At 37.8% G+C, this 1,050,546-nt stretch overlaps 11 protein-coding genes, 2 long non-coding RNA genes and 4 pseudogenes across 68 annotated transcripts; 9 read left to right on the top strand and 8 right to left on the bottom strand.

Annotated features, from left to right (window-relative positions):
• Positions 1 to 23,193: 23,193 nt before the first annotated feature.
• LOC122225989 lies at positions 23,194 to 23,454 on the bottom strand (annotated as a pseudogene).
• A 5,156-nt stretch (positions 23,455 to 28,610) lies between these two features.
• On the bottom strand, positions 28,611 to 93,675 carry LOC122225838. 5 transcript variants are annotated; one of them, XR_006205417.1, is made up of 4 exons: positions 93,541 to 93,675; positions 84,868 to 84,960; positions 60,541 to 60,689; positions 28,611 to 28,855 (listed from the first exon to the last, which is right to left on the bottom strand). It is a non-coding gene; the product is annotated as an uncharacterized LOC122225838 (long non-coding RNA). The 5 variants fall into 5 exon arrangements; XR_006205415.1 differs by lacking the exon at positions 93,541 to 93,675 and adding an exon at positions 92,980 to 93,503; XR_006205416.1 differs by lacking the exons at positions 28,611 to 28,855; positions 93,541 to 93,675 and adding exons at positions 56,482 to 58,571; positions 92,980 to 93,504.
• ACMSD (aminocarboxymuconate semialdehyde decarboxylase) lies at positions 28,864 to 84,120 on the top strand. Of its 2 annotated transcripts, XM_042948531.1 has the most exons (10): positions 28,864 to 28,920; positions 36,567 to 36,611; positions 45,279 to 45,375; positions 50,596 to 50,645; positions 52,075 to 52,311; positions 56,624 to 56,717; positions 59,322 to 59,417; positions 60,443 to 60,615; positions 79,344 to 79,442; positions 83,893 to 84,120. In XM_042948531.1, exons 1-10 carry the CDS (start codon positions 28,864 to 28,866, stop codon positions 83,953 to 83,955), a joined length of 1,011 nt encoding a protein of 336 aa, XP_042804465.1. In that variant the 3' UTR covers positions 83,956 to 84,120. The 2 variants fall into 2 exon arrangements, with proteins under 2 accessions (XP_042804465.1, XP_042804466.1); XM_042948532.1 differs by lacking the exons at positions 28,864 to 28,920; positions 36,567 to 36,611; positions 50,596 to 50,645 and having other exon boundaries at positions 44,762 to 45,375.
• Positions 93,676 to 93,809: 134 nt separating the features above from the next.
• Positions 93,810 to 135,273, top strand: CCNT2 (cyclin T2). 12 transcript variants are annotated; one of them, XM_042948521.1, is made up of 11 exons: positions 93,810 to 93,990; positions 94,795 to 94,876; positions 96,810 to 96,836; positions 114,866 to 114,994; positions 116,385 to 116,445; positions 118,769 to 118,831; positions 122,007 to 122,052; positions 123,666 to 123,829; positions 127,820 to 127,890; positions 128,411 to 129,569; positions 129,671 to 129,838. In XM_042948521.1, exons 1-11 carry the CDS (start codon positions 93,833 to 93,835, stop codon positions 129,736 to 129,738), a joined length of 2,028 nt encoding a protein of 675 aa, XP_042804455.1. In that variant the 5' UTR covers positions 93,810 to 93,832; the 3' UTR covers positions 129,739 to 129,838. The 12 variants fall into 12 exon arrangements, 11 of the variants coding, with proteins under 11 accessions (XP_042804455.1, XP_042804453.1, XP_042804456.1 ...); XM_042948519.1 differs by having other exon boundaries at positions 128,411 to 135,273; XM_042948522.1 differs by lacking the exon at positions 96,810 to 96,836.
• Positions 135,274 to 135,980: 707 nt separating this feature from the next.
• MAP3K19 (mitogen-activated protein kinase kinase kinase 19) lies at positions 135,981 to 199,785 on the bottom strand. 8 transcript variants are annotated; one of them, XR_006205421.1, is made up of 17 exons: positions 198,517 to 199,785; positions 192,737 to 192,959; positions 180,589 to 180,777; positions 177,751 to 177,905; positions 175,472 to 175,587; positions 173,317 to 173,432; positions 171,440 to 171,601; positions 164,740 to 164,836; positions 156,657 to 156,735; positions 155,403 to 155,653; positions 151,538 to 151,581; positions 147,087 to 149,534; positions 144,801 to 144,950; positions 143,023 to 143,720; positions 138,182 to 138,400; positions 137,478 to 137,538; positions 135,981 to 136,091 (listed from the first exon to the last, which is right to left on the bottom strand). XR_006205421.1 is itself a non-coding variant. In XM_042948535.1 (15 exons), exons 2-15 carry the CDS (start codon positions 192,935 to 192,937, stop codon positions 138,334 to 138,336), a joined length of 4,746 nt encoding a protein of 1,581 aa, XP_042804469.1. In that variant the 5' UTR covers positions 192,938 to 192,959; positions 198,517 to 199,785; the 3' UTR covers positions 137,592 to 138,333. The 8 variants fall into 8 exon arrangements, 6 of the variants coding, with proteins under 6 accessions (XP_042804472.1, XP_042804469.1, XP_042804468.1 ...); XR_006205420.1 differs by having other exon boundaries at positions 135,981 to 137,538; XM_042948535.1 differs by lacking the exons at positions 135,981 to 136,091; positions 137,478 to 137,538 and having other exon boundaries at positions 137,592 to 138,400; positions 192,764 to 192,959.
• Positions 199,786 to 209,586: 9,801 nt separating this feature from the next.
• Positions 209,587 to 321,058, top strand: RAB3GAP1 (RAB3 GTPase activating protein catalytic subunit 1). 4 transcript variants are annotated; one of them, XM_042948540.1, is made up of 24 exons: positions 209,587 to 209,623; positions 209,724 to 209,779; positions 214,351 to 214,426; positions 231,883 to 232,015; positions 235,953 to 236,031; positions 260,107 to 260,226; positions 261,686 to 261,851; positions 266,415 to 266,514; positions 269,584 to 269,665; positions 276,020 to 276,088; positions 277,613 to 277,686; positions 280,339 to 280,431; positions 280,905 to 281,074; positions 282,862 to 282,951; positions 284,112 to 284,284; positions 285,471 to 285,525; positions 285,770 to 286,129; positions 295,418 to 295,555; positions 299,207 to 299,434; positions 313,394 to 313,490; positions 313,584 to 313,687; positions 313,820 to 313,935; positions 315,373 to 315,475; positions 319,264 to 321,058. In XM_042948540.1, the coding sequence occupies exons 1-24, from the start codon at positions 209,606 to 209,608 to the stop codon at positions 319,498 to 319,500; spliced, it is 2,937 nt and encodes a 978-aa protein (XP_042804474.1). In that variant the 5' UTR covers positions 209,587 to 209,605; the 3' UTR covers positions 319,501 to 321,058. The 4 variants fall into 4 exon arrangements, with proteins under 4 accessions (XP_042804474.1, XP_042804477.1, XP_042804475.1 ...); XM_042948541.1 differs by lacking the exon at positions 214,351 to 214,426 and having other exon boundaries at positions 209,606 to 209,623; XM_042948542.1 differs by lacking the exons at positions 209,587 to 209,623; positions 209,724 to 209,779 and adding an exon at positions 224,368 to 224,423 and having other exon boundaries at positions 214,362 to 214,426.
• On the bottom strand, positions 270,073 to 271,188 carry LOC122225842 (40S ribosomal protein S27-like). The gene has a single exon (XM_042948544.1). It carries the CDS (start codon positions 270,830 to 270,832, stop codon positions 270,542 to 270,544), a length of 291 nt encoding a protein of 96 aa, XP_042804478.1. The 5' UTR covers positions 270,833 to 271,188; the 3' UTR covers positions 270,073 to 270,541.
• Positions 321,059 to 356,674: 35,616 nt separating the features above from the next.
• On the bottom strand, positions 356,675 to 661,527 carry ZRANB3 (zinc finger RANBP2-type containing 3). Of its 8 annotated transcripts, none has more exons than XM_042948578.1 (21): positions 661,268 to 661,527; positions 639,411 to 639,578; positions 530,748 to 530,766; positions 481,532 to 481,710; positions 473,258 to 473,489; positions 469,303 to 469,388; positions 442,833 to 443,004; positions 440,421 to 440,537; positions 418,833 to 418,952; positions 415,808 to 415,927; positions 413,038 to 413,217; positions 412,101 to 412,253; positions 383,407 to 383,794; positions 380,482 to 380,679; positions 376,730 to 376,821; positions 373,562 to 373,663; positions 372,238 to 372,380; positions 363,944 to 364,054; positions 362,224 to 362,626; positions 358,765 to 358,896; positions 356,675 to 356,990 (listed from the first exon to the last, which is right to left on the bottom strand). In XM_042948578.1, the coding sequence occupies exons 2-21, from the start codon at positions 639,572 to 639,574 to the stop codon at positions 356,892 to 356,894; spliced, it is 3,210 nt and encodes a 1,069-aa protein (XP_042804512.1). In that variant the 5' UTR covers positions 639,575 to 639,578; positions 661,268 to 661,527; the 3' UTR covers positions 356,675 to 356,891. The 8 variants fall into 8 exon arrangements, with proteins under 8 accessions (XP_042804512.1, XP_042804511.1, XP_042804513.1 ...); XM_042948577.1 differs by lacking the exon at positions 661,268 to 661,527 and adding an exon at positions 660,523 to 660,759; XM_042948579.1 differs by lacking the exon at positions 661,268 to 661,527 and adding an exon at positions 659,395 to 659,434.
• LOC122225858 lies at positions 357,606 to 364,035 on the top strand. Its single transcript, XR_006205425.1, has 4 exons — positions 357,606 to 358,744; positions 362,012 to 362,070; positions 363,365 to 363,504; positions 363,951 to 364,035. It is a non-coding gene; the product is annotated as an uncharacterized LOC122225858 (long non-coding RNA).
• Positions 478,722 to 479,207, bottom strand: LOC122225856 (annotated as a pseudogene).
• LOC122225857 (small ubiquitin-related modifier 2-like) lies at positions 577,771 to 578,040 on the top strand. Of its 2 annotated transcripts, XM_042948584.1 has the most exons (2): positions 577,771 to 577,924; positions 577,997 to 578,040. In XM_042948584.1, the coding sequence occupies exons 1-2, from the start codon at positions 577,771 to 577,773 to the stop codon at positions 578,038 to 578,040; spliced, it is 198 nt and encodes a 65-aa protein (XP_042804518.1). The 2 variants fall into 2 exon arrangements, with proteins under 2 accessions (XP_042804518.1, XP_042804517.1); XM_042948583.1 differs by having other exon boundaries at positions 577,771 to 578,040.
• LOC122228945 lies at positions 654,423 to 654,535 on the top strand (annotated as a pseudogene).
• On the top strand, positions 660,783 to 863,905 carry R3HDM1 (R3H domain containing 1). 21 transcript variants are annotated; one of them, XM_042948558.1, is made up of 31 exons: positions 661,459 to 661,643; positions 693,958 to 694,068; positions 697,698 to 697,770; positions 711,069 to 711,166; positions 736,493 to 736,701; positions 737,691 to 737,724; positions 738,297 to 738,507; positions 750,008 to 750,049; positions 750,513 to 750,602; positions 754,742 to 754,856; positions 755,917 to 755,995; positions 763,266 to 763,325; positions 763,409 to 763,549; positions 769,098 to 769,206; positions 769,297 to 769,392; positions 771,551 to 771,588; positions 771,671 to 771,721; positions 771,829 to 772,055; positions 774,118 to 774,372; positions 777,326 to 777,477; positions 781,302 to 781,403; positions 783,654 to 783,944; positions 791,341 to 791,464; positions 811,959 to 812,113; positions 816,677 to 816,828; positions 845,978 to 846,081; positions 848,610 to 848,782; positions 857,201 to 857,345; positions 861,223 to 861,305; positions 861,762 to 861,846; positions 862,561 to 863,905. In XM_042948558.1, exons 7-31 carry the CDS (start codon positions 738,337 to 738,339, stop codon positions 862,920 to 862,922), a joined length of 3,402 nt encoding a protein of 1,133 aa, XP_042804492.1. In that variant the 5' UTR covers positions 661,459 to 661,643; positions 693,958 to 694,068; positions 697,698 to 697,770; positions 711,069 to 711,166; positions 736,493 to 736,701; positions 737,691 to 737,724; positions 738,297 to 738,336; the 3' UTR covers positions 862,923 to 863,905. The 21 variants fall into 21 exon arrangements, with proteins under 21 accessions (XP_042804490.1, XP_042804497.1, XP_042804492.1 ...); XM_042948560.1 differs by lacking the exon at positions 711,069 to 711,166; XM_042948559.1 differs by lacking the exon at positions 697,698 to 697,770.
• LOC122225855 lies at positions 676,760 to 678,191 on the top strand (annotated as a pseudogene).
• An 18,395-nt stretch (positions 863,906 to 882,300) lies between the features above and the next one.
• UBXN4 (UBX domain protein 4) lies at positions 882,301 to 926,591 on the top strand. The gene is made up of 13 exons (XM_042948586.1): positions 882,301 to 882,550; positions 891,397 to 891,499; positions 894,756 to 894,784; positions 895,286 to 895,404; positions 896,002 to 896,176; positions 904,367 to 904,460; positions 910,984 to 911,038; positions 911,810 to 911,974; positions 914,034 to 914,161; positions 918,806 to 918,908; positions 922,084 to 922,215; positions 923,557 to 923,756; positions 925,937 to 926,591. Exons 1-13 carry the CDS (start codon positions 882,469 to 882,471, stop codon positions 926,073 to 926,075), a joined length of 1,524 nt encoding a protein of 507 aa, XP_042804520.1. The 5' UTR covers positions 882,301 to 882,468; the 3' UTR covers positions 926,076 to 926,591.
• A 4,931-nt stretch (positions 926,592 to 931,522) lies between these two features.
• On the bottom strand, positions 931,523 to 982,032 carry LCT (lactase). Its single transcript, XM_042948589.1, has 17 exons — positions 981,393 to 982,032; positions 973,850 to 973,929; positions 970,507 to 970,590; positions 965,935 to 966,037; positions 964,585 to 964,660; positions 959,793 to 960,522; positions 955,520 to 956,165; positions 950,035 to 951,585; positions 949,094 to 949,362; positions 944,622 to 944,912; positions 941,802 to 942,000; positions 940,297 to 940,499; positions 938,099 to 938,208; positions 935,356 to 935,490; positions 933,522 to 933,745; positions 932,486 to 932,716; positions 931,523 to 931,866 (listed from the first exon to the last, which is right to left on the bottom strand). The coding sequence occupies exons 1-17, from the start codon at positions 982,030 to 982,032 to the stop codon at positions 931,646 to 931,648; spliced, it is 5,793 nt and encodes a 1,930-aa protein (XP_042804523.1). The 3' UTR covers positions 931,523 to 931,645.
• Positions 982,033 to 988,374: 6,342 nt separating this feature from the next.
• Positions 988,375 to 1,027,274, bottom strand: MCM6 (minichromosome maintenance complex component 6). 2 transcript variants are annotated; one of them, XM_042948593.1, is made up of 17 exons: positions 1,027,081 to 1,027,274; positions 1,023,407 to 1,023,553; positions 1,018,749 to 1,018,859; positions 1,017,322 to 1,017,571; positions 1,014,048 to 1,014,213; positions 1,013,619 to 1,013,764; positions 1,012,558 to 1,012,708; positions 1,009,285 to 1,009,426; positions 1,004,940 to 1,005,081; positions 1,003,466 to 1,003,573; positions 1,002,271 to 1,002,426; positions 1,000,202 to 1,000,330; positions 998,364 to 998,525; positions 996,558 to 996,693; positions 995,279 to 995,434; positions 993,309 to 993,448; positions 988,375 to 988,872 (listed from the first exon to the last, which is right to left on the bottom strand). In XM_042948593.1, the coding sequence occupies exons 1-17, from the start codon at positions 1,027,185 to 1,027,187 to the stop codon at positions 988,756 to 988,758; spliced, it is 2,466 nt and encodes an 821-aa protein (XP_042804527.1). In that variant the 5' UTR covers positions 1,027,188 to 1,027,274; the 3' UTR covers positions 988,375 to 988,755. The 2 variants fall into 2 exon arrangements, with proteins under 2 accessions (XP_042804527.1, XP_042804528.1); XM_042948594.1 differs by lacking the exon at positions 1,027,081 to 1,027,274 and adding an exon at positions 1,026,575 to 1,026,933.
• Between the last annotated feature and the right edge of the window lie 23,272 nt (positions 1,027,275 to 1,050,546).

A 1,050,546-nucleotide genomic window follows, 5' to 3' on the forward strand; every position in this document is an offset into this window, starting at 1 on the left:
TGACCTTTACTACAAGCACTCTTCACTGCTTTAAGTCTGCTCTGACTTTCTGGATAAGGGTTATATCATCTGCAGTGGTTCTCAAAAATTTTGGTCTTAGCACCTCTTTTCTTTTTTTTTTTTCTTTCCTTTTTTTTTTTTTTTTAATATATGAAATTTATTGTCAAATTGGTTTCCATACAATACCCAGTGCTTATCCCAAAAGGTGCCCTCCTCAATACCCATCACCCACCCTCCCCTCCCTCCCACCCCCCATCAACCCTGTTTGTTCTCAGTTTTTAACAGTCTCTTATGCTTTGGCTCTCTCCCACTCTAACCTCTTTTTTTTTTTTTTCCTTCCCCTCCCCCATGGGTTTCTGTTAAGTTTCTCAGGATCCACATAAGAGTGAAACCATATGGTATCTGTCTTTCTCTGTATGGCTTATTTCACTTAGAATCACACTCTCCAGTTCCATCCACGTTGCTACAAAAGGCCATATTTCATTCTTTCTCATTGCCACGTAGTACCCCATTGTGTATATAAACCACAATTTCTTTATCCATTCATCAGTTGATGGACATTTAGGCTCTTTCCATAATTTGGCTATTGTTGAGAGTGCTGCTATAAACATTGGGGTACAAGTGCCCCTATGCATCAGTACTCCTGTATCCCTTGGATAAATTCCTAGCAGTTAGCACCTCTTTTCATACTTAAAAATTGTTAAGGGCCCCAAAGTACTTTTGTTTATGTGCATTATATCTATGAATATTTACTATATTAGAAACTGAAACTAAGATTTTTAAATTTTAATCCCAGGATAATTAACATACAGTGTTATATTATTCAGGTATAGAAACTAAGATGTTTTAAAAATATTTAATATTTTATTAATTTAAATCTTATATATATGCTATTAATTTAAATACTTAAGTCACATTTTATTTCTATGTTATGTTAACATAACATTTTATGAAAAATGGCCATTATAAAGTGGTAGGGAAAGAAGTATGGCAGTGTCTTTTCATTTTTCAAATCTCCTTAATATGTGGCATAGTGAAACACTCCTGGATTCTTATATCTGTTTACACACTCAGTTTGTTATGATATGTAGTTTTGGTTGAAGGATATGAAGATTATCAGGGCACATATAGTGGGAAAAGAGAAGACTATTGCAATAGCTTTTTCAGATAATTTTGGATATTCTTCAATAGTAGACTGAAACTTGACAAGTGGTAGTTTCTTTTTTTGTTGCTTATTTATTTATTTGTTTGTTTGTTTATTTATTTATTTTGAGAGAGAGAGAGAGAGAGAGGAGGGGAGGGGCAGAGAGAAAGGGAGAGAGAAAATTCCAAGCAGGCTCCATGCTACCAGTGCAGAGCACAACACAGGGCTCAATGCCACAAACCGTGAGATCATGACCTGAGCCGAAACCAAGTCTGATGCTTAACTGACTGAGCCACAACAATTACCCCAACAAGTGGTAGTTTCGTAAAAGTTAGTTGCAATGTGGAACCTGAAACCACGTCAATTAATTTTTTGTGATTAAAATTCATTGATCTATCTTACATTTGGAATGATTTTATAATGCATGTGTTCCAACACTGGGAAAATATTGTTTCTTTGAATTATGCAGATCTCCCAAACACTGACATATTTCATTATATAGCATTTTTAAAGTCACATGCATTTAGGGACGCCTTAGTGGCTCAGTTGGTTCAGCATCTGACTTCAGCTCAGGTCATGATCTCACAGATTGTGAGTTTGAGACCCCTGTGGGGCTCTGCACTGACAGCTCAGAGCCTGGAGCCTGCTTTGGATTCTGTGTCTCCCTCTCTCTCTGCCCTTCCCCAGCTCATGCTCTGTCTCACTCTGTCTCTCAAAAATAAATAAACATTAAAAAATTTTTTTTAAGTCACATTCATTTATATTACTATCGATCGCATCAGAAAATTCTTTTAAGTATTGGGAAACTATTAACTGCATGGATGTAGATGGAAGTTTTCCAAAATTAGAATTTTGGAAAGCTTGCCAGAATTTTATCATTGGTAAAAAAAAAAAAAAAAAAAAAAAAAAAGACGTTGCTAGTTGTTTTCCTTAAAACAACAGATTCATTTTGTCAATTTTCAAGAAATGTCAGCCATCCAAGTCTCAATGGCTACAGTTTATCTGCTACTCATTCTTTTAAGTAAAAATGGTATTTCATGAAAAAGGTGGCTAATTCAGCTCATAACTCAAATAATCACTGAAGTACTTTCCTCAAGATATGAATTCTTCAGTATACAGCATAAGTTCTTTATGCAAACATCCTATTTTGCCACACAGGGTATTAAAAAGACACAGAATCACGACTTGAGATTTCATGAAATGAATAATTTCTACTGCCTCATCAAGGACATTCTTAAGTTAAACTGGCTTTTTCTTTAGAATGCTAGTGTGTAGTGGTAATAATACAATCACTGCTAGCACAGTTCCATGCCATTGCCTTGATTCCAGCTAAGGCATCAGCCAGTCCTATCCATCATTGCTTCGGCACTTCAATGCAAATGCCAACACAGTGAAAAAGGCAAATAACATTTTGGTAAGATTAACAAAATAGTTTTGATGTGCACTTCTGTGTGACCTTTGTCCGGTTCTTGTCAGCTGCTGGGTATAAGTGAGGCTAGGATTCTAGCAGGCAGGTACAAGAGAGACAGAGAAGACCAGGTAAGCTAAGAGTCTTTTATTTGTTTGTTTGTTTATTATTCATTTATTATTAAAATTTTTTTTAATAAATTTACTTTTTTTCATTGAGAGAGAGAGAGAGAAAGAGGGAGAGAACCGTAAACAGCCTCCACACTCAGGACAGTGCCCATGATCCCACGACCCTGGGATCATGACTTGAACTAAAATCAAGAGATGGATGCTCAACTGACTGAGTCACCCAGGTGCCCCAAGTTAAGGGTCTTTTAAAGGGAAGGTGTATAGTATGTATTTGGAATCTGAATTGAGAAAAAAAGTAGCTGAAAACTAAGAGGGTGATGGGCAGTAAGAAAGTGGTATGATCAATGGAAGGACAGAGGTGATGTTCCAAATGGGATGGTGGCCATTGAGATGTACAAGTGCTATAGTTACTGATGGCTTCAAGCCTCAGGTTTTACTCTTGACAGAAAATAAAAATGATTGATAATAACAACAGTAGTTGGTATGTGGTGCCTGGGTGGCTCAGTTGGTTAAGCATCCGACTCTTGATATCAGCTCAGTTTGTGGGATTGAGCCCCACGTTGGGTTCTGCGTTGACAGTGCAGAGCCTGCTTGAGATTCTCTCTCTCCCTCTGTCTCTCTGCCCGCCCTGCCCCTCCCACTGGCTCTCTCTCTCTGTCTCTCTCTCAAAATAAATAAAGAAACATTTAAAAATAACAATAGCTGGCATTTACTGAGGAACTATGCAAAGTACTTTATAAAGGTTGTATCATTTAATCTTTATGTCAGTTCTATAAGAGAGGTACTATCATTACCCACATTTTGCTGGACAAAAAAGAAATGGTGGGATTAGGGAAGTCATATTCTCTACTCAAGATCATTTTGTATTGGAATTGGGTTTCAAGCCCAGGTCTGCTGACCCAGAGCCCATCTTTTTCATCAAAATGCAATAGTTTCCTATCCCCAAGAAAGCTCAGACATTTGGAAGTCAGGCTTGGTCAACTTTTGCCATTATAATGAAAGAATATTTGTATGTGTGAGGTGATGAGAATTGATAAAACACCATGGTGAAGACCTAAACAGACAAATAAGAACACATGGTGTTTTTCTTAGAGGTGACATTACCTCTATTTTCTCCTGCAATAGTTGCTTCCATTCAATGCACAGAAACTGAGTTCTTCCCTGCTTGTATATTTGAACCTTTATTACAGTCTGTTCCTTAGTCTGTGGACATGTGACTCAGTGCCATGAGTCTAGAAAAAGTGGGACACACTATTTGCATGTTAATTTGAAATTGAAAATCTTTTTTTATATACGGGCAGATGCATTTTGTTCATTGAGATATACAACATATGTTTTGAATAAGAACAGATTGTATTACTGATTTGCAGAAGTTGACAAAATAATGGCTCAAGAGTTCACAGTTGTCTTTACCACGATTCTCTACCTAATGAGACAAGTTTTTTTCCAACTGGGATAACAGATCCACTTTTGAGAAAAAAATAATAATGGCTTTTTTGCATAATGCTTTATATTTTTTCCAAAAATTTCATTCTTTCATATGTTAAAACTTAAATATAAATATATAAAAGAGAAAACAATTATATAGAAGGTCTATTCTGTGACCAAATGGTACCAGGCTTAAACACAGAGTAAAGAGCTAAACCAAATACACACTTCTATTATTATAGTCTAGTTGGGGATATGTTAAAGGAAACAGCAAACTATATAATTTTCTACAGGTAATTTCTCTATCTCAACCCTCCCAACATCCTGCCCAGTAGGTAGTTGCAGTAGGCAGAATAATGGCTCTCCACAGAAGTCCACATCCTCATCCCCAACAGCTGTGAATATGTTACTTTACATGGCACAAGCAACTTTACAGATGTGATTAAGTTCATCATCTGGAAATAGGGAAACCATCCTGGATTATCTGGGTGTAACCCAAAGTAATCACAAAGGTCCTCTAAGAGGGAGACAGGAGAGTCAGAAGATGTGACATTGGAAGAAGATGTGACAATGGAAGCAGAGGTTGGAGTGATGCAGGGCCACAGATCAAGAAATTTGGGAACCTCGAAATGTTGAAAAGGGCAGGGAAGCAAGTTATCTTCCATACCTCCAGAAGGAATGTAACCCTGAAAATACCTCCATTTTAGCCAACTGAGACCCATCTTGGACTTCTGGCCTCTGGATAATAAATTTGTGGTGTTTTAGTTGCCAGAAGGCAGAGGGTGGGAGGGTTGGGCAAAATGGGTAAAAGGAAGTAGGAAGTGTAAGTTTCCAGTTATGGAATGAGTCACGGGAATGAAAGTTACAGCATAGGGAATACAGTCAATGGTATTGTAAAAGTGTTGTATGGGGACAGATGGCAGCTACGCTTGTGGTAAACATAGCAAAATGTACAGACTTGTCAAATCACTATGTTGTACACCTGAAACTAATGTGTAACATTGTGTGTCAACTATACTTCAATTTTAAAAATGTGATGATTTATTATACCAGCAACAGGAAATTAATACAGTTGGATACCATTATTGGCCCTATTTAAAAAGAAAAAAATGATTGAAAAGTTCACATGACTTAAAACTTATATATTCTGGAGGGAGTACAAAATGGCATAACAACCATGGAGGACACTTTGGCATTATGTGTTGAAATTACCAATGCATTTACTCCACTTATCCCAAAGCTACAGATATACATGCTCAAGTTCATTCACAGCAGCATTGTTCATTACAGCAAAATATTGTAAACAATCCAACTGTTTATCTCCAGGTAAGTAAGGAAATAAACTTCACAGTGGGATACTATGCAGCTGTGAAAAATAATGAGGAAGCTCTCTATATACTGATATGGAAAGATCTCCAAGATTTATTCTTAAGTGAAAAAAACAGGTAGTATGCTCTTTTTTGCGTATGAAGAGGAAAAAAATCAGAACATGTATACATACTTACTTACACTTGAATAAAGAAATATTGAAAGGATACACCAAAAGCTAACAAAAGTGGTTCCTACTTATAGAAGACATAACTGTGTGGGATGAGGTGGATTGAAATAGGAGTGGTGGAAAGATTTTTCAATGTACATCTTTCCATGTCTGATTTTTTAACTATGTGAATGCACCAACTATTTTTTTTCTAATTAATTTTAAAATGAGTTTAGGTAACTTACTGGCCTAAGGCTGCACAATCAATGATAACAGTTGTAAGAAGAGCAGTACTGGCAGCAGCTACCTCTTGTTGAGCATGCTGTGTACCAGGCTCTTTCAGGTCTTTCGCATTAAATCCTTACAATACCTCAGCAAGGCAGGGATCACTCTTATTTACTACAGATGAAGAAACTGAGGCTCAGAGAAGGTGAGACTTTCCTGAGGTCACTCAGGTTATGGGCAGAGGAGTTGACCTCCTAGCTTAGGTCTCTCTGACTCCAAAGCTCATGCTCCTGGTCACCAGGTTATAGTGCCTAGAAACCATGTCATTGATTTCCATTGTTAGTGTTTTCAATATCACAACTCAGCTTCTTACATACAAGTTGTTGATGGGCTAAGGTGAGAACCAAGTTGGCTAAGTGAAGCATGAGGGCTTTTTTTGAGGGAGTGGGGACCAGGGGATGGCCAGGCTTTTCTGTGAGGTTTTGGAGAGCTTGATTTGGGAACAATCCATTGTAAATCTGTAAAATCAGATGGTCAAATTGGTATCTTTAGTGGTTACTTTATGGAATTAAATTGACAGGTTCTTCCTTACTCTTCCAGGCCAATATCTGGGTGCTAACTGCCCTGCCCCACAGACCAGACTCTAAAATTTATGGGGTCTGGGGCCAGGATATAAATGGAGATCTGTGTACCATATTTATGACATTATTATAAGTTATAAGCCAAGCTAAGAAACTGTCAAAAAGAATATATTCTATCCACCCACCTTAACAAACACACTTGCAGAACCATGTGAAAAGCCATGTTTGAAGTTAAAATTCTTGGGCTCCTAAAAGTTCTGAGACCAAAAATGCTATTGCAGAGAGCTCCAGTCTCTGGCCCATGAATTGTGCTCCCTCTCTTCCCATCCCTATATCCCTCTCCATGCCAGAATCAGCCTCAAAATCCCAGCCTACTTGTCCAAACTCCATTTACACACCCACAAACAGCCACCCTTAGGCCATCCTTTGGACCTAGGGGTATGTATTCACCTTCTGTCTTTGGGAAAATGGACCCAGAGACAAAGCCCACATAGACCCTGGAAGCAGGCTCAGGGCCACTGGGAATTCCAATTCCAAGACAATGGTCTAAATGGTTAGAGGAAGGGCTACATGAGTCCATGGCCTCTAAGACTTCTCACCCAATGGGGAGAGGGAAGCCAGAGGACAGGCAGGGCCAAAGTCCACTACGTTATGGGGCCCAGAAAAAGTGGCCTTCTTTCTCAAGCCCGATAGAAATACTGCCTGCCCCTATAAGTGTTTACAAAAGCAATCTTACGAGGTGGACAAAATACAGGCTCAAGCTCAATCAATCACTTAGTGAATAGGAGAAAATAGTGAGGAGGAAAAAAATCACATGGTTCATGGTAAATTAATGTGTTACACAAGCAAATATTGGGGAAAAGCAACTAGAGTAGACTCAAAACTCTGGCGCAGTGATGTTTTGGAAATGTCTAAGCTTTATTTTAAAAGAGGAGCAGTTTCTAAAAAAAAAAAAAACTATACAAAAGACCAATGAAGACAATGAAACCTGGTTTTTGAAGAGATAAACAAAATTGATAAAACTTCAGCTAGATTGATTCATCAAGAAAAAGAGAATGAGAGCTCAAATAAATAAAATTGGAAACAAAAAAGGAAAAGTAATAGCCAAGACCAGAGAAACACAAAGGGTTATAAGAGATTACTATGAAAAATTACATGCCAAAAAATTGGACAGCCTAGGAGAAATGGATAAATTCCTAGAAACACACAATCTTCCAAAACTAAATCAGGAAGAAATAGAAAACCTGAACAGTACAAATACTAGTAACAAAATCAAATCAGTAATAAAAAAACAAAAACAAAAATGTCCCAACAAATAAAAGTCCAGGACCAGATGGATTCACAGGTGAATTGTACCAAACATTTAAAGAATTAGCACCTCTTTTTAGACTATTTCAAAAGCCAGAAAGGAGAAGAAAGCTTCCAAATACATTCTATGAGGCTGAATACCTTGATACCAAAACCAGACAAAGACATTACAAAAAAAAAAAAAAAAAAATACAACAGGCCACTATCCATGGTAAACATACCTGCAAACCACATTCAAAATATTAGCAAACCACATTCAAAAATACACCAAAAGGATAATTGACCACGATCAAATAGGACTTATTCCAGGGATGTAAGGATAGTTCAATATTTGCAAATCAATCACATGATAAACCACACTTACAAAGCAAATAATAAAAATCATATGATCATCTGAATAGATGAAGAAAAGGCATTTGACAAAGTATAACATCCATTCATGATAAAAAAAAAAACTTTCAACAAAGTGAGTTTAGAGGGAACATATCTCAACATAATAAAGGCCATATATGAAAACCCCAGAACTAACATTGTACTCAATAGTGAGAAACATTGAGCATTTCCTCTAAGACCAGGTACAAGACAAGATGTCCACTCTTGCCACTTTTATTCACACAGTACTGGAAGTCCTAGTCACAGCAATCATACAAGAAAAAGAAATAACAGGCACCCAAATTGGTAAAGAAGTTACCTGTCACTATGTGCAGATGACATGATACTATACATAGAAAACTCTAGGGGCGCCTGGGTGGCTCAGTCGGTTAAGTGGCCAACTTCGGCTCAGGTCATGATCTCGCGGTCCATGAGTTCGAGCCCTGCGTCGGGCTCTGTGCTGACAGCTCAGAGCCTGGAGCCTGTTTCAGATTCTGTGTCTCCCTCTCTCTGACCCTCCCCTGTTCATGTTCTGTCTCTCTCTGTCTCAAAAAAATAAATAAACGTTAAAAAAAATTTTTTTTAAAGAAAACTCTAAAGACTCTACCAAAAAAAAAAACTGTTAGATGTAATGAATTCAGCAAAGTTGCAAAATACAAAATTAATACACAGAAATCAGCTGTGTTTCATATACTAATAACAAAGCAACAGAAAGAGAAATTAAGAAAACAGTTCCATTTACAAATGCACCAAAAAGAATAAAATACCTAGGAATAAATTTAACCAAGGAGGTGAAATCTGTTTTCTAAAAACGAAACAATTTTGATAAAATGAATTACAGATGACACAAAAAAATGGAAAAATATTCCATGCTGATGAACTGGAAGAATCTATATTGTTAAAATGTCTCTACTACTGAAAGCAATCTACAGATTCAATGTGATCCCCACCAAACCATCAACAGCACTTTTCACTGAACTGGAACAAATAATACTAAAATTTCTGTGAAACCACAAAAGACTCCCACATAGCTAAAGCAATCTTGAGAAAGAAGAACAAAGCTGGACGTATTGCAATCCCAGGTTTCAAGATATACTACAAATATGTAGTGATGAAAACAGTATGGTACTGGCACAAAAATAGACACATAGATCAATAGAAGAAAATAGAGTCCACAAATAAGTGCATGCTTATATGGTCAATTAATCTTCGACAAAGGAGGCAAGAACATACAATGAGGAAAAGATAGTCTCTTCAATAAAGAGTACTGAGAAAACCGACAGCAACATGCAAAAGAATGAAACTGGACCACTTTCTTACACCATACACAAAAATAAACTTAAAATGGATTAAAGAATAAATGCGAGACCTGAAACCATGAAAATGCTAGGAGAGCACAGTCAGAAAATTCTCTGATATCAGCTATAGCAACATTTTTCTAGATATGTCTCCTGAGGCAAAGGAAACAAAGGCAAAAACAAACTATTGGAACTACATCAAAATAAAATGCTTTTGCACAGTAAAAGACGCTATCAACAAAATGAAAAGACAACCGATTGAATGGGAGAAGAAATTTGCAAATGATATATCTGATAAGGAGTTAGTATCCAAAATATACAAAGAATTTATGCAACTCATCACTGGGAAAACAATAATCCAATTAAAAAGCAGGCAGAGGACCTTAATACACATGTTTCCAAAGAAGACATACAGATGGCCAACAGACACATGAAAATATGTTCAACATCACTCATCATCAGGAAACGCAAGTCAAAACCACAATGAGATACCTGTCATAATGACAGTGAGATTATCTGTCGTAATGACTAAAATAAAAAAGACAAGAAATAACAAGTGTTGGAGAGGATATGGATAAAAAGGAACCCTCATGCACTGTTGGTAGGAATGTAAACTGGTGCAGCTACTGAGGAAAGGTTCCTCAAAAAATTAAAAATAGAATTACCATATGATCTAGTAATCCCACTGTTGGGTATTTATCCAGAGAAGACAAAAACACTAATTCAAAAAGATATGTGCACCCCTATGTTTATTGCAGCATTATTTACAACATCCAAGATATGGAAGCCACGTAAGTGTCCATCAATAGATGAATGGATAAGGGAGAGGTGATATATACATATAATGGAATACTATTCAGCCATAAAAAATAATGAGATCTTGCCATTTGCAACAACATGGGTGGACCTGGATGTTGCGACCGGCGCAACACCGAGATCAGGGTCCTGAGGGTAGAGGAATGTAAGAAAAAAAAGAGAAGAGAAGCCAGTTTGGGAACAGGAGGGTCCCCTGGGCTGATGGTCCAAGTGACGGCTTTATTGTTGCTGTACACAATCTTTTATATCAAGACTTTTATGGGTCAGGCCATTCTAAGAATAAACAGGTTTCACATGATCACTGCCAATCAAAACATTTAGTTCTGTGTACCTTGTGAACTTTCTAAACGGGTCACAACAAGGCCTTGTTGATAGATTGCTAGCAAAACACAGTTCCCATGTTTGTTTCTCTTTGACCGGGGTAGAAAGGGGGGTTACATTACTGCCAACACCCACAGACCACAGGCTTCAGGAATTAGATTTCTCAGCCTTGACAAGGCTTTCGTATGCCTTTGCAAGTGGTGGAATGGGAGGGGGAACCACCGGGTTGGCTGAGTCAACAGGGAGCCGTTGCTTGACCCGGTCTCTGCCTGGCACCGGGGTCCGGCCTCCCACACCTGGAGGGTATTATGCTAAGTGAAATAAATCAGAGAAAGACAGATATCATATAATTTCACTTATATATGGAATCTAAAAACAAAACAAACAACAAAAAGCAGAAACAGATCCATAAACACTGAGAACACACTGATGGTTGCCAGAGGGGAGGGATGGGGAGAGGGGCATAACAGATGAAGGGGAGAGAGATGCAGGCTTCCAGTTATGGAATGAGTAAGTTACAGGGCTAATATATGGAATATAGTCAATAGTATTTTAACAGTGTTGTATGGTGACAGAAGGAAGCCACACTTGTGGTGAGCACAGCATAATGTACAGACTTATCAAGTCACCATGTTGTACACCTGAAAGTAATGTAACATTGTCAACTATACTTCACTAAAAAAAATTTTAAGTAAATTACCCCCCAAAAATACCCAAATAACTTACTTTAAAGAAATTATCTTATCAATTTTATTTTATTTTAAATTTTATTTAAATTTACATCCAAATTAGTTAGCATATAGTGCAACAATGATTTCAGGAGTAGATTCCTTAATGCCCCTTACCCATTTAGCCCATCCCTCCTCCCTCACCCCCTCCAGTAACCCTCTGTTTGTTCTCCATATTTATGAGTCTCTTCTGTTTTGTCCCCCTCCCTGTTTTTATATTATTTTTGTTTCCCTTCCCTTATGTTCATCTGTTTTGTCTCTTAAAGTCCTCATATGAGTGAAGTCATATGATTTTTGTCTTTCTCTAATTTCACTTAGCATAATACCCTCCAGTTCCATCCACGTAGTTGCAAATGGTAAGATTTCATTATTTTTGACTGCCGAGTAATACTCCATTGTGTGTGTGTGTGTGTGTATACACATACATATATATATATATATACACACACATATATATACATATATATGTGTGTGTATATATATATGTGTGTGTATATATATATATATATATATATATATATATATACCACATCTTCTTTAGCCATTGATCCATCAATGGCCATTTGGGCTGTTTCCATACTTTGGCTATTGTTGATAGTGCTGCTATAAACATAAGGGTGCATGTGTCCCTTCGAAACAGCATACCCCTCGATCCCTTGGATAAATACCTAGTAGTGCAATTGCTGGGTCGTAGGGTAGTTCTATTTTTAATTTTTTGAGGAATCTCCATACTGTTTTCCAGAGTGGCTGCACCAGCTTGCATTCCCATATCTTATCAATTTTAAACCTGTACTCCCTACTTAGCAAACAATAAGCATCAGTACTTAGGGAAAATAAATAAATAAAAGATAAGCAGTTGAGCGATGACGAAAATTTACCATTTTCCTTGCTAATGTTGTCAGAATATTTAAGCTCCACACACACAGTTTTTACCTTAGAAATCATCCACTCTTGGTATGAAAGTCCCTATCTAAGTTTGGACTCTGTTGATTACAAAGAACTGAATGTCCCTCAGGACCCTCAGGAAGTTATGGGGGTTAGTCATTAGCATACAGTGGGTCAGATTATTAACCTACTCATATCTTTAGACTTTCCTCCTCCCACCACCACAGAGAAGTCTGCTGGGGCTGCTCAGGCTGGTCCTACCCTTTTTGCTAAATCAGACCTTTGGGATTTGTAATGCACAACTCAGAGTAAAGGGAAAGGAGAAGAAAAACTAAAAATCCAAAGGCCAGGACTAGATAAGAATTGGGGGCATGGAGCTTTCTGTGGAAAATAACACATATAAAGAAACTTTAAGATGTCTTATTTTGGTCTATGTGTCCCTTTCATAATGTTTGGGCAATATAAGTTGCAAATTACTTTGCAATTACATTTAATTGCCAGGATACCCTCTGTTGGTGGTGACTTGGTAATGTGACTAGATCCCATAGGGGAAGGCTTTAGGAGCTTACAGGTGGATGTGGGAACAAGGATCTTGGGAATCTCATAGAGATGGGGGAACAGCCCTGTTAACACATTTCATGGTGACCAGAACATAATCCAACAACTAAATGTGGGTCAGGACCAAAAGCAGCTTTGGCCATTGTCAACCATTACATCACTCTATCTCCAATTACTCCTGCCACTACCAACCAAACAGCCAGGGGTTTCCTCAGTTCATGGCTCTGATGGTATCACACCCTGTGCATGCTATTCTCTTTCTGTGTGTCGTTTTTAGTGGCAGTCTCATGTGGTCATTAGAAAGCAGTCTGCGAATCTTTTGGCTCCCTCTCCTTCTAAGCAAATGCTCAGATTTTATTCATCTGTTCCACTAGAAGTTATGTGCGGCCATATGATTGTCTTTAGCCAGTAAAACTGAATAGAAGTGACATGTGTCACTTTTGGGAGAAAACCTAAGAGCCAGGGAATGCTTCACCATGGCCAGAATGGTCCAGATAGAGGCTGCTCCATCAGTCTGGGTCTCTATGAGAAGGCTGACATTGCAGAGCAGGGCACCCAGAAAACTTATTACAAACATGTGGCCCAAACAAGAAATAAACCTTTGTTTCCTTCATCCCCTAAGATTTGGAATTTGTTTGTTACTACCACATAAACTAACCCATTAATTCTCAAAATGTGGTCCCTGAATCTAAAGTAGCCACATCACCTGGAAACTTGTTAGAAATGCAAATTTGGGGGCGCCTGGGTGGCTCAGTCGGTTAAGCGTCCGACTTCAGCTCAGGTCACGATCTCGCGGTCCGTGAGTTCGAGCCCCGCGTCGGGCTCTGGGCTGATGGCTCAGAGCCTGGAGCCTGCTTCCGATTCTGTGTCTCCCTCTCTCTCTGACCCTCCCCCGTTCATGCTCTGTCTCTCTCTCTGTCTCAAAAATAAATAAACGTTAAAAAAAAAAAAAAAGAAATGCAAATTTGGGGGCGGCAGCCCAGACCTACTGAATCAGAAACTCTGGGGAAGGGGCCAAGAATTCTGTTTTTTTTAAATGTTTATTTATTTATTTTTGAGAAAGAGAGAGACCAAGCAGGGGAGGGGCAGAGAGAGAGGGAGACAGAATCCCAAGCAGTCTCCATGCTGTCAGCACAGAGCCCGATGTAGGGCTCAAACCCACAAACCATGAGATCATAACCTGAGCCAAAACCAAGAGTCAGACACTTAACTGACTGAGCCATCCAGGCACCCCTGGAATTCTGTCTTTTAATAAGCCCTGCAGAATATTCTAAGCCCATTAAAGTTTGAGAGCCACTGACCTACCTATCCTGAATGATTCTGCTTCCATTACCTATAAACTGACATTCTGTACCCAAAAATAAAATTCCCAAAGGAAGAATCTGGTCTAATTTAATTATCATCAACCCATTGGGTGGAACTCTTGTACCACAGCACCTCATAGGCCATAACAAACACCTCATAGTTATAACAAACACAGAATAATATACAGAATATAGGACAACAAAATAGAACACTCTAAAGGAGTTGCAATAGGTTCTACTGATCTGTCAAGAATCATTTCCCATCCTTCTTTTTTCCTGTTTCTGTCAATGTTAGTCTACAGAGGAGACCTCTGAAGCTTTAGCCACTGTTTCTGAATCTTGGTGCACATTGGAAACACCTGAGGAACTTTCAAAAATACCTGAACTGTTCATTCTGAATCTGGGTGGAATGCAGTGGCAGGAAGCTGCCAGATTTAGCAACTAAAAATACAGGATGGGGGCGTCTGGGTGGCTCAGTCAGTTAAACATCAGACTTCCACTCAGGTCATGATCTCGCAGTTCATGGGTTTGAGCCCCGCGTCAGGCTCTGTGCTGATGGCTTGGAGCCTGGAGCCTGCTTCAGATTCTGTGTCTCCCTCTCTCTCTCTCTCTGTCCCTCCCCTGCTCATGCTCTCTCTCTCTCAAAAATGAATAAACATTAAAAAAAAAATTTAATATAGGATACATGGTGAAATTTGAATTTTGGATAAATAATGATTTTTTTTTAGTATAAGGGTGTCCCATGCAATAGTTGAGATATACTTATAGTAAAAAATATTATTCATTGCTTATGAGTTTAAATTTAATCAGGCCACTCTGGACAGGGGGAACAGGAACAGGGACACAAGGAGGGGGCAGGCAGATCAGTATTTTTAAAGTTCCTCAAGTGATTACCATTTGCAGTTTAAGATTATGAATCTCTAATTTTGTTCAGACCATACTTAACCCCACGGGATAAATGATTATTATTATTCTCTATCATCAGAGTTTTGAGTAAGTATAGAGTGGAATTCATTCTTTTCTAAACACACTTCAGGTGACGGATTTCATATTCATTTATTTTTGCTTCTCCCTCCATAGCACTGTAAGAATGTGCAATGATTGACAACCCTACCATTGCTATTATGAGTGAACAGCACATAATCCCCTGTTATGCAAATACCTACCACCTCATTTCTGAATTAAGTATCAATTATTGCAATAGCAAGTGAAGGGATTTAGAGAGAGAGAGAGAGAGCAAGAGCTGATCTCTGACTCAAAGTCGCAGGGAAAAAAAGATGAATAAAATTCAAGTGTACAACTAGCTTTTAGGTTGCCACCCATAAAGCTCATTTAGTGTGAGCAATTCATTTTCCTGAGTTCCAGTAGCCATAGCTCTTTCCAGGAATATAGAATGGTATCAGGTTATTCTGATCTGGCAAAAGCTAATGTAATCAGAGGAGATCCTGGATTGGATTATAATTCATGGCTCCTGCAGTTGATTGAAAAAAATAGTTCAGGGGGAAATCAGAATAGAATGTATATTGCTGTGGGATTACTGACTCAATCATTGGAACGAACAAGTAGGCTGTATCATATCTAGGTTATCATAGTGAAACAAGAATATCAGATTAACCTATGATAAAATAGGTAAAGGGAATTAAGAGATACAAACTTCCAGTTATAAGATAAATAAGTCGATGAAAGGCACAGTACAGTCAATAATATCATACATTGACTTGTATATTATATATTAGATATTACTGAATGTCGTCAATAGCATTGTAATAACTTTGTATGGTGACAAATGGTAACTACACTTATTGTGGTGAGCACTATGTAACATATAGAATTGTCAAAGCACTATGCTGTATGTCTGAAAACAATATAATATCTGTCAACTGTATACTTCATTAGAAAAGAAAATTGCTTGGAGAAGACAAACCATTATGATTCATAGCCAAAGATGACACCAGATATAGTGACTTTTGAGAACACTGACAATGTGACACTTCATACATTCTTTTTAAATAAATATATATATATATATATATATATATATATATATATATATATATAAATATATATATGTATGTATGTGTGTGTGTGTGTGTGTGTATATATGTTTATTTGTGGGGAATAAGCTTAGGAATTCCCTGAGCTTGCACTGATGGGTTAACAAGGCGTAAAGAAATAGAAAGTCACAGGATGTACTCATCCAAAATAGGGTAAAACATATTAGGTAAACAGGACAAAGGTCTAGAAATAGGAAATCTCAGGATGGAAGCATCCAAAATTAGGTAAACAAGATTAGGTATTCAGGGCAGGAAAGCCACCCAACTTAGTACAATCATAGAAAGCTGCTTTCACAGGAAGGAAGGACCAAAATTGGTAAACAGGTAAACAGGGCTATAGACCTCAGCAGGGCGAAGTTGCCCAGAGAGGAGCTAATTAGCAAAAGAAAGGTGACTTGTTGACCTTGAGGTAGCATGCTCTGTCTTGTCCCCTAGGCTAGCTAAGATAAACAGATGTGGTGCCTCACGCCTGCAGTAAACAACCATCTGCCTAGCACCAGGACTTGGTTTTGTATTGACCCAAACGCTTAACACCTTATATCTTCAAAACCCCCTTTCTTTCATGCCCAAGACTTAATGTTCCTGATTTTATTGTCTCTTTGTGCAAGTCCATCATGCTTGTAAGCCTTCTGATCCTAATAAAAACGGAGCAAGAACCCTTAATCGGGGTTCTTATCTCCTCCTGGACATTAGCCTCTCTCGCATTTCAATCCTGTATCTGCTCTCTTGCTGGACAAGAGAGAACTCCAGACCCAGAGTTTATGACATTTATTTATTTATTTAGTTAGTTAGTTAGTTAGTTAGTTATTTAAAAGAGCAAGAGCTGGAGCAGGGAAGGGGCAGAGAAAGAGGGAGACAGAGAATCTGAAGCAGGCTCCAGGCTCTGAGCTGTCAGTGCCAAGTCTGATGTGGGGCTTGAACCCATGAACTGTTTAAATCATGACCTGAGCAGAAGTCGGATGCTCAATGGACTGAGACACCAAGGTGCCCCTAAATATGTTTTTATACACATTTCCAATAACCAGAATATTATAACTTCACTATAAAATGTTTGAAAATGTAGACATAAGTTATTCAGAATATCACTATTCTAACAGAATCATAATGTGAACTTGGCTGTCTTTTCTTCTGTTTTTTAAGTTTATTTTTATTTATTTTGAGAGAGAGAGAGCAAGCAGAGGAGGGGCAGAGAGTGAGAGAGACAGAATCCCAAGCAGGCTCTGTGCTGTCAGCGCAGAGGCTGATGCAAGGCTCAAACTCACAAACCATGAGATCATGACCTGAGCTGAAGTCAAGACTCCGACACTTAGCTTAACTGCCTGAGCCACCCAGCAGCCCCAGCTGCATTTTTGTCTAGACTAGAAATTCCTTTGTGTGTTTTCAAGTGGTTGTTCGTCAAACATTCTTAAAATCCAACTACAGTGTAGCCCCAATGCTGCTCTTCACTACCTAGCAAGCAACTCAAATGCCATTTTAAAACTATTCCTTTCTTTCCTTTCTTTTTAAGTCTCTAACCCTATCTCGGTGGATGACCTTACTTCCTACCTCAAAAAGACCATAGATACCAATAACTCTTGAGAGTTGATTACCTTCAGTGCAACACATCATGGTCCCCTCACATCTTCCCCTTCACCCTCTAAAGAGAGACAATCCCTCCTCTCCTAAGCTAACATTCCTCCTAGTCTCCATCACTTCCTGTCCCCTGAGTTAACCCTCCACCTGTTCCCTGGTCCTCAACACTCCATGCTCCCTCCCCTGCAGTAAATGAACCCTCCACCTATACTCTGATCTCCATTGCTCCATGTTTCCTCAAGTGGCTCACATTCATTGATATGACTTATACATGGTGGGATTATCAATCCTAACATCCCCCCAAAAAATCTCCCTACCATATAATAATACCTGGAATTCCTAGTTGAGCTTGCAAGAATTTCAGATGTCTCATTGTACAAATGTATATAAAATGTAATTGTCTCTAATTTTCTGTAATACCTCTCAACTGTTAATACAGGTCTTTATGCCATCAGATGGCAGAAACAATCTCAATTACGTCAGTATTTCTCTTGCTCACACACTTTCTTTGAGGTTTTGTCTAAATTCTGGCAGGCCTGTATGATAACAATACTACGAAAAACAATGACTAACCCTACGTGCCACTTACTCTGTGCTAAGCATTGTTTTATATGCCTTCCATGTCTTAACTCATTTGATTCTTACAACAGCCCAAGGTAGGATCTGTTAATCTCCTATTTTATGTATGGGAAGATGAGTACATAGGAAATTAGTTATTTGCTCAAGGAAACAAACCTTTTTTAAAATTTTTAAAAAATGTTCATTTATTTTTGAGAGAGAAAGACAGAGAGAGAGAGAACATGAGTGAGGGAAGAGCAGAGAGAGAGGGAGACACAGAATCTAAAGCAGGCTCCAGGCTTTGAGCTGTCAGCACAGAGCCCGATGCAGGTCTTGAACTCACGAACCATGAGATCGTGACCTGAGTTGAAGTCAGATGCTTAACCAACTGAGCCACCCAGACACCCCTTAAGGAAACAAAGTTTTATAAGTCATGCTATAGTCCATGCTCTAAACCATTACCCAAGGCCCCCCTTAGTCTGTAAGGGCTCTGAAGCTGAATCTGTCTGGGTACATTTCAACCATGTATCTTTGCCATCCTCCTAGGCAATGCTTGGGAATGAAGTCACAGATCCCTTCTACTACAGATGAAGATCTCATGACCTATCTAGAGTTTCTTCTACCACTCAACCCCCAGGCTTGGCCATGGAAGGCAGGACATAAGTATGTCCTCCTCAGGGACCCACAGTAACACTTGTCTCTCCTTCCTGACTCCCCTCTTTCTTGTCTGGGAGGTCTTTACTTAGTCAGAAGGAAATTTGACCTCAACCCTGGATCCTCTAAATTTCCAAAGTTTATGGCTCAATCTTTCTATCAATCACTGGAGGTAACCAAGGCTTTTAAAACTCAATATCCAAGAGTTGGCTTCTGTTTTCACTCTTGAATACCCAGTCTTCCAAATACAAAAAGGGCCACAGCACTCACAGAAATACTAAGAAAGGCACCTGTTGCTGCATGATATTGAGTAAAGGTTAATTTTTTCACATAAAAGTTTCATATGAGGTTTAGATAGAAATGTTCCTGAAAAAGATATTTTATCCACATATTCATGTTTATTTACTTATTTATTATTTAGTTTGTTGTTGGGTATTTATGAAACATTTATAAAACACTATATTAGTCAAAGTTTCCAGATAAATAGAACCAATAAAATATGTATAGATAGAAAGACTTATTTTAAGGAATTACTTCATGCAATTGTGGAGGATGACAAGCTGCAAATCTGTAAGGCAGGCTGACAGGTTGGAGACCCAGGGAAGAGTTGACACTGCAATTAGAAACTGAAGGCTGGCAGAATTCCCTCTTCATGTGGAGAGGTCAGCATTTTTAGATTAAGATCTTCAAATGAGTGGAGGAGGCCTATCCATATTGCAGATCTGCTTTTCTCAAAGTCTATTCATTCAAATGTTAATCCTATACCCCCTCCCCCCCAAAAAACCTTCACAGAAACATCTAGAATAGTGTTCAACCAAATATCTAGAGACCGTGGCCTAGCCAAGGTGACAGATAAAATTAAGCATCACAAGCACCTCCTCAGCTGTTTTTCACTAGGGATGTAACAGACAAGACAAACATGGTCCCTGGCCCCATGATGTTTATTCAGAAATTCATTAATTCAACAGTGTTTGGATGTAAACAAATTCAAACTCAAGTGCAAAAGATTGAAACTAGCTCTTTTCCAAGTAGCAAGATTGATAAGGAAGAGAAAGAGATAAAGAGGTCTCTCGGTGCCAAAAGCTAGAAGCCAGGGAAAAGGTAGTAGAAGGGGATTCTGGTATCCTTGAAGATGAGCTTAAAATCATTCACAGCTTTGTCAGGGTCATTCCTACTCATTCCCCCAGCTAACTCTTCCAGGAGGAGGTAGTCCCTTTTTGCCATTTGGAGATGGGTATTGTCAGGAAAGGCTTCATAGAGGAGGTGATGTTTCAGCTAAATGTTCAGTGATGGATAGATGTACATTTGGCAGGAAGGACAGGGAAAGGTTATTCCAAGCATTAGAGGTCAAAGAAGCCGTAAAAAAAAAAGAGTAAAAGGGAAATATATCATATTTAGGGAGGCACGGATATTCTCTGTGGCTGGAACACAGGGCACAGTGGCCAAGCACAGAGACAGAAGAGGTGGAGAATTACCCAGGGCTTTGTTTCCCATGCATGCTTGGACTTAGCAGTGATAAACCATGACAAGTGTTACACTGAAGGAGAAGTGATTGTTTTGTGTTTTAGAAAGATCATGCTGGTCAAGAGTGCTGGGGATGGATAACAGTGGGCCAAGACTGGAGCCAGAACCATTAGTGGGCAATTAAACAATCCTGAGAGAAATTGTGAGGGCCTCAAAGTGAGACTGGAGAGAAGAGAACAAGGTTGGAAGATGCAATGGGATTAGAATAAAAAGACTTGTTGGTTTATTGATGGCGGGGGGGGGGGGAGTGGGGGAGAGGAGTGGTCCTTTCAACCAGTGGAGCTGTCCACCTTCAAGTGGAACACACAGGCCTGCCCAAGGAGAAACATAATCATGGTGACCACAGTAGAGGGCACACCCCTATCCCATAGTAATGGATCACATAAACCCAAGGTTCTTATATAATCTAGAAAAGGGGGAGTAAGCTCCCTCAAATTGACTAATATCAGACTTACTGCCAGTCTTTGCATATGGCAAACTAAAAAATAATTGGATTAGGTGTCATGGTGTAATTCATAGCTGGTAGTTTTATATTACTCAAGTTAACACTTACAATAACTCTATGAGATCAATTCTGTTATCACCCTTATTTGACAGAGACCTTGTAACTTCCCCAAGACCATCCAACTGATAAGCAGTAGTCAGGAGTCAAACCTTGGTATTTAAGCTGATTCATAGCCATCAGATTAGGGCCAGGAGAAAGGAGCTACCTAGACTTAGTCTAAGCCATTTTTTTTTATTTGTATATAATCCAGTAGTGAATAATTTAAGGATCTCTTGCCTCTTTCCACGAAGGAATGCCAATATAAATGAGTATAAAGCTCATCTGATTTATAATTCATTTTCTTAAATGTGAAGATGAGATCTTATACAATTTTCCTTTTTGTTGTTACTTTCCTCAGTACCGTAGTGGGAAATGAGAGGGTATAATGTGTTTGCTTGAGGACCCTACAACCTCTTGCCCATTTATCCAAAACCTTGCCTGTCTTTATAAGCAAAAATAAAAGCATTGCCCTCTTCTTCTGTTATAGGTACACCAAACACACAGAACTCAATGGATGTCGTTACATATGCATCATTTTTACATTTCCACTTTCCCTTTAATACTGCTTGGTGAAAGCAGTCTTCCTCCTCCCTCTGGATGAAAACCTATGCAACTTACTCACTTTTAGGTAATAAACATTCTTAAGATCATTTTATTTTTTTTTTTATTTTTTATTTAAAAAAAAAATTTTTTTTAACGTTTATTTATTTTTGAGACAGAAAGAGACAGAGCATGAACAGGGGAGGGGCAGAGGGAGAGGGAGACACAGAATCCGAAACAGGCTCCAGGCTCTGAGCTGTCAGCCCAGAGCCTGACGCGGGGCTCGAACTCACAGACCGTGAGATCATGACCTGAGCCGAAGTCGGCCGCCCAACCGACCAAGCCACCCAGGCGCCCCTAAGATCATTTTAAATTGCAAACCCAGTCTTAGCTGGAAAGGTTAAAATACTCACTGAAATATATTGATAATCTCTTCAACCCTCATTGAAAGGTTAGGCTTCTCCCCCTGAAGACAGGCACATGAGTCTTTCTTCGCCTTTCCCAACTGGCATTTCTCCTCCTCCCTGAGCTTGATCTCCTTCCCCAGTAGGACCAAAGCAGAGAGGGAGAAGAAATGTTAGGACTACAGGACAAATGCTAATTAAATGACCCTGTGGTAAAATGGCTTCAAGTTCTATGGGCAGGCGGGAGTTTAACATGTTCTCTTTCTCTTTCTCTTGTGAAAAGCTTTTGAGTTTCTTTAGTGGCTTCCCAGCATTGGGCTCTTTCTCTGCAGCTCCCTGTAGATAATTTTTATTTGACTTACCAATAATTGAGAGACATGTGTTGGAAGATTTTTCAAATAAATATACATTTGCAATACATGTTGTGGGCATTGCATATTTTGAGGCAATCTGGTATGCCAAATTTAGAATTATTATGGCTTTGTATTAGCTGAGCCTTTTATTATAGTGATCCTCCTTTGCCTTAACAATGCTTTTTGTATTGTATTGTACTCTCTTTGATTTGGACTAATGCGAAGTATTTACGACAGACATGGCTGTCATGATTTTCTTTTGGTTAGAATTTGCTTATTTTCTCTTTCCTTTTTACTTTCAAACTGTCTCTATCCTTGTAATTTAAATATGTTTCTGATAAACAACACTTAGCTGGATTTGGTTATTTCTGAAATTTATTTTGTGCTATTTGCCTACTTTTTGTTTCTTTTTTCCTCTCTATTGCCTTCTTTTAAATTGATTTGGGGTGGTGGGGAGGTACCTGGATGACTCAGTCAGTTAAGCGCCTGACTTTGGCTCAGGTCATGATCTTGCGGTTCATGGGTTTGAGCCCCACATCAGGCTCTGTGCTGACAGCCTGGAGCCTTCAGATTCTGTGTCTCCCTCTTTTTCTGCCCCTCCCCTACTTGTGCTCTGTCTCCTTCTCTCTCAAAAATAAACATTAAAAAAAATGTTTAAAGAAATAAAGTATCTTTAAATTGATTTTTTTTCTTATTCCGGTTTCCACTTAATGGGGTTGAAAGTTGTATACTCTGTGTATATTCTTTTAGCAGTTACTTTTGAAATTTTAGCATGCCTGATTGTGGTAGGCTGAATAATGCTCCCCACTCAAAAGTTTCCATGTCCTATTCCCAGAACCTGTGAAAATGCTACTTTATATGGCTAAAAGGACTTTGAAAATGTGATGGTGTTAAGGATTTTAAGATGGGGAAATCATCCTAGGTTATCTGGGTGAGTCCAATGTAATTATGTGATTTTTTTTTTAAGAATTTTTAAAATTTTAATACAGTTCAAATCAGTGTGCAGGGTTCATTTCAGCTTCTTTACTGCCAAACCTGGGGGCAGGGACTGTTTCAGTTTCTCTGCCTACTCTTTGTCTGTGATGACCAAAGCGTAAAGCTGTCCTCTGCATCGGACTTTAAACTTCACATTATCCTTATTTCTCTTGATCTTGACGGACTTGGCATCCTTTTGTCTGGCTGTGAGCAGAAACTCCTTGATTTCTTCAATTTTGCAAGGCGTGGTCACAAAGGGGTGCAGGTGAGCGCACAGCAGGCAGCCCGTAGTGGATTACCCCGGATTACCCATCAGAGCCCACATGAATCTTTATACGAGGGAGATAAAAGGGTTAGAGTCAAAAACTGTGATGACAGAAACTGAGAGAAGGACTGCAAGATGCTACCTGGCTGGCTTTGAAGATGGAGGATGGGATCTGAACCAAGGATACAGACAATGTCTAGAAGGCAGATAAAGCAAGGAAAGATTCTTTTCTAGAACCCTCAGCAGGAACACAGCCCTTTTAGACATCTGATTTCCAAAACTATAAGAGAATAAATTTGTGTTGGTTTAAACCACAAAGGATGTAATCTTTGTTACAGCAGCAATTGAAAACTGATATAGTTTTCAAAAAGAGGGTAACAAATACAACAAAATGTGAAAGTGGCTTTGGAACTGAGTAAGGGGTAGACACTGGAAGAGATTTGAGGTATGCAATAGAAAAAAATCCTAAATTGTCTTGAATGCACTGTTAATAGAAATGTGAATGTAAATGATTCTGCCAGTGAATCCCAGAAAGAAATGAGGACTATGGTAGAGAAAGCCTATATTATGTAAGATAATATGTAAACCATCATAAATAGATCATTGACAGAAATATGGTGAGGGCTCAGAGGAAATGAGGAGCATCGTAGAAAGTGAAGAAAAGGTGATCCTTGTTATACAGTGGCAGAAAACGTAAGTCAATTGTGTGTTCTACAGTTGTGTAGAAATAAGAATTTATAAGTTATGATTTATAAAGGAGATATTCGGCTGAGGAAATTTCCAAGCATGTTAAAGGTTCTACCTGGTTCCTTCTTGGTACTTATGGTAAAATGCAAGAAGAAAAAGACAGATTGAAAAACTAGTAAGAGGGGCACCTGGATGGCTTTCAGTTGAGAATCTGACTCTTGACTTTGGCTCAGATCATGATTCCAGGGTTGTGGGATCCAGGGTTGTGGGATCAAACCCTATGTTGGGTTCCATGCTGAGCATGGAGGCTGCTTAAGATTTTCTCATGCTCTGCCACTCACGTTCTCTCTTTCTCTAAAAAAACAAACAAACAAACAAACAAACTAGTAAGAAAAAAGGAATCAGGACTGGGTGATTTAGGAAATTTTCAGCCTATCCATATTGCAAAAGATGTTAAAATTAGGAGATTTGCTGGCAGGAAAGCATACCTTGGAGAGAAAGCCAAAAGTATGATTGGACAAACTTTTGCAAGTAATAGAACTCTGAAATGAAGACATTATCATTGTTACTACTGGCATTATTTTAAATATTTAATATTATTTAGATTTACTTATATGATTACAAGTTTCTCACCTTCCCACTTATTCTTATATTGCCAGAGTCTTTTTCCCTCCTTTCCAAAGTACATCATTCGGAATTCCTTAAGAGAAGGTCTGTTGGTAGCAAACTCAGTTTTAACCTGAAGATATGTTTATTTCTCCCTCATCGTTAAAATTAAATTTTACAAAGTAGATGATTCCAGGTTGACAGTTCACGTATATCAGCCTTTTGACTATATTTTCTATTGTCTTATGGCTCCCATCATTGCGAGAAGTTGGCTGTCAGTCTAATTGCTGAGTTTTTAAGGCGTTAATTCTCTCTATAGCAGTTCATAGGATCTAACCTTTATTATTAGTGTTTTGTAGTTTCACTACAAGGTTTCTAGAAATGAAATTCTTTCTATTAATCTTTCTTGATTAGTTTTTGATAATTTTTGGTTCTTGGATCTGTTGGCTCATCAGTTCTGGAAAATTCTCAGCTATTATCTCTTGTGTTATCTCTCCTCCTGTGGGAAATCAAGTAGACATGTCCTGGGTTAGGAGATTATAGGGAATGCATTGCAAAAACAGCAGAAAACAGCCTCTGGTCTTGCTGAAAACAGAGGCCATGCTTTGCTTATCTAGTTAATGTATTTCCAGGTGGCACTCACTTTGCTTAACTAGTAATATATATCTACGTGTTAGGTCCTGCTTATACTCATAAATTCCTTAGGCCATGTTATCACATGGAATATTTTATCCTGTCTTAACTCGTTTTTCTGCACATTTTCTATACGTTCTTACTGGCACGTAGCCCACCAATGTATTGCTCATTGTTTCCCTAAAGGTATGCTCAATAAATACGGGAGCTTGTGACTAGCTTGGGAAGACTTCCCTTAGCTCCTCTTTCACCTCTGTTGATTTGCATGGAGTCCGTTCTGCCATTCTCAGCCTTGTTGGACAAATACAAAAGCCAAACCCACATCCTCCAACGTCTCTCTCCTCTCTTTTAGCACTTTTGTCAGACTCCTTTTAGACTTTCTTACTCTATCCTTTGTACTCTGTGATATTCTTTTTTTAATTTTTTTTTAACGTTTATTTTTTATTTTTGAGACAGAGAGAGACAGAGCATGGACAGGGGAGGGGCAGAGAGAGAGGGAGACACAGAATCTGAAACAGGCTCCAGGCTCCGAGCTGCCAGCACAGAGCCCGACGCGGGGCTCGAACTCACGGACTGTGAGATCATGACCTGAGCCAAAGTCGGACGCTCAACCGACCAAGCCACCCAGGCGCCCCTGTACTCTGTGATATTCTTAAATATGCTCAGTCCCCTCATGTCTCTGCACAAGTCTCTCTTCCCATTCATTAATTCTCCATTCAATTATGTCTATTTTACTGTTTAATCCACCCACTGAGTTTTTTACTGAAATTATTATGTTTCAATTTACAGAAGTTTTATTTTGTCCCTTTTTTTAATGCTTATTTATGTATTTATTTTGAGAGAGAGAAAGAGAAAGAGCAGGAGCAGGGGAGGGGCAGAGAGAGGGAGAGAGGGAGAGAGAGAATCCCAAGTAGGCTCTGCACTGGCAGCACAGAGCCTGATGTGGGGCTTGAACCCACAAACCATGAGACCATGACCTGAGCCGAAATCAAGAGTCAGAGTAACTGACTGAACCACAAGGTGTCCCTATTTTGTCCGTTTTCAAATTTGGTCAATCATTTGATAGTCTCTCATTTTTTAAAAAACATTTCATATATAATAAACATATCCTATGCTTAACAATTCCAATATATATGTCCTTGGAGGCTTAAATCTATTATTTATTATTTCTGTGGACATTCCCTTATGGTGGCTTTTTTCCTCACATGTGTATAATTTTATACTATGAGCCAGTATATTCTTGGCCTTATTCTGTGGCAATACTGAAGGGACTAAGCTGATATGCTCTCCTTCAGGAAAGATCTCCATTTTCTCTTTCTGGGCATGAGTAGAAATAGAGTAGTCAAAGATTACCAACCTGGTACCACTTTAATTAAAACCTTCAGGGGTGCCTTGGTTGAGCACCCAACTCTTGATTTTGGCTCAGGTCATGATCTCATAGTTTGTGAGCTTAAGCCCTGCATCAGGCTCTGCACTGACAGCCCAGAGCCTGCTCAGGATTCTCCCTCTCCCTCTCTCTCTGCCTCTCCCTGGTTTATGCTTTTTCTCTCTCACTCTCTCTCAAGATGAATAAACATAAAAAATAAAAATAAAAATAAACCTTCAGTACCTGTGTTTGGATAATACTTCTCAAAGAAATTATCAAAGAAAACTGTTATTCTCTTCTTTTTCTTCCTTTTTTTCTCATCATGGAAATAGATGTCCTTACAGACTCCCTTTGTTGACCAGTGGATTTTTTACTTCTAGTATATTTATTTGCTAGGGGTCTATCCCCTTCAAGAATTCTAGTTTAATGAAGGGGTCTCAGTTTTGTACAACTCATGGTATAATATCCTATTAATCTGTGGTATATTTATCCTCAAAGTTCTAGAACTCTGACTCTACACTTCCAGGGTTCAAGTTCTGTCTCTATCACTTATGGTGTGACCATGGACAAGTTACCTAACTTCTCTGTGCTTCAGTTTCCTCTTCTATAAAATGGATATTGATAATAGTTCCTCTTTCATAGGACTGTTACAAGGAATAAATGAACTGATATGAGTAAAATGCTTGGAACAGTGCCTGAGCCATAGTGCTCAAAAAGTGCTTCCTTTGGGTATTAGCATGTGCCTCCAGGTTGATTTAAGGCTCACTTACTCAGTTTCAGCTCATTGAACTTTTTAAAAATGATCTTGAGGATTCCTGTATTTTTTTTTCAAACTGAGCAGCACTGAAAAGAATGTTTGTTATAATTTATCCAGAATCTAGTTTAACTTGTTATAATTTACCCAGATTCTAGTTGAAAAGAGTATTTGTTACAGTTTATCTGGAATCTAGTTGAATAGCCTAGTAGGAAGGCCATGACTTAGTCCCTGTGCTGTGGAGACTGAAATGAAGGAAGCATCCCAAAGGAGTTTCAAGGCTGTGTCAGGGACCCCAGGTCCTTGAATATTTCGAGCTTTCCAGGAATAGGAAAGGTTAACATAGAATAACAAAGGGCTGCTTTGTTCTAGGTTCTCTTTAGAGGCATGACCATGAGCCCCACTTTCTGCTCCAGTGGAAACCCTCTCCCAACTGCTTTGACAACTCCCAGCGGAATGGCTACTTCGTTCTTTCCCCTGTACTTAGGCAGCATACAATCATCTATTACAACATGTGCGTTATTTTACCTCATTCAACCTTATATCCTTAGCACATAGCAGTTCTCAATAAATGTTAAATGCATGAGTGAACATATGAAAGAAAAAGACAATGGAAGAAATAACATGTTTGAAGGATGGGCTCTTTCTCTGATTTAACAGTAAAGGTAGAGACATCTGGCTGGCTCAGTCAGAACAGCATGAGACTCTTGCAATCTTGAGTTCAAGCCCCACATTAGGTGTAGAGATTACTTAAACAAATAAAACTTTTAAAAATAATAATAAAAAGGTAAAAGTAAAGGTGAAACTTCACCCACAACTTTTCAACATGCTAAATCTTCATGAACAAGCCAATTGATCAATATTGTTTAAAGACATAAAGGTAAATAGCTGAACAAAAAGCAAAAGCATTAAAATTGGTTGCTTCTGAGAAATGAAACCAATGAAAAGTGAGTCAGTGATCTATTGTTTTTTAAAAACCCTCTGTACTATTTGATTTTTAACCGTGTCCTATTTTATTTTTTACTATGTATATCTTGAAAACAATTGAAATATTTAAAAACAAGTATTAGCCAATTTTGGACCTGTTGGAAAAAAAAGCACCCAGCAGTACATTTGACCTTATGAGGTTTAGTACAGTCCTTTATTTTATTTTTAAATTTAGTACCCAGAGTCCCGATTACCAAAGAGTTGATGACTCAAAGACAAGTTGACAAATAAACAGAATTCTGAACTTTAATAGGGCAGCTCCAGTGGACCTAGACGGAGCCGAGTAGGCCTACTGACTGGTGCCAGAAGGGGCAACGTAAATCAATTAACTCCATGGTTTTTATGGAGATCTCTTGATACCAAAACTTCTTTCTTCTTTACGTGCTTCTCCTCTGATCCTGTGGAGATGAAAATTGACATCCATAGTCATATTCTACCAAAAGAATGGCCAGATCTAAAAAAGGTAATGGTGGTTAATTTACTGAATTATTTCTGGAACTTTTCCAGGGTTTCTTACTGCTTCTACTACAGATCTATCTCTTCTTTGGGGAATTAGATGTTAAGTTTCTCTGCTCTAGGAGTGATGTAAACTTATTTGCTATCTCTGATTTCTTAGTCTTTAAAAATGACTTTTACATTTGTTTTGAAAGAACACTGATCAAAGAAATAAGTGCCTTCTCAAAATCCCCTTTTCCCCTCAAATGAAGCATTCTTTAAAATTTCTGGCCAATTTAAGTCAGGCAGTTTTACTTCCATTTAAATCACATATTCAGCTGCTTGGAAGATACGTGCCAACTACAGAATTTAAAGTTACAGTTTCAAGTAAAAGACTATTAAAAAATGGAATGTGATAGGCTTCCAGGACTTCTAAAACACATCTCCTTTCCAAAATGTTTAAAATAAGTTTTAGAAGCACCAAGACATAGCTTTGTGGGATTTTTTTTTTAAAGTCTATTTTAGGACACTGTCTGAAACCTTTCCTTTTGATGTTCTTTAAGCTGTAAATCCTTGTTATGAACTAGAGAGTAGGAACATCAAAAAAACCCTAGAGAAAATGACATGAAGCCTTTGTACAATGAGTGTCTCTTTCTCTGTATTTCTCAAAAGAGGGAAATTTCCTTTTGTCATTAAGAACTTTTGAATCAATACTAAAAGAAGGAGGTGGAAACATGAAAGAAATTTACAATTGGCTTGAGTTTTATTCAGGCTAAGTATCAGGTTTTATTCAATCTTCAGCCTTCTCTAGTATTTTCATGCCACTGATAATGTTTCATCTTTTTTGTCCCAAGTGGAGGAAAATGAATTAACCCAAACTCTAATTAAAATATGGTTTATTGTGCAAGTAGGTGAAACTATTTTTTTCTCATAGTTGTCTCCTGGGAGAATGTTAATCTTATTTCTTCGTCCTTTGGCATTTTAAGTAAGATAGATGGTAGACATTTTAGACTGAAAAATACAAATGATGCTGAACCATCTTTGAAAGGGTTTTCTGCTACAGCAGGTAGTGAAAACTAACTGCACCAACTGACCCTCCAGAAGGGGTCTAAGTGCCTACTTGGGAACTTGCTACTCTGAATGCTACTGTCCTCATCATGTTTTATTAAAGTGTAAACACCACTTCACAAGATTAGTGATGAAGACCCATAGCAGCCTTAAAAGGTACCTCTTCTTTGCTGAAGGGGGAAAACTTCCTACCTAGTATCCTGTGCCACAATTCCACCTCCTGTTATCTGCCTCCCACCTGGAAGCCTGCCTCCAGTTTGAGCAAAGAAGTTCTCGTCAAAAGCTGATAATTTCTAGGTGCCCTCACCTAATGCAGGGCCCTAAAGGCAATGTTAAATCTGCTTAGGAAGCTGAAAGATACAGAGCTCAGGGAGGCTATAACCATAAATGTGTGCCCTGGAGACTTCCCAAGCACACTTGCTGCTCGCTCTTTTTCCCCCTTCTCCTTCTTAACATCTACCTGTCCCCTCAAAAGATGGGAGGGGCATTTGTCCCAATAAACCAGGCTAGTAGTCTCACATGCTGTAAGCAGATAACTGATACACTGAATAACATTGATGACATAATGATAGTAATAATAACCATTATACTCTTATACTTCCAGGAAGCAATATATATATTTGATTCACATAAAATCATGTGAATTGCAGATAAAATTTATACTATTAACCTCACTGGACCAATCAGGTAACTGAGACTCAGAAATGAGCCTAGAATCCCAGAGCTATATGGAACCATGGTGGTCCCTCTTTCCCCCAGTGCCTTTCTCGACACCAGACTGTTCCCCAATTCCCCACACTCAATAAACCCATGGAGGGCCTTGTCAAAGGGTCATTGGAACCTGACTTCAACCCACAGGTCAAGCAAGTGGATCTGACATGTGATAGAAGTTTTCATTTGATTGCAGGTAGGCCAGTGATGAAATAACCAGCAGAAAACAGTTCTATGTTTTCAAACTGGGAGGAGTGAGATAAATAAATAGACATGTAAGTAGTGCTAGTATCCTTCTCCCTCTCTCCCAGTCTACATTGTCACAGTAAAGTGAGTATTAAAGTGATGTTAGGCAAGAGCACAATTTCCTTGGTAAGAGCAGTTCAATAATCACAGTAGATTTTCCTTTGTCTTCAAATTGTTTCTTAATGGGTAAAATATTATTTCAATACATCAGTCTCTGATCTTTTCTCATCACGTTTTCAAACTTCCCAATAAAAGAATGAAAAGAAGCCGGTACTAGTTTTATTTTAGAAGATGAAGCCTCTTTGGAAGAGCTAGTATCTGTTTTCCAACTTGCCTTTCCTCATTAAACATTAATGGACACACCTCAATAACCTTGGCCTCTTACTCCAGTGAAGAAACAGGAAAGCAGAATCAACATTCCTGGATTGATAATTAACTAATGATTACAAAGGATTAGGATTTGAGAAATGTTTCCATTTTCACTTGCTAATGATGACTTTACTCAGACTTACAGTTAAGATCCTTAGGGGGCAAAATCTATCTGAGGTGGAAAGAGCATATTCAGGAGGTTCTTGATTAAATTGTTTCTGATGAATCAAGAGACCCACTCTCTGCTGTCATAAACAGGAGCATGGTGGACCAAGGAACCATGGTGAATGTTGTTTCAGGTTGATCCACAATGAGATTATTCACAGCAACAATGATGATGATAAGGTCATGGCTTTCTCCTTCAGCAAGACTTTATGGACCACCTACTATGTGCCCAATAGTAGGATTTGCAAAGATTCTCCTAGTTTTATTTTATTTTATTTTTTTTTATTTTTTAATATATGAAATTTACTGTCAAATTGGTTTCCATACAACACCCAGTGCTCATCCCAAAAGGTGCCCTCCTCAATACCCATCACCCACCCTGCCCTCCCTCCCACCCCCCATCAACCCTCAGTTTGTTCTCAGTTTTTAACAGTCTCTTATGCTTTGGCTCTCTCCCACTCTAACCTCTTTTTTTTTTTTTTTTTTTCCTTCCCCTCCCCCATGGGTTTCTGTTATGTTTCTCAGGATCCACATAAGAGTGAAACCATATGGTATCTGTCTTTCTCTGTATGGCTTATTTCACTTAGCATCACACTCTCCAGTTCCATCCATGTTGCTACAAAAGGCCATATTTCATTTTTTCTCATTGCCACGTAGTATTCCATTGTGTATATAAACCACAATTTCTTTATCCATTCATCAGTTGATGGACATTTAGGCTCTTTCCATAATTTGGCTATTGTTGAGAGTGCCGCTATAAACATTGGGGTACAGGTGACCCTATGCATCAGTACTCCTGTATCCCTTGGATAAATTCCTAGCAGTGCTATTGCTGGGTCATAGGGTAGGTCTATTTTTAATTTTCTGAGGAACCTCCACACTGCTTTCCAGAGCGGCTGCACCAATTTGCATTCCCACCAACAGTGCAAGAGGGTTCCTGTTTCTCCACATCCTCTCCAGCATCTATAGTCTCCTGATTTCTTCATTTTGGCCACTCTGACTGGCGTGAGGTGGTATCTGAGTGTGGTTTTGATTTGTATTTCCCTGATAAGGAGCGACGTTGAACATCTTCTCATGTGCCTGTTGGCCATCCGGATGTCTTGTTTAGAGAAGTGTCTATTCATGTTTTCTGCCCATTTCTTCACTGGGTTATTTGTTTTTCGGGTGTGGAGTTTGATGAGCTCTTTATAGATTTTGGATACTAGCCCTTTGTCCGATGTGTCATTTGCAAATATCTTTTCCCATTCCGTTGGTTGCCTTTTAGTTTTGTTGGTTGTTTCCTTTGCTGTGCAGAAGCTTTTTATCTTCATAAGGTCCCAGTAATTCACTTTTGCTTTTAATTCCCTTGCCTTTGGGGATGTGCCGAGTAAGAGATTGCTACGGCTGAGGTCAGAGAGGTCTTTTCCTGCTTTCTCCTCTAAGGTTTTGATGGTTTCCTGTCTCACATTCAGGTCCTTTATCCATTTTGAGTTTATTTTTGTGAATGGTGTGAGAAAGTGGTCTAGTTTCAACCTTCTGCATGTTGCTGTCCAGTTCTCCCAGCACCATTTGTTAAAGAGACTGTCTTTTTTCCATTGGATGTTCTTTCCTGCTTTGTCAAAGATGAGTTGGCCATACGTTTGTGGGTCTAGTTCTGGGGTTTCTATTCTATTCCATTGGTCTATGTGTCTGTTTTTATGCCAATACCATGCTGTCTTGATGATGACAGCTTTGTAGTAGAGGCTAAAGTCTGGGATTGTGATGCCTCCTGCTTTGGTCTTCTTCTTCAAAATTACTTTGGCTATTCGGGGCCTTTTGTGGTGATTCTCCTAGTTTTAAATGGGGTCAAAAGTTCTGGCCTTTACTTAAAAAAAAATTATATATTTACATTTTTTTTTCATTAGCAATGATTTAATTACACTTGATCATTGTAAGGTTATAGGAGTCAAAATCCCAGACATAGTCTGACTTTCAAACAACCCCTCTGAGGAAATAGATACCTGTTTTTATCACACAGGAGGTTCCTTACTCACCTCATGGAAGTATGAGGTCCCCAAGACAGTAAAAATGCCATTCAGTTCATCCACCTCTGATTCATACAAACCAATTTCAGAAACACATCTTTTGTATATAGAACTGAATTCCCTTGAATTTTTTAGTTTGGTTTTTTATTGTCATGCCCTTAAATGCCTATGGGATACTGGTCATTGTCAGTCAAACATTTTCAGACAGTAAATGCTTCTAGGCATATGCTCTCATCACAATTCTCAAGGTCATAAATTTCAGACCCCAAGCTTGGTTCAACCTAGGATGACAGCTGTGGAACTATGTAGAGCCTGGACTTGGAGCAGCTGCCCTAAATAGGTTAGGCCTTTGCAGGGGGCTTAGGAGAAGCACAGAGTATTCAAATTTTGTGCTTCCCAAGAAAGGGGAAGGAGGAACACAGGGTGACACACCTAAGGATAAAATAGACTGTCACCACTATGCTACCCCCAGTGCTGTCCATCTGCCACCCCCACCACCGCCAAGCTCACCAGCACAACCATCACCACTACCACCTCACAACCTCTCCCATTGCCAATACCGCCACTGCCATCCCTACAAACGCCACAACCATTGCCATCACCACCTTTGTCACCACCTCTCCCACCTCCAGCACCACCAATGCCACTGTCACCACCATCATGATCACTGTTTGCATTGATGAGGCCCTTTCTATAAGCAGGGTCTGGAGTCAATAGCTTTCTATGAATTTTATCTTAATGAATTCCCATAAAACCCTATGTCACAGCTACAGCTATCAGCCTCATTTTACACATAAGGAAACAGAGACTTTGAGATGATAAGTTACCCCAACAAAGCCAATGATAATAGAAGTGGCTTGTCACGTGTGACAAGATCCCTTTGTTCTGCCTCCCTCTGCTTTTCTGTTCTTCCTCCAATCGAATACTTTAGGCTGATAGCTTACGGGTTAAAGTTCCTTAGCAAATTAACAAAATGTAAGAAAAAGACTGAGGAAAGAGGGAACAGAGAAGGAAAGAAGAAAAGGAAAGAAGGAAATAAGAAAACAAAACTTTTCTTCTACAGTAAAGTAAAATTTCAATGGCAAATTTTAATTTGAGAGAAAGTTTGTTTACTCTAAAATGTAACTGGTTGAGGCTTTATTCCACCCCCTCCTCCAATATACATCTCTCAGCAGCTTTAGCCAGGAGAAGACAATGGGGGAAGCACTATGGTATCAAATGCATGAAAGGAGGAGAGTGGGGTGGAGGGGTGCAGGCAAAGGAGAAACTGGGTACGGAGGAGAAGCTAAGGCCCCTGGTGAATAGTTTCTTCTGCATGCCCACCCTACTACTCCAGGTCCCCTATTGTCACTTAGGAAGGAGACAGGTAGACTTTCAGAGCTAATATGATTATTTGGAGTTAGAACTCAAGAACAGACCTTATGCCAAGGTAGAATAAAGCTGGTACAGAATTGACCAAATCTTAAATCTGACTGGCAGTCCCTGGTCACAGACACAGAGACATACAAACACCCTTGTGCTGTAGGCGCAGACCTCCCCTCTCAGTCTGGAGGTGAGAGGGCTGCTAGGAAGAGAACCTGCCAAGACCTGACTCCCTGAAGACAACTTCCCTGTAGCATGGCATAAGAACCAACCACTGTTATCTGGTCTCATCCAACTACAACAAGCAAGAAGTTGAGCTAATGTTCAAGTTCCCTACCCATAACTACTGACCAGAGTGTTGATGAGCTTCTCACACCATTGTTTCTGGCCCAATACCTTCCCTTCCTCCATCAAGAGGCACTCATCTGAAGCATGGAAATACAGAACATTGGAAGTTACTCTCCAATATGATCCCAGACTATCTTTTCAACCTCCCTCCTTAGACACCACCTAACCCAAGTTGTGCTTTTCCCGACTCCCAAAGACTTTGTGTGTTACTCAACCACAGCAGGTCTCACACCCCATAACCCTTTAATACTTGCCAGCCCAGCCCCACATGTTCAAGCCTGTGTTCCACACAGGCTGGAAGTGTCCTTTTATTTTCTCTGCCCTAGTAAGGCTGGTTAAGTGTGGGGGTTCCTTGAGGGTTTGAAGAATGAATGAACAAAATGAGATTTTATTTATTTGTTTGTTTTAGAATAGGGGATTTTTAAAAGTTTATTCATTTATTTTGAGACAGAGAGAGAGAGCACAAGTGGGAGGGGGCAGAGAGAAAGGGAGAGAGAGAATCCCAAGCAGACTCCACACCAGCAGCACAGAGCCCGATGCAGGGTTCAAACCCATCAACTGCCAAGATCATGACCTGAGCTGAAATCAAGAGTTCAACCAACTGAGCCACCCAGGCATTCCATGAACAAGTATCTTTTAATGTTAATCCTCATGTATTTATTTTTAATTTTTTTTAAATGTTTATATTTGAGAGACAGAGAGAGAGAGAGAGAGACAGTGCGTAAGCAGGGGAGGGGCAGAGAGAGAAGGAGTCTGAAGCAGGCTCCAGGCTCTGAGATGTCAGCACAGAGCCTGACGCAGGGCTCAAACCCAGGAACCGCGAGATCATGACTGGAGCCTAAGTTGGACACTCAACTGACTGAGGCACCCAGGTGCCCTGATGTTAATCCTCATTTAAAAACTGCAACCTAGGGGCGCCTGGGTGGCTCAGTCAGTTGAGCATCCGACTTCAGCTCAGGTCATGATTTCACGGTCTGTGAGTTTCAGCCCCTCGTCGGGCTCTGTGCTGATGGCTCAGGGCCTGGAGCCTGTTTTAGATTCTGTGTCTCCCTCTCTCTCTGACCCTCCCCTGTTCATGCTCTGTCTCTCTCTGTCTCAAAAATAAATAACCGTTAAAAAAATTTTTTTTTAATAAAAAATTAAAAAAAATAAAAACTGCAACCTAGATAAAACTAGCATTTCTATGATACACAATTTTCTTCCTGAATAAATATATTTGAGGGAAAAAAGTAAATTGACTTAAATATCAATATCGAAAAAGTGATACATGGGTGTCAGGGCAGAAAATGGGAAGGTCATAATCTGAAAGATTGGAGCTCAGGACCCTCTGCCACAAGGATACCCCTTTATTGCAGTCATCCCTATTTTGTTCCTCCAGACTGACTGTGCTTCTCCTCCACAGAGATTCGGCTATGGAGGCTGGGTGCAGCTCCAACATCACAGCAAGGTGAGTTTCTCCAAAGTGTGTATGTACCTTGGACGAGGGACATCCTGAGCCTGAGACGTTCTTGCAGGCAGGCCTCCATGGAGCTCAACTCAGGTCCTCTTACTGACTTTGTAGTAGGCAAGGGAGCAGCACTGAGTTTCTCAAAATGACTAGGAAAAATGAGGGTGACTTCAAAGAGCAGGATTTAGGAAACTAAAACTGCAATTTGAGAAGCCATTAAGAAATCTCTTTTTTTCCCTTTCTTTTTTTTCCCCTCTGCCCTAGAATCAATTTTAGCATTTATTGCTCTGCCTCAAGGAAGAGAGGTGGGCTCCTTCCATAGGTTATTACATTATATTAAGGCCAACCAAATAAATGGCACAGTTTAAGTTTGAGCACAAGCTGGAGAAATTAAACACCGGAGACAAGGAGGAGAAAAAGCCATCGCTATTAAGGGTTGAGTTTGGTAAGAGGAAAAGCAAGAGGAGGAAGGGCTGGGGCAAAGCATTCTGCAAATAACAAGGCCCACCTAAAAGTGAGCTGAAGTCTAGCCCTGCACACAGGTCAGGATTGACTTCACTTTCAGAGGCATTTTCTGCTCGGGTGGAGCTCAGAGGGAACATTCCTGAGCTTCCCGCTAGACATAGACAGGCCCTGGGAGCACACCCTGGAGGAATTGTGGTCTGAGAGGACGCAGTTACCATGTGCAGAGGTAACTTGGGAGGAATGTAAATTTGGGGGTCTCACCCCAGATCTACCAACTCAGGGACTCTGAGGGTCAGGATGGCAATCCGTTGTTTTGACAAGCCTCTGGGGATTCTGAGAACCACTGGCTTAGACATTCATTCACTTACTCACTGATTTATATTGACTCCTATTTTGTGTTAGGCCCACCAGTCTAGACACCAGGAATATGCTGGTGAACCAGTCTGAGACACTTGCTGCCCTCATGGTGCTCAAATTCTAGGGGATGACAAATGTGATCACTACAGAGAATGGAATGAAAAACAGTGCTGTGGTTGCAAGTGACTGGGGAAGATTCACTGGGCTGGCTGCTCAGGGAGCCAGCTAAGACTTAGAAGACAGGAAGGAAAAGCCTGGGCAAGTGTCCCTGGATGAGGAATAGCAGTTGCAAAGCCCACCAAATGAGAAAGAGCTGTGTTCAAGGAACAGAAAGGAATATGCCTAAATGTAGTGAAAGAGGGAGACGATAGAAAATGAGATTGGTGAGGTAGGCAGGGGCCAGGTCATGGAGGGATGCTGGGGACATGCTGCAGAGTCTGGATTTATTCTCAATGCACAGATGCTCTGGAGGGTCTTAATGGCTTAAAAAGACCACCTTGATGGCTCTGTGGAAAATGAACAGAGACAGGCAGAGTTTAGGGAGCCAAGGGGTGTGAAGAAGCCAGAAAGGTGGGCAGAAGCCTCATCAGACGGGGTCTTGAAGAACAGGTGTAGGCCTTTGTACTTGATCCTGAAGGCAGTGGAGAATAAAGAGTTTTGAACATCAGAATCTCTGGGTGGCTCGTTTTCACCTTCATTAAAGAATGCCCACTAAGTGCTGGTTTAGACACTGTGCTACACTCCTCCCATTAAAAGTGCTAGTTCTACCCCAGGAGCTGATGATCTCAGCTGGCCTCAAATCTGCCTAAGGAAGAGAACAGTCTGGGTGGAGCTGATTTCAAGGCTACTGAGAAGCCCCAAATGCAGGACTGGGAAGTCTGTGATTGGTTTTGAAGTCCAGTTTGTAACCTTGGTACTGCATTTGAATGACTTTCATTTCATTTTGTTTTTATGTCAAGAGATTCATAAACAGGGGCGCCTGGGTGGCTCAGTCGGTTGTGTCTGACTTCGGCTCAGGTCATTATCTTGCGGTCTGTGAGTTCGAGCCCCACATCAGGCTCTGTGCTGACAGCTCAGAGCCTGGAGCCTGTTTCGGATTCTATGCCTCCCTGTTTCTCTGCCCCTCCCCCACTCATGCTCTGTCTCTCTCTCTCAGTCAAAACTAAATAAAACATTAAAAAATTTTAAAAAAGAGAGAGAGAGATTCATAAACAGTAAATCTCCTAAAGAAAACAGGAACGAAAACATTTCATATCTACCACCTACATATTTCCAGCAAAATTGGATACAATTAAATAGAACAAACAGTAACACTCTTCTTCCCTCTCAAAAACAAATCAAAACACAACAGAACCGGATCTGTATTTTTCATAATTATAGTGGTCAGGGATTACAGTCACTGGAAAAACAACTTGCAAATGTAAATAAATATGGAAATTAGGCTAAGCAATGAGAAAATCCAGTATTTGGTAGTTGAAATTTCTTTCTGTTCTCCCACATTCTTTTGAACAAATATTTTGTAGCCCCCATGACTGATTTACCTCGGAGACTCTTGTCCTCTGAAAAATCTTTCCAAAACATTTCTCTGGTCTTCCCCATGTGTTTGTCTTCTTAACCTTTGGTTTTTCATTGCTCTTGGAATGAATCGAGCTTTGTTCACAACTAAAACACACCATTTGTCATTTGGTTGAGTATTTATAAAAGTATAGGTAGCAAGTCAGTTTGCATGGCCTCCTTTCAGAGCCGGTGGGGGGAGAACACTTGGGAACATTTCAGAGGGTAGGCATGGGGTCCTTTACAAATCCTTGGGTCAGAAGCATCAAGAACATCCACTGAGTGCTTTTCAGGCCCTTGGGAATACAATACAGACATGCGTGCACATGCACATACACACATACACATTATTTCTATCTGTTTAGCATTTTCACACATACTATTCTGCGTGATCTCATTAGGTTCCTGCTCTCAAGATTATTTCCCCCATAAAGAAAAACCTGGAGCACCTGGGTGGCTCAGTCAGTTGAGTGTCTGACTTTGGCTCAGATTGTGATCTTGTGGTTCTTGATTTTGAGCCCCACCTTGGGCTCTGCTGTCAGTACAGAGCCCACTTCAGATCCTGTCTCTCACTATCTCTGCCCCTCCCCTGCCCATGCTCCATCTCAAAATAAATAAACATTAGAAAGAAAAAGAAAGAAAGAAAGAAAGAAAGAGAGAGAGAGAGAGAGAGAGAGAGAGAAAGAAAGAAAGAAAGAAAGAAAGAAAGAAAGAAAGAAAGAAAGAAAGAAAAAAGAAAGGCTTACCCAGTTTTTCACCTGGGTCCCAAGCTCAGGACCTTCCATCCCTATAGAGTTGAGATGCATTCATCCTCCTGCTGTGGATGTGTTCTCCATTCTGGAAGCTCCCAGAACCCCATGCTATTGGGATTCTTTGGAGGCTTTCTCATGTAGACATGTTCAATTATTAACTCCATTTCTAGAAGTGGTGGGAGGACTGGAAATTCTAAGCTTCTCATCATGGCTTGGTCTTTCTGATGACCAGCTGCCATCCAGGAGCCATCCAGGAGTCTACTCAGAGTCACATCAATAGAACAAAAGATGCTCCTGGTGCTCTACCACTTAGGAATTTATGAGGGTTTTAGCAGCCCTAAGTCAGGGGTTCAAAGACCAAATGTTAAAGTAAGAGATGCTCCTAGGGTTCTTATTACTTAAGAAATTACAAGGGTTTCAGAAGCTTTGTGCCAGGAACCAGGGGCAGAGACCAATACATATTTTTTCTATTATCTCTCATTCCGTCACTGGGGAGCCAGGAAGCCACTCAAGTGGATAAAGAACACACAGCTCACACAGAATGCTTCAGATTCTGTCTCCCTCTCTCTGTCTCTGTCCCTCCCCAGCTCATGCTCTCTCTCTCTCTCTCTCTGTCTCAAGAATAAAAAAATAAACTTAAACACACACACACACACACACACACACACACACACACACACACACACTTTAAATGACACATGCAGTACCGGTCATTTGAATACCAGCCATATTGGAACTTATTTGTGGATAGTATTAGAATTAGAATGTGAAGAACACCTGAGTGGCTCAATCAGTCAAGCGCCTAACTTTGGCTCAGGTCACAAGGTTCTTGAGTTCGAGCCCCACGTTGAGCTCTGTGCTGACAGCCTGGTGTCTCTCTCTCTCTCTCTTTTTCAAAAATAAATAAGCATTTTTTTAATTAAAAAAAAAAAGAATTAGAATGTGAAAACCAGAAGTGTCACAGATTAGGGTCCCTGGAAATCAGACTCTGAGACAGAAATTAGCATGCAGGAGGTTTATCAGGAAGTGTCGGACAATGGACACCAGTGGGAAGTGAAGAGAACGAAGCAGGATAGAACAGAAGGCAATGTTGAGCTGTGATGTTTCAATGGAGCCTCAGCCAACCCTACCTGGAGCTCTAAAGCTAACCTTCAGAACTGTCCCAAGTTGGGGGTGCGGGAGGACAAAGAGAGGGGCCTTTATAACTCTGTCAACCAGTCATTGGAAGTGGGCTGCCCTGGAAATGAAGCAGGACCTGGAGGGAGGGAGGTGACTCTTCTCAACTGAGGCAGTCTTCCTATCTCCCCATAGGGGCTGATAGCCCAGAGCTGTTGGCAACACTCCCAGAAGCTAGGAGAAAAGGTCTTTTATTCCTGCAGGAGGATTGGAGCAGCATATTACACCATCCTGGGAAGAGACCTTACACATCACTTACTCTAAACTCTTATTTTATAGTTAGTATCTGAGGTTCTGGGAGGTTAAGTGTTTACACATAGGATCCTGGTCTCCTGACTTCTTCAATACCATGATTTCTATTATGTCATGGTGTTCTGGCTTTAAAAATATTAGAGGTATATTTGAAATGGTTTTTCTGGGTGGCAATCGTTGGTTGGGAAGCTTTTAAAAAAAGAACTTGGTTTTCTTTAGAGAGTTTAGAAAAATGAAATTTTTTTGTGGGTTGAATAAATTAGAGCAGCTTACTCCAATTATTTGGTTATTAGTTTAGTTTAAGATCTTGGTTGACACTGATGTTAACGTTAAAAACATAACCCAAGAGACTCCTCTGTCCTACCCCCAGCACCAAGTGCTGCCCTCTGAGGCACATTTGCAGCCCTGAAAAGACACTGGGTCCCCAAATGTAAAGTGAGAGGGATCAAGAATTGATTCTTAACAATGGCTGTCAGGTCCCAAAATTCTGGCTGAAGAAACAATGAGAATTGGGAGCCTATTATGGGATACAGCCGCTTCTCTGTGGTACTTGACAGTCAGAAAGACTTCTACTGACAGTTACTGTCATTCATCAGCCTTACCATGGATCCAACAGGAAGGATGTGGAGAGAGAGGTTTAGTGAGTCTGATTTTCCTGCCATGCAATGAGTACAATCCCCTCAAAAGATCAGAACGTTTAGGAAATGATAGTAACTAACCTTTGCCTACTAGATAGCCCCCAATTACCAATATCAGTGTGGTGGTGTGGAAAATGGCTCCATAAACTTGGGTCTTATCCCCGCCCTAAACCAACTTAGTGTACGACTTTGGACAAGTCAATGCATCCATAAGATGCAAGAGTTGAACTAAATGACTCATTTCTGCTTTAATGTGCTCTTCTTTGTCTGAAACCAAAACTTACTCATCTATCTCCCAGAAAAACCCAAACTCCTCCCCTGCCATTGATAATATATGGTAAAATTTGGTCCAAAATGATTGAGCATATTCTCTGAGGTGCTAAATTCTTTACTAACATTCTACTATTGGGACACCTGGGTGGCTCAGTCAATTAAGGCTCAGGTTGTGATCTCACAGTTCATGAGTTTGAGCCCTGCATTGGGTTCTCTGCTGTCAGCACAGAGACTGCTTCAGATCCTCTGTCTTCCTCTGTCTTTGCCCCTCACCCGCACACGCACTCTCTCTCTTTCTCTCAAAACTAAATAAACATTAAAAAAAATTTTTTAAACATTCTATTACTGAATCTCCTGTTTCACTCAGTGTTCTAAGATGCAAACAAAAGAACCCACTCTAGCTTGCTTAAGTGGAAAGGCAGCTCACAGACCTCCTGGGAGGACAAAAGATCAATCCATGAGGCTGTGCTAACATGCACAATGCCCAATCATACCTGGGGGGGGGGGGGGGGGGGGCTGTGTCAGCAAAGATGCAAGTGCTGCCTCTTCTAGCCAGAGACAGGAACCTCACACTCAGGCTGAGACTGGAGACCAAAGTGCTACCATTTCTGCTCTAGCCACGTCTGATACCTCAGACAGCACCCATACCAGAAGGTAGCTTTTACACGCATGTTAGTACCCTCACTACAAGGGAGGCTGGGAAAGTGAAGTCGGGAATCTCCCTCATAAACTTCCCTTACACACAGAAGTGTTCCAAGGATGCTGGGTGGCCACAAGCATGACAAATATAATCATCTACATTTTGCAAATAGAAAAAGTGAGTCTTCAGCCCAGAAATCCCCTAACTTGGCCAATTCTACTGTAGTAAGTATTTTCATGAGATTTAAACCCAGGTTTGTCAGAATACATGCTCTTCAGCACTCTGCTATTCTGATTATTTTATGGTGTTTAAGCTTCCCTATTTAGGAGTAAAAGAAACATAAAGCCTCTAATTTGGCAAATAAAAGTTTATTTCTTGATTTTTTTCTTTTACCGTCATTCCTCTCCCCTCCCTTCTTCACCAAATGGAAAGACATGTGTTCCTATATTCTCTTTGTGCAATCAGTATCATTCAAGATTCTTGGTGGCAAATAACAAAAACCAACAATGGTTAGTTTAAGCAGAAAAGGAATTAGTTGCAAGTATTTTAAGCCCCTCAAGAATTACACATGCCTAGGGAACCACAATCATAAGATGTGCAGGTGATTGAAGCCACAGCCAATGCCACACCACAGGACTAGCCTGGCTAGGGCATTGCTGCCTCCTAGCTGGACACTGGACACTGCCACTGGTACCACTGCCAATGGACACAGCATGTAGCCACTGCTGGCATCGCTGGGAGAATAAATTCACTGATCCTGTCTTTTTGCATCCCTTGATCTTGATTAAAACCCAAGCATTGACTGGTCAAGCTTGGGGCAAGGAGAGCAAGTATTGGAGCTTTGGGGCTTTATCAAAGGGAGTCTGGGACCTGCCTCCACCAAGACTCTCACAGGAGATTCCCCAATCTGGGAAGGTTGTTCAGATGCTGCCAAGGTCAGAAAAGGATGGGAACTGAAATCAATCCTGATGTCCAGAGACTCAAGTCTGCCGAGTTGTAGACATCTCAGTTACACAAGTCACTTGCTTGCTGACCTTTTCCACAGCCATCAGAAATGAAAACATAGGGTCACCTCGGTGCCTCAGTTGCTTAAGTGTCTGTCTTTGGCTCAGATCATGATCTCACGGCTCATGAGTTCAAGCCCTACATCAGGTTCTGTGCTGACAGCTCAGAGCCTGGAACCTATTTCAGATTCTGTGTCTCCCTCTCTCTCTCGGTCCCTCCTCTGTTCACTCTCTGTCTCTCTCTCTGTCTCAAAAATAAATATACATTAAAAAAAAATTTTACAAAGAAATGAAACATGAATGTGAGGTCTTACTTATGCATGCCAAATATGAACGGTCTGCCACACGTGAAGGTAAAAAGTAGCTGGCTTCCTCCATGTAGGAGGCAGGGAAGGTCTTATCCATGGAATAGAAGGATGGAGAAGGAAGCTGTGGCAAGGCCTGTGTGCAACTCATGATCAAGCCAAGAGGACGAGCAGAAGGGCAGAGGACTCCACCAAGCAGAGCACAAGGCCTCTGATCACCACATACCCACTAGGCCAAATCATATAGGGCCCAAAGGCAAGTCTGAGCCCCTGAAGCACCACAGAGGTAGTGTGCCCTCAAAGCAGGGGAATATCAGGGGATAGTCTAGTCCCTAATTAGCCATACATCATGAATAGCAAGTACTTACAATAACCAACACTTAACATGTGTCAGATACTTCACTCAGTACCTTATATGGATTACCCATTCCATGCTTACAACATCCCTTTAAGGTAAGTAACATTATTCCTATTTTAGAGATGAGAAAACTGAGTCTCAGAGATGTTTTTTTAACTTGCTCAAGGCTACACAGTAAGTGGTAGAATGGTGATTTGTACCTGATGACTCTGATATCAAAGACCTGGATAAGACTTTTCCCTTTTCTCTAGGGATCACCAAATGGAAGTCCAATTTAGAGGATCCCTGCACTGAGTATTAAACATGGTGTACACAGGCAGACATGGTGCCTGGTGGAAGCCAGCAGCTCAGCACCAAATTTCATACATGCTACTAAAGTGATTCACTTCATTGCCTGCCTCCTACTGCAGGTGTTGACATCAGTGAGACTTGCTCTGCTAGATAAATCATTTACTGTCACTACCCATCTGTTGCTCCTCTATAAAACAAAAAGGTTGGACTAGATGTCTATCTTAGAAGCCCTTTCCAAATCTAAAATGTTATGGATCTGGATTTTTCCAGACACTGGGCCATCCTCTCAGGTCTTGCAGCCAGCAGTTCAGATCAGCAAGGTGACCAGCCATCCTCAGTATGCAGCCCCAAAGGGCTATGGCCATGACCTTTTTCTCTCTATGTCCAGCCACAGACACTCACAGAGCACACCCCTTTGATTCAAAGTCAACATTAAGGCATGAGGATAAAAAGCTGAGGCCTGTTAAATGAACAGACTTCTACTTCTTTGAGGACTAAGTAAAAACCCCTAAAAACATTAGGGGAGAACCATGTTCCAAAGCATACAATGAAGAATAAGTAAGCTTAGGCCACCTTTTGCTGATGTGAGTTTTGTCTCCTAGGGGGAAGCAAAGATGCTGAAAGATGGGAGGGTCTTCAGAGTGGTCCAAGAGAACTGCTGGGATCCAGAAGTTCGTATTAGAGAAATGGACCAAGCAGGTACTTACGACAAGAAATACTACCAATGTTTGCATCTAATGTAAAAGGAATGTCTGTGTCTAAAATGTGTTGACCACCACTTGATGTGATTTGTGTGATAAACAGCTTCTGATTGCCTTTTTACCATGGGCCAGCCTATTACAGCTTTGCTGGGGGAGGGATGGGACCTTCCACTTACAATGTTTTTAGAGTGTGGATTTAAATTTTTTTTTTTATTAGGTATAACCTATTTTAAAGTAGAATGCTATGTCATCAAAAAAGATAAAAGTGGTATTTTATTACTTTAAACTTTTTAACTTCAAATGTCTTTACTTACTATAAAGTCAAGTAAAACAGTAAAAATTAGAATTCACAGATTAAGGATGCCAATTGCTTGTTTAGTCAGATTTGGGAATCCATTTTCTTTCTATGGTTTGTCTCAGTGCACAGTACACAGAACATCCCCATTGACATATAAGGGGTGGGAAGGGTAATAGTTAAAAAGAAAGTTAATCATATAATCTCAGAATACTCTACAATGAAACTAATCCAGAACTCTGAAAGAGGAGAATTAGGAAATTCTTGTTTCAAAGCTGAATCACTAACAATTTCTAAGAACTGCTTGGTTTTCCTTATCTTATATTTAAGATATAAAGGATTTATAATTTAAAATTAGAATTAGAATTTAAAAGAATTTCAGGGCCACCTGGGTGGCTCAGTCAGTTAAGTGTCCAACTCTTGATTTTGGATCAGCTCATGGTCTCACAGTTAGTGAGATCAGGCTGCATGTCAGGCTCTATGCTGACAGCGTGGAGCCTGCTTAGGACTCTCTGTCTCTCCCTCTGTCTCTGCCCCTCCCCCACTCTCTCTCTGTCTCTCTCTCTCTCTCTCAAAATAAATAAACTTTAAAGAAAAAATAATTTCAAAGACTATCTAAAATAAGGTATGATGGCCATGTTGTGCTTTCACTTATTACTACCTGGTTGACTGTGCCACCTGAGGAACATATGCTCCAAGAAGCTACACTGAGCCTTCTGGACATGCAAGAGCTGTGCCCATGTGCTATGACGGGGAACTCACCACTGCAACACCATCAGGCCTAAAATTTGACATTAGTGGTCTAGATTTAAAATGGAAAACAAAGAATGCATATACATAAATGAAAGAGCAGTTTAGAATTAGCAGCTTCTTTATCAAAGACCAATTTATAAGATCTTCAAATATATACAGAGACAGCAGAAGATGTTTTATTCCAAAGTCTGCACAAAATGAGTAACCTGCCAGCCCCAAATGAGGAGGTAGTCTCTAGCATGTTAGAATTTGTTCTAGGATTGGGGCACCTGGATGGGGTACCTGGATGGAAGTTAAGCATCCAACTTCAGCTCAGGTCATGATCTCATGGCTTGTGAGTTCGAGCCCTGCACTGGGCTCTGTGCTGACAGCTCAGAGCTCAGAGCCTAGAGCCTGCCTCCAATTCTGTGTCCCTCTTTCATTCTGCCCCTCCCCTGCTCATGCATTCAGGCACTCTCTCTCTCTTTCTCTCTCAGGAATAGATAAACATTAAAAAAAATTTTTTTTTTTTAAGAATTTGGTCTAGGGGCACCTGGGTGGCTCAGTCAGTTGGGCGTCTGACTTCGGCTCAGGTCATGATCTCACGGTCCGTGTGTTCAAGCCCCGCGTCAGGCTCTGTGCTATCAGTTCGGAGCCTGGAGCCTGCTTCGGATTGTGTCTCCCTCTCTCTCTGCCCCACCCCCACTCACGCTCTGTCTCTCTTTTTCAAAAAATGAATAAAAATTAAAAAAATTTAAAAAAAAAGAATTTGGTCTAGGATACTTTTGGTCAGGTACTGCTTTACATATATTTTTTAAACAATTAAAAATATATTTAAATGGCATTCAGGGGCGCTTGGGTGACTCAGTTGGGTAAGCATCCAACTGTTGGTTTTGGCTTAGGTCATGATCTCACAGGTTCATGAGTTAGAGCCCCATACTGGGCTCCAAGCTGACAGTGCAGAGCCTGCTTGGAATTCCTTCTCTCTCTCTCTCTCTGCCCCACCCCACACACATATGCGCTCGCTCTCTCTCTCTCAAAATAAATAAATAAAGTTTAAAAAATAAAAAAAAACTGGCATTCAAATTGAACATTGCAGAAAGTCTGAAGCATTTCTGTAGACTATTCCACAGAACACAAAAGTATATGCCCCAGTTCTAGAAGTATATGGGGTGGGAGGGGAGCAAGACAGAACAAGCTTCCCAGACCTAGAGCAAAGAGCAAGGTTTTGCTCTAAATGTGAAGCTTGAGGGGCCCCTGCGTGGATCGGTTGGTTAAGTGTCTGACTTGGGCTCAGGTCATGATCTCGCGGTCCATGGGTTCGAGCCCCGCATTGGGCTCTGTGCTGACAGCTCAGAACCTGGAGCCTGCTTCAGATTCTGTGTCTTCCTCTCTCTCTCTCTCTGCCCCTCCTGGCTTGTGCTCTACCTCCAAAAATAAATTTAAAATGTTAAAAAATAATTTAAATGTGAAGCTTGAGCAAGGACCCACCCTTTCAAAGAAAACTTAGTGGAAATGACACTCAGATAACTGGTGTCAGAACCACTGCCTATGACTGCAGTTTAGATGAAGTGTGCTTCCTTCAGTTTTTGTTTTGTGTTTAATTCCATGGCTATCCTTGAGAGAACCATTGTGACTAACCTTTGCTGAGCATTTACTTTGTGCTAGGCACAGCTCTCAGCACCTACCATGTATTAACTCAATTAACTCACTATAAATTAACTCACTATAACAACACTAGGAGATAGTATCTATTATTATGCCAATTTTATAGATGAAGAAACTGAGGGACGGAGGTTAAGCAATTTGTCCAATATCACACAGCTTGTAGGGAGCAGAAACAGGATTTGAACCCAGGCAGTCTGACCCAAAGGCTTAACAACTATATCCTACCACCTCCATGGAGGTAAGAAAATAAAATGATGAAGGCCCAGCATAGAAGATTCCAGAAATCCATGCCATCTTCACCGGGAGGGAAATGTAACTGGCAGCCACTGGGTCTCTTCACTACAAGATCCAACACAGAGCTGAGAAAGACCAAAATAAGATATCAATGAGATGACATTTTTGTGTCTCCAAAGCCCTCAACTAGGTTGAATTCTTCTTGAAGCTGGTTCTGGAACCAACCCAGGAAGGTTAGAATTGGTGAGGGATGGAGTGGGAGCTCAGTCCTCTCTACATGAAGGAAGCTAAAAGTCCCAGAGAAGTCAGAGGGATGTGAGCACATACCTGCTCACATTTAATCCTCCCTCAACAGTACCAATTATTACCTAAGGAATGCAAGGAGGTTAAGTAATTTGCTCAGGATCACACAGCTAGTAAATGGCAGAGCTAGGATTGTACCTACGGCCGCTTCTCTCATTCCACCACAAAAGCTTTCCCCAAACCTCTCTCAGGATAAGGATTACCTGTGGTGCTTGCTAAAATTCTTTTTGGGGCCCCATCCACTGAATCAGAATGTCCAAAGGAGGGCCTAGGCACTTTTTTTTATAACAACATCCCTTACCATTTTAATCAACAGGTAAATTTGGGGAATATCGTGCTATGTCATAGGGTCCAAGACCCCTGTTTTAAAACATATAAGCTCCAATTAGATTAGATTTGGTTTTTTTCCCTTTCAGCTCCCAGAGACCAAAGAATATGTATCCAAACCAACCAACTCACAAATTGTGCAATTTACCATGCTAACATGAGATCTATGACATGCAATGGCCACTGGGGTGTAGGGAAAGAGCAACGCTGGACAGGAGCCTCATTCCACCACTTTTAAGCCATGTGACTTCACACCTAATATACAAACTGTAGAAATGAAATAGAGCAATGTAAGCAAAAATATTCAGGTAAAACGTAAAGATTTTACAATTGAAAGGAGCTTATCTCTTTTCTACTAATCAATGAACGTAAATATTATCTTGTAACAATGTTTTGACAGTGCTCTCTAATCAAACACTGTCATCTCTAGTCCTCACTAAATAATAGTTTATTCTTTCATTCATTGGGTCTGGTCTACATGCCAGATACCTCTCTGGACACTAGAGATATAGACAGGCTCACGTGGTTTTTACCTTGAAGGAGGGGAAACCACAGAGTGAGCCACTAAACACAGTAGTGACAGACTGCATAGAAAAGGAAAGGAATGGAACAATGGGTGAGAGAGTGGCTGGAGTTGGGGAAGACCTCTCTGAGGAGCTGACATTTCAACCAAGAACTAAAGGTGAAAAGGAGCCTATCCTATGATGAGCCAAAACAAGAGCATTCCATGCAGGTGGAACAGCAGGACAGTAAAGTGCTCCAAAGAACAGGCAGGAGGCCAACAAAGAGCAATGGGAGCCCTGGGAGAGACTGTGTGGGGCCTCCTACACCATGTTCAAGTCTAGATTTTACTCTAAGTGTGATGAAAAGTCCTTGGAAGCTTTAAGCAAGGAAGTGACTTGATCTGAGTTTTACCTCTTACTCTGATTTCCGAATAGAGAACAAACTGTACGAGAACAAGAATGAGGGTAGGAGACCAGTTTGGAGCTTCTGCATTGGTCCACATACGCCTGTGGCTTGGACCAGGTAGTAGCAGGAAATGGGAAAGATGGGCAATGAAAGGAACTGGAGTAGAGCTAACAGGACTTGCTAGTGGGTTGGATGTGGGTAAGGCAGAAGGAGGAACCAGCTCGGTTGGGCAGCATCTCTCCTAATACCCCAGCTCCAGGAGCTTGAAGACAAGAGATTTTAGGCATCCTGGTTGCTGGATTCTGGGACCAAACCCAGAGACCCATTCTGGGCATTCCATTCCAGACAGTGGGACTCCACCCAGAGTCCCTTAGGAGATGAATTAAAAGGGAAGGTGGCTAAGAAACTGTCACCCATGAACTAAAATGAAAAGCTCTGAAAGAATTAATGGAAAAATGACTTGCTTAAATAAAACTTCACAGGAAGGAGGGTAGAAATAGCTCTTGACAAATGGGGCAAATTAATTTTTTCTTGAATGATGTCATTTTTGTCCAGTCTTCATCCCTCCCCCTAGACTTGGGGCTGAGGGATAAGGGAGGCCTGCGGCAGAGAGCCTGAAAGAAGGGAGACAGGGAGGAACAGCAGGGAAGGGGAGATTGAGATGGAGACTTCCTGGGCCTGGGGAAATGCCAGAAGAGTGACTGGACTATTCATGTCATTGTCTTTGTCTTTCTTTGTGTCTGTGTCTAGGGGTGACCGTGCAAGCTCTTTCCACAGTTCCTGTCATGTTTAGTTACTGGGTAAGTGTGAACCTGAAATCATCTCCTTGGTGGATGGAGGCCCATGTCAGGCTCACAAGAGAGTAGACAGATACCTCAAGTCTTGACATCACCCCCCCACACACACCAATTCTCCTTCTCTTTAGAGACCAGCAGTCACCCCCAGCTTCTCACACTGCAGTGTCACTTCCCCAGCCTTTTTCCTAGTCATGTTCTTGCTCTAGACCCGCACGGTCCAGAATGGTAGCCAGGAGCCACGTGTCAGTAAGTGACTTATATTACATTTCCACTGAATGGGTCAGTTCTAGACTCAACCTTAATCCCATCAGAACTTGCCTGTCTCATGATTCATTCCAGCACTGCCTTGCTGAGTAAATGACAAGCAAGTTTATTCTGAGACGACAATGATTACAGAGTGAGAGCGATAATAATGGCCTCATATGTTGCCTCTCCCAGGGAAACACACAGTTCAAAATGGGATTCCTGCAGTTGGATGCCTTTCCCCAAGTGATCAAGTCTCACATGCTGAGTTTCAGGCATGATCGCAAGCCTGTGGAAGGTCATTTTTGTACATAGCTGGGGGTGCACTAAGTATCCATTCAACCACGTAAATATTCATTTGTGTTGTGATTTAAGGAGCAATGGAAATAGCACCTGCTCCCACATAGTTCCCCCCACCTGTGCTCATAGTCCAGCATTAGTATTTTAGTCTTTATCCGTTCCTGTGATTAGACTCATTCTTTAAAATAAAAATGCCCTAAGATTTCAATATGGTCAAACTTATAAGATTGCATACCATTTTGACTGGACCACTGGAATTTCAAGAGAGTACCAAACTCCTGGCAGTGGGGTGGGATGAAGTTAAAAGGAAAGAGAACAACAAAGAAGGGAAAGTTAGGGGAACAGAGAGCCAACCATCTACATTCAACATTTTGCTAAGGTAACTCTTGAGTGTCACCGCCAATGGGAAGGATGGAGAGGAACACAGACAGGGACAGGAGGGGGTCCCATGATGAGGCATGACAAGGAGGTGTGCTGCTGGTGGTGTGGGGCACTCACCAGGCCTTGCCTCCTGCCTGGAGGAGCTGTGGTGCTCTGTGTTCAGCCTTTCAGGCCCTTGTCTGAGCTGGGATGGGCGGGGGAGTGTGGCCCATCCTCATTCCATCTCTTCTACAGAATGACAGCAGGTCCAGTAACTGTGTCTATCCCTTCCAATGATAGCTTCAATTTTCTAATCAATCAGCAATATACTAGCAGTTTTCTTTGCATTTAGTGATCTGCTTCAGGGTCCCCTGCAGCCAGTGCCTATTTGAATGTACCCCAGCTTGTTGAGGGGTAAAGCCATAGAGAATGACAAATGGTTCAGCCCAAGGGAGGTGTTGTTCAGAGCAAATATCTAAAGAAGTATAGGTTTTGAACATTATGGTTCTCCCTTACCTGTTTCTATCAGGCCAAACCTCAGGACACTTTAGACCTGTGCCAGCTTTTAAACAACGACCTAGCTGCCACCGTTGCAAAGCACCCCAGGAGGTTTGTGGGTCTGGGGACATTGCCCATGCAGGCCCCTGAGCTGGCCGTCAAGGAAATGGAGCGCTGTGTGAAGGAGCTGGGTTTTCCAGGGGTCCAGATTGGCTCCCACATCAATGAATGGGACCTGAACGCGCAGGAACTCTTCCCCATCTATGCAGTGAGTATGCAGCGCTCGCTCAGCCAACGTGCAACTGGGCCAGGCACTGTGCTCGGTGCTGGAGGACAGAATATCAGTGTGCCACTCCCCTGGCAGGGGGAGAGAAAGATGCCTGATGACATGCTACACACAGCAGGAAACGTGGACAGAGTCCCCCAAAAGGAATGGGCCATTCCACTAGAAGAAGGACAGGCAGAAATGCTTCCCTGATCAGCCCAGAGTTGGCTCAGGAAAATCTCTTACTTTCCATCCCTCATGCTATCTTCCTACTCTTTCATTTGGAAGCTGAAATATTACCCTCATCGCAGCCATGGTGTAAAAGACCATGCTAGTGACATGCAAAAAAAAAAAAAAAAAAAAAAAAAATTATTTTGCTTTAGAAAAAAAATACTTTTTCAAATTATGAAGTGATTTTGAAGAAATTCTGGAAAATACAGAAAATCCCAAAGAGAAAAACAAAAATAAACCATAATCCCACTACCCAAAGGTAAATAACCACTGTTATTATATATTTCATTTGACTTTTTGCTTGTGTGTTTCTGCATATATCTATATTTTAAATCTGAATTCTACTACATATGTGATTTCATATCATAATCAAGAATTTCCAATATATATCAAAATTCTTTTAATGTGTGATTTTTAAATAACTGCATAATATTCCAACATATGGATATATTTTCATTCATTTAACCAGTCCTCAATTAAGATACTTTCTAAGCCATATATCTTGAAAATGTATAATTAAAATATGTAACACAAAACAAAGCCACAAAATGCTAACATTTGAAACTAAACTGGTGAGTATATATGGAAGTTCATGGTACTATTGTTTACAACTTTCTATATTTGAAATATTGCATTACAAAGTATATTTTTAGGAACTCAGTGCCATTTTCATCTCTTAAGTATCCCCCTAAAGTGTCCACAGTCCCATGATCCTCTCTACCAGTCTTCCTCCACCCTGCTGTTCTTTCTGCAACTAAATCTGCTTTTCTTAGTATCAGGAATCAAGATGCATAATTCTACTTTCATTTGCACTTTTTTATTTCTTCCCTCCTAGAATTATAACAGTATTGTTTTCTATTCTTTCATTGCAAATGGAAAATTTTCAATAATGCATTAAATAGATGTAGGTGGACTCATTAGGCACTGTAATCACTGATCATTTATGTATTCCTTTAATATTTATTGAGCTCTGACTACATGCAAAAATTTTTCCATGTCTGTTATCTGTGGACGCTGCCCACCAGTTGAGGGTGGGGGTTACCTATTAAATTGCCTCCTAAATAACCTGAAAGATTTAATGTTCCTCTAAATATTGAACTCCCTGGAGATTACTGGCTGCAGTGGCTGACTGATGCAATGAATGTTTTCTAGAAACTTTAATGGGCTCTGAAAGAGGATTTATTTACTTGTGCATCCAAGTTGTTTTCAACACAATGTAAGAAGCCTTCGACTGCAAGTCATTTTATTATTCACTGGGATTGGGTTTATGAATTACTAAGGAGCTCAAAAAGCAAGAGCTACCAGTTGCCATCCCAAATGGATATTTTCCATATAACTAGCTCAACCCATCACTCATTCTAAATAAGCTGTTTTGGGGGCTGGTCTCTTGGGGGATTCAGGAGAGCATCCAGGCCCTGGCTGACTTGTGGTATCTTGGGGATGGCAGCACAATTGTTTGGTTAGCAAGACTTGGCAGCTTCACTAGTCTCTAACTTGTGTCAATAACATGGCTGAAGCAAATGAGAGGAGTTACCATGAGCCAAGCTGACTTTGTCATTTCAAGGGGATCCTGGAGTTCCAAAGTGTCTAACCATCCCCTTTATCTCCGAGACTACCATTCTTAGTGGGTGAACCCAACCATACATGCTCAGGTCAGTTTTCAGGCACAAAAATGATCTTGTTACAAGTATGAGGCAGACAGACTGATAGTGGCAGATTGCCTGCCTCTCCCATTTACCAGCCGTAAGACCTGAGTGAGTTACCTAGCCTCTATTTGCCTTAGTTTCTTTCTCTGTAAAATGAGAGTAATAACAGTGCTCATCCCAGAAGGTGTTATGCTAAGTGAAATAAGTCAGAGGAAGACAAATACCATATAATTTCACTTTTATGTGGAATCTAAAAGACAAACGAACAAATAAGAACAGTAACAGAGGGGAAGAAGCTGTGGGATGGGCAAACTGGGTGAAGGGGGATGGGGGGTACAGGTTTCCAGTTATGGAATGAATAAGTCACGAGGATGAAAGGTACAGCACAGGGAATATTGTCAACGATATTATAATAGAGTTGTATGGTGACAGAAGGTAGCTAAGTTGTGTGAGCACAGCATAACATACAGAGTTGTCACACTGCCATATTGTACACCTGAAAATAATGTAACATGTGTGTCAACTGTATTTCAATTTTTAAAAGTACTCATCTTATAAAGGATTAAACTAGTTAACAACTGTAAAATTCTTATAACATCTTTGGCACATGGCAAGTTCTCAATTAATATGAGATATGATTTTGAGAGTTTAAGTGCCTTTTTGTGTTCTCTACAATGCCTCACATACAGAAGGGATCAAAAGTATTTACTAATTTGAATTGAATAGAAATGTACTATAACAGTCACATAGAATAAAGTTACATCCTAATGAGGAGTCAAATCTCACTGAGATACCATGATTTTGTAACTTTGTCAAGTCAATCCATCCGAAAAAGATGACCCAGACTAATTATCAGAAACTAATTAGCTTCTCTTCCTTCTGCCCCCAGAACCTGATGAATTAGAAGCCCTTTCTCTCCAACCTACTCTTTACCTACCACTTCCAGAATCCCTTACTGTCCAAGAATTGCTTTTCCATTTTATTTTTTTTATTTGTTTCATGTTTATTTATTTATTGTGAAGGAGAGAAAACACATGCATGAGCAGAGGAGGGACAGAGAGAGAGAGAGAGAGAAAAGAGAGAGAATCCCAAGCAGGCTCTGCGCTCTCAGCACAGAACCCAACACAGGGCTCGATCTCATGACTGTGAGATCATGACCTGAGCGGAAATCAAGAGTCAGACACTTAACAACCGAGCCATCCAGGCACCCTGCTTCTTCATTTTAAAAATGTTTAAGCCCAGAACTTGCATTGCATCAGCCCGTTTAGCCCACATATTTATATGTAAAGGTAGGATGAATCACTCCAGCACCTCAATATTATTTGGGAAAGATACGCTAAGGAAAATCTGTTTTGAACCTTGTTAAGCACTCATACTCAATGCCTATTGAGGGAACTTTTTTAAACTAAACATTTTGTTGCACAAAAGTCATTCCATCCAGATAGGATTTCCATTTCCCAGAAGGCCCTGAAAGGTTTGCCCATGACATTCATCTCAGTACCTGCCCAGCTGAGGCACTGATGGCTCTTGATGTTCTAAAGTCATCTCATTCTCAACAGACTGTTCAGGGACTCAGCTAGGCTCCTAAGACTTCATGAGTACCCAGAGATCCCCGGAAATTTCCATCTGGTGTCACACTCTGAATGGCTGACGGCTTGGGTCAGGCCAGCCTGCTCCAGGCCAGTCATGAGCCCCTGGCCACCAATGCATCACTTCTTCACTTTCTACATCCTCAGGTTTCTAAGTGGGGGGAAATATGGGAACACGCTAGCCCTGACTGTATGGATACAATCTGAACAATCCTTTTCAAAGAATGGATCAAGTCAGAACCAGCAGGGAGAATTTCACCTGCATCTGATGTGTGGGATCAGTCCTTAAGCATTTTGCTCTCAGCCAAAACAGTTGAATGATGGATACTTCCTGTGACTTTTTTTGCCAAACAACATATTAAATTAATCAACCTCAATGATAAATCCACCAACCCCCTTATTAATTCTAAGTGACATTTTTATTTTCTAAGCAGGAGCAGAATTTCTCAATGACTCTTTTACATAGATCAAGAAACAACTTCAAAAATATTTTAACTTATTGGGGCACCTGGGTGGCTCCATCAGTTGAGCTTCTGACTTCAGCTCAGGTCCTGATCTCACAATTCGTGGTTTTGAGCACTGTGTTGGGCTCTGTGCTGACAGCTCAGAGCCTGGAGCCTGCTTCAGATTCTGTGTCTCCTGTCTCTCTGCCTCTTCCCTGCTCGTGCTCTGTCTCTCTCTCGCTCTCTCAAAACTAAATGAATATTTAAAAATTTTTTAAGTATTTTAGCCTATTTACTCAGATAAATATAGACCCAGAGAAAAATAGTTTTCCTAAAATAGTCCACTATATTTGCTGGCTCATCCAAATAACTCTCACTTTCTCTCTCTCTCACTGCTTCTTTAAAGGTGGCTGAAAAGTTGAACTGTTCCCTATTTGTCCACCCCTGGGACATGCAGATGGATGGACGAATGGCCAAATACTGGCTCCCTTGGCTTGTAGGTTTGTGTCAGCTCAGAGTCTGGAAAAGAGGATCAAGCCTTTGAGTTTTTTTTTCCAATTATCTCTGGAATACTACTATGTCAAAAAGAGAAAGTATGAATAATGAACAGAATTGTGAGTTCCTGAGCTTTTAGATAAGTGCTGTATATATTATTTAATTTTAGTCATATCCACACAAAACTCTTTGAGGTTAACATCATAATAACCATTTTATAGGTAGAGAAACTGAGTCTTGCAGTGGTTAAATAAGTTGTCCAAGTCATGCCGTTAATAAGTGAAAATGGAATTTACACAAATCTGTCTGACTCCAAAGCTACCTCATTAAACAGACTCCCAAAAAGGTCCCCAAAATAACTAACCATGCCTATCTAATAGATTTTTTTTAAGGAGCCAATAATAGCATCAGGTCTTGCAAATGAGAACACTGGAGTTACAAGTAGAATTTCCAACACCGAAGGATCTGAGGCCCTATATTGTAGATAACCCAGGCTTTTAATTTTCCTATTATCTGCTTCTCTCTTCTGCTCTTTGTTCCTGCACTATTCATTCACAGTTCCACATGAGAGTAAGGGAGAGGAAAAAAGGAGAGACCTCTGCTTGGCCTATCCAATTTCTCCTTATTACCCCTGATAACAAGAAATGGAGACAGTAACTGTGGCCACAAGTAAAAAGTGCAGCTCATCTATAAACCCAATGAATAGTGGGGTTCCCAGATGAACAGCCCAGGATTTTCTTTAGGGAAGCCATTATCCATTCTCTCCCCTCAGCTCAATTAGTACAAGTAATTATAAAGGAACCACAATGAAGAATTAAATGGAGCCATATATTGAAATTAAGAAAACTGAATTTCAGTTCCAGCCAGTCTCTATTTCTATAACATGTGGCAAATCACTTTACCTTCTTAGGCTCATTTCTCATGTTAAAATGGGAGAGCTGGTCTGGATTATCTTTCTGCTCTGACATTTTATGCCTCTGTGATTTCTTTTTTAGACCAATGTATTTAGTAAGGCAGCTTCCTACCCATCCCCCACCAAATTCTCGAGCAACAATTAGCAAGAAGAGATAACTTAAGGGCGACCAATGCTGTCCAGCTCCAAAGAAAATCTCATCCTAACTTACATAACACTTTGACAAGTCCCACAAACTTATTTACATTACAGCCTCCCACATGAAAAATAGAGGAGAACATATGCATAAAGAGTCATTTCATCATTCATTTATGCAACAAATATATGTTGATCCTCTCCAGCATGCTGGGCCCTGTACCTAGCACTTTGGATATTGACATGGACAAAAACCTCTGCCTTTCTGAAGCCTATGTTCTGGTTAGAAGAAACAGGTGACAAGCAAATATACAGACCATAAACAAACAAACAGGCTAATTTCAGAATTCTATTGTGAATGGAAAAGTGGTCATTAGCAGATTAGAGAATTCCCAGCAGGGGAGGGCCATGATGCAACAGACACTGAAAATATTCCACTTTGGCTCCTGTTTGGAGAATGGATTATGCAATCATGGTCCAAGTAATTGATGGAGAGCAGAATCACAGGACCAAAAAGAAGTGAGCTGTCCACCTCCATCTCTCTGCCTTCAGGAAGTTCTGCCCACAAACTTCTCCCAGGTGGATATGAATCATTGTGCTCCCAGAATTCCCAGAAGGTCAGGGAGCCAGAGGTATCTCTGTCCATAGAGCAATGAGAGATTCGGAGCAGGATGAGCATCTAGTAAATCCCCACTTGGCAGCCAGAGAGTCAGTCTTCCCCAGAAGGTACAGGCTTGCATATGGATTCCCCCAGAGATTTTTTAGTCATAGTCTGAAAAGCAGTAGCCTGGAAATGTAACCCAGACTAACTCTGTGGAGGTAAAGGGGTCAGCATGGAACAGTTACTTCTAGGAGCACAAAGCACTTGAAATAATTCATTTTAATCCAGTTATTTTCAACCTCATCTCTAAGATGCAGCAAAGATTTGGCAGGAATTATAATTTTAGTTGATATTTATTGAGGACTAGTGGCAAGAACAAACCCATTGTACAGATGAAGAAACTGAAACACAGAAGCAACTAATATTGTTGCTTCTCTAATGAGAAGCATTAGAGGCTCTAATGTAGCCTCTAATGTGAAGCTCTGGCCAGTGGCCAGGAACTTTCTCAACATCATCATTTGCAAGGTTCCATAATAGTCTTGCAAGATGGGCAACAGTGTCCCCATTTTACAGGTGAAGAAGCACAGTCCTGGGGGTGTTAAATAATTTGTCAAAGGCCAGGAAGCAGAAGATTGGAAGAATTAGGGTTCAACCCAGACTCATTGTACTCTGCTTGCCCTACAACATCCTAAAGTGAAGCTGGAGGAATCAGGACAAAAGCTAGGTCCTCTGGCTCCTTGACTATGTTGGCCATTAAATGACTCCACCTGCAAGTGGCACATAGGAAACTTCAGATGGTCTGCTTGCCAAAGTAAAGGTTGTCTACAACCAAGCCATGCTGAGGCAGCAACCTCATGTTTGTCACAATCACAGCAAGCAGACGTTCCCCAACCACTAGCATCACTGAGCTTCTTGCTGGAGATGACCAGCTCTGTGCCCTGTGACTGCTTCCTCTTTCAGGAATGCCAGCAGAGACCACCACAGCCATTTGCTCCATGATCATGGGAGGAGTGTTCGAGAAATTTCCTAAACTGAAAGTGTGTTTTGCACATGGAGGTAAGACCGTATCTGCATTACTCAGCTTGATCTACCATAACAAAATACCACAGACTCGGTGGCTTAAACAACAGAACCTTATTTTCTCATAGTCCTGGAGGACAGAAGTCCAAGATCAAAGTGCCAGCGGGGTTGGTTTCTGGTGAGACCTGTCTGCCGGGATTACACGAGGCCACTTACTCACTGTGTCCTCACATGGCCTTTAATCTGTGCATGCACAGAGAGACAAAGATCTCTGGAGTCTCTTCTTATAAGAACACCAATCCTATCAGATTAAAGTCCCACCTTATGACTTCATTTAACCTTAATTACCTCCTTAAAAGCCCTGTGTCCAAATAGAGTTATATTGGGGGTTAGGGCTTCAACATATTAATTTTGGAGGGACATAATTCAGCCCATAACATGCTTGCAGCCATCATTCTAGTCATAAAGTATATGATGGTTTGGGAGCCAAATTCCATTTTTGAAGTCAAGGTTAGTTTGGTTGGCATAGCTTTTGTTTTATTTTGTTTAAATTCCTCTAGTCAGACTACAAGCTCTCCAGTTTGCAAGAGTCCCTACCATTCACCATTATTTACAAATAGGCCTATTTCAGTAATTTACATTTCCTGCTTGATCCTTACGGGAACTGGAGTTTGTGACTCTTGGGCACACACACAAACACCCCCACAACCACCACTTTTGATGGTTGCATGCATGGCAGTACATTTATGGATAGGCCATCATTATTTGGATATTTCCCAGCTGATAGGTTGCCTCTGTATTCTGCTATTTTAAGCATGCTACATTTGAAAACCTTGACCACATAACTTCACACACTTGTCTTCTTTCTTTAGAATAAATTCCTTGAACATGAATTCATAGATGAGTTCATATCATTTGTTTTGGGTCATCTCCCAGCATTTAGGTTCCAGTACATTCTTTGTAAATAATAGACTACAGTAACTCCTCTTTGCATACAATATGAGGATTGAAAAATATCTTTTCCAATGACACTAACCTCTCACTAATGGGTTTACTTGCAGGTGGTGCCTTCCCTTTCACAGTAGGAAGAATTTCCCATGGATTCAACATGCGCCCAGATCTGTGTGCCCAGGACAATCCGACCAACCCAAAGAAATACCTTGGTTCCTTTTACACAGACTCCTTGGTTCATGATCCTCTGGCACTTAAACTGTTAACAGATGTCATAGGAAAGGTAAGTCAGGTCTGCCATGTGGATGGCTTATGGGAGCAGAGTGTAGGATCAGCAACCAGTTACTCGGCCTCTCTCTAAAAAAGGGATGGAAGAAAAGGCATTAGGAGAAAGGGGAGGGACAGTGAGATTTAGAATTAAATTTACTTGCACAGAAGATCTTCTCCAGAGTCTCCTTCAACATAGAGTGTGGATCACCAGGGAACCATTATATATGCCAGAGAAATCCCACATAATCCACACAGCTGGGTAGTTCCCTTAGAACAACTCCTGCGCCTTAGAGACATCTTTGTACCCATCCAAAATGACATGTCACAATATGGTAGGCAGGAAATAGCTACCAGTTTTGAATTCAAATTGACCTGGGTTAAAATCCAGGCTCTGCCTCTTACTGATTTGGTAAATTGAGTGTCTTCTTCCACTAAATGAAAATTGGAACATTAAAGAAGGAGGAAATGACACTTCACAGGGAGGCAGGGGAAGATGATAAAGGGTCTCTGTACTATCTTAAATTTCTTTCTGGAATAATATGGCCTTCATTTTGAAAACAATTCTCTCATTTGGCCCCAAAGACCAACATGGTATTACTTTAAACTTCACAAGAAAAAGTCTTTCCTTTGTTGTTATCTGCAGATCTCTCTGTTGGTGACATTTCCACTTTTAAGTATTTTTTGAAAATGCTAATTCAGCAAATTACATCATTTTTAAGACAAAGTCCAGTTTGAACTAGTGAAGTCTGAAATATTTACTATTTCAATTCAATATTATTTCTAAATATCTATAGACAGTTTCCAAATTCTCCTAAGGAAAAAATTTTTGAGGGTTTCTTTAAAAATATGGACATATTTTGGGGCACCTGGGTGGCTCAGTCGGTTAAGCATCCGACTTCAGCCCAGATCATGATTTCATAGTTCATGGGTTCGAGCTCCACATCAGGCTCAGTGCTGACAGCTTGGAGCCTGGAGCTTGCTTCAGATTCTGTGTCTCCCTCTTTCTCTGCCCTTCCCCTGCTCACGCTCTGTGTCTGTCTCTCTCTCTCTCTCTCAAAATAAACATTAAAAATTTTTTTTAAATATGGGCATATTTAAAGGTTTTCAATATAGTACTTGGATTGAAAGTAGACTCTAAGGTTTTTAAAATCTTTCCTAGCAGAAAAAGAGGTCCATCATTTCAAAGTTGCAAGAAGTTCTCTATCTCCAGAATGGGGACTTATCTTACTTTAAAGTTGTTTCTCTGGCTTAAGAAACTCACTAGAATATAAATGTTAAACATTCTGGTTTGGTAATAAATTACATAGTTGAGCTGTGCTTCTGAACCTTCTAGCTTTTATGTTGTTCCTGACAAAATGGGTACTGAATGGGTTGTGAATGCTGATGATTATTGGTTTGGAGAGAGGAAAAACTGAAAGAGACTGTGAGTTCCACAGTACAGCAGTGGAGGAGGAGGTGTAGGGAAGTGTGTGGACTTGGGGAAAGAGTCATTGATGACCTCCCATCAAACCTAGTACCCCTGGCATTCTTGGAAATAGTAACATCAGGAGAAAATGCCCCTGGCAAATATAAAATCCATTTTATGAGGGATACTATCAGGACCTTCAAACAATATTCAGGGCAAAACATATTGCCGGGGAGTCACAGCAAAAGAGGAAGAACATGGCAAATGCCTTGTGGTGACCAGCAGATGGACTAGCTAGTGAGCACACATGAGCATAGTCCTATTAGGGATCCCCAGAAAAACTCAGCGGGAACTTTGCAGTTAGTGGTGTGCAGATCTTGCATTCAAACTGTGAAGGCTTGAGCCATTATAACTTGGGCATCAAAAGCAAATGTGACCTCATTTTATGTGACCTCACTGGCTGGTGAATCCAGGACATAGAAGCAGTATATATTAATAATCTGAATCCCTCTAAAATATTAATGCTTCCTCATTCTAGTTATATTCACATTAGCAAACTCTCTCAAAAACAAGCCCCAAACTAAAATGCTAAGGAAAGTCCTAGCATGACATTTAGACAAGAGAGCAACCTGTCCACATTAGAGCACAAGGACAGAATCCTGTGAAGGGAGGTCTCCACGACAGAAAAAAATGGAACTGATAGATTATTTCATGGGCTTTTGAGTTTGAAACAATGATTACCAGGCATTCAACAGATCTGTAGATGTATTAAGAACAAACAAGCCAGGGGCACCTGGGTGGCTTGGTCGGTTAGTCGTCTGACTTCGGCTCAGGTCATGATCTCAGGGTCCGTGAGTTCGAGCCCCGCGTCGGGCTCTGTGCTGACAGCTCGGAGCCTGGAGCCTGTTTTGGATTCTGTGTCTCCCTCTCTCTCTGCTCCTCCCCTGTTCATGCTCTGTCTCTCTCTGTCTCAAAAATAAATAAACGTTAAAAAAAAAAAATTAAAAAAAAAAAAAGAACAAGCTGTATGTACATAGAAAATTAAGGAAATGAAAGAAAAGGAAATAATTTACTCCAAGAAAACAAACACCTATATGAGGGCAGATAATCATTGTGAGTTACTTGACTCAGCAGTGAACAATATTTATGGTTGTAATAGTATAAATACGATGTACTAGTTTAAGTGAAAATTCTAATTCTACTGGGAAAATGGAGGGGAGAAATTGGGATAACAAAGCAATTCTCAAAGGTCATAATGAGAAGTCAGTAAATACTCTCTAAAGCTAATAAATAGAGAATAGAATAAGCTAATTAGAGAACAATGAAGGTGATTATCAGAAGATGCAAGCTACATAGTAAATGTGGCTGCTTTGGAGGTAAGAGTTAGGAAAGTAGGCACAAGACTGCTTTTAATGAGAAAGATACTTCAATGATATTTGATTATTTACGTATAGGAATTACTTTGATAAAACAAAATTTTACATAATACCCTAAGAGCAAATAAATAGAAATAGAGAAGAATAAATAGAATAATAAATATTTATATATATATATATATATATATATATATATATATATATATACACATATACATATACCAACACTACTTATTGAGTCCCTACTATTCCTAAAACACTGTGCTAAATGGAGGACTTAAATTACATAATCTCTGACAGGTGTGAGGTGATGTCTCACTGTGGTTTTGATTTGTATTTCCCTGATGGTGAGTGATGTTGAGCATATTTTCATGTGTCTGTTTAGCCATCTTAATGTCTTCTTTGGAAAAATATCTATTCATATCTTCTGCCTATTTTTTAATTGGGTTATTCATTTTTGAGGTGTTGAGTTTTATAAGTTCATTAAATATTTTAGATAACAGAGATACAGATAATTATGTATAATTCAGATATATCATCTGCAAATATCTTCTCCCATTCCGTAGGTTGCCTTTGAGTTTTGTCAATTGTTTACTTCACTGTGCAGCTTTTCGTTTTGATGTAGTACCAATAGTTTATTTTTGCTTCTGTTTCCCTTGCCTCAGGAGATATATCTAGAAAAATCTTGTTATAGTCAATGTCAAAGAAGTTACTGCCTGTGCTCTCTTCTAGGATTTTTGTGGTTTCAGGTCTCACATTTATGTCTTTCATCCATTTTTAACTTATTTTTGTGTTTGATTTTAAGAAAGTGGTCCAGTTTCATTCTTTTGCATGTTGCTGTCCAGTTTTCCCAACACCATTTGTTGAAGAGACTATCTTTTTCCCACTGGATATTCTTTCCTGCTTTTTAATAGACCATATAGTTGTGGGTTCATTTCTGGTTTTTCTATCCTGTTCAATTGATCTATGTGTCTATTTTTGTGGTACTGGCACAAAACTGTTCTGATCACTCTAGCTTTGTAATATAACTTGAAGTCTGGTATTATGATGCCTCCAGCTTTGCTTTTCTTTTTCAAGGTTGATTTGGCTATTTAAGGTCTTTTGTGGTTCCATACAAATTTTAGGATAGTTCATTCTAGTTCTGTGAAAAATGTTGGTATTTTGATAGAAATTGCATTAAATGTGTAGATTGCTTTGGGTAGTATAGACATTTTAACAATATTTGTTCTTCCAATCCATGAGCATGGAACGTCTTCCCATTTCTTTGTGTCATCTTCAATTTCTTTCATCATTTTTTTTTTATAGTTTTCAGAATACAGGTCTTTCACCTCTTTGGTTAGGTTTATTCCTAGGTATCTTATTGTTTTTGGTGTAATTGTAAAGGAGATTGATTCCTTAATTTCTCTTCCTGCTACTTCATTATTGGTGTATAGAAATGCAACAGATTTCTGTACATTGATTTTGTATCCTGTGACTTTACTGAATTCATGTGGTTTTTTGGCAGAGTCTTTTGGATTCTCTATATAGAGTATCATGTCATCTGAAAATAGAGAAAGTTTTATTTCTTTCTTGCCAATCTGGATTCCTTTTATTTCTTTGTGTTGTTTAATTGCTGAGGCTAGGGCTTCCAGTACTATGTTGAATGAAAGTGGTCAGAGTGAACATTCCTGTCCTGTTCCTGACAAAAGAGGAAAAGCTCTGTTTTTCATCCTGAGGATGATGCTTGTGTGGGTTTTTCATATATGGCTTTTACTGTGTTGAGGTGTGTCCCCTCTAAATCTACTTTGTTGAGTGAGGGTTTTTATCATAAATGGATGTTGTACTTTGTCGAATGCTTTTTTCTGCATCTATTGAAATAATCATATAGTTCTTTTCCTTCCTCTTATTCATGTGACGAATCACATTGATTGATTTGTGAATATTGAACCACTCTTGCAACCAGGAATAAATCCCACTTGATTGGGGTGCATAAATTTTTTAATGTATTATTTGATTCGGTTTGCTATATATTTTATTGAGAATTTTTGCATCCATGTTCATCAGGAATATTGACTTATATTCTCTTTTTTAGCAGAGTCTTTATCTGGTTTTGGTATCAGGGTAATGCTGGTCTTATAAGATGAATTTGGAAGTTTTTCTTCCTTTTCTATTTTTTGGAATAGTTTGAGAAGAATAGGCATTAATTCTTTAAATGTTTGGTAGAATTCACCTTTGAAGCCATCTAGCCATGGGCTTTTGTTCTTTGAGAGTCTTTTGATTACTGATTCCATTTCTTTGCTGGTTATCAGTCTGTTCAGGTTTTCTATTTCTTCCTGTTTAACTTTTGGTAAGTTATATGTTTTTAAGAATTTATCCATTTCTTCTAGGTTGTCCAGTTTGTTGGCATATAGTTTTTCATAATATTCTCTTATAATTGTTTGTATTTCTGTGGTGTTGGTTATTTCTCCTCTTATTTGTGATTTTATTTATTTGGTCCTTTCTCTTGTTCTCTCACTCACTCTTTTTTTTTTTTTTTTTTTTTTTTGATAAGTCTGGTTAGAAGTTTATTGATTTTACTGATTTTTTTTTTTTTTTCAAAGAACCAGCTCCTGGTTTCATTGACCTGTTCTATAGCTTTTTTAGGTTTCTATTTCATTTATTTCTGCTCTAATCTTTATTATTTCTTTCCTTCTGCTGGCTTTAGGATTCATTTCTTGTTCTTTTTCTAGCCCCTCTAGGTGTAAGATTAGGTTGAGATTTTTCTTGCTTCTTGAGGTAGGCCTGTGTTACTCTATACTTCCACCTTAGGACAGCTTTTGCTGCATCCCAAAGCTTTTGATGTTTTCATTTTCCTTGCTTTCATGTATTTCTTAATTTCTTGATTTCCTACCTGATCCATCCATTTTTTATTACCATGATGTTTTACCTCCATGTATTTGTGTTTTTTCCAGATTTCTTCTTGGGGTTGACTTCTAGTTTCATAGCATTGTACTTAGAAAAGATGCATGGTATGACTTCAGTCTTTTTGTATTTGTTGAGTCCTGTTTTGTGACCTAATATGTGATCTATTCTAGAGAATGTTCCACATGCACTTGAAAAGAATGTGTATTCTGGGTCACCTGGGTGGCTCAGTCAGTTAAGTGTCTGACTCTTTATTTTGGTGCAGGTCATGATCTCATAGTTCATAAGTTCGAGCCCTGCATCAGGCTCTACACTGACAGTGTGGAGCTGCTTGGGATTTTCTCTCTCTTCCTCTCTCTCAAAATAAATAAACTTTAAAAAAAAAAGAGAACCATTTTTTAAAAGAATGTGTATTCTGCTGTTCAAAGATGGAATATTCTGAATATATCTGATAAGTCCATCTCGTCCAATGTGTCATCCAAAGCCATTGTTTATGTGTTGACTTTCTGTTTAGATGAACTGTCCATTGGCTTAAGTGGTGTGTTAAAATCCACTACTATTTATCATCAATTAGCTCCTTTATGTTTGTTATTGTTTTATATAATTGGTGGCCCCATTAGCATGTCCCATATTTGGGTGCATAAGTATTTACAATTGTTCTATCTTCTTGTTGGATTGTCTCTTTCATTATTTTATAATGCCCTTCTTTGTCTCTTGTTACAGTCTTTGTTTTGAAGTCTAGTTTCTCCAATATAAATATGGGTACTATGGCTTTCTTTTGACATCCATTTGCATGATGAATGTTTCTCCATCCTCTCACTTTCAATCTGCAGTTGTCATTAGGTCCAAAATGAGTCTCAAGGCAGCATATAGATGGGTCTTGTTTTTTTATCCATTCTGACACCCTATGCATTTAGTCCATTTACATTCAAAGTAATTATTGATAGATATTATTTTCTGCCATTTTATTATTTATTTTGTGGTTGTTTCTGGAGATTTTCTCTGATCCTTTCATGTCTTCCTCTCTTTCATGATTTGCTGATTTTCTTTACTGATATATCTGAATTTCTTTCTCCTTATTCTTTGCATGATTATTAGTGGTTTTAATATATGGTTACCATTAGGGTGTAAATAACCTCTTCTGAAATAGCAGTCTATATTAAGTTGATGGTTGCTTAAGTTTGAACCCATTCTCTTCTCCTCTCCTCCTATTTCAGATATGTGTTATTAAATATTATATCCTTTTTGTGCATTTGAGTTCCTTGACTGATTTTTACAGAAATACTCATTTTTTCTGCCTTGTGTTTCCTGCCTTTATCACTTTTGGTTTCTCCTTCCCACTCAAAGAATCCCCTTTAATATTTCTTGCAAGGCTGGTTTAGGGTCATGAAGTCCTTTAGTTTTTATTCATCTAGGAAACTATCTCTTCTATTCTGAATTATAACCTTGTTGGATAGAGTATTCCTGGTGTCAGATTTTTCTCATTCAGCACTTTGAATATATTATGCCACTCCCTTCTGGCTTGCCAAGGTTCTGTTGAGAAATCTCCAGCTAGCCTTATGGATCTTCCTTTGTAAGTTAATGACTTCTTTTGTCTTTCAGATTTTTTTTCTTTATCACTATATTGTGCAAATTTAATTATATGTCTCGGTGTTGGCCTGGTTTTGTTGTTTTTTTTTTAATGTTTATTTTTTGAGAGAGAGAGAGAGAGAGAGAGAGAGCGAGCACATGAGCAGGGGAGGGACAGAGAGAGGGGACAGAGGATCTGAAGCAGGCTCTGCACTGACAGCAGAAAGCCTAATGCAGGGCTTGAACTCATGAATCAGGAGATCATGACCTGAGCCGAAGTCAGATGCTGACTGAGCCACCCAGGTGCTCCTGGTTTTGTTGATTTTATTGGGAGTTCTCTCTGCTTTCTGGATCTGAAGGTCTGCTTCCTTCCGCAGATTAGGGAAATTTTCAGCTATTATTTCTTCAGATAAATTTTCTGCCCCCTTTTCTCTCTTCTTCTGGGACTCCTACAATATGAATGTTATTACATTTGAAGGAGTCACTGAGTTCCCTAAGTCTATTTTCATTTTTGCATAGTTCTTTCTTTTGTTCAGCTCCATTGCTTCCCAACACTTTGTCTTTTAGGTCATTAATTTTTTCCTCTGTTTCTTCCAGTCTGCTGTTCACTGTGTTAAGTGTGTTTCTAATCTCGTTTACTGCTCTCTTGATCTCTGATTCTTTTTTAACTCTTATCTCTGTGGCAAGGGTCTCACTAATGTCTTCTTTTCTCAAACCCAGTAAGTATCCTTATGATCATTGCTTCAAATTGTCCTTCAGGCATGTTACTTATATATGTTTCACTTAGATCTCTGGCTGTGGCCTTATCTTGTTCTTCATTTGTGATACATTCTTCCATCTTCGCATTTTGTCTAAGTCTCTGCCTCCTCTCTGTTAGAAAAGCCAGTTACATCTACTGCTCCTAAAAGTAATAGCTTATGAAAAAGAGGTCATGTAGTGCCCAGAGCCTGGCACTTCAGGGAGTGTCTCTGGTGTGTGCTACATGCACTCTGCTATTGTGTTATGGCTGCTCTATCCTTCATGCCAGCCATCTGCAGAGGTTCTACTTGCCAGCTGTGGGCAGTGTTTGGTCCCTGACCGGAATGTGGCGAGTTTTAGCTACGTGGTCTCTGGCCTGCTTGTAAAATGAAATCTGTTAACCACCTCCACTAAAACTGAAGCCATGCAAAACTCCCTGGTTGGGAGATGTGGTATAGGCTGGAGTTTGTGCTGGTCTTATGAAGGAGGGGCCACTATGCTGTGACTGAGGCAAGCATTGACTAAGAAGGGTGGTTCTTCCAGAGTGTGTGGGAGTAGGGCTTGGTGTAAGCAAGTTAGGCAGCCAGTGTCTGCACTGTGCTGCTTCCCACAGATGGCTCTGTGCTTATGCTGAGGGGCAAGGGAGGAAAATGGCATGGGCTTGCTCCTTTGTTCCCAGAGAGGTGTCTCCATGAACACTGCCTCTCACGGATGTGCTCCAAGAAGAGCAAATAACCTCCCCTCTGTGTGTCCCTGGAGCTCTTCAGATCACTGTTTCCATGCTGTCTGCCCCTGGGTTGTTTGCCTGACTTCTCTCCAGGAGCAGTACAGTGCTCTCCCAGCTCTATCCCAGCCAAGGCTTCTGACCTTTAAAACTCCAGGCTTTAAGCCTTGATTGTTGTTGAACTCATAAAATTCAGTCCCTCTCATTTTCCAAGCCAATGGTTTTGGGGTAACATTCTCTTTGTGTGTTCCCCTGTGTGCTGCTCTCTCTCTCCCGTCTCCATGACAGCAGCTCCCTCCCCTCCACAGCAGCCATGAACTGCTTCTCCCCTAACCCACGTCTCCTCACTTCTTATCTTCTTCAGGGTGGCTCTTCTCTCCCTTTAATTGCGGGGTTTGTTCTGTCAGTTTTCAGGTCAATTTCTGGGGTATTTAGTATGATCTAACAGTTATCTAGCTGTGTTCATGGGATAAGGCAAACCTAGTATCCTCCTATTCCACCACCCTCTTCCTCTCCTCTGATGCTCAGGTGACATTTCATATTAAGTCATTTATCCCTCTCACCCTCAGGTTCCTCAAATGTAAAATGGAAATGATAAAACCATGCAGAGTTGATGCGAGGAGCTGATATAATACTATGCCAAAAGACTATACAAATGTCAGCAATTTGTATCACCTACTCTAGTGCTTTACAAATAGGAGGTATTAAGTTAATGTCTGTTTAATTGAGTTTGTATAATGGTTTTGCAGATATAAGGCTAATCTTACTTTGCATTGATTAAATTAACCAGGCTCCTCCTCTAGGAAATTATGTCTCAGGGAAACTGAATCCTTGGTAAGGTAGAATTTTTGTAATAAGCTACATTATAATAGAGTTATGTTGTATTTACTGCATATGCTACTAATGGAATAGGCTAATGAGATGATAGCTAATTGTTCCTTATCTAGAAGACAAATGAACTCTCTTCTACTGTTTGAATTTATTTAGCAAGCCACATCTTTCAGTGTTTGCAGCATTCCCTGAAAATGTGAGAAGTTAGTACATCCCAGCAGGTGAGCAGTTTATTTCTTTTCCCTGGCAGGAATATTAATCATTACTACTATCCTCTCAGTAAGTTTTTGACCTCATAGGGAATGTGTGTTACCAGCTTTCAGGAGGGAAACGCATGTTGGGGTAGTGTTGGTGCTGAGAAATCAATCAGGATTATCCATTGCCTAATAAAGAAAGCCACTGTCTACGTAGACAGTATAATTTCAGGATCCCAGAAGAAGCAGCCGTGGTAACTAAAAGGCCCACCATTAGAATTATTCCTTTGGAAAAAAAAAAAAAAAAAAAAAAGAATTATTCCTTTGGGTTTACAGACTCTTTAGAAAAGTCCTCTAAAATGTAGATGTTGTCAAATGTTACATTAGCACAGATATCCTTAAAAATTGGTTCATGAGCATGGTGGATCCCAGGGGAATAGAATCCTAGACCAAAGAAGACAGAAGAAAGTTCTAGCTTTGGGGAAGTCAGAATCTGGTATGTTACTTAGGAACCTGAGATGTCATGAGAGCTTGGGTTTCCCCAAGAGCTTGGAAATGGGGCAACAGTCATCCAAGTCCATACTTTATGCCTCCTTAACCAGGATTCTCCAAGTAATCCCTCTAAAACACAATTTGTAGTTATGAGATAACAGGTGGTAAAAATAGCAATATAAAAAGTATTTTTAACTCAAGAAGTATTTATTAAGCATCTATCAAGTGGAGGTTGCTATTAAGCAATAGAGTATGTGACCTTCATCATTCAGGACTACACTTTGAGGAATTTCTTCTCCCCACCTCTTCCCTGCTACTCTCTCTTCTTCCTCTGAACAAGAAATTCCATTAATTAGAACTTCATTTCCAGTTCTTCTATGCCCACTTCATTCTCTCTTATGAAATTCCTACCAAGTTAGAAATGGTTGAAAATTTACCAGACAGTATCAATAAAAGTTGTACAGATAAAGGGTATGAAAAATTAACAAACCAGATTATCATAAGTGGGTAATTAAACTCCTATAGAGAAGAACTGTGAACAATAGCTACTAAATAATAATTGAATACTGCCAAACCATGAGTTTGGAGTTTGGCAAAAGGCATACATAATCAAGTTAGCTAGGAGAGCAGGGAAGTATCCTAACCAAGAAGGATTAAAATGCAGAGAAGTGGTTTTTATTTCTGCTTTAAAATTCTTTGCTCTCTCCATATTAAAATGGGACAACCCCCCCCCCCCCCCCCCCCCCGCCCACCACCAAATGTATTTGTATCCAGGAAGGCCATAATACTGGGAATGGAAGAATTCTTGACTAGAAAGCAAAATAAATTTCTAAATTTCAATTTCATGTAATGTAGTTAACAAATGTAATATAGCATGGGACTTTTTAAAATTATGTTGTGTTTTAGAATTGTAAACAGCTTTAGCAAGAGGAGCAGAAATAAGGACAAATGAAGCTCCAGTGAATATAAAACAGGCAGTGCAGAAGGAGATCAGCTGTTGGCACAGATGTGAGTAGACATAACTTCGGGTCTTTAGGGCTTCCATCAGCAGGTGTATTTGCTTGGTTTTTTACAGTAATGAATACAAGAATCTAGAAATAGAGTTGTTAGTCCATCATGGCCTTCCTCTAACTTTCTTATACACTTTCCCATATTATTTCATGTAAATGTATTCATAAAACCTAGGAAAATCTTTTTTTTTTTTTTCTGGTAAAGTGTCGTTTATTCTTATAAGAGGTCAAATTTAGCATATTCAAAATATATTTAAGGGGCACCTGGGTGGCTCAGTCAGTTAAACATCTGATTCTTGATTTCAGCACAGGTCATGATCTCATGGGTTGTGAGTCTGAGGCCCACATCAGGCTCTGCACTGGCAGTGAGGAGACTGCTTGGAATTCTCTCTCTCTGCCCCTACCACACTCATGCTTGCGCTCTCTCTCTCTCTCTCTCTCAAAATAAGTAAACAAAGAAATAAACAAACTTAAAATATATTTAATATTTCAGGCCTAGTAACAATCAAACTTCCCTCTTTCATACATTCAAGTATTCATTCCTTCAACATGCAAAGCCACTCTCAGATTGATTATATGCATGTCAGAGTTTTATTTCAAACATGTTTCAAAAACAGGCTTTCTGAAAAGTCCAATTCAAAGAATCCTGGCAGAGATATTTTATAGGGGAAAAGATGGTTAGTTATTTTTAGACTGGATTTTAAGAAAGAAGATAACTATCTAGTCAAGGACAATTAGCCTCTTTACATTATTGGTTACAATTCTTAGTCTAGTTTGAAGACTAATAGTCTTCCTATGGTATGTCCTAGGAGCTCTTAAACTCATTAAAGTCTACCAAAAAAAATTACCCAAGTATTTTATCAAGAATGCTAATCTATGTTTGGTGACAAATGTTAACTAAACTTATTGCGGTGATCGTTTTCATAATATATGCAAGTATCGAACCATTATGCAAGACAGCTGAAACTAACATAATGTTATACATCAATTATGCCTCAATTTTTAAAAAAAGAATGCTCATTATTCACCAGGCAGAATAGATAGCCATATCAGGCCACAAAGCTCTGCCCCAGTTTAGATTTGGGACAACTTTTTTTCTCACATTCACTGGGGGCATTTTGTTCCTTGCTAAGAAATTTGGGTTGCACCTTCTGGACAAGAGGAAATTATTGAAAGAGCTTGAGCAGGGATGTGGCATGATCAGATTTATATTCAAATCAGCACTCTCTCCAGTGTTAGATATTGATTAAAATGGATGAGACCGGAATCAGTTATAAAATTATAGTAGTGGTCCAATTTAATTCAATAAACATCTACTCTGTACCAGGCCTTTGGCTCAGAGCTAGAGATAATTTCTATCCCACTTCTTAGCTGAGTGGAAAAAATGGAGACACAAGCCTTGCTTTACCACATACTAGCTGTGCAACTCTAAGCAAGTTAGTTTTCATCTCTGTTTCCTCGTCTGTTGAATGGGGACAATGATGGGATCCTTCTCCTAGAAAGGCTGTAACGAGGGTGTTTGCGTAGCTCAGTCAGTTGAGCATCTGACTCTTGATTTTGGCTCAGGTCATGATCTCATAGTTCATGAGTTCGAGCCCCACATCAAGTTCTGCACTGACAGTGAAGCCTGCATGGATTCTCTCTCTTCCACTCTCTCTCTGACACTCCCCTGTTCTCTCTCTCAAAAATGAATAAACTGAAAAAAAAAAAAAAAGACTTAAAAAAAACCTTAAAATTGGACATGAAAGAGAGGCCATTACTACAGATCTTACAGAAATAAAAAGAATTATAGGAAAAAACTATGAGCAAATATATGCTAACAAATCAGATAACCTAAATGAAATGGAGAAATTCCTAGAAAGATGACAGAAACTGACTCAAGAAGAAAAAGAACATCTGAATAGACCTATAACAAGTAAAGAGGTTAAACTCATAATTTTAAAATGTCTCACAAAAAAAAAGCCCAGGACCAGATGGCTTCACTGGTGAATTTTACCAAAAAATTTAAAAAGAATTACAACCACTTCAATCCATCACAAATCGTTTGAAAAAATACAAATGAAGGAAACACTTCCTAACTTATTCTATGAAGCCAGCATCACGCTGATACCAAAACCAGACCAAGTAATCACAAGAAAACTACAGGCTAATATCCTTTATGAATACAGATGCAAATTTCCCCAATGATATTTATTAAACTCAATCTAGCAACAGATAAAAAGAATTATACACTATGACCTACTGGGATTTATCCCAGGAACACAAGGTTTTTCAACAGACAGACAGACACACACACACACCAATCAATAGCATATTAATAGAATAAAGAACAAAAACTACAAAATCATCTCAATAGACGCAGGAAAAGTACTAAACAAGATCCAACAGCCTTGAATGATAAAAACACTCAACAACTAGAAGAAGAGAGCTTCCTCAACCTGATAAAGAGCATCTATTAAATATCCGCAACTAACATTAACACACTTAATGGTGAACTGAAAGGTTCTGCTCTCACCATTTCTATTTAACGATGCACTGGAGACTCTGGCCAGGGAAATTAGGGAAGGAAAATAAATAAAAGGCATCCAGATTGGGAGGGAAGAAGCATAAATATTTCAGATGACATGACCTTATACATAGAAAATCCTATGCTCTCTCTCTGCCCTTCCCCTGCTCACACACTGTCTCTCTCTCTCTCCCCCAAAATAAATAAATTATTACAAAATTAAAAAAAGAAATGGGGGCACCTGGGTGGCTCAGTCAGTTGAGCATTTGACTTTGGTTCAGGCCATGATCATGAGATCATGGTGATCTCATGGCTGGTGAGTTTGAGTCCCGGGTCAGGCTCTGTGCTGACAGCGTGGAGCCTGGAGCCTGCTTCTGGTTCTTTGTCTCCATCTCTCTCTCTCTCTCTCTCTCTCTGCCCCTTCCCGACTCACACTCTGTCTCTCTCTCTCCAAAATAAATAAACATTAAAAAATTTAAAAAAAAAAAGAAAATTCTAAAGAATCTACAAATAAACCATGAGGGCTAATAAACAGATTCAGCAAGACTGTAGGTAACAAAATAAATATATAAAACTTAATCATATTTCTATATACTAGCAATGAAAAATCCATAAAAATAATCCATATTATAAATCTCATCTATAATAGCATTCAAAAGAATGAAATACGTAGGAATAAATCCAACTAAAGAAGTGCAAGACTTGGGCACTAAACTATAAAACACTGCTAAAGAAAATCAAAGACCTACATAAATGAAAAGACATTCCAGGGTGCCTGGGTGGCTCAGTCAGTTAAGCGACTGACTTTGGCTCATGTCATGATCTCGCAGTTCGTGAGTTTGAACCCCACATCTGGTTCTGTGCTGACAGCTCAGAGCCTGGAGCCTGCTTCAGATTCTGTGTCTCCCTCTCTCTTTGCCTCTCCTCTGCTCACTCACTCTCTCTCTCTCTTCTCTCTCTCTCTCAAAAATAAATAAACATTAAAAAAATATGAAAAGCCATCCTATGTTCATTAAAGAGTGAACTTGTGATGAGCAGTGGGTGATGCATAGAAATGTTAAATCACTATACTGGACACCTGAAACTAATATTACACTGTATGTTAACTAACTGGAATTTAAATAAAAACTTAAAAGAAAGACATCTCATGTTCACTGATTGGAAAACTCCATACTGTGAAATGGCAATAGTCCCCATATTGACCTACAGATTCAATGCAATCCCTATCAAAAATCCAGGTGCCTTTTTTTTCTGTTGCAGAATTGACAAGCTGATCCTAAAATTCATATATAAAAGCAACAGACCCAAAATAGACAAAACCAATGTAAAAAGAACAAAGTTGAAGGACTCACACTTCTAATTTCACAACTTTTTACACAGCTACAGTAGTCAAAACTGTGTAGTACTAGCATAGGGCAGACATAAAGATCAACTGATTTAGAACAGAGGTGCCAATGGAATTAAATGAGGAAAGAATAGTCTTTTCAACTTATAGCAGGAAAATAACTGGGTATCCACATGCAAAAAAATAAAAATTAAGTTGTACCGCTTATTTATACCCCACATAAAAATGAACCCCAATAGATCAGAGACCTAAATGGACAAAGGAAAACTACAAACACTTAGAAGAAAATATAGTTGTAAATCTTTGTGACCTTGGATTAGGCAATAGTTTCTTAAATATGACACCAAAAGCATAAGGAACCAAAGTTTTTAGATAAATTAGACTTCATCAAAATGAAAAACTTTTGTACTTCATATATACTTCTAGTAAAATGAAAAGATAACCCACAGAATGAACAAAATATCTGTAGATATATATCTGATAAACCTCTAACATTCAGAAAGTATTTTATTTATTTTTTTTTAAACAAATTTTTTTTTAACGTTTATTTATTTTTGGGACAGAGAGAGACAGAGCATGAACGGGGGAGGGGCAGAGAGAGAGGGAGACACAGAATCGGAAGCAGGCTCCAGGCTCTGAGCCATCAGCCCAGAGCCCGACGCCGGGCTCGAACTCACGGACCGCGAGATCGTGACCTGAGCCGAAGTCGGACGCTCAACCGACTGAGCCACCCAGGCGCCCCCAGAAAGTATTTTAAAACTCTTACAACTCAACTATAAAAAATAAATGGGCTTGAATAGACACAATGTTCTGAATAGATATCTCTCCAATGACATAAAATGGCCAATTAACACATGAAAAGATGTTCAAGATAATTATTCATTAGAGAAATGTAAATTAAAACCACAGTGAGATATTATTTTATATCTATGATGGCTATAATTAAAAAGACAGACAATAGCAAGTGTTGATGAGGACTTGGAGAAATTAGAATCCTCAGACATTCCTGGTTAGAATGCAGAATGCTGCATCCACTGTGAAAAGTAGCTCCTCAAAATGTTAAACATGGACTTACCACATGACCCAGCAACCCCACTGATAAGTGTATATCTAGGAGAAATGAAAGCATGTTGATGTAAAAACTTGCACAAAAATGTTCAGAGGAGGGGTGCCTGGGTGGTTCAGCCAGTTAAGCATCTGGCTCTTGATTTCTATTCAGGTCATGATCTCACAGTCATGAAATCTGCAGACAGCACAGAGCCTGCTTGGAATTCTCTCTCACCTGCTCGCTTTCTGCCCCTCCTCCACTCATGCTTTCTCCCACTTTCAAAATAAATAAAAATTTTTTAAAAAAGTATTCAGAGCAGCATTATCATAATAGCCAAAAAGTAGAAACAACCCAATGTCCATTATCTGGTAAGCAGATAAATAAAACATGGTACATCTATACAATGGAATATTATTCCACATAAAAAGGAAAGAAGTATTGATTTAGGCTACAACATGGATGACCTTGAAAACAGTACACTAAACAAAAGATGGCAACATAATACATTGTTCTGTTTACATAAAATGTCCAGAGCAGGCAATTCCTAGGGTAAATTAGTTTACCCTAGGAAGGGAAGAAAGAGGGAATGGGAAGTGCCTGTTAACAGGTATGGGATTAACTTTGGTATGATAAAAATGTTCTGGAATTAGATGATGGAAATGATTACACAAATACAAAAATATATTAAAACCCACTGAATTATATATTTTTAAAAGGTATATTTGTATTAAGCTAATTACATTCCAAAAGGGGGAGAAGGGATCTCCTCCATCCCCAAATCCTAATGTTCTTTTCCAGAGGCAACTAATGTTACTTGTTTCTTGGGTACAATTCCTTAAATAGACTGCATACATACAAACATTCATTTGCGTATCTATATATTCCTTATTAAAAACAGAAATATGAGCATAGCAGATACATTGTCCTAGACTTTTTTCTCTTTACAATTTAACTTCAACATCATTCTACCTTACAATATAACTCAGTGATTATTCCATTTCAACATAGGTAAGTATTCCTCATTCCTCTTTATTTCTTAGATATGCTATAATTTAGTTTGCTAGTCTTTTGATGCTACAAATAATGTTGCAATTAATTTTCTCATATATATTTCCATTACAAGTGTATTAGTGGAACACATGTCTTTTTTTTTTTTATTTTTAAAAAAAAAAATTTTTTAACGTTTTTATTTATTTTTGAGACAGAGAGAAACAGAGCATGTACGGGGGAGGGGCAGAGAGAGAGGGAGACACAGAATCAGAAGCAGGCTCCAGGCTCTGAGCCGTCAGTCCAGAGCCCGACGCGGGGCTCGAACTCACGGACCGTGAGATCGTGACCTGAGCCGAAGTCGGACGCTTAACCGACTGAGCCACCCAGGCGCCCTACACATTTCTAGAAGTAAAATTTCTGGTTGAAAATGTGTTTTTCTTATTTTATTTTAATAGATTTCCATTATTGATTTAATGTCACTCTTTTTTACCGAATTACAAGTTCTCTGAAGACAGAGAACGTTTCTGTTTGTTGGCCAGGATAATCTAGATTCTAACACATTGCTTGACATACCACTTTATATATTTGTAGATGGACAAGCCTTTGTACTTTGTTGTACAAAGTATCAAATAGAGATTCAAGCTACATCATTAAAAAAAAAAAAACAAAAAAAAACAGACTGGTTCAGTTTATAGAGATAGGAATTATTTGGGGATTGGTTTTTGTTTGTCTTTACTTTTTATCCAGTTGTTTTTTATTTTCTCCCTTCCAACTCTAGCATGTTTTCAAAAATCATGGGACCAGGAGTGCCTGGCTAGTTCTGTCCATGGAGCATGCAACTCTTGGTCTCAGGGTTGTGAGTTCAAGCCCCACAATGAGTGTACAGATTACTTAAAAATAAAGTCTTTAAAATATATACATATGGGATATATATATATATATATATGTGTGTGTATATATATATATATATACATATATATATATATATATATATATATATATATATATGTATATATATATATATATATATATAGGATCAATTGCAACATGTCATTCTAAGGAATACAGAACCCTTATTTTGTCTAAAGATATCAGCATGCTTTATTGAATAAATACTTGCTTCTTATATTTGAGAATTATATATTCAGTTATTTTAAGAAGGGAGGATGGGGGGGGCGCCTGGGTGGCTCAGTCAGTTAAGCGTCCGACTTCAGCTCAGGTCACGATCTCGCGGTCCGTGAGTTCGAGCCCCGCGTCAGGCTCTGGGCTGATGGCTCAGAGCCTGGAGCCTGCTTCCGATTCTGTGTCTCCCTCTCTCTCTGCCCCTCCCCCGTTCATGCTCTCTCTCTGTCTCAAAAATAAATAAAACGTTAAAAAAAAAATTTAAAAAAAAAAAAAAAAAAAAGAAGGGAGGATGGGGGTTGATTTGCAACTTTAAGAAACCCAATAGCGACACCTGCTGGAGAAAATGTCAGAATACATTTTGAATTCATTAAATCTTTAACATTTTAGATCAGTTTGTTTCTATTAACTGGAAGGAATTTGTTATTTTATCATAGGAGTGCTTGTAATATGTTAATATAATTGTATTTAGAGGAGGTTCTTTGATGCTCTATATAAAATTTTTTTTCAGGATAAAGTCATTTTGGGAACTGATTACCCCTTTCCACTAGGGGAGCTGGAACCTGGAAAATTAATAGAGTCCATAGAAGAATTTGATGCAGAAACAAAGGTATATGCCGTTTACTTCATGGTCTTTTCCCTGAGTTTTTCTGCTCTAATTCTTTGGTTTCAGAGTATGTACTTTGATACGTGACAACAAAGAACAAGGGAAATATTACACCTAATATTCCTAGAACTGTTATTGGAAATAGCAAAACTGTTAAAGAGCAAAGGAAGATGTGGTTTATATATGTGTGTGTGTGTACACACACACACACACATATATATTACTCAGCCATAAAAAAAGAATGAAATCTTGCCTTTTGCAATAACATGGATGGAGTTAGAGTATAACGCTAAATGAAATGAGTCAAAGACAAACACCATTTAGTCATATATGGAATTTAAGAAACAAAACAAATGAACAAAGCAGAAAAAAAAGAAACCAAAAAACAGACTCTTAACTATAGAGAACAAACAGATGGTTACCACAGTGAGGTAGGTTGGGGGATGAGTAAAACACGTAAAAGGGATTAACAGTACAACATCTTGATGAGGACCAAGTAAAAACTACTGAACCGCTATATTATACACCTGAAACTAATACAACAGTGTACGTTAACTAACTGGAATTCAAATTTTTTTAACTACTTTTTTAAAAAGCTGAAAGCCAACCTAGTACAACTAAATTCATAAAGCAGAGAAAGAAAACTGTCAAGAAGCGTATCACAATAACACATTTATGTTTACATGTTAGATGAATAAGAAAAATGCCTAAGTTTTTCCTTTAATATTTCTGTAACAAATCTACCAATCTCAAAAATTGTAATGATTCCCATTATTTGGATCTTAAGACTAAAGTCTTGATTAACAGAACTCAAAGAACCAGAACTCTCAAGTAACAATTTTCTTCTTTCGGCATTTGACTTTTAGGGTGGGTAAATGATACTAAAATGTGCTATAATGCTGCCACTGCCTATTCTGCCCTTTAGGCTTATGAAGTCAGATGAGTTTATAATGAGACGCTGTGTCCCCAGATCCCCTCTCCTTTGTCATCCTCTTCCCTTCCTCACCCCTACCCCTCAACAGAACAAGTTCTTCCTAAGGGCCTCACCATTAATCACAACTGGGGTCAAGGGTGGCCAAAGATGAAGACATAGGGACAATTATTAACTAGGAAACTTCAGACTGCTTTCTACAGAAAGTCTCCCCTTTGCCACTTACCCGTCGTAAAGCACTGAAAGTCTTGGATTGTTAAATATTCACTTATTTAAAGTAGGAAGCACGGTGCCTAGGTGGCTCAGTTGGCTAAGTGTCTAACTCTTGATTTTAGCTTAGCTCATGATCTCGCGCTTGGTGGGTCTGAGCCCCACATTGGGCTCTATGCTGACAGCGTGGAGCCTGCTTGGGATTCTCGCTCTCCCTCTCTCTCTGCCCCTCCCCGACTCAGGCACATCCACTCTCTCTCTCAGAATAAACATTTAAGTTAGCTTAAAAATAAATAAACAGGGGCGCCTGGGTGGCTTGGTCGGTTAGGCATCCGACTTCGGCTCAGGTCATGATCTCACGGTCAGTGAGTTCGAGCTCCGCGTCGGGCTCTGTGCTGACAGCTCAGAGCCTGAAGCCTGTTTCAGATTCTGTGTCTCCCTCTCTCTCTGCTCCTCCCCTGTTCATGCTCTGTCTCTGTCTCAAAAATAAATAAACGTTAAAAAAAAAAAAAAATTAAAAAAATAAAAAAATAAATAAATAAATAAATAAATAAACAAAGTAGGAAGCTGTATGTAGTAAGGGTTTTTTTTTTTATTTTTCTTTTTGCAACAAACATTGAAAATGAAAAACTTTCTATAAAGGTAACCAAAATTAAACTGAAATCAAATTATCCTAAGTATCCCGATTAAAACTTTAATGGAGGGGCGCCTGGGTGGCTCAATCGGTTAAGCATCTGACTCTTGATTTTGGCTCAGGTCAAGATCTCACAGTTCGTGGGTTCAAGCCCCACACCTGGCTCTGCACTGACAGTGTGGAGACTGTGTGGGATTCTGTCTCCTTCTCTCTCTGCCTCTCCCCTGCTTGTGCTCTCTCTCTCTCTCAAAAAAAGTTAAAAAAAAAAAAAAAAAAAAAAAAAAAGAACTTACAAAACTTTAATGGAATAATAACTACTATTATTTTATACCTCTAGTTTTTTAATTTTATGTGCTATGATGTTTTTTAATATTTCTTTATTTATTTTGAGAGAGAAAGTATGAGCAGGGGTAGGGGCAGACAGAGTGGAGAGAATCTCAAGCAGGCTCTGCACTGTTAGCATGGAACCCACCATGGGTTCAAGATCATGACCTAAGCCAAAATCAAGAGTCAGTCACTTAACCAACTGAGCCACCCAGGCGCCCCCATGCTTATGACTTTTAAGGTCAAAGTTTTTAAAAACTCTTGCATGAAAATTTTACACTGTCACAAATTCATGACATTCCTTAAAAGACTGCTCACTGTAACACTGTTTATAATAAAAGACTGAAAAGAATCTATAGGGGAATAAACAATAATATATCCATACAATGGAATGTATAAAAAAAATTAAAAATCAATTTCCAAGATATATTAAGTTTAAAAAGCAAGGTACAAAACAACACATATAGTGTACTTCCATTTGTGTATAATATACTAACCATTTATGAAAAAACCTATATACCTAAATACAAGTATTTGCTTATATATGCATAAATACCTTTGGGAAAAACAGACAAGAAACTAATAACTCTGGGAAGAAAAAGTACTGGTTGGGTGGCAGTAGTGAAAGGAAGCGTCCATTTTGTATCTTTCTAATTTTGAGCCATATGAAGGTAAATCTCACTAAAACATTTTTTAAATGAAATAAATAAACCCATTTGATGACCATAACAACACTGGGAGGTAGACAGGTAGTTGCATTCCAGTATGCAGATGCAGAGGAGGAAAACAAGATTTGGATGCTGGGTGATTTACCAAAGGCAATATTAACCATTGGATTATAGCACATGGACCCAATCCCAAATCCAACACGCCAAAATGTATCTTCTTCAAACGGTAGTTGGTCCCAACCTATTTGTAAAGGTAAAGCACATAGTTTCTCAGAGCAGCAAGAGTCACTTCTAAAAGCTTTCTTTAGAGGGAATGGTCCAAGTGTGGATCAAGGAAGAACCCTGAATAAGAGGTCCCTGCTCAAATCACCCACTCTCCAAGGCTGTTTGAGAACCCTGAAGCCGTTAAGATACACTGAAATGCATTAATATCCACAAATGTTACACAACTCCATACATTTCCTTCCATTCTTGCCTGCCCTTTGCAAGCTGGACGTATATCAATTAGGGTATCACAAAAGTTACCCCTTAAGTCACAGGAGTTTCTTTGTGGAGCTGACCTAGTCTATAACTGGGAAGAAAGTGAAGAAAAATTTCAGAGTCCTTTTCTCATCTGAAATCTATAAATATACATACTTGTACCATATTCTGAGGTGCTTCATCTGTCACTTTTCTTGTACCAAAAGAGCTTACCTTTTATTCAGGGCCATGTGAAGGGATAACACATATGCCTAGAAACTGGAGGATGGCTACAAGATTTCTGGGCACTGTTTCCAGCTCTCCTGTCCCACAGACCTACAGTGTACCTTTTCTCTATGCAGTTGACCTTTGAACAACACTGAGTTAGGGATGCTAACTCCTACATCAAAATTCATGTATAACATTTGACCCCCCAAAAGCTTAACTACAAATAGCCTGCTGTTGACCACAAGCCTTACCAATAACACAGTCAATTAACACATATTTTGTATATTACATGTATTATACACCGTAATGTTACAATAACACCTAACTTTTTAAAAAACTTTTCAGTACTTTTAGGTTACACAGTTTGCGAGTTTTTCCAAATTGTCACAAATCTCAAAAAATTTTTCCAATATATTTATTCAAAAAAAATCCAAATGTAAGTGAACTTACACAGTTCAAACTCCTGTTGTTCAAGGGTCAACTGTATTTGCCTCTAAATAGTCCTTGAAACCCACTAGAGGGTCCTGCAGAGGTTTCCAAAGAAAGGCGTTTTTTCCTAAGAGAGCTCTCCCCCCTTATAATTCTCCTTTGTTCCCATGACCAAGTTTGAAACAGATTTCAAATAGTGGGGCAAAACAGGGGTCAAGAGATTCATTGTTTAACTTGCTAATATTTTTCTCTCACATTGGGAAATTCATCTTTTAAAAACCTGATAAAGACACTCAATAAGTATTTTAAAACAACCATTAAATAATGCTTAAAAAAAAAACCTTGGGGCACCTGGGTGGCTCAGTTGGTTGAGCATCCCACTCTTGACTTCAGCACAGGTCATGATCCCAGGGTCATGGGATTGAGGCCCACACTGGGCTTCTGGCTGAGTGTGGAGACTGCTTAAGATTCTCTCTCTCTCTCTCTCTCTCTCTCTCTCTCTCTCTGTCCCCCCCCCCCCCAAAAAACAAAACAAAATAAAATAAAATAAAACTTTTTTTTCTTTTGCAGGATAGACTCAAAGCTGGCAATGCCCTAGCATTTTTGGGTCTTGAGAGAAAACAATTTGAATGACTTGCATTTACTACAAAGACAAACATTCAAGAAGATATTTTTGTTTTTAAATATGTATCACACATGCATTACTAAAATCTTATTTTGAACTATTTTATCCAGAAATAGGATATACACAAATGTTCTAAATTATTCATAACAAAAATGAGTCACAGAATTTGTTTTCATTCTGAAAAGCAATATATTATTTCATGTGCAAATCAAAAATGATTTTCCCAGCGCTTTTTAAATTAATGGCAGAAATAAAAACCAAATGTCATTCATGATTTATATGGAGAAAGACCAAAACCAGACTCATCCTGGAGGGCTGAGGTAGGTTCTCCACTTTGAGCAAGTATATGTGAATGGGGCCCAAATAACCTGTTTTCATTCACTTTTAACACCTTCCATTGGTCCACGACTGGACTGGGAATGCTTTAGAGTCCAAAAAAATAAGTGATATGTACACACACACACACATATACATACATACATATATACACATATATACATACATACATACATATATATATAATATATCCCATAATCCGTAGAGAGTTTATAGTCCAATTAAAGAGGCAAGACACATGTTCATGGAATAATTACTAAGCAATATATTAGGAGTTATAGAAGTTTCATTAAGAAAAATTCATTTGGATTCAAACTGGAGCAGATCTGCACAGAAGTTGGGCTGAGTCTCTAAGGATAGAAAGGCTTGTTCAGAGTTGGAGGATGGGAAATAGACAAAGGGGCAAAACTATAAGAACAGGGGTTTCAAACTGAATGAGAACTTACCTATTCTGGAAAACAGTTCCAGTCTATAATTTACCTTTACCAGAAGCTCTTTTAATTTAAAATACTGAGCAAAATGTGTAAAGCTAGTTATGGAGATTGAGCAGAGTGATGATACCAGGGTAGCCTTATTCTACTTACTTCATTTATGGTGGTCTCATCTGGGCTGCTGAAAATGAACTTGGTCTTGGAGGGGTGATAAACATCTGTGGTTCATGTACCTCTGGCTGAATTCTAAAAACCAAATATAATTTTTTCAAAATTACCCTCTTGCCTTGTATTCATTCATAGTTCTTTTCCCTTCCATTAGTTCAGAAAGCCAAGAGTTCAGTATTGGCATGTAATTTTTAAGTTTTTTTGAAAAGTCAATACATGAATATATTAGAAGAGTTCAAAAAGATCAAATTCAACCTATCCTAAAAGGAACCCATTTTAACTGTTTTTTTGGATATTCTTGCAGAGATCATCTAGGACAATACAAGTACTTACATGTGCAGATTCCTTTGTTCATTTTACCCAGACAGTGGCATCTTGCTTGTTTTTTCTACTAAATACCTTGGTGACCATTCCACATTTAAGCTGCCTTCTTTTTATAACAGTCTATCTTCGTTGATGAGTTTGGATGCATTCTAAAGCTCTACAATTAAACTCAGCCCCCACGTTTTATGTCTTTCATACCACAGTTTACATCTTTTCATCTTATGTATCCATTAACAAATTATTATAGTTACAGTTAATAATGCTTTTCTTTTAACCTTCACACAAGATTTAGAAGTGATTAACCCAACACCTTTGCAACATTAGATTATTATGATTTTTACTACATACTTACCTTTATCAGTGAGATTTATATTTTCATATGTTTTCTTGTTACTAATTAGTACCCTTTAATTTCAGCTTAAAGAAGTCCCTTTAACATTTCGCGTAAGGCCAGTCTAGTGGTGAGGAGCTCCTTGAGATTGTCTTTGTCCAGAAAATTCTTTATCTTTCAATTCTGAAGGACAACTTTGCCAGGCATTCTTAGTTGACAGTTTTGTTTTGTTTCCCTTTCAACACTTGGATGCCTTCTTCCTTTTACTAGCTGAACAGTATTACATTGCAATTCAATTCAAGGACAGTCATGCTTCCACTCTTTTGCAGTGATAAACTACTACTAAGAACACCCTTATGACATAAAAATGTTGAAAATCTTTTCATATGCTTATTTGCCATCTGTATATCTTCTTTGTGAGATGTGGGTTCAGATCTTTTACCCAGTTTAAAAGTGGGATGTTTTCGTCTCAACAAAGTGGGTTTAGAGGAAACATACCTCAACCTAGTAAGAGCCATATATGAAAAACCCACAACCAACATCATACTCAATGGTGAAAAACTGAAAGCATTTCCTCTAAGGTCAGTATCAAGAGGATACCCACTCTCACTACTTTTATTCAACATAGTCCTCAAAGTCCTAGCCACAGCTCAGACAACAAAAAGAAGTAAAAGCCATGCAAATTGGTAAGGAAGAAGTAAAACTCACTATCTGCAGATCTTATATATAGAAAACCCTAAAGACTCCACCAAAAAACTATTAGAAACTGATAAAAAATAAAATATCCAAGAATAAACTTAACCAAGAGGTAAAAGACCTGCACTGTGAAAACTATAAAACACTGACACAAACAAAAGGAAAGCTATTACATACTGATAGAGTCCAAGAATCAACATTGTTAAAATGTGCATACTACCCAAAGCAATCTATAGATTTAATGCAATCCCTATCAAAGGTAACAGCACTCCAGATGATCTTATGTGTTAACTTGCCTCAAGATAAAACATTCCTTACTTGCTGACCTGAGTCCCTTGATCTGTAACAGAACTAATTTACTTTCTTTGAGATTTGCAGACCACTGATCTTGAGGAATAAGGACCAGAACTTTCCCAGGTCACAGAAGCCAGCAATTCTGTTTGAAGCCACCTTGGCTTTCTCATTAGACTAAAATTTTTTTAGCAAAATGTTTTTCTTTTTTTAGGCCACACAAATGATTTTACTGACCTTTCATTGTTATCTATAAACCCAGCCCTTCTCTGCAGAAAGAACAGAGTACTACTGCATATCATGAAACAAGAACCAGACTCTGTTGCACAACCCACAAACACTGAGATAACTTTTGTAGCAGGCATCAAGTCTTCATATAATCAAGAAAGGTTGCAGGCCACTGCACTCTGTTTGCTGATTAACCACCCTAAACCTCTTTAAAAACTCCTGCTCCAGGCAGAAACCTCAGAGTTGGCTTTTGTTTTGTTTTTTTTTAATTTAAAGTTTTATTTAGTGGGGTGCTTGGGTGGCTCAGTTGGTTAAGTCACGATCTCATGGTTTGTGGTCCTTGTGTCAGGCTCTGTGCTGACAGCTCAGAGCAGGGAGCCTGCTTCAGATTTTCTCTCTGCCCCTCCCCCACTCACTCTATCTATCTCTATCTCTTGCATGTGCACGCTCTCAAAAAATAAACATTTAAAAAATAAAATAAAGATTTATTCATTAATTTTGAGAGGGAGAGATAGAGTGTGAGTGGGGGAGGGGCAGAGAGAGGAAGACAGAGAATCCCAAGCAGGCTCCACACTGTCAACACAGAGCCCAACTCAGGGCTCGATCTCACTGACCACGAGATGATGACCTGAGCCAAAGTTGGACACTTAACCAACTGAGCCACCCAGAGGCCCCTCGGAGTCAGCTTTTGGACAAGAGTTCACCTTCTCCTCAGGTTGCCAGCCTTCAGATTAAAGCTCAAATTCCTTTCTAATCAAAATTTGTCTCTTGAGTGGCACCTGAGTGGCTCAATCAGTTGAGTGTCCAACTCTTGATTTCAGCTCAGGTAATGATCTCACAGTTCATGGGATCCATCCCTATGACCAGAGCTGCATTGACAGTGGGGAGCGTGCTTGAGATTCTCTCTCCCTCTCTCTCTCTCTGCTCCTCCCCTGGTCATGCACATGCGCTCTCTCTCTCTCAAAATAAATCAATAAACTTTTAAAAAACAAACGAAAAAATTTGCTCTTGAGTAATGGCTTTTCAAGCAATGGGCAGCCGAACTTGCTGGAGGTATCACAATCCCAAATTTCAAGATACACTACAAAGCTGTAGTAATCAAAACAGTATAAAAAATGGACACATAGATCAATGGAACAGAATAGAACCCAGAAATAAACTCATGCTTACAAGGCATGAGGCAAAAATATACAATGAGGAAAAGACAATCTCTTCAATAAACAGTTCTGGGGAAACTGGACAGCTACATGCCAAAGAATGAAAGTGGACAACTTTCTCACACCAGACACAAAAGTGAACTCAAACTGGATTCAAGATCTGAGATCATAAAACTCCTAGAAGAAAATATAGGCACTAATCTCTTGGACATCAATCTCAGCAACATCTTTGTATGTATGTCTTCTCAGGTAGAGGAAACAAAAGCAAAAATAAACTACTGGGACCACATCAAAATAAAAAGCTTTTGCATTGTGAAGGAAACCACCAAAAAAACAAAATGAAGATATTTGCAAATGATATATCCAATAAGGGGTTAATATCCAAAATAAATGAAAAACTTATACAAGTTTACACCAATAATAATAATAATATAATAATAATAATAAAATTCCAATTAAAAATAGGCAAAGGAAAAAACATTAAAAAAATTTTTTTAAATGCTAAGGGGCTCCTGGATGGCTCAGTCAGTTAAGTGTCCGACTTCAGCTCAAGTCATGATCTCACAGTCCGTGAGTTCAAGCCCCGCATTGGGCTCTGTGTTGACAGCTGAGAGCTTGGAGCCTGCTTCAGATTCTGTGTCTCCCTCTCTCTCTGCCCCTCCCCTGCTCATGCTCTGTCTCTGTCTCGAGAATAAATAAAAACATTAAAAAAAAATTAAAAATGGGCAAAGGACCTAAATAGTCATTTTTCCAAAAAAGACAGATGGCCAACAGACACATGAAAAGATGCTCAACATCACTAATCATCAAGAAAATGCAAACCAAAGCCACAATGAGACATCAACTCATACCTGTCATAATGGCTAATATTAAAACCACAAGAAATAGGGGTGTCTGGATGGCTCTGTTGCATCCAACTTTTTATTTCATCTCAGGTCATGATCTCACGGTTCATGAGATCAAGCTCCGCATTAGGTTCTGCACTATCAGCAAAGAGCCTGCTTAGGATTCTCTCTCCCTTTCTCTGCCTCTCCCCTCCTTGCACATGTGCTCTCTCTAAAAATAAAAAATAATTTAAAAAAAAAAAAAGAACAAGTGTTGGTGAGGATGTGGAGAAAAAGGTACCCTTATGTAGTATTGGTGGGCATGTAAACTGGTACAGCCACTGTGGAAAATGGTACGGAGGTTCCTCAAAAAGCTAAAAATACGGGAATGCAAGCTGGTGCAGCCACTCTGGAAAACAGTATGGCAGTTCCCCAAAAAACTAAAAACAGAACTACCCTACGACCCAGAAATTGCACCACTAGGCATTTATCCAAGGGATACAGGTGTGCTGTTTCAAAGGGACACATGCACCCCCATGTTTATAGCCGCACTATCAACAATAGCCAAAGTATGGAAAGAGCCCAAATGTCCATCGATAGATGAATGGATAAAGAAGATGTGGTATATACATAAAATGGAGTGTTACTCGGCAATCAAAAAGAATGAAATCTTGCCATTTGTAACTATGTGGATGGAACTGGAGGGTATTATGCTAAGTGAAATTAGAGAAAGACAAAAATCATATGACTTCACTCATATGAGGACTTTAAGACACAAGAAAGATGAAAATAAGGGAAACAAAAATAATATAAAAACAGGGAGGGGGACAAAACAGAAGAGACTCATAAATATGGAGAACAAACTGAGGGTTACTGGAGGGGTTGTGGGGGGGGGATGGGCTAAATGGGTAAGGGGCACTAAGGAATCTACTGCTGAAATCATTGTTGCACTGTATGCTAATTTGGACATAAATTTAAAAAAATTAAAAATAAAATTTTTTAAAAAAGCTAAAAATATAGGGTGCCTGGGTGGCTCAGTCATTTGAGCATCCGACTCTTGATTTTGGCTCAGGTCATGATCTCATAGTTTGTGAGTTCGAGACCTTCAGGGCTCCATGCTGACAGTGAGGAGCCTGCTTGGTAGACTCTCTCTCTCGCTCTCTCTCTGCCCCTCCCCTGCTCTCTGGCATGCACCCTCTCTCTCAAGCTAAACTTAAAAAAAAAAAAAAGGGGCGCCTGGGTGGTGCAGTCGGTTAAGCGTCCGACTTCAGCCAGGTCACGATCTCGCGGTCGTGAGTTCGAGCCCCGCGTCAGGCTCTGGGCTGATGGCTTGGAGACTGGAGCCTGTTTCCGATTCTGTGTCTCCCTCTCTCTCTGCCCCATCCCCGTTCATGCTATGTCTCTCTCTGTCCCAAAAATAAATAAAAAAACGTTGAAAAAAAAAATTAAAAAAAAAAAAAAAAAAGTTAGATGGGGCACCTGGGTGGCTGAGTTGGTAAGCATGCGACTTCAGCTCAGGTTATGACCTCACAGTTTGTGAGTTAGAGCCTCGCGTCGGGCTCCTTGCTGACACTCAGAACCTGGAGCCTGTTTCAGAGTCTGTGTCTCCCTCTCTCTCTGCTCCCTCCCCTGTCCATGCTCTCTCTCTCTCTCAAAAATAAATAAAACATTTTTAAAAAGTTAAAAATAAAAGTACCCCATGATCTAGTAGTTCCACTACTAGGTATTTACCCAAAGAAAATGAAAACACTAATTTGAAAAGATACATGCACCCCTATGTTAATTGCAGCATTATTTACAATAGCCAAGATATGGAAGCAATCCAATCACACGTCTATGGATGAATAAAGACATCAAGTGTGTGTGTGTGCACACACACACAATGATATATTACTCAGCCATGAAAAAGAGTGAGACCTTGCCATTTGCAACAACAGAGATGGACATAAAGGGTGTTTTGCTAAGTGAAATAGACTAAGACAAATACAATTTCACTCATATTTGGAATCTAAAAAAACAAACAAAACTCTTAAATACAGAGAACAAACTGGTGGTTTCCAGAGGGGAGGTTGGTAGGGGGATGGGTGAAATATATAAAGGGGATTAAGAGATACAATTTTCCAGTTATAAAATAAGTCAGTGAGATAGAGTACAGCATAGGAAATACAGTGAATAATATTGCAATAACATACAGTAACAGATAAAAAAACTTATTGCAGTGAGCATTGAGTAATGTATAGAATTGTTGAATCTACATGTTCTATGGCTAAAACTGATATATGTTAATTATGTTTCAATTTTTTAAAAATTGGGATGTCTTACTGTTGAATTCTAAGAGTTCTTTTATATTTTGGATATAAGTATTTTATCAGACACGTGTTTGCAGATTTTTTCATATTTTTATTTCCTTTGCAGGGTCATTTGCAGAGCAAAGGTCTTTAATTCTAGTGAAATCCAACTTAATCTTTTCTTTCATGGATCATGCTTTTGGTGTTTTATGTGAAAACAACTGCCAAACAAAAAAAAAAAAAGGTCACCTAGTCTTCTCTTGTGCCATCTTCTAGAAGCTTTATAGTTTTGCATTTTACATTTAGGGATATGATCTATTTAGAATTAATTATTGTGAACAGTGTGAGGTCTGTGTGTAGCTTTTTTTTGCATATGAATATCCAGTTTTTCTAGCATCATTTGTTGAAAAGACTATCCTTTCTCAATTATATTGCTTTTGCTCCTTTTTCAAAAATCAGTTGACCATTTTTGTGGGTCTATTTCTGGGTTCCCTATCCTGTTTCATTGATCTATTCTTTTGCCAATATATGCTGTCTTACTGTAGCTTTGAGATCAGGTAGCGTCCGTCCAACTTCTTCAGATTGTGCTGGTTTTGGACAGTCTTTTGCCTTTCTGTATAAACTGCAGAATCAATGTGTTGATATCTACAAAATAACTTGCTAAAATTTTTATTGAGATTGCGCTGAATCTATAGATCAAGTTGGGAAGAATTGACATCAAATGATAGTGTCTTCCAATCCATAAACCCAAAATATTCTTCTTTTTATATCTTCTTTGATTGCCTTAGAGTTTTGCAGTTCTACACATAGATCCTGTAACATATTTTAGATTCATACCTATTAATTTTTATAAATGGTATTGTGCTTTAAATTTCAAATACCAATTGGACATTGCTGGTATATAGGAAAGCAAATGACTCCTGGGTAATAACTGTGTATCTTAAAATCTTGCAATAATCACTTGTTCCATTTTTTTTCAATACTTTGAAATTTCCTACAAAAAAGTATGCTATCCCTCAACATATTTTTTTTCCTTCTCAATCTGTTCAGTTTTTACTTACCTTTCTTACTGTATTAGCAAGGATTTCCAGTACAATTTTGAAAGGTGTGATGAGAGGGGACATCTTTGCCTCAGTAGGAAAGCTTCTAGTTTCTCACCATTAATTATGATACTAACAGGAGGGTTTTTACAAATTTTCTTCAACAAGTTGAGAAGTTCTCTTATATTCTTAGTTTGAGTTTGTATCATAACGAGTGTTGGGGGTAAGCACCTTATAAATGGTGCTTTAAATCAATCTATCCCAGAACTTCTCTAAGCAGGGACAGATGTGAAGCAAGCAATGTAGGTAAGAGATAAAGTTACGCAGACAACTGTTACAAACTGCCTACTGCAACCAAATCAATAGCTCTATATTGAATATGTAACCGATACAGCCAAAGCCAAAATACGGCAATACACTGCACATAGGCTAAGCCCCCAAACGAGGACAAAGGCTGGGAGCATTAATAAGAAACTCACTTAAAAGCATTATCGCTTGCTTTTTAGAAATACTTCTGCCTGTTCTATGTAGTCTTTGCCAAATAAAGTTATTTATTTATTTATGGGAGCAAGAGAGCACACGCGAGTGGGGAGGAGGCAGAGGGAGTGAGAAAATCCCAAGCAGGCTCTACACTGTCAGCACAGAGCCCAAGGTGAGGCTCCATCACAAGTACCTCAGGATCATGACCTGAGCTGAAATCAAGAGCCCAATGCTCAAAGACTGGGCCACCCAGGTGCCCCCAAATAGTTACAATTTAGAAGATACATTTTATTCACAGGCCAATATACAATGGCTCAGAGTCTGAGACCTATCTACTCGCGGAAAGAAACTCTACTGCAGTAGTCGCTTACAAAGGCGGAAGAGATTAATCAATTGATACATGTGGTGTTAGTCTTAACCACTAAGCAAAAATTTTACCTTGTACTGTTTCTCCTTTTACTTTGTTTTCAATCACAGCGTGGTTTAAAAACACGCTACCGAAATCTCGTTTAAAAAAGCTCTTACACTTTCTAACTGGATACCTTTTGGCCCAGAAATCACAAAAATAAACCCCACGGCCTAAGTGGCTGTGGACAACAAAGAGGGGAAAAAAAAGCACTCAAGCACAACACACAGGTGGAGCGCTGTTACTCATGCACTCTTCCCAGGTGCGTCCTCCGCAGAGCCGCCCGAAAGCAGAGGCTTTCCGTCGTGGACACTTTTCCAACTCGGGGAAATGCCTACGAGACTGCGCAGACCAAAACGAGGAAAGTGGAAGTTGCGGCGTGCGGCTGGAGAAGGGTACGGCTTTTCTCCCTTTCAAACGCCACCAGACTCCCAGCCCGAGACGCCACCGGGACTTCAAAGTCCACGCCCAGGCCTCACGGCACAACCGCCCGCCCGCTTCCCTCTCTACGCGACCTCTAGCCAGCCCCTTCCCTCCTCTCCTCCCCGCCCCTTCACCCAGCCAATCCTAGACCCAGCGTCCCTCGCGCCGACCTTTTCCTTCCGAGCAGACCCCCACCTCCAGGCGCCTCCAAATGACAAGCGGCGCGGGGCATTGTGGTCCCGTGCGTAAGAGCGAGGCCCGGGGCAGGAAAAAGAAAGCAAAAGACTAGGGCGAGGCGGCAGGGCGGCCCCGCGCACGCGCACGGGCAGCGACAAGAGTAAAAAGGGGCGGTGCGTGTTCTACGGCGAGCGGACTGGGGCGGGGTCGCGCGGCCTTGGCGGGGAGTCCGCGAGCCGGGAGGGGAGGGGGGTGGGTGAGGGAGCGGGCGGAGGAGGAAGTGTCATGGCGTCGGGCCGTGGAGCTTCTTCTCGCTGGTTCTTTACTCGGGAACAGCTGGAGAACACGCCGAGCCGCCGCTGCGGAATGGAGGCGGATAAAGAGCTCTCATACCGCCAGCAGGCGGCCAACCTCATCCAGGACATGGGACAACGTCTCAATGTGTATCCTTTCCTGTTCTTGGCCCTCCGCCGCTCACGCCCTGTCCCCCCTCACTATTCTCCCGGTCGCCTGTTCTCCGGGCCTGGTGCCCCGCAAACATGGCGCCGCCGCCTCGGCCTTCGCTGAGACTCGCCCGCGCCGTAAGGGAAGGCGGGCTTGGGCTCGGGAGGCCGAAACCGGCCAGTGAAGGAGGGGAGGAGAGGAGTCCTGGAATGCGGGCTAGGAGACTGCGTTGTGTAATCTGTTTGGGGCCGCGCGTGGTGGCGGCGGGGGATGGGAAGGCCGCCGAGGCCAGGGGGGAATTTTAGGGATTATCGCAGAAAAGAGGCAGCTATTTCCACTTCTCGTCGGAGAAGGGGCCGAGAAGTAGAAGGGTTACCGATGCTGAAAGGCGTGAAGTCTTCTCCGCAGCTTCTCCCCGCGTTCCTCGCTGGTTTGATGGCGGGTCTCATACCTTGGGAGCTCACTGGAGGTCTTTATGTTCTTGGCGTGGTTTTGTATGGATGTGCGCGCGCGCATTTCAACTGTCTGATGCTGAGTTTAGTGAGTCGTAGCCATTGATAAATCCTTCCCGGGCTGGCTTAATAGCAATATTGGAGTGAAATGCTCAGCACTTATTATAGTTGGCGTCGAGCCTACCATCACCACCACCCTGCGGGGTTTTGTTTTATGTGTATAGTTTTGGGGTTCGTTTTGAGTGAACTGTAAGCATTGGAAAAATACCGTAGGTGGGGAATTTTCCATCAAAATTGTTTTGGAAATTAGGTCCTGTTTTTCTCGGCTATTTCCTAAATGTTACGTTCCAGCTCTCAGCTTACAATAAACACTGCGATTGTTTATATGCACAGGTTTTATATGCACCATTCTTTCACCAAATTCAGTAGAAATGTAAGTACTATCTTATAGCTTGTTTCTACCATAACCAAATTTTGAAGTAAATCGATACGCATAAAAAAGTTGGTCGTGGATTTCACTTTTGATTTAGTGTTCTAAGGTAACAGCGAATGTAAACCGTGTGATAAACGTTTTGGTTGAAATGCAAAATGTTTCTAGTTTTTTAATTTGTGATGACAAGCTGCTGGGCACTTTGTTAGGCTTTGCCAGGTTTTTGAGATAAAAGGTAAATAAGAAACATTTACTCTAACAGTTATGACATCGGTATTCATTTAAATTTTATAGTTAACATTTGAATAATTTTAAATAGTAATGTACAGTGTAATTTGGCCTAGTCATTCTGTTGTACATCTTAATTGTATTGGATTCATTGTTTCAAATATTGTGAATTGGGCTTAATTTAATTCAAACATTCTTTTGAAATGATCCTTTGAAAATTAAATGTTTAGCAGAAACATTTGATTTGCTAACAGTAATTTCTTATGGTGTCAGCATTCCTATTTATCGCAGTATTTGTTGTCTCCTTAAGTTTTTGGTGACCTAAACGTCAAATTTTCCTTCAAACAAAATGGCAGAGGTGTGTATAATTAGTTTTGAAGTAAAACTTATTCTCCAGTACTAAAGAATGTAACCTGCAACCTGTAAATCTTGAAAAGTCGAGTAATGCTGTTTAGTTGAAAATTTTATTTTAATTTGTGAAAGGTGTGAGTTTGGTCTTTTTTTCAGAGTAACTTGCATACTGTGTTGCATCTGTTAACAGAAAGTTGCATATTGTTTAAACATACTTAACCTTGTCGTAATTCTCACTATATTTTTTGCTCTTTTTATCACAGCTATTTTTAGAATGTTATTCTGAAAGGCGTGTGTAGAAAAAATAGACTGTGGAAGACTATGCTATTGGTAGATTGTTATTAGGACCTTTTTGCTAAGAAAACAGTCTTTGAAAAGGTCCATAAAATATTTTCTTTTTTCTATTTGGAAGGAACAGCTTCATAGCTTAGATTGATTCCTGTTGTAATCTCTTCTGATCATAAGTGATTTGGTTTATCTGATTGTCACAGAGGTTTATCTTGTTTGAACAGTATATGTGTTTGTATACATTTTGGTCTCCCGCAGGCTCCTTTGCTTCTCTTTCTCTTTTAAATCTACATGAGTCTTATTCTATTTCCATTTTCCTAGTTATTTCTTGTGCACAGAACTTAGGTCAGTGATAGTGTTATGGAAGAGAGAGGAAGCCTCTTTGGCAATAACAATTTAGATCGAGAGAATTACATTTTTATTAAATTGGCTCCAAAGGCAGTCGTAAACTAATGAATACTAATACAAATGTGGCTTTCCTTAAGTAGCCTTGGAAAATGCTGGTAGAAATCACAAGTCAAAATAGTTCTGGAAATTCTTTATGTGGCTACAGAGGTCTCATTTGCTGAATCAGGCTTACTTTTCTACTTCTAGTAATTATCTCACCACAAGACTATACTTCTCTTTTTGAACCCTCCCTCTTTCATAATTTGTCTCTATGGCCTGGTTGGTGTGCTTTAAAACAGGTATCTTGCTTACAGCCAAAATTCACAGCTTGACCTTTAAATTAAATGGTGAAGCCTGGGTCACTTGCATTCTTTCCCTAATTTACTTAAATGCCATCATTCATTAAAAAGCCAAAGTATTATTTTTATTACCCCACTTAATGCCATATATGTATGAAGGTAAACTTCAGCATTTTACATTAAATTGTTATTAGCAGGATAATTGAAATCTGAAATCTGATGTTAATTTCTATTTTAAAAAGTAACATTGCACCCTTCATATCTAACTGTTGTCTTTTTTACCTTTGCTATTTTATCAAAAGTGGTTTTAATATTTGTATTGGTGCTCTTGCATCAATTGCACAGCCTCACTCTTTTATCTTTTTTTTTCCCTATTCTTTTAGGGTGAAGGGGGTGGTCTCAAATTGAATGTGAGTCACTTTTAAATTCATACTCCCCCACATCATTGGGAAAATTTTTCTTATAGGGTTATAATGGAATGTCATAGTAAACTTAGAAAAAGCATGAGTTTCACCACAAACGGAACACCAGTCAGTAAATTAAACCCTAACAAGCTTAAATTTTGAGATGATAGTTACAAACTTTACCTAGTTTCATAATATATGCATTAATTATATCAAAATATGTTTAATGTTTATGTGGATTTATTGTATTTTCCCACAGCGGCTAATTTAAAAGTAATATCTCCCCTAAAATTTAAGCGCTGTTGTGTTTGAGAATAAAGTCAGTGTGGACATGTGTTGGTGACCCAGAAACTATCTTTGAGTTTTATTGTCAATTTCTCTTGGAGGGTTGGATCACTGTCCACACTAAGTGACTTCTATATGTAACCTAATTAGATAAGTCTACCCTTTGCCCACTGGATGCAGTAAGGTTTATGTAATTGGGGTTAGAAATTAAAGAATGGCCTTACAACGTGAAGCTCAAGATAAATCTGGTGAAGTAGAAAAGCCCTGGCGCCAACAGTATCTCCAAGTTCTATACTGTGGGAGAACATCCTCTCCAGTATCAACCTTAGAATAAATATTGATTCAGTTTCTCTTAGAAACTCTGTTCATTAATTTTGTTAGTCAAGTTTATGATGCATTTGTTTCTTATATTCTAATGAATTGTCTTAAGATGAGATTGTGGAGAATACACTGTTCTCTCTGTATTTTTGATGGTCATGGTCTGTTTTCATACGTCTGTTCTCCAAATCCATGGTCATTTAAATCTCTTTACTTAGTTTTATTGCCTCTGTTTTTGAGCTGCAGCAGTCGGAGCTGTATCCAATATGCCAGATTTAAATGTATTGTAGTTTTTATTTAATGTATTATATTTCTGCTAAGGTCCCAAGAGTATACAGTTAAGGATGGTATTTAGGACTGATGATTTTAAGGCATGACTATAATGATTTCTTTTTTCTTTTTAAATTTTTGTTGTTGTTGTTTTTTAGAGAGAGACAGAGAGCAAGCTGGGGAGGGGCAGAGAGAGGAGGGAGACACAGAATCTGAAGCAGGCTCCAGGCTCCAAGCTGTTAGCACAGAGCCTGATGCAGGGCTGGAACTCACGAACTGTGAGATCATGACCTGAGCTGAAGTCGGACGCTTGACCGACTGAGCCACCCAGGTGCCCCATGACTGTAATGATTTCTAAGATTGCATCATCTATGTCATATCTACATTTCATTTTATACATCTAAGTTAGCTGTACACCTTAAGTGAACTTGTATTTTTGCTTGTGATAAAATTTGATTACCACTTTTTGTTCACAATGTTTATAATCTTAGTTGACTTTTGATTAGTAGATGTCATTTGGAAATTTGCAGATGTTCTTTTTGCATTCCTTTCATCCCCTGTAAAGACTTAAATGAGGAAAGCTATTCTTGTATACATCTAGAGAAGTGCCCACAGTCTCTGTTCTTTAATAATATAGCATTCTGCCATTATAATTATTAATTACAGTCTTTGCAATAGAAATTTATTTAAGACTTTTTTAAAAGTAGGTTTTATCCAGTTTACACTAACTGCTTTTTTATATTCAAATTACTGATGACATTGTCATACACTTGCATTTTGTGAAAGAAAACATTTTGGGGGAATTGGTTAGTTCAAGGCTTTTGTTTATATTTTTACCGTGAAAGCCCTAAATTTCTCTCAAACATAGTAACGTAGATGCAGTTAAATGTAAAAATATCCCCCAACACATCCATTCAGGCTAGAAGGTAAACAATGTAAGGACAGAGTTTTATTTGTTTCCTTCCTTTCTTGGCTTTAGTCACTGTTGTGTCTCCAGTATGTCACATAGAGTAGATAAATGTAGCAGCTATTTGTCAATAAAATGGATCAAATCTTGTTGCTCACAGGTCTGTTGAATGACTCCTTATACATTTTTCTCTGTGTATGTCCTCTCCCCAGTGACAACATTTTAAATGCTTTCTTTTATTTTTAAAAACTAATACAGGTATATGGTAAATGAAAAAGGTAGAAAGGGAATATGATAAACCTCTCTTCAGCTTGAGTAAGCCCACTGCCCTGAAACATTTTCTGTTAACAGTTCTTGTGTGCCCTTTCAGAAATACTTTTTGCTTGTGAAAGCCTATATATATGTATCTTTTTCAGCACAAAAAAAGGGGTTTGTTTTGGTTTCCCAGTTCTTAGATGTGACACAGCTGCTGTGTGAGAGCATATAGAATTGGACTGGTCCTAGTTGGGTTTAGGTGTGGCTACTCCTGGGGAAGTAATTTTTAAGATGGCACCAACTGCTTTTTAATTTAATAAAGCTGTTAATCCAAGAATAATTCTATGTTCAGAATCCATTAATACTACTGGGAAATACTGCAGTGCTGTCCAGTAGAACTTTCTGGGTAATGGAAGTATTTTGTATCTTTTCTGTTCAGAGTGATACTAACCAAGCACATGTTTCCTGGGTTGTAAATTTGAGATTATTAGACTAGATGATTTCTAAGTTTACTTTTCAGCTATCAGTTGCACAGATGCTAAAGTATTATCTTCCTGAAGAAACAGATACAGTTACTGACTTGTCCAAAATCAAAGCAGCCATTATATGATAGGCATTTGAACCTAAATTCCTTGCCTAATCCCATACTGTTCTCACTTTTGTCTGACCCTAGTGTATTTAAGAAATTGGGCAGAGTATTGAAGCTAGTGTTTTCTTTTATTTAAAAAAAAATTTTTTTTTCTTAATGTTTATTTATTTTTGATAGAGGGAGACACAGAGCGCGAGCAGGGGAGGGGCAGGGAGAGAGGGAGACACAGAATCTGAAGTAGGCTCCAGGCTCTGAGGTGTTAGCACAGAGCCAGACACAGGGCTCGAACCCACAAAATGTGAGATCATGACCTTAGCCAAAGTCGGATGCCCAGCCGACTGAGCCACCCAGGCACCCCTGAAACTGGTATTTTTTAAAGAGATGATCAGTAGACAAGTAAATAGTGAAAATATTTTCTCAGATTTTGATCTGCTTACATCAATTGGACAAAATCCAATAAAGTCTTCTTTTGAATTAGGCCCCAAATTCCCCTTTTAGCCCTTTTAGACTTAGCATTTATGCATTGCGCATCCTTCTTTTTCCAGATGGTGCAGTCTCTTCACTTTTCATGTGAATGTGATCTGTCAGGTTTTAAAACAGGTGAAGTTTCAACTCTTCATGAAGCATTCCCAAGATAACTCCACTCTTGTACTTCTTAATTTCTGTCTCTATCTTACTCTTTGGGTCCTATTCACATCCTTTTGTACTCCATCTATTTGGTGTCCTTTATTGCTATAGCATAACTATATTATGCGTTGAAGTTGAAGTAGGTTTTTCTTTTTATTAGAAAATAAAACACAAACATAAAACCACCAAACAAATGAATAGCTGAAAGGCAAACAACCTTGTAACCCAAGAAAGAGAACTTTGCCACCTATCCCAGAAGTGTTTCCATATGCCCCACCCTTATGTCAGACTCTTTCCTCCCTCTACAAAATAACCAGTATCCTTGATGTAGTAATCACTTTCTTCGATTTTGATACAGTTTTACCACCTAATTCTGCACTCTTAAATGCCACAGTTTAATCCTGTGCATTAAATATTTGATTTTTTAAGTCTCAATATATAGGTCTCCCCTCCAGCCTTTTCACTTAAATTTTATCTGTTGAAGAACCTAGGGCATTAGACCGTAGAATTTCCAACTGTCTGCATTTTGTTGATTGTATACTCCTGCTGCAGTTTGTCATGCTCCTTTGTTCTTTAATTCCCTGCAAATTGCCAATTGGATCTAGAAATTTCATCAAACTGACTTTAGATCCCTTTGGCAAGACTGCAGGTGGTTTTATGTTCTTTCATCAGATCCCTAATGTCTTATCGTGTATGATGTTAGTAGCTGTTGATATTCAGTCCCTAGATCCTTTCGTTCATTGTGATACTCTATCATTTCTGGGTTTATTAATTGGAATATTTTTATAATGAAATGCTGTGATTCATCTATTTAGATACCCAGTGGTACGGTTCATAAAGGAAAATACATGATTCTTGCCCTACATTTACCACCTTTGTTGAAATGTGATTCATATACTGTACATTTCACCCATTGAAAAGTGTACAGTTCCATGCAGTTTTTTAGGTGTATTCACAGAGTTGTGTGTGAATTTAAAAATTTTTCATTACCCCAAGAAGAAACCCTACGTTCTTTGGCTGTCTATTCCCATTCTTCCCTCCACCCCCAACCTATTCCAGACGTTTCCTATGAGTGGAATCATACAATATTTGGTCCTTTGTGACTGGCCTCTTTCTCTGACCACATAATGTTTTTAAGGTTTATCTGTGTTGTAGCACATATTAGTACTTCATTTATTTTTCTTGCGGACTACCATTATACCACATTTTATATATCCATTCATCAGTTGATAGACATTTGAGTGATTTGCACATTCTGGCTATTATTTTGCTCCTGTGAACATTTATATATAAGTTTTCAGGGGGATGTATGGTTTTGGATTCTCTTGGTTGCAGGAATAGCATTGCTAGACCATATGGTAATTCTATACCCCAATAATCTTGGATAGCTTCCTCACTGTGTTATAGCACGATGTTCCACGCTCATCTTGTACATTTCCTTCTCCACAGTTGTAATAGCCATTTCTTTCAGAAACCCTCCTTTCTTTTAGTAGGAAGTGGTATTTCAAAAACCAGGAGCTGGATATTAGGGATACTCATTGTTATTGTGTTGGTCTTGTTTGTAGGCATCTTCAGTGAACAGAATGAGGAAATATTTAGTATGGTAAATATATATTCATTATGTACATTGATATGTTAAATGTTTATGATTTACTTACACATTAAATATATAAAGTATACATTAACCAGGCTTGTTTTATCTATTTATTTTAAATGTATTCTTTACCTCAGGAATTTGCTAATTCAAAATAACAGCATTTTTTATTTAACCTGTCTTTTGTACATTTCTGTGACCTTTCACACCAAAATCTTAGTTGTTAAGAATGTGGGATTAGAGACCTTATCCCATAATCACTCATTAACTTAACCCCACATTACACAAATAAGTCTCAGACTAACAGTACTTTTGTCATCAGCAGTATAATTATGGAGAACAATAAAATGTTTTTGTTTTGCTCTCCCATCTCATCCATGTTTTTTAAGGTCATATTATAGCTACGTTATCTTAAATAGCTATTACACAACTTTTCTTTTCAATCTTTATTTAATCTTAGTTCTGCAAGTAACCATTTTTGTTCACTACCAGTGCTTCTGTTTAAGTCTCTGTAGTCATTTTGATTGTTACAAGTTCTTTTGAAGATGATGGAAACCATATTCTCTGAATCCTTGTGTGTTGATAATAATTTATCTTTGCCCTTTAGACCCAAGGTCCGTTTTGCTGTGTATAAAATTCTCGGCTCCTGCTTTCTTTTCTTAGATATCTTAAATATGTAACACATTTTTTTTCCTGGCATAAAGCACTAGTATTGGTGGTAATCTAGTCTTCTCCAATTTATTTTTGCCTAAGTGGCCAGTTTTTTTCCTTTATAATCCAGTAATTTTACTACAGTGTGTCTTGGTGTTGGTTGTTCTGGGTTAATATACTCAAGTGTGTAATGTGATCTTTCGATATGTGATTTCATATCTTTTTTACTTACGTTTTGTGTTTTGAATCATTTTTAGTGTCTAGTAGTTTGGAAGTGTGTTACTGTTTTACTTTGTGATTTTTTATTGTAAAATAGACAACAAAATTTATCATTTTAACCATTTTTAAGTGTACAGTTAAGTGACATTAAGTACAGTATTCACATTGTTGTGCAAACATCACCACCATCCATTTCTAGTACTTTTTTATTTTTTCTAACTGAAATTCTGCTCATTGAGCGAATGCCACATTCTCCCACTCCTCCAGACCCTTGGAACCACCATTCTATTTTGTCTTTGGATTTCACTATTCTTGTATCTCTTAGAAGTGGAATCATGCGATATTTGTCCTTCTTTGTGTGTGTCTTATTTTACTTAACCATAATGTCTTCAAGATTCACCCACGTTGTAACGTGTCAGAATTTCCTTCCTTTTTAAGGCTGAACGTTACTCCATTGTATGTATGAACCACAGTTGGATTCCTTTTATGTTTTGGTTATTGTGAATAATGCTGCTGGATTGTGAATAAATGTGGGTTAAGTTCTTGCTTTCAACTCTTTTGAGTATATACCCAGAAATGGAGGATCACATTGTGATTTCATTAATTTTTTGAGGAACTGCTATATTTTCCACAGCAATAAGCACTATCTTACATTCCCACTAGCAGTGCACAAGTGTTCCAAGTTCTCCACATCCTCACAACACGTGCTCTTTTCTGGTTTTCTGATAGTAACCATCCTAATGAATGTGAAATGGTATCTCATTGTAGTTTTAATTTGCATTTCTCTGATGACTTAATGATGTTTTAGCATCTTTTTGTATGCTTATTGGCCATTTATATGTTTCCTTTGGAGAAAGTTTAACCAGTCTTTTATCTATTTTTTTTTTTTTTAAGTTGTAGGATTTCCTTGTATATTCTGGATGTTAATCTCTTATCAGGTACATGATTTGCAAATATTTTCTTTGATTCTGTGGGCTGTCTTTTCACTTTCTTGATGCACAAAAATTTTTTGCTTTTAGGTTTAATTTTTTATTTTGAGAGAGAGAGGGAGAGACTGAGAATCCCCAGGCTCCACACTGTCAGCACAGAGCCCGATTCAGGGCTCAAACCCATGAACCGTGAGATCATGACCTGAGCCGAAATCAAGAGTTGGATGCTTACCTGTCTTAGCCACCCAGGTGCCCCTGCACAAAAGTTTTTAATTTTGATGAAGCCCAGTTTACCTGTGATTTCTTGTGTTTTATGTGCTTTTGGTTCCTATCCAAGAAATCATTGCCAAACCCAAAGTCCTGGAGTTCTTGTTTTCTTCTAAGGGTTTTATAGGTTTAGTTCTTACATATAGGTCACCAATCCTTTGTGAGTTAATTTTTGTATATGGTGTAAAGTGAGGGTTGGATTTCATTCTTTTGCACTTGGATATCTGGTTTCCCCGGTACCATTTGTTTTTGTTTTTGTTTTTGTTTTTGTTTTTGTTTTTGTTTTGAGCAGTTCTTTCTAGTGTGATTTTTATTGCTTAGGGTTAACTCTTCTGATTCGTTTCTTACAGTATTTTTGTATGACCTAAATACCTTTCAGTTACATATGCAGATATATAGCTTGCTTTCTAAGGTTCCCTGGCTGTGTTCCCCCTCCCTCATTTTTATCTTTTCTTTGCCTTGTCCCTGTCCTGCCATTTCTGCATTGGAAGTTTCAATATTGAGTCCTGGAAAAGAGCCTTGGGAGATCGATTTGAAAAGTACATGGAAGTTGGCTTGAACCCTTTAAGCCCTACTCTAGGCATCTGGCATCCACCCACTTACTGAAATTGACAAAATTCCTCCCTGGTTTAGCTGCTGTTACCAGATTGGCCCACCATGATTTCCTAAATGCTTGGGGGCTACTTTGAAGTTCTTACCAAGTCCAGCAAATGCCCCATTCCGTTCCTTTGCTTCTTTTTGCATAGATGCTGATAGTGGGACGCTCTTGTGGCTACACAGTAGTCAGTTTTGTCCTTAACTCGTTCAGTATTTTGGAATTTCCTAGGAATGCCTTGCCAAATAGTTTAGTTATAAATATCCATGGGGTTTTGCTTTTGCTCTAGTTACTCTGGTTTTCTATGGGAATTTGGTTACCACCTCTGCCAATATCTATCTTCTCAGAATTCTTCAGATAAAACATTAAAAGGTAATCCACAGTCCCTTTAAGAGATACAGTAATTTCCAAACACTGCAGTAGACTATCATTTAAATGTACAGTTGACCCTTAACATGGATTTGAACTCCATGAGTGCACTTATACACAGTTGTTTTTTTTTTTTTTTTTCAGTAAATATATTGGGAAATTTTTTGGCAAGTTGCAACAATTAAAAAAATTCAATGACAAACCACATAGCCTAGAATTACTGAAAAAGTGAGAAAAATGAGGTATTATGAGAATTACAGTAATACGTGTAACATAAAATATGCGTTAATTGACTATTTATATTATCAGTAATGTTTCCAGTCAGTAGTAGGAGTTTGGAGAAAGTCAAAAGTTATACATGTGTTTTTAATTCAGGGTGGGAGTGGGTTGGCATCACTAATTCAGTGGGTTGGCCCACATTGTTCAGGGGACAACTGTACTTTAATAGGTATAAGTTCTTCTAAGAAGATAAGGATATCATTTTTTTAAGAATCATTAAGTCACTTGAGTTTCATTCTGTTAAACAAGGAACATAATCCATTTGGGAAAGTTTATTAATAGACATAAAAGCGTATGTGATATTCTTGATTGATTTTGCATATTAATTTTGAAAAGAACTCTAGAAAGTTCTCCCACAAAGCTTTAATGTTATTTTGAAACATGGCAGTTTGTCTGCCTAATTACAGGGATGTAGACTGATAAATATTGGGCTATATATTATAGGTCTCTATAAAGTCTTAATGAATCACCTTGTTTTCCCTCCTCAAAATTAGATGATTGTAACAGGTCCAAATCACATCTTTTGTACACACACACACACACACACACACACACACACACACATTTATGTTCATATGCTTCTATCATAGCTTTAGCTCATCTGTCCCAGAAATAAGAAAGCATTTTATTTTTATTCTAAGAAAGCATTTTATATAATTTGGTAATGTAGTGCTTCTACACTAACTCTGGTCTATAGAATAGAGCAGAATTTTACATTAACAAATGTGCATTGAGTATTTGCATTAGCCAAGCCACACAAAGGCCTCTGCATAAACATTGACTATGTAATTTATAAATTGATTTTGAAGGCAGTTAGAACAAGAATTCTGAAGATGTTTTTATTGCATAAAATCGATAAGGTAATGTTTTTAAGGGAAAATCAAATTAGATTGCTGTGTACTTGTTAACGGTTCTAGTTGCAAAGCTGCTGTATTAAGTACTCCTATGATCATATTTAAGGAAAAACAGGTAATACGAAGTTTCTCTTTAAATCATTTGAGTCTGGAGGTGCCTGGGTGGCTCAGTCGGTTAAACATCCGACTTTGGCTCAGGTCATGATCTCATGGCTGGTGGGTTTCAAGGCCCGCTTCTGACTCTGTCCTGACAGCCCAGAGCCTGGAGCCTCCTTCAGATTCTGTGCACCCCTCCCCCTCTCATGGTTTCTCCCTCAAAAATAAATAAATATTAAAAAATAAAATAAATTATTTGAATCTGATATAGAAAAAGAAGCAAATGAGGACTTGTTCGGTGTAAAATTTTAAATGTTATAGTTTCAGTGGCTTGTACTTAGTTACCCCATGCTATGTGTTTATATGACAACGTAACAATGTTATTCCACAAACATTAAGTATGTATTATGTAACAAGCAGTATGCAAAGAAGGTATGTATTTTCTTGTAAATAAATAAGAAATAGTGCGGGAAAGGAAAAAAAAAACATTTGTCTACTGTGGGAATGACTAGGAACAGTAACCAATTTGAGCTATTCTATGGTGCCTATAACATGTAATACATTTCCATCTGCTTCATATCATTTTAATGAACTTTCTCTTCAGAATGCCAATTGTGGGGGTTAAGCCTGTGTGCTAAATATATATAGCCACTAACTAGAAGTGGTTAATTTCACATTTCTTTACTATTTTAACATGGCTACTAGGAAATTTTTAATTACATTTGTGGCTTACATTGCATTGCTCTTTGATAGTGCTGGTTTGGGCTATAAACTTATTTTAATTTTTTTTAATGCTTATTTATTTTTTGAGAGCAAGCAGGGGAGGGACTTTGGGGGGGTGGGCGGAGAAACAGAGGATACGAAGCAGTTCTGTGCTAACAGCAGAGAGCCCGATGCACGGCTCAAACTCATGACCCTTGAGATCATAACCTGAGCCCAGGTGGGACACTCAACCAACTGAGCCACCCAGGTGCCCCGGGCTAAAAGCTCTTAAAAAGTAATACCAATCAACTAATGAAAAGTATAGACATTTGTATCTGTGAACAAAATTATTTTGGAATTCACACTGTAGTAATTTGTTCCATAGAAAAGTTTGCACATTCAAACTAAGCTTAAATACTGGCCTTATTTACAAGTTGAAAAAAAAAAATGATTCTTTTCGGGTCAAGAATTAAGAGCATGAAAACTGTCGTAGTTTCATGCTTGGGGAAAGAAAAAAATAGCTTTGAGCAGGGAAAGGAAGTTCTGAGGATTTGAGGGCAGTCTTTAAATGGTATTTTGATTCAGAGAAGATACCAGATTTTTACAAGCTCCCACATCCTTGGATAGTTGGTATTGCTCTAGCTTAGTGATTGCTATTTAGATCACTAATAGAAGTAGCCATTTGAATCAGTGGTTTCCTTTATGTAGACTTAAACATCTGTTCAAATTATTTTTGTTAACTAAACAAAGTTTCCTGAAATAATTACATAATTTAAATATCAAAATTAGGTACGGCTGGGTGGCTCAGTCGCTTGTCTGGCCTTGGCTCAGGTCATGGTCTCAGTTTGTGAGTTCGAGCCCCGCATTGGGCTCTCAGCTTTGGGTTCTCCACCTTCTTTCTCTCCCCCTCCCCTGCTGGCACACTCATTCATTCATTCATTCATTCATTCTCTCTCTCTCTCTCTCTCAGTAAATAAACTTTTTTTTAAAAAGTCACAATTAAATGTTGTTTAAGAAATGGATATGTAGTATACCTTCTTAAAAAGAAACCTAATTTTCCTTTTAAATTAACAAATGTGCTATGAAGTTATACAGGGTTAAGATAAATGTTGTTTACCAGTGTTTATTGTGCTGTATTAGGTTTCTGGTTTCCTAGAAATTCCCTTTATTGGCAGTAACTTAAAAAGGGAAGTCTTTGACATTAGCTCCTTTAAAAAAAAATCTTTATTGAAATCATTCACAGACCGTAAAATTCACCCATTTAGAATGTATAATTTAATGGGTGTGTTTACAGAGTTGTACACTATCATTGCAGTCTAAGTTTGTAATACTCTCACCACCCCAAAGGAAACCCTATACCCATTAGCAGTTGTTCACTGATTTCTCTCCCCCTTTCAGCCCTGGACAACCATTTTCTGTCTCTCAGTAGATTTGCCTATGCTGTGCATTGCATATAAAATGAAATTATATAATATATGGTCTTTTCACTTACAACGTTTGCAAGATCCATCCATGGTGTAGCATGTATCAGTACTTCATTCCTTTTTACTGTCATCATTCCTTTTTACATTCCATCATGTGGATATACATCATTTTATTTATCCATTTATCAGTTGATGAACATGTGGTTTGTTTCTGCTTTTTGCCTATTGTGAGTAATGCTGCTGTGAACATTCCTGTACAAGTTTTTGTGTGGACATTTTCATTTTTCTTCAGTATATACCTAGGAGTGGAATTGCTGGGTTGTATAGTAACTCTATAGACCTCAGTAATCTTGGAAAGCTTTTTGAAAACATTTTGAGAAGCTGCCACACTTTTCCAAAGTAGTTATACCATTTTACCTTCCCACAAGCATTGCATTAAGGGTTCCTTCCAGTTCCTCCACATCTTTGTCACAATTTGCTATCTTCTATCTTTTTCTTTCTTTTTTTTTTTTTTTTTTTTTAATTTATTTTGAGGGGTGGGAAGAGCAGAGAGAGAAAATGAGAATCCCATGGAACTCTAACTCAGAAACTGTGAGATCATGACCTGGGCCAAAATCAAGTCAGACACTTAACCCACTGAGCTGCTCAGGCACCCCTATCTTTTTTTTTATTATTATCATTATTATTATTATTGCCATCTTATGGGCACGCTAGTGAGTATAAAATAGTAGCTTATGGTTTCATTTTGCGTTTCCATAGTGACTGGTGGTGTTGAGCATCTTTTCATGCGTTTATTGGCCATTTGTAGTATCTTTGGGGAAATGTCTACTTAACCCTTTCCCATTTTTTAAATTGTATTGTCTCTTTATTAAGTTGTGAGAGTTCTTTGTATATTCTAGATAACAGTTCCTTATCAGATACAGGATTTGCAAATATTTCCTCCCATCCTATGGGTTAGCTTTTTCACTTTGTTGATGGTTTCATCTGTAACACATGCATTTAATTTATTAGGATTTTTCTTTTGTCATTTGTGCTTTGATGTCATATCTAAGAAAACATTGCTTGATCCATTGTCATGAAGGTGTATTCCTGTTTTCCTTTACAAGTTTTTATCTCTTAAATTTAGGTCTATGATCCATTTTTAGTTAGTTTTTGTATATGGCGTAAAGAAAGGGATGGATTTCATTTTTTTGCATGTGGATATGCAGTTGCCCCAGCACCATTTGTTGAAAAGACTGTTTTTCCTCTATCCAATTAAATGTTTATTTCTGGAATCTATCCTATTCCATGATCCTTATGTCTTTCCTTATACTATTACCACATGGTCTTGATGACTGTAGCTTTGTAGTTTTGAATTCAGAAAGTATGAGTCTTCTAACTTTGTTCTTTTTCAAAACTGTTTTTGCTTTTCTGGATCCCTTGTGTTTCCATATGAATTTTAGAATCAGCTGGTCAGTTTCTGCAGAAAAGAAGCTGAGATTCTGACAGGGATTGTGTGAATCTGTAGATCAATTTGGGGAATACTGTCCACAATATTAAGTCTTCTGTAGTATTAGTTATTTGTTTAGCCATCCGAAGGAAAGGGGACTTTGAAAGATTGATGTGGAATATTTGAATATCTATGCAAGTTGCTTCCCAATATTCTATGACTATTTACCATTGGCTGGTAGGAGCTGAGTGTATAAGGGAAAATAGAGACTTAACTGAGTTTTTTTTCATTTTTGTAAGTTTCATAATGGTATCTTATCCTCTGTAAATAAATACTTAAATGTCAGGTTACAGTAAGCATTTAAATACTTTTAAATATAATGTAGTTATTCTATGGAAATCAGGCCTTATTCTCTTAATTATTACTGCTTTTCAGCAGTACTGAATAATAGTATTTTTCAGTCTTATATAGCCAGCTCTCTTCAGATATAATTAGAAATCTAAAATAACATCCAACCTGAAGACTTCTGTATTTCTCAGCATAAATTTTCTTATGTTGACAGTATTACACTCACACATAATTATATGGGTAGGAAAACTAAAATACCAGGCTGAATTAATGACATTTTTTGTAATACTGGAATGTCAGTCTTTTCAGTACAACAAAATTAAGGATGTAAACCAGTTTGTACTGAAATTTTGGCTTAATTGGTCAAGCTTGGTGAGATCTTTACTTTTTTTTTTTTTTTTTTTAATATATTTTTATTTGAGAGAACACGTGAGCAGGGGAGGGGGCAGAGAGAGAGAGAAACTTAAGCAGGCTTCCGGCACAGTGCGGGTTCGATCCTGCAACCCTGGGATCAGGACCTGAGCCAAAATCAAGAGTTAGACACCCAACCAACTTAGCCACCCAGGCACTCCAGTGATCTTTGTTATTAACAAATGGACATTTTAACCTATTTTCCTCTTTGTTGAGGAGCCATTACCCCCCTTTATTTTTCCATATATCTAAGCTTATACTTCTCTTTTCATATTCTGAGACCTTTCTGGGAATCTTCTAAAGTTATGCCGTTACCACTTTTCTTTAACTGTAGCCTTAGGCATGTGATTTCCCAGTTTTTAGCTGTGATACCTAGAACTAACTGGATATTAATGAAGTCTTTTGAAGGCACAGGGAATAGTTCTCCTAGTCTTGGGAGAGGGGGAGTTTGGAGGCAGTTAACGAACAGGGAAGAAATGGCTTCACTGGCTTATAGGACCTAAAGATGAAAAATAACAATAGATTAGAATAAGCTTCTTGATGATGTATTAGCAAATAGAAGGCAGATGTGGAAGTCTTTTCTTTGTTTCTCTTAGGACTCTTTTGGACTAGGAAATTTAAATTTGAAGAGTAATAAAACAGCTGTGGCTTCTTCTTAAATACAAATGTATACATAAGGTGTATGCAGAAATATATTACTAAAAGGATGAAGACCGGAATGATTTCATTTGAAACTGACTGGTATGGCCATCATCAGTGGCTTTTGTTAATTCAAACTGACCTTGCCTCCAAATATCAAGGTTGAAGCCAACATTGGAGAGTGAAGAATGTCAGCAGTGAGGGCATCATGAGCAGAAGGGGGAGACAGCGGCCAGGAATGGGCAGGAAGAGAAAGGATGGAGAAGGAAGGGAGTCAGATCAAGAGGTAGGAATGGAAACATATAAAGGAATAGAAAAAGAGAAGGGGGTAAAAGGAGGGGAAAGGGACGAAAGGAATACTGGTGTAATCATTGAAGTAATGTCGTGTATCATCATTTTGGTGTGTTTGAATTCGCTTAGTTAGGGCTCCAATGGAACCTTTAAAGAATTGAGTTTAACTGTGGAAGGAAGAAGGTGCGCAAGAAAGAAGGGAATTTTTAAAAGCATGTTAAATCACCTTTAAATTTTAAGATCAGCATTAGCAATACACAATTGTTGTTTACAGCATAATAATAATAATGTACTTTACAGCATAATAATAATAATTTCAGTCATATGACTCTGGGCACCATTCTAAGTGCTTTATGTATATTAATTGATTTAATTCTCACCACAACTTTATAAGCAGATACTATTTCTCCCATTTTACAGATGCAGAAACTGAGCCACAAAGAGAATAAGTAATTTGCCTAGGCTAGTCAGATAACAGAGCCAGGATTCCACTGAGGCACCCTGACTACTATGCTACAGCTGGCTTCATCACCTCTACCTCCCCCTCTCCATGATTTGTATGGTATATTTCTGTAGAAATTTGTCTTGTTTTGAGAATGTGATAGCCCTTGGAAACAGTTGTACATTTGCTAGGCTGACAAACTTGACACTATTTAAAAATCAGTTTTTATTTCCTTCATTTATAGTAATTCAAGCAAGTTTATTAAAACAGATAACAGAACACAAAGATGGATCATGCATGGTCCTTGTCACCAGTGAGCTAAATCTCAGGTTGTAGTTGCTCACTTGAACCAAGTATCTACTCCAGTATTGGTGTGAATTCTTTGACTTTGAACCAAGTTTACGTGCACTAATGAATGTCTGTTGCCTTCAAAAGGATGCTCCCTTTAAAAGCCACAGGCCAACTAATAACATAGCCATTACTTAAAACTTTTTGGAGTTCTTTTCCTTTCAGTAAGCCACACAGCAAAATCCGCTTTCTATATAAAAAAGCAGAGGCACCTAGCTTGATTACCTTCTTTAGTCATTCTTAATTAAAATTAAAGCCTCACATGGATACTCACAAAGTATTTATCTAAAAAGGTGTTTTGTTTTGTTTTGTTTTGTTTTTACAGCCCTGATGGAGTAAAATGTTTGCAGGCTGTAGAGGAGGAAATGTGAATGGAGTTAGTGGATTTCACCAGGAACTTTGGAAGAGTGTTGGGTATTAGTGTTGCACTGGAGGAGGATGAGAATTGAGCCCTATTTAGAGGGAACAGAAAGACTTCTGTGAGGAGTGTGGGTAAATAAACCAGGAATCTACCCTGAAGATCATTGCTTAGTTCCCCGAATATTTAATTTTCTTAATTATTTGTAGAATTTTAGAGTCATTCATTAGTAAACATACTTTGTTTCCATTGAGACTATATTGTAAGGAGAAAAAAGTCTGTGGTTTGAAAGTACTTGATATTGAGGCTTATAAAAAGTCTGAAGAGAATGGAGCAATCACTGGGAATCCTAAGAGGCTGTGCCAGGAAAAGCTCATTGGAGACTTTTAGAAGGTACCTTTTAGGCAAGTAAGAGAAATCTTGGATCATCTGGCACTTAGGAAAAAAGTTTATTAAGTTCAGTCTAATTTGACATGTGGCTTGAGCCTGTATTGCTTCACTCTTTGGTAAATAGTGCTAGCATTTGATGGCCGGCTTAGCCATTCCCCTCTTAGACATGAATTAGGTAAAAAGTGAGAGATTGTGGGACACTGAGAGTATCTTTATTGTTTCTTGCATTTCTTACCTTTGTATTGGCTGTTAGATTTTTACTGTGGGATTTGGAATACCTAGAATTTAACATTGGTGCCTTTATATTTTATATGTGGATTATCCACCTATCATTCGCTTGGCAAATATACTGAACAGCAGCTGCACAATGCAAGACAATGGGAATGTGAATGAATAATTCAGTGTCTATATTTAAGCTGCTTCTGGACTAGTAGGGCAGACAAAATTAGTAAGCCAGAAGTTAGAATACAGCGAAAGTACAATGACAGAGGTGTACACAGTTTCCTATTGAATAAAGAAGGGCACTTCATTTTGACTGAGGAATTTTCCTTAGGATGAGGTAAACATTTAAGTAGAAAAGGAATTAAAGTAGGTAGCATAGGAAATTCTCAGTATGTGGAAAAAATAACTGGGATAGGAAATGATTGTCCACTGTCTTGTACTTTGTACATTTCAGAAAAATCCCTGCCCTGTATGGCTGCTGTTTTACTGGTATTTCAAGAATATTAACTAATTTTCATGTTACTTAATTAAATCTTTGGTAAAGAATAATAGTAGTTTATTCTAAATCTAAGAAAACTACGAGTAAGTTGCCTTTTTGAGTATTCTTAATTTTTAAGTCTTTTCCTTGTTTTAATTTTGAAAGATGGAAATAAGTTGGAAAGTCCAAGTTGAAATTATTCAGTCCTTTTAAGATAACATTACTTGTTCTTTGGAGCCAAACTGATGTAATTTTACGTCTGTTTTGAAGTCATTTTCACTCCATTTACTCATCTGCAAATGAAATTGGACTATCTAGAGAAGGTCCCTTTCAGATCCAAAATCCAGTGATTAAATTTCATGGCTCAGCATTATTTATAAGTTGTTTTAAAAGCTCAGAGGAAAGAATCTACCTTCTTGTATCAGAAATTTTGTCCTTAACTACCCAAATCATGTAGCATGCTTAATGCCTCTTTCTGTCCTCCCCTCCCTCTTCTGGCATTGTTTCTGTATAGTGATTGGTGATCCCTAAGATACAGTAAGATTCAGATGTTCATCTCTTGAAAAATAACCTGAATCTTGACTTCTAGAAATCATCTTCCCATGAAAAATTTCTTCTGTGTAATCTTAGAATATTATTTGAATTTAGAGTATGCTTGTTTTCTGAGTCAGCAGTAAATTTGGTTTATTACTTTTTGGGTAAATATTGCTCAGAATTGATGTTTCTCTAAGTCAATGTCTTTATAGTGCTGTGTTCTTATACTTCAATCCCAAGAACATATAACTTAACTAAAGCTTAAAAAAAAATTGCTTATTTCTTGATCTCCATTTGGCAATGTCTCTACTCTGTTGATTTATCTTACATGTTCATTATCTGGTTCTTTAGCTATTGTTAATATTGCTATAGTGAAGTAATAGAGTTACTCAGTAGCAGTTTCATGTTCAGAATCTTCTCATTTTGCCTTGTAGATCCTTTTTCTGTCCTAAAGCAATATTGCATAGCTCTTAGCCACACAAGTGAATTGTTGGTTAATTTAAAAGAAACCTAGAAAGTAGTGGCTGTATCTAAAAAGAAGGAAAATCTAGGTATATTTTACCTATTTTTCATTTTTTTAAGCTACGACTTTATTATTTTGCTTGAGTTTTTATTTTACCTCCACAATATGCATTAATAATAAGTTAAACTTTATTTTAGTTTGCCCAAGTGTAAGTCTTTTTCCTTTTTCCCATTGCTGTTTGCAAAACAGTAAAGCAAGTTTTAGAGACTAGGGTAACTAGTTCTATTTAATGAATCACTTTATTAAAACTCTTACATCCGTCTTGTTATAGCCCAAGTCACAATTCATATTTTTAATACTACATTCCTTCCTTGCACGCCCCACCTTAGAAAGTAGAAGGTTTTTCCAAAATTTTTTATTTTTAAATCACCAAATTTTTATCTTTTCTGCAGATAATATCACCTACTGCATTATTTTTGGCTGCAAAAGTGGAAGAACAGGCTCGAAAACTTGAACATGTTATCAAAGTAGCACATGCTTGTCTTCATCCCCTAGAGCCACTGCTGGATACTAAATGTGATGTATGTAAAAATAATTCAATTGGCGTTGCCTTCCAACTGCTGCTTGTTTCTTTTACCACTTAGGAATGCAATACCAGGGAGTGATCTAACAGAAACATATTTCATGCATATACATGAATTTCAGTATCATTCTGAATCATGTTAAGGCTGTGATTCAAAGGTGGTTTTAAGTGTTTCACATTTTATTGCTTATCTTCACAGCAAAGCTATGATATATGTAGTGGTGATCTTATATCACTTCCATTGTTTGGGTGCATTTGAGACCAAAGATGAATAACTCTTAAAATTTGTCAGCAATGGAAAAAAAAAGAAAGAAAGACCTCTGGTTTTGCCTGTAGACCAGTAAATAGTAATTTTACAGAATTGTTCCTTTATTAATGCATATATACTAATAGTTATCCCTGTCATATGTAAAAATGCACTGAGATAATGGCATTTAAAGGAGTAAGATAATGATGTTAGCCATTTAATAATAGAGAATGTATGATGATGCAAAGATTGTTCTTGTAACTTCTATTAACATGATAAATTCGGAATTATTTTTGGTGAATACTTAGGGTATTGTTCAAATGATAGAAATCTATGTTTAAAAAATTATTTTAGTGACCTTTTCAAAATGGGGCATAAATAAAGGTGTTTTTCACTCTTGAGTTTAGCAACATGTCCTTACATGAATATTGATGATGTATTTTTTTTTATCACCTTAGTTGTTACAATTTAAGAAATTTGACAGTGATAGAAATTTTTTTCATACATCTATTCCCAGAGCAGTTGCAGTAGGAGAATAATTTATTGAAGTTGAAAGAGAAGGCCTTCTGTTTCCCCATGGTGTATGATACATCATTTTGGTATTTTATATCTAAAATGTTTTAATCTAGAGATTTGAGGGTTTGCTTTGATTGCATTTGTCTTCTCTAAAGAGAGGAAATTCTACACAATAACTCTGACTGTTAAGGAATTTCCACTTGAGATATCTTAGGTTGAATTGATAAGCCTTTTCTTTAACAGGCAGGTTTGAATTTGATTTTCTTACTTGAGTTGGTGCTGCCTTTGGTAAAGTGTCTTGAAGCACCACTGCCTATGTCAAGTTTTACGTTACAGGCTGGAGCGTTTGTTGTTTTCAATGAAGCTCTACCTCCTTTCATGTTATCATTGTCTTGAGGGGTTTTGTTGCTATTTACCTTTTTTGCATATCCTGTATTAGAAGTAATTCAATTTAGATTGGTTGCAAAATATAGGATTTCCCTGTCACCCTCAGTGTATTTCCTTCATGCTCCTAAACTAATCTGGCTCTTCTGTAATCAGTCTGTGATTTACATGAGACTTAGTGGTCCCATAGTCTCATAGTGTTGATCTTAAGCATTTTAATAGTATTATTTTTACCTGGCAGGCTTACCTTCAACAGACTCAAGAACTGGTTTTACTTGAAACCATAATGCTACAAACCCTAGGTATGTACTCATGGCTGATGCTATTTTTGTGGTGTTCTAAAGAAAGAAAAAAATTTCTGGAATAACTTTATCATTGAAGATGTTTCATTTTAAAACAAGGTTTGGGGCCAGAATAGTATAGCCTGGTTATAAGAAAAACTTTTTTTTTTTTTTTTTTAATTTCATTTGGCATAATTTAATTGAATGGTAAACATAGTTTTCATTGTGAAAGGCTGTTGCATATGATTGTAATGTGCACAAGTATTCATGGCAGTCTTTGCTCTCATAGCACTTGTAGTCAGTTTTTAATGAATTTATCACATCATTTTTAATATGACATAGTGTAGTTATTTAACCATTCATCATCCCCTTCTAAAAGTTATATTGTCTTCAAGTTTCATGCAGTTTAAGTGATCTCTAAAGATTATTTATTCTGATCTTTAACTTATGAGGAAATTGAGGCCTGAGAAGGTTTATCTTGTATAAAGTCATATATTACTTCTGGAAGAGCCTAGCGAAGTGTGATGGAATCACATGGGCTTTATGGAGATCTTGGTTTAAATCTGTAGGCCTTTGACTTGCTTTGTAAACTTAGGCAAAGTTCTTTGATCTTGTGTACCTCCATTCTGTATATGCAGGATAGAGTAATAATGTCTTAAGTCTTAACATTGTGAACTTAAGAATGAGAGATAATGTATAAAAAATGAGTACATGGTGTATATGTCATAAATAGCCACTATTCGTTATGGTAGTTATTTCATATGTTACTCCGTACCCAATCATTGAAGAGAAGTGCAGTAATAGTCTCCCATCATGACAGATTCTTTTTATTAGAAAAGTAGTTTGTTTGAAATAGATACAACTTATTTGATGTTGTAATAGTATAAAAAGATATAAAAATAAAAGTGAAAATCTTATTCTCACCAAATCCACTGACTTAGCATGTTATTTTTTATATAAAATTATATAAATATGAAATTTATAAAGACTTGTGTAATAAAGTTTGAAAGGAAAATTATATTATTTTAAGGGGAACATTAGAATTGACAGTATACACCTCTGGCTTTGATTAAAGTATGGTTTTGCAGGTTTAATTACAGTAGAAATATAAATAGATCACACAACAACTTTATAAATCTAGATTACCTGTGTATTAGGATGTCACTCGTTTACTGCTTCTGAAGATGCTAGATGTGACCTCCACTTTAAAAAAATTTTTTTTTTAATCTTTAGTTTTGAGAGAGAGACAGAGTGTGCGCAGGGGAGGAGCAGAGAGGGAGATACAGAATCTGAAGCAGGCTCTGAGCTGTCAGCACAGAGCAGGATGCGGGGCTCGAACTCAAGAACCGCACGTGACCTGAGCCGAAGTCAGGACACTCAACTGACTGAGCCACTCAGGCACCCCAACGACCTCCACTGTTTAAAAAAAAAGAAAAAAGCCTGCCTTACCTAAGGGTTGAATAGACATTAAAAGCTCTTTCAGCATTTTATCTTTGGTTTTAGAAGAAGTGATTTAAAGAATCTTGAGGCTACAAGGTTTACTTGTCTTAATCACTTTATTATTAATGAAACGTAGTTATAAACTAACTGGTTGAAACCCTTTGATTTAAGGCATACTAAGAAAATAAGAGGACCATAAATCATTGAAATGGTCTTTCTTCCCACTATGGGGCAGATTATATTTATGAAAAATACCCTTTTTACATCTTATAAAAAGGAGAGTTGGAATACATTTTAAAAATATATCACATGGACACCTGGGTGGCTCAGTCAGTTGATCATCTGCCTCTTGATTTTGGCTCAGGTCATGATCCTAGAGTCTTGGGATTGAACCCTGCGTCAAGCTCTGTGCTGAGCATGGAACCTGCTTAAGATTCTCTCCCTCCCCCACTCACACGCATGTGCTCTCTCTCTCAAAACCTATATGTGTGTGTGTGTGTGTGTGTGTGTGTGTGTGTGTGTGTGTGTGTATATATATATATATATATATATATTCTGTAATTGAATTATTTTATTAATGGTTGTATTTTTCATATATTTCAGTTTGTTTTTAACCTGAGGGTAATCATAATTAATTGTAAATCAGAATTTTTAATAACTATTACCGTAATCTATAAATAACTTTGCTATCAGTTTTCCTAAGTGGACATTGTTTTTGAAAAGAAATTATTTCTCATCGTTGATGGTATAATGAGCATGTCAGTGACAGAAAATAACTTTGCCTTTGGATCTTTTTAATAATGAACAATATATTATACATTTATGGTTGTGCTGATGAATGGCATTTCTCAGTCAAGTATTGTAGTGTGATAAGTGATTGGGAAAAAAGTGCTTTTCATTTCAGGTTTTGAGATCACCATTGAACATCCACACACAGATGTGGTGAAATGTACCCAATTAGTAAGAGGTAAGTGATCTTTGAAATTTCTGAATTAAGTGTTAATACTTTTTATTGTCTATAATTGACTTGAATGAGTTTTATTAAAATGGGGGAAATACCATTTTGAAGCAACATCTTTTGTTGTTCTACATCTACCTATTCATCCGCTTCTGTATGTGGTGAATTAGCTTCCTTTAAACTTAGGTGAGAATCTTTCAGTAAAAAAACTAGAGGGCTTCCAATTAATAGGACTCTCTCCACCTACTTATTAGGCTAATAAGCCAGTTCCCATTTTAGTTAATGTTTAAGAAGTTGGCCATTAACACATACACACAGAAAATTTCTGGTTTCTGTCAAACTTCCATTGACCTCTAGGAAAATGATGACAGTTTAAGAATTTGGAGGCCATCCTCATGTCTTTCAGATAAAAATTGTCTTAGCAGATTTGCCACTTTGGAAATGTTTTCCCCATATTCATTTGAAAACAACAGATTTAATACATTCAAAGTTCTGTAGCATTTCTAAAAATAATTTCCTTTTTGTGTGTAATGGGGAAGTATATAGTATGATACAGGCAGCATGTGATGTGCCTTTTAAGCCTTTTAAAACAGGAGTAGGAACTTTTTTTTATTTGCTTTACTGCTTATAAAGCATGTGGTACACACTTTTCTACTCTTGTTAATGAATTCTATGTATCTGTTCATGTATCCCTAGAAATATTTTTTACATAGTTGCATGTTGTTACACTACTTCTTACTTCTTCTTTCCTGTTTGCCATTTGAAGTGTTACTGTACTAAGAGCAACCACTTGGAACCTTCAGTGTGCCTTTTTCTGTTACTTTCTTTTTTGAAAATTAAATTTTGCAGTTTCATTCTTTTACCACCAGACTTCTTTTCTTTAGGTTTATTCTAAACAGAATGGGTAAGACTTTTGAAGGCCTTTTTTGATTTTTAGTGTTTACCTGAATAGTCTCACATTTTATTCATTTTAAATTGAACTCATATACCTACGTAGGATTTTATTATGTTAATGGCTATATTTAAAACAAACAAACCTGTTGTCACAGTGTCATTGTTCAGAACTGGACTTCTGAAAGAAAGTACCTTGTTTGTTTGTTTATTTTTGGTTTTTTATAGCTAGCACCTGTTATGACTTGCAAAGTAGAACATATTTAATTATGGTTCCTGTTCCTCAGGGTTATCTGAATATGATTGATAGCACATTTTTATCCACAGAATTACAGTGTAGTATAGAATTCATATAGATAACTAGTGTACATGTTGAATTAAAAAAAAAAAAAGCCTTAGAGTAAGCTATTTCTGTTAGAATAATGGAGAGCCATATAACTTTGCTCTAAACTAAGCCTGGTGAAGAAAGACGTTTTTATAGCTTAAAATACATATACACAGATACTTTTATAGCTTAAAATACACACACACACTTAGTAGGAAATGAAACTGGATTTTCAGCTTGGTATTATAGTGACATTTGAGCCATCGTTAAGATCCTTAAAGTTTAATAGCTGTTGTACGTGTTCCCATATATCTAAAGCTAGAGACATGAAGTCCATTCATTTGCAAAGTTGAATAGTAAGTTTTAAAAACATTCACAAAAACTGCAAATTTGATATTTTATCCAAAACAGAATATTTAAATCTAATTTTTTGTTGTTAATGTTTAAAATGTGATCAATTCTTAAATTGTGCAAATTTTATATATGTTTAACTTCATTTTGTCTGACTAACATTTCAGGTAACTATGGTTTACATCTCACTCCATTTAAAAACATTGTTTCATGTTTGGTGTCTGTTTTCTTTGCTCTGTTATAACTTTCTGCTAACAAAACATTTTTCCTGCATTCTTCCTGTGTTGCACACTGATTATTAATAGGTTATTTTGAATTTAGATATATTCTGAGGTGAAAACTGCTATGGCAATTTAAAATTATTTTTACTTCCTTCTCTACATATTTTGATTCTTTGTGGGGATGGGGGGTAGTAGTGGTTTGGTTTCTTTAAGGTTCTCCCCACCACCCCCACCCCAAGATGAGAAAGTTGATATTATGCTACTTTGCTGAAGAATTGGCTAATGTCATTTTACAGGGACCTTTCATTTCTGTGATTTCTCCTTCCCTCCCCACCAGGAAAGAATGCCATACATAAGTCACACTGCCTCCAAGACATCTGATGCTTTGACACTCTTCCTTAGCACAACTCTGCTAAGCCCAAATCCCTTTTGTATACCTTATGTTGGTGATCCACATGGGGCAGCAGGGATTACAGGTGCCACGAATAAAAATAGAGGGCAAAGAATTTGAGGCCTGTTAGAGAGGGGTGAGTTGAGGTGAACTGATCCTAGGTGAGCAGCGGGGAAAGGTACATCAATGATTATGAATGTAATTGGGGGAAAAGGGAAATTATAGCAAAAGAATCCCCATTGGGAAGAATAAGAAAGCAGAAAAAAAGTGAGCGGGGTACTACTATTTTCAGTTTCCATGACTTAAACTAGTTAAAAATTACTTTTCTTTTGGGGACCAGTGCTGAAGCATCCTGATTGCCTAGAGTATGTGTATCTTTTCTAAAGTTGACAATTGGATACTGTAAGAAATATATATGCAGTGGAGTTTTCTATATCTACGCCCTTGGGATGTTTCTAGGTTGTTAATTCTCTGTTGATGCTTAGTAGCATGAAAAACAGCAGTTTGTGCTGTCTTGAGTTTGGGGGGTGGGGGTTTGTTTTGTTTTCTTTTCTTTGGATGGAAGTACTTAAGCCAACTTAAATATGATGACTGAGGATTAAGTCTGGCAGGCAACTCTTTGTATTTTGTACTAGACTTCAAAATCTTTTCTTCTTCTTCTTCTTCTTTTTTTTTTTTTAAATCCAGGAGAATGCTTTATTGCAACTTTTAGCTGACTAGATGCTTAACTTAGTAACAAGTTTAGCCCTTGTAACTGGCTAGCTAAAAGCAAATCGGCTTGTTTCTCAGATCTTTGGGGGATAGCAAGAAACATTTGAGTGAATGTTGTTGAAGATTTTCAGTAGTATAGAAAATGATGGCGCTCTTGTGATATTTGTAAGTAGTAAGTAAAATTTACTTTTTGTGTACAAAACTTTGAAGTTTTTGTTGTGTTGAGAACTTTTTGATGATAGCACATTAGAGCTGACAGTATTGTCTTCGTTTTTTTTTTTTCTTTTCTTACAGCAAGCAAGGATTTGGCACAGACATCCTATTTCATGGCTACCAACAGGTTGTTATCCTGACCCTCTTTGTTGCACTGTTGTAGCACACTATAGCTTCCTTTAATGCAGGGCCCCCTCAATGTGTCTCTTACCCTTGTTGCAACAGGAGACTGGACCATCTACTGTGGTGGTACCTTCCTGTCTGCTTTGCGGTGTATTGTACAAGGGACTTTTGGCACAGAGGGGTTAAATGCACATTGTGAAGTGTAGTGGTGCTTTCTGATGACATATTCTCGATTTGTGAGTGCATAAGTCTAAAATTGGTAGCCTGAATAGCAGCTAAAGATTACAAAGAGCTAAACTTAACGTAGAAATTCGAGCAACTTGGTAAGTATAAAGCTATTTCTAGTTTACAATTATAGTTAAATGACAATTTTTTAAAATTTCACATTGATCCAATTTTAACTTTAAAATAATCATTAAAGTTTTTTTAATAAATAAAATTTATATAACTTGGGTTTTTTTCCAGATAATACCCACTAGTAGTAAATCAGAACTAGCCAAGTCCTGTCAGTGCCTAGATTTGCAGAAATACAATTTTTACTTTAAGAAAACTTAACTTCCTTTTCATTTTACATAAAAATTTTGGTGTGGGTTTGCAATTGATGAACATTTTTCATCTCCATCACTTCTGAACTGAACTGAAAGAATAATTTTTTAAAGCCTTTAATATCTAATACATAATTCTGTTCTGGATTGATTATATGAATGCCTTAAATTTGTTTTTTAAATGGGTCATTGGGGAGGAGGGCACCAAAGTAGCATTGTATGGTCCTTAATTTCTTGTGACGCTGTTTTAACTTTTATTTAAAACTTTGGATTGGCAAATACCAATATATTTTCTTAGGTATATGTTGTTGGGATTTAACTCCTATCCCTAGGAGTTTTGAACGACAAAAAGAAAGTACTAAATTTAAAACTTTGGTTAGAAAAGGCATGCTGTAACGTGTTATCACATGCCCAAATTTGGGACATAAAGTGGAAGGAGAAAAGTAGCATTTTTATAGTATTTAGCAACATTGGGCCTTGAAGCTGTTCAGCAAAAGGTAAGTTTTCTCTGTGGCTTTGCTGAAAAGACAGAGGTTTACATAGATAAGTATTAGATTCTCTTTAACTTACTTGAGAATTCTGTTAACCCACATCAAATGGTGGAATCCCTGATTCTGACTTCATTCTGTAATGTGATGTTGAAATTACTTGGCAGTTTTATGGAGAATCTTCTGCTTTTTCTTTACTTTTTTGCCATGACATTACAAAAGAAGCAAAAATACCACAAAAAATTAAAATGTTACACATGTTTATGCTGATTATTGGAAATATGTCTTCCCCTCCTTTTATAAAGAAGTAAAAGTACTTCAAAATTTAGAAATATTAATATATTACTATTGATAAAATATTAATATAATGCTCTGGGAATCACAGTGTGGAGAATGTTCATAATCTAGTATTAGAATTTTATAACTATAGTGTTAGCTTTTAATTTAAAAATAAGGTTTTATACTCGACTTGAAGAAAACCTTTATAATTATGTTTGTGCTCTAATCTTACTGGTAAATGTTTTTCTTTGTTTTACATACTTGAATTACTATGGTTCTTCGTTTTCAAACCTGCTCCACAACAGTCTACACCTTACCACCTTCTGTCTTCAGTACAAACCAACAGTGATAGCATGTGTATGTATTCATTTGGCTTGCAAATGGTCCAATTGGGAGATTCCTGTGTCAACTGATGGAAAACATTGGTGGGAATATGTCGATCCTACAGTTACTCTAGAATTACTAGATGGTAAGTAGAGAAAAAGAAATTTTTTTTTTTTACATTGAAAATATTTTTTTATTATGAAAAATTCTACCTACTTTTGTATAGGTTTGAAAATAGCGAGTCTCCGTAGACTCATACTTAAGTGAACAGTTACCGATTCTGGCCAATCCAGCATCTCCCTCTCCCCCTGTAGTTATTTTGATATTAATCCCAGATCTCTTTATTAATATTTGTTTGTGTTTCAAAAGATTCCTCAAAAACATAACTATAATTTCATTTTAACAATTTGGTAATAGAATTTAAAAGTATAATTTACACGATCAAATGAACAGGATGAAAATAAGGATTCATTAGCCTAAAGAAAAACAACTAAAAAATAAAAACCTGAACATATTTTAACTACCAATGAATATCTATAGCCCTGTCAGGACTTCTCAAAAAACATTATGATTTATAATGCTATAGGTTGACAATGCAAGAATCTCAAAGTCGGGTATAATTTATTGTAGAAGATGTGAAGCTATGAACTAAAGGTATTTTCAGGGTAACATTCCTTGTTCTGTAGTTCCACTGATAGTGAAGTGTGTCATTGTTGCCTTGTATTATTAAATATGAATTGAAAAAATCAGGGGTGCAGATTCTGTAAATTGTGAACCTGGAATTGAGTCTTCTGATAAGAAATTTCTTTGGTAAGAAATAAGCTGACCAGAGGCAGGAGAGATTCTTGGGGATTAAGACATTTTAGCCAAATACTGTAGATTTCAGAAAGGAATTAGATTATACTTCTTGCCTAAAAGATACACTGTTAGGTTTTTGGCTGCTTCTTTTTGTGAGCTTTCCCCAACTTCTGTTGAAAGATTGAAGCTCATGGGAAAACAATTTATATCTATTCCTATTGAGGACATCTGTTACATAGAGACCCCTTTGGGTTTCACATGTGATCTTCCAATAAAATTTCAACATGTTTCTGTAAGCTAGATGTTTCTTTTCTCTGATGATCCAAATAGTAATAACTCTTTCAGAATTTATAGACTTTTTGGTCTATGCCAACTACACAACTCCTGCCCCTGTAGCTGGAAAGCAACCATAACCAATCCGTAAATGAATGGATATGGCTGTTCCAGTAAAACTTTGTTTACAAACATGGGGGTATAGGTCATAATTGTGATAGTTTGCCTTCCTTTTTTCTAAAATATGCCTCCTTTTTAGATCTCTTGATTTTCAATTTTTGTTTCCTCCGTGAAAAATTTCATCCAGTGTATATATCTCATACTATATTACTGCCACATGATTATGCTCTTTTCCTTACATTGCCAGAGGTTTTTTAAAGTTTAACAAGAGAAGAAGGCATCTTCAGTGAGTTAAAATGGCATCTTTTAAAAACCAGTGGGGGGCGCTTTTTTTTGTCATCTGTGACTTGAAAATTAGGTTATCTGTGCTTCCGTCTTACTTTGGCAGTTAACAGATGAGAAGAAGTAGGCATCGTCTGAATAAAAATAGTTTATATACATGATCCTAAAGTAAAGGTCACAAAAAGCAAGTGATCTGCCTTTTATACTGCTCCTAAATTGTACTTAAAGGTTTTTTTTGACATGACAGAAGCCACCCAAATAACCATCTGCTTCTGTGCTGAAAAGGCTCAAGTTTATTAAATTGGAGAGCCACTGAACATGAATCTGGGGACATGTAAGACATTGACAGTTTCAACATGCTATATAGCAGCCTTTTTCGGTGTTTTGATCACAAAAAAAGAAAAAAGTAACAAAGGTTAAGATATATCTGAATTTTAATCTGGTGTTGAAGCATCAGTGTTCACTGAAATAATTCATGTAATGACTCTTCCAAAAACAGCTTTGGCTTGGACTTGGCCTGCCTGTAATATTTTTTGTTGTTGTTTTGCAAGGTTTGTTTTTGTTTTATAATTAATAACAAACCCTCATCTGTTTTTTGTATTTAATTTTTTTCTGTATACTTAGCCTTGAGAGAAAAAGGCTCTCATTTAAGGACCATACTGTGATTTTTGTGTATATAACTAATATATTGGCAGTGATTATTTGACAGATTCTTTTGATTGTCCATTGTAAAATTTAATAAGAAAGTAAAAACAAGCCTTATGTTTTATACCTGCTATGTAGGCAGGTTTGGGACCAGAAACTTTTTTAATTTATTTATTTTGAGAGGGAGCAGCACAAGCAGGGGAGGGGCCGAGAGAACGGGAGAGAGTGAATCCCAAGCAGGCTTCGCACTATCAGCACAGAGCCCTATGCAGGGCTCTATCCCATGAACCATGAGATCATGACATGAGCCAAAACCAAGAGTGGGACGCTTAACCGACTGAGCCACCCTGGCACCCCTGGACCAGAAACTTGATGTGCATTTAATCTTTGACAACCAAGCTGTTAAAGAAATTGAATCAAAACAATTTCTTGTTAATTTTGAACCCAAAATTATTGTGTATCTGCTAGATTTATTAGTGTCCAAGTGGAAAGGTGTTTGTTTGCTTATTTGTTTGAAATTAAAGAGTAGTGGTCCAGTCATTAGATAGCTTTCATTCAAACTGAATCAGAAAGTTCATGAATCTTGAGCAGGTTATAGTTATCACAGCTTATAGACATATAATAAATGCTAAGTTTTTGCATATTTTTTACTTTAAGATAAATTCTGTATGGTCTTAATTTTCGTTATCAGTTTAGCATGTTTGCCTAGAATAGTTTACAGAGAAGCTTACTATGTATACTAAAAAATAATAAATGAATCTGTGTAGTCTCTACTGAATTGGCATTATTAATATTATGTGATACTATAATTCATTTGACTGGTATTAATATTTGTCTTGAGTGGTCAATAGCCTAGTGGTCAATGTCACTATTTGGGGGTAGAAAAGTATAATTCACCATAACCACACCATTTTGGAAATGAGTCATTTCACTGTGATCCTAAATTTAAGGGGAAAATGAGGTAAAAATATATGACCCAGGGTAGTTTTAATAATATGTTAATAGTAATGATTGCTAGGAGAATATGAGTGTAGGTCGAGGAATTCTTTTCATTTAACTTTGAAATAATTTTAAACTTAAACTACAAAATAGTAGTTTCTATACACCCTTTACCTGGTTTCTCTAACGTTAACATCTTATAAAATAATACATGATTATCAAAACCAAGTAATTAACATTGGTACAGTAGTAACTAAATGACAAGTTTTATTTGATTTCCTCAATTTTTCTGTTCTAGGATCCTATGTTCCATTTGGTTGATGTGCCCCTTAAATCCCTTCCAAACTATGACAGTTTTTCTATCTTTCCATTTTTTTATGACCTTGACATTTTGAAAAATAATGGCCAGTTATTTTATAGAATGTTCCTCAATTGGACTTTGATGTTTTCTCATTATTAAATTGAAACTTTGTATTTTTGGCAAGAATACCACATAACTGGGAAATGGGTTTTGCCTTACTCAGTGCACCTTATCAAGGAGTCCTTCATATATCAAGGGGTATATCTTACTGGTGATAATGATAACCATGGTCATCACTTGGTGGTATCTGCTGGGTTCCTCCATTGTAAAGTTACCGTTCTTCTCTTTGTAATTAAATATCTTGAGGAAGGTATGTTAGGATTATACAAATACCTCCTTTTCCTTTAAACTTCTGCCCATTAGTTTTAAAGAATCTATCGATGGATCTTGCCTGCAATAATTATTACTATGATGTTTGCCTAATGAAGATTTTCTATTTGGGGGGAATTTTTTTAATGCTACTAAATTTTCCAGAGATTCTGAGTAAGCATGGGGGCAGGGGGAATGATATTTATTTATTCATTCATTCGTTCATCTGTGATTCATCTTTGAAAATAGTTCAGATCTGTGTCTAGTTCTTTATTTGCTGAAGGTTGAATAGGAGGGTAATAGTGAAGTAGATGAACTCTTGAGGCCCGCTTTTTAATATTGCCCACTTGAGAGAAATATAAATCCTAAAGACACCTTCTAAGTTTTAAATTTAAATTTTATTTTTAGAGCTAACACATGAGTTTCTACAAATATTGGAGAAAACACCTAGTAGGTTGAAGAGGATTCGAAACTGGAGGGTAAGAGAATGGCAGGGTTTAATAGAATATCAGTTTGTCACTTATCTAACAAGTACATAGCTAACCAGTTTGAATTTTTTGGTTAAATATTCTTATTTCCGGTATTCCTAACTAATTACAGTGTATCATAAACTGCATACACTCATAGTTTATTCAACTGCTGTGTCCAGTGGACTTTGCTAATAAGTACTTTATAAATTTCTTGTTTAATTCTCACAGTGATTATAATGGAAATATTCTCCTTATTTGACAAATGGGCAAATTAAAGCCTAGACACGTTAAATTACTTTCTCAAATGCTGGGCTAGGATTTAACCTGTATCTAACTCTGAAACCAGCGGTTACCACTTTATCTAGCCCCCTTTTGTGCCTCTAAATAAGGTAGTTACTTACCGGCAACATAAAGCCTTGAACCCCAGGTGGTTTTGTTTGCATATATTTAATAGAGATTTTTATAAGGCAGAGAAAATTGTATTAAATCCCTTTGCTGTCATCACTTCTTTTGTGTTTTATTTAAATAGGCCAATCAGGCGGCTAAGAAACCAAAAGTAGATGGACAAGTTTCAGAAACGCCACTTCTTGGTTCATCTTTGGTCCAGAATTCCATTTTAGTAGATAGTGTTACTGGTGTGCCTACAAACCCAAGTTTTCAGAAACCATCTACATCAGCATTCCCTGCACCAGTCCCTCTAAATTCAGGAAACATTTCTGTTCAAGACAGCCACACATCTGATAATCTGTCCATGCTAGCAGCAGGAATGCCAAGTACCTCATACAGTTTGTCATCACACCAAGAATGGCCTCAGCATCCAGAATCAGCAAGGACAGAACAGATGTATTCACAGAAACAAGAGACCTCTTTGTCTGGTGGCCAGTACAACATCAACTTCCAGCAGGGACCTTCTGTATCACTGCATTCGGGATCACATCACAGACCTGACAGAATTTCCGATCACTCATCCATTAAGCAAGAATATACTCAGAAAGCAGGGAGCAGTAAACACCATGGACCAATTTCTGCTACTCCTGGAGTCATTCCTCAGAAAATGTCTTTAGATAAATACAGAGAAAAGCGTAAGCTAGAAACCCTTGATCTGGATGTAAGAGATCATTATCTAGCCACCCAGGTAGAACAGCAGCACAAACACGTGCAGTCACAGTCAGCCAGCAGCAGTTCTGTCACTTCTCCCATTAAGATGAAAATTCCCATCACAAACCCCGAAAAACCTGAAAAATACACAGTGGATAAGAAGGAAAAGAGTGGATCGCTGAAATTACGGATTCCGATACCACCCGCTGATAAGAGTGCCAGTAAGGAAGAACTGAAAATGAAAATAAAAGTTGCTTCCTCAGAAAGACATAGCTCTTCTGACGAGGGCAGCGGGAAGAGCAAGCATTCCAGCCCACATGTTAGCAGAGACCATAAGGAGAAGCACAAGGACCATGCCGTGAACCGCCACCACCCCAGCGGGCACAAGCATTCCCACTCCCACAGTGGCAGCAGCAGCGGTGGCAGTAAACACAGTGCCGATGGAATCCCACCCACTGTTCTGAGGAGTCCTGTTGGCCTGAGCAGTGATGGCATTTCCTCTAGTTCCAGCTCTTCGAGGAAGAAGCTGCATGTCAATGATGCATCTCACAACCATCACTCCAAAATGAGCAAAAGTTCGAAAAGTTCAGGTAGTTCATCTAGTTCTTCCTCCTCTGTTAAGCAGTATATATCCTCTCACAACTCTGTTTTTAACCATCCCTTACCCCCTCCTCCCCCTGTCACATACCAGGTGGGCTACGGACATCTCAGCACCCTCGTGAAACTGGACAAGAAGCCAGTGGAGACCAACGGTCCTGATGGCAATCACGAGTACAGTACAAACAGCCAGCATATGGACTACAAAGACACATTCGACATGCTGGACTCGCTGTTAAGTGCCCAAGGAATGAACATGTAATCATTTGTTTAGGTCCATTTTTCCTTTACTTTTTTAATTTAAAAATGGTTAGAATGGAAAACTTCCTCCTGATCTAGCAGTGGTGACACCTGCTATTGCTGCCACTGTTTCAATATTTGTAAGTGCTGCTTTATTCTTCATTCTGAAAAGAAGAGATTATAGTAAACAAGTCTTTATCTCCACATATGATAGTGTTATAAATACTGTAAAAGCATGGAAGGTGCAAAACTCAGTATTTCTACAATTGCAGCTAAGAACATTAGGATGAATGGCTGGCTGCTTCTAGGAATATAAGATGCCTCAAGCATTCATTATTTATAATTTGAATACTGTAGCTATTTTATGTTGTTGTTGCTTGGCTTTCGAATGAGTGTAAATTGTTTTCTTTTTGTGTATTTATACTTGTATGTATGATTTGCATGTTTCGATGATAAAGGGATAAAACAGTATACTGACAACTGTTTACAAGAAAGTGGAGAAAAATGTACATACATTTTTGTATGTTTAGATATTACCATAAATACTCAGGATTGGAGCTGCTTGTAAGTATAACAATATAACTTTATTTTATCTTGTCCGAGTCCATCACTAATCTAAAACAAAGGTGGCACTTTTTCATGTTAACCTTAAACTCTAGGCCTTACTGGAAGCCACTGAAGGGGGACACTTCACTACAGATGGGTATGCAGTGCCACAGATGGTCATTTATTTACACTGTGAGGCACTGAACTTTTGCCTTCAGAGCTTCTGACCAGGTTGGCTGCTGAAATAGCCCCTACTTTTCTGAAGGCTTGAAGAGGAAAAAATAAAGTTTACATACTCTTGATGTGAAGTGCATTTTAAATGTGTGTTGGCTTGTTGCAGTACTATAAACACAGAGCTGTTAATAATGGTTATGTAGATTACTGTGATTTGAAAACTAAACTCACAAAAACTTATATAGTGAAGAATTAGTAAGTTTTTTTCTTAAATAAAGAACTTTAACACTACATATTTTACCAGTAAACAGGGATTGCTTTTCCTTTAGTGTTCAGAATGACACCATATTCTTAAACATACTCCTCCCCTGAAGTGTGTTCGTGTGTGATGCCATATTTCTTTTTCAGGTAAATGCAGTCTTCCTTATAGAAATGAAATTAAACCTGTTGCTCTCTCGGTTCTTTTATATTCTAACAATAAATACAAAGAAAAGATCATTGACTGTGCATTGTACCTATATATACAGCTTATGGTTGTTACCAAGAAGCTCTGTGAGAAAAAAGGTTAGCCTCCAGGTGAACAGCTAGTGGAGGTTTTCCGTTTGTTGCACATCCCAGTATATTCCTGTTGAGGTCAGGTTTGCACAGTCATCTAACTTCTGAACAAACAATAGACTTTAACTTGTTTAAAATTTGTCTGAAACACCAATAATGTGGCTCCAGTTTCTCAGCTAATCTTGAATTTATTCTGTGGTAAATCTTTGAGCTGTTGAGTATCTTTAGATGGGGTGAATTCAACTTTTGTTGAACTAAAAACTGTCTTAATTTTTTCCTTTATGTATATGAATTATTTTTGTTAAAAAGCCACTGATACGTGCACAATTGTAATTTTACTCAAGTATGTTGCAGTTGTAAATATTAGAGTTTAATCTCGTGCTCTACTTTATTTAGCAATTACTTAATTTGCCAGTAGCTCTATAATTTTTTTTAAGATAATTGTTCATTATTTTGTCAATGCTATTTGAACTTAGGATACTAGGAGCCTCTTTCCAGGGACTTTGCCTAGGGAGCATGTCCTAACATTTGTTCTTTGTCTTGCATAACTTTAGTAATCTTTGTCATTACGTGTAACTTTGTTGCTCTGTATGGCATATTATTGTATCCATAAACACAGTAATTTTGATACAGTTCTACTTTTACAGTGGTACATAATTCGAGGACTAGTATAGAATTAAGCTGAGTGCAAGATGAGGGAGGGAAGGGTTTTGTTCTTGGTAATTTAGATGTGAAACCTCTAAGGAGCTATCATGTGAAACGACATAGGGTGGTTGTGCTACTGTATAATTGGGGATGATAATACCAGGAATTTTAATAAGATTTTGTAAAGAGTATCCAAAAAGTAGTGAACTTATTTTCAGTATGACATAGAAACAATGTGAATATTTAAGGTCTGTGACTATACTTAAACTTCACTAAGAATTTGAAGAACTGTTTCGAGATGTGGGAATAAAGGTAATTTTGTTGAATCTTTATTGGTGCTAATGATGGACAGTTTAAAAGGTAGCTAGTATATATTGTTATGGGTCAGTACTTATTAGTACTTCCAGAATTGAATTTGAAATGCTATGTATTCACTTTTCACTCTGTAAATGTAATTCTTTACGATGACTTTATTTATTAAAGGGCAGCCAGTTGTAATTTGTACAGGATTGTGTGAGCTATTCAAACTCTTTAACCTCTGAACAGGATTATAGCTTCCAAATGCACCGTGGGGATGAATATGAAAATCCTTTTAAGTTTCATTTCCATTAAATGAAAACCCCTATTACTCATATTACTGTTAATTTGCTTTACCCATCTCATTTGCATAAAATAGTTCATCAGCCTAGTCCCAATAGGCTCAACCAAAGAAAAAGACTCCAATGAATGGACGTTATTACCGAGTCTTTTTGTAAGTAGCCATAAGTAAACCAAAATAGTATCATCAAATTTAGCTATGAAATTCCACATGTGCAAAGTACTGTTAAGGTGATTTACATTTTTGATGAGATTTTTTTAAAATATTTGAAATATTAAAAAGCATTATCTTTAAACATCCTTTAAAAGAGTGATTCATTTTTTTAGTTGTCTTTTCCCTAGGTCATAGTTTTCTTACCTTTATGCAGAAGCACATTGCATAGAAAGGCTTTACTTCTACCTCTCTAAGTAGTTTTCCAGTATTGAGCTGTGCCCCCCTATATATTTGCCTTAGCTACTTTAAAATATGCTTTCGGAACCAAAAAGCAAAGGAGAGTTTGTTTTTCACTGAGACATTCTTGGAGGCCTGCTTAACCAAACTAGTGGTGATATCCTTTAGTGGTACAACCTTGCAAAATGCCCCAATTCCTTCTTGTTTTACCTGAGGTTCGTTTCTTAGGTTTGTCTTTGGAAGCAGTTAAAGGTGCGTCTTGGTCTTTCTCTGCATGTGCAGATGCATTCTGGTTAGAATCGTTGAGTCCACATTTCTTCCATGCCATGTGAGAGGTGCTTGCATCACTTTGTTACCAACAGGTTATAATTAGGGTAGGAGACCTTATATTTTTGGCCTACCCTCCTCCAACTTAACGAGATGACTAGTCTCCTTCAGAGAACCAAATTTTAAATGTTTTTGTTAGTTACCAGTTGCCTTGCCTTAAAGCATTTTGAGCACATTTTTTGGTTAGATTTGAGAATTTAAATTGCTGATTTTTATTCTTTAACCAACCTTAGAGATAAACCACTGCTTGCCTATGCATCACTGTTGTGTACTGTAGAATTATCTTTGGTTGATCAGATGTTTTAGGGTATTTTGCATTTACTACGGAAATAAGGAGGGTTGTTTTGGGGTTTGTTTGTTTACATGGTAGTAGTATCTCTAAAGGAAGACAGTTATGTTCTCAAGACACCTCATCATTCCCAATTTTTATCTAATCAGTGAGCAGTTGTTTCTTGCCTAGTACTGTGCACTTTTAAGATCTCTTTGCTGAGAAACATTAGCTCTTGTCGAAGAACTCTTGATTCAGCAGTCTCTTGCTCGAGAGGCTTTCTTGGAAGGCAATAGGGTTTGCTAACTGTATTTACAGATGAAGGATCAGTTAATCCCATGCCCAGGTAACTTGCATTAACTGAGCTAACAGAATGATACTTAATTTTGTGTACCCATGTATTTATGATAGGCGATTTAGAAAACAGCACATTCTGTCTCTGGCGTCCTAGGGTGTGAAGTTATGATACCATCGTATTGAGAATTCACAGTTATGTTAAGATCTGAAATTTGATTGCTGTAAGCTGACGTATGTAAGTCAAATAGAAGTTTGCTTGTTTTGTAAGGGAAGTTTGCCTTGGAAACGTCTGTCTTTATAGTAGAGATGATCTTGGCCAGTGGGACTGGAATGCTCAGTGTTTGAGGTCTGATGCCGTGCATCTATTTTTTATTCCACAATGTTGATGTGTGCGCTGCCAGCTTTTGTTTCTGTGACTCCTCTTAACTCTGTTCTATGTAGTTTACTAGTATCTATTTTCACCTGACGGATTCTTTAGAATAGGTTGATAAGCAAGACACATTGAAGGTTGTGTGGCTCCAGCTACGAGTAATTGTGTTTTCATCAAGGTGAGGTAACCCGTTCCCTGTGATCCTTTAACCCCAAAGGAAATTCTGAGGGCTAATTTCCTTTATTTCAAGCTTTTGGGAGGAAGCCTTCCTTAAAATTTGTTTAGTAGTTGGTTTAATTTGATTGCCTGTTGTTTGTTAAGTAATGAGTACGTTCTTTCTTTCAAGGTGTGTTTTTCAAGTGGATTTACTTGGTTTGTAAAACCTCACATGTACTCATTTGTTGTCAGCAACGATTGGGATTTTGTTTTCTGAATGTACTCAAAACCCCCAAGGACTACTGAATAGGGTGTTTGCTAATAGAAAATCCAAAACAGGAATGTGTATATGTGGCATGAATTTGATTAGTCATTGAATTTCAGCTCCGTATCTATTACGAGGAATTATTAATAAAATGTGTTTATTGAAAATGTCAATCCAAGGCTCTAACATGTCTTGTTAATGTGAATCAGAGATAATTTTCAGTCCCTGGGAAATGTGGGAAATCAGATCTTAATGTAAGTTTCTCTTTATCTGAGTAACTTCATATAATCAAGGAGTGTGTTCTCTCATTCAGATTGTCCATATTCTCGTCCCAGACCCACCACTTAGCTGATATCCTTGGGTGAATTAGTTGACTTTGTGCCTTGATTTCCTTACCTACAAAATGTACCTATTCTTAGGGTTGTGAAGCTAAGGAGGGAAGGCTAAAGAGAATAGATGACATTGAAGAGAATCTTGCCAGAGGTATATTTTAGATATCGGAGGGAATGAGGAAGCCCAGTCCAGGTGCATTAAACTTAGGTGTGTATTAAACTACATGCCTACTGTTTCTAGAATTTCAGTTCGTTCTGATTCATACTTTGTGGTTTTCTTGGTTAAACTGTTGCATCAACTCCCCAAAAAGCAAAGAGGAATTGCAGTTATCTGGAAGGGGAATTATCCATGAAAAAAAATGTTTAATCATAAACTGCTTTATTATTACTGCCCTGTCCAACCCCTTGATTTCCCCACGATTTGCCCATACCTTCCACTTGAAAGAAAATTGAAGCCATGCAGGATAGATAGAAAAGTTACTTTCTCTAAAATGCATCTAAAGCCTGAATGTAAAATAAATGTTTTGAAATCAATTAAAGGAGAGTTGTCTTCATCTTCTGTTGATAACACCAGTAAGGGCCTATTGTATTAGCATATAAAAAGTTACATGAGTTTGATTTAGGAACATTACAAAATCAGTTAATTCCACTTAAAGTTAATAATTCCATTTTGTAATTCATCCTACTCCATTGTGTTGTGTTTTTTTTTGCCCTGTTTTCAATATAATGAAAAAATTGTACATTTTTGTTTTAGCTCTGGTATATGACCTGCCTGTTTGTTCTCCCCAATACTAACCTCCTGTGGCAGTGAAGAGCCTCACTAATGAAAGGGTTTTTATTTTACTGGCATGAAATTAAGAGCTTTCCCACCTTACAAGTGTCCAGTCATACACCCAAGATCAGTTTGGGCGTACTGTTTTTAGTCTTTCAAGGCATAAATCTGCCGGAGTGGTTGCTCTAGAGATGAATTCAGTCATAGTTTTTCACAAGTTTGAGAAGTCATGCAATAGGATGAAGTACTTTAGCTTTTCTCAGGCTTGTTTGCTGTTCCTGGTTTTTCACTCTTGTTAATTTTGTTTACCACCAGTGAAGATACAGACTGACTACATTGGGTACTTTTTTTTTTTTTTTTAAGTTTATTTATTCAGAGAGAACGCAAGCAGGGAAAGGATAGCGAGGGAGAGAGAATCCCAAGCAGGCTCCATGCTCAGCACAGAGCCCAACTCAAGGCTCAGACTCATTAGGGTGAGATCATGACCTTACCCAAAATCAAGAGTTGGGTGTTGAAGCGACTGAGCCATCCAGGCGCCTCTCCATTGGGTACTTTGAAGTTGACAGAATCCCCTGGAAAGCTGTTTTAGATGCAAGGTTCTAAGTTACATAGCCGCTTTAAGCTGAATTAATACTTACAAATGCAAGAAGTAATATGACTAAAGATGGCCCGGTAGGTAGGTGATGGAGGCTTTTGACTGCTTATTGAACAGATTAGGTGGTTTTTATTTTGGAGCTACTCATTACCATATAAAAGGCCCAGGACTGCTGTAGTGTGGTCATGCAGGAGGAAGTGGATAATGGAATACTGTACGCTCCCCAACCCCATATTCCAGAGCTTGCTCTTTTCCACTATGGCAGTTCTCTTCACTCAGCCACCGAGGAATGTTTGTTTACCCTGTGAGGGCTAAAATAGGTTAAATGTAGGGAAGTGCTGTAGAGTTGGAACTACTCTGACAGTTTTACCTGAGGACTTAAATTTCTTTTGGTCGAGCTTGGGGCCCAGGGCATACGAGAAGATTTAGTACATAGTGAAGTGCACTTTTGGATATAATTAAAAACTTGAATTGTGTGTGGTGAAAAGGGAGGTGGTCATAGAGAGGAAGGCGATACTGTTGCTAAGTGAAAAATGAAAAGCTTTTCATATCATTAACCAAGTTCACTAACCAGACTGGTGGAATTTGTTTATCAGCCTCCTCGTGAGGTTTTGTCTGAGTAAAATTTGATGTAATTTTACTTATAAATCACACATCTGAGAGGCAGCAGGGAAAGGGCTGTAAAGTCACACAAATCTGGGTGGCTGTCTCATCTTCCACCTACAAGTAGGATGGCCTTGAGAAAGTCACATTACTAAGAAAATGAGAATAATACAAACCCAAATCAACCAGAATTAAATGAGGTGCTTTTTTATATCAGGAGCTCAGTAAATGCCCTTCCAGCCACCACCTATCTGCACTCCCAATCTCCTTTCAGACCTTCCTTCTCCCAAAGGAACATAATAAAGGGAGCAAACATCTAGGCAATACTAAGAGCATAATTCCAACCTGTTAGGTCTTAGGCACAAAAGACCAACAAAATGATATTTTAGGTTATGCTAATATACAAGTAAATAAGGGACATAGCTCTTAAATTCTTACCAAATACGAGAAAAGAACTGTACAAATTGGAAAGAAGGAAGGCATAACCACAAAGACCCATCTAAACGTGTTGACTAAAATCTTTTACCTCCAGTTGACTGCATTTCAGTTACTTCTCAAAAACTTCTAAAAAACCAGCTTGCTTTTTAACAAAATCCGACAACTGGTGTCGGAATACACCTAAAGTTAGTTTGTAATTGTGCCGCTTTGAAATGATAGCAGCCAGTACAAAAATTCTGTAGAGAGAGCTTCAACCAACAGGAAATGTAGCAGATGAGTGGAGTCACGGCAATAGAAACCTTATCAAAAACGTTTAATCCACCAACTTACAACAAGGCCTTGTAATAATTCAGACAACTTGTCCACTTTTTCTGGTGAGGTTTCCATTGGTCTGAAAATGGAAATGAAGCGTGTGACCTCAGTGGAGATGTCCATTCAAGTGAAGTGAGCAAAGTGCCCTGAAAAAGTTGATACGCTGCCCCCCCCCCGCCCGCCCCTCTTTAAGATCCAGCTTTTATTCTACTAGCTGGCTTAGGTTTAGCTAGTTCTAGATGTGGCCATGACCTAATTGACTCTGCAAATAAGTGAAGTCTTCAAGTCATACTACAAATTTCAGGGGAAGCAACCTGAGGCTTATGGGGCCACCTTGAATAGTACAGCTTATTATAGGCAGAAACTTGGGAGGAAATAGGGGACCCTCTGATAATGAAATGCCAAGGCCCTTAGCTCTTACTGTTAATTTTGAGGCTCCTGCAATCTGCAAAGTATACTGCTAAACAGAATCTAGCATCCTCCAGTTTTTAATTTATCACCTTCCTCTGGTTTCCTTTCCAAGAATTAAGTGTCTTTACCAGCCAAGCAAAAAATAAACAATTTTCTTCTTGGCTTTACAATTTATTTTAAAGACATTAAAACTGACAGGCCAAAAATGAAGGATAGTCAAAACTGTAAACAGCAATACATTTTGTTATTGTTTAAGAAAATTTTCTCATATACATGGGTAACCACGCCTGAAGCTTGAGGCTAATATTTACCTAAAAACATTTTAGTTAGGGACACTGCAGGATCTGGTTGAGTTGAGCTGACTTAACAATAGGAAAACAAAAGTCCCTTAACCATCATTCCCACAATGAAGCAGTCACGGAGAGTATCTATAATGGAACTGGAAAGGAAAGTTGATGTATGTTCAATGACTTCTTATCAAGAAGGAGTGCTTCAGGAGCTGGGCAGCAGAAGGTCGCTCATGCTGGTCCCTAAGAAGGGAAAAACACTTTAGAAACAGCACCCAATAAGTGCCTCCCAACTGGATCCACCTGCCAACTTAAAAATGGAAGTACAGGGGTGCCTGGGTGACTCGGTTAAGTGTCCAACTCTTGATTTCAGCTCCGGTCATGATTTCACAGTTTGTGGAATCAAGCCTTGCATGGGGCTCTGCACCTGTTAGCCCTTGGGATTCTCTCCCTCTCTGCCCCTCCCCTGCTCGCCCACACTGTTTCTCTTTCAAAATGAATAAATAAATAAAAAAAAAAAATGGATCTGCTTACAGGTGCTCAGGAAAATAAAAATAGAAGCACAGTCTTGGCCAAACAGACTTGAGGTGAGTCTACACTTCAGTTTTGATCAGTATGATTTTAGGTAAGCAACACAAAGTCTTCTCATTAGTAAGATGGAGATAACAATAACAATTCTTTGGAGAATTAAATAATGTACATACAGGTTTTGAACAGTGTCTGGCACACAGTAATAGCTCAAAAAGTAGTTGTTATGATTAAAAACTAGTCCCTACTTTACATTTTACTTTTGTTCGATTTGGGGTATAACTTACACAGTAAAATTCTCACTTTTGGATGTACAGTTTAATGTGCCTTTAATTAGCATTAAATTTACTTTTAAAATGTAGAGGCACTGGAATCCAGAATTGAAAAGCCTTTAAAAAGCAGGGATGCCTGGGTGACTCAGTTGGTTAAGCATCTTGACTTCGGCTCAGGTAATGCCCCCACAATTTGTGAGTTTGAGCCCCACGTGCATTAGTCTTCTGTCAGCACAGAGCCCACTTTGGATCCTCTGTCCCCTTCTTTCTCTGCCCCTCCCCAACCCTCTCTCTCTCAAAAGTAAACATTAAAAAAAAATAGCCTTTAAGAAGTAGACATTTAAATGCATTTTGGTGATTAATTGAAATAATCCCATTTGGGGCCCTCTTGGATGAGCATAAAATAATGGAAGACAGTACTATTTTGGTTTAGGTTATTTTTCCTCAAGAAATTAAACTTTTGCCAATGAACTAGTCAATGAACCAGTGAACCAGTCAATAGTTACCTGCAATGACCTACTTGAAAGGCATTATTTTGGCTAAATTGGCTATCTTTTGATAATTTGTGCGAGGAGGATTAATACCAGGAATAGCCCAGGTGAAAATGGACATAAAAATAAAGTGACTATAAGTCATTTTGAAATAAAAGCTCCCCTTGTGGAGGCCCTTTCTTTCGTCTTAAAAATACACAGAAATCTCTCTCTCTCCTCTCTCCAAAAATCTTTTCCTTTATGTAGCCAAACCCAGTGGCTTTTTTTCAACCTTCATTATCCTAAATCCTTACTTACTCTCTGTCCCACTGCACTCTAGAAATTGCCCCTTAAAATTTACCATGATATTCTCATTAAATGAGTTCATCCTCCTTGTCATCTCTGTAGTAGCATTTGAAGCATTCACTAACCTCTCCTTTCAAAACAGTCTCTGCATAGACTTCGGGAAAACTTCTCTTGTTCTCCTGCCTTGGGACAACTCCCTTCCCTCCTTTCTTTCCTTCAGCCATGTGCTAGACTTAATGCCATGAAGGTTGTTACTTCTCCTCTGAGCATTTTCAAAAACATTTTCCTATGCCCTCTTAAATGGTTCACAACTATAGCTACAAACCTCAGGATTTCTAAATGTGTACCTCCAATCTTACTTGCTTTCCTGGACTCCAATTCCATAGCTTCGAATGTTTCCTTAAATGGTGGATCCTCTGGGGCACCTGGGTGGCTCAGTCAGTTAAGCGCCTGACTCTTGATCTTGGTTCAGGTCATAATCTCACAGTTCCTGAGATCAAGCCCCATGTGGGGGTCAGCACTGAGCATGGAGCCTGCTTGGGATACTCTCTCCCAATCCCTCTCCCTTTGCCACACACCCGCATGCCTGTTCTCTCTCTCTCTCTGTCTCTCACAAAACAAACATTTCTTTAAGTGGTGGATTGTCTTCAATTCCCTCCCCTGCTCCCCTTTCACAACTTTCGATTATTTTTTCCATTATCCATACTCAAAACTATGCAGCCTCATCGTGCCTCATCACCAAGTCCTGATTCCCCTTCCCCTGGAATGTTTTGGAACTCTTCTCTTTACAGTTCCCACTGCTTCAACCACAAAGCTCTTGATTCCTGCATGGCCTTCTAGTCTCAAGCAGCCTCCATTTGAGGTCCTTAATACACTGCCTTCTGACCTGCTTTCCCAAAGGCCATTTTCTTTATGGCATGATCTTTCCCAAACTCGTTACAGTCCCCTGCTCTTTGCTGCCTACTGCAACAAAGCCAAACTACTTGGACTGACTTCCCAGAACTTTCAACCTGCCCATAGGAATACCCCCACTCACAGTTCTTACTGCTCCCCAAAGTTCATTTCTGTTCTATTCATTTGTTCTATTCAGTCCTTGTTCCTTCTCAGTACCTACTCATCTATACTTCTGAATCTTTAAGAATGCCTTGCCCCCACTTTATTTCTGACTATCCAGACATCCAAGGAATACCGCCATAGGGCAAGATTCTAGAGTCCTTAGGGTCTTTTCCATAGAATTTCAAAAGATAATTTTACGCTTGTATGTGACACTAATTAGGTAAGATGTATTAGTATTCTCCCAAGTAGTATTAACTGCCGAGCCCTAATTATGTGCCCCATACTCTAAGTAATTTACATATACCAGTTCACTTAACCCTCACAACAACCCTATTAATTGATCCTTAGTGGTGTGAGTTGTGTATTAGTTAATGAAGCAGTGGTTCAAAAGGAAAGTCATACACATACACACACACACACCATTCACATGAATGTGAAAAACATTTGGGTTTGTTCTGATCTTCCTGAGTGTTAGAATGCCCAATGTTTACAAGAGCTTGCCTTGAAACACATTAAATGGAGCTCGTTTACAAACTGGTGTTCGCAATAGCATCCTGAGGTAGAGAAAACATCTCACACGGATAACACCTATGGACATAGATACACAAACAAGATGCAAACCAGCGTTAGCCTTTGTTTCACTCCTATCTGTGGAGAGGACATGAAAGACCCAATGGTCAAATCTCCCCTATAAAATAAAATTAAAAAAAAAAATTTAAAAAGGAAAGTCATAAAAAAGATTTCACCCTTTCTCTTTAAAGCTGTGTGTGTGTCTGTGTGTGTGAGAGAGAGAGAGAGAGAGAGAGGTGACAACTGGAAAGAAAATGAAAATAGCATGTATTTTCTATGGCTCAATAATAGAGAACTGTTCAATTCAGAACATAGCAACTATAGTAGTCTTAAGAGCTAAGACCAATTCTAAAACTAGTACTGGTTCATATGACATTTCTAACACCTTTATGTCTCTTGTGAGGTTTCTTTGGGTGAACAGGGGGCAGCTCTGTGCCTGGGGCTCTGTCCACACAATCCATGCTGGAACATATCTACATCTAGGAATAGCGAGAACTGGAGTATGAAGTATGTATTCCTGCCTTGGCCTATATGATCCCCTGAAATCAACCAGGACACTCTGACACACGTCTGGGAGAGAGAAACAGAATCTGAAAGAGAGAAGCACATTTGTCAACAGACAGGGAGAACTGCAGGTTCTGAGATTCATTAAGAAAGAGAAAAACCCATTTTGGGAGTTGAGAGGCACTAGAATTTTTCATCCAGGAATAAGAAAGCACATGTCTCAGAAAGCAAGAATTGTGTTTAGGTCTCAGGCTGTCCTCACCTTGTATGTATGACTAAATGTTGAGCCTCACTAGGTGCATAGAGGCCAGGTGGGTGGGCTCCACGCCCCCCCTCCACCCTACTGTTTAGCTCTCTCCCTCATCATACACATACAGTCATACTTTAACCAGCGTCATCTCTCTGCTTTGAATTAAAATCTCATGTGAGTAAAGACTACCTGTCTAAGAAAAGTTTGAAAACCACATGAGTGGATAATCTCTAAGGTCCCTTCTAACATTTTACCCAAAATTTTATCCCATAGATACTAGGGAGCATCCGAACAGGAAAAAACAAGCAACTTTCTGGGCCTTTTCTGCCTCCCCAAATACTCTCCACACTTAATGCATGAAAAGCTTCAATTAGAGATTTGTTCCTTTGGGTCAAAATGTTTCCCTTCATTTTAAATGCAAGTATTTTGGGGGCGGGAAGACCAATACATTAAATTTTCCAGTCATCGATCAATTGATTCATATCAATCCCTCAATATGAATGAATTTCTCGCATACTTTCCTGAGAGCTGGTTTTAGGAAGGAAATGAGACACTGGTTCTCTGAGAGGGAAGGTAGCTCAGGAAAGGGAAACTTAAGGACAGGCAATGTCATTTCACCATGACCAGTCCCTGGGAAGATGTCCCTCTCATAGCCATGTTCATGCTCCCATTGATTTGGGGAAGTATTGTCTGTCCCTGATAAGTACTGTCAAACATTTAATTGAGGCACCTCCTACCTGAAGCATTGCCCCCATACCCTGATGCAACGAGGAGCACAATCACCCAATATAGCTAATCATCAAAATCACTCCCTACTTGCCTTTTTTGTGGGCCATAAATTTCAGGGGGAAATGTCAGCAATCTTGGAATCTCTGGGGATTTCTCTTCCTCCTGTTTTCAGTTTCTTACCTGGTCAGGCACACACGCACAAAGTCCACTGCATTTTCTGAGAAGTGTTCTGGTAAAGGAGGCATCAGCCCTCGGTGTGCTCCAATGTAAAACATGGCTGCCATCCTGTCCATGGAAGCCAGTGGAGGCTTCCCTGTGGCCATCTCAAACACGGTGCAGCCAATGCTCCAGATATCTGACTTCCTTCCGTATCCAGACTCATTGATGACTTCCGGGGCCATCCAATATGGAGTCCCATGCATGGACTTAAGCATGTCACTGTGGGTGCCATTTATGCCAGCCCAAGCCAAACGCTTGGCACAGCCAAAGTCAATTAGCTTTATTATTCCAGTTGGCATGAGCATAACATTGTTTCCTTTGATATCTCGATGCACCACACAGTTCTCATGGAGATAAGCAACACCTTGCAGAATTTGTCTTGTATATTTACAGAAAACCATCTCAGGCAATGGCCCAAAACGGCTTATAATACTAGAAATTGAGCCACCAGGAACAAATTCCATGAAAATGCTTACGATGTTCGCTTCCAAGCATGTCCCCAGATAGGCCACAATGTTGACATGTTTCAGTGCTTTGAGCAAATCTACTTCTTCCTGTAGCTTCTGGTATTCTTTCTCAGTAGCTAATTTATCAGAGGTATCCAAAGCCACCTGTTTTACAGCTATTAGCTGTCCTTGGCTAGTAAGACCACAATATACCTAGAAGCAAACCTTATTATTAAATATAAATGATAGAACTTGTTCACAAAATGCCTCAGGTGACACTTGTCTTTCCCTTCTCCTCCCAAACCCTGTCTTTCTCTAAGTTGATTCATCACTACATAAATGCAAAGTACTTAAGCAAAGTCAGTGTTTCAGTGAGGCCAAAACGGGGATGAGCAGCATGGTGAATGGATATCATAATGGCTTGGAGTTCAGTGGCCTGGACTGGTTAGAATCCTGGCTTTACCATTCCCCAGCTGTGTAAATTTGGGTAAGCTGTATAATCGTTTTGACTTCAGTTTTTCTCATCTATAAAACTGGGGTGATTATCCCTCACAGATATCTACATGACTACAATGGCAAAATTGCTCACCAAATAAATGAAATAGGGCTGTTTCAGTGCCAAAGCTCTAAGGAGAGAGAGGAAGGCAGAACTGGGGCAACTTGTCAGTGACCCCATCATGCGTTTTCAGTGGTTTCATGTCTTCCCACCTTCTTGCTGATATGTCCCCAGCTAGAAACATAACCTATCTTCTTTGGGGATCAGTCTTCTTGTAACTGATGCATGTAAATACTATCTAATGTGCTAGGACTTTAGATGATCTTTCAGACAATTCAAAAAATGTAAGGAACAGCTTTTGTTTTGGCCACTCAGCAATGATTCTCAGCAATGGTAACATCCTGAGCTGTTGAACAATGAGACATCTTTCCCACTGGACTTGGATCCAGGAGAATGAGAGGCTAGAAATACATTGGTTATTGTACCACCACATGTACCCTGAGAATAAGACCTATTAGAAGAGATACAAAGAGGCCAGACCCTGGTGATATTTTTTTGACCCCTGAAATCACCTCCGCCTAGAGCCAGACCTACTCCAGACCCTTCAGTTACATAAAACAGTGAACATCCTTTTCCCTGGGCCAGTTTGGATTGAGTTTCCTGTTATTTCCAACTGATAGAGTTTCAGGTAGAAGAGCATAGAGGGTGTGAAGGGTGCACAAGAGGATTAGGGAGGAAAAGGTAGGTCAAGAAGAAGTGGGGATTTGGGATTTCATCATGTTTCCCATTTAACTTACTGTGCCATAGGCTCCCTTCCCAAGGACCTCTCCCTTAGTCCACAGGATAGATTCTTCATACTTTAAACTATTTTCAGGAAATTTCTTCTTTTCATTTGAGTTGAGAAATTTCTTGTCCTTGTCATATATGCTGAACCCATTACTATATCTCTGGGACAATGAGAAAAAAAGAAAAGTCACCATTAAACTCTGAGTCATTGGGATGGGGAAAAAGGGCTAAAGAGTAGAGTCTTACTTTCTTCTAACTTGGGACCAACTAGAGAAAGCCATATATGCATAAGTAATCATATAGGATGCCATATCCTTGTTAGCCTGCCTACAGCTTCCCCATGCCAACAGCTTCCAATCAGGGCGTAGTAAAGGCTTCCCTTTTTCCTGCCAAGAATCTTGCCCACTCCTCTGCCTGCCTTTGAGTCTCTGCCAAACACAAGTGATGGTGGCTGACTTTTTTGCTATAGTTAAGTTCTGAATAACCTTGTTCTTCAATTATTTCCACAACACATAGAATCAAACACACACACACACACGCCTATATACATACATATATATACACTTATACACAAACATACATATATATACTCTTTCACCCTCTCTCACACACACACAAACACACAGCCACAATGAGCAGGTCTAGTGATCAAGACTAGCTGTAATACACAGAAGATCTATGGTCTTCTAGACCCTTGCTATTCAAAGGAAAATCTGCAGACAGATGTACCAACATCACATAGGAGCTTGTTAGACATGCAGAATCTCAGGCCCCAGACATACTGAATCAGTGTCTACATTTCAATATGATCCCCAAGCGATTTGCCTTCACAGGAAACTTTGAGAAGCCCTGCTTCTCAACAAATATCTCTCTGAAGAACTTAGACCATGTTTTCCAATTGGTTGATTGGATCAAACTGCTTTGCTTTGATCTCTTCTACAAGTTCTTAAAAATAAATGATGGTGACACAGAGACATGGTGAAGGCCATTGGAAGCAAGACTTCCTGCAGGGTCTCTCCTTCATCATGAAAGAAAGGGCCATTTGGGTTCCTCTTCCCCATCCTTTCATTGTTTCTATCCCAACTAAATTTTAAGGACTTCTTAGGGAGGAAAAGGCTGTAAAAAGTCAGTTTTGACTCCATCATTGTAGGATGAGGTTACAGGCTGATGATATTTACTAGCTTGTTAGCTTTTCTTAAATTTAAAATGACAGAGTGGTAGATTCATCTCCGACACACAGGTGTGCACACACATATCCCCATTTCCTACCCAAGCCTGGAGGCCTCCAGGGATCACTCTCTACCCCCAGGAGAGACCAAATTCGCCATAAGGACAGGGCTGATATTTCAGGACAAAGAACCATCTCACTGTGTCGTGATTAAGGGTGTGGTCCCATCACTCACTGACTGTAACTTTCTAAGCCTCAAATTTCTCATCTGCAAAATTGGGACTTGTTATTACCTTTAGTTATCTCATAGAGCTGTTCTGAAGCATATAAAGAAGACAGTATAAAATCCCTCGCTCCTACATGGTAAGTTCTCAATAAACCTGGCTATGATATAACTATATACTTCATGTATCCTTAGATAAACTATCTAAAATAACTGTTCCTGATCGTGATACAGTGTGATACAGCCTGAATCAGTGTTCAATAGATGATATTTCAGCTAAGCCTACTGTTTCTGTCTTTAAAATTTGAATAGGACAGGAGGCTCAAGTATTTCAGTGAGAAGTGAAACCAACAAAACAATGATCCCAATGATCTGTTGCTATTCTTCTTCCCCATGCCCACTTCCATGCCAAAAAAATTTTTTAAACATTTTTCAGGATTGTCGCCTATCTTCCTTGAGAACAATGGCTAAGTCTTGTTCTAGTTCTTAGCCCAGCGCCAGCAACACAGTAGGCACCAATGATATTTCTGTGTTAAAGTTTTCATATTTCATGTCTTCATATGTTTTTTGGAATTAGGTGGTGATCTACTCCAGGGGCTACATTCAGTTCTTTCTATCTCACATACCACCTAGAGCAATACTTTCCCCATAATTACCTCTCTGCTATTTATTAATTGAAAACATCTTCACCGAATAAAATATGAACCTACTTTAAATAAATAGTTTTGCTATATTAATGTACCCAATGTGATTCCATTGCAGTGTTAGGCTAGCTGAACTCCAGAATCAAGGTGGCATAATGAAAACATCTTAGCCTGCAAGTCAAATAAACTGGATTCCAAACTTGCAACCGTCTCTGAGGTCCCTTCCTGCCTCTAATGAATCACTGATTCTAATTATACCAACCTGTATTTTAACATTGGTTTTCTCTCCGCCCAATTCTTGTGTGGTTTGTCCTCTCCTACTGAAGACAAGATTTAGATTTTCAGGATCTGTTTCATTTGCCATTATTTGGCAAGAGGTGTTACCTCTCTCGTCAAGAGCTAATAGTTCTGCAGCTAGACATCCTAATAGTTCATCCGTCAATTCTTCATTCTTTACAGAATCTAGAATTCCTTGCGAAATTGAATTTGCATAATTTAAAGTTTGTCCAAATGTTTGATATGTAATTGATTCATTAACTAAACTATCATGATCCAAAGAATGTGCCCAATGTTGATATGCTTGGGAAGATGCACTCTGTTGTTTCTCTTGGAAAGAGAAACTCAAAAGTCTCTCAGACTTACCTAAAACACTTTCAAACCCTATATCATTAGTTAAAATTTGGTTGGCATCTATTTTAACAAGCGATGCTGTATTCTGCTTTTCTTGCAGTACATGCTTATTGGAATTCTTCTCACTGGGCATTGCCCAACTGTTTTCTGAAAGGACAAATGGGGTCTGGTGATGTAGTTCTTCAAGTTTCTGTAGATCTCTGAGGCTCGTGGCAAGTATTTGATTGTTAGAAAGGTCTTCTTCATCAGCAGACTCTTCCATAGAGACTTCTTCAACAGTGGACAAATCTGAAACAGGAATGACTTCATTCTGTTCAGTGGACTTCTCATGAGGCAGAGCCAAGTTCAAGGGCTGAACTTCATTATTAGAAGAAAGTAAGTCATCTCCTGAAGACTTTATCTGCCACTGTGAACCTGAAATATCATCACCATTTTCCATGTCTTGTATGTTGCTACCTACAGCCTTGTAACCCTTTTCTTTAGAAATTAAAATTTTGTTCTTTTGTTTAATGCCAAGTGAAACCTTTACAGGTTTAACATGTGGTCTTTTCTGAGAAAATCTTGTTCTGCTGTTGCTGCTCCTCTCACTGTGTGAAGATCGACATTTATTGGTAATACATCTGCCAGATGGAGCTGAGCATATCTCTCGATAATATTTGTTCTCATGACGTTCAGCCTCTCTCATGTGACAATAAACAGGGGTCCCAAACATTTCATAGATTCCAGGACCATTAGCAGTTGAATTGATTTCTTTGAACATGTCACTATACTTAAGATCTAAGTAATTTAGTCTTGGCTCTGTTGGTTGAGCAGAGAGAGCAACAGAAGACTTTTTTATTCCTGAATTCTTACCGATGCAAGGAAAAGATTGCTTTTTAGGTTTCAGAGCCCGGTAAGTTGATTGCTTCTTTTCTATCTGTGGCATTCTCCTTTGAAACTTGGGTGGTTGCCAAGGTCTGGGGTCAACAAGCCCCAAAGCAGGGAAAACTGGAGTTTTTATACTGGTTTTATGTATGGTAGGCTTAATGGAACCTTCAATGGAAATCATGAAATTCTGGGGTGTCCTATTACTGGTCTTGGTCTTTGAATCCAACTTATTTCTGGGGGTTTTCATCTTATGTCTGTCATTTTCTTGATGTACAAGAATATTGAAGCTATTGTTGCTATGAAGAGTGCCCTTTCTTTTTTGGAGGCTTGGTTTGGCTACTGCTGGTTCCTTGGGAGTTTCATCTCCAGGGAAAGTGATGTGGATAAGAGGCACCATCCCATTCATTTCCGGTTTGGTTGCCTCCGCCGTTGACATTTTTATGTTTGTCTCTGTGCGTCTAGGACCTTGCGGAATCTTTTCAGTGGGGCCATCAGGGACTACATTGGACAAACTTTTAAGTACAGTATACTCTTCTAAAATATGATTTGGCTCAACGGCTTCACCTTTATGTACTGAAGTACTTTTTAAATCAGCTTTATCATTTCTAGTCTCTTCATCCTGGCTTAGAATTACTTCTGAATGCTGGGCTTCTTGGAACTTGACTGGCATGTTACATCCAACTTCAAAATCTGTAAACAAGTTTCTGGCTGCTGAACCCTCTTTCTTTCCTGATAAAAGATGTTGAGAATTCTCTTCTGCTTTTCTCATTTCACAACCAAGGTAGTCAATATCCACTTCCCTATCTGTAGGAAAACTGCGTTCCTTACAATTCTCAAAGGACAACAAAGATTGTCCTTTTTCAAAGTGAGAGATTGAAATTTTGTCACTTTCTTCTGTTTCCTTGGATTTCCTGTTCTCCATCTCCATATGTTGTCTGTGATGGTTAGCCTTCCAAAAAGAGCACATGTTTCTGGACCAAATAGAGCTATCAGAGCACCTGAGAGTCTGATCCACAAACACCTTAAACGGAGCTTCCTGCTGCTTGTTCAATGGTCTAACCTCATCAGATTGACTTCTGGGCTCTGAGAGCTTAGGTTTGAAAGATACAAAGTTCAGAATATTTTTTTCTCTCTCCTTTTGATCCATGTGATCTTGGGGGGCAGTATGAAGACCAGGTTTCATGGGCAAAAGTGACAATGCTGGCAGAGGGAACTAAAAGGAAAGAGAAAAAGCTAATGAATGCAGAAACATATATGCATGTCATGTTAATTGGTTTAAAGTAATTCAAAGGGATTCTAAGATTCTCTTTTTTTTTTTAATTTTTTAACTTTTTTTTTTTTTTTTTTTTGAGAGAGACAGAGCACAAGCAGGGGATGGGCAGAGAGAGAGGCACAGAATCTGAAGCAGGCTCCAGGCTCTGAGCTGTCAGCACAGAGCCCGACATGGGGCTTGAACTCACAAACCGTGAGATCATGACCTGAGCCAAAGTCAGTCACTTAACCAACTGAGCCACCCAGGCGCCCCTCTAAGATTCTTTTCAGGGAGGCCTTTAACAAAGTACAAGGCTATCCTAGAGATCCCAATTAAAAAAAATAAAACCTCATTCCCAGTATTTTTGGTAAAATTGTACTTCTAAAAACCAAGATTTGGGGGGGCACCTGGCTGACTCAGTCAGTGGAGCATGTGACTCTTGATTTTGGGGTCATGAGTTCAAACCCTACGTTGGGTGTAGAGATTACCTAAAAATAAAATCTTTTAAAATTGAATAAATAAAAAATAAAACCCAAGATTATTATAGACATAGATTCATGTTTATGTATTTAAAATAAAGGCTCTACAATGTAAACATTAAAATTTTAAGATGAGGATTTTATTTCTCTTTTCCTTTCCATAGAAGTGATCTAAGATTTTTTAAAATTCCCACTTAGAACAGCTTAAAATTTGTTACATTTACCTTAACAATGATCATTAGCTTACAGACTAACTCAGATTTTGTATCTGGAACACAACTACTCCATATTGTTTTACTGAACTGTTTTGTTGAGGTGCGGTCATAAACATGCCACACCATACACTTGAAAGTTAGCAACCCTGAATGGTTTTTACTTCGTCCTCCAACTACTTTCAAATTAAGTTGGTTTTTGTTACCATTAACCTCTAGAGGTCAGTGTAATGCAATATATAAAATACAGCTTTATGATCATTAAGCTATAAACTCTAACTTTAAGCTTTTTTTCCATTGTGGCTTTTTCCATGTATACAGATTTGATACCTAATTATATTAGAATATTTATGAGCATGGATCATGAGTGGTAATTGAGAGCTGTCTGTTCAATTTTCATTGTACTGCCACCTGTGTATAAGAGAATAGGAAACTGACACTAGAGATCTAGGCATTAGAAGTAGGTGAGGGGCGCCTTGGTGGCTCAGTCAGTTAAGTATCTGGCTTCGGCTCAGGTCATGATCTCATGGCTTGTGAGTTCGAGCCCTGCATTGGGCTCTGTGCTGACAGCTCAGAGCCTGGAGCCTCTTCAGATTCTGTGTCTTTCTCTCTCTGCCCCTTCCCCGCTCACACTCTCTCTCTCAAAAATAAATAAACATTAAAAAAAAAAATTTAGAAGTAGGTGAAATGCAGTGTAATCCCCCAGTTTTATTGCCTTGATGATTTTCTTCCATCACTGAAAAATAACTTTGGAAATAAAGACAGATTCTGCCAGTGCTAAAACATCTCCCTAGTAGCAGCCATTATTATTTTTTTAAGACTAATAAACTCTAATAAACTGCTTTTTACAACACTAAGCAGGACCCATGCACTTTCTCAAAGGCTCATAGGATACAGAAGACACAGATAGTCGAGAGGTTCACAGGAATATTTCCAAAAGCTGTACTAATGAGACAATTAGGAAAACCTTTCTACCACTAGGGAAAAAATTTACCTAATTTCTAGACATGCTAAGAGAAGACAAATTAAAATACGTCTAAGAGAGTTACTCACCTCATTATGTAGAGAACAGAAAACACCCCAGGAAAAAAACATAAATGGCAAACTAGCACTCTCCCAGAAGTTATTTGCGACTCTACAAACTATATATAGTTTTCCAAGCTAAGCTGCTGAGGATTTTGGTTCTGAGTTCTTTGATAGAGTTTGTCTCTATCAAAGACAACAAAGTTCTTGGTTTTAATTCTTAAGTCAGAAATGCTAAAACTAATCTTACCTCAATTCTTCGGCTACTATACTTCATATCAAGAGTAGAAAACTCTATAACAAGAAAAATAAAATAATTAGATATTCTTAGTAGTAGAGTGAACACAGCCAGCCTTAAGCCAGAGTTTGGAGATGGAGTGATCGTGATGTTGGTGCTAAGGTCTGAGGAAAAGTCAAAATTAATTTTTTTCTGTTGTAATCCATATGGAGTTGGGCATGGAATGATTACACAAAACTTTAGGCTACTGCCACTGAAGGGGGTTGTTGTTTTATATATAATGTCTTTTTTTTTTTAAGTTTAGTTATTTATTTGGGAGAAAGACAGACAGACAGACATGGAGGGGCAGAAAGGGAGGGAGAAAGAATCCCCAGCAGGGGTTCGAATTCACGAACTGTGAGATAGTGACCTGAGCTGACATCAAGAGCCAGAAGCTTAACCGAATGAACCACCTAGGCACCACTATAATGTTTTTATATACAGTTGACCCTTGAACAACACAGATTTGAACTGCATGCATCCACTTACATGTGGATTTTTTTTGATAAATACATTTGTAAGTATTTTATAAGTACTTACTATACTGATAAATAAGTACTGTAAATGTATTTTCATTTTCTTAATAACATTTTCTTTCCTCTAGCTTACTTTATTGTAAGAATACAGTATATGAAACATGTAACATACAAAATATGTGTTACTTGACTGTTTATATTATGGATTAGACTTCTAGTTAACAGTAGTAGTTAAGTTATACATGGATTTTCTACTGCACGGGGTCAGTGTCCCCAATTCCCACATTGGTCAAAGGTCGACTGCAAATGTATATTATATATATAACATTTATGTACATATGTTTATGTTTGTACTTACATTCATATTCATAATTATATTTATGTTTATATTTATTTTTTAAATTTTTTTAGTATTTATTTATTTTGGAGCAAGACAGAGTGCAAGCTGGGGGCAGGGGAGCAGAAAGAGGGAGACACAGAATCTGAAGCACACCGTAAATCCCCACAGGGCAACACAATGGGCACCAGATGTTTACCTGTGGGGAACCACCACAGGAGTGAACCCTGAAATTATGAGGCTCAGAAATTATACCAAATGATTGGCACTCCAACCTATCCCTCTTTCCCAAGAAAGAGACCTTTACTATGAAATGTAAGCAAATATTTCCTGGAGAGAGGGGAAATGTGTCTCTGGGTTTTATAACTCTAGAATGTAAGCAAACAGCTCCTGAGGAAATAAATGTCTGAATCTCTCTGGAACAATAAACAAACTCTAATTTCTAAGACATATTTATCACTCAATCATCTTTTAACCTAGTTTCCTAGCGCTTTTTGGTCATAAAGCTTGGACTATGCAGACATGTTAAAAATTCATGTATAATTGTCTCCCAACAGTTGTTTGAGCTCAAACATGGAGTAGATCATAGATGGGATATACTAGGTAGTGTAAAACCTAGTTGTCCTCTTACCAAAAACCCCACCCACCATCACAGCTTGAAGTTGAAGCCAAAAGCTCCCATGTGTCCAGCATCAAAGCAGATCACATAAATGGATGAAATGGGGCAGATAGTAGTGAGCTGAAGTTGTGCGCCCCAACAAAAGAGACATCCATTATTACCCAGTCCCAGGTGATGTTGTCCATTCCAGATGGATAATCTAATACTGCTAGATTCTCTAATTGTCAAGAGAAACCAGAGAGCTGCAGACTTTATGTGAAATTTCCCTCCCACCCCTTTTTTAAGTGCTGTGAAAGCCAAACAAAATATATCACAGGTCCATTCTAGCCATAGGCTGCCATTTTGAAATTTGACTTTGAAACAGACCTCTCTAAGATGTAGCACAGGTAAAGAAGATATTCACAGATGAAAAATGGTAACTAAGAAGAGGATACCAATAGGAGGGGTTCAAGCGTTCCCCTTAGCCACAGCTACCAAAGGCACCTCCCCCCAATTCTTTATGCATTTAATCAACAAATAGTAATTGAGTGCCTAATGAGTGACTGATACTGTCCAGAAGATGGCAATATGGTTGTGAACAACAAAGACAAAATCTTTGCACTCTAGGAGGTCATATTCTAGAGGCTGAGGTTTCCCTGTTGAAAAGATGCCACAAGTTAATACCAGAAATTCAAATGAATGGGTGCCTGGGTGGCTCAGTCAGTTAAGCATCCAGCTTCAGCTCAGGTTGCGATCTCACGGTTGGTCAGTTCAAGCCCACACTGACAACGCAGAGCCTGCTTGGGATTCTCTCTCCCTCTCTCTCTGCCCCTCCCCACTCGTGCTTTTTCTCTCTCTCTCAAACTAAATAAACTTGATAAAAGAAGAAATACAACTGAGTATAATGTATAATTGTGTGCATATGTATAAACTGATTTAAAAAAGAAAAAAAAACCTTTCAAGTATTATAAATATTTGGATAAATATTATCCAGTGTTGGTAAGAAATGACATGAGGTAGAAAGTAACGCAAACATTTCTGGTGAGAATGTAGAAGTGAGGTCTGGCTTACAGGTAATTTGGCAATATATGTTGAAGGCCTTTTACAATGTGTATGAAATTCCAGTTAAAAGATCAAATGTACCAGTTTTTCTCCATTTCATAAACCTCACTAAAATGATAGTAAAGGAAAGTAAAAAGGAGTAAATTAAAAAGGAAATTAAAAGCTCAGAGGATAAGACAAGAGATGAGCAACGTCAAAATATTTTGGACAGTGAAAATTTTATGGATGAATAATAATTGATTAGTTGTCAGCTTTCTCTGTTCTGCTCAGTGCCTGCAGGGGGAGAACTTAACAAGAAGTAAGAACTCCAGAAAGGAGCAGGAATTGACGATACCAGGTACCTCTGAAGGTAAGGATGAAGGTAAGACTGGAACAAGGGGTTGCTTGTGAATCTGTGGAAGAAGTAGTTTCGCCATTCCCTGTCCTGCCTCATGAATCAGGAGTTGCTCTTCTCCATTCCTGGCAACTGGCTGGAAGTTTACTTTCCAGAGAGTTTGGAACAAAGATGCTAAGTAGTTAGGTATAGCTGAGAGTAGCAACAGGGTGCTGGAGTGACAATAAAAGGATGAAGGGGAAGTCTGCACATTGATAGGTGAGTCCCAGCCTTTCAACCCACAGTCAGGGGCTTGGGTTATCCCTGTCTAGGGAAAACTGGCCAAGAGAAAAATCTGTCTATGCACACTGACACTTGGGGACTCCCTCACTCCACCATCTAGGTCTCTCTATGCAATTTACCTGGAGCCCACAGCACTTTTCAGTACTGCCAAGAAACACAAACAGATAGCCATGGAACAGTGGATATGTGAGAAAAGTCTCTAATGTGAAAATACAGAGAACAAAAAAAATGGAAAGAAAAGAGTTCAGAAAAAAAAAGAGACGACGAAAAACTATCATTAATATACTTCATGTGCCTTTTCTCAGGAAGCTACTGGAACTGCACCAAACTAAATACCCTACCCATACAGTTTCTCTGCTGTGCGATCTCTCTTATTGCAATAAGCCAAAAAATGCAACTTGTTGGATTACAGGTTTGTCCCCAGAGGCTTAGACCAATTGGTTTAGGACAGTAGTAAGCAAATATCAAAGACAGCATTGCCCTAAGAGGAATGTGCTAGCTAGTAAACAAGTCTTGGGCTAGAGAGAGTGGCCAACTCAAATCCTGGAGGAAAGCATCCTCCGTGTAAGGCCCCAAGATTCCCAGAGGTAAACATCAACCAAATGGGAGTTTGTGGTAAAGATTTTTCAAACACTGAAGAAAAAGAAAGATGATAGATAGATAGATAGATAGATAGATAGATAGATAGATATAGATAGATAATTTATCGACAAAAGGATAGAGAAATCACTCTAATTAAATGAACTCACCTTCAGATTTTCTTTGCTGCTCCTTCAGAAAGTGAGGAACATCTTCTCTGGCTACAGATGTGGAGATGTTTGGTTCTAAGCAAGGTCTTGGCAACAAAAAGCCCACATTTGCATCACAGAGCTCCTTGGAACTTTCCTCCTTCTTCTGACCCATGGTCAGAGTCTTTGTCCGGAAGTCCACCATGTGAATTTCATTTGGAAGAGAAACAGAATGTGCTTGTGCCCTTTCTTGAATCACTGGGGTTATCTGACTAGAAGGGAGGAGAACATGGTTTCATTCAAAATTCATTCCCTGTATCTTCTGGATCTCCACTTCTCAGTCTAGACTGAGATCACCAGAAAGCTCAGAGAACTATTTCCAAATGATGCTGCTGAGTGGAAGAGCTGTATTCTTCAAAGGACAAGACCTCTCCACCCTCCTATTCACTCCCCACCTCGTCTGCCTTCTGCACTCTACACTTTAGTTTCCCCAGCCCCTATTTCCTTAGAGAAATCAGGTGGGCAAAGTGCAGGCATAGATGATGCACTCTTTTACTTCTCCAAATGCTTTAACCAGCTCAGTACTTCTCAAACTATCTTTGGTAAAGGACCAGTTTTAAAATTTTCCAGTCCATTGTGGAATGAAACTGTTATAAAACTTCTGTAATAAAAGTGAATTACTATAAGAATAAATCAAAAATAAAAAACATAAAAATAAGCCACAAGTTTTTCATTATCAGATCAGTAAATCTAAGATTACTTTGTCAAACTGTAATACAACTCTTTAAATGTTTACATTTTCAAGTTCTATCCTGACTTCATCATGGACTGGTAACAGAAGGACCGCAGAATCACATTTTAAGTGGCACTGCCTCAGGGTCAGCAAACTATGACCCCTGGGCAAAATCTTTTTTTTTTTTTTAATGAAATTTATTGTCAAATTGGTTTCCATATAACCCCCAGTGTTCATCCCAACAGGTGCCCAAAATCTAGTCTTCAGTCTGTCTTTGTAGTTTTATTGTACCATACTCCTTTGTTTTCATATTGTCCATGATGACATTCAAGCTACAATCAGAGGGTTGCCTCATTGCAACAGAAACAATATGGTCCACAAAACCTAAAACTGGTATTATCTGGCTCCTGCCACAATAATATTTATTACAACCTCTGCCTGAGAGTGTTTTTTGGGAGGTGAATTACTAAAAATGTAGGTTATCACACAAGTATCACTTCATACTTAAATTTCAATCTAACCTTTCAAAGTATATTCCTTACTTGTTTTCTTGTAAATCTTCTCGGCTTATTTCTTGGGGATAACTGACATCTCTTGGAAAAGTAACAATAATCTCAAAACCTATAGAAACACATGACAATAATAAAAAAGAAGAAAGTAATGAATTCCAGTGGCAACTCGGAACTGAGTATTTTATTCCTGGTTAGTTAGCTAATCTATTTTTAATAATTACAGAATGTGGAATAGAATAGAGAGCCCATAAATAACCCACAATTATACAGTCAACTAATCTATGACAAAGGAGGCAAGAATATGCAATGGGAAAAAGACAGTCTCTTCAACTGGGATGTGTTGGGAAAACTGGACAGCTACATGCAAAAGAATGAAACTGGATCACTTTCTTACACCATACACAAAAATGAGCTCAACATGGATTAAGGACCTAAATGTGAAACCTGAAAACATAAAAATCCTAGAAGAGAGCACAGGCAGTAATTTCTCTGACATCAGCTGTAGCAACATTTTTCTACATGTCTCCTGAGGCAAAGGAAACAAAAACAAACTATTGAGACTGCACCAAAACAAAAAGCTTCTGACAAGCAAAGAAAACAACAAAACTAAAAGACAAGCTAGAGAATAGGCGAAGATATTTGCAAATGACATATCTGATAAAAGGTTAGTATCCAAAATATATAAAGAACTTATAAAACTCAACATCTAAAAGCAAATAATCCAATTAAAAAATGACAGAAGAGTTGGGGCGCCTGGGTGGCTCAGTCAGTTAAGCATCCGACTTTGGCTCAGGTCATGATCTCGCGGTTCGTCAGTTCAAGCCCCGCGTCAGGCTCTGTGCTGATGGCTCAGAGACTGGAGCCTGTTTCAGATTCTGTGTCTCCCTCTCTCTCTGACCCTCCCCCGTTCATGCTCTGTCTCTCTCTGTCTCAAAAATAAATAAACGTTTAAAAAAATTAAAAAAAAAAAAGAATTGACATTAAAAAAAAAATGACAGAAGACATGAGTAGACATTTCTCCAAAGAAGAAATACAAATGGCTAACAGACACATGAAGAGATGCTCAACCTCACTGATCATGAGGCAAAGGCAAATCAAAACCACAATGAGATATCACCTCACACCCGTCACAATGGTTACAAGCCAAAAACCCACGGAACAACAAGTGTTAGGGAGGATGTGAAGGGAATGAACCCTCCTGCACTGTTGGTGGGAATGCAAAGTGGTTCAGCCTCTGTGAAAAACAGTACAGAGGTTCCTCAAAAAATTAAAAATAGAACTACCCTACAATCCAATAATCACACTACTGCATATTTACCCAAAGACTACAAAAACACTAATTCAAAAAAACATATGCACCCCTATGTTTATTGCAGCATTATTTATCATAGCCAAATTATGGAAGCAACCTATGTGTCCATTGATAGATGAATGGATAAAGAAGATGTGGTATATATACACAATGAAACTCGGCCATAAAAAAGAATGACATCTTCCCATTTGCAACAACATGGATGAATCTAGAGAGAATAATGCAAAGTGAGTCTGAGAAAGACAAATACCATATGATTTCACTCACATGTGGAATTTAAGGGAAAAAAATGAACAAAGGGAAAAAGACACAAACCAAAAAAACAGACTTTTAACTATAGTTATTCAAACTGACGGTTACCAGAGGGGGTGGGGTGGGGAGGGTGAGTGAAATAGATGATCAGGATTAAGAGTACACTCATCATGATAAACACTGAGTAATATATAGAATTGTTGAATCACTATATTGTATACCTGAAACTAAAAAATAATAATAACAATAAAAATAATTACAGATTGGTATCAGGGTAATGCTGGCCTCACAGAATGAATTTAAAAGTTTTCCTTCCTTTTCCATTTTTTAGAATAGTTTGAGAAGAACAGGTATTAACTCTTCTTTAAATGTTTGACAGAATTCAAACCTATGAAGCCATCTGGTCCTACTCTGATTTGTTGGGAGTTTTTGATTACTGATTCAATTTTGTTGCTGGTTACAAGTCTGTTCAAGTTTTCTATTTCTTCCTGCTTCAGTTTTTGGAGGTTATATGTTTCTAGGAATGTATCCATTTCTTCCCTGTCCAATTTGTTGGCATATAGTTTTTCATAATATTCTCTTGTAACTGTTTGTATTTCTGTGGTGTTTGTTTTATTTCTCCTCTCTCATTTGTGCTTCTTTTTGGGGGTCCTTTCCCTTTTCTGTTTGATAAGTCTGGATAGAGGTTTATCAATTTTATTTATATCCTCAAAGAACCAGCTCCTGGCTTCACTGAAAATACTAATTCAAGGGTATACATGCACCCCGATGTTTATAGCAACATTATCTACAATAGCTGAATTATGGAAACAGATCGAGTGTCCATCAACTGATGAATGGATAAAGAAGATGTGGGGTATAAATTACTAAAATGTATTGTAACTTTACAAATTAAGAATAATTTTTAGGCCATTAACTAGTCTTAGGGGAATGTTATTGGAATTGAATCAATGTGCTATAAAATGCAAGTAGCAATGTCAGAGACTTAAGACTGATGACTCAAAAAAAGTACAATATATGTTCTGTCAATGCCTTTTTGTTTAACCATTTTGTCTAACTATTTTATTTTAAATACTATATTCTGTGGATACAAGGCAGACACACTAATCAGGTGACATTGCTTTATTCGGCTCTGTAGATGTTGTTGATCAGTAATTAATTTCTGTTGTGAAGAATTTGTTAACAAATCCTGAATTTATGTCTGATGGAGAAAAATAAACACTGACCATATTTTTATACTTAAAAAAAAGATGTGGTATTTATATATATACAATGGAATATTAGCCATAAAAAATGAAATCTAGGGGCACCTGGATGGCTTGGTTGGGTGTCTGACTTCGGCTCAGGTCATGATACCATGGTCTGTGGGTTTGAGCCCCACATCAAGCTCTGTGCTGACAGCTTGGAGCCTGGAGCCTACTTCAGATTCTGTGTCTCCCTCTCTCTCTGCCCCTCCCCTGCTTTTGTGCATGCTCTCTCTCTCAAAAATAAATAAACATTAAAAAATTTTTAATTAAAAAAAATGAAATCGTGCCATTTGCGATGACATGGATGGGTCTAGAGAGAATAATGTTAAATGAATCAGAGAAAGACAAATACTATATGATTTCACTCATATGTGGAACTTAATAAACAAAACAAATGAACAAAGGGAAAAAAAGAGAGAGAGAGGAAAACCAAGAAACAGACTCTTAAGTATAGAGAACAAACTGATGGTTACCAGAGGGAAGGTGGGTGGAAGGATGGGTGAAATAGGTGAAAGGGATTAAGAGCACACTTATCATGATGAGCATTGAGTAATGTATAGAATTTGAATCACTATATTGCACACCTGGAACTAATATTATTTGTATGTTAACTAACTGGACTTTAAGTAAAAACTTTAAAAAATCACAGGGACATTAACCAGGGACTGAGTTTCAGCCATCTTTATATTTTTCCTATCTAGCATATGACGGGTCCTGAATCAATGCTTGCTTAAAGAGCAAAAAAAAAATATGTAACAAAACTTTCCAGATATAAAATAAAGTTTTATGGTGAGCAATGTTTTCTCCTTGGATGGAGAAAACAGGCCCTCCTGTAAAGTGTAACTAATGACACCTACTTCACAGGACCATTGTGAGATTTAAATGAAATCATTTATGTTGCCCCATGGGAACTTGCTTGTTATATGAATTTTGGTCAACTCCTTTCTGATTCCATGGAATGATTCCCACTATAACCCTTAAGCCAGACGGTTCCAGCTTGTAGCATCAATGCTTGCTTATAATATAACATGTTAAATTTACATTTAAAAAAACTAGTGGGAACCATGCCACTTTTAAGATTTGTTCATCTATTCATGTTTTTCCATTCAACAAACTTTTATTAAGTATATGCCAAACCCAACTCTTTGTGCTGAAGATACAGAAATAAACAAGGTGCTACTGTGACCTTAGTAAAGACAATAAATAAGAAAGCAAAGAGCATTTCAATGTAAACATTGTGATAGAAGTGTACAAATGGTGTTATGGGAACACAGAGGTGTATGCTTTCCAAACAACCCAGTGCTTGTCCCAGTGTTCAGTCCTGTCTATGTATTTCTGAAGGCCATTTAGGGCATCTCCCTATGTCTAGGGGGGCTATGGTTTTAAATAGCCCCACTGATGGTATGCTAGGGAAGAAGTAGAGCAGAGAAGATGAAAGGGTATGAATCAGACAGAGCTGGATCTACATCTCTCCTCTGCTTTTTATGGGTGATCTTGGGAAAGTTACTAAATAATCTAGCTTTGGTTTTCTTGATGTTTTTCAAATATGACAACATGATCGGATGTTCTCTGCTATTATAAAATAGCAGGGATCACATCTCCAAAAATGAGGTTTCCTTGGAATGGCCAATATATTTTTAAAATTTTTTCAAAGATGCTACCACCACACTATTCAGCAACACAAAATAAGATGTTTGGAATTACAGAGCTGGAAAGAACTTAGAGATCATCTGATCCAAGCCCTTCATTTTATAGACAAAGAAACTGATAACCATGAAGTTGTGTGACACCATCAAGGCTGCTCTCATACTTGAAAGGAAGATGGATGTCTTTTATAATATTTTTGTAGCCATCTTCAAGTGCAAAATCCTAGCTGACATGTTAAAGTAAGAAAAACATACAGCATACATTCCTAATCACTAAACTGTCAGTGAAAAGAATAGTCTATACAAAGGCTAGCTGCAGTTAGTACTTTGCTGTGAAAGTTGGAAAACTGTGTGCAGCATATTCATGTGAACACATTCTTAAAAATGACTGTACTTTTACAATTATTGAGAACTAATAAACCTAGAATGTTTTTAAGCAAATTTAATGTGTTCAATAGTTTGTTAATTGGTTGATTTCTTTTTCAAACCAAGGAACAAAAGATACAGTAAGTAAGTATAAGAAATACCTGCCCTTGCGGAAATTGTTCAAAGTTAATGGCCCCATCCTAGGGGTGCCTGGGTGTCTCAGTCAGTTGAGCATCCAACTCTTGATTTTGGCTCAGGTCATGATCTCACGGTCGTGGGATCAAGCCCTGTGTTAGGCTCTGAAGTGAGCATGGAGCCTTCTTAAGACTCTTTCTCTCTCTCTGTCCCTCTTCCCTGGTCATGCTCTCTCCTTCTAAAATTAAAAAAAAAATTAAAAAAAAAAAGCTAATGGCCTCATCCTAATCGTTGGGTCATAAATGGAGGGCAAAAAGGTTATAGAATGTATGGACTCTGAAATCGACTGGGAACATACAAATGTTCTCCATTTTGTCTCTTCATTGAGCATGAATGGTCATGGGAGCCTCTGAACCTACCAGCTTCCAGAACCACCAGGAAAGATGATGCATTGTCACATGTAAAAATAAAACACTTGTTCTTGAGTGCATCTTTCCACATAAGAAGAGGTAAAGTAACCCCATCAGAAAATGTTACAGTAGAAAGAAACTAAGAGGCAGCATTTAAATATAGCCAGAAACAATTTCACAGAAGAGGTGAAAATGATATTCAAAGTGGGAAAATGACCATTAATTTGTTAATGTTAAGCCATTATTAAAATGAAAACTGAAAATTGTCCCAGTCTAATTCATTCAATGAAGAAAAATTATTGCCTCCAGAAGAGTCTTACTCTCCTGTGTTTTCTGCTTGTTGTGTTTAAAATATTTTTAAATACCCTCTCCACATTTTTATAATTTCCTAAATAGTGACTCTCGACACAGGTTTTTTAAACATTTATTTATTTTTGAGAGCGAGACAGAGACAGAGCATGAGTAGGGGAGGGGCAGAAAGAGAGGGAGACACAGATTCCGAAGCAGGCTCCAGGCTCTAAGCTGTCAGCACAAAGCTCAATGTCAGGCTCAACCCCATGAACTGCGAGATCATGACGTGAGCCGAAGTTGGCGCTTAACTGACTAAACCACCCAGGCCCTCCTCTATTATCTTTTAAAACCTTCTTCATTGCTAACTCAACCAGAGTAAATTCTGTTATCTGCAGTTAAGAATCCTGATGGATATGCACTGCGTTAAAAAATTCTTTTAAGCCCAGTAATTTTAGTATATAGGTTCTTATCCATTTATGAAAAGAGTAACTTTACATGCTCAATGCAGTCTACAACGTTTGCATCTGATCATCGTTCTAGGAAAACACTGAGTGAGGAGTGCTAGAAGATTTTTATACTAAGGAAAAGGATGAAGGATTTTTAGGGGGCCATAAATTGTATTTTACAAATTATCATCTATAAAAGCCTATAATTAAGCCAATGCGTACAGCAGGAATACTTAGTTGTTAAAGTCCGTGGGTGTGATCCAAACATTATATATATCTTATTGATGCTCCCTTTTGAATAGAATACAGTGAACAGAGATAAATTAAACAAATGTGTATGTCTGCAACAGAATAGATACTCATATGGCATATACATAAAGTTTTTATAAAGTGTGCAAGCATTTAAACATTAACAACTTCAAGTACGTTAGAAACGTGTAAATGGGGTTTAAAGAGATTTATTGATACTTAAGATGAATACAGTGCACAATAATGCCCCAGATGTTTTTATTTCACACTTGTGACTTAAGAATAACTAATAAAGACTACGAACTATGAGAAGAAAATTAAACAGACACATAATTGTTTCTTTCCAGTTTGTATCCCAAGTTATTAAAGCTCAAATTTTAGGCAAGAGCTTAGTGGAGATGCTACATAAATGCTACGGCTCCTATACGAAAACCTTCAATTATAAAACATTATAAATCATGTGAAAAGAATTAACAGCAAGTCATCTCCAAACTGAGTAGAATAAAGAAATTATTTAACCTCTTGGAAGGTGCTTCGGACACAACTGTTCCTAGAACTCTGCTCTGAAATGTTTGAAAGTCAAAGTCAGACCAGGAGGAGTGTTTGGAAGGAGGCCAGGATTTTTAAATTTTAATTAGATGTTTCAGGTTTCGTGGTGTTAATTATTTCAAATGTTACTAAATTATTCTCTGCTCTCGGCCTGGAGAAAGGAGATTCCAAGTGAGTTTGAGAGAGGCAGGAACTCCCCAGGAGAGGGCAGCATCACATAAGGCGACAAAGGAGACAGTGGCTCGGACAGCAAAGCAGTGTTCGGGGAGGTTGACGGGGTTGCGGAAGAAAAGACATCCGAGAGGACAACCTCCCGGGGTTTAGAAATGGAAGTCAGAAAACTGCCAGAGAGAAATTGGAACAGTGCTAATAAACATTTAATTTATGAAGTTTAGGGACGCCTGGGTGGCTCAGTCGGTTAAGCATCCAACTTTGGCTCAGGTCATGATCTCGCAGTTTGTAGCAGCTCAGAGCCTGGAGCCTGCTTCAGATTCTGTGTCTCCCTCTCTTTCTGACACTCCCCACTCACGGTCTCTCTATCTCTCTCTCAAAAACAAATATTTTAAACAATTTTTTTAAATGAATAAAAAGTTTATAGGTGAGTAGATGACAGATCATTGTGATTGCTGTCGAGACTATTTTCTGAGGGGAGAATCTGCAAATACCTTGTGGTCTGTTAAATGCAAAGGCTCTTAAGGATATGAGAGGATAACATATTTGGAATGGGTGTTGTTCTGGAAAAATTCCAGGCTTATATACTCATAGAATAAAGGACTGAGACTTGGGGCTTTAGTGCCTTGTTCAGTCTCCCATCGTTCCCCGAAGAGAGGAGCTTTGGGATAACAGCTGATGGAGAAATGCTTGATTCTGGAAGAGAACAGATCCCTGGAGCTGATAGAAGATTCTGAGAGGCAATAAACGGAGGGAAAGATGTTGTCAGAGAAAAAGGAAAGAGGCAGAGAATGGCTGGCTGAGCTGGAGCAGGGTGGAATCAAGAGAGACACATAAGAGAGATAGCCATTTGGGCCAGCAAGTTGCCAAGACGTGCTGATTGAGATAAGAAACCAAAGGATAGGATGATGAGTGGGTCCTCTTTCCCTTGTGCTGTTTTCAAGGTTCTGCACCAAGCACTACTGAAATTGGGGTGGTGGCAGGAATCCAAATAATCAATGTTAACTTTGTGAACGCATCAAGGACAGAAGCCAGATACCTTCTGTCCTGGGTTGCCAATCTTGTCCATCACCACTTGGATCCTCTCCTTCACTAAGCAATATGGAATGACTGCAATCCTCGTCTTGGTCAAACTCCTGCAGTATCAGGAAAGAGTAACTCAGTTATTCAACTTACTACTTTGTTGACAAAGTGAATATCGATTTTTCTAAGCTAAAGTTTCATACCATGGATTCCTTTTAAATTAGAGGAAGTATTTAGAACTAAAATAATGGGAAAAGTATCTGCTCCTGGAGCACCAGGCTCAGAGAGATGTGGACATGATTAATTGTATAACTGAAAATGAAGATCAAAGCTAAAACCACATAGACACATAGAAATTCAGTATTTTACACTTTTTTATCATGTCAGTGTCCAGGCTGCTAAGCTGCCACAAATTCCATCTGGGTGGGTAACTGGAGAGAATCCTTTGGCCACAGCAGTGAAAAACCCCAAATGAACGTGGTCTTTTCCATAATGCCTCCCTGGGGCATCATTCACAATTGGTGAGGATGGAAATCCCTGCCCCATATGGAAGCTACAGATGTAACTCTGGACTGAAGGGAGGCAGTAAGGCTTATCAAAGTTTTCACTATGACATCTTTCTGATCTAATTATGGCACATAACCTCTCAAGGAAGGAAAAACTTCCTTTTTATCCTCTAGAAAATAATCATTATGCTTAAAAAACATGGTAGAAAACCAACCTGATTTATGAAAAGTACTGCTCTCTAAATAAGTGTTTTCTTATTAGAATTTATTGTTGTTGACAGGTTCCTTCATTAGAAGTTGTTGCCGCTGGTGATTTTGCCCTATTTAATGTATCAAACAGCGACAGATGCAAATAGTAGTTAAAATACCCCATCATAACCCAGAAGTTACAGTTAGCTCTCTGGTTTCTATGATCTGTTATCTATTACCACTATTTAAGAGAACTGTTGGATAAAGTCTTTGCCCTAGGCTCAGATGCCTGTCACACAGGTGGGAAGTCTATCATTCTGATATTTCGTTCATTCATTCCCAATCAAGCTTGGGAAGTTTTCCACTTTGTTCATTTTAATTATCACAGAAAACAATCAAAATAAAATCCTTTATTTACGCTGCCATTAAAATATTTTAGGTATTCAGGGGCACCTGGGTGGCTCAATATGTTAAGCGTCTGACTTCGGCTCAGGTCATGATCTCACAGTTCATGAGTGTGAGCCCCGCGTCAGGCTCTGTGCTGACGGCTCAGAGCCTGGAGCCTGTTTCTGATTCTGTGTATCCCTCTCTCTCAGCCCCTCCCTTGCTCATGCTCTGTCTCTCTCTCTCTCTCTCTCTCTCTCTCAAAAATAAATAAACATTAAAAAATTTAAAAAAAAATTTAGGTATTCAACTGTAATAACTTTATAGTCCTACCTTTTACATAGCAGCAGTACCTGCTTTTTAAAACTTTTTTTTTTCTAAGTAGGCTCCATGCCTAGTGCGGAGCCCAAAGTGAGATGTGAACCCATGACTGAGATGAAGATCAAGAGTCTGATGCCACTTTTTAAGCCACCCAGGTGCCCCTTTTAAAAGCATTTTATTAGGTTCCTGGGTGGCTCAGTCAGTTGAATGTCTGACTCTTGATTTTGGCTTAGGTCATGATCCCAGGGTTGTGGGATAAAGCCTAGCGTTGGGCTCTGCACTGAACATGGAGCCTGCTTAAGATTCTCTCTCCCAATCTCTCTCTCTCTCTCTCTCTCTCTCTCTCTCTCTCTCTCTCTCTCCCCCTCTGCCCCTCTTCCCCACTTGCACTCTCTCTCTCTTAAAAAAAATTTTTTTTTGTAATAAAGCATTTTCTATCTCCTGGCAAAGGAGGTACCCTGTCTCAGACCATCCTGGTTGTCAGTGGCAAAAAAGAGATGGGGGCTGGTTCACCCTAATACTAATACTAGACTGTTGTGAATTTCACTGCTTGCTCTTTTCTGCATTTCAAAAATTCTGTCACTGTGTGGCAAATTTCTTCTCCTTTCCATGCAATTACAATGGTTGGGGGAGGTGTTCTCTTTTTAGACTATATAGAAATACAAAAGAGCATTTTTAAAATGCACTAGAGTGGTGCCTGGGTGGCTCAGTCGGTTGGGCGTCCAAGATCAAGCCCTGTGTCTGGCTCTGTGCTGACAGCATGGAGCCTGCTTGGGATTCTCTCTCTCCCTCTGTCTCTGTCTCTCTCCCAATAGTGCTCGCTCTCTCTCTCTCAAAATAAATAAATAAAAATTTTTAAATGCAGTAGGAAAAATCTGTCATCTTACAAATAAAAAAGCAAACACGATTAACATAGAAATAATATTTCATCTTTTTCCTAAGTATTTAAAAATACAGTTGCATCACATCTTATTTTGTCCAGCCTTTTCACTTAAGGCAAGTACAAATTACATAGCAATTTACTAAGTAAACATCATTTTAATGTAATTATAAATTCTTTCTCTCAACAAGTATCTATCAGAGGGTCACAACAATGTTTAGTAAACCCCATGAGTCTTACAATATAAGCCTCATAATGCTTATTAGTCAGTTTTTAATTCTTCATTATTACACATAGTGCTGTGGACACCCATGCAATTAATACCCAAATTTTTATTATTTCTTTAGAGTAGGTTTCTAGATATTGAATTATTGATCCAGAGAGTATGAACATTTTTAAGTTGTTTTACACATACTACTTTAAAAGTAAAGTTTCCACTTAATGCTTACACTCTACCAGCAGTTCATGAAGGTGTTTCACTACATCTTCTCCCCGATTTATCAATTATCATCACTTTTTATTTTTAGTACTGTAATTTATGGACGTGGTCATCTTGTTGTTTGAATGTGCACATTGTGATCAGTAGAAAAGTTTGGAGACAGTTTCACATGTTTATTGACCACTGAATTTTTCCTTTTAATAGATATAGTCTTGTTCAGATCCTTAGTCTGGGAACACTCTTACGAGACCTCAAAATATATTCCTACCATTTCATATAATTACAGTGATTCAATTAAATTTTTATGATAAACTTTGGCAAATAGCAGCCTTCATGTGGCAGTGTTAATATATAACTGGGGGTTGTCTGGGTGGCTCAGTCAGTTAAGTGTCGGATTTTGGCTCAGGTTGTGATTTCACGGCTCATGAGTTCGAGCCCCGCATTGGGCTCTGTGCTGACAGCTGACAGTCTGGAGCCTCCCTCAGATTCTGCATCTCCCACTTTCTCTGCCCCTCACCCACTTGTGCTCTGTCTCTCTCAAAAATAAATAAACATTAAAAAATACACACACACACACACACACACACACACACACACACAACTGGCTCTCATGTCAGGTGTCTATGTTGATTAATGAGCTGTGATCAGTCTCAACTGCTCAGTTCATTTATTAGTTGGTCCTTTAGGAAAGTTGAAAGACGCAGAGTGTGGGCCCACCTACCAACAAAAATCCATTTTGATGACTAGCATCTACACATGTAGGGTCAGACACTCCTCTATGCAACTTATATATATTAAATAATTTAATCCTCACACCAACTGAAGGTAGGAATTATTGTTTTCTTTTTACACATGAGGCCCAGAGAGGTTAGCCAGTGGCAAAGTCAGGATATACACCCAAACTCTGAAGTCTGGTTCCAGAACTCTTAACCCCTCTGCTTTCTTGCAACCATGGAAAGTTCAAAACAAAGAATCTCAAAAAGAATCAGAAAGAAAAGAATCAATAACGGTAAGCAAAATTTAGAGAAAGGATACTGAAACCTAATTTATAAGTTTTGCATGGGAAAAAATAAAAGGTATGTGATACCTGCTAGTATCTGACAAAAATTTCTTCCATAGAATAAACTGAAAAACCGTAAACATCACACAAACCCAAAAGGATGTAGGGAATAATATATGTTTTGAAGGCTTATCACGGAAACGAAGACTCTAAAACAGAAACAGCTCTGGATTCTCTAATTTATTTTAGAATGCTAAATAGGAAAGACTTTAAGATGTACTTGGGTGCCACAAGGACAACTGAAATAATGACACTCAGTCATGAGTGAAGAAGAGAAAATATTAGAATAGCACATCCCCAGTATAAATGGATTTCATAAGCCACTGACAATGATGCAGGAGGTGACAATAGACTAGAAAAAGTATAGCATTCTAATCAGCAAACAACAGAATCTCAAACATACAGAAAAGAGGCATAGAAATCATACATAATTAAATTTGGAAGGAAGAGTCTCTTTACATGAAAGGAGACTCAATTCCAAGTACTGTGATTGGGAGAGGCTGTAAAGTCTCTCAGAGGCACTCCTACAATCAAGGCAGCTGCTTATATTTGTAAACTATGAAAACCTATTGCAGACCACCAAAAAGAAAAGCAAGCTTTCATTTAAAGAAAAGAAGTGAAGGATGACCTTGGGTTTTACAATTTAAGCCTTAGAGAAAGCACTAGAGATGAAAAGACAAGTTCAATAGTCAGAGTCTATTTCTCCCTCAGAAATGAGTTCAAAGTTATTTCAACCATAATAACAAAAATATAGAGTGAGGTTCAACAAAAGTTTTTAAACTTTTTTTGCATGAAAAAAATGTACTAATATAAAGGGATGTTTAGTCCTTTTACAAAAGAGAATTACTTAAATATGCCACAAAAAATGAAAAGCAAATGTGTTTTTGTTTAGCAATTTCTAATGCATAACAGTCACTTAAAAATTTTTTTTTAACATTTATTCACCTTTGAGAGACAGAGAGAGACAGAGTGTGAGCAGGGGAGGGACAGAGAAGGAGACACAAATCGGAAGCAGGCTCCAGGTTCTGAGCTGTCAGCACAGAGCCCAACGTGGGGTTCGAACCCATGAACTGTGAGATCATGACCTAAGCTGAAGTCGGACGCTTAACCAACTGAGCCACCCAGGCACCCCAGTCACTTTTTTTTTTAGTTTATTTGTTTATTTTGAGAGAGAGAGAGAGAGAGACAGAGGGAGAGAAAGAGAGAGAGAGAAAGAATATGAGTGGGGGAGAGGCAGAGAGAGAGGAAGAGAGAAAGAATTCCAAGCAGGCTCTGTGTGTCCCCAAAGAGCCAGACTTGGGGCTCGATTTCAAGTACTGTGAGATCATGACCTGAGCCAAAACCAAGAGTCAGACACTTAATGGACTGAGCCACCCAGGAGTCACATGATGGTCACTTTAAAGACTGATCTCTAGGTATTTTATTTCAATTACTATGTAATATTAGTAACCAAAAACAACACAGCCTTTACGGTTGTGACAAAACCTGCTGCGTAGCAGGGTTTCTCAGCCTCACCACCTATGACATTTGGGGATGGATAATTCGTCATTGTGGGGCTGTCCTGTGCCCTCTAGGATGTTTAGCAGCATCCCTGACCTCTACCCACTAGATGCCAGTAGCACCTCCACCCAGCTGTAACACCAAAAATGTCTCCAAATGTTGCCAAATGTCCCCTGGGGACTCTCTGTTGAGAACCAGTGTAATAAAGCAACTGTGGTTTGGTTTTTGGTTTTAGCCTGTTTAAAAAAGTTGTAAAAGAAAAATATTCAAACAGTATGAAATATGCTATTGTTTAATATTAAAAAATAGTAATAGTAGTATTAAAAATAAACATTTCCATTCTACCCCATCCCATCTCATGCCCAAGAGGAGTCTTTTTTTTTTAATTTTTTAAATGTTTATTTATTTTTGAGAGAAAGAGAGAGACAGAGAATGAGCAGGGGAAGGGCAGGGAGAGGGAGACATAGATTCCGAAGCAGGCTCCAGGCTCTGAATCCTCAGCACAGGGTTCAACACAGGGCTTGAACTCATGAACTGTGAGATCACGACCTGAGCAGAAACCAAGAGTTGGACGCCCAACCAACTGAGCCACCCAGGCGCCCCAGAAAGAGAATCTTGAGCAGGCTCCATGCCCAGCACAGAGCTCAGATGTGGGGCTCAATCTCACAACCCTGAGATCATGACCTAAGCCAAAATCAAGAGCACGATGCTTGACGCTTAATCAATTGAGCCTCCCAGATGCCCCACCATTACTTTCAATTTAAGTGTAGCATACTTTCAGAAAGTGCATAGATTCACGAATGTTTATAAACTGAACATAATTGTGAAACCAGGACCCAGACCAAGTAAAAGAATTCTTACACATGATGTAAGAATTAAGACCCATAAAAAATAGATAAATTGGTTTTCATCAAAATGAAAAGCTTTGGGGGGTGCCTAGGTGGCTCAGTCAGTTGAGCATTCTGCTCTTGATTTCAGCTCAGGTCATGATCTCACAGTTCGTGAGATCAAGGCCAGTGCTGGGCACTGTGCTATCAGCATGGAGCCTGCGTGGGATTCTCTCTCTCCTCTCTCTGCCTCTCTCTTGCATGTGCTCTATCTAACTAACTAACAAACCAACTAACTAAATAAGAAAAACTTCTATTCAATGAAAGACCTGTTACAACGGTGAAAATAACAAGCCAGTTCTTCTATTGACTAGTAGAAAATATTTGCAAATGACATATCCAGAATATATAAGGGATTCTTTAAACCCAACAGTAAGAAAACAAACAATCCAATCAGAAAATAGGTTAAAAATTTGAACAATTCATGCTGATGGGGAATAAACCCATAGAAAAATGATGTTCAACATCAGTCATTAGGGAAATGGAAATTAAAACCACAATGAGATACCACCATACTTCTACTAAAATGGTTAAAATAAAAAATACTGACACTGCCAAATGATGGCCAGGATACAGAGATACTGGATCTCTCTTCATTGCTTATGGGAATATAAAATGATAGAGCCACTCTGGAAAACTGTTTGGCAGTTTTTAAAAGGGTTAAACATACATTTGCCATATGATCCAGTATTTGGATTCCTGGACATGTATCCTAGAGAAACGAAAACGTATGTTTATATAGAAATCTGTACACAATTGCTCATAGTAGCTTTGTATATACTAGCCCAGAACTGGAAACAACCCTAAATGTCTCTCAACAGGTGAATAGTTAAGTAAACTGTAAACACCTGTGCCATAGAATACTCCTTAGCAATGCAAAGAAACTTGATACAACTTGGATCTATCTCAAAAGCATTATGCTGAGTAGAAAAACCAGTCTCAAAAGTTTATACATATGAGAATTCCTTTTATATGACAGTCTCAAAATGACAAAATTATGGAGATGGGTAACAGATCAGTGGTTGCCAGGCGTTAAGGATGGAGGAGGGTGTGGCTATTAAGAGGGCAGTAGGAAGGGATTCCCTTGGGGTGACAGAACAACTTTGTATCTTGACTGTGGTGATTGAAGGGATAAATATCAAAGAACAGTACACTCAGACACATGCGCAAACAGAAAAAACAATGCATGCAAATACTAGTGAAATCCCAGCAAGGTCTGTAGCTTAGTTAATTATAATGTGTCAGTGTCAATTTCCCAGTTTTGACAACCTGCTAGAGTTACGATAATAGTTCCCTTTTGGGGAAGCTGGTGAAGGTTACACAGGACTTCTATGTACTATTTTTATAGGTTCCTGTGAATCTGTAATTATTTCAAAATAAAAAAGGTTTTTTTAATTAAATTTTTGGTTTTTTTTTTTTTCTTTGTTGTTTTGGGATGATTTTTGGAAGGAGAAAAGGACTCAAAAATATTTACCATCTCCAAAAGTCCTCATTATTTATTATATTATAGTCCACACCTCATTAACTTTGTAAAATAAATAATTTGTGGCCATATTATTTTCTTACCAAAATATAGAGCAGCAATACTTTTACCTGTCTGGGCTGTGTTAATTTTTGTAAAAATTCAAAAGGTACAAATGAATACACAGCACAAAGTCATCTCCAATTCTCTCCCTATAGGCAACAATTGTTACCATGTTACCAGTTTGTTGTATATCTTGGGTATTGGTCCACAGTTTTCTATGGATTACACTGTTACTAGTACTGTTACTGTACTGTGAGGGACTTCATGTGGAGTCATTCATCATGGTGGGGAGCCGGGGGTGACCAGGGCCAAGAGGAGGCACCTTCTTTGTGGTACCCTGTGATGGATTTGACATGATCAGATGAGTGATCTTCTCCTTTTCCACATGAACACACATAAACACAAGCTTCATTTTATTATTTAGTATCGGTTCAACTGCAACAATATCCTGTGGTATTAGATACATACACACAAAACGCAGGAGACTCTGAGCTGACTAGCTAATTACAGCTCTGAGATTAAACTTGTGGAGCACTGCCTTATTAATTTTGCTTTTAATTACCTTATGATTACATTTAGAAATAAATTATGATATATGATTGCTGTAAAATATTCAAGCAACACACATGAGGTAGTAGATGGAGTAGGTTATCCATTTTTTGTTAGTTTCTTTTTTTATATAAGTTTATATATTTATTTTGAGAGAGAAAGTGAGCAGGGAAAGGGCAGAGAGAGAGAGGAAGAGAGAGAGGGAATCCCAAGCAGGCTCCTCACTGTCAGTGCAGAGCCCAACACAGGGCTCAAACCCGCATGACCTGAGCCGAAACCAAAAGTCCAACACTTAAGAGATTGAGCCACCCAGGTGCCCTTTGTTGTTAGTTTCTTTAAAGAGAACATCTTACCTCACTGCTGCTGATACTTTGCAAGATTATATTTTGGTTTGTAGTAACTGTCATCCTATCAGTTGGAGAAGAGTTAGTATCATGACAAATATCAAGCAATGATTCAGCATGTCTTTCTGCCAAAAGAAATAGAATAATGTGTTTTGATAAGACTTATCTCCATCAATTTCATCAGAAGATCTAGCTCTGTGTTCTAAGGCTGGTTCCATTCTGTCAAAGATTTTCCTAAAATAGTGGTCTGGGATCCTGATGAAGCTTTAGGCAATACTTTTCACAGGGAAGGATGTGAGTGAGGATAACAAGAGTCCACAGAATGGATGTGTTTTTGTTTTTGTTTTTAAGTTGGGCAAAGCTGCCAAGTGAAACCCCTAACAATGGGCTGGAAATTACATTTGCTCTATAGTTACCAAAGACATGGCACATTTTCTGTGTAGCAGAAGTCACATTAAATTGGCAGAGTTCTGAGCACCCATGAACTCCCAGTTAGTTCCCAAGGGACAGTGCTCTCTTATATCATCCCCCTCCTGCTATCGTGACTTCTTCAAAATAAGCATGGGCTCTTCGATGAAAACGTCTTTCTCTTCCAATGGCTTTTCCATTTATTTTGTAACTGATACAAAATTGCACAAGATTATCTCTACTCAGATCGTCCATTTCTTCACCATATTTCCTCTCTGCAATCTATTTCCTGCCTCTATCTCATCACTGAAACTTCTCACTTCCTTGCCACATCTGCTTTGTAATCTCTTTTCCAATTTGACATTGTTTCCCTCTCCTTGCTTCTTGTAATTTTCTCCCAATCCCCTCCTCTCTCTCTCAGCGCCCTGAGTCCCTGTGTACATACCACCCTCTAACTGTGGGTACACCTCCTTGGCTTGACCCCTTGCAGTTCTCCCACCATCCTCAATCCGCCAGGGATCTTACCTACTTCCAGGTCCTCACAGTCTCCTTTTTGTAGTGAACTCCCAAACTAACATACCAACCCACCCCTTCCCACAGGCCTGTCCAACAGAAAATCGCTACTTGCAAGTCCCAAGGTTCCGTCCAAATGCAATGCTTTAGAACCCATTGCCTTCTATATCCTCACCAAACCAGAGTGGTCTTCTATTTTATTGATTGCATTTCCATCTCCCCACTTCCCAGGGCTGAAACTTGGGAATCATATTTAACTCAACTCTCTCAACTTTTGTCTCTCTCAGCTTTACATCACTAAGTTATGTGAATTCTTCTTTCACAATAGCTCTTAGGCTCACCACACTCAGCACCTGTCAGGCACACTCCCACACCAAGCCCAGGACTCTTCCTGGTTCCTGTCACCACACACAGGCACTTCTATAATTTCTTAATAGAGCTCCCTGCCATGAGTCTCTTCCTTTGAGTCCATTCTTCACAATAACAACAGCTTAAATTTCCTAAAACATGGTTTTCATCATTCCCTGGCTTAAAGTTCTTTAGTGACTCTGTTTTATTGGGGGAAAAAAACCCTTCATTTAATGAGTATTCAATGGACCCAGTTTCTTTATGTATTTAATTTCTAGTCTCTTATTTGCCCCTATGATAAGTGAGGCTCATTTACAGCATGATGCCTCTGCTCCACAAAATTAAATCCCACTGTTTTTCAAGGACCAGATTGAATCTTACCGCTTTCATGAAACCTTCCTGGGAACAGCCTTGTTCCCTGCCTAGAAGTTTTGAATAAAAACCAATCATACCATAAAGTCAAGCAGCTTTCACAAGGTCACATATTGCTCAGTAGTACTTTCTTTCTTTCACTTTTCTCTGTGGCTGTTTCTGTCTTTGTTTTCCACCTATATCAAACCTTCTCTCTTGTTCTCTTCCTTCCAAATCTTACCCAGCATTTAAGGAACATAGTAAGTCCCTTCTCCTCTTTCAAGCTCACAACAAGCACTTTCTCTACTGACTTATGTGATGTGTCCCTTACCCTATTGAACACTTTCAGGAGTTTGGACGATGTTTTAGATTTCTTTACAACCCTTAAGAGTACCTAGCCTTGGACCTTCTATATAGTCACCGATTAATAAATAGTTGTTGGCTTGATTTCTTTAAATGAATCCATCAAACACATGTAGAAGAAAGAGTTCTAATAAGGCTTTTATAGATGGGGAGCTTTTGAAAGTGGAATAGAAGTATTTACCTGGTTTTGGCATAGAGTTCATTAGAATGTCCAATAATTGCTGTTTCCTAAAACTATGTATTTGCGACACATAATGTATTGCTGATTTTCCACTAAAATCACAGAGTTTAGGATCTCTAGGAAGAATAGAATTAACATAAAAATTATTTAGTTAAATCTATTGAAAAAATATGAGAAGAAAAACATTGACATCAAATAAACAAAAGTAATCATGTGCTTTGGGGCTAACAAGAATGATTTTAAAGTGTATGAGATAGAAAGTGATAATTTTTCAAGATTTTAAATTAAAGGAATATTCTGTATATCTTATTCCCACTCCATCCTAGAAGTATTCCAATATTTGCAGAAAATGTCAAACTTTGGACAAAACTTTTCATAATTCTTTAATGATGAGTAAATCAAGTAAGGATCAAAACATCTTGATAAGCTGTTGTCTTATTACAAATAGCTGACTTGCTTAGTTTTTTCTTTCCAATGAGTTAAGCTTGCTTTCTTGATATTTTTTTTTTTCTAATGCTAGCAGCTAGCCTTTTTGCCAGTCAAAACTGTAGAATAGAATAGAATCTCTCTTGACAAGTAAGCTGGGGGCACCTGGGTGGCTTAGTCGTTAAGAGTCCAACTTCGGCTCAGGTCATGATCTCGCAGTTCACGGGTTTGAGCCCCGCATTGGGCTCTGTGCTGACAGCTCAGGGCCTGGAGCCTGCTTCAGATTCTGTGTCTCCCTCTCTCTCTGCCCCTCCCCTACTCATGCTCTCTCTCTCTTTCTCTCTCTCTCAAAAATAAATTAAAACATTTTTAAAAATGTAAAAAAAAGAAAGAAAGAAAGAAAACTAAGCTTATATGCTTATTTCACAGGCTCTTGGTTGAGTGGAGCGAACTTGTCATAAAGTCCCTCTGCATGACCTCTTCATCTTTCTTCGCCTTGCCCTGTGATTGTTAAGCCTGACCAGCTAATCTCAGGGCTCCTTGCAATAGCACAAATATCCTCTCCATGTTGCACTGAATCTGAGGATTAGATAGATAACAGCTCAGAGAGATTCAAAGGGCCAATAGTAAGAGCCCTATTGGCAGATTATGGTGTGGGAAATAATGATTACACTTTCTGCACTGGTCACGTTCTGGGACACAGAACATGTTGAGCATGGTCTCCAACCTAACAGCTTTGAATTTGAATCTTTTTATTGCTATAGGACTGGGAAATGTTTTATCCTCTGAAAAAATAACCCCTTATGAGCTTTTCTCCATCAAAGGTCATGATTCAAAAGAAGTAGGATAGGACCAAGAATCAGGGGACTGCCTCTGCCTTGATAAGTGGCCTTAAGCAAGTCACTTAACTCCTTGGGACCTCAGTTTGCTCATTTGCCTTGATTAGTGTTTCTCAATGCGGCACTTTTTGATTTCCTATATTCTGGACCCCACTCCAGGCCTACTGAACACCATCTCTGGGGTGCTGTCCGGTACTCTCCATGTTAAACAATCTCTTTAGTTGTTTCTTAACACTAAAGTCTAAAGTAGCTTCAAACTTCCATCTTTATCCTATTATAGTAACTGGTCCTTTTACAATAGCTCGTGTTCTTGACTATGCTTTTGTTCTTGAAGCTCCCTTCTACTTTTTTTTTTCTTTCCAAAACAAAATTCATATGAAATTCTGAGAAAGAGCTGCCCATCTGTTCTTATTGGATGATATCTAGGTGACAGCATTAGGACACTGGAATTCTAACATGAAAAACTGCTTATTAACCTACTGATTTTTTTTAAAAGTCAATTGTTTACTTCCCCTTCCCCTAAAAGAACATGCTGGCATACAGTAATTTTTAGATAATTAGAAATCAGTATTATAAATTGCTTTTGATAATTGACAATGCTTTCTGAAATAATTAGTAACATGTTGGGGGTAAGAAGCTACATACTCAAGGATTATCTGACATTCTAAAAAAAAAAAAAAAAAGAAGAATTATTTGACATTCTTCATAAGTACCAAAAGAGTATTTACACAAATAAAACAAATAGTCAATATCATAAAAATAATAGATAGCAACATCTAACATTTGCACATTACTTTGCAACTGCTGAAGTCCCTTTTATGAACATGAATTTGCATTCGATATATAAAATTTTTTTAAGATTTTACTATGAAGCAATTTCTATACCCAATGTGGGGCTTGAACTTAACAACCCTGAGGTCCAGAATTGCGTGTCTCTAAGTTTACAAGTGACTTCTGACAATAACAATGACATAGACTCTCTTCCACTGGTGCCAACTGACCACTCATACTCACGCATGATGCCTGAGGAGCTCAGACAGAACCTCCACAGGTCTGTAGACTGTTAACATATCAAGACTCTCAAACAGATCCACATCCCTCACAGCCAGCATCAGAGGGGTCAAGCCATGTTGGTTTGGGAAATTTATATCCAGGAACTCTTCAGATGCCTTTGAAAACATGAAGCTTTATTTTTATTATGTTTTTACTATTTATACTAATCTTTGCATTTTCCTTGCTTAGCCAAATTCTCATTTTAACTTCAATACATTCTTTTTCTGTTGTTGTTTTAAGTTTATTTATTTTTGAGGTGGGGGAAGGGGAGAGAGAGCAAAAGACAGAATCCCAAGCAGGCTCCATGCTGTCATCACAGAGCCTGATATGGGGCTCTGGCTCACAAAGCATGAGATCATGACCTGAGCCAAGATCCAGAGTCAGATGCTTAACTGACTGAGCCATCCAGGCACCCCAGCTTCAACACATTCTTTCTCAATACCTATATTGATGAGGAGCTGATGAATTGAAAGAACACAGGCCTGAGAGACAGACCCGGGTTTGAATTTTACCTCCTTAAGCTGATTATTTAACCTCCCTGATAGGACTATATCAAGGGCACTTGATAAGATCACCCTGTTAAAATAAAGGAGGGGCGCCTGGGTGGCGCAGTCGGTTAAGCGTCCAACTTCAGCCAGGTCACGATCTCGCAGTCCATGAGTTCGAGCCCCGCGTCAGGCTCTGGGCTGATGGCTCGGAGCCTGGAGCCTGTTTCCGATTCTGTGTCTCCCTCTCTCTCTGCCCCTCCCCCCTTCATGCTCTGTCTCTCTCTGTCCCAAAAATAAATAAAAAACGTTGAAAAAAAAAATTAAAAAAAAAAATAAAGGATATCCAGCTAAACAATAATTTTCACTGGCGACACAGTAATACTAAAAAAATTATTTGGTATTTATCTGAAGTTCAAATTTAACCACGTGTCCTGTATGTTTGTTTGTAAAATCCAGCAGTCCTACTCACTGACCTTCAGAGTCCTCAGCTCTAGAGTAGGAATAACAATGTCTTCTTTGTGGGGTTGTTTTGATGATTGGTGATAGAATATGAAAAGCACTGAGCAGAGTGTTTGACACATGCTCAGTAAACATTTCTGGAATGAATGAATGAGTTACAAAAATAAGGCAGGTATGTGTGTGTGTGTGTGTGTGTGTGTGTGTATGTATGTATACACACACACACACATATATATACACATATAGTCAAACGCAGGTGGATATACAGATGATATTTGTTGTTTTAATGAAAGCAAAATTTAATTTGGATAATTCAGAACTGAAAACCCACTGTAAGGCCAAATTATCCAAACTGTTTATTTTATTTACCAAAATAATTTGCTACTTTCCATCTCTATTTCACTTTATGCCATGTCAGTATAGTCTTGTGTTTCTACCTCAGTTTCTCTAGGGACAAACTAGAGATAATGATATTACCTCAGAGGGGTGCTATGGGAATTAATTAATTTTTTTTCAGTCTCTGAAAAGAAGTCACCTCTTATATCACTGTTTATTATTAGTTAGCACCAACACGAAAGGTTTGAACTGAGAGTAGTCTTGCAATAGCACATTAATTCAGCACCTGCTTATTAAACTTTGGATTCAGGTACAGACACCAGTTTCTTAAAATGTGGCTGCTAATCTTTATGGGTGAAAATGTGGTTATGAAAACAGATACTGGATTATAACAACCGTTATGAATACCATTAAAATAAAATTTATTGCCTTTCAAAAAATTTCTTAAAAATTTTTTTTTCAATGTTCATTTATTTTTGAGAGACAGAGACAGAGTGTGAGGGGCAGAGACAGAAGGAGATATAGAATCTGAAGCAGGCTCCAGGCTCTGAGCTGTCAGCACAGAGCCCAATGCGGGGCTCAAACTCATGAGCCATGAGATCATGACCTGAGTTGAAGTCAGACGCTTAACTGAGCCACCCAGGCACTCCTAAAAAATTTCTAAGCTTTAGTCATGGTTTACGACAATTTTAGACTATTGTTTAGTACAACAAAAGTATTTAAGGAGTTCTTTGGATTTTGTTGCAGATCCCCTTGAACTCTAGGTGACCAGAATATTGTTCACTTTTTCTTTATCTGTTTGTGTCTTGCCCATAAGGGAATGGAAGAAACTGTTTCCTAGCAGCAATTGATTTTCTTTCAGTTGGAAGGTCATGTGATCTGACAGTATCTCTGAAGGTAAATACCAAGAATAGACAGTTGCTGGTCACCAACAATTAGAGTCCTTGGTTATGCATATGGTTTTGTAAGTTACTTCAGGAAAGAGTATCTATGGGTAGAAAATCTAAATAAGAAAATCAATAACGTGGGAAGAAAGTATTTTAAAAACATATCCTTTTAACTCCTTTAGTTACAACTAAATATTATGCAAAGCATAAGCTCTCTGATTCCCTTTTCAGGCTAAAGATAATAAGTGCAGCTGGTCCAAAGGGATCTAAACAGCAATTGTACAATAGGCAATGATGTCAAGGGAACTCCTCTGAGCAAGTTGACAGCAGTTCTCTGGGGGGCATCCTGGGAGCATATTATTTCCCATGGGTGCTATGTGACTTCTTCTAGCATCCAGCTGGAGGAAGGTAGAAATAGCCTGCTGCTGTGTTCTTTTATTATCCTGTTTTCCACCCCAATGTCCTATTTGATCCTGTTTCTTTCTATTTTCTGCCTGAAACTTTCTAGGACTGCATTTGAAAAGAACTCATTTTTATTTAAAATGAGTCATGTGTAGTCTATGCCTTTCATATCACTCACCCACCCACCTACCTACACAAAGGCAGAAGCAAACATCAATATAACTGACCAGCAAGTGTTGAAGTTGTTCAAGATCACCTTGCCATGAAGTTTGTAGAAGTTGCATTTGGGGAGCCTGGATTCCATTGATAGCCAAGAGTTGTCTTTGGACGTGGCAATTAGCCACATGAACTGCAGTTTGATTGCTGTAATTACAAAGGGTGATATCTGCTCCCTTTTCCAGAAGAAATTCAACAACCTGCAACAGCACAACATTCTTATGTAGCATCTTTGAGTGCAAAGAGTATCTTCAGGGCTATGCAGAAAACTTAGACATGACTTTGATTCATGATACAGAAAAATAGAATAAGAGGAGCATAAAAATGAAGAATTGATTTTGATGCAGCTAACTGCTATTTGCCTTTTTTTTAAAAGATTTTATTTTTAAATAACCTGTATAACCAACGTGGGGCTCAATCTTTACAACCTTGAGATCAGGAGTCACATTCTTTACCAGCTAAGACAGCCAGGTAACCTTTGGGGATACTATCTTTGTCTTAAAACTAGACATCTGTGAGTATTTTATGTTAAACCCACATAAAGCATCAAAGTCCTACTAGTATCACCTACAATTTGGAATATAAAACCCCTAAGTTTAGACATAGATCCTTGAATGTTGCAAGTATTTCCACAAGTATTTCTAGGGAGCAAATAAATGCTATTCAAAATATTGAATGCATAATTTATTCAACAAATAGGATTGAGTGATTAGCATTGGTCAAGAACTGTCCTTGGTGCTGAGACTTCAACAATGAAGAAGGCAGGGACCAGCCTTGAAGGCATTTACGAACTAGTGAGGAAAAAAGACAGATAAAAAGACAATTGCAACAGTGTGTTAATGCATTGATAGGGTAAATATAGAAGGCTGAGGGTGGGGGCGCCTGGGTGGCTCGGGTCGGTTAAGCATCCAACTTCGACTCAGGTCATGATCTCACGGTCCGTGAGTTCAAGCCCTGCGTCAGGCTCTGTGCTGACCGCTCAGAGCCTGGAGCCTGTTTCAGATTCTGTGTCTCCCTCTCTCTCTGCCCCTCCCCTGTTCATGCTCTGTCTCTCTCTGTCTCAAAAATAAATAAACGTTAAAATTAAAAAAAAATAAAGAAGGCTGAGGGTGTACTTAGAAGAAGTGTATTAAGCTGTCTTGGGACAGTTTAAGTCCAAGAAGACTTCTTGGAGAAAATTATGTCTAAGCTGAGAACCAAGGGATCAGAGATGCAGTTAACCAGGCAAAGACTGGGGGAAAGATTGCTTCAAGCAAAGGATATAGGATAAACAAAGTACTGTGGATGCTATGGACTGAATTATTTCTCCTCAACATTCATATGTTGAAGCCTTAACCTCCAATGTGACTGTATTTGGAGAGGGGGCCTCTGGGAAGTAATTAAGGTTAAATGAGATTGTAAAGATGGGGCCCTGATCTGATAGGATTAGTGTCACACAAGAGAACTTGTTCTCTCTGTCTCTCTGCCAAGTGAGGACACAGAGAGAAGGTAGCCTTCTATAAGTCAGCAAAAAAGTTCTCACTAGAAACCAAATTGTCCAGAATCTTGATATTGGACTTCCCAGTTACCAGAACTATGAAAAAAATAATTTCTATTGTGGAACCTTAGTGGCTCAGTCAGTTAAGCATCCAACTCTTGATCTCCCTCCAGGTTGTGAGTTCAAGCCCCATGTTGGGCTCCATGCCAGGTATGAAGCCTACTTAAAAAAAAAAAAAAAAACACCACCTAATTTCCATTGTTTAAGCTACTCAGCTATGGTATGTTTGCTATGGAAAGCCCAAGATGACTAATACAGAGGGCAAAAGAACAAATAACATTTAAAGCTCTGGAAGGAATTAGGCATAGCTGGAGCTCAGGATGGGGGAAGGAGGGTAAGGAAATGTGATGGAGAGGTCAAGAGTAGCTAAATCCTAAAAGGCTTTACCAACTCCATTTAGGAATATAGTTGTATCTCCAGTGAAAGATTTTAAACAGAGGGATGACATGATGAGATCAGCATTTCAAAAAAATTACTGTGGAGGGGCGCCTGGGTGGCACAGTCGGTTGAGCAACAGACTCCAGCTCAGATCATGATCTTGCGGTTTGTGAGTTTGAGCCCCGCGTCGGGCTCTCTGCTGACAGCTCGGAGCCTGGAGCCTGCCTCGGATTCTGTGTCTCCCTCTCTCTCTGTCCCTCCCCTGCTCATGCTCTGTCTCAGAAATAAATAAACATTAAAAAAAATTACTGTGGAGAAGGGTAGAAGTTGGGAGACCAATGAGATTGCTACAGTAGCTTCATGGAGAAAAAATGGCTACTGAATCAGGGAAATAGATTGATTCTACTGAATCAGTCAGTAGAAATGGAGTGACTGAGGGTATAATCCATGAACACTTAGGAGGTAGGGCTAATTAGATGTTGGTGTTGATGGTGAGTCAGAAATCAAGATAACTCTCAGGTGTTTTACTTCAGTCCATTTTTGTCTATCTTTCCTACTGTCACTGCAGACAGGGCTACCATGATCTGTTGCCTGAAACAATGCAATGACCTTCTAATAAGTCTCTCCATTTCCAAATACCTTTGTCTGAAACTCATTACAACGGACAGAATAAAAAAGTTAGATAACTGTAAGTGTTACGAGGATGTGAAGAAATCAGAACACATATACACTGCTGTAAATGGTACAGCCACTTTAAAAAGCATTCTGGGGGTACCTGGGTGGCTCAGTTGGTTAAGTGTCTAACTTTGGTTCAGGTCACGATCTTGCAGTTTGGGGGTTTGAGCCCTGCGTTGGGCTCTGTGCTGAAAGCATGGAGCCTGGAGCCTGCTTCAGATTCTTGTCTCCCTCTCTTTCTCTGCCCCTCACGCTCCCTCTTTCTCTCTCTCGCCCTCTCCCTCTCTCTCTCAAAAATAAGCACTTAAAAAAAATTTTAAAAAGCATTCTGGGATTTCCTCAAATGATTAAACATACAGTTTCCATATGATTCAGTTAAGTCCACTTCTAGGAATTCTAGGAGTGGAATGAAAGAGAAATTAAAATATATGATAACTTTAAAATCTGTATGCAAATGTTTATGGCAGCATTGTTCATAGTAACCAAAACATGGAGACAACCCAAATTTCCATCAATGGACAAATGAATAAATAAAATATAGTATACCCATATAATAGAATATTATTCAGCTATAAAAAGGAATGAATTACTGATGCATGCTGCAACATGAACCTTGAAAACAGTATGCTAAGTAAAAGAAGCAATCACAAAAGATCACATATTATATGATTCTGTTTATATGAAAGTCCAGAATAGGAAAATCTACAGAGACAGAAAGTAGATTAGTAGTTGCTTAAGGGCTATAGCAGGGAAAGGGAGGAAAGATAGAAAGTGATAGCTGAAGGGACAGGGCTTCTTTTTGGGGGGGCAGGGAGGTGTAGAGTTCTTTTTGGGATGATGAAAATGTTTTAAAATTGACTGTGGAGATGATTGCACATTAATGTGATTATATTAAAAACCAATGGATTCCACACTTTAAATGGGTGAATTGTATGATATGTGAATTATATCTCAATAAAGCAGTTTTTAAAAATCCCTCTGCATGCCTTTGTGGCCCTGCAGGATCTGTGCCTGGCCTTCCTTTCCAGCCTCATCTTATGCCACTCTTCCTCCTTCCTCTGCAAGTTCTAGTCACATTTTTGCCTTAATATGCAAGCTTCTTCCTAACCAAAAGGGTTATCTCTGTTATTCTCTCTCCCCCAACTGCTCTTCAAATGTCATCATTCATCATTATTTTACTTAGCATAAATGTAACCACCTCAGTGGGGATTTTTCCAGCCACCTTATCAAAAGATGATTCACTCTACTGGTTACTTTAAAGAACTAAGAGTAATTTGTAATTTAACTAAGTGCTTTTTGTTTCCTTATTTGTTGTGTTTCACCTTCAATAGCATGTAAGTCCAACATTGCAGGAGATCTTATCACATGAATAAATGTTTAAGGAATGAGTGAATGAACAATTTAAGATAAATAGATGGTGATGCTATTTAATAAAATGGAAAGCACTGATGCTGGCACTCCTCAGAAGAATTAGATTTGGGGATAAAGACAAAGAAGACAATGAGGACATACTGTGTTTGAGGTCTTTGACATGACATGTAAATGGAGATATATGGTTGGAAGCTCAATATACCATATATATACTCACACAGATCTAGATCTAGATCTAGAACATATATGTATATGTCTGTGTATACAGTGTATATATACTATACACACACACAGAGGAATTCAGGTGAGAGATGTGGGCTGAAGTACAGAACTAAGAGCTATCCCCACAATATTAGGCAACACCAATATTTAATGGATGAAAAAAAAAAAGAATCCATAATGAGACTAGAGAGATACTGCCTGGGAGGTGAGGTGAAAATACAGGAAGAAGCTAATGGAAGAAAGCATTTCATGAAAAATTGGTGTTTAAAGTCGCTAAGATCTGATAGGTAACAAAGGACATTATAGGGCATGTTGGCAAGAGCAGTTTCAGTGGAGTAGTAGGGAACAATGCCAGACTGCAGTAGTCTTAAGAGGTGAGAAAGTGGAGGCAGTGAGAATCAACCAAAGGAGCACTCTTTATAGGGGCTGTTGAAAGAGAATTCTCCAGGGGCACCTCTGTGGCTCAGTAGATTAAGTGTCTGATTCTAGACTTCAGCTCAGGTCATGATCTCTCAGTTTGTGAGATACAGCCCCATGTCTGCCTCTGTGCTGACAGTGCGGAGCCTGCTTGGGATTCATTCTCTCTCCCCCTCTCTCTCTCAAAATAAATAAATAAACATTAAAAAAAGAAATGGGGTGCCTGGGTGGCTCAGTCGGTTAAGCGTCCGACTTGGGCTCAGGTCATGATCTCACAGTTTGTGGGTTTAAGCCCCACATGGGGCTCTGTGCTGACAGCTCAGAGCCTGGAGCCTGCTTCGAATTCTGTGTCTCCCTCGCTCTCTGCCCCTCCCCTTCTCCCGCTCTCTCTCTCTCTCTCTCAAAAATAAATAAACATTAAAAAAAGAGAGAGAAAAAGAAAAACAATTCTCCAGAAACTCTGGGAACTTGTGTTTTTGTAGGTCTTGTGAAGAGAGGCACTGACTGCCTTTGCTCTAGACCATATTTAAAAAAATTTTTTTAATTTTTTATTTATTTCTGAGAGAGTGAGCGGGGGAGGGTTAGAGAAAGAGGGAGACAGAGGATCTGAAGCAGGCTCTGTGCTAAGAGTGGAGAGCCTGATGCAGGGCTTGAACTCACGAACCATGAGATCATGACCTGAGCCAAAGTCGGACATCCAACTGACTGAACCACCCAGGTGCCCCTAGACTATGTTTTCAAAGATGTTTGTATAGTGAGTGACTTTGCAAGGTAGAGATAATGTCTCTTCCTGGAGCATTGGGAAAACATGCTTACTTTCCTAGGTTTCCTAAGCTCAGGTTTCCTCTCTTATAATTCAACCCATTGTATGTGCAGGTATCACCTCTTCATACTGCCCTGTAGAAACTGGGGCTCAGAGAACTGAAGCAAATGCTGATACTACTATCATTACTATTGTGAATAGTAAACTGTCATTTTTCTGACTCAGGAGTCTCATGTCTTCTGCCAGACTCTGGAACTGTGGTAGGCTAACTTATTAGGTAGCAAGTAAGGAAAAATCTCAGATACTTCACAGTTCCTAATTTTTGCAAAAAAATGAGGTGATTCTGAAAGAGATAGGAATGACAGAAGAAGAACGAGGGCTTCGTGGGGGGTAATTAATGAGATTTAAAGAAAGTTCATGGGAAGTGGTAGCAAATACATTGACCAAATTGTATGGTTGATTAGGTAATAAATGATCCTCCATTTTATTGACTATTAATGCCTGTTTAAGGAATTGGGAGGCAGTTAAAGGCTAAGTGCCAAGAAATAAGTTCAAAAACAACTGCTTCCTGGTTTTTGATGATTTTTCTACAGGTGTTATCTTCCTCACCCATCTGGCAGTCAGCCTCACGACCATGCCACTATAACATATAATACTAAGATTTGTCCTGGGTAGGCAGAAGGTTCTACTTCCTTTTAGACAACAGTTACAGAGATACATATCTTTTCTGGGCTGGAAAGAAGGAAAATTCATGACTGATACAGGCAAAAACCAGGCAAACTTGGAACTTTGGCTCATTCATTTGGGATATGGGTAGTGAGATGCATTATGCTTGTTAAGGAAGAGTGACATTCATTATCTTAACAGCTCAGTCCTTCCTGCTGACAACCTTAGATCTATTTAATGATGATAGTGAGGTCTCAGAATTTTTTGCAGTGGGTTGCAGCCACTGTAAGGGAGCTTTAGACCTCCTGGGGAGATTTCCTTGAGCGGACAAATTCCCATGATAAATCACAGAACTAGTGTTCAGGTTCTTATGCCCTGGATGGGATTATAATACTGTTGAAGATGACCCAATGGTAAGAGAGAAAATGACACAAAGAAATCTAACAAATTTTTTTAAGCAAAGTTCTTTTTCTTTTCTTTTTTTATTTCCTTTTTTTAAAAAAAATTAAGCCTTATTTATTCTTGAAAGAGAGAGAAAGAGAACGAGTGGGGGAGAGGCAGAGAGAGAGGGAGACAGAAAATCTAAAGTGGACTCTGAGCTGACAGCAGCGAGACAGATACAGGGCTCAAACTCATGAAATGAGAGATCATGACCTGAGCCAAAGTCTGATGCTCAATCAACTGAGCCACCCAGGTGCCTCATTAGCAAATTTTTGTAATTAACCCCACTACCCTGGAAAACTCTCCTATTCCTTATGTTAAAACCAGGTAAAAATTTAAAGATGTTATCATGACAAAGGATTATCAAATGATTCAGATTAAGGTAGAATACTTAAAAAAAAAAAAAAAAAGGCCCTACTATGAAAACCCAGCCTGAGTCAACCAAAAGGTGCAAACCCTGAAGCTCCAGTAAGAAAGTAATGTGCCTATGGCCACTGAGTCAAGGGATCCCTGAGGCTGAAATCGATGGTGTCAGTAACAACGACCTTGCCACCTGATAGAGTGCTTTGTATGGACCAAAAACATTATAAGTTCATTTTGTTGAACAAGAAGAAGCCTCAATGCTTCTGGAAACCAAAAATAAATATGCATTGCTTATTGGTCTGGAGCCATTCTCTTTCACCATGTTCCTAATCCCTCCCTCCCCCTGTACCTCAACCTCAACTGCTTTAAAGATAAAGATCATTATAAGTGGGGCCAAGGATACACAGTCTTCAAAGGGGCCTGAAGGCTATAGCCACTGACATGACTAGGTTGATGAACAGTGGGAAAGGAGAGACTCAAACTTTTATGGGTCTCTTAGATACAGATTCCCAAGTCACCATCCTGCCTAGTCCCTTGGGAAAAGTGGGTGCCTGAACTCAGTTAATGGGGTTTGAGCAAAGTTTGCAGTAGGTAAGGAAAGCTAAAATGATTCTGTGGGCGGGGCCCCTTGGGCCAATTCAGTGGATTATAGCTGTGGCTTCCATCTGAATGTGTAATGGGAATTAATGTGTTATACATGTATACTCCCTAATTCCATTAAGTGTCAAGAGGATTCTTCTGATTGTGATGAGCTATTATGTAGAGAAGTGCTAGTATCTTCAGAGTTCCTGACCCTTTTCAGTCTATGACAATAATTTTGCCAATTGGGGAGCTTCTGGCAAAGGGAGGCAGCCTCTATCTGGAGGTATTTCTTGGGGATTTGGACTTGTTGCCTCTTTGGCATGTCTACTAGATACATCACTTTTAAAAAGCAGACATTAGGGGTGCCTGACTGGCTCAGCTGGTTAAGCATGCAATGCTTGATCTCAGGTCTATGAGTTTGAGCCCCACACTGGGTGAGGGATTACTTAAAAAAATAAATACATTTTAAAAGGCAGATATTAGCTTGCTAGTGGGTTCTTGTCAAAACTGAATGCCTAATCCAAGGAGATCTTATGGCTCTCAAGTGCAATATTTCCATTTTGGGGGTGAGTCAACTAGAACTCAATGAATAACAAGGTAGGAAAAGCCCAACAAGCCTTGTTTGTCAAGTGGAAATGGTGTATTTAAGAATGCAACCAGTCTGGGCACATTGGCATCTCTGATTTACATGAAAAAAAAAATGGTATCTTTCCCTTTGCTGGAAATTTTAACCCCCACACCACCACCTGAAGCAAAACTGCTGGCTTAGGGGTACTTTCCTTCACAAGGATTTCCCTTGGTGCCTGGGTGTATGTCACTAATGGTTTAGCCAAGATGAAATCTGATGGTGTGCACTGGACTATTGCAGCTGTTTGGCTTCAGTGCCAGCTATGCAGAATTGACAATGGACATGTTGTTCCACTCAATGGGTAGAACTCAAGGCTATTCTCAAGCTCTGACCAATACTCCCCTTGATGAACCTTGTTATATTTTTATGGATTCTTGGGCTGCTGCTAATGGTCTAGCTCTTGGGTCTACCACTAAGAAAATTCCAGACTGGCAGATTAAAAACACTTCTCTTGGAGCACCTGGGTGGCTCAGTCAGTTAAGTGTCTGATTCTTGATATTGGCTCAGGTCATGATCTTAGGTTGTGGGATCCAACCCTGTAATGGGCTCCACACTGAGCATGGATTCTCCCTCTTCATCTCTGTCTGCCCTTCCCCCAATCTTTCTCACTCTCTCTCAAAACAAATAAATAAACATTTAAACAAAACAAAACAAAACAAGATACTTCTCTTTAGGGACATGACCTATGGAAATAAATTGTCTGGGTCAACTCATGTAGAACTCCAATGCAAGGATCCATTCTCTGATGAGACAGACCGGAATAAAACTAGTGAACGATCCTGCACAACCCAGATTGCCTCCATTGCTGCCTGAACCCATCATCTTATTAGACATGGCAACACAGCCATCAATACAGACTGGGCACAAAGTAGAGAACTCTGTTTCAGACACAGGGGTGAAGTTGCAGCCATTGAAATGGGATACACAGTCTTTGTGGTGGTTGAGGGAAAGCAATGACCCTGGTACCTAAAAAGAGAACATCTTCAGTCCCATGAAGTATAGGGAAGGGAGGGACATTGATGACCTTTGCTCTTCAGAACCACCCTGGGAATTTCCCTCATGAAAGAAAATGTCCTGGTGTGTCTCTCCCAAACCATTCAAAGCAACTTAAAAGTAACTGACTACTAGGTCTTCTATCCCTTGCCAAACATCCCTGTTCATGACATGATTGCCAATTTCCTTAGCCTTACCAGGAAGTCTATTACTAACTGCAGCCAACAGCTTTGCCTCTTGCACTTTCCATCTAAAAAACACTTGTCTACACCTCCAGATTTCTTCCCACTACCATCCCTGCAGCCACCACTCCTCATTCTGTAGGGTGCATGAATGCTGCCTGGCTGTTGGCAGGGACAAATAGGACTGATAATTCTCCTAAATCAAGAGCCAGACTCCATTATTCAGATTGAATTGGGAATCCTAAGATCTACCAGCCAGTTGAGAGATCACAGGGAGACATTGTCAACCTGTGCCCCTTGACTAATGTAGGTCCCACTCAGAGGGGCCCAACAATTATAAGCACACCTTTTTGTCCCCAAGGGATACCCCAGGATTATATTTTTTGTAGAGAAACCTGGCATTAACTTACATGCCTCCTGAAAACATGATGACTTACGCTTTAGGGGTGGTCATAAGAGACCTTCAAATCTTTAAGTAAATACCATCAGTAGATGATGTAGCCTCAGATGACTTCAGAGCTCTCCCCAAAATGATGCTGCCAGGTTACTTGAGGGAGCTTCCCAGAGGGGTGGCTGACTTGTCATTTATGTGCCACTGTGGACAATTATCGCTAAGACAGATGTCCAATTAGAAAAAGTAGAACAAAATTTGTTCCTGCCTTTACCTAAACTTATCAATGATACCACCTCACCTCTGCAGGACATTCAGGTCATCAGTCAAGACAATGGTCAGGGTTGTTATGAATGATAAAATTGCCCTAGTCTTCCTCCTTGTGGGCCAAGATGAAGTCTGTGCAATGGCTAATACAGACTTTTATACTTGGGTTGATGACTTGGACCAAGTGAGAAGATCAACAGAGAAACTTAAGGAGAAAACCATCTGGTTTATGGGATTTGTTCAGCTGGTGGTGTTCAGGACCATGGATTGCATGGTTGATGCTAATCTACAGTATGGCCTCATTCTGCTCCTTGGAGTTCTATTGACAGCAGTTTTAACTGAATGTTGTATGAGACAAATTAATGGATTTGGTTCCAGCCTCTGTTGATCAGATTAGTCAGAGTGGTATGCTCATGGGAAAATTCACCAGAAGCCAAGACAATGTATAAATGAAGGGTAGATATTTTCAGGAGACAAGTCTCCCTTGGTCTCTCACATTTCTACAAGTCTTATGAGCAGAGGCATTGACTGCCTTTGTCCCAGGGTCTCTTTTCAAGCTGTATAGTGAACAGCCTTGGAAGATATCTCCCTCTCAAGCAAGGAGTAGCTTACTACTCCTTACTATAGGAGATTTGTGTTCCCTAAATTTAGAGTTCCTCCCCTGCAATCCAACCTACTGTTTGAGCAGAGGTCATCTGGTCCTCTTCCTACCATCCTGTGGGAATCAGGACCAAGGTAAATGATACAAAACTGATAATACTCTGCCTAATGTTATTGTTATGAGTAATAAACTGCCCTTTGTCTCTGAACCAGTTTTGTTCCTTATGCCAAGGGTCTAAGAAATTGGAGCAGGCTAACCTGTTAGCTTGTAAGTATGGTAAAATCTTACATCTTTCATAGTTCTTGACATAGGTCTGCAGATGAAGAGGTCTGAGAGAGGAAAGGATGTGATTAGAGGACGATGTGGGATCAGTGTTTGTTTATATGTCATCAAAAAGGAGATATCTAAGCACGTTAAGTTCTAATGGAAAGTAGCATCATTGTCAGTAATAACATAAATATGGACAGCACACATGTGTCCATCAAAGTAGGAGAGACAGATAAGTTGTGGCATAAATAGAATACTAGATATCAGTAAAAGTGAAAACCCATAACTACATGTCTCAAAATGGGTGAATCTCAAAAACCAATAATGATCCACATATGAGTGAAAACATATGGTATCTGTCTTTCTCTGCTTGGTTTATTTCACTTAGCATAATACCCTCCAGTTCCATCCACGTTGCTGCAAATGGCAAGATTTTATTCTTTCTCATTGCCAAGTAGTATTTCAGTGTATATACAAACCACATCTTAACAGAAGACCATGGGGGAATGGAAGGGGAAAAAAAAAGTTACAGACAGGGAGGGAGGCAAACCATAAGAGACTCTTAAAGACCGAGAACAAACTAAGAGTAGATGGGGGGGGGGTCGGGGAGAGGGGAAAGTAGGTGATGCGCAGGGAGAAGGGTACTTGTTGGGATGAGCACTGGGTGTTGTATGGAAACCAATTTGACAATAAATTACATTTTAAGAAAAGAACAAATAATGAAGAGAAGGAGCAAGTTACAGAGGAACACATGTAGTATAAGTTTGTTTTTATAAAGTTCAAAAACAGGAAAAAGTACATTATGCATTATTTAGGAATATAAGCAGAGATGGCAAAACCAAGGAAATGATTACCCTAAAATTCAGGATAACGATTATGAAGGGTGGGGGACACAATTCAAGAGGAGCACATAAAGGGCTTTTGAGGCAAGGCAACGTTCTAATTTTTGGCTTGGATGGTAGGTACCTGGGTGCTACTGTCATTTGTGTTTAAGTTGTATATATGTATATATATTAGCATATATGCTACGTTGTATATATATATAAGTTGTGTACATATATATATTTGCATACATATATATATATATTAGCATATACGCTACATTTTATTATTTGTTTAAAAAGTGTTAATAGGAAGGAGCCAGAAGAGAAAAAAAGCTAAGAATACAGTGAAGAGAGAGGCTAATTGAGATGGCCAGGCAGGGCTGAGGGTTCACACGCATTTAGACTCTCAAGACATTACAGAGGCATCAGCCTGCTGTGTTGAGTGAAATGTGTCTTATTCATCCTAGTGTCCTCATTCTAAGCCCTTTCCTATCCCCCTTGAAGCCTGTCTTCAGGCATTCTTTCATGGAGGTAAGTGATTATGCTATTCACAAACATCTCATTCTTGGAATCTTTAGCTTAGAAGATTACCCATGGGCCCAGGACATCACATGGTACCTCTGTTAGATTTTCTTCTGCTGCAGTAATGAGAGGTGTATTTCCAGTCGTTGGATGCTGAAAGTTAAGGTTTCCAAGGATGGAATGGACTTTACTAATATAGTCACAGATGAGTTCCACATCACCCCTTGAAACTACTTCCAGGAAATCATGAATCAGTTTATTTTTATTCATCTTGCTAAGTCCATAAATTTGCCTGGCAAAGAAGAGAAACAATTAAATGAGAGTCAACAAAGCATGGGTGGTTCAAATGTAACATAGTCTATCTTTAGTGTCACCTCTTTCCCTCTTTTATGTATAAAATATTGTAACAGTTTTAAAGACAATTTTGAAAAAGAGGAAAACTCAATAATCCCACCAGCCTTGGTTTTTTGCATACGTTTTAAATTAGAAATAACAATTTTCACCATCACTTTGTGAGATCTGCTGTGGTATAGGAGAAGAAAGGATGGATCTACACCAGAATGGAAAGAGCATAGGCTCTGGAGCCTGAAAGAATTTGGGTTTCAATCCCTCATCCATAGATTCCCAACTGTGTAACCTTGAGCATGTCATTCAACTTCCCCAAATTTAATTTCCTCATCACTAAAATGGAAATGACAATTTCCTCTTCAAATGGTTGGTGAGGATCTGAAATACTATATACAAAGAGTTGGCACATTCTTTGGTGAAAATTCTTGCAGGATTTTATTTTCTCTAGCATTGATTAGTAAAATCCCTGTAACTATTTTCTTTATGAAAGTCCTATTTTCCTAACAATATTATAAACTCCTCAGCAGCAGGGACATTCCATGCCTTACACTTTTGTATACGCAATGACTCTAATACAGTGTGAGTCATTGAAGAGCATGGTGGCCACTGTTCTAGATTTTCCAGGAAAGTCCTTATTTTAAACATCCCATTTTGGTTTTCCAAATCATTGAATATCTTAGACTGCAATTTTTGAAATCACCAGATTACCTTCTCCATGGAGCCTCTTGCTGCTGGAAACAGCAAAAAATCATGTATCAGACCCTATATTCCAACTTCAGCTTCCAATACCATAGTCACTGCATGTAGACACACGCTATTTCATTGAATGGGCAATTTACTTGCAATGAACTGGCATTTTGTTGAAAGCAAGAGAACAAAAAGCCCATTTCGTAGTACAACTTTGTAGATAAAAGTTAACAAAAATAAGCAAGAAAATGTCTAGAATTGGCCTTTAATGTTCTAAATACACAAATGGCTTCAGAATTCATAGACCAGACTACATAGAGCTTTTTTTTCCAAAGAGAACATGTACTTGACTCCAGACATAGTACTATTTGATAAATTCATCCATTCGTTTAAGAGGATACTATATGTCCTTCAGTTGCTTTTATTGACCTATTCACAATCAAAAATAACATAAAATAGTTAAAGCAATGGGGTGCCTGGGTGGCTCAGTTGGTTAAGCCTCCGACTTTGGCTCAGGTCATGACCTCACGATTCATGAATATGAGCCCTGCATCAGGCTCTGTGCTGACAGCTCAGGGCCTGGAGCCTGCTTTGGATTCTGTGTGTCTCTCTCTCTCTCTGCCCCACCCCTGCTTGCACTCTGTCTCTCTCTCTCTCAAAAATAAACATTAAAAAAAATTTTTTTTAATGTAGTTAAGACAAACTGTGAGAAAAAATGCATGGTTAAGAGTCAAAGCAAGCAACAAATAATGAATCTTATGATGTCAGAGAAATGGAATGGCCACACGGCTGAAGCACTCCATGGGAAAAAAGGTATCGATAATATTTGGAGAGCTGGAGAGAAGAGGAAAAGACAGTTTTGATGAGGGAAAGGGCAGGAACAAGGCCAGTACCCAGGGTCAATGAGGAGAAAGTGGACCAGATGGGAATTTATACTACTTCTAACCAGGATGGGAAGCCCATAGAGAGTTTTAAGTAGTGTGTTGTATGGGGTGCCTGGGTGGCTCAGTCAGTTGAGCAACTGACTTCAGCTCAGGTCATGATCTCATGGTTTGTGGGTTCAAGCCCTGCATCAGGCTCTGTGCTGACAGCTCAGAGCCTGGAGCCTGCTTCACATTCTGTGTCTCCCTCTCTCTCTGCCCCTCCCCACTCATGCTCTGTCTCAGAAATAAACATTTTTTAAAAAAGGAGTGTGTTTTAGGAACAGTGGGACTTTGGGAAGGTTATTATGATATAGAAAGGCAAAAATAAAAATTGAAAGTAAAGCTTAAAGGGTTTGTGACTGATCGACCATGAAAAATGAAAATGAGTCCAAGAGGCAGTGTTTGAGCAACTGGGGAAGACCTGATGCTGGGGGAGGGGGGCATTTGTTTTTACAGAATGATAATCGATGAGGTCAGCAACAGAGCCAGAAGGTAAATAGGATATCTTGTTTCCTTGAATCAAAGAAATGTGGCCTTAATTTAGTGCAGTTTCCTAAACTAGCTTGAGCATAAGAATTATGCTGTCCCTTTGTTATGAATAAAGATCCCCAGGTTCTTTTTGATTTAGTATGTATGGTTTGAGGCTGGAGACTCTCCGCATTCTTTGTTTTAATTTAAAAAATAATAATATGCTGGTTTTATTTATTTTTTAATAGACTCAGGTTTTTTAAAAAAATGTTTATTACTTTTGAGAGAGAGAGACAGAGAGAGGGAACGAGCAGGGGAGGGGCAGACATAGAGGGGGACAGAGGATCCAAAGCAGGCTCTATGCTGATAGCAGAGAGCCAGATGTGGGGCTCCAGCTCACAAACGGCGAGATCATGACCTGTGCAGAAGTTGGACTGAGCCACCTAGGCGCTCCTATTGATTCATTTTAAATAGACTTTATTTTTTGGAGCAGTTTTAGGTTCACTACACAACTGAGTCGAAAGGGTAGAGAGTTCCCATATACTCTTTGACACCACACATACATAGCCTCCCCATTATCAACATCCAGCACCACAATGGTCCATTTGTGACAACTGATGAACCTACATTGACACATCATTATTATGTAAAGTTCAGAATTTACTCTTAGGGCTCACTCTTGGTGCTGTACACTCTAGGACTTTGGACAAATGTATAACGATATATATCCACCTATATATTATTTAGAGTAGTTTCCCCTAGAAATCTTTTGTGCTCTATCTATTCAACCCGCTGTCCCTGTCCCTCAACCCCTGGCAACCACTTGTTATTATTATTATTTTATTTTATTTTATTTTTTTTACCATTTCCAGGGTATACCTTTCTTTGTGCGAGCATTCAGGTGATTTCTATCATTAGACAACTTCTGGAAACATTGACCCAGTGATGAGAATCCAATCCACAATCTTTCTTGCAATTCATTTTATTTTATTATTGGTATTTAACATTACCATGTAATCCTTTTGACATAAACTTCCTAGGATAAATACCCATTCTTTCCCCCTAAATTTCTAATAGAGAATAAGCTGAAATAGAGAATCAATTCCTCAAGTCTCTCCTTACTTTTGTTCAAAGTACCATTACATGGGGGTGGGAGGGTGGGGAGGGTGGGTGATGGGTATTGAAGAGGGCATCTTTTGGGATGAGCACTGGGTGTTGTATGGAAACCAATTTGACAATAAATCTCATACATTAAAAAAAAACAAAGTACCATTACATAATGATAACGTAATAATTACAGCAGTAATATCCAACATTTATTGAATGCTGAGTACATGCCATATGTTATTCTAAATAATTTATATATAGTTTATCTATTTTATTCCAAACAACACCATCAGGAGAGGAAGATTATTATCCATATTTTACAGATGAGGAAAACGAAGCACAGACGTTGGCAAAATGAGATATCACACGGGAGATGTGTGGGCGCTAGTGCCCAAAAAGACTTAACGCAACTGGCATTTAAAGGAACATTTGTAAAATACGCCTATTTTCATCTCCTTGTTTGGATCCTAGCTAGAAAGGTTGGGGTTAATCATACCCATTAGCAGTACTGGGCTGGGTCTAGCTTTCCTCTTGTTTTATTTTATTTTTTCTTTCTTCACTTTTGATCTTCTTTCCCGCTCCCCTGTGCCTCACAAGACCCAATCGAATGTGCACAAGAAGCCTCAGACATGCAGATATCTTTAAAGGCATATGGTGCTGTTATGTATGTGTGCATGTATTGTAATATATAGATCTTGTTGCTTACTTTTTAACTTAACGCTTTGTTTTTAAGCTTTAACCTTATACTTACATGCACCTCTGGTTGTTTGCTTCTAATGGCTGTATAGTATGCTTCTACCATACTTTATTATCCCGTCCCTTGGTTATGGACATGGAAGTTGCCTCCAACTTCCCACTCCATAAACAGCACTGCAGAAATACACTTGTTCAGGCCATGTTATACACTGTGCAGAAGTTTCCCTCAGGTGAATGAGCCGAATATACCTAATTTCACTAAATACTGCCAGATTATTCCCCAGAATAGCTGTATCAATTTATACTCTCACTGGTAGGGCCTGCCTATTTTCTTTAAGTTCTTCTAAGGGAAGCAGACATTCGGTTGATTGCTGTCACTTAATCATCATTAACATTAGCATTGAATAAGCAGTGTACTTGGAACTTTCCTAAGGGATGAAGGATCAAATGATACACTTGAAATTAGGCCATAGATAAATTTAAAATCAGTATACATATCTGTCCCAGCAAACAGCTTCAAGCATGAATTTATGTACTTATTTTGGAAAGTGCAACGGTACTTGCAATATCACAGGTAAAAGAAACACCTTCAGAAATAAAGAATAATTAAAACCTGTCTTTCAGTAAAGCTAAAAATCAGATACTCAAATAATGACTAGGCAATAAATATATATTTATATCACCAGTTTACTCATAAAGTGAAAATAAACCCCCAAAGGAATTTCTTTCCAAAGTTATTACCCTTAGCAATGAAATGACAATAAGTGTTTAGAGTTGTGGTTTAATTCTTTAATGTAACCTTCGAGTGAGAGCATTTCACAAGTAGTATCTACTATTTCAATAAAAAACAAACATTAAGATTTAAACCAAACTAATATAAGGCTGTAATTTTAACTACACTGGAATTAAATTTTTTAAAAGTAGGCTCCATGACCAATGTGAGGCTTGAACCCCTGACCCTGAGTTTAAGAGTTGTATGTTCTACCGACTGAGCCAGCCAGGTGCCCCTGGAATTTAAAAAATGTTTTAAAAAGAAATAAACTAGGGGCATCTAGGTGGCTCAGTTGGTTAAGTGTCTGACTTCAGCTCAGGTCATGACATCCTAGTTCATGAGTTCGAGCCCCACATCGAACCTACTTGTAAAACAAAGTATCTTATTACCCTGCTTACATTTCATTTGACATCTTATGTAATTAAGACTTAGAGCAACGGGAATCTCCTTTCACGTTGAGAAAATACGGCTAGGACTCATATATATCATACTGAATATTTACAAGAAGATTTATATCATGTAAAGTTATCACGTATTTAAGTGACTAAACTAAAATAAAAGATTGTCCCTAGGTATATTTAAATCGAACCAAGTATTGTATACTTTTCTTCCCCTTACCAGTTTAGCTTGTGATCTAGATCGCCTAAATATTAGAAAGGATTGTCTCAATATTTGAAAAATCAAAGATAGTTTATTACGGCAACTCTAAGGATATAATTATTTGAGATTAGGACAGTTTCCTCTATCAGTTTACCTGATGTTCCTCCTCTGGGACAACCTTTGGGGAGAAAAAAATGTTGCAACATATGGCATTACCTAAAGTGGGCTGAAAAGGAGATTTGGCTTACCTATGTCGTGTTTTGCTGTGGGAGCTGATACACAGTTGAAGAAAGATGGAGAAAAACAGCAGTCCACGTCATCCTAATTTTTGGTGGCAGATTTCTGGGGCAGCTGTCAACCAACACTTCAGTGAGGGATCCATTTAAAAGCAGCATAGATATAGATTTTTTTTCTTTGATTATTTTCCAATGTTGCACAGCTCAAAGTACTTAAAAAAATAATTAAAGCTGGTTCTGTGTGCACAAACCCTTCAGTTAGCTGCAAAGAGACTGCTTAGTTTACAGGCTGTCACCCAGGCAACCATCCACTGTGCATTTAGCTTTGAGAATTGAAGGCAGGACAATCTTGTCCAGGAAGGAAAACAAGCACTGTACACTCTTCAAAGCTGCCATTTAAGTGCTTAAAAGAGTTGGATGTTAGTGTCCTTCCATGGTTGGCACAACTGCCGTTATCATCTTATCCAATGAAATTTTCTCCAGGAAAACCATACCTTTGTAATTGCCATAATGTGCTAGAAGGATGCCTTTCTGAATCTGAATATAAATTGCAGCATGAGAGAAACCAACAGGTTAACCCCAAACCCTGGTTGCATTCTTAGAGTCATATTTGAAAAAGCACCAGTGAATGGAAATTCTTACATGAGAACATATTTCTTGTCTAGAGTTGTGATATTCCCAAACAAGGTCTTCAGTTAGCAGATTGCATGTTTGTCCCAGTCATAAACGCTAATAAACCCAGCTGAAAGAGACTTTAAATTCTGGACAACAAAAACACTCTCATGAGGAAGTAGACTCAGGCACTCTAAAACATAGGGTCATCTGCCATTTGTATGCTGCTAGATTTTTTAATGCAACTTACTGGAGGATGCAGGGGGTTTTATTCTACAGATGTACTTGTTTTATATGTTCAACTGAAGAAGGTGAAAAAAATACTTTACCATAGTAACAGCTAACATTTATTAAATGCTTACTAGGTTAGTCCTTTACATGAATGACGTCATTTAACCCTTACAACAGCGCCAAGGAGTTGATTCTATAATCATCATTATTCACCCATTTTACAGATGAGAACATTGAGGCTTAGAAGAAATTTAAGCTAATAAATGGCGGCACTAGGGCCTGAATCAAAGCAACCTGACTGCAATGTTGAAATATTCACCACTTACTATGTTAACACGCAACACCCACACCCACACTCACTCACTCACATACTCCTCAAATGAATGAACACTTCAGGGTAAAAGACCACTCAGAGATTGCTAGGTTTATGTATACTCTTCCATCACCCATTCAGCCTGGAGCACTTTAACGCTAATCCAAGCACATGCAGGTTGTTACTCTGTTTTACTTTCTGTTTTTTACTTTTATTTTAGCAAGAGAAAGACAGCAGGGGGAGAGGGACAGAGGGAGAGAGAAAGAGAAAGAATCCCAAGCAAGTTCCATGCTCAGCGCAGAGCCCAATGTAGGGCTCAACCCCATGACTTTGGGATCATGACCTGAGCTGAAATCAAGAGTCGAAAGCTCAACCGACAGAGCCACCCCAGTATCCCTCTCTATTTTACTTTCTACAAACTTCCTTGTTTCTGCTGCCAGCAGGAATGGTATTTTTTCTTAGCTTTTATGCCAAGAGGAAGTTATAAGTACTGTACTTTCTCATGTTTAGGATTTCTGCAGTGTTATCTTTGGGCTTAGGCTGGTCCGCAATCCATGAATCTTTGTGTCGGTTCCTAAAAACAGTAATCCTTCTCTTGTCTCTCATTTTGAGAAACAGTCATTCATTCAAATCATGTTTTTTTCAAGAAACATGAGTTTTCAGAAACAGTGGCAAGATAAGCATGCAAACAAGGACAATCCAGTAGTCCCCCCTTATTGTCAGGGGATATGCTTCATGACTCTCAGTGGATGCCTGAAACCTCAGATTGTACCTATAATAAAGTTTAACTGTAAATTAGGCACAGTAAGAGATCAGCAACAATAATTACTAAGAAAATAAGAAAATAGAACAATTATGACATGATACTGTAATAAAACTTATATCAACATTGTCTTTCTGTCTCTCAGAACAATTTATTGTCCTGTGCTCACCATTCTTAGGATGCTGTGAGATGATCAAATGCCTATGTGATGAGATGAAGTATGTTAACAACGCAGGCATTGTGCTGTAGTGTTAGGCTACTACTGACCTGCTGACAATCCATCAGAAGGAGGATATTATGCTTCCTGAGGGTGGTTGACCTTGGGGAACTGAAACTGGGGAAAGCAAGACTGAGGACAAGGGGAGACTCCTGTATTGTATTAGGAGATAAGGCTGCCACAGAGCTATGTAGTAGGCTCTAGGGAAGCATGGAAGGGGAATGTCTAGCTTTCTGAGTTGGAAGGGCTGGGGTATATTAATTAGTTTGCTAGGCCTTCCATAACAAAATACCACAGACTTGGTGGCTTAAGCAACAGTTCTCACAGTCCTACAGGCTAAGAAATCCAAGATCAAGGTGTTGGCAGATTTGTTATCTCCTGAGGCTCCTCTCCTTGGCTTGCTGGTGGCTGATTCTTACTGTTCTCATACGGTCTTTTCTCTGTGCACAGGCACCCCTGATGTCTCTCCACATGGCCTAATCTCTTTTTTTTTCTTTTTAATAAAAACACCCACATGATTAGATCAGGGGCCACCCTAATGGTCCCATTAACTTAATCACATCTTTGCAAGTCAACTCCAAATATAGTCACATGCTGGGGTTCTAGGGATTAGGGTTTCAGCATATAAATTTTGGGGGAACACAGTTCAGCCCATAACAGAAAGGCATAGGGAGCCTTCAGAGAATTATCTGAGCTGAATTTGAAGGACAAATAGTTCACCAGGAAAATCACAGATGGAACGATACTGCAGGATAAACTAAACAACAGCATGTCCAGGGGAAAGATAAAAGCATGAAACGCTGAAAATACTGTTTCACGTGTGTGTGTTTGAAAAGCAGAACACACATGGCAGGGCTCGGGGGGATGGTAGGGGTGGGGTGGAGGGGAAGTGGGACTATTTCCAGCTGAACTGGGAGACAATTAAAAGATTTTATTCATGGAGAGATGTGATCATATCTGTATTTTAGGAAGATCCTCCTGACTGCAAGAATGAAAATTAATTGAAGAAGAGGTGCAGATAGAAATGATTAAAGATTATTAAAATGGGTCAGGAAAAATATGATGGTGACATAACCTAAATCAATGGCCGAAAAGATAAATGACCAAAGAAAAACAAGTGAAAGATGTGAAATTACTCTTTATAGGAGATGAATACAAATGGCCAAGAAACACTTGTAAAACTGGCTAAGCTCACCAGGGATCAGGAAAACATAAATCAAACCATGTTTTGTTTAGCATACTGACAAAAATTTAAGAGAGTTATTATAATATTAAATGTGTGAAAAAATGGCTACAATTATACACTATTAGAGGGTATGTAAATTTGTAACATTCACTTTGGACATTGCAATCTGGTGCTATCTATTACCTTAAAAAATTTGCTCGTTTTTTGAGAGACAGAATGAGTAGGGGATGGACAGAGAGAGAGGTAGACACAGAATCCAAAGCAGGCTCCATGCTCCGAGCTGCCAGCATAGAACCCGATGCGGGGCAAACTCACAAACTGTGAGATCATGACCTGAGTGGAAGTCAGAGGCTTAACCGACTGAGCCACCCAGGCGCCCCTTTATTACCTTTTAAAATGCACACATTCTTCAGCTTGGTATCCCCATTTCTCAGTATTCACCCTAGAGCATTGCTACAGGGTGCATTCTGACATGTGATCATAAAGATTCAGGTATAATGAAATTTTACCCTAGTTTTTTTTCAGAAAACTTTTTTTAGAAAATTTATTTTGGAAAATTTCAAACATGCAAAGTAAACAGTATAGTATAATGAGCCCCCACGTACTTGTCATCCATCTAAGGATGTTATTTTTTTAATTATTATGTTTTTGCAGGGGAGGGATGGCCAGAGGGAGGGAGGGGGAGAGAGAGAGAGAGAGAGAATATGAATCTCAAGCAGGCTCCATGCTCAGCACAGAGCCCAATGTGGGGTTCGATCCCACAACCCTGGGATCATGACCTGAGCCAGAATCAAGAGTCAGATGCTCAACCGACTGAGCCACCCAGGCATCCTGAAGGATGTTATTAATAGCTTTAAACAGTAGATCACTTACATGTCAAGTCACAGAAGACAAATAAAAAGTAGTACATCTATGCTTTGAATCTGGAATGCTGTGCAGCAGATTAAAAAAGGAGGAAAGAGCTTTATATCATGTCTTAAATGGGATCCAAGTCATATAGTTTAGTAAAAAAAAAAGCGGGTTGCCGAATAATGCATATACAGTAACATGATACTTGCATGATGTGGTTGGGAGCACACGCTCAGGAGCCAGCCTGATCACTTAGCAGACATACAGCTTGGGCAAGTTACCAATGCTCTTTCAGCCTGTTTCGTCATCTGTAAAGTAAGGGTGTATAATAAGAACATTATCTACGTCACAGGGCAATTATAAGAATGAAACGAATTAAATATGAGTAAAACACTTAGAAGAACGCCTTAGAATAAGAAAAACACTTAGAATAAGACATTCTTATTTGTGCAAAAAATTGATTAAAAAGAAGGTAAGAATATATTTTTCAAATACACAAATATGTATGTAAAACATAGGAAGAGGTCTGAAAAAACTCATGCTTAACTCGTATGAGCAATTTTATCTTGAGGATATGAGAATTGAAAAGACAGTCAAGGAGGCCATTTGTTTTAAACATATGATTTGAACTTTTTTATGAGAAGACATTCTCATTACTTGTATAACACTTGAACAATTTAAATTAAAATATGATTCTTAGGTCTACCTCTGGTGACAAATAGTGATTTAAGGATCTCTTACCAGGCAGTATATTGCAGTACATAAGTGGGCCAATGCAAAGAACAGAGATAAATGGAAAATAGGAGATTATCTGCAGCAAAATGGCAGATGCAGATGAGATGGAAATTAGCCCATGTAGTTTAGTTAGAAACTAAACTGAAGTGAATGTTAAAAGGGATCCGAGCAGGGGTGCCTGGGTGGCTCAGTTGGTTAAGCGTCCAGCTCTTGATTTCAGCTCAGGTCATGATCTCACAGTTTGTGAGTTCGAGCCCCAGGTTGGGCTCTGTGCTGACTGTGGGGAGCCTGTTTGGGATTCTTTTTCTCTGTGCCCACCCCCACCATGCTCGCTCTCTCTCTCTCTCTTTCTCTCTCTCTCATTACCTCTCAAAATAAATAACTTAAAAGGGATCTGAGAAGATCAGCAAGCAATTGAAGATACTATTAATGTAGAAGTAGTTAATGAACCTTAGAACAAACAGCACAATGCAAAAGAAGGTTGGGATTAGACCCAAAATCTTGCCTTTATTAATCATCTGTGGCTAAAAGAGTTCACTCTCTCTAACAAGAATGGAGTTTAATCATTTCTCTTAAAATTCTCCAGAGATTCCTTGCCTTGGTGACTGTACCTCTTTCTAGTTCAAGAAATAGTGGAGCACTTGTTTAGAATGTAAAATATTGTGTGGGGCACCTGGGTGGCTTAGTTGGTAAAGAGTCTGACTTTGGCTGAGGTCATGATCTCACAGTTCATGAGTTCAAACCCCCCATCGGGCTCTCAGCACAGAGCCCCTTTTGGATCCTCCATCTCCCTCTCTCTCTGCCCTCCTCTGCTTGCACTGTTTCAAAAATAAATAAACATTAAAAGAAAAAGAGAGAATGAAAATATTGTGTGTTCTGAAAGGTCACTTGGATATTTTTCAATCACTTGATTTAAAAAAGAGTTTTAAGAAGTTGGATTAGCCATCACGCATCTCTTTCTAAACCATATTATATTTATGTCTTATCTCAGACTATGAGCACCTCGAGGGCAGGGATTAGTCTTTGAATACCTCCGTAGGATTGACCATTGCTATGACTTGATTAATATTACTGAATGAGTGAAAACAAATGCTGTCTGAAAATTGTGCTTTAGAGATTTCTCTCTTAAGGGTTTCTTATTTTCATAGCAGGTGTTTGTCTTCCAGGTGTACCTTCTATTGTAGTTGCTGTCGCGGTACAGAGGCATCCAGGTAGATGGGGATGGTGTAGTCCCACTGCTCTTTCTCCTCTCACAATATTTGCTATCTCACTAAGACCTAATTAAACTGTTATGCCCCCACATTTCTCTGAGGACTAAACCAACGGTGATTTTTTTCCAGGCATCTAATCCCTTAAATTGCCTATGCGTCAAAATTCTCCCCCTGGCTATTACTGGTTAACACCTTGAAATAACTGAAAATTATGCCAGGGAGGAAATGTGCTTGCAACAGAAAAACCCTTGCCTTTGGATGTATAGCAAAAGAGCTCTTAATACTGAAGAAACAAAATCTTTTCTGCCTTGTGAACCAGTGAAAATCTAATAAAAGTGTGTCTCCCCTGGGTACTTTACATCATTAGCATCCTGGTTTCACACTTTGCTTTAGCAAATAACTTATTTTAAAAGTTTCTCCAGGGAGAAGACAAGAAGCCAAAAATATCTCAGAAGAAAACTTTACCTAGCAACTCAAGAAAGCGATTTCATACAGTTTCTAAGATTTAACTTCATGTAGCAAAGTCTTTGTGATTTTTTAGTTTCTGATTTTGGTATGTACTGAAACTTCTTCATGGATAAGCAGGGAGGAAAAACAAAGTAATGCTCAAAACCACACTGAGATACCACCTCACGCCGGTCGGAGTGGCTAAAATTAACAAATCAGGAGACTATAGATGCTGGAGAGGATGTGGAGAAACAGGAACTCTCTTGCACTGTTGGTGGGAACGCAAACTGGTGCAGCCACTCTGGAAGACAGGGTTGATGTTCCTCAAAAAATTAAAAATAGATCTACCCTATGACCCAGCAATAGCACTGCTAGGAATTTACTCAAGGGATACAGGAGTGCTGATGCATAGGGGCACTTGTACCCCAATGTTTATAGCAGCACTTTTAACAATAGCCAAATTATGGAAAGAGCCTAAATGTCCATCAACTGATGAACGGATAAAGAAGATGTGGTTTATATATACAGTGGAATACTACTTGGCAATGAGAAAGAATGAAATATGGCCATTTGTGGCAACATGGATGGAACTGGAGAGTATTATGCTAAGCGAAGTAAGTCAGGCAGAGAAAGACAGATACCATATGTTTTCACTCATATGTGGATCCTGAGAAACTTAACAGAGGACCATGGAGGAGGGGCAAGGGGAAAAGAAGTTACAGGGAGGGAGGCAAACCATAAGAGACTCTTAAATACTGAGAACAAACTGAGGGTTGATGGGGGGTGGGAGGGAGGGGAAAGTGGGTGATGGGCATTGAGGAGGACACGTGCTGGGATGAGCACTGGTGTTGTATGGAAATAAATTTGACAATAAATTATATTTAATATAAAAAAAAACAAAGTACTGCTTTACATGTGAGTAGCATTTTCTGGTTTTCATGGTGCATTCATTATAAATGCTACCACCACAGTCGATCATCTACTACATGCCAGGACACTGTGCTAACCATTTTACATAGAGACATAGAAAATCTTTGCCATAATCCTTTGCAATAAGAGGTCTTAGAAGTCCTATTTTACTAATGAAGGCACTGGGGTTTATAGGAGTTAAGTAATTTTCCCCAAGTCATCTACTGTAGTTAGTATATGGCTGAACCTGGATTTGTCTGACCTTAAAACCTACAGACTTATTTCAGTTGGTGGGAATCTTAAAAAGTGAAGTGAACAAGTAACTCTCCTCCTTTGGTATGTACAAATCTTCCAGTGTCTATGTCTCTACCCATTTTTTCTTCCCTTCTTTCTCTTCTCAAAAAAAGCCAACCTAACCACATATCCTTCCTTCACTGGTATACATGCTCTGAATTCCACCTTGCTGCACATAACTCCAGGGAGTGCTACTCATGGGGTAGGGGTGGGGAGTCCCTTCTGAAGCAGGACTTCCCAAGGGAATGTAAATGGTGCCACCAGCTCTGGATTTCCTCCTCTCTCACCTTCACAGGAACTTCAACTCTCCCACCTCCCTTTCATCATCAGTTTCTTAGATTATCATCAGTACACAAACATATCTGCTCTCCTCTGCCTCAAAGACAAAGGAAAACCCCAAGAAACAATAACAATTGATCACCCTTGACCCTATCTTTCTCTTACTTGCTTTTCAGGACTCAATATTTACTGTCTTGAAACATACTCTTCTCTTGGGTTCTGTGCCATCCTCTTTCCTTGCTTTCCTATTTCTCTAGCCATTACTTTCCTCCCTCTTTCATGGCATACATTTCCTTTATCCATCCTCTAAATATAAAATGTTTTCAGGTCTTCAGATGAGGCTTCTTTTCTTCTCTTTCTATATTCTTCTTTAAAAAATTTTTTTAACGTTTTATTTATTTTTGAGACAGAGAGAGACAGCATGAACGGGGGAGGGGCAGAGAGAGAGGGAGACACAGAATCGGAAGCAGGCTCCAGGCTCTGAGCCATCAGCCCAGAGGCCGATGCGGGGATCGAACTCATGGACCACGAGATCGTGACCTGAGCTGAAGTCAGACGCTTAACCGACTGAGCCACCCAGGCGCCCCTATATTCTTTTCTTAAATCACTTCATCTGTTCTTGTGTCTTAAAATCTACCAAATTATTATCTTCACCCTCAGGTCTTGCCTCTGAGTCCTAGTCTTACACTCAGTTTTCTCCTTAACAACTCTCCTTGAGTATCTTACAAACCTGTTGCACTTCACACTTCCCAAAGCAAACACTGGTTGCCTTGCTCCATCCAGTCTTGTTCATCTCAGGAAATGGCATCATCCCGACACATTTCCTTGGGCCAGAAACCTGAAAATTATCTTTGATTCCCTCCTTTCCCTTATCTCTACTTTTATTATTTTTAAATGTTTATTTATTTTTGAGAGAGGGAGAGAGAGATAGACAGAGCACAAGCATGGGAGGGGCAGAGAGGGAGACACAGAATCTGAAGCAGGCTCCAGGCTCTGAGCTGTAAGCACAGAGCCTGACGCTTGGCTTGAACTCACAGACCATGAGATCATGACCTGAGCTGAAGTCGGATGCTCAACCGACTGAGCCACCCAGGCACCCCTCCCTTATCTCTACTTTTAATCCATCATCAAGTCCTGTCTATCATATCTCCAAAATGCATATCAAATAAGTCACCATGTGTGCTAACCACCCTAGTCCAAGCCTTCACACCATCATCTTTCACTGGATGCTTTAATAGTCACCAGCTGTCCCTACTTCTTTTTGCAACCCTCCCCTGGTTCTGTTCATAAAGCATCTAGACTTTTGCAAAATGTAAATTGGATCACGTTGGTCTCTTGCTTAAAACATTTCAGTGACTTTCACTGTGCTTCAAATAAAGTCCAATCTTGGCCTAGAGTGCCCTATATGGTCTGGCCCATTCCTATGTCTCCAACTGCATCACCAATACTGTGCTCTAAGTGCTCACTTTTGGTTCATTGGTCAGATCAGACTTTCCTACCTTCGAGCCTCTGGACATACTTAGAAGCCTTCCCCACTCCCAACCTGGTTATGATATCTTATCCTTCTGCTCTCCTCCAAGATTCTTCTTGTCAAGATTACCATTGACCTTGTGTTGCTAATACTAATGCTGATATATGCAGCACCTCTTCTGTTGTGCAGCAAACTTCTGGTTTCCTTATTAGACCCTGAGTTCCTTGAGGTCAGGGACCACATCTACAATACAACTTACTATTCTAGCACAGTGACTGGCTTATAGTTAGGTGTTTAATAAGTGCTTGTAAAATGAATGGAGGATGCAAGTTGAGACCTCTTGGGAAAGACTGCTGCAGTAGTAACTCACAATCCCTCATTGATATGGTAGGCAGAAACTAGAAGGAACATTAGAAGACAAGGGTTCAAGGTTTGGCACTAGCAATACCTATTGTTGTTAAAATTCTTCTGACCTTAGATTCCTCATCTGCCCTATCTATATCATCAAATTTCTGATATATCTAATGCTTATTTTAAGATTAAATTTTTTTATTGCTGAAGCTGAATTTCTTAGTCTTCTATCACCAATTTCCTTTTTGTAGGTTGCAAAACTTAAATGAGATTTAATCTTCTTAAATTTGTAATCATGAAAATTATCAGACCTAAAAGAAGTAGGGAGAATAGTATAAACACCCATGTACACATCATTAGCTTAAACTATTATCCACTAATATCTAATCTGGTTTTATTCCTAGCCCTACTCATTTCCCCCTCCCGTTATTTTCAAGCAAATCCTAGACATGGTGTCATTTCATGACATATACTTCAGTATGTATGAATTATAATTGTCAACTGCTAGCTGCCACCCCTTCTGTTCCTCAATGGCTTAAAAAATGAAGTATTCATTGAACAGTATGTTGCTTTTCCCAGAAACCAGAAAACTAGCACGACTTTATCTCATGACTGAACCAACTGTGTAAATTCTTTGAGGGAGGTAGAGGAGGGTGGACATTACAACACCTAGCTCTGAGCCTTGCAATCAATAAACAGATGTTTAATGAAAAATTCAATTCAACGTGGTTGAGGTTAAAAAAAATTTTTTTTTTAATGTTTATTTATTTTTGAGAGAGAGAGCACTAGCAGGGGAGGGACAGAAAGAGAGGGGAAGACAGAATTCCAAGCAGGCTCCAGGCTCTGGGCTGTCAGCAGAGAGCCCGACGCAGGGCTCAAAACTCACTAACAGGAAATCATGACCTGAGCTGAAGTTCGACGCTTCACTGAGCCACCCAAGCGCCCCTGGAGTTTTTAATATAATTTTATCCACAGGAATCTAGGACCTTGTCTTACCTCTTTGCTTGTGTTCTTTTCCTGAATTCATTACTTTACAGGAATATTTCAAATTCAAAGCTTTTTTGTTTGTTTGTTCTAAATCAAATGATTGCAGCCTTTGACGACTTCCAAACAGGACTCACTACCAGGGGGCGGTGCTGCGCCGAGGCCCGGCCCCGCCCTCCTTTCCCCCCTTCCCCAAACGCCCTGCTCTTCTTCCCAGCATACCTAGCGCCCTTCGCGGCGCTCCTCAAGATGGCGGCCGACAGTGAGGTGAGGCGTTTGCTCTCTTTCTATCCCTGCCTGTAAGTTCTCTCTTCCGTGTCAGCGCCCCGGGGCTGAATCTGTTTTTCTTTCCTTCCTTTTCCCGTAGCCCGAGTCCGAGGTATTTGAGATCACGGACTTCACCACTGCCTCGGAATGGGAAAGGTGAGTGAGTCGTATCCTTGGTTATCAGTACCTTGGGCCCCGGAGTCTTCGTGCCACTTCCCCAACATAGACCACACGTGACACTAATTCTGCGGTAAAAGTAAGACCCGCGAGCCCCCAGCTCTGCGTCTCCTCCGGTCTCTAGGCAGCTGTAAGTAAGCCTCTTGCGTCTGAACAGCCCGGGCCCGCCCCCATCAGCCAAACACCTGAGATGCGGCTTTCAGAAAAAGTTTTGTTTACTCTGAGAGCACTTTCCTTAGAACGGTTGTTGCCCACCCGCAGAAACAATGTTCGTGGCTACCACGTCCGTTCCTGTTTTCATTTCCGTTTAACACATTTTGTGATCATAAGCAGTGAACTTCGCAGCTGCCTTTTCCTTCTGTGTACGTCGCATATCCATTTCTGGAGGAGGCCTTCATAGTGCTGGTGGTTGTCCATCTGCTACTTTCCCACCATCTCCATCCGGTCTTTTAGAATAACCTTTTAAGACAGGCTGCAGATGGCTTTGGAACCCTTCGGTTCAAGTTGTTGCATTTCAGTGGGTCATGTGCCCAGGCTTCCTCTGCTCAGCAAACCTCTCTGAACAGCTGAGAGAAATCGTTGTATCATTGAAATTAGTTGAAACCCAGCTTTGTGGAGGAGTGATAGCTTAGATGGAGAAACTTTCTGGTCGGTATCACAGAGACCCTTCTGGGTGTCCGATCAATATTTAGTTTGTTGGAACATTTTGTAATCTTTCTGGTTGGAGAGGAAATTTGTACATGTTATGTCATTAGATGACATAGTAAAATATAAAAGATCCCTGCTGGTGTAATAGTTTGATTTGTGGTGCCCCCCAAAAAAGAAAAGTCAATTAGACATAATCATTCTGGCAAGGCTGTATTGGGTAGATATTCTGTGTCCAGAATGTTTAATATTAATGGAAAAGAACAAAATAAAACCTTTGATCTGTGTGGGGTTGTTTTTTTTTTTTTTTTTTTTTGAGTTTTTTAATGTTTATTTTATTTTTGAGAGAGAGGCAGGGGGAGGGGAAGAGAGAGAGGGAGACACAGAATCCCAAGCAGGTCACAGGTTCAGAACTGTCTGCACAGAGCTGGACAGAGCCTCGAACTCCTGAACCATGAGATCATGACCTGAGCTGAAGTTGGACCCTTAAGCGACTGAACTACCTAGGTTACCCCTGGGATTCTTTTTTTTAGGTTTATTTGTTTATTTTGACGGGGGGGGGGGGGTGGGTGGGAGGGAGGGAGGGAGATACAGAATCTGAAGCGGGACCTAGGCTCTGAGCTGTCAGCACAGAGCCTGATTCCAGGCTTGAACCCAGGAACCACGAGATCATAGCCTGAGCCAAAGTCAGATTCTTAATCAACTGAGCCACCTAGACACCCTGATCCATGTGTAGGCACCCTGATCAGAGCTTGCAGTCTGCTTCGGATTCTGTGTCTCCCGCTCTCTTTGCCCTCACCCGCTCGCATTATGTCTCTCTCTCTCTCTCTCTCTCTCTCTCAAAGATAAACAAACATTAAAAAAAAAATTAAAAAAAAAAAACCACCTAACTTTTTAATCACTTATCCTTTGCAGAAATATTTATTGAGTGCCAGTTTGTCAAATACAGTGCAGGGCATAGGGATGTGATCAATAAAAATAGACAATTCCTGCTCTTAACATACAGTCTAATGAAGGAGACAGACATGAGTCAAATAATGATACACATAAGTCTGTAATTAAAATTGAAATAAGAACTGAGAAGGGAAAGAAACCTGGTTTTACAAGAGCATGTGACAAAGGAACCTAACAGAATGAGGAGTCAGAGGAAAAGACCCTTCAGCTGAGGTCTTGAGAGCTTTCAGGGGTAAAGTTATTCAATTTTTTGGTCAAATCTCCATACTTCAGTAGAACCCAATTTTTCTCTTTTAGCTAGTAACTGATAGAATTCATAAAATAAGTACTTTAGTATGTTCCTTTTACTGTGAAAGCAATATTATCTTAAACAATTTTTATTAAAATAATACTTCATAGTAGAATAAAAAAGAAAAATATAAGAAACCTGTAACTGTACCACCAGGAGATTGTTACTATTAATATTTTGAGAAAATTTCTTCTAATCTATGAGTGTTTTATAAGCATTCTGTGTCAAAGCATATTAATACTTGTTTCTATAGCTTCAATTTTTTCACTTAATGTATGAAATGAACATTTTCTTATATCCTCAAATGGTCTTCAAACTTGATTTTTTATGGATGCATACTATTTCATTCAGTGGATATACCATTAATTTACAACTTTTGTGCACTTAGACAGTTAGGTAGCTTCCAGTTTTTTTTCCTTTATAAATACAATGTACATTTTACTTGCAAATTTTTGCTCACATGTGGATACAATAAAAATTTTTATTTCCTTTTTTTGTAAACATGTTAACTTCTTTCTAGAGCATTTTCAAACTGATAATTAACCTTTTGATTGAACTGCCCAGAAGTGAGTCAGTATATTAATACTGCCTTTCATCTTAAAGAGGACTTGATTACAAGGTTCATTTAAATTGTAATAACTCTGGTTTATCATTACTATCATTACTGTCTTAAAACAAATGTAAATATTAACTGATAATGTCACTGAGGGAAAAAACCTGATGGCTTTGAATATATTTTGACTGGAATTAACTCTAGTACTCTAGTAATATGACGTAGGGTTATAGGGGAGCAATTTTGCTATTAGATTACATCATACTTAAGTTAGCTTTTTGGAGTAATAAAAGCCTTCTGAAAGTGTCTTTTAACAGTACTACTGAGATTTGACAGTTTTTAATTTGCTGATTGAGCATATTACTAGTCAGAATTCATTCTCTTTTTAATAGATCTGGTTCATCAGTAGATTTAAAGATTATATAATGATTAGTATTAAAATCTGTCATTTATTCCTTAAAGCTGACAAATCTACTTGTTGTTTCTTTCCAGCTGTCCCTTAAAACATGTTTTATTTATTTTTCATTTTAAAGTTTTACTTTTTAAAAATTTATTTATTTTGAGAGAGAGAGAGAGAGTATGCAAGTGGGGAACGGGATGAGAGATGGAGAGAGAATCCCAGGTTGGCTCAGTGCTGTCAGCACAGAGCCTGATGCTGAGTTGGATTCCCTGAACAGTGAGATTGTGACATGAATCAAAATCAAGAGTCAGACACTTAACAGACTGAGCCACCCTGGTGCCCCAAAACATGTTTTATTTTATTTTATTTATTTATTTATTTATTTATTATTATTTTTTTTTCCATGGGAGAAATTCTTTATTTAGATGCTTCAGTGACCAAGAGACAGAGCATAAGCAACATGTTTTATTTTAATGAGCAAAGTTCCTAAATGTTTTCTTTTGAGGGGAGAGGTAGGCAAATCAATTCCTAAATATCTTCAAAGGAAAAGTTAATTTAAATAGATTAGTTACTTTGAGGGTAGGGAAAAGATCATTGGTTTCATAGTTATTTTTAGTAGTATCCTTTTAGTTTTTCATTTTTTTTTTTTAAATGTATGTTTATTTTGAGAGAGACAGAGAGTGCATGCACCTGAGAGGGGGCGGGGCAGAGAAAGGGGGAGAGAGATAATCCTAAACAGGCTCTGCCAGTGTCAGTGCAGAGCGCAACATGGGGCTCCAACTCCTGAATTGTGAGATTGTGACCTGAGCGGAAATCGAGTCAGGCGCTTAACTGACTGAGCTGCCCAGGCACTCCTGTCAGTTTTTACTTCTGTTCCAAATTTATTATATACATTCTAATATAGAGACTTACTCTTTTTTATTTTTTATTTATTTTTTTATTTTAGAGAGAAAGCATGAGAAGGAGGGAGGGACAGAGGGGGAGAGAGAGAGAATCCCAAGCAGACTTCATGCTTAGTACAGGGCTGGACACAGGGCTCAATCCCCCAACCCTGGGATCATGACCTGAGCTGAAATCAGGAATTGGATGCTCCATCGATTGAGCCACCCAGGTGCCCTGAGATTTATTAATTCTTAATTTAAATTTTATGGAAGCAGATTGCCTTTGTTGGGTAAGCATTGGACTTTAAAATTTGGGATGCCTGGCTGGCTTGGTCAGTAGAGCTTGGGATTCTTGATCTTGGGGTTGTGAGGTTGAGTCCCACACTGGGGGGTAGAGTTTACTTAAATAAATAAATAAAATTTATTAAAAAACCAGAATTTAAAAATTCTTGGATTGCAGAGGATTATTTCCACATTTATTCCATATCCATAAATTAGACTAATAATACTAAACTTATTGAGCCTTCTCTGATAAAAATGTTGAAATTTAAAAAATACTTTTTTGACATACCTGGTTGCTCAGTTGGTTGGGTGTCTGACTTTTGATTTTGGCTCAGGTCGTGATCTCATGGTTTGTGAGATTGAGCTCCACATTGGGCTCTGTGCTGAGCCCATAAATGGGCCCATTAATACTCATTGTCATTCTGTCTCTCTCTCTCTCTTAAATAAATTAATTTAAAAAATACTTTTTTTAAAGAAATTGTATAACAGTAGTAAAAAAGAAAAAAGCGCTGTTACATATTTAGAAAGTTTTTTTCTCATTACTAGGTTTATTTCCAAAATTGAAGAAGTCTTAAATGACTGGAAACTGATTGGAAACTCTTTGGGAAAGCCACTTGAAAAGGTCAGATTTATTTGCTGGTGTCTCTAAATGAGTATTTACTTTGAAATTTCTATTTTTAAGCCCTTTGCTGCATTTGGTACATTTGAATTAAATGTTTTTTTAAAGTTATATGTGAGCTATAAGCATAAAGTGGCATCTGGAAGAACTTGGATTTGAATCTGTGGCAAAAAACAATGTAAGACATTTGTGAGCTCTTTTTAAATAAAATTTTATATGTACAATGTCATTCTTTATGAGTGATTTCTATTTCCTCTAATGTTTACTGCTCTTTTGCTTTCTCCCTTAGAGTATTAGAAAATCTTTTTTAAAGGTTTTTTGTTTTTTTTGTTTTTTTTTTGTTTTTTTTTTGTTTTTGGCTAGTCAGAGAAACATTGCAATTACCAATTACCAGCTTCTTGGGTAGAGTATTTTGCTTAACTAATGAGGAAAAATCTTGGTCTTAACTGACTTGCTGTTGTTAGCAGCTATTTCACTCAATTTTTGTATTTTACAGTACCATTAATAGTATTTGCTCTCTCCCTCCCCCTTTTTAACCCTGTGGATGTTTTGAGGATATTTAAGAATGAAGAAGTTATTCAAAATTGAGGTAGAACTTTAAGATGTTGCTGGATATTAAGATATTCTTACTGAGATAAACCATGCCCCAAATATTTACTGAAGAATGTATTCTGAGGACAAACCTAGATTTTCTCTTTTTCACTAACAGGAACTAACAATTTGATTCTAGGCTTATGTAGATGCTTTGTTTTGTTAGATAAATTTTTTTTGAAGTAAAAATGATTATTTTTATTATAAGTCTATTATTAACTGCAATTTATCCCTCTGTAAGGAACTCTCAATTCTCAATATTCATGAGTATTTTTAAGCCTTATGGTGATGTTAACAGAATTTGAGACTATCAGAGCATCAGCATTTTCTTCTTTTTTCATATAAATAAGAGCAGAAAAAATAACACTGCATATAGAAATTACACATCATTAAAAAAATTACATAGCATTGAAAGATATGCTGAATATAAATACATTAAAATATTTTTAGGATTACATTTTTTGAATAAAGGGAAAATGAAGTTTTCAAACAGATTATCCTATTCCACTTGAAACAAATATATAACAACAATTGTTATAGATGACAAAATTAAGGGCAAAACAAGGTAGATATAACTGGAGTGGGCAATGATTTGCACCACCAAAAAGAGAGCTAAATTGAGTATTTGTGAGCTCTGATGTTATATTCCTTAATTCTTTGATCTGCACCTATTTACTGAGTAGCTCCTGTGTGCCAGATCTGAAGAAATAACGAACAAGGCAAGATCCATGTTGCCATTGAACATAAATTCTGATGAGGGAGAGAAGTAATAAATACGTAAAGAAATAAGATTAAAATTTTAGATGCTGAATTCAGTTTTGGGATAGAAACTGGGTAATATATTCAAAGTGGGTAGCATACTGCCAGGCATGTAGTGGGGGTTAAAGGAATGTTAACTCTCTTCAACCCTTTTCTCCCTATAGATAGTAGTAAATAAATGAGATAGAGAAGACATGAATAGATTGCAAGGTGAGCTATTAACTATGATGAATAAGATTAAAGAAAATGTAAAGGACGGGTTGTTCAGTATATAAAAGAAAGTTTAAACTGTGCTTGAAGAGATTTTAATTCACGGGTGGGATAGTGATTATTAATTGTCTTCCTCCACTGATGGGTAATTAAGATACTTTTAAAAAAAAAACTTGAATTATGAAAAATTTCAAACACTTGTAAAGTAGACAAAAATAGTATGATTAACCTCCATGTGCCCATCACTCAGTTTCAACAATGTTCTGCCATTTTCTTCTTTCAGTCGTATCTCTATCAACTCCTACTCCCCACTAGATTTTTTAACTTGTTTTAAAAATAAAAATCGACATATTGCACAAAACTGCTTAATTTTGACAAACGTTTACTTCCTTGTAACAACACTGCTCACTCAAGATACTGAACGTTGCTGTCACACCAGAAAGGTCCCTAGTGACCCTTTCCAGTTAATTCCCATGCTTCTCACTCATGTCCCCCAGGCATCTGCTGTTCTCTTTTTTCTTTTAAATTGTAGACTACTTTTGCCTCTGTCTTGAATTTTGTATATATATGGCATCGTATGGTATATATTTGTTGTGCCTAACCTTTTTACATATTTTTGACATTATTCTAGAATATTGCGTGAATCACCATTTTTTCTTTTTATTGCTGAGTAATACTCTGTTGTATGAATATACTACAGTTTGTTTCACTTGTTGACAGACATACTGGCTATTATGAATAAAGCAGAACATTCTTGCATGAGGCCTTTGGAGATGTATGTTTTTATTTCTCTTGGGTAAATACCCAGGAGTGAAATTACTGGGTCATAATATAGGTATATGCTTGACTTTAAAAGAAACTGCTGAAGCTTTTTGTACCATTTTATCCCCCTACCAGCAATACATAACATCAGTTTGGGTAACTGCATTCTCACTAGTTGCTTGTTTTCCACTCTTAAAAATTTTAGTTGTTCTAGTGGGTATGTAGTTTGTAGAATTAATTTTTATTTCTTATTCTGGTTTTCATTTGTATTTCTTTGATGAATATTAGTATTGACTATCTTTCATGTGCTTATTAGTCATTTGTCTTTATGAAATGTCTGTTCAAAATTTTGTCCATGTTTATTTTTATTTTTGAGAGAGAGAGACACACAGATCGTGATTGGGGCAGGGGCAGAGAGAGCTGGAGACATAGAATCCAAAGCAGGCTCCAGGCTCTGAGCTGTCAGCACAGAGCCTGATGTGCGGCTCAAACTCAAGTATTGTGAGATCATGACCCGAGCCAAAGTCAGATGCTTAACTGAATGAGCCACCCAGGCACCCCGTCCATGTTTTAAATTCATACGAGTTTTTATTGAGTTGCAGGAGTCTTTTAGTTCTTTTATGTATTCTGCTTGTTAAGTGTTTTCTCAGATAGTTTTGCTAGGTCATGAAGATACTTTTTTAATGTTTCCTTCTACAGGCTTTATCATTTTAGACTTTAGGCCTATGATCCATCTTGAACTAATATTTGTATATGGTTTGAAGTGAGGAATCATGGTTCAGTGTTTATGTATGGATATCCTCTTCTAGAACTCTCTGTTGAAAACACTTTTCTCCATTAAATTGCTTTGTCACCTTTGTTAGACTGTTGACATAGGGAGTCATCTTCTGCAATCTGTATTCTGTTTCATTAATCTATTTGACTGTCCTGATGTCAGTACCACATTGTCTTGAATACTGTAGTTTAGGGTTTCCCCAACCTTGGCATTATTAAAATTTTGGGCCAGATTGTTACGAGGCTGACTCATGTAGTACAGGATATTTAGTAGTATCCCTGGCCTCTAACTACTAGATGTCTAGCACTCTCCCAAGGATGGCAACTAAAAATGCATCTAGACATTGCCACATGTTCCCACGAAAGGCAACATTGCCCTCAGTTGAGAACTACTGAATAGCTTTGCAGTAAGTCCTGAAGTTAATGTAAATTCTTTAGCTTTTATTGTTTTCCCAATATTGTTTTCTCTGTTCTAGGTCTGTTATGTTTCCATTATGAATTTTAGAGTAAGCTTGACAGTTTCTGTAAAAGGGATTATGATTACGCTGGAACTGATTGGATTTGTGTTCAATTTCTAGACTACTTTGGGGAGCAGTGGCATTTTGACAATCTTGAACATGGCCCATCCTTCCATTTATTTAAGTCTTTAATTTTTCTCAGCACTGTTTTAAGGTTTTTGGTGGAGGTCTTATGTACCTTTTTTTATTTTTAATGTTTATTTTTGAGGGGTGGGGAGGGGCAGAGAGAGAGGATCCCAAGCAGGTTCTGTGCTGTCAGCACAGAGCCCGAGGCAGGGCTTGATCCCATGAACCATGAGATCATGACTTGAGCTGAAATCAAGAGTTGGACACTCAATGGACTGAGCCACCCAGGCGCCCTGCATATCTTTTTAAAAATACATTATTAAGTATTTTATGTTGTATGTAGTTGTAAATGGAATTGTTTTTTAGTTTTATTTTTCATTTGTTTGTTGCTAGGATGTAGACATACAAAACATTTTGTGTGTTGACTTAAAATTTTTTTTATTTGGGTATAGCCAACACATAATGTTATGTTAGTTTTAGGTGTAAAACATAGTGATTTGACAGCTTTTTACATTATGATGCTCACAAGTGTAGCTATCATTTGTCACCATATAGCACTATTACAGTATCATCAACTATTTTCCTTATGCTGTGCTTTTTTTTCCCATGACTTATTCATTCCATAACTGGAAGCCGGTGTCTCTCACTCCTCTTCACCCATTTTGCCCAGCCCCCAACCCACCTCCCCTCTGGCAACCATTCAGTTTGTTCTCTATGTTTATAGGTTGTGTGTTGACTTTGTATCTTGAGACCTGGCTAAAGATTCATAATCTTATTGTTAATTCTTTTGCATTTTCTACATTCATAATCACCTTGCCTGCAATTAGGGATATTTTTCTTTTTTTACAGGTTTCGTACCTTTTTGTTTTTTTTATTTTAAATTTTATTTTGTTAATGTAGAATGCAATATTGGTGTGTGTGTGTGTGTGTGTGTGTGTGTTTTTTGCATCACTAAGCATTTAATTTTTTAAATTTTTTTAATTTTATTTTTTTAATTTACATCCAAATTAGTATATAGTGCAACAATGATTTCAGGAGTAGATTCCTTAATGTCCCTTAACCATTTAGCCTATCCTCTGTCCCTCAACCCCTCCAGTAACACTCTGTTCTCCATATTTAAGAGTCTCTTATGTTTTGTCACCCTCCCTGTTTTTATATTATTTTTGCTTCCCTTCCCTTCCCTTGTGTTCATCTGTTCTGTGTCTTAATGTCGTCATATAAGTGAAGTCATATGATATTTGTCTTTCTCTGACTGACTAATTTCGCTTAGCATAATACCCTCTAGTTCCATCCACATAGTTGGGAATGTCAAAATTTCATTCTTTTTGATTGTCGAGTAAACTCCATTGTATATATATATACCACATCATCTTTATCCATTCATCCATCGATGGACATTTGGGCTCTTTCCATACTTAGGCTGTTGTTGATAATGCTGCTATAAACATTGGGGTGCATGTGCCCCTTGGAAACAGCATACCTGTATCCCTTGGATAAATACCTAGTAGTGCAATTGCTGGGTCATAGGGTAGTTCTATTTTTAATTTTTTGAGGAACCTCCATACTGTTTTCCAGAGTGGCTGCACCAGTTTGCATTCCCACCAGCAGTGCGAAAGAGATCCTCTTTCTCCGCATCCTCGCCAACATCTGTTGTTGCCTGAGTTGTTAATGTAAGCCATTCTGACAGGTGTGAGGTGGTATCTCATTATGGTTTTGATTTGTATTTCCCTGATGATGAGTGATGTTGAACATTTTTTTCGTGTGTCGGTTGGCCATCTGGATATCTTCTTTGGAGAAGTGTCTATTCATGTCTTTTGCCCATTATTTGTTTTTTGGGTGTTGAGTTTGATAACCTCTTTATAGATTTTGGATTCTGACCCTTTATCTGATATGTCATTTGCAAATATCTTCTCCCATTCCGTCAGTTGCCTTTTAGTTTTGCTGATTGTTTCCTTTGCTGTGCAGAAGCTTTTTATTTTGATGAGGTCCCAGTAGTTCAGTTTTGCTTTTGTTTCCCTTGCCTCCGGAGATGTGCTGAGTAAGAAGTTGCTGTGGCCAAGATCAAAGAGGTTTTTGCTTGCTTTCTCCTCGAGGATTTTGATGGCTTCCTGTCTTACATTTAGGTCTTTTATCTATTTGAGTTTATTTTTGTGTATGGTGTAAGAAAGTAGTCCAGGTTCATTTTTCAGTAGTCAGGTTTCATTTTATGCATGTCGCTGTCCAGTTTTCCCAGCACCACTTGCTTAAGAGACTCTTTATTCCATTAGATATTCTTTCCTGCTTTGTCAAAGATTAGTTAGCCATATGTTTGTGGGTCCATTTCTGGGTTCTCTGTTCTGTTCCATTGATCTGAGTGTCTGTTTTTGTGCTATGTACCTTTTAGTTTTTATTGTTATTGCACGAGCCAGGTCTTTCTTTTTTTTTTTTTTAATTTATTTACTAAAATAGCCAGTAATCTCTGTCAGTTATGCAGTTATGCACAGTATCATTAGGGCAATCTTTTTTATTTGTTTTTTTAAGTAAACTCTGTGCCCAGTTTGGGCCTTGAATTCATGACCCCGAGATCAAGAGTCACATGTTTCTATTGACTGAGCCAGCCAGGTGCCCCTAATGAGGAATTTTAGTAACATGTTGAATAGAGCTGTTGAGAGTGGACATTCTTGCCTTCTTCCCATTGTAGAGGGGAAGTGTTCAGTGCTTCAGCATTAAGAACATCATAGGTTCTCCATAGGCATCCTTTATAAGTTTGAGGAAATTCTTAGTTTGCTGAAAGGTTTTTTTTTAAATCACGAATGAGTGTTTAATATATTGAAATCTTATTTTGTATCTATTGAAATAATCATGTGGTTTTTCCTTTTTGTTTTCTGAATGTGGTAAATTGTGTTAATTTTTTTTTATTATGGTAAAATATATATAGGATTTATCATTAGGTGTAAAACTCAGTGGCATTAAGTACTTTGACATTGTTGAAGTTTTCATCACCAACAATCTGTGAACTTCATTCTCCTTAAACAGTAACTTCCTCTCGCCTCTAAGCCCCTGATAATCACTATTCTGTTTCTGTTTCTTTTTTTTAAAGTCTTTTTTTTTAATTTTTTTATTTTTTTTTAATTTTTTTTTTCAACGTTTTTTATTTATTTTTGGGACAGAGAGAGACAGAGCATGAACGGGGGAGGGGCAGAGAATCGGAAACAGGCTCCAGGCTCCGAGCCATCAGCCCAGAGCCTGACGCAGGGCTCGAACTCACGGACCGCGAGATCGTGACCTGGCTGAAGTCGGACGCTTAACCGACTGTGCCACCCAGGCGCCCCATCTGTTTCTGTTTCTATGAATTGAGTACTGTAGGTATTGCATATAAGCAGGATCATACAGTATTTGTCCTTTTCTGTCTGGCTTGTTTCACTTAGTATAATGTCTTCAAGGTTTATCCATGTTGTATAATGTGTCACAGTTTTCTTTTTAAGACTGAATCATATTCCATCGTATGTATATACCACATTTTGTTAATCTACTCATTCATCTGTTGATGGACACTGGGTTGTTTCTACTTTTTGGTTATTATGAATACTGTTATGAATAATGTATCCATGTGTTGGGTATTATGAATTAAATAATAATACTGCTGTGAATGTGGCTGTACAAATATCTTTTCAAGTCTCTGCTTTCAGTTCTTTTGGGTAGGTACCCAGAGGTGGAATTGAATGATCATATGATAATTCTTTTTGAAATTCTTTGAAGAATTGCCATACTCTTGGTTCTACAAATTCTGTTTTATTTGAAGATATTTTTATTTTACATTGTTTCTGAAGGATAGTTTTGCTGAAGAATTCTGGTTTGTCATTTATTTATTTATTTATTTTTCATTCATTCATTCATTCATTTCAGTTCTTTAAACATGTAGTTCTGGGGTGCCTGGGTGGCTCAATTGGTTGAGCACCTGACTTCGGCTCAGGTCATGATCTCCTGATTTCACGAGTTCAAGCCCTGTGTTGGACTCTGTGCTGACAGCTCAAGAGTCTGGAGCCTTCTTCAGATTCTGTCTCCCTCTCGCTCTGCCCCTCTCCTGTTTGTGCTCTATCTATCTCTCCCTTAAAAAGAAATAAAAGATTAAAAAAAATTTTTTTAGAAGATGTAGTTCTATTTTCTTGTCTCAATAGTTCTGGTTAGAAGTTCGGTGTCATTCATATTTATTATATTTTGGCATTTTTCTCACTGACTGGTTTCAAGCTTTTTTCTTTAGTTTTCCAGTTTAGGCCATTTAATTATTATGTGCTTAGGTGTATTTTCTTTGCATTTTTCTTGCTTAGGTTTGTTAATATTGGATATGTAACTTTTTTTTTCACCAAACTAGGGAAGTTTTAGCCATTATTTCTTCAAATACTTTTCTGCCGCATTCTCTACTCTTTTTCAGTGACTTAAGTTATGCTTATATTTGAACTCTTAATATTGTTCCACAGGTCTCTGGGGTTCTGCTGTTCTCATTTTTTTTGTTTCCTCTCTCTCCTAGATAATTTCTCTTGGTTTATCTTTCAGTTCATTTACTCTTTCTTCTGCTGTCTCTGTTGTTAAGCCCATTTGATGTATTTTTCACTTTATTGTACTTTTTAGGTCTAGGGTTTCTGTTTGGTTTTTTTCATAATTTTCAATTCTTTGGGGTTCCTTACCTCTAAATTTGTTTTGAAAATATTTTCCTTTAGTCCTGGAGCATATTTATTATAGGTAGTATAAAGCCAATTGCAACATCTAGGCCTTCTTGGGGTTGGTTTCTGTTGACTTTATTCTCTTGAATATAGGTCACATTTTTTTTTTAATTTGTCTTGTGTGTGTACATATCCAGCAATTTCTTAATTTTATGCTTATTATTTTGAATGAAATGTAGAGACTAGATTTTGTTGTATTCCTCTAAAGAGTATTTTGTTTGTTTCAGCAAGCAATTCATTTGACAACACTAAAATTCCACTGTCTTCTCAGTGGTAACAGCAGCTGAAATCTTTTCTTTTAGTTTTCTTCTTTGTCACTCTACTGTGGAGTCTCCACTCTTCATATCTGGTTTAGCAGATAGCCAAAATTTGGGGTAGAGTTTATATACAAATTTCAGTGCTTACCTCCTTTTGGCTTCTTCCCTTCCAGGCTTTATGTCTTAACTTTAGAACTTCTCTGTCTTCTTTGAAGTTTGTCCTCTGTTGCCTAAATCCAGTAAAGCTCCATCATTCTGCAACCGTGAGTTGTGCACAGGATAGAGTGCATGAAATCATGCACTGAGATCATGACCTGAACAGACTCTAAAACCAAGAGTCGGTGCTTAACCGACTGAGCCCCTCAGGCACCTCTGGAAATCTAGTTCTGTTGCTTACCATAACCTTTTGTGGCATTGTGCTATCTCAGTCTACTGCTGCACCAGAGGCTTTAAAATGCTATTTGCTTAAGCAGAATAGAATATGAACACATGGAATTACTTAACATTTTTTGCTATAAAATTAATTCATTGTTTCCTTAGAACTCCTAGAAGTTAAAAATTTAGCATCCAGCTGGGGAGAAATAAAGTATAAAACCTGGCTGAAAAAGCTCAGCTTTAATCTGAGATAGATTAGAGGTGTCTTCAGACATTTTCAGTTCTATTATTTCCTAGATCGTCTTTTCTTTTATATATTTTAAAAAGATTTTTTGCTTGCCATTGAGTTATAGCACATAGTTCTTTCAGTGCGTTAAGTAAAATTTTCAGTGTACATCATGAATTTCATTTTGAACTTTAATTTGGTATAGGACCTATGCCACTATTTAAACAAATACTGTGTGAACAAATGAGAAGGTTATCTCTACAGATGAAGTCAGATCAAGAGGTAAAATGCTTGGGCTGTGGTGGTAGGCCCAAACTCCTGTTACAGCTGAATGCCTGAGGTGGCCCTCAAGAGTACTTATTGCCTCTAATGGAGACTCATTTGTGTCCACCAGTGTATCTTATGTCTACTTAAACCTACTGGTTTTTTACCTTGAGGATGAGTATTTGTTACGATTAACTTGTAGTTGACTGTATCCCCTTTCCCTAGGATCTCTTACTGTTGGAGTTTTTAGCTAGTTGAATGTTCTCTGGATGAATTGTGGCTCTTTATTGATTTAAGAGGGACTGGTCTCAAGTTCCCCTTTGTTTCCGAATTTCCTTTATTAGGGTTTTTAATAACCCTCTGGAACTAAAGTCAAAGTTCCATGGAGAAGAGCTTCTGGACTGAGCCTTAATATCATTCCCCTCTCCTTCTGTGCTTTTAGTGGGATGATCCTGATCCAGTCTGAGGGCCACCCAGGCTACCTGTGAAGAGTGGAAGGTATATAGATGACTGTTTTTTGGGTTTCTGTGTTTGTGTGTGATTAGATGTAGTTTTTTATTAATCTCGTGTTGTCATGGCCAGTATCCATGAACGTATAATAAATACACTGGAAACTTTGCCATGAAACGTTCATTACTATTACAAACCATATCACATACAAAATACGTGGAAAGTGCAGTGTCAGCTTTCTAGATTAAATATGTTCTTTTACATTTTTGCTATCTTTTAGAGGTTTTGTTTGGAATCATCAGGTATCTGTTGGAATTGAGTTGTACAGTAGTTACCCCTTATCTGTAGGGGATATGTTCCAAAAACCCCTATGGATGCCTGACATCATGGATAGTACTGAACCCTATATATTTTTTTCCTGCATGTATATACATGTGATAGTTCAATTAATGAATTAGGCACAGTAGGAGATTAACAACTGATAATAAAATAATAATTAAAACAATATACTGTAATAAAAGTTATGTAAATATCTCTCTCAAAATATCTTTTTGTACTGTGCTTACCCTTTTTCTTCTTGTGATGATGTAAGATGATAAAATGCATACATGATATGAAGTGAGGTGAATGATAGGCGTTGTGATGTAGTGTTAGTCTACTATTGATTTTCTGATGATATGTCAGAAAGAGGATCATCTGCTTCTGGACCGAAGTTGACTGTGGTTATCTGAAACTGTTCGAAGTGAAACCGTGGTGAGGGGCAACTGCTGTAGTAGGTGTTTATTTGTGTGCTACTTTGCCAGCATACTAGCATATTTGTTTTGTTTTAGGAAAACTTCTTGAAAAGCATGTGGTTTTAGAGTTGCTTGTGGCTAGAGAAGTATTTGGTTTGTCTTATTCCAGAAATGGATGAAATGTTCATTGAGTCTTTTTTAAACTTCTTTTTATGTATGTGTGTATTTTAATGTTTATTTATTTTTGATAGAGAGAAAGAGACAGCAGGCGAGGGGCAGAGAGAGAGGGAGACACAGAATCCAAAGCAGGCTCCAGGCTCTGAGCTGTCAGCACAGAGCCTGAAGCAGGGCTTGAATTTACGAACCACAAGATCATGACCTGAGCCAAAGTCAGATACTTAACCAACTTGAGACATCCAGGTGCCCCAATCTTCTTTACTTAAAAAAAATTTTTTAACGTTTATTCATTTTTGAGAGAGCAAGAGCAAAGGAGGGGCATATAATCTTCTTTATCTTTTAAAGAAGATTGTTGTGAATTCACATTTGAAACTGCCTGGAATGTTTTTTAGACAGAGTAGATAGTTGTAAAATATTGTGACTCAAAAACAGTCTTCTCAGTCTAAATTTTTTATTGAGTTGCAATTTCTATACTGTATAGTTCACCAATTTAAGATATATAATTCAGTGGTTTTTAGTATGTTGACTGAGCTGTACAACCGTTAACTACAACCAATTAAAAAAATTTTTTTTGATGTTTATTTTTGAGAGAGAGATAGCATGAGCGGGGGAAGGGCAGGGAGAGAGGGAGACACAGAATCCGAAGCAGGCTCCTCGCTCTGAGCTGTTAGCACAAAGCCCGACGTGGGTCTTGAACTCACGGACCACAAGATCATGACCTGAGCTAAAGTCAGATGTTTAACTGACTAAGCCACGCAGGCACCCTACCACAATCAATTCAAGAACAGTTTCATCACTCCCAAAAGAAACCCTGTACCATTTAGCAGTCACTTACTGTTTTTTCCTATCCTTAGGCAATAACTTTCTATCTCTTTAGATTTGCCTGTTCTGAACATTTTGTATAAATGGAATCATGCAATATGTAGGCTTTGGCATGTTGGATTTTTTTCACTTAGCATAAAGCTTTCAAGTTTGGTCCATATTGTAGCATTTATTAGTTCTTTTCTTTTTATTGCTATATACTATTTTGTTGTCAGGATTCATCACATTTTATTTATCCATTTATCAGTTGACATTTGCATTATTTCTACTTCTTGGCTATTATGAGTAATGCTTCTATGAACCTTCATGTATAAGTTTTTGTGTGGATGTGTGTTATCATTTCTTCTGGGTATATATCTAGGAATATAATTGTTGGTTCATATAGTAACTTCATTTTTAATCTTTTGAGGAACTGCCTGATTGTGCTGCATCATTTTACATTTGTATTTGTCCTGATCTCTCTACATCCTCACCAACACTTGTTATCTTTTTGATTATAGACATCCTAGTGTATGTGAAATTATATCTCATTGTTATTTTGATTTGCATTTGCCTAATGGCTGTTGATATTAAACATCTTCTCATGTTCTTATTGGCTATTTGTATATCTTCTTCGGGGAAATGTCTATTCAGATCCTTTGCCCATTTTTAAATTGGATTATTTGTCTTTTTATTATTTAGTGTAAATGTTGCTTATACATTTTGGCTACAAATCCCTTATGAGATACATAATTTGCCAGTATTTTCTCCTGTTCTACTGTATTGTTGTGGGCTTTCTTTTCACTTTCTTGATGGTGTCTTTAGTTTTTGCTCTTATATTTAGATATGCAGTCCATTTTGACTGTTCATGTCTAGTCTAAGGAAAGGATCCAATTTCATTTTTTTTTTGTTTTTGCATGTAGATATCCAGTTGTGCCAGCACAGATGATTTTTTAATGCTTGTATTTTAATATTGTGTATCGTCAAAAGGATTTCTTATACCAGTGGATGAAAGCTTTAATTTCTAGCTCTATATCAAGTGTTTTCCTATGTTGACTACATATTGGAACATTTGAAAAATTCTAGTGTCTAGGCTACAACCTCAGAGATTCCAATTTAATTGGTCTATTGTGGAACCTAGTTATTAGTATATTTTTTAAGCCTCGTCAGTGGTTATAAAATGTAATTAGCTTGAGAACCATTGCTTTATCCTCCTCAAAAAAAGAAATGGAAAAAAATTCACTGTTTTTTAATGCTTCACTGTATTTTTGTCCTTTTCAATAATGTGTTGCATTTGGCAGTAGAAGAAACAGTTTTTAGTTTGTTAAATAAAAAAAATTTATTTTAGGATGTTTATTTATTTTTGAGAGAGACAGAGCACAAGTAGGGGAGGGGCAGAAAGAGAGGGAGACACAGAATCCAAAGCAGGCTCCAGGCTCTGAGCTGTCAGTACAGTGCCTGATGTGGGGCTCAAACTCCACAGACTGTGACATACTGACCTGAGCCAAAGTCACATGCTTAACCCATTGAGCCATCCAGGCAGGGGCCCCTGGTTACTACCCTTTCTCTTATTGATATGATGTGTCATATTGATTGATTTGCTAATATTGAACCACCTTGGCGTTCTGGGAATAAATCCTACTGGGTTGTGTTGAATGATTTTTTTTTAATGTATTGTTGGATTCAGTTTAGTAGTATTTTTTTATTGAGGATTTTGCATCTGTGTTCTTCAGGGATATTGCCATGTAGTCCTCTTCTTTTGTGGTGTCTTTATCTGGGTTTGGTATCAGGATAATGCTGGCCTGATAGAATGAAATTTTCCTTTCTTTTCTATATTTAAAAATATAGAACGTTTTTAACGTTTATTTTTTGAGAGAGAGACAGAGGGTGAGCGGGGGGAGGGGCAGAAAGAGAGGGAGACACAGAATCTGAAGCAGGCTCCAGGCTCTGAGCTGTCAGCACAGAGCCCCATGCAGGGCTTGAACCCACAAACAGTGAAGTCATGACCTGAGCTGAAGTTGGACACTTAACCAACTGAGCCACCCAGGCACCCTTCCTTTGCTATGTTTTGAAGTAGTTTGAGAAGAATAGGCATTAACTCTTCATTAAATGTTTGGTAGAATTTGTCTATGAAGCTATCTGGTCCTGGACTTGTGTTTGTTGGGAGTTTTTTGATTACTGATTCAGGTTCTTTGCTGGTTTTCTGTCTGTGCAAATTTTTCAGTTTTGGTAGTTTATATGTTTCTAGGAATTTACCCATTTCCTCTGGATTGTCCAGTTTGTTGGCATATAGCTTTTCAAAATATTCACTTACAATTGTTTGTATTTCTGTGATTTTTTTTTTTATTTCCCCTCTCTCATTTGTGACTTTATTTATTTGAATCCTTTCTCTTTTTTAATGATTGGTTTCACAGAATGAGCTCCTGGTTTCACTGATCTGTTCCAGTGTGTGTGTGTGTGTGTGTGTGTGTGTGTGTGTGTGTGTTTAGGTTTCTATATCATTTATTTCTGCTCTAATCTTTATTATTTCCTTCCCTCTACTGGTTTTAGGTTTTGTTTATTCTTTTTATAAAAGCTCCTTTTTGTGTAAAGTCATGTTATTTATTTGAGATTTTTCTTCTTGAGGTAAGCCTGTTAGATTAAATTTCCCTCTTAGAACAGCTTTTGGTATGTCCCAAAGGTTTTGAACATTGTGTTTTCCTTTTTCCTTGTAGTTTTTTATTTCTTCTTTCATTTCCTAGTTGACTCATTCATTGTTTAGTAGCATGTATTTATCCTCCATGTATTTGTGCTCTTTCTAGTTTTTTTTCTTGTGGTTGACTCCTAGTTTCATAGTGTTGTTAGAAAAGATGCATGGTATGACTTCAGTCTTTTTGAATTTGTTGAGGCTTGTTTTGTGGCCTAATATGTGATCCGTTCTGGAGAATGTTCCATGTGCATTTAAAAAGAAGGTGTATTCTGTTGTTTTAGGATGGAATGTCCTGAATATATCTGTTAAATCCATCTGGTCCATTGTCATTCAATGCTCTTGTTTTCTTGTTGATTTTATGTTTAGATGATATTTCCATTAATGTCACTGGGGTGTTAAAGTCCCCTACTACTACTATATTATTATTGATTAGTTCCTTTATGTTTGTTATTAACTATTTTATATATTTGGGTGCTCCTCATTTTCTTAATTTTTAATTTTATTGTTAAATGCCTTTTGTGTATTGTACTGTCAAAGGAATCTTTGCCTATCTCAATGTTGTAAAGACAGCTCTGCTTTTCTCCATGAGAATATCTTTTTATTCCAGGGCCATTTGTTGAAAAGATCATTCTTTCCCTACTAAATTGCAGTAGCTCCTCTGTTGTAAAATGAAGTATAAATGGGAATCTATTTTTGGACTCTTAAGTTTTATTGAACTATTTGTCTTTATGGTAGTACTATACCATCTTAATTACTATAGCAAAGTAAATCTTAAAATCAGCTGGTATATTTTCCATCAAAATTATTTTAGGTATTTTAGGTCCTTTGGATTTCATATTACTTTTAGAATCAGCTTGTCAATTTCTACAAAATACCTGCTGGGATTTTAATTAGGATTATATTGAATATATAGATTTGAGGAGAATGACATCTTACTGCTGTTGCATCTTCCAATCCATGTACATTTAGCTCTATTTAGGTCTTTAATCCCTCTTATCAATGTTTTGAAGCGTTCTTAGGTAGAGTTCTTGCTATTTTTCATTAAGTGTATTCCTAGAGAATTGATTTGTTTTTGATGTTGTAAGAGTGGTATTTAAAAAAAATTCATCCCCCAGGTGTTTACTGCATGTATATAAAAATACAGATGCAGTCTGTTAAGTGTCTGACTTTTGATTTGGGCTCAGGTTGTGGATCTCATGGTTCGTGGGATCAAGCCCCATGTTAGGATCTGCACTGACAGCACAGAGCCTGCTTGGGATTCTCTTCCCCACCTCTTCTCTGCCTCTTCCCTGCTCTCTCTCAAAATAAATAAATATACTTCAAAAAAATACAGATGGTTTTTGGGGTGCGTGGGTGGCTCAGTTGGTTAAGTGTCCAACTCTTGATGTCAGCTCAAGTCTTGATCTCAGGGTCATGAGTTCAGGCTCTGTGTTGGGCTCCATGCCCAGCGTGGAGCCTACCTAAAAAAATACAGATGGTTTTTGTATATTGATTTTGAATTCCACAACATTATAAACTCACCAGTTAGTTTTAGTAGTTTGTAGGTTGCTTTGACTATTCTAGGTACATGTCAGATCATTGTGAATGCAGACAGTTTTATTTCCTTCTAGTCTACATGCTTATTTATTTTTATTGTCTGATTGGGGCCCTCAGAGGTTGTTTTTGATGAATCACTAGATTAATATTGGACTAAAGTTGTCATTTCTGAGTGTAATCATAAATATACACCATACTTAAATTTGTTATTAAAGGACTGTATCATAATGGAAATGAAGGAGGCAGGTTACAATGTTGTTTTTCAATTGAACTAATTATCTTAAAAAGTTTATTTGGGAGACAGAACCTAGATACCTCCTCTTTAATGAATACAACCAAATCCTTCTTGAACTGGCTATTCATAAGGTTTCCAGTGGTACCCAGAATCCAGAGTAGGGTCAGATAATGTTTCTTTATATCATTTAAAAAGAATGTTTCACCTTTTTTGCAAGCTTAACAAATAGGCTTACCTCTCGTTTCCTGGGCTTCTTCCTTGTCTGTACGTTTAGACTTAACTGCGTTATAGTGGGCGTTCCTCATAGTACACCATATTCTTACGTATATCATTATAATGCTTATTACAGTTTGAGAATTTTGGTATCAGCCATAGATGTCTTAATTTAATACAGGTTAACCACACTTTAGAGAAACTTAACATATAAAAAGTATAGTTTCTGATATGTACCATACAAGTGATTTTTCTCTTAATATAAAAAGATTGCTATTTAATATATTTACATAATAAGATACCTTTGAGACATTTAAAATACGATTTAACTCAATTCAGAATTATGAATACTTTGCCAGCAACAAATATAAAACACTTGAGTATTATACATAAGGTATGGTTGTAAAACACTTTTTATAAAAACTCAGTAATGAACAAAATCATTCCTTACATATTTTATATCTAATTTGGGACTGTGGTTGGCAAATTGCTGGGTTGGTATTTTCTGCCTCATAGTGGTGCTATGTTGTAATGACTATATACCTCTCCAGTGGAAAGAATAACTATGGGAGATTCAGGGCCCATGGGGAAAATTCTTTATTATGATTATGTTGCATAAGTGAGGGGACTCTTTGGGACTTTTAATTAAAATGTTTTCCAGTCAAGGAGTTGCAGTTGAAATGAAAATATTTGAATACCAAAGCTTGATAAAGATGCTTGCAAAAACATGTTAAGTAAGTGCTACAAATGTCATGTCACTTAAATTGAGTCTACAAACTGCTTTTTTTATTAAGCTGTTTCTGATGTCTAATAATGTGGTGCACTATATAGTGATGTTATTGGATTTGAGATTTTTAGAATAAAAGTATATTTTATTGCCTTGTATTTTTTCTAAATTTTAAAATTGATAAAATTTAATCATTTTTAGCTAAATGTAACCAGATTCTGCTAATGGTAGGAATTTTTTTTTTGTATGTTAGAGGCATGGAATTTACTGTATATTATTTTATATATTTATCTCAAAAATTATTTCAAAATTTTAATTTTGCATGTCACTTGATAGTTGATATTCTAAGGGAATTTTCTTTTTAAAAATGGGTATTTTTCCATTGTTAAATATAGGGTGTATTTACTTCTGGCACATGGGAAGAGAAATCAGATGAAATTTCCTTCGCTGATTTCAAGTTCTCAGTCACTCATCATTATCTTGTACAAGACTCCACTGACAAAGAAGGAAAGGATGAAGTATTGGAAGGTAAGTTGTTACTAATTATCTTTATTTTATTTTATTTTAGTTTTATTAATGTTTGTTTAAGACAGAGAGAGTGTGAGCGTGTAGGGGTGGGGCAGAGAGAGGGGGAGAGAGAGAATCCCAAGCAAGCTCTGTGCTGTCATTGCAGAGCCCAATATAGTGCTCGATCCCATGAACCATGAGATTATGACCTGCCCCAAAATCAGGAGTCAGGCATTTAACCCAACTGAGCCACCCAGGTGCCCTGTGTTACTAGTTATTTTAAACTAATGACTGTAAGAGTGATTATAATTTTGAATTATGAATTTAGTTCTCTTCATTAAGTACTGTCCTCTGTGGGCGCCTGGGTGGCTCATTTGGTTAAGCATATGACTCTGGATTTCAGCTCAGGTTATGATCTCACGGTTCGTGGGTTCAAGCCCTGCGTGGGGCTCTGCACTGGCAGTGCAGAGCCTGCTTGTGATTCTCTCTCCCTCTCTCTCTGCCCCTCCCCTTCTCTCTCTCTCATTCAAGATAAATATATAAACTTAAAAATATATATATATAAAGTAGTATCTCTGGAGATGTTTTACCTATGCAGAGTTGTTTCACCACATCTGAAACAGAGTATGATCTTTTTTGTTTTATTTTCAGAGTATGATCTTTTTAGAGGAATTTTTATAGCATCATTCATTTCAAAGTTAATTAGATTAGCAAATATTTATTGAGTGCCTAACATGTTCTAGGTACTTTGCTAAGCTCAGTTGAATCCACAGTTATAAGAAATTTATGTTCCAATAGGGGAGATGAGGTCACAGCAGTAGGAGGTAGAAAGTGGTAAGTTCAGTCCCAGAGCACAGGTAAAGTTCTTTAAACTTCTGCTGAAGTTTAGAGGAGATGTGGTCAGGTCTAATTGAGAGAGATCAGAGAAGGTGTAATGGAGAATTAAACCTGGATTTGAAGGATTTAAGAATAAAATTACTCTGGGGCACCTGGGTGGCTCGGTTGAGCGCCCGACTTAGGCTCAGGTCATGTTCTCACAGGTCATGAGTTCGAGCCCCATGTCAGGCTCTGTGCTTACAGCTTGCAGCCTGGAGCCTGCTTTGGATTCTGTGCCTCCCTCTCTGTCTGCCCCAACCCACTCGCATTCTGTCTCTGTCTCTCTCAAAAATAAATAAATATTAAAAAAATAAAATAAAATTACTCATTTGTCAGGATAGTGTTTTGGATATACCCCATAATTTGTCAGATCAAGTGGATTAAAATTCTGGCTTTTCTTCTTACTAGTTACTTGACCTTTCTAAGTCTGAATTATCTCACTTGAAAAGCAAAGTAATACCACCCAGCAGATTAATGGGAAGGTTTAATGAGATAGTATATATGAGCACCATATCAGGACCTCACCCATGCTAGGTACTCAGTAAACTTAGTGCTTATGGTTGGTAATAGGTCACATTGCTCAAATCTCCGTAAATGGTGCTTATAGTTCATAGGTCAAATCATCCAAAATCTCTGTCCTGAGATAGAGTGGTATATAATAGTGAGTGAGCAAGGTGTTAAAACAGTATTAATTTTGCAGCTTTCAGTCAGATGCCCTTCTTAACTCACTCAAAAAATAAATACACAGAATGTGTGTTTAAATTTTTCAGGGCAATTGAAGGCATCATGCTAAGTGAAATAAGTCAGACAGAGAAAGACATTTATTACATGTTCTCTCTTATATGTAGAATCTAAAAAAACAAAAACAAGAACAAAAACAAAACTCACCAACCTCATAGTTAAAGGGAACAGATTGGTGGTTCCCAGAGATGGAGGTTGGGGGGGGGTGGGGTGGGCAACATGGATGAAGAGAGTCAAAAGGTACACTCGTGGTTATAAGTAAGTCCTAGGAATGTAATTAATGTATAGCATGGCAACTATAGTTAATAGTACTGTATTGCATATTTGAAAGTTACTCAGAGAGTAAATCTTAAAAATTCTATGACAAGAAAATGTTTTTTAACTGGTGACAGATGTTGACTAGATTTATGTTGATCGTTTTGCAGTGTATACAGTTATCAAGTTGTTATGTCATACACATGAAACTAAGATAATGTTATATGTCAATTATACTTCAACTGAAAAAAATAAATTAAGAACAAAGTTTTTCTGGTCAATACAGATACTATTTGTAAGTATAGGCCTGAAATATTTGTGCCTTTTCTTGTATAGGAATAAAATTATATTACCTTTATTATTGGCATTCTTAGAAACAAAACAAGTAGATAGCATCCGCATTCAGATTTGTAAACTAGGGCAGATCACACTGACTATATATACACATAATTAAGACAATTTATACAGTAAAATAATTAAACCAGAATATGAATAAGTGTACTTGAGGAGGAAGGGGAAGAGGGAAATATATGCAGCTGGTGGGAAGTCTGATAATAGCCCAGAAAGTTCCAGTTCCAACATTTTGCTCATTAATGAAGCAAACTGTTAAAGGGAGAGAAATCTTAAGTGCTATTAATTTGAGGAACATCAAGAAGAAGCTGTTAAAATAAGGAGGCTTAGAATCAGTGTTTTTTGGTTTTTTTTTTTTAATGTTTATTTGTTTTGAGAGAGAGGGACAGAGAGAGAGTGTGGGATGGGGAAGGGTAGAGAGAAAGGGAGAGAGAAAATCTCAAGTAGGCTCCATGCTGTCAGTGCAGAGCCCAACATGGGACTCGGTCTCACAACCCATGAGATCATGACCTGAGCCGAAATCAAGAGTTAGACTCTCAACCGATTGAGATACCCAGGAGCCTCAGAATCCGTGTTTCTGAGATGAACTGTGGTCTGAGAGAAGATGAATGGATTTTAGTTAAGTCATTATTGTTGTATGTATGTATATGTACATATGTATATATGTATGATGCAGTTTGAATTTGGTTGTGATTGAAGCTGTACCTAGTGGTAGAAGTTACAAGTAAACCATCAATTCATTTAATTTGGAGATACACATTTAAAACTATATTTTCGGAGGTCAGAAGATTTGAGCACTGATAGTTTATTTTGTTGGAGTTGTTTGTTGGCTTTAGTTAAAGCATCAAGTCATTAGTGTTCTCCTATATACTCTTTTTTAAAAGGTAATTAAACATAAATTTGCTAAGGAATTATGACTATACAACAAAGGAAATGTTATAAATATTTTTTATGCTTTGAGTTTATTATGCATTTATAAATAAATAAGGATGATATACGTCAGTATCTTATTATAAATTAAAAGTGCTTAAAGATACATGGGTTATAAGTGGGAACCTGGTTAATGGTTTTATAAGAACACTTAAGATGGCCAGAGGCCAGCAAAGGCTGGCCATAGGAGGTGGTAAGGAAGTGACAGGACTGTAAGTAGTTTTGAAGAAAAGTAGAGACAAGGGCAGACCAAGAAGAAGAGATAAAACATGGCTTTCTAGTAAGGCTGAGGAACTGTTTGAGTCATGACATAGAAGAAAGGAAAATATTATAAACATGGGAACAATACTTAGAAGCTGGCTTTTTAGAAATAAAAGACATTGAGAGAGAGACATCTTTATTATATTTTATTTTATTTTTTTAATGTTTATTCATTTTTTAGAGGAAAAACAGAGCGCGAGTCAGGGAAGGTCAGAGAGAGAGAGAGGGAGACACAGAAACCAAAGCAGGCTCCAGGCTCTGAGCTATCAGCAGAATCCAATGCAGGGCTCAAACTCATAAACCATGAGATCATGACCTGAGCTGAAGTCGGATGCTTAACCAACTGAGCCACCCAGGCCCCCATGAGAAGGACACCTTTTTCACCCCAAATCTTAGAGATAGCCCTAGATATAAATCTTTAAGCAATTGCATAACTATATGGACTAGCAAGACGTGTTATGTAATACGATTTTTTTAAATCATGTTACAAAATTTTGCCTTAGAATGAACATACTAATTTTTTCATTATGAAATGTTTTTGTAGATGTTATTCCACAGTCTATGCAAGATTTGTTGTGTATGAATAATGACTTTCCTCCGAGAGCACATTGCCTGGTAAGATGGTAAGTATACATTTTACTCAGGTAACTTTTAGTATGTGTGTTGGGAGACCCCAAGACCTCCCCCAGGTTCAGTGATTTGTCAGGAGGATGAATAGAACTCAGCCCGAGGTTACACTTACTATGATTTATTATGCTAACAATATCAATCTAGAGAAAAGGTGCCCGAGGCAAAGTTGGAGGAAGTGTTTGAATCCTTTCCTAATGGAGTTACTCAGGATATACTTAAATTCCCTTAACAATAAGTTGTAACAACACATATGAAACATCTACCAATGAAGGTTGTTAGCGGCTCAGCTTTCAGGGTTTGTATTTGGGGGCTGGCACCTTCTGACCGGTACATAACAAAATTTCAGATTCCCAGAAGAAAAGCTGGTGTTCAACATAAACCACATTGTGTAGTTTAAGCACAGTAACTCTTATTGAAGAGTTTTTTGAGAACCTTCTCCAAATCCAAATTCCTAGGTGCCTGCCAAAGGTCAGCCTTGCAAGCAGGCCATTCTAAGGATAGTAGTCACAGGCCTGCTGTTTATTCTTTTCTGCAGTTTGTTTCATTATCTAGGGTAGAGCCTAACTATAATTCTGATGACTAGCATGAAACATTTACTTACTGTAGAAAACTTAATGTGTATTGTTGGAAATTAAATTGAAATAAAATGTTGATCTCAGTTACATGATAACATCATAACTCATCATATCTAAATTATAAATGTGATGGATTAATATAAGAGGTACATCACACTTAAAAGGTCTTTATCTCATTTTGGTAGGGGTGGTATTGAAGCATACCACTACCAAAATGTCTCAAGTATGAGTGTATGGTCAAGAAAGGACACCTAGGTAAAATACATTTATATACTGGTTTTATGTTTGTCTGTTGGTATGAGTTGGTCTCTTGATTTTTTATTGAAGAATTTCAATAAAGGGGAAAATGATAATTTCTTTGCTTCTTTTTTTCTTCATTTCAGTGTGATTACTATAGCAAGTAGACTATGTAGCTTGCTTAAAAAAAAAAAGAAAACTAATTGCAAATGCAAATAAACTGTATATTGTTTCATAAATATGCCTGTCATTTTAGTGTGAACTTTTAAAAACTGAATTTAAACAAGTATAAGAGGAATTTAATAAATTGCCATTTAATGTAATCAATCCAGATTCTCTTCGGATCTTTTAAAATGTGAATATATACATTTAAAATGGCAAAAGACCGGAAGGCAGCATGGTGTCATAGAACATGATTTTGCATGTACTCACTCATTCACCTCATTTACCATTAATTGAACACCTACTGTTTGGGCAGACAGTGAATGAGACATACTTATGTTGAATTTCTAGCTCAAGTACTTATTTTCAGTTTTGGGCAATTTTTCTGAGTTGGTTTCTATGTTCATAAAGACAGAGTAATAAATAATATGTACCTTTAAGAATAATTGTGATGATTTAGCAAGATAGTGGTACATAATGTGTTTATCAAAATTTGAATGCTGTTATAAAATCTCTGTTCAACCTTTTTTTTTTTTTTTTTTTGCTTCTAGATAGACATGTATTTTGAGGGAGCAGTGTATAACCCATACACTTTGACAACTGGTCCCCCCCAATTCATGTCCATTCCATAGGCAAAATATATTCATTCTGATCAACTGTTTAATATTTATTTCCCAAAATTGTGTTTGACACATATTTTTTAGTTTAAAAATAATTATTGAATGAGTGAGTGAAACCTTTCTATGTATTAATGCAGTACATGTTAGTGATCTATTTCTTTTTATATATTAATGAAAATCTCTTGTTAGCTTTTTTAACCTTTACATTTACTTTAAAAAATTTTTAGTTAAAATTAGTATATAGTTAAATTAACCTTTTTTTGATGAATAGTTCATTGAACTTCAACACATATGTATAGGGTTTTGTTTGTTTTAAATGTGTATTTATTTATTTTGAGAGAGATAGGGACAGCACAAGCAGGGAAGGGGCAGAGAGACAGAGAGACAGGGCAGTGTCAGCACAGAGCCTGACATGGGGCTTGATCTCGTGAACTATGAGATCATGACCTGAGCCCAAACTAAGTTAGATGCTTACCCAACCCAGTCACACACATGTTCCTATGTATAGGTTTCTTAAAACTACCACCACAATCAGAATGTAGAACAGTTCTGTAACTTCCCAAAAAGCTCTTCTTGTCCATTATAATTTCCTGCAATCACTGATATATTTTTAGTTTTGATAGTTTTTTCCTTTTAAGAATGTCATAGAGATGGAATTATGTAGTAACTATTTGAGACTAGTTTCTTTTACTCAACATAATGCTTTTGAGATCCTTTGAAGTAATTCTGTATCAATAGTTTGTTCCTTTTTATTGCTGAGCAGTATTCTGTTGTCTGGATATATACTGGTTTGTTTATTCATTCACTCCTTGAATGACATTAGGGTTGTTTTTAGGTTTGGGCATTTATATTTATTATTTTTAAAGTTTATTTTTGAGAGAGAGAGAGAGAGAGAGAGAGAGAAAGAGTTTGTGAGCAGGGGAGGGGCAGAGAGAGAGGGAGAGAGAGAATCCCAAGCAAGCTTCCTGCTGTCAGCACAGATCCCAGTGTGGGGCCCGATCTCACGAACTGTGAGATCATGACCTGAGCTGAAATCAAGAGTCAGATGTTTGACTGAGCCACCCAGGCACCTCTAGGTTTAGGCATTTATGAATAGAGCTGTTATAAATATTTGTGAACAGATTTTTGTATAAAAGTACATTTTTAGTTCACTGGGATAAATGCCTAGGATGAGATTGCTAGTCATATGGTAGGTGCATATTTTTAACTTTATAAGAAGTGGCCAAAATATACTATTGGGACTGCATCAAAATAAAAAGCTTCTGCACTGTGAAGGAAACAGCCAACAAAACTAAAAGGAAACACTCAGAATGGGAGATGATATTTGCAAATGACATATTTGATAAAGATTAGTATAAAAAATATATAAAAAGCTGGTACAACTCAACACCCAAAAAATAAATATCCTAATTAAAAAATGTGCAGACATGAACAGACATTTCTCCAAAGACACCCAGGTAACCAACAGACACATGAAAAGATACTCATCATCAAGGAAATGTAAATCAAAACTACAATGAGAATATCATCTCATGCCTGTCCGAATGTCTAAAGTCAAAATCACGAGAAACAGTAAGTGTTGGTGAGGATATGGAGAAATAAGGAATCCTCTTGCACTTTTGGTGGGGACGTAAACTGGTTCAGCCACTGTGGAGTACAGTAGGGGGTTCCTCAAAAGGTTAAAAATAGAACTACCCTACAATCCAGTAATCACACTATTGGGTATTTACCCCCTAAAAATAGAAACACTAATTCAAAGGGATGGATACATGCACCCTTATGTTTGTAACGGCATTATTTACAATAGCTAAGATATGAAAGCAGCCCAAGTGTCCATTGATAGAAGAACAGATAAAGAAGATATGGTGTGTGTGGTGCACACACACAGACACTGGTATTATTCAACCATAAAAAAGAATGAAACCTTGCCATTTGCAACAACATAGATGGAGAGAGAGAGGATATAATGCTAAATGAAATAAGACAAATACCATATGATTTCACTCATGGAATTTAAGAAACAAAACAAATGAGCAAAGGGGAAAAAAAACGAAAACAGATGCTTGATTATAGAGAACAAACCAATGGTTACCAGAGGTGGGTGGGAGGATGGATGAAATAGGTGATGGAGATTCAGGAGTGCTTTTGTCATGATGAGCACTGGGTGACGTATGGAATTGTTGAATCACTATACACTTGAAACTAGTATAACATTGTATGTTAACTATACTATAATTAAAATAAAAACTTAATTAAAAAAAAGGAAAAACAGAAATGGCCAAACTGATTTCCCGAGGGACTGAACAATTCTGCATTCCCACCAGCAATGTATGAGAGTTTTAGTTGCTCTACATCTTCATCAACACTCAATGTCAGTATTTTTTATTTTAGATGTATTCTAATAGATGTATTGTCCTATCAGTTTATCAGTATTTTACTTTATGGGTCATGTTTCATGCTGTGTTTAAGAACTCTTTGCCCCAGGGTACAGAGGTTTCTGCTACTTAAAAAACAAAACAAAAACAAAAACAAAGAAAACTTCAAAACAATTTTGATTTTTTTTCAATTTACAGAAAGTTGCAAAGATAGTACAGACTGATCTGCTATACCTTCAACCAGTTTCCCTTACTGTTAATAGCTTATATCACCATGATACGTGTGTCAGAACTGAGAAACTAACATTGCTCCCTTGTTATTTAACTAGTTTTTCCACTGAAGTTGTTTTAGGATCCAGGCATTTAGTCATCATGTCTCTGTAGTTTGTTTAGTCTCCGGTCTTTGAAAACATCTGTATTTCCTTAATTTTTATCTTCTTTACAGATTTAAGGAGTTTGGGTCAGGTATTTTGTTAAATGTCCTTCAGTTTGGGTGTGTCTCTTTTTGTTATGGTTATACTTGGGTTGTGGGATTTTGGAAAGAATACCACAGAGGTGAATTGCCATTTTCATCACATCGTATCAGAAGGACATGTTATCAATATGACTTAATCGCTAGTGATGTTAACTTTACCATGTGGCTAATCCTGTGTTTTATTCTAAAACTTTTACAGTTTGTATGTATATCTGTTATCGATTTCAAGTTAATTTTTGTGTAAGGTATGAGGTTTAGGTCAGGGTTCCTTTTTTGCAAATGAATGTTCATTTGTTCCAGTATCATTTGTTGAAAAGAGCTTCCTTTCTCTATTGACTGACTTTTGCACCTTTGTCAAATACCATTTGGCCGTATTTATGTGGGTATATGTCTGGATGCTCTTGGTTTCTCTAGTTTTATTGTTATAAGTCTTGAAATTAGTGTGACTTTACAACTTTATTCCTCCTTTGCAAAGTTGTTTTGGCTTTTCTAGCTCCTTTGCTTTTCCATTTACGTTTTAGAATTGGTTTATCTATATCTACAAAAAGTTCTGCTGGAATTTTTATTGTAATTGCCTTAAATCTTTAGACAGTTTAGGGAAAGCTGATATCTCTGCTATGCTGACTCTTTCATTTGATGAACATAGTCTCTCCAGTTATTTAGGTCTTCTTTGATTTCTTTCATCGGTGTCTTACTGTTTTCAGCATATAGATCCTGTATGTTTTGTTAGATTTTTTCCCCCAAGTTTTTATTTAAATTCCATTTAATTAACATATGTTGTAACAGTAGTTTCAGGAGTAGAATTTAATGATTAATCAGTAACATACAACATCCAGTACTCATCACAGGTGCTCTCCTTAATACCCATCATCCATCTAGCCCACCTCCCCTCCAGCAGTTATCTATGGTTAAGAGTCTAGTTTATGGTTTGCCTCTTTTTTTCCCCTTATGTTCATCTGTTTTGTTTCTTAAATTCTACATATGAGTAAAATCACATGGTATTTGTCTTTCCCTGACTTACTTCGCTTAGCATTATACACTCTAGCTCCATCCAAGTCTTTGCAAGTGGTAAGATTTCATTCTTAATGATGGCTGAGTAATATTCGTGTGTGTGTGTGTATGTGTGTGTGTGTGTGTGTATCTATATATATCTATATCTCCCACATCTTCTTTATCCATTCATCAGTTGATGGAAATTTGGGTTCTTTCCATAATTTAGCTTTTGTTGATAATGCTGCTATAAACATTGAGGTGCATGTGTCTCTTCAAATCAGTATTTTTGTATCCTTTGGGTAAACACCTGGTAGTTCAATTGATGGATTGTAGGGTAGGTTCTATTTTTAACTTTTTGAGGAGCCGCCATATTGTTTTTCAGAGTGGCTGTACTAGTTCACATTCCCACCAGCGGTGTGAGAAGGTCCTCCTTTTTCCACATCCTCACCAACATCTGTTGTTTTCTTTGTTGTTAATTTTAGTCATTTAGACATGTGTGAGGTGATGCCTCATTGTAATTTTTCATTAGTATTTCCCTGATATGAGTGATGTTGAGAATATTTTCACATGTCTATTAGCCGTCTGTATGTCTTCTTTGGCAAATTGTCTACTCATGTCTTCTGCCCATTTCTTTCTTTTTTTTAAATTTTATTTAAATCCAAGTTAGTTAACATATAATAATGATTTCAGGAATAGAATTTACTGATTTATCACTTACATATAATACCCAGTGCACATCCCAACACCCAGTGCTCATTAATGTGGAAGTGCCCTCCTTAATGTCCATCACCCATTTAGCCCATCCCCCCACCCAACACCCCACCAGCAACCTTCAGTTCTCTGTATTTAAGAGTCTCTTATGGTTTGTGTCTCTCTCTGTTTTTATCGTATTTTTGCTTCCCTTCCCCTATGTTTATGTTTTGTTTCTTAAATTCCACATATGAGTGAAATCATGATGTTTGTCTTTCTCTGACTGGCTTACTTTGCTTAGCATAATACATTCTAGTTCCATCCATGTTGCAAATGGTAAGATTTCATTCTTTAAAAAATTTTTTTTTTAACTTTTATTCATTTTTGAGAGAGGGAAGGGAGACAGAGCATGACTGGGGGAGGGTCAGAGAGCGAGAGGGAGACATAAAATCTGAAGCAGGCTCCAGGCTCTGAGCTGTCAGCACATAGCCTGATGTGGGGCTTGAACCTATGCACTGTGAGATCATGACCTGAGCTGAAGTCGTACAATTAACCGAATAAGCCATCCAGGCACCCCTAATTCTTTTAGACCACCGAGTAATATTCCATTGTGTATGTGTGTATGTATGTGTACATACATACATACATAACCACATCATCTTTATCCATTCATCAGTTGATGGACATTTGGGCTCCTTTCATAATTTGGCTATTGTCAGTGGTGCTACTGTAAACATTGGACTGCATGTACCCCTTCGAATCAGCACTCCTGTATCCTTTGGATAAATACCTGGTAGTACAATTGCTGGGTCAGAGGGTAGTTCTATTTTTTATTTTTTGAGGAGCCTCCATACTGTTCTCCAGAGTGGCTGCACCAGTTTGCATTCCTACCAGCAGTGCCAAAGGGGTTCCTCTTTCTCTGCATCCTTGCCAACCTCTGTTGTCTGAGTTGTTCGTTTTAGCCATTCTGACAGGTATGAGGTGGTATCTCATTGTGGTTTTGATTTGTATTTCTCTGATGATGAGTGATGTTGAGCATTTTGTCATATGTCTGTTAGCTATCTGGATGTCCTCTTTGGAAAAGTGTCTTTTCATGTCTTTTGCCCATTTATTCACTGGGTTATTTGTTTTTTGGGTGTTGGGTTTGATAAGTTCTTTATAGATTTTGGATACTAACCCTTTATTGGGTATGTCATTGGCAAATACCTTCTTCCAGTTCAAAGGTTGCCTTTTAGTTTTGTTGATTGTTTCCTTTGCTATGAAGAAGCTTTTATCTTGATGAAGTCCCAGTAGTTCATTTTTGCTTTTGTTTCCCTTTCTTCAGGAGACGTATCTAAGTAAAGTTGCCACGGCTGATGTCAGAGAGGTTGCTGCCTGTGTTCTCTAGGATTTTGATGTTCTTCTATCTCACATTTAGGTCTTTCATCCCTTTTGGAATAATTTTTGGGTATAGTATAAGTAAGTGGTCCAGTTTCATTCTTTTGCATGTTGTTGTCCAGTTTTCCCAACACCGTTTGTTGAAGAGACTTTTTTCCGCTGAATATTCTTTCCTGCTTTGTCGAAGATTTGTTGACATATAGTTTTGGGAAATCCAAATCCATTTCTGGATTTTCTATTCCATTCTTTGATCTATGTATCTGTTTTTTTGCCAGTACCATACTGTCTTGATCACTACAGCTTGGTCATGTAACTTGAAGTTTGGAATTGTGAAGCTTCCAGCTTTGCTTTTCTTTCTCAAGATTGCTTTGGCCATTTAGGGTCTTTTGTGGTTCTGGACAAATTTTAGGATTGTTTTAGTGCTGTGAAAAATGTTGGTGTTTTGGTAGGGATTGCATTAAATGTGTAGATTGCTTTGGATAGCAAAGACATTTCAAGAGTATTTGTTCTTCTAATCCATTAGCATGGAATGTTTTACCATTTCTTTGTGTCATTTTCAGTTTCTTCCATAAGTGTTGTATGGCTTTCAGAGTACACATCTTTACCTCTTTGGTTAGGTTTATTCCTAGGTATCTTCCGGTTTTTGGTGCAGTTGTATATGGGATCAATTCTGTGATGTCTCTTACTGCTGCTTCATTATTAGTGTTTAGAAATGCAACAGATTTCTGTACGTTGATTTTGTATCCTGCAACTTTACTAAATTCGTGTATCAGTTCTAGCAATTTTTGGTGGGAGTCTTTGGGGTTTTCTACAGAGTATCATGTCACCTGCAAATAATGAAAGATTGACTTCTTCCTTGCCAATTTGGATGCTTTTGATTTCTTTGTGTTACCTGACTGTTGAGACTAGGACTTCCAGTAATTTATTAACTAACAATGGTGAGAATAGGCATCCCTGTCTTGTACTTGACCGTAGAGGAAAAAATTCTCCAGTTTTCCCCATTGAGGATTATATTAGCTGTGGGTTTTTTGTATATGGCCCTTATGATGTTGAAGTGTGTTCCCTTTATCCTTAACTTTGTTGACGGTTTTTATTAAGAATGAATGCTGTACTTTAACAAATGGCTTTTTCTGCATCTGTTGAGAGGATTTATGGTTCTTATCCTTTTTTTTTTATTAATGTGGTATAGCATGTTGATTGATTTGTGAATATCGAACTACCTTTGCAGCCCAGGAAGAAATCCCACTTGATCATGGTGAATGATTTTTTAATGTACTGTTGGACTCAATTTGCTAATATTTTGTTTAGAATTTTTGCATCCATGTTCATCAGGGATATTGGCCTGTAATTCTCTTTTTTAGTGGGGTCTTTGTCTGGTTTTGGAATCAAGGTAATGTTGGCCTCAGAATGAGATGGAAAGTTTTTCTTCCATTTCTATTGTTGGAACAGTTTGAGAATAGGTACTAACTCTTCTTTAAATGTTTGGTAGAATTCCTTCGGAAGCCATCTGGCCCTGGAGTTTTCTTTGTTGGGAGATTTTTGATTACTAATTCAATTTCTCTGCTGGTTATGAGTCTGTTCAGGTTTTCTATTTCTTCCTATTTCAGTTTTGGGAGGTTATATATTTCTAGGAATTTATCCGTTTCTTGAAAATTGCCCTGTTCATTGACATATAATTTTTCATAATATTTTCTAATAATTGTTTATATTTCTGTAGTGTTGGTTGTGATCTCTTCTTTCTTATTTGTGATTTTATTTATTGGGGTCCTTTCTCTTTGTTTTTGATAAATATGACTCGGGGTTTTTATCAATTTTATTAATTCAGAGAACCAGCTCCTGGTTTCTTTGATCTGTTGTACGGTTTTTGATTTCTTTTGTTTGATTTGTTTTGTTTCTATGACATTTATTTCTGCTCTATTCTTTATTATTTTCTTTATTCTGCTGGCTTTAGGCTTTATTTGTTTTTCTTTTTCTAGCTCCTTTAGGAGTAAGGTTAGGTTGCATATTTGAGATCTTGCTTGTTTCTTGAAGTAGACCTGTATTGCTGTATACTTTCCTCTTATTACTGCTTTTGCTGTGTCTCAAAGGTTTTGGATCATTGTGTTTTCATTATTGTATGTTTCCATGTTTGTTTGTTTTTTATTCTTTGATTTCCTGGTTAACCCATTCTTTCTTTAGTAGGACATTCTTTAACCTCCATGTATTTGTGGTCTTTCCAAATATTTTCTTGTGGTTGATTTCAAGTTTCACAGTGCTGTAGTTGGAAAACATGCATGGCATAATCTCAGTCTTTTTGTACTGGTTGAGGCCTGATTTGTGACCTGGTGTGTGATCTGTTCTGGAGAATGTCCCTTGTGCACTCAAAAAGAATGTGTAGTCTGTTGCTTTAGGATGAAATTTTTGAATATGTCTGTTAAGTCCATCTGGCCCCGTGTGTCATTCAAAGCCATTGTTTCCTTGTTGATCTTCTGCTTAGATGATCTGTCCACTGATGTAAGTGAGGTGTTAAAGTTCCCTACTCTTATTTTATTATTATCAATGAGTTCCTTTATGTTTGTTATTTATTGTTTTATATATTTGGGTGCTATCAGGTTGGGGACATAAACATTTTCAATTGTTAGATCCTGTTGGGTAGACCCCTTTATTATGATATTGTGCCTTTCTTCATCCCTTGCTGTAGTCTTTGGTTTAAAATCTAGTTTGTCTGGGGCGCCTGGGTGACTCAGTCGGTTAAGCATCTGACTTCAGCTGAGGTCATGATCTCACAGTTTGTGGGTTCGAGCCCCGTGTTGGGCTCTGTGCTGACAGCTCAGAGCCTGGAACCTGCTTCGGATTCTGTGTCTCCCTTTCTCTCTGCCCCTCCCCTATTCATGCTCTGTCTCACTTGGTCTCTCCAAAATAAACATTAAAAAAACTTAAAATTTTTAAAAATAAATCTAGTTTGTCTGATATAAGTATGGCTACTCCAGCTTTCTTTTGATGTCCATTAACATGATAAATGGTTCTCCATCCCCTCACTTTCAATCTGCAGGTGTCTTTAGGTCTATAATGAGTATCTTGTAAGCAGCACAAAGATGGGTCTTGTTTTTTAATCCATTCTGACACCTTATGTCTTTTGATTGGAGCATTTAGTCCATTTATATTGAGTGATTGTTGATAGATAGGAATTTAGTGCCATTTTATTGTTTTTTGTTTTATTGTTGTTTCTGGAGATTTTATGTGTTCTTTTCTAATCTTTGGTGCTTTTGGTCTGTCTTTCCCACTCAAAGAGTTCCCTTTATGTAAAAAAAATTTTTTTTAATGTTCACTTTTGAGAGAGAGAGAGAGAGAGAGAGAGAGCGAGCGCAGCACATGAGTGCATGTGTGAGCAGGAGAGAGGCAGAGAGAGAGAGAAGGAGGCACAGAATCCGAAGCAGGCTCCAGGCTCTGAGCTCTCAGCACAGAGCCCAAAGTGTAGCTCGAACTCACTAACAGCGAGATCATCACCAGAGCCAAAGTTGGACGCTTAACTCCCTGAGCCACCCAGGCACCCCCAAAGAGTTCCCTTGCGGGGCTGATTTAGTGGTCATGAACTCCTTTAGTTTATGTTTATCTCGGAAACTCTCTATCTCTCTTTCTGTTCTGAATGGCTGCCTTGCTGGATAGTTTTCTTGGCTGCATATTTTTCTCATTCAGCACATGGGTAACTCGCCTGCCAAGTTTCTGTGGAGAGATCTGTTGCTAACCTTATTTTTAAAAACTTTCCTTGTAAGTTAGGAACTTCTTTTGTCTTGCTGCTTTTAGGACTTTTTTCTTTATCTCTGGTTTTGCAGATTTATGCTATGTCTTGATGTTGGCCTGCTTTTATTGATGTTGATGGGAGTTCTCAGTGCCTCCTGGATTTGTATGCTGGTATTTTTCTTTTCTTCTTTTCAGCTTCATTATTTTCCATAATTTTATCTTCTTTTCTTCTTTTCAGCTTCATCATTTTCCATAATTTTATCTTCTATATCACTTATGCCTTCCTCTGCTTCTTCCATCGTGTGGTCCTTATATCTAGTTGGTTTTGAATCTCAATTATTGCACTTTTCATTTCAGCCTGACTAGTTTTTAGGTCTTTTATCTCTGAGGTAAGGGACTCTGGTGTCTTCTATGTTTTGTCAAGCCCCGCTAGTATCTTTACGTTGTTTTAAATCCTGGATCAGGCATATTACTTGTATCTGTTTTGATTAGATCCCTGGCCATGATCCCTGTGTCCATATTCTGTGTGTTAGGTCTCTGTCTTCTTCTGTGTGTTAGGAAAGCTTGTTATGTTTCTTGCTCCAGAGTGTAATGGCTCTATGAAGAGGTCTTATACTGTCCAGGGCCTGGTATTTCAGGGAAGTGTCTCTGGTGTATGCTGTGTGCACTGTGCTGCAGTGTTTTGGCTGCTCTTTCCCTAGGTCAGTCCTCTGCAGAGTTTCTCCTTGCATGCAGTAGGGAGTGCTTGGACTTTGGCTAGAGTATGGCAAGGTTTAACTAGGCATGTTCTGTTGTGCTTGTTAAAAGAGACCTGATGCTTTTCCCACTAGAGCTGAAGTTTTACAGAACTCTGTAGTCAGTAGACATACAGGAGGTTTGTGCTGGTCTTCTGGGGGCAGGGGTCACTGCTCTGGTTCTCAGGAACACTTGCCCAAGAAAAGCAGCACCTGTAGAGTGCAGGGGAGTGGGTCTTGATGTAAATAGTTTAGGTGCTGCCACTGTTGGTACTGTCTGCTTACTGAGGTTAGTTTATGCTGAGGTCCAGGAATGAGAAATGGCGCCAGCCCTCTCCCTTATCCCTGAGAGCGGAGTTCGTGCTCACTGCTATTCAGGAAGCCCTCCCAGATGGCAAGCAATCTCCCCTTGTGTGTCCCAAGCTTCCCTCAACGTCGCTACCTTCGCCCTGTGTCTGAGCCATCTTCTTGCTTGGCAGGGTGGTGCATACATGTTTTTCCTAGCCATGCCAGCTGAGTTTTAAAACTCCAGATTTTAGGGAATTGCTGTGGCAAGGACCTGTGCTGGTTCTCTGGAGAGGGTTTTGCCATGCTGGGACTGATGCAAGTTTGTCCCAGAGGGGCAGTTCAACAAAAGCACAAGGCTGTGGAGTTTGGAGTAAAGTTCAGCAAAGAGCTGCTGTCCAGATTAGCCACCCTCAGCCAGTGTCTCTGTACCTATGCTGAGGGGTAGGGGAGCATAATGGCACCTGCTGGCTCTTCTGTCTCTGGAGGGGCAATGCCACCTCTCCCAGATGTACTCTATAAAGAGGGAAACATCTCTCCCAGTGCTTCCCAAGGGAACCTTAGATCGTGCCATCTGCTCCCGGGCTCTCTGCCCTCCTTCTCCATAGGAGCAGAGGGGTAGGGGAGTGTAATGGTATCTGCTGGCTCTTTTGTCTCTGGAGAGGCAATGCTACCTCTTCCAGATGTGCTCCAAGAAAGGGGAGCCATCTCTCCCACTGCTTCCCAGGGGATCCTCAGATTGCGCCATCTGTTCCTGGGCTCTCTGCCCTCCTTCTCCACAGGAGCACTGCAGCACCCTCAGGGCTCAGTACCAGCCATGGCATAGACTTCTAAAACTCTAGTCTTTGAGCTCCACTGGTTATAAAAACTCATGGTAATCAGCCCCTCTCCTTTTCCCAGTCAGTGGCTTTGAGGAAGTGTTTTCCTTGTGTGATCCCCTGTGTGTACCCCTCCCTCCCTCCCTCCCTCCCTCCCTCCCTCCCTCTCTCTCTCTCTCTCCCTCCCTCCGTCCCTCCCTCCCTCCCTCCCTCTCTCTCTGTCTCTCACCTGTCCTGCCTCTCTCTGTGACCAGGGCTCCCTCCCCCTCCATAGTGCTGTTCTCCCCCAAAACATGTCTCTGCTCCTCCTAACTTTGATGATGTTGCCTCTTGTCTCTCTCTGGTTGTGCATTTTGTTCTGTCCTCAGATTGATTGTACAGAATGATTTGATATTTATCTGTGTTCAAGGGAAGAGGCAAGCATAGGGTCCTCCTACTACTCTGCCATCTTAGCTCCTTCTCTTTGTTTTATCAGATTTATACATAATTATTGCTTTCTTTTTTCTTAGGCGCTATCGTTACGGTATTTTAAAATTTTTTCTTTCCAGCTCTTTGTTGCTAGTATATAGGAATATGATTTTTGTGCATTCATTTTGTATTCCATGACTATGAAATCCAATTATTAGTTGTAGGAGGAGTTTTGTAGTGTCTTTTTGGTTTTCCAGGTAAATAGTCACATCTGTGAAACAGGTATAGTTCTATTTCTTTCTTTACAATCCCTTTTGTTTCTTGCCTTTTTATTTATGATTCACCTTTTTATTTTTTTAGTGCAAAAGGTGATTTTATTAAAGCATGGGGACAGGACCCATGGGCAGAAAGAGCTGCCTGTGTCTTGCTTTTTTAAACTGGCTAAGACTTCCACTAAAATACTGAATAGGAGTGGTGAGAGTGGACATTTTTGCCTTGTTCCTGATCTCAGAGGGAAAACATTTAGTCCTTGACCATTAAGTGTACTGCTAGCTGTAGATTTTTCATGGATGCTCTTTATCAGGTTGAGAAAATTCTGTTTCTAGTTTGCTGAGTTTTTGTCATGAATGGATGTTGAATTTTGTCAAATGCTTTTTCTGCTTAAATTGATACGATCATTTGTTTCTTTAGATTTTTAATATGGTGTTTCTTTACATTGATTTTTGGATATCTAACTATATGTTCCCAAGATAAACCACACTTTTTTGTGGTATAATTTGTATTTGTGCTTATATGTATTGCCGGATTTGATATGCTGTTATTTTGTTGAGGACTTTAATGACTGTATTAATGAGGAATATTGGTTTGTAGTTATCATATACAGTAGTACCCCCACTATCCTCCTGCAGTTTTGCTTTTCATGGTTTCGGCTCCCTCAGGTCACCTGCAGTCCAGAAACAAATGATCTTCTGATGTATCAGAAGGTCATTAGCAGCCTAGTACTATGTCAGAGTGCCTGTATCATTCATCTCAGTTGATCTCATCATGTAGGCGTTTTATCATCTCCCATCACAAGAAGAGAGAGTATAGTACAATAAGATATTTAGAGAGAGAGAGAACATTCACAAAACTTTTATTACAGTATAATTGTTCTGTTATATTATTAGTTATTGTTACTGATCTCTTACTGTGCTTCATTTATAAATTTGTCATATGTGTGTATAGGAAAAAAGTCTGTGTACAGTTTGGTACTATCCGTGGTCTCAGGCATCTACTGGAAATCTTGGCATGTATTGCCCATTGATAAGGGACTACTGTACTTTATCTTGATATCAGGGAAACGCTGACCTTATAACATGAGTTGGGAAGTATTTTGTTCTGTTTTCTGGAAGAGATTGTGTAAAATTGATGTTATCTTTGAATGTCTGGTAGAATTTTCCATGCAAACGTTCTGGGCGTGAAGTTTTCATTTCATTGAAGTAGTGGTCCCTTTTGGGGTTTGGGCTTTAAGCAGAAGTCTCAGTTCCAGTTTCTTGCCTGATATATACACCCATATCCCTGAGGGGCCATTCAGAACATTACCACCTCTGTGTTGCTTGGGTTGATGGAAAGTCATGTACATACAGTGCTTGAATCAATCTGTAGGTTATAGAAGGAAGATGGTTTGTGGAGAGATTGATGACATCATTGGAAAGATAGGCAGCTTCCTACTCCCAGTGCTTTATAAACAAGGATATAGTGGAGGGTAATACCTGAGTAATGTGCTTCTGAAATTATAGTTTCCAGACTTTATTTATATTTGTTATGAGGCTGGGTATTCTTAGACATAGCCTAGCCTGGATGCATGCCCGAGACTACCTCCCCTGGACTGGGTATACCTTATCAGTCTCAGAGTTACATAATTCACATTGTCACTACTAGGATAAAATACATGGTATTCGCAGATGTTTTTTTTAATGTTTATTTATTTTTGAGAGAAGGAGAGCGCAAGGGGGGAAGGGGCAGAGAGAGAGAGAGGCAGACACAGAATCTGAAGCAGGCTTCAGGCTCTGAGCTTTCAGCACAGAGCCCCCCAACTCAGGGCTCACAGGGCTCACAGGCTCAAACTTGGGAAAGGCGAGATCATGACCTGAGATGAAGTCAGATGCTTAACCGACTGAGCCACCCAGGCAACCTTGCAGTTCAGCCCTGTATTTTTAAACATTGTCATATTTTATAAGGTATTTAGGTGTGTTTGGGGGGAAGGGGAGGGTCTGTGTCTTGCCAGTGTGCCACACTGCTTCCATTTTTAAAAATTTGATCTTTCGTAAAGGTTAGAAGGCCAGCAATCAAACTTTTGAGAATTATTTGAAAATTAACTGTATTAAAGGGATATGTATTTTTTCTAATCCAGCAAACATTATTTTTAAACATTTACTGTGAGCCAGATACTGAGATACCAAGGATACAATATGATCCCTAGCTTAGTACACTTTGGGATTAGTAGGAGGCTAGATAAGGGAACAGTGGCAGCATTATTGATAAATGGTGTCATGGAAGGCAGCGCTGGGCTTGATTCAAACTCATAGGAGGTGCCTCCTTTTAATCCAGGTCATGTTGGGAAATTGTTTTCAGAAGAGGTACTACCTCACTTGAATCCTGATAGACAGTGAGAATAAACCAGGTCAAGTTGTTTAAAAAGACATTCAAGTCAGAACAAGAGCATTTGTAGAGATGGTAGTGCTTAAATCAAGAATTTAAAACCTGCAAGTATAGCAGCAGAGCGTTGATAATGACAACTTAAGATTTTATAATATACTTGTTTTTTTAAATAGAATTTTAAAATTATAATTGTTTAAAATTCTGCAGTTTTCAAGACTATTATTTACTTGTCATGCTTCTCTTACCACTTGAAGAATAACATACACAGAAGTATTCACCTATAAGCATTTTCCTTTTTAAAAAACTAAAGGTAGTACTAAAACAATGACATTGAAAATTTGAAAACTTATGGAAAATAATTTATACATTGTGTACATATACAGTTAGCATAGGTGGACCCTGTCAGAATGAGATAAAACTAATATAAGATTAACTTACATTTTCAAATCAAAGTTTAGAAAGTAGAATTTTGGCATTTATGGCAAGTGCTTAGTTCTGATAGTTTATTTGTCCAGTACTTTGAAATCTTGCAGTTTCAATTTTTATATCAGGCACCTGCCAGATTTGCTCTAAGCCTGTTTAACTTTTTAAAGGGTATTTTATAAAACTGGTTTTTAAAAGATATGTGGCCATGATCAATTTTTGTGGTCTAGTCAAGGTAATTGATCTTAATGATGTGGTCTCTTGGATACTTCTGTCTACCTCCTTATATACTTGTCCTTTATCTTCTAATGGCTGATTTCTGAAACCATCAATAGAGGTTTATTCCCTTTATTGTTACTCCTTATAAAATAAGTAGCCCTGAAAATGATAAAGATGTTAACCTAGGGGACATTTATGCCTAAATGTAAATTTATGAGGTCTTTACTGAGCAGAGGTTTTAATAAGAAGGAATGGTAGGCAGGATAATGAACCTCCCTACATCCTAAAGATGTCTACTTTCATAGGTTACATGGCAAGAAGGGATCAAGGGAGCAGATGGAATTAGGATTGCTAATCATCTGACTTCAAGGTTGGGAGATATGTCCTCGATTATCAGGGTGGGCCCAGTGAAATCACGGGAGTTCTTAAAAGTGGAAAAAAAGCAGAAGAGAGTCAGTGTCTGAGTAGTGTAATATGAGAACTTGGCCTGTATTGCTGGATTTGGAGAAGGCAGCCAGGAGCTAAGGAATGAGGGGAGCCTCTAGAAACTGGGAGGGATAAGGAATGAATTCTCTTTTAGAGCTTCCAAATGGAACACAGTCTTGCTGACAAGTTGATTTTAGTGTGGCGAGACTTTTGTCAGACTTCTGACCTATATAACTGTAAGATAATAAATTTGTTTTAAGCCACTGATTTTGTGTAATTTGTTACAGCAGCAATATGAGAACAATACAAAAAGTGAGAGCATAAATGCTATATGCCTGGGAGGCTCTACTGAGCTTGAAAAATACACTGAAAGTACAGCTGGGTTTAATTCATGATAAATTTTGTCTTTGTGGTTTTGCCTTTGTCTAGTCCAGTGTTTGGACGAACTTCAGCTTCGACCACACTTTAAGGGAATAGCAGCAACAGCACAAAGAAATAGCCCACAATCTTGTAAGTTGTGTAGTTGAGTATTATGATGGCTTTTAAAATATATTTATTGTTGTGATTTTAATGCATTTTTTTAATTGGCTACAGAGAGAGTTATGTGTAAAAGGACCTGATAGTTTTGAGAGAACGGTATTTTAGAATAGCTATAAGGACCCATAAAATATTCTTATTCTTTCAAAAGCTAAAATGTTCTGAAGACTTCTGGTAACAGTGACATGACATAAGTTGGCAGTTCCTCCTCTGCAGAAAAAAAAAGAAAAGAAAAGAAATTGGGAACCATTTTAGAGTACTGGATTGCACAAAGTCAGACAACAAATTGAGAAGCATTTATTTTTGAAAAACTTCTAGAGTTTCAGTTAAGATGGGTGTATCTTCTGGCCCTTTTGCCTGTGACTATTCCTATTACTGCCCTGTTCTCAGTCTGTGTCGGTGAGAACTGGCTTTCCAGTCTAGGCTGGTCGTGGAACCATCAGTTCTGTTAGTTGATTCTAGGTGGAGGGCAAAAACCCTGTGGCTCTGCCATCTTAAAAGTAGCAGACTTGAGTGAGTGGATGAGGAAAACCTGTATGTGAACTAGGCCAGGATTGCAGTCCTGGTTCAAAGCAAGTGATGGATTAGTCAGAAATTTAATAGGGAGCTACTGTATGTATGAGAGCTATAGAAGAGTTTGGATACATTCCGCACACATCCCTATATGATAGGGAAACTACAAACATGCAGGGGAGATGCAAGAGAGCCCAAACTTGAGAACTGGGTGCAACTTCAAATACAGCCCCTTTTCCCCCAACAGATCAGTTAGCAGAAAGTGAAAGTCTAATGGTCTCAGGTGTTTGAGCATATTCTGTGCCCAATTACTAGCTTACTACTAAGCTATATTGACAGTCCGTAGCTCCTAGGGAGCCAGGAGAAGAATAAAATGAGTGAATAGAGACATCAGTAGCTAAACATCTTGGGAAAGACAGATTGCACAATTTAAATTTGGACACGTTACTAAATACAAAAAAGAACCTTCAAAAAAGTTAAACAGGACTTGGTTTTATTACAATATATTATCTAATTGTAGTTTTTAACCACAAATTACTAGATATACAAGGCCATACAAGAAAGTGTGACCCGTATGGAAGTAGGAAAAAAGTTAGTAGAAACTATTCTTAGTGGGCCCGGATGTTGGATTGAGCAATAACTTCAAAGCAGTTGTAAACACATTCAAAGAATGAAAAATATGCTACCAATGAGTAAAATAGGAAATCTCAATAAGTAAAAACTAATGAAGAACCAAATAGAAACCCTAGAGTTGAAAAGTATAACTGAAATAAACTTTCATCAGATGAGCTCAAAAGCAGGTCTGAGATGGCAGAAGAAAGAGTTGGTGGATTTGAAAGATTAGTGGAAATTATCTAATCTGAAGAACAGAAAGAAAAAAGATTAGAGAAAAGTGAACAGAACTTCAGAGATCTGTGGGTCGTTGTCAGGTGTTCCAAAGCATACTTGTAATAATAGAGGAGTCCCAGATGAAGAGAAGGGACAGGGAAAAAAAATACTCAAAGAAATAATGGCCAAAAACTTCCCTAGATTCAATGAAAACAAAACAGAACATTTACTTATAGACCCAGGAATTCAATGAATTGCAAGTGGGATAAACACAGGGAACCACATCTAGACACATTATTGTCAACTTGCTGAAGCCCAAAGCAAAGAGAATCTTGAAAGCAAGACAAAAATGACTCATTATGTACAAAGGAACAATACTGTTTGCAGAGAAAACATTGGAGACCAGAGGGCAGCACAGTGATACATTCAGTTTTGAAAGAAAAAAACACCAGCCAAGAATTCTATATCTAGGAAAACCATCATTAAAAAAAAAAAAAAGATGAAATAACAACACTGTCATAAAGACAGAATTCATTGCAAGAGACCTACCTAATAGGCAGTATTAAAGGAAAGAGGTGATAGATAACTTGGATCCCCAGGAAGGAATGAAGAGCATTGGAAATACTCCAGTAAATGAAAAGAGATATTCTTTTTTTTTAAATAAAGTTTATTCATTTATTATTTCTGAGAAAGAGAGTACAAGTAAGAGAGGGACAGAGAGAGAAACACACAGAATCCAAAGCAGGCTCCAGGCTCTGAGTTGTCAGCACAGGGCCCGACATGGGGCTCAAACTCATGAACTGTGAGATCATGACCTGAGCTGAGGTCAAATGCTTAAATGACTGAGCCACCCAGGCTCCCCCTAAAGGGATATTCTTTTAATAATAATTTTAAAAACCCTATAAGATTGTTTAAGCCATAATTGTAACACTGCATTGTTGGGTTTATAACATATATGTAACATGTAACGTATATGACAATATTGCACAGAGGAAGAGGGGAGGAAGTGGAGCTATACTGTGTAAAATTGCTAGATTTTACCAGAATTAATCTGAGTAGAATATAAATTAGAAATGAAGATTGCAGTATCCAAGCATCTCTGGGAAGATAAAAGTGAAAAAAGAAACTGTTTATTCATCACCTCCTTTTTCTCAAGTATTTTGTATATGCTAGGTATTTTAATATGCCCAAGAAATTTTTTTATTATTTATCATTAGTGTTTTTGGTGATCCAGTATTTTATGAATATATTCTTTATACTATTTGAAGAGGCTCTGAATATATTTCTTTCTAAAGTAAGAAAGAAATTCTACATGTCAGAGATGTAAAATGGTAGCATTCAAAGTTGACGGTATGTTTTTATGATTTTCCTCTGTAAGATAAGCAATAGGTATATCAGGTACTAGTTAATTATTTGTCATTATTTTCAGTATTTATTGGAGCAAGAATGAAAAATGTATGTTAAAATAGATAAAAATGAGTGATTGTCCTACCTTTTTCTGTTGGAAAATGTGATGCTAAGGCACATTTATATTTAAATTTAGTATTTAGTATATGCATATGTAATCTGTCCGATAAAACAGTTCTATTATTAAAACTTGTCATAGTAGGATTTTTATTTGTGTTTATACATTTGAGCTCCTAATACATTTAAATTACTAGACTAGAAATTGTAGGATATATAAAGATTTATTAATGATTCTTATAATTTTATTCACCCTTCACTTTTCCCATTCTGTCCTTCCCATCCCTCCTATGTCTACACACACAAAACAAGGGGGCTAAAGCATCTCATACTTACTAATACAAGAAATACAGGATATGTCCATCTGGGTATTTTATGAGTATGTCTGTTATATGTATATGCATTTTTGTGCTTTCAGTTTGGGAATTTTTTTCATAAATTGGATTTTGCCATACATATGCTGATCTACATTCTTCTCAGCATTTCATGATCACCTTTGTGTCAGTAAATACATACCTAATTTTTTTTAAGCTTATTTGTCTTGAGAGTGAGAGAGTGTGAGAGCCTGAGAGTGGGGGAGGGGCAGAGAGAGAGGGAGAGAGAATCCCAAGCAGGCTACGTGCTGTCATTTCATAGCCTGACACGGGGCTCCATTTCACTAACCATGAGATCATGACCTGAGCCGAAATCAAGAGTCAGATGCTCAGAAGCAACTGAGCCACCCAGGCATCTCCCACCCTTTTTCTTAATTTTTATTTTTTTAAATGTTTATTTATTTTTGAGAGAGAGAGAGAGAGAGACTGAGAGTGCCAACAGTGGAGGGACAGAGAGAGAGGGAAACACAGAATCTGAAGCAGGCCCAGGCTCTGAGCTGTCAGCACAGATTGAAATTCTGTAACCATTAAATGACAATTCCACTGGGCCCTGGGCCCTGGTAACCACTATCCTATGTTCTATGTAAGTTGGACTGCTCTTTGTACCTCATATAAGTATAGTCTTACTGTATTCATCCTTTTGTAACTGGCTTATTTCAGTTAGCATCAAGTCTTCAGGGTTCATCTGTGTTGTACCATGTATCAGAATTTGTTTTCCTTTTAATGCCGAGTAATATTTCAGTGTGTGCATACATCACATTTTGTGTATCTGTACGTCTACTGACAGGCCTTCAGGTTATTTCTACCTTTTGGCTAATGCATAAGCTGCTGTGGCACGTTTAAGTATCTCTTTGGGTCTGTGCTTTTAATTTTTCTAGGTGTATACCCATATGAGGAATTGCTGGTCACTCTATGTTTAAATTTTTGATGAATCACTGTACTGTTTTCCATAGTGGGTGTACTATTTCACATTCTCATCCATCATGCTCAGTGGTTCTCAATTCCCCATATCCTTGCTAATAACACTTGTTATCTGTTTTGTTTTTTTTTTGCTTGTTGTAAGAGCCATCCTAGTGGGTGTGAAGCCGTATCTCATTGTGGTTTTGATTTACATTCCCCTGATAATTAGTCACGTTGCCCACAGCTTTTCATGTGCTTATATTCCATTTGTATATCTTTTTTGGAGAAATGTTTGTTCAGGTTCTTAGTTCACTTTTTAATCTGGTTGCTTGTTTTTTGTTGTTGGTTTTGCTCACTTTTTAAAACCCCCATTTAAATGTTTGCATACTTGAAGACATCATCTCAGGCTTCAAGTAGGTCTAGTATGGAAAGTAAATCAGTGGTATATATTCATCTTTCAAAGATAATGCTAGTAAATTTTAAAACATATTAGAATTCGGAGAAGAGAACATATTTAATGGAATGACAGGATGGTATTTGAGGTAAATCTTCAAAAAAGTATCAGTCAGATACTGATAAAATGAGGGGAAACATTCCAGTTAGAGTAAACAAAGTCATAGAGGACACAAGTGAGTTTATTGCAGATATACAGGAAGCGGTTCAGTTTGGCTTATTTATTGTTATTGGGAGTGTACAATGGAACAGTTTGTATGTGGAGAGGGAGAAGATAGTTAGGCAGCAGCTATCAGTGTTAAAGATACAGATGTTCTTTTACCCAGCAACTTACGGGAGGTTAGCCCACAGTTACAATTGTAGACATAGACAGTGAGTGGTAGTATTGTTGCAACCACATAAAACTGGAGACAGAGTACTTGATCAGTAGGGGATTAGCATTTGAAAAGGAGGTACAGAAACTGTATTTAGTATAATCTCATTTGAGGGTAGGGTGAGTACATGGACATAATATTTCTGAAAGAGTAAGTAAGAACTGTTGACTGGGTGCACAGTATGGGTGATGGCATGTGGGGAAATGCTCACCTGTTTTGTTTTCTTTCTTACAAGGACATTAAAAAAAAGAGAAAAGTATATTTTTAAAGACCTTTAGAGCTTAGACGTCACAGCTCTGGGTTCTTTCCAGTATTGAATGCTGCTTCTGCATATCTACTTTTGATTTCAGGAGTAGGAGAGTGGAGGGAAGGTGAAAAGATGAAATGAATTTTTGTCATCCAAACAAGAAACAGATTATGGGTTGGACTATTTTTATTTTGTAATCTTTATCACTGGGGGACTTCTTGAGAATGTTCATAAAAATAAGCATTCACAACTCTACATATCCAGAGTTAAAATAAATTAGGCAAATGAGTAATCCCTTTCATAAATTACTTTATTTAAAAAAAAGTCATTAAACGGGTGCCTGGGTGGCTCAGTTGGTTAAGCGTCTGACTTGGGCTCAGGTAATGATTGCATAGTTTGTGGGTTCTAGCTTGTGGTTCTCGCTCTCCCTCTCTCTGTCTGCCTCTCCCCTGCTCGCTCTGTCTTTCAAATAAATAAACTTAAAAAAATTAACATAAAAAAGCCATTAAATAAAAATACATTGAGGAGTGAATAGAACAGAAGTTTTCAGTGGGCAAAATCACTAACTTGACCTTATATTTTTATAAAGTTTGACCACAAATTTGTATAAAGGACTTGACAACTAAGTGAGAAGTTTTCATTTTTCATAGCAAGATATTGTAGCAAGAGTAAGTGATTCTCTGATATTTCGTGATGCCTATCTAATATGTGTTACTGAGTAAAAGAATACAAGAAATCGTTAATTAGGATACTTGAATAAACCATGTCCTCACACTTAGCACAACTACATGATGGCTGATTCCCTACCATTTAGGGAATTTATCAAACTTTATCTTTTCACACCAGTGGACTTAATGTTATCAGCTAATTAAAACAAGCTTTAAGTCTTGGAAAATTTTAAGGCAAAACTGTTAATGTTCTTTTTGTGTGTGTGTATGAATTCTGCAAACTGCTTTTAATTTGTCAAGAATAAAGAGGAAATAGGTGAATAATGGAAGTGTTTTGCTAAATGAAGGAAATTCATGTTATTGTCAGTTGCCATTAAAAAAAGAGAGAGAGAAACACCTGTAGTTCAGATGTGACTTGCTAAACTTCCTTCAGGGAAATTTTTTCAAGTTTTTAAATAACAAATGTTTGTACTCTGAAGTTTTCCTTGTTTAATAGCAGTGATTCTTTTTTTTTTTTTTTTTTTTTTTTTAAGGTATGGATTGCGGGAGTTTGTGGTGATTGCCCCTGCTGCAAACCATGATGCAGTTCTCAGTGAATCTAAGTGCAATCTTCTTCTGAGTTCTGTGTCTATTGCTTTGGGAAACACTGGCTGGTAGGTGGACATTTTGAAATATATAGACAATGAGTTAAAGACTATTTTTAATTATAATTTATGAAGGAAAAAGTTTACTAAGTATTAGATTTTTTAAAAAAATGATCATTAGGGTTCCTACTTGTTCGTTATTGTGTTGGAATATCTTATGGAAGAACAAACTCAAAACCGTTAGTGAGTGCATTTCTAAAGGGAAATTTACTGAAATATTCAATGAATATTTGAAATGAAAAGTAAATTGTATTATTTTTGTGTTTTACTTCCAAATGTTTAGTTTATTTAAACTTTTTTGTTACAAAATCTAATTTTAAAACTTGAAAACAGAGCATTGCCTCGTTTAGCCTCAGCTGAGAATGTCCATGTCAAGTGACTCAAATTTTTTGCTGCTCTGTGCATGTCTACAAATGACTGAAAGTGCCAAGAGTATTGATTTTGAGGTACAAATAAATTTTAGGGAATAGGCTTATTTGCAAAGATGCAAATCTGAATAATGAGTACTGGCTCTATTTTCAAATGATAAAGTAAAAAATATTTCAGCTACTAATGTTGGTTTAATTTATATTTTCATACCTGTGAATCATATTTTATTTTGCCTTTGAAAGGCTAATATGATAGTGATACCAACAGGCCTGACCCCACGGCGGGTCCCTCAGGACCAACCAAGAGGATCCTTGGCTGTGTGTGGAATTAAAGGCATAGAGAGAGTGAAAGTACAGACAGAATGTCTGGGAGACTCAAGATAGGAGGGAGTTTGTCTTTGCTTGGGGTCTGGGGATTTTTATCGAGGATTGTGATCTGGTATACATGTCCTCTCTGGCATCCAGGAACTGGTTAGAACAAAGAGGAGGGCCCAGGTGTTAGTCCTTGGAGCCAGGGGTCGTTGGCATGGAGATATCTAGTGGTGGTGGTCTGGAATATGCATATGATAGCTTTGTCTGGTCATTTTCACCTAGTCCTTCCTTAGATGATATCTGTTCTAACGAAATCGAAATCGTTAACTCCTTGTCTCTTACAAGGAGGACAAACTGTTTGCATTCTGAAGCACATGTAAAGTGGAGGCGCAGGTCCTAGCAAGAATGGAAACAGGAAAAGGAGCAAAAAGCAGATTTTTATGGAGTCCTTCAATATCCATATCTCAATTGATCGCTTTTATTCAAGAAAATTTTCATTCTGCCTGTTTTGACTTTCAGCTATTTTAAAACAATTTTCTGACTCAAAAGTGCCACTAGATGATAGTTTCTTTAGCTTATTAGTTTAAGGAGAAAAGGAACTAATAGTTTTTAGTATGAGGAGAAAAGGAACTAATAGTGTCTCTGTTAATGTAAGTATGATGAGTGATTCTTGCTTAGTGTTTTTAAATATTTGAGATTAAAATAATATAATGGGGAAATTTTTAGATTTAGGATTACTCAGTGTTTAATGAACTTAAAGTCTATTCCTATTGAATTTTGTCCTACAGCCAGGTGCCACTCTTTGTGCAAATTCATCACAAATGGCGAAGAATGTATGTGGGCGAATGTCAGGGTCATGGTGTCCGAACTGATTTTGAAATGGTTCATCTTCGGAAAGTGCCAAATCAGTACACTCATTTATCAGGCCTGCTAGATATCTTCAAATCAAAGATTGTGAGTTTGCATTGATATTATCATTCTTATCTGGGATCCAGATAAAAGTAGCAGTTTGGTAATTTTATTGAGTATGTAGAAACATTTTTCTATAATACTAACAATGTAATTACTTGGAAGAAAGATATAATGATTACATAAATTATTACGTATGTTTAAAGAAATAGTATCCAATTAGATTTTTAGTGTACTAATGCTAAAGAACAGTTAATCAAAGTAATTTTGTTGTCGTTAATATTTATTTACTGTGTTATTGCTTTCTGCTCCTTCTCCTTTAATAGTACTACAGTTGTTGACCCTTGAACATTGCGGGAGTTGGGGCCTAACACCCCACCTCCCACGTGCACAAAAATCCACTTACAACTTTTGACTCTCCCAAACTTAATTACTAACAGCCTGCTGTTGACTAGAAGCTTCACCAGTAACATAACACACTTGATTGACACATATTTTATGTATGATATGTATTGTATATCATATTCTTACAATAAAGTAAGCTGGAGAAAAAAAATGTTATTATTAAGAAAATTGTAAGGAAGAGAAAATACATTTATAGTACTAAACTGTAAAAACCTCATCTTTAAGTGGACCTACACAGTTCAAACCTATGTTCATGGGTCAACTGTTGCCAACCTCCTCAGATGAGTGTGTTTGGAACTTTGAGGTCCTTGAGGTCTCAACACTTTGGATTCTAAATTGCCTTCCCCCCCCACCCCCTGAATGTTCATTTTATTTGATTTTTAAAATTAATCTGGCTTATGTTTTATGACAGAGAAATAAGGCTAAATGGGAGTACTTAGTACATCCTTGGTGTTGTATAAAAACACTATCACAGAGATATGGAAGACTTGCTTGTGTTACTCTGGGGAAAGAAAATTGGGGCTTAAGTTGAGGAGCTGTTAAAGAGCAAAACCAGATGAGGAAATGGTGGATCGGGTCATCTACTTAGAGAAATATTCCCTTTAAGTGCTTAAGTTACATCCATCTCACTGAAGTGATCATACTTTACTAACAAATTGATATCAGGCATCTCTTGGTATGATACCTTGAATAGGATATATTATCACCTCTGTTGCATTCCTGCCTAAAATGTCTAACATAAGTCATAACATCTGGGAGCAATCTCATGTTTCCAAAATTAGCCATATTTTGCAAAATTACTGGCCTAGACTCTTAAAAAAAAGTCAGTATCATGACTGCCAAAACAAAGATTGGGAGCTGTTTAAAAAAAATTTTTTTTTAATATTTATTTTTGACAGCAAGAGAGAGTGCGAGCAAGGGAGGGGGTAGAGAGAGGGAGACACAGAATCTGAAGCAGGCTCTATGCTCTGAGCTGTCAGCTTGGAGCCCAACACAGGGCTCGAACCCACGAACTGCAAGATTATGACCGTAGCCAGTCAAATGCTTAACCAACTGGGCCACCCAGGTACCACGTGGCAGCTGTTTAAATTAAGGGAGACTAAAACGACCTAAGAGCTAAATGCAATGCATAATCCTTGACTGGATCCTTGTCCAAAACAAAATAGCCAAAAAGAATATTATTGGGACAGTTTTAATATGGACTATATATTAGAAAATACATAGTCCATATTAAAATTGCCAGTTTTCTTAATCAGCTCATCACATCATCTGACAACTTCCACAAAACTCACTCGTCTACATATGAAACGTCTCTCAAAATTAATTTTTTTAAAAGTAGGCTCCATGCATAATGTGGGGCTTCAACTCATGAACCTGAGATCATGAGTTGCATTCTCTACCAACTGAACCAGCCAGGGGCCCATCAAAATTGATTTGATAGGAGTAGAACTTAAAATAGTTGAGAACTGTTTTGGGTAGTTTAGATGTTTTACATAGTTAAAGCTACCCAATATGTGATTCTTCTGTAGTAACTCTAAAGCTGTTTTTATAAAAATTACTCTTTAACATCTGCTTCGAATGCTTCAGGGCACTCACCCTACCCTGAAAATTTATTTCATTTTAACATAGTTCTGATTTATTAGAAAAGACTTCCTTCAGGTAAGCAGAGCCGGAGGGGCAGTTTTGCCTTTTGGAGTACCTAAAATTTAAATTTGAATTCTGCCATAATCCTCTAAATATTTGAAAACTTACACTATGGTCTTTTTTTCATTTAGACATTCTTCCTTCTTTCAGATGTTCTCTTTTTTTTAAATTAATTTTTAATTTTTATTTTTGAGAGAGGGAGAGAGAGACAGAGTGTCAGTGGGGGAGGGCAGAGAAAGAGGGAGACACAGGATCTGAAGTAAGCTCCAGGCTCTGAGCTGTCAGCATAGAGCCCGATGCAGGGCTCAAACTCACACATCGCAAGATCATGACCTGGGCCGAATTCGGATGCTTAGCCAACTGAGCCACCCAGGCACCCTCTGATGTTCTTTATATTTCATGGTTTTATACTCTTGATGGTTCATTTGGATATTTGTCTCTTTTAGAACTACATTTCTTCATTTTTAAAAAAAAAAATTTTAACGTGTATTTATTTTTGAGAGCACGAGAGAGAGACAGAGAATGAGCAGGGGAGGGGCAGAGAGAGAGGGAGACACAGAATCCAAAGCAGGCACCAGGCTCTGGGCTGTCAGCTCAGAGCCTGACGCAGGACTCAAACTCGCGGACCACGAGATCATGACCTGAGCCGAAGTCAGACACTCAACATACTGAGCCACCCAGGCACCCCCATTTCTTCATGTTTTATGGAAATTTTCTTTGCAGGTGCATTTAGAATGAATGTTATATCTAAAATTTTTAACTTTTTCTCCCATCCTCTCTTGTGGTTCTATAATTTTGTGGTTGCTCCCTACATGTAGAAAATTTCAGAATTGGGTCTTGAAATGGTGTTTGGAGCCTCTTGCTCTGAGGTGTTATTAGGGGTATTGCATACCTGGTCCTGGAATCACTGGATTGCTTGCTCAGGTTATGAGAGCGGTCACTGACCACCCCACCCCCCAACCCCCCATAGTAACTCTCCCCAGCCCATAACTTTCAGCAAAACTACCGTACCAAGCAGGTATGCTCTGCCACAGTGTCTGCCTTAAGCACAGTCTTGCAGTGCACTCACTCTGGACTGAGTTGAACTTGTGGTTCCACTTAATGCAGTCTGTAATCCTAGGCTGTCACTGCCTACTTCCACACCTGGAACTCAGCAGGCATATGCCTTGAAACTTTGGATTTTCTGCAGCTTTCTAGGACCCACAAAGATATTTATGTCATATTTGATCCTAGCTATTTCTTTCTGGTTATCACTTTCTGTATTTATCTATGTTGCTATGTAACTGGAGCAGAGGTTATGTGTCAAGGCAACTTTGTTATGGTTTCTAGACCATTTGTACCTTATTACAGGTGAACACTCAGTTAATATCTGGACTTGACTAAAAAGTTTATTATTCCTAAACAACCAGAATCTTACCTTGCTTGGCAAGGACACAGCAGCCCAAAACTAAATTATCTTTTTTGGGCAGCCACTTTACATTGTGACTTTAGATTGAGTTTGTATTCCATTAAAGCTACTAGTGACATTTATAGATGTTGCTGAGCTAAATGTCTCTTATTCTTCCTGATCAGCAGTATCAGGAACACCTGGTACCTGGTTAAATATGTAGAATAGCCTTGAATCTATATTTTCACATGTTCCCTAGGTGATTCCTATGTATATTTGAATCCTATTCCACATTAATGTAGGTTAACCATTATTAAGGGAAGCAGAGCTTATAGGATGTTTGGATGATATTAATTTTCATGATTAAAAAAAATTTTTTTTAATGTTTATTTGTTTTTGAGAGAGACAGTATGAGCCGGGGAATAGAGAGAGATGGGACATAAAGTTCAAAGCACGTTCGAGGCTCTAAGCTGTCAGCACAGAGTCCGGTGCAAGGCTCAAACCCATGAGCTGTGACGTCATGACCTGAGCCAAAGTCAGATGCTTAACCAACTGAGCCACCCAGGCGCCCCTAATTTTCATGATTTTTAGTGAATGTAAAGATGAATCTAAACTTTCTATTAACTGATTGATTAATACAATCTATTTTGCATGAGTGACCATTTGTCTTAGTCTAAAATTATGGTTAAATATTCCAAGACTGGCTTTAATTTGGGTTTATTTTCATTTAAAAGAAAGAGAAGGCATCATCTCCTCAATCCTGGTCTTATACTTGTAATAGTTTCACCTTAATTTAAAAAAAATTGGTAACATTTTTTTCACATTCATTATTGCTGAACAGAATAAGAAATTATATTTGTATAATTAAAATTGTTAATATTTTGAAGGAGCATTTATTTTGTTTCCAGGTAGTTATTTATTTATTTAAGTTCATTTACTTTTGAGAGAGATCTGCACACAAGCTGGAAAGGGGCAGAGAGAGAAGGGGAGAGAGAATCCCAAGCAGGCCCAGCTAGGGTTAGATCTCAGGAACTGTGAGTTCATGACCTGAGCCTGACCTGAGCTGGACTCTACTGACTGAGCCACCCAAGCACCCCAAACAACTCTCTGGCATTGTTTTTAAAACACTTTGTTTAAAGTTACACAATGTTGTCTTTGCATTTATTTTCTAGGGATGTCCTTTAACTCCTTTGCCTCCTGTTAGTATTGCTATTCGCTTTACCTATGTACTTCAGGATTGGCAGCAGTATTTTTGGCCTCAGCAACCTCCAGGTGAGATAATTTAGAGCTATATTTAACTTACTGAATATAAATGGAAAGAAAATATATTCAGAAATTAAACTTATTTAATAGTATGTTTCAAGTGTTTTAAATTGGAAATATTTGTAATTCATTCTAAATGTAGTATTGCTGATTTAATTACCTTTATAATTTTGTTTCTCTTAAAAAAAGCTCTGAAGTTTGCTCTAGAGACAGCATTACTCTATATGTGACGATCTGTCTTTGAAAGCTAATATTATTTATAAAGCATCCCCCCTGCTGTGGAACATCATGTGCTGCAAATTAGTATGTAGTGAATGATTAAACTGTCTGTTTTTAGAATATAATAACGGAAGCCACCCTCATAAGCTGAGAGCCTTATGGAAAATAGAGTTTGAAGAAGAGTGCTAAATAAGAAAAGCAGGAAAGAGAAAAAAAATGGGTATATACACATATACTTACAAAGAGCTCTAGAATATTTAACTTGCATTTGATGTAATTAAAATCAGTTTACCTCTTATTCATAAGTGGTATATACCAATAGACTGATTCATTTAGTAATCATTAATTATTAGCTGGTTGTGTCTGGGTTGCAGGTATAAACAAGACATTACCTAAGTTCTAGAAAAGTTCACCCTGGTGGACATATAGCCTTAATAATTAAGTGAGGATTTGGCTCCTGGGTGTTTCTCTCATATATAAGTGTAATTATATTCAAGTATTTCTCATAAGAAATTTAACACAAACTTATAAATAATTATAAGTATTTTAGCAGCCTGAAAACATTTTCTAGTCTACTCCCCCCTGCTGAGAAAAATAAATTAGAATAAAACAGTATTTCTTTATTATTTTTGTTCCAAGTAGTTGGTTATTTATAGGATGGAAAGTTGGTAGTCTTGGGATGTTAGAATTAATGTAGTATATCCTCAGACTTTGGTAGTTATATATGCTGCTAGTACCTTATTTATGTACTGCATAATAATTTGAAACTCTGATGTGACAATGAAAGAACTGCATCTAAACTGCAGCAAAGGGAAATAAAAGCTAAGCTGAGAGTAAATTATAAGAAAGACGCAAATGTTTGTTTTGGTAATTTTCGTTCCCAGACAGCAATACCCTCTAGGCAATTTGTAGCCACTTTCTAGGTGAAAGTTTCAATTCCTGCCTTCCTTTTCCTTTTTTCAAAGTCTGCTCTATTATTAGTCAATTTTAAATATTTCCCAAGATAGTATAGTCTGTTGATGATCTAAGAGGAAGCCCAAGATCCAGAATGTTAGCATTATAATTTTGGTTGCCAAAAAGGACTTTGTTAATGTTTACTTGCCAGTTTAAAAAAAATTTTTTTTAATGTTTATTTATTTGAGTGAGAGAGAGAGAGAGAGAGAGAGAGAGACAGAGAGTGAGCAGGGGAAGGGCAGAGAGAGGGAGACACAGAATCCAAAGCAAACTCTAGGCTCTGAGCTGTCAAAACTTAGCCTGACGCAGGGCTCAAACTCGTGAGCCTTCAAGCCGTGAGATCATAACCTGAGATGAAGTCAGACACTTAACCCACTGAGCCACCCAGGCGCCTCTCTTGCCAGTTTTTTTTAATGGGGAGGACCAATATATTTATCTTACTCCTCAGTGAATTGAAGGCCATATAAATTTTTAACATTTTCTCATATTAAGGGAAGGAAAGGATTTGAACATGTAATACGGACCAGACATTGTGCTTGGCATTGTATATGTTATTTCATGTAATTATCGTTTATCTATGAGACAGGTATTATCTTTCTTGGAGAACATATGTAACTTAGAGAACATAGGCAACTGGCCCAAGGTCACAAGTGATAAAGTTTGCTTTCAAACATTGGTCAAACTCCACATCCCATGATCCTTTCATTCCATAGTGTTGCTTCTGAGTTTAATTGAATTAAGACTATTGTACAGTTATGGTACAAAATTTTTAGCTTATTTATAAAATATGCTTATTATACATTGTGAAGCTCTTAAAAATTCACATCTTATAATAAAGCTAGTCATTGTAATCTTTATTATAAGTATTTGTTAGTTGGAAAAATGGAATGAAACTGACTTGAGAAAATTTACTGAATCAAGTAATTGAGCCATATTTAATGATTAATTTAGTTAGGTGACAGGTAATCGACAAACATGATTTTAGCAAAACTGGGGAATATTCATAACAATAGAATTTAATTTGAGGAATTTCCAGTGTAGTACGAATAATGAAAAGCAGCCATCTGAATTATTTCAAAGAGAAATAAAGCCTTTTGATGTCTTTTAGAAGTGTTTATTACCTCTTTAAAAGGGGTGGAGCTAAGGGGAGTGATTTACCCTCTAAATTCTCCTCTCATCTCAGATACTGTTTATAACAGAAAGGAAATTCTTTGCTAAACTTCAAGTATTTCCATGTACTATCAACTGAAATAAAAATTTATTAATGATAACTAATTTGCTCTACAGAAATTATTGACAGCAAAACTGATGAATGTAGGTTGGTAATTAAATTTTTAAATACTTGGATAATCTTTTTTATAGATAATATTAATCACATTTTTAGAAAATGCAAAAAAAATTACAGATTAATGTTCTCTCAAGCAATATTTAAGGAATATTTCAAAAGGATAAAATGTAGAATGCATGGCTTGAATTAAACACTGTATAAATAGGAATTAAAGGTGTTCTTTTTTTTTAATTTTTTTTTTTTTAACATTTATTTATTTTTGAGACAGAGAGAGACAGAGCATGAGCAGGGGAGGGTCAGAGAGAGAGGGAGACACAGATTCCGAAACGGGCTCCAGGCTCTGAGCTGTCAGCCCAGAGCCTGATGCGGGGCTTGAACTCATAGACCGCGAGATCATGACCTGAGCCGAAGTCGGACGCCCAACCGACTGAGCCACCCAGGCGCCCCAAGGTGTTCTTTTATTGTAACATTCTAGGGGGAAGTCTTTAACTAGGCTGCTCTCTACATATATGCTATTGACATAGGCACATTTAAGTCTATGATCTCCCAAAGAGCTAACTTAAATACTTATTTCTTCATTTCTTGCTGAATAATGGAATATTATTTCTTTTGTTTAGATATAGATGCCCTTGTAGGAGGAGAAGTTGGAGGCCTGGAGTTTGGCAAGTTACCATTTGGTGCCTGTGAAGATCCTATAAGGTGGGAGTTTCAATATATCATTTGAATTAAGGAATGTACTGTTTATATTAATACTGATTTTACTGTGCTTTGTAATACCATAGCCTTTTGGAATGAGTATAGTACCGGAAACAGATCTACATCTAACAATCTGCCCATCTGCTTTTTTTCTCTGTCACTGAAGAAATAAAAGAGGCTTGGGGCGCCTGAGTGGCTCAATTGGTTAAGCGTCCAATTCTTGATTTCAGCTCAGGTCATGATCTCATGGTTTGTGAGTTGGAGCCCTGTGTCAGGCCCTATGCTGACAGCGCAGAGCCTGCTTGGGATTCTCTGTCTCTTTCTCTGCCCCTCCCCTGCTTGCTTGCTCTCTCTAAAAATAAATAAATAAAAAAATTTCTTAAAAGAGGCTTTAAAATATTACATAAAATGTGTATGATACCATTTATTGATTATTCCTTATAGAAGTGATTCTTGGCCTACTTTTTGGTAAACATTTTATATATTGAAAAGCACAGAGAAGATCATATATAACAAACTTTCACCTATTCATCACTGAGAATTAACAAGTGTTTACATTTTCCCTGACCACATTTTCCAGATGTACAAGTTGAGCCCTAACTAAGAGCTACAAAGTGACCTCTAGGTTACCCAACTGCTTTTCTAGAAGAGCCACTGAAATTTAAGAAAATTTTATATAAGAAAATGTAAGACTTGGAAAATTTAATCACTGAGAGTAAAATATTTGGAGAATATAAACAGTGCTGATTTAGAAACTGTTTTATTTAGTTAAACTATATGCTTAGTTAAAAAATCTATATGCACACATACATACTTTTTTTTTGTATCCAAAATGTGTTTATTGGGATGGTTTTCCCCTCATGATGATTTAGCGTGGTTTTAGTGCTGCTTCAGTCTGAAGGAGCATGCTTCTCTAAGCCTTGCTTTTCCTCCTGTAGGCTGGCAAAGGACAGTGGAGCGGCCAACACACAAAACTGTTTGTGCGTGGCTACAGATGGTGGTGATTTTATAGCATTGTGGGTGCTTCTTGTTCATGAAGTAGGAATTGGAGCTTTGCACCAGGCGCTTCTTCTTGTGCTTCCTCTTTTCCTCTTGCAGGGAGGGATTGAGGAGATTCTTTGTGAGGGGCATGTTGTTGCGGGGGAGATTGTCACATCCGCACAGGCACATACATACATTGTTAGTACTCTTGCATAGAGGTAGAAATGATAATACTTTTAATTTAAAATCACTCAAGAGAGAAGATAAAATAAGTATCTTTTGTAATTGATACTTACATGTGTCAGACACTATGCTGAATTAGGAAGATATAGTAGATAAAACAGTTTTTGGTTTCTTGGCATTTATAGTCTGATTGGAGGAAATAGACAAAATAATCACATAAATGTACAACTATAAACAGTGAAGGAAAGGGACAAGATGTAAGAATAGTGAAATGAGCTAGTTCGGATTGGGATGCCATCAGGAAAGTGTTCTCAAAGGAAGCATCTCAGGGAGGATTTAGCTGGCACAGAGAGAGAATGACCATTCCTGGTAGAATGAAGAGCTTGTGTAAAGGGCCTTGATGCAGGAGAGTTCAGTCAGTTTACTGGAGGAAACTCCAGTTTCTTAGGAAACTATGCCATCATGGCATAGTGAGCAAGGGAGAAATGGTATATTTGTGGCCCTCCAACAGGTTCATTCATTTAGATTTTGCTAGAGAAAATTATAGGGAGAGAGAATAAAATTGACTTGATCATGAAAATGTGAAGGAATTGTTTATTAAATATTTCTTCTTAATTTTAAATCACGAGGAACCATCAGAGAAACAGGTGATTGAAGAAGAATACAAAAATAATTCGGGGGTAAGGTGGTATATATGGTAGGCCATTTAAATCACACGGTGATTAGCAAATACTGTGGGCACTATGCTTTTGCAAAGAATGGTGGAAGAGGTGGAAGAGGAAATGAGGCTTTTTTTTTAGTGTCCTCTCCCTGTCAGAGAAACTGTTTTATAGTTAGAAGGAAAGGAGAGGACTTAGTCATAAAAGCTTAGGAACTGAATCTGAGGTGAATACCTAAAATTATTTCAGGGCTTAGAGTTTTAAACTTACCATTCATATCCTCTAATATCATACACTGTCTAGTCATTTTTTTTAACCTTAGAATTTTATTCTATTATGAAAGTAATAAATTTATGCTCAGTAAGGAAAATTTAGAAAACATGTAAAAACAAAAAAAAAAGGCAAAAATCATGTGTTTACCAGTCAAGTTTCTTGGTTGTAAACTGTAGTAGTCAACTCTGACTAACTCAAGCAAAAAATCAACTTACTGAGGAAGTATTTGATAACACAGAGGTTTAATTAGGACCCTTATAGGACCCAGCTCAAAATAGTCTCGAGCCAAGGGTGGCTTGTTGTCCAGTTATTAACTGAGATTATATTACATAGTTGTGGAATTCTGGCCCTGTTATCACATTGAATTCTAAAATATAGGGTACAGACTGGAGTTGCCAGTCGGTTGAGCACCACTAAAGATCAGAGAAATAAAAGTAATTGACTCTTTTGGCTTCTTTATTCTCCAAATTTGACTCTCCAAGAAGTGGGTTCAGAATCTAGACAGGAATTAAAATACTCACTAAATTCATAATCCCACTACTTATAGGTGGTCATTGATGACAGCTTGGTCTCTGCAAGACCACTCTCAGGTTCACTGATTTGCTTGGAGGACTCACACCATTTAGTTGTGCTCATGGCTATGGTGTATTACATTGAAAAGATACAATACAAAAAGCAGCAGAGGAAAAAGGCACATAGGGTGAGGTCCAGAGCAAGCCAGGGACAAGCTTCCTTTCCCAGTGTAGTCACACAAGACACTTAATTCTCCTAGCAGTGAATTGTGACAATGTGTGTGAAAGGCTGTCTACCAGAGAAGCGGATTGGACCCTCTGTGTATGGTGTGTTTATTTGGGGATGGTCACGCAGGCACCTTCTCCATGTACCAGAAGGAAAGCAGGTGTTCAGCATAAACCATAGTTTTGCACCAGTAGTTTAGACACAGTGAGCCACTCCTGTCAAGGAATGGTAGGAACCCTCCCAAAATCCAAGTTCCCAATGTCAAGCCAAGGGAGAACTTTGCAGGTTCTCCTTTTCTAAGTATTAGGCCTGCTACGATAACTCTCTTTTTGCATAGTATGTTTGTATATTTTATAAATATATGTCATCCTTTATATTTTTTGTGGCTTGTATTCTTTATAATTTTATGTGAAAACTTTTTGAAACTTAATATTTATATATATGAAGAGGTCAGCAAACTGTGACCTGTGGATCAAATCTGACCATTAGCCTGTTTTTGTATAGCCAATGAACTAAGAATAGTTTTTAAATTTTTTAGTGTTTTTAAAGAAAAAACAAGAATATAACAGAGACTGCATGGTTCCAAAAGCCTACAATATTTGCCCTTTGGTCCTTTGTAGAAAAAGTTTGTTAACCTTTGATCTATAAAATGATTTTTTCAAAATTGAGTTACAATTCGTGTATCATAAAATTCACCATATAAAGTGTACAGTTGTGTGGTTTGTAGTGTTTACAGATTTGTGTAATCATCTCTTTCTAATTCCACAATACTTTTATCACCCCCAAAAAGAGACCCTTCACCTCTTAACTTTGATCCTCTCAATCTCCCAGACCCTCCAGCTCTAGGCAGATACAGTCTACCTTGCCTCTTCTGGACATTGCATATAAATTGTGTTATGCAGATGTGGCCTTAAGTGTCTGACTTCTTTCACTGAGCAATATGTTTTTGAGGTTCATCCATATTATAACATGAGTCAGTATTTCATTGCTTTTTATTGGTGTATAATATGTCATTGTATGGGTGATAATGCATTTTTTATCCATTGATCAGCTGATAGATATTTGGGTTATTTATATTTTTGGCTACTATATATAGCATGTGGTTTTACTTATTTATGTATGTATTTATTTATTTATAGTTTACATCTAAGTTAGCATATAGTGCAACAATGATTTCAGGGGTAGATTCCTTAATGCCCCTTACCCATTTAGCCCATCCCCCCTCCAACAACCCTTCCAGTAACCGTCTGTTCTCCATATTTAAGAGTCTCTTATGTTTTGTCCCCCTCCCTGTTTTTATATTATTTTTGCTTCCCTTTACTTGCGTTCATCTGTTATATGTCTTCAAGTCCTCATATGAGTGAAGTCATATGATATTTGTCTTTCTCTGACTAATTTTGCTTAGCATAAATACCCTCTAGTTCCATCCACGTAGTTGCAAATGGCAGTATTTCATTCTTTTTGATTGCCGAGAAATACTCCATTGTGTGTGTGTGTGTGTGTGTGTGTGTGTGTGTGTGTGTGTGTGTGTGTGTGTGTATATATATACACACACACACCACATCTTCTTTATCCATTCATCCATCAGTGGACATTTGGGCTCTTTCCATACTTTGTCTATTGTTGATAGAGCTGCTATAAACATTGAGGTGCATGTGCCCCTTGGAAACACTATACCTGTATCCCTTGGATAAATACCTAGTAGTGCAATTGCTGGGTCATGGAGTAGTTCTATTTTTAATTTTTTGAGGAACCTCCATACTGTTTTCCAGAGTGGCTGCACCAGTTTGCATTCCCACCAACAATGCAAAAGAGATCCTCTGTCTCCACATCCTCGCCAACATCTGTTGTTGCCTGAGTTGTTAATGTAAGCCATTCTGACAGGTGTGAGGTGGTATCTCATTATGGTTTTGATTTGTATTTCCCTGATGATGAGTGATGTTGAGCATTTTTTCATGTGTCAGTTGGCCATCTGGATGTCTTTGGAGAAATGTCTATTCGTGTCTTTTGCCCATTTCTTCACTGGATTATTTGTTTTTTGGGTGTTGAGTGTGATGAGTTCTTTATAGCTTTTGGATACTGACCCTTTATCTGATATGTCATTTGCAAATATTTTCTCCCATTCCATCGGTTGCCTTTTAGTTTTGCTGATTGTTTGCTTTGCTGTGCAGAAGCTTTTTATTTTGATGAGGTCTCATAGTTCAGTTTTGCTTTTGTTTCCCTTGCCTCCAGAGGCGTGTTGAGTAAGAAATTGCTGTGGCCAAGATCAAAGAGGTTTTTGCCTGCTTTCTCCTCGAGGATTTTGATGGCTTCCTGTCTTACATTTAGGTCTTTCATCCATTTTGAGTTTATTTTTGTGTATGGTTTAAGAGAGTGGTCCAGGTTCATTCTTCTGCATGTCACTGTCCAGTTTTCCAACACCGCTTGCTGAAGAGACTGTCTTTATTCCATTGGATATTTTTTCCTGCTTTGTCAAAGATTAGTTGGCCATACATTTGTGGGTCCATTTCCGGTTTCTCTATTCTGTTCCATTGATGTGAGTGTTTGTTTTTGTGCCAGTACCATACTTGGCACAATCTTGATGATTACAGCTTTGTATTACAGCTTGAAGTCTGGGATTGTGATGCCTCCTGTTTTGGTTTTCTTTTTCAAGATTGTTTGGCTATTTGGGGTCTTTTCTGGTTCCATAAAATTTTAGGATTGTTTGTTCTAGCTCTGTGAAGAATGCTGGTATTTTGATAGGTATTGCATTGAATATGTAGGTTGCTTTGGGTAGGATTGACATTTTAACAACATTTGTTCTTCCTATCCAGGAGTGTGGAATATTTTTCCATTTTTTTGTGTCTTTGATTTCTTTCATAAGCTTTCTATAGTTTCTGAAAACTATAGTTTTCTGTATTTTTTTTTTTTTAATTTGTTTTGAGAGAGAGAGAGAGAGAGAGTCCCAACTGACTCCACACCGTTAGCGCAGAGCCCATAGTGGTACTGTACTTGAACCCACCAACTGTGAGATCACAACCTGAGCCAAGATCAAGAGTTGGATGCTTAACTGACTGAACCACCTAGGCACCCCTAGCATGTTCTTTTTTAAAAAAGTTATTTTAATGTTTATTTATTTTTGAGAGAGACACAGCATGAGTGGGGGGAAGAGTAGATAGAGGAAGACACAGATCGCAAGCAGGCTTCAGGCTCTGAGCTGTCAGCACAGAGCCCAACGCAGGGCTGGAATTCACAAACTGTGAGATCATGACCAGAGCTGAAGTTGGACACTTAACCAACTGAACCCACCCAGGTGCCCCTAGCATGTGTTTTTAATATCTGTAAGATAGTAACTTCATATGGGTGTGCTAACTAAACTAGTTGTCTCCTGTTTTACGGTAGTGTAAGTAGCACCACTTTTAACCTAATTATATGTACATTTCTGTTTATTTACTTAGAATACATTTCTAGAAATAGAATTGCTGAGTCAGAGAATATACATACAATATCAAAGCTTTTGGTTATATTTTATGTTTTATTTTAGTGAACTCCATTTAGCAACTACATGGCCTCACCTGACTGAAGGTATCATTGTGGATAATGATGTTTATTCGTAAGTATTTAAGAGTTATTATATTGAGTATTATATTTATTCAGTAGAATAAATTAACTGCCAGGTGGTTAGCAACTTTCCTTTTTCTTTATATCAGCTTCTGATAAGGTTAGTTGATTTTTCTACTTTAAAGATTGCTTTTTAGACTGATTAAATATGTATTAGAGATGCGTCTTAAGCTGCTGACTTTGGGGATGTGATCTTTAGCTTAGGGATAATGAAGAATCTTTTTTTTTAAAGTTTTTATTTTAATTCCAGTTAACATATATATTAGTTTCAAGTTTAAATATAGTAATTCAACACTTCCATACATGACCTATGCTCATCACAAGTATACTTCTTAATTCCCACTGCCTATTTAACTCCCCCTCCGCCCAAACAGTCTTAGTCTTACTTTGTTTTAGCAAGGATGTCTCTAAGCAGATTCTCTAAGCAGGGATTCAGTGCATAATTCTTTTGAATTTTTTTAGCTGGTTAGAAGCTTTTCCTGAAATACTTTAAGAAATAATGGTCATCAGAATGTGCAGGAGTAATACTTGATCATTAAATGTCATAGGTAACAAAACATGTCAGTCATGTACTCTTGTGTGATGGAAACAACTAAAAAATTATAGCAGGTATTATCTAGGAAGAATGTGGAGAAAGAGGAACACCATTTTAGTACTTTCTCATGCATGATGCAAACAGTGAGAAGTAGGACACTTTTTTTGTTGTAATTGAAATAAATGTATTGTGTTTGTTAATATTAAAAAAATTACATGAGCTTTCTTAATTAGATAAGTTAGATGGGTATAGAGAAGAAAATAAGGACTACATAGAAACCTATTACTTAAAAAATAGTTAGCATTTTGGGGTGCATCCTTTTTTTAAAAATTGAGTTATAATTGATATGTAACATTCTATTTCACATGTACAGCAGAATGATTCTGTAGTTGTGTGGGAGTATATCTTTTTAAAGTTTAAGTTTACATATTTGCTTTATTTAGTGTATTACTTTACATTCTTATGCCTGTAAATATAGGTCTGTGTTGTTATTTTTAAAATTGCTGCATAGTATTCCATTAAGTGTACGCACAGTAATCTATTTAGTTGAGAAAATAGGGCACTTTTGATCTTGTGCAAATTTTTGTGGTCTTTGTTTTTAATATTGTTATAAAGTGATGAAGGTGATTGTGCATACTTGCTTGTTTCTTGTTTCTTTTTTAGTATTCCTAAAATTAATTGTTTTATTAGAATATCAGTGTATATTGCCTGTTCAGAATAATTTTCATATGTGTGCTTTGATTATTCTGTTTTGATTGTGGTTTTTCCTTTTGTACTTTTTTGTCTATAAACTTTGACTTCTTAAGATTATATATTTTTTAAAACTTATCCAAATGACTTTATGCATCCGAGTAACAGAAGTTTAAGGGAGGCAAAATGGATTGCTTGTCGTTTTATATAATTAATTAGACTGCATTTTGATAAATTGATGAGTTGCAGATTGTCATAATTAGGATCTTCCGTTTATTGTTTTGCATTTAGTGATTTGGATCCTATTCAGGCTCCCCATTGGTCTGTTAGAGTTCGAAAAGCTGATAATCCTCAGTGTTTGCTAGGTAAGACATACTTCTGTTACTTTCTTGAAATTATGTTCTTTCCCCACCATTCTGCCTGTCTTCTGGATTAGGAAGACTGAATGTATTCTTTATACTTTATTTCACCTATCAAAAGGGTATATTGGGGTTTTTTTGTGTGTGATCTCGGGTAACATCACTGTAAAAGAAATCTTTGCCAACAGTAACACACCCTAGTTACTCTTAAATAGCACTAGCAGGATTTCTTTCTCATCTTTTAGCTTTAACCAGTTTATACCTCAGAATGCGTGGATGTTTTCTCGTGATCTTTTATTCTTCTAATGCTTTTATGGCAGTCCCTTTTTTTCCTCTTGTGGCAGTTTGCATCTTCCATTCTTGTTAGTGCAGCACTTTCTGTGTTTTGTCATCCTCTGGACCTGTGGTATATGATGGAAGGAATACTGATTTGACAGTCTAATTAGAGCCCCTCCATAGAGTTGGACCACATCTGCAAACTTGTTTTCTGATAGAGGAAAAGAGGTGTAAATAATACTGTACGTCTCATAGGCTTATTTGAAAATCAAGTGAAATACTAGAAATACTTTGAAAAATGTTGATTTGCCATTGAAATAATATTATTGTATCCCATATCTGGCATTATCATTCTCTTATTATTTTGGTAGGTGTATCTCTTTGATGAAGTCTTTTGAACCCATCTCTCCTCAGTGTGTCTTTGCATTTTTTTCTCATATTTAGTACACATGAAAATATTTTCTCCATTCCCATGTTCATCCAAGCCAGTTCACTCTGTATAACCTGATATATTACCATTCAACAAATGGAGTTACTAAATATTTACTGATGACAGTAATGATGCATTTCTCTAAAGCATCATTTTTTTGGGTTCTTTAAAATTAATCATATGCTAGAGGTGACTGGGTGGCTCAGTTGGTTAAGCTTCCAGCTTTGGCTCAGGTCATGATCTCATGGTTCGTGAGTTCGAGCCCTGCATTGGGCTCTATGCTGACAGCTTGGAGCCTGGAGCCTACTTTAGATTCTGGGTCTGCCTCTTTCTCTGTTCCTCCACCACTCACTCTTTCTCTCTCAAACATAAAGATCACAGTGTCTTTCTCTCTCTCTCAAAAATAAAGATTTTTAAAAAATTAATCATATGCTCTTCATTAAATGCTAAGTAGCATTTGACATGTTTTGCTAATTATAGAATGGTGAATACAAAGATGTATAAGGTAAAATTCCTTCCATTGGTGAATCTGTCTTGGGGTATTAGGAAGATGGTAGAGGGTTGATATTAAGAGTTTTAGAATTGGATAGACCTTATTTTAAGTCTTAGGTCTGTCAGTTTGAGCAAGTTTCATTAATTTCTTCTCAGTAAAATAGAGATAACCACAGTATATACATAGAGGTCTTGAGAGGATCAAATATGATTGGGCACAAGTGTGTTTGTGTATCACATTTAATACAGTGCTTATCATATAGTAAATGCTCAATAGTTTCTCTTGCTTATTCATTGAATTATTAAATTGTTAAATTTATTTACTAAATTGTTTCCTAGTTTCTTATTGTTCCTCGTCCACTGACTTCTGATAATTGCAAGAGGACCTTAGAATTTAAGTATTCTCATTTTAAGGGGTGCCTGGTTGGCTTAATCGGTTAAGCATCTGACTTACGCTCAGGTCATGATCTCACAGTTCCTGGGTTCCAGCCCTGTCTCTGTGCTGACAGCTCAGAGCCTGGAGCCTGCTTTGGATTCTGTGTCTTTCTCTCTCTGCCCCTCCCCTGCTCATGCTCTCTCTTTTTCTCAAAAATGAATAAAAAACATTAAAAGATTTTAAAAAATGTATTCTCATTTTAAGTTATTGTTCCATGATCCCACCCAACCTCTTTGATTTTATACATTTATATGACTAGATTATAGGACTCTATAGTCATATATAATTGACTAGAATCTTGTAGTTTATATAATTGAATTATAGGATTATCTTACTTTTCTGAAGAAGTCCAGAAAGTGTTCTAGATTTACTTAGAACTAGTTGGCGAATTCTAAAACATAGATGTCCTTGTTATCTTTTATTGTGTAGGAGTTTTAGTACTGATGGTTCTGGTTAAACACTAATTTTTTGTACAAACATCTTACTGCAGCTCTTTAGAAAATATCAAATCTTTTCCCCTTTATAATAATGACATAAAGTCTACCATTGATATACAGCTGAAGGTAAAATAATTTTACACTATCTAATTTCTTAATCTTCTAGAAACATATCTTTAGAATTTCTTTTTATTTTAATTTTTTAATGGACTCAGAAGTCTAGAAGGGTGGCAGTTAGGGTGACATTATGTGCATATAGTAATATTCTTGTTACTTCTACAACTCAGAACAGATATTATTTATCTTATTCAGGTACATAGTAAGTACGTAATATTTTTAGGTGCAGTTACTTTTCCTTTCATTCTAGAAAGAATTCTGAGGAAAAACATTTTTTATATCCTAGGACATGGAGAGAAAGGAAGAACAAGGCTACCTTTGACATAGGATTAATTTTTGTCTTGGGTGGAAAAACTGGTTTATTTTTCTACCACATATTAGTTCTAGCTTTTGTGAAAAGACATACTTTAATTTGTAGAACTGATTTCTTTTAGTTAAGTCAAAGATGAGTAACATTTTTTTCTGCGTAGGTGATTTTGTCACTGAATTTTTTAAAATTTGCCGTCGAAAGGAGTCAACTGATGAGATTCTTGGACGATCCACATTTGAGGAAGAAGGGAGAGGTGACCTACTTTCTTTTCTTTTCTTTTTTTTTTAAGTTACTTTCAAATGTCTAACCCTTTTTCCTTGGCACATTTTTCCGGCAACTTTTCATCTATTTTCACATTTGAATGAAGTTGGAAAAGGAAGTTTTGATGGACTAGACTGCTACCGTTTCTCTCCAGGTTATACCCTGAGCTTAAAACATTAAGCACTTTTAATAAGTTCTTTCTACCAAAAATGTAAGATATTTTGTAAAGCAGGGTTTTTAAAGGTTTATTTTTGAACTTCTGGGGAGAAATGATTTGTGTTATACCATTGTCAATCATGGATGCATATAAAGCTGAATATGTGTATTAAAATTTTAGAATTCTGAGATGATATAACACCAGTGAAAAGAGTGACTAAAATATTTTATACAATCAACTGTTTGCTCATCGCTTTTACTTGCTAAGGTTGGTGATATAATGTGTATTTGTTTCCATTCTTTTTATAGAAATTGCTGATATAACTCATGCTTTGTCAAAGTTGACAGAGCCAGCACCGGTTCCAATTCATAAATTATCAGTTTCAAATATGGTACATACTGCAAAGAAGAAAATACGAAAACATAGAGGTGTAGAAGAGTCACCACTGAATAATGATGTCCTCAATACTATTCTCTTGGTAACTAAATGTAGTATCTTTGTATGTCTGTGTGCATATTCATTTCTTCATTATCTGTTCAGTTCCTTCTATGTGGCAAGCACAGGATTGGGAATATAAAATGAGTAAAACAAAGTCTCCAAATACAGTGAATTCCCACTGTTGCACGGGAGAAGCCTGGCATAATGGCTGTGAGAACACAGTAGAGGATGTATATTTCTCTACCTGGGCAGTTGGAATCAGGGAAGGCATCATAAAGAGGGGCATTTGAGTTGCATCCTGAAGAGAAGGCTGTAGAAAGAGAGAAACAGCAGAGATGTGAGAAAGCATATTGAACAGTTTGATGTATTGTAGGGTTCTTTTCAGGGACAAGGGCTGGAGAGATAGCAGGTAACCCGCCATACTGAAACACTGGGCTTTATATTGCAGTTTCATACTATTTTAAGCAGAAGGTCAACATCAGAGTTGTATTTTTGAAAACTTCCTTTAACAAAAGTCTAGAGAAACTTTTTAGTAAGTACTAGAAGGAGCTTAGGTGTCTGTTAGGTATAGAGTGGTGGAACAGGCCCAGCCTGGGCCCACCAGGGTTTAATCCTGACTTACTATATAATTTTGAAGAAGTTATTTAATTTCAGTTTCGTCATCTATAAATGAGGGTAATAAAACCCTGTGAGTTTGCTGGGAGGATTAAAGGACCTTCTGTTACGCGCCTGGCATATAATAGGCCTCTGATAAATGATAGCTGTTCTTACTATAATTGTAGTTATAATAATATTTCTGGCTATTTTTGCATTAAGACCATCTTGGAAACAACCTTTGAGTAGTGGAAAGAAGAGAATACAGGACTTGCAAACTTGATGTTGATCTCATCTTTGCCATTAATCTGAATGAGCCTCTTAACCACATTTTCAGTTTGTATATCTGTAGGAAGTGGGCGGTAACACACAATGGTATTAGTAGGATATTGTTTGCAAATGTACTGGGTAGTGAGAGTTGGTACATAGTAGTTCCTCTAAATTAAAAAAAAAAAATGTCTTGGCATGTTCTGTAATGTGTGGCAACATGTGCATAGTAAAAGGAATCATAAGTCAGCAGTACCACAAAACACTTGGGAGGAACAGTGTAAAAAAGACTGAAAAGTAAAAGTAAAAGGACTGAAAATAAATTTTTGCACAGAAGGCCCTTCTTAAGAATATATCCTTAGAGATTTTATTCTAGTTATTTAGCTTGGCTGTCATATGCACTGTTTTTTTGTTTTGTTTTGTTTTTTGTTTTTTGCTTTTTTTACTATTCCTACACACACATAAACCACATTGAAAAGATAAACTGGTCATTACAGGTTTAGGCAGCTTCCCACTTTCAAGGGGTATTTTGTAAAGTTATGGTGTTAAATATCATACTCTTAATATTTCATGTATGAAAACTCGTGGATGATACAACTTCATGGAACCTCATGAATATATGGATGTTTAAAATTTTTCTCTTATGTTTTGTCTTTAATACTTTTAAGGAGATTTAATGATCTTGGATCATAATGAAGAAATTTTGGTTTTGCATTGTTTAGTTTACAAATCCAGGTGGTTACGTTGGAGGAAAATCTCTGATTTCCAAAATTGGCTAATTGCTGAAACTGTATTTTCAAAGAAAACAAAAAATATTTGATACAGTGTAGAACCACTGGCCAGTACAGTGAGAACATTTCCATTTTTAACAGCAAAACCATTAAAAAATAAAATAGTGTTTATATGAGTTATGAATATAAACAAAGTAGTAAATTTGGTTGAAATGTGTTTTTTTTTCCTTCTAAGTTCTTATTCCCTGATGCTGCTTCTGAGAAACCATTAGATGGAAGTTCTGCAGTAGATAATAATAATCCTCTATCAGAGAGTGAAGAATATGTAAGTTGGTTGGAGTTTAATATTAAAATATTTAAAATGTATTGAATTTCTAGAGGTTGCTTTATTGCCAGTTTGGTGGCATAAGGATCATTTTATTTTATTATTTATTTTATTTTATTTTATTTTATTTTATTTTATTTTATTTTATTTTATTTTATTTTATTTTTTTAACCTTTTTTAAAAAAAGTTTATTTACTTAAGAGACAGAGTGAGCAAGCAGGAAGGCTCAGAGAGAGAGAGAGAGGGAGAGAGAGAGAGAGACTATCCCAAGTAGGCTCCATGTTGTTAGCACAGAGCCTGATGTGGGTCTGTATCTCACAAACCATGAGATCATGACCTGAGCTGAAATCAAGAGTTGGATGCTTAACAGACTGAGCCATTCAGGTGCCCTGGATCTTTGTATTTTAAAAATCACGTTAGGAAAATTTGAGTAGACATCATGGCCTCCACTCAGATTATGACCTATTACATTGGCCATTGATACGTATTTTGGGTAGTAAGAGCTTTTCTGGAAACAGTGAAAAAAATAAATATATTGTGCATGATTGTAGGATTTCTTTCATTGTAGACTTTTTGTAAACTTAACAATTTGATGTTTTGCAACAGTTTCTTCTCTTTCAAAACTAGACAGTGAGTGGAGAACTAATGAAATAAACTGTATAAAATGAAGTAAAATTTTCATGTGTTTCTTATCCAAGTCTTAGATAAATTGAGTAATGAGATGTTTAAGGGACAGGTGTAGAGATAAACTATTTTCAGTAGTTACTCTTGGGAACTAGATTTCATGAAATGAGGAAAAACCGGCTTTTTATTTTTAGTTCTGATTTTGTGTGTTTGGTTTTATTAATAAGTTTATATTCATTTATAATTAAAAGATTTTTAAAGCAACATGTTTGGATTACATCTTGAAGATGCCACAGAAGAAATGGAAAGTTCTGACTTTAGCTTCACTGAACTACAGCCTCATTTTTTTGGTCCTTGAAGAAATCTTAAAAACATGGGACTACGTAAAAACAATTTAGGCAGTAATGTATTAAACATTTGATAAAAGCTAGTTTGGTAGCATAGGTTGATTTAGTATTAAAAACTCCCAGTTTTTGATTACGCCTGCACATATGTTGTTAACAAGTTTTTCTTTGTTTCTACTTTGTTAAATTCAGAATCTCTACAATCAGTTCAAATCTGCACCATCTGACAGTTTAACATACAAATTGGCTTTGTGTCTTTGTATGATCAATTTCTACCATGGAGGATTGAAGGGAGTGGCACACCTCTGGCAGGAATTTGTTCTTGAAATGCGTTTCAGATGGGAAAACAACTTTCTGATTCCAGGGTAATAATTTCAATTTCTGTTTGTATACGTAGGCTTTTTGTTTGTTAGAAGAATTATACTTTTGACACATTAATTCTCCTCTTCTAGGAAATCTGCCCTAAGAAAGTGGTAAGAAACTTTGAACATGATTTATATTCACAGGTGTTCATTGTGTCAGATTTATAATAGGGAAAAAAAGGGAAGCAACCTAAGTACCAAACATAAAAGAGTAGTGTAAATCATAATGTATGTCTACAATGGAAAGTTATGGACCTATTACAAGTTTTTTCCAAGAATCTGCTAACATAGAAAATGATCATAATATTTGCAAGAAAGTAGATTATAGTGTTGTGTACACTAAGTGCTTTCAGTTTTGCTTATCTATATTTATAGAAAAATAATTGGGAAGAAATAAAGCCAAATGTTAACAAATTTCCCTGAGTGTGAAATTATATTTTTATTTTTGTTTTTTTATAGATTTGTGTATTTTCTAAGTCTTCTATAGTAAACATATATTTTTATAGGTGGAGAGAAAACATCTTTAGAGTTCATAAGTTCAGATATTGAACATTGCCTGTAATTTTTTTTGTGGATTTATGTTGACATTTCACTTAATAAAATAGCTACCAAATATTTCGATATTGCATAGGTTACTGCTCATCTACCCATACTAAGGCAGAATTATAATATGAGTAATATGAAATGGTGATTGAGCCAAAAATATTTATACTTGTATCAGTTTGCTAGTCTCTCTTAGCTGGCTTATCTCTTGGCTGATTATTGGAAACCTAGTGGTGTAGAAGAGGTGGTTTAAGCTCCCCTTGGCAAAGACAGGTGGAGATCAGTGGTTTTTTATATTGAGAATAATAATTGAGAACTGAATATATAATCTAATCTGTTTTGTATAGTGTGAAACACTGTATCCTAGCTACTTCCTGAGGTGGATTTAGAGACATTTTAAGTTTCTCTTAGCTTGAGAGCTATTACTAGTTTGCTATTAAGCTTTGAAAAATATATTCGCTGTTGGTGGACTAGAAGGATAAAACAAATTTTGATCTTTTAGTCTTGCTTGCTCCATTTCAATTATCTTACCTGTTGAAATCTTTTGATTTCTTACCATTATGGTTAAAATTTATAGTAGCAAAGAAATTTGCATACCTGAAGCCACTTTACTAAAACTAACTTTTCCCACTACTTTATTTGATAGATTAGCAAGTGGACCCCCAGATCTAAGATGTTGTTTACTGCATCAGAAACTACAGGTAAAGATTTCTCAATGACAGTATCTAAATATGGTCTTAATTTAATTGGAGCTTATTCTAATACTAAATGTAATAATGAGTTATATATACTATTCTCATCATGCTACTGTAGATTACTTACAGTTACTGTCATTCACAAGAAGGTCCAGGGAAGGAATGGGAAGGCAAATGAAATACTGAAGTGGATAGGTTTTTATTTAACTGTAACTAATTTAAAAACAAGTGTTATTTTTGTTTTCTTAAGATGTTAAATTGTTGTATTGAAAGAAAGAAGGCCCGTGATGAGGGGAGAAAGACAAATACTTCAGATATGTTTCCAGGGGATGCTGGAAAAGCTGGAGACCAGCTGGGGCCAGATAATCTAAAAGATACTGATAAGGAAAAGGGAGAGGTTGGAAAATCTTGGGATTCTTGGAGTGACAGTGAAGAAGAATTTTTTGAATGCCTAAGCGATACTGAAGAACTTAAAGGAAATGGACAAGAGAGTGGCAAGAAAGGAGGACCTAAGGAGACAGCAAGTTTAAAACCAGAAGGACGACTACATCAGCATGGAAAACTCACTCTGCTACATAATGGAGAACCACTCTATATTCCAGTGACCCAGGTAGGATATGGACTGGTTCTGTAAGTTTTGATTATTTTTATTTTGTTGTTCGTATCTTCATCCTAGTAGGAAATGGTTGCTTTGGGTAGGAGCAATTCTTTAAGCAGTCTTTGTTCAAAGATCTAAGATTTGAAATCTAAATTAACTATTGGGGGCTTTCAGATATTTCCATTTCTGAAATTGAGAAATGCTTTGAAGTTTAGGTAAATAGTAGTTCCTTATGGTAAGATGATCGGTTATTTCTTAAACTAAGTGGTGAGTACACAGGTCTTTAAAAAATAAAATCCAAAAAGAGGAGAGGAGGAACAAAAGTAAAAATCCTTTTATTTATATGACTATTTTTTTTTAATTTTTTTTAACGTTTATTTATTATTTAGAGACAGAGAGACACAGAGTGTGAGCAGGGGAGGGGTAGAGAGAGGGGAAGACACAGAATCTGAAGTAGGCTCCACCCTCTGAGCTGTCAGCACAAAGCCGGACACGGGGCTCGAACTCACGAACTGTGAGATCATGACCTGAGCCGAAGTCAGCTGCCCAACCAACTGAGCCACCCAGGTGTCCCTATATGATTAGTTTTATCTGCTCAAAAATAAAGTTTGAAGCCATTTTAAAACATTAGGAAGTAGAACAGAAACAACACAACACCTGAGGTAGAGCAATAGTTTTTTGGGGGTTGTTTTTGCATAAACAACATGTGGGTATGTTTTATTGTGAAAAACCCAGTTTAGAAGTAAAAGCCACTACCCACTAATTCAACTCTCATCTCTAGAAGTAGCCACTATTACTGGTTTGCGTTATAGTTTCTTATACCTGATACTATGCATTGATGTACATACATGAGTATACATATGATACATAGTTTTGTGGATTTTTTTGGTTTGTTTTTAAATGTGTGCATTAAACAACTTTTTGTTTAACCTAATATGTCTTGGGATCTTTCCAAGTCAGTACATTTAGATCCACTTTATTTCTTTTTAATTGCTGTCTACTATTCCATGGCGTAGAAGAGCCATAGTTTGTTTAACCATTTCCTTCTTGATGCACAATAGATGTTATTGCTAGATTTTGCTATTACAGTGCTACAGTACAGATTCTTGTAGTTTCTCACATTGTGTGTTCACATTTGAGTGTTTCTTAAGAAAATAAGAAATGGAATTGCTAGATAAGCAGATATACAAGCTATGAAATTGCTCTTCAAAAGGCTGTACCTATTTTATACTCTAGTCAATGGTGAATGTATAGGAATAAGGAAATATTGTTCTCTACTCAGCTTTCCTTTCTTGTTTTCTTCCTTGCACAAATATTTATTGAGTGCCTGATGTATGCCAACTACTGTTCTATAACTTGGGAATTTAGCAGTAAACTTGACAGTAAGGTTCTTGCACTCATGGTACTTACATTCATACTTAATTTTGTTATAAACAATTGATATTACCAGTCATATAAATTTTAGACAATATGGTGGACAAAAGTATTATCTCAATGTTTTAAATTGTTTTCTCTGATTTTTCATGAACTGAAGCATCATTTAGTATGTTTCTTGGCCATCTTTTCCTTTGACTTGCCTATCATTTTTCATTTAGGTTTCTGACCTCTTCTTACTGATTTGTATTAGTCCTTCATATTTTAGATAGATACAAACCCTTTGTTATATATACTGTACATGTTTTTTCCTAGTCATTTAAAAAACATTTATTTGCTTGTTTATTGATTTATAAATTATATATAAAGTGCACAAATTTTAAATGTACAGCTTGGTGAGTTTTTTCATGTTTAAAAACTCATGTAGCTACCATCCAGATCAAAGTATGGAAAATTCCCATCATCCTAGAACAGTAGTGATCATTAGAACTTTCGGTGGAGGTAAAACTGTACATTTCTAGCTCTCTTGTCCAATACTATGTCCATTGAGTGCTTGAAATGTGTATGCAACTGAGGAACTGAATTTTTAATTTTGATAAATTTATTTACATTTAAATAGCCAGATGTATTGGATAGCATAGCTCACTGCTCCCTTCCAGGTAACTCTTTTTGTAACTTTTGTCACTATAGCTTAGTTTTGTCAGTTTTTGAATCTCATAAATGAAATTATGTTCCACTTTTTTGTGTTTAACATTTAAAAAAAATTTTTAATGTTTATTTATTTTGAGAGAGAGAGAGAGAGACAGAGCATGAGCAGGGGAGGGGCAGAGAGAGAGGGAGACACAGAATTTGAAGCAGGCTCCAGGCTCTGAGCCGTCAGCACAGAGCTCAAAGCGGGACTCAAAACCATGGACTGAGAGATCATGACCTGAGCCAAAGTTGGACACTTAACTGACAGCCATCCAGGCGCCCCTACTCTTTTGCGTTTATAATTTTTTTTACATTTATTTATTTTTGAGAGAGAGAGATAGAGCACAAGTGGGGGAGGAGCAGAGAGAAAAGGAGACACAGAATCTGAAGCAGGCTCCAGGCTCTGAGCTGTCAGCACAGACCCCGACGCAGGGCTCGAACCCACAAACCGTGAGATCATGACCTGAGCTGAAGTCAGTTTCTCAACCGACTGAGCCATCCAGGCGCCCCCTGTGTTTAAATGGAATCATTCCCACTCTATGTTAAACTTTTTTTAACTACCACGTGTGAGTTCATCCATATTGTTACCTGAATCAGTATTTGTGTGTGTTTTATTACTTTGTAATATTCTATTATGTGAACATGCCACAATTTGCTTGTCCTTTCACCTGCTGATGGAATTTGAGTTGTTGATAGTTTGAGCTATTACAAATAAGTGAACATTCTTATGAGTCTTTCGGTGAACATAGGTTCTTAATTTCTTTTGGATAAATTTCTAAGAGTAGAGTTGTTGTGCCACATGGTAGAAATATATTTTTGCTTTAGTAGATGTTGCCAAATTGTCTCCCAGAGTGGTTGAACTAGTTTATATTCCCTCCAACAGTGTATAATACCTGTGGTTTATTCTGCATAATCCCTAACATTTGGTGTGTCACCACTCCCAGGTTTGATGATACACTAGGAGGACACAGGACTCAGCACATATATATATAGCCATGTTCATAGCTATAATCTATTATAGTAAAAGGGTACAAAGCAAAATCAGGAACAAGAGGTGGCCCATGGGACAGAGTTTGAAAAATATCAAATACAGGCTTCCAAGAGCCCTCTCCTAGTGTGGTCACAGTCTCCAGTCTATGGCTTATCTGTTCACTTTCTTAATGATGCCTTTTGTTGAATAGGCATTCTTAATTTTAATAAAGTCTGGTCTGTTAATGTTTATCTTATGGGGACAGTGCTTTGTCTCCCTTTTCAGAAATTTTTAACTACCCCATTGTCCTAGAAATAGTCTCTTATGTTTTCTTCTGGAAGCTTTATTGTTTTACCTATTGCATTTATGTTTGTGATCCACCTCAAATTGACTGTGTTTGGTATGAGGAAGTGGTTGATTCTCTTTTCCCTATAAAGAGATGGAGCTATGTTCGTTCCAACACCATTATTCAAAAGACTTGCTTTTTCCCCACAGAATGGCAGTGGTATCTTTGTTCTAAATCACATGATCATATGTGTGTTGGTCTGTTTCTGGCTATGTATTCTGTCCATTAGTCTCTTTGTCTATCCTTGTGCTAATAATAGACTATTCTACTGTAACTTACGGTCTTTCTGTCATGTAGCATAAATCTTCTAACTTTGTTCTCCAAGATTATCTTGGCTGCCCATTGCATTCTTATGTAAATTTGAGAATCAGCTTTTCATTTTCCACATACAAAATAATCTTGGTGGGATTTCAGTTCATATTGCATTGAATTTATAAATCAACTTAGGGAGAATTGACATCTTAACAATTTTGAGTCCCATACCATGAAATACTTCTCATTTTATTTAAGGTTTCTTTTGCTTTCCCTTATCAGTGTTTTATAGTTTTTAATGTAGAGGTTTTGCATATCTTTTATTATTAGATTTAATTCAAAAGCTTTGTAATTTCTTAAATGTTACAAATGGCATTTTTAAAAATTCCATTTAAGGGGGCCTGGGTGGCTCAGTCGGTTGAGTGACTCACTCTTCATTTCAGCTCAGGTTACCATCCCAGGGTCTTGAGATTGAACCCTGCATCTGGTTCCATGGTGAGTCATGAAGCCTGCTTAAGATTCTCTCTCTCTCACTCTGCCACTTTCCCTGTCTTGCCCTCTCTCTCTCAAAAAAAAAAATTTTTTTCCATTAAAAATATTTGCCCTGATATGTGGAAACAGTTGATTTTTGTATATGGATTTTGGATCTAGCAATCTAAGTACATTCACTTACTACTTTTAGTAGTTTGTAGATTACTTGGAGTTTTGTTGTTCTTGTTGTTTAGAGAGAGAGGGCATGTAAGTAGGAGAGAGAAGCAGTGGGAGAGAGAGAATCTTAAGCAGGCTCCATGCTCAGCCCAAAACTCAGTGGAGGACTAGAGATCCCACGGCCCTGGGGTCATGACCTGAGCTGAAATCAAGAGTTGGATGCTTAACCAACTGAGCCACCCAGGCGCGCCTGGAGTTTTCTATAGACCCACTCACGTTATCTGCTAATATAGAGAGTTTGAACTTGATTTTCCAGCCTTTACACTTTTTAATTCATTTTCATGCCTTATTGTACTGTACCACCAGTGCAGTGTGATTAGTATATGGATACTTTCTCTTGTTCTCAGTATCAGGAAGAAAGCATATAATAATCATTGAGGGTATCTAATAGAGGTATCATTTATCATATCAAGGAAGTTGTCTTCTGTTCCTGGTTTTGAGTTTTTGTGTTTTTTTTTTTTTTTTTTATGAAGAGGTATTATATTTTATCAAATGCTTTTCCTTCATATTGAGGTTATCATTAAGATAATTGTAAAATTTATTTATTTTTATTTTTTTAAAAGTTTACCTATTTCTGAGAGAGAGAGAGAGAGAGAGAGGCAGAGAGGGAGACACAGAATCCGAAGCAGGCTCCAGGCTCCGAGCTGTCAGCACAGAGCCCGATGCAGGGCTTGAACCCACCAACCGTGAGATCATTCCCTGAGCCGAAGTTGGATGCTTAACCAACTGAGCCACCCAGGCGCCCCAAGATAATTGTGAATTTTAAATGAAATAGCACATGATAAGTGAATACAGTTCTAGTTCACAATAAGCACTCAGTTTTTAGTTGTTATTCTTCAGAGGACTTTCTCTTTATATAAGTGGCTAGTATTGCTTCTCAAGAGGCAAGGATTTACTTGAAAGTTTTGTAACCAGTTTTTATATTTTGAAGTGGATTGATTAATAATCATAGAGTTAGGTGTTGGGATGTTTGCTTGATAATTTTAAACATGGATTCTGTTAACTCTGTTGTCCATGCTTATACTATTTCTTTGCCAGGTGGCTGTCATTTACAAGATTAATGTTTTTGTTTGATAGGCCTTAGCCTTTTTGCTTTATTCTTTTAAAACTGAATTCTATTTTTTAAGTATTCCATTCTTCATTTTTAGTATTAGGACAGAACATTCTAATGCTAGAAACCAAGAGTGTATTTTTTCTAATTTTGTTTTGGTGCATGCAGTTGGCATTGAGATCTTGTGGTATAAACCTTGGTTTTGGAATCCACTGAAACTAGATTTATATTCTAACACTACCACCTACTAACAGTATTGCTAGTACAAGCTGTTTTCTTTCTGAGCCTTGTTTTAATCTCTAAAAGCAAATAATAATAGATTGGTTTGCATTTTTTAAAATTTTGAGTAAATTTTATTTTTACTTTTTTGTAAGAAGGAATTCTCTCAGCCTCATTATTTTGAGATTCATACATTTTGTTGTGTATATAAGTACTTCATTCATTTTTATTGCTTAGTAGTGTTCCATTGCATGGATATACCACAGTTTATCTGTTCATTTTTTAATGGATATTCTAAAAATGGCCATAAGGAAACTTTGAGAGGTGATGGATAAATTCATTATTTTGATTTTGGTGATTGTTTTATGGGTATGTACTTATCAAATGTACCCTTTAAATGTCGATTTATACTTCACAAAAGTGGTTAAAAAGTTAAGTGGTTCTAATATCACTGATTGACAAGAAGAAAAGGAAAGTATTTCTATCTTGTTCTAAGATATCTCCAGTTTTAAAACACTACCTATTTATTTGTTTAATAAACAAATATTAAATGGTGTGCCTGGGTGGCTCTGTCGTTTGAGCATCCGACTCTGGCTCAGGTCATGATCTCATGGTCTCACTGTCTGTGAGTTCGAGCTCTGCGTCGGGCTATGTGCTGATAGCTCAGAGCCTGGAGCCTGTTTCAGATTCTGTGTCTCCCTCTCTCTCTGCTCCTCCCCCACTCATGCTCTGTCTCTGTCTCTCTCTCTCTCTGCAAAAATAAATACTAAAAAAAAAATTTTTTAAATAAACAAATATTAAATACCTTAAAAACCAGTAACAGTTTGTATCACTCCGGGTTGTTAAGTATTAAACCACATACCGTGTTTAAAAACATTTGTCATGTAAGTGTCCAGCAAAAGTTAATTTTTTTTGTCTTTTTTCTTTCCAAGTTTTAATTAACAATATTCTTATTTTTAACGGGCCAGTTGCATATGTATTATCTTGGTTTGATTGGGTTAATGAAGAGTCCAAGAAAGTTATTCTGGAAGCTCAATCTTTATTTTTTTTTTTTCAAATGGCTATATACTTCCTTTGTTTATTTTAGATGCTTCATTTTTCATATTCGAATTTATTATCTAAATCTAGAATAATTTAAACTTATTTTTTTTCCTCAGCATGCATCATTTTTTTTTTAGAAATTCATTTTTATATCTTACATTTAGGCAAATCAGGGCAGATTTTTAGTCTATTTTACTTTCTTTAAAGTTAATCTCACTTAAATTATAATCATTGTATATGTACTTACATAAAATGATTGGAATTCAAAATGATTCCAGTTGAAACACACTTTCACACTTAAGAAATTAGCTTAAAATGTGCCATTAATCAATTGCCTATATCACACACAAAAATAATTTATATAGATCCTTGCTTCATAAGAATTTAAGCACTCTTTGGTATTCCTTTCATGTAGATTTAGTTCAACCTAAAATTTATGGTTAGAAAAAGCTTAAAGACTGCCCAATATTCTAATGCCAGGGCTAGAAGAGAAAACTATGGAGGATCTGTTAGAGCAAGAGTCGTAAACTAGTGGATTGAACCTACCTAGTAGTTCTCAAGGTTGGCATCAGATAGATGTCTGAGATTCTCTCTTCAGTTTGACGCTTCGTCGTTTTGCCCCTTGATCTTGGGTAGGGCACTTGTCTCTGCGCCTCTGTTTCATCAGTTGTAAAATGCCCTGACCTCTTCTCAGTGCTCACGTGAGATCGTGTATATGAGAAAGCTTTGGGCATATTTAGAAGGGGTAAATATTTAAGTGTATAGTCCACAGGCTACTTCCTGCTTATATTCCTCTTGATCATGTTCTTTTTCACTTAGAGTTGGCCTGAGATTTCCAGGTAGGAAGGGTTGTCAGTGTCTTTTCAACATGTCATTTCTTTCCTATCATCCTGAGATTGCAGGGCTGTAGGACAATGAAAAGTAGCTCCTTCCTAATGGAAAGACTGAAGGCCTGCTTCACTGGGGTTCATTTTTTAATTTGAGGTATTTTGATATCAATGTGAAGCTCATAATGAAAACCTAAGTATTTTGTCTCTAATTGCTAGCATTTACTGAGTATATGCCATGCTTTATTCTTCCTGTGCCTTCCCCTCTCTCTGCCCCTCCCCTGCTCATGCTCGCTCGCGCTCTCTCTCTCTCTCTAAAATAAATAAAACATTAAAAAAAGAAAAAACTTCCAAAAATGAGGAAGATAGAAGAAAACAGTTATTTTGTTTGTTGCTATGTGTTTTGAATGCTATAGCTTTACCATGCTTCTATTTTATTATTGACAGATATTTGTGAAAATTATTTATTTTTATGTCATTGGTTCTTAAATGAGGAGTGATTTTTTTGACCCCCCAGGGATATCTGGTGATGCCTGGAAACTTTTTTCTGTTTGTTTGTTTGTTTGTTTTTGTTGTTGTTTTTGAGAGAGAGTGTGTGTGCACATGAGCAAGCAGGGGGTGGGACAGTGGGAGAGAGAGAATCTGAGGTGGACTCCATATTCAGTGCAGAGCCCGATGCAGGGCTTGATCTCACAACACTGAGATCATGACCTGAGCTGAAATCAGAAGTCACATGTTTATCTGAACCACATAGGCACCCCTGGAAACATTTTTTCTTGTCATTAGGCAGAGTGGTGCTGTAAGCATCTGATAGGTAGAGGCTATAGATACTGCTAAACATCCTACAATGCGAAGGACACACCCACCACAAAAAAATTATCCAGTCTAAAATGTCATTACTGCCGAGGCTATGAAACCCTGCTTTACAGTAAGCTCTTGAAATCTAGAAGGAATGTATTTATTGTCAAGGTGCTCTAAACACTTACTTCCACTGGGCTTTATCTTACTATGTAGGAATAGAAAAGTCCATGTTTTTCTGGCTTTAACAACGAAGCAGGCAAGCTTTGTTTGGTTAGTCTCTGGATTGTTGAGTGCTTTCATATTTCAGATATAAAATCTAATGGAATCAATTCTCAGAACTTTCCTTAAGTCCCTTTCAGCAGTTTTGAAATGTTTTCTGTCACTCTTATAATGATTCTACAGTTGTATCTTCCTTTAGATTTGCCTTAGCTTCTTTTTTATTTGGGGTTACCATTAAAATATATAATGTCTCTGATTCCTAAAACAAAAATCCAAATACTTCTTGTGGGAATTAGTATTTAGAATGTCTTTGGAACCTAAACTCAAAGCAGCTTTGCCAACATAAGACTTAGTTATTTGGGGTCTTTTAGTTGAGATTCAAATTATTTGCCTTTATTTTAATTTTCATATTTATCAATTTTCTTCTCTTACTAGTTGTAATAAAAACCTGGTTGTAACTAATGATGACACACATAAACATATCATTAGGACTTCATTTCTTATCATTAATAGGCAGGAAAATGTTCAGTGCACCCAAATTCCTGTCTTTTGGCTGTTAATCCTGTCAAGAAAAACATGATAATCTTATTTGTTGGGGGGGAGGTATGCTGAAAGTCATATTTGTTATTAATTTGTTAATTTTTTATGTAGGTTCTAAAAATCTTGTGAATTTCTCTGAATTCTTTTAAATACAGATTTTGTGACTGCTAGAGATGAAATAATTGTTGTCTTTATCTATTTTTATAGTTCTGCTTTTTCTAAAAAAAGCTGTTCATGAGCTTTGTCCTTTTGTGCTTCACAGGAACCAGCACCTATGACAGAAGATCTGCTGGAGGAGCAGTCGGAGGTTCTAGCTAAATTAGGAACATCAGCAGAAGGGGCTCACCTCCGAGCACGCATGCAGAGTGCCTGTCTGCTCTCAGATATGGAGTCTTTTAAGGTGGGTCACACTGTCAGAGCTTCAGAGTCTGTTTGGAGCTATTCTGGGATGAAGCTGTGAAAGTCACTCTCTAAAGTGGTGTGAAGGCCTGAATGTCTTTTTTATTAAATGTTTTGAGATCATTAGTAGTTACAGCATCCTACGTTTATCTCCTAAAGGTCATAGCCAGACTTGGTTCTTAAATTTAAAACAAGAAAAGAACAATCTTTGAATAGTAGTTGGAAGTTGAGAATTGAATCATTTCTGTATGTGCATTGGAATGTTTTTCTCCTTTATGTGTTTATCCAATTTAATGCACAGCTTTTAGGAAACCCTTAAGATTTAACGTAGGCTGCTTGATTATACTCAGTTACAGTGTACTGAAGTTTTGGAGATGTGATGAGTTCACTTATGAAGGCAGTGTCAGAAAGGTGACTGACTCTACTGAGTGGATCATGGAGGGTTTCTCAGAAGAGTCACTATTTTAGGGTAAGTAGACATTTGCTACCTGAAGAAGAATATTTTAGGGTTAGATATAGGCCTGTGTTGGAACATAGAGGATTCAGAGAATGGTGACATTGGCTTATTAGCTTAAAAACCCAGGGATGAAAAAGGTCTTTTTTTTTTTTTTTTTTCAATGTGTATTTATTTATTTTTTATAGAGAGCGCACAAGCAGGGGAGGAGCAAGGCGGCGGGGGGAGGAGGGGACAGAGGATTCAAAGCAGGCTCTGTGCTGACAGCAGCAAGCCTGATGCAGGGCTCGAACTCATGAACCATGAGATCATGACTTGAGCTGAAGTCAGCACTCAATCAACTGAGCCATCCAGATGCCCTTGTTTTTGAATTACTTATTCTTGAAAGTAGAGGCAAGGCCATGTATATTAAAACAAACAGAACAAAAACCCCAAGTGGGTAGCCTGGTGGGCCATAGGCCTTCCCTGTGCCTCCTGTTGATACTCTGAACTGTTTCCCATGCCCAGATTTTCCTCCTTGACCTGCTGCTATCTGTGATGGTCTCCATCTCCCTGTTCCATAGCCTCCAATCAGTCCTGCTGTTGTGCTGTATGCCAACTTGAGTTTCATTTTTTTCAACAGAAGCAACTTATGAAAACCTATGTCACTTTTATCGTCCCTGTTAGCAGATTGTAGGACAGTAAAAGGGAATGCTTTTATTCCCTGCTTATTTCCCCCATCTTTACCAAAAGAAAAAAAAGTCTTTAGTAAACTTCTTGATAGGTACATGTCTTTCTTAGAGACTAAGAAGATAGGGAATATCTGTGTGTTTTGTTCTGCCATGAGACAAAAGAAATGTATTGTTTTAAAACAAAATAGTAACAGTGGAAAAAGAGAGGACAGTTGGCTCTCAGGGCATGTGTTAAATCAAAAAGGTAGAAAAAGGGAATTGGCTTATGATGTATGTGCACAACAGGAAGTACCAGCCTCTGTAGCAGTTGTTTTCCTACCTGACCTCTAGCTGCCTTCATATTTATCTGCCCCTGTGCTGCTACCGCATCCTTGCAGAGGCACTTCTAGGAGGAAATTCATAATCGAAACTGTAAAAGCTTTCCTCTAGAAACATATTAGCCCCTTATGGGAAGGTTCTGTGTAATTCCAACACTGTACCTCAGCAAAACTAAGCTCATTCGACTCTTTTAGACTCATTTGGGTACCTGCAAATCTCTTAAAATATTCTTTTAATAAAAAGATTATATTTCAAATAGCCAACTTAACACATCTGCCCCTGCCTATGTGGGAATCAGTTAATAGGTTTAAGGAAATACATAGTCACTCTAAAGTAGATATGGTTGCCTCTCCTTTTTTATATGGGGGGTGACTAGTATTAGGGGCCCTTAGGAGAGTCTGCAGAGCTTTGGGTGGATGCTGATAGGTTCCTTAGGTACCTGCCCCTCTCAGTTCCAGAAGGGCAGGACCTATTCTCAAGCATTTCCTTGGAGTACATACCTGTAACAGTAGAAAGAAAACACAGCTGAAGTGAGCCCTGACCCTTTTTTGGTAGCTATAGGTTAAGCCTGGTACATGGTACAGTAAGGCAAGCCAGAAGGAAGAATTTTGGTGTGAAAGGTCTTTTTTAACTTGTGTACTACGGGATGTTTTTATGTGGGTGTGGTGTTGCCTGGTTAATAACCAGATCTTTGTACATGAATCCTGAGTCATGCAGTAATCTTGACCCATTGCAGTTTGCAGCATTTTTTTATTGCCATGATGCATAGTCGTTGGAAGTTTATGTTGCTGACTCTCAGTTAAGAACCTTCCTCTGAGTCCTCATCCCTCAGGAGAATTTCTTGAATTGATGGGGATGGTGAAGCTGGTTGTCAGGGGACTCAGTGAGGACAGATGGGCAGTTTTGCTCTTCACATTTAAGGCTACTATTCTTATCATGTCTGTTTTCATTTTGGTCTGGAGTTATTTTAATTTAAAAAGGAAGAAAATGACCTTTCTGCTTTTTTTTTTTTAATTTTTTTTTTTTGTTAACGTTTTATTTATTTTTGAGACAGGGAGAGACAGAGCATGAATGGGGGAGCGTCAGAGAGAGAGGGAGACACAGAATCTGAAACAGGCTCCAGGCTCTGAGCAGTCAGCACAGAGCCCAACGCGGGGCTCGAACTCACGGACAGTGAGATCGTGACCTGAGCCAAAGTCGGATGCTTAACCGACTGAGCCACCCAGGCGCCCCGACCTTTCTGCTTATTAGCACATTCTTGTTAATGTTTATATCACTTAAGTATTATAGGCAAATAAAATAGTACATATAGCAGGAAGTATATGTTGTGGTAGAGAATATAACTAAAAAGGTATGTGTTTAATGTGTGTACACATATTCTTTGAGTTTGTGTATATATACATACATACATGCCCATCCTTAGTACTCTACTAATACATCACTGGACACTTGCAAGAAGACTTCCATGCCTTACCACTAACACTGTGAAGCCTCTACTTTTTTTCCAGGCTTGAATGTAGAATTACTTAAGAACTTTGGCGTGCATCATCATTAATTCCATAGACTTATCCAGTAAATGAAAGTTTAATTAGTTGGTTTCAGAAGCTGAAAAGCAATAGTTAGAATTCCAGTTCCTTAACAACACAAAAGCAATGCATGTGATGGTAATTTGTTGTATAAAGTACAAGAATTTGATGACTGAATAGAACATTTCTGAGGTTGGCTGATACTTACTGCAGTACCAGTATTGATTTTTGAGAGAAAAAGAAAGAGTAGAACTTTTCCATTATTGTGTTATTATTCTAATTGTGTTGTGTATTATTTAATTACTTGAGTCAAGCTTATTTGATATTCTTCCAACTATTGAGTACTTTTCCAACTATTGAGTAGTTACTATGCTATAATTTTAAACTAACTCATATAACTTATAATCCACTTAAGAGAGTTATTTTCATTTTACAACAGATTTTTATGTCTAAATTCATCGAAGGAAAATGGGTTCTTTTTCTGCAAAGTGGAGACAACAAAAGAAAATGATTTTGGTACTTGAACATCTGGCCTGTTTTAAAGGCTACCCCCACACTCAGGTCACATATTAGATTTTGTAAAGATTAGGTAATTTTTGGTGAAAGTATGATTTTGCAAACAAGCTTATCACTAACTGTTGATTGTTACTGGATTCTGCTGAACTTTTTTTGCCTTATTTTAGGCAGCGAATCCAGGTTGTTTTCTGGAAGATTTTGTGAGGTGGTACTCACCCCGGGATTATATTGAAGAGGAAGTCATTGATGAAAAGGGCAACATGGTTCTGAAAGGAGAACTGAGTGCCCGAATGAAGATTCCAAGCAATATGTGGGTAGAAGCCTGGGAAACAGCTAAACCAATTCCTGCCAGAAGGCAGAGGAGACTTTTTGATGATACGCGGGAAGCAGAAAAGGTAACTGAGGTTTGGGTATCTAACACTAGAAAGCTAACTATTGTTCTAACATTTTTAAAACTTACTATAATAGATGTTTAAGCCTTAGACACACTTGAGAAGCAAAGCATTAAAATTTAATGAGACTTTTATGTATCTGCTATTCGTATTTAAGATTTTAAAACTACTTCCAAATAGGCCAAAGAATAAGACATGCATATTTTATATAGAGTGCTTACCATCGGACTACCTCATAGCATATGACAAAAGATGGTCACATCCTTTGACCTAGCAGTTTTATTACCAAAACAGTTTGTTAAAGAAATAATGAGAAGTACATAAAGATTAATGTATAAGAATGGTGTTCAACAAAGTTTTCTAGTGTCAAAGTAGACACAATAAAAGTTTCCGAAAATAAGCTTGGTTTAATAAATTATGGTATAATCCATTTAGTGGATTGCTTTGTAATTGTCAAAAAACATTTGGAGTTCTGGAGAATAGTGACAGCTACCTGATAACAAATTATCCTACGCTTTCTCCCTCCCAGCTATCCCCCAAACCCCATGAAATTAATAAGTAAATAAATCTATGCCTTTGGCATTACTAAGAGATAGAGACCTTAGTGACCTTCAAATTAACTCTAAGTTGGGAAATAAGCCAAATTTCAAAGGAGTTCCTAGTACTGTAAGCCTGTGGGTGTAGAGAGCGGGCAGGGAGTCTTCAGAAGAGCTGAGGGATGCAGAAGACTTAGATGGAGCACGGAGCCACCCCAGAAGGAGAGAGCCTAACATTAATACTCAGTGCAGGTACGGCTTGATAATTCACAGCACTGGCTGCAGAGAAGGGACTTTAAGTAGGATTAGAAGTAGAAGTAGATACTCAGACGTTGCCTTGGGAAGAACTAGATATATGGAGAAGGAATTGCCCCTTTGAGATAAAATGGTGATGGGAAAAAAGGAATAAGGGGGAAGTTAGGAATCCTGCAGAAATGCAAGAGAAATAAAACCTATCAATCTCTGTCACCTCCCCTTCTCCCAATCCATTAAAGAAATGGTGCAGAAGAGAGCACTTTTATTTTTTTTTTTTTTTTATTTTTTTTTTTATTTTTGGGACAGAGAGAGACAGAGCATGAACGGGGGAGGGGCAGAGAGAGAGAGGGAGACACAGAATCGGAAACAGGCTCCAGGCTCCGAGCCATCAGCCCAGAGCCCGACGTGGGGCTCAAACTCACGGACCGCGAGATCGTGACCTGGCGGAAGTCGGACGCTTAACCGACTGCGCCACCCAGGCGCCCCAGAAGAGAGAGCACTTTTAAACTGTGACATGACTAGGATTAGTAAAGAGCAGACCATATCCATACAAAACTACTATAAAAACAAAACAAAACAGAAAATGCAGATTGGGTCATTTCAGCTAATGAAAACATTTCCCACAAAATTGACCACGAAACAGGAAAAAAATTGTAACACTCCAAAGAAGTAAGTTGTCTTCAAACCAGCTTGGGGAATATGAAGAATCATGTTTAATCAGAAATACTAAGAGCCAAGAGCAGAAATGGACCAAAAAACTCCATGAAGAAATGAAGCCACAGCTGGTTTAGCTCTCAGGATAGGAGTAGAAGAAAAAGACAACCATATCAAAAATAAAGACTAAATTACAAAGGGCCTATAGGAGAATAGATTTACATTTAAATTTGATAAAAGTAAACAAGGAAAAACAAAAACAGCCAAGAGAATGAAAATGGATGAATAGTTAAAGGAGTTGAAGAGAAACTAGTAAAAATGGAAGATAGGAAAAGTAGAAGTAATATTCATTTTATCAGAGTCTTTGAAGAGGAAAAACCAAAACACTGGATCAGAACTAATATTTGAAACTGCAATCCAAGAAACCTTTCTGGAAATAAAAGAAAACCTGAATTTATATATTGAAAGAGCTCCCTGGGTATAGAGGAAGATGCACCAGAAGTAATGAACTCCAAAATACATCACTATAAAACTGCTAGAACTTAAATAATTAAAGAAAAAAAATTCTCAGGACTTCTAGGCAAAGAAATGAAAATAATTTACAAGGAAAGAGAATTAGATGTCAGATTTCTCAAAAGCAAGGCAATGTGGAGCAGCATTTTCAAGAACTGTAAGTAAAAAGTATAAACCAAAGATATTATATGCCACCAAAGTGTCCACATAGTCAAGACTATAAAAATATTTTCTCTGAGTTTTTGTACGCACACATTTCTGTACATATTCACCCTTCCTGAGGAATCTACTAGAGCTGCCCTAATAGAACGTTCTGCAGTGTTAGAAACATTCTGTTGCTGTGATGTCCAAAATTATAGCTACTGGCCGTATGTGGCTATGATGAAAACTTGAAATGTGGCTAGTATAACTGAAATTTTAAATGGCTACATGTGGCTAGTTGCTTCCTTATTTAACAACATACAGGAGGATAAACTTCATCCAACCAAATGTGACTGGGGAAACTTTGACAGAGGGCCTGTGGTGAGCATTTTATTTCTTTAATTTTAGAGCTAAGACTAAAACTGAGGATATAGGTAGAAGAAGATGTAAAACTTGTAGTAGAATGAGAAGTTGGGACAAAAAGAGGACGAGGGGGTGGGGAGGGAAGTAGAATGAGATGATTGATTTAAATATAAATAGATAATAAGTGGTAATCAGAAAATACCCATTTAAAAATTGGGTTCCACGCTGATTATGGAGCCTGCTTAAAATTCTCTCTCTCTCCCTCCCTTTGCCCCTCTCCCCAGCTCATGTTCTTTCTCTGTCTCTTTCAAAATATCAAGTAGAATAGATTAAATTAAATTAAGTTAAATTAAAATGTCAGACCAATTGCAAATACTTAGAGTTAAAGGGAATTAAGGGCACAAAAAATGTATTACTGCAAAGATAGCTACTAAAATAAAAATATAGAACTTCCTAAGGACCAGCAAAAATTGTTTTAAAAAGAAAGAACACACAACAGATAAACACACGTAACAATGATCACATCACACACAGAATAAGTCCTGTAAAATCCAAGTGTCTGCTACAAACAAGAGATTCATTGATGCAAAAAGGCTACAAAGTCAGAATGGCTAAAATAAAAAAGGTAAGAAATAACAAGTGTCGACAAAGATTTGGAGAAAAAGGAACCCTCATGCATGGTGGGAATGCAAATTGGTGCATCCATTATAGAAAGTAGTATGGAGGTTCCTCAAAAAACTAAAAACAGAATTAGCATGATCCAATAATTTTACTATTGGGTATTTACCCAAAGAAAATGAAATCACAAATACGAAAAGATAGATGTTCCCCTGTGTTTATTGCAGCATTATTCACAAGATCCAAGATTTAGGAGCAACTGGAGTGTCTTTTGATAGATGAATGGCTAAAGAAGATGTGGTATATGTCTATAATGGAATATTACTCATCCATAAAAAAGAATAAGATCTGGCCATTTGCAGCAACATGGATAGATCTGGAAGATATCAAGCTAAGTGAAATAAGATAGGGAAAGACAAATACCATATGATTTCACGAATATGTGAAACTTAAGAAACAAAACAGGGGTGCCTGGGTGGCTCAGTTGGTTAAGTATCGATTTTTGATTTCTGCTCAAGTCATGATCTCACAGTTCGTGAGTTCCGAGACCCACATTGGGCTCTGTGCTGAACAGTGTGAAGCCTGCTTGGAATTCTCTCTCTCCCCCCCCCTCACTCTGCCCCTTCCCCCGTCTCAAAAATAAATAAACTTTTAAAAAACCTTAAAAAAAAAAAAAAGCACTGAAACACAAGAAACAAGACAACTGAATAAAGAGAAAAAAAATGGACCCTTAAGAATAGAGAACAAACTGATGCCTGCCAGAGGGAAGATGTGTAGGGTTGTGAGTGAAATAGAAAAAGAGGATTATGAGTACACGTTTACTGTGATGACCACGGAGAAGTGATAAAATTGTTGAAGCATTATTATTGCCTTAAACTAATATAACACTGTACTGTTATACTTCAAAAATTAATCAAAAGTAAAAAAAAATACATAGAATAGAGATATGATTAGAGTAAGGGTATAGCCAAATTATTCCTTTAGTTTTCTGCCTATGGTTAATTATATAATTAAATTTATTTTACCATATACACAAAAAGAAGGTTACAGAGTAAATAATGGACAGATTCATCAGGTACCTGAAAGCAATAAAAGGGTTATGATCCTGATATGAAATAAGGTAGAATTAAAGCTGAAGAGCATTAAAAGATGCTTTATAAGCTAAAAGTGTATTTCACAATGAGGGTATAATATTTGTTAATGTTTATACACTAAATAACAGCCATCTGTATAAAATAGGAAACCATAGGAAGTAAGGGAAGAAACAGATTGAAACATACTCATAACAGAGGACTTTGACCACATTACTCTTTGTACAAGACAATCAAGTAGTCAAAACTAAGGAAATATCTAAATAAGATAGTAAGGCTGATCTTTTAGATATATCCCAAACACTGTACCTTAGCAATAGAAGCTGTACCTTCTTTTTACATGCACATGGAGCATTCACAAAAACTGATAGTATATTAGGGCACAAAAAAAACACAGCAGGATTCATCATGAAAATATTATCAGTACTCTGATCTCTGCAATAAAACTAGAGATTAAAAATGAAACAGCAATAACAAGGGATGCCTGGGTGGCTTAGTTGGTTAAGCATCTGACTTTTGATATCAGCTCAGGTCTTAATCTCAGGGTCGTGAGTTCAAGCCCCACACTAGGCTCCACACAGCCTACTTAAAGATAGAAAGAAACAACAAAAAAAATCTAGGGCTTCTCCCTGGAAATTTAAAAGCCTTATATTAACTTTTAGGTAAAGGAGAAATACTAAAACAAACTTCTGAAAAATAACAAAACACTGTATATCCGAATCTATAAGACATATTTAAGGAGTCATGAAAGCAAAATCCATAGCCCTAAATACCTACGTCACAAAAATACAAGGCGTGCATGGCTGGCTCAGTCAGTGGAGTATGAGACTCTTGATCTCAGGGTTGTGGGTTCAAGTCCTATGTTAGATATAGAGATTATTCAAAAATAAATGAAAATTACTGAATTAATAAATTTCTAACTCAAAAAGCTAGAGAAAGAACAACAAAAGTAAAACTATAAGAAAACCAGAAGAAGGCAATGCTAAAGATAAAAGAGAGTGATGAAGTAGAGAACAGAAAAACATATCAAATTAATAAATATGATTTTATTTTAAAAAATCAAAATTGACAAATTGTTGCTTTAATCACAAAAGGAAAGGAAAAGCATGCATTACAAAATAAGAAATGATAAAAAGTGCCAATAATTATTGATACAGAGGAAATATTTTTTAAAAAACAATACTTTATATGATTGTGTATATAAATTTGAAAACCAAGATGAAATGGAGGATTTCTTGGGACAATACAGTATATAAAAAAATGATCCCAGTGAAGATAGAATATGTAAACAGACCAGTTTCCATAGAAGAAACAGACAATTATCAAGAAATGACCCCATAAAAAAACACCAGGCTTAAGCTGGTTTCACAGGGGACTTCATCTAAATGTTGAGAGATCAAATAGTTCAAATCCTGCTTAAATTGTTTCAGTACATAGCAAATGAAGGAAATCTTCCAAAATTTTTTATCGTAAACTGTGACTATGACATTGGTCCCTAAGACTGATAAAGGAGGCATATCTAAAAAAAGTACAGACCAGTAATACTTAAGAAATTTAATGTAAATCCTTTTAAGTTTGTTTAGAGAGAGATGAAGCTGAGGGGCAGAGAGAGCCGAAGAGAGGGAATCCCAAGCAGGCTCCTTGCTGTCAACGTGGAGCCTGATGTGGGGCTCTATCTCATGATACCATGAGATCATGACCTGAACCGAAGTCAAGAGTTGGACACTCAACCGCCTGAGCCACCCAGGCACCCCGAATGCAAAATCCTAAATGAACAGGCTCTTACCACTTTGAGATAATAATACATGTCAACTGAGTGCAACAGTGATTTTTTTTTGAAGTTTATTTATATAATTAACTTCATTAATAGGTCTAAGAAGAAAGTATATCATTATCTTATATGTACTGAAAAAATCTTTGATAAAATTTAATACTCCTTTCTAATAAAAGATTCAGAATTGAGAATGGATGGATACTTCCTTAAAATAAAAAAATGTATATAGACCTCAATCCTAAACGAAGCATCTTAATTGGGGAACCCTAGAACTATTCTCACTAAGGTCGGGAATGAGGCAAGGGTGCCTACTGTCTCATTTAACGTTATTTAACGTTATTTTGGAGACATTAGTCAATATAATTAGAAAAGAGAAAACAGAGACATAGAAGTTGAAAGAACTTTTGTTTGCAGCTGCTATGACAGTATACCTGGAAAAATCTAAAGAATCGGTGATAAAAGTAATTGAAAATAATTCAGCAAGGTAGCAGAATATAAAGTTAATATGTGTCTAGTAGCCTTCATATACACAAATAATAATCATTCTGAAGATGTGAATGACATTTTCTCTTCATTATAAGTGAAAAAAAAAAAAAAAGGTGAAATGCCTAGAAATAACCAGAAATGATAGAAATATGAATAAAGAAACACTCCTGAAAAACACACATGAATAGATATCACTTGTTCTTGGTTAGGAAGTCTCAACATCATTAAGTTCAATTCTACTTAAATTAATTTATAAATTTAATGCAGTCCCATAAAGTACGAAAAAGTCTTTAGTATGGAGCCAGACAAGTTGATACTCAAATTTATCTGGAAAAATAAACATGCAGGCTTAGGACTCAGAGGTTTGGAGAGTGACTTTTAATGGGTTTTTTTTGGTTCATGGATGTGTTTAAAATTGTGGTTTTGGTTGTACAACTCTGTAAATATACCTAAAACTATTGGATTGTACACTTTAAATGGGTGAATTGTTATTTTAAAAAAGCATACAAGAGTAGCTAAGAATGGATTGTAAAGAGTTATGAAAAGAAAGCTATGAGGCAGGTGAATGGTGGGGGGGTGGGGAACTAACCCTACCAGATATTAAAGCATAATACATAGTCTCACTATTTAAATAATATGATAATGATGCATAACTAGACAGCCCAGTGAAGGAGAATGGAAAAAACATAAATACATACAGAAATCTAGTATATGATAAAAATGTCATCTCAAATCACTGGTATGGATAGACCTTTTAATAAATCTATTTGGGATAACTGAGTAACCATTTGGCAGAAGATAAAATTAGATCTGTTTCTCATACCATACATAAGAATGGACTGAAAAAGAAAAGGGGTGCCTGGGTGGCTCAGTCGGTGAAGCATCTGACTTTGGCTCAGGTCATGATCTCACTGTTCATGATTTGGAGCCCCTTATTGGATGAGCACAAGCCCCACTTTGGGTGAGCTCGATCCCCGCTTCGGGTGAGCCCTGCTTCTCTCCCTCCTCCTCCCCCTCCCTCTCCCCCTTTCTGTCCCTTGTGGGATCCTCTCTCTCTCTGCCCCTTGCTCATTTGTGCCCTCTCGCTCTCAAAAAAAAAAAAAAAAAGTCAAAAGACAAGTGATAAACTGGGAGAAATATTTGTAAAGTGGAAGAAATGTATGTATTACAGACAGAGTGCAAAAATACTGTAGAAACATGGGCAAGAGATACGAGGAGATAACTCATCTACCCAAAAGATAATTACCCTTAAACCTTTCAAAAGATGTTCAGCTTCATTCATAGTAAGAGAAATGCAAATTTATAAACTTCACTGAGATAACCATTTCTCACACATCAGATTGGTAAAAATTTAAAAGCTTAATAAATACCGAATGAGGCCCTGAGGCAACAGGCTCTTTCGAACATTACTGGTGAGAGGCATGATGGTACAACCCCCTATGGAGGGGAATTTGGCAGTATTTAATAAAACTTACATGTGCATTTACCCTTTTACCCAAAAAGCAATCCCATTTCTAGTAATTCACCCTAGTATTTTCAAAACAAAAATAAAGATGCACTAAGTTGTTCATTCCTGTATTGCTTGTAATTAGAAAATACTGGAAACTATCTGTATGCTCAAATTTAGGAGCTTTATTGAATAAACTGTGGTTGATCTACGTAATAGAGGACTTTGCAGTTGTTTAAAAATGAGGAAAATGTCTATTAACTGATAGCGATTTTTAGGATGTTTTTAAGAGAGAAGTAAAGTACAAATGAATATATGTAATATGCTTCATTTTGTGTAAAAAGAGGGGGAGGTTAAGAAAACACTTACCTCTTTATCTTCACAAAAACAAATATATCTTCACAAAACTGAAAGCATTGAAATTAGTTACCTGGAATGGTTGAAAGGGGGAAGAAAATATAGAGTAAAAGTGTGGAAGGGAGTGACATGTAGAGAAGAGTATACTTCCTGTACACTTTGACTTCTGGAAAAATGTTAATTGCCTGCATAATCAAAAATTAAATTAACAAGAATAGACAGGGGGGACATGACCAAAACTGAAAGCAAGCTGGATAAATGAACTCGGGTGTGATTCAAATAATAACATAACCACACTGAAACGAGGTCAAGGTTGGGAGGATAATTTAACTCAAGTAATTTATGATCAATCACATAAGATATGTTTGACTGTATACCCTCTGGTTTGGCGGGAGGTGGGAGAGCACTGCAGACAAATCCTAAACTTTGTTTTCTAAATTTGTTTGTTTTAGTTATGTGGGTAAGCAGTTCTGAAACTTTTTGGTGGATTATTGTTTGAGCAAATGAGTAATTAAATGTGTTGGTGGTGTTAGAAGCCAGAATTCTTACTGTGGAAGTGCGATGCAAACATGGAATTGAAGAAAGTGAGGGAGACCCAATGGCAGTGGATTGGAATTGGAAGTGTTGGTGTGGAACTATAGGTTTCTAAAGTATCGATAGGTATGTGGGTATATGCATATGCATATATACAAGCATATATTTCATAGCTTTCTTCTGAAGGTATCTAGAAGCAGTGACATCTCAGTAGCAGTAAACACATATATATTGATTTCTAGAACATTTCTTACTAAAAGGAACTGTGTCTTCCTCAGAGAAATGGCTGGTTTGGGAATTGGGATAAAGAAGGTATTAATATGAATGTGGAACATCGTGTGTTGCCAGAAAATAAGGAACTGCTTAAAAAGAGAAGTATTTCCTAAGGAGGTAGCTTAAAGGAACTCTTATTGTCAAAACCTGGACAAGCTGAATGGCAAATAATTAAGGATGGTAACAAATTATAAACCATTGGAAAAAAGTCGGCACCCATGAGTCTCCATTGATAATTTACAGATAAACAAATGAGAGAGAAGGGAGATATTGCAGCTCAAAGATGACAGGTGAATATGGAGGGTATGCTGGAGTTGAAAACCCTTCATTTTACAGCAGTATTCATAGTAAAGATTAATTGGTTCAAGTAGGAATTAACCAAGAGATGTCCAGGTGGGAATTTGGGTGAAGAGCTTCATACTTGCATGGTTTTAAAGTGTTTCTCCACAGATTACTTCTGAATTGCAAGGAAATAATAACTATGTAGTAGAGAAATGGGGTAATACCTTGAGTGGATGGTCAAAATTAATATCACTAATAAGGGGCAGATGCAGATTGTCTACACCGAGATGTGTTGTAAGGATCCACCAGCACTTAGCACTTGATCCGAGATTGTATATTTTGCATCAAGTCATGAGAAAACATTAGGTAAACCCAAGATGAGAGACATTGTATTCTAAAAAGAGCCAAAAAAAAACAAAAAAAAAACAAAAAAAAAACCAAAAAACAAAACACCAAAAAACCCCCCAACGTACCATTGTAGGAGTATATTAAAGGGACACAGGAACCAACTAAAACATTTCCCAATGGCCAGTACTGGAACAATTTGAACAATAAAATAAAATACTATTGGACTGTAACTCAAAGTATAAAATAAACATCCTTGAGTCTATAGTGATACAAATAAGTAAATAAATTGGTGAGAAGAGACCAGTCTAATGCAGAAGAACTCCAAATCTATTCTGCCTACAAGGAGGTAGAGCATAAATCCCACTCCATAAACATGGGCTGTACAGAGTGACTTCCTTTAAAGAGTACAGTATTTAAATTAGAGAACATGAGTAACTTTACAGTGCAGACATCTGACAATACTGTCTTAGCCAGGTGAGCGAGGTTAACAACAGGGATAAGTCATATTGGTAGTTTCATGTGCTGTTGATATGAGGTGATGAAGTAGCACTTTACGTCTCTTCACTTGATCTTAGCCAAAAGGCCGAGAAGCGATACACTTTACATCTCTTGTCTTCCCAGAAATACCTAGCCCCAGTTTGATCATAAGAAAAACATCAAATAAGTTCGAGTAGAGGCTCTTGTTACAAAATACCTGACTAGAATTCCTTAAAACTGTCAAGGGCAGTGAACACAGAGAAAGTCTAAGAAAGTGTTACATGTAAGGGGAGCCTAGAAACATGACTACCAAATATAATGTATCCTGGATGGGCTTCTGAAATAGGAAATGGACATAAATAAAAACTAAGGAAATTGAAGGACGCCTGGGTGGCTCAGTCGGTTAAGCATCCGACTTAGCTTAGGTCATGATTTCACGGTTTGTGGGTTTGAGCCCCGTGTCAGGCTCTGTGCTGACAGCTCAGAGCCCGGAGCCTGCTGCAGATACTCTGTCTCCCTCTCTGTTTCTGTCTGTCTGTCTGTCTGTCTGTCTCTCTCTCTCTCTCTCTGTCTCTCTCAAAAATATTAAAAAAAAAAAAAAAAACTAAGGAAATTGAATATACAGATATTGACAGTATGATTCATAATAGCAAAAAAGAGGAACAAACCTTCATCTGTCAACTAATGAAGGAATAAATGTGGCATATTCATACAATGGCATACTATTGAGCCATAAAAATGAATGAAGTTCTGATACATGGTATAACACGAACGAACCTTAACATTGTGCTAAGAACCTTAACACTGTGCTAACTGTGCTAAGTGCTAAGTGAAAGAAACCAGAAATAGAAGGCCACATGTTACATGCTTCCATTTATAGGAAATACCAGAGTAGGCAAATTCATGAAGACAAAGTTAGTTTAGTAGTTACTAGGGGCTAGGAGGTGGGAGAAATGAGGGAATGACTGCTGTTGGGTAATGGGCTTCTTTTTGGGGTGATTAAGATGTTTTGGAATTAGATAATGGTGATGGTTGTATAACTTGTAAGTATGCTAAAAACCACTGAAGTGTATGTTTAAAGTGGCGAATTTTATGGTATGTAAATCATATCTAAAATTTTTAAAACTAAGGAAATATGAATAAAGTGTGGGATTCCACTTATTCAGAAAGGTGAGGGGAGGGTACTGTATTCAAAATGTCAATGTTATAGGGGCGCTTGGGTGGCTCAGTCGGTTGGGTCTCCAGATTCGGCTCAGGTCATGATCTCACAGTCTGTGAGGTCGAGCCCTGCGTCGAGCTCTATTCTGTCAATTCAGAGCCTGGAGCCTGCTTCAGATTCTGTGTCTCCCTCTTTCTCTGTCCCTCCCCCATTCAAGCTCTGTCTCTATCAAAAAATGAATAAACGTTAAAAAAAATTTTTTTTAAATGTCAGTGTTATAAAAGACTGGAAAACTTCGAGATTTGTTGAGATTAATGAGGTATGACAACTTAAGGCAGTGTATGGTCTTTAATTGGATCCTGTATGGTGGTGGGTAATATAAGTCATTATGTGGTCTGTTGACAAAAATGAAATAAGGATAGTAGACTAGATTAAAAGTATTTGATCAGTGTTAAAGGTAGTTTATATAGTTTATATAATCATAATAGTTTATATTTTGATTATAGAAGAAAACATTCTTAATTTGGGGAAATAGATATTTGGGGATAAAGGGACATGATGTATGTAACTGGCTTTCAGATTATTCAGGAAAAAAATGTATGTATGTATATATTATGTGCACAGAGGAGAGAGATGCACGCAATTAAATGAGGTAAAGGTGAGTCTAGGTAAGTAATCACTTGGCATTGTCTTGTACATATCCTAACTCTGTTTTTAGGTATATACCTTTAAGAAATTCTTCTACATGTGTACCAGGAAACATACCCAATAACATAACAGGAACCTTATTTGTAATAGTCAAAAATTTGGCAGGGGGTGGAGTGGGGAAGTCTATCAATGGAGGAACATTTTATTTTATTATTTTATTTTATTTTATTTTATTTTATTTTATTTTATTTTATTTTATTTTATTTTATTTTATTTTATTTCATTTCATTTCATTTCATTTCATTTCTTAAAGTTTATTTATTTGAGAGACACACACACCACGAGTTGGGCAGAGGCAGAGAGAGGAGAGAGAGAATCTCAAGCAGGCTCTACCAGCACAGAGCCTGATGCGGGGCTGAACCCATGAAGCCGCAAGATCATAACCTGAGCCAAAGCCAAAAGTTGGACGCTTAACTGACTGAGCCACACAGGCGTCCATCAGTGGAGGAACATTTTAATATTAGCATGTATCAACATATGCAATCTCAAAAAGAATGCCAAGTGAAGAACAAGTCACTGAGGGAATGTAACTAGAAACATTGCATTTATATAAAGATTAAAACCAGACTAAACTAAGCGATACATTATTTAGGGCTACACAGCTATGTGAGAAAACTATATTATTTGTTGAGGGTGAGGTGCATGAGGGAGGGAGACTTGATCATGGAGGCAACAGGGACTTGGAAAGTGCTGGTGATACTCTGTTTCTTAAGTTGGTTGATGTGTAAATGAGTGTTCATTCTAAACAGTTCTTCTAAAATTAGTGTCTTCTAAACTATTTATAAATACTCTGGTATGTGTATTTCTTAATTAAAAAAATTTTCAAACCACAGAAAACTCTCCAAGCCAAAAAATAAAGGTTATAAGTCATTAAAGGAACAAAGCAAATTCTGAAATAGTATGTGCATTACGATTTTTTGTTAAGAAATTGCATATGTATCTGTATCTTTGTGTTTAAATGGGAATAGAAATAAGTCTAAGAAGATAAACAGAAAAATAGGTTGCTCCTTTAGGAAGTAGGATTTCTAGACAACTTTTACATTATACTTCTCTGTATTTGTTTCTGATATCTGTGAACATTTATCATCCATGCTTACCTATGAGATTATATTTCTTTTATCTTTATTGCTCTTGAATAAGGAGCATTAAGGTAAGGTCCATGTGTTATACATAACTTCTCTGAATTTATTTATTTTTTCATTTTTATTGTTAGTATTATTTTAGAGAGAGCACACATGAGCAGGGGAGAGGGGCAGAGGGAGGGAGAGAGACAGACAGAATCTTAAGCAGGCTCCACACTCAGTGCTGAAACTGATGTGAGGCTTGATCCTACAACCCTGGGATCATGACCTGAGCCGAAATCAAGAGTTGGATGCTCAACTGACTGAGCCACCCAGGAGCCCCATCTCTGTATTTTTTTTAATCTGAAAAATAATAAAACAATTTCCATTTTGGAAAAAAAACAATAAATCAAAACAACTAAAGCAAACAAAAAAATTAGAGGAAGGTCTCTATCAGTGTTTGGAAATGTTAAGCGAGAAGCAGTTTATAGAACAGTATTTTACATACTTAGTTCACCTAATATGTATATTCAGTGTTTTAAAACATCCCGGAATAAAAATGCTCCACCATTAACGGTTGTTATCTCTAGGCGGTATAATTTACAGACAGTTTTTATTTTCTTTGTATTTCCCTTACTTGCATGTATTACGTATGGAAGCAAGAAAAGTAAAATGTGGGAATATTCACCACTATTAAAGACTGAAGTCCTGAATTGTTTTCAGTGATATTATTCTTAACATTGTTGTTGGTAGCTCCTTACCTGGATGAGTACGGCAAGGTACTAAGAGAGCTCCCTAATGCAGAGGATTTTTTTCTTTCATAGATGGCGACTTTATTCTTTGACAGCTGCATTGGTCATTTATGTAACTTTATGCCTCCTTCAGGTGCTGCACTATCTGGCAGTCCAGAAACCTGCAGACCTTGCTCGGCACCTGTTACCTTGTGTAATTCATGCAGCTGTACTCAAGGTAAAGGAAGAAGGTAAATGTCTTACTTCATTAGTCATTAGTTTATTTCCAAAATGAAAGTATATTTTGCCTGACTTAATTATGGCTTTGATCTTTTTCAAAAAAGAAAATCTGGAAAACATTTCTTCAGTTAAGAAGATTATAAAGCAGATAATAACTCATTCCAGTAAAGTTCTGCACTTCCCCAATCCAGAAGACAAGAAATTGGAAGTAAGTTTGCTGTATGTCGGGGTCTTGCCAAGTGTTCTCCCCAGTTGGCAATGATTATTTTAAAGTTACATTTTTTAAAGGCTGCTTTTTTTGCTGCTTTCCAATGTATGTTTCTCCCTTTTCCACTGTTAGGAAATCATCCATCAAATTACTAATGTAGAAGCTATAATTGCCAGAGCCCGCTCACTGAAAGCCAAGTTTGGAACTGAGAAATGTGAACAAGAGGAGGAAAAGGAAGACCTTGAAAAGTAATTGATATTTGAGTAACTTTTATCTGCAGTAGGAAAAACCACCATTCTCTTCAGAAAACTTTAATAGAATGTTGAGATTCTTTTGTTGTACCCCTATGTTATTTGTAACAAGCATCAGCTAGAGACAGAAAAATATTTAATTATCATAGAATTTGACTTCTCCTGTATTTCTGGGTGTTTGCAAGGTGGATCCATTCCTTCTACATTTAAAAACAAGTCTACCAGGTCCTTTTTTCTAGGAATGTGCCTGCAGTTGCCTGTGGAAGAGCTAGTGATTCTTTGTTACTTGCAGTGCCCCAGAGCTTTGCTTTCAGCTCTCACTGTTCTTTAACCAGTCTGAGGTGTTGTGAAATTGTATTTCTCCCCAATATTCCTAGTTATTTATTTAACTCTAAGTAAGGTTTTTGATAGCAAAGGTGCATATCTTGTGTACCTTGTGAACGTGTTTTGAAAGAGTGACCAGATGGCCTCTCCAGGATGATACAGATGACCGGGTCAATCATTTCCTCTTCCTGAGAAAGTCTTGGCACCATTACCTGTTAGTATGAGTCCCTTTCCATTGTTGCTTATGGTACTTGAAAGAAAAATGTTTTTATATGTGATAAAGTGTTTCCAAATTAGCTGCTTCAGCAACTTGAATTTATCATAATTTTAAAGTCTTCATCAGCCTTTTCAGAAATGAAATGGCATTATTGATGCTAAATAATATCATATGACAAGACATGCTATAGCTCTTAACAAGTTCTTGTTAGAATTTTGTCTTGTGTTCGGGGAAATTTTGTCTTAGCCTTCTTTGCTCTTGAAAATTCCTTCCTTTTAAATGAGAAGAATGAACGCTAATCAAGGGAATCATTTCTAAAATAGCAGTATGAATTAGTGGTGCAGGCATTCTCATAGCTTCAGAACTCTAACATAGGTTATCTGTAATATACATGGAGGTGCAGTGTTTCCAGCACCTAATGGCACAGTTGAGACTTTGCCCAGTAAAATGTATCTTTTACACACACACACACACACACACACACACATACACACACACACCCCTTAAAAGAACAAAAATGAGAAATGTGGATCATTGCTTTGCTGTATACATATAACTTGGGTTTTTTTGTCCAAATTTACTGTTCGAATCTTTTATTTATTGTAGTATTTTGGAAGCTTCTAGTCTGAAAGACAGACCGAATATTTCTTTTTGCCCTTTTACAAAGATGGGTTTTTAAAAATTCTGTGAAAACAGATGAAAGGCAATAAGATTGTCATTTGAGTCTATTTTAATTCCAAATGTGACTCTTTTCTCTTGTAAAAGTTCCACTCTAGCCTTGGTAGGTTTAGCCAGTATCAATTTGAGAGTTTTCCACAACATTGATCTGGGAGACTGACACGGTGTGAACTGAGCAGCTCACTTTCTGTCCTTTCATTACCTCTCTCCCCTAGGTTTGTGAGTTGCCTTTTGGAGCAACCTGAAGTGTTAGTTGTGGGTGCAGGAAGAGGACATGCTGGCAAAATCATTCACAAGCTGTTTGTGAATGCTCAGAGGGTATGTGAATATGCTTATTGACTGTGTCATGATGTCTCCAGACCTCTACTCAGTAAGTTGCCGGTTTGATTCCCACACATGGCTGATAATACAGCTGCTGAGTGTAAGTCTCGGCATTGGGTTCGAACAATATAAAAACAGTGACTCTCAACGGTGACTTCTGAGTCTCTGAAATCCATTTTCTTTCTTACATATTTAAACAAAATTATAAGTATATTTTAGGATATAAATTTCAGAAGTCAGAAGAGTCTGAAATCCATTGTTGTAGAATCTAATAGGGACTCAGCAATGGCCACTGCAGTGCGGTAGGAAAAAACGTTGCATGCTTTCAAATTAGAATAGAGTTCAGTTTTACCAATTTAAACTCCATGTACTCCAAATGGATTCACAGTTTTGCTTGTGAAGTTGTATATCTGTTTCTGTTACAGTGAATTGATCTAAGGAAGAGCAAGATTTCAGATATGTAGAACTGGGGAAACAGGCTTCAGGACAGAAAGCCCAGTTGCAAAAATTATCTTTGGCATTACCTCTACTACTGAGAGTCCAGGTTCAAAAGTTATGTAGTACTTTCTGACATTCATTAAAATTTGAATTTTTATGAAGGTGATGCTAGTTACACTTTGTGTGGATACTCTCTGTACTGATGATGTCAGGGCTCATTAATATTAAAGATTGTGATAAAAGTATTCTAGAGTGTGCTGTGGACAGTCCCTGACTTACGATGATTTGACTTATGATATTTGACTTTGTGATGGTGAGAAAAATATATATTCAGTAGAAGCCGCATTTTGAATTTTGGTCTTTTTTCAGGCCAGCAGTATATGCTGCACATTCCTCTCTTGTGATGCTGGGCAGGTGCAACGGCCAGTCCCCGGCAGCCACATGGTCATGAGGGCAAACAGTTGATATACTTACTTACAACTACTCTACCCAGACAACTGTTCTGGCGCTCACTTTCAGTACAGTATTTTAATAAATTACATGAGGTAGTCAACATTTTATTATAAAACAGACTTTGTGTGAGATGATTTTTGCCCAACTGTAGGCTTACGTGAGTGTTCTGAGCTTGAGTAAGGTAGACCAGGCTGAGTTACAATGTTTGGTAGGATAGGTATAGTAAATGTATTCTCAACATAGGGTATTTTCTTTTTTTCTTTCTTTCTTTCTTTCTTTCTTTCTTTCTTTCTTTCTTTCTTTCTTTCTTTTTTTTTTTTTACTGTTTATTTACTTTTGAGAGAGACAGAGAGGGAGGGAGAGTGCAAGCAGAGGCGTGACAGACAGAGGGAGATAGAGAATCCCAATAAGGGTCCATGCCATCAGTGCAGAGCCTGATATGGGGCTTAAACCCACAAACCGTGAGATCATGACCTGAGGCGAAATCAAGAGTTGGACCCATAACCGACTGAGCCACTCAGGTGCTCCCAATTTAGGATATTTTCAACTTAGGATGCGTTTCTTGGGACGTAACTTGATTGTAAGTCAAGGAAAGATATGTAAGTACAGGGTGTCCTTTACCTGGAACTATGATGACTCTAGAATGACCCACTTGTGAAAGTATAATTCTCAGAATCAAAAAGAATTTTCATGGGTTTACATATGATATAAAAGCTGTATAATCTCCTTTGAGTCTGTCTGGAGTATATCTAGTTAATGTAGTCAATTTGATAGCCAAATGTACTGATCTGAATTTTTAGCAAGAAATGAAACCTGTGATTATGTGCGAGATTGCTCCCTAACTTTAAGATTTCAAGTTAAAAACCAAGTACTTAATTTCCTTATAGAGTTCTAGAAAACAGTAGATGCTTACTTTGATTTGTTTTTTTCTCTGCCATGAAACCAGGAATCAAGTTTGTTTTTGCATCCTATATCCTTTACCAGCTCACTAGCCAGCAGCTAACAACCACATTTCCTTGTCACCACCAATATGAATTTTTCTCCTGTTGCAGAAATTCTTTTCTCTGTCCTCACTTTTAAAAACTTGTGTATTAAGAGGACTTAAAATCTAATGTATTTTTATTTTTAATGCTGAGAGTATTCCTTGTTTTAGATAGTTAAACAAAATTATTTTCCACAAAATGGAAATAGCTTTTCCTCCCTAGAAAGTTAGTAAAGGCTCACTGTAAAAATACAGAAAATTAATACAGAAAATTTACATCAGTAAATATAGGAGTGTCTCATCCTTTCATTGGCCTTGTATAGCTAATCCCCTTTAAGGGATACTGAAATTACACATTTTTCCCAGTTGTACAATTGCACTTGTAAAACATTTCAAACTTTCAGACCTTGTAGGGAATGCTTTTGGGAGTTGGCAGACTGTAATCCGTATAACAAGCACCTGATTGGTACATTTTTGAACTCAGATCTTAAATGTCTGGCCGTAAACCACTAAAGTTTATTCATGTAACTTTTCATTATCAACTGACACTTTATATCAATTCTAATAAATCAAGATTTTAACTTTTTAAAAAAGTTAAATTTCACTGAGAATGTTGTGTAGCATACAGCAGCTTTACATATTTATAACTTTGTGCTTAAAATTATACACTTTATTAATAAGGTTTTATAAACTTCATTATAATTACATGTGTCAGTGGTGGATTCCACTGGAATTCAACAAATAAACCACAGATTGGATTGTGTTTCAGTTTTATCAATTTTTCCCATTAAATGACACATTTGCCTGTTGAACCATCAGATGCATGAGAAGTGGGATATGTCTGCTCAATTTAACAGCTAGGTGTGTTCTATGTGGTGTGTGTTTGTCTTGATATTCTTTTGATAGGATCATGTTCCTTAATGTAGTGCATGCTGTCTCTGAAATGATCTTGAAATCTCTTGTCTAGCTCTTTTTAAACCATCTTGCTTGTTTCCTTTTCATCACTGTTTCTTTTCTCACCCTTTCTCAAGCTGACTGAATCTTCTGATGAGGTAACAAAATAGCCTTTGTCCCTCATAGTCCCTTGTTCCTTCCCATCCCTCTAACTTCATAAGGTCATTAAGACTAACCACATCTTTAACGGTCTGGATTTGGCATACCTTTCATGCTGATGTTTAGTATAACATGATTTCATATTTCCATTGCCCAAACAATATTTTTTTCTAAATCGATGGTATTTTGAAAGAAATTTAATAATCTGAGAAATGGAAGAAGTATAGTGACCAATATTAAAATGAAGGCTCTAACTGAATGTTTTTTATGTAATTTTAATGGAAAACTAGATGCCTTTAATATTGAGAACTTCTCTTTTGTGGCCATTGCTACGTTACATGGACCTCTGTCATTTCTTTATCACTTTAGCCACTCAGCAAACAAAACAAGTGTCCCCAGTTTTAATTTGGCAAATGAATCTTAAAAAGAAAGAAATGAAAGAATGGAGATAAAAACCATCTTTCCAGACTTTGGGGAGAAGCAGCTCCTTCCTGGACTGAGGACATCAGACTTGAACTTGGGTTGTTGCTAGAAGAAACGTGTAGAGACCAGTACTACATTTTCCCTCTTCATCAGATGTTGGAATATGGTCCTCACTTTTCAGAGCAGATTGCCTGGCATTCGTGATCTCTTTTGTCTCTGTTACCAGTTTATTTGTAATATCTGGCTGTTCGTGCATTGTTTCAAGCTTCTTGCTTTTTCTCTGTTGGTTTTTGAATAATCATAACATGGCTGACTGCATTACTGAGTAATGTAGAACATCTTTTATGTATTTATCATGTTTGTTCATCTGTCCTTCAAAATGATCTAAGTTTAGCATTGGACTTGCTCTTGAATTTAGCATTTGATTCTGTTCAAGGCTGCAGCCATGGCTCCACCGGAGGAGGAACTGAAGAGAGTGAGCTATCCAGAAGAGAGAAGGCAGAACTCGGTGTCAGACTTCCCACCTCCTGCTGGCCGGGAACTCATATTGCGCACCACTGTGCCACGCCCAGCCCCGTACTCCCGAGCTCTGCCTCAGCGCATGTATAGTGTTCTCACCAAAGAGGATTTCAGACTTGCAGGTGCCTTTTCATCAGATACCTCCTTCTTCTAATTCTTCTAGAGCCACCTCATTTATGGCTTCAGAGACTGCTCTGACCCCTTCTGTGGGAGGGAGTTTGTGTCAGTCAGAACTTGAGAGACCATGAAGAGGACCTGTCCAGTCCAGTGATCAGGAATCATACCAGCATCTGAAAGACTTTTCCAGCTTCATGCTTGGGCTTTGTTGTATCTCGGTTTGGGCAGAGAGAATGGGCTTGAGCTTTTGAAAGATTTGCTCCCTGAAGAGATGGCCCTTGTTTGACCAGGGGTAGGGGTAGTGGGTAGGGGGATGTACAGGGACCAGAAAAACAGCAGGAGCTCTCTGTACTCCAGTGGGATTGTGCTCATTTATTCTTTCCTGTGACTGTTCCTTAGGTTATCACCTTGCATTTTTAGTCTGTGTAAACACACTTGTTGTATTTGTTAGTATCAGGTATGCAAAACAGAATATCTGTTAATTCAGATTTCTGGATATTTTGGTGGTAGCTTTTCCCAGAATCTGTGTTTTTGAAATACTAAATGACATTCTGTTTATTCAATCATCTAGTGGCCATCCTTATTGTATTAATTAACTTTTGATGAGCATTTTGAATATTCTAGGAGAAAGCCTAGAATTTCACATAGTTTCTGTTTTTCCACATAACTGTGACTTAAATGTATTCCTTCTGAGAAAACTATATATTGAATGTTACTGCAAATTAGTTTTATATCTTGTAAGGTTTGTTTATTTTACGTGTTGGTTGCCAGTGAGATATCAACCTGCAAACTGTTCTCTTCTTGCTGTACAGCATGCATTCCTTTTTTTTTTTTTTTTTTTTTTTTTTTTGTAATTGTTGACTGGACACTATGTTTAATGGAGTAGAGATGAGCACATTGCTACAAATACAGCTTTGGAACATAGAGATTATCATGCAGTTAGTATAATTTGGTGTATATGCTAATGTAATGATTAGAAGATTATTTCAGTGAACTATTTTGCTTTTGCATTCTAGATAAAGTGAAAATAATTGATGGGGATGTATATAGCACCCAGCATAAGAATAACAGCAACATAATTTCTAGTTATGTGGTGATCAAGATTTATTAAGTCTGTGTTGCTGTATGGCCTCTGTTCAGTAATCTCAAATCTATTTTTAAGCCTAAAATTCCCATTTTAATCCAAAGCAAAAAATGGTTATACTGAAGCATAGACCTTGCGTATATAATTTAAAGAATTAATAGAGCTGTGTAAACCCTGTTATATTATTTTTGTAAAAAAAAAAAGTGTGTACATATATATGTATATATGCACATATATACGTATATATGTACATATGAAGTAGGGGAGGCCCTGGTTGGTTACCTCCCAGCCTTCACAGTGCTTTTCTCTGAGATGCTTTACTTGATTGCTGTTGGTAAACCATACCAATGCAGGCCTGAGGACTGAGCGCTGTACCAGGTAGAAAATGTATCTTTCAAGGACAGGGTTTGTCTGCTTCCCATTGAGGAAGTTAATAGTAAAGAAACATTTTTCAAAGAGGTTGGACTTCAAAATGGCATTGTGAGTCTAATAAAAAGGAAAGTCTTGCTTTCTTTGGCTACTTTTCTTTTCTCTCCTCTGGTGAGCACTTTATTCTTATTTCAGTTAGTTTTATCCTGTCTCATGTCTCCCTAAATATTTGCAGCCTGTGGAGTCTTGTAGGGGTCTTAAGAACATGCTTTGTACCTTCTTTTTTATTGGCAGTTACCCCAGTTTACTTTCATTATAGTTATGAGTAGGGGAGGGGCAGAGAGAGGGTGACACAGAATCCAAAGCAGGCTGCAGGTTCCGAGCTGTCAGCACAGAGCCCAACGCGGGGCTCAAACTCACGAACCGCGAGATCATGACCTGAACCAAAGTCAGATGCTTAACCGAATGAGCCACCCAGGTGCCCCTTGGGTTTGTTTCTTGATTGAGAGGGAAGCCATTGGAGAATATTGAACAAGGGAGTGTCATGATCTTACGTTTACAGAATTTGAGTTGTGGCTGCAGTGTGGACAATACACTGATGAGGCAGGGGTACAAGTATGGTGTATATTTTGAAAACAATGCACAGAATTTGCTGATGGAATCCATGAAGGTATGAGTAAGTCAAGGATGACTCAAGGTTTGGGACCTGAGTAACAGTAAGTGATGCTGTTATTTGTTGAAATGAAGAAGACAGAGGGAAGAGCATTTTGGGGGGTGATATAAGATCCTGAGTAACATTGTATTAATTTTGAGGTAGCATTTAGATACCTGTGGTGTAGCAAGCCTTTAAGGTGGCCCCCACTGATCCCTGTCTCCTGGTATTCACACCCCTGTGGTAGTCCCAGCCTCCATATTTTGACCAATGAACATGGAGAAAGCATTGGTATGGCACTTCCAAGATTAGGTTATAAAGGATGTTGTAGCTTCCGTTTTGGCTGCATGTTCTCGTGTGTCTCTCTGTCCCTCTTGTCACTTGCTGTGGGTGAAGTCAACTTCCATGCCACAAACAACCCTAAGGAGAGGCCCACATGGTGAGGAAGTGAGGACACCTGCTGATGGCCACGTGAGTGAGCTTGCAAGTGGATTCTCCTCGGTCTCAGAAGTCCGTGGCCTCTTGAGGAACCAAGAGCCAGACGTACCCAGCTCACTGTGCGTGGATTGCAGACCCTCAGAAACAGTGTGCAATAATGTTTTTATTTTAAACTCAGTTTCAGGGACAGTTTGTTTCACAGAAAAAAATTACAGAATACCCAAGTGATTATGTAAATTTGGGGTTTAAGGATGAGGTTAGAGCTTGTGCAGTAAATCGAGGTCAGACAGGATGAGAGCCCTGAGGGGTGCTGAGTACAGTGCAAAGAGACTGAACCCGAGATCTGGAAGAGGAAGAGAACTGCCAGAGGAGACTAAGAAGGAACAGCCCCTGAGGTCGAAAGAAAACCATGAGTGTAATGTTCCAGAAGCTAGGAAATAAAATATTTGAAGAAAGTGGGAATTGATCAACTGTGTCAAGTGCCACTGAGATGTGGAATAAGACGCAAGCTGAGAACTGCTCGTTGCAAACCTGTGGATGCACAGGAGCACCTGCATGCAGAAAGGTAACACTGTTTTTACTGGGAAAGAGCAGGGAAGTTCCTGGCTGGAGGGTAGGTGGGTGCACTCACCACTTCTACCCTAGCCAGTTGGGGCTGTGGTTGCTGTGCACTGTTTCTTGCCAGGAATTGGAGGCCGGAGGCTATAAGTAGGGTACAATACAGGGTGAGAGCATGAAGCCACTGTTTCAAGCCAGCTGTGACCCAATTCCCTGCCCCACCCTTGCTGCCAGCTCCTTCTGAGCTCGCTGGGGAAAGGATAGATCTTGGCGCTCAACAAATGCTGAATGAATGAGTGCCTCTTGATAGCAAGTGGAGGGGGGACACTGATTTTTCTGGGTTCTAATTTTGAGCTCTTGGGCACCTTGAAGCCAGAATATTTCAGAATATGAGCTCCTGGAAGCCGGACAACTGCTGTTGTCCTTTCTCTAGCTCTGAGAAGTGGAGCATCGCATCAACCTAGATAAATGGGTTTGGCTAATTCTTTATCTAGAATAAAGCTAGTTCCTAGTAGTGTGGCTTCTTTGCCAGCAGTTTTCCCCCTGGCAGCTTGTGATGTCTGACAGGTGGTCATGGATAAATCTCCCTCAAATGAGCAGTCTCATCTGTTGCAGGGAGTGTTCCTGGGGTGGGCTTATTCAGCCGAGGAAGGTGGCTGAACAGAAGGCCCCCACTCGGCCCCTGGTCAGAGAAGACAGGGTGGCCCAATCTCTGATTGGTCTCTGGGGAGCTCTCCCCTTGTCCCCTCTGTGTGGCCCTCCTCGGGAGCAGGGGTCTCTGGAAGGTTTTGGCAGAGGCCTCAGTGTCTTCTCAGAGGCACACATCCCCCTGCTGCTTTCCAACCGAATGAGCCTCTCTAAGGAAGCCACATTCCTTCCCTCTCTGGTTGATAAGAAGCTCGTGGTTTTTTTCCCCCCCAGGCAAAACCATGATAGAATATTCTTTGTTTAAGTTTGCAGATTTGTCTTCATCTTGTCCCAGAATAAGGTGGATGAATGGCCTGTGAGGAGATGTGTGCAGGCTGGGCTGGCTCATGCCATAGGAGCTGCTAGTTGGGTTTAAAGCTGGTGAGTTGACTATTTGCAGTACGTAAGCCTGTGATAGAAAGTATTCTCCAGGAAAGAACAGAACAAAGTTCTGTAACAAAGTACCACAGACCACGTGGCTTAAAAACGGCAAAAATGTATTGTCTCACAGTTCTGGAGGCTTTGAGTTTGAAATCAAGGTGTTGGCAGGGCCACGCTTCCACTGAAACCTGTAGGGGAGGATCTTTCCCTCCCTTTCCCTTGCTTCTGGTGGTTGCCAGCAGGCCCTGCTACTCCTTAGCTTGTAGCTACAGCACTTCTGTCTGGGCCCCTGTTGTCACATGGCTTCTCTCCCAGGTGTCTGTGTCTGTTCTCTTCCTGTGACACCAGTATGACCTCATCTGAACTGACTACATCTGCAGTGACTGTTTCCAGACATCACATTCTGAGGTACAAGGGGTTTAGGAGTTCAACACGCCTTTCTTTTTGGAAGGGAGCAGGGGGGTCACAGTTCAACACATAAAAGCACCATTCACACAGAACCCATCCGGATGGACAGATGCCCATCCAGTCAGTGGTAGGCCATGGAGACTGATGTGTAAAAGCATCGACCTACCTCCAGACAGAGGTAGGTCTCAATCTCTGCCTTCTTTATCAGCCGCAAGACACTGGGCAGGTGCCTAACATCTTCCTTTGCCAAATGGAGACAAAAGTAAGCATCCAACACATTGTAAAAAAATTAAGATACCATCTAAAAAATGCCCAGCATGGTACAGGCCATTGTTTAATAAAGACAAGTTTTTTAAAGGAACCGTACTATAAAGTGGTATGGCTGTAGGTGAATGAATGGTTAGCCGTTGTTTAACTTGAGGACACACCTGCCCAGCCAGTGTGCATAGAGATGACTGTCCAAACAGCCCCATAATAGCAAGAGTGACCTCAAATCTCCTACTATCTCATCAAATCAACCGATTTCTTTTGATTCCTTTTTCCTTCCTTGGGTCACAGTGTTTAACAAGCTAAGTAGACTCTGTCTAGGCAGAGGGCTGGGTGGGAAGTTGGGAATAGTTGAAGTGTGTTCCAGCCGGTGGGGCTTATCCGCAGAGGCCTGCAGACACAGTGTTGGGTGTGGCCAGAGCAAAGAGTGAGAAGAGAGAGTCAAGGTAGTAGAGGAAGGGATGGTCCGTTCTAGGACCTTGGTTCTAGGAACTTGGACCTTGTCCAGTGACAGTGGAGGAGCTAGAAAGGTTTGCAGTACAGGAAGATGAGCAAGACTAGACTCACACCCTCAGGAGCCACAGTGATCCCCGCAAGGGATGGTCTTGGCTTGGGTTGCGGCGGTGGTGAGGGTGTGAGAGATTCAGCAAGTGACACAGCCAGGATTTGGTGAAGTGTGGGAGGTGGTTAGTGAAGGCGGATGTGTCCTGAATGCCTGATCTCTGACTCGAGCCCGAGGGGCCAGCTGCTCTGACGTGAGAGCCAGTGCCCGGCTCGGATTCACGGTGTGTCATCAGCCCAGCACACCCACCTGCAAACATAGCCCCTCCCGGAAGAGTCCTGCTCTGTCCACACTCCAGTGAAATCCACACCATTTCTGTTACGTGACCCACGGTGGGGCGATGTCTATAAAGACATCACATACAGCGTCCAGGAGTCCTCAGTCTTGCCAGTTTGCTGACGACAGGGAAGGAGAATGAGTACTTCTGCTACTTACCCTTCCTTAAGCACCCTCCTCTGCATACACATTTGTCAGGAGAGTGATATCGGCTCCCTCCAGGGGCTCGTCAGTCCTGATTAACAAGTGATGGGACACAGTTCAAAACTTTTCTTAAGTTCTTCAGCCATTTGACAGTTTGAGTAAATAATGACTTCTTGGTGCTATTTATTCTCATTCTTCTTTCTCAGCCCTATTTTTGGCCTAGAACACTTTTTATTTTTGTCCGTGTTACATAATGAAGGAACCACATTCTTAGTAACCCACTGTCACTCCTGTGTTATCTTGCCTACATGAAAAAAGGAAATATTTTTGGAGTGTGAATTTACCAAACGTTCTCCGCTATTCTGGGACTGAAGGCAGCATCAGGGAAGGAACACTGACATGGAGAGAAGGCCCAGTCTCCCTTGGCTGAGGCTGAAACCTGGTCCTTGGAAGCTGGCTGGAGACTTCCTGTGTGCCCTGCCCACCCTGGACGCATGGCAGGAGATCCTCTCTGCACAGGACTGTACATTTGCAACAGCTCTTTCAGGGGCCCTAGAATATCCTTAATCCCTGCTCTCCATTCCTACTGTTTCTGGATAGGCACAGGATTGGGGAAACAACAGCTGTAGGCAATGAGACACTCTTCTTAAGCAGTCTAGTGACAGGCTGCACCCCTGTAGGGGTCAAACCAGGACAGCAAAAGCACTTGGAGTAACTTTGAGAAGTATGTCCTGGCCGGCCAGCAGGAGGTTTGTGTAGCTTAATTGGATGTGGTGTAAGAACGCAGCTTCCCTAGAATGGGTCTGTGTGGAGGCTGCCCAGTCCCGACTGGATGCGCCTCTGCTGAGCCATAGACAGTCCATAAAAGTGAATCTGTCCAAAGAGCCCAGGAGTTTCAGATCTTATGCCATCTGGCTGGAGAGCAGACATGTTTCCTTCATGTGTTTAGGGGATTCCCCAGAAGAATCCTGGTTGGAACCTGCTTCTGGAAGCTGATGTATGACCAACCTGTAGGAAAAGCTGACCTACCTACCTTCAGGCACAGGGGTACTGCTGGGGGCAGCTCAAGAAGGACTGCTCAGGTCCTAATGGGAACATCGTAGCTCAGCAAGTCTTGTGAGGTCGGGATATAGGTGACCCTCATTACTGAAGATTTCAGCTGAAACTTCTGCAAATAGTCAAATTATTATAAATGATCTTAGAGCAGGTAATTTTCTCACAGTTAAATAAGCTAATCTAGAGTTTCTCAAGCACAAATAGTATATATCTTTTTAAAAAAAATTTTTTAAATGTTTATTTTTGAGAGAGAGAGAGAGAGAGAGACAGAGCCTGAGTGGGGGAGGGGCAGAGAGAGAGAGAGAGAGAGAGAGAGAGAGAGAAAATCCAAAACAGGCTCCAGAGAGAGAGAGAGAGAGAGAGAGAGAGAGAGAGAGAATCCGAAACAGGCTCCAGGCTCTGAGCTGTCGAGACACGGGGCTCGAACTCATGGACCATGAATGGCAAGATCATGACCTAGGCTAAAGTCGGACACTCAACCAACTAAGCCACCCAGGCACCCCAGTTTGTATCTTTTTTTTTTTTTAAGTTTATTTATTTTGAGAGATGGGGGGGTGGTTCAGGGAGGGGAGGAGCAGAGAGAGAGGGAGAGAGAGAATCCCAAGGAGGTTCTGTGCTGTCAGCGCAGAGCCTGAGGCAGGGACTCAATCCCATGAACTGTGAGATCGTGACCCGAGGTAAAATCCAGAGTCGGGCACTTAACCAGCTGAGCCACCCAGATGCCACTAATGCATGGTATATCTTAAAGGAACAGCTTCATACAGACCTGGTATTTCTCTTTGAATCACTTTGCAGCACTGTGATAGGAATTTCAACTGGGCCCCCAGCCTTCATGTGAGTCAGAATAGCTGATAGTCATTGTTCAGCTTATCACTGAAATGGAAAACAACAATGACAAGACAACACTTTAAAGAAGGGGTCACAGAACTCAAAAGACCCTGGGGACTGTATCCTTAGACCCTGTGGTGGGAGAAAGGTCTACGGAACCTGTCAGATGTAGAGACCTATTTCCAGGTAGAAACACAGTATGTGAGCTTGTTTAACAATCATAGGCCTGAGTTAAATGAACAACACCCAGCTCAAAGAGTTTCCTGCATGTAAGATGCTCCTTGCCTATGAAGAAATGCACATGGGTCCATGGGTGCAGGTGCTCTGCTAGCCCTCCTCCCACCTCTGTGGAGAGAACAACTCTGGGTTTGTCTGTGACCATCCATGTGCTCTCCAGGGTTAGTGATGGGAGGAGCCGAGGAGGGGGAAGCCTGACCAGGCTGTGAAAGCAGCACACATAAGGGCCTGGCCAGATACATGGGAAGGTCACAGGTTCAGTTGACTTCATTTGTCTTGGAGGTAGCATGTGGTAGCCATGGTACGTGGTTACTTGTCATTTGGCTGGTGCAGGGTTTTTTTTTTTTTTTTAATGTTTATTTACATATTTTGAGAGGGAGATAGTGTGAGTGGGGGAGGCATAGAGAGAGAGGGCGACAGAATCCCAAGCCAGCTCTGTGCTGTCAGCACAGACCTGATGTGGGGTTTGAACCCACGAACTGTGAGATGACCCGAGCCGAAATCAAGAGCTGGACACTTAACCGACTGAGCCACCCAGGTGTCCCTAGTTGGGTTTTGTTTATTTGTTTTTTTGTTTTGTTTTGTTACAAAGACCCAAAGTAAGGAATCATGGGAGCAGTGAGGGCCATGAAATGAAACTGAGCCATCAAAGAACTTGATCTCATGGAGTCTAGAGTCTGGAGGGGGTTAGCTCTAGAGAACCTTAGCTACGGGAATTCACTCCTCCCTGCTATTGTATGACCATGAATGTGACTTGGCTCCAAGTGACTGTCTTTCTGTCCCAGTACCAGCCAGCCTACTCATCTTGTTCATACTTTGGTTCCTGTGGACTGTGAGCTTGCTCAGGGCCCAAGACAGCATCTCTTCCCTTCCACATCCGCACCTTTCAGTACCAGCTTCTGTTACTTCTAGCTTGGTCTTTCACTTTTCCAATTCTGTAAAGCACATGATCAGCCCAGTTCATCTTTTCATCCAGCCCATTAGGCGTATTATGTGGGCCACTGGCCAGCCAACAGACTAACTTCCTTGGGTTCTCCCTTCAACCGTACCTGAAAAATGTTCATGGATGTTCATGGTTGCCCTCCTAGGAAAGGGTCTTGAACAGGAAAGAATCCTTTGACAGAAGGTGTGGCAGTAACTCTAGAATGGTCATGTTCATGATTTTTGTTATTCCTGAAAGTTTCTTTTTAAGTTTATTTGGAAATTATTTCAAACTTAGAAAGTTGCAAAGATAGTACAAAGAAATCCTGTAAATCCATTACACAGACTCACCCATTGTCAGTATTTTCCCATTTTAGTTTTCTAGGCCTAGTTTTTAATAAATCTGTGTTTAATAGAAATGATGAATGTCTTCATCTCCCCTCTGCCCGCTTTTCTCCCACTGTGTTCTGCTGGAGAAAAATGACAAAAGCGATGTTGGGTCAATTCTCAGGAAAGAAGTTGTCGGAACATTTGGAGCTGATTTAGGAGATATATTTTCAAATTTGAATCCTATCAGACATAGCAGAGATCTATTATTCTTTTTATTGCATATGGTAAAGTCATGCAGTTAAAATTTAAGAGTAAAGAAAGTGGCATCCTAGATTCTCTGAAAAACCATAGCCAAAGCAACTGAAATATAGATAAATATTAAAGTGTATATTTTATAAATTTTAATTATTTAAACATATAATTTCCAATAACAACAAAAATTGCCTAGCGGTGAATTTGGCAAAAGATATGCAAGCCTTTGTTTTTAAGCATGTTAAGTACTTTTTAAAAAGTTTTTATTTTAATTCCAGTTAACATACAGTGTTATATTAGGTGTGCAATATATCAGGTGTGCAATATAGTGATTAACACTTCCATACATCACCCGGTGCTCATCACAAGTGCACTCCTTAATCCGCTTCACCTTTGTAACCCCCACTCCCACCTCCCTTCTGGTGACCATCAGTGTGTTCTCTATAGTTAAGAGTCTGTTTTTTAATTTGTCTTTTCCCCTTTGCTCATTTGTTTCTTAAATTGCACATATGAGTGAAATCATATGGTATTTGTATTTCTCTGACTGACTTATTTTGCTTAACAATTATGCTCTCTAGCTCCATCCATGTTGTTTCAAATGGCAAGTTTTCATTCTTTTCCATGGCTGAGTGATATTCCATTGTGTGTGTGTGTGTGTGTGTGTGTGTGTGTGTGTGTGTGTGTGTGTACATGCACCACATCTTCTTTGTCCACTTATTAATTGATGGACACTGGGCTGCTTCCATAATTTGGCTATTGTAAATAATGTTGCTATAAATATGGGGTGCATGTACCCCTTTGAATTAGTGTTTTTGTATTCTTTGGGTAAATGCCCAGTAGTGAGGGGCGCCTGGGTGGCTCAGTCGGTTAAGCGGCCGACTTCGGCCCAGGTCATGATCTCGCGGTCCGTGAGTTCGAGCCCCGCGTTGTTGGGCTCTGTGCTGACAGCTCAGAGCCTGGAGCCTGTTTCAGATTCTGTGTCTCCCTCTCTCTGACCCTCCCCCGTTCATGCTCTGTCTCTCTCTGTCTCAAAAATAAATAAACATTAAAAAAAAAAAATTAAAAAAAAAAAATGCCCAGTAGTGATATTGCTGGACCTGGGGTAGATTTATTTTTAACTTTTTGAGGAACCTCCTACTGTTTTCCAGAGCAGCTGCACCAGTTTGCATTCCCACCAGTAGTGCATGAGTGTTCCTTTTTCTCCACATCCTCACCAACACCTATTGTTTCTTGTGTTTTTGATTCTGACAGGTGTGAGGTGATTATCTCATTGTAGTTTTAATTTGCATTTCCCTGATGATGAGTGATACTGAGCATCTTTTTATGTGCCTGTTGGCTGTCAGGATGCCTTCCTTGGACAATTGTTTGTTCATGTAAGATATGCAAGTTTTTTAAATGAGAAAATCTTAAAACTTTATTGAAACAAATTAAAAGGCTAAATTGAGAGATATACCATTGTTCTTGCATACAAGGAATTGGTATCACAAAGATGTCAGTTCTCCCCACAGTGACCTACTTATACTATTCCTAATAAAATCTCAAATGGGTTGTTTTTTTGTTGTTTTTTTTTTTTAGTTTTGGTGGAATTAGGATAGTTGAGTCTAAAATGTATATGGAAGAACAAAAGGCCATAAATAGCCAAACTATTCTTTTTAATAAAAGTTTTTTAATGTTTATTTATTTTTGAGAGACAAAGTGTGAGCAGGGGAGGGACAGAGAGAGAGAGAGAGAGAGAAAGACACAGAATCTGAAGAGGCTTCAGGCCCTGAGCTGTCAGCACAGAGCCTGACTCAGGGCTTGAACGCAGAAAGCCATAAGATCATGACCTGAGCCGAAGTCAGATGCTTAACCAACTGAGCCACCCAGGCGCCCCAATAGCCAAACTATTCTTGAAAAAGAACAATAAATTAGGAAGTCTTGCTTTATAAGATATTAAGACTTATTATAATGCTGTAATAACTAAGAGTGTGGTATTGACTCAAAGTAGTTTAATAAAACAGAGAGCCCCAGCTATATAAGGAAACTTAAGTTCTGGTAGAGACGGTAAGGCAGATCAGTGGGGAAATGATGGCATATTCAATAAACAGTACTCGGACAAGAGGTTATCCTTGTACCTCAAGAGGGAAATGAAATGAAATTGGATGCTTAGATCACTCCCTACTCAAAAATCAATTCTTGGCAGATGAAAGACTCTTATATAAAAACAAAGAACAAAAAACAAAAATAATCCACATAAAATGTTTAGAATACTATGTGGGAAAGTAGCTTTAAAAAAAAAACTTTTTGAGGGGGTACCTGGGTGACTCAGTTGGTTAAGCATCTGACTTCAGCTCAGGTCATGATTTCATGATACATGGGTTTGAGCCCTGCATTGGGTTCTGTGCTGACAGCTAAGGGCCTGGAGCCTGCTTTGGATTCTGTGTCTCCCTGTCTCTCTGCCCCTTTACCACTTGTGGTCTGTCTTTTAAAAATAAACATTAAAAAAATAAGTTTATTTATTTGGGGCAGAGAGAAAGAGAGAGAATCCTAGGCAGGCTCCTCATTGTCAGTGCAGAGCAGGCAGAGGGCTCAAACTCACAAAACGTGAAATCATGAACTGATCTGAAATCAAGAGTTGGATGCTTATAAGACACAAAGAATATAACCATAAAGAAAAATACCAATTAATTTAGCTACATTAATATTAAGAACTTTTTCTCAACAAACGCCATAAAGAATATGAAAAGAGAAACCACAGAATGGAAAATGGCATTTGCACACAGACAATTGACATGAATTAGTGTCCAGAATAGATTTAACATATTTAAAAATCATTAATCATGAATCAGTTAAAAAGGGCTGAAAACCTATTAGCAAAATAGGTTTAAAAAAAGACATAAACTGGCCATAGAAGAATAAAAAAGAATGAGCAAAACGTTTATGAGAGATTTTTCCTCTTTAGTAATTTGAGAAATGCAAAGTAAATCCATAGCGAGGTACCATTTCACACATAACAAATGGACACAAATCTGAAAGACAATATTCAAATGTTGACAAGGATTTTGAGCAACAAGGGCTTATCCATGGTTGGCAACAGTGTAAATTGGTACAACTTTGAAATATAATTTGTGTTTCCTAATAAAATTTGAACATGTACATAGCCTATAATACAGTAACTTGTCCCTGAGTATGTCCTTTAGGGAGTGGTTCTCACACTGCAATCCCCAGACCAGCAGCACCAGCATCTTCTGGGAACTTGTTAAAGGTGTACATTCTCCAGCCACCCAGACCGGCTGAACCAGAGACTCTGGGTCTGGGGCCACCAGTATGTTCTTGAGCAAACCTTCCAGGTGATTCTGATGCACATTCAAACTTGGAACCACTGCTTTCGAGAAATGTTTGTGCATTTGTGTACCAGGAGACATGAGCAGGAATGTTCACAACAGCACTTCATGAAGTCTGCAGACCAGAAACCCTGATACCCTTCAGCAGTAGGAAGGATAATCACATAACAGTATGTCCATAGAGCAGTGAAAATAAATGATCCATTGTGACACTAGCATGGGTGACACAGAATTGAGTATGAAAAGCATGTCACAGAGGCATATATGCAGTAAGATTGCATTTATTTAAAGGCCGAAAACAGGCAACTCTAACGATAGAACAATAAACTGCTTACAAATATGTACATATGTAGTATTCCTATAAAGAAAAGCAGGGGCATGATTTACACACATTTCAGAACAGTGGTTCTGTTTGTGGGGATGGCAAGTGGATGTAGTTGGGGAGCACAATAAAAGCATTAAAGGTACTGGAGATAGCCTATTTTTTTTAACTAGGTAGTGGGTATATTGTTGTTTATTTCACTATTTTAAAAAATAGTATATTGTGTGGGAACTGAACATTTCACTCACGTAAGATGTAGGATTGCAAAATTGAGAGGTGGTATTTTCCTGATAATCAGAAAAGACTTTCATATGGAAATGAACATGGATGTAACAAGGAGCAGGGTGCAAGAGTCCCCCTTGAGGGCTACTCCCTCAGACTTCCTGACAGTAAATGTCACTTTGCTCTCCATTATAGGTACCGTTCTTGGGTAGAAAAGTTGACAAGATGCTCCATGAGCAAGGCAGGGAGTTAGAGCTCATGAAAACTTCCCCTAATGATTAGGGTGTTTAGGCCAGTGGTCTGTGAGCTAAGTGAGGAGGCAGTCAAGGGCCCCAGGCCCCCTCCATCCCTTTCCCTGCATGACGGTCCAGGAGGATCCCATGCTACCTGGTGTAGGTATAAGTGGAAGAGGGTTGCCTGGCCCGCTTCAGGCTTTCCACAAGTTAAAGAATAAACTTTATTTTGTTAAGCTACTGAGAATTGGATTTTTTTCTGATGTGGCAGCTAGCATTGGGTATCCTGAGATAATTACTAATAGAGAACAGAGAACAGGTCACACTGGTGTTTTATAATAACCGCTCAGGTAGCCATGTACAAGGCTGGTGGTGTGGTTCCTGGGAGTGTCTTTCTGGGGGCCGTCGCTGTCCAAGTAAATGGATGCTCCCTGTCTCTGAGAATGACAGGTAAGCAAGTGTTGCAAAACACGTGCTGTGGTCTTGACCTGCTTCTTATGGAGAACATTAGATTGCTTGTAGCTCAGGTGAAAGCTGTGGTTGTAAAAGAGCTTGAAGTCTTTTGGAGCTCAGGAAGGGTTGCCCTCCTTTCGGAATAAGTCCATCCTTCCTCAACATCCAAGGAAAGTATTTATGTGAAGACTGGGGTGGACCACGGAGAGAAGGTCTCTAGACCTAGAGAAGGACTCTAGCATCCCCTTCCAACGTCCAGAGATTAGTCAAAGATCCTGTCACTGGGCTGTTAGCAGATCTCAGTGTCTGACAAACATGTCAGGCATGCCACCAGCCGAAGGCTTCCCTGGGGGAAGGAGCAGGCTTCTCGGGGGAATATTACCAGCCAGGTATTCTTTCACAGATGGGTCATGATGGACAGTAGACAAAAGGCAAGTAAATTCTGTGAGTACAGACCTGGGTGTGGAGTCAGGATGGAAGCAGGGCATCCATAAGAGTGAAAGGGAGCACATACTGTAGCCTGTTTCCTCTGACTCTGCCACAGCTCCCAGCTCCTACCAGAATGTTCTTAGCTTGCCAAGGAATGAGGATTTGTTTGTTCAGATCATGCTAAAATCTAGTTTTGTTGACTTTTACTGATTTGGAGGGAGAATGGTATAGACCCTTATGTTGCCGGCCTTGAGTCTAAAGGTTACATCATGCTTCACGGTTCATCCTGCCTGTTGTGCTTGATGGCTTTAGGGATGCTGCTGAAAAAAAATGCCACATTCCAACCTGAAATTGTAGGCTGGCTTGTCATAGTGGTACAAAAAGCTAAGAACTCTCGAGCCATTTCAGCAGGAAGGTAATTCCTTTGTTATCCTCCTCTGAAAGAATGGGAAATGTCATTGTGTTCTCATGTAGAAAGAGCATTCTTTGGAAGAGTGTCCAAAAAATTACACCAAAACAGATCTTTTGCCAGGACACCATTTAATCAGCCAAAAGATATTTATACCTATACTGATAGTTCTTGTGGCTTAGCATGGAAAGGAAGAGGAGGGGGCTAGCAATCAAATGCTCCCTCATTTTTCAAAGCAGCAATTAGAAGACACTTTGAGAAAACATCCTGAGTTGTTGAGTTGGTATTCACCATCCATTAGTTTTACTAAGAACAGTAGGCTGCTTTCTAAGTAAAACATTTAGAAAAATAACAAAAGAAGACAGAAATCATGCCAATTAACTGTGATGATTCATTTGGTTGTTGTTAATTCAGATTGATGGAACAGTCCATATAGCAGATGCCTTATTAGGAATTTTATAAATTACATTTGTGAAGTGCTAGAATTGGTATTTTGTTCCTCAGCAATCCTGACTGCTTCCTTTTAAGATCCATGTACTCAAGAGCCTTTTCAGCAATAAACCTATTGAGATGTAAATATTAGGTGCAAGGGCCTGGTGCACAGAAATAGGGACAATAGGGACGGTTGGAGGGAAGTAGGAAGTAGGGTGCTAAATGATAAAGTTACCAATAAAGTAATGGGATCAGCTCCAAAATGATGTCCCCAGCAATCGGGGAAGCCAGCGCTACCCAGGGAGACCTGCATTTCCCACAAATTAGCTTTCAGCTTTTCACCATTGAGTATGATGCTAGGTGGGGGTTTGTCATATATGGCAAAAGAGGTATGTTTCCTTTGTACCTACTTTGTTGAGAGTTTTAATCATGAATAGTTTTTGAATTTTGTCAAATGCTTTTTCTGCATCTATTGAGATGCTGGTGTGGTTTTTATTCTTCATTTTGTTAATGTAGTGTATCATATTGAATAATTTATGTATATTTTTTTAATTTTTAAAAATGTCCACCTTTATTTTTTATTTTATTTATTTTATTTTTATTTTAGAGAGAGAACAGCGGGAAGGAGTAGAGGAAGAGGGAGAATCTCAAGCAGGCTCCACACTCAGCACGGAGCCTGACATGGGGCTGGATCCCACGCCCCTGGGATCATGATCTGAGCCAAAATCAAGAGCTGGATGCTCAATGGGCTGAGCCACCCAGGTGCCCCAGTTTGTGTATATTGAACCATCCTTTCCCTGGAATAGGTCCCACTTGATCATGGTGAATGATCATTTTAATATATTTTTGAATTCTGTTTGCTAAAATTTTTTTGAGGATTTTTGCATTTATGTTCCTCGGGGATATCAGTTTCTAATTTTCTTTTTTGTAGTGTCTCTCTGGTTTTCATATAAAGGTAATGGCTGGCCTCATAGAATGATACTGGAAGCATTCTTTGCTTTTTGGAATAGTTTGAGTAGGATAGGTATTAACTATTTTTTTAAAATTTTTATTATTATTTTTAAGTGTTTTATTTATTTTTTGAGAGTGAGCATAAGCGGGGGAGGAACAAAAAGAGAAGGGGGCAGAGGATCCAAAGCAAGCTCTGCACTGATAGGCTGATAGCAATGAGCCCAACGTGGGACTTGAAGTCATGAACTGCAAGATGATGACCTGAGCTGAAGTTGGACACTCACCCGACTGAGCCACACAGGTGCCCTGGTATTAACTATTTAAATGTTTGGTAGATTTAACTGTGAAACCATCTGATCATAGACTTTGCTATATTGGGAGTTTTTGATTACAGATTCAATTTCATTACTAGTAATCAGTCTGTTTAGGTTTCTATTTCATCTTGATTCAGTCTGAGAAGACTGCATGTTTCTAGGAATTTATCCATTTCTTCTAGGTTGTCCACTTTGGTAGCATATAATTGTGCATGGTAGTCTTTTATGGTCTTTTGTATTTCTGTGTTAACTTCTCTTTCTTATCTGACTTCATTTATTTGAGTACTCTTTTTTCTTGATTAGTTTGGCTAAATACCACCATTTATTTCTCAATAGGGTAAGCAAGAATATGTCAGTTCTTCCAGTGGCAAAGTGAGAAGATGATATCTGCCTTTTATTTGACATGTAATTCCTAAGATTTAGGGCAGATTTTCAACAAAACTATATAAATGGGTGAAGCATATATTTGAAATCCTGCTATTTGGGAATCCTATCCTCCTCTCTAAAACTAGTCATCCAATTTGCCACTTGGCTGGTCCCGCTCTTTATTTACCCCTCTCTCGTAACAAGCCACCCCTCACTACATTTATCCAACCCTTCAAAGATTTTTGCCAGCTAATGTAAAGCATAAAGGATGCCAGCTGTGATTGTCAGGATACATTAGCAACAGACACAAACGTTGTTTGAATCTCCTAGATCACACAGTATTGAAGGGGGGACACCATTACATCATTCTCTAATCCATCAAGTTCCTGCCACTACATATGACTATTAAGTGAACAAGTAATAGAATTGATACAAAACTGCATTTATTACTACATTGTCTCCCCTTATCCATGGGTCCACTTTCCACGGTTTCAGTTACCCATAGTCAACGGTGGTCCAGAAGTAGATGATCCTCCGGTGTATCTCCAGAAGGTCAATAGTAGCCAAACACTATTTCACAGTGTCTGTATCATTCACCTCTCTTCATCACATCATGTAGGCATGTTATCATGTCACAGTATCACAAGAAGAAGAAGCGTGAGTACAGTATAATAAAATATTCTGAGAGAGACCACATTCATGTAACTTTAATTGTAGTGTATTGTTATAAACGTTCTATTTTATTATTAGTTATTGTTAATCTCTTAGCAATCTGCCTAGTTTATAAAGTTTATCATAGATATATCTGTATAGGAAAAAAATAGTATGTGAGAGAAAGACCACATTCCCATCTTCTATTACAGTATATCATTATAATTGTTCTATTTTATTATTAATATTGCTAATCTCCTATTGTGCCTAATTTATAAATTAAATTTTATTATAGGTATGTGTGTGTAGGAAAAAACATGGTATATATCAGGTTTAGTATTGTCTGCAGTTTCAGGCTTCCACTGGGGGTCTTGGAAAGTATCCCCCATGGATAAGTGGGGACTACAGTACTGGTGAGGGACCTGTGACTTCAACTTGATTGGATAATGCCAATTTTTTTTTCCAAAGTGGCTGAAATTATTTATGTTACCACTAGTTTTGGATGAGAGTTCCTTTTCATATTCTTACCAGCTTTTGATGTTGACAAAGATAAATTCTTTTTACCAATTTGATGTGTGTGAAATGGTAATGGTAGCTTCTTAGGGTTTTAACCTGTATTTGCTGACGTTTACCATCTTGTGTTAGTTAACTGAAATTAAAAAAAAAAAAACACGAAAAAGTGAAAAATGCTGAAGTTCCCGTTGTCACACTCATTCAGCAATATTAGAAACAGTTTTCCCTGAAGCAGCTGGTATCCACCACATGGATGGTCGCAGCATGATCCCCACAAACAGAGCGGAACTTCCTCAGGGTTGTAAAATGAAACTGAAGCCACAGCCAGCACTGTTACTCTCTTCAGAACTGGTGGGGGGTTTGCTGGATTGAGTGTGAATGCATTGCTGCTTCTAGAATGCAAGACAAGTACTAAATGATTTGTGCGTACTCCCACACCTTCTGGAAACTTTTGCCTAGAAGATCCAGCCACTCGTTCATATGCGGTGAGGTGGTCCTTAAGAGGGCTACAGCAGCCTGCCAGCCTTCAGCAGATTACTTGATTGCGTTATAAGGTAAGTGTCTAACCTAATCCAGTGGACGTTTTGAAAAAGGAAGGGACGGAAAGCCCTTCGGTAAAGCATAGAAGGTAAACCAAACCAAACTTCACCTCACAAATCTCATTTTCAAGATAGGAATCTAGAGCTTTCCTATTCAATACAGTGGCCAGTGCCACATGTGGCTACTGAGCAAGTGAAATGTGGCTACTGCAACTGGGGAACTGAATTGTACATTTTGTTTAATTGTCATTAAAGATAAATTGTAAAACTGAGGCAGTATAAAATATTTTTATCTTAAACATGTTATTATTTTGGTAGTATGATATTTTAACCACTAAAAATTACCATCTGAGTCGATATATTCTCTAAGTACAAAATATATACTTTTGAACATAGTAAAAACTTTTTTATATTGATTATATGGAAAAATCATGTTTTTGATACCCTGGGTTAAATATATTGTTTTATTTCCTTTTGCTTTTAAAAGTGGTTATTATGCAATTTAAAAGTAAATATGGCATGACATCAGGGAAGGTGAGGGAGGAAGAACCAGGGATCCATCTCCCTACCTAGATAATTGTATTGGCACAAATCTGTCTGATATAACTACTTTAGAGCTCTACAGTCTATTCAAAGACTTAAAACTTCCAGGGCAAGTCTTGGACAGTAAATTGTGGTTAATTTTGGTCAATTTCAGCTCTTAGCACATTAGTGGCTACCTGTTCCCCATTCTCACTCTCAAGGTAGGCAGCCATACACATGTAATGGGAGCAGCTTTGCACAGCTTGTGGGAGCCAGGGTGAGCAATAAGGACTTTGTCCTCCAAAGAGATCTGTGTTCTGATTGTTGCTTATGGTTGCAGAGGTATAGACACAGAGGTGAGCAGTCATTGTCTCAATCCTACCATCTAAAGTGGTTTCCAAGGGATTTGAAGACCCAGAACTTATTTTTCTTAATCCATTCATTTCCCCCTTTCTCCCTTGTTGGAAGCTAGGCATTTAAGGACTACATCATTCAAGAGCAATTGAATAGACTGGGAATTTAGAAAATCACTATGTATACCCAGGGAAAGGTGAAGGCTTAGAGAAGATGTGAGAAGATCTTTTTTTTTTTTTTTTTTTTTTTTTTTAAGATTATTTATTTTGAGAGAAAGAGACAGTGTGAGTAGAGGAGGGGCAGAGAGAGAGAGAGAGAGAGAGAGAGAGAGTGACAGAGAGAGAGAGAGAGAGAGAGAGAGAATCCCAAGCAGGCTCTATATCATCAGCACAGAGCCCTGTGCAGGGCTTGAACTCATGAACTGCAAAATCATGACCTGAGCTGAAATCAAGAGTTGGACACTCAACTGAGCCACCCAGGTGCCCCTAGACCTGGGAAGATCTTAAGTTTACATCTCTCTGATTCTAGGCATAGAGATACTGCACAATAACAACAAAATTAGCAAGCCCTTGGGCAGGTGGAGAAGCTAATTTCCAGGGTTAACGCAGTATAAGATTTAAATGTCCAGTTTTGGGGGAGCCAGGCTAGTTCAGTCAGCAGAGCATGCAGCTCTTGATCTTTGGGCTGTGAATTCAAGCCCAATGTAGAGAATACTTAAAAGTAAAATCTTACCAAAAAATGTCCAGTTTTCAACAAAAAATCCTAAGACATACAAAGAAGAAAAGAACTATGACAAATTCAAAGTAAATTAAATCAACAGAAACCATCCCTGAGAAAGTCCAGATGTGGATGTACTACACAGAGACTACAACTGTCTTACAGAAACTCAAAGAACTATAGGAAGATGAGCAAAGTCAAGAAAATTATGTATTAATAATATGGGTATATCAATAAAGAGGTAAAGAAAAAGAAATTCTGGAGCTGAAAAGTACAATAAGTGAAAGGGAGTGGTTAACTAGAGTGATTCAAAAGCAGATTTAAGCTGGAAAAAGAATCAGCAAACTTGAGAAAATATGAGTGAAATATTAAGTTGAGGAACAGGAAGAAAACAGATTGAAGAAAAGTAAATAGAGCTGTAAAGCAGACCAATATATGTATTGTGGTCTCATGAGAACAAAGAAAAGAGCAAGGAGATTATCTGAAGAAATTATGGTCCCAAACCCCAAATTTGATGAAAGACATCAATATTAATACCCAAGAAGTTCAATGAGCTCCAAATAGAATAACTCAAAGAGACCCACATTCAGACACATTCATTCCAACTGTCAAAAGTGAAAGATGAGAGAATATTGAAAGCTTCAAGAGAGAAGTGACTCATCACATACAAGGGATCTCAAGATTATAAGCAGATTTTTCTTTAGAAACAGTGGAGGACAGGAGGCAGTAGGTTGATATATTCAAAGTGCTGCATGAAAAAAAAAAACCCAAGAAACCTATATTGGGTGAAGCTGTCCTTCAAATGTGAGGGAGGAATTAGATAATTTGATAATCAGATAAATAAAAGCTGATGGAGTTCATTACCACTAGAACTGCCCTGTAAGAAATGCTAAAAGGAATTCTTCAGGATGAAATGAAGTATACTAGAGAGTAACTCAAAGCTATATGAAGAAATAAATAGTTCCAGTAAAGATACACACGTAGAAAATTATAAAACCTGGTAAATTGTAACTTTGGTTTGTAACACTGCTCTTTTTTTTCTACATGATTTAAAAGACTAATATATAGAGGGGTGCCTGGGTGGCTCAGGCACCTGGAACCTGCCTGGGATTCTCTCTCTCCCTCTCTCTCTGCCTCTCCCCCACTTACACATGTTCTCTCTCTCTCTCTCTCTCTCTCTCTCTCTCTCTCCCTCCCTCCCTCCCTCCCTCTCCCTCTCTCTCTCTCTCTCTCTCAAAATAAATAAGCTTAAAAAATTTTAAAAAGACCAACACATAGAAAAATTATTAGTCTATGTTCTTGGACACACAATGCATAAAGATGTAATTTTGTGTAACATCAGTAATGAAAGGGGTTAGGGATGGAGATGTTTAAAAGTATTTTTTGCCTGTTATTGAAGTTAAGCTGTTATAAATTCAAATTCGGGTGTTATAAACCTTAGGATATAAAATGTAATCCCTAGGGTAACCACAAGGAAAACAGTTATAGAGTATACTGAAAAGGAAAAGAGGAAGGAATTAAAATGTGTCACTAAGATAAATTAACCAAACAGAAAACAGTAATGCAAGAATGAGGGACAAAAAGCTGTAAGGCATATAGAAAAGACATAACAAAATGTCAGAAGTCCTTCCCCATCATTAATTACTATAAATATAAGTGGATCAAACTCTTCAGTCACAAGAATTTTGTGGAAAGGATAAAAAACAAAGATCAATTTTATACTGCTTTCAGGAGACTTAGTTTAGATCCAAAGACAAATAGGTTGAAGGTGAAAGAACAAAAAAGGATATTTATTGTACCTAGTAACCAAAGAGAGAAGGGGTGATCATACTAATACCTAATACTAATAATATCACACAAGATAGTATTAAGTAAAAAATGGTTACAGGAGACAAAGAATGATATTATATATTAATAAAAGGTTCAATAAATCAGTAAGATTTATCAATTATAAACATAAAGCAAAAATGAAGGGAAAAATAAGACAGTTTTTATATAATGGCTGGAGACTTCAATATCCCATTCTCCACAGTAGATGGAACAAGCAGATAGAAGATGAGTATGCAAAGAGAAGACTTATTTATTTTGTTAGGAGAAAGAAACAATCCATAAAGCAACTAGATCTAACAGAAATATATGGAACATTCCACTAAACATTAATAGAATACACATTCTTTTCAAGTGCACACGGAACATTCTTCAGGATAGATCATAAATTAGGCTACAAATCAAGTCTTAATATATTTAAAAGATAGATGTGTCACAAAGTATCTTCTCTGACCACAATGGGTTGAAATTAGAAATTATGAATGGAAGGAAAACTGGATAACTCAAAAAAAAAGGAAATTAAATATCACACACTTAACCACAGGGTCCAAGAAGAAATCACAAGGAAAATTAGGAAATACTTAAAGAAGAATGAAAATAACATAGCCTTCCAGAACTTATGGGATGCAGCAAAAGTAGTGCTAAGAGGTTAATTTATAGCTGAAAATGCTTATATTTAAAAAAAGAAATTTCTCGTCAACAACCTAACTTAATACCTTTAAGGAGCTACAAAAGAAAGAACAGACTAGAACTAAAGCTAGCAGAAAAAAAGGCATTAATAAACATTAGAGCAGAGATAAAATAGAGAATAGAGAAAAATGAATAAAACCTAGAGTTGGTTATTCAAGAAATCAATGCCATCGATAAACTTTTAGCTAGATGGACTAAGGAAAAAAAGAGAAGACTCAAATTACTAATTGAAAATGAAAATTGAAAATGAAAGTGTGTTAATTACTACTGATTCTACAGTAATAAAAAGAGTATAAAAGAGCATAATGAACAACTGTACACCAACAAACTGGATAACCTAGATGAAATGGACAAATTTTTAGAGACCAAAAATCTACCAAGACTAGAGCATGTGACTCTTGATCTCTGGGTTGTAGGTTTGAACCCCACATTGGGTATAGAGATTACTTAAAAATAAAATCTAAAAAAAAAAAAATCTACCAAGACTGAATGAAGAAAGAAAGAAAATCCGAATAGACCTATGTAACTAGGAAAGAGATGGAATCAGTAATTAAAAACCTCCTGACCAAGAAAAGCCTTGAAGCTGCTGGTCTCATTGATAAATTCTACCAAACATTTAAAGAACTGGCACCAGTCCTTCTCAGTTCCAAAAAATTGAACAGGAAGGAACACCTACTAACTCATTCTATGAAGCCACCTCTGTCGTGATAGCAAAGCCAGACAATGACCCTACAAGAAAACTACAGACCAATATTCCTAGGAACACTGATTAAAAATTCTCAACAAAATGCTAGCAAACCAAATTCAGCTGCATATTAGAAGGATTATAGGCCATGACCAAGTGGGATTTATTCCTGAGATGTAAGGATGGATCAACGTACAAAAACCAGTGTAATTCACCATATTAATAGAATGAAGGACAAAAACTACATGATCATCTCAATTGATGCAGAAAAAGCATTTGACAAACTTTAGCACCGTTCACAGTAAGAACACTTAAACACACTCAGGATAAAAGGAAACCACCTCAACATCATAAAGGCCATGTACTAACATCATTCTTCATGGTGAAAGACTGAAGGCTTTCCCTCTAATTCAGGAACAACACATGCCCAACTTAAGCACATTATTCAACACAGTCTTGGAAGCTCTGGACAGAGCAAGTAGGCAAAGAAAAGAAAAAAGATATCCATATTGGAAAGGAAAAAAGTAAAATCTGTTTGCAGATGACATGATGTTTTATGTAAAAAAACATCCTTAAAGATTCTACACACACAAAAGATAAAGAACTTATTTTGCTTAGCATAATACTCTCTAGATCCATCCATGTCATTGCACATGGCAAGATTTCATTCTGTTTTATGGCTAGAGCAAAATAAGTCAGTCACAGAAAGACAAATGCCATATGATTTCACTCATTTGTGGAATTTAAGAAACCAAACAAGCAAAGGAAAGAGAGAGAGAGAGGAGGGGGCAGGCAAACCAAAAAACAGACTTTTAACTATAGAGAACTGATGGTTACCAGAGGGTAGGGGTGGGGGGATGGGTTAAAGGGTGATGGGGATTCAGGAGTGCACTTGTGATGAGCAAAGGGTAATATATACAATTGTTGAGCCACTATATTGTTCACCTGAAACTAATACAACACTGTATGTTAACCAGCTGGAATTTAAATAAAAACTCCAAAAAATGAAATAATCAGCAAAAATTAAGGGCAAAAAAATCAACATGCAAAAATCAGGTTTCTGTCCACTACTAATGAACAATCTGAAAAAGAAATTCAGAAAATTCCATGTATAATATCATCGAAAATAATACATAAGAACCAAGGGAAAAGAAGACGTGTAAACTGAAAAATACAAACAAAAGCTGAGAGAAATTAAAGAAGACATAAACAAATGGAAAGACATTTTGTTGTGTTCATAAGCTGAAACTTAATGTTGTTAATGATGTCAGTACTACCTCAAGTGAGTCACACTTACCTACAAGCTGCTCCAGGCATGGGGGAACAAAATGGTTCTCAGAGATGCACATTAGGCTGGAGAAAGGGCAAAAATCAATTTCAGAGTGGCAGTTGCCTTCCAGTGACCAAGGGGAATTTAGGAACTAGTGAATACATTGCCAGGGGTCAGGGACACGACGACATTCATTAGGAACTAATTCTGTCACTGTGCTACATAAGACAGCACACAGTGAGGAGACATGTAAACACCTATGCCTCATAACTCAAGTTTTGCTAAAAGGGGAGATGTTTGGCCTCTCTGCTCCCTTTGTCCTTCCTTCCTGATAGAGACAGAGTGACTTATGGCATTGGAGAATTTAGGAGAAGGTATAGAGCATAAAAGTGCCTGTCCCTCTTCTTCTCTCTGGTCAGCCTGTCTATAAGACGGGGGCTTTCTGCTCCACCACTTATATGTGCTGAGGACATAGGCCCTGAAGATAGGCCGAGAGATGCTTCTCTTGTCCCCAAGATGAGGCCAAGTGGCTGTGGGGTGGGGTTTTAGGGAAGGTGTGCTTGCCCTCCAAGGTAGATTAGGCTCCTACTTTCCTGCAAGGGGGCTGCCCCAGGGTCCCAACTCAACAGGAGGCCATAAGTATCAGCTTGACTAGGGAACAGGTTCATGCATGATTTCCAATCTACTTCGTTAGCGTCAAAACTAATGTTTTTAATTCCATCAGTCTGACTCCTGTGCCTCATTTCTTAACCAGTTCCCCATTTGATGTGGGGAAAGAGGCATTAATAATTATCCTCCCCAAACCTAACAGCAGCTTTTAAAACAACAGAATAACAGCAATAGTAACATTTCATGCCTTTCTATTTCATTTATTTTCATTAAAAAAATTTCAATTAAAGTGTAATTAACCTACAGTGTTATATTAGTTTTAGGTATACAATATAGTGATTCAACAATTCCATATATTACTCAGCGCTCATCAAGGAAAATGTGCTCTTAACCCCCTTTACCTATTTCACCACCACCACCACCACCACCCCCCCCCCACCTCCCCTGTGCTAGCCATCTGTTCTCTACAGTTAAGAGTTCGTTTTTTGGTTTGTCTCTTTCTCCCCCCTTTGTTTGTTTCTTAAATTCCACATATGAATGAAATCATATGGTATTTGTCTTTCTCTATTTTATTTTGATTAGCATATACTCTCTAGATCCATCAATGTTGTTGCAAATTACAAGATTTAATTCTTTTTGTGGTTGAATAATTTTCTGTTGTATATATATACTTCATCTTTTTTTTAGATGTTTATTTTGAGAGAGAGAGATAGAAAGCAAGCAGGGAAGGGGCAGAGAGAGAGGAGACAGAATTCTAAGCAGGCTCCACACTGTCAGTGCAAAGCCTCACACAGGACTCAAACTCATGAACCATGAGATTATGACCTGAGCTGAAACCAAGAATTGGACACTTAACTGACGGAGCCACCCAGGCACCCCAATATACCACATCTTCTTTATCCATTTGTTGATGGATACTTAGGTTGCTTCCATAAGTTGACTATTGTAAATAATGCTGCAGTGAACAAGGGTGCATGTATCTCTTTGAGTTAGTGTCTTTATATTCTTTGGATAAATACAGAGTAGTGTGATTACTACATTTTAGTGTCGTTCTATTTTTAATTTCTTAAGGAAACTCCATACTGTTTTCCACAGTGGCTACACTAGTTTACATTTCCATCAACAGTGCAAGAGGCTCCTTTTTCTTTACATCCTTGTCAAAACTTGTTTCTTGCGTTTTTGATTTTAGCCCTTCTGGCAGGTGTGAGGTGATATTGTAGTTTTGATTTGCATTTCCCTGATGATAAGTGATGTTGAACATCTTTTCATGTGTCAGCCATCTGGATGTCTTCTTTGGAGAAATGACTGTTCATGTCATCTGCCGATTTTTTAATTAGGTTGTTTCTTTGGTGTCGAATTGTAGAAGTTACTTATATATTTTGTATGCTACCCTTTATGTGATATTCATTTGCAATACCTTCTCCCATTCAGTAGGTCGTCTTTCAGTGTTGTTGGCTGTTTTCCTTCGCTGTGCAGAAGTCTTTGATTTGGTTGTAGTGTCCCAGGCCTTTCATGCCTTTGAAAACATCCATGTGATGAAGACTGAGAGTAAAGTGAAGACATAGGCAAAGGAGTATTCTGAGGAAAGTGGGGAAAACATTTTGCAGGATTGAACAGGTGGCTCTACAGGTGAACTGTAGCAATCTGGCTTTACAAACAAGACTGGTCTTTGTGTGTGGCATCTGTGAGTAAACTCCTTTTGCTGAGAACTTGCCAGGGTCAGGTAGTGTGATAGTGGTTTCTTAAAGCTCATTTTGTAGAGTAAGTCAAAAGCTTCTTGGGATCGATCTTTCCTTAACAGACCTTACCTGTTACAGAGATACAGATGTTTGGAGTTTCTGTAATATGATGAAGAACTCAGATTATAGGGAAGTCAGGTGTATGTATACAAGCAGGGAGTCTGTAAATATAAACACTTCAGGACATGCAGAACAATTAGCTATTTTTAAGGTGTTTCATATACCAGTTTCTATTTTTAAAAGGTAGTATCCACTAACAAGAAAGTCAGTAATTTCAAAGAGCTAGGAGAGAAGCTGTTGAAGCATAGAGGCAGTAATCAGAGCCCAGAGTTCATTTCAGTACCAGTGATGTTTCTCAGTAGTAAATATAAACACAACCATGGAGGCAAAACACCCTCACCTCTATAAAGGAATTGACAAACTGGGGAGGAGATGGGGCATTTTTCTGGTGGTTGGATCATTCAAATAGATTTGTGCAGTGACTAGGAGCTTGCATTTTTCCAGTTTCAAAGAATAAAAGGTAGAATGAGAGACAGGTTGATAACATGCAACATAAAATGAGATATTATTTTTACAACCTATTTTTGATGTTCATTATCCATGATTCTGTATCCCTTAAGTAAACACAATTTTTCCATTTGACTCTGAAAACCTCAAGAATGTTGACTTCTTAGATATATAATTTGAAGTGCTTCATACTTTTATTTCCAAAGAAACTGTATTTTAAATATTTCACTTAAGGATCTGAAGATTAGTAAGACATGTGGACAGAAAATCCTTTTCCCATCAATAGTTAAGGAAATATAGAAAGGTATTCATTTGTCACAGGAAAATCTCCCCAAGAAATGTACATTAGGCTGTGATTAATGTCCAGAGTGGATTTCTTTAGAAATTCCAAATGAAATCTTCTCCATGGCTCTGGGACTACTAAGAGCAACTTTGCCAGTCATCAGAGAGTGTCTGGAGATTGATGTCACTCAGCTTGACACCAGGCATATGTATTTGGGTGCGTGAGCCACCCTGCTCAGGAGGTCCTCGCCCCCCGCGGCCAGCAGCACGCTCCATTCAGCTGTACTTCCCAAGCCAGGGTGAGGGCACAGCCTCACTGGCACAACCACATCTCTCACCTCCCATATTGTAAACTGGTTCACTCATCAGCCATTAGTTCCCATTTTTGTTCTGCAGATCCAGATCCTTCTCTGTTAAGCCTAAACCTTTGTCCTGTAACTTCTGAGACTTTTGAAAACTGGGCCCCCCCTTCTTCATACCCACCCTGGCCCCACTGATTTTCACTGAATCACCACCTCCTTTGTGACAACAGCTGTCCTTGGAGGCCACTCTGTACGTCTTTCCACACACAGGGGTCACTGCTTGCCCTGACACTTTCCTTCCTTTGGAGCATTCCATTTGCACCACAGAAGGCAGCTTCTCTTGCAGATTGTGAGGAGGGAAGAACCATCTCCCTAAAATGCCCCCGCAGGACTTACCTTCTCAGGTTCTTACTATTTCTACCTTTGTATTCAGTTCAAAAAAAATCAAGGAAGGCAGGGTACAAAGACCTAGGGACAGGCCAGTCGACATCCTGTGTGGCAAATGCTTTTTGTTCCTTATAGTGTTTTATTCATCTTTTTCCTGTATTAATATATAATTGACAAAATTGTGAGACATTTAAAGTGTACAACATGGTGATTTGATGGACATATACATTGTGAAAAGATGACCACCATCTAGTTAATTAACACATCCATCACCTCATGTATTTATCTTCTTTTTTTGTGTGTGTGGTAACGTTGAAGTTCAACTGTCAGCAAAATTCAATTACATAGTACAGTGCTATCAATTATAGTCACCATGTTATATATTACATTCTCAGATTTTATTCATCTTACAACTGAAAGTTTGTACTCTTTTAGGAAGCTTTCCCTATTTCCCCCGCCTCCCTGTCCATGGTAATTACTTTTTGACCCTCTGCTTATAAAAGTTCACCTTCTAATTTTATTTTTTTAGACTCCACATATAAGCGATGCCATGCAGTATTTGTCTTTCTTTGACTTATTGCACTTAGCACATGGTCCTCCAGGTTCATGTTGTTGCAGGATTTCTTTTTTCTTCATTGAGGTAAAACTGGAATATAACATTATATATGTTTCAGGTATACATTACATGCTCATACTTAACATCCATACTCATAATGAAGTCTAGTTACCATCCATCATGATTCATCTAACCCCTTTGCCCATTTCTCCTACCCTCTAACTCCCTTACCTCTGGTAACCAACAGTATATTTTCTCTATGTATTTCCTTTTGTTGTGTTTTATTCATTCATTTTTCTCCTGAGTTTATGAGCAACTTTATGCCTAATCTTTGAAGTCTTTATCAGGTAGAATGCTTATCTCCATTTCACTAATGTATTTTTCTGAGGTTTTGTCTAGTATCTTTAACTTGGATCATCTTCCCCAGCCTCCTAATTGTGTCTGGGTCTCTGTGTTTATTTCTGTGTAATCAGTTTCAAACAGAGAGGGAGGCAACCCATAAGAGACTCTTAAATTTAGAGAACAAACTGAGGGTTGAGGGAGGGTGGGAGGGGAAAATGAGTGATGGGCATTGAGGAGGGCACTTGTTGGGATGAGCACTGGGTGTTGTATGTAAGCAATGAATCATGGAAATTTACTCCCGAAACCAAGAGCACACTATATACACTGTATGTTAACTAACTTGACAATAAATTATACTTAGGGAAAAAATATTTCTATGTAATCAGGGAAGCAGTTCGTTCTCCCAGACTTGAAGAGTTACTCAGTGGAAGTCTGGCAATGTGTTGCATTCTATTGTTTGTGCAGTGCCCAGGGTGGAAGCCTGCCAAGCTCTTTCTCTCTTATTTGTTTCAGTCCTGTGGAGCCCAGAAATACATCTCAAGTCCCCACCCTGAGCCAGCTCTAGATGTTCAAGGAGCATTGTCTGTGCAGAGTTCACTTTTTGGGTCTGGCTGGCTATAGGCCATGGTGGATAAACATCAGACTGGGGAAAGCTTATCCACTGGATGTGGCAAGGCAGAGGCCACTATGGAGTTGTGTGGGGGTTGGAGGGCTGGGGTCTGGTGGGCTGGGGTCCCTAGTGGATGAACACTGTTGGGGTTGAGTCCACATGTCAGATCTCACAGGGTACAGGCACGGTGGATAAGCACTGGGCTGCATGTGATAGGGCAGGGCTGCAGGACATTGGGGGGGGGGCATGCAAGTGGCACTCATAAGGAAGATTGGGAGCACCAAAAATGGCACTGGCCAGCACAGGGCTAGCAAGGAAGGAGAGGAAATTAAAAAGGCACCTGCCAGCACCTCTCTCTGCAGAGATCTATACTTGACCCCTGCTCCTCTGGTATGCTCCCTAAGACTAGTAAATGACCTTCCCTCACACATAGCCCAGCTGCTTCTCAAACTACTACCTCTGCATTAGGACTTGTAGCAAGTGAGTCTGTGTGTTAACCCTTCAAGAGCAGGATCTCAGTTTCCTACAGTCCTCTGGCTTACCTGGACATTAGCTCTGCTGGTTTTCTAAGGCATTTGTTTTGGGGGGTATTCTTTTCAGTGCAGGTCCCATGGGTTAGGTGCCTGATTTGGATGTCAAACCTCTTGCTCCTCAAAGAGAAGCTATGAATTTGTGATATCCCTCCCTCTTGTGGGTTGATGCACTGGCAGTGGGAGTCCTGGCAAGAGTACTTCTCTGCTTTTCTTACCAATTCCTATGTGGGTTTCTCTCTTTTTCCTGTCCTGTGTTGTAGAAGAGTTGTTCTGTGTCTTTAGGTCTTTTTCAGAGAGAATTATTTTATATGTATTTGTAACTTGGGTGGTCTGTGGGAGGAAGTGAGCCCAGGATTTTCCTATGATGCCATCTTGGAACCCCACCAAGATTTATGTCTTTTTAAAAACTGAATAATATTGATTGTAGATTGTAGGTATCTACAATCTTTCTTTATCCACTTTCTTTATCTTACTTTCTTTATCCATTTGTCTGTCAACAGACACTTAGGTTGTTTCCATACCTTAACTATTGTGAATAAAGCTGCAATGAATAGGTACAGATATCTCTTTGAGATAGTGGTTTTATTTACTTTGGATATATACAGAGTAGTGTGGTTTTGGTCTCATATGGTAATTCCATTATAGATTTCTTGAGGAACCAACCCATTTTCCATAGGTGCTGTACCAATTTACATTCCCAGTAGCAGTGCACAAGGGTTCCTTTTGCTCCACATCTTCTCCAACATTCTCTCTTGTCTTGATAATAGCCAGTCTGACCAGTGTGAGGTGATATGTCATTGTGGTTTTGATTTGCATTTCCTTGATGATTGGTAATATTGGTCATTTTAAACATTCTTTGGAAAAATGTGCAGGACCTTTGCCCATTTTTAAATTGGGTTTTTTTTTTTTTAATTTATTTTTTTGCTCTTGAGTTGTAGGAGTTTCTTATATATTTTGGATATTAACCTTTTATTGGGTATGCTATTTGCACAATTTTTCTCTTCCTATAGGTTGTCTTTCCTCTCCTTTCTTTCTCCCCTCTTCTTTCTTTCTTTCTTTCTTTCTTTCTTTCTTTCTTTCTTTCTTTTTCTTTTCTTTTCTTTTCATTTCTTTTCCCTTTCACTTTCTTTCTTTCTCCCTCCCTCTCTCTTTCATGTTTATTTTTGAAAGAGAGAGAGAGACAGAGTGTGAGCAGGGGAGGGGCAGAGAGAGAAGGAGACAGAATCCAAAGTAGGCTCCAGGCTCTTAGCTGTCAGCATAGAGCCCAACATGGGGCTTGAACTCATAAGTGGTGAAATCATGACCTGAGCCAAAGTCACTTAACTGACTGAGCCAACCAGGCACCCCAAGTAGGTTGTCTTTTCATTTTGCCAGTGGTTTCCTTACTGTATAGAAACTTTAAAGTTTTTATGGTCACACTTGGTTATTTTTGCTTTTGTTGCTATTGATGTCAAATGCAAAAGATATCAAGAAGCTCACCCACTATTTTTCTGGAAGTATAGTTGATATGTTATATTAGTTTGAACTGTATAACAGTGATTCATCAGTTTAATACATTATATACTGTTCACCACAATAAGTGTAGTTCCCATCTTTCACCATACACAATTATTAATTATTGACAATATTCCCTGTGCTATATTTTCCATCTCCATAACTTATTATTTTATAACTAGGAGTTTTTACCTCTTAATCCCTTTACCTATTTTGCCTATCCTTCTTCCTTAGGCAGCCATTAGTTCTCTGTTAAGAGTCTGTTTCTGGGTGTTTTTTTGTTTTGCTTTTTTAAGATTTCACATGTAAGTGAAAATATATGGTATTTATTTTCTCTGATTTATTTCACTTAGCATAATGCCCTCTAGGTCCATCCATATTGTTGGGAATGGCAAAATTTCATTCTTTTTAATGACTGAGTAATATTCCATTGTATATATACCACATCTTCTTTATCCTTTCATCCATTGATTGCTACCTGGGTTGCTTCCATATCTTAGCTATTGTAAATAATGCTGCAGTAAACATAGGGGTACATATATCTTTTCAAATTTGTGTTTTCATTTTCTTTGGGTAAATACCCAACACTAGAATCACTGAATCATGTTATTTCTATCTTTAATTTTCACAAAAACCTCCATACTGTTTTCCATAGTGCATGTTCAATTTGCCTTCCCACCAACAGTACATGAGAGTTCCTTTTTCTCCATATCCTGTGAACAGTTATTTTGTGTCTTTTTGATACTAGTCATTCTGACTGATATGAATTTTCTCATTGTGGTTTTGATTTGCATTTCCCTGATAATTAGTGATGAGCATCTTGTCATATGTATATCTTGCCATCTGTATATCGTCTTTGGGAAAATGTCTTTTCAAGCAATCTCATTGTTTAATTGGATTTTTATTAATTTTTTTGGTGTTGGGTTATAGTTGTTTATATATTTTGGATATTAACCTCTATATATTTGCAGATATCTCCTATTCCATAGGTTGCCTTTCAGCTTTGTTGATGGTTTACTTTGCTGTGCAGAACTTTTATTTGCATGTATTCCCAGTATTTTTTCTGCTTTTGTTTCTCTTGCCTTATGAGACAAATCTAGAAAAATGTTGCTATGGCTGATGTCAGAGAAATAACTGCTTGTGTTTTCTTAAAGGATTTTAGTGGTTTTAGATCTTTCATTTAGGTCTTTAATCCATTTTGAGTTTATTTTTGTGTATGGTGTAAGAAAGTGGTCCAGTTTCCCCAGCATCATTTATTAGAGAGACTGTCTTTTCCCCATTGTATATTCTTGCCTCCTTTGTTATAGATTAATTGACCATATATGTGTAGGTTTATTTCTAGGCTATTTTGTTCCATTGATCCGTGTGTCTATTTTTGTGCCAGTACCATATTGTTTTGATTACTAGAGTTCTGTAGTGTACTTTGAAATGTGGAATCACGATACTTGCAGCATTCATCCACTCTTTTATCAAGTCTGATGAGCATCTTTTGACCATTACTTTGAACTTCTTATCAGATAGATTGCCATTTCATTTAATTTTTTTCCTCAACTTTGGTCTTATTCTGTTGTTCAGAAGATATTCCTCTGTCTCATTTTGTTTGACTTTCTGTGTTTGTTTCTATGAATTAGGCAAAACAGTTATGTCTCCCATTCTTGATGAATGGCCTTGTGTAAGAACATCCCTGGTGTAGACTGTGTATGCCTGGTGATTTTGGCTGGCTGGCTGGAGCTGTAGGGGGTGTGGTCTGGGAATTCCCTGGGCAATCTACACTGAGGCTACTCTGGTAAGATGATTGGAGTTGAAGCAGGCACAGAGCAGGGGTCCCTGGGTGCTCCAAAAAGGGGTGCCTTGGTGGGACAGCTGGAACTGAAGTGGGCACGCACTAGGTGGTCCCAGGGCATTCTCTGCATGGCGTACCTTGGACAGATGGTTCCAGCCATACTGGGTGTGGCCTAGGGCCCCAGGGCCCTAGGGTGTTCCCTGGTGAGTTGGCTGGAGCTAAAGCAGATGGAGACCTGGGGTGTCCTGGAGTGCTTTGTGCCTGTATTGCCTTGGAAAGTTGGCTGGAGCTGCAATGGGCACACCAAGGGAGTAACCTGGTGTACACTGCACTGGGCTCACCTTGGCGGGACAGCTGAAGTCTGGGGTCTGGAGAAAGTTCTAGCAGTTTCTTCAGTTAGTTGGATCGTCTGGGGTGGGTTCACTTATAGTCTAGTTGCCTTTTGAACTGCTGCTCTTTTTCCATGCCCCAGCATGGATGAATCTGTGCATGGGTCCTTCCGTGTTGTCCCTACCCAATGAAGTTTACATCAGGGTTGGGGTTCCTGTTGCTAACGTGTCTCTGTTTCTCCTGCTATTCTCTATGTGGTCTCTCTATCCTTTGTTGTACAAAAACCGTTTAATCAGTCCTCAGTTCTTCAGGAGGAAATATTCTATATGTAGGTACAGATTCAGTGTGTCTGTGGGAGGAGGTCTTCCTAGCCACCATCTTGGACCTAAATCATTCCTGTTTCCTTAGAGAGGTTTTATTGTCTTAGGTCTTACTTTCAAGTCTTTAATTGATTTTGAGTTGACTTGTGTGTATGGTATAAGGTGGGGGGTCCAGTTTTCCCATCACCATTTATTGAAGAGACCCTCTTTTTTCCACCATATTTTCTTGGCTTGTTTGTTGAAAGTCAGTTGAATATCTCTGGATGAATTTATTTCTGGACTGTGCTCTTCCATTGATCTAGGGTTTGTTTTTATGGCAATACCATAATGTTTTGATTGTACAGCCTTGTTTGCAATCAGGAAGCCTGATGCCTCTGGCTTTTTTGTTCTTTCTCAAGGTTGCTTTGCCTATTTAGGGGTCTTTTGTGGTTCCATACACATTTTAGAAAAAATTTTTTCTATTTCTATGAAAGATGCCACTGGAATTTTGATAGGGACTGCACCACATCTATAGATTTCTTCTGGTAGTATGGACCTTTTTAGAATATAAATTCTTCTGGTCCCCGAATATGGAATATTTTTCCATTTGTATCTTTTCCAGTTTTTTCATCAGAGTCTGGTAGTTTTAGTGGACAGATCTTTCACCTCCTTAGTTAAATGTGTTCCTAAGTATTTTATTCTTTTTGATGCTCTTATAAGCATTTTTATTTGGTTGGGATTTTGAAATCTGCAAAAAAGAGACCATCTTCATGGGTCATTTCATTTCAAACCGTCATACATTTCCTACATCTGAGAACTTTGTTCCTAGAACTGCCACCTCAGTTTAATCTAAAGAGCAAGCTCCACTGACATCTGACCTACTTAGACCTAAGTCTCACTTGCAAACACCCCATGCTGGAGGAAAAGCAGCCTGCCGGTTTCTCAGCTCTCAACCGTGAGGAATCCTAGGTTACCCTGGCAATGAGGCAGAAAACTGCAAAGAGCCTGACCAGCAAAGCAGAAAGGAGGCGAAAGAAAGCCCGACCCAATTTATAAAATAAACGCTATCTGATCTCATACAATGAAATAGTTATAAACTTAATAACAACTCTGGAAGGATAATTCATGATTGTATAGTCTTTCTAAAAACAAGTCCTCTACATTCGTAAAACACCAGCTACTAATTAAAGTGGTAAAGTGCTCAAATAAATGAAGTTTAAAAATATAAATAAATGAAGTTTACATCCAAATAGTATGTACTAATGGGCCTTTCAAGAATATATTCTTCTTTGGACCTGGATTTTGTATAGTTCTCTTTCATGGTTTTGACATTTTGCAGGATTGTAGCCTGGCTTTATTTTTGTTATCACGCTTTTATTTTTGAATATCAATTACATGTTAATATTACCATTGTATTTTTTTATTAAAAAATATTTTTAATGTTTATTTTTGAGAGAGAGCGCATGAGCGGGGAAGGGGCAGAGAGAGAGGGAGACAGAATCTGAAGCAGACTCCAGGCTCTGAGCTGTCAGTACAGAGGCTGATGCGGGCTCGAACCTGAGAACTGTGAGATCGTGACCATGAGCTGGTCAGACATTTAACTGAGTCACCTAGGTGCCCCACCATAGTATTTTTTTAAGTTCATTTATTTGAGAGAGAGAGAGAGAGAGAGAGATGAAGCATGTGCGCATGAGTGGGGGAGGGGCAGACAGGGAGAGAGAAAGAATCCCAAGCAGGCTCTGCACTGCCAGTGAGGAGCCTGACATGGAGCTTGAACCCACGAAACCTGAGATCATGCCCTGAGCCACAGTCAAGAGCCCGATGCTTTAGCGACTGAGCCACCCACTGTATTTTTGAAACTTATATCCCCATCTGATCATGCTTTCAAATGAAGTGTTTTATCCTCATTCCTTTTAAAAGAGGTACCATGAATATACTTTTAATAAGATAGGATTTTATTTTTTTTCAACGTTTTTTGTTTTTTTTTTTTTTTTTTTTTTGTATTTTTGGGACAGAGAGAGACATAGCATGAACGGGGAAGGGGCAGAGAGAGAGGGAGACACAGAATCGGAAACAGGCTCCAGGCTCCGAGCCATCAGCCCAGAGCCTGACGCGGGGCTCGAACTCACGGACCACGAGATCGTGACCTGGCTGAAGTCGGACGCTTAACCGACTGCGCCACCCAGGCGCCCCAATAAGATAGGATTTTAAAAACAAAATGATAACCAGGAGACAAAGGGTGCTTTGATAGTAAGCCTAGTTTTATGCATTAATTTAAACTTCATTTTTCAGTTAGTTTAAGTGGAATTTTACATTTTATGTTTTCAAGTTTTTAAATGTTTTTAAAAATTACCTGATTTGTCTACCAACACCATAGGTCCAATTAACTTTTTCTCAAAAGCATCTTTTCAATAAAGACAATTAGCTAAGAAATACAACAAACAGGGCAACACTCCAAATGTGTACCCCAAGCCCATTTTGGAGGCAGTTAGTGAACAAGGGTCTCTCTTGCATACTAACCACGATGCTCATGCTTGACCCAGAATTCCTGAATGATCTGCCTCCGAAATTTCCCTTACAGTTTCCCAATGTTCCATTTATACACACAGCAGTTCGGAGCCAACACTAATCCAGCAGCATTTTTCAAGGAATTGAGAGTATATTTTTCAAATACGATCTAGACATAATACCATGATTAAAGTACTGTAGGGGGAAATGAAAGCTTAACAAAACCTTCCTGAAACATAATTGAGAGTCTGCATGAAATCAAGGCCACAGAAATATTTATTATTGTATCTCAGTTTGTGTTAAGTACTTTCAGAAAATAGCGAACACTAAAAGCATATAATATGAAAAGGAAAGTTGAATTCTTGAGTTTTGCTCTGAAAATTTTCACTCTTTAAATGAGAAACATGACAAAACTTTTCGTGTTAAATTCCTCCACATGCAAACCATTTGTCATCCACTGAAAAATTTTTCTACTTCATTTCTTTACCAAAAATCTTGTGATATCTGATCCATGCTTTGATGCTAGAGATTGTCTTCTCCCCTGGCTTCTTTCCTTAGCTTGTCTGGCAGTTCTCTAAAAGTTAAAAAATATACAAGTGTACACTTGTTAGGAAAAAAGTACTGGCCTCAGAAACTCAAAAATTCTTTGCATTTCGTTATTCTGGAAGAATCTACATTATCAACACACGCACTAGCAGAGGACCGCAGTAGCTCTGGTACGTGCCCCGAGGTCCTGGATTCACTTAGGATCAGATGCTTTACTCCCCATTGAGACTGTGAATACCTCATTTGGGGACTACAGGAGGCCCTGGTTCTCCTCACCCAAGGGAGACCATCTAGAAGGCATCCTATAGTGTCTCACGGTGCTGTCATTCAAGGCCTGTTTCCTATTCTATGGGCTCAGAAGCCACTCCCAACCCCAAGCCAGTGCAGAAAAACAAAATGACATAGATCAGAACTAGATTCTCCTGCTATTCCCACAAATAAAATTTTTCACGAGAATCTAAAAAAAGTGATCGCATAACTCTTGAATGAGCTAATAATTTTCACAGCTGAGAAGTAAATCCAATGACTTTTCCCCCAGTTGAAGCTCATGTATGTGTGAAGTTATCCAGGTGGAAGGGGTGGGGAGAGAAGAAAGGGTTAAGAGATGAAAATAAAACAACCCTGCTTACAAGATCCTATTTATGTAAAAATTATATTTGTGAAGGAATGGAGGAATCTAAAATATTAAAAGAAAGCTAAGAAAGTGCTTATACACTATGAACACTTGCAAAGGATCTGAACAGTTTTCAGGAGTGTAAATACAATTGATCAGCATTTTTAAAAACATCAGTGTCTTTGGTCCACAAGATGGTGGCTGGCCATTCTTTTCCCACCACGTACGCCCGGAGGAGTGGTTACGTGAGCACTGCCTCCACCAACAGGGCGGGAGGAGCATAACGGAGCACTGTCCTTTGGAAAACAGCTTGGAAATAAATTCCTACTGTCTCAGAAATATCCAAACACTGGACTCAGTGATTTTACATCTGAGAATCTATCTGAAGGAACAAGCTCAAAATGTAAAGAACAGTGTGTAAACAGAAGAATGAACTTCCAAGTTCACCAGTATGGGCACAGCTGAATCAAGTACAGTGGACATGGACCCAACAGAGTGATGTTAGCCTTTTTGGAGGACAGACATTATGAATGCTCATCACGGATGTGGGCAAATGCTTAAATCTTGCCATAACTAGAAAAAAAGTTGGATACAAAGTTGCATGTGGAATGTATGCTTCCAAGAAAATTTTAATCAGATCCTTTTGCTAGACTGCCTGTTAAAAATTCATCCTAGTTATTAAATACAACTGTTATATTTTTCCCTCCTGTTTTAAGCAACAGGTAATTGCTCAGAGAGGTGCCAAGGTGAACAGGTTTTACACTTGGGCCAGGAGTATAATGTTTGCATGTTGAGCTGGGTTGGCCCTAGAGATAATTTATTAATGTTCTCTGACATTTTGGGACATCCTTAGCTGCGAATGCAAATATATGTTGCTGCCCCAATTCACCAAACTTTTGGTTGATGGTCTGGGTCTCTTCGAGACTGTGTTAAGTTATATTTATTTTCTTCTAGGCAGTGGTGACAATTTTCTGTCCTAGAATGAATTACAAGGGAAGAAGCTTCTATCTGTGACAGAGAACCTACATAGGTCTCAAGAGGAAACTCAGGTGATGAAAGGGATAAGTGCATCTTGGGTCCCAGACAAGGGATACAGATTCCTCCATATGACCTTCCACAGGACTGTATACCCGATTCTCCATTTGATGTTCCAGGATGAAGTCAAACAGGTGTGCAGAGCTTCACCTACCTCTTTGTGACAGACTGTGCAGAGGGTCTGCAGGTTGTCCAGGGAGCACTGTCCTCCGCCACCGGACACGGGCTTGATGTGGTCCACCTGCCAGAAATGCCCTTCTCCTGGGTTTCTTATCATTTCATTAAGCTACAAGGAGAACAGAAGATCAGCACTTTCAACATACACTGTGGGAACAGTTGGTTTTGCCTTGTGCAATCATGTTTACACAGCAAAATCACAGCGAAAAATACATTAGGATGGCTTTTTATAGCTTTTATTGTGAATAGGAAAAAGCCTCTAGGTTAGCAATTTGAAAGCAATAAAATACATTTCTGAAAAAGTTCTTTTTCCCTTACCTAACCCATTTTGAAAAAATTACAAACAAGTATAAAATACCACAACTCCTGACAGATTGGGAAAAATTACTTGCTTCTGCACCTTTGAGCTAGTTTATATAGTTAATAAAACAAAACTGTGAAAAGAATAAGGACACATTGGAAATCAAAAACTTCTGAATATTATTGAGTCACATAATCTTTAATCACTGACCCAAGTTCATTTGTTCCTGTCATAGTGAGAGTTTAATATTAATGGCTATCACCCGGAACCTTTTTGCCATTCATCTGGGAACCTCTAAAAATTAACATGGACTGGGACAAAGTTTCTACAACAGACCTCTATCACTTGCATATCTGGAATAAACTAAGATGTCCACTTAAAGCAGCAGTATTTAGGCCAACTCACACATATACACTTTATATATTATTGGTGATGACCTACATTAAGATGTATTTTAACTTTCTACCTGAGGTAGGAAAACCAGCTCACAGAATTGTAGTTTTTTAAATATGATAAAGATGAATGCAAAGATTGTTTTTATTTCCATGGTTTTGGACAAGGACAACATTAAAATCAGCTTCATGCTGCCGGCCCTGGAAACCTATGTCTCAAGTACTTTTAAAGGAAGCTTGTCTGACATGTGGAGGCAGAGGAACCCTGACCCCCAGTGCCCAGCCCAAAAGGAGCCCCAAGAGGCAGCAAGCAGGAGCAGTAACCTCCGTCTAGCAGAGGCTGGCACTGTTAGAAGCAGTTAGACATGGCCATCTTGTGCATCAAGCAAATGACTCATTCTTAGGAAGAAAAATCCATTTTGTCTGCTCTTTGTAACCAATTCTTTTACTCTGAATCGTCTCTCTTCTGACAGACTCTTTAATCCAGATGTGGTTCTGTATTCCTCCTAGTAATGCCCTGGCAAATAAATCACTTGGAGTCAGTCTTCAACATCCTAGACTGAACTCTTAAAACAATCACTCCCTCTCTGACTGGCCCTCCCCAGTATGAACCCTATGGTGCTGCTGGGCCTGGGAGCACTTTTGTTTTAGAAGTAGACTATGTTACTTCCACAGTCCCGGACAGGCTGTTTTCAAGATGTCCTGAGTCTTCTCATTGTGTGTCTTCTGGAAGCCTCCACTCTGAGGCAGCAGATAGTGACTGCAGTCTGGCTGACACCCCTGGGGTGGGTGCAGTGTGTGCCTCACCAATTAGACAAAAGGATATTTCAGGAACTCTGGGTATCATGAAGGAAGTAATTCCCTAGCTCTCAAAGTCATGGTAATTCATTTTTGCAGAAATGCTTAATTAATTAATTCTGTCATAATTTGGTGATACTAAATAAATAAAAATGTGTGATTTGACCAACTGGCAAAAATTTATCCAATATTTTAGTGGGCACAGAATGGCTCAGGAGTGATTTTTTAAAATGAAGCACACTACAAAATTACACATTTTGCTCTAGTTTGAAACTTAGGGCTGATTAGATCACATTAGAAACCAGCTGAGATTTGGAAATAAAAGTGAATATTGATGATTGTTTTCTAAGAATATTTTTTCATAAACTGTTCTGCTAAAATTACATTTTACAGTGGGATGAACATAAATGTTTTCTTCTCATTGTAATGAACTATATTTTGGGGGCTGTTTGCCCCTGGTCATTCAATACTAACATCATGAAAAGTGACAACCAGACCATAGGTGCTTCTCCATGGAATGTATCCTCTGTTAATATCTCTCCCCAGTATAATTTAATCAGAATCTAATTAAGCTGCTGTATCTTATAATTCTGGAATCAGGGGGATAGAGAAACATGTCAAATAATACCATGAGGATACAGGAAGACAAACCCATAATGTAGGAAATCCTACAGGCAAATGATCCAGTTTCTTGAACAATCAATGGTGTAAAAATGGGATGGGGTGATATGGATTAAATGGAGCATAAGAGGCATAATGAACAAATACAATGTGTGGGTCATATTTTGATCCTAATTTGAACAAAGCAACTGCAAAAAGACATTTTTGAGACAATCTGGGAAACCAAGCCTGGACTTAAAAATGAAGGAATCATAACTGTTGGTGTAATAATGGGTACTGGGGTATGGGACTTTTTAAAATTTATGTATGAATTTATTGAGAGTATGAGCAGGGAAGAGGCAGGAGGGGGCAGCAGTGGGGGGGGGGTGGAGAGAGGCAGAGAGAGAGAGAGAGAGAGAGAGAGAGAGAGAGAGAGAGAGAAAATGAATGAATGAATCCCAAGCAGGCTCCATGCTCAGCACAAAGCCCGATGTGGGGCTTGGTCCCACGACCCTGGGACCATAACCTGAGCTGAAATCAAGAGTCAGACACTCAACCGACTGAGCAACCAGGTACCCAGGTATGAGATTATATTTAAGACAGAAAGAAAGAAGGAGGGAGGGAGAAAGTCTTTGTGGGAGATACATAATGAAAGGATTTAAAGAGGAAATGAGGGGCACCTGGCTAGCTCAGTTAGTAGAGCATGTGACTTGATCTCAGGGTCATGAGTTCAAGCCTCACGATGGACACAGAGATCACTTAAAAAAAAAATAAAAGAGGAAATGAAATGTTGTCTGGAATTTGCTTTAAAATAATTCCAGGAGACTCTCTCTGCCCCTCCCCTGCTCATGCTGTCTCTCTCTGTCTCAAAAATAAATATAAACATGAAAAAAAAATTTAAAAGTTGGGGAGCGCCTGGGTGGCTCAGTTGGTTGAGCATCGGACTTCGGCTCAGGTCATGATCTCGCAGTCTGTGGGTTCGAACCCCACGTCAGGCTCTGTGCTGACAGCTCAAAGCCTGGAGCCTGCTTCAGATTCTGTGTCTCTCTCTCTGCCCCTCCCCTGCTCATGCTCTGTCTCTGTCTCAAAAATAAATACAAACATTAAAAAAAATTTTTTTTTAATAATTCCAGGAGAAAAAAAGAACTGAGGTGAGGGACAGATGAAGGCAAAATGTTGATAACTGTTTAAGGTGGGTAATGGGTATATGGGTTGATTATTCTCTCTACTTTTGCGTGCGTATTTTCAAAAGCTGCTGTATTATAAAGTTGAAAAAAAGAAAATGAATCAATATTCATCACTCAATACAATGCTGCCTTCTCTCTGCCAAAGGATTATAATTTACCTGTTCTAATGGGAGCTTTGAGATCCAGGTAATATCCAGTAGAGTCTTCCTCTGACTTTTGGGAGCATCTCTCAGACGTAGAAAGAGTTCTTGTGCATTTAGGTTACATAGCTGACACACACCGTGTTCAATTTCAAATACTTTGGCTCGCAGGTAATTGTTATTAGATCGAATCCAAAACTCTTCCTGACATTTCAGAGAGCAAAACCGTGACTCCCAAGCGTTCACTTTGCACTCTTGCTTAGTTTGGCAGGTGGGCTGCTGACAGCGAAGGCAAAGTGGATTTCCTGCATTATCCACAGCTTGCAGATAGCCTTTGGATATAGAAGGCTTCACAGCGAGATCAGCTTGGGCTATGCAGGGATTTAGATATGGGACACAGACTCCATCATCAAGGAACTTTCTGGAAGTGAACAAAACATTGACTAAGTAATGAACACGGACACTAGTCTAAATAGTCACTACTTCATGTAACAGCCTTTAAAATTTCAATACTGATAACCAGTAAATGTAGGACTCATGGATTCTGTGACTGAGTGTGGAAATAAAACAGCCATAGTCAGCACTCGATGCTCCATGCCAAATGAAGGAAAGAATGATGTGTTAAAAAAAATTCATTTGAATATAAATATGCTGCCTCTCTTGGGAGTTTATATATCTTCAAGTTAAACAACCAGACTTTGAAACATCTGGAGAAGTTTGAAAATGAGAAGTTAAAAAATGCTTCTTCAATCTGGGAAAGGACGGGCTAATGTAAAACCCCACTTGGAGTTGGGGCTACTGTACTCTACATGTGTTGGGCCACACACCTCACTAGGACACAGAGACCATTATGAAGGCTTCCACGACACTCTCGGGGAGCCTCTGCTGGCCTACCGGAAACAGTCACATCCGTAAAGTGACAGAGCTAAGAAGCTAATGGTGTTGACAGGAACTATCAACATTAGACTTGCTAAATATGTGCCTCCTCCAGGTAAACTCTTACTTGATTTGATTCAAAGTTAGAAATGACACAGGACATGCACTCAATTTATTAATTATAATTTTTAAAAATTTGTTAAGATAAAAGGAAAAGGTACATTACTCAATTATGCTGGAAAGTCCTACATGGAATTACAACAGCTGCTTGCCTTTTTTTCAGGACTGTTAGAAGTGTTAAAAGAAAAACTCTTTGTGATAGAAAAAGCTCATGACTGGGAAGCAGAGCCCAGATTAGACCTCGGGTCTCTTAGCATCTAATGGCTTGGTCCACCTGGTCTCAGGATCCTTCTAATTTCTAAGGTGAGGACATCCTATTCCTCATAGGGTTGTTATGAGGGTGGAGGAGCTACCTGTTGTGAAATATTGGGAAGGCTCTTTCTAACTGGTAAGGTGGCCACATCGGGGTAAAGTATTATTACAAATATGCATACACAGGGGCGCCTGGGTGGCTCAGTCGGTTAAGCGGCCGACTTCGGCTCAGGTCACGATCTCGCGGTCCGTGAGTTCGAGCCCCACATCGGGCTCTGTGCTGACAGCTCAGACCCTGGAGCCTGTTTCGGATTCTGTGTCTCCCTGTCTCTGTGACCCTCCCCCGTTCATGCTCTGTCTCTCTCTGTCTCAAAAATAAATAAACGTTAAAAAAAAAAATTAAAAAAAAAAACAACAAATATGCATACACAAATTTAAAGGAGTACACACGGTAGGTACTATTATGTCCTATTAGTCAATGAAACCTTACTTTGTAGAAGGGTCCTGTGGCCTGGACTCCTTTGTGATCAGACGAACATGGCCCCCATCATTCTTCACCTTGTCCAGTGAGGCTACAGCAACATCTTCTTTGGTGATGTATCTAAAACAATTACATGGTGAGTAGATTTCCTCTCTCTTCTGAGATTCTCTATTTCATGATCACATTACTCTTTGTAAAAGCAATAGGAGAAAAAGCAAGATAGGGGTCTTTATTGTGCTAATACTAAAATTAGGGCATAGAATTTTCTATCCTAACATTGGTCTCCACGTGTGGGAAAGACACCTCTGTTCCAAATTAATTTCTTAAGATTTATTTTTCTGAGACATTCAGAGTCACTCAATATACTTTGGACCAATTTTCACTTAGGGGGTAAGAGGAGTGGGTGTAGGAATAAGAAGTGATCAAATACATGCACAACTGACATCCTTGAGTAAATACCTTGTTGAGCTGTGCGGATAATCTCTCACTGCATTTTTACCTCCCTTTTGGCCTTTTCTTCAAGGTCCCTCAAATCACCTCAATCAGTTATAATGGTGTATCAGCATACTCGGGTAAAGAGATTCTCTTTTTAGTTAACCAGGTTCAATAACAAACAACTTCTATAATCCCAAGGTTGTTTCCATTATTGTCAGCCATACAGAGTTTATGGAATCTTCCACTGAAATAAAGCCACTCTTGATGTGGGATTCAGAACCTTATTACACAACACTATCAATACCACACAATGGTTTAGGGACTAGAAGTAAAGAGGAAAGTTATTCCAATTAAAGGTGACGGGGGAATTTAAGTAGGTAAAATGCAATTACCCAATTAATTCCTTCTAATTAGCATGGCCCACTTTCTCTGGTAGTTTACACTTTTGTAGCTTTTTTTTCCTTTTTAATTAGTTTGAACATGAATTTCTTCATATTTCCAAGTACTTCCTAGTTTGCTAACTTGACAATAAAAGTTAAATCACAATGGAATGGCGCAATATTAGGTAAAATCTTAGAAATTTGCTTTTATGTTAAAGTAGATTTAAAAATCAACAGATTTTCTTGTTTTTATAAGCTATTAATGTTTTGACTAGATGATACCTGCACATATATCAAAACTCAAAAGGCATGCAATGGTGCTTATGGTGAAGAGTAAGTTTACCTTCCAGTCCCATCTCCTCCCCCAAAGCTATCTCCGTGACCAATTTCTTTTGGAGAGATTGTTTTTTTCTGCGCATAGGTTATACCTTTTATGATCTCTGTATTTTTATTGACATATAACTCACATACCATAAAAGTTACCATTTTAAAGTGTACAATTCAGTTCATTTTAGTATACTTACAAGGTTGTCCAACCAGCACCACTAATTCCAGAACATTTCATCACCCCCAGAAGAAACCTGTACTCATTAGCAGTCCTCATTATGCTTCTTACTTTTAAAAACAAATGGTAGCGGGGCGCCTGGGTGGCTCAGTCGGTTAAGCGTCCGACTTTGGCTCAGGTCATGATCTCGCGGTCCGTGAGTTCGAGCCCCGCGTCGGGCTCTGTGCTGACTGCTCAGAGCCTGGAGCCTGTTTCAGATTCTGTGTCTCCCTCTCTCTCTGACCCTCTCCCGTTCATGCTCTGTCTCTCTCTGTCTCAAAAATAAATAAACGTTAAAAAAAAAAAAAAAAACAACAACAAATGGTAGCACACTAACCTTTACCTTGCTTTTTTTGCCTACACATATATCTCTAAGCTCTTTCCATATCAGTACACAAGGGTTGCCCTATTTCTTTGATGACTGCATGTTACTGCATTATTTGAATAAACAATATAATATGTCTAACCAATTTCTGATTAATGGCATTTAGGTTGTTCTAGTCTCTGTTATCACAATGTTATAATATCCCTACACATTACATACATGTAGAATAAGTTCTCAGAAGCAGAATTGCTGGGTCAAAGGTCTTGGGTGCTTTAAATGTGGACAGATTTTGACACATTGCTCTCTCCTTTGGGTTTGTACCAATCAATATACAAGTCCACTGTCAATGCAGGGAAGTGCCTGTTTGCTCACACTTACACTAGCACAATGATGAGGGAGTGTGGGGCAAGCTGAGGGCAAAGTACAGACTAACAGCAACGCCCCACCCCCCGCCTGGTGGGATATGTGTGATGTTCCTCGGACACTGCTGGCTGCCCAAGAATAGGGGAAAGGAAAGAGCAAATGGTTGACAGACAGAGGTCACAGTCATGCAGGACAGGAGTCTCCTTCAGTTTACGGATAACTTAGTAAACTGCAAGAAAAGCTCTAATATCACCCTCCTTAAGATATTAGGGGTGATATTAGATCAAGGGGTTTATGTGAGAAACAAAGCCAAATGAAAAATTAAATTCCCTTACTGCCTACAAGTCCTTGAAATAGGCAGAGTCCCTCTAGGGGCTCAGCTGCCTCAGTGATGACACTTTGCTAGGGGCAAAAGGGAGTCTAGGCTTAACAGTATCCTGCCCCCAGGATCCTGTAAGTCTACTTTAACATATAAAAATTCCTTTGGAAACTTCCTTTATCTCAACTCCCCTAAGATATACACTGGCAATCATACTTCAAGCTTATGGCCCCTGATATACATCTGAAGGGTCTCATGACTGAGGTTTTACTAAACAGTAATAAATGGCATTTTCATAATTGCAGTTCACCCCTAAAGGTCCTGGAAACCTTGCCTCCAAAATTCCTTGGAGTCTTACATTGTCCATAACCCCCTCCCAACCTGGGGGTATATAATGAGTTGCCCATCACAACCCCAGGGCAGCCCTTTGTGCCCACAGGCCCTGTCACCTTTTTGCACCAAAAGTCTTTTTTTTTTTTTTTTAATTTTTGTTTATGTTTATTCATTTTTGAAAGACAGAGAGAGACAGAGCATAAGCAGGGGTGGGATGGAGAGAGAGGGGGACAAAGATTCTGAAACAGGCTCCAGGCTCTGAGCTGTCAGCACAGGGTCCGAAGCAGGGCTCGAACCCACAAACCGCGAGATCATGACCTGAGCCTAAGTCGGACGCTCAACCGACTGAGCCACCCAGGCGCCCCACCAAAAGTCTTTTTTTACATCAAAGACGTCTTCAAGAATTCTTTCTTGGCCATCAGCTCCAAACCCCACCATCACCCCAAAACCCCACCAACAAATATGTCCATTAAAAACATCTCTGCTAATGGTGATACATATCTCATTTTGGCTTTAAATTTACATTTCTCCTATTAAAAGTAAAAGTGACTCTCTTTTCATATATTTCCATTTCTACTGGTGTGTTGTTCTTAAAGCAAAAGAAAAAAGAACCAAAGTGAATTCTTTTAGAATTCTCTAACTTGCCCTTTTGGTTTTGAAACTTCCCAGGTTCCTCCATCCCCCAATTCCTCAACCATTTTATCTCCTTGACAAAAGCACTTTCACTAAAGTATTTCAGTGGATTCTAATGAACTCAAACACTTCCTAGCTTTGAGGGGCAAGGGGATATTAAGCCTTGCCTCAGGTATTATTCAATGTTTAAAAGCTTAGAATCTTAATTCAGTAAATTTAAAAGATGCTGAGAAATCTATTCAGAGATTTAAGAACTAAAAATAACCTTTCCTACAAGAGATTTAAGCACAAAATTCTGGAAACCACAAGAAATAGATCAATCAACCCCAAAGCAGGAAGTTGGCAGCTTTTCAAACATGGTTGTGAGTTACCAACATTTAATTTTCCACTGAGGTTTGCTAGGAAGTTGATGTAAGTATACCACCTCTCAAAAGAATTATGGTAAATCTCAGTTTTGAAAAACAGGGAAAGGAGAACGTTGTCTACTAATTAGTAATTCCCAGATGGGGATGGCGGTGGCGGCTGGCAAGTTTTGCAATAGAAGTATGTTGGGAAGTGGCCCTCAACAGTGAAAACGGTGCTGGGTTCTAGGTTGCTGACCTGCTTTGGGGGTCAAAATAAATAGGTGGCATCCTAAACCTAACAGGGCTCCCAGAAAGGCAGGCCTACCTCTGACAAATGGGAACTCAGAAGCAGTGGCTGGTGGTCTTGGCTTCATTCACAATTAAGACTGAGCTATTCAAAAGCTAAGTGTAAACTCTGAGCTTGGATGGGTCCTGTGCACTGGTGGAAGTCAATGCAGGATAATCTGGCTGGAGATATGGCCACTGCTTAAAATCAGTATCTATTTGTCTTTATTCTAAGGCCATTCCATTTTTTCATAGAAGAATCATCTAATTTTCTGCTAGGAAGTAAAATATGCCTCCTAGAATTCTAGAAGTGAAGAAAGGGGTCTGGGGAGTGCCGGTTTTCAATATAATGCCTCTCCCTTTATCTCCACTAAGCTTGGTGTTTCCAAGGCTGGTGTGTTTCTGGTTCAGTTTCTCTAGAAAGTAAACTGGTAGGACAGGGGGAGGTCAAGGCATCCAGTGTCTACCTGTTCCTCATACAGATTTCCGATCAGTGCTGCTGTGCAGCCCCATCTTTGACACTTGCTTTCAGAGAGAGACAGTTCCTCCAAGTCACTGAGACTTGCCGGGGTTCTCCACAAGAACCGGCAAGCTTGCCCAAAGTGCATTCCTCTGTAGGTGCACAGGCTTCATTTTCATGGCTCTGCAAAGTCCATTTTCCTGAAGTCTTCCCTCTCTTCCTCTCTCTGATCAGTGACCAAAGTGTCTAGATCTACCTCCTAACACCTCTCTTCATCCTCCTTCCTCCATTCCCATTGTTCCTGCCTTACTTAATAAAAGTGTTCAGGGGCGCCAGGCTGGCTCAGTCAGTAGAGAATGCAACTTTGGGACTGTAAGTTTGAGCCCCATGTTGGGTGTAGAGATTACTTAAAAATAAAATCTTAAAAAAAAAGCCTTCATCTTTCCCCCTAGCTCTACCATAGTAGTCTTTTAACTTGTGTGGAAGGCAGTATCTTTAAAAACCTTTCTCTAGGATTCTTGTCTCTGGTATTCAGTCCATCACTCATCTAGGTAATGTTGTAAAGGGACTTTGCAGATATAATTAAGGTTACTCATCAGCTGACCTCAAGAAAGGAAGCAATTACAAGCATGAGAAGGATTTGACATACCACTGCTGGCCTTGAGATGTAGAACCCATGTGTTACAACTAGAAAGAAGCCTCTAGAAGCTAAGGATGGCCCCCCCACCCTTCCAGCTAGCAACAAAATCCAAGTCCTATAATCACAAGGAACTAAATTCTGTCAACAACCCAAATGAACATGGAAATGGAGTCTTCCCAGACTATCAGTTAAGAGTCCATTCAGCTGACACGTTGAATTCAGTCTTAGAAATTCCAGAGCAGAGAAACCAGTAGAGCCATGTCAGATTTCTGACTTACAGGACTGTGAGACAATACATGTCTGTTGCTTTCAGCTGCTAAGTTTGTGGTAATTTGTTAAGGCAACAATAGAAAAATAATGCACCTTGTCTCCCCACTTCAACCCTGCTCTTTAAAAGAAAAAAAAGTTTATTTTTGAGAGACAGAGAGAGAGAGAGAGAGAGGGAGAGAGAGAAGGATCTGAACCAGGCTCTGTGCTGACATTAGAGAGCCCAATGCAGGGCTCAAACTCACGAATCATGGGATCAAGACCTGAGCTGAAGTCAGATGCTTAACCGACTGAGCCACCTAGGTGCTCCTCAGGTCTGCTCTTTTTTTTTTTTTTTAAACGTTTATTCATTTTTGAGAGGCAGAGAGAGGCAGAGTGCAAGTGGGGGAGGGGCAGACAGAGAGGGAGACACAGAATCTGAAGAGGCTCCAGGCTCTGAGCTGTCAGCACAGAGCCCAGTGTGGGGCTCAAACCACCAACCATGAGATCATGACCTAAGCCGAAGTCGGACGCTCAACTGACTGAGCCACTCAGGAGCTTGCAAGTCTGCTCTTCTGATCTCATCTCTCAAATGCTGCCAGAGCAAGCTCTTAAAAACACAAATCCGATTACTGACCATGCTGCTTAACACAAGTTTTAACTTTACTGTATCATCTACATAAAATGTTATAGATAATACCATGTGTCTGACTTTGGTTTGTATTGATTTCATGACTTTTGCTTTTATACCTGATTGGCTTTCTCAGGTAGTTCTTTAAGTGGCCATCCATGTCTGATGGGGAGGAAACAATGTGACATGTCTAGAAATGGCTGGAGTGGGTTGTAAATTCAGTTAAGAAGGAAACTATGGTAATGTAAAGAGAAGACCAATACTTCAACTAAGATGGTGGCTATGACAATGAGAAAATGGAGAGGACCACAAGAAGTTCTGAGAAAAGTAACAGGCATCATGCTTTTTGTTACATACTGAGTGGGTATCTGTATGAGGGGTGTGTGCATGTGTGTGTATATATATATTATCAATGCACACATGTACTTTAAATGTATTTTTTATATAAAGTAATACACATTTGTGGGAACAATTTAAGCAGTACAGAAGAGTTTAGGTGAGTCTGAAACTGGCAGCTCATGGACAAATCGAACCAGTCAAAGGACCTTAATCGACTAATACAGCATTTTATTTTATTTTATTTTATTTTATTTTATTTTATTTTATTTTATTTTATTTTAATTTCATTTCCTTTCTTTTCTTTTTTTTGTTTTCTTTTCTTATATTATTTTTTTAACGTTTATTTATTTTTGAGACAGAGAGAGACAGAGCATGAACGGGGGGAGGGCCAGAGAGAGAGAGGGAGACACAGAATCTGAAGCAGGCTCCAGGCTCTGAGCTGTCAGCACAGAGCCCGACAACGCGGGGCTCGAACTCACCCAACGTGAGATCATGACCCGAGCCAAAGTCGGACACTTAACCGACTAAGCCCCCCAGGTGCCCCTGCAGCATTTTATTTTTTAATCTGAATTTGAATGACTTTAAATGGGTTATGCACTTTCTGATTTGCTATACTTCTACATCCTACCTCAACCTTTTCTGGTTTTACGCTTGATCTCATTTGTTCATATATGGTTCCTGCTTAGCTTTTAGCCATAGTAGTTTGTGATCCAGGCATAAAGTATAAAGTCCCTATCATCTCCACAAATCCCCTATCATACGGTCTAGAGCAAGATCCCTCAACAAGGGCACTAATGACATTTTGAAACAGATAATTGTTTAAGTGCAGTTCTGTTCACTGTAGATTACTTAGCAGTGTCCCAGGCCTCCAGCCTCTAGATTCTCCCCATTTGTATCCCCTAATCCTAACAAACTAAAATGCTTCCTAACACTGCCACTCTGGGGGGTAAAACTGCCCCCAGCTAAGAACTACTGTCTTAGAGAAAACTCTGGTAAGGGTTTCTATGATACCCTTGCAGACACTTTCTATGTCCTAACTGCAATTACATATAGCTGTGTCTCCATCCTTTGTTATACTTATTTTTCCCCTTCATAATTTATCACAAGTGCCACTCCTTATTCTCACCTATGAATATACCATAGGCCACATTTGGAAACAGCTGAAGAGAGTTTTCACTGTATAGAGTTACAAGTTGTTTGACTAACTGCACCCTCTCACATATCATGGATGGATGTTTTTCACCTGTGTGCATGGAAAAGGCTATAGACGGTAACTGACGGGATGTGAGGATGAAGGCAGATTATAGGTGTATGGAGATGGCAAGAGCTACAGGGGCTTCTGCCATGTGGCTGCTTGGTGAGGGGCTCTGAGATCTCTTACCACGCGGGAGCTGGGCAACAGAACCCTTGACCGAGAATCATTCCTCCACACAGAGGGAAGAGTCTACAGGTGGTGGGGACTGAGCTCACACAAGGGGATACCTGAGTGGGGCAGAGAGGATTCTGATGCCAAGAAAGTAAGTGTACAGAGATTAGAAAGAAACCTGTAATGATAAAGGGCAAAATAATTACACAGACATGAGACACTAAACCTTTCCTTTTACTTTGCCCCCCACTGTAATCATCACCTCCCAGCCTTTGGGTGGGGGTGCATCAACCAGAAGCAGCTTCCCTGCCGCACGGCACCCAGACCGGTGCCCTCTTCTCCCAGGGGATGTCTTTCTGTTGTTCAATAGTGTCCCAGGCTTAACGGGCCACAGGACACACTGGCCTGTGACTCTGGCCTCTCTCCTAATGAGTGGGACTCATGGTGACCAATATCCTACAAACCTGATCTTTTTGAGCAGATTTGATCAGATTCACAAAACATCTAATTCTATTCCTATAAAATAAGCTACTGTTTTATGTATAATTTTCTCTTAACTCATCAGGATTTCACGAGTGGTTACATAAAATGTGTCAGACCCCCCTGTAGAAGTAACCATGACAAAATAATATAATACAAAATAAAAAAGACAACGCATACCTTTTAGTACTGTTTTGTTTGGTTTGTTGCTTTGTGATCTCCTCCAAAGCAAGAATTGGGCTACAGAACAGCTGCCCACTTTTCCTGATTATCTTTTGCTTCATGGCAGTCAGACTACTCCATTCTCGAACAAACCTCAAAATCTGGCAGAAAATGAGATAATGAAAAGCTCTAATGGCTCACCAGGCATCTTCCTTTGAAAGTAAAGCCACTTATAACATTAGAAAACTGAGGTTTTATTATATCCTCCAAATAGGCTTCTGAATGTCACAGTTTAAGGCTTTCTTCAGATTGATGCCGTCTTCCTATCTTTATTGTAAAATACTGATGGCCAGTTCTCTTTCAACCCAAAGGCTCCCTAAAGACACATTTCAGGATGCCCCAGTGTATGTCCTTAATGCACATAGGGACCAACGGCAATAATGTGCCCAGTGCGACCGAAAGGGGCCCGGCTGTCAGAAGCACAAACCCAGCAGTGGCCGAGGCAGAGCTGGTCGTGGGAGCGGGGGTCTTACAGCGGTGGCAGGTTTCAGTGCAACATCTGAGAACTGCCTTGTTACCCAACTACCTAAGTTATTACAGGAAAACAGCCACCAATAAATCTGGAACATTTTTTACCAGGGTCACTATTAATCTTACTTATTAGTCATTTATATGTAACTGGCCACTTTTTGTGAATCTGAGAACCAGGATGAAATGATACCAAAGAAAATAACTCACTGCTACCTTTTCCTTTAAGTCAAGTGCAGTGGACCCACAGGGAATGTTTGATTTCCACTCAAAGGGCAAACACAGAATCACTATTTTCTCCTAAAAAGTGGCACACTGCATGCTGTTAGCTCCTGCACGTGCTGATCCTTCCAAGCACTGAAGATAAATCGGCCACAGATCAGAATTAAGGCCTCCTGAGCAGGTGCTTGACTTACAGCCGTATGCTGGTGCTTCTGACGAAGCAGGAGTCACCCACCACGGCACCATCCCTGCTCTCAGAATTTGTCATTGTTAGAGCTGTCAGAGATAAATGGAGACTCTGTCAGATATAGATATATAACGGTTGCTAATCCTGTGAAGGAGAAATCCAACAATGTGAGGATGACTCTATCCACAGAAACAGCAAGCCTAGGTGTGATCACTCACTCAGGAAACCGATTTCACATTTCTTCTTAGCACCAAGGTAATTCAGAGGCAGTGCCTGGACCGATGACAACGTGCCCAGTGTGATCTGGCTCTGCGACAGGCCACAAGGTGCTTTCATGAAACTCAGAATGGTCTTACAGTACTCAATACATTTTAACTGAAAACAAATGCAGAGGACTATTCTTACCAGGGAGCGATTGTGTTTCAGCTGAAAGCTTGCTGGTAAATCTTCCCAAAGGTCTAATTTTATATCCAAAGGAATGAAGTTACAGTTCATCTGGTTTCCATCCTGATTATAGATTAGGAAGGCATGATTAGTCCATTTTGTCTGTAGGCACTGCTGATTATTTTAAAAGTAAAGAATTATATGATGGCACAATATTCCCTGTCTCCTAAAAGATAAACTGGGGGGGGGGGGTGGCGTTCTGACAAGATTCCACCCACACACAGCTCCCCGCAAGCATGCTGAGTGGAGAGAAGGGCCGGGCTCTCCAGTGCCCTCTGTGAATGCCTCCACTGATTTCTCTCTCTAAGGGTAAAAAATACCATGGAGAGGGCTTAGTCAGTTAAACATGAGGTTTAAACATGAGTATTTCTTTTAAAAAGGAGAAGAAAAACACACAAAAAGTACTTAACACACTGATTCAAAGTTTAGACATGTAATGGTTACTCTGAACTCTGAATTAGACTTGGGGTTCTGGCCAAAACCCACAGCTCTGTAGAGGGATGCTGTTACTACAACATAGGATGCTAAACATCCGTTACTGATCTTCCTTTTAAGAGGTGTGCTTTTAGGCAGTGCGCTAGGGTTTTAATCTAGATTCCTACCTCCAGATTCACCTCAGCTCACCTTATAGCTGTGAAAAGACCTGTTAATGTTCCCTCTGCTTAGTGTCTCATGTTTAGAAGATTACTTGAGTAATATTTTATGGTAAAGGGACATATAGGCATGTAGCACAGTCATAAACATGCACTTGAGACTATTAAGAGAGATGTCAAAAGGTGAGGTGGCCCATGTGACACAGGGTGGGTGCTGGAGACAGAAGAAGGTCAGCGAGGCTGTCACTGCAGGACTTTGCAGTTTCTCTCCTGTCTCCACCCAAAGAGGGGAAAAACACTGATAAGGTGATCCACGATGCAGAGTTTCCACTGTACAGAACAGAAAGTTTAAGGAGTTTAAGGGCTTCTGAATTCCAGTGTTTTATTCTGCCTGGTGTCTGCCTTTTGGTTTCTTGACCTTCCATCCCTTCTGGGGACCAGTTCTGTGTTATCCTCGTGTGATGGTCTGAGAAGCATGGCCGGGAGCTCTCCCCACACTGGGGCGAAGGGTGCCTCAGTCACTGGGACTTGCCTCCAGAGGAGCAGGGGGTGCTTAGGTTCTCCCTCCACGCTCAGAGGTTCCACATGGTGGGCAGGGGTGCAAGCCTTAAAGAGGAGCCCTATTCACTCCCTGGCTTCATTCCTGGTGTCTCTCTCTTGGCTGTGGTCCCACGACAGAGGTTGCGTGAGGCTTCTGGCATTCACGATCCTACTCATCTCCTAATATTCTAGCAATCCCTTCTAATTATTACTTAGCACTGGAGATTGTTACACGGCCTGCCATCTCTGTATATCTATTGGGTTTAGTATAAAACCTGTAACCTAAGTAATCTTGAAAAAGGCATTCTTTTGATAGGCTGGCCCATGAATTGAGAAAGGTACAACTATTATTTTCTTATACTTAAATGGTTAGAAATTTGATACTGTAGACCAAACGGAAGTATTCATAATCTCAGCAAGTATTTCCTCAAATACACTAGTTTACCTAAGCCAAAGATTTTCACAGGGACCCTGAGATCACTTCAGGGTATCCACAAAGGCAAAGTGTCTTCATAAGAACAGTAAAACAGTATTTGCCATTTTCGCCCCCATTCTGTCACAAATGTATGGTGAAGTTTCCCCGGGATAGGCAGAGATGAGAATCCCAATGTCTTCTATTTAGAGAAACTGCTAAAAATGTAAAACAATGCCAGCTCTCCTCAGTAAATATTATCTTTGTTTCAGAAAATATAATGATGTTTCATAAAAATAAGCTATTGACATGAATATCAATAATGGGTTTATTATTACTACCCTTAATTAATAAATATTTTAAGTGTTTCCACTCTAATTTCAAGTGTAGTAAATGTCAACGGATATAACCTACATAAACAAAAGCTCCTTGGGGTTCTCGACAACTTTTAAAAGTACAAAGAGGTCCTGAGACTGAAAAGCTTGAGTACCACTAACCTAGGGCATGGCATGAATCAGAGCAATCATATTTTTAAAGCTTCCTAGAATCTACTCAACATAGATGGGCAGAGCCCGGCTTCTGCAAAGATGCTGCTGCTGCTACAAATGATTTGTGAAGGACAGAACTTTGTCTCTTTTGAAGTATGGTTGACACACGATGTTACATCAATTTCAGGTGTGCAACATGGTGATTTGACAAGTCTATACATCATGCTGTGCTCACCAATCACTTCCTGCCCTTTTGGCTAAGATCTAGTATGCCGTGTTCACCACAAGTGCAGCTAGCGTCTGTCACCACACAGCACTATCACTACAGTCATAGTGACTATATTCCCTGTGCTGTACCTTCCATCCCTGTGACTTATTCATTCCATAGCTGGAAGCCTGTACCTCCCAGTTCCCTTCACCCGCTTTGCCCATGCCCCATCCCTCTCCCCTCAGGCAACCACCAGTTTGTTCTCTGATTTATGGGTCTGTTTTTGCTTTGTTTTGTCCTTTGTTTTGTTTTTTAAGATTCCACATGTAAGTGAAATCATGCGGTATCTGTATTTCTCTGACTTATTTCACTCAGCATTACATGCTCTAGGTCCATCCATGTTGTTGCAAAAGGCAAGATCTCACTCTTTTTTATGGCTGCATAGTATGCCCTTGTGTAGATGTGGTGTGCGTGCATGCGTGTGTGACCAAACCTAGCAGCTAACTCTTACTGAGAGTTCCTTATGGCTAGGCACAGCACTAAGTGATTTATAGGAATTAGCTTATGTTACCCTTGTAACAACTCCTTTCCATGTTTTCCAGTTGAAAAAACTGAGGCACAGAGTAGTTAAGTAATGTGTTCAAGATCCCATACTCAGTAACAGATGTGATTTGAGGCAATTCAACCCTGAAGTCTGTGCTTTTAACTACTATGCTGTTTTGCCTTTCACTGTCTTTAGATTTAACAAAGAAATTTTTGAATTAGCTTTAAGGAGGAAAAGAACTCGATGCCTATCTCATTGTTAATAACAGTAAATATATCCACTGAAAAATGAAAAAAAGGAAGGCTTCTGTACGTTTTAAGCTGTAGAATCCCCATGATGCTTACCTTAGTATAGAGGTGAATCCGGTCAGTATTCTTACTGGCACAGAACATTAAGGTATCGTACACTGGCAAACTGTCTGGGGTCTTCAACTGTTCTAATAAAGAAGATAAAAAAGAACCTGAAGGCTTACCTCCTCTCTATCCAAAATAGCTTATTTTAATCTTCTGTGGGTTAGAATGGAAGAGCTATATAAAATATATCATCATATTTCACAAAGGACACATGTCTGGGCTTGAAATAAAAATACCATGATAGGCCATCTAAGACCATACTGGCCTATATGGGAACCAGTTGCTTTGCACTTTTGCTAATGACCCCACAAGAGAGAAACAAATCCACAATTAGCTGAGAAGACAGGAGTTAGGTATGAGGGAGAATTTCCTGCCACCAAGAGTTGTTATTAGTCTTAAGAAGTCTAGAATCTAGACATTTTGCTAGAGCAGTTTTGAGACAGAAGGAGCACCATTTTGGTTTGACAGCAATTCAGCTTTGTGAGAGGCCACCTGCATGCCAGATTCTCTACGGCCTGGTGCTTCACATTCACAAAAGAAGATGAATGTGCATGAGCTCTTTTTCTGATAATCTCCTTTTATTTATCACTCCTGGGTCTCACTGACCAATATATTCTGTAGAACAGGGTTATCAAAATGGATCTAAATAGTTATAGTTAACACTTATCAAGTCCTTACAATGTGCCAGGCATTGTTCTAACTATATATCTTAACACCTCTCAGAAATAAGTAGTGCATTTTACAGAGGAGAAAACTGAGGCACATTAACTTGCCCAAGGTCATACCGCCAGTAAGAGGACTTACGGCCAGTCATGTGGCTATGGAGCCTGTGCCCTTAACCTCTGCCACAGTTCCTAAATGACTTTTATTATTATTATTATTATTAATTTTATTTTATTTTTCCCTCAGTGAGCTTTTAAAGTGTTTCCCCAGATCTGGAAGTCTATGCTTTGTCATTCTGCTTGGCAATGTCATCATATTTTAAGTTTTCTACTCAAGGCACTGGTTACTTTACAAACTTGGAGTATTCCTGTATTTCATGAATTCAAAAATGTCCACTCTTCCCACACATTAACATCTCTGAAACTGGCACATCTTACAGGCCAATAAGTGTGGCATTTTACAATCACTGCTGGCCAGGTGGCAGATGTGAAGTAGCTGGCAAGGCCCAAGCACGCACGGGCTTAGTCGTGACTACTGTGGTGTTGTTACTTCAACACCACGCTCGAGTCAAGTGCCTTGTTGTTACTACATGAGTTGAGTTTCATTACTTCTAAAAGGTTTTCAAAATGCTTCTCTCTGATTTGGTATTGAAATGAGAAGCTATCATGTATATGAAAAAAATTTTGGATATAAAGCAGGAGAGCATAAATTTGATATTTAAGGAAGTAAATATGTATCACTGGAGGAACAGCCAACATTTTTTATATTCTTGCAAATGAGTAAGCCAGTGCTTTATGGGACTTCAGAAAAGGAGATCCCTGCAGATAGCAGGCACTCTCTCACATCTGGATACTGCGATGTGCAAAAGGGCTGCCTATCACCTGCCAAGCACAGCAAATGAAGGCAGGAGAAACCGCCACATCCCTCAGGGCAAATGAAAGAAGTAGCAAAGCAACAGAGGGAGCTATGACCTGGTCTGGGTTATCATTAAGATATTAAGTCATAGTTAATTAGATTTTCTTTCTTAATGTACATAAAACAAGTGCAATGTATAATCACTGCCTTGAGATCTTTTGAAGAACCATGGCTAATGCATTCATGTTTAAAGATCAGAAGTCATTCTGTGATAAAAAGCATTAGAGGATTGATTCTGAATCAGCTGATATTCTTGGTAACCAGAGGCTACATGGGGGAAACGTCTTTCTCTTTTCATTGTTTCCCTGAAATGTAATTTAATGGCTTGGGACTACAGAGGACACATCTTGTGAAGACCCAGCCATCCTTCCAGATCCCTGGAGTTCCAGTTAGAACAAAACCTCAGTCCCCGCAAAGCACATACCACTCCAGTTCTAAGAGCTTATGTGGATTGAATAAACACTTCAACATAGCGTGCCTCCTTTTTCTTCTGTTTGTTTTTCATGGAAATCCATGTTAGCAGGGAGATGTGAAGCATATTGCTTGTATGAAATTCTCAGCCCAGTGATCTGATAAGTCAAAAACAAAACAAAACAAAACAAAAGGAAGGGGGCAGGTATGGGGAAAAAGCTGGCATTGTCTGGAGTAGATGAGGCCAGTGGAATTTTCACTGGCAGACTTTCAAAAGGTCTAGCTAGTGATTTCTGAAAGGTATGTGTAAGTAGAGCTAACATACGCCTTCATCAAGGGACCAATTTACAACTAACAAGCCAGAATATCCCTGCCACAGATGAAGAGACTCATGGCCCAGGAGGTGATAACAATTGCCAGTTGTTTGTTCTGGGTCTGATGTTTAGTCCAGTGAGCCACATGCTGTCCTACAACAAGAACATCATCAGCACTTAAGGCAAGACATGCTGGAAGCAAAGAAGGAAACCAGAGTTATGAAGGAAATGCCCTGCCTCAGACCACACCTAAAGACTGTTAAAATTAACACACCTAAACCAGGGGCCATCCCAAGATATTCTCTGAGAAGACCCTGAGGAATCAGAGGGAAGGAAGGCTGAGGGAAGAAGACAGGAGGATGCCCTGAGCTCAGAAATTCTTAAATGAACTTTTCATTTTAAAGCTATGAATCTGATTCTGAATTGTATCTGTGTTTTATAGGAACTGATTTAGAAGAAAAAGTTCAACTGTCCATTCCCAGTCCCTTTGGGGTTGTTATAATGAGAACCTCAATCTGTGGGTTACTATGGTCACTAACCGATTAGCAACCCCAGGGGCACCTGGGTGTCTTGGTTGGTTACGCATCTGACTCTTGATTTGGGCTCAGGTCCTGATCTCACATTTCATGAGACTGAGCCCTGTGTCAGGCTTGCACTGGGTATGGGGCCTGCTTGGGATTCTCTCTCTCTCCCTCCCTCTCTGCTCCTCCCCCGCTTAGGTTTTCTCTTTCTCTCTCAAAGTAAATAAATAAGCAAGCAAACAAACAAAAACAACAAAATGTTCCTACTAAAAAAAAGAAAAGAACCCCAAAGTACCCACAAACTCTGGCCAGCCGGCCCATAAAGACAGTGATGTCTGACATACTGGCTGGTAGGTGCCAACCATCATAGCTCTATGTAATGAGTAGAAGCAACCAAAAAGTAAATAAATCCAAACACTACATGGCTGGCTCCAAGTGTAGTCATGAGTCACACTGTCTTGACATTATGTGCCTTAAAAACATTTTCTTAAAAAAAAAAACAACCAAAACCCTACATTTAAAATATACCAATGAATTGTAGACATTTAAAAGAAATTTCATGTGCAAACGATCATTATCTGTCAAGTGGCTGTTAATAATCTGTCAATCTTTACTATTTTGTCCAAAGAGCCTCCTAAATACCAGAACCACTGCCTCCTGCGTGGACGGGCCTGGCTCGGATGAGGCTGGGCCACGGGCTGGGGGCAGCATGTGAAGTGACAGGTCGGCTCTGCTCTCTGTGTCGTATCTGAGTGCCCATAGCTCTGTTCCTCCAGCCATCTGCTGTTTAAGGATTGGTTCCAAATGGCTGTATTTTTAATATAAATGGGAATACAAAGACTCTGCGACATGGTAGTAGTCACAAATCTACTCACAGTATTCTCTACGTGAGAACACTAGAAATGGAAATGAGACTTACCATCACCTGGCTGCGGTGTGAGTCCATCCTCTCTCTCAATTTTCGCTATTTCTTCCTTGCTCTCAGCCAACGGTTTAGGTTCTGAGGGTGTAAGGCCTTGTTTTTCACAGTCAGAACTAGTCCCAGCTTTGTTGTATGTGTCTTTCTGAGGATCACCTTTCCCATTTTCATTTGTATCCTGGGTATCGCCAAGGCTATCTATTTGTAGAATTATGAAAATCAAACAACTTACACATAAATTTAGATACAATCGTTATTTACTCTAAGACCAGTTTTTAAAAAGTCATAGCTAGGTCTTTTAAAAAGAAAGAAAGTGAACAATGTTTGTTCATTCTCTGGAGACATTTATTGGGACTCACTAAATGCCAAGTACGACTCTACGTGCTGGACAGACAGTGAGGAATGAGATAGACAGGTTGTTGCTTCCTAGAGATTCCATTTGAAGTGTCAGAAATGAAGCCAGTAAGGGTTTTAGGCAAAGGAATATAACCATCTGGGTTTTTAAAGGATCACTCTGGCTGCTGTGTACTGAAGGGCCATGGGGAATCTAGCAGGGATGCCACTGAGGCCTGGGAGAGAAAATGGTGGCTTCCAGTAGGACGGTAGCAATAAAGAAAAAGTGGCCAGAATCAAGATACGCTTTAGAAGTTATGCCAGGAAAACTTGACAAATCGAGTGTGGGAGGAGAGAGAGGAATCAAGGATGCTGCATCATGTAAGGATGATGAGGGAAGAGAAGATTTAGGTGTTAGGTGTGGTGGCGGTGAATCAAGAATTCCACCTTGGAAATATTAACCTTGAAGAACCTGTAAGACACCCAGGGTGGAGATGTTACATAGGCATGTGTACAAGCTACAGTTCAAGTGAGAGAAAGAAGTATGGGCCTGTGAGCTGTAAAATGTCAAGTATAAGCTATGGAAGTTAAGAACAAAGCACAAGAGGGGCACCTGGCTGGCTTGTGAGTTCTTAGGGTTGTGAGTTCAAGCCCCACGTTGGGCATAGGGATTACTTTAAAAAAAAAAAGCAGAAGAAAAGTGTTACTTATTGACAAATATTAGTGTTCAATATATACTATTGCCAAAATTTACCAAATGTAATGGAGACTGAATTAGCAACCTTTATAGGACTGTAATTTCCTAATATTGCTCCTTTAGTTTTTTGGATTCCACCATTTCCTCAAAGTGTTATATAGCAAACGCTGATTAAAAAATGTAGATGAATTTGGGGCACCTGAGTGGTGCAGTTGGTTAAGCATCCAACTTAGCTCAGGTCATGATCTCACATTTCATGAGCTCAAGCCCCACTTCAGACTCCACACTCTTTCCCTTTCTCTCTCTCTCCCTCTTTCTGTGCCCCTTGGAGGATTCTCTCTCCCTCCCTTTCTCTCTGCCCCTCGTTCACTCGTGCTCATTCTCTCAAAAAAAAAAAAAAAAATTTACATCAATTAGAATTCTGCCTTTCAGTACTTTTGGGGGTCCTTCCACATCAAGGTTAGAAATCATTATGCCAAGTATAGTAATACTAATCTAATAATTACAACTTTTATATACAGTAGTATCACTGTTACTTAGAATATGTACTTCTGTACTTCAGACTTTAACAGTCACAAAAGGAGTTTCTTTAGGTTCCTTGAGAGTTATCTTATTAAATCATGGGTCTTGAAACTTTCACTGTTGATCTTGGTATCACAAAGAAAAATCAGAATATAAAACCCTATTAAACTGTGATTTTCGTTGCTAAATCACTCAACTTATACTTAATGTGAACTGACATTATTCTGTAGTCATGAGATACTTTATTTTTATGGCCTAGAGTAGTTGGAAATTGAATGAGATAATGCAGATTGTGAGAGAGATTATATGGAATAAGCTTGTGGTTCCAATTTAGTTCATAGACAACAGGTGTTGACGTTACAAATATAACCACCCAGATGGCAGACTTGTCATTTTTGTAGGAACACCCAGAATTGAAAGAGGAAAGACTCAGCTACTGATTACATTTTCTTTCAGATTAAAACTAAGATGCAGAAAAAGCAAGAAAGGCAGGCGGGATCTGCAGTACTGCCTGTGTCTCAGCTAACTCTTGGTTCATGTCACTTCTCTAAAGAATTCACCTATGTTGGAAAAGGAGATGTGTACAGTGATCACTGCTGATAAAACAACTCCTTGCAGTTTCCAAAACTGTCAACTTGGCATTTTGAGTTACCATGAACATGGTCTCTAACACTGGAAACCAAAGAAATACTAATGATCTTTTTTCTTAAGACAGCCTCAGTATTAATAATCATTTCAAAAACAAAACATCAGAAAAACGCATATCATGCTATAAAAACATATTCTGAGGTATGTTTATAATTTCTACTTTTAAAATAGCAGGACTTGGAAAAGAATAAACTCATAAAACCTACAAATTGGTTCTTAAAAGAAGATCTGTAAAGGAATTTTTATGATTTGTCATGCATGAAACAGGACACCATATATATCATAGTAGGCAAAGAAGCTACACCGGATTATTTTGCTATTTAAACAAAAACAATCTGTAATTTCTTTTAAAACAAGTATTATCTACAGGAGAAAGAAAACAGCAGGTCTATGACTATAAGGCATATTTGCTGCCATAGCAACCGAGCTTCTATTCCTGCCCATTGAATTCACATCCTGCTGGCATTAATGAGAAATGTCCATTTGTGCCAAATTAATGCCATGTCACAGACGCTCTGGGATATACATTCTTGACAGACCTGGAAGTTGTGCACATTCCACAAGGGGATAAATTCAGTCTTCACTGTATAAAGTTCTTACTCCAGCTTAAAAGCTGAAGTCAGTGCCGAGTCACACTAACCCGATACAGCAGTTGCCTCTAAAAACACTGGCTAGGTGAAGACAACACCACCAGCCCCCTCCAGGGCCACACTCCATCTACTCACCGGCACCGCCTCGAGGATTCTCACATATTTCACAATACGGTAACGTGGAGTTATTGATATAGGTGCAGAGGCCACACTGCCAGCCCTTTCCAGGAAGAGGTGGGGTGGTTTCCTGGGCAGGAGCCGTGGTTTGCCTGGGCCAGGATGGCTTCTCCTCTGGGGCACTGTGGTGGTCATTGGCGGTAACCAACTTTAATCTTTTACCTTCAGGTTCAAAATTGCTTTCATAATCCATGATATGCCTCGTGGCTATTTTTCCAGGGTTTGCCGAAACGACAGTATTTTTCTCCTGGAATATCCCCGATTCATCGCAGGAGGTCACCAACTGCCTTTTCTTAGGTTTTGGTGAAAAGAATGATCGAATATCATGCTGTTTTTCTTTTTCAAACTGGGAAAAACAAACAGCAAATTAAGAAGCAATCTAACATGTTTTTCCTAAAGAAAACAGTTGAACCAACTATTTTCAGTAACCATATTCCTTTATCTTTTGAACACCTTGTTGGAAATGAATTCAATTACGCTGACTCTTCATATATACATATATGTAGAATAACATGAACAAATATATAGACTTTCTGTGTCTAACTTTTTTTTAGCACTTACAATGTGCCTAGCACTTAACATATATTAACTCATTTGATCCTCATGCCAGCTCTGTGAGACAGGTACTAATATTCTTCCTACATTTTAGATGAGGACACTAAAGGTTTAGAGATGTTAGGTAACGTGGCTATGGAATTTATGTAATAAAATTATACTTCATAAACTATCTGCTCTAGAGGTATGTCAGGGACCAGAGAACTATGTATTAAAATACTTCAAGCTGGGAAAGGAGAATTGTATATTTAAGTATTTCAAGTCAATCAAGAACCTACAAAAATGTTTTCTTAACCAAACTATAAATACAGTGTTCATAAACAATGTTTTTCATATTAAAGTGGTTTTTTTTTTTGATTAGGGAGCATTTTTTTTCAAATAGAATTAAAGCTACTAATTAGAACTGCTTCTTTAATAGACACATCTTAATAATTATCTTGTTTTCAAGAAATATATTTCTCTTTTCTGAGAAAATCTCCATCATTATCTTGTTTTTCATCTTCTTTTCTATGTGTAAATCTCAACCTCCTCATTAGAGAAAGTAGAATGCATATCACCACGACTGATTAGCTAGCAGTAAAGGAAAATTAAAGGAGTCCGTTTTAGAGAATTCCAGCTGGAGGTACTATAGTAGACACACATTGCATTTCCAAAGACAGCCACACCCATTCTTATTTTATTTGACATGTTCTTCTCACAATGTGACAATGACACACCTACATTTAGAGGTGGGGTCTGTGTTTTTCTCCCTTGAACCTGGGTGGGACTTTGTAACTGTCTTGATCAACAGAATACAGTGAAAGTGACAGCATGTGTGACTTCTATGGCTTCCACTTGGTTGCTGAATCCCTTTTATGTCTTGGGTTGCTTGTGTTTGGAGTCTAGCCACCATGTTGTGGGGAAGCCCAGGCCACATGGAGAAACCATGTGTGGATGTTCAAGTTGACAACTCCAAGCAGGCCCCTAGGTTACAGACATCATCAATTGCCAGACATGTGAGTGCATGAGCCTCGAGATGTTTCCAGATCTCAGACTTGGGGTCCTCCATTAAAGGCCCTAGTCATCATGGAGCAGAGGCACATACATCATCTCCATAAGCCTAGGTTGAATTCCTCACCCACAGAAACCATAATAAATAATATATGACTATTTGAAGAATAGTTTGAAGACAAACTGTTGTTTGAAGACACTGGGTTTTGAGGTAATTCGTTATGCAGCAATAGATTAACATTGACAGACACTACAGATAATGATAGCAAAATACCATATATTGTAAAGATATTTTACAGAATAAAACTTACCTGCACTTCTTAGCAGTGCTGTATAAGAAAGCAAGATATAGTAAATACATAGAAAGAAGGATTAGTGGTTAAGAGGGAAAAGGACATGGGGAGTTATGGTAAATGGTTAGAGTCTCTGAGGTGATGAAAACTTTTGAAAATAGTGATGACAACTGCACAGCATTGCCAATGTAATATTACGTAGCATTACCATTCAACTGTACACTTAGAAGTGGTTAAAATGACAAGATTTGGGATTATATAGCTACAAATATAATCACAATCACACATTTTTGTCATTTTTCTGGTTCTCCAGGAGGGAGTCCTCTAATCACCTTCCTGAAGGATACAATGCTGGCTACCAGTAATCTGGGGGCAGATTAGGAGAACGGTGCTAAGGATTCCATCATTATTTAAGGAGTCTTTCACTTAATATGCTTGTTTTCAATTTATTGTCTTACCCCACCCCCCACCTCAACTGGCTCTCTTCCTAGATACATTTAGAGTTACATCTTTTTAAAGATTTTATTTTTAAGTAATCTCTACACCCAACGTGGGGCTCGAACTCACAACCCGGAGATCCAGAGCTCCATGCTCCACATACTGAACCAGCTAGGCACCCTTGAAATATATTTGTTAAGAAGAGCAAATAAATAAACAAACAAATAAATAAAATATACAGTAACAGGCCACTGTCACTTACATGGAATAATGTGTAGATAATATTAGAATCTCTTGTCCCATTCTACCTTGTAAGGAATTTGTTTAAAACCTTTTTAATCTCTTCATCTTCCCACAAAGAACCAAACCAAAATTGTTTTAGATTTGCTTATTAAAAAAAGCAACCCTCCCCATAATACAAAACAAAAACCTAAGAAATCTTTAAAAAAAAAAAAAAAGAATTCTCAGGGCCTTAAAATAATCAGCTTTTATAGTTGATCTCTTTAATTAAGATAGTTAATTAAGCTGTTTTTTAAAGAACCTCTTTTTCTATTTAAGTAATGACTAATTTTAGAATTAACATTTGAGAAATTCTCATTATGTGCCAGAGGCAAGTCACAGTAAAGATTAGCGGTGACTGACAGTAATCAGAAACTGATGCCTGCATCTGCCACTTACAAGGGCCGGTACACAGGAGTAATCAGTATTGGTGTTATTTGGAAAGTTCAGGTGCTCGGGTAATCATAAATTGAGACTTGAGTGCATAAAACCCAGAAAAGGGTATAAAGGGAATCATTTGACAGTTTTGGGAACTGAAGGATCCACTAAGAGCATAATTTTAGAAAAAGGAGAGGGCAAGATTAATTAGTGGCAATGACTTTAGTTAATGTTATGACGGCTACATTGGACAATGGTGAGCATGGTTATAGGCAGTGAACTTGCAAATTAGTGCCATGGCCATGGGGCTGCCAGAAGCTGTAAGGCCTAACAGAAATAAAGGCTTCCTCTGAGATAATCAATTACAAGCCTGATCTATATCATCAGTTATGTTTTCTGAGAGCAACCTCTGAGCAATCGGCAGGAGGGAGGTTGATGAGGTTTCTTTGACACTTAGCAGCTGGGAGTGACAGAAACACAGGCGAGAAAATCTCTCTGACACATCCCTAACGATAATCATACATGTTGGATGGAAACAGAGAAGGGCTGCAGGTTTACTGAACAGGTGTTCTTGGGACCCATGGGCCTTTCACAAGACCTTGGATGGCCTCATGTGAGCCTAAGAAACCCTTGAAATTGTCTATAAAATGTTTTCTGTATTGTATGTACATTTTTTAAAAATGTTTATTTATTTTTGAGACAGACAGAGCATGAACGGGGGAGGGTCAGAGAGGGAGGGAGACACAGAATCCGAAGCAGGCTCCAGGCTCTGAGCTGTCAGCACAGGGCCCGACACGGGGCTCAAAATCGAACAGACCACAAGATCATGACCTGAGCTGAAGTCGGATGCTTAACCGACTGAGCCACCCAGGCGCCCCGTATGTACATTTTTGGAGCGTACTTCTTTACTTTCTCCATGGTTTCAGAGGGATGGATTCAGGACCCAACAAAGATTAAGAGCCACTGGACTAGAATCAAATATCTGAACATGCACCTGTGGTTTGAGCAGCTCCATTTCTTTCCTTAATTGTCCAGAAGTAAAGACAGATTGAAAGTTCATATGTGAGTGTACAAATGGGTGGTGAATTAACTCTTTTCAAGGAGAAACAAAGAAATACATTCTCCTAAATACTGAGAATCCCTCTAGCTTCTCTCAAATAATAATTTTTCCATACTGAGTAGTACCAACACAGAGTAACTTGGGTGCAGGCATGAAACATTCTCCTTTGGTTCATCTGTCATGGTAACTGGATTCTGAGCAGCTACTTACAGGAGAGCAAATGACACGGGAGCGCCCACATGGCCAGAGAGCGGGAAACGCTGATGAGGTGAGCAGAGGACAGGGCAGGAACCGTGACAGCTGGAGTTGTAGGAGACACTGCTGTGTGGGCAGGACTCACAAGTCTAAGGTCAGCTAGGTCAGCTCAAAGCAAAATACACTTTCCTTAATGTTTTGAGACAGGGACATATCACCATTAGCTCTGCAAGGAGACTCTAGCAGGTTCTTGGGACATGTCAAGATTAATCAAAGAAGTGAACATTAGTGCTTTTTAAATTAATTTTTTATAAAGTGAATGTGGATCCACCAATGAAAGCATCTGAGAAAAAGGCAGTAAGAAAAAATTATAAACAAAATGTTTCCCAAATGAACATGTTTACTAAAAATATTAGATTTATTAATAACAAGACTCCCTGCAGGAGCAAGCTTTACTGGTCTTACCAGAACAGACCAGAATCTTTAAATTATAAGAGCCACACTGATAGTTAAATACTCAGTAGCCATACTGTTCTGGCAAGTCTGTATTTGAAAAATGACTGATCTTATTAATGTTATCAGCATTTCTCAGTGGTAATGGTAAGCAAAAATATAGGAAGACAAAACATTTTTTATGGCTTAGGAAAGCTTTTTTACTTAAAAGCACAATTAAGCTAAAACTTTTTTTTTTTTTTTTGAGAGAGAGAAAAAGCATGTGCATGAGTGGGGGAGGTGCAGACAGAGAGAGGGAGAGAGAGAGAGAGAGAGAGAGAGAGAGAGAGAGAGAGAGAGCATCCCAACCAGGCTCCATATTCAGCTCAGAGCCCAATGTGGGGCTCAATCGCATGACTGTGAGATCATGACCTGAGCCAAAATCAAGAGCCAGATACTTAACTGACTGAGCCACCCAGGTGCCCCAAGCTGAAAAATTTTGTCTTTTCTGACTACATTCTTGCATTTAGAAAAGACATTATACTAGCAAATTATTGACAAATATCCTAACTCATCATGACGGTTTGTCCTTGTAAAGAAATAACTATGTTAAGTGACCCTTTTAGTATATGATAAATAAAGAACTGAAATGTAGGTGTTTGTAAGTAGGAGGAGTGATCTAAACTTATAGTAATTTTTATCACAAGGCTTTGGGAAAAAATAGAGTTAAGCCAACATGCCCCTGTCATAAGATGTGGAAAACAGAAGAACACATTGCTCTCTTCGGTTATATAGCAGACACTCGTTACTGTGTTCCTGTCTTTTGTTCAATCTTGCCTTTGAAAAACATAAAAAAAAAAAAAATACTGCTTTTGGTGAGAAGTCCTGGGGAAAAAAACTACAAAATGCTTAAGGTGGCAAAATGTGTGTTTTTATCTGAAAGGTTCAGGGACTTAATATATTTGCTCTGTTTTGCTCCATGGTAAACTAATGCTCTTTAGAGACAAATTTCTTGGCCATGATGATAGGATTAAAAGCCAGTTATTAGAAATGAAGCAGAGGAAAAGGAAATCTCATAAAAGTCATAAAAAAACAATAAAGCACTTCAAAGTCTGGTGCTATCCCAGAGCAGCACACACCAACAAAAAGCACCAGTGTCGGGTCTCAAAGACTTTGATCAAAGGGCAGCTCTTGTAGGAATCATTACTGTCTCATGTCATTCGTCTCCTGTTCTTCAAAGAATTAATAAAACCGCTGTGACACAAATGGGTGATGGCCCCGAACGGCCCACGACTGGTGAGCAGAGCTGGAACTAAGGCGTCTGCCCTAACATTTGCAAACAAGCCAGAGGATACACAATGACAAGAGTGAGGGTTTAATCATCTAACTAAAAAAAATAAATTTCAGTTCTCCTAAAAGTAGACGTTTTCAGGTTTTGTAAAATGTCCACTCTCATGTAGTTAAATAAAATGTTGACAGGGATCCACTCTTAGGCACAATGTTTTTCTCTGTGGGCATAAAGAAAACAAATCAAACAAAATAAAATAACACTGGTTTTAAAGGAACATGGTAAAAAAGAAAACATTATTTTTATCAAAAGCAGTGCAGGGGTGACTGGGTGGCTCAGTTGGTTAAGTGTCCAACTTCGGCTCAGGTCATGATCTCATGGTTAGTGACTTTGAACCCTGCACTGGGCTCTGTGCTGACAGCTCAGAGCTTGCTTCAGATCTTCTGTCTCCCCCATCCCTGCTCCTCCCCTGCTGGTTCTCTCTCTCTAAATAGATAAATAAACTTAAAAAACAATTATATAGCAAAACACTGTATAATGCACAGATCTCTAGAATGGGAGTTAAATGTCACCTACTCGCATGCCTCTGGTGATGGCATCTCCCCCTCCTCCTGCACAAGCTGCTATTAGGCAGAATTCCTCCCAGGCCCTACTAGGTTGACCCTACCTCTGAAATGTCAGGAATTTTTCTCTTCCTATTACCACTACTACTGTTAAGAGTTCAGTGTGGTGTTTAGTGCTCCAAATTCCATCTGGGAATCTCTGACAAAGCAGCCTTTAAAAAAAAAAGTTCATTATTACTATTATTATTATTAGTATTATTATTATTTTAACTGAGAGACTGAGAGAGACAGAGAGAGTGTAAGCAGAGTAGGGGTAGAGAGAGAGAGAGAGAGAGAGAGAGAGAGAGAGAGGGAATCCCAACTAGGCTCCACACTGTCAGCACAGAGCCCACAACCTGGGCCTTGAACTCACCAACTGTGAGATCATGACCTGAGCTGAAATCAAGAGCCAGCCACTTAACCAAATGAGCCACTCAAGCACCCCCAAAGCAGCCTTTTATATAGTAATAGCCCTAAGAATAAAAAGGAACTGGCTTTATTAATAGACCTAAACATATCTATTAATAAAAGTAAAGTTTTGGTAAAAGGTATATTAAAGAACCCAGCTAAAACTCAAGGCTATCATGGGACTTCGTACCTCTCAGCCCAAATCTAGACTGTAGGGCCTGCCAGGGCAAGGTGCTTTCTTTCACTCTGCTTATGGTGGAGACACAAGTGCAGGAGAGGCAGGCCTCTGGGGAGAAAAGCAACTCGTGGCCCAGCCAACATCTTAGGCTCTGAAAAATTCTCTCAGGGATAGGGGGAGAAAGCCCTGAGACAGAGTAGAGACAGAAAAATCTCTTTACCACAGGTTCAAATGGGATGGCAGACATAATCTCTTCTCCAGCTACCACCGTCTCCAAGAACTTCTGACCCTTCCCCCTCCCATTCATTTCCCACATTGCTACTAGGGTCATCTTCAGAAAACAGAAATCTCATCAGGTCATTCATGTGCTTAAAAGCCTCGGATGACATTACACTCTTTCCAGGATAAATCCAACTTCTTGGCATTACATGTGTGGGCTCCTCTCCATCTGTTTTAGGCCAGAGTTTTGGGGTTCTTCGCATTTGAATCACGTCTCGTGTGCCCTATGCTCATACATTCACATGGAGTACCCATTCCCAGAACATGTGGAGACTGTTCCTTCTTCTCACTGTGCTTTGTGGCATGCTTTGGGTGTTCCCTAGGGCTGGCTGAACTAGGATCCACCCCCTGTGAACTCATCCTTCACAATCCAGCTCAGATGCTTCCAAAGGTAAACTTTCCCACATGCCCACAGTAGTTATTTATTCTGTCCTGTGATCCCAGAGCCTGGTTTACATATCTCTATTTTGACATATATTATATCTCATTAAAATGATTTGATTACAGTCATCTCTCCCAATTAAAGAGTAAGCTCCAAAGGAATGCTAGCTGTTTTCCTTATCTTTGCACCTAGCATGTAGTATTTTAAAACTAACTGTTTTATTGAGCTATAATCTATTTGTATACCATAAAATTCACTCTTTTCAAGTGTCCAATTAAGTGATTTTTGGAGTATTTCAGAATTCTACAACCATCACCACTGCTTAATTGTAAAACATTTTCCTCACCTTCAAAAAGAAATCCTTTACCAATTAAGCAGTCACTTCCTATCTCTCCCCCCTCCAAAGCCCTGGCAACCACTAATCTATTTTTCTATGGATTTGCCTATTTTGGCCAATTCATACAAATGGAACCAGACAATATGTGGCCTCTTGTGTCTGGCTTCTTTCATTTAGCATTAGGTTTTCAGGATTCCTCTATGTTGTACATGTATCGGCACTTCACTCCTGTTTATGAGTAAATACTATTCTGTTGTATGAATTATTCATCAATTGATCGATATTTGGACTATGACATTCATGCACAAGTTTTTGTGTGGACATATGTTTTGAATTTCTTTGAAAGTGAACCTGCTGGACCATATGGTGATTCTATGTTTAACACTGTAAGGAACCGCAAGAACTATTTCGCAAAATGGCTGTACCATTTTACATTCCTACCAGCAATGTATGAGTGTTCCAGTTTCTCTACATCTTTGGCCATACATGTTGTCTGTCTTTTTAATTTTAGACATCCTAGTGGGTGTGAAGTGGTATCTAATTGTGGTTTTAATATAACCTTAATAAATATTTATATAATGGTCTTTAAATGCCCTGTACATAGTACATATCACATAAACACTGACTAAACCAAATTGAAGTGTTTCAATGCTCTATTCACTCCATAAATAACTGAGTGTCCACAGTGTGCTAACTCTAATGCATCTGGTATAGTCTGGCAAGGTCATGAAGGTAGACTGTGGAAAAGAAAGGTCTGGGTTCAAATCCCTGCTCTGTCACTCATTGGCTGTATACACTTAGGCGGATTATTTAACCTTTCTGAGCTTTAGTGGGGCATGGTAGTAGTATCTGCCTTGTGATATAGCTATGAAGGTTAAATAAAATTATGTGTTTAAGGGCTTTGCACAGGGGCTGCATGGAATAGCGACTCAATACATGTTAATTATTACTACTGAGTGAATTGTTATCACTGAATAGATTGAAGTAATAAAGACAAAGGCTGATGCCTAATAATAGCACTATGTGATGTAGGCCATGATGAAGATATTTATATGTCTCTGTCCATAACAACGAGGTCGCCCTCTTGTCTTTATTATTAGGCTATTACACAGACTAATTATATAATGTTTATAGAGTTTACAGAGTGGTTTGAGTGGTTTACAGAGTGGTTTGAGTTCTAAAATATATATAAATGAATAGTCTAATTTAAGATGTGTTAAATTCAAGAAACCAGTACATTTGCATATTCAGAAACAAGACATTTTGGATAAGAAAAACTTAGACTTCACGAATGTGATGGCTCCTACGGTCAATGTTATTTTGCTGTTACCCTTTTCTCAACAGACAATATGTGGGAAACAAGGTTATTTTTCATTTGTATGAGACAATTCCTTATTGCACTGCTTAGCCCACAACAAAAAACGATTTCATACAATGTTAGCATTTAATAAAAAATGCAAGGTTTGTTTTTGAATTTTGAGGGCATATTTTTAAATTTCATAGTTGTGCTAAAGAGCTTTTCTTCCCAACTACACACTTCTTCTTCTTCTTTTTTTTTTTTTTTTTTTTTTTTTTTTGCAGACCAGCAACCATCCTACATATTTTTAATGCAAGTGCAGGTGTTTGAAATAGAAATCTGCTTTGGGTTAAGGGTGTTCGAGAAGGACTTGAGGACAGCAGACCAGGGGGCTTGAGGATGGTTTTGATAGAAAAAAGGCAGTGGTGGAGCCAGGTGAAAGATTTAAGTACTAAAGAGGGGTAAGAAAGGTAGGCAACCAGGAAGAGTCTAATGAGGAGAAAGTTAAACTGTGAGCTGTTGAACTATGAACTCATAAAATGAAAACAACTGGTAAGGTTAAACACAGACCTCAAAATCAGAGACTGAATTTGGGATGTGGAGATCTGTTCCAAAATGGAAAGAGATCTACTGTGTGAAATTAGAAAATGGAAGCAACTCTGGCTTACTGAGGCTTGAAGAAGAGAAACCAAGCAGAAAAAACACCTGCCCTAGGCAGAAGTTGCACTTGTTACCCATACTAAATTAGAATCCTTTCTTTTGCTCACGAATGAATCACTTATTGAATATTTTAACAACCAGTACTCATATATCCATATATACTGGTAAAGTACCAGCCCTGGTGCCATATATTTTTTTTATCCTAAGTTTCTCTTTGGATACTTTACAGTATATATAATATGGATGAAGGGGACCTCAGTCATCTAGTGATCTAGGGACTCAAATGGCTGGGTAATGATGTTACTGTTTATCTATTAAGAGCCAAAAGAGAGAAAGGGCTCTGTAGGCATTAAGGGAAGGGCCCAATTCCTACAGCTAATGCTAAAGAAAGGGATACCCCTCAGATGATAGAGCATAAGTGAAAATCAGAGAGAGGGGGAGGCTTCCTATTGAAATACTCCACTGAGTGTATTTTATTCAGAAACAGCCTTTAATCACTAGGAAATGACATTATAGAATAATTAACTCCATACCATTCTCTCTTTCCATCAGTAAGTGACCAACTTCATCACTCAGTGTAAGCCATTGTAGGAAAATCAAAACACCTCAAAACCAAAACAGCAGTTAGATGTCATATACTTTCAGAGGCAGAAAAAAAGGAAGAAGGCTGAGAAATAGGATTGCATCTGAGGCAGTGACCTTGGTGACGGACTCCTGGACAACACTTGTTACTTAAGGGACAGTCAACTGGGCTGTGCAGAACTATCTTTCCTCATGGTGGTAGGATGTTTTCACTGAGTTGGACTTCCATTTGAGTTACATTTGGATTAATGTTTTCCTTTAAAAAATGTAAATATATTTAGGAGGGGTAAAGAACTGTGACTCATTCACTTGTGTGGATTAATTCCATGCAGGGTATTATGCACATACTTAGTAACAGCTACAGCAGCAGCATTAACCAGTATTGTGCTGAAGCAAAGTCCTAGAATCCCATGCTATGCCAGATCACAGGAATGTCCAGAAGGCCCTATTGGTGGGGTGAGGGAGTACAATGAGGAGACTGAAGAAGAGGCTATTTACCAAACATTACCCAAAGAAATTGACTATTTTAACAACCAGTACTCTTATATCCATATATACTGGTAAAGTACCCACCCTGGTACCATATATTTTTTTATCCCAATAATTAGCTGAATTATGTGACAGAAGAAAATTCTGATTAAGAGAGGAAGGAGATAAAGATAATGCCAATGCCATGCCCTCATTTTATCCTCTCTTTGCCCTTTGCGCTCACTCTCTGCTCCTTGGTCTCCTCCTCTCTGAGCCTCTCAGTTCCCTGTTCACTACGGCTGATGGGCTGCACTGAGACATGTGATAACATATACAATCTGTTCTTCCTGCAAGGGAAGGTCCCTCTTCTTGGCCTTAGCTCAAAGTTCCAGCTGCAGCCACAGGGCACGGGGACAGATAGAAAATGAACATCTCTTAAAATGCTGACACTACAGAAATGTTCACAAGCTGTTAAAAACCATCCAATTAGAACCGTTATAAACTTTTTAGTTAAACAAGTTTTTGATGACAATGGGCAAATCTGGTTAATTTGGCAAAGATTAATTGACAAAACTGGAAATATCTGAAAAATGTTAAATGTAGGAAATTTTAAAAAAGACTTTAAAAAAGGATCAGAAAGAAATTAGTATAAATAGAAAGATTTCCATAGGAAATGCTCAAAGTTTGGCAACATTCAGAAGAAAAATATGTTTATCAGTAGATTAAATTTGCTTAGGACTTGTCAACAAATTGAGTATTTCTTAAAATGCATGAAACTGGAGGGTATAAACTTAGGTGAGTAGCATGTGCACCTAAAGTGCACATTTCACATCCTGGCCCCAAACCACCAAATACAAACAAAGCAAAAACACATCAAAACAAATGGTCTCCACATTACAGAACTCCAACTTATAGAAAACCATGTGTGTATAACAACACGTAGTCAGGCCAGGATGGTTCAAGATGGTGGAAAAGAAAGATCCTTAACTTATCTCTTCCCATGTATACAAAAATATACAGCTATATATAGATTAATACCCTCTTAAGAAGACTGGAAAACTAGCTGAAGAGTTTATCCACAATAGTCGATATAAAGGCCACAGTGAGATGGGAGAAGCAGAGACATGGTTTTGCCAAAAATCTGTCCTTGGCATGGGGAGGGATCTTAGCAGTTCAGTGCTTCTCCTAAAGAAGCAAGGCGCTGGTGACCCACATGAGACACTCCAGTCCTTGCTATTTACACTGGAAAGATAAATCCCCCAAAAGTCTGGCTCTAAAAACCAACGGGCTTATGTCTAGGAGACCCAAGAGGCTACAGGTAATTAAAAGTCTGTTCTTAAAAGGCTCCTGCACAGATTCACTCATCTTGGGATGGAGGGCAAAAGCAGAAATTTGAAAAGTGCCTAGGCCGTATGTAAAGGAGATTCATTAGTTATTCTTTCAGCATCTGCTGGAGATAAGCATGCACTGGCAGGACTTTCTCTGGGGAAGGAGGTATTGGTGCCTCTTAATTTTTTTTGAGTTCTTTACTCTACCATGTCATGCTGGCAGTCACCACTTTTGTATTCCCCCAGCCTTGGTAGCACCAATAGGCTCCCCCTCCTCCAATGTTCTCTCATGGTCATGCTGAAGCTGGCAGGCCTGCCCTGGACGCAGGCTCCCATGCAGGTTTCTGAAGCCAGTGGGCTTCCCCTGGTCCCAAAAGCTCCTACAACGCTACTGTACCCAGTGGTATAGTCCAGCCTATATACCTGCCTGTGGCCCTGCTATAGCCAACGAGATTCCTGCAGCTCTGCTAAAGCTGGCAGGCATGTGCAGTCAACATAGAAGACATTCCCCGAACAGCTGGCTTTGGTGCCCAGGGTGGCCTGTGTTGCTGGGCCCCATGAGACTAAAACATCAGAAAGAGTTCCTGGCAGGTGATAAACACCAGGGCACAGCACAAAAAGCATATTGAAACAAATCCTAGTCTTCCTACCTAGTCTTCCTACAAAAAAGGCCTTGTTATGTGTCCTGTGGGACAGACTACAGGTTTACTATACAACCAGAGGCAACCAAGGAACTCTCAGGGAATGTAGGGTAGGGGACACTAGCTTTACTCTCCCTTGGCCTCACTAAAACTTGCTGGCATCTCCTAGCAAGGAGCTTACCCACTTGTCTGGAGCCCTAGGGGGTAAATGGCACCAGGGCACACCTCCAAATCACCTGGCTAGGAGGCCAGCAGGGGTTATTAGTGCAGTCCCAAAAGACCATATATATTTGTATACTTTAGAAGCAGCTGCCTGAGGGCCTGGCTTCCACTCAGCTTGAAATTAGGTGCTGACTGAGTTCTCTCCCTTTCACACACTGACAGGACTTGGCAAACCCTCAACATCCTCAAGTGGGACCCATCAAGAATAACTCAGGCTGCTTAGACAATCACAAAGGTGCAAGAGAAAAGCAAAATTTAGTGTAAGACTGAACAATAAGGTTCGTCAGTCTATACAAGGCCACTCCTTTAAGACTGGGAGAGGAGGCTGTTATACCTAATATACACAGAAACAAAGAAATAAAATCAAAATGAGGAAATGGAGGAATATGTGCTAAATCAAAGAACAAGATAAAGCTCCAGAAAAAAATCTTAATGAAACAAATAGTAGTGATTTATCAGATAAAGAGTTCAATGATGGTCATAAAGATGCTCACCAAACTCAGGAGAAGAATGGATGAGCAAAATGAGATTTTTAACAAAGAGAAAATACAAGAAAGGATCAAACAGAAGTCACAGAAAGAAGAATACAGTAACTGAACTGAAAATACAAGAAGGGGTTCAATAGCTGACTAGATGATGCAGAAGAACAGAACAGCAACCTAAACCAAGGAAGTGGAGCTCAACCAAAGAAAGGAGCAAAAATAAAAAAGTATTTTAAAAAAGTGAAGATAGCCTAAGGGATTCATGGTACAACACCAGGGGAATAATGTTTTTATTACAGGAGTCAAGAAGAAAGAAAGGGGGAGAAAACTTTTTTGAAGAAATAATAGCTGGAAACTTCCCTAATGTAAGAGAGGGGACAGACATCAAGGTACAGAGAGTTCTAAGTAAGGTGAACCCAAAGAGACACACTCCAAGACACATTATAATTAAAATGTCAAAAGTTAAAGATGAAGAGAGAATCTTAAAAAGCAGCAAGAGATCACTTGTTACATACAAGGGAACCCCCATCAGACTATCAGCTGATTTTTCAGCTGAAGCTTTGCAGTCCAGAAGGGAGTGGCACAACATATTCAAAGTGCAGAAAGGAAAAAACTTCCGACCAAAAATACTCTACCCAACAAGGCTATTATTTAGATATGAAGGAGAAAGAAAGAGTTTTTCAGAATAGCTAAAGGGGTTCATCACCACTAAATGAGTTACAAGAAATGTTAATGGGACTTCTTTAAGCTGAAAAGAAAAGGCATGACTTAGTAACAAAAAAAAAAAAAAAAATGAACTAGAAATCTCAACAGTAAGGCAAATATATAGTAAAGCTGGTGAATTAACCCCTTATAAAGCTAGTATGAAGGTTAAAAGACAACAATAGTAAAATCAACTGTAACTATGATAATTAGAGGATACACAAAAGAAAAAGATGTAAACGTGACATCAAAAACATAAAACACTGGGTGAGGGTGATGTGGAGAGGACACCAAGAATGCAGAATTTTTAGAATGCATTCAAGTTTAAATTGCTATCAACTTAAATTATATATACATACATATATATATATATATATATATATATATATATGTTGTATATAACATATACAACTGTTGTATATAAACTACATGCTAACCACAAAGCAAAAACCTATAGTAGATACACCAAAGATAATGAGAAAGGAACCTAAACATAAATTAAAGAAAGTTATTAAACCACCAGGAAAAAGTAAGAGAACAAAGGAAGAGAGGAACTATGATACAAGTCAGAAAAGAATTAACAGAATGGAAAGAAGTACATACATGTCAATAATTACTATAAATAAATGGACTAAATTCTCCAAAAGACTCATACATACGCGCGCACACACACACACACACACACACACACACACACACACACACACAAGATATAGAGTGGCTGAATGGATGAAAAACCAAGACCCATCTATATGTTGTCTACAGGAGACTCATTAAAGATCTAGGGACACGCACGACTGGAAGTAAAAGAATAGAAAAATATATTCCACAAACACGGAAACTAAAAGAATGCTGGTTTAGCTACCCTCATATCAGACAAAATAGACTTAGTTTTTAAAAGTTTACTTATTCATTTTGAGACAGAAAGACAGATACAGAGAGAGCCAAGTGGGGGAGTGGCAGAGAGAGAGAATCCCAAGCAGGCTCCGTGCTGTCAGCATAGAGCCTGACATGGGGCTCAATCTCACAAACTGTGAAATTATGACCTGAGCTGAAATCAAGAGTCAGGTGCTCGATCAATTGAGCCACCCAGGTGCCCTGTAAAATAGGCTTTAAAAACAAAGACTATAATAAAAGGAAAAGAAGGCATTACACAATGATAAATTAGTCAATTCTACAAGAAGATATTAACATTTCTGGGTATTTATGCATCCAACAGAGGAGGACCAATATATACAAAGCTGATATTAACAAACCAAAAGGAAGAAACTGACAGCAATACAATAATAGTAGGAGACTTTATACCACACTTATACCAATGGATAGATCATCCAGACAGGAAATCAATAAGGGAACATTGGTCTTCAGTGACACACTAGATCAGCTGGTCTTTAAAGATGTATACAGAACATTTCATCCAAAAGCAGCAAAACACATTCTTCTCAAATAGACATGGAACATTCTCTGAGAAAGATCACATGTTAGGACACAAAACAAGTCTCAATAAATTTAAGAAGACTGAAATTATACCAAATATCTTTTCCAACCAAAATGGTATGAAACTAGCCATCAATTACAAAAAGAAAACTTGAAAAAATCACAAATGGGTGGAGATTAAACACATGCTACTAAACAACCAAAGGCCAATGAAGAAATCCAAGAGTAAAAAGAAAAAAAAAAGCAAACACATAAGACAAATTAAAACAGAAATACGATATATCTATATGTCAATACATCTATATATACAACAAAATCTATTGAATGAAGCATAGGAGGTGCTAAGAGGGAAGAGTATAGCAATAGAGGCCTACCTCAGGAAACAAGAAAAATCTCAAACAATCTAAAGAAGCACTTAAAGGAACTAGAAAAACAATCAAAGCCCAAAAGAAGGAAGAAAATAATATCAGAAGGAAGGAAATAACAGATCAGAATGAAATAATAAATGAAATACAGATTTTAAAAAAACCAATAGAAAAGATCAGTGAAACAAAGAGCGGCTTTCTTAAAAAGGTATACAAAACTGACAAACTTCTAGCTAGACTCAAGAAAAAAAGAGAGAGGATTCAAATAAAATCAGAAATGAAAGAGGAGAAGTTACAATTATTACCAGAGAAAGACAAATGATCATAAGAGACTCGTATGAACAATTACAGGCCAACATATTGTACAACCTAAAAAAAGTGGATAAATTCCTAGAAATATACAATTTTGCAAGACTGAATTATGAAGAAATAGAAAATCTGAAAACATCAATTACTAATAATGAGGAGATTGAATCAGAAATCACAAAATTTCCAACACACAAAAGTCTACAAGAGATGGCTTCACTAGTTAATTATACCAAACATTCAAGAAGATTTAATAACACACTTCACAAAATCTTTAAAAAAACAGAAGAGAAAGAAATGCTCCCAAACTGATTTTATGAGGCCTGCATCACCTTGATACTAAAATCAGACAAGTACACCACAGAAAAAGAAAATTACACACCAATATCCCTGAGAAACACAGATGCAAAATCCTCATTAAAATATTAGCAAACAGAATTCAACAATACATTAGAAGGATCATACACGATGATCAAGTGGGATTTATTCCAGGGAAGCAGGAATGATTCAACATGTACAAATCAATCAATGTGTTACACTACATTAAGAAAAAGGAATGATAAAGATAATCTCAAAAGATGTAGAAAAAAGCATTTGACACTATCCAGTATTCATTTATGTAAAATCTCTCAACAAAGAAGATAAGGAGGGAAAGTTCCTCAACATAATCAAGGCCATGTATGACAAACCCACAGCTAACATCATACTCAATGGGGAAGAGCTGAAAGTTCTTCTTCAGAATAGGAACAAGACAAGAATGCTGACTTTCACTTTTATTTAACATAGTATTATAATGCCTAGCTGCAGCCATCAGACAAGAAAAAGAAGTCATCTAAACGACAAAGGAAGAAATAAAACTCTCACTATTTGTAGATGACATACTATACACAAAAAACCCTAGACTCCATCAAAAGGGGTTAAAACTAATAAATGAATTCAGTAAAGTAGAAGAATACAAAACTAATATACATAAACTTATTGCAATTCTTTCCATTACTAATGAACTATCAGAAAGAAAAAATAAGAAAAAAATCCCATTACAATTACAATAAAATAGAATAAAATACTAAAGAATAAATTTATCCATGGAGAGGAAAGACCTACACACTGAAAACTATAAGAAAGAAACTAAGAAGACACAAATAAATTAAAAGATATTCTGTGCTCATGGGTTGAAAGATTAATATTGTTAAAAAGTCCATACTATGAAAAACAATTTAGAGGTCTAATGCATCTGTATCAGATCCCAATGGGATTTTTCACAGAACTAGAATAATCCTAAAATTTGTATAGAATCACAAAAGACTTTAAATAGCTAAAGCAATCTTGAGACAGAAGAACTAAGAACTAAGAACTAAGTTGGAGGTATCAGGCACCTTGATTTCAAACTATACTGTGAAACTACTGTAATCAAGACAGTATGGTATTGGCATAAAAGAAGACACATAGATCAATAGAATAGAACAGAGCACAGAAATAAATCCACAAATCTATGGCCAACTGATTTGACAATGAAGCTAAGAAGGTACTATGGGGAGAGTACAGTATCCCCAATAAATGGTGTTAGGAAAACTGCAAAACCAAATGTAAAAGAATGCAAGTGGACTACTATCTTAAGCCATACATTAAAATTAACTCAAAATTGATTAAGACTTGGATGTAAGAACTGAAACTATAAAACTAAAGAAAATATAAGGAGTAAGCTCTTTGACACTAGTCTTGGAGTTGAATTTTTAGATCTGACTCCAAAGCAAAGGTAACAAAAGCAAAAATAAGTAAGTGAGGCTACGTCAAACTGAAAAGCTTATGCACAGTGAAGCAAATTGTCAACAAAATGAAAAGGCAACCTACGGAATAGGAGACTATATTTGTAAACCATATACCTGAGAAGGGGTTAATATCCAAAATATACAAAGAACTCAAACATTAATAGCAGAAAAACAAACAATACAATTAAAAAATGGGCAGAAAATTTAGAAGCATTTTTCCAAAGAAGACATACAGACAGCCAAGAGGCATATAACAAGATGTTCAATACCACTATCAGAGAAATACAAATCAAAATCACAATGAGGTATCACCTCACACTAGTTAGAAAGGCTATAATCATTCTGGGAAGATGGTGGCATAGGAAGACGCTGAGCTCACTGCGTCCTGCGGATCACTTAGATTCCACCCACACCAGCCTAAATAACCCAGAAAATCACCAGAAGACTAGCAGAACAAATTCTCCGGAGCCAAGCGTAGACTAGAGGTCCACGGAAGAGGGTAGGAAGGGCAGAGAGGCAGTGTGTGCTACACGGACGGGCAGGAGGGAGCCGGGGTGGAGGGGTAGCCCACCAGCAAAGCAGAGCCCCCGAGTCTGGCTTGCAAAAGCGGAGGGGCCGGGCGGAGTGTGTTCGGACAGGGAGCGGGACTTAACATCTGGAAGGTTATAAGTTAACAGTTCTGCTCAGAGAGCCGGAGGGCTGGAGGACAACGGGAGGGAGAGTTGTTGAGTCCCTGACGACGAGTGCAGGTTGGCAGGGAACAAAGGCGCTCACCATCGCCATCTCCCTCGCCCATCCCCCAGCCAAAATCCCAAAGGGAACCAGTTCCTGTCAGGGAACTTGCTTGCACCACGCAAAAACCCAACGCTGTGCTTCTGCGGATCCATCCTTCCAGCGGGTCTGACTCCCTCCTGGTGCTGCAGGGCCCCTCCCGAAGCAGACCTCTGAAGGAAGAGGGAGCTGAGCCTGCCCCTCCCGCCCTTGTGCACCTTGCCTATCCACCCCAGCCAATATGCCAGATCCCCAGCACCACAAGCATGGCAATGTGCAAGTAGCCCAGACGGGCCACGCCACCCCACAGTGAATCCCGCCCCTAGGAGAGGGGAAGAGAAGGCACACACCAGTCTGACTGTGGCCGCAGAGGTGGGCTGGGGGCAGACATCAGGTGTCACTGCGGCCCCGCCCACCAACACAAGTTATTCAAGACAGCACAGGGGAAGTGCCCTGCAGTTCCGCACCACTGCACGGACTATCCAAAATGACGAAACGAAACGGAAGAATTCCCCTCAAAATAACCTCCAGGAAATAACGACAGCTAACGAACTGATCAAAAACGATTTAAACAATATAACAGAGAGGGAATTTAGAATGATAGTCATAAAATTAATCGCTGGGCTTGAAAACATATAAAGGACAGCAGAGAATCTATTGCTACAGAGATCAAGGGACTAAGGAACAGCCAGGACGAGCTAAAAAATGCTATTAATGAGCTGCAAAATAAAATGGAGATGACCACAGCTCGGAATGCAGAGGCAGAGGAGAGAATAGGTGAACTAGAAGATAAAATTATGGAAAAAGAAGCTGAGAAAAAGATAAAAAAACCCAGGAGTATGAGGGGAAAATTAGAGAACTAAGTGATGCACTAAAGAGAAATAATCTACGCATAATTGGTATTCCAGAGGAGGAAGAGAGAGGGAAGGGTGCTGAAGGGGTACTTGAAGAAATAATAGCTGAGAACTTCCCTGATCTGGGGAAGGAAAAAGGCATTGAAATCCAAGAGGCACAGAGAACTCCCTTCAGACGTAACTTGAATCGATCTTCTGCACGACATATCATAGTGAAACTGGCAAAATACAAGGATAAAGAGAAAATTCTGAAAGCAGCTAGGGATAAACGTGCTCTAACATATAAAGGGAGACCTATAAGACTCGTGACTGATCTCTCTACTGAAATTTGGCAGGCCAGAAAGGAATGGCAGGAAATCTTCAATGTGATAAACAGAAAAAAATATGCAGCCGAGAATCCTTTATCCAGCAAGTCTGCCATTTAGAATAGAAGGAGAGATAAAGGTCTTCCCAAACAAAAACTGAAGGAATTCGTCACCACTAAACCAGCCCTACAAGAGATCCTAAGGGGGATCCTGTGAGACAAAGTATCAGAGACATTGCTACAGACATCACAATGACTCTAAACCCATATCGTTCTATAACACTGAATGTAAATGGACTACATGTGCCAACCAAAAGACATAGGGTATCAGAATGGATAAAAAATCAAGACCCATCTATTTGCTGTCTACAAGAGACTCATTTTAGACCTGAGGACACCTTCAGATTGAAAGTGAGGGGATGGAGAACTATTTATCATGCTACTGGAAGTCAAAAGAAAGCTGGAGTAGCCATACTTATATCAGACAAACTAGACTTTAAATTAAAGGCTGTAACAAGAGATGAAGAAGGGCATTATATAATAATTACAGGGTCTATCCATCAAGAAGAACTAACAATTATAAATGTCTATGCGCCAAATATATAAAACAATTACTCATAAACCTAAGCAACCTTATTGATAAGGATGTGGTAATTGTAGGGGATGTTAATACCCCACTTACAACAATGGATAGATCATCTAGACACACGGTCAGTAAAGAAACAAGGGCCCTGAATGATACATTGGATCAGATGGACTTGACAGATATATTTAGAACTCTGCATCCCAAAGCAACAGAATATACTTTCTTCTCGAGTGCACATGGAACATTCTCCAAGATAGATCACATACTTGGTCACAAAACAGTCCTTCATAACTATACAAGAATTGAGATCATACCATGCATACTTTCGGACCACAATGCTATGAAGCTTGAAATCAACCACAGGAAAAAGTCTGGAAAACCTCCAAAAGCATGGAGGTTAAAGAACACCCTACTAAAGAATGAATGGGTCAAGCAGGCAATTAGAGAAGACATTAAAAAATATATGGAAACAAACGAAAATGAAAATACAATACTCCAAATGCTTTGGGATGCAGCGAAGGCAGTCCTGAGAGGAAAATACATTGCAATCCAGGCCTATCTCACGAAACAAGAAAATCCCAAATACAGAATCTAACAGCACACCTAAAGGAAATAGAAGCAGAGCAGCAAAGACACCCCAAACCCAGCAGAATAAGAGAAATAATAAAGATCAGAGCAGAAATAAACAATATAGAATCTAAAAAAACTGTAGAGCATATCCATGAAACCCAGAGTTGGTTTTTTGAAAAGATAAACAAAATTGATAAACCTCTAGCCAGGCTTCTCAAAAAGCAAAGGGAGAGGACCCAAATAGATAAAATCATGAATGAAAATGGAATTATTACAACCAATCCCTCAGAAATACAAGCAATTATCAGGGAATACTACGAAAATTATATGCCAACAAACTGGACAACCTGGAAGAAATGGACAAATTCCTAAACACCCACACACTTCCAAAACTCAAACAGGAGGAAATAGAAAGCTTGAACAGACCCATAACCAGCGAAGAAATTGAATCAGTTATCAAAAATCTTCAACAAATAAGAATCCAGGACCAGATGGCTTCCCTGGGGAATTCTACCAGACATTTAAAGCAGAGATAATACCTATCCTTCTCAAGCTGTTCCAAAAAATAGAAAGGGAAGGAAAACTTCCAGACTCCTTCTATGAAGCCAGCATTACTTTGATTCCTAAACCAGACAGAGACCCAGTTAAAAAAGAGAACTACACACCAATATCCCTGATGAATATGGATGCAAAAATTCTCAATAAGATACTAGCAAATCGAATTCAACAGCATATAAAAAGAATGATTCACCATGATCAAGTGGGATTCATTCCTGGGATGCAGGGCTGGTTCAACATTCACAAATCAATCAACGTGATACATCACATTAATAAAAGAAAAGATAAGAACCATATGATCCTGTCAATCGAGGCAGAAAAGGCCTTTGACAAAATTCAGCACCATTTCTTAATAAAAACCCTCGAGAAAGTCGGGGTAGAAGGAACATACTTAAACATCATAAAAGCCATTTATGAAAAGCCCACAGCGAATATCATCCTCAATGGGGAAAAACTGAGAGCTTTCCCCCTGAGATCAGGAACACGACAGGGATGTCCACTCTCATGGCTGTTGTTTAACATAGTGTTGGAAGTGCTAGCATCGGCAATCAGACAACAAAAGGAAATCAAAGGCATCAAAATTGGCAAAGATGAAGTTTTCACTTTTTGCAGATGACATTATACATGGAAAATCCGATAGACTCCACCAAAAGTCTGCTACAACTGATACATTAATTCAGCAAAGTCGCAGGATACAAAATCAATGTACAGAAATCAGTTGCATTCTTATACACTAATAATGAAGCAACAGAAAGACAAATAAAGAAACTGATCCCATTCACAATTGCACCAAGAAGCATAAAATACCTAAGAATAAATCTAACCAAAGATGTAAAAGATCTGTATGCTGTAAACTATAGGAAGCTTATGAAGGAAATTGAAGAAGATATAAAGAAATGGAAAAACATTCCATGCTCATGGGTTGGGAGAATAAATATTGTTAAAATGTCAATACTACCCAAATCAATCTACACATTCAATGCAATCCCAATCAAAATTGCACCAGCATTCTTCTCGAAGCTAGAACAAGCAATCCTAAAATTCATATGGAACCACAAAAGGCCCCAAATAGCCAAAGTAATTTTGAAGAAGAAGACCAAAGCAGGAGGCATCACAATCCCAGACTTTAGCCTCTACTACAAAGCTGTCATCATCAAGACAGCATGGTATTGGCACAAAAACAGACACAGAGACCAATGGAATAGAATAGAAACCCCAGAACTAGACCCACAAAAGTATGGCCAACGAATCTTTGACAAAGCAGGAAAGAATAACCAATGGAAAAAAGACAGTCTCTTTAACAAATGGTGCTGGCAGAACTGGACAGCAACATGCAGAAGATTGAAACTAGACCACTTTCTCACACCATTCACAAAAATTAACTCAAAATGGATAAAGGACTTGAATGTGAGACAGGAAACCATGAAAACCCTAGAGGAGAAAGCAGGAAAAGACCTCTCTGACCTCACCCACAGCAATTTCTTACTTGACACATCCCCAAAGACAAGGGAATTAAAAGCAAAAATGAACTATTGGGACCTCATGAAGATAAAAAGCTTCTGCACTGCAAAGGAAACAATCAACAAAACTAAACGGCAACCAACGGAATGGGAAAAGATATTTGCAAATGACATATCGGACAAAGGGCTAGTATCCAAAATCTGTAAGGAGCTCACCAAACTCCACACCCGAAAAACAAATAATCCAGTGAAGAAATGGGCAGAAAACATGAATAGACACTTCTCTAAAGAAGACATCCAGATGGCCAACAGGCACATGAAAAGATGCTCAACGTCGCTCATCAGAGAAATACAAATCAAAACCACACTCAGATACCACCTCACACCAGAGTGGCCAAAATGAACAAATTGGGAGACTATAGATGCTGGAGAGGATGTGGAGAAACGGGAACCCTCTTGCACTGTTGGTGGGAATGCAAACTGGTGCAGCTGCTCTGGAAAACAGTGTGGAGGTTCCTCAAAAAATTAAAAATAGACCTACCCTATGACCTAGCAGTAGCACTGCTAGGAATTTACCCAAGGGATACAGAAGTACTGATGCATAGGGGCACTTGTACCCCAATGTTTATAGTAGCACTCTCAACAATAGCCAAATTGTGGAAAGAGCCTCAATGTCCATCAACTGATGAATGGATAAACTGTGGTTTATATACACAATGGAGTACTACATGGCAATGAGAAAGAATGAAATATGGCCCTTTGTAGCAACGTGGATGGAAGTGGAGAGTGTGATGCTAAGTGAAATAAGCCATACAGAGAAAGACAGATACCATATGTTTTCACTCTTACATGGATCCTGAGAAACTTAACAGAAACCCATGGGGGAGGGGAAGGAGATAAAAGAAAAAAAAGAGGTTAGAGTGGGAGAGAGAGCCAAATCTAAGAGACTCTTAAAAACTGAGAACAAACTGAGGGTTGATGGGGGGTGGGAGGGAGAGGAGGGTAGTTGATGGGCATTGAAGAGGGCATCTTTTGGGATGAGCACTGTGTGTTGTATGGAAACCAATTTGACAATAAATTTCATATAATAAAAAGGAAAAGAAAGGCTATTATCAAAAGCATAAGAAACAGTAAGTGTTGGTAAGGATGTGGAAAAAAAGGGAACAATGTGTGGGAATGTAAATTGGTGGAGCCACTATGATAGACAGTATGGAGGGTCCTCAAAAAATTAAAAATAGAACTACCACATGATCCAAATATTCCATCTCTGGGCATTTATCCAAAGAAACAAAAACAGTCATTTGAGAAGATATATGCACCTCTTAATTCATTGCAGCATTATTTACAATAGCCAAGATATGGAAGCAACCTAATGAATGAATGTATAAAGAAAATGTGGTGTGTGTGTGTGTGTGTGTGTGTGTGTATACTACTCAGCTATAAGAAAGGAACTCTTCCCGTTTTCAACATGAATGGACCTTGAGGGTATTATGCTAGGTGAAATAATTCAGACAGAGAAAGACATATACCATATGATTTCACTTATGTATGGAGTCTAAAAAGACCAAACCAACCAAACTAAGCCAAACTCGTAAATACAGAGAACACATTGGTGGTTATCAGGCGGAGAAGGGAGTTGGGGCATGAGTGAAATGGATGAAGGAGGCTAAGAGTTTACAAAAATTGAATTATGATGCTGTACACCTGAAACTAAAATGTTATATACCATTTTTACCTCAGTAAAAAATAAAAAAATAAATATATGCTATTAAAAAAAATGACATACACTGAAAAATCTGTGTGAAGTAACACTAAACTGTAAAAGAAAAACACCTGGCTCAGGGGAGTAAGCTTTGGTAAAGGTGGCTGGGTGATTTTTTAAAAACTTAATACATAGATATATATTTTTCTTCAAATACAGTTAAAAACAATAAACATGTATATACATGGGAAAATGCATTTTAAATTCTTAATTCTTATCTTAAAAATGAACACTTAAACATAATTCAATAGTTAGGAAATCTTAGAGAGCAAACAGCTACAAATCATAATTTTACTTACATATTTTTAAAATACCTAGGATTTTTAGTATTTATTGATTTTTTATAAACCCAAATATATAAACACTACCAAAAGGAAAGTAGTTTTTTAAACAAAAGAAAAATGTCTTAGAAGTGATCCTTTGATTTTTTTAAGCTATATTTGATAGAATGGCATTCTAGTATCCTAAAAAAAAAAAAAAATGTACCAGCCCTATAAATAAAATGCATACAAAATTTAATAAGATTCCACATAAAAAACATTGTTTCTTCTTATGGAACTAAACTTTACAGACTTTAATTTTATTCCTATAATATCTTTCAAAAATTAAAATTCATTCTTTCAAAACACTATTTTGCACACCTGAAACTAATGTAACATTGTGTGTCAACTGTACTCAAATAAAAAATGTTAAGCTCCCAAATTTCACACCACATGGCACCAAAGGGGCTAGGAAGAAGCAGACAGTTCGAACGATTATAAGCTTCTCTAATGTTCTCTGATAGTATTTATTATTATACAGAAACGTACCCGCCATTCAAAATTTACAAATAGTAATACTGTACTGTTTAATTCCTATTCTTTTTTTTTTTTTAAGTTTTTTTTATTTTGAGAGAGAGAGAGAAAGTGCACGTGAGCAGAGGAAGGGCAGAGAGAGAGAGGGAGAGAGAGAGAATCCCAAGCAAGGCTTGAACCCAGGAACCATGAGATCATGACCTGAGCTGAAACCAAGAGGTGGACGCTGAACTGACTGAGCCACCCAGGTCTCCAAATTCCTATTCTTCTTTAAAATTAAATATTTCTGTTGAAGTTGCTATTACGTTTTTTACTCTTTCCCAGACTCATTCTCCTCCTTCCAGATAAAATCAATATTACAAGTTTAATATGGGTTATTCCAATGTCTGTTTGTATATTTCATTATGTATAGATATGTATTCATAAATACACAATATTATTTGTGTGTATGGGCTAGGCAGTTTAAAAATAACATGTTTTCAAAATCTGGTCACGTTAAGACATAAATGTAATTCATTCATGTTAATTTCTAAATACCCATCAGGGCATTTTGGTTATTTCTAATCTTTAACAATCCAAAAACTGATTCAATAAACATTCTTCTACATGTATCCTTCTACCCACGGGTGAGAAGACATTCCTAGAAATGGAATGGTTTGGTTTAAGGGCATTTCCAACTTTACCAGATATTACCTAAATGCTCTCCCAAGGGGTTACAACAATTTGTACTCCTACTCAGCAGTATATGAAGCGTTTGGTATATAAAATGTTCCTGACATTTTTGGTATGTTAAGTATTTCCATTGTTGCCAATCTAATAGGTGTAAAGTATGGTATTAGTGTAGTAGTTATTTTAAAAGTGTGTTGCATGTATGGAAGGACAGAGCCACAGAGCACATACACTGATGATATCAAGAAACAGAGTTCTTCCTGCTGGATAAGGGAAAAGCATAAATGCTTATGTCTGCACAGATGGGAGGAGAAAAAGAACCCGGTGGTGCTGGATTTGAACTGGAGTCTCAGAGTGAACTTATGAACTAAATATGCACATATACATACATACATACATACATACATACATATTAACCTATCTCTGACAAAATGTATGTATGTGCATGTAAATCGCTGTATACACTGAAAAGAGCCTAGAAATAATGACATCCCAGAGCAATAAAAACAAAACAAAACAAAACAAAAAACAACACCCTGATTTCTAAATATCACTTCCCAGCAAAGGGAATCAAGGCTCCTTAAAGAAATGTCCAGTTCCAGGTCTGGGGCAAAAATAATAAAAGGTCAATCTTAAACTGTTTGTCAAAAAGCAAGGAAGCAATCAAAGAAATGTAGGGACTTGTTTAAAAAATGAAGGGGTGCATGGGTGGCTCAGTCGGTTGAGCGTCCGACTTCGGCTCAGGTCATGATCTCACGGTTCGTGATTCGAGCCCCATGTCGGGCTCTGTGCTGACAGCTCGGAGCCTGGAGCCTGTTTCCGATTCTGTGTCTCCCTCTCTCTCTCTGACCCTCCCTCGTTCATGCTCTGTCTCTCTCTGTCTCAAAAATAAATAAACGTTTAAAAAAAAAATTAAAGAAAAAAAGTAAAGGATTATAACACATTAATAGTAACAGAATTCCCAAGCTCACAGTGATATTTTTTAAATGAGGAAAAATAAAGTTTGTCTTTACAGAAAAATGCCAGCTAATAAATACAGAAGCAAAGACAGAATTAGAAAAACCACTATTTAGGGGCACCTGGGTGGCTCAGTCAGTTAAGCGTCTGACTTCGGCTCGGGTCATGATCTCACAGCTTGTGAGTTCGAGCCCCGCATTGGGCTCTGTGCTGACAGCTCGGAGCCTGGAGCCTGCTTCAGATTCTGTGTCTCCCTCTCTCTCTCTCTGCCCCTCCCCCCCCTCAAAAAATAAACATTAAAAAAATAATAAAAAAAAAGAAAAAAAAAAGAAAACCACTATTTAAAAACTGATTCAGACAAAGATCATAGTGAATGCTAAGACTACCAGATGAAAGGTTCTGGGAACAGGACAGTCACATAATCTCAAAGAGCCACACCACAGATTACTTATTAACTATAAAGGGAAAACGCGCCTGTACAATTTGCCTTATCTTGGTGAGGCAGAGTTTCTTTCCATGTTTACTGGCTACTCAAGGGCCCTCGTAATGCTCACATTCTTCACCTGTTTTTCTGTTGGCTCATTTGTGTTTTACTAATTAAGTTGTATAAATTGTTAGATACTTTGGACGCTGTAATGCAAATATCTCTACTGAGTCTGTGACCTGTTTGTGTTACACTCTGTGGCAAAATTAATACATCTTTCCATATCCTCAGGATCATAAATACAGCCACCGGTATTTTCTTCTGAACGCTGGATTCTACTGAGCATGCATTTCTAAGAGGCTAAACAGAGAGCACTGGTATGTAACTGCTGGAAGATACGAGCCACTGGTGCAGCTTCCTTGCAATGTCGTCTTGTGGTTCTAAGAGGTTTTCCAGCTTTTATGGGGAAGCTCCTTTCAACAGCATGAACAATGAATTGTGGCTACTTAAGAAATATATGACAAAGTTATAGTTTCAGTATATTAAAAAATAAAAAAAAATAGAGAAAAGAATTTGTTATATGCTCTTACATGAGTGAACAAAATTTCATTCCTGAGCTCTTCACAACTTTCATTTGGAGTCCAAGCTTCAGCAAACTGTAGGAAATCCCATTTTTCCTTATCACCTTCCTCAGCCTGAAGCTGTTCCTTCCGACCATTCAGTGTGCTCCCTGTAACTTGTGTCTGTAAGAGGAAAAGGCATGTGAATTTTACAAAAGTTCTCTCATAGCAGATCCTTGCTAAGCGGTAATGTGATTCTGCATTTAAACCACGAGTAATCCATAAGAATAAACTCTTATCGTTTCAACCTATCATTGGATTTTAGTAACATAATATTTCAAAATTACAACAGTCAATGATTCCTATGCTTAATGAGGAAAATGTCCAACTACAGACGTTTTTCTTATAAAAAAATTTATTATGATATTTATAAACTTTGAAATTGAACCTACATATGATTGGCCATTTTGAATATCTAGTCAGTGCTTGAAAACCATCCTCTAATAACTAGTCAAATCCTTTCTGTAAATACCCCTGCAGGCTGGGGAGGAAAAACACAGGTGAGTGGAAAGAGCAAGCACCATCCCACCTACCTTTCCTGGAGTCCAGGTACAGGCTGTCTTCTGTCCAAAATTAGCTGGGAACTCAATCCTTGAGTAACGGTTTATTCTTAGCTTACAAAAAGGACTTGAGGTTTGAAAACGTTATGTTTCCTTGCTAGCTCTTCCTCCTCTGGCCTCCAAAATGGTAGATGAAGGCCTTGGAAGGCAGTAGGAAAACTTCATGTCTCTTCCTTATCACAGAGGAGAGGTAAGGTACCACCAATTGAAGCCTTTCTAAACTTGGTCCTTATCACTACCTTAGTGTACCTGGATATCCTTTGCCTGAACACTACAACTTAGCCTCTTAACTTACGTAGGCTCTGCATAATAATGAGTACAGTGATAACCCTGAATTCAAGCTTTACCTTTCGATTCAACATTCCCCACATAAGGGTGTCTAGGGTCCCATTTGCAACAAGGTAGTGAATATTCACAGAACTGCACTGTCCAATTCGGTGAGCACGGTCTTCTGCTTGTTTTATATGACCAGGGTCCCAATACAACTCAGCAAATACAACATGAGTTGCAGCAGTAAATGTCAAACCCTAAGCAAAATAAAGAAATTGAGATGCAAATAAACTGAGAATGTAACATAGAGCCGTATATAATAAAGTCTTTCTGAACATGTTAAATGAACAAGAGAAAGCTGAAGGACTTAAAAATAAATCAGTCTTTCATTTTAAGCCAAATTAAGAAAATTTAATTCATGAAAGGCAAATGAAGACTGCTTATTGCAAATGGCCAGGTAAACTACAAAAAACACACTTAAAAGGTATTTCAGTAATTTCAAAAGTCAGTTTGATGGATATATATATAAACAAAATCATTTTATCCTCTGATGAGGACTGGATTCACATTACCACTGGAAAATCTAATAAAATGAATTATAAACGAGAATATAATTTCTAACACATGGTATCCATAGCAACTAGGCAGACAGCAATGACTTCCTCTATTCATTTAGTTCAGTGTTGTTCTATAAAGCAAGAAAATCATGTCTCCAGTCACAATGTTCTCTTCCTATGAAATTTCTCCCACATCTCAAAACCCTCGTTTACTGGTTTGTATCTCAGTATGTAACACAACTGAATTTTTTGTGCAATTGCATGTTACATCAGTCTGAAACAGTGTGACATGAATAAGTATTAAGTCTTGTTTTATAATCAATATATGAGAAATAATACAAATCTCCTCAAAGAATGTGTCCAAAAATACATGATCTTAAAGTTGAAAGGCTGAGTGAAATGTGAACGGTGCTTAAGTTGTTGCCACACAGTAGTAAAGGATGTTATGAGGTTGACAGAAATACCTACCATCCATTGACAGAATCATCTAATCCACACTGTTGTTTACATGCACTGGAACTTCCATTGGAGAATGACTTTGGCAACTGCTGTGCTGCTATTTTTTGTTACCTTCAAATATTTTTATATCACATAACAATGTCAAACTAGCATTCATTAGATGGGGGCAGGAGTTCTCACTAAAGATGTATCACTTTGGAACAGAAGTTAGAAGTGATAAAAACATGGCAAACCAAATAGCCATCAAGCTAAGCTGTGCTGCTATTTAGGAAAGGAAACACCACAAAATGTTAGAGATGATGCTGAAGAATAAGAAGGAGTATTTAAAGAGGGATGGACACTTTTAAGCATCATATGACCATACAAGAATAAAGGGGAAATATGCTGGCAAGACCCACGTCCCTCTGAGATACTACTAAACTATAATGGAAGATTCACATGCCCTAAGAACACAGCCCTTTCTACTTTCCTTTATGCCTATGGACATACAAGGATTCAGGTATACAAATTTTGAATTACAGCAGGTCTTCAGGAATAAAGCCTTGAATAAAATACTGGTGCCCTATACAATCTTAATTTCAAAAAGTCTTTTTATCAAGCAGATCCTTCTGTGTGGCTTCCTCCAACCTTTCTTCTACCATGCTATCAGCACTCCATTTTTAAGGATCTTTGTGAGGATACTCTCTCTGGCTAGAATATTTTAACAGACATAAAACTCAGATGACCACAAGTTTCATCCAACATGGGGGAAATGCTGAGACACTTCTCCTTTTGGTTAGAACTCCTAGTGAGTTCTGGAACTTCTTCATCGTCATGGAGTTTCTCTGTACAATTTTACAGATGTCAATTAGCTTGCTAAAAGCAGGTCTCTGGCCCTGGTTTAGATTCCACAGTCTAGAGAAGATGACAGATATGCTCTTTACCAGGTTGGACGCACCTCAATATGCTCAACTCCTTTTCCCTATGTTACGTTTCCTGGCTTAGACATTTACATCAAAATATTGTGGGATGTTAGTAGAAAAAAAGTCCAGAAGGATCTCCCTTACATGGCATGGTGTTGTCTTCCACAAGAGCCATTTGGTTTTTATTTCTTTGTAACAGAACACCTGATTTTTAGTGTGACTAGACAAAACAAAGGCTACTTTCTCCTGCTTTCCTTGACGTTAGTTGTAACCATGGGGCTAACTGCAGGTGAATGGGCTGCAGCGTGCCTTTCTCCAGTCAGCTGCCTGGATGACAGGTATGTGGAAGAACTCCAGCAGCTCTCTTAAGTAAGAGATAACCTGCTAGGAGTGGTAGAGCAGAAAGACAGGAGAAGCTTAAGACCTAAGGACTTTGTGGAACCACCATGCAAACCTTGGACTGTCTACGTAAGAGAATAAACTTTGTGTATTTGAGTCATTCTTAATTTGGGTTCTCATTTACTTCTAGCCAAACCCAATCTTAAGGGTCAAACCAGGGACACTCCATAAAAAGTTCTCAGACAGAAGAGTTCTTTTCCCTCAGGCCACCTTGCCTCAGAAGCTCTGGTAAAACCAACTAAGATGTGTGCTATAGGAAATGAAAGGAAATTCTATGCAAATTAAAAGTAAGAAAAAAAAAAAGGTCATGGAAAAGTATTACAATCAAATTAGCTATACTCATCTAGGCAATTCTTTCCTTGAAAATTTAGGAAGCTTTGAGTCAAAAGTGTTGAGGTCTCTCTCAAATATTCTCCAAAGTAGAATATTTATTACACTTTTATCTTGATATAAAGCTATAATTATGGTTAATGACCTTTTTATTATCTTAATGACATTTCATTATCAAATTAACACCTGAAATTTCTTACCTGGCCAGCAGCCTGAATGCTTAGGATAGCCACACGAGTATCAGGATCTTTTTGAAACTGATTAACTAGATGTATTCTTTCTGAAGACGGAACACTTCCATCTATCCTAATGTAGCGTGTCTAGTATCAACAAGGGAGATGGCAACATTAGCACAAACCCCGATGCACCTATCTCATTTTATATAGTTTATACCTGATTTTTATGCTCACATAACAAAACAGAAATGGGTTAAGATGAAAGGTTAGTAAATGTTATATAAGAAGAATCTTAACCAAATTTCTTAATGCTTCTTATAACAATTCCATATTTTTAAATCTTTTAATCTACTTGAGGGTAGGATCTGTGTCTAATTCATCTTCATACCATCAATGCCAAGTGAATGCCGTGTATAAAACAGGGCTCCATAAATCATCACTGAACTAATGTCTTCAGTAAAATTCTATGAAAATTCACATGCTAACTTTAAATGACAGATCAGGCTAACTTCAAAGTTACAGGTTCACTAATTCTAAAATAAAAATAAAGCCAGACAGGGGAGAAGGGAGAAAGAGGATTTACCCCCATTATTAAGGATTCATGAAGAATAGTGCATTTATTTCTGAAGTATTTCAATATTAATTGGGAAAATAGCTTTTTTAGAGTACGATTTGAATTCATTTTTTTTCACATTTCTAAATTTAAAAGAAATATGTGATAAGGTCATCTCCATTGAGTTGGGGAACCAAGACACTCACACACATTTTTTAAAAGTAGGGAAACATTAAGTGCTAAATTGAACAGTGCTGTCTTTTAGGGATGATTTGGGCTGGGTAAAGGGGAGCACAATCAGTGTGTGTGAGAGTAGTTAAAAATGACTCATTACTCAATTTTCTAAAATTCAGTAGAAGTCCTGAATTTCAAATAGTAGTCTCATTTTATAAGCACTTTTATGGAAAACACAGCCTTCAATAGTCAAGACATATAAATATTCACTTTCACAAGGAAATATTTAAGTTAATCATTAAATAGAATGTATCATATTAACTTTGTGTGTCTTCACAAACATATAAATTCATCAGTGATCGATTTAAAATCCAATGAGAGAGATTATAAGATCTTCTGACAGTCTTTCTAAAGAAAATACACACAGTCAGGTTAGACAGAGTTTGGGAGAAATTCGCCTCCAACCCATGACTACCTATCATTTTTAAATGTTAGTGATGTTAAATGGGATTCTAAACACATCAGTAAAGCAGAAGTGGGGAGAAGAGACAGACTGCCATACTTAGAATAGATCCCAGTAATTTTAAGGATTTAAGTTTAATGGAATCAGAATAAGAAAATATTATGAATTTGATTTTATTCCCCAATCATTTAAAAATATTAAAAAAAAATTTTTTTTTAACGTTTATTTATTTTTGAGACAGAGAGAGACAGAGCATGAACGGGAGAGGGGCAGAGAGAGAGGGAGACATAGAATCGGAAGCAGGCTCCAGGCTCTGAGTCATCAGCCCAGAGCCCGACGCGGGGCTCGAACTCACGGACCGCGCAATCGTGACCTGAGCTAAAGTCGGACGCCCAACCGACTGAGCCACCCAGGCGCCCCTTTTCTTTTATTTTTTTTTTTTATTTTTATTTTTTAAATATTTCTGAGATTAACTTTCTCAAAAGGTGTTTTAAAAATACTGTACAATAATTAGGGGCACCTGGGTGGCTCAGTCAGTTAAGTGTCTGACTTAAGCTCAGGCCATGATCTCATGGTTACTGAGTTTGAGCCCCATATCAGGCTCTCTGATGTCAGGGTGAGCCCACTTCAGATCCTCTCTCTCTCTGCCCCTTCCCCACTTGCACTCTCTCTCAAAAATAAATAAACATTTAAAAAAATACTATATGAGGGGCGCCTGAGTGGCTCAGTTGGTTAAGCGTCTGACTTTGGCTCAGGTCATGATCTTGAGATTTGGGAGTTTGACCCCCATGTGGGGCTCAGTGCTGACAGCTCAGAGCTTGGAGGCTGCTTCAGATTCTGCGTCTCCCTCCCTCCCTCCCTCCCTCTCTCTCTCTCTCAAAAATAATTATTAAAAAAATTTTTTTTAAAAAGGAATCAATATTTAAATCAATACTACAATAATCAATGTGAGAACACCTTTTCACAGATAGCACTTTATTATGTTATCATAAATCTGTCTGTGAAGGAAAAATGAGAATTACTTCTTTGGTAATGTTAATAAACAGAATGCCAAATGCTCATAATATGTATACAAAGTTTTTAAAAACATGGCTTAATTCCTCCATGTAAAAAATCTACCTACACAGGCAAGTGGTTCTGCCACTCCATGTATATTAAGCTCACACAATTTGTCAGAAAATTTCTTTGCAGTTTCTGAGCATCTCCAAAAGCCCTCAGCACATAAAGAGAGATGACAGATTTAAACTCTGAAAGAAAAAATGGCAGATGCTGTCTCTGATAAGACTGTTGGGGAATTAGGTGAACCTAAGAAAATGCAGTTAAGGCCAGCAGGTTTGGAGAGCTTACCTGATACTGTACCTGGGCCATATGTTTCACATTCCCCTGTACTAAATCTTCCAGGCAACATACTCTGTTTAAAGTTTAAAAGGTATGACTGCAGTTGGGCACTAAAATTGGCTGAATTCATTCTCTGTTTCCCCTCAACATCACCCATGTTCTAAGGTTGCCTTGAGGGTAAATAAGAATTTTAATTTTTAACTGTCTACATCAGTCTCAAATGGTGTATCCAGTAACAATGCTGAAATTCACAATATAGGCTATCAAGTCAGCATATTTTAGTCAACCCAGATAATTAGATTAGTGGAAAATTATAAGCCTGGAAAAAAAGAAAAAATTTAATAGTGTATCATCAACACAATAGTAATATATAATATTAGTGTAATTTGCAAGAAGAAAATCTAATAATAATATACCATCATTTAAAGAAGGCCAAAAAAACCTCAATTACAAGACTACAATTGATGTTTATTATATTAAAAATCTGCATCTTAAAAGTATTTCATAGAAAAATAACATACCTTGTTTTCTATGACTGCTTCTGTGCAAGCTTGGAGCATGCTTAAATGATGAGCAAACACCAGAAATTTAAGTGAATCGTTCTGAAGCATCATCTTAATATAGTCCTTTACAGCACCTGCCTAGATATTAAAAGTTAAACCTCCATTAATGTCATACAAATCTTTATTTGAAAAATGTCACTTACGTCACTTTCTTTTCATAAAGCATGAAAAACTTTTCAGAAGTCAGTAAGTTTCTATGAACTAAGTGCTTTGCTCTCGAGGTAGACTAAGGAAATAGAGGCCCACATTTAAGGGGAAAAGGGAAAAAGAGACACAAGGGAGGGAATAAAAACAAACAAACAAATAAAAACACCTTGAGAAGTAAAACAAGAACAAGTCAAGAATGAGAAGAAAAAGTTCCAATGGAAAAGAGGTAGTCAATTAGGCTATGGCCAAAAAGGGGTTGGTGGTTTTGTTTAGAAGCTCATTTTCAAAAAAGCTCATATAAAAGACTACGTGGAATAGGGTTAAGGAGGAAATGAATGAACAGCACTTTTTTTTTTTTTTTTTTTTTTTTTTTTTTTTTTTAAGAGAAGACTACAAATTAAGAAAGCTGGGACTAGAGCGTAAGGGTTAAGGAAAGTTGATTCATTTGTTTTTTTAACTAAGAAGCTTAGGTAGGTTTAGAAATAGGGCATTTAAAGTGTAGATAGGCTAATGGAAATGGACAATGAGGGGATCTAAGCTTGTCTCCAAGAAGCAGAAGGTTGTAGAAGAGGCTGAAGTGATAGGATAAAGGGAACAGGAGGGAGGTCAAGAGCACAGAAGGACATATGGAGAAACTGTGAAGGAGAAAGGAGAAAATCAAGATAGCTCAGATTAAAAAGACTTTTCTCTCTCTCTCTTTTTAAAAGTTTATTTATTTATTTTAAGAGAGAGAAGACAGTGAGTGAAAGCATGCCAGCAGGAGGGAAGGGGAAGTGTGCAGAGAGCAGATGAGAGAAAATCCCAAGTAGGCTCCATACTATCAGCAAGGAGCCCGATGTTGGGGCTCAAACATATGAACAGTGAGATCATGACCTGAGCCAAGATCAAGAGATGAGTAACAGACTGAGCCACCCAGGTGCCCCTAAAAAGGCTTTTCTTAGTTAACTTGAGGACAAGTTATCTATTAAGAATGAGTAATCAATGTGAGATGAATTAAATAGGAATCAAATTTAAAGCATCAATTTAATCTAAAACACAAATGTAGTCTCTTAACTATTAAAAGCTAGTTAGATCGCTCAGTCAGTTGGGTGAACAACTCTTGACTTTGGCCCAGGGCATGATCTCACAATTTGTGAGTTCAATCAAGCCTTTCGTCTGGCTCTGTGCTGACAAGGTAGAGTCTGCTTGGGATTCTCTCTCTCTCTTTGCCCCTCCCCTGCTCAAGCATGTTTTCTCTCTCTCTCTCTCTCTCTCTCTCTCTCTCTCTCTCTCTCTCTCAAAATAAATAAACTTAAAAAAAACTAGTTAGAAATTTTGGGAAAAGAGAGCAGGCTGAACACATTTAACCTAGACTCCCTCTAAATGCTGTATGTATGTATGTATGTCTGTATGTATGTATGTATTATATATTTACTGTTCATTTACTTAGAGAGAGACAGAGTGTGAGCAGGAGAGGGGCAGAGAGAGAAGGAGTGAGAGAATCCCAAACAGGCCCTGAGCTATCAGTGCAGAGCCTGGACATGGGGCTCGATCTCACGAAGTACAATATCATAACCTGAGGTGAAATCAAGAGTCTGACGCTCAATCAACTAAGCCACCCAGGCACCCCTCAATGTTGTATTTAAAAGACAGCAAAGCATACAGAGAACTCAAGAGGAATTAATAGTGACAAAACTTTGGAAACTAGAAAGTAGACAGATGCTTAGTAACTAATTAGCCAACCTGACAGCTCCTAAGGTGGAAGTATGGAAAGTTGACAAGCAAGAGGTTTAGAATAGAGGTAATGTAAAAAAGGCTTAGGAAATGGTGCTAAGGGAAGTGAGGTTGGGGGTGTGGCTACAACAGGAGGATTGGTCAAAATAATATTTGAGGAGTTGATCATGTACCAACACTGATCTAGATATTCTCCTATTCCTATTCCACACAATAGAGTACTTCTCCAACCTACTCTGGCAGAAAGCAAGAGATTTATTTTCTAGAGAGCATAAAACAGAAGGTATATGGATAAAGGAATCCTACAATGATGGTAGGCTATTCTACAAAAATCATAGGGATTAAATAAAAGTTACATAATAAATGTGGAGATCTGCCCTTCTCTCTCAGCCTTCTTATCCTCCCATGTCTCCAAAAAGACAAAGAGGCTCATGCCTTCTACACAGGAGAGGAGAATCATATAAATTGATTATATTCTAGGGAATGTGACAAGCCAAAAAGAAAAGACTAAAGAGTCTAATATTGAGGGTTCCTCAACAAGACATCCAGTCAGATCATCCGTTATTGAAGGCCATAGTCTGTAAGTCATATCCATGTACAGTTTCCAGTCAGTGTAACTAGAAGAGATTACATTTGTAAGACAACAGGATGCTCTAAAAATGGAGTGGCTAAGAGGGAAAGGGGCGGAAATACTTTTGGAAATTAAAAATCTAACAGTAGGAATTAAAAATTCACTGGTTATGAAGCCAAGAAAATCTTCCAGGAAGTAGATGAAAAATTATAATAGAGTAAATATAAAAGTGTAAGAAAATTAGAGAACCAAACCAAGACGGCAATACATGAATAAAATTTCTAGATACAACAGAGAAAACAGAGGAAAGAAAATAATCAGAGAAATAAAAAAAAAAAGTTTTATAAAACTTAAGGGCAGGAGTTTTCAAAATGGAAAATGGAATAGGTCCTCTGAGGATCCATGGATGAAAATGGACCTAGAGTGTGGTCCATCATCATGAAACTTTAGAACACTGGGAACAAAGAAATAATTCTTTAAGCATCCAGGGAAGGGAGAAAAATAATTAAAACAAAAGACTTGAAGTGCATTGGATTTCTCAATATCTGTAGTAATTCTGAGAAAATGATTCCTTTCTTCCTATCTTTCATTTCTTCCTTCCTTTCTTTTTCTCTTTCTTTCTTTCTTTCTTTCTTTCTTTCTTTCTTTCTTTCTTTCTTTCTTTCTTTCTTTCTTTCTTTCTAGAGGGCATGAGTGGGAGAGGGGCATAGGAAGAGGGAAAGAGAGAATCCAAAGTTTCTCTCAAGATGTGGGGCTTGATCTCATGACCATGAGGTTATGATCTGAACCAAAACCAAGCGGCTCAGTCAGTTAAGCGTCCGACTTCGGATCAGGTCATGATCTCACAGTTTGTGGGTTTGAGCCCTGTGTCGGGCTCTGTGCTGACAGAGCCTGGAGCCTGCTTCAGATTCTGTGTTTCCCTCTCTGCCCCCCCCCCCTGCTCACACTCTGTCTCTCTTTCTCAAGAATAAATAAAACATTAAAAAAAAAAAAGTTAGATGCTTAACTGACTGAACCACCCAGGCACCCTGAGAAAATGATTTCTAATTAAGAATTATACACACCCAAAAAAATCAGGAATAAAAGTAGAATAAAGCTATTTTCAAATACACAGAAACTCAAATAATTGATGACAGCTAAAGACACAAAGCAAGCAGTAATACAAACCAAGAAGCAATATAAACATGTTGCTGAGGGATTTGAAGTAAATATTAAAAGAAAACCAAAAAACAGCTAAAAGAACAGAAAGTGGTTGCCTCTGGGGAATAAGTTCAGAAGACATATTTTTTGAAATAGCTGTTTTTCTTCATTAAACTAGGATTGTATGTAGCTTTGGCAATAATAAAAAAATTTTTTAACAGGGACATTTCCAAATTGAAAAGTACCTATTTAAAATTAATGCACACAACTATAAACTCATAGGACTGATTTTGCACGCTACATTTTGTATGTATACATTTTCCAAACAATAGAAATTCATCATACAATGAGACTTAATGGAGGCCATTAAGAACTTTAGCCTTGGATTTCAGTGCCTCAGAGAGTGAAATGAAGTACTCTCAAACTAAAGAGCTATAAATTCCAGATATGTTGCCATGGTAACTGAACCACTTTAATAAACCGCTTGTTTGGCTAAAGAGCTGTATTTACTGTGATAAGTCTTTCAAAAAAACACATGTCAAGTTGGAGTATTTTTTAGGTACATTCATTTACCATCCATTGCAGACTTAGAAATTATACAACCACTGTATCCCCAGTTTCAGATGCATTCCCTGCCTGAGCAAGCTATTTCTGCCAGAGTCCCTCCACTGATATCACCCCTTACTCATTACAATCAGAAACTGCTGATGCCAAAGCCCAAGCGTCCTGTTTCCCACTCCTTCTAATCACTGGTTTAGAAAGGCTTATGGTTAATATTAATATTGCAAGTTCAATTATATAATGGGCTAAACAGTCTATTGGGACTAGCCTAGTAACTTAAAAATCATTGTGACCTTGCTTCCTAGAGAAAGAGAACCAAAATATCTATGTAACAACCTTTAGGATTTCCATTAGGTTCTTACAAGGGGACTGCAAATCACTGCATTTTAAAATGTACCATACAAGCATGTTAACTGTTCTGATTTTATTCTAATTAAAACTGTCACTGCATTGTCATATTTTACATTATCTGGGCAGGAAGTTGCTTTCAAACTATCTTAAGTGTGAATTATGTGGAATGGCAGGTCCCAATCAGTATTTTGGTTATGCAAGTTCAGGTTTTGCAGAAGTTGCAAAAAATTTATGTATTCACAATCTTACTTTGCTGAAACTGTCTGTTAGTCCAAGCTCTAGTTTAAATAATGAAGACCATACATCTCATTTAAAGAAATTCAGAAATGAAGAGAATATAATATATGCTAATATTTGTTTCTTAAATTGGTTTTAGTGAATAGGTAGGTGTACATCATAATTTTTGAAGTAAAAGTAAAGAAAAGCCTCAAGCACATTAAAGACCTGATGAAATTTACTTGATTTTAAATTGTCAGCTTTTAATCAAATGATAGAAGGGAGAAACAAAGAATGAAAAAAACCATCAAATCTGCATTATGACAAGAGACTCTGTCCATGACCAAATATTAGTTTTGCCTCCCTCGTCCCTCTTCTTGACTAGGCCTCAGCCTGTCCTGGCTAGGTCTACATAGCCAAGGCTCAGCAAGAATCCTGCTGAGTCAGTTTATCAAGAAAGCCCCTACCCTTGCTACCTGATCAACCCTTGATATCTGATTAAGTTCCTCATCCCCCACTTATGATGTTTAAGCCCTTGGCCTTCTTGAGCAAGAATCTCCCTAGCCTTAATGTCTCTTCTTAGTAATTTTGCATCCATTGACCCCCTTCATGTTGCAGGGTGGCTAAATCCCCAGTGGTTCTTGTTGAATTCAGAGTTGAGCAGTCTCTCTCCACAACTGTAAGAGGGTTGACTCCTTTGCAATGATCTTGAATGAAGTCTTCCTTACCATTTTAATAAGTATCAGAATGATTTTTTTATTTAGCTGCTACAAATTTCAGCTAAAGGAGTGTGAGCATAAAAGAAGCTCCTCCTTAAATTCTTAAGTCCTTAGGCCCCAGAGCAAATGCAGTTTTATTTAGATATAGGGTGGCCATGTGCTTTAAGGAAAGTTCTTCGAGCTCTTTTAAATCAACACAGGGTGAATTGTGATTGGTCTACGCAAGCCTAGCACTTCCATTCTCCCTGCAAGTGACTCTAATAAGAAATGGGAGAAGTCTGCAGGGGCCTTCCAAAAAAATCCTCACTGACAAAGGGACCCTTAGGAAGGCTTTTTCTTGCTTTGGACATTATGGTCTGTACATGGTATAAGGAAGTGCAGCAGCCATCTTGGGGCCTAAGGAAGCCATTAAGAACAAGCAGCAACCTAGCATAGACAAAGCAGAAAGACAGAAGAAGCTGGGTTCTTTCAACAAACAAATAAACAAAAACACAAAAAACCCACAATACCTTTATTGGGATATAATTCACATACCATTAACTTCACCCATTTGAAGTGTGTAGTTCAATGGCTTTTAGTTTTATCCACAGAGATGTGCATCCATCACCATAGTCAGTTTTAGAATATTTTCATTATCCTACAAAGAAACCCTTCATCTCTTAGCCGTGATATCCCCACCATGGTCTCTGCCTCACCCCCTAGCTCTAGACAAACACTAATCTACTTTCTCTCTCTATGAATTGGACTATTTTGGACATTTCACATAAAATGAATAATACAATGCAATCTTTTATGACTGGCATCTTTATTAGCATAAGGTTTTCAATCCATGTTGCACCATATGTTGGTATTTAATTTCATTTCATTGCCATATAACATTCCATTGTATGGATATATCACATTTTATTTGCCCATTCACCAGTTGATATCCTCTCTGCCTCTTTTGTTTTTATACATTTGTCTTGTTCACTTCATAGTATTTATTAATTTATCTGTGATAGTTGATTTAACCTTTACTCTTTAAAATTATAACAGGAAAGTATGAAAGTAAAAGGGAATATGCATTGCTTATTCACCCCCAACCCACCCTGTCCCGCCCCACAGACCACCACAAAAGAAAGGCTAGAAATGTGTCTTCTGCTATCCCTTCCATTGGCCCATTGCTCTTAATTTAGAAACCACTTTATCAGCCTGAAAAGATATTTTCAAATCTGTAGTAAATATTTTCAAATCCAGTAGAAGACAGACTTCAGGAGAAGAATGGTAGTTCCATATTATGATATCAGTATTTTGGACATTTCACTGAGCCCCATGTCAAAAAAAATAATAGTTTCACTTCCAAAGAAGGTTTGAGTGAACTACTGTTAAGTGTTTTCTTATTTCTAGCCATGTTTCTTTCTTTTTTATCATTTCATTTAATTTTTTTCATCATAAGTGTACTCTTTAATCCCTATTCCAAATGTCTCCCATCCCTCCACCCACCTCCCCTCTACTAACCATCAGTTTTGTTCACTATAGTTAAGAGTCTGTTTCTTGGTTTGTCTTTTTTTCTTCTTCTATTTATTTTATAAAAATTATTTATTTATCTATTTATTTATTTAATGTTTTTATTTCTTTTTGAAGGAGAGAGAGACAGAGCATGAGTGGGTGAGGAGCAGAGAGAGAGGTAGACATAGAATCTGAAGTAGGCTCCAGGCTCTAAGCTGTCACCACAAAGCCTGATGCAGGGCTCAAACTCATGAACTGTGAGATCATGACCTGAGCCAAAGTCTGATGCTTAACTGACTGAGCCACCCAGGCACCCCTAAATTTATTTTTTTAATTTACCTCCAAGTTAGCATATAGTGCAACAATGATTTTGAGTAGACTCCTTACCACCCCTTACCCATTTAGCCCATCCCCCCTCCTACAATTCCTCCAGTAACCCTCTGTTTGTTCTCCATATTTAAGAGTCTCTTATGTTTTGTCCCTCTCCCTGCTTTTATATTATTTTTGCCTCCCAGCCCTTATGTTCAACTGTTTTGTCTTAAATTCCTCATATGAGTGAGGTCATCTGATTTTGTCTTTCTCTAATTTCACTTAGGATAATACCTTCTAGTTCCATTCACGTCATTGCAAATGGCAAGATTTCATTCTTTTTGATTGCAGAGTAATAATCCATTGTATATATATACACCACATCTTCTTTATCTATTCATCCATCGATGGACATTTGGGCTCTTTCCATACTTGGGCTATTGTTGACAGTGCTGCTATAAACATTGGGGTGCATGTGTCCTTTCAAAACAGAATACCTGTATCCCTTGGATAAATACCTAGTAGTGCAACTGCTGGGTCATAGGTAGTTCTATTTTTAATTTTCTGAGGATCCTCAATACTATTTTCCAGAGTGGCTCCACCAGTTTGCATTCCCATCAGCAGTGCAAAAGAGATTCTCTTTCTCTGCATCTTTGCCAACATTTTTTGTTGCCTGAGTTGTTAATGTTAGCCATTCTGACAGGTTTAAGGTGGTATCTCATTGTGGTTTTGATTTGTATTTCCCTGATGATGAATGAAGTTGAGCATTTTTTCATATGTCAGTTGGCCATTGGGATGTCTTCTTTGGAGAAGTGTCTATTCATGTCTTTTGCCCATTTCTTCATAGGATTATTTGTTTTTTGGGTGTTGAGTTCGATAAACTCTTGGTTTGTCTCTCCTTTTATTCCTTTGCTTGTTTGTTTTGTTTCTTCAATTCCACATATGAATGAGATCATATGGTAATTTTCTTTCTCTGAATGACTTATATCATTTAGCATTATATTCTCTAACTCTATCCATGTCATTGCAAATGGCAAGGTTTCATTTTTTTATGGTTGAATCATATTCTGTGTGTGTGCGTGTGTGTGTATGTGTGTGTGTGTGTATGTGCACCATATCTTCTTTATCCATTCATGTATTGATGGACACTTGGACTGCTTCCATAATTTCGCTATTGTAAATAATGTTGCAAGAAACAGGGGTGTTTGAGTTAGTGTTTTTGTATTTTTGGGGTAAATACCCAGTAATGTGATTATTGGATCACAGGATAATTCTATTTTTAACTTTTTAAGAGAAACCTCCTTACTGTTTTCCAGAGAGGCTGTACCAGTTTGTATTCCTGCCGACAGTGCAAGAGGTTTCCTTTTACTCTACATCCTCACCGACACTTGTTTCTTGTGTTTTTTATTTCAGCCATTTTAATAGGTACATTTCCCTGATGATGAGTGATGTCGAGCATGTTTTCATGTGTCTTTTGGCCATCTGTAGGTCTTCTTTGCAGAAATGTCTATTTATGTCTTCTGCCCATTTTTAATTGGATTAGTTTTTTGGGTATTGAGTTGTATCCGTTCCTTATATATTTTGGATAGTAACCCTTTATTGGATATGTCATTTACAAATATCTTCTCCCATTCAGTAGATTGCCTTTGAGTTTTGTTTATGGTCCCTTTTCTTTCCCTTGCCTCAGGAGACATCTAGAAAAATGCTGCTAAGACTAATGTCAGAGAAATTACTGCTTGTGCTCTCTTCAAGGATTTTTATGGTTACAGGTCTCACATTTAGGTCCATTTTGAGTTTATTTTTGTGTATGGTGTAAGCAACTAGTCCAGTTTCATTCTTTTACATGTAGCTGTTCAGTTTTCCCAACACCATTTGTTGAAGACATTGTCTTTTCCTGTTGTATATTCATCCCTCCTTTGCAGAAGATTAACTGACCATATAATTGTGGGTTTATTTCTGGGTTTTCTGTTCCATTCCATTGATCTATGTGTCTATTTTTATCAAGTACCATATTATTTTGATTACTACTGCTTCGTAATATAACTTGAAGTCTGAAACTGTGATACCTCCACTTTTGTTTTTCTTTCTCAAGCTTGCTTTGGCTATTTGAGGTCTTTTGTGGTTCCATACAAATTTTAGGAGTTTGTTACAGTTCTATGAAAAATGTTGTTGGTATTTTGAAAGGAATTGCATTAAATATGTAGTGGCTTTGGGCAGTATAGACATTTTAACAATATTTGTTCTTCTAACCCATGAGCATGTAATGTTTGTTTCTTGGAGTGGTCTTAAATCTCTTTCATTAGTGTTTTACAGTTTTCAGAATACAAGTCTTTCACCTCTTTGGTTAAGTTTATTCTCAGATATTTTATTGTTTTTGGTGTAACTGTAAATGAGATTGTTTTCTTAATTTCACTTTCTGCTGCTTCATTATTAGTGTATAGGAATGCAACAGATTTCTGTACATTGATTTTATATCCTGCAACTTTTATCCTTTATGAATATACCTGTAGATAGAAATCTAGTACTTCTAATACATCTAATCTTTTAACACTGAGTTCTTTTTTTTTTTTTTTTTTTTTAATTTTTTTTTTCAACGTTTTTTATTTATTTTTGGGACAGAGAGAGACAGAGCATGAACGGGGGAGGGGCAGAGAGAGAGGGAGACACAGAATCGGAAACAGGCTCCAGGCTCCGAGCCATCAGCCCAGAGCCTGACGCGGGGCTCGAACTCACGGACCGCGAGATCGTGACCTGGCTGAAGTCGGTCGCTTAACCGACTGCGCCACCCAGGCGCCCCTTAACACTGAGTTCTATAAGCAGTCCATTTCACAGTGAAGCAGATGGGCTATAATACCAGGAAAAGAGGGCAACTTCAATTTAATACTTTAACCAATACAATTTTACAAAAGAACCTGGGATCCTAAGCCTTTCCATACAACTTTTTAGAACAAGATATAATAAAGCAATCATTTTATCCAACCATTCTTTTTCTTCCTTTCTTTCCTTTCCTTCCTCCCTTCTCTCTCCTCTCCTCTCCTCTCCTCTCCTCTCCTCTCCTCCCCTCCCCTCCCTTCCCCTCTCCTCCCCTCCTCCCTCCCTCCCTATGATTGGTGAGGGCTGACATTCCCTTAAATGACATATTCTGTAACTGAACTAACATTACTTCACTTGTTAGTGAGTCACAGATAGAAACTACACCAGGTGGAGCTGACGCACAAAGGTAACTTTATTTGTAGCAAATAAGGAGATCACAGGGAATAACTTCCAAAGCCATGAGTTCCTGAGCAAGGGTGAGTGGGTTCCTTTTATTTAGGGTTAGGATGAATATTTAGAAAGGGGAGACTTGTTATTGTATGGAGAGGCAAGCATAAAGTCATGCATGTGCCTTAAGGAAACATACCTATACATACATTGTACATTATGTAAATGAGGTTTGTGCTCCTCCTAGGACAGAGATTTTAGAATGATAATGACGTAAAGGTAGTAACTGTCCACCACTCCATGAGTCACTCCATGGTCCATCTGTGCAAGTTTCAGTTGGAGGTTAAGCTCATACTGGTCTAAGTGGTCTGGACCAGTGGGAGCTCTCTGTCTGGGCAGGCATTATTGCTTGAGGGGAGTTTTAGTTCCCACCACCAGATACCCATTGGGTTTTTTGTCTAAGTTAAGAGATAGCTGGAAAAAGTTCAATTAAAAACTTGTTCTCATGAAAGTTGATCTCGGGGCGTCTGGGTGGCTCAGTCGGTTAAGCGTCCGACTTCGGCTCAGGTCATGATCTCACAGTCCGTGAGTTCGAGCCCCGCGTTGGGCTCTGTGCTGACAGCTCAGAGCCTGGAGCCTGCTTCCGATTCTGTGTCTCCCTCTCTCTCTGCCCCTCCCCCGTTCATGCTCTGTCTCTCTCTGTCTCAAAAATAAATAAACTTAAAAAAAAAAAAAAAAAAAGTACAAACCAAGGGACAAAATTCTTAAAAAAAAAAAAAAAAGAAAGTTGATCTCAGGGAAGTTTGATCATAAAAATATTGATCAAAACAGCTCATCTAATTCTTTTAAAATTAAACTCAATTTTCAAAAACACTTCTAAACTCTAAACTCTACTGTTTCTAAACTCTATCTACTAGTCATGTCAGTAAAGTCATCAAATTTGTACTACTATAGCATAAGCATGAATAAACCTTATTTGTGTGGTAAAAATTTTTATACATAGAATGTACAGAAATTTCAATTCTGAATTTTCTCCATGTTTGCACAGGGATGCTTAAAAATCATGAATAGGAAAACAGACACCATTTTAAACCCATGGTCACTAACAAATATTAAATTTTTCAGCTATCCTACTGCACTGATGGCCAAGTACATGTACTCTGGAGCCAGACTGTCTGGGTTCAAATCCTGTCTCTATCATTTACAATCTGAGTCCTTGAGCAAGTCACTTAAACTCTGTGCTTTAGTTTCTCCATCTACAGAAGGGATAAAAGTACCTACTCCTCATGGAGCGGTGGTGGAAGTTAAAGACTTAGTGCATAAAATATGTAGGGAGTAGTGCTTGGCCCATGATGCCCATGGTCCCAAGGTAGAAGTGCTAGCTCTTATTGCTGTATTTCCCCAGCAAACTGTAAAAACCACTTCAACCTTTACTATTTTCTTCGAAATCACAACCCATGCCTTTTGGCTTTCAAATACCCCACCACAAAGGGAAAAAAGAATTCATCATCTGAACATTTTTACCTTTTGTTGCTTTCATTCATCCTCATTTCCTTTCTTTTTGTCATGAGAGGCATTTCTTCTTTTCTCTAAGGCAAATCTCTCCATCTGTGATTCCAAACTTAACCATTCCTGCCACCTCAAAATTCCTGCATGACTCCTCCCTCTCAAATGGAAATGTCTCCACCTTTATTAAAGCCTTCCTCCAGACCACATGGCCATAGAGCTAATATACTATCTCTTTCTTCCTCTACAAGGATAACATTATTGTTTTATTTGCACTTTATTATTACCAACCATATCCTTACTAAAGAACAAGAGGCCAAATGTGCCTGGTTTAGAGCCAGAGTCCCTTTCTTACACAAAAGAACTGACACAGGACAAGGTTCTCTTCAGTCTCACAACGCCCTGATCCCTGTGCAGCAGGGAATACTGCAGTGGCCTCATTATACATCACTGCATATTATAAATAGGATCCTACCTGTGTGAAGCTGCTGAGGCAAGACAGCAAAGAGGAAATGCACTCTGTGCATAATGGAAAAGTGTTTAGAGCAGTTTCCCTTCTAAAAAGTTTTTAAGGCACTAAGGAATGCTCTCATCCCCAAAGTGACAAGAAATTTTAAATTATGGGTTGGTTTAATCATTTTTATAGAAATGGTACTGGCATTTCTTTTAAAAGGTTTTCGGTAAAATGAGGTGTTGCAATATACCAGAAAAACACTGAGAGTTGGCCAAACCATACCACTTACATCTGTCCTTTTTTCCTAGGAAAGTACTATGCTGATCCTAAATCTAAAGAATTTGTTCATTTTAACCCATTGTATTCTCAACAAATATTACAAAGCAATAAAAATAATGATATAGAAGAAGAAAAGTAATTGTCATGATTTGGGATCATTCACCAATTGACTTTTTACCAGTAACATTATTTTACCTTCATTTCCTTTGTTTAGTGTCACTGCTGTTAGCCTGGACTACCAGTGTGGCATCCCAACTGAATTCCCTGCTTACAGGCTTGTTCCTTCCAGTGCATTCTCCACATAGCTATAGTTCTTTTCCCAAGGCACAAATCCAATCATTTTACTCTATTTTACTCTCTACCTCATTGCTCAGAACCCTTAGGACAAACTATAAACTATTATCTTTATAATAGGGTTACTGCTCTCTCTGATCTTCAACTAGTCTCAGAATTCCTCCCTGACACTTCATGTTTTGGCTATGATGACCTACTTTTGATTCCCTAAATATGCCTTTTCTGGCCAATCTTTGTGAGTTTGCACAAACTATTCATCTGTCTTGACATACACTCTATCAACCCCAACCGATTCCCATTTCACTTCCCCTCTACTCTAGTTGGCTAAATCACACTTGATTCCTTGGGATATCTTTTCTGAACTCTCAAGACTGGGATACATGTCTTATCCAAAGTGCTTCCAACATATCTTGTTTTTAATTTAAACATTAAATATACTGGGCTGTAGTTGAACATTTATTTTACTGTCTTCTCCAACAGACTGCAAGTTCCTTCAAAGATAGACAATGTATCTTGTTCAACATTCCTTCCTTCCTATCACCAAGCATGATCCTTGCTAGATAGCAAGCACTCAATAAATATTTGTTGAATAAGTCATGAAAACACATAACCAAAAAAAGGAAGTCTCAACACTAGTATGCATATAACATAGTAGCCAATTTATAATCTGTGGTATTCCAAAAGTCCATTTATAAATTGGTTTGGTAGCCCTCTGAAACACATTTTTTCATAGAAACATTATTACATGTAGTCTAAAACTAGCTACTTCTTCCAAAGTCTATTTCATCTATAATGTAGACAAACTGTATTATTTACAGTTACTACAGACCCTGACTGTTGGATATCACTAATGCTGGGGAAAATGTATTAAGAATTCCAACTCAGCAATGCCATGAATTATTTCTGGCTGCTGTCCAGAAATAGAAATACAGAGTTCCAGTTTACATAGGTAGTTGAGGACAAAGGTTCTAACAGGAAGGAATGAAAAAGGACTAAACACTGGGAATTAGGGTAACAAGGACTGATCTTCTGCTGCCATTAATCTTTGGGAACATTTCCAGTCTGGGGAAAACTGACTTTTCCTCGCCTTTCTCTCCTTTCAAGGATCCTAGGAATCAGGTGCCAATTTTCTACTGATTGCTGATACTTGTCTGACATCCAACTAGGATTTTTCACCACAGATTTGAAATTATCTAAAAGGTTCTCATATATACTCTTTCTACAGAAGCAAGCATTCTGTACTCAGGTACTTAGAAAGCTAAGCAAGCAAGCAAACAAGAAAAAAACAGCTATTAAATCTTGGAAAAACAACAGTTGTCAAACAAAAGAAATGTAATTATAGCTCAACTGTGAAATGTTTAACAAAGTCATTATATTGTAAACAATGAACACTGATCAAACCAAAAATTTTAACATGGCAAAATGGAGCAGGGGAAATGTATTGCAAATATTTTCTTCCCATCTGTATTTTACATTTTCTTTTTCCTAACAAAACAGGTAGAGGAAGAATCCCAAGCAGGCTCTCGCTGTCAGAGCAAAGCCCGACGCAGAGCTCAATCTCACAAACCCCAAGATCATGACCTGAGCTGAAATCAGAGTCCGGTGCTTAACGGACTGAGCCATTCAAGCGCCCCTCAGGTAACTTTTTATCTATGGTGCAAAACAATGGTCCAAGGCTCATTTTTCCCCCTATGGATATTCAATTGTCTCAACATTATTCTTTGAAAAGACTATCATTTCCCTATTGAGTTATCTTATCTCATTCCCTAACATCAATTGACAATCTATATGAAGGTCTATTTCTGGACTCTCTTTTTTGGTTCACTAATCTAAATGGCTATCCTTATGCCAATTATCACAAAGTCTTAATTACTGTAACTTAGAATATTCTAAGTATTTATATCATGCAGTATGCGTCTTTCAACTTTGTTCAGGATTAATTTGGCTAAAGTTAAGTCCTTTGTGCTGCCTCATAAATTTTACATGCAGCTTGTTAGTTAATTTCTACAAAAGACTACAGGGATTTTGATTAGCATTGCAGTGAAAATATAAGTTAATTTACAGAGAAACGGGATCTTAACAATATTGAATCCTCTAATTCATGAACATGATCTACCTTGCCATTTATTTAAGCTTGCTTTGTATTCTCTAGACCATGTTTTGTAGTTTTCCGTTATATTTTGTTGAATTTATCTCAAAGTAGGTCATGTTTACTGATGTTATTGCAAATTGTATTTTTTAAATTTGAACTTGCAATTTTTTATTGCCAGTATATAAAACTACAAATGATTTTTGTATTTGAACTTGAATCCTGCAACCTTGATAAATTCACTCAGTTCTAGTGGCTTCAGTGTTCTTGGATTTTCCATGCAGACAATCATGTTGTCTGTATACTTCTTCCTTTTCAATCTGTGTACCTTTTATTTGTTTTTCTAGCCTTATTACATAGTTATAAGAACAATGTTAAACCAAACAATGTTGGACAGAAGTGGTGAGAACAGATTCTCTTGTAATGTTCTAGATTTTAAGGGAATAGCATTCTGTCTTTGAGCATGAAGTATGATGTTAATTGTTAAGTTTTTCACAAATGCCTTTTATTCAGATGATAAAGTCCTTTTCTATTCCTTGTTTGCTGAGAGATTTTATTATAAATGAATGTGGCAAGGCAACTATTTCAGCTCTGAGGCTGAGGATAAGGAGATATGCTACTGGCTGAGAAGGGTTGGATAGGACTGCTGGCTTGGTTCTGTACCCAAGTGAGGCTGGAGAATGGGCTCCACATTTGCCTGGATTTTCTGGTCAGGCTTACTAGATGATCAGGTCTGGGTGCTATGTTTGGTTATAGATGGAGTAACGAATTCGTTTCCCTGCCCTGGCAGGGCAGCAAGACAGGACCCAGGGACTGTAAGGTTCATGGTTTGGGGACCCAAATCAGGCAAGACTATATACTGGCCAGGTGAAGCCACCAGTTTTGCTGTGCAGATGAGGGAAGCCATAGGCTATATTCTCTGTTCAAAAGTCACTATGCATGGGCTGTTAGATGGGCTATGCAGATACCATATGCTCCGGTAAGGTTTTCTGATCGGGTAGACTGGAGGCTGTATTCACTAATAAGTGGGGCCATAAATTGTTTCCCTGTCCGAGTGCAGTGGGAGAAGCAGCTACAATGCTAGTAAAGCTCTTTGTTGTCTTAAACTCAAGCTGACCTGTACCCCAAATTCCCTAGCTGAACAGGTGTCTGGCTTTGCTCTGCAAACTATCAACTCTGCCTGCCCTTCTACTGGCTCAGGTGCTTCTGGGCTACATAGCTTTCAGGTATTCTCACTAGCCCCTCTGGTCAGATGAGGCCAGGAATCAGAGTGGGTAGGTACAGTTATGTCTCACCCTTGCCTCAGCTGGAAAGAGGGACTGCTCTAGGTTACTCTCAAGTTCCCGAATAGGCTCTCTGTTTGGGAGCTACTGTCAGCCTTGGATATGAATTAAGGCCTGTGCTTAGCACAGGAATCCTCATGCCTGGAACTGGCTTTGCTCTGGGGGCAATCAGCTTGGCCCACTTGCCCCTTGGCTTGAGTGTTACTATGCTGCACAACTTCCAGATGTTTTCACTAGCCCCTCTGGTCAAATGTAGCCAGGAGACATTCTCTGTAGCAGGTGGGGATATGACTAACCTCGCTGCCTGGGCATGGACAAACTGGCCTCTATGGTGGGTGAAAATCCTCATATGATATGAATTAAGCAGATATGCACCCTGCTGTGCTTGTTGGTCAGAGTGTGTCACTGATGTCGTTCTGCACATGAGCAAAGTCACCCACTGGGATAATAACAATGATGTTGCAGGTACAAACTCAGTGTGCCAAGGTTTAGGTGCTGGTTATTGCAAGCTCCTCCCTGCTTCTCTGTCACTGTCAAATTCCCACTGATTGAGCCTCACAAGCTTCCCTGCAATCCCCATGGATAAAGATCAAAGTAGTGGCTCTGGCAGGGCAACCCAGAATACTGGGGTGGGGGGTAGGGTGGTGCTGCTGGTGCTGGTTTTTGCCATGGATTTTCTTTTTCTGCTGGAGGAGCCAAAGGCTCAGGGGGAATATCCTCAAATGGTGCTACATTGACTAAGGGGTACAGCTATGCAGTCAACATGTAGCCACTTCTCTTACCCTTATAATGTGGTCTGTCTTGGTCTTTAGGGTATGGGGGAGAGGGGGGAAGGAAGGGATGTTTCAGCCTTACCCCTGTGTGCTAAGATTCTCTTAGGGGTATCTTCTTCCTGAATACTTGTGAGTTATTGTTCTTGTGAGGAGTAACAAATTCAGGAACAACCTATGTTGTCATCTTAGTGACCTATCAATTTCCTCTTTAATCCTGGAAATAATCTTTGTTCTGAAGTCTCTATTATCTGATATTACAGTATTTACACATCAGCTTTCCTTTGATTATGTTTGCATGATATAACTTTTTTCATCCATTTATTTTTAATGTTTAGCCTTCATACATAAAAATAACTTTTTTGCAGATATCATGATTTATGCGATGTGACACTTCCTACCATTTAACTTGGTGGGTTTAGATCATTTACATTCTATGTAATTATTGATAAAACTAGATTAAAACCCAACATCTTATTAGTTGTGTTCTGATTGAGCCAGTTCTTTTTCCTTTCTTTTCTGCCTTTTTTGGATTAATTTAGATTTCTTTTTTGTCATTAGATTATTGTGTCCATTATATGTACATTTTAAAACGTTTTATCTTGAAATAATTTTAGACACACCAGAGGTTGCAAAAAAATAAGTTTCTGTGTAACCTTAATCTAGCTTCCCTAATGATAATTTCTTATATAACCATAGTACCAGGAAAATGGCATTGGTATAATAACACTTTCTACCATCATAATTCCATTGTTTTGAAAATGTTATAAAAAATGGTATCGCATATGTAAACATTTGAGACTGGCTTCTTTCCATCAGTATGAGACCTCTGGATTCATCCAGTTTGTTGTGTTTATCAATAGTTCATTCCTTTTTTTTTTTTTTAAGTTTATTTATTTTTGAGAGAGAGAGAATGAAAGATAGCAGGGGAGGGGCAGAGAGAGAAGGAGAGAGAGAGAATCCCAAGCAGGCTCCACACCATCAGTGCAGAGGCTGATGCAGGGCTCGAACTCACAAACCTTGAGATCATGACCTGAGCCAAAATCAAGAGTCGGACACTTAACCGACTGAGTCACCCAGGAGCCCCAATAGTTCAATTCCTCTTAACTGAGTATTCCATTGTATGGATATACTACAATTTGTTTGAAGGACATTTGGACTCATGAAGGGGTCTGTGTAAACCAAAGTTTTCATTGCTCTAGGATAAACATCCAGGACATTTAAGATTTTTTTATGATTATATTTTATCTCCTGTATTGGTTTATAAACTGATTGAAAAACTTTTCTCTTTCTTCAATTCTGTTTTTTATTTCTAGCACTTCCATTTTACTGTCATTAAATTGTTCATATTGCTGCGGCACCTGGGGATTCAGTTGGTTGAGGGTCCAACTCTTGATCTTGGCTCAGGTCATAATCTTATGGTCATGAGATTGAGCCCTACATTGGGCTCCATGCTAAGCATGGAGATGGCTTAAGATTTTCTCTTGCCTCCCCTGCTCACACATGCATGCTGTCTCTTTCTCAAAAAAACTAAAAATAAACAAAATATTCATATTTATTCTGAAATTCTCCACCTTTTCATGTATACTGTTTACCTTTGCCACTAGATTATTTAACATATTATTCATAGCTTTCTATAAGACCTTGTCTAATAGTTCTACAGTCTAAGTCATTTATCAATTTGACTTTATTATTTGCTTTATCTCTTGAGAATGGATTATTTTTTTAAAAAATTACTTTTGTTTATTTCATAATTTCTATTATGTGTGAGAAATTATATGTAGAAGAATAGAACAGTCTGAGATAATTGATACTTATACCCAGAAATGGGCATGCTTTTTTTTTTTTTTTTTTGAGGGGGGGTGATCAGGATGATAGTGTGGGAAGGAGTGAGACAATCTCATCAGTAATGAGTTTTATTTAGGTTCCCTTATATTTAGGTTCTTTTTTTGTTACATTTGCCTCCAATACACAACAAACTTTGAACTCCCCCAGCAATAGGATGCTTCTACCTTGTGCTAGTATGTGCCAAGGTTTTTTGTTTTGTTTTTTTTTAGGTATTCCAGCTGCATACTCCAGTTGTCCCTACATGCCTGCACTGAAGACTCATGTCTCTCTCCCTTGACAGACTGATCTTCATGGTTTCTCAGTGTTAAGTTCCTGGTAGGGGGCAGGGGACCTCTTAAGTCTCCTAGTACCAACTCAATGTAAGGCAGGCCCCTTGATCCAGCTGAGCCTTACAGGTGGGACTTCCCTGGAGTTTCTGCCTCTCCCCCGGCTATAATGGATCTCTGTCTCATAACAGTGCAAGTTCCTGATTTCGATAGGGTTTTCTGCTAGCCTGCACGGGTAGATAGCTTTTGTTACGAACCAGCACCTGGAAGCAATTTTGCTTAATATAAGGTTCTGGAAGAAGGTACTGGACTTAGTAGTCCACTAATGGGAGTGCTCTATGATCTTCTAGTCAGCACCTGGTAGAGGCCAATGGAAATAAAGCTTCTGAGTGAGTGTGGACTTGCTGTGTCAAGACCCCCTTATTCTGAATAGTCAGGATAGCCCATGCCAAGTCTTTATAATTTTCTTAAAATTTTAGCCATTTTCTTTTTATCCACTTTTATGGTAACTACCCTCATGCTAACCTTGCTCTGTCAGGTAATAAATTTTCATGTTTCATCTTTCCTCTCAACAAACTCAATAAAAGAAGAAAGTTTTCTGAACCTAAGAAAGCATATCTATGAAAAACTTAAAGATAACATCATAATTAATGGTGAAAGGCTGAATGCTTTCCCCCTATGGATGACAGCAAGGCAAAGTTGTCCAATCGTATTGCTTCTACTCAAAACTGTATTTGCATTCCTTCAATGTGATAGTCAAGAAAAATAAATAAAAGATTACACCCATGTCTTTACGTGCAGACAAAATGATGTTCTATACAGAAAATCCCACACAATTTACCAAAAATCCATAAGCATTAATAAGTGAGCTCAGCAAAATCAAAGGACAAAAGTTCAATAAATAAAAAGAGACAATAATTCTGCATTTAGCAATAAAAAGTAGAAATTTAAATTTAAAAATACTATTTACAAGTACCTAAAAAGACGTGAAATCACTAGAATAAATCTAGCAAAATGTATTCACTGAGACTAGAAAACAAGGCTAGGAGAAATTAAAGAAGACACTCTTTCCATAGATCAGGAAATTCAATAGTATTAAGAAGTCAGTTCTTCCAAGTGAATTTATAATTCAAAATAATTCCAATCAAAATTGTATATACTTAACAAACTAATTGTAAAACTCATCAGGCTTTTTATAAAATTTAACCTGTGTCTTCCATATGACCCAACCGTTCTATTCCTGGTTATTTACTCAAGGGAAATGAAAATCTGTCCATATAAAGATCTGTACATGAATGATCACAGCAATTTTACTCACAGTGGCCCAAACTCATAAGGCACACCAAATGGTCATTAGCTGGTGAAGGAATAAATCCATACACTAGAATATTATTCAGAAATAAAAATGGAAAAAATGAAATGACATAGGCAAAAACATGGATCAGTATTCAGAAGCTTTATGCTAAGTGAAAGAAGCCAGACACAAGACTATATACTATATGATTCTATTTTTGTAACATTCAGGAAAACACAAACCTACAGTGATAGAAAGCAGATGTGTGAATGCTGAGGTGTAGAGGGCGGGTGTGAGGCAAAGGACTACAAAGGTGCATGAAAGAACTTTTTGTGGTAATGGAAATATTCTTTATCTTGATGGTGCTGGTGATTGACTCTATGTATTGGACAAGTCTCATCAGGCTATACATTTTAAAAGGATGAATTTCACTGAATGTAAATTATACCTTAATATACCTTACTTAAAAAATTATCTTATAAAAAAATCTCAGAATTGGAAAGGAATGACACTCATTAGCATGTCTAAGTTCTACCATGCTAGTAAAAACAACAATGTGTGATGAATCTACTTTATATTCAAACTGAGATTTAAAACTCTAACACCTCTAATTTGCACTTTTAGACAAATAGAATATGAGCACATCTATCTCTGTAGGGAACAAGAAACACAATACCAATTAAAAATGATTGACTTAAATAAAAAAAAAACATTATTTGTAGCAGTTATGTAGCAAAAGCCACAGAAAAATCTGATGACAAAGATGAATATATTTATGTTCTTTAAATGAAAAAGTGTAAAGCGTATTATACTCCCTCATCAAAGTGTACCCATATATTGGAAAGGATCAGTATATGGACCAATATAACGGTGTTTATTATACCATTGTTTATGTTGAATATGTCTGAATTTTTCCATAAAAGAGAGTTAAAAAATTAAATGGCAAAGACATGCTGTAGTATGCAAATAAGCTGTTGAAATATAAGCATTAAAATACATTAAATAATTTGTATCAAGACAAATACATGATGTCCCAGCAATGAGTACCTTGGCAATAGCAGTTTGTTTAAACATGCGAGTAATCAACCCCATGACAGTCTCGGTGGCACCTGAATTTGGAGCTCTCATTAATTTTTCCCACTCCTCAAAACTGGTATTCAATTCCTGTGTGGGAGAAAATAATAATGTTTAGAAATACAACATAAAGAACAGAAAAGCAACTAATGCAATAATGAATTATGTCCTACTCTTTTTTCTTTTTTCTTTGGAAAGATATAAAAAGAAATTCTCAAAGACACCAATGTGTTCATTTAAAAACATCAATATGGGGCGCCTGGGTGGCTCAGTCGGTTGAGTGTCCAACTTCGGCTCAGATCATGATCTCGTGGTTTGTGGGTTGGAGCCCACCGTGTTGGGCTCTGTGTTGACAGCTCACAGCCTGGAGCCTACTTTGGATTCTGTGTCTCCCTCTCTCTGCCCCTCCCCTGCTTGTGCTCTGTCTCTCAAAAATAAATAAATGTTAAAAAAAAACACCTTTTTTTAAAACATCAATATGGAGACAGGTCAGTCACATGTTCACACCAATGACAAAAACCAATGAAAAGCTGTGGGTGAAAGCCAAGCCCTTTGCTAATACCATAAATCAAACAATGGGAGCGTCCCCATATGGAAAAACATTTTGTAAAGTAAAAATAAAAGTCTGTATACATAAGAAAGGAAAATAGTGAAAATATATACAGCAGAAGGTATTTTTTTTTCAATATATGAAATTTATTGTCAAATTGGTTTCCATACAACACCCAGTGCTCATCCCAACAGGTGCCCTCCTCAATACCCATCATCCACCCTTCCCTCCCTCCCAACCCCCATCAACCCTCAGTTTGTTCTCAGTTTTTAACAGTCTCTTATGCTTTGGCTCTCTCCCACTCTAACCTCTTTTTTTTTTTCCTTCCCCTCCCCCATGGGTTTCTGTTAAGTTTCTCAGGATCCACATAAGAGTGAAAACATATGGTATCTGTCTTTCTCTGTATGGCTTATTTCACTTAGCATCACACTCTCCAGTTCCATCCATGTTGCTACAAAGGGCCATATTTCGTTCTTTCTCATTGCCATGTAGTACTCCATTGTGTATATAAACCACAATTTCTTTATCCATTCATCAGTTGATGGACATTTAGGCTCTTTCCACAATTTGGCTATTGTTGAGAGTGCCAGCAGCAGGTATTTTGATAAAGAAATCGGATTTCATTTAAGTAAGCATAAAGACTTGAGGAATATTAGCAAAATAAAAATGTAACATAGTCACATATTGACTCTTATTTTTATTTCTTTTTTTTAATGTCTATTTATTTATTTTGAGAGAGAGAGAGTGTGTGTGTGTGTGAGGAGGGGAGGGGCAGAGAGAGGGAGAGAGACAGAATCCCTAGCAGGCTCCATGCTGACAGCATACAGCCCAATACATGACTCTATCCCATGAACTGTGAGATCATTACCTGAGCTAAAATCAAGAGTGTGATGCCTAACTGACTGAGTCAAGCAGGTACCCCTGTTTTTCTTTCTAATGCTAACATAATGGATAAAGAAAATCAGATCATTTTATTTTACCAATAACATATTGCTCAATGTTTACAAAATGTCTACCTTAAGCTTTCAAGATAAAACAACATAATGAATAGTCTTTGTCGACAAAGTCTTGTCCAGATTTAAAGCAATTTCAGAGAATATATAAGCATTGCACTCCCTAAAAGTAAATGTAGGTCAGGATTTCTAAGGACCTTCACATCTTCCATCATGATCACAGTTTTAAGATCTCAAGAAGCCTACCTCCAATTTACTCTAGAAGATAGCTCAAACTTGAAAAAAATCCTAGAGCAAGAAACACAACTCCCTTCCTAATTATTAGGCTTCACACCCTACAGATCCTTAGAATTCTTAATACTAAATTTTTGTTGCAGTTGAAGTGCTTTTTTTCTATAGTGAGCAGAAATTTTTTTCAATCAGTAGGATACGGAATCTTTTCACATTATTTGATGACTGAAGTTAATTACTTCCTGTTCTTGTCTTAAAATGATACAAAGCCAGTTCATATGTTCTATTAATTAAACCTATTTTAAGAAAGCAGACTTTTCCTTCTATGAAATATCAATATGTACAATCTTTCATAGTATAATTTAAAATGACTTAAAGTAAGACTTCCAATTGGGGCACTTGAGTTGGTCAGTTGGTTAAGTGTCCGACTCTTAGGTTTCAGCTCAGGTCATGATCTCATGGATCGTGAGTTCAAGACCTGCATCAGCCTCTGCACTGACAGTGCAGAACCTGCTTGGGATTCTCTCTCTTTCCCTCTCTCTCTGCCCCTCCCCTGCTCACACACACACACACTCTCTCTCTCTCAAAATAAATAAACTTTAAAAAAAATCAAAAAAGAAAAAAGACTTCCAATCAAACACATGTTCTTACCTTGGCAGCTGCTGATGGAAGATCAAAGGGAATCCGCTGCCTGACTTTAGGGGGCAGCTGGGTTAAAACATCAGTCTTCAATCTTCTAATCATTATGTCACTTAGTAGATGATGAAGTTCATTCAGATTTGATGCCCCTCTATAATCCCACTGAGGCCTTTTACCAAAAAATCTGTTAACATGCAGAAAAATTATGTTGCAAAGCTGACTGTTAGAGCAGGAAAACAATTTTTCCAGGTTTTTTTTTCCGTTTAATGATAAGGAGCCCAGACACTGTTTTTACTGTTGTTTCTGAATGCAAATTAGTTTCTAAAAGCTCAGCTTGAGAAATAGTAATAAGATTACATATTACTCTCAGGCACAGAAAATGTTAATTGTCTAACATACTGCTTATGCTGAGTTAATGCAAGACTCGAATGAACTGATAACTTTAACTACCACTGGCATTTTGGGTGGGCTCACAAATGGCAGTGTGCTAAACAGATCTAGCCCCATGTAGGCACTACTTGCCAGTGTACCAGCTAGTCTACATAACAATCAAACCACCTAGAACACTGCCATAATCTCTAAGAGAAGGTATCTCCCACTCTGCTGTTAAGCATAACAGATTCATCACTTGGTGATCTCTTCTTCCTTTGAAACCACTGGACAGACAGTAAAGGAAATTAAAAAAAAAAAAAAAAAAAAGACACAAACCCACTATGAAGAGAGGAGGGGAGAGAAAAAATCATAGGATAAAAAAAACTCAACATATATTTGTAAATCAATGCTGACAGACTAATGGTAGCTAATTTGGCAAAAGCAAAGAAACCACAACTTAAAGTGCTTGCAAAAGTGAACACATCCTCTAGACCTTTGAGAAGATCAGAAGTTAGAAGAACCAAGCCTTGAGGGTGTAAAGAAAAGAGTTGGAATCTACTGGATCTACTGAACCTACGGATCAAGAGAGCTGGCCTAATAATATCCCCCTATCATGACAACCTAAAAACTACCCACAAAATTCCCAATCATCTTCTAGGGCCCATACTATTGAAGATAGCTGGTAGAGAATAATTAACAACAGGAAAACTCCTGTTAGGTTGTATCATGATTACTGACATTAATATTTAAATGATTATTCATTTTAATGGCATTGTGGTGGTATTTTAGGACAATAGTGTCAATTTGAGAAACTTGAAACTCGTTAACTTTATTTTTTTAATTAAATGTATTTTGATAACAAACATACAAGATTAGTATAGACAACATTAAAAACATGCATTTGCATGTAGAATCAACTAGAAAAGTAGAGTGAATGGATGCAACTACTGTATGAGAAAATGAGAGATATTATTTGGTTGTGATCAATAAGAAATTCACTTCTTGTTTATTATTTTTTAATTTTTATTTTGAGGCAGCGGAAGGGCAGAGGGAGAGGGAGATGGAAAATCTTAAGCAGGCTCCCTTGATCTAATGACCTGTGAAATCATGACCTGAATCAAAATCAAGAGTTGGAGGCTTAATCAACTAAGCAACCCAGAAACCCCTCAAATTCACTTGTTATTTAAAAGAAAAACTAAGCGCTGGCATTGTAAAAGAAGAAAAAAAAAAGCCTTACTAGATTTATTTATAATTGTTATAAATTATATTATTGAAGTTGACTTCCTTTAATGTCTTATGTCCCCCAAATTTATATTAATAATTTATATACTAATGAAATTGGAAGAATAACTTGCCAATACCCAATTATGTCACCATTTTTTCCATTCACAATCATATAATTAGGTACATTTTGACCTCCTGGTAAAAAAATATATATATACACATATATATATTTAATTACTAAAATATTTTTAAATTTTTAAAAATAATTTAAATTAATAATTTAATTATTAAAATAATAATTAAAATATCAAAATATACCTATATATCTATATCCAATGTTCAGATATATATATATATCCAATGTTCAGAACTACCAATGATAGGAAAAACAGGTTGAATCTTTTGTTTTTTGAGAATGAAATGTTTACAATTAAAATGAATTCTGCACACTCTCCATCTATGCAATACAGTGTGCAGGTATACAACATGCTAGGTGGAGGTCTTCTGGCACAAGTGTTCCATAATGGCAGGGACAGCACACAGATGTCTTCACACAGGCCAACCACATGGGCCTCACTTGCCTCATCCAGAGCACCAATATTTGTGCTCTGAAAGGGCAAGTCTGTTTAGAAGTCAGAGCAATCTAATTTCAGATGGAACTGTATCATAACAGGCAAACGTTTCCTCACTCCTCCAGGAAAGGATGCACTATGGAGAGAAGCTTTTATAGCCAGTTGCCTCTGGGGTGCTTTATCACTGATTGATTGCAAGCCCTGTGCCTGGTATGAGCTATGGTTTAGAGAAATCCTTTCTCCCAACACCCTTTCTCTTTAGGCTAGAGTCAGACTGCTAGAGGTGGCCCTCTTTAGAGTGTTGGCAGGCCACATGCTGCAGAACACCCTGCCTCAAGTTTGGGGTATAAAGGGGAAATGAGATGGGGAGGGGAGGCTAAAAGATATGTCACTTATAAATGTCTGGTCTCTTCCTGCTAAATTTGATGGTAAATACATATACTTTTAGAATAGCCTGTTCTTTTGTTTAAGCAGCTTTACTGAGATGTAATTCATAATGCCATATAATTCACCCACTTAAAGTACACAATTCAATGATTTCTCATGTCCTCTCAGTTATGACCAACCATCACCACAGTAAATGTTAGAACGTTTTCAACATCTCAAGAAGGAACCCCATAATCTTTAGCTATCAATCCCTTAACCACTGTCCTGCCCCCAAAACCTAAGCAACCATTAATCCATTTTCTATCTCAAAGGATTTCCCTAAACTTTCATAGACAGAGAATTAATAGTGTATAGTCTCTTGTGACTGTACCCCTCACTTTACTAATTTTGTAATGTTTTCAAGGTTCACCCATGCTGTAGCATATATTCATTTTTTAGGGCTAAATAATATTCCATTATATGGATATACCATCCCATTTATCTGTTGACAGACATTTCGGTTGTTTCCAACTTTTGGCTTTTATAAATAATGTTCCTGAAAGCATTCACGTACAAGTATTTGTTTGGACATATATTTTTCATTACTCTTGGGTATATACCTTGTGTTGAAAAGCTGAGTCATATGGTACAACTACATTTAACCATTTGAGAAAGTGCCAGGTAGTTTTCCAAAGCAGCTATATCAGATCACATTACCACTAACAGTGTTCAAGGGATCCAATTTTTCCAAAACCTTACCAATACTTGTAATCTGACTTTTTTTTTAATGTTTATTTTTTTTTATTTTTTTTTTTTAAACATGCTTTTTTATTTTTTTTTAATTTTTTTTTTAACGTTTATTTATTTTTGAGACAGAGAGAGACAGAGCATGAACGGGGGAGGGGCAGAGAGAGAGGGAGACACAGAATCTGAAGCAGGCTCCAGGCTCTGAGCCATCAGCCCAGAGCCCGACGCGGGGCTCGAACTCACAGACCGTGAGATCATGACCTGAGCCGAAGTCAGCCGCTTAACCGACTGAGCCACCCAGGCGCCCCTTTAATGTTTATTTTTGAGAGAGAGGGAGAGAGAGAGAGAGACAGAGAGAGAGAGAGCACAAGTGAGGGAGCAGCAGAGAGAGAAGGAGACACAGAATCTGAAGCAGGCTCCAGGCTCTGAGCTGTCAGCACAGAGCCTGACACAGGGTTTGAACTCATGAACCATGAGATCATGACCTGAGCCAAAGTTGGACCCTCAATCAACTGAAACACCCAGGCAACCCTAACAAAATGGTCATTTGACTTTTTGATTCCAGCCATCCTAGTGGGAATGAAATGGTAGCTCACTGAGGTTTTGATTTGCATTTTTCTGACGATTAATGATGCCATTTTTTTTTTTTCATGTGCTTTTGGCCATTTGCAGGTCTTCTTTGGAGAAACGTCTATGCAAACCCTTTGCCATTAAAAAATTTTTTTTTAAATGTTTATTTTTGAGTGAGAGAGAGAGAGAGAGAGAGAGAGAGAGAAAGCGAGCGGAGAGGGGCAGAGAGAGATGGAGAGAATACCAAGCAGACTCTGCCCTAACAGTACAAAGCCACATGTGGGGCTCGAACGCATGAACTGTGAGATCATAACCTAAGCCAAAATTGGGTGCTCAACCAATGAAGCCTGTATTCAAGAAACAGTATTTTACCAGAGAATAATCTGTTAGGATTTTATTAGAGCCTGACTGCTCTAGAAGAGAAATAGCCACCTCCATTCCCCTGTAGCCATACTTTCTTGGCTAAGTGGGGAAAAGCGACTGAGAAGCACTGGTTTATTTCACAGTCTAGGCATATGAGTTCAACAAAAGATTGAGACCTATGGACTATAAAAACCTTCCCCTCCCTCCACAACTTATACCACTACATTACCAGAAGTCACTTACTAAAGTTCTTTTCACTTGGTTAATCATGTCCACCTTTCAATAAAAAAAACTATTATAAGGCATACTTAAAGGTAAAAAAACAGTCTGAAGAGACGGAGCAAGCATCAGAATCAGAGTTATATATGTCAGGAATGCTGTAATTTTTTTAAAAATATGATAAATATGATAAGGCTATTAATGGGAAAGGTAAACAAGCAAGAATAAATGGATAATATATGCAGAGATAAGGAAATGCTAAGAAAGAATAAAAATGAAATGCAGGGGCACCTGGGTGGCTCAGTCAGTTGAGCTTTTGACTTCAGCTCAGGTCATGATCTCACGGTCTGTGAGTTTGAGCCCCGCATTGGGCTCTGTGCTGACAGCTCGGAGCCTGGAGCCTGCTTCGGATTCTGTGTCTCCCTCTCTCTCTGCCCCTCTCCTGTTCATGTGCAGTATGAAAAATGCCTTTAATGGTCCCATTAATAGACTGGACATGGCTGAGAAGAGACTCTCTAAGCTTCAGGATATAATAGAAAATCCCCAAACTGAAAAGCTTAAGGAAAAAAGACTTGGAGCACTGGGGTGGTTCAGTTGGTCAAGTGACTGAGTCCTGATTTCAGCTCAGGTCATAATCTCACAGTTCATGAGATTGAGCCCCGTGTCAGGCTCCATGCTGACAGCACAGTGCCTGCTTGATACTCCCTATCTATCTCTCTCTCTCTACTCCTCCCCTGCTCTCTCTCTCTCAAAATAAATAAATTTTAAAAAGACTGAAAGCAACGTAATAGAGCATCCAAAAACTATGGGAAAAACTATAAAAAGTGTAACATACAAATAATGGGAATACCAGAAGAAGAAGAAAGAGAGAATGTAAGAGAAGAAATATTTGAAATAATAATGACAGAACTATTCTATTTAATGTCAAGACACCAAAACACTGAACCAGAAAGTTCAAGGAACATCTAGCAGGATATACCCCAAACACTGTACCTACACACATCATATTCAAACTTCAGAAAATCAAAGATAAAATCTTGAGAGAAAGTCAAAATTTTAGGAAAAAACATAGTGCCTATACAGGAGCAAAAGTAAGAATTACATACAACTTCACCTCTTTAACCCAACAAGAGAGCGAAGAGAAATATTTCAAGTGGTGAAAGAAATAATTCACCAACCTAGAATTCTGTATTCTATGAAATTATTTTTGAAAAGTCAAGGAGAAATGAAGACTTTACCAAACAAAAATTAATAAAATTTGTTGCTAGAAGACTGGCTTTGCAAGAAATACTAAAAGAAGTTCTTCAGAGAGAAGGAAAATGATAAAGGTCAGAAAATCAGATCTATATAAAGAAGGGAAGAGTGTTAGGGAATGAATAAGTGAAGATAAAATAAAAACTTTTATTTTTCTTATTCTTAATTCTCTAACAACAGTATGATCAAAATAATAATAGCAAAAATGTATTCCATTACATTCTTTTTATCTGTTGAACTATGCTTTACACATTAAGTGACATGATTGACAGCAATCTATCTATCTATGCTTATTCATAAGTGAAATGAAGGGCAGTGAGGATACAAGGGACTACAGGGAGGAATCAGGATTATTTTAATATTATAAGGTACTTGCAAGGACCATGGTATGGCAATGACATTTTAGATACAATACCAAAGGCACAATCTAATCAAGAAATAATTGATGAGTGGGACTTCATTAACATAAAAACATTCTGCTCTATGAAGGACAATGTCAAGAGAATGAAACAATAGTCAGATTGGGGGAAATAGTTGCAAAAGATAGATCTATGAAAGACTGTTTTCCAAAATATAAAAAGAACTCTTAATAAGAAAAATGAACAACTTGATTAAAAAATGGCAAAAGATGTAAACAGGCATCTCACCAAAGACACACAGATTCCAAGAAAGCATAGGAAATGATGTACAACATTGTAAGTCATTAGGAAATTGCAATGTAAAAAAACAAGAAACTCATATATGCTTATTAGAATGGCTAAAGTCTCAAATACTAACAATACCAAATGCTGACAAGGATGTGGAACAACAAGAAATCTCAGTCACTGCTCTGGGAATGCAAAATGGTAAACACACTTTGGAAGAGTATTTGACAGTCTTACCATACGATACAGAAATCATGCTTCTTGATATTTATCCAGAGGATTTGAGAACTAATGTCTAAACAAAAATCTGCACATGAATGCTTACAGCCAAACTGCCACAACTTGGAAGCAATCAAGATATTTTTGAACAGGTGAATGGATAAGCAGTGGTACATGCCAGCAGTGGAATACCACTAGGCACTAAACAAGAATGAGCTATCAAGCCATGAAAAGACATAGAGGCACCTTAAATGTATATTAATAAATCAAAGAAGCTTATCTTAAAAAGTTACCTACTATGTGATTCCAACTATTAAATAGTCTCAAAAAGGCAAAACTATGGAAACAGTAAGATGGTTCCCAGAAGTTACAGAGAAAGGAGCGATGAAGAAGCAAAGCACAGAGAAAATTTAAGGCAATAAAACTATTCCACATGATACTACAATGGTAATGAACCAAAATGTAAACTATGGACATAAGGTAATAGTGATGTGTCAATGTAGGTTCATTGATTATAACAAACGTGCCATTATGGTGCAGAATTTCAGAGTCAGGGAGGTTTTACTTTTGTTAAGTGCAGGGGGTATATGGAAGCTCCCTGTACTTTCCACTCAATTTTGCTGTGACATGTGCTCTTAGAAAATCGCTTATTAATTAGTTAAGCACCTGACCCTTGATTTTGGCTCAGGTCCTGAACTCATGGTTTGTGAGACTGAGCCCCACATCTGACAGCACAGAGCCTTCCTCGGATTCTCTCTCTGCCTCTCCCCTGCTTGCATGTCTCAAAATAAATGAACTAAACTCAAAAAAAGTTGTTTATTTATTAAAAAAGAAGTGGTGAGGGAAGGTTGCTGATACCAATCTCTGCCCTCCATATTCCCCAAATTCCCCTAATAAAGCCCACCAAGTCTATAAATCTTTTTTTTTTAAGTTTATTTATTTTTTTGAGGGGGGGTGTGGAGGCAAAGAGAGAGAGAAAATCCCAAGTGGGCTCCACACTGTCAGTGCAGAGCCTAACGCAGGGCTCAAATTGGCAAACCCTGAGATCATGATGTGAGCCAAACCAAAAGTTGAACACTTAACTGACTGAGCCACCTAGGCGCCCGAAGTCTAGGGATCTTCTTAGCTAAGAGTACCTGTGCTGATGTCATATTGCTTAGGATCTTGAGCTGGAGGCCTTTTAAGTGCCCAGGGCCTAAGAATTTTCAAAGTTCTATGAGGATTTTTAAAAACAGGAGAAATAAAGTAAAACACAAAACAAAACGACCCCCCAAAACAAATTACTAGCTCCAAATGTCAATAACATCAATTGCAATGATGATAGTATAATCAAGTATTCTCTATGAAGTAATTCATTAAACCCTCACAACTCTCTGTGATAGGTAAAGTACCAGTATCATCCTGTCTTGTGAACAAGGAAACAAAAGCATAGAAAGGTTGATGAATTTGTCCAAGGTCTCAAAGGTGGTTAACAGTAGTACTAGGATTCAAACTTGGCAGTTAGACTCCAAAGTCCTGCTTGACTAAAACCCATATTTGACATAATGTAAAAATTATATTTAATGTGGAACTTGGGATTCTTTTGCTATGTCTGAGTTCATGTGTGTGTGTATGTGTGTGTGTGTCTGTGTGTTGGAGGCAAAGGTGTACAAAACGAGATTCTGAGACCTAAGAAGCATTCTTAACTTCAGGTCTTGCCCCTTTCTTTCCTGACTCTCAGTTTCCACAGTGTGAAACAGGAAGGGCCACTATTTCAGACAAATGATTGAATAAAATGTAGGTTGTACCAAATACGGACTATTAAGCAACTACTCATAAGAACCAAGCAACCAACTGAGGGAGATTTTTGCAAATCCTATCTCTGATAAGGAATTAATATCCAAAGAATTCATACAACTTAGTAACAACAAAACAACCTGATTTAAAAAAAAAGGGCAAAGGCTCTAAGTAGACATTTTTCCAAAGAAGACATACAAATGGCCAATAGGCACATGAAATGATGTTCAACATAACTAATTATTAGGGAAATGCAAATCAAAACCATAATGAGATAGCATCTCATACCTGTTGGAATGGCTATTATCATAAAGACAAGAAGTAGTAAATGTTAAAGAAGATGTGGGGAAAAAAGAACCCTTGTACTCTGCTGGTGGCAACGTACACTGAGTGTAGCTGCTATGGGATACACTATGGAGATTCCTCAAAAGATTAAGAAAAGAACCACCATACGATCCAGCTATTCTATTTCTGGGTATTTATGCAAACCAAAAATGCTGATTTGAAAATATATATACATTTCTGTGTTCACTGCAGCATTATTTACAACAGTCAAGAAATGGGTATGTCCATTGACGGAAGAATGGATAAAAATGTGGTATGCATGCGCACGCGCACACAAACACACACACACACACACACACACACACACACACACACACACACACACAGTGGAATACTACTCAGCCACAAAAAAATAATGAAATCTTGCCATTTGCAACAACATGGATTGATCTCCAAGGTATTATGCTAAGTGAAATAAGTCATTCAAGGAAGGGCCATGGCGAGGTGGGGAAAATAGTTGACGGGGATCAACTATAAGGTGATGGATGGTAACTAGACTTTTAGTGGCGATCCCTGCATAAAGATGTCTAATTATAAGGTACACTTGAAACTGTATAATGTTATATACCAATTTTATCTCCATTTAAAAAAATTTGTAAATAATTCCATATGTCTCCAAAACCAGGAAAATAATACATTTTCATTAATTAACCACTGGATACACATCTATAATGCCTTTTCTACATTTTCTACTGCTTATACTTTGTCTCTTCACATGACCCCTTTGTATTATTTTCTACAAAGAAATAGGATGATTCAGATTTGAACCAAGCATGGATGAGCAAACTTTGTTTTTTATAATTGTTACTTTTTCAAAGTTTCTTTCAGGCTTGCAACTTATCAGCACGTTGGGCAAAATTATTTCCGAATTATCCAATTTGAAAAATTTTTTATCAAGTTTCTACCACATATGAGCTCTAAGAATTCAAACAACTATTCACAGATTAATCCTTTGGCTGCATACGTTTCAACCTTGCTTCTCCTCCACTATTCATATCCTTCCAGCACCAGGTACCAAGGACAAGTTCACAAAGCAATGCATCTGCCATTCCTGCCCTAGGAGTGTTCCTGGAAGTCATTCCCACAGTGAGTTGACTATAACTTAACTATACATGGAAATTACTGAGAACTATATAAATAGAGATCACTAAACTCATGCTCAAATATAATGTGGTAACCTTATAAGTCAGACTCTCCCCCTCCTCCATGTTTTACTCGTTTTTGTTGTTGTTGTTATTCTTTTTGATCATTTATTCATTTATTTTTTAACTTTTGTAAGCTGTCTCTGTGCTAAGGGTAAGCCTGAGGTATAAACCTGAGGTCTTCTCAGTTCTCTTCTGAGCCTGTGTCTTTTCCTGGGCATGCACAGTCACTTTAAAATTTATGCAGTTGTGTCTGGATGTCTTAGTCCTAAATGTCTGGTTCCCAAATGGGGAAAAAAAATGAAATATTAGGGGTATGGCATCAGCCCCTTAAATCCTATAGAAGTTGCTTCAGTCAAAAGGTGGGGGAGGAGAATGCAACGGGGAATAGGTGCAACAACAATGGATGACCCCACTTCATCTGTACCTCTATGATGAAAAGTACCAATCAGTTATCAGAGATTTTTTTTTTTTAAGTTTATTTTGAGAGAGCAAGAAGGGGAGGTGCCAAGAGAGAGGAAGAGAGAGAATCCCAAGCAGGCTCTATACTGTCAGCACAGAACCAGATGCAGGGCCTAAATCTGTGAACTGTGAGATCATGACCTGAGACGAAATCAAGAGTTGGATGCATAACCGACTCAGACATCCAGGTGCCCCCAGAGAAGAGGTCTTTGATATGTGGAGAAAAGGGTTCTTTTTGCTTAGCCACAAGTCATGTACAACTTGTTCCAGGAGCACGTATGAAGCTGTCTGCCATGGGGCTGGAGGCAGAAGATGGTAGCTGTTACTTTGGTAACAGTTGCAACTGACTGAAATTAACCAAAATTTACTGTCCAGTAAATTTTCACCAAAATTTTTACCACAATTTACTGTCCAACTTCCTGTGGAAGTTGCAAGTCTTCAATATAATTCAGTTACAAAATTATGACATTGGACAGATTCTGTGAGTGCCAATTAATGTCTCGGTGGGAAGACAGATTCCTGATGATTCCTACTCAGCCATTTTCCCAGAATCCTCTACAATCCATTTTTAGTTAAGTTTTACACACAGTGAGAGATATGAATTGAGCTGCTGTTTTTGCTTCCCCCCCCCCCCCCCGCCCCGTCTGTTTTTGCATAAGGATATCTAATTGTTCCAGGAACATTTGGTGAAAAGACACCTTTGTACACAGAAGTGCTTTGCATCTTTCTAAAAAATCAGTTGACTACACAGATCCCTGACTGGTGAACATATGGGACATTTGGGGGAGAGTGGAGTGATTAGAGAGGGCATGGAAACTCCCTTTCCCCATACCTTGCCCTACACAATTCTTTGATGTGGCTATTCCTGAGCACTGAGGACAAAACTGGAATTTCTGGCAAGGCTAAGAAGCACCAGGAAAGAAAATTAATGACAAAGGGTTAAGGGCCCAGAGAGGAGTCTGATCCTTGAGTCTCCATGCATCCTGACCAGACCCTGACATCTGCCCTGAAGTAGATGTTAAGGTTAACCTCACAATATAAATCCTAACATGGATGACCAATTCTAGAAAAAATTTTAAAAGGCCTAGAAGGAAACAATTAGAGGAAAGAAACAAATTTAACAAAATCTGGCAGTAGAACTTAAGGAATACCAGAAAGTAAGATTTAATGTGCAACCTTCAGTTCACCATCTCTTTTTTCACAAGTTCCAAAAAGATGCTACATAAAGAAAACATTGTGTATCTCGCAAGAAAAAGCTTATGAGGTATTGAAGAGAAAATCTCCTCTCCTTAGAGCTTACTCTTAAGACAACTTAATTCCAATAAATCGGACCATAAATGCAAACTGGGACCCAGGTAACCACACAAAGGACAATCTGAGACAATGTGGATGACTCTCATGAGGCAGTTGGTGGTTTTCAATATCTAGAAAAAATGTTCTGTCTTTGCAAACAGGGCTCAACAGACATAGTATAGAAGAGTTCAAATTATCAGTCAACTAAGGGAAAGGTTAAGGCTGTAAAAAGGAGTGACAGTGGGGAAAAAAAGGAGAAAATGAAAAACAGCAGGAAAAAGGAGATGAAGTAGAGGCACCAACACTGGAATCACAGTCCTGGTTGGAGGTAGGATGCATCGCATAGTAAAAAGATCCTGGGATAGAAGTCAGATGACCAACGTTTGAATTCTGAGTTATGCACCTTTTAGTTACATAATGTCGGACCCATTGCTTAATATTTTAATCCTTACTATTCCCGTCTGTAAAATGGGAAAATTACACCTTTTACAAAGGATTATGTAAAGAATGAAATACGAACATATGTGAATCAAACAAAGAAATTATTCAAATCAATTTGCCATATATGTGAGGCTCTACTTCTAGATTTTCTGTCCTATTCCACTGACCTACATGCCTCCACTTTGTTGATGACTATACACAAAACTAGTGTGAATTTCCCAACTTCTTTCGTTTTCAAAGATGTGTTAGCTATCCTTTGCCTTTGCATATGGATTTTACATTTAAAATGCAAATTTCTAGAAAAATCCTTCTGGAAATTGTATTATTTGCATTGAATCAATACAACAGTTTGAGAAGAATGGTCATTTCAAAAATGTGGCTCTTCTAGTCCATGAACATGGTATTCTACTTCACTTATTTGGATCTTTCTTTTATTCCTTCTTTAATATTTTGTAGTTTTTATATGTTTAACTTTATTTAAAAAATAGCCAAACTGTTTTTATAAAGATGGTTCTAGCATTTTGCTTTTCCACTACAATATATGAGCACTTAACAACAAACAACTTTGACAAATGATAGAAATGGGAGAAATTTAGAAAACTCCATTCTTATATTAAATAATGATACACAATAAGCATAATCCAATGTGTAGTTCTGGCTGTGTCAACTAACAAGAATATACAGGTTACAAAGGGGAACCAATCTAATGTAAACACACCAGAAAAAGAAAGTACAGTGGGGAAGATCTATTATAGGAATACAGACTGAAAAAACTGGAAATATTCAGAGTATAAAGAGATAATGACTATGAGAGATTACAGAAATGGTAAAGAATAACAGACCAGGTAAACAGAACATAAACTTGTTCCACAAATCCTGCAATATTATGTTGCTCTGAGACTCAAGTAAGGTATCATCACAAAAAGAGCAGAATGTATATTACAAAGTAAGTAATCAAGCTGCAGATAAAAGGAATCATCAAACTAATTTTTTCCCACCCTAACCATAGTCAGTTGATGGGATGAAAGATATGGAAAATCCTTCAGGAAGATATGGAGAATTTATTTCTTCAATCCAGTCAGACAGTTGGGTATGGGGATGTTTCCCATTCAATGAACTGACTTTTGATATAAAAAAACTTTGGGAACCCAGCGTTCTGAGACATAATATCCTGCTCGGAAGACCATACATGCTCATCAGTGTAACTGGATACCTGAGTTCTCTAAACTTCAAACTGTAGGAAAAAGTAAGAAGTTGCTGTTTCATTTAAGGGAATATAAGAATTCAGATGCAGTGAGCCATGTGCATGAGACAGATGGCTTCTCAGGAGTATACTCATCTCCTGTTAGTAGAGTTCTTTGAGCTCTGTAAAATAGCAGATTCTGAAGCACTAGGAACCAGTTCAGTGAAAAGAAGCTCAAATGTGCATAAGAAAATCACAGAGTTGGAAATAATGTCTTATGTTTCTATAGCAGAGCAAATATTAAGACGTATTTGAATTATCAAATAGTGGTCAGGACCAAAAGAAGCCGAATTAACTGAGGCAAACTATTCACCTAAACCAGGTACACCTATAACTCAGTTATAGAGATAAGCCAACATATGAATCCAAGAACTATTTTTCTTGCTATTTAGATACATTTGGGAGCAAATTAAAAATCTATCCAGATCTATGAAAATGTATTACTTCATGAAATATCTCAAAGTTGTAATATGACTTCACAGCTCTTATGTAACCCTGAGTTAGAATTGTGAATATCCTAAGTGTAAGTTTCTTTTTTTTAATTTTAATTTTATTTTTAAGAGAGAGAGAGAGAGAGAGAGAGACAGAGTGTGAGCAGGGGAAGGGCAGAGAGAGGGGGAGATACAGAATCCAAAGCAGGCTCCAGGCTCCAAATTGTCAGCACACAGCCCGATGCAGGGCTTGAACTCACAAACCGCGAGATCATGACCTGAGCTGAAGTCAGACGCTTAACCGACTGAGCCACCCAGGAGCACCATCCTAAGTGTAAGCTTGATGGCAAGGACTATGTGTTTGTATTCCTGGCACCTAGTATAATGCCTGACATACAACAAGTAGTTTATAAATTAATGAAGAAGTGAATAATGAATATCCCACAGTTTTTTTTTTTCCATACCTTTTTAAAAAAATTCAAAGTTGATTTATCTATTTTTGAGGGGAAGGAGGGGCAGAGAGGGAGAGAGAGAGAAAATCCCAAGCAGGGTCCACACTGTCAGCACTGAGCCTAATGTGGGGACTCAAACTCACAAAACCTGAGGCCATTACCTGAGCTGAAATCAACAGTTGGTTGCTTCACCGACTTAGCCACACAGGCGCCCCCACTCCCCAAGTCTTGAGAATAAATTTACATGAGCAAGCAAAAACTAAAGCAATAACTGGAGCTTGTGGAGGGACATATAATTAAGCTTGGCAAATTAATTATATTTATCAATTCTTTCTACAGAAAACCTTCTAACATGAGAAGAAAGGAATTTAAGCTATTACACAACACGACCAAAGAGAATGAGAGAAAAGTAACGGGTAAGGAATTTCAAACAATTTTTGGAAAAGAGAAAGTATGTAGAGGGTACGTTCTCTTTAAAACATGGTGAGTGAACATCTACATTTATCCTCAATCAAAATGAGTACAAAACAATATGAATACGCTAACTCATCAGGGCAAAGATAATGCCAACAAAACAAAATAAAACAAAAAACAAAAAACGAAAAAACCCAAACCACAACAGTCAAAATGTGAACATATTCTAGAAGTAGAAAAAGAGATGAAGATGCTAATAAGACTGAGAACACAAAATACCAACAACTTAAAAAAGGCTGTCCACAATTAAAAGCATCAGATACCTTAGGAGTGGAAGTATGAGATGGTAGCTAAAACCAGAACAATGGTTGAAAGTCTGTATAAGGAATGCTTAAATGTCCAGATTCTCTAGTCATTCTCATCCCAACCCACAAGACCATAGTTTTATTATATAAAGAAACTGAATCAGGGTTCAAACCTTTAAAAAAACAAAACAAAACAATAATAGAAGGTGGGGAGAGGTGCCATATGAAAACAAGACAGGCTGAGATCAAGTCTACATACTGAGGATTAAGAATATTATTCTGCTTCCCTTGTTTATGACACAAAGATGGTAGCTAAGTTTAAACCTCCACAAACAGCAGAAGAGTGGAGGATACCTTTTTCCCTTAAAAAGTTTAAAAGGTCATGGGGTGCCTGGGTGGCTCAGTTGGTTAAGCATCTGACTTCAGCTCAGGTCATGATCTCGCGGTCTATGGGTTTGAGCCCCACATCAGCCTCTGTGCTGACAGCTCAGAGCCTGGAGCCTGCTTCAGATTCTGTGTCTTCTTCTCTCTCTGCCCCTCCCACACTCACGCCCTGTTTCGCTCTGTCTTTCAAAAATAAATAAACGTTAAAAAAAATTAAAAAAAAAAAGTTTAAAAGGTCACAGAAAGACACATATCAACATATTAATGTCCACATATTAACATTTGGGGATTTCCCAGTGAAAAGCTCATACTTTTCTAGTCAAAAAGCTCTTCTAATCAACCAGTCAACTTTTTACATTTTCTTTTTTTTTTTAATTTATTTTGAGAGAGGGAGCATGTGTGTGCACATGTATATGAGTGGGGGAGGGGCAGAAAGACGGAAAGAGAAAATTCCAAGCAGCCTCTGTGCTGTCAGTGCAGATCCCAACGTGGGGCTCAAACTCACAAACCCTGAGATCATGACCTGACTTGAAATCAAGAGTCGACTGAATCTTAATTGACTGAGCCCCCAGGGTGCCCTAACTTTTTACATTTTCAATCTTAAATATGAATGGACTTTCAAATATCGACAGACACTGAAGAAAGCATCCAATATGAACAACAGAGAGGAAAACAAAATGAAAAAGAAATTCAGAGTAAACATACAATGCAGCAAACAGAAGAAAAGTTAAAAACAAAAAATAAAATAAAACCAAAAAAACCTCAGCAGCAACAAGCACCCTAAAACAGTAAATTCCTTTCACATGAACATTTAGAGGCCATGGTAGGGTTGATATTTTCCTTGTTTCAATGTTGTTGTGTTTCAGGAAATAGAGGCCCAAGGAGATAGAGAAAGGTGGGGGAGAGAGCGGGTTGGTGGAATAGTCAGAACACACAGAGTATTTATCAATTAAGTTTGTCATCTTCTATGGTGTGGTTTGTGGCCCCCCAAAACAATGACAATATAACATCAAGATCACCATAATCAAATATGATTATAATGAAACATTTTGAAATATTGTAGGAATTACCAAAATGTGACACAGAGACATGAAGTGAGCAAATGCTGGTAAAAAATGGCACTGATACATTTACATGACATAGGTTGCCCAAAATCTTCAATTTGTAAAAAATATACTGTGAAGCACAAAAAAGCAAAGCACAATAAAATGAGGCATGCTTGTATAGCTAGAACAATAGTGGCTATGAGTTGGTAAATACTGAAGCTGATAAAGAGTACATGGGGATTCATTATACTATTGTCTACTTTTGTACATATTGAATTTTTTCCATAATAAAATATTAAAAAGAAGACCAGAAAATAAGGAAAAAACAAAAGCTGGGGAATCAGGAACTTGAGAATGCAACAGAGCAGAATGGATGACAGGTGTGCACCATGTCCAAAGAAAAAGCAGTTGAAATTAAAGTAAAACAGAGGTCTGTGGAAAGGGGACCTCCAGGAATATGAAAAAAATACATACATATATATTTTATGTGCTTGTATGACATTTTGGAAGTTGACAGATCTGTTGGAATCTTTGAATACAAATTATGATGGTTTTATTGAAAAACAAAAGATTGAAAAAAGGAAATAATTATAATATAAAAAGTTGACCAAGAAAGAAGCAGTCTACTACTTAATCTTTTAGAGAACAATATTTAATTTATTTAGTCCATGGTGAATCCTAGAGACACAGATAGTGAATTACCAGATAATTCAAACACTGGAAAGAGAGTGGAAGAAAAATGGTGACAAGAGGTGTTTAAATTCCTGCTCTTTTACTTTTCCTGCTCTTTTACTTTTTAGTTTTGTGATTAGGACAAGGGACTTCTTCCAAACCTGTTTACTCATCTACAAAATGGAATCATTTTAGTATCATCATTCTTAAGAGAACTGTTGAAAGAATTAAAGCTAATATATCTAAAATATATGCCTTATATATAAAACGTAATATGCACCTAATAAAAATGACATATTTTAGTTACTGATTGGAGAGATATTCTAACAATAATGTTCAATAAAAAATCATAGTACAGAAGACTATATATAATATGGCTCTAATTAAACTGCCTACCTATTCATCTCCATTTCTCACTCTTTCTCCTTCTGTCTCTACCTCTGACCTCTTATTGACCTAAGTAAAGAAGCTATCTAAAGAGAAAGTTATCAAAACACACTTAGTAATGGTTATTTCTACATAGTGAGAATTTAGTTAATTTTTACTTATTTAAAATTTTTTTCTTGGGGCGCCTGGGTGGCTCAGTCGGTTAAGCGGCCGAGTTCAGCTCAGGTCATGATCTCGCGGTCCGTGAGTTCGAGCCCCGCGTCAGGCTCTGTGCTGACAGCTCGGAGCCTGGAGCCTGTTTCGGATTCTGTATCTCCCTCTCTCTGACCCTCCCCCATTCATGCTCTGTCTCTCTCTGTCTCAAAAATAAATAAACGTTAAAAAAAAAATTAAAAAAAATAAAATAAAATAAAATTTTTTTCTTGTTTGATTTGTTACAATGATCATTTTTCCAAAGCAATACAAGATCTTTAAATTAGTAAAAACAAAGGAAAATAAAACAACTTAAAAAGACAAGATTAAAGCATGGGGTAAAGTGATGCTGATTGAAATTAGCAGATGACAGTATTACATGTAGGCTATAGAGAAAAATGAAAACAATTTACTTGTTAGTATACTTGGATTATAGCATTTTTCTTTCTGGTTTTATTATATAGTATTATACTTTTTTTTCATATATATGTATGTATATTTTATAAGTTCTTACTCATATTAAGCCAAAATCCACGTCCCTATTAAGTTTCATTTCTTGATAATAGTTTTGCCCCCTGAGGCCACAAAGACAAAAGTCTAATTCCTTTCAAACATGACAGATCTTTAAATATTTAAAGACTTGTTCCCCCTAAGCCTTCTCTTTTTCAAATTCCTATAGGCTTCATAAGATCAAGCACTATGTCTTATTCATCTTTGTATTGCCGGCAGGTCTGAAATAATGTCTTAAATATAGTAGGCAATCAATAACACAGGCATTTGTAGAGATGAATATGAAATACTCTCACTATTCTGGTCACCCTTTCCCAGCTATGTTTTCATTTGTTAACATACTTCCTATAATATAACTTTTAGTCCCCTCTCAGTTCCTCATGCTCCTTATCTCCAATGACCTTTCTAAAACTCTACTCCAACCATTCCAGTTCTACCTGGTAAATTCAGACATTCCACTCTGTAATGCCCCACTTTCTGGTCCAGTTATTCACTTATACTCACTGTATCTTCACTATCACATCAGGACCTTTCCGTCAATTGATCACACTACTTTCACTATATCCACAACATCCTTCCTGTCTTCATGCCTTTCCTTACCTTGCATGGATTTCCCAGTCCATACATCAACTTTGCTCTTATTAACATCACATAATTTCCTTGTCCCACAGTCCACCTGTCACAAGCTGGTTAAAAAAAAAAAAATCTTGGATAGATCCAACCAAAAGACTTTTCTAAGACTGTACCCACACTACTAGGTGTTGCTGGGGAAATTGTACCTTTGCCAGAATACCAGTTCCACAACAAATCTAAAATTGCTGTTCTCAAATGGATACTCAGTGTGCTGCAGTCAATTATGCCACACTAATCTCATTATCTCACTCCCCTTTCAGCAATATCTCACACTGTGTAGACATCCATCAAACATTCGCCCCTCTATTTTTCCATTTCTCTAAGCACATAACTGTCTTTCCCATTTCCAAAAAAATTAAACTCATCATCTTCTTGCCACCCTAAAAAACATAGATATTCTCAATAATACCATGTAGCCATAAAAAAGGATGAAGTTATTTATACATACAAAAAAAAAAAAAAGAACAAATAAGTGAACCTCTGCTCAGGTCCATAAGGACAAAATAAAAAACAATGCAGATGTTTACACTGTGTAGCATCTGTGTAAAAAATATGTATCTGTTGGATGCCTGGGTGGTTCAGTCGGTTGAGCATTTGACTTCAGCTCAGGTTATAATCTTGAGGTTTGTGGGTTCAAGCCCCACATCAGGCTCTGTGCTGACAGTGCAGAGCCTGCTTAGAGTTCTCTCTCTCTCTGCTCCTCCCCCCCTCAAAATAAATAAACTTAAAAAATATGAATTTGCTTGAAAATGCACACAATTTCTGTGAAAAAATTAAAAACAACGTATAGTTTCCAGAAAAAAGTGAGTGAAAATATTTTTCAAAATACACACTCTTATATAGATTTAGAAGTTTGAACAATGTGAAAGTGTGGTCTTAAAGTGATGTACAAACCAGACTTGTACATCTAGTCATGCATGTGCCTTTCATGCTTTAAAACCCCACACTGAGGAGGCTAGCAGGCAGAGGGAATGGGGAGTTATTGTTTAATGTTTGGGATGATGAGTGAGTTCTGGAGATAGATGGTGGTGATGTTCACACAACATGAATGTACTTAATATAACCGAACTATAAACTTAAAAATGGTTAAAATGGTAAATTTTCTCATGTATATTTCACTGTAATAAAAAAACTCTTGCAATACTAACAAATAAAAAACATAAAACACCTTGCAGTGCCTTCTTACTACTATTCTGATGAAGAAGACCCCATATAATACACCCATAACTAACTCCATTCTGTCTTGAGACTCTGTTTTATTAGCTTAAAAATATTCATATGACCTGGCCTACTTTTAGTTCCTCAAAGGCTTAGTAGTCTCTTTTGCTCTCAGACTTAGCACATAAAATTTCTCTTCCTGGAATGCAAATAATATCACTTACTCACAGGATGCCCTTTCTGTCCTTTGTGACGTGAATGTTCCCTCTGTTAAATTCTGCCATAATATCCTTTACTTCCCTTTTATGACACTCACCACAACTGTTATTATCTGGTTAGTGTTTGTTTGACTTGAGACCTCAGTGAAGGTTGGAACCATGTAGGTGTTGTTCTGTAATGCATATCTGATGCCTAACACATAGCATTGCAAATAACAGATACCCTATAAATATTTTTTGAATGAATAGGTTAATTCAAAATTAAACCCACTCCAGATATAGTCTAATCAATGAGTGGAGTAGAACCATCCCTTACCCGGAATGTTAATCTGAATAGTATGTCTCAGTATTACCTTATTTTTACCAGTTATGACAGACCGGTGGCTTCAGCTTAGCCTATGTTTACTCAAAACCAGAAGTCTTTTTGAACTAAACTAGTGATAATAGGTGAGGATTTCTCAAATCCCTTCCACACAAAGCAGGCTTTCTAAGCAAAAGTGCAAAATTTGTCCTATTAATTTTTATCTAATTATTTTTCAAACTTATCTCTGCCATCCAGTATATTAACCATTTTTCTCATATTTTAGCCATTTGCAAATGGAATAGACCTGACCTCTATTTAGCTCATAGATAAGAACATTAAATGTGACAGTGCTGAGGACAAAATACAGTGCAATTCCATAAGAGACATTTCTTGAAGCTGGCAAGACCTATTAATTAACACTTGTGGAAAATGGCTACAAATACCTTTAATATGTATTGACATCCAGCATTTTCTCTCTCATAAAAATTTAGACAACTATTTCTCCTAAGAGGTAGAAATGGCAGAAAATATCAGCAGTAATGAAAGTTTAGAAAATTTGATAGATTTTCATAAAAATATGCTGAGATATTCTTAACCTTTAAGCATGATATCAGGGAGGACAAATTTGTCTTCCCATAGTGTGCCTTTTGAAGGTGGCTGCCGATAACAGAATGCTTCGCTGGATTATATATGTGTCCCCTTTTTCTGTGTAAAAGAACATTTATTAAAGTTGCCATTTCTGAGGTCTTTCTTACTGCCAGGAAAAGTGAAAAAAAAAAAAAAAAAAGCAAGATGAAGTCAGATACAGCGCAAGCCATTTAATGTTGCCAGGTGCCTAGAAAGTGACAGAGCGTGACTGGGTGATCTGTTAAAGTCTTTCCTAGCTCTAATGTGCTAATGGTTGATGACTGAATGTGCTGCCTATCCAAGTCATATTTGTATTTATAGCTTCCCCTAACTATAATGCAGTACAGTGAATGATGTAAGAGATTGTGCATATGGGATGTTCTGGTTGAGTAATACTTTCTCTGTGCCTCTCAAGTCAAACCAGGTAGCTAGACTTCTCATCTCCAAACCACATTTGCATTAGTATACTTCTGTTTGTGATCTCATATGTATCTAATAAACTTTATCAAGATTAAGTTGTATTTTTGCTCAAGCTTCATTTAACTTAATTTGAATACAGCCATGATATTTCAAATATAAAATATGGGTCTAGAACTGAATATCTAACCATAATGTGCTTTCTGCACAATTATAGTGTGAAAATGACATCTTTATGAAATCGAAACATTATGGACAAAATTTAACATTCCAAACTAACTTAAAATGCCAGGAAATGCCTTGATCTGAATCATAGTTTATGATACCATACTGGTTTCAAGGTAAAGAAGTAAAGGAATAACATAAAATTTTTGAAATGGAATCTGGAAGAAAATGTCTTTTGAAAAGCATAGTAATAATCTTGAAGTGGCTTTCTCTAGTAAATAGGAAATAGAACAAAATCTCCCCAATCATAAAGCATTTCCAAAATGTCATTTTTTCTTTGCAACAGCATATATATTGATAATCAAGAAAGGGACAGTTATACACTTCGGTTCTCATATGACAAATCCTAATCAGAAAAGATGAAATTCTCTGACTCTAGGATTTCTTAGTCCCCTAAAGATAAATCCAATTAATATGTTTGTTTTATGTAAGCAAACTTTTGGCATTTATAGTCTGCAATAATTGTGACTAAGAGCTTCCTAACAATATGTAGCATCATGTCTATTTGGCATTATATCTTAAAATTATTTATTATTATTTATGTATAGAAAGACATGATGACATGTTCTAGTCACAGGACTAGAATAATCTTGAAATTCATATGGAACCACAAAGGACCTCAAATAGCCAAAGGAGTCTGGAGAAAAAAGAACCAAATTTCAAATTTGGTTCAAATACCAAATTTCAAGATACAGTACAAAGATATAGTATTCAAAGAGTATGGCAGTGGCACAAAAATAGACACTTAGATTAACGGAACAGAGTAGAGAGCTCAGAAATAAACCCACACTTATACAGTGAATTAGTTTACAACAAAGGGGGCAAGAATATATGATAAGGCTAAAGACAGTCTTTTCAATAAATGGTATTGTGAAAACTGGACAGCTACAAGCAAAAAAAGAGAAAGAAACTGGACCACTTCCTTATACAATATACAAAAATAAAATCAAAATGGATTAAAGACCTAAATGTGAGACCTGAAACCATACAACTCCTAGAAGAAACATAAACAGTAATCTCTGAGACGTCACCCTTAGCAACGTATTCATGGATGTGACTCCTAAGGGCAAGGGGAAAAAAAGCAAAAATGAACCATTCAGACTACACCAAAATAAAAACCTTTTGGAAAGCAAAGGAAACCATTAACAAAACAAAAAAGCAACCTATGAACAGAGAAAGATATTTGCAAATGATATATCTGATAAGGAGTTAATATACAAGACATAGAAAGGACTTAAAAAACTCAACACTGGAAAAGCAAACAATCTGATTAAAAAATGGGTGGAGGATCTGAATAGACATTTTCCCAAAGAAGACATACAGATGGCCAATAGACAGATGAAAAGATGCTCAATTAACACTGCTAATCATCAGGGAAATGCAATTCTCCAAATCCTATTTGTATGATTCTCCAAATGATATGATTCTCCAAATCCTATTTGTATTTACAGCTTCCTCTAAATATAACCCAATCAGAATGGCTAGTAGCAAAAGATAAGTGTTGGCGAGGATGTGGAAAAAAGGAATCCCTTGTGCACTGTGACTGGGAATGTAAAATAGTGCAATCACTATGGAAAACAATATGGAGGTTCCTAAAAAAATTAACAAGAGAAATACTATATGATCCAGTAATTCCACTACTGGGTATTTACCCAAAGAAAACAAAAACACTAATTCAGAAGATATATGTATCCCTATGTTTATAGTAGCATTATTTACAATAGCCAAATTGGAAGCAACCCAAGTGTCCACTGATAGATGAAAGGATAAAGAAGATGTGGTATATAAACACAAAAAAAATCATCATCAGTCATAAAAAGGAATGCTATTTTGGCATTTATGGCAACATGGATGAACCTAAAGGGTATTATGCTTAGTGAAATAAGTCAGACAGACAAAGACAAATGCCATATGGTTTAACTTATATGTGGAACCTAAAAAACAAAACAAATGAACAAACAGACAAAGCAAGTTCTTAAATACAGGGAATAGACCAGTAGTTGCCAGAGGGGGAGTGGGTGGGGATCTGGGTGAAATAAGTGAAGGGGATTAAGAAGTACAATATTCCAGGGGCGCCTGGGTGGCTCAGTCGGTTGGGCGGCCGTTGGGCGGCCAACTTCGGCTCAGGTCATGATCTCGCGGTCTGTGAGTTCGAGCCCTGCGTCGGGCTCTGTGCTGACAGCTCAAAGCCTGGAGCCTGTTTCAGATTCTGTGTCTCCCTCTCTCTGACCCTCCCCCGTTTGCTCTGTCTCTCTCTGTCTCAAAAATAAATAAACGTTAAAAAAAAAATTTTAATAAAAAAAAAAGAAGTACAATATTCCAGTTACAGAATAAAATATGGAGATGAAAAGTACAGTACAGGGAATATAGTCAATGACATAATAATATTGTATGGTGACAGATGGTGACTACACCTCTTGTGGTGAACACTGTACAGAATTGTTAAATTACTATGCTGTACAACTAAAATTAATATATCATTGTATGTCAACTATACTTCAATAATTAAAAATTAATTATTATAATCAATGATGTATGCTGAATTTTATCAAGTTACATCTCAGCATAAATGGAGATGATATAATGAAGTTTTTCCTTTTCATTATTAACATGACTATATTAATACATTTTCTAATATTAAACTATACTTGCTGATATGAATCCCATTTGCATATGGCTAACATACTAGGTATTTTAAGAAGTTTCTGGTTTATACTAATATTGAAGATTCCTACATTTACAATCTTAAGTAAAAATAGGTCTGTGTGTGTGTGTGTGTATGTATGTGTGTGTGTGTGTGTGTGTATGATACTGTGTGACGGTATCAGTGTTCATCTGACTTCATACAGTTTGGAAGGGCTCTTTCTATCTCTGTTCTCTACAGTCCTTTAAAAAGCACCAGAACACCATGACTACATAGGGTTATTTAAAAAACTTGTAGAAGGATAAAGGAAAACACACACACACACACACACACACACACACACACACAGAAAAAATGTACGGGACTAAGGGACTCATATCACAAAGAGCCAATTTCTATAATATATAAGATTTCCAGTATATCAGTAAGAAAAAAAACAGCCAGTAAGTTTAGTAGAATAAAAGGTAAAGAACATAAACACAACAAAAAGGAAAAAAGTACAAATGACTCTTACATGTATGAAAAAATGCTCAATTGCATTTAGTAACATGAGAAGACAAATGTGTGTAACAACTACCGTCACATTTCATCAGCAAAATGAAATAATTTCTATTTGAACATGGTGGCAAGGTGTGGGGAAATAGACAATCTTACTGCTGGTGGTAATATAAATTGGTATACTATGGTGGAGCATAGTTTGAAAAAATCTAAAAAATATACAAATACATTGTACCAGGAACTCCTCCTCTATAAATTTATCTTGCAGACTTACTGCTATGTGTGTGACATGAAATATTAAAATAGCTTATAATTATTGAGTACTCACTACATGCCACTCACTGTTCAAGCCTTATAAATATTAGCTAATGTAAGTCTCCTAATAACTCTTTGAGCCAGGAATAATTATTTTCTCTTTTTAGAGCTAAAGATGCTAAGGTACGGGGAGGTAAAGTTACTTTTGTAAAATGAAACATGGTAAGTACTGGATAGGAATATAAAAGACAGGTGGCCCAGTTCTAGTTTTGCATCCTCTTTGCCAATACAAAGAGAGGCTCTTTGCCTCTCAAAATGTGCAAGGGTATTCACTGCTGTATTGGACCCAACATCTATTTACCACAAAGGACTATTAATGGTAGACTAAATAAATTATAGTGCATTTAACAAAAAGAGGGGCACCTGGGTGGCTCAGTTGCTTAAGCGTCAGACTTCAGCTCAGGTCATGATCTCATGTCACGTGGCTTCAAGCTCTGCATCGGCCTCTGTGCTGACACCTCAGAGCCTGGAGCCTGCTTTGGATTTTGTGTCCCCTCTCTGCCCCTCCCCAACTCGTGTTCTGTCTCTCTCTCTCAAAAATAAATAAACTAAAAAAATAAACTAAAAACAAAAGAGAGCAAAAAGAATGTCAAAGCCCTTTTAAGAACTCATATAGAAAGCTCTCTAACACATACTAGGTGAAAACAGCAAACAGCACACAATGTGTACATTATACAACTATATATTTATATACATACTCATATATTTATATATATACTTATATATTTATATATATGTATATAAATGACATGAAACGATATTATACATACAGAATCATATGTACTTTTTTTTTTTTTAACGTTTATTTATTTTTGAGACAGAGAGAGACAGAGCATGAGTGGGGGGAAGGTCAGAGTGAGAGGGAGACACAGAATCGGGAGCAGGCTCCAGGCTCCGAGCTGTCAGCACAGAGCCCGATGCGGGGCTTGAATTTGCGAACCACGAGATCATGACCTGAGCCGAAGTCGGACACTTAACCGACTGAGCCACCCAGGCGCCCCAATCATATGTACTTTTTAATGCATGGAGTATCTCCAGAAGGATACACAATAAATCGCCAACAGTGGTTACCTGGGAACGGAAATGGTTGGCTGGGGCATGAGTGGAATAGGAACTTACTTTTCACTTTTGTAGACTGTATACACTTATCCAGTCAATACAAATAAATAATTTCAAAAATAAAATAAATGGGAGGTAAATTAGAATAAAGAAAAACTGTCATTACCTACTTCTTTTATTTATTTTATATATAGGTCTTCCACACAAGATTTTACTTGAAGAAATTATTCCATAACCACAAAAGTTCGAAAAACACTGGAATAAAGAATGACTAATGAAACCTTAATGTTCACAGTAAGTATATGAGGATTAAAATTAATAGGAAGTAGTTTTTCATACCTCACATGGGCATTACAGTATCTTTTGGCATACTCGGTCCATGTTCCAAATTTTTGTGGAAAGAGAGCTTCAATCTGCATGAAAAGCTGTAACAACACAAGTGCTCTCAATATGTTGCAACATTTTGAAGTAAATATTATTACTATGATAAATCCAGTTAACAAAATAATAAAAAAAAGAAAAGAGAAAATCTACCTCTTCTTTCTCAAGCCTCCTCCTCCCCCTTCATCCACCCATCTCTGCCATCCTATTCTTCAGGGATAACTGCTATCCTTTTCTCTAACGTACATTTATATATTTTGTATGCCTACATAAGGATATGTATACAATAAAACCTTGATTGTGAGTAACTTGTTCTGCGAGTGTTCTGCAAGATGAGCAAATATTTCTAATAAATTTTAACTTGATAAATGAGCAATTTCTTGCAATACCAATAGTATATGATGCTGAACATCACATGATCACAACTGAGCCAATGGTTCTTCTCACTCTCTCTCCCTGAGAGATTGTGGGTGATCGTCTCCCATGCTAGGATGCTTGGTCTCAGGCCATGGTGTTTGGCAGAAATCAACGATTTTTCAGAACACTGGAAGGCGCTAGTATATTTTTTGTCACTTCAAAGCACCTATGGACAGTCCTTTGCTTTTCCATACAAGAGTAAGCTTAGGAATCCTTTGCTTCATTCTAGGTCATACTGCCTGCAGATACAGACCCTTTTCTCTGCTGCCTTCTTGCCAGTTATATTAAATACAGTATATGACAAGAGTTTACTAACACTGTACTGTAGTCAACATCCATCAGTAATAGTGAAAGTCATCCTACACAATAACCCTCGTCTCTTGTCTCCCTCACACCAGCCACGAAGGTTTTCAAAGGTAAATGCAAGTTCATTTGTTTATTTTTCTTTATATTTTGTATTTTAAAATTATTTTGTTATATTACATTATTGTAATCATATTTATATGAATATTCTTGTGTCTTGGAATGTATCATCTGAATTTCCATTATTTCTTATGGGGAAACTCACTTTGAAATACAAGTGCTTTGGATTACAAACATGTTTCTGGAATGAATTATGCTGGCAAACCAAGGTTTTACTGTATATTCTCTTTTCTTCACATGAAGATCATCATATTATACATATACAACTAGAATTTTGTTCCCTAAAACATGTCTTAGACTTTATCAAAGTACATATACATCTATTTGTACTTAGTTTTAAAAATTAACTAAGCAAAGTATTACCATAATAAAGCATTGTTTAAAGGCCCATGGCACTCATTCCTACGTGGAAGTACTGTAAAATATTTAAACAGTCTCCTGATCATGGACATATAGGCTGTTTCTAGCTTTTATACAGTTATAAAAGTTAATAACATACATGTAAGTCTATGTATGTGTATGTGTGCATATATAAACATATGCAGGTATAGGTATATGTATCTACAACATCTATCAATAATTTATCTATTTACTTACCTATCTATCCAATCCATCTACCCAACCATCCACCTACCCACCAATCTGCATCTCCATTAGATGAGGCTGTAGAATATATTTTTAGAAATGAAATAGGTGGGTTTAAGGTACGTGTTTTTTAAAGTTTGATGGATGTTACTGTGTTACACTGTAAAATGCAGGTCCCAATTTATATTCTCATCAGTAATATGACATCTTTCATTTTTATAACTGATAGGCTACACATAGTAATGTCTGTTATTTTAGTATGTTTTTTAAAATTGGCAGCTTCATTGAGAAATAATTTATATATCACTTTTATTGTTCATACTTTTACAGTGTATAATTCACTGGCTCTTCATATATTCACAAAATGCCTCAATGACCACTATCTAATTCTGTAATATTTTTATCACTATAGAAAGGAAGCCCATACCCATTACTAGTCATTTCCTATTCTCCCTCTCCCTAATCCTGGCAATCACCAATCTGATTCCTATTTCCATTAATTTGTCTTTCTTGATATTTCACATAAATAGAATCATACAGTATGTAGCCTCTGTGTCTGACTTCGTTCACTTAGCATAGTGCTTTCAAGGCTCACCCATGTTGTAGAATGTATCAGTACTTCATCCTTTTTATGGCTGCATTTTCATTATCCATTCATCAGTTATGGACACTGGCTTCTTACTACTTTCTGGATATTACAAATAATGCTACTATGAACATCTGTATCTATATAATTTTTTATGAATATATGTTTTCAGTTTTCTTGTGTATATACTTAAAAATGGAATTGCTAGGTCTCATGGTAACTCTGGTTTTAACTTTCTAAGTAATTGACAACAAGTTTTCCAAGGAGTAAAATTTATAGCAGTATATGTCTACGTTAAAAAAGAAGAACAATCTCAAATCAATAACCTAATTTTCTACCTTAAGACATTGGGAAAGAAAGAGTAAACTAAACAGAAAACAGCAGGAATATATAATAAAGACTAGAATGGAAATAAACAAGATAGAGAATGGAAAAACAACAGAAAAAAAATTAATGAAACCAAATACTGGTTTTTGGAAAGATTGAGATATTGATAAAATTTTAGCTAGACTACCCAAATTAAAAAAAGAGAGAGAAGACTCAAGTTACTAAAATCCAAAATAAAAGAGGGGACATTACTACCAACCTCATAAGGAAGAAAGGGAATACCATGAACAAATGTATACTAATAAGTTAGATTACTTAGATAAAATACAAAAATGCCTAGAAAGACAAAAAGTATCAAACTGACTCAAGAAGAAATACACAATCTAAACAGACATATATTCAGTGAATAGAATGAATCATTAATTTAAAAAATACCCACAAAGGAAAACTCAAGCTCAGATGGCTTCACCGCTAAACTCTACCAAATATTTACAAACAAATACCAACGTTTCATAAACTCCTCTAAAAAACAGAAAAGGAGAGAAAACTTCCCAACTCATTCAATGAAACCAGTATTGCTTTGATAACAAAACTAAAGATATAACAGGAAAACTATAGATCAGTATCTCTTCTGAATAAACACACAAAAATCATTAACAAAATAAAGCAAACTGAATCCAGCAACAAATAAAAGGATGATAACACAGTCAAGTGAGATTTATCATGGAATGCAAGGTTGGTTTAACATCTGAAATCAATTAACATAATACACCTTACCAATAGCTATCTCCCAGTCTTGGCTCACTAATCAGATAACAATTGCTACTTATGTTAAGTGCTTACCATGTGCCAGGACACACAGCAAGATACTTTCAAACTAGTATTGCCTTTAATTCTTACAACTACAAGACAAAAAGCACATTGTTTTCTATGACTCAGTGTTCATTAATAGAAAGGACTTCTCTAGGTTACAGTGACCCTTACAGACTAATAAGAATTTCATCCATCATTTCTTTTTTAATTACTCCATGCTCTACTTGGCTCTAAGAATAGTAAGGCTAAATGGGGTATCAAACAAATACCTTATTCCTCCATTCTAAGTAATTACCCTATCTGATCTGAACATAAGTACTAGTTTCTCTCTATCTTTCCAACCATGGATTTTGAAGTAAAAGAGAAATAGAAAGAAGTTCTGTAATGCAATACAAAAGATATAAAATAGATTAAAATCCAATCCCAAGGAGCTTAAAATGTAAAACAACAAACTGGATAAGTGAAGATTAAAACCATATCAGAACCACAATAAATGTGGTGACTATTACAACTTTACACTAAATATGAAAACCTTATGCCAAAAGTAAAAACTATTTTTTTTATATACATGTGCAAGCACAGGAAAGGTTCACATATAAATAGAGAAGACAGTCATAGTAAAAGATGTATTTAATCATTAATAGCCATCTAGAAGTTCCCAAAGTATTCTTCTAGCATTTGAAGCAACTAATTTAAAATTAAACACTGCAAAATAGGTGAATGATATATATTTTTAAAGCCAAAGTATAAGGATTCTAATACCTCTTCAGGCCTTCCCAAGGCTGGAGTTCCTGTAAGAAGAATGGCTCGTTTGGCTGTCTGTACTATTGGCAGTAAAATCTTGCTGCGGGTTGCATTCCTGGACTTCATGTAGTGTGATTCATCCACTATAACAACTTTGAAATTCTGATTATTCAATGCACATATCAAAGTCTCTGCATCTGTGGTTAAAAGACCATAACCTAGAATTGTCACTTTGCTTGTAGATATTCTCCTAGGGAAGAAAAAATCCATATATTTAAAAATATTTCAGTAACCAATTTATCATAAACAATACAACTCTTTGGGAAGAAATTCAGAGGAAATAAAGAAAAATACTGCTGAAACTCAATTTCTCTTAAGATTTTAGAGTTTTCAGATATGACAAGCAAGAATGCAAAATTTAAAATTTTGGTTAACCAAAACCAAATTTTTGGGTAAATTGTCTTTGGAAGATTTTCACATCTACCAAGCCACATGTTACTAGGATTAGGATATTACTTCTGAGAATATTTGCTTCCAGACATCTAGAATTGTGGATAAAGTGGATACTCAAATATTAGTTGAATCTTTATTGAAGCCTTCCCACAGAGAAGAGGGCAAGCAGCATTTTTCAGCCCAGGTGGTAGTGGGATTTTGAAGACACTACTTAGTATTGAAGGGCTGTCCAGGGCACAGCAGGGCATCTCATATTCCTAGACTGTCCCACTAAGACCAGCAGAGTCCTTGAAACCATGACAACAAAAATTCCCAGCCACGGGGTGATGAAGTATGGGAAAGGAGAGAGGGTACCACTTTATACAGAGTAACACGGGGCTCAAGAGATCTCTAACTTTTGGACTATGTAATTATTCATACATCTATATTATTATTTACCACGCTATAACGAAATTTTTCATTTACGTATTTATCTCCTTTGCTAATTAATGAGGACAAAAAAATATGTCTTATTATTCATCTTTGTATATGCAGTGTTATGCTCCTAGTGAGTTTGGAGAATTAAATAGTTAGACAAATAAATGAAAAAACAATAAAATACATTACTTTAGCATTTTCTATAACATCAGTGAAAAAATACAGGAGAGTCAGTCTTCTGCAGTTTTCTACCCCCTAAGAGAAAAGGCAGAGCTCCTAAATATTACAATACAACAATACAACAATTGCATTTAAAAAATGTTTTAATTTATTTTTAAAATTTTAATTCCAGTGTAGTTAACATATAGTGTTATATTAGTTGTATTCAGTTGTGTACAATATAGTGATTCAACAATTCCTAGTGAGTACTCACCTAGTGAGTATCAAGATAAGTTCTACTCTTCTTTTTAATTTTTTTTTTTTTTACATTTATTTATTTTTGAGAGACAGAGAGAGACAGCGCGAGCGGGGGGGGGGGGGGGTGGGCAAAGAGAGAGGGAGGCACAGAATCAGAAGCAGGCTCCAGGCTCTGAGCTGTGAGCACAGAGCCTGACGTGGGGCTCGAACCCACGAACTGTAAGATCGTGACCTGAGCCGAAGTCGGATGCTCAACCGACTGAGCCACCCAGGCGCCCCGATAAGTTCTACTCTTAATCCCCTTCACCTATTTTACCCACCCACCCTACCTACCTCCCCTCTGGTAACTATCTGTTCATTGTCTATAGTTAAGAGTCAGTTTCTTGGTTTGTCTCTTTTTTTTTTTTTTTATTCCTTTGTTCATCTGTTTCCACATATGAGTGAGATGGTATGTTATTTGTGTTCTGACTGGCTTATTTCACTTGATATTATACTAACTATATACAGGTTGGTGCAAATGCCAAGATTTCATTCTTTTTTAAGTTTTTTTTTAAATTTATTTTGAGAGAGAGACACAGAGAGAGAGAGAGAGAGAGAGAAAGTACAAGTAGGGGAGTAACAGAGAGAGGGAGAGAGAATCCGAAGAAGACGGATGCATAGTTCAATCTCACAACCATGAGATCATAATCTGAGCCCACATAAAGAGTCAGATGCTTAACTGAGCCACTCAAGCACCCCTTCATTCCTTTGTTATGGCTGAATAGTATCCCATTCATCGATGGGATATCCCTCCATCAATGGACAATAGGCTGATTCCATAATTTGGCTATTGTAAAAAAAAAATGCTGCAATAAACATAGATACATATATCCTTTTGAATTAGTGTTTTCATATTCTTACAGTAAATACCCAGTAGTGTGATTACCAGATCATATGGTAGTTTTATTTTTAATTTTGGTGGAACATCCATACCGGTTTCCTCAGTGGCTACACCAGCTTCCATTCCCTCCAACAGGGCATGAGTGTTCCTTTCTCCCCACATCCTCGCCAACACTTGTTTCTTGAGTTTTTGATTTTAGCCATTCTGACAGGTGTGAAGTGACATTGTGATTTTGATTTGTATTTCTCTGATGATGGATGATGCTGAGAATCTTCTTATGTGTCTGGTGGATATCTGTCTTATTTGGAGAAATGTCTGTTTATGTTTTATTCCCCTTTTGTAGTTGGGTTGTTTGCTTTTTTGGATGTTGTGTTAAGTTCTTCTTCTATTTTGGATTCTAACCCTTGATCACATATGTTGTTTGCAAATATCTTCTCCCATTCAGTAGGTTGCCTTTTAGTTTTGTTGATGGTTTCCTTCACTGTGCAGAAGCTTTTTTTTTTGCAATATAGTCCCAAAGTTGATTTTTGCTTTCATCGCCCTTGCCTTAGGAGACATATGTAGAAAAAAGTTGCTACAACCAATGTTAGAGAAATTACTGCCTGTGCGCTCTTCTAGAATTTTTATGGTTTCAGGTCTCACATTTAGGTCCTTAATCCATTTTGAGTAAATTTTTTTGTATGATGTAAGAAAGTAGTCCATTAACATGCTGCTGTCCAGTTTTCCCAATTTGTCGATGATTTGTTGAACAGATTTTCTTTTTCCGATTGTATGTTCTTGCATCCTTTGTCAAAGATTAATTGACCATATAATTGTGGGTTTATTTCTGGATTTTCTATTCTGTTACATTGATCTATGTTTTCTATTTTTGTGCCAGTACCACACTGTTTTTATTACTGCAGCTTTGTATTGTAACTTGAAGTATGAAATTTTGATCCCTCCAGTTTTGTTTTTCCTTTTCAAGACTGTTTGGGCTATTCAGGATCTTTTGTGGTTCCACAGAAATTTTAGGATTGTTTGTTCCTGTTCTGTGAAAAATACTGTTGGTATTTTGATAGGGACAGCATTAAATGTGTAGACTGCTTTGGGTAGTACAGACATTTTAACAATATTTGTTCTTCCAATCCATGAGCATGGAATGTCTATTTCTTTGTGTTATCCTTGATTTCTTTCATCATTGTTTTATAATTTTCAGAGTACAGGTCTTTCACCTCTTTGGTTAAGTTTATTCCTAAGTATCATACTATTTTTGGTGCAATTGTAAATGGGATTATTTTCTATTTTTTTAAAATTTTTTTAACATTTATTTATTTTTGAGACAGAGAGAGACAGAGCATGAACAAGGGAGGGGCAGAGAGAGAGGGAGACACAGAATCTGAAACGGGCTCCAGGCTCTGAGCTGTCAGCACAGAGCCCGACGCGGGGCTCGAACCCACGGACCGTGAGATCATGACCTGAGCCGAAGTCGGAGGCTTAACCGACTGAGCCACCCAGGCGCCCCTGGGATTATTTTCTTAATTTCTCTTTCTGCTGCTTCATTATTAGTGTATAGAAGTGCATTTTCTATCTTGTGATGTTACTGAATTCATTTATCAGATTGGTGGAATCTTTAATGGTTTTCTATATAGCATATCATGTCATCTACAAACAGTGAAAGTTTTACCTCTTATCAATTTGGATGCCTTTTCTTTCTTTTTCTTGTCTGACTGCTGTGGCTAAGATTTCCAGTACTATGTTGAACAAAAATGGTGAGAGTAGACATCCCTGTCTTGTTCCTGACCTTTAGGGAAAACCTCTCAGTTTTTTACTCATTAAGGATGATGTTAGCTGTGAATTTTTCATATAAGGTCTTTATTATGGTGAGATATGTTCCCTCTAAACCTTCTTTGTTGAGGATTTTTATCATGAATGTATCTTGTAGTTTGTCAAATGCTTTTATTTTCATCTATTGAAATGATAATATGGTTCTTATCCTTTTATTTATTTATTTTTAAAGATTATTTGAGAGAGAGAACATGAGTGGAGGGAGGGAGGGAGGGAGACAGAGAAAGAGAGGGAGGGAGAGAGAATCCCAAGCAGGGTTCGTGCTATCAGCACAGAGCCCCATGTGGGGCTTGAACTCACAAACCGTGAGATCATGACCTGAGCCAAAGTCAGATGCTCAACCAACTGAACCACCCAGGTGCCCCAATCCTTTATTGATGTAATGTAACAAGTTGATTGATTTGTGAATACTGAACTACCCTTGGCTCCTGGAAATGAATTCTGATGGATCCTGGTGAATGATTTTTTAACATACATTGTTGGATTTGGTTTGCTAGTATTTTGTTGAGGATTTTTGCAACTATGCACATAAGGAATCTTGGCCTGTACTCTTTTTTGGTGGTGTCTTTGTCTGGCTTGGTATCAAGGTAATGGTGGCCTCATAGAACGATCTGGAAATTTTCCTTCCTTTTTTATTCTTTGGAATAGTTTGAGAGGAATAAGTATTAACTCTTTAAATGTTTGGTAGAATTCTCCTGTGAAGCTATGTGGTCCTGGACTTTTGTTTCACTTTTTTGAATATTGATTTGATTACACTGCTGGTAATCAGCCAGTTCAAATTTTCTATTTCTTCCTGACTCAGTGTTGGGAGATTATATGTTTCTAGGAATTAGTCCATTTCTTCTAGGTTGTTCAATTTGTGGGCATACAATTTTTCATAATAATCTCTCATAATCTTTTGTATTTCTGTGGTGTTGGTTATTATTTCTCCTTTTCCATTTCTGATTTTTTTTTAAGTCTGGCTAGAGCGTTATCATCAATATTGTTCATTCTTTAAAGAACCAGCTGCTGGTTTCACAGACTTGTTCTACTGTGTTGCTGTTATTATTTAGTTTCTATTTCTTTTATTTTTGTTCCAATATTTATTATTATCTTTCTACTGGTTATGGATTTTGTTCTTTTTAGCTCATTTAGGTGTAAAGTTAGATTGTTTATTTGAGTTTTTTTTTTTTTTTTCCTTCTTGAGGTAGAATTGTATTGCTGTACGCTTCCCTCTTAGGACTGGTTTTGTCACATCCCAAAGGTTTTGGATGATTGTGTTTTCTTTTCTTTTTAAATATAATCTCCATTTTATTTTTTCCAGAAAACAGTTTTCATAAATTTTTAACATTTATTTATTATCAAGAGACAGAGAGACACAGAGCGTGAGCAGAAGAGGGGTGGACACAGAATCTGAAGCAGGCTCCAGGCTCTGAGCTGTCAGCACAGCGTCCGACACGGGGCTCAAATGCACAAACCACAAGATCATGACCTGAGCCAAAGTCATATGCTTAACTGACTGAGCCACCCAGGTGCCCCTCTAGAAAACAGTTTTTCTTCAGTCCTTAAGGACCTGGCCCCTCACATGGGCTTTGGTAGTGGTTGCGAGGTAGCACCTGCAGGTCTAAATCAGGGTGAGGGTGTTCATTCCATCTATGCATCACCAGAGCAATTCCTGACCACCTTGCTGTGTATGGCACAGCTCACACAGTAATGTAGTTTCATGTATAGTTTGGGAAGCACACAGTCATTGAAGATACTCACTTTGGAAACGTCCTCAACAGTGGTGGCCTCTACTATGTGCTGAATAATGAACTTCTTGATGGCCTTGTCCTTGGGAACGCAACAGGCACAGGTGATGCAACAAACAGGCTGCATATGGCTGTGGCCCCTTTTGGCCTATTATTCTTTCTTTCCTTGGTCATCTTGGAAGTGAGGACCTGAGACAGGATGGACCACTGTGTTTTCATTTTTTCTCTCCAAGTAAATTTTGATTTCTTCTTTGATTTGGTTAACGCATTCATTATTTAGTAGCATGTTATTTAACCACCATGTATTTGTGTTGTTTCCAGACTGTGGTGGTGGATTTCTAGTTTTGTAACATGGTGGTCAGAAAAGATACATGATATAATTTGGGTCTTTTTCAATTTGTTGAGATTTGTTTTGTGGCCTAATATGTGATCTATTTTGAGAATGTTCCAAATACACTTGAAAACAAATGTGTATTAAGCTGTTTTAGGATGGAATGTTCTGAATGTATCTGTTAAATCCATCTAGTCCAGTGTGTCATTCAAAGGCACTGTTTTCTTGTTGATTTTCTGTTTGGATGATCTATTCACTGATGTAAGTGAGGTGCTAAACTCCTCTACTATAATCATATTACTATCGAGTACTTCCTTTAAATTTGTTAATAATTGCTTTATGTATTTGGGTATTCTCATGTTGGATGCATAAATATTTACAACACTTACATTTTTTTCTTAATGTCAACTATGTTTTAAGCCCTGGGTAAATCTAGTTAATATAGAGACTTAGGATTTTCTTGTTATAATCAAAAACCAGAAAAGCTGACAGAAGAAAAGCATAGGGTTAATATTACTAACTAACTTAGGTATACTGAGAACCATATACAAAAAACAAGAGCTTGAAAGTCCACTGCAGAACATTTCAGGCATAATTGGCATATGCCAAAAGGAGTTACATGTATTTGTGGTAAATGCATGTTGCCAGATGTTAGTATACGTTTAAAGCTATTTCTTTAAGTACTTGGAAGACAATGGTAAGTTTTTCTTTTCCTAAACTGAGATCCTCCAGAAAAGTTATACTCTGGGTTGTAATACATTCTAACAGATACCAAATGTTATCCAAATAAAAATATTGGCCTCTATTTAATTGCTAAACAGTATTTCCTAAAGAATAAGGAAAACTAGATGACCTAAATATTATAAAAGATGGGAGAAGATATATATTTTAAGAAAATTAAATGTAAACTTTTAAATAAACTATAGCTAACAAAATGTGCATACAAAGGCCTACATTCTCTAAATCCTTAAGTTGTAAATTTTATGCAGTTTTATTGGACAAGAGGAAATTTAAAATTATTACCAAAATTTTACTTTGACCATGAAAATACTGTCCAAATTTCCTTAGGTCCATAAAGACATATTTTATAGACTTAATAGTTCAAAGGTCAAAAGAGAAAAAGCCTCCAACTATTTTGTTAGGACATTCACAAAGGCCAACTTCATTGTTACAAATAGTCTTTATGTTAACAATCCTAGAGAAAACAACACAGTACAATAATACCATAATTTTAAAAAATCTAAGTATTAACAGACATTTCTTTCTTTCTTTTTTTTTTTTTAACATTTATTTATTTTTGAGACAGAGAGAGACAGAGCATGAACGGGGGAGGGTCAGAGACAGAGGGAGACACAGAATCTGAAACAGGCTCCAGGCTCTGAGCAGTCAGCACAGAGCCCGACGCAGGCTCGAACTCACAGACCGTGAGATCGTGACCTGAGCCAAAGTCGGACGCTTAACCGACTGAGCCACCCAGGCGCCCCAACAGACATTTATTTCAAATATATATACTACCTGTTATTTGAGGGTCAGAAATTGGTTATTTTGAACTTTTAGAGACGTGATAATTTGTGTAATTCACTTATAAATACAATGTAATAAATCATCAATATACAAATAGATTGGTTTATCCCCATGGCTAGAAAACAAATGAAAAAAAAAAAAAAAAACAAAAAACCTAAGTAGTTACATTATGATTTATTTTCGAGGAGAAACTTGAAATAATCTCAAAACAAATATTTTCAATTAGAAAGTATTAAAATTATAAATTAATGTAATAAAGAAAATAAAACTGGTAAATACTCATTTTGAGTGACATATAAAACTTGCATATCAACCAAGAATTTGGAAAGCAAAATCTACCATCGCTGCAGACAATAAAAGCTCATAAACTTCAAATTAATCATTGAAAAGTTGTGAAATGTATTTTTGAACCCCAAAATAGTGAGTTTTAAGTATATTTAAAGTATATATAAAGTAGATATATTACATAAATCTTTCAAAGTACACCTATTTACATTTACTTTAAAAATACACCAAAAAGGAATTTAAAGCATTAAGTATACTGCTGGGTTTTAGATAAATAATACAGATTTTAAAATGTAAAGTAAAATTCTTCACTCTACTCTCTTAGTTCTAAATTATGGCTTATAGGTTATACATCATTCTAAACATTAGCATTTACTAATTACATGTGAGAAGGCTTTTTTCCCCCTTAAAGATTAAAAAGTTGTTCTTACCCAATATCAGTTTTATTCTGAATAACACTGATATCCTCTGGACTTAGCTCTGGGATCCATTTCTCCATTTCTTCTGTCCAAGGGTATCTCAGAGATGAAGGGACCACTATTAAAAGCGGCCATTCCTCCTTATAGAAGTAAGCAATTGCAATTGCCTGGATTGTCTTTCCTAGACCCATCTACATTAAAAATAAATAAAAAATACATAAATACATAAGTACATAAATAAATGCTGACATATTTTAAATGAAAATACTTATCAAATATTTACTTAAGAGTCATCAAAATAATTTTCTGATGTAAAATCAATTGGATTACATGGTTAAAAGCTTATGATTATGATGACCTTTAAAATTCATTAAGCAAACTATTATTTTCCAATCATTTGTGACTGGACTTAGAGACAAAATAACCTGTAATTTGAAATATTAGTTATACTTAATTCATATAACTTAATTTTAGAAATATTTATGTGAGCATTTATAAGTTCTCTTGGCACAAGAGTAAATGCCTTACTATACATCACAATACCATGCTATTTTAAAGCTAGAAGAAGGCATAAAATATGCACATTTTACAAAAAAGGTAAGAACAGAGAGGTTAAATTATCTGTTCAACTTAACAGGTAGTTAACTGGATGCAAAATAGTATGAGAACCCAGGTCTCTGGTGTCTTTGCACTTGTGTTTTCACACTTACATTATAATGCCCCATTTTTAAGCAGTACTCATTTAAAAAGAAGTTACTAAATGAATGTTTTTAGTGGTTTTGTTCATAATACCCAGAATATGAAGACAACCCAAATGTACTTAAATGGGTGCATGGATGAAAATCATAATAGAATACCATTTATCAATAAAAAAGGAGCAAACTATTGCTATTCACAACAACATGAGTGAAACCCAAACACATGTTGCTAAATGAAAGAAGCCAAGCCCAAAAGCCACGTGATTCCATGTTTAGGTCATCCAGAGAAACACAAAACAATAGAGACAGAAAACACATCAGAGTCTAGGGATGGAAGGAGGAGGGCAGCATAAAGGAATCTTGGGGGATGATGTTCTGTGTTTTTTTTTAATCTTTATTTTTGAGAGAGAGACAGAGCAGGGGAGGAACAAAGAGAGAGGGAGACGCAGAATCCGAAGCAGGCTCCAGGCTCTGAGCTGTCAGCACACAGCCCGATGCGGGGCTCGAACCCATGAACCGTGAGATCAAGACCTGAGCCGAAGTCGGACGCTTAACCCACTGAGCCACCCAGGCGCCCCAATGTTCTGTATTGGCTGTGGGAGCACTTATATGTCTGTATGCATTTGTCAACTTAAAGAATTATATGTGTAAAAAGGATGAATTTACCTAACAGTGTGAATTATACCATAACAACACTGCCTTTTTAGAAAAAGTAGTTATTATTGTGAACCATAAGAGAAGGACAAAAAGACCTAAGTCCTTCTGACGTGACTATTCAAAGAGAAAAAAGACACAAATACCTAAAACAGTTAACTTATACTACTAAGTTTTAAATGCTGAGCAAAATTAAAGAGGAAAAGATAAAAAGGAAGTTTGGACTTTTAGCAAGTCTCCACTAAGAAAATCTTGTTTTGTTTATGAATTTTTCGCTTAACTACTGGTATTAACAACAACAAAAAAGAAATCCTAGAATATTCAAGCAAGTTTATATTTATATCAATCACACTCGAAAAGAAAACTAGTGTGAATTACTTAGGAAAATGTTCTTGTGACTGGAATAAAGACTGTCAAAGGGAGACAAGGTAAATGAAACATAGGAAGTGACTTTGTTTCTGTCCTGGTGTTCAGATATTTGAATGTAAAAGCAAATTAATGAGTAAATAAAGATCAAGATTGTTCAATTCTGTGGGACAAGCAAAACCCAGGTAGAGAAAAATTAGGAAAGAAGGTTAATGAAAAGATTTTAGTGCAAGAGCAATAATATTAGCTAACATTTCAAAGTTCTGAGGCAAATAACATTCAAGAATAGATCCAAAGCTAAGTCTAAAAGCTTTTAATGTACACAAATAACTAAGTGTCCATCAGTGGCTGAACTGAAAAGTTGTGGTATTTATATACAATGGAATATTATTCAGTCTTGAGAAAGAAGAAAACTCTGCCATTTGACACAACCTGGGTGGAATGCAAGGACATTATGCTAACTGAAATAATCCAGACAGAGAACGATAAATAAAGCATTGTAACACTTATACATAGAATCTTTGGGGGGAAAAAAAGAAAAGAAAAAAAAAGAAAGCACCAAACTCATAGTAACAGTAAAAAAAGTGGTTGCCAGGGCTAAGGGACAGGGAAGATAGGGAGAGGCTGGCAAAAGGGTACAAACTTTCAGCTACAAGATGAATAAGGTCTGAGAACCTGAGGTAAAGCATTGTGACAACGGTTGATAATACAGTGTTTATGACTGAGGGTTGGTGGGATGGTGGAACTCAGATCTTGTCACAAAACAGAACAAAACAAAACAAAACAAAACAAAACAAAACAAAACAAAACACCAGAAAAGTGTAGATATGTGAGATGCTGATGTGTTAAATATATGCGGGGAATCCTTTTACAATGTATACATCTGTCAGGTTACCATAATGTATAATTTACATGTCTTGAAACTTGTTTTTCTGTTATACCTCAATAAATCTAAAATTTTTTAAAAATACTGGATATATAAGCTTTTAATATTGAAACAAAATCCAGTTGCAGATAAAAATTCTTTCTTATCTACTGTTTGAAGAATAAAATTCATGTTAAGGTAGGCAGGGTTTGGTAACAGGTTAAAATAATGTAGGAATGTAGACACACTCACAAAGATACATATTTTATTACAAAATTAGGGGTGACTGGGTGGCTCAGTTCGTTAAGCGTTTGACTTCAGCTCAGGTCATGATCTTGTGGTTGGTGAGTTCAAGCCCTGCATAGGGCTCTGTGCTGCTAGCTCAGAGTCTGCAGCCTGCTTTGGATTCTGTGTCTTCCTTTCTCTCTACCCCTCCCCTGTTTGTTCTGTCTCTCAAAAAATGAATAAACATCAAGAAAAAATTTTTTTAACCAAATTAAAGCATTTTACAAGCTAATATTCTATATCTCTTTCTAAAGAATAGCATACAATCCTAACCTTTAGGCCTACATAGCCAAATTTAAGATTTATCCGACGGTAGCAGACCTAATCCTAAGAGAAATAAATAACTTTTATATTACTTAGTTTTATAAACCCAAACCAAAGAGCAATTATGCACCAACATCTGGTATAATGACTGGTATGTTTTCTTGTTCTCAAAGGCCCTCCAATACTCATAGCTGAACCAACTTAAACATCCCTGGATTCTGAGATCAGTATGGCTTCAAGGCAGCAGTAATTTACAAATTACTGATGTTTCCTGGCTTGGGGTCATTGGTATTGCTGCTTATACCTAACGATGACAAAGGCGTACATTTCCAGGAAATGAGCCATGGCCAATTCTGTGTGTATGGGCCATACCACTAAGTAACTCTATGCTACAGCTATGGTTACCTGGTTTTGCTTTCTACAGTGGGTTCACAGACCATTTTCTTAATTTAAACTTCTTTGGAAGTAAGGGTGTGTTTGCTACAGTAACTTTCCGGGAAGTAGGATTCTTTGGGACTCCAGATTTTATACTGGATCTTTACCTTCTACTTGCTGATTAATTTCCTTGGTGCCTTTCTACGTGGACCTTTTCACACTTCATGTAGTGTGACTTTGCCTATGTTAGCCTTCCAGGCACCTATTAATGAGTCACTTAACTAAATTTCCTAATATTGTCTGCTACTAACATAGGGACACAGATCTTCAATAGGGATATGTGGGGAAAAAATTGAAACAATAGATAGAAAAAAACACAGGTGGGGAGAGAGAAGTTATGACCTGAGAAAGGGGAAGAGAGAGGAAACTAGCATAAATACAGGAAAGGATAAGAATACTTCTGATGTATGGAAAAGCTAATCTAATTAGAAGTATGAATTTTTTTAATCTCCTCGTTCCCTAATCTTGCTTTCTTGTATATTTGCTATCATATTACAGCAACTGAATAAATTCTTAATTCCAGATATGTCATTTTTCAGCTCTAAAGTGGTCAGCAGACTCTTTTAAAATTTAGTATTTTTAGATTCTTTTTAACATATTAAATTCTCCATTGAAAATTTTCATCTTTTCATTTCTGTTGTCCACCACTTCCTTGATTTTCTTGAATAAAATAGTCAATGCTATTTTAAAATCTCCTTCTAATAACATCAACATATGATCACCTGTGGATTGTATTCCTAATTTTTTTTTTTGGTACTGTTTTCTCAGCACTCCTTTTATTTTTCATTGGATTCCAGAAATTAATTGTGAAGAAGCTATAGAAGCTTTAGATGATAAATTCACCCAGGTGGAAATTAGGTTAAGTTTTCTTTAGCCAAGGCACATTGAGTACCAGCAGATACCTCATTCCCTTTAAGTCTTGGTTTTAGGTTTTGTAAGAACAAGTTTATTTCAGTTTTGGTTCTTATTACTAGGGTATGGTCTTTACTACCATAAGCCCAGGCAGTGTATTTACCAAGATTCTTCCACCTTGACAATGCACAACTCTGATCTGTCTCCTGAGTACCACAATAATGCTGAAATCTCTGCCTTATTCTTTCTCCTCCAACTACAGATTTCTGCTGGGTATTCTGGAGTGGGATCCTGTGGAAGTACACTTTAGGGGATGGCTAGTGTGTGCGGGTAACATGTATGCAGATTTCTCAGGTCTTTCTCTCAAGTTACCTCCTCTCTGGGATTTTTCTCTTCATGTCCCAATGGTTCAATGCATACTGAGACCTAGAAAGAGCTAGACCGAGTAGTCTCTGATAGAAAACAGGTGTAAGCAGCCTGTTTCAACTATGTGGCATCTGGCTTTAAGAAGAGAAAGGACTGAACATACCTCTAGTGATAGATCTAGGCAGCTGAAGAATAGAAAACCAGTTTGGGGAGCTATGAGTGTACTATTTCATCAAGTTTAGGAAATTCTAAATATTTTCTTACTGTTCCCAGCTATCTTATCACATGATTTCTTAATAAAGAATTATGACTGCCTTTTAAGAACTATTAAATTTTAAGAAAGTATCAATTAAGAAATAAGGAGCCATTTTAAAAAGAAAGTTCCCAAACCAACGAGTCTTAAGTATAAGAAATGATGGGGCACATGGGTGTCTCAGTCAGTTAAGCATCCCACTCTTGATTTCACTCAGGTCATGATCTCATAGTTCGTGGAATCGAGCCCTGCATCAGACTCTGCACTGACATGGAACATGCTTGGGGTTCTCTATCCCTCCCCATTCATGATCTCTCTCTCTCTCTCTCTCAAAATAAACAAATAAACATTAAAAAAAATGGAAGGATTAATTTAGCTAAGGAGATAATGTGCTGAATACAAAAATAAACAATGGAAGCAAAGTAAAGTGTATAATAAAGAGTCTGATTCCATTTTTAATGTTTGAATGCTGGCATCATCATTCTTAATATCCAAAACAAATTTTGAATAGAAGAGTCCATCCTGCCTCCTTAGGGTGACCACAAGAACAGGAAAGCGATTTCTCAATACATGTTAATAAACTGACATTTTAATTTACAGGAAAAATTTTCCTTGAGCTTTATTGCCTTGAGTAAAATATCTTAGGTTCTGATCAACTTGGAATCAGTGAAAAGAATGTATTTCTGAATCTGCATAGAGATGGCATACCTATGCCATTAGATGATTTACCTAAAAAATGAGGCTCTAAACAATTTTTATCTGGTTACTTTTCTAGGTTAAAATCTCAAATCTTCTACTGAGCATCTCTTTACTTTAAAGAGAGTGTAGTTGGGGTGCCTGGATGGCTCAGTTGGTTGAGTGTCCGACTTCATCTCAGGTCATGATCTCACAGTTTGTGAGTTCAAGCCCTGCATTGGGTTCTGTGCTGACAGCTTGGAGCCAGGAGTCTTCTTTGGATTCTGTGTTTCTCTCCCTCTCTTTGTCCCTCTTCTGCTCACATTCTGTCTTTCTCTCAAAATAAATAAACATAAAAACAAAGATCATATAGTTAAATAACTAAAGGTGATTTCTGGAAATTGGGATATTTATCAACATGGATGAAATTAGACAGTTGCTAATGTTATTCCATAGGTTTTTGCTATTGGTTGTTCCTCTTATACACACAATCCAGTAGAAAATAAAATTTGATGGGACATCCTCAAATAAAACACAATTCAAACTAAAAAGTATAAGTATATTACCATAATCTCATGCTCCCATTAAGGAAAGAGTGGATCTCATACTCTAGGAAAACTGAGCTCTAGATAAAATTTGTACATAGGAAAATAATTGTTGGAACAATTTTTTGCTATATATATATATATATATATATATATATATATATATATATATATATAAATTTTTTTAATGTACTTACATTTCAAGCATTTTCCAAAGAATTTATAGTAGTGTAACATTCCATTATAAAACCAATAACACACTCAAAGAATTTGGATACACACAAGTAACTATACTCAGTAACTGGTTCAAACCCTTTGGCTCTCACTACAAAAGAATCTGTTAGGGTGAATGGTCCAATGTTTCAAGAAAATTAAGTCTAAATCATCTATTAAGAATTAAAGCCATAACTCAATAATGGTACAACTGTCTAGGTACTACCTAAGAAGAATTAAATTGAATATTTTAACTTCAAAAGTACATTTTATCATTGTATTCAAAATAATAAAACACTATTTTATTTAGGAGAATAATTCTAGATTTTCTAAATGTCATATGCCACAAAATTATTAAGATCAATTAAATAATTATGATCCTGACACAAAGAATTTCATTTTCAATTTTTTGTGATTGCATTTATATAGCAATTGCATACAGAAGATGTCTCTTGATTGAGAATTTGTGTGACTAAAAGTTTTCAGTTAAAAAAAATTTTTTTTGGAAGTTTCCAGTTTTAAAGTTAAAAGCAGTTTGTATATTTAGAGTAAGGATGTAGGTTTATCTTTAGAGTAGGTAACCAATTTGTTCTAGAACAGACTCCTTTAAAGAACACTTTTAGATACATAGACTTTAAATCTTAATGCGAAACTAAATTCAGTAAAGAAACCCACATATACAAATGTCAGACTGAAATCCTACGTTCAATTATTTATTTCTTTTAAACAGATGTGTGTTTTAGCAGAACTATTTCCTTATCCTTGTAGATTAAGTTATACAGGCATACCTCATTGTATTGCTCTTCATTTATGTGGTTTGCTAAGTGTTTTTTTTTTTTTTTAATTAAAGGTTTGTGGAAACTCTGTAACAAGCAAGTCTATTGATGCCATTTTTCTAATAGCATTTGCTCACTTTATGTCTCTGTGCCACATTTTGATAATTCCTGCAATATTTCAAACTTTTTCATTATAATTATATTTGATTATGGTGATCAATGATGAGGCATCTTTTGATGTTACTATCATTAACTGTGTTGGGGTACCACAAACCACGCCCATAGAAGATGTAAAACTTAATTGACAAATATTGTGTGTTCTGACTATTCCACCAACCAGTTGTCCCCCATCCTTCTCCCTCTCCCGCCTTGGGCCTATTCCCTGAGTCACAACAATATTGAAATTACGTCAATTAACAATCCTACCATGGCCTCTAATGGTTCCTGTGAAAGGAAGAGTCTCACATCTCTCACTTCAAATCAAAAGCTAGCTAGAAATGATTAAGCTTAGTGAGGAAGGAATGTTGAAAGCCGAGAAAGGTTGAAAGCTGGGCCTCTTGCACAAAACAGTTAGCCAAGTTGTGAATGCAAAGGAAACGTTCTTGAAAGAAATTAAAAGTGCTACTCCAGGAAACACATGAATGATAAAGAAAGCAAAACAGCCTTATTACTGATATGGAGAAAGTTTTAGTCATCTGGTTATGAGATCTGCTTCAGATTCTGTGTCTCCCTGTCTCTCTCTGCCCCTTTGCAGTTCATGCTCTTTCTCAAAAATAAACAAACATTTAAAAAATTAAAAAAAAAAAGCTTCAAAGGATAAGCTCTGGTAGGGGCTAACCCAATTGTTGACTTGAAGTTGAAGTCAATGCTCACTTACATTCCAAAAATCCTAGGGCCTTTAAGAATTATACTCAATCTACTCTGCCTATATTCTACAAATGGAACAACAAAGGCTGGATGACAGCACATCTGATCACCACATGGTTTAGACTATTTTAAGTCCACTGCTGAGACCTACTGCTTGGAGAAAAAGATGCCTCTCAAACTATTACTGCTAATTGACAATGAACCTGGTCCCTCAAGAGCTCTGGTGGAAAGAAATGTAAAATGAGATGTAAGGCATGTTGTTTTCTTGCCTAATATAACATGTTGTTTTCTTGCCTAATATAACATCCATTCTGCAGCCCTTGGATCATGGAGTAATTCTGACGTTCAAATCTTATTATTTAAGAAATACATTTCATGAGGTTACAGCTGTCACGATGATTCCTTTGATGAATCTGAGCAGTCAACTGAAAACATTCTGGAGAGGATTCACCATTCTAGATGCCATTAAGAACATTCATTGTGATTCCTGGGAAGTGGTAAAAGTATCAACATGAACAGGAGTTTGGAAAAAGTTGATACAACCCTCCTTGATACTTTGAAAGATTCAAGATGTTACTGGAGGCAGTAACTGCAGATGTGGTGAAAATAGCAACAGAACTAGAAGTACAGTCTGAAGATGTGATGAATTGCTATAATCTCATAACACTTCAACAGATGAGGACTTTCTTCTTATGGATATGGAAAGAAAGTGGTTTTTTGAGATGGAATCTACTTCTAGTGAAGATGCTGTGAAGGTTGTTGAAATGAGAGAAAGAGAAAGAGAGAGAAAGACAGAGACAGAGAGAGACTGTGTGTGTTGGGGGGGGGCGCGGGGGGGCAGAGAGAGAGCGGGAGATGGAGAATCCCAAGCAGGCTCCGAAATGTCAGCACAGACACAGAGCTTGATTCCATAACTGCAAGAACATGACCCAAGCCAAAATCAAGAGTCGGATGCCTAAATGACCAAGCCACCCAGGTGCCTCTGAGGTGATTATTTTTGACAATCAGCAGACACAGAAAAGGTTGTGAAAATGGAGTACAAGTTATAATTTTTTTGGGAAAATTTACATGTATAAAGGAAATTTCTTTGTGTGTCTCCCGCTCTGTACCTACAAGGGAGGGATGACTGAAAAACACAACTTGTATGAATAGAGAAGACAATGACCTAAATTTGCATTAACCACCTATTCTTGTTTACAATGCTTTTCCTGATAACTTCCTATTACTGTTCGAACCTCTCTTTCTTTCGTTTAGCTGAAGATAGTATTTAAGATGGTGGATTAGGCCATTTCAGGGAGTTTAATCATTTTTCTTGGGTATCTCCACTCTGTACATGAAGTATTCATTTTAATAAGCTTCTATTTATATTTCTCTTCTCTTTTATACAGAAAGTCTCAGCCAAGAACTCAGAAGTATAGAGAGAAAATTTTATCTCCTCCCTTACATTCACAATTAGGTTTAAAGAGTCATAAGGCATGGTAAAAAATGAGATACTTAACTGTAATGTGAAATGATATGTATTATTCATTCAAACAGTACCACTCCTAAGGTAAAATAAATATCAGGTTAGAATAACATAGATTAGGAGTTGCTTTTCCATATATTTTTCATATCTTTTTAAAAATCTGTTTTGTAAAGTTAAAATCAGATGAACAAGCTGTAGTAAGATTCTATTCTCCATATGTATTATGGGATTAGTGCCTAGAGGATTTCTTGAAAATGAACACCCAACACAAAAAGAACATAATTATACATGCTGAGTAAATAAAGAAAGAAAAGGAAAGAAAAAAAGTAGTCCAAACTTTGGTTTTGACCTCGGTTCTTAAAATCTAACATACTTATGAGTGTTTGCTAGATGAAAATTCAGGCTTCCAGGCACCAACTTGACAAATTGTAATTTAAAGAAACTGGGCTTTCAAAAGAATGTCTACACATTTTCTTTCTTTCTCTTTCTTTCTTTCTTTCTTTCTTTCTTTCTTTCTTTCTTTCTTTCTTTCCTCTCTGGAGCAAGAAAGAGACGGGGAGAACATGAGTAGGGGAGAGGGGCAGAGAGACAGCAAGAGAGAATCTTAAGCAGAGTCCCACACAGGGCTCTATCCCACAACCCTTGGGATCATGACCTGAGCTGAAATCAAGAGTCAGATGCTCAACAGACTAAGCCACCGAGGTGCCCTATTTTTTTTAAACATTTATGTATTTTTTTTGAAACTAGACTTTTAAAATAATGGCTCCTAAAGTGATTCTCAGGTGAATGTCTCTCAGGCTGCATTTTGGGAATAACTACTTTAAAGACTACATTTTATGGGGAAAAAAATCTTAAGAGTATTTTGCCCCAAATTTGGACATTTATTATCAAGATTTTTTTTTAAAGGTGAAACCAGAATTGATACTTTCAGCGTTTTGCTTTTGAACTATTAAATTCTATGTAACTTTGTTACTTAAATGATCTTCAATTAAAATTCCAAGGCAATACCCTAAACAGTGCTTCCTACTATTAGAAAGACAACAATAGGCCCAAAATGATGTCACTTAGAATAAGACACCAAGCCAGTGAAACAAAGCTTAATACCTAATCTAATAGCAGTTTCAACTTCCCCCCAAAAGTCTTAACAGGTCAGGAAGGAATCTTCTGATGGATACACTGATGAGTCTCCACAAAGGCACTCTCCATTCCGCAAAGGAAGATGAGGTAATCTGCAAGATAAAATCCACAGTTCTTCCCCCTAAGGGAAAGAGACTCTACTTGGAACAATCTATTCTTTCCTTTTGTTTATAATTTTTGAACACCCACCTTTTCTATAAAAACTTTCCATTTTATACAACTCTTGGCATTCCCCTCTACTTGCTAAATGGCATATTGTCCGATTCATGAATTGTTAAATAAAGCCAATTAGATCTTCAAATTAACTCTGTTGAATTATGTTTTCCTAACACTACTTTGCTATATAGTATATAGAATAACTTCAACAAAAACAGAATTTTGCTTCTAACTTCACAATCTGTTTAGATGAACTAACAATTTAATATAAAAAGACATTTCAGAAATTTAATAAAGACTCTAAAAGGGAATCTAATTTGTACAATGCTTTATCTGTTATTTCATACTGTCAATTAAAGAGCTTGATTAAAGGGGCTATGATAAAAAATTAAGTAAATCCCTTCTTTTTATTTTTTATTTTTATTTTTTTAAATTTTTTAATGTTTATTTATTACTGAGAGACAGAGGCAGAGCATGAGCAGGGGAGGGACAGAGAGAGGGGGAGACACAGAATCTGAAGCAGGCTCCAGGCTCCGAGCTGTCAGCACAGAGCCTGACGTGGGGCTCGAACTCACAAACTGTGAGATCATGACCTGAGCCCAAGTTGGACGCTCAACCGACTGAGCCACCCAGGCGCCCCTATTTTTTATTTTTTAAGTAGGGATCATGCTCAGTGTGGAGCCCAGTGCAGGGCTTGCACTCACGATCCTGAGATCAAGAACTGAACTGAGATTAAGAGTTGGATGCCTACCTGATTGAGCCACTCTGGTGGATCAAGTTTTTAAAAATTGGAAGAATAAATAACTCACATCACTAAAATATCTAGTTGTGATACAAAGAAACAAAACATAATACATTCATAAATGGAAGCAAAATGTGTGGAAAAATACAAAATTACCCATGTTGTATAGTAGCATTGTAAATATGCTGTTCACAAATGTAAATAAAAGAGTCTCTCAAAAGCAAATGAAAACAAGGACTAAGAAACAAAGGGCAGGAGCTTGGGACAATAGTGGAGTAGGAGGATCCTAAGATCACCTCTTCCCATGTTTACAACTAGATTATCATCCACTTTCAAGTCAATAAATCCAACAGTAATTCAAAGACTGGCAGAACAAACTCCACAACTAAATATAGAGAAGAAGCTACATCTGAAAGGTTTGGAAGGTCGCAACGGTGGAGGGAGGCTGCCCACGGGAGGGAAGGAATTATGTGTGGAGAGAGGGCAGAAAAAAGATCCCTCTCACTAGGGAGCTCACACGGGGAAGACTAATCCCCATAACATTTGGCTTCAAAAACTAGAGGGGTTGAAATCCATGACTCTGTAAAACCAATGTGACTTGGAGCCTGGTACTAAAAAAGTTACCTGACTCACTATTGGACAAGCTGGGAGGGTGACATATCTGTCACCTGGTCAGTGCCCTTAAAGAGACAACAGCCTACACTGAGAGGCAACATAAAAACAGTTTACACAACACCAGGGGGCCAAAGGGAGATAGACCTGTTCATAGTGACCTCAGAGCATGTGGGAGACTTCTCTGAAAACAAGGGAGCTGGCAGGAGCTATTTTTCATCTCCCACCAACCTCCCAGCATAAACAGAGAGCCACCTGCAAAAAGTGGCGTTGCACAGACCCTTGCTACCTAACCTGATATCATATCCTGAACTCATATCCATGAGTTCTCCATGAGGATTCACCTGCCTCAAGCTTGCTAGCCTCAGCCCTGGGATGAGGGAAATTTTTGTTAATGTCATGTATTTGACCCACTCACCCATCAGGTACACAGCACCTCCCTTGCTCCACACTCATCTGCTGCACTGTGTGCCCCAGCCACCATAACACAGGACCCAGCCATACCCAAATTCATACCTTGGCCATCCTGGTGCACATTCCCCAGCATCCCCATTGTTTAGGGGATTCAGCACAGGACTATTGACCGAACGCAATTTTGCTAACACTGCCACTCCACTATCAAGTTATCAGGTGGGCATACCCCCATAAGCTGAGTCCCACTAACACCACAGAGACCAAACACAGCTCCAAACAGGCAGAGAGTCAGTGCAGTTATCTGCACTGCAAGGAAAAATAACTCAGACACAGTAATAGGGTGTAAGCAACACAGATAGGCTACTCTTCTGACCTGCCATGTTACGCTCAACAGGGAACACTGCATTGAAGGACAATCCAGGAGCTTTTCTTCATAAAGTCACTAGTCTCAAGAGCAGAAGACGCAGAAACAGACACAGATAGACAGACAAAACAAGGAGACAGAGACGTTTATCCCAAATGAAAGAACAGGAAAAGGCCACAGCTAGAGATCGAAACAAAACAGATATAAATAACATGGCTGATAGAAAATTTAAAGCAATGGTCGTAAGGATACCCATTAGACTTGAGAAAAGAGTGGAAGACATGAGTCAGACTTGTAACACAGATAAGAAATAATATAGCAGAGATAAAGGACACAATAAACTAAATGAGAAACATGCCTGATGGAATGAACAGCAGCATGGAAGAAGCAGAGAAATGAATTAGCAACCTAGAAGACAGAGTAATGGAAAGTAACCAAGTAGAGGGGCATTGGGTGGTTCAGTTGGGTAAATACCTGACTCTTGATTTTGGCTTAGGTCATGATCTCACTGTTCATGGGATCCAGCACTGTGTCGGGCTCTGGTGATGACAGTGTGGAGCCTGCTTAGGATTTTCTCCCTCTCTTTGCCCTGACCCTGCTTGAGCTCATTCCCTTTCTCAAAAATAAATTAAAAAACTTAAAAAAAAAAAGTAAGCAAGCTGAACAAAACAGAGAAAAGAATTATGCAAAACAAGAATAAACGTAGAGAACTCAGTGACTCGATCAAATGTTATAACATTTGTATTCCAGGAGAGCTACAAAAAGAAGAGAGAAAAGGGGATAGAGAATTTATTTGAAGAAAAATAATAGCTGAAAAATTTCCTAATATGGGAAGGAAACATATATTTAGGTCCAGAAGGCACAAAACTCTCATCAAAATCAACAAATGCAGGATGGCTCAGTTGGTTAAGCGTCCAACTTCAGCTCAGGTCATGATCTCAGACATTCCATGCTCATTGACTGGAGGAACAAAGATTCTTAAAATGTTTATACTACCCAAAGCAATCTATATATTTAATGCAATGTCTATCAAAATATCAATAGCATTCTTCATACAAGTAGAATAAACAATCCTAAAATTTGTATGGAATTACAGAAGACCATGAATAGCCAAAGCAATCTTGAAAAAGAAAAGCAAAACTGGAGTCATCACAATTATGGATCTCAAGTTATATTACAAAACTGTAGTAATCAAGAATGTGGTACTGGCACAAAAATAGACACATAGATCAACAGAATAATAGAAAATCCAGAAATAAATTCACCATCATAAGGTCAATTAATCTTTGACAAAGCAGGGAAGAATATCCAATGGGAAAAAGACAGCCTCCTCAAAAATGGCGCTGGGAAAACTGGACAGCAACATGCAAAAGAATGAAAGTAAACCACTCTCTTACACCATATACAAAAATAAATTCAAAATGGATTAAATACCTAAATGTGAGACCTGAAACCATAAAAATCCTAGAAAAGAACACAGGCAGTTAACTTTCTTTGACAACAGCATAGTAATTTCTTTCATGCTATTTCTCCTGAGGTAAAGGAAACAAAAGCAAAAACACACTACTGGGACCACATCAAAATAAAAAGCTTTTGCACAGCAAAGGAAACAGTCAACAAAACTAAAATGCAACCTTGTGGAATGGGAGAAGTTATTTACAAATGATACATCAGATAATGGGTTAGTATCCAAAGTATATAAAAAACTTACACAATTCAACACCGATAAAACAAATAATCCAATTAAAAATTGGGCAGAAGTCATGAATAGACAGTTTTCTAAAGAAGACATCCAGATGGCCAAGAGACACATGAATAGATACTCAATATCACTCATCATCAGGGAAATGTAAATCAAAATTACAGGGAGATATCACTTCACACCTGTCAGAAGGGCTAAAATCATAAAGACAAAAGGGGCACCTGGTGGCTCAGTTGGTTGACCGTCTGACTTTGGCTCAGGTCATGATCTCACGATTCATGAGTTCAAGCCCCACATCGGGCTCCGTGCTGACGGCTCAGAGCCTGGAGCCTGCTTGGGATTCTGTGTCTCACTCTCTCTCTGCCCCTCCCCTGCTCACACTCTTTCTCTCTCTCTCTCTCTCTACAATAAATAAACATTAAAAAAAAATTTTAAAAAGACAAAAAACAAGTGTTGGCAAGGATGGAGAGAAAAAGGCACCTTCTTACACTGTTCTTGGGAATGAAAACTGGTGCAGTCACTGTGGAAAACGGTACGGAGGTTCCTCAAAAAGTTCAAAATAGAATTACTTCATTATCTAGCAATCGCACACTATGTTTTTACCCCCAAAATACAAGAACACTAATTCAGTGGGATGCATGTACCCCTATGTATATTGCAGCTTTATAGTAGCCAAACTATGAAAGCAGTCCAAGTGTTCATACACACACACATACACAACGGAATATTATTCAGCCAAAAAAAGAATGAAATCTTCCCATTTGCAACAATATGGATGGAGCTAGACAGTATAATGTTAAGCAAAATAAGTCAATCAGAGAAAGACAAATACCTTATGATTTCACTCATATGTGGAATTTAAGAAACAGAACAAACAAGCAAAGGGAAAAAATAAGAGACAAAGAGACCAAGAAGAAACAGACTCTTTTTTTATGACTTTTTTAAGTTTATTTTTTTATTATTTCAGAGAGAGAGAGACAGAGAGAGAGCGCACAAGCAAGGGAAAGGCAGAGAGAAAGAGGGAGACACAGAATCCAAAGCAGGCTCCAGGCTCTGAGCTATGAGCACAGAGCCCAATGTGGGACTCGAACTCATAAACAGTGAGATCATGACCTGAGCCAAAGTCCGAGGACCAACCCATTCAGCCACCCAGGAGCCCAGTCTCTTAATTATAGAGAGCAAACTGATGGTTAACAGAGAGGAGGGGATGGAGGGATAGGTTAAATAGGTGATGGGGATTCAGGAGTGCACTTGTGATGAGCACTGGATATGGAAGTGCTTAATTACTACATTGTATACCTGTAACCAATATAACACTGTATGTTATCTAACTGGAATTAAAATAAAAACTTTAAAAAAAAAGAAATGAAGGACAGTAAACATTTGCACTTGGCAAGTCTGATTATTGACATTGATGATCATAGATCAAATCACATAAGATTTTATAAGAGATAAGATGAATAAATCCCTTGCTTAGCACTGTGAATAATTACAGTGGGGTGCTCTATATCCTTTTTTATGTGGCAACACTATAATTAATCTTAAGACAACATCAGAATTAAGAATGAATAATCTCATCTTGAAACTTAGATCAGAATATTAAAATAATATTTTCTTCAGTTATATGATGACACATAAAAATTGTGGTAGAAGTAAACAGTGACTCCATTTATTTGTGACATGAAGAAAACTCTTTCAAAATAAGGAATCAAGTGTAAGTCAATAAAAAGCAAATCAATCATAGCTTCAGAAAGAAATTTTTCACAAGGTTATTACAACACTGTTTAAAAAGTACTTGCATGAATCTGTCAATTCATGTGTCGACATGTAGCAATCACTTTAGAATCATGAGAAAGAACTTGAAATCTCAATCCAGTAATTTTTGAAGATGTTAATTAAGCAATGTCAGAGATTCAGTACTCAGATTCTGAACTAAGAACCTTTCAAGATAAGTTTTATATATATAACAAAGGAAGTAAAAAGGAAGCCTTCCTAAGAAAAGTTTTTTTTAAAAGAAAAGTAAGAACTCACTAAAATGGCCATATAAAATGAAAAGGAAACAAGCAAAAAGAAACAAAATGCTAATCACATCTTCTACCAGTTGCCAAAATGCCACTATTGACTAAAAATGGAACCTTAATGAGTTGGGTAGATAGCTTTCAACAGTTACAAAGTAAAAGATGGCCAACAAAGACTCAGATTACCCTGGAGAATTGTAGCTGAGATGGAACCAAGAATGTGAATAAAATGAGGCTGCAAAATGAATTTGACATCTTACCAAAAATTAAAATTGCTGTTTAAATTTGCTTAAGTTGTGAAGAAAAATTCAGGGCTACTAAGGAACAAAAAAGAGAAAATCATCAATACTTTATTACTTAAAAATAAATATTTATATGTTTAGAGAATATTTAGAGAGGGTTGTGGTGTGTGTGTGTGTGTGTGTGTGTGTGTGTGTATGTCCCCAACCACCCCATATCACAGTAGAGTTCCCTGAGTCCACACTATATAATTTTCTTGCTTAAAGCATAATATGTACAGACTGCTTCTGTATTAGACAAAGTTACAGACCATTTCTCCTATAGTGCAATGTCACGTGAACCCCAGGGAAGTATTATAGCAAGGTGAAATATATTTAGTTTCTGACATGTTTATTGCATAGGGATGCCCTTTGCTTTCCCAATATAAGTAAATATGTTATTGAATATCTTCTTTTCTTTCTCTTTCTTTGTCCTCTACTAGAACTAATAATGGCTCCAAATTTCTTAAAGGAATCTATGTACAAAAAAGGCTCAAAAGTGCACAGTCCGTCAATTATTACTTAAGGAATTCAATTTTAATCCATGAAAAGAAATGAGATATGTCAAAATTATGATAATGGCATCATATGCTAGTCAAAAGTCCTCATTTATTAAATATTATCCATGTCAAAATAAAAAATTGACTCTTCTTTTGTAGGACCAGTGAGTAGAGAAAATGTAATATATCTTCCTAAAAAATAAATTCAAATTGGGTTTAGAATCGAAATAAATGTTACCTGCAAAATATTAATGACTAAAACAATAAACACAAATAATAAAAGTCAATTTATATGAGGAAGAAGCATATGTTAAGACCTAACTGAAGTTGATTTTAAATTACTGATATTAAAAATAAAGTAGTTCATTGAATTCATCATTAACATGCAATAAATTTTTAAGTTAAAGAAAATAACAAAATATGAAAATGTTGGGATAAAAAAGTAGTAAGTTTTAGGAATTAACATTGGAATTAAAATAAGATAACCAACCCTGTAAGTAAATTAATGATATATTTTGAAATAAAGTATAGATTTTACGTAAAAATGTATTGAAAGGTGACAAAATATTAAGCTAATGGTATTCATTTATTTATGCTTTTTAGTATAATTTACCATTAATAACCTCAGTACTAATATTAATGAAAAAAGGAAAGTCATTTCGTTTTATGTGGGTAACTACAAACCCCACATAGCTTCATTTAGGTTAAGGTCCCAAGTCAATAAACTAAGATTTACTACCTAAACAAAGATTTAAAACCTAACAGTTTCATCTCACCATTAAAAGTCACTTTTAACCAGTCAACATGGGAATTTCCTGGTCAGCACTAGGAAATTTATTGAAAGACCCCTCTGATTCCACGTAGGAGGGTGACTACTACTAAAATAATAGATTCTTCTTCTCTTTTTAATGTTTATTTATTTTTGAGAGAGAGAGAGCATGAGAGGGAGACACAAAATCCAAAGCAGGCTCCCAACTCTGAGCTGTGAGCACAGAGTCCGATGCAGAGCTCGAACTCACGAACCATGAGATCATGACCTGAGTGAAGTTGGTCACCTAACTCACTAAGCCAACCAGGCACCCCAATAATAGATTCTTTACTAACAATTTTCTTCTTTCCACTCCCTTTTTACCTTTAAACACTGTTTCTTTTCTGTAGTCCTTTGGAGCTCCCCTCTACTTGCTAGATGGGATGCTGCTGGATTCATCAATCAATTAATAAAGCCAAAATTTACTCAGTTGAATTTTCATTATTTAACAGATTTGGGGGCAGCAGTGGGATCTGAAGTGAAGTACAGGGCATTTGGAGACAATGAGAAACACAGACATTGTAACCTGCAAACCCTCTGAGTATACTGTCTTTGAGAGCATGGTCTTTGCTGCCATTTGCTAGGGCTGTGGGTAAGCTCTCTTGGCTGGGAGCTCTGCTTTTTATTTTTGTTTATTTTGCATTCAGTCAAGTCACCTGATCTAATTGGATTTCCTTGGAGGGACAGGTCTGCTTGAGCTGGCAGATCAGGTTGCCTGGAGCCCAAATAAACTGGCATATTTGCCGACAGCCCAGCTGAGCTGGCATATTTGCCCAGATCCAAGCCTCTACCTTTTTAGACCACAGCCCTCGAGATAGAAAACCCTGGGGCGCCTGGGTGGCTTCGTCGGTTAAGCGTCCGACTTCAGCTCAGGTCATGATCTCACGGTCCGTGAGTTCGAGCCCCGCATCGGGCTCTGTTCTGACAGCTCAGAGCCTGGAGCCTGCTTCCGATTCTGTGTCTCCCTCTCTCTCTGACCCTCCCCCGCTCATGCTCTGTCTCTCTCTGTCTCAAAAAAAATAAATAAACGTTAAAAAAAAAAAATTAAAAAAAAAAATTAAAAAAAAAAAGAAAACCCTTGCAAAGTTTCACATGATTTTTTTCATGTGCATAAGGGGTTCTTGTGGCCAGGATAGAGTAACTTCTCTTGGTTACTACCAATACACTAAGGTGTGCAAGTTTGTTGGTCTTGCTTTGTGTAGATAAAGGTTATTGCTAACAGGGATCTCAAAGGCCAACAAGCTGAAAAAATTGGTGAGCACAGGTCAAGCATTTAAAGGCTGTTAGACTGCATGAGACCTCAAGATTCCCATGATTAAATAAGTTGGTTATAGAAAAGATTAAATTAACACTAATTCACCCACCAACCCCAAGAAAACTGTGCAACGAGGTACACTGTAAAACACGCACAATTCCCAACCCAGCAGCACATCCCTTTTAGGTTTTAGTTAGACTGTGAGAAACCCAAAGTCTTAGGGAATGGGATCCTTACATTCTAAATAGTCAAGCATGCCACCTTCCAGCACATGTACTTATTCTATGTCTAAGAACTTTCATCCTGGAAGTCGCAGATATCTAACAGAAACAGCAAACTTTTACTAAGCTGGTCTTCTGCCCTGAGGAACTTGGGTTGGTAACTGTCAGGTTGGGGGCCCCAATTAAAGCCAGACAGAAATGTGAGCTGTGCCCCATTTGCAACTAGATATGGCTGGACAGAAATGTGGGTTAACTCCATTTGCAGCCAGGGTCCTACCAAATTGATGCCAGCCTATGGGAGAATTACAAGTTAGAAAATCAATGACCATAATGGAGAAGTGTATTTGAAACTGAGGGTCCCCAAATTAAGCAGAATGGGATACCTGTTTTAATTGGCAAGGAGAAGCCTCCAAAAGATTCCAAAATTCCAAAGTAGTTTCATTTATAGATTCATTGCAAAAGGCTAAAGGTAAGAGGTACCTAAAAGATTGACATAAACTCCTACTGCTCTCCTCTTTCCTCCTTTGAGTATTCATTCTACTAATCCTGTCTCAATTGTTTTTCCACTCTGCAAAGACCATACAACTATAAACAAAACGTGGAAAGTTAATGCAATTACAGACAACCTTACAACCACCTTAAAATTGGGGACCCTATATGGCCCCTCCCAGAGTTGATGAAACTGAGGAATTTTCTGGTTAACTGCTGTATTTTTACCTTAAACAACCAATGGGAAACTCTGGTAGGTACCTGAGCCTGCAGAAGGGATCCTGGAAAAACTGGCAAAACCAGCAAATGGTGGAAATTCTTAACAGTATCACCTCTTTCCCAATCTCTGTAGTTTCCAGTTGAGAAAGGAAAAGAAAATTTCAAATTGCCCCATCCTTTCCAAGTCCAAACCCACTGGTCACTGATCCTTTCTCTTCCAAAGACAGAAAGCTACTGCCTCCTCCTTGTTTCGATTTGTGTCACTGGGTTTGACTTTCTGTCTTCCTGGCACATTTAGGTTGTTTGTTCGTTCTTTGACTATCACTGGGAGTAACTCTGGATCAAGTGAAGCTAATAACATCCTTTCAATCTCTTTGAGGACCCCTCTGACACTAAAGGAGCAGTTACTAAATACTGCCAGAAATATTTAAAATTAGAACTATGCATCCAGAAGGAAAGAAGTAAATTTGAGGATAAAGTGGTCAGAAAGGTGGATCAACCCATGGTGTCACTTAAGTTACCACCCAATTCTTTGAGAGATTGAAAGTAACTGTTCTTATCTTACAAAGCTTTACACAACTAGACATGTAGCTTTAGAGGCAATTCAAAGTTCACTTATTCCTTTACCAATCCTAAAACTTCTCCTATTTATCTTAAAGTGCTAATAAATTATTGCTTTTAGGAAAACAAAGTCTTTCTTGGAGGAACTTGCATTCTTTCCTTGTCACTTAAAGTTATACATCTTATCATATTTTTAAAATGTAAACATAGCCCACAAACACCTAAGAAGGAGGAAACAAAAAAAAAAGAGGCCTTTTAAAAATACAAACTGCTGGGGCGCCTGGGTGGCGCAGTCGGTTAAGCGTCCGACTTCAGCCAGGTCACGATCTCGCGGTCTGTGAGTTCGAGCCCCGCGTCAGGCTCTGAGCTGATGGCTCGGAGCCTGGAGCCTGTTTCCAATTCTGTGTCTCCATCTCTCTCTGCCCCTCCCCCGTTCATGCTCTGTCTCTCTCTGTCCCAAAAAAAAAAAAAATAAAAAATGTTGAAAAAAAAAAAATTAAAAAAAAAAAAAAAAAAAAAAATACAAACTGCTAAAAGGCCTTTGTGACCAAACTCTAGCACAGCCTCCTTAATTCCAGGGACAAATTTAAATTTTAAAAATCTTCTCCACAAATATCAGTAACTGTAGGGTCCTTACATCGGTCTGTGTGTGTGACCAAATATATAGGTTGCAAATGTGAGATATTATCTCCATCTGCAGATAATATTGCCAAATAATCTGCAAAAGAGCTGTAGTTTGTTGGTGTGAAGACAAGCACTTGTAGGAATGGGCATTCTAAAACTCTCAGAAACTAACTAAAATGTTTTTCTTTTTTTTTTTTTTAATGTTTATTTATTTTTAAAAGACAGAGAATGAGAAGGGGAGGGGCAGAGAGAGAGGGAAACAGAGAATCTGAAGCAGTCTCCAAGCTCTGAGCTGTCAGCACAGAGCTTGACATGGGGTTCAAATCCATGAACTGTTGAGATCATGACCTGAGCCGAAGTTGGACGCTTAACTGACTGAGCCACCCAGGCACCCCTCAAATGTTTTTCAAGTTCATGTGATCTTGGAAAATACTCAGTTGTTGGTTTAATTTTAGAATAGACATATCTTTATAATAATCAGCATTAAAAGTAAAATTTTTATTCTGCCTGTGTTTACTTGAAGTTCATTAAGTTGATGTGATCTCTGTTACAAACTTAAAAAGAAAAAAATATTCAGAGAATGACTTTGTTGTCTCATAAGGTTTTTATGGGTAATCCGAACATAATTAAGTACAGGTAAACTGAATACGCGTAAATAAAATTTAAAATTTCGGGTAAACTTTTAAGTAGTCTCACAAATCTTTTGTTTTAATTGAATTAAATTAAATTAACTAAAACCTTGAAACTTTGTTGAGTTAGGCTAAGTGATGAGTAAAGTTAAAATTAAATATTTAGATTATTTTCAAATAAAATACTAAAACATTAATTACTGAACATAGGTTTATCTAATTTTGGCTTCCTTATTGCAGAGACATTAAAGATAGATTTGGGTCTGTTAGTAAATATGCTTTTTTTTTTTTAATGTTTATTTATTTTTGAGAGAGAGAGAGAGAGAGAGAGAGAGAGACAGAGTGTGAGTGAGGAAGGGACAGAGAGACAGAGAAACACAGAATCCGAAGCAGGTTCCAGGTTCTGAGCTGTCAGCACAGAGCCTGATGTGGGGCTTGAACACACCAGCCGTGAGATCATGACCTGAGCAGAAGTCGGAAGCTTAACCAACTGAGCCACCCAGGCAACCTAATGTGTTTATGCTTTATTCAAAGACTGTATTTACTGAAGAAGCACATGTTTATACAAATTATGAAATGTATTCATAAATTTGCAAATCCAAACAATGTTAGTTTAATAGTTGACAATTGCTTACTTATTAGTGTTAACTAGAAATTAAAATTTCTAAGAGTTCAGAAATCCAATAAATGTAAATAAGTACTGGAAATAATAAAGGAAACAACTCTGTACACAATGAAAGTAGGATGTGTGTTTTTGATAAAAAAAAAAAAAAAAGTATGAGGAGTACAGATGAATTTTTTTGTTATAGTTGTTGAGGGAAAGGAAAGTAATTTTGTCCTAAAGTGGTCCTGGTTGTTTAAAGAAGCAAAATATAGGGCAAAATCTAAATGTAAAAAAGAAAGTTGCAGGTTTGTGGAAAAGGAATCTTTGAAAAGGAATTTTAATGTGTGGTCAGGCTAGCTAAGACTGGAATAAATTTAATTAAAAATAAGTTTTAAAGTAAGTTGCTCCAAAATTAGAATTTGGTTTTCTCTTTGTTATAAAGACAAAGTTTTCTTGGATTACTGGTCTGCTCTTTATAAGAAATTGTAAAAGGGCTTTTTTTTTTTCCTTAACCTTTTAACTAATCTGTCTAGAAAACAAGATTTTGGGTTTTGTCAAAATAATTTTCTATATCTTCTCAGGCCTTTGATTGCTTAAGAAAGCTAAACTCTCTACTAAGAAAGGCTAATTTTTGTTTGTTTTATTTTACATCTGTTTAACTTTCTGTACTTGCCTATGGTCTTTCACTGTCACCATGGGTAAGTGGATAATTAAGTATTGTTTTATAGTGACCTGGTCTTATTTGACCAAGTTTTGTGTTGGGTTTTTTTTTGTTTGTTTGTTTAGTTTTGTTTTTTTGTTTTTTGTTTTTTTTTTTGAGAGAGAGAGAGAGAGAGACAGCGTGAGTGAGCATGAGTGGGCGAGAGGGGCAGAGGGACTGAGAGAGACGATCTTAAGCAGGCTCCACACTCAGCACGGAGCCTGACACGGGGCTCAATCCCAGAACCCTGGGATCATGACCTGAGCTGAAATGAAGAGTCGTAAGCTCAACTTACTGAGCCACCCAGGTGCCCTTAAAACCCTTTCATTTTTTGATAAACTACCCAAATCAAATTCTAAGTGATGTCTTTCTGACCTGAAAGAAACTTTGGGATTTTTTTCCAGAGGGCCCCTGGGGCATTCTAAAGGATCTATTAAATTGATTAGGCTTATTTGCTAGGTTAAATTACATGGGAAGCACTGTCAAATCAGAAGTAATACTAAGTTTATGTTGTATTTGTAAAACTGTGGCACACATGGAAAAAGCCCATTCTGCATCTGCAAAAAACCTGCCCCTCATTGCCAGACTTGTGACATGGCAGCAGCCTGTTCTCAAATCAGAGAAATTAAAGGGGGGTAAACAATGGCTGTAAAATAATAAACAGGGCTATAGGAAAACCAATACAACTACTTGGTTCTTCTTGGCTCCCTGGCAAGCCCCACTTTTTGGTTTTTGTATTCCTTCACCCACCACAGTGCATTTAAGAGGACTCAAATTATTGGGGCACCTGGGTGGCTCGCTCAGTCGGTTGAAAGTCCGACTTCGGCTCAGGTCATGATCTCACAGTTTGTGCGTTTGAGCCCTGCATCAGGCTCTGTGCTGAGAGCTCAGAGCCTGGAGTCTGCTTTGGATTCTGTGTCTCATTCTCTCCCTGCCCCTCCCCCACTTGTGTTCTGTCTCTCCCTGTCTCTCAAAAATAAAAATGTAAAAAAAAAAAATTTGTAAGAGGACTCAAATTATAAACAGACATTGATGGGAAAACTTCTACAATAATGCAAAAACAGTCTATTAGCAATATCTGGCTTATGAGGGCCACAATTATAGAAAAACTATTTTTGTTTCCAAAGGCCTCAGATCTATTCCTCTGTAGCCTTTAAGCACCTGTAGCTGGACTTCATTCAGCTGCCACTTAGTATGGTTATCAATATGTTCTTGTTATTATATATATATATGTTTTCTAGGCGGGTTGAAGCCTTTCCCTACAGCAAGGCTAATGCCCTCACATTGGCAAAGAAACGACTAGAAAATGTGTTTTCCACTGGGGTATAACTTTATATAATCTCCAGTGACTGAGGCACCTACTTCACGAAGGGCAAATCATAAGAGCTTTAATGAAAACCTTACAAACTTCATGGAATTTATCAGTACACAACCTTCTGGTGATCCCTTGTTATCTCATGATAGTAGTATGACAACCTACTGTTAAGTCTCTAATGTCTTATATTTAAGCCTGTCAGCAACAGCTTTAAAAAAGCCCTCCTGGGGGTGACTGGGTGGCTCAGTTGGTTAAGTGTCTAACTTTGGCTCATATCATGATTTCATGTTTTTGAGTTTGGATCCACATCGGGCTCTGTGCTGACAGCTAAGAGCCTGAAGCCTGCTTCAGATTCTGAGTCTCCCCCTCTCTCTGCCCCTCCCCGCTCACTCTCTCTTTCTCTCAAAAATAAACATTAAAAAATAAATAAATAAAAAATCTCTCCTGGATCCCAATTCAAAGCAATGTGTTAGCCACAGTCTAGATACTGGTGACTGGGTATTCTAGAAACATCGTAAGAGGAAGACAGTGCTCACGCCCTATTGGAAGCAACCTTACCAAGTGCTTCTGACCATTAATAATGTTCTAAAACTAAAAGGTATTAAGCCTAGGATACACAGCTAAAGAAGGCTCCACCTGACACCTGCTCCTATACAGATGTTGAAAATCTCTGAATAAAACTGATGTAGAAGAGAAGTAGCTGACATCAAGGTAGACTGCTTTTGCCCAAGATGACAGATCAAGACTTCACACTTTAACTAAACATGAAATTATTTCTCCTTCTTTTCCTTTCCTTTACTCTGGCATTGGCCTAGAAAGATAACATCCTCAACTGTATCTCCCAGGCCACTGCTAAGGGGGCAACCTCTGGAATTTACAGCAAACTTTTATTTCAGGGTGGGAAAAAGGAAAAATGATTAATGTCATTGGCTGACTCCCCTAAATTTTCATCATGAGTCAAACAGGACCTGCCAGGAGGGTTTCATGATTCAAGATTCACTCCTTTTGGCAGGTCCCGGCTTCCCTGGTGGGTGATAAATGTAAATGAGACTTTGATCAGGAATTTTCCGTTAATTCTTGAAATCATTGCACAATCTACTGCTAAAATAGTAGCTGCCAATAAAGAACCCTAGACCCACAGCCAAAAGAGTTCTTGATTAATAGGATAGCTCTTAATTATTTTTTAGCTGAGTGAGGAGATGTGTGCTGTAGCCAACACCACATGCTATACCTGGATTAACACTTCCATGGAAGTTCAAACTTGATTACATAAAATCACTAAGCATGTCACTTTAAAGAATGACTCCTTCAGGAGGGTCTTATATGCTTATATGACTTGTGTGATTTTGATTTGGGTCTTAGGGACCATGGCTTCGAAGTATACGCTGAACATTGGGAATCTTCCTGTTTATAGTAATCATAATAATGTCCCTGCTTTACATGCTTTCAAAAGCTTTACATGCATGTGCACAGCCACTAACCACCAATTAGATGATCTCCCTAAAACTGAAATGGCAAAAGAACTAAGAAACGACCAACTTACAAATTGTGAATCCGTGAATATCAGAGGTTAAGAAAAAGTCATGACCTATCAATACCACACAAAGGAACAATGGTGAGAGCTTCAGAGCAGTAGCTGAAAGTGGCACTAATGACTTAAATTTTGGTCACATCTTAGTTAAGTTCAGAGTCTGATCAAAAGGGGATAATTGTTCAAAGAAACCCCACAGGCCCCCAAATGTCATCATGTAACATAAGGCCTGAACTCAGTAAACCAAGACTCAATACCTAACAGAACTACAGTTTCAACCCGCCATTAAATGTAACCTTTAACAAGTCAACAAGGGAATTTCCCAGACAGCATTAGGAAATTTACTGATAGACCCTTTTTGATCCTCTTACGGGGGTGACCTTGCCTGAAATAATAAGTTCTTTACCAATAATTTCCTTCTTTCTCACCTTTCTTTTTCTGTAGCTCTTTGGAACTCTCCTCTACTTGCTGGATGGAATGCTGGGTGATTCATGAACCAATTAATAAAGTCAATTAGATTTTTAACATTTACTCAGTTAAATTTTTCTTAACAGTTGAAACTTAAGACAGGGAAGAAAAAGGCCTTGGAGTAGCAAAAATGAGGACTTTGAAGTAGACACATAACTTAAAATAGTCTAAGATTTAAGTAAAGGGCCTAACTCATCTCAGTAGTTGATAACCTTGAGTAAATGATAAAAGGTTAAATTATCCCTAGTATACAATGTTTGAAGACACAGAAATATATAGCAAGCATTTGAAACAAAAATCTTCCTTTCAAAATTGCTATGACAAAAAATATTGGATGCTTGGCTGTCCTACAAACTTTGACTCTTAAGAAACATCTCCTTTCCTACAGACTTAAACACATAAAATTTTAAAATTCATTAACATGAAAATATTATCATTAAAAAGTATATTCTACTTTAACTTTATAAATTAGCATTAGCACTTGAGAGAAAGAGAATGAGAATGAGATTAGAACTTGGGGGAAAAAAATGCCAAAGACTGAATCATTCTGAAAACTTTTTGGATCACTTATGAGTAAAATTAGGTTAAGGTTAAGAAAGATAGATACTTCACATGACTATAATATACAAGAAGAGGACACTAAGAATCTACAAAACATTTTTTAAACTTTTTAAAAGCAATATAAGCCTTTTTGAATAAATATCATACAGAAACTCTACATTTGCAAAGCACAAAAGTGAGACAGCCATGGCGGAGGTAAAGGAAGGAACTTAGAGCCCCACACTATGGATCTCAACCTCAACCACTAAACATGTATCAGTGAAATAAACTAAATTTTCCTTTTTCAATGCTGTTTTTCTACTTACTTCTACAAGGCTTACTTCAAATCTGTTTCCTCCAGAAAGCCTTTGAACTTAAGCTAAAATGGTTCCATCCACAAAAGTGCTGTAGAATTTATATTTGTAGAGGCACCTGGGTGGCTCAGTTGGTTAAGTGTCTGACTCTTGATTTCAGCTCAGGTCATGATCTCACGATTCATGGGTTCGAGCCCTGCATCGGGCTCTGTGCTGACAGCTCAGAGCCTTGAGCTTGCTTCAGATTCTGTGTCTCCTGATCTCTCTCTGTCCCCCACTCCCCCGGCCCCAGGCCCTTGCTCTGTTTCTGCCTCAAAAATAAATAAACATAAAAAATGTTTTAAAAATAAATGAATAAAAATGTTTTTTGGTCCAGCAGCCAGGAACACAGCAGTCAGTGTGCACCACACCCAGCCACAGCACTTGGCCACACACACTGTGGCCAACTGCATCCCACCAGTCACACGTGTGTACCTGGAGCCCTTGCAGTGCTTCAGAGAATCCAGCACAGGACTAGTGGCTCAGCGCAAATTGTGCTAACACTGCAGCCCTGCTTCCAAGTCCCCAGCAGGCATGCACCCTCAGAGCTGGCCTGCCTGGGTCCCACCCGCACCGCAGAGACCAAGCACAGCCCACGACAGACAGAGTCAAAGCAGATTATTAAAGGAAAAGTGACACACACAAAACAGCAGGGCATAAGAAATACACATAGGACGCTCTCCTGAGGTGCCAGGTTCTGGTGAAAAGGGGAACCATTGCACTGCGGGGCACTCAAAGACTTTTCTTCAGTCACTACTAATCAACAGCAGAAGACAGAAACAGATACAATGAGGCAGGCAGACAAAATGAGGAGACAGAGAAATTTATCCCAAATGAAAGAACAGGACAAAGCCACAGCCAGAGATCCAAGCAAAACAGATCTAAGTAATAGTGACTAACAGAGAACTTAAAGCAAATGATCAGAAGCATATTCACTGGATCAACTGGGAATTATTCCCTGGGTTGCAAAGGTGGTCCAAAATTTATAAATCAATTAACATGATTCATCATATCAATGCAGAAAAAGCATTTGACAAAGTACAGCATCCGTTCATGATAAAAGAAAAAAACAAAAAACCCTTCACAGGGTGTCTGGGTGGCTCAGTTGCTGATGAGCCCGACTTTGGTTAAGGTTATGATCTTGCGGTTCATGGGTTCGAGCCCCCATCAGGCTCTGTGCTGACAGCTTGAAGCCTGGAGCTTGCTTCAGATTCTGTGTCTCCCTCTCTCTCTGTCCCATCCCACCCCCTTCCTCTAGCTCTCAAAAATAAAACATTAAAAAAATTTTTTTAAAAACCTTCACAAATAAAGTTTAGAGGGAACATACCTCAACATAATAAAAGCCACGTATGAAAAACCCACAGCTAACATCATCCTCAATGGGGAAGAACTAAGAGGTTTTGCCTAAGGTCAGTAACAAGACTGATGTCCACTCTCTCTACTATTCAACATACTAGCGGAAGTCTTACTCACAGCAATTGGATAACAGAAAGAAACACAAGGCATCCAAATTGGTAAGAAAGAAGTAAAACCTTCACTATTTCACAGATGACATGATTTGCAGATGGCATGACATGATGAAGAAAACCCAAAACACTCCACTAAAAAATGCTAAAATTAATAAACAAATTCAGTAAAGTCACAGGATACAAAGTTACCACACAGAAATCTGTTGCATTTCTGTATACTAATGATGAAGCAGCAGAATGATAAACTGAGAAAAAAAAATTCCATTTACAACTGCACCAAAAATAATAAGATACTTAGGAATAAACCTAACTAAACAGATTAAAGACCTGTACTCTGAAAACTATAAATCCCTGATGAAAAAAATTAAAGACTATGCAAAGAAATGGAAAGAAATTCCATGCTCACGGAATGGATGAACAAAGATTCTTAAAATGTGTACACTACCCAAAGCAATGCATACATTTATTTAATGGAATGTCTATCAAAATACCAATAGCATTATTCACATAACTAAAATAAAGAATTCTAAAATTTTTATGGAACCACAAAAGATCCCAAATAGCCAAAGCAATCTTGAAAATGAAAAGCAAAGCTGAAAGCATCATAATTCTGAACTTCAACTTATGTTAATAAAGCTATAGTAATCACGAGTATGATACTGGCACAAAAATAGGCACACAGATCAACAGAATAGCAAATCCAGAAATAAACCCACAATCATATGGTCAATTAATCTTCAACAAAGCAGGAAAGAATATCCACTGGATAAAGAAAGTTACTTCAACAAATGGTGTCGGGAAAACTAAATAGCAAAATAACATAACATGTTATTTTGCATGCATAACATGCAAAATAATGAAAGTAAACTACTTTCTTACACCATACACAAAAATAAACTCAAGGGCACCTGGGTGGCTCAGTTGGTTAAGCGCCCGATTTTGGCTCAGGTATGATCTCAGAGCTCGTGAGTTCGAGCCCTGCATCAGGCTCTGTGCTGACAGCTCAGAGCCTGGAACCTGCTTCAAATTCTGTGTCTCCCTCTCTCTGTCCCTCCCCTGCTTGCACTCTGTCCCTGTCTCTCTCTCTCAAAAATAAACATTAAAAAAAAAAAAAAAAACCTCAAAATGGATTAAAGATCTGAATGTGAGACCTGAAACCATAAAAATCATAGAGGAGAGCACAGGCAGTAATTTTTTTGACCCTGACCATAGCAACTTTTTTCTAGGTATGTCTCTTGAGGCAAGGGAAACAAAAGCAAAAATACGTTATTGGGACAACATGAAAATAAAAAGCTTTTGCACAGGGAAGGAAACAATCAACAAAACTAAAATGCAACCTACAGAATGGGAGAAGATATGTGCAAATGATATACTGGATAAGGAGTTAGTATCCAAAGTATATAAGCTTAATACCCCAAAAACAATCCAATTAAAAACTGGGCAGAAGACATGAAAAGACATTTCTCCAAAGAAGACACAGAGATGGACAACAGACACATGAAAAGATGCTCACCATCTCTTATCATCAGGGAAACCCAAATCGAAACTACAATGAGGTATCATCTCACTCACATGTGTCAGAATGGCCAAAATCAACAACACAAGCAACAGGAGGTGTTGGCAAGAATGTGGAGAAAAAGCACCCTCTTGTACTGCTGTTGGGAATGAAAACTGGTGCAGTCACTGTGGAAAACAGTATGGAGGTTCCTCAAAAAGTTAAAAATAGAACTACCTTATGATCCAGCAATTGCACTAAGTATTTACTCAAAGAATACAAGAACACTAATTCAAAGGTTTGCATGTACCCCTATGTACATGCATTATTTACAACAGCCAAATTATGGAAGCAGCTTGAGCATCTATTAATTGATGAATGGATAAAGAAGATGTAGTATATGTGTATGCGTATATGTATGTAAAAATAATTATATATAAATGTAACAGAGTATTACTCAGCCATAAATATGAATGAAATCTTCCCATTTCCAACAACATGGATAGAGCTATAGAACATAATGCTAAGTGAAAGCAGTCAGAGAAAGGCAAATACCATATGATTTCACTCATAAGTGGAATTTAAGAAATCAAGCAAACAAGTAAAGGGATAAAAATAAGAGAAAGAGAAATCAAGAAACAGACTCTTAAGTATAGAGAACAAACTGATAGTTATAAGAGGGGAGGGGTTATTAGGTGATGGGGATTTAGGAGTGCACTTGTGATGAGCATAGGGTAACATCTGAAAGTGTTGAAGTATTACATCATATACCTGAAACAATATAATACTCCATATTAACCAACAAGAATTAAACTAAAAACTTAAAAACATTTTTTAAATAAAAAATAAATAACTTTGGAGCTTTTATGTATATTCAGAATTATTGTTCAATTCCCCATGCAGCTGTAGCCCCTTTGGGCTCTAAAAATCTGTGGAACTTAACCCATTATTAGAAAAGGAAAAGCAGATTATGGTGTGATAATTTTAACCACTTGTCCTGATTTTAAATATTTTCTATTCATTAAGAACATTCCATTTAGTAAAAAATGGTGAGGCAGAAATGTTTGCAACGTGTTCTTTGCAATGAATATACTTGGAAGTGTTGATGTACAATAATGATGCCTTAAGGTTAGATAATGGAAGCAGTGCCTTTCAAATGCTTATGTTAATTGTAAACATTAAATTCCGAAAGTGAATTTGTGTATGATTCTATTTCACCATTGCTGTCACCTCTGCTTTTCAACTTGAATTTTTACAAGATGATTGAGAGAACATTGTAATAACCCAGCTGTATGAAACAGCAAGAGGCCTGAACAAAATTACATCAGGTTCCAAAGAAATCAGGGTAAACTTCTTTAAAACTAAAAATGTAACCAATTGCATTCGTACTTTGCTAGTGTTCTAGACAAAAAATTTCAGACTAAAGGATGACCTAAAGGAAAGCAAAAAGACTGTATGCTAGATATTTTAATAAAGTGTTTTAAAAGATCTCCAAACCCAAAACCCACTCTAAGTTACTAAGTTACCTCCATGCCTAGAATAAGGAAAAGTGGATAGCAGTAGGCTGTGGACCTGATTTCAAGTAGTGGTGACTGGTAGACAAGATATCTCTCTTGTCCAAATAAAAAGCTATTTCTTGATGAGTTCTAATGGTTTTAAGTCAATGACAACAAAAACATTAATAAGACAAAAGAAGTTATCTTTCTCATTCATTCATTCATTCATTCAGCATTAATAAGAAATATATTCCTCAGATACTATTAGGTAAACATGGCTTGAATACTAGGAGTTCCCATCTACGGGCAAGAAATAGAAGAGTACAGAACATAATTCAAACCACAGTAGAAGTGGGGCACCTGAGTGGCTCAGTTAAGTGTAGGACTTCAGCTCATGTCATGATCTCAGGTTCGTGGGTTTGAGCCCCATGTGAGGCTTTGTGCTAACAGGTCAGAGCCTGGGTCCTGCTTTAGATTCTGTGTTTCCTTCTCTCTCTATCTCTCTCTATCTATCCTCTACTTGGCCTCTGTCTCTCAAAAATAAAAAAATGATAAAAATTTCAAACCACAAAAGTAAAAGCAAAGATGAAACAAGAGGCAACAAGGATGGATACAAAAGAAAAGATATCTGAATAGTGCTTTGAATGGTGATTTTATTAGATGATGTTGGGGAGAGAGTGGAATACAGAAGGAAAGGCATTCATCCGAAAAATAACAACGTAGGGGCACCTAGGTGGCTCAGTCAGTTGAGCATCTGATTTCAAATGAGGTCATGATCTTCCAGTTCATGAGACCAAGCCCTGCATGAGGTTTGCTGCTGTCAGTGCAGAGCCCAAATCAGATCTTCTGTCCCCCTCTCTGTCTGCCCCTCCCCCATTCTCTCTCTCTCAAAAATAAACAAACATTGAAAAACTAAATAAAAAGAACAACATATATAGAGATATCACAGCATAAAAAGTTATGGTGTTTAGGAATAGGAGAAAACGATAAAGGAATATCTGAGAGATATTCTTCTGTTTCTTACATAAGTAAGATTACATAAATAATCTCATGGGAAAAGTATTATTCCCTACTTTATATAAGAAAACTGAGACTCAGAGAGATCATCCTGTCCAATATGATATATATATATATATATATATATATATATATATATGAATATATATATTCATCAAATGAATATATTCATTTGATCTGAACATTTTCCCAGAGAAGACATATAGATGGGCAAGAGGTACATGAAAAGGCACACATCACTAATCATCAGGAAAATGCAAATCAAACCTACAATGAGATATCACCTCACACCTGTAATAATGGCTATTATCAAAAAGATAAGAAATAGTACTGGTGAAGACATAGAAAAAAGAGAACGCTGTGCCCTGCTGGTGGGAATGTATACTGATGCAGCCTTCATGGAAAACAGCATGAAGCTTCTTCCTCAAAAGACTAAAAACAGAACTACTACATGATCTAGCAATTCAACTTCTGTTTATTTATGCAAAGGGAATATAAACACTAACTCTAAAAGATATATGCACTTCCTTGTTCATTGGAGCATTAATTACAATAGTCAAGACATGAAAGCAAAGTATACATCAATGAATAAAGAAAATATGGTATACACACACACGCACACATGTGCACGCACGCGCGCGCACACACACACACACACACACACACACACAGTGGAACATTATTCAGCCATAAAAAAGAAGGAAATCTTGCATTACCAATATGGACAGATCTGGAGGGAATTATGCAGAGTGAAATAAGTTAGGCAGAGGAAAGCAAAAACCATATGATCTCACTTAATATGTGGATTCTAAATAAAACAAAACAAAACAAAAAAAACAACTAAGGTCATACATACAAAGAAGAGATTAGTGGGTGCCAGAGGTGAGGGTGTTGGGGGTTGACAAATGGGTAAAGGGAATCAAAAGTACAAAATTCGAGTTATCAAATACATAAGTAATGGGGATATAATTTATAGCATGGTGACTATAGTTAATAATACTATACTGCATTTTAGAAAGTTGCCAAGAGAGTAGATCTTAAAAGTTCTCATCACAAGAAAAAAAAATTTAATTATGTATGGTGATAGATGTTAACTTATTGTGGTGATGTTTTTCAACATAGGCAAATATCGAATATTATGTTATATACCTGGAACTAATATAATGTTATATGTCAATTATATATCAATTAAAAAAACAGTGACAAAATCAAAAACATTCTAAATTAATGGAGAGATATTCTGTGTTCAGAGACTGAAGACTCAACATTGTTAAGGTTTTTTCCAAATTTGATCTATAGATCTATAGTTTCTTGAAACTGGATCTATAAATTTATGCCATTCTAATCAAAATCCTAATAAGCTATTTCGTAGAGAATGACAAACTGATTCAAAAGTTTATTGGAAAGGCAAAGGACCCAGAAGAGCCAACAGAGTACTCAAAAAGATAGATAAAATTTGGGGATTCATATTACCTGATTTCAAGAATTATTATAAGGTTACAGTAATCAAGACGCTGTGGTGTGGTTTAAGAACAGACACTTATCAGTGGAACAAGAGAGAGCCCAGAAATAGACCCATACAAATAAAGTCAACTGATCTTTGGCAAAGAAGCAAAGGCAATCCAATGGAGAAAGGATAGTCCTCTTTTCAAGAAATGGTGCTGGAACACTGGACACCCATAGTCAAATGAACAACAACAAAAAAGAATCTAAGACTCAGACCTTAAACCCTTCACAAATATTAACTCAAAATGAATCACAGACCTAAGTGTGATTCCAAAGTATTAAACCCCTAGAAGGTAAAATAGGAGAACATCTAGGGGATGTTGGATTTGGCAATGAGATAAAAAACCAACAGGACAATCAATGAGAAAAAATTGACAAGTTAGACTTAAAGTTACAAGCTTATGCTCAGTGAAAGACATTTTTAAGAGAATGAAAAGACAAGTCACAAATTGGGAGAAAATATTTCAAAACACAAATCTGATAAGGGATTTGGACTTAAAATAGACAAAGAAATTTTAAAACTCAGTAACAGAAAAGAAACAATCCAGTTTTTAAAAAAATGAGGAGGGGCGCCCGGGGGGCTCAGTCGGTTAGGCATCCGACTTCAGCTCAGGTCATAATCTCACAGTTGTGAGTTTGAGCCCCACGTTGGGCTGTGTGCTGACAGCTCAGAGAATGGAGCCTGCTTCAGATGCTGTGCCTCTCTCTGCCCCTCCCCTGCTTGTGCTCTGTCTCTCTCTCAAAAATAAAATAAACATTAAAAACAGTTTTTTAATTGGGAAAAGAACTGAACGGAGATTGCACAAAAAATATAGAGATGGCATGTAGATATATGAAAGGATGCTTAACATCATGTCATTAGAGAATCACAAGTTAAAACAAAAAGGAGACACTACTACACCCAATAGAATGACTAAAATTAAAAAAAAAATTTTAACTTGACAATACTTTTAGAATGCTCTTGTTAGGCATTCTACTGCTAGCATTCTACTAGCATTCATTCCTAGTAGAAATACAAAATGGGGTGCACTTGGGTGGCTCACCTGATTAAGTGTTTGACTCTTGATATTGACTCAGGATGTGATCTTGTGATCATGAGACTGAGCCCCATGTCAGGCTCTGCCGTGAGAATGAAGCATGCTTGGGATATATTCTCTCTCTCTCTCTCTCTCTCTCTCTCTCTCTCTCTCTCTCTCTCCTTTTCTGTGTTTCCCACAAAAGATACATTGAAGTCCTAACACTCCAGTATATCTGGATGTGACGTTTGGATATAGGGTCATTGGACATGCAATTAGATAAGATGATGTCATATTGGAGTACGGTGAGCCTTTAATCCAATCCAATCTGACCAGTATCCTTATAAAAGGAAAAGAGACACAAACAGGAAGAACAGCATAGGTAGGGATTGAAGTGATGGATCTATAGGCCCAAAAACACCAAAGATTGTGGACCATCATCTGAAGCTAGAAAAGAGGCACCACACATATTCTCCTTCACAGCCCTCAGAAAGAACCAAGCCTCCTGACATATTGATTTCAGAACTGTGAGAAGAATAAATTTCTGTTGTATTAAGCCAATGAGCTTGTGATACTTCCTTATGGCAGCTCTAGGAAACTAACATACTGTATAATCCAACAAGTGCACCCCTAGATAACTACCCAACTGATTTAAAAACTTATCTAAACAAAAACCTGTGTGTTAACAGTAACAGCAGCTTTATTCATCATTGTCAAAGACTGGAGGCAGCTAAGATATCTCTTTATCTTGGTGATAAAACTGTATACATCCATATAATGAAATATTACTATCATAAAAAGAAAAACCTATCAAGCCACAAAAAGACATGGATGAATCTTAAATGCATATGGCTAAGTGAGAAAAGCCAGTCTGAAAAAGCAGAACTGTGTCCTTCCAATTATATGACATTCTAAAAAAGGCAAAACAATAGTTGTTAAACATATGCGTGGTTGTCTGAGCTATTGGCTTGGGGGGATTAAGTAAATGAAGTGCAGGGTACTGTCTAAGGCAGTAACTATTCTGTATGGTACTGTAATGGTGAATACAAGCCATCAAACATTTGTGAAGTCCACAGAACTTTATATTACAAAGGGTAAACTTCAGTGTCCACAAATAATTAAAATATAAGATAGGTGGTCACGAGATACCATGATGGAATGTAGAATGTGATCAAAGAATTAAAATGTATTACAAATATATGAAACAATCCTCCCTGAAGAAAGAGGAATAAGATGCTAAGTAATATTAGAAGTGAGTGGAATCTGTAAGAATAAATGCAAAAGGAACTGTACATAAGCATTGTACTCTAGTTGACAATTTTCTTTCTCACAGTGTACAGGTTAACGATACTGAAATCACCATACCTATGTACTGGAATTGAACGATTAAGTAAACGGATGACAGATGGGAGGAGCCAAGATACTCACTGATGGAGTTAGGCGTGACACAAGGTCAAGGGGCAGAGGTTAGAATGATCCATGTGGTCATCAGTTAGAGGTGGAGACGTAAGTATGACCTGGTGTTTAGCTTAATTACAGGTATGGATGGTTACATATACATATATTTATAAGTATGTGTATGTATGTGTGTATACACACATACACACACACTTCTCCTTGCTCTATCAGCTAAGAGGATCCAGAAGAAATGACACCCCAGTAGATATGAATACACCAGTCCCTAGATCCTAGATATAACATCAATAACAAGAAACCAGGATTTCTTGGAGAAATGGCTGATATGGGGACTAGGGCAAGAAATATATGAGATGAGCCTGGAGTATCTTGTAGTACTAGAAAGTAAGAAAGTATTCAAAATATAAAAGAAAACCCTCCAAGAAAACGCAACCCCAAACAAAACATCCCACAATGAAGGAGGTTTGTCAAAGGACATAGGAGTGAATTAAAGAGCTCCCTCTGACCAAAAATCAATTTGAGCAACAAGAAAAACATAAAATAGTATTAGGTAATAACCCAAAACATAAAAATGAATGTCTAGGAGTCCATATTGATGTAAACAATGATAAAATGAATGCATGAATGAATGAATTCCAAATTTACTCTGCCTTTAAGGAAATGAAGCATAACTCCCTATTCCTTAATTATGGGCCGCATATCGTTACTTTCTTTCAAAAAATATAGTATGGAAAGGGAGGAAAAAAATCATAACTTTACAGCAGAGAAATATAACAAACTGTATCAAGACAGGTGATCTATAGTGAAAATTCATATTGACAGTACGTACCCTTGAGCTAACATGATGACAATAGCCCTATCTCTGTGGTCGTCCTCCCCAAAACACATTACCCTAGTGTGATGGTGAGGAAAATAGCAGACAAATGCCAATTACGGGTCATTCCATAAAATACTGCACCATTAATTCTAAAACTGTAAAGGACTTCAAAAACAAGAAAAGTCTGAGAAACTGACACAAACAACAGATGCCTAAAGAGACATGACTACTAAATGCAATGTGTATCTGGATGAAATCCGGGAACAGAAAAAGAACATTAGAGAAAAACTGAAGAAACCTAAGTATGGTCTTTTTTTTTTTTATATATATATACAAAATTTACTGTCAAATTGGTTTCCATACAACACCCAGTGCTCATCCCAACAGGTGCCCTCCTCAATACCCATCACCCACCCTCACCTCCCTGCCACCCCCCATCAACCCTCAGTTTGTTCTCAGTTTTTAAGAGTCCCTTATGTTTTGGCTCCCTCCCTCTCTAACCTCTTTTTTTTTTCCCTTCCCCTCCCTCATGGTCTTCTGGTAAGTTTCTCAGGATCCACCTAACAGTGAAAACATATGCTATCTCTCTTTGTACGACTTATTTCACTTAGCATAACACTCTCCAGTTCCATCCACATTGCTTCAAAAGGCCAGATTTCGTTCGTTCTCATTGCTACATAGTATTCCATTGTGTATATAAACACAATTTCTTTATCCATCCATCAGTTGATGGACATTTAGGCTCTTTCCATAATTTGGCTATTGTTGAAAGTGCTGCTATAAACATTGGGATACAAGTGCCCCTATGCATCAGTACTCCTGTATCCCTTGGGTAAATTCCTAGCAGTGCTATTGCTGGGTCTTGGGTAGATCTATTTTTAATTTTGCGAGGAACCTCCACACTGTTTTCCAGGGCGGCTGCACCAGTTTGCATTCCCACCAACCGTGCAAGAGGGTTCCCATTTCTCCACATCCTTGCCAACATCTATAGTCTCCTGATTGATCATTTTGGCCACTCTGACTGGCGTGAGGTGGTATCTGAGCGTGGTTTTGATTTGTATTTCCCTGATGAGGAGTGACGTTGAGCATCTTTTCATGTGCCTGATGGCCATCTGGATGTCTTCTTTAGAGAAGTGTCTACTCATGTTTTCTGCCCATTTCTTCATTGGATTATTTGTTTTTCGGGTGTGGAGTTTGGTGAGCTCTTTATAGATTTTGGATACTAGCCCTTTGTCTGATAATGTCATTTGCAAATATCTTTTCCCATTCCGTTGGTTGCTTCTAGTTTTGTTGATTGTTTCCTTTGCAGTGCAGAAGCTTTTTATCTTCATGAGGTCCCAATAGTTCATTTTTGCTTTTAATTCCCTTGTCTTTGGGGATGTGTCAAGTAAGAAATTGCTGCGGCTGAGGTCAGAGAGGTCTTTTCCTGCTTTCTCCTCCAGGGTTTTGATGGTTTCCTGTATCACATTCAGGTCCTTTATCCATTTTCAGTTTATTTTTGTGAATGGTGTGAGAAAATGACCTAGTTTTATCCTTCTGCACGTTGCTGTCCAGCTCTGCCAGCACCATTTGTTAAAGAGACTGTCTTTTTTCCACTGGATATTCTTTCCTGCTTTGTCAAAGATTAGTTGGCCATACTTTTGTGGGTCTAGTTCTGGGGTTTCTATTCTATTCCATTGGTCTCTGTGTCTGTTTTTGTGCCAATACCATGCTGTCTTGATGATGACAGCTTTGTAGTAGAGGCTAAAGTCTGGGATTGTGATGCCTCCTGCTTTGGTCTTCTTCAAAATTACTTTGGCTATTCGGGGCCTTTTGTGGTTCCATATGAATTTTAGGATTGCTTGTTCTAGCTTCGAGAAGAATGCTAGTGCAATTTTGATTGGGATTGCATTGAATGTGTAGATTGATTTGGGTAGTATTCACATTTTATCAATATTACTCTTCCAATCCATGAGCACGGAATGTTTTTCCATTTCTTTATATCTTCTTCAATTTCCTTCATAAGCTTTCTATAGTTTTCAGCATACAGATCTCTTACATCTTTGGTTAGGTTTATTCCTTGGTATTTCATGCTTCTTGGTGCAATTGTGAATGGGATCAGTTTCTTTGTTTGTCTTTCTGTTGCTTCATTATTAGTGTATAAGAATGCAACTGATGTCTGTACATTGATTTTGTATCCTGTGACTTTGCTGAATTCATGTATCAGTTGTAACAGACTTTTAAGGTGGAGTCTATCGGGTTTTCCAGGTATAATATCGTGTCATCTGCAAAAAGTGAAAACTTGACTTCATCATTACCAATTTTGATGCCTTTGATTTCCTTTTGTTGTCTGATTGCTGATGCTAGCACTTCCAACACTATGTTAAACAACAGCTGTGAGAGTGAACATCCCTGTCATGTTCCTGATCTCAGGGGGAAAGCTCTCAGTTTTTCCCCATTGAGGATGATATTCGCTGTGGGCTTTTCATAAATGGCTTTTATGATGTTTAAGTATGTTCCTTCTATCTCGACTTTCCTGAGGGCTTTGATTAAGAAAGTATGCTGAATTTTGTCAAATGCTGTTTCTGCCTCGATTGACAGGATCATATCGTTCTTATCTTTTCTTTTATTAATGTGATGTATCACATTGATTGATTTGTGAATGTTGAACCAGCCCTGCAGCCCAGGAATGAATCCCACTTGATCATGGTGAATCATTCTTTTTATATGCTGTTGAATTCTATTTGGTAGTATCTTATTGAGAATTTTTGCATCCATATTCATCAGGGATATTGGTCTGTAGATCTCTTGTTTTTACTGGGTCTCTGTCTGGTTTAGGAATCAAAGTAATGCTGGCTTCATAGAAGGAGTCTGGAAGTTTTCCTTCCCTTTCTATTTTTTGGAACAGCTTGAGAAGGATAGGTATTATCTCTGCTTTAAATGTCTGCTAGAATTCCCCTGGGAAGCCATCTGGTCCTGGACTCTTATTTGTTGGGAGATTTTTGATAACTGATTCAATTTCTTCACTGGTTATGGGTCTGTTCAAGTTTTCTATTACTTCCTGTTTGAATTTTGGAAGGGTGTGGGTGCTTAGGAATTCGTCCATTTCTTCCAGGTTGTCCAGTTTGTTGGCATATAATTTTTCATATATTCCCTGATAATTGCTTGTATTTCTGAGGGACTGGTTGTAATAATTCCATTTTCATTCATGATTTTATCCATTTGGGTCCTCTCCCTTTTCTTTTCGAGAAGCCTGGCTAGAGGTTTATCAATTTTGTTTATTTTTTCAAAAAACCAACTCTTGGTTTCATGGATCTGTTCTACAGTTTTTTTAGATTCTATATTGTTTATTTCTGCTCTCATCTTTATTATTTGTGTTCATCTCCTGTTTGGAGTGTCTTTGCTGTTCTGCTTCTATTTCCTTTAGGTGTGCTGTTAGATTCTGTATTTTGGATTTTTCTTGTTTCTTGAGATAGGCCTGGATTGCAAAGTATTTTCCTCTCAGGACTGCCTTCACTGCATCCCAAAGCATTTGGATTGTTGTATTTTCATTTTCGTTTGTTTCCATATATTTTTAATGTCTTCTCTAATTGCCTGGTTGACCCACTCATTCTTTAGTAGAGTGTTCTTTAACCTCCATGCTTTTGGAGGTTTTCCAGACTTTTTCCTGTGGTTGATTTCAAGTTTCATAGCATTGTGGTCTCAAAGTGTGCATGGTATGATCTCAATTCTTTTATACCTATGAAGGGCTGTTTTGTGACCCAGTATGTGATCTATCTTGGAAAATGTTCCATGTGCACTCGAGAAGAAAGTATATTGTTGCTTTGGGATGCAGAGTTCTAAATATATCTGTCAAGTCCATCTGATCCAATGTATCATTCAGGACCCTTGTTTCTTTCTTGATCATGTGTCTAGATGATCTATCCATTGTTGTAAGTGGGTATTAACGTCCCCTGCAATTACCACATCTTATCAATAAGGTTGCTTACGTTTGTGATTAATTGTTTTATATATTTGGGGGCTCCTGTATTTGGCACATAGACATTTATAATTGTTAGCTCTTCCTGATGGGCAGTCCCTGTAATTATTATATAATGCCCTTCTTCATCTCTGGTTACAGCCACTCATTTAAAGTCTAGTTTGTCTGATATAAGTATGGCTACTCCAGCTTTCTTTTGACTTCCAGTAGCATGATAGATAGTTCTCCATCCCCTCACTCTCAATCTGAAGGTGTTCTCAGGTCTAAAATGAGTCTCTTGTAGACAGCAAATAGATGGGTCTTGTTTTGTTTTGTTTTGTTTTGTTTCCATTCTGATTCCCTATGTCTTTTGGTTGGAGCATTTAGTCCATTTACATTCAGTGTTATCATAGAAAGATATGGGTTTAGAGTCACTGTGATGTCTGTAGGTTTCAGGCTTGTAGTGATGTCTCTTGTACTTTGTGGTCCTTGCAACATTTCACTCACAGAATCCCCTTTAAGATCTCTTGTAGGGCTGGTTTAGCGGTGATGAATTCTTTCAGTTTTTGTTTGTTTCGGAAGACCTTTATCTTTCCTTCTCTTCTGAATGACAGACTTGTTGGATAAAGGATTCTCGGCTGCATATTTTTTCTGCTCATCACACTGAACATTTCCTGCCATTCCGTTCTGGCCTGCCAAGTTTCAGTAGATAGATCTGCCACTAGTCTTATTGGTCTCCCTCTATATGTTAGAGCGTGTTTATCCCTAGCTGCCTTCAGAATTTTCTCTTTATCATTGTATTTTGCCAGTTTCACTATATGTCGTGCAGAAGGTCGATTCAAGTTACGTATGAAGGGAATTCTCTGTGCCTCTTGGATTTCAATGCATTTTTCCTTCCCCAGATCAGGGAAGGTCTCAGCTATCATTTCTTCAAGTACACCTTCAGCCCCTTTCTCTCTTCCTCTTCTGGAATTCCTATGATACGGATATTGTTACGTTTCATTGCATCACTTAGTTCTCTAATTCTCCCCTCATACTTCTGGTTTTTTATCTCTTTTTCTCAGGTTCCTCTTTTTCCATAATTTTAGCTTCTAATTCACCTATTCTCTCCTCTGCCTCTTGAATCCAAGCTGTGGTCGCCTCCATTTGACTTTGCACCTCATTTATAGCATTTTTTAGCTCCTCATGACTGTTTCTTAGTCCCCTCATCTCTGTAGCAATAGATTCTCTGCTGCTGTCCTCTATACTTTTTTCAAGCCCAGCGATTAATTTTATGACTATTATTCTAAATTCTTGTTCCGTTTTATTGCTTAAATCGTTTTTGATCAATTCGTTAGCTGTTGCTACTTCCTGGAGTTTCTTTTGAGGAGAATTCTTCCGTTTCGTCATTTTGGGTAGTCCCTGGAGTGGCGCAGAACTGCAGGGCACTTCCCCTGTGCTGTCTGGAATAACTTGTGTTGGTGGGTGGGGCCGCACTCAGACCTGATGTCTGCCCCCAGCCCACCGCTGGGGCCACAGTCAGACTGGTGCGTACCTTACCTTCCCCTCTCCCAGGGGCAGGACTCACTGTGGAGTGGTGTGGACCCTGTCTGGGCTACTTGCACACTGTCAGGCTTGTGGTGCTGCTTTGATGGGATCTGGCGTATTAGTGAGGGTGCAGGTGTGGATCCACAAGGTGCACAGGGGCGGGAATGGAAGGCTTACCTCACTTTGCCGTGGGTGGTCCCCTGAGGGAAGGGCCCTGCAGCACCGGGAGGGACGCAGGCAGACCCTTTGGAGGGATGGATCCACAGAAGCACAGCGTTGGGTGTTTGTGTGGTGCAAGCAAGTTTGGTGACAGGAACTGGTTCCTTTTGGGATTTTGGCTGAGGGATAGGAGAGGGTTATGGTGCTTGCCAGCATCTTTGTTCCCCTGCTGAGCTCTGTCTTCCTGGTCTCAGCAATTCTCCCTCCTGGTTTCCTCTTGCCCTCTCTGCTCTCCGAGAGCAGAGCTGTTGACTTGTAACATTCCAGATGTTAAGTCCCACTGACTGCCAGAACTCACACAGTCCGGCCCCTCCGCTTTTGCAAGCCCGACTCGGGGGCTCTGCATTGCCGGGCAGGTTACCCCTCCACCGCCTGGCTCCCTCCCTCCAGTCCATGTAGCACAGCCTCTCCGCCCTTCCTACCCTCTTCAGCGGGCCTCTCGTCTACGCTTGGCTCTAGAGAGTATGTTCTGCTAGTCTTTGGTGGTTTTCTGGGTTATTTAGGCAGATGTGGGTGGAATCTAAGTGATCAGCAGGACGAGGTGAGCCCAGGGTCCTCCGACGCCGCCATCTTCTCTCCAAACTTACTTTTTAAAGAGAAGTATGGTCTTTAGTTAATCATAACACATGAATATCGGTTCATTAACTAAGACACATATACCACACTAATCTAAGACAATAATAGGGGATTGGATATGGGGTATACAAGAACTCTCTGTACTATCTTTATAATAATTCTGTATTTAAAACCTAAACAATTCTAAAAATCTAAAATAAAAAATTATTTTCAAAAAAGGACATAAAAAATAATAAGGTAGCATTAGAAATAAGGAAGGAAACAGGCAAATAATACCTTTTTAAAGGAATACATACAGTCTCACCAGCACAAAATTTTTAGGCTATCACCATCATTCTAATATTCAGCTTCATTCACTTGAGCCCTTGTATTCTGAAGATTCTTCTGACCTCAAGAATCCTGTTTCTAAATATACAAAGTCTGGCACCTAGACATTCTGTATAGAATAGTAATTGATAGACTTGGTGGCTGGACTACTTAAGGTCAAATATTTCAGGTCCTAGCACATACTGGCTGCAAATTCTTGGGCAATTTGCTTAACTTCTCTGTGCCTCAGCTATCTCATCTATATAAGGAGAATAATAATAGTAATAGCAATAATACTAATACCATTACCCCACCCCATAGGGTTGTTGTGAGGATGAACTAAATTAATATACATAAAGCACTAGAACACAACCTGGCACATAGAGTTAGTTAAGTGCTAACTCTTTAACCAGTTCATTCATTCAACAAAAATGCATCAACAATACAGGAAGAGCTCAAGGAGACAGTGTAATTCAGCTTGGAACTGGTAAATGAAAACTAAGATTTATAGATACCAATGGAATCAAAACTGCCATCTCAGCTTACTTCATCAAATGTAGGTAGGCTTATGGAAAAGGAAAACTAAAATTCTTCATGTCTATTTTGATTTCTTAGTCCTCGAACCTATAAAGTTAATATTGGCAGAGTGCATATAATAACACCAATTTTAAGGTCTTCTGAGCTAAAATAACCTTCCAAAGGGGTCCTTCACTGTTTCTACACACCAACACATTTCTGCCTGAAGAGAAACAGACAAGGGTTTTCGAACTTCACTCTCCCCACTCCTCTTGCAGAGAAGCACCTTGGCCAAAAGAAAAGCATTGATAATGATGACTACAGGGCCCTTGTTCCATGTATTTATTTATTAATATGCTCCAAAATAGCCACAAAGTAAGGTAAAACAAGTAGTTCAGCCTTAACAAATGGTTTCCTTTTCTTTTGAAAAGGAAGGAAATGATACTTTATTTGGTATACATCCTCCCAAATGTTTTCTGAAGTAACAGGAAGAAGGAAATTTTTAAAAAGTGTGTGTGTGTGTGTGTGTGTGTATGTGCATGCTGGGGATGCAGGACTGAAATAGAGTTCCAACAACAACAAAAAAATATTACCAAAATAAGTAGGAATTTTCTGGCTTTGATAATAGATACTGTAGACAAGTAAAGACAGAATCTAGGTACTGAAACTTTTGCCCATTATGAAACACTTTTAGGCTATTCTATAAACCCAGGATATTAATCCCATCTTAGGTAAAAATGAACATTGTAAAAATTTCTAATTACTAAATTTCTATAGAGAACAGTCTTTAAATACTTGACAAATAGGGCAGGAAATATGTAGGTTTAATATTTTTCTGCATGTATATCCTATTTTTTAAAAATTATTATTATTATTTTTTAATGTTTTATTTATTCCTGAGAGAGAGAGAGAGAGAGAGAGAGAGAGAGAGAGAGAGATGGCATGGGTGAGGGAGGGACAGAGTGAGAGAGGGACACAGAATCTAAAGCAGACTCCAGGCTCTCAGCTGTCAGCACAGAGTCCAACACGGGGCTCAAACTCACAAGCCATGAGATCATGACCTGAGCCGAAGTCAGACGCTCAACTGACTGAGCCACCCAGGCGCCCTGCATGTACATCCTATTAAATTACCTGCTTTGTTGGGGCACCTAGGTGGCTCAGTCGGTTGAGCGGCCGACTTCGGCTCAGGTCATGATCTCGCGGTCCGTGAGTTCGAGTCCTGCTTCGGGCTCTGTGCTGACAGCTCAGAGCGTGGAGCCTGTTTCAGATTCTGTGTCTCCCTCTCTCTGATCCTCCCCCGTTCATGCTCTGTCTCTCTCTGTCTCAAAAATAAATAAACGTTAAAAAAAAAAATTAAAAAAAATTACCTGCTTTGTGTTAATGTGAAACTATTTTTCACATTTACAATTTTTTCATGAATGAAGGCTTTCAATAATTTTTAACTTAAGAATAAGGACAAAGTGGTTCACAAGAAATTATTTAAAAAAAAGAGAGATAACAGTGCACCAGCCTGATTGTAGACTATGGCCTGAGTTCCATTATTTATGGAATACAAATTCACAAGAGTTTCTGTATATTCACTACATAGTTCTTGAAATAATATTTAATTGCATTAAACTAAGAGGTGGGGAAATAGGAAGTAATTAAAATACCTTAAGCTAGATTTGTAAAGTTAATTTTAATAAATAGTGCAGCTGTGTTATCTAAAATATATTCTTATAATTGAAATACACAATGATCACTTAGTATTAAACAGAACTTATCATTCCAATTTAAAGTTAATAATTACCTTATATACAGTAGATAGATTACACAAGTCCACAAGAAATGAATACATTAGAAAAAAGATAATAGTGGAAAAATACTAGAAGGGGGAGTAATGCCAGTTGAAGAAAGTCATTTGTTTCTAAAGCTAGGAAGGACAGATCACAGTAGACAGCTAAATTACACAATACTCCAAGTGGGTATTCAAGTATCTAAACAAAAGTAGGTTCGATAACAGAGATGTAAAATTGCCTTCCTAAAGCTTTTAGCTATTTGATGAGTCAAATATTCATCATTTCAAAACATACTTTTTAATTTAAAAGTCAGAAAAGGTGGTTGACCTCCAAATTATAAACTATATTTCCTTCTGTGACTTCACTACCATTTTGTGATAAGAGCAAGAAAAGGAGAACAGCATTAGGAAATAGAATGAAGGTCAAAGCAGAGTTCATGTAATTTACATATATACAAGTTCTTTCTACTTCAACACTTTTAATTTACTAAGTTTCATCCACACTAGCTTAGTAAGATCCCATAAAAATGGCATTTCAACTGTACTGCTAACACAGGATATTAGAGGTTGTGAGCTGTGATCTTACACATGCACATCACACTGAGAATTCTTTTTTTATAATCAACTTCATTGATAGGATTTAACATAGTAACCTTGTAAAGTCAAATAGGTGTAAAAGAAGAGAAGTAATTATGACGGACACAAAAGTGGAGTCCTTTTTTAAGCATTGAGGAAATATTAAATACTTCTTTTGAATGCATTGAATTAAGAAATAAGAATGCTGCTGCAAAAGTGTCGAAGTCACTCAACATGTGACAAGAACTATGGAACTACAAATAGTAAGAGATGAGGAAAAGCAGATGGCGTAATGAAAAATTCTTGCTGGCTGAAGGTTCACCAAGAACTCGATGAAGTGTTTATTTCAATCCATGAACAATTTCATACATTTAAGGCCTATTCAAACATCTCTATGATGTCTCTATGACATCGAACTGAAGAAGGTAGCAATGACAACATAAATGCTGAGATTTTCCCTCTGAATCACTGGTGGAGATCATCAAGATGGTGTTACCTGATATAATATAATCTCTACGGACATAAAACTGGTTTATTTAAAAAGTGAGCGACACACATACACATACATACATATATCGCACATATATTTTATACATATTGTGCAAAATGGTTATGCCTAGTTTTCAGGTTTTCAAGTTTATATTCCTGTTTGATGAAAACATACTCAGGGACTAAAAACATGAGCCTCTGTCAGTCATTTTGGATGCTCAAATTTATTAATTTATGAAGACGCTTTTGGAATTCATCTTATTCCAAAATAGAAATTTCTGTTGTTTCCCAAATGTCTACGTACTGTCCCTTCATTTACATTGTTGAAATTCTTCACAGGCAATGACTATGCTCCTAACTATAACATCTAATCTAAACAAATGCCCAAAGAATAAAGAGTTCAAACTAAAAACTTAGGTAATTATAAATCGGCATATACCATGAAACCTGTATCATGGTATTCATGTTCTGCATAGTATTCATGTTCACGTTACACTGTAATTCATTTTTTACCTAAAGAAGAGAATGTGGAGATAAGCCATTGGTGAGTCTATGTGTAACTAAAGCTAAGACAGTTAATTGGCAGAATCTTTTATATTTCCACTTATATTTTTTAAAAATTCAGTATGTTTTCTTCATTATTATCTTTAAAATGTTTACGTTTTGCTATTACTCTTAAGGGCATCATGAAAACAGCAACACATTTTTCAAATTGAATAAAAATTAGAACTTTAATGATAATAAAATACTACTTTAATATTTTTTAGGTTTTTGCTTACTTATTTTGAGAGAGAGAGAAAGAGAAAGCAAGCAGGGAATGGGCAGAGAGAGAGAGTGAGAATCCCAAGCAGGCTCCATGCTGTGAGCCCAGAATCTGATGAGGAACCTGAACTCACAAACGGTGAGACCATGACATAAGCTGAAATCAAGAGTTGGATGCTTGACTAAGCCACCCAGGTGCTCCTTGGGGCTGAATTTTATAGCACACTCATGGTTTCTCTGCCAACAACATAAAATTTTGGATCACTGATTTTAATACTAATGTTTCAAGCATGCACCTAACATGTTTCAAGTGTGTGCACACACACACATACACAACACATTCATTCTCATTATTTCTGTATCTGTCCCCTCTCCTCTCTAGAAATAAGACATAGAATCATAAGGAAAGACAGAGAGCACATGGTAAATAGTAGACACTAAAAATAGGTTGTGGAATTTTATAAAAGACATAAAAATCATGAAAACACTTACTTCATCAGCCACCATACACCTGGAAAAAAATCAAAATAAAACCAAGTTAATATCTTCATTAACAAAGCCAACCATTTTAAAAGTTTTGATTAAGTAGCTTGCCACAGAACAGTTTTAAAGAGTTACAAATTTTAAAGTACTAAGCCAGAGAGAGGTGTTTATAAGACTCTCCAGCTGCCAATGGCATATGGTTATGTGGGAGGATCAGAGATTCAGAAATGTTGTTCCCCACTGCCCACCCAGGGAGACAGCTATAATGACCCTTCAAAAATGAGAACAAAATGGCAAGTGATTGTACCAACGACTTCCCTTCTTACCAATAAATCTCTAGAGATTAGAAGAATGCTGTATTAAAGTACAAGAAAATAAATTTCAACCACATATTAGCATGTCATACCTATGATTCTATATGCTATATTATATAGGCTCAGCCTATTTTCAAGCTGAATTTTGGGTTCTACTATCATTTGGTTAAAGTTTTTCTATTCTTTTTTATTCATCTATAGAAGTAAATTCTATACACTGAAAATTAAGGATAGGGGGCATAAGCTGAGATCTTAAGCAGAAGAAAAAGCAGAGCAAAAAAGCAGACATGGTCAGGATCATGAAGGGCCCTTAGAAACAGAGAGTATACCATATGGGGAAAAGCCAATCTCTTAACTGAGAGGATTTATAGGCAACCTAAAAACACTGGAGTATTCTAATTAGAAAGGAATAAAGTCCCTATTTCTATTCTTTCCTTTCTTTATTCCCAGTGGTCTTAACATTATACAATTTTATAAGATTTCTTTTAACTTAAAAAACAAATTAGGAATTTGTTAATGAATATACTATCAAAAAATAAGTCACAGGCAAAATAGAATTTTGATCATAGAAAAAAAGTCAGGTTACATAATAAGTATTTTTAGAGAAAGATTAAATACAAATACTTGAACTGAAATTTAAAACATATTTAAAAGTAAAGTTTATTACATGTTTTGCAAATAAGTCTAAAAAGTAAAAAACTAAAAAACAATAACTTGAAAAACATGATTTATTTCCAGAAGGATTCACATGTATACCTACTTTTTCATTTTAAAATGAAACTGGGGGTACCTGGGTAGCTCAATCAGTAAGGTGTCTGACTTCGGCTCAGGTCATGATCTTGCCTTTCCTGAGTTTGAGCCCTGTGTCAGGGTGTATGCTGACAGCTCAGAGCCTGGAGACTGCTTCGGATTCTGTGTCTCCCTCTCTCTTTGCCCCTACCCCCATTCACACTCTGTCTCTCTCTCTCTCTCAAAAATAAACATTAAAAAAATTTAGAAAAAATTAAATGAAACTCAAATTTGGTAAAGATGTCACTTGAAGTACGTATTATTTATGAAGTATCTACTACCTACCTAGTAAGTGCTAGGGATAGGTAGTGAATTATAAAGTCATTTCTTCATAGAGGGTGACTGGAAGAAGACAATAAAATACACATATGGCTCAAGTGGTGAGAGGTGCTAGGAAAAAAAAAACAAACTGAAACAGGGTAAGAAGAAACAGGCATGTAGGAAAGGATCTATTCTATAGAATGGTAGGGAACAGTATAATAAGACAGTATGAAGACAGATTTAAGTAAGACAAATTTAACAAGTAAGGGAATCATGAGAAAATTTGTTTGAGAAACAATGTGATCAGCAAGTACAAAGTGAGCAGCAAGTACAAGGGCCTTGAGATAAGATGGTTATGATGTAATTAAGGAACATGGAAGGTAATCTGCCTAATGTGCGTTAAATTAGGAAAATGGTAAAAATAAGGTTGGTAGGCAGTTGGGAGAGCCTTCTGGCATGGAGAGCCACCTAAGCAATTACATGGCATTTGGATTTTCTTAGAATCCTTTAGAAGGAAGCACTGTTTTACCTTTTTAAAAGATTACTCTGGCTTATAGAGAATAAACTGTAGAGGGCAAGAGCAGAAGAATGGAGAGCAGTCAGGAGGCAACAGCAATAGACCAGGAGAGACACAACAATGTATAGATGAGTGGTAGAGGTGGAAGTGGTGAGAAGTTTGGTTCATTTTGAAAGTACAGCCAATAGGATTTGTGGATTAATGGGATGGGGATGTAAAAATAAGAGAGAAAAGTCAAGAATGAATCTTAAGATACTGACTTGAGAATTAACTGTAAAAAATGGTGGCAATGCCATTCACTGAGGTAAGAAAGACTTGGAAAAATTAGGTTTCACGACAGTCATGTGATCAATTTAGACATGCAACCTTTGTGATATACATTAGACTGCGAAGTCAAACAGCTGAGTAGGCAACTGGACATGTGCATCAGGAGAACAGTAGGGGACTGGAAATACAATAAATTTGAGAATCATCAGAATGTAAATGGCATTGGAATGAGTGAGGATACAAAGTATTCTGAAACATGACAACTTGACTGTGGCCTGTTCTTCCCTATGTCCAACACCAAGTTCCTGAACTTTCTAAAGTTAAGCATCTTGCTGAGACGTCTTAAGGCCCTAGTGGAGTAACATCAGCTTAAACTGGTTTGCAGTTACATTGTCCCGTTGGGGGCTAACTGAAAAGGAACATCACTGAAATAACTTTGCATGTAGGTATCTGAAGACTCCAATGCTAAGATTACTTCCAATCTCTTGGAATATGCTATATTTTCCTATCATGAGACAGAAGAGTATTCCCTACTTCGGAACTAGGGCAGTTGAGTACATTAGAGAACATCAGGCTTCCTTTAGGTATCTCTAGAAGGCTAACCATCCTTAAACTTTAGGCACTATATCTACTCTGACTGCTGGGATTCCTGCTGTTAAGAACAGTTCAGCAAGCAAACGTGATTTCCAGACATGATTTCTATGATTTTCCATCATATAAAAACAACTGATAACATGAGAGGCCCAAACATTTGAAAAAGCAGAGTAAGGCTGAATAATTAGAACATGTATCTACTGAAAGAAGAAGTGCCAGAAAAGATAAACACCTGTACAACAACTGTTAAAGCACTTAAGTAAATTCTAATGTATCACACACACACACCATAAAACTTAAGGTCACAATTTTCAAACTAAAATGAGCACATGCATAAAAAAAGAAAAATCATTACTGACACCTATTTAAGTAGACTGGGAGATGAAGTGCAAGGATTATCTCAAAACACAGAGCAAAGAATTAAGTAAATGTACAGGCACAGAAAAGAGAAAATACTTGAAGGATAAATCCAGAAAAATGTGAAAATATGTGAAAAATAGGTGTTCAAAAGTAAAAAAGACACCATGCGAAGTAGAGGCAACTATCAAGTAAATAATAAAAGAAACTTTATTCAGGTTGGCAAAACACCTCTGGTGGATAACTGGAAAGGGAAACTAAGTTTCACATTGGATAGAAAAGACAAATATCTACTGATCATATCCTTATAAAATGCAGTAATCTAAAAAATAAGAAAAAAAAAAACCCTTGTAAGTGTTCAGACAGGAAGAACAATTATTCATAAATGGAAAAGCCAGGACCGGCAATGGACTTATCATCACCAACACCAGAAGCTAAAAAACCATGGAGGAGAATCCAGGCTATTTGAACAGAAAGGAGAATCAATGCATCTTATATCTAGTCAAGATACCCATTATTTGTAAGAGATGGCAAAGAGATATTTGAAGCCAGCCAATCTCTCCAAGATAACAAAACACAAGTAAACGCTAGGAGGAAAAATACTTAAGAAAATAATCAAACAATAAACACACCTCAACATAGATTGAAGACACGAGAAGATGAAAAGATGAAAAGACAGAAAAGACAGAAAAGATCTGGTAAGCAATGATGCCTGATATGCATGAATTTAATGGGTGATGTGTATTCTATATGGCGACTCCAGTGAAACATTAGAGAGGTAACAAGGGAGAAGGGGCACTAGAAAGTATTCTAAAGCAGAATACCAAACAGATGACGTTTAAAAATCAGGAGACTAAATGAAATCACCTAGGGAGTAAAAATATACGGAGGAGAGAACTAATGGTGACCCCTGGAGCACTCCAACATATAGGGGTACAAAGAGGAGAAGGATCCAGAAAAAGGACTGAGAAGGAGTGTCTAGTAATGTAAAAAGATACAAGAGGAATATGGTACCCTAGAAGGCAGATAAAGAAATTGTCTCACGAAGGAAGGAATGAACAACTATAGTAAATGCTACTAAAAAGGTCTAATAAAACGAAATCTGAGAACTGACCATTTGATTTGGCAAGAGATCACTGATTTCACAAGAGCAACTCTGATAAAATGGTAGGAGACCAAAGCCTCCCTTAAGTGGGTTCAAGAGAGAACAGGAGAGGAAGCAAAGAGAGTAAATAGAGACTACTATCTCAAGTAATTACCCTGTAGAGGGGAACAGAGAAACAGTAGTTGGCAAGAAAACTAAGGTCCACAAAAGTTGTTTTGTTTTGTTTTAAGATAAAATAATACAAATTACTCATTAAATATCTTACTGATCCTATGAGTAATATCTAGCAGGCAGGTAGAAGTATGGATGAGGAACTTGAGAATCAAGTCAAGAGAATAAATAAAAATGAGTAAGGGGGCACCTGGGTGGCTCAGTCAGTTAAACATATGACTCTTGATTTCAGCTACGGTCATGATGTCACGGTTCATGAGATGGAGCCGCACGCGGGGCTCTGTTCTCACAGTGTGGAGCCTGTTTGGGATTCTCTCTCTCCTTCTCCTTCTGTTCCTCCCCTCCTTGTGTGCACCCTCCCCTTTCAAAATAAATAAATAAACATTTAAAAAATGAGAAAGTAGTTGTACATGAAGATGATCATAAAGCAAAAAGAAGCGAATTGGGTTCTCATGTGTAAATTGTAAAAATATGGAGATGAGTTTTTCATGGCTAGAACCTTGGGAAACATTCTCATTTAGAAAAAAATAAATAAATAAAGTGAAGTAAGAGAAGTACTCAAAGAGTTGGAGAATAAGGATCAGGGTCTAAGAAGCCCAGGGAAACATTCAGAAGAGTAAATGGTTAACAGCGTCCAAATGTCACAAAGATGTTGCAAAGGATGAGGGCTAAAAGGCCATCGTTAAAAGTTACCAGGAGCTCACTTGTAAGCATTATGTAAAAGTGGTAAAGAAGATGGTGGGCAGTAAACAATGGAGGCAACAGATACAGAGTAATAAAAAACTCTGGTATCAAAAATAACAATAAAAATAAAAATAGGGTAGTACCTACAGAACATGTTGGAAACCTGAAAAGTGGGCAAAAAGTCAATAGTGCAAAAGAAAACAAGAAAGTTGACTGATGGAGACTTCAATGTGCTACCATAATTTAAAAAGGGAAAATATGGCTAATAAAATTTCTCACTTCGTTGAAATTTTACACATTTGACTGAAACGAAAGTCTACTTTGTAATCGAAAGGCTATCCATTGAAATAAAAATAGCTCTTTCTCCCATTGGGAAATGTCAAACACAATCCAAGTAACAGGGACTTTAACCTACAACTAAAAAAAAATTTCCTTCTTTAAAGAATATCTATTGTATTCGCCAAAGCTGGTTTGATGTGCCAACAGCTATATAATTCTAACTGAATTTTATAAACAGTTCAGTTTTCCAATGTTACAAAAAAATAAATAATATTTTGTTCCAAATTCATGTTAATTGCTTGAATTATAATTTATTAAGCTTGGCTACAGACATCAAAAAGCAACTTTTCATTTCACTGAGTTGTTTCCAAAACCTTCAGGCTCCTTACATTAATCATCCACTTACAGTATCAAGACATATATATTCCAGTGTTTGCAGCAACTATATCTTTGGATGCACATGCTCAGTGTTTGCTATTTTTAACCCAAATTTTTATACAGCTAGAAAAGAGAAAGCTGAACAGCATTATACTTTTCTGAGGATCATTTTACGCACCAGCTAAATTTCTAATCTAAGGCTCACAGAACTGAACAATTTGTGTTTAAGCGTTTCTCCAACTTCTTTATATTAAAAAAATCCACCTTTTTTTTTTATAACACCCATATTTCTTGAATATATCATGTCTGTAAAAAGAAAACAGCAAAAGAATATTTTGGTAACACTGCAGCAAGAGAACAGTAAGAGAATATTTTGATAACACTGACAATTCAGTGAGGTGAACATATGTAAGATGAACATATGTAAGATGTTTGGAATTATAAGTACAGAATTCAAGACTTCGTACCTGAACACAAGAGCTGCTTAGTCAACTACCATGCATACTTCAACCTCAGAAGTGGGCTATTTCCTCTGGGAAAATATTGACCTTCCGGATATTTATATGCAATCTGTCCTTTAACAGGTATCAACCATTTATATACTAAACCATATTATATATACCATATAATGCTTTAGTATGTATACTTGACCAGTGTTAATTTAATGTAACTTGAACCCAAACTCCACTCACTCTCCCCAGAGACAAAGCTACAGGGACAACGGATTCAGATCAAGTCATAATACTTTATCCAGCCACAGCAATGTCTTAAAATACTTTTCCCGTAACTGTAAAAGTTCAACATAATAAAATGGCCTTTATTTTGTTTAGCTTTAATATTATTTATTTTTTGAACAGGGGATACATTCATATGTACATGATTCAAGAGGTATAGAAGTGGAAAGTCTCCAATCCCTATTCCTCAAGGATGTCCCAGGTATTAGCTGCTCTGAAGGAAACAAAGTTATCAATTTATTGTGAGCCTTTTAGAAATATTCTGTTTACGTATGTGTATATATGTATGTATGTGTGTGTGTGTGTGTGTCACAAATAATAACATAAGATTTAACCTATCTTAACCTCATGTAAAATCCCAAAAGTGTATAATATACCACTATAACATGATGAAAAAGAAAAGTAAACATTTAGGTTGAATTTTTTTTTTTAATCCTGGTTTTCCATTGCTTTGGCAAATGACAAGTGTGTATAGTCAGAAAATCTTCCAGTTCAGCTCTCACCTAGCTTGGCCTCTTTATACATGTCTGGAATAAACAACCACTGACTGAAAAAACTCTCCTGGGCTTCCCAGCTGCTCCTGACTCTCCTCCTAGCTCTCATGTCACTTTTCTCTGTGCCTCCACCTCTCTCACCCTGTTCAGTGTTCAACCTTTATAGTCATTTTCTCTTTATGCTCTACTTCTATTCCAAAGCTATCATCCATTCTCCTAGTTTTAGGTGCCACCCATATGAGTCCTAAATCTGTACCTATGGCTTTTAGCATACATTCCAGATTCACATTTAAAATCTCTATTTGGACATTTTTTTCCCATGGATATCCTGAAGTTTTTATGACATACTATGCATGTTGATATCTGAAACTAAAGCTAAGTAAGCTCTAATATAATAAAATAAAGTAAACTAAGATAAAATAAAATAAAATAAAATTTCTAAAGGAGTTATTTAAACAATTGATCTGAGTCTGTGATTCTTATCCTTGGGTCAGATTTTTCTGTTTAAAATTATAACTATAAAACAACAGAATTTATTTTGGTTGCATGTCACATCAGTCTGCCTAATTTCTGTAAAAGCTTAAAGCAGTGCTTTTATTTGCAAGTAAATGATTAAATATATCCTAGATCTCTATATCCAGCTTCTTAGTCTCATCTGTTTTAGGAAATGACTAAGGCATGTAAACTGAGCTGTGATCAAATGAGGTAAGAGAGTACAAAAATTGTATTACTGTTTTGCTGGTGATAAGTTCAACAAATAACTACATTCAACAAATAACTATGTTTATTGTCAGTAACTAAATACTGACAATGGATATAGGGTGTGGGGAATAAGCTGAGAAATTCCTGGGCTTATACCAATGCATTAGTTACCAAGGCATAAAGAATTACAAAGCCATAGAGCTGACATTGCAGAGCCTACCTACTTGGGGTTCTGTCTCCCAAGCTTGGGTAAACAGGATAAGACCCCCAAAATAAAGTAGGGAGGGGCAAAATCCCCTAGGATAGAGAAGGAGGGGAAAAGGCCCTCAATACAATACAATATATGAGGTAAGCAAGATTAGGTATTCAAGGCAAAAACACCCCCCAATTTAGTACTAGAGCAGAAAGCTGCTGCTTTCACAGGAAGAAGGTCCAAATTAGGTGAACAAGTATTTGGGGCTATAGACTGCACTGCAGGTGAAGCTGTCCAGAACTGATTAGCAAAAAAGGTGCCTTGTTAACCCTGAGGTTATTTGCACTATCTGTTTTATCCCCTAGGCTAGCTAAGATAAACAGACACAGCGCCTCCTGTCTGCCATTAACAACCATCTGCCCATCTACCCAGCTCCAGGATTTTGTTTTATACTGACCCAAACCCCAAACACTGTGTATCTTCAAAACCCCCTTTCCCTCATGTCATGAATTAATGTTCACAGATTCATTGTCTCTTTGTGCACACCTGTCATGTTTGTAAGTCTTCTGACCTTAATAAATATGGGGCAAGAACCCTTATTCAAGGCTCTTGTCTTTTCCCAGACATTAGCCATCTCTCCCATTTTAATCCTGCGTCCCACTTTCTTGCTGGCCAAGAAAGAACTTTAGACTTAGAGTCTATGACAATAGGGGAGTTACAGAGGACAGTAGCTTCAAATTTCGCCATTAAAAATGGAAGAAAATGTGATTGACTTTAAAAACTGGTTTCATAAACAGTTTCCTTTAGGATGCAATGCAAGAACAGAAACTCAACTCAAAATGGCTTAATCACTAAAAATAATTAAAAGATCACATAATACATAACACGAAATCCAGGAGTGGGATGGTTCCAGGGTGCTTAATTCCATAGCCCACTCATATCATCTTTCTATTCTGTTATCCTATATAAATAGCTCCAGACAATTTGTCCTTACCCACTGATGTTCAGAAGCACGTGGAAAGTTGGCACTCTGGGTGGCTCAGTCAGTTAAGCCTCCAACTCCTGATTTCAGCTCAGTTCATGACCTCATGGTTTAGGAGTTCAAGCCCAGCATTGGGCTCTGAGCTGACAGTGTAGAGCCTACCTACTTGGGTTCTCTCTCCCCATCCCCCTCTTCTGTTTGTGCCCTTTACTTCTCACAAAATAAAAACCTAAAAAAAAAAAAGAGAATATGGAAACTATACTTAAAGAATTCTACAGTCTTGGGGTGCCTGCATGGCTCACTCGGTTAGGCCCCTGACTTTGGCTCAGGACATGATCTCACAGTTCATGAGTTCAAGCCCTGGGTCAGGCTCTGTGCTGACAGCTTGGAGCCTGCTTCAGATTCTGTGTCTCCCTCTCTCTCTACCCCTCAGCTGCTGGCTCTCTGTCTCTTTTTCTCTCAAAACTAAATAAACATTAAAAAAAAATTTAAAAAGAAAAAGAATTCTAGAGTCTGCTGGTAGGGAAGGAAGAGGAGAAAAAGTTCAGGTGAAGCAACCCACATCTGCTGCATATGTTATGACTTTGAAAACAAAGTTAAAATGACATTCAGTGTCTTGTTTTCTTATAGTTCTTTTTACCCATTATGAAATACCAGTCATACAGAAAGGGTATAAAAGATACCTAAAAGATGTGGGGTAATATGAACAAATCCTTTGTGTATACCAAAAGCCAAGTGTGTTTTTAAAAAGAAATGCTTTTTCTGTTCATGAACATTAAAAAGAAAAATTAAACTAGTCCCTAATGCTTGATAATATCTTGAAAATATTATGCTTCATTAGTCTGACTTCATTAGCATAAAATAGTCCCATAACTTTTACTAATAAGAGCAAAACTGGAAAAATTTTCTGCATCCTCTTAGGTGGTTTAAAAAAGAAAAGGTGTGTATCAGCTGTTTTGAGAGAATTATTTTTGTTTCAGGATGTATAATAAGTCCCACTGGGCCATTATGTCACATATTAGCTTTTACAAATTATTTTATTTTTGTTCATAAAATTTCAGGTCAAAAAAGTTCATTATTCCTATAGCAATTAGTGAAAAAATTTTAGGGCTTAATTAGACATTCATTAGAATATATTAGAGTTATAAAGAAAAATATACAAAGGAGCTAAGGAGTAAGTCAGTTCTGCTTGATCTAGTCTGAAGTGATTTTATAAGTAGTAAAAATGATTCATAGTACCAAAATTGCTTCATTAGTAAAGACATGTGCATCAGTGATATTTACATGTTGACAGGTAGATAGAGAAATAAGTTAAACACTTTATTACAAATTGAGAGCCTCTCTCACAGTATAATAGAACATTAACCTTTATTTATGAATTCATTTTTTTTGCCAGGTTTTGGATTTATTGAATTTTATGCTAATAAAACCTGAAAATATTTCATAGACAAGAACATATTTACCAAAACTAAGAATATATCACAAAATAGAAAGAACCCATTATCTATTATATTGTTTCAATTTACTTTTTTAAGGATAGAGAATTGAGTCCACATATGTGAATCTTGAGAAACTTAACAGAAGACCATGGGGGAAGGGAAGGGGGGAAATACAGTTACAAACAGAGAGGGAGGGATGCAAACCGCGAGACTCTTAAATACAGAGAACAAACTGGGGTTGATGGGGGGAGGGGGAGAGGGGAAAATGGGTGATGAGCATTGAGGAGGGCACCTATTGGGATGAGCACCGGGGGTTGTATGTAAGCCAATTTGACAATAAATTATATTAAAAAAGAAAGAAAGAAAGAAAGAAAGAAAGAAAGAAAGAAAGAAAGAAAGAAAAGAAAGAGACAGAATTGAGTCCAGCTGAACATAGTAAAAAGCCAAATACTAATAGCTAAAATAGGACTATTTTCCTTCTCACCCACCACCACACCCCTTCCTGAACAGGAAGGTTAGAGTTAGGTGAGTCCACACTGGAGCAACAGCCAAGACTAAAGTGTCCCACCTCTACAATCTTCTTATTCTTTTCCTTTAGGGTAGGTCAAAAGATAGCTGGTACAGTTCCATATTGGGGAGCAATGTTTGAGGCAGAAAGAAAGGAAGAGGACAAAAGGGCACTTGCCAAATGAATTGACAGTATTTTAACAAGCTTTCCCAAAATCACCACCCAGTGACTTCTAAATGGAGTTTGGAAAAGAGTGCTTTAGCTGGTCACATAGACCACCCCCCACACCCTCCCTCTTATATGAGGGAAAAGGGAAAAAGAGACTGGGGAAAGCAACATCAGGCTTTGTCACAAAATCGAAGCTCAATTTTAAGTAAGAGTGATTTCGAAACACTGTAGGCTCTATTGCATAAAGATCAAGTCAGCTCTGAGGTTTTATTGACATCTGTATTAAATAGCTATATGACTGTGGCTATGATTAAGAAGAAAAGAAATTCTTTACTTCATAGTGACTATCATAATTACTAATTACACTTTTCTCTATTCCAACTATTGTAAAAAGCCTCTACTCATTCACCATTTCACAATAACAAGTATTTGTCGTGTGTGCAGGAGGAAAGATGCCCATTCAATCCTAAATGCAAAACACAACACCAAATATACACATAACTGATGTAAAGTAGTTATTCAGATAATCCAGAAATTCTTTGAGTACTATTTTCTGGATTATAATCCACATGAAAACTCAGTTCTTCACCATTAAAATGAGAATTTTCCTTTTTTAATGCTTATTTATTTTTGAGAGAAACAGAGACAGAGCGTGAGTAGAGGAGGGGCAGAGAGAGAGGGAGACAAAGTATCTGAAACAGGCTCCAGGCTCTGAGCTGTCAGCATAGAGTCGGACGCAGGGCTCGAAATCACCGACCCTGAGATCAAGACCTGAGCCGAAGACGCACGCTTAAGCAACTGAGCCACTCAGACATCCCTTGAATTTTTTTTAAACTTTATTTTTGAGAGAGAGGCAGAGTTCTAGGGGGGAAGGGGCAGAAAGAGAGGGAGACACAGAAGCTGAAGAAGGCTCCAGGCTCCAAGCTGTCAGCAGAGAGTCCAATGCGGAACTTGAACTCACGAATCCCAAGATCATAACCTGGGTCAAAGTCAGACGCTTAACTGACTGAGCCACCCAGGCATCCCTAAAATGAGAATTGTGACTTCTTTAAAACTAGAGTTTGTCCATTGGCCATATTTGGCTTATCAATGATTTCCATAAAAGAAGTTTTACTGGAATACAGTCCAGCTCATTCATTTGCATATTAATAATGGCTACTTTTGTGTGACGAAGACCGAATTAAGTAGTAGAAAAAGAGACTGTATGGCATGGAAAGTCTGGCCATTAAGAGAAAAAGTTGGCTAACTCTTTTTTCTTTTAAATATGAAATTTATTTTCAAATTGGTTTCCATACAACACCCAGTGCTCATCCCAACAGGTGCCCTCCTCAATACCCATCACCCACCCTCCCCTCCCTCCCAACCCCCATCAACCCTCAGTTTGTTCAGTTTTTAAGAGTCTCGTCTTGGCTCCCTCCCTCTCCAACCTCTTTTTTTTTTCCTCCTTCCCCTCCCCCATGGTCTTCTGGTAAGTTTCTCAGGATCCACCTAACAGTGAAAACATATGCTATCTCTCTTTCTCTGTATGACTTACTTCACTAAGCATAACACTCTCCAGTTCCATCCACGTTGCTACAAAAGGCCAGATTTCGTTCGTTCTCATTGCCACATACTATTCCATTGTGTATATAAACCACAATTTCTTTTTTTTTTTTTTTTTTAATTTTTAACGTTTATTTATTTTTGAGACAGAGACAGAGCATGAATGGGGGAGGGTCAGAGAGAGAGGGAGACACAGAATCTGAAACAGGCTCCAGGCTCCGAGCTGTCGGCACAGAGCCCGACGCGGGGCTCGAACTCACAAACCGTGAGATCATGACCTGAGCCAAAGTCGGACACTTAACCGACTGAGCCACCCAGGCGCCCCTAAACCACAATTTCTTTATCCATTCAACAGTTGATGGACATTTAGGCTCTTTCCATAATTTGGCTATTGTTGAAAGTGCTGCTATAAACAAACATTGGGATACAAGTGCCACTATGCATCAGCACTCCTGTATTCCTTGGGTAAATTCCTAGCAGTACTGTTGCTGGGTCATAGGGTAGATCTATTTTTAATTTTGTGAGGAACCTCCACACTGTTTTCCAGGGCGGCTGCACCAGTTTGCATTCCCACCAACAGTGCAAGAGGGTTCCCGTTTATCCACATCCTCGCCAGCATCTATAGTCTCCTGATTTATTCATTTTAGCCACTCTGACTGGCATGAGGTGGTATCTGAGTGTGGTTTTGATTTGTATTTCCCTGATGAGGAGTGACATTGAGCATCTTTTCGTGTGCCTGTTGGTCATCTGGATGTCTTCTTTAGGGAAGTGTATACGCATGTTTTCTGCCCATTTCTTCACTAGGTTATTTGTTTTTTGGGTGTGGAGTTTGGTGAGCTCTTTATAGATTTTGGATACGAGCTCTTTGTCTGATATGTCATTTGCAAATATCTTTTCCCATTCCGTTGGTTGCCTTTTAGTTTTCTTGGTTGTTTCCTTTGGTGTGCAGAAGCTTTTTATCTTCATGAGGTCCCAATAGTTCATTTTTGCTTTTAATTCCCTTGCCTTTGGGGATGTGTCAAGTAAGAAATTGCTGCGGCTGAGGTCAGAGAGGTCTTTTCCTGCTTTCTCCTCTAGGGTTTTGATGGTTTCCAGTCTCACATTCAGGTCCTTTACCATTTTGAGTTTATTTTTGTGAATGGTGTGAGAAAATGGTCTAGTTTTATCCTTCTGCATGTTGCTATACAGTTCTGCCAGCACCATTTGTTAAAGAGACTGTCTTTTTTCCACTGGATATTCTTTCCTGCTTTGTCAAAGATTCGTTGGCCATACTTTTGTGGGTCTAATTCTGGGGTTTCTATTCTATTCCATTGGTCTAGTGTCTGTTTTTGTGCCAATACCATGCTGTCTTGATGATGACAGCTTTGTAGTAGAGGCTAAAGTCTGGGATTGTGATGCCTCCCGCTTTGGTCTTCTCTTCAATATTACTTTGGCTATGTGGGGTCTTTTGTGGTTCTATACAAATTTTAGGATTGCTTGCTCTAGCTTTGAGAAGAATACTGGTGCAATTTTGATTGGGATTGCATTGAATGTGTAGGTAGCTTTGGGTAGTATTGACATTTAAACAATATTTATTCTTCCAATCCATGAGCACGGAATGTTTTTCCATTTCTTTATATCTTCTTCAATTTCCTTCATAAGCTTTCTATAGTTTTCAGCATACAGATCTCTTACATCTTTGGTTAGGTTTATTCCTTGGTATTTCATGCTTCTTGGTGCAATTGTGAATGGCATCAGTTTCTTTATTTGTCTTTCTGTTGCTTCATTATTAGTGTATAAGAATGCAACTGATTTCTGTACATTGATTTTGTATCCTGCGACTTTGCTGAATTCATGTATCAGTTGTAGCAGACTTTTGGTGGAGTCTATCGGGTTTTCCAGGTATAATATCGTGTCATCTGCAAAAAGTGAAAACTTGACTTCATCATTGCCAATTTTGATGCCTTTGATTTCCTTTTGTTGTCTGATTGCTGATGCTAGCACTTCCAGCACTATGTTAAACAACAGCCGTGAGAGTGGATATCCCTGTCATGTTCCTGATCTCAGGGGGAAAGCTCTCAGTTTTTCCCCATTGAGGATGATATTCGCTGTGGGCTTTTCATAAATGGCTTTTATGATGTTTAAGTATGTTCCTTCTATCTCGACTTTCCTGAGGGCTTTGATTAAGAAAGTATGCTGAATTTTGTCAAATGCTGTTTCTGCCTCGATTGACAGGATCATATCGTTCTTATCTTTTCTTTTATTAATGTGATGTATCACATTGATTGACTTGTGAATGTTGAACCAGCCCTGCAGCCCAGGAATGAATCCCACTTGATCATGGTGAATCATTCTTTTTATATGCTGTTGAATTCCATTTGGTAGTATCTTATTGAGAATTTCTACATCCATATTCATCAGAGATATTGGCCTGTACTTCTCTTGTTTTTACTGGGTCTCTGTCTGGTTTAGGAATCAAAGTAATGCTGGCTTCATAGAAGGAGTCTGGAATTTTTCTTTCCCTTTCTATTTTTTGGAGTAGCTTGAGAAGCATAGGTATTATCTCTGCTTTAAATGTCTGCTAGAATTCCCCTGGGAAGCCATCTGGTCCTGGACTCTTATTTGTTGGGAGATTTTTGATAACTAATTCAATTTCTTCACTGGTTATGGGTCTGTTCAAGTTTTCTATTTCTTCCTGTTTGAATTTTGGAAGGGTGTGGGTGCTTAGGAATTCGTCCATTTCTTCCAGGTTGTCCAGTTTGTTGGCATATAATTTTTCATATATTCCCTAATAATTTCTTGTATTTCTGAGGGACTGGTTGTAATAATTCCATTTCATTCATGATTTTATCTATTTGGGTCCTCTCCCTTTTCTTTTCGAGAAGCCTGGCTAGAGGTTTATCAATTTTGTTTATTTTTTCAAAAAACCAACTCTTGGTTTCATGGATCTGTTCTACAGTTTTTTTAGATTCTATATTGTTTTTTTCTGCTCTCATCTTTATTATTTCTCTTCTTCTGCTGGGTTTGGAGTGTCTTTGCTGTTCTGCTTCTATTTCCTTTAGGTGTGCTGTTAGATTCTGTATTTGGGATTTTTCTTGTTTCTTGAGATAGGCCTGGATTGCAATGTATTTTCCTCTCAGGACTGCCTTCACTGCATCCCAAACCGTTTGGATTGTTATATTTTCATTTTCATTTGTTTCCATATATTTTTTAATGTCTTCTCTAATTGCCTGGTTGACCCATTCATTCTTAAGTAGGGTGTTGTTTAACCTCCATGCTTTTGGAGGTTTTCCAGACTTTTTCCTGTGGTTGATTTCAAGTTTCGTAGCATTGTGGTCTCAAAGTGAGCATGGTATGATCTCAATTCTTTTATACCTATGAAGGGCTGTTTTGTGACCCAGTATGTGATCTATCTTGGAAAATATTCCATGTGCACTTGAGAAGAAAGTATATTCTGTTGCTTTGGGATGCAGAGTTCTAAATATATCTGTCAAGTCCATCTGATCCAATGTATCATTCAGGACCCTTGTTTCTTTCTTGATCATGTGTCTAGATGATCTATCCATGCTTTAGTGGGGTATTAAAGTCCCCTGCAATTACCACATTCTTATCAATAAGGTTGCTTACATTTGTGATTAATTGTTTTATATGTTTGGGGGCTCCCGTATTTGGTACATAAACATTTATAATTGTTAGCTCTTCCTGATGGATAGTCCCTGTAATTATTATATAATGCCCTTCTTCATCTCTGGTTACAGCCACTCATTTAAAGTCTAGTTTGTCTGATATAAGTATGGCTACTCCAGCTTTCTTTTGACTTCCAGTAGCATGATAGATAGTTCTCCATCCCCTCACTCTCAATCTGAAGGTGTCCTCAGGTCTAAAATGAGTCTCTTGTAGACAGCAAATAGATGGGTCTTGTTTTGTTTTGTGTTTTTTCCATTCTGATACCCTATGTCTTTTGGTTGGAGCATTTAGTCCATTTACATTCAGTGTTATCATAGAAAGCTATGGGTTTAGAGTCACTGTGATGTCTGTAGGTTTCAGGCTTGTAGTGATGTCTCTTGTACTTTGTGGTCCTTGCAACATTTCACTCACAGAATCCCCCTTAAGATCTCTTGTAGGGCTGGTTTAGCGGTGATGAATTCTTTCAGTTTTTGTTTGTTTCAGAAGACCTTTATCTCTCCTTCTCTTCTGAATGACAGACTTGCTGGATAAAGGATTCTCGGCTGCATATTTTTTCTGTTTATCACACTGAACATTTCCTGCCATTCCGTTCTGGCCTGCCAAGTTTCAGTAGATAGATCTGCCACTAGTCTTATTGGTCTCCCTCTATATGTTAGAGCGTGTTTATCTCTAGCTGCCTTCAGAATTTTCTCTTTATCCTTGTATTTTGCCAGTTTCACTATGATATGTCGTGCAGAAGGTCGATTCAAGTTACGTCTGAAGGGAGTTTTTTGTGCCTCTTGGATTTCAATGCATTTTTCCTTCCCCAGATCAGGGAAGGTCTCAGCTATCATTTCTTCAAGTACACCTTCAGCCCCTTTCTCTCTTCCTCTTCTGGAATTCCTATGATATGGATATTGTTACGTTTCATTGCATCACTTAGTTCTCTAATTCTCCCCTCACACTTCTGGTTTTTTTATCTTTTTCTCAGCTTCCTCTTTTTCCATAATTTTATCTTCTAATTCACCTCTTCTCTCCTCTGCCTCTTGAATCCAAGCTGTGGTCGCCTCCATTTGATTTTGCACCTCATTTATAGCATTTTTTAGCTCCTCATGACTGTTTCTTAGCCCCTTCATCTCTGTAGCAATAGATCTCTGCTGCTGTCCTCTTTCCTTTTTTCAAGCCCAGCGATTAATTTTATGACTATTATTCTAAATTCTTGTTCCGTTATATTGCTTAAGTCGTTTTTGATCAATTCGTTAGCTGTCGCTACTTCCTGGAGTTTCTTTTGAGGAGAATTCTTCCGTTTCGTCATTTTGGGTAGTCCCTGGAGTGGCGCAGAACTGCAGGGCACTTCCCCTGTGCTGTCTGGAATAACTTGTGTTGGTGGGCGGGGCCGCACTCAGACCTGATGTCTGCCCCCAGCCCACCGCTGGGGCCACAGTCAGATTGGTGTGTACCTTACCTTCCCCTCTCCCAGGGGCAGGACTCACTGTGGAGTGGTGTGGCCCTTGTCTGGGCTACTTGCACACTGTCAGGCTTGTGGTGCTGCTTTGATGGGATCTGGTGTATTAGCAAGGGTGCAGGGGTGGATCCGCAAGGTACACAGGGGCAGGAGGGGCCCTGCAGCACCGGGAGGGACGCAGGCAGACCCTTTGGAGGGATGGATCCACAGAAGCACAGCATTGGGCATTTTCGTGGTGCAAGCAAGTTTGGTGACAGGAACTGGTTCCTCTTGGGATTTTGCCTGGGAGGATGGGCTAGGGAGATGGCGCTGGCGAGCGCCTTTTTTCCCCTGCTGAGCTGAGCTCTGTCTTCCGGGGCTCAACAACTCTCCCTCCCAGTTTCCTCTTGCCCTCCCTGCTCTCTGAGAGCAAAGCTGTTGACTTATTACATCCCAGATGTTAAGTCCCGCTGACTGCCAGAACTCACACTGTCCGGCCCCTCTGCTTTTGCTAGCCAGACTCTGGGGGTTCTGCCTTGCTGGGCGGGCAGCCCCTCCACCGCCCCGGCTCCCTCCCACCAGTCCATGTAGCGTGCACTGCCTCTCCACCTTTCCTACCCTCTTCCCTGGGCCTCTTGTTTACACTTGGCAATTCTCTGGGTTATTTAGGCAGATGTGAGTGGAATCTAAGTGATCAGCAGGACGAGGTGAGCCCAGCGTCCTCCTACACCGCCATCTTCTCTCAAGGTCCGGCCAATCACACTCTTAGAATATATTCATGAACTAGATAGACATCCACATGCAAAAGAAGGAAATTAGATCCTTGTCTTACTTCACACATAGAAATCAACCTAAAATGGATTAAAGACTCAAATATAAGATCTGAAACTACAAAACCCCTAGAAGAAAATACAGGATGTAGGCTCCTGGACATTCGTCATGGTGATGATTTTTTTTTTGTATTTGGCAACAAAAATAAATGAATGGGACTATATCAAACTAAAATATTTCTGCACAGCAAAGGAAATAAAATGAAAAGATAGCCTATGGAATGGGAGAAAATATTTGCAAACTGTATACCTATTAAAGGAAAGAAGATATGAAGAATTTTAAGGATTTATGACCTAGGAGTGCCTACGTGGCTCGGCTTACTCGGTTAAGCATCTGACTCTTAATTTTGGCTCAGGTCATGACATCAGGGTTGTAAGATTGAGCCCTACGAGTGTTGGGTATGGTGCCTGCTTACGATTCTCTCTCTCCCTCTGCCCCTCCCTCCTTCTCTCTCTCTCTGATAAATAAATGAATGAATGAATAAATAAATAATAAAAAGAATTAATTACCTAAAGGAAGCTTCTGCTACAGTGCCAAAGGGTTATGAATTTAGCTTGATAAATAAAACCTTTCTGTTAACATTGGATGAAGAATCAAAATGTGGATTTATGAGAAGACTGAATAAAGCCTGTACCAATAGATGTAATTTTATAGGCCTAAGTTCAAAGAACTCTGCTTGAGTATAAAAACAGAACTGTTATAAATTCAGAAATGAGAAAACACAAAATAATAGGTGAAGAAGAATTCATATCCCATAGATATAAGAGCTATAATGTCACAGAGGCAGCCAATTAAAGAAAAAATAGGCTCAAAGTGAAAAAAATTTGTGCTTCTATTCCTCTGGCCAAATACTGAGATCTTTCTCTTTCAAAAGCCTATTATCAGCATTCTTTACAAATAGCACTCAAAGCACAACTCAATTATAAGTGAACAACATAGAATATTAAGCAATATAACATTTCTTACAACATTTTGACATCATTATCTTGTGACTTCATGTGCCTAGAAAAAGATTTGCTGCCTTGTCTTGTATGCTTTTCTTCTAAGAATATAAATTGAATGTCTATAAAATACCAATTTAGAAATTGAGGTGAGCTATAGTTTATATGTCCTTATCCCTATTACTCTTCCTGGATGCCAACTGAGTAAGTGCTACTCTAACCCTTGAGTCTATGGTCTTATTTGCCCCAACATGGTACTTATTTTTAAAATTTGTGAATCTTAGTTGATGGCTTATATGTAATATGTTACCTGTTGAATGCACCCTTAAAAATCTAATATTATCTGAGGTTGTAGTTTAAAAATGCTATATTTCTTGCTCAACTGGTTAAGCGTCTGACTTCGGCTCAGGTCATGATCTCACGGTCCTGAGTTCGAGCCTTGCATCAGGCTCTGGGCTGACAGCTCAGAGTGTGGAGACTGCTTTGTATTCTGTATCTCACCTTCTCTCTCACTCTCCCCCACTTGTGCCCTTTCTCTCTCTCAAAAATGAATAAACATTAAAAAAAAAACACTATATTTTTTCTAGCCTTACTAAGGTATGATTTACAAAAATTACTCATATTTAAGGTATATAATGGGATATTTTGATATATATACACTGGGAATGATTACCACAAATGAAGTTAATTAACATATCCATCATTTTGTACAATTATCATTTTTGTGTATGTGGTGAGAACACTTGAAATCCACTCTCTTAACATTTCAAACATACAAGATCTTATTAACTATAGTCACAATGCTGCATTTTAGGTATTCAGAATTCACTCATTCATTTTATAACTGAAAGTTTGTACCCTGACAAACATCTCATCTTTTCTGCCACCATTCTACTGTTACTCTGAGTTTGACATTTTCTTAGATTTCACACAAATTTGAGATAAAGCAGTATTTCTCTTTTCATGTCTAGCTTATTTCACTTGGCATAATATCCTCCTTCCATCTGTGTTGTCACAAATGGCAGGACTAACTTCTTTTTTAAGGTTGAATAATACTCCAGTGTGTGTGTGTGTGTGTGTGTGTGTGTGTGCGCGTGTATAAACTACCAACGTTCTCTCTATTCAGTCATCCATTGACAATGGCTATCTCATCTTTGTTACTATAAATAATGTTGCAACGAAGATGGGAGTGCAAATATCTCTTCCAAATAGTAATTTCATTTCCCTTGGATATATAATCAGAACTGTGATTCCTGAGTTACATTTTTGGTAGTTCTCTTTTTAATATTTTAATAATTTCCATAATGGCTACACCAGTTTACAATGCTATCAACAGTACACAAAGGTTCCCTTTTCTCACACTGTCACAAATACTTATTAAATCTTTTAATTTTTTAATAATAACTTTCCCAGCAGGTATGAGGCGATATCTCATTATGATTTTGATTTGTATTTCCCTGAAGATTAATGATGTTGAGAATGTGTTCATGTACCTATTGGCTATTTGTATATCTTTTTTAAAAATGTCTATTCAAGTTCTTAGCTCATTTTTTCCCAGTTAAAGCATTTTTTAATTTAAATTTTGATTAGTTAATATACAGTGCAATACTGCTTTCATAAATAGAATTCAGTGATTCATCACTTACATACAACACTCAGTGCTCATCACAAGTGCCCTCCTTATTACTCATCACCCATCTAACCCATCTCCCACCTACCTCCCTCTATCAACCCTCAGTGTATTCTCTATCATTAAGAATTTCTTGTGGTTACTTTCCCCTTTCTTCTCTTCCCCCCTCTTCCCATAAGTTCATCTGTTTTGTTTCTTAAATTTCACCTATCAGTGAAATCATAGGATATTTGTCTTTGTCTGACTACTTATTTCATGTAGTGTAATACATTCTAGCTGCATCCAAGTCATTGCAAATGGCAACATTTCATTCTTTTTGATGGCTGATTAATATTCCATTGTGTATATATATACCACATCTTCTGATCAGGCTATATGTTTGTTTGTTTGCTTGCTATTCAGTTGTAGGTCTTGATTATATATTGTGGCTATAACCCCTTTATATCTTCTTTTCTTTAATAGATATACAGTTTGCAAATATTTTCTTCCATTCCATAGGCTGTCTTTTCATTTTGTTTCCTTTGCCTTGCAGAAATGGTTTAGTTTAATATAGTCCCATTCATTTATTTTTGTTGCAAAATACAAAAAACAAACAAAAAATCATCACCATGACCAATGTCTAGGAGCTTACCTCCTATATTTTCTTCTAGGAGTTTTATAGTTTTAGATCTTATATTTGAGTGTTTAATCTATTTTCGGTTGATTTCTATGTATGAGGTAAGACAAGGATCCAATTTCATTCTTTTGCATGTGGATTTCCAGTTTTCCCAATGCCATTTATTAAAGACATTATTTTTCCTCTATTGTGTATTTTTGGTGATCTTGAGGAGTATTAGTTGACTGTATATGCAGGATATTTCTGGGCTCTCTATTCTGTTACTCTATTACATTGGTCTATTCTGTTTTTATGTCTGTTTTGATAAAAATAGCTTTAAGGTTTTAATTTTTATTTTTGAGAGAGTGAGAGTACACATGCAGGGGAAGGGGAAACGGACAGAGAAAATTCTAAGCATTTTGGGCAAGGAGCCCAACAAGAGGCTCAAACTCACAACCATGAGATCATGACCTGAGTTGAAATCAAGAGTCAGGCACTTAACCAACTGAGCCTCCCAGGCTCCCCAAAAACAATAGCTTTGTATTATAATTTAAAATAAAGAAGTGTGAATTAGTTCCCCCAGCTTTGTTCTACTTTCTCAAGGCTGCTTTGGCTTCTCAAAGGCTTCTGAATTTTAGGATTTTTTTTTTCTATTTCTGTGAAAAATGTCATTGGAATTTTGAGAGGTTGCACTGAATCTGTAGATTGCTTTGGATAGTATGGGCATTTTAACAATGTTAATTCTTCCAATCCATGAACAGAGGATATATTCTCATTTATTTGTGTCTTCTTCAATTTCTTTCATCAATGTATCTTATAGTTCTGTGTACAGATCTTTCATGTCCTTAAATTTATTCCTAAGTATCTTACCCTTTTTGATACTATTATATAAATGGGATTATTTCCTTACTTTCTCTTTCTAATTGTTCATTGTTAGTTGTATAGAAATGCAACTAATTTTTTTTTAATTTTTTTTTTAACGTTTATTTATTTTTGAGACAGAGAGAGACAGAGCATGAACGGGGGAGAGTCAGAGAGAGAGGGAGACACAGAATCTGAAACAGGCTCCAGGCTCTGAGCAGTCAGCACAGAGCCTGACGCGGGGCTTGAACTCACGGACCGCAAGATCATGACCTGAGCCAAAGTCGGATGCTTAACCGACTGAGCCACCCAGGCGCTCCTGCAACTGATTTTTGTATACTGATTTTGTATGCTACATCTTTACTGATTTTGTTTTTCAGTTCTAATAGTTTTACTGTGGAGTCTTTCAGGGCTTTTTAAAAAAAAATTTTTAATGGTTTTTATTTAGAGACAGAGAAAGACAGAGCAGGAGCAGGGGAGGGGCAGAGAGAGAGGGAGACACAGAATCCGAAGCAGGCCCCAGGCTCTGAGCTGTCAGCACAGAGCCTGACGCGGGGCTCGAACTCATAGACTGTGAGATCATGACCTGAGCCGAAGCCAGGCGCTCAACCGACTGAGCCACCCAGGCACCCCTTTCCAGGCTTTTTATACATATGATCATATCACCTACAAAGAGACCATTTTACTTTTTCATTTTTGGATTTTGATGTCTTTTATTTATCTTCTTCCTTCCTGATTGCTCTGGCTGGGAATTCCAATACCATGCTGAGGAGAAGTGGCAAGAGTGAAAACACTACATTTCTGACCTATATCCATATATGTTTATACATTCAGAGATCTCTAAAAGGCTATTGAAAAAAAGGTGGTTCCAGTGGTTACTTCGAGGAAGACTGGTGGGCTTGGAGAGTAGGTGAAAGGGGAAAGGAAATGTCTCACTGTAAAGTCTTTGATGCCTTTTTAGTATTGTTCCATATACATATATTATCACTAAAGTACAAAAATGGAATTTTTTAAAAGTTATTTTAGAGGAAAGGGGCAGAAAGAGAGTGAATCTTAAGCAGGCTCTATGCTTAGTGTGAAGTCCGACTTGGGGCTCAATCCCACAATCCTGGGATCATGACCTGAGTCAAAATCAAGAGTCTGACACTCAACCAAGTGAGCCACCCAGGCATCCCATAAATGGAAATATTTTTTAAAACTCTTATCAATCCTAGACACAGACCCCTCGCTACTCATTCTATTAACAAAGAGGTCGCCTTTCGAAATGAAATAACCAACCAATGCAACAATGACAACTACAGATTCAATAAGTACACCCAAAGCATTAAACTGTTTCTCACCACTGTAGGGGAAATACTTTAATTGGTTGGTTAGATCCATGACAATCAGCCATTATACATTAAAAAAGAAATCCAAGGAAAAATGATCAATAAAGGAAGCAACAAATTAAGAGAGAATTTCTTTTTAAAAGGAAGAGAGAAGAATACAGGTAAAAGAAAGCAGTAAGATGTGTACCACAGAACTTGATACCCTTAGCAGCAGAAAACAAGAATCCGAAACCAAGAGATGAAAATTAAGAATAAGCATGGCCATGATGCTTAATAGTGCAGTTCTCAAAGGAAACCAAAGGTATGTATGTGCAAGATACAAGCAAAAAGCCACTTCTGCTCAGATGAAAACAATGACTGTAAGTGTGCATGTATGTCTTCTCTATACAATATTTGGGTGGGGGTGGCAGGAGGAGGTAGGGAAAAAGGTTAAATAGTAACTTCAGCCTCACTCTTTTTCTAGATCTTTATGGCAGCAGAATATCATATTGAAAGTATAGCCACCAGCACATTACAAGAATGCAGCGGCAGACAGGCAAGAGAAGCCCATTGTATTCCACATATATAATCAAAGTTACTAATGAAAACAAAGATTTACAGCATAAAAAAAAACAACAAAAAACACCCATCTCATATCAGAGTTAGGTTTTTGGCTGAAGACATCAAGAAAGATTTCTGATTATAGAGAAATTTTAAGAAGGAGCAAAGCTACATAAGTATGTTCAAATGCTGTATTTAACTAGAAATTTTTCTTATTTGTTCATCACAACGAATCCATCTTAACATGACAATAAATGGATTTTCTTTAAAAAACATAAACTGATAGGAGAGAAGGAGAAAACAGCAAGCAAATTCATATATAAGCTCAGGGCACCATGTCATCTGGTGAAACCAGATGAACAATTGAAAAGTACCTTAGCAGACCTAAGAGTTGAAATCCTACTTCAGCAGAAAATAAAGCTAAGAAGCAATTTGAATGGCTTTGAAGAACTCCCAAAGAGCTCAGAAAGTGGCATAATCAGGTCCTTTTACAAGTAGGGTAAAAATAGGAAAGAATACAGGATGATTAGTTAAATGTTTATGGAACAGTTAAACTCCCAGATCCCCTACTTGATACAATATCCACCCACACCCTATCAAAAGTCTAAGTTTATCCTCTGGAGAGAGTGAACCAGAGTGTATCACTAGACAGAGAACGATCACCGGACATTTAAGAACAACCAATAATATCATAGGCAGATAATATTTAAAACTTTACTGAAAGAAAGCAAGTTGAAGGAAGTAGTAACTATTTAAAGAAAAAATAATACAGGAAAAGTCACCATTAACATCTTCAGAGAGGAGATATCACATATGAAGCAAGAATGGAAGGCTAGTAAGAAGAAAAACTCAGAGAACAAAAAATAGCTCTTGAAAATTAAAAAAATAATACCAGAGGCCAAAAGATTAACAGAACAGGAAGACAGAGTTGAGGAAAATCCTCACAAAGAAGGGCAAAAAGATGATGAGTCCAAAACAGAAAGAAAAAAAAAAGAAAAAATATTAGAGGAGCAACTCAAGACATCCAATTCCTAAATAATGTATAAAGAATGAAAAGAGAAAACAGGGAGGAAATACATAATATAAATGTTAACAATCCTTTTTAAGTCCCCTAACTAAAGGAAGTTGAGCTTTCATACTGAATTGGTCCAACCAATGTCAAGCACAAAATATAAAAATGACCTAATAGACAATGTCTAAAACTGGAAAATAAAAATGTTGCAAAACCAGTTACAATGCAATTGTCCAGAAAGATTTATTTCTTGATTAAGAGAACCAGTTTCCTAATGAAATTAATGTCACAATAACTATGCTTTTTTGACTATGTTGAATTCAAGTAACCTGCTTTAAAGACACTAATGAACAATTATTTAAGAGAGAGTTCAATGCAATTCAACAATTATTTACTGAGCTCCTCATTTGTGGTAAGCTCTTTTGATAAAAAGACCAAGTGTCCTAATTTTAAAAGATCTCGAGCCCATGGAGGCTTAGTCCAAATTAAAATGTGTGAACATTTATTTATTCAAATAGATAAAGGACTGTCATATAAAATAGGAGGTAATCTTATTCTAGAGGACATCTAGAATAAAAGGACCAACAGGCTCACAGGACCAACGGGAAGAAACTATAGATGGAAAAGTTTTCCCATGGTAAGAATAAACCAACTTCAAGACTTATATAGAGCTACAATAATCAAAACAGTGTGATATTTGTCTAAAGATAGATATATGACTCAATAGAACAGAAGAGAGTCGAGAAATACACCCACATATACATGGTCAATTGTTTTTCAACAGAGGTACCAGAGTAATTCGGTGGAAAAAGAGTCTTCTCAACAAATGGTGCTAAAATAACTGGACATGGAAAACACAACAAAACAAAACCCTCAACCTCTATCTCATGCTATATACAGAGATATACAAAATTTAAGTTGAAATGTATTATAGAACTATATGTAAGAGATAAAACTATAAATCTGTGGAAGAAAACAAAAAAATCTTTGTGATGTTCAATTAGTCTTTTTCTTAGATAAGACACAGAAAGCACAAACTATTGAAAAATGGATAAATTGGACTTCATCAAAATTAACATCTGTTCTTCAAAAGACACTGCTAAGGTAAGTCACAGGCTAGAAGAATATGTACTAGCTAGCAAAAGATTTGTATCCAGAACACATAAATAACACAATTTAATAAGAAGATAATACAATTATTAAAATGGGCAAAAGACCTGAATAGATACTTCACCAAAAAGATGTACAGATGGCCAATAGGCACACAAAAATGTGCTCAACCTCATTAGTCATCTGAGAACTATAAATTAAAACCACTATAAGATACCATTATACAACTATAGAATGGCTAAAATTAAAAAGATTCAAAAGGCCAAATCTTGGCAAGGATGCAGAGTGATTGGAGCCCTCGTATATTTGTTGGTGAAAATAAAAAATATACACCCACGTTAAAAAACAGCACAGTCTCTTATGAAGTTAAAGATAAATCTGCCATATGTTGTACCAATTCCACCTACTCCTAAGTATTTACAGAAGACAAATAAAAATATACCCACACAAAAATCTGTATGTGAACATTTATAGTAGCTTTACTCAAAGCCATGAAAAAGTGTAAACAATCCAAAGTATCCATCAACAGGCAAATGGCTAGATAAATTTTGGTACACCCATATAATGGAATACTACTCACTAATAAAAGGGAAAGACATATTCAACAAATGGATCAATCTCAAAAGTACTGTTAGTGAAAGAAGCCAGCTACAAAATTCTACATACTGTATGCTTCCATCTATATGGCAATCTATAATAAACAAAATTATAGGGATATAAATCAGTTGTTGTGAAAGTTTAGATTTGCAGGAAATCAATGTTCACAAAGCGACACAAGGGAACTTCCTGGGATAATGGATGTCTTCTCTATCTTGACTTTGGTGGTGGCCACAGAATTGTATAAATTTATCTAAACACACTGAACTGCATACTTTACAAGGTGAATTTCACTATATGTAAATTATAGTTCAGTAAACTTGTCCTTAAAATTTTTTTAATAAATAAACCATTTCTGTACTAGAAATAAAGATGTCAACATGATTCAAATTACTGAGATTAGTTATAAAGCTATAAAAAGACAACAGTCAAGTAATTTTGAAGATCAGAGAGTTTTCTTCCTTGAAATTAAAAAAGTAACAGGAGAATATTAGAATAAGAATATGAAGGTAGCAGGAAATTGAAGATACAAAAATACTACCTATAAACATCTCTCAGTTACACCATTGGGATCTTAACTGTCAAAATAATCCCCAATAGACCATAAATAAAAAATAAGAATTCAAGCATTTCTAAAGGAATTTAAAAAATAAACATTAATTCAAATATATGAAATAATATACAAAATGGGGACTTTTAATGTTCTTAAAAGGTTGTAAAAATTAAAATGCTTTTTTGTACTCTAAAATTTCAAGTCAAATGGTCAGGAACCAAACCCCCTTCACAGTGACCCAGAAGCAGGAAAGATATCATAAGCACAGAGGTCCTCCCTGAGGAGCAAGGGCTTCAAGCACCCTCTCAGGCACTGTCCCTTCTGGGCCTGGAAATCTGCACCAGGAAGAGGAGCCCCCACAACATCTGGCCATGAAAATCAGCAGGGCTTACAGGAGAGCCAGAAGGCTACTTGAAATTAACATCACTTTTTTTTTTTAATTTATTTTTTTTAATTTTTTAATATATGAAATTTACTGTCAAATTGGTTTCCATACAACACCCAGTGCTCATCCCAAAAGGTGCCCTCCTCAATACCCATCACTTTTAAAGGACCACGACACAATACTACTCATTCTGAGACACAGCATAGAAGGAGTTATTTGAAAAGTGCCTGGGCTACAACTGAGAGAGATTTATTAACTAATTTTAGGGAGTATTCCAGAGGGGCAGGGATTTGTAGGGATGGCTAGCAAGTGCCACTTTTCTTCCCTCATTCAGCCTACCTAGCCCAATGCAGAAGCTACCTATCTTGCTAATACCACTGGCCCCATGCTGGACTTCCCCTGTGAACCCACCCAGCTTATGAACCTGCCCTTGCAGGCGCCCTCCTGAAGAACTCCTGCCTCATCAAACCTGGTGGGGGCAGCCTCAGTGGGGATCACGAAACCCCCAAAACCACAATGCTCAAAATGGCTACCACCCTGCCCCTGGCAAAGCAACTCCTGGGGAGGTGGGGGGGGGAGGGCACATCCACTAACACATCAATAATAGCTGCAGCAAGGCCTCTCAGCCAGCTGTATGGGGGGGACCAACCCCACACAATACCCAGCCTTTGGCAGCTACAGCAAGCCACTGCAGCTAGCCCCAACCATCAGTGCAACTGCAGCAGTCAGCAGCCCACACAGGGGACAACCCTGGAGTGCTTGGTTCTGGTGACCAGGGGAGATTGAGCTTCTGGGCCCTGTGGGATGCCTCCTACATAACGCCACTAACTTCAAGATAAGGAGATGAAGCTGACCTATGTCACAAACACAGAGAGTCAGACAAAAAAGAAAAGACAGAGGATCATGTTGCAGTGAAAGAATAATACTAAACCTCAGAAACCAACTAAATAAAATGGAGATAAGCAATCTATTTGATAAAGAATTCAAATGATCATGAAGATGCTCCCTGGACTTGAGAGAAGAGGGGCTGAACTCACCAAGGACATCAACAAAGAGAGTGAAAATATGGGAAAGATCCACTTAGAGCTGAAGAACTCCATAACTGAAATGAAAAATACGCTAGAGAGCTCAAAAAGAGATTAAATGATGTAGAACGGATCAGCAAATGGAAGATACATTAGTGGAGATCATCCAAGCTAAACAACAAAAGGAAAAAAAAACACATTGAAAATGCTAATAAGGATAGGTTAAAGGACCACTGAAACAACAGCAAGCATACTAACATTTACGTTAAAGGGTTCCCAGAAGAGGAAGAAAGAGAAAGAGGCAGAAAAGTTGTTTGAAAAAATAATGGCTGAGTATTTCCCTAATCTGAAGAAGGAACCAGGCAGCCAGGTCCAATAAGCATGGATAGCAGCAAACAAGATGAACCCAAAGAGATCCACACCAAGATACATAATAATTAAAATGTGAAAAAGTTCTGGGGCATCTGGGTGGCCCAGTTGGTTAAGCCTCTGACTCTTCATTTCGGTTCAGGTCATGATCTCACAGGCATGAAATCAAGCCCTGTTTGGGGCTCTGCACTGGGCGTGGAGCCTGCTTAAGATTCTTCCTCTCCTCTCCCCAGCTCATGCTTGTGCCCTTTTTCTATTAAAAAAATAAGTAAAATTTAAAAATGTGAAAAAACTAAAATAAAGAGAGGATCTTTAAGAGCAGCAAGAGAAAAGCAACTAATTTTGTACAGAAGACTCCCTGTCCCATTAGGCTATTACTTGATTTTTCACAGAAATTTTGCAGGCTACAAGGGAATGGTATGACATATTCAAAGTGCTGATGGACAAAAACATATAACCAAGAATCATCTATCCAGTAAGGCTATCATTGAGAAGTAACGGAAAGATAAAAAGTCTTCCAGAGAAAGGAAGGTTAAAGGGATTCATCACACTAATCCAACCTTAAAATAAATGTTAAAGGGACTTCTTTAAGCAGAAAAGAAAAAAAACAACAACACATGAGTAGAAGTATATGAAACTTATGCAAGAAACATACACTAAAGATAATAGATTGATTATTTAAAAAGATAGTACGAAGGTAAAAAGACAAAAGTAGTAAGTTCAATTATATCTATATTACTAGCTTTACCTACAATAATTAAAGAGACAGGCAAATAAAAAAGCCATAAATTATAACATTAAATACATATACCAAGGAAGGGGGAGGTAAAAATGTAGTACTTTCAGAATGTGGTCAAACTTAAGCATACATAAACTGATAACAGATAGCTATATATATGTATAAGGTGGTTACATTGAACATTAAGCTAATCACAAATCAAAATTCTACAACAGATACACTTGCAAAAAAGAAAAAGTATTCCAAATAAAACACTAAAGAAAGTCATCAAATCGCAAAAGAAGTGTATAAGAAGAAAGTTACAGAGAACTACAAAAAAGAGTCAGGAAGCAATTAACAAAATAGCAGTAAGTATATACCTATTAATTGAAATGTAAATGAACTGAATGATTCAATCAAAAGACACACAATGAACGAATGGACAAAAAGAAAGAAAAAAAAAAACCCAAAAAACCCAAGACCCATGTACATGCTCCTACAAGAGACTCACTGCAGACCTAAACATGCATAAAGACTGAAAGTGAAAGGATGGAAAATGATATTCTAAGTAAAGGACAATAAAAGAAAACCTGGATAGCAATACTTGTATCAGACAAAATAGACTTTAAAACAAAGACTGTAGTAAGAGACAAAGAAGGGCATTACATAATGATAAAGGGATAAATCCAACAAGGGGATATAACAATTGTAAATATCCCTGCACCCAACGTAACAGCATCTAAATATATAACGCACAAATTAACAGAAAGGGAGAAACTGACAGTAATACAACAGTACTAGCAAAGTTATATCCTTACATCAATGGATAGATTATCCAGACAGAAAATATGAAAACAGTGGCTTTGAATGTCATGTGACATCAGATGAACTTAACAGATTTATACAGAACATCCTATCAAAAACAGCAGAATACACATTTTTTTCAAGTGAGCATGTAACATTCTCCAGGACAGATCACAGGTTAGGCAACAAAACAAGTCTCAATAAACTTAAGAAGATTGGAATCATATGAAGCATCTTTTCTGACCACAATGGTATGAAAGTAATAATCAGTTAACTATATCAGAATTTAACTAAAAAGAAAACAAACAAAAACCAGAAACACATAGAAGCTGAACAACATGCTACTTAACAATGAGTCAACAAAGAAATCAAAGAGTAAATAATAGGATAATTGGAGACAAATGAACATGGAAACAAAATTTTCTGAAATTGTTGGGATACATAAAAAGCAGTTCTCAGAGGTAAGTTTATACTGATGCAGGCTTACCTTAAGAAACAACTAAAATCTCAAATAAACAATCTAATCTACACCTCAAGGAAGGAAAAACAAACAAACAAATAAAAAAGCCCACAGTTAGTAAAAGGAATGAAATCATCAAGATCAGAGTGAAAACAAACGAAACAGACTCTGGAAAAAAAAAAAAAAAGAACTATAAAGAAAAGATGAATACAACAAAGAGCTTGTTATTTGAAAACATAAAACTGATAAACTTTTAGCCAGATCTTAAGGGAAAAGCTTTTAGCTTTTCATCACTGAGTATGATATTAGCTCTGGCTAAGACTTCCAATATTATGTTGAATAAAAGTGGCAAGAGTGGGAAATCTTGTTTCCTTCCTAATCTTAGAGGAAAGGCTTTCAGCTTGTCACCACTGAGTGTAAGGTTTGCTGTGGGCCTGTCATATATGGCCTTTATGTTGTGGTATGTTCCTCTATACCCACTTTTTTGAGTTTCTGTTATGACTCAATATTGAATTTTGTTAAGTGCTTTTTCTCCATATATTGAGACAATCACTTAACTTTCAGTTTCATTTTACTAATGTAGTTTATCTTGTTGATTGATTGATGGATATTGAACTGTCTTACATGCTTGAATACATCCCACTTAATTGTGATGCATGATCTTTTTAAGGTATTGTTGAATTCAGTTTGATAGTATTTTGTTTTGGAATTTCCTGTCCATGCTCATTAGGGATATTGACCTGTAATTTACTTTTCTTTCTTTGTTCTTTTTTTTTTTGTATTATCTTTTCTGATTTTTGCAACAGAGTAATGCTGGCCTTGTAGAATTAGTTTGGAAGAATTCCTTCCACTTCTTAAAGGTTTTTTTAAACTTTAATTTATTTATTTTGAGAGAGAGAGAGAGAGAGAGAGAGAGGGGGGTGGGGGGCAGGGCAGAGAGAGGGAGAGAGAATCCCAAACAGGCTCTGCAGTGACAAAGCATGGTATATATTTTCATTTATATGTCATCTTCAATTTCTTTTATCAGTGTTTTACAATTTTCAGAGTAAAAGGCTTTGACCTTCTTGATTAAATTCATTTTTAGGGTTTTTTGTTTTTTTGTTTTTAGTGTAGTTGTAACTGGGATTAACTTCTTTCTGCTGGTTTGTTATCAGTTATAGAAATGCAACATATTTCTGTATATTAATTTTGTATCCTGGAACTTTACTGAATGTATTTATTAAGTCTAATAGTTTTTTGGTGATTCTTTAGGGTTTCTTATATGTAGTATCATGTCACCTGCCAAGAAGGACAGTTTTACTTCTTCCTTATCAATTTGGATGTCTTTTATTTCTTTTTGTTGTGTGATTTCTGTGCCTAGGACCTCCAGTACTATATTGCATGTAAGTGGTAAGATTCAGGGCGCCTGGGTGGCTCAGTTGGTTGAGCATCTGACTCTTGATATTGGCTCAGATCATGATCCCAGGGTCTTGGGATTGAGCCCCATGCTGGGCTCCACTGCATGTGGAGCCTGCTTAAGATTCTATCTCTTTCTCCCCCTCCCCTCCCTATTCTCCCTCTTCAAAAAAAAAAAAAAAAAAAAAAATTAAAAAAAACATATATACAATGGGGAAAAAGAGATACCCTTCAATAAATGATGTTGGGAAAAGTGGACAGTTATATTAAAAAAAAAAAAATGAAACTGGATCACTTTCTTATACCATATACAAAAATAAACTTAAAACGGATTTAAAATTTAAATGTAAGAGCTGAAACCATAAAACTCCTAAAAGTAAACATAGGCAGTAAAATCTTAGACATGGGTCTTAACATTTTTTGGATCTGTCTCCTTAGGTAAGGACAAAAAACCCAAAAATGAACAAGCAGGGCTACATTAAAAAGTTTCTGCACAGCAAAGGAAATCATCAACAAAATGAAAATCTGACAAGGAGAAAATATTTGCAAATCATATATCTGATACAAGGTTAATATCCAAAATATATTTTTAAAAAAACACATACAACTCCACACCTAAAATAAAAGAATCCAATTAAAAATTTGGCAGACGTTTTTCCATATAAATAGACATTTTTCCAAAAAGACATACAGATAGTCAACAGACATACAGAAAGATGCTCAACATCACTACTCATCAGGGAAATACAAATCAAAACTGCAATGAAATGTTACCTCAGAGCAGTCAGAATTGGTAGTCTCAATAGGACAAGAAAAAACAAGATGTGGAGAAAAGGGAACCTTCATGTATTGCTGGTGAGTATATAAATTGGCACAGTCATTAGGGAAAACTGTATGGAAGATAACTTAAAAAATTAAAAACAAAAATACCATATGAACTAGTAATTCCACCACAGGGTATTTACCTAATGTAAACAAAAACACTAATTTGTAAACATATATGCACCCCTATTTTTATGACAGCATTATGTACCATGGCCAAGGTATGGAAGCACCTTGTGTCCATCAATAGATGAATGGATAAAGAAGTTATGGCACAGCAGAATATTACTCAGCCATAAAAAAGAATGAGATCTTACCATTTGCAACAATATATATAGGCCTAGAGACCATTATGCTAAGTGAAATAAGTTAATAAGGAAAGAAAAGTACAGCATTGGGAATATAATCAATAATACCATAATGTTACATGATGACAAATGATAACCACACTTATGGTGAGCACAGTGTGCAGAATTATTGAATCACTATGTTGTATACCTGAAACTACTATAACATTGTATGTCAATGATACTTTGAGCAAAATAAAAACTAAGTAAATAAATAAAGATAATAAAGTATTCTGTGATATAATCAGTAAAAAAAAAGAAAAAAGAATGAAATCTTGCCACTTGCAACAAAATGGGTGTACCTAGAGGGTATCATGCTAAATGAAATAAGTCAGAAAAATACAAATACCATATAATTTCACAAATATGTGGAATGTAAAAAACAAAATAAATGTAACAAAGAAAACAGAAACCAGAATCATAAATACAAGGAACAAACTGGTGGCTGCCAAAAGGGAGTGGTTGGGGGAATGTGCAAAATAAGTAAAGGAAATTAAGAGTTATACATTATACATGTTATACATTACATTATATAGTTATACATTAAATAAATCATGGGGATACAAAGCACAGCATAGGGAATAAACTCAATAATATAGTTATAATTTTGTATGGTGACAGATGGTAACTAAGCACAGTATTTTGAAATGTGTACAATTGTGGAATCACTGTTGTATACCTGAAACTAATATAATATTGCATGTCAACTATACTTCAGTTAATAGTTTTTTTAAAAAAAACAGATTAAAAAATTTTTAAAAATAAAATTTTAAGTCAGGATAAGCAATCAAGATAAAACCTAAATGTATAAACTACAGTAAAAGGAGATTATGTAAGAACGATTTTCTGACACAACTAGGAAAGCACGAATCTAATGTTTGGTAAAGTTTGTAGATTTAACAGGTAATGGTACCTGACAAAGAGGATTGACAACATTTATGAATTCCAGGTATTTTCACAGGTGCTCAAACTGGGACCTGAGGTACATCTTAACCTTTAAATCTACTATTACTCCATACCTTCTTCTGTCCCAGGCCTCAGTGAGCCCAAGAGGAACATGTGAAAAGTAGGAAAGTCTTACCTGAAATGCTTTAACCAAGAGCACACAGGAGCAAATGAAAAAGTGAGGAGTGGGGAGTCCTAGGGTTATGTCTTCAATAGGAAGCCAAGTTCGTTCCCACAGGCTAGCAAGAATGTTTTGTCATTGTTTCAATGGACCAGGAAAAATGCTCTCTGACTCCAAATAGTCATAGTTATTTGGCATTAGGAGTCTGTGCCTCTGGAAAAGTAAGGCCAACCTAGATTGAAGTGCTTATTTCTCTCCTCTTCAAGGAAAAATTCTTGGGTGACACAACAGACCTTGCATATTTTACAGTGGGGGAGATCATATCAAGTGTCAGGGTTCGTGATCTAATCTGTGTACCATGGGCTGGGACTCTGGCAGGTCTAGGTAAACTGAGACAAATCACTGGGTATTCTATGTGGCTAAGGAGGAATGAATCCTCTGAGATAAAGGACCTTGACATAAATCAGAGTTAAATGAGCAGATGATCAAAAATGGGACACAAAGTCTTTCTCCTATTAGCACACAAGACAGGCTCACACTGCGGTGGAAGTTTGAAATTGTTAAGTTTAAATTTTAATTTTTTTAACGTTTATTTTCGAGACAGAGAGAGACAAAGCATGAACGGGGGAGGGTCAGGGAGAGGGAGACACAGAATCTGAAACAGGCTCCAGGCTCTGAGCTGTCAGCACAGAGCCCAACACAGGGCTCGAACTCACGGACCGCGAGATCATGACCTGAGCCAAAGTCGGCCGCTTAACCGGCTGAGCCACCCAGGCGCCCCAAGTTTAAATTTTAAAAACGATATGAATTTGTCAAGCACAGACAATTTGGGATGGAAACTGATCCAGGGCAACTTCAGTCAAAGGTGACCATAAAAAATCCTATATTGGATGCCTCAAACATTGACAGGCAGATGGGAGTCCTTTGCCTGTTTATTTATCTGTGTGGATAGTTTGGCAAGGGGAACAGCATCGAATAGCTACCTATAAGATGAAATAGGAAAGTTATGAATAAACAAAGATAAGATTAAATGATGCAAAGGCTGAAGAGATGAATTAGAACTAGGAATAAAGGGTAAAGCCAGACAAAGATGGCATGTCCGGAGATACTGGCTTGTGGACAAGTGGACAGATAGGGAGTGGAGAAGCTAACCGGGGCGATACAGTCAGTCCATCAGCAAAAATGGGGGCAGGACACATCTCAGAAGACAGGGTTAGATGTCAATATTTAAAGGAATAGAGTATGCCTTACAGCTCAGGTATCAGAATCAAAACCTGTTACTCTTTACCCTTTGATTATTAGGTCCCAGGCTATTCACAAATCGGAGGAGACACAGGTCAATGTATGCATCCCCAGAACTATACTATCTCCAATCCTGCTTTACCATTTCACATCAAGTGTACTTCACAGACCAAACTATGTATTTGTTGAAAAGGTAAAATACGAACTAGTCCAAGCCTCACTACCGATAAAGAAATTGAACAGAGGATGAATATGCATTCTTAAAACCACACACAAGTCTAGGGGTGCCTGGCTGGCTCAGACAGTGGAGTGTGCGACTCTTGATTCTGGGGCTTTGAGTTCAAGCCATATGCTGCGTTTAGAGATTACTTAAAAAACTAATGTCTTAGGGGTGCCTGGGTGGCTCAGTTGGTTAAGGCTCTGACTCTTGATTTTGGCTCAGGTCATGATCTTTCAGTTTGTGAGGAGGAGCCCCGAGTATGGCTCTGCACTGGCAGAACGGAGCCTGCCTTGAATTCTGTCTCAAAATAAATAAATAAACTTAAAAAAAAATAATAACATCCTAAAAAGAAGCTACACATTAAGTCTTTTGTGAAGAAAAGCTAATTTTATGCTTATTTTCAAAATCATTTATTATCTCATTGCAATTTCCTTGGCAATAGCTCCTAAAATTAAGTTTGATGAAAATCTACTAAGAGAAAAACTATACAGAAGAATATTCACAGTAGTACTCTTCATATACTAAAACTGGAAACATATATATTGAGCAACAGTACAATGGATAAATAAATTGTAGCATATCCTTAAGACAAAATTCTATACAGCAATGAGAAGGAACAAACTACAACTACCCAATATGACAAAATAAATTTCACAAATATACTGTTAAATGAATTAAGACAGAGACAAATGAGTGCATAGTATACTATTCCACTTATATAATGCAGAAAGAAAAAACTATCCAGTGGTGTTCAAAGATAGAATTTCAGTTGGAGGGAACAGTGGAGGAAGGAACAGTGACTGGAACATAGCACACTCTGGAGTTCTTGGGTTCAGGAAATATACAATTCTCTCTCTCTCTCTCTCTGTCTCTCTCTTTTTTTTTTTTTTTAACATTTATTTATTTTTGAGAGAGAGAGACAGAGCACAAGCAGGGGAGGGACAGAGAGAGAGGGAGACACAGAATCCGAAGCAGGCTCCAGGCCCAGGGCTGTCAGCACAGCCTGATGCAGGGCTCAAACTCACAGACCATGAGATCATAAACTGGATCCAAGTCGGACATTCATCCAACTGAGCCACCCAGGCATCCAGGGAATATATAATTCTTGACCTGAATGCTGGTTATATAGGAGTGTTCTCTGTGAAAAACAGCTGTTCACTTATGGTGAGGGCACTTATCAAACATACCATATAGTTGAGTAAAAAGTTTACTTTAAAAAATAAATTCAGGGCACCTGGCTGGTTCAGTCAGTAGAGCATCCGACTCTTGATCTCAGGGTCATGAGTTCAAGCCCCACATTGGGCATGGAGACTACTTAAAAAAAAAAAAAAAAAAAAATTAGAAACTTCTTAAAAGCTATTTTTAAATTTCGAATTATTTTTAATACAAACTAATGGCATCTTAACTTACTGATTTTATATATTTTGGTTCACATAAAGAACACTTTATTATTTTAAATTATGAAGGAATAATACTTTTACAACCATTAATTTCTTAAATTAATGTAGGTTATATGCATAGTTTTTATTTTTAAAAAGCATAGTACAAAAGAGCTTATACTGAAAAGCAACTGTCCCCACTTTTATCTATCCTCACCCCCAGCCCTAATTCTACTACTGAAAGGCAACCTTGATAATATTAATATGATTATTTGCAGTTTCATCATTCATCAGCTTCAGATATTAATCTGTTGACTTCTGCAAAACCTGAAAATCATAAACTCAAAATCTTTAATTCTAGTCTAGACTAGAAAAATATCTCTGAAGTCCAAGCACTAGGTTCCAGTTGACAATTTTAATGAATAACTTTTAAAAACAGGAGACTTTTTTTTTTCTTTAACTCCTCAGGGGATTCCAGTGCATGGCCAAGGTTGATGCAATGCTGAGGCAATTAGAGAAGAAAAAGCCTGTACTATATTTACATTCCTATTACTAGAAAAGTTAAAAGCCATAATCATTTGGTGCCTTCCATTAAAAGAGTTGAGTTTCTGCCCATGGTGTTTGCTAAGAAAGATAAATGACTTCAATAATTTGAGGTATTAACATGTAAATTTGTTTCTACAATGTTTGTCAGAGGAAACTACGTTTGTTAAAGTGTCTTTTATACAAAATTGTATCTATTCACTAAAAATGTATCTGAAGTTGATTTAAACATCCAGGTAATAATTTCTTCATAATGACTTCACTGATCTAGCTCTAATTCACAGAAAAAGATGGTACAGATACTCATAAAATTAGGAACATGACTAAAGGGGCATTTCCTTTTTGAAAGTAAAATAAAATGCCTAACAGATGAACTTAAAGATTAACAAAATATAGACTCTTGGTTGGTCACCATATCTCACTATGAAAGAAGATGTGGCCTCCCACTAAGGAAAATTTGGCTCACTTCTAACTTCCTACCTCACCAACTCCTTTTACCAATGATGGCAATTATTAGAATGATTCTACTAATAGTCACATTTGTAACTTTTGAGCATATCTTTCAGATTCTAGTTCTTCCAGTTCATGAACTAAGACCATAGCTCTCAATTTGACTAAGGCAACAACTGGCAAATATAAAACAAAAAAACAAACAAATTGATGCCTATGTTCTACACTCAAAAATTTTAATTGTTAAGATGTGGTTTGATACAGTTTGAGCATCAAGATTTTGAAAGCTCCCAGGTGATTTTAAAATGTAACAAAATTTGAGAGCTGCTATACAGAATACACATTTTAGTAGTAGCATTCACACCTGTCCTTCCCAACTTATCACATCTACTTTTTAAAAATATTTTTTAGACTAGTAAAATTTAGGCTATTTTCTATAATCATAACTAAGACTTACATACTTTAGGTATAAAGCTAATTCTTTTTTTAAAAAGTTAAACACACAATATCCAATATCGGAGTTTATATGAATAACATTCAGAACAGAACCAAGAAGTGTACTCAGGTTGTATTTCCTTCTCTATATGCTACTTCGAGGTCAGGAGTCTCTTTTCTTATATCCTATTAATTTATCAAAATCATATTATTTAAGGACACTAATTTTCCTATCTACTTTGTATTTCCTAAACTTTTCTGACCATCTTTGTTGTCTTAATAAGAAAAATATATATTTAATATATGTACATATATATTAAATATATATTTAACCACAGTCTGCCTGTTATTATTTCTCATTTATCAATTTCTATTCCAATTTTCTTGGACATAACTGAATTCTTACTGTAATATGATATCATTGTTTCTATTGCCTGATGTACAAATGTCATCTGGAGTTTGTACTCATTGGACTTTTGGGTAAGTTGCACTAGTTGTATCCTCTCTTGGCTTTCATGCTTTTTTTTGACAAAAAACATCCTTAATATCTGAGAGATAAATGTCATTGATCTCTTCATTTCCCTTCACACATGAAAATGACTTTATTTTGACCTCACATTTTTTAGTTTGCTGGGGTATAGAATTTTAAGTTAAAATTCATTTTTCTTCAAACCTTTGATCAAATTGTCCCCATGTCTTATAGTATCCATGTTCTACTGCCTTATGCCATCCATATTTCCTAATTTGTAGACTTTTGTTTCTTTCTTCTAGAAGTTTTTTGCCACTTTATTTATAATCTTGATATTCTGAAATTTCACAAGATTGTAATTCCTTCATTTTACTTGCTACTTAGGGAGACTACCTAATCTGAAAATAGATGCCTTTTTTTTTTTCTTTTTACCTTTCACTATAAACATCCTACATTTATGGTAAACGTCTAAGTGCCAGTCACTGTTCTAGATTCTAGGGTAGTGGTATAATACAAAAAGAACAAAAATTCTGTCTTATGGGGTGAAACTTTTGGTGAAGGAAACCGTAAACAGAATAAGTTAAATGTATATTAAATGCCAGGCTTAGTTTAAAAATAAAGCAAGAAAGTGGAATTGAAATATTGGGGAAGAAGGCATGGAAATTTGGATGGGATGGCCGAAGAAGACCTCACACAGAAAGTGAATTCTAGATAAAGATCTGAAGCAAGTAAGGAAGTCAAAACATGAAGATGAATGTGGCTGGGGCAAGAGACATTCCAGGCAAAGGGAAAATAATTGAAAAGGTTCTGAGACAAATCCATGTTTAGAGTTCTGGAGAAGCAAAGTGAGCTGAGTGAGGGAGAATAGGAGGTTAGGAGGTTAGGGAAGTAATGGGAAGCAAGATTCTGTAGGATCTAGGGAGTCTTGGTAAGGATGTCAACTTTTATTAGGAGTGCAGGGAGAAGTTGTCCATTGGGAGAATCTGAGCAAAGGAGTGACAGGATCCCACTAATGTTAAACAGGATCATTCTGACTGCTTTACCGAGAATATATTGAATGAGAAAAGGACAGTAAGAACAAAAAAGTTGGAAGCCTACTTAATCAGGTACAGATGGTGGTGGCTTGAAGGTGGTGGCAGTAGTGAGGATACTGAAAACAGGATAGAATTCCATGTATATTTTGAAGGTAAAATTGACAGGATATTCTGATGTGATGGAATTAAGATATGAATGAAAAGAGTCAAGAATTACTGGCCTGCAAAAGTGGAAGAATGAAGACATCATTAACTGGGATGAAATAGGCTGAGAAAAAAATCCATTTTCTGGCAGCATATATCAGGAGTTTGACTTTAGCCTTATTAAATTTGATATCTATTAAACATCTAAGTATGAGGTCAAACAGGCAGACAGATGCAAGGATTTTGAGGGTAGGGAAGAAGTCTGGCCTACACTTGTAAGTTGGGGGGCATCAGCATACACATAATATTTTAAATGTTGAGATTTGATGAAATCTCCTAGGGAAGACATAGAAGGAAAAGAAATAGTTCAAGGACTACACTCTAGGACATTCTATAATTTACAAGAAGGAATCATGAGTAAGAACCTGCAGAAAACACTAAGAGGGAGTAGCCACGAAAGCGACAGACAATAATGAATGATAGTATGAAGAAGTCAGTGATTCGCCTCCATAAAAACCAAACATTAAACTATACAGAATTTTTAAAAACACCATATTAGGGCATTAGATTGATGCAGAAAATGAACTGATAACATTTATTCTTAAAATCACACTAAAGTTTCAGGTAAGAACAGCAGAAATCTGCAGACTATTTGTCTGTGGTTACTGTCATCCACACTACCTTCCACTCCCCGAGTTCTGCTGTCAAGAAACTGTAGTTTCTTTCTCTTTAATTTTTTAAAAATTTTTCCTAAAAAAAATTTTTTTTAACATTTATTCATTTTTGAGATACAGAGAGAGACAAAGCATGAGTGGGGAGGAGCAGAGAGGGAGGGAGACACAGAATCCAAAGGCTCTAGGCTCTGAGCTGTCAGTATAGAGCCTGATGTAGGATCGAACTCACTGACTTCAATATTGTGACCTGAGCTGAAGTCAGACGCTTAACTGACTGAGCCACCAAGGCACCCTTCTCTTTAATATTTTAATGTGGTAAAATACATGTAAGATTTGTCAACAAAAGTATACATACCACTTTGTTTACAGCTCAGTAGTGTAAAGTATATTCTTACTGCAGTGCAAACAACTTCTAGAACTCTTCATCTTGCAAAACTGAAACTCTACACCCATTAAACAATAATTCTCCATTACCCCTTTCTCCCCTACAGTCCCTGGCAATCACCATTTTCTGTTGCTATGAATTTGACTACTCTGAGAACATTAGTTTTACCATCACAGAGCTGGCAGTGAAAACCAGCAGCAATGCTGCCAGGAGACTGGACTCAAAAGAGAGGTGGAGGACAAAAAATTAGGGCTTAAAGAAATTTTAAAGTTTGACAAGTAAGAACCATAACATACCAGAATAACATTTTAAAACTTATCACTGTATAACAAATATATTGGAATTACCATTAAATGGAAGCCTTGGTAATACTTATATAAGAACATGCTGGCATTCTGCCTTAAAAATGTATTAATCCGGTAATAAAATAAAAGTTAAAGAAAATGGTAAGCTTAGATAAAAATGAGCAGAGGAACTCCATAGCCCTACTTATCCCAGGTTGTGGTCCCAAATTAAACAAGCAGTGGACAAATCAGAAATTTAATGGGGAATCCTAAAAATGAGACAGTCATAAAAGCACTGAGAGAAGCTCTCCAGCTAGTTTTTGCTAACTAGGAAAATAAAGACATGCACTGGGGAGACTTGAGAGAGCCGGGTAAGAAGTGAAAGCTAAGGAAGTCTTGAGAAATGACTGCAATTTTTAATGAGTACCTCAAACCACATACAAATTCATAGGTAGAAGGTGGAAGCCTTATGGGCTCAAGATATTTAAACAAAATTTCTATCCTAATCATTGGCTGACAACTATGTTATTTAGAGACAATGCTTAGGAATCTAGACTAAAAACAAAAATAGTAAAAATAAAAATATTGAACAGAGACATTACTGGCAGCACACTATGGAAAACAAAGAACAAAAACAAAATCCATATCTTCTATATTACCTAAAATGTACAGTTTTCAACCAGAAATTACTAGACATACAAATAAACAGGGAGAAAAAATCAGTTCATAAAAACTAAGTGAGCCCAGATACTGAATTTAGCAGACTAAGAAACTGATGTAGCTTTTATAAGTATGTTCAAAGAACTGAAGGAAAACACGAGTATTATTCCATGAGGAAGTCTTCATAAACATATACACAATAACCAAAAGAAAATTCTAGAATTGAAAAGTACCATAACTTAAGTGGATAAAATGAAGGAACTTGTGGCAGGCACAATTCTAAGATGGTCCCACAAGACCCACTCCCTCTCATGTATACACCCTTGCAAACACAGAGGAATAAACAAAGGGTTCATAAAGAGTAGCAGTGAAAAGGAATTAATGGCAAAAACCACAAAAGATGGAGTTTGCATTCCAAAAAAAGGGCTAATGATGTATATATCTCAACTGGAAACGAGAATGCTAACAACACCTTTTGGCCATAAGCTACTTTATATACGGACAAAAAAGCATTCAGGTTGGAGGGGAAGATGGTGGCAAAGCAGAAAGTCCCTAAGCTCATCTAGTTCTACTAGTACAAATAGGTAACTATCAAATCATTGTAAATACCACAGAAATCAACCTGAAGACAGGCAGAACAAACTCCATAACTATAGGTGTGGAGACAAAGTTTGAGAGGGAAACAGATCACAGTCACTGAGGTGGTGAGGAAGCGATGGTCGCAGAAAAGGGTGAGAGACACTCTAGCACACAGAGGAGCACACAGGGAATATGAATCCCAATAGGAAATGGCTTGGAAAGCAAGACGGGTGACCAGCGGGACTTAAAGCCTGGAGTTTTAAAGGTCAGCAGGCTTGGCTCAAAGGCCATGGGGCTGCTCTTGAAGAAAAGGCAGGACAAACAGTCCACAGACATGGAGTAGAAACAGCAATCTGAAGAGCACCTGGGCACACAGGAGGGAGGTTATTTACTCATCTTGGAGTATGTCCCAGAGAGAGGCATTATTCACGGAGAGACTACTCCAGCAACAGAGGAACTGGCAGGTGCCATTTCCCTCCCCTTGCCCTCAACATACGCACAATTCCACAGCTGCAGGAAACAGTGCAATGCCCACACTCACTACCTAATTTGCTTACACCAGGCCCACAACCCACACTTCAGTGAAACTGTCCTTCCCAGTCACGCTTGCCTCAGTCACAGAGTGGCAGGCCCCATTTCCAAAAGATGAGCCCAAACACCTGCCAACACTATGTCTCACCACCTAGGAGTTGTGCAGGGCCTCGGTTCTGGCGGCAGTGGTGAAAGGTCTCATTTCACAAGCAGACTAGAAGCACACCTAGTTAAAACTCACCACATTCAGGCCAGGGACCAAACGCTGCTGACAACAGGCAAAGAGAATGTCTGCAGATGACTGACCTACACTACAAAGGAGCCAGGACACAACAGAAGAGTGTAAACAGCACACACTGGAGACACTCCCATAAGTGCCAGGCTTTGCAGATCAGGTAACACTACACTACAGGGCACTGTAAGACCTCTTCTTCTTCATGAGGCCATTGCCCTCAACAACAGGAGAAGTAACTGGTGTTCCTAACCCACAGAAGCAGACAAAGAGACTTAGACAAAATGAGAAAACAGAGGAAATTTTTCCAAATGAAAGAAAAGGACATGGCCATGGCCAGATATTTAAGTGAGACAAATATAAGTAACATGCCTAAAAGAGAATTTAAAGTATCATGAAGATACTCACTAGACTTGAGAAAAGAGTGGCAGGGAATAACATAGCAAAGATAAAGGGTTCAATAAACAAAATAAGGCACACAATTGATGGAATGAACAACAGGCTGGAAGAAGAAAAGGAATAAATTAATGACCTAGAAAAGAAAGGAAAGGAAAGTAATCAAACTGAACAAAAGACAGAAAAAATAATTATGCAAAATAAGAATAAACGTAGGGAACTCAGTGATTCCATCAACCGTAAAAACTTTTGTATTATAAGAATCTCAGAAGAGAAAGAGAAAAAGGGGCAGTAAATTTATTTGAAGTAATAATAGCTGAAAACTTCCCTACTCTGGGGAAGGAAACATATATCTGGATTCAGGGGGCACAGAGAACTCCAAAAAAAATCAACAAAAGCAAACCCACAACAAGACACATTGTAATTAAATTGGCAACATTTAGTTACAGTCAAAAAATTTTAGAAGCAGCAAGACAAAAGAAGTCAGTAACATACAAGAGAAACCCCATAAGATTATTAGAGGCATTTTAAGCACAAACTTTCCAAGCTAGAAGGGAGTGGCATGATGTATTCAAAGTGCTTAGTGGGAAAAATCTGCAGCAAGAATGTTATATTCAGCATTCTATCATTCAGCATAGAAAAAGAGAGAAAGAGTTTCCCAGGCAAACAAAAGTAAAAGAGTTCATGACCACTAAACCAACTCCGCAGGGAAATTAAAGGGGACTCTGAGTGGGAAGGAAAGACCAAAAGTGACAACATTAAGAAAACAGGAAACACAAAAGCAATAACAATTACTATTTCAATAAAAAAAAATCAGTCAAAAAACTCACAAAATAAAAGGCTGTAAATTATGACACTATATACCTAAAATGCAGGTAGGAATGGAGAAAAGAATGGGTTCAAAATTAAATGACCATCAACTTAATATAGATTACTATTTACAGAAGGGTTTATATACAAACCTAATGGTAACCACAAATCAAAAACCTGTAAGACATATGCAAAGAATAAAGAGAAACAAATCTAAATATATCATTAAAGAAAACAAGCAAAGCATGAAAGAAGGAAAGCAAACAAAGGATGAGAAAATCTTCAAAAATGACCACAAAATTAGTAATAAAATGGTAATAAATACATATCTATCAATAATTACTTTGAATGTAAATGGACTAAACACTCCAGTCAAAAGACATTGGATCATAAGGGGCATGTGGGTGGCTTAGTCAGGTGAGTGTCCGACTCTTGATTTCAGCTCAGGTCATTATCCCTGGATTAGGGGATTGAGCCCTGCGTCAGACTCCACACTAAGAGTCTAGCCTGCCTAAGATTCTCTCTCTCTTCCTCTACCCCTCTCCACTGCTCATGCACTCTCTAAAATAAAATATATATATTTGTGTGTATATATATATATATATATACGTATAAGTGTGTATATATATATATATATATATACACACATATACGTATTCCTACAAGGGATTCATTTTAGACCTAAAGCCACCTGCAGGTTGAAAGTAGAGATAGATGGAGAAACATCTATCATATAAATGGATGTCAAAAGAAAGCTGGAATAGCAATTCTTATCTCGAACAAAACAGACTTTAAAAGAAAATGGAACTGAGAGACAAAGAAAGATGCTATAATAATAAAAAGTCCAACAAGAAGTTGTGACAACTGTAAATATGTATGCACCCAACAAGTGAAAATCCGAATACATAAAATAGTTCATAACAAACATAAAGGAACTAATCAATAATAATACGAAAATAGTAGGGGACTTTAAAACCCCAGTTTCATCAACAGACACATCATCTAAACAGAAATCAATAAGGAAACAATTGTTTTGAATGATACACTAGACCTGATGGATTTAACAAATATATTCAGAACATTCTATCCTAAAATAGCATAATATACATTCTTCTCAAGTGCCCATGGAACATTCTCCAGAAAAGATCACTTTTTAGACTACAAAACAAGACTCAATAAATTCAAGAAGACTGAAGTCATAACATATATCTTTTCCAACCACAATGCTATGAAACTGGAAGTCAACCACAGGAAAAACTTTGGAAAGAACGAAAATACATGGAAGTTAAATAACATGCTGCTAAACAATAAATAGGTCAACCAGGAAATCAAAGAAGAAATTAAAAAGTACATGGAAACAAATGAAAATAAAAACACAATGGACAAAAAATCTTTGGGATTCAGCAAAAGTGGTTCTAAGAGGGAAGTTTGTAGCAATAAAGGCCTGCCTTAAACAGCCAGAAAAATCTCAAATAACTACCTAACCTAACACCTAAAGGAGGTAGAAAAAGAAGTCTTCTGCCACTCTTGGTGGTGCTTGTATGCTCATTCAGTGTGGAACTGGTACCTCTTTTGTGAAACAGCAGCTGAGGAGACTCCAGGGCTCACCATGGGGGACGAAAAGCCCATGGAAGGAGTCAAGACTGAGAGCAATGATTATAGTAATTTGAAGATGGTAGGGCAGAATGCTTCTGTGGGGCAGTTTAGTATTAAGACGCATATATCACTTAGTAAGATAATGGAAGCTTATTGTGAACAACAAGATTTGTCAATGAGGCAGATCAGATTCCAATCTGATGGACAGCCAATCAATGAAACAGATATACCTGCACAACTGGACATGGAGGATGAAGATACAATAATGGGTTCCAGAATCTGATAGGAGGTGTCTACTAAAAAGGGAACCTGCTACTTTACTCCAGAACTCTGTTCCTCCAGACCAAGAGACATTCTCAGAAAACCACAGTTTGGTTCCACCATATCCTGACTACTATAGTATAATTTTCTCTATTTCTTCATTTTTCCTTTCCCCATTCCTTTATTGTATATAAAGTAACTGTGTATATGCATAAGCATTTTGCATTGTTTTAAACTAAATGGCCAATGGTATGTTGTGACCAGCATCAAATGGAGATGGGATGGGCAAAAATACTGGTTCCATAAAAATACCCCCATCCTCCATTACTGGCATGCTCATTCATCTCTATATTCCAGTAAGTTATTTTGCTCTCACTGTTTAACAAACAACAACAAAAAAAAAACCATAAAAATCCTTGCATACTTGTTTGATTGAAGAATTTTAATGTTTTTCATTTATCATTGTGAAACCAAGAACAGTTTTATAACTTTCTTGTATATAGCTGTTACATGTAGGGCAATCTGTCTTTAAATAGAGATAAATTACTCTAAAAGAAATGAATTGTAGCTAGTTTTCCTTTCAAATCAAGTGTCTTTTTGTTTAAGTAAACTTCTTGTAAAAAAAAAACTTAAAACCAGCAAAAGGAGGGAAATAATAAAGATTACAGCAGAAATAAATGAGATAGAAACAAAACAATACAACAGATCAATGAAACCAAGAGCTGGTTCTCTGAATAGATCAACAAAACTGATAAACCATTACCCAGACTGATCTACAAAAGAGAGAGACAGAAAGGACTTAAATAAGTAAAATCAGAAATTATGGAGAAGAAATAACCAACACCACAAAAATACAAATAATCATAAAAGAATATTAGGAAAAACTATATGCCCAAAAATTGGACAACCTAGATAAAATGGATAAATTCTTAGCAACATATAAAATAGTAAAACTGAAACACATACAAAAAAGAGAAAATTTGAACAAACCAATAACTAGCAAAGATATTGAATCAGTAATCAAAAAACTCCCAACAAACAAAAGCCCTGGACCTGATAGCTTGGCAGGAAATTCTACCAAATGTTTATAGAAGACATAATACTTATTCTTCTCAAACTATTTCAAAAAATATAAGAGGAAGGAAAACTTCCATTCTATGAGGTCAGCATTACCCTGATACCAAAACCACACAGAGACATCACTAAAAAAGAGAACTATAGACCAATATCCCTGAGGCATATAGATGGAAAAATCCTCAACAAAATACAGAATTCAACAATACTTTAAAAAAATCATTCATGAGTGCTGGCTTGAAGATGGCGGCATAGGAGGACGCTGGGTTCACCGCGTCCTGCGGATGACTTAAGTCCACCCACACCTGCCTAAATAACCCAGAAAACCACCAGAAGACTAGCAGAACGGATTCTCTGGAGACAAGCGTAGACAAAAGGCCCACAGAAGAGGGTAGGAAGAGTGGAGAGGCGGTGCGGGGTACATGGACTGGCAGGAGGGAGCCGGGGTGGAGGGGCAGCCCGCCGGCCAAGCAGAGCCCCCGAGTCTGGTTTGCAAAAGTGGAGGGGCCAGATAGAGTGTGTTCTGACAGCAAGCAGGACTTAACATCTGGAAGGTTATAAGTTAACAGCTCTGCTCAGAGAGCGGGAGGGCTGGAGGACAACGGGAGGGAGAGTTGTTGAGCCCTGGACAACAGAGCGCAGCTTGGCAAGGACAAAGGTGCTCGCCAGCGCCATCTCCCTCTCCCATCCCCCAGTTGAAATCCCAAAGGGAACCAGTTCCTGTCAGGGAACTTGCTTGCACCTTGCAAACACCCAACGTTGTGCTTCTGTGGATCCAGCCCTCCAGTGGCAGGTCTGAATCCCTCCGGGTGCCACAGGGCCCCTCCTGAAGCAGATCACTGAAGGAAAAGCGAGTTGAGCGTGCCCTCCCAACCCCGTGCACCTTGCCAATCCACCCCAGCCAATACGCCAGATCTCCAGCACCACAAGCTTGGCAATGTGCAAGTAGCCCAGAAGGGCCACGCCACCCATAGTGAATCCTGCCCCTAGGAGAGGGGAAGAGAAGGCACACACCAGTCTGACTGTGGCCACAGCGGTGGGCTGGGGGCAGACATCAGGTCTGACTGCGGCCCCGCCCACCAACGCAAGTTACTCGAGACAGCACAGGGGAAGTGCCCTGCAGTTCCACACTATTCCAGGGACTATCCAGAATGACGAAACGGAAGAATTCCCCTCAAAAAAACCTCCAGGAAATAACAACAGCTAATGAACTGATCAAAAACGATTTAAACAATATAACAGAAAGTGAATTTAGAATAATAGTCATAAAATTAATCGCTGGGGTTGAAAACAGTATAAAGGACAGCAGAGAATCTATTGCTACAGAGATCAACGTACTACGGAACAGCCAGGACGAGCTAAAAAACGCTATTAATGAGCTGCAAAATAAAATGGAGACAACCACAGCTCGGATTGAAGAGGCAGAGGAGAGAATTGGTGACCTAGAAGATAAAATTATGTAAAAAGAAGAAGCTGAGAAAAAGAGAGATAAAAAAATCCAGTAGTATGAGGGGAAAATTAGAGAACTAAGTGATGCACTAAAGAGAAATAATCTACGCATAATTGGTATTCCAGAGGAGGAAGAGAGAGGGAAAGGTGCTGAAGGTGTACTTGAAGCAATAATAGCTGAGAACTTCCCTGATCTGGGGAAGGAAAAAGGCATTGAAATCCAAGAGGCACAGAGAACTCCCTTCAGACGTAACTTGAATCAATCTTCTGCACGACATATCATAGTGAAACTGGCAAAATACAAGGATAAAGAGAAAATTCTGAAAGCAGCTAGGGATAAACGTGCTCTAACATATAAAGGGAGACCAGTAAGACTCGTGACAGATCTCTCTACTGAAACTTGGCAGGCCAGAAAGGAATGGCAGGAAATCTTCAGTGTGATGAACAGAAAAATATGCAGCCGAGAATCCTTTATCCAGCAAGTCTGTCATTTAGAATAGAAGGAGAGATAAAGGTCTTCTCCCCAAAAAAACTGAAGGAATTCATCACCACTAAACCAGCCCTACAAGAGATCCTAAGAGGGATCCTGTGAGACAAAGTACCAGAGACATTGCTACAAGCATGAAACCTGCAGACATCACAATGACTCTAAACCCATATCTATGATAACACTGAATGTAAATGGACTAAATGCGCCAACCAAAAGACAAAGGGTATCAGAATGGATAAAAAACCAAGACCCATCTATTTGCTGTCTACAAGAGACTCATTTTAGACCTGAGGACACCTTCAGATTGAAAGTGAGGGGATGGAGAGCTATTTATCATGCTACTGGAAGTCAAAAGAAAGCTGGAGTAGCCATACTTAAATCAGACAAACTAGACTTTTAAATTAAAGGCTGTAACAAGAGATGAAGAAGGGCATTATATAATAATTACAGGGACTATCCATCAAGAAGAACTAACAATTTTAAATGTCTATGCACGGAATACGGGAGCCCCCAAATATATAAAACAATTACTCACAAACATAAGCAACCTTATTGACAAGAATGTGGTAATTGCAGGGGACTTTAATATCCCACTTACAGCAATGGATAGATCATCTAGACACATGGTCAGTAAAGAAACAAGGGCCCTGAATGATACATTGGATCAGATGGACTTGACAGATATATTTAGAACTCTGCATCTCAAAGCAACAGAATATACTGAATTTCGAGTGCACATGGAACATTTTCCAAGATAGATCACATACTGGGTCACAAAACAGCCCTTCATAAGTATACAAGAATTGAGATCATACCATGCACACTTTGAGACCACAATGCTATCAAACTTGAAATCAACCACAGGAAAAAGTTTGGAAAACCTCCAAAAGCATGGAGGTTAAAGAACACCCTACTAAAGAATGAAAGGGTCAACCAGGCAATTAGAGAAGACATTAAAAAATATATGGAAACAAACGAAAATGAAAATACAACAATCCAAACGGTTTGGGATGCAGTGAAGGCAATCCTGAGAGGAAAATACATTGCAATCCAGGCCTATCTCAAAAAACAAGAAAAATCCCAAATACAGAATCTAACAGCACACCTAAAGGAAATAGAAGCAGAGCAGCAAAGACACTCCAAACCCAGCAGAAGAAGAGAAATAATAAACAACAGAGCAGAAAAAAAACAATATAGAATCTAAAAAAACTGTAGAGCAGATCCATGAAACCATGGATGAAATCATGAATGAAAATGGAATTATTACAACCAATCCCTCAGAAATACAAGCAATTATCAGGGAATACTATGAAAAATTATATGCCAACAAACTGGACAACCTGGAAGAAATGGACAAATTCCTAAACACCCACACACCTCCAAAACTCAACCAGGAGGAAATAGAAAGCTTGAACAGACCCATAACCAGAGAAGAAATTGAATCGGTTATCAAAAATCTCCCAACAAATAAGAGTCCAGGACCAGATGGCTTCCCAGGGGAATTCTAGCAGACATTTAAAGCAGAGATAATACCTATCCTTCTCAAGCTGTTCCAAAAAATAGAAAGGGAAAGAAAACTTCCAGACTCACTCTATGAAGCCAGCATTACTTTGATTCCTAAACCAGACAGAGACCCAGTAAAAAAAAGAGAACTACAGGCCAATATCTCTGATGAATATGGATGTAAAAATTCTCAATAAGATACTACCAAATGGAATTCAACAGCATATAAAAAGAATGATTCACCATGATCAAGTGGGATTCATTCCTGGGCTGCAGGGCTGGTTCAACATTCACAAATCAATCAATGTGATACATCACATTAATAAAAGAAAAGATAAGAACGATATGATCCTGTCAATCGAGGCAGAAACAGCATTTGACAAAATTCAGCATACTTTCTTAATCAAAGCCCTCAGGAAAGTCGAGATAGAAGGAACATACTTAAACATCATAAAAGCCATTTATGAAAAGCCCACAGCGAATATCATCCTCAATGGGGAAAAACTGAGAGCTTTCCCCCTGAGATCAGGAACATGACAGGGATGTTCACTCTCACGGCTGTTGTTTAACATAGTGTTGGAAGTGCTAGCATCAGCAATCAGACAACAAAAGGAAATCAAAGGCATCAAAATTGGCAATGATGAAGTCAAGTTTTCACTTTTTGCAGATGACACGATATTATACCTGGAAAACCCGATAGACTCCACCAAAAGTCTGCTACAACTGATACATGAATTCAGCAAAGTCGCAGGATACAAAATCAATGTACAGAAATCAGTTGCATTCTTATACACTAATAATGAAGCAACAGAAAGACAAATAAAGAAACTGATGCCATTCACAATTGCACCAAGAAGCATGAAATACCAAGGAATAAACCTAACCAAAGATGTAAGAGATCTGTATGCTGAAAACTATAGAAAGCTTATGAAGGAAATTGAAGAAGATATAAAGAAATGGAAAAACATTCCGTGCTCATGGGTTGGAAGGATAAATATTGTTTAAATGTCAATACTACCCAAAGCTACCTACACATTCAATGCAATCCCAATCAAAATTGCACCAGTATTCTTCTCAAAGCTAGAGCAAGCAATCCTAAAATTTGTATGGAACCACAAAAGACCCCACATAGCCAAAGTAATATTGAAGAGAAGACCAAAGCGGGAGGCATCACAATCCCAGACTTTAGCCTCTACTACAAAGCTGTCATCATCAAGACAGCATGGTATTGGCACAAAAACAGACACATAGACCAATGGAATAGAATAGAAACCCCAGAATTAGACCCACAAAAGTATGGCCAACGAATCTTTGACAAAGCAGGAACGAATATCCAATGGAAAAAAGACAGTCTCTTTAACAAATGGTGCTGGCAGAACTGGACAGCAACAGGCAGAAGAATGAAACTAGACCACTTTCTTACACCATTCACAAAAATACACTCAAAATGGATAAAGGACCTGAATGTGAGACTGGAAACCATCAAAACCCTAGAGGAGAAAGCAGGAAAAGACCTCTCTGACCTCACCCACAGCAATTTCTTACTTGACACATCCCCAAAGACAAGGGAATTAAAAGCAAAAATGAACTACTGGGACCTCATGAAGATAAAAAGCTTTTGCACTGCAAAGGAAACAATCAACAAAACTAAAAGGCAACCAACGGAATGGGAAAAGATATTTGCAAATGACATATCAGACAAAGGGCTAGTGTCCAAAATCCATATAAAGAGCTCAGCAAACTCCACACCCGAAAAACAAATAATCCAGTGAAGAAATGGGCAGAAAACATGAATAGACACTTCTCTAAACAAGACATCTGGGTGGCCAACAGGCACATGAAAAGATGCTCAACATCACTCCTCATCAGGGAAATACAAATCAAAACCACACTCAGATATCACCTCACGCCAGTCAGTGGCCAAAATGAATAAATCAGGAGACTATAGATGCTGGAGAGGATGTAGAGAATTGGGAACCCTCTTACACTGTTGGTGGGAATGCAAACTGGTGCAGCTGCTCTGGAAAACAGTGTGGAGGTTCCTCAAAAAATTAAAAATAGACCTACCCTATGACCCAGCAGTAGCACTGCTAGGAATTTACCCAAGGGATACAGGAGTACTGATGCATAGGAGCACTTGTACCCCAATGTTTATAGCAGCATTCTCAACAATAGCCAAATTATGGAAAGAGCCTAAATGTCCATCAACTGATGAATGGATAAAGAAACTGTGGTTTATATACACAATGGAATACTACGTGGCAATGAGAAAGAATGAAATATGGCCCTTTGTAGCAACGTGGATGGAAGTAGAGTGTGATGCTAAGTGAAATAAGCCATACAGAGAAAGACAGATACCATATGTTTTCACTCTTATGTGGATCCTGAGAAACTTAATAGAAACCCATGGGGGAGGGGAAGGAAAAAAGAAAAAAAGAGGTGAGAGTGGGAGAGAGCCAAAGTATAAGAGACTCTTAAAAATGGAGAACAAACTGAGGGTTAATGGGGGGTGGGTAGGAGGGGAGGATGGGTGATGGGCATTGAGGAGGGCACCTGTTGGGATGAGCACTGAGTGTTGTATGGAAACCAATTTGACAATAAATTTCATATTAATAAAAAAAAAGATCAAGGCAAGAATGCCCAATCTCACCACTTTTATTCAATCTAGTACTAGAAGTCCTAGCCACAGCAATGAGACAACAAAAAGAAATCAAATGCATCCAAAGCAGTAAAGTAAACCCAAGAGACTCCACCAAAAAACTGCTAGAATAAATGAATTCTATAAAGTCATAGGATACAAAACCAATGTACAGAAATCTATTGCATTTCTACATACCAATAATTAAGCAGCAGAAAAGAAATTAAAATACAATCCAATTTACAATTGCACCAAAGATAATAAGATACCTGGATATAAACTTACCCAAAGAAATGAAAGACTAGTACTCTGAAACTATACAACACTGATTAAAGAAATTGAAGATAACACAAATAAATGTAAAGACATGCCATGCCCATGGACTGGAAGAACAAATCATTAAAATATCTATACTACCCAAAGGAATCTTCACATTTAATGCAACCCCTATCAAAATACCAACAGCATTTTTTACAGACCTAGAACAAACAATCCCAAAATTTGTTAAGAACCACAAAAAATCTAAAATACACAAAGCAATCTTCGAAAAGAAAGCAAAGATGGAGGCATCACAATTCTGGACTTCAAGTTATATTACAAATCTGTACTAACCAAAACAATATGGTACTGGCACAAAACAGACATATAGATCAATGTAACAGAATAATCCAGAAATAAACCTCCCACAATTTTATGGTCACTTAATCTTTGACAAAGAAGGCAAGAATATCCAATGAGACAAAGACAGTTTCTTCAACAAATGGTGTTGGGAAAACCGGACAGCAACATGAAAAGAATGAAAGTAAACCACTTTCTTACACTATATACAAATTTAGGTCTTTTGGATTAAATATCTAAATGTGAGACCTGACACTATAAAAATCTCAGAGGAGAACACAGGCAGTAACTTTTCTGACATTGGCCATAGCAACTTTGTCTAGATATGTCTCCTGAGACAAGGGAAAACAAAAGCAAAAGTAAACTTTAGGACTACATCAAAATAAAAAGCTTCCCCACAGCAAAGGAAAACAAAACAATCAATAAAACTTAAAGGCAATATATGGAATGAGTGAAGATATTTGCAAAAGCGCATCTGATGAAGTTAGTATCCAAAATATATAAAGAACTTTTAAAACTCAAAACCCAAAAAACAAATAATCCAATTAAAAAATGGTAAGAAGACATGAATGGATATTTCTCCAAAGAAGACATACAGATGGCCAACAGACACATGAAAAGATGCTCAACATCAATGATCATCAGGGAAATGTAAGTCAAAACTACAATGAGATACCACCTCACACTTGTCTGAATGGCTAAAATCAACAATACAAGAAACAACAGGTGCTGGTGAGGATATGGAGAAAAAGGTACACCTATCATCTATCTTGTCTTGTTGGTAGGAATGTAAACTGGTACAGCCACTGTGGAAAACAGTATGGAGGTTCCTCAAAATTTTCAAAATAGAATTAAACCTATAATCCAGCAATTGCACTACAGGGTGTTTACCAAAAGAACACTAATTCAAACCCTGATGTTTATAGCAGCGTAATTTACAATATCCAAGATATGGAAGTAGCCCATGTGTCCATCGACTGTTAAATGGATAAAGAAGATGTGATATTTATCTACAATAGAATATTAGTCATAAGAAAGAATAAAATCTTGTCATATGCAACAACATGGATTGATCTAGACAGTAAACAAAATAAGTCTGTGACATAAAGACAAATACCGTATGATTTCACTCATATGTGGGATTTAAGAAACAAAACAAATGAGCAAAGGGGACAAAAAGACAAACCAAGAAACAGACAGACTTTTAACTATAGAGAACAGACTGAGAGTTACCAGAGGGGAGGTGGGGGAGATGGAGGATGGGTTAAACTGGTGATGGGGATTAAGGAGTACACTTGTTGTGATGAGTACCTGGTGTTGTATGGAATTGTTGAAATACTATATTGTACACCTGAAATTAACATAACACTGTATGTTAAATACTGGAACTACAATAAAAACGTTTTAAAAAAGCTTTAAAAAGTACATGAAAAATTTTATAAAGTGTGGTGTGGGGGGGCAAACTAAAATTTTACGTAAAATGTTTTCATATTTGTAAACATGGACATGAAAACCATAGCTAACCGTGGCAGATTGTATTATCTAAAAATGACTGCACCAATATTTCCCATTACACATATGGTCTTCTTGCAAGGTGATGTTGACTCTCCTCCTGAAGTTAGGTAGGCTTATAACTACAGCCAAAATAACACTAGGTTACTTTTGAGGCTATTATAAAAGGGGATACAGCTTCTGCCTAATCCTGTAGGCGTGCTTATTCTTACAATTCAGTCACCATGCTGTGACGGTTTGAAGAAATCCTAGCCAAGAGCCTGAATCAAGTGCAAGATATGTGACTAAGATGTCCTCAAGATGACAACAGGCCAGTCCAGGCACTGTCTGACTGCAACTATAGGAGAGACCTTGAATGGGAACTGCTTAGCTGAGCCTAGCCATACCTCTGAACCATTAGAGATAATAAAACAATAACTGCTGTTGTAAACCACTAAGTTTTGTGGCAATTTATCATGTAGCAATAGATAACCCAAATAATAAACAATCAGTTAGTACCTAATCTGTGCCCGGCAACTGTGCCAAGTGCTGTACTATTATCATTTTATTTCACCCACACAACTATTTAATGAGTAGGTGTTATCATTATTCACTTTTTGTAATGAGCAAAATGAGATTAAAAGAGGCTAAATAAGGCCACAGTAAATAGCAGAGCTGATACTGAAACAAAGGACTCCCTCACTCCAAAGTTTTTTTGCATTAGAAATTTTCTATGATTATAATAGTAAGAGCAACTTGTTTACTGAGAGCTTATATGCCCTTCACTTTTTGTAGCACTTCACATGCACTATTTTCATTCTCACAAACATCCTATAGAATGTATTATTACTATTTTCCTTTTATAGATTAGCAAGTTGAAACAGAGAACTTAAGTAACTTGCCCAAAATTAAACAGCTGCTGAGTCTAAGGGCCACCATTTAAAATGAAGCAATAAAGCTTCAGAGCCTCTTCCTATTGCTTTTTATATTACTCTTACAATTATACAAAGAGTTGCAGCTAAAATGGAATAACAGAGACTAGATTTATCCCCCTCCTAAAACAACTAAAAACACACACAAAATAAATTAAAACAATGGTTTTTAAGGCTCAGTCTGTTAAACAACCAGCTCTTGATTTCGGCTCAGGTGGTGATCTCACAGCTCATGAGTTCAAGCCCTGCATCCAGCTTGGGATTCTCTGTCTCCCTCTCTCTCTGACCTTCGCACATGCGCTCTCTCCCTCTCTCTCTCAAAAATAAACAAATAAAGTTAAAAAAAAAAAATTCATACAGGTGAGTAAAGACAAAAGAGCTGCCCTGAGACTTCCAGGAATCTACAGAGGTCCCCTCTTTGTCCAACTCCTGATCAGGCAATGCCTAAATCCAAGGAAACACTCACTTCAAATATCTGAGAGAAAAATCTCCAGACCAGGAATTCATGGAATACTGGGCACTCGGAAGGGTCTTGCTTTATAGTAAGGCAAAATTAGCCCTAGATTCATCACTCCATTGGTCCTACTTGACTAAACTTTTTTAAAAGACCTAAAAAGATCAAACGATTTCTAAATAAACTTGCTATGTCCTAGAACAAGTTTCAAAAATATTCATAAGAATACAAAAATATCTAGTACCAATATGCTTCTATCTGTCAAAATACTTACTCTGGAGATTTTTCTTCTGTTTTGCCATTATTTTTTGTTAGAACTGCAGTCACCCATGTTAATTATGGTGAGCTTGGCTGTAGCAGCAAATAGACCCCAAAGTGTGTAAGTATTCAACCAAAAAGGAATTTATTTTCTAATCATACAGTAATACAGCAGGGGTGTTTCTAGTTGGTAAGCACCTCTTTTCCATGTGGTAACTCAGGGACACAGGCCCTTGGAGAATTTGCCATTACCTAGCCTTTCCATTTGACTGCCAGAAAGGGAAAGTGAAGGAGCACATTCGCAAAGTCTGTTTTGCTAGTATTTCATTGCCTAGAATTTAGTAACATGGTCTTACTTTTACCTATAACAAAGGTGAGGAAATGTATCCAGGTGTATACCCAAGAAGAAAAGGAAATGGATTTGGAGTGAAGAGCTATCGGTCTTGTCACAGCCATTGTGTTCAAACACTTTTTATAACAATCAATTTTTAGAGGAAAGATGGGAGGTGCTTTGTGGCAGATTTTGTCAATCTACTTAATTTTGTGGGTGAGGGAGTTCTCATTCATCCTGAACTGTTCCAGCCACCCAAAACTTTGTGACTTTTCCAAGGAATCTAGAAAGCCACACTTACTGATCTGAAATTAGACCACTTCATTATATGAGTCCTGGCAAAGATTTTTGGGTAGGTTGGAAGTACAAAAGGGAGGTAAACAGTCAATTCCTGGAGAACTTCACACTTCTATTGTCTCTGAGTCTCTCCCTCCCTTTTTTAAAGGCGTAGGTTTTTTAGTTTTTTATGGTCATTTATTTATTTTTGAAAGAGACAGAGTGCAAGCAGGGGAGGGCAGACAGAGGAAACATAGAATTCCAACCAGGCTCCACACTGTTAACAGAGAGCCTGACAAGGGGCTGGATCCCACCAAATATGAGGTCACAACCTGAGCTGATATCAAAAGTCAGACGCTCAACCAGTTGAGCCACCCAGGCGCACCTCTCCCTGAGTCTCTTTCCAATTCAATAATTTGCCACCTCTAATATTAGAACACCTTTCAAATGGTCCATAGCTTTTGAAACAGAAGACCAGAAGGGGCAGGTTTAGTGGGAAAAATCACTAAATCCAGTATTTTTAAATTGAGATACAATTCACATACCACAAAATTCAATATTTTAAACTGTAAAATTCAGTGATTTTAGTATATGTGCTGCCGAAGCGAGCACTCAGTGATTTTTAGTATATTCACAGAGTAGTGCAACTATCACCACTATGCAATTCCAGGAAATTTTATATAAATGCAATCATTTAATATGTTGCCTTTCGTCTAGGTTCATTAACTCAGTTATGTTTCCAAGATTCATCCATGTTGTATCCGTACTTCATTCCATTCTGCAGATGGATGATATTCCATTGTATGGATACATAACTTTCATTCATGAATTCATCAGTTGATGGGTATTTGGCTTGTTGCAATAAACAGGGCAGCACATGTATCTTTTCAAATTCGTGTTTTCATTTCCTTTGAATAAATACTCACAAGTGGAATTGCTTGAATATATGGTAGTTCTATTTTTAATTTTTTGAGGAACCTCCATACTGTTTTCCATACTGGTGGTACCAATTTACATTCCCACCAACAGTGTACATGGTTCCCTTTTCTCCACATCCTCATCAATACTAGTTATTTCTTGCCATTTTGATTACAGATTCCAAATGTGAGGTAGTATCTCATTGTAGTTTTGATTTGCATTACTCTGATGATCAGTGATTTTCATGTGTCTGTTGGCCATGTGTCTGTCTTCTTTGAAAAAAAAATGTCTATTTAGCTATTCCACCCATTTTTTAATCAGACTGTTTATTTTTGATATTGAGTTTTATGAATTCCTTATATGTTTTGGATATTAACCCCTTATCAGGTACATAATGTGAAAATATTTTCTCCCATTTGGTAGGTTACCTTTTCATTTAGTTGATGGTTTCCTTTGTTGTGCAGGGTTTTTTTTTGTTTTTTTTTGTTTTTTTTTTTAATGTTTGTTATTTTGTGTGAGAGAGAGACAGAGCGTAAGTGGGGAAGGGGCAGAGAGAGAGACACAGAATCTGAAGCAGACTCCAGGCTTCAAGCTGTCAGCACAGAGCCCAACATGGGGCTTGAACCCACAAACTGTGAGATCGTGACCTGAGCTGAAGTTGGACACTTAACCAATTGAGCCACCCAGGCACACCTTAAGAGTTTAAATTTTATATAGTCCCAATTATTTACTTTTGCTTTTGTCGCCTATGTTTTTGGTGTCAGATCGAAAAAATCAATGTCAAGACCAAGGTCATGGAGTTTACTGCCTGTGTTTTCTTCTAGGAGTTTTATGTCGTGTTCGAATATTTTATTTTTTACATTTCTTTATTTTTGACAGAGAGACAGAACACAAGTGGGGGAGGGGCAGAGAGAGAAGGAGACACAGAATCCGAAGCAGGCTCCAGGCTCCAAGCTTTCAGCACAGAGCCTGACGTGGGGCTCGAACTCACAAACCATGAGATCATGAACTGAGCTGAAGTCGGATGCTTAACCAACTGAGCCACCCAGGTGCCCCTTATGTTCAAATATTTAATCCATTTTAAGATAATTTTTTCATGTGGTATAATATATTGGTCCAGTTTTCCCAATACCAGTAAAGACTCTCATTTTCCCAATGTATATACTTGGTTCTTTTATAGTAGATTAATTGACCATATATGTTTGTAGGTTTATTTCTGGTCTCTGTTCTGTTCCATCGGTCTATGTGGCTGTTTCTTATGCAAGTATTATACTGTTTTGATTACTATAGCTTTGAAATACAGTTTGAAATCAAGGAGTGTGATGCCTCTAGCTTTGTTCTTCTTTCTCAAGATTGCTTTGGCTATTCAGAATCTTTTGTAGTTTCATATGAATTTTAGGATTGTTTTATTTCTGTGAAAAATTCCATTGGAATTTTGATAGGAACTGCACTGAATCTATAGATTGCTTTGGGGAGTATGGACATTTTAACAATATTGATTCTTCTAATACATGAGCATGAAATATCTTTCTATTGGTTTGCATCTTCAATTTCTTTCATTAATGTCTTAAAAGTTTTCAGCATAAAGGTCCTTCACCTCCTTGGTTAAAGTTATTCCTAGGTATTTCATTCTTTTTGATGCAATTGTAAATAGGATTGTTTTTGTAATTTATCTCAGATTTCACTTTTAATATATAGAAAGGCAACAGATTTTTGTATACTGATTTTGTATCCTGTTACTTTACTGAATTCATTGATTGGTTCTAACATTGTCTTGTAGGCTTTAGAGTTTTCTATACACAATATCATGTCACCTGTAAATAGCAACAATTTTATTTCTTCCTCATTAATTTGCAGGCCTTTTATTTCTTCTTATCTAATTATTGTAGCTAGGACTTCCAATACTATGTTGAATAAAATGGCAAGAATAGGCATCCTTCTAATGTTCCTGATATTAGAGAGAAAGGTTTCACCTTTTCACCAATGAGAAAGATATTAGCTCTTGGCTTGTCATATATGGCCTTTATTATGTTCATGTATGTTCCCTTTATACGCACTTTATTGGCTTTTTTTTTCTTTTCAAATTTTTATTTAAATTCTAATTAGTTAATATAAAGTACAATATTGGTTTCAGGAGTAGAATTCAGTGATTCATCACTTACATAAAACACCCAGTGCTCATCATAACAAGTGCCCTCCTTAATACCCATCACTTATCTGGCCCATACCCCACCCACCTGCCTCCATCAACCCTCTGTTTTGTTCTCTTTTATTTTTATTTTTTTAATGTTGATTTATTTTTTAGAGAGACAGAGACAGAGCATGAGTAGGGGAGGAGCAGAGAGAGAGGGAGTCACAGCATCTAAAGCAGGCTCCAGGCCCTGAGCTGTCAGCACAGAGCCCAACCGGGGCTTGAACTCACAAACCATGATATCATGACCTGAGCCAAAACCAAGAGTTGGATGTTCAACCAACTGAGCAACCCAGGCACCCCTGAATTAGTTTTGAAATAGGGAAATGTGAGCTTTTCTTTTTCAAAATTGCTTCGGCTCTTCTGGGTACTTTGCATTTCCACACAAATTTTATGAATTTTATGATCAGCTTGTCAATTCTACAAAAATAAAAAGGTTGCTAGAATCTTGATCAGGATTGCACTGAATCTGTTAATATAGACTGGTTTTAGATGTATTGTTTTGACATATCTATTAGACATGCAAATGGAGATGTTAAGTCTAGAGTTCAAAGAATAATCACTTTTATTATATACTAAATTAATCGCTCAATAACTTATGAGATTGATACTACAGGGATACTGAGCTCTATTGGTGATAAAAAAAAGTGATGCAAATTTCAATAAACATTACTTAAATCAGAAAAGTCTATGACAAAAAATAGAAATCTATCGTAATACTTTAATATTTCAAAAATTAGAAAACACCCTGAATTAAATTCAGTAGTATCACTTGATGTGATGTTGGAGTCCAGGAGTGAATGGTCAAGAAAGAATTCTTAAAGACGTTTTCAGTGCAAACATGTGGGTTTATTAAAGCACAGGGACAGGACCTGTGTGCAGACAGGGCTGCACTGGGATAGTGAGGAATGATATACTTTTTAGTCAGTCTGGGTTAAGGGTAGCTTAAGTCTCTAAGGAATTTGGAAGCAAGACTTCTAGGACCTTAAGGGGCTAGCTGCTGTTAAGATAAAGTTATTTACTGGGGTGGCTGGGTGGCTCAATCGGTTGAACATCTGACTTCAGCTCAGGTCATGATCTCGCGGTCCGTGAGTTTGAGCCCCGCGTCGGGCTCTGTGCTGACATCTCAGAGCCTGGAGCCTGTTTCAGATTCTGTGTGTCCTTCTGTCTCTGACCCTCCCCCGTTCATGCTCTGTCTCTGTCTCAAAAATAAATGTTAAAAAAAATATTTTTAAAAGATAAAGTTATTTACTACTATCTAGTAAAACATGAGTCATGAGACCCTTCAGATGTATATCAGTGGGCCATAAGTTTGAAGGATGATTCCTAACATATATTTTGGGGACGGCAGAGATAAAGGAAGCTTCCAAAGTAATTTTCATATGTTAAAAAAGACTTACAGGATCCTGGAGGTCTGGCTATTGTCAAGCTAAGGTTGCTTTTTGCCTGTAGCAAAGTATTAACATTAAAACAGCTGTTAAGTTCCTTGAGGAAGGTCACTCTTGCCTCAAGTACTTGTCAAATGGATGCAAGTTGTAAGGAGATTTAATTTTATCTACATTTCTTTTGCCTTTGTTCTCCACATTATCACTAATGTTCTATTTTTTAAGTTGGGCTGTAGGTTGACAATACTAATTTTATTACTTTGCTTTATTAGAAACAATACCTCATATGTAATATTTTGAATATACTAAAGTATTTCCTAGCCTTCAAAGAGCAGGGAGGGGGAGGGCAACATTATGATGGTTAACTTATGGCTCAACTTAACTGAGTCTTTGGTTACCTAGACATTTGGGCAAACATTCAGGATATGTCTGTGAGGGTGTTTCTGAATGAGATTAACATTTGAATCAGAAGACAAAGTAAAGCATATTGTCCTCCCTAACCAGAGTAAATCCTATTCACTCAGTTAAAAACTGAATAAAGCAAAAAGGCTAACCCTTCTATAAGTAAAGGGGAACTTCTACTGCCCTGCTATCTTCAAGCAGAGACAACAGTTTTTTCCTGTCTTGGACTGAAACATCAGCTCTTCTTAAGTCTCAAGCCTATATCTTCTGGACTAGAACTTATGTCTGGCTCTCCTGGTTCTATGGTCTTCACATGTGGACTGGAACTACATGAACGACTCTCCTGCATCTCTAGCTTCCCAACTGCAGATCTTAGAACTTTTCAGCCCCCACAATCATGTGAGCCAATTCCTCATAATAAATCTTGAAACACACACACACACGCATAGACATGTGTGTGTTATACATGTATATATGTATGTACATATGTATATGTATGTATATGTGTGTATATATGTGTGTATATATGTATGTATGTATATATGTACATATATGTATGTGGTTGGTTTTGTTTCTCTGGAAAACCCTAATAAAGATTTGAAGGGAAAAATAAAACACTAACCAAGGGAAGTTAAGTATGTTGATCAAGGTCAGAAACATAATTAACATTAGGATAAAACTAGAACTCAGGACTCTTAGCAGCTAGTCCAGCAGACAAACATTGTGGGTGCGAAATTCTAATCTAGGTTTATTGAACCTCTTTTACCCAAACATGTTACTCCTGAATAACTGAATATGGGAAAAAAAGAGTGATTATGACATTTCTCACATGTATGACAGATTGCCAGATTCTCATAATTCACAGCATCAAATAATCTAATGATCAAATTGATAATTATGCATAAATATAATCATTCCACTCTGTTAACCCCTGCCCCATTCTTCTCTCAATTAAAACATAAGATTATTCTCATACACATGAGAAGCTTAATTTCTCATACACATGAGATATTTTGGGATGCAGTGCCATCAATATGCTAATAGAACTCATCTCATCTCAATACATTTTCAGCTTATTCTGACAGTGTTAGTGCCCCAATCTGTCCATTGTAATGTCTGAAGTTCAAATCAAAGGAAAAAGAAAGAAGGATGCCCTGCCCAGAGAGGAATGGATATTACTACAAATTCCTATTATAAATGTCCTATTACTATTCTGTTGAAGAAAGGCCCTGAGAGAAGAAACCAGAGTCCTTTGCTCCACTGAAAACTTATAATGCTTTGATTTAAAAAAAAAAAAAAAAAGTTATTTAAATTTCTACCTATCTTTGAAAATCAGAAAAAAAAATTAAGATTTGAAAAAGAAGTGAATAAAGAAAAGAAGTTTCATCCATTTATTTAGAAATTTTCCTTATGAAGAAAACTTTTTAACAATGTAGTCATCTTTAGCGGAATCTATTCAAAATTACAACAAAATCTTCTGGAATACTAACAATGAAAAGAAAGGAGAAAAAGAATTTGGCTACCTGATTTATTTACACTAATTTGACAGTGGTAATAATAAAACTTTTTAAATTAAAAACAGGAAGAATTTAAAGTAACAAATCTTTAGTTGATTTATCCCAAACAATAAAGTTTAAAACTTGGGCTGTGAAGTCTTCCCCCCCCTCCGCCCCCCATTGTCTTCATCATGTTCATAGGCATGTATACCACCACGACTGACATTTCTCACTACACAAAATCAGTTGAAACAGAAAGGGAAAAATATCAGAATATTCACAGGGTGGGAAGGTGCTCACTATGGGGTGGGAGAGGCAGTGTATTTTAAAACATCTCTTCCTGATCTGGCTGAGATTTGCTATTTCAAAGTTTTGTTTGTTTGTTTTTGTTTGTGTTATTTAAATAAATGCAGCCACAAGAATTCCCTGCTGCAACTATAATTTTTATTTTCCTGTCTACTGCTTAAATAGAAAATTGACCAAATGGCTCTCAACTTTTGATCTTAAAATCTTCCACCGATCCAAAAACGTTATCAATTAGCTAATATTTTCAACTTCCTATTTAATAATTTTTGCATAAAATAAACTGAAGTAAATTTAGTTCATAAGTTCTCCGCTGAGTAAAGCAATTTCTTATTTCCTGTATAAGTATTAAGTGTTCAATTTAATAAATTATACTCCTTGCTCCAATAAGATTTCTCAAGGCAAAATTCAATTAAGTACTTTATTTTTGCCTTAAAATAAACATATAACATGTATAATTCATACCTAACATCAAGTCTAATCCTATGGAATTATTACAGTGCTGTGCTATCCATTATGGTAGCCACTAGACAAATTAAATCTAAATTAATTAAAATAAAATAAGCCCCTCACCAGTGTGATATCAATACTTGTTACCTAAATTGCTAACAGCACACTGACATGCGCCCTCCAGCCAAGCCTTAGTTCCACATCTCCTCCTACAGAAGACCTGGGCAAACCTTGCTAACACTACACTCTCCCATATGTGTTTCTGTGAATCCACCACCTCCAACTGCCTGCAAGGTCATGGCAGCTGCAGGTCCCCTAATGTAGCAAACTGGTGCAAACCCTGCCGGCACTGGGTGCTTCAACCCTGCATTCTCCTGAAGATCTGCCCCTTCCACAGGCCTTGGCCAGAGCCCATTCTAAGTGGTGTTACAAACCTGGAAGAATGCAAGCAGTCCTGACAAGGGCTAGCACCACTCCAAACCTACTCCTGCCCCAGGTAGAGGGGAATATAACCACAGTAGGCCAGAGGCCCCAACAGTAGATTAGGGGGGGAAACATGTGGCCTGATTGCAGGCCTGCCCACCAATGAAAGCTTTTCAGGGGTCAACACAGGGAAAGTGCCCTGTGGTTCAGTGCTACCGCATCTCTGGCAAACGCCTGTTCTGACCCAACATAAGCCCAAGAAGGACCCAGACTGGCCCACTAACAACACAGAGACCAAACCCTATCCACAACAGGCAAAGAGAGCCATAGCAGACAACTGCTCTGAAGGCAAAAGCAACTCAGCCACAACAGCAGGGTGTACAAATAGAGATATCCTTGAAATGTCCCTTGGTGAACAAGGGACCCTGGCACAGCAGGGGACTACAGGACTCCATCTTCATAAGGCCACTGCTTTCAAGATCAGGAAACATAGATGACTTTCCTAATACATAGAAAAGGACACAGAGGCTAAAATTAACAACTCAGGAAACAAAAGATGCTGGCGAGGATGTGGACAAACGGGAACCCTCTTGCACTGTTGGTGGGAATGTAAACTGGTGCAGCCACTCTGAAAAAACAGTGTAAAGGTTCCTCAAAAAATTAAAAATAGAACTACCCTACGAGCCAGCAATAGCACTACTAAGAATTTAGCCAAAGGATACAGGAGCTCTGATTCACAGGGGCACATGTACCCCAATGTTTATAGCAGCGCTTTCAACAATAGCCAAATTATGGAAAGAGACTAAATGTCCATCAACTGATGAATGGATAAATGAGATGTGGTTTATATATACAATGGAATACTACTTGGCAATGAGAAAGAATGAAATCATGCCATTTGCAGCAATGTGGATGGAACTGGAAGGTATTATGCTGAGTGAAATGAGTCGGTCAGAGAAAGACAGATATATGTTTTCATTCATATGTGAATCTTGAAAAACTTAACAGAAGACCATGGGGGAAGGAAGGGGAAAAAAATAGTTACAGAAAAGAAGGGAGGCAAACCATAAGAGACTCTTAAATACAGAGAACAAACTGAGGGTGGATGGGGAGGTGGGGGAGAGGGGAAAATGGGTGATGGACTTGTTGGGATGAGCACTGGGTGTTATATGGAAGCGATGAACCATGGGAACCTACCCCAAAAACCAAGATCACACTTTACACACTGTATGTTAGCCAATTTGACAATAAATTATATTAAAGAGAAAAAAAAAAAAAAAGGACACAGAAAGGTAGATAAAATTGAGGAGACAGAGAAATATGTCCCAAAAGAAAGAACAAGACAAAAATCACAGAAGAGACCTAAACAAAATAGAGATAGTAATATGATTGATAGAGAAGTTAAAGTAATGGATATAAAAATACTCACTGGACTTGAGAAAAGAGTGGAAAACCTCAATGAGACCCTTAACAAAGAGATAGGAAATATAAAAAAGAACGAATCAGAGATGAAGAACTCAATAAATAAAATTAAAAATAAACTAAATGGAAGACATAATAGAGTAGAGGAAGCAGAAGAATGGATTAGTGACCTGGAGGATAGAATAATGGAAAGCAATCAAGATGAACAGGATAAAAAAAAAATAATAATAATAAATGAAAATAAGGAAGGTGGTGACAGCATCAACCATAATGATATTCACATTATAAGGATCTCAGAAGGAGAACAGAGAGAAAAGGGGTCCGAAAATTAATTTGAAAAATAGCTGAAAACTTTGGAATCTGGAGAAGGAAACAGAAATCAAGATCTAGACAGAGAACTCCAATAAAATCAACCCAAGACGTTCTACACAAATACACATAGTAATTAAAATGTTAAAAAGTAGTGATAATGAGTTAATTATAAAACAGCAAAGAAAGAAAACAGTTACATACAAGGAAAACCCCATAAGACTATCAGCTGACTTTTCAGCAGAAGCTTTGTAGACCAGAAGGGAGTGGCATGATACATTCAGGGTGCTGAAAGAGACAAACCTGCAGCCAAGAATACCCTATTCAGCAAGGCTATTATTCAGAATAGAAGAGATAAAGAGTTTCCCAGACAAATAAGTTAAAAGAATTCATGACCACTAAACCAGCCTTACAAGAAATATTCAAGGGGCTCTTTGAGTGGAAAGGAAAGACCATAAGTAGGAGTAAAAACTGTAAAAATAAGTGTATTTATGAAATCAAGGGATTTGTCAAGGGATGCACAAAATACAAAAATGTAAAGTATGATACCATATACCTAAAATGTTGGAAGAAAAGGGTAAAGAATGGCTTGAAACTAAATCAACCATCAACTTAATATAGACTACTATATGCAAAAGATGTTATATACAAACCAAATAGTAACCACATACCAAAAAAACACTACAAGGTATGTAAAAAGAGAAAAAAAGAGAAGAATCCAAGTATATCACTAAATAAAGTCTACAAATCATGAGACAATAGAGTAAGAGAAGAAAGGAACAGAAAAAAGTACAAAAACAACAATCCAAAAAGTAATAAAACATCAACAAGTACATACTATTAATGACTGTAAATGTAATTGAACTAAATGCTACAATCAAAAGACAAAGGGTGAATAAATGGATAAAAAAGCAAGACACATCTACATGCTGTCTAGAGGACACTCATTTCAGACCTAAAGACACATGCAAATTGAAGGTAAAGGGATGGGAAAGCATTTTTCATACAAATGGAAGTGAAAAGCCAGAGAAGCAATACTTACATGAGACAAAGTAGACTTTAAAACAAAGACTGTACAAAAGACAAAAAAGTATACTATATAATCATAAAGGGAACAATCCAAGAAGAAAATATAACAATTGTAAATATTTATGCACCCAACATGGAAACACTCAAATATATAAAACAGTTAATAACAAACATAAAGGAGCTAATCAACAGTAATACAATAATAGTGGAGTACTTTAACACCACACTTTAAAGGACAGATCATTCACAGACTTCAAGCTGTATTACAAAGCTGTAATCATCAAGACAGTATGGTACTGGCACAAAAACAGACACTCAGATCGATGAAACAGAATAGAGAACCCAGAAATGGACCTATAAGCATATGGCCAACTAATCTTTGACAAAGCAGAAAAGAACTACGTGGATGGAATTAGAGGGTATTATGCTAAGCGAAATTAGTCAGAGAAGGTTAAATATCATATGACTTCACTCATATGAGAAATTTAAGACACAAAACAGATGAACATAAGGGAAGAGAAGCAAAAATAATAGAAAACAGGGAGGGGTACAAAACCTGAGAGACTCTTAAATATGGAGAACAAACAGAGGGTTACTAGAGGGGTTGTGGAAAGGGGGATGGGCTAAATGGGTAAAGGGCATTAAGGAACCTACTCCTGAAATCATTGTTGCACTATATGCTAACTAACTTGGATGTAAATTTAAAAAAATAATTAAAAAAAAAATAGAAATAAAGGACAGATCATTCAAACAGAAAGTCAACAAGGAAATAGAGGCTTTGAATGACACACTGGACTTAAGGGATTTAGCAAATATATCCAGGACATTCCATCCATGAACAGAAGAATATACATTCCTTTCAAGTGCACATGGAACATTCTCCAGATCACATATTATGCCACAGAACAAGTCTCAACAAACTCAAAAAGATTGAAATCATAAGACATACCTTTTCTGACTACACGCTATAAAACTAGAAATCAACCAAAAGAAAAAATCTGGAAAGAGCACAAATACATGGAGGTTAAATAGCATGCTACTAAATAATTAATGGGTCAACCAAGAAAACAAAGAAATAAAAAAAAAACACAGGGAGACAAATGAAAATAAAAACACAATGTTCCAAAATCTGTGGGATGCCACAAAAACTGTTCTAAGAGGGAAGTTTATTACAATACAGGCCTACCTCAAGAAGCCAGAAAGATCTGAAAAAAAACAACCTAATCTCATGCCTAAAGGAGCTAAAATAAGAAGTACAAACAAAACCCAAACTCAGTAGAAGGAAGGAATAATAAAGATTAGAGCAGGGCGCCTGGGTGGCGCAGTCTGTTGAGCGTCCAACTTTGGCTCAGGTCATTATCTCCCACTCCATGAGTTCGAGCCCGGCATCAGGCTCTGTGCTGACAGCTCAGAGCCTGGAGCCTGTTTCAGATTCTGTGTCTCCTTCTCTCTCTGACCCTCCCCCATTCATGCTCTGTCTCTCTCTGTCTCAAAAATAAAAACAAACAAACAAACAAAAAAAGATTAGAGCAAAAATAAAAGGAATAGAAACTAAAAACCACTAGAAAAGATCAAGAAAACCAGGAGCTGGTTTTTGAAAAGATCAACAGCATTGAAAAACCTTTAACCAGGGGCGCCTGGGTGGCGCAGTCGGTTGAGCGGCCGACTTCAGCCAGGTCACGATCTCACGGTACGTGAGTTCGAGCCCCGCGTCGGGCTCTGGGCTGATGGCTCGGAGCCTGGAGCCTGTTTCCGATTCTGTGTCTCCCTCTCTCTCTGCCCCTCCCCCGTTCATGCTCTGTCTCTCTCTGTCCCAAAAATAAATAAAAAAATTAAAAAAAAAAAAAAAAAAAAAAAAAAAAAAAAAAGAAAAACCTTTAACCAAATACAAAAAAAAAAAAAAAAAAAAAAAGAAAGGAAAAAAAGAAAGAGGACTCAAGTAAACAAAATCAAAGCAAAAATAAGAAACAAAATAAAAGAAATAACAACCAATACCACAGAAATACAAATTTTAAGAGACTACTATAAAAAAAAGTATATGCTAATAGACAACCAAAAATAAATGGATAAATTCCTAGAAACATATGACCTCCTAAAACTGAATCAAGAAGAAACAGAAAATTTGAATATACAGATTACCAGAAATGAAATTGAATCAGTATTCAAAAAACTCACAACAAACAAAAGTCTAGGACCAGATGGCTTCACAGGTGAATTCAACCAAACATTTAAAGAGTTAATACATATTCTTATCAAACCATTCCAAAACATAGAAGATGAAGGAAAGCTTCATAGAAGGAATTTGGTATCAGCATTACTGATACCAAAACCAGGTAAGATACTACAAAAAAAACAGAGAACTATAGGCCAATACCTCCCATAAACATAGATGCAATAAACTGCAACAAAATGCTGGCAATCTGTATCCAACAATACATTTAAAAAAATCATTCACCATGATCAAGTGGCATTTATTCCTGAAACACAAGTGTGGTTCAATATTTGCCAAGCAATTGACGTGATATACCATATCAAGAAAGAGAAAAGATAAAAACCATATGATCATTTCAGTAGATGCAGAAAAAACATTTGACAAAGTACAACATCCATTCATGATAAAAAAAAAAAAACCTTCAACAAAGCCGATCTGAAGGAAACATACCACAACGTAATAAGGTCATATATGAAAATCCCATAGTTAACATCATGCTCAATGGGGGAAAACTGAGAGCTTTTCCACTAAGATCAGGAACAAGAAAAGGATGTTTATTCTACTTTTATTCAAGATACTACTGGAAGTCCTAACCACAGCAATCAAACAAGAAAAAGGAATAAAAGACATTCAAATTGATAAGGAAGAAGTGAAACTTTAATTATTTGTGTATGACATAATATTACGAATAGAAAACACTAAAGACTGCACCAAAAAACTACTGGAATTGGTAAATAAATTGAGTAAGGTCACAGGGTACAAAACCAACATATAGAAATCTGTTACACTTCTATACACTAATAATAAAGCAGTAGAAAGTGAAATTAAGAAAACAATCCCATTTATAATTGCACCAAGAATAATAAGACAAGGAGGAATTAACTTAAACAAGGAGGTGAAAGAGCTGCCCTCTGAAAACTATAAAATACTGATTAAAGAACTTAAGATTACACAAATGGAAAGACATCCCATGCTCATGGACTGGAAGAACAAATACTGTTAAAATGCTATATATCCCAAAGCAATCTACACATTTAATGCAGTCCCTATCAAAATACCAACAGCATTTTTCACAGACCTGGAATAAACAATCCTAAAATCTGTATGGAATGACAAAAGACCCAAACAGCCAAAGCAATCTTGAAAAAGAAAAACAAAATAGGAAGTATCATGATCCCAGATTTCAAGATATACTACAAAGCTATAGTGATTAAAACAGTATGGTACTGGCACAAAAAAGACACAAAGATCAAAGGAACAGAAGAGAGTCCAGAAATAAATCCACAACTAATTAATTAATCTTTGACAAAGAAGGAAAGACAACAGAAAAAAAGATAGTCTCTTCAACAAATGAACCTGGGAAAACTAGACAGCTACATGGAAAAGAATGAAACTGGGCCACTTTCTCACACCATACACAAAAATAAATTCAAAATGGTTGGAGGACCTTGGGGCACCTGGGTGGCTATGTTGGTTGAGTGTCCAACTTCAGCTCAGGTCATGATCTCACAGTTTGTGAGTTCAAGCCCTGCATCCTGATCCTTTGTCTCTCTCTGCCCCTCCCTGGCTCATGCATACATGTGTGTTCTCTCTCTCTCTCTCTCTCTCTCTCTCTCTGAGAAATTTAAAAAAAAAATGGTTTAAGGACCTAAATGTGAGACCTAAAACCATAAAAATCCTGGAAGATAGCATAGGCAATAATTTCTCTGACACTGGCAGTAGCAACATTTTCCTAGATGTGTCTCCACAGACAAAGGAAACAGAAGCAAAAATAAACTACTGGGACTACATCAAAACAAAAACTTCTACATAGTGAAAGAAACAATCAACAAAAGTAAAAGACAACCTACTGAATGGGGGAAGATATTTGCAAAGGACATACCCGATAAAGAATAAGTATCCAAAATATATTAAGAAGTTACAGAATGCAACACACACAAAAAAACAAATAATCCAATTGAAAAATGGGCAGAAGACATGAATAGACAATTTCCCACACAAAACATATGGATGGCCAACAGACACATGAAAAGATGGTCAACATCACTATCATAGGGAAATGCGAATCGAAATCACAATGAGGTATCCCCTCACACCATGAGAAGGGCTAAAATCAACAATACAAGAAACAAATGTTGGAGAGGATGTGGAGAAAAAGGAACCTTTGTGCACTGCTGCTGCGAATGAAAACTGGTGCAGCCACTGTGGAAAACAGTATGGACATTCCTCAAGAAATTAAAAACAGAATTACCATATGATCCAGTAATTCCACTACTGGGTAGGTACCCAAAGAATGTGAAAACACTAATTCAAAAAGATATATGGACCCCTATATTTACTGCAGCATAATGTATAATAGCCAGTTATGGAAGCAGCCCAAGTGTCCATCAACAGATAAATGGATAAAGAAGATACACACACACACACACACACACACACACACACAATGAAATATTACTCAGCCATTAAAAAGAATGAAATCTTGCCATTTGCAGCCACATGGATGGATCTAGAGAATATAATGCTAAGTGAAATAAGTCAATCAGAGGAAGAGAAATACCTTATGATTTCACTCATATGTGGAATTTAAGAAACAACACAAATGAACAATGAAAAAGAGACAAACCAAGAAACAAACACATAGCTGTAGAGAATTAACAGATAGTTTCCAGAGGGGAAGTGAGCAGGGGGATGGGTGAAACAGATAAAGGGGTTTAAGAGTATACTTATCATGGTAAGCACTGAGTAATGTATAGAACTGTTGCATCACTATATTATATATCTGAAACTGACACTTATGTTAACTATACTGGAATTAAAATTAAAACAAAAATAAAACAAAAAAGAACAAAAAAACCTTTTAACTTCCCAATTCATGATAAGTCATATACATTTCTAGGAATGTTGCCTAATTTAGGAAAACTTCAATGAAGTTTCTTTCATATAAAATTAATACATCACTGTGTTGTACACCTGAAACTAACGTAACACTGTGTGTCAACTATACTTCAATAAAAATGTAATGAAACAAAAGAAACAAAATTCAGCCCCTCAATCACACTAGCTAGCCACATTTAAGTTCTCAATAGCCATAGGAGCTGGTAGGTGTTAGAGTGAACAGCCACAGATACAGAACATTTCCTTCTCTATAGAAAGTTGTACTATATAGTAATAGAAAAATGGCCTGAAAATTATCATTTAGGCTGAGATTTCCACTGAGGATAAGTGTAAAAAATTTATATGCTCACCTTCAACACTCCTGGATAGTTGATGCATACATTATTCATAAATTACACTATGAATAAGAATGGCAGGTTTGACCTTCACAGCCAAGTAAGTGGTAAACAAAATGCCTGCAAATTAGGTCTAGTGACAGGTTCATGAAGCAGGTTTTTGCTATAGATAAATATAATCAACATTAATATTATAGTAGATTATGGTATTATAGTTTATTACTATAGGTAGGAGAGTAAATCTGTGAGCTTATAAACTGAACATACTGCACTTATACTGACCAGACGGCTCTGAATAGGCTCTTTAGCATTAAGGTCTGATGTTAAAACAGTAGTTCAATAATCAAACTATTCAAATAAGGATTCTGCCATTTTCTCCCCAAGAAACATTAAATGCATTGAGCCTGGTTCATTCATTAGCAAAACCTAGACAATAGTATATGCCTCAAAAGACTGCTACAAGGATTAAATGATTTAAAACATATAAATCATTTAGCAGAGTCTCTAGACAAGTTAAGAATTCAATAAACATTCTTAGCCTGAAAAAGACTAAATTGGATGTGAATTCAAATTAAAAGACAAATGTAACTTAAACTAGGATAAAAACATTAATTACCTTAGTTTATTCAATCTTCAGATAGACAACACTTACACATACATATGAATAAACTGCTGCCCCACTAATAAACACTTTATGGACTAGATAATGACATAATGGCACCAACAGACACTTCCCCTGACAAATCTACCAGCATTGGAGTCTTCTTTACTTTGGTTGATCACAAGTACTACAAAGCTCCTACTTCCTTACAACTAAGACCCCAAGAGTCACCTTAAAACTTATTCCCAATGGCTGCATCCAGTTATAGAAAAAAACCTATGGTGACAATTCCATATAACCAAGAGGAGTACACACAAAGAAGCATAATATTTACAAGTCTGCGAACTGCTTTAACAAAAAAATCCAGCAGGGGTACGAAGCTTGGAGGATCTATGTGGGCTGGTAACTTGTTGAAGCTGCTGGGTACACGAAAGTTCATTATATTATTATTATTCTGTTACATATACATCTGAAATGATCTACATTAAACATTTAAAAAATGTTATGGGAGGATGACATAAGTAAGTAGAAATTTTTATTGGGTCACTTGTAATATTCCCTTTCCAGTAAATGTAGTTGGTCTTGCTTACAAATGCCAATTGCGCCTGCTTTTCCACAAAAGTGTATCAGAAACTTTCTCCTGACTGACATAAACATTGGCCACAGAAGTTGGTTTCAGAGTTCAAGTTTGGGAACTGTTTAATTCAGAGAAAGATCAAGTACTTTGACCAAGTGCCAAAACCAAATTCATTCATCTCTAAAACCATAAGCTTGTATCTGTTCATGTTTGCTGCAAATATCCACAATCCTCATAATTTTAGGAAGCAAAAAGGACAAGAAAAGGCTGAATTATAAAATCTCAAAGATGTACTGTAGTCAATTTCAACAGCTAGGGAAGGTCAATTCTTGAGGTGAAATTCAATGGCTGTCATTTTGACATAAACTTACCCAAAGGAAGTTTGGGTAACTTTTCCTTTTAAATGCTTTTCCTCTTCAAAAATTTTAAGAGATTAAGTAAGGCAACTAGGCCAAATAAGTTCTCACTTGCTTTTGTTATTCTTCTACCTCTTCACCAGCCTCAGAGCCAGGATAAAAACGGCAGTGGTAGCAAGTGGGGGTAATGGAGAGAGGTCCATGGTTCTGTGTCACCCTGCTCTCCTTGGAGTAGAGGCTGCAAACTGACAATCAGACTCACAGGAGGCTTTGTTTTGGCCCCAGGTAGCTTTTTGGAAATTTGTATTTGTTGCTATCATTTAAAAATCAGAATATTTCATTTAAAAATCCCTGAAAAACTGAGAAATCTGGCAATGTTGGAATGGTCCTCTGGCATGAAAATAATTGGCTCAACCCAAGCAGCAGTTATCCCCTGAGACAGGAAGTATGTGCTACTTTGCAATCAGCCTGCCACACTGGTATGCATTACCTACCTGACCCCTGCAAGTTAGTTTCAAGAAGAGTTGAGCGGTGGTTCTGAAGAGGATCTACCATAAAAACGTTAACTAGTACATATGCTTATTTCACAGCATGTACAAGCTAGTTATCTAACTCGTAAGGCATAAGGATCTATCACTTACTGTTGTAATAGGTGCCAAATGGGAGTCTATTTAGAGGTGTTAGGACACTGACTCTGCCTCAAAAGTACACTATATTGACTACTCCAGTACCGTTTAGTTAAAAGGTTTTGTAATTTGGGCAGGCAGAATGAATTCAGAAACAGTCTCAGCTTGACTGCACACTAACATGAAAAGGAACTAAAAACTGGGTGGAAGAAGGCATTTCGGTCCACAGGAAAGCTGAAGGAGAAGAGGAGGTTAGAATTAGAATGATATTCCTCAGTTCCTGGTGCATAGTAGGTATGATGTAAATTATTCCTGCATGCATGGAGAAAGCCTCTTCATTCTACTGATGAAGAATATAAATCCTGAGCAGACATATCAAAGGACACTCATGCAAAATATCATAGATTCAGAAATTCTTAGCTCTTGCTGTATTTTAAAGTTCAGGGAAACAATTCCCCCTTAACTGGTAGTTACCTAATTCTGTCATCACCCTACCCAATGGTCCCTATATAAACTTAATGAAATATATATCCATGAGTCCAAGTCTGAGTTATTAAACATTTATTTTCAACTTCGCATACATATTCAGTTTCATGTTCTGCAAATTAATTTAATCCACCAAAAGAAAAAAAAAGTAATTCAGAAAAATATGAAATGTCATTGCTGTGTTTGTTCACCAAATTCCCTCTGGAATAGCCAGTCTGATTACATCCTGAGAATGATAATGAACTGTAACTTGACCTGAATTTTTAAACTTTCAAAGATTGACCTGAAAATATTAGGTAACTGCCAATTAAGGAGAAGAAAAAATTAAAGACAATATTCAAATTTAAAAAGGATGCTCTGGTATAATTTTTAAATAAAATAATTAAAATGTAAGTTAATAAGAAAATAGCATATTCACTGAGAGTATTTATTCTACCACACCACAAATATTTAATGAGTAGCAAAATAAAGTTGATGGTTTCATCTAACATATTATGCAGACCAAGTAGCTGACAATCTAAATTAGATACCTGAAAAGAAAAATCAATTAAATGCTAACAACTCAGAGGAGAGTCACCAGGAGAGTGAAGAATCTAAAAAACACAACATACAAAGAATGAATGAATAAATTATTATAAGAGGAAAAAAGTCTGGAGAGGTGAGGATGAGGCATTATGGAATCTTCAAATACATATAAGGGCCTTGCTAAAACAATTTTAGTTAAGTTGCTGAAATGGGAGGCAGCACTGTGTGATGGCAAGAACAGTAAACCACGAGTTAAAAACCTGCAGTTTGAGTTTGGACCTTGCTACCACAGCTGTATTTCAGATCTTTGATGAATCACTTCACCTCTACAGGTCTCAGTTCTCTCTTCCATTATATGGACAGTAATAGTACATAAGTATCCTTCAGTTTTAGAATTCTATGATTCATTGATCTGAAAAGTTATTGCATGTTTTCATTTCCTTTAAGGTAGAGTTGTAGGAGGTATTTCTCTCAGTCCAGCACCTCTTCCTATGAATTAGTTGTATTTCTTGCTACACCTTCTCCTATACCCAAGCTGTGCTAAGTGTCTTCCATTCAAACTGAGCAGAGTATTACCTCATTTCCCCCCTTGTGCTATGCAGTCACTCCTTTCTCTCTCAAGACCCCCAAATACCAAGACTCCTGTTCTATCCTTTTCAGTTACTACACACCCAAATGAATTCCACAAGCATTTCTAAACTGGCTGTGGTTATTCTTGCAGGCATATCACAGAGATCAGTTACAGATCATGTACACAAACGAAGCAGCCCAATAGGCTGGTACACGTGATATATTAACAACCCCTAACTTCCCAACACCAACGCTAACCCACCTGCCTCAGTACCATACTCCCCTCCTTCCTCTTGGGAGGTGTCCCACCCCATCTCACATTCTCAGACGTTTCAGGAGTGATTATCACTTCTGTCACCTGTATCTTCTGATTGTCCATCCTTGCTGGGTCATTTTTTTAGCATTTACATAGGCTGAGCATTAATTACTGTAAAAACAAACTAGAATGCCTCCCTTGTCCTTACTTTGCCTCTCTAGCTTCTTTCTCTCTCCCACCTCAGCCCAGCCAAGCTTCCAGCCTCATTTTGTGTGCCCTGTCTGAACCACACCACTCCAGACATACTGACCTTTTTACAATTTCCTTAAGCACTGTCTCTGGAATCAAATTGTATGTTGGCTCCCATATTTATACCAGTACACATAGGAAAACTTCTTACCGCTGTACCTTAGTTTTCTGGCTTGTAAAGTGGGGATACAAGCTTAATATATGTATGTTGAATAAATAAATCCAGCATAGAATTTATACTTTAAACAACATATAAAATTTTCACTCTACTATAATACAGTTGTATATAAAAAGTTAGCAGATAATCCAGGCATCTTATCCATTTCCCTCTATTACCTGCTGTTTAAGGCCACCATTAATATCTAGCAATGATCAGAGATGGCTGAAAACTTAGATCAATGCAAGTGTTCTTGATAAATGCTCTAGTTACTGCAATATTTTACCTAAAAAGCAAGTAGAAACTTGTTTAAAATAATCTTTTGGAATGAAGATGAATGCTTTATATGATATTTCCCTAAACTCTGTATTCATTTTATCTGAAAAGACCCCATGAAAACTCCCTAACTATATTCCAGCCTATTAGTAAGTGCATATTTACCCTTCAAAACCAGCTTAGATTTAGTCCCCTGAGAAGCATTCTCATACTACCTTTGTTCTATGTTTCTATCTTCAATCAGTATGCATTCTTCTGTACCTTGAACATCCTTCCAACAGTAACATCCATCACACCATAATAAAATTTCTTTATATATGTTCTGCTATTAGGCAGTGTATTTCTTGAAGACAAGACATTGTCTTAGTCACTTCTGCACTCCAAGGGCCTCTGTGTCTTATAGCCATTCCGTGGATATTTATTTGAAATGACTTCAGAAAACAAACAAGGTATTTGGACCCCGATGTGAGGAACACTGGTTTAAAAACAAAGCTCAGGGGTCCCAGGGTGGCTCAGTTGGTTAAGTGTCCTGCTCTTGATTTCAGCTCAGGTCATGGTATTCCGGTTCATGGGATCGAGCCCTGTGTCAGGCTCTGCACTGACAGTGGGGAGCCTGCTTGGGATTTTCTGTCTCCCTCACTCTGTGCCCCTCCCCAAGCACATGTGCTCTCTGGCTCGCTCTCTCTCTCTCACTCTCTCAAAATAAACCAATAAAAATTTTTTTTTTTTTAAGTCCAACTCGAGGTGCTTGGGTGGCTCAGTCAGTTAAGCATCTGACTTCATCTCAGGTCATGATCTCACGGGTCTGTGAGTTCGAGCCCCGTGTCGGGTTCTGTGCTGACAGCTCAGAGCCTAGAGCCTGCTTCAGATTCTGTGTCTCCCTCTCTCTCTGCCCCTCCCCTGCTCATGCTCTGTCTTTCTCTGTCTCAAAAGTAAATAAACATTAAAAAAAAATCCAACTCTATGAAAATGTTATTACAAGTTATCACAAGTTATGTTATTACAAGTGGGAGTTATTTTTGGAAACTAGTTTTTAACCTATAGAACTTTTATCACTAAGATAAAGAGACAAAATTAAAAATTCCCATAGATCTAACAGACATATTTGAAAACAATGATTTAGTGACTAGAACTAAGAATCAATTGCCATAAACAGCTTAAATTCTCCTTCTACCTGACACTGTACAACACTGAGAAAATCGTCAAGAATTATTTACTCAACACATCTATCGGTATACAGTAGGAGGAACATCTAAGATGAATCATAGAAATTAGAGTGTAAATGATAAAAAATTAACTTTTCATTAACTAAGAAAAGGCTCAAGGAAAATGGCAAATCAATAGTTTTCTACATGGGCAACACACCTTATTTAAAATTTTATGATACACACATATGCAAATACTCAAAGATAAAAACACACATACATACATATGTTTGTGTGTGTGTGTATATACACACACAAATATCACAGAAATTAGGATTTACTTAATATGCTTTCATTCTTCCACTTCACTAAAGCAAATAAGCAATTCATAAAAATAATACTGGTAATTTGATCACAGCTCTAGTTACATGATGAGGTATGGAAATTATAACAAAAATAACTATTGGGTCACAGTGGAGTTATTTTAATGATCATATTGAACTAATTTTTAAAAATATAACCATAATAATAATAGAAATTAGTATGAATAGAATCTCATTTGATGAAGGGGACAAATTGCTCATTAGATTTTTTTTTTTTTAACGTTTATTTATTTTTGAGACAGAGAGAGGCAGAGCATGAACGGGGGAGGGTCAGAGAGAGAGGGAGACACAGAATCTGAAGCAGGCTCCAGGCTCTGAGCTGTCAGTACAGAGCCTGATGCAGGGCTCGAACCCACGGACCGCAAGATCATGACCTGAGCCAAAATCAGACACTTAACCGACTGAGCTACCCAGGCGCCCCAGATTCTTTTTTAAACAAGAGTTCAACACAGGGGCACCTGGGTGGCTCAGTCAGTTGAGCATCCAACTTTGGTTCAGGTCATGATCTCGCATTCCATGGGACACAGCCCTCATCAGGCTCTGTGCTGACAGCTCAGAGCTTAGAGCCTACTTAGGATTCTGTGTCTCCCTCTTTGTCTGCCCCTCCCCAACTTGTGCTCTATCTCTCTCTCTCTCTCAAAAATAAAAATAAACATAAAAAAATATTAAAAAAAAACACAAGAGTTCAAGACAGGCATGCAATGCAACAGAAAATATATATATGCTGTGTCTGTAAACAGCAGCAAAATCCTCAAAAGAAGATTTATGTACAAATGCAGATATACTTTGGTTATACCACAATAAAAATAAAAGATTAGAGATTTTGTCTAGGTTCAAATCTCAACTATGTTATTACATAAGCAAGTTATTTTACCTCTCAAAGCTACAGCTTTCTCATCAAAAAAGTTGCGATAACACCACTACTGTCAGAGAGATCTTATAATAATTAAATAACATAAATGAAAGGGTTTATTGGAGGGCCTGTTTCACAGCAAGAGCTGTCCTTTTTACTATTTTCAAATAAAGTTTACATTCTTCTCAATCACTAGGAACTTTTCTTTTTTGGTACAATTGAGATTCTTAGTTTGCACAAAGAACATTGGTAAAAAGAGGAACGAGAATTCCAATAAAACAATACAGCTTAGATACTGGAACAATGTAGTGAAAGAACCAAGGAAGCATTCTTTAAACATCAAACAAGGGATGCCTGGGTGGCTCAGTTGATTAGGCATCTGACCAGCTCAGGTTACTACCTCATGGTCTGTGAGTTTGAGCCCTGTGTTGGGCTCCGTGCTGACAGCTCAGAGCCTGGAGCCTGCCTCGTATTCTGTGTCTCCCTCTCTCTCTGTTCCTCCCCACTCACGCTCTGTCTCTCTCTGTCTCTGGAAAATGAGTAAACCTTAAAAAAAAAAAAAATTAAAAAAAGCAAACTAAAAAATCTCCATAGAAAATCTAATTTGTGAAATCCAACCGAAACATTTTAGATAACATAACAAATATAACAAATACATAACGCATAATGTTACTATGCAAAGGAATACCTTGATTAAAGTTTAATCAGACTGAATATGAGATAACATTCCCATACAATATACTATTTTCATTCAGTTAAACAGTATGAGGTGTTTATCAAGACCTGGAATACAACTTGCTAAAAGAGAATTTAATTGTATTTATAGGACTTAAAAATATTCTACAATACTCCAAAATTAGGCATGTCTGATTCTCTTGATTTAACTAATATAAAAAAAAAAAAAACTGCAGCATAGAAATGTGAATTACTTCAAATGCTGAATCAAACTTTTTGTCCTATGAACAATGATTTTTTTAAATAACAAAAAATGTTACTTCACTTTTTTTAACAGGAGGATATTCATGAAGGCAATGAAAGAAATTATAAAGCCTTCTTTAATGAATGCAGCTCCATTGGGGCGCCTGGGTGGCGCAGTCGGTTAAGCGTCCGACTTCAACCAGGTCACGATCTCGCGGTCCGTGAGTTCGAGCCCCGCGTCAGGCTCTGGGCTGATGGCTCGGAGCCTGGAGCCTGTTTCCGATTCTGTGTCTCCCTCTCTCTCTGCCCCTCCCCCGTTCATGCTCTGTCTCTCTCTGTCCCAAAAATAAATAAAAAACGTTGAAAAAAAAAAAAAAAAATCATGAATGCAGCTCCATTAATAAGCCTGCTGGAACATGGTGTAAAGAGAAATGACACATATTGGCTTTTTCAAGTGTGGGTGTCTGGTATTCTTGGGATTTTTCACCCACTCATATGAGTCAGTTTTATATAACACTGTAACATATAATTTGCCTCCCACTCACAAGCCAACACTTCAGAGATAACATCTCACCCCAAGTTATTTAAAGACTATGAAAACTCAGAACATTTTAATATTTTAAAGAAATGTGCAAACAACCAAATTATTACTATGTCAGCAACAAACTCCTTGGCTCCAAAGAGGCATTCTAGTATGTTCCAGTACTATAAGAGTTTGGGGAACATGTTAACAAAATATATGAATTGTTTTACTGTAATCAAATATCATAACTTTATTTAAAAACCTAGGTGTTTTACAAATATTATTTTTGTACATAGAGAAAATCAAGTAATTAGGCAGTGATTTAGCAACTACATTCTTACTGAGGAATTATTCCCAGGAATACTAACGATGGTCAAACCAATTCCAAGGCTAATTGAACGGCTATATATGTAAGATTAGATGACCACAAATATAAAGGGAATATCCAGATCTTTTTTGTTGTTTATGCCTAAATTCCTTTGCTTGGAGCATCACTGGAAGACAGTGGTTTCATGACTAGAGTTTAAAAATCATTACACTGAGACTTCTTTATTAAATTATTTATCATGAGATAACTTTAGTTTTCTCACACTGGAAGGAAGGAGTCTCCCAAAGGAGGCAAGAGAAGCATATAGGAATGAAGAATGCAATTTAAAATAGCACATCCAAGAATGAACCTCTTCCCTTAGAGACTCGTACTATTATGAAAAGAAGCACCAACCTTATGTCTGATGGAAAACTAATTTAAATTAAAAAAAAAATACTATATTAGATGACCTCTTGGTGCATGAGTCATATCCACCTTATATAGTCTACTCAAATTACACATGACCTGTTTAAAGCTCACAGATGTTACACACAGCTTGGGGTTATTTCAGGATGCTCACTTTGCTCTTACAGACTGTTTTCTAGTCTTGAACCATGACATGTCAGAATCTACAGTATAACAGAATGCCATGTCAGCATTTCCCTGTAAGGCAAACCTGCAATATTTCCACGGAGGGTAGAAAGAATAGAATATAAAGAGCACATGATGTAGAGTCGAGCAGAAATAGGTCCAAATCTCAGCTACATTTCTTCTCTGCCTACAAATCAGACACTCCTGACAAATTAACCTGAGAGCTGGGCAAACAGTTAAGCTGTTGGTAAATCTGTTATAAAAGACCCTCTTTGACCTTTAGCTTCTTAAGGGGTTGAAGAAAGCTAATAAGTATATTCCACATAGGGTTATAGCCTTATTTATACATATGAAGCTTCTAGCACCTAGTATGTGCTTTTTAAAATTAAATTCAGCTGCCTACTCATTCCTAGACCTTAAGAAAGTATACCACTCAGTAATACTAGTAAAGTAATACATTTTTTAATGTGGTAAAATATATTTAACAGAAAACTTACCATTTTACCATGTTTAAGTGTACACTTCAGAGGTATTAAGTACATTCACATTGCTGTGTAACTATCACCACTGCCCATCTCCTGAACTTTATCATTCCAAACTGAAACTCCACACCCATTAAACAATAAATCCCCATTACCTCCCTCCTATCTCCAGCCTTTGGCCATTACTATTCTACTTTCTGTGAATTTGACTGTTGTAGGTACCTCATATAAGTGGAAACACAATTTTTGTCCTTCAGTTATACATTTTAAAGTGTCAAATAATACATAGTAACAAAAATCATCTTTCATTAAAAATTTTTTTTAATGTTTATTTATTTTTGAGAGAGAAGAGACAGAGTATGAGCCGGGGAGGAGCAGAGAGAGGGAGACACAGATCCGAAGGAGGCTCCAGGCTCTGAGCTGTCAGCACAGAGCCCGATGCGGGGCTCAAACTCACGAACTGTGAGATCATGACCTGAGTTGAAGTCGGAAACTTAACCGACTGAGCACCCAGGCGCCCCTAAAAAAAGTAAAGAGATACATATCAATAGTACAAAAATGTTTATATACGTTCAAAATATTTCTCCTAGGAGAAAGACATTCATTAATTAATTTTATGGTATAAATAAGAAACTATTAGCAGTACTCACATAATACTCTATGTAAGTACTAAGCTGCAGGATATACAAAAAAGGACTTAGAAAACATACATTAGCTTTGTCTCAAGAGAGCTGGTAACACCCTATAGTATAGGGGAAAAGTGAAAGACAGAAAAAGAATATGGGAGTATGACATTAACTTTTTTTTTAAGTTTATGTATTTATTTTGAGAGAAACAGTGAGAATCCGAAGCAGGCTCTACATGCTGTCAGTAGTCCCTGACACAGGGCTCAAACCCATGAAACCATGAGATTCTGACCTGAGCCGAAACCAAGAGCCACTCAACCAACTAACTGAGCCACCTAGGCACCCCCACATTAAATTTTTAAATATGTTTTTATAATATTGTATCAGACCACACCACTAGGTAAACCAACTGCATTATTTTGGTACCTACTAATACATAATGGTGTCTTGGTATCTGTCTTAATAAAATCAAGGTCAATGTCAAAGATTTCTGGTACTGGCTAGGACAATACCATGAGATCTTTCCTCTTGGCCCCCAGGTGGCAGTGTGGCCCAGAGGAGTAGAAATGATTCTCAGGTCCAGAATTCCCTGCCAAAATTTTTTTATAAAAAATCCCCCTCTTATAAGAAAAACGTACCTTGCCTGATAGACAAATGTACTTACTGAAATCTATGACACTAAAATCAAGAATTAGTTATGTGCCAGTTGGAATAACGAATATGAATTCACTGGAATCTGCCACGTTTGACCCCAATTCTTGCCCTGAATCTCCTTGTACAAAAGAATGGATGTTGAAATATTTTTAACAATACCTGTGGTTTGATTTATACACAGTTCAGTGATCATGACAGGATGAAGGTTAAATATTCTTAAAGGGGGAAAGTGTATATAAATACCAGAGAGGCATCACAGACCCAGAACTAAGAGGAAACTCAAAAGGTTGTGACCCCAACACAGACCACCCACACCATTCACATACAGAACTTACTGCAAGGTATTGGCCATCTGCCTCTGCCTTCTGGAGCAGGCAGGAATGGTGGCATTTTTCTTCTGCAGACCAAAAGGCTGTTTCACTTTGTGCTTCATTTGGTTCCTCTCTTTCTAATGACAGAAACAACCATTCACTCTCCCAGTGACTACTTTTAACTGATGTCAGAAACAGTAACTACTGATCAGTAACATGCTCCTTATTTTTGTCACTATTCCCATAAGTCTAGTTTCTGAATAAAAAAGCAGACTTGTTACTGATGAAAGTCTGACCTTCCATATGCAATAGTCTAATCAGGTCTAGTCACTAAGTCTACACTTACACATGAATTAATCACTTAACATTGGGGTCTCAGTTACTGTGTCTTTACTGCTAAAGAGTATGTTCTTCCTGTCCTCCATCTACTTCTCTGACTGAAGTCATTCTGAAACCCTGGATGTTCCTAGATATATTTCATCTACTGATAAATACTTAAATTACTAATCCACAATAATTAAATCTGATATTTTGGGGGTATCGCTCTTGAACTGAGCATCATGTTATCATTCCCCACTTCACAAAGTTCTGAGAATATGCCCATAATTGCAATGGTAGAATAAACTGAACAGACAGACATAAGGCCAGCTATAGCCAAAACACAACCTCCTTTTTTGTTTCACGTCAGTGTTATCAAGTGCAGGGCACCAGAGTAGGCACTATGCAGATACTTTCTGGAAAGACCAGTCATTAAAGTATTAATTTATTCCTTTAGATTATTTTGAGGATTCATGAAAAAGGCAAAGCGCTACTGGATATTTAAATTCATCACAGAGGGGCGCCTGGGTGGCTTAGTCGGTTAAGCGTCCGACTTTGGCTCAGGTCATGATCTCACGGTCCGTGATTTCGAGCCCCGCATCGGGCTCTGTGCTGACAGCTCGGAGCCTGGAGCCTGTTTTAGATTCTGTGTCTCCCTCTCTCTCTGCCCCTCCCCTGTTCATGCTCTGTCTCTCTCTGTCTCAAAAATAAATAAACATTAAAAAAAATTTAAAAAATAAATAAATTCATCACAGAATGTTCCCTTATATTAAAAACAATGCAGTTGAAACAAGGAAAAATTTTAAAATAAGGCCAATTTGTTCTGTTTTATTCTGAGAGAAAGAGAGAGAGCGAGCATGTGAGCAATGAAGAGTGGCAGAGGGAGAGAGAATCTTAAGCAGGTTTCATGCTCAGAGAGAAGTCTGATGCAGAGCTTGATCTCACAACTGTGAGATCCTGACCTGAGCCAAAACCAAGAGTCAGACACTTAATAGAATGAGCCACCCAGGTAAACCAAAATAAGGCAAATATGTAAGCAAAAATATAATATTCCTAAAAAATTGCTGATATGTAAGTTAAAGAGCTAACCAAATGCAATGTGTGGACTTTGTTTTGATCTGATATGAAAAAAAAACAACAGTACAAAGACACTTTGAGATAAGTGGGGAAATTTTAATATGGACCACATAATATATGTAATGAATTAATTACCTTGAATTTATTAGCTGTGATAATTACATTGTAATTATTTTTTAAATCCCTGTTTTTTGAGATTAATGCTAAAGTGCTCATGGTTAAGATATAATTTCTTTAATTTACTTTAAAACATGCCAGCTAAAGAAAAGTATGTTTGTATGGAGGAAATACAGAATAGAACAAAAAATGACTCGAAATACTCACAATTATTAAAGTTGGGTAATAACTACATGACTGCTCCATATACTCTTCTAGTTTTGAATACACTTAAAAATTTCCATGATATAAATTCTTTTAGATAAAACAAAGGTCAGTACTGCACTTAAAAAAAAAATTTCTTTCTAGTATAAAACTTTGGGTAATTGTATTGCAAAACTCTGTTGAGGGATAACCTGTAAATCCAACAAGTATTCAGCTCTCCACGTTTCTAATGACTTAAATTTCCTTTATTATTTTAAACTCTTATACCATCATATTTGTTTATAACCCATCAGTGTTTGCAGTGATTTTAAATATAGTCTTAATTTTAATTTTACTTGTGAAGTGTGTGTGTGTACACACATACATATACATAACATACATACATGTGTCTACATATAAAGAGAACTCCTACTTTTACTGCAACATTATTTATAATAACCAAGATATGGAAGCAACCTAAAAGCGTCCACTGAAAGATGAATGGATAAAGAAGATGTGGCATATATATACAATGGAACATTACTCAGCCATGAAAGAAAATGAGACCTTGCCATTTGTGAAACATGGATGGACCTAGAGCATATTATGCCAAATAAATTAAGTCAGAAAAAGACAAGTATCATATGACTTCATTTATATGTGGAATCTAAAAGACAAAAGAACAAGCAGACAAGAAGAAACATATACACAAATACAGAGAACAAACCAATAGTTGGCAAAGGGGAAGGGGGTGGGGGCAAAATGGGTGAAGTGGAATGGGAGATGTAGGCTGCCAGTAATGGACTGAATAACTGAGGGGGATGAAAGGTACAGCATAGTGAATATAGTCAGTGGTACTGTAATAGGGTTGTATGGTGACAGATGATAGCTACACCTCTGGTGAGCACAGCATAACAGCTGTCAAATCACTATGCTGTACACCTGAAATGAATGTAACAAGTGTCAACTACTTCAATACAAATGAGAGAGAAATGGGTGGATAGCTAGGTACATGTAACATGAAAATCACCCAAAATGGACGATGATGACTACTATTTACTGCTGGTTTCTTAGTGCTCAAACTAAATGCTGGCTCTTCTCACCCACCCATACCTCCTAATAGTCTCTCATTAAAAACATCGTAAATTGAACCATCTGAATATAATTCTATTCCTTATCAAAACTGACTGATAAGGTAGTATAAGAAAACAGGATTTTTCTTAAGTTTATTTATTTATTTTGAGAGAGAGAGCAGGAGAGGGGCAGAGAAAGAGGGAAAGAAAGAGAGAGAATCCCAAGCAGGCCTGGCCCTGCTAGTGAGAAGCTCAACACAGTGCTCAAACTCACAAACCATGAGATCATGATCTGAACCAAAATCAAGAGTTGGACACTCACCTAACTTAGCCATCCGGGGACTTGCAGAGAGAGAAGGGGACAGAGGATCCAAAGCGGGCTCTGTGCTGACAGGCCAACAGCAGCAAGCCCAATGTGGGGCTTGAACTCACAAACTCTGAGATCAGGACCTGAGCTAGAGTTGGATATTCAACTGACTGAGCCACTCAGGTGCCTCCAGAAAACAGAGTATTAACAAGTTTAGGTTACATATATAAAAACCATATGTGTGTGTATTATTAAGAATTTGTTAAGAAATATTAACAAATATTATTAAGAATCCTTACAACTTAGGAATATAAAGAAGTTGAAAGTAAAAGAAAAGATATGGCTGGAAATTACTAACAGAAAGAATGCTGGTGTTACTATATCAATATTAAAACAGACTTTCAGTCAGAAAACATTACTAGGTATCATAACGAAAAAGTAACAGAGGAAATATTCTCTAAGAAGATGCAGCAATTATAAAGTTGCTTACAATGAATAACATAACCTCAGAATATGGAAAACAAAAAGCAACAGAAGTACAAGAGTTAAACTGGCAAACACAGAAGAGCATTTTAACAAATGCCTCTCTTCAAGTGGTGGATTAAGAGAGCATAAAATTCAAAAGAGTATAAAATAACAAAATTAACAAATTTTATATAATATAAATAAATAATATATATCCAACAATTAGAGGCTACATTTGTCTTAGTGCTCAGAGCACTTACAAAAAGTTTTGAACTAGACTACAAATCATTAACCTATCTGATTGTCTCTAGAGATTAATTTGCATTTTCCAGAGTTTTATACAAATGGAATCATATAGTACATACTCTTCATGGGAGGGGAGAGCTGGCTTCCTTCACTCAAGTTTAATTATTTTTGAATTTTCCCATGTTGATGCATGTTTTAATAGTTGATATCTTTTACTGAACAGTAGTGTGTCATAACTTATCAATTCAACAGTTAGTGGACATTGAATTTTTCCAGTTTTTGCCTATTATCAATCAAGCTACTATGAATGTCCATGTCCAAAAAAAATTTTTTTCGCATACGTTTTGATAAAGTAGAGAAACACAAATATTTCTGTAGTGCTCTAGGCTTAAAATACATATGTACCTATGTGTGTGTATATATATATGTATATATGTATTTAAAAGCAAAGTTCATTTAATATTTTTGGTAAATTTGTTATTAAAGTGTAAAAAATATAGGCGTCCTAGGTGGCTCAGTCAATTAAGCATCCGACTTCGGGTCAGGTCATGATCTCATAGCTTGTGACTTCGAGCCCCGTGTCAGGCTCTGCGCTGACAGCTCAGAGCCTGGAGCCTGCTTCAGATTGTGTCTCCCCCTCTCTCTGTCCCTCCCTTGCTCGCACTCGGTCTCTCTCTCTCCCAAAAATGCATAAACATTAAAAAAAAATTAAAAAATAATATAGAAAATTACATAAATCTTAAGAGCTTGATGAATTTTCATAAAATGAAGATACCCATATAACAGCACCAAGAGGAAGGAACAGAATACTATCAACACCCCCAGAAGGCCCACCCCCCTTGTGACTGACCCTCTTCCTTTCACAATGCTCTCCCATTTAAGGGCGACCATTGCCTGAGTTCTAATACCATAAATTAGTACGTTATATTTATTTTATATAAATTATAATAAAAAAATTAGTATCTTACATATATAATTTATATAAATGGACATATACAGTTAATGTATGTACTCTTTTATGTGTAGCTTCTTTCACTCAACACCATGTCTGTAAGACTCATCTAGTTGTTATAGTAGCCATAATTTGTTCATTCTCATTGTTTTAAGTTTTCCATTGTATGAATATACTACAATTACTTCCCATTCTGCTGTTGAGGGACAATTGAGTGTTAGCTATTACGGATAATGCTGTCAAGAGCATTCCTATAGTGAACATATATATATGAACATATATCCCTATCCTAGGGATGGGATTACTGGGTCTCAGAATATGCATATGCTCATCTAGAGAAGGTAATGCCAAATAGTTTTCCAAAGTAGCTATGCCAATTTTCTTTTCTAACAATAGTATAAGATAATTACAGATGTTTCACATCTCTGATTTTTTTTTTTTTTAATCACGCCATTCTGGTGGGTGAGTAGTGGTACTGCAGTTTTGCTTTTAAATATATCTCCATCAGGAATTAGTATATATGCTGACCAAAGCACACAACTTTATTCCTCAAATGAAAGGATACTTTCAAATAAAGAAGTTTGATTTTAAGTGGGTTTACCTAAAATGAGAGCAGCAGTTAAGCTCATCTATTAAAATGTATACCTATTTTTTCCAGCTTTGAGATACAATCAGCTTATAATGTTGCTTAAGTTTAATGTGTACAATGTGATGATTTGATATATGTGTATGTTTTGAAATGACTCCACAATAAAGTTAGCTAACATATCCATCAGCATATATAGTTAGTTATCAATTTTTGTTGCAGTGAGAACAATTAAGATCTACTCTCTTAGTAACCTTCAGGTAAAAAGTATATAGTCAAGTATACTATAGTCATCACACTATCCATTAGATTTTCATAACTTATTTATTTTACAAATGAAAATTTGTACCCTTTAACCACCATGTCCCAAATTCCCCCATACCCCAGTCCCTGGCAACCACTAATCTACTCTTCGTTTCTATGAATTCAGTGGTTTTACACTCCATGTAGGAGTGAGATCATACAGCATTAGTCTTTCTCTGACACATCATTTAGCATAATGCTGACAAGGTTCATCCATGTTGTCACAAAGGATAGAATTTCCTTCTTTTTATGGCTGAATAATATTCCACTGTTAAAAAAAAACATATATTTATATAGACAAACATACACACATATATGCACATACCACATTTTCTTTACTCATTCACCCATAAATGAACACTTAGGTTGTTTCTATGTCTTGGCTACTGTGACTAACACTAAAATGAACATGGTGTTATGGATCTCTCTTCAAGATACTGATTTTATTTCCTTCAGATATATACCCAGAAATAGGGTTGTTGGACCACATGGTACGTCTACTTTTTATTTGCTGAGAAAACTCTATACTGTTTTCCGTAACGGCTTTACCAATTTACATTCCCACCAACAGTGCACAAGGGTTCCCATTTCTACACATCCTCACCAGAATTTGTTATCTCTTGTCTTTTTGATAATAGCCTTTCTAAAAGGTATGAGCTAGTATCTCATTATGATTTTAATTTGCAACTCCCTGATGATTAGTAATGTTGGACACCTTTTCATGTACCTGTAGACTATTTATATGTCTTCTTTGGAAAAATGTCTATTCAGGTCCTTTGCTCATTTTTAAATTGCATTACTTGAGGTATTTTGCTATGGAGTTACACATTTTGGATATTAAACCCTTAATTGATATAATGGATATATGGTTTGCAAATATTTTCTCCCATTCAATAGGCTGCTTTTTTATTTTGTTGACAGTATCTTTGGCTGTGCAGAAGCTTTTTATTTTAATGTACTCCCACTTATTATTTTTGCTTTTCTTCTAGCTTGTGCAAAATGTATATGTGTTGATGTATGTATGCATCAACAACTCTTTTCGACACAGCCAAGTCTCTCTCTAGACACCATAGGCTCCTAGCTGCCTGGGGAGGGTACAAAACAATGACGTTATTCTAAAACTTAAATTAATACTACTTACGGGCGCCTGGGTGGCTCAGCCTGTTGAGCATCCAACTTTGGCTCAGGTCATAATCTCTCATTCATGGGTTTGAGCCCTGCATCAGGCTCTGTGCTGACAGCTCAGAGCTTGGTACCTGCTTTGGAATTTGTGTCTCCCTGTCTCTCTGCCCCTTCCTGGCTCACGCTCTCTCAAAAAATAAAATAAAACATGTAAAAAAATGTTTTTTCATTAATACTACTTAGAATAGCAAGATTTTGTGTTTCATAAATCAGATTACTCAGACTGTATAAAATTATTAAGTAATATTGTGTAACTTGTTTCTTCTGGTTTTTTTACACCCATACTTCAAGGTTCATTCATACTTTCACCTAATTAACCTCATATTAAGTTGGGATGATAAGCATGGTGATTTACACCCTAATATTAAAATAGTTTAACAAAGAAATTTCTCATGGCAAAACCATCAGGTGTTTCAATATATTTGTTCACTGATGCAAAAATTCAATCTACATTCAGCCAAACAAGAAGGACTGTAATACTACAAAAGCAGTATATCTAAATGGGTAATAGAACAGAAAACTATTCAATTTTAGGAGAGAAAAGAAAACAATGGAAGCAATTAGGCTGTCATCAAGTGATACCTTTAAAGAATACAAACTACTACAAAATCATCTCTTATACTTTTTTCCAAAAGCTTTAAATACCACAAAGTCTTCTCTTCCTCCATGCAGTCAGATAATTAAAACAAATTGTTCTGCCAGGATTTTTCAGAAGAAATGAAATACAGTTTATTTCAGAATACCCATACAAAGAGTATTATCTAATGATAAAGGTAACAGTGACAAGCCTAATAATTCATTCAATAACAGGCTTCTTCCACCTTATCAGATGTGAATAAGCAAATGCCATACAGCAAACCTTCTTCTAGTTCAACTATATACTGAAAATTTCATATATTATTATGTATGTCCATTATTTCTAACTATGTAAATCCACAGGTACACATAACAAGACATAAATACATGTATTTAAATAATCATTTAATAAACCTAAGTAAAGGATCCAATACTCCACTTCGTGGAGCATAGATTCAAAAATTTAATGCATGGTTACTTATCATGTTTGAAAACTAGACAAAAAAGAGAATGGGTTACCAAAAATATGAAATATTAAAAACAACAACAATAACAGTTGAAGTGGTCTATCTATCTAGAAAGAACACGTGGCCACACATCTCAGGGAAACAAAACAAAACAGCAAGGCATACTTCCAAAGTGAGGGGGATACTTGTATTACAATCAAGAATCCTTTCTTTGTATCAGCACGAGAGGATAAATAGACTGGTGACCAGAGTATCCCTGGGTGCAGCCTGGCTATAAGGAGAAGCAGACAAGGCAAGGCCTTCAGTGAAAAATCCCAGATAGGGGAAAGCAGTGTAAGGGCAGGAGTGACAGACTTTGCACCATTAGCTACTCTGCTGTGTTGATTTCTTTTAGCTCAGGAAATATAATAAAATAAATAAATACATATAAAAATAGTGTCGTAAAGAGAATAGTTGTGTTAGTCTAAAACATTGTTCTAGCCCTCTCTCAAGTAATCTTTTGCAAATAAGGTCAGGAAAAAAATGTTCCTCAATGAATAAAGAGCAATAACTAAAAAAGAAAAGAAACAAAAAGAAAGAAAAAAAATCAATTCTACGAATATAAAATGGGGAAAAAAGGAAAACCAAATGGAAAAACACATAAGAAAAAAGTACCCATGAAGCAGAAGAAAATCATAGTCAAACATTTTGCCACAAATTTAAACTTAAAGAAGCAAGCACGTTAAAACACAAGAAACACAGGGTCACCTGGGTGGCTCAGTCGGTTAAGCGTCCGACTTCAGCTCAGGTCATGATCTCAGGGTTCGTGAATTTGAGCCCCACATCAGGCTCTGTGCTGACAGCTCAGAGCCTGGAGCCTGCTTCGGATTCTGTGTCTCCCTGTCTCTCTGCCCCTCCCCAGCTTGCACTCTGTCTCTCTCTCTCTCTCTCTCTCAAAAATAAATAAACATTACAAAATTAAAAATAAAAATATAAAACACAAGAAACACAAAGCAGAGGTACAGGATTTGGGGAAGCTGTGGCAAGAAATATGAAGAACTTAAATGTGACCTGAAAGAGAAGTAAAATAAAAATAAACACCACTGAAATGGAAACGGGAGAGAATAGTTACTGCTAAATAAATAAATAAATAAATATGTATATAAATACATATGAGAGTACACATAAGACAAGAATGAAAGGACATTTTCAAAGGGAATAAAGAAAGCAAAGGGGTTTTAGAGAAAAAATAAATTAAAAAAGAAAAGGACAAAAATACAAATGACAGAGATGACAGGTAAAGACAAATCAACATGGGCATACCTGGTGTCTTCAAAGAAGAAAATCTTCTTCAAAGAAGAAAAATAAAAGAACTGAAAAACAGTTTTCAAAATAATTCAAGAAAAGTTTCCAAAAATTAAAAAATATATATAAAATATGGATAAAATAATATAGCACAAATATAAGTGTCAACACCTAGATACACCCTAGTACTAGACTGCCAAAATAAGTAGTAAGAAAAACAAAAAAAATCAACCATCTGTAAGAAGAAAAAAACCAGGCAGCTCTCAGGCTTGACTACAACAAATAGTACAGCAATAACTACATAAGCCAGCAATGAAACTGAGACTGAGAAATTTCTTACTCAATTTGTCATTTGGTAGAAACGCGGTGAAAAGACATTTTTTAAATGCAAGAACCTGAGTAATTGACTTCGTATTAGCCCTGCTACAAGAACTTTGAGAAGATTATCCCAACCAAAGAACACTGCAGAAACAAAAAGGACTGGAGGGAAGCAATTGAACCACTTAGCTGTTTAAATAATCTGGGTACAAAAAAAGAATTTAACAGTTACAGACAATGACAACACAGAAATTACATACCTAACAAGAACTAAACAGAAGAAAAAGGCAAAGATCATTTAAAGTTGACAAAAATATGTAAGTATTTATAGGAACAAATTTAAGTACTTTTAAAAATACAAAGGTGAATAACAAGAAACATGATTTAACCAATTAATATGATGTGCTAGGAAAGAGGGACATAAAGGTTTAAAAGAAGGGTAAACACCAAAATGTCACTATACACAATTGGAAATAAGAAAATACCAGCTAATAAAATAGAGAATCAACTATATTATGCAAAGCTGTAGTTATAAAGATTATCAACGAATTCACACTCCAAACTTTCAAATTACTAAAAGTGCATACTAAACATGAAGAAAACTTTGATGCTACTATAGTAATATATTTAGTGGATCATATAGTGATTATATAGTAAAATTTTTAGGAACAGAAATAATAACAAATGCTATGATGACAGAATTAAGACCAAATACAACTCTAATGTCAAAGAACAAAAGTGAACTTAATACTATTTAAAAGAAAAGACAAACTGAATCACTAAGTGAAATCCTGGAACATAAAAACTCATCTGAAAGAAGTGTCTCAAAAATGTTGAAAAATAGAAAGATGGTTAAAGGTATGCAAGGAAAATAAGGTCAGAAAGAAATCGTGGGAAATTAATTACACAAAATTAAATTCAGAATACAATAGAAAAGAACTAAGTAATTTTATAATAAGGGTACTTTTCCAATGATAATGAGTATAATCTCTAATGAATGAAGACTTAACAGTAAGATTTCTGTTCCCAGTGCTATGGTGGTTTAGAAAGTCTCAGATCCTTCCCTTTGCAAACACCTAGAAATGCTAAATTAGATAAATTACTGTCTTTCAAAATGCAGAGCTTACCTGAAGAAAAGTTAAAAAAATCTATAATGGTCAGAAATAAAAAAGAAAATCAAAACCAGAGTGATAGGTTAGTGGTAAAGCTATAGGGAACAAGGCAGGTGTCTGAAAATACCAACAGGGAATCTTTTTTTTTTTTTATATGAAATTTATTCTCAAATTAGTTTCCATACAGCACCGAGTGCTCATCCCAAAAGATGCCCTCTTCAATGCCCATCACCTACCCTACCCTCCCTCCCACCCCCCATCAACCTTCAGTTTGTTCTCAGTTTTTAAGAGTCTCTTATGCTTTGGCTCTCTCTCCCACTCTCACCTCTTTTTTTCTTTTTTTTCCTTCCCCTCCCCCATGGGTTTCTGTTAAGTTTCTCAGGATCCACATAAGAGTGAAAACATATGGTATCTGTCTTTCTCTGTATGGCTTATTTCACTTAGCATCACACTCTCCACTTCCATCCACGTTGCTACAAAGGGCCATATTTCATTCTTTCTCATTGCCACGTAGTACTCCATTGTGTATATAAACAACAATTTCTTTATCCATTCATCAGTTGATGGACATTTAGGCTCTTTCCACAATTTGGCTATTGTTGAGAGTGCTGCTATAAATATTGGGGTACAAGTGCCCCTATGCATCAGTACTCCCGTATCCCTTGGGTAAATTCCTAGCAGTGCTACTGCTGGGTCATAGGGTAGGTCTATTTTTAATTTTTTGAGGAACCTCCACACTGGTTTCCATAGTGGCTGCACCAGTTCACCAACAGGGAATCTTAAAACTTAACAGCTAAGCACAGCAATGATAATAGTGCCTTAGATCTATACAAAGTACACAGTGGAAATGAGTCTCCTAAACAAAACCTGAGCCAAAGAAAGCTACAGCTGAAGTAAAAATGGAAAAGAAGTGACAATTTAAAAAAACACCACACACACACACGGCAAAAAACAACAACAACAAAAAACCCCTGAGAATAGATTTATACATATATATGGTAAAGTGCCTTTTCACAAGGGCATCAAGGAAATGTATGGGAGAAAAGGGTCTTTTCTAAAAATGGTGCCAAAATAACTGAATATAAATATGAAAGAAAACTGAACCTAGAACTATTATTTCACTCCAGAGACAAAAATTAAGCAAGAGGAGTCATATCAAAACATAAAAGCTAAAACTAGAAAGCTTCCAATTCAAAACATAAGAACCATATTTGTGATCCTAGGGTAGGAAAAGACTTATTTGTGACAATATAAAAAGCACTAACTGTATAAGAAAAACTTGATAAATTAGATACTATGAAAATTAAAAATTTCTGTTCATAAAGAATACTATAAAGAAAATTAAAAAGCAAACCATAGATTGGGAGCAAATATTACAATACATGTATCTGGTAAAGGTCCACTATGCAGAATAAAAGAACTCCTTCAAATCAGTAATAAAAAGACAAACAGTAACTAAAATATATGCAAAACATTAATATATGTTGAACTATGCCAACATTCTTAGTCATTTGGAAAATACAAATTAAAAAACAATGAGCTACCACCTGAAGATTATTCACTCATTTTGAATGGCTAAACTGAAAAAGACTGACAACACCAAATGCAGACAAAGACATAGAGCACCTAGAATTCTTATATTGCTAATGAAATGGATAAAAGGTGAGTTTTTTTGACAAAGTAAAACAGACACCTACCCTAAAAAATAGAAAGAAAATTAAAAATATGTCCACAAAGGGACTTGTCCATGAATGTTAATACCATCTTCTTCGTAAAGACTCCCAAACTGGAACCAACCCAAATGTCCATCAGTAAGTGAACAAACAAAATAGCTGTCTAATATTCAGAGATCAAAACAATATATATGAATCTAAAAAACATGTTGAGCAAGAGAAGTCAGACAGAGGCCCATATAACCTGCATGATTCTATGTGTGACAAGTTCCAAAACAGACAAAAGTAAGCTAAAGTACATTAAGGGATTATAACCCACTGAATACTACAGGAATCCATGAGTCCATCCTGAGAATGGATGAATGAGTAGATGGATGGATAGGCAGAGATAGAAAGAGAAGGAGAGAGAGATTGTTGAAACAGAAAGGAGGGCTCTTCCTTACCGTAGAATCCTAATTAATACATCACCATTTCACAACTATCAGGGCAAAAATTATTTGGAGCAAGAATATGTAATGAAGCTAAATCCAAGAGAGAAAATTGGGTAAGAGAAGCATATTTACATGGTCTGAACATCTGATGTTAGTTGTTTGTTAAATAGACAACAATTTTGGGAAGGAAAAATAGTAACTAGATGGTAGAGAGTGATAGACTATTGTAGTTACAACACTGAGAAGCAGTCAAAATTAATACTGCCAGGGAGATGCTGACAGATAGTGCATGCCTTCAAAAGCAATAACCTGAGAAGGACAGGACTTGTATCTCCCTTATGTACTAATCCAGAATGGGCTACACAGTCCAAATCCTATCATGAGAAAATGTTTTAAAAATTGAGATATACTCTATAAAATAAGCTGGCCTATATTCTTAAAAAAAAAAAGCGAGTTTCATGAAAATGTGGGAAACTGTTCTACATTAGAGGAAAGAAAGAGATATCACAAAATGCAATAAGTGATCCTAGACTAGATCTTGTACCAAAAGAAAAAAAATTGTTATAAAGGATTGATAATTGACAACATATATGGAGATTAAAGATTACATACCTTGAATTCGATGACTATACAGTGGCTATGTTAGAGAATATTTTTGTTCTTAAAATACAAATTATTCTTTTTTAAAAAATTTTATTATTTTTTTTTAATGTTTATTTATTCTTGAGAGAGAGCACGAGCAGAGGAGGGGCACAGAAGAGGGAGACACAGAATTTGAGGCAGGCTGAAGGCTGCAAGCTGTCAGCACAGGGCCCAATGTGGGGCTTGAACTCATGAACTGTGAGATCATGACCTGAGCCAAAATCAGACACTTAACAAATGAGCCACCCTATTCTTTTTTTTTTTTTTAAGTTTATTTATTTATTTTGAGATAGAGAGTGTGAGTAGGGGTGGGGCAGAGAGAGAGGCAGAGAAGGAGAATCCCAAGCAGGCTCTGCACTGTCAGCACAGAGCCCAACACAGGGCTTGAACTCACAATCCATGAGATGATGACCTGAGCTGAAATCAAGTCAGATGCTTAACCGACTAAGCCACCTGGGAACACCAAAATATTTATTTATTCTCAAATACCATAGGTTAAAGGAGCAAGACATATGCAACCTAATCTCAAATGGCTTTGAAAAAAATAAATACGAATGTGTGCGCACATGCTGTGCATGTGTATGTGTGTGTGGGCTTGTGTGTATGTGCGTATGTGTAGAAAGAAGAGAAAGAATGAAATAGTAAAGGAAAATTGGTAAAATGTTAGAAATTAGTGAGTCTAGGTAAAAGGTATATAAAAGTTATTTCTATATTTTCTTCTCCAAATTGAAATTATTTCAAAATAAAAAGTTAAAAAAACAGAGCATCAAGTAACCATAAAAAATATTCTGGTAACAAAAGTCAGATAACTGATTGCCTAATTCATGAGGATGAGGTTGATAAAGAAAATAAAGAGGCCTCTTCTGGGTGATAGAAGTGTTCTATATCTTGACAGAGGTATTCAAAAACAGGGGTAGGCATCTATCAGAATCCACTCAAATGTACACCTAAAACCTGTGCATTTTATTAAATTTAATTACATCTCAATTTTCTAAAGCCAATAAAGAAACTTAATGTTTGGCATGAGACAATAATTAACCACAAATTCATAATCACAAGCCTACCTGAAGATGACATTGAGGTTTTGAATTTATACTGCCTCTGAAATGTGGGAAACCCTAAACCAAGAACTTAATTGTGTAAATCCTCCCTAAAAATCTTTATCCGTTATTTAGGTCTCTCAAGATTCACAGAGATTAAGATTATCTAATTATAAAAACAAAAAATTTAAAAATTCAATACACTGGGAAATAGACAGTCATGAATAACAAGAACAAAAGCAAAATTAGCCTCCAAAGGATATCAGATATGTAAAATAAGTATGTTCTCAATATCTACAGAAAGAAGCGATGGAATTAAAACATGGGAAGAAACAAAATACTATCAACATAACCAGCAGATAGGAATTGGATATTCTAGAGCTTAAAAATACACTATCTGACCTCAAGAACAGAAAACAAAATGTTCCTATTCTCCAATTTCAAGATAGGAAAGGACTGAATGTTCTTTGACATTTGTCAGCTAAAGCTTAAAGTATATTCTGCTATTGAACAAACACTTAAACACTCCTGCTTTTTAAAGACTCCAAACTTCCTCAAAGTCTGATTCAATATCAACTCTTTGCTTTGTTTGCCGTCTTTAAGGAGCACAGTTCTCCCTTGCTTTACCAAGTAGTAAATTCAACTTTTTTGTTTCAGCCATATTGAATGAGTTTTGGTTTCAAGTATTTTGAGCGATGGTCTTTTCTTTTAGAAAATCCAATAAATTAATTTAATAGCAAGAGATGGGATTAGTAAACAACAGTATGGGTAAACAACAAATATCCAAGTAAAGCACAGAAATTTTTAAAAAATAAGTAAATACAAAAGATAAGCACTATATAGGACACAGAGAAAAGGTCTAATATAAGTATAACTGGAGACCAAGAAGGGAAAAGAATGGGGCAAAAATAAAATTTGAAGAGATTTGAAGAGACTGAGAATATTCCTAGTGCAAATAAATGACATCAACCCAAAAATGAAGAAGTTTAAATGGAAACTTAGACATATCACACATAGCAAAACTTTTGAGTGACCAAAGAGAAAATCTTCAAAACAACCAGAGGGGGGAAATAACATTTGATAGCAACATCAAAAATACTACATATCTAGGAATAAGTGTAATGATACATGAGAAAGAATTATATATTAAAAATATAAAATCTTATTGAAAAAAATTAAATAAGGGAAATAATAATTGAGATGAAAATAAATGAAGGGCAATTAAATAAACAGAAGAATAATGCATAATAATGGATTAAAATACCCCATCCTATAAAGATATCTACTCTCCCCCAAACTGATATACAGATGCAAAATATTCCATTTACAACCCCAACATTTTTTGGTGAAAAGTGATAAATGATTTTTTTAAAGTTTATTTATTTATTTTGAGAGAGAGCATGTGAGCATGGGAGGGTAGGGGCAAAGAGAGAAAGAGAGGGAGAGCGAGAAAATCCCAAGCAGGCTCTGTGCTGAGAGCCCTGATGTAGGGCTTGATTTCATAAACCATGAGATCATAACCTGAGCCAGAAACCAAGAGTCTGACACTTAACCAACTGAGACACCCAGATGTCCCTGATTTCTACAACTTAAAGGCAATACAAAGAATCAACAACAGCTGTGGCAACTTGGAAAAAATAATAAAGCTGTAAGACTTATACTATCTTAGATCAGATGTCTATTATTAAGTTACAATAATTAAGATTGGCAATCAGATAAATAAAGAATCTATACCTGTACTGTCCTATCCAGTAGCCACCAGATATATGGCTGTTTAAATTTAAATTAATTAAAATTAGTTAAAATATGAAATTCTGTCCTTAGTTACACTAGCCATATTTCAAGAGCTCAGTAATCACATGTGGCTAATAACTACTGAATTAAATAGCACACATATGAACACTTGCATAATGGGAGAAAGTCCAATTAGACAGCACTTATCTAGAAAGATCCACATAAAGTTATGTAATTTATGACAAAAGTCTAATATAGCAGGAGAAAGTTAAGTCTTTCCAATAAATTGTAATGGATCAATCAGACATTTAAATACAAAATTAAATAATAAATAAATAATCAACTCAGATCCCTACCTGATACCACATACAAAAATCAACTCTAAGTGTAATGGAGAACTGAATGTAAAAAATAAAACAATGAACTTTTTAGAAGACAGAAAATTAACTTCACAACCTTGTAGCAGACAAAGGTTTGCAAAACAAGATGCAAAAAGTGTCAGGTGTAAAATACAAGACTGATAATGAGTATTTAAGATGACATTAAAATTGAGAACTTGTGGTTATTAAAAGATATCAGTAAGAGAGGGTTGATGGGGGGGTGGGAGGGAGAGGAGGGTGGGTGATGGGTATTGAGGAGGGCACCTTTTGGGATGAGCACTGGGTGTTGTATGGAAACCAATTTGACAATAAATTTCATATTTAACAACAACAAAAAAAGATATCAGTAAGAAAGAGAAAAGGCAAAACATAGCCTGAGAACATTTATTTGCAACATATATATCTGACAAAAGACTCCTAGAAAATGCTAAGAAGTAGGCAAACAGCCCAGAAGAAAAATAGGTAACACATGAACAGGCACTTAATAAAAGGACAACCAAATGGCTAATAAGCATATGAAAAAGTGTTAAATTTCATTTGTTATCAGAAAAGTATAAATGAAAACCTAAATGGATATCACTATGCACTTGCCAGGATACCTAAGGTGCAATTAAAGACACGCAGTAAGAACCGTTGGTGAGGATGTAATACAACTGGGACTCTTACACACTAATAAGTAAACGTTGGTACACTTTGAAAAATGTTTGGCTGAGATATGGATTGAATTATGCCCCCCACAAAATTCGCATGTTAAAGTTCTAACATCCAGTGCCTCAATATGTGACCTGATTTGGAAATAGAGTCAGTGCAGATGTAATTAATTAAAATTAGATCATTAGCATGGGCCTTAATCCAATATGACTTGTGTCCTTAAAGAAAGGGAAGACGGGCACCTGGGTGGCTGTAGGTTGAGCGTTCGACTTCAGCTCAGGTCATGATCTCGTGGTTTGTGAGTTCGAGCCCCGCGTTGGGCTCTGTGCTGATAGCTCAGAGCCTGGAGCCTGCTTCGGATTCTGTGTCTCCTCCTCTCTCTGCCCCTCCCCTGCTCATGCACTCTCTGTCTCTCAATAATAAATAAACATTAAAAAAAAAAAAGTTTAAAAAAAAAAAAAGGGAATAGATACAAATAGGGAGAGGATGACATGAAAAGACAGCCATCTTTCCCTCAGAACCCTAAAATGGAATCAACTCTTTTAACACCTTGATTTTGGACTCTAGATTCCAGAAATGTGAGACAATAAATTTCTGTTGTTTAAGTCGCCCAGTTGTGGTATTTCATTATGACAGCCCTGGCAAACTGATATGGACAGTTTTTTACTTGTAATATACACAAATGTTATAACCCAACAATTATACTTCTTGGTATACACATGACAGAAATGTTTGTGTATGTATGTATTTACCAAGAGATTTCTATACGAATGTTCATAGCATAGTTACTAGCCTCAAACTAGTAACAACTCAAATATTCATCAACAGTGAATGAATAAAAGAATTATGGTTTATTTACATATGGCAATGAGAATGAACCAACTACAACCATATGCAACAATAAGGAACATTATCACAATGATGTTGAGTGAAAGAAGTCAGATACAAAAGAGTATATACAGATGATTACAATGATATAGTCGAACATATTAATGTAATCTGTGGTTTGAGTCGTCAGGATAAATGGTTGGTTACCTTTGGAGAGGAGGGAGGCAATAGTGATTGGGAAGGGGCAAGAGAAAGGTTTCTGGGATACAGGTAATGTACTATTTTTTTATCTTTCTGATGGCAATACTGTGAAAATTCTTCAAGTTGTATACTTATAATCTGTATACTTTGCCCCATGTATTTTCTACATCATGTCAAAAAATTCATTAAAAACTGAAAAGGTGATGGGTGGCTCCATCGGTTAAGCATCTGACTTCAGCTCAGGTCATAATCTCATGTCTCATGAGTTCGAGCTCCACGTTGGGCTCTGTGCTGACAGCTCAGAGCCTGGAGCCTGCTTTGGATCCTGTGTCTCCCTCTCTATCTAATATTCTCTCTCTCTCTCTCTCTCTCTCTCTCTCTCTAAAATAGATAAACATTAAAAAAAGTTAAAAACTGAATAGGAGATAGAGGAGAACACAGACAACAACCTCTTTGACCTCAGACGGAGCAACTTCTTGCTAGACACATCACCAAAGGCAAGGGAAACAGAAGCAAACATGAACTATTGGGACTTCATCAAGATAAAAAGCTTCTGCACAGTGAAGGAAACAATGAACAAAACTAACAGGCAGGCTACAGAATGGGAGAAGATATTTGCAAATGACGTCTGATAAAGGGTTAGTATCCAAAATATAGACTTTGAAACTTATCAACCTCAACACCCAAAAAACAAATAACCCAAGTTAGAAATGGGCAGAAGACATGAATAGACACTTTTCCAAAGACATCCAGATGGCTAACAGACACATGAAAAAATGCTCAACATATCACTCATCATCAGGGAAATACAAATCAAACCACGATGAGACACAACCTCACACCTGTCAGAATGGCTAAAATTAACAACACAAGAAACAACAGGCATTGGCAAGGATGTGGAGAAAAGGGAACCCTCTGGTACTGTTGATGGGAATGCAAACTGGCACAGTCGCTCTGGAGAACAGTTTGGAGGTTCCTCAGAAAACTAAAAATAGAACTATGCTATGATCCAGCAATTACATTATTAGGTATTTACACAAAGAATACAAAACTACAGTCTCATAGGGGTACATGCACCCCAATGTTTATAGCAGCATTATCAACAATATACAAACTATGGAGAGAGCCCAAATGTCCATCAACTAATCAATGGACAAAAAAAATGTGGCGTGTATATATATATATATATATATATATATATATATATATATATATATATGTGTGTGTGTGTGTACACACACACACACAGGAATATTACTTAGTCATCAAAAAGAATGAAATCTTGCCATTTGCAATGACATGGATGGAGCTAGGACATATCAAGCTAAGCGAAATGAGTCAGTCAGAGAAAGACAAATACGATATGATTTCACTCATATGTGGAATTTAAGAAACAGATGGATAAATGGGAAAGGGGAAAGAGGAGACAGGGGAACAAACCATAAGAGATTCTTAAAAAAATTGTTTTTTAATATTTATTTATTTTTGAGAGAGACAGACAGAGCATGAGGGGGGGAGGGGCAGAGAGAGAGGGAGACACAGAATCCGAAACAGGCTCCAGGCTCTGAGCTGTCAGCACAGAGCCCAACGAGAGGCTCGAACTCACGAACCGTGAGATCATGACCTGAGCTGAAGTTGGATGCTTAACTGACTAAGCCACCCAGATGCCCCAAGAGATTCTTAACAATAGAGAATAAACAGAAGGTTGATGGAGGGAGGGGGGTGGGAGATGGGCTACATGAGTGATGGGTATTAAACAAGACATTTGTGAGGAGTACTGGATGTTATATGTAAGTGATGAATCACTGAATTCTATCCTGAAACTAATATTGCACTGTATGTTAAATAACTAAAATTTAAATGAAAAATAAGATAAAAATAAAAAATTAAAATTAAAAATAACAACTGAGTAGGTAAGTTAAACAGACTAGAAAAACTGAATCATGATCTCTTATTAAAAAAAAGATCTTTAAAAGTAGCCATCATGTCGCACAGATAGACACAAAAAATATGAGACATTAATGGAAGAGGAAAAGGTTAAGTCTAATAGACATTGCAGAAAAAGAAAATAAACAGAATGGGTGAGAATCAATATTTAAAGAAGTAACAGCTGAGAATTTTCCAGAATCAACATGACACAAATCCCAGATTAAAAATGCACAATAATCTCAGGGAGAATATATAAAAAGAAAACCAGAATGAATAAATTATAATGAAACTGCAGAACTCTGAAGACCAAGAGAGAATCCTAATAACAGATACAGATAGATTGGATCTAATCAGAAAAGATAGTTGACCTACAAAGGAATGAAAATTAGACTGATTCTTTTTTTTCCTTTTCTTTTTTTTTTAATTTTCAAACTGACAGAAAAGCCAAAAAGAATACTACAGTGAACACTCTTGTACCACTCACCAGATTCAGTGTTAACATTTTGGCTGACTCAAAGTCTCTCTAAACATACATATGTCCTTTCCTTTTGGGAAAATGTAGAAAGTAGGCTGTTCTCAGGATTCTACATCTCAAATTCTTTATCATGCATTTTCCAAGAACAAGAACATTCTTTCAACTACAACATCATTACCTCATCCATGATAACTGACATTATTCATCACTCTTAATACAGTACAGATGAAATTTTCCTATTTATCTTAAATATGTGCTCTAAAACTTTTCTTTTTACTTATCCAGGATCTAATCAAGATTTATATATTGCTGGGGCACCTGGGTGGCTCGGTCAGTTAAGCGTCTGACCTCAGCTCAGGTCATGATCTCACAGTTCATAGGTTCGAACCCCGCATCGGGCTCTGTGCTGACAGCTCAGAGTGTGGAGTCTGCTTCAGATTCTGTGTCTCCCTCGTTCTCTGCCTCTTCCCTGCTCATGCTCTCTCTCTCAAAAACGAATAAATGTTAAAAAAAAAATTTTTTTTTAAAGATTTATGTATTACTTTCAGATATTTTAACTATTAGGTCTCTCTCAACTTAGGACACTCTCATCACTTCCCTTGGTTGTTTCATGCCATTGTATCACTTGAAGAGTTCAGGTCAATTTTCCAACAAAAATCCCACATTCTGAACAGGTTACACTGTTTCCTCATGATTAAAGGACAGGTAATTTGCAGGAAGAACACCAGTTAGGAATGTTGTATAATTCCTGTGCAGCACATTATGTCTGTAGCTACACCACTATAGGCTATATTAAAGGACCTTTTTGTAGTTTTTCTCCTTGTAATCAATAAGTCACCTGTAAAGTAAATTTTTCAGACTCAAGAGCACACTTTTTAATGGTAACTATGAAAGACATAAGTCAATAGAATACAACCTTCAAAGTGCTAAGAAAAAAAATGGCTATTAAAGTAGAGCTGTAGGGGAGCCTGGTGGCTTAGTCAGTCAAGCGTCCGACTTTTGATTTTAGCTCAGATCATGATCTCAGGGTTGGTGAGATCAAGCCCCACAGTGGGCTCTGCACTGACAGTGCAGTACCTGCTTGGGATTCTCTCTCTCCCTCTTTCTGCTCCTCATCCGTGCATGCACACATGCTCTCTCTCTCTCTCTCTCTCTCAAAATAAATAAATAAACTTTAAAAAATAGTAGAGCTGGAAGAAAAAAAAATAGTAGAGCTATATTGTCAATCGAAGTATCACTCAAGAATGAAGGCATGGGAATGCAAGCTGGTGCAGCCACTCTGGAAAACAGTATGGAGGTTCCTCAAAAAACTAAAAATAGAATTACCTTACAACCCAGCAATTGCTCTACTAGGCATTTATCCAAGGGATACAGGTGTGCTATTTCGAAGGGACACATGCACCCCCATGTTTATAGCAGCACTATCAACAGTAGCCAAAGTATGGAAAGAACCCAAATGTCCATCGATGGGATGAATGGATAAAGAAGATGTGGTATATATATACAATGGGGTATTACAATGGGGTAGGCAATCAAAAAGAACGAAATCTTGCCATTCACAACTACGTGGATGGAACTGGAGGGTATTATGCTAAGTGAAATTAGTCAGTCAGAGAAAAGACAAAAATCATATAACTTCATTCACATGAGTACTTTAAGAGACCAAACAGATGAACATAAGGGAAGGGAAACAAAAATAATATAAAAACAGGGAGGGGGACAAAACATAAGAGACTCATAAATATGGAGAACAAATTGAGGGTTACTGGAGGGTTGTGGGAGGGGGGATGGGCTAAATGGGTAAGGGGCACTAAGGAATCTACTCCTGAAATCATTGTTGCACGATATGCTAACTAATTTGGATGTAAATTTGAAAAAATAAAAAATAAAACAAGTTAAAAAAAAAAAAGAATGAAGGCAAAATACGATATATCCTAAAATTATTATTTTAAGATATAATAAAAAAAATAAATGGGAATACTAGGTATATAGAAAAAGAATGGTTTGCACAGACCTTTGCTTTTATATATATATACTTGCCAGAACTTAACATTTTTAGTATGTCTTGAAAAAAGTACTTTACCTGCCATCTCTTCTGAGGGCAAAAGCAATGCCATCTTTCTGGAAAGGAAGCAGCTTTGCTCTTAGTTTGTCAGGCAAAAAATCCAACTGTTTATAAGATTCATTTGTCAAACAAGAATTCTGAGGTGGAAGAGACTTTTTTATCTTATGAACTCTAGGCATCATGCTCCTAAAAAAAAAAAAAAAAGAAAGAAAAGAAAAAGAAATCACCAAAGAGGAGGGATGGGGAAAATGGTTATTACTACGTGTATTAGAGAATTAAACATAAATAATAATACTAAAGTACTTACATCAGTAGACTTGATATACTATCTACATAAATTGGTTAAATAACTTTCACAAAATGAGCTCTTAAGACAATTCAAAGCACTGAGCCCAAAAGCAATTACTCAATGCACAATCTAGGAACCAGCATCCTTTATTTCATTTGTATTTCAAACTGAACCATAATATAACCATAACCCTGTGTTAAGCAATAAATGTTTTACTGAAAAGTTAAAAATCAACCGGATTTTTTAAAACTAAATTTTTTTTTTTTTTTTGAGAGAGAGAGGGCACAAGTGAGCAAAGGCCAGAGAGAGAGAGAGAGAGCGAGAAAGAGAGAGAGAGAAGCGGGGTTCACCTGAAGCGGGCTCGTGTTTTACCCAAAGCAGGGCTCGAGTTCACCCCAAGCAGAGCCCAGAGCTCATCCCAAGTGGGGCTCGAGCTCACCCTATAAGGGACTGGAACTCATAAACTGTGCTTAATGATGACCCCTCCGGCACCTAAAAACTAAATAATTTTTAAAATAAGAAATGATTTCCTATAGAAAGTGGAAGTCTTTTAAAATTAATCCTTTTAAGATATACATTTTCTTTTTTTTCAACTTTTTTTTTTTATTTATTTTTGGGACGGAGAGAGACAGAGCATGAACGGGGGAGGGGCAGAGAGAGGGAGACACAGAATCGGAAACAGGCTCCAGGCTCCGAGCCATCAGCCCAGAGCCTGACGCGGGGCTCGAACTCACGGACCGCGAGATCGTGACCTGGCTGAAGTCGGACACTTAACCGACTGCGCCACCCAGGCGCCCCATAAGATATACATTTTCATATCACACCAGATTTTCTAAGAATGGGGTAAAACTGCATTTTAAAAATTATAAAATACAAAGACATCAACTCCAAATTTATAATTATATTAACTCAACATTATTAAATGAGATTCGTTTTTAAATATTAAAATGAATTCTTTTAAATCAAACGAATCCACAGAATGAATCACTGCCTGACTGGCACTTTCCTCACCACTGGGTTTCCACAAATGTCATTTTAATTTTTTTATACAAAAATTTCATATATCTGTAAATTCTCAGATCTATGCAAGAAAAAGTCTTACTAAGTCACTAAACTAGAAAACTTCTCTAATAATATTTTGTATTTAGATTGCTTACATGGTTATATATTTTGTATTTTTAAAATAAGGTTTTTAACATTTTTTATTTATTTTTGGGAGACAGAGAGAGAACGTGAGCGGAGGAGGGGCAGAGAGAGAAGGAGACGAAGAATCCAAAGCAGGCTCCAGGCTCCGAGCTGTCAACACACAGCTCAACACAGGGCTCGAACTCACAGACCGTGAGATCATGACCTGAGCCACAGTCAGACGCCTAACTGACTGAGCCACCCAGGCATCCCAATTGCTATGTTTATACAGAATGTCACTCCATCTTCAAAGTAAATTTGCTTTTCTCTTAATTACTTGCAGATTTATAAAACTTTACACCCCACCCAAAAGAAGTCATCAACCTCTGTATCCAATGTTTAAGAATCTCAAGAATTCAACAAATATTTACTAATAACAAATAGTTATAATCTGCCAGAATCCAGAGAAGCAAAGACCACTCTCACAAAGCTTACATTTTTGAGGGGGAGACTAAAAATAAATAAATAATTACAAATAAATAAGTACAAATAATATGAAGGAACTTAAGAGAGTAATGACCGCTTTAGGTAGGCTGACCAGGTAAGGACTCTCCTAGGATGAGCTTAGTCTATAGTGTAAAGGGGGTAAAAGAGCCAACCAAGTTCAAAATTGAGAGAAGAGCACTTCACACAGACAGGATCAATGGAAAGCCTCCACGCTGAGAAAGGGCTGAGTGATTTTAGAAACAGAAAGGAGGCCGATGTGGCTGAACCAAAGTAGAGAATGGTGGAAGATAAAGCTATTGAGATAATCAACAGTAAAATCATCACCTCAAAATATCCATAAGCCTTAAATGACCAATGGGCTACTTACACCCAGGCACAGTTACCAAAAGAAGGGAAAATTCCATATGTTCCCATACCTCTTCACCTTCTACCATTAAAAACTGCCTCACTGCAGACAATCTCTCTTCTGCCATCCTGCCCACTGCTCCCTTGCAGTGTATTCAATAAACTTCTATCTACTTTGTTCAGCCTCAGGTGAATTCTTTCACTGCCCACACCACCAGCCTCTCCCCTACTGTCACCTCACATATAAGAAGAGCCCCTATTCAATCGGGAGAGACACCACGTTGATCTGACAAACACAATACAAAAAAATATGTATATAAGCCATTTTCCCTTATTCATGGGTAAACAACATATTAGTAAACCAAGACAGCAATAAATTAAAAGCCTAAAATATTAAGACATTTAAAATGGGCTTATTTTAGGCACCTGGGTGGCTCAGTCAGTTGAACATCAGACTGGATTTTGGCTCAGGTCATGATCTTACTGTTCATGAGATTGAGTCCTGGGTCTGGTTCCATGCTGACTGAGCTTGGAGCCTGCCAGTATTCTCTCTCTCCCTATCCCTCTGTCCCCTGACTCAAAATAAACAAACTTTTAAAAAATAAACAAAATGGGCTTATTTTAGGAATGCAATGCTAGTTAAACTTTTAAAACTCAATCAAACCCCAAATAATCTTGAAAAAGAATGAAGTTAGAGAGCTTATACTTCCTGCTTGTAAAACATACCACAAAGCTACCAAAGACAGTGTAGTACTAGATTGATGACAGACAGATCAGTGGAACAGATTTGAGATTCCAGAAATAAACTCTTACATTCAGGGTTAGTTGATTTTTCATGTAGTAGCCAGAATGGTAAAACTCTTAAAAAAAAAAAAAAAAAAAAGCAGAAGAGTAAATCTTCATGCCCTTGGGTTATGTGATGATTTCTTAAATACAAAGCCAAAAATAAAAGCAACAACAGCAAAAAATAAACTGGACTTCACCAAAATTAAAACCTTTACAGCTGCAAATAACACCATCAAGGAAGTGAAGACAACCCAAAGAAGGGTAGAAAATATTTTCAAATTATATCTGACAAAAATGGATACCCAGAATATATAAGGAAGATAACCCTATCTAAAAATGGGCAAATATCTGAATAGACATTTCTCCAAATAATGTATATAAATGGCCAATAAGCACACACAAAAAAATGTTCAACATCATTAGTAGTAAGGAAACTGCAAATCAAAACCAAAATGAGATGCTTCACACTCATTAGGATGGCAAAAAAAAAAAGATAAGACCTGGAAATTCTACTTCTAGGTATACACCCAAAACAAATGTAAAACATACAAGCACACAAAAACTTGCATAAAAATGTTCATAGTAGAATTATTCATAGTAGTTAAAAAGAGAAACAAACAAAATGTCCATAAACTGATGACATGATAAAGAAAATGTAGTATATCCATACAACGGAGTATAAAATCAATGAAATCATTGACAATAAAATCAATGAAATCCTGATACATGCTATAACATGAATGAACCCTGAAAATATTAAACTCAGGGACAGAAGTCAAGGTCCAGAGTAGGCAAATACCTTCAGATAGAAAGTAAATGAGTAGCTGCCTAAGTCTAGAGTCTGGACAGTGGGTGGGAAGAGTATGGTGGCAGAGAACAGAGAGCAACCGCTAATAAGCACTGGGTTTCTTTTTAGAGTGATGAAACTGTTCTAAAATTAGATTGTGATGATGGTTCCCAAACTCTATGAATATATCAAAACTCACAGAATTGCAAAACGAGTGAATTTTACAGTATGAGAATTATATCTCAATTAAGCTGTTAAAAAATGCACTGTGAAAAAAGCTCAATCACTGTAATTCTCAAAAATTACAAAGAAGTTGCACAGTCATCTCAACAGTAGGGAAAAAAGCATCTGATAAAATTCAAAATTCATTTAGAACAAAAGCTACCTAACATAGGAAAAATAGGAGAACTTAACTTCATATGATACAAGTTTTTACCAAAAACCTTCAGCAAACATCAGACTTAAGGTAAAATGTTGAAACCTTTCCCTGCAAGATCAGAAAAGACATAAATATATCTATTATTGCCAATTTTATTTAACAGTGTAAATCACCTCACTTGAATTAAAAAAAAAAAAAAGGGAAAGGAGAAATAAAAAAAATCAAAATTTCGTTCCAGTCCAAGACAGCAACATGGGAAAACCCTAAACTCACCTTCTCCATGAACACACCAATTCTATGCCTATGTACAGAATAATTCCTCCTGAAGAAGAACTGAGGGCTGTCTGAACAACTTCTACAAAACAAAAGATAAGCCAATGAAGACATGCTAACAAAGGAAACCCCACCTCTGATGCTGCCAACTGCATAAGGGATGGACTGACCTCGAGCAGATTCATCTACCCTAGGGCACGGAGGAAAAAAAAAAAAAAAAAAAAAAAAAGCCATGGTTTAAAAGGGCAACTAGAATATACAGGAACCAGCCCAACAGAATCCTGCTGAATGGCGGTGAGCTACTGCAACTACCTTCAAGTGGGAGATTCTGGCAAGCCCAACATTTATGCACATCCTCCGCCTTGAGAGTGCAATAGGAGCAGGGTTCAGGTGGCAGAGCCGGCCTACCACATCAGCAAGCACCGCGTCCCTGGCCCATACCAGCCTGGGATGCCCTGGATCACAGAAGAAAATATCAGGGTTTGAAAGAGAAGCTAGTATGTAAAATATCCAGCCATAGAACTCCATCAAACAGCAAGGGAGCTGCTGGAACTCTCCAGGTTGGAGAGGTTGGACAGCATCAGTTTACATTCAGTTTCCACCCTGATGGTGCGGATGGGAGTAGGGTGTGGGCACCTTAGGTGGCCTATTCCTTCAGTGAGCTATGGGCCCCTAGCCCACACCAGCCCCAGCCATCCCACCAAAACAGCCTCAGAGCAGCATACACAAGGACAATCCATGTCACCACTTGTTTACAACTCCAGCCATACTGCCAAGGTGATACACGCATAAAGCACCCCAGTGCATTCCGGGCCTGCACCACTTTGGCTCCAGGAAGCTTGCTAGGGCACCCCAGGGCACAGTGCTCTAAGACCTCCTGGCTCACACCTACTTAAGGCTCCAGCCACCCATCCAAGGTGCCCCCCCTCCATAGAGTGTCCCAGGAATCCCCAGCCCATGCCCATATCAGTTTTAAACACCTGCCAAAGGCACTAGTGGAACACCTCAGGAAACCACTGTCCCCACCCTGCCAAGGTTCCAGCCACCTTGCCAGGGCAGCCCCTGCATGAGCACACCAGGACACTCTAGCCTCTACAAGCCTCAGCTCCTGTCAACCCTACCTGGGAATCCTCGGTGCTGAGCATCCCAAGACATCCTGATTTGCATCCACTCCAGCTTCAACCACCTCCCTCCTATGTGGAGACCCCTGGGAAATGCCCCAGCCTGTGTGCACTTCAGCTACAGCTATCATGCCAGGGTACCCCTGCATGCAGCACAATGGGACACTGTGGCCTGGACCCTGCCTTAGCAGGGTACACTCTATGCAGCAAGTCCTGGGACACTGTGGTGGTTTCCACCCACTTCAGCTTCAGCTATCCTGCCAGAGTGCCCTCTGTGTAGAGAACCCAGGGACTGTACCGATCCACATCCACTTCAGCTTTAGCTCTCCTACCAAGGCATCCTCTACACAGTCCCAGGACACTCTGGCTAACATACACTTCACCTTTAGCTGTCCTGCCAGGGTGCCTTGAGACAAAGAGTCCTGAGACCACCCCGACATATGCCCACTTCAGCTGAGGTCATCATATCATGTCGGCCCCAATACAGAGTGCCCCAGACATCCCAGCCATCCAACCAAAGTCACTAGGCACACATAGTCTACACAGGGGATGATTATATACAAGACCATTGCTTAAAATTTAGGAGAATTAGCTGTTCCACCTAATTCATAGAAACAAGTGAAGAAAATGAGGAGACAGAGGAACATCCTTCAAATGAAAGAACAAAACAAAACCTCAGAAAAAGAACTAAATGAAACAGATAAGCAATATGCTTGATAAAGGATTCAAGTAACGATCATAAAAATGCTTGTTGGACAGAAAAGAAGAATGGATAAACTTAGTGAGAATTTTGACAAACAGAAAATATAAAAGAATAATCAGAGTTGAGAAATACAGTAAGTGAAATGGAAATTACACTAGAGGGAATCAACAATACATTAGAAGATGTAGAAGAACAGATTTGTGATCTGTGTAATGAAAGAACCTGTGCTAAACAAAAAATATAATTATAATAATATTAATAAATAAGGATAGGTTAGGGGATATCTTATACAAGACCAAACGAACATTCACATTATACAGGTACTAGAAGGAAAAGAGAGAAAAAGGCATAGAACTTATTTAAAAAAGAATAGATGAAAAATTCCCTAGCCTATGGAAGAACAGACATCCAGGTTCATGAAGCATAGAGAATTCCAAAAAAGATGGCCCAAGAAGGTGCACACCGTAATACATAATAATTAATATGCCAAAGGTTAAAGATAAAGAAAACATTTTTAAATCAGTAAGAAAGAAGTAAAAAGTTACATATAGGGGAAACACCATAAGGCCATCAGCCGATTTCTCAGCAGAACCTTTGTGGGTCAGAAATGAGTGGTATGATACATTCAAAGTGCTGAAAGAAAAAAAAACAAAAACAAAAATAGGCTACCTGTCATAATTTTCATTCAGAATTGATGGAAAGATAGATTTCCCAGAATAACAAATGTTAAAGAAGGGTATTACCACTAAAGCAGCCTTACAAGAAATCTTAAAGGGAATTCTTTAAGTGGAAAAGAGAGGCTCGTAATTAGAAGTACGAAAATTACAAATAAAAATAGGTAATAAATGACATCATATAAATAAAGTATGGAAGGCATGAGTAAAAAAAGTTCTTTCAGAACTTCCAATGTGTTCAAACTTAAGTGACCATCAACTTAATACAGCCTGATATATAATTAGGACACCATATATGAACCTCATGGTAACCAGAAACACAACACCTATAATAGACAAACAATAAAAAGAAAGCCAAGCATAATACTACAGAAAGTAATTAATAACTAGGAAAGAAAGCAAAAGAAAAAAAAATACTAACAAAAACAACTAAACACAGTTAACAAAATGGCAAGACACACATCTATCAATAATTAACTTTAAATGTGAATGGACTAAATGATCCAATCAAAAAGATATGGGGAACAGAAAAAGTTCACACACACACACACACACACACACACACACACACATCTACATATTGCCTACAAGAGACTCCCTTCAGACTTAAAAAGACACAAAAACTGAAAACTAAAGGAAGGAAAAAGATATTCCATGAAAATGGAAGGGAGAAAAAAGCCAAGGTAGCAATACTGTATCAGACAAAACAGAGTTTAAAACTAACAATGTAATGAAAGACAAAGACACTATATAACGATAAAGAAGATAATTCAACAAGGGGATATAAGAATTGTAAATATCTATGTACCCAATGGTGAATCACCAAAACACGTAACACAAATGTTAATAGAGACAAAGGGAGAAATTGCAGTAATACAATAATAGTAGGAGACTTTAACACCTCAGTTATATCAAAGGATATTCATCCAGGCAGAACCAATAAAGAAAACACCACCTTTTTTCTAAATTTTTTTTAAGGTTTATTTATTTTTGAGAGAGAGAAAGAAACACAGAGCACAAGCAGGATAGGGGCAGAGAGAGACACAAAATCTGAAGCAGGCTCCAGGCTCCGAGCTATCAGCAAAGAGCCCAATGCAGGGCTCGAACCCACGAATTGTGAGATCATGAACTGAACCAAAGTTGGACACTTAACCGACTGAGCCACCCAGGCACCCAGGAAACACCACCTTTGAATGACACATTAGACAAGAAGGACCTAACATATATATAGAACATCTGGTCACAAGACAGCAAAATACACATTCTTTTCAAGTGCACAAGGAGCATTCTCCAGGATAGATCACATCTTAGGCCACAAAGTAAGCCTCAATAAATTTCAGAAGACTGAAATCATATCATGCATCTTTTATGACCACAATATTATGAAACTAGAAATCAATCACAAGAAAAAAACTGGAAAAAACACAAATATGTGGAAGCGAAGACATGCCAATGGGTCAACAAAGAAATCAAAGAGGAAACTGAAAAACACATGAAGGGGCGCCTGGGTGGCTCAGTCAGTTGAGCATCCAACTATTGATTTCATCTCAGGTCATGACCCCAGGGTCATGAGATGGAGCCCTGCGTTGGGCACTGTGTGGAGCCTGCTTAAGATTCTCTCTCTCTGCCCCCTCCCCAGTTCACTCTATATCAAAAATAATAAAAATAAAATAAACTTTAGAAAAACACATGGAAACAAATGAAAATGAAAAAGAGGAAAAGTTTTAGTGATACAGACCTATCTCAAGAATCAAGATAAATCTTAACTAAGCAATCTAACTTTACAACTAAAGGAACTAGAAAAAGAAGAACAAAGCCCACAGCAGAAGAAATAATAAAGATCAGGACAGAAATAAATGAAATAGAGACTAAAAGCAAAGCAAAACAAAAAGAATAGGAAAGATCAATGAAACAAGGAGCTGGCTTGTAGGAAAGATTAACAAAATTGATAAAACTTTTAGCCAGACTCCTCAAAAAACAAAAACAAAACTCAAACAGGAGAAAATAAAATTAGAAATGAAAGAGAAGTAACATTCAACACCACAGAACAATAAAGAATTGTAAGACAATACGACAAAAAATTATATGCCAAAAAAGGGGACAGCCTACAAGAAATGGATAAACTCCTAGAAACACAATCTTCCAAAACTGAATCAGGAAGAAATAGAAAAATCTGAACAGACTAATTACTAATAAGAAAATTAAATTGGTGAGGCACCTGGGTGGCTCAGTCAGTTAAGCATCTGACTTCAGTCATGATCTCATGGTTTGTGGGTTTGAGCCCCACATCAGGCTTTGTGCTGACAGCTCAGAGCCTGGATTCTGCCACAGATTCTGTGTCTCCCTCTCTCTGTCTCTCCCCTGCTTGCATTCTGTCTCTCAATAAATAAAATACATAAGTGCTAAAAATAAATTAGTTAAAATTAAAAAAAAAAAAAAAGAAAATTAAATCGGTAATCCAAAAACTCCTGACAAACCAAAGTCCAGCACCAAATGGCTTCACAGGCAAATTCTACCAAACATTTAAAGAAAAATTAATACCTATTGTTGGGGTACCTTGGTGACTCAATTGGCTGAGCGTCCAACTCTTGGTTTCAGCTCAGGTCATGATCTCACAGTTTGTGAGTTTGAGCCCTATGTCAGACATTGAGCTGACAGTGAGGAGCCTACTTGGGATTCTCTCTCCCTGTCTCGCTGCCCCCTCTTGTGTGCTGTCTTTCTCAAAATAAATAAACTTTTAAAAAACAATAAAAAAAAATGTAAATACCTATTATCCTCAAACTAGTCCAAAAAATAGAAGAGGGAAAAAAAACTTACATTCTATTAGGCCAGGATTACTCTGATACCAAAGAAACTACCAAAACAAGAAACCTACAGGCCAACATCTCTGAACATAGGATCTTCAAGAAAATATCAGCAAACTACATTCAACAATACACTAAAAATCTTCAAGAAAATATCATCAAACTATATTCAACAATACATTAAAAAGATCATTCACCATGATCAAGTAGGATTTATTCCAAGGACACAATGGCTCAATATTAGAAAATCAATCAACATGATATGCCACAAGCAACAAAATTAAGGATAAAAATCATATGATCATCTCAATAGATGCAAAAAAAGGATTTGGCAAAATTCAACATCTGTTCATGATATATTTTGAGAAAACCTCTCAAACTAGGTTTATAGGGAACATATCTAAACATAATAAATGCTATTTATGAAAAACCCAGAGCTGATATCATACTCAATGGTGAAACACTAAGAGCTTTTCCTCTAAGACCAGGAACAAGACAAGAATGTCCACTCTTGCCACTTTTAATCAACCCAGTATTGGAAATCCTAGCCACAGCAATCAGACAAGAAAAAGAAATAAAAGGTATCCAAATTGCTAAGATAGTAGTTTTGACTTTTTGCAGATGGTGTGATACTATACACAGAAAACTCTAAAGATTTGACATAAAACTACTAAAAGTAATACATGAAATCAGTAAAGTTGAAGGATACAAAATTAGTAAACATACACCAGCTGCATTTCTATATACTAATAACAAAGTAGCAAAAAGAGAAAATGAATTCATTTATAGCTGCAGCAAAAAGAATACCTAGAAATAAACTTAACACAGAGGTGAAAGACTTACTCTGAAAACTATAAAATATTGATGAAGAAACTGAAGATGACAGAAACAAACGGGAAGATATTCCACGATTATGCAGAATACTGTTAAAATGTCCCCCCTGCCCAAAGCAGTCTACAGATGCAATGCAATCCCTATGAAAATACCAATAGCATTTTTCACAGAATTCCAATAAATAATCCTAAAAATTGTATGGACCCACAAAAGACCCTGAACAACCAAAGCAATCTTAAGAAAGAACAAAGCTGGAGGTATCATGGTCATATATTTCAAGATATACTACAAAGCTATAGAAATCAAAACAGTGTGGCACTGGCAGAAAGATAGACCCAGAGATCAACACAACATAATAGAGAGCCCAGAAATAAACCCATGCTTACCTCGTCAACTAATCTATGACAAAGGAGGGAAGAATATACAATAAGGAAAAAACAGTCTCTTCAAGGAATGGTGCTGGGAATTCTGGACCGCTACATGCAAAAAAATGAAATCCTTTCTCACATCATCCAAAAAAACAATCAAAAACCTCAAAATGGATTAAAGACCTGAATGTGAGACACGAAACCATAAAACCCCCAGAGGAGTTTATGCCTCCTAGAGGCAGTAATTTGACTTTGGCCTTTGTAACATTTTTCTAGATACGTCTCCTCAGGCAAGGGGAAAAAAAGCAAAAATAAACTATTGGGACTACACCAAAATCAAAAGCTTTTGCACAGGGAAGGAAATCATCCACAAAACAAAAAAGCAACCTAGTGGGGAGCCTGGGTGGCTCAGTTGGTTAAGCGTCTGACTTTGGAGGTCATGATCTCGCAGTTAGTTCATGAGTTCAAGCCCTGCATGGGGCTCTGTGCTGACAGCTTAGAGCCTGAAGCCTACTTTGTATTCTGTGCCTTCCTCTCTCTCTCTGCCCCTCCCCCACTTGCACTCTGTCTCTCTCTCTCTCTCAAAAATAAAAACATTAAAAATATATATTAAATAAAAAATAAAAATCTAACAGATGACAGAGCAGGATTATGTGCATAGAATTAAAATAATTTATACATAATTGGTAGAGTTGTAAGCAAATTTAGTAAGGTTGATGAATACATAATCAATATACACAGTCATTTTCCTCTACACAGGCAAAAAGAAAATAAAATTTTAAACTGATACCATTCTCAAGAGTATCAAAAACTACACATTTTAGAAACGAATCTAATAAAAATAAGTGTAAGACCTGTGAGCAGAAAAACTGTAAGAGATTTTTTAGTAAAATGAAACAACACATAAAACAAAGAAGCGATAACCCTGTTAATAGATTGGAACTGATTATAATATAAACTCTTTTGAGATGATATGACAGTTCACTGAAACAACACGAACATCAGCAAAAACAGGCCCAGTTATTAGTTCCAAAGGTGGGGGACGAACTGATGTTTTTTGGGGATGCCTATCATATAATAGTGTCTTCTTTGTGTCAAGAACTTGAACATATACTGGCTAATTTAATCCTGAGAACTATATGACAAGTACTATATTCTTCTTCGCTAATGAGGAAACTATGACATTGGATAAGAAAGCCAGGATTCAAATGCAAGCTTGTATGGCTACAAAGCCTAAACAGAAGTAAATCTTCATCCAAAGAATTTACACACATTAAAAAATCATGGGGATTTTGGGTGGCTCAGTCGGTTAAGTGTCCAATTCCTGATTTTGGCCCAGGTCATGTTCTTATGGTTCATGAGATCGAGCCACGTGTTGGGCTCTACAATGATGGTCCAGAGTCTGCTTAGGATTGTCTTTCTCTCTCTCTCTCTCAAAATAAATAAACATTAAAAATAAATAAATAAAACACAACCAGAAACCAAACAAATAAACCAAAAAGAACTCCAAATCCTATCTTGATGTATGCTTTTAGGAAGATGGGGTATACAATCACTGGGAAAAACATTTTGACAATTTCTTAAATAACTAAATATCCAACTGCCATCTGACTCAGCAATGGTACTCCCGGGCATTTATCCTAGAGAAATCAAAACTTCTGTCTAAAAAAAATAAAAAAATTAAAAAAAAAACACTATTCATGAATATTTACAGTTTTATTCACAACAGCCAAAAACTAATAAGAACTCAGACATACTTCAGTGGGTGAATGGTCAAACTGTGGTACATCCAAATCACGGAACACTACTCAGCAATAAAGAGGCGCAACTGATATACACAACAATCTGGATGAATCTCCAGAGAATTATGCTGAGGTAAAAAAAAAAAAAAAAAAAAAAAAAAAAAAAAGCCAAACTTCAAAGGTTACACAGTTGTTGATTCCATTTCTATAACATTACTGCAACGTCAAAATTATAAAAATAGAGAACAGATTAGTAGTTGCCAGGGGTGAAGGTGGAAAGTGATGGATGCTATAAGGCAACATGAGGTATCCCTGTGGGATGCAATTGTTCTTTTTCTTGATATGGCAATAGCCTGGTTGTGATACATACTGTCGTTTTGTAAGCTGTTACCATTGAGGAAAACTGAGTAAGCATATGCAGGATCTTTTTGCATTATTTCTCACAACAGTAAACAAATTTACAATAATTTCAAAATACAAAGTTTAACTTTAAAAAATGGGGGAAACACTCTGGCTTAACACATACCAATGGATCTCAAAGTTTTGGATAATGAGGTCCATAAAGATAAAACTCCAAGATCATGTAGCTTGTGACAGAGGTAAAATGTATCTGGGTCGTTGCTTTCTTTTCAACACAGGAATGTACCTCCTCAGCTTCAGAACTAAACCACAGTGAAAATATATATTTTAAACTGTCAAAACAATTACAGTTAAAAAATAAGTAATCATCTAATAAATTTTATTCCTGAATTTCATTCCTTCATGCATTCAACAAAAATATATTTGGATGTTTACATGGAGCAGACACTGCACAAGGTTCTGGATACACAGTAATAAATAGCTGTAGTTTTGAAGTACTATAGGGAAAGTACGAGGTGTTAAGGGAGCATATAACAAAAACTCAGGAGGTTTGGAAGGCTTTCTAAAAGATACATACATCAAAGCTGAAACATAAAGAATACACAATAACCACACAAGAAACACACCCAAAGGCCCTGATTTGGAAACAAAAGGAAGAGAGCAGGTAGGAATTCTCAGACTTCATCTTACTGGACCTATCCATAAATCATTCCCTCCTCATTAAATCATGTTTTTCACTTAGACTCTAGAATACCACACCTCATGGTTTATATCTTATCTCAGTTTTCACTCTTGCTCAGCCTAAATCATACTGGTTCTTTCTCATTTCCCTGCCCATATAAGGTTTGAAAGTACCAGGGCTCATTTCTTAGTAATGCTTGCTCTATCGTTTAGAGATACCATTAGTATATCAGTTTTAAATATTACCTCTATTCCAATGACTCCCACATTTATACATATATTTTTTAATGTTTATTTATTTTGGAGAGAGAGACAGAGAGAGACAGAGTGCAAGCAGGGGAGGGGCAGAGAGAGAGAGAGGGAAACAAAATCTGAAGCAGGCTCAAGGCTCTGAGCTGTCAGCAGAGCAGGATCCGGGGCTGTAACTCCCAAACTTCAAGATCATGATCTGAGTTGAAGTCAGAAGTTGAACGAACTGAGCCACCCGGGTGTCCCTGACTCCCACATTTATACACGGAGATCAGACCTCTCCTGAACTTCAGACTCCTGTTACCTAACCAAACATCTCTACATAGCAAGTCTAATGGGTATCTCAAACTTAACACAACTAAAGCTGAACTCTAGATCTTTTTCTCAAACCCTATTCCATCCTCCATCTTCCCCATCCAATCTTTCCATTTGTTCATACCAATTACTTGACTCCTCTCAGTGTCTCATCCTGCATATCCAATCAATCCATCAACAACCCCTGTTAGATTCAAAATATACCCAGAATCCCACCATTCATTTCCTACCACCTCCAAATCTGCTCACGTGATCTGAGCCACTTTATTTCTAGCCTGAATTCCTGCAAGAATCTGATATCCCAACTTCCACCTCCTCCCCTACATTCTCCTCACAATGTAGCAGTCAGTAAGATACTTTGAAAAATTAAGTCTGATCATAACATTCCTCAGAATTGCTCAGTGGTTCCCAGTTTTACTCAGATAAAAGTTCTATTAATGCAGAAATAGCCCTTCTACGATATGCTCCTACTCCTATTACAATTCCACCTTACTTTCTCTTCTCTGTCACAGTGATATCTTTACATGTTTCTGCTTTGGACTCTGCACTAGCTGGTCCATCTGCTTATACCACTCTCCATCAATTACATACATGGCTACTTTTCTTGATTCCTTCAAGGGTCTTTTCTGAAATGTCAATTTTTCAATGTAAACTTGACTTGCCTACCTTATGTAAAATTTCAACTTTCATGCTAGCTTCAGCAGCACATATACTAAAATTGGAATGATACAGAGAAGATTAGCATGGCCTCTGCATCTGCACAAGGATGACATGCAAATTCAAGAAGTGTTACATATTTTTGAAAGAAGGAATTTTAGGGGTGCCTGGGTGGCTCAGTCAGTAGTTCCTAGAGATGAGAAAGTATAAAGTGGGTCTGTAGGAGTGCATGGCTGAACTAGTGTGGAAATAAAATTCACAGAAGACACAGCATTCCAGGAACTAGAAACTAGCATGTTGTATCAGTTGGGCTATAGATTTAAACATAGAAGTCACCCTGTGGTACATGGGTGGCTCAGTCAGTTAAGCCTCCGACTTCAGCTCAGGTAATGATCTCGTGGTTCGTGGGTTCGAGCCCTGCATCAGGTTCTGAGCTGACAGCTGAGCCTGGAGCCTACTTCAGATTCTGTGTCTCCCTCTATCTGCCCCTTCCCCTGCTCAAGACCTGTCTCTCTCTCTCAAAAATAAATAAACATTAAAAAATTTTAAACCATAAATAAATAAATAAATAAATAAATAAAGATAGAAGTCACTCAAAGAAGAAAGACAGTAAGCCAAATTCAAGTCACAGTAGGGAAACTGGGGACATAGTTTGCAGAGTGATTAAGATTAGAGGGGAGTTGTTTAATGAATACAGATTAGGGCTCCCTGTTAGGATATTAGGGTATTAGAACACCTGAGAAAGTTCTAAGATAGAAAGGATGCCTACATAGGGAAAATTCTGCCTCATACAGAGAATCAATCAAACCTTCTGTTCAATTTAATATCAAATTCAGTTAAAGTAGGTAACTAAATTTCAAAAATTCATCCTAGACAAAAATTATCAGTGGAAATGGTTCCAAGAACTACAGCAATTTAGCTACATACAGTGTAGCTAAAAAATAAGATGATTGGGGGGCGCCTGGGTGGCTCAGTTGGTTAAGCGGCCGACTTCGGCTCAGGTCATGATCTCACGGTCCGTGAGTTCGAGCCCCGCGTCGGCTCTGTGCTGACAGCTCAGAGCCTGGAGCCTGTTTCAGATTCTGTGTCTCCCTCTCTCTGACCCTCCCCCGTTCATGCTCTGTCTCTCTCTGTCTCAAAAATAAATAAACGTTAAAAAAAAAAAAAAAAATAATAAGATGATTGGGAAAAGTGGCAAAGAAATAATAACAGGCCAGATCAGGGAGGTTCTCAAATGCCATGCTAAAAAAAGTCTGGATTTTATTCTGTAAGAAACTGAGGGCCTTTCCTAGAGTTTAATCAGGCAATTAGTTTACAAAGATTACCTTGTCAAATTTGGAAGACTAGATGTGGGGGAAGGGAAAACCTTTAGAAGCCTATCACAAATAGCCCAGGTAATAAAATTTATAATTTCTTGGCTTCAGACTCCTGTATTTAATTACTTACCTGACATTCTGGACATCTGATAGACATTTCTAACCTAACTGTCCAAAACCAAAGTCTTATTTCTCCACCAAACTTGTGTGTTCCCTACCTAATCTCTCAGTAGTAGTACAACCGTGCAAGTTAAATCAGCAACTTGGGTTCACTCTTGATTTCTCCCTCTCCTTTAGCCACCAAATTAAATCCATTTATAATTAATTATTCCTAAGGCATATCTCAAATGCATCCAATTCTTTCCAGTTGCAATGCCATCCCAAACTATCACTGCTCCCCTGGAATACTGCACTAGTTCCCAAATGGACTCTCCCAAATTTTCCTTAATATCAGTTGGTTTCCTTAAAGCACTTGCTATAATTAGCAACTCTTTTTATCTCTTTACTTGAATTTTGTCTTTCCCTCTTACTGAAATGCCTTCATAAAGTCAAGAACTATAAACTGTCTTATTTATCATTTTACTTCAGCACTCTAGTATCAGCCAGGTCAATAAACAACAATATTTATAAAACTAACACATATTTACTATAAGCCAGGCACTATTTTATATACTTTACATTTATTAAGTCATTTAAACCTCACAATAATCTGTGGTGTAGGTATTGTATTATCTCAATTGTATAGATTAAAAAAAAAAAAATTAAGGCACAGATTGTCAACTAATCTGCACAAGGTCATCCAACAAGTACCTGGCCAAACCCAGAATCAAACCAAGGGAGCCTGGAGCCCATCCTCTGGACTATTAACCAGCACTTCTCTTATCAGATGTTCAATAGATATTTCTTGACCAAATAAACAAATGAGAGGACAATGAGAAGAACAGGTTTAGGGCACATGTTGAATTCGAAGGACTTGGAAAAGGCTATGAGGTACAGTGGGATGTTGTAATTACCATACAGAAGTCATCAGATTCTACTGGAAACCACCTATAAAGTGCAAGCCTCTTAAAAAAAAAAAAGTGATTATAGGGGCACCTGGGTGGCACAGTCAGTAAAACATTTGACTTCAGCTCAGGTCATGATCTCATAGTTCATGAGTTCCAGCCCCACACCAGGCTCTCTGCTGTCAGTGCAGAGTCTGCTTCAGATACTGTCTCCCTCTCTCTCTGCCCCTCCCCCACTTGTCTCTCTCAAAATAAATAAGCTTAATTATATATTTTTTAAAAATTGGACATGCTTTTAAACTGTAAGCTTTTATACCCAAATCCGTAATAAAAACATGTTCTGACAAAGCACCGAGAGCCCCATTAAGCCTTAACTGTATCTATAAAAATTTCTGTATTAATATAAAATGAAATATTTGTGTTTAAGTAGCAGTCAGTATCTATATGAATGTCACACATGTATTTTACTCAAACATAAAATTGCAGAGATGGACTTTAAATTTGACAAAATGATACCAAAATCTATCTTAAAAAAAAAATAAACAGGGGGCGCCTGGGTGGTTCAGTCAGTTAAGCAACTGACTCTTGATTTCGTCTCAGGTCATGCTCTCACAGGTTTTAAGTTCAAGCCCCACGTCAGGCTCTATGCTGACAGCACAGAGCCTGCTTGGGTTCTCTCTCTCTCTCTCTCTCTCTCTCTCTCTCAAAATAAATAAACATTAAAAAAAACAGAAAATGTGAGAATAGCAAGAAAATATCTAAAGAAGAAGAATGGAAGCACACTTTACCTACTTGATAACAAAACATATTATAAAGTTACAGAAATTAAGATAATGGGTATGGTACAGGTCAAAGACAGAACAATGAAAAAGAACAGGGTCCAAACAAAATCAAGTATATATAAATTGTAAAATTAAATGTAAGAACAAATTTAAAATTATGTATACATATTATTTTTTTATTATCTAATTTCTAAGCATCACAAATGCTTTCCTATGCATCACAAACTAGAAAGTATAATGGAAAAAAGATATTTTTCAAGAGTAAAATAATTAAAACTATGTCATGGAAAAACAGCATTAGAAGTTAAAAAGACAAATCTAAAAATGGGAGTCAAGGGTTTGCAAAATAGATGACAAAGAGTTAAAAACCTAAGTAGTAATTTCTTTAAAATTAAGAGACTAAGGGTGCCTGGGTGGCTCAATTGGTTAAATGTCCAACTCTTGGTTTCAGTTCAGGTCACAATCTCAGGGTTCGTAGGTTCAAGCCCCACGTCGGGCTCTGCACTGACAGCATGGAGCCTGCTTGGAATATTCTCTCTCTCAGGTAGAGCATTTGACTGGAATATTCTCTCTCTCTCTGCCCTCTCCCCTGCTCACGGGTACTCTCTCTCTCTCTCTCTCAAAACAAACAAACAAAAAAACTTTTTTTTTTAATTTAAAAAAAATTTTTTTTAACGTTTATTTATTTTTGAGACAGGGAGAGACAGCATGAACAGGGGAGGGTCAGAGAGAGAGGGAGACACAGAATCTGAAACAGGTTCCAGGCTCTGAGCTGTCAGCACAGAGCCTGACTCAGGGCTCGAACTCACGGACCGCGAGATCATGACCTGAGCTGAAGTCGGATGCTTAACCGACTGAGCCACCCAGGCGCCCCCAAACAAGAAAACTATTAAGAGACTATGATAACAACAGGCTATTCATGAGATTAAACAATGGACAATAAAAGATGCTCAATATCAACTGAATTCAATTACAAACAAAGCAATGAAGAACCACTTTTTGAAATCAGATGGGATAGACTACAAGATGGCAACTGGGTGTTTTCAAACACAGTAAGAAAGAGAATGGGCACATTTCTGAAGAGCAATTTAGGAATTACCGAGTATTTGTGGTTAAATAACCTACTTCTAAAAAGTTAGATTTACAGGATAATCAGGCAAGCATATAAAGATGTTGCTCACAACAGGATTCCTTTTAAAAGTTAATAATTGACCCAGCAATCCCACTTCTGGGCATATATCCAAAAGAAATGAAAACAGTATCTTGAAGAGATATGTGTACACCCATGTCAAAAGGCAGAAGCAACCTAAATGTTTATTGGCAGATGAATGGATAAACAAAATGCAGTATATACATACATATGGGAATATTATTCGACCACGAAAAAGGAAATCCTGTCCTATGCTACAACATGGATGAACCTTGAGGACGCGATGTATAAGTCAAATAAGGCAAAGGACAAATACTGTGTGATTTCACTTTTAAGAGGTATCTAAAGTAGCCAAATGCTTAGAAACAAAGTAGAATGGTGAGTGCCAAGGGCTGTGGGAGGAGGAAAAGGGAGTTGTTGGTACAAAAAGTACAGTTTCAGTTTTGCAAGATGAAAAAGTTCCAGGTATCTATTAAATAACAAGGTGCATATACTTAACACTACTTAAAAAACAGTTCAGGTGGTAAGTTTTAGGTTTTTTACCACAATCAAAGTTAATAAAAAATAATGTAAATATCCATCAGGTAGGACTTGGTTATGTTAGAGACACACAATTTAATACTAGATAGCAATAAAAAATGATAATATTAATATATATCTAGTCATCCACAGCCTATTGTTGAACTAAAAAAAAAAAGTTTACAAGAAAGCAAGGTAGTATGAGAACATGCAAGCAAATGTCTGTACTTACAATAGAGAGATATGTAAAGATAGTCACCAAAATTTTACGGTGGTATCTCTGGATAATAGTATCACAGATGACCTTCTTTTCAATATTTGCCTGTCTTTTTAAATACAATGAGCACATATTACGTACTTAACAAAGGATACTTGAAAAAAAATAAGTGATTGCCACCAATGGTTTCAAAATTCTAGAATGGAATTCTACATTTCTCACCCCCTATGTGTCTATAGCACATCTTGGGGAATCAATAAATACTTGAGAAACAGGATTAGTGATTAAGAGATCAGGAATGAGACAGACTTGGATACAAATCTCAGCTCCAAAGTTAACTGATCAAGGCCTTACAGTCTTAAAGAATGTCATTCAACACCAATTTCTTCAAATATAAACGTCATATAACAATACCTGCAGGAAAAACTTAAAGCACTTAATATCATTCCTGGCTGAGGAAACACCCAATAAAATGGCCATAATTACTAGTTCTTAACTTGATTTATACTGGAAAAACTCATCACAAAACGAAAAAACGAAACTAAGCATCTATAGAAGCCTATACTGAAAATCTCAACTGCATTAAAAAACAAGAGCTCCATATTATGCACCTGAAAGTAATACTGCGTGTTAACTCAAATTAAGATTAAAAACTCAACCAAAAAAACAAGAGATCATGCTGTTGGACCCACAACACTGATGCTTAACTCAAAAAAAAAAAAAAAAAAAGAATGTAATGGACCATTTTTGAGTATCAATCCTGTGCCCTTCTGTAGTTTATTTCCTTCCAACCAGCGTTTAGAAGTGTGTTTGTAAAAGTGGGAGTTAGCTCAGAACTTCTGAGCCCGTCTTCAGTCAAAAGGAAGACCTGAAGCCATGCTTCATGCATGCAAAGCGGCTAAAAACCTTAGAGGCACCCTCCACAAACACATGTGTTCAATCTAATAGTAAGTAATCAAAAGATAAGCAAATTGGGACTCTGGGATTGAAGATTAGGGGAGCATTATGGCATTATGAACCTCGGAACTACCGCCATCCCATATTACCCACCCTTTCTTAAAATACAATTACATGTCGTTCAACTTCCTATCTCCCTAGCAAAAAACTACCGACTTGCCCGCCACGCCACTCCGAAAGCCACACCTGGTGTATTCGCTGCAGAATCTCCAACTCCCGCCACAGGTTTGGCTCGCGTCCGCCCCAAAGCGGAAGTGACTTCAAAGGGCCAAACTGAAAGTAAGAAAGTTCAAATACTAGGAATCTAAAAGCCCTACGGCATTCTGAGAAAACTCTTCTCCGACTACCGTTTTCTGCCTTCCCTCTTCTGTTAGGGTGGCGAAAAGGATTCGCCACAGACTTGAAACTGGTTCCCCGCCCCAAACTCCAAATCTTTTTACATTTTATTCCCTCTCATTGGCCAACAAGATGCCATTCGTACCTCCCAGGAACTACAATTCCCGTCAGGCCCCAGGAGAAGTAAAAGTAGGAGAGGACAGAGGTGGGGGCAAAGCGCATTGGGAAGTGTAGTCGCCTGCAGACCGAACACAGCAGTAACCCCGCCTTCTCCCACTGAAGCTGGAGAAACCAGGTGTTCAACTTAAAACCCGTTACCGCTAAAGGGAAGAGCCAAGCCCTTAAACAGCTTTCCTCACTTCCCCCCACATGGAGGATGATAATGTTTATTTATTCCTACAAAGCTCTATAAATATTCCTTGAAGAAATACGGTTGTCCTTCCAATATCTTCAGGTCAGTAAAACTCCCAGAACTCCTCCACCTCAGGCTCCCAACTCGTGGGAAAAGGTGGCTTTTTTTACAAGTGGGCAAAATGGCTGTCCTCTTAGTTTTACCATTGGTTGTCCTTTGCGTCCTTCAAGGGCGGTTACTTACCACTGATTGGTTCTTTTTCCCTTGAGGGTGGAGGAAGACTTGGCACGGCTCTCCCGCGGCCCGGGAGGAGATAAAGGGGTGGAGAGAAGGCAGTTTTTTTCAGGCCTGATTGGATGATCCTCATGTCACTCGGAGGATGTATAACCTATGATTTGTCGGCTGCTCCTCAAAGAGAACGAAGAGGCGGGGCTAGTGCGTGGTGGGAAGGGGCGGGATTCTGCCAGCCGCGGCTGCCGCTGGAGCCGGTGTCCGGGCTGGTGATGGGGTTAATTCCCTTTCGTAAGACTCTTACTTGCACCCACCCAGCCCCGCCGTCGCCCCGCCGCGCCGCGCTCCAACCGCCTCCTCCTCCTCCTCCTCCTCCTCAGTAACGCGGGTAAGAGATGCCCTCCCCTCCCCCCTCCAGCTCCCCGGGAATAACGCGCCTCGCTCCCCTCCCCCGCCCGCCAACCGGTAGCGCTAACGGAGAAGGAGGCAGGCAGGGGAGAGATGTGTGTGAGAAGGTGGCCTTCCCCGCCGAGCCATCGCTTTTCCAGCCAGGGCCCCGCCGAGGTGCTGCTGCTGCCAGCCCGCCGGGAGGTCGGGTTCCGAGGGAGCTCGGCTCGCCTGGCCCGCCGCTGCGGCTGCAGCTGCATCCACTACCTTGTGCCCACCGCCCCCACCCGGGGGCCATGTGAAAAGCAAACCCCTCGAGGCCTAGCGGAGGAGGCAGGGGAAAGGTTCCTGAGTCCCTGCCATGGCTGCTGCTTGCTGCCCTTGCAGCCCCAGGGACTCAGGAACCAGCCACAACAGGCCTGCCAGGAGCGGGTGCCGTGCGTGGTTCTGCTCTCTCGGGTGACTGGCGCCGGTGCCTCCGGCTCCCCGGCCCACACCACGCCTCGGCCCCCGGCCTCGCACTGGGAGAATTTTTAGAAAGAAAATCAGGCGTTCCGACCAGTTGGTGAAAATGTAGGCACATCTTGCCTGTGGTACCAGAAAAAGCACAATGGGAATATTGAAAAGAAAGTTGAATGACTGTCAGTGCCACGGACCCCGGGGGTCGGATTTACACACATTATGGTTGAGCCTAAGGCTCAAACCTGTGTTTTTGAAGTTTTTTGTTCTCTTTTTTTGTTACTAGGTGCAGAGGAGAGTGCCTCTGCTTTTTGAGCTTGCTTTTATGTGGGAACAAATTGTTGAGGCTGTCTTGTCCTGTGTGTAAATTGTCCTGGGATAGCAAGAAAGTTAAGTAAAAGGTGAAGAGGTGCTTGCTCAAGTAGTCTTAGTAAACAGCAGATGATTTTTCTGGTAAGATTTTCCAGGAAATATGTGCATGTAGATTTAAACCTCCATGGTTTTAGTTTACCTAGTTGTAATTCTGAAGAAACCATTTGCTTTTGGCTTAGATGTCATTGATAACAAAAACTTTTGAGTAATGAAAAGGTGGTTAAAGTCTAACTGGAAGCTAACCTGTTTGTGATATTGGAAAGAGTAAGATCTATGTAATATTTAATATGGTTGAATACCAGTGTAACTGGAGTAATTGAACACATTGTAATAAAATTTGGTATATTGGGCTATTTTTGAGAGCAAATGTTTCTTCCTCACATACTGATTAGGTGCTCATCTTTTCACACCTTTTTTGTTGTTGGGTGGGTTTTTTGTTGTTGTTGTTGTTGTTTTTTGCTTGGGTGAATATGTCCTTAAATAATGGATTCTATAATTTGTAGCAGACCTGCCTGTGTCAAGGATAACATTTTAGGCACACTTCTGAGGCTCACCTTGTTACCAGAGTAAACTTGGTTCTGAAGAATAATCAGAGTTTTGACAGACCATTTCTTTGGGGTCTAGGGACACCCTACTGGCTTAATGATCTTACCTGTTCCATAACTAAATCGCTTGCATACAGAATTACATAGATCCATAGATTCAGGATATGCTAAAAAAAAAAAAAAAAAAAAAAAATATATATATATATACACATATATATATATATATATATGTATATATATATGAGAACACGTAACCCTGAAAGGTAAGTTCCCTCCGTTCCCCCACAAAGTACCCATTGCTTAACTTAGTCTTTTCTAAAACTTGTTGGTTAATTGATAAATGATAGAATTGGTGCTTTCGGGTTTCATATACTTCATGTACAGAAAGAACTGATGAAAATATAGGAGGCTTGTGCATTCTCTGATTAGCTGTGGGATCCTTTTGTGAGTTTCAGTTCAATCTCCTTGTCTATATAATTGGGATGATAGCACTTAACTCTTGGAGTTGCCAGGATTAGAGATGAGTATATAAAGGCCCTACCATTGATTGTGTTTAACACATAGTATGTATTATTAAATATTAACATATTTTCATGCTTAAAAGAATGAGTTTGTTATTTACACGCACAAGATGTTGCAGCCTGAAAACTTGCTCTGTGAGGCAGAGGAGCACTATGGGAGTTTTCATTTATGTAGGGGCTTAAATTGGTAAAGTTTGCAGCTAGCCATTTTTAAATTAAAAGGTATGTGGGAAATTGGTTACCAGATACCGAAGAGTTGTTTATTTTATAGAAGGTTTTTACTTATGCATTAAAATCCACATGTTTGTGGAATATATTTCAAGTGAATTATTTTGGGGAGAAAGTATGTGGTAAATTGTTGTAGTGATAAATTCTCCTAGTATCTTTTAAATTTTAGTTAGTTGATACATGTTTCAAGGTCTGGTTTATATACCTGATATCCATATTCAGTGTGCTGTCAGGCTGCTGACAAGCAACTCTTGCAGAGTTAAGATTAAGTCATTTGAATTCATTCAGCCACAGGCGTACTACAGTTTTGTTGTTGTTTTTAATTCTCAATATTTATCCATACTTGGGTTTTTCTTTTCTGTGAAATAATATACCAGACACATTGTTCTTTAGCTTTTTAGGCACTTTTGAAAATGTGTTGGTCTTCATACATACTAGTGTCTTTGCAGTTTGTACCTGTAGACAGATTTGAGTTTAGCATGAAAAGTTGTATTATGAAGTCTTCGGACAGTAATGCCTGGCCAGGGTTCAAGGCAGCCAGCCATACCTTATGCTGAATAGTGAACGAACACAGTATGATTGGATGCTCCTTTGGGGAGTCTTATATGGCAGCAGCAGAATATTTTACAAAATTGAAAAAACTTTTTCTTAAATTGTGGAGAAGAAATGCACTTCCATGCCTTGCCAAGTAATAAAAGATTTTCTGGTACTGGCACTTTAGAATACCCAATTATACCCATTTGAGTTAATGTTAAGTTTTAATTCTTCAGAAATAGAGAAGCGCTGAGAGTTGATAATACTTTTATTTTCTCCATTCTTGAAAATGTTACAATAATGAGTTGATGAGTTTGTAATGTATCATTGCTATTTGAATCAGAAAATTTCACTGTTAACACTTGATGATCTATTGCAAATACTCTTTGACAGTTCCTGTGTCTAAAAGGTGTGGTTACAAAAGGCAATGAACTTTTCAAATGACTATTGTAGTTCCAAACCACAGAATCAGTACTCTGTCTTTGTATTCACACACGTATACAATGATGATAAGTTATTATTTGTAACTGAACTAAACTGGGATAGATAAAGGAGCATGTCAGTTTTTCCCAGTATAATAGTCATTTTTTCAAAGTAAAATAATCTTGCATTTAATCCTTGTGAAATCTCATGTTTACTAGTAATACAGACGTGCAAAGAATCAAATCATAAAATCAAACAAAATTTTATTAAGTTAACTTTGCTTCCCAAATTAGTATATGTTATATAATTAAGCAAATTTGTTTATACCTGATAAGATGTAAGAATGGAAGCATAATTCAATTCAATTAGTTGTTGGGTGATGGTTGAAATAAGAGATGAGTTATTCAATCCTAACTGAAAGCTAGTTCTTTACCTTATTTTCCAACAGTTTGTTTTTTTTCCCAGATTTTATCCTTGAATATTTTGCCTATACTTACCATCTTAGTCTCTACACATGCCTATTAATTTTTTATTCCAATGAGTTTTGAAAGCCTGTACTTTATGAACTTTTCTGTTTGTTTGCCTTCTTAAAGATTTCTTTTGTAAGCTCACTTCTCTAAGCAAATCATGAAGTTTTTGTGCCTTATTTCATAAGTATTAAAGCTTATGTTTAAATGATTGTTTTTATACCTTACTTGACTAGTGTTTTCATCTACAGCTCCCTGAAAGTACTTTCTCTACAAAAGAAATTAAGTATGCAAAATAAATTACATTACATTTGTTTTTATTCTTTTTTTTTTTTTTTTAAGTTTATTTTGAGAGAGAGAGAGCATGCACACTCATACAAGGGAGCATGAGTGGGGGAGGGGCAGGGAGAGGGGGAGAGAAACCCAAGCAGGCTCCTCCCTGTCGGCCTGGAGCCCTCGAGGGGCTTCATCTCACAAACCGTGAAATCATGACCTGAACCGAAACCAAGAGTTGAACACTTGACTGACTGAGCCACTCAGGCGCTGCTATTTGTTTTTATTCTTGACCTTTCTTCTTGAAAGGCGATAATTTGATATTGCCTTGCCTTAGAGTTTAAAGTACTATAAATTGACTTCTCCCAGCTTTAGTTTGATCAATGACAGATAAAAATTAATTTTGTGGGCTAGTTGTATAATTAGCTTCACTAACAGGTCTTCTGCATGAAAGAAATTCCATAACTGGTATAAGATACCACCTTATAGTCTGAGTTAGAGGTTTAACTGTAGATTTACCTTGATGCTTTGTTTCTTAATAGAGAAGCTATGGAATTTAATTAAAAAAAAAAAAAAAAAGGTTTGGGGCGCCTGGGTGGCTCAGTCGGTTGGGCGTCCAACTTCAACTCAGGTCATGATCTCGCAGTTTGTGAGTTCAAGCCCCACATCGGGCTCTGTGCTGACAGCTCATTGCCTGGACCGAGCTTCGGATTCTGTGTCTCCTCCTCTCTCTGCCCCTCCCCTGCTCATGCTCTGTCTCAATAATAAATAAACGTTTAAAAAAAAAAAAGGTTTAATATGGGGAAAAAACTGTAAATGTTTGCAAAGCAATGACTTAAATGAACAAAAAGCCCTCATTTTTAAGGTGCTTTTGGGGAAATTGCTTATTACAGAATTGCTGTGTTTAAAAATACGTTAGTATCTTTTTACTGGAACCAACCCAAATGCTCTTCATTGAGTGAATGGTTAAACAAACTGCTACGTGCATACCATAGAATACTACGCAGCAGTAAAAAGAAAGAAACATTGATAAAGCAACCTAGGTGGATCTTAAAGTAATTACACCAAGTGAAAAAAAAAATGTTTTTAATAATTAATTTTATTTATTTTGGAGAGAGAGCACAGACAGGGGAGGAGCAGAGAGAGACAGGGACAGAGAGGATCAGAAGCGGGCTCTGCATTGACATCGGTGAACCCAACGTGGGTCTCAAACTCACCAAATATGAGATCATGACCTAAGCCAAAGTCCGATGTTCAAATGACAAAGCCACCCAGGCACCCCATGAATAAAAGTTTTAAAATAGAGCAACCATGTGGTCCCATTTACATACTCAAAATGGCAGATTATAGAGATGGAGCACAGATTAGTGGTTGCCAGGCATTAAGAGATGGGGTTTGAGGGAGCAGAATGGTTGTGATTATAAAGGGGTAGCATGAAGAATCTTTGAAGTAATGGAACAGTTCTGTATGTTGATTGTATGGTGGTTACCTAAATCTACATGTGATAAAATTGCATAGAAACACAGAACAAATGAGTGCATGCAAAACTGGCAAAATCTGAGTAAGGTTGTATATCAATATCTATCTCTGGTTTTGATGTTGAACTGTACTTATATAACATTATCATCGAGGGAAACTGAAGAGTACATGGGAGCTTTCTGTACTATTTTTTGCAACTCCCTGTGAATGTACTATTATTTAATTTTTTTTTTTTTTTTTTTGGGACAGAGAGAGACAGAGCATGAACGGGGGAGGGGCAGAGAGAGAGGGAGACACAGAATCGGAAACAGGCTCCAGGCTCCGAGCCATCAGCCCAGAGCCTGACGCGGGGCTCGAACTCACGGACCGCGAGATCGTGACCTGGCTGAAGTCGGACGCTTAACCGACTGCGCCACCCAGGCGCCCCTGTACTATTATTTAAAAAATACAAAGTCAGGGACAAAAAAAAACCCATTCTTTATGTATATGTTCCTGTATAATATTGAAAAAAGTATATTTTTAAGCAAATACCCTCTGCAAAATGCCATTCATACATTCATACATGTGTTAGTTTTACTAAGTCATGTTCACATGCATTAGAGCACAATAGAAATACTGATAGTCAAATATCTCCAAGATGCAGTTTCCGTTTTCATTATATTTGCCTTGTTTTCCCTAAATGCCAATTCTTTCTTCATCATCCTTTTATAAAGTCTTGCTGCCCTTTCACTTTCCAAGTCTTCATAGAAATTAAAGAATCTGACAGTTATCTATATTGTTCATTTCCAGTTGCTAAAAGGATTTTGTCAAGAGGCTATATATTCATTATTTAACCAGATACTTACATTTTAAGCATATTGAATATCTGTAAGACAAAATAAAAGAATTTATCTTGTAAAGATATATAGAACCAGCAAATGAGGAATCACTTGGGGGAAGAAAGTGATGTAAGTGCTTGTTAAGTAATACTAGTTACTGTATGACCCTCCACTTTTTAATGCAAAAGTACTAAATGTTTTAATGCAAAAGTACTAAATGTTTTAAAGCAGTGTGAGGAGGTCAGAAGTAAAAGTGTAGACCACCAACTTGGGGAGGATACACTTTTTGTGATATGGATGATGACCTCGATCCATTTGGAGTTATTTTTTGGTTATGGTGTGAGATAGGGGGTTCAAATTCATTTTATCTGTGGATATCATTTTTATCTCCACACCATTTGTTGAAAACACTGTTCTTTCCCAGTTAAATTGTCTTGGCTCCTTTCTTGACTATAAATGTGCAAGGTTATTTCTCAATTCTAAATTCTACCACATTGATTTTGTGTCTATCACTAGGCCAGTGGTACCACTGGCTACACTGTTTGATTATGAAACTTTGTAACAAGTTTTGAAATTAGGACTTTTTTTTTTTTTTGAAATTAGGGTTTGCCTCCAACTTTGCTGTTTTTCAATATTATTTTAGCTATTTATCTGTTTTCATATGTAGTTTAAGATCAGCTTGCCAATTTCTGCAGAGAAGTCAGCTTGGATTTTTGATATGAATTATGTCAAACAGGTCAATTGGGCAATTTGGAGAATATTACCATTTTAACAGTACTAAATGAAAATATCTTTAACGTGTAGTGATTCACTTAAAAAGAATAATAAACTCATTGCATGTTAATATAAATAATCATTTTTATGAAAAATAAAATTTCAAAATAAAAAAATAGCAAGAAGAATGGGATTGTTTTACAGTTTTACAAATCTTCTTAATGTTTGGCTTATCAGGAGAAGTTGGGTTGTTATATCTACTTTAGTATTCACTCTCATTGGACATGTGATTTTGGCTGAAATCTAAGAAGATAATTTGGCCACACACAGATAGAAGAAAAGTGAGGGACCTCATGGACCCTTTGACAGGATCTTGATCCACAGTGGTCCTTGGACCACATTGTGAAAACAGCTTGTCCAGTGGGAAGAAATAAATCTTTGGAAACTCAAAGACTTGGTTAAAAATCACAAGTCACCACTGAACAGTTGATGTGATTTTGAGCAAGTAATTTAGCCTCTCAGTAGGTTTCTTCATCTGTAAAATGGAGGTAATGACACTATACTTTGAAAGGAGGAAACAAGATCGTGCCTGTGAAGTTTGGGGTATATAGAAACCACCAAAGAACTGATTCTTGTCTTTAATTTAGACTTGTCAACCCTTCTCTATTGTATGGGATTAGCTAATTTCCACCCCCCCCCCCAAAAGTTTACATATCACAGCATGGTAACCTTCATGTAAACTTGGTTTATTGTGGTGGTGTTTACTTAAGAGTTGAGTTTTATTCATTTAGTCTTTTATTATCAGCCCTTATAGCTACAAATCATGATAGTGAAGAAGGGAATGGAAGAAGGGTCAACAAAGAAGGTAAAAGAATTTATCAGAAATGAGGGAGTAAGAGGGGGCCTGCGTGGCTCAGTTGGTGGAGTGTGGGACTCTTGATCTCGGGGTTGTGAGTTCAAGCCCCACGTTGGGTTTAAAGGTTACTGAGAAATGAAATCTTTTAAAAAAAAAGGGGGGGGGTGGAAGAAATGAAGTAAAATTGATGCCTCCTTTAGATCATTTGTCATCTTACTCATCCTGCTATTAATGTTGAAGAATGAAGGAAACCAAAAAAAAAACTCTGCCTTAAATTAGAGAATGGTTCCTTTAGCATTTTCCCCCCTGTTAAAATTAATAAAATTAAATCATAAATGACTCCAATTTTTTAATGATTCTATAAATACTGGACCAAGTCATGTATAAAGTTCTAAAAAAAATAATTCTTGCCACTAGAACTCTATGTCATTACAGTAGTAACTTTAACTTGGCATTTGTATGCAAAGCTAAAGTGATACAATTATTACTATACAAAATAATGAAAAGTGTGAATTCACTCATTCAGCAAGTATTTATTGAAAACTTACTTTGTATTGGTTTTGTAAAACAGAGAATGCCTTTGCCCTCCTGGATCTCATTTTCTTATGGGTGAGACAAAGAAATGGAATATATATAAAATATAATGTCAGATAGAAATACAGAAATTATTGTAATGAATACAAAAGGTTGAGAGCTTAAAGACTGACAGAATGAGGTATACAGTCTATTTGAGACAGGGTGATCAGGGAAGACCTCTTGACATTTGAAAATGCAAACACGTAAATGAAGTAAGAGAACAAGCCATGAGATATATGAGTGAAGAACATTCTGGGTAGAAGGAACAAAGTACAAAGGCCATGAAATGGAGGAGATGGAAATGGAAATTATACTTGTTTACTGATGTTCAGTGTCCTCCCGAAGACAGCATTTAAAGGAGTAAGTACATTAGGAACACTTTGAGGTGTGGCTCTGGGACTGTCGGCTATGCATATTTTTAGCCAAATGAATCATTTCCACTGTAGAGCCTGTTAATTCCAAATGTACTGGATTTTAAAGGACATTAGCAAAGTCTAAACCTAAATCTTTAATCTTCACTGTCTTTTTAATGCTAAACCAAAAGGATTTCTTGTTTTTTCAATACTAAACCAAAAGATGCATTTATATAGAGTGGTAGGTAAATCTTTGTGTTGGAATGTGAGAATTTCTGGTCCAACCGCAGTAGTTCTCAAGGATCAGTCCAGTGGCAGCTTGTCCTAAAGTTATCTACTTTTCATTTCTTCTTCCAGTGAGTTGAAATGAGGACAAGGGGAGATACCTGGCTTGGGCCTTTCCAGCCAGCTATTATAAGGATCTGACAGGACAGCAATCAAGCAAAAGTCATTTAGCCTTTGCTTGAACTACTCTGGTGACAGGAGTACATTCCTAAGGGACTTCTTGTCTCTTATTTCTTTGTTTCCGTGTTTTCAGGTATATGGCTACAAATGTGAATATATATAGGTATGTACATATCTGTATACCTGTGTATGTTTATGTTTGTGTATATATATGTGTATGTATGTGTGTATATGTGTATATACGTATATAGTATTTGATGTAGAGGAGGGTATAGTCAAAGGAGAGAAGATCCAGTTGGAGGAGGAGAACATAATTGAAATGTTATCATAAATGTACATCAATATCAGTGTCATCTATAGGCTCTCCTTCTCCCTCCTTGCCCCCAGAGAGTAGAAAATAAGGTATGGGTAGGGATGGGAGACTTTACCTGCCCAGGCCTAAGACCCACTTGCTTGGCCCAGTTGTCCTAAAAAGAGGGAAAAGGGATAGGAAGAGTAACCCTATAGATGCCCTCGGTAGGTATGTGTCTCCCAATTTTACTCCCCCTGGCTGTTTACCACCACCTTAGGCTTACCAGGTTGTATTCCATATTATTGCTGGTGAGAAACTCGATCTAATCCTCAAAGCAAATTAGATCTTGTCACAGAACCAGGCAGCTAGACCATAATGGTATCTTTGTGGTTTTAGGTTTTTATCTTTTATAAGGTGGTACAATCATAGGAAAGAAATGTCTTGAAGGATAGTTTTAAAAGTTATTTTTAGATCATTTTGATAAGCTGATTTCAGAAATGTGCTCAGGTTGTTTATTTTTTTAATTTGGATAATTTTGCCACCTTGTGTGTCTTTTGAAATCAAAAATATTTATTCAATACATCAACAGATGGTAAACTTTTCTTTTTGACTGAGATGAAAACTGAACCAGTGTAAAACTTACTACATTTCTAAAATGAACTTTTTGGAAAGTTTGCACTTTTAAAAGCTTTTTTAAAACAGTGCATTACATATAAAAATCAAACAGTACAGTGGATCAGTAGTTGATTATCATTCCCTTATCTGCTGTCTTATTATCAGGATTCATGAGTCTCGAGCTAGAATGTTCTTAGCACCAAATGTCAAATGGATTCTTTTTCATGCTTCCATCAATTTATCAATATCATGTCAAATTGTTTTGTTACACGTTGGAAGCATGGGTTTTCTGTAACTTTTTAATTCTGGAGTTTCTAACAGCCTTTTTTTCTGATTGGCAAGCAATAGTGTACCATCACCATACCCTCAAAGTTATTCAGTCTCTATTTCATGCATACTTCTTTCTTTTTTTTTTTTTAATTTAATTTTTTATTTTTTTAAATTTACATCCAAATTAGCATATAGTGCAACAGTGATTTCAGGAGTAGATTCCTTAGTGCCCCTTACCTATTTAGCCCATCCCCCCCTCCCAGAACCCCTCCAGTAAACCCTCAGTTTGTTGTCCATATTTATGAGTCTTTAGCTATTGTTGATAGTGCTGCTATAAACATGGGGGTGCATGTGTCCCTTCGAAACAGCACACCTGTATCCCTTGGATAAATGCCTAGTAGTGCAATTGCTGGGTTGTAAGGTAGTTCTATTTTTAGTTTTTTGAGGAACCTCCATACTGTTGTCCAGAGTGGCTGTACCAGCTTGCATTCCCATCATGGATACTTCTGTACCTCAGAGATTTTCTCTTTGATTTTTGTGTCCTGCCCTCATCCTGGGACTTCCCTTCTGCCCTCCAAGGTTGAATCAACTGTTTGCTGGATTCTATGGATCCTTCCTCTTTATTGGTTTTTAAAATACTCATTTTGCTAGATAATAGCCTGAGGTATTTTCCTTAAAAAGTTTGCTTGAGAAGTAAACCTTTTCAGACTTTACATGCCTGAAGTCTTTATTCTGCCGTCATACCTGAATGATGTTTTAGAATGCTAAATTCAAAATCATTTTAACCTTGTACTTAAATTTGTCTTCTAGTATCTGGGTTCCTTTTAGAGATCTGCTGAAATTTTCCAAACATACATAAAGTTTGATAGAGGACTCATTTTAGCAGTTACTAACATTTTGTACTGTTTGTTTAATCATATATCTGTCAATCCATCTCATTTTTTTCAGTTTATTTATTTTTGAGAGAGACAGAAAGCAGAAGCTGGAGGGGGCAGAGACGGAGTGAGGGAGAGAGAATCCCAAGCAAGCTCCACACTGTTAGCACAGAGCCCAATACAGGGCTCGAACCCACGAACTGAGAGATTGTGACCTGAGCCAAAACCGAGAGTGAGCCACTTAGGCACCCCTCATCTCATTTTTTAAAATGTTTATTTATTTATTTTTGAGGGAGAGAGAGAGAATCCCAAGCAGACTCTGTGCTGTGAGCCTGGAGCCCAGCACAGGACTCGATCTCACAAACTGTAAGATCATGACCTGAGCCGAAATCAAGAGCTAGACACTTAACCGACTGAGCCACCCAGGTACCCCAATCCATCTCATTTTTTTTTGACACATTTCAAAATAAATTTCAGGGATCACTTCACTCCTGAACACTTTGGCATTCATGTAATTAGCTAGAGTTCAGTCAGTATTTGATTTTTTTTTTAATGGGTAAATATACACATAGAAATGCATAAATCAAGAACTTAACCATTTAATGAAATTTCAATAAATTGTATACATAGACCCAGGTGTCTGTCAAGGTATAGAACATTACCATAATGCCAATAAACAACAACCAAAAGTTTTGATTCTTTTTCATCATATGTTTTCTAGTGCTGGGCCTTATATAAATGAATTCATACAATATGTACTCTTTTGTGTAGGTCTTCTTTAACTCAACATGTTTTTCACATTTATCTACATTGTTACATGTGTGAATGTTTCCTTTTTTACTATAGAATAGAATTTTATTGCATAAATATACAATTCGTTTTTCTCTTCTGATTGCCACCCCTGTGCTGTTCCTGGTTTTTAGCTTTTATAAATAAAGCTGTTTGACTCAGAGTATTTGAGAATAAGTTTTGTTTTGCTTTGTTTTTTGTTTTAAAGTTTGTTTATTTATTTATTTAGAGAGAGAGTGAGAGGAAGCAAGGGATGAAGAGAGAGAATCCCAAGCAGGCTCTGCACTATCAACATGGAGCCTGACTCGGGGCTCAATCTCACAAACCATGAGATCATGACCAGAGCCAAGATCACGACTCAGATGCTTAACTGACTGAACCACCCAGGCTCCCCAAGAAGTTTTAAATCTTGAAATTAGAAACACCTACTAACATGGAATATTATAGCACAAAAATCCATTCATTTATTTCTTTATTCCATTTTTTCCTAGTTCTTGAATTTTTGTCAATATAATATTAAATCACAATTTAGCTGAGAATACTGTCAAACTTTTTCATTTCTTGCTATTCTTAGTAATACAAAGAACAGGTAGGAAGATTATTTAAAATCATCTCCGTTTTGTAAAAAATAATCTCTGTACCCAACATGGGGCTTAAACTCACAACCCTGAGATCAAGAGTCACATGCTGTGCTGACCCAACCATAAAATCATTCCCCTTTTTTAAAGTTTTGAATATTCTTATTGAAATTTTAAGATTAACCTGTGTTTCCTAGTCCATTGACTGACTTTAGGTAATTGGGTATTTATGTTAATTAGATGTAATTAAGTGTAGGTTTTTCCTAGAAGTTAGCATTTCAGCATATGCACTGATTTTAGAGGTAGTCATTTTTAAAGAATATATTAGTTTGACATTAACTTTCATATGAATCATTCTTTAATCCAGAGAGACATGATGTTTTGTGTTGTGTTTTGTGTCTATTATGCAAGAGTACTGTGTGTTTTGTTTATTTTTAAATAAAGAATGTTGCTTCTACTTGTAATTGTTTTGGAATTTTAAAGACCCAAGTTTAAACTCTTAAATTCATGATCTAGAAGGCCTTTTCCAACTCTAAAGTTTTATTAAATTTTTAAGGTAAATAAAGAATGAAATTTTCTGGTTGCCATATTACATTACATGAAAGGGTTAACCTGGTATAAGGTCCAGTGTATACATTCCATGGCTTTTTGTGAGTGTTAATTTTATACCTAATGAATGCTGATTTTGAAATGTAAAATTTAAAAAGTGTAAAGTGTCTTTTGTAGTCTAGTTTTTAAGCTGTGTTTGTGGCACATGAAAATTGCTTGATGGCTTTTCTGCAGCTGCTACACAACTTTTCAGTTGAGTCTACCTAACTACTGAAATGGAAAGTCCAGTAATAAGATAGGTGACAGTTTAAGAGGATTGATTTAAATGTTAAATACAGTTCATATCCACTTGGACTCTATTAGCATCTAACACCTGTACTTTAATTTTAGAAAGGAAATTATTCATCTTTTCTCATGTTGTTTTCTCTTGGTTTATGTGGCATTTGTGAAAATGCTTACAGAAATGCTGGTACTAAGATAAGGGATAATTGATGTTCTTGTTTGTGAAACAAACAAGTTCCACTAAGATCACAGAAATGGCTACTAATTAAATTGCTTCTGTCCTTAAAGACATACCTCTGCCTTCAAGAAGCTCATGACTTAGTAGAAATCCATTTGAGTCAAAATTTCCATATTCTAAATGGCTGCAGCTTCCATTTCCTTTTCTTGCTTTCTCTACTTCCTACTTGCTCTCTCCTTTCCTCTCATCATTGAACAAATTAGCTTAAAGATAGGGCAGCTTAAAGAATGAGCTATGAAAAAGGAGTCAGGGATGCCCGGCTGGCTCAGTCAGTAGAGCATGCCACTCTTAATCTTGGGGTTTTAAGTTCAAGCCCCACATTCGATGTAGAAATTACTTAAAAATAAAATGTTTTGAAAAGAAAAAGAAGAGTCTCACTTGGTGGTTTTTAATGAAATATATCAATATATGCATTTCCAAGGATAACGTGGGGTTTAAACCTTCTAAATGCAAAATACAGAACCAAGTGAAAGTTGGTGGTCAGGTAACATTAACTGAATTGCTTTTACATATCCTATCATAAAGCCTTGTTATAAAGAATACAAGCATTCTTGTCTTGATCTCATTTCTCTCACAGCTTTTCATCTGACATCCTGTGCTTCAAAGATACTAAGTTAACGGCCTGGCCAGGACTTCAAGAATCATCTCTAAACTACAAGTCCAACTTTGTACTATACCAAATATAAAGGAATTAATCAGGTCAATTAATATACCCCCTTTTTTTTTTTTTGGCCCCAGAACTTAATGGAGGCAAGTTTATTGGGGAATATTTCAAGATAGATTGCTTATCATGCTTACTACAGACTCAGTGCTTTATTCTTCTAGACATTCTAATGTTACTTGCTCGAAACTACTTATGTACTTAGAAGACCTTCCTTCCCTCCTGATTCAAATGCTAGTGTTTATGACCAAGTTATAAATGAGCCTACACCACTCAGTGAGCTAATTAAGAAATTGAAAAGTCAGCATACATTGCCTATGATATAACTGAAAAATAATTTCAGTTTATTTAGTAAAGAGTTTGTTTTATGTCTACTGTGCAAGAGTTTGTGTGTGTCTACTGGTGAGAAAATATGCATTGTAATAGTATGGAAAGCATAGTACATTCTTTTTAACTCACTGACTTGATCTAATCCAAAATTTAAATTCCGCGTAAAGTCACTGAGTAGCTATAGAATGACATTTGCTTGTTGGTCTGGTGTTTTTTTCATGACAAAGATACTGTGTTTATTTAGATTGTGTATTAAGAGTGGCTTTTAGGGAGGATGCTTGGGTGGCTAAGTCGGTTAAGTTTCCGACTCCTGATTTGGGCTCAGGTCATGATCTCAGGGTTCCTGAGTTGAGTTTGAGCCCTGTGTCAGGCTCTACACTGACAGGGCAGAGCCTGCTTGGGATTCTCTCTCTTTCCCTCTCTCTCTGCCTCTCCCCTGCTTACTCTCTCTCTCCCAAAATAAAAATAATAATAATAATAATAATAATAATAATAATAATAATAATAATAAACTTTTTAAAAAAGTGGCTTTTAGGGAAGTTGTTACAGAAAAAAACATAATGTCTTATTTTGTAAACCAGGATGTATTTTTTTAATGTAGTACATTTTGTGAAGTAGAACATTTTAAAATTAATTGCTAGTTGTTGTTAAAAGTGCTTGACAGAGGCTTGTATGGCGTCCAGGCCCAAGTGGCATGCCTTGGGTAGTGGGGCTCCACAGGTTCCAGGTGTTCCGGTCCCGTGAGATGAGGAAGAAGAGGAAGATGAAGTGGAGGATGAGGACGAAGACGATAAAGACAGTGACGAAGAAGAGGATGAAGACGACGAGAGCGTCGACGAGGAAGTGAATGTTGAATTTGAAGCGTATTCCATCTCAGATAATGATTATGACAGAATTAAGAAGTTAACTGCAGCAGCTTTTCCTGAAGGCTCCTGTGAACATTGCAGAACTAACTGATTTCTTAATTCAACAAAACCACATCGGGAGTGTGATTAAGCAAACAGATGTTTCAGAAGACAGTGATGACGATGTGGATGAAGATGAGATTTTTGGATTCATAAGTCTTTTAAATTCAACTGAAAGAAAGGGTACGCAGTGTGCTGAACAAATTAAAGAGTTGATCCTGAGCTCCTGTGAGAAGAGCTGTGGAAAGATCTCGGTTGAAAAGCTGGACGCGCTTTTCAACGACGCCTCCAAGCCTGTGGGCTTTCTCCTCAACGAGAGGTTCATTAACGTTCCTCCTCAGATCGCGCTGCCCATGCACCAGCAGCTCCAGAAAGAACTGGCAGAGGCACACGGAACGAACAAGCTGTGTGGAGAGTGTTCCTTCTACTTTCTGATTAGCAAGATGTTTGTGGAAGCTGGAAAAAACAATCCCAAAAAGAAATGGAGCAGCCAAGAAAAAGATGAGTTAATGTTCGCAAGTGCAGAGGAAGAATTTTTCTATGAGAAGGCAATCTTGAAGTCCAACTACTCGGTGCAGGAAGAGAGCGACACCTGTCTGGGAGGCAGGTGGTCCTTTGACGACGTCCCAATGAAGCCCTTGCAAACTGTGATGTTGATTCCAGGTGACAAGATGGATGAAATCATGGGTAAACTGAAAGAGCATCTCTCTCTCTGACCCATTTCCCATGGGCAGCAGGGGGCTGGTTTTCATTTTTGTAAAATTACCAGAAAACAGCTCAGATTTACTGAAAAACTCATCACTTTATTCAGATTAAGTCCCTCTACAAAAAAAGTAGGGTTGTCACCTGTGTCTGTGACACATTTACAAAATAGCTTTTAAAAAAAAAAAAAATTGGTCAAATTATGAATGGTTGATGAAGAGCTTTTCCAGTAAGAAGGAAAACGTGGAGTAGTAATTTAGAACTCAATAAAAACTTCCATTTTTTATTTTTAAATAATGGGAAAAAAAGTGCTTGACATCTATTCCATGAATAGTTTTCCTGGTTGTCTGGAATATTTTTCTTTATATCTGGAATGGTCTTTCTGACTAAAGTTTATCCAACCTGGAGGAAATTCAGTATATTTCACACTGAAATGAATTACAGAATTTGATTACTTTTTTTTTTGGAAGGTAAGATTTATCCAATTCAATGCTTCCGATTCTGTGTCTCCCTCTCTCTCTGCCCCTCCCCCATTCATGCTCTGTCTCTCTCTGTCTCAAAAATAAATAAAATGTAAAAAAAAAAAAAAAAAAAAATTAAAAAAAAAAAATTAACCTACATTCAGTCTTTGTAGATTTGCATCATACAGTATGTCACTTTTTGTGACTTTCTTTTAAGCATAGTTTTTAAAGGATCATCCACATTGTAGCATGAATCAGTTCTTCATTCCTTTTTTGTGGCTGAATAATATGCCACTGTATGGACCACATTTTTTTTATCCCTCAACTGAGGGGCATTGGAGTTATTTCTACTTCTTGGCAATTGTGAATAACACTGCTGTAATTATAAGCAAACAAGTTTTTGTGTGAATGTATGTTTTCGTTTCTCTTGGGTATATACCCAGGAATGGAATTGCTGGGTCATATCATGACTCTGTGTTTAACCATTTGAGGAGCTGATAAACTGTTTTCTGGGGTAGCTGCACCATTTTGCATTCCTGGTAGCAATATGAGGGGGTTACAGTCTCTCCACATACTCCCCAGTGCTTGTCATTGTCTGTCTTTGATTGTAACCATTTTAGTCGTTGTGTAGTAATATCTTGTGGTTTTGATCTGCATGTTTCTAATGATTAAAGATGGTGAACATCTTTTCATGTATTTATTACTGGCTCCTGTTGATTTTATGTAGACCTTGATATCTAGATGTTGTTTGTATACCTTTTATGAACTCTATAATTACTCAGTATTTAGGCTCTATTTGTCACATAAAATGCCGTTGTATGTTTGAACACATTACGTATGTTATATTGGAGAATTGGAGAGAGACTAATTCATCAGTGTTTTCCAAACTTACCTGATAAATAGGATAGTCACCAGTTTGCCTAGGACAGTCCCTGTTGATGCCTGTTGTTCTGGCATACTTATAAAAGTAGCCTCTTTCACTCTGAAGTGCCCTGCTTTGGACAATAAATTACATGGCTATGCTACTGACAATTAACCTAGAGTATTTAAATACACACTTGCTATCTGCTAGATCAGAATCTCCAAGAAAAAGGCCTGGAAATATGTTTTTAACAATTTCAAGGTCAAGCACATTTATATTATTCTAGCAGAATGCTGGTGTTTCTCTGTAACCCAGAACCCATTATCATTGTTTTAATGGGACAGTGAGTTGCAAGTTAAAATGGGAGAGGAATAATTTCTTTTGATAGGCTAACACCATCCTTCTCCTTAAAGTAATGATAGAGGAGTATTTTATAACATGCATGTTAGGTTCTTAGGAGCAAGGGAGTATGGGATAGCAAAGTGAAATAAGTTTCTGGAAGTTGAGTGGTCTCAGGATGGAGGGCAGTGAGCAAAACTGAGCTTCCCTTTGAGTTTGATGACAGGAGAGGAGAAACTCATGAACATGTTCTTCATACTTGAGAACTAGGAGCAAGAACTAATGGCAGGGTAGGGGGTGGGGTGGAAGAAGTACTTTCAGATTCCAAGGCTATGTTACAGAAGAAGGATAGAATGTGATACCATTAGTTCTTACTTATTTGGGGTCAGGGGGATTTGAGAATATTTTTAAGTCAGACACTTGTAAGAATTCTGTATTTTAAAAAAACTTTTTAATGTTTGTTTATTTTTGAGAGAGAGACAGAGTGCAAGCCAGGAAGGGGCAGAGGGAGAGGGGGACAGAATCCAAAGCAGGCTTCAGGCTCTGAGCTGTCACCACAGAGCCCGATGCAGGGCTCAAACCTGCGAACTGTAATGTCATGACCTGAGCCCAGCCCAAGTCGGATGCATAACCTACTGAGCCACCCCAGGCATCCTGAGAAATGTACTTTTATACCAGTATCAGAGATGCCCATTCAAGTTTTAAGATTTTTTAATTTGCTAATTATGTGACTGTCTTTAAGATGAAAGCAACATATTTGACTCAGTATAAAGAATGTGCACTAATTATTTCTGGAGGGTGATTTGATCACCTTTTACCACCAATGGTACATAATTAAGAAATTAGTTAAGAAATGGCTGGAAAGTTAGCAATTTATGTGTATCCCAACATAACTGTAGCCTCATGGTATTTCCATTAGCCAGAAACTCAAGCCAACTCTTGTATGGGCCATACTATCAAGCAATACAGTCTTCAGTATAATTATCCACACCATAATATTTCATCCAAAAATTCTTTGGATGGAGAGCAAGGGCCTTACTTTTTTTTTTTTTTTTTTTTTAGCTTTATTGAGGTATAATGCATGTACGGTAAACTGCATGTATTCAAAATATATATTTGGAAGAGATGCTGGGTATTTTTTTAATTGATACTGTGGCAAGTCTGCCATTATAATTTGTCTTCTAAGCATACAATAACAGTGGAGAAATAAAACAGCTTGTTAATTTAACTTGGGGAAACTCATGAATTATTCATAATAAGATGTTTTACAAGGGATTATTAAGACTTGTCCATAGTTACGGAGTAACTACTCTTGTCTCCAAAACTAGTTACTTTTTATCTGTACATATTTATCTGAGAGAATGAGAGCAAATAATAATGTGCCAAATGAAGGACTGAATAATAAATGCTTGATTAGTTCAAAAGAATAAGAAATGGCTGGACTGAAGAAGTTAGGAAAAGTTGTGAGGAAGAAAGTAGATCATGTAACAGATAAAGACAATGTAAGAAAGGGTCCATTGGAGTTTGAGCTAGACCTTAGAGAACAGATTTGATTCATTAGGCAGACATGGATGAAAGAGCATTCTAAAGAAAGAGAACCATGGGGCACCTGGATGGCTCAGTCAATTAAGTGTCAGACTTTGGCTCAGGTCATGATCTCACGGTCCATGAGTTTGAGCCCTACATCGGGCTTTGTGCTGATGGCTCAGAGCCTGGATCTGCTTCGGATTCTTTGTCTCCCTCTCTCTACCCTTCCCCGGCTCGCACTCTGTCTCTCTCTCAAAAATGAATAAACGTTAAAAAAATAATAAAATAAAAGAGAACCAGTGAGTATAGGTAATGAAAGGTGAGTGGTCTGGCTTGGCTGCAGTTGAGGATGACTGAGGAGAAATAAAAGTGGAAAGTTAAGTTTGGGCAAAGATCTGAAACTAAAGGATTTTAAGTTGTGTCCTCTTAAGGCAAACTACTGAATGTTTTTTTGGGCAAGATAGTTGATTTCAGATTTCATTGTCTTACTGTTTTTTGATGCATTTAATACTTCAGTTGTGGTTATCAGGAAGTTGATTTTTAATTTGTCTTCTATAGTCAACTTGTCACTTTTTTTTGGTACTATCAAATATCTTATAAAGTAATAATATCTGGAAGAGAGGGAGAGAAAAATTATAATTACTCATGTAGTATTAGGTTATGGCTTAATTCAGAAAATAGGAATTTTTAAGAATTGAGAATTCAAGAATGTGAATTTTAGGCAACATATGGAGTCCTGAAATATTCAAAGATATTGGGCCCTTCTCGTATGTGAAGATTTAAGATTATATTGTCTCATTCTTTTCTTTTTTAATGTTAGTTTATTTATTTTGAGAGAGGGAGAGCAAGTACAGGAGAGGGGCACAGAGAGAGGGGGAGAGAGAATCCCAGGCAGGCTCTGCACTGTCAGCACACAGCCCAACACAGGGATGGATCCCGCGAACCATGAGATCATGTCCTAAGCCAGAATCAAGAGTCAAATGCTCAACTGACTGAGCCACCCAGGCACCTCATGTCTTGTTATTTTCTTGACCTCTCTTTTAAAATATATATTTAGAGAAGCAAAGCAAGTTCAGCTTAAGAAAATTATCTTTTTTTTTTTTTTTCTGGAATGTCATAAAGGATCCCCAGAGGTTATGAATGTAGACTTGAGGGGGAAATGAGAAGGTCCCGAGAATACTTTTCATGTTGTCATTTGTTAATTTCTTAACTTCAAATATACAGATGAAAACTGTTTAAAATATGAAGAAGTACACAAAGCAGTCCAGCTGTTTATATCTTAAAGCCAAATTCATAACCTTAAGTGGTGGAAATACTCTACTTTTAATAGGTTGTGAGAATTTAATAATACAATTTCATTCAGCCCATGTTGGATTATGTATACTTTTAACACTTTTAGGGCTTTTAGATTAGTTTTTTGTTTTAATTTTCTAATTAATTTTGTTTAATTTTTTTATTTCCTAGGAATTAACTGTCCCTTAAATGTGACATTGCATAAATTATTTTCATTTAATCTCCTACTGAATAAAATAATAAGCATTTAAGACTCTCTGATCTGGTCCTACTATACTGTTCATTCATTTGTTCAGTCAGCAATTACTTGAAAAAAAAAAAAAAAAAAAACAACATTTAGTGAATACCTGGCATGTGCCGAGCCTTGACTTTGAGAATACAGAAATCAGTGATTTGGACTCTTGCCCTGGAGGAGCTCATCCTCGTAAGAGAGGCACTCTATATAAGTAATTACAAATCCACTTGATAATTTTTTTGTTTTTTGTTTTTTTAAAAGGTGTGTTAAGGTACATACAGGGTACAGTGGAACAACATTCTGCCTTAATTCTTACCTCACCATTTGCTTTTTATTTTTCACTGATGTAACTTTATTCATAATACATTCTAAAGCAAAAAAAATATTACTGGATATAAAAACCAAGACTTGATGAAGGTAGAAAGCTCAGTTCAAAAGGAAAACATAGCAGTTTCAAATTATATATGTACTTAATAATTGATAGAACGATAAGAAAATAGATAAGCAACAATAACAGGGGATGCCACAAACACTGATGAGCACAGGAATAATAAAATTTCATTTAATCTCCTACATGTTTAATCCCCTGTGTGTGCCAAAAAGAACCTTTAAAGATGAAATGGATAAAGCTTTTCCTATTTTACCTCACCATTTCTTAACACACAGGATTAACCCTACTCAGACAACTGAGTGTTCCCTAAAATTTTCATCAAGTTTCTCACTTCAAGTCTTATAATATTTCTTCAAACAGGAATAACCATTTACTATTCCTTTCTCCCTTATTACGTATGACACATGTTTCAAGAACCTGTTGTTAAATTCAAGTTTCATTTTGAAACATAAACCAGAAGTGTTCTCTCCCATATGTTCTTTTGAGGCACTATGTATGTGTTATTTTTAACTTTTATTACTCTGAATCTTGTGTTATATGTAGTTCAACATGCACATAGCTTCCTCTCCATTACTACCTGCCTTTCACCTACACCCAGTCAAAGAAGCACTGCTCCGTTTAAAAATTACCTGAGGTGAAGGGCTTTGTCAGCTTGATAATTATACCTTGTATACCACCATATTTAATTGATGTGTATTTAAATATAGTTAGATATCTGGTATTGATTTCAGGGAAAAGTAGAGCTCAGCCTCACTGCTGTAGGAGATTTTAGTAACAGATTTAGAAAAAGAAACTTCTTTTTCCTAAATTCAGACAGATTATACTTCAAGGTAAAATTTTGTCAAAACCTTGACTTGAGTAAAATTTCTCTCCCTTGGTTTAAGTGCAACTTTGATAAGAAATGATTACAATCTGATAGCTGGTAGATACCCTTTGTTAAATGAACTGATGACTCATGTCCTATAAATTAGCCTAATACCTATACTCCAGTTAATGCCATATTGCAGTCCTAATACTGTGTTAGGTTGATTTGGCCATGAACACAGAACTGTGCTTATCCTTCCTGATATTCTCATGTTTCGTTCCTCTCTAGGCCAAAGCATGTCTTCATGGCTGATTGAGGAACTTGTTTCTGTCTAGTTCAGAGAATTGATTTTCAAAACCACTAATTAATAGTGTCTTATTTTGAACACTGCCATATAAGAAACTGGTAGTATAATTGCTGAGGATAAATACTAACCTGAAAAAAAATGCTTTGTAGTATGCCATATTAAGCCATATTAAAATTACCTTTTGTAGAAACCATTTCAGAGAGATAGCTAGCCACGTGTTCACCCATTTTGTGTCACAGTAACCTCTCATTTTTCTGTCTGTCTTCACTGAGGCTAGGGTCCTGACCTTCATTTCTAGATTACCCATGTGGTCTCCTTTCTATGCTTTTTCCGATATGCGGGTGATGGTAAAAGAAGATACAGAAATAAGCAGATTTGCCCTTTTCTTTAATCAATGTCTGCTTGGACTTGGATTGTAATACTTCTAATTATCTCTTTTGTAATATGATCTCCATTTACAGTTTTCTTCTGTATCTTTAAACCCCCTTGCCTCCTCTTACTCTTATTTTCATAAATGAATTTCTTTCCTATTTTAGTCAAGACATTGAGGCTATTTATTATAATATAGTATCACTGAATTAGCTATGGATACTTTAAAAGTATCTGTCTAGAGGTGCCTGGGTGACTCAGTCAGTTGAGCGTCCCCCTCTTGATTTCAGCTCACATTATGATCCCAGGATTGTGCAATTGAGCTCTGGGTCAGGCTCAACACAGAGCCATCTTGGGATTCTCTTTCTCTCCTCTCTCTCTGACCCTACCCTTCTCATGCTCTCCATCTCTCAAAATAAACAAAAAAGATTCTCTCTCTCTCTCCCTCTGCCCCTCCCTGCTTACACACTCTCCAAAATAAAAAAATAAAAGTTTTCTCTCTCAATACCCATACTCTTTTTTTCTTCTATGACTGTCAAGTGAAGAAATGGCCTCTCCTTCAAGCCTACTCTTCTTTCTTTACAATGCGTTGATCCTTAACTATGTGCCAGAGAGTGTGATAGGGTTTCTAGGAAACACAGTAATGAGTGAAATAAAATTCTTAAAAGAAGCTTACTGGCTTGTGTTTGTACTGTTTGCAGTATTCTCATCCTTGTCATTTGTTCATTTTGTTTACATTCTAGGAATTAGAGAATTTTTAAATAGGAAGGAGAAAGGTTGTTTTCCCTCAAAGAGATATGAGGAGGGAGCCTCTTTTATATTAAACCTTCTCCTCCCCATTTGAGATTTCTGAAAGGAGTATATTATATCTCTAAAGTGTGTGGTAGCAGAAAAAAAAAAAGCTGAAATCTCTGCTGTGGTAAAGATTACCATATCTATTAATCGCAACCTTTCAAAAAGTTTAAATCAAGTAATTTATTTCCTATGTATGATTTTTCCATATGAAATATGTAAGATGTATATATGAAATTATGTATCCAGTTAACCCTTAAGCAACATGGATTTGAACTGCGTGGGTTTACTTCTATGTAGTTTGCTTTTTTTTTTTTTTTTTTTTTTACAATAAATACGTTATAGTACTGTAAATGTATTTTCTCATGATTTTCTTTCTTTTTTTTAATATAAATTTTAGTTAACATACAGTGCAATATTGGTTTCAGGAGTAGAATTCAGTGATTCATCACTTAAATACAGTAATACCCAGTGCTCATCACAAGTGCCCTCTTAGTACCCATCCCCTACCTCGCCCTTCTGTCACCCACCTCCCTCCACCAACCCACAGTTTGTTCTCTATCATTAAGAGTCTCTTATGGTTTGTTTCCCCTCTTTTTTTTCTCTCCCTTCCCATATTTCATCTGTTTTCTTTTATTTCACTTAATACATTCTAGTTCCATCCACGTCATTGCAAATGGCAAGATTTCATTCTTTTTGTTGACTAATATTCCATTGCATTTATAAATCACATCTTCTTTATCCATTCATCAATCAGTGGACATTTGGGCTCCATGGTTTGGCTGTTGTTGATAATGCTGCTATAAACATCAGGGTGTGTGTGCGCCCCTTTGAATCTGTATTTTTGTATCCTTTGGGTAAATACCTGGTAGTGCAATTGCTGGATCATAGGGCAGTTCTAGTTTTAGTTTTTTGAGGAAACTTGATACTTTTCTCCAGAGTGGCTGCACCAGTTTGCATTCCCAGCAACAGTGCAAGAGAGTTCCCTTTGCGTCCTCACCAACACCTGTTGTTAGTTGTGTTATTTTAGCCACTCTGACAGATGTGAGGTGGTTTTGGTTTGTATTTCCCTGATGATGAGTAATGTTTAGCATCTTTTCATGTGTCCATTAGCATTCTGGATGTCTTTGGAAAAGTTTCTATTCATGTCTTCTGCCCATTTCTTACCTGTGTTACTTGTTTTTTGGGTGTTGAGGTTGATAAGTTTCAAAATCTATATTATGAATACTAACCCTTTATCAGATAGGTCGTTTGCAAATATCTTCTCCCATTCCATAGGCATCCTTTTAGTTTCGTTTTTTTCCTTTGCTGTGGAGAGGCTTTTTATCTTGATGAAGTCCCAGTATTTCATGTTTGCTTTTGTTTCCCTTGCCTTCGGCGACATGTCTAGTAAGAAGTTGGTCCAGCCAAGGTCAAAGAGGTTGCTGCCTGTGTTCTTTAGGATTTTGATCGTTTCCTGTCTCATATTAGGTCTTTCAACCATTTTGAATTTGTTTTTGTGTATGGGGTAAGAAAGTGGTCCAGATTCATTCTTGTGCATGTCTGTGTCCAGTTTTCCCAACACCATTTGTTGAAGAGACTATCGTTTTTCCAGGGGATAATCTTTCCTGCTTTGTCAAAGATGTGTTGACCATATAGTTTTTCTGATCCATTTCTGGGTTTTCTGTTCTGTTCTGTTCATCTATGTGTCTCTTTTTGTGACAGTACCATATTGTCTTGATGACTACAGCTTTGTATATACCTTAAAATTTGGAATTGTGATGCCTCCAGTTTTGTTTTTCCTTTTCAAGATTGCTTTGGCTATTCAGGGTCTTTTGTGGTTCCATACAAATTTTAGGATTGTTCTAGCTCTGTGAAAAATGTTGGTGGTATTTTGATAGGGATTGTATTAAATATCTAGATTGTTTTGGCTAGTGTAGACATTTTAACAATGTTTGCTCTTCAATTCCATGAACATGGAATGCTTTTCCGTTTCTTTGTATCCTCTTCAGTTTCCTTCATAAGTGTTCTATGGTTTTCAGAGTACAGATGTTTTATTTCTTCAGTTAGGTTTATTCCTAGGTATCTCAATTGTTTTTTATGCGTTTACAAATAGGATGGATACCTTGATTTCCTTTTCTGATGCTTTGTTATTGGTGCATAGAAATGCAACAGATTTCTGCACATTGAGTTTATATCCTTTGACTTTGCTCAGTTCATTTATTCTCACAGTTTTTTGGTGGTCTTTTGGATTTTCTACATAAAGTATCATGTCATCGGCAAATAGTGAAAGTTTGACCTCTTTCTTGATCATTTGGATGCCTGTCATTTCTTTTTATCATCTGATTGCTGAGGCTAAGACTTCAGTACTGTGTTGAATAGTATGGTAGGACTGGACATCCTTGCCTTGCTCCTGACTGTAGGGGAAAGGCTCTCAGTTTTTCCCCATTAAAGGTGAGCTGCAGGTCGTCTGTATATGGCCTTTGTGATGTTGAGGTGTGTTCCATCTATCCCTACTTCGTTGAGTGTTTTTATCAAGAATGGATGCTGTATTTTGTCAAATGCGTTTTCTTCGTCTATTGACGGGATCATATGGTTCTTATACTTTATTTTATTAATGTGGTGTATCACATTGCTTGATTTGCGAATATTGAACCAGCCCTGAAGCCCAGGAATAAATCCCATTTGATTATGGTAAGTAATTCTTTTGATGTATTGTTGGATTTGATTTGCTAGTATCTTGTTGACAATTTTTGCATCCGTGTTCATCAGGGATATTGGCCCATAATTCTCATTTTTGGTGGGATCTTTGTCTCGTTTTGGAATCAAGGTAATGCTGGCTTTGTCAAATGAGTTAGGAAATTTTCCTTCTGTTTCTGTTTTTTGGAACAGTTTGAGAAAAATAGGCTTTAACTCATGTTTAAATGCCCGGTAGAATTCCCCTGGGAAGCCTTCTGGCCCAGGACTCTTGTTGGGAGATGTTTGATTACTGATTCCATTTATTTGCTGGTTATAGGTGTCTCACGTTTAAGAACATTTTTCTCTAGTTTGCTTTATTATAAGAATACAGTATATAATACATATAATGTACAAAATATGTGTTAATGGACTGTTTATGTCATTGGTAATACTTTCAGTCAGCAGTAGGTTATTAGTAGTTCAGTTTTGAGGGAGTTAAAAGTTAATGTGTGGATTTTCAATTGTGCAAGGGTCAGTATCCCTAACCTGTGTTGTTCAAGGTTCAGTGTGTTTGTGTAAAATTACACTCTCTAGTTATACACCAATACAGTATCTCATTGGAATATGGCGTGTGTGTATGTTTGTGTGTATGTATGTGTGTATTTAATGTGTGCTCTCTTCATGAGTTTGTATGCAATCCTAAACCTGCAACAGAAATATATTGAAACTGTGAGTGGTTGGCAGGTTTTTGGTTTTGTTTTTTATTGTAGTAAAATACATGTAACATAAAATTTACCATCTTACCTATTTTTAAGTGTACAGTTCAGTAATGTTCAGTAACGTGTATTCATGTAGTGCAGCCAACACAAGAACTCTTCATCTTGCAGAATTGAAACTCATACCCGTTATACAATAATTCCCCATTCCCCAACTCCTGGCAGCCAGCCTTCTACTTTCTATGTCTATGAATTTGACTGCTGTAGGTACCTCGAGTGAAATCAAAACAGTATTTGTCTTTTTGTGACTGGCTTATTTCATTTAGCCTCATATCCTCAAGGTTTATCCACATGTCAGAATTTCCTTTTTTTTTTTAAGTTTTTATTTTAATTTGAGTATAGTTAACATACATTGTTCTATGGGTTGTAGGTATACAATATTGTGATTCAGCAATTCTATATGTTACTCAAGGCTCATCATGATAAGTGTACTCTTTAATCCCCACCTGTTTCACCCATCCCCCACCTCCCCTCTGGTAACCATCAGTTTGTTCTCTCTAGAGAAGAGTCTTTTCTTTCTTTTTCTTTCTTTCTTTCTTTCTTTCTTTCTTTCTTTCTTTCTTTCTTTCTTTCTCTCTTTCTCTCTTTCTCTCTTTCTCTTCTCTTTCTTTCTTTCTTTCTTTCTTTCTTTCTTTTTTAAAGATACTATTTTTAAGTAATCTCTACACCCAACATGAGGCTCGAACTCACAATGCCAAGATCAAGAGTCGCATGAAGAGTCTTTTTCTTGGTTTGTCTGTCTTCTCTTTTTTTAAACTTTATTTGTTCCTTAAGTTCCACGTATGAGTGAAATCATATGGTATTTTTCTTTCTCTGATTTATTTTGCTTAGCATTATACTGTCTAGCTCCATCCATGTTACTGCAAATGGCACAATTTCATTGTTTTAATTTTTTTTAATTTTTTAATGTTTTTTATTTATTCTTGAAAGAGAGACAAAGCATGAGCAGGGGAGGGACAGAGAGAGAGGGAGACACAGAATCCAAAACAGGCTCCAAGCTCTCAGCTATCAGCACAGAGCCCGACACGGGGCTTGAACTCACAAACTATGAAATCATGACCTGAATCGAAGTCAGAGGCTCAACCCGCTGAGCCATCCAGGCATCCCCAACAGTTTTATTTTTGCTTTTGTCTCCCTTGCCTCAGGATACATATCTAGAAAATTGTTGCTGTGGCCAATGTCAGAGAAATTACCACCTGGGCTTGTCTTGGACTTTAATTGTTTCAGCTCTCATATTTAGGTCTTTAACCCTTTGCATTTATTTTTGTATATGGTATAAGAAAGTCGTCCAGTTTCATTCTTCTGCATGTAGTTCTCCTGTTTCCCCAACACCATTTGTGAAGAGACTGTCTTTTTCCCATTGCTTATTCTTTCCTCCTTTGTCAAAGACTAACTGACCATATATATAAATGCGGGCTTATTGCTGAATTTTCCGTTCTGTTCTATTGATGTATATGTCTGGTTTTGTACCAATACCATACTGTTTTGATTACTACAGGTTTATAATACAACATGAACTCTGGAATTGATGAAATAAATTGAAGATGATGCAAAGAAATGGATAGATATTCCATGCTCATGGATCAGGAGAACAAATATTGTTAAAATCTATACTACCTAAAGTAATCTGCCGATTTAATGTAATCCCTATCAAAATACCAACAGCATTTTTCACAGAACTCAAATAATCCTAAATTTTGTATAGAACCACAAAAGACACTGAATAGCCAAAGTAGTCTTGAAAAAGAAAAACAAAATTGTAGGTAATTTCCTTCTTTAAGTCTGAGTAATACTCTGTTGATGTATATATTACATTTTGTGTGTTTGTTCATCTGTTGCTGGACATTTGGGTTGTTTCCAGCTTTTGGCTACTACGAATAGTGCTGCAGTGAACATGAGTATATAGATACCTCTTTTAGAACCCACTTTCAAGTTTTTTTAGGTATATATTCAGAAGTGGAATTACAAGATCATATAATAATTCTGTTTTTCTGTTTTTGTGGATTCACCTTGCTGTTTTTCACAGTGCCTGCACCGTCTTACGTTTCTACTAACAATTCGCAGGAGTTCTAGTTTCCCCACATTCTCACAAAACTTCTTATTTTCTGATCTTTCAATAGTAGATACCCTAATAGGTGTGAAGTGGTATCTCTTTGTGGCTTTTCTTTGCATTTCCCTAGTTTGTGATGGTGAGCATCTTTTCACGGCTTATCTTTTGTATACCTTCTTTGGAGAAATTTCTATTTAAGTGCTTTGACCATTTTTTAGTGGCATTTTCTTGTTGAGTTGGAGGTGTTTTTTGTTAATATCATGGATTTGTTTGGCTTTGTTTTAAGCACTACTTTTAAAAAATCAGATGCCGTTATTATTTAATGATACTTAACTGTGTTAAAATGTGCTGTACATGTACCTGGAAGCCTAAATATAGATGCTTCACAAAGTAATAATATAATGAGGAGTACTGGTATTTTTTTCCTCAGCAACAATTGAAGCTGTATATCAGAAATATAATGAGATACTATTCCGTTTCACATTTTCAGAGGACTGAGTTAGACATTGGAAAATATATGTTGTATGTGTTTTTTAAGACATTAACTTTACTCTTCAGTCAATAAACCAATCTAAGAGCATATTATAATTACACATTTTTAGTCTAAATTAGTATTCTGTCTTAATTGGTAAAGCCGTTTTTAAGATGCATTATAAACTTTTAGGATTTCCCAAGTTTACAGTTAAGTCATATTAAGGTTGAAAGTATCGGTCATCTAAGGAATACTGATACTACAATTCTGATGTCCTTATCAGTTGACTATTTCATAAATATTTTAAGCTTCACATCTGGAAGAAGTTCAATATTTGTTTAAAAACGTTTTCATTTTTGTTTCTAGTCTTCAAAACTTAACAGTGTTGTATGAAAGACATTTGTATTTCAGATGAAATTAACATTCACCAAGGTACAAATGAAAATAAAACAATAGATGAAAAAGTTGAAAGCCAATGTACTGCCAGAAACTTCTGAAATGTAGAGGTTCCTGGGCGTGCCTGGGTGGCTCAGTTGGTTGTGCCTCTGACTCTCCATTTTGGCTCAGGTCATGATCCCAGGATCATGGGATCAAGACCCATGTCTGGTTGTGTGCTGAGTGTAGAGCCTGCTTAAGTTTCTCTCTCTCTTCCTTCGGCCCTCTCCCCCACTTGCGCGCGCTCTCTCTCTCTCTCTCAAATAAACAAAAAATAAATAAATTGGAATATATCCTTTTTTAAGAATAACATTTCTTTAAGAAAACCTCCACTTATATTAGCTTCCTTACAATTCTGTGAAGAGGAACAGTTTATGAGCCAAGCCATCTGATAACAGTAAAGATCTGAGGCTTTTGTTTTACTGGAAAATGTTCCTAGCTGTATCAGTAGGAATCGTGGTCCATGGAAAAGGCATTTTGACAGAGCAAAATCTAATTTTAAAGGGAAATCTAAGACACAGCTATGTCCTTTCCTTCCATATCACCTTTTGTAAATCGTAATTTTTTTTTTTTAACATTATTATGGGTAGAATCGTAACCCCACCCACAATGTAAAACTCCTATGTTGACGTGCTAACCCCCGGTACATCAGAACATAACCTTGCTTGGAATTAGAGTCATTGCAGAAATAGTTAAGATGAAGTCCTACTGGAGTATGATGAGCTTCTAATCCAACATAACTGATATCCTTACAAAAGGTAAAATTTGGAGATAGAGGTTATACAGGGAGACCACCATGTAAACAGGAAGACTGCCATCAAAAGTCAAGGAGAGACTTCTGGAATAGACCCCTCATAAGGAACCAACCTGCCAGCAGCCTTGAATTTGGACTTCTAGCCTCTAGAACTATGAGACAATATATTTCTGTTGTTTATGCTACCCAGTTACAGTAGTTTGTTGCAGCAGCCTTAGCAAATTAATACAAATGTGAAATGATCCATATCCTCCTTTGTGCTGATGACATAACCCTGCTGTTGCATTCAGGAATGAATTTGAAAAGCAAATAGACAACCTCAGCCATCAAGGAAATGCAAATCAAAACCACAGTGAGGTACCACTTCATACTTAACTGTCTATAATCAAAACATCAGATAATAACAAGTGTTACTGAGGATGTGGAGAAACTAGAATCTTCTGCCACCGTGGTTATCGAAATGGCCCAGCCGCTTTGAAAAACTGCCAGTTCCTCAAATGGGTAAACATTTAAATGATTGAACATGAGTTACCATAGACCCAGGAATTCTACTGTTAGGTATATAACCAAAAGAAAAAATGTAAGTTCACAGAAAACTTATACATGAGTGTTCACAACATTATTATTTGAAATAGTGAAAAAGTGGAAACAACACGTCTATCAACTGATGAATGAACAAAATGTGGTGTATCCATACAGTGGAAGATTATATGATAGCAAAAATGAAATTCTTGCTACAACATAGATTAATCTTGAAAACATTCTAAGTAAAAGAAAACAGTCACAAAAAACCACATATTAATGTGATTCCATGTATATGAAATGTATAGGTAAACTCTGGAGACATAGAGTAAATTAGTAGTTCCTAATTAGGGGATGATGGCTAAGGAAAATGGAGTTGCTTTTTCAGGTAATGAAAATGTTCTGAAATTGGTTGTGGTAAAGGTGAGCCTTGAATTAGACACTTTAAATGAGTAAACTGTATGGTATGTGAATTATATCTCAATAAAGCAGTTTTTTAAAAGATAGGACACATAAATCATAGTAATTTGTGGTCAGGAGGAACAGTTGAATAATCATTTCTTATACATACTGTATTTCAGGTTCTTTGTAAAATACTAGGTATGAAAAAACAAGAAACTTAAGTTCCTTCTTAGTTGCAGAGACAGAATCATTAACAAATTCTTTAATAAAACAAAAATCAGGGGTGCCTGGGTGGCTCAGTCGGTTGAGCGTCCGACTTCAGCTCAGGTCATGATCTCACAGTCTGTGAGTTTAAGCCCCGCATCAGGCTCTGTGCTGACAGCTCGGAGCCTGGAGCCTGCCTCAGATTCTGTGTCTCCCTCTCTCTCTGCCCCTCCCCTGCTCATGCTCTGTCTCAAAAATAAATAAAAATATTTAAAAAAAAACAAACAAACAAAAAAAAACAACCAAAAATCAAAATTGTCATGTTGGAGCAACTCACTAGATTTCAGAGGGGAAAAAACTATTAAAATTCCTCTGCTTAGGTTCTCTGGATCTTATGATTTTATCAGTTACCTATATAACTAGATCATATTGCTGTAGCTTTATATAGAAATGTATTTTACCGTTGTAGAAAAGGTGCCACAGTTTAAAGATTGAGTAACATAAAACAGACTAAAACCTAGGCTTATTCTGCCTTTTTTCTTTCCTAATCAGGGATTTAAACCCAACTTGGCTCTAGCTCAAAGACCCAGAACTCGGAGTCTAAGAAAAGTGTCTTTGTCCCACTTGTTCTGCAATGTCAATGAGCAACATAGTTACCCTAAGGTAGTATTTTTTGTTGGTTTACTTCTGGATTTTTTTTTGGTTGGGGGGGGGGGGGGTGCCTTTTATTTTACTTTTGCTTTATTAATTTGGAACTTATTTATTTATTTTAGTAGTTACCCTTTTTTAATATGCATATTTACTTTTTTAAGCGAGACTGTGTGAGCAGGGTAGGGGCAAAGGAAGTGGGAGTAAGAGAACTCCCAGTAGACTCCATGCCCAGCATGGAGCCCAACCTGGGGCTTGATCCCATGATCATGAGATCACATGACTGTGAGATCATGAACTGAGCTGAAATCAAGATTTGGTCACTTAACTGACTAAACTACCCAGACACGCAACTGTGCATATTTAACATAAATATATCATTTTGTCTAATTTTACTTCCCAAACAATACCAAGGGTCTTTGAACTCTTTATCTCTGATTAGTCTTCTGCTTCTTTAATTTTAAGCTTTGGAAATCCAAAGCATACCAGCTCAACAAAAAGAGAGTTCTGTGGGGTTTCTTTTATAATAGCACTAATCCCATTCATGAAACCTCCATGAATTATGACTTCATGACCTAAGCTCTTCCCAAAGACCCTACCTCCTAATACCATCACACTGGGCATTAGGATTATCAAACCAGAGTCCATGATTTGGTCAGTATTTTCTATTTTTAAGGTGGCTAAATGTATTTTAAAAACCTTTAAAATGATAGTCACATTTTTAAAAATATTTTGAATTCTTTTTATGTACTATGACCTTCTTAATTGACATCTTTAGCAGAGCTTTTCTTTACAGATTTATTTCTCTGAAAGTCAAAATACAGCTAAACAAAACTTAAGAGATCACTACATTTTAATCTTCCATTTTCAAAGTGTTTGCCTAATGTAATCTTAAAACTAAGATCCCTTTATCACTGGTGTTCAAGATTTCACAAAATATGTTACTTGTCATTCTTTTTTTCATTCCTTAATATATTTGATATTTTATTCCTTGAAATGTTTTGAAATGTTAGAAAAATCACCGGGTTCCTCTTGTATTTCTTCTGAATTCTTTGATTTCTGTATTTTTTTCCATAAGATTTTGACTTAGATACTTAAGTAGTGCTGAGTCCTTTTGACCTTTGCATTTCCCTACCTTTGAAAACTACAATCTGCCTGTTTACTATCTGCAATTTAATATTTTAGACAGTTGTTTAGTAGTTGATTGTCTCATCACTAGTTGGTTGCAAGATCTGTCCCAATGAATGTTTGAAGTATTCCTGACAGCATTTTATCTTTCTGAAATGTGGAACTAAAATTTATTTCAAGATTTTAGCTTTCTCATAATAATGTTAGTGAGCTTTGTTTAGAAGTTTATATGTTTTAGTTCGTCTTATTTAATTTCTCTACCTTATTCCTCATTATGTATATTGATAATTGATTATTAATATCTTATAAAAAGGCAGTCTTAGTTTTAATTTCCTTGTGAGATATAGACTGTTAGAATTATTTTTCAGTCTTCCTAATGTGGTAACATATTCTGATATAATTAATTTTCTTTCTTTTCCTGTCATTTGATCTTTAGTGTAAGCTTTAAAATTTTTTCAATGTATTTATATAGTTTGCTATTATGCAGGTATGCTGACTTATCTGGATTTTTTTAAAACTTATTTTGAACTATGAGCTAAGTTTTTAAAGCTTGATATGTTTGTGTAAATGAGTCTTCATACCAAGTAATGAAATACTCACTTGCTAAATGAAAGGAAAAAAAAAGATACTGCAATTTACATCGTTTAGTATGCCCAGTAGATATGGCTGAACAATCTATAAAATATTTTGCTATCATCATGTGTAATTCAGCTTGCAGCTGTTCCATAACTTATTAAATCAATTCAGTGGAAAGTGTTGAGATTTTGAAATGACCAAATTACCAAGTTTTCCCTGCAGTGATGGCATAGGACTTACTTTATTTTTATTTACAAAGTCAGTACATGTACATATTTTTCTGCAAGACCTATCAATTCTTCTGCTCCAAATAATTTAATGTTTAAAATTTCAAGTTTTTGTGAATCATTAGTAACATTGTGGGCATACTAAAAATTGAAGGCTGTGTAAACTAAAGAATTTAATCCAGACATGCTGCAGAAGTTATTTAGGTTTCTTTGTCTTAGTTCTAACTCACACAGAAAGCATTTTTACTTTACCACCAGCTGTGATATGATACATTTCTTTCTAAATCAATTTTAAAACCATTTCATTAAGATTTATACTAGAAATGAAAATTATAGTTGAAATATTTAGAACCATGGAATCTTTGAGTTAGAATAAAATAAGTGAGTTGTGGTGGAAATGTGTGGTGCTTTCCCATACCAGTATTATTCTACTTCCTTGGATGTCAGGAACAGAACACTTCCCAGCCCCGTTGTAGTTAAGTGGTGCCACATGAATCATTTAGGAGGGTGGGCAGAAGAGACTGTCACGGAGGGTAGGTGTTGAGATGGCCAAGACACTTGGGGAAGGAAGCAAGGCACAAGGTGGAAATAGCGTGAATCTCTTGAGTCACTACATGGAGGGCAGATAGTGTGTATTTTAGGATTTGCAGGCTACATACCTTTGCTGTCACGCATTCTTTTTGGTTGTTTTATGTAGTTTTCATAAATCTTGAAAAATGAAGAAGCCACTTTGGGTCAAAGGACATACAAAATGGGCAGCGGGCCCTAACATCTGTTGTAGAGAGTCACCTAACTGGTATGAAATGGGTACTGCAAGTGAAACAGAAGTTTTTGTTAATCCTGTGAGTTATAGGTGTTAATTGTTACAGCATAGCCTGACTAATACACAAGTGATCTCCTCAGGTGATCACCCCCCACCAGATTATTGAAGAATGCTTCTGATATCAGGAATCTCCGTACTTTATACACTGTGAAATGGCCTGTTCCACTACAGGACAACTCTAGATGTAAGAAATTTTTCTCTTTTGTAAGCCAAATCCTTGATTCTTTTGGTTCTACTTCTGCCTCTAGATAAAGTTTGCTTTAAAGTTGTTTAGGGTGCCTGGGTGGCTCAGTCCGTTAAGCATCCAACTCTTGGTTTCAGCTCAGGTCGTGATCTCACGGTTTCATGAATTCGAGCCCTGCGTTGGGCTCAGCACTGACAACAGGAGCCTGCTTGGGATTCTCTCTCCCTCACTGCCCTTCCCCTACTCATGCTGTCTCTGTCTCTGTCAAAAATAAGTAAATAAACTTTAAAAAAAAAAAAAAAAAAAGGAAGAAAAAATCAGTTGCTTAAGTGGTAAGATGATTAGATTCAGTTCATGAGAAAAAACTGTCAACTTTGTATAAAACAGTAAAGTGATAATTGATAAATTAATCCACTTGTAGCCATTGCTTTTGTTTAGTGCAGATATCTTTCTAGTATTGACAACCATTGTGGACACATCTATTCAGTTAAAGGTAACCAAGTTCTAAAAGAAAAATTGACAAAGTTAGTTTAGAAGAATGGTCACCAGGATGGCTAGACCAAAAGTCTAGAAACCATATCAGAGAAAATGATTAAAGAAATTGAGGATATTTCATTTTAAAGAGGAATGGGCCATCAGACATCATATGGTAAAATGTTTATAATGAAATTCGTCTTTTATCAGTTTTATTTCTTTATCTTCACAGAGGATGCCTAGTGGCTGTTTGTGGAAATAAGGCATCCAGGGTTTGGGAGAGTCTGAAATAACAGATTTTTAAGGTTTGTGGACTTTAAACAATTAGTCCAAAAGTGAATATTAGCTTTTATATTTGATCTTTCTAGCTATCTTTGACCATCATCCCCAAAGCGTCCATAGCATATTTGGTCATTAACTTATTTGAAATCCTAAAGCATATAGTCTACTATAGTATTCTAGCAAAAAACGTGGTTATTATTATATGATTTACTCTGTCCTTGCCAGTTCTTAGTAATTAGAGATCGTGTGGTATTTTCTTCTTCTGTTTTTTTTTTAGTTGATTTTCTTCTAATAATTCAGTTTATAATTTTGCTGGAGATTGACCTCACATTTACCAGTTTTTATACAATTTGTTGAAAATTGGGAGATCACTTAGAATATCTAGACTTTTGAAAAAGTTCATCTCCTTAGTTTCATAAAACTTTCCATTTAAGGTTTATTTACACCTTCAGGTTCCTGAAGATGACCTGAACAGTTGAACAGTTGAGATTCTAAGTGGCTAGGTGTTTTCACCTTTTTGTCTCAACCTTAGTGCTATATTTTAGCATCTATCTTTTCAAAGCCAAGAATGTTTAATAAACTAACCTTGTATGGCTGAGGCAAATTCAGCTTAAGAAAAGTAAACTTCCTATTTCAACTGCAGTAAGTGTTCACTATTCATTTTATTTAATTTCTTGTGGAAATGAGCTCTTCCTTTTATCTCTTCCCTTACCGCTTGCTGTTAGGTTGGTAACTAGGGTGACCATATGTACCAGTTTACACCTATTGCCTTATTAAAAAAATAATATGCCCCCTTTCACTCTTTCTAGTTTGGACCGAAAATTATATGGTCATCTTCTCTGTCATTCTCTTATGGCAGTGATTGGTAGAAATATCTTGTATTCAAGTGTTTTGGCTGTTATGGCTGATAAACAACCTGATTCCTTCATTTATCCCTTACAACAGCAAGTAGTCTACAGGGCGATACTTGGCTACCCTGAATCCTTAGCAAGGAGAATAATTCATGAATGTGTCATCGTTGTGTAGGGGTCATATAATCTAATTTTTCTTTGTGCTCTGCCAAAGGAAGTATTCGAATTGCCTTTTAATTTAAAGAAAGAAAAATTCGGTCTGTTCTGAAGGATTTGGCACATTTTCTCATTTTCGGAGAATGAGAACTACATGTCTGTCTTGTTCTCCTTTTGCCCCTACTGCTTTAACACTCAGACTCAATCCTCAATGAGGTATCTGTATTAGCTGTTTTGATAGTTAACATATGTCTTCCTTTCCATGAGAGTGATTTTATGGTACACTCTTTGGCACTTTGTTAGCTATCTTAAATTGGGGGCAAGGTAATTGATATAAAATCATAACAGTTACTTTTTCAGCACTCAATAAATATTAGCCATAACTATCTTTAAAATAAACTGAGGCTGGGTGGAGAAAGTACCCATAGCCAAGTGGAATACTTTTATAACTCTGGTACAGAGAACAAAGACCAATCATTAAAATAAGCTAGCTACGTAGTACTAGCCTTAAAATAATTGTTAATGCTTACCATTTGGCTCTTTATTGTGTGTTTCCGTTTATATTTTGTATCTCTACCTCAGCAGTAAGGTAGTTGTGGACAGTTGCTTACTATGTGCAACGTATTTTTGAGAGGACAATAAGGTGAGTCTGAAAGAGTCACATTTCCCACAAGTATAGATAATAGCATATAGGCTTTTATTAATATTTTTATAAACAAATATCTAATATACATTTTAGAAGACCAGTAGGGAAATACAAATAAAAAGAATGAAAACTAGCCACTAAAAACTATTATTATCCAGAGAAAACCATTGTTAACATTTGGTATGTATCCTTCCCGGCTTTAGAAAATGTATTTTTTGCATTTCTTGGCCAAGTGGTTATCACTAAATTAATAACTAATTCCTTGTTTTATTTTAACAAAGAATCAGATTATTTTGTACATGCTGTTTTTTGGTCTGGTTTTTTTTTACACCTATATGTATCACCGTCATCAAGGCTGCCAATAAAGGAATTTCTCCAGCTTATTGAATGTATTTACATTTGCCCGGCCAGTCCTGCAGTGTGTACAGTTTTTCACTTTTTTAAATTTTACTATGATATATGTTGTAGTTTTTTCTTTAGGATAAAATTCCTCTAAGTAGTCTTCCTGGATCAAACGATATGTTCAGTTACGGTTTTTGATATATACTGCTGAATTTAACCTCCAAAGCTTTTGGACCATTTTTCACTCCCACCAACAGTGTATGAAAGTCCCCATTTTTCTGGGCCCTCCCTGCACTTGGCAGAGTTCTTTTCTGTCCTTGCCAGTGAAAGTGCTGCTATTTTCTGAAACTGGTTTTCTTTAATCAAAAATCTTTAATTTCTTTGCTGTGAAATACCTATTTATTTCCTTGCTTATTTTTCATGGGTATATCCATTTTTTTGTTTGTTTTTTTTGCAAAGTTAAAAATATCCTCTAATAGTATTTAACTTATGTTATCACAAACTATCGCACAGGACTAACTGAAGATTCTTTGTAGGTTCAACAATAAGAATAAATTAGTTTCTTGGCCCATGAAATTTAATTGCAAATATACAAATAGTGAAATTGAACACTTTCTTAAATAATTTATGATTCAGGTATCACTCTTGAGTTTCATTTTATCTGAAAGGTTCTCTTCAACATCCACTCTCCCTAAGCTGGAAACACTATTTAAGGAAGTAGAATACTAGATTTCTTTTTTCTGTTTTTGTAAACTGGGCAGTTGTTTTTGAATACTGTCCTAGGATATGTGTAAAGCTCTTGATAATATTTTGCCTGTTGCCTCTATAGAAAGAGCAGAAGTCAGGAGTATGAGTGGTACTCCCCAGACCTCACAAGATGCCAATGCTAGTGTTGGGACCTCAACTTTGGAAACTCATAAATTTGTTTTTGCTTTTGCTTTACTCACATAAAGTAAAGCAAGTACTCAGGTCATATATGTTAATAAAGTTTACAGAGAATGAATAAATCCAGGTGTCAGATTATTAATTGATTAAAGTTGAGTTCTGCTTCAGTCAGCATTACCCACACATTCTCTCCAGGATAACCTGCATGACCTAGCCAAATTCTAATTAGAAGGTTGTTTGGTAAGCAGGGTGGTTGGTTGGATGGTCTCATAGGAATATACCTGTTGTAGGGAAGGAAACAATCAAATATGTAAGCCTGAGCAAAATGGTTTCTCCCTTGTTGGTATTGGCACTCCTGGCTCTAGTACTTACTTTTAAGATGATGTTCTCAACTTTTGCAAGTATAAAAGAATCTATTTTTAATTTCAGAAAAGTCAGTAGTGACATGCTTGGGATATAGATCTTGCTGTAACTCAGCAGTGTCTCAGTGATCTGCAGCCCATTGTCTGGTAATCCCTGCTATAGTTTAGCAGTCCTGCTTCTCTTTACAGACTTGGTCCAGCTATGGCCCAGTATACTCACTCATAGACTTTGGGTGCTGTTAAACTCCGGAGTCATATTTACAGTGGCTTGATTTATTCCCAGAGATAGATAATTATATTGTGTGTACGCATGCACATACACAAGCTTTTCTTGTGACCCGTACAATGTAATCTTTCTATTACTGCAGGCAGGGGGTTAGGGGCTCACTGTCGCCTGAAGTACTGCCAAGAATGGTAAACCTGATGACACCAGCAGGGCAGTGTCCCTGAGTATATCAGGATGCAGCTATTATATCTTCCCTTTAAAAAAATAAATTCTTTTTTTTTTTAATTAAATGTCTAAACTGATAAGGTATTCATAACAGCTCCTTCTCACTGAAAGGCTAAACCATGCCTAAGAATCATCTACTGGTCTCAATTCAGAGTTTATTTCTGGGTATCGTTTTTTTGTCTCTCTTTTTTTTTTTTTCCACTCTCTTTTTAAATTTATATTTTCACTGTTTAAAAGAGCCCCCTATTCAAAGGGAATATTGGTGACCTGTTAGAAGAAAGAGATGAGGGAATAAGGAGTTACCTACCTCCTTGTTGCTAGGAGAACAGTTTCCACATAGGGAACCAGCTCAGGTAGGTAAGAGGTCTGACAGTTCAGTTCTGGGATTTCCCTGCCATGAAAGCCAAAGAATGTGCAAAGGGACAGCAAATCATGATCATAACAAACCTCAACTTTATAAAACCAGTTGCTTAAGCCAGAAACTTGAGCATCACATTTATTTTCTCTGTCTCCCCCAATCCAGTCACTTACCAAGTTCTGCAGATTTTACCATGGATGCTGTGTTGTGGGGTTTTGTTTGTTTGTTTGTTTGAATTTTTACTGGCTTTATATTCTAGAGTATATGAACCAGACTTGACCTACTCTGTTCGACAAGAAAGAAATAAGAATAGATGGTAATGTTTGCCAGTTAAACCAATTATGAATGTAGAAGACTATTTAAAAATTACACTATCACAGAGAAATAGGTGATCTATCAAAGTGATTAAGCACATAGACTCTACAGCCAGACTACTCATTTAAAATCCTTGCTTTACCACTCACTAGTTGTGTGTCCTTGGGCAAACCTAAACCTACTTACCTAAACTTTTCTCAACTCTAAAATAAGGATACTTCTATTACTTGCCTCAAAGGGAATGCTTAGAACCTACCTGTTACATAGTAAACCCTTTTTAAGCCTTAATTCATGGTCCTTTTCTTGTTTTTGTCCAAGAATTAAAAGAATCTGTTCTTCAGCTAATAAATTTGAATCTATTGATTATCAATAGCTGTTTCATTTAGTAGGGTATTTGAGATGAGTCATTTTAAAATGTAAGCAACTAAATTATCCTTATTCTCTGCCACTTAAGTTTGTGCTCCACCAATTGATCTCTGGATTAATTCTTTGTTATTTGATATACAAGTTAAGTGATCTGAATGGTGAACGTGGTGTCCAGTCGTAAAGCATTTTCTTCAGTGTCTCTATAATTTAGGAATACATAAGCAAATAGTACTAGGGCCCATATGCTTGGCAAAAAAAAATGATCTTTTATTTGTTTGTGGTTAAGTGATTAGATGGCTGCATTTTAACCAGCCTCTGGGAAATTTATTTTGTTTAACTTAATTATGTTAGTTAAGAAGGGGATGATAAACACTAGGAAAACTGGTTCATATACCCAAATGGACAGAAAACTTCTTTGCAGAATAAAACTTTTATTGATTATAGTGTATATCCCACACCTAGGGCAAGAATCATTTTCCCCTTACAGCTGTCTGGCTCTCCCAAAGTTGCAGAAATGAGCATGAGAAAATGAGAAAAAAAAATTAAGTAATTCTCAGACATTGCTGTTGAGATCTACAATAAAGCTTTTCACCAGTATTACCAGAAGTCTTGTTGCTCTTGCATGACATCAGATGTACATTTTCATTATCCTAGGTCCTTTGGTCTTTGATTAGGCTTTGCTGTCTCATTTTCAAAACTGTTTTTGATGTGTGTGTCTTTTGGGGCCAAATTTACTTCTGGAAGACTCGTTTACGCAATGAGTTTATCAAAAACTGCCTTTCTACCCCTCAGAAAAGTCAATATAACCTTATTAGCCTTCTTTGACTTATTTCTCTTGAGCCCAAAGATGACCATACATTGTTCTTTAACACATGTCCATACTACCAGAATTGCTAGAATTAATATATATTTTTAGTTAATGAGGAGTATAAAATGTTGGTAATTGTTTTTCAAATGTGTCAAATACAGATAAATTGGATTTTGTCAGAAAGTTTTGTATTTTATAGGACACCATTAAGAAAGTGAAAAGAAAACCCATAGAAAAGGATAAAATATTTGAAAATATTTACCTAATAAGGGACTTGTATATGGAAAATGCATATAAAGAGTTCTTACAACTCAGTATTAGACACATAACCTGATTTTTAAATGGGCAAATGATCTGAATAGACATTTTTCCAAAGGGGATATACCTGTGGCCAATAAACACATGGCAAAGTACCCGACGTCATTAGCCATCAAGGGAAATTCACATTAAAAGCACAGTGAGATAGTGCTTTATACCCACTGAGATGGCTCTAATCAAAAAGACAGATGATAAATGTTGGCTAGGACAGAAACAAATTGGGACCCTCCTACACTGCTAGTGGGAATGTAAAACTGTATAGCCATTTGGGATAGTAGAGTTGCCATTTGACCCAACAATTAGACTCCTAGGTATATAGCCGATAGAAATGAAAACGTGTGTCTACGCAAAAAAACTTGTACGTGAATGTTCATTAGCAGCATGTTCGTGATAGCCAAAAGATGGAAACAACCAAAATGTCTATCAACTACAAATAACAATTCATATGAAATGTGCAGAATAGGGAAATCTATGGACAGTAGATTAGTGATTATTTAGTCTGGGTGGGGGTTGCATGGATTAGGAGATAATAGTTAAACTGTACAGGATTTCTTTATGAAGTGATGAAAATGTTCTAAAATTGTGGTGGTAGCTACACAATTCTGTGAATATACTAAAAATTATTGAAATGTACACTTTAAATGGGCAAATAATATGGTATGTGAATTCTGTCTCAGTGAAGTTTTTAGAAAAAATAAAGGTCAGGAGGGCTTCCCCTGAAGACATTGGTGGCCATCTAACTACTGTCTCCCAATTTTCCTTGGAAAAAATATAAGGAGAAAAATATACAAAACTTGAAGACATAGCATAAATTGAGAGATTTAAGCCTCAAAATAACTTTAAGTAAAAAGAAAAAATACCAAATCAAGCATATGAACTCTCCTACTCACTCCTTTTCTGCCTGCTACACAACTTTTGTGGCAAGCAAAGGCCAAAAAAAAAGGATGAGGGGCAAAATGGAGAGAGGAACTAACTTGATCTAAACAGTCAGCCAGAAAGAAGGCTAAGTGCACTCTAAAAATTCTAAAAGAAAAAAAAAGGATTCACATCGGAGTAGAGAAGGATTTAAAAATACATACAATTTGGAGTGGCAGCTTTCAAAATGTCTAGCTTCAGTGGAGGAAAAAGGCACAAAAGGAAGGGAGATGTCTTCTTTGGCAGTTGGGTGGTGAAGAAATGGTAGAAGCACAAGTAGGAAGTTCAGAATCCAGCAAGAACAGAGAACCACAAAACTTCAGGATTCATGATAACTTCTCCCCCCAGAACAAAAAAAAAAAACAGTTGGCTGAAATATCTGGAATTTGCAATATTGACAGAGAGAGCATCATTAAAATAGGTATCTGTAAATAATCCTAATAAAATAGTGTTCAGATGAAAATTCATAGCAGTAGACAGATTCATCTGTAAAAATAGGAGTAAGTAAATTCACTTTCCACCTCAAAACAGAATCTGAAAAAACAATAGAGTAAACCTGAAGAGAGCACAGGAAGGAAATGACAAAGATAAAAGAAATTAATGAGGTAGAGAATAGAGAAACAGTGGACCTAATTAATCTATATTGTGAATTTTTTAATTGCTAAAATAGACATTACTAGCTAACTTGATTGTGTAGAAGAATAAAGCAAAAATTTGCAAAATAAGGATGAAAATAACCATTGAAAACAATTTTTTTTAATTTTGAAATTCATAAGAGACTACTTAAACCTCATATCAATTAATTTGAAAGCCTAAATGAATAATATTCTGGGGAAATACAAATTACCAAAATTAAGTGAGAAATTTTAAACAGACTAGTTTCCACAGAAGAAATAAAGAATGTTATTAAGAAATTATCCCGAAAAAGCATCAGCCAAGTTTCATAGAGAAATTCTACTGAACCTTCAAACCTTTATATACTGCTATATAAATTGTTCCGGAGCACTGAAAATTATAGATAACTTCCTAATTCCTTTTATGGAGCAAATGGATTGGTTCTTAACCTGATGAGAACAGTAAAAAATAAAAAGAAAAGTACTACAAATCAATACCCCTTATGAATATTGAAACAAAAGTACTAAATAATATCGTTGTTATTATTAGGTAATATGTCATGATCCTATGAGATTTATTTCAGGAATGCAGAGATGGTTCAGTATTAGGATCTATCAATATGATACTCCATTTTAATAATTTGAGGAGAAAAATCATGTATCTCCATTGATACTGAAAAAGCTTCCCAAAAAAAGTTCACAGAGTGCTTGGGTGGCTCAGTTGGTTAAGCCTCTGACTCTTGGTTTTAGCTCAGTTTATGATCCCAGGGTCATGGGATTGAGCCCCATGTCGGGCTCAGTGCTGAGCATGGAGCCTGCTAAAGATTCTAAAAAAATTAAAATAAGCAAAAATTGTTTTAAAAAATACACCTATTCATGATAAAAATAAAACAAACATACCCACTCAAGGAAATACAAATTACAGGACCCTTTTCTAAATAATAAAAAAATCCTTAGTCCTAAAGCCGGAAAGTTTATCTAATGCGAAATACTAGTGGTATTTCCACAATATATGAAAACAAGGTGAGTGCCTACTATCTCCACTAATATTCAGCATTGTGATGGAAATATTAACAAATATAATTAGTTAAGAAATTTATCAGAGGCATGAGAATGGGTAAAGAAGCAAAATTCTATTTGCATTTTAAATGGTAGTAATAGCTAGAAAACCCTCGGGGATCACAGGTAAAACTAAAACAGTAAACAATTCAGTAAGATAGCAGTATATAAAATTAACTTGGCCTCATATACACAAATAATAACCAATTAATGTTCTTTTTCAATAACAACAAAGATTACATACTTAGGAATAAACTTTTTTAAAATTGTGCAAAACCTATATGAGAATAATTTCCTAACATTTTTGAAGGTTACAGTGGTAGACTTGAATAGGACAACTCTACATTATAAAGATGTCAATTCTTCTTACTTAGTTTCTAAATTTAATGCAGCCCCAGGGAAAGTACTAAGAAATTATTTTAAAATGAAGATAGACAATTGCTACTCAGTTATATGGAAAAACAAAGAATAGCCAGGAAGAGACTGAAAAAAGGAGGAAAAAAAAAAACTGCCAGGAGGGACTTCCCCTATCAGTCATTAAAACATGTACTATTATAAAACTTCTATAATTAAAAAGTGTCCTACTGCCACATGAATAAAACAGAGCAATCGAATAGGAAGCCCAGAAACAAACCAAGATACAAGTGGAAATAATAAAGGGGACATTTCATATCACTCAGGTAGAAAAGGACTTCTTAATAAGTGGTATTAGGATACCTGGGTAGCTGTTTGTTTGGAAAGAGATAAATCATTTTGCACAAGAATAAATTCAATGTAAAAGTGTTTATACAGATGAACATAGCATTATTCATAATATCCAAAAAGTAGAAACAACACAAATGTCTCGGTTGATAAATGGGTAAACAAAATGTGATCTATTCCATACAATGAAATGTTATGGCAATAGAAAGTGTTGATACTTACATGGTATCACATGGAAGAATCTTGAAAACATTCTAAGTGAAAGAAGGCAGTTAGAAAAGGCCACAGATTGTATTATTAGTCTATTTATGTGAAATGTCCATAACAGACAAATTAGAGCAACAGAGAGTAAGTGAGTGGTTGCCAGAGGTTGAGAGAATTTGGGGTAAAGGGGAGTGCTTGTTAAAAGGTACGGTGTTTGTCTTTAAGGTGATGAAAATGTTATAAAGCTGGTAATGGTGGTGGTTGTACAACTCTGAATATACTGAAAACCATATGAATTGGATACTTTAAATGGATGAACTGTATGGTATATGATTTATATATCATTAAAGCTGTTACCAAAATAATAATAAAATTCAAATTGATAACTTTTCAAAAGAGAGAAAGACCAAGACAGAGATTATACAAGTACTAGAAGAAACATGAGATTTTCTTGTTTAACTATGGTGTATGGAAAGACTTGTTTGCTATGACTCAAAAGTCCAGAAGCAGTAAAATTTGACTTCATAAAAATAAGAAAATTTTGCATGTCAAAAACCACTATGGGAAAACTTGAAAAACAGCTGTAAAACTAGTAGGAGAAAATACTGTCAACATATACCACAGGCAAAAGGCTAGTAAAGAACTCTTAATAATTAAAGGAAAAAATATATATATATCTGCATATGTTGAGAGACAAAGGATCAAAGACATGATAGAAAAATGGGGAAAAGACCTGAAAGACAGCTTACAAACAATATAAATCTGATCCTTAAATTAAAAAAAAAAAAGTTTGGGGCGCCTGGGTGGCTCAGTTGGTTGAGTGTCTGGTTTCAGCTCAGGTCATGATCTCACAGTTTGTGGGTTTGAGCCCCGCATTGGGCTTTGTGCTGACGGCTCGGAGCCTGGAGCCTGCTTCAAATTCTGTGTGTCTCTCTCTCTGCTCCTCCCCCGCTCATGCTCTGTCTCTCTCTCCTTCAAAAATAAATAAAAACATTAAAAAAATAAATTTAAAAAAGTTTAATCTCACTAAAATTAGAAAAATACAAATGAAAACAGCATTGAGATAACATTTCTTATTGATCAGATTGATGAAAATTTAAAAGAATGACAGCACATTCTCTTGCAAGACTGTTGGGAAATGGGCACCCTTATTATATACTCCTGGCGGAAATGCAGACTGGCATAGCGCTTCTCCTGGAAGGCGACTGACAATCCCTAATAAATTCATATACACTTTTAAACCAACAATCCCACATGTAGGAATCTCTGAAAATAACTCCTCCATATGCACAAATTTACTCATTTTAGGAGTGTTTGTAGTTGCAAAATATTGAAATGTCCATACAGGAGAATGACTGCATCATTTATGGTACACAATAGAGTACTGTGCAGCTGTAAGAAAGAATGAGGAGTATCTGTGAACTGTTATGCTGCAATTAAGTGGGGAAAAAAAAGAAAGTACAAAAGTATCTGTAAACTGTGCTACTCTCTGTGTAAGGAGAGAGATGTGTATACATGTATCTGCTTATTTGTGCAAAAAGAAATACAAGAATGATAAATCAAAAACTAACGAAATTGGTTTCCTATAGGGAATGGGTGGGAATGAGGTAGAAAGATTTTTATAACTCTGACTCTTAGGACTCTGTTAATTTTTCAGATGCACTCCAAAAAATAAATAAAAATCAACTCAGTGTGTGTTTTTGGGCAGGTAGGGAAATAGGTATTCCAGAATGGAATACAAATCCTAGCAATGAACCTCACTGTATTAGAAATGAATAAAACAAGTACATTGACATGAGTAGGGAAGAAAGGAACTAAGTAACTTGGAAAAGAGTACTTTGATTATGTACTCTAAAGACAAAAAGAACAAAGTGCTGTTTAGTAAATGTGTTTCTTACAGGGGTATTGGTTAGGAGTTCTGAAACTATCTTTTGTGTATACTGAGTTTGAACAACTAAGTGAATATATCATAGATAATGAAAAGTATGATTTCTGACTGTTGGATAAAGCACTTAGAAATTGTGCAAGGAATAGTCTAGAATGAACCCTGATTTTCACTGGAGTTGGACGTATCCGTGTGAACCCATGATTTAATATATATACAGATGCAGAAATACAGAAGTAAACATAGATGTATGAATCTGTATGTCCTAGCTCTCTCTTGAGAGGGACAAAGAGCCCTGAGACACTAGTCACAGTGAGCAAATGAGTGCCCAGACCTTCTCTAAATACTATTTCCAGAAAAAGGAAAACATGGATCCTTGGAGAAATGGTTTTGTCTGAGGCTGGGACCCAGGAAATAAAAGATGAACCTGGAACATCATGTGGTACCAGAAAGTAATTTTTAAAATGCAGGTATTGGATTAAAACTCACAGAATAAAATAATATTCAGATATTCATACATAAAAATAAATATATAAGTAAAGGTGGAGAAGGGACAGTGCTTTCTTACCATGGAATTCCAGTAAGCCTTAGAAGAGGGAAATGAAAATCACACTTAGGTAAACAGCATTGTAATAATTATTGCATGTAAGAAGTATCAATGGATGCTAAAATTAGCAAAATTATGATGAGAAACAAGATGTTTTCAAAGTCAGAATGCCTCCCCATAGGATACTTATTAATTACAAAGGGGAAAATAGTAACTGTATAGGAAAAACATGACAGACATGACCTTAATCAAGTATTCAAAATAAAAATCACTGGTTATAAAACATAGCAATATTATGTGTACCCTGATAGGATGCACTGAAAAGGGTATAATTTCACTACAGAGGTATTCTTGCAAAAAAAAAAAAAAAAAAAAAAAAATGCATAATCTTAATCTAATTTCTAATGAGAAAACAAGGCAAACCTAAATTGGCATTCTATAAAAGAAATGACTAGGGTGCTTCAAAGTAGTTCAAGGTCATGAAAGACAATGCCCTTTACCATGCCCTTTACTTTCTGGTATCCAGACTTGTGTAAGAAGCAAAAATCAAGTACTAGCCTGAGTATTCCAAAACAAATATCCAAGTTCCTGACTTTGACATAAATGGTTACTGCTTTTATCAAAGGATACAAATGATTTTTTCTCAGATGAAATCTTTGTTACTTATGAGAAACATAGATTCAAGGCAGCTTTTCTTAAAAACTGTAATAAAGGCTCTTGTTATGAAACAGATGGACAAACTAAAATGCAGAATAATGAAAGAACCCACTTTAACTGTGGCTAAAAAATTAAAATGAGTATTTCTACTAGTCAGAAAGATAGGGATAAATCCATTTGTAAACATGGATGATAATGTTTCACATGATTCTATTTGAGCTTTGGAAAATTTTAGGACATAAATTCAAGTAATTCTGAATTAGTGAAAAATCACAATTAAAAATATTTTAAACTATATAGTTTTTTTTAAAAAAATTTACGTTTATTTATGTTGAAAGAGAGAGAGAAAGTGCACACACAAGCGGAGGAGGGGTGGAGAGGAGAGAAAGAATCCCAAGCAGGCTCTGCACCATCTGCTCAGAGCCTGACGCAGGGCTCAAACTCACAAACTGTGAGATCATGACCTGAGCTGAGATCAAGAGTAGGATGCTTAAATGACTGCGCCACCCAGGCACCACTAAACTATATAGTTTTATTACCATTAAGTAAGTTCTGAAGGGAAAGAACATACACAGAAAATGAACCTTTCATTTAGGAACAAACTACAACTAGCTAATTAGACACAGAACCTTCAATATTTCTTTTGGATACTACACCATTAATTACCATTAATGATACTATTATCATTAATTAGTAAGTCAGCTTTGTATCCTGTAAGTGTTCAACACAAATAAATAGTGAAACAGATTTAGAAAGGTTTCTTACAATGTCTTAAAAATGTGCTTAAAATAGGCCAACAAGGTCAGGTAACAAAGGAAACTTTCAAGAATAAATCCTCAGTAAAAGAAATGAATTAATTAATTTAATTTTTTGCTTGCAGCTCAAGTTTCATACTGTACTTCTTAGAATGCTCAACATCCTCTGCAAAGACTGAAGCACAGTGACTCTACTAACATCTTGTTTAACTGTAGTTAGAAGGTAAAAACCTAATTCCCAACTGAATTATAGGAACTAGGGCAACTATGGGACTAATAACAGAAATTTAATTGTCTAGATCTAATCACTGACATTCCTGATAAACTTTAACTTTTTGTTGCCTTAGCTCTTACATGCCTTTTTAAATACTTGACCTTTAAAGGTGAAAACATTTAAGCCTAATTCTCTTACATACTTCCTAAAACATTCTGAAGAGGAAGAGCAAATGATTACCATAAACAAGAGACATCTTAGGGGTAACTAATCTTTTATAAAGTTAATATTTTCTTAAAAGTATAAAATCAGTATTTGCAACCAGTAATGTAATAACAGATTCTTATAAAGATCAAGAATATATGACAAAATCCTATTGGATGAAAGACTGCTACTGAGCAAGTTATTCTTCAATTTCTGATAATCTTTAATTATAAAGAGGAAAGGTATGTTTACAACCTGCAGACTCTACCTTAACTAAGTGACCAAATTTAACATCACCAGTAACAGGACAAGCTAACATTATATTCCTCCTGATGTAATAGGGGACAAAACAAACAAACCAAAAAACCAGAAAAACAAAAAACACCTATGCAATATTCCTCTGAAAATATTTCATCTGAATCTAATCGTGAGGAAACAATCAGACAAATTTACACTGTGAATCACTCTACAAGACAGCCAACTTGAACCCTTCATATATCAGTATTAGGAAAAAAAAATAAGCAAAATTATGTAAGACTAGAGGCATGTGATAACAAATATAAGTGTTATATTTGATTAGATTCTGGATTTTCTTTTTAAGATTAAAAAACTTTTCTTTCTTTTTAATTTAGAGAGAGAGCATAGGGGAGAGGGACAGAGAATCCCAAGCAGGTTCCATGCTCATTGCTGAGCCCAATGTGGGGCTCGATCCCACAACCCTGGGTGGGTCATGACCTGACCCGAAATCAAGAGTCAGACACTCAACCGCCTAAGCCACCCAGGCACTGATGAATTCTGGATTTTCCAAAAAGCTATGGAGGATATTCACAAACAACAGGGCGGGGTGGGGGGAGTCAACTGTACGGTTAGTACATGAGATAAAATTTTATCAACATTATAATTTGGGGGTATGATAAAAATACATGAGCCAGAGAGATAAGAGCAAGAAAATGTGGCAAAATATTAAGAACCAGTAAAGCCAGAAATCTATTTGGACATTCATCATACTATCTTTAAATTTTCTGGTATAACCTTTTCCAGCAGTCTTCCTCCCTTTTTTCTTTTTGAGGTAAAGTCTTAATCTACTGTTACTTCTTTTTTTATATGGAATTTGACACATCTTCTAAACTGTGACAGTACATTTATTAGGATTATATATATTTTCACAATGTTACAAAAGGGAGGCAGGGAGACTATCATAAGGCTATAACCTGTTAACAAATATAGCACAGTTTCTTTTGAAAACTCTGTAATTTGAAGTAAAAATACCTCACTTTGAAGTATTAAAAAAATAAGATGCAAAAGACATTATCCTACTAAGGGAGGGTTCTTTCCACTATTCCATGCTAAAGAATGTGGGTTTCTACACCTCTCCACTCTCCAACACACTCCTTGTGCTGAGTAAGCTAGCCTTTCCAAGTCGTATTCTGTGATAGCCCAGGTGACCACAAGATGACCTAGATATTTGAACCCTGGAAATTTCCTCATTTTCTTAAGATTCTGCTACTTTTACTGAAAATGAAACCACAGCAACATGAAAAGAAATTCATTTCCTGTGATCTATTTTTCTTTTTTAGCCAGAAGAGCCCCTGTAGTAAAAACACTTATTTCCAATAATTGTCAGTAAACAACAAAAGTACAAAATTCCTGAATCTTGGCTTGGTTAAGACACTTCTATTTATATTATACATCTTTAGTAAAATGTTTCTTTGATTTATGAAATAATTAATAGAATTTTACAATTGGAACAGACCTCAGGAGCACTCTTACCTAGTCCACACCTCGTGTTATAGTTCAGGAAACTAAAGCTCAGAAATGAAGTGACATTATGATTGCCTGTCTTACTGTTAACTGGACAGTAGTCAGCATAAACTAATCAATTAGATGCTATAATAAGTTTCTATCATATATTACTTACAAATGGCCCAACATTAATGTGGCCTAAGTTGTTGCCTTGTTTGCTCTCAGTGGTCCTGATAAATTGGAAAGGTGGATAATATAAACACAAAGGGATTATGTCCCTCATGGGATGGATTCCTTTCATTTTGTGAACCATGAAGTTCACTCCTTGAATACTTTTCTGTGTCCTGTCTTAACAAGGCTCCAGTTGTCTTATTACTTACATTTAGATGCCATGTAGCATTTTTAACAATGCTAAACCTGAGATTTCCTCCCCCAAAGTGAAACTACTTTATGACTTAAGTGTTTCCTGACCAATTAACACATATGTGCAGTTACATTATAAAAATATGTAATATATAACATATATTGAGTGTTTCAGTAATGATCACCTAAGATTAAAGTTAATACACTTTTATTTGCTGCCATTATCAGAAAAATATGGGAAATGTAGTATGCCAGGTAGTAAGCAGTGTGTAAATATTAATTTAATTAAACCTTATGACAATAACCCTAAAGGAGGATGTTATCCCTATTTTCAAGTTGAAAAGTCATGGTAAGAATTGTGCACTGGGGAAATAGGTATTTTGAGAAACTTTTAGTAAATTAACATGAAACTTCTCAGTCAAGAATCACTGATAAATTAGCTGCTTTTATCACCTTTGTCATTTGAATAGTCAGGGAAGGTTTTGTGGACTTAAATCTATTATTAAGTCTATTTATAGGGCTGAAATAGAGCCTATTTTTGAAAAAGCAATAACATTTTCAAGTTAAAAAGTCAGTGACTTTTATTTTGCTGTTTGCTAAGCTGATAAATAGTGCACTGCTGATCTCTTAGGCTGTAGGGCATATCAACTCTTGAAGACTTTTAACCTTTTGGTATGCAGTTTTTCTTCCGATTGTAAAGGTAATGAGCCTTGTCTCATAGGATCTTTACAAGATTCCTGTATATTGCATAGGATGGAAAACAGCCATGTGCTTCATACTGGGTATGAATCATAGAAATAAGTGGTTAGAATTTTAAAAACACACTTGTCTACTTATTTGATGTTTTAACCAGCAGATACAATTGCTTTTATGTTTTCTTCATTTTATTTTGTGTGTCTGCTCCTAGTTATTGACTGTTAAGATTTTTTTTTTTTATTTGGTTTCAGTTGATTCCTTTTCTTGTAAGTCTGCCACTTGAGCTCATCTAGACAGCAAGCATCTGACACAAGGCAGGATTGTTCTCTGATCTCTGTTCTTTGCTGTCTCCATCTGTTGGTGTGAAGAAGTAATGCTCTTGCCAGAATAAGCAAGCTCATTTCAATTTTAGCAAAAACAAATGAACAAATAAGGAATTATGCTCTTAATGCATTTTCTTTGTGACAATTAAGTCAGCTTGAAAATGTAAAACTATCATGGGATGTCAGCTTTTGTAGGCAGATTGTATTTTATACACTTTGTGTTAGTGATACTAAAAGTGTCAAAGAGAGTTATTAAAAAGCTGATATATTAACTATGCATAGATTCTTTACATTTTGTTTTTAGGGAAACAAATACGGTTATCTAAACTTGTTTCATCTGTGAGGTCAGGAATCTGCAAAAAATTTTCAGAGCGAGAAATCTCAAAAATCCTGACAGTCTTTGCACATTCACAGTTTCATGGGCTTTTGCATCATTGCTTCTGAATTGCTAATGAAGAGCTCAATATAGCTTCTGATGCATTTCAGATACTCTGGGTGGTGACTGGCTAGAGTGTTACTGACATCACAACATACAGCTGTTGACTTTCTATTGTCTCTGAGTCCTCGGCAAGTGCTTTAGACTGCACTAGCAGTGCTCTCCCAATGCCTGGCTAATCAGCTGGCTGTGTGTGCGGTGAGCTCTGTAGAGGAGCAATGCAGAGCGTCAGTTTACAGATACTATGGAAAGTATATCTTCATTCACTCTGTATGATGAAGCAAACACCAATACAATGAAGGTATGTATGTGACTCTTCATTTATTTGCTAAATGTGTACAAAAGGTAATCAAATATATGAAGAATTTTTCATGTTCACTTAGTACCATAATTTTGCTAGAGGCATGTGTGATAAAATCCTTATTACCATGTCCAAAATGAGAGCATGTCTTAAAATGATTTTTGCTTATTTTTGCAAAGATAGATTTGTGTAGGTTGATAGAGTAAGTTATAGGAATCATTTACTTCTTAGCTGTCATACAAGTTTCTCCTCCCCTACCCCTAAAATTTGTGGTAACTCTTTGTACTGTATTGATTGAACACTTTACCTGTGTGCTTCTTGTTATTAGTGTATAGCAGAACAAATTGTCAGTTGGAGAAATGATTTCTCTTTCAGGTTCATCTTAAATAGACATGCTGTATGGCTTGTTGAATCTTAAAAATTTCATTGTGGAACAAATGCAGTGTAGATGAGACTCTTTTGGAAATTAAGAAACTAAGAACCTTAACTTTCAGAGCTGATGTTAATTTTTTGTACCCTTTTTGGAGGGAAGAGGTAGAATAATTTTTAAAGTACTAATAACAGAGCAAAATCTAGATCTAGTCATTGCTGTGATTAGCATAATCGTATCATTGCAAAAGCAAATGCTAATAAAACTGTAATTTTTAAGAGTGATCTTATTTTTCATCATACTGTCTAAAAGATCTTGACATTTACCTTGGTATTTTATGATTCTTTGAAACAGGATCTCATCACATAGGTGATACTGAATTACTAAAATATGTCTATTAGTGTGTAAAACTGGAACGTTTGAAAGGTTTTTCAGAGTTTGGCTTGCTTTCAACCTGAAATTAGCCACATTTTACCAGTATATGGATAGAATTGCTGTGATATTTTCAGCACCCCCATAGTATGAAAATTATTTTAATCTTGAGAAATAATTCTTCTCTTTTAAGAGGAAACAGAAGGAAAATCACTAAATGGCTTATTATCCAGTGCTGAATATCATTACTTTTCTTTCTTTGGTTTCTTTCTCATTCCCAACTGTGTCAGTAATTAGTATGTTGAAAATATTAATAGCTGTTATTAAAATTAGGGTCTTTTATCAGATACATTATTTCAACCTAATGTCAGGAGAATTTCATCATTTTCTCTTTTAAGCTTCAGGGTTTCTTTTAAGTTTTATGTTGAAAAGTAGAAAAAAAATTAAATAGCACATACTCTGAATTCTTGCCTACAACTGCTTTTATCCATCTTTTGTTACATTCCACTTTTCTTTCATATCTTACCTCTTTATTATTTTTTTTCTTTAGGTTTCTGGTTGCATCTCTCTGTCTCCCCCTGCCACCCCACCCGTGTGTGTGTGTGTGTGTGTGTGTGTGTGTGTGTGTGTGTGTGTGTGTGTGTGAGTGTGTGACTTTCTGAATGTTTGTCTCTTCTTTTCTTCCTCTTTCCTTCCCCCAGCCTGTTGGTCTCTTCCACTTTGTCTCTGTCTCTTACCATTTCTGTCCATCTCTGTCTGGTGTCTCCGGGTCTCTCTGCCTCTCTCTTTCCTTTTCCATTCATCTGACTCTCCCTTTCCCTGGTGTCTCCCTCTCTGTTTTTGTCTCCTTCTCCCTGTCTGTGTATCTCCCTCTCTGTCTTTCTCTGTCTATCCCTTCTCCCTTTCTGTTGGTCTCTCTGTCCATCTTTCCCTCTCCCTTTGTCTCAGGTTCTCAACGTGCCCCTTCCAGTATCTTTCTATCTATCCTGTCCCCTACCCCTTCCTTCCTCCTCTCTTACCTTCCTTTTACTCTTCTGTGCCTTGCCTTCTCCCTGCCTCTCTGACCCTATTTGTGTTTCTCCTGGTCTCCCTGACTGCCCTGCTCTCTTGTCTTTTTGCCTCCCTCCCCTTTCTCTCTCCACATTTTGCTCATTTTTCCATCCTATCCTCAGGTCTTTCTGTCTTTCCTGTCCAAGCTTTATTCACACACATACACTTCAAATTTTCATTGTCAAACAGTTTTTCAGTTTTCAGTGGAACCAGATCTGCACTTGACTTTATTTTTTATTTTTTGGTTAATTCATGGCAGTTACTAGTTGGAATTTAATTAGTTGAATTAAACTCTTTGCTTTCTCAAAGATATTAATGGGTAAATAATTAAATGTATTTTAAGTAAACAGATTTTACCATTTGCTCAATTTGTTTTAATTTTTAGAAACTTATGTTTTAGGCCTTATAATACGTAGATTGAAATGATCACATGTTGAAATTATCATTTAAAATGTTTTGTCTTCCAAAGATACACATTTACACTGTCAAAGGGAATTCTTTTTCTCTTAAGTGGTTTTTCTTTTAATTTTTCAAGATTTTTGGAAAGCAGACTTAAAATTTTTACTTTTTAAAATAAGATAACATTTCACTTCATAGCTGTGTTTCAGGTTATGATAAACTTGTATTTTTTTTATACCTGTATGGCTTTTGATACCATTCTGCATTTTCCATATGTGTTAAATTGGACATATGTTGGGATTTTTTTTTCATTTTTTTAACTTTTTACTTTGACATAATTATAGATTTACAGGAAGCAGCAAAAATAGTACAGAGAGGTCCCATGTGTGTTTTAAAGATTTGATGTTTTCCTCAATTTTTTTTTATATCTCATGTCTCGGTTATTTAAAATAATCTGGGTGTTGGGGTGCCTAGGTGGCTCAGTTGGTTAAGCATCTGACTTCGGCCTCAGTCATGATCTCAGTGTTCCCGAGTTGAAGCCTCATGTTGGGCTCTGTGCCGACACCTCAGAGCCTGGAGCCTGTTTCATATTCTATGTCTCCCTCTCTTTCTCTGCCCCTCCCCCACTCATGCTTTGTCTCTCTCTCTCTCTCAAAAATAAATAAACATTTAAAAAATTTTTAAATATTCGGGGGGCACCTCGGTGACTCATTTAAACATCAGACTTCAGCTCAGTTCATGATCTCACAGATTGTGGGTTCGGGCCCCATCTTGATCTTGGGCTGTGCTGACAGCTCAGAGCCTGCTTCGGATTCTGTGTCTCCCTCTGTCTCTCCCCCTCCCCCACTCATGCTTGGTCTCTGTCTTTCTCTCTCTCTATCTCTCTCTCAAATAAACATTAAAAAAAAATTTTTTTAATATTCTGAAGAACAGAAATTCACTTAACGTTTACCTAAGTTTACATAGTCACAAACCTAGCAACTGTCATCATATTGTGTTTACTTTGTTTTGTAAAGCAAATTAAAACAATTTGATGAAGGCATTGTGTATCTTAAAATAGCACTGTAGTTTTGTGATAACTAGCATAGAACTATCAGGGAAGAAAATGAAATTCACAGTTAACAAGTTATATATGTTTAAGAAGCCAAGAAAGATATGTAAGATGAAAATCTTTTCAGAGCAGAGTTAAATGTCGTTTTCACATATATCCCTCCTATGAAATTACGTTGCACTTGTTGTTTATACATTCTTTGATTCCTGCCCTACTGTATAATTGTCTCTGCTGTATAATCAGACTCCTGGTCCCGTGGGCCATGGGGTGGTGGTGAAATAGGACCAAAAAGTCATTGTCTCTGTAAACCTTCTCATCACACCTTTCTGGCTGACCAACTTTTTTTCTGCCTGATACAGATTATCTTTAATGGAATTAATACAGTGGTTTTTAATTTTTCAGACTAAGTTCCTCTAAGCCATAGAATTCCACACATGTGCTTTAGTAACTAGGGGAAAGCATGAAGCCCAGTTGATGTATCTTGATGTAACCTCACCTCACTTGACCAAAGCAGGTTTGGGGGGGAGGGGAAGTGTGTGTGTGTGCGTGAGCGCGTGTGTGTATGTGTGTATGTATGTGTATATATATATATATACATACATATTTCATACTTTATGTACAACATGCATATAAAAATGTTACATTTAAAATACAAAACAAGAGTTGCTAACTAGGATTCACGTATATGCTTCTGAGAACCAAGAAATCCTGAAAACCACAAGCAAAAATGTCTGTGAACATACACATGTATGAGTGCTGCATTTCTGCAGAAAAGATCCTTAGATTTAATGGGATTTTCAAGAAGATCCTTTCATGGTTAAAAATAATTAAGAATTGCTGCTTTATGGTGTCTATAAATTTACTCAGTCTATTCTGTAGATTTAACATTTTCTCTTTTTCCCTTTATTTTCAAATGCTTAGGAGGGTGTATGTTTTCCTCCTTTAACATCAGGTACTTCCATAAAAACATATGTAGTTTTATAAAGTAGTTTGAACATATGCAGTGACTGATTACCAAGCACACCTAATGCCAGACTGTTATATGGGATCACCAGAGAGAGAGCTTCTTTTCATAGGTAGAAAATGAACACCAAAATAATTGAGGACTGCATGCCCCCACTGAGCTTCCAATGAGACAGTTGTAAAGAAAGCAAGAAATGTATTAAGAATTAATAACTACTAAAACAATTCAGCGTGGTAGACATAGCTAGGAAATAATGAAAGTCATTAAAAAATCAGATCTGAAATTTATTAGACTCTAAATTTCTTCACTTTGTGCAAAGCCATAGGTGTTTGAACCAATTAAATTGGACAGAACCTTAGGTGTTTTAAAGAGAAGTTTTATCTGCTCATTCTCCTAGTTCAGTGTATAGTGTTGGATTCTGGAGACCATGAAGGTCTCAGCAGTGTTCACTCATGCCTCATAGCATCCTCAAGCTGTAAAAGTGTTTGCACTTTGTTGTACACATCCTTTTGTAGAGTATGAAGGTGGATGAGGGCAACTGAAAGACAACACCTGTTCTACCTCCAGCTGTTTTTAAGCTATTTTTACTTAGCATGAAATGCTCTTTGACCAAAAGAAAAAAGATTTTTGAGCTTCCTTCTGCCACCCCCTCCCCAACATAATCCCTAGGTGCTTTCTTGAAAGAGGCTTGTGATCCTTTGTTAGAAAGAATGTGGTTGGCAATTCAAGAAGTGAAGGGTGGCACATTAGTGGTTATAAAGCAGAATGTCTGCCAATTGTAACCTAAATTAAAATCCTATAAAGGAAATATTTTTGTCATTAAGAAAGAAATGGGTTATGTTAGACCTGCTGATTCAAATGCTAGAAACTATATGAAGTTTCACATGTGGACAAAATACATTAAACCGTTGAAGAACCTTTGGGTGGATTAGAAAAACGTGCCAGAAGCCCAGCATGTGTTTTACTAAGACTCTTTGATGACAGAGTTTAATACTTTAAAGGCCTTCAAAGAAGTTTCACTGTGATCCTATGATAACAAATGCTAGTCAGGGGTAAAAAGTACATGGAGGTAAATTAGTTATATTAGTGATACAGAGAAAAAAAAATCAAGTAAAATAGCATTTTGAAGGAGTAAAGGGAACACCACATCAGAGTTTAGCTACAATACCACAAAGACTAAAGGTTTCTTACAGTATACCCTAGCACTTGCCATAGTCTATGTAAAGTATATACCTTCTCAGTGATGGCATTAAGAATGATTGAATAAAGATAAACTGGGCTTGTGCTCAAGATGAAGTTCACTTTTATTCATGAACTATAAACTACAAATATGCTATGAACCCAGCACAAAATACATTAGTAAGGAATGTAGTAAATGGGACTAGACATTGCAAAAGGTTGGTAATGGCGGTGACTTCTAATACCAGCTAACCCAGAGTTAGGCCTAACTTCACAGATTAAGGGCACGATCCCCCACAAATCTACTCTCACTTCAGACACCAGGCCACCCTCACTTCTGACCAGCTGGCTACAAATTTGAAGGTTCCTGTTACCCCCTCGGGATTAATAATTGACTATAACATTTTACAGAACTCAGGAAAGTGCTGTACTTAAAATTAGTTTTATTGTAAAGGAGACAGTCTGTGCCAAACAAAGGAAAGACACATAACACAAGATCTAGGAGGGTCCCAGATACAAAGCTTCCCTTGCCCCCTCTCTGTGGAGTTAGGATGTGTTATCCTCCCGTACAGTGATATGTGACAATATGCAGAAGCTCACGCAAGCTTCAGCATTCAGAGTTTTCATTGCAGTTGGCGTTACATAGGCATGACAGATTGAACCATTGGTCATGCAGTTAAACTCAAACTCCAACCCCATTCTTCCCTTCTAAGAGGTCATATGGATATCACATAGCTCAAAATCCCAACTTGCTAATAACCTGGTTGGCTAGTCTTTCTGTTGTGACCTGTCCTCATCCTGGGTCATTCATTAGCATAAACTACTTAGGGGCCTACCAGGAGTCACCTCATTAGCATAAACTATCAGAACTATCTCATCCTCATTATCTGTGCCCAGTTTTCAGGAATCTAAACCTTTAAATGTTGTTTATTTCCCAAAGTATGATCAGATGGTAAGACCAGTCTTTTTTTCTCTGTAGTCTTTAGAAGAGATTTTATGTGCCAAGAGAGGTTATTACAACCTGATCTGTTTCGATCCTACATTTAACAAAACACATAAGTAGGGAGCTCCCAGTTTAATCCTGGACTGTGTGATAGGTTTAGAATTCAGGCAAAATACATTTTATCCTTGCTAGTAAGTTAATAAAGCCTTCAGGTATAGAGTTACATTAATGGCCCTCACTTTATTGCATTGTCTCTTGCCTTCCTCTCCTAATGTCTAAATGCCTTTAGAATCTCACCAGGTTACCCCATGATTCTCCAAGGTAGCTCCTGGGAGCTCATGAATAGCCCTTTTATACTCTTCAAATTTTGCCCTCCTCTGGCCCACTGCCACTTTTGCTGGTGCTTGCTGTAAATTTGCTCATGTCCCTGCCCAAGATTCCATCTCTTAGAGCATCCAACATTAGTCTTCAAGGTACCATATTCCCTAGAATCTTCTGTGCTGGGCTTCATCACCGGGGCACTGTAAGCTGTTTGTCTCCCACTTCTCTGCTGCTTTGGTTCACTAATGAAAACGTTCTCTTCAGCTTCTGCTTTGGCTCAAACTAGGACCCCTGCTATGTAAAGATATGTGTAGAGTTATTTTAGTATGCCAGCTTTCCTAATTTCTAACTTTCTGTGTTTTGATTTGGCATTATTAGGCTTCTTAAGCACTGTGCCACACAGTGCTGCAAAGTTAGAGCTGGAATGGCTGAGAAAGGACATTTAGCCTGGACTGTAGCCAGGGTGCACCTGAGCTATCTTGTTTAAATCACAGGACACCTGGGTGGCTCAGTTGGTTAAGCATCTGACTTCAGGTCAGATCACAATCTCACTGTTCCTGAGTTTGAGCCCCATGAAGGGCTCTGGGCACACAGCTCAGAGCCTGGAGCCTGCTTCAGATTCTGTGTCTCTTTCTCTCTGCCCAACCCCCATGCTCTCTCACTCGCGCTCTCTCTCTCTCTCTCTGTCTCTCAAAAATAAGTAAACATTAAAACAAAATTTTTTTAATTTTTCAAAAATCACGCCCTTTACACTGACCTCAGTTACAGAATTATAGAAACCCGCCAGTCTTGTAGTCTCCCCAAGAACTGTGCCCAAACAGTTCTGGATATTGGTGTTAGCCTTAAAATGAGCCTCCCGTTAGGGACTCACTCCAGTATTTGTCCTCACCCACTCTTCTGCCCAGCTCCCACAGCCATCCCAACTTCCTGACTTCTAACAAGTAATGTTCTTTAAATTAGAAAAAGGGTTTATTAGATATGAATTCCCTCAGTTTCCTGTCCCATTCCATTCAGGTTCTGAGGACAGTGAATACTTTCAGGGTTTATCCCTCTACTTGTGCTTCTGGCTCCATGTCTTCATTTCTTTCCACTTTAGATTTTCCTTCTCATTCTTAACCTTTATTTTCCTCTTAAACCTCCAGCTTCTCCCCCTCCCTTCTTTCCTAGCTACTCTTTGGCCTATGCACTCTCCATCCTGACAGTGTTGTACTAATTTTGTGTCTTTTGCTAACTTTGTTGCCAAATCTGGTAGAATTTTTTTTTTTTTAGTTTATTTATTCTGACAGCATGTGGGAGGAGAGGCAGAGAGAGAGAGAGAGAGAGAGAGAGAGAGAGAGAGAATCCTAAGCAGGCTCATGCCATCACAGAGCCCGACGCAGGACTCAATCCCACAAATCGTGAGATCATGACCTGAGCTGAGGTTGGACGCTTAACCAAATGAGCCACCCAGGTGCCCCCAAATCTGGTAGACTTTTTGTTTACTCTGCCTCCCTGCTCCTCTCTCTAGGGTTTGTTGTTCCCTAGGGATTCCCAAGTCCACTTCTTACCCTGCTTGATGGATTCTTAGCATCTTCATCTATAATGATAATTCAAAGCCTCCATCTATACAATGATTCTACTCAAATAGCATCAGCCCTGCGTTGCCTCCTCTCCTTAGCTCCAGGTCAACCAACTTCCTGTTAGATTTCTCCACCTAAATGTCCCAAAGGCACCCTAAACTTACTGCATGCATAACTGAAATTGTTCTGCACCAAATCCTTTTTTTCCCCTTATTTTTTGCCTGTGTTTGGGTAGCAAGCACCACCTACATCTTCATTGTGTCCTGACTATTCCAGCTATCACAGCCCTAATCTTTTTTCGGACCATCTCTGTATCTAGTTGACTTCCCCCAAGTAGTTACTTTCTGTTATAGTAATTTCTTCATTTCTAGAGGTAGTATATATAGGTAATGTCTAATAGCAAGGCCTCTGGAACCAGACTATCTGATTTGAAATTTCTAACTCTGCCACTTACAAGTCTTATAACCTTGGACAAGCCGATTATTCTTTCTCAGCTTCAGTTTCCTCACTTGTAAAATTGGGATAATAAGAGCACCAATCTGATAGCGTTATGAGAGTTAAATTAATTAATTAATACATTGAAAGCTTTGGGAATACTGCTTTGTAAATAATAATAGGTATTTAAGAGCTTGCTGTTAATACTAATTTTAAAGTATATATCACAATCAGTAATTATCTTATTGACTTTGTCCCTGCAGTAGCACATAAGCATGTCTGCCAAGTTCACTGCTATATCCTTATCAATCAGAGCGCTTTGCACATAGTGTCTAATCAAAAGATGAGCATCAATGAATGAAATCTTTTTCTCATTTTCAGCCTTCATCTCTCAATCTTTTGTCTATGCTCTAGTCACTTCCCACCACAATTTATACAACATTTTACATGCTAGAACAGAGTCCATCTACAATTGTAACTGAAATAGTTCTCTGTGGCTTCTCTTAAAATGAGTTCCTCTATTATTCAGGCTTTCTTTCCCTCATGAGATGAAGAGTAAACTTCTAATCTTGACTTTAAATATATCCACCCTTTGATGGTATTCTCCTGTTTGTTTTTACAACATGTTTTAATGAAAAATGTCAAGACCAAAAAAAGGAGCATTATAGCAAACATTGAGGACTTCTCAAAATTAGCAATGCTAACCTTTTGTTGTATTTTCTACAGATTTTTTTTTAAGAACTAGAATCATAAAGACATGATCGAAGTCCCTTTTCTGTCTCACCTAAAACCTTTTTTCCTTTCCCTCCCCAGAGACAATTAGTAACTTGAAATAAATGTGTACCTTTGCCATCAATGCTTGTGTGATTTTTAAATTTTTACATAAGTTGCATTGTATTGTAGAGATCATCCTGCTTTTTCACTAAACGTTGTAACATTCATTCTTAGAGACTTATGTTGATAGAGCTTTATTTACTTCATTTTAATTGTTGATCATATTGTGCAGTAGGAGTGTACTACAATTCATATGCTTTTAAAAATCAGTTTGTCTATTGGCACACATTTGGTTTTTCCCATTCTTTGCTTTTAAAATTTTTTTTAATTTTTTTGTTTATTTATTTTGGACACGGAGAGAGAGACAGAGAGCATGAATAGGGGAGGGGCAGAGAGAGACTGAGAGAGAGAGAGAGACAGAATCTGAAGCAGGCTCTAGGCTCTGAGCTGTTAGCACAGAGCCTGATGTGGGGCTTGAACTCAAAGACCACGAGATCATGACCTGAGCCCAAGTTGGACGCTCAACCGACTGAGCCACCCAGGCGCCCCTATTCTTTGCTTTTAAATGAAACAATTCAGTGGGTGTTTTTGTACATGGCTACTTATGTAAGTGTATGCATTTCCTTAGTGTGTAGATCTAGAAGTGTTAGGCTGTAAGATATGAAGAATTTAAACTTCATTTAAGATCACAAATTGTCTCATGCCCTTACCACCTCTACATATATTTTTTTGTTTTCTTCAACCTCAGTTTATGTACTCTGTTTCCATTAAATGGGCTTCTTTTTCCTGTCTTCTCCATTTCTCCGCTCAGAATGCAACATGTTCATGTAGCACCTTAATTCTCTGTATCACTTCTTCTCTAAAAGTAAGTTGTCCAAATAGAGATTGGAAGATGGCGGCGTAGGAGGACACTGGGATCACTGTGTCCTGCTGATCGCTTAGATTCCACCCACATCTGCCTAAATAACCCAGAAAACCGCCAGAAGATGAGCAGAACGGACTCTCCAGAGCCAAGCGTAGACAAGAGTCCCACGGAGGAGGGTAGGAAGGGCAGAGAGGCAGTGTGCGCTACACAGACTGGCAGGAAGGAGCCGGGGCAGTGGAGGGGCAGCCCGTCCAGCAAGGCAGAGCCCCCGACCCCGAGTCTCGCTTGCAAAAGCAGAGGAGCCGGACTGCGTGAGTTCCACAGCCAGCGGGACTTAACATCTAGAATGTTAAAAGTAAACAGCTCTGCTCGGAGAGCGGGAGGGCGAGAGGACACTGGGAGGGAGAGGTGTTGAGCCCCGGAAGACAGCTCAGCTCAGTGGGGAACAAAGGCACTGGCCAGTGCCATCTCCCTCTCCCATCCCCCAGCCGAAATCCCAAAGGGAACCAGTTCCCATCACTGAACTTGCTTGCACCTCGCAAACACCCAGTGCTGTGCTTCTGTGGATCCATCCCTCTAATGGACTACCTGCCTCCCTCCCGGTGCTGCAGGACTCCTTCCACAGGGGACCACCAATGGCAAAGCGAGCTAAGCCTGCCCCTCCCACCCCTGTGCACCTTGCAGATCCACCCCAGCTAATTCGCCCTTGGCCACATCTCATCAAAGCAGCACCACAAGCCTGGCAGTGTGCAAGTAGCCCAGACAGGGACCACACCACTCCACAGTGAGTCCTGCCCCTGGGAGAGGGGACAATAAGGTACACACCAGTCTGACTGTGGCCCCAGCGGTGAGCTGGGGACAGACATCAGCTCTAAGTGCGGCCCCGCCCACCAACACAAGTTACTCCGGACAGCACAGGGGAAGTGCCCTGCAGTTTGGAGCCACCCCAGGGACTACCCAAAATGACAAAACGGAAGAATTCTCCTCAAAAGAAACTCCAGGAAGTAGTGACGGCTAACAAATTGATCAAAAACGATTTAAGCAATATAATGGAACAAGAATTTAGAATAATAGTCATAAAATTAATCACTGGGCTTAAAAAAGTATAGAGGACAGCAGAGAATCTATTTCTACAGATATCAAGGGACCAAGAAACAGTCAAGAGGAGCTAAAAAATGCTATAAATGAGGTGCAAAATGAAATGGAGGCGACCACAGCTTCGATTCAAGAGGCAGAGGAGAGAATAGGTGAATTAGAAGATAAGATTATGGAAAAAGAGGAAGCTGAGAAAAAGATAACAAAATCCAGGAGTATGAGGGGAGAATTAGAGAACTAAGTGATGCAATCAAATGTAACAATATTTGTATCATAGGAATTCCAGAAGAGGAAGAGAGAGAGAAAGGGGCTGAAGGTGTACTTGAAGAAATGATAGCTGAGACCTTCCCTGATCTGGGGAAGGAAAAAGGCATTGAAATCCAAGATGCACAGAGAACTCCCTTCAGACGTAAGTTGAATCGATCTTCTGCACGAACTATCATAGTGAAACTGGCAAAATACAAGGATAAAGAGAAAATTCTGAAGGCAGCTAGGGATAAACAGGCTCTAACCTACAAAGGGAGACCTGTAAGACTAGTGGCAGACCTATCTGCTGAAACTTGACAGGCTCGAAAGGAATGGCAGGAAATCTTCAATGTCATAAACAGAAAAAATATGCAGCCGAGAATTCTTTATCCAGCAAGTCTGTCATTCAGAATAGAAGGAGAGATAAAGGTCTTCCCAAACAAAAACTGAAAGAATTCATCACCACTAAACCAGCCCTACAAGAGATCCTAAGGGGGATCCTGTGAGACAAAGCACCAGAGACACCACTGCAAGCATGAAACCTACAGACATCCAATGACTCTAAACCCATATCTTTCAGTAATAACACTGAATGTAAATGGACTCAATGCTCCAACCAAAAGACATAGGGTATCAGAATGGATAAAAAAAACAAGACCCATCTATTTGCTGTCTACAAGAGATTCATTTTAGACCTGAGAACACCTTCAGATTGAAAATGAGGGGATGGAGAACTATCTACCATGCTACTGGAAGTCAAAAGAAAGCTGGAGTAGCCATACTTCTATCAAACAAACTAGACTTTAAAGGCTGTAACAAGAGATGAAGAAGGGCATTATATAATAATTACAGGGTCTATCCATCAGGAAGAGCTAACAATTATGTGCTGAATACGGGAGCCCCCAAATATATAAAACAATCACAAACATAAGCAACCTTATTGATAAGAATGTGGTAATTGCAGGGGACTTTAACACCCCACTCACAGCAATGGATAGATCATCTAGACACGCGGTCAATAAAGAAACAAGGGCCCTGAATGATACATTGGATCAGATGGACTTGACAGATATATTTAGAACTCTGCATCCCAAAGCAACAGAATATACTTTCTTCTCGAGTGCACATGGAACATTCTCCAAGATAGATCACATACTGGGTCACAAAACAGCCCTTCATAAGTATACAAGAATTGAGATCATACCATGCACACTTTGAGACCACAATGCTATGAAACTTGAAATCAACCACAGGAAAAAGTCTGGAAAACCTCCAAAAGCATGGGGGTTAAAGAGCACCCTACTAAAGAAAGAATGGGTCAACCAGGCAATTAGAGAAGACATTAAAAAATATATGGAAACAAACGAAAATGAAAATACAACAATCCAAACGGTTTGGGATGCAGTGAAGGCAGTCGTGAGAGGAAAATACGTTGCCATCCAGGCCTATCTCAAAAAACAAGAAAAGTCCCAAATACAGAATCTATCAGCACACCTAAAGGAAATAGAAGCAGAACAGCAAAGAGACCCCAAACCCAGCAGAAGAAGAGAAATAATAAAGATCAGAGCAGAAATAAACAATATAGAATCTAAAAAAACTGTAGAGCAGATCCATGAAACCAAGAGTTGGTTTTTTGAAAAGATAAACAAAATTAATAAACCTCTAGCCAGGCTTCTCAAAAAGAAAAGGGAGAGGACCCAAATAGATAAAATCATGAATGAAAATGGAATTATTACAACCAATCCCTCAGAGATACAAACAATTATCAGGGAATACTATAAAAAACTATATGCCAACAAACTGGACAACCTGGAAGAAATGGACAAATTCCTAAGCACCCACACACTTCCAAAACTCAAACAGGAAGAAATAGAAAACTTGAACAGTCTCATAACCAGTGAAGAAATTGAATCAGTTATCAAAAATCTTCCACAAATAAAAGTCCAGGACTAGATGGCTTCCCTGGGGAATTCTAGCAGACATTTAAAGCAGAGATAATACCTATCCTTCTCAAGCTATTCCAAGAAATAGAAAGGGAAGGAAAACTTCCAGACTCATTCTATGAACCCAGCATTACTTTGATTCCCAAACCAGACAGAGACCCAGCAAAACAAGAGAACTACAGGCCAATATCCCTGATGTATATGGATGCAAAAATTCTCAATAAGATACTAGCAAATTGACTTCAACAGCATACAAAAAGAATTATTCACCATGATCAAGTGAGATTCATTCCTGGGCTGCAGGGCTGTTTCAACATTCGCAAATCAATCAACGTGATACATCACATTAATAAAAGAAAAGATAAGAACCTTATGATCCTGTTAATCGATGCAGAAAAAGCATTTGACAAAATTCAGCATCCTTTCTTAATAAAAACCCTCAAGAAAGTCAGGATAGAAGGAACATACTTAAACATCATAAAAGCCATTTATGAAAAGCCCATAGTGGAATGGATGAGGAAAAACTGAGAGCTTTCCCCCTGAGATCAGGAACACGACAGGGATGTCCACTCTCACGGCTGTTGTTTAACATAGTGTTGGAAGTGCTAGCATCAGCAATCAGACAACAAAAGGAAATCAAAGGCATCAAAATTGGCAAAGATGAAATCAAGCTTTCATTTTTTGCAGATGACATGATATTATACCTGGAAAACCCAATAGACTCCACCAAAAGTCTGTTACAACTGATACATGAATTCAGCAAAGTCGCAGGATACAAAATCAATGTACAGAAATCAGTTGCATTCTTATACACTAATAATGAAGCAACAGAAAGACAAATAAACTGATCCCATTCACAATTGCCCCCAAAATCGTAAAATACCTAGGAATAAACCTGACCAAAGATGTAAAAGATCTGTATGCTGAAAACTATAGAAAGCTTATGAAGGAAATTGAAGAAGATATAAACAAATGGAAAAACATTCCGTGCTCATGGATTGGAAGAATAAATATTTTTAAAATGTCACTACTACCCAAAGCTACCTACACATTCAATGCAATCCCAATCAAAATTGCACCAGCATTCTTCTTGAAGCTAGAGCAAGCAATCCTAAAATTTGTATGGAGCCACAAAAGACCCCGCATAGCCAAAGTGATATTGAAGAAGACCAAAGCAGGAGGCATTACAACCCCAGACTTTATTCTCTCTTACAAAGCTGTAATCATGAAGACAGCATGCTGTTGGCACAAAAACAGACACATAGACCAATGGGATAGAATAGAAACTCCAGAATTGGACCCACAAAAGTATGGCCAACTAATCTTTGACAAGGAGGAAAGAATATCCAATGGAAAAAGACAGTCTCTTTAACAAATGGTGCTGGCAGAACTGGACAGCAACATGCAGAAAAATGAAACTAGACCACTTTGTTACACCATTCACAAAAATAAACTCAAAATGGATAAAGGACCTGAATGTGAGACAGGAAACCATCAAAACCCTAGAGGAGAAGGCAGGAAAAAACCTCTCTGACCTCAGCCGCAGCAGTTTCTTACTTGACACATCTCCAAAGGCAAGAGAATTAAAAGCGAAAATGAGGGGGGGCGCCTGGGTGGCGCAGTCGGTTAAGCATCCGACTTCAGCCAGGTCACGATCTCGCGGTCTGTGAGTTCGAGCCCCGCGTCAGGCTCTGGGCTGATGGCTCGGAGCCTGGAGCCTGTTTCCGATTCTGTGTCTCCCTCTCTCTCTGCCCCTCCCCCGTTCATGCTCTGTCTCTCTCTGTCCCAAAAATAAATAAAAAACGTTGAAAAAAAAAATTAAAAAAAAAAAAAAAAAAAAGCGAAAATGAACTCTTGGGACCTCATGAAGATAAAAAGCTTCTGCACTGCAAAGGAAACAATCAACAAAACTAAAAGCAACCAACAGAATGGGAAAAGATATTTGTAAATGACATATTGGACAAAGGGCTAGTATCCAAAATGTATAAAGAACTCACCAATCTGCACACCCGAAAAACAAATAATCCAGTGAAGAAACGGGCAGAAAACATGAGTAGACACTTCCCTAAAGAAGACATCCAGATGCCCAACAGGCACATGAAAAGATGCTCGACGTCACTTCTCATCAGGGAAATACAAATCAAAACCACACTCAGATACCACCTCATGCCAGTCAGAGTGGCTAAAATGAGCAAATCAAGAGACTGTAAATGCTGGCAAGGATGTGGAGAAACAGGAACCCTCTTGCACTGTTGGTGGGAATGCACACTGGTGTAGCCGCCCTGGAAAACAGTGTGGAGGTTCCTCAAAAAATTAAAAATAAATCTACCATATGACCCAGCAATAGCACTGCTAGGAATTTACCCAAGGGATACAGGAGTGCTGATGCATAGGGGCACTTGTACCCCAATGTTTACAGCAGCACTTTCAACAATAGCCAAATTATGGAAAGAGCCTAAATGTCCATCAACTGATGAATGGATAAAGAAGTTGTGGTTTATATATATGATGGAATACTACTTGACAATGAGAAAGAATGAAATATGGCCTTTTGTAGCAACTGGATGGACCTGGAGAGTGTTATGCTAAGTGAAATAAGTCATACACAGAAAGACAAATACCATATGTTTTCACTCTTATGTGGATCCTGAGAAACTAAGCAGAAGACCATGGGGGAGGGGAAGAAAAAAAAAGAAAGGGAGGGAGCCCAACCATGGGAGACTCTTAAAAAACTGAGAACACTCAGGGTTGATGGGGGGTGGGAGGGAGGGAAGGTGGGTGGTGGGTATTGAGGAGGGCACCTGTTGGGATGAGCGCTGGGTGTTGTATGGATACCAATTTGACAATAAATTTCATATTAAAAAAGAAAAGTAATTTGTCTCATAGTCTTGTAGCACTCAACTGATGTTATTTGTGCCCATTCTTCCACTTACCAAAAGTCTCTTCCCCTCTCTAAATACCATCTTAAAATCATTTTATGTATTTGTTGATAAATGTCATTGCTAACCACCTCTCTTGGGTTTCACAGACTCCTTTAGGTCAAGGTAGTTCTCCTTTGTTCTTTTAAAACATAGCTAATACGTATTGCAGCTTTGTTGCCTTTTGTGGTTCCTCACTAAATTTTTGTATGCTAGTAACTGTTTATAAATCACTCAGACATTTAGCATTTTGAAATGTTGGTGCTTATATTCTTGTTCAAGTGACTATGAGAATGTGAATTTACATTCTTTCCAAGTACAGCATAAACTGTTTTCCTTGTCTTTCTCACTAGAGGCCTTTAACCAATTGGTTGTGTTGATTGCTAACCTTAGGAGAAGAAGCTGATGTGTATTGGTCTTGTTTTCATAAATGTGCCTGCCTGGTTACATGTTTTACCCTACAGGAAGAAATACAGCATTGTGTTCATCTAATGAAATGACAATTAATAACCAGATAGTCATAACAGAGGGAAGATGCAGTGTACTTTGCCAAATTCTATTTCAGATAACTTCAGTAATGTTACTCTTTTTTTTCCCTCAGTATCCAAGGGGAGAGTACTTAATTTTTACCTGTAGGAGCCAGATTTCTTCAACACAAAAACAACTGATTTTTTGATATTTTGTTAACCTAGAGTAAACTGATTTTTTTCGTTGCGTAAAAGTAAAGTTTTTTGGGTTTTTTTTATGCCTAACTTTTCAGTTCTTTTGTGCTGTCAAACCAAATGTTAGGGCCTAGGCATAAATAAAGTATGCTTTGAATTAACAGTATCAGTTTTGCATTTTGTTGCTGAAAATTCTATCTGAAATTTTCACTAGAGAAACTCCACTTTCATGGATTGCATAGTCTGTATTTTCGAATGTTGATTCTAATTCCGCCCTGCTTTGTCTCCTTGGAGAGGAAGACAAACATAACTGTGCTTATTTATCATTTGGAAACTACTAGGCTTCACATTGTTCCTTAACCACAAACTGAATCCTTATTGCCAACCAGGTTTGCATGGCTTGATACTTAAGTTTACAAGAGATAGAGAAATGAAGAGAAACTGGATGATTACTTGGCAGTTATGATAATTCAGTCGTGATTAGCTTTACTGACCATTAATATGAAGTTAATAATGCTGTCTTCCTGTGCACCAAAGAACAATACATATCCTATCCATGTGAAAAGAATTTTTACTTTTTGCATTGAACACAATATTAAGGAGTTAGTACATAAGTACTCTTGAAATGTAGGTGCTCTAAAAACACAAATTGTCATTCCTCTTGGTACATGTGTATGATAATAGAGCATTGTGGGTAAGAGCCTGGAGTGGTGCACCTGATTCATATCCTTGTCCCCATGCTTACTAGCTGGGTGACCTTGGACAAATCCCTTAATCCTCTCTGTGCCTTAGTTTTCTAACCTGTAAAACAGAGATAATAATAGGACCTACTTGGAATTGTTGTGAGCTCAAAATTTACTAATTGAAAGGTAGTAGAATAGTACCTGGCATATGGTAAGCTATATATTAGTGTTTGTTATGGGTGGTAATTATTTGTTTTTCTTTTGTAGATTGCCTGTTCCCCATTTCTCTTTTTTTTTCTTTTGATTTATAAAAACATCTTTACTTTATAGACTTTGATCCTTTTGTGTTAGAAATAGTTATTTTATCATTTGTCTTTTAGTCTTTGTTATACTTTGTCATACCAAAATATTAAAACTTTATTGTAAGTTTGTTAATATTTCTTTGATAGCTTCTAGATTTTTTATGTCATGCTTGGTAAGTGCCCCCCTTCCCAATAATTATAAAAATAGTTCTTATTTTTCCTTGTACTTTATGGTTTCTTTTATTAGGTTACAATCTTTAATTTTACCTTTGATTCCCTTTTGCTTATGGTGCCAGGTAGGTGCCAACCTTTGTATATGCTTCTGAAGATTTTATATATACAGACATTTATCTTTTTTGGCTACCTGGGAGCACAGAAATTGTATAGAATCAGATCTCTGACTTGGTTCTAATAACTTGTTAGCAATTGCTGTAATGTTTATTCAAAGTTGAATATGAATTTAGAGTACATATATCCATCTCTTAGATTGAAACAGATTCTTGAGACATTCAATTTGCAAATATCAGTAACAGTAGATACTCAGATGTATGTGCTTAATAAATACCAACATTTTGCTAACTTTCTGTAAGTTGCCTTTCAGTTGGAGAAACTTGACAAACTCATGTATGTTTTTAAGTCACTTTCACTTACTGTATAACAATGTATTACATTAAGGTGGTACATTTAATTGACTGCTAATTGCATTGGCAGAGATACCATATCCCTATCTTGTAGATCCTATACTTGACCTTACATGCCCATACAGACTCCAGAAGCCATACAGCCCTGCAGAAGTGTAGGTATTGTGCCAAGATAAAACAGTTTTGGTTTTAGTGAATACCAGAAAGCTGGAATATCTCTTTTATCTGAAGATTTGGAGAAGAAAAACATTTTATTTAAAACAAAAGCATTAGTATTCAGAGAAGAATGGAGAATTTTGTAATTTTTTTTTAATGTGTATTTATTTTAGAGAGACAGAGTACAAGCGGGGGAGGGGCAGAGAGAGAGGGAAACAGAATCCAAAGCAGGCTCCAGGGTCTGAGCTGTCACCACAGAGCCTGACACAGGGCTCGAACCCAGGAGCTGTTAGCTCACGACCTGAGCTGAAGTCTGAAGCTTAACCAACGGCACCCGAAGAATTTTGTGAATTTTTAATGTTAAATTAGAAGGCTAAAAATGAGAGCCCCTTGAGGCTATGCATCCAGGCAAGCACTTCCCTTCTCAGGTATACACACATCCACGCAAACTAGTGTTCTCCTCTTTTGACCTTTGTAGGGTATATGCATAGGAAAACTTGAGGTATACAAAGCCACTAATGGGCCTCCTTTCAATCTGCTATCATGGAGGGTACAGCCAGCACACAGCAAACTCAGCCTCAGCCAACTGCTGACTTAGAATGATTCTAACCATGGAAAAGAGCTGATATTTTGGAGTGCCCACCTGTTGGAGAGGGTGTAGTAGATGCTTTACGTTTAAAACATTTATTCTTCCCAATAAGTTTATGAGCTAAATACACTGTTTCCCACTTCATAGCTCAGAAAATTATGGCTCACAAAGATTAGTAATTTACCAAAGTCATAATTGGCAGATCTGGGATTTAAACTCTGGTGTAATGCTAGTGCACTTGATAATTATCTCTTTCCCAGGAAATAGTAACTGGTCATTTTGGTTCAGAATCATTTATGTAATTTATCAAGGGGTGTGGAATATTGACAATTATTGGTCACACACATTCGTTGTGTGCCTTTGGACAAGTCACTTGACCTCTAGGTGCTAATAGCTTGTGTGGTAAATTAGATTGGACTGGGTGTCTTTAAGGTTCATTGGGGTTCTTCAGAACTAAGTATTTGCCTCTTCACATTGTGCCTCTTCTTCATTAACCCTTGCACTGTTGCTTTTTTTAAAATTTCTTATATGGATTACAGCCTTTGCTTTTTTAGAATTTCAAATTTCAAGGCTTCATGATTGAATCACGAATCACTTTGCAAAAAAAAGTAGTAATTTAGCTGTTTAGTGAGTGCTGCCATCTTGTGTCTACCATTTTGTGAGAGCAAAAGTTAGAACTTAGAAAAATCATACTGAAGTATTTTTTGTTGTGTTTTTTGCAGGGGGAAAAAAACACATTTCATTTGATTTAGTGGGCCAACAACCTCAGTCAAATAGAGAGGACAATGTCATTTAGCAAACAACTTTTACATTTGCTTGTGTTGCCTCCTTTTTGTTATCCCTTAGTCAGACAGTGAAACTGAGATGTGTAAACTAATGTGAATTTATATATCAGGGTTCTAAATTATTCTATTTCAAGATAGTTTTTGAAGAGCTAGTATAAGATGTGAATGGTTCTATGATGCATGGTTGGTAATACTAGCATCCTTTCTCTTGGTGCTTACACCTTACTTGTTCTATTGTTTCACCTTAAAATTGTACTTTTCAGTTTATTAATAGACAACAAAACTATCAAAGGAAAATGGAAGAGCAATATAGGATTTTTAGAGGGATTTGTTTACTATGATGTATTCATTTGTAGCATAAATACATAAAATGAAACTGACTTTAAAAACAGATGACACTTAAAGAATTTTGGCATTTCAGATGTCTTTAAAAATAATCTTTCTACCCTTTAGACATTTACTTTTAACAGACCATGTGGGTTTCTTTGAAAATGTTAAATGACTTATTATAGCCTTTTGTTCTTTTGTGCTCTTAAAAATCTAGAGTGTGATCATTATTCAAAATTATAGTCTTCCATTAAATCCATAGAGTTGGAGCTCCGGAAGAAAACTCTTTGGAGTTAAGCATTCTTGGTTGCAATCTTAGACAAACTTTTTTTCCTTTATAAAATACATAAATATCTCTCCTACAACACTGACCACATACTAAATTCTTGTTATGTATTAGTTCCCTAACTTTCTTCTCCCCTCTGCTTTTACTGCTAAACTCTCTAGGTGGCCTCAGTGACTTATTTAGGCTCACAAACTAATACATGTGAAAATTAGTTGTAAGTATGCATTCTGACTTTTGTTTAAGACAAGAAACTAGTAAATTCACCAGCAGTAACATTTTTAATTTCCAAATTACTATGTAGTGTTCCTCCCCTTGGCTCTTTTGTTAAAATGTTTTCTCTTATTTTAATTTTAGGCCACTGAAAGGTATGATATATTTGATTCACGACAGTCCATTTCAGCCCAGGAATCTACAGTGGTGACAAGGACATGGGACTCCTCCTGCCAGATTCCAGATGGTTCAATACACTTGACATCCTGGCTGACAACTGTGAAAAAGAACCTTGGATTACTTTATTTTATTTTTGTGGGACACCACAATCCCAATTCCATAGGACACATCAGGTAAACTGTCTTATCACTTAAGAAAAACATACCCCTTTTTCTTTTAAAATCTTACATATGAAAAGCAGGGAGCCAGAGTATTTTAAGAAATGCCCTACCCTTTAATAACCTTGTTGTTTTGAAAATAAGTCAGTTAACTCTGATATGGAATATAATTAAGGAAGACTTTTTTTTTTTTTTTTTTGGAGAGAGAATCCCAGGTGCTGTCAGCCCGACCTAGGTCTCAATCTCAGGAGGAACTGTGAAATCATGACCTTAACTAAAATCAAGAGTTGGACACTTAATCAACTGAGCTATCTAGGTGCCCTAAGGAAAACTTTTTAAAATTCAGTTTAGTCTACCTGTGACTTTAGAATCTATTTCTCCCTCTTTTTTTTGTTTGTTTTTTTTTGTGTGGGTTTTTTTTTTTTTAACCTTTTCAGATGTGTTTATGGATTTCTGAAATTTGTTTAGGTATTTGTTTATGATTATGTGAGGTGATACATTGTGGTAACCATTTCACAATATATACGTATCATATCATCATGTCATGCACCTTAAACTTACACATTGTTTTATGTCAATTATATCTCGATAAAGCTAGAAAAAAAATAGAAGTTGTTTACATCAAGTTTTGTTCTACAAGGTCACATTTCTCACAGGTTCAAAAATGACAGCTGTCCCTGATGCACTGCTATTTGGTATCAGCATAAAGTGTTTTCTTAAACTCACTAAAGGTATGAAATATATTGGCATCTTACGCATTTGATTTTCTGAGGAATCTGTATACTAAAATGTCTGATAATAGGTGTTGTTTGTCACTGAATCACATATCAGGAGAGTTTTCAATGCTTGATTCATAATGCAGATTATTAATGCAGATTACCAACTGTGTTTTGTATAGAATGTTGCTGGTTTTGTTTTTTTTTTTTTTTAATTATTTCCTTTTAAAAATTTGGAACTTTAGGCATCTAAATGAAGGCTATAATAGAAATATATTTTTCTTACAGGAAGATACTCCTGAAATCCTTTTTAGAAAAAAAGGTAAATCTCTATTTACCTTTATAACTACAACCATTGCCTTAACATGGATCATTCCTTAATGTTTCCTAAGACCCTTTAAAAGTTGTGTGTGTGGGGCCCCTGGGTGGCTCAGTCGGTTAAGCATCTGACTTTGGCTCAGGTCATGATCTCGCGGTGAGTTCAAGCCCCGCGTCCTGATCTGTGCTGACAGCTCAGAGCCTGGAGCCTGCTTCACATTCTGTGTCTGTCTCTCTCTCAGGCCCTCCCCACTCATGCTCTGCCTCTCTCTCTCTCTCTCTCTCTCTCTGCCCACCCCCAAAAATAAATGAACTTTAGAAAAATAATTTTAAAAAGTGGCATGTATTTCAGAATCACCTCATACCCTTACTGTAGCTCTTATCTCATTGTATACCTTTTTTAGTGTATATGTCTGCCACTAAATTCTATAGTTTTTGAAAGTAGGAATTTTGCTTCTATCTTGTTTAAATCCAACATTATTCCTGGACCATAGAAGGCATCAGTCAATATTGTATAGTAACTGAATTTAAGAGATGTTTCAAACTGAATTTAAATTTTTTTTCTTTCTTGCTAAGGCTTCAAGTTCCCTGTAGAATTCTAAAATAACCTTTGCTGATGAGGATGTCTGATACTGTTACTGTAAAAAATGAAACTGAAACAATGAAGGATTTGGAGGCAGAAGTGAAAGATAAAACCAGAGTTGAAAATCTTATCAAATCAGAAAACTATGGGAAGATTTTGGCAGAGAAGAATGAACGTTGTATTGACAACAATATTGATTTGCAGGTAAACAGGATTTTCTCTCTGACTACAAATACTAATTCTCAAGATACAATTATACTCTTTATACCAATCTCACTCTCAAAATTCTAAAAGGGTAAGTTGACCCTTTGGGACGTGTTTACTAGCTGTTTTTTGAGCTATCTGGATTAGATTGTTGAGCGTAGCTCTTTGAATTGCTTGTATCTTTGATTTGCTTTGTATTTACTTATAATTGCTTTCATTTGTATGTGTACAATTCATTTTTTATTGGGTTTCTACTTTTTTGTACTCCTCTGCACCTATTAGCATCATGAGAGTTCAGGATCTAACCTAAGAACCCTTAAAGGAGAGAAGAATAAGTAAGATTGCAAACTGTAGAAGTTTTCTTGGCAAAAACAACCCTTAAGGGAAGCAGTCACCCATGACTGAGAACAGAGGTTGCTGGGAAAAACGAATTCATTTGAGGCTTTTGCTGCTACACATATATGATTTAGAATTAACTACTGAGAAGGCTTTTAATTCCAGGCATAGATGGAAATTGATGAATTGGTCAAAAGATTCAAGATAGGTAAAAATTATTTCAAGTAGTACTTACAGTATTCACTTCTGAATGTTCTAGTAATGTCCCATGATTTGTGAGTCAGGAAGATGGCATAAGGGCTTGGCTTACTGAATTTTTAGTGAATTTGTTGCCTAAGGCAACAAAAGTGGTTTTTTGCCAATATTTAACTGATAGATGGACTGGCCTGGAAAGTCCAAAACTGTTTCACTCACATATCTGACACCATGGTGGGAATGGCTGAGATGTCTTCTCACCTGGAACTGGGAGCATCTCCCTGTGGCCCCTCCAGCATGGCCGCCCAGGGTAGTCACACTTACTATGTGATGACTCAGGGATCACAGAAAGAATGTTCCAGGAGACAACCACAGCTGCAAGCATTCTTTTGACTAGGCTTAGAAGTCCCAGAATGTCTCTTCTGTCATCTTTTGATGACATATGTGAATTAAGTTAGCTCAGATTCAAGGGAGGGGCAATTAGAGTCTCCATCTCAGTAGGAAAGAAAGACCTTTAATCTACCACAAAACTTTCTTAAATATTATTTCTAACTCATTTGTTTTAGTTTAGCCCTATGAATAAAGAATTCTAGTTTGGAGAAAATATTTTATTGTTATTCTGTCATTCTTATTACATCCTGAAGATCTCGAGGGCTACTTTTTTATAAGCATAAAGGGCTATTTTTTTAATATACTTTTCTTATAAGTAAAGAAGTTTCTTTTAAGGGTTATTTCATTCATTCAGTCAGAAACTTTGTTTATTCCCCATTATATGCCAGAAATGTGTTAGAAAATGAAAGCAACTCACATAGCTATAAAAAGGCATTTAGGCCCCACTGATTAAGTATAGTCAAGTGGTAATTACCTAAGAAATTGGCAGAAATAACATACTTTTCCTAGTCATTTTTAGTAATAGCACTTTTTAAAACAAATTGCCAAGCTTGCCGTCACTACACTGTGATGGCAGCATGCCAGTATCCTGATTGAATCAGAGAAAATCTGCTAAAATTCTATTGCACTTATTATTGAAATAGTAGAAGATTTCCTTTTAGTCCCTTTTTTATACCTAATACTCCCTCTTCCAGGTCATGCTTATAAACAAGTGATCAGTTTGGATTATTGCATTTCTTACTGTGTGTGTTGTGTTGCCCTTGGCAGTAAGCACTGTTGAATCATGGCACAGTTCATACTATAGGAATATAGGAAAATTGCATGCATTCCCCAAACACTTATTGAAAGCCTATTCTATGCAAAGGAAATACTATAGTAAGCAAAAATGAACATGGTCTCTGACATACTCCATTCAGCATCATGACTATAAAGATTGGGAAGAGAAACAAAGAGAACATGAGAATTCATCTTATATTAATCTATTGAATGCTATATTCACAGTGTGTTCAGATGTTTTTTAAGAGTTTACTGTATGTGAGAATATTTACTCTGCTTGGAACTTTTTGAGATCCAACATGCCTCCATGCAAGGTGTCTGGCAAGAGGCTTACAGTCAAAACAACTTACATGGAAGAGATTTAAGTAGTGGAAATTAGAAATGGAAGTAGATTAATAAATATAAAAGTTTTTTCCTGTATTTTTACCTATTATAATGTAAAAAAAAGTCAACTGTGTTAAGCATCAGTAGAATAGTCTTGTTACAAAAAATCTGGCTAATATAAAATTATCTTTTAACTTACTATGGAGTTACCTTATGACATACTAGTAGACATTTCATCTTTCTTGGGTACCTTTAAGATGCTGGCTAAAGGTTTAATTTTAATAGCCACTGTATTTACTTAAATTTAGATGTGTATATCAACTTATATATGTTTCCTATTAAGAATTTTGAATAAACCAATATATTGCCTATTTCCTTGTCTATCATTCTGAATAAACTTATATCTGTTGTCTTGCTTCAACCCAGTAATACTTGAAGTGACTTAGAAAAATGAAAATGTTTCTTCAAGAAGCATATATTTCATCCATTCCCAAGTCTTAATTTCCTGACCATGCCCTTAGTGCTTTATTTAGAAAAAGTCATTTTTGAACGAAGGGATGTAGTAGCTTCTGTAATACTGGGAAGACATCTTACAGTTTTCTACTATGTTAAAGTGTTAAAGATAGCATTCATATAAAAAATTTTATCAAACTGGAGAGAGGACAGCAGACATTGGACATTACCTTCGATGATTACAAGTGGACTATCTCATAGAGCTCCTTAACCATTGCTTTTATATGTAATTCTGCTGGCGTGACTCTCTCTTTTTTAAAAATGTTAGTTGTGTTCTTCATTCAGAGTTTTATTTTGGGTTATAATCTTTTATAGAAGTTTTAGAATTACTTTCTTAAGAATACTTCAGTGCTAATTTGAGCGATCTGTGTACATTAATGTCAAGAAGTTAACTTACCTACATAATTACTGTGGGGTTGGTTCTGAACTGTTGATTATGGTCCCAGATAATTGTGCAAAGAGTTTTTGCTGAGTAATTTTTCTACTGCCACACGCTATTCCTATTACAGATACTAAGTTGTATATTGGACTTTTTATGATTATATAGTAATTAGAAGATTGAAGTGATGAGGAGTCAAGCTTCTAAATCCAGAAAAATGTTCGACTACAACTAATCTTTAATGAATGGTGGGGGAAGGGGAGAAGTGTTTGCTTTGGTTTTCTTTGTTAAACTGATTAATATGCCCTCTGGTGTTCGATTTTTCTCAGGGATAGAATTTTCAGATTAAATTTAGGGTGAATTACTTTCCTTGATTTTTTGTAGTCATTTATTTCAAATGTAAAATTAGGAATCTTGTGCTCTGCTCACTATTTATTCAACTTCCCCATTCTTTTTTAATTGTATTTTTGTACAGGACAAATGCTTTGTGTAGGGGTACTCATCTGTGTACATGTGTATATAAACACAATCCAAAACCTATTTTAGAGCAGTTTAAACAATGATCCCTCTCCCAACAGACTATTTATTGAACAATAAGATGGCCAGTCCAGATTGTGTTGGTAACCTTTGTTGTGGAGGAAATGAGAACTGATTTTTGTTTACAACTAGACCTTTATGTGCCAAAGAGCATGAACAGCTTTTGATCTATATGAGTGAATTTACCAGACAAAATCAGTTGAAGTAGGTGCTTAGTATACTCTGTTTCTATAGCAGGCCCTTTGATAGTCAAGACAAAATACCTACATCTTGTGTCCCCAGGTGAGCTCCAATGCCTTTCTTTAAAAAAAGGGAAGATGGGGCATGGAAGAGACAAGAAAGCAATGGCAATCTAATAGGGTTATCAGAAAAACTCAAGGTACAGACCCCATTGACCAACAGGAGGTTAACAGGCATTAAATTATTTAATTGATGAAACATGTAAAGAAGTTTTTGTTTAAAGGATTGAATGAGGGGCGCCTGGGTGGCTCAGTCAGTTGAGCGTCCGACTTCAGCTCAGGTCATGATCTCGTGGTCCGTGAGTTCAAGCCCCATGTTGGGCTCTGTGCTGACAGCTCAGAGCCTGGAGCCTGTTTCGGATTCTGTGTCTCCCTCTCTCTCTCACCTTCCCCCATTCATGCTCTGTCTGTCTCTATCTCAAAATAAATAAACGTTAAAAAATTTTTTTTTTAAATAATAAAAATAAAGGATTGAATGAAAGGCTGTCTGTATAAAATCATACCGATCTTAACTGTTTTCCTTTTTCTCCAACAAAGATATAAAGGATGTATCTAACATACCCGGTATATAGTGAGAGCCTAGCTAGTGGTAGATTCTATACCCATAGAATCTCCTATAGGTAGATTCTCTATCTATAGAATAAATATTCTATAATATTTATTATCATCAGCATGTTACTAATTATTTATTACTAATAGCACAACAACATGGCTTGTTAGAATAGTCCCTTTATTCTCACACAGCATTCTTTTTGTTAGTAGTAAAATACAAAATAAAACTTATTTCTTGACCTAAGCTCCCCAGAATTGCAGTGAAGTACTCTTTGTTTCTTTGCATTAAGTTGCAGATTTGTATATTATACTTTTATTGTCTTTTATTAATATTTAATGAATTCAACTTTTTTTTAATGTTTATTTTTGAGAGAGACAGAGAGAGAGAGCGTGAGCAGGGGAGGGGCAGAGAGAGAGGGAGACACAGAATCCGAAGCAGGCTTCAGGCTCTGAGCTGTCAGCAGAGCCTGATGCGGGGTCAGACTCACAAACCATGAGATCATGACCTGAGCCGAAGTCGGACGCCTAACCAACTGAGCCACCTAGTTGCTCCAGTCAAATAATTTTTGAAAAGGGTGCCTATACCGTGGAGAAAGATAGTCTTTTCAACAAATGGTGTTGGAACAGCTGGATATCCACATGCAAAAGAAGGAAGTTGGAGCTTTACTTAATGCCATATATAAAAATTAACACAAAATCTATGAAAGACTTAAATGCAAGAGCTAAAACTATGAAACTCTTAGAAGAATACAGGGGGGAAACATCATGACATTGGATTTGCACTGATTTCTTAGGACACCAAGGGGATTTTTTCAGTCCCCAGCCCCACCACCTCCAAGACATCTCCAGTTCCCAGGGATACCTGCTGTAATCTGCACACCCAAGACAGAAAGGGCCATGGAGCTGGAGCTGCCAGACCTATTAAAAGTTGACAACTTTAAGGAAGTCAAAGGGTGAACACTGCATAGCCACAAAACAGACTGAAGAAGGTGTGGGGTAATACCCCCAAGATTCTGAATCTCAACACTCTCCCAGCTGGTACCAGTATTGGACTATACTTTGAACAGTGAGGATGTTGGATGCCTAAGACAAAAGCAACAACGCTAATAAAGGAAAACAACCATTAACCTGTGGAAGCTACCCCAACCAAATGATTAGTGAAGCCAGACTCCCTGAACATTGGGTGTTTCCAGCAGAAACACACATAGCCCAGAGCAGCAATACGCTGATGATGGCCCCACAGACAATGGGAGGAAAGCCACTGGCGTGGTTCAGTATTACCAGAGAGAAGGTGGCATTTTCAAGAAAGGAGTTGATGCTGAGATCTGAGACAAGACTATATTAGTCTTCTGGTGCCAGACCCAGACAGTGTGTGTGTTTGGGTTCAGGCTGGATGGGTTTCCATTTGAATATCATGGATATCAGTGGAGGTATTCATCACCACCATCACCCTTTAAGAACCTGAGGAAGAAATGCCTTGGAAGAGACGTGCCCTCTGTTAATCCCATTGACATTTCTTCCAAAAAAGATCCTGAGTCCGCAAGAGATGCTCAAGGTAGTAACTTACTATTTTGTAGTTAAATTCATAAAACTCAAACAGTCACAGCTAAAGTTCCCAGAGTTTATCTGAGCACCCCTTCCGTTTTCCAGATATCTACGCCCAGGTCACTTGGAGAGCCAGTGGATAACCAAGAGTCACCTCCAGCCTTCTACCTCCATGTGGTTTTTCCAGAGCAGTGATAACTCAGTCATCTTTCCCAAGCTTATTTTTGCCCAGCTACCCTAAAAGTAGCATCTGTGTTTCTGTGCATTTTATAGTGAACCCAAGCTCTTTTTGTTGAGTCTTGTAAATGCTACAACATTTGCAAAACTGAGGACACTCCAAGAGCCATCCCTGACCAAAGCTGGAGTTTGCTTCCTAATTAGTGAGACTTGGCTAATGAGAGTCAGATGAGATAGCCAGAGTGTTCTCAAGATGGATGGGTTTTGGAAGGGGAAAATAAAATGCTAAGCTCATATGCATACATACTACCAATTGGCTCAGGAAGATATTCAGCATCTCTATCAAGCAGGTGAGAGGAGACTAGGGACAGATGAATCTTGCTTTAACATGACTCTTGCCATAAGTATCTTCTCTCAGCTAAAAACTACCATGGAGGCTTATTCCAGGATGGCTAATCAAGATTTGTTAAGCCGTGTTGGCCGTGAATTAAAAGTGGTCTGAAGACCCATCTTCCACTATACCCTGAACTGCCTTGCTTTTTTTACTGAGAGGCTCTGCTATTCCATGAAATGTGCCAACACAGATGTCTCCACCCTGATCAGGATCATGGTCAGTGGAGAGATCGATCTTTTATAGATAAAACAGATGTTCAGTCAGGTGTATCAGAAGATTGTAGGCACAGTGATTGCAAGTGACACCGGTGGAGATTAGCAGAGGCTTCCTTTGGCCATGGTGGGCCAGTAGGAGGTACTTTTTTAAATGAATGAAGCCATTCAAAGCTTGTCCTTCAACTCAGTGACTGACCTGCTTGCAGCAATATCAATTATCACTTAATCAAAAGAGCTCTTTACTAAGGGCTGTGTCAGAGTAATGTGCTTGGTTTGCATATGTAGTTATTGCCTTAATTCCAGTGTTATTTTTTTCTCGTATACAATCCATTTAAAGCCATATCACGATGTTGCAATAATGCAGTGTTTGTAAAGCATAATTCTCACTGCTTTTACTCTAATCAGGATACCAAATGGAATGTGAATCAAAATCTCGAACAGGGGGAAGGGTGATTACTTTTATGACATTAGATTTGGCAGTGATTTCTTGGCTATGACACCAAAGGCACAGGTAACAAAAGAAGAAAAGACAAGTTAGATTTCATAAAAAAACTTTTTAATTGTGCATTACAAGACACTGTCAACAGAGTAGACAGACAACCCATAGAATAGGAGAAAATATTGTAAATCATGTACTGATAAGTGATTAATAACCAGAATATATAGAGAATTCCTAAAAACACAAGTACAAAACAACCCTATTCAAAAATGGGCAAAGGACTTAAATAGACATTTCTCTAAATATCTATGAATGGCCAGTAAGTGCATGAAAAGATACACATCATCATTAAACATTACGGAAAAGCAAATCAAAACCACAATAGATACTACCTCATACCCATTTGGATGGATATCAAAAACCAGAAAGCACATTTTGGCAAGATGTAGGGGAATTAAAACCTTGTACAATCTTGGTGGGAACTTAAAATGGGACAGCCACTAGTGGAAAGTGGCATAACAGTTAATCAAAAACTTAAAAATAGAACTACTATGTGATCCAGCAATTCCACTTTTAAGTCCCCCCCCAAAAAAAAAATTAAAAGGATTTTGAAGAGATATTTGTACACCCACGTTCATAGCAACATTATTCACAATAACTGAAACATTGAATCACCTCAAATGGATCCATCAACAGATGAATGAATGGGTAAGCATGTTTTGGTATATACATAAAATTGAATATTACTCAGCCTTAGGAAGGAAATTCTGCAACATGCTACAACCTTGAGGTCATTATGCTAAGTGAAATAATCCAGTCACAAAAGGCAAATACTATGTGCTTTCACCCTTATGAGGTACTTAAAGTAGTCAGAATCATTAAGACAAAGTAGAATGGTTGTTGCCAGGGGCTGGGGAGAGGAGAATGAGGAGTTGTATTTAATAGAGTAACTTTCAGTTTTACAAGATGAAGAGTTATGGATGTGGATGGTAGTGATGGTTGCACAACATTATGAATGCATTTAATACTACTGATCTGTACACCTAACTGCTAATATGGTAAATTTTATGTGTATTTTTCACTAATTTTTAAAAAAATGAGGAAAAAGTAAAAATATTCCTTAAAAAGATACATTTTTAAAATAATTTTATTCCTATTTAAAGTCAAATCTGGCTGCCAAAATGATACCAAAATATAAAACAAAGGCTGTTTGTTTGTTTTAATACACACAACATGTTTTCTCTGCTTTGTTGTTATGTATATATTATGTAATTTCAGTTCTTTGCTATTTAAAGTGAAGTTATAACTGATTTTTATTAAATAATGGCCCTTTGGCATTTTATAATCTATTTAATGTAGTAGTGTATTAGTTTTCTATTGCAGCATAGCATATTACTGTAAACTTAGATGCTTAAAAGTAGCATCCACTTGCCAACTCATAGTTCTGTTGAAGCTAAGTTGGGTTCAGCTGAGTTCTTTGTTTAGGGTTTCACAAAGCCAAACTCAAAGGTGTTGGCCAGCCTAGGCCCTTATCTGGAGACTCAGGGAAGAATTTGCTTCCAAGCTCATTCCAGTTGCTAGTGTAATTTAGTTCCTTGCAGCTAGCTTTAAGTTTGAGGTCCACGTTTCCTTGCTGACTTCTTAGCCACGGGCTGCTTACTCTCTGCTCCTTAGAGCCTGCCTGCAATCTTCCCATGGCCTCTCCATCTTCAAAGCCAACACTGGTGTGTCATGTCCTTCTCACCTGTTGTTTTCTGACTTGCCCTTCTCCCAACCAAAGAAAACTTTCAGCTTTAAAAGAGCTCTCATGAATGTGTCAAACCCTGCTGGATTATCTGTATCTTAAGATGGACTGACTTGGGACTTTAATTACGTCTCCAAAACCCCCTCACAGCTTTACTTAGGTTAGAGTTTGATTAAATTATCAGGGGATTGGAATATGGGGAGACCATCTTTAGTATTCTGTCACAGGTAGTAGTCTGAAGGTTTTGGGTTCTGGTGGACTGTTTAGTAATTCTGAACTTGGACTCTAAGGTTCCTGAGACCAGAAACAGTCTTATTCATCTGTGTAGCCCAGTGTGTGGCAATGTCTTGTATACAAGCAGGAATTCAGAACATGTTAAATTAAATGAAATCACATTGAGATAATTTTACCTCTTTTTTTATCTTCATTGTTATCAAAAGTTCCTTATGAATTAAAACTGAGCTGGTGAATGTATGTATGAGTCTATAAAAACTCTAAACAATTACTGTAGGGGTAACATACAGTATCCCCACTTAATTTTTTTTAAGTTAATTCTTAGGTCTAGTGATTAGAAATAGGACATAGGTTTTCTGACATGCTAGGTTCCTAACTTTTAATAATCTATTACATATATATAGTGCTTTAGGTTTTACAGAGCCCCTTCTTTACTCTGCCGTTTAATCAAACCTATTCAGGAGCCTTGAAAATTAGTGCAAATCATATGAACTTTTATACAGATGAGAATAAACCGAAAAAAATTTGACCAGGATCACCTACTAATAAGCAAAGCTAGAAATTTAAAGTCAACCCTTCTACATAGGAAATACAGTTTGTACTTGCCATTTAATCATCTCTTTTAAAATTTTTCAATAGACTGGGGTGCCTGGGTGGCTCAGTCAGCTAAGCTGACTTCGGCTCAGGTCATGATCTCACGGTTTGTGAGTTTAAGCCCTGCGTCGGGCTCTGTGCTGACAGCTCAGAGTGTGGAGCCTGGTTCGGATTCTGTTGTCTCCCTCTCTCTCTGCCCCTCCCCTGCTCATGCTCTGTCTCTCTCTGTCTCAAAAATAAATCATTAAAAAAAAATTTTTTTTTAATTTTTCAATAGAAAGTTTTGTACTCCTGATGCTTAAAATTGTAAGGGTTTAAGAGAAGGGGGGTAAGTCACAAATTCTTTTCCCTTCTAGTGCCTTGGACCTCATTTAGTTATGCGGATTTTCTAGTGTTCATCTATTGATTTTCTCCCACTTTTTGGCCTGTAAGCCCTTACTGCATTATGTAGCATAACTTTTTTAATTCTGCTTTTAGATATCAGTACAGACTGTTAGAAATCCTCTTGAACAAATTAAAGAGGAAAGTAAATAGAAACAGAAGACAGTACCGACATGCAGAAGGTCTCATAGGCAGGAAGCACTGACATATGTATCTGTGTGCACTTCTATGCCGTTTTCTTCTTTATTTTTTCTATTTTTCTTTTGTTATTGCTAAATGACTCTGGTAATCCAGAGTCAAAACTCCCCCAAAATATAGTGCTTCTTATATTTCAAGAACTATGGATGCAAAATGGGTACCAGGACACACTGGTACTGCAGATTCTCATTTTTTCTTCTTCTTCCTCTTCAAGAGAGAGAAAGACAGAAAGTGAGAGTGAGTGAGTAGGAGAGAATCGTAAGCAGGCTCTTTGCCCGGCATGGGGCCCGATGCGGGGTTCAGTCTCACCACAGTGAGATCATGACGTGGCCGAAATCAAGAGTCAGATGCTCAACCAACTGAGCCACCCAGGAATCCCCAGATTCCCATTTCTGTTGATTTTACATAAGGCTTTTTTGGGTGGAAGAATGAAATAGTGGCTTTTTTTTTTTTTTTCGTATGCAAAGCATACTAATCTAGGTATTAAGAAGGACTTTTTCACCTGTTTTATGTTTGGTACCAAACTAGCTTCCTGGTTTTAATATGTATGAATGATAGATACCTATTGGGGATTGGGGTTGAGAGGTAGATTGGAGGAGGTGAGAAGAAGTAAAGTGTTTAAAACCTGTCTGGCTTCATTTCATAGGCACTTCAGCTGCTTTCCCAAACCAGAGCCTGGTATCACAAACTAGAGCTGGTTGTCCCAGCGGGTGTCCAGGTCGTGTGATATTCCAGTCATGCTGAATGAAATGCATATTGTAACTGCCCTCTTTTCTTTCTGCTTCTTTGCCTTACCCTGGACCAGGCAAATAGGATTCCATCACTAATAAACTGGTGGTGTGCCTCTTTATAGTGTCAAAAAGACTCAGTAGATAGGTGGTTGTACTCTGACTCAGTGTGCATTTAAAGCATTCTTAGTAAGTTTGGAAACTTTTCTAAGCATAGCTACTTAAAATCACTCAGGTGTGTGTGCGTGTGCGTGTATGTTTTCCTCACCTTAGCTAAAATGTAATATGTTATAAAATTCTTAAGAAGTATATTTTATTTTAGTGTATCTAATTAGTTACTTTATAAGTTTCATTTAACTCAGTTAACATGGAAATTTTGGCCATTTGCTGACTTAAAGAAAATACCAAAATACCCACAGAAGGATTTTAGAGAATCTTCTATAAGTGTGATTCTGGGAGGAATCAGTACTTTTTTACTTAAAACCAACTTTGATTTCCTCATTTCCAGTACTTTGTGCAGGTAGTTTCCTGTGGTTTAGGATTATGAATTAAGCAACAAACATTTTGTTTCAGTGTGAAATTTAATACGAATCTTTCTTGTGTGTTCAGCGGCCATTGCAATCCTTTGGACAGACAGGAAAAAGGTCTAAGGTATAGTAAATATATTTTGTGCTGGCATGCCAAGGGCCTTCCTTCATGCTTGATGAATCCTTGTTTTCATACAGCGCTGCATTCAGTTTAGTTTTGTCATATTTTGTTTGGGGCAGAAAGCTTATTTTGTTTTATTTGGGGTTTTTGTCTTGCCTAGTCGCTTTTGTGCATTGCTTTTATATCTTTAATGGTTCTCTATCTATAGAGAAAATGGCTTTCTCACCATTCTTTGGTTTTTGAAATTGGAATTAGTCCCATTCTTGCTATTGCTGTAGTTTTCAAAACTATATTTGTTTTCCCTCTTAACAAAGGGTTTTAGTGGTATTTAATGATATATTTAACTTGCGCATTTCACCTACTTTTATACATGGCAGAAGCTATAAAGAAACTTTAACTCTAGGGGGCTTTTGGATATGCCCTAGATTTGTGAAATGTAGTGTTAATTTTAAATACTTCTCTTTAGTCGAGCTCAAAGTTAAAGCTAGTTCGGAGCCTTGCAGTGTGTGAAGAATCTCCACCACCCCCTACAGCAGAGATATCACAGGAGAACCAGGTAAAAAAAAAAAAAAAAAAGAAAAGAAAAAAGAAAAACAAAAACAAAAAATTGTTATTTAAAGGCATGGTACAATAACCTGCTTCCTGGAGAGTATTTTTTCATAAGGTTAAATAAAAGTTGTATATGCATGTGTGTGCATTATGTATGTGTTTTCATTTGTTTGCTTTATTTTAAATGAGTGAAGCTAATTTCATAGTACCACCAAAGATACAGATAAAAAGTCGGGAAAACCTCATTGCTTCAGTCTGAGGCTTGGTGCAGTGGTTTCTCTCTGGAAAAAATTAGGGATTATATAATTAACTGGGAAGATGACTTTAAGGGATTATAAATTATTATTGAAAAGTTATAAAATATTAAGTAGTACTTCTACTGAGCATAACTGTGATAAAATTTGCCCTTTTTATTTTGGCTTTTATAAATTTGTTAAACACTTACTGCTTGTGTGTGAAGAGGAGACTACCCAAGACTTTGGCTTGATATATTATTTTACTTATTAACCTGAATGCATGCTGAAGCCAGTTTTCTAGTTAGGTTGGCCATAATAGTTTAATACTTCTAATTTCTCTTCTGTCTGTGCCTGTAAAATATTAAACAACTGAGGTTCAAGCAAATGGTTCAGTTTGCCTTTTATATATTCTTTTTAATGCTATGACTTTACTTTTCTGATAATCTTAGCCATGCATTGATCTTTGTCTCATGTTACCTTTGGACATTTATCCCTAAATAATTTAGGACGCTTTACCAATGTTTTTATCAGTGTGATAACTTTGCCTGTTGGTGATTTGTTCTACTTCTTAAGAGTTTGAGCAGCCTGATATCCCGTTCTGTATCAATAATAATTTTCAAAGAATTGAAGCAACTGTTTGGTTATTTAAGAAACTGTGACTAAAACAAGGAAAGGGGGGGGGAAAGGCCATGATAGGTTGTACAACCTTTTTTTTTTTTAAATGAATGCCAGTTGTACGTTAATTCAAAAGAAAAAAAAAAGATTGTTATACTTTGCCTTGATTTAGAAGCTGATGCCCTCAAAAGCCTATTATAGATATGATAGTTGTCACATATTTAGAACATGTTGGGTTTTTTAAAACCACTTCACTTCTTTGTTTCCAAAATACAAGAAAAGGAAAGTTTTGAAAATAAATTATTTATTGTCGACGAAGAATGTATAAAAATTAGTTTCCTTTGAAATTTGTTCAAGTGTCAGGAACATAGTGTTTAAATTGTATGATTTTTATTGAAGATTTAACTACATAGATAAAAGATAGCTCTATGTATTTATTCTATAAAATAGATATGCTTTAGTAATAATGAACTTTCTAGCAAGAAGCAGAAACACAATCAAATGGTTTCTTAAGAACTATTGCCTAGACAACATGTTTTAAATGTTAACCTTTGGCTTTTACATGGTTGTTAATAAGGCTAGAGAGTTATGGTATACTTTGGAAGAAATCAATGAAATTGTTTTTGAAATAGCAATTTTAAAAGTTATTTTGTACAAGTAAGAGTGAAGAATACACCTGTACAAGGTGGAGCGGTGGATATTGTAATTTTTTTGAAAATTCATTTTTTCATTCTGTTGGCCAAAATGTTACACCATCTTAGCCTCCTGGAATTAGTCCAAGGATATTGAGGAAATGAAAAGGGTCATTCATAATTAGACTGTTAATACAGAAAAAGTGCATACTTGATGAGAAAAAGGATAAGGTGATCTTTGTACATTTTAACCTGATCTGAAAAATAGTGGAGGGAAAATTCTCATAGTGCTACATAAATATATCTAGTGAAAATTCATGTGAAAAAATTAATATCAAGAGTGTACATTATATATTAATGTATACATTTTTATCACAGTTTTTCTGTTTATATAAAGTTCAGAAACTAAGTTATAGCATATGAATGATGAATAAAGTATTTATGCCAGAGTTCAGTATTCCACTTACTAGATTCTTTCTCAGTTTCTCTTGGATACAATAAATTCTTTATTTTCAGGTAATAACCCATTATTGTTCTCTCAGAGCAAAAAATATTCCTTTTAGTAGAAAGTCCTCTTTTTCCAAGCCTTGACTTAACAATTGCACCTGAACGAGAATTAGAAAATAAACTATTTCCCATGAAATGTGCTGGTATCTAATTCTTGGTAGTAGAGACACTTTCCAACTAATAATGCCTGCTTCAGAATGTGATTTTTGAGGAATTAATCTGGAATAAAACTCATTAGTCAAAAGGTTGAGAGGCAATTAAAAAAGAGATGTCACTTGTGTCTGATGAGAGCTTATGAGAGGGAAGTGACCTCAATAACAGATGTCAATGACAGAATGAAGAGTAAAGGCATTACAGCTTCCTGTGGAGATGTTGCTATCCTTCCAATTATTTATAGTCAGAAGAGTTCGTTTAAAAGGACTACTGGGTTTTTAAATATGTCTTGTTGATTTGCTACTAAAAACAAGGCCTTGGTACCAACTGAAAGCAAGGCCTTGGTGTGTGAAGCCTACCGTATTTTTAAATACAGTTCATCATGATAAAATAGTTTAATATCTGTAATTAAAATGTAGGGCTTTGGGAAGGGAATTTAGAAATGAAATCTGATACTCAGTGGAAGCTGCTTTTAGTGAAGGCCTAAATGTGAAATCTTCCAACTGGATTCTATAGGTTATTCTTGAGATAGGAGTAAAATCTATAAGTCAGGAAAACTTCTGTAATATTCTACTTCTGAAACCTAGCTCTGGGATTCATTTTTAAATATCTGTTTTACATTTAGGAATAGAATAAGGAAAGTGGATAAGAAAATGAGTCATAGTGAAAAGAATGACTTTTACCAATTGATGAATGTATGAAGTTGATTAATATATGAAGTTTGGTAAGCAAGACAAAGGAGGGCATAAAGCAGATGTTCATCATTCTAGTAAAAATTGCTAGTCCAGAGCTTGTGCCCTGTATTCTAAGCCCAAATTTGAAGTGAGATGAAATAGGAAGCAGAAGAACAAAGATAAAAATAACAGTCAGCAACCCTATAGGAAAAGTACATATATATATTTGACCAGAAATTCTGTCAAATATTCTTTCCAAAAAAATTACATGGGTAAAAAAAGGTTAATAAAATTCTTGTGACTGCAAGTTCAACTCCTGAAATTTATACCCTTTTTGATGTTGATTTATTACACCTATTTCCATGGCAACCATCACCCAGAAAAGTGAAGTAATTGATCAGTGTTTTTCATCAGTAAATAATAGTATCATTTAGTCTACAAAAAGGTCATACCTCTGTCTTTAGTAGAAATGGTCTGGAAATTATTCTACCTTTATGACTTGGCTTGAATAAACAGAGATTTGTGACTTTTTTTTTTTTTTTTTTTTTTGCCTTTTTAGGCTATGTGAATTAATTTCCAGTAATTTCTTTGGGCTCTGAAATTACATTTAATGTTATTATTTTTGAAATGGAATGTAGAATTCCTTCTCTTTTTCTATTTTATAGAATATGATTACTTCACAGGGTTAAATATTACATATCCAGAAGGAAAACAGTCTTGTTTGAAACCTTTCTAAAACATGGTGGTGATTGAAAGAGGAACAGTAATACGTCATTCATAAATAGAAAATAATCAGATGTGTGGATTTAGTTTTGGAAAATCTGTACTTACATTTTTATATGGCAAGAGAATGGAAGAGTGTGAGATTATAAAGGATACTCAAAAAACTATTTTTTTGTTAAGTGTTGGCTTGATGCTCACTTGTTCTTATTGTCATGATTGATGATCATTATTCTTTTGTTTGGCAGTGGCATCTCCAGTACAAAAATAGGCTAAGAAGACCTTGCTTCTGACCCTCCAAGCGTTTTACAAGTAGATATATTCAGAGTAACATAGAAAATATCTTATGTTCTGTAAAGTAATTTTGAGGACATGTTTAAATTGATACATTCAACTCAAAACATTAATTTTAACATTTTCTATCAAGACTTTGATATAAGTGGTAAAATATTAAGTTGTATTCCAGTATGAAGAATCTAATTAGTTAACATAAAAATCTTTATCCTTTTTCTCCTCCATACAGTTTTGTGTTACTCAAAAAATATAAATGTGTGGTATTAGCTGAATTGCTTTATATTTTCATTTATAACTGATTTTGCCTTCCAACAGGAGAAAATTCAGATCCAGTTAACGCAATCATTTGAAAAAGAGGAGAAGCCCTCAAAAGATGAAGCAGAAAAAGAAAAAGCCAGTGATAAGTTACCCAGAAAAATGTTATCAAGAGGTTTGCAATTTATTTGTTTTCAAACAAAATTTTAATTTTACTGTCAATAATTCCATCCTTTATCCCTTGAAACTTTATGTATAATATATCTCTAGTAAAAATGATAACAGAACAGACTTAAGGGATGTTAAAATAATTTGCTCATCTGGGCAAAATGGCATAACACAAATCTGAACATCAGTAAGATGCTTCAGCAAAGAAACTGCAACATATGCCAAAATCACTGAGGCAGATAACTATCTTGACCTCTTATTGGTCTCTCATAATGAAATACTGGAATCACTATGATTTGAATACTTGAGTCTGTTAAAAATAATATTACTCTTTAATTCTATATGATACAACAAGCTGATGCCAAAATATGCAGTATCCGGTAAGAATATTCTTGGAAACCCAGAATGTTTATCTTTCATAACAAATTTCAAGGAACTTCATCATCTAGCATTACAAGTCAATGACAATACTTCTTTAATTTATAAAACCAGTTACATTGGCCAGTATTATGAACAGTGTAAGTATATTATATTTAAGGGGAAGAATGTAAACATGAATATCTGAAAAACTATTTTGAAAGCAAGCCTTTGGTGATAGACCTGATCAAATCTAAATACTTTTTCAGAACTAGAATTCCTACCTACTTCCAAACTATTGCCTCTACTTATATTCTTAACTGAACTAAACTGTCTTAATTTGCGCTAAATATAGATAATTATTTAATTCATTCAAATTTTTCACTTGAGGCATTTTTGATCATGAGAATTGTGGTGAGTATATAAAAGGATCTTTAAAGACTTCAGAGTAAATTAAACAGGCATGTGTGAGAGAAAAAAAATTAAGAATATGCATGTACATGCAGTTATATAAATCTTTGTCATGCTCATTATTTGGGAGTAGAAAGCTTGTGGTCATTTGAGTTCATCATAAATTCCCTTTTCCTTCCTTGTCAGTTTTTTCCCATGTGGGGCATCTCATTTTGTTTAAAATATGCATCATGTGTAAAAGGGAAAGGGATTTGTTTTCAGACAACTTTATACTGGGTTTTTGTGTTGTTGTTTTTTAGATTCCAGTCAAGAATACACTGATTCAACTGGCATAGATCTACATGAATTTTTAGTAAATACATTAAAAAACAATCCCAGGTAAAAATTAAATTTATAAGGTTTACATTGCTTGGAGTGCCATAATTTTGCTATGTTTGTTTTCATTACTGAGTTAGAATATTAGAATAAGATTGCAGTGTTTGAAGTACACCAGAAACATTTTAGTTTCCTAGGGCTAAGATGTTGTTGGTCTACTGTATGCACATGTATAAATATTTTTTTTGCATTTTTCATGTCCCATGATATAAAAATAATTCATTCTTTTTGTAGGAATTTTTGGAAAAACAGAATCACCAAGATATTTTGACTCTTAATTGAGGTAGAGAGGTAATCATGAATCGTGGAAAAGAAAAAAAAAAATTCCCCTACAATAATACACTCACCCAAATAAGAACTTAGTGTATTCATTTTGAGTTTTTGAACTTGACTAAATGGAGAATTTTTGTTCACTCATGTGTATTAACCTTCAACCTAAAGATTTTTAAGGTCCTTTTGTGGGTCACTGTGAAACCCTTTGTGTTGCCAGGGTACTAATGAATACACTCTAACTTTCTGGCAGGTCATTGACCCCTTTGTGGCCTTCTCCCCACAAAAAGCCTTATCTATTAAATATCTGCCTAACACTTTCATGGGGTAGAAGACTCCAAGGCTAAGAATCGCTCCTCTAGATATTAGCTTTACATGGTGGTAGTTCTTTAATGTCCATTAAAATGAAAGTAAAACACTTTCTCTGGGTATATGCATATGGAAGATTACAGGAATAACTCTCTCTAGTCTCTTTGAGGCTTATCTCGTGTCATGCTTCAAGATAATCTTTATTTTCATTCATGATTTATTGTATTCAATATCATCTTGGTTTTCTGTTGTATATTTAACATAAACCCCAAAAAGAGAACCACCAAAATGAAAAGTGGTCTCCTTGTAAATGGGGCTGAAGGAGTATAGTATGAAGTGAGGAAGAAAATAAAACAAGTCTGCATGACTTTTTTTTTTTCTTCAGTTTTAAGTTTATTCCTCACTGGTCACAACAGAATGATTAATCCATTAGTTCATTGAACAGGCATTTACTGAACATCTGTCATATTCCAAGCTTTGTGCTAAAAACACTGTAAATAGAACGATGGAGATATAATCCCTACCCTAAAGTATTCACCATGTCTGAGCTAGGAAAACACATAGGATATATAATTAAAATTAAATTTTGATGTTGTAAAAGAAGTTTTTGGATGTGCTATAAAAACACAGGGAGGGGGCCCCAACCTCTTTTTGAAAGGATATCGGAAGACTTCACTGAAAAAATAAGCCTAGGCTGAGCCATGAATTCATAGTGTTTTAAGTGGAAGCAAGCTGGCCATATAGAGAAGCATGAGAAAGGCATTCTAGGATAGATATAAGTGCACTGACAAGGCACAGTAGTGTGAGAGAGGAAGTGGTATATCCAAGGAAAGTCTAGCAGGGAGGCATGTGGTAAGTGATTCCAGAAAGTGATGGGGAAGATGTTGGTGAGGTATGAAGACAGACCATATCCAGTTGTTCTCAACCTAGGATTGTACCAACACTGTGGGGTGGTGAGCCCATTGAGTGTGCAGTGCTGCTGGGATGCCAGGGATCCTAAAGAGATCTTTAAGACAGTAATGAACAATGAAAAATAGTGAGTAGTGCATCATTTAAGAAGTACTGAGTATGACATGCTAAGTTGAGGAGTAACTAAAGAATTTTGAATAGGGTAATGCCATAATAGGTATAGGTATTTTAGAAAGATTACTTTGGCAGTGAGGGGCCAACAAAGAATGTGGATAGGACACCATACAGAGGAATAGAGAGGAAAGGACATGTTTGAAAGATACTTAGGAAGCATCAAGGCAGGACATAGTGATGATTTGGGTATAGAATGGTTATGATGTAGAATAGCTACTAGGTTTCTGGCTAGCCTGACAGTCCCATTAACTGAGAAAGTGCGTAAGGGGCAACCCTGAGTAGTGGAATAGGGCATATTCTGTTTTAAGTATAGTTTGAGGTGCCAGATGAAAAAGCAGGAGATGTGACCTCTCCGCAGTTAAAATGCTCTGGTTTTCAAGTATATGAAACTCAAGTAATAGGTTTGGGAGTCACTAGTAGAGATGAAGCTTGAGAAGGATTAAAATGACAAGGACAAAATTCTGTGGGAAGACAGGATAGAAAAGGTAGATGAGAAAGGAAGAGACCAAGTCCTAAAAACAGAAGAATCATGAGAACATTTATCTTAGAAGTTTGACAGGGAGTTGAATGGGGGGAGCTGTTTCATGGAAGATAAAATAACACAGGGACATGAAAATAGAAGTACCAAAACCAGTCCATTAGGTTAAGAAATTAGGAAATTCTTGGCTATTTTAATAAATTGTTTCATTTGGGGTGGGATGGTGGAAACCAGAACTCATTGGGTTGGGGAATGAGGAGGAAGGTAGAAAACACATAGCTAATTTCTATAAAACAAGATAGGATGCTAAACAGGCAGAATTTTTCTTTCCTCTGAACCCATAGGAGAGACCTCAGTAAGAATGACAATAAGGAATCTATTTTTATACATCCCCAAATATTTTTCTGTTGTACAGTTCTCTGCTTTCTTCTACAAATGTAAAAGTTTTAAATATATCTGCACATGTATTTTTATGTACCATTTAATGGTTTTTAGTATATGCACAGATACGTAGAGCCACCACTACAGGCAATTTTAGAACTTTTTCATCACCCCAAAAAGAAACTGCATATTTTTAGCTATCACCTTTCTGTTCTCTGAGCTCTAATCTACTTTATATCTCTTCAGATTTTCCTGTTTTGGACATCTCCTATGAATGAAATCATGTATATGTCTTTTGTGGACTGGCTTCATTCACTTAGCATAATACTTTCAAGTTTCATTCATGTTGTAGCATGTATCAGTACTTCTATTTTTTTTCCTATGTATGCATTTGTATTTGAATAAGCATAAGTAAGTAATTCATGTAATGGCCAACATATAAGTAATTACTAATGTCGATATGGTTTAGAAAGTTGTAGCTAATGTTAAATTTTGTGAGAAGATTTTTGTTAGGAATAACTAATGACTTAGTGTTCTCTCAGTGAAACACACAATCAGTTGCCAGATCTACATGGTACAAAAGTAGTATAAGTATGGCAAGTTTCCACTAAAACTGTCAAGATTGGATATTGTTCAGAGAAATCTTCTAGATTTTAAGCAGATTTATTTTTAGTGTTAGAAAAATTTAGTCAACCTTTCATTTCAAGATTTTTCTTGGGGCGCCTGGGTGGCTCAGTCGGTTAAGCATCCGACTTCGGCTCAGGTCATGATCTCACGGTCCGTGAGTTCAAGCCCCGCATGGGGCTCTGTGCTGACCGCTCAGAGCCTGGAGCCTGCTTTGGATTCTGTGTCTCCCTCTCTCTCTCTCTGCTCCTCCCCTGCTCATGTTCTGTCTCTCTCTATCTCAAAAATAAATTAAAAAAAAAAAAAAATTAAAAAAACATTAAAAAAAAAAAGATTTTTCTTATTATCATTAAATCTTTGTCTTATTCTTAGCCAAATAAATAAACTTAACTCCAGATGTTAAGTAATAATTTATCTGGAATTCCTATTTGCAAGAAATATTTTCAGAGGCTATACTTACTAGTCATTATCTGTTACAGATATTTGACCAAGCTCATATGGAATATTGGGAAGGAGGGGTGGTCAAATGGAGGCATTATTGTTTTCTGCTTTTTTGTTTGCCATTGGTCTGCTAGCTGCATACAGTTTCTCTAAAGTTATTTCTGGTATAATGACTAGAACACTAAAAGATTGTTGCCTCTTCATTTTAGATAGTAGCTGATTGATCAGTGTGACCGAGATCCCTGTTCTTACTATTTTTTAAATAATAGCATACATTGGTTCCCTTTAAAAGATTATACAATAATTTCAGTAAGTATGCCCACTTTTAGGTTCATGTGCTAAACCTTATGCCTTAAGAAATTTGTGGATCTGTTAGAGTGCTATATGCAGTGCTTCTATAAAGGATTATTATCTTTTAAGTTAATGATCATCACCAAATATCTAACCTTGATGAAGCTTGGACTAAACTATAGTAGATAAAAGGCAGGAAATCTTGAGAATTTAAGGAAATGACCAGTCTTATTTTTCTAACAAGTTATATTTCTTAGTAACTGAAAATATAGTAAACCAGGCAGAAGCGTTTATTTTATTTTGTAAGTGGTCCAGATAATGATAAAAAGTCCTCTGCAATCCATAGATCTGCATGTGAAAGGGGAAAAAAGACTGAATATATATCAATGGCTAGTAAAAGTGTTAGATTTTTCTCTCATGGAGATAAATTTATTTTTAGTGGCAATACATTTGCTGAAACACATTTCACAGATCTTTTGCCTACTGTTCAAAAACAGAAAATAAATTTTTTTTTTCCTATCTTTTCTGATATAAGTATTCCTACCCTGGCTTTTTTTTTTTTTTTTTTTTTTTTTAATTTTTTCCCCTGTTTCCATTTGCATGGTAAATGTTTTTCCACCCCTTCACGTTCAGTATGCATGTGTCTTTAGGTCTGAAATTAGACAGTAGATAGATGGATCCTGTTTTTTAGTCCAGCCACCCACCCTGTGTGTTTTAATTGAAGTATTTAGTCTACTTACATTAAAAGTAATTATTGATAGGGATATATTTAAAGGCTTTTTTTTCTGTTACTTGTTTTGTTGTGGTTGTTTTTGTAGTTCAGCGTTCCTTTCTTTTTCTCTTGCTCTCTTCCCTTGTGGTTTGATGACTTTCATTAGTGGAGTGCTTGGATTCCTTTCTCTTTTTTGTGTGTGCATTTATTGTAGGTTTTTGATTTGCGGTTACTGTTATGCCTATATATAACATGCATATAGCAATGTATATGAAGTTGATGGTCACTTAAGTTTGAACACATTCTAAAAGCACTAAATTTTTACTACCCCCCCCCATGTTTTTGTATATGATATCACATTTTACATCCTCCTATTTCGTGTATCCCTTGATTGATTTTTGTAGATATAATTGCTTTTACTACTTGTGTGGTTTAACCTCTATACTGGCTTTAAAAGCAACTGATCTGCTACCTTTATTACATGTTTGCATTTACTTATGAAACAGAAGACCAACTTAAAAGTACTGTTTCATGGATGCTTAATAAATTGTCTGCCTCGGATTCCTTTTTTTTACAACAATAAGTGTATAAAATATGTAAGGAAAGTTACTGAGAATTAGATCATCTCAAGACAAATTGCATTCAAAAGGTTAGATGAAAAGAGGTTCTTGGAGTTATGTAAATAAGTCCTTTTCAGGGAGAAGTAAAAATGTCCCAACCTCCCAAAAAACTTTCAGGGGAAAAAAAATTAAAAGACTTTATGGGTGAAATAATTTGATTAATTGATTCCGTGCAGATACATTTGTTGAGCTCTTCTATATAGTCCAAATAACTATACAAAGATAATTGTAGCTTTTAAAGAAAAGTATGAAAGAAACAAGTTCTAAGAAATAGGAAGTTGTTCAAGGCAAAGGAAACATCATGTTCAAGTAACCTGAAACAGGAAGGAGCTTGGCAAGTACAAAGATAAGCCAAAATGATAAGAGTTTGTGATTGAGGAGTCTGAAGAGGTAAAGACCAAATCATGACTACCTTGTAGGCCCCGTTATAGATGTTTGTTTCTTAAATCAGAGCAGTGGGAATCCTGTGATAAATATTTAACCAAGGCAATAACATGTGGTCACACATGTGTTTTTAAAAAGTCATTAGGGCTGTTCCAGGTAGAACAGATAAGGAGGAAATGAGGGAAGACACAAAGACACGATAGACTACTGCTACAGTAGTCAAGCCAGAGATCCTGCTTGCTTGGATCCAGGGTAGCAGCAGTGGAAATAAAAGAAAAGTAGATAGAAGGTAGGTAAAACTTGCAGTAGTAATTAACTGCATGGGAAAATTAGAAAATGGATTGTAGCAAGCCAGAATTCTTCTACTATAGTATGCTGGGTAAAAGATAGTGCCACTTACTGAATTCAGGAATTCTAAAGGAGAACCAGGTTTGGGGGCAGAATTGAATATTGCTAGAATTTGTGTGAAAATGTAATCCCATTTTCACCTTTGGGTTCGCAGTCGCCAGGTAGGCATGTTTTTCTCTTGATTTTTCAACTAATGTAAAAAAAAATGTATGGTCAGATATCACTTGGTTTTATGAGACTTCTTTGCAATGAAAGAGGAAGAGTCAAACTCAGGGCTGATGTATAGTATAGACTTTCAGACAGTTTAAACAGAGGCACTACATTCTCTGCTCTGTTAGAGTCTAAGAGGGATCTACTATGTATTACTTATTTGAGAGGGAAATACTAACCTTCGGCCTAGTTTTCTTGATCAGGGACAGAAGTGAATGATCTGTGAAGCTACTTCTGGTTTTAAGGTTCTCTGGGTGTGTTTGTTTATTTCACAAGCACATGAAATTTCCAGTGAGCACAAGAATACTCCTTTGAGCCATGTTCTTGGTATGTGAGCAAGGAGGTCCTTTGGGTAGTGATACCATTTATTGTTACAGCATATGTGCGTTAAATAGGACCCTAGTGGTCTAAAGGAGCACATGCAGGTACTCCCTAGAGCCCTTATTTATTTTTCAAGTTGAAGGCCTTGGGTTCATTTTTATTTTTATGGCAAAAGTTTCCATAGTCTTAAAAATACATAATACAAGTTTACAGAATGATTTCAAAAGACTTCTTTTTCTGAGTCAGAATTAGTAATGTAATTCATACTTCTCTGCTATAGTTCCATCTGTATACTAGCATTAGATTCCCTTAGGAGTGTTCCTGTTACTGGCCTTGCATGTTCTTTAGAGTACTGTTTCTATGGAGCTCAACATAACAAAGTCATGAACCTAACTAAAATTGTCTGTTTTCTTGCTATTTCTCAGCTTTATTAAGGAAGTAAAAGATTAATATGCTCTTATTATGTATATATCTACAGAACAGACTCCCATATACATATACTTAGCAGATCAAAATACCTGTTTTAAGAATGGCCATGTGTTGATAATTGTTAAAATTGAATAAAGGCTACATTGAGATTCATTACACAGCTCTCTTAACATTTGTATGTGTCGGAAATTTTCCATAATAAAAAATTAAACTAAAAAAAGTCATCTTTAATTTTTTTTAAACATTACTTTTTTTAGAAATCATCTACATATTCTAGCATCATGCTTATGATATACAGTTTTTAGGAGAAAAATGAGCCATAATAATTCAGTGTTAAGTTTTATATATAAGAGTCTTCATATTTTGTTTCAGGGACAGAATGATGCTGTTGAAATTGGAACAAGAAATTTTAGATTTCATTGGTAATAATGAGTAAGTCCTGACATTTAACAAGAAAACAAATTGTCATCATAGTTCTCCTTGACTTACTAAATTAGTTTTTCTTCTACTTCTAGGTCTCCACGTAAAAAATTTCCCCCAATGACATCTTACCATAGGATGCTATTACACAGAGTAGCTGCTTACTTTGGATTAGACCACAATGTTGATCAGAGCGGGAAGTCTGTCATAGTAAACAAAACTAGCAATACAAGAATGTAAGTATCAACAAATGTAGGTATTTGTTAAGTATGTGTGTGATTATAGTTTATCTTTCTACAGCACTTTTCATCTGAGGTTTTCCATAGGTTTTAGCAGCTTTATGACAACCTTATGTAATAGGGCCAAAAATACCTTTAGCATACCAGATACAAAATGCACCAGTCTAGACTAAAATAAGGCAGATGAATGAGGACTGGTTTAAAAAAGCAAAACCAAAAAAACTTCAGAAGTCATAGTAACAGTGCTGTTTCAAAACTATTCACTTGGATTTTTTTTTAATTTATGTAATTTAGATAGCTGTGGCCAACCTTAGGCAAATTTGTTTTGTTTTGTTTTGTTTTGTTTTGTTTTGTTTTGTTTTGTTTTAAGGCAGATTTTGACACCCTCACATTTAATTTATCTTCCATCACTTTACAATCCTTTCAATCTCTGGTTTTGCTTCTTTCTCCCACAAATCTCGAGAAGGTGGGACTGTTGGTTAATAATATAGTATTATCCATAATGTTGTATTCCCCCTTCTGAGCTATGTACAATTGACCAAGGAAAAGTTTTAAAGGAGTTAAGAGGAGCCATTTGCTTAAAAAGTGATAGCTTTATAGTGTTAGTGAATTGCAGCATCAGTACTGGTATTTGGGACCAAAAGGCCCAGTGCAGAGGCACCTAAAATTTTAACATGTACCACAGTATCTCCCCTGCTTGCTTGCTTGCTTTCTTCCTTCCTTCCTTCCTTCCTTCCTTCCTTCCCTCCTTCCTTCCTTCCCTCCCTCCCTCCCTCCTTCCTTCCCTCCCTCCCTCCCTCCTTCCTTTCCTTTCCTTTCCTTTCCTTTCCTTTCCTTTCCTTTCCTTTCCTTTCTTCCTTCAGCATGAGGCAGGGTGGGGGGGGTGGGGGGAGAGAGAATCCTAAGCAGGTTCCATGCTAAGTGCAGAGCCAGACACAGGCCTGGATCTCATGATCCTGGAATCATGACCTGAGCCAAAACTCAAGAGTTGGATGCTCAGCCAACTGAGCCATCCAGGCACCCCTCTTCTGCCTATTTCTAAACTAGTCCTAAAGCAACTTAAGTGCTTGTTAAGTTCAGCTGAAATTTATACTTTGATGGTAATCTGCCTATTGGAATTTTCTGTATCAATTTCATATGTGGCAGCAGTGGGTCTGTGGTAATGAGCGTCAGCTTCAGATGATATAGATAATGCTGAAATTAATTATTTTTCTGCTTTTCTTAAAGCTATACTTCTCTTAGGGTCTATTTTTATTTAAATCCAAGTTATTTAATGTAAAATTTAGTAATAATTTCAGAAATAGAAATTAGTGATTCATCACATACATGTAATACCCAGTGTTCATCCCAAGTGTCCTCCTTATTGCCCCTCACCCCTTTAGCCCATCCAACACCCTGTCAGCAACCCTCAGTTTGTTCTCTGTATTTATGTCTTTTATGGTTTGTCTCCCTCTCTATTTTTATATTATTTTTGCTTCCCTTGCCTTATAATCATGTGTTTTGTATCTTAAATTACACATATGACTGAAATCAATATATTTGTCTTTCTCTGACTTATTTTGCTTAGCATAATACACTCTATTTCCATCCACATTGTTGCAAATGGCAAGATTTCATTTTTTTTTTTCGATCTCTGAGAAATATTCAATTGTGTATATATATACCACATATACTTTATCCATTTATAAGTCCATGGACATTTGGGCTATTTCTATGCTTATTGTCGATAGTGCTGCTATAAACATTGGGGTACATGTGCCCCTTCAAATCAGCACTCCTATATCTTTTGGATAAATACCTAGTAGTGGAATTGCTGGGTCATAGGGTAGTTCTATTTTTAATTTTTTGAGGAACCCCCATACTGTTTTCCAAGGCGGCTGCACCGCCACCAGCATTCCCACCAGCAGAACGAAAGAGTTCATCTTTCTCTACATCCTCACCAACACCTGAGTTGTTAATTTTAGCCATTCTGACAGTTGTGAGGTGGTATCTCATTGTGGTTTTGATTTGTATTTCCTAGATGAGTGATGTTGAACATCTTTTCATGTGTTGGTTAGCCATCTGGATGTCTTCTTTGGAAAAGTGTTCATGTCTTTTGTCCATTTCTTCACTGAATGATTTGGTTTTTGGGTGTTGAATGTGATAAATTCTTTGTAGATTTTGGATAACCCTTTATCTGTTATGTCATTTGTAAATATCTTCTCCCATTCCATCAGTTGCCTTTTAGTTTTGCCGATTGTTTACTTCACTGTGCAGAAGCTTTCTATCTTGATGAGGTCCCAATAGTTCATTTTTGCTTTTGTTTCCCTTGTCTCTGGAGACATGTCAAGTAAGAAGTTGCTGTAGCCGAGGTCAAAGAGGTTGTTGCCTGTTCTTTCCTCTAGGATTTTGATGGCTTCCTGTCTTATGTTGAAGTCTTTCATCCATTTTGAGTTTATTTTTGTGTATGGTGTAAGAAAGTGGTCCAGGTTCATTCTTTGGCATGTCGCTGTCCAGTTTTCCCAGCACCACTTGCTGAAGAGACTGTCTTTGTGCCATTGGAGATTCTTTCCTGCTTTGTCAAAGATTAGTTGACCATACATTTGTGGGTCCATTTGTGTGTTCTGTATTCTGGTCCATTGATCTGAGTGTCTGTTTTTGTGCCAGTACCATACTGTCTTGATGATTACAGCTTTGTAATACAGCTTCAAATCTGGATTTGTGATGCCTCCAGCTTTGGTTTTCTTTTTCAGGATTGCTTTGGCTGTTCAAGGTCTTTTCTGGCTCCATACAAATACAGGATTGTTGTTCTAGCTCTGTGAAGAATTCTGGTGTTATTTTGATAGGGATTGCTCTTAGGAGCTCATCTATGAACTATTCATTTTTCATGGTTGTATTTATTCACTTATGTCCCTTGTATTACAATGGCCTTTACTCTGATAGCTGCCATATTGTTTACTGAAATAAAGTTGATTTTCATCCATTTCTTACAGTATTTTGTCAACTAAATACATTGGTGGAACCTAGTATTTTTGAATGTTTGTTCCTACAATTAAATTAATGACAATAGATATCTTTAAAAAGGACCTTGTCTTCCTTTAGGGATTATTTTACCCACAAATGTGAATGGTACTTAATTTTTTTCTGCTTGTTCCTTACTCTTTTAATAATATCCTCATCAGTTAGTTGTTTCCCAAGGACAGTAACCGTAAGATATGAATTGAACTGAAGGTGAATAGAACTCAAAATCATTTAACCAGTACCTTTCAACATTACTCAGAGCTGCTGGATACCCAAGCACATGTACATTAGCAGGCATTTTGTCTAACATTTCGACTGGTGACTCTAAGGTTTTCAATACAGTGTAACCTCAGTTATTTGAATGCTATGAATGATGTCAGAAAGCTTTAGGGTTCTCTTTATCAACATAATCAAAAGTTTGGCTAAATATAATGTTTATGATGTACTTAAAGAAGAATGGATTGATAACATAATTACAACTAGACATTCAGATCATTGAAGTTACACTGTATTCTTATTTTATATCTTCTGGAATATGAAGAAGGTTGTAAATCAGAAAACCTTAGAGATCTGCTCCACATTGAATAAATGCAAACTTACCTTTTCCTCATAGGCAAATTACCCGCTCCAGCCTTGAACCAGTGGTGTTGTGGATGTCAACAACCCGGTGTCCACTGGGGTGTCTCAATGGAGCGGGAAGTTGGCGATTGCAGGGCAGTAAATTCAGGCATCTATAAAAGAAAGAGGTAAGACAGTCTTAAGGTTAGCTGAAATGCCTGCCAATGCTATTTGGTGTGGGAATCCAGCTGCTCTTAGAAAAGTTGCCAGGCCCTTGGTTAAACCTTAGAGTTGACTTTGGAATAACTCTTGCGCCCAAGTACAGACACCTTCAATAAGGAAAAATGACTTTGAACAGCTACAAAAAAAGTTGATATAAGTAAACAGGGTGATCCTGTGACAGAAATAACATACTACCATCTTCAGAACTAAATAGACAACCTTGCAAATTCCTACTAAAGAAAGCATTTTTTTTTCTCATCAGTTTGGTCATGATGTTGTTTTTACTCTTGTTTTTGTTCTTCTTAGTTCTGTATACATATAGCTCTGTGTGGAGATCTGCCCTTCGTTTCACCTAAGTACGTTGTAAAATAAAGATTTCTTCAACTTACTTAGATAAGTTTTATTTTCAAATCTTGTTTTGCATAATTTGACAGGATATAGAAACAGTACTTTATTAAAAATTCACTAGGTTAAAACAAATATTCAGAAGCATTCCTTAAATATTCTACATAATGATATATATGGTCATGTTTGCTGAAGATGTTATTACTTAGGTTTATTTGGTTCACAAATGTACTTGGTATTCACAGTATATTACATCACTGTATAATACATATTTAAGCTATATTTAAAAAACTACTCAGGGCTTCAGTTAACCTTTCTTTGTACCTCTAAATATATTTTTATGTACCATGTATTTCAAAAGAGTAATTCCAGTTTTATAACAGGATGTTATTAAGTCACAAGAGTATTAAATAAATTAATTTGTTGAAGCTGACAATATATTTTAGAAAGCGAAGTTTTACGTAATTTTGATTTTCCATGGACTACAACCTCATATATGTCTTCAGGATGTCATTAGAACTTGCAACACTTCTGTAGAGGAAAGACAAATCAGCCATAAAATGTATTGTTATAATTTTATAATTATTACTTTAGGTTACAACTTTAACCTCCAAAAAAGAATTATTTCTTTTTTAAACTGTTTCAATTAATATAAATCAAAGATGTACCCTGCTATAATTAAGAATTCTTGGTTGCATTTGAAATTAACCTCTTAAGTTTTAGTTAAAGCAGCCACAAAAAAATTTATTACTTTCAGTTATATCACACCAAATGTAAGAATGTAATATAAGATACAACACTATACTTTATTCTTTTTCCCAGAATTTTTCCTTAGATTTAGAGGAGGCAATGCAAAGAGGATAAATAGGCTTTGAGTCTGCCATACCAATGCGCCAGCTGTGGCTCAGTCATTCACTTGCACTTGACCTTGGACAGTTGCCTAAGCCATTTGAACCTCAGCTTTTTTCAGTAATATTTATAATAATAACAAACTTCTACTGAGTGTTTACTTTTTAAGTGCTATTCATTTATTAATTCACTTCATTTTCAGAACAACCCTGTGAAGTAGGTATCCTGTAATTCAATTTACAAATGAGGAAACTAGGGAACAGAAAGGTTAAGTAACTTGCACAAGTCCTGAAGCAACTAAAGTGGTAAAGCTGAATATTTGAACCCAAGCAGTCTGATTCCAGAGCCCACAGTGTATTTTTCATATGGCCTTTCAGTCATAACATAGAGCAGTTAATACCTTCTCATAAGATTATTATGAAGAGTAAATGAGATAACATAAATATTAATTATTAGTGGCACTAATGAGTGGTAATTTGCATTGCTCTGATTACTTTTCATAACATGTTGTATTTAACTTTTCTGTAAATATTGTGTACTATCTTTCCTGTTCCCTTCGTGGTTTTTTTAGACCTGATCAGAAATTCAATGAACATATTAAGGATGATAAAGGTGAAGACTTTCAGAAACGATATATCCTCAAGAGAGACAACTCCAGCTTTGACAAAGATGATAACCAGGTAATCTGTCACAACTGCAGCTTTTTTCTAGGTGCAGGACTTATCCCAACTGATCATTTTCCCGAGAATTAATTGTTTTCATTCCTTTAGATGAGAATACGTTTGAAAGATGACAGAAGGAGCAAATCTATAGAAGAAAGAGAAGAGGAGTACCAGAGAGCCAGAGACCGAATATTTTCCCAAGATGTATGTACTGATTTATATTTAGATCTCACTGTTAAAATATACGCTAATTGCATTGGGGGGGGGGGGTCACACCTTTTATAATCTATTGATCATTTATTTGTAACCGTATCTGTTATATTTAAAGTCACTTGTTAGAAATACTGAGATCCATCTTGTTCATGTTAATAATTTAATAGTTTATAAAATGCTACATTGCAGCAGTTATATAAATATTTCAAAAACTGGATGCTTATAGACTACAGAGTAGTAGTGTTGAACTGAATATATAGTTAGTATAATTTTTTTTCCTTCCAAACTTCTCACAGATTTGAGATTTTTAGAACATTCATCATAGTCTACAAAATCATGGACTCTAAGTTCTACTTGGTAGTAGATTTTTCTCAATAAATAACTTGTTTCTTTTAAAGTAAAACTAATTTTTAGATTAATATTGTCTACTTTTTTAAGTGATTATGTGAAAGAAATCTTTAAAGTGGGTAATTATTTTATACATATATGTGAGAAGAGATTTAGTTTGGTCTGACCAGTGTCTGTTAAGCACCCATTCTGTTCAGTACTAGGTTTTATTCATGGATATATGAATGTATGTAATTTGTGTTAACATTGCCAGAGATAGAAATTTCAATGGTAAAAAAACAAAGAGTAACACTAAAATCCAAACTATCAGTTAATATTCATACAAATCTTATTGACCACCTATAGTAGGTGCTATGCTGGGCACTGGAGGACACATCCGTTTACACTTAAAATAAGTTATCCCCCAAACAGTGCTATATATACATATGGTAGATATTATCATTGTTTTTATCTTACGGATAAGGAAACTGAGGTTCGAGGAGGCTAAGTAAAGTAGCAAAAGATCATATAGCTAGAAAATGACAGAGATTGGGATTTCAGCCCAGGTCTGCTGTCCTCAGAGCCTGATAAACTAGATGTAATTCTCTCTGTAGTTTGTAAGATTGATGAGGCCTCTACCCCGATGAATAGCCAGGTAATGACAATACGATCTGTGATGTAGGTGGAGACATGAAGGTAAAATAAGGGACATGGCAGAAAAGCATCACAAAACAAAACTCAGGAGTGAGAGGAAGAGTTAGCTTCCAAACAGAGACTCCAAGGGAGTGAAATGTTCCAAGTAGAGGGTCAGTATTTGCAGAGGCCCAGAGTTAAAGGAGAAGTTGACACATGAAGACTAAAAAATTCAGAGGAGCTGGACTATAGCCTACGTGACACAGAAAGTGAGGAAAGTTTAGATTAGAGAAATAAGCAGGAAGCAGATGACTTGACCCAGGAAGCAGATGACCTGTCCCTGAAAGCTGGTTAAGGTGGTTGGGCCTTTAGTTAGAGCAGGAGGCAGCAAACTTTTTCTGTAAAGAGCCAGATAATTAATATTTTAGGCTTTTAGAGTCATGCGGTATTTTATTGCAACAACTCAAATCTACCTTTTTAATGTGAAAGCAGATGTAGAAAATACATAAATAAATGGGCACGGCTGTGTTCGAATAAAACCTTATTTGCAAAAACAGGTGGCTGACCATAGTTTGCTGACCTCTATGCAAACAGCGGAGAGCTGTTAAAGGAGGGAAGAGATGTGATAAGATTGACATTTTAGAAAGACTTTTGTGGCTTCTATTGTTTAAATTGGATTAAAAGGGCAAAACTAGTAGCTGGAAAACCAGTTAGAAGACTGTTATAATAATACAAGCAAAAATGGTGGTTGCCCAAGCTAAGTTCATAGCATTAGAACAGTTTGGTTCTGAGCTGCATTGAGGTATAGCTGCTTGCTTGTTCACTGCTACAGTCACAACCAAAGCACAGGTGATCAAAATGTTGAGTGAATGAGGTGGAATCTATAGATTGGTGTACACCTTCAGTATATAATAGTGAAAAGGGGTTCACTTGTTTGGAAGAGATTATTTGAATTTCAGATTAATTTGTGCCCCAGAAATGAATGGCTTCTGTTAAAAGTAAGCATAGTGTGTCCAAGCCAAAAATAATTTCATTGTTATTTATTTATGTCCCCCTATCACTATTTTGGATTTTTTTGGCAGGGCTAAATGATAACTTATTAAATATTACTGTGTGTGTTTTTTGTTGTCATCACCAGTTTATGTATTTGACAAAAGCTCAACTTCTTATATCTGTTCTTTCTTTCTAGTCCCTGTGTTCCCAAGAGAATTATATTATTGACAAAAGGTGAGGGAATTTTTAAAATTCATTTGTTAACTCTCTGATTGATGCTAATAAAAATAAAAATGTCTCATTAAAATGCCAACAGAATTCAAGACGAGGATGCCAGTAGTACCCAGCAGAGGCGTCAGATATTTAGGTATTGAAAGCATGTTTTCATGCAGTATTAAAAACTCAAAGCATTTTTTCTCTATTCTTTCCCCTTTTGTCCTACTAGCTTTTCAAAGTTTTCTTTCTAAATTACAGAGTTAATAAAGATGCTTCAGGGAGATCAACAAATAGCCATCAAAGCAGCACTGAGAATGAACTGAAGTATTCTGAACCACGACCCTGGAGCAGTACAGATTCAGACAGTTCCCTCCGAAACTTCAAGCCTGCTGTTACCAAAGCCAGCAGCTTCAGTGGAATCTCGGTCCTGACAAGAGGTGATAGTTCTGGGAGCAGCAAAAGCATAGGCAGGCTTTCAAAAACAGGTATAAATATTTGTCTAGAACTGTGCGGTCATAACATTTCGTTTCCCTATTGCTGCCTTAGCTCTTTATTTATCAGATGGCTTCTGCAGTTATCCTAACATCCAAAATTCCTACCAGCAGTGCATTGAGCAGCTCCACAGTACTTCAGAGGTAATGGGTGTATTGACATTAGGATTCATTCTCTGCTCAAGAGAGATTTACAAACATCAGTTAAAGTAAAAATCCTCTCTTGTGACATAAACTTAATCAAGTTAGTTCAGTGAAATGTCATCTGTTGTTTGAGTCCCCAGAGGTGGTTGGAAATTCTCCATTGCTTATTTATAATTAGAAGGCCTGGTTTCTTACCTAGGATTATTTAACATTGGTTGCATTTTCAGCTAATACTATCAGTTATTGATTGTATTTTTCATGATAAAGTCCTTCATTTGCCATTCAAAGAATCAGTAAAATTGCTGAGAAGTTTCTGAGGATTTTTCAAGAAAAATAATGTGATGTAATTATTCTGAATGAGTGAAAATTTTAGTAACATCCTCATTCTCCTAGTTTCTTTGCTTTTAGGGTACCTTACATTTAGGCTCATACATTTTCTCTTCACCTTTACTAACTGGGTTTAATACTAAAGACCCTCACATCTCTCTTAGGATCCTTGCAGATCTTTATTTGGATTCCAAAATTAGCTTTAAAAGTTAGCAGAAATGGCTATCTTTAGCCTATCTGGGTTATCGTAGACATATGGTATTGTACAGGTAACATGGGAGAGATTTAGAGGTGGCCAAGTATTTTTTTATTAATCCTTGTCTATAATCAGTGCTTTAAATGAAGGCTTATGAATTGCACTTGTCACCCTTTCTTATTATAATGTGCATATTAAAAATATCTTAGTGTATATCATAGAATATTGCTAAAGATAGGTAAATTTTGTTAATATAAGAAATATGTATATGCACAAGATATGCATTTATTTGGGAAACAAGTCATCATAACAATAACTATGAGAAGATCATTTAGGAACACTGCTGAATTAAAACATTTTAAAATCGTGTCCTATTTATAATCTATATTCTCTTCAGAGATGAACCATTATTTAACTCTTAATAGGGAAAAATTATTTTTGGTAGTTTTTATCAGGGGTCATTTGGCACAACTTAAAATAGAAGAAGGCAATCTGTATAAGTGTATCATATTTGTTTATTTCATTCATTAAAGAGTAATTCTCCATCCCAGAGTCAACTCTTACTTAAAACCTCGTTAACCATATACAGTTTAAAAATCTTTTTCTTTCTTTGATTGTCTTATTATCCAGTTTTAGCCATTTTACTGAAAGTAACATTTTCAGTCTCTGGGTGATAGAAAACGAAATAGATTGCAGGGATAAAAACAGCTAAAAATAAATTATCACATTTATTAAGTTTAGTAAGAAATAAATTTTAAAACTAATGCTGATATGAATACTTGGAATATTTTTCTTGCTGTCTTTGTCCCTTGATATGATAAATAATTAAATGTTGACTCTATAGGAAGATGCTATGATTCTGAGCTTAAAATGGAATTCTGCAATGAAACTTCCCAATTGTGTCTCTTGATAGAGAATTTATCATTTTTGTTATCTCCTATACTACTCTTAATCTTTCTGTGTTCTTATAGATAAGGGGTTTCTGGTATAAGAGATTTGGGGCATTTGGCTGTGCTATGTTCTTTTTCCTGGGGAAAATTATAATCTGTGTATTCCTAAGTGTTAATCTAAAAGGTAAAATGTACATAAGTTTGTGCTTTGGGGAATGTGGGTAATGTGCTTTTTGTGGCTGTCTGTGGCTGTTGTTATTACAATCTTGCTTAAGTTGCATGCTTTGGCTATGACTTCTCTGACAACTTATGTGATCAGTTTGCTGTATTAAACTTGATGATGGGGAGGGGAAGCAAAATTATATAGTAAATCAAAAATAGCCATTGCTTTTATGTGGTAACTGCATGTTATGTAATGTGGATTTTATTGTTACATATTTAAAGCCTGCGTTTTTATATGAGGTTTAAAAAATCCATATTTTTCATTACTCCTCCCTAGGTTCTGAGTCTTCTGGTAGTGTAGGGTCATCTACGGGCTCTCTTTCTCACATCCAGCAGCCTCTTCCAGGTACAGCTCTCAGCCAGTCTTCTCATGGCGCACCTGTCGTCTATCCAACTGTCAGCACTCATAGCTCTCTTTCCTTTGATGGTGGCCTAAATGGGCAAGTTGCATCTCCTAGCACTAGCTTCTTTTTGCTTCCCTTGGAAGCGGCAGGCATACCACCTGGCAGTATTCTGATCAACCCACAAACAGGTTGGTATCGAGAAAAAGGTGTTTATTTCAGTTGAGATATCAGGAGTTACTGAAAAATAAAAACTGTGTATTAAATGTATTATTTGTATATGTGTTGTCAATTTTTTATTTTTCATGAGTAATTAGCATTTTCCCTAGAACTTTAATAAAACATTTCTGCTAGAAAATGTTACAAGATATGTTTATATCAGGAAGTATTTTTCTCTTGGTGACATCCAGACATCACCTTTTAGGCTAACCATAATTGAAAAATGGTTCATTTCTTAGAAATGAGACAATGACCATTGAAAGAGCTTTATTTGATTTAAAAAAGTAAAAATTATCCTGGAGAAAATAGTATGCATTTCATGAGGAAGGAGAAAGTAAGCAGCTCTTATTCATTATAGAAAGAAGGAGAAGGAACATATAAATTATTGTCCTTCTGAATACAGTAATTTTTTCTCCTAAGGAAAAGGTAAGGCACATTTTATTATTAGAAAAAGGAAATAGGTAGTCCTTATGAATTAATATTGAAGACACATATTCTTTGCAGTTAGGTAATAATTCTCATCTTTTCAGCATGTATTATGTATCATGTACTGTGTTAGGTGCTTGAAACACATTATTTATCATCATTACAATCTTGGTAGGTGAAGTCCCTATTTACGTGTAAGGAAACTGAACTTCAGAGAGATTAAGAAACTGCAGTCATAATACATTTCATTATGCATGTCGTATGGGCAAATATAGAAAACATCTTTTAAAAGATCACATGAAGTCTGGTCTCTATTCAAAATGTTATGGCGCAGTAATTTTGTGAGAATGAGAACAACCTTATAAATCATTTGATAACCTTTCTTAGAAATTCGTACACTTAACTCATGTCACATCAGCACGGCAGTAGTTGGGCAAGATAAGTACAGGCGGGAGTGTCTCTGTGTGCTCCTGAACCTTTTCTTTTGTTTGTTGTAGAGAAAACCATGACTTGGAACTCATTACCTTCAGATTTCTTTGCATCTGTTTTTTAAGATAAAGTATTGGAACATTTGTTTCTATTAGAAGAAATGAATAACTGACTATTCAGAAATTCCGTTTTTGCTTAATAACCATTATCTTCTCCTTGAGATTTATTATATTACTAAACTTCTTGTTTTTCTGGAGCAGGATATAAGATGACTTAATATACTATTTACTATTACTTTTCATTCAAATCATTCTAATGATTTTTCAATGATATGAAAGATTCTACTGAATAGGAAATTATAGAATGAGCAACAGATCAACCTGTAATTGAATTGTATTCTTAATTTTAAATGAGTCCAAAAGTGATCTCTTTGCTTTTTGAGAACAGCATTACAACACATCCAACGTTTTCAAACGGCCCTTAAGTTACTTTTAAGCATGCTTCCACTCATATCTTCTCTACCATTTTTGTTCAAAATTACGTAACAATCAACAAATACCCAGCATTACTTGTTTTCATATAACTAAATTATCAAGAAACTTAATGAAAATTATTTGAATTTGAAGGACTTTTCCCACTTGGTATCAGTGGAACAGTGTATTCTTCTCTCCCCACAATTATTTTATTATGTCATAAGTTTCAGAAAGCAAATGGGTTTTACCATGGAAGAAAGGATATTATTAAGACAATTTTTAACAATTGTTCAGTCAGATTTCTCTTAACTTCTCTATTCTTCCCATTCTAAATGGGTATCATAGTATATTTCACATAGTCCCTTTTTTTTCTGTTCTTTTTTTTTTAAATAATATAGTGTATAGTGTAAGGAAAAATACTAATCTGTGTATCTGTTTACCTCTGCTTTGAAAAAAAAAAAGTTCTGGAAGAAGGGTATCCAAATTGTTAACTACAAGATTATGGGGGGATTTATTTTTTTTCGATCCCTATTTATTGGTTATTTTCCCACAATAAAAATATTTTCATAATAAGAAAAAGTTGTTCAGAATGTATGTGTAGAAAAGAGTAAAATTCATTTACTTAGGCACTTCAGATATCCCCCCAGTAATTAGTAAGCAATAACAATAAGCCTCTAAATCAATATTAAAGGTTTTTTTCATACCTGTGAATCAAGCTCACTAGAATTAAAAAATTATTTTACAAAATTCTTCAGAGTTCACAACTTACAACTTTAGAAGTTATAAAATAAGGACTCTGCCATCAAGTCCATGATTTGAAATTTGAAGCTGGCAAGCATTTTTAATTTTCATCCAGTGTTAATTTCACTAATTAAGCATATGCATTGTGGTCTATAAGTTAGCTCTTTCTCACTACGTAATAGAGGCTAATTAATAACATTCCAGTATCCCAAAGTCAAGAATTTTTTCTTAAAACTGAAATCGTTAAAGCACTGCAGGACCACAGTCCTATAACTGAATCCCTTGAGCAAGATATTCAGAATTCAGAGTTTTCGAAAAATGCTATGTATTATAAAATAACTCCAGGAGGTTTTAGAGCAGCACCTACATAGTAAAACACTGCAGCAGAATTTTCAAATATTTACTCTGTGAGAAACTTAACAGAAGACCATGGGGGAAGGGAAAGGGAAATAATAGTTACAAACAGGGAGGGAGGTAAACTACAAGAAACTTAAATACAGAGAACAAACTGGCGGGGGAGGGGGTGGCGGGGAGGGAAAATAGGTGATAGACATTGAGGAGGGCACTTGTTGGGATGAGCACTGGGTGTTGTATGTAAGCCAGTTTGACAATAAATTATATTTTTAAAAAATGAAAAAAAAATTTACTCTAAGTGAGAAAAATAAAGACTATTAAAACAGGCTCAGGTATGGTCACACTTTGTTTCCTCTGCTAAGAAAATCTTTTGGTCTTCAGAAACTTGGCTTTGGGATTTTGAGTAAGGATTATAGACCTGTGTTACGGATTGTTCATAGAAATGACCTATGTTCGGTCTCAACTGTAAATGGTTTTTTTCCCTCCTCTTATAATTTTTCAGGTCAGCCCTTCATAAACCCAGATGGAAGTCCAGTTGTGTATAATCCTCCTATGACTCAACAACCTGTTAGAACCCAAGTGCCTGGACCTCCACAGCCACCTCTGCCACCCCCACCACCTCAACAACAAGCAGCTAATCACATTTTCTCACAGGTGCACATATCCATGATTACATAATGCTAAGTTCACCTCCCTTTATATATTTGGGTTTAAACTCAGTAATTATAATTATAATTGGGCTAGCCCAAGTATCTCTTAGAACTTTAATATTCTGCACCAGTGATGTCCCGCTCCCTGTTTGTAGGAAGAGAGGTTAACTTCACAGGATTTTCAGCTAATAAATACAGAATATATATTGGAAAGAAGGAAATTTCATATCTCATGAGCCTATGTGGTGAGTATGTTCTCCGTATTCTACAACAGCAAGAGATGGACAAAAGGAATAAAAACAAAACTAAGATTATCCCAGTGAGCTAATAAGTTAAGTTGTTCTAAGGTTCAACAGATCAAGAAGATAGAAGAAACTTGAGTTGCTCAAGTTCGGCAAGGTACTTTGCCGAATCCCACCTATTCTACAAAAGAGGGAGGCAAAAACATTCTGAATTAGAATTCACAGAAGCACTCTTAATAGTATCTTGAATTTGTAGAAATGTTTAAAGTTTGCACATACACTTTCACATTCTGGCTATTCCCATATAGATGTATTATTCATCCTTGGGGAACTTGATTATCCCAGTGTAAACTCATTTACTTTTGTTCTTTTAAAGGTTGTATAACATATCAAAGACAGCTTGTACAGTTAGTTACACCTCTTTTTCTCCATAAGACTATCTAAATATTCCACTGGTGAGAACTTGTAGAATACTTTCTTACGAAAGAAGTATGGAGATAAACTTGAACTAGGGAAATTTCATTAATTTTATTGGCAAGTTATATCGTTTGTGTAGTGCAAGGGTAAAGAATATATGAGCAGTGGTAATGTCATCAAATACTTTCAAAGTTTTGTAAATAATTGTGCCTCTGGCAATTAAGACTCCTAATATTGGGCAAGGTAGTTTATATAAAGTAGGATTTCTAGGTTTTTGATGTGCTTTTAAGACATACAAATCTGTGGGGGCGCCTGGGTGGCTCAGTCGGTTGGGCGACCGACTTCAGCTCAGGTCATGATCTCACAGTCCGTGAGTTCGAGCCCCGCATCGGGCTCTGTGCTGACAGCTCAGAGCCTGGAGCCTGTTTCAGATTCTGTGTCTCCCTCTCTCTCTCACCCTCCCCCGTTCATGCTCTCTCTCTGTCTCAAAAATAAATAAACGTAAAAAAGAAATTTTTTTAAAAACCAAACATACAAATCTGTGAAGAGGAAGTTGCCTAAAAACTGTTTCCAAAGACTCCCATATCCACTTCCCAACCCCATTTGATTAAAAATGCACAGGTACACATTAGAATACGTAAAACGCCCTCCCTGGCCTTCTCTGCCTTGCCTTCATTCAGTTAGGTCCTGAAGTATTTCTCTTTCATCTTGTTGTCAGTTGCCTATGCCTTGCTACATATTTCACCAGGAGCTTTATAAGACTGATTTTCATTTCATTCAGTGGAAATAGTATTTGTCTGGTGGCTTCAAAAAAGTCTAAGGATTCATCTATGATTATATATTTCAGATTATTATCTCTTAGAAATAATTTTGTATGATTTAGATATGAGACTATCCTAAATAAAGGTGTAGATAGCTTAGTTTAGAAATAGAGCCTAGGGGCACCTGGGTGGCTCAGTTGGTTGAGGGTCTGACTTTGGCTTATGTCAGTGATTTCATGGTTTGTGAGTTCCAGCCCCACATTGGGCTCTCTGCTGTCAGCAAGGAACCCGCTACAGATCCTGTCCCCCTCTCCCTGTCCTCCCACCCTATTTGCTCTCTTTCTCTCAAAAAAAAATAAACATTTTAAAAAAGGAATAGAGCTTTAATGGACTATAATTTGAAATCTCAGGATATGCATCAAACTTCGTGGTTGATTGTCCTGGTGTTGCTTCAGGTGTTTCAGGTAATTCATCATCAGATACCAAAATAGAGAATTGATGAACAAATGATACTCAGTAACTACTTTCTTTCTGCACTGAGATAATCCATCCATGAAGTTTGAAATAACCAAACAAAATAATAGTATGATTTCCAAAGCCTTCAGATGGGCTGCATTTCTCAAAACCAGTCACTTTTAAGTGGATATTGTTTTGCAGCCATTTGCAATTTAAGTAGGAAAAGGAAGAGCTAAGGCTTTTCCTTTTCTAAGTGGTGTCAGAATTTCACTTTGAACAACGAGTCTTCCCGCCCACATTTGTCTCATTACCACTTGACACTCTCGGAGACATTAATTCATACCACTGGTGCTCATCGGACTCCTCTTTCTTTTATCTTACAGCCGACTAAAGCTTTTGTTTCATCTGACACTTACATAGTAGGTCAAGATGTCTGGAAGAAAGTTACGTCTTAATGGTTGTCTGACTTAATAACACATTGAATAGCCTGTGCTTGGAAGTTCTAAAACCACTGCACCTCATTTAGTGTGATATGTGCTGTCATCTGCTAGGAAGCTTGCTAATTTCTAGTGAAGAGATTAGTGAGGAACCAGTGGCTCTATAGATCCTTCAGTTTTTACGTTGTTTAGTACTTTTGCTTTAGTTCTAGATCTTTTGTGAGATTCTATTTTTTTCATTTTTTAGGAACTATTGTGTTGATTTTGTGGGGGAAGTGTAACTCACCATACACATCTGAGTTGTCATAAGACTTTCCCCTTATTTAGATTATTTCCTTGGGAAGCTTATTCAGTTCGCTTATTTTACATTTTCAAAGTATTCTTTTAGGAAATACTGTCCAGACAGAGATTCATGTGTATACATTTTAAGCAAAAGTGAGAGTTTTCGTTAGATAAAATGACCTGGGTTCCTCCAGTGCTTGCTTACATGGCTGTCTACAGGTCACTTATCTTAGTCTGACTGTCACCTATATAACATGGATTATGAGAGTCTTTAAGCCAGTATGTGTATTACCCTTTTGTAATCAACTATCTAATATAAATATAAGACTGGGAAACTAAGTCAGATGCCACTGTTAGCCTGCGGATGGCCAGCTGTACTCCTTAAGGTTTGAAATGATTAAAACATTGTTCATTTTCTATAATGTCTGTTTTTGAGTGTCCCTGGGAAACATAAAACTTATCCTTATTTTTCTGAAATGCAGAAGTATATCATTAGTGAAAAAATTTCAGGTCACTAGTTTTTCAGCTCCACATGGCATCTACTCTCTCAACCAAAATTTGTAGTTGCAAGACAAATGTGTTTATCTTCCTTGTGTAAAAGAGATAAGTTTATGTGTGTACATGTGCCTGTATGTATGTGTGTGCTGTTCTTTAGGCTGTTACTCTTAGTGGCACCCACAACATATTGTACTTTAAAAACTGCTAAAATTAAAAAAGTAAATAAATTTTTTAAAGTGAAAATTGTTAGAATTCAGGCCCTATGGTCCCAAAAGAGTATTTAATCATGCCTTATCAGATAGTAATTGGCATAGATACTATGTTAAGTTTTCATTGATAATGAATGAAGTTTTTCTTTTATTTAGTTTTATAATGCTAAATAGAACAGCCCCTCCATCAAACCAGGAAGTAAGAATGAGTGGTTTTGTTTTTACTGACTTAACCTAGGAGTTTGGGTTAGATAATAGGATTTGAAATGTCTAAATTACCTGTTTCTATGAATCTAATAAATATGTTTATGAAAAAAATTATATATTAAAACATAGGTATGTTTTTTAAATTTTTACTGTGTAGAGTTTCTTCATTTAGCATTGTTTTTGTTGTTTCCTATTATTGTTGTTTAAGACCACTTTATAAATATAGTTTAAGCTCTTGCCAAAAAAGTGTCCATTTTATGCAATTCTTGTAACATTTTATTCTGACATTAACATTGTTTGCCAACCTGTTATTCCTTAGCCTGTTCGTCCTCTGCAGTCCTCTTCACAGCCTGTTCAGTACTCTACAGCCCCTTACCCATCCCCGCTCCTGCCAGTCTCACCCACCCAGCAATACTCCGTGGTACTATATCTCTATTCACCTCCTGCATTGTTTCTGTGGGTGGATGTGTGATGGATGCTCATGAATGTGATTAATGTGATATGATCTTTTGTGACTATTTAAAGTCCTAGACACATATACTGAAAAAGTGTTTCTAACTTGTATTAGAAATAATTTACTGTCTACTGTAGAATATTTGTTATATTGACTTATTATAGTGATTATATAAATCCCAATTTTTTCCTGCTTTTCCACAATGAAATGATTTTCAGGTTGACAATTCTAGTCCTAAGATGGTTTAGCTACTTTTCTCCTTGAGATCAGTGCAATCTGTGCAATCTTGGAGTGGCAGCCTTCATCTGGGTTTAAGGCTTTCTGTTCTTTCCCCAGTACATAGGTCCCGTAGACTTATCCCAGTTATTAGGGTGAATTGGAGCTTATGATTACATAAGATATTCTTCTAAGTATATTCCCAAGAAGATCTCTAGATATTTAATCTGTGACTGTAATGAATGGTACCTTCTTCAATCCAAAGTATGCCCTAAATTCTACCTCTCAGAGTTTACAAGCACCAGGGCCATGTGTTCTCTCTGTGACCTTCTATAGTTACTAAGTATATGAGACAACAATGTAAAAGTTGGAATGGAATTCCTGCCTAGGGCCTAACATGAAATGAGTATTCAATAAATGTTACTTCCCTTCCCTTCCCTTCCCTTAAAATGAGTCTCCCTAAACAGCCTAATAGACTTTTCCCGGTGGTGCTGTTATTTTTTGAATATATGGCATCATATTTTGACACTACTTTTTAGGTTAAATTACAAGCTATGTCTTAAAATCACTTGACATTTTGTAGAAACGTTTTCTTATATTGAGAGTGTTTTTGCGTTGAGCTGGGGGCAACCTTATTTACCAGCATTGGCTGTGAATGATTTTCAAAAATCACTTCCAATCTGTAAAAATAAAATTTTGCCAGCATTGAGAAGATCAAAAGTATCAATGAACATAACGTAAAAGCCTCAAAAATGTTTTGAAAAATGGCAGATTGTTGGAATAAGAAAATGACTTTTTTTCAAGACGACTCTGATGGTGGTGTATAGTTAAAATATTTGGCCAGATTACTGTGTAATTACAACTAATAGGTATATTTTAGTACATTTTTCCCTTTTGAAACTATTCATTGAATTAGGCTAATAATGCTAGAGTGTGTCAGAGCAAGCATAAAACCATGTATTTCCAGTCATTAAATCAGGTACCCCTTTTCAGTTCCCTGTCTTTTCCATAGCTGTAATGTACTTTGCAAAAACCAGCAGACTAGAAATTGTAGATGTGTCGACTTTGATCTGACAACTCAGTTGCCACAATTTTTTTTAAGTAACTTTTTCCAAAATTCTCTTCTTAACAAAATGTGGTATATATTGTTGCCAATCTCTGGCTCTTTGGGAGCAAGGGGATGCCATTTTAACCCCATTTTTGTCATTTCAATGATATTATCTAGACTAGTCAGAACTGGTCCTTAGGCTGTTGAGTGAGAGAAAACATTTGTCAGATGGCATGTACATTATAAACCTCTCTTGGCTGGACATGATTCGCCTGCTCACCAAGTAGCAAAAGCAATAGGAAACTCATCTCGATTACATTTGTCAACATCTGACTTTAGGAAGAGACTGAAAAACCCTAGAGAAGAATAGAATTTATGGCCAAATTATTTTTGAGAGATTAGAAGACTGGGGTGGATTTTATGCATTTTTTTTTTCATTTGTGCTAGTATTTTCAACAGGTGTGATAAGATAAACAGCGGTGCCTAGAACCAGAATCTTGCCTTTTAGGAAAAGGGGTAGAATAATTAGTACTGTGCCTTGTTAGTTACCCGGTCCTTGAAGTCCTTTGAGAAGATGTTAATTTATAATATAAGTATGTCCAGTTTTCACTTCACACATCCTTATGTGTCTTTAATCATCATTTAGATAAGTGTCTTTTCATTTTTTTGTGTGAAATGTTTTTACACCCTACTCTTCTGCATGCTTTGCAATCCATTAGATCTACTTTAAAAGTAATTTATTAATGACAGCATTATAATACTCCTGCTTTCCTGCCTTAGAGTTCTAATTTTATTGAAGCTGTTCTATTAAATCAAATCTGTTATAGATACATGATACCCATACTACTGCAGTTCATCTTCAAATACATGAAGTATTTTTTTTTTTTTTAGAAGTTTGGTTTACGTGTGTATGGAAGGCTTACTGATTTCTGACTTTTCCCTTTTTTTTTTAGCAGGACAACCTTGGGTCTCAGTTTAGCCACATGAGTCTTGCCCGCCAGCCATCTGCAGATGGTTCTGACCCTCATGCCACCATGTTCCAGTCCACTGTTGTTCTTCAGTCCCCACAGCAGTCTGGTTATATCATGACGGCAGCCCCTCCACCACCACCGCCACCACCACCTCCTCCCCCTCCTCTGCCACCTGGGCAGCCAGTCCCTTCTGCTGGCTATGCTGCCTCTGGCCATCCTGTCAGCCAGCCTGTGCTTCAGCAGCAGGGATATATTCAGCAGCCCTCACCACAGGTACGTCGCTTTCTCACCTTTTAACCTTAGAGAGCTTACTTTTTATTTCACATGGAGAGAATCTGTGAGAATGTGTATATAAACAAAGCTGGCCATCATCTTCCCTTCTCAGTATAACTAGTAGATACTTCAGTTAGATAAAGTATGTCACTTCTGAGTTTCCTTTTAACCGATAGATTTGTTTTAATTAGCTTACAAGAAACACAATAAGGTAGGTACACCATAAAAATAAACTGATGTGTTCAGGTCGGTTTGGGGAGAATTAACATCATACTATCAAACCTTTCAATGCAGGAACATGTTATCTGTCTACATTTACATGAATATTCCTTAATTTTTCCCAACAGTATTTTGTAGTTTTAATTATACAAGTACTGCATATATTTTATTAAATATATCTCTAAATATGTAATGTTTTTTAATGATATTTTAAAGGAGATTATTTTAAAATTTCATTTTCTGTTCATCATTTGCTAGTATGTAGAAATAAAGTTGATTTTTGTGCATTTATCTTAAATCCTGTGGACTTTCTAAATTTAATTATTCTAATACTTTTTTACAGACTGCTTAGGATTTTCTATATTGAAGACCATTTCTACATATATTATCCTTTCCAATATATATGCCTTTTATTCCTCTGTCTTGCCTTATTGTATTGTCTATGAGCTCTGATGTTGAATATACACACAACATAACAGGGGGAAGTAAATTCCCTAGAATTCATTTATTAACTTAAGGCTAGGTTTTGAAAGTATATATTCTTCCTTGTTCCCAGTCTTAGGGGAAAGCATTCTGTCTTTCATCATTAACTGTGATATTATCTGTGGGGTTTTTGCCCTCTATGAGGTTGAGGAAATTCTCTTAGTTTGTTGAGAGTTTTTACCATGAATTGAGTATTAAGTCTTATAAAATGTCTTTTTCTTTGTTGAAATGATCATGTGATTTTTTTTCTCCACTTCACTCTCTTAATACAGTGAATTATTCTGACTTCTGAATGTTAAGTTAACCTTTTATTTCAGGAACATACTCCCACTTGGTCATGATATAACATCTTTTTATATATCACTGGATTCATTCGACTTTTCTTACGGATTTTTGCATGAATGTTCATAATGGATATGGGTCTATGGTTTGCTTATAATGTCTTTTTCAGGTTATAGTATCAGGATGGCACTGATACTGGCCTCAAAATGAATTAGATATCATTGCCTCCTTAATTTCCTAAAGCACTTTGTGTAGGACTCTTCTCTTAAATGTTTGCTAGAATTCACTGATGCATCCATCTGGATCTGGAGTTATTTTGTGGAGAAGATTCTAAAATTACAAATTCAGTTTTTTTTTTTTTTTTTTTTAAATTTTTTTTTCCAACGTTTTTTATTTATTTTTGGGACAGGGAGAGACAGAGCATGAACGGGGGAGGGGCAGAGAGAGAGGGAGACACAGAATCGGAAACAGGCTCCAGGCTCCGGGCCATCAGCCCGGAGCCCGACGCGGGGCTCGAACTCACGGACCGCGAGATCGAGACCTGGCTGAAGTCGGACGCTCAACCGACTGCGCCACCCAGGCGCCCCACAAATTCAGTTTTTTAGTAGATACAGAGCTAATCCAATTTTCTATTTCTTTTTGGATCAGATTTCATAGTTTGTATAATTTAATTATATTTTCAAATTTATTGGCAAACAGTTGCTCATAATATCCACCTTATAATTTTAGTACCTTGAAGATCTTTAATGGTATCACCTATGTAATTCTTAATGTTGGTAATTTCATTCTTCTCTCTTCTTTGTGTCTTATTTACTTAAGAGATTTATCAATTCCATCAATGTTTTTAGAAAACCAATTTAGAGTTTCAGGGCACCTGGGTGGCTCAGTCAGTTAAGCGTTCTCTTGATTTCAGTTCAGGTCATGATCTCTCTCCAGCTCAGGCATGCATATTCATATTCTCACTCTCTCTCTCTCTCTCTCTCTCTCTCTCTCTCTTTCTCTTTCTTTCTCTCTCTCTCTCCCCCTCTCCCTCCCTCCCCACCTTCCTTAAACAATAAAAAATAAATAAAAAACCAATTTAGGGTTTCATTAATTTTATTATCCATTTTCTGTTTGAGCTACTTCTGCCTTTACCATTATTTTCTTCCTTCCACTTATTTTAAGGGTTTATTTGCTCTTTTGTTTCTGGCTTTTTAAGGTGGAAGCATAGATCACTGATTTTTTATTGTTCTTCCTTTCTAAGTTTTTTTATGTTATAAATTTCCCTCTAAAGCACCATTTTAGCTGCAATTCATAAAACTGGATATGTTGTGTTTTTGTTATTTCATTCAAAATCTCTCTCTCTTTTTTGTATGTGACTTTTTTGACCCATGATTTGTCTAGAAGTGTGTTATTTAATGTCCAAATATTTGGGGCTTTCTAAATACCTTACTGTTTTGATTTCTGTTTTAATTTCATGTGGTCAGAGAACCTACTCTAAGATTTGTTTTGGAATCTCTTGAGTCTTCTTTTATTTCCCAGTATGTAGTCTTTTGGGGGCAAGATCCATGTGCACTTGAAAGCATTTGTATTCTATCATTTTAGTGTTTATGATTTTTTTGGTTTGTTTTGAGGTAAAGTTCACATAATATAAAATTAACTATTTTAAAGTGAACACTTCACTGACATTTAGTGCATATACAGTGTTTTGCAACTATCACCTCTCTCTAGTTCCAAACCATTTTTATTTTCATCACCCCAAAAGAAAACTCTGTATTCATTAAGCAGTTATTACCCATTTGCCCTCTCCCCCAGCCCTTGGAACCACCAATCTGCATTCTGTCTCTAAGGATTTACCTATTCTGGATACTTCATATTAATGGAATCATGCCATATTGTTACCTTTTGTGTCTGGCTTTTTTAACTTAACACAGTGTTTGAGGGTTAATCCATGTTGTAGCATGTATCAGTACCTCATTCCTTCTTAGGTCTGGATAATATGCCATTGTTTGTATATACCACCGTTTGTTCATTTTTCAACCATTAATGGGTTTGGGATGTTTCTACCCTTTGCACATTGTGAATAGTGCTGTTATGAACATGGAGGTACGTGTATTTGTTCAAGTATCTGTTCTCATTTATTTGGGTATATACCTAGGAATAAAATTGCTGAATTATATGGTAATTCTGTGTTTAATTTTTTGAGGAATCACCAGGCTTTCTATGGTGTCATTTTATATTCCTATCTGCAATGGATTGAGGTTCCAGTTTTTCCACATTTTGGCAGTAACACTTATTATTTCCCTTTTAAAAAATTATTATTATCCTAGCCATCCTTTGGGTGTGAAATAGATATCTCGTGGTTTTGACTTGTATTTCCCTAATGATTGGTTAATCATTTGTTCATACGCTTGTTGGCCATTATCTGTCTCCTTTGGAGAAATGTCTGTTGTAAGTCCTTTGCCATTTTTTTCAGGAGATTGTCTTTTTGTTGAGTTGTAAGAGTTCCTTATATATTCTGTATACTAGACCCTTATCAGGTGTGTGATTTGCAAAGATGTTCACCATTCTGTAGTTGTCCTTTGACTTTTTGATAACGTCCTTAATTAGTTATCAAAACTTTAATTTTGATGAAATCCACTTTATCCTTTTTTTTTTTTTTTTTTTTTTTTTTTCATTTTACTGCTGATACTTTTAATATCATATCTAAGAATCCATTGCCAAATCCAAGGTCATGAAGATTTTATCCCTGTTTTCTTTTAAGAGTTTCATGGTCTTGGGCACCTGAGTGGCTCAGTGGGATTAGTGTCCGAGTTCAGCTCAGGCCATGATCTCACACTTTGTGAGTTTGAGTCCTGTGTCAGGCTTTCTGCTGTCGCTGTCAGAGCCTGCCTTGGATCCTCTGTCCCCATGTCTGCCTCTCCCCTGCTCACACACACACTCTTTCTCTCTCTCTGTCTCTCAAAAATAAACATTAAAAAAAAAAAAGTTTTATGGTCTTTAGCTCCAATAGGTAGATCTTTTATCCATTAGAGTTAATTTTTGCGTATGATAATGACGTGTAAGAGTCCCAACGTCATTCTTTTGTGTGTATTTGTTTGTTCTGGTATCATTTATTGAAGACCCTGTTCTTTTCCCATTGAATGGTGTTGGTACTCTGGTTTATTGGTATCAAATAAACTCTTACTTTTGCTATTCTGTGTTTCTACCTTTATGCCAGTACTGCACTATTTTATTACTATACTTTTGTGGTAAGTTTTAAAATCAGGAAATGTGAGTCCTCCATCTTTCTTCTTCTTCTTCCTTCCTTTCTTTTTTTTTTTTTTTAAAGAGACAGAAAGAGCAAGCAGGGGAGGGGCAGAGAGGGAGAGGAAGAACCCCAAGCAGGCTTCCCGCTGTCAACGCGAAGCCGGATGCAGGGCCTGAATTCACAAACCGCTAGATCATGACCTGAGCCATAACCGAGAGTTGGACATTTAACCAACTGAGCCACCCAGGCACCCCAACTTTGTCCTTTTTTAAGATTGCTTTGGCTACTGGGCTATGTGGCTTATGGTTCCATATAAATATGATGTTTGGTTTTTTCACTTCTGCAAGACACCATTGGAATTTTGATAGAGATTGCATTGAATCTGTGGATTGCTTTGGATATTATTGTAGCTTAATAGTAAATCTTCCAATCTTAATGAACATGGGGTATCTTTCCATTAATTTAGCTTATCTTAATCTCTTTCATTTTTTACTTTTTTTTTTTTTTTTTGCATTTATTATTCTCTAAGTATCAGTTGAGTCAGTGTTGTTGGTTAGATTCTTTTAGATCTTTTGTCCAGTTCTGTCAATAAGTGATAGTGGTTGGGGTACCTGGGCGGCTCAGTCAGTTAAGTGTCTGACTTTGGCGCCCTCCATGGGGCTCTGTGCTGACAGCTCAGAGCCTGGAACCTGCTTCAGATTCTGTGTCTCTCTCTCTCTCTCTGCCCTCCCCCACTCACACTCTGTCTGTGTCTCTGTCTCTCAAAAACAAATGAACATTTAAAAAAAAATTTTTTTTAATTAAGTGATAGTGGATTGGTCTATGTCTCCCTTACATTCTGCCAGTTTTGTATAGTGTTGGAACCTATAGTAAGCAATGAAATGTTTTTCTCTCTTAAAACCTATTTTATCTGACAAATCTAGTGACTTCAGCATTTTTTTGATGAGCATTTAAATGGTATCTTTTTTTATCTTATTTGCACGCTCGATATTTTTTTTTTTAATTTTTTTAATGTTTATTTATTTTTGAGAGGCAGAGAGACTGAGCACAAGCAGGGGAGGAACAGAGAGAGATGGAGACACAGAATCCAAAGCAGGCTCCAGGCTCTGAGCTGTCAGCCCAGAGCCCAATCTGGGGCTCAAATTCATGATCTGTGAGATCATGACCTGAGCCGAAATGGGACACTCAACTGACTGAGCCACCTAGGCACCCTTGAATGCTCAGTATTTAAAGTCTATCTTTTGCATATAGTGTATAGTTCATCTTTTCTGTCCTATCCAGTCTCATTGGAGTGTCTGGTCCTTTTATCTTTAGTATGTCTATTGACATGGCTAAATGCAGGGATACCACAATGCTATTTGTTTTCCGTTTGTTTTATCTCTGTTTTATTCCTATATCCTTCCTTTCCTGCCTTTTGTATTATTTGAATTCTTTTAGTATTACATTTGATTTTTCCTTTGTCCTTTTTTTCTTTTGCCTTAAACAATGTCTTTTTTTTAAGTTTATATACTTATTTTGAGAGAGAGAGAGAGAGAGAGAGAACGCGCACGTATGCATGCACATTCACTCATACAAGCAAGGTAGGGGCAGAAAGAGAGGAAGAATCCCAAGCAGGATCCACTCTCTTAGTACAGAGCCTGACACGGGGCTCACACTCACAAAACCATGAGATCGTGACCTGAGCTGAAATCAAGAGTCAGGTGCTTAACCAACTGAGTCACCCAGGCACCCCAGTGATATCCTTTTTAATTAAGGGGGAGAAAAGAATATACTGTTATTTATATACATACATATACTGAAAAGTATAATAATGGATTAAGATCTGAAATCAGGAAAACCTATTGTTCGCTGATACCTCCAGGAACAGTTAAGGGACCACAAGTGTATTGTATCTAATGTTTCAGAATCAGAAGAATGTTATAGTAAATTTAGGAGATTCTTGGCTTATAACTGATATAGAAATTATGTACTCCAGCTGGTTTCCAGATGAAATGGGCATTCTTTAAGATGTCTACAGGTGTCTCTTTGAGAAGTAATCCAGTTGGAAGAGCAGAACCTGAAAGAGCTTATGAAGCTACTAAAGTTAATTTACCACATATTTCTACATCACTGAATTAATTGTTTATTCCTTATTCCAAACTAGGTCAGATTAAGAGAAATGCACAACTAGTATAAATAGCTCCAGAAGGAGGTGCACCTAGTTGGCTCAGTTGGTTAAGTGTCCACCTTTGGCTCAGGTCGTGATCTTATGGTTCATGGGTTCGAGCTGCCCATCAGGCTCTGTGCTGACAGCTCAGAGCCTGGAGCCTGCTTCGGATTCTGTGTCTCCCTCTCTCTCTCTGCCCCTTCCCTGTCTGCATGCACATGCTCTCTCTCTTTCTCTCTCTCCCAAAAATAAATAAAGATTAAAAAAAAATTTTTAAATAGCACCAGAAGTAAATATAATCAAGCTAGTCTTACTGTTTTTACCCCCAGCTTTATTAAGGTATAATTGACAAATAGGATTTGTATTGGCATTTTAATTTACATTAGAAATATGAGAAAAATTAAAAAATGGAACCAGCGCAACTGTGTATTAGTGTGGGAATAGATAAACTGACTAATTTATACAATGATTGCAGTTCATATATCAAATTGGATGAGCTAGCAGTATATATGTTTCAACCAAGAGAAGTCTCAAAAGAGAATGTTAATTGCAAAATAATTTGCATGGAGTTGTATATAGTACAGTAGTATAATGTAAATTTTTTAGATCCTCAACAATTTTCTGTATGGATAACAGATATACATATATAGTAGAGGTTCCAAAACATTTATAACAAAGATACACACCAACTATGGGATAATGGTTTTTCTGTTGAATATAGGACAAAAGAATGCTAGAGTAAGCCTTTAGCTATTTTAATAGTGTTTGGTTTTATAAAACAGAGAAAGAAATCGGAAACAAATATGGCCAAAAAATTTAAACCTACTAAATGTAATTGCCAGGTATATTGGTAGGTGTCTTTTGTTATGTATCCTGTATGCTTGAAATTTTTAAAAATTTTTTCACATAAATGTAAAAGCTAAGAAAATGTATTTTTGGGTAGTGATGGAATTATTACTCATTACATTCTGTTGTTCCTCAGAGAAAACATTTCTTTGCAAGTGAAACTGATTTTTCTTCCTCAACACTTATCCTAGATGCCAGCCTGTTACTGTGCTCCAGGCCACTATCACTCTGGTCAACCTCAGTATCGCCCAATCCCTTCTGTCCATTACAATTCACATCTAAACCAACCACTGCCACAGCCTGCACAGCAGACAGGTGAGTAATATTTCTGAGGCCATGATTTCTTAGCTATGGATATTGCTTTTTTCATTCTGCTTTATTTCAGTGTTACTATTATGATGTTAACCACACTCCATCTATCAAGGGTCTCAGACATGGGCATATGAATATGCAAACCAGTGAGATTAAGAGTGGGCAAATCTTAGCACCTGCCAGAAAATGACACTGTCAGGTTTATATGCTGACGTGTACAGAACCACAAACCATAATGTGAAGACTGTACCATGCCAAGCAAAGTGGTGAGCAGCTTCCTATTACTCACTGCCATTGTAGTGAAGCCTCCTTTGCAGCCTGATAATCCACCTCTGTTAACAACAAAAGACAGACTCGGCAAGCTAAGATACCTCCTGAACAGCTAACTAGAAGCAAGAATCAAAGTGACCTAACTGTGAGAATCTAGCCTGGTGAAAATATTTTGATGTCTTGGACTCACTGTGCCTTTAAAAGGAATGATGTTCTAAAACATCTTTTTTGTGTTTTTTCAGTATGCCGGTTGTATAGTGAAAGGTATTTTTAAACCAAATGCAATCTAATACTAAGAATATCAAATATATTAAAACTGAAAAGATCCTTTTCCTTTTGCCCCTCTCAAATTTTCTTTAATCTTTCTGTGAAAACAACTGTGACTTCAGTATAAAAAACTATCTTTACTGAATTCATTTCTTTCTGTGCTTCCCACCTAGATTTGTGATTCTGCCCCAGATGTGTAATAAGGTACTTTTTAGCCTTTCATCACTCTAGTGTAGAAGTGGTATGTTTCTTGGCATCTTTGAGACTGTATTAGCTGGTTGTCACTGTCGGAGGCTCTCAGGCTACATCAGCGTGAGTCACTGAGGCCACATAACCCTCCACTTAGGCAGTTTCTTGCTCTTGATATTATGTGCCACTCTTAAGGGGAACCGCAGTTTTAGGAGAAGGACGCCTACACAGGGCAATCTGATGAGAAGTGTCTGTGCTTCTCCTCATTCATGCACTCTTCAGTGATCATTGTGACTCACCAACTTCCTTAACCCGTTAGGATTGTTACTTATCATTCCTGTGGGGGAGCTGCCAGGTTTTTAATCCTTTGCTCCTAGGAGTTGTCTTAGACTTAGTGTTAGGTCTTTCTTTTTTTGTTTTACTAGCCCTGTATTGTATGTGTGACAAATGTTCTTCTGAAGGATGTTGAATGCAAGCATTGGTCATTTTAGCCAACTTCTGTCTTAATTATGACTCCGTTTAATTCAAGTTTTCCTGAAGTTTATAGTACAATCCACTTCAAACAATATAAACTAATACATGCCCTAATTTTGAAAGTCATCAAAAGTTATTCTTTATAGATGGGAGCATTCATCGTGACACCATTCATTCATTAGTTTTAAATACATTGTTGTTCTAATAGAAATTATTTTGTGAGTTTTCCTGGGCTACAGTGACTAACTTTTCATATTGTTTCTCTTTTGATTCTTTTCTTCCAAAATTATAATACAGATTACAGCTAATGTCATAACAAAAAAGAAATTTACCTTCAGTCTCTGCATTCCAATATCTTGTGTGTGACTAATTCGTTTCATACAGCCTATTAATGAGGCATGCAAAGATCCTTTACTCCATGTTTATATGAATTTACAAGTTTCGTTCTTTTCCATGGCTAAATTTTTATTCCTCTCCATTGTCAAACTGCCTACAGAATTGAAACTTTTAATCACAGGTTGGACCAATGGGGTTTTACAAATGCATCTCAGGAAAAATATTCCCACTAAATGGAGAACAGCTGAATATGCCACTCCTCGCAATTGAGGGCCAAAATATCTGTGTGACAGACAGTACGTGTTTTATAATCAGTGATATTTTCATTGTGGATTTTTCCTAATGCTAGTTAAGGTGAGAAGGAGGGAAACAGAGTACATCTGTATAGTACAGGCACAGAAAAACAGTTTTTGTGAACAGTTTTTAAATGTTGTGTTTGACTCTTAAAGTTACCATAATGTAACATGTTATAGAATCTGTTCTTCCAATTATTTTATGTACTATCATCTCAGTTTATACCTTAAGTTAGTTGAACATCATTCAGTTTGAAGAAAAAAAGAAATCCTCAAATCATCCTTATCTGAAAGGGAAGGAAATTTGTTATGCTAATAAGTACAAGAGCAAATCCCTCTTTAAAGAAAAGTTCAGTAGTGCCAGTGGCAAGTATTGTGTTGGTAATTATAACCTTTTTGTGGAATTAGTAGGATTTGAACTACTAAAAAACTCAAAATGGAAAGATTTTTTTTGTAGTTAGTTAATGGTTATTTTTTGTTAAAGCTTACAGAAAAGTGTGCATGTATGTTTGTGTGTGTCCTAATAGAAAAGTAAAATGCATTGGGAAATGAACAAGGCAATTTTTTCTGTGTTTTTTTTAACAAATTTATAGCAATTTATGTCTCAGTAATTAACATTTTTTTATATACACATTATACTTTCTGGATTTCATTCTTTTATTCTTTTCCTTATATTTCCCTATGTACATTCCACCATCCCAATCTGATTAAAATTAGAAATAATTTATTACATCTCTTACCTTTTTGTTTCTTGCCAAACAACATTTAGTCAAGCAGCATATTATTTTCTTGTATTACATAAAAGGGTAAAACTATTCAACCAAATAATGAAAACATTAATAGATTAGTAACAGTTTTTCTTCACTGGAGCACAATAAATAAGTAATCTTTAAATTAAATATTCATAAACCAGGGGATATGGCAAGAAAAAATGTAAAACTTTCTTCTCTTTTCCCTTTTGGGGGCAGGAAGGTGGTTGGGGAGATATCTCAAGGATAAAATGCTTTGGTCTTCCATCCATGGGAGTGCCAGAGGTCCACAATAGTTGTTAATCTCCTTAACAACAAACCTCCCATCTATTATGAGATATGAATTGAAAATAGTATTATCATTATTGTTGGGGAATGAATATATATATATCTTGTGTTATGAATCTGAAACTGTCACGGTCATTCAAAACAAGGTTAAGTCAACCCCAATCAGCAGAAGCAGAAGAAATTCTGGCTACATAAGGCATTTCAGGCAGTGCATTGTATAGTATGAAAGAAAACAAAATAGGAATAAAATCCTGTTAGCCTCATTCATTTTTAACTGGTATTAGGTCTATCACTTAAAGCTTCTGGGTTTCATTTTACTTACTGGCAAAGTAAGGGAGTTTTGCTGTATTGTCTGTTGAAGCCTCTGTGAACTCTAAAATTCCATGATACTGTGTTTCTAGCTTATGTGAGTCATTTCTAGTTGAGGAAGGTGAAATATTGGAGGATTGGTTTGTAGTAGCTTAGTGACTTACTGTCAAAAACTGGAGTCACACAAGCAACTATTTCAAAAGAAATGGTTACCTGCCAGTTGTAATAATAAAGATTCATTATCTTAACTCTTTATCATAAAGTTTACAGTTCGAGTACTATAAAGTATACTGCATATAAGGAACTTGATATAAAGAAACTGTTCCTGCACATAGTAGTTACAGCAAAGATTTTGGGTTTATGGATCCCTGGCTGTTTTCTGTGTAGCTGCTTTCATTCTTATGACTCATTTGAAAAGTTTGCAGCTTTACCATATATGTTTAATATTTTGCAATAATTGGCCTTGTTCCTGAGCTGTTGGATTCGGGGCCGTAGCACTGTCTGAGAGGTTTACATTTCTCACAGTGAACCGGTCTCTTTTTCAGCTGCTTCCTGGCTTCTTTTTACTCAGGTTTCCACTGCTCTTTTCTTTTTTCTTTTTTTAATGCTGTATTAAGGTATTAATATTTGCTTATATTTTCCATTATGCCTTTTAATCATGCATCATACTTAGAAATAGGGATTTAAATTTAAATGACAACCTTGACTTAATGTAATTTACTTTTTAAAAATTTGTGAAAGCTATTGCTTTAATTTCTTTTCCAAAGCAGATTTGAATGGCAGATTCAGTTTGCTTTATAGCTTTTCTTAAAAGGCTAATGTCTTGAGCATGCCAAACTCATTAGCAATAGTCGAGTACATCTCTTTCTCTACTGCTACATAACTTTTAAGGAATATTAGTGTGCATTAATGCATGCCATCTAATGGACCTAAGACACCTAAAAGCATCTAAAACTACATATGGGTGCTGACCAGGGATATAATTCAATTTTTTTCCAAACTGTGATATCGCATGCATGTGGAAAACAGAATAACTCTGTAAAATGAAATGTCATTTTAGTTTTGCAGCCAGTTGATAAATTCAAAGAATATCAATGCATTATATTGTCAGTGTTAGCTTTTCAAGTAACGCAGAACCATGTGGTTTCAATTAAGCTTCATTACCAGTAGACTATGGTAGGGTCCTGATGAACCACACCATAGAAGGAACATTTTAGGATAAACAGTCTGTAACATGCAGAGAATATTGGCAGCATTGCAGAGTACAGATTTAAAAGTAACTTGGTGTAAAAAGCAGGCAAGGAAGAAATGGACATATTGGATAAGCACAGGAGGGCTGATATTAACAAGGGATTTCTCTGTGTAAAATAGGGACTTTGGTACAAAGTTAGTTTCTTTTTTGGCATCTTTTGACTCACATAATAGGAACTTTATATATTGTTACTTTTTGATGGCCCTGGTTATCCTTGTTTTTTCATTGATTCTATGAGCATTTCTTAGTATTGTGTGACCAACACAGATTCAGACAATTGTATAATACCTACAAATCCACCTATTTCCCTTTTCCCTTCTCCATTAACCTGCCGCCACTGAAATCTGGAGCCAAAAGTATCTGGTAAGTACCCATAGATTTCCTTGAGTTGTACAGACTCTTTCATAGGATCGTCATTTAAATAGCCATGAGCTATAACCTATGGGGCTGTTTTTATTAGATTCTTTTTTGTGTGTTCGTATTTGTGTTTATTTAATCACAGAAATAGTGGAGCAGAAGGTGGTAGAGGAAAAAGAATAGTGAAGGTGTGCTGGCAATTGTGTCTTCTTCTAAATTCACCTAAGAAGCTTTCAGTTGAAGACCCACCAACCAAGCGTAAGACAGACCAAGATCACAAACTTGAGGTTTTGATGATTTGGAAACAGTTCATCTAAATTATATTGTGGATATCTAGGTACAGATTAGAGTTGGCAAAATGGCTTATCAAAAAAAAAAAACCTGAATCTACTCTCACAGTGCTTCTGCCGTATGGGGTTATTAGTCTTGAAAAACTTAAGTGAAATGACCTTAGATTTAGGGCTATTGTGAATAAACAGTTCTTCGGTTCTTTTTATTATCTTTCCCATTATGTCTGGTTCATATTACTAAGAATGCTTTCCTTTAACGCAACTACTGTTCACGTCACCTGCACAAAATAAAACTAGCCTGTTAAAGCCTGTGCAATACTTTTCTGCTGAGCACTGTGTTTCCTTCTTGCTCTCTTCTCTGTTGAAGTGAAAGAGAGTTAAAAATAGAATATTCTTTGGAGCCCTCCAGGGAAGTGCCTAAGCCATCAATTTATATTGTCCTAGTTCTCTTTGCTTGCAAAATTGATTGTGCTTTCCTCTGAAAGTGCTGGAAGAAATGGAATAATATTGCAGCAGTGCAGTCCTTTAACAAAGGAGAATGACAGTGTTAAATAACACCTATGTTGAGATCTGGTTGTTTATTCTGTTGTTGGTTATCACTTATATTGGCATTGCTTGCTTTACAAAATACATGCTTTCCCACAATATTGACACAAATTTCTATAGATGATATATAGATCCTGTTTTCCTCTGACTTCCACGTTAAACATAGAAAAATCACAGGAAAAATTTTTTTTTAATTTTTGATACATTGAAACACTTTTTATTAAAGAATAATTTAGGTGTAGCCAAGTTGGTGATATATGGAGTGTTAGAATACTAGAAACACTCTTCTCTTAGACTTTTTTTTTTCTTCCAAGGTTTTAAGTTACAGCTAATTAATATACAGTGCAATATTAGTTTCAGGTGTAGATTTTAGTGATTCACCACTTACATCCAACACTCAGTGCTCATCACAACCAGTGCCCTCCTTAATACCCATCACCTATTTTTTTAAATTTATTTATTTATCTCTACATCTAATGTGGGACTTGAACTCATGATGCCAAGATCAAGAATCTCGTGTTCTTCCTACTGAGCCAGCTGTGTGCCCCTACCCATCACCTGTTTAACCCATCTCCCCTACCACCTCCCCTCCAGTAACCTAATGGTACTTTTCATTCTCGAAGAAGCTACTTCCTCTTTCCCAGTCTTCAATTTTCTCCCTCTTTTCAAAATCATTGCATTTTTTTCCTCATACTTGACAGTCTTCAAACTATATACTATTGAAACTATCAGAACTATGTCCTTTCCCTTCCTTTTGTCTGAATAATTAGATGATGAACCTAAACCACAGTGCCACTTCTCTACTAAGTGCCTCTCTGTAACTGTTGATGCTCAGCAGCCTGAGATTCCTTTGTTTAAACACAAGTTCAGAGGAATTTGTGAGCAACTTGAACAGTTCTTTTAGATGTAAATTTTATTTACCAAGTGTGCATAAAGTGAGGCATACCTGTGATTAGATGATTCTTTATGTTATATTGCTAATAAAATAGTAATGATTTTGTCTTGCATAGGCAATGGTAACATTCTTTAATTTGATTAGTAGAATGATGTGGATTTTTGTTTATTTGTTTTCTGTGCTTTCCAACTGACTATGTCTAGTTTTCCTTGTGGTTGTAGTAACTTCATCCATCATAGATCCCATGGTCTTTGGCCATCCATAAAGTCAAGTCATCTTTTTGCAACTTCTGATTTCCTCATCTTTAGAGAGTATACTCAAGGATTTTATACAACTAGCTGCCAAGTTGTGGTTTTTGGTTTGTCATTACTGGAATGAATGGGCAAACATCTCACTGTGACTTCTAGAAAAACCTTCAGGGACCTGTCCAGATTACCAGTACAATTCCCCTCCTTTTAACATGAAATGTTAAATGATGCCCTCCCCCCCCCCCCCCCCCCGCCTTTTTTTTTTTAAGTGATGCTAGACTTCGATTCCTCAGGTCCTGGCAACTTCCTATCCAGTGTGGTTCACACCTGCTGGCTTTTCCTACCTCAAATATAAAAATGAATGTAAAGCTACTGAGTGTATAGAAGAGAATCATTGCTTCACAGTAACTTAAGACTTCACCCATGATATAGCACATGCCTCTTTGTACACAGGTGTCCGAAGTTAGAGCTCCCTTTGCCCCACTGGGTGTAAAGTCTGACTTCTTGGCAAAGCAACTCAACTTTGCAGAGAAGAGCCAGATTATGAAATTTCTACTAAAAAAATCCTAAGTGGCTTCATCTGGGATATGGGAACAGAGTAGTACATTTTGAGCAAAGTCAGCCTTTGAAGCAAAATAGCAAAGCTAAACCCCAACAAGGAATATTGAAGACTGGCCTGAAAAATACTCAGGTTGAGAGACACAAACCAAGGGACATGAGCCTGAAATATTTGAGCCTCCTTTTCCTCTTCTTAACTGTTTCTTATATGTGTGGGATCTAATTATAATAGACAAGGAAGTGTTATCTTGAAATATAAGAGGTCACAAACCACACCCCTTGAGAGTAATGGGCAAAACAAGTGAAGGAGACCCCCTCCCAGGGGAGAGGACATTATGGGCTGATTGTATAAACTCTTTTAAGATATGGTCTTTTTTTTTACATTTTTTTTTTTTTAACGTTTATTTATTTTTGAGACAGAGAGAGACAGAGCATGAACGGGGGAGGGTCAGAGAGAGAGAGGGAGACACAGAATCTGAAACAGGCTCCAGGTTCTGAGCAGTCAGCACAGAGCCCAACGCGGGGCTCGAACTCACGGACCGCGAGATCGTGACCTGAGCCGAAGTCAGACGCTTAACCGACTGAGCCACCCAGGCGCCCCAAATATGGTCTTTTTTAACCCCAAGTTCCTATAACTGCCATCTGGACTAACTGTTCAACAACTTTTCACTCTGATTCCTGTTTTGGATAACCACATTTATACTTAAAAATAATCTTCAAATGAAAAAGTCCTAGTTAATTGACTATTTGCAATCATTCTTTTTTTTCCTATAATTAAATTTATCTTGAGACTTAAGTATCTTAACCTATAGTAAAAGTCTTCATTAACCAAAATTCTCAGAAAATGGAAGGAGCCTAGGTTTTCAGTGTTCTGCTTATTGTAATACTCTATCTCAGCGTTTGTCCCTGAGAAAAGGAAAGTTTAGAATCAGAATAGTATGTGCAAACCCCGTTTGGCAAGGTGTGAACCTCTCTGTGCTTTTGTTTCTTCATCTCAAAAAATAAGGGTAATAATTATACCTATTCATGAGATTGTGAGCACTAAATGAGTTAGCAAGTATAAAGTACTTAGAACAGTGCCCAAAACCTAATAAATGTCATGTCAATGTTAGCTCCTGATGTTATTTTGTGGTGTCATCCAAAAAAATGACAATTATGCATTATTCTAAATGAAGAGGCATAGGAATTTTGGGCTAAATTTGTGTTTGGTCTGAATTTCAGAATGGCCATGGGAAACTAACATAGTTTGTTGTGACATATTGAGGTCTTTTTGTTTTGTTGACTTCTTAACACATGCCTTTTCCTTAAAGTACGATAGAGAGTTCAGATCAGTTGATTTCTTTTCTAATCCTCTGATTGTTAACTTGAGGTCTAAGTATCTTGTAAGAACATTTACTTAGATACTTCCTTCCCATAGTTTTTTAGAAATTTCTGTTGACCTTATCCATAGCTATGGAAAAGCTTTTGAAACAGTATGTGCCATTTCTATATCTAATGTAAGTGGATATGTGTATTTATATCTGTGCACAGAAATAAGGCTACCTATACATACAAGTAAATGGTAATTATCTATGAGTAATTGTTTTATGAAAATGATGTTTTTCCATAGTGGCTTTTTCCTTTTTCATATTTTCCAAATGTTCTACCATGAAAACCTATTGCATAATCAAATAAGGCTTTTTTTAGATATGTTTTAAGTGTGCAGATTTATTCAGAAATATTCAAATGAAACCTTCATTTCAAGCTTTACATATTAAATATAAACTAAAACATTTCTGTGTTCTTCCTTTATCAAGTAAGCACCTTGAGGTTAATGACATGAAATCTGCATTTCAGCTGCAGTACAGTTTCTAAGGAGAGGATTAATGAATGACCCATGAATTCGTGAATCCGCTCAGGTGATTTGTAATCACAGGGTCCGATTTCATTTTAATGAAATGGCAGTTAAATATGTTTAACCTTATTTTAAACGCATTACCTTAAAATTTAAGTTCAGCTTTTGCTTTCAGAGCCATTTGATAGATGTGGACAGTGAAAAACGCTATTCTCAGTCAGCCTGTCAGCACACATAGTAAGCCTCTGGTTTCATGTAGAAGCATATATTATTTTGATTCTATTATGTTAAGAATATGTTTTCCTCTGTTGTCTATTCAGTAAGTATAAATATTGAGTGCCCATTTACTGGCTTAGCTGTGTGATAGCTGATATGGGTTTTCTTTGTTTTTAATACGGAAGAGTGTTAAAGTTTCTAACCTTATTTAAAAAGCACACCATTTTATTGTTTTTTAAGGCATGCACAAACAATGAGAGAACAGTTAAAAAGAACAATTTTAGATATTACCTGTGGATTTTTTTTTTTTTTAAGTATAATTAGCATTCAGTGTTACTGGTGTTGGGTATGTAATATAATTCAACAATTCTGTTCATCAAAATACCTATACTCCTAATCCCCTTCACTTATTTCATCCATCCCAGCAACCACCTCCCTCTCATAACCATGTATTTATTCTATTTAAGTCTGTTTTTTTGTATTAATCTTTTTTCCTGTGTGTTCCTTTGTTTTGTTTCCTAAGTTCCATTAGGAAAATCATAATAGTGTCTGTCTTTCTCTCACTGACTTATTTCACTTAGCATTATACCCTCTAGGTATATCCATGTTATAGCAAATAGCAAGATTTCATTATTTTTGTATGGCTGAGTAATATTCCATTGTGTATATATATGATCCCACATTTTCTTTATCCATTTATCAGTCATTGGACACTTGAATTGCTTCCATATCTTGGCTATTGTAAATAATTCAGCTGTAAACCTAGGGGTGCATATATCTTTTTGAATTAATGTTTTCCTTTTCTTTGGGTAAGTAGTATAATTGCTGGATCATACAGTAATTCTGTTTTTAATTTTTTGAAGAACCTCCATACCGTTTTCCACAGTGGCTGCACCAGTTAGCATTCCTCCCAACAGTGCACAAGGGTTCCTTTCTCTCTACATTCTCGCCAACGCTTATTATTTCCTGTGTTTTTGATTTTAGCCATTCTGACAGGTGTAAGGTGATATCTCATTGTGGTTTTGATTTGCATTTCCCCGATGATAAGTGATGATGAGCATCTTTTCATGTGTCTGTTGGCCGTCTGGATATCTTCTTTGGAGAAATGTCTATTCACATCCTCTGTCATTTTTTAATTGGATTATTTGAGGGGGATTGTTGTTGACTTGTATAAGTTCTTTATATATTTTGGGTATTAACTCCTTATCAGATATATCATTTGCAAATATCTTCTCCCACTCAGTAAGTTGCCTTGTTTCATTGATGGTTTCCTTTGCTGTGCAGAAGATTTTTATTTTGGTGTAGTCCCGGTAGTTTAATTTTGTTATTGTTTGTCTTGCCCAAAGAGACATATCTAAAAAAATGTTTCTTTTTTTTTTCAATTATTTTATTTTATTTTATTTTAGAGAGGGAGTGCAAGCACGAACAGGAGAGTGGCAGAAGGGGAGAGAGAAACCCAGTCGGGCTCCATACTCAGCATAGAACCTGACATAGGGCTCAATCCCACAACCATGAGACCATGACCTGACCAGAATCAAGAATCCGACACTAAATCCACTTAACCACCCAGACACCCCTAAAAAAATGTTTCTAAGATCTGTATCAGAGAAGAAATTACTGCCTGTGGGAGTGATTGGCTGGCTCAGTCAGTAGAGCATGTGACTCTTGATCTTGGGATTATGAATTTGAGCCCCACGTTGAGGGTAATTTACTTTTTTAAAATAAATTTATTTTTTAAATAAATAATTTAAAAAATTATTTTAAAAATTTTTTAAATTTAATATTTAAAATTAGTATTTAAATATTAAATATTAAATATTAAATTAAAATATTTAATATTTAAAATTTTAATATTTGAAAATAATTTAAAATAAATTTATTTTAAAAAAATAAATTACTGCATACATATTTACTTTCCTAGGATTCTTATTTCAGGTCACACATTTAGGTCTCTAATTCATTTACAGTTTATTTTTATATGTGGTGTAAGAAAATGGTCCTGTTTCATTCTTTTGCATGTAGTTGCCCTGTTTTCCCAGGACCATTTGTTGAAGAGACTGTCTTTTTCTTATTGTATGTTCTTGTCTCTGTCATACATTAACTGACCATATAAATATGGATTTATTTCTGGGCTTTCTATTGTGCTATTGATCCATGTGTCTGTTTTTGTGCCAGTACCATTCTGTTTTGATTACTACAAGTTTGTACTGTAGTTTGAAATCTAGGAATGTTCTGTTTCAAGATTGCTTTGGCTGTTTGGGGACTTTTGTGGTTCTATACACATTTTAGGATTTTTTTTGTTCTAGTTCTGTAAAGTATATTGGTATTTTGATAGAGATTGCATTAAAGCTATAGATTGCTTTAGGTAATATGGACATTTTAGCAGTATTGGTTCTTCCAATCCATGAACATGGAATATCTTTTCATTTGTTTATTGATTTCTTTCATTAATAGTAGTTTCATAGTACAAGACTTTCACCTTATTAAGTTTACTCCTAGGTATTTTACCTTTTTGGTTGTAATTGTAAATGAGATTGTTTTCTCAATTTCTCTTTCTGCTACTTCAGTATTGGTGGATAGTAATTAACAGATCTCTGTATATTTATTTTGTATCCTGTGACCTTACTAAATTCATTTATCAGTTCTAGTAGCTTTTTGGTGGAATTTCTAGGAGTTTCTATTTATAGTATCATGTCATCTGCAATAGTGATAATTTTACTTCATCCTTTCCAATTTGGATGCCTTTTATTTATTTTTCTTGTCTGACTGCTGGAGCTAGGGCTTCCAGTACTTTGTTGAATAAGACTGTTGAGAGTGGACATCCTTGTCTTGTGACTTATCTTACAGGTAAAGCTATGTTCTTCACCATAGAGAATGATGTTATCTGTGGGTTTTTCATATATTGGCTTTATTGTGTCAGGGTATGTTCCCTCTAAACCTACTTTGTTGACGGTTTTTATCATGAATGGATGTTGTCTTTTGTCACATGTTTTTTCTGCATCTATTGAGCTGATGATGTGGTTTTTATTCTTTCTCTTATTAATGTGATGTATCATATTGATTGATTTGCAAATACTGAACCACCCTTGCATCCCTGGAATAAATTTCACTCTACACTGGTGAATGATTTTCTTTTTATAGTATATTATTGGATTTGGTTTGCTGACATTTTGTTGAGAATTTTTGCATCTGTGTTCATCAGAGATAATGGCCCGTAGTTTTCTTTTTGTGTGTGGTGTATCTGGTTTTGGTATCAGAGTAGTTCGAGCTCATACAATGAACTTGGAAGCTTTCCTTCCTTTTCTGTTTTTTGGAATTGTTTGAGAAGAATGGGTATTAAATTTTCTTTAAATGTTTGAAAGAACTCCCCTTTGAAGCTATCTGGTCCTGGACTTGTGTTTGGGGGGAGTTTTTTGATTACTGGTGCAATTTCATTGCTGGTAATCGGTATGTTCAAATGTTCTGTTTCTTCCTGATTCCATTTTAGAAGATTATATATTTCTAAGAATGTATCCATTTCTTCTAGATTGTCCAGTTTGTCGCATATAGTTTTTATAATATAATCCTTTGAATTTCCATGGTTGTCAGTTATTATTTCTCCTTCTTCGTTTCTGATTTTCTTTTAAATTTTTTTTAATGTTTATTTATTTTTGAGAGAGAGACAAACCGCAAGCAGGGGAGAGGCAGAGAGAGAGACGGAGACACAGAATCCGAAGCAGGCTCCAGGCTCTGAGCTGTCAGTACAGGGACTGACCTGGGACTGCGAGATCATGACCTGAACCAAAGTCAACCACGGCCACTTAACCGACTGAGCCACCCAGGCGCCCACTTCATTTCTGATTTTATTTATTTAAGTCCTCTCACTCTGTCTCTCTCTCTCTCTCTCTCTCTCTCTTTTTAGTGAGTCTGGGTAATGGTTTATCACTCGTGTTGATCTGTTCAGAGAATCAGCTCCTGGTTTCATTGATCTATTCTTTTGTGTTTTTAGTATCTGTTTCATTATTTCTGCTCTGATCTTTATTATTTCCTTCCTTCTACTGACTTTGTGCCTTGTTCTTTTCCTAGCTCCTTTAGATGTAAAGTTAGATTGATAATTTGAAGTTTTTCTTGCTTTTGAGATAGACCTATATTGCTGTAAACTTCCCTGTTAGAACAGCTTTTGCTGCATCCCAAATATTTTGGCCCATTGTGTTTTCATTTTCATCTGTCTCCATGTATTCTTTTAATTCCTCTTTGATTTCTTGGTTGAGCCATTTTAGTAGCATGTTATTTAGCCCCCATGTATTCATGTTTTCAAATCTTTTCTTGTGGTTGATTTCTAGTTTCATACCATTGTGGTCAGAAAAAATACATGACTGTTTTTTCTTAATTTATTGAAATTTGTTTTGTGGCATAACACATGATCTGTTCTGAAGACTGTCTCGTGCACTTGAATGTGTAAGCTCCTGTTTTTGGATAGAATGTCCTGAATATATCTGATAGGTCCGTCTGATCCAGTGTGTCATTCAGAGCTCCTGCTTCCTTGTTTTCTATCTGGAGGATGTATCCATTGATGTAAATGGGGTATTACCATCCCCTACTGTTATTGTATTACTATCATTTCTTCTTTGATGTCTTTTAATAGTTACTTTATATATGTAGGAATTTCAAAGTTAGGTACATAAGTACTTATTATTGTTACAACCTCTTGTTGGATTGTTCCCTTTAGCATTACGCAGTGTCCTTCTTTGTTTCTTGTTACAATCTTCGTTTTAAAGATTGTTTTGTGCAATATGAGTTTCACTACCCTAGCTTGCTTTTCACTTCCATTTTCACAGTACATTTATTTGTATTCCTTAACTTTGAGTCTGCATGTGTATTTAGGTCTGAAGTGAGTCACTTGTAGGCAGCATATTGATGGGTCTTGCTTTCTTATCCATGCATTCACCCTGTGTCTTTTGATTGATGCCTTTAGTCTATTTACATTCAGAGTAGTTATTGATGGGTATATATTTACAGCCATTTTGTTATTTGTTTTATGGTTGTTTTTGTAAGTTCTTCTCTGTTCTCTGTTCCTTTCTTCTTTTGCTCTCCTCTTTTGTGGTTCGATGGCTTTCTTCAGTGAAATACTTAGATTCCTTTCTCTTTATTTTTTGTGTATCTATTACAGGTTTTTGTTTTGTGGTTACCATTAGTCTCACATATAATATACATATAGAAGGCTATATTACATTGATAGTTGATTTAAGTTTGAACCTATTGTAAAAGCAATAAATTTTTACTCCCCTCCACGTCACATTCTATGTATATGATGTCATATTTACATCCTTTTTTAACTTTTTTTTAAAGTTTATCTATTTTGAGAGAGAGCAGGAGTGGGGTAGAGAGAGGGAGAGAGAGAATCCCAGGCAGGCTCCATGCTTAGTGAGGAGGTCAACGCAGGGCTTAATTCCATGACCATGAGATCATGAGCTGAGGCTAAATCAAGATCTGGCCGCTTAACCAGCTGAGCCACCCAGGCACCCCTACTTCACATCCTTTTATTTTGTGGATCCCTTAACTGATTTTCATAGATATATTTATTTTACTGGTTTTGTGCTTTACCCTCAGTGATTAATCTACCACTTTGATTGTGTTTGTATTTACATATGAATTTTTTTTCTTTCATAATTTTGTTACTCCTGATTATGGCCTTTTCTTTCCACTCAAAGAATGTCCTTTAGGGGTGCCTGGATGGTTTAGTCAGTTAAGCATCTGACTCTTGATCTCACCTCAGGTCTTGATCTCAGGGTCATGAGTTCAGGTCCTGCATTGGACTCCACACTGGGGGTGGAGCCTCCTTAAAAAAAATAAAATGGATTTCTCTCTTCGTCACACTGCTTTCACTTACTAAGTGTCTTGGTGTGAACCTCATTGGGTTTAATTTATTGGGGGCCTTCTGTGTCTTCTGAATCTGAATGTCTTGTTTCCTTCCTCAAATACAAGAAGTTATCAGCTATTATTTCTTAAAATAAATTTTCTGCCTCCTTTTCTCTCTCATCTCTTTCTAGCATCCCAATACTGCAAATGTTACTACACCTGATAATGTCACTGAACAACCTTAACCTGTTCTCATTTTTTATTATTTTTTCTTTTTGCTGTTCAGTTTGTTGCCTTTTCATTACCTGCCTTCCAAATCACTGATCTGTTCGTCTGTATCCTCTAATCTGCTAATTCTCTCTAGTATATTTTTCATTTCGGTTATTGAATTCTTCATCTGTTTCTTTTTTATATTTTCTTTGTTGAAATTCTCATTGAGTTTGTCCATTTTTTCTTTCTCAAGTCCAGTTAGTATCATTATGACCATTGCTTTGAGTTCTTTATCCTGACATATCGCTGATCTCAGGTTCATTTTGTCCTTTTGCTGCAGTTTTGTCCTTTCATTTGGGATGTATTCTTGTCTCCTCATTTTGTCTAACTCTCTATGTTTGTTTCTGTGTATTAAGAAGGTCAACTCTGTCTACTGATCTTGAAAGTAGTGGCCTTAAGAAAAAGAGGTCCAGTGGTGCTCAGTAGCACAGTATCCCCTTTTTACCAGAATCAGGTGCTTCGTGGTGGCTCCTCTGGGTTGCTTGTGCTCTGCTTTTGTGGCTGAGCCATTTTTGCCTTCAGTCCTCTTGGCTGTAATGGCCCACTTTGCATGTTGTAGGTAGGATTTGGTCCCTGTGCTGTTTAGGGCCCAGACTGGCCCAGGATCACTGTTGGCCTGTAGTTAGGCAGTGTCAGCAGTCAGACCACAGGCCTGCCCTCAGCAGATCACCATACAGACCTGCATGTTGCATTCCCTGCCTTGTCCCCTGAGAGTCTTGTGTTGGTAGGCAGGACCAGCAGCAAGCAGACCAGATGCCTGCCCCCACTTTGTCTGCCATGGCTGCAGGGCTCCCAAAATGGCGGGCTCTCTTCCTGTCCTGCCCCCTGAGAGCTTTTTATTGGTGCGTGTGGCTGGCAGTGAGATCAGATGTCTGCTCCTAGGCCATCTGTTGGGGCTGCAGTGGAACTCGTTGTGCCTCTCATCCTTGTCCAGGCTGCTTGTAAAATGTGACACAGCAGGAGCCACTTAGGATTGTTATCTGTAGCATTTAAAACATCTGGAATAAGGCAAAGAACAAAATTAGAAGAAGATTAATGTGGGCTTCTTAGGAAAGATACTTTCTTTTAAAGTGTTTGATGGGGTGCCTGTGTGGCTCAGTCGGTTAAGCGTCTGACTTCGGCTCAGGTCATGATCTTGCGGTCCGTGGGTTCAAGCCCCGTGTCGGGCTCTGTACTGACAGCTCAGAGCCTAGAGCCTGTTTCAGATCCTGCATCTCCCTCTTTCTCTGACCCTCCCCTGTTCATGCTCTCTCTCTCTCTCTTTGTCTCAAAAATAAATAAATCTTAAAAATTTTTTTTTTTTTTTTTTAAATAAAGTGTTTGACGTTCTGGGGCGCCTGGGTGGCTCAGTCGGTTAAGCGTCCGACTTCAGCTCAGGTCATGATCTCACAGTTCATGGGTTCAAGCCCCGTGTCAGGCTCTGTGCTGATAGCTCGGAGCCTGGAGCCTGATTCTGTGTCTCCCTCTCTCTCTACCCCTCCCCTGCTCACGCTCTGTCTCTCAAAAATAAATAAATGTAAAAAAAAATTTTTTTAAGTGTTTGACGTGTTGTTTTTTGTTTTTTGAGGGGTTTTTTGGTGAGAGGGAAAGACAGGGAGGGCAGGCTCCAGGCTCAGCACAAAGCCTGGCACAGGGCTCTGTCCCATGACCCTGGGATCATGACCTGAGCCAAAATCAAGAGTCAGATACTCAACTGACTGAGCCACCTAGGCACCCCTACATTCTTATTTTTAATAGCTCTATTCTTATTTAAGAATATGTTCCCAGTTTGTTTATGCTACTTTTTTTTTTTAATTTGTTTTTAATGTTTATTTTTGAGAGAGACACGGGCAGGGGAGGGGCAGAGAGAGAGAGAGACACAGAATCTGAAGTGGGCTGCAGGCTCCGAGCTGTCAGCACAGAACCCAGTGCAGGGCTCGAACTCATATGCCACAAGATCATGACCTGAGCCGAACTTGGACGCTCAACCAACTGAGCCACCCAGGTGCCCCTATACTTTTTCCTGACATTTTTCCTTTTCCTTAAGTCCAAGCTCAAATGGTATTACTTCTTTCAGGATTAATTTCACCCTCCTATTTTTGTAAGTGTTTTTTATACTGTTATTCTAATACAGTATCAGGGCTAAGAATACCTAATTCAAAGAAACGGGACTATGTCTTATTTTCTTTATATCCCCACCAGTAACATCCTGGGTTCACAGCTTAATACCCTATGTAACAAATGATGAGGTGATGGAGTCGGATGTTTTATACTTCATGTTATGTTGTCACATTGTCAAAACGTGCATGACGTTTGTGTGGAGATACACTGTGGCATGGATATTGATGGGGATTAGGTTGCATTAGGGAATCTAAAATAGCATTAGAAATTTACTGATGCACATTCCATGATGTAATGTCCTATGACATGGAATCTATAGCTATTTATTGAAAGTGTTCTCTGTCAGATGTTTTTTTCATAAGAAAATTTTAGGCTGGGGGCGCCTGGGTGGCTCAGTCGGTTGAGCATCCGGCTTTGGCTCAGGTCATGATCTCACGGTTGGTGAGTTCAAGCCCCACGTCGGGCCCCATGTCGGGCCCTGTGCTGACAGCTCAGAGCCTGGAGCCTGCTGTGGATTCTGTGTCTCTCTCTCTGCCCCTCCCCTGCTCATGCTCTTCCCTATCTCTCGAAAGTAAATAAACATTAAAAAAAAAAATTTTTTTAAATGAAAATTTTAGGCTGGAAGGCTCCAGTGTGAATCTCCAGAAATTAGTAAATTTAAATAAATAAAGGAAATCAGAACACTTGCACATAAATTGGCTTTTCTTTTTCAAAGTTTTATTTCAAGGTAACCTATAACTTCAAATGTATTTTGAATAAACTATAAAAGTAGTATGAGAAACAGTTGTGAAGTTCCCTGGGAGGATGTGACTGTTTTAAGTTGAGGTATTTTAAGTCAGATTACATTACAGTGAATTCTGCCAGGTATCTACATTTTTCTTTTCAGTTGTATAGGACTGTAGGTCTGACAAGTCTGTCATAAGTTACTTTCCCAGTCTATAAAGAGCTGAGCCCAAATTCTGACACTGCAGTATATGCTTGTGTATGTGTATGTTCTGAGATGGTATTTCCAACACAAGAAAAGATCATATCTTCACATCCCATTTCCATTCCTGCCCTTTACGTTCCTAGGTGTGGAAATGTGTCAGCGTATGGTTTGATGGTGTTTGGCATTTAGAGCATGAATTTGAAATACATGTGATTTGATAAACTTTAAAGAGGGTTGAATGTTAACTGTTAGACTAAAGAACAAGAAGTAAGTTTCTTCTCCCCTTTTCCTTTTTCTGCCTGTGAGTTTAAGTATTATAGAAAATTCACTCACAGAAAGGTTTAGGAAATAGCATATTATCCATCACTTCATTACTGACTAGGATTAGAATATAAATTTTCTGTACAAAGTTAGAATAGTCAGAAGTCATTTATAACGTGGCCATAAAGCATTATTGCCATAGACCTAGCATAATTTTACAAAACCGTTCACTGTTAAACAGTTCACTGTAATTGGATTTTTACTTTGTTGTTGTTAATATGTTTTTTAGTTAACAAATAATGCTTTGTATTTCTTTCTTTGTAAAAGGTTGATGTCAGATTGTATTTAGCTATTTAGTCATTGAGCAGAATCATAGAGGCTCCCAGACAACTACATTGATACTGTTATCTACAGTCGGTACCTGAGATGGGATCTTTGCCATGTCTGTTGCTTAAGAGATTAATAAGCATAGAAATGAAAACTGGTATTTATAATATAGCAAAATATATTTATAGTATTACCAGAAAAATCATTTCACTGACCTTTAGTTGTAGAAATTTGCATGGGCAATACTATAGTTTGGTTCATCTTTGTAGAAACTTTTCAAATACCCTGAAGCTGGATGGTTATTTTTATCTGGTTTCTTAAAAAAGAAAGAGAGAGAGAGAGAGAGAAAGAAAAGGAAGGAAGGAAGGAAGGAAGGAAGGAAGGAAGGAAGGAAGGAAGGAAGAAAGAAAGAAAGTGATTTGTGGTAGCTTCTAGTAATTTACTTAATTTTGAGATAATGGGTTTACCTAAAGGAATCCTCTTGGTGTCAAGAGACAAAATATGATTCTTCTTTTTTTTTTAATGCATTTCTTACTACTCAAAGCTTATCATTGTGGAGATTCTTGTTTAAATAACTCATGAATTCACTTGATAAAAATAAACTTATACTTTTAATTTACTACTTAAGTTACTAATAGTGCCTTCAATTTAGAGAAGAGTTGTCCCTTAGGTGTTTCATGTGTGACTTCAGGTAAATTACTTAATCTCTTTAAGGACCTGTTTCTCTGTCAAGTGACCTTAATAATACATTAAGGAAATGATCTAAAAACGTGCTGAATAACTCCATTTTTCTTGTGCCCTTTACATATTCCTAATATAAGGATGCCTGTCTTAGTGTGACAACCATTCTATAAAAGTGGTTCTCCTCTTTCCTACTTTTGGTTTTCAGAAGAGCCAGATTCATGGGCATGCAACCTCTGATGTTACACAGGGCCCTGTGTTTGATTTGATGTTCTGCTGTTACCAACTAAAATTCTTAATAATTTTTCAACAAGCAGCCCTACATTTTCCTCTTGCACAGGGACCAGAAATTATATATATATGGTCCTCAGAAATCAGTTGTCATATATAGTTGTCATAATATACATTGAATAGTAATTTTCTATGTAAACCATATAAATTTCCTTAACTACAAAGGAAATCTTTGTACACAAATTTTATCTGAATGTATTTTAATTGGGGAAAAATACAGCTGGGAGTTACCATACAGTAAATCCTTTAAATGTTAGTTCTCATAATGAGGGTTTTTTAAATTTGCTCTTTTAACAGTTCTGTTGTTTTATTTTTATTTATCTTTTTGTCATCTTAAAACACAAAAGTATTTGCTTAAAACACAAAAACATTATGTTAGATGAAAAAAAATTAAATTCAAAGCAAGGTTTAACTCCTTATGCCATTACAGGTTATCAAGTTATACCCAACCACCAGCAAAACTACCAAGGACTAGTTGGAGTTCAGCAACCCCAGAGTCAGAGTCTAGTTGGTGGCCAGCCCAACAGCATTGGAAATCAGATCCAAGGAGTAGTCATCCCATATCCTTCAGTGCCATCATACCAGGTATGTTGTCACTATTAGCATCTTTGGATAGAGGTAAATACATAAAATATATAGCTACAGTGCATCTTCTTTCTTTTCTTATTATAGGGGAAATGATTCTGTGATACATAATTTATAGTCATAAGAGTTGTATTAGTTATAGCAATTTTGTTTTACCTCATTGTATTGCTTTATTCATTCAATTCTTTAATTTTTATAAATAATTAAATGTGTACTACCACGTGAACCACATTGGTATTGGCAAGAAAATTTTCTTTGGCGTTGTCTATGTTTCCAATGATAGAAACATATAACAACCTAGTATCTGATTCTTTTCTTCAGCTCCTTAGAAAGTCTTGTTGAGAGGGGGATGACAGGGAAAATAGAGGGAGAGGTAGGTATTTAAAAGAGTGAGGCAGAATACAAACTATAAATCAGTGTTGATAGAATAGAAAAGAATGTCAGGTTTTCCATGGAACTGATCTTTTTCCCTACCACCAGTCCTAGAAAGGAATGGCATATCATGTATTAAAAATGTTGTGGACTTTTGGTCACTACATAAAATGAGTTATGAAGTGTATCTTGTCTTTATATTCCCCAGAACAATTTACACGAGCACAGAATAACTGTTGTACAGAATACTGAATATAGTTTAACAGAGAACTACTACACTTTAAAAATTTTTTTATTATTGGTTCTATTTATTTAAAAGTCATAAAACTGGGGCACCTGGTGACTCAGTTGGTTCACTGTCTGACTTTGGCTCAGGTCACGATCTCCCGGATCATGAATCCAAGCCCCACATTGGGCGCTCTGCTGACATTGCAGAGCCCGCTTCAGACCCTCTGTCTCCTCTCTGCCCCTTCCGCACCTGCCCAAAAAAGTAAACTTTAAAAAAGTAAATAATAAAAGTCATAAAACTATTTGAGTTTTCTATGTAAAAAGTGCATTGGGGGGCGCCTTGTGACTCATTCGGTTGAGTGTCCAACTTCGGCTCAGGTCATGGTCTCATGGTTCTTGAGTTCAAGCCCTGCATCAGGCTCTGTGCTGACAGCTCAGTTTTGAGGCTCCTTCAGATTCCGTGTCTCCCTCTCTCTCTGCCCCTCCCCCACTCGTGCTCTGTCTCACTCTCTCTCAAAAAAATAAATAAACATTTTTTTTAAAAAGTATTGTGGATTTTAATTTATAGTTGTAAAGTAGAAATACCTATTGTTTCATGTATAGGTCAGGTATATTTAGTGTAATATGACACATTCTCAGAAATTTGTTTTATCTTTCCTTCATCCTTCTGGAATAACTTGCAAGTGAGTTTGTTTTATTAGCCTAATGGCTTTCCATACCTGAGTCTATTGTTAAGAAATCCAAAGACCATTTTCATTCATCTCAATGAGGTAAAGATAAGACTAGTTAGTAAGATACATGTACATGTAAACAAGTTGGTGATGTATACAGTCCCATAACAGGATTATGAAATAAAACCATGAACTGATTAGGAACTTAAATACAGAAGTTCTCTGGAAAGATAAAAACCTTTAACTAGCTCTTAAAAGAAAATTATGGGCATAAGTTGGTTATGAAGAAATCCTGGGGATGGGGAAGGATATGAGCAAAGGTGCTAGCATATTCCATATAATTCCAGAAATTTTAAATTGAAATTAAATGTAAACTACAGAATTGTCAAGGAAGGGCTAGTGAGCACTAACAGTATGTCTAGTTTTCTAGCTTCCTGATAATAGAAAGCAACTAAGGAAGAAAGAAAACTAGGTTTTATATTTTTGTTTTCTTTCCAATCTCTCATGCTTTTTACTCCTTATCCTCTGTACTTGAGCCCAGGCACATGAGACTGCCCATCCCCTACTTCTCCATAGCTAGACATTAGACAGGATCAGTACCAGAGCAGGAACTCTCCCTTGTCAAGGACCTTGCTCATGCTTCCTAACCCAGTACCCAGGCACTGTGAAAATAAGATCTGCCCTTCACCTTTAGGGGGTTCACAGTCTGGTGTGACTAATACAATTTTTAAATAAATTACAGACTTGTTAGTATAGTTCTTTAAAATGAGCTATATATTGAAAATGTTTCAGTGCTAAGACAGTAATTATAATTTCTATAGCATACTTGTTTTTACAAGTTAAAAATCATTTCTCAAGGTATTTTATATAATCTTCAAACTGGGTAAAAGACTATGAGAAGGATGGCTCTGTAGAGCATTAAGAACTTGCCTTATAATTCCTACTACCTCTCGTAGACAGGCTAGGTGGTGATAAAATGCCATCTAAAAAATAAGCCAGAAAAATCATCTGTCCTTAGTAGATTGTATTTGGTGGCCATAGGTCTCAAGTACTGTTCCCTCTCTCTTTTTTGGTACTTCAATTTTTTCTTTACCACTAGTTGTAGATTTATTCTATAGCTTAAATCATCTAGATTGAGCTGTGTCATTTTCCCTGGATCTGTCTTCCATATATATTAACTTAGATACTATCATAAATAATAATTTTAGAATGTTGCGCTCCCTCAGTAGACAAAAAGAGTTATTCAGAATTGGATAAATCAAACCAGTAACTTTCTCTTTGCAATAATTGAGCCAAAGTGAAAGTAATAAAGGATTACTGTGTTTTTTAAAAAGACTGGTTTGCATTTCAGTAACATGTTATATAGCAAGACTTAGAAGTTAATCAATTTCCAGTGGTGCTTGGGTGGCTCAGTCAGCTAAGCGTCTGACTCTTGATTTCAGCTCAGGTCATGATATCAGGGTTTGTGAGTTCAAGTCCTGAATCAGACTTTGGGATGCTGACAATGGATCCTCTCTGGTGCCCTCTTTCTCTGCCCCTCCCCCACTTGCACACTCTCTCTTTCTCCATGAAAATAAATTAATTAACTTAAAAAAAAGTTAATCAACTTCTAAATCACAGAGGCCAGATAGAATAGTGAGATGATTAAGGAGCTGACACTCTGGAACCAGAGGGCATAGGTTCAAATCTTTTTTTTTTTTTTTTTAATTTTTTGTTTTTAATGTTTATCTTTATTTTTGAGACAGAGACAGAGCATGCGTGGGGGAGAGGCAGAGAGAGGGAGACAGAGAATCGGAAGCAGGCTCCAGGCTCCGAGCTGTCAGCACAGAGCCAGACGCAGGGCTCGAACTCGTCAACTGTGAGATCATGACTCGAGCCAAAGTTGGATGCTCAACTGACTGAGCCACCCAGGCGCCCCCATAGGTTCAAATCTTAACTTCCCTGCTTGCTAGCTATACAACCTTGGGCAAGTTACTTAACCTCAATTTTCCCATCTATAAAACAGGGATAATAAAAGTACCTTTTTCAGGTTATTAGGAAGACTTAATATTATAACACACAAAGTTCTTAGAATGGAACCTGATGTGTGATGGTAACTAGTCAGTAATATTAACTTCCATTGTCATCACTATCCTACTTTTACTACTATTGATACTACCATTGCTAACATCGTCATCATCATCATCATAACCTTCAGAAGCTTTTACATTGGCCCTATTTACCAAAATCACTATAATCCACCCGTAATGTTGTGGCACATTTATGAATTAAGAACCCATTAGAACAACAACATCAGAAGAGCCAATTGTGTCCGTGGTTTCTATTTTAGAAAGTAGAGAAACCAGTGTACTGAAAAACCGATTCTGTTTATGTGGTTTCTATGTAGATAATATAGAAAACAGAACTGAAAGATCTGCTATTCACCAGATGCCTACTGTACTAGATCCTGTAAATAGAGACTACAGTGGAGATAATGCCTCCCATGAGATGGAAGTAGTGTCCCATTTTTTCAGATACGAAGCTGATGATCCTCAGAATAGTTAAGTCATTTGCCCAAAGTCTCATAGATAGCCAAGGAATGGAGTCTATACCATGTCTGTTTATCTTAAGCTCCAAAACTCACACTCTTTATGATGCAGTGTATCTCCCTGGTGCCCTACCTGAGTTTTACTTAGCTCTGCCTGAGACAAACTGTATTGTATTACTTTTTCCACATCAAATCATCATCCATATTTGGAAATGTCATCAGTGTTTGGAAACCATTTCTTTTTTGGTTGTTTTTTTTTTTTTTTCTTTTAGTTTGTTTATTTTGAGAGAGAGAGAGCGTGCATGTGAGTGGGAAAGCAGCAGAGAAAAAGGGAGAGAGAGAATCCCAAGCAGGTTCCGCACTGTCAGCACAGAGCCCGACCCGAGGCTTGTACCCACAAACTGAGATAATGACCTGAGCTGAAATCAAGAGTCAGACACTTACCTGACTGCAACACTCAGGTGCCTCTGGAAACCATTTCTTTTTTAAAACAAGTTTTACTTAAGGACATAAGTCACATTTTATGTTTATAACCGAATACATCTAGCCTACTATACAACTGATAAAGGCTAGCCAAAAATAATAGCTGGCTGAAAAGACAGAAATAAAGTTGTGGTACTGTAGCTAATTTATCATGACAGCCGATTGGCAGTTTTAGCTTATTCCTAAATGTTTATACTGGAAAAGTTTATGGAGGCTGGAGACATTAACATTTGCCAGATTTTGAAGAACCTTTTTCCCTTTAAATTGTCTTTCAAATTTTAGGTTTCACTGCCTCAAAGTTCTCAAGGAATTGCCCATCAGACTTATCAGCAGCCTGTTGTGTTCCCTAATCAGTCTAATCAAGGATCTATGCCCACAACAGGAATGCCAGTTTACTATAGTGTCATTCCTCCTGGTCAACAAAGTAATTTAAGGTGAGTATGACCAAGAAACCTAATCCTATAGCTTCTCATTGTTTATCATGATTATGGTCTGTTGCTAATTTTAAAATTGAGTAAAGAGCATGACCTGAAGTGATTGTCTAATATAGAATAGAAAAACTATGATACAGTCTACTTTTCTAATAGTTCTTTTAACAGAATCCGTATATGCAAAACATTTCATATGTAAACTGAACAAGAGTCAAATCGTCTCTCATGTGCCTAAAAGTAGGCAATTCTCCTCTTAACCAGTAGTTGGCCATAGACCTTGGAGTTTGGAGCATTTAATATTTAAGGTTTTTGTAAGGAGTCAGGGGAGAATGTTTCTTGTGTATAACCTTAGCAGCAAAATTTCTTAACTGAAATTTTTCAGGCTACAGGGAACTCATTTTTCATCAGTAAGAGGAGACAGGCATATAGAAGAAGCAAATGATAATAGCTCTGTGTAAAAGCAAGTTATGAAACTACTTCTTTAGCTGCTTCAACTTGGAAGAACAGAAGCTTCTCTGATAAGCCTAATGTGATATAAATAGTAATCTTCCTTTGAATTGGGTAACTTTAGTCCATTATTCAGAAAGTATTACAGTCTTTGATTTATTCTCATGACATCCCTGTAAGGTTGCCAGAGGGACTGCATTGCTCTTTTCGAGAAGGAAGACCTAAGTTTTCATTGCTGGTAAGAGGTTGGCACCGGTTATGGTTACTGGTGATGATATTTAGGGGTGAGAAAAGGATTGACAGACTTGTTTCATTGAATCTACTTGGGAGAATGGAGACTTGGCTCTCGTATTTGTTACCAGACACAACACACACACATAGGACACACACACACAGAGGATTTGCTTATTTCCTTGCCCTTTCCAGCTCTGTGACTGTCACAGATTGAAGAGGCCCAGGATTTTTAATCAGCAAGTTGGTTGTGTCTTTGAGGTAGAGCAGCTACACACTGAAAATAGAAATGTGTACTGTGTTTGGGGTGCCTGGGTGGCTCAGTTGGTTGAGCATCCAGCTTCGGCTCAGGTCATGATCTTACTGTCCCTGCATGTTCAAGCCCCACACCGGGCTCTGTGCTGACAGCTCGAAGCTTGGAGCCTGTTTCAGATTCTGTGTCTCCCTCTCTCTCTGCCCCTCCCCCACTCATGCTCGCTCTCTCTCTCTCTCTCTCTCTCTCTGTCAAAAATAAAATAAACGTTAAAAAATTAAAAAAAGAAATGTATACTGTGTTAAATTTCCCATTTGTTGTATAAGTTTAAATTCTGTAAATAAGGAGAAATGCTCCCAATCTGAACTTCTTTTTCTGATTTATGTAAATTTGGGGTCTGTAATGCCAGTTCAGGATTTCAGTTGTCAGAAGCAGAATTTTGTGCTAACACAAGTGAAATGGATGGTGTGAGAATGGCTGTGAATTATCTGCTTTTTGAACCAAAGTGTAACGTTTTGTTGACCTGAGAGAAAATCACCAAAGAAATCATTCCAATGTACAGCAGAAGCTGAGAGAAGGGGATATTACTTAATACAGTGACTTATTTGAGATCAAAAGACCCCTGCTTTTGTAAGTTTTATAGGCTTGCATGCTGGGTAGAGGGGCTTTCTTGAAAGAAGATCAAGTCTAAAAGGACCTATAAAGATGGCTTAGACTTTATAAAAACTTTCCCATGTTTGTTATATTTATCATTCCTTTGAAACAAAAGCAATCTTGTCTCGACTTCCGAGGGAGCTGGCCCTGGGAGTGTCTATAGATGGGAAAGAGCACAGCTCTGTAACACCCACCCCTAAATTCAACCTTATTTTAAGAATGATGGCAGGATGGGGCGCCTGGGTGGCTCAGTCGGTTGAGCGTCTGACTTCGGCTCAGGTCATGATCTTGCGTTTTGTGAGTTTGAGTCCCACATCGGGCTGTGTGCTGACAGCTCAGAGTCTGGAGCCTGCTTCGGATTCTGTGTCTCCCTCTCTCTCTGCCCCTCCCCCACTCATGCTCTCGCGCGCGCGCTCTTTCTCTCTGTCAAAAATAAAAATAAACTTTAAAAAAAATAATGGTGGCAGGATCTAAAAACCGTCAAGTAGAATGCTTATAACTACACTTTGGAAAGAACCATACGAACCTTTAGTTCCTAGTCCTGCTTCCACAAGAAAATAAAAATATGGGGAGCTGGCCTTGGCCTGAGGAATAGCTTGGAAGCCCAGCAATTAAAAGAGAAGTGAGATTCCCCTCCAACTTTAATCTTGAGAAAAACTTTTGGGAATTACTCAGTTTAGTGCGTAGACCTAGAAGAGAAGGGTAAGATAAGTTTGAAATAAGCTAGCTGTAAATTGACAGTAGTGATTGGTTACTATGTAACAAACTACATTGATCTCTTCCAACTACAGATTACCAATGTGAGAAATGGAATGGATGGCACATAAGGCAAGAATGTGTATCCTGTCACACTTTTATCCTGATACCTTTTATGCTAGTTATTGGGTAGGAATATAAGTCGTACACAGAATTGATTAAGGATACCTTTGAGTGGAAAACATCTGTAACTAATGTTATTTTTTAATTTTTAAATTAAAAAAAAATTAACTATAACAGCATTTTAAAAAATGTAACAGCATTCTTTACTGAAATTTTATTGGTGATTCTGGGCAATATTTGATAAGCAAATTGCTATAATATTTCAGATTTCCAATGTAAAGATCAACTGTTGGCACTTATTAATTAGATCATTGTATTACAATCCAAGGGCTAATATTATAGAGACCATTCCTTCATAAATCTAGATTTGTTCTATAAATTATATTTTATTTACATATTCCAGTGTGTTTACATGCAGAGCAGAGGTTTATCTGAATATTTCAGCACCTAGAGCAGGGCCTAGCCCAGGGTAGAAGCTCGGTAAATGCATAGTGAATTGAATACACTTCTTTAATGACAGAGGCCAACTTACACATAGGTATTGGTACATATATATTATTCTCAATTATGTACAGTTATTGGCCTTAATGTTACTATTTTGTGTCTGCAACCTCTATATGCTCTTAAATTTTTCGTTAATATTTTTACTACAAAATAAATTATGCTTGCTGACACAAGTTAAACGATCAATACAAAGGTGTGTAAAATGAAGGCTAATCATTAGGCCCCACTCTGCCCTCACCTCCAGGTGACCAGTGTTCACGTTCTAGAGTGTGCATTCTGTCACATTAGCCTCCTGCCCAAATAAATACATACACATCTAAAATACACAGGTATTGAAATTATGTTAGGTGGTAGATTCTAATGAAATAGACAGTATCTTGTATTCAGTCTTTAACAATGTATTGTGAAGATCAGATTAGTAAGATTCAGTGTAAGACATTCTTGTTTTGTGTGTTTGTTTTTTCCTCATTTCATCACAAACATAATTTTATGTAAATGAAATCATATGCAGGCAGTATTTTGTTGTTCTGATTGCCTTCTCTCCCCTGACCCTGTCAACGAGATCATTTTCCATATACACACATGTTGGATAACCCATGTTTCTCTCCTGGTTTGTATCCTTCCTCACTTCCTCCTTGTACCTAATCATATGGTAACACAGATAATGGGTACGGAGACACAAGTAAGATAGATTAACACAGACATAAAATGGAATTTATAAATAGTTTAAAATATAAAATGTCTACAACTTGCTTTTTTTTTAAATATACAACCATATCATGTTTGAAATATGAGAGAATTAAATCTTTCAAATTTAGTAATATGACTGATAACAGATTTTTTTTTTCAGCTAGCTTCATTTCTTTATTTTAAGATACTGCTTATAACTTCTGCCATTTTCTCAGGAGTCCAAATGTATGCCCTGTTCCTTAAGGCTCTTCATCATGGAATCTACCTGATTTGATATCAGGTTATGAAGAGGTCTAACTTAGGTACTTTTTATAGATAACTGAATCTTGTGCCATGAGGCGTTAATTGATTGGGGGGGAGGGGGCATTAATTATATGGTTAGAAAAAGATGAGCTAAGGGGGGCCTGGGTGGCTCAGTCGGTTAAGCATCTGACTCTTGATTTCGGTTCAGGTCACGATCTCATGGTTTGTGAGATCAAGCCCTACATCTGTGCTAACTGCACCAAACCTGCTTAGAATTCTCTCTCCCTTTCTCTCTGCCCCTCCCCTGCTCTCTCTTTCTCTTTCTCAAAATAAAGAAACATTTAGAAAAAAATTTAGAAAGAAGTTGAGCTTTGGAGTCAAAACCTGTCTTCAAGCATATGTGACTTTAGGCAAGTTTTTTAGTCTTTTTGCACTTTGGTTTTCTCATGTGTAAAATAAGAATAATACCTCACAGGATCAGTGTGCAGAATTCCATGTGTAGGACCTTGTGTATGAAAATTATTCTAAAATATAGTATATACTGCCTATGTTCTTAGGTGGAAGACACTGAAAATTGTTAATAAAACTTTTTATTGCTTATTCAGAGCCATAATCCTGAGCATCAGTAATTATGCTCAGTAATTGTGCCCCCACAGAAGTTTGAAGCATGTTGGAGATATTTTCACTTACTTTCTAATCTCAGGCTCTTTCTTTGTCACTTATAGTCAGCGTAGGTGCTTTAAATCTGCAGTGGAGTTACTAGAACTAGGTTTTTAAAAAGAAAGGCTGTGAGTCAGATCCTGGAGGGCTCTGCTTTGAAAAAAGGTTTTGATATCTTTGAGGAATTTGTGACTTCTGTTTTAATAGTTCACATGCCTTTACCTCATACCTGGATCTGAGCTGTGTTCCAGATTATTGTGCTTGCTGGTCAGACACTTACCCGAAAAGTAGTAGGAACGATGAAAGAAACCATAGAGTATCATTAGTTTGTCCTTGAAGCAGAAAATATTTTCGAATGTTATTCCCAAGTAGACTAAATATAATAAAATGTTAGTTTATTTTCTAAATGACTTGTGTTTTCTATGTGACCAGAATTTACATATTCTTTTCTTGTATGCCAAGCATACTTCTTAAAAGACATTCACTTTGTAGATTTAAGAACATTTATCTTGGGGTGCCTGGGTTGCTCAGTCAGTTAGGCATCCAACTCTTGGTTTCAGCTCAGGTCATGATCTCATAGTTCGTGGGTTCGAGCCTCATGTTGGTCTCTGTGCTAATAGCAAGGAGCCTGGTTGGGATTCTTTCTCTCTGCCCCTCCCCTACTTGTGCTCACTCGCTCTCTCTCAAAATAAATAAACTTTAAAAAGAAAGAAAGAAAATTTATCCTCATTTACTTCAGTGAATTTGAAATCTGCATTTTTACCAAAACACTAAGCTGAGGAATGAAAAAGTATACTACATTATCCCTTCAGAATAACTTACATAAAGGAAATATATACAGTTGAACATTGTTGTCAATTTGTATTTGCAAAATTGCCTATTCCCTATAATTTATTTATAATCCAAAAATAGATATTTGCAGGCTTTCTCAGCCATTTGAACATATGCACAGAGCAGTGAAAAATTTGAGTCACCCAATGTACACATTCTCAGCTGAGGTCAAACAGGTTAAGTCTTCCGCCTTATTTCAGCTCTCATACTGGAAATTTCCTTTTCAGTCTATTTAGTGCTACAGTTTTGGCATTTTTGTGCTATTTGGTAATTTTGCTGCTTAAAATAGCCCCCAGGCATAATGCTGAAGTTCTGTCTAGTGTTCCTAAGCACAAGAAGGGTGTAATGTGTCTTATGGAGTAAATATGTTTGTTCTGGAATGAATTATATTGTTGGCCATCAGCGCAGTGTTAAGGAATCAGCAATGTGGCACATCCAGAAAAAGGAAGAAATCCACCCATCTGTAGGTGAGACCACTCCAGAAAGTACTAAGGTAACCTCTAAAATATGTGATGAAGCTATATAAAGATAGAAAAGCAGATAAATTTGTGGATTCATGGGATGACAACCAGTAAGAAAAGCATAATGACAGCATTGTGAGGCCAAAAGCCAAGGAAATTTGTGGTCAAATTACTCTGGGTCAGGAAAGTGTTAAAGCCCTCTCAAATAATGTTTAATAAAGAAATACTGCACACAATTAGTTATTGTAAGAAGTCTACATTAAAGGTCTTTAAACAGATACACATAAAATTAAGGTTACATGTTGATCAGTTGATGAGGATATTGTGACCAGAGAGGCTTTTAGTAACCCTGTATTTCCTGTAGAGACAATGGCTCAGTAGTTGCTAATTCAGTGTTCATGTGACTTTTAGAACATAATTATCATGAATAACAAGAATCAACTGAATTTTATGCCTCATACTGTGTTAGACACCATAAAGGCATCCAGAATGCAGTAATAATGTAGAGTTTATATTATCAGTGAGTTTTAATCATTTCTACTGCTAAAGCCTACTAAATCTTAATAAAGCTTTGACTTAATAGTCAAGTAAAGACTATAAAATTTGACAATTCTGTAGCCTTTATTTTTCAGAAGACTATAAAAGGTTTGCCTTCCTCTCTAATGCTAAAGATTCAATCCAGCAAGAATTTACATATTTAAATATGTTTAGATATGGAAGAAAGATAAGACATAGTCCTTGTCCTTAGGGAGCTACAATTTTTTTTTTTTATGGAGAGCTAAACTTAGACATAAGAAACAAGTAGGAAGTCCTCCAAAATGAATATAAGGAAGGATCATTTAAGAGCATTAAGGAACACAATATGTATAGCTACTAAGCATTTTGCTAACCAAATGGTATATAACCTTAGCATTATTACTGTTTGAGCCCTGCCTACCTGGTCAGCATTTCTCCACCTTCTGTTTCAGTCCTTCTAAAATGGGGTTTTGGAGGTGCCTGGGTGGCTCTGTCAGTTAAGCATCCGACTCTTGATTTCGCTTCAGGCCATGATCTCCCAGTGGGTCGTGCTCCACACTGAGCATGGAGCCTGCTTAAGATTCTCTCCCTCCCTCCTTCTGCCCCTCGCCCACTGTGGTGCATACATGCGCTCTCCCACTTTCAAAACATGAATTTTTTTTTTAATTGGGATTTCATTACAGAAAGCTTAGAAATGCAGATAAAACCTTTCTTCTAGAATGTCTTCTTGTCTATACTTTTTACATTTCTAGAAGCTTGTCTTTAAAGTGTCCTTTGAAAAGGATAAGAATGTGTGTTTGTTTTTATTTTACATATACACAATGAAACATGGGAAAAGTTAACCATAGAATTTAACCTGAAGGTCTAAACTTTTCTACCCTGATTTCTAGAACCCTACCTTATTAACATATCTGCCAGTGATTTCTAATCTCATCAGCTTGTTAGAATAACCTGTAGAGCCCTTTAAAAATACTGGTAATAGGGACTCCTTGGTGGCTCAGTCAGTTAAGCACATCCAACTCTTGATTTCTGCTCAGATCATGATTCCAGCGTTATGAGATTGAGCCCCACATTGGATTCCACAATGACAGTACAGAGCCTACTTGGGATTCTCTCTCTTTCTCTCTCTCTCTCTCTGCCCCACCCCTGCTCGCTCTCACATGCATGCGCGCGTGCTCGTGCGCTCTCTCTCTCTCTCAAAATAAATAAATAAACTTAAAAAAAAAAAAAAAAAAACCACTGGTCATAACCCCTAGCTCTCTCCATTCTCATTTCACTGTCATGGGCCTGATCTAGATGATTCTTCTGACAAGAGTTAAGACCCTTCACCTGCATTAAGCCCTTCTCATCTTGTTTTTATCCACAGAGTTGAGCTGTGTGTAGCCATAACCCAGTAATATTTTACACGTCTGCAGGAAAATTATGTCTGTTTATCACTGTTTATTGATAAACTTTCATCCAAGACACAATGTTTAAAGATAAAACTGTGTAAATTAACCCCGTTCCAACAAGTGTACTCAGTTTTAGATCGAAAATATATGTTAAACTCTGACCTTAAAGAGTCCTCATCCATGCACTCTTTATGTTTTTTATTAATGGACTGTAATGAGCTCCATTCTGTTAACAAAGAAGAGGTAAGATTTCTGTAAGAACAGTGAGACTTTGTTTTGAAAAATGTCTTCCTTAGCTTGAGAGTTGCTTAGCAACCTCTTTTTCTTTTTTTGGCAGAGGCTTCTTATGCAGAAAAATAGAATTTGAATTGTTAATTTTATTTTTCAGCTCAACCTTTCACTTATCACTGAGACAACTTTTTGTTTGGATTAGATTATGTTGTTATGTATACTGTGAAGATTATCATTTTCAGCAAGCCATGTAGTGGTCAGAGAAGCTTAGTTTCACAACTAATCGTGGGATTTCTCTCAGTTTTTTGTATGGAGAGAAAATTAATTCCATTCCTACAATGTCTTCAAAAGTGGCAAGCTAGTTGGATAATATCTTAAAATGCCCTCATTTTGATGGATTTTTTCTTCCTGTTTTACCTTTCATTTCTCATTTTTGTCTTGAAACTCAAAAGGAGAATATACTTTTGTTTTTGATCTGTCATCTCAAAGAGCTAGCATACACAGAGAGAAACTTGAAGAGACTACCTTTATTTTTCAGAACTTGCTAAAAAAATGCTTCACAGTATCTTTATGAAATGATGAAAAAGAAAGGCTACTTTTAAGTCCTTTCCTTTTTCCTCCCCACAGTCTGTTTTTCCCCATTTTTATATCCTACTATTCCGGTGGTTTCCTCTTTGTCCTACTTCTGAAACCTGTCTTGGATTCATTTTATTTCTCCTAAACTTCTGATTTTGCATTTTAAGTTTTTCGTTTGCCTCAGCCATCCTTTGACATAATTGTTGATAACAAAGTCTCAGTTTGAACCATATCTTTTCATGAAGTTTTGTTTTTGTTATTAACTAAAAGTTAACTCCTAGCCTAGAGAAACAAATTGTAATAAGAAAATTATTTGGGGGCCTAAAACATTGCCTTTCCACAACATTCATTTTCTCTTCACTGAATGTAAAATCAAAGCTTTCTACTATTTTTGTAGGCATGTATTTATCAGCAAAATTTATTAGTAAATCAAGTTTCATTGACAGAATGTTAAATGGGAAGGAAAGAAGATGCTATAGCTATTTCATTTTTTGTGAGTTCAAAATGACTCTTAGTAGTAATATTTTGGATTAGAATAATAGTATTTAGTAGGTACTCTTAAAGAATGGAGAGGAAAGCTAACCTTTCATGCAAAACCTCTCCATTTTACACATAAGTAAACTGATCATATTTGTGGCTCATCTTCATTCTCTCTCAGTGGGTTTCTGTTGACAAATATCCAAAATATTTCTCCTACATCTGTATTTTGTCCATTTGAAACAGTCTTTTCTCTATCTCTGATTGTGTGTGTGTGTGTGTGTGTGTGTGTGTGTGTGTGTGTGTGTGTATGAGTGAGATACATAGTCATTGTAGAAAATGTGAAAATATAAAATGCTTCAAAACGTAAAAAAAAAGTGTGGAAAATTCAAGGGTACCTGGATGGCTCAGACAGCTCAGAGCCTGGATCCTGCTTCGAATTCTGTGTTTTCCTGTCTCTCTGTCCCTGCCCCGCTCATGTTCTGTGTCTCTCTCTCAAAAATAAATATGAAAAAAAAATTTTTTTTAAGTGTGAAAAAGCAGATCAACTATAGTCTCACCACCCAGAGATAATTACTGTTAAATTTTGGTACACTTCTCAAGTCATTTCTCAGTACATACCTAATATGTAAACTTTGGTAGGAATTATGTGTTTTAAACAGTGTATTTTCTGTAGTTTTAATTGCATTATTCATCAACTTTGGCTTACAAACTAAACCATATAAAAATACATGCTATAAACTTTTTAGTTTCTACCTTATCCATTGCCCTTTGTGCAAACAGTTATTATTCACCAAAATAATCACTGTTCAGACTTTGGTATGAACCTTTCTAACACTTCTACTTCTTTTAAATAGTTATGTGAAAGACTTGTGGTTTAGCAAGAGAGCATCATTGTTTTTGTTTTGATGTAGAGAGGTTAGGAATGTTTTTATCTGTGTTACTGTGAATTTTTTTGCACATGTGGAATTATTTTCATAAATCTCTTATTCTGCAGCTTGCTTTTTTTCATTAAATATTACTTTTGAATATCTTTCCACAGATTATTTGCATCATTTCTTTTAGGTTAGAATAGAGAGAAGCCACCTTGTAAGAGATCAGGCTAAGGAACTTGTGTTTAATAAGTTGTTGTTTTTAATTAGGGTAGTAAAGTTGCTGAAATATATTTGAATTAAACTGAAAACACAAGTAGAAGGATCCCCTAATACAAGCAAGCATCAAGTGGCAGGGTCCTTGCCTGTGGTGGTCACAGTCAGAAGGGGATACATCTAGGAGGCCTTTTGAAAGAAAATACAAATATTTGGTGATATTATAAGTGAGGATTAACAATTTCAAATATCTTGATGGATAATGTTTCACTAGCAACAATAGAATGTCAGGGTTGGAGAGTCACCTGGGTGGCTCAGTCAGTTGAGTGTCCGACTTCAGCTCAGGTTATGATCTCGCAGTTTGTGAGTTCGAGTCCCACATTGGTCTTGCTGCTGTCAGCCTGTCAGCGCAGAGCCCACTTCAGATTCTCTGTCCCACTCTCTCTCCCCTTCCCTTGCTTGTGATCTCCCAAAAATAATTAAATATATCTTTTTAATTTTTTAAACATTGGGGTTGGAGATTGGTGTAATTATTATTGGGATATCATTTACTTAAAAATACCTACTAGAAGGGCGCTTGGGTGGCTCAGTTGGTTAGGCGACCGACTTCAGCTCAGGTCATCATCTCACAGTTTGTGAGTTTGAGCCCCGCGTCAGGCTCTGTGCTGACAGCTCAGAGCCTGGAGCCTGCTTCAGATTCTGTGTCTCCCCCTCTCTCTGCCCCTCCCCTGCTCACACTCTGTGTCTCTCTGTCTCTCAATAATAAATAAACGTTAAAAAAAAAATTTTTTTTTTAAATACCTACTAGATCTAGAGTCAACAAAGTTATCAATAACAGGCCAGAAAGGAAATATTTTAGGCTTTAAAGACAAAAATATAAAATTGTTGATACTATTTTAGGTATTTTATATGAGAGAAAATAGATTTCCAGAGAAATTTTGTTGACAATATTCAAAATATAATAATAATTGAGGACATTTTTTATTTAATACAGGCCTACTAATGCAGTGAATAGAATTACTTTAGGTAGGGAGATAACATTTCATTTAATTAAGGGGCTCAAAATGAGTGTTTTCTATCAAACTGACTGCAAATGTTTATCAGTAAAATTCATTCTTGGCTTGCAGGCTATTCAGAAGCAGACACTGAGTCATACTTGACCCAATGGCCATAGTTTGCCAATACTTACACTAGATGATTAATAGCCAGCAGTAGGAAAGACCAATAGGAAGCAGTCTGAAATGAAGGCTGACTGCACAGGAAAAGAGGAATAGAGAAGCCAACATACAAGGAGATTTCAAAGATTAACAGATATTGCTAGGAATGATGAAAACCATTAGAGGGAGAAGACATTGGATATAACAAGAAGAGGTCATTTGCAACATTGCAGACAGTATGTAGTAAATTAGAGAACTCTGAGAAGGAAATGACAAGTTTAGATAGTTCATGAAGTCTTGTCTATAAAAGGTCCAGAGTATTTATCCAAAAATAAGTAGTACTTTTTTAAAGGATAGAAAAGAAAGAACTTGTATGAAGGAAAAATTCAGATAAAAAAAGTGTATTTTTTAAACTGTAAGGGAAAAGTAAATCTCTTAATTTTCCCTGTCTACTTTTTGAATTGTTAGATTTTCACTGTTTTCTTCCCCGTGTAAATTTTAAGCTTTTCCAAATTGTTTTTAAAAATCCAGTGATGTTCTGCACAGCCCAAGATTTGGAAGGGCTTTCAATTTTATTTGGTATTCCTCCAGGCCATAGGTAACCTAGATAACATGCAGTCCCCTGAGATAGGCCAAGTTTAGGAAGTGGAAAAGGTTTGACTTGGAAATGCCCCTTTGGCATATCCCATGTATTTTATTTTGTGAATAATTTCTGTGGCTTGGAAGTGTGCTGACTTTGTATTTCGCTTACTGGTGTTGTGAGCAGTATGAGGCAAGTTGATGAAAGGATCTTAAAAATCTTCATCCTCATGTCTTCCATTTCTAGCCAAGATGGGTATTGGGGACTGAATTTATCCTCCTGCCTTAACTTAAAAGCCAGAAAAATTGGGGCACCTGGGTGGCTCAGTCAGTTACCCACCCGACTCTTGGTTTGAGCTCAGGTCATGATCTCGCAGTTTATGACTTGGAGCCCTCTGCACTGGCAGTGTGGAGCCTGTTTAGGGGGTTCTCTCTCTCTCTCCTCTCTCTGCCCCTCCCCGACTCGCACACTCTCTCTCAAAATAAGTAAATAAACTTAAAATATTTATATATACAAAGCAAGTTTTTTTCAGACAGTGAGGGACAATAAATCCTGAAAGAAGGAAAATAAAATGAGTCTCATCAGTGCCCCAGCTTGCTGCCTTGAGAGAGTTTCCTAGCCACTACTCAAGGAGGGGGACCCAAGCAGTCTCTCTCTAAATTAAGGAGATGGAAGTAGGAGTGCAAGGTGGCTAAAGTTTACAGGGCAGAGTGCTGAAGAGAAGAGACTACCAAGAGAAGTCTGTGGAGATCTACAGAGGGACCCTTGGGAGTCTAATAGATTCCTGCCTAGTGCTTGTATGTACAAAATCCATCCAAGGCCAAGAGCAAGCAGGACAATCCCTGGAGCTCACACAAGGATGGGAATAGTTTATATTCCTACCAGCCGGAGTGTCAAAACCTTATTATATATGAGACATCGAGTAGAGGATCTAAAAGGACACTGTCTCACTAGTGGGGGAACATTAGACCTAGATTAAAGGCTGCTCTGGTCATGCCTAAAGAAAAGCAAGACTCAAAAGGATTAAATGATTTCTGGGTAACTTAACTGTGACTCAGGGCAAAGCTCAAAAATACTGTTTAAAAAACACAAGAATATCCAACACTCAACAAGATTAAAGTTAACAATGCCTGCCATCAAAAAAAAATTACCAAGTATGGAAAGAGGTAGGAAACTAAGGCCAATAATGAAGAGAAATATCAGCTAATTGAAACTGATTGCAAAACAATGTCAATATAAAAATCAGGGAAAAAAATGAATAGAACATCAGTGCTCCTAAAGGGGTCTAATACATATGTAATTGGCATCCTCAAAAGAGAGAAAAGGCTAGAACAAAAAAGTATTTGAATATGTAATGGCTGAAATTTTTTTTAATCTAATGAAAATTATAAACCCACAGTTCCAAAAAAAAGTTCAGTGATCCCCAAGCAAAAGAAACATAAAAGAAAAAAAACTTCTAAAATAAGTGGTAAAGAGAAAATCATAAGACGAGCCAGAGAAAAAAAGACATTACATAAAAGGAAACAAAGGTAAGAATGGCAGCAGACTTCCTGCTAGAAACCATACACGCCAGAAGTCAGTACCACAACATCTGTATTTGAAGTAGTGAAAGAAAAAAATCTAGAATTATACCAGTAAATTTATCTTTTAGAAACAAAGCTGAAATGAAGACAATTTCAAATGTACAAAAACTGAATTAATCACCAACTGACCTGCACCACAAGAATTGTTAAAGGAAGTCTTTCAGACAGAAAGAAAATTATGTCTGATGGAAACTGGCCCCTGTACAAAAGAATAAAAATAAAAAGTCAACCAGTATACTGGCTCAAAAAGTTGAGTATCTTAGAACCATGTAGAGAATATATCAAGAATTCTCAAACCCTGGTTAAAACAAAAACACACCTTGGGAAAGTTTGTTTAAAAAGTTAAACTTAAACCTACTCTGTGACCCAACTATTCCACTTCTAGGTATTTAACCAAGAGAAATGAAAACTGGAACCAACCCAAATGTCCAGCAACAACTGAATGGATAAACAATTTGTGTTATATTCATCAATGGCATATTACTTAGCAATAAAAAGAATGAACTATTGATATATACAACATGGATGAATTTCATAATTATCCTGAGTGGAGAAAAGCCAGACAAAGGTATATACCATATGATTCCCTATATATGAAACTCTAGAAAATGCAGCCTAATCTCTTGCGCGAAAGCATGTCAGTGTTTGCGCAGGGTACAGTTAAGGGGGAGTTAGTTGATGGGGAAGAAAGGAAGGAGGAACTACAAATGGGCAGAATGCAACTTCTGGGGTTAGTGATGGTTTCAGGGTATACATATGTCACAACTCTTCAAATAATACCCATAATGCACAGTTTATTTTCCATCAGTTATATCTCCTTAAAGCTGTAAAAAATGATCTTCGTCTCCTTTGCTAATAGTTTGAGCAAAGACCAGTTTTATTTAAAATGAAGAGAAAAGCTGCAAAACTAACAAACCTTTAAAAACAAGTATTTTTAAGGAAAAATGTATACCACAGGGCATTTAACAGAGGCATAAAAGTCATTTTTAAAAGCTTTTAAAGAGGTAAATGCCTGAAAATAATTCCAACAATATAGGTGCAAAACCTTTATGCAGAAAACAAACATGGTGAGAAACTAAACATCTTTGATGTTGAAGATGTGCACACCCTTTGGTTTAGCAGTTTTGCTACTAGGTTGATAACCTTAAAAAAGAAGTCAGTAGTGTCCCAAAACCCAAATATGATTCACAAGCTAAGAATGGTTTTTAAATTTTTAAAGAATCATTTTAAAAAACAAGAATAAGCAATGGAGGCCACATATCCCACAGAGCCTAAATATGTATACTAGCTATTCCTTTACAGAAAAAATTTTCCAGCCTCTACCTTAAAACCTTAACAGATGTGTATCAGAGACCTGTACATGAATGTTTGTAGCAGCCACCCAAATAGAATGGATAAATGTTTTGTTGTGTATCCATTCAGAGCACAACTATGCAACAATTTGAGGTGTATGTGGGGCTAAGGTATGGGGACTTCTAAGATATTAAGTGATATTTTGTATCTGTATTTGAATGGCAGTTAATTTTACAATTCTTTGAACTGTGTAACATATTTTTGGACACTCATATATATATTTCAAACCCCCTAAAAAGTAAGAAAAGCAGTTGAAGATAGATTTAACTATGGGGGAAGGCTTTAAGAGATAAAAGCCAAATGAATGAGAGGAGAGGAAATCGAGACTACTTTTGAGGAGAATTGCTTTCATAAAAGGGAACATTGAATTGAGATAGTACATGGGAGGGGAAAGGAGGTCAAGAGAGAATGTCTTTTCTTGGTTGGAAAAAGAAGTGTTTGTATATTGAAGGGAAAGACAGTAGAAAGATATGCCTCTGCAGGATGAAGAGGGGGAGTTGTAAGGTCCCCAAGGAGGGGGAGAGCCAGCGTTCAAAGGGAAGTACATTAGCCTTAGGTAAGAGTGCAGAGGATTCACATATGGTAAATAGAGGAAAAGCAAAGTACATAAGTTAGATTTTTGGTAGAGGGATAGGTGCGGAAATGGGTTTATGGAAATTCTTTTCACATAGCTTTTTCTTTTTTTCTACTGACTTAGGATTTAAGGTAAGAAGTACATTATCAAAACATAGATGAATATTGGAAAGTTTTTTAATGTAAAGATCCAGTACAGTTACATTAAGACAGATTTCAGAAGGAAAGCAGCAAGATGTGGGGAAATGTTACAAGTATGTCTGATAAAAGCTTATTATATAAGATGCTTTTACCACTTCTATACTAGAGTAAGAACAGTGAGACTCAACAAACAATTCATGGAGATAAATAGTTTACTCATTTCACAGAAACTAATAGTAAATTACCACATGAGAATATGTTTACTCACCAGCAATCTAAGAAATGAGAATTAAAGCAACTTTAACAAAAATGGAAGATAAGACAGTTAAAGTATTCTGCAAAGAGACAGACTTTGCTGGTTGCTAGGCATATGAAAAGCCCACTTTTCTATAAATCAGTCTGATGACATTTAGCAGAACACAAAAATGGTGTACTTTTTTATTCTGTAACTATATCTCTAAAAGTCTACCACATATTTAATCCACTCCCAAAATTAAAATTGCTGCAAAACAAGTTTACAACAGTGCTGTTAATAGGAAAATCTAACAAAAAAGATCCAGAAGAGTATGTGGAGCATAGAGAGCATAGTCAGTGGTATTTTAACATCATATGCTCACAGGTAGCTACACTTATGGTGAACATAGCATAACATATAGAGAAGGTATATATCTGAAACTAATGTAACATTGTGAAGTATACCTCAGTTTTGAAAGTTTTTTTTTAAGTCCACAGAAATATTGAATAACCTTTGAATAGTTTTGTTTTTTTTTTTTAATTTTTAAATGTTTATTGTTGAGAGAGAGAGCATGGGCAGGGGAGGGAGAGAGAGGGAGACACAAAATCCGAAGTAGGCTCCAGGTTCTGAGCTGTCAGCACAGAGCCTGATGCAGGACTCAACCTCACAAGCCATGAGATCATGACCTGAGCCGAAGTCAGACACTTAACCAGCTGAGCCGCCCAGGCGCCCCAACTTTTGAATAAAATATCACTTTCCTAAATTTATGCTGGGCTAATTAAGTTTGGTTTACATTTATAATGAAATTTGCTTAGTTTGGCACACATGTTAAGTCAGACATTGGGACCAAAGGGTTTCAAAGTGTTCTGTGTTAACCACTTCAGTTTTTTTAATTCAGAAACATTAAATGTTTGATACTCAGGCTATCACAGTCCCCAAATGGATTATGTTGACTAATTACAGCATCTTTGGGGAACACAGCCATGCATACTAAGTGATAAGTTCAGGCAGTTTTCTTAACTACATTGGCAATAAGACATCAGATAGTTTAAAAAGGCAGAAAACCAAATGACTTCCTAGCACACCTTGCCAACTGTTCATAAATTTTCAAAGATAGTATCTTTAGTAGCCCCTAAAAGCTGTTACCATATGTGGGGCTTGCTTTTCAAATGAGCTAATTACTGCTTGAGAAGAATACACTTAGTCTTTGTCTCCCATCAAAAAAGTAGTTATGTGAAATAAATCATGATGTTTGCAAAATCATAAAGATAAGATGATGACAATAACATTTTTGTTTAGAATTTCCAGGGTTATTTTAAGTCATCAACCTTCTTGTGGGCAACTTCATGTGATATAACTTCTTTGTGAATACCTTTTATATATACACCATTTTTGTTCATTCTGCCATTTCCTTTATCTTATTTGCAACAGTATTATTGAGATAAAATTCACCTACTATACAATTCACCTACTCAAAGTGTACTTTTTAGTATATTCACAAATATGCAACTGTCACCACAATCAATTTTAGAACATTTTCATCTCCTCAGAAAAAAACCCTAAGGTGGAAAAAAAGCAATTTTTATCAACAAATCAATGGATAAACAAAATGTGGGTTGTATAGGATATCACCCTTAAAAGGAGGGAAATTATGACATGCTACATCATGGATGAATCTTAAAGACCTTATGCTGTATGAAATAAGCCAGTTACAAAGGGACAAGTGTTGTATGATTCCACTTATATGAGGTGCCTAGAGTAGTCATATTCATAGAAACAGTAGAATGGTGGTTGCCAGGGGCTGGGGAAAGAAAGAGTGGGGAGCTGGTATTTATGGAATACAGTTTGGATTTTGCAAGATGAAAAGAGTTCTGGAGATGGACAGTGGTAATGATTGTACAATAATGTGAATGTACTTAATGGCACTGAACTATACACTAAAAAATGATTAAAATGGTGAATTGTAAGTCACATGTATTTTACCAAAATTAAATGTTTTAATGTGAATAGACTGATGAAAATAACAAGGAAAGAAACCATACTCTTTAGCTGTCACCTTCTGACTCCATCACCACTATCATCTCCCAGCCACTAATTTACTTTCTATCTCTATAGATTTCCCTGTTATAGATATTTCATATGAATGGCATCATAGGTAGTCTTTTGTGATTAGCTGCTTTCACTCAGCGTAATGTTTTTAAGGCTCATCCATGTTAGCATTGTATCAGTAGTTCACTACTTTTACAGCTGAATAATAAGACTCCTGTTCCATTGTATAGACCTACCACATTGTGTTATCCATTTGTCAACTGATGGACATTTGGTTGGTTCCACACAGTACTGCTGTAAGCATTAGTTGGTACATCTTGTTAAGTTTATTTATTTAAGTAATCTCTACACCCATCCAGGGGCTCGAACTCACAACCCCAAGATCAAGAGTTGCATGTTCTACCAACTGAGTTGGCCACATGCCCCTAGTTAATAAGTTTTATGTGAGCATATGTTTCGTTTCTCCTAGGTGTATACCTAGGAATGGAATCACTGGATCATATGGTGACTTTGTTTAATCATTTGAAGAACTGTCAGACTTTTCTAAAGCAGCCACACCATTTTACATTCCCATAAGCATTGTCTGGGTGATTTAATTTCCCTGCATCCTTGCCAACACTTGTTAATTATTTGACTTGTTTATTATAGCCATTCTAGTAATGTCTCATTGTGATTTGGGATTTTGATATCCCTGATGACTAATGATATTGAATATCTTTTCATGTGCTTATTAGCCATTTGTATATCTTCCTTGGAAAATGTCTATTAAGATCCTTTGCCCAATATAATTGTGTTATGTGTCTTTTTATTATTGAATTGTAAGAGTTCTTCCTGTATTCTGATACAAGGTCCCTTAATATATCTATGACTTGGAAGTATTTTCTCCCATTTTGTGAGGTGTGTATTTATTTTATTTTTACAGCCCTTTCAAATACAAAAGTTTATTTTGATGAAGTTCAGTTTATCTATTTTATTTTGTTGTTCATGCTTTTGGTGTCATATCAAATAATTCATTACCAACTCCAAGATCTCAAAGATTCATGTCTGGATTTTCTTCTAAAAATTTTATAGCTTTAGCTCTAACGTTTAAATCATTGATCCATTTTTAGTTAATTTTTTTATTACAGTCTTTTTGCACATGGTGAGTAAGTTGCCCCAGTACCATTTGTTGAAAAGACTATTCTCCCATTGAATGGTTTTGACACCCTTATCAAAAATCAGATGATCATTGGTGCTTCTGGATGGCTCATCCACTTGAGCTGACTCTTGATTTCAGCTCAGGTTATGAGATCGGGCTCTGTGCTAAGCATAGAGCCTGCTTGGGAATCTCTCTGCTCCCTCCCCCCACTCATGTGTGCACTAAATAAATAATCAAGTGATTGTAGGTGTCTGAGCATATTTCTCAATACTAGTCTATTAATCTATATGTCTGTCCTGTGCCAGTGTCATACTGTTTTGATGGAAGTTTGAAATTGAGATATGTGAGTCCTCCAACTTTGATCTTTTATCAGGATTGTTTTGGCTTCTCTGGGTCTTTTGCAATTTTATATGAATTTACAGTTTGTCAGCGTTCACAAAGAAGTCAATTAGGATTCTGATGTGAATTGTGTTAAATCTGTAGATTAATTTGGAGTATTGGCATCTTAAGTATGTTGTCTTCCATTCCATGAACATGGGATGTTTTCCAATTACTTAGATATTTTATTTCTTTCAACACTTTCTGTAGTTTTCAGAGTTAATGCTATATTTCTTTTATTAAATTTATACCTAAGTATTTCATCTTTTTTAATGATACTGTAAATAGAATTGTTTTAATTTTATTTAGATATTCATTGGAAATGTATAGAAATACAGTTTATTTTTGTATATGTTGTATTTTGTATATATTTGTATTTTGTATTTATGTTGTATCCTATAGCATTGTTGAACTCATTTTACTAGTTATTATACTTCTTTAGTGAATTTTTTAGGATTTTCCATATACAAGATCATGCCATCTGTGATGATATAGTTTTGCTTCTTTTTCAATCTGGATACCTTTTGTTTTATTTTCTTACCTGATTTCTCTGGCTAGAACCTCAGTACAACATATAGTGAGAGCAGACATCCTTGTTCATGGTTTTAGCAGGAGAGCACCCAGTCTTCCACCTTAAGTATGATGTTAGCTGTGGGTTTTTCATAAATACTCTATATCAAGTTGAGAAAATTCTTTTCTGTTCCTAGTCTGTTGAATATTTTTATTATGTAAGAGTATTAGATTTTGTCATATGTTTTCTGCACCTATTGAGATGATCATGTGATTCTTGGTTTTTATTCTGTTGATAGGATATATTACATTAATGGATTTTACTGAGTCTTGGTGTATAATTATTTTCATGGGTTGCTGGGTTCACTCTGCTAGTATATTAAGGACTTTGGCATCTATATTCACAAGAAATACTGGTCTCTTGTTTTTGATACCTTTGTCTGATTTTAGTATTGGGGTAATATTAGCTTCATAGAGTGAGTTGGGAAGTAGTCTCTTCTATTTTTTTGGAAGATTTTATGAAGAGTTGTTGTTAATTCTTTATATGTTTGAGAGAACTCATTGATGGAGGCTTCTGTGCTGAAGTTTTTGTGTGTGAGGTTTTTTTGATTACTACTTTGGTCTCTTCATTTGTTTTAGGTCTAGTGCAGAGTTGGTGGTATAGTGGTGAGCATAGCTGCCTTTCTTTTGTTTTAGGTCTATTTGGGTTATATCTCCTTGAATCCATTTTGGTAGTTATCTCTTTCTGGGAAGTTGATCTAATCTGTTGGTATACAGTTTTTCATAGTGTTCCTTTATTACCCTTTTGATTCTTGTACATTCAGTAGTAATCTCCCCTATTTATTTCTGATCCTAATAATTTAAGTTTTCTCTCTCTTATTTTCTTGGTCAATCTAACAAAAAGTTTGTCAGTTTTTTTAGGTCTTTTTAGTGAACCATATTTAGGGTTTGATTTTTTTTCCTGTTTTTCTATTCTGTATTTTATTTATTTACATTGCAATCTTTATTACTTACTTTCTTCCATTTGCTTTAGGTTTGGTTTGCTCTTCCTTTCCCACCCCTGTGTCTTAAGATGGAAATGAAGGTTTCTGATTTGAGAACATTCTTCTTTCTTGAAATAGGCATTTATAGCTCTGAGTTTCCCTCAGGCACTGCTTTAGTTGCCTCTTTTACTAAGTTGTGTCTTCATTGTCATGTGTCTTATGGTTACCCTTTTGATTTCTTCTTTGACCCATTGATAATTTAGGATTGTGTTGTTTAATTTTCACTTAATTTGTATATGTCCCAAATGTTTTCCTATTGATTTCTAATCTCAGTCCATTATGATTAGAGAACATACTTGTATTATTTCTATCCTTTTAAATTTACTGAGTTGTTTCATATCCTAGCATATGGTTTGTCCTACAGAATGTTCCATATGCACTTTAAAATTATTGTGTATTCTATTGTTATTTAAAATTTTAATGTTTACTTATTTTTGAGAGACAGAGCGTGAGTGGGGGAGGGGCAGAAAGAGAGGGAGACACAGAATCTGAAGCAGGCTCCAGGTTCTGAGCTGTCAGCACAGAGCCCAACAAGGGGCTCGAACCTGCAAACCACAGGATCATGACCTAAGCCAAAGTCAGATGCTTAACCGACTGAGCCACCCAGGCACCTTTCTATTACTATTGAATGGAGGGTTCTATAGATGTCTTTTAGGGCTGGTTGGTTTATAGTGTGGTCAAAGTCTTCTATTTTCTTGTTAATCTTCTTTGTTACCATTTTATCCATTATTGAAAGTGGATGTTACAGTCTTTACCTGTTACTATGGATTGTCTATTTCTCCCTTCATTTCTATCAGTGTTTGTTTCATGTATTTTGTGCTTCTTTATTAGGGGCTGATATGTTTATAACTTATATTTTCCTGACTTGCACTTTTTCATTATGAAATGCTTTATCTCTCAAAATATTTTTTATTAATGCAAAGTCACTTTAGCTTTCTCATGGTCACTGTTTGCATGATGTATCTTTTCCCATCCTTTTATTCCTGTATGTCTCCTATAGACAGTGTATATTTGAATCAGCTTTTTAGTCTTCTGACACTCTGTCTTTTGATTGAATTGTGTAATCTGTTCACATTTAATGTTACTGATATAGTTGGCTTATGTCTACCATTTTGTGCTTTTTTTTTTCTTTCTTATGTGTTTTTCTATTTTTTTCTTTATTTCTGCTCTTTCTGCTTTCTTTTTCTTTTTTTTAATTTTTTTTAAACGTTTATTCATTTTTGAGAGACAGAGAGAGACAGAGTATGAGTGGGGAAGGGGCAGAGAGAGAGGGAGGCCCAGAATCCAAAGCAAGCTCCAGGCTCTGAGCTGTCAGCACAGAGCCCGACGCAGGGCTCGAACCCACAAACTGCGAGATCATGACCTGAGCAGAAGTCGGATGCTCAACCGACTGAGCCACACAGGCGCCCCTGCTCTTTCTGCTTTCTGTTACATTAAGTGAATATTTCCTACGTGGCATTTTAATTTCTTCAATGTTTTTTACTTTTTTTGAGTATTTTTAGTCAGTTTTATAGGATTTACCATATACATCTTAATGAATCCAAATGTGCTTCTTACTTATAGTAGCTTAATTGTAGCATCATATAGAAAAAAGTACCTGTTATAATTAGTACCTTACCATCTATAGGCAGTACAGCTTTGCTCCCACCTATTTCCTTTGTGCTATTTTTGGCAAATATATTACATTTATATATGCTATGGGCCAAACATTACATTATATATATATTGTTTTATATAGTTGATTTTTAAATCAATTAGAAGAAAGGAAGTCAAGCATGCTACTCTTGGTTTCGGGATTGTAAGTTTGAGCCCCACATTGGATGTAAGATATTACTTAAAAATAGAATCTTTTTTTAAAAATAAGAAATTATACTATTCTAGCATCCCATCTTTTGAAATTATACTTAAAGATTTTATGAAGCTATTTGGGGAACAGAATGCATGTTCTTTAGTTATCCCATAGGTGTATCAGCATCATCCTCGGTGTCAATGGCAACATTATGGTGTCAGTCTAGGAGCAGACTTAATAAGTAGCTAAATTACTACCAGAAAGAGCAGCTTACAATCAATATAATAAAGCTAAAATTATTGTTTGGCAGATGTTTCCTGCCACTTCACTGAGCTTCTAAAGTGATGTATCCAACAGGTCCAGTAACACAGCTGCTTAATGATAGCTAGTTCATCCTAGTGGGTCAGCCAAAATATCGTCCTTCTCAAAACCAGTCATTCTCCCAAGAACACCAGAGATATATTTATGGTTGATTGTGTTTGATAATAGCTGCCCTTACAGTGCTCAAGCCAGAGGCATCTTTTATCTGAAATATGATAGTGGATTTTGGCTCTCCTACCAGTACTTGGAAAATTCAAAGTTCATATTTGAGGAAAATGTTAGCCCTTAACTGCAGGCACATTTGCAGCTTACCTGTTTATCTAATGGGAAATAATCCTCTCTTAAGGCCAGTTTTTCACCCAAGGCTCTCAGTTTCCAAGTAAAATATGAACTGTATCTCATATCAAGACTGGATTCTTCTATAATTAACTACATGCTTTAAATTCATCATAGAATATAGTTATGTGTGTAATCCAGGACCTTCCAGAGGCTTAAATGCTTCCTTCTTTTATCAGCCTGATAGACCATACAACTGGTCCTCTGGGATCCCATTTTGTCTTAGCTACCAGGAAGCACAAAGCTAGATTCAGTGCTCAGTGAAAGCCACAATTTTATCTCAGGTGGCATTATCCCATCTTTGTTTTGTGTTTTAAGTATTTTCTTTATTTCTTAGTCTGTTGAGCTTTTAGAAATATTTTACATTTGGGAATAGGTGAGCTATAAACGAGTATTTGTATAAATATGAACATTTAACCAGAAAGCTAAGGAAAATTGGCCATTTGTATTTAAGGAAAAACCTAAAATATTATACAGTAAGTATTTTTATTTTACATTTATTTTTATTAATTGAGCATATAGTTTGGTCAGATTCTAATTAGTTGAGAGTTTTATTTATATTGTCCTAAATAGGTAGTATCATCACAAAAGTATGTAAGCTAGAAATCACCGTGACTTGCAGAAAGGTTGTAAGGCAGAAAGCTAATAGTTTCTTCTAGAGACAACAAGTTCAGCTGAGTAGCTGACCCTCAAATGAATTGAAGGTTTGTGTTGCACAGGATCAGTATAACTACCTCCAGATGGCTGTGCTCTGACATCTGCTGAGGAGTTCTGAAGGAGATTCAGATCATTCATTGAAATTAAATCCCAAAAACAACATTTAAAAGTCAAACTTTTCAGGCAGTTTTCATAGGATATTTTTAGTGTTTATTTTTTATACTTGCAAAATGTACTCATATTCATGCCTTTTTGGAAAATACCAAATAATATAAATTGTCAAGAATCAGCTGTATTCCCACAACCCTAAGCTGTCCATTGTTGTCATGTTCATGTTTTCCTCTCAGTCTCTTTTTTCTTTTTCTTTTCCTATATTTTGAAAAGAACATTTAGGTCGTATTCATTTGTTTTGGTGTATAGAACCATTTAGTGAGCATTTTGAATTTCTTTCTTGGCATAGAGTCCTTAGAGAGGAATTAATAGGTCAAAAGATACATCTTTTCTTAAGAACCTTAGTACATTTTGACAAAATCTTCCTTTGATTTACAATCCTTGTAGGTACTAACTTGTTTTTGTTGTTTTCGTGTTTCATAAGAAGAGACATATTTTAATTTGGTTCTTTGATCGTTAGTAAAAATGTACATTTTTTACATTTCACTGTATTTTGAATTATTTGGCCAAGTCTTTCATCATAGTTTGATAAGGTAAGTATTAATCACACATTTATTAATGAGAGAGCTGAAGTTCAAAGACATACTACAAGTAAATGGAATTTGAACTCAAACTCATCCTGCCTTCTGACACCCAAATCCATGGTTCTTTTCACTGTATCAAGTATTAAATGTTAAAAGTCATTAAATAGATAGCAGTGTGAGGCGCCTGGGTGGCTCAGTCAGTTGAGTGCCTGTCTGACTCTTGATTTTGTCTCAGGTCATGATCCCAGGGTCGTGGGATTGAGTGCCTCAGGCAGACTGTACACTGAGCATGGAGCCTGCTTAAGATTCTCTCTCTCTCCCTTTCTCCCTCTGCACCTCCCCCACTCATGCACATGCTCGCTCTCTCTCTCTCTCTCTCTCTCTCTCTCAAATAAAAAAAATAAAAAGATAAAGGGGCTCCTGGGTTGGGTGGTCAGTAGGTTAAGCGTCTGACTTCGGCTTAGGTCATGATCTCACAGTTTGTGAGTTGGAGCCCTGCATTGGGCTCTGTGCTGACAGCTCGGAGCCTGAAGCCGGCTTTGGATTCTGTGTCTCCCTCTGTGTCTGCTCTTCTCGTGCTCATGCTCTGTCTCTCCTCCTTCAAAAATAAACATTTAAAAAAAAAATTTTTTTAAGATAGTAATGTAACATCACTTGAATTTTCACGAATATGTAGTGAGTATATCTTAATAACAAGTATTAGTTTCCACTCACAATGTATCAAATAGATTACCATGATCTAATCAAAAGCATCAGGGGTAACCCCTTAAAGGGCCATTTTCACCCATTTATAAAGGGTTTTATGACATTCTTAAAAATTCTTCACACTTTGGTAGACTACAGTAGGTTTTGGGTTTTAAAATATATATAATGTGTTTATCATTTTTTCCATCATAGCTTTGACTCCAAACTATAGTAAGAATGCAAAAACAAATGACTAGAAGAAAGAGGAATTTTTACCTCTTTCCATAGAGGTCTTACCTCAGTGGAATAACCATAGAACATGGTAGGAATAAGATGAACATTATAGAAAACCCACAAAAAAGAAACTTTTTGGATCCTTGTGTCATTTATCAGTCTCCACTGATCCTGTAGAGCCAGTTTTGCAGCGGTTTGACTTGACCGTACCATAGAGTGGGAAGGGGCAGCTCCTTAAAAGTACAGCAAAGCAGTTGCTATAAGTGGTAAGGCCAGTTTTCATTGCAGTGAATTCTAGTACCTTTGAAAGTTGATATTATGTTTTAATTTACATTCATGGTTTTCAGGAAGTTTGGGACCAGATGGATTCATGGGATTGATGCTTTATTTTCCTATTCATTGGTAGAGTATGAAGTTCTGTAAGGACTAGACCTCATGTTTTACTTTGTCTTCCAAAGGAGAAATTTTTTGAAGTTGCTACAAAATGACTTTTCCTTTTTGATTATGTATCAATATTTATATTTTTTTAATTTTTTTTTTTATTTTTGAGAGAGAGAGAAAGCACGAGCACGAGTGGGGAAGGGGCAGAGAAAGAGGGAGACATAGAATCTGAAGCAAGCTCCAGGCTCTGACCCGTCAGCACAGAGCCCAGCGCGGGGCTCAAACCCACAAATGGTTAAAATCATGACCTGAGCCAAAGTCGGATGCTTAACCAGACTGAGCCACCCCAGAGCCCCATAAATATTTGTTTGTATTTTTTTTTTCAAGAGGATGAAGAGAAGGTGGCATCCCTTCCTTTTTTTTTTTTTTTTAATTTTTTTTAATGTTTATTTATTTTTGAGAGAGAGAGAGAGAGAGAGACAGAATCTGAAGCAGCCTCCAGGCTCTGAGCTGTGAGCACAAAGCCTGATCTGGGGCTCGAGCTCAGGAGCCGCGACGTCATGCCCTAAGCCAGAGTCGGACACGTAACCGACTGAGCCACCCAGGCGCCCCAATATTTGTTTGTGTTTTTTTTAATGTTTATTTATTTTTGAGACAGAGAGAGATAAAGTGTGAGCGGGGGAGGGGCAGAGAGAGAGGGAGACACAGAATCCGAAGCAGGCTCCAGGCTCTGAGCTGTCAGCACAGAGCCTGACTCGGGGCTTGAACTAATGAACCATGAGATCATGACCTTAGCGGAATTTGGATGCTTAACCAACTAAGCCACCCAGGCGCCCCTGTTTGTATTTTTAATGTGAGAATGGTGTTTAAAAAGCTGACTCCCCTTTTTTTCTTTTTTTTTTTTTTTTTAACGTGTTCTAGTTCTGCCTTTGTAGAAGACAAATTAGATGGTAATTGAAAATAGAGCATTTAAGAAATTTAAGAAAGCTACTCATTGCCCAGTCTTTGTCCCTTAAAGTATCTTCATGTCTTTTGGGGGAGATTAGTCTTGGAACTCACTTTTATAATTCATTTACCTAAGGACCCACTATAGTGGCACTATAGTGCCCACAGAATGGCAGTCTGTGGTTTGGTAGTATGGGATGTATTGCTCATCTCCGTGACTTGAATATTCTCATCCCTGTTCTGGGTGGCTTCTTGTCATTCATGTGCCTCAGAACTTGGGTGGGTAAGCCATTAGAAGGTGCTTAGTGAACAAGATCAGGGTGAAGGATACTGCACAACCCAAGAGAATATTTATCCCAATTAGAACAGAATATAAAAAATCTTTCCACCTTTTGGTGAAACTTTCTATTCTCCCAGTAGCAGCATGTTTAGAAACCATGTCTTAAGCTGTGTTACTTCCACAGCTTAGCTAATACTCATATAATGCATCCCAATCATAGTTAACATCAGTTTCAGGAAGTACTGTTTTTACATTTTGTTATATGGTCCAGAATCACCTTTTGTGAAATCCTCTCTTTATATCCCTTTCTTTTCCCCTTTTTGTGAACCACAATGAGTTACTGCCACTAAAAAAAAAAAAAAAAAAAAAAAACTTTTATGAATTTTTAGTAATTGGAGAATTAGAGAATCATTTTTAATTTTTTCTTACAGAAAATTTAAATGCATATAAATATAAACTAAAGTGCACTGAACCCCATGTACCCATAACTTCTATAGTACTCACCTGTTTTCATCTAAAGCTCTACTTCCTCTTTTTCCCTTATGATTTTGAAGTAAATTCAGGTATCACACCATTTCATTCATGATTATTTCAGTATAGGAATCCCTAAAAGATTTTTTTTTAAACCCACAGAACTACAATACAGATTCACATTAAAAATCTTAATAGTTAAGGAGGTGCTTGAGCAGCTCAGTCAGTTAAGTGTCTGACTCTTGATTTCGGCTCAGGTCATGATCTCATGGTTCATGAGTTCATGCCCCACATGGAGACTGCTTGAGATTCTCCCTCTTTCTCTGCCCCTCCCCTGCTCGCTCACTCACTCTTTCTCTCTCTCTCTCTCTCTCTCAAATAAGTAAAGTTAAAAATTTTTTTTTTATTTTTAATAGTTAACTTCTTAATTGTATCAAATATCTAGTTGGTAATTATAATTCTTACTACCCTACAAATATTGCTTATGTTTTTACACATTTGTCTTTCTGAATGTCCCATAGTCTGGATTTTACTGATTGTGTCATCATGGTGTTTAACACGTCTCCCTATAGTCTTTATAATTCAGTAGTTGGATCTAACATATTTTTAATGCAAAAAGTTGTTAAAGCTAGATTAAGAAATTATACTCTCTAAGGAAAGTTTATTGAGTGATTAAAAAAGCCTGGTAACTAATAGGGTTTTATATATAAATTAAGATTCTGCTTACGTGGGGGGCACCTAACTGGCTCAGTCAGTGTGCAAACTCAGAGCATACAACTCTTGATATCGAGTCATGAATTTGAGCCCCACATTGGGTGTAGAGATTACTTTAAAAAAAAAATGATTCTGATTACTTGAGAATTCTCAGAAAGAATTAATAGTATCACTTTACGATTTGAAATTATTTTCCTGAAAGAATTTGCCAAACAGAAAACTTTAAAGACATTTTGTGACAAATCCCATATTAGCTTGAGTCTCAAAAATTAACTTGAGAATTGCAGCAATAACTGAATAGTTTTATATCAACAGCATCTATTTTTAATCAGTATTTATGTTAGAATATGTCAGAATTATACTTTACTATTTCCTTTATTCTTAGTACATATTTTGAGCAATAAAACATTTTTTTCTGAGTCTCATAATTGTCAAACTGCATATTCTCTTTTCTAAAATACAGCTTAGGGAGACCCAAATAAATTACTTTTTCATTTTGTAAAAGCTATTTTTCTTCTTTTTTAAATAATTATTTGAACAAAAAAATCATATTTAGAATAAGTTGTAAAAGAATAAGAGCATTGAAATTTGGAGTGGTTTTAAAAAAAATCAGTATTATTGTCATAAACATAAAGAGATTTTTTTATCCAAAAAGTACTTGTTTATGATTCATAGAGAATAGAAGTAGATTACACTTTTACCCCTAACCAATTTGAGGGAAAAAAAAAAAAAACTTAAATAAATGTATAGGATTGTTTCATTCAAAGAATCTTTACAACCATCTCCATCTCACTGTGCTGTGTTTTTGTGTTTGTTCAATTTTTCCCCCGTAGTTCATCAGTAGGTTACTTGCAACATCCAGGATCAGAACAAGTACAGTTTCCTCGAACTACTTCACCATGCAATTCCCAGCAGCTTCAAAGCCACCAGTGTGCAGGTATGAATATAATTGAAAGAAAAGGTAATGATTTGTCCATCTGAGAAATAATTAAATTAAGTTCCTGAGGCATTTCTAGAACAGGATTTCCAACTTCTGTGCTGTGATGTACCCAAAATATTAGGATGCCATGCAAACTCGGAGTTAATGGTTTCCATCCGCTTCTTCCTTTTCTAGTGTTACTACTACAACATTGCTGGCCTGTTTGTCTTCTTCAGATTCTCCTTCCTTCCCTGCCTCATAAATATTGGTGTTCTCTGGAATTGTCTCCTTACTCTTGATACTCTTCCTAGGTGATTCACCCATCTCCTAGGGTTCAACAACTGCTTTTTTGCCAGCAACTCCCACATCTTATTTTGGCTGAGAAGAGGCCATATAGCCAACTGCCTACTGGACATCCCTGTCCTGTTGTATCAAAGGCACTTTAGATTTACTAGTTCTCCCTCTTCCTGCATTCTTTATCTCACCTTCTCTCTAGGGACCAGATTAGTTTTCAAAGTCGTAATCAACTCTCTTCTGTTCCCTCTTTTCACATTCATGCTGTTACCATTTCCTCAAATCTCCTACCGTCTTTCCGTCCTTCTTTCCTTCCCCACTGCTGCCATTCTCGTTCAGTTCTTTTCACATCTTATTTGCAACAATCTCTTCAGTGTGTTGCTGATTTCATGTTTCCCCCACACCCAACTTAACTCCTCCTCAACACATAGCAACACACATGCACACTCACACGTACACACACTGTTCAAGAAATATTTTCCTGCGGGGCGCCTGGGTGGCTCAGTCGATTAAGCGGCCAACTTCAGCTCAGGTCATGATCTCACGGTCCGTGAGTTCGAGCCCCACGTCGGGCTCTGTGCTGACAGCTCAGAGCCTGGAGCCTGTTTCAGATTCTGTGTCTCCCTCTCTCTGACCCTCTCCCGTTCATGCTCTGTCTCTCTCTGTCTCAAAAATAAATAAACGTTGGGGCGCCTGGGTGGCGCAGTCGGTTAAGCGTCCGACTTCAGCCAGGTCATGATCTCGCGGTCCGTGAGTTCGAGCCCCGCGTCAGGCTCTGGGCTGATGGCTCGGAGCCTGGAGCCTGTTTCCGATTCTGTGTCTCCCTCTCTCTCTGCCCCTCCCCCGTTCATGCTCTGTCTCTCTCTGTCCCAAAAATAAATAAAAAATGTTAAAAAAAAAAAATAAATAAATAAATAAATAAATAAATAAACGTTAAAAAAAAATTTTTTTTTAAAAAAAGAAATATTTTCCTGAAACAAAAAGTCCCTTTATGTCATTCCTCTGAATCAGAAATGTGCATGGATGGATTCTCCATCTAAACTCCCTACCAAGTAAGCCTCCTATTTATACTTACATGTTCAGGTCATACAAAACTATGCTTCCAGAATGCACCATACTATTTCATGGCAAAGATATTTTTTTATCAGTTCCTCCCTTTGCTTGGAATGCCCCTCTACTGTCTGTTTGCGAGAATCCTGCTTGTCCTTAAAGTTTGACTCAAAAATCACATCTTCTACAAAGTCTTGTCTAGTACTCACAACACGGTTTGTTGCTTTTTTCTGCTTCTATAGTGTCTTAAACTATCCTTTGTCATGACACCATCTTTTATTATAATGATTTCTTAACATATGTAATCTCTGAGAAAGAGAGAAAACCATAAATGGTTATCAAATAAATAATAGTGTGCATCCAAGATGGGCTGCTGTGGTTGAGGAGAACTTGGAGGTGTCCCTAAGCAGTCAGCCCTCTCTAGTTTGCTTAGCCAGTCAGGTTGGTTCTCTTTCTGGGGAACTGGAAACTACCATTTTGGTTACTGCAGTGCAAGTTGTGGCCCTGGGGGCATAAGAATCCTGCCTTACCTTACACTGAGTGCATGCCTCAGGTGCATACCTTAGGTGCATGCCTAATACTAGCTGTGCTGCAGACTAGTACACGAGAGAAATAAGTCAAACAAAGAGACATACAGTAATCTGCTTATCTCTACTGTATAATTAACTGTTTATACATACATGTGATCATCACGGCTTTTTAAAGTTAGCCAAGGAGGTCTTCCTAGCTGCCTTTTTCAGATAAGAACATACAATAAAAGAGTTAAGTAACTTCCCCAGAGTCAAGCATTTCAGAGTACAAAAATTGGGCTTTCTGATGCCCACATGGCAAACTTTTTCTTTTCTGTGTATTTAAAGTAATGCCAGTTTTAAAATTAATCCATTTTAGCAATCAGTCACTTTTATAGATATCTCATTTATGCTATACTCTACTAGGTTCTGTAGTAGGTAATTGGACTTTCCTAAGTATGGACCTGTTATTTTTAGAATAACTGAGATGTTTAGGCCTACAGAATCCCATTTTAATGCCTTTTTAAACACACAACACTTGTGGCATGAAGTTCCAGGGCTTAAATATGACTTGTATATATGATAATAAAGTTTTGCTCGGAAATGTAAAATTATTGGCATTTTCTTAGTGTTTAAAGCTACCAGCTAGTTGGTACAGTCTACTGATTGCAGTGTCCCAACTCTGATTTCCAGCTGTGCCACCTCCGCCCCCTGGTGGAGGAATGGTGATGATGCAGCTCAATGTACCAAGCAATCCACAATCTCGGGCCCACTCACCCCCACAGTGGAAACAAAACAAATATTACTGTGATCACCAGAGAGGACAGAAGTGTGTGGAATTTAGCAATGTAGACAATATTGTTCAGGTAAGGTACTTCTTTTATTATAATTTTAAAACTTTCAACATTTGGGGCACCTGGGTGACTCAGTCATTTAAGTGTCTGACTCTTGGTTTCAACTCAGGTCCTGGTCTCAACGTTTGTGGGTTCGAGCCTTGCGTCAGACTCTGCACGGCTTGGATTCTCTCTTTCTGCCCATTCACTGCTCACCTACGTGCATGCACACACTCTCAAATAAACTAAAAAAAAAAAAAAAGCATTTGGGGTGCCTGGGTGGCTCAATCAGTTGAGCGTCAGACTTCAGCTCAGCTCATGATCTCATAGTACATGAGTTTGAGCCCCCCATTAGGCTCTCTACTGTCAGCACAGAGCCTGCTTTGGATCCTCTGCCCTCCTCTTTCTGTGCCCCTTCCCCATTTGTGTTCTTTCAAAAATAAGTAAACATTAACAAAACATAAAGAAAATAAAAATCTTTAAACAATTTAGTCACATAAGATTGACCTTACAAGGCTTTGCTTTGAATTTGACATCTTCTCAAATGGGTAAAGAAGTTTGAACATTCTGTGTAGCCACACTGTTGCTTTCAATATGGAAATACTATTTTTCAACTTTTGCATATTTAAAATGTTTTAATTTTAAAAATCAGAAGATATACTGGATATAAAATTTGGTAAAGAAAGTTAAGTCCTTTTCCTACCTTTTCCATTGAACTGTTAGTGTAATCAGAAGGTAGATGCAGAACGCTCTAATTTTTTTTTTAATTTTTTTAATGTTTATTTTTGAGAGAGAGAGAGAGAGACAGACAGACAGTGTGAGCAGGGGAGGGGCAGAGAGAGACACACACACAAAATCTGAAGCAAGCTCCAGGCTCTAAGCTGTCAGCACAGAGCCCGATACGGGGCTCAAACCCACAAACTGTGAGATCATTACCTGAGCTGAAGTCGGACACTCAACCAACTGAGCCACCCAGGCACCCCGGAACACTCTTTATTGTGGAAGAAATTCAGTTAATAAATGTAAAAGCAATAGTAGAATTTAAAAATCACCATTTTGAAATCTCACTGAAATAATGGATCATAAAGAAAATCATCAGCAAATGTCAAGAACATTATGAAAAGCTTTATGGGGGAATTTAAAATGGGTAGATTAGGGACACCTGGGTGGCTCAGTCAGTTAATCATCTGGCTCTTGATTTCTGCTCAGGTCATGATCTTAATGTTTGTGAGATGGAGTCCCTGGTCAGGCTCTGTGCTGACAGGGAAGATTTTCTCTCTTTCTCTCTGCCCCTCTCCCATGTGCACACACCCTCTCTCTCAGACTCTACAGAATTCTCTCTCCCTCTCTCTCTGCCACTTCCCATGTGCATGCTCTCTCATGCTCTCTCTCTCTCTCAAAATAAACATTAAAAAAATTTTTAAAGATAAACTGAAATATTTCAAGGCACATGATTAAATCATGGGAGAATAAAAAGGGCAAAGGTCATTTATAGGCTAACTCACAAACTGTAAATGCCCAATGACCATTAATCAGAGGAGAATACAAAAATATTTTTTATTTATGTAATTAGGAAAATTTAGGAAGACTCATAATTTTCAGTATGGGCAGAGATTTCCAGTTACAAACTCTCTTGTTCATTCTCAGTGGTACTACAAATTCATAGAACTCTTTTTGGAGTGCAGTTTAGTGACAAAAATAATCCAATTAAAAATTGGGTAGAAGACTTCAAATAGCATTTTTCCAAAGAAGACATACAGATAGCCAACAAACAAATGAAAAGATGCTCAACATCACTCATCAAGGAAATTAAAACCACAATGGGATATCCCTTTACACCTGTCAGAATGGCTAAAACCAAATGACAAGAAATAGCAAGTATTGGTGAGAATGTGGAGAAAAAAGAACCCATGTGCACTATAGGTACAATGCACACTGGTGCAGCCACTGTGGAAAACAGTATGGACTTTCCTCAAAATATTAAAAATAGAAATACCATGTGATCCAGTAATTGTACTGGATATTTATCCAAGGAAAATTAAAACACTAATTCAAAAAAAATTAAGTGGCCCTATGTTTATTGCAGCATTATTTACAATAGCCAAGATATGGAAGCAACCTAAGTGTACACTGATAGATGAAAGAAAGATAAGGAGAATGTGGTATGTATAAATAATGAAATATTACTCAACCATAAAAAAGGATGAGATCTTACCATTTGCAACAACATGGATGGACCTAGAGGGTATTATGCTAGGTGAAATAAGTCAGACTGAGAAAGATAAATACCATATGATTTCATTCATATGTAAAATCTAAAAAACAAAAACAAAAAAATGATAAAAGCAGAATCAGACCTATAAATACAAAGAACAAACTGCTGGTTGCCAGAGGGAAGGGAAATGGGGAAATGGACAAAATAGATGAAAGAGAGTGGGGGATACAGGTTTCCACCTATGCAATGAACAATTCACAGGGATCAAGGTCACAGCATAAGGAATATAGTCAGTGATACTGTAATAGCATCATATGCTGACAGATGGTAGCTATACTTATGGTGAGAATAGCATGACGTATAGACAAGTTGCATCACTGGGTTGTACACCTGAAACTGCCAACTATACTCAAATTTTAAAAAATTTTAATGTTGAACAAATCCATGAGTTATACTGATTTAAATGAATAAATGGGAGGAAAAATGAAGTTCTTTTTTTACAATGAAATATGAACTAGTAAATATGATGGAATTAGAAGATCACCACCTGGAAACCAGGAAGTAAGAATCATCACTACAGCAGAGAGGATTCTAGGAAAGTGGCAGAGTAGGAAGCATCAGGAGTCCATCTCTCCACCTAGAAATAATTATACTGGCAGAATCTGATGTAACAGTTTTGTTGCTTTAGAATCTATTGAAGGCTTGCAACTGCCAGGGGAAAGCTTGGGTGATAAATTGAACTTAATTTCAGTCAGTTTCAGCTTTTAGCACAGTAGCAACTACCCATCCTTACCCCCAACCCCTAGGAGGCAACTGTGCATGTTTTTTACTAGAGCAGCTGACAGGAGCCAGGGTGGGCAAAAAAGGACCCTGTCCTCCAAATACAAGGCATTTATATTCTGATCATGGGTTTCTGCTTCTGATCACAGAGGTGCAGACAAACAGGAAATAACCATTGTTGTACCTTCCCACATTGCTGCAAATCTCTCCCCCGACACTTCTAGGGGACTTAAAGTGCTGGTACCCTGTCTTTCCTCCTTTCATTTTTCTCTTTGAATCGTTTTTGGGAGCCAAACAGTAAGGACTAAGACATTCAAAAGCAACTGAATATATGGGGTACATGCCCAGGAAGAGGCACAGGCCAAACACTGAGAAGTCCTTAAGGTTATACCTCAGACTGATCTTTGACACAAAGACAGCCTGCAACAGTCAATAAACAAAAACCAGAAAAACAACAAAACGCAATAAACCCTGGGAAGGGGGTTGAATCTGATTTACAGTTACCACACTATCAGATTCAAACGTCCAGTTTTCAACAAAGAGTCACAAGGCATGCAGAGAAACAGGTCAGTATTGCCCATTCAGAGGAAGAAAATCAACATAAATTGTCTTTGAAAAAGACCTGATGACAGATAATTTTTAAAAAAAAATTTTTTTTGAAATTTAAGGGGCACCTGGGTGACTCAGTCAGTTAAGCATCCAACTTCAGCCCAGGTCATGATCCCATGGTTCGTGAGTTCAAGCCCCATGTCAGGCTCTGTGCTGACAGCTTGGACCCTGGAGCCTGCTTGGATTCTGTGTGTACCTCTCTCTCTGCCCCTCCCCAGCTCATGTTCACACTCTGTCTCTGTCAAAAATAAATAAACCTAATAAAAAAATAAATAAAAATTAAAAAAAAAAAAAGACCTGATGGCAGATCTCCCAGACAAAAGCTTTAAAACAACTGTCTTCAGGCTGCTCAAAGAACTGCAGGAAGATGTGGAGAAAGACAAGAAAACAATAAACAAAATGTAAATATCAATAAAGAGATAGAAAACCTAGAAAACGCCAGAAATTCTAGAGCTGAAAATATAATAACTGAAATGAAAGTTCCCTGGAGGAATTCAGTGGCAGATGTGAGGCGGCAGAAGAAAGAATCCAAGAACTTGAAGAAAGGACAGTGGAAATTGTCAAGTCTGAGGAACAGACAAACCAGAATGAAGAAAAGTGAACAAAGCCTAAGGGACCTGTGATACACCATCAAGTTGACCAACAAACATATTGTGGTTGTCATGGAGGGAAAAGAGAATATTTGAAGAAATAATGGTTGAAAACTTACCACATTTGATTAAAGACATGAATATAAACATCAAGCATTGTGATGAACTCTAGGTAAGAACTCCAAAATACCCACTCTGAGACACAATATAATCAGTCTTTCAGAGGACAAAGAGTATTAAAAGCAGGAAAGACACAACTCGTCACATACAAGGAATCCTCAAAAAGATTATCAGCAGAGTTCTCATCAGAAACTGGAGGCTAATATATTCAAATATATTCAAATATTCAATATATTCAATTTGCTGGCCAATATATTCAAAGTGCTAAAAGAAAAAAAACAATGTTAACGAATCCAGTATCTGGTAAAAACTGCCTTTCAAAAGTGAGGTAGAGGGCTCCTGGGTGGCTCAGTTAGTTAAGCAGCTGACTTGACTTTGGCTCAGGTCATGATCTCACAGTTAGTGACACTGAGCCCCACGATGGGCTCTATGCTGACAGCTCATAGCCTGCTTGGGATTCTCTCCCTCTGTCTCTCTGCCCCTCCCCCACTCAATCTTGCTCTCTCAGCTCTCTCTCAAAATAAATAAATAAATGAATTTTAAAAACAAAATAAAAGGTAGAAATTAAAATTCCCAGATAAACAAAAAACAGAGATGGGCCCTGCAAGAAATTCTCAAAAGAGTCCTGCAGGGTAAAGTAGAAAGAACATTGGACAGCAAGACAAAGCTATATAAAGAAATAAAGTTCTCAAGTTAAATACATGAGCAATTATAAAAGCTAGTAGTATTGTGCCAGTGGTCCATAACTCTACTTTTTACTTTCTACGTGATTTGAGAGATGAATGCACTTAAGTATTTTTTTATAAACAGTATCTAAAAGGTAGTGTTCTAGCTTTGATTTGTAACTCCAAATTTTGTTTTCTATATAATTTAAGAGTCTCATGCACTTAAAAGAATTACTAGTGGGGCACCTGGGTGGCTCAGTCAGTTAAGCATCCGACTTTGACTCAGGTCATGATCTTGCAGTCTGTGAGTTTGAGCCCCGTGTCAGGCTCTGTACTGACAGTTCAGAGCCAGGAGCCTGCTTCAGATTCTACATCTCCCTCTCTCTGCTCCTCTCCTGCTTGCATGCATGTGCACACTCTCTCTCTCTTGTGCACGCGTGCTCTCTCTCTCTCTCTCTCTCTCTCCCCCAAAGATAAATAAACATTGAAAAAAAAAGGAATTACTACTTTATGTTTTGGGGCACACAATATATAAAGATCTACTTTTATGTCATAAGCAACCAAAAGAGGTGGGGACAGAGATATAAAGAAGCAGAGTTTTTGTGTATAATTGAAGTTAAGCTAATACAAATTCAAAGTAGAGTGTTATAACTTTAGGATGTTAGGTGTAATGCCTAAGGTAAACACAAAGGAAAATGCTAGGGAATATATACAAAAGGAAATGAGAAAGAAATTTAAACATTTAACTACAAAAAAAAAAGAGTATGCAGGGGGGCGCCTGGGTGGCTCAGTTGGTTAAGCGTCCAACTTTGGCTCAGGTCATGATCTCACGGTTCGTGGGTTCGAGCCCCATGTCAGGCTCTGTGCAGACACGCTCAGTGGAGCCTGCTCCCGATTCTCTGTCTCCCTCTGTCTCTCTCGAAAACAAAATAAAACACTAAAAAAAAATTTTTTTTTTTAAATGGAGTATGCGGGAAATGAGGGGTAAGAAGGAAGCTATAAGGCATATAGAAAATGGCAAAATGACATTGGCAAGGCCCTCTTTATCAGTTATTTTAACTATAAAGACAGATTGGCAGAATGGATAAAAACACTTGATCTTGGGGCGCCTGGGTGGCGCAGTCGGTTAAGTGTCCGACTTCAGCCAGGTCACGATCTCGCGGTCCGTGAGTTCGAGCCCCGCGTTGGGCTCTGGGCTGATGGCTCGGAGCCTGGAGCCTGTTTCCGATTCAGTGTCTCCCTCTCTCTCTGCCCCTCCCCCGTTCATGCTCTGTCTCTCTCTGTCCCAAAAATAAATAAAAAACGTTGAAAAAAAAATTAAAAAAAAAAAAAAACCACTTGGTCTAAGAGACTCCCTTTAGGTCCAAAGACACAAATGAATTGAAAGTGACAAGATGCAAAAATACAGTCCATGAAAATAGCATGCAAAAGAGAGTAGGTAGGGGTAGTTATGTTAATATTAGATAAAATAAGACTTTAGATCCAAAAAATTTTCTAGATACAAAAGTTCAATACAGTAAGGAGATATAATAATTACAAACCTGATTGTATAAACCTAATAATTACTTACCTGATAACAGACCATCAAGTAATAGTTGGAAACTTTAACACTCCACTCTCAATAATGGATACAACAACCAGGCAAGAGTTAAGTAAGAAAATAGAGAACTTAAACACAAAAAAACAATTAGATCTAACACATACAAAGAGCATTCTACCTACACATCTGGTCACTTGTGAACACTGTATACATTCTTCTTGTGCACATGGGACATATTCTTGGATAGACCATATCCAAGGCCAAAATTCAATCTCAGTAGATTTTAAAAGGTAGATATGAGCCAACATTGTACTGGGAGTTCTACCTGGAGCTGTTAGGCAAGAAAAAGATATAAAAGGCATTCAAATTGGGAGAGGAAGTAGTAAAATTCTGTTTACAGATAATATGCTTTCCCCCTAATACTATAACTAGAAAGGAAAAAATAGTAATTTTACATTGAAGAAACCTGGCAGACACCACCTTACAAGTGATGGAAGTAAGCATCACCAGTACTGTGTCAACACATGGACCTCAGGTTCCCTCTTACATGATGCATTGAGAAGGGCACAGCATCACTTTCCTAGTACTCCTTCCCCAAATGTATCTTGTGAATTTGGGGATGAGGAAGTAGCAGGCAAAGCCAAATTGAGGGACATTTTACAAAATAACTGATCTTCAAAATGACCTTCAGAAACTGATCTTCAAAAATGTCAAAGTCATGAAAGAGAAAAAAGACTGAGGCTCTGCTCCAGATTTAAAAAGATGAAAGAGACGTGACAACTAAATGCAACATTTGATTCTGGACTAGAAGCGGAAATGTTTTCTTTTTTCTTTCTTTTTTTTTTTTTTTCTGTAAACTATGTTAGTAGGACAATTGGTGAAATTTGAATAAACTCTATAGATTATATAATCTTACTGTCTTATTAATTGCCTGATTTTGATAATTCTTTTTTTTTCAAAGGGCTTTTCTTAGAAACTTCTTTATTTCAATTGTTAGAAACCTCTTTATTTCAAGTGTTCTTAAACACTCTACTACATATATTACAGAATAGGATCACTTTTATATAGATTTGATGATTCTACTGTGGCTATTTATGTAAGAAAATATCCTTGTTTTTAGGAAAAAGACACTAAATTAGTTATTTTGGGATGAAGTATCGTGAACAACTCATTCTCAAATAGTTTGGGAAAAAATAACAGTATATACAGAGAAAGAGATAAAGATTTAAAAAACATGCAGAGAGAGATTTATATAAAAACATAAGAATATGGGAAATCCGAGAATTCTTTGTATTATTTTTGGTAACTGTTCTTTAGGGATGAATTGTTTAAAAAGGAAATGCTAAACAGTTAACATGAAAACAAAACAAGAATGAGATAGGGGCACCTGGGTGGCTCCGTTGGTTAAGCTGCTGACTTCAGCTCAGGTCATGATCTTGCACTCCGTGAGTTCAAGCCCCATATCGGGCTCTGTGCTGACAGCTCAGAGCCTGGAGCCTGCTTCAGATTCTTGTGTCTCCTCCTCTGTCTGCCCCTCTGCCTCTCATGCTGTCTCTCTGTCTCTGTCAAAAATAAATAAATATTTTTTAAAAATTAAAAAAAAAAAAAAGAATGAGATAAATGTGTATTTTTTCTCATGGAAAAGTATCTCCAGTATGATTGTCCAGGTACAAAAGCAAGATTAAAAAATAGGATGTGTAGTCTACTTCCATTTTTATAAAACATAGACATATGGATGCATACATTTGGGCATAGAAACAATCTGTTACTGGTACTTACCTTTGGGAGTTGAAAACTATAAATTTTCATGTTTTAACTCTTAACAATAACAAGTATATATTTGTAATCAGAAAAAAATTAAAAATTTTGTTCAAAAGCTAATTTGCCAAATTGTGACTAAAATGCTGACCAGTTTTTTTGATGTGATTACAGCACAGCCCTCAACTCAGTAGTCCCATTGTTTCACCAGCTCAGTCGCCAGCACCAGCGCAGCTGACCACCCTGAAAACTGTCCGTCCTTCTGGACCACCCCTTTCCATCATACCTCAGTTTTCTAGACCTTTTGTTCCAGGGCAAGGTAAGTGCTTGAAACTAGTCACAGCCTCAGAGTTGTAGGACATCCCTTCCCCTGGATGATGTATGGAATTGTCGAATCACTGTATTATACACCTGACACTGATGTAACACTGTATGTTAACTATACTGGAATTTTTTTTTTTTTTTTAATTAAAAATAAGACATCCCTTCTCAATCACTTTGTGATTTCCTTTGGTACTGCTTTCAGTTCTCCACAGGACTGCATTTTGACCTCCACCCAGGCATATTTATTACTATATATTCTCCTAACCTTAATGTTTCATCACTAGTTAATAATTACTAACTTAGTAATTCCTTCCATTCAGTAATTCTTTATGTGATATAGTTAAAGTGACCTTAACTTATTATCCTTAGACTCCATTTCTCTGTAGTAGTAATATGCAATGCTATAAACTTGTTCTTTATTTCTAATACCTATATTACAGTAGCATATATCAAGAGTTTATTCAAAAATGTATTCAACAGTTTTTGAGGCCTTACTGTGACCCTGACATACAAAAACGAATAAGGTAAAGTCCTCTTCCTCACCGACCCTCGGTCTAATTGGAGGAACAGACCACAAATGGATGATTATAGAATAATATTTTTGGAATTTATCCTAAGCATAATGCACACAATGATTTATCCACAGAAGAGTTTGGTGTATAGCAGAAAAAATGCAAAACAACCTAAATGTCTTATCAGTAAGGATTAGAGTATATCTATATAGGGAATACTAAGTAGTTATCCAAAAAATATGTTTTAAAGAATCATTGAAAGAAGAAATACAGTACAGTGAATGATTTTAAAAAACATGTTACATGAAGAGGAGTGGTGGTAGATACACACTTCAAGTTATGGAATGAGTAAGTCACAGGCATGGGGAGTATAATATAGGGAATATATTCAATGGTATTATAATGGCATTGTATGGTGACAGATGGTAGGTACACTTGTGGTGAGCATAGCATAACATCTAACTTGTCCGGTCACTGTGTTGTACACCTGAAACTAATGTAACATTGTATATCAACTGTACTTCCATCTATTTATTTTGCAGGAGAGTGCAAGCAAGGGAGGGGGTTACTGGAGAGATGTCTAGTAAGCCTTTGAAAAGGTGCTCAACATCATCCATTAATTATTAGGGAAAGGAATATTAAAATCTGAATGAAATATCACTTTGACCCCACTAGAATGGCTATAATCAAAAAGATTAACACCACTGGATGTAGGTGAAGTTACAGATCAGCTAGAATTCTTGCACATTGGTGTGGAGGAGTAAAATGATAAAACCATTTTGGAAAAAAGATTTGAGTTTCTTACAAAATTAATCACTTACCTTGCAATGCAGCAATTCGACTCCTAGGTATTTACCCAAGAGAAATGAAAATATAAATATGTAGACTTGTACAGCAAATTATATAACAACTTTATTTTATTATAATCACCCAAACTGGACATAACCCAAATGTCCACCAACAAGAGACTAGATATACAGATTGTAATGGATCCTTACAATGGAATACTATTGAACAACATGAATGAACAAGGCAGACTGATCTGCAACAACATGGATTAATTTCAGAGTCATTATGTTAAGCAAAAAACAAGCCAGACACAAAGACATACTATATTATTCTAATTAAATGAAATCCAGTTATAGGCTAACTAAGGTATGATGTTAGAAACCACATAGTCATGTGGATGGGATATGGACTTGACTGGTAAGGAGCTTGAGGGCACTTTTCAGGGGATGGAAATGTTCATTGTCTTTTTGGGTTTTGATTACATGAACTTTACAATTGTTGGAATTCATCAAACACTAAAGATGTGCATTTTATTTTACATAAATTATATCTAACTTTTTTTAAATATTTATAAAACACACAGAACAAAGACTGAAAAGATACACACCAAAATGTTAGAAGTGATGGAATTACTAGAATGGTTTTTATTTTCTCTTTTGTAATTGTTTCCAGGTTTTCTACAAAGCCACGTACTTCAATAATCTAGAAAAATAAAACATAAAAAGTGAATTGAAAGGGCGACTGGGTGGCTCAGTTGGTTAATCGTCTGACTTTGGCTCAGGTCGTTATCTCATGGATCCTGAGTTAAAGCCCCACATCGGTTCTGTGCTGACAGCTCAGAGCCTGGAGCCTGCTTCCAATTCTGTGTCTCCCTCTCTCTCTGCCCCTCCCCCACACACACTCTGTTTCTCTCTCTCTCTCTTTCTCTCAAAAATAAATAAACATTTGAAAAAAATTTTTTAAGTTCATTGAAATAGTGTGTGGTCGGGGCACCTGGGTGGCTCAGTCGGTTAAGCGTCCGACTTCGGCTCAGGTCACAATCTCGCAGTCCATGGGTTTGAGCCCCGCGTCGGGCTCTGGGCTGATGGCTCAGAGCCTGGAGCCTGCTTCCGATTCTGTGTCTCCCTCTCTCTCTGCCCTTCCCCCGTTCGTGCTCTGTCTCTCTCTGTCTCAAAAATAAATAAACGTTATAAAAAAAAAATAAAAAAAAAAAAAAAGAAATAGTGTGTGGCAATAGTGTGATACTGGGATGCCTGTTCTAGGAGGAACATACAGCATGGCCTGTATGGAGGAGTCTTTGATTATTGCTGTCTACAGCTCATCTCCATAGTGGAAAAGAATACTGCTCCACCGGCCTAAACTTAACTCTGACTTTCTTGCAGCTGTTCTTTATACATCTTCGTGCTTTGCATTGTATCTCTGATCTCAGTGCTAAGCCTCCATGCCATATCTGCCCTTCACATGGTGCTTGGGAAGGAGCAAGTCTGTCATGGGTGTGTCCTGCAGGGAGCTGCCCTCGCACCTTCACACTGTTCGTCAGATTAGAGCTCTGTGGAGTAGGGAGAAGTCCACAATGTGCTTTTCTCTGTTATCAGGCTTTCAGGAGAAGGGATGTATGATTCCCTGAAATGCTTTCCTGGCACCTGTGCATAATCCCCCTCCAAACCCAGAATGTGCTGAATTGGGGAACTTACGGGTAAAATAAAATGAGGATATTAACAAATGAAAACATTATTCTCCAGGAGAATGTCTTTGCAGTCAGCATTTATTAAGCCCTTTAAAGAGTGTTTAAGAGCAGACCCAAGACCTAAAATGTAAATATACCCTTTGGTTAACACCGTAAAAATGTTTGTAATGGGTGCCTGGCTGGCTCAGTCAAAAGAGCATGCAACTCTTGAACTCAGGGTCATGAGATTACAATGGGTGTAGAGAAAAGTTTGCAATGAGAATATATAAATGTATATATGCATATATTTATAGTAATTAATAGTGATTTGGGGAGGGGTGCCTGGCTGGCTCAGTCAGTAGAGCATGTGACTCTTGATGTCGGAGTTGTGGGTTCCAGCCCCACGATGAGTGCAGAGATTACTTAAAAAATTAAAAATCTTTAAAAAAAAAAAAAATAGTGACTTTGGGAAGATAAACTTAATGTTTTTCCTTCTCTTCAAATGTAAGTCATATTAATTTTTAATCATCATAGAAAACATGGATTTTAGCATCTCACATGGGTGGAAATGGGTATTACAGTTCTTCTGGAATGTTAAGGTATAAATAGGTTAAGGTAAATGAAGCTTCCCTCCTTCCTATTCCCCGTCTTCCCAGTTCCTACCTCCTACTTTCTTCATAACCACTGTTATTAGTCCTTACTCCTTTCAGAAGTTTACCCTTCGTCTTGAAAGGGAAGATGGAAACTTAAATTCTTTTTTAAAATGTCAGTACCTACACTTTTTTAATCTACCAAATGTGTTTTCCCTACTCATGTTAACTATTTTGGACAATTTAGAAAACTTAGGGAAGTACTTTTAGAACTGAGCAGAAAACAATGTAAAAGTTTTTTTAATTGACTTTCAGGAGATGCCAGATACCCATTACTTGGCCAGCCTCTGCAGTACAACCCTCCTGCTGTTCTGCACGGACACATTCCAACCCAACAGGTATGAAAGCTGTCTGGCGGCCTAGGCTTTGTTGGCAGGACGTCATAGCTCCTTTGCACAGAGTGTGGGGGTCCTGGGCCCCCTGCTGGCAGTTCACAAGAAGTCCTCTGTACCACAGCCAGCTGACTTATCGATGTTGTCCCATTGAGTCTGGCCACACAGAGAGCAGACAAGGAAGAAGGTGGTTTGCTGTTTGGCTAAGCGATCAGTGCTATCCCAAAGTGGGAGGGGCGGGGGGGCTGGGGCCACAAGCTGGGGCCTTGCTTATGAAAGACAGCAAATGACTGGTTATAGTGAGGAACAGAAGTGCCATTGCCACCCGGTCTTTGGATTGGATTTTTTTCTGCTAAAGTACAGAGCCCAGACTGGGTATGTTTAAGGGTTAAGTGTTTAAACATTACAGACCTATTTTTCAGCACTATTAACCTTATTTCTCATCTGTTTGTGGGTTTTCAGGGTCAGTCTGGCAACAGGCATGGAAATCGAGGAAGGAAACAAGCTAAAAAAGCTGCATCCACTGACCTTGGTGCAGGAGAGCCAGGTGTGTCCCTGAGAGGCAATTAGATGTGGTTCTACAAACTGTCAACCAGTTCAACAGTCTTTAGACAAAAATGGGTTTTCCTCTCCTAAAGTCCTGCACATTACAGGAAATTATGTCATCTGTAATGTAGGGCTCTTAACTATATTCTTGTAATTGTCTCATTTCACAGTGCAGCTATAGGTGGATTTAGTAGGGATGAAGGGACCAAAGGGAAAAGTTATGTGTGAAAGGAACAGATAGAATGATATTCTTTGCCTGTGTGTTTTTGGAAAAAGGAAGTAGTCCTTACACCCATGCAGAGATAGTCTGATGAACAAAAACTGCCTTTCTGTGGCAGAGTGCTTTCAATGTGTACTCAACAGCCTTGGGTCATTATGACAAGGGCTGTTATCTTTACTTTACAGTGGGGCCATGAAGTTCAGGAGACCGCTCAAGATAACACACCTAACTTAGAGAAGCCACTATACAATGGTGTGTTTTCTATGCATAGCTTTCAGTGAAGACCAAGATGGGTAGTTTAGTACCATTAGCTCTGCACCCCTTGCCTAAGGGGTAAGTAGGAATGATTTTTTAAATGGCCATAATTATAGTTTTGTGGGTTTGAATGGTTTTACAAAATCCCGTTCATTTCTTATGTCATATTTGGGTCTTCGGTACTTTCTGCCCACCATTTTGGTAACAGGGATTATTAATTCTATACCTTTTCCATTCTAGTTGTTGGGAAGGTCTTGGAAATTACTGAACTCCCTGATGGAATAACTCGCATGGAAGCCGAGAAGCTTTTTGGGGAACTCTTTAAAATTGGTGCCAAGATCCGGTGGCTCCGAGACCCTCAATCCCAGCCCCAGCTGCGTCGTCACCCCCTCTGCTGTGGCAGCGGGGACAACACTGTCAATCCTGAACGCTCTAAACCCAGTGACTTGGCCTCCACTTATACCGTCTTAGCCACATTCCCCTCCATTTCAGCTGCACAGAATGCATTGAAGAAACAAATTAACTCAGTTAACAAGTTTAAGCTGAGAACGAGCAAGAAGCACTATGACTTCCACATTCTGGAAAGGGCGAGTTCTCAGTAACAGCCACCTTGGACCCTTGGCCTTTATGATTCCCCTGTCCTCACCCATCTTTAATTGGCTTGGTTTTTGGAGCTTCTGTTAACATGATAGAGACTCCTAGGACGTGTGGTCATGGCGTTATAGCTTTTGAAGACAGGCCAGTGATCCAGCAAAGGGGGGAAATTACACATTTCACTCCAAATGACTGTAGGAATCCACATCGGAATGATCCAGAGTTAGCAGCTTTTTCCGAGGAAATGCTGTTCAAATGCCTCCTAACTTTTATAGTTATTTTGTTTTATATTTCTGAATTCTTGTATCAGATCCAGAGCTCTATTGTACAGCAAATTATTCTTCAAAATGATTACAACCAGTTGCAACCTGTATTTCTTTTTTGCAGCCAGCACAATGTGACCCAACAGAGAATTTGGGGGAAAAAGAATGCAGGAATGGAATAACCAAGTCAAAACCTTGTACTATCTTCTTGGGGGGCTGGACGGTGACTAAGGAGAGCCCACAAATAGACCATTACTCTTTCCCTGTATCTTTAAACACAGAAACAATTTCCAAAAAATACAGAACTCCCTCATAGGGTCCTTTCCTTATTCATTTAGGTAGTATGAACATTAAGTGTAAAGCAAATTATGTTCTTAACACTTCTTAATCAAACCACTTAGATTCAAGGGGGAATAGGAATCATTTTAGGCAGGAAAATACTTCCACTTTTTTTTTTTAAGTGTCCCTCTGATAACTAAATGCCACTTACTTGCATTCCCCTCGTGAATATTTTGTCACCTAAGGAAATGCATTTGATGAGTGCTGGAAACTTCTTAAGTGGTTTAAAATGTTTTCATTGTTTGCAGCGGATCACTGGACATCAAAGATTCATTGCACTTATGAACAAGGAACCTTTTTTTCATTTTCTGTGTAATTTGCAAGGCTGTACAATGTGTGCTGATGCAAGCCTTTTTCAGTTCAAGAGAATAAATGTTTACAAATACAGACCCATTTTTTCTTTTGTAAATTAAAAACACCTTTTTCAATGAGTATTAGTATGGAAGACCTCCCCCATCTTGAAGACTTCTATTTTAGATTGACAGAAGACAGTAATCCTAATCATTTTACAAAAGTCCTACAAAGCATTGCTTTCTCTATGGGAGTGATGCCTGTGGGTATGACTCCCGTCATTTTGTTCTCTCATAAAGTTAACACCAGTCAATGAAAGACAGTCTTTAGTATGAATACACTTAGAGTCAGGCAGCTAAAAATCAAACATTATGTTTGGTTAGATAAAGAATTTGTGGTTTAGCCAACATATTGAGCACCCAGTTGTCCAGTTTACCTCAAATGCTTTATAAGAAAACTTTTCCCGTTTGCTAGCCAAGCAAAGTCCAACTGTTTGTGAAACCCAAAAGGTGGGGATGTCTGCCGTCTGCAACTTGGCTAGAACCCGGTTTGCTTCCAGCCTAGACTACAGGTTTACTTGGCAACTCAAGAGCAACAGGTGTTACCAGACTGGTGCAGATGTTCACTTTCTCTAAAGCTTCTGCAAAGTCCCCCTTGGTCTCAGGGCACCCGAGGCCTCCCTACAAGCTGGTACGTCCTGATGTTGAATATTGTACTCCTGGGAAAAGTTGGAGCTGCCTTTGAACCATGTCAGATTCAGGAGCCATACCAGAGGGAAAAGTAAGAGTAAGAACTGTGAAAGTCCCTCACTTCCAAGGCCTGTCAAATTTTTATTATTTTTGACTATAGAGAGTCAAAGAAGGATAGAATACACAATTAGGGCCAGAATAGCAAGAATTGTTAATCATACATGGAGATGGTTTAAAAACACCATCTACTCGTTCTCTATTTAACTCCTGCAGTAGGCCTCCTGGTAAACCTTTTTTGTTTACAAAAATAAAAATTGACCTAATTGACAAAGCATATTAGTTTCAGGTGTACAACATAATGATTTGATATTTGTATGTACTGCAAAATGACTAATATCCATCACCTCATATAGTTAGCAATTTTGTGTGTATGAGGAGACTTAAAAATTTTTTTTATTTATTACATTTATTTATTTTTGAGAGACAGACCACAAATGGGGAGGGACAGAGAGAGAAGGAGACAGAATCCGAAGCAGGCTCCAGGCTCTGAGCTGTCAGCACAGAGCCCTACGCGGGGCTCAAACTTACAAACCGTGAGATCATGACATGAGCCGAAGTTGGACACTCAACCAACTGAGCCACCCAGGCGCCCCTGAGAACTTTTTTTTTTTTTTTTAACGTTTATTTATTTTTGAGACAGAGACAGAGCATGAATGAGGGAGGGTCAGAGAGAGAGGGAGACACAGAATCTGAAACAGGCTCCAGGCTCTGAGCAGTCAGCACAGAGCCCGACGCGGGGCTCGAACTCACGGACCGCGAGATTGAGACCTGAGCCGAAGTCGGACGCTTAACCGACTGAGCCACACAGGCGCCCCGAGAACTTTTAAAATCTACTCTGTTAGCAACTTTCAAATACACAATACAGTGTTACTAACTGTAGTCACCATGCTGTACATTAAAACCTGTGTTCACTTTCAACCCTGGGTTTACCCTGCCCAGAGAAAATAGGTAAGAAACCAGAGCAAGGCTATTGTGAAGTTAGCTCCCACCCACCCCACCACCACCCCCGCAATTCCCTGACAATCACATGGGAATACTAAGAAATTGCCAACCCCCCACTTTATAAAAATATGCTCACATTCCCTAGGGTATTCTATTTTTGATCCCCTAGAATCTAATTTCACCTACAGAAAAATGGAGGAAGAACCACACACAGGAAACATGTAAGATGTGATTTGGCCCAGACTTTTAACCTTCATAAAGACAGCTTCAAATGATCCACAGCCTTGGCTGTGGATTTTCCATAAGTACTGACTGTATTTAGGGACAGGGTGGTACTTTTGCCATTAAAACTATTGCTATTCTTGCAGTGCCTGGGTGGCCCAATCGGTTAAACGTCCAACTTCAGCTCAGGTCATGATCTCGCAGTTTGTGGATTTGAGCCCCATGTCAGGCTCTGCTGTCAGTGCAGAGCCTGCTTCAGATCTTCTGTCTCCGTCTCTCTCTGCCCCTTCCCGATTTGAGCTCTGTCTCTCAAAAATAAACAAACGTTTTAAAAAATGAATAAAATAAAATTGGCTATTCTTACCTATGCCAATAATAGCTCCAGCAGCCCTTTCTTTGGGAATGATAGAGGTCACTATAACTTTTTGTCCACTTTTGCTACTTTATGTATTAGAAAACTGAGAATATGGCTTAATATTTTTAAGCCCTTGGTCCATGAAGAACATGGATCTATTGGGAATGTGTTTGTGAATCTAGAGCACAAAGTGTGTTTGCCATTATGCCAGCAGTAAATAATTAACTTGTCATCTGAGCTGACAACAAAATAGGCATCTGAATCCTCACCCAGGCTAAGCCATTGTTTTTCTGATCCCACCAGGGAGGGATCTGTGACCTGTGAATAGTGTGGGAACACAGGTCTCAGTAGAACCCACAGTGCCAGAGTGGCTTGAGAAGAATCAAAGCCAGTACATCCACAGCTACCCCAGGAGGTAGCAAAAGTTGGGTTCTCCATGTGTCCTCATCAACAGGAAAAATGTAAATGTAAGACTTCAGCAAAGGCCAGCCCCAGGGCCTTTGTGAAGGCGACCGGATCCCCTATCCGCTTACTACTTGCTGAGCATCATGAGATGTGATCGTATAGTCCCCTAAGCAGAAAGCACAGACTTCCATATCCTGCTAGTGTCCAGTGTGGTGGTAGCATGAAGGTGTTCTTTGCTGGTATGATTCAAAGCTAGCCTCGTGTTGCTTGAAATTCTAGAAGCCTTGAATTGATGCTAAAAGAAAACCAGGCATTCACATGCACACGTTCAGCCTGTAGGCCTTTACCAGCCTGGAAACAGGCAGGTATGGCTGCCCTTTAATCTACCCCATGCCTATATATGCTCACGCTGCATATTGCATACTAGTTCTTTTCCCCCTTAGTGTCTACACTTGGATTCATTTTGATTTGATTTTACCAGCCTAAGAATGTTGGAAGTGTGTAAGAAAAAGACAGTAGGAACTTCTAAATCAGAAACCCGAAAACTGATAAAAGTTGATTCTTTGCCAGGGAAGGGGGAAGCAATGAAATAGATAAATCATTGGGGCGCCAGGGTGGCTCAGTCGGTTAAGTGGCTGAGTCTTGACTTCAACTCCGATCATAATCTCACAGTTCGTGAGTATGAGCCCTGCGTTGGGCTCTGGAATCACAGCACAGAGCCTGCTTCAAATCCTTGGACTCCCTCTCTGCCCCTCCCTCACTCGTGCTCACTTGCTCGCTCTCTCTCAGAAGTAAATGTTTAAAAAAAAAAAAGAAAAAGAAAGGAAAGGAAGAAAAGAAAAAAAGGAAGGAAGGAAAAAGAAAGGAAAGAAAGAGAAATAGATAAGTCATTAGCTACATAATCTCCCCTCAAGAAACCCTGGCCTGTTTCAGGTATCTCTTGCTGTTTAACACACCACCCAGAATTGAGTGTTTTATTATTTTTTTTTTTAATGTTTATTGATTTTTGAGAAAGAGAGAAACAGGGGTGGGGGGAGGGGCAGAGAGCAAGGAAGACACAGAATCCAAAACAGCCTCCAGGTTCCAAGCTGTCAGCACAGAGCCAGACACAGGGCTCAAACTCACAAACTGTGAGATCGTGACCTGAGCCAAAGTCAGACACTTGGCTAACTGAGCCACCCAGACGCCCCTGGAATTGAGTGCTTTAAAGGAATAATCCCATGGGTTAGGAATTTGGGCGGGCCTCCAAAAGGATGGCTTGGCTCCCCTCTACCTGAAATTAGCTGCCCTCAGCTCAGGATGGGCTGGGCTAGAAGTTCCAAAATGGCTTCATTCACATCGGGGGTCCCAGGGCTGACATCCCCCACACCCCCAGCTATGATACCTCAATTTTCTTTTTTCTTCCTTATGCCTCAGTTTTCTACATGGACACTCTTGAGGTATTTCATCCTCCAAGGAAGCTCTGTTCGCACAGCTCCTCCAACAGCATAGCCTGGACTTATTTATAGTCACCATGCTGTACATTAGATCTCCAGAACTTATTCATCTTATGACTGGAAGTTTATAGTCTTCAACCACCTTTACCCATTGCCCCCCACCACAGGGTGCCCTGTTTCTGTAACTAGAGGGTATTTTAGACTCTACATATAAGTGAGATCATACAGTATTTGTCTTTCCCTGACTTACTTTATTTAGCATAATGCCCTCAAGGTGCATCCATGTTGTTGCAAATGGCAGGACTTCCTTCTTTTTTTTTTTCTTTTTTTTTTTTTTTTAATAGCTGATTAATTAAAGTCCTCCTAAAACCTGATCTTGGAATCCCAGAATGTCATTTCTTTTGCATTCTACCAGTGAAACAAAGTCCTGGAGCCAGCTCACAGCAGAGAAAATAAACCCCACTTCTTGAGAGAGAGGTGGCAAAAAGGCATATAGGGTGAAAGATGTGGCTGCAGCTATCTTTGGAAACAATTTACCACAGACACAAACACACAATAAAAATTCCCATTGACTTTGCATCCAAAACAAATCCTGAAGCTGACCTCTTCATATCCACTACCCCCTCCACCCAATCCAAGCTATCATCATCCAGTGTTTGGATTACTGGAATGGCCTTCCTCACTAGTCTCCCAGCCTCCACTCTTGCTCCCATGTACTCACATAGACAGAATGATCTAAAAGATAATTCCCTTGCCCAAATCCCTTGATGGCTTTCTACTATTAAATAGCAAATACTTATCTTGGTTTATAAAACTCTATGTGATCCAGCCCTGCCTAGTCTCTGATCTTATACCATTCAGGATATGGGTATTTGCTGTACCTTCTTTCTGGAATGCTCTTCCCCTGAACTCTGCCAAGCCAGCTCTTTTATCTTCTGTGTAAGTGTCCCCAGCAGGAAGGTCTTTATTAGCCACCCAATCACAATCTTCTGTATCACTTTATCTCAGTTTTCTGCATATCACTTACACTATTAGGTCTTTTTTTTTTCTACCACTAGAATATAAATTCCATGAGATCAGAGATCTTGCCTGTCTTACTTGTGGCTGTATTCCCAAGAACTTACTAGTTGTTCAACAAATATTTGTTAACTAGTTAATGACAAAGAGAGGATCCTAAGAATTCTGTTTTTGCTGGTCTGGAGCTCTCCTAAGTGATGTCAGGAGATGGCAGGGAGCTGGAATTGAAGGATGATTCACATACCATGCTCTGGCTCTCTTGGCACTTAGTGTAGTTCCTTAAAGACAGGGACTGTAGCAACACTTGTCGGTCACAAGAGGAAATTGAATAAAGTGTGCATATAAATCCCCTGAGTAATTTCTCTCCCCTCTGGGTAATCTTTTAAAATGTAGATCCTAATTCAGTAGGTCTGGGGTAGGGCTTAAGAGTCCCACATTTCTAACAAACTTCCAAGTTGATGATCCTGTTGGTTCTCAGACCACTACCTGGAGTAGCAAAGCACTGAGGAATCCCTGTTTTCAGAGAAATAACTCAAAACACATGGCTAGAGCTGAGACTTGCCTCTCATCCTGAGAGGAATGGGAAAACTCATAAATACATGAGAATCACACAGCTCTGACACATCATTAGTTCCATTAACCCTACATGTAAGCAGAAGAAATAAGCTCTTCAACTAATGTAGACCAAAGCCAATGAAGTACTCATTTTATAGTTTGGCCCCCACAATATCACCTCGGTACAAATATCCATGAGTTACTTCTCTTTAATTGTGGTCTACATTATCCTATATTCCACTGTCACCAAAACATAATTCTTGGTGGAGGACATCTGTCAGATTTGGACACCTTTTATTTTAGAGAGAGAGAAAGTGCACAAGCTGGAGAGAGAGGCAGTGGAAGAGAGAGAAAGCGAGAAAGGGAATCTCAAGGAGGCTCCATGCTCAGTGCAGAGCCCCACGCGGGGATCCCTGGGATCATGACCTGAGCCAAAATCAAGTCAGATGCTCAGTTGACTGAGCCATCCAGGCACCCCAAATTTGGACACCTTTTAAATAACCTTTCTATATTTGGGGAGACTCCCACATTACAAGTCCTTCTTCCCCAAAAGAGTGGCCAGTATAACTCAATTCTCAGCTTCCCTTTTGCTCAGAAGACCATGGCTGTGATAGGGCTTATGATCTGAGGCTCCACCAGCCGCGATCACACCCAGGAGAACAGGATCAGGAGAAGAACAAGGAGAGAAAGCACTCACTGCACCGAATTCTATGTAGTCGTATTGTGTGTGTGTGTGTGTGTGTGTGTGTGTGTGTGTGTGTGTCTATACTACATACGTGATCTCGTTTCATTCTTAAAATAATCCACTGAGGTCAGTATGACAAGCTACATTTTAGTGAAGCTTGGAAAGATTAAACAACAAGCCAGTATGTCATTTCTTCAGTTTTAGGACTGAGACTGTGCCCTAAACTATATCCCTTTCTTGATTGCATGTAACAGTTTATACTGCACTATGTGACTTATTTGGTTTTGATCATGTCCTGCCAAGAATTGCTGGTTATCCTCTCATTTTATTCCAACTCCCGAAGCTCTGTTATCCAAAATGGTAGCTACTAAACACATGTAGCTAGTAAATGAGTTACATTTACATTAAATATAAATTCAGTTTCGCAATTGCACTAGCCACATTTAAAATGCTTAATAGCCGGGGCTCCTGGGTGGCTCAGTCGGTTAAGTGGCTGACTTTGGCTCAGGTCATGATCTCACGGTCCGTGAGTTCGAGCCCCGCATCGGGCTCTGTGCTGACAGCTCAGAGCCTGGAGGCTGTTTCAGATTCTGTGTCTCCCTCTCACTGACCCTCCCCTGTTCATGCTCTGTCTCTCTCTGTCTCAAAAATAAATAAACGTTAAAAAAAATTTTTTTTAAATGCTTAATAGCCACATGTGGTTAGTGGCTACCATCCTGAACAGAGAAGACACAAAACGTTTCCTCCATTGCAGAAAATTCTATCAGACAACACTGTCCTAGGAAAGTGGGATAAAGTCTCATTTATCTTTAATATCCAGTAGAATTTTGTATACAGTAGACTCAATAAATGTTGATTAGCCAAAGACTCCAAACACAGTGAAAATCTAGTTTGGATTGGACAGGGGTGCCTGGCTGGCTCAGTCAGGAGAGCATGTGACTCTTCATTTGGGGGTCATGAGTTTGAGCCCCACGTTGGGTGCAGACTTTACTTTTAAAAAATATGGAATTTATGATTTGAGAGTATAAGCTCAAAAATATGCATAGATATGGGGTAGAATAATCAGCATGTCCTCTGTCTTCGGTAGCATAGCAGAGCAGTGCAGTGTCTAGAGTCCCCTGCCATTTCATACCTGGACAACTGTAAAGGTTCTGGGTGCTCTCTCCACATACCCTCCCTCATTCCCCTCACCATCCACTCTCCACTCTGCAGTCAGGGTGAATTTTTAAAATACAAATTGGATCATGTGATCTTTCCACTGTCCAAAATCCTTAACATCACCTCCTAGGTCTTGCATGCTATGACCCTTGCCTACCTACCCATCTAGACTTACCTGACACTGGCCCTCTCCAGTCCTAGGTTCTGGTCACACTAGACCTGTGTAAGCTATTCAAACGTGCCATGTTGTCTTGTCACCAGAATTCTATACAACAGTGATCTTCTGCCAGAAAGTGGGGTTCTTCCCCATCTATGGCAGAGATTGGTTAGTTTTTCAGCAAACTGTGAGGAGGTGGGGGTGTCTTTCCTCCACAGCACATTGTGAGATTATGTTTTCCAGCCTTCTGCACCTAGAAGGCCATGTGTCTAAGTTTTAGACAACTAAATGTGAGCAGAAATGCATGCCTGGCCCCTACAACCTTCTGAGAGACTCTCTCTGTCCTTGTTAATCATAGAGGGGGAGGCTAGAAGCTAGCTGTTATCAGTATCACCAGAGGGCTTGAGACAGATGCAGAATCTCAGGTCCGACCCCAGACCTACTTCAATCGGAATCTGTGTTTTTTAAAAAAACTTTTTTTTAACGTTTATTCAGTTTTGAGAGACAGAGCGCAAGCGGGGGGAGGAGAGGCTAGAGAGAGAGACACACACAGAATCTGAAGCAGACTCCAGGCTCTGAGCTGTCAGCACAGAGCCCAACACAGGGCTTCAACTCATGAACTGTGAGATCATGTCTTGAGCCAAAGTCGGACGCTTTACGGACTGAGCCACCCAGGTGTCCCAGAATCTGCATTTTTAACAAAGATCTCCAGGGATCTGTATACATTGAAATTTGCTTGTTGGCTGCATGTAGAGGATCTAATGAAGATCACCAGGGTGTCAAGAAAAGGAACAGCCACTGGCTGGGAAGATTCAAGAGTTCTCAACTGTATGGAGAAGAGCCCCATGCACCAACGCCCCATTACACCTCTGACTGGCATAGTCTATGAAGTAAATGAGAAATAAGCCTTTCTTGTGTTAAGCCACTGAGATTTGAGGATTTTTTCCACATGTTACTTACCCTTTGCCTGGAACACTGATTCTTGCCACCTTACCTCCAACTTCTGGTTAATTTGTGCTCATACTTCAGATCTTACCTCAAATATCACTTCCTTCAGGTAGTCTGCTCTTCCTCTAGAGTTCCCAGTTTCAGGCCTCCAGACTAAGTCATTTCTGACAGTATTAACTCTAATAATATCCTGTACTTCCTCTTTGAAACATTAATCACAATGGTAATTATATGAGTAATTGGCCAATTAGTTGCTTAATGTTTTACTATCCATTACTATGTAATTTTCAGAGCAGGAGAAATGACTACTGCTTTTGTTTACTAATACATTCTCAGATCCTACCAGGGCCTTTCTCAATAAACATTTGTCCAATAATTAAATGAAGAAATAATCTGGCTGAGTCAAATGCTTTGAATCCTGAAAGGCACACATTTATTTTTCTTAAGCACGGTTTTGGCAGTCAGAAGTAATAGCTAACATGTGTAAAGCATTTAATTACTACGTGCCTAACACTTGCTCAGCACTTATAAAAGTCCCTATTTTATGACAATAGCCCAAAAAGAGAGTTTCTATTTTTATCCCAGTTTATTAGTGAGGCAACTGAAGTGTGAGAGACATGAAGAACTTTGCCCAAGATGACACAGTAAGTACTGGCTGCATAAATGAACCAGGAAAGCCTGACTCCAGAGTTCATGAGCTTAACTACCTAAGTTACTATCTGAGGCCTTGCTGATGAGTAACTGCTATTTTTTATTTGTCTTATTCACCTGGATCTCTGTGAGAAGCCAGAAAAGAATGCCATCCCATCTTTTTTTTTTTTTTTAATTTTTTTAACGTTTATTTATTATTGAGAGACACAGAGAGACAGAGCATGAGCATGGGAGGGGCAGAGAGAGGAGGAGACACAATCCGAAGCAGGCTCCAGGCTCTGAGCCATCAGCACAGAGCCCAACATGGGACTTGAACTCACAAACCGTGAGATCATGACCTAAGCTGAAGTTGGACACTTAACCGACTGAGCCACCCAGGTGCCCCACCATCCCATCTTTACTCATGAAAATTTGATTGTTGTGAGCAAAGGTTGGAATATATTCAAATGTTCCTTCTCTCTTTTTTAAATGTATATGCCTCCACGAGCCTTGTATTATAACTAAACCATTCTCATACTGGTCTATGTATAGGCAGGTGATGATGCTTTGTATAATCATTTTACTTTTTTTTTTACACTTTTCCCTCTTTCATGCAAGAAAAAACAAAAATAGAGAATATCATTTTCCCTTTACATATTTTTTTATATAAATGGCTTTGCAATATATAAGTAATCAGCCTCCTCTGGTGGCAAACAGGTGCAAGTTTCTATGGAACAAAAAAGAAAAAAATTTTATTTTTATTTTTTTATTTAAAAAAATTTTTTATAATGTTTATTTATTTTTGAGACAGGGGGAGACAGAGCACGAGTGGGGGAGGGGCAGAGAGAGAGGGAGACACAGAATCTGAAACAGGCTCCAGGCTCTGAGCTGTCAGCACAGAGCCCAATGCGGGGCTTGAACCCAGGAACCATGAGATCATGACCTGAGTCGAAGTCGGACGCTTTAACCGACAGAGCCACCCAGGTGCCCCAGAAAAAAATTTTTTTAAGCAGGGATTTTAAAGGTGATTTAAAGGTATTAAGGTGATATTTCAAGGTGATATTACCAATCCAGCTGCAGTAAGAAATGCACTTTGGCTTCTTTCGCAAGCAATGGTAAAGGGCGGGCACTGGATCATTCACCTTCTTATGAATTTTGGAATATATCTGAGCGACCACAGTTAAGAATTCCGTTTGTGATGGATTTTTACCTGTGCAAATTGAAATAGAACCTTTGTGGTGGGGAACCTTTGGCTTCACGACACCAACAACCCATTCGATCCATGTAAGTCATAAGGTATTGTGGGGGATAGAAAGAAGATTAAATAGAGGGGCGCCTGGGTGGCGCAGTCGGTTAAGCGTCCAACTTCAGCCAGGTCACGATCTCGCGGTCCGTGAGTTCGAGCCCCGCGTCAGGCTCTGGGCTGATGGCTCGGAGTCTGTTTCCGATTCAGTGTCTCCCTCTCTCTCTGCCCCTCCCCCGTTCATGCTCTGTCTCTCTCTGTCCCAAAAATAAATAAAAAACGTTGAAAAAAAATTTTTTTTTAAAAAATAGAGTTGCTGCTTTTTATCTTCTGGAGGAAAGAAGACATAAACCGAGACATTTCAATAACTATATATCATAAAATACTCACAGGAGAAAATAACCATGAGAAACTGCAGTCTTCCTTTAGATGTGCCACTTTACCTGACCCATTGTCTTTCGGGTTGTTAAATGGAAGCTGGTACTGAGCAGGTTAGTGAAACGCCAGCCAATGTTGTTTGTACACTTACTGCCTATCTGATGCCAAATGAGCATGTACAGCAGGGTTGGCAAACTCAAATACTTGATACTGCCAGAGAGTAAATAAAAAAAGCAAAGGTTATAAGTAGGAGGGGCTGTAGCAAACTAGCACACACCTGAATTTTCTAAAACTTTGTGTCAATAAGAACATCAGGAGACCAGATGCAGCCCATGGGCTCCAGCTCAAGTACAGGACCAAGACGTTCAAAGATCCCACACTGCCCAGACTCAAAGAGGGTTAGGGGTCCTGTCCTGGGTAAACATCTGCAGGACCTCTGTTGAACAAATATGAAGCACCTCCTAGTGATGGTCACAGAGGAGAACTCAGAGATTCCGAGAGTTGGAAGTCCTGAGAATTTGGTCAGCCAAATAAAATAGTTCCCCATCTTGGCCTCTCTCTCTTTTTTTTTTATGACAAGAAGCCAAACTTGTGAATTCACCGTGGGCTCAAGCATATAGGTCAAGCTGTTATGGTGGGGGTTCTACCAGTAGTCATAGATACACCAAGTAAAACCTGACTTTCCTCTCCAGTGCCTCTAGACCTGGTAACAAGCCTGATATCAAAGATCCCTCAAAGAAGCTCTCATTGCAATGAAGCCATTTTTTTTTTTTTTTTTGTATCAAAAAAGCCCATAAATCCTTGAAGCCTAGCTCACAGGAAGTCTTTTATGTCTAAAACCCAGGGTGTTAGTGGGAAGGAAAATGACAGGATATAACTATTAAGACTGTATAACTATATCTATTTCATAGTTTTCCTGCTGCACATCAATAAGCAAGCCTTTCTTTAAGGGTCTGAGTGTAAAATGGAACTTAAGTTTTTATCATTGATTCAAGTCCATGCGAAAAATAGGATTGATGCCACTTATTCCAGGAGACCATCGGGCCCTTCCCTTTCTCTCTGCCACGCCCTATACGTGGCTCTTTGGTTTTACCCACACCAATATGTTATGGTCATCTATCTATTTATCTATCTATCTATTTTTATTTGAGAGAGAGAGAGAGAGAGGGAGTGAGAGCACATGTGTGCAAGCAGGGGAGAGGGACAGAGGGAGAGAGAGACTCCCAAGCAGGCTCCACACTCAGTGCAGAGCCAGATGCAGGGCTTGATCCCACAGCCCCGGGATCATGACCTGAGATGAAATCAAGAGTCAGGTGCTCAACCAACTGAGCCACCAAGGCTCCCCTATGGTCACCCATTTTTATATTAGTCTTTCCCACTGACTGGAGTGTAAGCTTTCTGAGGACAAAAATAAGATTTTTGATACAAAAATAGCATCTATGATCAATCAGCTAATAGTTCTATCCCAGCACCTAGTCCTACTGCCTGTCTCATCATGGGCACTCAAATATTGTTGAATACAATCTGGTTGGCCAAGAGAATTCAGGTGGGGAAGTAGAAGAAACAAATATAGGAAAAGTAGGCTGGAGCCGAATTGCGGAGGATTTTGAATGATGGACAAAGAATTAGTACTTTATTTTTGGAGCCACTACTGGGCCAGTAGAGATCTTTAAGCAGGAACTAACATGCTAAAAATAATTTGGGGGATGGGACACCTAGCTGGCTCAATCGGTAGAGAATGTGACTCTTGATTGTAAGTTTGTAAGGTTATAAGTTTGAGCCCCACGTTGGGGATAGAGTTTACTTAAAAAAATAAGAATGGGTGCCTGGGTGGCTCTGTCGGTTGGGCATCTGACTTTGGCTTAGGTCATGATCTCATGGTTCATGGGTTAGAGCCCCGCATCTGGCTCTGTGCTGACAGCTCAGAGCCTGGAAATGGCTATGGATTCTGTGTCTCCCTATCTCTCTGTAGCTCCTCTGCTCACACTCTGTCTCTCTCTCTCTTGAAAATAAATAAAACATTACAAAAATAAGAATAATCTTGGAGAAAGATGGATATGATATCATTGTATGGGATGGACCAGAGAGAAGGCAGAATGAGTAGTTAGGAAAGTTGTGTGAATCTTTCAGGTAATTAGGATTCTGTCTCACTTGGGTTCACAGAAACAGACTGAAAGAAGATCTGTTTGCAATAAGTTTATTAGGGAATGAACTACATTGGTAATAACATTGGTAAAATGCAGTTGTAACAAAAGCCTAGGGTGATCCTAGTGGGAATGCTAGAGATGGGAGGCCCCTCAGAGGCCAAAATGAGGCAAGGGACCTAGGCCTTTGTCTCTTCAGCTGAGTGCAACTCTCAGAGGAGGGCACAGCCTTCCACACTCCTGCAGCTGAGGAAGTGAGTGCCCTGGTTTCGAAGCAAGGCTGTAGGTGAGCACCATAGTATCCACAGATTGGAATTAAAAAGACTTAAGATAACACAGAAGAATTGAAAGATCGCTGTAGCTTGTTGCATACAGAGTGAAGTGGGGGAGACTGGATTTCACCCCACGTAGCAGAAAAAGAAGGGTGTGTCGATTCAGGAAGAGGTATGTTCTGACTGAGTTGATTAATATTGGACTCCAAAACTCAAAAATCTCTGAGAAATCAGGAAATTTCCATAATTCCTGACTGCTTTTTTTCCCCTAGAAAATTTAACATTTTAAAAGCCCTCATTATTGACCAATGTCTTGTCTGTCCTCACCCTCCAGGCTCCCCTCCACTTTTTTTGTTTTGTTTTGTTTTGTATCCATGTCTCCTTTCTGCATTCACTTCTCTTAAATTCCATGTTCCATTCACATGGCTTATTCTTGATAACCTCCTAAATTCCCTTGTTCCCCTGTTCTTTCTTGTACTTTCTAGTGTCCAGAGCCCTGGATAAATCCACATCTCCACTTTCTCAGTGCCTGTACCCCAGGGATCAAGTGACCACTGGAGAAAATCACACAACTGGACAAATTTAGGTTCATCACTTTCACCTGATCCTTAGCACTGCCTGGCATACTATTATGTTTCCCCACTCCTTGCCCTCCAACACTCATCACTATTATTTCAAATCTTGCCCCCCGGCCTCAAGGTGCCAATTTCTTTACTTCCTCCATCACTCTCAGCCAATGGCCTCTCCTTCAGAGGGAGAAGTTCAGCCTTTAGATGAAAACTTCCTCAAACTTACTGTCCTGAAATATACAAATGGATTTATGTCTAAAGTTATTTTTCTTCTCTTCTTCCTGTTAAAATGGAAAGGGTGTCTCTTTTCTCTGCCTGTGCTCTGGATCTCATTCCAGTTTGTTTAGAATGGTGGTGATTACAATAAGCACATTTGACTTACAGTAGCCTCACCAAAGAAGACAGTCATCTCACAAGACTTATGTCATCATAGACATGAGTGCTTTCCATATTCCATTTTGTCAGTGTCATTGGGAAATGTTATCCCTCAAGGCCACAAGACAGCTGCAGCAGTACCAGGCATCATATGCACACAACCACATATAGCTAAGTAGGGTTGTGCTTTCTTCCATGTGTATCTTTTTATTAGAACACCTCCTAGAAGCACCCCTCTCCCTTCCCATGAGGTCCTGCTGGCTGCAAGGATGGGGAGGTTGAAAAAACAAGTAGCTGGTAGTTTCCCAGCAAGGAATAATGGGGGTCGTGGTAGAATGATTGTCAGGTGGATTACTAGCAGTATTTGACATATACCCTCCCATCTTCAAAGGGGCCTCCCTCTTTTCCTGTGTATCCATAGCTCTTTTCCATTAGTTTTGAATTGTGTACAAGTTTCTCCAATCCCCATTCCCTATCCCTGTATCTCTTTATTTCTTCCCTTCACACTTACACACACACTTTATCTCCCATTTACTCTTTAACCCATTGCTATCTGACTTCCACACAGAACCCAACCAAAGCCCCTCTTGCTAAGCTGATAATCACCTCTACATTGCTAAAAACAATAGATATTTTAAAGTCCTGGGCACCTGGGTGGCTCAGTCGGTTAAGCATTTGACTTCGGCTCAGGTCATGATCTCAGTTAGTGAGTTCGAGCCCCATATCCAGCTCTGTGGTGACAGCTTGGCAGAGCCTGGAGCCTGCTTCAGACTGTGTGTTTCCATTTCTCTTTTCCCTTCACCCCACTTACGCTGGCTCGCTCTCTCTTTCTCTCTCTCTCAAAAATAAACGTTAAAAAATTTTTAATCTTATATAAATTGACCCAACAACAGGATTCAACATAGCTGCTTCTCACTCCCTTCTTAAAACTCTATGCTTGGTTTCTTTGGTATCATATTCTCCCATTTTTCTCCACACAGTCTCCCTTCACCCCCATTTTTCCTGAGCTTCCTTTACTGGTTTATACTTTTCTATACAACCCTGTAGGTGGTGCAGGTTGAGACTTGAGTCATATTCTCTTCTCTCATCTCACTTTGCATACTCCATAAGCAGTAGCATCCTCCAGAGCCTCAATTATCCCCTGTGTATAGAGAATTCCTACCTCTAGGTTTAAGAACTGTTTTCTGAGCTCCAAACCTAATGCCTATCTGCTTACTTAATATCTCCACTTGTGTCTCCTGCACCCCAAAAACATTCTAATTCTGAACTCACATCTTCATGCACTCTTCCCACCAACCTGCCCTTCCTTCAATGTTCCCTATTTCATTACCACTATCTATACAATTCCTCAAGACAGAAACCCAAGATCTCTTCTTGACTCCTGCTTCCTCAAATTCCATGTCTAATTAATCAACAAAACCTGCTGGGTCTACTTCCAAAATATCAAAAATATCCATGTCTCCATGTCCCTTATGTATGGACAGTAGCCTCTTGACCAGTCTCTTCACATTCACCCATCACACTTCCAATCCAATCCATCTAAATTGCAGCATAGCTGCATGTTAAAAACACAAGTCTCGGAGTGCCTGGGTGGCTCAGTTGGTTGAGCACCTCACTCTTGACTTCTGCTCAGGTCAGGATCCCAGGTCCCAAACTCCAAGTTGGGCTCCACACTGAGTGTGGAGCTTGCTTAAGATTCTTTCTCTCTCCCCCTCTGCCCCTCTTTGCACTCTAAAATTAAAAAAAAAAAAAAAATTTTCAGACTCAAGAGTGTCCAAGCAGCAAAATAAACAAATAAAATAAAATAAAATAAAATAAAATAAAAATTTAAATACAAGTCTTGGGGTGCCTGGGTGGCTCAGTCAGTTAAGCACCCAACTTCATTTAAGGTCATGATCTCACAGTTGGTGGGTTCGAGCCCCACATCGGGCTCTGTGCTGAAATCTCAGTCTGGAGCCTGCTTTATATTCTGTGTCTCCCTCTGTCTCTGCCCCTCCCCCATCCATGCTCTGTCTCTCAAAAATAAACATTAAAAAAATTTTTAAATGCAAGTATTATATGTAACAAGTCTTAACTCCTTGTTTAAAATTCAATGGTTTTCTACAATTTTTAGAAAATGTCTGCCATCTTTAATGTGATTTCCATGGCCTTGCATGATCTAATTCTACATATCTGTCCAGCCTTATCTGCACCATAGTTCCCGTTCTATGTTCTAGCCACACTGGACATTTCACTTCAAGTGTACTGTTCTCCTTTACTTCAGAACATTAACACTGATGTTTCCTCTATCTTGATTAGTCGTCTCCTTCACCTGGTTAGATATTTTCTGACATGTTATTTCCTCAGAAAGGGCTTTTCTTAATCCCACTATCCACGTTTGGCCACGTCATCACACACTTCTGAAGCACTTAGAATTTCCCCTTTTGTGACATTCATCCTTACTCACAATCACTTGTTCAGTGTCTGCCTTCCTCTTTAGATTGTGTAGTCACAAAGGCAGGGTTCTTGTCTCATTGCCTCACTGTATCAATGCCAGGTATGTATGCCTAGCTCATAGTAGATGAGCAATAAACATTTGATAAAGGCTATGAATCATTCTCACATTGTTTAATCCTAATTTTAGAAATAAAGACATCACTCTACTGAAATAATTTACATTGACTGAATTTTTAAAATGTATTTATTTTAGAGAGAGAGAGAACATGTGCACATGCACACGTGGGGAAAGGGTAGAGAGAGAGGGGAACAGAGGATTCGAAGTGGGCTCCTCAGACAGCAGTGAGCCTGATGCAGGGCTTGAACCCACAAACTGTGAGATCATGACCCAAGCCAAAGTTGGCCGTTCAACTGACTGAGCCACCCAGGCACCCCTAGGTTGCTTGAATTTTAAGAAACCCACTTAAAGTTGATGTTGAAGATCAACTCTAATTCTTCTTGAGAAATGGTGTCCTATATAAGCAGCAATGGTCTGTAATCAGCATTATGTTTCAGTTTATTATAACACTATATGAGAGGCCTGATTGGAAAAAAGTAAATACAAATTGGAGTTCAATGTTAACTCTTTTCAGATAAAATATTTATAGGAAAGAGGTATTTTCAGATGTACCACCTTAATCCTGCAAAGACTGTCAGTTGCTGAGTGGGGAAACTCTATCGATGTAGAATGTGTACTATAAGAACATATGCAACTTAAAAAAAAAAGTATAAGCCTTTAGCTAACAGTTATCAGAGACTGTGCAACTCCAGAAAGTATTAAATATGGATCGTTTTTCTTTATTTTTTTTAAAAAAAGATTTCATTTTTAAGTAATCTCTACACACAAGGTGGGGCTCAAGCTCACCACCCCAACATCAAGAATCACATGCTCCACGGACTGAGCCAGGCAGGTGCTCTGGATCAGTTTTCATTTTAATGGCAAACAACCACAAGACGCCATATCTTGATTACAGAACATTCTCACATAAAATTGTAAACAAAAGCATTATCTATCCTCTTTTGTATTACCATGGAAAGTAGCTGGAAAATGAATCATATATTCTGTGCTTTTAAGTTACTTCAGAAAGCAGCTGTGGCAATAGCATAGCCAGTGTTCTGAGGTTTTGGAACGCTCTCTGGCCAACGACTAAGAAATTGCTGGACGCCTGCATTCTACCAGCACCTCCCCTCAGGTACAACGGCTGTATGGCCGTTGGGGTTTTTACCCTGTCTCTTCAGGGTTGGGCTGGTAAGTTCAGCAGAAGTCAAAGCCTTGCTGTAAATCCCTACAAAGTCCACGTAGGTCCATACAGAAAAACACCTTCCCGTATCACACAATGACCACTAATTATAAAAATTACACCGTCCACAATTAGGGTTCCACTCGGGGCGGGGACGACTTCCTCCATATTTAAGGTCTCAATGAGGTGGTGATTAGCATCTTCACGACAGTGAGCACCACTTCTTCTCCTCCCCTTTCCCAGATTGGAAAAAGGCTCTCACTGCTGTCCCCTTTAGCCGTGCCCCGGAAACCACCGTTACATTTTCCAATTATGAAGAAAAACAAGCCTACGAAGACTACAATTCCCGTCATGCCTCTTGTAGGCGCCGTCAACGCGCCGTAGCGGTTAGTCATCTTTCCCACTTCCGGAATTGCAGGGTCTGAGGCCTAGCGGTCGCGCGCACGCACCTTTTTGCCAACAAGACAAGGCACTCGGGCCCTGTGCCGACGGCGACGTGTGGCGTCACGTGGCGCAGGGTGCGCCTGGTCCGCGCGCTTGCGCGCGTCCCAGGGGACCGCTGACGGGCTAGCGTGCTTGCGCGGAGGCGGGGGACGGAGCAGCTGAGGCTGCGGGGGCCGCGGGGCCAGACGAAAGAGAGGGCGGGGCCAGCTCCCTGACCGCGGCGACAACACACCGAACAAGCGCCTGGGCCCGAGGAGAGCGATGTTGTGGTTCCAGGGCGCCATTCCGGCCGCCATCGCGTCGGCCAAGAGGAGCGGAGCGGTCTTCGTGGTATTCGTGGCAGGTGAAGGGGGCGGGGGCCCGAGTTGTGGCCGGACACCCCTCCGGCCTACCTCCAATCCTAGGGTTCCCCAGCCTTTCCTCCGTGCTCTCGACAGGCCCTGGCTGCCGTGCCTGTTTTCTCAGCGCCTCCCCCTTCCGTTTGGGGCACGCCGGGCCTGGCTAGGCCTCCAGCTCCTGCTTCTCCCGGCACCCCGGCCGGAGGCACCGTCCCCGCCTCGCCCCCAAAACGCGCTGAGCCCCGCCCACAGCTCTGCGCGGGTCTCTGCAGCCCACCCTCGCTGCGCCTCTCGCCGCGCCCCCTGACGAGTTGGCGCAGATAGACCCCAGCACCTCCCTCTCGGGCACCCTGGGACCCCTCTCTGTCACCTAGGACCCACTTCGGGATGCTTCAACGCTTGTGTAGTTACTAAGTGTTCAGGTGGGAATAGAGAGACAGGCCTTTCGACAGGCATTTGGGTTCGTAATTAATTGTGGACTGTCAGGAAGAAAGCTGTGTCATCGGTAAGCAACAAAGAGAAGCCACCTGATGTTCTCGGTTACTGGCGGTCGTACGCTCCTGAGACGCAAACTTTTGAGCTTTACATAGGTTGGATTTTTTTTTTTTTTTTTAATGATAATAGGGGGAGAGAGTCTAATGTGGAATATTTGGTTTGTTGCAAGTTGATTTTTTTTGTACCATTTGTTTAGAATAAGTAGATGTTCGGTGCTTGGTTCGTCTAATATCCACAGTTTCGAGAACGTGAGCTAACTCATTTATCATGTGTTACTCTGGGTTATTTTGCTCAGTATATTATTACTACCCTATTTTATTATAGAAATCTTCTAGATTTACAGTAAACCTGTGCCTTTGTGGTTTTGCTGATTCTCATTACATGAACCAAGTTAGTGTTTGTGACCATTTGAACTATATTATTTTAACTATTTGTGTTTAATAACGGTATGCTCAAATTATTAACTTATGACTTGGAGAGACTAGATAATAGCTCTATAACTTGATGCAGCACAATGAAGAACAAAGGCTAAAATAGGAATTTCACTTAACATTAAATTTGAAATTTATAATTGTTTTAAATTATGCCAGATTTTTAGCTTAGTGGTGTTAATTAGAAGAGTTTGAGTAGTTTATATCCTCTTATGCAGTTTTAGAGTTTATAGTCTACATACATAAGTGCTGTGATACTGTAAGGAAAAAAAGTGGATGAAAAAGGAAAGAAGAATTAAATGATACTTAGCTGTGCTTATTAAGAGTACAGTAATAGTTTTGGGGTGCCTGGGTGGCTCAGTCACTTAAGCGTCAGACTCTTGATTTTGGCCCAAGTGGTGATCTCAGGGTCGGTGGGATCCAGCCCCAAGTCAGGGTCTGTGCTGACAGCACGGGGATTCTCTCTCTCTCTCTCTCTCTCTCTCTCTCTCTCCCCCCCCTCCCTCCCTCCCTCCCTCCCTCTCTCCCTCCCTCCCTCCCTCCCTCTCTCCCTCTCTCCCTCTCCCTCTGTCTCCCTCTCTCCCTCTCTCCTTCCCTCCCTCTCTCCCCCTCCCCCACTCATGCTCTTTTTCTCTCTGTCAAAATAAACTTGTTTTAAAAAGTGTACATTAATAGTTTTATGACATTTAAGTTCTGTTTTTCACATAAAATCTCAGTTGATTTTTGTGTAAGTAGAATAGGTTTTATTTTACCCATTTTATAGATGAGGAAATATATGTCCACAGTGGTGAAGTGACATGGGTCACATAGCAGGGTCACAAAAAATATTTCTATCTTGTCCTGACAAATTTTTTTAGCAGCTTCAAAAAAAGTCTTATTTTTTTTTGTTGTTTATTTATTTATTTTGAGAGAGGGAGCAGGGGAGGACCAGAGAGAGAAGGGGAAAGAGAGAATCCTAAGTGGCTCCAACTCCCAAACCTCGGGATCATGACCTGAGCTGAAGTCGGTCCCTTAACCGACTAAGCCATCCCGGGGCCCCAAAAATCTTTTATTTCTTGAGAAAAACTGAACAACTGTACACTTCATGTATTATTGAAATTGGTGTCATAGGAAATTTAGGATTATGGTAGTCATTTTTTAAACAAACACAATTGAAGATGTCTAAATGTTTCTAGGAGGCACTTTTGGGTTAATCAGTTAATTTGAAATAAATGCTAGATTTAATAAACAAACATATGGAAACAGTAGTGCTAATTATTACAATAGTAAAATAAAGTTAGAGATCTTTGGGGCTTTGTGTGTAAATATACATTCTTCAATTAACTTTTTACTGATGAGCATGTGTTACATACTTTTAGGATATCAACGACTCTGATGAATGTTTCTTGAATGTTTTCAGGAAGACCATTAGTCTGTCAAAGGAGTTTGTCCCTTGACCCGTTCAAAATACTGTTGGCTTTTGTAGAGTTTTAGAAAGTTAATCTCCAACACTAGGCAGAATTAGTTTCACTCCAGGAATACATAGACAGGGGTCATGAAACTCCCAACACTTACGTGTTGCCTAGAGCTTTGTTCATAACATCAAAGGATATAACCAGAACTCATGATTTTCTTAGGTGGGAGACCTCAACAACAATAAACCAACTTAGTAGAAAATTAAAAAGATGTCTTTATGGCTGAAAGAAGTGGTCTTAAGGGTATACTTTGGTTCATGTAAACCCCTCAAGTGGGAAGCACTTTAGGCAAGTTCTTTATATTTAGTGAAATTTTCATGGATGAATTAAAGAAAATTGTGGGATTGAGACTGGAGAGATTACTACCAGTTCAGACAAGAGCAAGTATTTTCCAAGTATTATGACTATGCAAATTGAAAGTAATAAAACTGAAAAAGATTTTGATTTTATTCTTGGGAAGGTAGAATATTCTGACAAGGATCCTGAAGCAAAGGTGTCAGTTCACAGAGTAGTGTTGCTAGTGGGCTAAAATTTTCATGATAGACACTATTTACTGCCTTTTTTGGTTAAAATAGACCACAAAAGCTTTTAGATTTTGACTAGTTGATGTTTTCTGGGTTGGAATTCCTGGCTGTACTAGGAAAACACACAATTGAAGATGTCTAAATGTTCCTAGGAGGCACTTTTGGGCTAATCAGTTAATTTGAAGTAAATGCTAGATTTAATTAACAAACATATGGAAACAGTAGTACTAATTATTACAATAGTAAAATAAAGTTAGAGATCTCTTTGTTTCTGAGATTGTATTTTTTTTTTTAGATTTTTTTATTTTTAAGTAATCTCTACACCCAGGTGGGACTTGAATTCACAACCTCAAGATCAAGAGCCACATGCTCTACCAACTGAGCCAGCCAGGCACCCTTGTATTGTTCTTTTCAAGTGCTTTTATTTTGGATACTGCTGAATACTACCATGGATACAGCGTTTTTTGCTAAAATTTTAGGCTGATGTAACTCCATAGCATGGTTTATATACTTCTTAATAATAAGAAACTAAAGATACTGAAGTTGGCAATTAATAATCTTGCTCCGTAGAGTTAATATAGTTCTTAGTGAGTTAAGTAATTCCATTCATCCTTACATCTCTGTTAGTCAAGCAGCTGTTGCTGCCACTAGGCTGAATGATGGACAGATATTGCTAGTGGGGATGTGATATTTGGGACCCTACCTACATGGTACAACATAATGAAAAGTACCAATCTCAGAAGTAGCAAGCGAATCTATACTTGTAGCTACCCACTTGACATCCCCACTTAGATGCCTCACAGGATTCTCAAGCTTAAAAGTATATTTACTGCCTGAACCTGTTTTTCTCCCCGCCCCAGTTTTCTACATTTTAGTAAATGACACCACTTTTACATCCAGGTGGATAAACCGAAGTGTGGAGTCACCTTTGACTCTCAACTCTTTAGTCTCCTGTCTGGCTTTCCCTTTTGTTCATGACATTCCCAGTCACACAGACCTTTTCCTACACATAAAATCCGGCTTAGTGAACTCCATGGCTTAATTTTTTCATCCTTTAGGTCTTACCTTAAATGTTGCCCCAGAGAAGCCTTCCCTGACCAATCTAAAAGGGTCTTACTATTTTCTTTCCTAGATCTGTTCTTTTTTTAACAGTATTTATTACTATAATTATAAATGTTTACTAAACAAGTACTTTTTTTAATTTTAATTTTTTTAAGTTTATTTATTTTGAGAGAGAGACAGCATGAGTGGGGAAGGGGCAGAGAGAGAAGAAAACAGAATCTCAAGCAGGCTTCACACTGTCAGCACAGAGCCTGATGCAAGGCTCGAACTCATGAAGCTGTGAGATCATGACCCGAGCCGAAACTGAGTGGGATGCTTAACCGACTCAGCCACCCAGGCGCGCCAACAAGTACATTTTTGTACTGTTAGATTTTTAAGCTCCAGGGCAAACAATGTTTCCTTTGTTTCACATTTAGATTATAGCCAATGCCTAGGACAATAAGAATGGAATAAAATAGTGAACATATGAAAGAATGAATGAAAAGGATCTCTCATGCCTCACAGCCTTCTCTAAGACATGTTTGTAGTAAGAATGTTGCCATATAGTTATTTTCTAGGTTGATAATTTTGTCATTTACTTGGAATTTTACATTTCCTCACCCCATAGTGTTTGAAGATGTGCTCTGAATGATGTCACTACAAATGATAATTTTCCCAGTTGGCTTCCTCAATATCTGGAAGACTGTTACTGGCATTCTTTTTAGTCCTAGTCTGTAAATGCATTCTAGTCCCTGTTTACTTTTCCATGACCAGATTTCTCAAGCTCCTGTTCCTAGATCCCATTTCACGTAGAATATACTCAAATGTGCAGCATTAGTCAATTATTGTAGGTATGCCAAGATACTTACTGTACCAGAAATTTAGCTGTTTGTTCCACAAAACACTTATTGAGGCCCTGCTGTATCCCAAGTACTTGACATATGCCAAGTTGTATTGTAGGCATTTGAATTATGTTAGTAAATAAAAGGAAAACAATCCTTGCCCTCTTGGAACCTGCATTCTAGTTGAGGGAAACAGACAGTAAACATAATAAGTAAAACACATAGTTTATCAGAAGGTAATAAGTATTACAGGGAAAAAGAGACCAGGAAATTAGGGAGCTTTGGGAATGTTTGAAGGCTGTCATTTTATTTAATTTATTATTATTATTTTATTTATTTATTTAAAAAAATTTTTTTAACGTTTTATTTATTTTTGAGACAGGGAGAGACAGAGCATGAACAGGGGAGGGTCAGAGAGAGGGTGACACAGAATCTGAAACAGGCTCCAGGCTCTGAGCTGTCAGCACAGAGCCCAACGCGGGACTCGAACTCCCGGACTGCGAGATCATGACCTGAGCCGAAGTCGGGTGCTTAACCGACTAAGCCACCCAGGCGCCCCATTATTATTATTTTAAAGTAAACTCTAGGCCCAGTGTGGGGCTTGAATTCATGACCCTGAGATCAAGAGTTGCATGCTCTGTTGACTGAGCCAACCAGGAGCCCATAAAAGCTGTCATGTTTTGTTTTGTTTTGTTTTTTCAAAGTAGGCTCTATGCCCAATGTGGGTCTTGAACTCATGACCGTGAGATCAAGAGTCATGTGCTCCACCAGCTAAACCAGTCAGGCACCCCTAAAAGCTGTCATTTTATTATTTTTTACTTTATTTTATTTTATTTTATTTTATTTTATTTTATTTTTTTAATGTTTATTTTTGAGAGAGAGAGAGAGACAGAGCACGAGCAGGGGAGGGGCAGAGAGAGGAAGACACGGAATCTGAAGCAGACTCCAGGCTCTGAGCTGTCAGCACAGAGCCTGACATGGGGCTTGAACTTACGGACCACGAGATCATGACCTGGGCTGAAGTCGGACATTTTACTGAGTCACCCAGGGGCCCCTATTATTTTTTATTTAAAAATTTTTTAAATTTATTTTGAGAGAGAGCATGAGCTGGGGAGGGGCAGAGAGCGAGAGGGAGAGAGAGAATCCCAAGCAGGCTTAACTCTCAGTGCAGAGCTGGACACAGGGCTCCATCTCACGACCAAAAGGTCATGACCTGAGCCAGTATCAAGAGTTGGACACTTACCATATGAGCCATCCAGATACCCTAAGGCTGTCATTTTAAAGTATGAGTAGGGAAAGCTTTATTGAGAAGATAATATTTGAACAGAGACTTAAGAGGGTTGAGCATTAACCATGTAAATATCTGAGGGAAGAACATTCTAGGCAGAGGAAACAACTAGTACAAAGACCTTAGAGTGTTTTTTATATTAGCAGAATAGGAAGAAAGTGAAGACAAATGAGGTCACAGAGGTAACTGGAGGCATGAGGCCATTTGCAGGGACTTTGGCTTTTACTTGGAGGGAAATTGGGAGCCATTGTAGGATTTTGAGCAGAGGATTGATATGATCTGAAATTTTTAACAAAAGTTTCTGTGTTAAGAATAGACTGAGCAGCTTTGCCACATCTACTGCAGTCAGCAGACTGTCGACATTCCAGAAAATGTCGGCATCCACTCTGAAAGGATGCACAGTTATTGTGAAAGGCCCCAGAGGAACCCTGCGAAGGGACTTCAGTCACATCAGTGTAGAACTCTGTCTCTTTGAAAAGAAAAAGAAGAGGGTCCATGTTGACAAATGGTGGGGAAATAGAAAAAATCTGGCTACTGTTTGCACTCTCTGTAGTCATTTACAGAACATGGTCTGGGGGACGGGAGTGGGGTGCCTGGCTGGCTCAGGTGGTAGAGCAGGTGACTGTTGACCTGGGGTCGTAAGTTCAAGCCCCGTGTTGGGCATAGAAATTACTTCAAAAAGAAAAAAAAAAACATGATGAAGGAGGCTACACTGGGCTTCTGTTACCAGTTCTGTATATGCTCACTTCCCCATCAATGTTGTTTTTCAGGAGAATTGTTCTCTTTTTGAAATCTGTAATTTCTTGGGTGAAAAATAAATCTGTAGGATTTGGCTGAGTCTGGCATTGCTTGTTCAGTATCTCAGGTTCAGAAAGGTGAGTTAATTCTCAAAGGAAATGACATTGAACTTGTATCAAACTAGCTGCTTTGATTCAGCAAGTCACAACAGTTAAAAAACAAGGATATCAGAAAATTTTTGAAGGTTATCTACATTTATGAAAAAGGAACAGTTCAGGCTGATGAATAAGATCTCAGTTGTCCAGCTATAGAAACAGAAAGATGCCAGATGATTTTTCAGGCTTATTTGTGATATTTTAAAGGTGCAGTAAAGGTTGTATTGATTTTTTGGGGGAAAAAAAAGGAATAGATTGAACAGGGAGATCAGTTTGGAGGCTGTTGTAATCATCTAGGTGATATGTATAGCTTAAATCAGGGTGGTGGCAGTGAAAGTGGAAAGAAATAGTTACATTCTAGATATATTTTGGAGATAGAGTCAACTGAAGTCAAGGATAAGTAAAATTTTGGGCCTAAAAACTGAAGGGATGGAGATACCTTAAATAGTTAACCAACGTGAGGAATGCTGAGGGTGGATTAAATTGGGGAAAGGCTGCACTTGGGAAGAAAACAGCTTACAGAAGAATAGAGAATTATCTCACTTTTGTAAAACAAAACAAAAAAAAAAAAATGTGGCCTGGGAACTTTTTAAATCTGTAAGTTGGCAGAGGTTGTTCACCTGAAAGTGCTTGAGAAAGCACTTTGCTTAATCTCGGAAAGATTTCATCTGACTTAGGTAAGTTTTCGTCTGCCCACCACTAAGTGGTTATGTCAAAATCTAGATATTACAAGTCTAAAATGGAAGCAGTGGCTTGACAGGTATAACATAAAACATTTTGTCACTGAAGTGTGATGTACGGTATATTAAGTAAGATTAAGTGAGCAGCTCAGTGCATTTTTACTATTAAAACACTTGTAACTCTCATCCAGATAAGATGTATTTCCAGCACCCCCAGAAGGCTCCTTCATGCTCTTTCCCAGTCAGTAGCACCGCCATCCAGGTAGCCACTGTGCTGAATTCTGTCACTATAGATTAGTTTTGGGTCAGCATAACTTTTATAATTATCATACCTAAAATAAAAGGCAAGTCCCAAACCACAAATAGAATTGCATCAGCATCTATCTACCTTGGGGAAATTCTGGAGAGTAATGCTGTGCTGTTGGGGGACATTGAGCTTGACAAAAGTCCTCCATGAAGGAAGAGTGTTGTGCTTTTATTTTCTAAAATCACATGTACGGAGGCGCCTGGGTGGCTCAGTTGTTAAAGTGTCTAACTCTTGATTTTGGCTCAGGTCATGATCCCAGGGTCATGGGATCAAGAGCCCTGTGTAGGGGTCCATGCTGAGTGTCAAGCCTGCTTAAGATTCATTCTCTCTCTCTCCCTCTCTCTCCCTCCCTCTCTCTCCCTCCCTCTCTCTCCCTTTCTCCCTTTCTCCCTTTCTCCCTCTCTCCCTTTCTCCCTCTCTCCCTCTCTCCCTTTCTCCCTCTCTCCCTCTCTCCCTCCCCTTCCCTCTACCCCTCTCCTGCCCCTCACCGATGCATACACACTCTTTGTCTCTCTCAAAAAAAAAAATTACATGTACAAAAGGCAAAATAGCCCCTGTACGTTTCTATTATGACTTCCAATTATTGTGATACTATGTGCATCATACTTTGAATGTCTTCTTTTAGAAAATACAGTACTTTGTGAAATCTAGATAGTGTCATTCTTTTTCATTATGTCTTACTACTTTTTTTTTTCTTAGCAGCCTGAGCTGTTTTTCATTACTTTTATAATGTTAGCAATGCCATAGTCATGCTCTTCATTTTATGGGAAAGTTTTTGTTTTTAAATTTGATAGAAAATAGTATTTGTGCAATTATATTTTATTTGAAATTCCACATTCTGGGGGAAAAGAATCAGCTGATACTGGCCTTATAAATATCCTTGAAATGTGTTACAGGTGATGATGAGCAGTCAACACAGATGGCTGCAAGTTGGGAAGATGAGAAAGTAACAGAAGCATCTTCAGACAGTTTTGTTGCTATTAAAATCGATACCAAAAGGTTTGCTTATGTGTTAATTTTTTTAAGTATTATAACCGTTGTCTTTTGTTGTGATTTATGGTGATACTCTTAGACTATAAGAATGTTGATTTTTCTCTAAGGCGTATTGGGACCTTAAATTCTGATTGCCATTATCCAAATACATCATGTATCTTACTGAAAAACTCTGAAGTTCTGGTTTACCAAGCAGCTATGTGACATGCACCAGGAATGCAAAAGAACTTGTAAGAACATGGAAGTAACTGTAAATTATATATTGATTATCTCTGAACGGTTGACCACTCTTTTGGGTCCTGTTTTTGGGAATAAGGCTGTTTAATTCAAAAGGAATAGTACTTTTTTTTTAATATGAAATTTATTGTCAAATTGGTTTCCATACAACACCCAGTGCTCATCCCAACAGGTGCCTTCCTGAATGCCCATCACCCACTTTCCCCTCCCTCCCACTCCCCATCAACCCTCAGTTTATTCTCAGTTTTTAAGAGTCTCTTATGGTTTTCCTCCCTCCCTCTCTTTTTTTTTTTCCCCCTTCCCCTCCCCCATGGTCTTCTGTTAAGTTTCTCAGGATCCACATAAGAGTGAAAACATGTGGTATGTGTCTTTCTCTGTATGACTTATTTCACTTAGCATAACACTCTCCATTTCCATCCACATTGCTACAAAATGCCATGTTTCATTCTTTCTCATTGCCACATAGTATTCCATTGTATATATAAACCACAGCTTCTTTATCCATTCATCAGTTGATGGACATTTAGGCTCTTTCCATAATTTGGCTATTGTTGAAAGTGCTGCTATAAACATTGGGGTACAAGTGCCCCTATGCATCAGCACTCCTATATCCCTTGGGCAAATTCCTAGCAGTGCTATTGCTGGGTCGTAGGGTAGATCTATTTTTAATTTTCTGAGGAACCTCCACACTGTTTTCCAGAGTGGCTGCACCAATATGCATAGGAGTAAGTACTTTTTAGGTCCTTCAGAGTACCTAATATCCACAAGTATTTTTTGTTAATCCATTCCATCTCTTCCCTTTAAAAATGTTTTGTAGAAAATTTCAGACATACAAAAGTAAGTGAGTAGTGCAGTGAAGTCCCACATACTTGTCAACTACTTTGGTGATTAACTTATAGTCAGTCTTGTTTCAGTCACCCGTTACCACTCATCCCATATAATTTTGAAGCAAATCTCAGTCATCACATCACTTCACCTATATCTTAGTGTGTCTTTAAAAAATAAGTTTTTTAACATGAATTAACATAAATTTAGCATGCAAAAAACTAAATATTTTAACATAACTGTAATACTTCAAAGCAAATAAGTGATAGTTTCTTAATAGCAAATATCCAGCTATTTTTCACATTTTCACTTATCTCATCTATGCCATAGTTGTATTCTTAATTTATTACAGTTTGTTTGGTTCAGGATCTATCAAGGTCCACACATTGTGATGTGTTGATCTTTTTCAAGGCTCTCCCCTGCGCGCGCCCCCCCCCCCCCCCACCCCGTATGTTTTTTCTTTGTAATTTAGTTTTTGGAGAAACAGGTCATTCGTTCTTTAGTTTCCTGCCATGTGGATTATTGTTGACTGCATCCCTGTTAGTCTCATGTAGTTCATTTCTCTGTCCTCTGTTGCTTGTAAATCAACAGTTGGATTCAAGTTAGATTTTTTTTTCCATCAAGACTACTTCATAAATGGTGGTATGTCTTCCATTCTTCCATTATGAAAGCATATAATGACCTCTTGTCTTACTTTATGATGTTAGCAGTAGGCATCAATGATCAGCGCCTAGAAACATTAATTTGTTAGCAACTACAAAGTGGTATTCCTTTCATTTTGATATTGATAATATCAGAATGAATGATGTTTGAAAATTACTGCCAAGATTAAAATATTTGGAAATTTACCTGTAAGTTTGTAAATTTTTTAGTAAAAATTTTCCAATATTAAAAATTTCATGAAACAAATCATAGTGGTTTGCCTCAGAGCAGCAGTTATTCAACTATGTATTTATTGAGCTATATAATACTTTAAAAAAAAAGAATCTTACCATTTTAATGTATATCCTGTCATTTATGTTTTCCATTATCTTCCAGTAGCACCAGAAATAGTAGGAGGAATGTAGGGGTATTGGAAATGTGGAAGAAATGAGAAAATCAGAATTCTTGAGGTTATATACAGACTGATGTATCTGGTATTTTTAAAAACAAAAAAAAATTTTTTTTTAAACAAATTTCTAAAAGTAGATGCAGGGATACCTGTGTATAGTGATGGTTGAGTTTTGTTTCATTATAGACTGCCTGATAATAGAATCTAATGTGTCTTTTAAATTATGAATAGTAAATTTTATGTATTGTACAATAATAATGAAATTAATGTTGTAGTAACATTTTAGTGTCTATGAGTTTATGGAGATAGCCTGCATTGAAAATAGATTGGTAGGAAATACATCAGAATTTACATTGGTTATTTCTGGGAAGGTAGGACTTGGTAATTTTTTTCTTTATACTTTTTTATTATATTTTCAGATGTTTTTGTGGTAATCATGCTTTATATTCAGAAAATGGGTGTAAATTTTTGGAAAGATTAATTTGATTCTTGGTATTATTCATTTGCATTGATCAGTATCTCTTACTTGTATCATAACGTTAAGACTCTCCTGTCCCTGTCCCTAACCACCCAGTTTCCTTCTCTGGAGTAACCAAATCAAGAAAACGCATTTTCCTCCCCTTTTTAAATTCTTGTTTATTTACTTTTTTTTTTTTTTTTACAAAAGTGGTAGCATTTTGACATACTTTTTTGTACCTTTTTAATGATTGCATAATTAGTTTTTACTGGTAGATATTTAGGTTGTTTTGAATCCTTTATTTTTACAAAGTATTATGTTATCATTTGCAGAAGTAAATCATAAGCATTAATATCTTTTGTTACAAGGCAAGATGCTGTATTCAGATACACTTGCTGCTGAGAAAGCATCATGGCAGATACCAGCTTGATTTTTAGCCATCAGATCCAGCCACCAGTTTGTGTGTTGCAAGAATAAGTGGCTCTTTAATCTGAAAATTATAAAACATACCGGGAAAGGTCTGTAAGACAAGAATTGCACTTTTCTCCTTCCAGCTGATGACTATGAAAGGAACTAGTAGTTTCAGAGAAATACTTTTAATTGGTAGAGTAAATTTCTGTAAAAACAACTGGATATTTGGGGGGAAATATTTGAATGCATCTAGTGATTTTCTGTTTGATTTTGTTTTACAGTGAAGCCTGCTTACAATTTTCACAAATCTGTATCCTTTCAATGAAGAATTGGTTTGATAAATATTTTGCTTGAGGATTTACCTTTCTTTTGGTTAATTCACGAAATTTAGAAATTACTCATTTCTATTTAGGAGCTCATGCATTCTTGCTTTGAGGAACTTTATACTACTAAGTGTCCTTTGAGATAATACGTTGTAGCAAATGGGATTATAGGGAGTCTTATTGTCAATATCTGGAAAGCAATATGGAGCAGTTTGGAATGTTAGAAATAATTGTCAAGAGGCAAGATGTAAAATTTACAATAGATGGAATGTAATGGATGTTTCAGATAGGCAGTACAGATAAATCATAAATCAGTTTACTTATCACATGCATGACAAGCATAGTGATACCGTAGTTGAAATTTTTTAGTAAACATGTTAGCTGATTACACGGTGAAATTCACAAAGATTTGCTTTGTTATCAGTAGCATTTCATAAAATTATCCCCTTGTTTTTTCACGAATCATTAGACTTAATTAAATTGTACAGATCCTGTAGTGTGTGTTCCATCCAGTTTCTTTATTGGAGACAGTGGAATTCCCTTGGAAGTAATAGCAGGAAGTGTTTCTGCAGATGAACTTGTTACCAGAATTCACAAAGTCCGGCAGGTGAGAAGGAAGAGAATTTATTTATATAAACATGGGAAAATGATATGTCAGAAATTTGACATTAGAATATTTTTGGAGTTGCTCTGTATATTCAGGAACCTGCTATGCCATTAAACTTGAAAGGTAGAAAATACTGTTTTCCTGGATTGGTTTGAAAATAGCATTATGAAGTTATAGGTACCTATGCCTAATGAGTGACTTCTTACTCTCCCTTCTCTTTACACTATTACTTTGTTGCAAAAGAGAGATTGAACATTAAGGTCCCAAACTGTACTGCTTGACACATTTTAAGGAACTGTCAATTTGGGCAAATGGCTAATATAGCTTGAAACTTTTTTCCTTCAATTCTAATTGGAAGAAAAATCAACAGTGTTTAAAAACCTTTTTATGCTCTTCTCACATTGTAGTTGAATTCCACAGTGTGATCAGTGTGATTATGCCATGTTTAGGATTATACAATCTGGATCCATCTACTTAGAAAATTTAGTACTTTTCCCTCCTATAGAGACAGTTGACTTACTCATATTTTGGTCTAATCTGCCTTGGTAAATTTAGATTCTTATCTGTTCATTAAATTACAATGTGGTTTCTCCCTAGATGCACTCATTAAAAGGTGAAACATCAGTGGCAAATGGCAGCCCGTCAGAAAGTTCAGTCTCTACTCCATCCACATCATTGGAACCTAACAACACTTCTGAAAACTCTCAGTCCAGAAATGTAGAGCCTTGTGAGATACCACCCACTTCTGATACAAAGTCAGATTCTGCAACAGGTAATTTTTAGTGTACCCTTTTGGGTACAGTAGAAGTATTCCTTTACTTCATTTTATTTTTTTTATTTTTTTTATTTATTATTATTTTTTTAACGTTTATTTTATTTTTGAGACAGAGAGAGACAGAGCATGAACGGGGGAGGGTCAGAGAGAGGGAGACACAGAATCTGAAACAGGCTCCAGGCTCTGAGCGGTCAGCACAGAGCCCGACGCGGGGCTTGAACTCACGGACCGCGAGATCATGACCTGAGCCGAAGTCGGCCGCTTAACCGACTGAGCCACCCAGGCGCCCCCCTTCACTTCATTTTAAAGGCCTGGAATTAATATCCTTAAAAATAAAAATACTGTGTTTCTTCCCTGTCACATTCATTTAACTTAAAATTTAAAGATTGTCTTAAATATAGGTGTTGGTCATATAGTGGCATTTTTTTTTTTTTTCTGTCCCTGTGTTCTTAGCAGTTTTACAAATAACTTTCCAGCTAGAGTATTTTGAAAGGTTCAAATGAACTGATGTATTTGGAATTGTTTTTATAACCTATAAGATATGTATACATTTAAAGAATAGTATTTGCATTTTAGAATTAGAATTAAAAGATCATTGTAAAATAGAGCTTGTGGAAATAAGAGATGTGACTACAGTGGGGTTGATAGAGGCAAAAGAGAAATTTTATACTATAGAATGGGGATTGTGTTCAGAGTTGTTTGGTGTAATATAGCTTGTATTAGACAGCGTAGCGTTAGATAAGTCAAGAAGTTAACAGATTAGTATCCTAAGAGATGATCCTACTCTAGCATCCCAAATAGCCTCTATTTGATATTTAATGACAGGAAGCTCATTTCCTTGCAAGGAAGCTTATTGTCAAAGCCCTGGTTTTTAGAAAAATTCTTCTTCATATTGAGATGAAATTTGATGCCCTGTAATTTCTCATTAACTTTAGTGCGACTTATGAAGTTAAACATTAACAGGTTTTGAATATTTGAAGAGCTACCAGGTTCTCTATCAGTAGCCACATTTTGAGGTTTTACATCTATAGATCACGCAAATTCTGGATGCCTACAGAACTAGGGGACACTATTGTGAATGTAGCCTGGTTAGCTCTACAGTAGGATACTTACCTTTACATTTACCTGGATATTTATCATTGCCAAATTCTTCATTCCTTTTTGAATATGTTTTCCTCTGGTTATCATTTTCTTTCAGCCTGAAAAATTTCCCTTAGCATTTCCTGTTTTACAGGTCTTTTGGCAAAATACTTCTCTTCCTCTCTGAAAAATGAAAGTGTCTGCTTTATCTTCATTCTGGAAGGATATTTTTGCTAGATACAAAATTTGGAGTTTACAGTTGTTGTTTTTTTTTTTTTTTTCAGCACTTTAAAGATCTTCTCGTCTCCATAGTTTTCTGATGAGAAGTTTCTGTCAGCATTGTTTCCCCATATATGGAATGTATTGCTTTTCTCTCTGCCTTCAGGCTTTTCTCTTTGATTTTCATCCATTTGACTATAAAATGCCTAGATGTGTTTTTCTTTGTATTTATTCTGCTTGGGTTTTGCTAAGCTTAGATCTCTAAATGTATAACTTTCACTAAATTTGGGGAATTCGGAGCCATTATTTATTCAGATATTTTTCTCTTTTTCTCTTAACTTGCTAGAAATAATTACATGTATGTTAGACTTCTTGATACTATCCCACAGGTTTATTTTTTCTTTATTTTTTCTTTTTTATTCCTCTATTTAGATCGGATAATTTTGTTGATCTCTAAGTTCACTGGCTTCTTTATCATCTCTTTCTGCTCTTGAGCACATCTAGTGAATTTTTATTCTATTCTATATTTATTTTTAAGTAATCTCTACACCCATTGTGGGGCTTAACCATAGAACCCTGATATCAAGAGTCATAAGTGAGCCAGGCAGGTGCCCTAGTAAATTTTTATTTTATATAAAATTAGGTAATATATTTATACTCTTTTCTTTAAGTTAACCATTTTTTAGTAGATTTTTTTTAGAGCAGTTTTAGGTTTACAGGAAAATTAAGAGGAAGGTACAGATTTTGTGTATACCTCCTGCCCCACTGTCTACATCCCCCACCAAAGTGGTACATTTGTTAGAACTAATGAACCCACATTTGACACATCATAATCAGGCAAAGTCCATAGTTTACAATACAGTTTTCTCTTGGTGGTGTGCATTCCATGAGTCTGGGCAAGTGTATAATGACGTGTATCCATAAGTATAGCACAAAGTATTTTTCCTGCACTAAATGTCCTCTGTGTTCCGCCTTTTCATCCACAGTGATATTTTTACTGTCTCCATGGTTTTGCTTTTTCCAGAATGTCATATAGTAGTCTTTTCAGATTGGCTTCCTTTACTTAGTAATATACATTTAATCTTCCTTCATGTCTTTTCATCACTTGATAGCTCATTTCTTTTTAGAGCTGAATAATATTCCATTGTCTAGATATACCACAGTTTATTAATCCATTCACCTACTGAAGGACATTTTGGTTTCGCAAGTTTTAGCAATTATGAATAAAGCTTCTGTAAGCATCTATGTGTAGGTTTCTGTGTGAGCATAATTTTTTTTTTTTTACTTTTTTTGGCTATTTACAGCAAGGTTGTGGTTGCTGGGTTGTGTGGTAAGAGTTATGTTTAGTTTTGTAAGAAGCCACCAAGCCATCTTCCAAAGTGGCTGTATCATTTTGCAGGTAAAATGGTTCTGGAGTTTCATACTCTTCCTTACATCTCCTCCTCTTCCTTTAACTTTTTATTTTGAAACAGTGTGATTCAAAGTTACAGAAATTATACTCAATCCCTCAGTACCCTTTCCAACATTTTATTCAACTTATCTTTTAATTCATTTCATTTTCCTTTACCTCATTGAGTTACAATGGCTGCTTTCAAGTCCTTGTCTGATAATGCCAGTATCTAGTTCATCTCTGGGTTGAGATAACAGACAGGCCTTTGTTGATTGTCTTTTCCCCTGAGAATGAGTCACATTTTCCTGTTAGATTGTGTGTCTAGAAATTTTGGATTGTATCTTGTACATTGTTGTAGACACTCAGGATTCTTATATTCCTGTAAAGAATATTGATGCTTTTGTTTCAGCAGGCACTTAACTTCTCCGACTGTAAACTCTGTCTTACCTGAGGTATGAGTAGCACCTCTAATCTCAGTTCTTTGTAGCTTTTTTTTTTTAACTTCATTATGGAAAGTTTCAGACTTAATACAAAAGTCTCGAGAAAATAGTGTAATGAATTCCATGAACCCACTGCCTGTCTTCACCTATTACCAACTCATGGCCAAAATTGTTTCATCTGTGTCCCCTACTCCTCTTTCCTTTTCATTTATTATTTAGAACAAATCTTAGGCACTATATCATTTCATTTTTAAAATAGGAGTATCTAAAAGATGAGAACTTAAAAAAAAATAACTATAATATCATTATCTCTTATGAAACCTACACAGTTTAACAGCAATCCTTTTTTACCATTAATTATCTAGGGAATATTTACATTATACTAAGTTTTTCAGTTTGTTTGGAGTCCAGTATATTGCTACTGATTGTTGAGTCCTTTTTTTTGTTTGTTTGTTTCATTTCATAAATAGATTCCCACTCTCATTTTTTTCTGTAGTTTCCTACAGTCTGGATTTTGCTGTATTTTTTTAATTTATTTATTTTTGGAGAGAAAGTGTGAGTGGGGGAGGGCCAAAGGAAGAAGGAGAGAGAATCCCAAGCAGGCTCCACACCCAGTTTAATCCCACCACCGCAAGATCATGACTAGAACTGAAATCAGGAGTTGGATGCTCAACCAGCTGAGCCATCTAGGTGCCCCTATTTTTCTAAATTTTTATTTTAATCACCTGGTGCTCTTCACAAATGCATTTCTTAATCCCTATGATCTATTTTATCCATCCCCCCAACCCACCTCCCCTCTGGTAACCATGTTTGTTCTCTTTACTTAAGAGTGTCTTTCTTGGTGCATGTATCTTTTTGATTTAGTGTTTTTGTATTCTTTGAGTAAATACCCAGTAGCACAATTGCTGGATCATAGGATAGTTCTATTTTTAACTTTTTTTTTTTAAGGTTATTTATTTATTTTGAGAGAGAGAGAGAGCACGTGGGGCAGAGAGAGAGAAAGAGAATGCCAAACAACCTCTGTACTGATTGTGCAGAGGACTCGAACTCATGAACCGTGAGATCATGACCTGAGCTGAAACCAAGAGTCGGACACCCAACTGAGCCACCAGGCGCCCCTATTTTAACTTTTTGATTAACTTCCAACTGTTTACCACAGTGGCTGCAGCAGTTTGCATTCCCACCAACAGTGCACAAGGGTTTCCCTTTCTCTGCATCCTTGCCAACACTTGTTTCTTTTTGATTTTGGCCATTCTGACTGATACTTCATTGTAGTTTTGATTTGCATTTTCCTGATGATGCATGATGATGAGCATCTTTTCATGTATCTGTTGGCCATCCTGATAACTTCTTTGGATAAATGTTTGTTTATATGTTTTGCCCACTTTTTAAGTGGATTATTCATTTTTGGGGTGTTGAGTTTTATGAGTGCTTTATATATTTTGGTTACTAGTCCTTTATCAGATATATCAGATATGTCATTTGTAAATCTCTTATCCCATTCTGGAGATTGTTTAGTTTTGTTGATTGTTTATTTGGCTCTGCAGAAGCTTTTTATTTAGATGTAGTCCCAGCAGTTTATTTTTGCTTTTGTTTCCCTTGCCTCAGGACACACATCTAGAAAGATGTTACAGCTGATGTCAGAGAAACTACTTCCTGTGCTCCCTTCCAGGATTTTTATGGTTTCAGGTCTCATATTTGAGTCTTTAATCTGTTTTGAGTTTATTTTTTTGTATGGTATAATAAAGTGGTCCGGTTTCCTTCTTTCGCATGTTAACTGTTCAGTTTTCTGAGTTTTGTTGAAGACACTCTTTTTCCCATTGGATATTCTTCCTACTTTGTTGAAGATTAATTGACCATAAAGTTGTGGATTTATTTCTGGGTTTTCTATTCTGTTTCATTGGTCTGTATGTCTGTTTTTGTGCCAGTACCATACTGTTTTGATTATTACAGCTTTGTAATATTGAAATCCAGAATTGTGATGCCTCCAGCTTTGCTTTTCTTTTTCAAGATTGTTTTGGCTATTTGAGGTCTCTTGTGTTTGCATAAAAATTTTAAGATTGTTTCACAGGATTCTGTGAAAAATGCTGTTGGTATTTTGATAGGGACTGCGTTAAATATGTCAGTTGCTTTGGGTAGTGTAGACATTTTAACAATTTTTGTTCTTCCCACTCCATGAGCATGGAATGCCTTCCCATTTCTTTGTGTCTTTTTCTATTTCTTTCATCAGTGTTTTACAGTTTTCAGAGTACTCATCTTTTACATCTTTGGGTAGCTTTATTCCTAGATGTCTTGTTAGTTTTTGTGTAGTTGTAAAAGGGATTGTGTTCTTAATTTCTCTTTCTGCTGCTCATTATTGGTGCACAGAAATGTAGCACATTTCTGTACAATGATCTTATTTCCTCAGAATTTACTGAATTAATTTATCAGTTCTAGCAGTTTTTTGGTGGAGTGCTTTGGGTTTTATCTATTTAGTATCATATCATCTGCAAATAGTGAAAGTTTTACTTCTTCCTTACTGATTTGGATGCCTTTGATTTCTTTTTGTTGTCTGATTGCTGTGGGTAGGATTTGGAATACAAAAAAAGTGGTGAGAGTGACATCCTCTTGTCCCTGACCTTAGGGGAAAAGCTTTTTCCCCATTAAGGATGATGTTAACTGTGGGTTTTTTTCTATATGGCCTTTATTATGTTGAAGTATGTTCCTTTTAGACCTACTTTGTTGAGGGTTTTTATTATGAATGGATATACTTTGTCACATGCTCTTTCTGTGTCTGTTGAAATGATCATATTGTTCTTGTACTTACTGATGTGGTGTATCACGTTGATTGATTTGCAATATTGAACCACCCTTACAACCCATGAATAACATGGCCTTTATTATGTTGAAGTATGTTTCTTTTAGACCTGCTTTGTTGAGGGTTTTTATTATGAATGGATATACTTTGTCACATGCTCTTTCTGTGTCTATTGAAATGATCATATTGTTCTTGTATTTACTGATGTGGTGTATCATGTTGATTGATTTGCAATATTGAACCACCCTTACAACCCATGAATAAATCTGACCGTGATGATGGTGAATGATTTTTTTTTTTTTTTAATGTAAACTTTATCCCCATGTGGGGCTTGAACTCATTACGCCAAGATCAAGAGTCACATGCTCTACTGACTGAGCCAGCCAGGTGTCCACTGGTGAATGATACGTTTTTTGTTTTTTGTTTTTTAGTGTGTTGTTGAATTCAGTTTGCTAGTATTTTGTTGAGGATATTTGCATCTGTGTTCATCAGAGATAGTTGCCTATAGTTCTCTTTTTTTGTGTGTTGTCTTTATTGCGTTTTGGTATCAGGTAATGCTAGCCTCATAGAATGAATTTGGAAGTTTTCCTTCCTTTTCTAGTTTTTAGAATAGTTTGAGAATAGGTATGAACTCTTCTTTAAACGTTTGGTAGAATTTGCCTGTTAAGTCATCTGGTTCTGGACTTTTGTTTCTTGGGAAAGTTTTGATTACTGATTCAATTTCTTTGCTGGTCATCAGTCTGATCAAATTTTCTGTTTCTTCCTGTTTCTGTTTTAGTGGTTTATATGTTTCTGGAAATTTATCCACTTCTTCTAGGTTGTCCAATTAGTTGGCATATAATTTTTTATAATATTCTCTTATAATTGTTTGTATTTATATGATGTTGGTTGTTATTTCTCTTTTCTCACTTTGTGATTTTGAGTCCTTTCTCTCTCTTTTTTTTTTAATTTTTTAAATGTTTATTCATATTTGAGAGACAAAGACAGAGTGCAAGTGGTGGAGGGGCAGAGAGAGAGGGAATCACAGAATCCAAATCTGTGTCGGCACAGAACCCAATGCAGGGCTCAAACCCACGAACTGTGAGATCATGACCTGAGCCAAAGTCAGACGCTCAGTTTTTTGAGCCACCCAGGTGCGCCTCTCTCTCTCTCTCTTTTCTTTTATGTTTATTTATTTATTTTGAGAAAGAGTGAGAGAGCATGAGCAGGGGAGGGATAGTGACAGAGGGAGAGAGAGAATCCAAAGCAGGCTCCATGCTGTCAGTGTAGAGCCCGATGTGGGGCTCAGTTCCATGAACGCTTACATAAGATCATCATAACCTGAGCCAAAATCAGGAGTCGGATGCTTAACTGACTGAGGCAGTCAGGCACCCCAGAGTTCTTGCTTTTTTTTTGTTAAGTCTGGCTAGAAGTTAATCAGTTGTATTGGTTTTTGTTTTTGTTTTTGTTTTTTCAAAGAACCAGCTCCTGCTTTCATTTATCTGTTCTGTTGGTATTTTCAGTTTCTATTTCATTTATTTTTGTTCTCATATTTATTATTTCCTTCTTCCTGACCTTGGTGGCCCTCAGCTGCCTTGTTTCCCACTTATATTCTATTATATGTGGACCCAAATGTCAGAATTAGAGAGAGAGAATTCCAAGCAGGCTCCAAGCTGTCAGCGGGAGCTTGAACAAATGAACCGTGAGATCATGACCTGAGCCAAAACCAAGAGTCTGATGCTTAACCAAGTGAGCCATCCAGGCCCCTCTTTTTTTTTTTTTTTTAAAGTAAACCCTGCACCCAACGTGGGGCTCAAACTCATGACCCTGAGATCAAGAGTTGCATGCTCTACTGACTGAGCAAGCCAGGTGCCCTAGTAATCACTCATTTCTTTTTTTTTTTTTTTTTTTAATTTTTTTTTTTTTTTTTAACGTTTATTTATTTTTGAGACAGAGAGAGACAGAGCATGAACGGGGAGGGGCAGAGAGAGAAGGAGACACAGAATTGGAAGCAGGCTCCAGGCTCTGAGCCATCAGTCCAGAGTCTGACTCGGGGCTCGAACTCACGGACCGTGAGACCGTGACCTGAGCTGAAGTCGGACGCTTAACCGACTGAGCCACGCAGGCGCCCCGTAATCACTCATTTCTTATCTTCTCCAACTCTTAGGGAAAATTTGTAATGTTTAAGAAGATTATTAACAAATGTAACCCAAATGTTTATGTTTCTTAAAAATCGGCATTAAATGCAATATTTTCTTATTTCTTTTTATTAAATAACTAAGGAGGAGAGAGTTCAGGCCATGCCAGTCCATCTCAGGAGCCTGGTGGATGTTCAAATCAGAGACCTCCAGAGGACCTGACTGTCAGAGTGGAAAGGTTTGCTTTTATTTTTGCAAATAGTATTTTGAAAAGACAGTGGTTTTCAGTTATTTCATTAATTTGAATAAAAGCTAAAATTTCACAAATGAAGTTTCAGAATCCTGGGTTGAAATTTTTTATTACCTGACCAACTTAATTGTATCCATAAAGACTACATTCTAGAAGTAAAGTTGAGTATCTCTTAAGTCATCAGTCAGCTTTAGGTCTGATCAGCCCAAGAATCTTTTTTGCTGATTTTTGGTACATGTATGTTTCCATCTATCACTTCTGCTTTGATCTCTCTCTACCATAGGATAGTAAGTTCCAGATGGAAAGAACTTCACTTGCTTTTATGACTGTATACTGAGTCTGGGTTCTGCATAAGTGCATGTCTATTAAACGTCATGTGTTATTACTTGGTCTAATAATCAGACACAGATTTATGACTTTTTGTGGCTTGTAGTTTTGTATTTTTAATAATAAAGAAATTACCAAATTAGACTCCTGTATACTATGATTCTTAAGTTACATGAATTAATGGTAAATGGATAAAGCAAGAATATTTTTTAATTCTGACCTAACACCATTTAGTGTTATATGGAAGTTAAGAAAATGCCTTAGACTTGACAGTTTCTTGTTCACATAGATTCTACGGGAAAACAAGTTTCAAGATGATTACTAATACTGGGTATTTGGGTTTGCTCATGACTAAGAATCAGCTTCATTTCAGCAAAACCTAGATTCTGATGGTTCTTTCTAGGAGTCCCAGCAGGGCCAAGATCTTGAGCTAAAAAGGATAGATCTGGTCATAGTGGTGAGAAGTGGTAGAAGGCTCAAAGAACAGCTGCAGGGAACCAAAGTTCCCAGTGGCTCATCCTCTCTGTTTCTTTCTGTTTTGCTAACACCAAATCTACCTCTATGCATCTGTCCTTGCATCACGTTGGGGTGATGTGACAGTAAAAGATGAGAAAAGATTTTGGAGATTTGAGGGGAATGAGAAGAAACACAGCAGGTAGCCCTTAATTGTAGGGTAGGCTTAGGTGCTATTTAATTGCAGTAGATAAGGGGAGTTTCTGTTGTTTCTTAATAGCTTCCATTCTTATGTAAGAGAGTGTCTGCCCATGTCTGCCTGCATGGTTCTGCAAAAAGGATATAATACACCATCTTTAATTAAAAAATAGTTACCATATGTATTTACACTGGTGTATGTGTGTTATATATAGTATAATGAGTCAGTAAAGATAGTTTAAGACACACAACAAAATGTTTATATTAATATCTTTGAAAGGGGAATTAGGGATTTTTTTTTCTTCTGAGGTTGCCAAACTGTCTTCATTGAGCATTTTTACTCTTGAAATTAAAATATCAGGACAGAATGGGTTTACAAGTTGAGATCCTTAAACTGAAAACAAAAAAAACAAACAAAAAAAAACAACTTCACTCTTGGAGATACATACATTTATGTGTTTTTAAACCGTATGCTTTTAGGACCGTTATATGAAATGTATGTGGGCTAGGGCCTTTTAAAAAAGGATACTAAGGGTGCCTGGGTGGCTCAAGTCGGTTAAGCATCTGACTTCATCTCAGGTCATGATCTCACAGTCTTTGAGTTTGAGCCCTGCATTGGGCTTCTGTGCTGACGACTCAGAGCCTGGAGCCTGCTTCAGATTGTGTCTCCCCCTATCTCTCTGTCCCTCCCCAGCTCATGCTCTGTCTCTGTCTCTCAAAAATGAAAAAAACATTAAAAAAAAAAAAATCTTTTTTAAAAGGATACTAAATGTTGAAATTGGATGAAATGTTGGCATACTTACCATTGAAACAGTGTTCATTGGGAAGTGACTGTTCTTGGTTTAAACACCTTTTGGAAAATCTGGGTCATATAATTAAAATCATATATACACTTCAAATTATTGCTGAGATTAATTTATCAGGTCAGTTAACCAATAAAGCCTAGGCCCTAATACTGACTGATTCATGCCCTGGGGTCCTATATTCTATTCATCTGAGTTATATCCAGTTAGGAATTTTGTTTGTTTTATGGAATCTAATTTGTTAATCAACAACAACTAAAAACAATAGCATATAATACTCCTATCCCAAATGACCTCTTAGCTCATCATTTATATCCTTCAAATTGCCTTCATCTTTACCATGCCTTATCATAGACTGTAGTGCTCTTATGCCTTTGACTCACCCATGCTCTGCAGGTTATTGAACTCTAAAACCCTAATGTGCTGCTAGTTTCCCTGTCTTATAGAACTGATCTGTGGTGCCTTTTCATAGCCCAGAAAAATTGTACACATCAAATACCTGTGGTGTAATCTGATTTTTATAGAATTTTGTAATACCAAACTCTATGAAGCAAAATATATGTATTCTTCCTCTAACTTTGATATTTAAAAAAAATTTTGGGGGGGGCACCTGAGTGGCTCTGTCAATTGAGCTTCTGACTTCGGCTCAGGTCATGGTCTCGCGGTCTGTGAGTTCGAGCCCCGCGTCGGGCTCTGTGCTGACAGCTTAGAGCCTGGACCCTGCTTCAGATTCTGTGTCTCCCTCTCTCTCTGCCCCTCCCCCACTCATGCTCTGTCTCTCTCTGTCTCAAAAATAAAATAAACATTAAAAAAATTAAATTTAAAAAAAAATTAAAAAAATAAAAAAAAATTTTTTTAATGTTTGTTTATTTTTGAGAGGAGGGGAGGGGCAGAGAGAGAGAGGGTTCAGAGAATCTGAACCAGCTCCAGGCTCTGAGCTGTCAGCACAGAGCCCGATGCAGGGCTCAAACTTAAAAACTGTGAGATCGTGACCTGAGCCGAAGTCAGACACTTAGCTGACTGAGCCACCCAGGTGCCCCTAACTTTGATATTTTAAAATCTAAGTCCTACAAATTAAAAACTCAGCTTTAAAATTTGGCAGGATAGATTAGTAAATGTAGGATTCTTATTTTCCTCTCAAGCTATATATATCTGTTTTCTGAGACCAAGTTTCTGGAAAGCTAAGTACTTCCCACTAGATCTTGGGTTTTTTTCTTATCTGACTTCAGGGAAAAGTAGTTTTGTTAGGGGGCAAGGTGATTAAACCAAATTGATGTCAACTCAGAAACTCTCATCCTGTTGCATACATATTGAGAAAAAAAATCCATCTAACCCATCTTAAGGAAGTAAACTTGATTTTTTAAAAAACAGATCGAGAGGTGCCTGGGTGGCTCAGTCGGTTAAGCGTTTTGGCTCAGGTCATGATCTTATCATGGCTTGTGAGTTCAAGCCCTGGGTTGGGCTCTGTGCTGACAGCTAGGAACCTGGAGTCTGCTTCGGATTCTGTTTCTCCCTCTCTCTCTGCCCCTCTCCCGCTCACACTCTACCTCTCTCACCTTCAAAAATAAACATTAAAAAAAATTTTTAAAAAACAACACAGATTGAGGGGCACCTGGATGGCTCAGTTGGTTGAGCATCCAACTTTGGCTCAAGTCATAATCTCACAGTTTGAGTTTGAGCCCTGCATCAGGCTCACTGCTGTCAGCACAGAGCCTGCTTTGGATCCTTTGTCTCCCTGACTCTGCTCCTCCCCAACTTGTGCCCTCTCTCTCAAAAATAAATAAACCTTAAAAAAAAAAAAGGTTGGGGGCACCTCGGTGGCTCAGTTGGTTAAGCGTCTGACTCTTGGTTTCAGCTCAGGTCATGAACTCGTGGTTTGTGAGTTTGAGCCCCACCTCGGGCTCTGTGCTGACAGTGTGGAGCCTGCTTGGAATTCTCTCTCTCCCTCTCTCTCTCTCTCTGCCTCTCCCTTACTCGCTCTCTCTCAAAATACACAAATAAACTTTAAAAAAACAACAACAGGTTGATGATTTGGAATTGGCAGGTACCAATTTTTCTTCTTAATATTAAAATAGATATAGTGTTTTCAAAGCTAAAAGATGTGAAATTTGCATCTTTCTTTTAAACTAGTATCTGTGCCCAATGTGGGGCTTGAACTCATGACGGTGAGATCAACAGTCACATAGTCTACTGACTGATCTAGCCAGATGCCCCTGAAATTTGAATCTTTTAGTGACTCATGTGAAAAAATAAGCCTTTTAGTTAAATTTTGATTATTTTTTTAAATGTCATTATGTTTAAAAATTGACATAATTCTTTGGGAAAGATAATATGTAGTACCATCACTTCCAACCTTTTTTTTTTTCTTTTTTGGTAAAGATTTCAAGCCTCAAAAAGTTAAAAGTATGATGACTTTTTTTTTTTTGCTGATTCATTTGAAAGTTGCAGGCACCATTTCATTTTACCCTAAATACTTGAGTATGTATCTCTATCTGTTAAGAATAAAAATATTGACTGGGGTTTTACAGGCTCTCAGTAGGGGCTCCAGCCTAGGAGGGGGCCTGAGGGTCTGTACCCACTGACTTATGCCCTTCCCCATCCCTCAGGCCAACAAACATCCTTTAGCAGTAGATTCCTAGATGCAGGAGTGATGAAACAGTCAATTTGTCATTAAGATGCAATGGACTTTTCAACTAGATTAGAACAAAATAATATCTGTTTTTCTCTGAAGAGAATTGTGCAAATTATATGCAATTAAAGACATTTTCAGATGTTAGTATACTGTTGTCACACCCAAATTGTGAATTTATACAGTAAGATTATCTGATAAGCAATCACATTCATATTTGCCCATTATTTTAATAATGTCCTTTATAACTTTTTTTCCCTGATACAGGATCCAATCAAGGGTCATTCATTGAATTTAGTTTAGTCTCTTCTAATTCAAAGTATTTCCTTTGTTTTGCTTGTATTTGTTTTTATTTTTCACAACTTGGACATTCTTTAAAAGAGTCTAGGCTGTTTCTAGAATATCCTTTGATCCAGTACTTGTTTCATCATTCTAAGTTAGAGAACATTACCTAGGTAATGATTTGTCTTTCTCATTACATCAGGAGGCACCTGATACCAGATGTATGTATTTTTGGTGATACTAAATTTAACTGTTAAGATGGTGTCTCTCGGATTTTCAGTTAGAAAGATATCCTTTTCACTAATTAAAAAGCATTTATAGGGTGTTTCTTTGAAACAGTGAATACATGCTGTTCCTCAGAAACTTTCAACCAGTGATTTTGACATCTTTTGATTTTTGCTTGTATCAGTTATTTCACTGGTAGTTGGAAATGGTGATTTTTCTAATTTCATACCTTCTAATTTCTTTCTTACCTTACATATTTCTTAGCTAGCATTCTTCTTTAGAGAAGTGCTTTGATCCACCTCCTCTTGCTTTTTATCCCCCCTTTTTTTTTTTTCAGGAAACTTACTAGTTAGTTACCAAATAGTGTACTACATGCACTAGGGGCCTAATAACCCTTTCTCGATGACAACTTCCCTCCCCCAAATAAACACTGTCCTGAATCTAACACTATAGATGAGTTTTGCCCGTTTGTAAACTTCATTATGGAATCACCTCATTTGCTCAGACTCTTCTGAGCTGCTACATGTGGCAATAATTGGTACATTCTCATTGCCATTCTGTTGATGGATTTTTTAAAACTGTTTTCATTTTGGGGGCTTTTATGAATTGGACTGCTATATGAACATTCTTTTACATGTGTCAGTGGATGTATCTTTTGGGTGTATTTGCAGGAGTGGGGAAAGGGTCATAGATACATGCCAAATAGTTCTCCAAAGTGGTTATACATAACCAGTTTATAACTTCCCTTAGCGGTAAAATGTTTTATGGATCTTTTTCTTTTTTTTTTCCCCCATTTTTTTTTACAGTTCATTTCTCTTATGATTCTTTTTGGTGCACACACTGCCCTAGATTTGGCTAGTGACATCCTCTGCCTGCTTGGTTTTCTGTCCTTTAATGTATGTCCCTATCATTCTTTTTGAAGCACTCCCTTGATTTCTGGCACAGGTTGTTCAACTGACCTTTAACAAATGCTTATATCTTTGTAACTAAAATCCCTCTGAGAAAGTACCATTAATTTGTTAAAATTGAGGTAATTTACATACCACAAAATTTAAAGTGTATAATTCAGTGGGTTATAATGTATTCACCAGGTTGTGCAACCATTACTATTACCTGCTTTCATAATTGTTAGTTTTTACTTATGAACTTATAGTTGGGAATCAATTTTGGTATTACTAGTTTTTATAAATGCTAGCCTTTGGTTTTTTGCTTTTACTTTTAATAATTTTGTGCTATATTGCTGTTTACTTCTATGTAAGGGGGGAAAAAGCATTTGTAAGTCATTGATTTATGTACTTATTTGAAGACATGTATGTGTATTTTCAAATCTGTATCAGATACCTTGCAGGGAAGGGGTACTAATGGTTAAGAAGTAGAAGGCGGAATAGGCTTCTGATAGGCTGGCTCCCACTGACTGTTCATAGATGTCTCTTGGGGCCAGAGGCCAGGGAGATGACTTGTTGCTTTGCCTTCAGGATCTTTTTTGTTTGTCACTACATTTCCCCAGTTTTAGTTAAATGGATTTCCCAAATGTATATCATATTAATATGATGGCTCTCCATTAATGTATTTTTTAAAAACGTTTTACATACAGACTCACTAAAAAACTTGAAGAAAGGAGAGAAGAAAAAAGGAAAGAGGAGGAACAGGTAAAGTTCATGTACCTAGCATCATTTTACTCTCCTATTAGGTGAGGGAATGTTTGACTTCCTGCTCGATTTGGCAGACTTAGGACGGCTTTCTGGTTAAAGTTTAGTGTTGAAGCACAGTGAAGGAAATTACCTGGCGTCTGTAGTAGGATAATAGTGTATACTTTTTTGTGCTTTTGTTGTAAATTGCTAGGAATAAGTTGGACAATCTTCTTTCCCTCTACAGTGAGTCTTTTACACTAAGAATAGATGGACTTGAACTAAAATTGTTTGATGTTGTTGCAGACCAAATTCTTAGTTCCCTTTTATGGAAAAGAAATTTGTAGATCTTTTGCTGAATTTTTCCTCTGGTATTGCTACATTCTGGTGCACCATTGTTTTCCCATCATGTGCACCTAAACTGCATCATCTCTTCGAGGGTCTAATATCAGTTCTTTATGCCAAACAAAGGGCAACCTTAGTGTCCTTACATGGTAACATATTTACTTTACAAACCAGAGACCTGTAATTCTGTTTGTTTTCAAATTACATTACAAACTACATTTTATAACCTTAACAAAACTGCTGGCTAAGATTTACAAATTGGCAGACATTTGACCATTAACCCATGTTGTTAGCAAATTCTTCTAGACCCTTACATTTTATGAAGTTATTTTATTCCTTTAGCTATGCCCTACTACAACCAGCTCTCCCTGTATATAAAATAATACCTAAGGCAGATTATTAAATTATCTTTTTGGTTCATAAAGCTTAACTTCCTTTTTAATGCAGAGAGAAATTAAGAAGGAAATTGAGAGGAGAAAAACTGGAAAAGAAATGTTGGATTATAAAAGAAAGCAAGAGGAAGAATTAACAAAAAGAATGTTAGAGGAAAGAAACAGAGAAAAGGCAGAAGATAGGGCAGCTCGAGAGCGTATAAAACAGCAAATTGCCTTGGTGAGTAGTAAGTTTATTTTTAATGCTTGACTCTAGTACATTTGTGAAATTGTTGTTCTGTGCACAGTGGTTTTGATTTACTACCAGACTGTGCACACAAAAAGAATAGATTTTAGTGACTCCCAAGAATTCCAATTTCAGCTTCCTTTTAGTAGAAACTGTATATTGGATTAAAATACAGTTAGGATTAAAATTGGGATTGGATAAATAAGATGTGATATATGTATACAGTGGAATATTATTCAGCTATAAGATTAACGAAATCTTGCTATTGGCAACAACTTAGATGGAGCTGGAGAGTAACAGTGCTAAGCAAAATAAGTCAGAAAGACATGCACCATATTATTTCACTTGTGGAATTTAAAAAACAAAACATGCAAAGGAAAAAAAAAAATCAAGAAGCAGACTCTTAATTATAGAGACAAACAGTTACAGGGGTGGTGGGTGGGGGATAGATGAAACAGGTGATGGGGATTCAGGAGTGCACCTGTTGGATGAGCACTGGAGTTGTTGAACCACTATATTGTACACTGGAAAGTAATATAACTGTGTTAACTATACTGAAATTAAAATAACAACCGAATAAAAAGAGATTAAAAATTGAGGTGATTTTTTTCAAAGTAATTTTTCTCCGTGTTATGTTATAAATTTTATCCATTGTCAAAGGTAGTTTTCAAAGATTCCTTAGGGATGTGAGGGCGATCTGGCTGCAACATCTGTCACCCTGTAGATTGCCAGGGTTGATTCGGCTGATCTGGCTGGCTAGGTGGGTGTTCCCTTCCTCACCGTTCCATGTGCATCCCTCCTGAAGCTGTGCCCTTGGTTGAAGACAATGGACCTTCCCTGATAGAGGAGGACTGTTCTTAGATCAGGGGTAGCTGTGCTCCCCTGCTGGAACCTCCAGACAGGCTCTCAAGATCCATTTGTAGGAGAAGCAGTCCAAGTAGGTAGTAGGTAGTGGTGCTGCCTGTGGCAGTCTGCCTTTAAAAAAAACCAATTCCCTGGAAAAGAAACTTAGAACTGGTTACCTAGCAGTCTCCTATAGTCACAGCCATTCCATTTTTGGGACATTCAGAAGATTTAGACACATCAAGTAGGAGGTTAGGATGGTTTTGCTATAACTGTTTTTTTTTTTTTTTAGCGTTTATTTATTTTTGAGACAGAGTGAGAATTATGGGGGGTGGGCAGAGAGGGAGACACAGAATCTGAAGCAGGCTTCAGGCTCCGTGCTATCAGCACAGAGCCCAATGTGGGGCTCGAACCCACAAACCATGAGATCATGACCTGAGCCAAAGTCGGATGTTTAACTGACTGAGCCACCCAGGTACCCCACAACTGCTTTTAAAATTAAGCAGTTGTAATACATATGAAAGCCAATTCTACCTTAATATTGTTGTTCATTTGTTTACTCAGCAAATATTTATTGATAATGTACTGTGTGCCTGGCCTTTTTCCAGGCTCTGGCAATAGAGTAGTGAACAGAAGCACGTTTGTTTAATAAACAACTCTGGTCCCTGACAGTTAATAAAACTAAAAAATACCAGATCCAGAGTGATAAAAGTCTGCAGTTGACTTTAAGGAATCTCACACATATTTGTATTTGTTCATTGTGTTTAGAAACATGTGAATAGGGCTCTGGGTGGCTCAGTTAAATGTCCGACTCTTGATCTCGGCTCAGGTCTTGATCTCAGGGTCATGAGTGCAAGCCCCACCTTGGACTCCATGCTAGGCGTGGAACCTACTTAAAAAAAAAAATTGAGGGGCACCTGGGTGGCTCAGTTAAGTGTCCGGCTTCTGCTCAGGTCATTATCTCACGGTTGATGCATTTGAGCCCTGCATCAGGCTCTGTGCTGACAGTTCGGAGCCTGGAACCTGCTTTGGATTCTCTGTCTCCCCCTCTCTCTCTGCCTACCCCTTCCCACCCCTCATGCTCTGTCTCTCTCTCTCTCTCTCTCTCTCAAAAATAACCATTAAAAAAATCTTTTTAAATTTAAAAAATAGAAACATGTGAATACATCACTCTAGCAGTGAAAGATAGTGTCCGACATTTGTTTTAAAGGACCGTGCAGAGAGAGCTGCTCGTTTTGCAAAGACAAAGGAAGAAGTAGAAGCTGCTAAAGCTGCTGCTTTGTTGGCCAAACAGGCAGAAATGGAAGTCAAGAGGGACTCTTCTGCAAGAGAAAGAAGGTACTTTATTTCCTGCTGAATTATCTATGTGTATGTGGCTGCTGAGGAGAATAGCAATTGTGGCCAGCTTTTTAACACTTATGTGTGCTGTGGCTGTTACAAGTAGTTCCAGAAGGATATATTAACCGGTATTATAGTTGCCATTGGTATTTGTCACTTAATGTGAATGTACAGTGTAACAGTACTAAGTCACTTCTAAAAGAAGGCTCAGGGATGGGGCGCCTGGGTGGCTCAGTCAGTTAAGCGTCTGACTTTGGCTCGGGTCATGATCTCGCGGTTTGTGGGTTCGAGCCCTGCGTCGGGCTCCGTGCTGACAGCTCAGGGCCTGGAGCCTGCTTCGAATTCTGTGTCTGCCTCTCCCCAACTTGTGCTCTCTCTCTCTCTCTCTCTCTCTCAAAAATAAATAAAATGTAAAAAAAAAAAACAAAAAGTTGTTTAAAAGAGGGCTAGGGGCGCCTGAGTGGCATAGTCAGTTAAGTATCTGGCTCTTGGTTTGGGCTCAGGTCATGATCTCATGGTTCATGAGATTGAGCCCTGATTTGGGCTCTGTGCTGGCAGCACGCAGTCTGCTTGGGATTCTCTCTCTTCCTGTCTCTCTGCCTCTCCCCCTCTCATTTTGTCTCCCCCTCAAAATAATAAATAAACTGGAAAAAAACCTAAAAGAAGGCCCAAGAAATCTGTTTTCAAAAGACAGACAAAGCACATACATTGAAATGATTATAGTGGTTATCTTATTATATGTATTAGGACTCTTTAGTTTTGAGAATGTCAGATGAAATAGAATTAAGCAAAAGAGGGAATCCATTGGTTCTGCAATTGGGATTTCCACTGATGGATTTGTTTAGGCGTAGCTAGATCCAGGAATTTAAAAGATACTTTCTCTCTCTCTTTTTAATCTCATTTTTTTTCCTTAATTTTTTTTAACGTTTATTCATTTTTTTCTTGAGAGACAGAGAAAGAGCACAAGCAGGGGTGGGGCAGAGAGAGAGAGGGAGACACAGAATCCGAAGCAGGTGCTAGGCTCTGAGCTGCCAGCACAGAGCCCAAGGCAGGGCTCAAACTCACGAACCGTGAGATCATGGCCTGAGCCGAAGTCGGATGCTTAACCGACTGAGCCACCCAGGGGCCCCATCTCTTGTTTTTTTTCTGTTTTAGCTTCATTCTTAGAAAAACTTTTATGACGATGTCAGGAGAACCCAGGGTTTCTTGGCACCTTCAGGATCTTGAGTTCCTGATCCCAGAGAGAAAAAAGTCTTTTTCTCAAAAAGCCCATATCATTCACTGAGGAGAATTCTGATTGACCCTATTTGGCTGATGTGGCCACCTTCAGATCAATCCCTGTGTTTGCTTATATTGGCTGTCTGGTTGGGAAAGTTGACATGCATACTTCCTTGGTGAGGAGGTTGGGGAAATGTTACTGATAACCATACCAGAATGAATGACAGGTAGCAGGGATAAGGCAGTTCCCAAAACAAAAATATGTTGTGAAGACAAAAATACAGATTTCCAGTACATCCTACATTTTGGTTAATATTTATTTTCTTTTCTGTATTTTCTATATTGGAAAATTATCAAGTATTACCTTTGTCATCAGAAAAACTACTTTTTAAAAACTGTTTTCTAAAAGTAATGAAATACATGGGGCACCTGGGTGGTTCAGTCAGTTAAGCATCCAGCTTTAGCTCAGGTCATGGTCTCACGGTTTGTGGGTTCGAGCTCCATATCAGGCTCTATGCTTACAGCTCAGAGCCTGGAGCCTGCTTTGGATTCTGTGTCGCCCTCTCTGTCTCTCAAAGGTAAAGAAATAAACATTAAAAACTAAAAAAAAAAAAACTAAAGTAAAAATAAAAAAAATAAAAACTAAGGGTACTTGGGTAGCTCAGTTGGTTAAGTGTCCTGACTTCGGCTCAGGTCATGATCTCACCATTCCCGAGTTCGAGCCCCACGTCGGGCTCTGTGCTGACAGCTTAGAGCCTGGAGCCTGCTTCATATTCTCTGTCTCCGTCTCTCTGCCCCTCCCCTACTTGTGTTCTGTCTCTCAAAAATAAACGTTAAAAAAAGTTTAAAAAATAAATAAAAGTAATAAAATACTTAAGAATATATGTAATGAAAGTGTGAGACTTATACACTGAGAACCAGAAAACATTTTTGAAAGAAGTAAAGCAGACCTACATACATGGAGGAACATTCTGTATTCATAGATCAGAGGACTTAATATTGTTAAGATGGAAGTAGAAAAGGAGCTTAAAGAGTGAAAAGAAAAAGGGGAAAAAAATAATGGCAGTACTCCCCAAACTGATATGTGGATTCAAAATAATCCCTATGAGAATTCCAGTAGATTTTTTTTTTTTTTTTTTTTTGGCCACGAGTTTTGGAGGAACCTGATCCCTAAAATTCATATGGAAATGCAAGGGACCCAGAAGGCCAAAATAATCTGGAAAAAGAACATAGTTGGAAGATGCAGATTTTTAAATTTTAAAACAAAGCTACAGTAACCGAGACAATGTGATATTGGCATAAGGATGGTTGTATGGATCTGTGTATTAGAATTGAGTCCCCAAAGCATTTGTGGTCAGTTGATTTTTTTTAAGTGGTACCAGGACCATTCAGTGGGGAAAGAATAGACTCTTTAACAAATGGTGCTTGGACACATCCAAAAGAATGAATTGGTACCCTTACCTCACACCATATTAAAAATTAATTCAGAGGGGCACCTGGGTGGCTCAGTCGGTTGGGCGGCCGACTTTGGCTCAGGTCATGATCTCGCGGTCGGTGAGTTCTAGCCCCGCGTCGGGCTCTGTGCTGATAGCTCAGAGCCTGGAGCCTGCTTCAGATTCTGTGTCTCCCTCTCTCTGACCCTCCCCTGTTCATGCTCTGTCTCTCCCTGTCTCAAAAATAAATAAACGTTAAAAAAAAAAAAAAATTCAGAGGGAAACCTGGGTGGCTTAGTCGGTTAAGTGTCCAACGTCGGCTCAGGTCACAATCTCATGTGTCATGAGTTCAAGCCCTGCATTGGGCTCTATGCTGTCAGTGCAGAGCCTGCTTTGGATCCTCTCTCCCCCTCCTTCTCTGCCCTTCCCCTACTTGCTCATTTGCTCTCTCAAAGAGAAATATTAAAATTAACTCAGAAAAAAAATTAATTCAAAATGACCATCTACCTCAAATATAAAAATTGCAAGTATAGGGTCACCTAGGTAGCTTGGTCAAGTGTCTGACTCTTGATTTTGGCTCAGGTCATTATCTCACGGTTTGTGGGATTGAGCCCCACATCGGGCTCTGCACTGATACTGCAGAGCCTGCTTGGGATTCTCTCTCTGCCCCTCCCTTGTCTCAAAAATAAATAAATAAGAATTTTTAAAAAGTCATAGGTATAAACTCTTAGAAAAAAAATTAGAAGATCTTGTGATCTTGGAGAAAGCAATGATTTTTAGACATGACACAAAAAGCACAAGCAGCAAAAAAAAGCAATAGATAAGTTAGACTTCATCAAAATGTAAAACTTTGTGTTTCAAGGGACATCATCAAGAAAGTGAAAAGATAGCTCTCAAAATTGGAGAAAATATTTGCAAACCATATATCTGATAAGAGACTTGATCTAGAATACAAAAAGAAGTCTTTAATAACTCAACAGTAAAGAGCAAACCACCCAGTTTAAATATGGGAAAAGGATTTGAATAGACATTTCTCCTGAGAAGATACACAAATGGTCAGTAAGCCATATAAAAAGATGCTCAACATTATTAGTCATTAGGAAATTCAGATTAAAACTACAGTGAGATACTGTTTTATATCCTCCAGGATGCCTAAGCTTATTTATTTATTTTTTTAATGTTTGTTTATTTTTGAGAGAGAGAGAGAGAGAGAGAGAGCGCGAGCGAGCATGAATTGGGGAGGGGCGGGGAGAGAGGGAGACACAGAATCCAAAGTAGGCTCCAGGCTCTGAGCTGTCAGCACAGAGCCTGATGCGGGGCTCGAACTCACAAACTATGACAGCGTGACCTGAGCCGAAGGTAGATGCTTAACCAACTGAGCCACCCAGGCACCCCTGGATGCATAAATTTAAAGAAACAACCAACACAGCTTTTGAGTATGTGGACACTTTGGAAGCCTTCTATACCACTGATAGTATTATAAATATTATTCAGCAGTCAAAAGGAATGAAGTAGCTGACACATGCTACGACATGGGTGAACCTTGAGAAAATAATGGTACGTGAAAGCCAGTTACCAAAAGTCACACATTCTATGTTCCATTATATGAATTGCCTGAAATAGGCAAATTCATAGAGACAGAAAGTAGCGCAGTGCTTCTCGCCAAAGGGCTAGGTGAAGAAATAGGGAGTAATTGCTGATAGGTTTAGTTTCTTTTTGGGGTGATGAGAATGTTTTGGAGCTAAATAGTGGTGATGGTTGCCCAACTATAACTATAATAAAAACCACTAAATTAATTGTATGTTTTAAAAGGGTAAATTTTATGTGAATTGTATCTTGATAAAGCTGTTACTAAAAAGAATAAATGAAGAGGTCTGACAGAGGAAAAAAAACCTGTTTTCATTTTGTACATCTTCATTTCCATTTTCTCACAATGATCTTGTTTGAAAATAAGGTGAGGTAAGATACTGATTTTAATTTTCTTTTTTCATAGCACTATTGCACGAATTCAGTTTCGTCTGCCTGATGGTTCTTCTTTTACAAATCAGTTCCCTTCTGATGCTCCTCTAGAAGAAGCAAGGCAGTTTGCTGCCCAGGTAAATTTGTCTTGTCTTGAGTTGTAGTAAAGGTAGATGAATAGGTTATTAAAATGTAGGAGGGGAAAATCTCCACATCTGATTTGTAGAGTGTGAATAAGTCATGATTTATCCCCAGGAGGGAAGCACCCCCAAGCCCCTCTGGGGCTTGGGGGGGCTTCCATCATGTATTAGTGCCATATAAGAAAAGCATATCTGTTGCACAGAAGTAGGGATTTGCTGATATGGTACGCTTTGGAAACTTTTCTCACTGCTTCATACACTCAGCTGGAGGAATGAAAAGCAAATGATTTTCCAAAGGTCTAATCTGAGGGAGTTGTTTCCTGTAAAAAGATGCAATTTTTCTTCCTCTCTCTCCACATTCTCTGCAGGTCGCTTTGGGGCTTGCCGTTTTCCTGCAAAGGCCAGGCCTAAAGATCAGTAATCTTTATTTGGTTATAAGTATCTTCTTCAGGAATTTACTTCCAGAATGTGGCCTTACTCAAAAGCTGAAAGAGTGTAAAATTACATTTCTTAGAAAATGAGATATGAGTAATTTCAAATTACAGTTGACCCTTGAACAGTGTATTAAGGGGTGTCAGCTCCCTGCACAGTCAGATCCACATGTAACTTCCAATTCTGTGAAAACTGAACTACTCATAGCCTACTGTTGACCAGAATCCTTACCAATAGCAGTTGATGAACACATTTTGTTGTTGTTTTGTTTTGTTTAGAGAGCGAGAGCATGTGAGTGAGGGTGAAGGGTAAAGGGAGAGAGAGAAAATTGTAAGCAGGTTCCACACTTAGTGCAGAGCCTGACACAGGGCTTGATCCCACGACCCTGGGATCATGACCTGAGCCAAAATCAAGAGTTGGATGCTCAACTGACTGAGCCACCCTGGTGCCCCATATTTTTTATCATATGTATTCTTTACTGTTTTCTTACAATAAAGTTAGCTAGAGAAAGGAAAATGTTAAGAAAATCATAAGGAGGAAAGCATACATTTACAGTTCTGTATTGTAAAAATCCTTGAATAGGTGGGCCCACACAGTTCAAACCCATGTTGTTCAAAGTTCAACTGTAGTTTTTATTCTCTGATTGAGCCCTTATTCAAAATGGATTTTAGGCATCAGATGTCCTTCAGGTTCTAGGCTTATCATATATCCCGCTGTTTGTCTCATGTATCTTTTTAAGGTCAAAATTAGGGTTCAGATCTTTCCCTTAGACCACCTCTCCCCATTTAGTCTGCTGTCTCACTTACGGATCCTGAGAGGATACCTAAAAGCTGTCTGCCTTCCTCCACTGTGGAGCTGGGCTGTGCAGTATAAAAACATTTTTAAGAAGTCTTTTTCCTTAAGCTTAAATTGGAAGCAACCCCCAATAGTTCTTTTATTCTTTTACCTTGGAGCTTCACTTGGGCCCTCACAAAAGGGAGTGCTTACTCCTGGTCTGAGTCTTAACCACCTCTGTCACAGGTAAGTAAAGAGGAAGCCACATGAGAAAAAAAAGTCTTTACATCAGTCCTATTAGAAATTTGTCTCAGTACAGTAACCTAATTTTATATTTTTGCATGACCTCATGTTAAGAGTGACAACAGCGAGAGGTACGTATATGATGACCTCTAGTAAAAAAAAAAAAAAAAAAAGACAAACATAAGTGTTAGTCTCTTTCTTTGGAATCTTCTAGGGAGAGAGATTTTACAAGTACAGATTTTACAAGTAGAGGTGACTTAAAATTATGAAGGTGATTGCAGTGCTGCCCAGCGTAGGTTCCTGGTTCTGGGAATGTATGTGTAGCATGAATTGACTATAGACCATTTACTTTTTGAGATAAGGAAGAGGTGAAACTCATGTTCTGTATATGAGGAAAGTTCCGGACTATTCCAAATTTTTAATAGGGAATGCAGATGTATATTGGAGAGAGTAATAGAAGTTTGCCAAAGTATAGTGAAAACTAATGGCAAACTGCAGCAGTATTTATTTATTTATTTATTTATTTATTTATTTATTTATTTATTTATTTTTTAACGTTTATTTATTTTTGGGACAGAGAGAGACAGAGCATGAACGGGGGAGGGGCAGAGAGAGAGGGAGACACAGAATCCGAAACAGGCTCCAGGCTCTGAGCCATCAGCCCAGAGCCTGATGCGGGGCTCGAACTCACGGACCGCGAGATCGTGACCTGGCTGAAGTCGGACGCTTAACCGACTGCGCCACCCAGGCGCCCCAGTATTTATTTAAAAAAAAATTTTTTTTAACGTTTTTATTTCTTTTTGAGACAGAGAGAGACAGAGCATGAACGGGGGAGGGGCAGAGAGAGAGGGAGACACAGAATTGGAAGCAGGCTCCAGGCTCTGAGCCATCAGCCCAGAGCCCGACGCGGGGCTCGAACTCACGGTCCGCAAGATCGTGACCTGAGCCGAAGTCGGACGTTTAACCGACTGAGCCACCCAGGCGCCCCAAACTGCAGCAGTATTTAAAAGAGATATATAATTGTCCATTTTTATTCACTTTATTTAGGTGGGTTTTTTTTAAGTTTATTTATTTTTAAATGTTTGTTTTTTGGCAGAGTGAACAAGGTCATGAGTGGGGAAGGGGCAGAGAGAGAGGGAGACACAAGCAGGATCCACACTGTCAGCTCAGAGCCCAATGATGGGCTTGAACCCATGAACCATGAGATTGTGACCTGAGCCGAAATCAAGTCAGAAGCTTAACTGACTGAGCCACCCAGGTGCCGCTATTTATTTATTTTGAGAGAGAGAGAGAGAGAGCAGGCACACATAGGCAGTTGGGGGAGGGACAAAGAATCCCAAGCAGGCACCAAGCCACCAGCGCGGAACCTGATGCAGGGCTGAACTCAAGAGCTGCGAGATCGTGACCTGAGCTAAAATCAAGAATTGGACACTTAACCAACCAACTGAGCCACCCAGGCACCCCTATTTTAGGAACTATATTCTTGCTATTTTGTGGTCATTTTTGAGTTGTAAAAGCTTTTAGGTACTATTAGGATTTGCTGGCTTTCAGCTACTTGTTAAAGCACAAAGTTTTTATAAAGTTTTTTTGAGTTTACATTTGAATGAACTTTAAAATTAAGGTAATTTGAATTATAGCAGTCATTTTGGATGCATATGGCTATGTAATATCTTACTTTAAAAGGGCACCTTTGTAAGGTTTTAAATTTATTGTTATGTTACAGACTGTCGGCAACACTTACGGTAATTTTTCACTAGCAACTATGTTTCCCAGGAGGGAATTTACCAAAGAAGATTATAAAAAGAAATTACTGGATTTGGAACTTGCCCCAAGTGCTTCAGTGGTACTGTTGCCAGTATGTATATACATACATCTTTTTTCTATCTTTAAATCCCATTTGTCCTACTTTTGATCATTTCTTATAATTAGCAGAAGGGAACATGAAAGATGTACTATGGATAATTAAATTCACATTATCCAAAAATGTTAGGTCAATTTATTGTTCTGTTAACCTGTGCATTTTATATTTGTATTGCTAGTGAGACACTAAATAAATAAATTTTAGTTTTCAACTTTTTCTCATCTGTTTTCATGTATATAAATGAAATGACCAGTAGGAGAAGAAAATGCAGCGTATCTGTCTAATGAATAGAGTTAGTGGTGCTTTTTTTTTAAGTTTATTTAAGTAATCTCTGCACCCAATATAGAGCCCAAAGTCATGACCCCAAGATCAAGAGTCACTCCTCTGACTGAGCCAGCCAGGCGCCCCAGATTTAGTGTCTTTTATTTATGTATGATTTGGCTGTTTACCAAGTTTTTTAAAAAAGATTTTATTTTGACATAAAAATAACATGAATTTTTTAAACATATAAATCACATTTGATCCTCATAACAGTGTTTTAATCTCTGATGAAGCAAAGAGGCTCAGAAAGTTCTTTTTTTAATTTTTAAAAAATGTTTCTTTTCAGAGAGAGAGGGAGGGACAAAGAGGGAGGGAGAGAGAGAGAGGGAGGGAGGGAGGGAGGGAAAGAGAGAGAGAGAGAGAGAGAGAGAATATCCCAAGCAGGCTCCATGCTGTCAGCGCAGAGCTGGAGGTGGGGCTCGATCCCATGAACCATGAGATCATGATCTGAGCGGAAATCAAGAGTCAGATGCCCAACCAGCTGAGCCACCCAGGCACCCCGAGACTCAGAAAGTTTAAATGATTTTGCCAAGGCATCCCCTAAGTGCCAGAGATGGTATGAGAGCCTGGGTCTTCTATATTTTGATTAGGATAGTTTTGCTGGTTCTGAACCAGAACTCCACACCTAAAACAACCTTCCAGTAATCAGGATTTATTGTATTCACTGAGGTTTTGTTGAAGCCTTTTCCTCTTTTTTTAATCATCAAGGAAGACTTTTCCTTCCAAAGTTGTTAATTTCATTACAAAGTTTAGTTCTTATAAAAATAATTGCTTCAAGAACTACTTTCTAGTTTCACTGTAGTGATTACTCCTTTAAAAAACAGCTCTTGGAGTTCCCAGTAGTTTATATAAAATATACACTTGAAAAACAGCAGAAGATAGTAATTTTACCTGTTTACAGTAAACTAAAATCAATGAGACTTTCCTTTTCCAGATAAAGATTCATCTAGAACCTTGAGTGTGACGTGATGGGGCTCATGTAGCCTTTATTGAGATTGATTCATTAATTTTTAGGCAGGAAGACCAACTACATCCATGGTACATTCTTCCAGTGGAGACTTTTGGACGTTGTTGGGGACAGTCCTTTACCCATTCCTTGCCATCTGGAGATTGATTAGCAACTTCTTATTTAGTAACCCTCCTGCACAGACTTCTGTGAGAGCGGCGGCATCGGAACCCTCAAACCTTGCTTCATCTAGCAACTCAGAGAAAAGGTATCTGTGTTTACCCCGTTTGCTAAATGTGTTAGTAATGCCCAGTACCTTATTCAAAATGAACACTTTTGTTATGGGTAATCGGCCATCTTTCTACTTAGAGAAAAAACCCTAAATGTTCTGAAGTTTTACTCTGTCATCTTTCCTGGGAAGCTCACTACCTGAGTTTCTCAGCTGTATTTCTTTCTTTCTTTTTTTTTTTTTTGTATATAATTTATTGTCAAATTGGTTTCCGTACAACACCCAATGCTCATCCCAACAGGTGCCCTCCTCAATGCCCATCACCCACTTTCCCCTCCCCTCCCCTCCCCCTCCCCATCATCCCTCAGTTTGTTCTCAGTATTTAAGAGTCTCTTATGGTTTGCCTCCTTCCCTCTCTGTAACTTCCCCCCTCCCTTCCCTTTCCCCATGGTCTTCTGTTAAGTTTCTCAGGATCCACATATGAGTGAAAACATACAGGATCTGTCTTTCTCTTCTTGACTTATTTCACTTAGCTTAATACTCTCTGGTTCCATCCACATTGCTGCAAATGGCCAGATTTCATTCTTCCTCATTACCAAGTAGTATTCCATTGTATATATAAACTACATCTTCTTTATCCATTCGTCAGTTGATGGACATTTAGGCTCTTTCCATAGTTTGGCTATTGTTGAAAGTGCTGCTATAAACATTGGAGTACAAGTGCCCCTATACATCAGCACTCCTATATCCTTTGGGTAAATTCCTAGCAGTGCTATTGCTGGGTCATAGGGTAGATCTATTTTTAATTTTTTGAGGAACCTCCACACTTTTCCAGAGCGGCTGCACCAGTTTGCGTTCCCACCAATAGTACAAGAGGGTTTCCGTTTCTCCACATCCTCTCTGGCATCTGTGGTCTCCTGATTTGTTCATTTTAGCCACTCTGACTGTCAGCTGTCTTTCTAAAACCTACTCCACCGAAATCAATTCCACCTCTGTTGGTTTTAGTATTTCATTTATTCAGTTCCTTTTTTTTTTTTTTTTTTTTTTTTTTGAGAGAGAAAGAGAGACAGCACGAACGGGGAAGGGGCAGAGGGGGAGAGAATCTAAATAGGCTCCATACCCAACACAGAGCCCAATGCAGGGTTCATTCTCACCACCACGAAATCATGACCTGAGCCAAAATCAAGAGTTGGAAGCTTAACTGACTGAGCCACTCTGGTGCTCCTCATACATTGTTTTTTTAGAGGTGTCATTGTGCTTCAGATAATTTTAAGCCCTGGTGGTTCTTTCATCTGCTCCCTGTCTTCTCTGGGTCATTCAGAGAAAAATCAAACTGAGGAAATGATATTCACTTGAAAACAGTCACTTCTTCAGAGAATTATTTTCAACTAGTCCCTTAACCAAGAGGCCTTACTTTTTATTGCTGAAGGCCAGGGTTAGAATGGTAATTCTAACCACTAATGGTTTTAGCTTATATCTCTGTTAAAGATTCTGCATATTTGAGTATGGAAACCAATTTGACAATAAATTTCATATATTGGAAAAAAAAAAAAAGAAAAAGAAAAAAAAAGATTCTGCATATTTGAAACGGGTTAACAGGAAATATTTTCCTAGAAGTTGGGATTATAGCTTTTCTAGTAAGTTATAGCATGATTTATTATAATTACTATCTCTTGTTCTTAAACACTATACTGTTAAGCCATTAGTAGGCATTATAGCAAATGCGCCAATGCTCTGTAATTAGTAATGAAAATCCTTGCCTCTGTGTGCCATCAGTAAGGAGAATCCTTAGTCTTATGTCCTGTTGACTCTCTAGATGAAGATTTATATAAATACTGACATTGGGCTGATTCAGCCTTTATCTTAGTTTCTGTTATAACTATTAGAAAGACCAGTTATATCCTTAATACATCACTCAAATGCGGATACCAGGAAGTCCTTCTCTAGACTGGGAACAGCATTCAGACTAGGTCTTATTAGTCCTGACTTTTAGAACTCTTACTGAGCAATGGGTAGAACCATTTAATCCTGAATTACTATTATGTAGCACAGCTTGCTGTGTGGGCTTTTATTTTTGTTCTTTAAAATTATTTTTTCAGCTCCCATGGACTTTCCTTAAAATACAGCTGCCTGTACTAATGGAAGTTTAAAGGAAACAGTTTTGTATTACTGTTGTTTTCACTTTCATTTTGCCTTCTCTTTTGTCCCTCTTACATTAGGGAACCAGTCAGAAAAAGAGTGCTGGAGAAACGGGGAGAAGATTTTAAAAAGGAGGGGAAGATCTACAGATTGAGGACTCAAGATGATGGTGAAGATGAAAACAACACTTGGAATGGAAACTCTACTCAACAGATGTAGTGTGACAAGTACTGTATGTGCAATAATCATTGTTTCTCTTATGATTTAATTCAACTAAAATTCTACTGGAGAAGTGGACTGCTTTTTCCTTTTCCAACTGGTCTATAAAGTGTCTCTCTATCCCTGCTTAGTGGGTTAAAGTTGTTTAACTCCTCAGACAAGTCAGGAGATGAAATAACTGTCCTTGCGTATGGTAACCAACTGCTAGAAGCCTAAAAGAATCAAAAGGTCTGCCACAGCCTCCCTTTATCAGCTTTCTTACTCAGTATTTCATATACCCATTAGCCCTGTGCTGTCAGATGATGCGTTTTGTTTAAAGCTGTTTTGCTCCAGAACTTCTAAGTCCACACCAAGTAACTGGTATGTCACTGAGTAATTTGACTCTGGGTCAGAGCATTTTAACTAGTCAATCAGATGATAATTTATGTTTAATTTTTCTCTTTTTGCTCATCAGCTGCAAGCAAAATCTTGTAGTTTTTAATCTTAAACACTGAATAAAAAAATCTTTTCCAAAAATCGAAATGATTTTAGTTTTGCTTTAAGTTTTGGTATCTTAGCATCTTTTTGTCATATAGGGATCTCTTGAGGTCACGTGTGTGTTTTTCCCTCCAGTACTGCCCTGGAGCTAAGTCGGGAAAGTAGCTGTGACCACCCTACTTTAATTATCAGTGAAGGAAGAAATTTTCTGATAAATGTTGATGCCGTGTTAGTGTCCATCCTGTCAGTGAGGCATCATGTTGTTTGCCTAATGTTAACCTTCCATGTTCTCATCAGATGCAAAACAGCTCTTAAATTACAACTAGTCTCTCACCTTTATTGCGAAGTTTTGCTCTGGACAAATTTCACAGATCTAAAGTACCTCTGTAGGACAAGAAGTGTGGAATAAAGATAGGCCTTTTCCTCATTTTTTTTTTTTTTTTTTTTTTAAGTTTATTTATTTTGAGAGAGAATGAGCATGATTAGGGGAGTGGCAGAGAGAAAGAGAGAGGATCCCCAACAGGCTCTGTGGTGTCATCACAGACACCCCACATGAGGCTCCATCCAACAAACCATGAGATCATGACCTGAGCTGAAATTGAGAGGTCCAGCTGAGCCAACCACCCAGGCACCCCTCATTTAGTTATTCTTAAGAATTTTTTAAAATATTTGTTTACGTTTATTTGAGAGTAAGTGTACACACAAGTGAGTGGGGGAGTAGCAGAGAGAGGGAGACAGAGAATTCCCAAGCAGACACAGGCTCCATGCTATCAATGCAGAGCCTGACATGGGAGCTTGAACCCATGAACTGTGAGAACATGACCTGAGCCAAAATCAAGAGGTGGAAGTTCAACCGAAATGAGCCACACAGGCACCCCTGGTTATTCTTAAGAATTTTAAAGAGATTCTTTTTTTGTTTGTTTGTTTAATGTTTATTTTTGAGGGAGAGAGTGAGCTGGGGAGGGGTGGAAAGAGGGAGACACAGCATCCAAAGCAGGCTCCAGGCTCCAAGCTGTCAGTACAGAGCCTGACAGGGGGCTCAAACTCACGAACTGCAAGATTATGACCTGAGCCAACGTTGGACACTTAACCGACTGAGCCACCGAGGCGCCCCAGAATTTTAAAGAGATTCTTAACCTGATTTATATGATACTTCTTCCCTATGTTTTTGGTATTAGAGAGCACTAAATTCATGATATTTGAAAAAGAGAGTAAACTTGACAGTTCTTTTTTTAACCTTCCATTTTTAGACTAGAAGATAGTGCTTTTGAGTGAAGATACAGACTGACTTAATTTTGTAATGGGAGGAAGAAATATTCTTAGAAAATTTTGTTTTTTACCTATGAAATACAGTGAGTTGTAAAAATGGTAATACTGTTGTTGTCAAGGAAACAGCCAGGCGGTCATGTTGGGAAGAATGAAGACTGGTTATACACTTTCTGGAAAACATCGGCAACCTTAAATGTTTCAAATTCCTTGATCAGTTTTTCTAAGGAATGATCATAAATGTAGACAAAGTTTAGGTAGAAACATACTCATTAAGTCTTATACCAACTAAATGCCTTGTGCAGAAATAATTAACTTTTGATAAGGATAAATGGTACAATATTTATCAATTCAGTGTAACATCTGTATAGTGATTGAGTACCTGTTATGTGTTAGGAGAAAACAGCAGAATACAGAGTTGTAGGTATGTTGTGATCTCAGCTTTGAAATAGACAGTACATGTATTAACATAATGTAAAGAAAACAGCCAAACATTAACAATAGTAGGAGTGTTCTATGTGCTTTTAATTTCTTTTGCACCCTAGTAGGTTTTCATGATTTTCTGATTTTCTGCAATGATCGTATTACTTGCATAATTTAAAAAGTGAGTTTGGAAAAAGAAAAATTTCCAGTAAGCATCCCATTGGAGTAAAGGTTTGTAATCTTAATATATAGCAATACGTGATTTTAAAAAACCAAAATCTTTCAAATGGGTGTGACCCTGCTAGTAACTATTAGAAATATACTTGTAGAAACTTGGAGTATCTCAGGTCAGTTTGCCTTGAAAAAAGTTCAATATAGATCTCAGAGAAACACATAAAAGAATAGTTCATTACCTTTGAGTAGGAGGATCCCTCCTCAGTTTTATATTTTAAAAAGTGTATTTGGTAAAAAAATTCAAAACAGTATATAGAAGGCTGTAAGATGAAAATGTATTATCTTTCCTTGCATCTTACCCCCAGTCCTATTCCCCAGAGGTAAGCTCTAGTCACATTTTGTAATCTACAGAAAAACTTTATGCATATACAAGCAAATAATGTGATCTTTATTTTGTAACAATATTATATGTTCTGTATCTTGCTCCTTTACTTACACAGTCTTGAAGATCTTTTCCCTGTCAACACATAACTACCTCGTTCTCATTATTAATGGCTGCGTAGCAGCTTACTTATAAATTTATGCTAACTTAACCATCCATTTTCTGGTGGCATCCATTGGTTATTACAGGGTTTTGTTTTTGTTTTTCTATTAGAAATATTGCTATAGTGAGCATCTTTGGGACAGTATCTGTCTTCTTAGCTGTGAAAATATATCTGTAGGATATGTTTGGATAATTGAGTCATTGAGTGTTTGCAGTTTTGAATTATAAGTGATGCTGCCAGATTGCCTCCTTTAAAGGCTGTTGGAATTTAGCCTCCCACCAGCAGTGACTGAGAATGTTGATTTCCCCACATTTTTACCAACACTGTTACACTTTTTTATCTTTATCCGTGGTAGATGAAAAATTATATGCATTGTGTTGATCACAAATGAGGTGGAACATCTTTTAATATTGGTTACTTCAATTTTCTGAGAAATGCCTGTATTTGCCAATTTTTATTTTTTCATCTTCATTGATTTTTAAAAATTCCGTGTATATAAGGAAAAATAGCCCTTTGTCTAGCATATGCTATAAATATTATTCCCTCTTTTATCTTTTGACGAGTATGTTGGTTGTTAAGTTTTTGCCACAATATTCATGTGATCAGATTTATCGGTGTTTTTCTTGATGGTTTCTGGGTCCTGAGTCTTGCTTATCAATACCTTTCTTTAAAAATTAATTTTAAAAAAATCACCTAGCTGTCCTAGTATTCTCCTAGCCTTCCCTGTGGCTAACATCCTCAGGAGCTAACCTCTCGACCCCACCACCATTTATGAACTACTCCCATTTCCCCCCCTAATGTGGCATGCCATCTTTGTCATGTACTTTATGCTCACATGTAGTTGGTTTATTATATACTCTCTTCTTTTGTTGCTCTTTTCTTTTCTCCCTCTGCTACCAAGCTGTTTTTGACAACTAACTTCATAATGTTTTGGTATTCTTTTTTTGCCCAGATTATTCTGGCTCTTTGTACATTTTTTGTCCCCAAAAAAGTAACACTGAATTTAAGATTTAGATATAATTGGCCACTTATAATACTGACTCTTTCTGCCTAAGAAGTATTTCTAATATCAGTTTTAGAACCGTCTTTACCCTCGGAGAAAAATGCTTGTATACCACAAATTGTCAGGTTGGGGCCCCTGGCAGTGAAACATTGGATAGGAATTTTCTACGGATACACCAAATTCAGGGAAAGAATGCCTACAAGAAACAAAATTTCAGGTATGATTATTTATTTATTTATTTATTTATTTATTTAAAGTAGACCCCACCCCACATGTGGGGCTCAACTCATGACCCTGAGATCAAGAGTTGCATGCTCTACCGACCGAGCCAGCCAGGCCATCCCGTGATCACTTTTTTAAATCTAGTTGAAAACCACACTTTATTTTTAAATAGCATTCTCCAAGATATCTAGAAAGAATGTATAGACCAAATAGGTTTTAAAGTATTCTATACTGAGATTATCTTATTATTATTAGCATATTTGAGGGGAACTGATAAAGACCACATCTTCTTGTACTCCCACCACTACTCTGGGTGTGTTTTGTAAATAAACACACAAAAGGATCAGGTGTGCTTTCTATGCCTGATCTCCAAAATGTGCTTGCTAGAGACAGTGAGACATGGTCCTTTATCCTCAAGAAGCTGAGAGTAGAGAAATATGCATCTCCAGCATAACATGGACTAGCTGTAATAGGGGGTATTTACAAGCCAAGTAAAGGGAGAAGTGTTTTGGGGATTCAGGGAAGCTGTGCTGAGGGAAAAATGCATTATTTGCACTGAGACTTGAAGGCATTTCAGGAGAAAGGGCATCCTAGGGAGAAGAATGCTATTTGCAAATACACAAAGGAAGATGAGCTAGTCAAGGATTTACACGAGGTTCAGAATTATCACAGATTGAGAGAGGAAGAAAGGAAACAGGCTAAGTGAACCGAGGGCAGATCACCTGGGCCTTGTAAGCCATACTTGGGTCCTTAGAAGTCGTCCTGGACAGGGGAGAGACAGGAAAGACAAAAAGGTGGCTATGATGGGGATAAAGGATCATTCAGAGGTCATCTTTTTTTGTATGTTAGGGTCTCTGCCAATGGAATATATAATGTAAGCAGAAAGCCTTGATCTAGTGGAAAAGCTTAGAAGCCCCAGAGAGCTTGTGTGACTGCATACCTTCTGTGGAACCTCCCCTCTCAAGGAGAAGCAGCCATAGGACCTAGGACACAGCTCACAGTACCATTTTTCTTTTCTGAGCAACACAAGGTATGAGGCTGAGAGGGAGTCTGAAGACAGGTCAGGAGATGACCTTGCAGTCCATCTGCACAGTGGAGTTGATTTCTTGTTTAAAGGACTGCTCTAGTTTTTACTCATATTTCCACCTTTAAAGTTTCTGAACCTTAAAACAGCCCAGTTAAATTAAGTGGCTCACAGACCCACCAGATGAGTTCAGTGCCTGCACCTCTGCATGGCTCAGGGTCTTCAATACCTTAATGAATTCCTGATCCTGGGACAGGATGCAGATATTTCCATTTTCATTAGGGACTGGAGAGCCTTCAAGATTAGTCTCCAACAGTGCAGAAGGCCTTCATGAAGAAGTCTGCTATGGGCAGAAGATCCTAAGGAGTTTTGTGGGCAGCGAAGGCATACAAACTAGATTTGTTTTGCAGAACTGGAGTAGGTGGGAACTCATGGGTCAGAATGCAGAAAGAGTGTTCAATTCCTGTTGGCCTGGTTGTGTTTTCCCTTGCTTGGAGCGCTTACAGTACTTGTATGACAGAAATGTCACACAGCAGACGCCAAGAATCACAAGAGAAAAGAGTACATACAAAGCTGTTTGGGCTTCCGTCACACCTAGTGTTAACCCCAGGAACTGAACTTCCTCCTCCTGCATGGGGCTGACGGTAGGTCCAGCATCTAGGAGAGGACAACAAAGGGCAGATGATGTAGTCATCAGATCAGTGTTAACCTTTATTAAGCACAAGCTAGATCCTTGGAATAGATAAGTCACACAGGTGTCCAGAGTGAGGACATTGCTGAGGTGATGGGATGCGTCCCTTTCACTGAGTTACTGAACCTCTGAATGAAGTAGTTGTATTTTTTAAAAATCTGTGAACAATTAAAATGGATACTTGTCTCTTTCTTTTCTGTAGTAATTTATGCTTTTTCAGTCATCAAATATTGGGCCTCTACATCATGCCAGGCACTGTTTGCAGTCATTGTATTAGATTCTCCTGTCAACCTGGTGGCATGTGCCTCGTTTCTTACCTAAGGTCTTGACACAGTTAGTGGTAGGGCTGGGACAAGAATCTAGACCTGCTCTTCCCAGACCAGGGCCTACTTTCTAGGTAACATTAACCCTGAGTTCCTTTGTTCCATCCTAAGAATGTCTGAAGCATTAAAAAAAAAAAAAAAAAAAAAAAATACTGGTCGAATGAATGAGGGGAATGGAAAGGCAGAGAGGAGGGTAGAAGAAAATAGACCAAAAAGCCCCACTAACCCTCTGGCTTTAGTCCCTCCCCGAGCCACATCTCACCTTCTGGCTGGAGACAAGGGTGTGGCCCCGCTGCAGGGTTAGGGAAGCCGTTGCACCGGACTATAGAGGCGAAGAGCTTGGCTGATGCTTTTGGGATCCTTGGCAGAGAAGGGTCCGTGTAGTTCACAAAATGCAGACCAAACCTCTCTGCGAAGCCTGTGGCCCACTCAAAATTGTCCATCACACTCCAAACCGTGTATCCTCGAAGGTCCACCTTATCCTGCACAGTTGCTTAAATGCAGAGGCCACAGCATGAGCTTCCTTCCCTTTGTCTTACAGGACACCATTCCGCCCAGCCTACAAAAGCCATGCCTGCCCACGACTCGCCCACAGTCCCCACTTGCAGGTGCAGGTCCTCTGTGGATGGACCTACAGAGCCATCAGCATGTTTCCAGAAAGGCTCAGCCCTGAACGGAAGTCAGGAACATGGGTAGACTACATTAATCCTGCTGAGTCCTCTGTGATCCTCTCTGTCTCTGCATGTGGGGATACCAGTCTTGGGCAGTGCCTTAGAGTGTTAATACTTCTTCCTAAAGAAAGTAAGTGGCTCTTGGAAAAGATTTTCACTGGAATAGGACTTTCTGTTTGTTTCTACTGCTGCAGTGCTCAGTGTCTTTGACTCAGGGTTAGATAGTCCCTTGTCCTAGTCCCATCCCAGGTGGTTCTGTTGAGCTGAGGGTCTCAAACTTCTGCTTGGGGAACAGACCCGACAGACACCCCGCCCGCCCCCAGCCTACTCCTCCTAGCCCCTGCCCTCATCAGAGCGCTGCTGTTCAGGGACGATCCAGCAGGGAAATGACCCTGGCCAGGAATTCAGGCCTCACTGTATCTGGCTACTGGGTTTGCTTGCTGAGCTTAAATCTAGGAAGGAAAAGACTCGGAGTGTAGCCTCAGAGAAAAGTTTAAACCCAGCAGGAGTGAGAAGCTGCCTGTCATGACAGGGTCTCATGAGTGCAGTACTCCTCTCACTGCAGACGTTAGCACGTGTTTCCAACAGTGAAAGGTGCACATGGAGGAAGGGATAGGCCTTCCCTACCTTTGAGCGCCTCATTGATGTAACTGCGGAGGTAGGAGATCCTTAGAGTGTCATTGAGGTCAGTTTCTCCACGTTGAGACACTCCATTCTCTGTTACGTAAATTAGGGGGTTGTTGTACTCCTCCTTTATCCAGTTCAGTATCTTCCTAAAGCCAAAAGGTGTCACCTTCAACCAGAAGGAGCCAGAGTCTGGCCAAGAACGATCTGTGATGGAGGCAACTCCTCTATAGGTTCAAACATGAGAGATTCGGTGTCAGTTTGTAAATCCCAAGAGGCCTTTGGCACAAAACACAAAACAAGATTTATACTAAGAAAAGCCTTAGGTTTAGTCTAGACTTGAAAATCATAACTAAACCTAGAATAGTCAAATTGCCTCATATTCTCCTAGTTGTACTGCTCAATGCCCGTGTGGCTTTGACAGGCCATGTCGGCTCTGTTTCCACCTGTTCAGAGAATGGTCTCTACTCATGGACTAGACCCTCTGTAGGCGCTCTGTTAATAGACCATACTTCACAACAGATGTGAAAGGTCTCTGGGGTTCCCTGATCACAGTCTCCAGTGGGATGTGAATGCTGTGTCAGGAGAGAGAATGGGCTCCCCTGAGTCAACTACATCTAGTCAACACCACAGGTGTGGCCACAAGCACCAACTGTGTGTGTGATGTGACAACAGGGAGCAGACAGGCTGGGACCTGCTTCCGATGCCCAAGACCCTGCCTCTTTTCAGTGATGAGCCAGGTGAGGGCAACAGATTGTGCTAAAGGAGCATTTGGTGGGGGAAACACAGAAACTTGAACGTCTCCAGAGTCATACATTTCAAATAAGGACCAATTATTTGGATCTTCGTGTCCAAATCCTTCAGAAAAAAAACACAAAAACATAGTCTTAATCAGTAACTGAATTTATCTTGCTCAGCCAAACTGGACCCGGGACATTTCATCCTGGGTCAAGTGCAAGGCCTGATGAGGCAGCAAGAGTCCAATGGGTGCTCAGACAGGGACCAGCAGGGGAGTGTTCTCAGCCCCCTCGGCAAGAGACTCTGGGGGTTGCAGGATGCAGTGGGGCTGTAGCTGTTTGTTTTCAAAGAACCTGGATGGATTCACAGCTGATGGAAACATGCTTGTTATAAAAGGAATAAAATAGGGGCACCTGGCTGGCTCAGTTGGTGGAATTTGCAACTCTTGATCTCAGGGTTATGGGTTCGAGCCCCATGTTGGGTGGATATTAAAAATAAAATCTTTAAAAAAAAAAAAAAAAGGAACAAAAGAGTATATACATATAATCCTGGCTTTTGGTAATATATTTTTGTTCATAAATACTACCAAACTATATATTACTCATGGTTTATAATATATATACTTACATATTATATTTATAAAGAGAAAAAGAGGTCATATACCTCTACACATACACCTCTCCTTGCTTTCTAATGTTTCCACTGTGACTGTATAAGGCAAAAATAACCCTTTTGACCTTTACCCCGAAAAGGGAAAAAAAACAACACCTTACTATTATTTTGACTTAAATACATCTGGCAAGGGAAACAAACTTGACAATAGAAGCAAACCAAGGGAAAGAAAATCGCAAAATCTTGAAAACGTTTGAAAGAAACTCCAAGCATGTCTGTCTCCATGGGAAGCACCCTGGAGATCCTAGCTGGTATTACTAGCAGACTGACAGGTTTCATTAAGTATCACAGGAGTGGACTCCTCTTTAAACCCCAGGGTGTATGGCACCAGGAGGAGGCTTTCTGAGGCTGTGCAGTAAGAGCTGGGCAAAGGGGCACCTGCTGTCGTCTCCAAAGATAGTTCTGTGTGCCCTGTTGGCCAACTTACCTGTCTGCATCAAAGGAAGAGATCCAAGAGGCATAGTCAAGGTTGTAGGCCAGGACAGTGGTGTAGTGATTGAATCCAAAAAAGTCATAAGTGCCATTGATCTTCCTCTTCTCACTTTCCGTGAACTCTGGGAGCCTGGTGGGAAGGAGACATTGAGAGTGTGGGGCTCGAGCATCATGCTTTGGGAAGAGAACGTCCTGGGGGAGGGTTGGGGGAGCACTCTGAACTACAGGCCTGGTGGTGACGAGGGGGGCAGCTGTTCAGGAGCAAGGAGAGGTCCTTCCAGCCGCTGCTGAAAGCACCTGAGGCTCCTCCCTCCAGACCATAAACCTGCAAGACCCTCCTCTTCCTGTTGGCCAAATGAAAATACGCATGACCGGGGCACCTGGGTGGCTCAGTCGGTTGAGCATTTGACTTTCAGCTCAGGTCATGATTTCACAGTTCATGAGTTCAAGCACTGCATCAGGCTCTGTGCTGTCAGCAGAGATCCTCTGTCCCCTTCTGTCTCTGCCCATACCCTATTTGTGCTCTTTCTCTCAAAAAAACAAAAAACAAACAACTACCAGTGACCATTTTACAAACTTTCCTTTCAGGGTCAACCCCCTCTCCCCCATGGACATTATGTACATACATGTACACATACATGGATACATTTTAATTTACTTCAGAAATTAACATGCAACTTTGATATTTACCATCTGAGATAAAATACCATCTAAGATACTTACTATCTTTGAAATCAAGAACATGTCTGAGATAACACCCCTTGAGACTAATCCTTGATGTTCTCAAGGTTATAGTATCTTTTGTAATTTGTGTTTCCATAATCTGCCCTGAGTTTCTCTGTTGTTTTTGTTATGGTTTGTTTAGGCATGCCTCTTTTCTCCAAAGTCCATCCTTATTAGCAGGGGAAATATTTTTTAAAATTTATTGAACTTTTGAGAGTTAGACTTTTATGCTCACATGATTTTACTTTTTTTTTTTTTTTTAACATCTGGTGGAGCATTTTCCACACGTACTGTAGGTACTCAGAGACTTTTTACAACATGTGACTAACATGCATTTGGGTGCAGCACCGATAGATTCCTCTCAGCCGAATCTGATTACTTACGTGCTCTGACAGGGTAACACTGGGGCTGCTAATTTAGGATGCTAGCTTAGAGATGACCCTTCTTGGGCACCTGACACTTTCATCCTAAGATTTGTGCTACCCTGTTAACCTAGTAGATCAAAACCTTCCCTCCCTGGGGTTTCTGAAACACTGGGAGAAAATTAAAGCCCAAATCCCTCACCCCCCTCACTCTCTTGCCCAGGAGCCAGTAGTGACTCCTTAGGGTTTGTGGCATCAGCACTGAGCCCCTGTGTCTGGCCTCTAGGCCCTCTGTTCTGTGGCCTTGCCCCCCACCCCCACTGCCACTGGGGCCAGTCCCCCCAACTCTCAGCTGCAGGTACCCCACTCATTCCCTCTGGGCCAGTTCTCACACCCTTCCCCTCAGATGGAATGCCCTTTGCTCTCCCACACGCTATTCATTGTTGAGGCCCAGCGTAACTGATGTCCCCCCTTGTCCACAAAGTCTCCTTATCCTACTCGGCCTGCCCAATCTCCTCTTCTGAGTTTTCTTTGCATGAAGAAATTAGGGAAGAGAACTCCTTGGAGTGGTCAAGTCACCGTCTTCCCAGCTAGCGTGTCAGCAGCTTGAGGAGCCAGACTGAGAAGCCTCTCCTCACGTGGACCTTGCTGGGCCTGACCCTGACCTGGGCACACAGTAAGTGCCCAGCAGAATCGTGTTGATGGACTGGAGGGCTGACCTGCTTGTTACAGACCAGAGTTGGCAGATCAGACCTTTAGTCACAGCCTGCTCAGCAGGCTTGCCCCCACCAGGGCAGGAGTGCATTGTGTGGATGGGGACTGGGTTGTGTAACCTGCACAGCTGGGCTACATAAGGCAAAGATGAACAGGCTAGGTTAGGAATTCATGCTTCTTGAATTGCTTTTAGCCTCCCCTGCTCACGGTCACATGAGTTCCCTTGGAGTTTGAGGGTACATTCCCATAAAGCCAGGTCACTCCGTTCCTCTCCACACACACCTCTAATCCCAGCCAGATGACTCTCAAACCCAGAGGGTGGGCCCTGGAGTCAGCCTGGTTTCAAATCCTGACTCCATCACTTCAATAGCTGGGTAATCTTGCTATGATCTTTGTGCCTCAGTTTATTCCTCCTTAAATAGGACTAAGAGCGCCAACAGAAGGATAAATGTTAGGTGTTGATGTTGCTCTTACTCCCTTGACAGAGGAGTGGTCCAGAAGTAGCACATCTTTAGTGCAACCATCGCAACCTACTGGCCAAGTGACAAAAAGCACATGCCTGGCCATCACCCACTGCTGCTCACATTCACTGGTAAGGTGATGATCTAGTAAACAGAGAAATTCATCCTTGCAGTGAGGGAGAGGGTAGCTAAGCAGTGGGGGCCCCTGGGACACATTTCCTGGCTGTTCTGCAGAATAATAATCACATCTACCTTTTGTCAAACACGTAGCAAAGCCCTGTCCTTGGCTGAAAGCTTCACATACACGATCGTGTTCGGTCTTGCCAGCAATCAGGGAAACTTAGAGATACAGTAGCTCTCTGACCCCAACAGCCACACTCTCAACACTGAGCTGCCCACCTGGAGCCTCAGTTCAGCATCCCAGACCAGACTTCCTCCTGACCCTTCCCCGGCTGAGCATGTGAGCACCAGGACCTACCGAGACTTGCTGAGGCCTGCGGCCAAGCTCCTGTCACGGATCCGTGTCTTCATCACCTCGTTGTAATCGCCATTCTTGAAAATAGGATGTGCAAACCAGCCTCCCATGAACTGTAGGTGGGGTTGGGGTGACAGCCTGGCATTAATGGGGTGTGGGGGGCACACCTGGAGACAGCAGCTTCCCTGCCCATAAGTCACTGACCTTGGAACCACCTTCCTATCTCCCCAATGCCCAGTCTTAAACCCGCATCTCCTCTGTGGCTGCATGCACGTTCCAGCTTAAATGGAACACATCTTCTCACTTGCTACAGCCCCTTTGGGGGCAGGGCTGCATTCTCAACCCCTGCAGCTCGAAGGGCGACGCACTTCACTTAGCACTGCCTCAGGACTCAATAGATGCTGCCTGCCTGCCTGCCCTTAGCAAGTTGCTACAGAAGACCAGGAGAGACCAGAAGCCTCCAGGCTGTGGATGTCCTCTTACCGCAAATCAGGTCCTTCCCCATCATCCTGCCTAAGGATCAACCAGAACTTTCTGGGGAGGGCTGAAATTCAAGGCTTTCTTGGCTGCCCAAGGCAAAGGATGATTCTTCATGAGCTTTGGATTCACAGTCAATCCAACTTTTGGGGAACTTTTCAACCTATTTTCTTGAATGGGGTCTAGGTCATCCTTACCCTCAGGGAGGATACGGCACACAAATGCTATGATGCTGGGGTCCTGAGAGGCTTCTTTGACCTTTCCCCATCTCCCCCTCACCTGCTGGTTGATGCCTGAAATGTGGGGTGAGGGCAGGCTTCCATTCTCAGAGAGGAGGCTTTGGAACACACACACCCTGGCAAAAGAGGCTTCGCACACTCTAGGTAACAAGCCGTTCCTTTCCGTGGAAACTGATTTTACTATGGTGTGTGTGTATCATGGTCCTGGGCTGCATCACAGTTCACCGACACGCGGCTCAATCTAATGAGATTAGAGCTTAGTATTTCCTGAGGTTCGGGGTTTTGATTTCAGAAAAAATGATTGCTTTAATTTACCAGTTTTGTGACTCTAAAATGAGGGATGCATTAATTTTGTTCCAAGACTTTTTCCCCAGCTGACTAACAAATGGGAAAATTAAGCTCATATTTGCATTCATTAATTTGATCTCTATTACCAAGTTCTCTTGTGAAAAGTCTGGCAAACCAAGACCCATATTGCCCCCTCAGAATACTGCAGTCTGCAGGCTCCTCTACAGAGCTAAAAAGTGGGGACCAGGGGTGCCTGGGTGGCTCAGTTGGCTAAGCGTCCAACTTCGGCTCGGGTCATGATCTTGCGGTCCGTGGGTTCGAGCCCCGCGTCGGGTTCTGTGCTGACAGCTCAGAGCCTGGAGCCTGTTTCGGATTCTGTGTCTCCCTCTTTCTCTGACCCTCTCCTGTTCATGCTCTCTCTCTCTCTGTCTCAAAAAAATAAATAAACGTTAAAAAATTAAAAAAAAAAAGTGGGGACCAGTGTGGAGAGAGAGAGAGCCTTGTTTTTGATGCTGAAACATGGGAGAGGGTGCTTTCTAATCTTGTCAGAGACACTAGCAGGAACCAAGGAAAAGCTGTGCCCTGACAAATGTTATTCTTTTCTCTCATGTCAGGGGCTCACACTGAAATAAGGATGGTCCACTGCTTACAAGTGACTCTCCTTCCTAGGAGCAAAATCTCATGACCAAAGGTGCATGTCCTTATGTTAAAATTCAGAATTGGAAGATCAGGGGCACTAATGAGTTTCACACCCTACTCAAGGAATTCTTAGGCCAAGTAAATAACATTAAATGGTGACACCTAGAGGTGAAGTGTGACATTGCAGCCCTGCTCTATCAGCTACTACAGTCAAACCAGAGATTGAAGAGCTGGCATTTCTGTTAGTTACCTTCAAGCCAGTGTTGCATGCAGCAAGGACGTGTAAAAATCATTTTTAAGACTTAAAAGAAAACTCAATCCCAAAGAACTTTGATCACAGCAAACCTATGATATGGATAGGTCATCTCTACTTCATACATGAGGAAACTAAGGTATAAAAATGGCTAAGTGATCTTCTCAAGTTCACAAAATAAGGTAACAGCAAAACAGGGTCCTCAACCTAAATCTTTGTTTTGTAATCCAATTCTATTTCTATTAGCTCACGACAGGAGGGAAAAACAGGCGAGAGTAATAACAATGACCAAAGGAAAAACAGACCTGAACGTATCTCCTGGCTGCCTCCACATCCTCCTGGTTGGAAGGGTCTCTGGGCTCAGCCCAGTCACTGTTGATGGTAATGGAAATCACACCACCTTGACTGGCACGGTACACATCATTGTACAGATGCCAGGCCTCAGCATGAGCCTTTATTAGGTTGTGGCCAACAACGTAGGGGGCAGTGCCAGGCCTAAAGGAGATTCCTGGAAACACATACATGGATGTCAATGAAGAATGAACATGGCCAAGAATATCACTCTCTGCCTATAGACGGCCTCTATGTTTGGGGGAGTGTAGGTCTGGGTGTCAGGAGGAAGGAAATTCAAATCCTGGCTTCACTTCTTACTTGCTGGCTGTGTAACTTTAGGTAATTCAGTCTTTCAGGCTCCTTCTTGGCAAAGTGAGCACTAGAGAGTTCTTGTAAGAAGGAAATGAGGTCGTGTATGTGAAGCACCAAGCAGCACTGTGTCTGGTGAGCAGACACTTGGTAAATGTTGGTTTCTATAAGTCTCCCCCAGAGAGTGGCTCCTATGTCCCAAACTACCCAGCAAAGTATGTGCCTTGGGAGTTGACATCCTGGCGGATGGGGAACTAGAGTGGAAGGAGCATTGGACAATGTAGCTGATGGAAGCAGATGACAGATTCCTTGGGAGCGAATGCTGTGAGAAAGGTCACCTCTCACGTGTTGAAGAAAGTTGAAGGAATGGTAAACCAAAGCACCAACCAAGGATCAAGGGGAGATAAATGTGGTAACGATTTGTGGCACTTTTCAGCTTTTACATGTGATCCCAAGGAATTGCATAAACACAAATTTATTTTCTTAAGCTCAGAACTAAAGAAAAGGTAAACTGGATGGTTCTAAAGGTACAAGGACAGGTCCACAATCCCTTATTCGAAACCCTTAGGGTCCATATGGTTTGGAAGTACAAGATTTTTGTGTCTTAGAAAAGTAATAAGTTGCCTATAACATGTTTACACATCACCCTAGCAGGGCCCAGGAGAGCGCTCTGTAATCAAGGAGCCAAATGTGTCTGTAGCAGAAATGTTGACACTAAGTGGGATAATGCCCATGAGCAGCCTTATATTGGTTCAAGTGAGGATGAGCTCACATCAGCCAAATCAATTCTTGGAAACTTTTGGATTTTGAAGTTGCAGAAAACACACTGTGGACCTGTACAGCCTGATGACTAGTCCTTCCCTACACCGATTAGACCATGTCCCTGATCTCGGGAAGCTTCCCATCTGAGGCAAGTCAAAAAAAAAAGCACAAAGAAATGAAGCTATTTGGAGAGTACTGAGATGTAAAATCCATATTTAGCAAAAAGTGGTGTCAGAAGGGGAAACCTGCTGCCTGTCAGGCAGCCTTGAACAAGAGGCAGCGATTGTAAAGCACCGCCACAGGGCTTTCTTGGCCTCCTCTTCCAGTGCCTCCGGGATTTCAAGTCTTGGTGAGACTAAGAACACCACACTCCAAAGAGCTGACAAGTTGAGCCTAGAACCTTTACCTGGAGCTGATGTCCCGTAGCCATAGCCCTGGTTAGCGATGACAAAGGGCTCATTCAGAGTGATCCAAAACTTCACCTTGTCTCCCAGCCTCTGGAAGAGCACGTCTGCATACTCTTTAAACCGCTGCACGATGGTGTCATTCTCCCAGCCTCCAACGTCCTGGAGTGCCTGGGGCAGGTCCCAGTGGTAAATGGTCACCTGTGCAAAAGCAAGACTGGCAGTTCCATCAACCTACTTTCATGGGAAATCACTGGTGCTGTTGTGCACCAGCACAAATGCCAATAAAGTGGAGAATGAATGAAAACATGAAATAGCTCACAGGTTCTTTGGGGGGGGGGGGGGGCAGCTGTGTTGAAGTATGAGACTCCCATCTGGATCAGAGAAGCCTGGGTGTGAGTCCTGGCTCTGCCACCTACCAGCTCTGTGACCTTGGGCTCAGGCAATAAGACCTGCATGTCATGGAATCACTGTGAGGCCTATGTCATGTGGCCACTGGCCTGGCCACTCTTCAGCGTTGCTCTGGTTGCAGTCAGGAATCAGAAACGCTGCTGCTTCAGAATCAGCCTGAATAGACTGTACTAAGCGAGGCTCTGAGGCTCCAGGAGGAGGATGAAAGCATTTCACTTATAATGGGATACCCCCCATGAACTTCATCCGGTGTATCTGGAAGTTCTTCCTGTGGAGCTGGGAACACTTTGCTGGAGATGGGCCTCCGGGCCATGTCCTTGTGGCCTTTGTTGTTCCCTGGCCTTCCCCTTGATGCCCTCACACACCCCATCTTGGCTAAGCCAGATGTCCACTGTCTTCAGTCTGCGCTGGGCCACTAACCATCTTTAGCCCAGACCCAGTCTCTCCCTTTGGCATGCCCTTCCCCTGCCCACCCATCCATCCACATTCTCCTCTCTATTCAGGATCCACACCTCCCTGAAGCTTTCCATGCCCAGCGCTTTTCCTTTCTTCAGTGTCTCCATGCCTGCAAGGGCTATATGATTGTTTGAGCTTGAGTTACATGCTCTCTGATGTAGTTCTGAATCGTGTGTAGTGAAGTTCATTGTCCTTTCAGGGCAGCCACCTGGCCATTTTCTCTCTCAGCATTCATGGTAGTAAGTGTTAGGTGGCTGGTTAGCTCCAACAATGTTAGCAGTATGAGGGAAAAAGTCCAGATAGTACTTTATTTGGAGGGGAAAAAAAAGTGGTAATGTGGAGATCATGTTCTGGCTGCAGTATGTAATCCCAGCCAGTACAGCAGAGGAAACACACAGCTTCATAGAAGAGCGCCCTCCAGCGCTTTATCACATAGGGCCCAGGTGAAGAGGAGACACGTTCTTAGGCTCCCAAGTAAAATTTAAAAATTTTGGTGACAGCAAAGTCAGCTCTCAAGTGAGCTTCTGTATTATTACTCATAATAACTCCTGCTGGGGGGCCTGGGTGGCTCAGTCGGTTGTGTGTCTGACTTAGCTCAGGTCATGATCTCATGGTTTGTGAGTCCGAGCCCTACATCAGGCTCTTCTGTCAGTGCAGAACCTACTTCAGATCCTCTGTCCCCCTTTCTCTCTGCCCCTCCCCTGCTCATGCACTCTCTCTCTCAAAAATAATAAGTGAGAACATTAAAAAAAGTAACTCCTGGCTGCAAAACACATGCACTTTTGCCCCAGCAATTCTGCTCCTAGGACCACAGCCTACAGATAAACTTACACCCACCCAAAATTATGTATGCCTATGGTTACTCATTGCACCATTGGTTAAGATGGCAAATATTGGAAACATCACAGGGAAGAGTGTTAATTAACAGAAAAGTAATTCAAGAAGTAAGATATAAACAATTCCACATAACTTTTTTTTAAAAAAGAATAAATAGGGAAGCTACATATGGTTGAGGAAATATGTGTAAAAAATACTGTGAAGGGGGGCGCCTGGGTGGCTCAGTCGGTTAAGCGTCCGACTTCGGCTCAGGTCATGTTCTCATGGTCCGTGGGTTCGAGCCCCGCGTCAGGCTCTGTGCTGACAGCTCAGAGCCTGGAGCCTGTTTCAGATTCTGTGTCTCCCTCTTTCTCTGACCCTCCCCTGTTCATGCTCTGTCTCTGTCTCAAAAATAAATAAATGTTAAAAAAAAAAATACTGTGAAGGGCTCAGTTGGTTAAGCATTCCACTCTTGATCTTAGCTCAGGTCTTGATCTCAGGGTCATGAGCTCAACCCTGATGTTGGGGTCCACAGGGGGCATGAAGCCTATTTAAAAAAAAGGGGGGGTACCTGGGTGGCTAAGTCAATTGAGCGTCTGACTCTTGATTTCAGTTCAGGTCATGATCTCACGGTTCGTGGGATTGAGCCCTGTATTGGGCTCTACACTGACAGTGGGGAGCCTGCTTGGGATTTTCTCTCTCCCTCTCTCTGTCCCTCCCCTCATCTCTCTCTCTCTCTCTCAAAATAAATAAACATTTTTTAAAAAGAAATAAATACAATTAATTAAAAGCAAGCACCAAACTGCATGTACGTGACCGTTAGGAAAAAAGAGGGGAAAGGATCAAACACGCACACATGTATAGGTCTCCTGACTGGCCTCTGCAAAAGGCAGACATGAGAACCTAGCAAACTTGACTGCCTGTAAGGAGGGGAACTGGATGGCTTGGGGTCAGAGACTGAAGGTAAATCTTCACTGTGGACTCTTAATGCTTTTTAAATTCTGCATCATGTGAATTTATTGATAGTTCAAAAACTGAATCTAAAAAACAGCATTTTGTTTACACAGTAAAGAGCTCCCTGGCCCAGCTGGCTCCCCCATGTGGACTTGACCAATGCCCTGGCTGGGGCCCAACCTCACCTGGGGCTTGATGTTGGCAGCCAGCAGCGCGTCAATGAGCCGCACGTAGTAGTTGAGGCCTGCTTCATTGATATATTTTGTGGTTCCATCCGGGAGGATACGAGACCAGGAGATGGAGAAGCGATAGTGGGAGACAGCCAAGTTCTGCAGGGCAACCACGTCCTCAGCAATCTTGTGATAACTGTCACAGGCCACATCTCCGGTGTCATCATTTCCAACCTTCAGCGGTGTGTGAGAAAATGTGTCCCAAATACTGAGTCCTTTGCCATCTGCTCTCCATGCACCTTCGATCTCAAGATGACAAGACATGGTCAAATTAAGTCATGCAGTCTAGCCTTCACAAGTTCCTTTCTGTCAGTGGGGGAGCTGCAAGTCAGGACCCATGTCAGTGTCACTTCCTCTGGGAACCTTCTCTGGCCACCCTCTGATTTTTGGACTCCTAGAGCTTTCTGTACACACTTTGTGTCCATCCTGGCAGCGTCACGCTGCATCTCACAGTTACGGGATTGCTGACTGACTTCCCATAAGACTCTGAGGCCCAGGCATCGTGACTTTCATCTTGGTGTCCCAGCACTTAATGTAGCAGTGTCTGGTATATGGCAGCTGTGCACTAAAAGTCTGAATGAACAATCACATGCCTCCAGCCCCAATCACAGTCAAACAAATACCACTGGTGCCAGCTGCGGAGGCAGAATTTCAAATCAGGACCTGGGTCACAGTTTCTGTGCCTCCTTCTTCTCCCCCTGCCCTCCCCCCGCCCCCCACCTTATAGGGAAAGTGACCATAAGCCACTAAGCAAATGCCTACTTACAGGCTTAGGTAGTATGATAGGTACAAGTTCTGTAATTTACTTCTTTTTAGTGTTTATTTATTTATGAGAGAGAGAGCACAAGGGGAGGAGCAGAGAGAAAGAGGGAGACACAGAATCTGAAACAGGCTCCAGGCTCTGAGCTGTTAGCACAGAGCCCGCCGCAGGGCTTGAACTCATGAATTGTGAGATCGTGACCTGAGCCAAAGTCGGACGCTTAACATACTGAGCCACCCAGGTGCCCCTGTAATTTACTTTAAAGCAATATAGCACATACACCATGATGTTATGTGACTGGATGGAGCTAAGGTATTGCTGGCATCCTGACCAAGAACACGCACCCCAGCGTGGCCTGCACAGCCCCATGCAAGTGGGCTCAGGGCCAGCAGGAAGGTACCAGTGCAAGAGATCAGTTAATGCAGGGGGATCAAGGAAATAAGTAACCATGTTGAGGCTATTAGGAGCTAGATTTTTCACCACTGGAGAAAAGAGATATAAAATATGGGCAATGGGAAAGCTAGCATCGAGCCTGTGGATTGGATTTGGAGGTATCAGTATGAACTCATGGTTTTAAAATCTACACAGAGATAGGGGGTGCCTGGGTGGTTCAGATGGTTAAGTGTCCAACTTCGACTCAGGTCATGATCTTATGGTTCATGAGTTCAAGCCCTGCATTGGGCTCTGTGCTAACAGTTCAGAGCCTGGAGCCTGCTTTGGATTCTGTCTCTCTCTCTCTGTCTCTGCCCCTTCCCCACTCACGCTCTGTCTCTCTCTCAAAAATAAATAAACATTAAAAAAATGTTGGTAATCCACATAGAGATGGGGTAGATATAGAAATAACATACAAGTGCACGTGTTTTTGTGCGTATATATGTGAATTTCCTAGCTAGAGGAATTCTAGAATGACGACACCCCAGTAGCAGTGAGCATATCCAGCACCTAGATCTTGGTTTCTAAATGCCCCTATCCAGTAAGAGAAAGGGTTCATTAGACAAAGGGATGATTACAGGGCTGGGACAGAAAAGGTATAAGCTGAGTCTGGAACATCTTGTACAAGAAAGAACTAAGCAAGTGCTCAAATAATGATGGGCCATGTGAAGAGGACACAGGATCTGGCTAAAAGGCACTCCCTATAGCAAAATGTGGAAAATGTGAACATCTAAATACATAATAATATGATAACTCACTGAATAAAATAGGACTGCATCAGGCCATACTGCTGATGCATATTTATATAGTACGAATAAATATGAGAAAAGTCAAAGTTTGACCTTTCTGTTGAATGCCCCCTGATAAATATAAGAGGAATCATGAAATTAGAAAATCACCATTTGTCACCTATCACAGTAATAACTGATTCAGGCACAAATTGTCAACAGCTGCTAAAACTAGTGGGTGAAATTTGATGAGGAAAAGGCTATTTATATAGTCTCCAAGTAGATCCCCACAAAATAATTATTATTTATAACTAAAAAATACTTAATTTTATGGTAGAGAAACTAGGTAAACACTTTCTTATTCAAGTGATAAAATCAGTTTCATATATATACTATATATATGTGTGTGCACATACACACACACAGAAAATATGGCAAATGGTAAAATTTTAACAGTTGAGAAATATGGGGAAAGGATATACAGGAGTCCTCTACTATTTCTTCAACTTTTCTCTGTGTTCAAAAGGATTTCCAAATAAAAGGTTTTAAAAAGAATGCACAGGGGCGCCTGGGTGGCTTGGTCGGTTGGGCGGCCGACTTCGGCTCAGGTCATGATCTCGCGGTCCGTGAGTTCGAGCTCCGCGTCGGGCTCTGTGCTGACAGCTCAGAGCCTGGAGCCTGTTTCGGATTCTGTGTCTCCCTCTCTCTGACCCTCCCCCGTTCATGCTCTGTCTCTCTCTGTCTCAAAAATAAATAAACGTTAAAAAAAAAATTTTTTTTTTAAAGAATGCACAATAGGGGTGCCTGGGTGGCTCAGTCAGTTAAGCATCTGACTTCGGCTCAGGTCATGATCTCACGGTCCGTGAGTTCGAGCCCTGCGATGGGCTCTGTACTGACAGCTCAGAGCCTGGAGCCTGTTTCAGATTCTGTGTCTCCCTCTCTCTCTGCCCCTCCCCTGTTCATGCTCTGTCTAAATAAACATTAAAAAAAATTAAAAAAAAAAAAAGAATGCACAATCAGGTAGTATCTAATCAGGAAGGCCACAGTATAAGCCCTTCTAATCAATTCTTGATTCACACTTAACTCTTTGCTAATTAGACCACATAATGTTTCAAATGGTGACAATTGTGCCTGCTGTCTAATGAATAGAAATGGGTGCTTGCTAATGCCAGTTTAATCATTCAAGATGTGGGTTGGCTAAAAGCTTTTCAAGGACACTCCTTTTCCCTTGCATGGACAGTGTTTAAGAATCCTACAAGGTCTGCCACCTGTGCCCTAGAATGAATTCCTAACCCTTCCTGTGTCCAGCTGTAAACCTGTGGATAGTGGTTCTCACCCAGGGAATATTTTGTCCCCGAAGAGACATTTAGCAAATGTCTACAGGCATTTTTAGTTGTTACAACTTGGGGAGGAATCTGCTGACCTCTAGTGGGTAGAGGTCAGGGATGCTGCTTAACATCCTACAGTGCACAGGAAAGCCCCACAACAAAGAATTATCCATGCAAATGTCAATCAGGCCAAATTGGGGAAACCTTGCTACAGAGGACTCTGTTTGCCCACAGTAACAGTAACAGAACACTGTCTCTGAAACCCTGGCATGTCCTCAAGTGTTTCTTTCATTTAAAGTGTTGGCCAGAGCACCGAAGAGGACCAAGAATTGGGGTTTCCTCCAGTCCACAGAATAGGATACACGAACAGGTTTTGTGTTTGTACATGTAGTTAATAAATGTCTGGACATAGCAGAATTTAGTCTGAGACTTCATTGTGACCTGGTAGTGCAGCCATCTGGGAGGAGCTCACCCTCACCCCCCTCAAAAACATCTTCAGCAGCTGTGGCTGAGTAGAAGGAAACCCAAGGGACAAGCACACCCAGAGTCAGGTCAGCTCACAGCACTGACTCTGCCCAGGGTCTGCAGGGAACACAGAGCCTCCACTCCTTCTTCAAAGAAAATGAATGGAGGCAGAAGATGTAAAGCAGGGACCTCCACTAGCTGCCTGGGCAAGTGACTCTTTGCTTTTTATCTTTTTCTGTGAAAAAAGGAAAACCCTCATATTTTCTGTATTATTGAGCTTATTTTGGCATGAATAAGGTTACAGTATGATGCTGCCAGGACATCAAAACAAGCCCAGGCCCACGTGACAGCCATTCTGAGCAAACTGCCTGCTCGGAAGAAACTAGGTGAGAAACGAACATATTCCAGCAGACAATCTTCTGGTTTGCGGGTCTCTGCCTAAGTGTTTGTGCCCAGGTCCACCTGCTCCATTTTGCCTGCCTACGTCCCTCTCAGCATAGCCCAAGCAGCCACGAGTCTGCCTGAATTGGGGGATGTGAGGAAGCTGGTCTGTCCATGGAGAGGACCTCCCAGATTCCGTATACGGCACCCGTACTTTCCTGCTGCAGGTCTGTGACAATCCCCTGTTCTTGCCTGCCCTCCTAGCACCAAGCCCACAGCCTGGCACATAGTAGGTCTGCAATAGCTGTCGTTGAACTGCCCTGAACTTCTCACCTGATATGCGGCGGAAGCTGCACTCCAGATGAAGCCCTCGGGAAACTGTCCATAGACAAACTCGTCTTCCCTGGACAGCGGCATGCCGTTGTTGGTGATGACCTCTGTGTAGTACCTGGCAGAGGCTCTTGCTGTGCGAGGCCTGTTCGTGTTATTGAAATCAACATGGTACAGTCCAAACTTGACTGTGTAGCCATTCAGCCACTCAAAGTTGTCCATCAGAGACCATGCAGAATACCCTCGAAGGTCTACACCATCAAGTCGGTAGGCTAGGAACATTCCAAAGTGAGCAGAGAAGAGCTTTACACCTGGAGGGTGAGGTTCTCAAGAACCCTAGACAAGTACTGGCACATCACTTAAGACAGTAGTCCTAAACCATTAACTCGTACCCACGATTAATGTATGCCCAGATGGACAGAGCACCTTCTTTTTTTGCCAGCACTGATGCCCTCATAGCAAGTATTAATGACCAATCTTTGCAAAACCAAATTCTTTTGTTGGGGTAAAGGGACAGGCTTGAAATCAAGAGTCTCAGCCCACTGTAGAAGTTACACATAGAAATGTGTTTTAGAGAAGAGTTTCTTGCTCTGGGGTGCATGAAACTCACCAGAATATAACATATGCACCATGTTAACAGAAAGTTATCTTTTTGTTCACTGCATTTAAAATAGAACTTGCCACATAGTAGTTGCTCAATAATGAATGGATGGACCCATGAAAATACTTGTATGGGGACTCTGTATGTGTACATCTGGGTAGATGACCATGGCTTTTTTTCAGATTTCCAAAGGGATATGTAACCCCCAACAGGAAAAGAATTATGGAGTTAGAGCCTAAGAGAGACTTGTTTATGGTTTGTAATCCACTTTGCCAAACCATGTCAGGCACATGAGATATGGATGCTGGAAGATTCTGTAAGGGGGACAAGAATTCTCACATACCTTTCAAAGCTTCATTGATGTAGGTTTTGTGGTAAAATATCCTATCAGTATCTTCCACTTTTGGATTTGTCAGCCCCACTCCATTTTCAGTGATGTAAATGGGTATGTCACCATACTCTTCCTTGATCCAGTTGAGCAGTCTTCGTGTCCCCCAGGGTGCAGCTCTGTTTATTGCTGTGGAAGGCCATGAAGGGTCCTCCTCCTTGGTTGCCTCCTGGTCATCTTCATAGGAGGGTGGGTTTAACCTGGGTGTTTTGTGCTGCACAATTCTGGAGGAGTAGGTGTTGAGGCAGAACACGTCAGCTGTGGCCCTGATGTACCTCTTCTCTTCCTCAGTGAAGCTTGGCAGGCGGGAGGTGGCTAAGTGTTGAAGCTCACTCCTGTTCCCCACTTTCCACTTCATGGCATCGGGATAGTCTCCGTTTCGGAAAATGGGGTGGGCAAACCAGCCCAGTGAGAACTGCAGCACTCGGTCAGCTGCCTCCACATCCCTCGGGATCTCAGGGGACTTGGGCTCTGCCCAGTGTGCACTGAGGCTCAAAGAGATGACCCCCTTCTGTTCCTGCCTGTATTTCTCATCATAAGTGTGATATACTCTGGCATGAGCTTTGATGATTGCATGGCCAATTCTGTAAGGTCCCCAGCCTGGGTCTTTCACCTTTGGAGGAAAATCCCCTGAGCCATAACCCAACCATGCCTGGTATGTGGGCTCATTAAAGGTCATCCAGAACTTGACTCTGTCCCCAAAGGTCTGGAAACAAAAGTCTGCATAGCTGTTAAACAACTCAATCAAGGAAGGATTTTCCCAGCCTCCAATATCCTGGAGGGCCTGGGGCAGGTCCCAGTGGAACAGTGTCACCATGGGAGAGATGTTGCTTGCCACCAAGCCATTGATCAGCCTGTTGTAATAATCAACACCTTGTCTGTTGATAGAACTGTTTCTCCCTGTTGGGAAAATCCGAGACCAGGAGATAGAGAAGCGATAGGCCTTCACCTTCAAAGCTCGAAGCATATTCAGATCGGCATCCAGTTGGTTATAGCTGTCACAGGCGATGTCTCCAGTGGCATTGCCTTTCACATTGCTCCCTGGTGTGTGGGTGAAGTTATCCCAGATGCTGGGGCCTTTGCCATCAGCATTCCAAGCTCCTTCAATCTGATAGGCTGATGAGGACACGCCCCAGAGAAAGTCCTCTCTGAAAGTACCATGGTAGAACAAATCTCTTTCAAACTTGGGTTGGTTGGAGAACTTTTCCCAAACTGCTTTAGCTTTGGAGGGCACATCAGACGGAAAAGTGAAGGCTCTGATTTTACGTGGGAAGTTTGCTAAACTGGGTGGTGGCAGTCTCTTTACTGCCTTGGGGAGGAAACCGTTCTTTTCAATGATGCTGGTGAAAAAGTAGGCAGATTTCCTGGGAGTCCTTGGCTTGCTGCTGTCATTGAAGTTGACATGATACAGTCCAAACCTCTGGCTGTAACCAAAGGGGCCTTCAAAGCCATCCATGAGGGCACGAGCAATGTAAGATCGAACATCCACTAAGTCCTCCTTGATAGCTATGGAGAAAAACAAAACTTTGGATTATTTTCAAGTCTCTATGGGGCACCTGGGTGACTCAGTTGGTTAAGTGTCTGACTCCTGATTTTGGCTCAGGTCACAATCTCACAGTCAGTCAGGAGAGAGCCTCCTGCACCCCACCCTTGGGCTCTGTGCTGACGATGGAGCCTGCTCTGGCTTCTTTCCCTCTCTCCCTCTCTCTCTGCCCCTCCCCTGCTTGCACTCATGCTTTCTCTCCCTCTCTCAAAAAATAAAAAATAAAAATAAATAAAATTTAAAAAAATAGTCTCTGTTACTGATGTTGCTATTTAAAGGTTTTCCTTTTCATATGCACGTTTTGGAGGGGATTTAGGTTACCCCAAAAATGTTAACCCTTTTTCCTCAGAATGAATAAAAGAGAATCCACAAGATGCCCATGAATCATCAGGCCACATCTATGGTCATAAACCTCAATCCAGAAGGCCATCCCTGCCTCAAAATGAATACAAGCATGTATCCCATCTGCTACTATCAGGATTCCTTGTTTTTTTATAGAATGCATAAATCATTTAATATTTAAAATATACTTTTGTTTTTCCTTATGTCTAGCAATACTGACATAAAATGATCACACATCCCCTCTTAAAAAAGAGAAATAACGCCTACAGTAAGGTATTTCCTGGTACAGTGAGCTGAATGGTGGTCCCCAAAAAGATATGTCCAAATCTTAACTTGGTACCAGTTAATGTAATCTTATTTGGAAAAGAAGTCTTTGTAGATGTAATTAAGTTAAGGATCTTAAGATGAGATCATCCTGCATTAACTGGGTGAGTCCAAAATCCAATGACAAGCATCCTTAAAAGAGAAAGATAGAAGGTCTCCACGAAGATGGAGGCAGAGATTGGGGCAATGCAGCCAACAGCCAAGAAATGCCTGGAGCCACCAGATGCTGAAAGAGGCAAGGAAAGAGTCTCCTCTGGAGACTTCGGAGGGAGAGTGGCCCTACCAGCATCTCCATTGTGGACTTCTGGCCTGCAGAACTGTGAGAGAATAAAAAAAGGCATCTAGTGAGTCAACCAAAAGCCAGTGTCAAAGTAAAGCAATGGCTTTGGGCTCAAACTGGGAACCAGCAAAGTATTAAGCCCTATTTTTATCAGATTACACAGCCTCTCAACAAACATTGACTATATAAGAGGCTGGCAATTCATTTATTTTATATAATTCATTTATTCATTCAATGAATAATTTAGTAAACACCTACTTTGTCCCAGGCTGTAAAAGGCTCTAGAAACAAAAATGAATAGAAGCTTCATAGGTTAGTGGGTATTGATGAGCCAGTGATAGAAAGGCCTGTAGTTTCACTCACTGGCTGTTTGGGCACACCATGTAATCTCTCAGAGCATCAGTTTTCACAATGGTCTCATGAGGATGATCTCTGCTCCTATTTTCTGCACAAGGCTGTTTCAAAGATCTTTTGAGATAATGTCCTAGAGGGATTCCAAGATTGTGAAGATTACATAATTGTACCCTTGATGCTGAGAACACAAGCAAAGTAAAAGAGAGGGTGTCTGGCCTCATGAACACTGAGGCCTCCACTCCCTAAGGTGTCTCCATTCCTAACTGCAGTGCCCAGGGTAGGTATTGCTAGTCAACTCTTTCTCTCTGAATCTACACAAGGCCTTGAAATCTTCTCAGAATAGCCCTCTAGGCAGGTGACTAGCCATATATCACTTGATTAGTGCTGATATAGGAGATGAAAATTATTTGCCATTCCTTTTTACTTGGAATAAAAAGACATATGGGGAAAAGATAGTCTTCAACAAATGGTGTTGGGAAAATTGAACAGCTACATGCAAAAGAATGAAAGTGGACCAATTTTCTACACCATACACAAAAATAAACTCAAAATGGATTCAAGACCTAAATGTGAGATCTGAAACCGTAAAAATCCTACAAGAGAGCACGGGCAGTAACTTCTCTGACATCAGCCATATCAACATCTTTCTAGATATGTGTCCTGGGGCAAGGGAAACAAAAGCGAAAATAAACTATTGGGACTACATAAAAATAAAAAGCTTTTTCACAATGAAGGAAACAATCAACAAAACTAAAAGACAACCTCTGGAATGGGAGAAGATACTTGAAAATAACATATCCAATAAAGGATTAATATCCAAAACATATAAAGAACTGATACAACTCAACACCTAAAAAAAAAAATAAACCAAGTAAAAAATGGGCCAAAGACACAAGCAGACATTTCTCCAAAGATGACATCCAGATGGCCAAAGGACACATGAAAAGATGTTCAACATCACTAATCATCAGGGAAATGCAAATCAAAACTACAATGAAATATCACCTCATGCTTGTCAGAATAGCTAAAATCAAAACCATAAGAAATAATAAGTGCTGGTGAGGATGTGGAGAAAAAGGAGCCCTCATGCACCATTGGTAGGAATGCAACTTAGTGCAGTCACTGTGGAAAACAGTATGGAGGTTCCTCAAAAAAAATTAAAAATAGAATTATGATGTGATCCAGTAATTCCACTACTGGGTATTTACAAAGAATACAAAAATACTAATTTGAAAAGATATAGGCACTCTGTTTACTGCAGCATTAATTACAATAGCCAAATTATGGAAGCAGCACAAGTGTCCATCAATAGATGAATGGATAAAGAAGATGTGGTATTTATATATAATAGAACATTACTCAGCCATAAAAAAGAATGAAATCTTGTCATTTGCAACAATATGGATGCATCTAGATGATAAAATGCTAAGTGAAGTCAGAGAAAGAGAAATACCATATGATTTCATTCATGTGTGGAACAAACAAAACAAATGAACAAAGAATAAAAGAGATAAACCAAGAAGCCGACTCTTAACCATAGACAACAAACTGATGGTTACCAGAGAGGAGGGGTGGAGGGGGGTGTTAAATAGCTGAAGGAAATTATGAGTACACTTATCATAATGAGCACTAAGCAATGTATAGAATTGTCAGATCACTATATTGTACACCTGAAACCAATATAACACTGTGTGTTAACTATACTAGAATTAAAATAAAAAAAATTTAGGTGTGCTTGGGTGGCTCAGTTGGTTATGATCTCACAGCTTTGTGTCACGTCATGATCTCATGATTCATGAGTTCAAGCCCCACATCGGGCTCTGTGCTGACAGCTCAGAGCCTAAAGCCTGCTTCGGATTCTGTGTCTCCCTCTCTCTCTGCCTCTCCCCTGCTCGTGCTCTGTCTCTCTCTCTCAAAAATAAACATTAAAAAATATTAAACTCTCTTTCTCTCTCAAAAATAAATAAATATTAAAAAAATCTTTTAAAAAATTTAAAAAGACGTATGAAACTATGTTAGGTAAGACTGGTGCAGTAGATATGAATTAATGGGATCAAAGTGAATGATGTGGACTGTAGATTTTATAGCTGACTTACGGAGATGGAGATGAATGTGGCCAGAACAATGAGGGAAGATTTAATGGGTTGGAGTCCCCTCCTATAATGCCATTGGCATCCTTTATTACAATTTTCTGTCTGTGACCCTCTGTAAACTCTGAGGGTCCTATGGGAAAAGATGATATTTGCTCAATATTTTACCCTTACTGTCTTGTGCAATGTGCGGTACATAACAGGCACTGAATAAATATTTGTTAAATGAATGTGTTAAAAGATGATGAGTTTTTGATCAATGGATAGGACTCAAATGGGCAGAGTGTAGGAGGCGGCATTATAGGGAATAAGAACATAGGAACAAACACTTGAGGCTTCTGGGGGAAACAGCTAGGAGGCTGATATGAAGGACTCATGCTATTACTACTAACACTACTTTTTGGCTTCATTTTCTTAGGAGACTGTCTTTGTCTCATTAAACAGAAATCTGAAGACTTGGAGAAGTACCACCCACCTTCCAATCACCAGCATATCCACCATTCTTACCTTTGAGCACCTCATTGATATATTTATTGAAGTAGTCTACTCTCAAGGAATCCTCAAGGAGATCTTCAGTCTCCCCTATGGGCATGCCATTCCCAGCCAGGTAGATCGGAACTTTTCCTCTTGTGTATTCCAAAGATACAAACTGCAATAGCCTCCTTATACCCCAGGGCACCACATAAATCCAAGGGGATGAGGTCTGGGGCCATGCAGGGTCCACATGTTGGGAAAAGCCTCCAATGGTGTCATAGCTAGGGATGCAGGAATCTTGTTGGGCCGTGCTGATAAGGCGAGAAGTGTAATGAGACAGACCCAGAAAATCAGCAGAGCCTTTCAGGAGTTGCTTCTCTGCCTTGGTGAACTCAGGGAGCTGGCCCACAAGACTGGGGCACTGTTGGTTCATCTGTTGGATTTGGGCCTTCAGGGCAGCAGGGTAGTCTCCATCCACAAAGATGGGGTGTGCAAACCAGCCCAGCATGAAGTGCAAGAAGCGTTCAGAGGCACTCAGGTCCTCAGGCCTCTCTGGGGACAGAGGTTCTGCCCAGTCTGAGTTCAACACAATGCCCACACGTCCCTGCTGCTGTGGACGATAGTAGCTATTATAGTGGTGCCAAACTCTGGCATGAGCCTTGAGGACCAAGTGAGCCACCTTGTGAGGAAAAAAAAGAAAGAAATACAGTGCTTAATAACAGCTAATAGCAAAGCCAACAACAACCACAAGCCAATAACAAGTCTACAACAACAAGTTAATACGAATGTCAATAATGTTACCAATGTTAATAAAATAGCCACAATGAAAATGTCCACATCAATAACAGCACCAATGTCAACAACGTCAGGAAGTCATCAGCAAGTCAATGCCAATATCAACAAGTCAACAATATCAAAAAGTAGTTAAGATTGATGCTAACAATGTCAGTAAATCAACAACATGGACAATGTTGACATCAACATCATCAACACCAATGCCAGCAATATCAACAGCCAATAACATCAACAAGTCAACATCACCATCAACAGGTCAATAGAACCATATTTCACAGTAAAAAATTGTTAATGAATTCTCTCATAAGCTCCTCCCAACAGTCTTGTGTGACAGTATAATTATTATTACCACTATACAGATGAGGGGAACAAGATCTAGAGAGGTGTAGAATGTAAGAAGCCTGACTCTGCCTGTATTGTCCCCCATGATGCTATTCTGACTTTGTTCTTAGTAAGTGCTTATTGAATAATTCATCAACAATGAATTTGGGACGATCATTTTATTTGACACAGAAGGGATGGGACAATTCTTTCTAACCTACCTGCTCTTTCCACTTAATGAAATCTAGGAAGAAAACCCATGACCAGGAATCTCTTTGTAGACTTAACTCAAGGTCTTACAAAAGTTAACAGCTTTCCTTGGCAGAGTGCCATGGGAAAACGGGCAAAAGCAGGGTGTCTGGAGTGTAACAAACCTAGACTTAAATCTTGACTTTGTCACTAACTTCCTTCTCATTCAGTTTCCTTGTATGCAAGAAGTGGTAATTATGCATTCATTTAGGAGGACTAAATAAGATCATGTATACAGAGCACCAAGCAGACACTTGGGGTGTAGGAGGGAGATTGCTATTGCTTATCATCCTTTCCTTTTTCATTTTTATCATCTGAAGATAATGACACTTACTCTTGAAGACTTTCAGATCAAAATATGCCTTAGGAAGTCAAACTCCTCACTGCTTCTCATGTTGCAAATGTTAATCCTTAACAGGGTCCTAAACTCCAATGGTAAACTGTGCTTTTTTCCAAAAGGCAGGAATGTGTGCCTTCTAACTGAGTCAGCATCAGGCAGGGGGCTCAGCGGAATATGAAACAACTAGCAAAACCAGTCATTGTGGCCATGTAAGAACATGGAAAGGTGTTAATGACATGTCAGATAAGAAATGGGCACTAGGGTGATTATGACAGCCAGTGTGGGTTCAATCATCATAACAAATGTACCATGCTCGTGGGGGATGTCAATAGCGGGGGGAGCTGTGCACGTGTGGGAGCAGAGGGTATATGGAAAATCTACATTAACTTCTGTTCAATTTTGCTGTGGACTTAAAACCACTGTAAAAAATAAAGTCTACTTGGGGCACCTGGGTGGCTCTATCAGTTAAACATCTGATTCTTGATTTTGGCTCAGGTCATGATCTTATGGTTTGTGGGTTTGAGCCCTGCATTAGCACTGTCAGCATGGAGTCTGCTTGGGATTCTCTCTCTCTGCCCCTCCCCCATCTCTCTCTCTCTCAAAATAAATAAACATTAAAAAAATAAAGTCTACTTGAAAAAATGTACTAAGGGGTGCTTGGGTGGCTCAGTCGGTTAAACGTCCGACTTCGGCTCAGGTCATGATCTCACGGTTTGTGAGTTCAAGCCCCGCGTCGGGCTCTGTGCTGACAGCTCAGAGCCTGGAGCCTGTTTCAGATTCTGTGTCTCCCTCTCTCTCTGACACTCCCCTGTTCATGCTCTGTCTCTGTCTCAAAAATAAATAAATATTTTAAAAAAATTTAAAAAGGCACTGAATTTAGTGCACTCTGTAAGTACACTGTGAATGCAAGGACTGGAAGGACATATGGGCAAAATTATGAGTGAACCGTTTTCTTTGCAATCTTCCCTTAATGGTATTATACTGTTTTAACTAATAAATCAAAGCAAGAATTGAAGGAGAAAGGTGGTGTGGACTTTCCAGGAGCCACAGTTGTAGGGATAAGAAGCCAGGAGAAGAGGTTGGGATGAGTTTTACAACAAGGAGACAAACAGAAAGGTTCAAACCTTCCATTTTGAGAAGTGTTCTCTCTTGGTGTGTATGCTCTTGTTGAACAAGAGCAGAGTGGAAGCTTTGACTTCACTCTAATTTTTGGCATTTCATCAAGTCATTGATTTTAGCTCATTCTGAGTGTGGACATTTTGGATTGTTCTCTAATTTTCTTATGTGTATTTATTTGTATCATCTCCAAAAAGTATTAAATCTTGAGGATATGGGTCATGCATCCTCCTTAACACCTAGCATAGGGCAAGGCAAAGACTCCTATTTCAGAACAGAACTCAAGATGTGGCAGGGGAAAGCCAGGCTAACATGTGCATCCTGAATATGGATGTCAGGGAAAGCTGGTGAGTTTTCTGGGAGATTTGAGCAAAAAAAGAAATGATGGAAAGGGCCCATATTAAGCTACTTAAAATTTTGTGTCCAGTATATACATCCCCTTCTTATGGAAATGATACCCTGCCTACCCTCTGGAAAGCCAAACCCTTTTTCCTTTTCCACCTCCCCACCTCTCAGCCAGTGTGTGGAAGGGCAGAGCTGAGACCCAGACCCAGACCAGTCACTGCACAACATTTTCCCAGCCTAAACTTAGTGATTGGTTCAGGGATGGGCATGCAACCCATGCAGCAAGCATAAGGCACAGGGACACGTTTGCTGGGAATGCCAGAAGAGAGGTAAGCTTTCTTTCCTGCTGGTCTTGAAATAGGAGAGCGTGGCTGCTACCATCTGGTTACCAAGCAGCCCAAGTAGAAAACCAACAAGGAGGGGCAAGAAGAGAAATTGAGTACTAGTGGCATTGTTTGGGATCTAATCAAGCTCCACTCTGACCAGCTAAAACCCAGACTTTTCAGGGATGCCTGGGTGGCTCAGTTGGTTGAGCCTCCGACTCTTGATTTCAGCTCAGGTCATTATGTCACTGTTAGTTGGATCAAGCCCCCCCTCCAGCTCTGTGCTGACAGCTTGGGGCCTGCTTGGGATTTTCTCTCTCTCTGCCCCTCCCCAACTCATGCTCTCTCTCACTCTCTCAAAATAAATAAACATTAAAAAAAATCATATTAAAGCCCAGACTTTTCAGTTTCCCGAGCTGATGGACTCCCACTTGGCTTAAGTCTGTCTGGGTTGGTTTTTCTGTCCCATGCAACTAAGAGTCCTGGATGACAAGGAAAATCTGCTGTAGACTCAAGCAGACTCGGGCTCAGATTCTGGCTTCAAACTGCTGACCCTGCAGCGATGCCATCAGGAAACAGTTTCTCCTCTCTGAGCCCCAGTTCCCTCATCCACCAGCGCTGTTCCAAGGATGTAATAACTTATCAAAGTGCCAGCAGTATTTGGACAAAATAAGGTGATTAACGATTTATGGTGCCTTCCCTCCCTCTGGCTTCCTTTAAAGCACAAAAAGTAAACGCATTCTGACTGGAAGAGACAATGACTTTCTCCCAGCCAAATTCTCCTCCAGTGAGGCAGCACTGCAAGGACGAGAAGTACCTTGAAAGAAGCCACGCCCGGGTCGGAGATGCCCGGTGCGTGTCGGCCAGTGCCGTAGCCCGCGTAGCTCATCACCCACGGCTCATGGAAGGTCACCCACAGCTTCACGCGGTCCCCGAAGGTGGCGAAGCAAAAAGCCGCGTAGTCCAGGAAGGCGTCCACCACACTGTCGTCCTGCCACCCGCCGCGCTCCTGCAGGGCCTGGGGCAGGTCCCAGTGGAAGAGCGTGGCCATGGGCTGGATGCGCGCGTCCAGCAGGCTGTCGATGAGCCTGCTGTAGTAGGCGACGCCCTGGCGGCTGGGTCCGGGCCCGAGCCCCGTGGGGAAGATGCGGGACCAGGAGATGGAGAACTTGTAGACGTGAGCTTGGAGGCCGCGAAGCAGGGCCACATCGGTGTCCACCTTGTGGTAGCTGTCACTGGCCACCTCCGGTGTTGCTGCGCCCTCGGAGGCGTGCCGGCGACCCAGGTGGTCCCAGACACTCGGCCCTCTTCCGCCCTCGGCCCAGCCTCCTTCCACGTTAAAGGCTCCGGTGGAGACGCCCCAGAGGAAGCCTTCGGGGAAATCCTCCCGCAGGAAAGCGTCCCTTTCGGCCGTGGATTGGTTGGCAAATGTTCCCCAGACTCTCCGGTAGGCGGAGCCCCGCGGCGAGGAGGAACCTACTGCCGTCCCTAGGGCAGGCTGCGTGGCGGTCTGGAGGGGCGCGCTGTCTGTCCGAGAGCAGGGCCCACTGCGGGATCCGAAAGATGGAAAGGACACGGTGAGTAATGACCCTGCGGGCTACCTGCGCCCCCAGACTGATGGATGGCGGCAATGTGTGTAATTAGTAAAGGTTCGAGAAACACTGAGTCAAAAGCCACACAAGTGCCTGGAGGTTGGGAAAATTACTATTATTGCCTCTTCTTAGGTGAGTTATTATTGCTTCTGCAGGACTCCAAACACTGTGCCAAGCCTACCGTTCTGTGTATTAGCTTGTCCTCAAATACTGTCTTTAGTTCTGATGCCATGCTTTTTCTTCTTACTGTTTATAAAACATAGCTAATCATAATGATGGCTTTAACTCATTATGCCTTGATTCTGTGCTGGCCACTGTGATATGAATGTAGGTCTCTCCATTAATTTTCACGAATTTATTAGATAAGGACTACAGTTATTTAACCATATCCTATAGAGAAGGAGATTGAGAGTCAAAGAAATGAGTATAGTCTGGGCATCAGGGGACCAGCACCTGTTTGTCAGCTGGTATGGAAGAAAGTATTTCAATAACTGAATTACTGGTGTAGCTCTACTGATGTGCATCAGCTAAATATTAACACCAGCTACAACCTCCTTTCTCCTTTATGCTGCCTGGATTATGGACACAATGGCAGGAGCTCATGCAGTCATGATGGACAATAAGGTGGAAGCCTTGTTAAGGATGACAAAAATTAAGGCAGAAGCCTGGATTCCTGATGATTGTACCTACTGAAGATCATCCATCTCCAGCCTTTGTAATGTAAATGACCCCACATCTTGTTTTTTTTAATGAGAACTTCTTAATCACATAGTTTACAAACTGTAGAATACAGTCTGTGCTTTTAACCACATATCACTGTATTTGTAGATGTGTAGACATTCATATATTTTTAAATATTTCATATATATAAATTCAGATAAATATATATATTTGAAATAAAACATACTGTAAAAATGCTATCCTTACATGAATGCACTCTAGTTTCTTTTTTATTCTAGTCCATTTCTCTCCTTCTGTCTTTCCTTCCTTCCTTTTTTGTTTTTAATTTTCTTTTAACATTTATTTATTTTTGAGAGGCAGAGAGAGACAGAGCATAAGCAGGGGAGGGGCAGAGAGAGAGGGAGACACAGAATCAGAAGCAGGCTCCAAGCTGGCAGCACAGAGCTTGATGCGGGTCTTGAACTCACAAACTGCAAGTTCATGACCTGAGCTGAAGTCGGACGCTTAACCGACTGAGCCACCCAGGCGCCCCTCTTCCTTTCTTTTTTTAATAAAACATTTTCTTCTCATGTTTCAAAACAAACCCTAAATTGGTTTACCAATCTCCAAGTCCTGGCCTACAGGCTGGAAGGCACTGTAAGAGAGCATGTGGCAGTTACACCAGCAGAGGGCAATGTTGAGGAAGGGTTGGTGTAGGTGGATGTGTTTGGTCTGGAGGGGGAATCGCAGGGGGATGGCGGAAGGGGGTGCAGTACAAGGGCATCTCCTGTCCAATGGCCATCATGTGGAGGGAGGATGTCATTTGTGCGTGGTTAGCCCAGAGCACAAAATTGGTAGAAGTGACAGGGACATTGCAGAGGGACCTCTGTCCAATGGAGAGAAATCTGGGTCTTCCAAACTTAAGTACCTCCTATTTTATGAAGCGTCAATGAACTCACATTTGCTAAAACAGCAGTGGGGGTGGGGGGTAATCTATAGTTATGGATTATCCATAATATATACAGGTCTCTGGAGCACAACCAGGGACACAGGTGACACCCACTCAATGAACAGACTCAGCTACTCTGACCTAAAACTCCTGATCCTGATTGTCCTCCTGGCTTGGAAGAAATGAAGTCTTGAGGAAAGAAACAAACAGTCCCTGGATAAAATACAATTTGCTCTAAAGGACTGCTTAATTATTCATTTGCTTTTTTATTTGCTTATGTATGTATGTATAATCTCTTCACCCAGCATGGATCTAGAACTCACAACCTTGAGATCAAGAGTTACATGTTCTTCTGACTGAGCCAGCCAACCACCCCTCAATTTGCTCTTAAAGCTTTAATGCTGGAAGTTCAGGTTTACCTAACTTGGGAGGAGATTTAACATACTCAGTATGAGTATACTGAGTATCTCTCAAGAGATTTAGCATAGCCTCAGTTTCTATGCCCAGGCCTTGCAGGTAGCCCTCCTTCAGCTATCCCTCCCCTGCCCCCAGCCACCTCAGAGCATCCCAGATAATGCTCTTTCTCCCCCTTCTGTGGAGCAATGCTTTGTCTTCTGCCACAATCTGGTATTAGAGTCATTTGTGGGCCACTCTGCTTCCCCTCCAAGGTCTAAGATTCTCAAAGAGAAAAGGATGTTACTCCTGTTGGAACCCCCCTCAGTCTGCCCTGGCCCCCAGCAGACTCTCCACCAACATCCTCCTGAATGAGGATCGCCGGCTGTTAGTTTAATGTCAGCCAGTGTTGGACCTTTGCCTCAGGCCAAGTTTAGAGGGAGAACCTTGGAGCTGATATCATATGGCATCTTGTGGTTTTATAATTACTGAGCTTTCTGGGTAACCCTTTCATTATGGCCTCTTGAGTTCTATTTTCTGAAAAGACATAGCCCAGTAATCCTCAGCTGACTCCGAGTGTGGTCAGGGAGCACTTTTGACCTATCTGCTCTTTCTACCATTCATACTCCCAGCACAAAGCCTGACAGTAGCAGCCACTCGGGGTCTGTTGGTTTAACCGGCAGAGCTTGAAGTGAGTTGAGAGGACTGAACAACAGATTGAGATACACAAGTGCTAGGAGAGGAAAAGCACAAGAAGATGGTAGCAACTGAGTGAGTGACCCTGGACAGAGCTTTTCTAGCAGTCTGAGGTAGGGTAAGGAGAGCTCTAGCTCAAAGTCTGGGAAGCCAAATAATTCTTTCCAGTCTTTGTCTTTCGTCAATGCATGGTGCATGAAGCTCACATGTGTAACATACCCATGGAAGGCTGACGTTTCTGGGGAACAACCATCTCCTGGTTTCCACACCATCCTTTTAGGTTTTTGTCTTTTAGGTTTGTCATGTGGAGAGAGGATGTCATTTGTACGTGGTTGGCCCATGTCTTTTTTGTCTTTTAGGTTTTTATTTTATTTTATTTTTTAAATTTTATTTTTAATTTTTTTTAAATTTACATCCAAATTAGTTAGCATACAGTACAACAATGATTTCAGGAGTCCACACCATCCTTTTCATGCTCACTTGGGAAGCACATTGGATTTTGAGTGTTGTGAGAGGGTCATTATGGGGGTAACCTAAAACCTGCTCTAATTTTTTTTTAAAGTATGCCATTTACAAATTTTGGTATTTTAGCCATAATTTTGGTAAGAAATTATTTGCAACCCCACATAAATTAAAACCTCTCTTCTTAGGGTATGCCTGGCTGTCTCAGTTGGTAGAGCCTGTGACTGTTTATCTTTAGGGTCATGAATTCAAGCCCCACATTGGGTATAGAGATTACTTAAGGAAATAAAAAACAAAGTAAAAAAAAAAAACCCACGAAAGTCAAAAACAACCTCTTCTTAGAACACCACTGAGTTAGGTTTCTGCCCCACTGCAACAGTTCAATCTCCTACCTATGCTATCTCCTCAAGGGGAAGATGTTTTATATATCACATGAGGAAACAGGTATACAGAACTAACCTCACTTACTCAGAACACGTAACTTCAGTGGGGTGGTCAGATATATCTTTAACCCAGGCTGCTGTTTCACAAACTCAGGTTGTCTCCAACAAGATCTTAAATTAGAAGACAGGGGTTCAGATACCAGCTCTACTCATTGTGTACACTTGGACAAACTGCAAAGGTCACCAGTGCAGAATGACAAGAGAGGATGCAGGACCATGTGGGCCCCGGGTAAGATGCAATGGGAGACAGGCTCTCTCTGCCATCCCCTCTGAGCCTTTATCTCTCGCCTACAGAACAGCCATGATAAAATCACTGGCGAGAGGCAGATGGCAACAGTCCCATGAGATCACACGTATGAAAGAATATTCTGCAAACACCAGCTATTGATACTTCAGCAGGAAATCTAACATTACCTTTTCTTGGAACTTGAACAGCTCAGGAAAGTATTGAGATCAAACCCAATGGTGATCACTTGGCTTTTATTTATGGCTGTAAAAGAAGAAGTTTAATTAATTCTCCCTGAAGTCCAACCAACAATATGCATGATTGCCATCAATCGTTTTCCTTATATATACAACACACCCAAACTCCAAGAAATTGTTCTAAGCTTCCTGGAAAATGCCATGGACTAAAGCACTAAGGAGGTCAGAAGTGATTTCCACCTACTTAGAACAGTGGTTCTCAAACTTCCGTGTGCATCAGAATCACCTGCAGAGCTTGTAAAGCACAAATTGCTGGGCCCACCTCACAGTTTCTGATCCAGTGCATCTGACATAGGGCTCAAGGATTTGAATGTCTAACAAGGTCCCAGGTGAGGCTGATGCTGTTGGTCTGGAGACCACACATGGAGAACAATTGATTTAGAAGAACTCAGACATCAGAAAAGGATGGAATTTTTTAAATTGTAGTAAACTATGCATCAACATAAAATTGACCATTTTAGCCATTTAGAAAGGGATGGAACTTAAGAATAGAGATAGGTATGCCATCAAAAAATGAGTTAGGGTGAGGGTTATTAAGTGGTATCTATGGATGAGTGTCAGGAGGTCTGTGAAGTCAGCTCAGTACTGGTTACAGGTAGTAAAAAGGGCACTACTGACTTATACCATACTCTGCCTTATAGGGTGACTGGGATGGATGTCAGGACACCCAGGAATGTGGCCCTCAGACCCTCCTGCAGAGTCTCTAGTAGATCCTCAGCCCCTGATGCCTTAACAGAATCCACCTTACCCTTGACCCGACTGGACCAAGAGTGATCTCCTGATCCAGGGGCCCCCAGTCAGATTCACTCTCAAGAATTTGAACTTGAACTAAGAGGCACAGAGAAGATGGTCCATGAGCTGTGGGTCTTAGACATGAAGGTTTTGGTGAGGTGCCCACTAGGGCCATGTGCAAGCTGAAGTGAAATGCGGACGTGAATAAGAAGAAGCAGAGTGAGGCAAAGGTGAGATATCAGAGGGATGGGTAATGGAAGGGGACACGCAAGCACAGAGCAGTTCCCCTGCTTACACCTGATACCTGAGGCCTGATGGCCTTTATTTACACAAGACCGAGGCATCCTTGCCATCTTTATACAGAACCCCTCGTCTTTCTTGGGTCAGTGGGAGCTAAGGGACAGAGGGTACAAAGGCATCTGGGGTGGGCTCTCAGACCAGCCCTCCTCTGGTCCTTCTTCTTATTGGAACCCCAGACTTTCAGGACTGCTACTGCCAAGCCAGTGCACCAAATGTGACTCAAAACCTCGCCAGCAATGGTCCACTCACCCTCGAGAAGGCTGAAGAGCAGTCTGGCTGACTTCTTCCTGGTGGAGGGGCAGTCCTGGAATCTTAGATTGAAGATGAAAATTTTTACTTTTGGCTCAACAGTCTGAAAAAGATAAAGGCCAACAAGTGAATTGAAGTTGCCTAGTATAAGTCTTTTGATAACAAGGATAGATTTTCAAGATGAGAAGTTACGAACCTCACTCCGGTTTGGGAAATGACCTCCAGACATCTCAATTAGGAAAGGAAGCAGACTCTAGACTCTGAGGGAGAATGAGCTACACTTTTCAGTAACAGTGGCCACACCCTCCCCATCAACCCACACCAAAGAGATAGGCTTAGCATGCTTACAAGGCTTACAGTGCCCAACCAGGCACTGTGTTGGGACCAGGGACAAGGCCATCCACTCATGTTAGGGGCCTTTCTTACTATAAGAGGCTTAATCAGGTGCCACCATCACAGTATTTATGGATGTCTGGGGTTTGCTTCAAAACAACCTGACTTGAGAAGGGGAAGATGGGGCATAGATGAAACAAGATCAGCCATGAGTCGATAGCTTTTGAAGTTGGGGATGGCTTCATTATACTTTTCTTGTAGACATATTTCACATTTTCCATAATAATAATGATGATAAAGCGGCCCTCATTCAAATGGAACAGGTGTGACTTTTCTCCCATTTCTAAGCCATTTCACTGTCAAAGGAAACATGTTGTTTGACTTCACTTTAAATTACATTTTCTGGGGGGGAGGTTGGGTTTGGTCATTTTCCCCACATCAAGTTTTTCCTCTTCGGAGGAGTTAAAAGCCACTGAGAGATACCGATAGCAACTACTTCCAAAGAAGGCAGGCTCATTTTTTATTTTCTCAGAGTCACCTGCAACAATGCCCCTTCTTTACAGATAAAGTGCCTTCAGCCTTGAGAAGCTAAGTTGCCCAAGACCACAGTTAAAGGAGGTGCAGCTCACACAGTCCTCATTCTTTCCCTTGCTGGGTGGATGCAGGGGAACCCAACAGCTAAGGGGACCGAGGATTTTCTCTCTCCTGAAAGATCAACACACAATGGGGGCCAGGAGGGCTGAAGGAGCCTTCAGCTGAGTGGGGAATTTCCTGGGTGAGCAGAGCCTTTACCTGCTCAGAGGACAGGGGCACTGCTCATGCACCTCCTGCAGAATTTAGATGTGCTGGGCATGAGGATGTCTTCTAGCCCTAAAACACCTGTGTGCTGGTGAGAAGAGCAGCAGCTCAGGGTCCCTGAGGCTCGGAGAAGGATGTGCAGGTGCTCTGGGGAGAGTGGAAGGAAACGGGAATGGGACAGCGTGGGACCTGCTCCTCCAGGCCTTCAAGCCTCCAGGAGCAGGGTGAGAGGACACCAGATGAGGAGGAAGGGTACACTCTGAAGGAAGCAGTGGGCAGAATGATCTGGGTTCTTGGGGACACAAGTCAGCCCCTTGCCTGGGGAGAAAGCTGTTCTTCCTGTCCTGGGTGTGCTGTGTGGGAAATGGTACACGCCTGTAAACCAACGAGCCCAGAGAGGGACAGTCTCCTCTCCAGCTCAGTTCTCTCCTCATAGCTGGTGATGAAAGTGGTCATCCTGAATCTTTAGAGCTACATCTGAAGTGTCAAATACAGCATCTGGAACCTAATCCCTACCTAAGGAAATAATAGGAATAAAGAACTCCTAATAAAAGGCTGCCAAGTCTGTCCAGGAGGGTTTTACTATTCGGCTGGCCAGCTCTCAACTGAGAGTTCACAGCTTTATCCAGACACTGGGGGGAACAGGCCTTCTTGAAAACGTTTTGATGTCAAAAGAGAAACACTGTAAACCACATCCTCAAGCAGAAATTAAGCCAGTCCTCTGTTGATGGCCTCTCTGAGGCATGCTCCATCTGCCTAACCCAGACAGTTTTAAAATGTCAGACAATGAACCCATTAGCTGAGGAACAAGCCCTGGTTGAAGTCCTTAAAGAAGACAAAAGATAGGTTTAGGTGTGATAGGCATCAGCAGGCCTTGAAGACACTACTTCAGCGCTGCTTACGGCCCAGAAATCTGGCCCACCAAGCCCACCAGTGCAGTCTCTGGGTCAAGCCAGTTTGGGTTCAGGTAAGAAGATATTTGCAAAAACAACTAAAATTATACATGATTTTCAAAAATGCCACCCTCATTTAATGTCCCCAACACCTTGGAATTATTTTTGTCTTGCAGAGGGAGTGTGGTGTCATGAGAAAGCCCTGGTTCCAATTCCAGCTCTGCTCACTACCTCATGTCTGACCTTGGTTAAGTTTCTTAAGTGTTGGGGTCTGCTGTAAGGGATAACATGAGGATAAAGTGCCCCACGCAGTGCGGGGCACAGAGCAGGCACTAAAGTCATAGCAGCTATTACTCAAATACCTTGTGAATGCATCTGCTGTCTTTGATTATTAGATCATAGTATTTGTAAACAATAAAAGCGGCAGTGCCTACAAGGTCAGCAGGAAACCCATAGACACAGGGATGGGACTGATGCTAATTAGTCCATTTCAAGCTTCCAGCCTCGGGTCAAATGGAGTTCCCACCTAGCTGCAGCACTGAGGGTTTGACACTGATGAGCTTGGCCTTTAAACAGGTAATTCCTCTAACAATCCACCCTGCCTGGTGGTGGGGGTGCTGGGATTCAAAGCCAGGAGGCCCAGGGCTGAAAGCAGAGGGGAGTGGCTTTATAACCCACACCTGCAGAGGCAAGAGGAAGACACGGGTGAATGCTGGTGGCCAGGTGTCCCTGGAGAGGCCTGTGAGAGGGCAGCTCTTCAGGGGTAAGTATGGAAATACTGCTAGGACCCAGGAAGGCCAGAGAGAAGCCACTGGGTGTGCAATCTGTTCTAACCTGTTCGGAGATGGGCTAACAGTCAGGACTCCAGGGAATTGGGGATTTGTCTTCCATGAGGAAGGTGCTCAGCAGTGACCAAGCTTAGGACAGAAAGCTAATAGGTAGGTAGGTAGGTGGCATCCAACATACTTTCTCTAAATAGTCACAATCATTAGACTTGAGGAAAACAATCCTGGGAACGGGAAGGAAGGGCCTAAGTTTACAGGAAGATCCCCATAGCTGGCATCTGATTCAGCAGACCTGGGTGTGAAATGTCTTTTTTTTTTTTCAGTTGTGGTGAGACATACATAAAATTTGCCATCGTTAGAGAAGGAGAGAGCCAAAGCATAAGAGACTCTTAAAAACTGAGAACAAACTGAGGGTTGATGGGTGGGAGGGAGGGAAGGGTAGGTGATGGGTATTGAAGAGGGCATCTTTTGGGATGAGCACTGGGTGTTGTATGGAAACCAATTTGACAATAAATTTCATATATTAAAAAAAAAATAAATAAACATTAAAAAATTAAAAAATAAAATAAAAATAAAAATAAAAAAAAGAATTTGCATTTCCAAGGTGATGCTGCTGGTGTGTGCATTTCACCTGCAGAACCATTAATTCAAGTTATATGAACTATATAATATATGGAAGCCTTTAAATAGAGTAATGTATAGTTAAAAAAAAAAGATTTAGTATCGGGGCACCTGGGTGTCTCAGTCGGTTGAGTGCCCAACTTCGGCTCAGGTCATGATCTCACAGTTGGTGAGTTCAAGCCCAACGTCAGGCTCTGTGCTGACAGCTCAGAACCTGGAGCCTGCTCCGGATTCTTTGTCTCCCTCTCTCTCTGCTCCTCTCCCACTCACACTCTGTCTCTATCTCTCAAAAATAAATAAATGTAAAAAAAAAAATTAGTATTTGATTTTAGAGAAAAAAAGAGACTCTTAAAAACTGAGAACAAACTGAGGGTTGGTGGGGGGTGGGAGGGAGGGGAAAGTGGGTGATGGGCATTGAGGAGGGCACCTGTTGGGATGAGCACTGGGTGTTGTATGGAAACCAATTTGACAATAAATTTCATATTAAAATAAAAAAATAAATAAATAAATATCAAAAATAAATAAATAAAATAAAAAATAAAAAAATAAAAAATTGCCATCATAACCATTTTTACAGTTCAGTGGCATTAAGTACTTTCACATTGTTGTGCAACCACAACCATCATCCATGAAAAGCCCTTTTAAATCTTAGGATGAACACTGACTGGAATTTTAATTCTCAGATATCTACACAAGAGATCCATGTGAGATATTTACCTTAATAAGACAACCCTCATTACCTCTTCCAGGGAAGACTGCCTGACCCTGCAAAGTTCTCCAGCAATGCATTCACTGGAGATCTGCCCAGATGCAGCTCTGCAGGTCTGCTGGCTCTGCATGGAATAGCTCAGTTTACACATCAGCCAGAGCATTAAATGTCTAATATGCTGGGGCACTCAATCAGTTAAACGTCCCAGTCTTGGTATCAGCTCAGATCATGATCTTATGGTTTATAGGATCAAGCCCCCATCTAGCTCTGTGCTAACAGCCCAGAGTCTGCTTGGGATTCTCTCTCTCCCTCTCTCTCTGCCCCTCCCCAGCTCACACACACTGTCTCTAAACAAAATAAACATTTTAAAAAATGTCTAATATGCTGTCAGGAAGCTTCACCATTCATCAATATGGGAAATGGCTCAAATTACCTGCAATTTACTCAACTTCTGTGGCAAACTTGCCTCACTTTGGCATTCATAAAACAAATCAAGAGAGAGGAAATCGACGGTGCCCTAGAAATAAGTAAATAGGATCGTTAGAACATAAGCAATTTCAAGATAAAGTACTGTTCAGAAGTATCCTTTTTTGTTTCTCCTCCTCCTACTAAATGGATACTCCAAAGTGAGATTTTCCAGGAAAAAGCAGGTAGAGGAGAAGCTGGGACAGAGTGAGAATGTATGGAGGCCTTGTGCCTGCATGTTGCTGGGAATGTATCACCACATACTCAGCAAAGTGCTCGGCACACAATAAGTGCTCAATAAATGTATATGATTAAATGAGGGAATGACGGGGAGCCTGGGTGGCTCAGTCGGTTGAGCATCCAACTTCGGCTCAGGTCATGATCTCACGGTCTGTGGGTTCAAGCCCCGCGTTGGGCTCTGTGCTGACAGCTCAGAGCCTGGAGCCTGCTTCGGATTCTGTGTCTTCCTCTCTCTCTGCCCCTCCCCTGCTCATGCTCTGTCTCTCTCTCTCTCAAAAATGAATAAACATTCAAAAAAAATTTTTAAAAAAAGATTTAAATGAGGGAATGAAGTACTGGATGCCAGAAATGGTGGGTTTCCACCAAAGAAGTGAGCACTAATGGAGTCAGAGGCCAGAGCTGCCCTGGTCAGCCCCCTCCTCACAGCCGTCCCACTTTGCTGGGACAGAGATAGCGGAGCACTCAGACACCCACAGGATCTGCAGTGATCTCTGCAGACCTACAGGGGTTTGGGGCTTTGTTTTAATTGTAGGCTATCGTCACTGGCCTACTGTCAGGCCACAGTTTTCAAGTCCACCCTAGTTGACCCTAGCTTGACCCATTGTATTATCCGAGAGCACAGCTCTTATGGTCCTGGACATATCTATCCCTCTGCACAGTCTCTGGCCTGCATATGTTCTAAGAACTTCAGATTCACAGTCTAAACACATAAAGATACCACTGTGATTCCATCCCTGCCTTTCTCAGAAGTCATTGTATCCTTGTCATGACTAGATCAGAGCCTGTTATCTCTCCTTCATAGATCATCTGTTCCCTCGGGACACAGACCCTTGATAATGGCATCCGATGACAACCAAGTGCACCATGGACCTTTGATAATTGACTCATCACTAGCTCCCTATGGCTTTCCAGATCAAGTCTCATCCGTGTTTACCCAATAGCCTACATGCTTGCTCCACTTTGGTGAGTACCACCAAACCCCTTCCCCACCCCCTCTCAGCTCTTACTTTTGTTTGTCATTTCTGTACAACACATAGTCGCTTAGTTCCCACCCTTGAAAGTCATTGCAGTGGAGGAAGATTTAAAGAGTAGAACCACTGAAGCGTACAACTTAACACAGAGTGTTAGTAAATGCACCAATTACATGAAAAATTGCAGAAAGTTAGAAGTGCTATAAGGAAGTCTACATCAGTGGTCTTCAAACTTACCTGGGGCTCACCTGGAAACTATGAAGACCCAGGACAGTCCCTCCACATGAAGCCTTGGCTTATGCGCTTTACTAGCTCTCCAAGTGATTCTGGTACACAACAAGACTTGGAAAGTGCTGGTCTAAACAAAGGGCTATGTGTTCCAAGTGGAGAGAGAAAGCAAATCAAGTTGAGCAAGGGAGTATTGTTAAATGAGGCCTCCCGATGGAAAGTGTATGCACGTGTATGTCATAAATGGGTAGAATTTTGTTGGAAGAGATTTGGGCAAATCTAGGATAAGAAGCACACTGAATGGTGCATGCAAGACGGGGAAGAAAGCATAGCATATACACTGGGAAAAATAGGAGGGGAGACCCCAAGACAGCTTGAGTGAGCCACACCTGGAAGGCCCTGAGGGATTTGCACCAATTTCTCCCATCTGTGGCAACACATAACATAAAATTTACCAAGTTCACTGGCATTAGGTGCATTCACATTGTTGTGCAACCATCACCATAATCCATGCAACACATCTTTTTTTTTTTTTTTTAATGTTTAAATATTTTTGAGGGTGCGGGGAGAAGGAGGAAGACAGAGGATCTGAAGTAGGCTTTGTGCTGACAGCAGAGAGCCTGATGCAGGTCTCAGACTCACGGACCACAAGATCATGACTGGAGTCAAATGCCTTAACTGGCATTTGACTGGGTGCCTGAGCCACCCAGGCACGTCCATGCAATGCATCTTTGAATCTCAGAGTGAGCACTGAGTGTAGATTCCCAGTAGGGAATTAATAAAAACTGGGCTCATGGAAACTCCAGAAGCACTGCATGGCATGGACTGGGGCAAAGAGACCAGTCCAAAGGCTATTGCTTGACAAGCACTTTTCTGATCAGCACTTTGGTCTCCTGAGTTCATAACCGATAGCGGTTATCACCCCTTGTAAATTAATTTAGATGGCATTCTGGCCATATGGTCAGCCTTGAAACTATTTTTTCAGAATCTTATCAAAACTGGATTTTAAGTTCCTGAGATGGTAAATCTGAGGACCGGACCCTGACCTATGGGGCCCCCATCGTAGCACAGGCACCACGTAGACAGACAGTGTTTGTCACATGGCACTGTGATATCTATACAGCACCCTACAGAAATCTGCAAAACTACAGAAATCAGCTATTTTTCCAGGTGATTTTCCACACTGCCCAGCAGCCAAGCTTACACAGGCCAAAGCTGTTTAATTCTCAGATGTTTTAACTTTTCTTATTAAAATTATAGTTAATAAAATTATAGTTAAAAAGTTATGTTCAGAGGAGGCAGAAAACAAGATGATACTCTAGGGAGTTTTGTTATTTAAAAAAACAAAATAAGGGGCACCTGGGTGGCTCAGTTGGTTAAGCGTCTGACTCTTGATAGTGGCTCAGGTTATGGTCTCATGGTTTTTGGGTCAAGCCCCACAATGAGTTCTGGGCTGACAGCATGGAGCCTTCTTGGGATTCTCTTTCTTCTCTCTCTCTCTCTCTCTCTCAAAATAGATAAACTTAAAGAAACAAACAACCTTTACCTGTCCTTATATCTCTTTTGCTATTAACACACCTCTCCTCTAATAAGCTATTTTGGACTCTTTTAGTTAAAAAAAAAAAATCAGAGCAAACAAGCATTTGACTTATTTACATAGGCAAAAGCTGACACTAGATCAAGCAAGAGCTGGGACGCAATAAATGAGATTTTGTTTGTAAGGTAAACATGAATCTAGAGAATGGACAGCATTCAGAAGAGGCAGTTAATAAAAATGCCAGGCTAACAGATGAAAACTTCTCTAGTGTTCTAAAATGAAAATCACAACTTTCCTCAGATGTTGCAACTGCTATTTTGGGGTGCTGTCATCACCTTGGCAAGAGCACACGTGGACGGTTCCAGCAGGAGCTCCGAGACTGCTTCAGCTTGCAGGACCACAGAGAGTTTTCCGCCTAAAACCAACCAGAGAAACCAGCTGCAGGTGAGTGAGGCAGGATGCTGGGGCTGCAGAAGCAGCGTGGGGACTCATTTCCTGTTCCATGTTCACTGACTTTAAAAATGATTTCTGAAGAAATCACTTAACATGACTTTACCCTAGCTGAAAGATTTTAGATAACAAGGTGCCTTTAAAAACAAAACAAAGTCCCTTTAGAGAATGTTTCATCTAAATCAGGACTCAGAAATGCAGGACACTTGTCTTTTACAAGAATAAAAGCAGGGCAGGCTGGGTGGCTCTTCCTGAAATTAAGAGTCTCTTGATTTCGTCTCAGGTCATGATCCTGGGGTGGTGGGATCCAGCCCTGTGTTGGGCTCCACACTGAGCATGGAGCCTGCTTGGGATTCTCTTTCTCTCTCCTTCTGCCCCTCTCCCTCACTCTTTCTCTTCTCTCTTAAAATAAAACAAAATAACAAACACACACACACACAAAGAATAAAAGCAATTACCCTGCCCTGCCCCTCCAGTGTAGAAGGTGGTGAGGTGAGAACTGCTTCCTCACTTTGTCTGTTTAACACTTTCTGCTGTTACCCGGTCCTTATTCATTGCCCTGAACATCAGTTCAGCCCCTCCTGTGCACGGAGGGGAAAACGAAGGAACTATAAACACCTGTAGCGTGTACCCACTTGATTTGATACTTGATTACCTGCAGTGGTGCTCAGCAGTTGTGTGCGTCCAAATCCCCTGTGTGCTTGTCAGCAGACTGGGGCGGGCTCTGCAACAGTGCATTTTAACAAGCTTCCCAGGTGCTCCTGACCCTCGTCCTCAGACCACCACTTGAGAAACACGGCTGCGGAGGAGGGGTTCCTCAGCCGTTTGTATTGCCAACTGACTCTTTCATGTGCCTGAGTCTTTATCTCCCCCTGGATTGTGTGCTCGCTGAGGAGCAAAATTTAAAACAATCACTCCAGATAGCAACTTCAGCACTGGGTGCATAGCAGACCTGTGGTTTGGAAACGCTAAATGAAAACCAAATAAAATCAGAGTTTGAGAGTTAAACTGTAAGGCTGTGTGCTGACAATGAAACCACCACTCACAACTACAAAAGTGCTTTTTTTTTTTGTAGTTATCTTTATACCCAACATGGGGCTTGAACTCATGACCCAGATATCAAGAGTCGCAAGCTCTTCCAACTAAGCCAGAAACAGGTGCCCCAAAAGGAGCTTATTTTGATAAACGTGGTAGAACTTTGAAATCTCCTAAGCAGGAATTTCACTTACAGACATTTAGTCCTCATTCTGATAAGATAACGCTATTTTCTAGTTACTCAAATGATTGTCCCTGATGGATCCATTTCACCTTTCACCGATTTCTATTCTTCATTCTATCGTCACATCAGCACACATGGAACATAAGTTCCCAGCTTGTGCTTAACATCTTAAAATGTACAATAATCTGTAGGCCAAAGAAATGAAATAAGAGTACAGTTAATCCCTAAATAGATGAACTCACAGATTATTTTTTTTTAATTTTTTAATGTTTATTCATTTTGAGAGAGAGAGAAAGAGAAAAAGTGTGTGAGCATGAGTGGGAGAGAGGAAGATTGAGAAGGAGACACAGAATCCAAAGCAGGCTCCAGGTTCTGTGCTGTCAGCACAGAGCCCGATGTGGGGCTCAAACTCACAAACCGTGAGATCATGACCTGAGCCAAAGTTAGATGCCCAACCGACTGAACAAGCCAGGCACCCCATAGATAATTTCTAATTGACTCTGCAAGCTGCTTTTAGAATTAGAGTGAACAAATGTACTTGAAGTTCTAGAAATTCTCATGGTTCCCAACCTATTGCCAGTGCAAGCATAAACTATACTTTTTAACATACTGTCAAATGCAGATTACTCAAAACCAGATTCTCACGTGAAGCTTGCAGTTCATGTTTTCTATGGAACTGAAAGGGGGATAATTGCTCTGCTTTAGAAAAATTTATCTTGCATTTTGTTGGACATAATTAAACAGGTGTTCATATGTCTATGAACTCAAAGACATGAACAGGTGTTCATGTGTCTAGCTCAAAACTGGTATTTGCTGTGGGTTGAGAATGAACTGTTGTAAGCCTGTGTAGAAAACCACTGCACAGCATTGTGTAAATTCCTGTCCCTCCTATGCATTGCTGGACCTCACTAAAGGATAAGCTCACCTGTTTCCACCATAAAGGGAAGTTGTTCCACTAAAAACCGTTGCGGCTGTTTATAAAAAAAAAAAAAATAGCCCCCTTTCCTCTTGCTCCTTCCCTTTTTGCCTCAAATACTCCAATAAAAGTAATCTGGCCAATATTGAACTGCCAATATCAATGCTTCAAGCTACTACTACTGCTTGGGCAGGCAGGTAATACTGGTGTTACCCTGGGTTGTGTCTCAGTGTTGTGCAAGTGGGGGATGTTGTGTGCAATTCTACTCTTCCCACAAGAGAAATGTTCCCGCTCTCCCAGCCTCCAACTCTCTGCCCGAATCCTCTCTTCTACTGAATCCTCCCCACTGGCAGCACATTGAACACATAAACAGGAGGTTTATAATAACAGATATAGAAAGATTAGAAAAGAAGAAAAGAATTTTTCAAAAATTGTGGTAAAAAAAAAAAAATATATATATATATATATATCAAAATTTACCCTTAAAAATTATAAGTGTACAGTTTAGTGGCATTAAGTACATTCACATTGTTGTGCAGCTGTCACCACCATCCATCTTCAGAACTTTTTCAACATCCTAAACTGAAACTCTATATTCACTGGGCAGGAATTCCCCATTCCCCAGACCTCCTAACCCCTAGTAACTACTATTCTACTTCCTGTTTCTGTGAATTTCATTATTGTAGGTCCTTCATGTAGGTGGAATCATACAATGTGTGTCCTTTTGTGACTGGCTTATTTCACTTCGCATAATGTCTTCAGGGTTCATCTATGTTATAGCAGGTGTCAGAATTTCATTTCTTTTTAAGTCTGAATAATATTCCATTGTATAAATAGCACATTTTGTTTATCCATTCACCCATCCATGGACATTTGGGTTATTTCCACCTTTCAGCTATGTAAATAACACTGTTATGAACATAGGTATAGTATAGATACCTGTTCAAGTCCCTGCTTTCAATTCTTTTATGTAGGTACACCCAAGCGCTAGATGATAGAGTAATTTTATGTTTAATTTCTTGAGGAACTGCCACACTCTTTTCCATAAGGGCTACACCATTTCACAGTCCTGCCTGCAATGCATAAAGATTACAATTTCTCTATATCTCTACCAACACCTGTGATTTTCTGCTTTTTAAAATAATAACTATTCTTATGGGTGTGAAGTGCTATCTTGTTGTGGTTTTCATTTGCTCTACACAATGATTGAGCATCCTTAATAATTGAGTTAATCTTTGTATATGGTACAAGGTAAGAGTCTAACTTTCTTCCTTTGCATGCAGATATTCACTTCTCCCAGGAACACTTGTTGAAAAGACTCTTTTCCCCACTGAAAGGTCTTCATACTCTTGTAGAAAATTATTTGACCATTTGGTAAGGGTTTATTTGTGGGCTTTCTATTTTATTCCATTGGTGTATATGTCCATCCTTAAGCTAGTACCACACTATTTTGATTATTAGAGCTTTGTAGTAAGTTTTGAAATCAGGAAGTGTGAGTCTGCCAACTTTGTTCTTTTTCAAGAATGTTTTGGTTATTTGGGGTCCCTTGAGATTCCATATGTATTTAAGGATGGATTTTTCTATTTTTGCAAAAACTGTCACTAGGATTTTGATAGGGATTTCAATGAATCTGTAGACTGCTTTGGGTAGTACTGGAATTTCAACAATATTAAGTTTTCCGATCCATGAACAAAGGATAACTTTCCAGTTATTTTTGTTTCCTTTACCTTCTTTCAGCAATGTTCTAAAGTTTTCAGTGCACAAGTCTTTTGTGTCCTTGGTTAAGTTCAGAAAAGAACTTTTAAAAACTATTTATTAGAGTGAGCAGAACTCCCAGTCGTTAAGTGTGAGCCGTGTATGGTGACTTCTTTCCAAAGAGTGCAGTATGGAAAGGAGGAAAAAATAATAACTTTACAGTAGAGATACCTGAAAAACACAACCTCAACCAGGTGATCAAGGTCAATATTAACAGTATAAATCACAGTGATAGTCTGTATCCTTGATATATGATGAAAATAACACTTTATTCTGTAATCTTCCTTCCTAAAACCCATAATCTCAACCTATTCACGAGAGAAACATCAGACAAACCCCAATAGAATTTGCAGTCACAAAAGATGACATATTAAATTATTCCATTCATATGAAATGTTCAGAACAGGGAAATCTAGAGATATAGGAAGTTAATTAGCAGATGCTTAGGACTGAGATGGGAGAGGAGAATGGAGATAGTAAGATGATAGTTCCAGCCCCATGCTGGGTATAGAGACTACTTAAAAATAAAATCTTTATACATATTCACAAAGCTGTATGACCATATCTAATTCCAAAACATTTTCACCACCAAAAAAGAAATTCCTTGGGGTGCCTGGGTGGCTCAGTTGGTTGAGCGCCAGACTTCAGCTCAGGTCACGATCTCATGGTTCATGGGTTCAAGCCCCTCATCGGGCTCTGTGCTGACAGCTCAGAGCCTGGAGCTTGCTTTGGATTCTGTGTCTCCCTCTCTCTGCCCCTCTACCACTCACACTCCGTCTCTCTCTCTCAAAAATAAATAAACATTAAAAAAATGTTTAAAATAAATTCATTATCCATTAGCTGTCACTTCCTGTTCTCTTTTCTAGCCCCAGATATAGCCTATCTACTGTAGTGTCTCTATGCCTCTTCTGGAGATTTAATATAAATGAAATCATATAATATGTGGTCTTTTCTGATTGGCTGCTTTCACTTAGTTTAATGTCTTCAAGGTACATTCATGTTGTGGCACATATCATTTCTTTTTGGGTAAATAATATTCCATTGTATGTATATGCCACATGTTGTTTATCCATCAACTGAGGGACATTAGGGTTGTTTCCACTTTGGGTTATTATAAAAAATGTTGCTATGAATGTTTGTGATAAGCTTTCTTCCAGACATTTGTTTTCATTTCTCTCAGACATACTCCTAGAAGAGAAATTGTTGAATCATAGGTAACTCTAAAGTTTATCTGTTTCAAGGGGTTCCTGACTAGCTCAGTTGGTAGAGCATGCAACTCTTGATCTGGGGAGTTCACTTTGTGAACTCACAAAGTGAGTTCAAGCCCCATGCTGAGTATAGAGATTACTTAAAAATAAAATCTTAAAAAAATAAATCAAAAAATAAAGTTTATCTGTTTGAGAAACTACCGGAGTGTTTCCCAAAATGGCTTCACCATACCACTGGCTTCACCAGTGGTATGGGTCCCAGTTTCTCTACATCATTGCCAACAATTGTTATTGTTTGTTTTGTTTTTATTACAGCCATCCTGGTTGACGTGAGGTGGTATTCTGTTTTAATTGTTGGATTCAGAGGTCACTCCATGGGCATTTTTATAGAATTTTGTGCTTTTTTTTTAAAAAAAAGCAGTTCAGTAATTTTTTATAGTATTTTGCTTTTAACCAACTCATGTTATACAACTGTTTTGTGTATATTAGGTGATATATTTGAAAAAGAACAATAAGGCTATGGGATTGGACTAAAAAAGGAGTGGAAAATAAGAGAAAGAGAGAAAGAAGGAAAACCACCTGTTGGAATAAGAAGGAGACTGAAAAAATAATTTACTTTGTGTCCTGCATTATATTGGGGTAGATAATCTAGTGATATTGATGAAACACAAAATGAAGGATGAGAGGAATGAGCAGAAAAGGAAAATATGAGCTCAAAAAAGAAAGTGTTTAGTAACCTGATGAAACTTAAGAATGGAATCTACAGACATTTTAATAAACATGTATATCTACTTTATAATCAAAATAATTCTAGAGAGTCTGTCCTCAAAACAAGATAGATTTTCCTTTGTTTGAGATGGACCAAGTTCAATCTTGCCTTCTTTCAAAGTTCATTTACCCAGCACTTCTTCAGTAGAATTACAGCCAACAAATATTTACGTGCTCACTTGCCCCCAAGACGGGCTTTCCAAAGAATGCAGTTTCAAATTCAGCCTCTCCTCATCTCCTACCCTCTACCGAGAGCTCACTAAACTGACTGTGGCTTCTCACTGTCTCCATGCAGGGGCTTTAACCTCTTCCTGGAATCCTCTTTTCTAATCCATTTGCTTGCTCCCTCCCTTGGCTTTCCTGAGGACAGTCTTCCTGACACCCCTATCTGAACCAGCTCCCTCCACACTCATACTCTTTCTTCCCTTGCCCTGCTTTCATTTTTAACATAGAAAAATGTTTAATCTCTCTATAATCAAATACGTGCCAGTGAGGCATATAAGGAGATAATAGTTTTCAGCTGTCAAATTACCAATAACAAAATGATTATATCATTGAAGACAGGCTGAGTAGGGTCAGAAAAATTTTATAACTGTTGGTATACACTATTACAGTGTTTCTGGAAAATAATTTAGCAACATGCTTTAAAGTCTTAAAGAATGCACATTTTTTGAACAAGTGATTTCAATTCTAAGAATCAGAAAGAATTTATTGAATGGAAGATAGACAAAGATTTATATATAGGAATGTTCATTGCAATGTATTTTGTAATGTGAAAATTAAACTTACATATATATGACATATATAAGTGAGAGAAATATTTAAAACTCTATGATCCGTTCATAGGTGGATTTTATATTTATTTTTAATAAAATGAGAATGTACTCATAAAATATCTAAAGTTTAAAAAGTAGAATATACAAGTCTGCATTATGTTATATACTATGTATACAAATATACACAGAGTATATAATAAAAAACAGAAAGCATATATAATCCAAAACTGGTTCTTAAAATTGGTATACCTCAGATTCGCCTAGGAATTTATTAAAATCACAAATGTACTCATCCTGCCTAAACCTACTGAATCAGAACCTCAATTACTTATAAAGCAGGAATATGGACAATTGCAATTACTCTCTCCTCACTACCAATCAGTGTATCGTTATTTTATCTTTGTAGTTGTCTTCTCTGCTGGAATGTAAACTTCAGCTAGAATGCATAACTTGCTTTGCATGAGAAAAGGGGGAGACTGAGGGAAGACTGGCAATCCTGAAGCCTTGGAGAGGCAGGGAGGCAGGAATGGAGTAGGAAGGACAGAAAGATACTCTCACAGACTCGAGACTGGAGAAGGGGTGCTTAAAAGACATTTTTCAAAGGAAATGCTGGAACTATGCAATATAAACCACCCCTGCTTCTCTCCACGGGAGTATCTTCAATACAGTATTAATTTCTCACCAATGAATACAAAAGACAAGACTACTGAAGAGGAAGAAATGCCAAGTCCTGCTTTAAGGAGGAAGGGAGAAGGTGGGTCAGCTATCAGGGTTGTGTGTACTTACCTTGAGAAGCATATTTTTCATGGTAAATCTCATAGGCTTTTCTGTGGGCATCAGTGAGGGTCTGGAGATGTGAAGGTCTTGATTCCTGGTGTGGAAACTCTTTTATCACCTCCTCCAAGTCACTAAACGTGAACCAGATCTTAACCAGGTCCCCAAAGGAGTGGAAGGCGAATGTGGCATAGTCCGCAAAGAGATCAGCAAAGACTTCTCTTCTCTGGACCGTGCTGGCAGGAAGGGTCTGGTGATGCAGAACGACCAGGGGCTGAAGCTGTGCGGTCTTGAGAGTCTCAAGGAGTTGCCGGTAGCACTGCACTGTTTTGCTGTCTGGGTTCTTGGAGCTTCCTGTTGGGAGAAGTTGTGCCCATGGAAGAAATACTTTGTAATGGGTGATCTTACTGGCACGAACACTATTAAAGAACTTCGGCAGGAAAGCGGGCAGTGGTTGGCGACAAACATAAATGCTTCTGTCCTCTGCTGCAAAATTAGAACGCTGGTTTCCCAGTGGATCACTCAAGTTGTATAGCAAGTCATTGGTGAGAGGACCAGCAGCTGAAATGAATTTTCTATCAGATTCCCAATCTAACCCCCAGCACGAAAAGCTCAGGAGGACAATAAAGACTGAATTCCAGGCCAGCTCCATTTTCAAGGACCTGTTAGGAAGTACATGGAATCGTTACTTTATAACAACAGCCAGGTTGTAAAATGCTAAGTGATTATTAACAGTTAATATTTAACTGCGTTATCTGTGATAATGAAATCAGTACATGGCTTACCAGTGTAATATCAAAAATTTAAAGACCATAAGAGATAACACAAAGACCTCAAACATTTCGCACAATTTAAGCAGATGAACCTGGAAAGTGTCTGAAGGGAAAAGTTCTCCGTGTTTTTTTTTATTAATTTCAAATTATTTTAAAATTTGTTTATACACAAAAAACTCATTTACATAACAGAACAAAGATTGCATCCCTTGCCAAACCTTTTTCCCCCTTAAAAATATATAAGTAAATGATGAACACATTGTGTAAAAGATTCAAATGTAAAAGCGTAAAAGACAAACCTGCAAATTCCTCTTCCCCAACTCCCCTCACCTTCCTTGGGTAAGCACTCTAAACACTGTTTCCTTCCAGTTTTCTTTTTTTATGTAGCTGAATGGTTATGCAGGTTTAAATCTTGTGAAAGTTACTTAATTTGTCTGTGCCTCTGTTTCCTCATTGGTAACAATGATGAGTAGATAAATTGTGAGAATTAAAAGAGATCATTCTTCAATGTGTTTGAAACAGTGCAACTCAACGAACGCTACATATACACAAATGCCAACATACATAAGTGTATAACATTTTAAACATATAATTTAACATATATGGGATTATACTTTATGTATTGTTCCTCAGATTTCTTTTTTCCACTTAACAGTTCTCAGAGTTCTGTCTATATCAGAAAATATAGACCCGCTTCTTCTTTTTTTTTTTATTAACTTTTTAATGTTTTTATTTATTTTTGAGACAGAGAGAGACAGAGCATGAATGGGGGAGGGTCAGAGAGAGGGAGACACAGAATCTGAAACGGGCTCCAGGCTCTGAGCTGTCAGCACAGAGCCCGACACGGGGCTCGAACCCACGGACTACGAGATCATGACCTGAGCCAAAGTCGGCCACTCAACCGACTGAGCCACCCAGGCGCCCCTAGACCCGCTTCTTTTTAACAGATGCATAGTATGCCCCATAAGGATGTACCCTAATTGAACCTCTCATATATCGAGTACTGGTTGATTCTTAATTGTAATGTGTTGTAAATGAATCTTTGTCTACACGTATGACCATTTCTTTAAGACAGAGTCTTGGAAATTAAGTTCCTGACTCAGTGTTATACTACTATTTAGAATTTTGATTGAAACCCAAATAGTTATCCAAAATAGGCTTCATCAAATTTAAATCCTACCTAAAGTTTAGAGGTGTGCCTAAATCTGTGTTTTGCTAATACCTGTCATAAAACTTCACATTTTTGACACTTTGAAAAATGAAAATATTATCTCCTTGTCAATTTTTCATTTTTCTGCTTAAAAGGGATAGTTAGCTATTCATGTTATATCATATATGTGTGGTTTATTTCTGGGCTGTTTTGTTCCATTGATCTATGTGTCTGTTTTTATGCCAATGCCATACTATTTTGCTTGCTACAGCTTCATAATATAGTCTGAAATCAGGGAGTGTGATACCTTGGGCTTTGTTTTTCCCTCAAGATTGCTTTAGCTATTCAGGGCCTTTTGTGGTTGCATACACATTTTAGAATTGTTCGTTCTATTTCTATGGAAAATGCCATTGGAATTTTGATAGGGATTACATTAAATCCATAGATTGCTTTGGGTAGTATGGACATTTTAACAATGTCAATTCTTCCAATTCATGAGTGTGGAATATCTTCCCATTTATTTGTATCTTCTTCAATTTACTTCATCAGTGTCTTATGGTTGTCAGTGTACACATCCCTGATTATATTTATTCCCTAGGTATTTTAATCTAGGTATTGCATTTGATACAATTGTAAGTAGATTGTTTTCTTAATTTCTCTTTCTGATAGCTCATTATTAGTGTATAGAAATGCAACACATTTTTATTATTGATTTTGTATCCTGCAAGTTTGCTGAATTTGTGGATTCCTTCCAACAGTTTTTTGGTGGAGTCTTTAGAGTTTTCTATATATGATATATCATCTGCGAATAGTGACAATTTTATACTTTTCTTTCTGATTTGGATGCCTTTTGTTTCTTTTTCTTGACTAATTGCTCTGGCCAAAGCTTCTAATACTGTTATTGAATAAAAGTGGTGAAAGTTTACATTCTTGTCTTGTTGCTGACATTAGAGGAAAAGCTTCCAGCTTCTCACCATTTGAGTATGATGTTATCTGTGGGCTTGTTGTATATGGTCTCTATTTGTTGAGGTATGTTCCCTTTGTACCCACTTTTGTTGGGGTTTAGTCATAAATGGATGTTGAATTTTGTCAATTTTTTTTTTCTACATCTACTGAGGTGATCATATGATTTTTGTCCTTCATTTTGTTAATGTGGTATATCACATTGATTTGTAGATGTTGAACTATCCTTGCATCCCTGGAACAAATCCCAGTTGATCATGGTGTATGATCCTTTTAATGTATTGTTGAATTTGGTATACTAATATTAAGGATTTTCATATCAATGTTCATAAGAGACATTGGCCTATAATTTTTTCTTTTAGTGACTTTGTCTGATATTGGTATTAGGTTAATGCTGGCCTTATAAAACAAGTTTATAAGTGTTCCCTCCTCTTCCATTTTTTGGAAGAATTGGAGGGTTGGTATTAATCTTCTTTAAATGGTTGGTAGAATTCATCACTGAAGCCATTTAATCCTGGACTTTTGTTTTTTGGGAGGTTTTTGATTATTGATTCAGATCCCTTACTAGTAATTGGTCTGTTCAGACTTTTTCTTTATGACTCAGTCTTGGTAAGTTGTATATTTCTAGGAATTTATTTCTTCTAGGTTGTTCTACTTGTGTACAATTGCTCATAGTAGTCTCTTATGATGCTTTGTATTTCTGTGGTATCTGTGGTAACGTCACCTCTTTCCTTTGGATTTGAAGTCCTCTTTTTTTCTTGGTGAGTCCAGTTAAAGGTTTGTCATTTTTTTCTCTTTTCAGAAAACCAGCTCTGTTTCTTTGAGCTTTTCTTCTATTGTCATTTTAGTCTTTATTTTATGTCCTCTGTTATTTTCTTCCTTCTACTAACATTTGTTGTTTTCTAGTTCTTTGAGATGTAAAGTTAGGTTTTCCTTTTTTTGTTTTTTGAGAGAGCACGTGTGAGCAGCGAGGGGGAAAGAATCCCAAGCAGGTTCCACACTGTCAGTGTGGAGCCCTATGTGAAGCTCAAACTCACTAACTGTGAGATCACGACTTGGGCCCAAATCAAGAGTCAGACACTTAAACTATTGAACCACCCAGGCGCCCCTAAAGTTAGCTTGTTTTTCCTGAGATGTTTGTTTCTTAATGTAGCTATTTATCCCTTTGAAGTTCCCTCTTAGGGAGCACCTGGCTGGCTCAACTGGAAGTACGGGCCACTTTTGATTTCGGGGTCATGAGTTCCAGCCCCACATTGGGTGTAGAGATTACTTATATAAATAAAACTTAAAAAGTTCCCTCCAAGAACTGCTTTTGCTGGGGTGCTTGGGTGGCTCAGTTGGTTAAGCACTGGACCCCTGTTTTTGGCTCAGGTCATGATCTCACAGTTCATGAGTTCAAGTTCCACATAGGGGTCTGAACTGACAGTGTGGAGCCTGCTTGGGATCTCTGTCTCCCTCTCTCTGCCCCTCTCCTGCTCACGCTCTTCAAAAATAAACATTAAAAAAAAAAAAAAACCCTGCTTTCCTGCATCCCATAAATTTTTGTATGTTGTATTCCCGTTTTCATTTGTCTCAAGATACTTTAGAATTTATTTTTTCTTTGAAACTAGTTGTTTGGTAGCAATCTCCATATACTTGTTGATTTCCCAGTTCTCTTTTGTAACTGATTTCTAGTTTCACACCATATTATGGTCGGAAAAGATACTTATTTCAATCTCAAATTTATTAAGACTTATTCTATGGTGTAACATATGATCTACCCTGGAGAATGTTCCCTGTGTGCTTAAGAATGTGTTCTGTTGGGGCGCCTGGGTGGCTCAGTCGGTTAAGCGTCCGACTTTGTCTCAGGTCACGATCTCGCGGTCCGTGAGTTTGAGCCCCACGTCGGGCTCTGGGCTGATGGCTCAGAGCCTGGAGCCTGCTTCCGATTCTGTGTCTCCCTCTCTCTCTGACCCTGCCCCGTTCATGCTCTGTCTCTGTCTCAAAAATAAATAAACTTAAAAAAAAATTAAAAAAAAAAAAGAATGTGTTGTTACTTTTAGATAGAATGTCCTGTCCTGTATATGCTTGGTAACTCCACTTGGTTATAGTCAATGCTTCCTGGGGTGCCTGGGTGGCTCAGTTTGCAAAGCATCAGACTCTTAATTTTGGCTCAGGACATGATCTCACGATTTATGAGATTGAGCCCTGCATTGGGCTCTGTGTTGATAGCGCAGAGACCTGCTTGGGATTCTCTCTGCCCCTCCCCTGCTCATATCCTCTCTCTCAAAATAAATATACTTAAAAATATCGTAAAGTCATTGTTTCCTTATTGATATTTTGTCTGGATTATCTATTCATTGATCACAATAGGTACTGAAGTCTCCTACTATTATTGTACTTCTATTTCTCCCTGTAGGGATGTTAATACTGTCTTTATATATTTAGGTATTCCTATAGCTGTATTTGCACATTTTCTTCTCCATGTGTCGTATAGATATTTCCATTTCAAACATACAGGTTTAGTTTTGTTTGTATATCCTACAATATAGTTGTACCACAACTTATGTAGTCATTTCCTTATTGATGGACATCTGTTATAATTTTGTGGAAAACACATTAAGTTTATAGATAAGCTAACAAATGACAACATTCAAGTCTTCCCATTCAGAAACATGTTACATCCACTTACTAAACACTTGTCTAATTTTCTTCATAAGGATCTTATACACGCTCCATCATCCATTAGCCACTTCATCACCTCCCTGACAAGTAACATGTAGAAGAAAAGGGCATGTGGAATGTGTGGAAATATAAACACACTTAATCAGATATGCAAAAACTTAGGACTTCATTTGCAGTAAGGCCCTCCCTCACCTTGCTCTGGAGCCCCTACTCAAATGGCAAAATTGGGAAGAGGAGAGATTAACCAAAAAAGAACTCCTCTTTCCTAGGCTTCGAATTTCCCTTTGGGTAAATATTGATAAAATTAAAGTTCAAATTCCTGTCAGGCTATTTCTTTCAGGTCCTCTCCATCCCATTTTATCATGTTGGGAGTCAGTGCAGAGGGGCTTGCTGTCTCCTGGGTTTTCACTAGAATATTCTTCCTTTCACCTATTACTGAATGTCCTATTTGTGCCTTACACTAGCATCTCCTAACTGCCTCAACAGGGAGTTTGAGATCCTGTACCCTGAGGTTTCCTCTTCCCAATAGCTTCACCTACCCTCATTAATTAGAAACATACTTTTGACAGAGGAATTTACAGTCTGCATCTGCTAATTATGCAACTTCTTCACTTGATCTTAGCCAAAAGGCCGAGAAGTGATAACTGTGCACTTCTTTATTCATTTCCAGTCCTCTTCACCCTGTTGTTTTCAAGCCATTGGACAGTGAAGTTATTATTAATGAACTCACATACAAAATACAAACATTCCCTGACCCTAAAGGCCCCCAAATGCCCAGCTGTTGTTAAAAGGTACAGCAGAAACTGCTACATCATGAACATACTGATGATGAAGACGTTTAGAAAGTTTATTGTACTATCTTAAAAAACAAAACAGAATTGGAATTAATCTTGGAAGGTAATTTCCAAAGCCCCTTAGCCTTTATATGAATTCTAATAAGGACTCCTCATAGGAACCTAGTCCTAGAGGCTTATAATGCCACACACTTCCACCCACCTGCCCCATAGTAAGCAAACTGGGAACAAGACTCATGTTAAGCATAGCTGCGCCCCCATAAATCAAGTTTGAACTGTGTGGGTACATTTATACATGGATTTTTCCAATAAATATATTGGAAAAATTTCCAGACATCTGCAAGAAATTTCAAAAAACTTGTAGACAAATCTTGTAGTCTAGAAATACTGAAAAAGTTAAGAAAAAGGTATTAAGAATACAATATATAATACATATAACATACAAAATATGTGTTAATCAACTGTATATTATCAGTAAGGCTTCCAGTCAACAGTAGGCAATGTTAGTGGTTAAGTTTTGCGGAAGCCAAAAGTTATACACAGATTTTTGACTGCATGGGGGAACTGGTGCCACCAACCTCCATGTTGTTCAAGGGTCAAATGCAGATGAAAGCAATAATTAGAGTAGGGTGGAAATAAAAATGGACAACTGCAGAACACATTATTTTATTTTGACAAAGAAAAAGCAGTAGTTGGCAATTGTAAAAAGTTACCTCTCCAGTAAGATACTATATACCATAAAAATAACAGACCTTTTTCTATACATGAAAACAAGGCCTCAGTTACAGAAAGCACACATCATTGGGTTCCAACTTCATTTAGACAAGCACGCTAAACAATGTGCTAAAGCTTGTGTTAATATAAAAGCTTATTACAGGAACGTGACATACAGGACCACCAACTAGGTTCTTATTCCTCAAAATAAATCTTCCTGAAGCCTTGTTCCCAGAAACATGTCTCTTGCTAGTAGAGCTACATCCAGACTCTAGGCCGGAAGGTAGGGGCCAGTTTTTCTGGTTACTTTCAATATCTTAATCTTCAAGCAAGTAATTAGGGTTAACTACTAAGTAGGGATCCTCTTCATAGCTCTCACTTCCTTCTGTAGAGCCTTTCAGTCCAGCTTGGGTGAGCTCAATCAGAACATGATCCTGTGAAACACAAAGATTTGTCCTGAGGTCTCCAGCAGTAGTGTAAAAATGCCCCATCCACATAATTTGACCCTTCTGAGTATTAGCAACTAGCATTTTCTTCCATTTCTCCTTCATAACCTCTCAGAGAAAGGACTATACCTTAAAATCTTTACCAAGTTTTGCTACACCCCTTTCCCATTAGGATACAGATCTTTTATAACATAAATCTCTTTTGAAAAATTACAAAATACATAGGCAAGCTCAATGTTGTGATTTTAGTAAGGTTTCCTGGCATACTACATCTTGTAAATATGATTTCAAAAAAGACAAAATACATGAATTTTAAGGTTATGCAATTGTGTAAAATCCTGATAAATATGGTTATCATTCTGTTTATCACTCTGATAAGTGTTCTAATTTCATTTAGTATAAATTTTTAGTTACTAGCCACTAACTCTTTCATATACCACCCGTTCATAATTCAGTTAGAGGTATAATCTAAAGATAATTAACATGGAAAAATTTTCACTCTGAGCTAATAAAAAAAAGTAGAACATGCCACATAGCTTAAATGTACCTGTAAGTTGATCTAAAATACCCACAAATGAGAGGAACTCCTAGCCAAGCCCATATAGAACTCAGGAAATAGTGTTCGATCTTAAGAAGGTAGAAATGTCCTATAGTATGAGCACTACTGCCATCAAGAGGGACTGGACACTTTTAAGATCTCACTTTATGTACTAACAAGCCCTTACAGGAAGAACACTTGATCAGCACAGTGTAATTTCTCTAGTCTTTTGTAAATGAGCTAGCTAGCTCAGGTGGTGTCAAACTTAAAAAGGTAGCTCCAGTTTAGATCAGCTAATTTTACCAAATGTCCCAAAGTAGACTTGTGGTGTGGGTCAATTTATCTTACACTGATCCCAGAAGGCATTAGGAAGGGAAGGGCTGGCCTGGTGCAAACACACTGCCCAGCACTAGAAAGACAACTGAATGTTTACCACCCCAATTCAGATTTTCATAGATATTATACCACCTAATCATACACTCATCTACTCACACAAGTAAAGGGTTTTTCAGATGATACAATCCTGATAATGTGACACTCATAATATTTATAGAGTGAACACTGTAAAGTGAGCTACAGGGCAATTGAATCTGCCACTTAAACATAAAAATTCAATCACTCATCAAATATTTGATCTATGTGCCAGGCACCACTACAGGTCTTGGAGGTAGAATGATCAATAAAACAAAGTCCCTGGCCTCCTGGTGCTTGCATTCTAGTAAGTCAAACTGAAAACCTAGTGCCAGGCAATGATAAGCACTATGAAGTAACACAAAACAGGGTTAGGGAGTGATAGCAAGAAGGAGGCTCTTATTATTATTTTTTAAATGTTTATTTATTTTAGAAGGGGTGGAGGGGGACAGGAGGGAGAGAGAGGGAGAAAGAAGATCTGAAGTGCTGATAGTGCAGAGCCTGACGTGAAGCTCAAACCCACGAACTGTGAGATCATGACCTGAGCTGAAGTCGGATACTTAACTGACTGAGCCACCCAGGTGCTCCAGGAGGCTCTTATTTTGATAGGTTAGGCAAGAACCACCTCTTTGAGAAGGTAACATTTGAGCAGACACCAGAATGAAAGAGGGAACCTAGGTAAAGAGACAAAGGACAAGTGCGAAGGTCCTCATGTTTGGTGTGTCTCTGGAATAGTGACAAGGCCAGTATCACTGAGTAGCAACATGAAGAGTCCTATGCAAGAAGGTGAAGAGGTATACACCTAAGGAGGGGTTTGGTTGTAGAGGTTCTGCAGGCCATGTTATGGAGACTGGAAGGAAGAACTGGAAGGTAGGGCATGAAAACGTTTTGATTTGTTAAAAGATCTGTCTGGCTGCTGGACAGAGAGCTAGTACAAAGGGGGACAGTTAGGAGGCTCCTGTGAAAGTTCAGGCATAGTAGCTTGAGTAAATGTGAAGGCGGTGAGAATAGAACACAGAATATATACACTGAAGGCAGGGCTCACAGGATTTGCTGCTTAAAGGAGTGGCTATGAGGGAAAACTGGCATCATGGATGATTCTAACGTGTTTGGCTTACAACTGAATAAATGGGAACACTGTGGAGGGGGTGGAGGAAAGAACTGTTTTGCACACATTAAGCATGAGATGCCTATAGTTCACAAGTAGGCAGCTGGTTACCGACATCTGGAGTTTAGAGGAGAGGTGACAGCTGAATCTGGGAGACATCAGTGGATGGATTTAAATTCATAGAACCAAATGAGATCACTTAGGTAATCAATGTAAATACAAAAGAGGTCTGAGGATTGAGTACAGCACTCCATTTAAAAAGTGACAAGACTCAGGAAAAGAGACTAAGAGGAAATAACCAAAGAGATAGGAGAAGACCCAGGAAAATATGGTGACTCAGAAGGAGCAATCAACAGTGACAGACCAATAGGCCAAATATAGAGAATGACCAACTGATGTGAGTAGGGAGGAGGCATGCCTGTAATGATCCTGTTAGAGACTGGAAGAAGTCATAGCACTGGGTAGTGCCACTGTGAGGTAGGTAGGATCAGTAAAGAAGAATCCACTTGATGGGAATGCAAGCTGGTGCAGCCACTCTGGAAAACAGTATGGAGGTTCCTCAAAAAACTAAAAATAGAACTACCCTCTGACCCAGCAAATGCACTACTAGGTATTTGTCCACGGGATACAGGTGTGCTGTTTCGAAGGGACACATGCACCCCCATGTTTATAGCAGCACTATCAACAATAGCCAAAGTATGGAAACAGCCCAAACGTCCATTGATGGATGAAGGGATAAAGAAGATGTATATACATACAATGGAGTATTACTCGGCGATCGAAAAGAATGAAATCTTGTCATTTACAACAGATGAACGTAAGGGAAGGGAAACAAAAATAATATAAAAACAGGGAGGGGGACAAAATGACTCACAAATATGGAGAACAAACAGGGTTACTGGAGGGGTTGTGGGAGTGGGGGATGGGCTAAATGGGTAAGGAGCGTTAAGGAATCTACTCCTGAAATCATTGTTGTATGATATGCTAACTAATTTGGTGTAAATAAATAAACAAAACAAAATAAAACAAAATAAATTTTTGGTCTCTATCCCAGACCTACTAAATTACAAATTCTGGGAGTGGTTCCAGTGATCTGCGTTTTAGTAAGTTTTTCAGATGATTCTGGTGCATGCTAAAATTGAGAACCATTGGATTAAATTGAGTTACTCAAATGAAACCTCCATCTTATTCATTTCCTCAAAATGGCCTCCCTCAGGGCTGTATGTTCCAGGCCCCTTGGAGGTTTATGTATGCCCTGCCCAGAATGCAGTAAAGCTTGTTCTTATCTTTCCTATAATGGCTAGATAACTAGTAGAGGTAACATAGTTTCTTCCCCTCCCTCTCATGTGGCACACAGATGGGGCAACGAGTGTGTTAAATGTTAAACCCTTTGACCTCATCACAGTGACCTCTGCATATCCCTGCACCTCCTTGCTTTATAAAATCTGTGGATTAAGTTCTGGACTTTACAAAGGGTATCTGCTTAGCACCTGGATCATCGTCCACGTGACTCCCCTTGTCATTAAGTTACCCTGAATAAAACTCTGCGTATATGGTAAAAAAAAAGGAAAAGAAAAGAAAAAAGAAGAGTCCACTTGAGATTAGTGGCATGAATTTAAAGTAGGACATGGCACATGATTGTATGCCTTTCTCCAGATACTTTTAACTGCTTGGATATGGCACAGTAAAAAGATTTAGATTTAACCAAGGCTGGGGTTTTGCCAATCAAGTAGAACAGAGAAATTATAAAGTGTGAGAAAATAGTGATCATTGGGACAGACCATAGACTGTAAGCTGGGTGATGGGGGAGGTGAGTATGTGGGGAAGATGAAATATAGAAAACAGGCAATAGAGGTCAGAATGCTTGCAGGTTTATGGTAAAGGGAGTGGAGTGGAAAACAAAGATTAAAATAGTCTGATAGTAAGACCCTAACCCTACCTTCCCAGATTTAACTTAGGTTCTGCTGATTCCAGCAGAGGAAGTAAGTCAATTAACTGCTGTAAATTCTCTCTTTTTTACAACTCATAATTCTTTTTTTCCTTTCGATGTTTTTTTTATTTTTGAGAGAGAGAGAGACAGACCATGAGCAGGGGAGGGCCAGAGAGAAAGGGAGACACAGAATCTGAAGCAGGCTCCAGGCTCTGAGCTGTCAGCACAGAGCCCTACGCAGGGCTCGAACCCACGAACTGCAGTATCATGACCTGAGCCTAAGTCAGGCACTTAACCAACTAAGCCACCCTGGCACCCCACAACTCATAATTTTAACTAGATCCCAATGATTCAAAATAAATGAACATCTATGAACCTGCAGGTATGAAGCATGGACTCCCTCCCTCATTAATAAGCAAGAGTAGCTATGTACGTACATAGTGGGTGAGTCGATGGATGACTTTCTCTATAATTCTCTTTTTATTTATAAGTTCCTCTTCAGAATCTATTTCTGATTCGATTTCCTTCAAATACCAGTTAACAAGCTCACTCCTCTTTAATGCAGACTCATCCTCTTCTGCAACAAAAAATACATTTCAAAAGGATTAAATTTGCCTTCTAGCAAATTGTATTGCCAATCCTTGGGGTTTGCATACACAAGATAATGTACAGATTAGATAACCATCAACCTGTCAGAAAGAATACCTGCTAAAATAAGGTTTGCAATGTTCCAGTGTAAGCCTGAAATAACCTGTCATATTACTTGTATTAAAGTATGCCTCACTTTATCCTGAGGAAAAAAATCTAATAAAATAGAGATTATAAGAAACAAGTTTCTTGAAGCTATTAATATTTCAAAGTATGAAGCTGTTTCCTTCACCTTCTATGAGAATGTTTGCCAATAGTAATTGACAGCATAAATTAGCAACAGCAAGCAAAACTTCTTAAACATAACTTTTCCTCTTTGGAATAAGGAAGATTTTACACAGCTGAACCAAGAAGTGAAATCCAAGGGCATTACTCAAAATAAAAAATTATCAACTTATTTCAGCAAGGTCTATCTATACTGAATGATTATCTACTTTGTCAAAGTCCAAAGCAGAAGTCCAAATTCACAAGAAAAGATGGAACCTGGATAATAGCGTAACTAACACAGAAGCAAAGTATTAATAAGAGAAAACTCTTAGTCTTGGTTCTAGCTACTGTTAATAAAATGAAAAATGAAAAATAGGAAAATTCTAGCTTTACTGACAATGGCTTTGAAAAGTTTTATTATGGGTGTACTGAAACTTCAGTGGTTGGTCTAAATGTTCTCGGTAAGTGACCTTCTTGGCTTAAAGTTGTATTCTCTGTGCTGGACTAGAGAACAGCTGTCCACCTGAAGACTGAGAATTCATTACTACTAGGTGAACAGTATTTTTTTTCTAAGGAAAAGAAGATCTAGCAGAATTTATCTGTGGAATGCATACAGTGCCTGGGCGCTAACCATTATCTTTGCTCCATCAATGGTTTGCCATGTTTAAAATTTGACTACATGAGAAAAAGACAAATGAAATACAATGTGAACACAAGAACATGTGAGCTCCCAAAAGTTTTTATGTGAGAAGAGGGTGGGAGGGCTAAAACCTGTTTGTCATACTGGCCTCTTTACTGCCTTCTCTCCTCCCCCCCACTGGTCTACAACTCCCAAGGGGCAAAAACTACAGGATTCAAATCTTTAGTAAGCTAAGACAACCTCACTGTTCTCTTCCTTCCACAGACAGGACACTGTGATGAGAGTGTCCAGAAGCCAGCATTTTTGGACTTTTAAATAAGAATTATCTGAGTGCTAACCAGCAAACTAAAGTTTAAGTTCAACACCTTGATTTCATCATTTTCTATGCCAACTACAGGCATGGTGGAATAGCATAGTAAAGCAGTTAATTAAGATAGGCAGGATACTAGTGTCCAGATATCACACTTTATATACAGAGAAATGAGGATTTTACTTCATTTTTAGGTATAGAATGTACCTGTGCCAATATGGTCTTTTCAGTTCAATTACTTGCCTACAAAAATAAATAACCTAGAGTCATCCATTTGAAGTAAAGCCATTGTCAGGAACAGTGATTTTGCATCTGTAAAAACATTTAAGTGCTTCTTTATATATTATCAGATCCTAACTTCTGATTCTCAAAAATATTAAAATAGGTGAAGGACATTAAAAAATGATCTTTGTCTGACAATGAACTTGTGGGTGAAAGGTCCAGACTGTCAGATATACTGATACATTTTCTTTGCCAAAGTGAGCCTCTATAACAACTTATGATCTCTTCCGACAAAACAGTCTTTATCAGTTAGAAGTGGCTTATACAAATACAACTTATATGAATGACTAAGCATGTGGCCATACTAGGTAAAGCCTTACCTTCCTCCATCTTTCTGAGGTGAAGCACAATAAGGTTAGAGATTCGGCAGTACTCAGAGAAGCCCAGCCTTAAGGAGGCTTTAGGAACAAAATCTTGGTTTATGTCTTCACTGTGGCCATTGATTCCATTCACAGGAGCAGGGCTGTCAACATGACCTAAGTGAAATATCAACCATCTGAATCTTGTTTTTGTGCCTCCAACACTCCTCCATCAAATGTTTATATAAGTATACTACTTCTATTTTAATACTAACTTCTACACAAGCATATAGTTACACTATTTAGTCATTTTACAAATAAATTAGAAACAAATTTGTAAATGCTAATAGTGAAAACAGAAACTAATTTGGAAGGAATGGGAAGGATGGCAGTTATGAAGATTCCCTGATCTAAAAGTTCATTTGCTGCTTCAGATTCGGTGTCTCCCTCTCTCTCTGTCTTTCCCCTACTTGCACTCTCTCACTCAAAAATAAACATTGAAAAAAAAACCCAAACAAACAGGGTTGGGGGGGCACTGGCTGGCTCAGTTGGTTAAGCGTCTGACTACAGCTCAGGTCATGAGCTCGTGGTCCATGAGTTTGAGCCCTGTGCCAGGCTCTGTGCGGACAGCTCAGAGCCTGGAGCCTATTTCGGATTTTGTGTCTCCCTCTCTCTGTGTCCTTCCCCAACTTGCGCGCTCTCTCTCTCAAAACTAAATAAACATTAAAAAAAATTTTTTTTAAGTTCATTTGCAATATTATACACAAAATGTGAAAATCTGTTATTTGTCTGTTTTTTGGTTTTTTTAAAGTTTATTTATTTTGAGAGAGAGAGCGAGAGCACAAATGGAGGAACAGAGACAGGGAGAGAGAAAGAATCCCAAGCAGTCTCTGCACTGTCAGCACAGAGTCTGATGTGGGGCTCAAACTCACAAACCATGAGATCATAACCTGAGCCAAAATCAAGAGTCGGATGCTTAACTGACGCCCCAGTATTTATCTGTTTTAATGTAGTCAAGAACATGTTTTTACTTCAAAAGCAAAATAACAATAAATCAGGCCAGGAAATTAAGTTCACTGTCACCATTTTGGTGTATTTTCTTCCAATCTTTCACACATAGATATTCTATATGAATTATTTAATTGTATTTTACCTTGTAAACAGTTAGTACAATTCAATATCCATTTTTTCCCTTTTGCTATACAGACTTCAAAACCATCAACAAGTGCACTTTTATCATAATATCTCAGAGAACATTTTAGTTCGTAACTCCAGAACAGTAAATGAACAAGTATCTCACCATTGATGCCATCTGGGCCCTCATCTACCTCCATCTGGGCCTCTTCTTCTTGATCTAGGTTGACATCAGGTGTTTCTACACGGATGATTGACTTATTCAGTAACCTGAAAGCTTCCTTCACATGTTTAGGCTGGACCTAAACCAATCAAGATGAAGTAAATCAGAAAGTCAGTCTTCTTGATATACCAAACAGATTCTCTCCTTACCAAATCATAGTGGCATTTTAACTTTTCTCACACTCTCCCTCTCTCACACACACATAAAATACGTGATAACACCGTAAGTTCACCAGAATGGCTTAAAAGGACCAACAATATATGGTATTGGAAATAATGTAGAACAACTTTCATTCATTGCTGGTGGGAATATAAATTGATACAACCACTAAAGGAAAACCATTTTGGCAGTCTTTACTGATCTGAACACACGTATAACCTCTGACCCAACAATTCTACTTCTAGTGAACAGAAATGCACACACACATATATGCCATACAGACCAAAAGACATGTATCATAAGAACCCAAACTGGAAACTATCCAAATGCCCATTAACAGAAGAATGGGTGAGTCATTGTGATTTATTAACAGAATATTACACAGCACAAAAATGGAAAAACTAGTATTACATAAAACTCAGATGATATTTTATAGTTTTAATTCTGTATGAAAAAAACAGACACAAGGGGGAACATATTCTAGGACTGCATTTATACAAAGTAATCCTTATATCTTTAAGGTTATCATTAAACCCTCACTTCTGTGATCAAATAATCTTTGACAAAGGTGCCAAGCCCACACCTTGGGGAATGGATAGTCTCTTCAACAAATGTTACTGGGCAAACTGGATATCTTTTATGATAAAGAATGAAGTTAGACCCCTGCCTGACATCACATACAAAATTAACTCAAAATAGTTTGAAGACCTAAAACTATAAAACATTATGTAAGAAAACACAGGAAAAAAGCCTCAGGACACTGGATTTGATAATAGTGTCAAAAGCACAGGCAACAAAGGGGTAAACTGACAAATGAAATGATATCCCATTCAAAAACTTCTGAGCATCAAGTGAAACAATCAACAGAGTAAAAAAGGCAATCTACAGAATGGGAGAACTTATCTGCACATTATAAATTTGATAAGGGATTAATATTCAAAACACAGAGAATACCCATGTTCACCACAGCATTAATCACAACAGCCAAGAGGTGGAAGCAACCCAAATGCCCACTGATGGATCAATGGATAAACAAAATGTGGTACACAGCATCCCCCTTATTCTCAGGGATTATGTTCCAAGACCCCAGTGGATGCATAAACCATAGATAGTACTTAATCTTACATATACTGTTTTTCTTATTCATACATATGTCTGATAAAGTTTAATTTATAAATTAGGTACAGTAAGAGCTTAACAATAATAAAATAGAACAGTTATAGCAATGTACTTAATAAAAGTTATGTGAATGTGGTGTCTCTCAAAATAACACTGCATTGTACTCACCCTTCTTTTGATGAGATGATGTAGCTTTAGGCTACTACTGACTTTCTGACAATACTTCAGGAGGATCACCTACCTATTAATGGTAACTCACCTCTATATGTACTCCATAACCTGGGAGATGATTATTTCATTATATTAATCAAACTGAATTCAATAAATACTTCACAGCAACCTTCTTCAAGGGAGAAATCCCAGCACTGTGTATCTTATGAGCACTCAACAGTATATCAAAGATAAAAACATGCTTATAAACCAATAAATCAATTTCTCTTTCCTCCCATTATGTTAAAGTGACTTTGATACCTCATCACAGCAGTGCATTCGAGCCATTGCTTCAGAGAGACGGATCATGCTCTCAAGTTGTCGCACTGTAATCCTCCACGAAGACTTGATTACTCCAGACCCATCCCTCTGGCGGAGACGTTTATATTGTTCCACAATGAAGTCCTCTGACTCTTTAGAAATCTGTTTCAGAACATCACTGAAGTCAGGGCTTTTCTACTTGATGGGAGTGGCATTAAATGTAAGTTTAAGAGCCTTCCAGGTAGAGACACTTTGGGGAAGTGAGAGGGTCAAAACTTTGAAGTCAATGACAATTAATACTGAAATACCTTTCAAAAGAAACTAAGGACACCTGTGAATTTCATATGCTAATTTTATGAAGAGGAAGAGAACAGGGTTAGTATTTAAGCAAATGCCATTTTTCTTCTTATTTTTTTTAATGTTTATTTTTGAGAGAGAGAGAGACAGACAGACAGAGTGTGAGCAGGGGAGGGGCAGAGAGAGGGAGACACAGAATCCAAAGCAGGCTCTAGGCTCTGAGCTGTCAGCACAGAGCTCGACATGGGGCTCAAATCCATAAACCGCAAGATCATGACCTTAGTTGAAGTCGGATGCTTAACTGAGCCACCCAGGTGCCCCGCAAATGCCATTTCTAAGATACATAGCAAGCTGAAGCAGTGGAAAAGGATGTAATGTCTTTTAAATTTGTTGAATAATAACAACAAAGTAAGAATACTAAAAGAATACTCAGTTTTTCAGAGTAAGGAACTCAGCCTATTAAAGAAGCATGCCAAGGTCACAGAGGGATGAGTACACAGTCTAGAGAACAAAAGCCTCTTTACACATATGTATCCAATAACCCTTGGTTTTAAATGCCTCATTAAGCTTTTTTAACGACAGTGAAAATCAATCTCAATATTATGGATAATCAGTGAAGTGACAGATAACTAATTCCTTTGGGTAAAGTCCCAAAAATTGAGCCAGAAAATAGTGTAAAAATCTCATCCAGAATCAATTTTTTTTCTTTTTGTATTCTACTTTAGGAAAATGTCAAACAAAACAAATTTTGAAATTTACTTTAAAAGTGAATGTCCTGGATCTAGTACAGATTCAACTCAATAAACATCAATTACTGTAAAATATTAATCCACATTAATCACAATGACCTAAAGGAATCCAAACTTTTCCTCAAAGAAAGATCCAAGTAGACTACTGACTTAAGCTCATACAATTTTAAGATACTTAGGAATAAGGGGGCACCTGGGTTGCTCAGTAGGTTAAGCACCGACTTCAGCTCAGGTCATGATCTCATAGTTCATGAGTTTGAGCCCCATGTCCGGCCCTGTGCTGACAGTTCAGAGCCTGGAGCCTGCTTCAGAGCCTGTGTCTCTCTCTCTCTCTCTCAAAAATAAAATAAAAACATTAAAAGATTCTTAGGAATAATGGCTGAAATAAAAGTACATCCTACTTTATTTGGTTATTCAAAATTCTTCACCCATTAAAAATCCACGCACCGCCCCCCACCCCAACTTTCTAAGTAGGCTCAATGCCCAGCGTGGAGCCCAATGCAGGGCTTGAACTCACAACCTCAGATCAAGACCTGAGCCAAGATCAAGAGTTGGATGCTTAACCGACTGAGCCACCCAGGCGAACCCCCTGCCCCCATCAAAATCCTTTTATTAGCACTCAACAAAAGAACATTTTTAGAAAATTCCCTCTTCTTAACTCTCTGAAGAAACATTGTTCTCAAAACAAAACCCTCAAAAAGAAAAAACCAAACAAGCATAGGTTAATTTTCATAGAACCCTATTATGCCCTATTAAATGCTGTACTCCAGTACAAAAGGACGAGTTAGTTACCTTGGGTTTAAACTGTCTTGCAAAGAGAAGATACCTCCTGATATCATCAAGGGAATAGACACGATCAATTGAATCCTCAATTCTTGAATGCAAGTCTACTATACGTCTGGCAATAGCATAATCTGTAACCTAATTCAAAAGAAGAAAATCACTTTGATCAGTCACAACGATATCCACTTCAGATTATCCCTGGGATTAATAATTTATAGCTAAAAACAAGCTCTAATATGCCACTGAAACATGTATTAACGGGTACCAAGTTTCTGAGCAAAGTTTGGTACAGTTTCATTTCAAATCTAGGAAGTTTAATGCGTACCTTTGCCCTACTCTAAGAATATTCCTGAAGGAATTGACTGACTTTAATAACAATAGCAGAATTAAGTTTTTAGGGTACCCGGTGTATGCCAGGCACTGTTGCCCTAAGTGTGCCTGGAAGCATTAATTCATGTAACCCTCACAAAAATCTTATTAATTGGTAACATTATCTCCATTTTACAGGTATGTAAATTGAGACCCAGAGAGGTCAAGTGCCTTGTCTGACATCACAGTAAGTAATGGAGCCATGATTTGAACAGTCTAGCTTCAGAGTCTATGCTCTTAGCCACAGTATTATATTGCTGCTTGTGAACAGATAATCATTACAGGATTGTTATTAACATTGAAAAAAAAAAAACACTAAAAATATGGAATTTAATCTCATACGGTACACAAAAAAAGCCAAAGATATATAAAAAAAAAATGTTAATAAGTGCATAAATGGTACATGGGTGTTACATGCACAATTCTATTTCTTAAAACTTCTGTAAGCTTGAAATTATTTCCAATTAAAAAACTTCAAAAACTATCTTAATGAACCATTCACAAACAAAAATATATGAAAATCAGACACTCCCTGGGAATGCAAGCTGATGCAGCCACTCTGGAAAACAGTATGGAGGTTCCTCAAAAAACTAAAATAGAACTACCCTACAACCCAGCAATTGCACTACTAGGCATTTATTCAAGGGATACAGGTGTGCTGTTTCGAAGGGACACATGTACCCCCATGTTTATAGCAGCATTATCAACAATAGCCAAAATATGGCAAGAGCCCAAATGTCCATCAATAGATGAATGGATAAAGAAGATGTGGTATATATATACAATGGAGTATTTACTCGGCAATCAAAAAGAATGAAATCTTGCCATTTGCAACTATGTGGATGGAACTGAAGGGTATAATGCTAAGTGAAATCAGTCAGTCAGGGAAAAACAAAAATCCTATGACTTCACTCATATGAGGACTTTAAGAGACAAAACAGATGAACGTAAGGGAAGGGAAACAAAAATAATATAAAAACAGGGAGGGGGACCAAACAGAAGAGACTCATAAATATGGAGAACAAACTGAGGGTTACTGGAGGGGTTGTAGGAGGGGGAATGGGCTAAAGGGTAAGGGGCACTAAGGAATCTACTCTTGAAATCATTGTTGCACTATATGCTAACTAACTTGGATGTAAATTAAAAAAAAAAATTAAATTAAAAAAAAAAGAAAAAGAAAATCAGACACTCCCAGCTATGAGTGAGGGTAAAGACAGGGAAGGGGGAGGATTAGGTTAGAGAGAGAGAGGGAGAGAGAATCCCAAGCAGGCTCCAAGCTCAGCACAGAGCCTGATGTGGGGCTTGAACTCAGAATCATGAGATCATGACCTGAGCCAAAATCAAGTTAGACGCTTAACCAATTGAGCCACCCAGGGCCCCCAGCAAAAAATTCTAATAAAAATCTTAAAGAGTGTGGCTGGGAGTTAGCTGTCAAGTTTTTTTTATTTCTTGATAATTAAAAAAAATAGTAATGAAAACAACAAAACTCCATATTCCTCAACATAATTAAGTGGAACTAACAATTCAAATGACTTTATTTTGATTTGCTCAATAAACCTTTTGCCCAACCCTGTAGCATTCTGAAAGAAATGAAAGTCAGTGCAAATAAATGCACCAGCTGTTCAGAAGTACATGCTGCAGCCTAGTCTCCTTCAATTACTCAAACTGGAAATAAAAAGGAAGCCCACAGTGACACTTCACACGGTTACCTCATTACATTCATCCACAAGTATAAAGAAGAGATCAAATCGGGACATGATGGGAGCTGACAAATTTATATTTTGTTTCAACGATTTTGATCTGTCATAGTGTCCACTGATTGGGTTCGCTGCTGCCAAAATGGATGTCCTGGCATTCAGAGTAGCCTGACCACAAAAGAAATCATTGTCACAGGTTTAAAAAAGACATTTGGAATGGCTAATAAATATAGGACAAATGCTCAATCTTACTCATAATAAACTGAACGCAAACCAAAATACCTTAAGTAAGACATCATTTTTTACCTACTGAATCATCAAAATTAAAGTCTGATAATATACAGCAAACAGGCACTCCCACATAAGGTGGTGGTATGACATACACACACTTTAAAGCCAGTAATTTCTTGTTAGGAATTTATCTTGCAGTTAGGTACAGGAAGATGTGTGTTCAAGGATATTTACTACAATATGGCTTGTAATCAAAGGCTGAAAATGACCAAATGTCACTCTATAGAAGGCTAATGAGCCAAAATGAGGAACAAACATTTGAAAACCATGTGGTAATAAAAACACTAAAATGGATCTAATATATGCTGGCATAGAAAGATTGCCAAAATAAAATTATGAAGTTAAATGAGCAAGGAAGTAAACTGTATGTATTATGCTTATTTATGTATGAAAAATTCCTGAAAGAGCTTAACTTCAATATATACTCTGAATATTTACTGATGATAGGAGTTGCAGGGGAAGATTTCGTCTTTTAATTTATATTTTACTGTAGCGCTTTAATTTTCCTTACCTACTTGGATGCATTACTTTTATTTACAAAGTTTAGTTTCTCTCTAATGTTGGTTACAATATTATGCTTATTATTTTCTTTTAAATAATCTATTGAGTTTGATTATTTTTGTTACAACTGGAAGCATGCACTGTCAGAAAATAGAAGCTTTGTGGAAAATTTGAGGAGTAAAATGCTAAAAATTTCATCAGTACTTCCTCTACTTTCTGTGATAGTAAAACATGTTCAAAGTACCCTAAAAAAGCACCTATAATTTGGATTAATAATCCTCAGGGCTATGTGTCCCATTTCAACAATCAGCATTTCATGTTGAATAATGCATTTTATTCTAGTGAACATCTCTAGAACTACACTAATATTTAAGGCTAAGGCATGATGCAGCAGAACAGAGGTGGACACACATACCTTCACTCCTGCTTTAGTGATGGAGATGGTCTGCTGTTCCATAGCTTCGTGAATAGCAACTTGATCCCGCACATCCATCTTATCAAATTCATCAATACAACATACACCCTTGTAACCAAACAAATCTAGCATAAGAAACTGCCTTTGAGATGTCTTGAAATGGCAAGATATACTTGAAATGGCAAATATAAATTTAAGTTTGTTACCAGAAACCTTTCCATTCTCTAAACAACTCTAAGATAGGTAATTAAGCAACTTTTTTTAAACAAATTTTTTAAACTTTTTATTTGAAGGAGAAAGAATACACATGAGCAGGGAGAGGAGCAGAGGGAGAGAGAGAGAATCTTAAGCAGGCTCCATGCTCAGCACAGAGTCTGAAGAGGGGCTCAATCCCCTGACCCTGGGATCATGACCTGACCCGAAGTCAAGAGTTGGACACTCAACTGAATGAGTCACCCAGGTGCCCCAGTAAATAAGCAATCTTAATTTCCTCTGCTAGAGTAGGATAGTTCAACAGATTACAGAGTTAGAAGGAATCATATACTTTGACCCATTTTAAACTATGAGCAAGATTAAAAACATAGTTACTGGGGTGCCTGGGAAGCTCAGTTGGTTGAGTGTCCAAGTCTTGATTTTGGCGTAGGTCATGATCTCCCATTTTTTTAAGCTCGAGCCCCACACTGGGCTCCACACTATTAGGATTCTTTTTCTCCCTCTCTGCCCCTCCTCAACTCGTGTTTTTTTCTCTCTCTCTCAATAAATAAACTTAAAAAAACAACAACAAAAAAACCCCTACAGTTACTTATTATTGCATTTTTATTCAACACCAAAATCTTGTGTAAACCTCTAGGTCAAATATTCTGGGTCCCCTCAGCATTGATTTTAGGCTGAGGAAATGAAGGGTAAAGTTGCAATTACAAATGTGTATCTACACCTTATATGCCTTCATAGATCTAACAGATCTATGTCAAATACATGTAAAAGGCAACAAACATACTCATAGAGGTGTCACTGTCTGGAAAGGAAAAAATGCTGGGAATTACTAATCACAGCAAACACACATGCTCAGGGCAGGCAATACATTCTAGAGAAGCTCAGAAAGTGATTAATGAGGAAAAGATCAATGAAATTCTAGATTAATAAAACTGATTTACTAAAAATGGCTTTTTAAAAGTTTATTTTGAGAGAGCCCATGCATGTGAGGGGAGGGGCAGAGAGAGAGAAAGGGAGAAGAGAATCCCAAGCAGGCTCCACACTGTCAGCCCAGAGTCCAATGCAGGGCTTGATCCCACAAACTGTGAGATAATGATCTGAGCTGAAATCAAGAGTTGGACCCTCAACCGACTGAGCCACCCAGGCACCCTAAAAATAGCTTTTTTAAAGGCTATTTTCTTAATAGAAACTTACAGGCATTTAATGATAGGGTAGGGGCTATTCTGATTTCTTTATATCCAAAAGTATAAAATGTCCTTACATTATCAGCCAGCATCAAAGCTCCAGCTTCAATGACAAATTCATGAGATTCTTCATCTCTCACAACAGCTGCTGTTAAGCCAGCAGCACTGGATGCTTTGCCACTGGTGTAGACAGCTCTGGGGCTGAACTCCTCCACATGCCTGTTCAAGGTTATCATATTCATTAATACATACTACAAAGCATCCTTTCTAGAAATGTCAGCTGACAGGGTTTATGTCAATCAAGAATTTATTATTTCTTAACATTTGAGAAAGGCATTAGCATAAACAATTCATAAAGACATATATCACAGACTAAACAGAACACCTTATCTCCTTTGGCCTTTTTAATCAATTTAAATCCATTCCTATCAAATTGGAAAATGAAGTTCATACATGACAAAAACACCATTTTAAAGGAAGCCTTTAATAATAAACAGTAAACATTTAGGCAACAATGATCTATTCGAAGGCTCTGCACTTAAGAAACAAAAAAAGACAAAACTAGATGTGAGACTTATTCCAAAAATGCAAGGCTGGTTTAATACCTAAAATCAGTAACATGCCATATCAACAGAATAAAGAACTATCTTGACAGAAGCAGAAAAAGCATGTGACAAAATCTAATACCCTTTCATTTTAAAAACTCAACAAACTAGAAATAGAAGAGAATTTCCCACAACTTAAAAAGGGTATCTCTGAAAACCCACAGCTAACATCATACTTGGTCAAAGGTGAATGCTTTCTCTCTAAAATCTAGAACAAGACACAGATGTTCACTCTTGCCACATCTATTTAACATTATACTGAAAGGTCTAGCCAGGGCAACTGGGAAAGAAAAAAGGGCACCTAGATTTAAAAGGAAGAACAACTATCACTATTTGCAGATAACATGAGCTTGTAGATACAAAATCCTAGGGAATCTACTAAAACAGAATGAGTTCTTGCAAGGCTGAAAGATAAGAGATCAACAGTCTATTGTATTTCTATACACTTATAGTGAACAACCCAAAAATGAAAATAAGAAAATAGTTTTCCATTTATGATAGCATCAAAAAGAATAAAATACTTATGAACAAACTTAACAAGAGAAGCACAAGCTTATACCATGAAAACTAAAAAACACTGTTCAAAAATATTAAAACCTAAATAAATGGAAAGACATCCGATGTTTACGGATGAGAAGACTTAATATTGTTAAAAAGATAATTTACCTCAAATTGATCTACAGTTTAATGCAATCTCTATTAATGTCACAACTAGCTTCTTTGTAGAAACTCACAAAGCTGATCCTAAAATTCTTGATCCTAAAACTCAAGGCACCCAGAATAGCCAAAACAATCTGAAAAAGAACAATTAGTTGGAGGACTCACACTTCCTGATTTTTATTATTTATTTTTGAGAGAGAGAGAGAGAGAGAGAGAGAGAGACAGAGAGAGAGAACATGTGCATGTGAGCAAGGGAGAGGGGCAGAGGGAGAGAGGGAGAATCCCAAGCAGGTTCTTCATCAAGCATGGAGCTCCAACGTGGGGCTCGATACCATGACTCTGAGATCATGACCGGAGTCAAAATCAAGAGTTGGAAACTCAAATGACTGAGACAGCCAGGCAGCCCTCATACTTCCTGATTTTATTTTTTTAATGTTTATTTTTACTTTTATTTTTGAGAGAGAGAGAGAGAGAATGCATGTGAGCAGGGGAGGGGCAAAGAAGGGGTTGGGGGGGGGGGCGGAACAGAGGATCTGAAAAAGGCTTTGTGCTGACAGCACAGAACTCACAAACCTGTGAGATCATGCCCTGAGGTGAGGTTGGACACTTAACTGACTGAGCCACCCAGGCACCCCACACTTTCTGATTTTAGGACTTACTACAAAACTACAGTAGTCAAGATAGTGTGGTATTGGCCTAAAGAGAGACATAGAGATTATGAAATATAATTGTGAGTCTAGAAATAAACCCTCATATTTATAGTCAACTGATTTTCAACAAGGGTCCCAAAACATTTCAATAAGGATAAGAATAGTCTTGGCGTTCAAATACCTGGATATCCACATGCAAAAGAATAAAGTTGAACCCCTGTCTCACACTATGTACAAAAACTAACTCAAAATGGATCAAGGACCTAAATTTTAAGAACTAACATTATCCCCAAGAATTACAAGCAGGGACTTGAACAGTTAGTTGCACATCAATGTTCATAGCAGCATTATTCACAATAGCCCAAAGGTGGAAACAACAAAAGGTGATAAATACATCAATAAATTATTATTATTCAGTCTTAAAAAGGAAGGAAATTCTAAGACATTCTACAACATGGGTGACCCCTGAATATTATGCTCAGTGAAATAAACCAGTCACAAAAGGACACATACTGTATGATTCCATGTATATGAGGGACCTAGAATAATCAAATTTAGAGACAGAAAGTAGAATGATGGGGTGTCTGGGTGGCTCAGCTGGTTGAGTGTCTGACTCAATTTTAGCTCAGGTCATGATCTCATGGTTCGTGGGTTTGAGTCCCACATCAGGCTTTGTGCTGACATCGAGGAGCCTGTTTGGGATTCTCGCTCTCCTTTTTTCTCTGCCCCTCCCCCACTTGCATGCACACACGTGCGCGTGCCCTCTCTCTCTCTCAATAAATAAACAAACTTAAAAAAAAAATGGTGGGTTGCTAGGGGCTGGGACAGGGGGTAAATGTGGAATTACTGTTCAATGCAAACAGATTTTCAGTTTGGGAGATGAAAGAGTTCTACAGATGGATGTGATGACTGCACAACTTGAATGTACTTAATGCCACTGAAATGTACAAGTAAAAATGTTTAAGAATGGCCAATGTGATGCATATTTTGCAATAAAAAAAGGCGAAAACTTACATATAGCAGCACTGGCTTATAAAAGCCAAAGTAGAAACAATCCAAATGCCCATTAACTGATAAACAGATAATTAAATGTGGTAACATACATATGATAGAACATTAGGCAATAAAAGGAAATTAAGTATTGGCATGCTCCAACATGGCTAAACCTTGAAAACATTATGCTAGGCAGAAGCAGCCAGTCACAATGAATCACACAGTATATGATTCCATTTACAGGAAATGTCCAGATAGAGACACTAAAGCAGATTAGTGATTGCCTATGCCTAGGGAGGAGAATGAAGACTGACTGCTAGTGGATACAAGATTTCTTTTTGGGTAATGAAAATGTTGTAAACTTAGTCTAGTAATGGTCATACAACTCTGTGAATACACTAAAACCACTGAATTGTACACTTTAAAAGGGCAAATTTTATGATATGGAAATTATATTGCAATAAAGATACTAAAAACCCACTAGATATAAAGGCTATTTCTGTCTAAGATAATCAAGTATAATACAATTCTGTTACCAACAGCAACATTGTAGCACATCTTTTTATGGTGGTGGAGAGGAGATGGGAGCAGAGGAAATGAAAAGAATCCCTTTTAAGATAAGACTATTATTTTCAAATCTAGAGCCTAGTCCTTGATACACATGAAGAAAATACTTAGTTATAAAATCCCAAACTAAAAATGGTCTATGTTCTAGAACAAATTACTGAAATAAATAAAGGAAAAGCAGCTTGATACAGTATGAAAAGCACATGCTTTGCAGTCACATACATCCAAGTTCTAATACTCATGGCTCAGAAGTCACTTGTTAGCTATGAGAAGTTGGGTGATTTATTAAGTTTCAGAGAACTTCTGTTTGCCTCCCTGAAAAAGAGGATAATATCACATGCCTGTCTGGGTGCTGCCAGGATGAGAGAATGCATATACATATATATAGCACCAAGAACACACCAGGTGTTTCAAAACTGGTTTGGTATTATTTTGACCTCTAAGTTTCTTAAAAGTTTGAAAGTAAGCAAGTATTTGCTATAGCTTCTAAAAATAAGCAAAAATTGCTAAAGCAGTACACATGCTGATACGGTTAGCATAACGTGTCTATCCTTGTTGCACTGCTATTGGAAAGCGTGTCCTATTTAAGAACCTTAAAGATGTTTGTATTCTTAGTCTCGACAATCCTATGTCTAGGGATTTTCGCAAAGGAAACAAACAAAATAAAAAATTTATATAAATCATGATGTTCATGGTATTAATATCCATAATTGTTAAATGAAGCAAACTAGGAAAATAATTTTCTAAGTTGCAGTACACCAACAAAAGACAACTGTGAAAATAAAGAAACATGGAAAAATATTTACAGTAAATTAAAAATACATATGCTGTGATTTATAACCGTGAAAATACACATTCATGTATCTAAAGACTTAGAATTAAAAGAATTCTAAATAGAATTAAAATTACAGGCAATTTTTCCCTATTCTAAATAGGCAAACACTTACTTGAGAAACTGGCTCTTAGCTGTACTTGGGTCACCAACAATGCAAACATTTATGTCCCCTCGAAGGGAGGTTCCTTCCCCTGTTGTCTTTGGAACACCACCAAAGAGCATCAGGAGGACACCCCGTTTTACTTCATCGTTGCCTAAAACAAAAACACAAGGTATTTTTCAACATGAGATTAAACAATTTCATAACAAATTACAGGTTTACCAACTGAAAGAGCAGAAAAGAGCTCAAGTAAAGCCTAAGATGAACTAAAAATATTATGGCTTCTAACTTTGGTTCTCGCTTTATGAATTCAAAGCCACCTAACCCCTGTCCAATGTCTCTGTACCAAAGATGTCACAGATGCTTATGCCCGCCACCATCCCAAGAGCCCTTGTTTGTTTGCAAGTCCTACTTCCTACACAGTCTTTCCTGATGTAGTACTTCTCAAATAACTCTCTCCATAAACTATGTCCACCACAGCACACTGCACTTGCTAGATCTTGCCCCTTACCTATTTAGCCCATCCCACCTCCCATATCCCTCCAGTAACCCTGTTTGTTCTCCATATTTAAGAGTCTCTTCTGTTTTGTCCCCCTCCCTGTTTTTATATTATTTTTGCTTCCCTTCCCTTATGTTCATCTGTTTTGTCTCTTCAAGTCCTCATATGAGTGAAATCATGATTTTTGTCTTTCTCTAATTTCACTTAGCATAATACCCTCCAGTTCCATCCACATAGTTGCAAATGGCAAGATTTCATTCTTTTTGATTGCCGAGTAATACTCCATTGTATATACATATACACTACATCTTCTTTATCCATTCATCAATCGATGGACATTTGGGCTCTTTCCATACTTTGGCTATTGTCGATAGTGCTGCTATAAACATGGGAGTGCATGTGTCCCTTCGAAACAGCACACCTGTATCCCTTGGATGAATACAATACCTAGTAGTGCAATTGCTGGGTCACTGCACTTGCTAGATCTTTCTAATGGCAGGTCTTGCTATTCTATCAAGAGTTTGAGGAAATGGTCCATGATTTACTTCTTTTGTATCACCAACACTGAACAGTGCTGAATATAAATACATGCTAACTGGACTGCTATGGATGAGATAAGATGCTGAATGTGATTTATGGCCACTTCTACAAGCAATTTATGACTCCAATATAAGAAGAAAATGTATAGTAAAAAACCTGGATCTTCAGAAAAGTGCTTCAGAAAAATGGGTTAAAAGACCCATTTTTTGTGTGCTAATTATTACGACTTTTTGTGAATTCTATCAACAAAGTGCTGGCACATTTACACAAACCACCCTTTAAAGGCAGAAAAAATCCATTCCACAAATAAAACTCTGACTTATGATCTATGAAACAAGTGTGTTAGGAGGTGTTGTGGTTTTTAAATAGTCCACAAATTCTTTGATGCTTCTCATTTGAAAATGGAGCTTACTTCTCCTTTCCTTAGGAGTGGCTGGACTTAATAACTTGTTTCTAAAAAAATAGCATATAGTGAAGTGAAGGTGTGCAACTTCTGATACTAGGTCCCGAAAAGCATTTTTTTGTTTTAAATGTTTATTTATTTTTGAGAGAGAGACAGAGACAGGCAGAGAAGGACACAAAGAATCTGAAGCAGGGCTTGAACTCATGAACCACAAGATCATGACCTGAGCCAAAGTCAGAAGTTCAATTGACTGAGCTGTCCAGGCGCCCCCAGAGAAGCATCCTACTTCCTCCCTGCTTTGCCCTCGATGCACACTCTGGAAGAAGCCAGCTGCTGCGTGGTGAGAACAAACAGCCCCGTGGAAGAGATTCATGTGGCAAGGAATTATAGTTTCCAGTTAACAACTAGCACTAACAGGTAAGGCCTTCTAAGTGGATCTTTCAGTCAAGTTTTCAGATGACTACAGCCCTAGCTGATGTCTTAGCTGTATCCTTAGGAAAGACTGAGCCAGAAACACTCAACCAGAACCACCTAACTGACCCATAGACTGTATGAGATACTGTTTCTTTTTTGAAGCCACTAACTTTTGGGGTAATTTGTAATGCAAAAATAGATTAACTTCTGGGGGGGAGGGGAGTGGAGCTAAATAGAAATTTTGACACCTACTCAATTAAGGGAGGACACTCTAAAATCCATAGAGGATTATTAACATAGAGGGTATCAGTTCAATATCATTGGCCAAATATTTAGACAGAAAAAAAAAAAAAAAGGTTACTTTTAAATAGTTAAAAATATATACCTAAGACAAATACCCATAATCTTTTATCAGTTCCTGCCCTAACTCCAATTCAGTATGAAAGGATGGAAAAAACATGGGTAAAGCACGAAGCTTAAAAATTAGTCATATCCTGGGATGCCTGGGTAGCTCAGTCAGTTAAGCGGCCGACTTTGGCTCCGGTCATGATCTCACGGTTTATGAGTTCAACCTCTGCATCGGGTTCTGTGCTGGCAGCTCAGAGCCTACAGCCACTTCAGATTCTCTGTCTCCCTCTCTCTCTGCCCCTCCCCTATTCGACTCTGTGTCTCTGTCTCTCAAAAATAAACATTAAAAACAAAAATGTTTTTAATTTAGTCATATCCTTCAACATATAAAGGGAATTAAATGATGGTGAGCAATTAGCAACCAAGAGCCAAAAAAACACAAAGAGACCACCAAAGGTACAGACATAGTACATGTAACCAAGAAACATCATGAAATCTCCTCAAAAATTAAACAAACAAAAATAAGGATATTAATCTAGTATTTTGGAATGTACTTAAGTACATTTCTGCCCTAAAGCCAGAAAAAGAAGCCTAAATGACCTTTTATTCTTTTTTAAAAATCATGCTAAAACATACATACACAAAATTTACCATTCCAATAATTTTTTAAGTGTGTAATTCAGTGGAATGAAGTACACCCACTATGTTTTATAACCACCACCCTTATCCATTTCTAGAACTTGTCATCACCCCCAACAGAAACTTTATCCATGAAACACTAACTCCCCAATCCCCTCCCCCAACAGGTAACCTCTTTCTACTTTGTGTCTCTATGAACTTGCCTATTCTAGGCACCTCATTTTAAGTGGAATCATTTGTCCTTTTGTAGATGACTTTTTAATATCCCTTGTAAGTCTACCAAAAAAACCTTTTGATCTGATTTATGTGCTGTAAGAAATCACTCATTGCTGTTTTTAAAAAAAATTTAAATTCCAGTAGAGTTAAACATACAGTAGTTATTGCTGCTTTTTAATCATCATCTTGATTTCAAGTTTATGTGACAAATGGAAGGCACTCTTACCATGAATAGTAGGGAACAGGCTGGTACAGAGATTGTGGTACAGATTTTTATCCTGACTCATTTCAAACACTTTCTCCCACTCCTTCACTGTCATTTGGTTCTTAATGCTCTCAGCCGTCTGTTCCTCATCTCGGAGCTCTTTTCCTCCAAACTGAGAGGTGGAGAAAGGAAAAATACTTGCATGGAAACAGTCAAAGTAAAGTGAAAGAGCTTCACTACAAACAAAAAATAGCCTGGGAGGTCAACTTCAGGATCTGTTGACTATAAAGGTTTGCAGAAAAAATCCCCATATTATTAAGGCCTAAGTTAATCAAGATATTGAAGAGTTTGTCATTTGTCCAATGAATTAAAAACAAAAAAGCTACCACTGTTTTGTATTGTTATCTAAACGAATCGGAATGCTCAAAAGATAAGCCATAATAAAATGTTAATCACTGATATGAAGATGAAAATGAAGTAAGAGAGTATTATATTCACCCCTCTTGCAATGCTGTACTAGTTTCCAAACTTTTTCTCACTGTTTTCCCACTCAGGACATAGAATCAAGTTCTACAGAACTATAATACCAGGAATCCACACAAAGAGCAAGTTAAAACAAAATTATCCCATAGGTAATTCATATCAATGCTCTTAAAGCACAGAGCTCTTAAACATGAAAACAAAAAGACTTTTCCTCAAGATCAGAAAGACATGAAAAAATCTGGTTTTAAAACTAAAGAATCATGGGGTGCCTGGGTGGCTCAGTGGGTTAAGTGTCTGACTCTTGATTTTGGCACAGGACATGTTCTCACGGTTCGTGGGTTTGAGCCCTGAGTCGGGCTCCACACTGACCATGCAGAGCCTGCTTGGGATTCTCTCTCTCTGCTCCTCCCCAGCTCATGTGTGTGCATGCATGTGTGTGTTCTCTCTCAAGAGAAATAAATTTAATAAATAAATAAAACTAAAAAAACAAACCACCCTGCTCCCCTTTAACAGTGACTAGATAATTCAGTAGTTTCAGAAGCCTATACTGTGGCAGCCCCAGGGGAGGTCTTTCTCAATCTTGCCACTGTAAGACTCACCCTTGGGTTGGTGGGTGCAACACAGCAGGCAAGAAAGACCAGCCTGTATGAAAGGTCCCTAACACCAAGAGCCCGGAGTCCTCGAATGCCTTCCGTTTCATATCCATCAACACCACTTACACGGGAATTAGTTTCAGCGCGTGCTCCTGAAAGAATGAATGATAGTTTGTTTTACAGCTCAAATACCAAAAGTGCTGAGAATCAAAATTGCTTAAAAAAACAAAACCTATAAATCCAAAGATTTCATTTAGGCTTTGAAATTTTTCAGAGCAGTGCTTTTTGTAGCAAAATTAATTTGTCTCTATTCTTATACTTCCTTGCTCACCCTCTGATTGGTAGCCAAAAATAAGAAAAGAAAGATTCGAGAAGCTTAAATGTTCTGCAATTTAGGTAATGAGAATTGTTAAATATGAGCTAAAGATTACTGACCTGGTATGCTAAGCTTAGAGACATCAGGCACAACAATCAATGTCCCTGTAAAGTCACACTTGTCACCAGCTTGAGCTGACTCCACAGCTTCAGCTCTCAAGATCACTTCTAAACTTCGGGGGATACTCCCTCGAGGAAGCTCAGCTTGGGTCTCTTGAATACGAACCTATAACAAAACAAATAAATGGCTAAGAATGAGAAGAGATTATCTTTCAAATGTCATATAATCTAAATTAATGTCACAAATATTGACAAATATTGATGTATTCCAAACTCTCACCGTTTGCAGACTTTTGACATTTGCCAAAATTCATCTTAAAAATTCTCTACCCCAGGGGAGAGAGGAAAATGGGTGATGGGCACTGAGGAAGGCACTTGTTGGGATGAACACTGGGTGTTGTATGTAGATGAACCACGGGAATCTACCCCAAAAACCAAGAGCACACTTTACACACTGTATGTTAGCCAATTTGACAATAAATTATATTAAAAAAAAAAAACAACTCTATCCTGCAACTCCAATCCGAAGCAGGCTTCAGGCGGGTTCTGCCCCTAACGCGGGGCTCAAACTCACAAACCTCGAGATCATGACCTGAGCCAAAGTCAGATACTTAACCAACTGAGCCACCCAGGTGCTCCTAAAAACTTCACTTTTAGTACACTTATCATGATGAGCTCTGAGTAATATGTGGAACTGCTCAATCACTATATTGTATACCTCAAACTAATATCACACTGTATGTTAAATATACTGGAATTAAAATAATAAAAAATTAAATAAAAACTTCACTTTTACTCTCATTAAAAAAATTTTTCCAGGGGGTGCCTGGGTGGCTCAGTCGGTAAGCATCCGACTCTTGATTTCAGCTCAGGTCATGATCTCACGGTTTGTGAGTTCGAGCCCCACATTGGGCTCTGCGCAGTGATCACAGAGCCTGCTTGGGATTCTGTCTCCCTCTTTCTCTGACCCTCCTCTGCTCTCTCTCTCTCAAGAAATAAACCGGGGCACCTGGGTGGTTCAGTCGGTTGAGCGTCCGACTTCGGCTCAGGGCATGATCTCGCGGTCCGTGAGTTCCAGCCCCGTGTTGGGCTCTGTGCTAACAGCTCAGAGCCTGGAGCCTGTTTCAGATTCTGTGTCTCCTTCTCTCTCTGACCCTCCCCCATTCATGCTCTGTCTCTCTCTGTCTCAAAAATAAAACGTTAAAAAAAAAAACAATAAAAAAAATTAAAAAAACATTTTTCTGAGGTGCCTTGGTGGCTCAGTCGGTTGAGTGTCAGCCTTTGGCTCAGGTCATGCATGATTTCAGTTTGTGGGTTCAAGCCCCATGATGGGCTCTGCACAAACAACTCAGAGTGTGGAGCCTGCTTGTAATTTGGTGTCTCCCTCTCTCTCTGCCCTTCCACCACTTGAGCGCACATGCACTCTCTCACTCAAAAATAAACATTAAAAAAAAAAAAAAAAACTCTAAAAAATTTTTTGCCCCTCCTTGTCCTGACTGTGTAGTTAGATATCTGCTCTGTTCCATCTTCCTCCAAATTTTCAGGGAAATATTACGAAAAATTTCACATACTCAGGGCGCTTGGGTGGCTCAGTCAGTTGAGCGACTGACTTCAGTTCAGGTCATGCGTGATCTCATGGCTCGTGGGTTTGAGCCCCATATCGGGCTCTGTGCTAACAACTCACAGCCTGGAGCCTGCTTCTGATTCTGATTCTCCCCCTCTCTCTGCCCCTTCCCTGCTCATGCTCTCTCTCCTTCAAAAGTAAACATTTAAAAAAATTAAAAAAAACAAATTCACATACTCTATACACTCCACCTCAACACTACCTTTTTTTTTTTTTAAGTTTATTTGAGAGAGAGCGAGAGCACGCAGGCTCAAACGGAGGAGGGGCAGAGAGAGAAGAGAAAAAGGGAATTCCAAGCAGGCTCCAGACTCAGCTCAGATCATGACGCAGGGCTTGATCGATCTCACAATCCTGAGATCATGACCTGAGATGAAATCAAGAGTCAGTCACCCAACTGACTGAGCCACCCAGCCAGGCACCCCAACACTACTGTCAATATTACTCAGACACACACATATTTTTACCGTATTATTTGAAAAATGCATAAAAATCAAAATACTTCACCCCTAACTATTTTAGCATTCATCTCCTAAGAGTAAAGACATCCTATATAGCCACAGTATCTTTACCATACCAAGAAAATTAAATAATATTTAATTCCATAAAGTCTATTACCTAGACCATCCTTAAATTTCCTCAATTGTGAATAATGTCCTTTATTACAACTGTTTTTTGTTTTTTCAAACCAAGACCTAATCTAGATTTATACTTTATATTTGGCTCTGTTCTTTTTCAAACACAAAACACCTCTTACCCAAAGTTGTTGGTGGAGTATGTGCTTCATATAAACTAAGTAACAGACTGATGCTACACTAAATAAGGGATAAAAACTGAAGTTAATATTAATTATTTTAGTGTGGTACTCATTCCCTCATGCTTGAGTGCTTGAGCAGCTGCACCTTTTCTTTTCCTTTGCCTATCAGAGTTACTAAGTCCTGTACAGATCTGAGACATGCGCCCCCTGCAACCTCATTCTTATTGCTACCATCCAACTCTTGCCCAGGTAACTACAACTATCTCATTATTAGTTTGTTGTTATATGCTATACATCAATGTCCCATTAATCTACCTTTAAAAAAGAAAGGTTCACATATATTCCCCTTTTTTATCAAGAAAGGTCTGAACTTCCCAACCTGAGATTTTAAGGCTCTGCGTACCTACATGCCTCACACCAAATCATCCTCCAGATGATCTCCAATTTGGCTCCTCTATTTCAATCATGATAATCCTCACTGCCATCAATAAACATGTCCATTTTCGCCTGTCCTTTTATTCATGCCTCCCTCCCTCCTAACCATCAACTTGAGAGGGTATCTAACAAGTTTCCACTTCTTCAAAGTTTTAACACTAGTTCTTCATCATCATCATCATCATCATCATCGTTTACTATTTATTCTCTCACAAAATATTCTGTCATAGTCTGAAGGAGCTTCCAATCCAAGTTATTAAAGTTTAAGACACATTTATACATTGATAATTGAAATCGGCATTAGAGTTTTGGGTTTAAATCTGTAGTCACATATAATGATCTTCCACTTACATAAAAACTGAATTTAACATTGTCTAAATAAGCTTGTAACAACTGCCATGTGCCTAGAAGTGAATTATTAGCATAGACTGAATTTGAAACAAACAGAAGTTAAAAAATACCTTTTGAAAATCAACAAATCTCGATTTATTTGTATCCAGCAAGAATCTCCTTCTGTTGGCACAAACTGGATTTCGGCAGATGTTCGGCTGTGTGTATTTGAACTGCTGTTCTACATCCTTGATCACTGTCTGACAGTCCAAGCACAAAAATGTTCCACTCACAAGCTCTGGGTGAACTGGATGAGTCCGTACCACCTGCCCACTGATGCGAGTGAGCAAACCAATTCTCGATGAGGTAAGTTCTCGAATTCTGTTTAAAGACAGATGTACCATTAGTAAATATTGTAAATATTCATTTTCAACCTAAGAAATATTTCCATTTTAATGACAGGGTATTCAATGATAATTATGATAAAAACAAAAAACCAAAAAAAAAAAAAAAAAAAAAAAAAAAAAACTAAATAAACAAATAAATAAATGGAAAGAAGGAATTCTTTGCAGATTCTTCTCCAAGAATGATTTAGTCAATGTGCCTATTCCTAAATTACACAATGCTTATGTATTCACAGCAAAATACACAAATATGAAAAAGTAAATAAAGGACACCAAAGAAATGAAATTATAATTATAAAACAAGATGATCCCATTTTATATGCAAATATATTTTTTGCTTACCTACTATTTCTAAATAAGCTGTATTAGTCTCATAGTAATCATACGAAAGACCTCAGCAACTCAGTTTAGAAACACTTCCTTTACCTCACAAACTCATTTTATATTAAATAACTTGGCCACTTTACAAGTAATTTCAGCAGTTTAAGTTTCCAAAATATCAGTTCAATTTCTTCCACTGTATTTATTCTTTAAATAACTGCTAAAGGGGGGCGCCTGGGTGGCTCAGTCGGTTAAACATCTGACTTCAGCTCAGGTTATGATCTCGCGGTCCGTGAGTTCAAGCCCTGCGTCGGGCTCTGGGCTGATGGCTCAGAGCCTGGAGCCTGCTTCCGATTCTGTGTCTCCCTCTCTCTCTGCCCCTCCCCCGTTCATGCTCTGTCTCTCTCTGTCTCAAAAATAAATAAAAACGTTAAAAAAAATTTTTTTTTTAAAAAATAAAAAATAAAAAAAAATAAATAACTGCTAAAGGGAAAAAATGTTTTTAAAGTTATGCCATTTAAGCTCTGACAAAATTTTTCAAAGATTCATGAAATTCTCTAGACTATTTTCAGTTTTCTTATTTTCTCACTTGATTGATTTCTCCCCAAATGTCCCCTGCAAGATGTCCTGAAATACAACAATCCCCAGAAGCTGCTTTAACTTACTTTCCATTTCATCTCCCTAGAAAAATGATTTCTCCAAAACCAAACTTTATAGATAACTGAACCTAACTCTTTACATATAGAAGACTACCACCTCCCTACTTTTCTAACCATTAAGTGATGTGTATACTGTTTGGTGAATTCCTTTCCTTTCAAAGAAGAATCTCTTACTTGTGTCTGGTAGGTAGGTCTTGGAATGCAACATAAAAATCCTTGGCAAGAGGAATCTCTTTTCGGTCTTTGACAAAGGTTTTCAAGGCCCGACATAGGTAAGGGTAAACTCTGAAAAGCAAACAAATAAAAATCACATGACATCTTCAAGAGGCCTACCAAGGCCCCCTTTACCTTTCATGCTTGCAAACAGCTAAGACTAAGCAATTTCACCTGGTTACAACCAAGCCTTAAAATTTAACTATGCAGGACACTTCTATCATCTACTCTAGGTCTATGAGTGTCTTCCAATCCTCTCCTAGCCCAACAAATAGATCTAAGACAACAGAAACACCAACGATAAAATCCTATACCCAAATACCTACTATCTTTATTTATTGTATTTTGTTGTTGTTGTTTTGTTTTATTTTAAATCCAGTATAGTTTACATACAGTGTAATATTAGTTTCAGGTGTACAATACAGTGATTCAACACTTCCATACAACACCCGGTGCTCATCACAAGTGCACTCCTTAATCCCCATCACCTATTTCACCCGTTGCCCCATCTACCTCCCCTCTGATAGCCATCAGTTTGTTCAGTATAGTTAAGAGTGTGTTTCTTGGTTTGTATCTCTCTTTTTTCTTTGGTACAATTACATATTTAAAAAAAAATAAAGACAGCAAGGGCCAGCAATTTAAGCAATAGAACAAACCAGACTAAAATTATTTCATATCCAATCCCAAAAGGTTCCTGAACTTAATTTCTTGTAGATTAAGAGATAAGGGAATTATAACAAATAAATTCAGCTTCATTATTCAATTGTGAAAACAGAGCTATAATATTTCATGCAATCTCTATTGACATGACTGACCCTAAGGAGGAAAATGATAAGGCATTATTATCACATTTCAACTGAATACATATTTATGTACACCAGCTTTTGTTTGTTTGTTTCATATATTAAAAAATTACAGTCCCTTAAGGAAGAGATGCCACAATAAATGAAAGACCTTTTAACCCACAGTAAGGAAACATAACAAAGCCATTATGAATGATGCAGCAGGTTTAGGAAAATGAAAGGTACTATTAAATATGACAGGCTGTCACAAGAGAAATAGTAATCAATGTAATCATAGCAATAAAATAATATTTGTATTTTGTTTCTTTTAAGGAGTTAAAATAACGGACATCTTTTCTAAGTTAACAATTTCAAATAATATGACAAAAATAATAAAAACAAAGATAAAAATCTCTAAATCTGAAGCATATTAAAATTATTTAAAGTCTGCTCTACATGCTTTTGTCTTTCTTAAAATTCTCAGATAATTGCATTTGTATTCTTTTTTCTTTCCTGTGCATGATTATGTTCTTTCCTTTTATAATCTAGTATTCTTTTTTTTCCCTTAACTTGCTTTATTTTTTATTTTCTTAAATTTACATCCAAATTAGTTAGCATATAGTGCAACAATGATTTCAGGAGTAGATTCCTTAGTGCCCCTTACCCATTTAGCTCATCCCCCACTCCCACAACCCCTCCAGTAACCTTCAGTTTGTTCTCCATATTTATGAGTCTCTTCTGTTTTGTCCCCCTCCCTGTTTTTATATTATTTTTGTTTCCCTTCCCTTACGTTCATCTGTTTTGTCTCTTAAAGTCCTTATATGAGTGAAGTCATAGGATTTCTGTCTTTCTCTGAATAATTTCACTTAGCATAATACCCTCTAGTATCCACGTAGAGGATCCACATGGATCCACGTTCCATCCACGTAGTTGCAAATGGCAAGATTTCACTCTTTTTGATTGCCGACTAATACTCCATTGTATATATATAACACATCTTCTTTATCCATTCATCCATCAGTGGACATTTGGGCTCTTTCCATACTTTGGCTATTGTTGATAGTGCTGCTATAAACATGGGGGTGTATGTGTCCCTTCGAAACAACACACCTGTATCCCTTGGATAAATGCCTAGTAGAGCAATTGCTGGGTCGTAGGGTAGTTCTATTTTTAGTTTTTTGAGGAACCTCCATACTGTTTTCCAGAGTGGCTGCACCAGCTTGCATTCCCATCTAGTATCTTTAAATAATCATTTGGCACCCACAGTACAGGCCACTCCTCTGTCCAAGATGACTATACCTAAACAATCTTGGTGGTTTACAATCTAGCAACACGGCCTCCCGTTTGGTGTCAAGGCCTAGTATATTTTTCTAGGTTTAATTCTTGATTGAAAAATGGACGAGAGGAGCAATATGTTATGGACATGAGAGCAAACTGGCACTAACAATCCACTTGACTGGTTAGACTGAAGTGTGTATGTCCTCTTGAGGTAGGTTCCCAGTAGCTGTTGCAGCTTGGTTTGTTTCAATAGTGGGATCTGAAGTCCTCTGAAAAATAAGCTTCTTCCTCTTTCTTTCTTTCTTTCTTTCTTTCTTTCTTTCTTTCTTTCTTTCTTTCTTTTTCTTTCTTTCTTTCTTTCTTTCTCTTTCTTTCCTTCCTTCCTTCCTTCCCTCCCTCCCTTCCTTTCATGTTTATTTATTTTGAGAGAGAGAGAGAGAGAGTTGCACATGTGCGCAAACAAGGGAGGGGCAAAGAGAATTCCAAGCAGGCTCCATACTGTCAGCACAGAGCCCAATGTGGGGCTCAATCTCGCAAATGGTGAGATAATGACCTGAGCCGAGATCAAGAATTGGATGCTTCCAGGGGCACCTGGGTGGCGCAGTCGGTTAAGCGTCCGACTTCAGCCAGGTCACGATCTCGCGGTCCGTGAGTTCGAGCCCCGCGTCAGGCTCTGGGCTGATGGCTCGGAGCCTGGAGCCTGTTTCCGATTCTGTGTCTCCCTCTCTCTCTGCCCCTCCCCCGTTCATGGTCTGTCTCTCTCTGTCCCAAAAAAATAAATAAAAAACGTTGAAAAAAAAAAAAAAAAAAAAAAAAAAAAAAAAAAAAAAGAATTGGATGCTTCTGGGAACCTGGGTGGCTCAGTTGGTTAAGTGGCTCACTTTGGCTCAGGTCATGATCTCATGGTTCATAAGTTTGAGCCCCATGTCAGGTGCTCTGCTGTCAGCAGAGTCCACTTAAAATTCTGTCTTCCTCTCTGTCTGTCCCCTGCTCGTGCTCGCTCTCAAAAATAAACAAACACAAAATAAATAAAAAATTTTAAAAAAGCGTTGCATGTTTAACCAAATGAGCTATGCAGGCACCCCTGAAAAATGAGCTACTTTTAGGAGACAGAACTGCTGCATAGCCTATGTACAAGGTATGAGTAGAGGTGTTTCTACTACCAGCCCGGACTTTCTACCTCCCTCACAACTTTTTCTGGTGTGTATTCTCACAATAAAATCTGCTGCTTATCACCCCCAACCATTCTTGATGATTGGAATGGCTAGAAACATTGAAACAGGTATTCCATCTCCCAGCCTACCATGTAAAGGAATGGGGCTGTCTCTCCTTATTCCTGGGTCTTAATTTTCTTTCACAACTGTCCACAATGTTTATTTTAACCTGGTTTTATTTATATATATTCACATCTGTTTAATCTAAATGCTGACAAAGATTTATGTAAAAAGATGTTTCTTGCTTTATACAGCAATTAAAAATAGGGGCATCGGGGTGGCTCAGTCAGTTGGGCATCCGACTTTGGCTCAGGCCATCATCTCATGGTTTGTGAGTTCGAGCCCCACATCGGGCTCTGTGCTGACAGCTCAGAGCCTGGAGCCTACTGCAAATTCTGTGTCTCCCTCTCTCTCTGCCCCTCCCCTACTCACGCTCTGTCTCTCCTTCTCTCAAAAATAAGTAAACATTAAAAAAAAAAAAATTTTTTTTTTTAATGCTTTCAAGTGGCGCCTAGGTGGCTCAGTAAGCTAAGCGTCCAACTTAAGCTCAGGTCATGATCTCACAGTTTGTGAGTTCAAGCCCCCATCTCTGTGCTGTCAGCACAGAGCCTGCTGCGGATCCTCTGTCCCCCCACTCTCCGCCTCTGCCCCTCCCCATCTCGTGCTCTATCAAAAATAAACATTCAAAAAAATGTTTTCAAAAGATTTTATATGACATGGAAAAATGTTATACTGTTATGTGAAATGGCAGGAGACTGTGTCTACAATATGATCTCAATAGTTACATACACCTAGAAATACAACAAAACGTGCCAGAAGATCCTTAGGAAATTCCATATTTGCAGACCTGCTCATGATGGTTATCTATGGATGGTGGAATTACATATGTATTCCCTCTACTCATCTCTACTTTCTCTATTTCCTACAACATACACATTACTTTTATAATCAGAAGAAAATTAACCTTTAAGAACAACAATGTCATTTCTTTAAAGACACCCCTGACCAAGAACAGGATCCACACACTTTCTCAAAATACCTACTCCTAGGGGCAAGGGAAAGAATTAAATGAATGACAGACCAAGAGCACTGAATGCCTGACAGAAAGTAAGCGATCCTCTGAAAACTTAGGAAAACTACATAGAAAGCAAAGGTTTTCAACATTTGGACGTGTCAAATATTCAGCTCCACAAAGACCTAATTTGTTCAGAGCAATACTAAAATGACCACTGGCTGTATCAAAGGGCCTCTCCTTCTGCCTCACAAATGAGTACTTCCAGTCCTAGAAGAGCTGGCTTCACAGGTTCCATGCCTATTTAAAGTAAAGAAGATTAATATAACATACCTATAGAACTCCTCTTGAATGGTGGTAGAAAGTTGTTGATTAAATTGCTCCAGGTCCACAAAACTCACAACCAATGTGTTTCTCTCAGGACGAATGAGCTCCTCTGCTAATTGCAAGTACTTAATTTCTCCATCACTGTTCTGGAACCTGTAGATACACACAAGTCCTATTAAATTGAAGAATTATGCAGTAAAAAGAAGAATCCAAATGCCTGATAAGTCGGTGTATCAGTTAAAATGACCTTTAGGGTCAGACAGGCTCATTTCACTAAGTGCATAACATGGGCAAGTACTTATCCCACCTTTCTGAAAAAAAAAAAAATTAAGACGCCATTTATCTCATAAGATTACTATGAAGTTTAAATGAGAGAAAGCCTGTAAATGCTTTGCACAGAGCCCAGAACACAGAAAAACTAGGCCTAAACTGCATTTCTTCATTTAATATTTTCTAATAAAAAAATGCCAACTATCCTTTTATTATTGTTGTATATAGTTAAGATTGGAAAATATTAAATGAAGAAATGCAGTTTGAAATCCAAAGATTCAATTTCTGTAGGGAAAACTGACAGACTAGTTGTTGATTTAAGAACATGAATAAAAATACAGAAATGAGGTGCTTCAATGCCCAAGTCCTCAGAAAAACAGAAACATATACACACAAAATTAAGGATTACCACCACCATTTTTGCTTTTTGTCCTTTTAACATAAATGCAGATTCACTTGGAACCAAAAATCAATTCCTTCTTCAAATACAGCATACCTAGTTGTCCAATATTTACTGAACATCTATCTGCAAAGCATTACACCAGAGATACTTAAAGCTAAATATGACAGTGTTGTTCCTGCCCTAGGACTGACATGATCATAGGATCATACCCTCCTATTAAAGAGGTAGCAAGAGAACCTAAATGTCCATGACAAATGAGTAAAGAAAATGTATACATATACAACGGAACACTACTCAGTCTTAAAAAGTAAATTCTGCTATACATGTCAACATTGATAAACCCTGAGGACAGTACACAAAATGAAATACGCCAATCATAGAAAGATAAATACTGCATGATCCTACCTATATGAAGTAACTAAATAGTCAAATTTATAGAATCAAAGTGGAATGAGGGTGGCTGGTGGGCTCAGTTGGTAGAGCATGTGACTCTTGATCTCAGGGCAGGGAGCTCAAGCCCCAGGTTGGTGCAGAGCTTACTTTAATTAATTAATTAATTAAATAGTGGAATGATGGCTGCCAGAAGCTAGAGCAAGGGAGGAAAATGTGTAGTTACTAAGCAAGTCAAGTGAGACTGAATAAGCTTTAAGAGATCTACTGTATAACATTGTATTTACAGTCAATGATAATGTATTGCATAGTTAAAAATTTGTTAAGAGGGTAGATCTCATGTTAAGCGTTCCTTTAACAAAAAAAAAAAAAAGGAGATACAAAAAATGTGGTGTGGGATTATAAATAATTCTGCCCAACAAGAACATCCAGAAAGGCTTCAAGCATTTAAAAGATGACATTGGAGGGGCACCTGGGTGGCTCAGTTGGTTAAGCATCTGACTTTGGCTCAGGTCATGATCCCATGGTTTGTGGGTTTGAGCCCCACGTCGGGCCCTGTGCTGACAGCTCAGAGCCTGGAGCCTGCTTTGGATTCTGTGTCTCCCTTTCTCTCTGTCCCTCACCCACTCACGCTTTGTCTCTCTTGATCTCTCATAAATAAATAAACGTTAAAAAAAAAATTTAAAAAAAGAGGACATTGGAATTCAGCCTTGAAAGATGTTTAGAATTTGAAAGAAAACAAAGCAAACACAAACACCAAAAAAACTCCAGTAGTGGTTAGACTCACTATAGATGTTTTCAAGTGGCAATGTCAGAAAAGGTAGAGGAATACAGAGATGACAGGCTGGTTGTGGAAGATGAAACTGGGAAGAGGAGCTGTGAAGAATTTGAGACTTTACTCCATAAACAAGGGCAAATCAAAGTTGGAATTCTGAGGGGGAGTTAACACCCCCCACCCCCACCCAAACAGAGTGATTTATTTCTCTCATTCATTATTATCCCCAGCATCCAGCTGTATGGTAAACTGCAAGGCAGTTAAGGCAATCATATTCTTCATTAAAATGAAACATTAATTGAGGACTTTTGTAATGTGGTGTGGTGGCTAGGTGGGGTTAAGGATGGGATTTACATTCAAGACGGAAGTGGCTGACAGGTAAAGACACAGTAAGTTTCATTACCAGAGATAATGGAAAATGGCACCTTACGAGCATAAGGGAAGAAAGGATTGGTGCTGCCTGAAAGATTTACAGAGTTTCACAAAGGAGGTATGAGTCTTTAGCTGTGCTTTGAAAGATGAATAGCTGTCAGGCAGAGAATAACAATGCTAAAGACGGGGGATATAAATTATGGTTTCAAATGTATCAGAATTTCATGAGATGGCAGAATTATGCACAATAATAAAAGTGTGGAAACAACCCAAATGTCCATGGATGGATGAATGGACAAAAAGTGGTATATGCATACAGTGAAGTATTATTCAGCCTTAAAAAGAAATCCCGACACAATGCTGTACACGTGGATGAACCTTGAAGACATTATGGTAAGTAAAATAAATTGGTCACAAAAGGCCAAATACCCCAAGTATAGCTCCAAGTACACGAGGTAACTAGAACAGTGAAAGTCATGGTTAAGTAGAATGGTGGTTGCCAGGTGCTGGGGCGGGGCGTTGGGCGGGGGGGAATGGGGAGTTAACTGTTTAGTGGCTGCAGAGTTTCAGTTCGGGAAGACCAGAGTTCAGTCGTTGGATGGTGGGGGCAGTTGCTTAACAAAGTGCATATACATACTTAATGACACCGAACTCTACACTTAAACAAGGTTAAATGGTAAGTTTTATGTATATTTTACAATTAAAAAAAATTTCACAAGACATTCCAAGGTCCATCCTCTTAAGGAAAGAAGTAATACATCTGCACGAAGTAACTGGCAGCAGAGGCGGAAACCCAGGCAGTGGGGGATTACGAGAGGCCAGGAGCCTAGAAGGCAACTTAAAAAAAAAAAAAAAAAAAAAAAAAAAGGTATGTGCGGGTCGGGGGCTTGCGGTGGAAGGAAACGGAAGGATGGAGGGAAGGAGGGGAATACGCTCAGACACTTTGAAGCAGGTCAGGGCTCACCCGAGCATCTGTCTGCCCTCAGGGTTCACTCGAGTGCCTTTATCTCCATGGGCTCCAAAGGCAGCCCGGGCCCTCGGCGCCCCCAACACCAGAGGCCTGGGTGCCCGGTCCCATCAGGACTCTGCAGGGGCCCCCACTCGGTCTTGCTACTACTTATGCTCCCGGAGCCTCCGTTTCCGCTCAGGTAACCAGGGGCGACGGGATCACCAGCCTTACAGGTTGTGAGGACTGAACGACGGGACCAAAGCGCTGCGCATACCCACGGCACTGGCAGTTTGAGGAAGGGCTCAAGATGGGATTTTACCGCTCGCGGCGACCTGGCTAAACCCCGAGTGGGGAATAGGACGCTCTGCAAGGCGCGCGGGCCCCCAGTTCCCCCCCAACATGCGCCGGCCCTAGGGCCCAGCCCGGCCCTGGGAGCCGCGAGTCGGCGGGCTCCCGGGCTCCGGAAGCGGACAGCGGCAGCTCGGGGAAGTTCCGCGAGGAAGGGGCGCCCGCGGACTTACTCCTCCAAGAAATCCAGGAACAGTTTCTGGCATTTCTCCGCCACCTCATCGCGGACTTCCAGGTGCTGGCTGCCGGCGCCCGGCTCCGCTGCCGCCGCGAGGTCCATGGCTGTTCAGTGCTAAGGGGCCGCCACCGCCACGCTCCACCACTACCAATCACTTCACCACAGACGCCACCACTTTGCGCGCGCCGCCGCCGCTACCGCCCGCCCCCTCGCCCACAGGGATTGCCGGAACCAATCGTGGCGCAGGAACTCGAGGATTTCGCGCCAAACCTGCCCAATGAGCGTGGCTTCTGCATTAGTCCAGCCCACAGAGCCGGGATTTCGCGCCAAATGCAAAGACCGGGAGGAAGCCAGCGGGTTCTGCCTTTGCGCCTGCGTAGTGTGGTCTTGTCGCTGGCAATTTGGTTTCTGCAACAGATTTACGAGTGGGATCCGTGTTCCGGTGGCTTTTCACATGTTTTTCATATCATTTCACTGATATTAATTGAGCAGTAGACATAAAGCTCTATGGAGGAGAAAAATGAGTAAGATTCAGACCTGCTTGAGCCGTTGTAAGTGGAGGAAATATAACTGTGCAAGAGCCCAAAGAGATACAGACGTAGTACCAGGTACGGAGTTTGGCAGTTACTGTGGTTAATTCCCCTCTTAAACAGAACTGTTGGCTTGCGCCCTCTTGATTTTCTTTACTCCCTCTCAGGCCGTCTTTACCCCACTTCCTTCCACTTGCTTTTTCCCCATCTCTTTGGCTATTCTTGGTTAGCCATCTATTGCTGGTGCCTCTTCTTTAGTGAGTTCCTGAAGTGGTCTGGTCCCAGAGCCTTCATTTCTCCTGAAACTCTGTTGGGCGACCCTCTTCACTCCTGTTGTGGGATTGTTGAGCGAGCCCTGTCAAGAAGGAATTCTTGAGAGGTTTTACAGTGCAACTTAGCAATTTTAAGGACAGGACCTGTGGGTAGAAAGACCTACACCTTTGCTGTATGAAAGCTGGTGGTTATATAGTGTTCAAGGGGGAGGAGGGGACGTGCAGGGAGTATTAGATCATTACTGTTTTCTTCGAATTTCTACTTGTAAAACTACTTTCACAAGATTTCTCTCTTTCTATATTAAAAATGTAGCAACCAGCAAGTATTTGATCCTTATCAGAACTATACAGGCTATAGGTCAGCCTTCTAGACTAAAGGTGAACATTTTTCTGCTTCTATCCCTCATCATCATAGCTTCTGGGTGCTGATGACTTCTACCTTGTGTATCACCAACTGGGATTCTTTGGCCTGTAAGAGATTAAGAGAAGCCTGGACCATTTCCTTCTTGAGGTTTCCACACATGAAAAAATTTTTTCTTAAAGCCAAACAGGGTGACAGAAGTTATAGTAATTACTTTAACATCAGCCCCCCCCCCCCCCACACAGATACACTCTTCACATACCAGATTTAACAAAACAGTCCATTGCTGATGATGTACTGCAGTGTATCTGAGACTGTATGTATTACCTCATTTGAAGGGGATTGGGAACCATTGTGGCCCTGTATCCCTCAGCTCTTCACAAGCTCCAGATTCTGGACATCACCACTTGCATGCATTTTAGGAGCCTCAGACTCACTGTGCTACGGGACAATCATAACCCTCATGCACTAAGAATGGATTCAGAAGATAACCAGGGCAGTTTGCTGACCCAACTGTGTCTCTTCCTCTCCAAAGTTCTCATCTTTCTTTACCATTTTTCCTTTCTGCCCTTCTCTTTCTCTTCTATCCTCAGCGTCAATTTCTCAGAGCTTTAGTCTCATGTACAGAAGGAAAAAAGCAAGGAAAAAGAGTGCAGAGTTCCAGGCTAATTTGGAACGAGGCTCGCTCAGAGAATTGGGATTTCCTCTTCTCAGCATTCCACAACTCACAGATCCTCCCTTCTTCCCTCAGACATGCACGTCTGACCCAGAATAGTAGCTCAGGTCTCCAAGTGAGGGTTGTGGGGACACCTTCCATAGCAGGAGCAGGGTGTGGGTTATGAAACATCTCTGTGCTATATCTCAGAGAGTTGTATGCCCGTGTGTGTGTGTGTGTGTGTGTGTTTAGGTCTGAGACTGCTATCCTTAGAAAGGCGTGCTTGCAAGGTTAGCCTTTGGCTGGCATTTGGGAACTTGACTGGTAAAAGTTTCCTACACTGATAAGACACTTTCCCTAAATGAAAAGGATGGCTCACTATGCCTAAAATGTTTGTGCAAACAATTTGGTTTGTGCTGAATTTGTTCTAAAAACTGGAATCTTGATATGTGCTAGGTAGAGGGTGCCTGTGTGACCTGCTCCCAGTAAAAACTCTGAGATTCTTTAATGAGCTTCCCTGGTAGACAGTGTGACATTCATTGTTACAGTTTGATGCTGGGGCAGAATTAAATGCATTCTATATGACTCCATAGGAAGAGGACTCTGGGATGTTTGTGTTTGGTCTCCTTTGGACTGCTCCATGTGCATTTTCTCTTTGCTCATTTTATTTTCTATCCTTTTGCTGCAATAAATGGTAGCTGTGAGTATAATCATATGCTGAGTCCTGTGAGCATTCCTAGCAAATTATCAAAACTGAGGATGCTTTTGTGGACCCCCAGTACAACATACATATCTATTTTTACCTTCTTACTAAAGAGAATTTTAAACATAAACAAATGTACACAGAATAGTATAATGGACTTCCATTATAAGCTGCAATAACCATCAACATGTGGCCATTCCTGCTCCAATCACACACCTCTCTACTTTTCCTTCTTCATTATTACTATTATATTTTTTTTAAAATCTGTTTTAGAACGGTCTTAGACTTACTAAAAATTGCAAAAGATAGTACTGGGTTCTTACATATTCAATGCCCATTTTTCCCTATTGGTAACATCTTACTTTAAAGAACCAACTTTTTAAATAACTTTTTAAAGAACCAACTTTGGCACAGTACTAGTAGCTAAACTACATACTTTTTATGGATTTTGCTAGTTTCCCCCTAATGTCCTTTTTCTCTTCTGGGATTCCATCCAGGATACCACATTACATGGAGTTATCATGTCTCCTTAGACTCCTCTCGTCTGTGACAATTTCTTAAAAAAAAAAAATTTTTTTTTAACATTTATTTATTTTTGAGACAGAGAATGAATGAGGGAGAGTCAGAGTGAGGGAGACACATAATCTGAAACAGGCTCCGGGCTCTGAGCTGTCAGCACAGAGCCCGACACGGGGCTCGAACTCACAGGCCGCGAGATCATGACCTGAGCCGAAGTCCGACACTTAACGACTGAGCGCCCCTCGTCTGTGACAATTTCTTAAACTTTCCTTGGTTTTGATGGCTTTGATAGTTTTGAGGTATACTGCTAAGATATTTTGCAAAACATTCCTCAGGTGGGATTTGTCTGATATGTTTGGCATGGTTAAACTGTGGTTATGGGTTTGGGAAGGAAGACCACAGAGGTAAAGTATGGTTCTCACCACTCTTTTATAATTTTACAAATCCTAGATATAATATCATTTCATATGTAGATATTTCAGAATGAATCTCTAAAAGATATAGGTTATTGGAATATTACTCAGTAATAAAAAAGAATGAGATCTTGCCATTTGTGACAACATGAATGGACCCAGAGGTTATTATGTGAAGTGAAATAAGTCAGGTAAAGACAAATACCAGATGCTTTTACTTATAAGTGGAATCCAAAAAACAAAACAAATGAACGAACAGAAACAGAATCGTAAATACAAAGAACTGATGATTGCCAGAGGGGAAGGAGGTAGGGGGGGATGGGTGAAACAGGTGAAGGGGATCAAGAGGTACAAACTACCAGTTATAAATAAATCATTGAGATGAGAGTACAGCATAGGAAATATAGTCAATAAAATTGTAATAACAGATGGTGACAAATGGTGACTGTACTTATGGTGGTGAGCACTGAGTAATGTATACAATTGTTGAATCACTATGTTGTACACTTGAAACTAATATAACATTGGATGTCAACTATATTTCAGTTAAAAAGGGCTATTTTTCCTGAGACATATCTTTGGCTGGGAAGGAATCTTCCTTCAAACAGCTGTAGCAGAGCAGATTAATGATGCTGGTTCTTTTAAATCTAACTGTAATCTTTTCCTGGTTTACCACTACTTTAATTTACTATGAATAAAACTAGCAGATTAAATTTTTATGTGATTTATTTTAGCTGATGTGCATTATTCAATAAGATATTTATCAAACATATGAAAATATCAAACATAAATTTTCTTTCAAACATAGTCAATCCCCATCTTATAAAATATGTAATATATCCAGGGGTGCCTGGGTGGCTCAGTCGGTTAAGCATCCGACTTCAGCTCAGGTCATGATCTCACAGTTCGTGGGTTTGAGCTCCGTGTTGGGCTCTGTGCTGACAAGCTTGGAGCCTGAAGTCTGTTTCAGATTTTGTGTCTCCGTCTCTCTCTGCCCCTCCCCCACTTGTGCTCTATGTCTCTCTCTCTCTCAAGAATAAACATTAAAAAATTTTAAAAAATATATAATATATCCTACTTCTTACTAATAAAATAAAAAAAATTTTATGCTAGCTACTGACCAATTAGGTTTCAGCAGTACTTGATGAAATGTCTTTTTAGTCATTTGCCTTTCTCTTTAGTTACTTACATATGAGAAGTTTGAACATGATGTCTATCAAAAGTAGCAGTGTGAATGATGGCAGTTTTAGCTATTTTTATGTAATACTTATTTAATTTTTCCCCAAAGCTAAAAGTCAGAATTATACACACACAAAGAGTTACTGAAAAAATATTTAAAACTGTCATACTTCTCATTTCATAATTTATTTATTTAACGTTTATTTATTTTTGAGACAGAGAGAGACACAGCATGAACGGGGGAGGGGCAGAGAGAGAGGGAGACACAGAATCGGAAGCAAGCTCCAGGCTCTGAGCCATCAGCCCAGAGCCCCACGCGGGGCTCGAACTCGCGGACCACGAGATCGTGACCTGAGCTGAAGTCGGACGCTTAACAAACTGAGCCACCCAGGCACCCCATAATTTATTTAAACTATACCTTACATTGTATTATTATAAATTAAAAGAATGAGAAACTGCATACAAATTTATTGTTGTTTTTATAGCTTTTATAAAAATGGGTATGTTAGTGACATTGTATCTATGTTATTTTAATATTGATTTGACTGCTTTTAATCATAAGTTTTATAAATTGTATTCCATATTTTGTTTCCCAGTGGTTTTTAGACTATTTCTTGAAACAAGTACTAACATGTCTGAATTGAAAAATGAAGTTGTATTTTTTCTAACAAACAGTAAGTATGATTAAGCTGACTTATTATTTTTTTACTTTTTAATTTTTTTTAATATTTATTTTGAGAGAGAGACAGCGTGTGAGCAGGGGAGGGGCAAAGACAGAGCAGGAGACACAGAATATGAAGCAGGCTCCAGGCTCTGAGCTGTCAGCACAGAGCCCAATACTGGGCTCAAACCCACAGACCATGAGATCATGACCTGAGCCAAAGTTGGACGGTTAACCGACTGAGCCACCCAGGCACCCCATATTAAGCTGATATAAAATGAGGATGGGCTTTGCTTAGTGGGTTAAATGGTGGACATTTCCCAGACTTTGAATGACCTAAATCTTCAGCTCCCAGATTTTGATGAAAACATATTTTTAAAAGATTATAAAATGAAAGCACTTCATTAAAAAATGAACACACATATATATGCCTAGCTTAAAGATACATACTGGACTATTTACAAAAGAAATTATATGATGTCAGAAATTTGTTCCTGAATAATTTGGCATCAGGAGAGATGGATGGTGGGCTTATAGGTCCAAGATAGGACTAGGTGATGGATACATGGGGGTGCATGGAGCTGAGCTGTCAAGTGTCTGAATAGCTGATTCAGGCAGCTAGCCCAAAATGAAAGTCTTAAATCCCTTACTGCTTTTAGCAAGTTACTAAAAATGGAAAAAGCAAAGACTTCTCTGTTGCACTTCCCACATGGACTAATGAGTAGTGGAGGGTTAGGTGGATCAGTGCAGATGTGGGGGTCATCTCACTGTTGAGGGAGCCTTGAACAAAAGGCTACAGTGGTTTTATGGACACTGAGGTGGAGGGTAGAATGAAGGGGAAAGTACTGAGGTAGTGTGGGAAAAAAATGTCTTCAAGGTTTCACCTTCCTCTCTTCTATAAGGAGATCTGAACAGACCTGAAGAAGACTTCTGCCCAAGGCTTCAGATAGAAAAACCTAAGAATGAAGTTTAGGAATGTAAATATGTGAAGAGTGTGACCAGCCAAAGGGGTCTGAGTCCTTGACTGCATCTCTTCTGAGATTGTGATGCATTGGCTGTGTACCAGTCTGGTGTGGGGAGGGCACCTTTCCCCTATGAGGCCTTCCAGGTAAAGCCTTCATACTTACCTATGGCCAGGCCTGAAAGATCACAAATAGATTTTTAACCCGGAGCTGGACTCCTCAATCAGTAGACCCCATGGTAATTTGCCTACTGCTGTGCTATAAAGTGGGAATCTTAGTATGAGTTGTAGTATAGGATTCCATGTTGGTAGATCAAAATTTGTAAGCTGCTGGATATTGCTACTAGATGAGGCTTTATGGAAAGGAAAAGGAAGGGGAGGGGAGGGGAGGGAAAGCGGGGCAGGGGGGAAGAGGAGAGGAGGGGAGAGAAGGAAAACCTATACCATAAGTATGTGTTGAGTCAAGTCAAGATGAATTGCTGACCTTTCTAGGGTAGAAGGGTCCAGTGTAATCAATGTGCTAAAAAGTGAATGGTTGGTTTCCTCAAGAGATGGTGCCATACTGGGGCTCAGCACTGATTTCTGTCACTGACAGATATGACATTTAGCAGTGAGAGTAATTAGATCAGCTTTGATGTGTGGAAACTCATACTGGGGCAACATACGCTATCTCTGTCACCTGATTACTCTTTCAAGAGCTTATTGTGCCAGTCTTGCAGTGGCTGATGACAGAAGCTGGCTTACATCAACTGGCCCAGTCACTCTGTATACCAATGCCTCTTCCATGGTGATTTTTCTCTGATGGGCATTAACTTATGACACTAAGGTCTTTACATTTTGTGCATATGCATTTTCTATAAATCTCCTTATTCCCAATTTCCAATCTTCCTCTTTCCCAGCCTCCAACTAATCAGCATAGCCATTTCCTTTGCCTGTAAATGAATGCATAGCTTTACCTGGGACCACTTCTTTTTCTACACAAAACAGATAGCCAGAGGCACTGTCCACTGGGAGGATCTCAAATCCTTTAAGTCTACCCTTGAGTGGTAGTAGTGTACAACAGTAGTTACCTGTCTAGTCAGCCCAACCATTAACTAAGATGTTCCTTTTCTCCTCTGCTAACTGGTCTTAAGAATCTTCTTTCCTCATCTACCCCATCAGATTATCCTGATTATCTGACTTACTTGCGCCTTTTTCTATTCATGCCCAGTCCCAGATGCCAATCACTATCTTATGACGGATTGCTTTTTTTTTATTTAAGTTTATTTTTTATTTTTTAAAATTTACATCCAAATTAGTTAGTATATAGTGAAGCAATGATTTCAGTAGATTCCTTAATGCCCCTTTCCCATTTAGCCCATCCTGCCTCCCACACCCCTCCAGTAACCCTCTGTTTGTTCTCTATATTTAAGAGTCTCTTCTGTTTTGTCCCCCTCCCTGTTTTTATATTGTTTTTGTCTCCCTTCCCTACGTTCATCTGTTTTGTCTCTTAAAGTCCTCATATGAGTGAAGTCATATGATTTTTGTCTTTCTCTGACTAATTTCACTTAGCATAATACCCTCCAGTTCCATCCACGTAGTTGCAAATGACAAGATTTCATTCTTTTTGATTGCTGAGTAATACTCCATTATATATATATATATATATATATATATATATATATATATATATATATATACACACCACATTTTCTTTATCCATCCATCCATCGATGGACATTTGGGCTCTTTCCATACTTTGGCTATTGTTGATAGTGCTGCTATAAACATGGGGGCGCATGTGTCACTTCGAAACAGCACACCTGTATCCCTTGGATAAATGCCTAGTAGTGCAATTGCTGGGTCATAGGGTAGTTCTATTTTTAGTTTTTTGAGAAACCTCCATACTGTTTTCCAGAGTGGCTGCACCAGCTTGCATTCCCACCAAAAATGCAAAAGAGATCCTCTTTCTCCATATCCTTGCCAACATCTGTTGTTGCCTGAGTTGTTAATGTTAGCCATTCTGACAGGTGTAAGGTGGTATCTCATTGTGGTTTTGATTTGTAGTTCCCTGATGATGAGTGATGTTGAGCATTTTTTCATGTGTTGGTTGGCTATCTGGATGTCTTCTTTGGAGAAGTGTCTATTCATGTCTTTTGCCCATTTCTTCACTGGATTATTTGTTTTTTGGGTGTTGAGTTTGTGATGGATTGCTTTTGACCCTTATAATTTGGTGGATCTGACAGAACCCAGCACATAATGGGAAGGTCTAGCCACATGTTACTTAATGTCCTGTAGCCAGGTGCTCTATCTCCACCAGGGCCCTGTAGCAAGCCAGGGGCTATTTACTGAATGGTGTATAGTTTTTGCTGCAGGTGGCATAGTATTGCTCCAGAAGCTACGGGGATTATGTTTGACTCTCCTATTGAGACCTCCTATAAAATCCTCAGGCAACTTTTCCCATCACTGATACTATTAGAACCATACATTCTGCTACTTGAACCACAGCCTGGACCTAGTGAAGAGACTCTCCTGTTGTAAGCACTACTCACACCTGACAGCATTCCATGTAGATGGGTCAGAAAAGTATTCTGTGAAGTAGTCTGTTAAGAGTTATTATTTAAAAAAAAAAAGAGTTATTAGTTCCATGTATTTTGGACTTAGAAAGTAAAAATAAACTAGGATATTATTATTACTATTACTACTATTATTACAATTTTCGATGTCTTATAAAAAGTGGGGCAATTATAAAAATGTTATGGAGGAAATCTCTCTTTAATCCACAGTCGTGAATGTAGCACAGTGCCTTCTGCAAGTACTGCTGTAGTAACTGTCAGGGCAAAAGGAAGGAATCCCAGTGAGCAGATCTTTTAGGATGCTCTTCAATGATAGGTTTCTTTAAAAACATTCAAGAGGGTCAGCTGGCTGGCTCAGTTTGTTGGGCGTCCAACTTTAGCTCAGGTCATGATCTTGCAGTTTGTGAGTTCAAGCCCCGCATTGGGCTCTGTGCTGACAGCTCGGAGCCTGGAACCTGCTTCAGATTCTGTGTCTTTCTCTCTCTCTGCCCCTCCCCTGCTCATGCTCTGTTTCTCTCTCTCTCTCAAAAATAAATATTAAAAAGAAATTAAAAAATGAAAAAATTCAAGAAGTGCTTTTCTTTTCTATCACCTTAAAATAAAAATGAAAAAAAAAAACCACACAAAAAAACAGAACCTTTAGTATTTGAAATGACAGTCACATGCGCATTTTCAAAATCCATTTTGTATATATGTTTAACCTCACCATGTCTGCTTGCCTTGTTATGGCAAAAAAAAACAACAACAGAATTTTGAAATTAGTATTTTAACCTTTTTCATTATTGTTATATTTGTGGTGGTGATCTGTGATCAGTGATCTTTGATGTTATTATAATTGTAATTGTTTTGTGGCACCACAAACCATGCCCATACGATGGTGAACTTAATTGACAAATGTGTGTGTTCTGACTGTTCCATCTACCAGCCATTCGCCCATCTCTCTACCTCTCCTTGGGCCTCCCTATTCCCTGAAACACAACAATATTGAAATTAGGCCAATTAATAACCCTACAATGGCATCCAAGTGTTCAAGTGAAAGGAAGAGTCACACATCTCTCACTCTAAATCCAATGCTGGAATGATTAAGCTTAGTGAGGATGGCATGTTAAAAGCTGAGATAGGCTGAAAGTTGGGCCTCTTGTGCCAAAGAGTTAGCCAAGTTGTAAATGTGAAGGAAAAGTTCTTGAAAGAAATTAAGAGTGCTACCCCAGTGAACAATACCTAAATGACACGAAAGCGAAACAGCCTTATTGCTGATATGCATAAAGTTCTAGTGGTCTGGATAGATCAAAGCAACCACAACACTTCCTTAACCAAAGCTTAAACCAGGGCAAGGCTCTAGCTCTCTTTAATACTTTTTCCCCCTAACGTTTATTTATTTTTGAGAGCAGGGGAGAAGGGCAGAGCAGGGGTGGGTGGGTGGGGGCGGATAGAGGATCTGAAGCAGGCTCCATGCTGACAGCAATGAGCCCAATATGGGGCTTGAACCCATGAACCATAAGATCATGACCTGAGCATGACCTGATGCTCAACCGACTGAGCCACCCAGGTGCCCGCTCCTAGCTCTCTTCAATTCTGAGAGAGTTGAGGAAGCTGCAGAAGAGAAGTTGGAAGCTAGCAGAGGTTGGCTCATGAGGTGTAAGAAAAGAAGCCATCTGTGTAACATAAAAGTGCAAGGTGAAGCAGTGAGTACTGATGTAGAAGCAGCAGCAACTTATGTAGGACATCAGCCTAAAGTAACTACTAACGTGGATTACACTAAACAGATTTTCAATGTAGACAAAACAGTCTTCTATTGAAAGAATATGCCACCCAGGACTTTCATAGCTAAAGAGAAGTCAATGCCTGGTTCCAAAGCTTCAGAGGACAGGCTGATGTTAGCAGCTAATGCAGCTGGTGATGTGAAGTTTAAGCCAGTGCTTACTTACCATTCTGAATATCCTAGGGTCCTTACGAATTATGCTCAAGCTAAGAGTAGCTTGTGGTCTATAAACAACAAAGCCTGGATGAAAACATGTCTATTTACAACATGGTTTATTGATTATTTTAAGCCCACTGTTTGAGACCAACTGCTCAGATAAAAGATTCCTTTAAAATTATTACTGCTCAGTGACAATGCAGCTGGTCACCCAAGAGCTCTGATGGAGATGTGCAATGAGATGAATGTTTTCATGTCTGCTAACACAACATCCAGTCTATAAACCATGGATCAAGGACTAATTTTGACTTTCAAGTCTTATTATTTAAGAAATACCTTTCAGGTATTGGCTGTGGCTCCCATGGATGATGATTCCTCTGATGGAGCTGGGCAAAGACAATTGAAAACCTGAAAAGGATTCACCATTCCAGATGCCATTAAGAACATTCATGATTCATGGGAAGTGGTCAAAATATCATCACAAACAGGACTTTGGAAGAAGTTGATTCCAACTCTCATGGATGACTTTGAGAGGTTCAAACTTCACTAGAGGAAATAGCAGGAGAACTAGAATTAGAAGTGGAGCCTGAAGGTGACTAAATTGCTATTTTTTTTTTTTAATTTTTATTTCCAATACATCAGAAAAAACACTGGTTAATGGTTCAGTTAGATCAACAAAGTTAATATGACTGAGGGGAAACTTATGTCATCAACTGCAGAATTGCTTCTAAAGATAAAAATGTAATGGATGAGGAATTCCTTCTTATGGATGAACAAAGAACGTAGTTTCTTGAGATGGAATCTCCTCCTGATGAAGGTTGTTGAAATGACAACAAAGGACTTAGGATATTATATTAATTTAGTTGGTAAAGTGGTGGCAGGGTTTAAGAGGATTAATTCTAATTTTGAAAGAAGTTCTACTGTGGGTAAAAGATTATCAAGCAGTGTTGCATGCTACAGAGAAATTGTTCATGAAGGAGTCAACAGATGCAGCAAGCTTCATTGTTGTCTTATTTTAGGAAGTTGCCACAGCCAACCCAACCTTTAGCAACCACCACCCTGATCAGTCAGCAGGCATCAACATGGAGACAAGACCCTCTACCAGGCAAAAAGACAACTGGCTGAAACCTGGGATGATGGTTAATTAGCACTTTTTACCAACAAAATACTTTTTTTTTTTTATTAGACAACAGAAATGTATTTCCCCCCAAATCTGGAGTCTAGAAACCTGACATAGGGTATCAGCGGGCTTAGTTTCTTCTCAGGCTTCTCTCTTTGGCTTGTAGATGGAGATTCCCTTGTCTTCACATGATCATCCTTCTGTGCCCATATCCTTATCTCCTCTTCTTATAAGGGCACCAGTCATGCTGTGTAAGAGTCCATACTGATAACCTCATTTTAACTTCATTATCTCTTTAAACATTCTATATCTAACTATAGTCACATTGTGAAGTACGGGGCAGGGACCACAAAGTCAACATATGAATTTCGCATACACAATTCAGCCCATGACAAAGGTCTTGGGTCATAATGCAAATTAAGGCCCAAGCTGGAGAGTATATATGTACATATATATTTATGTACATATATATTATTTACTTGCAATTATTTTTTTTGAGACACAGTAAGTTTGAGATGCATTGAAATCTGTTCACCACTTTGTGCTGGCAGAGCCCAATCCTTCTTACGAGCCACCCCTTAGAGTAAATACAACACCTACGATTAAAGGGGTCCTCACATGATCTATAGAGGAGGCAAGCTTTCTCAGAACTCTTCTGAGGACAATAATCCCATTCATGAGGGCTCCACACTCATGACCCATTGTAATTCAAATTACCTCCCATAGACCTCACCTAATCCTATTGCATTAGAGGATAGGAATTCAATATATAAATTTTAGTGAACATAAACATTCATTTCATAATATCACTCACAAGGACTTGATCTACTGTATACTTTCTGTTGTTGAATGAGCCTGGAGTTTTTGCTGAAAGATTTCCCACATTCACAGCACTCCTAAGGCCTTTGTCCAGCCTGAACTCTGTGATGATAACTAAGGTCAGTGTGACTGATAAAAGATTTCCCACATTCACTGCACTCATAAGACTCTTTTCCTGTGTGAATTCTCTGGTGTTGAATGAATGTTGCCTTCCACTTAAAAGATTTCCCACATTCATGACACAAAGCTGTTCACCTGAGTGAAACTTTATGTGTACATTGAGGCTATTTTTCTCAGATAAATGGCCTTCCACATTCACTGCACTCATCAGGCCAACAAAGTGCTTTTAAATGAAGGGATATACATTGGTATTTTAGACATAATGCTATTACACACTTAACAGACTACAATATAGTGTAAACATAACTTTTATATGCACTGAAAAACCAAAATAATTCATTTGACTTGCTTTATTGAGATATTCACTTTATTGTGGTGGTCTGGAACGGATGCACAGTATCTCCAAGGTATGCCAGATGTTAATTTGAAAATTATTTCTATAAAGATATGACTAAATTAGAAAAATGGATAACTATTTTGAAGCTGAAATAATATATATATGTGTGTGTATCTATATCTATACCTATATCTATATATCTGTATACATACATATGTATGTATATATAGAGATTTTTTAAAGTTTATTTATTTGAGACAGAGAGAGAGAGAGAAAGAGAGAGAGAGAGAGAGCAGGGGAGGGGCAGAGAGAGAGAGAGAGAGAGAGAGAGAGAGAATCCCAAGCAGGCTCTGCAATGTCAGCATGGAGCCTGATGTGGGGCTCAAACTGAGGAACCGTGAAATCATGACCTGAGCTGAAACCAAGAGTCAGACTGAGCTACCCAGGCGTCCCCTACTTATTATTTTTTTTAATGTTTATTTATTTTTGCCAGAGTACAAGCAGGGAAGGGGCAGAGAAAGGGGGACAGAGGATCTGAAGTGGGCTTTGTGCTGACAGCAGTGAGCCTGATGTGGAGTTCGAACTCATGAACCTCTAGATCATGACCTGAGCTGAAGTTGGACGCTCAATCAACTGAGCCACCCAGGTGTCTTCCCCCCTACTTAAAAAGCAGATAGGAAAAAGGCAAAGGGTTAAAAATGATGTTACCATTTATATCTTTTCAGACCTCCGTCAGTGCATGCACATATTTGGATATGTACATATAATTTTCCATACACAGTGTGAAATGGTATCTAGGTTAGGGTCCTGGTGGGAAACATACGGCACACTCAGGAGTGATATGCTCAAAGACAGCTTTGCGAAGTGGTCAAAAACAAAGGTTTGGGAAGTTTAAAGAAAACAGAAAGGGATGGTGATGCACCCTGGAACCAGCAACTATAGAAAGCTATTGCTGCCTCTGTGTCTGAAGGGGTAGAGACAACACTAACTGGAAACTGAGAAGAAGCTGTGGCTATACACAGGGTGCTGTAACCTTCTGCTCAGTGCAAGCTGTGTCCTTCGGGGAGGAGAGCAGCCATGGCCAAAATGTGGCCCAGCAGAGAAGGAAAATAAATATCCTGGCCTTTCTCTTCTCCTTCCTTCTAATCTCCTATTGGTGACTTCCAAAGACCAAATCCAATTAGAAGCCTTTGAGAAGGGTACCTGGTTGACACAGTCCATAGAAGCTGGACTCCCAGGGTACACAGCATGAGCGGAGAAGGGCAGTGAGTGGGATAAGGGGAAAATAGAGAATGCCCAGCTTACATAAAGAGACTGAAATAACAATGAATATATATATGTAGTCCTAGCTTGGCATGGCTCTGATACAGACAGCTTTCAGGTACCACTGTTCCGTTAAATTACACCAGACTTCTAACAACTTGGTTCAAATTCCAGTTATTATGGTGTATTAACTGAGTAACTGCATAAACACTGCTAGCTCTCCAGTCTACAAATCACTCCGCAAGTAACAGATGTTCATCATGTTCAGTGACCAATCATATCACTTATAGAGAGCAAAGTGTGTAGCTGTGTTTCCTCCTTGTCTTCCTCTAATGAAGTAATGTGACATTTTACAAAGGCAGATAATTGAAAGAGGGAATTGGCCAACAAAGATGAAAGTAATGCAAAGAAAAAGAGAACTCCATAAGTGAAATCTGAATCGAATGTACATGGAGTTATAGGAAAAATAGCTGGCCGGGGGCACCTGGGTGGCTCAGTCGGTTGTGTCAGACTCTTGGTTTTGGCTCAGGTCATGATCTCATGGTTTGTGAGTTCGATTCCCGTGTCAGACTCTGCACTGATGGTGTGGAGCCTACTTGGGATTCTCTCTCTCTCCCTCTCTCTCTGCTCCTCCCCAACTGGCACTGTCTCTGTCTCTCTCAAAAATAAATAAATAGACTTCAAAAAAATAGCTGGCCATGGTGACATTGCCCTATTTGAGAAACTCCAGATATGCAGCTAGAGGAAGTTAGCAAGGATGAACTTACTGAGATAAACAAGGATTGTGATCGAAAGGATGAAGATGTCTCAGAGGAAGTGACCACAGAAAAACGTTTCACACTACAGCAATTCTTGCAGATATTTCATGACACTGAAAATACAAAGGATAAAGTGCTGGAGGCTTATCTGAATGTAGGAAGGAGTGTGGTAATTCATCAAAGCATAGGAGAGTTGGTCACTCCATGCGGTAAGTTATATGACTAGAAGAAGACCAGCACTGTTCAAATTACTCTTGCTAAATATTTTTTACAAAAGAATGAAACACCTGAATTCTCAATGTTTTAATATTTTTAAATTATAAGGTACTAAGTAAATGTTAGTTTTCTCATTTTTAGATGTTTGACCAATTTTAAAGGTCTTAAAACAATCCTATTTCCCTCCCTTTTTACATTGCTTTGCAATTTAGTTTGTATGATTTTTAGGGTCCTACACAACTGTTCAAAGCAAGGACTGCCTTGTTGTGTTTTCCAATTACTGATTAACATTCTATAACATGGATAAAAACATTATTTAATGGAAATTTGGATTGTTTGCATTTTTTTCATGCTGTAATAAATATCCTTATGATGTCTTTTTTTTTTTTTTTTTGGGTGTGCATCTGTATTGTTAGGAAAAATTCTAAGAATGACAGGTCAAAGGCCTATGCATATTCACATTTTGTTTAGGGTTAGGATGAAAAAAAAATTTTTTTTAAGTAGGCTTTACACCCAGGATGTGGAGCCCAACACAGGGCCTGAACTCATGACCCTGAGATCAAGACCTGAACTGAGATCAAGAGTCAGACACTCACAGGACTGAGCCACCCAGGTGCCCCTCTCAATCACATTTTGCTGCTAATCTGCCTTCCAGATAAGCTGGCTGATTGCCAGTTTACACTTCACCAACAGTGCCTCAAAGTTTCCAATTCTCCATCCTGTTGCAAACAATAAGCATGTCTTATCATCACCAGTTTCGTATCTCATTGATGTTTCAATTTGATTGTCAGAGAAGTTGAAAACCTTGAAGAATAAGGTTTTATTTGTTTATTTATTTATTTTTAAAGAGCTAATATTTATTTCTTTTTTTTATTTTTTGGAGAAAGAGAGAGAGCATGCAAAGGGAGAAAGAGAGGGAGAGAGAGAGAATCTTAAGCAGGCTCTATGCTCAGCATGGAGACCTGTGCAGGGCTTGTTACCATGACCCTGGGATCATGACCTAAGCTGAAATCAAAAGTCAGACTGAGCCACCCAGGTGTCCTGAAGAGATAAGGTTTTAAAAAGTTATTTGGAAAGAGAGTTCCCTACGATTACTCATGTTGTAAGTAGAGCGTTTACTTGCTCTAGGGACATAATGATGTCTTGATCTATTAAAAACAGCGGCAGCCTCCAGTCCATCTCTCTGAGCAGCATTTAAGAGTCTGGTGGCTTGTTTTAATTAAGCAAAGTAGGAACAAGCAAGGATTTGAAGAAAGAGTGTACAAAAAAGTGGTAAGACTTTGCAAACTGGTGGCCACCACTCTTAGCCAGATGGCTTGTTTTTAAAAGCCTCTGGGTCACACTTTGGTCTTTCAATTAAATATATACACACATGGTTAGATTTAGTGAATTTAAAAATAAACTCCTGTGTAAAAACATCTTATTCTGGGCTTATTATTAATAGTTTCATCCCTGAACTACCAAAATTAACCAATCAATTTATAAGTAGTATCAGACACAAACCATGTATTCAACATTTTGCTATGAATATGAGGCTACAAAAACTTTAAGATGTGGTCCCTGCCCTTAGCATTAATAATATCTGTTCAGAGAATATATTTTATATGCCTAGAACTATAAATGAGCTTTTACCTGGATCTCTCTTTTAGTCCTCACAATCCTGCAAGGTAGGCATTAAATCTACACATGAGGAGAGCTGAGACTTGATTACACTCCTATATCAGGTCTGACTCCTCATTACTACACCAAATTGGTTTTTTTTAAAACGTTTATTTATTTATTTATTTATTTATTTATTAAAAAAAATTTTTTTTAACATTTATTTTTGAGACAGAGACAGAACATGAACGGGGGAGTGTCAGAGAGAGAGGGAGACACAGAATCTGAAACAGGCTCCAGGCTCCGAGTGGTCAGCACAGAGCCTGACTCACAGACCGCGTGATCATGACCTGAGCCGAAGTCGGCCGCTCAACCGACTGAACCACCCAGGCGCCCCAAACACGTTTATTTATTTTTGAAAGAGATAGCATAGGAGCGGGGGAGGGGCACAAAGAGAGACAGCAAGAATCCCAAGCAGGCTCTGCACTGTCTTTGCAGAGCCCGATGTGGTGTTTTACACCATGAACTGTGAGATCATGACCTGAGCTGAAACCAAGAGTTGGATGCTTAATAAACTGGGACATCCAGGCACCTCACTACACCAAATTGTTTAAACAATTCAGTTGAAGAGTCACCAGGGTGGCTCAGTTGGTTGAGTCTGACTCTAGATTTCAGCTCAGGTCATGACCTTGAGGTTTGTGAGATGTAGCCCTGCATCGGGCTCTGTGCTGACAGAGCAGAGCCTGCTTAGGATCTTCTCTCTCCCTCTCTCTCTCTGTTAAATAAATTAAAAAACTTAAAAAAAAAATCCAGTTGAGGGGGCCTGGGTGGCTCAGTCGGTTAAGTGTTTGGCCTCGGCTCAGGTCATATTCATGCGTTCAAACCCCTTGTTGGGCCCTGTGCTGACAGCTCAGAGTCTGGAGCCTGCTTCAGATTCTGTGTATGCCTCTCCTGCTCGCACTGTCTCTCTCGCTAAACATTAAAAAAGTTAAGAAAAATCCAGCTGAAGAAACAATAGGAATGAAGAGTAACAAGAAATTTTAACTTATATTTTTAAAAGTTTATTTTTGAGAGAGAGAGAGAGAGAGAGAGAGAGAGAGAGAGAGAATCCCAAGTAGGCTCCACACTGTCAGCACAGAGCCTGATGTGGGGTTCGAACTCACAAACCATGAGATCATGACCTGAGTTGAAGTTGGATGCTTAACTGACTGAGCCACCCAGGCACACCAAGAGTAACAAAAATTTTAGACAAAAATTAAGGTGGAAACCCTGTGGTCTTAATAGTAAGGTGGTAGTTTTCTATGGGTTGAATAGCCTGGGGTATATTCAATTGGATAGATCAATTATTTGGAAGATCCTGAGCAGCTTTGGGAGCAGAAGAGCCATTCTTGAAAGTGTGTAGGATCTTGGGAGACAGACGCAGGTGTTGGAAAGGAAGAGTTGAAGGAACTTTGCCAGGGTCCCATGAATAAAAAGAAAACACACTGCGGCTGAGCAAAAGGAAGGAATGACAGATGCAGCTCGTCTGAAGGGTCAGACATCAAGGGGCAGGTGGTGTGGGTTCTGCTGTACTGACGAGGTAGAGGTAATGTATTACGCAGCGGAACAAAGGGCTACTCCGGCTGGTGGAGTTAACCATAGTCCTTTGTGTAGGGTGTTGACATTGGACGAAGTGGCAAAACAAAAATGTTTGTTTTAAACAGGGTCCATCAGACTTTTGAGAAACTGAAGCCACCAGATAACAAATACAACTCAAATTCTAGAGAAATCCTCAAATGCCAGCAGGGTGAATTAGAACAGAAATTAGGAGAATGTTGTATTTTCTCTACAATTAGTGCCAAAGGCACTATCACTAAGGTGTTTGTAACTGAGGCCTTAAAAAAACCAGGCTGGCCCATGGGAAAGAATATTTTAATGGTCTCAATACTTGTAGATATGTCAGTTAGATCTCAATAAATCTGGAAAAAATAAAAGAACTCCACCCCTTTAAAAAACCACCTTCCAGAGTTTGAAGGAGGTGTTTGCTGAAAAATATATTTTTATATGACCCATCTGTATAGTAATGTACTTCAAGGAAAAAAATTTTTTTAAGTCTTAAACATGTTTCAGCTTTAGTTAACAAAGTTTTATTTCATAAAGTACTCTTAACTATAAATAAGTTAAAGAGAAAAAAATAAATCTGAAATAGTTACTTATGCAATGCAAGAAATGGTCCATGGCAAAAGCTTCAGAACAAATTTGACTCTACCCCAGTGGAATCCTTTGTTGCTCCATGCAACTGCCAGAGAACTTCCTGTGGAGACTGCTACCCTCACAGCCCCTGCAAAAGCCAACTGGGCAACAACTCAGTGTGAAAACTACTGTGCTGAGAGATAGCATGTACTCATTGTTCATATGTTATTTTCTTCCTTCATATTATAATCATGTTCCTGAAGAGGGTCCATAGGGTTTACATGTGATAACTCTATGTGAACACATGTCAAGAAAAAAACCAACAGAAAACCAGGCAAAAATGTTTTGTAGGACAGTATGATAAAGAATTTATTGAAAGCATAAATGATGGCCTAATTCCCACCAAATATATGAACAAAAATAGGCATAAATGAGGCAAGAACTAATTAAACATTTTAGAAACGAAAAATATAGTCACTGAAATAAAAAAATGCAATAAATGGGGTTAATTTTAGACTAGGCATATTTGAAGAGTTATTAAATCAATTAGAAGACAGCAATCATGGAGTTCATGGAGAAGAACTCATCCAGAACACAGAACAAAGATGAAAAACATGAGACTAGAGACCCAACAGAGTAGTTAGTGGCCCAAATTTAGCCAACTGGAGTTTTAAGAAAAGAAAAAAGGGAGACAATAGTAAAGCAGTATTTGAAGAGACACTTGCTGAGAATTTTTCATAACTGAAAATAGATGTGGGTCTTAGACAAAAAGCACATTCATTCCTGAGCAAGATGAATAACTATTGAATAGATCAAAATTGGTAGCAGTTCAAAGATAAAGACACAACTTAAAAGCTGCCAAGGCAAGAAGCCAGGTTATCTGCAAAGGAAAACAACCGTACTGATAGTAAACTGTTCATAGACAATAAGAGAATTTAATGGTGTAATATTTCAAAGTGCTAAGGGAAAAATAACTGCCAACCTAGAATTTTATACTAAGCCAAATTATCATTCAAGAGGACAAGATACTTTGAGTTTATAATCAACAGGCTCTAACTTAAAGACATAAGAAAAGAGGTACTTTAGTAAGAAGAAAAGTGAACCCTGATGAAATGTACAGATATAAAAAAAGGCACAAAACTTGATAAAAATAAAGGCCAGTATATTAACTATGGTCTATAAAAAATAAAACTGAAACTTAGCAAACTAGGGGGAAAAAAACTTTAAAGAAAGTAGAAGGAAGGAAAATGATATAAAAGCAGAAATTAATGAACAAAAAACCAAAAGCACAGACAGGATCCATAGGACCAAAGCTAAAGACATTAGGTGAAGAGATTTAAAAAACAGATAAAATGTCTAAAAAAAAAAGTACAACAAGATTAAAACATTTTAAAACTATAAGAGAATTCTATGAGCCTTATCCTATTAAACATAAAACTTTCTATCTCAAACAAACTTTCCAAAAATGAGAGGCTGATATGCCATAGATATACAAACTGGAAAAGAAAAATATAAAAAAACAATGGCTATAAACAGAAACATAAAATCCTTAAACATGAAATTAGTAACTATAAATAGACTATAAACGTTAAGAATATATATTATAGTCTCTAGAGCAATCACTAAAAAACAATACAAAGAAGTTCAATTAAAATATCAATAGGAAAATGAAATGCTAAAAAATATTTAAAGTCATTAAAAAAAGTCAAGAAAGGAAAAACAAAAAACAGGAGACAACGTAGGAAACATTAAATGGTAGATACAAATCTAACCATATAAATAACTACATTAAATCTTTTGGGAAAAATTTTCCAATTAAAATGTAGAGATTGTCAGAATGTATAAACAAGATCCAACTATATGCTGTCTATAAGAAATCCACTAAACACAAACATAGGTGGGCTGAAAGCAAATGACGGAAAAAGATATGTGCTAACAATAAGCACAAGATGGAAATGGCTATATTAAGTTAGATAAAACAGATTTTAAGTGAGAGCATTACTAGAGTTGTAAAAAGGCATTTCATCAGATTAAAAGTCCAATTCATCAGAAAGATGTAAAAATCACTAACAGTGTATATGGCTAATAACATAAAGAATGTGTCAAAATACCCGAATCAAAATTTTACAGAAAAGGAGAAAAATTCCAAAGTCGTCTGTCAAATTTCTCTTTTTTTTTTACAATATTTTTTTAATGCTTATTTATTTTTGAGAGAGAGACATAGGGCATGAGAGAGCACGAGCAGGGGAGGGGCAGAGAGAGAGAGGGAGACAGAGGATCCAAAACAGGCTCTGTGCTGACAGCAGAGTCTGACATAGGGCTCAACTCATGAGTTGTGAGATCATGACCTGAGCTGAAGTCAGACACTCAACCAACTGAGCCACCCAGGAGCACCTCATTTGTCAAATTTCAGTGATTGATGGACCTAGACAAAAAACACAGTAAAAGATAGAGTTCCTTTTTTTTTGTAATTTTTAAAAAATGTATTATTTTTCAGAGAGTGAGAGGACACAGCACGAGTGGAGAGGGAGACACAAAATTCGGAGTAGGCTCCAGGTTCTGAGCTGTTAGCACAAAGCCCAACACAGGGCTTGAAACCACAAACTGAGATCATGACCTGGGCCAAAGTCAGACATCTAACTGACTGAGCCACCCAGGCATCCCAAAATGGATTAGTTCTGAACAACACTATCAACACTATTTCTATCAGTACACTCAACAGGGACAGAATATACATTCTTTCCAGAAGCACACGGTTAGATTTACGAAGAGATGTGAAGAATTAGTACATGGAACACCAAACAGTACAAAACATTGCAAGGTGAAATTGAAGAAGACCTAAAAGTCATTCATAACAGAAACTCTTAACAAATGGAATTTCATTAACCTGACAAAGGGCATCTATTCAAAAACCTATAGAAAACATCACACTTAATCCTGAGACTTCAGAAGTATTTAAGTTAAATAGAAACCAAAAAAAAAAGCATGGTCCCATCACTGCTTTCATTCAACATTCTACTTAAGGGCTCAACTAATGCAATAAGGAAATACGATGTAAGAATTAGGCAGGAAGAGATGAAACTCCTTATCTGCCAGACACTATTCTACCTGCTAGGCACTGTTCTAGGGTTTTTCACTTTTTAATCCCCACAATAGTCCATGAGATAAGATTATGCAAATGAGGAAAGTTGAGGATAAGCAAGTTACCCAAGTTTATACAGCTAATGAACAACAAAATCAGGATTTGAATCCAGGTGGTAGAGCCACAGAATCTATACCATTTACTACTGTGTTATCCTCCTTCCTATCTGTCTACTTTGAAAATTAAGTCAATACAAACTATAGAACTAAGAGTTCAGGTATGTTGCTGCAAAAAAAAAAAAAAAAAAAAAAAAGTAACACAAAAAACTGGTAAGTGTTCTTATGCCTTCATAACAAACAAAAAAATTTTTTTAATGTTTATTTTTGAGAGAGAGTGAGAGTGCTAGCAGGGGAGGGGCAAAGAGAGAGGGAGACACAGAATCTGAAGCAGTCTCCAGGTTATGAGCTGAAAGCAGAGCCCAATGAGGGGGCTCAAATGCATGAATGGTGAGATTATGACCTGAGACAAAGTCAGACGCTTAACTGACTGAGCCACCCAAGTGCCCCAGTAACAATTAAAAAATGTAATAGGAAGAAGATCCCATTCCCAATAGAAAAAAATAGTAAGATACTCTAGCATAAACTAAAAATTAAAAAAAAAAAACATTTCAAAAGATGGTAAAGAGTACCAACATATTTTACAGTTAAAGAAAAAAATACCAAAAAATTAAAGGATAGACTAAAGAGAAGAAAATTCCAAGTCTTTCCAAATTATTCTACAGACTTGAGGTAATTCCAATCAAAATCTCAGAATATACATACCAAATAAATCTGCAAAACAATACTAGACAATGTTAATGAGAACTATTTAGCTAAAATATGAAACCATGAAAATTAAAAAAACACTGAATTCATGTAATAGTTCTAGCAGGATAGGATCAGAGTGGGTACACAGGACACCTTAACTGTCTCCACGTCTTTTCCCCTGAAAAAGGAAATAAAGTATTTGAAAGCAAATATGACAACGTTAAGATTTGATAAAGCTGGGTGGCAAGTACAGGGGGTGTCCTTTTTATCATATCTAATCTGGTTGGCATATTTCGAATACTTCATAATAAATAAAAAAGATCATATCATTTTAGGACTTTACAGACTGTTTACTTTGAAAGAAGCTATAATTCTATGAATTTGAGAACAGCTTTAGGCCATTATTAGTTTAGGGCCTGGGAATTAATATAGAAAAAGATGG

Source organism: Panthera leo, chromosome C1, assembly GCF_018350215.1.
Source record: "Panthera leo isolate Ple1 chromosome C1, P.leo_Ple1_pat1.1, whole genome shotgun sequence".
Taxonomy (NCBI): Eukaryota; Metazoa; Chordata; class Mammalia; order Carnivora; family Felidae; genus Panthera; species Panthera leo.

Excerpts from the sequence above, each read along its gene's own strand:
- ACMSD (XM_042948531.1), top strand. The coding sequence starts at position 28,864 with ATGAAAATTGACATCCATAGTCATATTCTACCAAAAGAATGGCCAGAT. Across the intron at positions 36,612-45,278 it reads AGCTCCAACATCACAGCAAG|GGGGAAGCAAAGATGCTGAA; the intron begins GTGAGTTTCTCC and ends TTTGTCTCCTAG. Across the intron at positions 59,418-60,442 it reads AGTGTGTTTTGCACATGGAG|GTGGTGCCTTCCCTTTCACA; the intron begins GTAAGACCGTAT and ends GTTTACTTGCAG.
- CCNT2 (XM_042948519.1), top strand. The coding sequence starts at position 93,833 with ATGGCGTCGGGCCGTGGAGCTTCTTCTCGCTGGTTCTTTACTCGGGAA. Across the intron at positions 93,991-94,794 it reads ATGGGACAACGTCTCAATGT|CTCTCAGCTTACAATAAACA; the intron begins GTATCCTTTCCT and ends GTTACGTTCCAG. Across the intron at positions 118,832-122,006 it reads ATGTACCCAATTAGTAAGAG|CAAGCAAGGATTTGGCACAG; the intron begins GTAAGTGATCTT and ends CTTTTCTTACAG.
- MAP3K19 (XM_042948534.1), bottom strand. The coding sequence starts at position 192,937 with ATGAATAAAAATAAACTGATTCATGATTTCCTGGAAGTAGTTTCAAGG. Across the intron at positions 143,721-144,800 it reads GGAAGGGAGCCTATGGCACA|GTATATTGTGGTCTTACTAG; the intron begins GTAAGTTAAATG and ends GTTTGCTTCTAG. Across the intron at positions 138,401-143,022 it reads GTGCGTGTGTGCCTGACCAG|GGACCAGCATGAGCGACCTT; the intron begins GTAAGAAACTGA and ends TTCCCTTCTTAG.
- RAB3GAP1 (XM_042948540.1), top strand. Across the intron at positions 209,780-214,350 it reads ACTGCCTCGGAATGGGAAAG|GTTTATTTCCAAAATTGAAG; the intron begins GTGAGTGAGTCG and ends TCTCATTACTAG. Across the intron at positions 269,666-276,019 it reads GCCTGTGAAGATCCTATAAG|TGAACTCCATTTAGCAACTA; the intron begins GTGGGAGTTTCA and ends GTTTTATTTTAG.
- LOC122225842 (XM_042948544.1), bottom strand. The coding sequence starts at position 270,832 with ATGTGCCTGTGCGGATGTGACAATCTCCCCCGCAACAACATGCCCCTC.
- LOC122225857 (XM_042948583.1), top strand. The coding sequence starts at position 577,771 with ATGGGGGACGAAAAGCCCATGGAAGGAGTCAAGACTGAGAGCAATGAT.
- ZRANB3 (XM_042948575.1), bottom strand. The coding sequence starts at position 652,690 with ATGGACCTCATTATCCAAAACTTTGAGATCCATTG. Across the intron at positions 376,822-380,481 it reads CACACCGCAGCCAGGTGATG|AACAGTTGAAGACCCCAGAC; the intron begins GTAAGTCTCATT and ends CTTCTTTATTAG. Across the intron at positions 373,664-376,729 it reads GGATTCACCTCTATACTAAG|GATGGAAACCAGATGAACTG; the intron begins GTAAGCATCATG and ends ATCTATAATCAG.
- R3HDM1 (XM_042948556.1), top strand. The coding sequence starts at position 738,337 with ATGAGGATGTCTGATACTGTTACTGTAAAAAATGAAACTGAAACAATG. Across the intron at positions 769,393-771,550 it reads ACCGAATATTTTCCCAAGAT|TCCCTGTGTTCCCAAGAGAA; the intron begins GTATGTACTGAT and ends CTTTCTTTCTAG. Across the intron at positions 783,945-791,340 it reads TTCAGCAGCCCTCACCACAG|ATGCCAGCCTGTTACTGTGC; the intron begins GTACGTCGCTTT and ends CACTTATCCTAG.
- UBXN4 (XM_042948586.1), top strand. The coding sequence starts at position 882,469 with ATGTTGTGGTTCCAGGGCGCCATTCCGGCCGCCATCGCGTCGGCCAAG. Across the intron at positions 891,500-894,755 it reads ATTAAAATCGATACCAAAAG|TGAAGCCTGCTTACAATTTT; the intron begins GTTTGCTTATGT and ends TTTGTTTTACAG. Across the intron at positions 894,785-895,285 it reads CTTACAATTTTCACAAATCT|ATCCTGTAGTGTGTGTTCCA; the intron begins GTATCCTTTCAA and ends TAAATTGTACAG.
- LCT (XM_042948589.1), bottom strand. The coding sequence starts at position 982,032 with ATGGAGCTGGCCTGGAATTCAGTCTTTATTGTCCTCCTGAGCTTTTCG. Across the intron at positions 935,491-938,098 it reads GCAGGCCTCAGCAAGTCTCG|GCTCCCAGAGTTCACGGAAA; the intron begins GTAGGTCCTGGT and ends CCTTCCCACCAG. Across the intron at positions 931,867-932,485 it reads CCCTTGTCTCCAGCCAGAAG|ATGCTGGACCTACCGTCAGC; the intron begins GTGAGATGTGGC and ends GTCCTCTCCTAG.
- MCM6 (XM_042948593.1), bottom strand. The coding sequence starts at position 1,027,187 with ATGGACCTCGCGGCGGCAGCGGAGCCGGGCGCCGGCAGCCAGCACCTG. Across the intron at positions 1,023,554-1,027,080 it reads TTCCTGGATTTCTTGGAGGA|GTTCCAGAACAGTGATGGAG; the intron begins GTAAGTCCGCGG and ends GTGTATCTACAG. Across the intron at positions 998,526-1,000,201 it reads CAAGACAGTTTAAACCCAAG|ATTTCTAAAGAGTCAGAGGA; the intron begins GTAACTAACTCG and ends GTTCTGAAACAG.